The sequence below is a fragment of the Cygnus atratus genome, chromosome 5, assembly GCF_013377495.2.
Source record: "Cygnus atratus isolate AKBS03 ecotype Queensland, Australia chromosome 5, CAtr_DNAZoo_HiC_assembly, whole genome shotgun sequence".
NCBI lineage: Eukaryota > Metazoa > Chordata > Aves > Anseriformes > Anatidae > Cygnus > Cygnus atratus.
The window spans coordinates 18,638,979-19,754,309 of record NC_066366.1 but is presented as its reverse complement, the minus strand read 5'-3'; the positions used below and the strand labels follow the sequence as shown (position 1 = coordinate 19,754,309).

The 1,115,331-nt window shown below is 44.8% G+C and overlaps 18 protein-coding genes, 3 long non-coding RNA genes and 2 other non-coding genes across 79 annotated transcripts; 14 read left to right on the top strand and 9 right to left on the bottom strand.

Moving 5' to 3' along the window:
• The first annotated feature begins 24,305 nt into the window (after positions 1 to 24,305).
• Positions 24,306 to 44,487, top strand: LOC118250832 (ras association domain-containing protein 8). 2 transcript variants are annotated; one of them, XM_035552303.2, is made up of 6 exons: positions 24,306 to 24,405; positions 38,373 to 38,526; positions 39,438 to 40,342; positions 41,074 to 41,242; positions 41,597 to 41,704; positions 42,561 to 44,487. In XM_035552303.2, the coding sequence occupies exons 2-6, from the start codon at positions 38,424 to 38,426 to the stop codon at positions 42,590 to 42,592; spliced, it is 1,317 nt and encodes a 438-aa protein (XP_035408196.1). In that variant the 5' UTR covers positions 24,306 to 24,405; positions 38,373 to 38,423; the 3' UTR covers positions 42,593 to 44,487. The 2 variants fall into 2 exon arrangements, with proteins under 2 accessions (XP_035408196.1, XP_050566824.1); XM_050710867.1 differs by lacking the exon at positions 24,306 to 24,405 and adding an exon at positions 24,673 to 24,748.
• Positions 44,488 to 47,186: 2,699 nt separating this feature from the next.
• LOC118250767 (uncharacterized) lies at positions 47,187 to 51,035 on the bottom strand. The gene is made up of 3 exons (XR_004779531.2): positions 50,956 to 51,035; positions 47,942 to 49,088; positions 47,187 to 47,800 (listed from the first exon to the last, which is right to left on the bottom strand). It is a non-coding gene; the product is annotated as an uncharacterized LOC118250767 (long non-coding RNA).
• Positions 51,036 to 55,285: 4,250 nt separating this feature from the next.
• Positions 55,286 to 82,493, top strand: PHRF1 (PHD and ring finger domains 1). 3 transcript variants are annotated; one of them, XM_050711280.1, is made up of 18 exons: positions 55,286 to 55,449; positions 58,789 to 58,903; positions 59,218 to 59,337; positions 60,772 to 60,998; positions 61,905 to 61,988; positions 62,959 to 63,080; positions 66,229 to 66,326; positions 66,856 to 67,028; positions 69,260 to 69,389; positions 69,764 to 69,903; positions 70,717 to 70,904; positions 71,784 to 71,903; positions 73,691 to 73,845; positions 74,267 to 77,065; positions 77,750 to 77,901; positions 78,465 to 78,725; positions 79,738 to 79,866; positions 81,531 to 82,493. In XM_050711280.1, the coding sequence occupies exons 2-18, from the start codon at positions 58,813 to 58,815 to the stop codon at positions 81,663 to 81,665; spliced, it is 5,124 nt and encodes a 1,707-aa protein (XP_050567237.1). In that variant the 5' UTR covers positions 55,286 to 55,449; positions 58,789 to 58,812; the 3' UTR covers positions 81,666 to 82,493. The 3 variants fall into 3 exon arrangements, with proteins under 3 accessions (XP_050567237.1, XP_050567238.1, XP_035408201.1); XM_050711281.1 differs by having other exon boundaries at positions 55,308 to 55,449; positions 69,764 to 69,891; XM_035552308.2 differs by having other exon boundaries at positions 55,331 to 55,449; positions 69,764 to 69,891; positions 77,750 to 77,826.
• Positions 82,494 to 84,706: 2,213 nt separating this feature from the next.
• Positions 84,707 to 92,271, top strand: LOC118250729 (malignant fibrous histiocytoma-amplified sequence 1 homolog). Its single transcript, XM_035552029.1, has 12 exons — positions 84,707 to 84,883; positions 85,798 to 85,942; positions 86,079 to 86,955; positions 87,335 to 87,626; positions 87,802 to 87,988; positions 88,820 to 89,010; positions 89,106 to 89,593; positions 90,183 to 90,340; positions 90,570 to 90,729; positions 91,199 to 91,269; positions 91,868 to 91,974; positions 92,110 to 92,271. Exons 1-12 carry the CDS (start codon positions 84,707 to 84,709, stop codon positions 92,125 to 92,127), a joined length of 2,871 nt encoding a protein of 956 aa, XP_035407922.1. The 3' UTR covers positions 92,128 to 92,271.
• Positions 92,272 to 92,623: 352 nt separating this feature from the next.
• Positions 92,624 to 96,413, bottom strand: IRF7 (interferon regulatory factor 7). Its single transcript, XM_035552310.2, has 11 exons — positions 96,258 to 96,413; positions 95,996 to 96,158; positions 95,343 to 95,505; positions 95,188 to 95,261; positions 94,998 to 95,043; positions 94,728 to 94,850; positions 94,482 to 94,646; positions 94,240 to 94,365; positions 93,795 to 94,169; positions 93,531 to 93,649; positions 92,624 to 93,262 (listed from the first exon to the last, which is right to left on the bottom strand). Exons 1-11 carry the CDS (start codon positions 96,278 to 96,280, stop codon positions 93,116 to 93,118), a joined length of 1,524 nt encoding a protein of 507 aa, XP_035408203.2. The 5' UTR covers positions 96,281 to 96,413; the 3' UTR covers positions 92,624 to 93,115.
• Positions 96,063 to 99,791, top strand: LOC118250838 (uncharacterized). Its single transcript, XR_004779572.2, has 3 exons — positions 96,063 to 96,235; positions 97,361 to 97,710; positions 98,949 to 99,791. It is a non-coding gene; the product is annotated as an uncharacterized LOC118250838 (long non-coding RNA).
• A 543-nt stretch (positions 99,792 to 100,334) lies between these two features.
• SLC25A22 (solute carrier family 25 member 22) lies at positions 100,335 to 146,971 on the bottom strand. 7 transcript variants are annotated; one of them, XM_035552313.2, is made up of 10 exons: positions 146,829 to 146,971; positions 124,512 to 124,627; positions 119,979 to 120,104; positions 117,330 to 117,385; positions 112,906 to 112,996; positions 105,111 to 105,229; positions 103,980 to 104,151; positions 103,466 to 103,620; positions 102,576 to 102,651; positions 100,335 to 101,940 (listed from the first exon to the last, which is right to left on the bottom strand). In XM_035552313.2, exons 2-10 carry the CDS (start codon positions 124,529 to 124,531, stop codon positions 101,787 to 101,789), a joined length of 969 nt encoding a protein of 322 aa, XP_035408206.1. In that variant the 5' UTR covers positions 124,532 to 124,627; positions 146,829 to 146,971; the 3' UTR covers positions 100,335 to 101,786. The 7 variants fall into 7 exon arrangements, with proteins under 7 accessions (XP_035408206.1, XP_035408207.1, XP_035408205.1 ...); XM_035552314.2 differs by having other exon boundaries at positions 146,455 to 146,837; XM_035552312.2 differs by lacking the exon at positions 146,829 to 146,971 and adding an exon at positions 140,323 to 140,654.
• A 2,202-nt stretch (positions 146,972 to 149,173) lies between these two features.
• On the bottom strand, positions 149,174 to 165,855 carry PIDD1 (p53-induced death domain protein 1). Of its 3 annotated transcripts, XM_050711278.1 has the most exons (17): positions 165,720 to 165,855; positions 164,804 to 165,058; positions 163,738 to 164,109; positions 161,627 to 162,040; positions 160,698 to 160,901; positions 159,775 to 159,829; positions 159,368 to 159,569; positions 158,735 to 158,863; positions 158,267 to 158,446; positions 157,499 to 157,646; positions 156,982 to 157,117; positions 156,297 to 156,447; positions 154,969 to 155,092; positions 153,728 to 153,846; positions 153,196 to 153,303; positions 151,880 to 152,085; positions 149,174 to 151,188 (listed from the first exon to the last, which is right to left on the bottom strand). In XM_050711278.1, exons 2-17 carry the CDS (start codon positions 164,829 to 164,831, stop codon positions 150,951 to 150,953), a joined length of 2,814 nt encoding a protein of 937 aa, XP_050567235.1. In that variant the 5' UTR covers positions 164,832 to 165,058; positions 165,720 to 165,855; the 3' UTR covers positions 149,174 to 150,950. The 3 variants fall into 3 exon arrangements, with proteins under 3 accessions (XP_050567235.1, XP_035408213.1, XP_050567236.1); XM_035552320.2 differs by lacking the exon at positions 164,804 to 165,058 and having other exon boundaries at positions 165,720 to 165,816; XM_050711279.1 differs by lacking the exons at positions 157,499 to 157,646; positions 164,804 to 165,058 and having other exon boundaries at positions 158,267 to 158,336; positions 165,720 to 165,798.
• A 1,624-nt stretch (positions 165,856 to 167,479) lies between these two features.
• On the top strand, positions 167,480 to 172,117 carry RPLP2 (ribosomal protein lateral stalk subunit P2). Its single transcript, XM_035552279.2, has 5 exons — positions 167,480 to 167,640; positions 167,945 to 168,068; positions 169,927 to 169,975; positions 171,476 to 171,574; positions 172,000 to 172,117. Exons 2-5 carry the CDS (start codon positions 167,946 to 167,948, stop codon positions 172,074 to 172,076), a joined length of 348 nt encoding a protein of 115 aa, XP_035408172.1. The 5' UTR covers positions 167,480 to 167,640; position 167,945; the 3' UTR covers positions 172,077 to 172,117.
• On the top strand, positions 170,131 to 170,263 carry LOC118250852 (small nucleolar RNA SNORA52). The gene has a single exon (XR_004779595.1). It is a non-coding gene; the product is annotated as a small nucleolar RNA SNORA52 (small nucleolar RNA).
• Positions 172,118 to 177,408: 5,291 nt separating the features above from the next.
• On the top strand, positions 177,409 to 202,100 carry PNPLA2 (patatin like phospholipase domain containing 2). Its single transcript, XM_035552168.2, has 9 exons — positions 177,409 to 177,817; positions 189,447 to 189,679; positions 189,857 to 189,922; positions 192,706 to 192,915; positions 193,799 to 193,859; positions 194,745 to 194,912; positions 195,330 to 195,462; positions 195,933 to 196,055; positions 196,721 to 202,100. The coding sequence occupies exons 1-9, from the start codon at positions 177,631 to 177,633 to the stop codon at positions 196,983 to 196,985; spliced, it is 1,446 nt and encodes a 481-aa protein (XP_035408061.1). The 5' UTR covers positions 177,409 to 177,630; the 3' UTR covers positions 196,986 to 202,100.
• A 9,185-nt stretch (positions 202,101 to 211,285) lies between these two features.
• On the top strand, positions 211,286 to 246,318 carry CRACR2B (calcium release activated channel regulator 2B). The gene is made up of 19 exons (XM_050710830.1): positions 211,286 to 211,292; positions 211,604 to 211,688; positions 221,279 to 221,534; positions 222,985 to 223,096; positions 225,856 to 226,024; positions 228,195 to 228,341; positions 228,676 to 228,766; positions 228,898 to 228,990; positions 232,642 to 232,829; positions 233,504 to 233,575; positions 234,094 to 234,148; positions 238,075 to 238,154; positions 240,353 to 240,647; positions 240,782 to 240,923; positions 241,168 to 241,249; positions 243,439 to 243,553; positions 244,819 to 244,926; positions 245,316 to 245,392; positions 246,234 to 246,318. Exons 1-19 carry the CDS (start codon positions 211,286 to 211,288, stop codon positions 246,316 to 246,318), a joined length of 2,259 nt encoding a protein of 752 aa, XP_050566787.1.
• A 6,074-nt stretch (positions 246,319 to 252,392) lies between these two features.
• Positions 252,393 to 284,454, top strand: CD151 (CD151 molecule (Raph blood group)). 17 transcript variants are annotated; one of them, XM_035552184.2, is made up of 11 exons: positions 252,665 to 252,822; positions 263,860 to 263,924; positions 265,087 to 265,127; positions 266,170 to 266,281; positions 271,322 to 271,425; positions 272,299 to 272,490; positions 276,334 to 276,408; positions 278,597 to 278,701; positions 279,599 to 279,754; positions 281,350 to 281,436; positions 282,233 to 284,454. In XM_035552184.2, exons 5-11 carry the CDS (start codon positions 271,342 to 271,344, stop codon positions 282,290 to 282,292), a joined length of 759 nt encoding a protein of 252 aa, XP_035408077.1. In that variant the 5' UTR covers positions 252,665 to 252,822; positions 263,860 to 263,924; positions 265,087 to 265,127; positions 266,170 to 266,281; positions 271,322 to 271,341; the 3' UTR covers positions 282,293 to 284,454. The 17 variants fall into 17 exon arrangements, with proteins under 17 accessions (XP_035408084.1, XP_035408075.1, XP_035408083.1 ...); XM_050711238.1 differs by lacking the exon at positions 263,860 to 263,924 and adding an exon at positions 259,872 to 259,976; XM_050711239.1 differs by lacking the exon at positions 252,665 to 252,822 and adding an exon at positions 259,877 to 259,976 and having other exon boundaries at positions 265,087 to 265,118.
• Positions 284,455 to 299,383: 14,929 nt separating this feature from the next.
• POLR2L (RNA polymerase II, I and III subunit L) lies at positions 299,384 to 304,733 on the bottom strand. Of its 4 annotated transcripts, none has more exons than XM_035552213.2 (3): positions 304,612 to 304,733; positions 303,547 to 303,654; positions 299,384 to 299,796 (listed from the first exon to the last, which is right to left on the bottom strand). In XM_035552213.2, the coding sequence occupies exons 2-3, from the start codon at positions 303,639 to 303,641 to the stop codon at positions 299,688 to 299,690; spliced, it is 204 nt and encodes a 67-aa protein (XP_035408106.1). In that variant the 5' UTR covers positions 303,642 to 303,654; positions 304,612 to 304,733; the 3' UTR covers positions 299,384 to 299,687. The 4 variants fall into 4 exon arrangements, with proteins under 4 accessions (XP_035408106.1, XP_035408107.1, XP_035408108.1 ...); XM_035552214.2 differs by having other exon boundaries at positions 304,553 to 304,642; XM_035552215.2 differs by lacking the exon at positions 304,612 to 304,733 and adding an exon at positions 304,437 to 304,521.
• Positions 304,701 to 738,666, top strand: TSPAN4 (tetraspanin 4). Of its 13 annotated transcripts, none has more exons than XR_004779536.2 (10): positions 369,536 to 369,615; positions 369,818 to 369,911; positions 407,929 to 407,989; positions 478,607 to 478,656; positions 500,677 to 500,810; positions 524,341 to 524,420; positions 646,189 to 646,380; positions 662,722 to 662,796; positions 696,861 to 696,962; positions 705,545 to 705,592. XR_004779536.2 is itself a non-coding variant. In XM_035552207.2 (10 exons), the coding sequence occupies exons 1-9, from the start codon at positions 369,551 to 369,553 to the stop codon at positions 681,593 to 681,595; spliced, it is 783 nt and encodes a 260-aa protein (XP_035408100.1). In that variant the 5' UTR covers positions 369,536 to 369,550; the 3' UTR covers positions 681,596 to 681,609; positions 682,474 to 682,769. The 13 variants fall into 13 exon arrangements, 12 of the variants coding, with proteins under 12 accessions (XP_050567192.1, XP_050567191.1, XP_035408100.1 ...); XM_035552207.2 differs by lacking the exons at positions 696,861 to 696,962; positions 705,545 to 705,592 and adding exons at positions 681,564 to 681,609; positions 682,474 to 682,769; XM_050711235.1 differs by lacking the exons at positions 369,536 to 369,615; positions 407,929 to 407,989; positions 500,677 to 500,810; positions 524,341 to 524,420 and adding exons at positions 304,701 to 304,822; positions 707,252 to 707,335; positions 738,298 to 738,661 and having other exon boundaries at positions 705,545 to 705,676.
• On the bottom strand, positions 732,282 to 834,358 carry CHID1 (chitinase domain containing 1). Of its 3 annotated transcripts, none has more exons than XM_035552194.2 (13): positions 834,252 to 834,358; positions 830,558 to 830,724; positions 829,725 to 829,874; positions 828,751 to 828,883; positions 827,668 to 827,712; positions 826,234 to 826,340; positions 824,128 to 824,189; positions 814,866 to 814,958; positions 790,872 to 790,973; positions 788,413 to 788,568; positions 737,556 to 737,636; positions 734,579 to 734,621; positions 732,282 to 732,556 (listed from the first exon to the last, which is right to left on the bottom strand). In XM_035552194.2, exons 2-13 carry the CDS (start codon positions 830,666 to 830,668, stop codon positions 732,458 to 732,460), a joined length of 1,182 nt encoding a protein of 393 aa, XP_035408087.1. In that variant the 5' UTR covers positions 830,669 to 830,724; positions 834,252 to 834,358; the 3' UTR covers positions 732,282 to 732,457. The 3 variants fall into 3 exon arrangements, with proteins under 3 accessions (XP_035408087.1, XP_035408088.1, XP_050567186.1); XM_035552195.2 differs by lacking the exon at positions 834,252 to 834,358 and adding an exon at positions 832,236 to 832,346; XM_050711229.1 differs by lacking the exon at positions 834,252 to 834,358 and adding an exon at positions 832,122 to 832,345.
• A 5,427-nt stretch (positions 834,359 to 839,785) lies between these two features.
• Positions 839,786 to 888,610, top strand: AP2A2 (adaptor related protein complex 2 subunit alpha 2). Its single transcript, XM_050711006.1, is given in 27 exon segments — positions 839,786 to 839,978; positions 854,027 to 854,095; positions 864,694 to 864,836; positions 865,641 to 865,834; positions 867,596 to 867,725; positions 868,710 to 868,811; positions 870,277 to 870,385; positions 870,889 to 871,039; positions 871,448 to 871,616; positions 872,494 to 872,631; positions 873,777 to 873,959; positions 874,685 to 874,782; positions 874,957 to 875,188; positions 876,221 to 876,394; positions 878,285 to 878,448; positions 881,193 to 881,274; position 881,950; positions 882,042 to 882,092; positions 882,894 to 883,012; positions 883,014 to 883,054; positions 883,865 to 883,927; positions 883,929 to 883,979; positions 884,186 to 884,258; positions 884,938 to 884,980; positions 884,983 to 885,017; positions 885,020 to 885,068; positions 885,894 to 888,610. Coding segments are annotated over 27 exon segments (2,814 nt in total). The 5' UTR covers positions 839,786 to 839,911; the 3' UTR covers positions 885,977 to 888,610.
• Positions 888,611 to 890,196: 1,586 nt separating this feature from the next.
• Positions 890,197 to 895,736, bottom strand: LOC118250811 (mucin-6-like). Its single transcript, XM_035552238.2, has 4 exons — positions 895,658 to 895,736; positions 894,729 to 895,319; positions 891,479 to 891,581; positions 890,197 to 890,376 (listed from the first exon to the last, which is right to left on the bottom strand). The coding sequence occupies exons 1-4, from the start codon at positions 895,734 to 895,736 to the stop codon at positions 890,199 to 890,201; spliced, it is 951 nt and encodes a 316-aa protein (XP_035408131.2). The 3' UTR covers positions 890,197 to 890,198.
• Positions 895,737 to 899,411: 3,675 nt separating this feature from the next.
• LOC126913318 (uncharacterized) lies at positions 899,412 to 920,342 on the top strand. Of its 2 annotated transcripts, none has more exons than XR_007708332.1 (3): positions 899,412 to 899,639; positions 914,322 to 914,716; positions 920,017 to 920,342. It is a non-coding gene; the product is annotated as an uncharacterized LOC126913318 (long non-coding RNA). The 2 variants fall into 2 exon arrangements; XR_007708333.1 differs by lacking the exon at positions 899,412 to 899,639 and adding an exon at positions 908,826 to 909,023.
• Positions 920,343 to 924,921: 4,579 nt separating this feature from the next.
• On the bottom strand, positions 924,922 to 953,476 carry MUC6 (mucin 6, oligomeric mucus/gel-forming). Its single transcript, XM_050710829.1, has 28 exons — positions 953,238 to 953,476; positions 951,519 to 951,645; positions 950,270 to 950,357; positions 949,009 to 949,118; positions 947,537 to 947,744; positions 944,891 to 945,013; positions 943,808 to 943,928; positions 942,800 to 942,938; positions 942,533 to 942,637; positions 942,090 to 942,162; positions 941,674 to 941,811; positions 940,356 to 940,517; positions 939,200 to 939,294; positions 938,437 to 938,569; positions 937,279 to 937,528; positions 936,053 to 936,105; positions 935,845 to 935,954; positions 934,905 to 935,056; positions 933,974 to 934,115; positions 933,207 to 933,317; positions 931,735 to 931,920; positions 931,048 to 931,287; positions 930,313 to 930,469; positions 929,428 to 929,571; positions 928,861 to 928,927; positions 926,840 to 927,009; positions 925,650 to 925,915; positions 924,922 to 924,969 (listed from the first exon to the last, which is right to left on the bottom strand). The coding sequence occupies exons 1-28, from the start codon at positions 953,474 to 953,476 to the stop codon at positions 924,922 to 924,924; spliced, it is 3,957 nt and encodes a 1,318-aa protein (XP_050566786.1).
• Positions 953,477 to 1,005,919: 52,443 nt separating this feature from the next.
• On the bottom strand, positions 1,005,920 to 1,005,992 carry TRNAA-AGC (transfer RNA alanine (anticodon AGC)). Its single transcript has one exon. It is a non-coding gene; the product is annotated as a tRNA-Ala (tRNA).
• A 533-nt stretch (positions 1,005,993 to 1,006,525) lies between these two features.
• Positions 1,006,526 to 1,065,961, top strand: PPP6R3 (protein phosphatase 6 regulatory subunit 3). 12 transcript variants are annotated; one of them, XM_050711286.1, is made up of 28 exons: positions 1,006,536 to 1,006,686; positions 1,022,660 to 1,022,825; positions 1,023,233 to 1,023,342; positions 1,024,517 to 1,024,616; positions 1,027,769 to 1,027,896; positions 1,028,480 to 1,028,603; positions 1,031,971 to 1,032,203; positions 1,033,667 to 1,033,853; positions 1,034,589 to 1,034,726; positions 1,035,067 to 1,035,132; positions 1,035,584 to 1,035,696; positions 1,036,424 to 1,036,537; positions 1,037,219 to 1,037,348; positions 1,038,881 to 1,039,033; positions 1,040,284 to 1,040,433; positions 1,040,943 to 1,041,007; positions 1,042,083 to 1,042,198; positions 1,042,590 to 1,042,675; positions 1,045,341 to 1,045,427; positions 1,048,875 to 1,048,972; positions 1,050,996 to 1,051,050; positions 1,051,715 to 1,051,845; positions 1,052,938 to 1,053,056; positions 1,054,465 to 1,054,618; positions 1,055,830 to 1,055,936; positions 1,056,851 to 1,057,001; positions 1,059,375 to 1,059,497; positions 1,064,059 to 1,065,961. In XM_050711286.1, the coding sequence occupies exons 7-28, from the start codon at positions 1,031,977 to 1,031,979 to the stop codon at positions 1,064,108 to 1,064,110; spliced, it is 2,622 nt and encodes an 873-aa protein (XP_050567243.1). In that variant the 5' UTR covers positions 1,006,536 to 1,006,686; positions 1,022,660 to 1,022,825; positions 1,023,233 to 1,023,342; positions 1,024,517 to 1,024,616; positions 1,027,769 to 1,027,896; positions 1,028,480 to 1,028,603; positions 1,031,971 to 1,031,976; the 3' UTR covers positions 1,064,111 to 1,065,961. The 12 variants fall into 12 exon arrangements, with proteins under 12 accessions (XP_035408151.1, XP_050567243.1, XP_035408134.1 ...); XM_035552241.2 differs by lacking the exon at positions 1,028,480 to 1,028,603; XM_035552258.1 differs by lacking the exons at positions 1,024,517 to 1,024,616; positions 1,028,480 to 1,028,603 and having other exon boundaries at positions 1,006,526 to 1,006,686; positions 1,048,926 to 1,048,972.
• Positions 1,065,962 to 1,100,509: 34,548 nt separating this feature from the next.
• On the top strand, positions 1,100,510 to 1,107,316 carry GAL (galanin and GMAP prepropeptide). Its single transcript, XM_035552180.1, has 7 exons — positions 1,100,510 to 1,100,529; positions 1,100,703 to 1,100,783; positions 1,101,459 to 1,101,513; positions 1,102,602 to 1,102,673; positions 1,103,098 to 1,103,184; positions 1,106,230 to 1,106,307; positions 1,107,196 to 1,107,316. Exons 2-7 carry the CDS (start codon positions 1,100,703 to 1,100,705, stop codon positions 1,107,246 to 1,107,248), a joined length of 426 nt encoding a protein of 141 aa, XP_035408073.1. The 5' UTR covers positions 1,100,510 to 1,100,529; the 3' UTR covers positions 1,107,249 to 1,107,316.
• The last annotated feature ends 8,015 nt before the right edge of the window (positions 1,107,317 to 1,115,331 follow it).

Genomic DNA, 1,115,331 nt, shown 5'->3' with positions numbered 1-1,115,331 from the left:
AATCAACCTCTCATTACAGAAAACATGGTTATTTTTGCAGAGTTCATGCACTAAAACAGAACAAGGCTTAACATATTTCCTCTCTTCTGCATCATGCCCTGCTCGGTGAGTGAGGCAGTGACACTAAACCAGACAGGGCTTAGAGACTGCAATTTCTGGAGTGGGCTGGAGGAGGTGAGGGACATAGGGCATTTCCTATCACACACGCCAGCCTGGCTTAGAAGCAGCCCCGTTGTCCTCAGTATTTAGGGACAAAGCCAAGGGTTCGAGAGGAATCCTTGACCTGAGCGTGTTGCAGGGGAGAGATGCGATGCCCGCATCCCCAGGACAGGAAGAGCCCAAGAAGGCTGGGTGATTTCAGAGCTCAGCCCATTCGGTCTCCTTGCGTTGCTACGGAACCAAATGCTGAAGAAGTGACTCGTTACTCTGTTAATATGTTTATTTGCTCCACAGCTGCCTGGAAGGACTTTTCTCATTTGCTGTGGGTAGATACTGCATACCAGAATTTCATAAGCGGTGCTGACCTCTGCGAGCAGGCTGTGCCGTGTCAGAGCCTCCTCTGTGTGTGCACTCAGGTGTCTCACCTCCAGTTCTTTAGGTCAAACAGCCTTTCCGATTTCATATGACCGAGTAATTTTAAATAATGCAGCAGCAAAGATGAGGCAGGCAAGTAAGGAAATGATCTCTTGTTTTTCAATAGGGCATTTACTTTACATTTGGGTGAGATTCAAAACAGCTGTTTTAGTGGCTGCAGACTGAAATGCTGATCCAAATGTCTGTGGCATGCAACTTTATTGATGTTGCAGTCTGAAACCAAACATCACGTTTTTTATAGTCTAAATTACCATGTTAGATATATATTTTTAATCACTTGATAAAACAGTAATTACGTGATGAGTTAATTAATTGTTTTATGTCTTCTTTCTACCGGTCAGCTTAAAGTAAAGGAACGGAACAGCAGAGAAGGCCCCAAACCTTCAGCTTGTCATGGTGCTAGTTGCACCACTTTCTCTTACAAAATAGTCTGCGGCTGGACACTAGTTTGCCCAGTTTTGGTGGGCACTAGAGGGAAGTATCCACCAAAAAGCATTAAAAACTCCGTGGCATGGCATTCTGTGAAATACTATGGATGCAGGCAGGACTTCCAGCCAGATGTTGCCCAACAACGGTGCCTGTGTCATTAAACTGGCTACTAAAATTGACTCTTTGCCAGTGTCACTGGCCGTGACCAGAAACATCTGACCTTGAAAAGAAAGAAGAAAGTGGCAGCATAGTTTTCCAAAGTGCTCTGCACCCTCCCAGCCTGGTTGAAGTCCGCAGCCCTCTCTGGCAGTTGGTGCGGGTAACAATTCGCCCCTTCTCTGTAGCAGGGGTGAGGGGTAGGGCCATGTTCTCCACATATTCTGAGCCTCCTCCTCAGTTTGCATCTTTGGTTTCAAAGGGGCTGAAAAAAGCGCAAGTGGGTTTTTGTGCTTGGAAAATGGGGTGGCTAGACTGGTCTGCCCATGTGCATCTGCAGATGCGAAACTCTGGGTGTGCATTTGGAAAGTACTCCCAAAAGTGCTTGTGAGCTCTGCTCTCAGCAAACGCAGCTCAGCTCTGTGCAGGTGTTGGGCAAGGAGCTTCACTGGGGTGCAGGAGAGGGCTTGGAAAAATGATGAGGAAAAAATGATTTTTTGTCCTTGCATTGCTAAATTACCATGAGCTGGTTAATGGTTAGAGGGAAAAAATGTGTATGGGTGTCATCAGAGCAGTCCTCACTACATCTGCATTCTGTGTCATCATTTATCTATCGTGGAGACCCCTAATCCCTTGTCCTGCTGCCTGTCCAGATCAACCTGGCCTCGATCCCTGCACCATCTCGTGATGGAGTAACTCCTCGGGTGCGTGTGGCACTGCGGGCTGGGTATACGAGACACGTACTTGAACTGTGTTTAGATCAAGTGTTCTTGTGTCCTCTCAGCGTCACTGTGTGGTTTTATTTGTGTCCAAAGGTGACATGAAGGCCAGAGGAGTGAAGAGGTTGGCGTGAGCGCCGTGGCAGCTTGTAGCAGGTACAAAGTGTGCTCTGGTAGGACTGTCCTGCAGCAGACAGCAGCAATGCCAGGAGCTAGGGCCCTGGGATACGTGGGGGTTCTTCTGGTCCAAAAGGGACGTATATGTGGGGTTTCATCACAGGTTCTTCTGTCGCTGTTTCTTCTGCATTGGTTCCTTAAATATGGACAAAGTAACTTAAAGAATGAGTCCTTGCCTCCAGCTGGATGTGACCAGTTTTGGATGTCAACGTCCATCCCTCCGCTCCCGTGATGGCCCAGGAGCTGCCGATGCCTTTAAGCATTGCTGCATTAATGGCAGGCTGCCAAACTGGTACTTAGTGTACGAGCAGAAGAGAGGGGCGAGATCTGCTCCCCACCACCACCTATTAATAAATCAGCACCGCAGGGAAGAGCTTTCTGCCAGAAACAAAGCCTCTTCAGCGTGTGCTCCTGGTGGGTCTGTTTATTTCCCCAAAGCACTTCCCGCTTAGTGGGGGCGAAGCAGCCCTGCTCCCCCGTGCCTTTTTCCTCCCTCTGATGCCTTTATTACAGTTGCTCTGCTCTGCCGGAAGCCGCCGTGCTCCGGGACAAGGAGCAGCTGGGGGGTTTGCTAAGGGAGCAGGGGCAGCTGCGCTGCTCGGGGCCAAGGGAAGAAGGATTTGGCCCCAAAGTGCTGCTGCTGCTGCCTTAGCAGGGCATGGGCTGCTTTGCGCTTGGAACAAACTGGAGAGGAGATACATTCCCTGACTGCCAAGGAGGAGAGAGCCCAGGAGACATCTTCGGGGGTATGGCTACTCAGATGGTTTGTGCTGTAGTCTCTCTGTTTATAAAATAGGGTTTGAGGTGGCTTTGACACCTGCTTGGTGCCATGCAACGCCACGGGAGCCTGTAGCAGAGGCAGCCGAGCATCCCGCTCCGTCCCCCAGCTGCTCTGGAGGAGCAGCACCGTGGTGTGGGACGGGTGGTGCTTGAGGGCCCCTCTTGAGTTTTCATCTTTGTTTTCATCTTTGTTTTTCTCCTGCTGCCTTCGGGATGATCTGAACCGGGCAGCCTTGCTGGAAGGACAGACAGAAAGCTTTTCCTTGGGATCTGACAGACAACGGGGTTAGCTCACAGACAGCATCGTTATTTAAACCTCACTGTTCATCTCTAGCGGATTGCACTCCAGAACCCCAAATTGTTTTATGGCAGGCTAGAGGTACCAGGCCGCTGCCCTTCGGGAGGGTCTGCAGCTCCCCTGGGACCCGTGCTTTGGTGCATCGGGGCTGGGCTGACCCAGGCTCCTCAATTCAAAGCCTCTGAGCACCAGGTAGGCAGGGGGTTAGAGGCACAGAATCCCTGGTCCTGAACCCGGTGGGTCACGGTGACTTCCCAGTCAAACACCTGTAGGATGGTGGCACCTTCAGCATCTCCGGCACCTTCAGCAGCCCCACCAGGGCTCCTGTTGCCTCCCCACCTCCCAGCAGAGCTCTCCTAGTGGAGAAAGCGCTGGGAGCCCCTCACTCAGCACCGAGGGGGTGAGGAGCACCGTTCCTGCGCCAGTGAAAAGGGGGCCTCAAAGCAAGAAGGTGACCCGAGCAGGGAGACGCTCCCCCTGGGGAGCCCCAGTGCAACCCTCCGTCACTCCTGAGCTCATGCTGCAGCCCAGCTCACGTGGGGAATATTCCCAGCTAATGCGGGGAATAACCCATCCTTTTTCTTTGCTGCGAGCAGCGCTCAGGCCAGGGCCTTGGAGAGGAAGGCGCTGCCACACGCGAGTTGTCCTCTGGGATTAATTGGTGACACAAGAAGAGGCTGGGCTGCTGTGCAGGGCTGCGGAGGCCGGTGTGTGTAATTATGGGGTGCCTGGTGGCAAACGAGCTTGGCAGATGGAGGAAGGCGCGGAGACAGCTCCGCCGTGCCCTCGGTGCCGCTGCCCGAACCAGCTGCTGCAGGGAGGCCGAGCCGGTTTTCCCCATCACAGCTTGCAAAGCTGCCCCTGCCCTTCCAGAAGTCTTTGGAGGGCTTGGCTTGTAGGGTCCCGTGGTTCACCCTGGGTCTGAAGTTCCACAGCTGGAAAATAAACGACCGCTGAAGGCAAAATAAAGGGTCAGGTTCCTGGGTGCGGAGCTGCGGTGTTATTGGTAAGCCTAAAAGCTGCCCGAGGGGGAGCGCGGCTGGACCCGCGCTGAGCCGAGCCAGGGCTTGGTGAGCAGGAGGAATAGCTTGGGATGGACGCTAGAGGGGAGGAGAGAGTCTCGCAAGCTTTGACTTTTAAAAGTAGTAGAAGAGGAGACCAAAACCAGGCACCTTCGGAGGGTTTGGGGTCCACGTCCCCTTCTCTATGCCTCCCAGCCCGGCCTCGCTGGGGAGGAAACCCAGAGGACAGGGCATCGAGGGGTGCCTAAGAATTATTTTTCTTTATTGGAAAAAAAAAAAAGCTAAAATGCTGTCTTTTCCCTTAGAGGTGTTATTTTCCCCTTTCAACTGCTATTGCACAATACCGATTTTTTTTTTTTTGGATTATGAACAGTCCAGGGGAAGCTGAAACCCAAAGACAAATCTTCGGATTAGATTAGTGGCCTGGAAAAACAAAGGAGAGGCCCTTGTTGCTACGGAAAGAGTGACGGCTTCACCTTAAGATCGAGCAGACTTTGCAAAGAATGGTTAGCTTGTCTTTTTTTTATATATATTTTTCTTTGCAGTTTGAACAAAGCAAACACTCCGGCAGAGATAAGAGCTTGCAAACAGGTCGGCCCCGAGAGGGGGAGAAGAGGTGGAGCAGGTCAGCTAGCTCTTGTCCCGGGGGACTCGCTGGCAGCTGGCTCAGGGGATTTACGGGGGAAGATAAGCAAAAAGAGGGAACGTTTCTGGGAGGTCCCAGCTCCGAGTAACTATTTACGGTCAGACACTACGTGTGCCGGACTGTCGGCACCACCGCTATTTGCACTGACGGTGTCCGAGGGTCTCGCAGCCCTTGGCAGGTTCAGCAAGGTGGATCGGGGTGGAGGAGACAGGAATTGTGACGAACGGGCTTTATCATAGCCCTTGTGAAAACGCTGTCCCGCGGGTTAATAAAGTCTGGCACCTGCCGTGATTACATTTTTGCAGGGAGATGATTACGAGAGGATAAAACGGGGAAAGCACCTGTCCTTGGGGACCGGCCACAGCTCGTTCACAGCAGATTTTATACCCACCAGGGCAGACGACGGGACCTGGCTGTCCCCATCCAGCTCCTTCTTGTCCGTGCTGCTGTACGTACCCTTCTGCTTGCCCTTGGATGAGGGCATAGGGATCCCAAAAGTAAGGTCCTTTTCTCAGTCACCCGCCCTGCCCCTGCTTCCCATGGAGAGAGATGCTTGTCCACTTCCCTCCTCGACCTTCACGCTCCTCCTGCTTTTGCAAACTGGGGTTGCTGCCCCCATTTTCACTGAGGCTGGCTGAAATATGAATGTATGTAAAAAAAAATATGAAAATAAATAAATATGAATATGAACGTGTTGATGTGTATGTGCAGAGCTGGTCCTTCGCTCTCCAGGCCCCGCACGTGGCCCGGCAGGGATCCCGGGATGCCGGCAGGGTTTGCCTGGTTGCTTTTAATGGGCACTGGGGCTGTTCCCTGCCACATACGATTTATTCATGTTCTGGATCACAGAGCTTGAATGGTCTTTCCTATTTCCAATGCCTCTGTCGTGGCCTCATTTGCAGGGTGATTCATGAGGCGAGCTGCAACAAAAGCTTTCCTGCCCCTGCCCTGCTGGCCAGCACAAACGTCCCTTGTCACTGGACCCTCCGGCTTTTTGGGTCCCCAATGATCAGTCGGGGTGATTTGGGGCTCCCAAATCACCCCTGTGTCCCACTGCTCCAGAAGAGACGTCCAGGAGAAAGCTGCCCCCAGCCTGGCCAGCTCTCCGTGCTCGGAACCACGCGGGGCAGCGTCCCCTCGCCCGCCTTTGTTCCCTGTGCCATGGCTCTGGCTGCGCTGCCGACACCCTGGGAATGGCTCCACATTTCCAAAGACAGCCTTTTTTTTCCTTAACACGAGCACATCACAATAACAGCCACGATAGGATAAAACGTTTGTTTTCCGCACAGCACAGAACCGAAGGGCTGCTGGCACTGCTCCTCGCTCGCGGGCTGTTAGTCCCCTCCTAATTTCCCCTCTCAGCGTCCCCGCAGCAGGATGCCAGCAGGACACGGGCGCCATGGGACCGACTGTGCCCAAGGCAGGTGTTTGCCTGCACTCAACGGGGAGGCCGAGCACCCGGTGCTGCCTCCATCACCCAAACTCCTGTCCCCTCACTGTGTGGCAGTGCCAAGTGCTGCTCTGCCCCCCCGGCTCAGCCCTGCAGCATCCCGCCTTTTTCTTGTTTGTTTTTCTCCCCTTCGGAGCTATTTCTTTACCTCCCATATGCCGTAATAATTACGAGCGATAACTTCACAGCTGCTCTGCTATTCCGGGCTCGGCAGAGCCGCGCGCCTCCGCCTTTCCTCCCTCCCACGGCTCCAGGTCAGCGTCTTGGCTCCGGCACTCAGGGATTCCTGAGATTTCTTCGACTCCGGAGGATCTGGGCCCTTTTCCCCTCCGTCGCCATCTGTCTCCCGCCCGCTCGCCCCAGCACCGCCAAGGGGGACGGGGCTGCAGCATCCTCCTGTTACCATGGAGAGAGGCGAAGCAGCAAGGATGCGGCCCCCCAGCCCTGAATTTAAGGCCTGTGAGCCTTAAATGCTGCTGCTTGGGGGTGACAGCAGCTGCAAAACGGGGCTGGTGGATGGAGGTTGTGTCCTGCACCAGCCTGGGCTGACCCAGGGAACGCTCTGCTAAAGAGATTGGGGACAGCGAGGGGCTAGGGCAGCAGGCACTGCTCCTGCCTCCTGAGAGAAGAGGCACGCGCTGTGTTCCCCGTTACAGACCCTCGTGGCTAGTGGTTTAGCTGGGTGCTAAGAGCCCAGACTGGAGATACCAGAGGACAAGAGGTTTCTGCTGGCTCCTCCGGAGGCAAGCGCTGCATCGGTCCTGCCCCACTCACCGAGCATCCGCGCCCTAGAAGCACATCTCCGGCACAGCTGAGGCTTGGCAGAAATGTGTTTGGGGAGTCAGCGAGACGTGTGAGGCTCTGCCTGGCACCAACATGCCCACAAGAGGCTGCTCCCTGCTTCCCAAGCCGTGCGAGACAGGCGTCTCCTCGCCTTGGTTTGCCAAAATCTGGGTGCACTGCACTGACTTTCCAGCTCCAAGGGCCCTGCTGTAATCCCTCGTTTGCACCTGGAGTAGAAACGTACATCGGGGGTGACATCTCCTCCCCGCCAGACCCCACTGGGTGCCTGTGCTGGGTCTCCCCACAGGACAAGGCAGACACAACTTCTTGGGGTCATCCCAAAAACTGGGAGCGGGCAGGGAGGAGCGGGTCTTGTGCACCCCGAGGCTTCTTGTGCAGTGGGACAACCACAAAAATCACCCCCCTGTGCTTTTGCTTGGCAGTCACAGTGCTCCACATCAAATTTCTCTGTGCCCAGAGGGGCTTTAGAAGAGGCACCACAGCGTTACCCACGCAAGCCTTGCTGCCCGCTGCGAGCCCACCGAGACTCTCCTGCGGCATCCCAGCTCCCCACCGAGCCCTGGGGGGAGCAAAACCCCCACGGTGGCAGCGCCACATGCATCGCACGCGCCTCCCCCAAGGAGTGGGCAGCCCGCGTGGGGGCGGCTCGCGAAGCCCGAGCCCCCCGTGGGCGCGAGCTGCAGGCTCCATCTGGCTCCGCTCTCCAGCACCAGGAGCGGGGCGGGCAGGAGGCGAGGGGCGGGGGGACACACGTGCCCCCAGCGGCCAGGTTCCTCTTGGAGAGCTCCAGCCCTTCGCTGGTGCACCCGTGAAAGGGGACAGATGGGTCCGGGAGCCTGCCAGAGCTCTCACCGAAGCAGGGCGGCTGGGGGGCTTGCTGCACGGCAGACGCACGGGGTTAGCTCCAGATCCAGGCCGATCTGCACCAAAATTGCAGTCCTCACCTCCACCCCAGCCTTGCAGCAGGGTAACTGCAGCTAGCTGGTTATTGGTTTCTTAGCTTCAATCTTTTGGATCATGTGCCGCAATTAATCTGGTCTCTCAGAGGCGGGATGAGTAGGAGTCAGAAATGAAGCTGTAATCGTCTGTGCCTTTGGCACGGAGGGAAGGAATAATTTTGCAGTCTCATCTCCACACCGGTCGCTCTAGGAAAAGTCTCCATCGCTTCAGCGGCGCTGGGAGAATTAGCCTAACGCAGCTAACGGGGCTGGGCGAGGCTGAAGGACTTGGGCACAGAGGGAAGCAGCGGGGCCTGGGCCATGTCACCGCTCCTTGTCTGGTTTTGTCTGAGTTATGAGGGGCGAGTGCCGGGGTCCTGTCCCCAGGCAGGGTGACCAGGCTGCCACCAGCTCCCTGCTGGCTCCCTGCCATCACATTGCGGTGCCAGGCTGCTCGTCCCCAGCACCGTTTCCTTCCCGTGTCACCTGAACACGTCTGACAAACACAAACAGCAAGGCCAGGCCTGGTCCAACGCCCGGCCTCCCTCACAGTGGGAAATGTGCAGCTCCTCTGGGGGCCTGCTGCTCCCCGGTGCCCTGCTGTGCCAATCACTATCAGTAGGAGGCCCAGTGTCGAAAGCAATTAGGCCGGGAAGGCCTAACGAGCCCTCATTAACGCGCCTTCAGAGCGGGGCTGGCAGAGGAACCCGCACCTCGGCTGGGAGTGGTTCCCCTCCACAGCCCACGGGGAGGGGGAAAGTGTTGAGGCCGAAGGCTCCAGAGACCCTTTGAATGTCCCCAGAAAGGGACGTTTCCAGTGCAAGCGGCCATGCCCGGGTCTGCAGGGACTGGGCTGAAGTGACAGGGGTCTCCATCACACACCCTGGGTGCGTCTGGGCTGCCCAGGGGACTTCACAGGTGTCCCTGCCCCGCTGTGATTGCAGCAGGGGGTGCGAAATGAGCCAGGAGCTGACATCCGCACTTGGGACGTAACAGAGTAATGTTCCCTTCAGTTTAATTAAGGATTATTTTTTTTTGATGCATTATAAATTAACCTGAATTAAAAGACCATTTATTTCAAATGAGAGCATATACACAAAAAGATTCCGTGTGGTTCCACTGAGCTAATCCAAGTTTGCACTCTTAATTATTAGGGATTAATTTTCCAAGAGCACACGCGACGTTTTTGCTAATGTAAACATCAGTCAGATAATGTGGCAGGCGTTTGGAAAGTGAACAGTTTTTGTCTTCTATGGGGTGCAACACTTGATATAAACACGTCGCTGAGGCATTTTGTATCACTGCCTTATTCTCTTTCCCAGGCAAGAATAAGCTATGCCAACATAAATGGTACTGCTTTCATTTTACAGGGATATGTATATGTTTGTCTTTAATAACAATAATAATAAAAATAATAACGATGGATAAGTCGTTCCACTGTAATTACTCCAACAGATTTAAATCGGTGCAACTTCTGGGCACTAAGAAGGCTTGAGCTGGTGGCCAGCAGATGATGGCAGAGGCACCTGTGACACATTTCTGCCCTTGCCCCTCCTGCCCACTCTTCTCCAAGCTGTTAGGTGCTTTCTTGCTGCTCGGGATTGATGCGCCCACAGCAGAGCCGGTGGAAAAGGCTGGGGAAACTCTTTTCATCTCACCAGCACCTCACTTGGACAACCATGTCCCCTCTGGAGTCCCCTGCTTCCCAGACCTTTGATCCCCCCTGGATCCCATTGTCTGTGTTGTCCCTATTACATTTTGGTACATCTGGAGCCCGTAACAGCGCCTTCCCTTTGTTTTTATCCTGGGCAGCATGTATGGACAAGATAACATAGACCAGCAAGCAAACAAACCTCACCGAGGTCAATTCTCCCCTGGCTTAGTGCGTGTGATGAAGGCAGGGATGGGCTTAAACTTCCAGCTTCTCTGAAGACATTCATAAAGCGAGGACCAACGGCACAGCTTGGATCCTCAGATGAACTTTGTTGCAGGTAAAACGCTAACATGACTCTGTCTTGACAAACAATAACTCTTTATTTTGTTATTAAAAAAATGTTTTTGCAATAATTTTCCTTCCTCTTGGCCCCACCACAAATCTGCTCTCCCCACTCTCTTTTAATCTTTTCTTTGGCGGCTAAAACTATTATCTTTATTGTTTCAGGGCTTGGCTTCTTCCTGTTAGATCTCCTAATTGGATTTCTACTCTCCAATCTATTTAGTCTCTTCTGTGCGCCCAGCAAAACCCTTTAACCCTTCGACACCCCTCCACCTTGCTGAGCTGGTTGCCCTCAGATGCTCTCTTCTCCCCGCACGGGTCTGATTTAGCTCCCTCTTGGCAGCATCGCTCATTTCCCCCCCTCTGCGAATAACTGAGCTGTGTTTGACACGACTTCAGAGCAGCTCCTCTTCCCGATTGGCACGGGCACGGCTTCCCTAAGCGACGGCTGTCCTCCCTCGTCTCGCTGCCTGAAGATAATGTGCTGCTTCCTAATCTCCTTCACTATCTGCGGGCTGCGGAGGGGCACAAAGGCTCGTTTGGTTTTAACCAAGAATAAGTAAAACGACCCACATCACCCTTCAGAAAGGCTAGCAGCAGCTACGAGGTCGTGCTAGGGCCAAGCAGTGCTGCTAAGAGCTGGAGGGGATGAATCCATCAAGCCCAGACTCTTCTTTTCCCCTTCAGGAGATGTGAGGCCATCTGATTTTCTCCTTCTTTCCCCACCCTGGACCGAGGTTTCCAGGAGAAACCTGCTGGTTTCAGGTGTCACAGGCGCAGGGGACAGCCCAGGGCAGCTGCAGGTGAAATCCCCCAGAAGTGCCAAGATTTTCGCTGTGAATAACAGAAAGCTGAAGCTCTGCTCCGGGCATCAGCTGAGGCAGGAAGGTTTCCAAAACCAAGCCTGGTGGTGCCAGAGGTGGTGGAATAAAATCTCCTCCCAGCAGGGCGTTGAGTTGTGAGTGAGAAAGGAGGAAATACAGGGAGAAGCGGTACCAAAGTCCCTCCTACCTGGCCTCTCAGCCCAGGTCCAGGTGCCTGGCTCTTGGCAGGCCTTGATGGACCCGGTCCCTCTCCCCTTTTCCTGCTTTTCCAGCTTTTTAATGACCTCAGCGCCTTTGTGTTTATGATGCTTGAGCATGTTGCCGTGGTTAAAGCTGCTCTTCCCAGCAGGAATATCATCCCACCGGTGAGACGGATAGGTTTGGACATCGGGATGTGGATGAGTGCACATGATTACTCTCACTCGCTGTTCCCACTGGGCAGGTGGAAAAACAAATCTGCCAGGTATAGAAATCCCTTCAGGGGAACGGCGATGGGGAGAGCCCTCCCGTGGAGGAGCTGGTCTGAGGGAGAGCGGGCAGGGATTAATGGGCTGAGAAAATCTACAACTTCAAACCGAGTCTGTTTGAAGGGTCCATGTGGACAAACGGTGGTCAGGTTTCCCCCTCTGTAACCTATCCTTCCGTTGGCAGAGCTAAGACAAGCTTCCTCTTGATAAGGCACCTGCAAGTTCTCTTTTTTTTTCTTTCCTTTTTTTCTTTTTTTTTTTTCACTTTTTCTTTTGTTGTTGGTTTTTGGATGTTTATCAGAGACATGTATTCTTATTCTTACGTTATTCTTATTTATAATGTTCTTATTCTAAAAATAAGGGACAAGTCCTGGGCCACTTGAATGCGTCCCATTTTCCCTTTACACCTTGCCCTACCCATCACCATCCCAACCTACATATGGGGCAGCTCCTCACCAGCTGTGCCAGGGTGATGGGGCTCTGGCAGCAGCTCCCAAAGAAGAGACCCCTTTAAGGGAAGTCCTGCTGTGCTCGTGCACCCAGGCACGGCCCTGTCAGTGGGTGCGAACTGACTGCAGCCATCCCGCTCTTCTCCTCCACCCCTGCAGCCAGGTGACGGCAGGATTTGTCCCCGGAGTGGGGTGGTGAAGGGCAGGAGCCACCCAGGACCATTTCCCATACCGAATACCCCTGATAATGGGAGACACCAACATTTCCCCCTGATCAAAGGCAAGGGGGGCATCTGCTCCATCCCTGGTCCATGCCTTGATAATGACACCGACCCCAGCTTTGTGACCAGGGGTTCCTGGCTAAAAGGAGTCCCCAAATCGCTGTCACAGCCACCAAATAGCCCCATGATGGGAAACAAACCCCTGGCTGTTGCTGACCTGGGTTGAATGGAGGACCTGGAGGGGCAGGATTATCAGCAGCAGCCCTCTGACCTGGCACTTCCACAGGCTGGGGGACTCGGGAGAGGGACAGGGTCACGCCTGTTAGATCATTTTTCACTGTTTAAGTGGGAATATGGAGCACAAGTTGTCAGTTAAAATAATAATAATAAGTTTACGATTTTATGGGGGGCCTTACAGTGTTATAGGCTTTGCCTGTGAGACCCATTTATGGGATCCGTGAGATTAAATAAAGCTTTTTGTATCTAAATAACAGCTGAGATTGCTTCTCTGAAGGGTTAGGCACTGAAGGAATAAGCACTGCCTTTTGCTCACTACGAGCATTGGATTTTTTTTGACTGGGATCGTGTTTTATAACAACCCTGCTCAGTTTGCAGTGACCCCAGCAGGCAATCACACCGCAGCTAATAGCAAACTCACTCGCAGGGGTTTAACGCTGGTATTTGCTGTTGACTGTAGAAGGTAGCTGGTTTAGGTCTGCGGTGACGATGTAGCAATTAGGGTGGGTTGTTGGTCACAGCACAGCTGGGTAATTGCTAACGATGAGCTAGTGAACTCCCAGGTAATTGCACCTTACCCAGGTGTGTTGTCACCAGCCAGCGGTGTTATAAAGGCAAAGCTGTGAGGTGTGTGAAGGGCAGTCATTGTCTCCATGTGACACTGCTGAATCACGGCCAGAAAATGATCCCTTCCCCTTACCAAGGAAAATAATGCTTGATCTGTTTGTGTTTGCTTTCTTAAAGAGATGACACGTTCGGTCGTGGTAAGTCTTGCTCATCTGTCAATTTATGCCCCTTCCTTCTCTTCTTATCCTTTAAAAACTGCTCAGAAGTAGAGATGTTGTGCTCCAGGACATGTACCCATGTCTTGAAAACAGGTCAGAAGGGGAAAGAGAGGCTCCTTTACTGCCCCTACTAGGGGACAGTACGGATCCCACCTCTGCTGGCCACCAGCAAGCCCTCCCAGATGCGGTGCCTGGCTCACTCACCAGAAGGATTCAGCAGAAGCCCAGACTTCCCTCAGCACCAACAGCCCTAGGTCCTAGGAGAGCAGGCATCACTAACGAGGTTATTAGAGGGAAATGTTAATTCTACTTTTAATGAACGCGGGATCTGAGAGAGCTTGTGCGGTCACTGACTAGAGCCCCGGTGGCTCTTGGGCAAGGTTCCCCAGCCCCAGGCCTCTCTGGGTGCATTTGGGCTCCTCGGGATGTTACCCACCCTGGATGGACATGGAGCTGGGAGTCCTCACCTAGCCCACAGCCCTCGTGTCTGGGGCCAGCTCTGCATCGTCCCCAGCCCCTGCAGCCTTGGCTCTTTGCCTTTGTCCACCACGATGGAGAAGCCCAAATTGCTTTGTCCTACACCGTCTGCTCGTGGAGGAGAGGGGTGGAAGCTCAACTCCTATAATTGCCACCCTCCTCTATCCCAGCAAGGAGTAATCACAGGAGCTATAGTGACACCAGAGTCCTCTAAAGCTGCTGGAGTGTTCACCAGCAGGTCCTGCAGGGCTCTGGGAAAGGCGCCGCCTGAATTACACCAATTTCACAGCTGGGAGGAGGGAAGCAGAGAGGGGGGGCAGAAACCTCCCTGGAAATGCGAGCAGGCCTTGCCACACACTGCCAGAAGCAGAGCAAATGGCAGGTTAGGGCAGGGGCTTTCCCAGGAGAGCCAAGGGGCCAATGGTCCTGCGCTCACCCACCCCACAAGGGGCTCGTTATCTGCTGGAGCCTTCTCATTTCACTTCATTATTAATGCAAAGCAGTGTCAGCATCTTCACGTTACTTGTGTGGTCTGGTTAACTGGTGCCAAACTGAAGCAAATCCCCTGAAAGGACAGGACTTGCTCCCTAGTACCTAGATGAGCACAAGGCCTCGTGACACTGTTGTTGAGCCTGAGGGCAGTGAGGTGCAGGCGGAGGTCCGAGCACACGACTAAAAGGCAGGGTTGATCTGACCCACAGGACCAGGGCAAATTATTTGGCTTTTCTTTGCCCCGTTCCCTCTCCATCCCCTTTACAACATGAAGATATAACTTTTCCCTCACATGAGGGCAGGGGAGAAGCTTGCAAAAACGCCTGCTGAAGCGCTCGGGAGATGAAAAGCAGCAAATGATAAGCTGTATGGGCAACATAAACAAGCCTGGCTACAAATCTGCTGGGCTAAATGAGGGCCGAGGAGGGTTTCGCTGGTGGGTGGCACCCACCCCCTAATTACAAGGCTCGCCTCCCGCTCCCAATATGGGGCAGCATCCTCTTGGCTGGAGGGTGGCTGGCCCTGTAATGCTGGAGTGGAGGTAGGTGAGGAAAAACTCGCCGTGCCGGTCACCTCGAGGGGCAGGAAATCCCCTTTGAGAGGAGGTGGGTGCTCGCTGCGGGTTGGGGATGGTTCCCCCGGTGCCCTGCGCTTTGTACCCCGAGCTGGCTGGTACCCTGCAGCCCCGGGGGCTGTGCGTTGCTCGCCGTGCTGCAGCTCCAAGTTACAGGGGGGATTTGCAAAGGAAAAGCAGGTGAAAGAAAGCAGGAGCCTCCTCTTTCATTGCACCTCCCTCTTGACCTGGTTATTCTTGCTGGCCCCTGGCAGAGCACTCCCTCTGCCTCTCGTCCCGCAGCTGCAGAGCCAGCAGCCCTGCTTTGCTCTTGCTTCTCGTGGGGTGAGTTTTATCCAAGTCATTGCTATGTGGGCTGGGGGTCCTGTAGGATCTGGGGAAGTCCTTCCCATAGCTGCTGTTAGATTCATTACCCCTCTCTGACACCTGATGTTGGGGGGAGAAGCTCTGGCATTTACTACTCTGGTCCCACACCAGCTTGTCAGCAGTGGATGGACCTGTGAAAACCCCAGCTGGCATCACATGGAGAGACAGCTCCAACTCCATATCTTTACAAAGAAACACAGCCCCAGAGTGAGGTGTAAACTTTAAGAAGTAAATTTTAGGTACTCCGCTTTTTGAACCTTCGCAGTGTTTCTGGGTCACGCTTCCAGTGTGTCTTCACAACGGTGGGAACTAAAGCCTGGCGGTGTACGTGCTGAGGGAAGTGAGATACCCACGTCGTCAGCTCCTGTCGGGGCGAGGAGAAACATGGCAGCATCATCAGGGCTCCTGGATCTTCTGAGATCCACCGAGCCAGGCGGGTTGGTCCTCTTTCACGATGCCCGTGGCTCTCCGTTCCCTGCCGCTGCTTGCGTTTCACCTGCACTCCTGCCCTGGCCCTAAATAGCTCTTCCTTCAGGCAGAGCTCTGCAGAGCACCTGGAATAGGTTTGCTGGGTCTGGCTCCTTGTTTTGGCTGAGCGGAGCAGCAGTTTTTGGCCCGGGCAGGAAGGCAGCCTGGGATCAGGGGAAGAAGTTGTCATTCTCTGCCTTCTGAGCTTTGTAGGTTAAGTAAAACCATCCGGAGCCAGTGATGTGGAGACGTGTAGGTGCCTAAAGGTGCAGGCTGATGTCTGAGCACTGCTTATTTTTAACCTGTCTCCCACACCTCTGCACTGTGAGCTTTGCAGCAGCCTCCTGAAGAAATCCTCTCCTCTAACTCAGCCCTACCCCTTCCTGCAGCTTTGCCCTGCTGCTTTCTGCCTGGAAAAGCCTCCTGGGGCACCCGGCACCCCCCAGGAGGGTGGCACACAGAGGGTCACCTCAAAAGCAACCGAGCTCTGAAGAATACCTCCTGCTTTGCTAGGAGATCTGGGTTTTCTGCTATTCTGTCTCTGAGCTGACAGTTTCTTTGAGACAGGATGCTGGGATGTTGGCATTACTGCAGGATGGCCGTGCCTGCCTCCTCCTGTTGGTACAACACTGCACATTAAGTTATTTCTCCCAGATTTTACTGGCCTAAACTGGAATTTTCTATGGAATGGTGTTTTTTTTTTTTTTTCCTACTAAGGCTTGAACGAGGTCTACTTTCAAGCAGCCAGTCAGTGAGCTCTTTTTCCAAAAATCTCCATTTTCCCTTGAAGTCAGGGCAGAGCTCCGAGCACCTGTCTCTTGAAAATCAGGCCCCTTTAAGATATCTCGGGCTGCTTTGAATCACTAATTGCTTCTGAATAGTTAGGCCAAATGTTTTATCACTTCAAGCTCCCATAGCAATGCAAATCTATACAGCCAAACAGCCTCTCTCTATGCATGGTGGGGATTGGTATAGATAAGGATTAAAATGGAAACAAATTCAGCCCTGGGGGTCCTCTTTGTTCCTCCCTGCTCTTGGAGGGGTTGCCAGGGCTACATTTGTTCCCTCATCTTTTTGGATGGGATCCAGCGCCCCTTGAATGTGAAGAAAAGACCCGGAATGGCTGGAGAGGGCTGGATTAGGTCCTAGGTACATACATATTTCATTGGCCGTGCCAGGCTGGGCATTGTTTTTGCTCCCTGGCTTCACAAAGGTGGTGCTTTCTGAAACTCCCCCTCCTTGAGGGCGACGTGCTCCAGCATTCGTCCCGTCTGAAGCTTCTGGCTTTTGGGTTATTTTCAGCTTTTGCTGAATACTGCTAGTATTTTCCCAGCATCTGCCTGCTTGGGGGAGAAGGGGATCTGAACAGGACCTGCCAGAGAGCTGCTTGGAAGTGCCAAATTTAAGGGGAGAAGCTGCTGGGGCACGTCCTGTTTGGGTCGTGGCGTGTGTTTTGGGGCTCTGCTGGTTTATGAGATTAGTGGCACTTTGCAGAGCCTCTTCCTTGCTCAGGTGCCACTGACATCTTTAAATAACCCACAGCCTAAAGGTGAATTGAGGTGGAAAATCCAGGCAAGCAAGGGCAGCCGAAATCCTCCTTTTTGCTTGGATTTCCTGTTATTGGATCTGCCTGCCGTACAACCGTGTGCTGGGGATGGCTGTGCTCAAAAACTGCCAAGAGCTCAGCGCTAGGGAAGTGAAAGCCAATTTATTCACTTTCCAATAGAAAGGAAGATACATGCTGAACGTGCCCCTCTTGGATGATATTTCTATTTCAGGAATGCTGTTAAGTGGAAAAGCAACTTTGTTTGCATGATTTATGTAGTTACTTGAAAACCGTGGGTTAAGCATGCAGGGATGCTTTGTAGGCATCAGGTACCATTTACTCTCAGCATAACAGGTAATAAAACCTATCATATCTTTCACTTTCCACACGAGATCCAGTTGACTGAGACACATTATCCGATCTCCTCAAGTACTCTGGACATGGAGAGGAAATAAAGTATCTTGACAAATCTCTTCATGTAAAATCAATAGCAAATAAGAAATTAGTCTTCTGGGGGTGATGGCAATTCATCTTAAAAAATTAAACAGAAACTGCACATCTTTGTCAGTGAATGGAAAAATAAAATCTCTGCTCCTCTCAGACTATTTAGGTATTATTATTTCTGTATTTCAGTTGTTTATAAGGCTCATGTAAGACTCTAAGTGAGGATAGCTACTGTTATTTTCATTGCACTTACACCAGAGACAGCACTTCCAGTATAAACAAGCAGCCAGCCAAAGCAGGTAGATGGAAAAGCTTTTCTTCCTGTTTCACAGATGGGAGAGTTTTAAAACTCACTGCCCAGGATTTATCAGTTCGAGAGAAACTCTAGAGGCCTTGTTCCCCAGAGCTGCTCAGGTGCTTTCCCACCAGACTAGGCTTTCCAGGGAGGCACACACAATGCCTCGGTGAGAGAAGGGATCTGCCAACCCCCTGCCCCAGGCAATTCTGGGCTTCCACTCATCCCTGCTCCCCAAAGAGCTTAAGAGTCGTGCCCTTTGACTCGATGGGACTGAAACCCGTGCTTAAACCCTGGCGGAGGTAAACACACGTGTGATTATCTCACTGAACTGAAACCTTTGTGTGTGCTCTGGCTCCTGGCAGCAGCGCTGCAAGGCCAGGACGCGGGGCGCGACAAGCAGGCGGTGGGGCAAGCAGATGTGGGGCTGGCCGGGTGTATTCATGGGGATTTTACACCAGTGCAGGCTAACAGGTGGCTGCTGAGGCCGGTACAAAGCAGGAAAAGGTGGCCCAAAGGGTGGAAGTCGTGCTCCTCCCCAGCCGCTCCCGCAGGCCCAAGCCTCTCCGTGCCCTCTCTGTGCAAACAGGGCCGGGAAGGGGGGAGCCGAAGGGAGAACAGGAAAAACCTGCTGGTGCGAGGCCGGATTCGCATTACCCAAGCTGTTTTCAAACAGGTCGCATTCGCTTTGGTTTCAAAGCAGCTGAATGGCCAAACAGCCCCGAGATTGTTTTCGGGCCAGGTTTGACCTGGGCAGAATGCATTCGAGTTCCTGCAGGCCCTCTTTGGGGCATCACTGCCTCCCCGCACCCCTAACCTCACGCCAGTGCAAGGCCGTGCTGGTGATTTAAACCTTTCTGAGCCAACATGTTTTGCTTTGTGTTTGCAAGGGGCATGCACGCAGGCATTTTCCCCGGCCCAGCTGCAGGGTGGTAACCGCACAGGGCAGGATTGCTTGTACCTGCCTACCTGGAGGAGGCTTTCAGGCAGCTCGCTGGGCGTGAGGAGCGAGCTCTTCTTGGGAAGGAGGAGGAAAAAAAGAAGCTAACAGAGCCAGAGATCAGATTGTCCAAGGCTGTATCTGCTTATGAGGCAGTAACAACAATAATTTACCTTTTAATCGCAATAATTCATCACAATTCTTTGCAGCTACCTCATGAATCCTCGCTGCTTATCTCACCCCTCTCGTTCAGGGATCTGAAAGCGCTTCATAAACATTAATTAATTATTCCTCCACACCCCTGCAAGCAAAGCAAACATTATCCCCATTTTGCAGCTAGGGTAGCTGATCTCCCTTAATGAGATAATAACCGAGCAAGGATAGAGGAGCCCAGAGAGCCAGGCCCTACGCTAACTTCTGCCACCAGCATGCTGCTGCAGAGGGACCTGCAGCACAGGTGCTGGGAACATCAGCTTGCAGAAGCAGGCTGGAGGATGGGATGGAGGATGGCATGCCCCAGGATGGGTGCAGTTACTTCAGGGAAATGCGAATCATTCCGGTCGTCTAGAATAATTCAAACCTTTGGCCCCTCAGCACTGCACTCATAGTCCCAGCTGAAAATCATCGCTGCGCCACCACCCTGGCCTTGAGTGCATGCAAACTGTGAATGGTTCTCCGGTGAGAGGAAGGGCCCAAAAAGGGTGAGGACTGATTCTGCCCTCCAGCTGTCCCAGCACAGTGATCGCTGCCAGCTCCCAGCCTCCACCAAGGGGACAGGCACCTGCCAGCATGAAGCACCCATCATTATTCACAGGAGGACTCTCCCTTTTTTAATGACCACGTTAATGACCCTAATCTGTGAGTGTGAAGGCCATTAATCCTGCAGTTGTATGGGCTGACAGGGGAAAATCAGAGACTGTTCCCTTGCTGCCTCCTCGTGCGTCATGTTGCATCCCAGCCCGACTGTCCCCTACCAGCACCGTCTGGTGCCACTTGTGCAAAGGGCAGGCAGGAGGCTCCGACCCCTGTGCTGGCTTGGAAATACCCAAGGTCCAGCAGTTAACAAGTCAGGCCTCCTGTCCCACACCTCTCGGCTCCTACGACAGGGCCCAGCTGGCACTCGGAGCTGTGACACGAGCGGTGCCATCACAAAGCAAGGCATTAAACCTCTGCTGAGCTCTTTGATGCCCTTGGTCCTTGAGGAAGGGGGAGGCTGGCACAAGAGCTCTTTGGTGGATGCAGTGAGCCACAAGGATGTAAATTCAAGGAAGGGTCTCCTCTCGAAATGATGGGGAGGACGAGGCAGCGAGGGGCTGCGCCAGGCCCCTCAGTAGCCAGTCAGGAGGTGTTTTTTCCTCCCAGTTGACTTTTGGAAGCCGACTGGCTCCCATCATCAGAGCGGGAGGAGGGTCGTGCTTCATGGGCAAGTCGCAGTGAATTAAACGTAAATGAATCTGCAGCTCGATGGACAAATCAGATCAGTGCTGGGAAACCCAGCTCCCTGCGGGGGACGGATTAGTGATGGGTCCTGGTGCATTTGCGCACCGGGAGGGAATGAATGGGCAGAGAGGGAGGCAGCCAGGGCTGCGCTGTCTGTAGCTCGACAAGAAAGAGACATCAGCGGGCTCAAAGAAGAGAGGTCAGCCCTAGATAAACACTGGCTCGGTCCCCCATCAGAGAACCACTGAGGCATGAAGAAAAACTTTAACAGCTGCAATGCTGCTTTTGAACCTCCTAGTAAAAGGGGGGTCGGGAGGTCAAAACTTTCAATGCCTCTGGGAAGGGGAGAACTTTTCCCGGCAAGGCTTTGAAAAACCCTAACTAAATTAGCATGACCACACTGCTAAAGGCTTGGGAAACCCGAATGGCTCAGGTCGCAGGCTCCCCCAGAAGCGGAGAGGCAAGGAGCTGTTGCATTCCCATGCTCAACAACGTAATTAATGGGGCTATTTCCTAGGCGAAGGCAGATACTGAGAAGCCTACCCAGCACCTGGCCGGGAAATAAAAGCCCGTGGGATGTACTCTGTGTATCATTTCTCCCCCTGCTTTACCTCCTGACACCGCTGCCCTTTCCCCTTTCTGTTTCTACCTCCTGATTTCTGTCTCTTTGCTTATATTCACTGTCTGCTTGGCTTTCTCTGCCATTCCTGGTGTCATGCAGCACGACTCACCGTGGGAGTGGAGAACTTGGGTGAGGGGGAACAGCGATGAAGCTGCTACAACCTAGAGCACACCTCTCCTTCAGCTGTACCCTCTCCCCTGGGGCTGCTGGATGGGAAATGAGGAGCTCCAGTCTAACAGCATCACTTTTTTTTCTACTTTTATTGCTTTCATTGTCAGAAATGGCAAGCCCTGATCCACACCCTGAGTTATTCACTTACACTTTAAATATAGATTTTGCTGGTACATTTTCCAAGAGCTGTTCTAGCAGAGAGCAGACAACACGGGTTTCTGGTGGATGATACCAGCAGGGACCTTGAGATTGCTGGCAATTATCCCATCGCGTGTTTTTTTTATCAGCACTGCCCTCAGCTCAGCTCCCATTCACCTGTGCTGAGTTTCCAGGGCACCGCTTTCTGCGAGATCCTTTGCAGGTCATCCCCCTCCGCTGCTCCCACCACTGCAGACAGACAGGCACACGCAGACTCTGCAGCTGCTGTTATTGCTTTTGGAAAAAGTGCTGTATGCCTCCAAGGTGCAACCCAAATACGTAAGAAGACCAATGTAGCCCTGTAGCCATAAACTTTGCCGTCTGGGGCTGCAATCCTGCGGGCTGCTGGTGAGCATCCCCCGTTCTTATTGCAGCTGCAGGAGACAAGGGCTCAGCAGCTTCTCCAGGATTGCTGCAAAAGCAGAATGAATAGTTCATTGAATAAAGCCGGGCAGGAGGTGTATCAAGTTGCAGAGGCCTGCCCTTAAAGAAGAACAGCTAATCTTCCCACTAGAGCCAGCTGCCTCCTAAAAGACCCAAGCAAGCCCAAGCAGGGCTGCAGGTGGATTAGCAGGACGTGGTTCCTGGTGCACCCTCAGTCAGCTGCAATGGCTCTGCGGTTCCCAGCCCTGTTTCAGCTTTGCTGCGACGCTGCGGTATCTTTTATTTTTCGTTCCTCTTGTTGTCCTAGAAACAGAGCAAAAAATTCTTTCAGGCAGGCCCTTTTGTTCCACTCGAGGCAGCATCTTCTGCCTCTCAGTGAAACAACGTGCCATTACATAATAAAATCCTTGAGAGAAAAATAGCAGCGGGTTCAAAACCTTCTAAAGAAACCCTAGAAAACTTCACATGCTCCAAACTTTCCACAAGTCCTAAGAGTGCTACATGCCTGAAGGGGTCAATGGGCACTTCCCAGCCCTGCTATAGGTACAGGTTGAGCAACACCGGGGGGGGGAATTGGGAAGTGGTCGGGGTGGATTTTGTGTTCGGTTCTGGCCCCGCACACCTTGCAATGCGTTCATCCTCTTCTCCTTGGAGTGGGAAGCAGAAAAGCAATATTCTTTTGGCTGAGACATCACTGGGTTTTTGGTTAGGAGCCTTTCAGAGCCTTTCCGGCTAAGGATGCTGGTGAGAATGCTAAAAACATTTGCAAATATTTCCATAGGAGTGCACAGCCTGGCCCAGACCGGATCAACGCTGTCAGCCCCCAGAGGTATCAAGACACCCAGGCTGTATTGCCCAGGTTTGCCCTGCCTGCCTTTAAGACAGCCTGTCGCACAATTACATGCAATGGTTTATTTATGGCCAGATCCAAGGTCACCGTCCTCGCTTCTGGCTTTAAATTACAGCTTTCAAGGTTAGGGGTGCCAAAAGAAACAGTCAATGTGCCACATGGTACTGGCAAGAGAAAATTACTCCTGTTATCTCCTGAAGCCAGGGCTCCCCTGGAATTGCTGGGATTTCGGGGGTAGCTGTATTTATCAGAGAAGGAAGGCCTTTTTCTGGGGAAATGTGCCCTTCTGTGTGCTGAGCCAGGCAACTGATGCGCCAGGTAATTTATCCGTGGCAGGTGAAGTGGAGCGGCTGAGGCAGGGCAGGACAGTGACACACATTTCGGGAGGCTCCGCGGGGCCAGAGGCAACCCCCGAGGTCTCAAGGAGGAGAGGGAATCGTGTCGGGGCCATGCAGCCCTCTCCCCTGGGCAGAAGAGCCAGCTGCATCCCGTCTCGGGCTGGTCACAGCAGCCTCGAGCTGGGCGAATACTCAGGGGATTTAATTCTCTGTGAGGCCAAAGCTGCCAGCGAGATGCTGCTGTGGCCCTGTGGGATGGCAGAGGGCTAGCATGCGAGAGGTTTGTTTATTTTTTGCAGTAATAGCTTTACCTTTACAAGAGATTTCCAATCTTTTTACGAGGTGCTGAAGGTGAAAAGATTTAAAACTCAAAATCTTTTTATTAAAAGACAGGGAAAGACAACCATCCTAACCAGTGGCAACTGAACCTCTGCTCAGCTTGCGTCTGATGAGGATCTGAGAAGATTATCCAAACTAATAAATACGATATGTATCTCCTGAGAACAGCTTTTGTTGTTTTCCCATATAGATCTTTGTTTCTTCTGCACCGTGAGTTCTCCAGGGCACGGCCTGCGCTGCGGAGTGCCAGGTGTATTATCTGATTTTGGGAGATAATAATTACGGAGAATATGTCAGAACAACAGAAAACTTCATTTCAAAAACCAATTAAAGCTGCGGAGTGACAACTACATACTTAGGTATTGCATCATGTACTAATCCCAGAGAGAAGCGAGCGGTTAAGGGTGTCCTGAGCCCGGCGAGGTCCCAAAACCGGAGGAGCTCTGGGCAGCGGGCGCTCAGGGCGCCTGCAGAGGCCGTTCTGCACCACGGTGTTTGCTCAGCTCCGAGGCTCAGCACCCGGCCCTGTGGCCCCACCGCTGTGAGCATCGGTGAGGAGGGCATCGGTGACCTCTCCCCTCGCTGCTGGCAGCTTTTGGCAATGTGAGGGGCGTGCGGCGCCGGTTCCTTCACCGTGGAGGGAGGCCCAGCGCCTTTGCGAGGCCTCCGGCGTGTCAGTAGGCACCTGCTTCATTCCCCAGACCTGCCCAACCTGTCTCTGTCCCGGCGTGCCTGCTCCTTGCAGCGCATTTAGGGCTCCCCAGCAGCCGAAACGCGTGGGGCCGGGGCGCTCTCGCCCCTGCCCTGGCCCAGGCTGCCCCCCGGGCCTCCGCCTGCTCCGGCCCCCACCAGCAGCCGAGCAGCTCCGCGGCGGGGCCGGTCCTCAGAAGCGCATGGGGTTTTAATTGCCGTGATGAAGGAGACCCGGTCGGCAACAACCCCAGTCCCTTGGGAAAGCAGAGGCTGAAGCCTCCGCGGTGGGAGGCCGCCACTGGGGCCGGTGGAGGCTGGTTCGGAGGGCGAGGGGCGGCACGGCCACCTCCTGCTGGAGCCTCCTCCTGCCCAGGGCTCCCCTTGGCCTCACCCGGGCTGACGGCCCTCCAGCCTCCCCTGGAGGCACGCTGGAGGCCGGGATGGTGGAGGCCGCCCCGGTCTCCCCAAGCTGCGCTTTGCTTCCGTGCCCCCCGAGGAAACAAACGCACGCCCTGGCGCGGTCGTTCCCCATCGGTTTGCTTATTCCAAAATGAAAAATTAAAAAAAAAAAAAAAAGCCAAAATTTGAGGACTGGAGGGCGAGGGGAGGGGGAGGGGCGGGCTCACCTGGGCGGGGGGCGGGGCCACGGGGAAAGGGGGCGGGGCCACGGGGCGGGGGCGGGGCCGGGAGGGCGCGGCGTGAGCGGCGCCGGAGGCTGCGGGAGGCTGCGGGGGCTCCGCGTCCTGCCCGGCCTCCAGCGCGGGGCTGGGCTGCAGGTGAGTGCCTCGCACCGCGGCCCCGGCGCTCCCCGGGGAGCCTCCGGCATCCCTGCGGCACCGCAGGCCCTGCCAGCAGCCCGCTGAGCCTCCGCGGAGGGCAGCGAGGCCCTGCTGCTGCTGTGACTGCTGCTGCTGCTGTGACTGCTGCTGCTGCTGCTGCTGCTGCTGCTGCACCGGGGCTCGCAGCGGCCCCGAGGCTCGCCGCCTCTCTCCCTCGAGGCTGCCGGAGGAGCCGGCACCAGGGCCCCGCAGCCTCCCCGGCGCGGCGGAGGCAGGTGGCGCTTTGCCAGCCTCCGTCCTCCGAAATAAGTTGGGAGCAGTCTCCCGGAGCAACCCGCAGGTATTCCATTCCTGGTTGGCGTTTCGGCTCCGAGGGGCTGGCTGGGGAAGGCTCTAATCCCATTGTCGGGAGGCCGCGAAGCGAATATAACTGCCCCGGCGAGGCCAGCCTCCCTTGGTGGCGCGAGGAGGCAGGGAGGCCGCGATCTGCCGCCGCTCGGGGCCGTGGACACCGACCTCTGGAGAGCTGGGGCTGGGGTGGCTTGGAGCAGCTTTGGGCTGCGCAGAGCTGCTCCAAGCACCAGGGACCCGGTGCCATCCGCATGGCGGGGCGCTCGGCGTGGCAGCAGGACCTTGGGGACAACACCGCGGTGTACCTGATGTCCCCAGCGCCTCCTGCCACCAGCACGGCGCCTTGAAATCCACCTGAAGGAGCAGCAGTGCAGGGCAGCATCGGGTAAAGCAGCCACGGGGGCTCGGCTGTGTGCGTTTGGGGTGTCAGCGCTGAGCCTAGCCACAAACGGGGTCTGCAGCCAGGCGGAGGAACCGTCTGTCCGTCTGCCTTTCCTCTGCCGGGAGGAAGGGCAGAAGCGTCTCCAAATCCGTGGTGCAGAGAGGGGTTAAATTCCTCAGGCACTGGGCTAGATAAGCGCTCGGCTCCTGGCTGCATACTTCTGATGCCTTTGGTGAACTTCGGTGGCACTCAGCAGGTTGTTTTGTAACTTTCCTCGTAGCGCGCTGCGGGTCGAGAAGCAAACTGGCCTCTGCCTTCTCCCTGCCCTGCGACAACGCTTCGCACTGCACCCTAAAATCCCAGGGGGGAGCTCGGGGGTGGCGTTGTCTTTCCTCCTGCTCGAGCGGAGCAGGTGCATCGGCACAGCACGCGATACTCCCCTCGGGACGGCATCGGCGGCGTTTGCAGGGGTTTCTCGCAGAGCAGTGACCGGAGGGGATCCGAAGAGGCGAGGGGAGCTCTGGCTGCTCCCCGAGCAGAGCCAGGGCAGGCTCCAGGGGATGCTGACAGCACCATGCACGAGCGCAGGGGCTCGGCTACAGGCGGTGCTAAAGGCACCCCTCACCCCCAGCCCCGAATGCTGCTCGCCTTGCTTGTCTGGGGAAGGGGCTGCCCAGCTCAGGGGGGGCCGTGCAGGTCGGGATGGGGTGGAGAAGCTCACCCCTCCCTGGTGCTGGCTGGAATGCCAAGAATCCCCTGCCCGTGTCCCCACGCTGCTCCACCGCCGTGGTTATCTGCCGCGGGAGCCCGAGCACGGCGCCTGGCCCCTCTCGGCACGCCTCCCTGCCGGCCGCCCCGCGCTGCCCCAAAATAAATAACGCGGAAAGTGGGGGGTCCCCACGTGCAGAAGCCTTTTGGCAACTTTTTCAGGAACAGCTGCAAGGCCCGGAGTGCACGGCTTGCAGCATCCTGGGGGATGCTCGGGGCAGCCTCGGCGGAGCGTCCGCACCCTCGTGGGGATGGAGGGCAGGGACGGGACCGTGCCGTGCTCCGAAACCCCCATCTCCTGGCAGGGGGGTCCGGGCGCTCCAAGAAATAAACCCCCGTGACTGAATGTGAGACAGGTAACAGGGAATTAGTTCCCCTTGGATGAAAAGGGGAAGGGGGAAAAGGGTGACCCCTTTGAAGAGGGCAACCTGAGAGAGTTTGTCCCTGAGATCGTAAGCCAACAGCGGCACCAAATCCATTTTTTATTACTATTTTTTTCTTCTCTTTGAGAAGAAAAGCAATTTACAGCTGTGCTCGGTAGCTTTGGTTACCTGCAGGCCCAAGTGAACGTGCTGGGGAGTTTGCCAGCCTTGACCAAACCTTTTGGCAGCGGGTTGCGGCTGGTGAAAGCAGCGAGGTGACGGCGGGGCTGAATCATCCGAGGGCACTTGGTTCCCTGCTCTCTGCGAGGCAGCTTGGCCAAAAAAGGTAGAGTGGTGTAATTAGCGAAGATACCAAGGTTATACCTGGTGTATATGTCCTTGGATACCAAGTGGAGACATGTCGTGGCTGCCCTTGCACCACGCTGCAGAGAAAGGCTGCCCGAGTGTGTCAGCTGGAAACCTTGCTAGCTCATCTTCCGCAGCTTTCCAGCCTCTCTGCCCCGTCCTCTTCGGCTCTTCTGCTGGGGGAGGAACCTCAGCGGTGGCTTGGAGGTGACCCAAGTGTTCCCCCTGTGGGTAGGGGAGCGATGCTGTGGGACCGCAGGCTTGAGGTGCCTGTGCTCAGCACCCTGACCTAGAAAGAAGTCCAGGTGCCGCTTGGGGATGGGTTGGCCTGTGCCCGGTTTTAAAGGTGGGAGGGATGTTTTTGGTGTTACCTCTGTGCATGTAGGTTTTAAGAGCATCTTTTTAAAGGATGTTCCTTTATCTGTTGCAACTTGTCTGTGCCCTTGTAAACCTGCGCAGTCAAATTAAGGCGTAAATGCATCTACACGCAGGGTTTTTAAGAAAATCCTATTATTGTAAATGATTGCTAACAATTTTATGCCCGTCCATTTTTCAGGTGCCAAGCTCATGAGCTTCTAAAAGCAGCTGATTATCTTGCTTTTTGTGGGCTGGAGTCAGCACTTTCTTGAGGGTGCTGGGGTGCTTCCAGCTGCCCTGGGCTAGTCATCTAGAATAACTTGTTGCTTCAAAAAAAAAAAACCTCTTACCTGAAGACATGGGTGGATCAGCCCTGAGCTGGAAGCGCTGGGGCAGGCGAACGCTGCCTGGATTTGGGGTGGTTTCCTCTGCCTCTTTGTAATCCCCATTGCAGTGCAGGACCTGCTGGAGCTCTCGGTTTTAGGAGCTGTGTGCTAAAACCTCCCCGCGGCCCCAAGGTGCCTCCTGCGTGCCCGGGAGGACTGAGGACAGGAAGGGCTCTGGGACCAGTTCCTAAGTTGAACTGGGTCAGGTGTCTTTGGTGCTATGGCACTCTCTCGAGCATTTTGGGGCCAGGAGTCCCTTTCCACCCCGGAGGTGTCCTGTACCACGTGGCTGATGTGCGGAGGGAGGCTCTGGAAGAGCACTTTTTTAGGGTTTTGCTGGTTTCGTGATTCCTGCCAGGAATTGCTTCCCCCAGCATCTCCCCAGGAGGTGCGTGTGCCTGCTGGGGAGCTCGTCCCTGCCTCTGGATGCTTGCCTGAGGCTGCTGGTGGTGTGCGGGGAGTTGGACGAACACCAGAGGCATCTCTACAGGATAGAGATGGTGTAGCTTTGGAGGCTTCGTGCTTGCTGTTCTCACTTGTTGATTCCCCCCCCCCCCAAGTTCTGTTTGGAGGTGGCAGCGCTCCTTTCTGTGAAGAGGCAGATACGCTTGGGCTGGACGAGGAGAGGCTGCTTCACCTCTGGTAGTTTTGGAAGTGTTGTAATGGTGGTTTGGGAATCGCTGAGGCTGTGATGTTGGACTCGGCGCTGTCGCTTTTAGTTCATTTAGGCTTTTAATGACCTGAGAGCACAGAGAAGTTAGGGTAAAAGGCTCTGAAGGCTCGGTTTCCAGAAGCAACCTGAGATGAGCCTGTATCGCATACAGCTTAAACACCTAAACACTCCTGTGGGGGGAAAAAAATAAAGGATTTTTATTGCATCTCCCTCTCCGCACAGACACGCGGGACAGACCAGGGGGTCGCTGCCTCGAGTGAGGCTGGTCGGGAGATCAAAATGGGTCGAGCAGCACTAACCTCCGCTGCCTCCATCTTGCTTTAAAACACCGTCTTGTTGAAAGACAGCGACTTGTACCCCCGACAGATGGCTCCTTGCTCCCTGCCCAGGCCCTCGCCAACATTTCTTTTTGCAGAGCTGTTACCCGAAAGGCAAATGTTTTTTTGCAGGTAGCAAAAGATAGCCCCCTGCGTTTGTGCGCCAGATAAGGGACGGAGCTGGCTCTCTGAAGATGCACCTCCATTTTAGTGCTTTAGAGAGCTCGTTATCTCTGCGTGGGTTCAGGTTGGGACGGACGGCACCTTCACCTAATTAATCACACGCGAGGTGCCGTGAAAGCAGAGACTCCCAAAATACACAAGCGCCTTATCAAAAGTTTCAGCCTGGATTAATTCCGGCTCTTTTGTTCATTTCACTCCGTGTCTGTGAGAGAGAGAGAGAAAGAAAGAAGCAATTTCAGCTCCCCGCAAGTGGTCATTAAAGGCCTTTTTAATCCTACGGAGTTATAAATAAACATTTGTGGCGGCGTGCACCTGCATATTCATTAGTGCATCCTCGGCGCTCCCTCCCGTGCCCGGCGGCGCGTCCTTGGCGCGCGGCTGCTCTTCGGAGAGGGTAGGAGACCGAGTTGCTCTGCAAATGGAAAACAACCTGGAAGGATGTCTCTGGTTTTGTAGTTGCCAGTTTGATCGCCTTCTCTGCTGCGATGAGGGTTGGGGTGGGAAGAGGATCGCTGGTGGCAGTTCCTCTGAATTGTATGAGCACCACGAGGACGCTGTGACTTCAGGGAGCCGCGGGTGCTGCGCTGCCTTCCCCTGCTCAAACAGCAGCAAAACCAATGCCCTAACTCTGGGGGCTTAGCGGTGCTGCTCTCCAAATCTCAGGTTTCTCTGATAAAGCAGCAGATGCCTCCGGTGGATGTCTCCATGTTGGCTGCCTCTCCCTAACGCTGTCCAGACCTGCTGTCAGGGTGCTTGCTTGGTTATCTCCTTCCCCTCTCTGCTCACCGCAAGCGATGGCTTTGAGCAGCATGAGGACCCTGGGTGAGACCGACGTTTGGAGCAGTGAAGAAGCCAGCATGTAGGGCAGCAGGAGCAAAGCTGTGCCCCGTAATAATGTGCGGTGGCTGCTCGAGGAGCAAAATCACGGGCAGTGAGTGACCCATCTAGAGAAATAATCCATCTTAGTGGAGTTAATAAAGCAAAACATTTGGAGCAGATGGGAGAAGTGGCCTATGGCCCATCAGAGCTCTGCTGCCTAATAGGGACTTTTAAAACTTACAGGACTTTAAAGCTTACAGCTGTTTCCAGAAAGCAGCATGAGTAATTGAAGTGCAGCAGCAATAATATCCCTTTAAAAGTTTTTATAGGGACCATCTCCCCCCGCCTTTGGCTGGGGAGGAGCAGCAGAGGAACAAGCAGGTAGTTTGGGTATTTCTGAGCGTTTCCGAGGCTGAACCGGGCTCCTGCATCTCCAGATTTGCAGCATTCCTCCTGCATCCCGTGTCATGATAAATATAAGCTGTTTTCTGTCTTGGGGAATGGTCTGTGTGTAATAACAGGGGAATATTCATGAGTTGCATCATGCTTCTCGTCTTGGCTGCTGTGGGAAGTGGACGCGGTGGAGATGCTGGGGTTCCTGGCAGATGCACGCTGCAGTTGTGTTGTCTGATACCCCTCAGAACCTGGCTTGTACGAGCTGCACTGCGAGTGCTCCCCAGAAAACTGTCCCCTAAAGAAGACCAGCGTTTGGGCATACCAGAGCTGCTGTGCCGGGGCTCACAGCTGGGCAACGTTTGCAGGTTCAGTGTTGCTTTTGACAGCTGAAAAGGAAGCACTGTTTGTTTATTTATTAAAAGTAAAGGCAATAATTTTAGGAAAGGATTGGAGGGGTGCAACCCTGAAAGGTGTTGAGTTCCCATCCTCAGGGCTGACCTGGGTCAGTCTGGATCCCAGCCTTGGCTGGGAGCTGGACACCTAAATGCTTTCGCAGCCCCTCCTCCCAGGGGCTTAGCATCTGAGCGGGCTCATTGCACAAGAAAAAATGAGCGTGGAAGTGCAAGATCTGGCTTACGTGCAAGAGCCTTTCCTCTCTCCTCTCTAATCTAGATGCTGCTGCTAATTTTGCTTCACCCCCTTGGGAAGAAACTGCTAGGGATTCACCCTCAGCTGCTTTCATGAAGGTGCTCTTTGCTCATGTGTCTGAGGTTGATCATAATGATTACAGCAATAGCAGGTGCTGCTAATGTTTCCCTCGTAAACCTTAATCTTTATGGCTGGCTTTAATAGCCAGCCTTGCTCTTCTCCCCCTGTGGATAGCTGCCATTAATGCTGTGTGGGAGAAATGCACCGTGTTAAGGTGAGGAAGACAGCTCATCCAGGCTGCGTGCGCGCATGCGCTCACCCATTGCAAATCCACCTGGCCAGCTCTCGGTGTTTACAGCAGTAGGTGTTATTTTTTTTTAATTTGCTTTAATTTATAACGAGCTTTCAGTTGGTGCCGTGGCCCGGACCAGCCAAGACTTTGCTCATCTCTGGGCCACCTGCCTTGGGCTGGGGATTTGCAGCCGTGTGCCTGGCATGGAGCCCGCCTGTGTCACTGGTCCATAAGGAGGATGCTGGGGGGGCCACGCGGCGAAGCCGTGGAGAAAAAAAAAAAAACATCCCCTCCCTGGCCCTGCAGCGGCGATTGAATCAAGTGGCAGTGTTTCCTGGCGAGGTCCACGGCGTGCCTGCAGTGTTATCGCTGCCCGCGATTATTGACATTTCGACACTGCTCTGGCGTTGTCAGCCGGGCAGGAAGCGGTTAGTCATTATTTCACCCGCTGGCCTCAAACAAGGCCACCGTGGGACCCCGGGAAGGGTGTCACTGTCACCTCCCACCTCGGTGGCCACCCGGCTCCCTTTAGAGGGGGCTGCTCGGATGCGATCTTGGCTTGGTTAAAGAGAGGTGGGGGGAAAAAAGTCGGGTTTGATGCCGTGGCAGACCCAAAACTTGGCGGCTGGGAAGGTGGAGCTGGCATGGGGTGAGGCTTTTGTGGTTTTGGGCACATCAGCCAGCCTGCTGGGGCTTGAGCCTCCCTCGCCCAAATCCCTGCCTGAGGACATGACCCCGAGGCGGTTTCCTGATCAGGAGGAGCTCAGGCAGCCCCCAGCTCTTCCCCGGCCTCGTGGGTCCGCCCTGGGCACTCTGGCCTGGGTTTGCTCCTCCCTGTAATTTGGGAGAGGAAGCGGGGCAGAAAATCCCAGAGCCTCTATTTTGTTCGTAATGGGGGGTTGCTCGCATGGGGCAGGCATCCAGGGTGCTGCTTGGGGAGCCCTTGTTTGTGGCTGTCCGTAAATGAGTCTTCCGCAAGATCCTAGCGTCTGGCTCGGGGTTCCGGTGGACTTCCGTGGTGCTGGGTCCGTGGCTTTGGTATCGAGTGACATTTTGGTCTGTGAGTGATACAGCATGGCCCCGCTGAGAGGCCCCACAGGACATGGGGCTGCGTGGCTCTGGCCGGGCCTTGCTCTGCGGCAGTGGGAGTGACCGTGGGTGCTCAGCAGGGCCTGAAGTGTTTTTCTTCCATTCGTCCTCGTCCAGCGCTGCTCGCTTCCACCTTTGAGCAGGTTGGCTCTGCTGGAAGCGCTGCCTCCTGCTCAGGGTTGGCCATGGCCGGACAGCTTGTTCAGAGCCGCGGCTGATCTTCTCCACCCGTGCTGGGTGAAGAAAAAGAGCTGCAGCTGGCATTACGTCCGTCACCGTGGCTCCATGGACGTGGCAAGGAAGGGCCCGGAAGAGCTGCCCTGTCCCTGCAACGCCCCAACAAGAGCTGGAGATGCTCCTCCGAAAGAGGATCCGAGGCAGGAGGAGGCTGTCAGGGGGCTGGAGGGGAACCCAGGCCACAGCCTTTCCCCTCCATTTGGGCTTGGGCTGTGGGATGAGCGCCATCAGGAGGCTTGGGGTCTCTGCAGACCTACTGCTCTGGTCTCCTCTCCACCCCTGAGTAACAGGGAGCCTTTGCTCCCATGGGAGGCTTTTGGCAAGCAGTGGCAGTGCTCGAGCAGGCGTGTTGCAGTCCCAGGAGCTCGCGGCGGGTTCGTATGTGGGCAAGCAGGATCGATCTCTTCCCTTGGGTGCCCAGGAGCTGGGCTGGTACCTCGGGTGGGGAGGGACCTGGGGAAGCGTTAAATAGCTGCTGGATGTGTCACCGCAGCAGCTGATCACGGGCGGTGAGTCACTGCCAGCACTCAGACATGCAGGGTTGCGGGGCACGTGGCTGCTCCTCCACTCCTGTCGCCACTTGCTATTTACTTGTGTGGTTTTTTTCTTTGTCTTCTCCTTGAATAGTTTCCTGTAGCATGGGTTCACACGTGCAGGTTGCTTCCTATATGCCTGTCTTCTCCAGCTCTCGCACCTTGCCTCCCGTCCCCACCTCTTCAGGCTGGGCTTTGTCCCCAGGTACTGGCCACAATCACCCCAAAACCACCTGGATGTGGTCCAGCAGGGTGGTCCTGCCCCATCCACAGCAGCTGGGTGTCTGAATCCTCCTCCGCGGGCTCCTGGTCCCCTGGAAGCTCCCAGCGCTGGTGCAGGACCTCGAAACCTTGCAGCATTTTCTGAACCTGCTGGCTTCGGTCTGTCATGAACAGTTCAGGGCTGGAAATGAAGACGCAGTGGTCCTCTGCTTTCAGGCTAGAGGGAGCTGCAGTGTGGGGCCAGGAGATGCTGAGAAGACAAGTGAGAAGTTCAGGTTCAAATCAGGAATGAAATGAGTGCTGTTTGGGCTGGCTGCTCCAGGTGCAGCTTTCCCATCTTCTCTACCTTTTTTCCTGTCGCCTCCAACTCCCTGCTCACCGCAGGGTGCTGAGGATACTCCTGCCTGTATGCAGACCCCTTTCAGGGCTGGGTTTGAAGCACGACCCGTCTCCAGGAGCACCCCACCGTCCGTGCAGGTGCTGCCTGATGACCAGGGGGTCAGCACGGGACCCGGAGCTCAGCAATGCTGGGCGGGTGAAACTGCAAACCAGGCGAAACCCTGCCAGCCCCGTGGGCAGGAGCCGGGCACGGGGCCGCTGCTCAGGTTAACGAGGGAAGAGCAGAGCAGCCCGGGAGGATTTCATTCGTGTTTATCAAGCACGGCAGCCCTAATTACGGACTTCAAAAAAATAATAAATTGTGTGCATTTGACTTTGGATCCAGAGGCACTCCTGTGGCAACCGTGGTGCAAACAGGGATTTCAAAGCCTGGCCGATGGGCTCTCTGCAGACCTCCTCCTGCTCTGGAGGGACTTCTCAAAGCAGGACTTGCTGATGGGGTTTCTCCCTGCTGCCCGCGTTTCGGTTTGTCGGTCGGTAAAGCGGCGTGAGACCCCGGCAGAGGGGCTGGGAACCTGTGCTGGTGTTTTCTGGGTGCCAGCACCGCTCCCTATCCCCAGCCAAAACCCTGACCTGTAAACTGGGCAAAGGTGAAATGCTGGTCTGCTGGCCGTTTGAAGTCGTAATGAGACTTGCCCAGAAGTTCTGTCTGTGCTGGTGCTTTCCTGCCAGCCCAGCGCTAGCCCCGCACCAGTCCCTTTTCTCTGGGAGGCGCTGAGCACCTTTAACCACCTCTTTAAAGCTGGCCAAGTCCTGTTTTGGAAATGGCAAGAAGAGATCCAAAAAAAAAGAACCCGATCTCCAAAGAAAAGCTCTGCTAGAAAATACACTGGCTGCTGTGTTCAATGGTGATTCAGTTTTGTTTCCTCTGTTGAGCACCGCTTAGAAGTGCGTGGCCCAGATCTTGGCGGTGTGGGATAATGTGTCCCTGGGTGCTCAGCACCACCAAGGTGTTGAGGTCCCCTCCTGGTCCTTCCCTCCGTGCCAGTACAGTGAACTGGGGGTGTCTGCAGGAGGCTTTCCCTGGAGCCTGGAGGGGCTCAGCCTGCAGGACAGGGGTGTTGCGTCCTCTTAGGAAACCACGTGGTGCCTGGTGAAGGCATTCAGGATGCCAAAAGCAGCTGCTGGGTGCAAAACTGATGTTTTCTAAACAGACATTTTTCCTTACGGGTGAAAAATTAGGGGAGAAAGGTGCTTGCATTTGAAATGAACTTGAAAGCCTTGGCCAGAAGGTGCTGGGTCAGCTTCTGGGAGCCCCTGCAGGGGACAGGAGAGATCCCTGCAAGTCGGTGGAGGTACGTGCTTCTGTAATCGGGGCAGCCAGCTGATTTTCTTGGCTGGCCGCATGATGTTTCAGGTCCCAGGAGGTCATGAGGCTCTTGCAAGCACCCGTGGGGTGTTTATGAGCCGGCTGGGACATGCCCTGCTCATCTGCAGGGCACCAAACCCAGCTATGCAAAGCGTGCATCCTCTCACCTGCAGAAATAACCCCTCCACCTCCTGCTGCTTTAGCAGGCCCTGCTCTTGGCCAGGGCTCGGAGCACCTGCAGCCACCACGCCTGCCCATCTCCCTCCTGATTGCCCAAATTCAGCCTTGCCACTGCCAGCTCCGAGGAGCAAGCTTGGCCGGCCGAAGGGTGAGGCTTAAAATTTGGTTGTTGCCTCTGCTGCAGAGCTGTGTCGAGCCAGTTGCTGCGAAACACCTCGATTAGCAGGAGGACTGATTGCTCCCTCTTTTAATCAAGGTAACCCAAAGTTGGCTTCAAACCCTGAGCTTTAAAAGCAGCCTTGATTTATGTGAAGTTGCAGCTTTGTTCAAATCGAGTCTGAACATTTTTTTTGAGCTTGTTTTTTTTTCCAATTTAGACTAAGATGCAGCAAAAAATAAAGCTGTAAGATCTGGGAGTGTTAATTTATTTATTTTTTTTTCAGTGCCAGCATTTGAAATTCCAACTCCCAGTTAGGAAATTTGTCGAAGAAGTTGTGTGAATCATCCATACCATCAATTTAGGACCGGTCACATGGGAAGGGAGCAGAAAATTAGTCACTTCGTTAATCTGCTTCCAATAAAAATGACTTAGAAATAGACTGGGGTGGGGGGGGGTAAAACATAAGAGCAGCTTGTGGGAGCGGCTGTCACGCGTCCTCGCACCGGCGCAGCAGCCACCTGCTTGTTTCCCGGTGCTTTTTGGGGGTGGCCGGCGAGGCCCTACAGCTGCCTGCGCTTTGGTTCGTGATCAAAGCGGCTCCCTATGGCGGCAGCACTGCGAGCGCAACCGGGGGCAGCCGGAAGGCGGCCTCCCCCCGGGGAGCAGCGGTTCTAACCGGCTAACTTTAGATGGGCAGAAGGGCTTCAATACCCAGAGCAAGCCGCGTGCAGCATTCCTCACTTAGATCAGTTTTCCAAAAAAAATCAGAAGACAGAAAGATAAAGGAGGAAAACGTGGAGGAATGGCCTTCTAATTGCTATACGCGCATGTTCTTTTGACAGTAAGGGAAAAAACTTTTACGGCTAAGAAAAGGCAAATAACTTTGTACGAGAAATTTGACAGCAGTGGCTACAAAGGAGGCGATGCTTTGGGATGAGGTGGAGGTTTGTGTTTTTGAAAGCTTTTATAGGAGCAAAGATAACGCTGCAGTGAAAGAGCAGATAATGTCCTGTGCATCCTTATGAAAACAAATTTATTTATTTATTTTTTCCAAGTCTGGAGTGAACTTTCAGGGAGAGGAGAGGCCAAGGGGCTGGTCTGGGTTGCGGCATGTTGGCGATGCTGATGCAAAGGGTTTGGAGAAGCCAGGAAGGGTGAGCGTGGTCTGGGAGAGCTGAGAAATCGCTGTCCCTGAGATCCAACGGTGAGCTTCAGTTTCTCCCTGGATATATGCTGCTCCCTGCATTGCTGCTGGGGGAGACTCAAAGGGTCGCTTTCCCAAGTAGCCCCTAAGAGATTTCCACGAGATAAGCTTCAGAGCCGCATTACCCACGGGCACTTCCCCGGCACCGCACGGTTTGCTAGCTGCTGGTGTTGTGTTTTTGGTACAAAACACTCTCCTCCTTCGGTTCTCCCTCCAGCAGCGATGCGACACCGGGGCTGAGCTCATTAATACCCGAGCCCCTGCGTCGCCACGGGCAGCTCAAAGCCGAAACTCCTCCGTAAGCGGAGGAAAAACGCCTGCTGCCGCTCCCTGCCTTTCGGTTACGTGCCACTCGCCGTGGGCCGGACGCTGGTAAATGATTGCCAGAGGCTGGCCCTGCACCCAAAGGGGAGCTTCTCGCCCACGCGGGACCCGCGGGCGTCCCGCTCCCGGACCGACCATCGCTCGTCACCCCTCGTCTCGGCAGCTGCTGACGTTTCGTGCGAGGAGAGGTGAGGCCGTTGCTTTTCTCATAACACAGCCGGCTGCTTTTATTTATTTTCAAACCACCCACTCCTGGCCTCCGCCGGGGCTGTGGGGTAGGATGGGGGCGGGAAAAGCCCGGCTCCACGGGCGGTTTTGGCGCTGGTGGTGCCAGTAGTTGGCACATTGCTTTCCAGGACACCCTGCCACCTGGTGCTGGCGTTGGGGTCCTGTGTCCCGGCACGATGGTGGCTTTGGGGTGGCAAAACCCAGCCGGGTGGTGCCCAAGCTCGGCAGCGACGCTGAACTTTGCTCCGTGGCGGGGGCGGGCGCCGGTTTCACTGGGAGTTTGCGGCCACACAGCGGGGCAGAACCATGCTCTGAAATGAGACTGGTCTCCACCTCGCCAATACAGCATTTAGGGAACGTTGGTGGGAGAAATGGGCAGAGCCCGAGCTCCTTCACTGCTGCTGGTTTTCCCCCTCGGTGCTGCCAAGTCAAATAATCGTGCCCGTGGCGGCTGCTCCATGCCTGCTGCCCTCGGTCCCCACCGCGCTCCGCAGGTAAATCTGGAAGTGAGGGATCGATAACGCTGCTGCGGCTGATGGGGAGGCTGGTGTTGGATCAGCTGCTCCCAAGTGCTCCCCGGGGGATGGATTTGGCTTTCGGGCTTGTTCTCTAACAAGTCGTTCTGCCCCAGCACCGTCAGGTCTGCTGGTGGGAACAGCATCGTGGGACTGTTTCCTTTCCTAGGCTTCTCCTTTGCCTTCCTTGTGTCACGGCTAAAGCCTCGTGTTGCTCAAGTTGGGAGCCTTCGAGCCCATGCTTTGATTCCTCAAGGAGGCAAAAATTAAAAAAAATTAAAAAATAATAATAAAAAAAGGCTGTTTAACTGAAGATAAAGCTTTTCTCCCTGCACTGACACCTGCTTTTCCTTCAGCCTGCTCCTTGCAGGCACCGCTGGGGCGATGGCAGCGGTTGTGGCGTGTCTCCAAACTTTGGGGAACTGGAGGGACTGGGAGCTGGGCTAGGTTTGGAAAGCAGTTTGGGACCCTTTGTACCTTCCTCTGCCCTGGTCCCTCAGACAGGCTTGATGCTTGAAGGCTCCACAAAAAAACATAGGAGGAAAAAATGTTTTGAGAGTGTTTACAACCAGAATAAACCCAGATATCTGAGTTCTTTGCAGATTACGTCGATTTAATTTCATTTGTTAAGACTTGTGGTCGTTTGGCTGCTGGAAGAGGCAGGAGTGCTAAATGAGATTTTGCTGCAGTTAATTTTTCCCATTTCTTAATCCCTCTCAGATTAACAGAGGGGAAGGTAAATAGAGCACAACGTGCGCCATCTACACCTCTCAATTTCCCTTTGCACAGCTGGGAAGGGTGGGCGGGAGGGCGGCCGGAGGCTTCTCTGCCTTTTAGATATTGTTTGGAAAATCCCCAGTGCCACACTGCCAAATTGTTAGGGAAATAGCAGCGGAAGTCCAACAAATCCATTAAAAGGCTGCGCTCTCAGCAGAAATAGGCAGGGTGTTTTCTGGCTGCCCAGACCTACCACGCACACGGGCAAACCCTAGTGCCTCTCACCCAGGGAGGACTTGGACCCGCTGCCCAGACCTGAGCTGTGCACGGGGTTTTTGGCAAGACAGAAGGGTTTTATTGCAGGTGAACGCCGATATTTTAGCAATAACACCATAAATCTGATCTGTGAGCAGCAGCAAGCGTCTGGCTCTGGCTGCACCTCGTGGGTGGGATGTTCCAGGCGCCCAGCAAACGTAAAAGTGAGGCTGTTAGAGCATCGCCCCTAGAAGAGGCTCAGGACTGACTCCTTGTGTCTTCTCTCCCGCAGGGACCGCGTCCCGCGATGCCCCAGCGTGCCTGAGGCCCGGCAGCCGCGGGGATGGAGCTGAAGGTGTGGGTGGACGGCATCCAGCGGGTGGTCTGCGGCGTCTCGGAGCAAACCACCTGCCAGGAGGTGGTCATCGCTTTGGCGCGGGCCATAGGTGAGCGGCGCACACCTGAGCGAGCTAAAACGGAGCTCTCAAGACCAGACCAAACTCCTTGCCCTCCGTTTGGCACAGCCGTGTGTTTATATCCCTCCTCACAGAGGCTTGCTGGGGAGATGGCCAAAATAAATAGCTTGCAAGCGGCGTGGACAGGGTGCCTGGATGCCGGTGCCTGCCGTGCTCTTGCCTGTGGTCAATCCTGCCTTCTAGTGGCTCAGTTTCAAAATGCTGCGATCCTATTAGCGTGCAGGCTTTGCGCTGCGATGTTTCCCCTCTGTGCCAGGTTTGAGATCGAGCCCTGTAGATCAAAGCCCTCGTATCTCCGATTTCTCTTGCACGCCTTCCAAAAAGAACAGCAGGCTGATGTCTCCTCCACCTCCGCTCTCCAGGGCGTGCGTTCTTCCAGGCTGAGGGAACAGCAGGGCAGCTCCAGTTGGTGTCCTCAGCTTTTTCACACGCAAAAGTGCGACCGCGGAGGCACTGAGCTTTGCAGAGAGACGCCCCATCCTACAAAGAGGGGCAGCACGGGACCCCATTAATGGGGGTCTTGTGCCATCCTCTCTGCGGCAAGCTGCTCGTGCTGTTGGGTGTCCCTGGGGAGATGGGTGGAAGATTTGGGTGATGGGTGGGAGATTCGGTGGGAAGATTTGGAAGGGGAAAGGGAAGAAAATGAATTTGTGTGGGTTTTGGGGTGCACCTCGCTTCCCTGGCACCATCCACCCCCAATGCTCTCGCTCGTTTTGGTGTCCAGAGCAAAACAAAAATGCCCCATCCTTGGTGGGTAGGGGCACCTCTGGGTGCTTCTTGGGGAGAGGGAACCTCCTGGGGGCAGGGTCCAGCTCTGGGGCAGCGGGGACGTCACCGGCCGCGGCTTTCCCCTGGGTGACGTGCTTGTGTCCTGCCCTCAGGTCAGACGGGGCGCTACGTCCTGGTGCAGAAGCTCCGGGAGAAGGAGCGGCAGCTCCTCCCGCTCGAGTGCCCCTTGGAGTCGCTGGCCAAGTGCGGGCAGTATGCCAACGACGTGCAGTTCATCCTGCGGCGGACAGGCCCCAGCATGGCCGAGCGGCCCTCCTCGGAGGGCGCTCCCCAGGCTCCCGAGAGGACTTTCATCCGGGCCAGCCTGCCCATCAAGCCCCGTACCGTGAGCACCGAGGCGCCCCGGCCCCGGGAGCCCAAGAAATCGATGACCTTCAACTTGGGTCCCATGGGCTCCGGCGAGCTGTTTGCTAAGAGCCGCTGGAGGCAGCACGCCTGGGAGGGGATGGAGCTGAAGGACGGCGGGGCCGGCCAGCTCTCCAAGGAGGAGCTGTTTAAGATGGTGCTGCGGCAGCAGGAGCAGCTCAGCTCCTTGGAGGCCCACGGGGACACCCTGGAGACGGACCTGCGGTTCTGGGAGCACGGCCGGGCCCCCAGCCAGGAGGACGAGATCCTCTACCTGGAGCACCTGGTGCGGAGGAACGAGACGGAGCTGGGCGAGGAGGAGTTCTGGCAGAGCGAGCTCCGGCTGGAGAAGGAGTGCGAGCGGGAGAGGCAGGAGCGGGTGAGGAGCCTGCGGGCCAGCCTAGAGGAGTACACGCAGAGGATCTACGAGCTGAGCGCCCGCACCGAGGCCCTGCAGAAGGAGATCCAGTGGGAGATGGCCGAGAGGGCCAAGAGGGGCAAGGAGAGCCCTGTGCCGAGCCCCACGGACCTGGAGGACATGGCTGCCAAAATGAAAAGGGATCTGGAAGCTAAAGTCAAGCAGGGCACGCAGCTGGAGAGCAACCTGGCCAGCGTGGAGAAGGCCCTGGAGGAAGCCGAAAGGTCCCTGCAGGTAGGTACGGCCAGATTACCTGGCCCTGGGGGGTGAGGGACCCTCCAGGGGGAGAAAAAGGGGGTCTACACCTGGAAGGAAGCAGGCACGGGTCTAGCGTGGGCGAGGGGCTCCTGCACGTGTGGTAGTGCCAGAGCAAGCGGTCCTCGCATAGCCACTGCGTGGGGTCAATGCAGCCAGGCAAAAGGCAGGGATCAGCAGTCGGTCTCCTCACTGGTGTTGTTGGTCAGCGTTGTTTTTATGTCCATGCCTGGGAAAAAGGAGTAGCAGAGGGGAAGCACAGGTCTCCGCAGTGCCCAGGCACGAGGCTTTTTGGCAATGCCCCGGGTTGGCTGGCTCTGAACCAGGAGCCGAGCTGTGCCGGAGCTGTTGGGCTCAAGCCGCCAAGACCCGTGGTTCTCCTGTCCCACGGGGGTTTGGGTGCTGTGTGGTATGCTGTCCTTGTCCTTACTGCCCGAGCATTCCCATCCCCACGCAGGGGGGCAGCCTGGGGGTGTATCCCGGAGGTGCTGGCGGGCTCCAGAGCCGTTTGGGGGGCTGTTTGCAGCAGTTTGCTCAGCACGGCGTGGCTGTTGTTGGCCTGGAGTCCCCACAGGTGGTGGCATGGCCTTGTCCCCAGGGGGAACGAGTCCCTGACGTGAGCCAGGGAGCAGGGCTAAGACCTCAGGAGGAGGCGCAGAGCAGCGTGGGGGGCACGCAGCTCACCCTGTCCCCCCCAATGTGTTTTGCAGGCCCAGAACCAAGAGCTGGAGGAGTTAAATAAGGAGCTGAGGCAGTGTAATTTGCAGCAGTTTATTCAGCAGACGGGAGCCACGGTGACCGTCGGGCAGGCCAGGTCTGAGGAGGACGCCCAGCCGGAGCCGAGCCCGCGTGAGCTGCCAGCCTGCCGGAGGAACGGAGGTCAGCGCACCGGCTCGGCCACGGGGGGCTGCCCTGTGACCCCAAATGTCTCCCTAATGGCCCCGGCTCCTTGCTCTTCCTCCCCCTGGGCTCCGTGCGGCTCGGCTCCCTGGGATCTGTGGCCGTGCTTTCACGGCATGGCCCTCGGGACGGGGCGCTGCGGGGACGGAGGCCAGGCCGGCAGCCTTGTGTTAGGGATGGGGGAGAGACCGAGAGGGGCTGCACGGCCTTCTGTGGAGTGGGGGACAGGGGAACACGGGGATCTGGTCCCTTCTCCCAAGGGATATCCACTCTCTGTGAGTCCCAGGTGCCCAGCTAGCTCTGCCTGAGCTGGGTGTCTTTCCTCTCCCGCAGGGTTTCCCCCCTCCAGCAGCGACTCGCCTCCCCGCTCCAGCACCAAGCAGCTCCTCGGCCATCCCCGGACCCTGCCGGAGCCCCTGGTGTCCAGCCTGAACCCCGAGGGTGCGTATGTCCCTGCGGGGCCCCCCAGCGCGCCGGGGAGGGCCTGCGGGAAGGGGAGAGGGGTTTGCTATGCGAAACGGGCTGTGGCGAGCGAGCCTGCGTGTGTGTGCTGGAAGTGGGAGGCCGGAGCTATTTATAGATGCCATTAGGAGAGCAGCGTTTGTACCCTGCTATCCCCTGTGGCCTCCGCTCCGCTGTGAGGCAGTGAGGCCATTGGTGTGGCATCCGAAGCAGTCTCCAGCGTTCGGGGCCATCTGTGGTCCTTCGGGCACGGTTTCCTGGGATGCTGCCGGCTGCTTTTCAGGCCACTGGCTCCCTGTCCATCCCCTTTCCTCCTGGGAAGTGAATGAAGGGGGTCCCGGCAGCGGTGCAGGTTGCGCTGCCACGTGTTTGGAGGGCAGCCGAGAGCTGGGAGCAGAGCTGGAGCAGGTCTGTCCCAACCCGTGGCTCGCATCTTGTCAGTCAGACAGTGTAACCTGCGGGACCTGGGGATATTCCTCCTCCAGCAGCCAAGCAACTGCTCCTTACCCCCTGTCCTGCCTCCCCAAATACCCCAGGGCTAAGCCTTTGCTGAGGTTAGGATGGGGAGGATTTAGCTTCTGTCTCTTGCAGAAGCGGTTCCCGCCCCCGGTACCCCATTTCTGCCCACCTCGGGGCCAAACCATCCGTCCTCATCTCACCCAACCCTGTGACCGTGGTGTCTGTGTGTCCGTCTGCACACCCCGAGCCCGAGGCTGGGTTTCATGCTGCAGACGCACGGTGCTTCCATACGTCACGTCTTCTGTGCTGTTTTTCTCTCTGTGAACGCTCACCCACTGCAGTGGGGTCACTCAGTTTATTTTTGTCTGTCTTGCAGTCATATCAACCAGGCAGAGCATCTGGAGGTAGAAGGGCACAGCCAGTGGACGATTGATTGCCTTGCAAGTGTAACTGTATAAATAAAACCATATTCCATATATATATATATTATATTTTTTACTGCTTTATATCGTGAATGGATGTGGATGGCCAGAGTATTTTTACAGACTATACTATAAAACAAAGACTGACCAGACAAAGCAACCCTCTTCCCCTGTGGATGAAACAACCCCCTTCTATTTTTTTAAAGTGCTTTCCATATTTAACACACAATGGCAGTGCTCACGTTCTGCGTGGCCTTCCCAAAAGACCCACGGTGTGTTTCGAGAAGCCCTCGTTCCTTTGACCGGCAGGGCGGAGCTGCATCGGGACGGCCCGGGTGACATCTCTTGTGGCAGAGACCTGCCCTCAGGCTGCTTATGAGACTTGCTCGGTGAAGCAGGCGAAGCGGACGGCGGGACCTGGTGCCACGTTTCGGAGCGCTTTCCCCAGCGAGCCCCAGCGCTGATGACGGTGAAGGAGCTGCCGGAGTCCGGGCCTCATCCTGTGTCGTGCTGCGGCATTCCCTCGGCTGTGCTCATTCACGTGAAACGGGAAGAAATGGGTGGCCTTACAGCATCCCGCCGCAAAGAAGCGGGGCCGCGATGCCCTGTCCTAGCGTGAGGGGAGGACTCCGTCGTCTTAGTCACCTGCCTCCGATGCCCTGAAGCCATCCTGACAGCCAGCAGGTGAACGCCTGAGGAACCCAGCGCCACTTTTGGTGCGTGCACGGAGCCTGCAGTACCACTGCCCCGCGGGAGAGTCCCTGAGAGCAGCTGACCCCTGCCACGAGGCACGCATCCGTCCTGGGGCCGACCTGGCTGCCTGTGACCACCAGCACCCTGCCCTCCTCGCCTCGCACCGAAGCACGGCGTAGATAGTCCTGTTTGCCAAGCTGCCCTCCTCGGGTTCGACCCTCTGCGGATGTTTGCACGACCTGGAGGGGCTGCGTGCGCCCCAAATCCCACAGCAGCCCCCAAAAGTCCTGTTTGGGGGCAGCGGAGGGGACGCTCTGGGTACGGCTGCCCTGCCGACGTCTCCATCCTCGCTGCGCACCTGCTGCGGGGTGGCTGCCTCAGCCAGAGACTTTTGGGGGAAGCAGAAAGCACGGAGATGCCCCAGGACTATCGGATGGGTTGGTGGGTTTTAAAAACAGCCTTTATACTGGCCAGGGGGCACACGAGCAGCTTTTTTAGACAACTTTCTGCCCCCTTTTTTACTGTAAGAAACCTGTACTAGAAACCCCCTTTCCGTGGTGCTAAGAGGGAGGGAGAAGTGAGCAGCCATTCCCTGGCCACAGAGGGGACAACCAGGCTTCGAGGAGACAGGGACACGTGTGGAGACTTTTTTTTTTTTTTTTTTTTTTTGCCTTAAGTCCACTTAGTTTTTAAACTTGTTCTTAAATCAGTACTATGCCAGCAGGATGAGCCCCTCCCTGGCTGCCCATGGCTGGAGTGTGCAGGACAGAAACGCTTTTGGTGACATTTCACTGAATGTTTTTTTTTTTTTCTTAGTTTGTGTTCTTGTTTTTTTGGTTGTGTTTTTTATTTTTTTTTTTCCTTGATGGCCAGTAGTTCCTCTTGTTTCTGTTCATCTGTCCCACTGGGTTCTGCTGTATTTTTAATTGTGAAGCCAAAGTGGCCGAGGGGGCCCAGGGAGGGGACAGGTTTGTCCAGGGGGTCCCAGTGCCCCGGCGTCTTTGTTTTCTACGTGTCCTCTCCGTTGTATGCAAAAAAAAAAAAAATGTGACTTGGACGCTGTGTTCACTGTAAAACACACTTTCCGTGTATGAATGTATCCTGCGCGCTACGGCATTGTCTGGTTTCAATTTTCAATAAATCTTTTGGAAAGGATTTGTGTAAAGCGAGCCTGCACGTGCTGCTGGAGCTGAGCCGTCCCTGCTGCAGGTACGGGGCACGGCGAGCGCTTCACGTACCCCACGGCGGCCTCTTTTCACAGGGAATTAAAGCCGTAAGTATTTTATGACCAAATGCTTCTTATGCACGTGCTGCTCTTTTTTTTTCCCCCCTTTTCTATCACAAAGTGCTTTACAAACAGTGGATGAAGCTGGTGTCCGCCGAGAAGGCAGCCGTCTCCAGGATGAAACATGGCAGCTTGTTAATAATGCACAGCAGCAGCGCGGAGCATTTTAGGACAGGAGGAGAAGGGGACGGCACGTGGCTGCAGATATGAGCAGGTAAGGGGCCAGCCTCCCGTTCACCTTTACGCCCCCCCATCCGTTCCAGCGTCACGGCACGCCCGGCCGGGCACACGCGGTAATGCCGGCTCTCTCCCCGCCAGCATCTCCCCGAGGAAAGCCGAGGAGCTGAGCGCGGACCGAGGCTCTGCCGCTCTCTGACCCCGCTTGGACGTGCTCGCTCAGCCCTTTTCGGAGGTGCCCACGAGCCCCCCGCACGGCCGTGCCACCGCAGCGGGCCTGGGGACGGCGGCCGCTGGCATCCCGCAGGATTTTCCCCGTGCCGCAGCGAGGGGCGGCTGCGGGCGAGTGAAATATTAATGGGGGAGAGGAAAGCCGTCGAGGGCAGCGCGGCAGAGCCCCCTGCTCGCTGCGTGAGTACCTGCTGCCGTTCAGCAGCTGGTTGCACGATATTTAAGGATTGGTTTGCTTCGTTTGGAGGCCGCTGGTAGTGCCGAGTCTCCGATTAGTCCTGAAGAACAGCGAGGAGATGTGATTTCAGGGTTGTCTTTTTGGAACCGAGATTTGCTTCCCTTTTTTTTCCCCTCGAATCGCTGGAGTTGGAAACGTATGTTGGGAAAAAATGTGTTAAAAATACGTTTGCTCCGTGCAGCCGCATGAAGAAGTCTGTCCCCTGCGGCCAGAGCGCTGATTGCTTGTTTTTTGAACTTTTTGCTACTCTTGCTTTTAAAATGAGACTCCAAGGAAAGTACTGGGGCATGATGGAGGTTGTAAAGAGCATTTCAGTGCTGCTTGTGGAAAAACCCCAAACCCTAGGTTCAGAAAAACTGCTTGCCTTGGACGCAGCCAGGTTTTCCTCTGGGGACACGCAGACCGTTTTCCCCTGCTTGGCCGATTACCTTAGCGTTGGCTGCCTTGTTTCCCCCCGAACCAGCCCTGAGAACTCGAGGTGTTCGCTGAAATCAACAGCGTGCCTGAAAAACTGGTATCTGCGGGTTAAAAAAGGGGCTCTTTCATTTTGGGACCCCATTCGTAATTCTGCTGTGTGCAAATCAAAGAGGAATAAAGAGAAAAGGTTCGTCGCTGACAGCACCTCCTGCGGGGGGGGGGGGGGGGGGGACCACAGAAAAATAATTCAGCAGCAGTGGAATCTCGCATTCTAGCCCTGCCTTACCACTTACTCGGTTGTTGTTTGGGTGTTGTTTTTTCTGTTGTTTTGAAGATGATTTTCTGTGGGTTCGGGTGTCCTTGGGGAGAGAGTGCTGCAGCCATGTGCTAGCCCTGGATTTGCAGCCGTCGCCAACGCTCTGCACATCTCTGTGCCGGGGGAACGCCAGCCCGAGGGCTGTCCCACGGGGGATGCTTCGTTACGGACACGCAGGGCGAGAGCCTGGTGGCATTCTGCAGCTAGATTTTCTTACTTTTCTCTACAAAACCAGCGCTCAGCAGCCACAAAGGCGGCGGAGTTCCTTAAGGTAACAAACAACCGACTGAATCTAGCCCCCGGACCGCCGCCCTGCCGTCCCCCCGCCATGCGGCTCAGCGGCGGTGACCTAAATTCGTCGTGGCACGAGGGGCCCTGCGCTTCGGGGACACGGTGGCGTGCGGTGGCACCCCCTTGGCTCCCGAATTTGGACTTGGCGAGGGACCACCAGGCTGCTTGTCCTGCGTCCAGTGCCGCCGGCCTGCGCTTAACGCCGCGCGCGTTATTTAACCAGGCGAGGCTCGACGCCCGCCGCAGCTCTCTGCCTTCCTGCTTTTATCTGCTCTAAAGGCTGTGTCAATAATACATTTCTGCCATTGAATATTTTATTGATGATTTGACTTTTCGCTGCTTGCAATTCCCAATTCAAGGCTGCATGATTGTTCCTAATTAAAATTTTATGCCCTGGGAGAAGCCTTCTTGCTACAGTGGAGACGATGCTGTCTTTTTCTAGGCCACTACTGAGTGGTAGGAAGGAATTACTCATTGTTATGAGATTAAAACAAAGCAAATTATTATTTTATTTTTTTTTTTAAAAAAAAAAAAGCAAGCCCAGCATACGACGCCTACTGGAGAGTGAACAAGTGACTGGCAGGCGAGGCAGCGATCCAAGTACGTAGGGTGGCTGGAGGATGCTGTGCCTGGGCGAGCAGGCGGTCGTGTCCCTGTGTCCCCGGGGCACCGCAGGCAGCAGGACAGCTTCTTCCTTCCCCTGCCGTGGGGTGCTGCTCGCTCACTGCCACCCAAACATCATGAAGCACAAGGTGCATCTCCAGCGTGCGGTCTTTTTTTGGCGTTGTTTCCTAAGACCTGTGAGGTACCTGCAGGCGCTCTCAGCACACGGCACGGGGCAGGAGCGGAGTTCAGCCACAGGCTCAGGTTCAGTCATTTCCCTGTGCCGCTTCTGAAGCCGCTCAGTCGGGGTGTTGGGCGCTGTGTGTGACAAAACCTCATTTATTTTTCTTTAATGCTGCATGACAAAAATGATTCTCGGTTCCTCACCCATCTACCCCATACTGTGTCTGCTTGCAAAGCCAGGCATCCTCCCCGCTAAAGGTAGTTGGGGGTACCGGTGCTGCACCACACTGGGCTGGCTTCTCAAAGGACAACTCTGCTGCAGCCACCTGAAACATCCCGTGAGCAGTTGGGTATTTGGATGTGCTCCCCAGGATTTGGGTGTCCTGTTGGGTTTTTCTTTTTTTTTTCTTTTTTTTTGAAATTCATCTAGAGTGCTAGAAGCATTTGTGCTTCCTCCCAGCCCCTGGATTTGGCAAGCAGCTTTTAAAGCACACGCTTCAGCACCAGTTACATAAGGAAAGGTGTGAATGACTGGAGGAGAAACTGCCTGTTGGTTTTGCTCTCTGAATGATGTGCAGACGCTCTGTTTGTTGCTCCCGGGTGTGCAGATTCTAGAAGGGCAGCTCACTGAAGCCAGAGAAGAGAAACTATCTGAACTGGCACGTGTGCACGTCTGTCCACGCAGAGCATTGTCTGTTCTCACAGTGATGGTTTTCCTTTTTGTGTCTCACAGTAAAGACCGAGCACATTCTACCTTGCCCTGGAAAAAAAATAATCATATAGCACTAGAGGAAGTCGGGAAATTCTCTTGTTTATGGATGAGCAAGTTTCTTTCCCAACAGAACCTCCTGCCAGCAGAAATCTTTTTTTTTTGAGATGTATTATATAAGTCCTTGCTTACATGTAACTAACCGACGTCCTCTTAAACAATTCATGTAGCCCTTCTTTTCCTGACAGGCCAGCTTGCTCCCTCGGAGACTCACAGCTTTGATTTGCCACTGGCACGCTATTGACAGAACACACTAGGTGCTTCCTAGCCCAGCGCACGACAGGTTACACCTGCTCGCTTCCCTCTGCAAAGTGCTGAAATAGAAGAGCAAAATCTTTGAGGTGCACAGAGTCCCTTCAGCTTAACAGGCGTGACTTTCAGCATCTTCCCCACCTGTAAGGCACGCCTCTCCCCCAAATCTTACCGCATCATTTCTCAGCAAGATCTTTTAGCTTCTGGATGCTCTGGTTACCGAAGTATCACCTTACAAATCTGGTTACTGGCTGCTGAACACTTAAATGAAGGGACGCCTTAGCCCTGGCGTATTTTCTCATCGCTCAGGAGCGCTCTTCAGAGCAGTCATGGCTCCGCGGGCTCCACGTTCAGAAAGGGCTCCTGAGCTAGGGCAGGGGCAAAGGCACCAGCACGAAGGTTTTGGCTTGAGAGACGGCCAGGTCGCAAGGGCACCTTCCCCCCTCCTTTTCAAACTGCCTTCTCTTGATATAGAGGCAAAATCAGAGATGGGAGGTACGTGACACGTATCAGACAGGTACTTCACTGAGTAGGTACAGCCTTCCTCTTCGCTTGGTCGGGGTAACCGAATACATCTTACAGAGCTGCTCGGCTCTGTGCTGAGCCCTGAGTTAGAGTAATGAGCACCCAAACACGGGTTTTGCACCATTTATTGAAGATTTCAGGTGACAGCACGGCAGGTTAGTTTTGAATCATGCCAAAAGAATGTTAAAAACAGGAATTCAGCTGTATGCTTCCCCCACATACTGGAGAAACTCAAAAAAACGGAAAACAAACCAACCTCATTTCAATCCCTTGCCTTTGCTTACTGGAGCTGAACAGGATGGTCTCGTAGGTAGCGGGAAGCTGCAAGTTTTCATACCGAGTGCTGCCTGATGGGAACTGGGACAAACCTTGCCAGAGCAACCGGGCAACCTGCAGAGCCATTTCTGCCGGTGGGGTCTCCAGCAGTTAGTCATCGGGCAGCGCGGGGCTATTTCTTCAAAGAGAAGCAGAGCGCCTTCGTTTTTGGGTACAGATTTGTTACCTGTGAAATAAGGTGGTACAGCATTGCCAGACTTCAGTTTCAACGTGCGGATACGCTGTCAGGACACAGACACCCATACGCAGGTACTGGTATCTTGCACGTTTCCCCCCACCCTGATCTCTACATGGCCACACCGGTGCTCCTGCCTGCTCAGAGAGCTGCAGATCTGCAGCTGGAAGTGCAGCTGGGGAAGAGGAAAGCTGTCTGGGGCTGGGAAAGCTGAGAAATTTGTTCCCCCCACCCCCCATCAGACAAGACCCGTTTGGCTACTGAACAAGTGTGAAAGCAGCTTTGGTAAATTAAAGCAGTTTTCCTCTCTTTCTGGTGTGCCTTGACTCACCTAATCAGCACAAGGCACGTAAGGAACTGATTTTCCTTTCTGAAGAGCAGATGCTCCTCTGGGACCTGACAGGAGAAATGTCAAACGAGCACAGGCAGGGGAGATGGGGACAGGCACAATTTCTTTGTAAGAGACTTGCTCTGTAGAAAGGATGTCGCTCTGCTTTTCTGTATGGTTAAGTACTTACTGAGCAGAGCGCTGCTGATTCCTTCAGGAGATTATACCTGTACAACAGTCCAGGGTTACATGTCAGCAGCCCAAGCAAGAGAGGCTACCTTTCAGAAAACCCTTTCAGGAAATCTGGGAGGGCTGCAGTGAATCCTATCTGGTTATTATTAGCTTAAGCAGGAGATAAAGCTGTGCCATGCTCTAAAAAGACACTTTTCAACTACCCAGCTCCTTTGATGGGCTCAAAATCGAAAGAGAAAACTTTGCTCAAGAAGCAATTTGCCTCGTCACTTCCTCGATTTCGAGTGACAGCTGCCCTGCACAGCTGGAGGAGTCCCTGCCCGTTCGCCTTCCTGCTCCTCAGGCCATGAAGTCAGAGTCCCCTGCGTGATATCACAGCGTGAGCGTGCAGGGCAGCCCGGCCGGGACCAAAACAGCCCCGGTGCTAGAAGCAGAAAGGAGGGAGCAAAGGTGAGGGGTGGGATGGGAAGCAAGCGACAGCAAAAAAGGAAAGCAAGGCTCGTTTCTGCTTCTCATTTAACAGATTACAGAGTCTCTCTTTAAAGGTGACTCATCCAGGGCAATACCAGGCATGGTTTCTTCTATTAACACACCCTTGGCAATAGCAGTTCAGTTAGTCACTGACTGGGTATCAAGACGTCACCGGCTGGGATAAAGCGCCTCTTTAACTTGGTACAGCGTCCATTAACGCGTATTTACTTTGGAGAGGAGCAGGGGCGAAGGGGGGGGGGGGGGGGGGGGGAAACCACATCTCTCCTTCACCCGGCCGCTCCAGCCCGTGCAACTTCACCACCGACTCTTTGCCTCGGCTGCCCGCTCCCCTGCTCCGCTCCGTCCGGCTCTGCCACTGCAAGCGCTGGGAAGTCACTCGCTGGTGGGACGGATGGACGGACAGAGGGCAGCGAGGCTTGGCGCGGCCGGTGACGGGGAGTCACTCACTGGTGGGTCGGGCGGAGCTGAGGCTGGTGATGGTCACTCGCCGGCGATGGGAAGCTGCGGGTGGGGCGGGCGGGCGGCATCTCCTCATCGCGCCGCAGCCCCGCCGCGGGTGCGAGGCGTCGTGCCGGCGAGGCGAGGCGAGGCGAGGCGGCCGCCCAGCGGTGCCCGAGGAGCAGGTTAGCCGCTGTCACACGCACAGTGGGGTCGCCGAGAGCACAATGTGCGTTAGTCAGTGGCTCACCTGCTCCTGGAGGGTGGCGGCGCGGCGGCGGCGGCGGGGCCCGCCTGCAGCGCGGGGGAGATAACGCGCCCGGGACCCTCCCGCTGGCGGTACCGAGGCGGGGGCTCCCCCCGTGCCCGACCCCCGCCGTGCCCGGCCCGGCCCGCCCGGCCCCTCACCTGCCCCCGCCGCTCCGCGCTGCCCCCGCCGCCGCCGCCGCCAACTTCTCCCTTCTGCCCCCGGCCCGGCCCACGCCGCGCGCCGCGGCCCCTCGCCCCGCCCCTTTCCCCGCCGCAGCCAATCGCCGCGCCGCCCGCCCGCCGCCGGGACACGCCCCCGAGGCGCGGCGGCCAATAGGGATCCGCCTGCCCCCCCCCCTCGCGGCTCCGCGCTCCCTCGTTACCTACTCCCCCCCCCCCCCCGGTGACAGCGCGTTCGCTTCTGCACGTCCGTGAGGCGGGGAGGAACCATTCGGCCCCGCCGGCCCGCCCGCCCCGCTCACCCCGCCCCTTCCCCGCTCATCCGCCGCTCCTCGCCTGCCGAGCGGCCCCTCCGCGGCCCGCCGGGAGCCCCCGGCCCCCCCCGGCCCCTCAGTTATCCCCTACAAACTCCCCGGACGCCCCCCGGTCCCCCCCGTCTCCCCCCCCGGCCGGCCCTTGGTACGCTCCGCGGGGCCGGGCCATGAGGGCAGTGGCGGGGCGCACGTAGGCGGCGGGGGGGGGGGGGGGGGGGGCTGTGTTTTCCCCCCCCCCGAACTGCCAAAGGGACGTTACCTGCTGAGCATTAAAGGCTGAATTTAAAGTGGTTTTAGGGTGTTTTGGTGTGTTTTTTAAAATTAGTCCCCCCGTTTTGGGGTGGGGCGGGGTGTGGGCGTGCTGCACGGGGTAGGTGGAGGTGGCTCTTGGTGCTGCGCCTCGCTGTGGTGGCACCCTGAGGGGGGACGTGGTGGCACTGATGGGGAACATGGCTCTGAGGGGGACACGATGGCTCTGGGGGACACGATGGCTCTGAGGGGGACGTGATGGCTCTGAGGGGGACATGATCGCTCTGAGAGGGGACACAATGGCTCTAAAAGGGGACGTGAGGGGACATGATGGCTCTGAAGGGGGGTTTGACGGCTCTGAGAGGGGACACAATGGCACTAAGGGGGGACACGATGGCACTGAGGTGTACCGACCCTCACAATGTGCCATCACGACCCCCAAATACACCACCGAGCCTCCCCTCAGCCTGGCAGGCCCCCACCGCTTTCCAGCCCAAACGTCTTTCCCACAAGGATGGGAGGTGAAAGTCCATTTTCTCCAGTCCCTGTGGAAAGGCCGCTCTCTCTGAACTATTCCCCACCCAGCAGCGCCCATACGCGCAGAATTCACGCTTGGGCACCCATCACCAGCCCTGCTGCACGCCACCTTCCCCGAAACGCCTCCCAAAAAAGCACCCCCCCAGCCCTCCGGAGGTTTGCAACGTGTCGCCCTCACGTAATGGCCTTCGTGCTGAAAATTTGTGAGCGCCTTAACGAGGATTTGCTGAGCGGAAGAGATAGATAGGGCTTTATGGGTGGGTGTGCCGGTGTCCCGCGGAGGTGAGGAGCCTTGTTTAGATAGACGTGAGTCAGGCACTGGCTCCTGTCTGCCCTGGCTACATGCCTTCCTCAAACAGATTCACCACGGGGTGGACACGGCGGGCACATCTGGGGGGGACCCCAGGGGGAGAAAAGGTGCTGGGGAGGTGAGGCTGTCTGCAGGGCACCCTGCCACGCCTGGGTCCCCGTCCTTTGTAGGGTGCCAGCTGTGTTGAGTGGTGTGCGACCTGTCCGTACTGCTGATGGTGAGAAAAATCCTGTCGTGTGCAATCGTGGCTGCTGGACCCACAGCGGCAGGACCGCATTAAACCCATGTGTGCGTTATCTCGCAGAAGACACCAGCTCTGCATCCCTGTTAGAAACTTCCTTGGCAGCTTTTGCAGGTTTAGCGGGAGTTCTGCAGCCTGCCGCGCTTCTCCTTGGTCCTGGTGTGGTTTCCTGCACAGCCGTGCACCCGATGCACGTCCCGCACATGGCTGGGAGCACTCCAGGATACGCCTGTCACTTGCAAGATTTGAAAGCAAAACCTTATAGCATGCTGCGATTCTCTACCCAGTTTCCTTACGTGATTTGCTGGAGCGCTACAAGTCGTCCGTGGCTCTGGTCCCTACCGCATTGCCAGAGGGGGAGGACGGGGGGACAGCCCCTCTCCTTCGTGACAACCCGCATAATAACTGCCTCTGTTGTTTTGTGTGTGCTATGTGGGGGTTTTGTTTTCACCCAGCAGCTGTACGGAGAAAGTCACGTATTTTATGTCTCTCTCCGGCACAGGGCTCGCACCCAGGCGCGAGCAGCGCTCCTCAGGAACAAAATCAACCAAAGAGCACGCTGACCCCGGCGCCCTCCCAGTGGGCTGGTGCTGCCTGCAGCAGGGTGAGCCAAGGCAAAAAGCAAGGCATGGGTGTGGAAAATACTCATTTTGTTTAACAGTGAGTATCCAGCGTGGAGTAAGGTGGCCAGGTACTGCCCTGACACCTCCCTGCCAGCACCACCACTGCCGGTACAGGGCTGCCTGCACGGGGAGCAGCTGCCTGGATCCTCCAGTGGCTCCTGTCTGTGAGCAGCGGCACCCTGTGCTGCTGTGCTCCTCTGCATCCCCTGGCTGTTCTTTACATTTCAGGTTTTGTTAAAAAAAAAACAAAACAAACAAACAACTTTCCCCACCCGGAGAGAGGCTGTGCATGCGCAGCAGAGGAGTGTGCTTCACAGCGGTGCTTCCACAGCTGGCTGCTTGCAAAGTCAAGTCCTGCACGTTGTTGCGACCGCCCTGGGTGTTGTGTTAAACTGTGCCGCGTTGGAGCAGGGGCTGGAACTGTGCCAGCTGGAGCTGTGGTGGGCAAACCGCTCCGGTGCAGCCCTGTGAAAAGCAGGACGGGTGTTTGCTCTGGCACTGCCATCTTTCGCGTGCTTAAGTGAACCGCAAGATGCCCCCAGGCTCAGAGGATGGTCTGCTGCTGACATTGCCCTTGCGAGCCTCCAGGCCCCAGGGGGCTTTGCAGAAATGGTGGCTGGTGCTGCTTGTCCCCGCTCCCCCCTCCGGCTCCAAACAAGCGTTGTTCAGCTCGTGGCTCAGCCCTTAATCTCTGGGACGAAATTTCCTGCTGACATTGACGGTGCTGCCCTGGGTAGGCTGCTGGAAGAGCCCCCAGTTATCCCAGCCGTGAAGCTCTTCCCTTTGTTCTCGGCTAGCTGTTAGTTGACAGCGCTGCCAAAAAGATGATGCTTACAGTGGCGGGGAGCTACGTCCTCTGGTAACGGAGAGAGGCTTCCCTTCCCGTGCCACAGGATGCCCCTGAGCTCTGCCTGCCTTGAGCGTGCCACTGCCAACCGGAGACTGACTGGAGGAGCAGGGGTGGGAGCAGAGGGCAACGTGTGCCCTTTCTACCTCCAGGGGCCAGCAAATTGGAAAAGTGCAATTAAAAAGTCATCCCTTAACAGCACGGAGCTGTCGTTGCCTTCGTTTGGATCTCTTTTCAGTCCGGAGGGGCTGTGCTCAGCAGCTGCTGCTGCTTCAGTGGGGTTTTCGCCCCACAGCCACTCCTTGCCTGACCCACAAGCAGGCGGCGTTGGCGTTGGCACAGGTTTTGCTCTGCTCTGCGTTTTCAGGAAAAAGAGCTTGTTCTCTCCCCCCGTCTCCTTTCTGACAATGACCTGAGTGTTTGCAAGGACACGCACGCAACTCTGGGTCGCATTCATCAGATGAGGCCGTGCTCCTTTTTCCCTGAGGCCAGCCGAGAAGGGCAGAAAACCGTGGCTGATGAAAGGGCACTTAGAGAGGGGAATATCCTTCCTCCTTTACGTGCCTGCCATCACCCAGAGGAGCTGGAACATTTGGGTTGGGATCAGACACGCAGAGTTAGAAAAAAAAAAACAACAGCCACGATCGCAGCTGCCTTAAAGAGGAATGTAAAATTTATCCGTGTCCTCGGATACCATGCATGTACCTCCTGTGCCATGGGTTTTACTGCTGTGAGGACAGCGTGTGCCCAGCTCAGCTCGCCCCTCTGCAGCAAGTTGTGGGTGTTGGGCTAAAGGACAGTCGTGGCTGGGACTTGTGTCACCGCATCACCCGTAAGGGCTAATGAGGTTAAAATTAAAATGCAGTGTAAAATTAAAGTGGATGCGTGTGCACTCCTGGACAAGCACAGCGAGCAGTCTGAGCCCCCTGTGAGGTAACGGGAGGGCTCTGAGGGAAACACACCACTCTCCTCTTTCTCTCACTTTTTATTAATGCGCGGCTTTCCCTATTTCCCCATCATTTCCCCATCATTTCCCCATCATTCCCCCATTTCCCCATCGTTTCCCTATTTCCCCATCATTTCCCCATCACTTCCCCGCCATTTCCCCATTGCCCCCTCACAGCAGCCAGCCCCCCCGCCGCCCCGCAGTGGTACACCCCGCCCCCCCGCACGGCCCGCCCCGCCCCGCCCCCCCCCCCCCCACGCCCGCGGTGGTTCGCTCCCGCCGCCGTTCCCCCCTCCCGTCCCCCCTCACCGGCGGGCCGCGACCCGGAAGAGCTCCCGGGGCGTTTCCGGCCGTGCCTCCCGGAACGGCGGCGGCGGCACGGCCCGGGGCCGGGGCCTTCTCCTGCGTGAGTGCGGGGGGCGGCGGGGGGAGCACCGGGGCCTGGCTGGGGGGCTCCGGGCCCTGTTACCGGGGCCCCGGGGCCTGGTTGGGGGCCCTGTGAACGGGGCCCCGGGGTCCGGCCGCGGTGCTGAGGCCTCGCGGGGTCCCCGCCCCGCTCCCCGTTTTTATTTATCCCCCCTCAGAGCCCCCCCGGTGGCGGCGTTCGGTGCCTGGGGGCGCTGGGGACGCGTTGCTGGGGTTGGGTTTATGTTACGCTGCGCCCGGGGAGCTCCCGGGGAGGCTCCGGGGGAGGTTTGGGTGCCGGGCCCGAGGCCGAGTGGGTTTCGGGCAGGGAGCGAGGAGTGTGTGTGTGAACGCGCCCACCCCGGGGTTAATTTTCAGGTAGGTTCTTAAGGGCTCGAAGTGATTAAAGTCGTCGCACGGGCGGTTTTGATACCGGTGTTTAAGAGTTAATCTCTTTTGTAGCGTAAACGGGGCGAAGTCTAACCGAAAGTCAGACCTAGAGGGCTTTTTTTAAAGCTTCCCGGGCGCGTTAGGCTGGCACGGGGCGATGGGGCTCTCGTTAAGGTGCCTGCTGTCCCTGCACAGCCCCTTTTAACGTCCACGTTTGGAGGGTGCTGGCAGGTACCAGGCACACCACAGCAGGTACCCTGTGTACACGAATGGCTTTTACAACTCTTTTTTTTGTTGTTGTTTACTTTTAACGTAGCAGGTGAGTTTGTAAGTGGTTGGCTTCGATTCCAGGTGTGTGACATCGGTCAATTTAAGAAAGAAAAGGGTGCGTTGGGGGGGGGAAATAATAATAACAAAGCAGCTATGGCAATGCAAGTGCACGTTGGAATATTTAGTAGCCTTCAATTTAGTTACAAGTGCTCTCCGGAACAAAGCTGCTCAGTAATTACCCCTGGAATTAGATCAGCATTCAGTGAGGAAACCCAGCTGGCTCCTTCTCTGCCTGGGCACCGTCCCCAGCGCCCCTCCCGCAGGTTAAAACAAACGCCTTGCCCAGCAGATCTCCTGCCTCTGACCTAGCCTCGTGTCTAGCCCTTCCCTCCTGGCTGCGGCGTGCTCACGGCCGGTCGGAGTCCCCATTTGTGGCAGTCCGTAGGGGCTTTAGAAAGCCAGGGTGTCTCTCTGGCAAACCCCTCTTCTGGAGGAAGCATTCAGTTAGAACAAGCAGAAACGGCTAATGCGGCTCAAGGAGAGTGCTCCGCACTGCCCTGGAAGCGGGGTGGTGCTCCAGCACGTCCTGGCCTTGTGTTGGAGGCGCGCAGCTGAGGTTGGCCTCAAGGGGATGAACGCAAGCTCCTTCTCCAGCAGCTTTTCTCTTTCACTTAGCAGTAAGAATGGGTCTGTTTGGTATCTGCTGCTCCCAGCTCCTGGCGGGGTGGAGGGAGGATAGGGGCTGGGGTGAAAGCCGCGCTTTTGTACGGGTTGGGCAGCCCTGACGCGTGTCGTAAATGTTGAAATGTCTCCCCCGAGAAGGAAAACTGGGAAGTGCTGCTTGTTGTCCTTAAATAATAGGAGGACGAGCAATCGCATGAAGTGCACAGCCCGCCTCGGTTCCCTTTTCCTTGAGAGCAGCTGTCCGGGTTTGAGAAGCTTGTTCACGCGCTGAGATATTTACCTTCACCGTTTGAAGCTTAAAATCCCGAATTCCCTTCATTTTTGCCTGACTCCTTTTCACCTGTTTCGAACTATCCACAGATCAAATCAGACTTTTTTTTTTTAACTGCACAGACCTTGAGGCAAACCCCACCTGGTTTTGCCAGCTCCTCGGGGGCTCGGGAGATCCGTGGCCGCTTGGACGCGGCGGGGGGGGGTCACAGAGGTGTTCCCACCTCCTGCCGAATGAGGAGGTTTGGGACAAACCCAAGTCACCCCTCGCGAGATCACGCTGTTCCCCGGCTCCAGCCTCGCCACTCGCTTCATGAGCTCCCGTTTGGAAGGCTCTTATGTGAGCGGGCTTCCCTCTGCATAATTCAGCCGTGCGCGCTGCTGGAAGTGGCGCGTGCCAGGTGGAAACCAGTGGTTCTTCCCAGTTTGGTTTGGGTACGTTGCAGCGACTGGCTCTTGATGAGTCTGCGTGTTTTCAGCCAACGAAAACCATTTTTCAGCGCTCCCGTTGACAGCCACGAATTCAGCTAGGAGTTTAATCCTCTGCTTAGGCAGGATTCTCGCCGAAGGTAGGAGAAACCCTGACCAGGAACCCGCTCGTCCTGAAGCTTGATCTTTGTAGCCTTTTTTCCTGAGCAGTGAAGGCTGCGTTTACAACTCAGCCCGCCTTAGCAAAGCCTGCGTTTTTAAGGCTCTCCAGTGCAGAGCTGTGCTACGTGGCTCAAAAAAGGGAGCGAACGAGTGAGGATGTGCTTCGAGAGCTTGAATAAAACATAATGTTTTGTTCCCAAAATGACTTTAATATGCAAGCTGCGTAATGCAGAGCAGGGAGAGGGGGAGAAGAGCACCCGAAACTTCTTTGCCACGTTTGCAGAAGAATCCAATTTCTCCTCCATGCGCAGTTATGGCAGCAAGCCTTGTAAGTGTCGCTTAATGGTGTTCATCCACGGCTCGGTTACGGAACGGCGACCCCGACCCTCCTTCCCTGACGCTTTGTAGCACCGCGTGCTGAAAGCTGTGGTTTGGCCGTCGGTATGGATCTGGATCAGGAGCCGTCTCTCGGTATCTGTCGGTTTTATTGCCAGTCTGCTAATGCACAGCAATTAATTTGATCGCATTAATATGCGCCCAGTGAAGGGGCCTCTTTGCTGCGGTTGTGTGCTCTGAGGCTTTCCTATTTCACGACGGAGCTGTGAAAAGGCCTTTTTAGAAAAAGACCTAAAACGCATCCTCTTTGTTCTCGTTTTGGTTGGATTGAGCAGGATGAAGTATCTCGGTTTGAAACGTCTACTTTTCGTCCCGTTAGCCCTCATCCGAAGGGCAGACTGACCTCTGGCCCCTTGCGATGCTGCTCTTTACAGCTAGTACGCAGGATGGTTTTGGCGTTTGCACGTTTTCTTCTCCTACCTTCAGTGGGGAGGTGTGGTTATGCTTTTTTTTTTTTTTTTGGTCATCCAAGACAAAGCTGAATCTTTCCCCTGCGCTGGGTTGTACAAGGGGCTGGTTTCAGGCCACCTCTGACCTGAAACTGGGAAAACTAAGCAGGGGTTTCCTTCGTCCTACTCCTGTAAGAGCTGCTTTCCCGCAGCACGAAGCCAGACCCTCCGTTGTTGTAGATCTAACCAGAAGAAAAATAAGAAGAGCAAAGTGTCGCTCTGTGCGGTAGCGATACCCTCTGCGCTCGCTTAGGTGCTGTGTTGCCTCACCCCCGTCTGCCTTCTTGCAGGGAGCGGATTCCCAATGTCCTGCCATGGATGATGACAGCCAGGATGAGCTGATAAACAAGAACGCCGCGCTGGGCAAGGGCAAAAGGCAGAGTCTGGCACTCCTCAGCGAAACAGGTAATCGCAGGCTCTGCGTGTCCGCCTTTCTAGGTGGAGGTCTGAGAGCCGATTTTTTTTTTTAACCTCCCAAAAGAAGTGAAGCTGTAGTTGTGACCATTTTTCTCTTTCCCTGAAAAATGTTTCGTTTGACTTCTGAAGGCTGCATCTCAAACTGCTGGCGAGCTTTCTCTGAGTTGCTCTGAGCTGCTGGCTTTGACGCTACTGAGAAGCTCGCTGAGGAAATCTGGGGTTTCGCTTTCTATACAATGTCCTGAGCAGGAATTCTGGTGTTGTACTCGTGATTCAAATTCCCCTCTTTTTTTCTTCCTTAGAAAGCAACGGTGGGAACAGCTGCGAATCAGAAGATGACACCGGGAGTGAGGAGGAAGATGACTCTGAGGAGGAGGGAGGTGAGGAGGACAAAGAAGAAAGTGAAGATGAAGAATTAGAAGGTAAGGCCGTTAACGTGCACAACAGAGATATTTTGTTAACAATTGAAGGAAGAGCGAGATGAAAGTTTTCCTTCCAGAAAGTAACCATGAAACGTAAATCCATGCTGCTCTGCCAGGGTGATGCCCAGAACCTACAGTAATAAACGCGGACATTCCCCAGACTCTAGGTGTTTATAGCATTTGTATGTTTGAAGACTATCCACTAGCTAAACCTGTGTAGTTACAGGCAGTAGGAGTGACTGACAGTGGTGGAGCCCCGGCATGAGTAGAAAAAAAGTTGGGATTACAGCAATGAAAAATTTTTTTCACTTACGAAAAGTGTGTTTATGGCAGTTTGCTCGAAAATGAACATCGTGATGGGGAGTTCTGGAAAGAAATTAGGATTGCTTTTAAGCTTTGGGAGGAGGGAAGAAGACAACCAATTTTCCTTTGGAAAAAGGAGTGGGGATATTATTGAATTTATTAATTTTACTGAAAATGCATATGCTTCTGAAACTGAAATGCGTGTGCTTCTGAAACTGAATTGCTCAAGTGGATAAACAAAGTTTTTTGTCACATTTTGAAGCTTGTTGGGAAGGCAAGAAAGAGCACAGTTTTCCAAGCCCTAGGTAGACTGATTTGAACACAGACTAGTTCTAAAAAGCTGATGCAAGGTGCCAAAAAGCTTAATTAATCCACCTTTCAGAATGATCTATCCTATGTCCTGCCAGGAAAAATCAATAGAAAACACACAGGCCCTGTTTTCTTGGTCTTTTATTTTTCGAGTGGGAATGTTTCTACATAACTTCTCATTGCTTCTTGAGATTGACAGCTTCACAGTCTTAACACTAAGACGTGTCTGTATTTTGTACTAAAAATGAAAACACCTCTCAGTAACGCGTGATGAGAGTTTAAAATGAATTTTACTCAAAATCGAGCTTCTCTGAGCGGTCTCCAGCTAGGCACTCTAAATCCCCTCAAAACTGTGATTTACCTGTGAACTCTTCAACCTGTTCTTCTGTAGGCAAGTGTATTGCTGTGCCTTGTTTTCTGGAGCGTCTAATAACTGGAAGAAAAGTTGGATGCCTGATAGTTTATTTTTAAGCTCCATGTTCAGTGGTATCTTGGCATCGTGGTAACCTGTTGTTTTTCTGCTGTCTGTCCTTTTAATCTCTTGCAAGACTAGTCACATTATTGGGCTTTTATTTATTTGTTTATTTGCCAGGGTAATCCATTGCTTTTTAGCAAGGGGATCTGGGGGGGAGGAGTAAAAACCAGCAAAAACTGTTACCTCAAACTGGGGAGGCTGTGTTTTGCCCTTGCAGACCTGTAAAGTAAGCTTACGTGGAATTCTCCACAAGCTAACGTCCCTTACGAATCCCCCTGCGCTTGTTCCCCTTGCTGAAGCCCTGCAGCATATTGGAGTTTTTTTTTTTTCCTTTCTCGCTTTTTAAGATTGCGAAGATGACGAGGAGGAGGAAGAGGAAGAAGCTGAGGCTGCTGGGGAAGGAATGACTGATGCTCTGAAATTGGAGCCATGCCTAAATGTAGCGAACGTTTCCTCTGATGAGGATGGCGAAAACTGCCCCATTTGCCTCAACACGTTTAGAGATCAGGCCGTTGGGACTCCTGAGAACTGCTCCCATTACTTCTGCTTGGACTGCATCGTGGAGTGGTCGAAGGTGAGCTGCTTGGACTCGGTTTCCTGCGGCCCTCTGACGCGCTCTGCTCATCAGTCCGATCACGCTGTTCTTCTTTCGTGAGAACAGTTCCCTGTAATATTTATATTTGCTTCCTTGAGCTTTTCTGCACAGACTTAAGTGACTGTTTTATATGCCAGATTCATGTTTGAGAAGTGTGGATCTGCTTCTTGTACCCGTTCTGATGTGTTTTGTTCTCTGAAAGCTGTGATACCGTGAGCAAGTGCGTTTCTAGGCATCTAAAAATCTTGTTTTCAAGTCAAGACACCAACAGTATTGGTTTTCTCTGTGCGTGTAGACATATATTTATCTCTCTAACTTCTGTGCTGTGACTGCAGGATCAGGGTCTGTTGCAACAGTGAACATTTAAACCCAGGAAAGACACAGAAGATTACTAAATCAGCAGTTTGCTCTGAATTCAGTATTTTTCAGTCAAAGTTACTGTCTCCTAACTGCCTAGTTCCTATAATCGTAGTCCAGGGTGAGAATTACACAGTGCCAGTGGTAATTAAAATCAGAGATACTGGATGGCTTTGCAGGTAATTTCGGGTTGCTCATTTCCCCAAAGAAATAAAATTTCCTCCAACGTGAGCCGTATTTCAAGGCCATGTTTGGAAGAACTTTGATATTCCTTTGGCAATCGAATAATAATGAAATGATTTCAATGATATAATAAATGCTTTTCTGAAAAAAACTGTCTTCTCTGATGCAAAAAGTTGTTTGACAGATAAGTTAGATTTAAATGCTTAAAATGTCAATACCAATAGCTTTTAAAATGCTTACTACATTAATGCTTATCACATGAATAATTTAAATTTCGCTTTTTAGAAATCGAATGAAGAGGTGTGTGTATTAATTGTATGGGAAAAATATTTTGTTTCCTTCTAGAATGCAAACTCCTGTCCAGTGGATCGAATTCTCTTTAAGTACATTAGCATTCGGGCGCATTTTGGTGGTAAAATCTTAAAAAAGGTAAGCTTTCTGCTGTAGTAAACAACAAGATAGCCACAAAATAGCTATTCAAAGGCTTACTTTTTTAGCACGTGTGTCTGATACTTGGTAGCTTTCCTGATTTGAGATTTCCCTGTAAGGCACTGTTATAAATTTTCCTCATCTCTAACCACGTTTCTTACACTAGTGTGTGTGGATTGAAGCGTGATGCTGGCTCAGAAGGCAGAAAGGATTTTCACAACTGCATTTTTGGTATAGTTTGCCTCTAAGCTGTTCTACGCTGATAAGCCAGTTCCTGTGGGGAAAGTGCCCAGTGTCCTGCAGTACTGTATAATGCCAACAGGAACAATGTGGGTTAAATGTACCTGACCTGTTCCTTATGTCTTGCTACCAGCTCTGTTGTGTAGCAGCTGGGTTCGTAAGGGGAGAGCGAGGAAGAGGAAGCTGCAGTTGAGCTCGTAAAGGCACAGGTTGAGTGTGGTGATGGTCTCTTACAAAAGAATATTGAAGAGCCGTCATTGCCCTTGTTAAATCAGTATCTGAAACGAACCAGGTTTTAGAGGGCATCTATGAGTTTGTTCTCTTCATAAACTGATGGTTTATTATTATTTGCATTTTAACAGAAGCACAAATTACTGAGATTTAAATAAATGTTAATTTGGGGGGTAAGCTAAGCTTGCTCTCTTCGGTTTTGTTTTGGGATTCTTTTGTTTGACTACTTTTGATCTTCTTCAGGAACTTTTGATTCCTCTGCTTCTTAAAAGACAGTTTTCTATGGTTGTCAGTGTCTGAAAATAGACAAGTTCAATAGATCTCATAAAGCATTTGATCGCATCTGAGATGTGTTGAATGAACTGAAATGAAGGTTCGGGTATGTGGTGGCCACTTGGTTCACTCATTTTTGGGTTTTGCTGCTGTTACTGCTCATGTGACAAGGGATTTTAAAAGTGGCACGTTCTGCATACAACATGAATCCCATTTTTTTATCCAGATTCCTGTTGAGAACACAAAAACTCAGGGTAACGATGGAGAGGATGATCCAACCTTCTGCGAGGTGTGTGGCAGAAGTGACCGTGAGGATCGCCTGCTGCTGTGCGATGGCTGTGATGCAGGGTAAGAAAGATGCGAAAAGAGTACAGCACCTGTATGACTGACATTTGCATTCTTTATGCCTCCTTGAAAAGGTGCGTGACTTGTCCCAGTTGACTGGGCTTTAATGTCGCGTGCAAGAGCTCGGGATTTACAGTTTCATGAAATTTAGAGGTATTTTCTGCATAGCCACATCTATTAAATGATTATTTTAGTCTTGCTTAATTCTGTGTCTACCTGACATCTTTTTTCTTCCTCCTGGAAAAATAAAATAACTTTTAAATTGCTCAGTAGAGGCACCATGGAGCTTATATGTGACTTTGGGCTGATAGTCTCCTGCTAGAGTTTAAACTTGCTGTACTGTTTGAATCAGTCTTGCAGCACTGTCAATTTGATGTCAGAAGTCCCCTGTTGAACAAAATGAGGTGATTGTTTGAACGAATTGGTAAAATAATCTCTTAAAAATGGCTTTTATCAGGCTTACAAGATAACTGGTAAGCTTGGTTTTGTATTTGTGTTCTGTAGCCTCCATATGCATCGATTCACCTTCTGAACAAAAGACGCAATCAGGAACACTAAATATTGTTAAGCATGTCATCAAAACACTGAGCAACAAGTGCAGTTTAAAATACTTGGGGGAAAAAAACACATTTCGTAAGTCTTACCTGAACTCTTAGGTCTTTCCGAAGTTTCATAAGTCTTATTCGGACTCACAGATTTTCCTTTGTTCTCTCAATATGTTCTCTAAATAATTCCCTAGATTTTTACTCAAGTTTGATACAGTTTTTGATTTTTATATAATTTTCTTAAAATAACTTGTTTATAAATGCTTGGCTTCTGGTGATAGCACCTCTGGAAGCGCTTCCTGAAGAAAGAACTCGCAGTCTCTACTAGCTCTCCGTGGCTGAGAGCATACCTAGGAAAACGTGGAATAGCTTGCTTCAAACCCTGGTTCTGTTCCTTCACGTCCTCTCTGACCTGACACTGGATTGAAAATTTCATCAGTTATTTTTTCCATCAGGCTTATAGCCGAAGGAGTCATCCTGTCTTTCCATGAATATGGAAAGTAGTACTGGCTTCAGAAACACTGTAAAGTCCTGATTTTTCTGTCACTTTAAAAAATTGGCCTGAAGATGGGTATCAAAATGAAAACCAGGGCTAGCTTTGTGGCCAAAATTCCTGAATTCCATAGATCTCATTTTTCTTACGATTTGTGAGGACTGAGACAAAATAGTAAGGCAGAAGATTCCCCAAAGCATCCGTTCATTCCCTAAAGGTCCAGAAAAGAAGTCTGAAACCAGTTCATCACTGCCAGCAGTCACAAAGAGCCCAAGAGAAGTGTAGAGGACTTGACTGCTGATGTCTTTTGTCTGCTGTTTTGCACAGAAATAATCCTGGCCAGAGTGTTTGGGTGCACGGAGTGTTTGTGCTTGTGAGTGGGTGGGCACACGAGTGCATGTAAATGAGACTGAGAGAATGAGTGTGAACAAAATCAATTTACCCCTGGGTTGTTTGTAAAGCAAATATCACCTTACCCTTACATAAGGTCTGGCGTTGAGTTTTGTTATGTTTTTGTATGTGATTGGGTTCTTTCAATATCTGGGGAGCTCTTAAATAGCTGTTGCAATAGGTTTTCCAGTGTCCAGGGTTTTCAAATGCGCCTTCAGAAAGCCCAGGGATAATCTAAAATGTGCGTAACAAAGCTCTTGCTATAAGGACTTTTGTTATGACTTCAGCCTGAACAATATTACTTGTCAGAATACCACTTCAGGGAAATTATCTCATACCTGGTAGCTGGCAATTGGAGAAGGAGCTCTCCTTTCCCAGATAAGGAAAATACTTTGCTACTCTAACGTAGTGATTTTTTTGCAAACATCATTTTTCAGCTTCATCTTCTTGTGTTTCTGAAAGAGTGTAAAACCTCATCTGCTCAGATGTGCTCTTCTATGCAATAGGGACGTGGTATTCCATTTTGTGTTTAGAGTTAATACATTTTAGCATAAACGTAATAGGTTTTGCAATCTAGTCGCGAATTGAGATAATCACAACTTCATAGAACAGGTTTGAAAGACAAAGTCTGAAATTGGAGCAATGGGTGGGAGGTGAATTAACAGTTGTATTCTCTGCAGTGTTTTTTTGTGTGTGTGTGTGTCCCACCGTTCCTTGGCTGGGGAACTTGTTCTATATACTCAGTTTTGATGGGAGGCATCTCATTTATTGGGAAGTCTGTTTGAATTCTTAGCAGTGTAACTTGAAGATGAGTTGCTTTAGAAATTCTGGGTTACTAATGTGTGTTGCTTTGTGTGTGTTTTAATTTAGTGGCTGAAAGTGGAATACAGCAACTTATGGAGCCAAAGTTGGGTAATATTAAAAGGCTTTCCAGGATAGCTTCTCTTTGGGTAGAAAACACTTCAAAATGCCTGAGGGAGCATCATTCTCTCTTCTTTCCCTTTGAGGTTTGATGAGAATGAGCAGAGTCCTCAGGAAGATGGTGTTTTAGAGTCAGTATTGTTGGTCTCCAGACTACCAGCAGGTGTATGAAGGCAGCCAGCTGCACAGTGCTCTGCAACCTAGTTCATCCTCTTGTGCAGAAATCCTTATCACTAGTTGTTTTCTTAATCAAGAGCTGTGGGGGAGGGATGAAATGCGTTTATTCAACATAATAAGGCATTGCAGCTGACCGGTGCCCAGTCATGCAAAGTAAAACGTGCATAACTCTCAGTTACAGCGATGCCATGTTGGTTCTCAGGAAATCGATGTTGTTTCCAGATTGTCTATGGTGTCAGAGCTCCACTAGCTCCTTTCTTTTCTCTTTGCCACCATTAGTCTTGGCTCTGGCCACTTCTTGTGTTTGAACACTTGTTGAGTTCAAATGGTAAGTACGTACCACACCATGAGGGTTAAACCAGTCACTTTTCAGGGTGTTATTTGGGCCTAAAATGATTTAAAAATACATACTAGAATCAAGGACCATTACACAACTATCAGGTAGCATCGTTTCTCTGAAGAATGGTAGAAGAAGATAACATAGACTGTAGTTTCAGGCTGATGAGAATGCATCTGCACTTGGGGTTATTGTCTTATCTTTTCTGTGGTTAGATGTAAACTACTCTTTTCCCTTGGTAAGGATGACTTTGTTTGACTTTTGTTTTATTTCTTTTTCTTTCTCAAGGTATCATATGGAATGCCTTAACCCACCTCTGAGTGAAGTCCCTGTAGATGAATGGTTCTGTCCAGCCTGTGCTCCCATGGGGATCAGCGCTGCTGCAGGTGAGGGTTTGGTGGTGTGCAATAAAAGTAAACAAGTTTCTCCTGACTTAAATGCTGTGAAGCATGTCTTGTTTTGAAGAGATGTTTAACCCCTGGTTTGGTCTGCTTTAGGATAATTGTTGGGCATTCTTCTCTTGAACCTGTTGACTGATAAGGGGTTTTTGTAGCTGGAAATCCAAATTTTAATAAAAAACCTATGGCGTTTCTTCTTACAAGCGTTCTTCAACCTTCCTGAAGCTAGCCCCGGACCTTAGTGCAGTTGCATTGTATTACACTGCAAAGAATTTATTAGCACCCTGACCTCAGATTGCCAAGGTGGCAGCATTTTGTTTTACGTATAAAACCTTGTTTCTGTGTTGCAGCCTGCAGTAGTGTTGGTGGTGCCTGTATTCATTTCTTTTTGAGAGGATTGTGTCCATGTTTGGAGGCCATTTGGCTTAAGAAGGGGAATGCAGATTTTTTTTGTCCAGAATTCTCGAATGCTTTCACCTGTAGGAAGAGAAGTGACCTGGGCATCTTTTCTTTCAAGATACAGATCATGTGAGTGAAGAAGAGGTTGCTGCCCTCGTGGCTGATGTTATTCCTACCACGAGCAGGCTACGTCCTCACGTCCGAACCCGAGCTATAGCCAGGACTCGGCAGAGCGAGCGAGTTAGGGCAACAGTGAACAGAAACCGGATAACAACTGCACAACAAATCCAGGTATTTAGAATTATTTGCTGACGAGCTTGTGGAAGAACCTTGTGGAAGAGCTGAAATGCATCCCACCCCTCAAGTAGCTCATCTGTCTGTCTGAGTGCTGACCATCCGTAGCAAAATGGTCAGTAGTTGTGGAGTTCTTGTTTTTTATTACTTGGGACATAACACAAGTGGCTTTGCAGCACACAAGCAAGATTCCCTCTATTTTGAAATCTGTAGTAGCTTCTTCTCTTAATCTGCATTTTTATTATTTCGGTTGTGAGCAAAATTATATTCTTATTCCCAGCAGATGTTAGTTCATAATTTGCGCACCATTCCTATTTTTAGTGTGCCTGTTTATTTGACCTTTGTGGATTTGCTTGTTTATCCTCCTACCCCCTTCCCTGTAGCAGTTGGACCTGTTGGCCACCTTCAGCCAAACCGGAGGGGAAAAAATATTAAGTTGTATTTTTTTTTTGACAGTTAGCCTCCTATTAAGCAGTGCAAACCCAAATCCTAGTGTCCTTGCTGATGTGGTGGTGTGAATTCAACCTCATTAATAGGTTGCCCAGAATCTATGCAAGAGAGTATCCCAAATCCCTGAGGTACTTGAAATCCTTTACTCATGGAACTGCCTACTGAACAAATCGAGATGGGTGAGATGACGCTGTCTGAAATAATTGGGATCCTGTAGGTAACAATTACTGTGCTGCAAAGTGAGCACTTTCAAACCGGGGATCTCCTGCCTGGCCTCCCCTTTGGCTTTAGCCAAAGTACCTACCCTTCACTTCCATAAATATAAGAAGCCTTAATTTGCACAGGAACATATTGTGACTTAGTAGAGCCTGTAAATAACCTCTGTGGGACTAGTGATACGTTAATTGGTTCTTCATTAATACCTTGAGATGGAGAAAGCCCTGAGCAACCTCATTTGAATTTAGTGTTGTCACAGCCATGAACAGAAAGGTCAGACCTCCTTAGGGAACCCCTTCATCCTGTCCAGCCTGAATTGCTCCATAATTTTCCATAAGCTTTCTATCATTGGACAATAATATGTTGTTTTGGTTTTGACTGTATTGTCTTTTTTTTTTTTTTTTCAAAGATAGGAAAATAGAAAAAAAAAGGGAGAAAAGAGTGGATAAAACTAAATGTTTCTTCAGGTCGGTCAGTCGGCTGTGGATTTCAGGCTGGGTTAGGTGCAGAGGCTCTCCTTGGAGTGTGAAGTACAGACTGGCAAAAGACAGTTAGCGGTGAGAGGTCTGGTGGCTTAAGCTTTCCCTTATAATCCAGTTGTAATGATCAGGTGAGAAAGAAAAAGAAAATGCACTTAGGATTGTGAAGTGCCTCAAATTCACGAGCAACACTTTTATATTCTGTAAGTTCAGGCAGAAAAATAACTTTCCTGAAGACTGGCTGGAGGGAAGCAAAACAAATGCCAAAATCTGGGCAAGAAAATGTGTAGGTTTTCTGTCATTTTACTTTCCTGCTGGTCGGGAAGAACAGTAGATTGTTAATTAGCTCTCTGGAGTATACATGTTGAATCTGTCATCAAAATCATTATAATTGGAGGAGAGAAATCTTTAGCGAAACCCAAATGGTCTTTATTATAGCCGTTAATACAGGCTGAAATTGGTGCCTTAGGTTTTTGTAATGTCTGTCCTGTCACGGTAGCGTTGCTAGAAGGAAGGAGGGGGGTTAGAGACATTTTAGGAATATGGTTGGCATGGACATGACATGCTTAACGTAGCTTTTGAGAGAAACCTGCTTGTCACCTCTTTCCAACCAAAGGAAGGAACCGGTGCCTCAGCATCCATACACTTAACTCAAATATGTTAAATATATTCGAAATGGGATCGACCCTTTTGTGTAGAGAGGAAGAGGAATGGGAACCTCTGTGGGGTATCCGTGCTGCGTTGGCTTTTTGGTCCTCATGCTCATCATGCCTTGAGTGATGGGCCAGAGGTCGGTTCAGTGGACTTGTGAAAGTTCTGCCGAGTGGGAGTACTCTTTTTACAAAGTTGGCATTGAGCTAGCCATGGCCTGTGATGGTGAGGGAGCCTGAAGGGCAAGGCCAGGTTCTCCTTAATCCAACAACCAGTAGGTGAGAACAGTGACATAACTGCTTTACTGGCAGCTTGAGCTGCTGTAAGTGTTTCTCTTTTGAATCTCAATTCACTTTCTTTTCAAATGCTTTTATACCGAGCTTGCTGCTGATCTTTAGATACCTGTATCATGTAACTTCTAATCCCCCCCAGCACGTGCCGAGGTACCTCATGTCCTCTCTTCTGGATGAAACAATTGAGGCAGTTGTAGCGGGCCTGAACACAGCCATTTACCAGCGTCCTCTTACACCACGGGCTCCTGCAGGACAGAAAAGAAAAAAAGGTAAGGGCATCAGAAGCCTTCTGTGGCTCCTATCTGCAAGAATAAAAGCTTTGGGAAAATAAGCCTGAGTCATACCAAATACTTTAGAGCAGCTGTGTGCTGCCGCACCTGTGCAGCTACAGAAGTATGCCACGTGCGTATGTACATGTGTAGGTCTGTGTAATCCCCTCCCCAATGTCTTTTCATCGTAAAGATTACTTTTAAATAAATCTTAACGTCTTCGCTTTTTTCTGCTGCATTGTTTTATACTGCTGCAGCACATGGTAGATTGCTTTCAGCTGCTTTGTGTGCCAAGGGGGTATGAAAAGGGGAGTGCAGGGTACAGCATAGCACCAGCATTTAGCCAGGTACTTGGTTGTCTTGTGTCCCATCAGGTAGGAGGAAGAAGGTAGCAGGCAAAAAAAGAACTCAGACAAAATCCTCTGTTGGGAAGAAGACATCAGGGACGCAGCTGAAGAGACGCAAGCGTTTAATGAAGAAGAGAAGAGGGAAAAAGATAAGAGTAAGATCGCATGTGAGTCTCTGCCAGTATCAGAATCTGCCAATTTTCTGCTATTTTATCTCTCAGAGGATTATATCATGATATTCAATGGAAAAACACTGTCTTGAAATGATAGCAGGTAGTTTTTTTTTGTGGTGGAAGTATGTGCAGGATGTGTCCGGTGTACTGTAGGAAAGTATATGTACCTAGAAGCGAATTGCAACTTCCAAGCAGGCTTGCTGGATTTGCTAACAAATCCCGTTGCCTGAACTGCAGGGATCACACTGAAGCGCGTCCTGCAGGCTTCGTGTTATGCTCTTACCATTAAGCTCTCATGTTTACTCGGTACTGATGTAAGCTCAGCTGAAATTGTCACCACCCACTTCTTTTAACGGAGTATGGAAATTTGCATCTGTGTTGTTGCAAACCAAGTTAAGTACATGTAAGGGCTCACAAAATCCCTTTCAGTTGTGGGTAGTGTTCTCATAGGAACTACAGTGAATACTCTGTACCAGCCTGACTTCTGTCCTCAGCCACCTTAACTAGAGGTTACAGTCTACAGACAGCTGACCTCCCAGCCTTTAGTAAGAAATTGTCAATTTTGAATGATTGTCTTACAGATTTGTAGAAATTTCACTCGTCTGATCATTTAGGTTAATATATGCAGTCTCTGTGTGAAGTGGCGTACAGGCTGTGGTAAGTTCCATAAATGCTTTAAAGCAAGCACAGAAAATAAATGTGTACCGCTTCTGCTGCTGACAGTAGTAACCTGATCACTGTACTTGCTAAGTGAAGACTTTGTACCGGCCTCTAGCATACAAGTAACCCATCTCTGTATCTGTGCAGGTAAAAAATGAGGTTACTACTCGCTCCCGTATTGCACGAACTCTCGGTCTTAGTAAACCCATGCGTGGGGCCTCGCTTCCTTCCATGTACAAACCAACGGAGCCCTCACTTGGTCTGATGAGGGCAGACATTGGTGCAGCTTCTCTGTCCGTGTTTGGAGATCCATATGAGTTGGATCCTTATGAGAGGTAAGATCCCAGGTCCCTGACCGTAATCCAAAGCTGATTTCACTAGTGTTGGGTTGTTTGCACGTGTGCATGGATGTATTTGAAACCTGGGATGTTATGATAGAGGTGAAGTTCAAGTACTGGATTATATTTTGGAAAGGAGCTTGTGACTTTCCACAAAGAGCGTAAGTCTCACACCTGAAAATGACTTTGGATGCGCAGCTCACAATAATGTAATGATGTGCCTGTTCTTTCTTCCCTCCTTGGCTGAGTTGCTGAGCTCTTAAAGAATCAGCCTTCTTTAAAGGGGTTTGCTGAAATAAGCCGCATGAAAATCTTTAATAAGATCTATGAGGCTATTTAAAGGCTAGAGAGTGAAGGAGTCAAATCCTAATAATTGTTTGTTTACTTTAAGTAAAGATAGCTATCATTTTTGTTATATGATAAACAGTGACTGTGTAGAATTAAGTGGACCTGCGGAATTTTTGATGTTTCTCCTTTCCCCATCTCCCCTTTTCCAGGTGCTTTAAGTTCAGGAGGAATCTCCCTATGCCATAGTTTATATTGCTCTGAAATCTGGTGAGGGAGTATCTGAATTATTGCTGGTGAAATTTAATTTTCTACTGAGCAGACCTCTTTTGAGAGTCTCTTAGAAGGAAACTACCCATTTAATATTTAAAAAAAATCTCTCACAAGATTCAAATGTAGAATTCTGCTGTGTAACAGTACACAGTAACTGCTGTTACACACTTCTACTTATTAGTCAAGAGAAAATAAATATATGGCACAAATCTTTTTTTTATGTATCATACTCTCTAACCGTACATGGCCTAATCTTATTATCTGCTTCATCAATTTGCTAGTAATTTCAAGGTTTGTGTGTGTGTGTTTTATCCACAGCAACGAAGAGGTTCCAGCAAATCCAGATTCACCAGTGAGTGCCAAAAGGAGAGTTCTCTCCCAGTCAGCTCTGAGGTCTCACCGTCCTGTAGCTAGACCTGTTTCTGTAGGACTTCCCAGGTAAAAATCCATCAAGTGCTATTTTTATTTTTTTTAACTGTGTAATGACTCTTAAGAACAGGTGATCATTCTTATTTAACTTTTTTCTTACCAGACGTATTTTGTAAGTCTTTCAAGTTGGGATTTCAAACATACTAGTGGGGTTACTAAACAATTCTTAGTCTCATTAACTTTAAAAAACAAAAACAAAAAAAAGCCCTGCTCCCATATCTGGGAAGGCAGGGGAAGCTAGTCGCACATCCAAAGGAGGGAATGAGGGGTGTAGCCACACCACTTTACTCCTCTGTCGTCTGTTGGAGCTCAGAAAATTGGAAGGAAGTGTTTGAGTCTATAACTGAACTATTGCTCTGCTTTGCTGTCTGACAGCTGATTTGTGTGTACTTGCATGCACACACGTGTGTGTGCCTGCCACTACCAGCTCCAGTGGGGTTTCAGGACTGGGGCACAGGATGCAGTGCAGAGAGGTAGGGCACAGGGAGAGGGACATGGTGAGAACGGGGGTGAGGAAAATGCCTGGAGCAGGTACCAACCAAGTCGTGGAAAACTGCAAGGCTGAGGGAGCTGAAGACTAGGAGAAATGCAGAGAGCTCATCTTAAGCTGTTGAAGGGCGTAAGAGATTTACATGGCTGTCTTCTCGTGCGTCTGACTTAAGGCAAAGGTTTGTTTCTTGGGATTCAGATAGGAAAGGTACAGAAATATCCCAAGTTACCATGGAAATATATTATCTCCATCCTGAAGGAAGCCTTCCAGGAAGCTTTGCACGTCCTCTGAAGTAGCTCGAGTAGCATGTTGTTCAGAAGGTAGAACTGTTCAGCTGAAATTCAGCTTTTCTAAAGGTTTGATTTGCCTGAACCACAGTGAGTTTCCTCGTCCGGCTTAGGTGGCCAATGCTTTTAGCCCCCCCATATTCTCTTTCTATTGTATGCTACAGATTTTTGGTGTAAGTGGTTTGGAAACCTTGCTTTGTTGTACAGAAATGAAGTATAGCTCCCTGGAAAAGCCAAGTCTGTTGGTTCCATTTGAACCCCTCTATTTTTTTAAGACAAACATAAAACCCAGAACTCCACTAAACACACAAGCAAAGAAAAACAAGAAACCACCAAAAGCGCTCAAACCTTTTTAACCCCCCCCTTCCCCCCCCCCCCCCAAATGGTTCATAAAACAAGAATCTGGTAAAACCGTGCTTTAAGCCCAGAGACGTTGCAGTTAAAGCTATTTTCTTAAGATTGTGTAATGCATAAAGGGGAGTGTTTGCGTTATCCCACACGTTACCCATACTGCTGTTGTTTTTCAGTGTACCTACCCTACTGGTAGGCACCGATGTGTATTCCAACAACTGATGCTAAACACTTCTTTAAGTTGCATCAGGTTTTTTTAGACAGTAGTGTAGGTCTGACTAACACACTTGTGATCCTGTTTTGGTGGGGAGAAGAGACAGCTGGGATGGAAGTACCTCTGTGTAGCACTGAACAATGCGCTGTCCTGATACGTAACAAAGTGAGCATCGTTCTTAAATAAGATGAAAAGCATTTGCTTACCAAAGGTCTCAGGAAGCACATAATCATACCAATCTGGTGGTATTCCTGGGAGAAGTACATACTTCAACTTCTTTGTCAGAGAGAGATGGGAGCAGATTTATTCTAGTGAAGCCAAAACTGTCGGTGAGCTTCCCTGGCTGACCTCTGTTTGTTTATGCCCTTGGTTTTGGTTCCTTTTTAATGTAATGTGTGTGTAGAGAACAAGTGCTGTAAGAGTAAAGGAAATGTAACCCCTCTGAAACATGCAGAAGCAGTGTACCTGCCTTGAGTCCTGATCAAGAAGCGGAAGCTGCCCCCGTGCCTGATCTGTTGGGAAGTATCCTGTCTGGACAGAGCTTCCTCATGATGAGTAGTTCTGATGTGGTCATCAACAGAGATGGTTCTCTGACAGCAAAGAAGGCAGGTAAGGGTTTGGCACTTGCTGTTGTAATTAGCCTGTTTTATCCACGTCCACCCTGGTCTTATTTCAAAAGTACGTGCTCTGTAGTATATAACCTATATACTATATAGTCGTATATAACCTATAACATCCTATGTTAGTCATTTTTATTGCTTGGCAACTAATAATAAATGCAAATCTAGTGAGACCCACAGAACAGAGTTATTTATTTCCTAAATATTGGCATTTACCTCAAAGGTGCCATTGTCTGACAGTAACCCTTGTGCATCTGACCAAAAGAACTGTTGGACTGCCTTATTACTGTGTGGTATGTCTACAAACCAAAATGGAACTTAAAATAATTACCTCTGTACTTCTTTTCATGTTGGGGGGAAAAATGATAAATACGTCTTGAAAGGCTTAATTGTTTGCTTGTATGCCATAGCTCCCCTTCACAGAAAATCAACAAAAGACTCAAGAGTGGATGATGTTTCAGGACGTAAACCCCAGCTGAGCACAGTGCACTCAGGGACCATGGCAAGCAGCTCCATTGCTGGACCTTCAGTTTCCTTGGGACTGAATACTCGCACTAGACCCACCTCATCAAGTTTGTTTTCATCGCCTTCACCCTCCCTGAGCAGGGTTGAGCCCGCAGCAAACCCTGCACAAACTACATCAGAAAAGGCAACTGTAAAATCGGAATTTTCAATGACGCCCAGGTCTGTTCAGACTCACAGTATAGGTAGCCTGAGTGGGCATGGCTCCAAGTCAGATGAAATGCCCAGATTTAATGGAAACTCTAAAAACTTTGCCCCCACTGATTCATCTTCAAAGCCCCCGAGCTGTAACTTGAATTCTGGTTCTAAAGCTGTAACTGTGAGGCAACCATTAAAACCACCTCTCAAGAGAATTGACATCTTTGAGCTTCCCAGGATACCAAAGATTAAAAAGGAAACCAGCAGCAAGCAGGTGGAGCCAGAACCCACAGGAAGCCAAAGCTGCGACATCCCCAGCTCCTGTATAACCCAGCTGACTGGTAAAGAGGGCGCTAATCAGCCGGGAAAGGGCAGCAGGGTGGAAAGTCAGAAGTCAAATGCAAAGGAATCTCAGCAGCAAACACGCACAAGCGGGGTATCTTTTTCTACCAACGCAGGCGTGTATAGCAGTTCATCACTTCTGGGCACTTCGAGGAGCAAAGGCCCGAGCTCTTTTGAGAGTTTTAAAATTAATATTCCTGGAAATGCAGGGCCTTCCAGCAGACTGTCTAACCCAGGATTTTGTAACACCTTCCGCCCTGTGGATGACAAAGTGCAACAGAAAGAGACTCCTTCACCTCTTTTCTCAGTTAAGAAGAAGCAAGTCAAAAGTGAAATATACGATCCCTTTGAGCCAACAGGGTCAGACTCGAGTTCAGCAAGCAGTAGTCCTGAAAGGCTCGGCTCAGGGATCCCACTAACTAATATTACCAGGACTATTTCTATTGAAAATCCGAAAGTTCAAACGTTTCAAACTGTTCGTCGTTTCACTCCTTACACAGTAGAAAATATATTTGGGTCTGGGGCTGAATCTGACGTACCATCTAGTAACACAGAGTCTCATGAAGAAGTGCCGGCAGAAAGCAGGATTGTAGAACAGATTTCTGATACAGAGGAACGAGACAATATGGATGAGGAAGACTTTCTAAGCAGTCCTTGCACTTCTTCTGTTGTTAAGCAAATCTCTAATGCAGAGCCTTTAAAGGAAGAAGGTAGAGAGGGCCCCAATGTGTTCTTTAATGCTGAAGAATTAATCAGACCTAATATTAGTGTGAAACTAGAACCAGAACCAGAAAGTCCCTCAAAGAATGATGGGCAGCAAAAAGTCCAAAAGACAGAACAAACAGAGAGGCGATCACGTTCCAGATCCTGTTCAAACTCCAGCTCCCGGAGCAGGAAGAAGATGAAGAGGAAAAAGGCACTTGTCAAAGAGCGTAAGAGATCCCGATCAGGGTCTAGGGGCAGAGCACGCTCGAGGGACCGAAGTTCCAGATCTACGTCTTGGTCAGGTGGAGAAGAGCACAGCAAAACACACACCTCGAAACCCAAGAGCAGGAGGTCTTCTACTGACCGCTCCAGCAGTCATGAGCGATCTAAAAAAAAGAAAATGAAGGATAAAACTAAGGATAAAAAGGCAAAATCTTCTTGGTCTAGGGAGAAAAGGAAATCGAGGTCACGTTCAGGTAGTCCGGGAAGTACTTCTGAGTTTTATGAAAATAGGAAGAAGAAAAGGCGGTCTCGGTCAAGATCTAGACGGAGGGATCGTTCCCACTCAAATAGCATTGAAAGGACTAAGAGGCGGAAACACAGGAGAGACAAAAGCTATGAGAGGTATGAAAAAGACAGTAGCTTGAGGTCAAGAGAGAGAAAGAGGTCAAGATCCAGGTCTCGAGAGAGGAGAAAGTGGAGGTCTCGGTCTCGGTCTGCATCTCGATCTCGGGAACACAAAAGCAGCAAGTCAAAAGAAAAAAGACCACGATCGAGATCACGTTCCAAAGAAAGAAAACACAGGTCAAAAGAAACCTCGCTTCCTCCCCAGCCGGAAAAAGATCAAAAGCCTCCAGCTGAAAATATACCCAGTTGTCCAGAGCAATCCCATTCCTTCAAACAGGAGCCAAAGGAAGAGCTAGTACTAGAACAGTTTTCCATAACCATCCAACCCAACGTCAAACTTGAGGAAATACAGGCTGAGACCTCTGTTCAACAGAGAGAGGCCCAAGAAACTATAAAGGTAGAGCCCATTTGTGAGGAAGCGGCAAGTAAAGCCACATTCCTTGTGCCAGAGATCACAAACAGCTGTGTTCCAATTGGCAGCATGGATTCTTTGGCTGAAACTGGATTAACGACTAACAGTGATCCGGCATTACTTGGTAGCTGTAGCAATACGAACCTGGAGATTACAGTTAAAATAGAAAATACTGCGTTGTGTCCGCCTCTGATGGAGCCACCTCCAAAGAAAGAGGTTATTGTGCAAGCTCAGCCTGAGGCTGAGCCAATTCAAAGCTCATCCAAAAGCAAAATAACAGATTGTGTGAGAGAGGTTAAAGATGAGTGCCTTGTGTCAACGGAGAAAACCAGTGATTTCACGAAACCTGAACTGGAGGTGGTACCTCAGGGTCCCATGTTGAAATCTAAAGCACCGGTGAAAAGAGTGACCTGGAATCTTCAAGAGGAAGAGGGCGGTGCGTTGTCTGCTGGAAAAGCTCCACGTAAGTCTCTTTGGGAAAACAAGCAGCAGTTGGAGCAGGCTGCGTAAGTCTTAGGGTTTAGGTGCCCGGCTTAAGTTGTAAGTGTAATAGCTCTGTCATCTGAGCTGGGGTGATGCTATGGCTCCCAATCCTGAAAGCCTGCGTTTTGCACCTGCCAAAAACACGAGGTGAATCACGTTAATGAATCGTTGCTGTCACTTCAGCAGCTCGGCTAGCCAGTGGCAACCTGTTTGGCTGTGAAGTACATACTGCAACCTGATCTCTGAACTGACAGTCTGTGTTCCATGCTTCCTGCGTTTAACTAGAATGATTTATCCTTCAGAACTTAAGATTATTCAAAACTGAGCAGTGCTGCAAGTCTTTACAGCTTGCTCCTGTGAGCTCTGCTAAGCTAAAGCTGCTCGGAACAGCTCGACTCGGGTGCCCTGTGCTATGTGTATTGACAGTTGTGTGGTTCTCATTGGTTCCTCTCACAGAAACCCACTAAAAAACAATTGCACAAGTGGATGATAAGTCCTCTCTTATCAGCTTTAAAATGTTGATGATTGCTAAACAGTCCTTTAATAGCCAGCCTTGTTGTTAGAACCATCTTCACTGTTGGTTTTTTATGTATAACTGCTTTGAATCTTTGACCCACAAGGTTTATTTGGTTCTCATTTTTTTTCCTTCTCTTGGGGAACCTAGGGATGCCGTTTTACAAACTTCAGCGAGCAAAAGAAGGGGCCTGGAAGGCAGAGGACTTGAACCAAACATTAAATCAGGTGCAGTTAAATGAGCCTCCTCCAACCAATTATATGATTCCCGAGCCTATGTTTCCTGATCTAGATTCCTCTCAGGTTGGTTCCTATTCTGACAGCCCAGTGTCATGGAAGGCATCCCACCCCATCTGTGCCCTCGTTGTACAACACCCTCCCCTCATGGCAGAGCTCGCCTTCCTCTGCGTGCAGTGCATTTCATAAAGCCCATACGCCTCAGCAATCCTCTAATCATTTAATCTTTCGAGTGATTCTTACAGCTGAAGAAGCACATCTCCCTTTCATTCTGCACTGTGTGTGCAGCTTCCATTTTCAGCACTTCCCTGATGAACAACCGTGTTGCTTGAAAAGCTCTGAGCATCTCGCTGATTGCAATCAGGCTGTAAAAAATAAAAAATAAAATGGCCTGTTGGCATTGGTCTGGGCCATCAGGCCTTGCCTCTGTGCTGCCCACCAGTGAAATGCTGTGCGGGGCTCCTGCTGGTTCCTGGCGCACAGAGACCTAGCTGAGGGGCGGACTGCAGCCTCCCTGATTTACACTACTAATGACTCGCCTGTTTCAGTGGATAAAAATTGCTCTGAAAATACCAATCTGATGCTCTCTTTTGAGGACAGGCATTTACAAAACGGTCTCTGTTTCACAGGTGTTCTGTCAAAACCTACCTTTGACGCCACCTCTGCCCTCGAGCCTCCCCCCCTACGCGCCTGTCAGCCAGCCCACGGTTCAGTTCATCATGCAGGGCAGCCTGCCAGCACTTGGCTGCGTGGCAGGACAGAGCCTGACTCCAGAGCCAGGCAGCCTGGCTACTGCCTCTGAACCAGGAATTCAAGCTGCTTCTGTTGGAAATGCAGAAGAAAAGATCAAAGTACCGAAACCTCCAGTGGATAAAACAAAGAATGAGGAAGTGAGTAAATGCTCTCAAGTAGTAAATGCGTAACTGGAATTGCACATGCAGGCCACAGTCCTGTTAATTAAGGCATTACCCATTCTTTAGAAATTAGAAACAATATATTAATAAGCTGCTTATTTGAAATTTTAAAGTTTTTAATGACTTTTATAAAAGCTAGATTTTGTAACTTTCTCTGTACCCTCTCTGAGAGGGGTTAAAGGAGCTAATTTATCCTTACAGTTCTGAAACTTTCTTGCTTGAATGTTTGAAAGTCGCTTTCAGAAAGCCAGAATGTTGAAACCCCAAATGCCCGGTGCTCTCTTCTTCAGTTTTGAGATGAGCATCAATTCTCATGGCAGTCCTATGGAGAGGTAGGACTGTATCCTGCTGTTAATCAGCAGTGAAAAAGCATTGGAGATTTAGCAGTGCTAGTCCCTTGCTGCTGAGTTTTGGATCTGCTGTACGGACCATCTGCTGTAAACTCACAATGCACATTAACATAAGAACAGTTATTTAGCCAGTTATTCCATTTTCTACCATAAAGCTAAAAAAAATTGGTGAGGAGATGTTTTCGACTGAACCTCCATTTCAGCAGCAGTTTCTGTGAATTTGTCTTTATTAGAGTATGCTCTTATGTCAGAGCACCTTTAGAGCTATGCAGAGCTTTATATTTATGCCTCTGACCTGCTGCTTTTAGATTCTGACAGCCTCTTTGATTGATGTATGTTTACTCCAGAGCTGTTGGAAGGGAAGAAGGAGATGAAAATTAAGCAGATGTTGTGTTTGCTTGTTTAAAACACATTCTCTAAGGCAGAATAATGTTGCACAAAACAAGCTTTTCTCACTGCATGAAGAGTGGTTTGTTTCAAGACTGCACTGTACAGTAAAGGAGATTGCTTTGAGGCTAGCTCTTGGTTTGTTGAAAGGTGAAATGAGTATTTTCATTGTCTGAGCATTTCTAAGAAGAATAGATTCTGAAAGTATTCCCAGGCTAAAACAAGGTAATGAACTTCTCTTTGCTGTGCAGTACATGAAGAAGCTTCACATGCAGGAAAGGGCTGTGGAAGAAGTGAAACTTGCCATTAAACCTTTTTACCAGAAGAGGGAGATTACAAAGGAGGAGTATAAGAACATTCTTCGAAAAGCTGTTCAAAAGGTGAGGTGACTGTGAAGGGGAGGAGCCGTGCAGGTAATAAAATAGTGGCAGTACTTTGGATTGCACTTGCAAGCTTCAGTAAGTACGTGGTGTTACCGAAATAGCAGATTTTTGGACTCCGACCTGGACTCTACAGTCTTGTGGTGAAGTTGCTCCAAGCAGGACTGAGCAGTGCCACTGAGAGCTGTCAAGGGTGTCCCTTTTGTAAGATGTTGTCAGCAACATGGAACATTGAAGCTTAAGCTGCCTGAGCTGAAGTGTTACATGGCACGTGCCTTGGGAGGGAGTTGTTAATTCTCTTTCGTTAAGAACTTCAGCCTGAATTGTCAAGCTGTTACTCCTAAAGTTAGAAAATACTTTGTGTATTAACTCCTTGGACGCCTGTGATGTCCCTGAACTTTGGAAGAGGGCTTTGCAATTTGGCTGACGCTGACTTTTGTCTCAAATCTTAGTGCTGAATAGATTGTGGCTAAAAAAATACCTTATCAGCAGACAAATGCATGTTGTCTTGTGAAAGCAATTAATGCTATTACGATTGAGGCAGTTAAATGGTACCATGGAGAACTGTTGTTTTCTCCCTGCTCTGGCTTCCTGCTATCACTAGGAAATTCCATCATAAACAACAATTCCTGAGATAATGTCTGCAATTTCACATCTTCTGCGTGACCAACATGAAAAGCAAATCCAGTTTGTAGAAGACCTGAGCAAAGCCAGTTGCAGCCAAAGTCCCTGTGAACAATGATTAAGGTTTTAGTACTTTGGGAGAAAGTGAACAGACCCTACATACCTCGGAATGGGCCCTCAAAACTGCCAAATTCTTTCTTTCAATCTGAACATCACTTCCTCAAAACCATCAGAAAAATGGGAAATAAACACTCATTTACCATGTATTGTATAGGATTTGCTGGACAATTGCAGTGCAGTTTGGTATGTTAATTAGAAACCACAGAAAAGCCCGTGATAGAAATGAATAATTCTGCTTTCAGAGATGCATTCAGTTAGTGCTCGGGCCGCTTCTGGAATGCGTGAAGTAAAATATTACCAGTGAGCACTGTTCATCCTGAGCAACGGTAGAGGTGTGGGAGTACAACAGTGTCCTGCTCTTGAGGCTAAATATTACTTGTGCAGAAGAAGGCCAGCTAGGGTTACAGGGTCTCTCTCTGTTTTCTTGGAGGGACTTCTTAACTAGTCTTAGATCGTAACTACTGTGGTGTTCTTTAATACAGTTTGTGTGGGTGTAGTGATAGACTTAATGATTTCCGCAGAGATGTGTAAGCCGTCATGCCAGGTTGTTCTGACACTTGGATATATCAGAGCTGAAAGCTTCGTTATTGCAAGGCAACAGAGGCTGAACTCTTTAGGACAGAACACGGATGGCCGTTATCACAGCGAGGAAGAGTTTGGTATGACTTTCCCGAGTGCATTTAGTCCAAGATGCATTGTAGGTTTTACAGACAAACATAGAGGGTTAGACCTACCCTAATGTTGGCTGAAAACAGTCTTATTCTTGTTGAGTCTTCTGCTTTGTGTCCTGGTCTGAGACTCTAGGAGCCTATGCAGGAATCACTTCTCCTGGGAAGTTCAGGGTTTCTTGATCACTGCTTGTCTGCCTGAGCTGCTGTAATACCATTAAGTGACTGAATGCCTTTTCTAATCTCTTGTAGATCTGCCACAGCAAAAGCGGAGAGATCAACCCTATGAAGGTAGCTAATCTGGTGAAGGCATATGTGGAAAAATACAAACATATGAGGAAACATAAGAAGTCTGATGGTGAAGATGCACGTGAAGTGGAAAACTGAGAGTAAGCTGCAGCCAGAATGACTTGAATTGGACTTTATGAACTGAGAACATTATTCCAGAAGAAATAACAGATCTGCATTAACATCTCATCAAAAACAATATGCAGAGAAGCAAGATTATAATAGGATTTATCTGCTGAACCTACTTTTGAATTGTTTCCATATGGGAATGAGCTTGGGTTTGTTTTTTTTTTTTTGATTACCTACAGATGTAGAACTCAATAACAATCAAACGCCTCAGACCAGCAGAGTAATTCCAGGGGAAACACAGAAGAGATTAATGTTTGGGACTCCCGGATTGCTACCGTTTTCAGGGTTATTTTGATCACATTTTTGGCCCGTGCACCTGTCTTGCTAGAAGTTTGAAACTGGACACCACTTTTCATATACAGTATATTGAGAGCTATATACTGTTTCCCTTGTGTTTATTTATCAAAATATGGATTGTCTTTAGAAACTTCTAATTTAATACTTGAAATGTGGTATTTTTAGCCTGCTCGGTGATGAGCGAAGCTTTACTCGCTCTGTCATTTGGGGATTGCAGAAATGAGCTAACCTTTATAAATTGACTTCAGAAACACTGCTCAACCCGTGGTGTTTATTTACATCCTGTTGGAAATATCTTGTTAGTGAAAAGTTTAATTTTGGGGGTGGGAGATTATGTTGCACTTCTGTAAATAATGCACTGATGGCTGGTTTTGTGTCTGCCTTTCAGGAAAAATGAAACAAAAAGCAAACGTGAATTTTCAGTAACAAGCTTGAGGGACAAGGTTGAACTGATGTACAAAGCGGAAATGTGACAGAATTTATAAAGTTATTTTGAACGGTTTTAGTCCAATAGCAGGTGTCATTTGTTTGCCTTACAGCTGCCCCTTTCCATGACCATTCTGTATAAATGTGTACACAAAGGAATACTGCGTTTCTAGAAGAGGACTGGATTTGGATAAGTAAGCGTTCCTCCTATAAAGGAGGAGGACTGCTTTTCTTTTCAAGAAGCAAGGACGTCTTGCATGTGTAATGACTCTGTGTTACTTTAAAAGCACTCCTTGTTCACACATACTGCAGAGCAACTGCTGTTCTAAATGATCATCTGAAATACAGCAACTTAAAAATATGTTCAGCACCTTTGAACGTGACAAAAAGCACCTTTTTCCTTTTGCCAGTGTTAGGAAGAGAGAAGACATTTAACAGGGAAGCTGGAGAGAAAAACAGTAAGTTACGACTTAGAGAACAACTTAGTGGCTTTTCCTTTCAAGGGGATCTGAATATAGGTGGCCCATTAGACCAGCTAGCAGTAACATTTGTAAAGTGCACTTAGAAACTACCCTCTGAGGGTCTTGCTGCTCATCTTCAAAGAGAAAACAGGCTCTCGGGGGTAATTTTTTTATGAAGCAAGTAACTTCTCAGCTCTTATTTTTCCTGGCAAGCATGGGAAGAGCTCACAAATAGGAATAACCTCCATCCATTGCTGGCTTTCCTGACTTTTCTGCGAGCTCTGATCTCTATCTCGAGCTTTGTGGGCATACTGTAATTCTGACGGGTTCCAAGTATCTGTTGTGTGTGTTTTTGTTTGTTTGTTTTAAACAGTCAAAAAACCTCCACCAGTACTGCCCGGCCTGGCACACCACTTCACTGCCACGATTCGCTATCTCACTATCCTAGAGATGTGCTTAAGGATGAGCCCTGAGCATTTTGGAATTGCTCTTCCCTGGTCTGTTCTTTGTATGAAAGTGCAAACGGAATGGAGTATAAAGGGTTGATGACTTCTGGATTTCTTTGAAAATTTTGGAATAAAGCCTCTTTTTTAGGGAGAAAAGTTTTAGTTTTAAAGTTAAACATGTAGCTAGAATACATGCCTCACAGATGGGTGTGGGATTGTAAACAGAAACACTTCTGATAGGTTTCTTGAGAAAATAAAGCCCAGAAGCCTTTATGGCATTGTTGATGCAAGAATGAGAGCGTTATCTAGCTGTGTTTCTGCTTAGGCTGAAAATCAGACACTTTGGGATTTATCAGAGGAACAATTCTGCAGTGATCAGCCCACATCTGACAAAAGGTTTGAATAACAAAGCTTTACCCAGTAATGGAAACAACCATGTTGGTGACCAGGAAGACAATAACTGTCTGCTTTGTTCCTCAGATGGATTCACTGTGTTCAGTTCTTGGTTGGTACTAGTCTGAATTAGCTGCAAAGGTAATAGCCTGGTGCAGGATATATCAGATGTATGTATAGTCTAGGAACTGTTGAATCTCAATTACATCTGCACCTGCCCTTGCCTGGAGGAGCATTGAAGCTGAAAAATACACGCTATGCAAGTGCTTTCCCCTGAAGTTGCGTGAGGAAGAATACTGGTTCTTTCATTCTGTCTACTGTGAAAAATAAATTCATGAAATTGCCTCTCCCAAGGGCTGACTTACGATGAGCGACATACCTAAAAATGCCTTTTTGAGCATGTTATACAAAACAATTTTTCTAGTATACTGCATATTCTATGTGCATTTTTTTTTCTGGTTGACCTTAGATCAGGCGTTGCCACGTGTTCAATGGAAGAAATCTTACTTATTTGACATGTGCAATAACCTCCTGTTAATGTCCTTCCCCTCCTCTACACCAGGGGTAACACTAACGCTAAAGAGAAGTTCCTTTAGCAAACACTAGGATTGTTGGAGGTTGACACGAGCCCTGCTCTGCCACCGTCTTCATCCCATAGATGACCTCCAGGCATTCTTTATAGGAACGAGCTCTCTGGCTTTTGCAAGGCAGTGTTGAAAGAGGTCACTGTCCTCCTTGTAGGGGTGAAGGCCTGTCTCACGCAGAGCCCTTGTCCCTGCATTTTAAGAGAAGAGTGTTCCTTTAGGGCTACATTGGTTTGGATGGTGTACAGCACGCTGAGGCCAGGGTCGTGGGTGGTGGCTCGTTTCTGTGTGGGAAATGCTTCATAATTGCCAAGCAGTACAGGTAGGTACCCTTGCCCCACCGTAAGGATTTAAAAGCAATGAAGTTGCTCTGCAATTTAGCTGGTTTTCTGTCCAGTAAGAGAATGCAAAGAGGGGAGGCCGTGAAGAACCGCTCCGAGTCCTCTACGTTACGGGCAGCTGAAAACAGGAGGCCGGGTTCCTCCCGTCATTTCTCGAGCCGGGTGATCAAGGGCTTGGTGTCTGCCCAGGCGTGCTCGAGTTGTCGGGAGCTGCTCTGGGCATGGATGGAGAAAGAGAGGGTGGGGTTCCCGTGCAGAGCCCGGGGAGGCGGGGAGCCACACAAGAGGAGGAAACGAAAGGGGGAGGCCGAGCAAACGGGAGGATCCGGCCGGTGCTGCGCTGCAGGGCCATGGCCCAGCCCAGAGCCTGTGAGTAGTTGCCCCGGCTCCTTGTGCTGCTCACGGGGCCCGGTTCGGACGGTGGTGGGAGCCCTTTGGCTTGTCTTTCAGGAGGAGAGAGGAGAGAAGAGGTGTTTGGGAGTGGGTCAAAGCTTGCTTTCCAAGCGGGCTCATGGCACGCTCCAGGTTTAGGTGGTGATGCTGAAAGCTCCTGAGCAGGGCATCTTGCGCAAGGGGGTGCCGCGCGTGGCGTCATCAGGCAAGGAAGTGAAACAAGGGAGAGGAGAGCGAGTTTAACTTAGTTTTCTTCTAGTCGTGAACCCCAGCTCTATTCTCACGTGCAAATCCCTCTGCTATAAGCACCCTCCTTTTGGGGCTGCTCTGGCCCGAGGCCTTCTGCAGCTCCCATCTCCTGCTCCCTATCCTCTGGGACACCCCTGCTCTCCCCGTGTTATTCCCCAGTCTCCTTGGGCTGGCAGCAGCAATTTGGGAAATTGCAGCCTGCATCTGGAGGGGAAGGATGTGAGAGAGGAAGTGTCTGATCTCGCCAGCCCTGCCCTCAAAGCATCGCCTTGGCTGTGGTCTGGAGCTGGGGGCGGGTGGCAGCACGAGGGCGAGCTGGGCAGGTTATTCGGGGAGCAGCTCTCCGCCACGTGTCGGCTCTGCCCTGCCAGCCCGCTGCTGAAATTAGGGTAGCCACATCTGCTGCCGCAGCTCACAGTGCTCTAATGGGAGCAAAGCTGTTACTGCGACCCTGGGGCTCCCCGCTGAGATGCGGTGGGCGCCGTTTCTTCTACTGCTTCCCCCATCTTCAGGCCCAGACAAGATCCTCTCGTCTCGGCTTTGTTCCCTCTCCTGAGCGGGGCCAGGAGCTGCTCAAGCAGCAGATCGAGCCCGCAGCTGTGGTCACGCTGCTCAAACAGCTCTTTGCGTTTAGCCTCAGCTTTGCCTTGCTGGACAGTATGCGCTTGGCAAAACTTTGAGACCAAGGTCTCAAGAGAGCAAACGATCTGCCCCGTAAGGGTGAAAGGCTCTCTTCCAGCAGGCCAGTAGCTGCGTGGGGTCCTTACAAACCACTCCTGTCCCACGTGCCCAGGTCTGGAGCAGGACTGCTTGCGGGAGGTGACTCTCTCCACCCAGAGGCTGCGGGTGCTGCCTCCAGCAGTCCTGAGCAATCCCGCGCTGGAGAGCCTTGACCTTGACAGGAACAAACTCAGGAGCATCACCGGCGTTTCTAAGCTTTGCAACCTGAAGAAGCTCATACTGTCCAAGAACGAGATCGTGGACTTTCCCAACGAAATCCAGAGACTGGTCTGTTTAGAGAAGCTCGAACTGAATCAGAACCAAATCCGGGTCATCCCAGAGGGGATTTTCTCCCATCTCCCCAGGCTTAAGCATTTGCGGCTGAACAACAACCGTCTTGGTGCTCTCCCCAGGGACCTGGCAGCCTGTCGAGGCAGCCTCCAGTACCTCAACATCTCCAACAACCTGTTTCGAACCTTTCCCCAGCCTGTCCTGCAGCTGGCAAACCTACAGGAGCTCCACGTGCAGAATAATGCCCTTCGCCAGCTCCCCAAGGAGCTATTCCAGGGGCAGTCCCTGAAAATGTTCAAGGCCAATGGGAACCCGCTCAGGGAGCCACCCAGCGAAGTGTGCGCCGGTGGCATCCAGCAGATCCTGAATTACTTCAACCAGCTCCAACATGGTTCAGGGCAGGAGGACAAGAGGGTCAAGACCATGTTCCTGGGGGCCTCTCTGGCAGGGAAATCCACCATCTGCAAAAGCCTGAAGCAGAGACAAACCAAACTGGTGCCCAAGGAAGAGCGAACGGTTGGGATAGAGATCAGCGAGTTCCGGATCGATGACTTCACTTTTCTCTTCTGGGACTTTGCTGGCCAGCTGGAGTATTACATGACTCACCACGTGTTCATCACCCCACAGGCACTTGTCATCCTTGTCATCAACCTCCACAGGTAAGTGCCGAATTCAAGGCAGAGCAGGAGCAGACAAATGAACCCGGGTTGGGTAAGCTTTTCCTTTCCATTTCCACAATTCTTCCCGGTTCCATTGTGCCTTGATAGCTGTTCTTTTCTCTGCTGGCATAAATAGATCTCCTTCTCCCCCTTTTTGGAGATCATGCTTTTTAGTAAGCCACTAGATCTGGCATCACCTTAACAAAGGCCCCTGTTTTGGGAGGTTTAAGCATTAACTTGTCTTGTGACTAGTTGATCCCAATCTAAGTGGTCCCCAGATTTGCTTTCTGCCTCAGAGATTCCTCTTCAAGGATTCAGTCTTCAAAGGTTCAGAGCATTAGACGTGAATTTGGGAATTTTTCTTTCTCTCCCTCCCCAGGTACCAAACTAACGATGACACTTTCAAGGACCTTGTTGGTTTCTGGATCAACAACCTGTCCATGCGAGTCCCAAACTCGGTGGTGCTTCCTGTGGGAACCCATGTGGACTGCTGCCGGGAGGGAGAGGTGGAGGAGAAGAGGTCCGACATCATGTCCAAGATCGCGGCCATGCTGGTGGAGAGAAAAAACAACCTTGCTCACTTCATCAACAACCTGGAGGACAGTGAGGAGCCTGAGTTTTATGTGGACCAGTGGGAGAGGCTGAAGGAGATGGAGAGCCACATGTTAACCGTAGGGCCGAGATTATTGTGGATTTGCTGCAGCTATCAGGGGAGCTGGGCAAGCTCGCAGGGTTTGGGGTGCTTACACAGGCCCATTTAGTGGGGTAGCTGATGCCATGATGGTACCTCATGGAGGTCTCCACTGGTCTTCCCTTTGGCAGGTGTGCGTGCTTTTTCTCTTCCAGATCTTAGACTTAGTTGCTGTCAACTGCACAGACCACCGCGACATCAGAAGGCTCGAAGCCACGATTCTGGAGCATGTGAGGAACGAAGAGCTCTTCCCCGAGGTGGTCCGGGTGCTGCCGCCTGTCTACCGGCAGGTGGAAGCCGCCATCGTGGATATCGCGCAGGGTGAGGAGGTGGCCGAGCACGGTGAGCCATTTTGGTTTCCAAACTTACGTCTTGCCGACTTCATTTAATGCCCCAAGCCCCTTCTCTGTGTCTCCAGTGACAGGCCTAGCAGGCAGCTCTGGTTCCTCACCTACATTTCCAAAGCAAAAGAAAAAATTTTCCTCCAGCTCCTGGAGTCCTCTCTGGCTCCCCTGCTGCCGCAGGGCTAGAGGGTGAGGAGCAAACTCCTTTGTGTTGTGGAGATAAGCCAGATTTTGTTGCCCATCTCCCTGTGCTCTCTGCATGACTAAATGACACTGAGATTAAACTTGCCATCAGAGGTCTTCTAGTGGGAAACAAGCCGTGCACTCAAACACTGAAAAAAGCAGAAACAGCCTCATTTTTCAGATGCTCCGCTGAGGTCCTGGCAGGATGTCAGCACCTGCCAGCACCGAGGCAAGGCGAGGTCATGGTAGCTGGAGGGTGGTGGGCCGAAGCATTGCTGCTTCCTGCACGGTGACTTCGCTACAGCACCCTAAGGGACATCTGTGCACATGGGGATGCTCCCCTGGCACTCATCGTGAGCAACAGCAGAGCTGGTCGCCTCCCTGGGGACGTCTGTGCACACCTTTCGCATAACCTCTGAGCTTTGCTTCTCAGGCCTCTGCTGTAGCACTGCAGCAGGACAGCCCAGGGTGGGCAAAGCGCCTTGGGCCTCAGGCACCGAGCAGCACTCTGGTCCCGGCTGCTGCCCTAGGGGTGGCACGGCCTGTGTGACCGTGGGTACTGGTGGTGCTCCTTGGCTCTGCAAAGCCTCCGACCGCTGGCTTGGCAGCTGTGGGCAGCGTGCTGAGCACCAGCGTCTCCCTCTAGGCATGATGGACCTCCAGTACCTGCTCAGCAAACTCTCCCTGCGTGAGCACCTGGCCAGCCTGGACAGAGAGCTTCTCCAGGACATCTTGCGGTACCTCCACCGCATCGGGCTCATTGTGTGGTACGAGGAAATCAAGCACCTGGAAAGCACCGTCTTTCTGCAGCCCACCTTCCTCATCACTATGTTCAGGGTAAGCACGGGGGTAAAGACCACGATCCCTGCACGGCCTGAGCTCGGCGGTGCTCCTCTCACTGCAGCCTCCTGCCTCCCTTTCTTCCTTCCCAGCTCCTCGTGAGGTACCGCCTGGTGCAGCAGCTGGAGAGCATCTCCGTGGACACGCTGATCGCAGAGCACGCCACCATCAGAGACAGGTCCAACTGGGTGTGGACCTTCAAGTCAAAGGCAATGCTGTGCCACCGGGCGGTGCGGGCTCTGGTGAAGTACCAGCTCTGTTCGGAAGGGATGCAAGACGTATTTGAGGAAATCATGGGGTACAAGCCCCACAGAGGGAGAGGGAAGCTCTTCAGCCTCCTGGAGCACTTTGAGCTCTGCCTGGAGGTGAGGCACGCCAAAGCTCTTGACCCACAGGCCTGCGAGTTTGTGCCTGGGAAGCCGTGGGAGACCACACGGGGCCAAGGGGAGTCCTGGTACTTGTTCCCAACCTACCTGAACCAGACCGAAGAGGTTGCTGAGGTGTGGGGAGGAGATCACCCTGAGGACCTCCACATCCGCGCCTACTTCTCGCCTGAAATACCTGAGGGTTTCTTTCAGAGGTAAGCAGTTGTTTCTGGCCCTGTGCTGAGGCTGGCTTTGGGGTTGGTTTGGTACAGAGCAGCTACGACAGGCTCTCAGCTGTGGTGACCATACCAGCTGAGGCACGAGGCCAGGACTCGGGAGACCACGGTGGGACCTCAACTCTACCCCACACTTGTGGGACCTTACACGAATCATTTTGATGTTTGCTGTCTGGATGTGAGCAAGGATAACGGTCCTTCTGCTTCATCTTTAATGCAGGGTGGTTTTTGGCAGGCCACAGGGCTAGTCTCTGCTAGTCTCCGGGCACTTGGAGATCTCCCAGTCCCACTACAGCAGAGAGCTGGGAAGGGTCCAGTTTCCACTGGGACAGTTCCAGTTTCCGGAAGGTCTCCTGGGGTTCTTGACTTCTATCTAGAGTTTTATCTGGTGGCCAAACGTGGAAGCAGCTCTTGGCTTAAGAGGCTGCTTGAGCTTTTTGAGGTCCTCTTTCATCCTCTAGCTCGATTCTGGCTGGCATTGGTTCCGTATTTTTGAGGTCCACCAGGTGCCACACTTTCTCCCCGTGCAGGAGGAAGGAGATTAAAGCCACAGGCAATCTATCTGCAGGTTCCTGGTGAAAGCTTGTTCCTTCTACTCCACACACTGGGTGGCCAAGGTGACCTGCCTGCTCATATGCAATGGGAAGCCTCTGCTGATCAAAGAGAACAACCAGAGGGCGTACAGCTATCTGGAGCTCCGAAGCAGAAGGCCAGCAGGAACGACAGGTAAGGATCCCTGTCCCCATGCGGCATGCGTGCTGCGCTGGTGCCATGGCTCCCAACCAAAAACCTCTGCAGCAATTCCCTTTGAAGAGGGCTGGAAATAGGTTAACGTGAAAAACAGCTGGCACACCAGTTCTGACGGACACAACCAGGCTGGAAATGATCCACGTTCACCCAGGCCACCGCTCTGGGCGGTTGTGAGTAACTGTGGCTTTCTCCTTCTGTCTGGAAGGATTCCAGTTTACCTGGGACTTCCTCATGGCCATCGTGTTCATCGTCCAGAAGCTCTCAGAGGAGTGGCCAGGGCTGCATGTGTGCGTGAAGACGCCTTGCCGGACTGCTGGCTGTCCTGCGGAGCTGGTCTGGCCAGACATGGACGGCAAAAACGCTGTGTATGTATGTGCTGTGTCACCAGACACGGGGCTGGAGCCCGATGGTTGCTGTTGCAGTGCCAGGGAGGCTGATCAGCTTTTAAAAGATGTGTCGAATTCATTGCAATGCTGCTGGGTCCTGTGCTGCCCTTCTCCTGAGCCTGTGCCACACGGGTGGTAGCATTTAATGGCATGAGAAACTCCAGCAAGGAAGGAAAGGAGAAAAAAGCTGAGACTTGGGGGCTTAGGGAAGAGTCACAAAATGTCCTCTCTGGCTTGGTCTGGGACAGGGCAGTGCCAGATTTCCTCCATTTCATAAGGAGCCGGGGGCTCGGGCACTCAGGAAGGTGGCCCCCATCCCACCAACCACGGGGACCCTACATCAGAGTGGGAAGAGGGATCCTCGCCCACCGCCTTGGCACCATCTTCCATGGGAAGTGCTGAAGGCAGATCCTGCTCCTTCTTCTTCTCAGGGCTTTTTCCTTTACAGGACGAAGGAAGAAGTTAAAACCTGTGGAACGTGTGGTCATCGGTTTGGAACAGAGCTGCTCTTACCAAAAGGTGAGCCCAGCGGCCCTGGGTTTGTGCTGGAAAAGCTCTGGGCAGAGGAAAGCACCTCTTGATGGTGTCCTGATGTGGTCTGCACGGAAAGGGCAGTGCCACAGAGCAGCCAGACGAGAAGCAGGGGGTTAAATGGGAGGTGTGGGGGTAAAGGGACACGTCTACTGTCTCTAAACGGTGAGGAGCTTGTAGGGGAAATCCCATGCCCAGTGCCTGCTCACTTCACAGCTCTCTCTTCCTGGCTGCCCACCAGTGGCAGCGAGTAGACTTTGTGCGGTTTGGTGGGTTGCAAACCCTTTTGGTGCGGGGCGTCTCACCCCATGGGCAGGCCCTGGCCACCACGCCGGCGGTGGCTGTGACAGCCAGGCCTGGGAACACCGGCTGTGCTCCCCCCTTCCCACTGCCCATCATGCCTCCTGGAAGCATGTCCCCCGACACCCAAACCGCAGCAGTTTTCCCTCTCTCTCTGAGTACAAAGCAGCTGCTACTTGCCATCCTGTCACCAGTGGGGCTCCCTGTTTATCTTTAGGGTTGAATAACTCCGTTGCTGGGTTTATGGGAGCGGAGTTGCCTAACAGCTGACGGTCCCCTCCTGCAGTGCCCACGCATCGGGAGGCGCCCCCAGCACAGCCTGCCGTTCACTACTACGTGACCAGCTACGGCACCACCACCTTTGGACCCAGCAGCATCCACGTCAACCGGCAGGTAGGTGTGGGGCCGTGCGTGGCAGGTCCCCTGCCCGTGTCCCCGTGCCACCCTCCCCAAGCAGCTCCTTGCAGCTGGCTGGTCCTGCGGTGCTCTCCTGTGCTCTGTGTTGCAGTGACTCTATTTTTTTTCCAGAACATCTCAAGTGAGTAACCTCAGGCCAGCAGGGAGGTGCTTGTGGAAGACAGAAATATTATTTTTAAGGCAGAGACAAGCTTTCCTAAACGCGTTTTCTTCCTGGCTTGCAAGTCCTGTATGCATCCCTGATGCATGGAAATAAATGCATAAATAAATAAATGCGTCCTTCGTGCGTGGGAAGTCACCTCATCTACGGGGGACAGCGTGCTTACAACTGCTGTCGTACGAGCCTAGTGTCAGCAGCTACAAGATAAAGCACAGCAGCAATTTGGTGCCCCGAAGGTTACTAATTTAGCTGCTGAGGCCACTTCTGGTTCTTGAGCTGCACATCAAGCAGCCTACTCCCTGCTGCCGGGGATAACCCCTGCATCGATCCCTTTCCCAAAGGGGATGTGGTCACCTCCGTCAGGCTGCGGCTGGCCGGGGCTCTGCTGGGACAAAGCTGGCCCAGGGGCTTCAGGGGCACGAAGGGCTCAGGGGCAGATGTCTATGCAACACCAGCAAGCAGGAAGCACCTTTACATATACATATATTTAAACTTTAAAAAAATCAGAAAAATAAATCGGTAAATGACCACTCTCTACAAAAACATGGGTGAACAGCTGCCCATCATGGCTGAGAAGAGCTGAGTGTAAGTTCCAGCACCAGCCGGTGAAACTGTCCTTGGGGGCGGAGGAGGGATCCCACCTCTGATGCCCCGCTGCTACTGCAGGGTTAAAGTGCTGCACAGCCAGAGAAAAGGTTTTGCCAACCACTTCTGGAGCTTTTAGAGCTGCTTTCTTTCGGAGGGTGGGACGTGGCTGGCCTGCATGGCCCCCTGTGTGCTCTGTTAATTCTTGATCAGCACCTGTGGCCAGGGCATGGTTGCCAGATGTGCCCAGGGAGAGCTAACGCAGCTTGTTCCTGCTGTGTAGCGGTGAGATCGGCCCATCCGGGTGCAAGAGCACCTGAAAACAGTTTGCAAGCGCCGCAGAAGAGGCCGGGGGGGCAGGGGCAGGGGGTGTCAGTCCATCTGCATGCTGTACTGCTCGATGAGCTCGTAGAGGCTGAAGGAGTCGGAGAGCTGCAGGCTGACGTTGCCGCTGTTGAGGGAGGAGGCTCCCTCCCGCTGCACCTGCTCGTACCAGTGCTCACAGAACTTGGGCACCAGCTGGGGCAGAAAAGGGGCACCGTGGCCTGGAGGTGCCATGCTTCCCCGCATGGCAGCCCTTGTGGCCCCATCCCCCTAGAGCCGAGGAAGGAGGCACCCAGGGCACCCCATCTCCCCAGTCCCCGAGGGACCCACTCCACGCGTACCCAGCCCCACATCGCCCCCAGCCCCTGAGGGCTCCCCTCCCTGGCTTCCCACCTCCCGCGGCCCCCAAGGAACACCTCCCCGGGCTGCAGGGGTGGCCATCGGCCCCCTCGGGGCCGCTCACCTTCACCAGGATGAGCTTGGACTCCTTGGGCTTGCAGTTGGAGAAGCACTGCCCGAAGCAGAGGAAGATGGTGAAGTCAGGGGACCGCTCCCTGCGGTTGTCGCGGAAGTCCCTGAGCTCTGCAAAGCAAAGGCAGGGCTTGGCTTTGGGGTGGGCCCGAGAGACGGCAGCAGGCAGCGTGGGGACAAAAGGGATGGGAGGGTTCGGGTGGTGCCAAGCCTGGGGCTGCCCCCTTTCGCACCACCTCAACCCTTCCTTCCCCACCTGTGCAAAACACGTTGAAGTCAAAGATGGGGGTCTCCTGGTCCCGGCACAGAAGGTTGGGCGGGGGTTTCCCGTTGTCGAGCTGCTGCGACAGGGCCCAGAAGACCTTGCACTTCTTCAGGCGGGTGGCGAAGAGCCTGCCGGCGCGCTGCTCCAGCCGCAGCCCCACGCCCAGCAGCAGCTCCTCGGTGAACTGCCGCTGCTTGCTGTCAGCCAGGCCCTCGGGGCTGGGGAAGAGGACGCGCTGCCCTGGCTGCAGGGCCACCGCCGGGTCCAGGGACTGGTAGGCCAGCAGGCACCGTCTGTCATTCACCACCTCCTGGTGGACCGTCTTCCCCCGGTAGTAGATGGTGATGTCCAGGTGGGGGGGGATCCCTGTGCCAAGCAGCGGTCAGCGGCGGCGGCCCCAAAAAACATCGCCCCGTTCCCTCCTCCAACCCCTCACCTGTGTCATCCGCCGGCGGCGGGGGGCTGGCGGCGGGGTGGAAGAGCAGCGCCTCGCCCGGGGACAGCACGGGGCCGGCGGGCTCCTGCTCAGCGGGGAGCGTGTGGCACGGCAGCGGCACAGCTCCTGCAGTGGCACGGGGGCAGCGTCGGCCTCGCAATTCGGGGACACCCCCCCCCCCCCCCAGCCACTTCTCACCCCATTACGGCGGTTTCCCGTGGCCGGAGCCCCGCCGCACCCACCTGGGATGGTTTGCTCCCCTAGCAGCATGTGGTCCGAGGGGCTGTAGGCGCCCAGCGGGGGCTGCTCCGCCACGGGCCCCCACTCCTGAAACACCGTTGGGGGGAGGCAGCCGCCTTGGCTGGGGCCGGGCTGGAGCAGAGCATCCTCGTCGTGCAGGACATCCCCTGAGGAGACATCACAGGTGGGGACAGGGTCACCCCAACCCCTCTGCGCCTCCCCCCGTCCCCAGGCAGGGCCAGTCTCACCTGCGGGCGGCCAGGGGGACGGTGTGGGGCCGAGGGTGGAGATGTTGCAGTGCTGCAGCACCAACTGCAGCATGTCCAGGTCCTCCAGCGTCAGCGACTGCGTCGTGGTAGCAGTGGCACTGCCTGGGGGGGCACGGCGGGGGGAGCTTTTACCAGCCATCGGCGACCCCAAATTACAGCCCCTGCCAGCCAGGGGGACCCCGCGGTGGCTCGGCCCTGGGGCAAACCCACCCAGATCCCCCACGCACAAGCTGGGGGACCGGTGCCTACCTCGGGGTGCGATTTGCGGGGCCACATCGTGGTGGTTGAGCTCCAGCTGCAAAGGGAAGCAGGAGGGGGCTTTACTGACAGGGCTTGGGGGGGCGGGTGCTGGGCTCCAGTTCTGGAGCACCCCAAGGATTTGGGGGACGGGGGCTGCTGGCCCTGGCTCCCTCCCCTCCTGCCATGCTGACCCCGTTACCTGTGGCTGCTGCTGCGGCGGGGCGTCTGCCACAGGGCCCCCAAAACCTCCGTCCTGGCCATGCTGGGGGGCAGCTGGAAGGAGAACGGGGTGAGGGAGGGGTCCCTGAGCTCAGACCCCCTTTCCCCAATTGCTCCTTGCGGGCCTGGGCTCACTTGAGTTGACGGCGAAGACCTTGTGAGGGTCGTCACTGTTCTTGGAGTGGTCCTCCAGCAGCGTGAACATGTGGGTGCTCCTCAGGGCGCAGCGGAAATTGGTCTTCCACTTGGCCGGGTCCTCGGGGCTCCCCTCGTACCTCCCGCTGGCCTGCGCCCAGGCCTGGGGGGTGTGGGGGGGTGAGCGCAGGGACCCCAGCTCTGGGGACACCCAGTTTGGGGGACGCCCGGTGCCCCCCCCCCCCCCAAGTCTGCCCAGCTCACCCACCGTGGAGACCTCACGGTCACTACTGGCCTACACCTGTCCCCCCTGCCTTGTGGTCAGCCCGTCCCCCCCACCTTGAGGAACTTGAGGTCACCGCTGGTCCCCCCCTGCCTACAGAAGGGGTGAGGTGGGAAGGGGCCTCTGGAGGCCCTCTGGTCCAATCCTGCTCAAGCAGGGCCACCTAGGGCCAGTTGCACCCATTCCCACCCACCTTGAAGGCCTTGGGGGGCGCTGCTGGCGGCCTCCACCTCACCACCTCAGGGTCACTGCGGGTGGCCTCCATCTCACCTCCCTTGAAGGCTCTGGGGTCTCTGCTGTCTGCACCCCCTTCCCATCCAACCTCAATGGCCCAGGTGGGGTGGCCACCTCTCCCCTCCATCCCACCCACCTTGAAGATCTCGATGTCGCTGCTGGTGACGTCCTTCCTGGCGTTGTGCTTCCAGGGGATGCGGAAGACCCTGCGGGCCGGGTCAGTCCAGCAGAGCCCCTGGTACAAGCCGCTGTTGATGGCGTTCACCAGCCACGGCCCAAAGCGCAGCTTCTGGGCATCCCTGCGGGGACACGGGGCCGTCATCGCGGGGGGCTTGGGGCTCGCAGACCCCTGGCCCGGTGCTGGGCCCCCTGCCCGGTAGGTGGTGGCTGCTGCTTACCCTTCGCTCTCCGCTGCTGCCATGGTGTCCCCGCTGCCCTCGCACCCCTGCTGAAGCCCCCAGCAGCGGCAGGGCTGGCTGGGGGGGGGTGGGGGGGGTGGTCCCGGTGCCTTTACCCCTCACCCCTTGGTATAGGGGTTCCCTTCCGTGAGTGCCAGTTCTTATAGGAGCGGCAGCGGGAGCGGCTTTCCTGGAAATCACGTGGGGCTCCCGAAACTGAAACCGGCCGCTTGGGTGGCCGGGGGGGGGAGGAATGGGCGGCTGGCTGGGGGGGGTCATGGCACCGAGCTGCAACCCCTGGGTCCCCCTTTTACAGGGTCCCCCCCTTCCCCTCCCCGTCCCCGCTGTGCAGGGGGCTTGGCTCAGGATGGGGGTGCACGGCCCCCCCAAACACCACAGGGATGATGGCACGGGGGGTGAGCAGGAGCAGCCCCCAGCCCCGTTGTGCCCACCCAAAAGCAATTTGTGCCCTCAGAGGTAATTATTGCACTGGCCAGTGCCGGGCTGCAATGTTTGCAACCCCCACCCCTCAAACAACAACAACAACAACAACAACAACAACAACAACAACGACAACGACAACAACAACAAAGCAAATCCAGGCTGAAAGCTGCACTTGAAAAAGCTGGACCCTGGGGGCTGCAGGCCCGGAGGCGATGAGGGCTGGCGGGGGTGGGGGGGGGGGGTCCCGGGCAGTATCAGGCCCCGCTGTGCTGGGTGGGGGGGCCGTGGGGTGCCTGGTGCCGACCTCGGCAACTCCTGGCCCCGGTTTCGGTGCCGCGGCTGTGGTTTCTGCATCCAGCACGGCTGCTGGGCACTCTCGCTCCCCACGGGCTGCTCCAGCCCCAAAAAGCCGAGGCAAGGGAAGGCAGCACCCCAAAACGGAGTAACGCAGCACCAAGGGCAGAACGGGGCTGGCCCCTGGACGCCCCAAAACGCCCAGGTCCGGCTGGGAATCGGCTGCACCCACCGCCACCGGGGCTTTCTGGGTGCACCGGCGGCTTGGCACAGGCACGCAGGGCTTGACCTTGGGGCTGGAAACTCCCACGCCTCCTTTCTTATGTCTGTTTGCTCGATATTTATTGCAAGGCTTCTTCTTTCAGGCTGCCTCGGTTTGCACGCTAAGGGCATGAGTGGAGAAATGGAGCTCCCAGGGTGACGGCTCCCCGCGCAGCCCGAGGACAGTGCGGCCGCACCACCACAAAGCCTCCTGCCACCGCTGCCACCTCGCTTGATGGAAATACCAGGGTTTAACACAAAAAAAGAGGGAAAAAAATAAATCAGGCCTGATGCTGTACGTCCCCACGGGGACATTTCTGATGCCACCCCATGAGGGTGCCCACCTTCAGGTGCTGCGGCCCCGCAAGCCCCTGGGAGGGGGACAGAGGCTGGGGGCAAATTCCCTGTGCTGGAAAGGGGAAGCGGCACCCGGCCGGGCTGCAGCTGGTTTCCAGTAAGTGTCAGGGGCCCGTCACGGAAAACAGCCCCCCCCCCGCACCTCCGGGATTGGGGAGGCCACGCGTTAAACGAGTGGGGAAAGCGGGGAATGGCAGCAGCTTAGGGCAGACGGCATTGAGGCTGAGCACTCGCTTCTCCCTGAGCCTGGCCAAGCTCTGCAGGGAGCGTTTAAAACCAAAAAGCCCCCAGAGGCAGACAGGCCTCAAGTGCTGACATCTTGGGGCCCAAGCACCTGCTCTGGGCCTCTTTCTCCTTACACTTCTTGCTTGTGAGGAATTTTCCTCCTCCTTTCCAGGAACTTCTCCCTGTTGCTTAAGAGGAAGCACTGAACGGTTCCCAGGAAATTTCCCTTTGCTCCCCAATAATTTCTTCTCCTTCCTTGCCAGGATTTCCCCCTGTTGCGTTGTACAAAGTTCCTCTGCTGTCCCTCTCTGTTGCCCTGCAGGAAATTTCCCCCTTACTTCCCAGGGACTCCTTCCTTGTCTTCCAGGAACGTTCCCTGTGGCTTTGCAGGGTATTTCCCTCCCATTGCTTTTTGGGAAACTCCTCCATTGCTTCATAGGAGATTTCCTTGTTGCTTTTCAGCAAATATTCACCTTCCTTTCTGGGAAGCGCCTCCCTTGCTCCCTAGCCTATTTTGCTCCAGGAAATTTCCCCTTCGTGCTCCAAAAAATGTCACTTATTTACTAAGCATTTTACCCCTTTGCTTTCCAAGAATTTTACCAATTTTCCAAAAGTTTTATTTGTTTTTGTTTTCAGAAAGACACTTATTTTTTATTTTTTTATTTTTTATTTAAGAAATGTGATCGTTGCTTCCTAGCACTTTTTCCTCTTTGCTTCCCAGGAGACACCCGATATGGTTTTCTATATCCTGTTGGTACTCCAGGAATTCCCATTGTGTTTTCAAGCAAATGTCACTGTTAGCTCCCCCATTACTTTCTAGGAACACCACCTATTGCTTTCTACAAAATTCCTGATGATTCCCAGGAAATTTGCCCCTTTGCTTTTGATGAATCGCCCCCTAGAGCTTTCTAGGGCATTCCTACCTCGTCTTGCAGGAAATTTCCCCATCACCCTCCAGGATATTTCACTGTAGCTTTCAAGGATTTCTCTCTCGTTTCCCCAGAATTTTCCCTTTTGCTTTGTAGGATTTTCCTCCCACTGCTTTAGGACATTTCCTCCTTGCTTTCCAGGAAGCTTCACTTCTTAGCACATTTCCCCCCTTTCCTCCAGGGCAGTTTTTCCTTGCCAAGATCAGGCAGTAAGCACCAAAAAGATCCAGATCCAGGGCCAGCGCAGGGACAAGGTGACACAGGACAAGGTACAACCAAAAAGGGGCTGTGGCCAAGGGGAAACCCACGCTGGAGCAATGGGGTTAGGATGCTCCAGGTGCCACCCCTGCTGTCCCCTGCCCCGGGGACAAGTGTCACCTGCAGCAAGGGTAGCAGAGGCCTGGCTGGGGTGGGCAGAGGTGTGTTGATCTAAGTGTGTTTGTTTGCTTTTATTTCTTAATATTGGAAAAAAAAATAGGTTTCTATTAATAAGTGACTAATTGACTGGAATTCCCCCAGTTTAACCTGTATTTGGCTTTTGGTTGGTGACAGCCCGCGGGGTTACAGCCGCTGCCACTTCCTGAGCCCCTCAGGTGCCCCCCAGCCCTCACCCCTCTGAAATGCTGGGTCCCAGGATGGGGAAAGCAGGGAGGAAAACAGCTCCGAGCTCCCCCAAACTTACACCTGGATTTGGAAAACCATAAACGTCAGCCTCTAGGCAAGTGGGATTTGGGGTAGTTTGTTGCTTTCTGGCATGAATCCCACCTCTCTTCCCTATTTTGGCAAAGCTTGCGCTCCTCCAAAGGAGTGCTCAGAAGCTCAGGCTGACTTCTTTCGATTTTCCTGTGAGGCACAGGAGGAGCTGGAGGTTTCAGGAGGAGGGAGCAGTTTTACAAAGAGGTTTTTAAAAGCATCTAAAAGAAGGGGAACTTTCCCTCGACTTCAGCCCTGCACCTGAACCAAGTTTTCCCCCCAGCTGCCAACACTCAGGCAGCACAAGGGGGGTCCCCAGGCCATCAGCTTCAAGGGGCAATCCCCGTGCAGAAGGGCAAGCAGAAACCCCACTGCTTTAGATGCAGAGTTTCTCTGAGGGACCCTCTTTGTAAATCACAAAGCAGCAAGGAAAAAAAAAAAAAAGAAAAAGAAAAAAGAAAACCACAAATCTTTCTCTTTTAATCCACCCAAAGGAAATCCAGAGCAAGAGCAGCATCACGGCACTACACACACCACAGACATCTATCAGACTCAGAGATCATCTTTGCACAGATTCCTTCCCAGATACAAGGAAAAGTCATAAAAAAGGAAAGTGAGTCACAGAAGCAAAGTGACAAGTAACAAATCAGCCACAGAACAACTTTTCCTAAGAGAAAGGGGACACATCTAGGAAGAAGGCCCTCAACGTACAGGTTTTGAAAAAAAGACTAACCCAAGGACGTTGAAACAGAGGTGGTTTTCTTTCAAACATTAAAAATATGGATTTTTTTTGTTAAATTAATTTAAATATACATCTGAAACACAAACGCCAAGCAAGTGCCTGGAGAAAAAAGTGAAAAGAAGGAATGAAAAGTGGATTTGACTGGTTTAATTTAAACATCGAGGTCGGGTGGATTGCACCAAATGGAATAAATAATGGAGAAGATCACGCTGGGTTTGACGGTCTTGCACTTAAGATAATTTAAACTAGAATTAATAACACAGCCCGAGAGAGTACTTAACAAAGTCCTCTGACAAGTGATTTTAGCTGGGCAGTATCCCTTTGACAGCGTGGGTTCTTAAGTGTGGATTTGCCCCCTGCCACCCAACAGCGATCGCTACCCCAGAAGCGAGCAGGATGATGAGATTTTGTGGTCCACAGGCCTCGATCCCGTAATCACGCAGGTGCAAACAGCTCCTCGAAGCAAAACTAGACCTTGTGTTTTCACCTGGCGAGGTACAAACAAATGCACAGCCCTTACAGTGTGGCTCCTGGAGCTTGGGCCCTATGGAAACAGAATAGCTTCCTCCTTTCCTGCACCTGGGGCCAGGCCAGAAAATGTGCACAGCTAACCGTGCACGCGCTGCGGCCACCACTTGATGCCTTGGGGCGGGGAGGCTGAAGGAATGTAAGTGGTTTATTTTTGCTTGGTTGGTTTTCCCTCCCCACAGCCCCTACTTATAAAAAAAAAAAATTGATCCCAAGTTCCTCTCCCTCCCCTGCCTGCAGCCAAGCAGTGAAGCACCTTCAGACATCCATATGATCCCACGAACATGTTCCCTACAGAGCAGCCATCTCAGCTCTGCGTCTCGCTGATGTGCCTGTGACACCTAGTTGGGAGGGAAGTCCCTTTGCTTTAAAACAAAAATAATTACAAAACACTAGCAACGAGCCCCTCTCCCCTTCGCCGATCTCCAAAAGATTCACCCAAGTCTAACTCAATTTTGAGCAAGGGAGAGGGAAGGGGTGGAGGTTTCCAGGTCAAGGAACTTGCCAGCTCCAGCATCCCCTCCTGCCACACCTCCAGCAGTGCTGGGCCCCTGTGCAAAGCACCTGCCCCCCAGGTGGGGCCCAGCACAGCCAAGGAGGGGCTGAGGGGACACAGGACACTGCTGCCCCTCCAGCTCCTCCTCAGCCAGCTGCAACCTCCAGGAAGGAAGAGGGAGCTGAGGTGGATGAGGGCTCAGGTTATTACTTTCCCATCCCTCTTCCTTCCAAATGCTGGGAGGAGACTTAGGGATCTGCAGGCCCAGTCTGTGCTTACCAGTGTCCTTAAGAATGACAATTAAAAACAAACAACAAAAAAAAAGGAAAAAAAAAAGAACAAGATATGCATAATTAGGTATTGTCCGTGGAAGGAGCAGGAGGGGGCAGGTTCCAGGTGAAGACAGAAAAGGGACTCTCTCCCTCCCCATGTTTGCTCGTCTCGGCGCTCCCGCGCGAACCCTTTGTGCTGTTGCTCTGACACCAATCGACATGGACGACGGACACGGGGATGAATTCGGCTCAGCAGAGGACGGGCAGGCACACGCAGGCATGCCGGGGCTAGGCCCGGTGCTTCGGGAGCATGTCCAGGAGGAACTCGGCGATGCCGATGAAGTAGACGACTTGTGCGATGCCGAAGAGAGGGGCGATGACCAGGGCTCGGCAGTACGCCCCTTTCAGGAAGGCCATGGGTCCTTCCTTCTGCCAGATCTTCCTGGGGAGAGACGGCACAGCTAAGTGTCCATCCCATCCCTCCACACGCTAGGACAGCCTCTGGCTTTCTGCCTCCCCCCGGTACTAAACCCAAGCCTCCACACATCATCTACCACTCCCCACGTGGCCTTGCAGGAACGGGCCCCATTCGCCCCTCCGGCCAGGAGCAGAGGTGCCTGCCCAGCTCCGGATATAAAAGTAAGAGAACCCACTGCTGCAGCCAGTGCTTGGAGCAGTCCTGAGAGGGATATGAGACTGAACGCTGTCGGATTTTCAAACAGGGCCTTGGAAGACACAGCCACTCCAGTGCCTCCTTTTGCAAAATTAAAAGCTCACTGTTGTGACGGTTGGGGCTTCGACAGAAGAGGGCCCTTTGCTATATTTATATTGCTCAAAATAGGAGCAAGTTCCCGTTTATATTCCTATATATATGGCCACTATATATCTGGTCTCATATATATATATATATACATACACATATACACAGATATCTACATATGTATATATATCTGTTTGTTTATACATCTCTATCTAGATAGATAGAGGGAACCTGCAATGGGGAAGCAGCTGGTTGGGTCTAGAAGCGGCACCAGCAGGTGCCATACGTTTGATGATCTGTCCCACAAGGACTCTTACTTGGTGCAGTCCAGGATTCCTGAGTACGTGTCCTCGTTTACTCCTCTCTGCAAGGACTGCAGCCGTGTTTTGATCACTGGGGAGAAAGAGGAGAGACAGCGGTGAGCGAGTGGCTGCCCTTCCACCTGCGGTCACTGGTTTCACAGCAGGCAAGAGCCAAACCTGCCAGCAATGTCTTTAAGACAGCCAAGAGGAGATCACTAGGAACAGAAACCATTTTCATACATTTATCAGCGAAATGGGGAAAAGCAAACCACCCCTTCCCCTCACTGCGTGGAAGGCTTCCAAGGCTGACCTAGCTTTAAATAATTCCAAGTCAGTATTTGTGTACAACATGGTAGCTCATTTTCAAATGCTCAGCTCCTTCTGGAAGAACAGACCAAAGTATCGAAAATACATGGTGCTGCTCTTAGATTTCTTCCCACCGTGAAGCGTGTAATGTTGGGAAGAAGAGTTGCCTTCTGGTGTTTTTCACAGCAGAGACACCAAGAGGTGTCATTTAAGGCAGATGTTGAGGAGCAGGAAGAAAGGCAACAGGTCTGAGGCTTGCCCACGACCTTTGGAACACGTGTAAATGGTCGGCATGCCATCGCTGCACACGGCAACGCGCCTTATCAGGGGCACGTCCTGCAAAGAACAGCTGAAACGAATGGCATCCTCTTCCTGCTTCACCTGCGCACTGCGAACCTCTGTGTAAACAGTGGCCAAGGTCATTGCTCAACTGCAGGAAACACCTCCAGCTGCTGGAGGCAGCTCTGACAGCAGAGCTCCCTTCCTAGACCTCGCTCCAGGCTCGCGGTGTGGAGAGGCAGGCCTGGTCAGCCTCCTCTTCACCTCGGCGACCCGAGGGCCTCTGGCCGCTGTTCTGTGGCCGCCAGCGGAGGACTCACCATCGCATGGGTTGACAGCCACCGCAGCCGTGCTGCCAGCCACGCACCCGGAGAGGAAGGACACGTAGAACGGGGCCTTGACGTCGGGGTCCTTCTGGCCCAGCTTGTTCAGGTTTGCAAACAGCGGGAAGTAAACGATGGAGAACGGCACATCCCTGGGGGGAGGGAGGGAGGGAGGAAAGGGGCGGAAAGGAGGAGGACAAGGATGAGCAAAATCAAAGTGAGAAACTCAGTGAAACTCAGCAGGGTCAAAGCTGACTGCGTGGGATATACCAGGTTCCCGTGAGGCATGCAGCCCTGCAGGGAGCCAAACGATGCCACCCCCCCTGATTTCTCAACGCCTGAAATGAAGACCCCGGCACATTCAGAGGTCGACATTTTTTAATTGAAAGAGGTTCGCAGCCTGCCCCCCACCCCACCAGGCGTTGCTCTTGTTCTGCCTTCGTTAAAGCTGCGTGTGAGCCCGGGTAAAGCGTGTCAGAGCGGGAGCTGGTCCCTGCACCCAGCGTCCTACCTTAGCAGCGTGGCCCCCAGGCCCTTGTAGAGCCCCGCGATGCCTTTGCTCCGCAGCAGCTCCCTGGTTATCTGCGTTGCTGTGGGGCGCGCTTCCACCACCGGCTCCGCTGCCCCCGCCGCAGAGGAAGAGGAGAGCTGGGCCTGTGCTGCCATCAGCTTCTTCTGGGCCGCTGGGGAGAAGCAGAGAGAGCGCTGCTCCGCAAGGTGCTCACCTTTAACGCTCCTGTTCTCTGCTTCCTTCCCTTGGAAGCAATCATCGGCTCGGGAGTTCCTCGGCCGCACTACGTACACCACATTTGTACGCGCAACCTGGCTCCTTCCAGGAGCCTTTTCAAACCGTGATGCATTTCTGCTCTTTGGCCAGGAGGTGGAGAGCACATCAACCTGTACGCAATGCTCTGGCACGCCACGGGGCCCTCGCCACACAGAGAACAGGCTGTTCACGGCAGCAAGAGCCTCTTCCGAGCCCTCAAACCGCGGCTTAATTCCTTCAAACATTTTCAAATGCTACACACAAAGAGGATAAGGTCTGCATTAAAAACAGCAAGCAGAGGAAAGAAAAATAAAGCTGTGATTATTCAGAGCCTGAGCTTCTTCCAAACCCAGCACACCGGGAGAATTTTATTTACCGGTTCAGCCACAACTGCTGCTTTTGCCAGGAGGAAAATAAAGAGCAAGAGGAGAGAAAAATCATCTGCTAAGGACCCTTGGAAGCTGTTAGGGTGGTGCTATCACACAGGGGGGCAAAAGAGAGAGAAAAGACACCAGAAAACACAGAGACGGATGAAGTACCGTAGAACAACGGAGGATGCTAACCCCTAGGTGATGCAGAACTAGTAAGTCTTAATCGCGCACAAGCTGAGCACGCTGCCACCTCTCCTGTCTCTCTCCATCCACCAGCAGCATTTGCTGTTTCACTCACCAAGCCCTGAGCAAAAAATACCACCTTTTGTAGCCATAAGAGCCTCTGCAAGTGGAGGAGGAAATGAGTTGGAAAGAGGAGAAATTTCCACCACGACCTGAGACACTTCTGACTCGGGAGGGTGGGAGGAAGGAGAAGGGTTTTCCTGGCTCGCTCCCTCCTCTTTTCCCCGCCTGAGCAGTGCAGACGGAGGACAAGCGCACGCACCAATTCGTCCTGCATCCTGCAGCTGGATTTTGAGCATCTCCATGGGAGTGGTGACGATCACCTGGCAGGTGCCTGCGCCGCAGCCCGCCAGCATCTCCCTCAGCAGCGTCAGCTTCTTCCTGCCCAAAGGAAGAGAGAGTCAGTCAGAGGAGGTGGCGAGTATTCAGAAAAAGCCACAAGCCCACCCTGACCAGCCCCAGAACACTACGCACAAAGGCTGCACGTTGCCACGCCGCGCCGTCAGGGCACGGCCTTCAGAAAGGGGCATGAAGGGAGTTAAGCAGCCTTCCTCCTGCCGGCCTCATCCTTCAAACACTGACAGCAACCCCACAAACAAACAGAGGCCACAGGCCGAGGAACAGGGTGAAACAATCCAAGTTACTGCTTTCGACTTCTCCGACAGAAGCAGAGTATGTGAAAAGTGGATCTGAGAGTCAAGGAGGCAGCTCCCTGCGGTTCGGCACCTCTTCACCTCGCTGCCCTTTCCCAACCTGTGTCCCGCAGGCAGAAACAGCAGCTTTGGCACCAAACTGCTCCTGCCTGAGGGACGAGGGATGGGGCAGAGCCCCAGCACTGCAGCTCTGTGCATTTCTGTGCCAGAGAGCTGGGGGCACCAGGGGCATGTTCTTGCCTTACAAAACGTAGCTGTCCCCCTCCCAAAGCCATGAAACATCCCAGCTGAGACTAAAAGAGGAACTCAGAAGGCAAATGCTCAGAAAGAGTCATTTTTCAGAAACCGAGCAGTTCTCACCCTATAAAAATCTCACTCCCTGGCACCAGAAATCACTGACTTCATTAAAAAAGAAAGTGCTTAGGATCCATTCCTTTTTTAAAAGAGGAAAAAAAAAGCATAGATAAATCACACAGACAGAGGAAACGGGCTCTTTTTTTGTTGTTTTAAATGTGATGCAAGTCCCCACACCGTGGCACAGGCAATCTGCTAGCATTATGTTCTATCCCCTTGCAAAACCAAGCCAGGGGTTTCATAGGCGTGCACACAGCACAGCTGCAGCGCTGTGTGCCAGAAGTTTCAATTCCAACCCTATAGGAAAGGGAGGGGAAATGCCTTTCAGTCTCTGTTGGGTAAGAAGGAAGCACAGTTTAGAGGAGCCTGCGACTCTTTCCTAAAACCCCACGAGCATTTATTGATGACGACACACACGAGCCTGAGCCTTCGGATGAATCCCGCGGGTGGAAACTGCTGGGTCTGAGCGCGACGAGCAGTGTCTGGATTGCTCCTGGGAGCTGTCAGCGCCGCGTGCCGTGCAGCAGACAGCATTAGGGATTTGCTCGGGGTCCCCCAGGCTGGGCACGTTGCTCTGCTCTGCTCCCGGGCTCCCTCCAGCCCCGCTCACGCCGCCACGGGGCACCCCAGGACACGGCGGGACCGCCGGGAGGGCAGCGGTGCACCGCGATCCTGCTGCCTGCCACGTCTGCTGCGCCCGCTCCTCCAGCTCTCATCTTCCCCAGGCAGGGCATCAGAGCGGGGGATTAGAGGCACAAAGCCACAGCAGGGATTACCAGTCTCTAAATATAGAGCTCTCCTTTGAGGCCGAAGGAAGGAACATTTCACAGCTCTCCCTTTCCAAATTCACCCGTAGAGTAGAGTCCCCCTCCCTGCTCTGCGAGGCAGAGCATCTCCCACTCCAGAAAGAGCCCGGGAGCACACAGCTCCTGCCTTTCATCCACAGGAACAGCTTTGATACCCAGTTCCAAAGATCAGGAAGCCGTGCCCCGCATGTTTCTCTGCAGACCAGCATCCCAGGCAACAGAAGGCAGCCCGGCTCGGCTGAGCGCCATGGAGCTGCGCCAGCGCGACCCGGTGAAGGATTGGCGTGCGTGGGTGTATTTGAGAGAGATGCTAAACAGGTACATCAAAAGCAGCTAGAAAAAGGGCTTTCGGCTTTTCGTTTGCATCTCCTGGGAACCTGGGGAGAGTCCAGGAAAAAAACAGCAGACCAAGATAAGCAAATCTTTTGTCAGGAGGCTTAAAATTTACCGTACAAGGGTCAAACTTCCATCGCAAAACTTCACCAGTCTGCACGTAAAATGAGTTGGAAAAGAGTTCATTTCCGGATGACAATAGGGGTTTCAGCTTTAAGGCACCACGGGCCTTGTCCTCAGTGCCTTAGAAAGTGGCACGTCTCAGCCAACTTCAAAAGCCCCAACCCCAGCAAGGAATTGGTCCTACAAACGTAGAACCCATCTTTTATCCCAGCAAGAGGGTGCTAAATCTAACAAATTCAGGTTCAATATAAATTGAAGTTTCAGACTAGAGCTGAAAAATAAGACTAAGTCAAAAAGCAGAAACTAAAGATTTTTAGGGCTTTTCAAGAGGCATGCATCAGTCCAAAGCCAGTCTGAAAGCATCGGTATGTCGATATGAAAGGGCAGCAGACTAGGATTTTTTTCCAAAATTTCTGAAAAATCTTGCCTGTGTAGGAGTTGCCGGGGATGAGGGAGGGACCCAAACCAGCCACTGCGGGATGAGCATGACAAGCCCTCCAAAGGCAGGAAAAGCCTGACCCACGAAACACCCACAGCAGAGCCACACGTTTCCATCTGCTACCCAAGGGGTTACTGCCCCCAGCCTGTCTCCCTCCTCTCTCCCACTCCTCCTGCCAGCTCGAAAATGCCTTGGGGAAGCCAAGCGGAGCACTGCTGTGGGGCAGATCCACCCCAGCAACCGCTCCAGGTAAAACCACCAGATTAAATCTCGCGCTGGCAAACGCTCCTGCAGGTATGCTCCAACCTACCTCTGGCCGCAGCAGCTCCGTGCTGCATGTATGGACTAACCCAACAGGGAAGGGAGTGTGCTGCACCTGCTCGATCAGGTTTGCTCTGGCAGGAGATCCCCAAAGCGTTTGAATCCAATATGAATATGCGTGGAAGTGAAAGATGGGCAGAGCAATGCTTCTGGGCAAGCTGAGCGTGGGCACAGCCCTGTGTTTTGTCCCAGGACGGGCACCTGGGACTTCAACAAGGACAGTGCTCCTGTCGTGGGTGCCTGCTGTGATTAAACAACCCGTCTCCAGCTCCCTCCAGATTAACAGGGGAAGGTGCACTTACTTTCTGGCTGACCTTTGGTGACTACGATTTCAGTCCACTGTAACTCCCTGTGCCTCTGTGTCCTAAATAGAAGAGCATCCCCAAAATAGTTATCCCTGAATAGACACGGTAAGATTAGCAGCTCTTAACTTGCTCTTTCTCTTAAGGAAGGGCTGGATCTTCCCACCTGCAAGTCCCAGTGGGTTGGATGAGGGTTATCTGCATTAAAGAAGTGTCTGGACATCCAGAGGATAACTACAGGAGAGACTGCCTTGGCCCATGAGAGCGTGCAAGATGACACAGCAGCTCAGCAGCAGGACTAATGGCAGCATCCTTCCTCCTTCCTAAGTCAAAAGCCTCTCTCTGAAGTCTGTCTACGAAGTCTGTCTACGTGTATTTTGCAGCTTAAGCATCAGCCAGGCCATACAATGGCTGCTTATACAGATGCCACTGAAGAGATGGTCTGAGTATTTCAGGAGCACCTGAAAAAAGAGCATATGGAGGAAGGAGCCCTGGGGAGCTGTATCAGCCTCCAAGGGAACAGAGAACAAGTTCCAGTGTCCATATCTGCATGGGAGAGCAGGAAAAGAGCCTTGTCTCTTGTCTCTCTTGGCTATTTCTCTTCTCTAAGCAAAGCTAGAAAAGAAGAGGGACAGAAAGGAAGAAAAATTGCTGACATTGGCAAAGAAACGACGCAATTGTACCGGTCTTCCTAGGAACCTGAGCTGCTCTGTCAGCAGATTGCCAGCAGATTTGCTCCACAACAGCAAATAAAGTGAAGGTAAAGATTAAAGATGACAGGAGAGGTTAGGGAATACATAATAACACACCTTGAAGAGGAGCAGCAGGAAACTCATCCAGGAACACTGCAGAGTTTTTATGAGCAAGAAATCCCTTTTATAAGAAGACATGAGACACTTTTTACCACAGCCAAGGCAGAGTATTTAACCACGTGCCTTAGAAATGAGCAACAAAACCTGGCAAACACGTGGCAAACAACAGCTGTCTGGCACTCAACGCTTGGGAGATAAAACATGAAACCTTATAGGACACTTTAAAGGGACCGGTGTTTAGGCAGTGCTTAACACCCAAATTCAAAGGGGACAAAAAAAAACTATAGGCCACACTTGCACCTAGAAAAGAGTTTATGGGTCTCTCAATGTGGCCAGCTTCAGAAAGCAGAGAAAAAATCCTATCTGTTTCCTGAAGCCTAAAGGTAGGAGCTTCCCCCTCTCTCTCCATCCTGCCCTCCCCAGAGATAGGGAGCAGCCAGCACAGAGCACGACAGGAATGAGGCCCCATGAAGACTCTTCTGCGGGTCCCTCCTGCTTGTTGTCCTGCGAACTGCAGAGACCCTAAGGCCAAAATAATCACGAGAAGAGGCAACGTTAGCAAGGAAGGGGCTTTCCAGCGCTCACAAAACTCGTCCCAGCCTCCTTGGTCCGAAATGATGAGGACAGCATGGGAAGGCGAGCGCAGTAAGTTTTGCTTCCTCTGGAAACCAGAAGTGTTAGCAGCAGGCTGCCACACTGGCCTCAACATCAAAATAGAAACAGGAAAAGAAGCAGAAATTAAGTCCCCTAGCCTCTGAACACACATTTCTTGTACCAAAAGAAGTGGAAAAGCACTGGAAAAGCCCACCTGAGTTGATCCCAGGGTGGAGAGGCCTGCGGGAAAAGCCACCTCCAGGCTCGGGGAGACAGGTAACCAACAGGGGCAGGGGTCCTGCCTGCGGTCCTGCAGCCCCAATATCCCACCTCCTGAAGCATCCAAGAGCACGGCCAGAAAAAAAAAAAAAAGGAAGTCTAGCACAAACCTGCAGTGACGCATCCCCAAAATACTCGTTCAGCAATTCGCAGCCAGGAGCTTCCTACATCATGGGTGTTTTCCATCTGGCCTCTTGGAAACAGGCTTTGTGCCACTTTCTTCTTCTAGCAGTTTAAAAGCAGGTTCATTTCAACACAAAGTTTTTCAAAGGAAAAAAAAAAAAAAAGGCACGCTAACAGTTGCTGCATATCTTGAGGCTATTTTGAGTCATGCTGGATTTGCCACATTTTCTGCTGCCCACACGTGCTTCTTCCACTTGCACGTGGAAGACACACTCAGCAAATTTTAATCAGCACATACTGATAAAACGTGCACATTTTATCAGACACGGATCTGATAAACAACACATTTCAAGCAAGACAAGTGCTAGAAGCTTAGCAATGAAGGCATTCAACATCAGATAGATCTAGGAGACTTTTGCAGCTCTCTGAGTCAGAAAAGCCCCAGACAATCACATCCTTGAGGACGCTGGTCTAAGAGCACAGCATGCTGTGAATGTACAGCGGATAGCCTGCCTTGTGCAAAAAGGGCTTTGGTGAAGCTCAACCAAGATCTTGGTGGCCATGAAAAATCACTCACTGTGAAAAACCAGTCCTTACACCGAGCCGAACTCCCTCTGCTGTACTTTACACCACTTAACCATAATTATATACCTATAAATGAAGCCATATCCATCAATTGACACGCCAAGCAGCTTCGGTCTTCACCTCTCTACCCCCAGGCTATTTTGTTGCTCGTGCCTGGGCTTTGGTTCAGTTGTGAAATAGGTATCCCTGCCTTGAGGTGTGTTAGCAGGTATATAACCTACTTTACCCTGAGTAGGAGGAGAGGCGTTAGGATGCTAATCCTGCCCTGTCTTCTATCAAAACCAGCTAGGGAGGAGGGGACAGACGCATCTCAAGGGAGAAACCCGCTGACTGCAAAGAGGCTGCAAGAGCAAGGCAAACCCATGGCAGGCACGCAGTTTGGTGACCCAGGGAATTGTCCCCTTGCTGTCACTCCTACGTCATACGTGCTGCATATGGGAACAGATCCTGGGGACTGCCAGAGGCAAGGTGGCACACAGCCACCACAGCACGGCTGGGCACAAGCCCTCCAGCAGGTTACGTCTTCAATCCCCAGGCCTGGGATTTCCTCACGTGGAGCTAAAGGATCCCAAGACAAGCAGCTGCCTTGCAGCTTCTAGGGGCCCTTATGCTCCCTGGTAATGCCACGGCCTCTTCAGTCCACCTCTGCTCCCCGTGCACTAAGCAAGGTCACAGCATGCACCATACCTTCCACCTAGATCCCGGTTTCAGGGCCACAGCAGATGGCCTGTCTGAAGCCCTGTCCTCAGCTCCCTGTGGACGTGGCGCTGTCCTACTTACCCAAACACCAGCTCAAAGCCTGCCTAAGCACCGAGAGCCAGACACGCACACTCGTCTTGTAAGGAAGCCTTTCCCTTCCCTGGTGCAGGACCTTAACTGCCAGGCATGTCATTTTTTAAGGGCTGAAGCATCACAGCAGTGACTGTTTTTCCAGGATGCTGACTATGTCGTTGTTCTGGTTTCTTCCGCAGGCCAGTCTCTCGGTGCTGGCACAAGGTGTACAGAGCAGCTTGGCGCTCTCTTTCTCCCTGCACAACCTTTTTAAACTCTCATTTCACAAACGGTGGCAAAGAGCTAGCTGTGCTCCTGGCTGCGGCAGCACGTCAGGGCCCGCCGTGCTGTGTGCCGCAGGGATCAGACCCGGCACTTGGAAGCAGCAAGCAGCGAGGAGGACATCACCACCTCCCACCCTCTGTGCAGGGTACACGGGGATGCTATTTGAAGAGGCAGACAATCGCAAACAGCTGCGAGCCGGTGAGTCACGCAGACGTACAGCAAGTGCTACTTAAAAAGACTGCAGAACGAAAAGGGAGGTGCATGAACGGCCCAGATCCTCAACCCGTGTCAACCTGCAAGCTCCCCTGAAGTGGTCGAGCCCCTCTGACCTGCAGCAGTGGAGGTCGGCACGGCACGGCGCGGCACGGGAAGGTGTTAAACCAAGTGATTGTGGCAGAGCTCTGCGTTTGCAGGGAGGCTCTTCCCCATCCCTGCTGGGGTAAGTTAGGCTCATATCCCAGGCAGGCTGTTTTCTAACCCTGTCACTAAGGACTTGAGGCAGTGCCCTTGCTGGACCCTTCACTGGCTGTTGCTGGAGAGAGCTCTTGGCCTGAAGGGGGACACAAGTGTCCTCTGAATTGCAAGGGAAGTATCTTGGTGAAAACAGCGTTAAATATTCAGGTTCCAGCTCCTCTCAACTGCCCAACTAGCATCTTTTACTGGCATTTAATTCACAGGAACTAACCCCCACCCCACCCCACTCAAACTAAACAGATAATCTTACTCCTTCAGCATTTAGATGCTGATCAGCTGCTGGGCAACACTGCCAGTGAGTGCCCTTTGTCAAACTTGGGTTCATTCATCACCTCTTCTCACCTCCCTGAAATTATTTTCAAGCTACAAAAGGACAAGAGGGTGCTAAGTTGGGGGTCTACAGAATTTGGGTTGCCATCTGTTTAAGCTACAGTCACTGAAGAGCCAGAAAGAGCAGAACAGCGCCCAATGGGACGCTGAGGACAAGGGGCCTCCCAGCAGCTGTTTGAGCAGCCATCCCACCGGGTTCCTCTCAAACACTCTGCTTACAAACCCTGGATCTGTTAACCTTGACTAAGATCTAGGACTATCTTTAGAAGCTCGAATAAAAAGCAGTCATCCAGTGAAGTGCTTTTCACTTCCAGTTTTAGACATTACGTCCTTCGCTCAAACGCAATCGCTGGCTGAGCTGTTCAAGGTCAGCACATCACCCCGTTCCGCCTCTGCCCAGACACCTCAGGAGCCTTGTGCCGAGGGCTAGTGTCTTTTCAGTCGGATCCTAAGGGTCTGCACCCCCTGCTCACCCGTCTTTGGAGAGGTGATGCCGGAAGAAGTCGTTGGCTGCCAGCTTGATAGCCTTCTCTGGTGTCACTAGAGTCAGGTTCACCGCAGCTCCTAGGAGAGGAAGAAAGGAAAAGCCCATTAGAGAATGCAAATGAAGGGCTGAACAGTTAACTGGATCACTCAGGAATTTTTTAGCAGGAGCTGCAAAATACAAGGCCAGATGTGAGAGAGCTCCCAATGCACCAACGGGATTTAGCTGCACAAAACACCTCTGGAAATGAATAGGGCCCCTGCCTCCCAACACGCTGAAGTTTTGAAGAACCGTGACACGTCTCTACTCCGTCTGTAATGTGCTTTTTGTGATTTCCTTAGCTTCAGCACTACCCCCGCCATGCATCCTTTTCCCCCATCCAAGGATGCACTGCTATGAATTCAGAAGAATGGAGGATCAAGAAAGGAGCACAAGCCGGATTAAAACCTAGTCCCAACTCCTTTGCAAATACTTTGTGGTACTGGGAAGCACAACTCTCCCCTTCTAGCGTGTGCTGCTGCCTCGTTGCTGAAGGCCACTAGTTCTCTGCAGAGGCTCCAGCCAGCTCTGCACCGACCCTTGGGGTCTGATGATCCCATTTGCACACCACCACTGGGTGTCACGCTCAGAGCAGCTGCTCCGTGGGGCTGTTGAGCTTTTTGTCCACCCCGAGCCGAGCCCTGGTGTGCAGAGATTCCCCTCCGAGCACCACGGCTAGGCTGGGCTCGCTGGGGACCAGGGGCGCGCACGATCCTTCGCTCCCCCCACCCGCTGAACTCCCTTTTGTCAGAAGCACCAAGCAGCAAATCCCTGCATTGTGCTTGCCACAACGAACAGCTTGCACGGCCCGGCTGCCCGCTGGAGCCGGGCATTAGTGATACACAACAGCAGGGCATGCAGCGTGCAAGCTGCCCTGGGGGCAGCGGGCCGCCCGGCTAGTCCCGTCTGAGCACGTGGGGTTTTGCACCATCAGGTTAGTGCTCCAATACTCTCCTCCCTTTAAATCTTATGGCTCAAAAAGTCCTGCAGTGGACGACTACGATTTCCCTGCCCACGCTGAAGGACGCTGAGCTCCAGCCATTTTGGAAAGCGAGGGAGAGCTTTGCTCGGTACTTGCAGAAAGCCTAAACACAGGCTCAGGGGGACTTTTCCACGGGAGCATCACGCGGGCATCCTTGAACCCATCTCCTCTGCTCAGAGGACACATCTCCACCGTGTGGGAAGTCACAGCAAGAAAACGGCCGTGCCTGGGCCCTGCGACACAGTTCTCCCTCTCTGACAACCACAGCCAGCTTCTGCAGAAAATACAGAGCAATGCTGCGTGGCAGCAAGCAAAAAAGAAAATACAGAAAAGGCAGGGAAAAGTTAAATGAACCTGGGTTTTCTCCTCCGTCTCTGATATTATCAGCAAAGCTGCTTAGCAGAGAATGGATAATCCCTGCCCTCAATAATCCACAGCATCGTCGAGCCACTGGAGGAGGAGGAGAAATTAGATACTTCAGCTGTTGGCTGTCTGCTTTCCAAGGTGTTTTCTACCTCTTCAAAAAACCTCATAGCTCTTCAATTTAGCTATGCCAACAACTGCATGTTCCTAATTAAAAGCTAATCTTGGCCTATAGGCAACGCTGCGTGTACCTGAAGCAATGGCAGGCAACCAGAATGCGAAATAAATTGCAATCATTAAGAATAACATATTTTGCAAAGAAGTAGGGAAGCACCACAAAGGATGAAATCAGGTAGGTAGAGGTGAAAACAGTTAGGTGTTTGCCAGCAGAACCTGTAAGTGCCCTTTTCTCCCCGAGCCTCAGGTTTTGTTATTAACCACATTTTTCATGGAAGCCCTACAGAACAAGAGGGGGCTTGAGTCACTCTTCTGAGCCCCGGTGTAGGTGTAGGACTGATGCTCTTGTTTATGACCCCTAAATTGAGCTCATTCACAAACAGGGGAGGAGGGCACACCTCACCTTGCTGTACCACCTCATGGAAAAATACAGCTCGTGGTTCCTTGGGATAGAAAATGGAGGCAGCTCCGCACTGAGGACGTCAGAAGCAAAACAGAACTGAGCAAGACGGGGAGCGAACAGGCAGAACCAGGGCAATATAAAGATAATTACCCCAAATATCAATAGGATACGCCGAAGGCTGGAAAACTTAGCATGACCCTGGCAGTCCAGGGTAATTTTGGCAGGCAGTGTGTGAACGGGGGGGTGACACAGCAGATATTATTAGCAGAGGCCAGGGAAGGCTGACACACTACTGTAGCACTGTGCTATGAATATATTCAGCCAAGGTGCAGCTAAACACCACACGTCACCCGCAGCAAAGGGCATTTCCCAGCCTGGCCTGGGCCGGTGGCTCCTGCCAGCTAGGCTAAACAGCTGCTCTCAAAATAGCTGTGGGACTTGTCCTGTACACCAGACAATTTGCTGTGGGCTATTCCTACAGAGCAGGGAGCCCCTGCCCACACATACCCCATGAAGGTATCACACGGTGACCCGCAGAAGAGCAGCCTACAAGCTCAAACCTCGCTCCTGCCTGCGCCGAGAAGCTTTGCTTCGCAGGCACGAGAATGCAGGCATGTGGGAATGGCTGGCCCCGAGCAGCCCCTCTGTGCCCTTCGACCAAGGACAAGTGCCCTGCAGGGATGACCGACACGCTTGGCACTCTCCCGTGGGACGCAGCCGCTGCCACCCCAGCATGTTAACTCGCAGCCCCCCCAGCTTCGGCTGGCGGGCTGAAAGTAAGAGCTTGTGAGTCACAGAGCAACCTCTGCTGGGGCACGGGGACAGAAGGAAGGGGCAAGAAGCAGTCCCGCCGTCTGATTTCCATCTCCCACTGCCTGCAAGGCTGAGCCACCTCTTTACCTTCTTCCCACAAAAGCACTCGTGCTTTTCACGGATCTTGGATGTGTTTTACCTCCTCTGAGAGGGAGGGAAGGGCTCCTCATGTCAGCTCACTCCCCTTAGCATGCTGGCCGTGCAGAAATATCTATGAATTTCAGAAAGGAGCTGGAGCTATTCATAAAACCCTTATCCAAAGCCAGCTCCCCATTCAGTCGTCGGAGGCTCGAGCCACTCTCAGCTCTCCCAACAGGGCAGTACAAGGTTAGTGAGACATGGGCCAAGCCAACCGGCCTCGTAACAGCTCCTAAACAACAGGTGGGAAAAGCAAGTGCTATGCAAAACCCTCTGTCCTCTTTGAGATTTCTGCCTGGGAGCGAGACGCGGCCTGGAGATGCACATCCCTGCCCTTTACAGGACTGAGCGGTCTCTCCCAAAAGCCCTGACAACCCTACGATCTCCCCTGTAAGCTCCCAGGAATAACTTCTTCCTTCCGCTCCCCAGAAAGCAGCCTGCAGCTGGATTTTTGTGGCCAAAGCCAACGCAGGCTTCGTTCCTGGCTGGGAACCCAGGAGCAGCCCGCTTCTGGGAAAAGGCAAGCGGGAAGGCGCTGTGCTGGCACTCAGCACGGAGCTTGCCAGGGCTCCTCGGGGTTATTTGCCTCGTCGCCTGCCCCCAGGAGAGCTGCCCTAAAGCAGCCAATGCATCCCCAGCACCCAGCCCACTCCCCCGAAACGCCCACCAGCGAGTTGGGCAAGAGATGCTGCTGCCTCAGCAGCCAGTGCCACGTCCCACGTCCCATGTCGGGTGGCCACAGCGTCCGCATTTCCTCGGGAGCTGCAGAGGATCCGCTGACAGCAAGGCGTCAGCCCAAGCCAAGGAGCCAGGAGATTCACAGCAGGTTAGCACACAGGGGGAGAACAGCTGCAGACCGATCCGTCATGAGGCAGCGATCCGCCATGAGCCAACCTCTGATTTTTAGACAGCTCCAAAGGAATTTTTTCTGGGGGTAGTTTTTTGTCTGTTTGTTTGTTTTTTAACTGCAGAGTGTCTTAATACTCCAGCAAAGCCCCGAGGCATGCTTGAGCCAGCCAGGTTTGGACACAAGCTACCAACTAGATGGGACAGCAGGCCTGGCCATGTTGGTAGAGGGCTTTTACATAAATTCAATTACTAACCACAAGCTGCAGCACTTCAAAAAGTTTGCTAATATACCTCTGACAAAAGTTACTGTGCCCAAGGTGGGAAACGCACACCTACAGTCCTCGGACGAGGTCCAGCGGCTTCATGCAAACTGCTAGTAAAGAGGAACTTCAGAAAATGCAAGGTTTAACACCAAAACACGCATGGGGAGGACTCAATCCCTCAGCGGTGGCGAGCTGAGCAGACACCTGGTGTGGAGGAGTTTACTTGCAGAAACAGCTGCCAACAGCTGTGGCTACTGCTAGGTTATTGTGCTGCAAGCCAGAAAGTCCGGGCTTCTCCCTCATTTTCCTCCCACAGCAGAGCTTCCAGTGCAGAAGCCGTGCTGGGCTAGAGGAGCGAGGTGCCTGCCTCACTCAGCTTTTCTTACCTCTGTACATGCCGAAGTAGCCTTCCGAGCGTATTGTTTTAATGAGGCAGTCGGACCTGCAAACAGAACAGAGAGAGATAAACCACGGGAGCTCAAAGGCGGCTGGGAGCAGAGGCAACGGAACAAATCTCTCGGAGTGGTTTTCATTTCCAATCTGTCAGCAAAACCCCGAGCCGGGAAGGGACCGGCGTCAGGCGCTGAATGCCCCATTGTTCAGCCCCGAGCCCGACTTCAGCCCCTAATTCACCGGGGCTTTGAAACCCCCGTCTCACCCCGCACGCGCTGTCTGCTTTCTAGACATACAAAAGGGAAAAATGCCGCTGCGAGGGCTGTTTATCCAGGGTCCCCCGTGGCAAATGCACACGAGATGCCCTGACAATCAGATCCCCGTGCGCACGTTTTTCAATCCAGCTCGACAGAGGGAAGCAGAGAGGGGGCCCAGCCCGCCTACCGCTTGACTTACTCCATGAAATCTGACACAGGGCATACAAACACTGGGTGACCTGAGCGCTCAGCCATCCGTGACCTCCCACTCGGCTGAAAGCGCTGACTTTTAGCACGCTGACTCCCACGGCAGGCAGGCAGCGAGCGCTCGGGCTCTCGCCTGGGGAGAGAGCGGCAGGGCGCCGCGGAGGTCAGCTCCCAGGGGAAAGCCATCACCTTCTTTGCCTCCGCTGCGTTCCCTTTAACCTAAAAGCTCTGCAGGGTGTCGGAATTGCTTAAAGCCCTTTGAAAACACGCACGCTTGTCTAAGAAATCTAGGTCCTCCACGGCGGCATGAAAGCTGGGCTCTGGCTGAAGGTTGCTCTGGAGTCTCTGGGAAGGGTCAGGTGCTTGATGTGGCTGTAGCAGGATAGGTGTGCATGCATACATGCACGTGCGAATTATTCAGGAGCAAAAGGCTTTTTTAAGGAGTAATAAGGGAAATGTAGCTGATTAAAACGAGAATACGTTTTGAGAGACTTGGCAGCATAGGGAGGAAGATCCACATCCGCTCTGCAGTAATGCTGAGGTGGGAGAGAATGAAATACAGATTACTCTCCAGGGCTTTTTTGCCTGCTTTGGCCAAGATGGTTTCTAGGGTAACACATTATTTGCAAGGAGCCCATCCTGCAATGCTGCCAGCCGAGGCAGTGAGTTTCCCTGCTCTCCAATACCATACCCCCACATCCTTCGGGGCCCCGTCTGTCCCACTCCTGCAGATTGCACGCACCCGTCTCTTTCCTGGGGTAGCCCCCACGTCCATCCGCAGCCCCAGGACTCAGGGCACCTCTCGCCTGTAACCCACGGGGCTCTTCCAACGTGCTGCTGGAAGCAAGGCACTTTCCCCGAGCCAACGGTGCTGCTTTGAGCAAGCCGCGGCAGGGAGGGGAGCGGGAAGAGCTGCCTCCACACCACGCAACCTGCCGCGTGGCTGTAAGGCCTGAGCATCACTCCCAGCCCCCTGAGCTGCAGCAGGGACACGGAGCCAAGCCTTGCTCCCTTCCTCTCCCCTGGAGAAGGGAGCTAGGTGCCAGCTAAAAGTATGCGGGGCAATGTGTGGGGCAGCACAGCCGAAAGCTCAGCTCTCTCTGGCTCCTCAGAGCTGCTTCGAAGTGTCTTTGGCTCCTTCAAGGGAAGATTTATATAATTTATTTCATCAACCAATCCCACACTCCCCTGATGCTAAAGGTCTTTGGAGCTGAGCAGAACCAAACTCCTGCATAATTACAAGTCACCGGCTAGAGCAAGGAGGCCCAGAGACTACAATGGTCAACGCAGAGAGCTTTTCCTTCCTATTCCCACTCTGCTCCAAAATCTCCTGGGCAGGGAAGAGGAAAATAACCGGTGTGGAAGAGCAGGGAGCAAGTGGCACTCCTTCTGAACAAAATGGCAGGAGGATAGGACGCACATCTTCAGTCCCAGACCCCTCTCTCCCCTCAATGACACCATCAGTTTTTGAAAAGCGAGGCCTGCCTCTGGTTCCTGAGCTAAAGCAGCTTGTGCGAAGGGCAGCGCATGCTCCCACGGCAGACACACGGCCCTAAGCATCTCACAAACCACAGGGGAATTTGGAGGGCTGAATGCATTTGTGCCTTCTTTTCCTACAGCCTGCAGCATGATTTTTTGGACCCAAGACTGATGGGGTACTACAATATCCCATCACCCCAATACCCTCTACAACCCGTGAGCTTTCAGAAGGGCTGCATTGCGGTGCTCTAGACCAGGAATGGGTTACTCTTTCCTTTTCAAAGCTGACAGCAAAGGAAAGGATTGTTACCTCTAATGGGACAGTCACAGAAGTGGAAGAGAGCCAGAGATTCCCTCGTGCACCTGGCTGTGGCTCGGCAGAGAAGCGAACCAGGGTCCTTGCGCTTTGGTCCTGAGCCCCCCCTGCCCTTTTGGCCGGTGCTGACAAGCAGAGAACACACTGCTCCCAAGCGAGGGACACAAATAGACGTGCCCTCAGCAGAGATCTCACCTGCTGGGCTCAGCAGCCGGAATAACTGCTCTGTTTGTTCTAGCATAGCTTGCTTTGAGATGGTCCCCCGGCTTTCCTGGGGAAAGCCAAGTTCCTAGAAATGCTGAGCTCACCTGGCAGAGGTAACAAGGCGGAAGGATTCCCCACCAAAAGCCCCGGGGGCAGCTGCCCGTGGACGCAGTACTCACATGCTGGTGTACATCCGCTGGCCATTCTGCTGGTTCTGCAGGCGAGTTTTTGCCAGGTCAATGGGAAATACGCAGGTGACCCCGATCAGCCCAGCTATCCCTCCATTGATCAGCTTGGCAGGTAAACTGCGAGGGGACAAGACACAGAAGCAGATGTCTTAGTGCTGGGACAACGCCAGGGGAGGGAAAGAGGAAAGAACGTGGCTCTTCTGTGTGACCAGACAATTAACACTTCGCTGGGTGATGAGGCTGCTGACCTGAAACCCACGGAGCAAAAGCAAGGCAAAGCTGAGCCCTTGCTGTGCAGAAAGGAGGAGAGGAAGGGAGCCCGCAGCCCCAGGACAAACTGCTGCTCGGTGAAGTGGGAGCCAAACAGCTAAGCCACGCATCGCTAAGAGCAAGGAGAAACCCTGTCTCGCTGTTCCCCTAGCTTCCAGGCAAGACGAAGCATCCTCTAAGCTCTTCCTTTAAGCCACACGGGGGAACGGGACGGGACATCGCCAGGATCTGACCTGGTCCCTAGTCTCAGGGATGTCTGTCAAACCTCACAGTCACTGACGGGTGGGACAGGGAAGGAGAAGTGGTGCTCCCCAAATCCAGCCCTTCTCCTTGCCTCTTTCCCTGCCCAACGAGCTGCTGAGCCCCAAACCCCAGCGAGCTGTGCTGGGAGGCATCCAGAACTCATTCCTGGAAGAAGAAGGAGACGGGGTCCAGGTAGAGCCCTTACTTGGCTCAGGAGAACGCTGCCCAGGAGGAGAGCTGGGCCCTAGGCTATGGGCTGCACAGGCACAAGGTTAAAAACGGCATTCACGCCAGCCCTGAACCTCATGAAACCCAGGATTAGATCCAAGTGCCAGGGAGCCAGGAACTGAAAGTTCCCCAGGACCCAGGGGTTTTTGCTGCCTCCAGAGGAAGGGCAGAGTGCTGGCCGGTCCTCCGTGCAGACGGACTTCAGTTAGGGCCTGACGGCATCCGACCCGCAGGTTTACTGGCAAGTGACTTCCAGCCCTGCAATCAGATACACGTCTAACGAGAGGTTCGTGACACGTCAGCTGCTCTCGTTATATGGGAAAGAGCGCGGCAGAAGCGCAGCCAGCCGCGGATCCACGAGGCTGTTTCCAGACCCGCCGCCGGGAGGAAAAGACACCGGTGGCAGAGGCACTCGGCGGGCTGGCCCAGCACACCCCGCCGTGGAGACGTGAGCTCGTCCTTCTCAGGGACATCAAAACCCGGCTGGGTGCACGTGCTTCAAAGACGGGGGGCTTTTTCCACTCGCCTTCCTGTTCCCAGGGGGAATTCCTGGAATCTGCAGGCGGCACGGAGTGAGCAGCAGAGCAGCGCAACACAAGTTCCCAGCAAATTCAGTTACTCCAAACAGCCAGCCGGCACTTACATGCTCGATAAACCACTGTGCACAGAGACAAAGGAAGCCTGTCTGAGTCAGCTCCCTCCAATAAAGCAGGGGATATGGCTCCCTGGGCACAGGATGTGTCGGATATTAAACCCACGGCTGGCAGCAGCCCTGGATTGCAGCTGGGCGAGCGGAACGCATCGCACAACGCGATGACCTGCGAAATTCAGGGCGTGGAGACTCCGGGCTGCTCCGTGAGATCTCGCTGGGGGGAGCAGACAGAAGAGGGATGGGATAAGAGAAGTCTTGCCTGCAAGTGCTAAGCAGGAACTTGGCGCTCCAGGAAATTCCTTCCTGCTCTCTGGCAGCGAGAGCTCCTTCCTCCTCCCCACATGACGTGCACGCACAGCCCCGGGGCTGGCACAGCTGGAAGAAGAGGTGCCAAGGATGGGCAGGCAGACCCAGGCTCAGCCCACATCCAGAAGCAAGACGGTGCTGACTGAGATTAAATCAAGCACGGCGTGTTCGAAAGCCAGGCCCGAGTCAGTGCATGAGCTCAGCGCTGGGCCAGACTAAGATCTCACCAGCCTGAGACTCTGCCGCCTCAGGGACCTTTGCACCACGGCTAGAGGAGGGAATAGATGTGCCTGCAAACTCCTGTGCTCGTTTTGTCTCAGGACATGGGAAAATTTCAAGCAGTAAGCAAGCTTCACAGCGTTCTCCTCATCTAACCCCCGGTTACATTGAAAGGGGAGGTTACGGACCAAATAAAAGCGCAGCAGGATGGAAGCTCCATTGGACAGGAGGCTATTTCAAGAGAGGATCACATCAGCCTCCCCAAATTCAGCTCTGAATTTACTGCTGGCAGGTTACAAATGCTACCCATAACTCTTTCCAGCCTCAGTGCTGTCACCACTTCTCTAAGTGTCTCTGAGACACCCGGGGCAGGCAGATCCTTGCCTCTCTCAACCTGTTCCAACAGTGAAATCATCCCAGGGTTTACATCAGGTGGGAGCGAGGCACAGGCACATGGCCAACATCTTGCCTGCTGGCACACTGGGTGCAAAAGATTCACTGATTTCAGCGCAGACCCTAGCACAAAAGGGGGATAGTTTGATAAATCTGGGCAAGCCAAACACCTGGGGCAACACAGGCTGCAGGGCTGCACAGAGCTTCTCACCCTACCTGTGGACGAGAAATCCTTGCTCAAGCCTCCCGCTGCATCTGCACCCAGGCATGCAGGTTCCCCCGTGAGCACTGCAGAGGGAGACCGGTGCAGACAGCGTGTGGTGGTGTCTGGTGAAACCCTCACATAAAGTTACACGAGCACAACTGCGGAAATGCAGTGCCCTTGATCTCACCTTGCAGCGAAGTGCTGCTGTGGCTTTTGGTCTTTTGGTGTTAAGCTCATTTTGCTTTAGCATGACGACAGGATGGCAGACCTGTGTTGCAAGGGAGGAGGTGTTCGGTGTGTTATCCAAGCTTAGAAGGATGTCCTCAGCTTGGCTGGCTGTGCCTGCTACAGACTCATGGTCCCACAGACGGCAGGGATGTCCTGAGCAGGAAAAGGTAAAGGAATCGGGGCACAGAGAGGAACCTGAAACCAAGGATCAGACGGAGCTGGGCACCACAGCTGAAGCAAAAGCTTTTTCCTTTACGACTAAGTCACTCCATGTTTTACCTTGGTGCTCTCTGCTCTCTCCCAGGATGAGACTACCCCGTGCTCTCTCTCCTTTTTTATCTTCTACACAGCCCCTGCCTCTCACGGCCCACGTGCACAGTGCTTAGTGCAATGGAGCTAACACAGGCTGGCACGTGAATAACGCCACTCGCTCAGTTTTACACTAGAAGGGAGAGAGAAACATCCCAGTTCTCCCAGGGCTCCCCCTGAGCCCTTCTAACTAGCCCCTGTAGCCAGCAGGCTTCTGTTCACACTGCCAGGAGGCTATCGGGAGGCTGGAGGAGACCTTACAGGACATCTCCCCTTCCTTCAGAATGGCCAGGGACATCTGCTTTCGGTGCTCGGCTGAGGCTACCAGGGACATGCACCCGTCAGGCTTCCCGGAGGTGAATCTCAGCGTGCCCTTCATTGGCGTAAGAGAACGCCAAGTGCTCTCCAGATTGGGTAACTGATGGCAGGCAAATCTATGGCACATGAACACTGCAGTGCTGCCTCGTTATCAGTGCAGCTCAGGACTGCCTTCATTTGCAGGAGGAAGGTGGGCAGGAAGATATCCTAATCATGGCAAACCCTAAGAAGGGGCAGCCCTCTTTCCTTTAGCCTTCAGCTGTTAACAAATCCCGGTCCTCTGTCACCAGGTCTCATTCCCCCACTGATCCAGGCTACCTGCTTCCCTCCTGTCCTGACCTAATAACCTGGAAAGGCAAATATCAGAAAAAGGTGACAAAAGCAAACAAACAAACAAACAAAAAACCACAACAAAACGAGAGGAATCCCATGGCAGACAGGAGTCATTCATCCTGGACAACTTCACAAGCAGCAGAAAGTTCAACCCAGCTGTAGCACTGGCACAGATCTTAGTGAGCTAAGGGGACAGTGGTGTCTTTTGAGAAAACACATCCCAGTTCATCTCCAGACAGGACTCAGATCCAGCCTTTGCATATGCTGGGACCAACACTCTAAAGCTCCTGCTGTGCACTTAAGTGCCACCAATTATTGTTGGCACTTCATGTTCCTGCAGTCACTCAGGCGTTGAGTGGCTTTAGAAGAAGGGCACAAGGCTGCATCTACGCCCACCTTGTACTGACAAGCACTGGATCCGCAGCTGGTCAAGGAGCTGGCTTTGCTCCCTCGATGTCAGCAGCTGAAGTCAGCAGGTCAAGCTGACCTTTGGAAGAGGAAGCAAAAAGCAATGGACTCATGAAAGGTCAAAAGCAGAGGAGAGAAATAAAAAGCAGTGCGAAAAATAGCTTGAGAAAGCAGAGATGCGACAACATGGCAGACACAAACTAATGGATGGCTGAGGAGAAATAAGAGATGAAAGAAAAAAAAAGAAGGTAAGAAAGGAGCAGAGAAGAAGTCAAAGCCGTTTAAGGTCGGAAGAGACGCTCAGGTGTTTTTCTCCGACCTCCTGTATCACAAAAGGGATTGAGTTTGAAATACTTCAACAGAAAAATCCAAAGCACAGCCAACAACTTAACATTTTTTAAAAAAAAGTTACCTGATCTGTTTATCAGCCATTTAATTCCAACTTGATCTTGTTAAGAAATGGATTTGTTCCTTCAAACCGTTCTTTAATTTCTTTCTCAGTCACTTCTTTTCCAGTTTGGTTTCTTCCTGGGAAAGGAGAGAAAGACACCAAAGAGGCGAGGTTGAGAATGGGCACCGCTCTTCTTGAAGCTCGGGTCCTACTTGGCAGGGTGAGACAGGCTGAGGAAGAAGTGAGTTCAGAGAGCACCTCATCTCCTTTGAGAGAGGAGACTGAGCTGCTGACTGGGCTCCCGAGGGAGCCGTATAAAAATACATCTGCATATATATAAATATAGATGCACAACTGGAAGGAAGAGCTGCCAGGGTCGTCAGGCTCCAGCAGCACGTGAGGAAGGGCCGCAGCAAGGCAGTGCCCGAGCTCTGCCTGGCATCCAGGAGAGCGGGGCTCATTGCCTGCAAACACCAGGACCCCCGACCCCAGCCCTCTACAGGTCCACGCAGCCACCCCAAGAGGATCAAATGCCGCTGCGAGACCCCTTTGGCCCTTCCCTCCAGCACACAGACACATCGTTTCTAAAGGACAGAAGCAGAGGAAATATCTCTGCCCTTTGCCTCAGGATTGAAATTTGCCCCTTGATTGCAGACGATTTCCTAAGCCCCACAGGATTTCACTTTCAGCAAGGTGGCTTCCAGGCTGACCCTGCATCTGCTCTGGAGATGCAACCTGAGGGCAGGAGGCGCTCCTGAGGATAAAAGCTCACTGAAAGCCTAACCCCAGAGGCAGGGGGAAGATTATACACACGGTTCAGCACTGACCCGCACCACTCTCTGTTATGCCAAGTGTCACGGACGGGGCAGAGGGAGAGCACTTGCACTGCCCCACAATTTGGCGGTGTGGGACTAAAGCCGCCTTCGGCAGTCCCAAACCCAGCCAAAGCCACGAGCGACCAGCACACAGCTTGCTAAGGAAAGGGGCTCCTCTCCAAAACACTACACGCCAGCCTCACCCGCTACGTAACGTTACCTTCCTTCTCTTCCACGGTCCCTCTCCAGAGAGTTTACCTGATCCTGACTCATCTGAGGAAGCAGGGCTTAAAAATGTCCAGAGATGGGTGAAGTCTGCACTTCCCAAGTGAAAACCGCTTGCGTCTTTCTCTGTGTGCACTGTCACGTCTCCGAGAGCAACTTCCTTCAGGTTAGTTCAGTCTGATTCCCTATCGCTTTAACCAGAACGAGACCGAAATACAAAAACAAACACAGGGAGACCAGCTCCAGCTGAAAGCCTGTTATCCCGGCGTAAATAAGCCCTGAACCACGAAAGCTCGCTTGATAACATCTACACCCGCAACGGGATGTTTGTGCTTACCGAGGCAGCAGCTCCGACAAAACGTGCTGGGCGATCCCGACAGCCCGTGCCAGGCTCGGGTGCGCTCCTCCTCTGCTAGCAGACACCAGCACCCGAGAACCGTTCACCCGGCACCCGGCACAGCAGGGGCCTCAATGTCCGTGGCCAGGGGATTTTCACGCATTGAGAGATTTTAACGCACCGAAGTGGAAAGCTTGTCTGAGCTCTGTTTGTTTAAGCACAGCTCCAGCAAATGACCGCTTGCAAAACAAACCCAGTGGGACTGCAAACTCTACCTGAGCGCTTTCCTGTAGCCTACAGGATTCCCCGAGCCCTTTGAAGGGTGGTGCAGGATGAAGCCCTCGGTGCCCTGTCAAGGAAACTCCTGGGGGGAGCCAGAGCCCAGTCCTTCCCAGGGCAGGAAGATAACTACTGCAGCCCGACAGGAGCGAAAACATAGGCTGGGAGCAGAATGCTGCTGATCTTACGGGACAATTAAAAAAAGAAATCCAGGACAACGTCATGCTTTTATCCTAGGGAGGAAAGAGGCATGAGGAGCCTGGAGGATCTGGTACAGGCAGGCCGGGGAAATGAGAGCCATGAGAGGCCTGCCTTCGAGTGGGAGAGGCTGGGAAACCCGAGCGGAAGGGGGTCCTAAACTGTACGTGCCGTAATTACAGCAACGAGAGCTGCACAGACGATGAATTACGTGGCGGTAATTCCTTCCTAGAGTGCTGTTAGCACAGCTAGGCGTGGATTAATGCCCCATTACTCGCACACCACGACGTCCCTTCTCCATTTATTAAAATGATCAAGCAAATTAGTTTTAGAGTGACGTGCCCGGGGAAGCACCTCCGTGCCAGGCAGAGAAGCGCTGTGACAGCCGGCGCTGCCGTGCAGACAGCCCGGGAGCCCACTCAACCCCACCTCTCCCTTTCCCAGCTCCCAAAAACACAGCTCCAGAGTGGGATGGAGGAGCCAGACTGAGGGTACCACAACACAGACTTGGCCAGCTCTGGATGCATCCGGTCCTCGCAGCTTCTGCCGCTGGAGAAACGGCCCCGTTCTGCTCCCCGTCCTTGCTACGCACCCCACGCTCCTCCTGTAAGGTCTTCTCCAGGTGGCCAACTCTGCAGCCCTCAGGCCTGCTGCTGGGGCTGGACCCTGAACCTTTGTGTCTCCTTGCCTTATCACTCGAAGGAAAAGTGCTTACTCCGGTAAGCATCCCATAATTATATCGTAATTGTAGGATTTACAGCCCAGGCGGGGGCACAGACGGGCGGATCTTCCCCCTCTGCTTCTCCCTAGGCAGGTGGCAAGGGAAGCTGCAGTCGGCTGCTCTCTGCCTGGCCGAGATTTCAGGGGTCACAGAGGGGAGGGAGGAGGCAGAACAAGCAGGGAAGGACGCAGCACCTCTTCCACAGCACCTGCACGCAGCCACTCGAGTCACCTTCTCATGCCTCCCCCTAACAAGCACGGGATTAACATGCCGCAGAGCCCTTCTCCCCACATTTTTAGGCACAGCTGAAGACTTAAATCTGGGCTCTGATCAGTAACCTCGATCACCTGCAGCACCCACAAAGCTTGGATGGAAACAGAGGTGCCACCGCGCTGCCCCATGGCTGCGTGTCACCACCGCTGTGCCCGCAGCCCTGCCCCCTCTGTCCTGTCCTGCTCTCCCCCTGCCAGGCCGAGAAATGCTGATTTATCTGAGCGCACACAGGCTGCCGTTTGGACGGGAGACCTTCAGCCAACGCTATCTGGCGCTGCTGCTGAAAGAAGCAGCCCTGTCCTCTCCCAAGCATGTGTTCCCGTCCCCGCTCCCGTGCCAGCACAAACATTTGTGCAGGGCGGTCAGGCAGGGATGACAGCACTCGAGGCCAGCACATGCTGGAGCTGTCACTGAAAGCAAACACTTGAACTACAACCTTGACTTGAAAATAAACAGCAGAAGGGGAAAACAGGACTCCCTGCCACGCACTCCCATTTGTCTCGAGAGCAGACAAAACCCAGCGCCCCAGCCAGAAAAGCCACCAGCAAGGAACGGGGCTCAGAGGGTGAGAGGAGGCGTTCGTTGTGGAGAGAGGATACAGCAACGCGACTGATCGCTGTCGAGGGAGGAGGTAAAAAGCGATCGGCCACCAGCTCCTGGCAGCCCGGACACGCCGGATGCAGAGGCGTAAGGGAGAGGAAATGACAAGCTTCGGCCAGCTTCCAGCTGGGAGTTCCTCCCCACGATCCCAACGGGCTGAGACTCACCTTATCTTTACGGGACGCCTGCCAACCCTCAGCACTGTGGCACCGAAGCCTCAGGACCCCCCAGACGCTCTCCGCAGCAGCTGCCCGCTGGGGCGCATGCAAACCCTACCTGCGCAGCCGCCGGGCTCTGCGGGCGCTGGCTCTCCCACTCGGCGCTCCGCGACACACCGTGAGCTGCTGGGAGAGGAGAACCCCTCCGGGACCAGCACGCTGCTGTCCTTCACGCTGCAAATGCGTTCGGAGGCACGGACACCCTGCCGAGTTTTCCTAATGACCGAAGCAGAGGTGCCAGGGAAGATTTTAGGAATGCAAAATGACCCACGAATATGTTCCGAGAGAAGCCGCTTTCCAGGTGCGTGCCGGGCACAGAACACACCAGGGAGCCGGCACCGGGAAGTCTCACCCGTGGGGATGCTGCTGACTTGGCTCTTACCTGCCCACAGGCCCTCAAAAGCAGGGCTGGGCTGAATTTCCCCGCGGCCCCAAGCACGGCACCGGTCCTCGATAAAACACAGCAGCTCCCACGCCGCCGGCTGCTCCCTCACCACCACGGGCACGCGGCTCTCCGGCTGTGCAGCCCCTCCGTGCCGCGGACCGGCGCTGCAGATGCAAACTCACTCACCTCGCGGTCAGAAGGGAGCCCGCAGCCGGCTCTGTCCACGCCGAGCCCTCCGAGTGCCAAGCCCGGGGCAGGTCCCCCCTTGGCTCAGGTGAAAGCAGGCCAAAGTCCCCGCGGGGAGGTGCCGCGGGCCCGCCTGCCCCATTGGCTGCCCGCGCGGTGGAGGGGGCAGAAAGAACGAAAGAGCAGCAAACTCTGCCCCAATACCTGGCCTCCGTGCTCCCTGCAAGCTCACCCGTCGGTCTGGACAGCCTCACCATCCCCACGCTGCCCTCTTGGCGATAGAAATGCCTCAGGACACCTCCATCGTGCCGCAAAGAAATTGGCTAGTTTGCTGGAGATGCAGAACGGCCCTCAGGGTGAGGACACAGCAGAGGGGTTTGGCCTTGCAAACACAAGAAGAGGCAGTATAGATTAACCTGGATGTCCCCAGAGGGGAACCAGAACTCCTGATTAGCAGCAAAGGCTCCTGAACTCTCATTCCTGCTCTTTTGCTGACTTGCTCTTTGCCTTCAGACGGGATTTCCAGCCGCAGCCAGCAGGCTGAGGAACACCCTGTTCTCCAGACAACATTTCAGCTTAGGAAAAACAGGCCACGAACAAAAAGCGTTCAACGTCTCAGCAGAGGTGCCTCTGCCTGCTCATCCCCGCGTAGCTGCCCATGCTATCGTGGCAGGAGAGGAGCCACAGCAGGGGAAGAGGGGCAGAGTCACAGGGGGTGATCCTACAAACCCCTAGGACTACGGCCAGGTCCGATGCTCTGTCGTGGAGCGCAGGCTGGGATTTACAAAGCTAACCTTCTACATGACGGACAACGCTCCATGCATAAAGGCAAACTCTGTCAGCTCCCCGTGGCTTCTACAGGAGCGTGGACAAAGCAGCACAGGAGCCAGAGGGACACGAGCCCTTTCCACACGTCTCTTACTGTAAAATTTTTAGTGACACAGCGAGACAAGGCCAGAGCGCAGCAGCAGCAGAAATTCAGGCCCAGCATGTTGCTCGAATACAGCAGGAGGCTCCAGCCTGTGGTCTGCAGAGACCTGCAAATCCACGCCCTGATTCACGGGGATCTTGAAAAAAGCAGCTACGGAGCACCTAATCCGTACGCAGACACAATAAACGAGCTATGGGGAAGCCCCCAGAGGCAATGGTTATCGAAATTCAGTTTACCACGGCCAATGTTATTTAGCAGTTGGAGCAACAAGTGGAAGCAGAAGCTGACTGACAGCTACCGAAGCAGCCCAGACATGACCATGCTGGTACTCAGGCAAGTTCACAGCTCGGACATCTTGAGATGACGGAAGTGCTTGCTTGTTGCCAGTGATCCCCCTTCCAAGCGCTGCTTGAGAAATCGTGTAGTCATGCATTGAACTGGTGTGATTCAGACACACTTTCAACCCATCTCACTCCGGAGCAGTTCTCCATGCCAGCTTTTATGAAATTACAGCTTCGGGGAAACACGGCGTTAGCTGGAGAAAGAGCACAAACGAACTGAGAAGCTGGAGTGTGGAAGATCAGAGACGGAGCAGGGAAAAGAAGCAAGAACTTGTATGAAATCTGTCCTTTTCACTGTTCTGTGGTGGCCTTGTCCGTAAAGAAAAGGCAGACCCGGAGCCTGATGGCGCAGCCAGACCACTCCTCTGATCTGGAAGGACTCGCAGCACCCTGGGAAACAAAGTGGTGCAAAGCCCTCACTTGGGTGCTCTGCCAAGAGACTGGCAGAGTAGAAAAAAGGTACAAAGCAGTAACTAAAAACTACCAACCAAGGAGCCCAAGGGAAAATCAGGGTTGGATTCGAGCTCGCTCAGTAGGAACGAGGCAAACAGCGCAGAGCTGAGGACCTGGGGTGTGAAAGGGCCCATTCATTCCCCACGGGCAACAAAACCCGGGCTCCTGGCTCTCAGCAGATTGCTCTCCTCTGAAAGAACAGGCCTTCAGCAGCCCTGCTGGGAAAAAAAAAAAAAAGCATCTTTTCTGGCCAATTCCTGGCATTACCTCATCAGAGCACCACCTACGCACCCACGGAGCTGCTCCTGTCCAACGCCTTGCAGCGTGTCCTCCTGGGCTGGTGCCAGACCCGAGGCTGCAGAGGGGCCGTACCGCAAGGGCTGTAAATTCAGCCCTGTCCCTCCCAGCCCAGCAGCCAGCGAGGGGCTCCTGGGTCGGTGCCGACACACGGCGGCTCCCGCAGCACGAGGGAAGACGGATGAAGTCGGCGTGTTAAACTCAGCCAGGTCGAGGCCGCTCCTTCCTTCTCCAAATTCACCCGAGCCAGGGAACAGCCAGAGAAGGGAGGGGAAAAACGAGCCGAGCTGCTGCAGACGGCCTCTTGCGCATCCCTGTCACTCCTCGGAGATCTCCCACTTTTACTTTTCCTGTCGTGTCCCCCAGGACGGCCAGGTCCTCCAGCAGACAAAAGCCAGAGGAGCTCCTTCTCTCTGCTGGAGCCTGGGACCTGGTCCCCCGCCAGCTGCAGGGAGAGGGAGCATTACTGCAAGCGCGCCCCCTGCTCAATTCTGTCCAATTCCACAGGGTTCCCTTGCCCATCTGCCCGTAACAGCCTCGTCTTCTCACTGGTGCTCCTGCACAAGCTCACGACGACAGGGACCCCTGCTCGCTGTAGAGAACGTGGCCCGTAATTACTGCAAGCAGGGGAGAAGAAATGCAGGAAACCTCTGCGTGTGTGCTGATCTCAGGTGAAAGGAGCCCCCAAAACGCACAACTCACTGCTTGTAGAAACAGCCCAGGCTCTCGCCATCCCGTGTGCGGGAACAGGGCTCTACAGCATCGCCCTGGGCTTGCAGGCTGCGTCACGCCAGGCTGGTGGAGCACAAAGCGGTGTTCGCTCCCCCAAAACCTGCACCCCGCGGAGAGGAAAGCTGGTGGCGAGTGTCCTGGCAGCGTCCCACAGGACCTAGCTGGGCTCTGTGCGTGGCGAGACGCAGAGCCCCGAAAGGGGCTGGGGACTGCAGCGCTGCGGAGAATGGGAGGCTGGCTCTGCAGCGAACTCGCACGGAGAGCTTCCCTCCATCTACCGCGCCTGCTGCTAATTCCCTTCGCAGCCCTGCTCATTACTAAAAACACAACACAATAAAAGGGAACCGCACGCGCGTATACCTTGCCCAAATTCCCTCCATCCTGCCCGATCCTGAGTCACCGCCAGCCATTAACTGTTGCCATGCACTGAGGAGGACACGGTTATTAAATTAATAGGGGCTGCTTAACCTGGCTACAAATATACACGAGTTCTTTGTGCCTTAGTGAGCTAATAAGGCATGTGCTAATTACATTAATTCAAACAAGCCCAGTGTGCCCCGAGGGCAAAGGGAGAGAAGGCTGCAACAAACCCAGGCTCTTTCATAATAGCTGTGCGAGAGGGGAAGGTACTTGCCTTGACAAGGCTTTAGGAGGAGCAGCACAGCAGCGCTGCGGCTCGCGCCCTACGGCTCGCTCGGCCCTGCTGCCTGGCTATCGGGCAAAAAGCCCGGCTCCTTCACCCAGCCCTGGGTGCAACGAGGGAAACGGGATCCCCTCTCCAAAGGGCCAGCTGGCTCGGCCCTTCCTCCCTCCGTCACGGCGGTGTGGAGCACGTCACCAGCCTCGGGGTGACACCGTGCCATCTGGGGGCCCCTTGCAGCGGGGCCAGCGGGCTGCAAAGCCACGCAGCGTCCCGCCGGGTGCTGCTCCCTGCACAGCCCTGGCTCTGCCACCCCCCTGCAGGCAGGAGGGTGCTGGCCGGACAGACGGCGAGGAAGCTGTACGGACACCGCCGGCTGAGCAAGCCAGCCGGCGACGGGGTCGGGCAGGGGGAAGCGTGCTCCCCTCCCGTGACCGAACAGAAACGGATCCTTCCGAAAGGGGAAGAGGCAGGGGAAGAGTGCGGCGGGGAGACGGGGAAGGAGGGCAGGAAGGGCAGACGCACGATCCCGGCCAGGCTGGGCTATGCACGGAAAGGAGCCCCCCGCTCGCCAGCCCCCGAGAAGCGGGTCCCTCACCTCTGCCATGACCGGCGAGGAGCCCTCCTCGGTGCCGGCTCGCGCTGCGGTGCCTGCCTCCTGGCACACGAGGCAGGGAGAGGAAGAGGAAGAGGAAGAGGAGAGGAAGTCGCTCGTATTTCTTTGCATCTCCAGGGACACGTGCTCACCGAGCACTTTGCAAAGCATGCGCACGTTCCTGCTAGGGGACACTAGGGGACCGTGACAGAGCAAAGCAGGAGAGGGGTTTTTTCCCCCTCTGCTCCCACTTCTTCCTACAGCACGTGCGTCGGGCAGTACGCAGAGCTGTCCCCAGGAGGCCCCAAAGCAATCACCTTTCTCCAGCAGCAAGGACCACGCCGTGGGAACTGCGCAGCGTTTTAAAGATGCTTACTCTCCCCGAAGACAGCATCTCCTACCAGGCAGCCCGAGGGATCCAGGGCCGCAGTACAACGCGGTTCATCCCCTACACAGAGCCATGGGTACAGGCCCCATGCAGCCTCGACAGTGAGCTGGCAGAGAAGATGCAAATATTTTCACAAGGAAACCATGCGAGGGGTTTTTAGCCCCTGGAAAGCGCATCTCTTTCAAGCCACGTCAGCCTCTTTCCCAGCAGAGGCTGCAGTTACTCAGTCACTGGCCCGGCACAAATCCATGACACTGCCAAAAAGGAGGGAGCTCTTCCTTCCCCCAGCAACCGGCCTGACTCCTTTCCGACCAGGCCTTTTCCCTGGCTCCCCACTGAAAAAAACAACAAACACAAAACTCACCGATGAACAGCAGGAAAATAGAACAAGAATCCCTTCTGGGAAGCCCGGGATGCGAGCGCTTCTGGGTGCCGAACAAAATGCTTTAAAAGACCTAGAGCCTTGTGGGGGCTGTGGGACAACTGACAGGTGTCACTCCCCAAAGAGGGCTCCTCTGTGCGAGCCCGCAGACACTGGTGTGCAGCCTTCAAGCTCCGCCGCGACTGCGTGGCTGCTACCTTCTGCACCAGAGATGGGTGTGGAGAGCAAACAGGCTAACACAAGGATATTCTCCCAGCTTCCCAAACGCTTTGCGACAGCAGGTGGAGACCTTTCCGACGAAGGCAGCATATGTCCTCACCTCCCACTGCTGAAGGCAGGCTGTGACTAATGCTCCCCAAACACTCCAAGTGCCAGCTAAACGTCACGTTGATCAATGCTCCTCGCCTCTCAGCCACAGCGGTGCAGGACAGCCCTCCCAGGACACCGCTGCCGTTGCTGCCCGTCCCTCTGCTGTACCGGTGCATGAATATACCTGCTCTGCTCCTGCAGCACAAAGCACGTTTTTCTCCTCCCGTCTCAGCTGCTTGCTTACGCCAAAGCTGTTGGGAGCACAACAAAATGGTTCCTTGCTCGACACGCGTCAGCAGCCCCGCACGGGTCACGTTGCTCCTGCAGAGGTTAGCAGCTCCTCGGAGAAACTTCTACGTGCTCGGCGACGAGCAGGAGAATTGCCAAGGGGACTGCAACTGCTGTCTGACAGCTCCGGAGTCTGCGGCGTGATCCATCCATCGGCTCCCTCCTCGCCCAGGGTGCTGTGAATCAGCAGAGACTCCAGCAGGCTGCAAGGCAGGCGAGGAGCTCCCAGCAGGGAGAGAATATATATTTAGGAGGCTCCAGACAAATAAAAACACACGCGGTCCTGCTCACCAGCTCGCCGGCACAGCACAGAAAGAGACAGGTAATACAAGAAAGGAAAAAGAGGGACGGGGGTAAAAAGAAAAACCAACAAAGTCAGTCAAACTTGGAAAGTCATTCTCTGGGTATTAAATGGTCCCGGGGCAGGACCGACGTGGGCTGTGGGTGTCAGCACCCACTTTTGGTACCAGTTCCAGCGGTGCAAGCCACCTTCCCCTCCCACAGCAGCGGGCACAGCTCGCCTCTGCCGCTGGAGCCCGGCAAGCGGGCGCAGACCTGGCCACGGGTCAGCAGGAGCTCGGCTCCTGCAGGAGAGAGGCTTGGCAGAGCGGCAGCGCCTGAGTCAGCAGCAGGCAGCTGCCTCCCGAGCACGTCCCGGCCGCGGGAGCGGGCTGCTCAGCCCTCCCGGGAGCGCGGCACGCCGGGGAGCGCACCCACCCACCGCCTGGCGTCTCTTGCCACCCCCGCCAAAGCCAGAGGCAGGCCGTCTGTCGGAGCGCGGCTGCGAATCGTCCCTCCCTCGGGAAGGGCCCGGGGCTGGGCTGCGTTATTCATACTGCAGCTGGCATGTCTGTCGGGCTCATCGCTTCGGTGCCCGAGCTATTCCCTTCGAGCTCGCCGTTAGTTTTGGAGAACCAGAGCGGGGCATCACTAAACCTTCCTGTTACGTTTTCTGCGAAAAATGGTATCAAGGAGACAACAGCCGCCCACGTGCGTACAGTGAGCTGCTAACAAAGCAAGCGGGACAGCTCAGGGAAGGGGATTCAGGCCAACGCAACGTGTTTTATGTCCTTTAGAAGAATTGCTACCCTTACAAAATAGCCTTCATAAACAACAGCTGTTCCCGAAGGACGAGATGAACCAACAAGTGTTGCTGTTGCCTTACAGAGAAGAGCTCAGCTTACCCAGGACGTGGACAAGGAAGCTGTCCCCGTGCTTGGGAAGACTGACATAAAACGAAACAGGAAAATGAAGGGCCCAGGAGAGAGCACTCATGATGTCGGATCACACCTTCTGCAGCAGCTGCCATTGCAACTGCATACACGAGGCAAAACCCTGCGAGTGCTGCTGCTCCCGCTTGCTTGCGGGCTACAGGGGCAGACGGACATTTTGCCATTCATCCAAGGTCACGCTCTGAGTCTGTGGCAAAGGAGAAAGCAGCACCCAAACTCACGGTTAGCGCCTGAAATACCCAGTCCCAAAACCACACTTCCTTTTTTGTTTCTGAAATCAAGAGCTCCAGCCATGGAGCCAGCCCCCAGGTAGGGCAGGCACAGCCCAGCACTGGCTTTGATGGGACTTGGGGCATCTCCAGCTGCTCAAATTCGTGTGATTCTGGCAAATTAATCTCTAAATTAAAAAATAATAATAATACAATCAATAAATGCCACACAGCCAGGAAAGAAACGAAATCCAGACAGCTCTGCTGGTACGCCACACACCAGCAGCGGCGCCAAAGGAAGGCGCACGACACAAGGAGACTTGACGAGGCATCGCCACCCACCCGCACCAGCACCACTAAAATGAGAACAAGAGCTGATTATGAAAAGGTTTAACAAAACAAACACAAAATTGCGTTCCTGGGAGTAGTTCAGTACGGGCTGCATTCAATCAAGATCAACACAGACCTCACAAATTAAACAAACAGCATCCCATCACATTTCCTCTGACACTAAGAATAAGCATTCCTGCCCGGGTGCCTTTCCCTTTCTCCAGCAAATAATCTCCATGTGGGCAGCCCTCGTAAGAGAGCAAGTATGCAAAGCTTTTTTATTTGCAGATGCGTAAGAGGAAACTGCCAGACAGAAATCCAAACCACCCAGGGTGGCAAGGTCTTTTCATTGGGTTTATTTGGGTTTTTCCCTTGTTTTCTAAAGCTTTTGCGCCCCTGTTAATCTATCCTAATAACTGGAACTACCCAGCAAGCCATACCGCAAGGTTACAGCAACACCCTCTGCACAGCGGGTGCTCAGCCCACTCCTCCTTCACCCTTCCTTTGTGCTTGAAGGCAAACAGAAGGGGATAGGAGAAACTGATTTCTGCAATGCTGGCGTTCTTGGGAAACGCACCGTAAAACAGACGTACTGCGTGTGGCGTGTGCCAGAGTCAGAAAGAAATATAACACGCTGGCTTGCACAGGCAGCATCTGTAGCTCGTGCACTGCTACGCTTCCAATTCTCTCACCTTCTCGTAGTGCAGATATCTGGGTATTTCTAAGGAAGCTCAAATGTGCAAACATTGTGCAAAACACAAATGTGCATCAGAGCAGGCTTTTGCATTTCCCCACGATGCAGTGGTAAGGCATCAGGTGACGCGTACACAGACGGAAAGGAAAGAACCAGTCCTTACGTCCCTGCAAGAGCAGGAGGCAGGACTCGGAGACAGAGAGATCCCTCCCCATCCTGCAATCTACTGGATTTGTTGCAAACCATTAGGATTAAATAAGATTCAAACCTGGGAGCAGAGTTAAGGCTGTGCAGGCAGCTGGGACATAACCATGTCCGCCTGAAAGCCTAACAGGACATTGACAAACTTGTAAGGGACAGACTTGAAGAGGCCCCGTGCCCAGGCTTTCCCCGTAGCCTGAGGGCTCGCACATGATGATCTGACCTCAGCTGGTGCAAACCGAATTTGCTGCACTGCCTCTGCCAGAACTACCTCAATTTACTGCAGCCAAGGGCCACGGCGCACGGCTCTGGGACACCACTGACCAGCCAGCAGATGTGTGGAAACTTCCTCCTGGGGAAAAACAAAACAAAAGCACGCAAAAAACAAAACAAAAACAAAACACAAACAAACAGAAAAACGACAGAAAAAAAATCTGATAAAAGGACAGCCAGGAAGAAGGCAGGCTTAGGAGAAATGCCTATCTGCTCTGAAGCAGCCCAGAAAAGGGGGACTTGCAGAAGGCCCCTTGATGGTGTATTTGCACCCTGCTATAATATACATGAGCTGCAGCCAGCAGGATCACAAGGAAGCTCATTTGTCCCAGCCATTCCAAACCTGGTTTGGTTACACCTCATCTCCCCAGCACGGGATCTCTTAACAACCGAACAAAAATATTTTGCATTTTTCCCCTCTTCCTTCAGCCCTGGGGCCTAGTTCAAAGCTCTTTTATGTCGTTCTGGCAGCACAGCATGCTTCTAGGCAGATAGAAACAGCCCAATAAAAGATACACTCTGTGCAGTGGATCTTGCTGGCACTGGAAAGTTAGCAGGGCAAAAGTTTTGCAGTTCCCTGCCCAGGTTAGCTCAGGGATCAAGTGACAAAAGAAAGCGCTGCGCTGCAGCAAGGCAGACCTGCTGTGGGCCGGCACCGAGGGGCACTCAAGTGCCTTTGCAGACACATTCAGTGCTGCTAAACTTCTCGCCACGCAACCAGCCGCCCTCGCCTTTCACCCCAAATATTTCACAAGGGCACACTGCCTTTCAGCAGCTACGGTGAGTTTGGCAATTGCTCTCCCACAGCATTATGCTTCCAAAAGACACGGAGAGGGGTGAAAGAGATGCTTCAGAGGTTTGCCAGCATTTGTGGAACAAGTGTCCCCCAGCCCAGCGCACAGCTGGCTCCTGCCAGGGAGGACCGAAAGGGAAGACAAGGCAGTGCTACACCACACCTAGGCGCTCCTTGCTGAGAAAGTATTAGTCACATTAGTCACTCCAGAGTGTCAAGGGATCATTAATTATTTTCACAGCATTGTGCAGTCATCACACACCTAGATCTGGCTTCACTCCTCACGGAAAATCTGTTCTTAGAGGAATCTGTAGATTGGTTCCCTCATCAGGAACATGAGCTCCAAACACAGCGCAGTGTTTTCACATCTACTTTTCCCCCTAAAAATGCTGCTGCCCTAATCCAGAAGAGCTCTCCCTCCCAATATTTCACAATTTTTGGCACGAAGACAGTTACGTAAGAACAACTATGCAGGCACATGAAACGCTCACAGCTCCTAAGCGAAAATTTCCCTCTCGTGGCACCCTCATTGGAGCACAGCTCCAAAAAACGCCCTGAGTCACATGGCTCCCAGGCTCTGAGGGCACACCAAACCCCAGCAGCTCCTTCTCCATCCCTCGTCTCCATCACACCTTTACCCTGCCAGAATCCTACAACACAAAACATGAAGCACAAGTGAGCAGGGGACTGCTCCTACATATACATGTTGCTGTCACCTTGGCCAGCCAGGGTCAGGTAGGTGTTTCCCCCTGTCTTCTCCACTAACGTCTCTCTTGGCAGGAAAAGGGGAGCATATGACCCTGCCAGGCTGTCAACGATTTCTACCTCCTTGTAACTTAACACTGCACACTATCCCTTCTTAAAATGGCAGCAGGAGGATCGCACAGGGCTCTGGCATCTTAGTAAGACATTAACAAGATTGTTGGGCGTCAAACAAGACAGCAGGCTTTCCTTCAGAGCTGTGCCGTGCTCCAATTTACGATGCAGGTTTGCTCCATATTCCAACTCGGCCATCCACCTCCTGCCAAAATACAACGTGCCTCAGCATGATGGGCTTCCTGGAAACAAACGAGCCCAAGGGCACAGCACCGGGAGAAAAACTGTACCTGCACGAATGACAACAAGAAGTAGCAGTACACGATTCAAAATCCTGCAGGCATAAATCCTCTTTAAATACTGGTGTTTGTTTTCTGGTGAAGAGGTTTAAGTATCTCCCTACATCAGGCCTCCTCTATACCTTATAACAGCTTATAACGGCCTGGAAAGCAAAACACAAGCTGCGGCTAAGAAGACAACCGCCATCCAAGCCCCACATGATATATTGTTATCAGCCAAGTACCACTCTAGTTTGATTGCCTTTTGCTTCCCATTGCCAAGAAGTGAGTTTAAGAGGCGAGCCCCAATGGCTTGCAGTGATCGAAATCACTGCAGATAGCGTCCCGGCGGCAGCAGCCACACCACGACAGGTCATCCTAATGGCAGCGAGTGTCGCGGGGATGAAGGCCCCTTCACCTGAGGTGCTACGTAAAAACAGGTGATGCCGACAGCCCCTGCTCCACCTGGCCAGAGCGCTTATATTTTTGAGGAATTCAAATAAACAAAGATTTTGGGACAAATAAACACAGTCCTGCCCTGATGTCTGCTAGACTCTGACAGCCCGACAAGATGTAGAAACCCCAAGCTGTGCACCCCTGCAGGAGACAGGCCCGGGGCACTGGAAAATCCCATTTCCACGACTGTGTCCTCGCCCAGCAGGAGGCCGGCAGCTCTGCGGGGCGCAGCGACAGCGGAGAGGATGCTTGGGGTCTTCCCATCCCAGGGTGACCTTGAGGAAACCCCGAAACCCACCTGCATTTCCAGGCTGCCCATCCCCGCAGGGAAGAGCACGATAACCTTGACCCACCTCCACCAGGCGCGGAGCTGGCTTAGGAGAGCCTGGCAGGATCCCGGCGGCACCCAGGCTGCCCGTCCTCCTTGCTCATGCGGCAGCAGACGCTACAACCCTACAAACCGCCCCAGAAGGAAGCCGGGGAGACAGACACGAGTGGCTTTGGATGGCAAACAGCGGCGGCCACGGGGCTCTTGGGGCACAGCTCCAACCGCACACGTGTCGCCCGCAATTCTCAGGCGCGGGCAAGCGGAGGACGGGGCACGTCGCCACCGTCCCCAACGCCCACCAAGGGCGACCCCAGCACCGTGGGGAGGTCCGAGCAAGCCTGGGGGACCTCGGGACGATCTCCCCAAATTGGGTTTCGCCCCACATGTGCCTCCGGCCCCACATTTAGCACAGGGACCCGCACCCCTGGGATGAGGGGGGCGGTGGCACCCCTCGCGGTGCGTCCCGGGGGGCAGCTTACAGCCCCGGGGCTGGGGGGGGGGGAAGGAGGGGACAGGGGAGGCCGCAGCCCCGCGATGAGGAGGAGAAAGAAGGGATCGGGGCAGCAGCGGGGGGGGACGAGACGGGGAGCGGGGGGCGAGGAGGGCGCTGGGGCTTCGCCCGCACTTACCGGGCCGGGCGGCGGCGGCTCCCGCCGGGGCCGGAGGCCGGTGCGGAGCGGGGTGCGGAGCTCCTGTCCGGCGGCTCGGCTCGGCTCGGCTCGGCTCAGCTCTGCCCTCTGTGGCCGTGCTCGGTGCAGGAAAAGCGCCGGGCCCTTCCCCACCCGCCGCGTCGCCGTAGCAACACGGGCCCGGGGCCCGGAGCGGGCCGCGGCTTCCGTTCTTCCTCCCTCCCGGGAAGGGGCTGTGGGGATCCTGCAGGCTCTGTCGGCCACGAGCAGCCCCCCCAAAAATATATTCCCTGAGGGATTTCACGGCAAATTGCTTAAAACAGGGGGGGAGTGATCAGCGCCGGCCTCCCCGGGGAGGAGCCTGGCCCCGCGGCATCGGTTCCTGTGGCATCGGTCCCCTGAATCCGACTCCGTCCGAGGACTCCAGACCCAACAGCACCCACAGACTGAACCTAATCTCTGAAAAACAGGCATTTTTCTCTCAAAAAAACCCTCCTGGCCATCCTTGCCCCTATTAAATGGCTGGTGGTGTGCCCACCAAACCCACCAGTCCGTCATCTTGCTACCTGGAGAGCATCCTTCCAGCCCCGGTAAAATAACAAGCAAAACCCCCAAAACTTGCTGTTATCTACAAAATAAAGGCCAAGCTGGTTGTCATCACATGGGTGATGATATTTTGTCCCTTGCTGAGCATGGTTGCCCAGCTGTAACATCTCCAGGCCACATGCAGGCATTGTTTTCACATTTTTATAAGCTCAGGACAGTATCGGGGATGTGCAAAGGGGCTGAGAAGAGCCCCTCACTCCGCCAGCAGCAGGTGACACCCTACATGTCCCAGCCAGCAGCCACCAAGGGGCCTTACCCCTCTTTTAACAATTAATTCAATTTTCCTGTGGCTCCCCCAAGCACTAGCTCTGCCAAAACACCCAAGGCGGTGTGCGGAAAGCGCCATTTTCTGTTGTTTTTGCCCAGTTTTTGCACTGGAACAGATGGATTCTGATTTTCTCACTTCTGCAAATTGGGAACGACACCTCTGATGGGCACTGAGGAGGCGGAAAGGGCTGCGGCACCGTCATGCAAGCACACACGTGCAACGCAGTGGGGAGACTGGAGCAATCCCAGCCACGATCAGGCCTCCTGGTTTGGGGTGGCCCCACAGCTGGCCAGCAGAAAGCAGATGGGGTTTTGGAAAGACAGCTCGTGTCTGGCAAAGGGGATCGCTTTTTTTAAGCAGAATTAAAAGGAAGGACACAGCGGGGTTTTAGCGTGGTATCTGATAGCAATATGCCTGTGCTATTCCAAGGATTTCAGACAACCAGGGGCCCAAAAACAAGAACTGGGCTCTGGGCTCCTCCAAAAACCGTTCCAGCCACACACAAATGCAGCCTGGGCCTCAAACCACCAGGTATGCAAGGAATAAGGAGCCGATGCATGCTTCAGGGTCAGGCTGGGTTTTCATGGAGATGAGCCACAGATGGAGAAACACTACACATGGGCTTCAAACCTGACCCTTTTACAAAACAAACAAACAAACAAACACCACAGAGACTACTTCAACAAGCTCTGGAAAATAACAGAGGAGACCAGGAGGACAGCAGCCGCCAGGCAGACCTCTGTGGCTCTTGGGATGACAGCCATAAAGAAGGGAGGATCTCCAGGGAACGCTTCTGTAATAGCATCGTTCACCTGGCACTACACCGTAAAGACACAGTGAGTTCACCTGCAGGAGGTGAGCAGGCTGGCAGAGCACTAATACACAGTTAGGGTGTGCAACAAATCAGAGATGATCAGAGAAGAGCAACTACAAGGATGGGGGAGCACATCAGGCTAACGAGAATGCTGCACACACACAAGTGGCAATTACACGGAGACGTGACGAACAGCCCAGACATGGCAGAGAGGTGCACGTGCCTGAAAATGAGAGGAGCCTGTTATCACAGTCAGACCTGCGACCCAAGGTGAGAAAAAGATGTTAACCAGGGGCTGGTGAAATATCACAAGCCAATGCTAATGAGCTGGATGTAGGTGAAAAAGCTCGTGCACTTTTCAGCCTGGGCTGGGAAAAGCACGAGAAAATGCAGCATTTGGTGGCTGGTGGTGGCAAAGCTCATTCCAGAAAGATGGTACCTGACCATTTGGCAGCTGGCTGGAGGGAGACCTGCACACCACAGGATTTTTTTGGCATGTATCAGCTGGGCATCCATCCCAGGGCCAAAATGCAGGTGTGTCCCCCACGTGCAGCCATGCTGGTGTGAGGGGACACAGAGCTGCTGGCCCATGGTGTGACTAAAGGGAACCCATCACCTGATGGAGGGGCATGGGCCGTTTTGTTCAGCCCGTGTCACACGACATGGGCCATGCCATGGGCAGGGAGCTACCAGCGTGGTCTGCGCAGCCCTGCAGCCTTGTCACCACCACAGGCAGCAAGGTGTGGGCAGCAGGCGGGATGGATGCTCCGGCGGGCACCGACACGGGGCTCTTCATGCTGCCTCCATCCCTAGCTGGTTTGCTTCAGTTAACAGCAGCAGGATCCGAGCAAGTTGTGTTAGGGGAATATAGTTAAAGACTTGTTTTCATAATGCTTCTGTGCCACCAGTGGCATCCCCCAGGGTCACCTCCAGGGGCTACAGAGCTGGGCAGAGAACAGCCAGGCATCTGGCCCTGCCTGTGCCTTCCTTGGGTCCCCATTCTGCCCTGATTTGCAAAGGCATCAGTAGGTTTCACATGGACAAAAGCCGAACTGAACTCAGTGTGGATAGCTGGGGACAGATTTTGCTATTTATCGTATCTTGCCATCCTGTAGATGGGCTGGTTGGACAGTGCTGTCCCCTGGCAAAGAAGAGGTTAATGCTGGTCAGCTTTAAGCTGAGTTTTAATAGGACTGCAAAATCACCCGTTTTTATTTTTGGTTCTGCTGCATAAGAACAACTGCTCTTTGTAACCTGCATGGAGCAAAGGACCCGCTTCCTCTGGCAGCCTTCAAGAGAGGGGATAAAAAAAAAAGCAGAGGAAGAGAATTCGCATTCAGCAAGTGCCAGGTTGTCAAGGTTTCCTGTGCTCTCAAACATAAATTTTTTTCTCCTGACAGAGCACAAGAAAAAATTTAAAACTGCTGGGTACAAAGTGGAGCTTCAAAAGCAGCAGCAGCCTGTGCTGTCTGATCTGCTACAAGGTGACCGGGCGAGATCGCAGCCACGGGCTCGCACCCCCTGCCCTTCCACACGTGGCGAGGAGCAGAGCTCAGGCCCTCCCGTGCAGAGAAACCCGCTGCGTGGCACGGTTCAGCCACCCAGAGAAGGGCAGGAAACGTTTCGTGTTTCTCTGCCCCATGCCTTTCCCCGTGCGGAATTGAGATCTCAAAATCCCGCATGGCTTGTCGGAGCGGAAAGCGAGGAAAACGTCAGCCTGGCTGACAGAGAGGATATGGGCTGTTTTGGTGCTGCTGAGGAAACGGGTCGAACGCAGTCTGCTGGCAGGGGAAGAGGCTTTCACGAGGTTGCATTTTTCAGCTTCCTTCCCCGTTTGCATTGCTTTCTATTTTAATAAATCACGGAGCGCCGGAGAAATCCCCAAGCGCGTGATGAGTGTGGGTATTAAACCGACACTAAAAAAGACAGATCTGACGAGCTTGGTCACCGCTGCCTTGGTGGCCACCCTGGACACGGTAATCAGAGTGCTGGTAGACAACTTAACCGATAACGGTTGGAGAGGCAGCAACGTACTATTAACACCAGTCAACATCATTTTCAGGAAGAATCAATCTCAAACAAGCTTGATCTCATTCTTCACTAGGATCATAGGATAGGCTGCCAGAGTTAACAGCACAGAGGTGATGTGAGAGGCATCCAGCATCCGACCGCTAAAAATACAGCGAAAGAGTATTAGCTGATTCAAAGATTAATTAAATGATTCACGGATTCAAAGCTGGCTGTCGGCTTGGACGCTGGGAATCACCCGGAAACCACTGAACCAGCAGGTCTGGTTTCATTTTTTGGTGTTGACACTCAACCTTACATCTACACCTTAACGAAAGGAGAGAGGAAGCGGATGCAGGTGGGGAGTGACTGGGGCACAGGAGGGGACAGCTCTGCCCCACGCCTGCCTCTGTCGTCCCCAAGAGCCCAAGACTGCCAGCGAGGATGGTCTGTCTGTTCCCATGGAGTGATGACTCCGTGGAGGGAGGCTGCAGCTGTATTTTTAGCAGCTGTTTGATTCAAATGCCTAACAAACAGCAGGAGGAAAGTCCCTGATGCTTGGACCACATAAGCGTTCCTCTCTAGCTGGCCAGCAAACCCTCCTGCCACCTCTGTCCAGCAAAAGCAGGGGGATCACAGCTCAGCATTGTTAGTCTCTGAAAAAGAAAAAAAAAACAAAAAAGCAAGCAGAAGGAATTTCAAGTTTCCATCACTGACCACAAAGAAGCCAAAAAAGGATAAAAATGGGATTTTTCTCCCCTTTGTTAAGCGACTTCTGGCGCTGGCAATGCCTCAGGACCTGACTCACACCTTGGCCCAGCTCCTGTAGCGTGCCCCGCAGGAACAGCTACCCCAAATAAGCATCTCTCCTTGCCTGGCATCCGTGGGTCACCACCCGAGGTGCCTGCCACCCCGTGACCCCATTCCCACACATCTCTCCCCGCTGTTTCCTGCAGCAGCGGTGCCTCGGTGCCTTTGGCCCCGCTCGGCAGCCGGGGCAGCCTCCCACACTCAGCACAGAGAGCACAAAGGCAACCAGTCTCCTGCCCTGCGCGTTTATCTCCCCGATAAAGGAGCCGGGCACTTTTGTTTATTGAGTGCTGATGAATGGAGCTGTCTTGGCTGCGAGATCGGCCGCCAGGTCCCACTCCAGGCCTGGCTGCTGGCAGGGAGCTGGCGGCTGCAGGCGCTTATTGCCACAAGAGCCTTTTGGCAGGGCTTAGCCCCTCATCCCGCTGAGAAATTGCCCCACAGCATCCCACAGGCCCCATCTGCCCCATTGCAGAGGCAGTGCCGGATTTATGGGGCGCAGCAGCCCAGAGAAGCATCGTGCTCTTCCTCCAGGGCATGCAGCTGAGCATTTGCAGATGGTTTAGTTTGCTCTGGGATTTTACCGTGCTCCCTTCTCTCCCCAGCTTACTTCTTCATCTGTCCTTCCAGCACGGGCACATAACTAAGAGAGCCCTACGGCCGCATTAACCCTCTTTGAAACACCTCTGCAGGGAGGGTTACAGCTTCCTCGGCACGCTGCCTCACCGAGAGCTGGGAAGATGCTGCCAGCCCTTTTGGAGCCGTGTTACTGAGGGACCCTGAGCTCCTTCCCCAGAAAGCTGATGGATCCATTTCTGACCGTCTCTGCCCTCCAGCCATCATCGCCGCGCAGCGGTTGTCAGAAAATATCTTGTTTAAGCAGCGGGATCTTCTTTTCTCTGCCTGGGCTGTGACCAAATCATCTGTCGTAATGGATTTTTGACGGTGTCTTCTTGCTTCTCTCAGCGCAGCAGGATCAGAGCCTCAGCAGGATCTTCTCCAGCCGCCTGCTCCTCGCCCTGCAGCAGCTGAAGGACACGCTCAGCCCCAGAGGCCAGCGACCTGCGTGGGAAGGGGCGCTGGCAGGGAGCAGCTCCAACCAGCGTCACAGCACCTGCTTGATCTCAGCTCCGTCCTCGGGGAGAAGCTGAGAATCACGAGGATTGCCTTTTTCTCCAACTCGGAGGGAAGAAATGCCAAAACATCTGTCCCTCTTCTGGACAGGTGTTACTGCTTTCAGAGGGAGGGTGAGCCTGCTAAAAGCAGCAGCAAGGAGAAGATCCGTACCTAAGCCCACATCCCCCCCCAGCCGTCCTGTTACAACTCCCCTCAGCCAGCTCGCCTGTCCTACTCGCTGCGATCTAAAGCTTCCCTTTATCAGAACAGCCGAGCATAATCAGAAGCCTAATCACCCAGGTTCATCAGTGGGGAGATAGGACCCTCCAGAGGGGCTGCAGCCACACCCTGCAGGAGCCCTGCTCTCTCCTGAACACGCAGAGCTGCTGTGTCTAAACCTGGTGTTGCTCAACACTTCCAGAAGACCGGGTCTGGCCCATGGCAGAGAGCTGGCAGAGCTGGAGCGGCTGGGACCTGCCCAGGGGTCCCCCAGAGCGCTGCGTGTCCTCACCTCCTGCTCACGGCCAGTGCTGGAAGACGCCTCCGGCTGCAGCTCTCTGCAGAGACGTTCGGTAAAATCAAGGCAGAGCAGATGTGTCCAAATTTAACGTGCCCAGGGTGGGAATCCTGCGTCTCCTCTGCCTTTGGATGGTGCCGCCTGCTTGTTACGGGTCACCACCGAAATCCTCCCGGCTCCGAGGAGGGGTGAAGGCAGCGGCCACCTCTGCCCGTGGTCTCCCCGTGTCCACGGGGAGGCTTCAGCAGAAGCCGAAGCGAGACTCGCAGCAACCCTCTTGCCCTTCCAGAGGAAGCAAGCAGGGATGTCTGACCCGCTCCCTCTGCCCGCTCCAGCTTTCCGCGTGCCCCATTGTCGCTCTTACTCACCTCCTGCCTGAGAAAGGCTTGGGAAGGCGCTCGGCTCGCTGTGCTCACTTGGCTTTCAGCGGATCGTTTTCCCACCAATTTACCCAATTACTTTCCGAACGCAACATTTATAGTTTGACCTCAAACATTTCACAGCAATGAGTCAGCTTTAGAACTATGCACAGCGGGGGGAAAAAAGTACTTCCTTTCGGCTTTTTTGGCAGGTGCTGTTGGACTATTTCATTTGCTGCCACCTAGTCGTGAAACAGCGGATGGCAACCACCTACTCAGTCTTAATTCCTTCCCAGGAGAATAAAAAATGCTCCGTGATATCCTTCTCTGAGCATCCCTCCTACCCTTTGCGCATTTCCCAGTTCCTCTGTCTCCTACCTGCAAAAGGCAAGAGCTGCTCCGGTGTTCAATGAGCAAATCGTGCAGAAGGATCCTATCCCGCCTTCCCAAAGCAACCGCCAGCACGGGTCGAAAACACAGGCCTACTGCGAGGCAGGAAGGGTAGAGGCAAAATTTTCCACCTTCACGATGCCTGCCTGGCTCCTACATTTCCCAGGCACAGAGCTTCTTCAAGGGAGCTGAGGTCTGGAGCGAGCATCAGACTCTCCCCATGGGTTTTCAGGCCACACAGATTTACAGGAAAATAAGAAGAAATTGTGTGCTTTAAGAACACACAATTTATTTCTGCGGAGTTCAGAACATGGACACGCATTTGTACCAAAGGCTGTTTGCTTTATTTGAACAACGTACAACTAATGAGGATGACGGGCTCACCTCAAGGCTCTGCCCCATACCTTTCCCAGTGAAAGCTGCTGTGATCCTCCTTTTGGGGGAAAACAGTGCATTTGAGGGGACTCGGATTTTCTTTCCCTTTTAAGAGCAGCATAACACGGTCAAGTATGGGCATGAAGAGAAACCGTATGGTACCGATCAGCAGGAAAACTTATCTACTGGTAGGGTAGCTTCTGTGCTCCCTCCTAGCAAGCTCTGCTGGGTCATGGCTGGACCAGCCAGTCCTCAAAACACCACAGCTATCACCTGTCCCTTAATAGAGCCGTCCGATGGTTCTGTGCTGCTTTGTAGCATTTTTGTCTGGCCAACAGCAGACAAACTGAGTGCAGCCCATGCGAGCTGACTGCCCCGTCCACATTCCCTTCAGGTCCTACACTGGGAATTGTACACCACTTCACTGTCGGGGCCGTGTCAAGCGTTTAAAACCCCTGCCTGGACACAGCCAGGCTTTGCCTGTGTTGTTTTCTAATTAACAAACTGATCTGAGCTTTGCTTAGGCTTTCATTCCTCACCAATTAATTTTATTAATGTTTAAGCCATGTATGGGCTGGAAGCATTTTATCTGGGTCTGTTAGCCCCTGGCGGCTAGAGGAGTGCTGCGATTAGCAGGAGCTGGAAGCAGAAGGCATGGCATGCATGGGAAATGCACTGTTCGAGGCCCTGGATCATGCTGCTGGAGGTCTGTAGGGCTATAGGAGGTGGAAGAGGGTCGGATTATGAGAGTTACAGAGATGTACACATTACAGCCAAAGAGGAGAAAAATAAGAACAATTTTCCCCTTTATTTTATTTTGACTGTCTCTGATGGCAGTCAATTTCAGGAATTGTAATCGGTTTGTGGAAGAAGAGAGGAAAATAGGAACCAAAGGATAAATGCCACATCTTTTTTTGCTGCTTCAGCCACATACTGCAATGTTACCAGCACTTCCCAGCCACAGCAACTACAGGTTTGAGAAGGAGTTACTGTGCCTCGAAGAGATTATCGATAAAGATAACGCGCCTGAAAATAGCATGCTTTCTGTTGACTCTCATCCAGCTCAAATATTTGATGCCAAGTCAGCTGAAGAAAAGAGCAGTGGGGCGGTTGCTCTGATTTTCCACAAGCACCTCCATATTCCCAGCCCAGTGCTTGCTTTGGTGCCGCTACAAGAAGAAGTCCTGCTGCCACCAAGGCCACCAGCCCAGCGGCTGCTGCTCGGCAGGGAAGGACAGATGCCAGCACATCTCTGGGGCAGTGACTTAACTTCCCTTTTGTTGTGTTGTCTGCACAAGTCCTGATGATTCCCCTGATGATACTGCCTAGGATTTGGCATGTGTATCTCCCGTCGCCTGGCCTGGTTGTAGCACAGACCTTTAGTAACCGTAATGCTTAGCACTACCCTCCGTCTCTCCTACTGCTGCCTGGACCTGCTCCCCCTGGACTCTTCTCCCTATTTCCATGCAGCATGGCCAAGCTCACCTCCTTATTTCTGCCAGCAGGTGAAAAGGACCCAGCTGTAACACAGCAAGTACCTCGAGGCACTTACGGGTTAGCAGATCATGCAGAGACATGAAACAGGTAAGTGGGTTTTTTTTTTTTATTATTCCCAATGAGAGCAATATGCCCTAATGCATCTCTCCAAAGCTGGAGGAAAAACCAAGTACCCTGTTGGTGTACATCAAAATTACAGACAAGAACAAATGACACGGGCTACTGGAGATTCCACGCACACAAAAGAGGACTGCTGACAAACCCGACACGAAACTTGAGGGGCAGCATGGCCTGAGAAATCAGATCTGAGTCAGTCTACAAGTCCTTGTCCAGTGCTGTAACACCCATTCCACGCGCTCTGTGGCCTGAGACGTAAGAATGTCCTTTAAAAACAAACAAAAAAGAGCAACAATTTTATGCTCCTCTTTCAATACTGATGGGAGGTCTGAAGCACAGCATCAGGGTGATGCTGTGCAGAGCACTGATGATTCTTCACTGGGGGAAGAAAGCACAAGGACTTCTCAGACCTGCAGCTGCAGGCTGACTTTGGGTGTTATAACCTGGCATTTTTATACAGGTTTGCAGACTGAGAACAGCCCTTTAAATATTGCTTAGAGCGGGATATGCTGAGTCCAAACGTGTCCTGAAAGAGCTGAATACACACAGATTACAGCGCTGTTCCAAAAAGCTTGCGTGCAGCTTCCCACTGCCGTCAGTGGGCCATTAGCTAAGGCGCACTACGAGATGGGTGACAGGAGGAGAAGGGCACCTCAGCAGTCAGCGAGAGGACAGTTAAATAACAATAAATACTTACAGCCTTTTACAAGATGTTCGGATTGCAAAACCGGGAGGTTAGCTTGGCACAGTCCAAGCCAACCCCATAACAGTGCTTATCTCACTGGTGGCCGGACCAGTCTCTAAAATGCAAATTTATATCATGCTTTTCACCAAGCTCTGCAAACTCCTTCACTAGTACACGGGCACATTTCACAAAGAGGATGTGAGGAATAACCCTTTGAAACTGCAAGGGAAATTTTACTTTCAGCCAAGTTAGAGTCTTTCCAAAACAGCGGGGTTATTGACTTTTATTTATTTGTAAAATAAAACTGGTACTCTATCAAAGACCACCAGTTTGTAGATCTCATCTAACAAGCCTGGCAGGTGCGGGAGCCTAGGGACAGTGTGAAACGTCCTTACTTGCTCCAGAATAGCTTTTGGAGCCCCCCAAAAATGCTAGAAATTCTTTTCTTCTCTTTTCCTCACAAAGCCTTAGGTTTTGTTTTGGCCTTGAGGGAACCAGAAGAGATTTGGCAGAAAACAGTAAACATTCTCATGGGGAATACAGCTCACATTTTCGTGTGAGCAATGCACGTAATGGACAGAAACAGCTGAACAGTCCCCACTGCACCATTTGACTTCACACCGTGATTGCACCTCCACTTTCTCATCAAGCACCGGAGCACACACAGACCTACTGGCAAATGCTCACACCCTGTTTTTCCAGCAGAAGACAGTTTCAGATATCTATGTAAAATCAGTATTAATTAACTGAAGGCTACTTTAGCCACTACTCAACTGGCAGACGCTTTAGTTTCTGAACTTCTTCCTGTTTCTGAAACCTAAAGCTTAAGGTTGAGAAGTACAGGAGAGGCTCATAAATGCACTGTGAACTGCCTGGCCACTACAAATTTCCACCAGCAGAAGTGGCGTGCGAGTATAGACCCAACAGAGCTCGGTAGTCTGCTCACAACTGAATCAATGGCCAACTCCTCAGGAAGACGCTGGCCCTTGGGGAGCAGCCCTAAGGCGTTGTCACCCCAGGGACACAGAGGGAGCCCCCATACGAAGCCTGCTTCTTTCTGCCAGGTGCTACATCGTGGCTGTTGCAGAGTCCTCGGTGCTGCTCTCCTGCTCCAAGCCCACCCGGCGGATGGACTCCCTGTATTTCTGCCGCCCCAGCTCAATGATGCTTTCAACCTCGTCAGCGATGTCCTGGCGGCCGCTCTCTTTCATGGCTTTGATCAGCTTGCTCACGCAGTCAGGATCCTCGGAGTTTTGCTGAGCCCATGAGAAAAGCATGTCCAGGATCTGCTTATCGAGGTCCTCTCTGAAGAAAGTTATAAGTGCAGAAGTAACCAAGACACTCTCCTGGCTGGCAACCCAAAGAGGCCTTACCTGAGTCCAAGCCCAGACCTGGAGCCCCATAAGAAGTCATCCAGACACAAACAAAGCGCTCAGTAGGGCTGCCTTTCCCCCACCCATCACACAGGAGTTGTGGTTCCTGCACTAAAGTCTCCCCAGAATATCTTTCCCTCACAGAAATTTCAAATTAAAGAGGTAATTTTTTCTTAATGTAAATTCCCCACAGGAACAGTAGTTTGGTCATAACAAGCCCCACTCTCTCAACATTTTGGTCAGACCGCATGTCCTACAACATGCCACAAGATCTTTTTGAATAGAGATATTCACAGTTAATGCCATGGACAACTGCTCATTGTTGGAGATGGAGTCTGGCCGGGAATGCAGATCACAGAACAAAACAGGAATGTCACGCAACTGAACTACAAAGCTCATCAAGTTGGTTATTTCTGAATTTTGCTTTTCAAACATTAAGCTTTGCTTTACAACAGCAAGAGAAAATAATCAGTTTTCCATAAAAAAGTTACGAGAACTGTTACTCAACCCATCTTTTATCCAGCGAAACAATTCCAGTGGGGAAAACTTTCCAGCAGCCAAGCATACGCTTATACTATTGCACTGCAGCTGCCCGTGCTGTTGCTCACTGAGTCCCTGCTTACCTGTTGTTGTACCCTATGCGCTCAATCTGCTGATAGGTCAAGCCCAAGTTCAGGCCGATGGTCTGCCAGTCGGCTCCCACGCGCCTGGCGATGCTCAGCAGGTTTGCCTGAGTCAGGTAGCCCGTCTCAGCATTGCCCAGGTTCAGGGGAGAGAAGAAGAAACCGTTCTGGGGTCTGGGGTTCTCACCCCAGCGGGGTTTCAGCCTCTGTGTCATAGAGAAGAGAGAAGGGGAACCTGCTAAATAAATTGGTTTTTGTGTGTGTCTGGCCATTCAGCCTCCACACTTAAATTTTTTTCCTCCTAAGGAGAGAAGATCTTAACTTGAGGCTGAAGAGACAGATGTAAGAAGCAATGAGCACTCACACTGGCAGTGACCGGCAATGCTCAGTGCTTCTGAAAAGTACCAAATCATAATGCTCGCAGTCACAGCTCACACTGGAAACTTTCTTTCTTGTCTTTACAGAGCGCTTCTTGGTGAACCATCTCCCCAGACCGTATTTGCCTGGTCAGTAAGAAAGCACTTGCTCTAGATTCCCAGCTGAGGTTGTATGTGTCAAAAAAGGATGAGAGATCATGGCACACGATCCAAAGGGAAGCATTCAGACTACACAGGTATTTCTTGCTTTAAGCTTCTCAAAAAAGCAATTAAATTCTGTAAGATAAAGTGGCTCTCTCACTGGCCTTTTAAGCCAGTAGCTCACACCGGAATACTTAAGCCCAACACCCGTAACTACCTCATCCTAGACCTTTTCTTTTGGCTGCCGGTATGAGCTGGGTGACTAAGAAATTCAAAATCAAAGCAGACACTTCCCTTAGTCACAGCAAGCTTCCTCCTCCTCCACATCCCTCATTTATTTGAAGGATCCACCCTCTCTGACCACCTCCAGTGCCTGTGCTAGGCTGGTGAGATCAGCATGAGAGATGGAGACTTACTCACGTTTCTCTTTTGGGAAGTTCTCATGGGGAGCGGGAAATCTCCACCATGACATGCAAAAAGCACACGGGAGATTTCGGTGCACATCTGATAGGACCTAAGAAGATTCATGGAATTGTGTCTGGCTGTGTTTCAGCGACCTGTCACCACAACCTTGCCCTACACTTCGTTTACAGAAAGCTAACACCCTTCCTTTACACACGCACAAAGCTCTTAAAAGGAAGAGAAGATGCTCTCCTTTCTTTCATGTAGCTGGTCAGTGATTTTTTGCAGTCGTTCATTGCATCCATTATCATGGTGGAAGACAAAATTAGCTGAGCAGAAAGGCCCTGCTCTTTCCCCACCTAGATTAACTTTTCTGCAGGAGACAGAATAACTCACAGGCAGTTTGATTGGCAAAGTAGCAAGCCAGAGGGAGTCTGGTCCTTTCCTCCTCCTGCTGGCCTCTTCAGGGATGCTCTCGGGAACTGCCCCTCGGTAGAAAGAGACCTTGGCAAACAGAAAGCACACAGTGAGACTCAGATTCAAGCACAGGAGGCAAACCTATTTGCAGTATGAGTTTTCTATCTGGGAAAGAATTAATTCAGCATTTCTCACCCATCCTCAGTCCATAAACTGCCCAATTAAGTGTGACTGGGAGGGACGCTGGGGTTCTGCCATAAAGGCTGGACTCTGCCAACACCCCGGGAGTTAATGGCAGGAATGTAAAGGCAGAGACCTATTCTGATGAGTGATCCTTCCAGACTCTACTCTTCGTGTGTTCAGGGGTTAGTCAATGAAATGCAAAGCCAAGGGAAAGAGGGGAGGAAAAGAGTCATGCCCAGTGCTCAAGAGATTATCATGCAGAGCGCTGTAAAAGCGATGATGATGATGAAGGAGGAGGAAACAAAATGTCAGTGTCACTGTTGCTCACCTGGCCTTTTACAGCTTGGCCCTTCCTGTCTACAGGGGAAGTCACATAGATTTCCTTCATGTTCTTCAAGTGGGAGTAAAAAATAAACGAGAGACGTCCATCCACACAGTCAGGGCGATCTGTGTCAGAGAAGCAGCAAACACTCAACTTGTGCAGGAAGTGTGCACCTTTTCAAGCCTGGGCAACAGCCCACCATCCACCGGCAGCCTCCATGCTACCAACTACTCCTTCTACTCAGGCCTGAAAGAACTGTAACCCTCCTTTCCTCGCTGGGAAAGCGGAAAACTGGCTGTGGAGCAAGCAGGTCCTACAGGTGAGAAAGAAGAATGGCCACAAGGTGGAGGCCAAGTTCAAGAATGGAAGGCAAGGGGAGGCAAGGTGTTCAGATGGAGTCAGGTCTATCTTTCCCGCAAAACCCCCTGGAGGGTAGAATCAGCTGCAAGAGCATTCTGTAATGCACAATAACAGGTCACCTATCTCTTCACAGTACCTGTAGTGGGTGCGGAAATAGGAATGGAGCTAAAGGGAAAAATATAATCAGCTACTACAGTCATACATGTAATTCTCTTGGAACTAAGTTAGAGTCCAGCCTAAATTAGGATAGATTCTGGCCTCATTGACTCAGTGCATTTTATTACTCTTGATGCAGTTGCACTTAATATACACCAGTGAAACTGATCTGTGCATTCAGGTTGGGCAGGATGTGGCTTAGTTTGCAGCTGTAACATGTCCAGACACAGATGAGCATAAAACACGAGGGTCTTGCTCCCCCTTGAGATACACATTAAATTTGGCAACGGGAATTTTCTGCTCTGGATTGTTTCAGAAATATCCTCTCCAAAAAGCCTCTTTTACATATGTTCACCTAGAAATGGACAATGTGAATTAGATCACCCTGGGCATTCCAGTGCACTGCCTGAGATGCCAGGAAAAGGGCGTAACTGGCTGCAGAAGCAGATCAGTCACAGAATAAGCCCTTTTGGATACTGCCCTTTGCAGGCTGCAGCAGCATGACAGGAAATGAAAGCCTGCAAACAGCATTTTTATGGGGAAAAGCAGACACAAAGGTTGGGTGACCAGAGAATGTGACAGGTTCAGCGTCCAGGGGCTGTGAGCGGCAGGTGAGCAGTGCTCTGGAAACAGAGGGGTGCACCAAGGAGGAGTACAGCCCCCAGAAAAACAGGCCTGGGATGAGGGAAGCAGAAGAGGTAGGAGCAGAAGGGAGCCCAGTGCTACCATACCCATATCAATGCTGATGCCGCGCTCAAAAGCTGCAAAGAATTGCTCTCCTTCAAACATCTCCACCATGTCGGATGGCTCGGGTCCTCGGTAGCGGTCCTGCAGCTTCTTCAACACTGGGTCAACCTGGCAAGGTGACAACACAGGGCCCCATGTTTGGTCTGGCGCAAAAGTCTGTCCCCAGAGCTGTGTCCCTACGCCCACAACGTTCCTCTCACTCACCTTTGACAGGGAAAGTCCATCTTCCACTGAAAGGATGCAAACAAAAGAACAAACACCCACACCCTATGTCCCAGACACAATCACAACCGAAAAAGAAGTGGTGCTCTGGGTTTCATGGCTTCCTTATTTCTCAAGTAAAGAGAAATCCTCTGTGGACTAACAAAGATAAGCCAAAGCTGCCACTAAAAAAGTGTTATCAGCAACTGCTCTTTTTTTAACAGGTCAGTAACCTTCAAAGACAGGGATTTACTTGCTACCTTTTCCTCCTTGTAGTATGCCATTAAAAAACATTTTCTCTGCAAAAAGCCACGTCACAAGAACACAGCAGAGGGGGCACCAGAAAACTCATTTTGGCATTGCAGCCTGGAATAACAGTGTAAGACCTGGGGTCTCAGAGGCAGTGCATGCGTTAAGCTAGAGCTGAGGTGTCTGTTTTTCTTTATAGTTGTGACAGTAAACCTTCTCTCTTACCCCAAGACTATCCCTGGCAGGAAAGCAGACACTCAGCACCCTGATCTCACTGTGAGTGCCATTGCTGCCTTCCCTGGAAGCAGAATTTTAGTCCAGGATCTGAGATACAACCCTTACAGATTTTCTTTCCACGGGTCATTTCAATACAGGAGAACAAATAAAGGAAAAAGAAGCAACCAGGTCAGAGGATTATGCAGAGACTCGGATATGCAGGCCAGTTCTGGCAGTCTGATCAAATAATCTTTGGCTCACTGAGCTGCACTGTCTGTCAAGGTACAAGTTCTCCAACCACAGATGCACATTTATTTTGCTAACATCTGAAGCAACACAGCAGAGGGCTGATAGCCTGCATGCACAAGGCCAGTTACTGTGGCTCAGCTGAGTTTAACAGTACAGTCCTCCAGGCTCGCAGGGGAGAAAACAACTGCATGGCATCCACCACTGCATGGAATGAGTTTTCCCTCTTCCCCCAGTTCCCAGTGAGCTGGTTTCACGCTACCAACGCCGTGTGGTGACAGCATACTCCTGTCATGACCCTGGAGCAGTGAACGAGACCATCTGGCACGCTGTTGCCCTTAAACCCTACAAAGAGAGGCCCAGGGAGCTCAGGAGCAAGGCAATGCAACCCATACCAGACCTTGTGCTTGGGGAGACACTGCAGCAGGACTTGCTCGGGGTCCTTCTTCCTCTGCAGAGCAATGAAGTTCACCTGGTACATGCGCAACCGCTCATAGACCTTCTTGGCAATGCCTCCAATGTAGGTCTTGGTGGTATACCACAGCCAGTACCTGGCACACAAGGGATTAAGAAAAAGGAGGGATCCCGTCTAAGAAGAGAGGCAGGTGTCATGTCCACGAGAGGCAGGTACTCAGACCGGAGGGAAGGATAATATTTAAAGTGAGGGAGGCTGAGGCCAGTGAGGAAGAAAAGGAGAACTTGGGAGCTGAGGGGAGTGTGGTCTGGAAAGCTGTAGCTGAAAGACCACAGATTCAAAGGGGAAAGGCACTAAATGGAATGTATTCCCTCCGAGGACACCCTGCTTGCAAATCTGACTGGACTTCTCTGCATTGCAAGACAAGAAGAGGGGCTGAGAGCGTTGTGAGGAGAGTAGAAACACAAGCTTTGCTCCAGTGAACATGCACCATAGGCAAAAGGATCTGGGTTAGTATCAGCAGGTAAAAAATTATGGGTAAAGTGCTAAGCTGGGCCTGACTTGCAAAGGGAAAGAGAAATAGGTAGGACTAATTGCATGACCCCTGCTTGGGCTGTGGGAAAAGCAAGGCAGAGAAACATCTTTTCCTCAGGACTAATCCTGCACTTACCAGGAGAAGTGGGTGACTTCAAACACTGCATAGAGGTGGGTGAATTCCAGCACCACCTGGCTCGTAATGTCATCCCAGGTTTGGCCCTGCACGTCCCCACGGAGCAGATGCAGCCTTGACCGATCCAAGTTTAACCCTAATAACAACGATCAAGATATTGTATGCAGCAGAAGACTTTAATATGAGGTGGATATATGCATCTCCCTCGCTGCCTTTATTCATGGCTTTACATACCCAGCCAGAGGTTTGAGTGATTTACTTTTTATAAGTGCCACATTAAGACTCATGCCCTTCTCTTGAGCATCCAGGATTGAGCCTTGGTCAAAGAAGAGCAGCAATAAAAAGATGAGGCTGTCTGAATACTTCTAGGATATTCTAGCAGAATATGCAGCCTTAAACTGAGAGTGTGCTGATCTCCAACAACACAGACTCACTGTTCAATTCCCATCATCAATAGCTTGCCACTTGCTTTTTTCCACACACAATTTCTCTTTGCCGGTTTTGGGAATAAACTGACCTGTGACCCCGAAGGGGAGGGGGAGCTGAATTCTCACAGGCCTGAGAAAATCCACCAGGGAGTCCTGGGAGAGGCAGAGCAGAGGACTGGCTCTGCACCCCGCGTCAGCCGTGAGTTCCGCTATCTCTTCTGCAGAGACCGGCAGCACCTGGATGTGGAGCGCAGCGCGGTGAGCCGAGCAGTCAGGCGCCCAAATTCCCTCATCTCCTGCTCGGTGCCCCTAGCACTCAGTAGGCAAACGCAGCTCTCGGCTCAGGACACGGTAGGAAATGGAGGCACAGTGAACTTTGGCTGAAGTTTGCTCTAATACTGCAAGCTGGGACAGACCAAGCTATTACAGTAGCATTTAGCAGCACCCAGCAGCTTTACAGGGCAATTAATTTTAGTGGGACTGCTCTAAGATTAGATCTGCATAAATAATTCCCCCAAACCTTGCTTGCTGAGCTGTTCTGCCAGGCTTGGTGTGTTCTGTAATGGAACAAGAGGCAAAGGCTTCCCTTCGTGGCAGCTACCTGCTGACCTGCTGCAGGGAGCACTGGCAGAGCTGCGAGGAAACCCCCTTTCCCCCCCAGGGCAGCCTGGAGCACAGCCCATCCTGCAGGCAGGGAAACTACGGCAGGAAGTGATCAGAGACGGGTCAGCCCACGAAGCATCCATGTCAGACACAAATTGCTCTAGGGCAGACGTCTCTTCTTCTGTTTTGCCCCTTGGCACGGGTCAGCGGCTGTACCAGGGCTTACTGGGGCGCGTTTTCTCCAGCAGGCGTACCTGGAGTTTGACATTGCGAGTCTCCTCTGTGACTCCAGGAGGGAAGGTCACTTTGATGTTCGGATCCACGCTGGAAAAGAGCAAGGTCCCCTCTGTGGGCACTTGGCATTCATTTTGCACAAGTCGAGACACAACAAGGAACCAGGAGAAGTGAAGGACACGACAGTGAGCCACGTGCTTCTGTAACAGAAGACAGAGAAGAAGAGAGAACATATACAACACAATACAATAACGGCAGGAAAAAAAGAGACGGCAACACCTGAGCAGATCAGCGTATTAGGACAGGGATGGAGCATGGCATGCAGCAAGTCATCACCTTCAGGACACACACCTCCGTGACAGCGGAACCTTAGAGCTGAAACCCACTCCATTTTACAGCAGCCACTTGAATGCTGAAACTCGTGGCTTGGTAAAACCAAAGAGAGGAAGAGGAGCACTGTGTGTCACTGGTCATTCCAACCTGCTTACCTTTGATTTTGTCTCCTGCTCCACTTGTGTTCTCAGATCACTCCAGCTGTGCCCACTGAAGGTCCGAACAACCACCTCACGCTGGCGGAGGCTTTGCGGGGAGGCATACGGCATCCAGATCTGCACCTCCTAACACAGAAGCAGTAAGACACCAACAGAAAGGATAAAATCAGGCCTAGCTGTGCTCTGTGGCTTCCTGCGCAGGCAAGAAGGGGAGGCAAAGCACAGCTGGTATGCAGGGAGTAGGGCAGGAGCTGGGCATCTGCTCCATCCTGCAGCCTCAAGAGAGGTGACAGGACACATCAGGTGTGCTGTGACTGCAGGGAAAGTCCAGCAGCTTATGGGCAGAAATGACAAAGCAACTTCTCTGGTGAGGTGCTGTCAGCCATGACAGGGCTGGTGGTGTAAGTGTTGACCAGCTTGAATGAAAACCACACAAGCAGACTTTTGGGGGAGGATGTGAACCATTCTCCTTGCAGACTAAGGGCAAATGCTGAAACAGCACCTCTCTTCTGGTGGAGAAAAAGGGTCGTGAGTGGGGAAGGTTATATTATTGGGAAGTCCCTCCCGAAAGACTCCGCCAAGCTACGGCAGAAGCAGACTGCTGAGCGGGCAGCTTGGCTGTGCCCTCACCTGCTGGAATTTGACCCCGTGAGGCTGCAGCTCCAGGACCCTGCTCAGCAGGATGTCATGGTGTCTCAGCTTCACCCACCGAGGGTCTGGCTCCAGGGTTCGGAAGTCGATCCGCACAGGGTCAGAGGCAGCCCCCGCTGGAAAGTAGAAATGGATGCCACAGGCCAGGATCACCTCGCAGCCTTCAGAAGTCACAGTAAAGCTTCCAGAAGAAATACATGGATGTATGACACCGCGCAATGACTTCAACCCTCCAAAAATTCAGCAGAAGAATCTCCCACCTTGTGTACGACTGGCCTAGTGAGGCACTACGCTCCCCATGCACACGCTCAGTAGCTACCATGCACAGTCTTGTCTGGGGCCTTGTTACACTACTATAAAGTAAGTTCTTAATAAGAGAAGCTTACCTGTCCTCTCCTGATGCGAGGAACAGTCTTTGTAGCTCTGTGACACCAGATCCCTCTGCAGCAGTAAGGTTTGGTTAGGCTATTTACATCAGAGTAGGCAAGAAAGGTTGAATTTACCTTTCAGTTTTGGCTGAATCCTAATCTGACAGGAGCTGCTAAAGGAACCCTGCTCACACTGTGGTGGGCTTCAGATCTGGCAGCAGTAGCAGGAGGATGGGAAGAAGCCTAGGGGTCCCCTGACACACTGGAAATGCTGGCTCTCTCCCCCAGAAAAAAAAAAAAAACACTCAGGAGCTAGAAAAGCTTCCCCTCTGTCAGTCCTGCAGCTCTCAGGGCCATCCGTGGTCGATCACCCAGGGCCACCCGCTGGAATCGGTGCTCGCTCTTGTGAGCGTGAGCACCACTGGGAAACCCTGCTCAGATTCCTGCTCATCCGTTATCTTTCAGATGGTGAATCTTTCGGAGAAAGAGCTGCTGCTCTGAAGCCTGGGAGCAGGGGGAAAGCAGGAGCTAACTACAGCAGAATCACCTCTGATTGCCTCCTCTGCTTCTAGCACGAGCCACCACAGCCTGAAGGTCATGCAGCACATCCAAGAACTGGTGTCCTCCTTTGCTAAAGAGGCCAGACCCCTTTAGGGCCCCACCTGATCTGTTTCTTGTGAATCCCATTTTCACTTCCACTGTAAAATGTTCCCAAAGAGTGAGCCTGGCAGGCCCGCTTCCAGGGACCTCTGAGCCCTTCAGAATAGGCTCGGACTCCTAAAACCAGACTGCCTGTACCATTACAACCTCATAATTACACCAGACAAATAAATACTGATCTGATTGCCCCCTGCTTCCCTTCCCTAATCCAAATCCATTCACACCACGCTGGGCCAAGCGAGGGGACAGCTGGGCAGAACATGCAGAAGCCCTTCGATTACCTGCCTGCGGGGGCGGCTCCGTTTCTCCTAAGGGGTTGCCTCGGAGGTGCACGAAAGGCAAGGTCTGGAGCTCCGGGGGGACGGTACGGAGGCAGTTGTTCTGCAGATCGAGCCTGGACAAGTTGGGCAGGCTGGCGAGCGACGCGGGGACTGTCACCAGGAGATTGCTGTGGAGATGCAGCCGCCGCAGAGACTTCAAATTGCCTGCAGGTTACAACAAGCAGTGACTCCCCAGCCGGGCTGTTAATTGGGTTGCAGTCAGCTCTCACCACGCACACACGCACACGCTCCTGCCCTCCAGCACCGGGTCTCCACTCGCCTCCCGTGAGCGCAAAAGGGGAAAGGCACAATAGCTCTGCCTATCTTTAGCCCCCAAAATAAAGGGGCTAGTGAACGGGCAGAGAGGCAGCGCAGCCTGCTCTGTCCCGTGCTTTACAGCACCCAGCTTTGAGCCGCTTCTGCACCAGCATCAACGACAACCCCTGGGCACAACGAGAGGAGTCGAGAGCAGAGCTGTGGGAAGCTGGGCGCTGGAATTCAGAACCTGGCTCCGTGGAGCGCTCCGCACCAGGCAGCCTGATCTCAAGCCCAGCTTTGCTTCCCCTTAAGCCCCAGTTTTACTGTTTCCAGCCCTGGATGCTTCCCAAAAGCAGCAAGGGCAGACCCTCAGCTGCTGTAAATTGCATGTAAATCTGAGGAGCCTTTCTGAACCACAGAGCAGAAAGCATGGTCCGTAGTCATTAATGCCCACAGGGAGTGACTGAACCAAGTATATCTCTTCTGGTTATCCCTCCCATTTTGGCTCTTTTGGGGAATGGGCAGTTCCTGCTAGCAGCTCTGGGGACAGAGAGCAAGGGCCTCAAGGGTCCTAGCCTGACCAAAAGCTCAGCAGGCCCACGTTGTTCTCACTCTCCTGAGGAAACACATACCTACGGAGTCTGGGATGCTGGACAACAGATTCCCAGAAAGATCCAGTTGTGTGCAGCTGTGCAGATTTCCAACCTCTTCAGGGAGGACTTCCAAAGCATTTTCTGAAAGATCCAGGTCCTTCAGCGCTGCCAGGTCCCCAATGCTCTGAGGTAAGTCCTTCAGCTGATTTTTCATAGCGGAGAAGAAAGTCAGCTTGCTCAGGGAGCCGAAGTCCTCGGGGAGCGCCACCAGGCTGTTGTGGCTCACCGAGAGCACGCGGAGGCCGGGGAGGCGAGGGATGCAGCTGGGCAAGGTGGAGAGGCTATTGAAGCTGAGATCCAGGTGGGTGAGGCACCTCAGGCTCCCAACGTCTGGTGGCAAGCTTGTCAGGGAGCCGTGCTGACACGAGCCAAACTCGTCCCTGGCATGGCCACCTAGGTGCGGAGGGAAGCGGAGGAAGAGGTCAGTGTGCTGCAGGGATACCTCGCCAGCCCGCGTGACGCTCCTTTCTGAAGCCGCGGTGCAGAGGCTCGGATGGTTACCACTGGCAATGTGCAGCACTGATTACAAAGTTTTCTAGGTTGTCTGCACTTCGGCTCAGTTCCCTGACCCACGAGAGGGGTGTAAATGTGAAGACCTGCTGGGAAATGAAGAGATGCCCCAGTGAGCTCGCAGAATCCTGCTAACACGTCTGAGGCAAAGCTCAGAAAGAGCAAGGCCACACATCTACCACCCCTCGGGAGGGTGGCCCGTGCCTCTCCAAGCCTCCCGCTCTTCTGCCCCACCACCACCGTTGGACACCACACACCACTGCAGGGATGGAGGAGACCTTCCTGACCCTCCGGGCTCTGCCCGTGCTGCTGGGGATGAACAGCCCCAAGGAATGAGACCTGCCCTTGCGAGACAGGGGAGCAGTTGTGGAAAAGCAGTGAAAATGTGGCAGAAAGCAGGTCGTCCAGTATTGTGCAGGCCAGATGACAGCACAGAGAGAGAAGGGCACAGGTCCTGCCCCAGCTTGTGACACCCAAAGTGGAGAAGGGTTGCACCCAGGACAAATAAGTTGAGCACACACAAGCAAATTTCCAGAACTCTCCGTTTCTTCTCCTTCCACTCTTGTCTGATTGTAAGCACACGCAGCAGAGGGCACCAGACATTTGTTATGCTGCATAATGGTAAAAAATGTAAACAAACAAACAGACACCCTGCACTTCACACAGAAGAAAAGCTTAGCTGAACTATTTTATTGCACTTGAGGACGCTCAGAGTACGCATACAGCTCACAAAACAATTCTCCGAAAATGCATTGCCATTATCCTCACCTTACGGAAGGGGGAAAGACAAATGAAATTATTTGTACAAGATTTTATGGGTAGTCTGTGGCAGGCATAGAAATGACCCTCATTCTTTAAAGTTTTCAGCTGAAAACCCTGAATTTTGGCTACAAACCCACTCTTTTCTATACCGTGCTTTTAAAATGTCACCTCCCAAAGGTGAAACGATTCAGTCAGATACAGAAATTATATCATGCATATGGAGAGTCTCCTACGGTAAAGAGATAGGGAAGTCAGGGATTGAGATAATATTCAGATGTGTAACTGTTATTACAGAACGCCGAATGGCAGGCACTCTGGGTCATGCTTTTGATAAAACGTTGAGCAGCCTCTTCTGGTCTATTCCGAACCCTGCTAAACCTCCGCTCCCTGACACAATGCAAGGATTAAGCTAAGACTGATTCAGAATGACCTGCCGCAAAGGCAGCTCATTATACTTCCAAAAATGAAAGGGGAGCTGAACATTTATCAAAAAATCAAGCGTCTTTCAATCCCCCTCTCCTTATATAACTTTTCCAAAAAAATGCTCTTCTTCTAGAGGATGGATAAAGAAAATGTTGCAGCGTCAGCCTCACCAGACCAAAAAACTGGTCCCCACGCAGCCGTAGGGAGAAAGGAAGGAAACAGGAGTCTGGAAGCTGATTCTTGTTGAAATCAGCATGCAGCTCAGAGCAAGGCTAAGAGCCAAAGCCGTCATACAGGGCACTAGAACTCAAAAGCCCCAGAGGCAGTTTGTCCTGCCGATGTGGAGAGAAGGCAAAAACAAAACGCAAACCTAGGCGATGGGTCCAGGAACTCACCTTTGAGCACCAGGGACTTGAGGTGCTTCAGACGAGGCAGGATGCCCAGCGCGGCGCCAAGGAGGCGATCGTTGCTGCTGAGCCGCAGGAACTCCACCTGCACCACCTCTCCCCGCCGCCCCTCGAAGAGCTGCAGGAGCCGGCGGCAGCCGTCGGGGTACACGTCCAGATTGAGCCTGTTGTCCGCCAGGCAGGAGTCGGCGAGCGTAGGAGCCCCCGAAGCCCCCTCCCCGCGCTCGTCCCCGAGCCCCAGCAGCTCTGCCATCTTCTGCGTCTTGTCCACGGGGGCCGGACATGCTCCGACTTGCCGCGCAGGCAGGCACCGGCGGCACCGCGAGGCAGCCGGGGTGAGGAAGAGGAGGGAGGACGGCTCTGAAAGGGAACGCGAGTGCACGGTGAAGGCCTCCAGCCCCAGCACAGGGGGGCTGGAAACAGTTTATAACCACAGCAACGGGGCAGGAGGGATTACAGACGTGGTACTGAAAGCTTTGTGGGCAGCGGGGACAGAAACGCAGGTGACAGACACCGTGGAGGCTTCTCCGTCCCAGTGAAAGCCTCCGAGTTTCCCTAGCCAGCACCCGTGACTTCAGGGAATGGAGTAAACATCCGTTATTCCCACTATCCCCCAGAATAAGCAGTAATAGGAACATTAAAAGACATAAACATAAGTGCCTATGCTTGATGTAGATTTCAAAGTGCCTTAGCAGGAAGGTCAGGAGCTTTACAAGCACAGGGGAAAAGCGGGGCAGGGAAAGCTGAGCCAGCAGCAGCGCCCCACAGCCCGGGCCAGCACGTTGCTCACAGGCTGCCACCAACCCCCAGCGAACCCGGTTGTGAAACTGGTTGCCAGTGGTTTGAAAACGGAGATGAAAACGGGCAAAGGGCAGTGGAGCAGATGTGGCAGGGCCGGGGAGAGGGGGCTGTAAAAGGCACGGCTGTGGCAGGGGGGCACTGCGCTGCGCGACCGGGGTTCGCACGGGGCTGCCTCCGCAGGGCTGCTCTCACCAGCACCCTCCTCTTCTAGGGAGAAAGGGGAAAAATATGCTAAGAAAGGTTTAATGCTTACGGAGCAGAGGTATGAGATCTGAGCGCATTAATTGCTTCTCTGCCGCTTTGGTGCCCTCATCCTTTGGGACTTTCAGAATGGGCACACTGAGAGCGCAAAGATGAGTGTAGGCACTTCCTTTGTTTTTATACCACGACTTCTAAGTCTCCCATTAACTGTTATTTCCACTTCCTTTGTCTTTTGCAACTCCTTCTGAGCTTGGTAATTGCAGTGGCTTATGATGCAAACATCAGATCTTTTAAAACCCTGCCGCTGCTGAATAGGTGAATAAATGTTTTGTTTGAGTGAGGGGTGCAGAGCTACAAAAACCTTTTAGCAGCTTTAACATCCACGGGCAGCAGAAACAAGCCAGAGTCCCTGCAGCACCCCAAACATGTTCCTTTTTACCCTTCAAGGGTGGGACACGGCAGGACCGATGCTCCCCAGCACACCCGGCTCCATGAAGGAGCAGACACCTTATGGGCACATAAGGACGTGAAGAAAGAGCAAATGGAAATGACTGCTTTAGTAAAAAAAGTAAGTATTTCTTACTAAAAACGGTAGGCAACACATACACGGACCTCACAGCTCTCTTACAGACAGGTGTGAGCGAAAAGACAGCTTTGTAAAGCAGCTGATGGTGAAGCGACACGAGGCCTCAGAGCCTGCAAACAGCCCCACGCGTCTGCACGGGACAGGGGCAGGCGCGCTTGTACACGAGCACACAGGCACGCACGTGTGCACACAAAAAGGTGCACGCACACCCGCTCGCCCCAGGCTATCCTCACCTGCCCTGCGCCAGCTCTGGCAGCCCCAGGACCCCCCAACCCACACCCTGCAGGGCCCCGAGCCCCCCAGGGCCCCAGCGGTTCCCCCAGCTGAGAGGCCAGGCCGAAGGCGCTGTGTGTCCCCCTGAGCACGCCCGCGCTCGTCTCACCCCTGCGCCCCGTCCCTGGCACACAAAACCCGCGTCCCAAAAGCCCGGCCGCCCTTGTGTGGCTCGGCCAAGCCCGGCACGGCTCGGCTCAGCCCCGGCACTTCCTGCAAAGTTTGCTCCGAGCCCTGCTGCTGCCGGGGCGGGCCGAGCCGGAGGAGGTGCCGGATGCAGCGGGGCGAGGGGCAGGCGGCTCTGGGGATGCAAGCAGGAGGCTGGATGCAGCCCAGCACCGCAGTTGGGGCCCACGTGGCTCCGCTTTGCGATACAGCTGTGCCAAAATGCGAGCCCGCAGGGAAACTGCAGCTGGGGGTTTGCGGTGCTTGTCGTGCTCTTCGTGTCGTTGTCCGTAAGGACAGGTTTCCAGCTGGCGTCTCGACACTGTGGGGCTGCTGCGTGATGCCCTGCAAGAAGCCAAGTCCCCACGTTCCAGCGCCTCTTGCTCAAGCTGAACACAAGCTGTGTGGCACCCTGCGAGAAAACTGCTCTCCCCAGGGGAGTAAGCACCCTGCATGCCAGCCGTGGTGCTATTTAATTCACTAGGCAGTAGCGCTTTTTGATTTATCAGACAGCTCCCAGCACTTCTTGAGCTGTAAAGCTGGGAGCCTGGCAGCGCCAGAACTACCAGAAGGAAGTGATAGTTATCCTCTTTAATATCTGTATATCCTCTTTGATATCTTTATTGATGACTTGGATGAGGAAATTGAGTGCACCCTCAGTAGGGTTGCAGATGACACCAAGTTCGGGGGCAGTGTCGACCTGCCGGAGGGTAGGAAGGCCCTGCAGAGGGACCTGGGCAGGATGGGTCGATGGGCAGAGGCCAATGGGATGAGGTTCAACATGGCCAAGTGCCGGGTCCTGCATTTTGGCCACACCAACCCCATGCAGCGCTACAGGCTTGGGGCAGAGTGGCTGCAAAGCTGTTCAGAGGGAAAAGGATCTGGGGGTGCTGACTGATGCTCGCCTGAACACGAGCCAGCAGTGTGCCCGGGTGGCCAAGAAGGCCAACGGCATCCTGGCTTGTATCAGGCCTAGTGCAGCCAGCAGGACCAGGGAGGTGATCGTCCCCCTGTACTCAGCTCTGGTGAGGCCGCACCTCGAGTGCTGTGTTCAGCTTTGGGCCCCTCACTACAAGGACATCGAGGCCCTGCAGTGTGTCCAGAGCAGGGCTGTGAAGCTGGTGAAGGGCCTGGAGCACAAGTCCTGTGAGGAGCGGCTGAGGGAACTGGGGTTGTTTGGTCTGGAGAAGAGGAGGCTCAGGGGAGACCTCATTGCTCTCTGCAACAGCATGACAGGAAGGTGTGGGGAGCCGGGGGTCAGCCTCTTCTTGCAGATAACCAGCGATAGGACTAGGGGGAAAGGCCTCAAGTTGTGCCAGGGGAGGTTCAGGCTGGAAATGAGGAGACATTTCTTCTCAGAAAGAGCAGTCAGGCACTGGGACGGGTTGCCCAGGGAGGAGGTGGAGTCACCGTCCCTGCGGTTGTTCAAGGAGAGGTTGGACGTGGTGCTTGGGGACATGGTTTAGTGGGTGACCTTGGTGGCAGGGGGACGGCAGGAGCAGGTGATTTGGAGGTGTCTGTGACCACTGACGGCGGTGACACACGCGGTGAGCACTGACCCCCCACACGCACCCTGGGGGGGGCCCCCCTCAGCGCCCCCTCAGCGCCCGCCCCGCCCCCCGCCCCGGGAGTGGGGGTGCGCAACCCGCCGTGCCCCCGAGCGCTCTGCGCATGCGCCTCCACCCTCCCTCGCCTCACCGCCCGCGCCCCTGCATTGGCTATTCCCCGCTTCCCTCCGGCCTGGCCCAATGGCAGCGCGCCTTGTTGAGGGGTGACGGGAAGAAGGCGTCGCCGAGGGGCCGCCCTTTCCCTTTCTCCGCCGGGCTGCAGCGGCGAGCGCACGTCCCGGGCCCCGCTCCCGCAAAGTGAGCGCGGGGCGGCCCCGGCCCCCCCCGGGCCCCGCGGCAATGGACGCGCCCGGCTGGCGGCCGCCGGGGGCTGGGGCGGGGCCTGGGCGAGTCCACTCGGGGCGCGGGGGGGGGGGATGGCGATGGCGGCGGCGGCGGCCATGTGCGCCTGGGCCTGCCGGGGGGGGGGTGTCGAGGGGAGGTGGAAGCGCGGCCTCCGCTGCGTTGTGTTTAAATAGGTGGTGGAGAAATAAGTACCGGGGGGAGGGGGCTCGTGGGGCGTTTACCCGAGTTCCGTGCGTTAAGGCTGTGCGTGTTGCAGGATGCGTTACGTCGCGGCCTACCTGCTCGCCGTCCTCGGCGGCAACGAGGCGCCCACGTCCAAGGACCTGAAGAAGATCCTCGACAGCGTCGGCATCGAGACGGACGATGAGCGCCTGAACAAGGTGGCGTTGCCTTCTCCTCTCAGAGATACGTGGCTGCGCCCCAGCAGCCCCTTCAGCTTGCTGCGTGACCGTCTTCTGTATTCTGTCCTCGTTGTGTCAGTCGGAACTAGGTGGGCCTTGAGGGCCCTTCCAGCCCGGTGGCTCTGTGGTCAAACCTTGGAGCTGCTCCCTGGTCCTTAGTACCCTTGTGTTTCCCTTGCTGTCGATTGGGTCTGCTTTTTTTTTTGGGGCTCTCACAGATAATTACATGTGTGATTTCCAAAGCACCGCTTAGCTAATCAGAGCTGCTTTGTGCAACGTTTCTGTAGAAGCCTGGCTTTCTAGTTTAACTTCTGTCGTCTGGAAGTACCTCTGTCAGTCGTTGATGCCTTCTGACTATTAAACCTAATAATGTTCAGTGGGGTAGTGGCTACAGATACATATTTATTGAAAGTTTGTTCTATTCCTACATAAGGTGTGGCTTGCACTTAAGCATTTAATTTTGGCTCTTGGTCAATTTCTGATTGAAAGTGAACGCTTCTGAAGGCCTGATACACAGCAGTAAATTCTTACTTAGCGTGCTGCAAGGAAGCTTTTGTACCTTCACCAGGAAACATAGGTAAATTTTAACATGGACAATAGAGATCTTCAATAATATGTAGGGAAACTTTAGCAGTAAATGCTGGAATGATTATGTTGAAAAATAGTCTTTTTAAGAGGGGTCTTAGTGGGAATGTTTGTTGTGATGTAGCAGACTTCCAGCCCTTGGGGAATGAAGAAGAAATGGCTGTGGGGGTGGCTGGGGGAAGTCTTAGCACCTGCCCTGTACATCCGTGTGGTGTTTCTGGAGATGGAGGAAGAACAGTTACTTTCCCAGCTGGAAACTGTTTTTCCATTGGCCCAACCCAGTGATGAGCTGCATCAGCCAAGAGCATCCTCACATGATTAGGGATGTTGGCTTGAACTTGTGGTGCTCCTGCGAAACATCAGGGCCTTCAGCCTTGGCCTGCTTACATCTCTTTAATCCTTCTATGAACTCGTTGGTTTCTCTGATCTCCATTATCTAGAAAGCATCTTTGAAACCTGTGTTGATCGTGATTAATTTATTGTGTTTGCGCTGGCTGTGTCTCTTGCGAGTGCAGATCTAGTGGAGTCTTAAAAGCACCCTGCAGATGAAGCAAGTGTACAGGCACGGCATTTCGCAGGCTGCACGCTGCGTCAGCAGAAGGTGCGCACTGAAAACCTCCCTTTGGTGACTGCAGCGTTCAGCGCTGACCCCTAAAGCAGGAACTCACTAGGAGGATCTGTGGCATACCCCTTTTTTTATTGCAAGTATTTGCATGCTTTAGCAACTTGTATTTTCGTGCGCTGCTTTCCTCATCCCTGCTTATACAACAGCGGTAGTAAATCTGGAGTTGGGACTCTGTGTCCTAAGGATACAACAACCAGCGTGGCTCTAACATTTGGTAATGCTAGGAACAGGACCCTGCGGTTGCTGGTTTGGTGCCCAGTGCCTCAGAGGCTCCCCGTGGACGTTAAGCAAGAGATGCTAACAGTCCCTCAGCGACTAACAGGCCGTTAGTGGGGTTTCCCAGCTGGCTCCACCATGTCTGTGTATCCCGCCTTTTGTAAGGCCCACGGATTCGTTATGAATTTATCGTAACAGATTTCACGAAAAAGCTTTTACAGAAAAATAGGAAAGGTGTAGATGGAGTTCTTGTTTCAGTGTCCTCTTCCTTCCCCTGAGAAATAAGGAGTGTGGGAGCTGTGCGAGCAGCAGGATGGAGGCGTTGCATGTTGTGATTAATCAGTGCTTGTTTAAATGTAGCTCGTACTCATGCTGTTTTGAAGCTATTAACATTTTAACTCTAATTTACAGGTTATTAGTGAGCTGAATGGAAAAAACATCGAGGATGTCATTGCTCAGGGTAAGTACAGTCTCTGAGTGTCACAGATAATTGCCTCTACTACTTCAGGAACTTGAGAGCACAGAATTGCTGCCAACTCCCCGCTTATTCATCGGTTTCCTCGTGCGGTTGAGGACTTCCATGCTGGATCCCTGTCGAAATGGCTGAAATCCAGCAGGTCCATTCTAATTCCTCGCAGGTTGGTGCCAGTACCTGCTGGGTTTCGCTTGTGGACCACATTAAACTGGAAGACTTAAATGTGTCTGAGCTTACTGGTAGTTTGCTCGTGACGTGGTTTTCTGGACATGCTGAATGAAGAAGGAATTAGCTCTCCTTCCATACTCTTATAATAAAAATTTTCTTTGCGTTTACCCACTTGTTACACACTAATTACGTAAAATAGGAAGAAGAGACTGTTAAATGTAATTAAGTGCCAATTGACTTTAAAGGCACAGTTACACCCTCAGTGATTAACGCAAGCATCTCCAGCGCGTCTCTCTGTCGGAGCTCCCCACGTCTGGCACTTCCTTTTCGTGAAGGCAGGACTCTGGGCGCTGACTCTGTGCTCTTACCTGCTGGCTCTCACTGAAGCTGGGACTTACAACATGGCTTGACTGTGTCAGAGGGCTAAAATAACGCAGAGCTGAGGTAGCGCAAAGGTCTTGATATAATCGGCTTCTATTTTTGCAAATACTTAGGCACAAGGGAACTCTTAGGCATATATTGGCGTAAAGGTTGCCAGCACTCTGCCTGGCGTTGCTGTTCTGAGCGGTAACAGGACATTTCTGTCTGTGTGGTCTGAAGACCTAAGAGAACCATTATGCGTGTGCTTACAACACATTTAAGGTTTCTCTTTATGTAAGACTTTCCTAAAATAAATTGTTTCTTAGAACATATTGACATGTATATGAAACATGTTTGTTTACTTGGCAAGCTGATTAGAGCTTGAAGTAACAAGGAATTATTTAGAAATGGATTCCCAGAAATTGGAATACAGGCAAATGTACTGTGTACGTGACCTCTGAGTGCCAAGGGAGCCTTGGTATGTGACAAGCAGATGCCAGAGAGCTCGCTAACGTGCTGAAGATGAGCGTAAATCAGAAGTGAGTTTGCCAATCTCGGAGGAGACGCAATAGGTTTCATAGGGTGTTGGAAAATTTGCTTAAAATGCTGTACTCTTTGCCATAAGTGTCTTCTCCCCTGTATGGCCCCAGTCATGCCCTCAGTTTTCCATACCCTTTAAAAAAAAGACTACTTGTGTGTTTGAGGGGGGGGGACTGTATACAGCAGAGAGCTTATTAATGGGCTGTCGTTGGGTAAGCTTTCATTAGGAATTATTTTGGTGAGGTTTCTTTGTTAGTTTACACTTTCTTACAGGTGCAGCTTCGTGCTCCTCTCACTAACAGTGACCGTTCGGTCTGTGATCTGCAACCTGATTTTTCTTGCACATTTTTTTTCCCTCTTCTTGTCTGCCTGTGCTTACGATGAGCATTTAAATCCTTTCTCTTCTGTCCCATTCAGGCAATGGCAAGCTTGCCAGCATGCCGGCTGGGGGAGCCGTGGCAGTTTCTGCTGGAGGGGTCTCTGCTGCTCCTGCTGCAGGTGCTGCCCCTGCTGCCGGTGAGTATGGATGGAGAGGGGTTGTTACAGGGCGGCTCCCTTTTCCCTGTTAAAATCCTAGTGCTGAAGTCCAAATTTCAAGGTCTTCCCACTTTGGCAATTCGCTGTGTGATTGAAATGTGGACTAAAAGGTTATTTTTGCCATGGGCAATGAGAAATGTTGGCTCTTTTTGATTCACCTTAAGTTTGTTCTGTCTTAGAACTGGAAGTCAGACAGGCTTTACTGTGTAAAGGGCATCCCCTTGGTATCAGTGTCTGTGCCCCTGCAGTGTTTGTATTTCCCTATTGGAAGGGGATGGCAGGTGTGAAGGTGAACTGTGGAGGCTGAAGTACCATTAACGTGGAAGCTGAGGACACCAAAATTTTGCTTAAAAGTCTCTGCGAAAATATAAATGCTGACCATTGTCTTGTCTCCTCTTCTTCAGCTGAGGAGAAGAAAGAAGAGAAGAAGGAGGAATCTGAAGAATCTGATGACGACATGGGATTTGGCCTATTTGATTAATTATTTGTTATACAGAAATTATTAAAACTGTTTGTTTTAAATGTTTTTTTGTTTATTATTATAACCACACAAATGCTACTGGATTCAGACAGCTGTTCTTTAAGTAGCTCTGACAAAGCTTTGGTTTTTGGTTGGACCAGATGATCTTGAAGGTCTTTTCCAGCCTTAATGATTCTATGTTTCTGTGAATTTTATGAGCAAGCCATGGGACTTTACTCTCAAAGTAGTCAGAAATTGCTAAGCTTGTTTGAATCGGGATGCTTGTTTTTGGTACTCCTCCCATCTATTAAATAGTATGTGACAGCTGAATTTACCTGACACTAATTGAAATTCACCTCCATACTATTGCTGTCTCAATTATTAAGGAAAGTCCTATCCAGCAATAAAAAAAGTTTATTTGGGGGCATCTATCTAATCAGTTCCACAATATACAAAACCATTTGAATGGAGAGCAAGTCTAAATTAGTCCAGCAATGTAATTTCAGAGTTAGTTATAATTTTTGTAAACATCTAAAACATCCCTGAGTTCACTGCTGCTTCAGATTTCCAGGATCCAGGCACAACAACAATAAAAAGCTTCTCTATACTTGGATTTCATGTGACGTCCGCAGGGTTAACGTAGAACCTCTAACAAAAAACACGCTGTGTGTCCTGTTGTTCTTCTTGGCACCCCGAGATCAGTGCCAGGATGGTCTCTTCATATTCAGTGTCTCTTCTGGTGGCAGCTGAAATACCAGGACACGAATCTCCTCGATGAGAATAAAAACCAAAAGATTTTATGACGAAAGTAGTATTTTTGGAGAACTGAATGTGATCTCTGGTGTACCCAGAAGAACGTAAGCTTGGGAGGACAGTAAATGTTGCTTTTATAAACTGCCGCGTGCTAGGAAACGATTCCAGCAGGCAACTTCCAGTGACTTCTACAGCGGTCCTTGGCTGTCGCCACGAGTAGGTAGCGTACACGTGATGATCTTCCCATGCCAAGCCTCCGCAGGTAGAGTCAGGAGAGGGACCCTGGAGCACTCTGCACTACAAAGCTTTGCCAGCGTAATTAAGTTGTGGAAAAAAAAAAGGCACTAGCTGCTGCTGCTATGTTGGTTATGAGTCACTGGACAAAGCACGGCAAGTACTTCTGAGAGGGCAGATGGGTGAAATCCAAGTAGGAAAAACTATTTTATCTCCCTCTGGTGTAACGAGAGAAAACGCCCTCTCCTTCACAGCAGCCAAGGGAGAGGGCAGTTGAAACTTTGATCCTCGGACCTCAAAATGGCTGTCGCTTAAGCAACTAACCCTTCCTGACCTTCTGTGCGTGCTGCGAGGAGGAACGAAATGCCAATGTTTTTCATCCTCTGAAGTCCTAGCGTGGTGATTTGTGTGGTAGTAATGAAATTTGCTTGTGTTTGCTCAAGTTCTCTGTAAGAATGGCTGTGGTTCGATACTGGAAAGGGTGCAGGTGTACCTGTGCTGCTTTCCTCGCTGATTTCTCCATTTCAGCTCACTGGGAAACAGCGGTTCCTGGCTGTGGTTTTACAGGGAGCGTCCCCCGACCTGCTTCCTTCCCTTTCTTGGCTGCTGTGAGTGAATGTTTTTACGAGGAAGATCTGTGCCTGGCATCCCACTCAGCGGGGTTTTTCCACGCACAAACTAATTTGTTTCAGTAGCACAGCTCTTCCATGGGTTTTTGCTGTGCCCAGGGCTGTGGGATGGCGCTGAAGCCTGTCCTGCCAGCCGCTGGCTACTGCGGTTAGCAGCAGCCAGCTGCTGGGGAGAGGGGAGGAACGTACCCTGGGAGGACTCCGGCTACACCAAGCCTAACTTCTTCCTTCCTCTTTGTCTTCTACTCCTTCTCCCTGTGACCGATTAGACCTCGAGTGACAGACGGGATCTTGTGCTGCGTGTCCTACTATGACCTTTAAGCGCCTTCCTGAAGGTGCATCGTTCTGATGAGAATTATCGCTCTTTCTGCTTTGAGGAGAGGGATCGTGTGAGGGAGAAAGCACTGAAAATACAGCATTTATTACACTGCCACAGAGAGGCAATATATTTTACTTAATACCCTGCAGGTTTTCTCTATGAAGCCCAGAGAATTTCTACTACTACAATTCTCTACCAGAACTGTCTACTCAGAGCTTTCACACATTTTTCAGAATTTGATGCAACCTCTTGCATGGTGAACATTTCTTCCAAGTGCAAAATCAAGGCGTTTCAAGCTTTCTTCCCCTGTACCTAGTATGAGGTGGTTGTCACCTGATCGGTTTGTACACGAACCCGGTGTGCCTGGAAATCTGCTGCAGGCTTGTCTGGTGCTCTGGGTGGAGTTCACCACTGATGATCTCAATGAGCTTCACCTACAAAGGAATTGGGACCCCTACTTCTGCTCTTTGGATGCTGTTTCAAGTTTTCAAGTGTCACTGTCTCCTTTTCAGGCTTATCAAATGGTTTCCAACGGCAGGGATAGCAGTGGGATAGATGTGCTGAATTCCAGGATGCTCTCATAGAAAATGAGTGCCTGTAAAGACCTAGAGAGGTGGCCTAGTCTGTCCCCCTGCAGAATCAGTTTTAGAACAGATTTTTCCTGACTTCTTCAATATAGAAACCTCAAAGGTGTCGAAGGGAAAGGGAAGGACAACCTCGGGCCTGGAGGTTACACCGCTAACTGATTATTACTCAATTGATTGTAGGGGAGAGTGATGTAGTCATAGGCTTGACGTTGAAACACGTGAGCTTTCCTCGCTGGGACTGCTCCATCTCAAATCAGCCCTGTCTGAAAACCATTCCTTACATCCTTACAAACACCACTGGCCAGGGAGTGTGACATGACATCTCCACTACTTGGAAAGGAGTGAGAACGTCCTGGACACAACTGGGAAGTAATAAGCAACGGATCCCTGGGGGGCACTGTCAAATTAGCTGGTTTCACTCTTACTACTGAGGCCCAATTTTGCAAGCTGTTACATGCATCCCAAACGCAGTAGCTTTCACTTACGTAGAGCAGCGATACCTGAAGCAGCTTTCCTAGAAGGAAAAATCCAGTCCCCAGAGAGCAGGACAAACAGACTGCCCCATTGCATCAGGAGATGCTCCTGTTTGCCATGGATTGGTCTGATACATCTCACAGGTGAGAAAAAGACATCAAAGTCAGGCTTGCCACTGACCTTCACAGCCTCTGGGGTTGGGCTTCATGACCAGTGCCCCAGTCCTGTGACCACAGGCCACAGTATTAAAGAAAGTAACATGCTGAAAACAACAATACAACAGACTCTCAGCTTCCACTTAAAATTATTAATTCCCTTTTGCCAACCAACAACCAAGGTCTTGCCTGAAAACAAAACAACACAACAGCAGCAAAGACTTTGCTTGTATGTAATTATCTCATATGTGGTATGTTATTATCTCAATCTACTGGCTGCTCACAATTCAAAACTAGAAAAAAATAAACCAAAAAAACCAAACTAGAAAACCAATGTGACAAATAGGAGTTGCACGGGAAGTTTTCTCAGTTCTATCACAACATGTAAGGGCAGGAATGAACTTGCAGTGTTCTGATAGGAGTTTAATACACAGGAAAATCTGCTTGACCTAGTTTATTGCAGGATTATGAACATTTCTCTGGCTGTACTTTCTTACTGAGGAGAAAAAGATTAGTTTAGGGGGATAATTTGTTTTGGAGGAAAACGCAGTCGCTTTTTGCCAGCTTGCTAGCACCAGTACCCAGGAAGCGCTCAACAAGAGATTACCATTCACAAGGCTGATTTCAACAACCCATTTCAATAGTGCAGCAATAACCTGCTCAAATAGGTAACTCTGAGAGGTAACCACTCGAGACAGAGTGGTGTAAAAAACTAAGAATGAGACTGCTACTGAGAACTAAAGTGAAACTAACCTCATTATTGTCACAGCATTGTTTTGTTTTCCAAACACAGTAGGAACCTTACGTTTTGTGAAATGCTGACAAAAGAGGAAGCAATGTTAGCTTGAGAACAAAGCTGTTGTTGTGGTTGCCAGTGTTAAGGAGGTTTCTGCAAACAAGGTTCAGTTCAGCTTTAACACAGATTTCCTCTAAAGTCACAGACCAGTGACTAGTTGCCCAGCTGCACAGTTCTGAAAAGTACAAGACAATGTTTTCTTTGGATTCGGCCACATGGAAAACATTTTTCAGCATCCCCAGAAGAACAAGGTGAAAGCACTGTGATTACCTTGGTGCTGAAGGGTAAGAAGGGCTTTTAAGAGGGATACGGCTCAGGTGTCCCAATACTCCTCTCTCCAGGTGGAAGAGATGAGGGTTGACAAGGGTCATATAAAGATACCCAACATAAGGGAGGAAGGAAATTGCAAGAACAAGTAGAGGTTTGAGATGAAGTCGGAGAAGGAGGGTTATGAGGTATAAACAGGGAACTTAAAACCTTTGAGAGGCTGCTTCCAGTGGAAGAAAGAGGAACGGGGCTACCTTGATGAATTTCACTAACATAATTAATGAAACTCCTGTGGGGAGGAAGGCTTAGTCTGAGAGCTCTTAAGGACAGGTATAACCCTGAATGAGGTCCTTCTCTTGGTAGAAAATGTCTTTACCCTATATTGGTGCTATTAAGAAATTATTTATGCTCTTTGTACCTCCAAGCCTCCCTCCTGGTAATAGTTTCCTTACCTAGAGCTGAGCAGCTGCTTCTCTTGCCATGCTGAACCTTCTGATGTCCCTGTAAACGTTCACTTATCTAATGAATTGAATGACTAAAGTCTGTCTTACCTAGGACAAGAGGGTCATTCCACCTTCTGAGGTCTATGCTGATCTGACAGCACTGGCCTGCAGCCCTGCTGTGAGCTGACATAACACAGGCTTGTTTGGAAGCACTAATAAAACTTGCAGTCACCTTGGTGAAAGGTAAGCGACTGTGTTTTGGTGAGTTTAGAGACAGGCTCAGGAAACTGTTAGGACTGTTTTGCTCTGTTCTTGTGCTGTGGAAGCCTCCCTCTGGTTCCTGAGCTCTCTGTGAAGAGAAAAGCTCAACGTTTTCCCGTCCTCTCGCACATATTGCCTGTATCTTGCTCTAGGAAAGCAAAGTATTGTATTAGTGTGACATCCCACCAGCTGGGAGCAGAGACCTCCAAGACCCAACGCCTCTGGTGAGGCACCGAGGTTGGGGCGCTAAACCCTGGGCCCCCCATCTCCACGGGCGAACCAAAGGAGGGGGGGAGGCTCCGGGACGTGTGCCACGGCTCACCAGGAGACACTTCACGCTGTCCCCGGGCCAAAGAGGGGTTCACCGGAGGAAGGGTTGGAAGGAGGAGCCGCCGCTTGCCCTCCCATCGCTGCCCGCTGAGGGCAGGCGGCAGCACCGCCCCTCAGCCCGGCCCCTCAGCGGCCCGGGGGAGGGCCGCCGGGAAGGGGCGCCCCATAAAACCGCGACGGCGGCCCCCGGTAGCCCAGTGGCAACTCGGTGGGTCCCGGTAACCTTTCATCGTTTCCTCATCTCCAGCCTCTCGCTTCCCCGGCCCGCCCCTCGGCGGCGGTGGGGCTGTGAGCGGGTCCCCCCCGCACCCTCCCGGCGCGGAGGCCATGTTCCCCACGGACTCCACCTGGAATATCTCCTTCGCCGGCTGCGGCTTCTTGGGGGTCTACCACATCGGCGTGGCCAGCTGCCTCCAGGAGCATGCCCCCTTCCTCGTCGCCAACGCCAGGAAGGTCTACGGTGCCTCCGCCGGGGCGCTCACCGCCACCGCCCTTGTCAGCGGCGCCTGCCTCGGTAAGGGAGGCCCGGGGGGAGGCTCTTGGGGGGGTCTTTGGGGTCGTTGGGGATGTATTTGGGGGTGTCTTTGGGTCGCTGGAGGGTCCTCGGGGCCATTGTGGGGCACCCATGGGTGCGAGGGCTGCCTGAGGTGCACCAGCTGCCCTGGTGAGGCCAGCTGGCTGACCCTTCAGCCTTCCCTTCCTTCCCCGTTGTCGTTATTATGGTTTTTTTATTGTCATTTCTGTCATACGCCACCAGCAGGGATGGAAATAGCACCCTGCCTTCCTGCTGGCTCCTTCAAAGCACGCGTGGTGCTTTGTTTTTAAGGGGTTTTGCCTCGCCACTTGTGCCGTCAGCTCTCTGCACCCGTCAGGTGGAGGCCAAAGGGGTAAAAACGCCCCTCCGAAATGGGCCCCCTGGGAGGAAGGAGGTGGGTGCTGCCCCGCAGAGCAGGTGGCTGCCGAGGGCGCCTTGGAGAAGGCTCCTGGCGGTAGGAAAGCAGCCGAGCGGTCCCATGTTGACCCCCTGGTGTAAGGGGAGATCTCTTTTTGGGGTCGGCTGTGCGAGAGGCTGGCCTGATGAGGCGTGGGGTGAAGAGAGACATCGACCTCTCGCTGCATGGGTGCGGGCTTTTGGGCGCCGTGAGCAGGAAGCGAAGCAGCCGGAGCCGCCGTGCAGCGTGTGTGTGTGGGTTAGAGCCGAACGTCTCCAAGCACAGCATCCCCAAGGCTCTAGGAGACCTCGCTTTATTCTTAGCGCTGTTATTTTTGGAAAAGGGCTATTCCTGGGACCGCGAGGCACTGGGGAATTTTCTTGTCCTCTGTATGAGCTAGACCTTCAGTTTGCCTAAATGTTATCTACGTTCTTCAGTTATAGAATATTTTTTTTATTATTTCTTTAAAGTGGGCACACAATGTAGGTTCTTCATGCTTCTGGTACAAATGGGGAACAAACAGCTGAAGGTGTATGGTGCCTCGTGTTGTTGTGCTCGCCTGGCAGCATAAAAAAGCTGCTGGCTGTCAAGTTCAGCTGGTTTGCGTATGGGGGGTGGGGAAGCCAACAAACCCAGCAGAGCTTGTTGCCCTTGGAAGTTTTTATTTTGAGAACAGCAAATACAGACAAGCGCCTTAAATGTGAAATGAGGGATGTGATGCGAGGGGATCAGGTGCATCACTTCAGTCTCAAATAATTCATCGGTGGAAAGGCTGTTTCTGAAACAAATAGACGAGCCTGTCCTGGAGCAAAGTGAAACCAGAGCTGTTTACTGCTTGAAATCCTCTCGCCTTGATCTTTCAGGGCACTCCCTGTTCTTTGGGGACAGGTAGGGTTTTGTGATGTAGCCTTCATGCAGCAAAAGTTATCTGTGTGGTTAGGTTTGAACTTTCCCCCTCCTTAGCGTGGTGTTTGCAGGAACGACCGATGGAGTGGAGCCGCTGCTTCTGGAGCTGGATGGGGAGCTCTCACCAGCTGCTCAAAGCTCAGCCTGGGATTTCTGCCACAGTGCCGGCTTTCCTCAGGGACGAGGGAATAGACCTCTTCGAATCCCTTCTCCTGCAGGGGTCTGTTTGCTGCCAGGGATTTGGTTGCTTCGCTTGCTGTTGCTTGTGTTGAAGAGGTGACTGCACAATTAGCCTCCTAACTGGGAGGGCCCCGGGTTGCTGTCAGAGGTGTGGCACCGACGTGGGACAGGCTGACAGCAGTGCCCGAATCCTTCGCCTGGCTCAGACACCAGTGCGGTGTTGAGCAAGTCTCTTATCTTGTCTGCCTTGTTTTTGCTATTTATATGTCCGGAGCATCCACAGCCTCCCAGAGGGCAACACCCAGCCTGGTACAGAGCTTTCTGTGAGTCGGGATTAGAATTATTCTTCTCGTCCCTGTGAGGAGTAAGGGGAGGGAGGATAAAGGGGACTGAGTACGGGGCCACCTTCTGGGCAGCATTAACAGCCCCCTCCTGAAAGAGGGCAAAAGATGTTGTTTCAAGCCAGCAAAGGCTTGGATCTTGGGTGCTCAGATTATGTCTCAAATTTGAGTGCTCTGGGGCATTTTATTTTTTTTTCTAGCTCTCCATGTGGCTTGCATATGTCTTGGGTAGAAAAAAAAACAGCAGAAAGGCGGCAGAGCTGACTCGTGAAAGTAAAAGCAGATGGGGTGCCCAGCTGGGGCACGGTATTGCTGCACTTTGTCCCTGTCGTAAACCACCCTGACAGTGCAGGCCGAGGTCCAGGGGTTGGGATGAGCTCACGGGGAAGAAGAGGTACAGCTGCAGCCTGTGCTGGCCGAGCAGTTCATCCTAGTGCAGGCTGCTGGGCGATCCTGAGGATGTGTTTGTGCAGCTAGTTTCTCTTCATAGCAGCCCGTGAGCTTTGAGGCTCATGGCAACCATGCCCTGTGCTCTCTGCTGCCCTGTCCATCGCCCTGGAACACTGAACGCCATCTCCGGGTGGATGGCAAGCAGAGGGGACTCCTGCTGCAGCCTTGCTTATTGGGCTGAGTGTAGATAAGGCTAGCGCCTGCCTGCATCTGTACTTGGTTGTGACCTCTGTGACTCTGCTGTGCAGAGAAGCAGTTCCTGGGCAGGAGTGGAAGAAACTTTTCCTTTGGGTTTTCTTTGGTTTTGATCCTTTGAGGCACTGACCAGAGAAAACAGAACCTTTCCTGGACTTCGGAGCCTAAGATCCCACTTAATATGCCTCCTCCAGCTTTTTTCTTCTTGTTAAGCGCTTTACTACAGGTTGTAGGGATCTTGGATGTGTTCTCCAGGGCTGCAGCTGGGGTGTTGACCCGTGTTTGAAGTGCTGTCTCCAGCTTTGAGGTTCTTCTGCTTGTTGGCATGAAAAAACATTGCTATTTTTCCATTAGTCACATGTGTGGATATTGAGGTGCACTTGTGTGTTTACAAGGTGCTTGATCGTGCATGCTACGGTGTTGGAGCATGAATCACCTCTTCTCCAGAGGGTTTTCTGCGAAATGGGCTTCTTTGTTGGCTCTCGGGGCTGTTGGAGCCTGGCCCGCTAGGAAATGCACCTTTGTGCACCAAGCAGGCGAGAACTTTGTGCTGGCTTTGCAGCCTCCGCCTTACGCGTGCCTTGGATCCTGGAGCTCACCTGGACGAATAAATCCTGAGGTTGCCGGGCCTGGACGAGTACAAGCAGCTCATGTGGCACGGCAAGGCAGCCACCAGCAATGCCAAAACACAGCCAGCGTTGGGTGCCTTCATCCTAAACACAGAGGAGGGGGCTGCCCCCACCTGTGGGAGTCAGCAGCTCTCCGGAAGCGTGGATCTCCTGAATCCTGATCTCCTAAAGCATGGATCAGCCATCGCAGCGTCAGCAAAAAGGGTGAGGGGATGCTTCTAGCACTGAGAAGGCAGCAAGGAGGCCGTACCTCTGCTAGCCAGAGCCCCGTTGCTTGGGGGGTTCTTGGGAAGTTTTTCCTGGGTTGATTACAAACATACATTGATTTTTTTTTCTCCCCTTAGTATCTAGCCAGGCCTCTGTCCCAGCCTTGGCACACGATGCAGTAATCGTTACTTGAGTCAGGTTTGCTCGCTGCCTGTCACCGTATGACCCCCAGGAGCAGAACTGGGGGTTCTCTTTCCACTGGGCAGCGGAGGGGGGCGGGAGGCGTAACCCCTTCTTTTGCCTTTAGAAATGGAAACCCCTCTCCATGAACGGCAGAGATGTTGTTAATGATGGGCTGCTGGAGTTTAGGTGCGTGCAGAGGCTTAAAGCCTGATCACAGGTTATTTTCTCTGCGTGTGTGGAGTCTAGTGCCAAATCCCAGATTGAGGGGAAATAAATCAGCTTAGTTTCTGTGGAGTCCTCAGAGCACTGCCCGTTTATGTCGGCCAAAGCGTGAATCGTGGGGTCTGCTGGAGGGAAGTGCACGTGGTGCCGCCTCGGGCGGCTGTGGGAAGAGATCTGTGGATCTCACCTCCTCAGTGGGAGAAGGGCTGCGTGCGCTGAATGTGGGTGAAACGTTCCCCAACGTGGCTGGAGATAAATCCGTCTTAACTCTGCTACGCTCGACGTGTTCTGTGCTTGAAGACGGCCATGCGAGGGGTAGAGAAATGGCATTTCGGTTGGCGCTCCTTCTTTCTGGAGCCGGGAATGGACGAACCTACTTCATGCAGGGGCTTTGCAGCTGATAATCCTGCCGGGACACAGGGCTTTGTGCTGCCCTCTGGTGCTTGCCCACGCCTGAGACCGCGATGCTTCGTGGCGCCACTAAGGGCCGGGTCTGCGTTGGTGCCTTCTGCCTGCAAAACCCCCGCCAAGCTTCATCAAGCGACTGGAGCGGCTCGTGGCTGTGCTGTGGTCGGAGTATTTCCTCCGAGAACAAACCTTCCTCTTCCTCTTGCTAGGACGCAGGCTCAGGATGGATGCTGGGTTTGGAAGCCAAGGGTTTAAAGGACTGAGCGCTGCTTTCACGTCGGATCTGGCAGCGGCTCTGTGCTGCCACTCCCATGGGTTGTCTCCTTCTCCGTCCTGAGACAGGGGAGGTGGCGGCTGGGGGTGTAAATAAGTCAAGGAGTGCTTCGCATATGTAAATCACAAGAGCTGCTCTTGCTGCCTTGTTTGAATGTTGCTGATTCAGGGCTGGGCCTGGTGAGAAAGCTCTTCCAGCGCATCATGCACAGGGTGTGGGCTCAGGTTATGTCAGGCACGGAGAAAGTTAGAGCCCTGTCCCAGAGCAGGCTGCCAGCACAGGAGATGTCTCCGTGTATCCAGCCAGCCGTGTTAAGTCGTGGGACTGCTAAAAGCTTTAAGGGACCAAACCAGCCGTTTAGCTCCTCGCCATACTTAAAAATGTAGAAAAGCTCGGGTGTGTGAGAGCGTCAGGGGGATGTTGCTGCACCTCTTGCTGCCCTCCCTGCTCCTGCACCCTCCGCCTTGCAGGGAGCAGCTCCTGTCGTGCTCGCGTGGCTGCTTCCGAGTCCTGATGCCCAGGAGCAGTGCCTGGGGGCTGCTGCAGCTGTCTGTGGAAGAAAGGTAACGGCAGCCTCCGGATATTCCTGTGTCGTGGCTCCCGAGGAATGCCCTCTGCCCCAAATCGCTTCCTCAGTAACTTCGATCAGACTGAGATCCCTCCTAGCACAAAGTGCCCGTGCCTCCCTCCTGGGCAGCGCTTTGCAGCGCCTCTCGTCCCCCTGGCTCGGAGGGAACCTGCTCTGCTCGTGCTGGGGCTGGTGGGGAGCCGCTCGGCAGGGTGAGGTGACACCGAACGCGTCCGAATGCGACGGAAGGGCAAAGCGGGCACAGCGAGCAGGGGAGGTGCTTGGCGTGGGACGGAGCAGTTGCTCGCAGCACGGACGTCAGGAGCGGGGCACGATGCAGGCTCAGGGCCAGGGGTGGACTTCAGAGCTATTCCTCTCATTCCCTGCCAGGGCAAGACGGTGCTCTAGTAGCAGCACGAGTGTACAGTGAGGAAGGGCACGGGGAAGGGAGACAGGCCGCCCTTCCTGGGTGACGGTCAGCCACGTCTCTGGTGAGCACGGAACTGGCAGCAGGGGCTAGACCGAAAAAAAACCCCACTGAAAGCTGTATGCAGGTTTACACGGGGACCAGCCTCGTGCTGGTGAGCAGGAAAAGCCAAGGCTTTTCTCTCCTGTCCTGTAGCACGGATCTCTTCTCTTCCAGAGCGTCTCACCCCTGGTGGCACCTCCACGGTGAGGTGGGAGCTGCCCTCGTTTGCTGGGTGTGAGTTGCCATCCTGCAAACTGGCCCTGACGAGCGAGTAAGGAGCGTGCAATGTCGTGCGTGCGGGTGCTCCTTGTGCACCAAGTCCTGTTGGGAATAACGACCCCAGGAGGCCTTGGGTTAGTGGTTGTCGCCTGGATGAACAAGGCAAGAGCGGGATGTGGTTCCCTTCCTGCCTACGTGCAGGGCAGAGGAGAAAGGCAACTTCACAGTCATGCAGCTGTTCTTCGGTCCATCTTTCTCCTGCCCGTTCTCTCTCTTCTCCGCTAGCTTTCTCCTGCTGGGTACTTGCTTTTTAAAAAAATAAAAGTAAAGCCCAGCATTGCGCTGGCTCAGGGCAAGCAGCAGGGACCCGAGCGTCACTTCTCTCTAAGGCAGTGAGCAGAAATGCAACGTTAATCCTTGTATTGGGGAATTACAGGGGGGAAAAATTAGGCTGGCGGTGACGGCAGTGATTGTGCCAGACAAGAATCCTGGCTGCCTGCCTGGGCTGAGCCTTCCTATTGATCGCTCCCCAGCGGGAGCCGCGCTCTTGTCTGGTTTGTGTCGCGAGAGCAAGCGCTCCGGTCCTGCCTGCGCGAACGAAGTGGGCACTGGCTTGGCGGGCATCAGCTGCCTGCTGAGGCTTTGCTGTGCCAGCACTTCCCTAATGCCGGTGCAAAGGTTCAGCCGAGGCATGGCCACGGCTGGCAGCTCTTGTGCCCGCTCTCCCAAAGCCTTTTCGCTTGCGCCCTAAACGAAGTAACCTACCTCAAACGTCCTGGGGACTGGCACGTTACGAAGAGGGAGGCCTGGGGCTCTGAAGCAGCTGCAGGCGATGGGGATTCACGGCGCCGTCCTGCTGCGGGCTGCATCTGGGCTCTGCGACGCCGAGCTCCGAGAACCTGGGCCGGAAGGTGGTGTGGGACGAGCCCTTCCTGCAGCAGCTGCCTCTGGCCGCAAGAGCTGGCCCTGCTGGAAAAGCTGTCTCTTTCGGGGTCTCCACTCGCCCCACCTGCGAGGTGAGAAGAGGGGTTATTTGCCAGCCTGAAAGGGGCCTGAGGAGTTACTCTGATTTTTTTGCTACCTCTGCGTCACAAAAAAGAAACAGCTTCCTTCCTGGCTGTTCTCTGGAGCTGAGGCAGCCGAGCTGCTCCTTGTTATCTGATGACAAAATAGCAGGAGAGAAGGAGTGAGTGGAAACTTATAAATCACATAAATGCTCCTCACAACAACAAAAATGAGGGAAGTCGCAAAGAACAACCTGTTCTGGTACGTGTTTCTGTGTTACCAGCTTACAGGACGATGCGCACAGATGGGAAAAGGACCGGTGCCGTTGGGGGTTCTGGTGCTGGCCGCCTTCTCCCAGCCCCGAGCATTTAAGAAGGATTCTTGTGTGTGTTAAATAGTGGCATTTATACAAATTTGGCCATGCATGGCAGAGGTTCCTTCCCCCCGACGGTTTTAGGATTTCACGCTGAAATGAAGGGTCCGTCACTAGCTTTGGATTGCACATCACCTGGAAGTGTTTTACGGGGCAGATCACAAGTCGCTGTTCTCGCTTTATTTCCTGCTGGCATTAATCTATCCCTCGGGCCCCCTTTGACATCCCTCCAGCCTCGCTGATGGGATGAGGACACCCTGGGTCAGGTTCCCGTTCCCTTGGGGCAAGGGGTGGAAACCAGGCTGCTTCAGCATGAGCACGGGAGGAGGAGCAGGAGCCCAGCCAGGCGGCGGGGATCTTTCCTGGGCTGAGGTCGGCGCCCCCAAGGACTGGAGGCGTCCCTGGATCACCTGCACGCTGCTATCTGCCGCTCCTCCTGGCGAGCGAATGGGCGCTGAGGAGATGTCCAATAAAGCGCTCTCGGTTAATTATTCTCTAGCTGTCAGCCTGCGGACTTCTCTTTCGATGTCCCTTGTTTACAGCTCAGTGTTTTTAGGCTGGTGACGGGACTGGGCCGTGATTAGGGCTGTACCCTCGCCGGGGAGAGGCCGGGCAGGAAAAGCGCGCGCGTCGCTTGTTCTCAGCGCGGGGGCAGGCGCAGGAGCTGTGCGCGCGGAGCTGGAGCAGCCTGGGGATCTGTGCTCGGGAGGGCCGTGAGGCAGCTCTCCTGAAACCTGTGCTCGTCACGAGGGGCTGGCTTTTCACTTCCCCAAGGCACCGCACCAGCTGAAGCAGCAGCAGACAGGCAGCCAGACTGCCTTGAGGGAGGTAACACCGGTAAATTCCTTCCGATTCCTGAATTTGGGTCTGAACAGGGACCTACCAACGGGAAACACGAGAGCTCCGCTGATGCTCAGCTCTGGGAGCAAAATGCAAAGATCCCAGCTGGGGGCTCTTGCAGGGAGCGTCTACCCCACGAACCTCGCTCTGAGCAGATGGTGCTGGAGGGATGTCAAAAGCACCTGCGCTTCTTTCTGCCGGTTGTCTTCCTTTCAGAGCTGTCCCTGCGTCCATCCTGCCGCTGTCCGTGCTGTCCTCTGTCCCCCGTCGCCGGCTGGGTGCCTTCCCCGAAGCCCGCATCCTGTTTACCACCCAGGGAGCAGGAACGTCCCTGGCGCAGGGGGTGATCTTTGTGCCGACGTGGAGCTCTTCCAGGGGGAGCCGTGGTGTCACAGGAGCTGCCGGCTGGAATGTCCAGCATGCCCCCTCCCTCTTCGGCCTGCGCTGCTCCTATTTTTGTGCCTGTCTTAAGCTCTTTTTTTCCACTTGAAATACTTCGTGGGTCAGCCGTCCTCGTGCTGCCTGCAGGATGGTTACCAGCGTGGGCAACAGGCGAGCGCCGAGGTGCCCTTGGTGCAAAAGACAGAGGTCAGGAGAGGCCCGGGGCTGCTTGTCCTCCCCCAGCAGGTGTGTTGAGCACAACCGATGGGAGCGAGAGCTAATTCTTTAAGGAAACCAGTCTCACCAGGACGATAAGCTCATGTAAAGCTGGCTTGGCGTAGCTTAAAAATGAGCTGGGATCCTGCAGCTGCCTACAGGGCTCTTCCCCTGGGCAGCCGTCCCTTGCCCCTTGTGGCTGCTGCAGTGGGATCCCGGGCCAGAGGTGGCCCAGCTGGCCTCCCTTGTGCCACGTGAAATATTTCTCATTGATCCAGGTTGTGTTTTTTTAGAGGGATACTGGTTTAGTTCAGTCTGTACGGGGAGAAGCGTTGGATAAATTGGTTGGTGGGAAAAGAGCTGATACCAGCTATGGGAGGTTGGCAGTGCTCCTTGTGATGTACCCCAAGAGAGGAAAATAAACGTCGTGGTTTTCCCCGTGACCCTGTGCTCTGAATCATCAGATCCATCAAAAAACAAGCTTTTCTGTGGACTGGAGTTGGCACAGGATTACCCCAGCAGGGGCAGACAGTTTGTGGCTGACTCCTGCAGGATTTTTCTCTCTACCACCTCTCTCATTCAGCTGCTCCCTCTGGCAGACTCCTTTAATCCCGTTACTACCAGAAAAGCTGTTCCAGGAAAAACCAGCTCAAATTCTGTTCACTCTCTCACCTCTCCTTTCTCCTCCCAAACTTATTTCCAGGAGGGCTTGCCATCTGTCATGGATCTAGCTGCGTAAACCTGACTGCTTTGGCTGAACCCTCAGCTGGCCTGATTTCCAGGAAAGCCGGTGGTGCTGCAGATCGCCCTGTGCCTTCCTCGTCCCACGGAGCTCCTCTGCACTCGGTTTCGGTGCAAGCGAGCCAACAAGTCCAACAAGATCAGAGGTGCCCTCAAACTGAAATACCTGAGAAGCTGCTTTTGCACAATCTGTTTATATGCACGCATTTAAAAAAACAAACAATGAAAAAAACAACTTAAAAAAAAAATCAAAAAATGCAATTGCTAATTATCAATAATTCTTATTTTGTCCCCAGTTCTCCCATGTCCCCCTGTCCTGCTTGGCTGGGTAACGACGACAGAGAAGCAGCTGGAGCTGAAGTCCCTCCTCAGACGCTGAGACAGTCTGTTTCCTGGCATATTTGGGGCTTTGTTTTGTTTTCCCTAAGCAACTCCCAGCTCAGATTTTTTGCTCACGTTAGTCATAAGCTCCATATAATTGCAGTTGTTCCCAGTATCGCTGTCGCATCTCTGCACACTGAGGTGCCAAGTCTGAAGGCGAGCTTCTCTAAGCACCATCCCTGAGCCGCCCTCCCCAGCATGGCCCTGCGAGCGGGGTGTCCCCGTGGCTCAGGCTCTGCACCCACCCTATTTATTATTGGGGTTTCAGCAAGGCCAGCAGCTCTGTGACGCGCTCCATGCAGCGGGGCTTCCAGGGCTCGTGTGGCCAAGGTGCTGGAGTGGGATCCATCCAGTTTTGGGCTCTGCTGCAGGTTCTTTGTGTGTATTTCTTCTTCTCGTTAGGCACAAAGGTGTCTTAGGCATGGAGTGCTAATGAGTTGTCATTTCTGGCTGTTGTCCTTCGTGTTGGGAAGGATGTTGAACCGTGCAGCTACTATCTGGAACAGGCTGGGCTCAGTGGCTTACTGCTAATTGAGTAAGTAAGATCAGAATTAGGCTGCTAAACATTGCTTTAGGAAAGAGCAGAAGACTGGGATTATAGGGCTAAAAATTGCTTCGGAGAGGGGAACTTGGATCTTCCGCTAAGTTGCTACCTCACAGTACCCAAATCCTGACCTCAGAGCCTCTGGTCGTGGTCAGGGGTCTCATTTGGTGCTCGCTTGAGCTGCTGGTGTCGCTGGCTTTCCTGCGCACACAATCGCGTTAACAGGCTGCCTTAGTGGAAAACATGTTGCTGGCACACGTGTATTGCAAAAGAATGGGATGTGTCAACACCCGCAGTGCGCTGAGGGTGGTGTCTCTCTTATCTCTCTGTTAACCTGAGCCTAACTCGGCTGCCTCCTTTCTGCAGTCACAGGGCTGAGAGGGACAGGGAGCAAACCAGAGGGATTTCAAGTTGGCTGGAACTGGCAGCAGCTTTCATCTTCGCCCAAAAACCAAACTGCAGCTTGGGGAGAAGATTTAATTAGTGAAAGCGTGGCTGTTTCCCCCAGTTCCTTTAATTCTTGCCCGGATACTTTCCTCACCCGTGTATTCCCTGTGTCTCTGGGATTGCAGCGACTGGTGCTCAGAGGAGTCACTGCCCCGTGTCTCACCACGGCTCGGGCTGCATGTGGAAGCAGCAGTCAGGGTGTGCAAAGGGCAGCGTGCTGGGCACGGAGCGTTTGGCTTGGCGTGATGGTTTTGTTTTGTTTTCTCTCTTCCCTCCTTTCCCACCACGGAGCCCTGATGCTCTTGCCAGGCTGGGCTCCTAGTGACCGTGAGATACTGGGCTTAGCAGACGTGCAGATGTCCCTTTTGTGCTGATGGGATGTCTTCTCCCCTCCAAACCCAGCTGGGTCACTGTGTGAAAGTGTAAAGCAGGCGTGCTTTTGGGAATCCTTGCCATCGGGGCCTGGTTTAGTGCTCTGGAGTTGGACACGGGCGGGATGGACACCAAAGCCTCACCAAGGGGCTCGAAGTCCACCCCTGTCCATAGCGTCTGTTTTGCTACCTGAGACGTGAGTGATGCTACCAGCAGAGCTGTGATGATCAGCTGGAAAGCAGTGAGATTCCTGTTTTCTGGTGCTTTTGCTTATGGGCAAATGTCTATCATAAAAAAAAGAAAGAAAGAAAGAAAACACCTATTTTCTGTCAGTGTCTTTTCACCAGTCCTTCACAGGCCAGTCAAGCCGGGCCTCCTGAGAAAGTGTGAGGCCTTACCAAGATGCATGTGATCTTCGCTGACTTTATACAACGTATGTAAGACGAGGGTGGCTGTTTACAGTGTGGGAATGAGTGCCAATGCAGCAAGCTTCCGTGACTCTCCCACAGTGCCTGTAATAGCCACGCATCTCGAGCTATATCGGCACGTAGGGAGAAACCTCTGAGTAAAGCTCTGCGAGAGGTTTTTCTACGCCTTGTTTTGTGAAGAAGGCTGGTTTTGCTAGCGTTTCACAGGGCATTTTTCTTTCTATCGTTGCAGGTGAGGCTGGTGCCAGCATTATTCGAGTGTCAAAAGAAGCGCGGAAGAGGTTCTTGGGGCCGCTCCACCCATCTTTCAACTTGGTGAAGATCATTCGGATCTGCCTGTCCAAGACCGTGCCGGAGAATGGGCACGAGGTCGCAGCGGGACGTTTGGGTATTTCCCTCACGCGGGTGTCTGATGGAGAAAACGTCATACTGTCGGACTTCCATTCCAAGGAGGAGCTCATCCAGGTGACTGGAAACTTCTTGCAGAGGGCTGGGCAAGAACTGCAAGCTGGTTTGTTTTGCCTTGGACTCCCAATGTCCTTTGTAACGTAGTTTAATTCTCAGCATGTGCCAGTACAGTTCTCAGACTAACTCAGTAGGCTTTGACGTGATTCTTACGTGCTGGATCTCTTTCTTCCCCAGGCCTGTGTTTGCAGCACCTTCATCCCTGTCTACTGTGGGCTGATACCTCCAACCTTGCGTGGAGTGGTAAGGCTCTTAAGATATTTCTTCATTAAATCATGTACTGATGAATAAGAAGGCAGAAATGCCATACTCAGTTTTGGTAGTCCTGTTGCCCGTCTGCTAGCAGGAACTATTGTGAAGAAGCATGAGAAGTTCCCAGGTAGACAACTTCAGCAGTGGATATGTCTTCTTTTCCAGTGCTGCAGTTGGCTAAAATGTCCCAAAGGCTTGATGGTTTAACGGGATAGAAATATACGGCAATCTGGGCAAGTGCTGGTTGACTTAGCAGATGGTTCCCCTGGCTCCTTGTTACAACCCTTTCCAGCACCGAGGCTCCAGCCCTGTGTGCATGTGGAAAGAACTTGGGTATAGGGTAGAAATCGTGATTGTAGTCCCTCTTCCGCGTGCCTGACACTCTTCGCAGAGCTTTAACAAGTGGTGCTGGCCTCCTTGCCATGACGTTCTTCCTGTCCTTCCTATGAGAATAATGTTCTGCTGCCTGCAGGAGCTCCCTTTAGCTTCCTGTCCAAGAACGTCCAGAGCAGTTTCTCCCTTTTTGTACGTTCACGTTAAAAGTGAAAGCACCTGAAAGCTGTGCAGAGCTGGAGCATCTCTGGATATAGAAGTCATGGCTGAGGGTCTCGGCTGAGCTTGGACTGCCCTTGTGCTGCGCAGGTTAATGCACCCACTAACAGGCATTTAGTGCACACTAAATGTTTGTAAGCTAAACAGCCGAAAGGAAGAGCTGCTATTAACATCTGCGTGCCTTGGTTTTCGCACAAGTGACCTGACCGAGGTGCTTCTGTCTGACAGGGCATCAAATCTGCTCCCACTGCTACCAGTGTCCTGAAAGCGAGGTCGGTTCTGCTCCTGCGTAATATCCAAACAGGCTGTTTTTGTGTTGTGCAAGCATGTTGGGCAGGGAAATGATCTAGAGGAAACGTTCAACGTCCAGCCCTTCAAAGTGACAGAATCAGTACTGGTTTGGCATGTGCTCAGCAACCACGGGCTGGGGTTTTGCCCCACAGCTGGTGGGAATGTAGCAGCGGCTCTTGCATGAGACCTCCTTGGTGCTAACCGAGGTGAGCCTGGCTCAGACAAAATCACAAAACTCCAAACCAGTGTCCAACACCAGGGTTTTTGGAATTTGCAGCTGCCTGACTTCTCATGTCGAGTTTCCTCGTGGGGAAAGGCGGTGGCAGCGGGAGTATGTGTGTGAGGAAATCAGTTTTTACCTCTTGCCCAGAAAATAAGGATCCCTTCTGACTCTGAAAGGGCGTATGGTGAAGGGAGAGGCTACAGTAGCTTGGGTATGAGCTTAGGAAAGGCTTTGAAACAGGACTGCGTGATTCCTGGCATACCTGTGATGACTGTATTTGCCACAGGACATACTGACAGGCCAACTCAAATCATGAGGACCAGTTTTCAAGGCAGTGTGATTGTGAAAGGTATAATGTCCTTATCCAAATCCTGCCTTCCTCATCTTTTTCCTGTGTTTACTTCTCTGAGCTCCAGCAGCCTTGTGGAGGGATGATGAAATAAATGGGTGGGAGGGAGAGAAAAATGAATTCTCAAATACCAAGAAATGAACGGGTTGGTAACTGACCTGTTAATACGTCTTCCAGCTGTGAGCTGTCTATGGCACGTGAGTGAGGTGAACCCTTAAAAGGGGTCCCTGGACTGGGGAGGATTTAACACCTTAAGTCGGAGCTCGAGGCCCCAGCCTGTGGTCCTGATGCTGCTCGGGGCTTGGCGAGAGGTTGGACAGTGGTCAGCCTTAGGCTGGCTGGAGGTTTGGGTCAATCCAAAGAAGTGGCAGCTGATCTTGAGTGAGAAGCTGTAAACTGCATTGCATGGGGGGCGATGGACCAGAAAGCAGGGTCTGCATGTTTTTTTCCTTGATTTCCATGCAGGCTTTGCTTTGCCAGCCTTTGTTGTAGGCTTCTTTCTAACAGTACACTAACTCATGCTGCCACCCTCAGGGAAACGCAGGTTTCTGTGTCCTTACCACAAACTAGCTGTGTCTTAGCTAAGTGGCCAAAACACTCAGATCTGAATCTTCTTTAAACAAAGCAGGTGTCTGGCACTATGCTGCCTGCTCTGCTCTGTCCTCTGCCACTCTGCGTGGCGTGGTCTTCCCTTGCAGGGGGCGTCTGTCTGTCTTCTCTAGCTGTGGCTGGTCGTCCTTCCCGCAGGGGGAATGCCACTGTGTTTATAGTACATACGTACAGAATGTTCTCTGATAAGAGGGTGCCTGTTGGGAGCAAAACCCAAGTCCCTTATGCTCTATCACGCCAAAGCTAACAGGTTCCAGATGTGTTGGGATTGCTGCTCTGTTACCCTGCTAGAAACAAATCAGCTGCTTTCATTCTTAGTTAACCAACTTGTTGACAGTGGGGACCTGTGTCTGAGCTATTCATTTTAAAGACGAGTAAAGAAAAGTCTGATGGCAGTGTGACAGCTTAGGCCAGCGCTAATTGGCATTGCAGGTGGTTGTTGGTGTGTCATACTGGATGGCACTGAAACCCCACAGCAGATACGTCAGCAGTCACACAAGTGAATTTTGCCTTTCTCCTTGAACTCTTGTGACCAAAGCACTCAATGCTAGGAAGAAAGGCACATAGCAAACGGAGGTTATGAATAACACAGCTGTGCTGTTGTTGCTTTCAACTCCTCTGGCACTGGTGGCTGTTGCCCATTCTTGCCTGAAGTTGTTGGCACAGATGTGAATAGGGGGGCAGAGTATCTACGTGAAGCCGCTTGATCAATTACAAGAGTGAAGAGTGATCCATTTCTCTTTATTTCAGAGATACGTTGATGGAGGGATTTCAGACAACTTGCCCCGATATGAGCTGAAGAACACAATCACGGTGTCTCCGTTCTCAGGGGAGAGTGACATCTGTCCTCGGGACAGTTCCACCAACATGCATGAGCTGAGAGTAACCAATACAAGCATCCAGTTCAACCTTCGCAACCTCTACCGCCTCTCGAAGGCCCTGTTTCCTCCGGAGCCACAGGTGAGATTCCTGGCAGTGCCCAAACTTGGGGACAGCGGATAGATGCTGGCTGTCCTCTGCTCTTCAGGAGCAGGAGGAGGATTGCAGACGCTTAGTTTTGTCTCTCTTGCTCGTCTGTTTTTTCACCTTGACATTTAGCAACCCAGCGAGCTGGCAAACCTTGAGCATCTGCACAAGGTCGTGTAGGTGGCTGGGTTTTCTTTTGATACTGTAAGATTTGGAACTCAGGTGCTAGCAGTTGCTTGGAAAGTATTCCCACATGGCTGTGTGGCATTTGCCAGGAAGCCAGGCTCGCTTCTAAACAAGGACGTATCATCCCTCGGAACCAATGTGCTCGTGATGTTTTTTAAGGTCACGCTGGAGCTGCCAGCCTGAAGCCAGTGACTGTCTCTCCTAAAAAGTGCCACTGGAGCAGGTGGCACTGCAGACAGCTTTGCATGTTTCTGCTTCTGAGCAAATACAACCTTAGCCCTGGCATTTGAGCATAATAAACATGCATCCGTGTCCTGAATCGCTTGGACAAGTTTTCTGCTGCCCCGTTCCTAGTCTTAGCTGGCTTTATCTGTGAACACAGTGGCCCTTCCTGGCATCTGCAGGGAAGTATTTTGGGCTGCTTATCAGAGTGACTCCCAGAAGGCTGCCCACAGCAGCGTCGGCTCTAGAGGGGGAAATGAAGTAGCTGCGGCTCTAAGCCTGTACTTGGGTAGGATTCCAGCTGTCCCTTCCAACCTGAGTTATCCCGTGATTCCCATATCCAAAGCTTCCACGTTACCTCTCTTCTGCTCAAAGCCAGAATTCTCTGAAGTCAGCACTGAGCTGAGTGCTTGCTCTGCTCAGCCAGGCAGTCTCCAAATGACTTGCTCTTGCCTGCCTCTGCCCACAGGTGCTGCGGGATATGTGCAAGCAGGGCTATCGGGATGCGCTGCACTTCCTGAAGAAGAATGGTAAGGCGCTGAGTGTTTGTGGGGTGCACTGAGCGTTTGTGGGGTGCACTGACCTGCTTCTGTGCCAGGCTTGGTGGCGTGGCTTTGAGGCCAGTTACTGCGTGTATAAAATGTGTGAGGGTAGAACTGATCAAGGTGCGTGCCTCGGATACCAGCATACAGGATTTCCACCTGTAAGTATATTTTAGCACTGCAGGAAGCAGAGTTGGAGTGGACACCTTTTCAGTGCAATGCAGTTGAAACTATGGTGTGTGCTCAGCGCTACAGCAAAGTTGTTGGGCACCAGTGCTGTTTGGAGCTTCAGCAGATACCCTACACCCTTTTGTGTGCAGCCAGGGTATGTGTAAGGAAGCAGAGCAGTGCGGAGTGCAGGCATGCTCTCAGCAGTCTCTGGAGCCTGGCAGTTTGGCACTGCTCTTAGACCTTCTGATACGCAAACCCCAGACTTCCTTATCTCCTTGACCTCTTGTTGCAGTCTGGGTGCGTGTTTGATGCCACCTAGTGTCGATTTCCAGCAGACCGAGCACGGTTTGCTTTGTGGCAGCATACCTTATGGGATAAGAGCAGTCATGAGGCTCTGGATTAAGCTGCAGGAGGGGAATTGAAATTGGTTACTGGCAGAGTATATAGCAACAAAACCCTGTGAAACAGCACCCTGCAGTATGTGGAGGTGAAACGTTAGAATTTCTGGTGGGGAAAGAGAAGATGGGCTTAAAGCAGCCGGTTCTTAACTCACTGTGGTAAGCATTACAACAGATACAAGCTAAAGAGGCTCGATGTGATGTCTGTCTAGGTGGCGAGTGAAGTGAGGACTAACATTTTAAGGGCCACGCAAGAAAGGGCAGCTAATTTGTATCATCCTTATGATATGACTTCTCTTCTCAGGTCTCCTTCATCGTCCGAGTCCTGCACGTCCTCTCCTTGCCATAGAAGCTCCCCCAGGAGAGAAGAAAGAGGAAGAAACAGAAGCTGAGGACCAGTCAGAGGAAAATACAGCTCTTGCTGTTGTTGAAGACCACATCTTTGAACACTTGCCTCCCAGATTGAACCAAGGTATGGTACAAAGGAAGAAAGCCCTGTCAATCTTCCTGTACTGCCTGATTCATGTCAGAGGATCGCTTGGATGCAGGGTATTGCTTGTGGTGGTTGTTTTGCTGTGCCCAGGGATTGAACTGGTCCACACGGGTGCTTAGTTGTAGTTGGAACCCCTTAGATAAAGGTGTGGAGGCTGAATTGGGAGAGGATTCTCATTTGACACTTCTGCATGGTAGCACAAGGACAGGATCTTGATCCTTGTTCCTTTGGTAACCTAATAAAATTAAAAGTTGCTGTGCTCGGAGAATCGCTATCCTGAGCGAGACTTCCTTAAGGAGCGGGAGGTGGAGAGAGAGGCCGGGTAACTTATGGGATATGGCAAGGAAAGGGATAGTCCCACTGCAGGGGTTCAGTCGTGTTCTCTTCTGTCTTCAGCTCTTATGGAGGCCTGTGCGGAGAGAAGAGGTCTCCTGACTGGTATCACCAACATGCTGCCCGTACGTGTGGCCACAGCAATGATGGTCCCCTACATGCTGCCCCTGGAGTCTGCAGTCTCTTTCACTGTCAGGTATGCCTTCAGCTGTTTCCTCTGGCGGTTTTCTTCCCCGTGCAGCCAGCTGTTTGTGGGAATCTCATGAGAGGTGTCTCCCCGCTGGAGGGAGAGTAGTTCCAGTCGCTTTCAGCCCTAAACTTACACAGCTGGGAAGGCAAGTCCATCAGACCTGTTCTTAGTACAAAGTACTCTATAAAAAGTTTCTGGAAGGAGATTGTGATAGGAAGGCTTGGGAGAAAAACATTTTCCAAATCTGAAAATGGATGGAAAATACAGAAAGAGCAGATTCAAAACTTAAAGAGTAAGTCCTGGGCTGTTCTCATCCTTCACAGCTTCTCCCCCTTTATTCTCTGAATGGTTGTGTAAATGGCTTGTGTTGCAGTTGTCACTAAAAATCAGTAACCGTTCATAGGAGGCAATACTGTTTCTTTCTGTCCTATCCTTTGTGCAAGCTCAACTTAGGTTTGTCTCCTGTCTCTTCCCAGGTTGCTGGAATGGCTTCCAGATATCCCTGAGGATATTAGATGGATGAGGGAGCAGATGACTGAAATCTGCAACTATCTTGTGAAGAAAGCCAAGAAAAAGCTGGGCAGTCATCTTTCAGCCAGGTATGGCTGCTTTCTCCACAGCCCTGTTTTGGAGGAGCACCGTTTCCCTTTCCACCTTCTGAAAGGTGGCATCTTCTCCATTGGAGCAGAGCAGCTAAGATTAACCAGAAGGATTTACTGCCTTCAAAACACTTCAAACACAAATCTGCTCCGCGGTCTCTTGGTTTCTTTAACTGTTGGATAGATGCAGCATGTGGCTTACTTCTTCCCATTACAGGGCAGCCCCTGTGTTGAAGCTGTTATTATTGCAATAGGTTAAAAGATGGAGGTCTAACTAGAATGATATGCTAGCTTATTCCACTCTCCCTTTGTAGAAGATAGGTGCTTGTCTGCACGGCATTTGCCAGCCCAAGGTTCCCTGAAAGTTCCTTCATGGGGGTTCTTGAGTTCAAATTACTTCTTTTTTTTCTTTTTTTGGGGGATGAGAATAGGAAACTGTATTACAGTTGTGGGCAGAGGGTCCTAGCTGTGATTCAGGTGATGGTATGAGGAGGTGATTCTTTCCACGAGAGCTCATGGTCTGTATAAACAGGAGATGTGAGCAGGGGGGCTACAACTGCAGCCAGTCAGTGGCAGAACCGAAACAGCTCTGCAGTTCTGGAGCTCTGCTCTGGTGACCTGCTCAAGTCATCCCACATCCTGATTCTCTGCGTTCTGTCTTTCAGGCTTTACTATCACCTTGAGCTTGGAGGGCCCCAGAGTCTGCCAGTTTCTTCAGCACCTGCTTGTGGCGAAGCAATGCCGATGTGGATGAGAAGCAACCGTTCCCTGTCCGACGTCATGCTGAAGTGGGAGGAGTACCAGCGCCAGCTCATGCTGGGCTTGCTCTGCATCAACGTGGACATGCAGGCCTCCCTCTTCCCTCGGGAAGGATTTCAGATAAAATTTCCACCTCTAGACTGTGCGAAAGAGTGCCTGCCACTCTTCTGAGCCTGCTGCCCTGCGGGGATGGGGGTGGGTGGGAAGGGAAGCACATGTAGGGTGGGACCAGTCTCATCCCTTGGCAGCAGGCTGCCCTGTGCTCATGAATATGCTGCAAAGGGGATTTCCCCGGGATGGAGACTGGTGGAATTGACTGTAGCCATTTGTTGCCCCCTGGGCCAGGCAAGGGAATCTCTGTTCAAGGATGCAGAGGCTGATTCCTTGCTCCAGACTTGTGCTGAGGCCTGGCCATTGCCCGTGGCCATGCTGATGCTGACCCAGCTGGGCTATCCCAAATAATGCACTTTGAATTGCCGTTGGCTTTTTACCGCCAAATAATCAGGATGTAGATGACGCTCTCAAGTTCACATAGCTTTGAGTTTCCTTTGGATTTTTAGAGCATATTGGTCTGCTTTTCTTGACTTGTCTGACATACCTTATCTCTTTGTGCTACTGGAAGATGAGGTAGCCTCTTGCCAAAACAGTTTTTCTTAGGGCTTCCAGATCTCCTCTTGACTTTATTATTTGCTGAAGCCAGATCCTTTCTTCTGTCCCTTAACTGCATCCCCGCTGGAAGCCAGAGCTGGCCCTGCTGCAGACTGCACTGGGACTGCAGAAATGTAGGAAACTTGTGTATTCACCCTGATTCATATTATCATTTACTCTCCCTATATGATTTTCATCCTGATAGAACTTTTGCAGCTTGAACTTGAAGTATTAAATGTCACTGAGCTTATTTGAAACAAGTAATCTAGACTGAGATTTTTTCTTTATGGAGTTTGAGGCCCCATTCCTGTCACTGTGAATGGAATTAGTGTGGGATCATGCTGGAAAAGCTCAGTCTGACTGTTTCAGGATTAGTTTAGCAGCTGACACTGGGGAAGGAGTGTGAAGTGTTTGTAGGAAGGTGAGATGGTGCGGGTCATGTTATCTTTGAGAGGTTTGTGGTGGAGTGTTGCAGCAAGTGTTGGGTAAGTGGCCACCTTTGACAGGGATTGGGCTTCGCCCCTTAAGGGACCATACAACTGAAGGAAATTCCAAGTGGGTGCCACGTAAGGGATCTCCTGCCAAGCTGGGGCTTGACTCTGAGGATTTGGGGTGAGAAGGATGTAGGCTTGCAGTTACATCAGCCTTGCAGTTTGCCTGTCTTGCATTGTGGCTCACAGGCTATGCAGCTGGCAATAGCAGGAGCGCAAGAAGCAGAAGTGAAGTCAGGAGCGTTGGTGCATGTTCAGCCCTCTTGGAACTGGCTGCACTTGTCTTGTCCCTTAAAAGACCAGAGCTAGTGGATGTGCTGCAGGGCAAGACTCTGCCTTGCACGATTCTGCCTTCTCAGTGACGGTCTAATAGTGACTTGCTGTGCAGAAATGTTCTCTGCTCTTCCCAGGGTGAGATATGGCTTCCTGTGGGGACTGCATGTACTTCAACCTAAGTCCTTGCACTATGACACAAAACCAGCTCCCGGTAGCTTTTTCTGCAGTGTCTTGCTGCACGAGGCGTCTTCTACCTCTCCTAGCACAAACAGTATGCAACTGGCCAAAGCAAACTTAGGTTCTCTTTCCTGGGGAGCAGGGCAGGGTGTCTGAAACTGATACATAGCCTGTGTGCGGAGTAGTCATTTATAACGCTCTCATTTCCCCCTTGGATGTGAAAAGGGAAAATATCCTCAGAAACACTACTAATAGCTGGAGAAAGTAGTGAATCTACTCGATCACATCTTCCTGAGAAGCGTGGGTGAGGTGGTGGGTGCTGTCTCCTACCAGCACAACTGTGCACTGGGTGCGGGTTTGAGTGTTTGTGGCAGAGGCTGATAAGCATCAGGGCTCTCCCGCAGTGGCCATTGCAAGCTGGGAGACAATAAATAGACTGGGCAGCTGTGGTGCTGACCGACTGCCCGCAAGACGCCAGTGCAAAGACAAATTTGTGACTTAGAATGTCACCCCACTGTCCTTCCTGGATGTAACCTACCTATGTAACACAAGGGCCTGCATAGCTCGTGAAACAGGCCTGCACTTAGTCAGATTTATTCTTAAGCTTCATGTAGTTAAGGCAACTGGGGAACAGGGGAGTCACTATGGGGGAGAGAGAAAAAAAATAGGATTCTGAAACCAAAATGGGAGTGTTGGGTTACAAAGCAAATCAGTCTTGTAATTTCCTAAAGCTTGTGGGAAAAGCTGACTGCCAGATGGACATAACTGTAGTGGAGGTGAACCAGCAACAAACTACTGTCAGTTTGTGAGAGAAGGATAAATTTTAGAATTGGCATAAAGAAAAGGGGTTTATTTTGTAGTTTGCTGTGGGGGCTTCTTTTCTTCTACTGCTCTGGACTACCTTCTTAGTTTGCTGAATGCCTGTCTCTTGTTCCTAATGTACACAGAGCAATTGGCAAGAACACATAGATGTTTAGTGGTGTGAAATTAAAAGTATTTCATCCAGAAGCAAAACGTCTGTTGAGGGGCAAAGCCAGATGAGAAAATCTTGTGTCTAGAAGCTGCTGCCCTCTTGGCTCTGCTTGGTTTGTGTTAACATATGGGTGGAGAAAATGATGCAACTATTTTTATTTTTCTTATCCCTTCTTCCTGGACTGGTAAAACCACTGTATGATTATGTAAACCACTAAACTGTGAACCAAATTCTCTTGGCAGTAGCGTGTGCTAAGAAATAGCAGCTTGGCACCCTTGTTCCCTGGATCTCCTCAGCTTTCCTCTTGCATATCAGAACCAACTCAGCGGGTGGCCCTGTCTTCTAGCACTCTGATCCAGGAGGCTTGTTGGTTCTGGTCCATGCCTTTCAATGGACTACCTGCTGTGGCTCGTAAAAGGCCAGAATTTCATCTGGCATTACTTTTATTATATTAACCTCTCAAAGAGAAGCTCGTATGCACTGTTGACTTTAACCACAAACCAAAGCCTGGTTTTAATTGTAAAGGTCTAATTCTTCAGGGAGGAAACTCCTGCTTTCCCTATGGTAATTTGCAGGGTGTGAACGGATACTTGGGAAAGCACCACTCTGTATTAACCCTCTTTTTGCCTGTATTCACCAAGTGATGCAGTGGCTGTTGTGCAATAGCTTGTTGGCTTTAGAGATTTAAGCTCTGATAAAGGAAAGGCAGATCTGTCAAAAATAAATACCCCTTACTACCATCCTCTTCCTTAAGAGAAGTTTCAAGCATTTGCTTGAAATTCTTGCTGCTCACTGCTGCAGATTGCTAAGGATGAAGAAGTTAGGAAAAGTCTTCTAGCTAGCTGATGTAGAAAAAGGGCCGTGGCTGCTTTTGAAGATTAGCATTTTGTTATCCAGTGCTGCCTTGTCTAGATCAGGTCCCGCTTTGAAATAGCTGGAAACCTCTTGCTAGACTCTGTATTGGACCCAGAGGTGTTTATTGCGATATTGCTAACTTGAATTATTCAAGCATTTGTTCTTTGTATACCTCATGGCATGTGTTATCTTCAGGTGAGCAGATGCTGATTAACCTGCACTCATCAAGTTCCTCTGAACAAGGCAATCATCTGCAGCAGTCAGTCCTTCAGCAGAATGTGTGGCAGGGAAGCCCAGCAGGTGGTGGCCAGGGCCTGTGTCCTCCTGTACGTGGTATTTGAGAGGTCAGGTTCCTTGACCAAGTTAATCTTGCAGCCCACATCTGAAATCCGTGTAACATTCACTTGAACTCTGCAAGAGTCCCAACTCTTGCAGTTTCCACTGGTTTGCATAAAGGGTCTGTGCATTCAGGAATCCACTTTCTTTTTCTCCTTCCTGTGACACGGTTACTACTTGCTGATTTTAACAAGGCTAACAGTGAACCTCTCGTGCATCTAACCAGTCCCTAACCTATACAACACTGTAGTTGTTTGATGTTGTGCACAACAGTGTGTATCTATGGCATGCTCTGTAAGCCACCACGCATGTGTGGTATGTTGGGCTTGGTTTGCTGTCTGACCTACTCTTAATAGTTTTGCAAACTGACTTTTCAAGAGGTAAGACGAAATATTTCTGACCACAGTCTGTAGGACCTAGAAGTTGGTTTCTCGTGACTTCCTGGGGCGGACTGTGTACCTGCAGCACTCAGACCACGAGAATAAAAGAATTGTGCTGTCTGCCCCCAAGTACTTACATATCCCCTACTTCTTTTGTCCATTTTCTTAAAATTAATCTAGTAATCCATTTTCCAAACTTTCACTCCTTCCCTTGAGAGAAGAGCTCTCACTTCTGCCAAAGTGGTTGGGGGAGAAATATCTGCAACTCCCTGTGTGTGTGTCTGCTTTCCCTAGGGCTTCATTTCTGCTAAATACCTGGTGGAGGTGGTGGGTTGCCAAAGTCAAGGGGTCTTGCCAGCAGTTCTCTCAAGCTGTTTCCCTCTTCCCCTTAAATTGACGAGAAAATGGACCATCGCACCTGGCTGCCACATCAGCCAGTCAGTTCGTGCCAAACTCACCTTGTGCCTTTACAGTGGGCTCTGGCCTGCCTGCCCTCTGTGTCCCTGTGGTGTCTGCCTTTCTGAATGCAGCAGTATTTGTTCCCTTTCCTTTTCCTCCTTCCCCTTGCCCCTCCACGGGGTGTTGTTCCCAATCCGTGGGGAGCTCCACTATAACTGCATCCACCCTCCTGTGTGGATCCACCTCAGCCCTCCTGCAAAGGGAGGGGGAACCTGTAGTTCCAAGCAGAAGACAAGAAATGTAACTTAGTAATAAACACATTTTAATTAAGGGGCTTTCTCTTGCTCTGGGGAACAGCATCTTAAAGCAGAATTTTGAGCTAAATGTGTCCTGGGATTCTGCTGTTGTAGAGTTGGAGAAGACCCTTAAGCACACAATGCACGTGGAAATCCTATGGAAATTACTCATGTCAGAGCAGCAACTTGACCAGCAATAGTATATGCAAGTGATGTTATTTACATAGCAATGTCTTTAGTGCTCACAGTCACTTTAAAAGTTCAGTATTAAATTGTTGATGCTTTTTTTTTTTCTCCTGTTTCCCTTTTTCTAATGTTTTGCTGAAGAAAATGTAACTATTTATTTTGGCAGAAATATATCTTCTAATAAAAACTTTCTCAATATAGTTACCTGGCTGTGGGAGGTCGCTTGCTTTGCCATTTAAAGGTTTATTAAACAGTTTTGGAGGTGCTGTACTACGTGGGTCTGTTTTGCTGGGCCATATCCTCTCCTTCCCCTTCAAAATGCTCTCAAATGTGTGCAAGCATGTGATAAGGGGGGCATTGCCAGAGGTGAAAAATGGAGCACTGTGCCCAGTTCTGCTCCCCATTATTCAGCCTGTTCAGGGGTTGTGGGAAGCTCCTGGTTCCCAAGAGGAATTAAGCACCATCCTGGGGGAGCCGCAGGTGCTCAACACATGTGAGAGGAGGTCTTGCACAGGTCTAAAATGCAAACTTCTCCCTTAAGGAACTGAACCTCATGTCTCTGTTTTCCCCTTCACGGCAGTGAATGCTTTAAGCACCGGCTGCTACGTGCCCAGTTGTGGGAAAACCAAGGGCTGGAGAACTGAAGTGTGTTCTGCCTTGGTTTGTGCCCCGCTGGGGCAGGCAGACACTGCCACCTTTGGAGTTTGGGCAAGTCGGGGGCTCTCTCTCCTTGCTCCGAGCCCAAGGAGCTCTGTGTGCATCACTGCTCGGCTCGGGCTGCAGCCCCGCAGACGGTGGAACAAAACCCACATGGGGTGTTTTTTTTTTACTGCAGGTGCCTGATAGGGGCTGCAGGGCTCGTTCTCTTTTTAGCTTTCCCAGCCTTCTGAGCGTAGTGAGGTGCTAAAAGCCACTTCATGTGGTAGCACAGGCCAGACTAAACTATCATAATTAATACCACAGCGTGCAGCTGATGAAGCAAACAGCATTCTCGCCTTCAGTGACAGCAAAACCAAGCACCGCAACCCGCTGCCGTTAACCTACGAAGTTTTTATTTCTCCACAAACCAGCCCGGTGCCCCGCCGGGGGAGCGCCTGAGGGCAGCGAGCCCCGGCCCCACCTCGCCCTTGGCGGCGGCCGGGGGTGCTGCTCGCCCTCCGCGGCAGCTCGGGGGGCGCAGGGGCAGCCCCAGCCCGCGGCCTCGCTCGGTTCCGGGTCGTGGCCGCCCCCAGCGGTGCCCTGGGCTCCCTTCTCTCCGGGCACAGCCGCCGCAGGTGCCCGCTGCGCTCCTCCTTCGCCGGACCCGGTAAGCGGCGAGGCGCGGGGGGCTTGGCGGGGCGGGCAGCGTCGGTGCCTTCCCCGGGCGGAGCTCCGAGCCGGGGGCTCTGTGGGGCTGGGAGGGGGTGAACGGGGACGTGTCGCCCCATAGGGCCGCCCGGGAGCTGCCGGTGCCTGCCCTGAGCCGGGCTGGCCGCCCCCCGCCCCGCCATTTTGTGCGGCTGAGGTGGGCGCTGCCATATGGCGGCCGGGCGGGAGCCCCTCAGGGGGCAGAGCCGGCAGCGAGGCGCTGCTGAGGGGCGGCCGGGCCGATAAGAGAGAATAAAGAGTGTTTGTCCCCGTCTGGAGCACCTCGTCCCGTCCGTCTGCCCCGTCGCATGGGAGCTGGTGGTGCCCGGTGCTCGGAAAATGGGGGGTGTGTGCAGAGCTGTCCCCTCCGTCAGGTTGACCTGATGGCCCCACGTCTTGCCATCCCCTCTTCGTGTTGTCCCCTCATCACATTGGCCTCCCTACCTGCACTGGCCAGCTCTGCTCCTTCGCAGGAGCTCCCCGGCTCTGCGGTGTGCTTGTTGAGGAGGCAGCAAGGAGAGGAGAGTTGTGAGCCGAGGGCTTTCTGCTTGCTGTGAATGTCCCTGTTCGCTCAGAGCTAAATATCCGCCTCTTCCCCAGCTGTCGGTAGTCTCTCACTAGCGAAAGATGGGTATGGATTCGCATTCCTTCACAAAACCTCTTCCCTGACCAAATGCTGCTTCTGAAGGCATAGCTGCAGCCGTGGCTGGGCGATGGGGAGCGCGGTCCTGGTGCATCTGGGCTTGGGAACTGCTCTCCCGTGTGCCTTCTCCCCCCTCTGTTGCTCTGTAGTCTGCAGGCTCCTTAGAAATTAGGAGTTTACAGCCCAGGGACCTTGGTCTTGTATGCAAGTGACTGAACTGAATGAAGATATTTTATTTTCCCTTTTTTTTTCCAGCACTCTCTGTTCTTTCTTGCCAAGATCCAGGTACAGATGACACTGGGTATGTGGTAGCAGCCTCTGTGGCTCTTGTGCAGCAGTGATGCCATGCTATAACAGCTATGTTAGTGCTTCTCCTTCCCTTTTGAAGAGATTCCAGAGCTTTCCCTCCCATAAGGGAAAGCCTTGCCTTCAGACCGCAGCATCTTTCTCTTTAACGTCCCGTGAGCATGGGATGCACTTCAGTGAACTTGTATATTAAACCTCAGATCCTTCCTGTAGGACTTCCTGAAACAGCAAGGGGAAAAAGAGGCCAGTGATTGCCAGCCTCAGATAGAGAGAAATGGCTGTGCTCAGGAATGTCCTGAGGAGACATGATAATCAAAATACAATTTCCCTGTTTAAATGTGACCTATTGAATCCTTGGTTGTTCTGAGGGAGACGGTGGTTGTTGGGACTCTCGGAAAACTGGTAGCTTCTAGGCTTACTTTATGCAGGTTCAGGAGCAATTCTAACCTTACTTTTCATGTTCTAAAGCTATATTTATTTCTGAGGATCATATAAGCAGGTATATACATACAAACATGCATATCCATCTGCTGAGAGCTACGGGAATCCCTGTGCTAGATCAGAGGGGGGTATCATTCTTCAGGGTATCATTCTTTTTGTCTTTCTGCTGACAGTGGCAAGCTAAGCTGGGTACTGTAAAGTGTCTGTTTGGAAAGTCTGCTTGCCTGTTTTGTTTGTCCTTTTCAAGTAGGACAACCCCCCGCCTCAATTTGGTGCATATCAAGACTTTCATCTACTGGTCTGAAAGTTGTATTGCAGATGAGGGCTCCATGTGTGGCTGTCTACAGCAGTCTGCAGGCAATGCTGGGGTCTGCTGTTACTCGTGACTTTGCCAGGCAGCCTCGGAGAATAAACTAATGGGATGAGGTTCGATTGACAGGAAACAGAAATCAAATAGGCACAGCTCCCGGCACTGCGTTCTTCATGGTCAGAGAGCTTTGCAGATATTGATCCTCACGTACAGTAAACTAGGTTTGGTTTCCATAATATAGCCCACATGTTACACACTGCCTAAATCTTTTTGATTTGATAAGGCTGCTCTGGGGACTGAATCCTCCCAGCTCTTTTTGCCTGCTTGCAGGAGCTCATCTTAATTTTAAAGACAGTGACAAGAAACTTTAGCTGTAGTGTGTTTTCTTCCGCTGATCAGAGCAGCGTCTTCCCTGTTCCTGCCAGACACCGTTGCTTGTTGTCCATATAAAGGCCAAGATGGAAATATTTGTTTTACTTCACAAATCTGAATCCTGAATGATCCGTTTTGTTGTAGCATCCAAAGAGCAGTGTTGAAACAGTAGGGCTTTCTGTCCTTTGTCGCTGTGCTCCCTTTGCAGTACGGCATAGCCCAGCAGCTTGAAATGGAGATACTCCTGCTCAGTGTTGTTCCAATTGCCTCTCTCAGTATTTTTCTAACAGTTTTCTCTTTCCCTCATCCTGCTGTCTAAAACCTTAATTTCTTGGCAGATCTCGAGATGGATTTTGCTAAGCATGGACCTAATTACACATGCTGCTAAGCAAACCTGACCTCTGCAGCTGTTCAGGGAGCACTGAGGTGGGTTCACTAAATGTTCCCTGTACACTCCTGCTGCAGTAACAAGCACAATGTGCTCTTCTCAGGCCATATGTTCGCAAAGTTTGGCAGCCCTAAGTGTTTGAAAATCACCAGGCAGACATTAAAAAAAAAAAAAAGTGCCATGGGATGACTTAAGCGTTGGCTTTTTTTTTTTGAAAGTGGTGTTATTAATTTGTTTTCTCATGCTGATATGCCTTAAATATTTCTGGTTGCTGTGGATATTTCTGTGTCTCTGTATAAGCTGCCAGGAATGCGTGAATCTCAGTTTTTTGCTTGACTGCAGGACCTAAGCACTTCAAATGGAATAACAAATTGTGTAAGCTTTGGGAGAAAATGATGCCAAACCTGATGTTAATGGCTGTTACGGGCTGTGGTACTGTGACTTTTCAAATGATGTCTGGAGCCTTGGTTATCTTTCCTGTGCTTCATTGGGGTTGGGGCAAAGTGGTTGGGAAGCCCTGTGGACTTTTTAACCACGGGTCTTCCTCTTACCTTGTGTCATAGAGCACTAAAGCAGGGGCAAAGATTGTCTTGTGTTGTTAGAGACTGACTTTAATCGTAGGGTTGTTTTAAAGGAAGTGGGGTATGGTGCAGTGCACTGAAAGGGTACAGTGCTCTTAGCTGGTTGACGTAACTAGGGGAAAATCTGCCAAGTACTAAGATCGAGAAGGAAGAGGCTTGTAACATCCCTTCTTTCTGTCTAGTAGGACTACAGTTGGGATAATGGGCAGTGAAGTGTGTGCTTGAAGGGCATCTATTTAGCAGAGATGTCATCCAAAGGAGGAGCTGTTGTGTGTCTGCTTCTAGTCTTAATCTCTGTGCTGGTACAAGACTGTATTGCTTTTCTGCACGAGATAATGGTCCTGTCAACCTGGAAGAGACTGCCTGATTTGGGAGGATGTGCAACAATTACACAAAACTGAAAGTCCTACAGGTACACTTGGTGTTGTCCTGAGGATGGCAGGAGACCTCTATATATGTAACCAGGAGTCCTGAACCTCATGACGTCTGCTGTGACAGTACAGGGCTGGCCTGAGCTTGTAACGCTGGAAAGGTCAGGCAGGTGGGAAGATGTCAGCGTTCAAAGCACGTAATGTAATGTGGGGCAAGGCAACCTGCGTTTCTGAAGAGGAAATGAAAGAACGAATAGCTCTTAAGACCTCTTCTGCAGCTTTTTGAAGGAATTAGCCTTCAGCACGTGTGCAGGTTGAAGGCCAAAGCAATGCTGTGAAGGTTTGAAAACATCCACTCCTGTTGCTGTAGCTGTGCAATCAAGGTAACAGGAACCAGCCGTTCACTGATTCCTATCTCATGCTCTTCAAATGAATAACAAGTAGGATATATCTGTAGGCCTTTGGAGGTCTGAGACTGGTATCCACGTGGTGTAAAAATAGAAATGTGAAATGTTTAGGCTGTGCAGTGTTGGTGACCCGTGCCTAAGGTGTAATTAAAGCAGTTAGCCAGGAGGGAGCTGTGTGAGCCAGCCTACGGGCATGTGCAGGGAGCTGTAGGAGTGCAGCTGGGGTTTAAGTCGCTGGGGGCTGCTTGTGCTGGCGGATTGCAGGTGCAGGGTGCTACATCTGCTGTCTGCCACGCTTCCCTGAAAGGTGGAGAAAAACAAACCTTTGGGGAATAATGCAGAAAAAGTCCATGTGGGGGCTTGGGAGAGGTGCAAGGAGGCACATCTGGTACTTACGACAGGAAAACTTGATGGCCCTCGCTGTTCCAGTAGCTGAATATGCTGAATGCTCTGTCACGCTCAGCAAAACATCTCCGAGCAGTGCTTTTATCTGGCTTAGTTTCCCCTCTGTAACATGGAGAAGAGGAGACTGAGCTCATCTAAGCTGTGGGCGGCCTGTGGGTTGGCAGTGTGACGGATTTGGAAATCTCCTCTCCAGACAAATGGTCTGACTCCCAGAAAAACAACATCAACCAGCCCGAGCCTTATCTACCGGCAAGGACTAGCACGGCTGCGCTGCATCCAGAGAAAGTGAGCTGCGTGACCATGCCCGGAGCGGCTGAGGTGAAGGGATGAGGTGTGCAAATACTGCCGAGACTTATTTTCCACCTCGCTCTCGCTTGTGGGCCAAATGCAAATATCCGTGTTGTTTTGCAGGTGGGACAGGTTGCCCTGCGGAGCAGGCTGGCCTTCCCTCTCTGCTGTGAATCACCAGAGGCCTCCTCCTGGACGTTGGCCCTTGTCCAGCCGCCCTCCTGGAGCAGACACAGAGCTCCTGAGCTTTGCCCAAGGAGGAAGGCGAGCGTCACCGTTTAGATAAGATAAACCGTGCCCAAATAAATCCTTGTTACCCTTGGCAGGCGCGGCTAACCGCCAGCCGGGGTTTGCGCAGCCCCGAGGGACTGCCAGGCCTCGCCTCTGCGAAATGTGGAGACTTGACGCCGGAGCCCAGGAGGGAAGGTGGGTGTGACAGTGGTGTGGTTGTGCCCCGAGGGACGGTGACAGCAAGGCCTGAGGGGTGTGAGTGAAGGAACAGCCACCCCGTGGCTCTGCAGGCAGGACTTGTGCTGTGTGCTCCTGTGCTGCTGAGGGCTGGAGTTGCAGCTCTGTGAGCAGTGGGCCTGCAGAGCTTGGGGTCCTCTGAGCAGGGCTGTGCAGGTGCCCCGGTGTCCGACAGGGCTGAGGGGTTTTCTGTCAGCAGCGCTTGGCAGAGCCTCTCTCTTCAGCTGCTTGGGTTTTGAAGCTCGAGGATGTCTGCTGTCCTGAGCTGTGCCCTTCTGCCTTGTATCATGGGAACCTGGGAAAGAATCTGGATTTATTGGAGGGAAAAAGGACAAACGCAGATGCCCCTGCAAACGCGTGCTTCTTCTGTGCGCTTTGCTACTGTGCGTGAGAGCTGCCTTCCCTCCTCCTCCCCCTCTTTGCCTCTTACAGGAGTTTGCAAGGTGTCTCTTCCACCCTCCTTCCCTCCCTCCCAAACTGGCATTCAGACACAGCGCCAGAGGAATAATCCTCTGCTCCACACAGATGCACAAAACCCTTTGATTTAATGCGTTTCCTATGGCACAAAAAAAGTCTTTTGCTTCCAATGCAAATCTGGTTGCTTGCTCTAAGCAGCTAAATGCAAATGCACCACTTGTAGTTATTCGCTCTGGGAAGAGCGGTATGGGCTTTATGTAAAACATAAAGATAAGATGTCAGAAGCTCGTCAGCAACTGCAGCAACACATGGATTTGTGCTGGAGAGAGGTCAATGTGGCAGCGGTTCGTTCACGATGATCCCATAAATACTCTTGCCAACTTAGGGTTGGTGTATCATTATCTCCTTGTGAAGGGTGTACAGGCCTGTTCTCCCGTACGAGGGATCCTTGGTCTTAAAGGACGGATCCACAGGGAGGGAAGTGAACAAGCCTCTCCCATTACACTTAACTCAATCCTGCTTTCAACACAATTTCTTTAGCTGATGTAAGTTCCAGACCGCTAATCCAGCTGAGGTGCGAGCACCGTTCCCTTCCCACATCACCTGCACGTGGGGAGAGAGAAACTGCACTGAGCAAACAGCTGCTGCGGGAGGAGAGCACTGCCTTGGGAGAACACAGCGTTGGCTAATAAGAGTCACCGAGTGGTATTAATGTAGAAAAACCCATTTCTCTCTGTTTTGTTGGTCCCCTTCTTTCTGCCTTCCTGCGGTGATGCTGCTCGCCTCCCGTTTTTGAACTTGTGAGGTGGGATGCTAGGCAGGGGGATGTTTCAAGCCGTTGGTGTCAAAGAAGTTGGTGTTTGAAGTGGATTAACACGTACGAGCTATGGGTGTGTTGGGGGTTGGCTGGTTATTCTCTCCCCTCTCTCCTTGTGCAGGATCCCCCCATCCGAGTGCAGGATCAGTGCAGGCTACGGTTTGGTGACTCACCCTGTTCTGACGCCTGGCTCTCTCTTCTCGATTCAGGCTGGGCGAATAACGCTCAGTCTGTAATTGTGCTCGAGAGCCCTTGCGATTGCCCCGGCTATGGGGAGGCTGCAACGATGCTTAGACTGGCTTAATCCAATCCGATCTGAAAATCCACTTCTCTGAACAATGAACGTGTGGTGGGGTGGTATTCAAGTGTCTTTAGGAAATGAGAAACCTTCCTGGCAGCGGTGGGTGAAGGCTTTTTCTTTTCAGCGCGTACAACTGCACGCACAGGATGTGCGGTATGGTTGAATTAGCATTACTATGGGAACCATAACTTTTTGTGTTCCCTGACCTTTACCTGTATAATGCAAAAGATTCGTTAATGTGGCTCCAAAATGCTTTTTTTCTGTTGTTGTTTAATAAGCTTTTTGTCGTGGTCAGTACTAGAAGCGGCTTTATAAAGGACTCCAGGAGGAGATTAGAGAGGAGGCAGGCCCTGAGGCGCAGAAGAGCGGTTCGCTGCCTTCTGGGTGCTGTTTTAGCAGCGCCCCAGCTGATACGAGGCGTGCGAGCTGGGACCAGGGTTCAGCGTTAAGCGTCGCCTCTGCACCAACAGTAAACAAACCGGTGAGTAAATTCCCCTGCTCAGAGGCAGGTAACTCACTTGGTCTGATTCTTTTATGCCTAGGGTGCACTGCTAGAGCCTGCCCCAAAGGGTGTGTGGTCATGGGGCTGAGGCGAAGCCAGGGAGGAGAAGAGTGGAGCCGTGGAGGTCCTAGCTGGAGGGCAGCAGGGCTGCCATCCTGCAGCACAGAGCCCTCCCAGACGTCTTGGGAGAGCTGGCTGCAGGGAAGGAAGGGGCCTTGTGGTGGTTCGGGCTGTGAAGCTGAGGAACTGGCATGCTTTAGTGATGGCTCGTGTGGAGCCTTTCCTCCTCGTTTTGTTGTCTCATCTTTGGGACCGCAGGGAGGCATTCTTGTCCGGTTGTGCTCCTACCCTCCTCTAAGGGAAGCAAAACACACGAGGAAGGACCCACCTCTGCCTTTGCTTCCTGTGGATCCCCTCGTTGCTTGCTGCTGGGAGGATGTCTGGAGCTCCCCCCTTCACAGTCTGTAGGCGGATGAGGTCTCTGCTGCTCAGGTGCCAGCCAGAGACTTCTCAGTGGGAAACAGGTGGAGGAGTGGGGTTTGCTCCCTGCGGTGACCTGCACGACAAAGGTTGTTTGCTGGGCAGATAGTGTCCTCAAGGCTGATACAAAGAGGCATTTGGGCTGGGGGTGAGCAAAGGGGATGAAACCATGCTGAGTGATGACGAGTTGGCATGCTGGGCTCTCGCTGCGCTCGCTTTTCCTTCCTTTGTCACTAAGGGGAGGTGATGCAGCTGGAGCTGCCTTTGAGCGACAAACCCCCACCCTCGTTCAGCATCCCAGGCTGGCACAGGGCTTTGGTTCCTTTTGGTGGTGCTGTGGATGAAGGAGCACTCCGGCTAGTGGCAGGATAGAGGGTGGTGGCATCTCGGGCTGCTTGGCTGAGGAAGTCCCATGGTGTGCGTTCCACCGCCGGGGTATGTTCTGCTGTGCTTTGGGAAGCTGCTCCTTGCACCGTAGCCTTCTGCCTTGCTGTTCCTTTCTCCCAAGCTCTCTTTGGGAAGTAGGCAGTAGCCAGCTATGTAAAAGTGGAATCAGACTTAAGGCAGGATTCACGGGGACAGTTTCCAGCCCGGTCCTTGTAGAAGCGGGATGGGAGGTAGGCAGCAAGCTGTGTGCCTTCCCCGAGGAGCTCCAGCTGTGCGTGTAAGGTCAGCACGGGACGAGAGAGCATTGCTTCTTACCGTTCCTTCCCCTCTTGCCTTAGGCAGCTCAGAAACGAGCCCTTCTTCCCAGCTGTGCGTGAGACAGGATTATGAGGAATTTGCCTGGGGAACGTAATGGCAAGATTTCTTGTGCTGCTTTCCGAAGCGACTGCCGCTAGCCTCTGCTGGAAAGGGGATGCGATGCGTGGGGAGCGTTGCAAACCACACCTCCTCGCTTGGACCTGCTCTGATTCTCTGTTTACAGTGGCGGTGTCATTTCTTCGCTGGCTTTTTGGTGTGGAACAGTGCTGGCTGCAGGGGAGGGGAACGACACCGTCCTGCTTCTCGAGGTATTTGGGGACAGCCGCCGGGAGGGAGGAGAGGAGGCTGTGTAACAGGGGAAAGGAGGTGCAGAAAGCCTCTCTTAGGCAAGGAATTATTTGAGCAGAAGGAAGACTGAAGGAGTTTGCAAGTTGCTGTGTCTCGGCAGTTTCTGCCTCGGGACTTTCTGCTCTGACTTCCTGCTTTTGCTTTAAAGAAGCAGCGTGGGGACAGGACGGACCCGCTGCCTGCAGGGGCACACCGTGTGCCTGCAGGAAAAGGTCGCTGCTCCCGGGGCAGGGGGGAAATGTATTGGTCGGTTTGGAAGAGCTGGAGACACTTAATTAGCAGACGGTTAATTTTTCATTTTTTTTTTCCGATTACCCAACGTCTTCGCGCGTTTTGGGCTGAAAACACTTGCTTTCAGTTTTGATAAGGTTCTGCAGGTCGCTTAACTAGTTCTAGTGACTCGATGGTTTTGGAACTGCGGATTTGGAGTAATCACTGCAATAGTTACATTTTCCAGAGCAAAGGAAAAAGAAGTATGAGCTTACAGTATGTGGGATTGTGATACTTTCTTATGAAACAGGTGTCGTAAGCTGGCTAGATTGAAAACTAAGGATTTTCTTCTGCATGCTTTGTGAAAGTTTAGAATTATTCTTTAAAAACATTCCTTGTGTTTTTTGCTCCGTGCGCTCCCCGGTGCGCGGGGAACGTGTGCACGCAGCACGTGTTGTTCTGGAGGAGTGGTTCAGGGCTTGCGGCTGCTTAAAACACCGGGTTTCCGTCTTGTGGCACTCCGAGGCTTTCCGTATTTTCTTGGGACTGTCCCCCCTGTGTGAGAAAGGGAAAGGATATTCCTGGTACCTCGTGGGAGAGCCCGGAGCTCCTGGGCGTTCAGAGTGGATCCTCTCTTCTTTATGGGGAGGAAGCGGGAGCGTTGACTCCCTGGATCCAAGACTTTTCATGTGGCCTGATAGCAAAGAGGTGTCTGTGCTCAGGAAACGGATTTCATCCTTTTCCAGTGCTCAGGTTCCTGTGGCATTTCAGGAAAGGTGCGTAGCACAGCCAGCACCTCCTTAGCTCGCAGAAAGGGATGAGCCTGTACCTTTATACCCACTGTTATCCCAGTGGGTCCTCAGCTGAGAGGTACCCAGGTGTCACGCAGCAGCGATCCGGGCATTTTGGTGGGGCAGGGAACGGGTTAATGGGCTTCTCGGAAATCGGCTTAACCCAGCTGTGTTTGTTGTTTTAACAGCATTTGCAGGAAGGTCAAACTGTCCGTGGGTCCCATGCTTTGCTCGTGGGCGAAACCAATACAGTGCCAGCCACAGGCAGGCTTCTCTGGGGGCTGTGCTCTCTAGAAGTCCTCTCCGTGCTCATTCCCGCTCACTAATCTTTGCAAAGTGTTTTTGTCCTTGAAGTGTGCTTTGCAGATTCAGCGCGGCGAGGTAGAACTTCTCTCCCTGGTCCTGTTGCTAACATGCAAGGCAGAAATGATTAAGGTGGTGAGATGGCCGTGTCCAGTTTTCAAGAGACTGGAGATGAGTTGCCTTGGATGAGGAGAAAATGGCTGAACTTCACGCACCCCCTGCAGCTGTAGCCCTCTGGAGGAGTTTTTCACGTGCTGCAGAGAGCTTGCTGGCTCAGATGGAGAAGAAATCTGTCCAGTAAGCACTGTGAGTAGAGTAGAGGTTCTCCTTCAAAAGGGGCCTGGGTGGTCTGATGCTCTGGTCTGGTGTTTTATCTGTGTGTGGTGAGGGAACTATTGGAGGACAGCATTAGGCTGTTGATTTTTGTTTGTAGAAGGTTAATTTCAAGGTCAAGGATCTTAAACAAAGATGAAGGCTTCCCCCACTTCTGGGGAAAAGCGTGCCGGTCACCTGGGATAGGATCGTCACAGGATTTTTAGCCTTTGTGCAAAGAGTGCACTGAAGTTGCTGAGGAACCTTGCAGCGGGCCAGGAGGGGCTCGGGGCCAGAACAGTGGACAGCTATTGGAAATTTAATGAAGAAGTGGCAACAAGATTGGGATCGAGCTAGAGGAATGGCCAGGCTGAACCAGCATCGTGTATTCAACAGCAGCTGATAGCAGGTACCCTCCTCTTCCCATCATAAATGCGGAACAATACGTCCCTAGTACGCTCGGTTGGTTGCTTGTGGCTCAGAGATTTCTCTGAGCTAAAACGAGAGATTTTTTGTAACAGCCCTTTATGGACAAACTCAGGAAGGAAAAACTAACCACTTCTGCAGCCCGTGGATGCGTATGACATCCTTGGCATCCTGTGTTAGGGAGTTCCACGCTTTAACAGCGCGTGAAGAAGTGCTTCCTTGTGCTTTGTGTGCACCACCCAATTTTATCTGAGGCTGCCGAATTCTTCTGTCCGAGATGACAGTGACTGGGGACAGTTGTTTACCGGCTCTGCCATTCAGGAATTGGTTACATGCATGACTCCGTAAAAACAAATTTCTGCGTTCAAAGCTTTTGTGTATCCTTTAGGACCTTTCATCCAATTATTCAGCAAAAATCTGTCTCTGGATAATACATTTTTGCTTTTCAAGTACTCTGAAGACACCAAGAGGGTGCGTGTGGCTCGTCACCAGCAGAGGACTGAGGGCTCCCCTTGCTCAAGGCAGCGGAGCTCGGAGGAAATCGCCGGTGATGTTCCATTCAAGGTGCCAAGGAGCTGCTCCTTGCTGGATTGACGTCTTCCCCTGTAAAAACCCTTTGAAAGCCCCGAGGTGCGGTCTGCCTCCCGACTGCTGTGCTCAAAGCGCCGACCTTCAGCTTCGCAACGCTGCCGGCAGTGCTCAGCGGGGAATAAAGGTTGTGTTACCTCGTCACGGGTAAAATATCCTGTCTTTCTCAATTGCTGGGCTCGAGCTGATTGCCCCTGTCCTCTAGCAACCACATACTTCTGGTGGAACATTAACAGCAGTGGCATCAGCGAGAAACTTGATCCCTCTCAGAGCCTTCTCCACTTGACTAAGTGAGCGATATTTACTTTCTTCTGGATAATTGTGTCCTTTGTGGATGTGCAGCGAGATCTCTGATCTGTGGAAGTGCAGTGACGCCGAAGGGCGTAATATTGTGGGGTTTTTCCATTCCTCTGCTGTCGGGGTGTATGAGATGAATCCTTACGTTGCATTGTTTGAGATGTCGCAATGTTCTGGTTTGTCTCATTAAAAAAAAAAAAAAGTTTGGGGAAACTTGAAAGACTTTATAAAGTGAAGAAATTTTTAAAAATGACTTGTTATTAAGCTGGCTATTGCTATTTGTCATGTCTTGTTGCAGGCATGTTCTTTATTTTCTGGAAAATCAGCTGCGTACTAGTTATATTGACACATCCTAGACCGTTAGCTGTTTACGGAAAAAATGTGTTTTGGATTTAGGTTTTAATTGCTGAGAATTAACTCTCGGCCCAAATACTGCTGGAGGAAAAACTGATGCTTTCTCTCCCGCTCCCCAAGAAAAACAACCCAACAAAAGCCAAAACCCCGGCTAGCAGGAGCGGTTCCAGAGCAAACACACGCCCGCGGTGTTTGCGGTGCCAACAGGGTGACACGGCCAGCGTGACAGCTGCAGAGTGTCCCTGGCTCGCGATAGGTATGGCAGAGGGGCAGTGCGTGGGCGCGACGGAGACGGAGCATTTGTGGCCGTCTCCTGGGGAAAGGCTATTGTCTGGGGACGTCGTGGACACCTGGCGGACTTGGAGACGTTGCTGTGATGACTCTTGGCGTGTGTCGGTGCTTTCTGTTGTGGTGTTGGGCCGAGAAGCTCAGAAGGCAGCAGCGAGTGCAGTTCAGGAAGTTCATCAGTGCTCACGCCTTGAAATAAAGCAGAGAGCCGTCTCCAGTTGGACGCAGATAGGGGCGTGCAGCCTGCATCCAGCAGGTTCCTTCACGGCAGGTTTCTTTGGCAAAGTTCGACAAGTTGGCGTGACAAGTCGTAAAAAACGAGTTCCTGTTTGAGGTGAGGGAAGTGCTGAACTGGAGCAGAGTGCATTTTCTAAGATGCTGCTGTGAATGGCGGAGCCCATTCCAGCAGTCCGTGGTTGTGGGATATACCTCTTTATCTTCCTGGCACATCCCATAATGAAGTCACCCATCGATATTGCAGCACGGGTTAGCTCAGAGCTATCAGGCTGGGCTAATCTCCCGCTGAATAAACAACACAAAGGTTCCTGGATTCGTTCCTATTTCCTTAAAGGGATACAATCAAGTGCAGGCAATTAAAAGAGAGAGAGAGAGCGTGCATGAAGTGTAGCTCGAGATATTACACCTGATTGCAGGCGCTCGGCCCAGGGTGTGTGGCGGTTTCTTAGTTTTTTAAAGAAAAAACCCTCATAAAACAATTGGTGTTTTTCTAATTTTTCAATGTATTTCTTTTCCTGCCATTCCCTTTGGGAAGGGAGAACCCAACAACCACCCAAACAGATCCCAAACAATGGAAGCAAATTTCCTATAGAAGGGAAAGAGTAAAGTTAATTTTGTACAAAGTACGCTGAGGAATAACTCTTTTCTTCCTGCTCTCCTCCCAGCCTTTTCAGAGGCTGTGGCAGAGCCTTTTAAAACAGTTTCCACCAAATGGGTGCCCAGTTCCTTGCAGCAGCTTTTGGAAATTTCAGCCTGCGTGGGATCACACTCGACACGGGGATTGGTGGCGTTCTCTGGCAGGGCTTCTCTTCTCCTCCACGTTCGCCTGATCGGAGAGACTTGTCTGGCTGTAATTCAGTCAGCCCGTTCGTAATAAGTGCTTTTTGCACCCAGTGAGGATACTTGTAAACGTGTGTGAGTAATGATAATCACGGTAAATACGTGAGATCACCGAGTCTCACAGTGCTGTAAAACCTGAGAGCCTCGTCACCTGCAGAGGGGACTGTGCCCTACGAGGAGTGCTGTTTTTATAGCAATTACCGACTTTCCAAAGAGCGGGTGGGAAGGGAAGGCAGAATAAACAGAGCAAGTGGCACGTGTTTGATACAAAATGATATACGGACCCGTAAAGCTTTTATTGACCTTTCCTTTTAAATCCTGCTTGTTAGCCGCTGCTCCCGAGTGACGCTCCCGGTCCATGAGCAAGCGAAGGCGTTGAGCTCCGGCATCTCGGTCTGCTCCTGCTCTGCGTCTGTTGTGTGCCGGGGCAACAGGCTTCTGCTGCAGGGACTTTTGCCTTGGCCCATCACCTCCTTCTCTCTGTGCAGTGTCCTCGAGGACACGCGAGCAAGCCCATCTCACCTAGCGTGTGCATCAGAAGCGCGATAGGTGCCCATCTGAGCACCCGGAGAAGGGCAAGGCTGAATTGCTGGGGTGCTCGTGCACAAGCCTGCGTGTGCTGCTGGGTGGGCTCCTCGTATGGGCCTGATCCTGCAAAGCATCTCTTTGTGGGCTTTGCTTGGGGAACAGGCGGTCTGCCTGTGGCCCGCCGTTGCCCCAGCACCTCGCTGCCCCTAACATCACTTTTCTGGCATTTCTGGTGCTGGGCTTCCTTTAAAGTTGCTGGGCTCTTTGTCTGCATGAGGAGTGGAAATGAAAGGGTGTGTGTTCTTCTGACCTGTTTCAATAACTGGCGTAGCTGTTTGGCTTTAGTATGAGGGTGGGTTTTTTCGTTTCCAATAATATTGTTTTGGGCAGAGATACACGGGATCTCCTCTTTGAAGCTTCCCAGCAAGTATCTGAACGCTTTGTTTTGTTGTACACCTTGGACACCTACTGCATACCTATAAAGAATCTCCTTTAAAATTACCTTCTGCCACAATGTCACCGAAAAACACGGTGGTATAGAAACACAGAACCCAGCTTTCCTTTATAGCTCCACAGCTATAGCAAGTCCAAGCACTGGACTTGCTCTGTAATCCTGGGTAAGCCACTTATCCAGTTGTCCTTAGCTTTCCCTTTGTTAACTGTAGATTCGTTGCACTGCATTCTGGCAGGGCTGCTAGGAATGCTGCGTGTTCAGTGTCTGCACAGTGCCCTGCCGGTGGTGCAGGTCAGCTGAGGACCAGCTGTGGGGAATTTGGCTGTGCTCCCTCCTTTCCTTTCCTCCTTGTCATCGGGCTGAGAAAAACGAACAAAATTGTCATGTGCGCGCGGTCCTCATGGTCACATAGATAAGGGCTTGGCTGTCGACGGTGTTTGACTAATGACTTTTCTTTACCTCTTTAACACTGCTTACTGTTACAAAAAAAAAGGCTTTTTGAGAGAATAAATTGGAAACCTTGTAAAAATATTCTGAAAGGAGCATCTCCCCCCTCCAGAAAAAGCACCTTGGGTTCGTTCTTCTGTTTGTTGAAATCTGCAGGCCTTCCAAGTTTTATGTTCTTTTTTTTTTTTTTTTTTTTTTGTCTTTAGCTGCGAGGCCTTGGAACCATTCTGCTGCTTGAGTTTCGTGTGTAATTATCGATCTCCAGGAACGGTCTTAAAATAAAGCACCAGCACCGGCCTCGCAGCGGGGGGGAGGACAGTGCTGTGGGCATGGGCAGGTGACGTGACTTACCCAGGGCCATATGGCAGGCTGAGTCAGGACTGAGATTCAGGTCTTGTGACTTCCCAAGAGGAGGCCTTGCCCAGCAGACCCAGCTGATTTTCTGGCCCAGCTTCGCACGAGACAAACTGCAGTTTGTGCCTCGAGTGGTTACAACATGCGTGTAAGACTGGTCTGAGCTGCCTGTGTGTGGAACAGCACCCAGTGTTCGTTTTCCTTACTGTCAGCCGAGGTTCTCCTGTGCTTTCTCTGAGCTGATCTGTGGTTGCTTTCCAGGTGTAATCCGCAGATCCCAAGGACTATCTCAAACCCCGTGGGTGAGGGAAGAGGGAGCTGCAGGACGTGACACGCAGAGGTGGTTACCAGCTGGCCGGGGCGGCTGGAGCTTGGTGGTGCCATCGGGTCCCCAACACTTCCACCTTCCGGGGGAGTTGGTGGTGGTCTGGGCTAGATGAACCTTGCTGCGACCCATTGCGGATGTTCTTATGGTAGTACATCTAGCAAAATGCAGAGATTAGCCTGATGCCAAGCTAGGTGTGGAAATTCATGCTTGACTGGTGTTGTCTCGATGACTGTCTTGCCCTGAGAGATGAGACCTAGAGAAATGAATCTGGCTTTTGGACAGCGGTACCCAGGTTTTCTGCTCCAGTGACCCCAGCCTCCTTCAGAGGTCTCCGTCGGTGATGCCCTGCATCTTGCTGGGAAAGCTGCTTCCTCAGCAGTTTGCAGCAACGCTCTGTAGCTGAGGGAGGTCAGACAGCACTTGTTAGATTGAGATCTGCCGCGTGCCTCATCCGTGTTTATGCCGTGCGATGCCCTTACAGATGGGACGGAGATGAGGAACAACTCAAAGGCCTCAGGGAAAGAAGTCCGTCAGAGAGCTGCGGTGTGTTTTGCATACTGGGACTCTCTTTTATTTGCTGCCGTGTTCCTCTGCAAGTGCCATCTCGACATTGAGAGCCACGTCTGGCTTCAAGCCACTTGAAACAGTTTGAACAAGAGACTGTCCTCTCAGTGTTGAATTAATGGGCTTGGTTTTTCACATGTATGAGTGAAATCCTTTCAGACTCTTGCCCGTGCTCTTCTAATGAAGAGGCTTTTAGCTCCACTAGGATTTGGGAGCTACAATACAGCTGGGCTTTTGATAAAATGGGGAGATGCTAGAGGTGGGGATGTAATATTTCCGATTTCAGCTTGCAAACAAGTCTCAGAGAGAGAGCAGAACATCCTCCTTGTGCAGCCTTTTGTTGGCTGCAGCAGGGCTGGGGAGACGTCGTCTGGCTGGGTTGCTCTGGGTTGGTGTTGAAACACAACTCGTGGCGCTGCTACCAAAAAAGTAAAATCTTCTGGTGGCGTCAGTGTGTCTTAGGTAGCTAGTGGGAAGTTTTAGAAAACTTATTTCTTATTCGTGCTTTTCCATATTCTGTTCCTTTTTTTTCCTTTCCCTCAGTCCTGTTAGGGCTCTTGCTTTGAACTTCCTTGTGGAAGAAATGGGTCTGGCAGAAAGGTTTAGCAAGGTGGCCTGTGGCCGCCAGTAATTACAATTCATCAGTGTGGCTCTCTGACTTCTCACCGTAGTCACCTGTAGAATCCATGCAGCTAAAGATATTTAGGTCTGGTTTTTCTCTTACAGGTCCAACTTTTCATGCTTTCTATCCCCAACACTGCTCTCCAAAGCTTGAGTCCAGCTCTGTGTCCCCTGCTTGCCAGGGATGACTGCTTGACCAGAAACACATAATGCTACCAATCGGTAGGCAGTCTTCTGCAGAGTTTCAAATAAATATTGTTTCAAGTGACACTAAGCAGAGATGCCCTGAAAAAATGCCGCTTTGAGAGAGGGAGCAAAGCATTCTGCTCGTTCTTTGAAGCAGAACAACCCTCTGGCTCACGAAGCAGCAGTAATGAATGGAGTCAAATAGCATGGTGCATAATCGCCTTCTCCTTTTGTATTAGTTTCATACAGTTCTTGCGTGGTGACATTCTTCCAGGCCATCAAGTTCTTTATCGTCCCAACGTACTGAGGGTACAAACAGAATCGAGTCGCTCGTTATCGTTGCATCTGTACACGGCTTTTAATTTCTTGGAGGTTTCAGAAACAAAAAACCCAAGCCCTCGTGGCTAGCACCGTTTAAATCTGCTGTCAGCCTGCTTGCACAGCTCACTTCTGCCCTGCAGTGCGGAGCACAGAGCTGCCGCAGGAGAAGCCTGAAGCAATTGGTGCAACAAGGCTTAAAAATGTGGTGGTGGTGCTGAAGAAAAGCTGTCTGGAGAGCGTTACGTGGGATCAGCGCATCGGAAGGTGGGTTGGGGTAGGGATGCGCTGTATGCATCTTTACAATCCCCCTCCTGTGCTTACAGGGGTGCTCTCTTTCCTAGCCTTTTTGTTTCATGTACGTGTAAATAATGGGAATTATTTTCTTTGGCATCTGAAATGTCTCCATAATTGTGTGGTTTCCTTCCTACAAAGGTGAACATTTCAGATTAAAATTCTGTTTGGCAGCTTATGAGCTCTCAAAACAGAGACAAAAAGGGCAGGAGTGCCCAGCTTATTAATTTTTTCCCGTCTTATGTCCCAGCGTAGGAATGTTCAGACCTTTCTTTTTGTGCTGTGGTAACACGAAAGAAGATGGAGTTACTACCTGGGAAGTGTTAACAAGAAAATGCCAGCGCTGGGAAGTCAGACGTGGGGTCTGGGTGGGAGAGGTGATCCTTTTCCTCTTTCCTCCATCGCCGGCACAGGTCTTCCTCCTCGCTGCCTTTGTCCTGCTCTGGGCTCTTGGAGCTGTGGTGCAGGTTGGTACAAACAAGCAGCGGGAGGAGGAAGAGCTCGTGCTGATACCAGAGGAACCCGGAGCAGAGGGAGGCATCGCGGGCAGGGCGTGCAGGGAGCTGGCCCTGCTCTCAGCGCACAGCGCGGAGGGTTACAGCCGCGTGGCAAGGCCGGTTGTGCCCGTGTCGTGTACAGCACGTACCTCTGCCAGCCTCTCTGTGTCCCGAACCCCCAGCTTTCTGCTCGGCAGCAGACACAGGTGCTGAGTATCAGCCATCAGACCAACAAGGCGTGTAACCAGATAATGCGGTGGTAAGAAGCAGAGGGTGACGTTTGACTGGGCTTTTTGTGTTTCCTGCCCCACAGCTCTCCCATTTGCCCCTGCCCTGGGGGAGAAAGCTCTGAAAAGATGGAGAACCAGAGGGGTTCGTGCTTGAGATACGTCCACTGGGAAGCAGAAGAGGAGGGGGACGAGGAGGGTGAGGTGACTCCTGGTGCTTCTCCTTCCAGCCGAACGACTGAATTGGAAGACGTGGAGGTGGAGATGCTCAAAAAGGCAAGGGAGCTCTTCCAGCTGTGTGACAAGGATGAGAAGGGCTTTATCACCAAGCTGGACATGCAGGTGAGGGAAAAAAAAAATCCATCCCCTTTCCTGGGAGGAGCTGTAAAGGCATGGGGGGCCAGAAGAGGGGAGAACATGGCATATCTTATCCGTTGGCAAGCGTGGGCGTGCACGTGTCTGTCTCCCTGGGAGCCAGACTCTGCCACAGCTGGCTGCCAAAACTCCTGGGAAGGTCGCGTGCCCCTTGGGAATTCCTGGGACAACAGGGGGACTGCAATCCCAAATTTGTAAGCAATGCATAAAATTAAAAAAATTGCAACAGATCCTACAAACATTAAGCACGCGATGGATGGGAAATCTGGGGAAAAAACCTTTGGTTTATTTAAAAAACAAAATAACACCACAATAAACAACAGCAGTCCCCGCGGTCTTTTAACAAAAAAAACAAACTCTGTAACTTTTTTATATTTTTTTGGTCTCAAACATAGCTGAAGCCTTATCTCAAACGTCCTCTTTGGGCCTGAATTGTGACTTTGCTCTGGTATTTTGCTACTTTTTGTTCAAAACAGCATGTGTTAACAGAATCTCGTTTTCTTTGTGCTTTTTGCTTTAACGTTTTATCAGGAAGATTTCATGTGGACTGTTTTTCTCCTGTCCCATCTCTTTCTCAGTCTATGATTAACATTTGGCAAGTCCAGTTAAGTAAACAAATCCTGGTTTAATTGTTGACTCATGGGTTGCGTGATGCCTCATTTTGTATACTTATGTTAATAAATATTTCTTAGGCTTTATCTAAAGCTGAATTTTTAACGGATGGTGATGGGTTTTTGGCCCAGACCTCATGTTATTTGGAAGCTTCTTTGGAACCCCCTTGGCACTGTGTACTCTGCACGTGTATTTCAAAGGGAAATCTCTCTGTTCCTTGTCTGCGTGGCAGGAATAAGGATGCAATCCCAACAGACAGATGACAGAAGGAAGCTAATTCTCTGTTGCAGACTAAACGTTTTGCTTATGATCTGCAAGGTTTCCTGCAAGAGCTAGGAACTGAATTCAGATGCCCTGAGTCCTAGATCACAAGTCTGTCCTCCCTTTCTGGCTGAAGAGGTGGAGCTGGTACCTGATGCGCCCACGGAGTTCCCCTGGGAGCAGCAGTGGCCGCAGGAGGCTGGCGGTGCCCCGGGGCACAGCCACCCTTGGGTAGAGCCTGGGCAGGGCTGGGTGGAGGCAGGCGGTGGGCTGGAGGCTGAAGTGGGGCTGGAAGAGGGTTGAGCTCCCTTCAAACAAAAGAACCTGAAGCTCTCTCTCTGCAGTCCTGGTTGGATCATCAGGTGGTGGAAAGCTTTATCAGTGGGCTCAAACAGGCGTTTGTGGTGTGACTCAGGCACACCCCCAGACTGTCTCATCCCAACCAGGGCACAGTAGTCCAGAGCTGGGTACACCAGAGTCAGAGCAGGTCACAGGGAAGACTTGAGTCATGCCTTCATTTTGTTCGCTCTTGTTCTCTCTGCAGCGGCTTCAGAGTGAACTCCCCCTAACGCTTGAGCAGCTGGAGACTGTTTTTGACAGCTTGGAGCAGAACAATAATGGATACCTGACGCCTGTGGAGTTCAGCATGGGGCTGGGTAAGGACTGCACAGAGAAAGAGGGAGGAAAATTCTGTTGCAGAATTTTTTACGCTGGCGAGAAAGCTGCAAGCGCAGTGCTTCTGCTGAAGCTGTACCGGTTATGCGTGGCAATGCCCCATGTTTACCTGAATATCACTGGAGCAGGTGTGTGTACAGGACTGCTGACCCCTTCCTGAGGCTTCGTGTCCCCTTCTTACAAGACTGCTGTCATCTGCCTACCTGGTAGAGCTAGCTCCTGAGCCTCTCTTACTGGAGATGGTACATCCTGCAGCCTGTACGTGTGTGATCTGTGGTTGTTCATCTGGATAACAACCCTCGTTTTATAAGGGGGCAGCTTGGCAGCTGTCTCTAGCTGGTTTAAGCAGTGCTGTACAAGGCTGTCCGCAGGAGTCCTGTTAGTAGGTTAACAAGGTGACTAAAATAAGCTTTTGTTTTCCTATTGCTGTTGTCTTTTCCAAACACTAGAATAATGTTACTCCTATAGCAAAGTGGCCATCCAGCAGCACGAGCAGCAAAAGAGGTGTTGAGGAGGAGGGATGGAGCGTAGCACTAATAACCCCTGCTGTGTGTGCTCAGCTGCTTTAGCTGGTTGTAAGCTCTCAAAACACCTACACCTGTTAGCCCCTTCCTTGGGTTGCTGGGGCATGTGGGGGTGTTGCTGGCGTTGGGATCAGGCCAAAGGGAGTGGACATAGGTGGTCTAGGCTTTTCAGAAGTGTTGAAGGAGTTGTTGTATCCTGACTGAGCAGGGCTTTTTTTGGGTTGGGGGTGTTAGCCATAGGTGGACATCATGAGGGTAGCTGCCTCAGTGCTGGTAGAGCAGGCCAGGTTTTCCTTTGGGCCACCCTGGCTGGCTGCTGTGTCTCAGCCTGGAACAGAGCAGGTTGTCAGGTACCGCCCTGTCTTGGCAGCCTGGCTCCCTGACACTTGCTCCAGTCCGGGCAAAACACTTAACTGCAAAACACTTAATTTCTCCATTTCTTCTCCTTATGGCCATTCCTTGGGGCTGAGATCCTTTTCAGGCTGACCTCTAACTCAGGAATTTGCCCTGGCATACTGCTGTCGTCCTTCCAGAACGTACAGGGGGGAGATCAAAGGAAAGAGCTCCAGCTGGGAACTGTGCAGCCATCAGCTCTGCTTCTTCAGAGGGCTCCTTGCACGGCCTCTGAGAGGTTACAGGGTGTTTCTGCACAGCCGACAAAAAGAGCGTCAATTTAAAACGTTCAATTTAAAGCAACGTGAGAGCCTTCTCGGATGTCAAAACAATCTTCCGATCATTCCCTACCTCAATTTTCCCAGCTCTACGAGACAGATAATGAGAGATGATTCTTTCTTTAAAGCAGACATCCAAAGTGCCTAATCTAAGCCCACCCCCTTAATGACTGTCCAAGGTTTTAAGCTGGAGTGGGGCCTGCCTGTCCATGCTGTAGGTTTTTTACACATTTTAAGAGTGGGAGAGAAGCTGCTAGGTTCTGCATCCCTCTGCATTACTCCCAGCATGGAGGAAAACGTGTTGCAGACCCCAGCAACACGTGTCTTATGCTGGGCTGGAGTGGCCCCGAGCCTGGCAGGTTTCTAGCAGATGCCCAGGGTGCGGTGGAGCTGTGACCACCTGGGAAGAGGAGGAGGAAGTGCAGTGGGCAACCTGCCATGTGTTGGACGCAGTCCCTGGCATCCAAGCGCAGAGGGACAACAGAAAGGGAAAAGAAGCTTGCATCAGGACCTCAGCACTCTTTTTTGCAGATGACTTCTCACAGTATTGTACGTAGTTAGCGGAGAGGATGTGGTGAAGACATTTGGAGCCAAGACATGGTAGAGTTAAATGACGTGAGGTACGCAGATTTTGGATATTTTCCCCTTAGAGCAGCTTCATGTTCTTAGCCATGCTCTGAACATCCTTGGCTCCTGGCCCTGTGGCTGGGATGTCACTTCTGCCTTTGGATCCAAGCAGCTGTGTCCTGGGATGGAAGGGTAGCTGCTAATGGAGGCCTGACCTTGGTGTGCAGGATGAGGGCCTGAGTTCTGGACAGGCTCACTCGATTTGTTTCTTTAAGAATTTGTTCCCAGCACCAGTTCCTGTCACATGCCTTGCATAGCGAGAAATTCTCATGGCATTAGTGTCTCAGCGTGAAACAGGATCTGGAAAGCTGGAAGCCTTACATACGTGGGATGGGGCCGGAGGGGGTGCTGAGAGGATAAGGTCATTTTGTTCAGACATGCCATGCAGTCCCAGCAAGAGGCAGTCCTTGTCCTGTAGCACTTGAATCAGAACAGATGTAGCACATGAGGAGGGAAGGGTAATGCTCTCCCACCACCACTTTTTTGTAAGCTGAGAAACTGAGGCGCAGAGCTATTCGGTGCCTGGCTTGCAGTCCCAGAGGGAGTTCGTGGCACCACTGACAAACGTACCCACAGCACCACTCCGCAGGAGTGAAATGACCAAATGCCATCTTCCACACGCAGAGGATCCGAGGCTGCGGGTGGTCGATCATCTTAGCACAGATGTGAGCAGAGCCGTAGCAGCCTTTTGTCAGGCTGGAAGCCAGCTTCAGTCCCAGCATCGAAGACTGAACACTGGACACATCGTTCAGGACGTCAGAGCGGAGGCTCTTTACTCACCAGGAGCTGTCTTCTACAAGAGCAGCACCCACGCAGCTTCTCATGGAGCTGTGTCAGGCTGCCATTTGAATAACAACTCCTTAAATGACATCCAGTTTGACTTTCTTTTTTCTCCTTCTTCCCTTCTCCTTCCATCAGGAAAGTTGATAGGGATTGACTTGTGTCAGGGGGCCAGAAAGACAGATCGCTCCAGTCACGAGGAGACCTTTGAGTCAGGCTGGTCAGATGATATGGACCCGGCAGATGATGAAGAGAAACGCTTCTGCTCCATGATGGAGCAGCTCGGAGCAGCCCAAGTATTTGAAGAGTAAGTAGGAGAATCTCATGGCCTTACTTTTGCCCTGTTTTGAACTTGCAGTACCGACACTTGAAAGTACCAGCGAACACCAAGGAAGTGAAGTGAGCTGCTTGCTCTCTGAACTACCGCTTGGGTTTTCTGTCTTGCTCTCTCGTGTTTTCATATGCTTGGTAACAAATGCAGTGAAGTCTGGGTTTTCTCATCAGTTATAAATTACTTTCAGTGCAGTGCTTTTCTCAGTTTCCCAAACTGCAAGTTCAAAACCACAGCTGTAAAATGTAGCAATTGATATGGAAACTCATCTGCACGCAGCAAATGAAAAGAAGCCTGTGAGGGTTAGACAAGGTAAGGAGGATGTGTGTGCTGTCTCTTCCAAAAGGGCGTGTGATTGTTCACACATGTTCAGAGAATCTTAGCTCTGAGACCATGCCTGAAAGATCTGTGCTCAAGGGGCCGCTTGGGACTGGGCTGGTCTTGAAAATGGTGAGAGGCTAAAACGGGCAGGGGATTAAAATCTGCGCCTTAAAAATTGATATCAATGCTCATGCGGTGGTAGAGTCTGCTGACCCGTGCCATCCAGCTGCTACACCGCAGGAGATTTTTTTAGGGCCTTCCCGAGTGAAACATTCTCCACAATTGCTTCGTACTGATGCACAGCTGCTGGAGCTGGGGTGGCCCGACAGCATCCATGGCAGGCTTTGATTTTTTCAGACATCGTAGTTCAACAGTTGGCAGCAGCTTGCTGGGGGCAGCCCTGCTCCCAGTAGGGACAATGGGATTGGAGACAGAAGCTGAGAGCAAAGGATTTTGCTGCTTGCAGAGCTTCGTCTGTCATGAAACAGATTTTGTTTCATTTTCATTGTGATACAGAACACCTACCTGTTTTTTTTTTAATGCTGAAGAGCTTCTCAAGAAAAATTCTGGGAAGCTTTTATGCCTCAAAGAATGGGATGACACTGTGAAAAGTTGTGTTATTGTTTTGGATGAGTAGCTTGTGCTGTCTACGACTCTTTGTGAAGCATCTGGTCTTAAAGTGTGTTAGGACTTACCCTGCCTTTTGTTTCGACCACTTGTAGTTTTATGCAATGAGTCCAACAGCTACTTCATATCATACATTTGTGCCGAGCCAGTTGTAAGGAATTAACGAAAACCAGAACTTAATTGGGGGTAGATTAGGAATCCGAACTATCTTCACTGGTTTTGCTACAGATAAATGGCTTTGTGTGTTAATGGAGCTGAATATTTTCTGTTAGTGAAAATCTGAAGTTTTGAAGAACTGTCGGTAATTTTTTTCAACTTGAGACAAAAGTGGGAGGCTATCTTGTGATGGTGGCAGAGGGAATCAAGGGCTTTTTGGTAATTTCTTTTTTTTCATGAAGAATACTAAGGGAGACAAATACATAGACAGAAAAATTTCTGTTTGGATAATGTCTATAATTGTTTTGTACGTTTCAAGGTAGTTTCTCCAAAATAATCCATGGATTTAAAAAAAAAAAAAGGAAAAAAAAAACTCGTTCCCAAAACAAACATGAGATTTATGAGATTCTTTGAGAAAGATTGAGTTTCTAAGTGCTGTATACTAGTTGTGATGAGCTAAATGCCAAAACAATGTAATTGTTATTGCAGGTTCACAAAAACAAGACTTTGGATTTCTGGGGCTTCCTTCATAATCCTAATGCAACACTCTTGGAAAACTCGGAAAACTCTTTTGTTTGTGCCTCAGTTCCCAAAATTGCTGAATAAGCAAGCAAACAAGGGCAGCAGCATCCACCAGTACAGTCACGGTGTGATAAAACCAATGTGATGTGTGCTGGCTGTAAGAGTTTGCTGCTTGATCACAGCTGACAGCAAATTTGCAGAATGTTTCTCTCTCTCAATCTTCGTTTAAACACTAAATGTGTTATTACTGAGTACTTGGAAAATAATCATTCCAGAACTGCTTTCTAGGTAACTCCTTTTCTCTTTCAGCTGACCGCCTTCGTTTTAACTTTGCAGTAGATCTCAGTCCCTGTGCACGCTCAGAAATTGTCTGCGCTTCCTCTTCGCTGTATGGTGTAATGGAGGAAGTCACAGGAGGATGGCAGGCTGTCAGCCCCGCATGTGTATCAGAGTTGGAGTAACAATCCAGAAGATGGCAAAAATTCATTTGCTTTCCTTCTCTCTTGTGTGCTTGCTCCAGTCCAAGTGAGGTTCGGGAGCTTTGGGCCCGGCTACGAAAGGAGCGCCCGGAGCTCTTATCCAGTTTTGAGGAGTTTCTGTTGCGTGTTTCATCGTACATCAAGGAGGTGAATCATGAGAAGGAGTCTATGGAGCAGGCGTTGAAGCGGTAAGGAGAACATCATGGCCAGCTGCTGTCAGGAACCAGCTGGTACTTGGATGCAATTTCGTGTGTTATGTTCTTCCTCAAGTACAAGGGGAGACTGGGTTACAGGACATGGAGATTTTTCTTGCTGTAATAAAATGACTCTTTATCTCGACTTAATTGCCACAGGTTTGTTTTGCATCGGTGCACACCCATGACGTTTGGTCTGGTTAAAATCCCACTCAAATAACTTTTTGGCAATGCTGCACAGCTGTTAGTAGAACTCTTTCCACCTCCTCTCCTGTTTTCTTTCTGCATTCTCTTTCTCTCTCCTGACAATGCACCTTTCCTTTTGTAGGAAGGAGACAGACCATGACCGAGAAGTCAGGTGTCTTTATGAAGAAATGGAGCAACAGATCAAAGCAGAAAGGGAGAGGATAATCTGCCAGGTACCTCGTCTTTCTTGGCTGGAGTCAAACTTTCTCTGGTCTGAAGCAGGGGTGGTGGCTCATCTGGCCAAGGAACAGCTCTTAACTGTGCTGGGTGTTACATCAGCAGCTGTGTGTCTTTACCTCTGCAGGAAGCACTGAGACATGACAGGAGTAACCTGCTCCGAAAGGAACTGCGCAGCAAAGAGCAGGAGCTGGAGAAAATTCTCTACCGACAGAAGAAGGTAACAGGACCCAAAGCCTTTCTAAAGCATATCCCCTTCTACTGTCTTTCTGTTAAGACCTTTTCTGTCTGAGGGTGGTTTTCATCAGCTGACGCTTAGTGGTAGCTAGTCTGGTTGTTGCCTGTCCCTGAAAGTGTTGAAGTGGATTGGTTTGTCCTCAGCTGAAGTGTCATCCTGTGACATCCTGGCTGCTCATCTTCCTATCTGGTTGGGTTTCTCTTGTACTTTGCCTTGCCTTTATTTGGCAAGGAAAATGGGGTAAAGATTTGGAAATTGTGAGTTTGGAGCCTTTTGCGGTGTGCAAGAAAGCTGTGTATGCACATGCAAGAGCCAAATTTCTATAGTTTTTCTTCTGCTCCAGAATAACCCAGAGGGAACAGTTCTGTGACGCTTTGAGTTGCTTGTACTGCATACTTGCATTTCAGCATCTGACGACGTACTGATTAATCAGTCAATGAAAAGATCAAAGCAGAAACTTTCCATTGGCTTTCTGTACCTGGTATGTGCATTTGTATGTGATGGTCCGTTCTGGATGTCTTTCCTTTCTTTGAAAAACCGAGACCCCTGCAGAAACAAGTCATGGGAGGTACCTGGAAGGTGCTGGTGATTGGAGGAATCCAAGTTGGATATCTGGCCTTGAACACCTCCAGGGCTGGGGCATCCACAGCTTCTCTGGGCAGCCTGTGCCAGGGCCTCACCATCCTCTGAGTGAAGAATTTGCTCCTAACCTCTAATCTAAATCTCCCCTCTTGTAATTTAAAACCATCCCCCTTGTCCTGTCTCTCCCTGCCCAAGCAAAAAGTCGCTCTCCAATCTTTTTTATAAGCCCCCTTTAAGTATAGAAAAGCTGCAATAAGGTCCCCCCGGAGCCTTCTCTTCTGTAGGCTGAACATCCCCAGCTCTCTCAGCCTTTCTTCGTAAAAGAGGTGCTCCAGCCTCCGAGCATCCTCGTGGCCTCCTCTGTACCCTCTCTAACAGCTCCACATCCTTCTGATGCTGGGGCCCCCAGCCCTGGATGCAGCACTCCAAGTGGGACCTCACGAAGGCAGAGCAGACGGAGACAATCACGTCCCTCCCCTGCTGCCCACCCCTCTGTTGATGCAGCCCAGGATGCAGTTGCCCTTCTGGGCTGCAAGCTCACACTGCTGGCTCATGTCGAGCTTTTTGTGCACCAGAACCCCCAAGTCCTCCTCTGCAGGGCTGCTCTCAATGACTTGACCTTAACCCTAACCCGTGCCCTCATTAGGTTCACGTGGGCCCACTTCTCCAGCCTGTCCAGGTCCCTCTGGATGGCGTCCCTTCCTTCTGTTGGATCGCCTGCACCACTCAGCGTGGTGTCATCTGCAAACTTGCTGAGGGTGCGCCTGGTCCCACTGTCCATGTCATTGACAAAGACATTAAACAGCACCAGTCCCGAGACAGGCCCCTGGGAATTATTCTTGAGACACAAAGATACAATTGCCAATAGGATTAAGGAAACGGAGCATTTGCCTTAAGAGGAGAAACTAGGAAAACTTAAACCTAATTTTGGAGAGAAGGAGGCTGAGGGAAGGTATAACAGCTTTACGGACTCAGGATGGTGTTATATATTATTATATATAATTATTATTACTATATATTATATTGTATAATGTAGTGTGTAAAACATGTTGGTATTATTATATATAATTACATATTATTACATAATTATGTATAAAACATAAGATCCGTGTGGAACTATTATTCCCTAAATCCCACAACAGCAGAGGCGAAGGACACTCAGTGAGACTAGTATGAGACTGGTCTCGAAGAATATACTTCTTTACAAGGGGACTAGCGAACTGCATTTTTTTGCCACAGGAGGTTGTAGAGGAAAGCAGTATCAGCAGTTCAAGAATGGATTGGACAAACTAATGGACAGGAGCCTGTAAAAATGAAAAGGAGAAATAATCAGGGACGGAGATTCTTGTCATCCCTAGTCCAGGTACTGTAGGTGCTGGGGATGGAGGTCGTAGTGGCTGTCTAGGCATATTCTTCGTAAATGGTATCTCCTTGTGTTATGGATCAAGGCAGAATATGGGACTCTGTGGAGACTTTCTTACTCAAATGAACATTTCTGATGCCTTTAACTCCGAGGCTTATACCAAGCTACATGGATAATCGGGTCCCTCTTGTGGTGTAAGGCCAGTATTGTGATTGTGCTGTTCTGCAGTATCGTTTGAGTACAGGCAAAATAAAACTGGAGAATTCTTTCTGACAGAGAATTCTTAGGGAGGGGCAGGTGTTTTAATTAAAGCCTGTCCTCTGGCTTATTGAAAGACCCAGAGGCCGTGGGCCGGTGTTGCTGTTTCTTACTCTGAACTTGACTGCTCAGCATACGTGGCTGGGCTCAAATTTTCCGTGATGTCCAAAGGACTGGAACTCTCCAGACAAAGCTGGGCATGACTTGTGCTTGAAGCCTCAGTGGGGAGAGATGTGGGGCTTGTGTTTCAAGGAACGTAGGAGAGGTGAGCTCTGATCATGACTGTTGTATATATGCATTTGCAAAGAGCAATAGGAAGGAGAAAAGCTCTTTATCTTGTCCACAGTGTGCTGCTTGCCTTTCCCTCAGAGAGTCTAGCTGAAGGTGCAGAAAAGGCGGGCTTAAAGCACGCATGGATTTCCATTTCCATAAGAGTACCTGCTCTGTGGTGAGATCGCATCTCACTGTGCCTGACTTCCTATCTATGTGGTAAGAAGTTGTCACAGATGGTGTTTAAAGGGCTAAACTTGTCTGTGTGTGCGGGCAAAACATTTAGTAACAGGCAGCTTGTGCAGCCTGGGTAATTGTGAGCATGGAAGTGGAGCGTTCGGTTCAGGTTGTGGGTACCACAATTTCTGCGTAGCACCAACTTCAGCAGAGAGCCCTGTTTAGCTGGCATGGTTAACTGGATACTGACGTGTCAGTATGTTCCTCCTAGCGATGCCCTGCTCATCTGAGACGAGGGAATTTGACTGCTGCATCCATCCTGGACTCTCTCCCAGACTATGCCAGCCATTTGTGAGGAATCACATCACTTGTGGCAGCAGGCTTTGAACTTCGCAAGTCAGGCCTGTTATTTGTGCTGGTGTCTTGTTGTGCTGTCTGGAGTGGCACTGTGCCCCAGGGGCACTTAAACACCACCTCTAGCCCAAGGTTCTGTCTCCAACAGTAGAAAAGGGCACCCAGGCACTTAACTTCCCTTATGTCAGCAGTGTGACATACCCCAACACCTCAATGTATCCACTTTTCGGCTTAGGAAATCCTTAAACCAGACGATGCATTTCAACAGCTATGCTCCCCTCAATAGCCCCTGCTTCCACCCTTATTTTTCCAGTCCTCCTTTGACCCCCATTCGCACTCTGATTTCTGCAGTGCCCGATAGCAGCAAATTCCTCACACTGCCTGAAGCGCTTCCTCAGCTGTGCCTGACTAATTGTGCTGCTTGCTCCCCAGTGCTGGCACTGATGAGACATAGTTGCTTCCAGTTCACCTTCTTGGTACCCCTGGTGGTGTTGTAGACCTGAGTTGTGTTTTCCTCCCTTCTGCCTCGTTTACATCTGCTCTTCCAGGTTATTTTTACAGTCATGACTGTGGCACAGAGCCCTTCCTCTCTGTATCTAACACTTCTTCCTCCTCCTCTCCCATTACAGCTGGAACATCAGCTGCAGTCTTTGAACTCGGAGCAGCTGGAGACCCGTGTGCAGAATGAAAGGCTCCGGCACCTGAACGAAAACCTGCTGGAGGAGCTGGAGAAAAGCAAATGGGAGCTGGAGGCTGTGAAGGGGCAACTACAGAAGCTCCAGAAAGAGGCCCAGCTTGAGCAAGAGCAGAAGGACAGGTAGGAGTGGGCAGGGAAGGGGCTGTGTGGGCTGTCTGAGCAGGAACCCAGGCAGAGAAGGAAAGGTGTGCAAGTAGTTAAAGAATAAGGATCTCTAATTAGAAGCCATGGTCTTGCCAGATTGTCTGTTTCTTCTTGAGGAAGAGAGGTAACGTGCAGCGGTGTTATGGGCCTAAAAAGGGTGCATTACTGCTACCTCCCACTGCCTTTAGTGAGAAACAAGTATGTTCATTGATATTTGGCTTTAAAAGCACTGTAAAAATGCAAATGTTCCTCAGCCTTAAGGAGGCTTCTCCTCCTTGTCATTTCCAGTTCATCATTGCCTCTGTAAAGTTCCTACAGACCATATGCTAACCAACTGTGTTCCTGTTTCCGGGCTTAGTTTAATAATACTCAGCTACAACACCGGCGTGTTTCGCTCCCAGCTGGCAGTGAGCATCCTTCCCATCCCTAACAGCTGGGGAAACTGGAGTGTGAAGGGGGAGATGGGTTCCCTGCCCTCATGCTGGAGGAGAGTGGGAGAGCTGTGGTCCCAGCTCCCGTGGCAGTGCTGTTTCCTCTGAGTCGTCCTGGCGTGGGACAGGCCCTTATCTTTGTGAATATCACGTGTGTCCCTGAGAAAGGGATCTTTGCATCTCCTCTCCTGTTATCTCTTTTAAATTCCCTTCACCCAGGGATGTGTTCAGAGTCTCCAAGAACATGCAGAAAGAGAAACAAAGCCTCCTTCGGCAGCTGGAGCTCCTCAGGTAAGAACAGGACTGGAGACAGAAGTCGAGCTCTCGTGCGCGTCAGGGACTCAGATCAGACCCTGCTTCCTTCCTCGGGGGGTCGATGGCCGGTTTGGGGGTAGGAGTGGAGGGTTGGCTGGCCTTGTGAAGTTCATTGCCTGCTTCACTGGCAGTGCTGAAGTCTTGTTTCTCCCACAGAAAGCTATGGGAGCGTACTTGGTAAGTGCTCACACTGCTTGTTTTTCTAGGCCCAGACAGGGCAGTTGCAATCTGGTCAGCTCCAGCAGGGCACAGGCTGTGTGATTTACTGAGTGAGCCCTCCAGTTGAGGAATTTAGTTTCCCCTGCTGACTAAAGGGTAGCATGCAGAGCCTGTTACCTGAGCTGGGATACTTGGAAATCCCAACATACTCAGCAATAAAGAGCATCTGTATTCGTGCCCCAAGTTCCCTTCCCATTTAGCTTTCAAACGTCAGCCTTTACCACATTTTCGGTGACTGCTTCATTGTCTCTCTCCCATGTCTTCCTTTGGAGCAGAGAGATGAACAAGAAACTTCGAGACGAGCGAGACACTTTCGAAGCCAAGAAGCCGGTTAGTCTCAGAAAGAAAATCCTAATTCCCAACCACCCTCCTTTCATCTGCTGCTGTTGCTGTCACCACATGGGGGCCTATCCCTTCCACGGGGGACACTGACCTGACCTCACGAGTCTTGGTGTGGTGCTTAATACAGACTTCGTGGCACCCCTGGAGACAAGCTCTGCTGGTTGCTCTTTCCAGCTGCCCGGGTGTAACCCAAGGCATGTTAGCTTGTGACTGTAACGCAGCCGCGGGCAGGGCTGAACGCGTGCTGCCTGCTGCACGTGCTGGGCCTGGGCTTTCGGGCAGGATTTGGGCACGTGCAAGGAGGGGAGCGAAGCTGCATGCGTTCCTGGGGCTGGGTGGTGAGGAAGAAGATGGATTCCCAGGTGTGCTGCCTGCTGACCCGGGGTGGAGGGGCACGGGAGGGTTTCAGAATTTCTCTGACCCCTTGAGTTTGTAGTAGATGTGTTCAGATGTTCCTCGGTGGCAGCTCCCCGGTCATGTGGTGGAGGTGCAGCAATGAGCCTTGTATCAGAGGGCTAGGAGAAAGCAGGGTCCTCTGAGCCCTGGGGAACATCTGGGACTGGCAGTGCCATCTCTGGCCTTTCCAGGACGAGTACAAATAAGTGATCTGTTTTTAATTATTAGTTTTTCATGAAAAAGTCTTGTTCACAAATGTCATTGCTGAGGCTGCTCTGTGCCCATCTTGGACCCACCCCTGCTGCCGTGCACCTTTCCTGGCTGTGCCACCATGCTGCACTTGAAGACCTGGAAGTAGCTGTCTTGCAGTGATGAGAGGCAGCAGCGGGCTGAGAGAGACTTTTCTGGCTGGTGTGCGAGGGAACGAGAAAGGAAGCACAGGCAGAGTGCCTGGATAGGAGACAGTACGCTGCAGAGGGGAAGCTGCTGGGGGAGAGGCTGGAGTTCACCTCTAAGTAGAAAAGCGCCTGTAGAAAATAACTCCAGTAACTGTTTTGGATGGAGGTGAGGTGTGTGTGCATGTGCCTGTGTGTGTTTCTGAAATCCAAGGGAAGATATTTTTTTTTCTTAAGTTTTAAAGCTGCTCAGTAAGCGTATGTGAGTGCGTGTGTGTGCCAGGGCTTCCTCTTTCCATGTGTAATGCTTCAGCAGCTGCTGGGTTCCCGTGGGTGGGTGGGTGCCCCGTGGAGACCATGGTTCAGGTACATGCCTGTGTGTGCCAAGTTTGTCTGCTTCTCCTTTCTTCTATTCTGCTTTCCTGCTGTGCCCCACCTGGGGCTGCTCTGAAACATGGCAGCTGCAGGTGGACCCAAGAGAGGGCCTTGCAGAGAGTCGTGGTGTAGAGGGACCACCTTCTCCTTCCTCTGCTGGCACTAGGGATGCAGCAGCAGGGTGAACTCCTGCTGCCACCTTTGCTCATCTTGCATGGCTGTGTCATGCTGGGCAGACGAAGCCTGTACTGGAATAAGGTTTTTTCCTTTGTCAGCCAGGACATCTCGTTGGCCATTCTCGTTTCAGTCTGCAGGAAAACAGGGCTCCAGGGGATTGCAGAGACGCTGCTGTCGTCACGCACCTGCAGAAGATCTGCTGTCCAGCCTGTCCCGCTGTCAGAGGGAGAGGAAATAGCAATCCTTCTTGCAGCAGCAAAAAGGAGAGTCCAGCCTTCTGCTGTGGATCCCTACTGCGTGACACTCTCTGGCAGAGAGTATCAGTGCTTTCACAAGCTAAAAAGAAATATAAGGCCTTAATATCCTCTCTTAGTGCTGGGAAGGGCTATGTTATTTCTCTGAGATGAAGGTATGACAAACAGTGGTTCTTTCATAGCAATGACTTTGAAGTGGTTGGAAGGAGGCGTTGGGCTGCACGTGGCTGACAGCAACCCAGCTGCTGCTCCTTTGCACTTCTCAGTGCCCAGCTTAATACCTTGCTCTTCATAAGAGTTTCTGCCCTTGTCGGGGTGGGCAGACCTGGCCCCACAGCATGGTGAGGCATGGTTTCACCGGTGGCTAGGTCACGGATAGGAACGTGTGGCTATTTCCGCCAGTGTGCAAACCGCTGCTGGGTGCTTTTAAGACCCAGGTTCTGTTTTGCACCCACCCAGCTATGGAGTTACCCTTGTGTGCTGTATGTTGACAAAGGTCTTGCCCTGAATGAGCAAATTTCATGTCTGCTCATCGCGAGGAGTGTTTTGGAACTTTGACTACACTGGACATACATTTGTATTTCACCGATAAACCAGAAGATACTTTTTTTTTTTTTTAACTTTCCCATCCAAAATGCTTGCATGTGTGCTGTTCCATTGTGGAATCCTTGCTCTCGTGTCTTGTACAGCTGTGATGTTGCGTCTGTCCCTTTACCATCACTGTGAAAAGCCAAATGCTCCATAAACCCGGCAGGCCAATAAAGCATGGCAGAACCAATGGCAAAACACACCCCGTGGTTTCTCCTTTCTTCCCCAGGTACGTACTCCGCAGGCGGCTGCTTCCCCTCTCAGTAGGGCAGTGCAGTAGCAGGTTGCCTTGGCATCCCTTTGCTCTGTAGGTGGCTTGAAGACTGCAACTCAGCCGAACCTTGAGTGGGCCATAATGTGATTTCCTCATTTCCGTGGGTCTGGAGTGCCCTTGAGCAAACCTGCTGTTCTCAGCACAGACCCTGAAAACTTCCTCCTCCATCCTTGCTGGGGAACCACTGGCTGGCTGGACCAGAAACACCATTGCAGAGCAGTGGCTCTCTGTGTTGGATAGCTTCTGTGGCTCAAGCTGTTCCTAAACACCACTTTTATATGTAATATTTTCTTTTTCCTTTAAGTTCCCTGTTGGGTGAGGCCCTCTGAGGAGTCCAGAGTGCCTCCTCTTGTTGAATTGCACTCTGGTAAAGGTGCCGGTGGGGTTCTGGCCCACAAAGCAGCTTCTTCAGTTTTTGCCTTATAAAATGAACCTAGGATTACTGAAGAAATAATCTCCGTAGTCCTCCCCTGGGCTGTGGGCAGCACAAAGGCAGGCCTGTCAGGAGCTGCCTGCAGCGTTTGGTCGCCTCAAAACTGCTGCAGATCCAGCAGGCTGTAGACTCCTCTTTTTTTCCCTACCTTTACCCCAAAATAACTTGGGAGGATGTGTCAGAAATCTCCAGGCTTCCAGAGGGAGAACGTCTCCCTGCTCCCAGTGCCGGGGTGGTGGCACCCTGCCACGCTGTCTCTCGCTTGGTGTTTTTTTGGGTATACAGAGCAGTTCAGACAGAGCATGAGAGGGGGAACAAGGCTTTAGTGTGGCTCTGGGGAGAGCCGGCGGGTCAGTCCTCACTCCGCCACAGGCTCCCCTGCGTGATCCCAGCAAATCGCTTCTCTTTGACCCTGGGAATGAGAAGCTGCTGTAGCTGGGGGACGAGGGCTGTGAGAGCTGTTCCGCTTTCCCCTCCTTGGGAAAGGTGCTGAGCGCCGGCTGTAGGGAGCGCGAGGAGGTAAGTAGGAGGGAAGTGTGGCGATGTGTGCCTGAGGCAGAGCATGTGCGTTGCCCTTGGCAGAGCAGGCTCCTTTCTTTCCTGTGGTACTTGTGCGGCTGTGGGTGAGTACCCGTGGAGCAGGGAGTTGGCCTGTCCCACAAAATACCAGCATTATAAAAAGGCAGGTGGGGAAAGAGAGAATCAGCCGTGATGCACGGCAGTGAGCGAGCCACAGAAAGGAAAGCTCTGGCTGGCAGAGGAAAACTACAGCTTGAGACACCGTCATTTTCTGATGGACTTTGTTGCAAAGGGGAAAGCGGTGCCTTCTGGCATGAGTTAAGTGAGCTGAACTGAGAGGAGCAAACCCTGTGCTCGTGTCTGTTGAAGCCTGTGGGGCACCACCGCTGCTCCAGCCCTGCGCTCCCGAAGCGGCCTGCGGCTGCAGCAACTGGTTAAACTGGGGCCGCCCAGGTCGCTGGGCCGCAGTGACATTCCTCACCCCTTCTCTTTTCAACTTCCAGGCGCCTCAGAGCAAAAAGCCCCTCTTGAAGAAAGGGTCAGTGCTAGGCAGCTGCCTGCAGGACGACAAGCCGGTCAAACGGTTAGATGGGCCTCTCTCTGTGTCGTGGTCGTGGTGTCGCTCTGTCCCCGCTGGAGCACCCTGTCGGTCCCGTCCGTGTGCCCTGTCTGGTCCCACGCCTCGGCGCTGTCTGTCTGTGGGAGCATGGGGGGGACGCGGCCCGGCACGAAGCTGAGGGTGCTGTCAGTGAACACAAACACGTGGTGGTGGCCGCTTCTGCACGCAGCAGTGGGGGGGCAGCCTCTAACTCCTCCAGAAGCTATGGGAGTGTTTGTGGGATGGGAATCAAGGGGGCTGCCTCCGAGTCGGGCATTGGATCATCTCGCCGGTGTGTCTGCTCCTCCTCAGGCAGAAACCCTGCCCACTGGGGCATGGCAGAGGGCAGGACTCGGAGCACTTCAAGCACCGAGCGTCACCTCGGCTGTGCCGGCATTAACCATCAGCCCTTGTGAGCTGCGCGTGCCAAGCACGCCTGGTTTGGCCAAAAGCCTGGTTTGCAAGAGAGAGCCTGGCTTGGAGCTGGATCTCCCTGGCATCTGCCAGCCCCAAACAGGATTTGAAGGTGGCACGCTTCCCTCCTTCGTACCAGGTCTCTGCAGAAGGCTCCCGTCCCTTCCCACTTGTTCCTGGTGCCAGCCAGAGACGCGGGTCAAGGCTCAGAGTTTCCTCCAGCTTTAATTCACCCTCAGTGCTTGCAGTTCTGTAAGAACTGAGCTCCAGGCTCATGGTTTGATTGCAAACCAGGTGAACTGTGGAGCGGGGCCGATTGTTTAGCCCTGGCTGGGAGCTGCTGGGCTAGGTCTGAGGCAGAGCTCCTTCATAGCTGGGTGACTGGCAGGCGTGGACCAAACACCCTTTTTTTTTTTCCCTTTCTTCCCTGAAGAGGCTTTGGAGTCTCAGCCTCTCATTGATGCTTCTCCAGCTGGCCCTGGAAGATGGGGACCGTTCCCCAGAGCCTGAGCCCAGGAGGATGTGTCTGTTCTCCGTGGGGAGAGGTTCCAGCTGCCCAGCTCCAGATTTGGGGAGATGCAGCGAGGATGACGAGGGATGTGAGCTCCACTATACAGAAAAAGCCCAGGCTTGGCAGCAGGTGAAGGTTGCAGCCCTGGTGAGGTGTGGGCACAGGCATGAGAAGGGAGTTGTTGCCTTGATTTCTGCACCAGTAGGAAGGGGGAAATGTTGCAGAGAGAGGTGGGATGTGCTACCTCGCTACAGAGTGACTGCAGTAAGCCTTTGGGCTCTCTCTTCTTTGCTTCCAAGTGCAATCTGGTGTCCAGCAAAGGTAACGGAGATCTCTGGTGCATAAAGCCTTTGAGTTCTGAGTCTTCTCGCTCCCTTCTTCTAGTCCTTTAACCACAGATAGCCAAGGCTGAGTTAAGATGCTTCCTTGCTCTTTGGCAATGATTGCAGTAGTTTAGGTCTGCTATTCTTAGCTGTAATTTGAAGACTGTCCCTCCCCTTAGCGTGTCTCTGCCCCCACGGCGTGACACGTGCATCAGCCTGCCCTTGTGTAGGCACAGGCACAGCACCTATTCCCCAGCACCACGTCTTGGGCAGAGGAGCCCTGGGAGTTTGTTGCTGTTGAGAGCACAGCATGGCTGGCAGGAAGCTTAAAAAAAGGAAAAAGAAAAAGTTTTTGGGGTCATGGCTCCCTGATGGCACTCCAGTGCCAGGTGGAGCAACATGGGAACAGTTTGAGTGTGCTCTGCTGCTGCCTGGCCTCAGCACGGCTCTGCTTCAGCAGTGTTTGGAAGTCCTGGAGCTTTGCTTTGTGGAGCACGGCTGTGGGCCTTCAGCAGAGGGCAGTAACATGCGTGTACAAAGAGCTTTTGGTTTGTTTCTATGTTTGTTTGTTTTTAAACCTTTCTTCTGCTGCCACCTTTGTGTACTTTGCCTCATTTTTCCTTACTGGGGGAAGTAAGAGGCAAAGGATCTGTGAAAAATCCAGAAGGCAGGGATTTTTTATTAAAATTAATGAAATATATGTCAGCAGATATGAGCACAGCATAGCTCAAGTGAGCTGTGTCTCTTCCCCCAGGGGTGCTGCTGGTGCCTTAGTCCCAGGGAATGTGGGGTGTGTGTGTGTGAAGTAGAGTTCCTGCAAGCAGCGTGTGCGCACTAATTGGATCGCACTGGTTGTTTGGGGAATTTGCAGCCCCTCCTCCTTCTCTTTCCTCCCCTCCAAACCCCATTTCTGGTGCCTTTGGGCTTTAATGCAGACAACTGGCCTCTGCGGACCTTCCTATCGCCTTCCCAGTGGATATGGCAATGGAAGAACCCAACAGGAAGAACTGTAAATACTTCCCAGGCAGCGAGTCGTGGGTGAAGACAGGAGAAGGAGGCAGCACAAACTTTGGGGAGAACAGCAGAGCCAAGGAGAGCTGGCCAGTGGCAGCAGATGCTGAGAGGTTGAAGGTGACTTTGAAGGGTGATGCTGACTGTAGAAAAAGTGCCGATGGAGTGGATGATGCTCCGTTGCCTCCTAGAGGACAGCCTGTTGGCACCGAAACCAGGGTGAGTCTGACTACTTGGGGTTCAGCCTCCATAAATTCGCAGTACAGTTCATGTTTTTTTGTGATTTAATGCCTAAACCAAAGCACAGTCCGTAGCTGGGCTTTTCAAAAGTGCATCCCTTTCTTCCATTGTAGCTCCAGGTGCTGGAACCAGCCAGTTGCTCCCCGGATCGTATCTTCAAAGTGGTGTTTGTAGGGAACTCCGGCGTTGGTAAGAGCTCCTTCATCCACCGCTTCTGCTATGACAGGTTCTTGGCTGAGCTCAACGCAACCATCGGTACGTAATAGGGTTCCTGCCTCATCTGAGTAAGAAGGATGGGGAAGTTGGCCCGGAGATGGTCTTCTTTTCCATCATTTTAGCCCAGACATCTTCTAACCTTAAAAGTAAAGGTGGTGCCTCTCCCAGTTTTGAGTCAAACTGGAAGTTTCCCTGAACTAGTATTGATCTTGCTCATTGGCCTTGCAATGGCAAGCAGCTCTCTCCCCATCCTGTCTTATGATTGTTGTTACCTCCCTGACAGGTATTGATTACCAGGTGAAGAGTCTGATGGTGGATAACACCCAAGTTGCTTTACAGCTGTGGGATACAGCTGGACAAGAAAGGTAAGCAAATTCTGTGAGGGTTCCCCACTGTCAGGCTCAGCATAGAAAAGAGGAGGAAAGGGAAAGGAATGTGTGCACCTGGATTCAGTCCTTAGGAAAATTACTAGCTTCAGGACCAGAGAGCGCCCAGCAGCTATTTCAGTGCTGGACCTGCAGCAAGGGTCTCTTCAGAGACGCTCGAAATTGTGGCTGCAAAGCAGGGCCTGGAGAGATGGCTTTAGGGACTGCCTGAAAAATCATTTTCCATACGTGCTGTGGCTTCAGGTAGTCTGCCCATAAATCTCTGTGTGGTAGGATTCAGAGCTCCTCCAGTCCACAAAGCTCTCCTGTGTCAGCCTGCTTCTGGAAAGAGCTGCAGGACAGGGCCGTAGCACAGGATAGAAATGATTTCAAAAGCATAGGCCATGACTAGAAGATGTCACCAGCACTGTTGGAGAGGGTCAGAGTAGTAGAGGACACGCTTCAGCCTCACCTGCTGCTAGACATGAAGGCCCACCACTACCTCTGTAAATTATACTTTATTTAGGATGTACTTTGAAGCTTAAGATCAAAAGCTTTTGCAAGGGGGCTGCTAACCTCAGAGCCAGGCAAGAAGAAGTATTGGGTGTTTTATGCTAAATATGGACCAGGCCTTTGGGAGGCAGCTGAAGTCAGGGGAATATGGCAATCCTGAGCTGTGCCGACACAGTAGCGATGCTGTCTGCCTCAGTCAGCTAGACCAGTAGGACACTCTATTGAAAAGTGAACTCTTCCAAACTGAAGGTTCACGCTGAAGAGATCAAGATTTCTATTTAAGGGGACTACTGTGGGTTTTTTTTTTGGTGCTGAAGCTGAGCAGGAAGTTGTTAGGACATGAAATGTGGCTGTTTACTGAGGCCAGGTTGCATCAGAGGCCAAACTCAATATATTGGCTCTGCAGAAGAACCATTAGAGTATGCCCCTGAAGCGTTAGCAGGTCTTAGATGTGTACTTGCAGGAAAGAACTTGGCTCAGTGCTGATACTGAATAGGAGGTTTGGAAAGAAGCCAAAGCTTTCGTTACCTCTAGAGAAATATGAATTACTTCTAACTGGAGGGGCCCGACTGAATATCCTACGGAGGAGACAGAAGAACTTCTTGGAGCGGGAAGGGGAGAGCTCCTTGGTGACTCCCCTGAGACCGGTTCATGATGCATTTTATGTTTCTTCTGGAGCATTTAGTCTATCCTGTAGCTGCAGAGGTGCACCTGGGCTGCCAAAGACACAGTCTGTGCTTTCTCCGTTGGGGCAGCTGCCAGAATGCCATGCCCTTAGCGGAGAGAGACAGAACAGACTTCAGGCAATCGGCTTAAGGGTCAGGGGGGTCACTACTTGCTGTGGGTTTTCTTGGCTCTTAATAGAATAGGAGAGCTTGTTATCCTGTGCAGGGCAGAAACATACAGCTGCCTGCTGAGATCTCATACTTGTGCTGCGTTTAATTCCATCAGTTTGCATGCAATGTGATGTTATATCATGGCCTATCACAAACTCCTTACAGGTTTTAAGCTCATTTTTAATTATTATTATTTATTATTGGAGTTTATTCCCAAAATACAAGTCTGTTGTTCTAACAGGTACCCACAGGACAAAGTAGATGTCTGTTGGGAGTTTCTCCTGGAAATTGTGTCTAACTGCTGAGTTTATGTATGGCAGCATCGCTTTGTAGATTTAAAACTGGAAACAGACTGTACTGATGCTGAGATCTTAATTGCTGTTTTGGCAACACTGGGGCAGACATTACGCACGCCTAGTTTATTCTGTGGTACAGCTTAGTCTGCAGATTCTTCCAGACTTTAGAAAAAGATCACGTTTTTTCCATCCAGTTCCCTTTTTACAGGTTATTACCTCTTCTTATCCCACCTGAACACTCGTCTGTGTTTCTTTTCCTAATCTGGAAAGGCCTTCCTTCCTGCTTTCTCAGCACGGTGTGTTCGGAAAGACTCCTGCTCACTTGTGGCTGCCTGGCCTGCTGCACAGATGGGGTCTCAAAGGCCCACGGACTTGACCTATTTGTCACCAGTCCGTGGGTGCCAGCCCCAGGGGACGCATCACACGTGCAGGAGCTGCCAGGCCTTAGAGGGAGCCTGCGCTGAAAGTCAGATAATCTCCTTCTGTTTCTTGTCATTACACGCCTCGTGGTTCTGAGGGTGCCTCTGGTTTTGTTGGGGCTCAGGTTCCGGAGCATCACCAGGCAGTATTTCCGGAAGGCGGATGGCATTCTGGTGATGTACGACGTTACGGCCGAGTGCTCCTTCACGGCGGTGCGCAACTGGATGAGCAGCGTCCAGGTGAGAGCGGGGCCTTGGCTCGCGGTGCTGCCTCTGCCTGGCGCTGGTCTTGCTCCAGTGCTCTGCCTGGGAGCGATGTTCTGGGAGGCCTCGGGAGGTCCTGGTGGCCTTGGGAAGAGGAATTGTGGAAGCAGATGTTACGGGTGCTGACTGCAGTGGTGAGTATGGGACCAAAGGCTTGTTGAAGGTACCACAAAGCCAGTGGCAGTGTGTTTTGGTACTCCGGTAATCCCACCCATTTTTACCTGCAAACTCTCATCGAAAAGCATTCATCTGTAGCTCGTCTCTGCAAGCAGAGACAAAAATACCTCTGTATAATTTAAATACGTTGTGTGCAGATGGCTCAAAGTTGAAGGGAAATAGTCAAGAGTTGGTTTTGTCTTCATCATGTTGAGTCTCGAAAACCAAGTCCTAAATGGAATAAATAAGCATAGGTTGGAGGTTTCTAGTACTGTAACTTTCACAGGCCTGTTGGGGGAGAAAAAAAAAAATAACCAGGAAGGTTAAACTGAGCATGCAGAATATCAAAGCACCCCAAATCTGTAACCTTTAATAATCTCTCCTCCTTTCTTTCTTCCATCTTAGTACTTTTCTTGCTTTGAAACCTAAACTCTTCAGGTACTGTAAGTCATCCAGGGCAGTCAAGTTTGGAAGTTTGGAAGTTTGGAAATAACCCCATCCTGCAGTCTTACTCTGGTGATGGAGCTATAGGGAGTTCTACCAAAATTAATGGGCTCCAGGAATCGCCTAGAAATAAGTTACGGCAGAGACTGTAAGAGCTGGAATCTGCTCGGCCTCTTACAACTTGGCCAGAGGGTTTTCAGTAAGGGATGGCTGAGCTTAGAACAGCACGTCAGAGGAAAAGTACTACACGTACAGCAAAAAAATTTAGAACTGAAGTCCCGCCTGGTCTTAAATGCAGTTTGCCCTATAGGCTGCTGGACTTTTCTTTGGGCTTCTTATTTCCCAGAGAAGAATTTATTCCCTGCCTCCCCTCTCTCAGCATCCCAGCTGCACACACCAAACATTTGAAATATATTCCCATGGTTTAAGCTTCCTTCCACAAGTCCCAGGGGCTACTTGAGGAACGGCCCTTTAATGTGCTTGAAGGGAATATTTTGGCAGCTCCTTCAGGGACCCTAATCCTGCTGCCACTGAAGTCAGTGGCAAAGCTCTTGTTTGCGTGAGCTGGAACAGGATCTGCTTCGAGATATTTCTGTCCCTCAGCTGAGTCCCTAGGGTGCTTTGCTCTGTTTCTTTTGCAGGAAGGTATCGAGGATGGAGCTGTGGTCTTTCTGCTTGGAAATAAAATGGATGCTGCACAGAGAGAGACCCGGCATGTCCCCAAGGTGGAGGGGGAAAGGCTGGCGAAGGTTTGCCTCTGTGCTTCCCTGGTCCACCTGCCCAGCAGCCTCCCTCCAACTCCAGAGCAACCTGGAGCCATTTCCCAGTGTGATACCTTCCTTCCCCACCCCAACACAAACACGTACCAAGGTCCCTGTGGTACCAGGGAGGATGAGGTGGGGAACCAGCACATGACAGACAACAGCCCTGGGGGCATGCTCATGCATTTCTCTTGAGGCTCGATGCCTCCTTGCAGGGATGCTTAGTTTTTTTCTGAGGGGAGAGCGCGTGGCTGCTTTCCCACTGGAGGACCCACGCGATGCATCCTGGTGGTGAGGGTGGGCCAGCTCCCCGGGGTGCAGGTGCGCGGTGGGGTGAGCTGGCAGCTGACGTGGGTGCGTGCTGTGCTCTCTGGCAGGAATACAAGGCTGTCTTCTATGAGTGCAGCGCGATGACCGGCTATAACATCATGGAGCCCATGCTGCACATGGCCAGGTCAGTAACGGGAGCAGGATATTTCCCCGGCCGTAGGTCACTGGTGCGGGCTCTCCTAGGGAATGGGCAAGAAGAGGCGCTGTCAGACTGACTTTGCCATGTCACTAAAAACACCTGGAGCAATAGGTTCTTCCCCGCTGACTCCAGGGCCCTAATCTTCTGTGGCTGGAGAGCACCAGGCATAGACTGGACATCGTCGCATGCAAATCTTCCTCTGGTGGAGCTGTCTGTTGAAAAATCAGGAGCTGAATTTGAGCACTGCATCACAACTGGGTGTGCTATCCCAGATTTTAAGTTGGCATTTTCACTTTGCAATCTACACGTGCTTCTGTGGAGGGTGGAGGGGTTCCTCCTTACTAAGCGTTATAGAGACTGTGATATTTTGGGAATAATATTTTTCTTGCTAAGGATAAGATAAAGTTGGGGGGGGGACGCTTTGTAAGGCTGAAGGAGGTTTGCACTAAGATTTTTAGTTTTTAAAAAAGCAAGTGTTTTTGAAAAATTCTTTGAAATCTTGCAAGAAAAATATCCCTTTTTCTTTTATCCCTTCCTCTCCTGCTATAACACCTCAGTTAAGTTCACAGCAGGACTTGGCTGTTTATTAACTGGGATGATTTACTTAGACAGATAAATGATGTGTCCCGTAGCGCACGCCTTCGTGCTCATTTTGCGTGTGTGGTTTATCTAGCCCAGCTCCCAGAGAAGCCCAGTCTTTGGTCCACTCTCTTTTTACAATCCTAACTGGCCCTGGATGATGGGCGAACAAAGAGCGCAGTCAGGTGCCACAGCAGGAGTAGCTGAGTAGTTTGATTGTGTTCTCGATCTGTGCTGCTTGTTCCAGGTTGCTGACAGCACAAGAAGACAGGCAGAGGGAGAATGCCCTGCAGCTGGAAGATGTCAGCAGGAGGAAAGGGTGCTGCACATAAGGCACATCAACGTGTCAGCAAGAGACGCGTGTGTCAGCACCAGTTCGTGAAGCTGGGATTCCTTTGGAGCAAGCTGAATCCGATGGTATCGGGTCTGCAGAGACTTGGGGAAGCCGCAGCTTTTCCCCATCTGGGAATTTCAAGGCACTAAATCAGGCCAAAATGTACATGTGCTCTGTACTGTTCCATTTCCCACCTCTCACACAGTCCTGGTCTCTGCTTTCTTGGGGGAACTGGGCTAGTCTTGGCACAAACCACATCTTCCGTCCAGAGTGGTCACTTCCTTGTAAAACGCCGTTTCCTTTTGTTTCTGGCACAGTGGCCTAGCAACAGCGTGGAGGATGCGGTGGGAGCTGTGTTAAATAGATTATTTTAGTGTAAGAAATAAAGAGAGAATTTTAAATTTAGGCTAACTCCAGGTAGTAATCCTTCTGTCTCAAAGAGCATCCTCCTCCTCTCGGGTCTGTAAGAGCAGAGCCCAGCTGACAGCTTGCTGAGCTCAATGGGAAAGCCTCCGTCAGTCCCTGTAAGATCTGAATCCGGCCCCGCACTTGCTGGGAAATTTGCTTTAACTTGCCAACACTGCAGTTAACTGATTCCATATGTGGACATACTATGAGCTGATAAAACCATTCATCCCAACATCTTTCCTCGCTTTGTTACCCTCCTTCTCGTGCTGTTTACAGGACACAGAGCATTGCCCTGAGACTCGCGGGTGACTGTGGTGCTGGCACCTATTGCAGGCGCTGTGCTGTACCTCCCGGGGGCCATATATAGCCTGTTTTAAGGCTGAGTGCCGTCTGCTTCCTCCCATTCTCTTATCCTTTCCGGAAAGGTCTCCAGCAGTTAGGAGCTGACATATCCGCAGTACGTTCGTGGGCTGGAATCATGAGGCAGCTGCCTCAGCTGTGAAACGTACCTAGTGGAGCTTTTCCTCCTTTTGCTTATGAAGGGCCCAAGCAAGAGCAGGGCTGAGGTAGGATCTGGCCCTACAAGTGCCCCTCTCGGCTGCTCTGGCTCTGCAGGATGCTGTGTAGCTGCTGCTGTGCCTGGGCACGGAGCCCTGCGTCCTTTGGGGTGTGATGCTTTCTCTGTTTCACAGCTCTGTTGCTCTTAATGCCTTGTGGGTTTCTCCTTGAACCCGTTTCTGCATGTGACTGTGAAATCTTGGGCACACGACATGATACTGCAGCTATAAAACAGTTCCCCAACCTCACAGCGTAGGGAAGGCCTATATTTATCCACTGGCTTTCCTCTCTGGGGATAAGGCATTTACTCTGACTCCGAATGTCTGTTCATCACACAAGTTTCTCTGGGAATATCCCAGGCAGGGATGTGCTCTGAGTCACCTACAGCCCATCAGCATTACAGAGAATTTCCATGGTTCCTCCCTGTGCCATTTAATCCTGAAAGGAAAGAGGAAGATTCTCTCCGGAAGAGCCAGATTCCTGATTAAAAGGAGTAGCTAAATGTGTTAGTTTCTGCTCAGCCCTTGCTGCTGGCTGGCTGGGGCTCATGCTGTTGTACAGCTGGTGGGTTTAACTGCACAAATGCCTTGCAGGGACCGGGAAGCAGTGAGTTAGGGGAGGCCTGAAGGAACCGGGGCTGCTGGTTTTGAGCTTAGGGTAGCACCAGCAGTGGAACTGCTTGTGTTTGTGAGAAAGGATGTTTGGGAAGGGAAATCTAATCCTAGAAATCACCTGTAATATTTAGACTGCCCTACAGTGGATCCACATCCCAAACGCAGATGTGGATTTCTTGTGTTCTAGCTAACGTGGCCGTGAAGAAGCATAGATATTATCCTCTGTTAAATGGGTCAAACCCACTGCCTGACTTGCAGGAGCTGCTGTCAGTGATCCACCTGCATCGTGCTCCAGTCGCAGCACCAAGAACTGGTGTCTTTGGTCCAGGCACATCAATAACGCTAACATTTACTTACTGCAGCAGCATCCTGGGCAGGATTTGGGAAGCTGCTGCAGAAGGAAGAGAGCAGCATCCAGGCTGCTAACGTGGTCTGAACGTGCACCTCCCACGCTGCATGCAAAGCACATGAAAGATAAAGGAGTGAAATATAGCTGGCACATGAGTATGGGACACTGTGTATTACCATCATCGGTGTTGTCATACTACAGTAAAAACAAAGAACTACCCCCTTTTTTTTTTTTGGTGTACAACCTTAAGTATGTTTTCTTAGTGTGCAAGCAGAGCGCAGACAATAAAGAAATGCTGTCTTGCAAATGGTTGTGTTGAAACAGATTTTTGTCAGGAGCTGCAGGAGATTCGGTTGCCTTTTTTAGTTGCCTGCTGTAGCATACAGTGCTCAGGAAGTGCTGAGCGCTCTGTCCCCGGTGGTGGCACACACAGGAGGTTTATAAGTTATAAAAGCAGGGAGAGAGTTGATCAGAACCCCTTGTTTCAGAGGCAGCACAGGAACAATTTGTCTCCTGTCTTGTTTTTTTTTTTATCCTCTTTAAAGCAGCCAGAGCCTGGCTGATTGGGAAGGCAGAGCAGGGAAGAGGGAACTGGGAGAACTGGGGCCATTGCAGAGCCTTCCGAGAGGGCACGTTGTCTCCTTGCATCTATACTTGTAGAACTGGACGTATTTAATAATATCCCATACATCCTGCTCACCAGAGTTATGAATTTCATAGTTCTTAATCCCTGTGCCCTATGTTTGTTTCGATACATTTGTGTATTTACAGAACTATCTATCTGTAGCTTTGGCCAAAGCAATTAATACTTATTTCTCCTGCTACAGCCAGCACAGGGAGTAGTTAACTATAACTTTTTTTTAGCAGGGACAAGGTGGAGTTTTGTTTCACCCATGACAAAGTGGCACAGAGGTTGAGCAGGTTGCATTTGGACAACAGTAAGCACCAGGGTGGGGTTTATTTTGGAAGCCAGACCCATGCTATTTCCCATCAGCAGCAGATGTTCAGCCACTTCCAGGAACGGAGGGCTCATCACACGTAATGGTTTCTTGGGAAGATAAACAGCATCACTCCTAACACGTCCTCCTTCCTTACTCAAGCTTTTATTGGTGAGCATGATGCTGTATGGAACAGGTCTTTGGTTGCTCTGGGGCAGCTGTGCTGGCTGTGTCCCCTCTCAGCTCCTGGTGCACCTCCAGCCTCCTCGCTGGCAGGGCAGCATGAGAAGCAGAGCCAAGGACTTCCCTATGTAAGCATTACTCTGCAACAATGAAAACATCAGCGTGTTATCAGCATTATTCTCATCCTAAATCCAAAGCACAGCACCATACCAGCTACTATGAAGACAATTAACTCGATCCCAGCCAAAACCAGGCTTTCATCAGAATCTTTCCTGCCTCTGAACGGAAGCCCTGGGAGCAGCCACACTCTGCAGGTGACTGACGGAAACTCCAACATAAATAAAAAGCAAATAATAGTGATACCCTAAGGTGGTATGAGACAAGGGAGGATGAAAAATAGACTCTGCCTGGGGGCTTATTCCTGCACTGCATTGGCTGCGGTCTCTTGGTGGACAGGTGCCTTTTTGCACATAATCTGTAAAGCATTTTGGAATCCTATCACAAGAAAATATACTTAACAGCCTGAGAAACCTATCCTGGCACATGCAACAGTGCAGCTGTGTATACAATCAGAGCTAGGAGCAAAGGAGAAAAAAACAGCTGCTCTGACAAGCAGCCACAGTCCCACAAAGCCCTGCACACAGGCAAATGGACCCTGCTCTGCCTTGTGTTTCGCTTGTCTTTTTTGTGTTAATATGTTAAGGATAAGCACAATAGGATTAGCCTGACAGCATCTATTTCAAAAGCCGAAACAGGCCTGAAGAGTGCGCAGTAAACCATGGGACTAGGCTTAAAGCTTTCCTATGGGACAAATGCAGGAATCCCAAAGGCTTGGGATGTTTGCTTTCATCTGCCTATGACTGCACTGGATAAGATATTGGGGGGAAATGTACTCAGCTTGGGGAATGATAAATGGCATTGCTAGAAAACAAACAAGCAAGCAAACAAAACAAAACCAAAAAAAACACGAGGGCACATGAGGATCCTGATTCTCTGCTGTCACCTCCACTTGAACAAACTGGAGACATGCAGCATCTTCCACCCACCTCATGTGCCTTCCTCTCGGGACTGGAGGCCTTCGGGGGCTGACCAGGGTGCCTGTAAAGAATCCAGGCAATGCAGGGCTCCCCTTGCAAAGGCTTGCACCATCCATCAGCGATTAAGCACATGCAGCTGGCTTTTTCACTGTGGCTTTATGGAGTGCCTCTGCTCCTTTCAGGCAGCTTGTTCCTGGGGTGCTGCTGGCACCCCGAGGCATGCCAGGTGCAACTGCTCACAGTGGCTCACCAGCCGCTGTAGAACCACTTTATTCCAGCAGCTTGAACTCCAAGAGATAGTTTCCACCTAAACACATTTAATCTGTTCGTATGGGGACCACGCAGTCTCTTTCTGGATTATTTTCTGACCATTACCATCTACTGTTCACATATTTTCACACTCTTTGCTTATTAATTGCTTAGTGCATACACATATATATGTATATATATAGAACAAATACTTAAGCTTTGTGTTTAAATGTATCTTGTAGCTCGTGCTATCTACCTTTAAATACTCTATTTGTAAATCTGCTCAGCTCCAGTAAGATCCACAGTACTGCAGCTCAGAGCTTGGTTAGCTCACTCAGCCTGCTCATTACTTATCTGTTTATGAGTCACGGTGAATTTTCAGTCGGTGCAGTTAGAGTAATCCGGCTCCAGACTCCCCAGGCCCGCAAGGCATGCTTTATGTGCATATCAAGCCAAGCAGTTTAATAAGGCCCTGATCCTGCAAGCACAAGAGTAGCTGCCTGCTTCTTCTGAAGTGAATAGGCTATGGTAGAACTATGAAAATTACAATAAAATTCGTTTGTTTTCCAAGGTTAATATATAATTAAACGTTCACAGGGATTACATTTGTGCAGTTCTGGGTAAGGGAATGGTGGTGGTGGGTCCTACCGGTGAGACAGCAGCAACCACAGCGAGTGCTGAAATGGCAAATTGCTGCAGAAAAGCACTTCAGTGCCATTCCCTGCATGATGTGACCTTGCTGCTAGGCTCCTGCATATTCCTGTAATGAACTCGGGAACCGGGGAAAAAGGGGTTTCTGTGGTATAGCCCCCCTTTACGTGCAGGCTTCCCCAGACACACCACTGCCACACAGACAGCAGTTGTATCTAATCGTGCCCATTTGCTGACCCAAATCTGGGTGGGAGGCTGATCTCTTTCTCGTTTGCACATGAAATCTCCAGACATGAGGGGCGAAGGCAGCAGCCAAGAGCAGGAACGCTCAGCAGCCCACCAAGGAGGGCTAGGGGCTGCGGTCGGTGCCTGTGCTTGTGTTGCTGCCTCCTGGCTCTGCCACACACCCTCTGCAAGAAATCTTGATGTGGAAGTGTGAGCTGATCCCCTGGGGCTCTGCTTAATCGCTTGGCTCTCCAGGAGCTCTAAACTAAAGCTTAGGATCCCGTGGGCAGAGGGGAGATGGGAGCTGTGTTTTTTTCCCCGGCGGTCTTTTTATAATGCTGCTTGTACTTCACACATAACTCTCATGCCATTTTGTTTTCACTTTTGGAAGCACGGAAAAATCCATGCCTCTATATTTTTCTCATCCTGCCCAGCTGTGAAGCAGGCTGTTCTCTGCTGGTTTTGGTATAACTTCATCTCTATTCTTTAAACTCATCCCTTCCCCCTGATTCACTGTAAATTGGGTGATGCTAAGTAATGCTGAACAAAACCATAGTGGAGTAAGTCTCTCATAGCGGTCTATACAGGGCTTCTTCAGCTGGCTGTCTTGTTCTCTTGCCTTAGAAGAAGTGTGGTATCAGTTTATTAATTGCTTTATTTGTTGGGAGGGATGAAGTGATTGTTTAGTCGGGCACACGGGTCTCTAGTTTACAGACTAAGGAGGTCCAAACCTGGCCTTTTCTCCCTCTCTTCCCACCCACCCCTAAAAAAACGTGAGACCCCTCAGCCACCGAGGGAGCGGGTGAGGATCTAGGACTGGTCCCAGAAGGGCTGTTACTGGAGAGGATCTTCCGGGACTGGGTTGTTACTGGAGAGGTATTTGGACTGAAGTTGAAGTGAGGTAATGGAAGGATGAGGCAATGTGCCAGTCAGGGCTTGATGTACAGGATGTCTCACGGAAAACTCTTTAACGAGCAGCTCTGACGCCTTAAAAAAAAAAAAAAAAGAAAGCTGGAGTTCGCTGCAATGTGGTGCCTGCGGCAATGGGAACGGCGGCTGAGGTAAAGGTGGCGAGAGGCAGAGGTCGCTGCTACCAGAGCACGCTGTTACAGCCTGTTAGGGCGGCGGCGCCCGCTGGGTGTCCCGGGGTTGGGCTGGGCAAAGCCGTGCCGAGCCGTGCCGTGCCGGGCCGCCCTCTCTGCCTCCTCCTTCCCTCCTTCCTGCCGAGGTCCCTTCCCTCGCTGCCTGCTCCGTGAGGCGCCGCGGAGCTCCGCGGCCCGGCGCTGAGGGGTGAGGCGGGGCGGCCCCGAAATGGCGGCCGGGCGGGCTGAGGGGAGGCGGGCGGCGAGCGGCGCGGTGGGGACGGAGACAGGGACGGGGAGAAGGGGGAATTGGGGCAGAGTTTGTGGGCCACCACGCGGGGAGGTGGCTTGTGTGTCGTGTCGGTGGTCGCCAAAAGTCAGCGCTAGGCACGGGGCTGCTTCGCTTGCTGCTTGAGTGCGGAGCAGCTCTGCGGGGCTTCCCGCACGCTGTGCTTTGCAGTGTTTCAAAAGGTGTTTGTTTGTTTTTTCCTTACTGCGGAGGGCTTCAGGAGTTTTGCACGGTCTGCGCGTTAGGAACGGTGCTCAACATTGCTGTAATCTTGTGAAACAATACTTCTCTCCTCCTTTCTCCAGTTAAGGCGCCCTTTTGTGAAAATAAGGCTTGGACTTTAGGTTAAACTTGCAGGACTGTGGGAGGCAGAAGAGGGGGAGAGAGGCTTACTGGAAAACCCAGGCACTGTTCCATTGCTTTCCTTCAGAAGCTGAATCAGCGCCAGCGGTGGGTTATTGTTGCCCTGTAGTGCTGTTTGCCGTGAGGGATCTTTCCCAGTAGCCTTTTGCTCCAGGTCATCTTACGAAGAGTGTAAACTGCTGTAAATTTAACATAAAAACAAAATCTGACTTCTCAAGGTCTTCTGTGATTAACCTGTTGCAGTATCCTGTTGGATTTTAAAGTTATTTACCTTTTATTTCAGTCTACTCTATAGCCTCCCTTAAAGTACCTTGCTGTGCTTCCTCCATCCCTCTAAACTGCTTTCTTTCTTGTTCTGAGAGCTTGGGCCATGTCTGCTGGAACAGGAGTTAATTAAAATGTCATCACCCATCAGAGGTAATGCCCAGGGGCTGCCATTTTATTGAACCAGTTTTGAAACAACTCTCTTTTGCCAAAATACGTTTTCTTTGCCATCTGTGAGGCTGTTGCCTGGGTTCTTAGGGGATCTTTTGGTGTGTCAGATGCTGCCTGGGTGTCAGTAGCGTGTTGTCATTCAGAAAAAAGTCCATCCTGGTCCTGTTCGACTCTTACTGCTACCAAAGATAACGACTTGTGATGGGGAGAGCATAGCATCTGTCTCTTCTGTGCTGTTGTGGGCTGAGGTGGAGAGAAAAGGAGCTGTGTAAAACGTCTCTGCATCCAACCAGTTTGGATGTTGACTGTGACCACAGACAGTATTAGGTGTCAATGTGACAACTGCTGGGTAAGCAGGGCTTAGCATGCATGGGAAGCGGTTGAATTCATGTAAAGCAGGTTTTGTAAAAGCCTAGTAGTCTTTCACGTAAACTCGGCTCTAAATTCCTAGTATAACCTCAGACTTGTATGAATAAAAGCCACGACTTTGAAGAAAGTACTGATACATCTTTGTTTGACACAGCTTGTCATTCATCTGCACTCTTTGCCAAGTGTTTGTGTGTCTAGGATGAGAAGACCCCGATCGGAAAACTGTTGGAAGCTGGGTAATGTGTGGGGCGGCATCACTTGTGCTTTACCCGAGGCACCTGGTGACAGGTCAAAGACTTAACGGTGCCCTGCATGTATGAGTTTCTGCTCTGGCTCACTACAGCTGTTCAGAGACTCCAGTGTTTAAGTCTGGTATCCTTGCCGAGAGCTTGGGTTGTCAGGAGGAGAAGCTAGCAGGCTCAGGGCTCCTGTGTGTAACTATCCTGAGATTACACCCTTGCTCTGTAGTGTCCTGATGATGTCCTTGAGTTCCTGATCTGAACATCTTTCTGTCCATGTGCTATATTTCTGCAAAAAACATGTTTTGTTCCAAAACTGTCATATATGTTGGGCGGCTGATGGCTTCTTTTAAAGTTTCTTGGTAGACTCCTTCTGCAATGGAGGAGAATCCCAGCCCTCAGCTGCCCGGTGAAAGTCCTGGCAGTCCCTCCGCTATGTTGACTGCAGTGAACAATAAGACCATACCTTTTCTGTTTGCTGGAGGTAATGTCCCGTGTATGACAGCTGTTCTTGTTTCACTCTGGTGTCTGAGGTGGTTAGTCCTTCCCGCTGTATGTTTTTTGTGTACTTAACAGCCAAGTTTTCCTCCTATCTCAAGGCAGGTGTGTAATAGGAGGGCTTGCTCTTAGGGACATTGCCAAGAGCAGAGCACTGAGTGAGAGAAAGTTTGATGGCCCAGTTGGGACTGTGGCCCTCCTTCTTTTGGACCTAATATACAACCCATCTTCTGAGTTAGCAAGGAATACCAGCCTAAATGATTTTTCACAGAAGCTGTAGCTTCCCACCCTTGTGCAGTAGGGAGGTGCTGTGCCAGCCTGAAAGTGGGCAGGAAACGGAGTCAGAGTGGTTTGCTGTAGGTCTGTGTTTGAGATAAACATGACTACATTTCCTGTCCTCCAGGGCTTCACACAATGACTTGTGCTGTCATTAGTGCCGGCTAAGATGAAGAGCAGCAGCCCTTTGTGGCACTGCTCGTCCTGTTGCTGCCAGGTGGTACTACGAGACCTGAAACCCGGCTTCTTTTGCCAGACTGCAGCATGGCACGGGAGAGATGAACTGCCTTGCCTCGCTCCCGCTGGCTGCCAAGCCCTCGCAGCCGGCGTGGTATCAGCAGCTTTGCTGACCAACACGAGGACTCGGGGCTGTGACCCCTGCTAGTGCAGTCTGGCACTCTTTGTCTGCAGGATTGCTGTGTTCCTCTCTTCTCCCATGGCCCCTTCTCTTCCTCCAGACTGCAAACAATGAACCCAGCCTAAGCAAGTGCTCGTGCACTGCTCTGCCAGTCTCCTGCTGTTCTGCCTTACACTTGATGTTGCTTCTCTTTCGGTACAGTAAGGCTTGCACAGTCAAAATCTGGGCTCTGCAGAAGACATTTTTGGTGTGGCCTCCTCAAGTTTGAACTATTGGGTGTGAGACATTCTTCAGCAGGGGGGTGGAAGAAAGCTGCTTGTATCCCTTTGTCGAGCAAAAATGCTAGGTGGGGGTGGCTGATGGATTGCTAGCTATCTGTCAAGAAGTTTCCAAGACACGTTTTATATTATTCCCAGCTAACAGAAGTTGTAACATAAATCTGCAGCTGCCTACATGGCCCGTACGCAGACCAAGCAACGATTCCCTTGCTCTTGAGACAGCCCTGAAGGGGTTGACTTGTGAGCTCTGTCTCTTAGCTGGGTCATCCCACAAGTAAATTCATTTGTTCCTGTGAAGTCTGGCTTCTGCACTAAGGAATGCATTGCTCTACTTATGCATAGGAGGATGAGGTATGTTTATGTGTTTCTGTGGGACTGCACAAAAACTCCTGGGGGACTCAAGGAGTTTTGAGGTGGGACTCAACATCTATGTCAATGTGTATATGCGCGTGTGGCAAATGATCTTGTCTGGCATTTCCAGGTCCCTTGTAAAGCAATTGTACTGTTCCTGTGGTTTTCTTGTGCCTTCTGTCTAAGGAGGAAGCTTAGAAAGATAAAAGGTGGGTGTACTGACCCTGAAAAAACAAAAAGGGGAGTTCTGCTGTTTTGTGTCCCAGTGTACTGCTGCTGTCCCCAGTGGCCTTGTCAGTCCTGCTCTTTAAAGCTCATGAAAAGACCCTCTTGTACCTCTCCCCTCTGCTCCTGGGTTTGACACTAGGTTGTCTCCAGCTGCTCCCTGAGCGTGTGCACCAGCAGCTGAGATCACGGAAAGCCGGGGGGAGCGTGACTCCTGGAAATGACAGCACATCCCAGCTTCCTTGGCTGGGAGGAATAGAAACCTAGTCTTCCTGCTTGTTGAAAAACCTCCGGATGCTGAAGGTGAAGGCCAGGCCTCCTTCCATCCCACTTGCTCCTCCTTCCTTTCAAACTCTGAACACCATTTTCCTCTTGCCGCAGCCAAGCCAGAATGAAAGGAGCGGTGTCACCATTTGTAAACTGTGAAATTTCCCCCATTTTCCCATTCTTCCTTCCACGTGCACTTTGCTAGTGCAGAGGGAGAGGCGAGGAGCAGCAGGGCTGCAGGATGCAGATGAGGTGATCTGCCAGGTCTGCAGAGAGCCTCATGCCATCCCTCCCTACGGCACGAAGCCATTTGCTGCTAGGCCCTCTTGGCAAATATCAGCGTTGTGATAGCAGCACTGCAGATGAACATCTCTCCTTGCCAGTGCTCTGCTCCGTCCCGCCTGTCAGACTCCTCTGTGATCTCAACAGCCTGGCATCCCGGGGAGTGAATTCAATCAGTCCTATTAGTCCCGAGCCCTGGCTGCTGCAGGGTAATAAAATTCCCGGCAGAAGGAGCAGCAGGATAATTGCTGGCTTGCACTTTGTGGCAGAGTAAGAGGGGTCAGGGCCAGTGTGACTGGCTGGGTCCCTGCTTTTCACCTAAATTCCTCTCGCTAGGTGGGTGCTTAAGGTTCTTCCCTGCTAGCCAGAGAAGTGCTGGAGGTAAGAAGAAGATAAACGTAAATAGCTGCCACTTCGTGTGCCAGCTGGGGTCCTCCTGAAGCTAGAGGTATCTCTGTGTGTTTCGTATGCCTGCAGGTGTATCGTGCGTTGCTCGATGCTGGAGGTAGAGGCGGGCTATTGGCCTAGCGGGGTAAGGCAGGAGAGCAGGAATTAATGGAAATTAGTGGAAGGGTACTTGGTAGGTCTTGAAATTCAGTCGGGTGTTGACCCACAGCCTGTGGCAGACAAGTAGAGGTTTAACCACACAGTGCCAATCACCTGCCCCTCGGTAGGCTGCCAGCCAGGTGCTTTTCCTACCTGCAGATCTGTGCTGCAACTTTCATTAGCTGGGAGTAGTATAAAACGTGTCTTGGAAACTTCTTGACGGAGGTTGTGGGAAGCAGCAAGGTGAGAGGAGACAAAACAATCTTGCGAAAGGCCAGAAAAGAGAAGTGTGGGAGGTGTGAAAAGGGATGTTGCTCAGGCCCACGGGTCGCTCCTGGTTCTCCCGACAAAGCCTCGTTATTGCTGGGCCAGAAGCAGGCGACATCAAACGTTTGGCACTGAGCCTTGTTTCTTATCGACTGCTGGAGGCAGGTCTGAACACAGGAGCAAAGTTCACGTTTCCAACCCGGGTTCCTGTGGGGAGCCGGGGAAAGAGTTGTAATGCTCTGTCCAGGTGCCTGTGCTTGGATGGAGTTTGTCCCTGCAGCTACAAAGGGAGAGGTGTGCGCTCCTAACATCTCCTAAGTCCGCAGCACGTTTCCCAAGTGGTTTTGCCCCATAGCAGAGGGAGAGGTGTAGAGGAAGAACCACCTGGAGATGCTGCAGGAGAAAGATCTGGCTGTGCTTTGCAAATGGGTGAGGTGAAATGAGGTCTGGTCCCTCACCCTGGAATGCTTCCCCCCTTGTGGTGGAGAAATAGACAGGAGAAGGGCCGGGAGGATGGTTCCTAGTTCTCACTTCAGGTATTGTGTGTCAGACAGAGGGATGTGTTTTGGGGTCTGGACCACGTTTGGCTATGACCAGCTTGGTTCATGCTTCTAAGCAAAATCCCTCGGTCTGATCGGGTGCTTATGGCTCTCTGCTCGCTGGAGCAGTCTGGTGCACGTGCAAGGTGCAGGCGGCTCCTTACAGGGCTGTGAGAGGGATGCTGGCCTGGCGGGGTGAGGAGGGGGCATCAGGAAGGGTAACGGGGGTCCTTGGCAGCTCATTAGAGACAAACTATGATTTAGGAAACTTGTTCGCAGAGGTTTAGACCTGCGCTGATTCTTTCCTGTTTACTTAGGCTGAGCTCTGTGAGCTGAGGTTTGCAGCTCCCTACAGCACCCAGCAGGCTGGTCACTCGTGGACGCAGCAGGACTGCGAAAAGCTTTGGCTCTTTGGCTCTGCCACTGACAAAACCCACTAAAAATTGCAGCCGAGAGAGGTCCTAGGTAGGAATGTCAGGGAGGGAGTTTCTGTGGTGTGTCAAGTGGATCGCGTTTTGAGCTTTGCTGACCTGTTACCTGCTAATGTGCCGGAGCAGCGGTGCCAGCGTGGTGGTTTTCAGGGAGTGCTCTGATCCTCGGTGACCACAACACTGAAACGTTCGAGAAAAATACGGGGGAAGCACAGTTTGAGTCAACTTTACACGCTGCCAGAGCCAGCCTGCAGATGCCAGCCGTGCCGGCATGTCTGGCATGCCAGCCAGTGAGCGTGGGGTGCTGGAGGAGGCAGGCGTGAGTCACGGCTCATGAATGTCAGCGGCTCTTCTTAGCTCTAGTGGAATCCAGAGGGGAGGAACTCACGTCCTTTGTGCCCCCAGTGTTGCCCTGAGAGGTCTGCTAGAGATGAGATTACTTGCCACAGCCTCATGTAGTCTCCAATTTACTTTGTCCAATTGTTTTCTTTTTTTTTTCCATCAGCAGGACCTTTCTCTGTGTTTGAGGTAAGAGGAACCACCAGGCTGGCTTCTTCGCCTTGGAGCCCCAGGTCGCTGTCTCGTTCCTCCTGCTGAGCAGGGAAGGGATCCAAGCCTGCTGCTGAGCTCCTGTGCTGTGCCTGGAGAATGAGCCTAGCCAAAGCCTGCTCTGTGCATTGCGCACTCCCCAGGGCTTTCATCCTGGCTGTTAACTTCCCAATTGCACTCAGAGTTGGTCAGGGCATTGGGAAACGTGGTTCATGGCTCTCCAGGCTTCTGACAGCGCAGCTCTGAAAGGCAAAAGCAGACACAGCTAGAGGAGAAAATTCTGCTTTCACAAGCTGTACTTTGGGACTGGAGCAAAATTCAGCGTAGCTGTCATAGGGACTTCCGTACTGCATCCATCTCTGTGTGTAAATGTGTTCATTGTTCGCTAACTCATCGGGAATTTGAACCAGTTCTTAAGCAAAAAGAGAGAACAAAGCCTGCTTACTGAGATAAGAGCAGTGAGAGTATCCCGATGTCGATTACCTTACCGTGGTTATATCAGCATAACTCTTATCAAGATATTTATAGGTGTGTGGGTGGGAAGCTGTTTTCCTGTTACGAAGGGCATAACTTCTGCAGATCAGCAATATCCTGACGATTTTTGACTTCGATAACTGTGTCTGGCTAGCCCAGGTCCCTTCTCCATCTATCACACTGATCAAATAACCTTTCTTTCCTTGTGTCTGCGCACCCAGCAGTGGTTACCAAGTCAGGTGCTGCCGCTTCAGTGAGGAGCTGTCGGAGTGGCAGGAAGGTGGCCCTGATGCCCAAGCAGTGCGTGAAACACCCGCTCATTTGAGGTCAGTAACAGGAGGATTATTTTCTGTGCTAGGATCTTCTTGGTTACTTCCAGCGTGAATTTCAGAGTTTTGTTTAAATTCATCAAAAGCGGGAAATGACGTTTGTTTCCCGAGTTCCTCTGTTCCTGGAAACCCTCGAGGGATCTCATTTTCAGAGCGGGCATTTGGTATCGACTGAAACTCAGGGCAAAGCGAAGGTGGTTACTCGGGTGCTCAGGAAACTTTCATCTTTGTGGCTCCTTGCTTTTCTCTTTCTTGTTTTCGATGATTAAGGATTGATGGAGCGTCTTAACTAACCTACAAGTGAACCCTGCTGTGGATTGCTTTTCCCCTTCTGCTTGCTAATGGCTTAGGGTGCCTTGAGAGATGGCTAATGAGTCTGCCCAGCACTGGACATTTGCTGTCTTCCCATCTTTTACACAGAGAGAAAAACGCCCTGATGTGTTTTGCTGAGCTCACAGTGGTTATCTGCATGCTGAGCATGTGCTGGTAACATTTGGAGAGGCTCCCGAGGGAAGGAAATATGTGGTTGCTCCCATCTCTTGCAGTCTATTTTGAGACTTCCTGGTATTTGGGAGTTAATCTGGGGTGTCCCAGACAAGTAGAATGGACTACTTTAAGCTTTTACAATTTTAACCTTTTAAATAGCAGGAGATTAAATGAGATTATATGGTCCCTACTGACTTGAAAAATGACTCGGGGTTTGGGGGGCGAAGAAGTTACGAACTCTTTTTAAGCTTTCCTGTAGTGAGGCTTGTTCGTACAGTGCTCGGTTAACATGAAGGTGCATCGATGGGGATCGTGGGATTTTTCAGCTGCATCTGGAGTCTAGCTGGTTTGTGCTGGCATCTGTTAGAGCAACCCTTTTCCATTTTCTTACTCCTGCCTGCTCCAAATGAAGCAGGTGAGTCTCTGAGAGAGCCTTGGGGAAGCCTGGCACACTTCTGTGGTGCTGATAGCTCCGTCCCCGTTACGGAGAGCCGTGTCTCCTGCCCTTTGCCTGTGGTTTGCTCCAAGCAGCGAGGAGCACCCGTGCGAGCCCTGCTCCCGGTGCTGCTGGGGGCAGCTCTGCGAGCAGAGACCACTGGAGGGAGGTGTTTCAGGGAAGCGGTTGGTAGCTGGGGGCTTTCCTTAGAGGCGGTTGGAGTGTGCTCTGGGGTCAGGGACTGCTCTTTCCCCTGCCCGCAGCATTGGCGAAGGGCCAGCGAGTAACTGCCTTGAGGCCAGCCCCTGCCTTCCAGTTACTTATTCACGTGCTGATGCCTCCCCGGCAAGCTCGCAGGCTGGCCTAAAAACAGCTGCGTAAATGGTTCTGGTGGAATCACTACAGTCTGAGCGAGGGGGAAGGGAGAGGAACGTTTTATTTTTGGCTGGGGGTTGTTTAGTTTTTGCTGCAAGGACGATCCTTTCCAAGGCTTCCCCGTGCAGCATGGGTTGGGCCTGGGTTTCGGTATTGCTCCTGTAGCAGCAAGAGAGAGACGGCTCCGACGGACCGGCCTCGCAGCTCCAGAAAATGAAATGTCACTTAATTTGCCCTTGACCGTGCTTGATATTTGATCTGGCTCTAGTAAAGCGTTTGTAGCTCTGGAGAGGAACACAGCTCCTGAAAGCATTTAATGGTCGCTCCAAAGCAGACCCGTCGGGGACAGGGACACGGGGGATGTGTGAGGGCTGATGGTCAGAAGAGACTCCTCGGCCGTTCCTGCTGGTGCCTGCAGCGAAGAGGTTAATCCCAGGTGCGAGGGTGTTGCTGCATGAGGTGGCTGTCATGGGCAGGAGGGGAAGCTCCTGCAGGTCTCGCTGCGGCCCCGGCTGCGTGCTGCTCCCTTTTCCCTCAGCACGCTGCGGGGTGCATCGCCCCGCTCCTGGTGCTGCAGGTACCGGACCCATCGCCGACACGCTGAGAGCTTGGCTGCGGCACCGCTGGCACCGGCACTGAGCTAATCAGCAACGTGTCTGAAGCGGTAAGGCTGTTACCTCAGTTTCCATTGTCGACCCCCTTCTCGGCTGCTTTTAAAATACAGCCTTTGTGCAGCTGGAACTGCGGCTGGCTGCCTGGGACAGATCCGTGCTTTGATTTCAAGGACTTTGGCTTTGCTCGTTTCCACCACAAAGTGCCAACAGGAACAGCCTGGTTAAAGCAGAACAGGTTTTGCACAGGAATTAAAGGTGGCCAGCTTTTCCTGCGCCTCTCGTCTGCTGCTATGCTGTCTGCAGTCAGGTGTCTCAGGCACGGGCCTGGAAGCGCTAACGGGTAGCTGGGAGGCTTTGTGTTTTACAGCTTCGTGTTCTGCAGAGGTCTCTTCGAGGGCAGAACAGCTTGGCGCATGGAGGATGAATCTTGAGATGCGAGGAGAGCAAATGCACGGCTCTTCTCTGCTGCCAGTGTCCCGTCTGACTCCGGGGAAGCCACTTCCCCAGAAGTCTCTCTGTGCTCCTGTTGTGCTGCCTTTTTTCTTCGGTGAGTTGCCTTGAGGAGGTAAAGGGCCTTTCGGGCAGTGAGGTTATTGAACTGCATCTCACGGAGAGGCTAGAAACCTGCCCCATGGTGACACCAACCACCAGAAAGGGCAGAGCAGGTTTTTGCTGGTGGGATTTAAAACCCAAGCGCTCATTCGTGAGCCAAGTCAGGTGAAGGTGACGATACTGTGGGTAGGTAGAAAATCTACTGGCTTTTAGCTAGTTGCCCTCTCACTGCTGAGATTTGTAGGGAATAAAACTGAAAGCACCTCTGCAGAGGGACTGCAGCCAAGTGTTGAGCAACTGCGTGCTAGCTGCAGCGTGGGACATGTCCTCAGGTTAGTCTTTGCACTGAGCCTGTTTGAAAAATACACCTATTTATAGAGAGAACAAATGGGTATGATCACTGCATTATTTGGAAATCGCTATGAATTCGTGTACAGAATTGCCTGCCTAGCTTCGTGGGGGCCGGGAGGATTATAAAGAGTGTGCTGTCGGTCCTAGCACCGGCGTGGCTGCAGGGAGGGGAGGTTCTGAGCGTGTTCCATGAAAACACCGAGGACCCAGTGGCTTCGCTTCTGAGAGCCGAGCCGAAAATGCCAGCGTAATTAATCGGCAGGGATCAGGAGGAGAGCTGATTCTGCACAAACCGTTCTGTTCAGAAACGTGGCTGAACGCTACTGGTAAATTCTCCGGTGCAGACAAAGCCCGGCTTTCGAAAACGAAACAAAGCACCGTGCCCATGAACAGAGACGGGAGAACAGAGTTTGTAACACCACCAGCAGGCTGTAAGGAGCACGGTTTGCCTTGTCGTGCCTCACCCCGACCTGTCTGAGCTGCTGCTCCTTGTCCCAGCAAACCCTCCTTGCGGGGAGCTCTCCGCTGACACGCACCAGGCGCTCGTTTCTGGCACTTGGCGCGAGGAAGCAAAGAGACGGTTATTGTTCCTCTCCTCAGCTCAATGACGGGTGAAGTGGTTCCTGTGTATAAATAGTGTGAAGTGTTTGGGGATCCTCCGGGATAAAGGGGGCTTTATTGGGCACAAGCTGATGTTGTCGGGCACAGGAGGAGTTCCCATTAATCATGCGCTGGGTGCTGGTCTCTGGCCTGCCTTCCAGCTCCTGCCAGGGCCTCTGTATTTGGAGGGGTTGTTTTTTTTATTTTTACTTTTTAATTTTTTCTCCAGGTTATCAGATTCTGGGAGCAGTGACCTGCACAGCCTTTCTGAGGCTAGCTGTAGATGTTCTTCTAGGACCAGATAGCCTTATCGAGTGGTTTTTGTTTGCTTTGTAGTGGAGCAGTTCTGGAGCACAAACATGCTTGATTGCTTTTTCTCTCTCAATTTCTTTCTTTCTTCCTTTTTTTTTTCTTTTTGAATGGTTATGAAATCGGTTTTGCACTAAGGTCCTTTTATCTTCTACAGCCTTGAAGCCAGCCGTCCCCTCTCCTGGGTTTGGCTGCCCCCTCACAAAGCCCTTCAACACACAGGTACGCGTGTGGAGCTGAACATAAATACCCGTGCCGAGTTTGGAACTGATCTCGTTGCTATTTTTGTGGCGGTAACTCCCTCCCCTGTGGAGTACAGTCTTGAAAGAAATGAGAGGAACAGCTAAGTGATCTTCTCCCAGCAGACGGCTCCTGTGTTGAGGAGCAGGTGTCTCCTTAGGCGTGTGAAGCACACGATTCCTTGCTGGATGCCTGACTTGGGAGAAGTGCAGTCCCAGGGGAGCAGGGTCTGCCGGAGGTGGCCGGGAGACCTTCCCGTTGAACCTGGGTGGCTTTCTGAGTTGTCTCCACCTCTCCCAGGGCCACTGCTCACAGACCTGACAGCAGCAGGCCGGAAGGTGCTGCCTGGTGTTCCTCGCTTCTCAGCAGCCCCCTGAGGCTGGGGTGAGGCCCTCCTGTGCTAGGTGCTCTGCGGGCGAGGCCGGGACTCCCTGCCCTGAGCAGCACGTCATCGTCCCTCTAGACAACGGTAGAAGGAGGTGCAGGCTGCTTCCAAGCTGGGCTCTGGGGAATCTCATTCAGCAGAGTGAAAGATGCTTGGTGTACGTGTCAGGGAGGGGGGACTCGGACCCAAATCTGTTCTGTGTGTCTGTCCCCCCGCGAGGATAAATGAAAATTCCTGACAAGGAGCTTCTCTGCCTGTGACCTGCCTTCCTCTTTACCCTCGAGGCATGAGTACGTTGACCTTCCAGCATGCTGAAATGGAAGACGAAACGCTCAGCTTTGCATCCCGGGTCGTTTTTCCCTTCTGAAAGGGAGCAGCATGAAGCAGACATAAAAATGGTAGGGCACAGGGGCTGCTCAGGGGGAGCCTGGGCTCGCATCTGGTTCTGTAACTTGTGACTGTAGGACATTCGTTTCTGAATGGCATAAGTGCTGGGATTTCCACTGTTTCTCTCCAGAGATTTTCCCGTGGTCTAGAGGCTACGGAGTGAAGTGAATTAGCGTGTTTTTAGCTTTTACCAGAGCATTGCTTTTCCTAGGGAATGGAAGCAGGGGTAAGCCAAGCTGATCGTAAGTGAACGTGTGCTGTCTGTACTACTTCAGAAAAAGGCCTGCAGGAAGCTCCCCTTGAAGATAATAATAAGTTAAAATGGTTATGAGTTGTGTGATCTGATAATAAGTAACCTTTTTCTCTTCCCAGATGGTTTGCAAACACTTCTTTATCCCACCCAGGCAAGTCAGGTAATATTACTGCTTCCGTTTCCCAGAGGGGCAACAGATGAAAGACTTGAAGCCTTAGGCTGTGAAGTGAGTTACTGTCAGGGTGTAGATCAAAAGATCATTAATTCAGTATCCAAATAGAGAGGCTAGGAGACGAATTGCTGTTTGCTTCTCCTCTCCATCCTGCTGCTCACAATTAGAGGCCATTTTCCAGTGCAGCAGGCACATGCAGCCTGGCTGCCCGCCAGAAATGTGGTAAGGCTGTAGAGAAATAACTCTGTTAGGTTTGAAAGCACCTTCCTGAACCTTATTGCTCATCCATTCCGAGGGAGGCACTGTGCATTCACACTGCGAGGGGGAAGCCCTGTTCTGGGAGGGTTGGCAGTGGTGGAGGAATTCGGGGGAGCTGTTTTCCAGCAGAGCCTGTTTTGATAACGTTTCATGGAGTGAGGAAGAAGAAAACAAGTGTCTTCCCAGCACCCTTTTTCTCTGTAGGGGCCCGGTTCTGTTTCCTGATATATTTTCTGGGGCTCCTGAGCCCTGGGAGCAGAGTGTGGATGTGTGCAGTGAATCCTGGCGCTGTTTGCCCACCTCTTTCCTCTTCCCGGGCAGTTCAGAAGCACCTCCAGTGCCAGGGCTAGGAGGGATCACTTCAAAGCACTTAACCCCAGCTAGAGCACCCCCTTGTACCTTCGGGTCTTCTTCCTGAGCTTTCTCGTGGAGTTTCTCCTGGGCCTTTTGGACCAGAACGAGCTGTCACCGTGGTGCCTACACAGCCTTGACAGAAGCAGTGGCAGCATTTGCAGAATGCAGCAGACACGAACATAGACCTATTCTGGCAGCTTCCTGCCATCAGAAGGTCTTCACCGTGCAGTCTGGCTCCTCCCCATTATCCGGTGCACGCTTTCCAGTTTAATCAAATGCATTCATAAAGTGTACTCCGAAACCATATGCTCTCTGTTCAAAGGAGTGCTTAATGGCAAAGCATCTTACCGTGTATCAATTCCCGTAATAATCCTTCACGTAATTCATGATTCTCCATCTCTCTTCCTTTCTTTTTCAGCTTTCCCAGATCTGGCAGAGGACCAGAGCTAGCCAGAAGAGTGGGTGGAAAAAAGGCACTTGAAGAGAACTGAAGATTTGCACTGAGCTGTGGGTTGCTTCGGTGGGGAAAGGTCAGTGTCGAGGCCGTTGACCCCTGTTGGCGAGCAGTTTGGGGTGGGTAATGGCACTTAGTGGTTGTGTAAATCGGAGCACTTCACTAAAAGCTTTGGAGTTCCTCTGCGGGGAAGGTTTGATCTAGTGGCTTCTTGCTGCTGTCTGCGCTGTGCGAGATGAGCTGGCAAGTTGATAAGCAGCTGGAGGCCGTTTCGAAAGATGTTCCCGCCGGGTAGGTGAAGCAGCAGTGGCAATAATTTTGTTTTTGGAGAGGGAACTTGGATGGAGAGGTCATGTTTTCAACAGTTGGAGCAGGGCCTTGCTGGAGAAGGAGGTCTTCAGTCAGTTTGCTGAAGACAGTAGGTTGCTGGCCCACAGCTGCATTGCACATGCTGAGGAGCGCGTGTTTGTTCTGCTCCCGAGAGCTGCCTCAAGGCCAGAGTTATCTGGCCCAGCTCAGATAGATTTCAGGGCAGTTGTACCTTGCCCTCCAGGCCAGCAGCATGCCTGCAGGCTGCGTGAGGTGGCTGTGTTTGCAGGAGGCAGGTAATGTTCGATTTGCAGCCGTCTGGGAGCTGCGCTTTAGTAGCAGCGTAGGTGCAGCAGGATTTCCTTCGGCACATCCTTCTTGTGCGATGGGCTACACTTCTCCTTGGCTTACTGCTGGCATTTGGTTATGGGGATGAGTGCAGTGTGAGGTGTAGGACCTTCTCTTTTGCCCCAGTTCATAACAATTATCTATAAAAGAGACAGCACTGACACATCAGATACCATTTTTCTTGCCATCATTCATTATTTTTAAGTGTTGATTTACTTTTTTATTTCTTTTCTTTTTGGTTGCTTTTAATGGCCTGTGAGCTATTTCATTTGCTTTGGCATCGTTTCTTTACCATCCATCAGATGCTGCTGCAGGGCAGGGTCTGCAGAAAAAGCCTGCAGCCCTGGATTTCTTTGCTGTTTAATTAAGTACTGTACCTGTGCAAGTCGAGGCAGATGTACCGAGCAGAGTCTGCGATGACTAAATGAATGTCTAGCCAGCAGGAGTGTGCGTGTGTGCCTGCCACGTGCTTGCTGAGCTGAGATGGAGGTGCGTGCCTGTATCTGCCTTTGGGTCTGCGAGTAAAAATACAGTGCTCTGACGTGGGATCGCAGAGCAAGCCCCGCCGTTGAGATTTTGGGTGCCTCAGTGCAGCCAAGCAGCCGTTTGTGCGGTGCTTGTGTTGTGCAGAGCTCAGCACCCAGAGCTGGAGGTGCTCAGCTTCTGGTGCGTTCCTGTTGTCCCGTCTGTCCTAAGGATGAACTGTCATCCTTACTGTCGGGATCAGTAAGATGAGAGCCCAAGAAAATCAGGCCGTGGAAGGGTTTCACTTTCGAAGTGCCCCCTGCACTCTTGCACCGCATGTTCTTAACCCACCTGGGAGGCTGTGGCTTGGGGTCAGACAGGGCAGGCTGAGCACATACTCTTTTCTTTTTTCTTTCTTTTTTTAATTCTTCCTATTTTTTTAAGATGGTCATACAGTCTTCTCATTGTCAGTATGTATTTTACTAACCCCAGAAGAGGTGGTTTCGGTTCACTGGCCAAAGTAATCTATACTGGCGAAAGCACTCTGAAGACAGTAGGTCTTTTGGCACTACACCGGTTGCCTGGAGCCTGTCGTGCTCACAGGTGGCATTCCTCTGGCTGCAGGGGTTCTCACCTCCTTACGACATCACTGGGTTCAGAGAAGTTTGGGCCTCCGGCACAGGGGAGGAAGAGCAGAGGCAAGGGACAGGCCTTGCCTAAGGTCGTGCAGGAGGCAGAGCAGAGAATTGCATTCGAGCTGTTCAGCCCCTAGGTTTTTGAGCTAATCTTCCCTCTGTTTCGTGTGCGGTTTCTGGCGCCCTGAGTTTTTCCCTTGTTTTTTTTCCTCCCACCTTTGTGCATTTTGTTTTAGAGCATCATTTCTCATTGACACTTAGGTTGTGATGTGTGAGCACAGTAGGAACTTGCTCTTGATTTCTGGCAAATAAACATCAAAATACCTCTTTTGGTTGTGTGACTAAATTACACTGCGTTTCTTTCCCAGATTTCTTTTTAAATTTAGCTTCCTGATGAAGCTACTGTCTATTGGATTGGAGCAAATGGACTTCGTTATGGAAGTGCTTTTGGTCTTTTAGCCACTTTTTCAATTAGAAAAACATTTCCTGTTATCAAGCTCATGTCTAATTAATATGTTTTTATGCATCTGTAAATACACCCCTGTGGCAAGCCTCACTGTTTTCTGTTCACTGGAGAGCTCGTTTATAATTATCTGGGTGATTCAGAACAGACCTTTGCCTCCGTGTTTTGAAATAGAACGCAGCTGTGCGTGTTAATTAACGTTGCTTGCTCTTGTCTGCTTTCGAGAGTGCTCCATATGACTTCTGAGGGTCTGTTACCAGGATGACTGAGGCCAGGAGCCCCTGCCCACGCCGCTGAACGCTGCTCGGGGCCCGGAGGCCCCCCGTGTTCACCAAGGTGCTGTGCTTTTTGGGTCTCGTCGCCCGTAGCCTTACCCCAGCTGTAGCTGGAGAGCGCGGTGAGGGAGCAGCTCGCTGGGGGAGTCGGTGAGCTTGCAAGGGCCAGCCAGTGCCACCAGCTCTGCTCGGGGCTGGGGAGGATAGATCAAACAGGAGGCAGCCCTGATTGCTCTCTGATTCATGGCCTGCCATCCCCGTGTGAATCACCGCGCTCTGTAAACCCGCAGCTGTTCCCTGCCAGTGTGCTGGAAGCAGATCAATCCTCTCCTCCCAGCAGCGACGCTGAGCCACCTGAAAGGCACCGTGTGCAGTGCTCGGTGGAGCAGGACCTGCGGTGTGGAGGCGAATTTCAGGCTCGCGGTCATCTGCCTGCAAGTAGAACCTGAGCTGTCAGCCTGCCTGGTCCTTGCCCTTGCTGCTCGGTCGGATTTCTGAGGTCTCAGATCAGGAAGAGGTGCAAGTTTCTGTTCCTTGCTAGGGCCCAGCACCTGCTGCATGATAATCCATGAAAATACCTGTGCTGGCTTCTTTTGGGGGGGCATGTACTTTGAGGGGTACCTGTTTTGGGCTGTGCAGGTGTGCGTAGCTGTGGGAGCTTGTCTGGCTGCTGCCGTTCCTGTTCCGTGGCTAAATGGAGCCTCTGGGAGCTGTAAATCTGTCACCTTTCATGAACAAGGCAGCTTCTCATAGAGAACTGCAAGTCTGTTCAGAGCACACGGTGCCACCAGCATCCATTCCTTCCCCCTGCCCCAGGCTTCTGTGCTGCAACGTGGTAATTAATCAACGTGGTAATTAATCGGAGCGTTGCTGGAGTTCCTGATCCTTCCAGAGGACCGGGAGTTATTCGCCTTGATACGTGCCACCAGCTCAGAGCTGCTCTCTTCACCAGTGAAAGTCCTTTCTGCTGCCAACTGGTTTGTCAGACACTGTCCTAGAGAAAAATGGTCGCTTGCGGAGGGCGAGGGGGCACAGGTGGGACCGCTGGGCATGTTCTCACCCTCACGCCCCCTGCTAGCTTTAGTAGTTTCTAAAGCACAGACCTGCCTGGGGTTTCTGAGTGGGCTGGAGTGAAGCAAAAGGAACCAATTTCCTGCAGACAAAATACAATTATGCTGCAGAATTGGCAGCTGCTCTTCCTAGCAGCAAGCCAGGCTGTAAAGCCAGATGTTGGGAACGCAGCAGGGGGGCTCACGCTGAGCCCAGCTCTGTGCCTGCCTGCTTCCAGGGAGCTCTCTGGTCCAGGACAGCCTTTTACTCTGATAAGCGTGCAGGGTCTTCAGAAAGAGAGAAAGCGACGTGTTCGTATCATTCCCCGCTGGCTGGGAGGGGAGGAAGAGGATGGTTTTTTGGGTTGAATGCAGCTTTTGGGAAGGGAGAGATGGTGAGTATTCGCTTGCACTTCTTCAAACTTCACAGAGCTGACAGGGATGCTCTGGGCAGTGCCTTTGTCCTGGCTGCCCAGTCAGGCAGTGGGGAGGTTTGCTTTTTTATTATTTATTTTTGCATCAACAGGAGGCAGCGAAGTGACGTGGAGCTGTACTTGCTGCAGACCTCCGTAGGTGAAACCAGCTCAGAGCACAGCACCTCTGTAACGCTTTGCCTGGGGGCTGACCCACCACAGACTCGGGGTGGTTTGGTACCTGCAGTGGTGGTTTATGCTGTCAGATCGCCTGAAGCCAGTGGTTGTGTTGCTTCCTCTTTAGCAGCTGGGAGCAGTACCCCAGGAGACAGCCGGCTGGTGAGCAGGGCTGTGAGAAATAAGCAGAGTGAAGATGGGGACTCATTACTCCAACGTATTGCTGGGGTTCAAAAAGGATAGGGCGTTTGGGTGGATAACAAGCACATTCCCAGTCACAGTCGTAAAGGTTAAAAATACCCAGAACTTAGGGGGAGATCTATTTAAGGCAATTGTGACGAGCATCCGTGAGGAAAGGAAATTCTTTGGAGACGGATTATTCCGTAAATGCCAAAGACAGAGTTTCTGTCCCCCCCTTCAGAAGTAACAGTGCGATGCCGCAGTCAGCCCGGTGTTGGGGCGTGCTGGGTAACAGCTCTGGATTTCATTTACTTTAAGTAGGAGGAGGTGAGCATGGACTATAGTGAACTTCCCTTACAGTAGCCGTGATCAGAATTGCTAAAGACCCAGTCATGGTTTTGGCTTGGTCTCAGCAAGTGCTGGGCTTGCACCACGGTAGGTCTGATCCTTCCCCCACAAGTATTAATCTTAAGGAAAATGAATCTCCAGAAGTGACAGCAGAACGGGGAGACAGGAGGAGGAGGATGGCAGCACAGGAAGGCCACATGCTGGCACCATCTGCCTCTCTTTCACACTCCGTGAGGGCTCGTGCTGTGTAGGTCACTCGGATGGATACAAGAGCTCTTCATGTGAGTGAGCACTGCCCAGCATCCCTGAAGTCACTTGAATGGCTCGCTCGCTGTGTTAGTTCAGCTGAAGGCTGGAAGTGTGAGGTCTTTGCAGCAGGAGAATAATGCTGCCCTTTAGGGAGGAGGGGCATGATGACTGACTGGCTTCTCAAACTTTTTTTTTTTTTTTCCAGGAGCTATCTAAGCCAGAAAGATGCGTGAGTACACCGAAAAGAAGGAAACATGCGGGACCATCTGTCTCAAGTACTTGCTCTTCATCTTCAATTTCTTTTTCTGGGTAAGAAGCTTCAGCCTGTTTCAGAGGCGCTACGGTTTTGGTGGCAAGAGTGCAGAATCATTGGCTTTGAAGTCTTTGGCAAAAAGCTCTGACATCAGTGGAACCCACACTTCTTTTGGTGGGATGAAATCCCATCCCTTGGACTTGCCAGCCCAAGCTGCAGAAGTTGTGGTGTGACACTGGGGCCTCTGACTGTTTATAGGTCTCCTTACAAATTATAGAAAATAATGCCTGAAAAATACCATCTCCCTGCTTTCTTTTCACCTAGCTAGCATTTGTAGAGTTGGCTGAGCTCACCAGAAACGACAGGAAACCCTCCAAAAACATGACACGTGCAAAGAGAGAACAGAACGGCTAACAGTTGGGTTGGTTTCTCCATCTTCACTCCCTGCAAGGGTCAGAGTTTAACCAGCTGGGCTCAAAGCTCCTTGCCTGCTTTCTCCCTAGATGTATAACGTATGAAAGAGCTGTGGGGTGCAGTTGTCATTTAGTGGGGGTCAATATTGCTCCTTGCTGAGCAGTGGAAAGCTTGCTGGTAGGTCGCACCCCGAAAGCTGCGGCACCTTTTTGTGTTTGCCCAGAGCAGCGTCGCTCTGTTTGGGAAGGCTGAAGTCTGTGCATGGGCAAGTGCTCCAGGTAGCTTGCACCTCCTCCTGCCTGGGGTGCACAGCTGGCCTCCCTGAAGCTCTGCCCTCGCCAGGGCACTGCTCACCATCCCAGGGAGACCTCAGGGGGTCCTTCCTTTGGTGTGGGTTGTCTTTGGCTCGGGTCGCAGAGCTGGGGCACATTCTGGTATCTCAGTCGGTCGCTTCTGGAGGCGAGGAAGTTCATGCACTGGATGCCCCTCATTCCCTTGCCTCTGTTTTTATGCAGCTGGCTGGTGGGGCTGTGATGGCAGTGGGCACCTGGACCCTGGCTGAGAAGAGTGACTACATCAGCTTGCTCTCCTCCAGCACGTATTCAGCAACTGCTTATATTCTGGTGGTGGCAGGGGTGGTTGTGATGGTTACTGGCATCCTTGGCTGCTGTGCCACCTTCAAAGAGCGTCGGAATTTGCTAAGAGTGGTAAGTTTTGCTTTTGGGGGCTGGGGTGGAAGGTTCTCCTTGTTTTCTCTTGAACAACGCTGGGAGGGTGGGGAAACATCTTGGTTGTGTTCCTCACTAACCCTATTCATTTGTCCTAGGGCAAATGCCACTAAGGTTTCCAGCTCCTAATGGCACTGCTGCCTTTGTCACAGGTGGTGGGGTCTACTGCTAGAGCCTTTCCTTTCATCAACCCAAAGAATGCAGTTACCACTATGTGCTTCAAAAGTACAAAGCGTAGCCACAATGTCTATACTGCATGTGAGAAAGTCTGTTTGGATTTGGCCAATTTCAAATAGTGTGGCTTTCGTCTCTTCCTCCTTCCCTGCCTGTCCCATATTCTCTTCCCATTTTCCAAAAGAAAAGGAAAATATGAGGGACCTGTAAGAAAACTGACTTTAATGACACTGGGTTCAAACAAAATTAACATGTTTTTTCATTGTGTTGCCAAAAATAAGAAAGTATTCACTGAAAATTTTCTGTAGTGGCAAAAAAAAAGTTTTTGGTTTTGCTTCCTCAAAAAAGCCATTACGTCTGGATAATTTTATGCTCTTCCTTGTGTTACTTCCTCGGCACCCTGCTCACCCACCTACACCAAAGTTTTTACCAGCCCTAGGGTTTCTGTTCTGCTTCCTTCCTCACAAATCTCCTTCTCAGTCTGGAGCATGCAACATTCTTTAGTAGCTGAGCTACAGCGGCGAGCACAGCAACAGTCAGTGACTCTTTGGTTTCACGGAAATGAGAGGATGCTGCAATAACCCTTCACCAGCTCCTTCAGCTTTGCACGTCCCTGTTCACCTGACTGTCCCATTTCCCCTCTTTAGTTTGGAAGAGGAGCAAAAAGAAGAGCCATGAGAAATCCTGACATTTGTACCGCTGCTTTGAAGGCTTAGTAATTCCTGTGAGAGGCACAGTAGAGCCAGGAATGGAAAATAAAACATGGAGAAGGACAGAGGGAGTGCTTTGCTGATGCTTGTTCGTTGCGCTCCTGGTCTGTAGCAGTCCGTTTTGGCCTTTCGTTGCTTACTTTCCATGCCAGAGGTTTCCCTTTGTCTTTTTTTTTTGCCTCAGCCAGAAGCTACAGATGAAAATCCGGTGGGGTTTTCTTTGTTATTCTGCCCCAGAAAACTAATACTTGTCTCTCGAGAACAAAAGGTCACTCTGAGTCCTCACACCACGCGTCCTTTCAGAGTGGCTGGTCGCGACAGGCCTATTGTCTCTCTGTGCTTGCGCTCTGCTTCGGTTGCCAGTGAGTAATGTGCACAAGAATTAGGGCCGTGCTTGCCAGGGCTGGGTGAGCCTGGCTGGGGGCCTGTGCCAGCTCTGAGCTCAGGCAGCAATCCTAACAGCTTCACGGGGTCTGTGCCAGCCTGTCCCAATTTCTCTCGGTACCAGCGGCCCATGTAAATATGGGAGGGAATGGTGTAAGCGGCTCTCCTCTCCCCAGTGCCTCCTTGGTGCTTTTAAAATCAATTGACAGCTCTGGCTGCTGTTTGTGAAATGTGTATCTGGTTGTTAGTTCGGTGTTCTGCTGGAGCCTCAGCAACCTGGGATTTTGTCAGCTGCCTAACTCTGGGTTTTAAGGGCTCACTTAAAACTTTTTGGAGAACTTCGTTACTCATCACTCATAGCTGTGCTACTTCTTTGTCATTGCTCATTTTTCTTCCTCGTGTCCCTCCTCAGCCAGGTGATGCATAGAGGCTCGGGCAGCAGACGTGGAGTCTCTCACGCTGAGGTTGCCCAGGTGGCAGAGGCAGCAGTGATCTTCAGACCTGCTCAAACTTCAGCTCAGATGCCGAAGCTGCTGCCCTGCTCTCGAGTGAGCCATTTCAGCAGTCTTTGTTAGGCAAAAACCAGGTTCCAGCCAAGTCTACTACAGGCCTTTGGGTGATCCCACATTTCTTACTGGTTTCCCAGCTTCTTGGGGAGGGAGCAGGGCATGTCCCTGCAGCGCCCCACCGGAGCAGGCGTACTTCTCCTTTCAGAGCAGCCCTTGGTAAGGAAGGCCCTGTGATTCCTGGTGAAGAGCAGGGTGGGCAGCCCCGTGCTGCCTGTGTGTCCCCAGAGTGAAAGCTGCCGCTCCCGTATGTCAGCAGGACCCAGTGTAATAGATACCTGAAAGGGGCCCTGAGGGAGAGACGGGGCTGAGATAAGGCTAATGATGCCGTGTATCAGCGGAGACGGGTTGGATGCGTGGGTGGCAGATGCACTGCCCTCCCTCACGAGGGCTTACAGGGGCCTCGTGACTCAAATTCTCTGAGGCCCGCTGGATATGCGTTTGTTCCTATCCAGGGTAAGCCAGCAGGATGAGCCGAGCTGTGGTGCCGCAGCTCGGCTCCACCTGAATGCCACTGACGTGACGACACGGAGTAGGGAGGGCTATCTAAAAGAAGCTTTGCAGTTCATTGGTTGTGCTCAGCACCCTGCCACCCTCCTTCCATGGCAGAGAGATGATGTCAGGGCAGGAGGGCATAACCATGTCCCAGCAAAAGAAAGGAAGCCTTTGTGACAAAGCACCCCGATCCTTTCTTGCCCCTTTCAGCCTCCTGTGAGTGCTGGGACCAGCCTTTAGCTATCCCACAGGCTGCTGGGTGACTCATTCCCCTGGTATGAATGGGTACCTTGTACAAGGGTATGCAGAGGCTTTCGGTGTTCAGCCGGGGCAGAGCGGGGCTGGGGAGTGAAAGCTCGAGATTGTGTGCTCAGATTAAAGCCTGGCCTGCAGATAAAATCCAGCTGGCCTTCCTCTGCAGCTGCTGAATCCCAGCAGGGGGGAAAGAGGAAACCTGAGCTGCGTTTGTGTCTGTGTCGCTTCAGTCCTGCAAAGGAGCTCAGAAATACCTGCCTCTACCAGGCAAAGAGGGGCGCACAGTGCGGAGAGTAACCCTTGTGTGACAAAAATCCACCTTGCTGTGACCAGGACTTAACTGCCTTTCTGTGTGCTGGGGAGAGATGGTTTCACACCTAGCTACGCTTAATGGGGGCTGTTTGCTTCGCCCCTTGGGAGGAGACATTTCCTAAGCTCAGGGTAAAACAGAAAATGGGAGATGTGTTGTTTGGTCTGTCCTGAGTGGGACAAGTCTTGCAGGGAGTCTTTGCACGAGGTCCTCGTGGAACTGGTGCCTCTTTTAGCTTCATCTACAAAATGATGAATTTAGTGGCAGTCATAGAACAGCCTGGATCTGTAAAGTAGCTCCCTAGTTCTAGTATAAATTCATCCGCTTCGATAGTGCACGTTAGCCAGTGCTTGAGTCCCACAGAAGTCACTTGGAAGACAAATCCATGCTTTAAACTTGTGCTTATTCAGTCTGCTATATCCTTGGTGAAACGGGCCCTTTGTTGGCTTATGGAATCACCATTAGAACGTGCGTTTCTCCATAGTAACTTAATGAAATGCCCTAAACAGTATCAAAACAAGCAGAAATTTCAGATATTTTTTTTTGTACTGATGTCTGAAGCAGGTATTTTCTGTGACATTGAATGTATTCAGCAGGTTATCCAGCAACCACTCTCTTCTGTCCAGTGATCTTATCTCAGTTGCCTGCACTTTTCCATTCTCTACATCCCTCTGGCTGTGCGAATTCATCTCGCGCTTGCTTCTGCTTGTCTACAGTTACCATGTGTATGGTTTTTTTTTCTTTTCATCTGTGGGATTGTTGCCTTTCTACCCTGTTGAGGTCCTAGTCCCAACTGGTGCCTTTGAGAGCTCCTGCAGAAAAGCACCAACAAAGACAGTGTCATGCATTTTGCCGGCTAGTAGTAAGCCAGCTCCAAGCTTCTCCTCACGTTCTGTTCTAACATCCTGCTTTTCCCGTTATTTTACAGTATTTCATATTGTTGCTGTGCATCTTTCTCCTGGAGATCATTGCTGGAATCCTGGCCTATATCTACTACCAGCAGGTGAGTGGGCACAGGTCATGGAGACTCAAACCAGGGGCAGAAAACAGGGGTCATTGTCCCATTTCTCCAGCCAGAATTGGCCTTTGAGGCTTGGGACCTAGGGTCTGACTGGGGTTCATCTTTCTACCTGTCTGTACTCACTCACCACCCCATACAAAAGAAGGCCTTGGATTATTTTACTGCTTCTGACAAAGTAATGGTTATACTTGGGAGGCTGCTCAGCCTTGCTGCTCAGCTCCTTCCTGTACTGGCAAAGATGGTTCAGCTGCTAGGTCCTTTCAGGTCATGAAGTTTTTGAGGGCTTTACTTCACCAGCCCAGCTGAGGGGCTGGAGAACAGCATGGACTCCCAGCAGCTGCAGTTCTGACTTGGCAGGGTTGCAGTTGCAGAGAGCAGAGGCTTAAATCATCGGTTTGGTTTCAAAGGGGGTTTAGCCACCAGGACACAAACAGCCTGGGAAATTGCTCTCATGTCTGGAAATTGATTGGAAAGGGTGAATTAGGATTGTTGCCAAGTGGCTGTCTGAAAAGCAGCTGGACATCCCATCTTATTGGCTTTGCTGTTAGGTTCCTTGCCTTTCCCTTTTATTTTGGGACTCCTGTGCTTTGCGTCACCAAGATGGGCACTGGCACTTTGTGAGAAGCAAAAGAGAGCTGTAGGTTCGCTTGTTTGATAGTAGCCAGGAGGGAGCAGTGGAGCAGGTGTACATATTTAACTGGGAAAGATCAATCCTGGGAGCATGGCAGGAAGCCAAGGTCTATCTGTGCAAAGCCACTAGGTTCATGTATGCCAAAGGATGAAGAGGAGCTGATCCTCCTTGTTAGGCTGAAATAAGGGATGACATATTCAGAGCTGTAGCCTTGAGTGCTTTAATTCACTCAGGGGCATCTCTGATCAATAGCTGCACTTTCCCCTTGCCCTCTGGCTGACAAATGCCTCTTTTTTCCTGGTTGCAGGCCGCTTGCTGTTTGCCACTGTTTTTATTTTAGCCCTTGCTTTGGTATCTAAGGCTTGCGTTTGTGTGTGTCTAAACTCCTTTTCTTTTGTTGTTTGTGTTCCATGCTGCAGTTCTTCCCTGTGAGCCTGCAGGTAACCACTTTTCTCCCAAGTAATAATTCTGCTAATGGACTCTCCTCTTTATTTGCTTCTGATGCCTTCCAGCTGCTGAACCTCTTGCTTTCTCTTTATTACATTAAGTCCTTTGCACTTCTGTAGAGCTTCCCAGCCCAGGATCTCAAAGCATTTTGCAAATGTTAATGAATGAAGCCTCATATCATCTCTGTGAGGTAGGTGTTGTCCCCACTTGACACATGGGGTTGGAAAAAACAGTGTATACAAAGGAAAATAAACTGCAGACTGTATTTTGCCCGGTTCGGCATAACGAGATGCCTGACCTTTCATTTACTACTTACCATATAGAATAAAAGGTGTATAGAGAAGCTATCTCTGTAAAGAAGAATTTAGCTAGATTAAGAGCCTTCACAGGAAGAAATGTTTGAATCCAATCCCCTGAACATGCCAGTGGTTTATGACAGGAGTGTTTTCAGAAATTATGCACTTAAAAAAAAATCAGACTTCATCTGTCTGGCTTTACAAATTTGTCACCGTTGTCAAGAAATGCCTCGGAATACTCTTGCAATCACTCCCTTAATCCCCTCCTGTGCCATCCTTTTTGATGTCGATGCGAGAGCTATTCAGACCACATGGCTTCAGTCCAATGTGCCCAGGACTCTCTTCCTGCTCCTGAATAGACAGATTGGGTTTTAGTATTTTGTCACAAGCTTCAGAGACAGAAGACTGCATGTGGATCTCATGGACACATTTGTATTCAAGCAGGCACAGTTTTTGTATTCTGTTCTAATGCAAGCATGTCTTGGCAGTCTCTCTCGCAGATGCGAGGTGAGGACCTGCATGGTGATGTGTAGCACAGGCTGAAATTTGTCCCAGAGGCACCTCCTTCCAGTCACAAAAATGGAGGCATGATCTTTAATCAACTGGAAATAAGCTCACGTGCTTCCTGGAAACCAGTCCAGTCCGACCTTCGAGGAGGACCTTGAAGGAAGCTGTAGCTTCCCCAAGGCTTTCTGTTCTCCTGGGCCAGAGGCAATGAAACATGCAGGGCTCTGGGTCTCCCTGAGGGGTGCTGAGCTTGCCCTGTGATTTTATCCCACTTGTCTCTTCTATTCAGCTGAGTATGGAGCTGAAGCAAAATTTGAAGAACACCATGACCCAGAAGTACCGCAAAGAGGGAGAAGAGAGCGTTACCAGCGCAGTGGACAAACTGCAGCAGGAGGTGGGTAGCGCTGGGGCTGGGGAGAACGAGTGCAATTGCAGGGCTTAAAACCAAAAAAGCCACAAAAAGCTTAAAACCACAAAAAGCGTTGTGAGCTCTCGTTATCCAGCATACAGGCTGCTGCCTCTGCCTGAAGACAGGCTGGGTGTGCTGCAGGGCCTGGGCTGCACTACCAGCAGAATTGCATGGGGGGACTCTCTGAATCGCATCCCCAGTAGGATGTACGCTACACTTGGATTGCTCCCAGAGTGAACTGGAGCTGCCAAGTCACTCTGACAGCTGTTTCGACTTCCCACATTAAAGCTTTGGAAAAATTGCCGACATTTTTCATTAAGCTCTTCAGTACCCCAGAGAGCAAGATGTAATGAAAGAAGAGCATTCCTGCTGCTGTTGCTAGCTGTGCCTGGCTCAGGGATGGCTCAGGTTAGGGCTGTCACAGGTCTGACAGGCTTTTTCGCAGAAAGGATGCTTGTGGGCAGGCATGGGTGCAGCGGTTTCAAAGCGTGGGGCCTGCTGTGCACGGTGCCCTGTGACCAGGTGCGTGTGCGATAGTAACTGGTAATTAAACTTGCCCTGTTATCACTGCTGGCGCTCTCCAGCCGGGTAGTTAGGAGCTGAGGCAGCTGCAGGTGCCCTCTGGTTGCACCCCAGCAGTAACAAAAAGTCACAGCTACTGAAAGATGGATGAAGCTGCTATTTAATGGCCATTTGGGCGACCGTTAAAACAGAGGTCGCTGATAATTACAGCAGTCTAAAAGAACCCACGCCAGTGAGGTTGTTGGAGGCTCCAGCAAAGTCTCCTACAAAGGAGGATGCAGCCCAGGGCTTGTGGGGAGGCTGGAGGGAGGAGGAAGCTGCAGTGCTCGTGGGCTCAGCCTGTGCTCTGTGTGCTTGCAGTTCAAGTGCTGTGGCAGCAACAACTACACGGACTGGGCTGACAGCGTGTGGATCAGATCTTCCGAGGCCAGTGGACGGAAAGTCCCAGACAGCTGCTGTAAGACGATAACCGACCTGTGTGGCCGAAGAGACCATCCTTCCAACATCTACAAAGAGGTAAAAAATCAAAAGGGGCTTCAGAGCCTCCTGTCACAAAGTACGTGAAGGTGGTGGGCTGGAAGTGAGGGCGTTGGGTTGATGCTGCACACCATCGGTGACTTGTTTCTCTAGTTGAGCATTCAGCCTTCCAGGCTCAATCTGAAAAGCTTCAGGGAAGAGAAAAATAAAATAAAATGGAGGAGTCAGTGTGTCTGGGTTCCTGCATGCAGGCTGCTATTAGAGAAATGTGTGTTCATGGCTGCCAGTGTGGGATCATAGCCAATGCCCAGTAAATACGGCATGGGATAAATGGTCTGCATTTCACAGGTGGGGCCGTGGGCTGGGCAAGGAAGATATTTCAAAATCTGTCTCAGGACTGCTTTTGGCTTTTTCAGGGAACCTAATTTGTAAGAGAGGATTGCAAAGGCAGTAGAAAAGAGACTTTGGGAACTGGGAAAGAAAGCAAGGAGATGTTCTGCACCGCTTTATTAGATAAAGAGGAAAATAGCAGATTGTATTTGTTATTACAGAGTATGCTGGTGACGGGGGTTGGGAGAGGTTGTTGCTTCTGGCAGGAGACTTGGGTTTGAGCCCTCCATTTGGTACAGCTGCTACTTGGTCAGGGACAAATGGAGATAGTTCTGCTCCCTGAACGTGACAGGGATTCGACCTACAGCATGAAGGAACGGGATATGAGGAAGGAAGAGGGCTCCCTAGCAGACAAATCAGGCCAGTTCCACAGTCAGGACTGAAAAGAGGCTGGAGCTGGGCTGGAGGGGCTTGTTTCTCTTCCAGAAGAAGCAAAATGAATCCCAGAGGAGCTGAGTAGCTGCTCCCTACAGTTGAGGAGGGCTGTGGGTGAAGAGAAGGCCCCTTCAGAGCAGGTATTTCTTCTCACAGTCTGTGCTTTGAGCATGGCTCGGAAGTTAGGAGGGTGAACAACATCTGCCATTAAGCCAGGCAGCTCAACGTCTAAGTCAGAGCTCAGAACGGATTTTATTTTGGGGAAGAAGAAGAAGAGGGTCAGATCAGGACGCAGGAGCAATTGTTTCAGATCAGGGCAGCTGGGGCTAAGTCTCGATCTAGTACAGGCATGGGAAAAGAGAGGCCTTTGCCATCCTTCCCCGGAGAGCTGCATGCTCGCTCCTTCCCTTTCTGCCTGTGCGTGTGTAGGTGTCTGGGTTCAGTGTAAACTCCTGGGGCTGGAGGGCCCCCTGCACCCTTGGGGCACTGCTGCAGCCTACACAGTAAATCCCCCTGATGTTACCATGGAAAACCTGCCTCATTAAACAGTTTAATTATTTAAAGGGAACTCTTCCAGAAAATTCTCTTACTGCTTTATTTTTGCCTTATGACAACAAAAACTTGGGCCTGAAACTGGGAGGGTAAGATCACGCTGCCAGCCAAGGACGCAAGTGAAAGGCAGAGGCAGGCAGCGCCTGGCTTTCCAGCTCCACGCTAAAACTTATGGCTCTCAGAAATAACAGCAGGAGGAATTAGGGTGCTCACAGACACTGCTTTTCAAGGATTGCAACTGCTGTCTTAAAGTGAGGCACAAGGAGTTAAATTAAGGATTATTTTCCCTGTCCCTCCTCCTCTCTCTCCCCTTGCAGAGCGGTTGTATTACCAAGCTGGAAAACTTCATTCAAGAGCATCTGAAGATTATCGGTGCAGTGGGGATCAGCATCGCTTGTGTGCAGGTAAAAGGATCGCGTGGAGTTTTGGGGTTGCTGGGCTGAAGTTAAAGGAACCCTAGAACTGAAGGATGGGAAAAAAAAATGGAACACTTCAGGTTTTTCCTTGCCTGGCAAAAAGAAGCTGCCATGTAAGAAGTCGCCAGCTACTTCAGTGACCCCAAGATTCACTAGCTCCACAGCAAGAGCCTCCTCTGCCTGTCTGTGATACTTCTGGCACAGGAGAGACAGATTTCTGCTCCAGGGCCGTGAGAAACGTAGTGCTGGCCGTGGCTGGTGCTTTGGCAGCCTGAGAGAGACCTCTTGTGGGGATGTGCCATGATTGCCCGTGCAGCTAAAGAGCTGGAGGAGTTTCCTACCCCAGTTCATTAGCTCTTGTTAAGTAATCCACAGTTCCTCCCCTGGCTTTGTGGCACTGAGGAGTGGCACTGTGGGTCAGCGAATGATTAGGGAGGAGGAGAAGGGCAAGGGGGGTAGGACGTGGATGCTGCCACTCCGTTTTAGGGGGGGAAGGCAGCCAGAATATTCTCTTCTTCCAGATGCAGATGTGTCTGGGAGTGGTTCGTCTTCCTTTCTGTCCTGGCAAGTAGCCAAATTACATCCTAGAGAAGCTGCTGGTGATTAATTACGAGGATTAGCACCGATTATGTTCTCTCCTGTTCATTGCAAGCTGGAGAGCTGTATCCCCAGGCCAGAGCTAGTTTGCCACTCCAGTCTGGGGCCAGACTGTTTGCAAGCTGCTGCCTCCACTGCATCCATTCTGTTTTCTCATGCGTTCCTCTCTCCTCCTTCTACCCTGTAGATCTTTGGGATGATTTTCACCTGCTGCTTGTACAGGAGTTTGAAGCCGGAACCATATTAATAGCTGTGGGAACTCTGTCAGCTCCCCCTCTGCCACTCCCTTAGTGCCTGCCAACCTCACTACCCTCCACCATCACCACAGAAGAGTCTGCAGCCTGAGGACTTGGCTCTACCATTGAATGCCTCTCGAACAGCCTTACCTGCCCCTTCAGGGGAAGGTCACCCTCCTCGTTGTGTTCAGGGAGTTCAGCAGGTCCTCTTCACTGTCGAAACAAAAGAGCTGCGGATCTTCTGCTGGAAGCTTTAGCAAAGCAGTCCCTTGATTATAACTACAAAGCAAGATTTATCTAGGGCCATTTCTCTTGGGGCTCTGCCTGAGCCAACACAAAGGTATCAGGATGCTACGCAAGAACCACGGTTCGCTCTCTGAGAAGTGGCTCAGCATCACCGGGCATTGACTATGAGGACAGATGATGTTTCTGCGCTGAGCTGGAGCCAGAGCTGAGTCTCTCATACACTGAAGATTTCTCTCTCCCCCCCTGCGTGTGCGGTGAAGTCCTAACACAGCTGGTCTCCATATGAGAGGATGCCTGCCTGGTTGCTTGGGGCACGAACTGCACTCCCTGCTGCTCGGGAACACAACTTGGTGCGGCTGAAATCTTGTCATGACTCCGATGCTGCCACAACGTGGGTGCCTTAGGATTTCTCAGCAATCCTTCCTCCTCTTCCTTGAAGCTTCCCTGCAACACAGTGCCATCGGGAACCACAAGAAGCCTGCTGCCTCCTTGGGCTTCTAGATCAAAGACGTTGGACTACTTTCTAATTCTTTTAGGTCTGGTCTGGTTTAGGTAGTGGCTTCCAGTGTGAATGAGAGAACTCACGGTTGTTTCTTGCCTACCCCCTGCTGAGATTTGGTGAAGAGCTGGTCTGTCTGTGGAACTGAGGTGTCTTGCTACCACTTGGCCTGTTTGGTTAGTGCAAAGACCTTATCACGTCTCTTGCATGTTGAGACACACCCTGGGCTCGACGGTCTAATTAAAACCTCCAGGCTTGTTCTCTCTTGGGTGGGAAATGAATATATACAAATGTTGTATCAGCCTCCAAGGAGCTCATTAATCAGATGAGGGTTTTCTGGCTTTAATGAGATCTAGAAGCCGGCTTTCCAGACCATCTCAGCAGTAACCATTAGAGTCAGCTTCACCCAGTCGCCCCAGTGTATTTAGTAAATTGGTAGTGCTGGGTTTAACTGTCTGATTAATTAAATAGATTTAATTAACTATTATTTCTGCACTGGGATCCTGGATACATACAGGACATAGACATGACTGTTGCCGTTGACTTAGTGCCACTGTCATGCCAGCCTGAATTCATAGGATCTTCTGTGTCTCTCCTGTCCCAGGGGTTTGGGTTGTTTTCTTCCTAATTGTCCTGGAAAGGGTTCTCATCGGGAATCTTGTTTTCACCATCCCAGTAGGCCTGGTACAACCCTGAAGCAGAAAGGGCTGCAGGGATTTGAAGTTTCTAGGCTCTGAAGACAAGCCCTTTTATGAGCAAAGTAATTTATTCACTCTCTTGGCCTTTTGGTGGTGCCCCGTCCCTTGCCAGCAGGCAGTTAACACCTGCAAAATCACCCATACCCCTAAAGGGTTTTGCAGCGTTGTGGGGGTTTTGATTCACAGAGCAGAAATCCAGGACTGGCTCCTGCGGGGAGGGGCGAAGGGTGACAAGTTAAAATTCTGAGCAGGTAAATCTGAAACTCCCCCATCAACATCAGCACCGTGAAATAATCCTTAACACTAATGCGAAAAGAGAGGTGGAGGAGCGGAGCTGTATCCTTGGTCCCACAGCAGTGGGAAAGAGGGGAAAGAAATCTAAATTATTGTGTAATGATCTAAAGGAGAAACCTCTAAATTATTTCTTGTTTTATATTCAGGTTCCTGACAAGTATTGACTACTAACTACGAGGAAAATATTGAGCATGTTGCTTGAAGCAATATTTCTAGTTTCTTAAGCATATCTTCTTAGCTGCCTTTGCCTGTTCCCTTGAAATACATTGTACGGGGTTGGGAGAGGCTAGGAAGAATGAGATAGGAACAGCAAGTTGGCTTGTGTCCACTGAGTCGTTTTATACTTTTTCTCTGTGTAATAATATTCATTGCTTTTTTTTTTTTTAACCCAGTTTAAGTTGCTGGCCAATAGGAAAATAAAGCTTAAGATTCTGTACTTACTCCGTGTAGCAAAATGAAGGGGACAACGTGAGCCGTGTGGGTTTCGTGGGCTTCTCAGTTCCTCGAGGACCTTGCTGCAGGATGAACGAGGTTGTGTGTGGGTGCTCTGTGCTGCTGGGTGTTTGCCCTCCACAGTGTGGTGTTGTCTGTACCTACCTTGCACGACAGATGTGTGAAAAAGGGAGTAGAGCTGCCCTTCGCTATCCTTTGGGATGTCAGGTTGAAAATTACTCGTTGCACCTTTGAAAAGTAGCTCTATCCAGCCAGGTGGAAATGCCTGCCTGCAGCTGGTGGGCACGGCCACTCGGTGGCTCTCAGGGCTCAGCTCTGCCTGCTGTGATTTCAGGTCCTGTAATTCAGGTGGCTCTGATCCAAGCCGCTTCCCTCGGTGTCGCCAAGCCCTGTGCCACCGAGCCTCTTGCTTACCTTCATCCTCCAAGCCTCAGCCGTGTCGCTGCTGGCCCCTGGCTAACTGGGCTGCCCCTGGGACGGGCGGCGAGGTAGAGACCCGCTGAATGCACTTGGCTGGAAGCAGGAACCGCTTCATTTCCCCCAAGGGGAACTGAAGCCCCCCTTCTGCAGGGCTGTTGTGGGGTGGCACCTAGGAGGGCTCTAGCACGGTGTCTTTCAGCACAAAGCAATTGCTTGAAAGCCATTTCGTGCGTTCTTGTTTGAATTGGCTTCTGCAGTGTCTGTGGTGGGGCTGCAGCCAACATTTCACAGCCTCCCCCCGGGCTGTGCAGCCTTGGGCCCCTGGGTGCTGCCATCTCTTGAGGCACGAGCCCCAGTTTCTCTTTCCTTCCCCCCAGCCCTGGAGATTTGGGCTGCACAACTTTGCTGCTCACAGCAATTAGCTCAGCTGATGCTCTGCTCTCGGTGCGATGTGGGGGCCAGCACGATGTGCTGAGGATGAAGGGGAAAACAGGTACAAGAATAATTTCTGTAAAGGTCCAGCTTGGGAGCAGTCACTCCATTTCTGCACACTTTCAAGAAAGCCTGAGTATTTCATGCTCCCCTGCAGGGCTGCATCTCACCCCAAACCAGTTCACAAACATGCCCTTTCTGTTTCTTCCACTGAACTGGGAGGAATTTTCCCCCAGAAAGGTCTTGGTGCCCTGTTCTCTTGCTGTTTCAAAAGCTTCCCTTTGGTGGGGGTTGTAATGTCCTGCCGGGCTTGGGCTGACCGAGGCTGCAGTGGTGGAGAGAGGGAGCGGAGGACTGGCAATGATAATATCCTCCATCACAGGATGCGACAGACACGCTGTGCTTGGGAAATGGCAAAGGGGACCGAATGATCTCCCCTTTCCTGCTGTGAAGCCTGCCCAGAAGGACATGCACTAAACCATGCTCCTTGCTGGGAGGCTGCGCGTTTGTTCCCCTTCTTCCCTGCTTGCTTCCTCCACTTAGCAGCTCCCGCAGCAGAACAAAACGAGCCTAATGGGTACAGCCCTGCTTCAGTCGCCCTTGGTGCAGGAAGGACCTCGCAGTCCTGAGTGCTCTTGTGCCGGCGTTGAGCTCGCTGCTGAGCTCTGACCCCAGTGCCTGCTCCCCAAAACCCAGGGCTCCCAACGCCCCCCCTTTGCCTGGGGGGCGCAGGAGGCTGTGAGCTCCCATCCCGCTTTTAAACCATCGCAGCACGTCCCCCGTCCCGCATGGGGCTGCTTTGTGCTGCCGTGGTGGTGGGTGCCTGCACCCCTGGGAGAAGACGCCGGCTGCTCCGCACCCCTGGGAGCTCTGCTGCTGTCACAGCAGTGACAAGAGATGCCTCAAGCGGTGCAATGCTGAACCGAGGTATGGGTGTGCCAAAAAAGCCAGGGCAGAGGCTGGAGAGGAGGCAGCAACAGGGAGGAGATTTGTGGTGCCTCTGGAAAAGTTAAACTCCTTGCGGGGAGGGCGATGCGCTCAAATGAGCTATAATCATACAACAGGGATGCCAGTGCCCAACAAAGCCGGTGAGTGAATCGCTCAGTCACAACAGCTCGGGAAGTGTGCTGGGGATTTGGAGTCCTTGCTGCAAAGGCGGCTTGCTTTCCCAGCTGCCTGCCTCAGCCCAAAGGGTGCTGCACGCTGAGGCCATCGGCCCCAGCAGCTCTCTGGCTTACAGCTCCCCCCCCCCAAAGGAAATGAGCTGCTGAGCATCAGGAGTTTCCAGGCTTTTTTCTCTTCTTTTTCTGAGTGGTGACCTGTCTTACAAGTCCTGCCTCTGCAGAGCCCCTTGCCCTGGCAGGGACTGATCCTGCAGCGGTAGAAAAACATCGGAGCCCCACAAAGGGTAAAAGGAGGGGCCCCAGGTGGGCTCGAAGCTGCTCCTCAGCTCCTGGCTGGCATGAGTGTTGGTGGGCGCCGGAGGACGTGGGGCAGATGCTTGCAGGGCTGTGGAGCAGCTCCAGGATATTTGGAGTCGCCCCTGTCCTCTTGGGGGACGCCTGGGCACCTGCAGGCTGAGTGCATCCTCACGCCGCCCACGGGGACGCAGGTTTCTACCTCTTGGCTCAGAAATGGTGCGGCACTTTTAGGGATGAGCCCAGAAGCCCAGCACAGTGCAAACGTGCTCAGTCCCTCCAGAGCCAGGGCCCTCTCCCTTCCTAGCAGAGAGACGTCCCTTGGAGCCTCCACGTCGCCATCGGAGGCTTTGCGAGCTCCCCAGCCTGGGATTAACTAGGGACCAAGGCAGCCTCATTAACCCGGAGGTGCCCCGTGACTGTTCCGCTGCCTCCCCTGCAAACAAATTAGCCTGCCTCTGCCTAATTGCACCTCGCTGATGACAGGAGGTGGTTGCATCCATGCTGCTGTCCCCTGCTGTACTCCCGGCACGTATCTCAGCTGCGATAAAACCTCCTCTCTTTCCTCAGAGAGCTGCCTGGTTAATCCTCATGTAACCTTCCCGAGCAGCCTTTATTGCCTGGTTGTTTCCCTCACGTCACTTTATACGCTTTGATTTCTTGCTGCACGTTCGGGGACGCAGCACTCCGTGCGCTAGGAAACAATGACCCAAAATAGGAGGCCACCGGGCTAAGCTCTTGTGATGGGGACTGCAACCACTGGCAGCACTCTGAGAGGATGCCAGCTCTGTCCCTCCGAAATAGCAGCTGACGTGCTGACGAAATGACATCTGAAGGGCTGGAGAAGGGGCCCCTGCGCTCCCCAGCCCCGCAGAGGTGTTGCTCCAAGGGCACGTGGAGCAAACCCCGAGTGTCTGCAGCCTCTGCTCTCAGCTCTTCCTTCTCCCACACGTCACTCCTCTCTTACTGGCACGCTTGCTGAGCACTGACAGGCATTATTTGATATTTATCTAAATTAAATCTTGTTCCATTTAAACGCCCAGCTTTCTGAGATATCCCAGGCTAATTCCCGTTTTGTCCTTCCTTGTGTTTTCCATCCCTCCTGCTCCGTCCCAATCCACAAACGTGATCAATATTATAATTTATTTCCTTTTCCGCCTCTCACCTTTCCCACTGCTCTCTTCCAGGACTTTAATGAAAGTTTTTAATAGCGTTCAATTCAAGGCTGACCTGCAGTTTCCTTTGCCTAATGCCTCGTGCTCTGCTGATGGGCTCATGACTGATTCAGCTGTTTGGTCTCTATCTGGCAGCTGTGACAGAATTGCTAAAAAGAAAAAAAAAAAAATACACATTTCTGAGGGTGGCCAGATCTCCAAACTGAACATTCCTGAGCCCTAAAGCACAGGATCACAAAGAAGTCTGCATATGTATGAAATACAGTTTTCAACCCCAAAAACCCCACACCAATCCAACTGTATTTTACAGTTCGCTCGCCACAGCTAATGGCACTGAATGGGGCTGGTAAAACAGCAGCTCCAACACCTGTGGGCCTTTTGTGCCCTGTTCACCAGCAAAAACCAGCCCTGCCTTCTGGAAACGAACCGAGATTAAATGCGTGGAGGCGAGGAGGGGTGGTTCGGGTGCTGACTGGGAGGACAGGAGCTCAGCATTAATTCCCCACCTTGCCTGGAGGTGCGAGATGCAAGCCCCCTTCCAGACACCACTGAGCACTGTGGAAAAATCCACTCGTTAATTCCTATCGGTGTTTCTTTTCCCCCTGTGCACAAGCAGAGCTAATCATTTTCCCTTCTCCTCGTCCCCTCAGATTGAAAACTTCCTTTTGCTGCCTGCACAAGCTGTGCTGAGCCGCACGCAGCCGCGGTTCAGCCGCACCACTTAAGAGCTGCCGTAATCGAAGCAGCAATAAACATATTGCTCCAGAGCAGTTAATGACCCCATGAAACTGCTGAACTCTGGTGACACTCCTCTTCTGAAGCCATCAATGGGAAACGCAAATCCATGCCGAACTGCTGCCTCTGCTTTAGCATCAGCAATTTCTTCTATTTTTGCTCTGTTGCGTAAGCTGTAGCTTCAAATAAACTCGATCCTGCTACTGCAGGCAGAGGCTTCTGGAATGAGAACACAAATAAATTCTGCTCTCCATGCACCACTGGAGATGCTCTTGGCTCGCCGATTTAGGATTCAGTGCCCTTCCTGGGTCCACGGGTGCTGTGAGCTCCTGGGGGGGCTGTGGTGCCACAGGAGCAGGGGAACCGGCCACAGGAGCTAGGCTAGAGGAGGAACATGTAGGATTTAGGCAGTTGGGTGTCTCCTTGGGGAAACAGCTGGAAGGAGATGGCTCCTGTTCCACTTGTGGGGAGCCAGCTCAGAACAGGGGCACTTTGCTGGCCAGCTTTTAGTGCTGCTTCTCCCAGGAAAGGGTCCTGGGGGCAGGCGGGAGCCAGGAGCACAGCCCTCGAGCCCTCAGCTCCTCCACCTGCCCCATGCACAGACCCTGCAGGCATGGGGCTGGCTACAATTAAGGCAATTATGCTTTTTATTAAACCTAATTGAGCTAATGGCTTTTTTCCAGCCTACATCCCCGCTCCCAGATAACCTTGTGAGCCAGGCTCTGATCTCCCTTGGAGGCCTTGTACGAGGCAAACACTCACCTCTCATTTCCTCCAGCTAGTTAATCCTGCCCCCAGCCCTGGCAGGGCGGCCGGAGATGTTCCCAATTGCTCTTAACAAAGCTAGTTGGCACACAAGGGTTATTTGAAGGCCAGAAGAGGCTCCTGGGAGGGAAGGCCTGGCATTTTGGTGGCCTCTGCTTGAGCTGGGGGCATGTGAGAGAGGAGTAAAGGCTGAAGTACCACAAGGACTACTTGGTTATGACCTATAAGGATGAGCGAAGAGAGATGTGGGCCACTGCCCGCACTTATAGGAGTCAGGCGTGCGTGCGCTTGCTCTGTCTCCTCAAGCAGCTAGAAAAGCATCAGCCTCCTTTTTCAGATGGTATTTGGGGAAAAAAATAGATGGGAAAGGTCTGGGAAAGTGGACTTAGAAAGGGTAAGTGGAAAAAGCGACGCTGTGGAGAGGGGACCCTCCCTGTGAACTTCCAGCACCAACAGTCAGGGTGCCAGGAGGAGCTGTGCTTCAGTACCAATCCCAGCTCGAACCCCTCATATGCTGTCGATATCTCCTTTTTGGTAGCAGGCCTCAGATCCTCTGCATCCCCACCTCCAAAACCCCAGGGGCTGAACTCAAGCCTCCTCATTGTTTCTTCTTGGATATAAGGGTGACTGATACTGGCATGGGCTGGTGCCCAGGTTCAGCCTCAGAGTCTGCTGAGAGATCCAGATGCCTTCTCTTCCTCTTGAAGGTGCTGAGCAGCACCGAACGGGGCTCGGTAGACACGGGCCAAGCCCCAGCATGTTGCATCACTCTAGAATTGCCAGGTGACAGCATACTTTCTCCGAATATTTTACAAGTTTTTCAGGATTCTGCACTTGTTCAGGGGTGAAGTTCGAAAACACCGGCGGTGCGCAGTGTCCTACATGCCTGCCCACATCCTCCCACACCCCCTGCTGCTCGTAACTACCCAGCCTTGGGGCAGATCTCTGGGTGGTATTCTTAAATAGCTGTTTAAACTTAGACAAAACCAGAAACCCATGCAGGAGACATAACAGTAGGATCATGCAGATTTGAACATACCAAGGACATTTGAAGTGTCAAGAGCTAGTGTAACTCGCATGGAGGAGAAAAGGTAAAGAGTGTACTTAATAGTTTCCATGAGAAGGTTCCTGGAGTGCAGGAATGATGGCCACACTGAGTACAAATAGCAGATTAAGTTCATGGTTGGTAGTAATATGAGCACATTCTCATATATGCAAATTGCCAAAACCATAAACAGACTTAGGCCAGGCCCCAGAGTTGATAAACAACAAGAAAGGAGTTAAGAAAAACAACCCTGAGAGAAAATAAAACATTGCGAACAAATAAATCAACACTGTGACCAGTGCTTGGATTCATCTCATGTAGTGCTTATAACAAATTTGTTTTAATGTGCTCAGATCTGTCGTTGTCTCAGCGATGCTGGGCACCAGAAGGACTGCTGTGCTTCCACCCAGCCCAGCAGCAGGAGCTGCCGCCTGCTAAAATCACCTCGGGGAGGTGATGGAGCTGCAGGTGCCTTTAGGCACCCCTGGTGCTTCGCCTGCTCTGCTGAGAGGTTCGTTTTGTTTCTCTTTCTGCTTCTTTCCTCTCAGACGTGTGGGTGGCAGAGGGGGGCAGCCATGTTGGGGCCCACTCCCCATGTCTGCCTCCTGTCAGCACTGGAGCCTGCTTGCTGTGAGGCTCTCCAGCAGCTCTGCAGCTCCCGTGTGGCCCCAAATGGTGGGGACGAACAATCAAGCAGAAATAGGTGGCATGCAGGTAGCAGGAGACCCAGCAGGGCCTCGAGGTGAGCGTGGTGAGCGTGGGGCCTGGTGGCCCTCGGTAGGGCTGGGTATGGAGCTGGGTGTGCAGACTGACATCTCTGCGTTTTGGGGGACCCAACCCCCCCCAGACATTCCTCCCTCGCTTTAGAGAGGTCACCCAGTTCCCTGAAACTTGGAAGATGAGCTTCTGCACTGTCCCACACTCACGAGCAGCTTTTGGAGGCATCTCAGTGCTTTCTAGTCATCTGGCCCCAGCCACCTGATGGGATTAAATCCAGCCACATCTGCCTAAAAGTTTCCTGGGGACCTTGGGCTCAGCTGCTTCCTGAAGTAGCATCTCACGTTGCCTCCGTAACTCAGCCACTGACATGACTTTAATACAACTTTTTAAAGTATGCATTTGTATCTAGTAAGCCCTTGAGTACAGCAGAGTCCCTTTTATATTGAAATTCAGGCTCCTCAATAACATTTTATTATGAGGCTTGCTATTTTTGGAATTGCTGTTACTTTGTTATGAGCAAGACACCTAACATCCTTCGATATGAAATCATTAAGGGCACAGCAGAGTTCATTACAGGGGCATTTCTCTGGATTAAGAACAAATCAATACCACACACTAATATCACAGCCTGGTACCTGGCTTTGGTTGCAAACAGCACATCTAGAGAGGGAGATACTCGTCTTTTGGCCTCTTGTGCTCTTCTTCCAATATCTTATTTACTGTTTTCCCCCAAGCTGTTGTGATGGATTTATGAGTAGACAAAATCCAAAGGTTGTTTTTCTTTAAGCTACCTGAATATTGTAGCTTTTAAAGTAGAAAAGAGAGAAATAACCAGCTTAAGTTTGTGATATTGTGGTAATCTCACATGCAATATGACTTCCCAGCTCTGACAGCAGAACTCCTTGGAAGTGAATCCACAGAAGGGACCGAAGTCCTGCAGCTCTGAGTCCATTTAGCTTATTACATTCAGGGTTTAGAATAAGTTTCAGATGTTTCAAATTGGGAATCCCAACATGTGGGGGTGGTGGGAGGGAAGAAGGATGAGGCTCATTTATATGCAGCCTCCAAGGAAGAAAGACCTCTGCTGACAAAGTGTCTCCCAGAAGAGGTGCTGTGTTTTGTGAAAATCTGCCTTGGACCCAGGTCTGGAAGCAGTAGGAGGTTGTTGGCCTCCTGGGCATGCTACGCTGGCAGGCAGTGAGGGCAAACACTGCTGTCTTGGTGGACATAACACGGCCACAGCCTCCAGGAAGACCCTTTGCCCAGGCAGCACAGGGCCACCTTGGTCCTGGCTGGAGGCTCCAGCTTTGCTCCGGAGAACCTGAATTTACCCACAGGACCTGGCCTGAAGCAGCTTTGCCCATCTGTGGATTGAGTTAAGGGTAAAAGGGGTTTAACTGATTGGCATGGGGCTGCAGGACGGGCATCACTCTGTGCCTGCAGAGTGCAGGGACACCGGGCTGTCAGGAGCCCCCAGCTGCTCTGGCTGTGGCTCAGCCATTGAGAGCTGTGTCTTGAGATGTCTCCAACTGTAGCTGAAATGGGAATTTCTCTGTGCTGCTGCTCCTAGCTACTGCAGCACACAGCGTTCCTTTTGTTCAGCACCAGCCTGGGTAGCAGTAATGGAAGCTGCTGAGGTCAATGGCATTTGTTTCTCTTTATTTATTGCAAACAATTATTTATCAGTGGAATTTAATTATTACTTTTTTTTTCTGTCTTTTTTAAAATGTTGCTCGATGGAGGAAAACAGCCATTTGTCTAGGCTGCATTTAATGCTGAGTGGGTCCAAATAGGGTGTGTGTTTGTGCACCTTCACGTTGCTTTTGGAAAAAAATAAAAATCAAGTTAGTGAAGTGTGGAGCTGTAGGCCATCTCTGTAATGATCTGAAGCACTCAACCCACTATAAAGTTAATGCTTTCATTTATTAGCTCCTTCCCGGAGGAAGACCTCCTGGTCAAACTGCTATTGCTCCTTTAAAAAAGTAAAGTTCATAATTGCTTCAGCTGCACAACTCATTACTGGGAAGGGCCTACAGCTGAGAGCAGCACTCATCTTCTTATTTTGTTTCTAAATTTTCAAGGTGAATTTAAGCAAAACCTCTTGTTATTCCTCCAGCCCAGACATTAGGTATTCCATTGCTGTGTATAAACTTATAAACTCAATTACAGAAGCGCCAAACTTCCACTTTCTTTGGAGGCGGGAGGCTTGAGGGCTTTGCTGCATCACAAGCCATTATTGTGTTGATAAAGAGTTGGGCAGAGCCCTGGCGGTGGCTAATCAATACCTGCAAGTAGTTGAGGCTGCTCTGATTGCCATTTATCCCATTTTTCCATTAAGTGGACTTTCTCCCTTTGCTTTCCCAGTACTGTCTAGGAAGGAGTATGCCTCCACATAAACTGCCATAGGGAAGCCTTTTTTTAAAAAGGGCAAAAAGAGGTGGTGGGAGGAAAACCTTTGGAGGCGGCTTTGGGTAAATAGCTGGAGATGGCTGGGCTCTGGCTGTATTCTTGTACCTTCTGGATTGCTGGAGACATCGATGCTGCTGATCTCTGGGTTGCTGCACGGCTCGTGGCTTTCCATGATCAAAATGGAGTCCATGATTCCTGTGTTGGGCTCAGCCCACAGTCAAGCAGCTCTTTTAAAAAGAAAATATTTAAACATATTCCATTAGGATTTGAGGCAGCACATAACAGGGGTCCTTGATAAGAGGGAGGCAAGAAGAAAGCAGGTATTGGGTGAGATTAGACTTCTTGCTGTTCATTTATGATGGTTTCAGAAGGGCAGGATGAGTGTCATCTCAGAGGCAGGGAAACTGAGGCACCATACTGGTGGCAGGCTTGAGCACCAAATGTGTTCTTTTTAAGGCCTGTTCCTAAATATACAGCTTAAGGTGAAGTGGTTTTCTTTCTTTGAAAGACTTGAGCAACGACATGACACAGGAATGGGCAAAGTGAGTTCCTTTGCTGATGTGACCAGCTGGAGGAAGGCAAAGAGACCGTGGGATGGGATGGTCCCAAACAGCACCAGCACTGAAGGAAGGATTCCCATTGAGCTCCATGCACTTGGATCAGGTCTCCGGAGAGATGCTGGTGAGGACACTGACATTTATGTTAATCTCTGAAGTAATTAAATGCTTGTAGATAGCATGGTGGCAGTGAACCGAGTGCTAGAAAATGTGGCAAGCAGAAGCTTGAGAAAGGTCAACAACTAACGGTGGGCGCTGAGCACGGCTGTCCTGCTGCGTGGCCTCAGTCCACAAAGGCACTATTTCCTTCATTTTTTTTTTTTTTTAAGCAGTTCGGTACTTTGAATGCTCCAATTAGACGTGCTTTTAAAAGAAGGAGGTCTGATTTCCAAATAGCGGGTATTCAGCATTTGTTCCTTCCATCTGCAAATCAAGCCTGTGGGATGGGGCATGGGTTAAATCAAAATCATTAGTGCCTATGGAAAGTCTTGACCAGAGCCTTTGGGGCTTGCTTTGAAGTCTGTTGTTAACTGCTGTTTTCTTATGCTCCCCAAAGTACACATGCTTTTAGCTTTTTGTCAGCTGTTCCATGCCGTTCTTTGATCGCTATTTGTTCAGCTCCTGAAAGCAGAAAATTATGAACCCTTTTTATTAAAAACGCTTGCTTCGTGTTTGGGAGTGACAAATGAAGGACTGTTCTGCGTGGATTTTCGAACTTGGCTGTTACAAGACTTGATATTTGCAGCCTGTGGAGAACAGACACATCAGGAAAGAAATGGGAAACTCGCGTGATGCTCAGAGGCTGTGTCCTCACCCCAGCTACGTGTGACCTACAAGCACACGGTGTAGGTCACCAAAGTATGTGACAGGCAAAATCTGGAAGACATGTTTGTGGAGTAGAAATAAGACTGAAGGTACCTAGCACTCTCTGCATGTCTTGGATCTACATCTCCTATATATTTTTGTAGGTGAGCATCAAGGAGAAACAAATGAGGGTTTGCTACTCCCATGTAAATGTCGTGCTGTTTCCCAGCGCTAGCCTGAAGCACAGCCACTTGCCCTGCAGCTCTCCCTGGGTGGCCAGAGTTGCTGAAGCCAAGGATAACTCCTTAACTCTTTTTGGTTTTTATGGTCTTATGCAGCCCCAGCACATGAGGCTGAGGTCTGCAGCAAGATCTGGAAGCTCTTTGAGTATCTAAGGCTTGGGCACCTCAAAGAGCGTTTCTTAGCAGAACTTAATAAAAACAAATTAATCCTGGACACTCAAGTGGTCTAAGGCACTGCATGCTACCGGGCCACTTGAAGTCACACTGAAGTTAATGAAAAGACTCCCACCGACTTCAGTGAGCAGCACATCAAACTACAAAGCACGGCAAAGCCAACGTGCTCCCTGCCCTTGGTTTTCACATCTCTCTATTGCGCCGCTCCTATCGAACAATTAAAAGTGCCTTCTCTCTGGCTGGAGAAGCTGAATAAAAATTGGATCTGAAAACAAAGCCACTCTGTCAACTACGGCACAAACATGTTGAAGTGGAAATTAAAGCTGTGCTCATCATCTGGCGAGTCAGAGCCAGGTGGGAACAACAGTTTGGAGATGTTTCATCCGAGGAGTGGCAGGAGTAAGAAAATGCTGCTAACTAAGCTCAAATTGTACTCAGAGAAGGGACAAAGCAGAAGTGCTAGTTTCTTACTAGGGTCAGTACTGAAATTAAAAGATACTTGAAATTAAGCCACTTTTAATGGCAAATAGGTTGTGGGGGTTTCTTCCCTTTCTTTTTTTTCCTTTCTTTTTTCTCCTTCCTTCGGGAGATCGTTTTTTTGCCTGTAGAGCTATTTGCAGGGAAAAGGGTAGCTTGTGTTCTGGATCCTCATAGTTTGTTACCACTAAAATGCAGATAGGTAGCTACACGGTAAGTTAGGCATCTCTATGGAAACTTACGTACAGCTACAGGGTTGTGCACTGGTGGTAATGACAGTTTTCAGAGCTTTTAGTTATCATCATATAGACAAGAAGCGTATACAAGAACCCAGGCTTCAGTCCCTGATTCCAGGCTGCATCTGGGGAAAGGGCACGAGGAGAACAAAACCCCAGCAATCTTCTCAGTGCATCACTTGGGGGTGAGACCCTCAGGTTGTTTTTCAGAGCAAAACTCCTTCTGAAAGCTAAGGCTTGAGGCTCGTTATGGAGTACTGACATATTTCACTTCCCGCAGATGGACTCAGAATTACGATCAAGATTTACTGATTTCTTTTAAACTGTCATTTCAAGACATGTAAAGCTTTCCAGGCATGCGAATCACCTGATGCTGGGACTCCAGGTAGAAGCAGGGATTTGGACCCGACAAACACAGGTTTCCCTGTAGTTTGACCTCATCTCACATGACATGCTGAGCTGGCACTACTTCATTATTTTTATGGGGTGGTGAGGTGTAAGTGTCCTGCCTGAGTCCCTTCCCGTGCCCCTCGGAGGCTGATATCTGGGTGACAGCAGTGCTCCTGTTACACCGCAGCTTGTGCCTGCGTTCTTTTCCAACACCAAGTTAATGTGATCCCTACAACTGTCTTTCATAATCAAGTTGAGAAATTTCTAAAATGCTTTATTTATAAAGTGAATAAGCAACTGCAGAAGTGGCTGCATATTCTGTATGATTTTTCACTCTTTTTTTTTTTTTGCTTCTGCCTATCTGTCAGTTCTGCTAAAGTCTCCTTTTTATAAAGATTCAGAGAAAGCCAGGTGCTTTTTTTCCTTTCCTATGTACGTGCATGTCTCTTTTACGTTAGCTTTAAAAAAAATATGGTGGCTGTGAGCATGTTTAATAGCTGTTCTCACAGAGATCTGGCAGGTTAGGAAGCAGATCCAGTATGCTTATGTTATTAGCAGCTGCAGAAGCAAGCATGGGAGAAATGACAGTGGAAAGGGAATTACTTTCCTAGTTACCAAAGAGCAAGGGTGAAAGCTGGGATTTATAGAAATCCATTGAAAATTTCACTGACTTTTTTTTTAATGGGATTTAAGCTCTATTTCTGCTCCTGACCCTCCCAAGGACAAAACTCCTGAGACAACCTTTCATATGGACATGATAAACTGTTTGTGTGGACACATCACAGAATGTTTTTTGGGCCCGTGCTGCATCTGCAAACTCCCGTGGAAAAGCTGCGATGCAGACAGGTCGTTGTGTGCTGTGTGGAGCAGTGTTAATGCTCGCCGTGACTTCGTCCTGCTACTCGTTCTTGTTTGCTGCTCCTTGTGTAACAGCTGGTTGATGGAGTGATATCAGGCCGAGTGTCGTTGGCATCCACTGCGCCGCACTCTGAGAAACAGTAATGAGAGCAGCCGAGCTGCTTTTCCTTCTTCCTTTGAATTTCTGAATGAGGCCTGCTTTGTTTTTGTAAATTGCATCTTCATTACAGCATTTAAGAGCCATAGCTGTTCTTATCAAATAACTTAACCTTGTGCTGGCATCTGCTTCGAAAAGAAACATGTCATTCTAAAGCAGAAAACCAGATTAGAAAATTGCTTTTGGAGCTAGAAACAAAGTACTGTCGGCTCTCTAATCCAGTCTTTTGACACTGATGCTTGGCTGCCTCTGCTGAACGCGCCAGCCTGGGCTGCTGGGCTTTCTCAGCACGGCTCGCTGAGCGGACGCAGGTGAAGTGGTCCTGGCCTTTTGGGCTTGCTGTGAACGAGTCCACGCGTATCTCCATGTAACGCTCCACTGTAACAGAGAAAAGTGCCCTACAGGAGTTCGTTTGGGAAAGGTCATCTTACATTTCCCCTTTAAAAACTGCCCAAGAGAAATGAGAAGTTTTTTCCTTTTTTTTTTTTTTTAAGCGGATTTAGCTAGATAATACAGCAATCATGCAGAACATAAGCTATCCGACAAACTGTGAAATGAATACTAGAATTAATTGCTTAATTCTCTTCGCATTAGGCTAAAGCATGTGGTTTTAAAATGTCTTCAATGAAGAACTGCTGAATATGGGAAAACTTATCTACTATCCCATTGTAATAAATTGAAAAGCAAGTTCAAGTGTAAAGATTGCTGGGGTGATAGCTATAGCCAAAGGCAAGCTGTCCTGTAACTTATTTTTTTGAGACAATCTAGTTTTAAGGTTTGCACATAGAAGTTTGACCCATTAAGCACGCTAAATAGTATCCCTGGAAAGGAAAGTTTTGTTAAAAACAGCTTCTTTGTAGTTCTTAAACTACGAAAAAGAATCCACAAAGATGCTTTTTACCCAGCAGCTGAAACGCAAGTGCCTAGAGCTTAATTGAACAGGCTGCAAGTTAAGGGATTATCACCTCTCCCAGCCTGTTATCTAAGAGGCTGCTCTAACTATGATTTGTCCTACATTTGCATCCAGGCAAATGCTGCATTTAAACAGAATCCTGAGCGTGCACAGGTGTAAGAATTGTCTTCCTGCACTTTGGCGTGAGGCTGGTGTGCCTACCTGTGCACGTGCTACTGGGAATGATGCATTTTCTGGGTGTCAGGCAACCTCATGAAACGTGGTCCAGCCTTCAGCTGACAGTGCAATAGAAAGGTGAGGAAAAAGGATCTTTTGGCAGGGCTGGTGCCTGCCTTGCAGCAGGTACCCTTCACAAGCCCTGCATATACAGCTGACTTCTCAGTGTTTCATTCTACCAGGAGTGTCCAGGGCCCACTTATTTTGGCGAGGCAGTCCCACGCTACATGCACGGCACAACGTGAAGCCAGCGATGCCACTAGCAAGTGGGAAGCTTGCGTGTGTACCAGCTACAGAGCAGGTGCTCGGTGAGGTTTTGATCCTGTTCACACTAGTGTGTGTAAATTCTCCCATCCAATGCCTTCAGTGGGAATGCTCAGACACTTTACCAAAGTAAAGAGCACTGCTTTTTTTTTTTTTTTTAACCATTTTTCTCTAATAGAACAGCAGTGTTTTATAAAAATTGGGGTAGAGACCACAAGCTGACCTCAGCTGCAGTGAAAAGGGAGCTCTGCAAGCTCCCAAGAGTAACGCTTCATTCTTAGCAAGCAAGCTTACCCGTTCTGCTGCTGGGACCCAGAACTTCAGTCAGTCTTTCTAACCCACCCCGACTGCACAGTGTGAAACACTCGGTTTACTTACTAGTACTCCTGACCTCAAAGTGACCAGCACAAGCGGTGAGATGAAAGCACACACGTAACCCTACCCAGCAACTGTAGGAAGGCTACAGGGAAAGACCTTTAATTCCACATTTTATGTAGACAAATGATGATATTTCATAAAACAAACATTTATTTTTGCTGGCAGAAGTATCTAAATGTTCAGGAAAAAAAAACACACCCTCCAAGCATTGATTTAAAAAGAAGCATTTGAACTTTTAATCTCCAAATCTTAAGTGGACTTCATCCTTCGTTTGTTTCCTTGGAAGAAGTTAGCGGTTTGGGGCAGCGAGCTAAATATCTCTCAGTGGTTGCACTACAGGTGGCTTGCATCTTTTAATGCCTGAAGTCCAGTTTCAAGCTTAGAATTAGAAATACGATACACATGGCTTGCAGCATAGCACATTTCTCGTCTCATTTCTCCAGGGGTGCATAATTCAAAAGCTTCTCAATCAGATCCACATGGGCTAGGAGCATTCTGCGGCAGCAGTATCTCTTCAAGCCAAGGGCATCCAGGGCATCTCTATTAACGAACAACAACAATAATAAAAAAAATGAAATGAAATGAGTCAGAACCACTTGTAAGTGTTCCTAAGCAACATACTGATTACTCTGAGCTTAGTCATAGAGGAAAACTTGTTTGCAGTTTAAACCAAGAAATTTAGCATGTGCTGTTAATGTTCTTTTCCATTTGCTGCTGTTGACAGGGTGTTTGCCTGTTCTCTGGCCTGCAGATGCACGTGATCTTCTGTAAAGATGGAACCTAGCTGAGACAACTCCCAGACTTTCAGAGGTAAGTCTGGAGAACTCCCACAGGGACAGAACTGTAACAGACCAGATCTTAAGAATTTCCTCTTCTGAACTAGTCCTCTAATGTGGGCATACTTGGTCGTGGGAGCAAGGTTAAGTGAGATCCAAGTATTTTGGTTTTAGAAACAAGTCTCTGGTCTTCACAGTTGGAAAGAGACTTGAAATATGGCACATTTCTAACTCCAAGTATTTAATTACAGTGACTTAGTTTTCCTCCTACAAACACCAGTCTGTAGAAAAAAGAAGAGCTGATCTGGTTAAAAATCTGATCGGTCAGGAGGCCTGACTGTAGTAACGGGAGCAATTCTGAACCATGTGAAGTCATTTCCACTCCTGACATCCTGGACAGTCCTTAATTACTTGTGCTGGCTATGACTCCTAGCTGTGTGGCAGAAGGCAGCAAAAAGGCACAAGACAGTCTCCTGACACGAGGAATAAGGAGTAGCATCTCTACGCATTGTTATCTGTGCTATTCTTAGCATCTAAAAGCATCATTATAACACCTCTGCTCTGTATAACGGAGGATGATACCTGCTTACTTCACAAGACACATTTGTGACCTAAGGCACTTTAAAAGGTTGAGATAGATTAAACTAAAATAACTCAAAATGCAAACTAATCCTCATGGATGCTAATTCTGAGGAAGGATAAAAACCATTACAGATCCCATCTGAAACGGCATTCAGTTGTAGAATTTGCCCCCCACATATATACAACTAAGGACACAGACTGCTCAAGAAGTCTGTGTTCTACAGTCTTTCCATGTAATTCCCCCGAGTGACTCCTCAAGATTCTTTCATTTGGGTAGAAAATCCCTTTATGAGTCATCCTAGCCTAAACCACTGCACGTGTCTTCAATGGATGTCCCTACCAGACCTTTTATAGATGAGAGACGCTATCCAAGCTCTTTAGCACCAACCTATTAGCCAGAGAGCCAGTCTGACACTCCTTCAGCATTTAACATTCATGAAATGTGACTCAGCTGGGATCTTTAGATTTACATCACGTAGCGCAACAATCCAGCATTTGACTAAAACAAATGAAATTTCCCCAAACTTGTAATTGTCCTGTTGCAAGAAGCTGGTAGATGCTTTCCTAAAGTATTAACGACTGAAAGGAAGCTTCTGCATAAGCTGGACCGTGGTAAAAGGTTGTTTGGCTTCATGCAGTATGGCCTAACTGCACGGAGTAGAACTCCTGCAGCTTCTCTGATGATGTCAGTTAGCCCTCGGACCTGTCAGCGGCCTCTCAGGGGCTGAAACAACACGGCTTTCCATTTTAGTCCTGGCACTTGCCGAAGTTATTTAAGAGAAGTGTACGAACAGTCTAATTTTAAGAAAAGAATGTTTATAAATAACATCACGTGATACTTAAACATTCCAAAACACTTGGGAACAAAACCATCTGATGCCTGTTGATACCTAAGTTTTAAGAGCTAACTGCGTCTGAAAGTTCAGAACTTTCCAGAGATGCGGAATACCAACGTGAACAGAAACTTTAGAAGTCATGCTATAAATTTCAGCTGAAACACTACCAACACTTCAGTTGTTTTTCCCTTCTTCTCTAGCTTCCAAGTACTGAGGGAGAAAAAGCAACTTAAAGGGACAAACAGAGAGGTGTGGTTTTCTAACCGCAAACTGATTGGCTAAGTTTATTTCTTTGATTTTGTCCACTTATTTCTTAAGCTTATAATTAATGGTGATTCTAACGCTGCACTGTAACATTTTAATGGTTCGTCATCTGCTGAGCTCTGCTTCTGATTTCACAATACCAGAACTGCATTAGCTCAAATACTCCCCCCAGAATTACACCCGTGACCACAGCAATTGTTTCTGAGGTAAGCATTTAGAAGAATGGACTTCTTCCAATGGTCCCTACACAAACGCAGAGGAATGCTGAAGATAGGAAAAATATATTAAAAGGTAATTGGAAAGTAAGAAGTCACAAGTGGTATCAGAACAGCTCGGATAAACTTCAGCATTAGTGAGAGATGATTTGCAACCTGTCATGTTTTAATGCTTTTAACTACATAAAGGAAAGACAACAAAAGACTGGTGGAGGAACTCAGTTCTAAGGCCGGTTTTGTTCAACGTTTTAGCAATGACCTTGGTGCAGAACGCATCCTCAGCAAGTTCACTGATGGCATTAAACTGCGAGGTGCTGTTGCCTCCCTGGAGGGAAGAGAGCCCTTGCAGAGGGATCTACGTAGATCAGAGCATTAGACAATGAGAAACGGCATGAAATTCAGCATAGGTAAGTGCTGGGTGCTGCAGGCGGGACGAAGCGATGCCGGACATGGGTACCCACTGGGGTGCTGGCATCTTCTCCCTGCTCTCTTCTGCTGTGATTTCCACTGGACAGTTTTTAATGAAAGATATAAGCAGTGACGGGGACAAGTCATCTTTCCCTCTGCAAAGTCCATATGAAGATTAATCATAACTTCCTACAAGTTTAGAAGAGGCTTAAACCTCAAAGCTTCTCTTCTCGTTCTGTGCTTCAGTGTCTAACACAGGACTCTGTTTTGTCAAAAGCCACAAGAACGTTTTCACGATTTAGAGAAAAGGCAGTGAAATCTGTTGTTTATGCACATTCTATAATTCGATACGCTACACTTGCCCATTTAAAAACCCGTTAGTGACCTTAGTCATGTGAACACAAAACAAATACTCTTTTAATTCTACTTAATAGTTTCAACATGATTTTGGGAAGTCACTCAGACTTCTGCCATGGTTTTTTTTTCCACTGTTTTGATTTGCAGTTTTTTTCTTCATACTTAAACTTGATGACAGTGTAAATATTGCTCAAAAACTACCTTCCACAGACCTGTCAGATGCAGTCCCAGCACTGCCAGACCCTCCCTGAACTATTAAAACATAATTTGGGTCATGCAAAGCCCACGTGGACCTCTTAAAATAGAGATGTTAGGGTATTTAGGGCAGTCAAATTAAACAGGGGCTCCTTCCCCAGCACAAACCAGTGCTTTGAAATAAGGCTAAAAATCCTGGAGTAGCAAATATGAAATGCTTATAGGAAAACCTAAAAGGGGGAACACACCATGAGCAGTATTAGATACTTCTTACAATTGCCACTTTCTCTTTCCCTCCCCTTTAAAAAGAACTAAGAAAAAGTGATCCCACCATAACGCGTTGGTGGTAAAGCTGACTGTGTCACTCGTTTCTTCCTTTAACCTTCCCTAAGAGGTGAATAATTGAGGGTGTGGCATTCTTTGAGGCTGCGGGTGCAGAGGTTACACTTGGCAAATCCCCTATTACCACCCAGACATGTTCCCTAGGGACCTGACTGCTTTTTTTCCCCCCCGTTATCGGGTCTGACCCGTGGTCACCTGGTCGGGCTCAGCCTGTGTCTGCAGCTTTTGCTGTTTCACAGCCGTTTGGCGGTGCCATGGCACTGCAGAGGGGCGAGCACCGAGCCCCCAGGCGCACCCCCCAGCACCCCCACGCACCCCTCGGTGTACTCGGCCTGCAGCAGGCCCAGGTAGGCCTCCCACTTGTTCCCGACGATCTTCCCGCACGTGAAGCACCTGACGGGGATGATCATCGCTGCTCGGCACCTGGAAGGGATTGAAAGACACACACAAAAAAATTTAAATAAAAAAAAAACACAACAGAACCTTAAAAAAACTGACGCACAAGAAAAATAAAAAAAAAATAAAAACACAACATAAACCTTAAAAAAGAAACACACACAAAAACCTTAAAAAGCCCCCAACGCAAACAAAAAAGTTAAAAAAAAAACACAAAAACTTCAAAATTTAAAAAGCCCTAAAACCTTAAAAAAAAAAAAACCCTTAAAAAGCCCTAAAACCTTAAAAAAAAAAAAACCCTTAAAAAGCCCTAAAACCTTAAAAAAAAAAAAACCCAACCCCCCCCCAAAAAACCTAACCCCTCCAAAAAACTAAAACCCCCAAAAAACTAAGCCCCCTAAAAAACTAACCCCCCCTAAAACCCTAACTCTCCCCCCGAAGAAACTAACCCCCCTCAAAATACCTAAAACCCCTCAAAAAAACCTACCCCCCCAAAAAACCCTAAAACGTTAAAAAAAACCCTAAAAAAACCACCTAAAACCTTTAAAAAAAAAAAGCCCTAAAACCTTTAAGAAAAAAAGCCCTAAAACCTTAAAAAAAACCAAACCCTAAAACCTTAAAAAAGAAAAGCCCTAAAACCTTAAAAAAAAAAAACAAACCCTAAAACCTTAAAAAAAAAAACAAACCCTAAAACCTTAAAAAAAAAAAAAAAACTAAAACCCTAAACAAAAAAATCACTCAAATCTTGAAAAAAAAAAAACCCCAAACCCTTAACAAAGCCCTAAAACCTTTTAAACAGAAGCCCCCACCCCCCGTTCCGCCGGCCGGGCCGGGCGCTGGGGGCCTCCCGGCAGCCCAGGCCGGTGCCGGGGTTCCCGGTCCCCCCCGGTGCCCCCCGGTCCCCCCGCCCCGTCCCGGTGCCCGCCTTGGCGCCCCCCTCCCAGCGCGCTCCTTGAGGGCCGCGAAGGGGGGCGCCGGGCTCACCGCCGCCGCCACGCGGGGAGGGGCGGGCCGCCCGTACGGCGCCCCGCGAGGGTCACAAGAGCCGGCGAGCGGGGCGGGCTCGTGAGCGCCTTTCGCGTGTGCGGCGCCGGGGCGCTCGGAGCGCCGCGACAGCGACACCGCCAGCAGCGGGGGGACGGCCGCCGTGCGCCGCCCGGGGAGCGGCCACTTGTTGCGCTCCTGCGCGGCCCAGGTACCGGGGCGGCGGTGGGGAGAGCCGACGGGGGGCTGGGAGTTGGGGTTTGGGGTCCTGGGGCGGGGCGGCTGGGGTCCCGGTGGGGGGGGGGGGGGGGTTATGGGGTCCCCAGGGGGGATTTGGGGTCCTGAAGGGGGGTTTTGGGGTCATGAGTGGGGGGATTTGGGGTCTTGAGGGGGGAGTTGGGGTCCCGAGGAAGGGGTTTGGGGTCCCAGCTGTCTCCTCTGGGGCTGTGCGATGGGGTCCCAAAGGGTGGGGCCCCAAAGGGGGGTCCCCACGTTGTGGGGCAAGAGGGGCGGCGAGCCCCGAGCACAGCACCAGGAGCAGCCACTTCAGGCGCCGTCCGCCCGCCGGCAGCCGAGGGATGCCTGCCGCGCTGCTCCCAAACTTGGCGGGGCCGCGGGGCTGCTCGGCGGACCCCGCGCTGGAGCACGAAGCCCCCCAGTGCTGCGTGTCTCTCGCAGCGCCGCGTGTCCTCGGGCAGAGCTGAAATTCCCCAAAAGTGCTTTGTTTTCCCGAGTTAACGCAGCGCACGGAGCCTTCGCCGTCAGGCAGCTAAATTATCGCGTCCTGATGCCCGGCTCACGCTAATCCGTCTCTCCTGCCTGCTCGGCTTTTGAGGAGCTGGAGGGTCGACCCTCCGCGCAGAAACGTCAGCCCCGACTCGAACCGTAAAGGAGCAAATAATTTCCTTTTGACAACTGAGGGCTCGGGGTTGTTCAAAGGCGTTTGTACAACTCCGATCGCTAATGAAAAGACGGTAATTTTTGCAGTCCCGGGAACAATTACGCTCGGCTGCGAAGGGAGCGAAATGACTTGGCGTGGAGGGTAGATGAACCTCCCGCGATCTGTAGATTATTATCATTATTGTTATTTTAGACCAGCGGGAGCCAAACCGTCTTTTCTTTTCCTCCTTTGATTTCTTTTTTTTTGGGGGATTGAGAATTCGGGGGCTGTGCTTTGATGCATTTTCAGCACCAGGGCTCCAAAGTAATTTTCATGTTGAACTGTGCAGTGAAAGGCATTTGTATTTGGAGCCAGGGATTTGCAAGTGGGAGTGAGAAAGAGGGGCTGTCACAGGGGCTTCGTGGCAGAGCCGCGTCGTTAGATCGAGGTCAGCATCTTACAGCTGCCTGGTGCAAACGTGCCTGCCTGTTTCTTAAAAACAAAAGTGAATTTTAACTTTCAGACCTAGTTCTCGGATACAACTTTGCATCTTTTTTTTTTTTTCTGGAGGGAACTTAGCGCTGCTGTTCTCAGAGCATGTGAATTTATGTCCTTTCTAGATAACCCGCTTCGACTCGGTGATGGGTTTAATGACCTGATGGGTCTTTTCTGGCCACAGTTTCTTTGATCCTAAAAAATGTAAGGATTTTTATGGTCTGCGACCTGGAGAGAGTGCTGCATACCGAGAACATTCTCTGCTCAACTTCATGTATTCTCTGCTTAATCTGACCATTTGCCGAACCACAGAAGTCTGCTTGTTTGGGGGGGGGGGGTGCGACTGTGCACACGTGTGGCTGTTAATGATCCCAGTGGTGTTTGCTGGGCTGCAGCTAACGCCAATTAGGGTGATCACTTCTGCTGCTTTGTCAGGAGTGAGCCCTGGTTTGTAGCAACTCCTTTTTTGCAGGTGAGCTGGGTGCTGCTGATGCTCAGCTGTTGCAGTTTGGTACTTAGCAAATTCAGGTCTCTTAAGCCTCCTTCTGAAGAAGAAGGGAACCTGGAAGAACGGGGGGATGAGGTCTCTTTAAGCATCCTCCTGGAGAAGAGCAGGGGTGGTAGCAGTTGGTGTTACCCCTAATCCCAGAACCGCATGGATCTTCCTTACGGTCTCTGTAAGTTCTCATCCCCTTTTTGGTCTCTTGCTGCTTTGAGCAAGCAGCAGTCCCCAGACCTGTGATTCTTCAGGCTCCCAGACAGTAGTGGGGGAGCCAGGGGGGCTCCTCAACGCTGAGCAGAAGAGCCTTGCCTAGAACTAGCTGAGCTGGAGGTCTGCGCGCTGCTTTTCTGACGTGCTTCTGCCTTGTGAGGCTTTGTCGTGGGGCACTGCAGATAATTTGTCCCGCTCCTCGGTTAATGCTGCGCAAGCTTTCTTCCTGTGATGTGGACAACTTTTGAAAGCCACTGGTATTCTGCCCCCCCATTGCTCAGCGTTAGCGTTTTGGGGGGGGGGGGCGGGGGCACTTAGTTGTACAAAATGCAGCTGGGCATGATTGTTCCATGGCACTCTCAGCACTGAAATCCCAGGCTTGTGACCAAGGAGTATGTCATGTCCTCCTCCCTATTCTGCCATCCACAAAATGTAAGGGAAAACATTACTGCGTGTTTAAAAAACAAAACCAAACCACAAAGCCACATGCAACGTGTCTTCCCCCCCCCCCCCACCCCACTGAAATGACCTGAGTGACTGAACTAATCTTAAAATATTTCTGTAGTTCTGAGTGGCCGTATGACTTCCTGCTCCTCGCGTTGGCAGACTGTGTCTTTCCTGACCTTATCGCTGGAACTGGGGCTGTAGGAAGAAGTCATGGGATCTCTGCGTTTGGACTGGTACCGTGAGAAACGGGTGTTGTCTGGCTGAGAACTGGTTTTTGGTTGTATTCTGTGGGCTGCGCTTGGTCAAGGTGAGGTATGCACCCTCTCTGGTCTCTGCTTTTCACCTGCAATTGTTTCTGTCCTTCTGGCTTTGTTTCTGCAGCGGTGCACTGAAGCCTTGGGTCTTCCGTGACCTGATTTGCCTGTTAGGTAGCAGTCGTGTTCAAGGACAATGAATTGCTGTTTAAATTGAAAACTTTTCAGAAGAAATGTTCAGTGAAAGAACGTTTTTTGTGCTGTAGATGTTGACTTTCAACTTCCTAGAAATCTGTGTGTAGCTCTGCTGGCTCGGTTTGGAGCTAAGAGCTCTGTTTCCTGTCTCTTGCCGGGGTCACTTGGAGAAGGAATGTTATCAGTTCCCCTTCCGTCTCTGACTAACGCACCAGAACCGCGCGTCTGATCGCAGAAGTCAGTGGTATCACGTTGGTTTGGTGTTGTACTCCACACGTTACAGTGAGCTGGAGTGGAAGAATGCTTTAAAAAAAAATAAATTAAAAAAAAATCCTTGCGTGAATGTTGAAATGAGCGATGAAGTTGGGCATTCGTTAGTCAGGAGCTGAAATGTGGCACGGAAAACTTAATGAATAAATACTTAGTAGTGGAGAGCCACAGGGAGATGGAATATTTATTTAATAAATAAATAAAAAAGCAAGATGAGGCTTGGCTGGGCTGCTGCTTTCTCAGCCGTGTTCTCTGCTCCAAATCTACCAAATCCAGGTTTACGGTTGGACTTCCTCTAGCCCAGGTTAACAACCCAAAATTGTCACTCATCCTGTTCCACGCCAGGAAAAGGGGCTCCTGCTGGCACTAGCCACAGTGGCTCTGGAAGGACTTCCCTTCTTTCCTGTAAAGCTTCCAGGATCACAGAGCAAAGTCTAAGCTGGAACCTCTTTGTTTTGCCCTTGAATTGGTGAGTGGGTGGCTTTCTGTCCCCGTGTCCTCCCCCTGCTGCCTTGATTGGAGATGGCTTCGTGTGTGAAGATGGAGAGGTGGAGAAAGCCACGGGGGAGAGGCAGGGAGGATGGAAGGAGGAAAGAGTCATCTGCTCAGTACAGCTTCATGTTGTACAGTTGCTCCATATGCTGTTTAATAGCTGCTCAGGCCCCCGGATTTAGCGAAACAAATAGAGAAGCTGCTAAGCAAGTGAGAACGAGGAGAACCATCCCTAAGCCGGGGATGTGACTGCAGCTTCACGGTAATACCAGACAAGCCTGATGGTGCTGATTTCATTAAAAGCGACATTCAGGGCCTCAAAGCAGGGTTTAATACTACTGTATATTTTTTTTTAAATATGCTGACCTTATCTGGTAAGCCTGTAATATTTCTTGCAATGAAGAGCAGCTGCTGCATAAATACATATATAATATCAGTTGCCAATTCTGAAAGCTGTGCTGAGACTGTGACTTGTTTGAAGTGGGGTTGCTATTAAAAGGCAGGTGGCAGGATGTTTATTTTACACCTTGTTAATTGCTTGTTTTTCCTGCTGTAATTGGCTTCCTAATGGGGGCAGAATGCTCTTGGTTTTGCACACAAAGCTTCATTACTGACAACCGATGGAAAGGATTCGGAGGGTGGGATTTGTATGAAACATATATATTGAGTAACAGATGTCTCTGCTAAACAGAGTGTACGAGGAAGTCCCATAGATGCATCCAAAAATGCAAATGCTATTCCATAAAGTGGTTTAAGGTGTCCTTGGGTTGGATGTGAGGCTTGCTGCCTGTTACTGGGGAAGGGGGCCGGAGGCAATGCTCCGTGTCACTGGCCAGGAGCGGGGTGCTGGGATGGTGCTGGGGGCTCCCAGTGGCGTGCACGGACTTGGGAAGATATCCCTAAGGATCTACGTGGCGTGCCTTAGAGACTGCTTAATAAGCTCTCGTATCTGTTGATATTGCTGAAGTTGGTGGGTGGGTGTCATTGTAGGGGTGTGTGCATATATATGTATGTGAGTATCTAATGTACATATGTATAAAATGAATATTGAAAAGGTAAGATAGCCCTTCTAAGAAATGTCTTGTCATCCATAGCCCCCCGCCTCCCTCTTTCTTCCTGGTAAGAATGCAGTTGGGATGGAGGAGGATGGATGCTTCCTCAGAGGCCGGTATTTAACTGGTTTAGGACTGGTTTTAGTGGTCGTGGTTGTTCTCAGCAAGGTCGCACCATGCTAAAAGTGTCACCCTTGCCAACCTTGGATTGACATAATTTGAAAGAAAATGCCTGTGTTACATGCATATATCACAGCCTAATTGAGTGCTTCAGGTTGGGGGGAGGTAATATCTTGAGGCAGCACTTTAATCAGAAAGATCACAGGAGCTGCCCATCAGCTCTGCTCTTCCCTGCAAGTGTCCTCAGATGACAAAATAATCCCCTTTCTTGGGATAATGCTTTTCATTTCTGCACAATCTTTCCTTCCAGAGCAAAGGACGGACTGTGAAGTCGAGGTGAGGGCATGTCAAGTATTAACGTGTGAAGGAAGAAGCTCTGGGATGTTGTGCTTGTGTGGTGAAAGCAGTATGTGCCTTCCTGTTGAGCTCATGGGTGCCCTTTTCTCTGATGTACTTCTCAATTTTGGCTGGGAACTTCTTTCTCTGGGTGTACAAGCAGGTTCTCTGCCAACCGTGTCTTATTTAGAGAGACTGCAGCAAAGCAGTTCCCTTTTAGTAGGTTACCCTGGCATCCGTGAGGCCCTGAACCCTCATGAAGAGGAATGGGGGGTTTTCTAACTTACTTTTGAAGCGTCATCACTCAGGCTCCCATCAGGGCTGATGGATGTTTTGGAACGAAGAACAGAAGAGCAGGCCCTGCTGAGGGCTGTCCTCTGGGCCTTTTGGGGATGCTGATGTCTGTATTTAAACTTGCTGCTTGGCTTTTTCCCTCTGTCTGTCTGCTAGCCAATCTTGCATCGTGCAAGCCTTGTTGGGAGCAGGAATAAGGGATGGCCAGGAGCTGGAGCAGATCCCTCTTGCCAAGCACCTCATCTCTGATGGTGGCCTGTGGCGGCTACTTAAGGCGGCAACCCTCTGCATTACCGCCATGCTCTCGCTTTCAAGTTGTGTTTTATGTGTTGTGAAAGGCTGCGACTGTAGCCTTGTTTCAGAAGTGCCTGCCTAGGGATGGGACCGCAGCTCCTCTGATTAAACCACCCGCTTGGGCGCATCAGCCTGCTGCGTCTGGGTTAAAGCGCTACGTGCGAGCTGGGTGTCCTGAAGCGGCTCCAGAGCTGCCCCCGCCATGTGCTGCCTTGTGGTGACAGATAATTATTCCTGAGGAAGTCCCCGTTGGCACGCAGAGCCGCAGACCTCCCAGCGTGGACGTGGGGAGGAAGATGGGGCTGCTGCAGAGGACGTGACGCTACCGCTCAGGTGAGTGGGCTGCCGTGCACCCGTCGTTGTGCTTTGGTTGTTGAGCTGCTCCTTTTGAAATTAAAACCAGCCAAATGTTCTGTAGAATATTAAGAAGCACTGCTTTCGTGCCTCTGATCGGATTAAGTATGGCGCTTGGTGTGTCCTTCGGGTGGTGAAGCCGCTCGGCTCGGGGATTCGCGCCACCTAAGGCTGCGTTAGGGTGACATGCTTCACCTCACAGAGTGCTGAAACTATCATGCTGCAGAGCTGGTAACCACGGGGGTCCTGCACTCGAACTGTGGATTCTCAAATGAAATTTTGCAGAAGTGATGCAGTTTGTATGAGTGAATTTCTTTTTGTTTGAGTAATGTTTTTTTTTCTTCGAGAAGTGTTGAGGTAATGCGGTGGTAGATATGTGCACTGTGGCTGCTCTGCAGGAAGGAAAGAAATTGCTGCATATTCTGTGTGAAAGGCCGAGGACTGTTACCTTTCAGCGGGTAAAGGGGGAGAAGCCTTTACATTGCTGTAGCATTCTTTATGAATATGGATTTTGAAACTGTTTTGCTTGCGTGTGGTTTTCTTTTTCGTTCAAGAGCCAGTCCCAACATTTTAATCACAATGCAGCATCGCAGGAGCAGCAGAGGATTGGGGAGCAGGGGGCGTAGCTGCACTAGGACCAGAAGGATTAGGGAGGGTCTCCAGCTTGCTGCAGAGATGCCCTGAGGCCTGCATGCTGTGAAGCAATGTGTTGGAGCTGGGACTGAGCAGAGAGCTAGCTTTCATGGAGTTCTCCAGCATCTCGTCCCCAGCCAGCAGCTCTAGTGCTCTTCAGCACGTGTACGGTGCTTGGGTATGCTGTAGCGTAGTGGGGCAGATAGTCAAAAAGCTTGAATAAATGCAAGATGCAAGACCAAGCTGACTTGTGAATGTCCTGGTTGAGGTGTGTTGCCTCCTTAAAACCAATAAATAATTGCACACGTGGCATTGCCTCTGTGCACAGCTAAATTGCACCCGCGTGTGCATCAGGGAGCTGTAATTCAGGAGCCTGTTCTGAAGGGCAGCAGCTCCTTTGTCTGGTCTGACATGCTGCTGCTGCTGTGCTTGCTGGTGGTGGTGTGAGGGAATAATAAAGTAAAGCCTTCAATCATATGACCTGATCAGAGAGGGCTGTCTGTAGTGATTGATACGTCTTCTCGGAACAATAGGCTGCTGGAGCTGTGGCTGGGGACTGATGGTTTTGGTTGGGGTTTTGGGTTTCTCTGTTGATCTTGCTGTTCCTTTACTTATGTCAGATTGCAATTTTGTTTGCAGCTTGCCTTCAAATCCCTGCCTGATCTAAAATTGTATGTACTTTCAGTCTGAAGGGATGTACGTAAGAGAATCCTTAAAGCTATCTGGAGAACAATTTTCTCTGTTTCCCTTAGGAGATTTTGAGGACAAGCACCCAAGCCCTCTCCCTTCGTAAATCATTCTGATTCCTTAAATTGACTCTCTCCAAAGTAGGTGTGAAAAGGTAAAAACAAAGACATCTTTCACCTTTACATGTCCCTGGCCTGATGAGTGGCAGGCTGAGCAAATGGACTTGGGTTCTCTTCCACAGCAGCATCCCCATACCCAGCCTCTTCTTGCGGGCTGCCTGTATGGTCTCGCCAAGCTACTTCTCTTTGCTTCATTTATGGTGTTTGCTGTTCTCAGTAAGAAGGTGAAAAGCTTAACATTAAGAAAGTGCTGTATTTCACCTTTTCCCACACAAGCTTTGTGTGCTTGCATTGAGAGAAACCCCTGAAAACAAACTTGTGTGCAGTTCTGCTTGGCTCTGTAACAACTGAATAGGGCAGTGCTTTACTGTTGGTGAATGTCAGCCTTGGGTGGTGTTACACAAAGGGCCACCTGTCTGTATCTGGGCCAGAGGTATATCTGGATGTATGTGCATTTGTGCAAAGGAGATGTGTTTTTCTGCTTCCTTGAGCTACATCCCTGGTATATGGGGTCAGTTTAGAGCAGGGATGCTCAATCTTCTTAAAATGTATGCCGAAAAAATGTACTTTCCCTTCCATCCTGTTCTCCTTTTGGAGCTGCAGAACAAAATAGTATGGGGGTGAAAGCATTGCTCCTCCCCAGCCCGTGTGCAGCTGCCTTGGGGATGGAGGAAGGGTTTGGGGAGCACAGGAGAGCCACAGCTGCTCTCTGAAGGTGTTTGCTTCCTGCTATCAAGCAGTGCCAGTTCAGAGGCCTCTTCCAAGCACTCCTGGCTTCAGCCACAGTGGGAGTGAGCTGGGCTGCAGTGGCTCTCCCTGTGCTGCTACTGCTGCTTAGGCATCCTGCCTAAGGATGTTAGGGTCAATCGGGGCATCTGGAGGAAAGGGACTGTGAGAGGACTAGGACTCTTCTCTTGCACACGCAAGAAAACTTCTTCCTTGGAGAAAGCACAGTAAGATGCCTCTATGCTAAAAAGCAAGAACTGTCCTGAAGATCCTGCTCCGCTGCTAGAGGTGAGGACAAAAAGGTCCATGTGGTGCAAGCTCAGAAGTAGAAGAGATTTCCTCATCTAGATGCAGCGGTAGGTTTGTGAATCATTTGTTTTCTGAAAGTCTTCTGCGATCTCTTACTGTTCTGCTGGGATTTTTTGTTTGCTCTCTCTGACAGTAAATGACCATTTCATTTTGGCAGCGCCCTACTGTTTAAATTATGGTTAGGGCCAGTTTTCTGTGGACCTGCTTAGCATCAGTTTTATTGCTTGCCTGCATTCCTGCTCTGCTGCGGGATTGTCACTGCAGTGCCTTTTGGGTGTCTACTTTGCTGTCGGCTGGTCCAGCTCCTAGGGTTTGAAAAGCTGTTTGGGGATTCCTCTGGGAGCCTTAGGGAGTTACTGGAAAGAAGTCAAATTCTCATAAGTTCCTGAGAAAGCTGTCATAAGCCTTGTGGCTGTTGGGTTACAGCCAAGTGCTTTATTCATGGGACCCATGGCGAGCCATTGCTAGACAATAAAGGTTTCAGGTTCCTTTGTTCTGTCTTATGAAAGAAGACCAGTTCTGGGCCAGCACGGCATTGTTTTGGTTGGTGCAAGAGCATGCAAGATTCTCTATATCAAAGAGTTTACATTTTTAATAAGCCTTGTTTTTCTGGCTTCTTTTTTTTTTTTTCCCTTTCCCTAGGGCTTTTTCTTCACGCAGCCAGTTTACCTGCTGCAGGCTGGCTCCATTCTGCAGCAATTTATCCAAAGTTATGCTGCTTTTGCACCCGGTGGCTTTTGGCAACTGGAAGCCCCATTTGCCATGCGAAGTGCTGGTTCTGATGGCAAATGCTGCCATGGAAGAGCCAGCTGTACTTTACTGCTGCCTTAGTTATTTGTTACAGTGGGGGAAAAAACAGTTTTCATGACCTCTCCTCATGGTATTTCCTTAGCGTGTGTCTGTGTGTGTGTATATATGTATATATATATATATATATAGCTATAAACTGCCTGCTAGTGACTATTTCTGTTGGGTAGGCTTTTGTGTAAGTTATAGTTGGCTCTGACCCTGCATATTTCCTCTCCATTCTCAAGGCAGTTGCCAGCTTGTTGTCCCCCTGTCTGCCCCCAGAGAAAGGGGAGAAGTCAGAACGAGGTTATATTTGCCTCTCAAGTTTCCTTTGTGCTGCTGGCTCAGGTCCTGCATCGCGGTGGATAGCGTTTGGTACAACCCAACTTTGAATAACTAGTGATGAAGACTTCATTTCTCATGGGAAGGTGGTACTTCACCCGACAGCTTCGTTTCTGGGGGAGTCTGTCTTGCTGCAATTGCTCTTCTATTTTTTGCTCCATCCAGTTGCCCTACGTCCTAGCACCTAAAGAAAAGTGGTTGGATTCAAGTTGTCCAGAATGGTACAGAAATGTCAAGAATGTGCATTCCAAGTAATTTCAAATACTTAAATTTAAAATCAAGGGTGTTGGTGCATTGAAATTGTTGATACATCTCTCTGTTTGGGACTGAGCTGGGACGGAATCCAAGCCAAACCATGCGAGATCCCTGGAGGGAAAAGCGCAGAGCAAATTGGAGGTAGAAAAGTCAGCCCGAGCTTTGGCTTGGCTTTGTCTTTGCAGTCTTTGAATGTGTGCCAGCCATGGATGAACGGCAGTAAGACAAATATTTAGGTGCTGCTGTACAGCCTATGGAAGCTTGTATTCAGTGACACGCTTCACAGACTTCATACTGGGTCTGAAAAATTGTGTTTCCATCAGAATCCGCGTTACTTAATTTCAGCACAGTGTTCTGCCAGCCTTGAAACGTGTCTGCATTTGCTTGTAGAGAGCTTGCTCGGATTCAGGGCTTGGTTCTGTTTATTTCTTTTTTTTTTTTCTTGGCTTGCCTTCTGCAGATATAATAGTAATAATAAAAAGTCCCAGAAAATCCTCTCCAGTATGTTACTCGTACAGCTGATACACTGATGATTTTAGCAGTCACTGAAGGCTGTGGTGATGCTTTTTTTTCGTTGTTTTTTGAATTGAGAACTTACAGTTTTGCTTTGAAACATCTGAAAACTAGCCTGATTAGCACTATAGTGGGGCTAAGCATTTGGTCAGCTGCGTGGATGTCAGCAAACAAGTCAAGTGGCTGGTTTCGGAGCCCTGGCTGGGAGAGCTAGGGTGTAAGGGAGAGGTGTTAATATGGTTAATATGTTTTGTCTGAAGTGTCGGCATGCCTGGTGTGTGATGGGTCTGGTACTGGGCCGCTTGGGCAGGGCTGGGATGGGTGTAGTGCGGAGGTGATGGCAGCAGGGTGGGAAGATGCTCTCATGCCTCGGCAGGGCGGGCTGCTGTGGAAATATGAGGTAACAGGGAGCTGGGAGCCGTGAAGGAAGCCAAGCAGGGTTTTGCTTGGATGTAGTGGTGCAGGGATGATGGGAGTTTGAGGGCTGAAGAGTTTGACTGTAGGTGGTACAGTTTATCGACAGAAGTGGTGGGTGTCTTGAAAAACTTCTGAGTGCGTGTATAATGTGTATGGTGCTGTATGACTACGTGATGTACGCGTGTAAAGCTGCCTTCGTGGTGTCCCGCTGCTGCCGAGTGGATCAGACCGGCTCTCCCTCTCAGCTTACGCCAACGAAAATAACTGAGCCCCTCAGGACCTGTACGGAAAGCAGCTGTGCAATCCCGTGTGTAGGGCCGCGTGGTGCTGAGAGCCAGGCCGGCCCTCCCCGCGTGCTGGGCGCTGCTCCTGGGCAGGCCGGAGCCGGCTGGGCAGGGAGGCCGCGAGGCTGTCCCTTCTGCAGCCTCCCTACACACAGTCCCTGAAAGGGGCTCTTCTCCCAGCTGTGGGCGGCGTGACTTTTATTTTTTTCCCCCCCTCCTTTTCCCTGTCCCCTTCACCCCAATCACTTCAGGCAGCCGTTAACTGTTAGACAGCCCCTAGCAGGCTTCTGCTCGGGAAGGTGCTGTTTTCCTTCGCAGTTCATGGCACAGGAGGAGAGGGATTGCACATATGGTATTTTGTTCCAGACGCTTTTTACACACCTCCCATTTCATTTCAGATCTGTTTTTCTTTTTTCCTTTTTAAAAGCTTTGCGGAGAAAAAGATGAGGCTCTAATGAATGCAGGAGGAAGGAGGGAAAAGGAACCTGCCCTCTTAATTTTTTGCTGCTTTTATGTCACCGATGAAGAAGAACGTGGCATCTCTGAGATGCGGAGCAAGTGCCTCAGCTTTGAGCTGTGGGATTGCTGAAAGGTGGTGCCATGGGTAGGGCTGAAGGAGAGAGGCAAATTCAGAGAAGCTGGGGCACTGAGCAGCAGGGAGCAGGGGCAGCACTTGACCTAGCTTGGTCCCCTGCCAGTTTCTTATTTTTATTTTCTAATTCTGATAGAAGAGCAGAAGAGTGGTTGAAGAGGGTTAGTAGGATCCTTGAATGCCACCTCCTGCTTGAGAGAAGACGTTGAGCATTGCAAGCTTCTTGATTATGCTCCCTCATTTCATCCTGAAGTCGTGTGCTGTTGTCAGTAATCAGCACTGCCTGTTCACTGTTTTGCTGGGGTTTATACAGCTGCTCTGGTTTTCAAGTTTTCTGCAATACTTGAAATGTTTCCCTCACTCCCTCTCAGAGGAATGTGCACTAGGGTAGGGGGAGTTGGGGTGTGGGATCCCCTCATACTGCTTTCTTTGTCAGCAGTGTGCTGTGACCTGCTTGTGTTCTGGGAACACCCTCTGGTTATCAGAAGCGTTCACCTGTCGGCTAACTTTTTTGAGAGGAAGAGCGAGCTTATTTTATGGGATGTGAGGCAGAAAGTGTGAGTTCCCTAGCAAGGAAGTGAAAGAGCTGTGGCTCTGTCATGGTTTTGGCTGGGACAGAGTCAATCTTCTTCATAGAGGCTCACACTGTCCCAGCCAAAAACCACGACAGGCTCGAGTCTACTTTTTTTTTTTTTGCCATGTTGCATCCACTTGGCCAACCTGTCTCCTGTTGAGTGCCTTCCTCGTTTCCTCTGAGTGTTTGAGCTGATACTTGGATGAACGTAAGAAAGTCACCATAGTGTTTCTGGGTTACCGATGCATTTCTGAGCCTTTTGGCAGGGACTGAAACTACCCTGAAGTCTCTAGGAGAATGATCACGGTAAGGTCAGCTATTCATGTACTTGACCTATTGTTTTTTTTCCTGATGTTTGTCCCTTGCAACAGTGTAGTTGCTGTTTCCAAAAGGCACAGTCTTCCTAAAATGACAATTCAATTCAAGATAAAGCAGCGTTTTCTTTGCTGGAACTTGGCTGAAGGCTGCAGTTGTCTTTGTGCATGTGGCATGGGTTGTAAACAAAGTTTGCCCTGCTGTTCTCCATAAGTGTTCTCCATAAGGAGCCACAAAGAAGCTTAAAAATATGCATTTCTGCATCCCTCTGGAGATTATTGTGCTTTTCGCCATTTCACTTTCATCTGGATTGAGCCTCGCTATTCAGATTTAACAACAGTGCAGGCCAAGTAAGGGAGCATAATGTTGAACCTGCTTAGTTGGCTGTGTCTAATCCAGCTGCTCCTAATATACTTTGGCTTGGATTCATGCCACTTAACTGGAAGGTCTGAAATAGGAGCTGGGAAGGTGTCTGTGCCTGGACGATGACTTGCATCTTGGTGGGAGGAGGTGTCCATCCCTCTCTCCGTTGACCATGGAGGAAGCTGACTGCTACGATCTGCCCAACCTGGGTATTTTACAGGAGTGCCTGAAGCTGAGTCAGATGGAGTCGAACCTAATACTGGAGAGCCCGTGCAAAGCGTGGGACACCCACTGTGCACACTACCTTCTGCTCCTTTGTTGCTACTTGGGTTAAAGGAAACTCTGCTTATACTTTTGTTGGGCTCTTAAAAGCTTGTTTCCAGTTGGATCTCTTCTCTATTTCTGCTTGTTTTTCTAGTTCTAAGGCTGTCCTGTACTGCTAGTAATGTGAAGACGGACATACCGGTTTGGTTTTGCAGATGCACCTTGACCACGTTTTGTGGATTACTAAGTTGGCTTCAAGCCAGGAAGTGTAGCTGTTGCTTCTAGCCATGGCAGTGGCCAGGGCAGCTCAACCAGGAGCACTTAGCTGTTACTTGACCTTCAGCACGTCACAGCACTTACCCCCATCTCACGCTGCAGGTGATGGTTACCTAAAGTCAGCCAGAGACGACATAATGGTTACGATCATAGTGGTTACCTAGCGTCAGCCAGTGACAGTAAGGCAGAGCCTTGCAGACAGGGCACACGAAGGGCCAGAGGATGCTGGTGACATCTACAGGTACAAGATAAAGCTTAGTGTACCCTCAGACTCCAACTTTCTCAGGACTTTAATGCCAGTTGTCACCGATTTCAGAACCAAGTCTCTCAGTAAACCTCCCTATCCATTCCCACCCCTCACCTGAGAGCTGGAGGTGAGCAGGGGGCCATCTCAATCTGAGACTCTGGTAAGTAGATGAACTGAGAGGATGTTCTCCCTAGCCTTGAATTATACGTGATTGTGATGTACGATTCAACCACTGGGTGTCTCTGGGCTATGCAAAGCTTCAGGCAAGATCTAGTCCCTAGAAAGCTGGTGCTCTTTTGAGGCTGCAGTTTAGGACTTGCTTTGAAGGATGTGTTGTTTTCATCTGGGTTGACCACTCAGAACGTGGCTTCCTCACTCTTGGAAAATGGAGTGGGGCTGCACCGTGTGGTAAGGCAGCACTGTGGGTTGTGAATGGTCCTGCCTTGCCATGTTTCAGGGGAAGCAAATCCCCGTAGCCTGACTTCACTTGATCACTGTGTCTGAGCACCATGCACTGAGTCTGCAGAAGGTCCAAGGGAGGAGGATGTTAGCACTGCAGCTCTACTACCTCTTCCTAACTGCTTGGCTTTTTTCTCTTTCCTTCAGCAGTGGTAAGCTTACTCCTGCATGTACATTCAAGTAGATAACTAATCTGTCTCTCAACAAGGCTTTGCTAACCATAGTATTTTCTTCAATTCCATGGAAGGAGTTACTTTTTCATTATGATGCTGGAAGGGTAAAAGGCAGCCTATTCTCTGCTTTAAAAATGCCGTGATAGAAGGTAAAGCTTTCATTAAACATGCCTGGCTGAACTTATATGCTTAAGTATCTGAACTGCAGCTAATATCTTTTGAAAGAGAAGGAAAGAACACAGCTGTAATAGCCAGCACTTTTTGTTTGGATGGTTAATCGGTAGTATTCTTTTTATCTGTTGCGTGAAGAAAAATAATTGCATAAATCTATGAAGGAATTAATTCCAGGGGAAAAAACAACAATTGTCTATTGCTGTAGGGTAGTTCTCCCCTTCTTTCCTACCCCTTCATCTTCCAGCCAATTAGGGGAGCTGACATCTCAGTGGTTGACAGGTGATTGTTATCCATCTTGTAGCTTTTCTTGTTCTTAACTTGCCTGATGGGAGAACTGTGGTGGAATACCTGGTGGAACAGAACATCCATGGCAGCAGCTCTTTCCTGCTGATGCTGCTTTGAGCAGGTTTCTGATTATGCTGACTGGTGTTCTGTCATTGAATTGGTGAACTTGCCAGCTGCTGGACACATTGCTTGGTCACATCACTTGCTTGTGGGCTGTTTGCTATCGAATTTCCACGCCTTCATGTTGCGTAAATGAGTGAGAAAGGATTGACCAGGGGTTTGAGCCTGCCTTGTTTGTGGTGGCATTGTTATGCTTTAGGGCTGGTCGGGGTATTACTCAGTGCATTCCTGAGGCGTGCCTGGTACTAGCCCTGGGCATGGGATTAAGTGACTTCTAGATTTCTGGTGGTCATTGTAGTAAGAAGAGTGAAGGTGGGTGTGTCAAGACTGAGTAATGATAGTAATATATACATATTTTTTGGAGTTGGTTTGATGGCAGCACTCAATGGGTGGGATAACCGCTGCAAATCAACTGCAGGGTCGTACCTGGCTGTGCTGTGCAGAACAGCCTGCTTGGTGGCTCTGGGGGAGCTGAGAGTTGTCCCCCTGTATAGAGGTAAAATTCTGGTCAGCCTCCTGGCGATGGGTGTGTAGGACTGACTACAGGAGGCTTAGGCTTTCAGAAACACAAACTGGAGCTCTGCTCGGAACTTCAGCACTTTGCTGTGGCACGTGGATGAGTGTCATGTTCATTGCTGGCCCTGCCAAATAGCTGTTGTGCCCTCAGTGAGGAGTTAATTGTAGAGCCAGCCCTGGTGATTGGCTTGGATGAGTGCCCCAGCTCTGGGTGTGTGGAGCAGCTCTGCGCTTGTCCAGGCTGTTTGGTTCTAGGACAGAGGTTTGCGGTTGGTGGCAGGAGAATAGGAGCTGGGAATTGTGACAACACTGTCACCTCTACACTGTAGGGTCAGAAGAGGACGCCTGAGCAAGTGAGACAGAGCCCAGGAATTTTGGAACGAGAGGGGTTGAAATCCATGAATCCAGCTATTGCACTGCAGCCTCAAAAGGAACTTTTAAAATCTGCCCCTTGGCTTACCTTGGAAACTTTGAACCACATACAGGCAGTAATCCGAGTTACAAGACCTGACAGTGGATTCAGCTTATTCCTCCTCCATTTTCAGCCTATAAAGGTTATTTCATTTCTGTGGAGACAGAAGCTTATGCTTTACTGGCACCAACCCACGTGGCTGTCTGCAGCTGTAATCGGGAAGGAGGTGTTATGCTGCTAGATGTTCTTGTCACCACTGGGTTTCAAATAAAGGACTGGTTTGGCTGTTGAAAGGCGCAATATAAACTTGTTTGTTTAGGTGGTTGAAAATACCACATCACAAAAAGGAATGTTTATGACAACAGCAATGACATTCCTGGCGTCACCTGCCAAGCCCACGGTAACGGGGCTGAAGCTGAACTAGGCAGGGCTGCATGGATGCAATGCAGATAAGCAGCCACCACTGAGGGGGTGAAAGAAAGGGAGCCGGGAAGGTTGACTATCAAGGTACAGCAGAGTAAATACAGGATTCTTATTTTCTGTAACCTGGGTTCCTATTCAGCAAAGAGCTGAATCGGCATTTTCAAGTAAATTGCTCAGAGGTACGTTTCCAAAGGCCACCTCGTCTCTGGAGGTGCAGAGAGCAGCACTTCAAAAGGCTTTCCAAATGTGTGTTACAGATTCCCTGTACCTACAGCATCCATGGAGAACTTCCTCCCAGGTCCTTGCTAGTCTCATCCCTTGAACACCTTGGCTCTGAGCTCTGCCTTGCGTCTGCCTCACGTAGCAAGGCCGAGAAGCATGTCTCAGTAATTGAGGCCTGTAGGAGAGAAAACACCACGGTGGGGGGAACAAGGACCATAGGAAGCAGTGAGCAGAATATGATGGTTGTGAGGCCCAAGTGAGTGTGTAAGCACAGCGATAAATAAGGATGCCAGCAGCCCAGGCCACCTCTGTCTGGTGGCAAGACTGCCCTTGTGTTGAGCAGCTCGGGACTTTGCTCTGGGCCGGTGGAGGCAGGCCCGTGGGGCTGCTGCGCTTCGTGGAGCCTGGCATGGAAAGCGCAGTAGAGATTTGAAGGTGTTACAGGGATTAACTAAATGGGAACTTGAATGGCAAAGTGATCCTGTTATGCTGCTTAGGCTTGGCAGAAGGAGAGGTGTCAGGGTGATGCTGCAGTGCGTTTCAGAGCTGTGGGAGTTTGTGGCAGAGCAGGTGTGAGCACTCCATATCATGACTAAGTGATGTCTCGGCTGATGGAGAGCTGTTTTATTCCTTTCCCTTCAATGTTTTCTTCCAAATCTAATTTGCCTTAATTATCTATTTTCTCTATTATTTACAGTTACTGATATCTTGCAGTTTTGTGTCAGTGTGTTCCTATCGCAGGCACCGAGAAGGAGGAATTAGTCTTTGCCCTGCTGATTACTGGCATCCTTGTAACATTGAGGCAGAGCTCCTGACTTCAGGACCGCATACTCCAAATGGAAACAGGCAGGCAGGGGATGTCTCTGGTGTACCTGCAGCTGGGCACAGAGCCTGGGTCTCCTGAGCACTTAGTCTAGCCTGTGGTGTGAGGCACACAGAGCTGACCTGCTGGGTTTTGATCTTTGGTGTGGTTTTCATTTTATATAAATTTTTAGCTGATGCTCTCTGGGAACAACTCTTGTGTTATGGCTATTCAGCTGAAGATTTTTTTTTTTTAACCCGGGTCTGCAAATAAATGGAATGAAAAAAATTAGCAGGCTCTTCACAGGAGGTGGGGTTCTGCTCCTGATGCTTGTGGATGCTGCATGGGTTGAAGCAAAGTCTGGATGAGAGAGGTTTCCAAAACTGTAGTAGATTGCAGGTTTGACTTTTTTTTAAATAAAGTATTTTGGTATTAAATTCCCATATGGAAGAGCCACTAATGTAGGTGAAATCTATTTTCCTTACACCACTTATTTAGGGGAAAAAGTAGGGTGCTGATGACCTTATAACAGACTTTTCTTGCCCATTTGACTTACGGACACTTTTGGTAAGTACCAAGAATGTATTTTTTAATCTGTGTAGGTTTACTCACTGCTTTTCCAGTAGAAATGCCTTACTACTGCTTAGTTTCTGAACCGAGTCAGCACACTTGGAAAAAGCTTGCCCAAGCCTTTCAGACCAGATGATCCTTTATTATGCTTGTGATTGTCATTTCCTGGTGCCTCTCAAAGATGTGCCCATCTATAGATGGGGGGTGGTTTTAATGTCTAGAAAAAAAAAACAAAACAGAACTCTAGTTAATAGATAAAGCTTTTCAGTCATTCTTGTTTTCCTCATCTAAAAATACCTAAACAAAACCAACCACTTCTTTTTAAGAACTTTAAATTTTCAGAGGTGTATGCTTTCATTTCAGCATATAACTGGAGAAGCAGTCCCTGTGCTGGGTTTGGTGGTTGTGCAAAGCCTCTCTAGTAGGCATGAGGACTCTTGAAGACCTGTCCTTTGTGAAGGGAAGGAGGTATCTGATTGTCAGTTAACCATGTAATAGGGAATGGTATACATTCAAGCATGAACACGGTCCCACACTACCCTGAACGTATGTAGAAAAATATTTCTCCTACCAGCCTTAAGCTCTGGATAGTTAGGAAAGTATATGTCAGCGTTCATTTTTTATCTAGTCAGAGTGCAAGCAGAAAACAACAGCATTTGCCTTAAAGTACTTTTTTTTTTTTTTGCAGAATTTATGAGGAGCCCAAGCAATCTATCTGGTCAGAGGACAGGGCATTGTGCATTAGCATATACATCTTTGTGCTCATAAAAGTGTTGTCCAATGCTGCAAGTAAAACACTGGGTTGAGGGCTGAAGCTTTATCTTTGTTCAGCCTGACTTCCACTTAATGCGCCTGCTTGCTTTAGTCTGATTGTGTCCTGTTAATGTGCTTCAAAAAAAGTGCTTGTACGTCTTAATCTAAATTATTCAGATTCCACTGCGCTAGAACAATGAAAATATACTATTTGGTGTAACTTGGTGTTTGGGATGCTTTTAAACAAGCATTTTGGAAGAGATGCCCAGCCTTTTGTGTTTCAGTTTCTGAACTGATAGCTAGCTATTGGGACTTAGGGTGATGTTTGCTTGGGGTTGGGTTAGCTCACACTGCTTTCTGCAGAGCACCTTGTATCTTCCAACTGTGTGGTCCTGGCCCTTCGCAATGAATGCAACGCGAATCAGTTGACGGGCTTGTGTGTGTGCATCACCGGTTGACTTGCATTTGTAGTGCATTTTGAAAACTAATTTTCAATCATCTAAGCTTAAATCTGAATTATGGAGTAGCTTACATGCAAGCAAGGAGGGCCTTGACTATGGTGATGGAGCCTGGGATTCTGAGAGCAGGGAACAAGGCAAGAAGCAGGATCACAATCCTGGACTTGAAGTGAAACTCCAGTAAAGCTTCCTGGAGCTAAGCAGGGTTTTGGTTATGTACTGATGAGAAGAAGCACCCGGAGAACACTGCATGAAAAACTAAATTGGCCAAACCTGTAACCTACTGGAATATCTTCCTCTCTTTAATTCATCTCCTAAGGAATGCTGTTCATTTGCTACTTCGTTAGGCAAACCTGTTAGGGATTTGGGACTAAAAGAAGCACTTTATTGGGGTCAGATGTACCTGAAAGAGGCTACAGCCTCTGGTTGTTGCTAGGTTACACCTGTGTGCTGGCACAGAAAAAGAAATCCTGCCTTGTGTGTTGGGGTGTTATGCGATAGGTCAAAATATTTCTCTCGCTGTGTGATGTCAGTCACTTGCTGCTATTGTGTAACAGGTGGGTCACAGAGTTAATTTTTTATACGATAGGTATTAGTTGAACTCACCTCTGAGTCAGTGTGCTAACGTATGCAAATCTTTCCTGATTCACACACTGGAAGTGAATAATGTATTTTTCTGCTGGGAATTTGCATTTCTTATGAACTACAATAGGAATAGCGGCGTTTCTGAAGAAAGGCAATCTATTATTATTAAAAGAAATGGAAATTGGATGCCTCGTTCAGAACTCTTGAAATGTGCTGTATAGGATGTGTCATTCTCTGTCCTCGCTTCAGGATGAATCAGCACAGGAATCCTGTTTTTAAGCACATGCCTGTATTACTGCTATTTGTCTCTCTATTCAGGAATTCAGACAAAGGCAAGGGGCCAGCTTGCTCCTTTATCCTAGAGAGAAGATGCAACGGTGCAGAGACGGCAAAAAGCCTTAACAAAGTCTATGTCTGAGTATTCTTTCATCACATACTATTGTCCTTGAAAGCCTGCTCCTAGTAACCACAGGCTTACTAGAGGTTAGCCCTGGATGTTGGGTATATTCAGGTGGAACTGAGCAGTCTTGCTCCCCAGCTTGAAGTGAGCTGCTACTCTCACGGTGCAGGTCTTGTGCCTGCAGGTGAGCAAAACTCAAAAGTCTTCCAAACACAACTTTTCACCATCCACGTGTCCATCCTGTGTGATCTCCCGGGAGAGGCCCGTGCTTCCTTTGTGAAGTCCTGTAGCTCTTTTATTTTTGGTTTCAGCCCTGTAGAGGTGGTGGTATTTTTGCATATTTAAGCTAGAAGTTGCTTTAGGAAATACCTGTAAGTCAGTCTACTGATTAAAAAAAACAGCAGCTTTTACAACCTGTGGGGACTCGTGGGCTTCTGTTCTGTTTGCAAGTTTGATATTTATCTGCAGTCACTTGTGATTCTGGGATAGCAGTAATGCAGCAGGCTCAAAACTTTTCAGTAACGTGGTTTTGACTTGCAAAGGGTCAGGATGCGTTGTGTTTATTATTTATTTATTGTGCCATAGGCTGAGCATCTTTCACTTTTCCCACAGCTTCAAAACCAGGTAGCGTTTTCTTGCCCTCACCAATGTCATTTGGCTTTGAACTCCGCTTGCTGCAGGGCTGAAACTGCAAGTGGAAACTCTTCCCAAACTACCGAGCCTCTCTCGTTCTTGCTTAATGCGTCTAGCAAAATAAGAAATAAAAACCCTGCCTAGGGAGCTGCCTGTGGTGAGGTTCTGGAGCATCAAACTCTTGCTTGTGGACTCATTTGGGCCTTGAGATGATGACATCAAGAAGACGCTTCTCAAAGCTGAAAAGTACCCCACTGCTGAGGTTGTCAATGACGGCTTCTGGGGAGGTAATGAAGGACTGTCAGATGCTTTAAGTGCTTTGTGGCAAAGCAGCAATACTTTGTGCTTGAAGACCACGTTAGGTAGAAGATTGTTTTCACTGCCACTGCATTTCTAAAGAGGGTGAGCAGGGAATCCTTTAAAGTTCAGCAACATGAAGGAAGAAGGCACGATTCCAGTTGCTTTCCAATCTGCTTTGAGGGTGATTGTCAGCCTTTTCCTTTTAAAAAGCTAGCAATAGCATTTTAAGGACATGATATCTAATCTGTAGACGTTCTTGGTATGTAAGAACTTTCATATTTGTTTTCTTTAATTGTCTCCTTTTGGTACGGATAGAGGATGAACTGGCAGCTGTAGGGCTGAAGTGACATTTCCAGTGAATTTTGCCTGTGAGAATGGCTAACAGCTCTATCCTCCCGCATTGCTGAGAGATAATGGGACTGTCACAATGTTGGTATCTGCTGCCATTTGTTTTCATTGTTTAATGTGCATGGTCAGTGGAGCTCATAATTAGAAAATAAGTTCCTTTTAGGAGTATGCCTTAGAAAACAGAGCTCAGAATTAGTATTCATTATGACTGCCACTGTGCATATGACTTAAACAAATACGAGCACCTAACCATTGTTTGCTTTTTTCTTTGCAATCGTTGTATTATTCCCCTTGTGGCCCTTTTAAAACGTTGGACTGGTTTTGACTTCTGTAGATAATTGTCTACTACAATACGTGGGGAAAGGAAGCTAACCATGGAGTTAATTTTGCTCTCTGAAGTGTTCAGCTTCTTAGGCTGATCTATCTTTAAAGGCTTGGTTTCTCGCTATAATGACTAAACCATTGGGGATTATCGCATACACAGCCATGAAAACATTATCTGTTCTGATTAACCTCCTGTGTAAAGGTGGATTTCAGAAGGCAGGTTTTTGGTGGCTGTCTTCCATCCACTTGTGTTCAGCGTGTAATGGTGCTAATTTGTGCTTTGGTCAGCAGTTCTGCAGGCCAGAGCAGTTGGTGGGCTGCTCCGTGTGCGCATCTGTCAGCTCGCTCCTTTTGTGCGGAGAGGTTTGACTCCGTTGGGAGCTCTCTCAGCACGCACATCCAGACGGACCGTCTTTCTTGCAGCTACTGTGCTGGCACTTGTGATGAGAACCAAAGGTGTCCTGTGGTGAATAGCATTGGCAGAGAAGAACTTTTGGATGCCTGCAGCAGGGCTGTTTGTAGCCTGATTTCCCCTCGTTTCCATTTGATGGCACGGTACCAGGCTTGTTCTAAGCTGTTGCGAGTCGATTAATTTGTTCTTTTCTGTTCTTGAATTGGAAACTAATTGAGTACTTGCAAAGGGTGCCAGATTAAACTCTGTTTTTGCTTGTGTTCCAGTGAAAATGCCTCTCTCCCATGCTTTCTTCCGTGATTGTTAGCTAATTTTAATCTCACCTTCCCACCCGGGAGCCCTTCTTGTGTTCTTTAGCTTTGAAAATAGGTGACTGGCTGGTGCAGAGGGGGCTGGCTGGAGGGCACTGGTGGTAGTGCAGGAAACCTAACCTGTCTGCTTTGCATAGCAGGGACTCAGGACAAGGACTCTCTTTCAGGCAGGGCAGAGTGACGTTCTGTGAATATATGGTGTGATTTACCCCCTCCCCGTCCCTTCTTCCACTTCTCAAAATGCTGTCCTGGCTGTAAGGAAGAGGTCTGAGACTGCAGGTACTTGGAGCTCTCATGCAACATTACGTCAGCTCTTTTATCTGCTATGGTACAGATATGGAATTCTAGATAGTGGTCTGGCAAAAAAGGGGGGCGGGGGAAACAGTATTTTCTTATTCTGAACTCGCACCATGATCAGTCTGTCTTAATCAATGAAGTAAGCCATTTTGGTGAGTGACAGGGATTATTTTTCACTGTCTTGAGTGAATAAAGTTCTCTCAAGATAAAAGTTCTCTGATCTTCACAGACATCACCTAATGCTTTCTTTTCTTCCAGACTACCTGCTGTTCTGTCCATGGAACAACACTGAGGCCAGATAGCGAGTCAAACAGTTGGGGAATTGCAGGACCCACGTGCTCCCTACTGTAGTCAGGTTTGCTCCCTTGCAAGCTTCACACAGAGGCTCTAAGATGAGGCTCTGTTCTTTGCTTTGGAAAAGTGGGGGGCTTTTGTTTGTTTTTGATGTTTTGAGTTGAGAAGAATATCATAATTGAAGGGCATGTTACTGTAGAATTGGGATACAGTCCCCTGGACAAACGAAATACCGCTTTCTTGGGGGGCAGTGGGGTGCTCCCTGTGCCCCTAGCTGCAGCACTGGCAGTTGTTCTCTGCACCCTGTTAGGAAGGCAGGAGGGTGCTTGGGCTTTCAGAATCGGATGGGTTTACAAAGAGAAATCTTGTACCACGCGAAGTATACAACAGTTCTTCTTAGCGGTACGTGACATCCAATTTCTCTTCCTCCTCCCATTACTTGCATACTTTCTTCTCCTTGAGAGGAAGTCCAGGCTGTGTTTTTCTCATTTAAAGCAGCTTCCTTACCTACATATCTTATTACTGTTCTTTATAAATGCGTGAAAAAAGGTATGAAGTTCCAGTTTGTCTAAAGATTAAATGAACAAACTGGAATAAAATGGATGAGTGCTGCCTTCCTACTTTCTGAAGAACGCTGATATAGCTACTACCTTGCTAGTCCATCACTGGTAAATGAATTCTGCCTCGTTCAGCCAAAGAAACCCACTGATTTTTATTTTCTTGCACAAATGTTCCTTCAATTTCTGGTCTCATCTTCCTTTCCTTTGTTAGAAAACATCTTTTGTACAACTTTGTAACAGGAGTATGTAGGGGTACCTGAGAACTATGAGAAGAGGCAGATGCTTCTTAGCATTGGCGACGCCTGTGTGGTGTTGCTGAGTTATGGAGCTGAAATTCAGCTGCAGAAGACTCTCCGGAGGAGGTGTATCCCCATCGGCCAGGTTGTCCCCAACGGTGATGGCTGACTGTTTCTTTAGCAAGGCTTCTTTTGTGGAGTTTTGTTCTGGGCAAGATGCTCTTTTTAACAAAACAGGAAGGCATAAGCAGCTGTGCCAGTGTGTGGTGGATGGTGTGGTTCTGGGAGCTTTGCGCAGCAGTGCTGGCTTGTGGTGGTACCTGAACCTGTGCTGGCTGTGTCTGAGATGTGCATCTCTCATGTGGAGCTGGTAAAAGGGCTCTGGGCTCCAGCACTAACAGCAGCTGTCTGGTGTCAGCTGCGGTCCCGGTTCTGTAGGACTGATTACAGGGAGCTCCAAGCGAGGGTGGATCTTGCACCTCTTGAGATTTAATGAGATGGGTGCCAGGGAAGTATGTAGTATCTTTTTTTTCCTCTTCTCTTAAAGAGGTTGCTACTTCAGAGGCTGTGTTCCCAGCCCTACTGGGTGAGTGGTATGGGATGGAGCACAAGTAGAGCAGCTTCTGTGGCAGTACTGAGAGGCACAGACAACACAGCAAGGAAGCAGTGATGCCGGAACAAACCTGCTGTCTCGCAGCATTTCTCTAGAATTCGTAAATGTTGTAATGCTAATACTGTTTGTTCCCAGTTCATCCGAGCTTCGATCAGACAATGCAAGGGCTGACAGATGAAGCTGTAGGAATTTCCTTGAGCAGGGTTTCTTTTAGTGACTAAAATGTGGTTACAAACTCATTTATTAACTTGCTTGTAGATGTTGCTGTCTGAGTGCATCAAGTAAGGCTGTGGTTAGTACGGAGTTGCGTGCCATTCAGTGCTAAGCGAGCAAGTCCCAGGGAAGTGAGCAGGACTGCTGTGGTGTAACTGGCGGGCCCGTGGTCTGATGTTATGTCTGCTCTGGGCAAAGGTGACTATCGAGGACAAAGTGGCAGAATGGCTGGTTTTGTTCCAAGTATTTACTGTTAGTTTTCTGGTTATTCCCTGAGGCAGACAGGATGTTGCATGTGCACTCTGACCGCTTGTCTTCAGAGGCAACTGGGCTGATGTCAGTTATTACAAGCTGTGTTAAATGCTTGGGGGAAGAAGGATCGGGTAGTTGATGTATGAAAAGTTGACCCTAAGGAGGTAGAACTGAACTTCCAGGTTGAGCATACATGCTCTGCGCCTGACTTATCACAAATACAATAGGCATAATAACAAAATTGTAAGGGCAATTCAGCTGAGCAGGAAGGATAGGAAGCAGGAGCTGATGAATTCAAATAAAGCATTTTGATCCGGTAGAGCCTTTGTCTTCACTGGAAATATTCATATTCTTAAATTCTTTGTTGGATTAGGGTAATATTCTCTAAATAACCTGGCTGATAGAACAAAGAAAGGGAACTTTAGCAATAAAGTATAAGCAATCAGCAGAAATCAGATTTAAAAAAAAAAAATTGCTTCTAAGGTTAAAATAACAGGAACCAGATGTAAAATAGCAGAAAAGTTCAGGACTTGAATTCACTTTGCATTACCATGTCATGGCTGAGAGAGAGGGAGGCAGGCAGGCAGAAAGAGCCCTGTGTTCTGCCAAATGGACAGGAATTCCAAATTCTCTTCTGCTTCTCACTTCTGAGAAACTGAATAAAAAATAACCTGTTGCTTGCGTAAGTATCTCTGGCTCATCCACTTGAAGATGCTTTCCCAAAGAAAGGGTAGTACTCATAGGAAACCTTATTACATACTGTAAACTTTTTAATCTGCCGGTAATTGAAGGTCTATTAACATTAAGTAGAAGAGCTTTAGAAAATAGTATATAAGAAAAACTTATTTTCCACGGAAGCCTTAAATTAAAACAATCGTATCCGAGAAGATTATACAGCTTTTATGATGCTATAACTCATCTGCTGTTTCCTGCCTCTTTTCTAGAAGTTGGAAGCTCAGCCAAGATATGTTTGGCAGCTGAACAAAAGGGTTTGATTTGCTGACAAACATAACCCTCTCTTTTTGGGGCAAAGAAAGAATCATCAATTTCCAGTCTTTTCCCTGAAAAACACTTCCTGCTCTTTGCTATAGGTATCCTTCAAACTACTTTCTGCCTCTTTCTGTCTTGCTCAAGTCTGATTTTTGCAGATTGACACTGGAACAAATTACACTGGGTTGAAAAGGAGGGGCATTAATGGAGCTTGTCTTAGTGGGATACTGTGAAAGTGCCTCTGCTGGGGCTGGTTGTCTGAACTTTTAAGGGCGAAAAGGATGGTAAATATTCCTTGCACCTTTTTGTATTAAAAATCTGCACCGCCTATCATGCTGCGTACACCGCAGCGAACTAGTGGGCAGAAAGGTACTGAACGTAAGTGCTGTTTTTTCAAATCGGTTTTGAAACCTCCTGTCTTGGAGGTTTGAGTTCCGATTACACCAAGTCCTGCGTGAAATGCAGTTGTTAGCGTGTGGAAACGAGAGACAAAAGATTTATTTTCTGTACGTGTGTGGCAGTGAGCACCACGGTGATGTGGTGGAACAGAAGGCACTGCCTCATTGCTCACAGCCTTGTGATCATTGCTCCATGTTTCCAAGCTGAAGTAGCAGAGATATTTCATCCCCCTGCTCCTGGGGCGTGGAGTGTTGGGGGAACGTGACGTTGTGTCATCCCGGAGCAGCCTCGATTGGCCAATTACGAAAAATCATTAGTGGGAGTGCCAAAACTGTGAGATGAGCTATGCCCTTGAAAAGGGGCATTTGATGACGTGTCAGTGAGCAGCGGGTGCCTTTGTGGCAGGAGTGCCAGCGTCATCTGCGTGGCTGGGGAAGGAGGGCCCGTGGCTCTCCTGGGCTGCATCTCTGCTGGTTGCACTGCAGTTCTCCCTCACGGCAGCCACCTCTCCTGATGACTGAAGAACACGTAGAACTTTGTTTCTTGGCTTCCTTGGGCTTCTGTCAGCCCAGCTGAGAAATTACAAAGCTGGGTCTTGGTGAGGAATGTACAGCTCCCAGCAAAGTGATGTTGGTACCTGTGATACAGCCAGACTGCCTTCGCGTTTGAGGGGAAGAGGAGAGCAGAGATCAGTTCCTGAGCAGAACCATGTGCTCCAGTCTTGGAGATGACACCAGAGATTTGAATCTTGGGCTGAAGGGAAAGGAACAGTGTCTTTCTGAACCCCATCAGCTGAAAGGGCACGGTTGTGGAGAGACTCCCTGCCTTGAACTGACTTTGTCCCATCCCTTCAGCCACAGAGGTATGGGCACATGTCCTTTCCCATCATGTGTGTGTGTCTCGAGGGACCTTCATGTTGCGTTTTCCATGGGAGCCACTTCAGAGTGGATGGGCATGCACTCAGAACTAGGAGGTAACGTGCAGGTTCTGTTGCAGTATTTTGCAGAGGTTTGGGATTTTGAAAATACCTTGCAAGGAGAGTGATTGTATTATTGATGTGGGGATATAACTGGTCTGTGTGTTGAGCATTGCTGGGATTGAACTGGCTCTGTTAGAGAGGACAGCGTGACAAAGCAAGTCAGGCAGCCTGAAGTGGGTGCATACAGAAGAATTTTAACTTGGGGCGCAGGTTTCCTCAGGGAATTTCTGTTCTGTTTGGTGGTAATGTTCTCCAGATACCTTGATCTCACTCATACAGTGCACTCCCCCAAATCCAAGAAGCATCTCTTCCCGTGAATATTTGTATGTCCATCCTTTTCATCATCTTGCTTCTGCTAGCTGACTCCTGCAATACTTGAGAAAAATCCTCAGCTGAGACTTGGAGGCGCTCGTTCTAGCGAAGGCTGCTGTGACGAGAGCTTGCAGCGTGCCGTGCACCATGGGCTTGTTTGCTTGTCCATGTGGACTGGATGGTTATTCATGCTGGACCCCTGCAGTTTAAAACATCTGCTCCCCACCAGAACTCGTTCAGTTTCTTTCGGCCGAACGGCTCGGGGCAGAGCTCTGGACCTCCAGGATCTCTAGTGTCCCATGCTGACAGTGCTGGTAGCATTCACAGTGTCGCAGTCCACCAGCACGGTGGAGGTGGCAGATGTGCTTTTGTGGATGCTTTTTTTTTTTCTTGGTATGAAGTTAAACCAAATCTCTAAATTTTAGTTGCTAATTTCTTTTAGAACAGTTTGCCTCGGACCTACATCGGGGACTCAAATGTGACTTTCTGATTCTTAGACTTTTTATTGTGTGAAATCTGAAACAGTACTAAGATTACAGGGAGGCTGTTGTCTCTGTTCTTCTACCTTTTTTTCCTTTTGCTTTTCTGTTGATAGTGTGGACTATCCCTTCATGGAGGAGGAGGCTACATCAACAGGCATAGATTGAAGAACTGTTTTATCAGTGGTTGTTTGTATGTCTGCTGGGGAACTATAGAAGAGCTCTTTTTTGAACAGAACTGATTATTCTTTTTCTTGTTCCTTCTCTGTAGAAATCTTTTTCCTATTTTTTTTCTTGTTCTCAACACCAGAAAAAATTCTGGTCTGTGAACAAAGGATTTTAGCCTTGAAGTCTGTAGATTTTGATGACTTGTCAAATAAACAAAAACAAACCACCAAAGAGAACACACACAAAAAAACCTTTAACCCTCAACTACCTCTGGAAACCATTATTTTCCTATGAAAATGTTCTGTGTTGAAAAATTCCTTATTCCAGTGTTACTGGAATTGCGTATCTGGTTTTGCTCGTTTCTAAAGAGAAAGTGTCTTCTGTCCTTCAAGTACACAAGCTTTTTCTTTGCAGAAGAGACAATTTTAATGGAAGGGAGAAGACGGACTATATTGGCCCTAGTCTCTGAAAGGAACTTCTAGTGCACATGAAGTGCCTGAGCACCTTTCATTCAAGGCACTCGCTTTCAGCTTTTAAAAGAAGCTGTTTGTACCTGTTTAAAACCCATCCCTTCCCAAAACAATTCACACTGCAGTGCATATGATTCTCCCTCGGGGAAGAGCGAGAGAATAAACCGCACATCAGATATTAGCTGCAGCACTTAGCGCACTGCTGGGAGGCACTTGGATACGACAGCGATACAGGCAGTGGCAGGAGCGATGCAGCACAGAAGAGAAAGTGTCTGTGCCAGCAGATTACGTGTTTGATGTTCTGTGCGGTATTTCTCTAGAGCACAGCTATGTTTAAGCACCTAGGCCGAGAGTATTTTTGCTTCACAGCCCCCCGCTACTCTGTAAGTGCTGCTGTAGCACCTCGTGCCTCTGGCAAGTGCAGGAAGGTGAGGAGGGAGGGAGGAGGGAGCTCTTTTTCGGATTGAGGTAAGCCATCTCTGCCAGGAAAGCTTACCTCAGCATGGCTTAGGTGGGCCGGCAAGCTCCTGCCATCCCTGAAATACTTGCTGATCAAAGAAAGTACAAATTCGAGAACTAAAACTATTTCATGCTTTATTTTCATGGACAGGATTTCTCCAAAACTTTCTTTGGGGTTTAGGGAAAGTCTTTGGCAAGTAGGCTCCTTTGCACGAGAGTTGATACTCTGAGGCTATTTGGAAAGTGTCAGACCCGTTACAGCATCACTGCGAAGATGCTGGCAGCTCTGTACAAGCAATTCGTGAGACCCTGTAGGCAGGAGAGAGAAAGGGTTTGCTTACATATCTACCACGTATCCGTGGAAAAAAGGCTCTCTCTACAATGCCTACGGAGTGACCACACCAAGGGTTGGGGCTTGCAGTGGTGGAAAGTGCTGCCAGCTGAATAAAGTATGTTGGTACTGCAAGGGGTGCTGGTGTCAGAGTACGTGCCTTGTGTGCCAGGTCCTTGAGCACTGTTGTAATGTAAAATTCACGTGCTTAGCTTGCAGCTAACTGCAGTTCTCTAGTGTGTTTTTTTTTTTTTGGGACAGCAGCGAGGATGTTAAGACTGGTTTTTCAATTTCCTCTTTTTTTCCCTTTCAGTAATGGCGCTACTCTCTTCAGCCTGGCCTATGGATTTTCTTAAAATCCCCTTCTAGAATGGCTTCCTAATAGGGAACTTTGTATTCTTAGCCGTGGAAGATGGAGCTTTAGAAGCACTGTTTTAATTTAAGAAACCTGATCTTTAAAATCGCTGTGTCTGCGTGGACACTGTGTGCTCCACCTTGGAGATGTTTCTGTGCTGATATCTTGTCAAAAATAGGCTTCTTACTATATCTAGTTCAAAGAAACTTTAGGGTTTTTCTTTCTGAGACCTGAACTCACTACCGTTGTAAAGCATGCTAATGTCTTCAAACTGACAATTACCTAGAGATATTTTTTTTCTTGGCCCCTGTTTTTATTACCCCCTGTTTTTATTTTCCTGTCCTCTGTGCAGAAATAAGGCAGCAGTATAATTTCTGTTTTGTTTGACCCTGTTCTATGGAAACCCTTCTTCCAGGGTCATAGCCGTGCATTTGGATTGGGGCGCTGTGTGATCTCCTGTGCTGTGCTGGAGAGGCATCATAAAAGTGACAGAAGCAATGAGACAAAATGCAGTGTGAATAAGCTCCGGTAGCTTATTTTTTGAAAAGCTTTGTTTAAGGCATCGCATAAAAATGACAGAATATAGTTTTATGGTTTAAGAAATGAAGAGAGAATTATGTAGGTAATCTTTTCAGCCTAGTAAAAATATCGTAGCATAAAGAAATTGAAGCGTTAGAGCTTCCTGTGATCTAAATTGGCATCTAGTCTTAGTCAGTAGGTGAAACAACACTTGAATGTTGTTTATGGTGTTTGCTTGCTTTATCACGTAAGAACAAAGTGGTGTTTTAGAAACATGCGTTACGTGAATGAGACAAATAAGGCAATTCAAGTGATAAGTAAAATCTCCAAAGAGATTGGCCACAACCTTTATTCTAATGTTCTGCATCTGTCTGGAAGCTGTGTTTTTGCGGAGGAGGGGAGGGGAGAAATCTGGTTATTAAGGAGAAGAAAATGTATCTGTTTAGAGCCTAAAACTGTGTGTGTATTGTCTTCCCTGTTATCTAGTGATTTTTTTTCTTCATTTCAAAATCAATAAGTTGCTTTTCCTGCAAAAAGGGAGATGCTTGTCTGCTGCAGGGACTGTTCTAGCTGCGGGGCAATTATTTTCTGGTCAGAAGTATAACCTTCAACTTGTTAATTCTGTGTAATTAAAGCTGTCTAATAGCTAAACACCTAATTAGTCACTTAGGGTTTCCCTCTGCAAATGGTAGGGGGAAAGAGAGAGAAGGGGAACTTCAAGGGAGAGTTTCATCCCGTCTATTTGAGGTGGGATCAATCTTTGACCTTAAGATAGGATAAACTTCAGTTGCTTCACCCTTCTGTTTGCTGCACAGGGAGCCAAGATGTCCCTCAGATCGTGCCATTGACAGTTAAATAGCTCAGGTTGTATACAGGTGTCTGTGAGATATGAAGCCCAGCTATAATCCTTGGTGCAACATCTAACCTTTTTACAGAGGGTATGCATGGAGATTGCGTAGCGTTTGCTGCAAGAGGCATTTTACTTTAGATGCTGAAACTCGGTTTGTGGGGTGATCATGCTGTTAGCTAAATGTATTTAGCTGAGTGATGGTGTGAAGGAGATTCAGCTTCAGAATCTGCTTCTCCTGTTGGACAAAGTCTTTTGTGCAAAGACTTTGTTGTACTCAGAAGCCTGGTTGGTTTGCTTGGACAATTACCTGCTTATGATCACAAAGAGTAGACTTTCTCTTCTCTATCCACAGCGTAGTACGGCACAAATTCCATAAAGAACAGCGGGAATGTAGTGTGTGTATATTGTTGTGTGTTTTTTCTTTTACAGGGGCTTTCTGAAATAGTTTACGTTATGTAAAATCAAAAGTTTGAGAGTTAAGTCGACACTTTGGATTTTTGATTGTTTTCCTCCCTTGAATTTCTGGGTAGTTCCACTGTTGCCTGAGTTTTACAGACCTTCAGGGCCCAACTGGCATTCCTACTAGTAGCTTGTAGCATTTGGAAGATCAGCAATGGGAGCAAGTGGGTTATCTAGCAGTTCAGCTATTTTTATCCCTGTCAGTGTATTCTCAACTTCAGGTCTGGTGTCCTGGAGCTGTTTCAAGAGTACAGAGGTAGCTGTGCTCTAAAACCCCCCAGCACGTTCAGAACTGCTTTTAATTTTTTATTTGTGTGGTTTTTTCTTTACTTTTACTCTTGTGGTTTACTTTTCTTCTCCTACATCCTTCTTCCCTTAAATGTATTTAAAAATGCTAAAACTGGTAGATTAAAGAAAAATCAATCTCGTGAAGTTTCATGCTGTGCGGCAGACTTGCTGTTTGACTTTCAAATACAGCTTGTCTGTCTATCAGACCACTGTGAAGTGAAGATGGCTATTTCCGAGGGGCTTCCAAAGGTAAGTACAGTCAGGCTTTTGAGTGCTTGCAGCGAGTGCTGGAAGGAGGATGGAGAAGGGAAAGGTATTGGATATTCCTGCGTAACTAGACTGCCTAGTGAAAAGTTGCATACAGCCAGTTCTGCTTTTCTCCTCTACCCCTTCAGTGTTTTAGCTGGAAAATTCTGCAAACGCTTCACTGACAAATTATAACTTTGAATAGAGACAAGAGTTCATTAGTTTTGTTTTTTGTCTTATTTTCAAAGAGCATCGCAGCGTTGTAGGCTGCTAAGCCGACAAAAGAGAGATCAGTGGGAGAACCAGTTTCTCCAGGCAAATTTCCTGACCCAAGACAAAGACAGCAGAGAACTGTCAGGATGCATTTTTGTCACGGGAACAGAAAAATAAAACTGGACACCTATCAATTGGTCTTTTTTAAGTGGGTTGCTCTGAAGAGTCATGTCTCACTCCAGTTGGAGCCTCGGATCCTGTGCTAGGCCTGGGCTAATCGTGAGGAAAGGATTGCTTTGATATCCTACTTGCCAGATATCATCCTTGCCACACTAGGTGCCGACATGACATGTCTTGATGATGGACAAAGAAGCCTGAACTTAGCATGGAAATGACCAAAAGCGTGACTTTTCCCCCAAGAGAGAAGTGCCTATCCTCTCCTTTTTTTTTTTCTGATGGATGAATTGAATTTCTACAGAGTCTCTCCAGCTGGTCCATAACTGTCCAGGCCAGTCATTGTCACTGCTACAGAGCTAATTCTCCTTCAGCAATGGAGATGGAGTTGTGCCGAACTTGTGCTTGATTACCAGCTCTGTTTACCACAAGGGAGCAGTTATTAATGTGCTCTCATTTCTAAGCCTATTATAACTCCTTCAGTTTGATTAATCTCATCGTGGGGCTCTTTACTCTTTCAGCTTGCATAAGATGCAAGTCTGATCGTAACAAGTGCTTCTGTTGTTTCCCTCACAGCTGAAGGAGGAGGCAAAGGGACTATTGATTTTATATAAAAACGAGTTTAATGAGACTTAGAGGTAGGGCTTGATTCAAGGTTTATTGGAATTGGTGGTGATCAGTCATCATATTTTAGCGCATTTCAGGCTTTGGTATCCGACTTACTGTCGTGGTGCTCAGCTGTCTGTGTAGTAGGGGTTTTGCAGGTCTTCATCAATTGTTCAAAGCAGCAAACTGTCATGTTGTGAGGGTGGGGAAGGGGAAGCAAGCTGACCAGATAATTAGCAGGTAATACAGCAGAGCTTTGACAATGTTATAGGAGCTTTCAGATGTAAAAGATTAATAATCTTTAACTCTGAGATGAGTTGTAGTGCTATAGGTGTTAATAAATATGCATATATACAATTCTGTGATCTAAAGACCAGAGAATTGGAGAGAGAGGAAGGGTGTGACAAACATAGGCACAAACTGGTGATGTAATTCAGAGGTTCAACTGTGTCAGCAATTGGACCATATCTGCCTGTGGGCAAGTCCCATTCTGTTTTCCTTGCACATGTGCATGTGTTGATGCTTTGCCTATGAGCTGCTGCCTTTTCCTTCAAGAAAGAAAGATTTCTGTGACATGGAGCAGAAACACTGTGCTGCCGCAAGCCAGCTCACAGCATGCATCCCCGAAAGATCAGACTGTCTTCTCTGCCATCATTCTCTCCACAGATGAGCTGCAGCTCAAGCTCCGTTCCCACCACCACCCTCCAGCCCCCCTGCTTTTTCTCTGCTGACTTTTGATTGACTGGCATTCCAGGTCAACCAAATACCAACAGTTTCCCCTGATGGAAAAGTGTGTGAACAGTGCATCACTCTCGCCTCTTGAACCCCCAGGAGCTTGTTCAGTAGAAAAACATATTTTTTTTCTATACCTTCTTCCTGCAGATATCATCTTGCAGGTTTCTTCACTATACGAGGTTAGGTAATGCATTTTCAACTGGAGTAAGCTGGCATGACAGTCCACTGAAATTAAGAATAAATGTATTATATTACTAAAAGATATCAGCCATAGAAACGGGGAGAGGAGAAAGTTATCCCTGTGTCTGACTTCAAAGAAATGCAGCTATTTCTAAGGTCTTTGTGAAGACCCATTTAATCTGTACATGTAAAATCTGGGAATTCTGAAGAATATAGAAAAATGGAGTATCTGTTCTTGGAGCTTGCTTTTTTCTGTCAAGCATATAGAAGGAAGACTTTTTTGGGAAGTGCCTTGAAGTATTGCCTGTCCGCGGTGTTTACTATTAGCAATGAAACCGTACAAATGAAAGGAGCAGAGTTCACACGCCCTGTGAATGCTAAATGGAAGAAAAAAGTTTATATATGATATAAATATTTACACACTATATATATATAATATATAAACTTTACATTAGCTACTGTAAAGTTTACCTGTTACCTTTCCTTAAAAAGCATGTGGTTGCACTCTCAGATGCATCATTTAATTTAACAATAGTGAGCATCTATTGAAGTTACTAGCTTTAAAACGCCACGCAGAATTAGTGCTCTGTCCTTGACGCTATCTTACCTGTCACTGCAGCACCCGGGAAGTACCCTGGTGTTGCTTTCCTGTTGGCATTGCACGGGCTACTTGACATCAGTGGAGAATGTGGATGGCAGCTTTCTCTGATACCGTCTGCTTTTCTAAAGAGGCTGCTGTTACTCTCACTCATTTGGTTCAGCCTCAAGTTTTACATAGCTGCCCAGGAATGTCTGTTGTGGACTTGTTGAATCTGCTGAGGCAGTCTGACAGATTGCACACCGAGACTTGTGTGGATGAAATGACAACGTGAAGAGAGCTGCTTTTCTGCTAAGAGGATGCTTACCGAGGTGGAAATTTCAAAACGTAACATCAGAGCTTTACGTTTTTGTCATGCAGGATTTCAATGTGATTCTAGTTACACGCGATAACTTTGTCTTACTGCTTGTTGTGCCCAGTTCACAGGTGCAGTAACTCAGACTAGAGGTCACACTGGTGGAGAGGAGTGAGGGAATGGTCTACCAAGAGCTACTTGTGAAGTAAACTTTGCCTACAACCAGCAAAAGTGAAATGCATGAGGCAGCTCATTCAGCTCATTTCAGCTCTTTGCAGACTCCAGAGCGTGCAGCGTTTGTTTGCTTGTAATTTTGAGGCTTTCTTTAGTGTCATACATTTTTGTTTAGAAACTGTTTACCCTACCTGCTCTCCTCCAAAGGAAAAGAATTTAAAAAAAAGAATAAAAAATGTGTAGCTAAACAGAGTAAGAGTAGGGGAGTAATGCTGGCTACATACTCTTTTCCTTTGAGTTAGAGTCCCTGGCTGGGAGAAATAGAGTGCACCTGCAGGCACAGATTTTGCACATATGCCTGGGCATGTGTGCAGTGGGTTAACATGCTACAGGCCATCACCAAGCATATGTAGGAGCAGTAGTGTGCTGGTCTTTTACAGGAGGGATGACTCTCCACAGAACTGTACGGATGCTACTCTCCAGACCCTATTTATTTTTCCATGAGTGTGAAGGGCAGCAAACCTGGACATGTGTTTGATTTCCCTCTGGCAAGTGGAGGTCCTTGTGTATTTACACTGTCGCTGGTGCTCATCTTTGCATTCAGCTGTAGCTTGCTGTGTGTGTGGCCAGGGTCTGCTTGCACGTGCCGGTGGATCCTTAGAATATATTACAGTGAGTGGCTGAAAAAATTGCCTGCCTCGAGGCCAAGATCGGACGGTTTGTCTGCGAAGGAAAGGTACCTGTGGGTCCCTCTGAGGTGACAATGTCTTGAGTGGGCCTGCGCAGGGAGAGGAGCCTGGTTGTGAAATCAGGTCCTAGCCAGCTGAGGACGTGCCCAGAAGTGAGGGAGCTGTCTGGCTTTTGCTCTCTCCCATCTTTCAGTACAAAAATGGTGGCACAGTTCTTTTGGTAGCGCTTCATTTTGTCTGCGCACAGCCATGGGCTTGGTCCTGTGGAGGCCTTTACCTGGGGTGACTACAGAAGGCAGGAGGTGCAGTAACTTGTGTTTGGCCTGCGGGACGGAGGGCAGGTGGAGCTCGCCAAGCTCCTGGTAGCTTTCTGCAGGGAGCAGGGCTATGGCACAGATATGTGGGGCAGTCAGCCTCCTGTGGGGTGTCTTCTGCTCTCTTGAATGAGAGCTTAAGCTCAGCTGCCTCCGTTCACCTCTGTGGCATCCTAGAAATGCTTTCCTGTGAAGGTGGTGAGACTCCACAGTGCTTGTTCCCAGCAGCATGGCCCGCAGAGCAGCGCCTCTGAATGTGGGCCTGGAAGTATAAAGGATTGCATCTAAGAGGCCTCTCAGCTGGTCAGAACAAGTGCTGGTAGGGTTGCAAGGTATTCACAGTGCTAGTGATCTGATCTGGTCCGGTCCCAGAACCGCTGTGCTGTCTAGTAGCTGGTTTTTCCTCAGGGTGTGTTCTGAATGTCCGAGTCTGTCCGTAACATCCCCAGTGCCCTCACAAAGCTCCTGCCGTGCCTGTTGTGAACGCACACATCTGTGTGTGTTTTGCTGCGTATTGTCTCCAGTAGTGCTATGTGGGTGGCAAAACATCCCTTTGTGAGAGAAAAGAGCACAAATGACACAGTTCAGATGCATCCATGCTTTTCCAGGGCTTGCACTCTTAGTATCTGCGTAACTAATGGTAACCTCCAAATCTTCATCTCTTTGTGAATTTCTTTATTAAAATCCATTTGTGCTTAGATGGTGAAATGCCTCTGACCCTTCAGGCTTTTGCTCTTTTGCCTAGTCAATAGATGTAGAGAGAAACTGATACCTGGAGACATGGGAGGTGAAAGTGCAGAAGAGCTGAGACCCTTTCTAATAGACTCATGATCTCTGTGCAGTCAGAAATGGTGCATGTGGCGGTGTTGTTGCTGTACCTTCTTTTGGCCTAGTTTTCCAAGTGCCTGTGCCCATCAAAATTTCTGCACACTGATTCTTCCCAGGCCTCTGCAAGCTGTGCTGTGAGCTGTGGCAGAGTTTTGCTCACTTTGCCAAGGTCAAGGTGAATGGATGGCAAAGCCAGGAGTAAAAATGAGAACATCAGCTTCCTGCTTGTTTGATGGGAGATGGTTTGGAAGCTGCTCTGACAGATACTTCAGTTGCAGGGTTGCTTGGTGTTTTGGATACATTGAGAACAGCTCCACCAGTGGTTTGCAGTACTAGCAAGTGGGTTTTTGACTAAATGAAAGACACAGGCAGAGGAGTACATATGTTTACTTTGGGAGGGATTTTTTTTGGCTTCTTCCCCTGCTGCCTTTCCCTAACCCCCTCCAAAATAATATTCATGATATGAATAGTGCTTCTTTTTTAAAAACAATATTATGCTTTCAAAGACTTACAGTCTAGACACAAATTTAACTGCAGAATGCTAGAAAGTTTCCTTCCTTCCCCCCAGCCCTTCACCACATAGATCTGTGTCCCTTGCCAAGGAAGCCAAAGCATTGAACGCTATGGTACATATTAGGGTTATTCTAATCATATGCTATTTCAAATGAATGGTATAGAAAATGAATTACATGACTCTGTGGTGTATTTTCTAGATTATGCTTAATTTTAGAGCCAAATGCTTGCTTGTCAGTTTTGCTTCTTGTTCTGTGCTCAGTTATTAACCAGATGAAAATCATTAATGAAGCAATTCTAAATTGGCAAGGGGGTTGGAATTACATGATCCTTAAAAGGTCCCTAAAGATCCCTAATAGACCTTGAAAGGTCCCTTCCAACCAAAACCATTCTATAATTCTATGAAATTTGCAATAGTTATGATTTTTTTTAAAAAAGATGTTACTTTACTAAATATCAGATGTTGTTTCATAGTTAGGTTTGCGGTGGAAGATAAAAGCTTGGAAACTATACTGTTACAGGCATGATGTCAAGCTGTGCCCTTAACAAGATACTATCAAAATTAAAGGTGATATTGAGAGTTTTTACTTAGGTCTGTCCCCAGTGACTCAAGTCTTTTAAAGTGTTTCAACTCATCAGTGCCTAAAGGCTACCTTCCTATTATTTGAAAACCTTTTAAAGTATATTGTTTATGTCTATATTTTTTTGACTGTTCGGACAATTAAACCACATAACATTCCCTGTACTATCTCCTTCCCCTGTGACTTGTCCCCTGCTCTATTATTTCATAGCTCTTCTGCACTTCACCATGATCTTTCCTTTTCCAGTAATTTCCTGTAAGTTAAGTGTAACTTAAAACAGCATTAAAAACAAACAAACAAAAAACCCAAACGCACAGCACTTCCATAAACCCCCACAAGACTATTTCATTCCTAAATAGAAAGAAGAGTGAATAAATGCCTGTGTTTTAAAGGGAGAACTACACATCTTTTACTGATTTGGAGCTAAACTGAAGTACTGTGCTAGCTGCTTGGTGAGGTTTGCTGATGTCTTGAGTTAATGCTACAGGAGAAAAGGTTGCTTTTCATATTAAGGGCAGATGTGTTTGAAGAAAAAGACAACTTTGGATGAAATAGTAGTTCTGCTGGAGTTGATGTTTCTGGGATTTCTCCTATCTTTGTGCATTTAAAGAAACCATGCTAGTGTTTCGTATTTCTTCCTTGTCAGTATTGTATCTGAGCACCCGCTAGCACGTTAAATAACATGACTTAACACGTGGCTTGGTGCAGTCTGTTCTCCTTTTCCTTTTCGTGTGTTGTAGTTAACAACAAACAAGAAAATTGATCTTACGCCAAATGCCAGTGGTTGGCAATATCACTAAAATCAAATAGTCTTCTTGCAACTCGTTGGGAAGCATCTGCTACTAGTGAAGCAGGGCTCTCAGGAGAGTAATGTTAGGATCCTTAATAAGGAGCAGAAGCATGGGAGTGTTTCTTAAACATCCTAGGTCATGTAGATAAATCAAAAACATCAGAGATGATACTGTTTTCTCTTGTGTCTAAGACCAATATGGCTGTGTTCCAGCTGACATATTAAGAGTTCTTGACCTGAGAGGAAACTGAGGAGTCAGCTCTCTCAAGTGGTGTGAACATCCACAGCTCCAGAGAAGACAGACTCTGTTTAGCCAAGGAATTAACCACAAATTCCGTGGCGTTAATATTGCCCTATTTGCTCAAATGAGTGTGCTTCAATTTTCCTCATATGTGAGGATCTGGCACTACAAACTCAATTTAAATTCTGATAGGAACATCCTCCTATTCCCTCTGACCCACAAGTGTAGGATTGTTTATGCTAAATAGCATGGTTTCTCTAGTAACCATTGTGAGACTGGCCCCGAACTGCCCAGTTCGTAATGCATCCCCTAAACTGCAGGAGACTGGTTCGTGTCCCTGCTCCGAGTTGACACAGTAGGGAGTTGGCCTGGATGTTCCCTATCATAATCATCCAGAGTTAGGACGCACGGGTGTCCTAATATGTGTGCTTGGTACGGTGACTTCCTCCTCTGCTCGCTCACTTCAGCGTTCTCCAGCAGTTTCCTTCCCTTGCCTAGGTGAAAACAAATGTGTTCTTGCTCTGTCCTCCTAATTCCCCCAGCCTGGCTGCTCACTGACCAATTTAAACTGAACATGGTACAGGGAGGCAGGAACTGCAAAGGTAAGGACTCCTAAGTATTTCATGAAGTGGGTTCACTCAAGCAGAAGAGGTATTTAGTTAGTTCCTCTGCTGTGGGAAAAGCTACAGCATGAGCTCAGCATTTATTTAACTGCGGTAAACCCACACTGGAGAGAAGTGTTACCAGTGCCCTGGCTATGGGAAAAGTATCAGCTAGAGCCCTGGATTTAAGATGCCTGAGCATTAAACTGCAAAGCACAGCAGCGACAGAGGTAGCCTCTTGCCCAGGGCTAAGCCTACAAACAGCCTGGCAAGCCTAACCCAAATGAGAAACAATTTTGGATTAGTCACAGTCACCTTTTATTTTTTAAGGACATTTCTAAAACCTTGTCTAGGTGAAAAAGTCATTTGCCTACAACTTAAGAAATGTGTTGTCTCTGTACTTGTCTGGAGATGTCCTCCAAGAAGACAAGCACAAGAGGAATTAGCCCAAGCAACAGGGATTCTTACCCTTAGCTTCTGATGAGGATCCGAGGATCCTCTGACAGCACTTTGTTCGAGAGAGAAAAGTCTGCAGTTAACTTTTCCATGCAAGTAAAGAGACTGATAAATGTGTGCAGGGATGTGAAAGGTAATGCAAATGTAAACCTATGAATATATGTATTGTATTTTATTACTGATATGTATATGTTAAAAAATACTAGGGAAAGATTTCTCTCATCTAGAGAGACGCAGCTACTCTTTTTTTTATTAATTTATAAATTTGTAAAGGCTCTTTTATGAAATGCAGCTCCATCTAATGAATGAATCCAGCTTCTAATTAAAGGAGTCTGATTTCACCTTTTATAAACTGTGGGAAATAATGCTTTCAGCAGTCAGCGTGTGATAATGGAGCTGTGTTTTAGCAAGCCCCGTTATGACCTGTAGCTGAAGACTTGCAGCTCGTCAGGTAGTTTGAGCCCTGTCCCTCTTCCTACCCAGTCTGATCACCTAACATGAGGAATCCTCTTCCGCTCCCTGGAAAACACAAGGTATTTGCGAACACCTACGTGTTTACGTGCAGTATGTTGGGAGATATGCAGATTATTATTATTTCAATTGCAAGAAATCTTTGTCATGCGAAAAATAAAATCTGACGGATCACAGCAGATTGAAAAGAGCATCTCGCAGCATTTGAGGGAAGGCAGGTCCTGGGGAGCAAGGCTTGGAAGTGCTTGTTGTCTCCTGTTGGGAGCAGGAGCAGATGTTGGTGTCTTGGCTACGTATAGTTCAATGAATTGCAATGAATGCCTTCACCATGCTGAGGGATCTAATTAAACGTGTAGAGCTAGTGGGAGGACAGAAGTGTTTGCAGCAACATGGGAACTGAGAGACTTCTCCTGCCGTCATTTTGGTGTAGACTGGCAGGTTCCCAACGAAGTCAGCCCACCAATAATTCATATAATAGAATCTGGCCTACACAGGATCTATAAACAGAGGGTGGGATGTTTCCTAGAGATTTTTTCTTTTCAGAAAGAGGCTTTCTTAGTTGCTTTAATTAGTCCAGACAGTAGATATCTGATTCTACTAGTACGTCTGCTGCTAATGAAATCTGTGGTAGGGAATCTTTCTTTTTAAGTAGTCTATTTTTAACAGTGCTGCTGTAACAATAACTTAAATGCTCTGAACCATATGTACAGAGCACAGACCCTGATGGGCTTTTTGCCTCTGCTTATTAGATGGAAACAGCTAGGTGTCTGAGAACACACCTTGTTATTGGGGTTTCTCTAGGTGAAAACACGCTGTGGCTGTTCACCCTGGCTCCTCTGCACCATGGGATCACCGAATGGTTTGGCTTGGAAGGGACCTTGAACATCATCTAGTTCCATGGTCAGGACACCTCCCACCAGCCCAGGCTGCCCAAAGCCCCATCCAGCCTGGCCTTGAGCACCTCCAGGGATGGGGCATCCACAGCTTCTTTGGCAGCGTGTGCCAGTGCTTCACCACCCTCTGAGTGAAGAATTTCTTCCTAATATCTTATCCAAGTGTATTCTCTTTTAATTTAAAGCCATTACTCCTTGTCCTGTCGTTATGCTCGTGCTCCACATGCCTAGTGGAAGCACACAGTGCTGCAGGACTTCTTCCCCTGCTGTTCGTTCTTTTTTTCCAGTGTGATTTCCCATGGGGACAGGGGTGCCCTGTCCAGAGTGCAAGCCAACCCTGTGGCCTTGTAGGCATGTAGAGAAAAATATCCTAATGCAATTAGGATGCTTGTGTTATACCTGTTGTTGTCTTGAATTGAAGAGTGTGTAAGTTTTCTTGCATGCTTCTCCCTGTTTGTATTCTGTTGCATGCTCACAGCAAGCACACAGAAGTGTAATGGTTGAAATTACGGTTGTTTTATTGCTACAGGATTTCTTTTGCTGGGTTTTGTGTTCACACACATCAGCATAATGGTCCCGACTGGAAGGCTCTTATTGCCATCTGAAGGTCTGTATGCGCTGTACAGTTGTTGTACACGAGTTTTGCAGTGTTAACAGCGGAAGCTCAGAGGTAGTAAACTACTGCCCATAATATAAAAACAAAAAACCCCAGCAACTCTAAAGGAGTTGAGAAATAAAGCACATACAACAAAGTTGAACTTCTCTGTCTTGTGCTAAGACTTATCTGATAATCACATCCTCAAAGTTCTTTTAAAAATGCTGGCTGTTATTTAACGATGTTATTAAAATCTTTCCTTTGGAGAGTTTGAATAAATGTAGAATTTAATTTAATTAACCTTGAGCAGTCTTTCTTCCTGCATGAAAAGGTGACCTTTATAAAATACCAATTACATGCCCAGGAGCCTGCTGCTTGCCTTCTTCTGTGTCTGCATATATATTTATACGTATATATAAAATCTCTATATCTGTAAGAGATCTTTATAATAGAGATTTTATAGATATATGTATAGAATACATTTCTACATGTATATGTATGATATCTATAACAAATGTATTATAATGTGTATGTGTGTACATATACACGAAGAAAAACCCATTAAAACATGTTGGTACTTAATCCTTTAATTTGAGCAGTGGCATTAACTACTGGCTACAGGTTTTCCACGCACACCCGTGGTGGGCTCAGGTTGTTCTGCCTGCTACCTGACTAACCAGGGTCCCATCAGGAAATGGGGCTAGAGCTGGGGCCACGTGAGGGCCGTGGTCTGGAAACCAGGCTGCGTTTGAGTTAGGGCTGTGCTTAGAGGTGTTGGCAGAGGTCACAGAGATGGCTGTGTGCTAGCCCCTTTACGGGTGTATGGTAGGAGAGGCTCTCTGACCCCAAAAGCATGTCAGTTCACCAGACTGAAAAATGTTGGAAAGCTCAGGCAAAGGGAAAATGACTGTCCAGGTCACGTCGCATGATTGCGTTTCTTCTGAACCCCTGCTAAGCACGCTGTCCCATAGACTGCCCTGTCTTTTCTTGTTCTTAGATTCATCGCTCATTCACATGCACACTTTTCCCATTGCTCATGTTAAGCAGTCTGGAAGGGAGACATCTAAAAGCTTTCCTCAACTAAGACAAGTGTGAGTAAACAATTTTTTGGAGAATTTGAGGTCTAGTATGCTTGTTAAAATCCCCAGATTGGATTTGCTTTTAGTATGCTCTTGGGGTTGGGTTTCAAATGTATTTAAGTTTCTAAAGATGCGAACAGATGCTTAGTAAGATTTTCAAAGGCTTTTAACTTGCTTAGGTGCTCTTGAAAATCCCTTTAGGTATCTGTGTGCCTTTTAATCTCAATAAATTTGCAAACCCATAGAGCATGTCGTTGAGCATTTGGGACTTGAACAAGGTCTGGAGTTTGTCTTCTGTTCGTATTTCTGTAGGTGTATTTATTGCAGCCGGATACCTGAATGCTGACAGCAACTGTGTAAATGCCAGTGGGTCTCAGCTTTAAAACTGACCCTCCATAGTGCAAGAATAGTGTTCTCAGATTAGTTTTTAGGCAAAGCAGGTTTGTAGATTTCATACTCTGCATCCATCCTGCTGCAAAGAGGGGATTCTGCTCTCCTGTTTTTTTTGTTTTTTTTTGAGACAATCCCTTCAAACTAATCTGGTATAAAAGAGGTTACTTGAATGTTAAAATACGCTCACGCTGGTCTATGGCATCATAGAGCTTGCGTGGAACCACAGCCTCTTTTCTTCTGCCAATGGGAACGTGTTTGTAAACAGGTCTGTATTTTAGGGGGAGGGATTCATGGTAGTGCTTGTATCTTTGTTTCTTGCCTGTTGACCTCATAAATTGAAATGGAGATCGATGGCAGAGCTAGTGCAAAAAACGTGCACTTATTTATGCTTGAAATCCAGCACACCCGCTGAGAGGACTCCAAACTTGTTCTTCATGTCTTGGAACTGAGATCAGGCCCATTGAGGTGATAGCTCAGTGGTAGAGGGAAAGAGCTCTTAAGTTTCAGGTGAGAATGTGAATTTCTTCCCTACAATGTGTGTGATTAGAATACTTCAATTTGCAATTAGACTGCTTAGTTTAGGAACCAGCTCCATTGTAGAACCTGCTTTTTTTTTTTTTTTTGAAGCCCATTAGCTTCAGTGAGCCTTGAGTGAGGTCCCCAGAATATGCAAGAAATGCCATGTGCCAAGCAGTGAGTGTAATGAGGTTTAGTGTGGTAGCTGGGAACTTCTGTTCCTTTAAGGAAGCTGCATCTCATGTTGGAAGCTCTCTCCTGCATTACTCATTGCCAAATTATTATTATTGTTTTTCACTCCCCTGATATATGAGTGTGGAGATGAAGGATCTTCACTTGTAATCTGCAGTGTAAATTTCTTATTTTAAGTGGAAATGCTGAGGACTGCAGTGTCAAATAGAAGGAGTGTGTGGATAAATCTCCTTGAGAAAGCTAATCTGCCAGTTAAGTTTTGCTCTGAGAACCAGTTAGGTTGTTACTTTTTTCCAGCCACTAATTCTTTTCTTTTGCATTTTGCAGGGATCTCATTATGTAACAAACTAAATAGCTATTAACTCAATGCGGTAAAATCTTGCAAATGATGAAATGATTGCTGGGAAGTAATTGTCACTGAAATTTGTACTCTACGTTACTTATTTTGCTCCTGACATTTGCTTCATCATATCTTATGGGCGCTCCTTATAGAAAATGAAATTGCACTGAGGCAGCTAACAGTAAAAGTAATGCATTCTTTGTCTGGAGCATGCACTAGATAATTAAGGAGCGGACCTTTGGAGGCTGAATTTAGTGATGCTCTAGCCTATTTTACTTCTTTTTAAGTTCTTTCTTTTTTCTGAGATAATGCGGTATATTAATTTCTCTGCTTCCATTACTGTCTAATGGTTCTTATATCTAGTATCTAACACTGGCACTTTTTTTTGAGAGTCCGTGACAGTTTATTTTGGCAGCTTTGGAAAAAAAGCCCAAACTTTCCATTAACCACTGCCTCAGCTGGGCTTTGCAACAGGCCCTGGAAGGGGGGCTGTGGTGAGACTGCTGCGCTTGTTTGTAAATCCTTGCGCAAGGTGGGATTAAATCCTGGCAGATTCTTCAGCCCCTAGCTGAAGAAGCTGGTTTTCCTGATTGAACGCTGCTCTTCCACCTCATCTGCCTGCTGGTGCAGCATCCTCCTATCCACCATCTCATGTGGGGTCTCTGCTTTGAGATTTGTCTGCCTCCTGGATGTCACTTCTCATAGTATGGCCTAGCATTGATTTCTGTGTTGGGTTTTATATTTTGCAGTGCTGTAAATACATATGGCAGTGTGTATCTCTTGCATGACTGCAGCTGTAGCAGTGAGAACGGTGGTTTGTGGCGTTGAGGAGGCTTGGAGCTCTGCTGCTGACTTGCTCTCGGAAGTAGGGTGAAGGACACTTGCTTTCTTTGAATGTAACTTTTTTTAAGGCCTAACTTAAAAACTCTTAAAGCAGCTTTTTATTCCTCTAAGACTTTAAATACAGTTTGAAAATGGGCCTCTGGTAGTGTTTCTCTTATGCAACCGATCTTGTGTATCACAAGCCTTTAGATGTGGCTGTGTAATGTGTTCACAGCATGCACACATTGTGCACGTGGCCTGCAGCAGTGACTTGTGTATCGTGATGCAGCTGCAAGTCGGGCTCCAGCTGCACAGATGGGAGCCTTCTGCAGCAGCTGGGCGGCAGATTTACTGCTGCTAATGTTCTTGGGCACGTTAGGGATAGAGGCTCCCCAAAGCTGGCAGGGAGCGTGGGTCACTGCATGTCTCGCTACAAGACAGACCAAAGTCAAAATGCTTGTGTTTATCTATTGAGCTGTTTCTGTAGGTTTCTGTAGCTCTCTTGTTTTTCTGCCGTGCTCGGTTACATCCCAGAGCGCTTGGGGAACATGTGGTGCTCATTATGTATTTCTCAATAGGTCAGGAGCAATCCCAACCCAGTGTGGATCTGTGGTAACAAACAGGAGTTGCCAAATCGCTGGTGTCCATCAAGCCGAACTGCTTGCGGGGTGGGAGCCAGTTCGCTCTCGGAGTCCTTTGAATTGCAAAGGCTGGGGGCTGTTGAGGGACTTGGAGATGATGCTTGCTCCTCCTAAGTTTAAGAAGTTGAATTTGTTTCCTCACGTCTGGGTGTCCAGGCTGGGAACGCTGTCAGATGTTAGTGGTGGCAGGGAAATCGCAGGGAAGCAGAGTTCAGTTTGTGCCTCGTTATGCAACCATGAGATGAGAGCATGATCTTTTTAAAAATATAACTGTGCCTGAGCCTTCAAGAACCCTTGGCTGTACTTCGTTATAACAAAAAACATGTGGCTGCGGTGTGGAGCAGAGGATAATGATTCAACCCAGAGTGGCAGATCCCCAGTGGTGGCTGTGATCTGTGCTGGCAAGGAGGAAACTTCAACAGTTCCTTAAATTTAGCTAACTGGGGGAAAAACAGCTACAGCAACCAACAGAGTTGTGTGCTTAATTGATTGCTGGTGATTTGAACAGAGGTCGAAATAACACCTGGACATTACTGAAGTTGGAATCAAACTAAAATGCCATCCTTCCTATGTTCCCCCCCCCCCCCCCCCCCCCCCCCCCCCCCCCCCAAACAAAAACCCACCAACAAACCATTGTACTTAAATGCAGATCTCAAAAGGGGGCTCAGAGAAAGGTTGATTTTTATCTTAGTGTGTCCTGCATATAAAAGGACTCTATTTTTTAAATAGAGCCATCACTGTGTGGTTTTCTGGTCACTGGGAGCTTGACTTACCAAAAAAAAATTGACACTAAAAGATGCAGCTAGGCACCAATTTAAAGAAAGGACAGGTCCTATGGCATTTAGGCTTTTAGAACAAGTAGACTTGTGACTTTTCCACCTTGTTTGTAATTGTAGCACAACTGCTACAGAAAGAAAGTCCCCCCCCCCCCCCCCTCCAAACTCTCAATTTATATTTCAAGTGAAGTATTGACATTTGGGGAAAAATGCAAATCCGAGCATTCACTTTGGTACTTACTGAAAGCAGTACTTGACATTGTGCTATATTTATGAAGCTCGAGTTAACCTCAAAAGTCAAAGCTCTGTTATGTGTGCAACTTTAAAAAGAGCCTTCTAATGCTGAGATTTTGGGAGGACATAGTTCTCTGGAGTATTTGAAAGGTGATTTGAATGTCCGGAGGAGAATGTGGAAGAATTAGGCTACAACATAATTCTTATTTTTGAAATTTAAAACTAAATTTGTATTTTAGGAGGATGTCTTTAAAAGTAATTAAATCCTTTAAGCAATACACGATGTTGCTTTAAGAAAATGAACTGCTCTTTATCCCATGGTGTAGTGAGGACCTTGTTTGTGTTTTAGTACAAGCTTGGAGGGGAAGGAATGACAAACTCCTCTGTCATGGCTTCAGTCCAACAAGATGTATGAAATGAACGTTAAAAGCCAGTGCATCAGCGCCTGTCACCAGCACACTGTTCTGCTGCTGCATGGCCATGCGGGGAAGATGAATTAGCTGAGTGAGGAAACGACTTTCGAGTATATTTTTCTGCAGTCAGCAGAGTTAAGTGAGATGACAGCACTCAACTCCTGCTGCTGCTACAAGATTTTGAGGTAGCTAGAGCTTGAAATACTCTACACCCAAATACACCTGGGGGGGGGACTGATGTGTATTTTCAGGCTCTGTTAAGGTGTATAGGGGAAAATCAAAACCATGCCGAGTCCTCACCAGAGGGAAATATTTTCTTGTTAGATACTCAGAGCATTTTACACGCCATGGCTTTAGCAGGATGTTATATGCAAAAGCATCTTGTACTGCTCCAGTTCTGTGGGTCTCTCAAGAAGTTGTTTGCTTGGATCACAAGATCTTGCCCTTAAATGGCTAGTGATGTGGTTTGGGGTTTTCTGTAATTCTGAGCTGGACCTGGCTACAGGAAAATCTCCATCGGAAGGTCCTCCTTGACATTACAGATGTCTGCTTAATAAAAATGACTTCTCCCTTTACTGAATATGTTAACTGCAGGCTCTGAACCTGACTTTTGGCTTCAGCCATGTGTAACAATAGAAAGGAGGATTGAGAGGGGCTTTGGAAAAAGAACAGGCTTTACCTCTTGTATCAGCACACAAAACAGCGGCATTTATTTTGAGACTTACTCTCCAGATCCTGTTTAAAAAAAAATAATTCACCGTCTGCATCAAATTGTACCAAATGAATTTAATTTGCTTCTTTAAATTATCGGAGGTTTTGATCCACAGTGTCAAAACCTCACCTCTGTGTTGGTAGGCAGAGCTGCAGAAAGAGTGATCAAACAGCCAGGGCAACGGGAGCAGCGGGACGTCCATCTACCCGCAAGGGGCTCCATGCCCTCGGCCACTGTTGCTGTGAGCAGTTTCTCTTGGAGCGGTTAAATTTAACAATGTGCAGCCTTCCCTTAGCAATGAGTTGCTTATTTTCAGCCTGAGACGTGAGACTCAGCAGCAGTGACAAACCCGGAGCAGCAGGCTCCTGCCAGAAGGGCTGTTTCTCCATCAGTGTGCTGGGATTATTAATGTTTTGGATTTAATTTATAAATTACACCTTCCAGGATTCTTGTGAGCCCCAGAAACGTGCTTCATTAGCCATGTACAGCTCATAAACCATGGGTTAGATTTGTCATTCATTTTTAAAGGCCTTTAAGTTCTTGTCATTTGAATTGCAGGAGTGCTTAGCAGGTTTGAGCTGCCACACGGAGGAGGGCCAGTCTCTTCCCCCAGAGAATGGGCAGTTTAAGCAGAGAAAAGATGTAGAAAAGGAGGCCTAATCTATCCGCAGCATATGGATAAAGTGTGAAGAGGGGAAATAAGGAATTAGTGGTGTGATTTGCAAATGGGCTGGGTTGGTGAGGTGTATTCAGCTCTGCAGCACCAGGGTGGGTTAGGGTTAGCATTTTGCATATATGGAAAGAAAGCCAACCATATCCTGGGCTGGATCAAAAGCAGTGTGGCCAGCAGGGCGAGGGAGGGGATTCTCCCTCGATTCTCCCTCTCTACTCGTCTCTCATGGGACCCCACATGGAGTGCTGCATCCAGTCCTGGGGCCCCCACTACAAGAGATGTAGGCCTTGTAGAGTGGGTCCAGAGGAAGGCTGCAAAAATGACCAGAGGGATGGAACAGCTCCCTTGTGGGGAGAGGTCGAGAGAGCTGGGGTTCTTCAGTCAGGGAAAGAGAAGGCTCTGGGGGGACATTATTGCAGCATTTCAGTGTTTTAAGGGGTGTTACTTGAAGGATGGAAAAAGACTTTCTACCAGGGCATGTAACAATTGGACAAAGGGCAATGGTTCTAAGCTGAAGAAAGGTAGATTTAGAGTCAATATAAAGAAGAAATTTTTCCACGATGAGGGTGGTGAGACACTGGAACAGGTTGCCCAGAAAAGTCATGGGTACCACACAATTGAAATTATTCAGAGCTGGGTTGGATGGGGCTTTGAGCAACCTGATGTAGTGAAAGATGGCCCTGCCCATGGCAGGGGATTAGACTAGGTGATCTTCAAGGGCCCCTTCCAACTCAAACCATTAGATGATTCTGGGCGAATTGCAGACAGATTTATTCCTTTCACTTAATCTTCACTTTATTATTTTGGTCATGTTTTGCATAGGTGAAAGTCTTAGGTGAAACAGATCTTTCATGCTATTCTCTTTGCAGCCATCGAAGTAGTCCCATTTTCTTACAGTTCAAGTGCAAGATTTAGTGTAGGAAAAATAAGTAATATTTCAAGATTATAATTATCAATTGCAATGTTTAATATGAAGTTGCAAAAGGAAATTCTTTAGCTGAATTAATGACCAATAGCGCTGTTAATGCTAAATGAGTCCATCAAGATCATGTTGTTATCATAAATGTCAGATGAATTCATCATGATTAGGCTGTCATTTTACAGTTTCTACTGTGTCCAATAGTTATTGATGCTGATAAAGGATGCTGGTACAGCTGCTGGATAAAAAGCTTGACCCACTTAAATTTTTGTTAACTTGTCAAGCATCTCTGAGCACACCTCTGTAGACAGAATTTCAATGGACACATGAATTTATTTGCAATGACACAAAATACAGTCTAGCACCAACTTTTGAATCTGAATTAATGTTTTGATGTGTAGTTCGGATAATAAGTTTGTTATCTTCACTAAGAACTTGTATAATTTTGTATGCATGACTGGATTGTAACCTCTAAATAGCAAGGGTTGCGATTATTTTTCTTATACGAGGTGTAGGTGTGTGGACCCAGGCATAAGAGCCTTACTTGAAATTTCACGTATCCCCTCTCTGGGACTCTCTGTGTGGCACTTGATAATATGCTTGGGTTGTAGTTCCAAGGATTGCTTTTTATAACGTACTTAAATGCTTTTGTAACGTATGTCTGGAATATTGCAGAAAGGCACGGTCCTGACTTCCTCTTGCTTGTGGCTCTGTTTTTTCTCTTTTCCTTATGTTAGACACTTTTTTTTGCAGGGTTACCAGCTTCACCGCTGGTTCTGAATGCTAGTGTCAGCATGAGAGAGGAGGCAGGTAAAGAGCAGGTAGGCGGAAGACAGTAGGAGCCAGATTGCCTTTTTCAGTAGCATCCTACACATCTAAGATTAAAGTGACTGTTGGACTGCCTTGTCCCAGTCTCTCCTGGCTGTGTCTGTATGCTCTCCTTAGCTGTACCCAAGTGCAGCTGAGCTTGTTGCACTGTGTGGTTCAGACTGGCTATGCAGATCCAGTTTGTACCAGCAAACTAGTGTTAGAAACCAGCAGCAAAAGTAATCGGAGTTGGTGAGCCTTGAGCCAATGTGACTAGGTAGACAGATCCTTAATGCCTCCTCTTCTAAGTGATGAGAACTCCTGTCCTGATGAGAACGGGGGAGATGATGTACAGTAAAGATTATAAGGCACAAAAATCATATGTTGTGGCTGAGGCGTGTACAAACTAATCCTTTCATGTTGGCGATGGACAGGTGCAGTGCCTTGGGTGACTGAGTCATGATCTTTCTTGATACTGATCTTCTACGTAGTACCTGTAATAAAGAAAAGATGATGCTAAAATGTACACATATACACACTAATATATGCACGCTTGGTTCATATTAGCAGTGTTGTGCCTGCTTTCTTCATTGCTATATGAAACAACAAAAGTATTGTGAACTGAGTGGTGGTCTCTGTAAGGAGTCGGACTCCTTGGAGCATGTTGCACCCCAAATACGGAGCAGTTGTCTTGTTATCCACAGAATGTCTTCAGTTACTGGACTTTGAGGATTTTGCCACTCTTGAGATGAATGTTTTGTTCAATTGAGAGTCTCTTTGGTGCACCTGAACAGGGCTAGCTCTCTTTGGCAGAAGGAGCTGGAGACTGAGGCAGGCTTGGAAGATGGGCTGTGATGCACCTAAAGGGAGAGCAAAGCTGACAGCTTTATGGCTACTGTCGCAGAATCAGAGCAACTCATAAAGAGGCCAGACTGAAGTCGTCTTTGCTTTGATAGGCATTAGAAGATAGATGTTACCCTTGACATATGTGCTCCTGTAATTTGTGTATTCAACAGAAAATGTCACTTGGTGACCATGCTGTATAATATGTGCCTGATACTGTCTTCAGGGCTGGCAGATATATTTATAATGCAAGGGGAATCAGAGGAGCCACCCACACAACTGATATATTTTCAGGAGATAAAGGCTGTTAAACAGCTTGAAAAGACCAGCTGGGTCTCTAGAGGGTAGAAAGCCAATTTTGACCTTATGGAAACTTTACTTGCTGATCTTACAAAGGAAATGTTAGCAGAAGAGAGAAAGAGAAATCTATAATGGAATTACTTTCACCCTTACAAAATGTGCCCAATAGCAAGATCCACAGAAGTTGTGTGCTCCTTAAACAGAAATAAACTGAAAACAGGAACCAGAGGGTAAAGTGTTTGTTCCCTTCCCTGATGCATTCCCCTTTTGTAGTGTCCGGCTCTACTCATCCACACTGTTCAGCATTCCCTTGCCCGGCAATGGGAATATCCCAGAATATGCACTGGTGATCCCATCTGTGATTGGGGGCAGGCAGATACTTTTACTGAATAGACGATAACATTTACTATCCCTGTCAAAGCAGTACAAGTGTCCTGCTTGAACTTGCTCCTGTTGTGGAAGGAGCACAAACTATATCAGTAAGAGGTATTCTGGGATGATAACCCTGGTGGCTATGAACCAGAAAACTTTTTCAGTACAATATTATTTTTTCTGGTAATTGGACTTGTTCAATCAGCGCAGAATTGATTAAGCGTTGCCGATTTCTTAGCTGAAGGGAAGTACTGCAGTTCATTTGTTCTTGTTAAGCTAGTATCTTTATTTAAACATATTGATGCTTTTCTGAAAGAAAAGAATTGAATTGTTTTTCTCAACCCATTGCAGCCCTTTGGCTTCATTTGTGCGACTATTCTTACAAAGAAGAGAGACTTCTTCACATGTGCTGGTCACCTCTACTGAGAGGTAGTTAGGTGGGTGCAGCTAATGGGCCGAGGGAAGTGTTTGTCCTGAAAATATCCCTTTTACTCAGTAACTTGGCCAAAACAGCACTTGCTCTTATATAAATTCCCAGACAGATGCTGCTGACCAGTGTAAATACAGCTCCATCACCAAGCGAGAGGTGGGAGGAAACTGACCCGTTTGTTTCTAATGTTCTCTCTTCCTCTGCTCTGGCTTCTACCCTGGAGTTGTTGACAGAAAAGTAGAGCTGCAGGATGGGAGCTGTTCTTGGAAAAGACCTTCAAGGTCATCTAGTCCAACCATTCCCCTACCGGTATTGCCCACTAAGCCATGTCCTTAAGTACCACATCTACCCTTTCCTTAAACACCTCCAGGGATGGTGACTCCGTCACCTCCCTGGGCAGCCTGTTCCAATGAACATGAATAATTGTCCTCAGGTAGGGGGATAGTGAGTGAGAGAAAAGTCTCCCTACAATCAAAATACATCCAGACCTCTTTTGCACAGTACAGAATGACTGGATATGCTGCCCTTGAAGGAAAAGGTGTTCGTGGAGCCTACTAATGAAAGGAGGTGTATGAGTTTGGTTCGTTCTTCTGCTGTAAACTTCCTTGCGTGATCATGAATGAACTTTTTGTTTCCAAGAAATTTATAAATGAGGTGAATTGTTTTTTTTTCTCTTATCTTTTTCCATCTCAGTTGTGATGTCTGGGAGGCACAGATGGTACGCTTTGCACCAATGGTAGCAAACATAGGAGGTGAAAGGGCCAAAGCTCTCCTCTCCTGTCTGCTCCCTTGTGCCACTAGCTGTATTGCAGTAAGTACAGCAGCAGGGGCGTGGGAGAGGCTGGAAGGTATGGAGTGACAGTTTAGGGGCTGTAAAGAGGTATTAGTGTGGGGCGGGGTATGAGAGAGTATTTTTAAATACTTAGAATTTTGGAAATTTTCAAAGGGTGTAAAACTTTTTTTTAAAGTTACCCCATGAATTTAGGCTATGCCTTTATTCATGCCTCTTCAGAGTGAGACAGACAACATTATAAAGGTAGAAAGGAGCTGGGTGGTTCATGGAGGAAGGATGTCAGACTGTGGGGGATGATGAGAACAGGAAAATGTTTTTGAGTTTACTTTGAAAGTGGGACATGTGAATTGGTGTTAGCAAAGCCTTTACGCTGTGTGTGTGGCTGCTTCGTAAGTGCTGGCAAGTAGCACCATTATGGGCACTTGGGGACTGCTGGACTCTGAGTACAGGGTACTGATCTATAGATTTTTTTTTTCCTCTTAGCAAAGGACATCTCCTATGCCAGCTGTATTTGAAGCTATAAAAGAGTTTTTGAAAAGCTTCACACAGCAGCTTTTCATAATTTACTGTAATATCCTGCTGTTTAGGATAACTAATGAATGCATTTGCTCCTTGGATATGTTGAGCCAGATCATTAGTCTGTATGAACTGGCCTTGCTTCATGGAATTAGGGGGAGTTTCATGCATTTCACCCCACCTGAGAACCTGTGTCCTAGTGGGCATGTCAGGGCTGCGCAGGGCTGAGAGGAAGCTTGAGGTCCCTGGTTGCTTTGTTAGCAGGCTGCATTGGTACAGAGGAATCTGCAGAGCAATCTGTCCTCTCTGATGGAAGGAGAATGGATCTGCGTTGAGTCTCGATTCCCACACTCCTGCTCCTCACCCTCCCCAGTAACTGGGTTTTCCTCCAAGCTGGGTGGTGCAGGGAGGACACAGCTAAGTATATATTGAGGTCATGGAGAAATATCACCAGTTTCTTTTGTCAGGAACTGTCATGTAATTGTAGGGGTCTTAATCATAGTTTCAGGAAAGTGGAAGTAATTGGGAACAGATAATGGTTGATGCAAGTCACTTGCACTGACAGCTTAAAATATATAGAAAGAAGCTAGTGTGGAATTGCTGGCTGGATTTGTGTTGACTGGAGATGAAGTTGTGTACCTAGCTTATTGTTGGGAATATTATGGCATGGAACAGATACAAGAAACAACTGGTATTTCCAAGTTTGGGTGTTATTTCTTAAGGAACTTTTAACAACTTATACTTCACAGCCTGTCCACAATGAGGAGCTACTTTCTTCCACCCAAGTCCAGACTTTGCTTGACTTCCTGTGGCTGACTTTCGGCTCTTGTTCCCATCCAGCTGTGAGGTATTGTCCCCCTGCCCTATCTCCTGCAGACTGTGTAATGTTAAATCAGTCCAGACGCAAGAGGATGTTATCTTCATAGCAGGAGTTTGCTCGTATCTGAACAAATACAAAGTTTTGACATAGCCACAGCATATTTCTGAGTTATAATCTCACCGTAGGTAGCAACAGCAGCATTTCTCTGATTCTCGTAGTTGAAGATCAAATACGTGCTTTGGCCAGCCATCCACACAGGGCAGGAAGCAGCTCACCCAGGGACTTCAGACAGCCCCAGTGCATTGGTAGTATTTACAGCATGGTATGAGCAGGCATTTCTTTAAGGAGCCTGCTGGGGTTCTGGGTGAGCAAGAAAAACATGAGTTTATTACTGTGCTTTAACTGTTGGCAACAAAGAAGCCTATCTTTTCCTATTCCTTCATGCTTATGTCAAAAAAATGATGTATGTTACATTACACATAAAACATCTGACTTGGGGTACTCCATTCTATCCTGGACCCATGGTCTGTGTGCAGCACCCTGTGCTTGACGGTTGTTTTTGTTTCAGCAGAAACTGTGCCAAGTGACCTGAGTTCATGTAGCCTCGTTATAGCACCTCATCTGATTCTTGAAAATGTCTGAGACATTTTTAATTAATTAGAGTAGTGCATGCTAGTTGTAATGGGTGGGCATTAGCCAAGCTTTTTGTTTGCAAGAGTATAGTCCTACCTGGGCAAAGTGAGCATTGACACGCATGTGAAATTCAAACTAGAGAGCTGTTTTAGCCTCTGCCAGGCTGATGGTGAGTCAGAAGGGGAAAGGCAGGTGGCAGAAACTGCTGGAGAAAGGTAAGGAAGGACTTTATGGTTTTTCATTAACTTGTGGGCCTGGTGTGATTCTAACAAGAAGCACGCTGGTTAGCTGTGGTGCTATTGGAATACCAGTGGCCGGTGAGCAGCTGTTACCCCTGCACTTTAATCTCCACCTGTAGCATTTAATCTACTTGACCAACTCTTGTGTAGCTGTATCAAATCCCATGACAGAAGGAAAATGGAATGAAGTGTTTTAACTTTGGATTTTCTTGGATGCTTTTTGTTTTCTATCAATTTCTGAAGCTCCAGGATAGGCTCTCTATCTTGTCACAGACTTGTATGGAGCCTTGCTTTATACATACATATATATGTGTGTGTGTGTGTGTATATATATATATATTGTTTCCCTCCATTTTTAAGTATAAGCAGTAATTATTTGTGTAGTCTACTGCCTGTTCTGCCTCAAGCAAAACCAAAACTTTCCTGAGCTAGACATATCAAATAAGTACTGAGAGAGAATTCCTGCTATCAAAAGGCAGATTCAGGCCGCGTCCCTGGGCAGCACACCGACCCGGGCGGGCAAACATGGCGCCGGGCGTCAGTCAGGGCGAGGGGCGGTGGTTGGCGCAGGGAGGGCGGAGGATCCCTCCCCACTCTGGCTCACCTACCGGCTGCCTGCCGGACTGCAAACCCAGCCACGGCCACCACCAGGCGGCAAGCGGTCACCAAAAAGGTTGTGGTGACCCAGGCCGAGTGCCTGCCCCAACATGCGGCTGTTCAGGTCTCTGGCTGCAGGGGGTGCCAGAGCCTGTTGCTGCCATCGGAGGGTGACTGAGATGCTGCCAGCGTGAGGTGTGGGCAGGTGGAGGAGCTGATCAGCCTGGTGGAGGAGCTCAAGGAGGAGGTGCAGAGAGTAAGGGCTATCAGCGAGTGTGAGCAGGAGTTAGGCCTGCGGAGTCACTCCTTGCTGTGCCTGAGAGAAAGGCACTGGCATGACACACCCCAAATAGTGGGGGATCCCCAGCCCTGTTGCTGTCAGGCAGAGGGAGGGGACCTGAGAGATGGAGAGGAATGGAAACAGGTCCCTGGTCGGCATCACAGGTGAGCCCCCTCCCTACCTGCCTTGCCTCCCCAGGTGCCCTTACACAATAGGTTTGAAGCCTGGGAGCTCGAGGGACACGGTGATGGGGATGTGGGGGAAAGTCCATACAGGAGGCTGTCTAGGGCAAGGAAGTCAACTGCATGCCTCGAGACTGCCTCCACCAAGAAGGAAAGAAGGGTGATGATCGTAGGTCACTCCCTTCTGAGGGGAACAGAGGGCCCCATATGTTGGCCAGATGCTACCTGTAGGGAAGTCTGATGCCTCCCAGGGGCCCAGGTCAGGGACATTACGAGGAACCTTCCTGGCCTGGTTCGCCCCCGCTTAGTGATTTTGGACCCAAGATGGAGCAATTACATGAAGTATTGCTTCCATTTTATGTGAGGTGCAGAGATGCGAAGACTTGAGACCTGTTGATACTGATTTGCCTGTGACAGGAATTGGGAGAGGAGGTGAAGAACTGTATCTGCTTTCAGGTAGATGCAATACTGTGCAATGTGACATTACTGTAGCTGACCTGACACAAACCTTTCAAAACTCCTTAAATAATGTGAAGATGTTGACTTCTAAGCGATTTAGGGTCTCTTGGCTGAGTACAAAATACTTCAGTGACTTGCAGTGTCATAAGTCAACCTTCATTTCTACAGTGGGTCTTAAAGCAAACATAGAAAACAACAGTGATTCTTGAAGAGATGCATTCAGTTTTCCCTGGGCCCAGTGGTGCTAGCAATCCCATTTAAATCAGTTCCTCCTCCAGAGGGAAGGTTGTGGCACAGTGTAGCTGGTTTTTTTTTTTTTTTTTAATCCCCAGAGAAAAGGGGACTTGGGCCTGAGAGCATGCATGGAAATCCAGTGCTTAAGGCTGTCAGAAAGCTGCTTCGTGCAGCACTCATTGAAATGAAGAACTCTCTGGATGGCATAAATGCTGCTGTCCTAGCCCAGACAGATCTGAATTCTGCCTTACTCACTGACTAGGTCACATCCAGTGCTGAGACCATTTGCCAAATACCAGTGCTTTTAAATTACTGCACAGCAGCTCTTCATTTACTGTTAAGTGCCTGCCATAGCTGCAGTGAGTTTTGCTGCTGGCCCAGCAAGAGCCCATTATTTTGTAATAATGGCTGATGGGCTCACAGCTGATGCTATGGTGCCCTGCCAGCACAGGGGCCATGCCCGGGTTCAGTGTCTCTGTGACCAGATGGAGGATTGGAGCAGAGGGAGTTGCTGCAACCAAAGATGGAAAATGTATTTGGTTTGTGTGGTTTTGGATGGTGGGTTTAAGAAAGCAAAAGATAGCTAGACTTGTCTCAAAACTGGGAATGTGTTGTTAGATCTGAAGTTACCACGGAGGGCAAAGATAGGATGGGTGTGTTTTCTCGCTGGAAATACCATGGTAAAAATTGTATGATGTAGTTCACTGCCTTGGAGATTTTCTGGGAGCAAAATGTGTGCCTTAGTTTTGTTGCTGTGGATACATGAAGATAGCAGTCATTCTCAGTCACTGGCTTAAAAGGAAAAGCTTTTTTTCTTTTAAAAAAAAGAAAAAGCACAAAAGGAGGGGGAAGGGAAAGAAAGAAAAAAGTACTTTGCAGAAATCACAGCACTAGGCAACTTACAGTGCCGTGACTTTAAGTGCTTCACTTAATTGATTGGATTAGGAAATTAAATGACATGTAAACTGGTGGTGCTACCATCAGAATTTCTTTTGCCTGTGTTGGCTGCTCTTCCTGTCTCCCTCAGTCCTCCGCAGACGCTTCTGAGGGCGTGCTTGGGGCATGCTTGTGGGATGGCATTTACACAGTGGCTGCTCCCCATCGAGCTGGGCGCTCGCTGTGGGTGCGTTACAGCGTCATGGGAGGGCCTGGAGAGCTCTGTGGCTGTCTCCTCAGGAAAGTCACTTCTGCCTTCCTGCGTGATGTCAAGCGCTGTGGATTATGTCAGGGCAGCTTGACATATTGCTGTGACTCAGTGTTGTGCTGCAGTACTAGCTGGGTTGCGGAAAGAGGGTGGTGTGACCCTGGACCCTAGCTGCTGTGCCGTCACTTGGCTGCATTAGCCTTGCTCAGAGTATTCCTGCACCCTGAGCTTTGTCCGGAGCGTGGGCAGCATCCTGCTCTTCCTGGTGTTGCCTTCCTTGCAGTGCCTCAGGTCTGAACCCACCCCAGTGTGGGAAGGATAGTACTCCTTGTGCTTATGAGGATGAGAAGGACAAACGTAGGCATTACGGTGATGTTGGAGGGGATGCATCAGCTCCTTGGGAACTGGAATACCTCCTTTGGAAAATACCTATGACCTTTGAGACTTAGTGAGAGATAGTTGGCTCTGTCTACTGATAATGTATTTCAGGAGTTAAGTACCTGTCATGCTTCAAAAACACCCTGTGCTTCTGAAGCCTTGGAACAGTTTTAAGTGCTGGGCAAGTACTGCAATGAAGGCATTTAAGCAGTGTGTGTAAAAAAAAAAAATATATATATATATATATATATATGTAAATTGTGTATATGAGATTAAATGAAGTCTCTGAAAAGAAACCTATTTAATGGTGAACTCAAAATAATGTCAAATCAAGTTAAGACTTAAACTTTCTCTAACTGTTTAATAGCACTTGAATTTAGTAGTAAGTGGTGTAGGTTAATACTAGGGCTTTAAAGGAAGATGAAAGTGCTTGAACCACAGGAAATCAATGGCTTAATTGTCTGGAAAAAGTCTACTACAGTACCAGGACACCTTCTGAGAGCAAGAGCCTATTCCACAGGTGTAGGGGAGAATGTTTGGCATTTACATTTCTCAGCAATTTCAGTTCTATCAGGTAACTTGTGAAGTTTTGAGTCTGATTGGGAGTTGAAAACATCTTTATTCAGTTCTCTCCTGGCCCAAGCAAAATGAGATATTCTCTTTACTCTGGTAGGACCGTCTGTATTGAAAGAAAGTATGAAAACACGACTGGTTCTGTTTTAAAAACAATCTTGTGTAACATCTGCTTTGATAAACTTGCTTTCTTCTCTTGATGTACCTTCAAGTTTGGGGCAGTTTAGGTAGTAAAGTTCAGTTAAAATGCTGTTTCTGCAGGTTTTAATTGGGTTTCAATTTTCATTCAGGGACATCTTAGCATAACGTAAAAGTTTAAAAAAAAAAAAAACAAAAAACCAATAACCCAACCGTAGTAAAAAGGAAACGCAGCATTCATCTAAAAATGGCAAAAATAAACTTGAATAAGTGTATGATTTATTGCATAACTGCTTAGTTAAATGAATGGTGATGCATCTTCCTTAACAAATTTGTGTACCAACCTCTAGTGTAGGGGTATGTTAAGCTAACATCTCTATCTTCACAGCTACAAAGCAGGGAGAATCAGTCCTCATTCAGAGATAACAGTTAAAAATGGAAACTAGGTTTAAAACTGCTGACCTTATCCGAGGTTTTGTATTTGGGACTTTTAATCATTTTGATTTAATTAAGGACACTGCAACTACTAAATTATCAGCGCGTGTCATAACAGTACCTGAATTATGAGCGAACGGTCAGCATCAGGCAGCCTTTCCCTTCTGGCAGGCGCAGGAGGATGTCGTGGGAGCTGCTCCTGTGCTGCTGGTGAGACGTGGCATGTCCTGGTGTCCCGTGGTGGCTGAGGCCGGGTTGCTCTGCCACAGGTGGCTGTTTGAGCTGGTGCTGTCCTCTCTGGCTGTTCTCAGCTCCACGGCCACGCTTGTGCAAGCCTGGGGAAGAGAGGAATAGGGATGCCTGGAAACCTCATGAAATTGTCTAGCACAACACTCTGGATTTCACGTGATTATTTAAACTCATTAATGATTTCTGGACCCAAAGTAACCGATTTTATTTAAAGATACCAGCACAGATGGCTTTGGATTTCTTGACGTTCCAGTAGATACGAAGTCAGATAGCGAGTTAGATGACAGTGATGGAAAGCAATGGCTGATGCCAAGAGGCTTTCAGGAAGGAATCTGCTGTTTCTGCCTCCCTTACAGGTTTGCAAGGACTATCGGCCTTCTCAGGCTGCACTGGGATGGCCACGTCCTACCCATGGGACGGATCGTTTGCTGGGCTGATTCCACCCAGAGTACCTGGTACATGTAAGAACTTAGCCTCTTCTTCCTGCTCTGTACTGGGGAGCTTGCCGTGACAGAAATGAAAGCTCCACCCCAGGAGAAGAGGGAGCTTTCTCATGGGTCAGGCTGCGATGGGGAAATAGCAAGCGAGGATCCCAGCTCTTGCAGCTTTCAGTGCTACGCGCCGAGCACAGGTGCTGCTGTGAACAGAAACACAGAATGCGAATACTTAACAAAATCTTCTCAAAGGGATGCCCCACTCCACGTGATCCTATCTGGGATGCTGCTAAAAGTTTACACGTGGCACATGGTTACTTTGCTTGGTACAGGGTTGGAAAGCGCGCAGTATTACAGTAGTGCATTCAGTAGAGTAGAAAGAGGTCAGATCTTACAGTCTGCCAGCCCTGTAGCTGTGCTCTGGGTCAGCTGCTTCTGAATAAGCAGGAGCGCTTGTCTATTTACTTGTTTCTGTAACTGTCATTTGGTAACACAAAGGTGAAAGAGGAGTTCTCTGGAGCCTTAGTCTTGAACAGAGGAGACTTAGTCGTACGTAGATCTCAAAAGAGTACAGGATCACAGTTCATCAGTAATGTTTGCAGCTCTGTACCATTCCTTGGCATAGGGGATGTAGCTGTGAGCCAGAGCTTTATTGGATTTAGTGTTTACTAAAGAGCTTTTCTTGGTGCCAGAAAAACTCGATAGCAGCAGCTCCTTTTCAGAAGGCAGCAGTTCAGCGCAGCTCCCACCTGAACATCCACGTGCGCTCAGGAGCTCTGGGCAGTGCTTGAACAGTCATCTGCTCTTTGCACTAGCTCTAATCAAAGTTCACACATGCCTGTCCATTTAAGAGTTGAGATAGTAGTGTATTACAAGAAGATATTCTGGACTTTTTGTAAAGAGTAACTCTAAAGAGTAAAATCAATCCAGGGGCCTTTGGTGAGGAGTGAGGCAGGTGCTGTAGGAATACAACTGTCAAGGTCAGTGCTGATGTAAAGAGGATGAGGATAGTGCAGGCTTCAGGAATATATATTAATATATTTCTATATATTAAAAGCCAAAACCACTAACAACACACGGGCTTCCAAGAGGGTGATTCACGTGTAGGAGCTTGAGCAGGTACCAGCTGGAGGTAGCAGCAACTTTGCTGATCTTTGAGTATGTGGTGATGGGCTTGGCAGGAGAGATGCATGCTGCGGTCTTCTGTGAGGCTGAGGAGATAGCCTGTATCAAGCAGCAGGAATTGAAGGAAGCGATTTCAAAGGAACAGGATGATGCCAAGTTGCCAAGTGGAGTTTTTGTTTGCAAAAGGGAGAGTATGTAGGCAAAAAATTCAACGTTACCTTTAAAAACTAAGTTAAAAATGAAACGGGGAGGGGAAATGGAGAAACCAGTGGGTTGTGGCACATAGGTGAAAATTGCTGACATTTAATTTTGATACTTTCCTATTAGGAACACTGTTTTGGTTTTGTTTTTATCTTCCCTGAGCAATGCCCAGGGAAGAAGAGAAGTACGAGGAGAGCAAGTGAAGGAGGAGAGCATTTCAAACCAAGCAAACGAGAGCAGCAGGGCTGTTGTCTAGTTCAGGGTGTTCCAGTTCCTGGAAAGCTGAGCTGTCTGTGACAGGTCTTTAATCAGACAGTTTGAATTTAGGCATTAGGACTCCATTCACCCTCTCTTGCAAAGCTGTAATTTCCTCACTTAGGAAACCCGTGAAGTGAGCCTGAAGAAATCCGCTAAGCAGTTGGGAGCTGTCAGAGCCTTCTGTCCCCGTCGATGGACCGCAGGTTGTGCGCTGAACGTCAGGCAGCCGGGAAGCTTTCGGCACAGGCCAGGGCAGAAAGTTTAAATGCGTGCCTCTGGTCTCTGGAGCAGGACGCCTGGTGTAGCTGGGTTAGGAGGGAGCCCTGTTGCCCTAATTGGGGTGACACCGCAGCTGACTTTCCTGTTGGTATCCTTAAAGCAATGCTTCAAGGCCCTGTTGTGCTCAGCAGCACGTGGTAAATAGACATAAACATCTTGTAAAAGATGGTCCCTTGTTGAAAGAGGAGGCTAAAAAACCTGAGAATGAAAGTGGAGGCGCAGGCAGGCAAAGCGGCTTGCCTGCAGTTGTACATACAGGAGGGGAAGGCAGCCTGTCCGCAGAGAGGGAAGCGGAGCCCTGGTCTCCCTGCTGGTGGGGCTGGGACCTTCGCTGCTGAAACTGCAGCTGCCTGGGCTCCTGCCTCGAACAGGCCAGGGGACATCTGTGCAGGGGCTGTGGTACTCAGAGGAGGATTTGGCATGCCTGCTGGGCCAGAGGAGTAGACTTGAGCACCAGCCTCTGACTAGCGTAACACTGCCACTTCTGCTGCAGCCCCATCTCTTCCAGGAGGTGGGATTGCAGCCCGAGTAGCCTTATGCGACCCAGCTTTCATTAGCGTTGTTTAACAGGCGTGACGAAGCTGTGGCAGTGCTGGCTTTTATGTCATCGCCCAGCCTGACTGGAGACAGCGTTATGTACATGCTCCTGCAGCTTCTCTGCCTTAGCTGTCGGGCTGCGTGTGGCTGCGATGTAGACACAGCTGCAGTGGTATGTTACGCTTCGTTCGGCATTCCTATAGAATGAAAAGGCGACATTAGGATGGGATCTGGGTCAGGGCAGTGCTCTGTCCAGCTTGTTTTCTCTTTCATAGCAGCCAGGAGCACTTGCTGAGCCGGTCAACACCAGCCCACAAAAGTTGTGGGAAGAGAGGGATCCATTGGCATCGTTATTACTTGGGCTTCTCGACTGCTCACACTCAGTGATTGAATTTGTTTTTCTAGGAAGAGTCTTTGCTGTTGTGAGTCACTCTGGCTTAGAAGGATTTAGCTTTCAGCTGCCTTTTGCCTTAAAAGGTGATGTTTCTTCTGGTATTTCTCAAGTTTAAAAATACAATAAAATTCTAAAAATTGTCAGGCAGCTCTCCTTAAGAAACTCTCGATACTTGCTTCCTTCATTATTTGTTATTTTTTGTTTTTCTTTTTTTTTTGGGGGGGGGGAGGCAAACCAAAATAAGGCAATGTTTAGGGAATGCACTACTGATGCTTCTTGGGGGCCTGCTTGATTTATGTGGCAGTGAAACATCAGGCAGCAATGCTCCTGCACGTACCAGGGACGTAGCCTACTTTCTGTCGTGCTGGATTTCTAGAGCAGCTGGAAATTAGTGGCACTCAACACGTGAGGTAGTGGGACCTGGGGTTCTCTGTCTGGTTTTGGTTTAAGGAGTCACGCCATAGCAAACCAGCCATGGTTGCTCTACAGACCAGATGTCTTTAAAATGGGAAACGAGGCTGTCCTCTTTGCTGTCTGTGGTCAGGAGGGATGTCACTCTGTAGGAGCTGAGCTTTAACCCTAAGGAGATTACAGGGGTGCAAATTGCATTGCACTTAACTAAAAATCTCTGCAGTGTTCCAAATGTAATGCTTGATATACATTAAAAAAAGTCCCGTGGCACAAAACAGTAGTGTGATCCCTCACCTACTATAACTGTGATAAAACTACAGTGGAGGAGGAAGGGCTTTTCTTTTTAAGAGGTCAATCTACACTACAGACCTTACCACTACTTCTGGAGGTGGAACCAAACTGTTGATGATGCGTTTCAACATTACTACGCATTTGAGTATAGCTGTAACCCTGCTTTTTCCCTGTGCAGAAGCATTTTATGCAATTCTATCCCTCTCATGCAGCAGATGTCTTTCATTTCGGGGTATTTGATACATAAGCTGCTCCCACCAACCAGACTGGCTTTGGTGGCATTTGTCAAAGTCTGAAACTTGAATGATTACAAAGATTTATCATTATCAAAGTCACTTGCTGTGACCTTCTCCTTGCACAAGAAACATAAGCTTGTGCTCTTTTCTGAGTGCTTTCTGTGCCTTGTTCCCCGGGAGCAACAGAGCTTGTTTCTTAGGCTGCTGGCGGACCATAAATTGCAAGGAGATGTTTTACAGGCACTCTCTACCTGGACTTTCCCCTGCATGCCCAGCATGCTATGTCTCTTGCCATTGCACATTCACTCTCACTTTATTAGCTTGTGTGTGGCTTTCCTAAGAAAATGTTATCCCTTTTTAACTGTTTTTTAATTGTGTTTTGGAAACGTGCAAGAAGAGATCTTCTCCAGTAAGTCAGTCTGTCTTCGGTGACTTGAGTTTCATTCTAGTGACAAACTTCATCGAGGTTGAAGAGTGTGTGGGGGACTAAGAGGTGGGGAGAAGACTGTGAAGTAGTGAGCTGTAATCATGGATTGAAAAGTGTTCCTGAAGTGACGCTTCATCATTGCCTGTCTGTTTTACTCAGAAATCTGTTGTTTTGTCTCTTGCAGAAACACCACCAAAGAACTGGACACTATTGCTGTGGGAGATCAACAGCAACTTCCAGCTGCATCTCGTGCACCAGCTGTAAAACCACCAATCGCAGTGAGTTTCTCTTATATACTCTATTTTCTCCAGTGAGGATTCATTAATTGTAATCCATGAAAATAATCGTATCCTCTGTTTAGACTTTGTCCATTCACTTTACTACCACAAAAGATTTGATTTACCACTCCCAAGCCAAATGGGTATGGAACGTTTTTTCCCCTTCATACTGGCAGATTGGTATTGTGCAGGTGCCAGAAAAGGAAAGCTTTCAAGTCTTGCTGTGTCTTGAGGTGGGGGCGTCATACTTCGATTGTTCTGCTTATTTATCCATTGACCAAAATGAGAATTGGATCAAATATTTTGCTCCTGAGAAACAGCTTCTGAAGTAAAGTTATTTTAATTAAATGGAGGAGAGAAAACTATTGCTTGGGCAAAGAAAATTGACTTGACTACTGGTTCAGAGTGCCAGAAGAAAGCACGTCATACACTGATAGTCACAGGCAGGTGAAAGGAGAAGGGGTCACAGTGCTGGAGTGTTGCTGAATCTGTTCAACAAGTGTACTCTTAAAACAAGAGGCTGGAATATTCTCAGGGCTGTAAGGAAGCTTGTTGACCAATGCTATTTGGATACTAAATGAACTCTTGAAAATCCTTGTTCCGTTAATTTTTTAATAATTCCTACCTAAGTGAAATACTGAAGAAGAATGCTCCCCTAGTCCTACCAGCTACCTGTGAATGTTCACGAAACTTGCCCGTGACTCTTTTATCAATAATTTTCTTCTCTCGGTAACGCAGTAGAACGGGTTCAAGTGATTTTTGATATTTTGCACAGCTTAAAATGATATAACGATTGTTTGCAAAGTCATCTCTGGTTTTGTATCTCGTGGGGAATCTGTTTGCAAGAGTAGAAGGGCAGGAGTAAATCTAGGCCTGTGCAAGTGGTTGCTCTGAGGAAAGCTTGAGGATTCAATAAAAAAAAAACAAACAAAAAAAAGGTAAGTGCTTAAGGGATCTTAGGACACTTGTACAATTAAATGGCATTGAATATTGACATGCTATAGAATTTGGGTTCTGGGGGTTGGGTGGAAGGGAAGTATTTGTGCTCAGGTAACTGAGTAACTGATTCTCCTGAGAAATAATGACAACAGCAGGAGGAAACAACTCTTTAAAAGGAAAAGCCCCATATCCTCTCAAAGGATATAGGAAAAAATTGGTTTAAATGTATGTTTCTAGCCTTTGTCAATATTGCTGATGTATAAATTATATAAGACTTAGTAAAAGGTCGTTTCTAGAGAGCTATTGTTTCTTTGCCTGGAAGGACCCAGCCAGCTTGCAGCATACGCAGTGAAGAATACCTGTCAGAAATTGAATATTGAGTGAAGGTAATCTTTCTAATGAAAAGTAGTTAGAAGCAAGGCAGAGTCGAAGGAAAAGCAACTGCTCAGCTGGAAGACTGCTTCCAGTGCTGCAGACGTCCTCTAAGATGCATATTTTATGTATTAGGAGTATTGATCAAGGCCGTGGTGTGCCTCACGTTAGCACTGTTCTTCCTGATCGTTGCGATAAAGATTTCTTAACTCTTTGAGTTCCACTCCTGTCTCTGTGAGCAAGTACAGCACATGTGGTGCTGCTGTGACGGGGGACTCAGCATTGGATATGGTGGTTAGTATGCTGCTTTTTTCCTTCTAATTTAGTGCCTTGCAGAAATAACTGTTTTAATCACAAAAAGATAAAAGGCTGAAGCTCAGTTTCTGTACTCACCTCTGAGTTTCTCAAGTAAATCTGCAAATGCTGCAGATACCTCTGCTGAAGGTATCATGATCTTGTCATAGAAGCTGCCTGCGATTTCTCTCCTTTCCTCCCCTCATTAAGCCCTTAGATCCTTGGTCCTGCCTGCAGGCGTTTTGCCTGACAACTAGACCATGAATTCGTGCTGGGTAAAATACAGGAGGGAGAAAAGCTTTAAGTGAGACGTGTCCTATGTCAACTGACAGAGCACTGCTCCTGGCAGAAGCTTCTTGATGCATGGACAGATACTCAGCCGAGTCTCCTGACTGTAGTGCAGACATGCTGGTTTAGATCAATTAAAATTTCTGAAAAATCGTCTGCAGCTGTGGTGGTATCATCTTAAGGGAGTCGTAAAGGGGTGTCACTGGGAACAGTGCCTGGTATGCGCATTGGAGATGCGCTGAGCTGAGTGCTATAAAGGAGCCCTAGACTTTGCTTCCGCAAAGAAATATCCCAGGCTGCTTTTTGAAGCTCTTGACTTTGACTGAAAGCAGGATTGCATCCACACACTTAAGCCTGATTTCTGTTCCTCTTGAGCTGATGTCCATTCCCTTCTGATCCTTTACAGTGCTCTCAGAAAACTGAATCCAGGTTGAACCCGTGGAAGCCATCTCCACTAGTTAAAACTAGCCTGTGTCAGAGGGTGATGTCGAAAGCCTTTTCTGTGCTATAACACTTGGCTGCCGCACCCTGCGGAGGCAGGAGTCTGCAGCTGTGGCTGCTTGAACAAGGCTCCCTGTGGAGCAGGTGTGATGCTGGATGCCTTGCATGTGCTTCTAATGCTGACCCGTGCCACCCTCGTCTTTCTGCTGACTTGCCTTTTGTTTAACCAGTGGGCTTCTTGTAAGCTGCACAAGTGCATGCTGGCAGGTACGCCTCTTGAAAGGAGAACGATCTGGAAGCTAATTAAGAGCTCTGCAAATCCAGCTTCATCGCCCTGGTCTACATGCAGATTCCCTCTGAGAATTCAGTAGTGTGATTGTCTCTGTGCCAGTTTCCTTTTTGTTAAAAGATTCTTCCCATCTAGGATGGGAGCTGAGGATAAACATACAGAGCTAGCAAAGGTTCCAGTATAGCAGTGAAAGAAATAAGTATTAGGATACCTTTCTCTAGTATTTCTGCTCAGCCCAAGTTGTATCCTTGAAGTCTGTTTAGCAGTCACTATGAGGTGATTAGGAATGAGGACTGTGGATGGATGGGAAGTGAGGAGAAGGTTGTGTACCATGCTAGTGACGCCAGGTGTCATCCCAGCATCGACCAGCATCGAGCCTGGCTCTGAGCACCCAGTGTATCTCGCCTTCCCGAGTGAAAATGCTCGCTTAGACTTGGGACAGCAGCAGATGCAAGCAGCTTCAGGTTCATGTTCCTCACCTGCTGTCCAGTAGCAGCAGCTTTGTTCCTCGTGTGGCTGTCTCGCAGTGCTTTGCCTTGTTTGGTCACGTTGCTTAACTCAGCTGGCCTGCCTGTCACACGTTGGCTTCACGTTACAGGAAGGACTTCTGCTTTCCAAATGTCACCATTCTTTTTCAGAATGTGTCCATGAGTAGAATCTGGATAGGATTGATGGCTATAAAACATTCCCTCTGAACTCCGAGATGAAAGCGAGCCATTTCCTTTCTCTTTCCAGAGGGCTCGTCTACTATAAGAGGGAGGTGGGTTTTTTTTGCTTGTTTATTTTATTTTATTTAAATGTAACTCATCAGGTGGTATAGGAGTTTCTATGTCAGTCCACGGCAGCATGCTGTGATGCCTCATGCTATGGGAAGCTGGGAATATGAGAATGAAAGGCAACTCTGCCAAGGGGCTTCAGTCTTCCTTGATTTTTTTTTTAATTCTCCCCTCTTCTCTCTCTCCATGTTGGCTACTAGAATGCAAGGGCACTGCTGAAATATGATGGTGGTTAATCTTGTATTATATCTTTGGTTCATCCTGTCTCATAACTTGATCCTCTTCATGCCAGAGCCAGTTACCTTAGAAAATGCGAGGAAGCAGGCTGCAAGGAAGCAGGCAGTTCTGGGGGTACCACCAGCTCTGCGGAAGTAACGCTGTGTGTTTGATCCTTATGAAAACGTTTTGAAGAACCGAACAAGAAAGCATTGTAGGAATTTGGAGGGTAGATTAATAGCATTCCTGTTTTGGGCTGTTTATTTGTAGCTATAACTTTTTTTTTTTTAAGGCAAAAAGTATATTTTTAGCCTGCCTTTTTTCCCCCACCTTGCTAACCCAAACAAATTTCCTTCCTCGGAGGGGAGGGTGGAGTTGGGAGGAAGGAAGGGTGGGTGGAATTAAACTGCTTCATTAAATCAGTTTCAAGATCATCAACACACAATTTCATTTTCACGTTACAGTTCTGAGTACACAAGAGTCCCTTTACACTTTGCAGAGAGGGGAAGCTTTGTGTGCAGAAGGGGAGAGTGAGGGCCTCTGAGACAATGAGGCGGTTATGGAAAGCTTATGACTTTTGCTGAATTTTCTTCCTTCCTGCATGACTTTTTTTCTGGTTACTTCTGTTAGGGTTTAGCCTGTAATTTCCAAGGAAAGGTGGGGCTTGGTGATAGTTTGCATTCACAGCTCCCAGTGTAGCGAGATGCAGAGAAGGGAAGGATTCTGGTAAAAACAGGAACGTCAATTAGACATTGCTACACTGCCAAAGGTGGATGTTCTCGCTGAGATCCCAAAGTATATCTGGTAAGAGGTAAGGCTAAGAGTAGGGGGTTATGTCAGATGTAACTCATTTGAACAGGGGCACAATGAGGAGGGGAATCAGGCTCTCCTGAGTCCTAGGATGTATGTTTTGATGGTTTTATGGCAAGTTGCTTCTGATTTAGAGAGAACAAGAGCAACTAGCACCTTTCTTACTAGGTTGATATGACTTGAGCTTTAACTTTAATATAATTACTGATTTTGGTGTGCTGTAGAAAGGGTTGATGAATCTAGGGCCTGTGGATCGAGTTTGCAGAAAGAAGCACAGATCCCTGGATTGTCTGACAGCTCAGCAGCCAGTGTCATCTGGCCAATGCAGAGTATTGTTGCTTTCTTCATTCCCCCCTGAATCTCTTGGGCTTTCATGTTGGTTCTTCAGCATCTGTGAAGGTTTCTCATCGCTCTGTTGATGGGAGATGAAGCATCTTTGCAACAGAACTTATGTGAAGTCTCCCTCTGGCAGCAAAAGAGTGGAGCGCTTGTCCTGACTGACTGTACAGGCTTCTCAGGACTGCGTCATGAATCATTTCTTCTTGAAACGTGTTGACCCTGTTGTGTGTTCTCCTGTGCTGCTGGAGAACTGACAAAGAACAGACATTACGTTTTGTGTTTATTTAAAAAAAAAAAAAAAAAAAAAAAAAAAAAACACGTAACACATCAACAACAAAACACCCAAGCAAACAAAAAACACTTTCCTGTTTTGGAAATAAAGTAAATTCTGTTTTTCCCCATCCTTCCATGTCAGGAGGTTCCTAATTTTCCTCTTGCTAGTCACCAAATTACTGAACCCTGTGTGTGAGCTCAGCTGGAAAAGAGAACCTGACTTTCCGAGCCTGTGTCCCAGGGAAGACTCCCTGCTGCTGAGGATCAACACGGGACAGGAGACTTTTCTGCAGACTCTCAAATTCTTTCTTTATCTGCTTTCTTCTCTTCCGCTTCTCCTGCTGGGAGGCTGCTCCAGAGGATGATTGCTCCATACTCAGCTTCTCCTGACCTGCAGCACAGGAATCTTAGCTCATTTCTGCACCAGGATCACCCTGTGGGTTTAAACAGCTCTTATTTCTTGCTACTTCCCCCAGCCAAGTCCATTTGCAGGGACCAGTCCTGTCCATTATCAGGCTGTGTTCTGGCAATTTGAACAAGTCGAGCTTTCCCGAGAATAGGCCTCATTCTTAGCAGCGATTCTGTGCACCTATTTTCATTTCAGTTAATCATCTCTGAATTGTAATGTGACCAGAACTGTTCACAATACGAGTGGCTGGGAAAGGGCTGCTTTCAGTAACACTAATTTCAGCATTTAGCTATCAATTGCGGTTTAAGCTAGGTTACACGTCTGAGAAAGATTTCCTGGTCTTGTTCTGAAGACATCAGTAATGGTGGCTCTTTTTCTGCTTTAGGGGAGTTCTGTCAATGGTTCCTTTGATGTTTAAATAGGTACATTAATTTGAATAGGCAACATCTTAGCCACTGCATCTTGAAATGCACGTTTTGTGTGTGTGAGAGTTTACTTGAGGCTTTTATTTTCCAGAAATTTCATTTTCTTGGAAGTGCTCTTATACTTGTAGAACATGTAAAAACAATTAGTGAATTATCCAGATATGAATTTCAGAATCTGAGCACTCCCATTCCAAGTAAAGGTCCCTTTTAAGGTATCTTTCAGTATCCAAAAAATGTCTGACTATCAACTTCCATCCCTGGATCACACTGGGCACTGCACCAGCAAGAATATATGCAAAGAATGAAAATAAAGTCCATTATTTATGACCCTCTCTCTGAGCTTCTCTGGCTTGTGTGAGGAAAGTGGAACTACTTGGAAATACTTTGCCTCCCCTTGGATTTTGGGCTTCTTTGAAGGTTGTCTTGATCTTTGTGAATAATCTTTGGTTTATACGTTTGATTTCATGCCAGCAAACTAAATCTTTCTATAATGCGCATTCCTTCAGGGTTTGTGTATCATGAAGACTTGAGGCATTTCTTCCACTGTTTTGTGCAGTAGCATTTCCCTTCAACTGGCACTGAAGAATAGAGGGATGTGGTTGTGAGCAAGGCAAAGTCAGGAGCTGGTATGTGGTTGTTCCGCAGGCTCTGTGCCTGTCTGAGGGCAAGCTGCACAATTGCTCTCTGTATCTGTCCTCAACCTAGGGGCAATGGCATTTTGTCTGGCCCAGCTGAGCCCTTGTGCTTTACTAAATGCTTCTGGTGACATGTTCTGCTTAGCTGTTGGGGTTACAGTGATAGTAGCACAGAGCTGCTAGGGGAGATCAGCTGGTGGCCCCTAAAACCCATCTGAAACAGCAGTGATATCTGGCTGAGCTTAATGGTCTCACTGAGGGTGTTCATGTTAGGATAGGATGCTAGTCATCAGTTGGTCCTAAAATTAAGTAAAAGTCCAATTTATTTTTTTCTGAGGGGGTGGTGGTGATGGTGAGGAAGCTGCCTTCAGGATTTTAACTGAAATCCTAGCATGAACCCCCTTCCTGCTAGATTGCTCTGCCAACATGCTCATACGGCTTGTCAGATATATACATTAAGAAAGCACCCATCTTTAAATGTATTCATCTTCTCTAAGATGGCAGCCATCCTTGTGCACTGGGTCTCCTTTATATCATTTGAAGTATATCATAAACTTAGCCAGTAAAGTAACTTGCCACACATCCCATTATCCTTGAATAACTTTTCGGGTGTACATTTATAGTCCTTTCTACCTTCTTTCTTCGTGCTCTTGGGGAGGAAAAAAAAATACTCCGCTGCTTTTCAAAGTATTCTTTTCCTGCTATATCAAATGTGGTGTTAAAGTTCACTGTGCAGTTCTCTTCTAGTCACTTGCTGTAGTCCTTTAAAAGTAAAATTACATAATTTATATAAATTCAGAGGAGGAAAAGTTGAAGATGTCTGTACCAGCCTATTTTTTAATCCTCTGTGGAAGCTTGGAAAAATTCAGGTGAGTGTTCTGGAAAGCAATTAGCATTTGAAATTGAGGCTTAGATTGGACTGTTTCTCATGTGTACTGCAGGAGGTGTTTCTGGAGTCCCCTTGCCTTTCGCTGGTAGGAGTAATCTCTCAGTTTTAATAAACAACTGCTTCAGAGTCATGAAGCAGCTTCCCCATAGCTATTCATCCTTGATAAAGAAGGTGGTCAGTGTCTGGTTTACTTTGAATTGAGAGATCAGCTCGACCCCTTGTAATCTTGAATGTGTCTCTTATGCCTCTTTCCTGCCTGGAAACAGCCTCTTATTTGGAATTTAGTCTGAGTAAGACTGGTTTATTTATTTGCACCACAGAAACATTTACGAGCTGTGACTAGCAACTCATACTATACTCATACCCTGTACAACGCTAGGGCAAGAAGACGGTCCTTAACCAGAGAGCTTTCAACCCAGCGTGGAATAAATGACCGCTGCATTAGCAAATACTTCTGCCTGAATAGAGACTTGGTGCCAGCTGTGCCCAGCCCTCCCAAAGGGAGGGAGCACACGGTTCATCCTACAGGCTGGTGAGAGCTGTACTTCCAGTACAGTTAGTCTGTACAAAGCAGGTATGTTGTGCTTCTCAAACCTGGACACACACCCAGGGAGCTTCTCATCCTGAGCAGCATGTGGAGAAGATAGCGAGCAGCAGGGGGCTGCTGGCATCCTGGTGAAGGCGACCCAGTTCTGGCTGTGCTTTTGCCAAAGAGCCTCTCCCATGTGTACGGAGAAGGTTTGTGGGCTGTGCAGATTGCTTTTGCTACCAGCTTCCATCCAGATGTCTTATGGGGCCTGAAAGGGGAGAGGTAAAGGGACACCCGTGGCCTTTCAGCGGAGCCCTGGTCAATGAGGGCTGTATGAGTTCTTTAGCCAGGGCATGGATTTGGACACTTGCAGTCTCTATCATTAAGTTCCATTTTAGGACTAATTTGTCTTGTTCACCTATCTAAAAAAAGAAAGTGTTTTAACAGTAGCAGGGGTTTATCTTCCCCTTTGCCCCTGGAAGCAGCAGTTGACCGCAGGATTAAAAGCTGAGGGGCAGACCTGCCAACATGAATCTAAGGGATAATTTTGAAGAGGCAAAACTCTGTCTCGAGAATTTTCCTCTGGCTCGGTTCATGCTCTTGAGCATCACTGAAGTGCTGTTTGTATCAATCTTCAGGCTCATGAATAGAGCATTGCTCTCATTTGTATTTTGGGTGTGTTTAAAAGGCTATCTCTGCAACTATAAGGGCTACATCTTGATTCATTTTAATTGGTAACATAGATTGTACAGAAACTCAGGACTTGAATTTGCATTCTCCAGAGTAAGACTTCGAGTCAGCACAGAAAGAAGATTCATTTTTGCAAACTCCATGTCTGAACTTGAGTCTCAAGTTAGGTGTGCTGCTATCAGTTTGACAGTCAGTGAAGTGAATCTGCCATTAGCTTCAGACGCCTAGAGACTAGCTGTCTGCATCTGAGCTATGGGGACTGTCCTTCCAGTCAGTAAGAAGTAGATGTTTTAGGACACAGATCGTCTGACCCTGTTTTAGACAACTGCTTTAGCACAAAATGCGTTCTGCCCTGGAAGCGTTTCATGCTCTCCAGCAACTCTATTGGCAGTCTAGGCAACTAGTGCAGAAGTTCATGTTGCTGCTTGCTCAGATGAATCCCATATGAAATACTTCCGCTTTTCAGTTTTAATTGATTAGGTATTTTCAGCAAAGCATGGTCAAAGACATCCTGGTACCCAGGAAGCAGGTTGTGCACTATATCTTTTCTGCTTTTATTCTCCAACTCTCTGTCTAAAGAACGAAAATTATTCCATCGTGACAGGAGCATTGGCCTTCAGAAAGCTCCTTTTATCTACACAAGTACTTTCTGTGGTATTTTTCCATCCACTAGCGTTGGCCTTTTGCTTATCCATCTTAGAGCTGGATTAACTTCAGAAAGGAAAAAGGGCCTTGTATGGAACTCCGAGACATTTATTTCTTTGACCAGTAAATCAGTATTATAGTTCCCTGGGGACTGGGAAAGAGGTATTATGATGGAGCTATACTTCTAAGTCCACTTTTCCTGAATGCTGAATTTCCAAGGGGAAGGTATAAATCTCCTTTGACACAGAAGAATCTATATGAAACAGTTTTTGGTGGTCTCATTCTCTTTGTGTTTCTTTGCCTCCCTTTTCTGCCTTCCTCCCTTTCCTCAGGTGCTATGGTATATTACTTAGTTTCCTTTGAGGTAAGTATAGCTTCTTTGTCACTGTATGGAACACATTCGTATTCAGGAGGGCTTTTTCCTGTGTCAAAGCCAATATTTTGTTGCTTTGTAACACTAACCTTCTTGGAACTCTCCAGCTAATATTTTTCTTTTCCTCTGTCTTTTATTGACTGTGGTACATTTAGTATTGCTTCCCTCCCCAGTAATTTTTTGTTTTTTATTCATGACTAATACATCCATTTTATGAAACAATGAAGCCCATTTACAAAGGAAAGTGAAGCTGGTTGCAGGGGCTTGATGGAAGTGACAATAGGAGGCACACTCTTGAGTCATGTTTGTTTTATAAATGAGGCTTAGTGTGCAGCAGAGAGGCACAAATTCTGTTGGCTCTCCAGGATCCTTCTGGCTCTGTTTAGGTATTCTCTTCTACAGCGTGACTCTGAGGCACTGAGCTGAGGCTAGCTGGAAACAGTTCTGTTCAGCAGAGAGGGCAAGGAACTCTGGTCCTGTTGCGCGTCCGTCCGTGGCTGGGAATTCACATGGCATGCAAGGAAGGAAGGAGGACTCACCTGCATTGAAAGCATTAATCGATGTGTTCAAATAACATTTACTTTTCAGCAAACCACATTTTGCCCACCCTCGGTTTTCTCTTTAATTTATAGCTACTCCAAACCTCAGTTGTGCACCTCCCTGTTGGCGTTCCCCCAGCCCCACGAGGATGCTGTCCAACCAAAACTGGAAACAGCTGCTCTTTGTGGACATGGAGCACTCAAAGTTTTGATTCCCTGCTTTGAAAATGGTGGAAAGCCAGTGAGTGAATGGCAAATCTGGCCATCTAGCAAACGAACAAAGACATTCAACCCACCGGCACTTCTCATGATGAAGTAGAGCTCTGATGGGAACAGAGCAGTAGGAAAGAGTCGTCGGTGGGGAAATTTGGCAAGTTAAATGTTTTTGGATGTTTTAATTGGATAGGTTGGGAGACGGGGAAAGAGATGATGATACTGGAAACAAGTCATGGAGTCCTGGGAATGGGATGGAAAGTAATTGTAAACATGACCAGCAAAATAATCTACTTCATGAGCAAATCCTATTTAAATGTAAATTACCCAAAGTGATTTTTTTATTGGAATTTTTAGCAGCATGATGTAGAAAGACAGAAGTATTTTTCCTCTTGTTTAAGTATGTGATGCAGACAGCTGTAGAGAGCTATAAAGACCCCACATCTCTCTACCTCTTCACACATTCTTCTTTCCTTTAGACTCCTTGGAGCCGTTCCCTGCAGCAGTGCTTCCAGGTAGTGACAGCTAGGATGTTCACTTCAGTCACCAGAGCTCTGTCAGGGCCAATTAGCATCCTAATGACTGGCATGTACCATCTTGATAACATTCAACCTGTGCTTTGTACCAGGGGACCTAGCCTCTTAAGAACCCATCTTGTTTCATTTGGACCATAGCAGTTGTATAAGCCTGTTTAAAAAAAAAAAAAAAAAAAAAAAAGGAAGATAAAAGAATTTCCATTTCATCTTGTCTTCTGAGTCCCAGGGGCTTTGGCACAGAACAAATATACTGTCCTTTCCTTTAGCTGGAAATGATGAATCTGGGCTAGGGAGAGGGGAGCTGAATCAAACAGCTGCTCTTACAGGTTCTGAGGACCTGGGGTCAAAGCCTCAGCTGAGGTTAAGCAATGCAGCACTCGTTCTTTCGAGCTGCATTGAATAAAACAATCAAAGACTCGGCTATACAGTCTTTAAACATTCAATACCTGGCCAGTGTCAGGGCTAGCCTGGTACTTTCCTGGAATTACAGCTACCTGTTGTTTGGCTGTCTGCTGCCAAATCCGCTTTGCAGTGGACTAGCATCAGCAGTCAAAACTGTGCTTTTGTCCATCAGTCAAACCAGGGCCGAATGCTGTGCAGAGACCTTTTCCAGCAGCACGGACTAGGGCATGCAGCTGAGGAGAGGTTCCAGAGAGATTTCACAGCTGCTCGCCAAGGTCAGTGTGTTGGAGAGGCCAGGGTGTAAACCTGCCACTCAGACAGCTTTTTATCAGCACCGAGATTCCTGAGGCTTTGTGCTGTGCCCTGCCAGGCTGCAGAGGGAGCAGATCCTTGGCAGTGGCAGTTAAATGCTGCCACGTGAAATCAGCACGCTTCTGGTTCATGTTTTATTGTTTAGGGACAACACGCTTTTCCAGAGAAACTCATGCATCTCTCCTGACTTCCAGTCCTAAAAGGCAGAGTTGTTCTTGTTAACGTGGCATTGCTGTCTAACCCTGCCCCACGTCCTAGCTCTTCAAGGGCTTTAATGAAGCGCTGTGATGCCGGAGCCAGCTGGCTGGCACACTGTTAGAGCTGGCACAGCCACGCTAGGTCATCTGGAGGGAGAGGTCAGCAGTTTAATGGTCCTTAGGAGAAGCCAAATAGCCTGTGATGCTAAATCAGAGAAAAGTGGCTGCAGGGCAGCATGTGCAGCGGCTGGACTATAGCTGCAGCAGGGAGGATTTGTTTACAGTGAGCCTTTCACTGGTGGTGTGAAACTTTAACAGAGTATTATTTGAAAAAAAAAAAAAAACATTGCTAAGATTTTGAGGACACACAAGTTCCATAATCCCAAGTGTGAACTCTGGAGACTGAGTGAGCAAGAAGTGTTGCTGCTGTTATTAAGGCCATAAGTATTCTTGAAAACACAAGCAAAAAAATACCTCTTCCACCTCCCGGCCCAGCCTGTGAGGCTGAAAGACAGCACATTAACATATCCGCATGGTGCATATGTTATTCTTAAAGCTGCTGTGAGAATTTTGTCTTTTCCTGAATTCTTTGCATGGTGTTTGCATTTTTCTATCAGCATGCTGTCATATCACTATGACAACTACTTAAATTATGATTTTAGATGTGGTCTTCTGAAGCATCACAAGCGCTCGATGGCTAAGAAGGCTGCGGGTAAGGGACTGACAGGAACACTGATGTTCATTCAAGTATTGGCATATACCTCAATCTCTTCTGGACGTGTCACCTGGAGACCTAAACCTGTGTCCTGGAGCCTATTTTCAGAAGTGCCACTTGGAATATCACAGGAGCTGTTACACCCTGGTTGGTATGCACTGAGCCTGCTTTCATTGTGCATGAGGTGTAGAGCTAAGAACAAACAGCAGAGCTGACTTACTACATCTGTACATAGTACCCAGGACTAAAGGCACTCCTGAGATGGCCTATTTGAACTCTGCCTTTTCTGTTCTCTTGTGCGCATGACTTTGTTGCTTTTTGGGTAGATAGCTCTGAGGCTTAAGCCCCCTGTGTTCCTCTCTTGTGATCCCTGTGCATTCCTAAATCTGACATTATAGGGTTTGAGATTGCGCTATACTGCTTTCTCCAGGCCCTCATGTATTAAGCCCTACTCACAGTCAAACGTGATGGCCCAAAGCTTTGTAAACAAAGACCATCTAAAACATAACCTCCCAGAAAGGGATTACTGCATAATGATCTCTCTCAAGTTTAAGTGCTTACTAAAGTGTCAAAACCGTGAGAGTTGGACGAGTTGAGGTAACAGATGCTAACAGGGCAGTTTGTCCCTACAGTAGGGATATATACCTACCCCTGACCTGGAACTGTTCTACCTCCCCCATCAAAGCAGGAAAGGTAGCTAGCTTTCTGTGGCTGGTGTAACAGGTGGGTAGTGCCCTGCAGCTTTCTAAGGTGTGTGTCAGAAGAGAGTGTAAGCTCTCGGGCTAGGCTTCAGGGCCTCTGCTACAGATGTTGGCAACTCCGCATGTGTCAGCTTGGAGACTGGTTCAGTTCCCCACACCATAGAGCAGGGCAGAGCTGTAGTGGGAGCCTGAGCCAGCCTTCCTGTGGTGGTGGAGTTTCTCAGCCTTCAGTCATCTGTACAAGATTGAAACCAGAGGCTGAGAGGTAGGAAACTGGGCCGAGGCTTCAGCTGATCCCCGACTGCCCTGGAAAACATAAATCTAGTTGATGTAACTGGACATATCTGTTGTAGCCAAATCACTTAGATCTGTAACTCTCACTTGATCTCAAGAGGATTAGGTGCCTATGTGGCTTTATATATCAAAATGTTCTGCTTCAGTTCTCCATTTGTGAAATCAATCAAATACTACCTCTTCTTTTCACCTCCCAGCCTGGCTGCATAAAGATGCCAGGGATTTATCCCGTGGATTTTTTTTTAAACAGCTGGGACATGCTTTCAGTTGGGTCTGTCGTTAGGGGGTGACTATTGCCCTGTGTCAGAATAGACGTCTGCTACTCAAAAGTTCTGCACAAGCACATGGGCAAAAGTCAAAGTCTGTAGCTCAAAGTAATGCGTGGTCAAATCACTACTGCGGACACTTGGGTTTTCTGCAGTATAGGACAATTGCCAGAGATGGATGTAAGTGCCAAAGCCTTTCTAGAGAAAGCAAACCTCAGGACTGTATGATTGCACTAGGCATTGCAAATGGCTGCGTAAAGACTCGAAGCTATGTATTTTTGGAACACATTTATTCTTGGTGCAGCTTAGATCTCAGTTCAGTGATGAATTGCTTTAAATTTGAAAAAGACCTCTTTGCCCTGGTGTCAGAATGGATTATAATCTTAATGGTGACTTGGAGGAGGAAACAAATATATGATGAAAAAAGCACAAGCCAAATAATGCATAAAGAGAGAGTATGAAGAGCAGATACTTCCCGAAAGAGTCAAGGGTGGCTGAGGACTGGTAAAAACAATGACTCTCTCCAGCATTTCCAAATACCCGATCCGTGCAGTTCTTCTAGGCTTGTAAAAACTTGTTTCTAAATCAAGGATTTTTTTCATGTCCACTTCAATTAAACCCTCTGGAGAAAAATCTTTGTTTCAACAGTTCAGCCTCCTTACCCTTTCCAACTAAGTTGTAGGAGCTTGAAATATCTATTCCCAAGGCTCTTGTGGAAGGAACCTGCAGTCAGCTTTTCCAGCTGCAACAGATGGATGCTAAAGAGGGAAAAAAAAAAAAGAGTCTAGGGTTAAACTTAAAATTTGTACAAATACTTGAAAGATGCCATCGCCCCACCCCTCACAAAACTTATCTTAATTTCTGAGGCCGATTTTCATCCCAGCTGCAGTCCGCATACTTAGTTCTGCACAACTTCTTATCTACTGCCTGGTAAAGTCTTGTCCCAGTATCATTACTGTAGATTAAACTTAAGAACCATGTGATCTAGTGTAAGAGCTGATTTTTTTTTTTTCCTGAAAGCAAAATATCCGTTCTGGTGTTTGTGCTTTTTGAGGTACAGAGTAGGATGGCTCTACTCTGCCCACCCCTTCAGCCCCCACGTACTCTTTTCACTCATTCTACAAGTGCATGTGAAGCATTAGAGTTTTTTTAATGAATCTATAGAGTTAACTGATATAACTTGTGATTCTTGGCTAAATGTTATGTCATCAATCTAGAAAATGAATGAGCAATTAATAATTGATGCTTAGCTCTTTCAGTGAGCCCCTTGAGAAACCTGGATCTCCCCCTGTCCGTCAAGTGGGAGAGGCTTGCATGAGATGCAGGGGTCTGCGTCGTTCCTGGTGTGGCATCAGTGCATGGTTTTTAGGCAAAGCCTTCTGGAGGAGTAAAACCCCGTCTGTCTGACTGCAGCCTTGCGCATGTTGCGAGCGGAGCTGTGGTAACGAGCTTCTTAGCTGTAAGGTACAGAGTTGCCTAGCTTCAATCCCTGCAGCTGCAGCAGGCTGAGGGGACACGTGAAAAGCTACGGTCAGGTCCCATGCCTCAGCTAGCACTGTTACTGCTGGTTTGCTGTAATTTGGTGCTGGATCTGAGGCCATAACATGTATCACGCTGGGCACATCTGCGTTGTCGTGCAAGCCCTGGCACACTGTGGGAGCTGGCAGTTCTGCAGTGGCTTTGCATGAAGTATCACATGGAGCACTGCGTTCAGTTAGCTCTGGGATAAGCAACAAGTGTCACTGAGTAAAAAAAAACTTCTGTTGTATTAAAATCACCTTCTGTTCTGAGTATTTTCATTTGGCAGCAGGCTTGTCGTGAATCAATACAGCGTGCCTGTGGCCAGTAAGGAGAGGACTTAGGAGCTTGGTGCTGGGAATGGTGTGGAGGTCTCGGTGCCTCTGGAATGGGCTTAGTGGCAGGACTGCCTTGCAACCCATTATGTGCTGATCTCTGAAGGAACAGCTGCTGAGGCAAGGTAGTCAGGTTGCTAATGGGTGGCAGGAAAGACTTAGCTTTCTCTACTCTTTTGCTGCTTGAGCTGTGCGTCATCCTGACCAAGAACTCTGACTGTAGCGTCAGGCTGACTGGTTTCTAAGCCCTGCTCCGTGCAGCCCTGGGCGGTTTAGGAAACAACAGGGGAGGAAGCATGGGGGAGTAGTGGTTAGAACACGAGCTTTGAGGACCGGGCTCTATCATTGCAAACTAGATGAAAGTAGGTTGGTTTCTTTTCTGTGTGGTTTCTTTTCTGTGTCCTCGAGGGACAATGAAGAACTTAAATGCTGTCACTGGCTGCCTGAAGGCGGCTGTGCCCTTCTGGTCTGCTGTGGCTGGTTGGCTGCAAGCTCAGACATGACTTAAAATGCAGTTCTCCTAGGTTTTCTAAAGTTAAGACTCCAAGGCACGGTTCTGCAACAGCGATCTGCAAAATTTCTAGCTGTGCAGTTCATTCCAGTCTGTGTGGCTCCTGAGACAGTTCATTGTCTGTCAGAGCTGCACGCTTTCTCTCTGTTCCAAGAATGTTTACAAATACTATATTTCTTGCTTAATGCTTTAAACATCTCTTCCTCCACTTCCCAGGGCAACCTTTCCCGCTACCCAAGTGCAAAGCACTTGTCTTCATTCTCAGAGCAATTCGTAGCTGATCCCTGCCCTGCAGTGCCGAGACATGACTGTCCCCATCTGCTCTGTTGGTCCCGAGGGTTCGTTTGTCACGCTTTTCCACAAAGCCTCCTTCCTGTTTTCTTCCACGTCACCTCAGGCACCTAAGAGGTGAACCAGTTAAGGGGCAGTAGAGCTGACAACTCTTGTTCTCTTCTAAACTTTCCCTTAGCCCTCTCCTATCAGCAACAAGCTAGGAGGTCATAGAACCATAGAAAGGTTTGCGTTGGAAGGGACCTCAAAGCCTATCCAGTTCCACCCCCTTGCCATGGGCAGGGACACCTCCCACCAGCCCAGGCTGCCCAAAGCCCCATCCAGCCTGGCCTTAAACACCTCCAGGGATGGGGCAGCCACAGCTTCTCTGGGCAGCCTGTGCCAGGGTCTCACCACTCTGAGTAAAGAATTTATTCCTAATAGCTTATCTAAATCTAATGCTGGCCACCACATGCTTGAGACAGCTCTCTCCGCCTCTCTCATCCTCTGAAAGTGCAGTGAATTTGAAGGCTCGCATAAGAGGAGCACGTGCTTCCTCATCAGTGAGAGGAATGGAGCTAGCTGGGGTTTCGGTGCGAATAGCAAGGAAGGCCTTCCTGAAAGAGAATCTCTTTCCCCTTCTATCCCATGGCAGACAATCTTATGGACTTATTTTTATCTCATTGTTTAATATGCCTCAGTTGTTTGTATACTTTATAAAGCCTTTAAAGTGGGATTATTGAATAAACACCCTAATGTTGGACCCACGTGTTTCTCATGGCTGGCTTCACACAGATTTTTTTCCCCTCTAATCTTTGTTTACAGGATGCAGTGTATTACATCCCCTCCCAGTGCTTGCACTCCCCCAGCCAGAGCCAGAATCTGCTTCTAATGCTTTTTGTTTAGCTGACCATAGTCCTGTTCTAACGTGGGGATTATTTCCTTTTAATGTGGCGAGATGATATATCCAGCCCCGTTATTGATGTATGTGCACCAAAGCAAAGGGCCTGATTGAGGATCTGTGTGGGACTGTGAGTCTTCCCATTGATTTTTTGATAGGTGTTGACTCTCCCTCTAATTGCCTATCGTTCTGGGGGAACCTCTGCTGCTCTGTTTACTTTGCTCGATGAGATAAGGATTGTTCTGTTCCTTGGCGAGATGTATTTCCAGGCATCTCTTTTTTCCACCTGTGCAAGGATCGCTATATTTTAGCAACCTGATGCTAATAAGTGCTGCAGCATTAGTTGTGCCTTTGAGACAAGGCTAGCGCCACTGAGAAAAGTGAGATGTGCTGCAGCACAGACCTCTTGTGCACGTCAGGCTCCTGCCTTCATCTTGGCCTTGCTATAGAAATGGGTGACCATGGCTGCCCTCAATCTATATCCAAACTCCCACAAATGTCACTCAGATGGAGGCACAGCTATGACATGTCGCTCCACCTTTTGCTTTTCTCTCCCATTTTTTATGCTCCTTTCTTGTCAGCTCTTGTGGCTTTTTCTCTGTGCTACTCCTTACCGTATGTCCTTCTAGTATTCCTGTGACTTCTTTACATGTGTTGGGCCTTTCTCTCCATGTTCCCCCCCCCCCCCCCCCCCCCCCACTGCTTTCTGCTCTCACCTATGTGAATGCTGCTTTCTGAATAGCTCCTTGGTATTTAATGACTTGTTTTCCTCTCGTGTAGCACTGGACAGGCAGCTAGTCCTCCACAGCCAGGCTGAGTGGGTGCTTTGCCTGCGCAGCCAGCCAGCCAAAGATCATCAGCTCAGTCTTCCCTGACAGCCTATGCGAAGGTTACAGGAATAGGATTTGTGCTAGAGCAGTTGACCAATTTAGTCCCATTTCAGGCACTTTAAGTGGGTGTTCAGAGGAAGAGGTTACAGCCTGGTGAGTGTGAGGAACCTGGAGCAAAGGATGCAGAGCCAAGACCCAGTGACGTGCTTTGTGGCCTTGTTGTAAGATCCTTGCTCCTATTTTGAACACAGGGCACTCATAATCCTCTACTTCAGGTTAGCAGTCTAGGTTGCTGAATTGTGAGTACTGAAAGCAGCTAGCTATGTACTGATTTGGGCTCCCTGACTGCATGTGCTGTCCTGACCCCTGAAGGAATACCTCTACCTGAGCAAACAAACTGTCTTCGGATGCCCTGGTGCCCTTCCTAGTGGTAGAAGGGAAGTGGCTGTGGTCATTAAATCTTCCAAACCTGCCTTTGTGACTCTTCTGTGCTTACAAACCTGCGTGTTGGTGTCCGAGTGACTGCCCCACATCACAGACCCAGCCGTGGCGATACCTCATGCTTGGTATCTCCACCGAGACTTCGTGGTGACCCTACCTTCAGGAAGCACCGAACCGCGTGCCTGCGGACCCATTTTTGGTGTTGGTGGCCTGGGGGACAATGCTGTGGTGTTTGCTGATTGGAGTCATGCCTGGAAAATCTTTTTGGGCGTCTCAGGAAGTAGCTCAGAATTCTTGATTATTTCTTAAGGAAGTTTAGCTTCCGCAGACTCTGAATCTTATCTGTAGCCCATGTTAATTTATTGCATTTATGTATTGAGCAGGCTGCATTCAGGATGTCAATTGAGTGGAGAGATGATTTAAAAACATGAAGTGTTCTGGAGACAGATTAAACTTTTTTTTCTTGTTCACTATTTCATATCTCTCTTCCTGGCGTGAAAATTGAAACCGCAAGTATTAATAAATTAATTGACATATTTGCTGGTCTCATTGCAACAATGCAGTCAATCCACCAGCAGTCAGATAAGTCATAACTTCAAAAGCAGGAGATTTTTTAAAATTGGGAGGTTATTTCACAGTGCTGGGTTTTATTTTTAATTTGTCTTCTGCTTTATGACCATTTAGGGTTAGAATTCGTAGGCTTTTTTTTCCCCTCAATGAGGGGAAGCAGAAACTTAAATTTCTTTTTTGTTTCCCTTTTTTAAAAGACACAGCAGTTATCCTCAAGAAGAAGAGAGATTTATAATAATAGTAAAAGTTGACAGATCTACAGCTTTCTCTGTATCCTTTCTGTTGTGATTTAAATTCCTTAAAGAAACAGCTCCCTGGGACTAGCAAATAGATAATGTTAATTCAGGATTCTCAAAGCAGATCCGTAGTTGTCACTGTCTTCTCCCATCTTTCTTTCTCTTTTTTTTTTGTTACCTCTTATCAAACCCTGAAGTTGTTACAGTAGCATAAGCCACCAGTGTCTCAGTGGCGGTGCACCAGAACAGCAGCACTTTGGACAGGAAGACTGGGCAAGGTACATTCCAAAAAACTTCCTCAAAATACATTTTGCAATTTCTTGTGCTGTTTGATTCCAGCCACTTGTGTTGGAGAACTATTTTCTGAATACGTCGGAGCTGTAGTGTTTTGCTAGGACCTGGTAATACTGAAGTGTGATGGTGTTATAAAACTTGGAAACATTAGCAGGGTGTTCAGAGGTGATTAAAGAGGCAAATAAAATAAAAATTTTTGTTCTGTGCATGAATTCATGAATTTCTAGACTCATCAGTCTGGAAAAGAGGTAGTTGAGAGGTCATAAGAGAAGGCTAATGAAATCGTAAAGAAGGAAGAGAAGATAAATTAGGGAGTGATTGTTCACCATCTCATAAATCAGGTATTAGAAGTCATCCAATGAAGTAAGAAGTATTACTTAAAAAAAATATATATATATTTTTCTGCAACATAGAATGGAAGTGTAGAACACATTACTACAGCATGTTCCTGGGGCTGTTAGCATGCACGGGCTAAAAAAAAAATCATGGAAGAGAGATTCATGGACTGTTAAAAGATGATAGTTCAATCCCAGTCTCTAGCTGAGGAGCTGTAGGCTTCTGATAGTCAGCTGGAACACTTCAAGGAAAGGGAAGCACCAGGAGGAAGATCACGCTACCATCTCCAGTTTCTGGTTCTTTCCCTTGTCACTTCTCCCAGTTGGATATGTGGGAGTGGACGGGGGCTGGTTGGACCCGTGTGCTCCCGTTCCCTTACCCAGTGGGTGGTGGGCTTGGCTTCTCCTGTTTCCAGTTACTCGGCTTGTCTAAATTGCTGTACCTGAGCAGCTTTATGGGGTTGGTAAGAAAGAGCTGGGAGTCGTATGGACACATTCCCAGCGTCACTGCGTGTGCATACGCAGCTTTTCTGGGTAATTAGACTACAGTAGTTTTGTTTCAGTGGGCTAGGGTCTTGATGCAGATTACATCAAGAAGAGAAATCCACTGAGGTGCAGTTATAAGAATCCCCGCTAGTTGTCGCTCGATCCCTATTTTAAAGCTGACTTCGACACCGATTCGAGCCCTTTTTGCTTCTGGAAAAGCTACGTGTCCCCGGCGCCAAACAACGAGCATCTGTGGCAAACGTTGGCATGGGTCTTTCTGTAGCGTGGTGATAGAGGAGGGATCTGTTGAAATCATTGAGATGGCAACCTCAGAGAGTGGTGTGTGGGTGCTGGCTTTTTGAGTAGCTATTACAAGAGCATGTTGTCCAAGGGCTGCGCTAGTGTGGGACCTGAGGTGTCAGCTGCTGTATGCACGCTGAGTGATGGTTCCTCTCCCTGGAGAGGTGATGATCTCAGTGGACATGCTCCCTCCAGGAGGAGGAGAAGCTACAGAAGAGTGAAAAGGACGTGGCAGTGTGTCAGTCACCTTGGTTTTAGGTGTTGATAAAGGTTTCCTTGGATGCAAGCTAGCAGGACTGATAAGGAGTGTGCTGGCAGGGGCTCTGGGGAGGTGCCACGTGGCTTGTTCCCAGGATGATTTCCTTCCTTTGAATTCTTCCAGTTAAAATTACAGATGCTTGTTCGCTGTGCACGTAAACTGTTTTACGGGTACACGTTTCCTGTTTTTATTTCTTGGTGCTTACAGTCAAAGCCACCCTGAGTTTGAGAAGAATCATACATTTCATAAACTCTGTAAGCATCTTATTTCTTGTTCATCTTTAGCTCAGCCTGTCACAGGTCCATGCTGAGAGCACACGTGCTTTATTGTTTGCGTTGGAGGTGGCGTTGTGTCAAACGAATCACGTTCTGTACCAGCTGATGCTTGGCACTGCGAAGATAGGAAGGGGGAGATGCTGCTTCCCTTGAAGAGTTTGCAGTCTGAGTGAATCACGGGGAGATGCAAACATGTCACTGTTCAGGCTTGTAATTTCTCATTAATTTAACAAAACTTTTTTGTCCTTTGTTTTGACATCTGTCTGCCATCTCTGTCAGCCTTGTCTTGGCCTGTTCCACTTCACAGAGAGGTGCAAGACCCAGTTAATAATAATATTAATAATAATAATAATATTAATATTAATACCTGGGGATGATGCAGAGCGTTACTGTCGGCAGAGCTGTGTGCTCAGCTCAGGCAGTAGAAGCTCCCTCTCCTCTGTGGAAGGAGGAGGTGGACAAGAGCTGCCTGTTTGGCAAGCCCATAAGGAAAACACGTGCCTGTCGCTAAATGCTTTGGCTTCAGTGAATGTGTAATTTGAGGCAGTAGACAATCATGGAGTTCAGTGAGCAAGAGCAACTAGGATGTCATCTGCCTTCCTCCCACACACTTGCTTTGTCCGTAAATTTCATTATGAGCTCCACCACGTGCACTCTGGGAGCAAGGATGGGATACAGCTAAAGCAGCCTACGGCGTGTGATGAGAGAGTCTGATGTACGTTTGTTCCCACAAATCAGTTTCTGCTTCCTGTCTCACAGTGCTTAAATAGTAGGAGAAACTGCAGAAGGAAAAAATACATTTTTCAGGATTTAACGGAAAAGATTTTATTTTCATAAAAATCATTTTTTTATATAAAATGGGAAAGATTAGCTTCTCAATGACTTGTTCATTGCACCAGTAAAAATGTTGTTCTGACTGAATTATTGCTACAAAACTTTCATAGAAGGTATTGTTTTCTCCCTTCCTCCCCTCCATCCTGAAACGGGAAAAAAAATCAGCTCAAACTGGATTGCTCTCAAGGTTTTTCTCCTTCAAGGTTAGAGCATGTTTGTTTCCTGCCCCAGGCACATGTTTGAGATCATTATGTGTGGGTTTGGAAATATTGTGAGCCCAGAGCATCAAAATGAGTGTCAAGGGAACAAGAGATTATTTTTAAACCAATGGGCAGAATGTTTGTGGTTTTGTATCTTAGTATTTATGATGTTTCATTTTTACGCTGAGATCAAGCATGATAGGGATTTTTATTTGCATGAGAAACATGCCTTTTTATCTCTACTGTATCAGCCTATAATTTGCCTGCTTTGTTGAAACCTTTAGCTGATTGTCTAACATTTTTCTTCGTTCTTCCATTTTCTAAAAACCAAAGAAAACCACGGAGACTGGGCAGTACCCTCCCCCATATCTTTCATTTTTAAATGCGGGTGAAAATGATCAGAAAATTCTTATTGCTCTTAATTGCCTTTTAATTATTTTACGCTTTAATTAAGCTTCACCATTCCTCATTAAGAGTATTGTTCAGGAAGTGTATTAATAATCCTGCACAAGCAGCATCTGTGAAAGCTTTCGGTAGCTGTTGCCTTGGCAAGGAGGATTTCCACTAATGTAAGCAAATAGCACACGGTGATGTTTGCTGTTCTCTTGTCACCTGGGCCGGCCTCAGGGGAGCTGAGGGGCAAAAGGTAAAAATCCAAATTTATAGAACAGCTAGGAAACAAGTTCCTGAGGCTGGAGCAGCCCATCCTGGAGATGATTATTGTGCTCAAAAAGTGACCTTTTTCATGGTTTATGCTGCACAGTTCAGAATCTTTCTTAGCCAATTTGATAGCTTCCTTGATCCAAACCATTTCGTAATAAAATCAGAGAGGTTCCAGACAGTGACTTCTTAGGTGCTTGCATCATGTCTCCTGTGGTGGCAAAAAGTCTGAGGCAGGGATCAAGGCACGCATGAGGCAACTTGCACAAGCCTGCCCACGTACATGGGGCAGAAGGGTGCTGCTGCCAAGACCGGAACTGGAGGAGCTGATGCTTGGTGTGACCCAGGTGTAGCTTGATTTCGGGAGGGGGGTCATTCAGCTCACTAGCTAACTCTTCATTTTAATAGTTGCACAAAATTTAAATCCACCACAACCAGACCTTGAGTTCAAGTGAAGAATTCCTGTGTCACTGTAGCACAAAGAATAAAGTATGTGGCAAGACAGATTCAGCTGTGAGCTGAATTTAAAGCTTAAGGGTAACTTAGAAGAGAAGTTTGAGGAGTTAAGATTTCCAGCCAAAGCCCATGCAGAGACAATGTCTAGATAACTTGGTAGCAAGATAAGAGAAGCCTGGGAAGTTGCAATAACGGTGAGGGAAGCTTTATCAGCTTGTCCAGTGTGCTGGACACTTAGCTTGATAGGGCATCACTGCAGAATTAGTCAAATGAAAGTGCACCTTCATGTGCTGCGGTTCGGCTCTCAGTAAAATAAGCCTGTATCTCCTTGATTGGCGCACCTAAATTATCAGTTTTTGCAAAGGTTAGCGTTAGCCATAAGACCCACATAAGTAAGTAGCTTAGCTCAAGGCATTGCTCTGGGCGGGGTATAGTTTGGTCGAGTACCTCGTGGTGCTCAGTCTCACATAGGGTCAATCTCATTTCTCTGGCACAGAGAAGCCAAAAAGATACGCTGTCTTTGTGTGCCTTTCTGCAAGAAAACAAGTAGTGTAGCACACTCCAGGGCTGGAGTCGTACACAACACTATCTCAACCTTAGTTGACGTTTTGGGTATTCAGCTGTGAATAAATGAGAGTCTGCCTGTCTGTTCATGAGGGAATCTAGAAAATGAGGAACTGCAGTAATTAAAATCTTACTGGTGTGAAATCCTACTGAAAATACTTAGCATCTGCCATCCAGTAATTTTAAAATACTTAACGAGCTTTCAACTTTCTTACAAGGAGGTGAACATCAATGTCTCCCAGTTCACAGGAACTGGAATTAGAAAAGTGGGAAAGGACTTTCCCTAGCCACAGGCAATAAAACCAAAGGAGAGCTCTCTGAGGATTTGCGCAGTAATGTTGGAGGTCTTTCCATTCATGCGGTAACAGTTACCACAAATGGCAGAGCAGAGTTTTGCATGCTGTAGGTTGAACATGAGCTTTAGAAATTTGTCAGTCAAGGAGAGACCAAGTGGCTTTCTCTGGAAGAAGTGGAGAGCCTTCTGCTGCTGTAAAAGAGGAGCTACGACTGTAAATTCACTTCTTCCTTGCACAGATTTTTTTCCATGAGCAGAAGAGCAGAACTGATACAAGTTGATTCTTAAGGAAAAGCTTTTCCTCAAGAGTATAAGAGCACTTCTAAATTACAGCTTAGAGCCTTACTTAGCATGTAAACCGTATCAACACGCTGTATGAAATGGCTTATTACAGAAGCATTCTTGAAAGCAGTCAGATTGGTCATAAAGTGTAGCTTGACCAAGATCTGGTTGAAAAGAATTGAATAATTGCTGCACATTGTAAGGTATTTCAAGTGGAACATAAAGCACTTTCTCACCTTCATGGAAATGTAATTGCATTTCACATAACCCTCTGGAAGCGTCTAGCCAGAACCTGCTTTTAAGCTTAGGTGGAGATATGCTATGTTATGTATGCTATGGAGGCACAGGCCTACATATTGACAGAGACTCTGAAAGACTGCAAGCAAACCCTGTTGGGGTTGAACAGAAGATGATAAAGAAATTTAGCCTTGATAGAAGTCTCTGCTTTGATGCATTCTGCTATGCTTTTTTGTGACACCCTGCTTACAGAATTGTACCTGGAAAACCAAACTATGCTTAGAGAAGTAATCTGGAGTTCTGCTGTGATGAGCGTCTCTAATTTGGACTAAAACATTTAGTTAAAGCAGCAAGTGAGTACATGTGCTCTTCCTTATCTTGATCTCATGGTTTTGCAATGGAGTTTTTCAAACCTATACAAAATTCATAGGATTTCTGAATTTTAAACAGTAAGCTGGCTTTATTTCACAAGAAGGTTCATCATGAAGCCACTGAGATGTGGTTTATTTCGAAGACATATATTCCTGATGCTGCAGATTAAATCACTGATTGCTCAAGAAATACTGCAGGTATTTACCTGAGCAAAATAGGGTACTGGCTCATCTTCCAGCTCAAGTGTCGTTGGGGCGTGTGTGGGGTGTGTGGGACGCGATAACCGTTCCACAAGTCACGGTACGAGTTTAAGGAGGGGAAGAGGAAGTGGTAAAGCCCTTGTGTGAAACTTCAGGAAGAATTTTTAAGCATGATGGTTTTAGTGTCGCTACAAGGAGTTTGTCCAAGATGCCTGAATGAAGACCTGCGTTATTCATTTATTTTTTATAGACTTCTATTTGAAGATTTCTAGGTGGCTGAGTTCTGAGATTGGTGTTGTCCTTAAAGCGCTCAGCTTGGCAGTCAGAAGGTGTGTAGTGATAATTCGTCAGGTGTAGTGAGCACAAATACATTTTCGACAGACGCAATTAAGCTGTGTGTCTTAGAAACATTTTTCTTAGCCACAGGTCAATGTTTTCTCCATTTATTCAGGGCTTTCTCCTAAGTGACAAATAGTGAAAGACAGCTGTTTTAAAAACAGGGCTCATTTCAGAGTCAGAGGTGAGAAAACACTTTGTTGTGTGTAATGGAAAGGCCAACACCAGCGTCCCCACAGAGGGAGCTTTCGAAAGCTCTGTAGCATTTTGTGATGTGGAAGAACTCCTTGTGTGTGAAAACAGGAGGTAGAGAGCACTCCTGCTCCTAGTGCAAGCACTGCATATTGCTGCTGCTTAGCACCCTGCTACTGCTCACACTGGTGCAGGAGTCTGAGCGCTCCACGTCAGCGGTGGGCGCAGGGTCAATATCGTACATCTCCTAACCTCTCTGCTCTGGGAGAGTAGCTACTTTTTATTCTAGGATGTGATGTGCTCTTGCGCTGTTCTGCTCCCAGCCCTGACTCTGTCCCGTTGCCCTCCTGGTGCCGTGAGTACCTTGGGGCTGAGCTCCCCGGTACAGCCCTGGCAGCCCCAGTCTCATTTGGAAACGTGGAGATCTTTTTAGAGCTTTTTGGGCATCAAGCTGTTCCGCGGTGTTTCTCAAGTCCACTTGCCTTTCCTACTTTGCACCTTGAACTTGGAAAAAACAGCGGGTTAGCTTGATTCATGAGCTGAAGTCTTCTGCGTGAAAACACTGGACTGGAAGCGTATAAAGAGAGAGGCACTAGGCTTTCACGTGAGCCGTGCTAGCATTTCCCAGGCCTAGAGGGAATCATTTCTTGTGGGAGAAAAAGGAAGCTCATCCTTCTTCCCTTAGTCACTAGTAAGAGGATAAAATAAAACAGTTTGTACAGCATGGGGTGCCTTTATTGGGAGTTTTTATTTCCTGACAAGACCAGGAAGGAGAAAACTTATCTTGCTTATTCTGTAGGTACGCTGCCTGCTGAGAGCTGCTTAAAGCAGGTGACTTCGTGTTTAATAAAGGCTTTCAAGCAGCCTTTTGCGCTCTTTTGTAACAGTCCTGCAAAGCAGGGGAGGTGTGCAGAAGATGGCAAGGAGCAGAACAACGCCTGTCCTCTCCGAGCCTCTGCGTCTCTACAGACGTGTTCAGGGGTTGGCAATTCATGGATTGTCTCTAGTAATTATGTACGCAGCCATCTGAAGGCACAAAATGTGATTTGGTGTTGGTGATTGGAGTTATTTAAAGTAACTGTGTTTAAAACACGAAGCCTGTGGGAACCGTGTTGATTAAGAGAGAAAAATGCCAGATGTTTCAGGTACAGTAGATGTCGAGAAGGGATTAATTAATAGTTTGTATAAATATGTATTTTCTATGACTAAAGCTCATGCACTGAGGAAGCAGTGATTAGTTTCTTGTGCTAAGGGTTAGTGAAGAAAAGTGGTGGAAAAGTGATTAATGAGTTGTCACTACACTGAGTTCATGAATTTTGTGTGCAGTGAATTCCAGCTTTTTCAAGGCCTCACATCAGACAGTCCCACAAGACCTTTCCTGCTCTGTTAAGGTATTGATCTGAGAACACAGCCCAGGTGTGTAGGGCAGCCTCGTAGACATGGATTTGTCACCCAAGGCAGTGCTAAAGCACCCGACGCCCACCCTAGTGTACGTTTCAGGGATATTTATTTGGACTGGCTCTAGCCTTGTCCTGTGGACGCCTTGCCCTGCTTAGCAAGCAAGGGAATGATCTGGGGAGAGGCGAAGCGCCCTGAGCACAGCCCCGCTGGAAGGCTGTGGCGTGGCAGGGGACTGATGCCGTGTGGCAGGAGTGCTGGGTTAGCTCGCTGCCAGCGTGCTGTGCTATCTCCGTGCCTCCTGAGACGACGTGTCAGTCCGTGTGGCTGCCATCCGCGTCTGAATGGGAGCGGTGCCTGCGTGGGTGTGGTGTTTTCAGACAGGCGGCTCGTGATAACGCTGACGTGTTTCTCCGCGGGCATTTTTACAATGTGTGTATGGACAAAGCAGCAGCTGCTGAGATGCTCGTGACTAGCTGCAGTTCTAATTACTCAACAACTGATGCAGGCAGTCATCTCTGAGACAGGCTGATTGTGATATGACACAAAACATTACATTTAGTTGATTAATTTTCCTGGTAGGTTTTTTCTAAATTCTTCTTCTTGAATGCAAAGCATTCTCATTTCACAGTTGCCAGCTTTATTTATTTTGGTTTATTTGGACATGACATTTCCCCTGGGAGCCTTCACGGGCTCGGGGAAATGGTCTGCTCTGTCTTCTGGGCCTGGATGCTGCTCTTCATGATGAAGCGTCTTTACAGTGTTATTTGTGTGAGTTGAGTCATATATTAGCTAAAAGGTCTCCCTGAAATTCTGCATTTCTGCAACTTCTTTTTAATGACCTTTAGAAACTGTCCCACCTTTCTCTCTCTTGATCCCTGTTTAAAATCAGTTGATACAAGGGGATATGGAAATAGCCATGGGGAGGATGGAAGGCCAATTTCACTTCAGATTTTAGGAATTTGTCAAGTATTCTGCTTCCTACTGACATGGAGCAAAACCTAAAATGTTGAAAGACTCCAGAAAGGAAATCTCTGTAGCCTCGTGTGTATATAAGGAGACGTTTGACTTAGTCTGCATTTCTTGTTTCAAATTCCAAAACTGAAATATTCAATTTTGATTCTGACTTTTGAAATGTAATATGCAGGAAAAAAAAAGGAATTTAAAAGAATGAAAAGTCATTTAAGAATGAAAAGTGAGCAAACCCCTTCTTCTGTGAGTAAACCCCTTCTTCTGAAAACATTGTTGAGGGAGTAACTTGTTTCTGTGGTGGCTGGGGTTTTGTTTGTTTTAAATTTTGCCAGAATTGGCAGACTTTTCAGGAGTCCCTTTCTCAGGAGGTTAACCATTTCAATGCCTGTAGAGCCTAACTGCTAGAACAACTCTTTTGTTTCTTATAGGTCCCATTTTGGTGCCAGCTTAGGGTCTCTGGAAGAGAGGATGCTCCCTTCTGTCTCAGAGTTCATTTTTCCATGGCTATAACCAACAAAAGGGAGCCCTGTTTTATATCTGACTTTTTACCTTTCCCAGGATTTTCACTGATTTCAAGGGAAGCTCAGCAGGAATGCCGGGTTTGAGGAAGTCCAAACCACAAGTTCTGGGCTTAAAACTGTCACGAAACTAAGCTGGCTCTGACTGATGTAGCGCTGGATTTGGAAGTCACATCACGGTATCAGTGTGGCTGTGTTGTAACGGTGGGGATTAACGTGGCCTGTAAAAAGGTGATGGTTTCCTAATAGCCTCCAGGAGCTGCGAATACCACAGGTCCGTGTCCCGGGGGCTGCAAGGTGAGCATCCCTGCACCCCGCTCCTACGTGCCACAGGCTTCTCTTAGGTGACCTGGGGAAGTTTCTCTGGCTACGGTCTTATACAATGGAGAGGATTCATGACCCTTGTAGTTCTTTACAGCAATTTTTCTCGCATGTGTATATATATATGCGTGCATTTCTGTAAGTATATCTGTATACATACTCTGCGCTGTCAACTGCCTTGTGCAGTGTCATAAATACAGGGCAGTTGTTGCCTGTTGTGTGGGTGTGTAGCATTACACATTCTGAGTATGTGCTCATGCTTGCTAACTTCTAAGTTAGCTCTGTGAAGAGCCCGCTTATAATAAATGACTTCAGTGTGGTACTCGAGACTTGTTTAGAAAAGTTCTGCTAGAAGTGTGTTGCTAAATAGCATTCGGGGAGTTAAGTTGCTGGATCTTATTATCAGAGGTGCAGTTACCTGGGAACAGTTACAAGACGCCTGATTATAATAACATCTTGCATATCTTCCAGCCCTGCTCTCTGCAAGTGCCAGTTTCTTCTTGAAAAGTGCTGCAGCGCTTGATAGCACCGCCGCACGCAGGCTTAATGGGAATGCAAGCAGGGCTGTCTTAATGCAGGGGTTGTAATTAAACATCAGATGTTTGAGCAAACACCTGAACTGTACAAATAGGCTGCAAGCTGTAGTTCTGTAGCTCTGAAGCTGTGTAAATGGGGTTATTGTCCTGTCGCTTTGACTTGAAGGCATTTTGCTATCACGCTTGCCGTGACGCAGCTCGATGGCGTCGTTCCAGGTCAAGATCTCACTGCCCTGTGCTCCCTACAAACCCCCAGGAAGTGACGCTGAAGAATTTAGCATTTAGATGGGCGAGACAGAGGGGAAACATATTGCTTTCAGAAATAGGTCTGTAACCACGGCATGCTCAGGTCAGGCCTGGAGGAAAGTGGTAATTAGACCCAGCCATCAGCCCTAGGCCAAGGACTTAGGCTCAAGGTCGCTCGTCCTTCGCGTAGCGCTCCTGATTCTTCTGCAGTAGGCATTTCCCTGACGTGTTGTTTCAGTGGTTATTTGCTCTTTCCTCGTTACATCGCTTCAAAAAGTACTCAGCCAGATGGGCTGTTTGATTTTTCTGGATGTTTCGCTCTTTTATGTTTAGTGAAGTCAATATATGTCAATTTTTCATCTGTAAAGCAGAGCTAAAACTTTCCTATTTAATACTGTGCTGTGAGGATAAATTAAGAGGTTCATTTCTTTTTTGCTGTGTCAGGAAGAGAGTTAATATAGTATAAAGATGAAAATACATAATTCAAATCTGTTCTTTCCTTCCTCCCTCTCCCAGTCATGCACATATACTTCGTATATCTGGGGTTTTGGCTCACACCTATCCACGTATGGTTTAAGTAATGGCATGCTTTAAATGTATTTTATCCCTTTTGGATTGCACAGGATAACACCGACTTATTCCATCTTTCCTTGACCTTGTTTCATAGTTGTAAGGAGGGAATTTGTTCTTCAAAGACAGCTTGTTCATACCACTACTTAATTATCAGGAGAGAGCATTAACTGTGTTGTTGGGTGACTTGAGATCAGGAGTTAGGCTGCAGTTGCCAAAGGGAGAAAATATCTTGTGGTTAGATCGAAGGAGGCAGACCTTGCATTCGGTCCCTCTTTGTGCATCCTTCAGTATCCCAATGTCATTAAGTGAGGGAGCTTAAATTTCCCTGTCTAGCCTAGGTGTTGTAAGAATAAATTAATTGGTGTGTATGAGTCACTCAATACTCTGGGACTATGGGTTATTTAAAAACCTGAATTTATCACTGAGGTAAAGACTTTTCTGCAGGGCTCAGCTTGGCTTTTAAGCTCATGCTAATAGCTTTCTTGCCACTGTCCTTTAAGATTTGTATTGCAGGCATGCCTAGAAGCCCACATGAACATCAATAATGTATTACACAGAGGTTTATTATCCAGAAGTCCTTGCCCTAAAGAACTTGTGGTCAAGTCGGGCAATAAATGGACATGAAGAAAATAGAAGGAACGTGGCAGTGGAGTACGTGATGCATATCGCTGCTCACTGGTTGCTATTTGTGGTTACTTTTTGGCCTTTCTAACAGATGACATCTCTGAGGATGGGAGGACAGGAAGAGACCAGGAGGTTGTTTTTTTTTTCTTTAAGGGAAGTATTCACACGTACAGGCACTGCCAAGAAAGAGAAGAGGACAAAAGTGGTCCCCGAAAAGCTTTACGAATGAGTGATACAGACTGGTTTTGGCATGGTAGAGCTGGGAGGTCAGCGTGCAGCAGAGGAGAAGTGTGGTGAGAAGGACCCTTGGTGTTAAAACAAGTAACTGAGAGCCGGTGGAGAGGAGCATAGGAGTTACTTGCCATTGTGGCTTTCAGCCAGCAGGAATCTCCATGGCAGCATTTTAAACAAATGTAAGTAGCACAAGATGGCATTTATCAGGAGAAGAGAGGAAGAGGCTTCAGTAGCAAATTTCCGAGTGAGATCGTTGCCAGATTAGTGCACAGAGACCAGTCTGTCTGTGCACTGCAAGGTGTATTTCCACCCTAAATTGAATTATTTTAGCTGTCAGCAAATACTTGATAATATAGTGATCTGTGCTTGGGAGATTCGCTCTCCGTATTAGTGTTGTATTGCAGCCAGTGCTGAGGCTAGATAGACAGAGCCACTCATCTTCACCTCACGGTCCCATGTGGACTCACTTAACTTGCTCATGAGTGGGCAATTAAATAAGAGAGACCTTGTCAGCTCCAGGCATTAATATAAATCTTGGTGCTTGTAATACATTTACATGGCTCCCCCAGGTCTAGCTAGACTTATCGTCGGCTCTCTCATTCACGGGTCTTCTGGGACAGTGACTGCTCGCTTCTCCTTTGTAGCTCTCCGAATCTGAACCGGGCCCAGGAGATAGCCAGCGGTGTGAGCGGTGTGTCTGTCTGCCAGGTACTCAGTAAACACAGACACTTGTCCACCTCGTAGTGAGTAGGCACTGCCTCACGTAGTGCTAAACACTCTGCTGGGGAAACAGAGGCTTGTGCGTAGCGGTTAGCAGACTTCTGCTCTCAAATTTGTCTTATTCAGATGCATTTTAGCTCTAAAGTGGCTTAGTCGTCATCTCCCAGCGGCTGGTACGAGGCCTTTATGAACAGATTTGGTAATCTCTCCATTAAGTAAACGCAAGCGTCTGCATCGTGGGGTCCTGAATGAATGAATGAACGCTCAGGACATCTCTCACAGGGATTCCAGTAAGAAGCTCTTCTGAATTTCTGTACCTTAATCACCTGGAGGTGAATTAAGGCTATATGGAGTAGTATCATGGTCCTAAAGTAGGCATGATCCACTTGTTTAGGTGGCTTCTGTTGGACTTAGCCTTAGCTGAGCTTAAGTCCAGGAGCTGAAGGAAGCTTATGAAAGGTCCAGGAGCTGAGTTTGGCTCAGCCTGGAGGAGCCTCGTACTGAGGGGGAGGCAAGATGCAGCTGTGCTGGAGCAGAACAGCAAAGAGGTGTCAGACTTGATTATGTGCTTTGTTTTTTTGGACAACTGGCAGTTTTCTGTATTCAAGCTGGGGAGCTACTGCCTGAACACCACTGAACACCACCAAATTGTTTATATAAAATCCCACAGCATCTGGGATGGGTGCATGACTGGAAACTGATATTTTTCGTTTTTTCCCCTGAACCCTAGAAAACGCTTTTTGATCTCAAAACAAGGCTCCCTCAGCTCCTTTCTGTTACTACAAGTAAATACTGGGGCATATTTTTATAACTTGTCTCCACTGGAAAATGGGGACTGAGCCTTCATTCCTGCTCTTCACAGAGATGCAGGTTTTAATGGCTTTTATTTGAAAGACAGTCCTACTGCTGTGGATCGTTAAAGCAAACATCATTTCTGGAGCTCCTTCCCTCCACAGAAAGCACCGAGGTAGTGTCCACCTCCGATGTTGCTAGGTGCTGGCATTTCTAGTGTAAATGTGTCGTGAAACCCTAAATAAGCTTAAGAGGTAACGTCAACAGAATCAAGTATTGTCAGAGGCTGATGTCTCTGTAGCTCCATAAAGGGCATGCAGACTGTCAGTGTTTGTTCTGGGAGCAAGAGACGGGGATGCCGTGACAGGGCTTTGTTAAGGTGACTATTTCTGTTATACAAAATGACTGGCATGCAATTCCTTGCTTGGACTGATGAATGTTAGTGCAGAGACATGAACTGCCCGCTCTGTATTCTCATTGATCTTCTGTTTTCAGCTCTGTTTTGCGAACCAACTGGTGGCAGGCTGCAGCAAGTTACAGACCAGCCCTTCACAACATGAGATGGATGATGGCAGCTAGGTTTGGCTGGCTGTCTTTCAGAGTTAGCTTTCAGCACTAAGTGGCCAGGAATCTTCTTCAGGCAGCTAGCACAGCCGTTCCTTACCAGTTTGAGCTCAATTTTGTCCTTGCGTGCATGCAAACTGCTTAAAGTGAACATAAGTTGTATGCGTGACCGCAAGGCAGAATGTGGTTCAGACTGGTGCTAAAGCTGAGTGGCAGCAGTTGGGGACGTAGTCAAATGGCCCCAGACACTTTCTATTTTATTACCTAAACCACTGCGGGCTTGCTCTGCTCCTTGCCATCTTTCCCTCGTCACCTTTCCCTTCTGTTCATTCCAGGTGGGTGCTAATACACGTGCTGCGCAATCTGTTAGAGCTTTGGGGGAACTCAGGGAGAAACTGCAGCGTTAATTCAAGGCACGGCATCAAGTGTTGGAAACAATCCCGATTGATGAAAGATTTGTGTGTGTGTGTATGTATATAGCCTGTCTGGTTGATATTTGTTGGTTTAAAAAAAAAAAAACAATTTGCGCAATGAACACAAAACATCTTCTGTCTCTTCTACTGCAGAGACAATATTTACAACTCTTATGGTGACAATCCCTCGGTAGTTTATGTTCCAGAGCATTGCTGAGCTGCTGATTATGACCTTTTGAGTCTTTGTGGTAACAGCCACAGAAATATTTTCCCTTCCCTTACTTAGGTCCATTATGCTCGAGGTCAAGCATAACCTTGTCAGCAGGTCAGAAGTACCCTGCCTTCCTCCTGCTGTTAAATGGGAGGGAAGCTCCTGGTATGGTCTGAATCATTTGCCATTAGTAAAAATGCATGCAAATTAATTAAGCCCTTGCCTTTTCTTGCTCACATTGTATTTTGTCATCCCCTAAAAGAAGGTTTACTGCCTCTATGCTGAATCGTCAGGCTCAGAGCTCCTTTTCAAGCAGTGTTTTGTTCCTGCTCGAGCAAGGCTGAATCCCATGCAAGGACTTTTGCAGGCGTGCATGCAAAGCAGACCAGGTGCCATGGCACGATCCCAGAGGGAAGGCTCTTGCCTGCTGACCCACAGCTTCTTGCTCCCTTTCTGGATGTGGGGTCATAGCCAGCTGCTCTCTCTGGAGGGAGAAGTTTCAATATGCAGCTTGCAGGAGTGGTTCTGTGGGAGACTGATCTTCAAGATCAGACCTTTGTATTTTGTCTATCGCACAATCGCTGATAGAATATCCCCAGTTGGAAGGGACCCACAAGGATCATTGAGTCCATCTCCTGGATGCACACAGGACTGCCCAAAAAATCAGACCACGTGTCTGAGAGCACCATCCAAACACTTCTTGAACTCCAGCAGGTTTGGTGCTGTGACCCTGGGGCACCTGTACTGGGAGCCAGCTTGGCCCAGGCTCCCCAGGATTTATTCCCCCCCCCCCCCCCACTAAATTTCAGTACAGTCCGTTCCCAGGGGTCTGGGTTTCTCTCGTGAGCAGTCCCATTAATGGCAACGGAGGGGCTTGGTGTTCAGCAGCCACGTGAAGGCGTGGAAGGCAGGGCTTTGTGTGCCAAACCTGCAGTGTTAATGTGCTGCTCCTCGTTGTAAGAGGTGATTTTAAGTGGAGGTGCTATTGTGCAGGTTCTGAGTGAGTGGGACTTTCGTCTGTGACCCACGAGTGCGTTGTCACCTAATTCGACAGATTTAAATAAGAGCGATGTAAGTTGTAGCTAAAATGTGCAGACAGTATTTAACTACTGTGTAATTTGAAAAGGATGGTCTGCTGCTTTCAGATTCCTTCTGAAGCTTTACAGCAGAAGAGGCTTGGTTGCCTGCTGTCCTCTGAGTGCTGGGCTTTGAGTATTCATCCAGCCCACCTACCTGATTGACTGGAAGCCCCAGGTGGCTGCATATACACTAACACCGAGTGCTGCAGCAGGTTTCCCAAAAGCTGATGCTGATTTGCAGCTGAGTAGCCACTTTTCCTCCAAAGGAGGCCTGAACGAGGAACTTCATGCAAGATATTGTGTCTCCAGCATGTGGGCCTTGAGCTGGTGTTGCTGGGAGCATTGAGCATCCCTGCAGGTCTCAGAGAGTGCTCAGAGCAATGCTTAGCTGCTCTCAGCCCCAGACTTGCCTGGTCTCATCTTGCAATTCTTCATCCCATTCATGGCATAGATACCTTTTTCCACCACAAAAAAAAAGTAAAGCTGGCTCCTGCAATCCCTCTCTCCTTTGTTAAATCGCCATTGCTCAGCTTGAGTCCAGCTCTGACGGGCAGGCTGAGTGAGGCTGCCCCAAGGGGAAAACAGTCCGATCCGGTATTGTGAATATGATTGTAATGCAGGCGAAGCACCAAGACTTAAATTCTGTCATTTCTTCACTGTTACGGGCTTTGCCTTGTAACTCTGTGCTCTTTTTGAGGCTCTTTGCCAGCAGGTTGCACGCTAATATGTTGACAGCAGAGGAGCAATAAGACTCAGGAGGCACCCACCCCAATCAAGAGAGAGAGAGATCCACTGGAGTGCAGGATTTGTATGTGCGCCTCTTTCCCCAGGAGTGAGCTCCTCTGCCTTTTTCTAGATGATTGATGATGTTCCAAGCCTGGCTATTCCCACTGCGGTCCCACAGGCAGTTTCAGGCCACTTCTCTGTAGCTTCGGTCCCTGTTGCCTTGATCGCTTAGCGGCTTTTGTGGACTTTCAGCCTCCAGTTTCTCTCGTGACCCCATCAGATACAGTATTTCCTTATCAGCTTCCTTGCCTTTGCCCAGCCAGTTAGTTTCCTGTTCTCTCTTTGTTCTTAGCAAATCTTAGTTTGCCTTTTATCCAATTATCACTGCCTTGCACAAGCTTTTAAAAATGCTCTTGTCTTCTTTCATCTGCCTGCCCCTCATCGTGGCCGGTGCTTGAGTCCTTCCCCTGGTTCTTGTGCTGCTTTCTCAGTGCTGGTGGGATTGCTCCGACTGCTCCCACATGCTTCCCTCGCCCTTGCAGTGTCGAGGCCCAGGTCTGGCACACCCTGGAGATGCCATTGCAGAGCATCCTGCCCAGTTCCCCAGCCTGCTGCGAGCCCACTGCAGCCAGGATCCCTGCAGGTGAGAGAGATCCTGAAGCCTGATAAGTCTTTGAGTCTGTGCGGACTGCAGCACTGCGATTGCAGGTGCGAAGCTGCAGCGTAGCAGCTGGTATATTCCAGAATGTGTAAATTAGTCAGGTTTGGGTGATTTCTGGCTGCACTCTGATGTAAAAACAAAACCCCACAATGACAAACAGAAACCCTGAAATGTTACACGTATGTGAGATGTGCTGCCACCTTCTTAGGGTAATGCAGCACTCTGGTGTGTGCCTCAGCACGTTGTCTTGTTAACACTTTAGCTCTTTCCCTCCTCCTGCTATTTGGGGACATGGGGCCTGAGACAGAGTAAAGTGGTGCTCCAAATGATCTTTTCCTCCTTTTGTTAAATAAGATGACATGATAGCCATTCTTTGAACAAGACGGAGATAATGTGAGGCTGAGTAGTGGAACCAGCTGATATTAACCCAGTGGAGAGAGCTCTGAGAACTAGGCTAAAAGAAGGAAAAACACCGGAGTCCATCAAGCAGGCTATTGCAAAGAAAAAGACTAGGGGTCTTATCTGATGGCAATAGAGAGGAGGATCCTGTGCCCCCGTGCTAGTTCACTGAGAGATGCAAAGAAAGAAGCAAGTTTGGAGGTTCCAGGTTGGGATTTGCTGTCAGCTGGTTTAGATCAGGTACACAAGTTGCTGTTGGTCCTGTTGGCATGCGTAAGGTAAGGGTCTTGCTAGCACACCTTGCTCTGGAGTGAGCTGTAAGCCATTGAGGAGAAATTTGTAACGGAAGGGCAGCAGCAAGCAACTTGCATCGTGTGTTGGTGGGAGCGCTGCTGCCTGGGAAGGTCTCCTGGAGGAGCAGCAGGCCTTGGGGTTAGAGCACCTTCTCCGATGAAGTCTGTTTCATGTTATAATCAAAAGTACTTCTCCCGCTGTCTTCTCAGCTGAGTGAATCAACAGTGACCCTTGGTGGTTAGAATGACTCAGTGCCTGCTGGTCTGCCACGTGTAGCCCTTCCGTATTTCAACCCATATATTTGCCTTGGCATGTCCTGAGTAATACAGGTGGTGTTGGCTGAAGCATTGGACATCTTATTTCCTAACTGATCAGATCGGTGTTTTAGGATGAAAGTCTTCTCCAGCCAGTCCAGTTTGCATGGAACCTTCCTTTACAAATGGAGGGTTTAAGGAGGGCACTTGAACATCACCCTTGGACGTTCAAGTCATCACTCTGACATAGAAATTGCCCCAGTGCTAATCCAGTTCTAGATCCACAGCATCGTCCTGTTTGGATAAAAGCACACGCCTTGATCCCCCCCCATCCCTGGCTCCTTCCTCCCTCCCTGGCCCTCAATGAACAACAACCACAAATAATTTTGGGCAGAGAGATTCCTTAACCTGAATTCATGAAGAGAGCAGCCCAAGGAAGTTTAACATCAGGCCCCAATGTGCTGTTATCTGTGCTTTTCCTTGCAGACAGCTGCCTGCACCAGCCTTTCTCACGCCGCCGTATCCGGGTGTAAAGCAAAGGCTCGCAGTGAGTTGTTATTCTGATGGGTATAACCAATGATGATGTTGCTGTGTTTTTACAGTTCATTTCTATTTGTTCTTGAACCCGGGCCTTGCTTCAAAACAGGATTTAAGTAGAGTCACCACCTGTTCATTTTTCAGCCAGACAATCTGCTTTTTTCTTTTTTTTCTGTTTTAATCTTTTAATCAAATTCTCTTCAGCGGACGTCAGTTTGTTTCCCTGGCTGGCACCTGATTTCTGGCTCACTTTCTGGCTAAGTGGCATCTTCTCCTCGTGCTTCTCTTTGCATCTCTGCTTCTGGCTGCTTAGTGCAACATGTAACAGGCGATCTGGCAGCGCTGGGAGCTGTGGTTAGACTCGGTGAATCCAGCCGGAGTAGGGTGCTGGAGGAGGTATGGTTTCACAAGAAAACTGTATGCACAGGGAGAAGACATTTCAATTAAATTTTCAACTTGTTCCTGCTCTTCAGTAAACTAAGTTGTTGTTTTGTTAGCGTAGGCAAGACATCTGCATCCTGCTGGTGATTATATTTAATGCGTACATAAAAAGCACATGCACACTGAATGTGTATAATGGTGATTTCTGGGCCCAGTTTCAGATACTTTTTGGAGCTACAAAGGGGACTTGGAGTCCCTTGAAGGTGTTCAAGAAAAACATTTGCTGTTTCTGCTCAGTTTGAAAACACAACCTTAGTATGTGCTGTCTCATGTACCTGTGTTTGCACTGCTTGGGAACTGGACAGGTCAGCTCTTGGTATGTGTTCAACCCTCTCACCTTCAGTAATGCGTTAGGTGTGCATGCGTGTATGTCAGCTTTGTATTGACATAAAACCTGTCGGGAGGTTTGAGTAACAGTCTGCTTTACCCCTGCTTCTCCCAAATACTGTTGTGAACTGATTTTAGATGCACTAAAACTTTTAGGAGGTTTTGTCTTATTAAATTGTGCTTAGGAGAGGGATGTGAGGCAGAGGAATGGTTAACAAGCCCTGTCTTGCAGACTGGTAGCCACGTAAGTAATGGGTTACAGTGCTTTCCTGGGAGACTTAAAGCGCAAGGGCCTGACCCACTTCATAGTCTGGTGCTAGATTTTATTATTTGCATTGTTACAGCATTTTTTTTTCTTTTCCATTTCAGTCTAAACTCTCAGCTGGAGCTGTCTGCAGCAGTTTGATTGTGGAAGAAAATGTGGGCAGCAGAGTCCCCAAACTCCTAGATTTGTATTGCAAGCTGCTGTTTGTGTTGCTCCATAAAATACGTCTCTTTTTGCTGTGGCTCCAGTGCAAGGGTCTACAGAGACCCATGAGGGTGTCCTGTGCTCTGCTTTTCGCTGGGTTATTTGGCATTTTATGGTGTGATTTTTGTTTGCATGAATTATGCTGTTGTAGGGTAGGGAACCACTTCACTTTCAAACCTGTCGTGTCTTAGAAATGGCACTTAGACCATAACTAAAATTAAATAGAGAATGGGCATGGGAGGGAAAATTCTAAATTCTAAAATTCTAAAACACTAAAAAAACTCTATATGTAAAAATAGTTCTCCAGGTGCAGCATTTAGGATTTCAGAGCTGTGAAAAGCTTTCCCAGGAGACAGCATATGCAGGTTATAGAAGGATTCCTTCAAATTAATGTAATGCCTGTTGTGTAAAGCTGCTAAAATACTTAACGAAAGGCGATTGAGGCTTTCACTCCCATTTTACCAAGAGAAAGCATCTTGCACCAGGTCAGAGAACACATCAACTGGGCTTGACTTTTTCCTTGGGGATGTGTGGTTGGTCCCCACCACAGTTTATTACCCTAGGTGAAACCTGCATGGCAGCTCCCAGGGGCGATTTCTCCCAGCTAAGCAACATCAGAGCTCCTTGGTTTCCAGCAGTGCCCCGGACTGCTTTGACATTAGTGAAAAAGCACAAATTTCAGGGGGCAGGAATGATCTCTGGAACTTGTAAACCACAAACCTCGTCAGTTCAGGAGCTCAGGTCAAACATGAGGCAGTGATGTGACATCTGTCAAATGGGATGTTTCACCTTCAGCTGCTCGCGCACTGGAGACCAGCCCATGAATCTAAGTTTTCAAAGAAACGGGTAAGTGTTGAGATACAGTGGAGCCTTGAGAGTTGTGTCACTTGGAGGAAAACTTACCATTTCGCCTCATGTGGACAAATTGAAATGCGGGCTTCCATGAAATTGCTGGGGGTGTCCTTGTAAGCTTGTTCTCCTTGAGGGAGTTCCTGCAGTGTCTCACCATCTTCAGAAGGAACGTGTCTGGAAGAAATGTCGATTAAACAGAAGCCACCCCCCAGGGCACCGCTTTTGTTTATTACAAAGCACTGATGTATGAAATAAGTGCTATAATCATCTGTAAATGAACCACGAACTGGGAGAACATCCATGAGCATTTTATAATGAGACTTGTTCTCTATAGTTGCAGTTGGCTGGAATAAATCAATAGCCCGTGGAGTGCACTTTTATTTTAGCCCTAAATGTGCAAAAGGCTCTGGCTTTGTTTTTGAGAGCACAGTGTGAGCGACTTGAAAACTTCCTGACTCTAGCCATTTTCTATGCCTTAAGTTGTGTGCTAACCGAGTAGTAATAAATTTCCTGGAAATGTAGTAGGCCTTTCATCTTTATCTGCTGTGAGGTATTCAAAGGAGGGAAATAATTGCGGTTCCTTGTTTCAAGGGGCATTGTTCAGTGTACCAGTGTTTAATGACTTCTCTGTTAAATACCTTTCCCAGCTCATCGCTTTTGGGCCATTTGTTGTTTGTCCAAGGTGCTTAAAAAGAAAAAGGGAAGAACAAGAAAAAGCAGAGGAAACTCTGAAGTGTGTTGTTTCAGCAAAAAGCTTGGACAGTAAAGGAATCGCTAGTTTTGTTGCTTTAGACATCTGCAAAGGAGTGGTTGCATCATCAAGACTATAGAAGCAAAGGATGCCCCAAAGGCTTTTCCTGGACAGTGTTCCCTTACCAGTGGACTGTGTTCACTCCTTCTTCCTTGGGCCGGTTGCCTTGCACCCTGCGATTGCCTCTGTTCACGGGGCAGCTCCTTTCCACAGCCCCTTTTCAGCATTGAGCTTCCCCACGGGTCCCTAGGAGCAGCGCAGCATGAGGGGATGATGCACACAGCAAACCTGCCTTGTTCTTTCCTATCTCTGCTGTCCTATGGCCCTACGTAAGCCTGCAAACCCTTGGTGGCCACGGCACCATGACATTACTATGGACTGGGATATTAAACACTTTCAATTTTAGCAAACACTTCCATTACAACCTTATTTTACTGTTTTTTTGTTGGCACTGTAGGCAATGTTTTTCATCTGCCTGCTCAGGACGTGCCTTTCAGCAGCAGTGCTTCTCCCTTGCTTGCTAAGCTCTTCCAGTAGTGTAAGTGCCCAGTGTTTATGGCCGAGGTGGCGGCTGGTTGCTTCTGCTCTACACAAGTGAATTCCCTGTATGGCAAAGATTTGTGGCTGCTGGATCCTCGCTGGGAGAACACAAGTCAGAGCAAGGTTGCTGAAAACAAATAAATCAATCGATGACAGAGGAATTTATGGTCCATCACAGAAAACAGAATGGGAGCTGTGATTTATATATTTATTTGCTTTAATATAAAAAAAAATAAAGCATGGTGCTATTCATAGGAGCCCTGGTGGTGAGCGATGACGGCTCAATCTGTACCTGTCTGCCCAGTGCACGAGCCTTTCCTGGGCAGAAACTCTTGGGCAACGGACAGCATGTTAAACGGACGGTTTTGGGTTGTTTTGTTATGAAGTGTGTGTGGGGCAGGCATTGTGTTTAGCTGACAATATGCCTTGGCAGTAAGTATGTGTGAATAAGAGACAGCTCGCCTGTTTCTCCCTCAGACTTTGTCAGCTTATTTCTTACGTCATCCTGTTTTTTTTATTTTTATTTTTTGCTTTGCTCTCGCCGTAAGCCGGTGTGTTGTTCCTGGTCCGTGCTAGTTCTGTCGTTCCTATAGCGATCTCATCGCCGATGCAGCATACCTGGACGTGTAAATGTTGACCAGACAGCAGAAGAGGTGGATTTTTTTCTTCTTTCACAATTTGCCGTAAGGAAATTTAGTTGCTCTGATGTCTAGACCATCGGATGGGAAACATGCCAGTTTATGGACACAGAGTACATCTGGATTGGAGAGACTTCTTTTGAAAAAAGGCCCTGGGAAGGCTTGCTCCATCCTTGGGCCAAGAATTCAGTGGTGCGTACTCTGGGCTGTGCTGTCATGGTGGCAGATGCTGGAGCAAAGCATTCCTCTTTAGGGACAGTGGCAGAATTGCTTTCCAAGCTCTGGGTTTCTGTTCAGGTATGGCACACAAGCAGCACATTTGTTGCAGAGCAGGGGTTTTGGGGTGGGAAAGAGCAGGTGAGGGGGCGAGCTGCTCCTAGAAGCCTGTCAGCCCCAAACCAATAAATAGGTTACTACACTATCCATGTTTGCCTTGTTGCTGAATGACAACTGGAGACACATCTGTGATATCACACCATGCCAAGAATGGAAGTTATGAATTCTTATCTTCAGCTGTATGCGACGTTGGATTTAAGTTCTGATACCCAGCTTCACTGGTGAAACTATCTAGTATATTTAAACTGACTTTTCGTAAACCTGAGATTTGTTTTTGACTTATCCATGTTTATGTCCACATTAGTTGTAAGGTGCACAGTGGCGATCACAGAAAAATCAGATGCCAGGAGTCACTCTACAAGTGTTGCACAAAACCTTGGGTTATTTTCCTCTGTGCTTAACTGAGGTAAAGCAGTTCAGCTTCACCGATGTCAGCTGTAGTAGCAGTACATAAGGGACGGGAGGGAAGCATCTCTGTTTAAAGGAAAATGGGAAGCTTGTGTTCAAAGGGAAGGCTCTCGAAGCACAGGGAATATTTCAGTAGATGTTCTTGCATGTTTTGGGGTTGCCTTCAGTAACTTGCTGGGTAATGAACAAAAGGAATGAATTCCCCCTGAGCTTCTGCAGGTTTTTGAGAGCTGCCCATCACAGAGATTTCTTCTTGGAGCAGCTGGAGCAGAGCCATTAAACAGGGTAACACGTGTTCAGGCTTTGCAGTCCTCCAGGTGCTGATGCTCCGGTGTGATTCAGCATCAGGTCTGATGTTTTACCCTGCCTCATCTCTCACTGGGGATGTGTAACCAGCGCAATGCCTTTATTAAACAGCAGGCAGAAGGGGGGGACTGGTACTTGGAGAGCAAACCTGGCGGTGGGACCAATACAGACTCTGAGCACTTGTGTACTGAGCAGCCACAGCTTTATCCCACACGTGAGACCGACACATCTGGACCCTCCCCTCTATTTTTACTGAGATCCCTCCTGGCACTCTTTATGTTTATACCCAGCACCACTTACTGCCCTGCTGCCTCCTGGGCTTACAGCAAGTGTGCTTGCTGTCTCTCTGGCATAAAATGAGGTGTGTAACAGGGATGGTTTCCAGTGCTGACGTTATCATCAGGTGTGTGACTGAATATGTGGAGAGCGAGCACTGTTTTCAGTTCTTATGCAGCCATTTTGAAACGTTACAGCTTGTGTGCCACACGTGGCTCTTACAGAAATAGCGAGGACATACCCAAACTCAGGCTGACTGTATATACATCCTCTTTCCTGGAGCACTTGTTTCCCAGGGAGTGATTTCTGTTATTGTTAACAGTTATCAATGGTGGCAAAATAACTGTGTACTGCATGTGGAAAATACAGCTATGAGTTTGGTGTTTTGAAAGCCCACAGCTGAGATGTCCAAAAAGAGGTGATAATCTCTGTTGTGGCACATGGCAAATGTCTGAAATGCCTACAGGGCCTCTCACCTTGGCCACTATATGTCACCACAAATCTTCCTTTGTATGTTTTCTGTTGTGAAATCTAATCTCAAACACGCTAGAGCACACGCTGCACTTGACCTGTTCAAGATGACCCTGAGCAGCTCCAGGAAGGCGAGCAAGGACTGAACCTGAGGAGAACAAGCTGGGGCTCGTGCTCTGCGTACTGGTTTATGGAGGGGTGCTCCCCTGCTCGCTATACCAATGCTGTAACGCAGTGGAGTGGACTCACCCGGCTCCTACCTGCTGTGCTAATTGAAAAGAGGCAGCTTCTGAATTGCATTACCTTTTGCAATAACATTTGTAAAGTAGTTAAATGACACATTTACAGTCGCTCTCTTCTTTAAATTTAAATCTTCCCCATTCAGGTAGTCACAGCTCAAAAGTCTTGCTCAAGGCAAAAGCACGCCATAAAAACCTAATGAAAGATAAATGGGCCCTCCCGGCTGCTGGGGCTGTTCGAATAGTTTACACAGACTGAGTTTTTTCATTGCCTTTAGGCACCTCTTATAGATCTTTCATCCTCTTTTTTTTTATGTTGTTCCTTCTTGTAGTTATCCCAGTCCAAAAAATTTAGCCAACGCTTTTCTAAGGTGAAGGTAGATGAGGTAGGCAAGGATTTGTATCCAAGGTGAAGGTAGATGAGGTAGTTAAGGGTTGGTTTTGTTTCCCGACCAGCTTTGATGTGGGTTATCGAACACCTCCACGCATGGTTTAGTACCTTAGGTTTGGCGGTTGATGCCAGTTCATCTAAGCAAGGTCCTCAGAGTAGCAGGTAGTAGCAGCAGGTGGAGAGTCGGTGTTGGGGGGAAGCAGCTAATCAGTGCTCTCCCAGCAGTGGAGACTTCTGCAAACATTTAATCTCTTTTTCCCTGTTAAATCTCTTTTCATGCCGATATTATGGGGGGAGAGACTTTTTGGAATTTAACATAAGTGGTTTCTTTATGGTTTTGTAGAAACTGGGAAGTTTTAATTGCCAGTCACTGGTGGAAACTGTGACCAGTAGTATTAAACCCCAATAGTCACGCTTTCTCAGACGTCTGTGTTCACAAAAGAATCTGTTACAAAAATTGATGCGATATCCATAACGGATCTTTTTCATGCACTCCTGTTGTATAAATAAGTGGCTTTTCACACTCCTAGCGCACAGGTGGGTGCTTTTGATGCTGTCTTTGGACTATGTGAAATAACCGAGCAGACGCACGACTCTGCTACACATCAGCTCAGTGCAAGGCAGCATAAATCAGGAGACTTCGGGAGCAAACGTACAGTGCCAGACTTCTCCTTTCCTCATTTATCTTTGCCACATTATACCCCCCTGGGGGGGATAATATTTTGATGGGTGAATAAAATACCTTTAACTTCCCCATTATCATCAATCATCGTGACAAAGAAGGACAAGTAGGCTTTGTACCAGGTTTTGCTACTTGTATAGTCATTGGACCCTTTGCAAAATGAGTGTAAACCTCTACTTTATTAAGCCAGTGGTCCTGTGATACAGGCTTTTTGACAGCAATGCCTATTTTAGCTGCTCTCCCCACTCACTTGCCCCCCTAAGGCACAGCAGCATCTTCATCCATCGCGCTGGCACACCTGCACGTGCAGCCTCCCTGCTCTGGGAACCAGCTCGGCTCACCTTTTTAGAGAAAAAAAACAGCAAACACATTTTGGGGAGTGGTTGGGGTTTGGTGGAAGCTTTTTTAAAGCTTATTTTGTTTTCTGGTCCTCTTGCTGCCTGGCTTTGTGGAGAGCTGACCTGGCACCCACCAAGAAGGGTGAGCTGGATTGGGGGACAGGCAGGCAGGCAGGCCTGTGGTGGGGTGGGAGAACAGGTAGAAAGGTTTTGCGCCTTTCTTAAGGACTTGAGAATTTAAAAGGCAGGCTTAAGGGTAAGAAAAAGCAGTGAACTGTAGTGGGGAACTAAAGTCTAGTTTGGTAACCTGTATAAGAGTTGGTAATGCCTCCAATCCAAAGACACAGAATAGTCAGGATCCTTTGTTGGCAGCTTTTATGATGATCATTTTTTTTCCCTCGTTGAGATTTCTTGAGGGGAAAAAGCCCTTGGGGAGGCGGGGTGTGCTGCACAGCAGCAGGGCATGGTGTAAGGACGTGTACCGGGGCTGTGAGGGGGCTGAGAAGTCCAGGGGCTCGCTCTGGCTCTGCTGCACAGCTGGGAAATGAGGCTGCACCAACAAACTTCTATCAAGTGTCTCTTTCAAGAGCATCCCCTCGTGATGACACCAGAGAATTCTTCAAATACCTTTCCTCTGTTTTTTATTCTCCGAAGGTCCCAGCAGACGTGTCAGATTGTGTTTTTGTAAGGGACTGCTGTACCTTGCGAGGGATAGGTTACACGCTGCCTCCCGGCCTTGGGTTTTTCATTTAGTTTTTCCTTTGAACCACCATCCTGCCTCTTCCTCGGTGCAACTCGTGTCTCTGAAACCGGGGCAAATGGCATTTCCTCATCTGCTCATTAGAGGCAGTTTTGCTTGCTCCTTGGGTGACTGTGGTGTGATGATAGTCTTCGGTCTAGCAGCAGAACAAAATGTCGTGCTTCTCTTCCTGGTAGCATTGCTCTGTGCTTGTTTGTGCTGTTGACGTGCATGAACGCTTAGCAGTCTATGAAGCAGAAAGATCTAATAAGTAAATAAATAAATAAAAATCTGCTCCTTTATAATATGTAAGGACTTCAGGATTTGACACCTAATTTCATAGAATCACGGAATCATTTAGGTAGGAAAAGACCTTCAGGATCATCAAGTCCAACCATCAACCTGACCCGAATTTCCGGGAGGCCCCGGCCTTTGTTTCAGCGAAGCAGCACTGAGCCATATGCTTTATTTCCCCCAGCAGCATCCTGTGCTTTGTGTCCTCTGTTTGCCTCTGCAGTGGTCCTGTCTGCAGCACCCTGCTTCTTCTAGCCTGCTGCTTGTCCTCTCCTGCGAGGGATCTTACAACCGTACGGTACCAGAACGGCTCAGGTGCAGCCTGCTCTGCTGGAAGAAAACCTGCACGCGGCCACTGCTGCAGGAAAAATAACGCCTCTCGTCCCCAGTCATTAGAAACGTTGTGCCACAAAGTCAGAATAGTGTTACTCCTTCCCAAACAAGAATTTATTTTTTCTAGTGAATCGAGTCTGTCTCCTCCACAGAAGCGCCAAATCCTTTTGTTTCCTGATGACCTGAACACGTCAGTTATTTCACGGGCTAAGGATATCCACACAGGCTAACTGCATTTTCTGTAGGAGGCAAAAGGTCTTTCAAATTGAGTTTTATATTTGTCTCCTTTCAGTTTTATTCATTGTTCAAACCCTTTTACACTGGTCAGCCTAACCCTTTTACTGAGCTTTTGGTACTGAACGTGTGGTAATGTTTGGAGACAGCCAAGCCGTGTCTTTGTTGTGCTCCGTGCTAACAAATCTGTAGGAGTTTCCAGTCTTTGCTTTCTGTGTGCAATTAGTAAGTGCTTTTTGTAACCCGGGGTAAGTCAAGGAAGAAGAGGCTTGGTGGAAAGAACAGTAAGGTGACCTGGTCCAGCTGGACCTGCTTTGAGCAAGGGGGAGTTCCAGAGGTCACTTCAAGCGTAAATGATTTCACCCATCTGAGTCTGAAAGGCACCACAATACCTTGGAAATGCTCTAGTCGCTACTGTTGCCTTGTTGAGTGAATTTGATTGTTTTTTTTTTCTCTTTTTTCCCTTTTCTTTGTTATTCCTTTGGGAGATACCTGATTTCCAGCGCTGAGATCAGCCTGGTAAGTTAGCCATTACATCTCCCTTGCCTCCCTTTACTGTTGAGAGAGGAGGGCTCCTTCATTTCGAGCTGGAGACACTGAATGTCCTGCAGCTCTGGTCTTTGTATGGGTTGGAGAGGGCATCTGAGGAAGGGAGAGAGCTTGCTGAAAGGCTTCATCCTTCTCCTCCCCATTTTCCTCTATTACTTGTTTGCTTTTGATGCACATTTTGTTTGAGTATTTTCTCTGCAAGAGGAACATTTATCACCTGAGCCTCGTCAGGCATGCTCCCTTTCTTTTTCCTCCATCCTTTTTTCCTATGCTAATCACCTAAGTTCATTTTCGTTATTAAGCAGTGGGTGTTGCAATCTGTGGAATCATCTTATGACGCTTTGTGTGTCTGGACCAGGTTTTGAAATCTCAAGCACCGGGAACTGAATAAGAGCAACTACCTTTGGGGGCGCGGTGTTAAGCTGTGAAGGATGAGCACAGGTTGTAACCTGGTAGCACCGACCAGCATTTCCAATCTTGGCAGCCTAAAGTCTGTAAGAGCTCACCCCAGAGAGGAAAGTATCAGTGCCACTTCTGAGAAATCAAGAGAGGGAACTGCATGCCTAAAAGTGGAGGCTTCAGACACTTGAGTTTCTGCATTAAGGCTTGTTGTTTTTGAATCAGCCTGCAGAAAACGCTATAGCCTGTTTCTCCCTGACCATGAAATCCAACCTTTGAAGCAGGTCATGTAGCACAAGATCCATCGCATGCTCTCAGCACAGGGCACAGCAGAGCGGTTTGCTGTTGCCAATCAGTGTAATCAGCCCTGCAATCCCCTACCTTGTTCCTGCACTGTACGGTTTCAGATACAGCATAGAGGAGTTAAGTTCTCAGTGCAAATTTGGAAGAAAAACATTCACCTCGCTGAAGATGCGCGGGTACTGGTCACAAATGCACCTTACCCCAGGTATTTGTTTAATCCTTTCTGCATGTGCACCAGGGGAAGGCTTGGCAGTGGTTTGCCTGCATTGAGATTCTGAAGCAGGCGTGCAGCCGTTGCAAATGGATGATCCCAGTCTCTGGCTGTGCTGGCGGTGATGAATTGAAGCCCTTGAGATACAAGAGTGAGCAGATGGGAGTGACCTTAACTGACACAGAAGTGAAGCCTTATCTGCATAAGAGCTGGGGGTTCTGCTCATCATCTACGCTAGAAACTAGCCCGGGTAAAGTTTACCAGAAGAAGCCTGGACAACTTTATCTGATAACCAAAATGCTAACAAGCATTTAAGATGATGTGTGACTCTAAAGTGGTGCTTTTTTTTTTTCCTTCCCAAATCTATTCTTCCTTCAAATACTCTTTCCCAGGGGTAGTCTTTGCTCTGTGCCTGTTTGGGTTTTATTTTCTTTCTATCCCCTTACTACTTTTCAGCACCTGCCTTTCCATTCTCTTTGTCCTGACGTGTTTAGGGCCTGGTTCTGCGTGCAGACGGAGCAGTGGGTTCTTGTTACCAGGCTAACAAGTTGGTCAGGCAGCACTGGACACCGCAGACTATACTCACAGGCAAGAAAAACACCACCCAAAACACCTCCTCCACCACCACCAGAATGCTGAGGCCTTGCTTCACAGAATCTAGGGGGATTCTTACAAGCTTCCAGGTACAGAAATTCTCTTTGTCTGTGTTGTACCTAGCAGAACAGGACGTCCAACTTGGTTGGAGAAACTAAGTATAATTAAGGCAGCAAATACTAAGAGTCACTTTTTGGCCAGGAATGCTGGGGATGTGTGTGCGGGCTTCTTTGTGGTGATGTGCACAGGAGGCTGTTGTTGAGTCCAGCGGGCAGGCCTGGTTTGTGTCTTGTTTTCTCTGCGCTTTTTGGAAGAAGCAGCCATATAAAAACAGCAGTCGCTGTAATACCAAAGCTGGAGTGCAAGTAATTATGCATGGTTGTAACTTTAAATTTCTGGGTAGTCTCATTGCTTTACAAAACCTTCCCAGGGGCGTAAAAGTTGGCTCAGACACGGATTTGCTGGAGTTGTCTTTTCTGTAATGTGCACAGCGGAAGCTGCAGTACGATTTGTTCACAGAGCTATGCTCCCTGTGGCTGTTCGAGACTGGTGCTTCTTTCCGTGATAGCAGTGGCACGAGCAGTGCTTTTGTGTGTCTCCTTGATTGAGTGGCTTGCTGGCAAAGGCTGGCTGGGATAGCAGGTCGCTGTGAAATGAGGGCTCCTTCTTTATGCTCATCAGAAAGGCTGTACCTAGGTGCTGGCTTCCAACAGAAGGAGGGAAAGCATAGGGGAGAAATGAAATGGGAGCAAGAGTGCGTTTCAAACTGAAAACGTTAAAGGACAAGAGTGTCAGGAAAGCTCCATTTCCCTCGATGAGTGATTGCTCCTCTTCAGCACGTGGTCATGCACAGAGCACACCTCCTGCAGCAGTGGCACTGCGTGTTTTCTAGCACCCTCCATCTGAAGACCTCAGAGAGCACTGGGAGCTCTGATGAGTGAAATCGGTGGCGTTTCTGTGGCAGAGATGCAATCACCTCTGCTTCGCCGATGAAACTAAGGAGAAGTTCAGGTGCTTACCCAGAATTAGTAACTCATTAACCAAGGTAGGAACATCACAAGAGCCCTGACTCCTAGTCAAGTGTGTAGTCAGAAATGGGCCACAACGAAGCTAATAAGCTAGGCTCAGCCCTTGCTTATGTAGTTGAACTAATAAAACTGTTTTTTTCCTGAGGCATTGAGCACCCACCAGCTCCTATGGAAACCCGCCGGAGTGGTGGGAGCTCGGCTGTTCTGCAGTTCAGGCTCTTGAAACGCAAGGAATGTTGTGCAGTTGGTTACGGTGGGCCTCTTGATCCTTCTGAAAAGAAAAGCTGCGTCACGCGCTGTATTACACAGAGAAAACCAGCCTCGAGAGGGTAATTAGCAAGCTTTCCAAGGTCACTTGGAATGCACAGAGCAGCACGGAATCAGAGTGGGGAAGGGTGGAAGGGAAATAATGAAGTGTCTGGGTGGAAAGTGAGAAAGGGGAGTGAAGGATACTGGGTGGTGGTGGCAAAAGAGGACAAGTTTGGGCTCAGTGCAGAAGAGGGAAGGTGGAACAGTGTGTGCACGATAGCAGGAACTACGTGGGTTACTTAGTAGAAGGGAGAATTCAGGGGAGGCAGCCCAGCCCTGAGGATGGAGGGTCTGCTCAGGACCTTGCTGCTTCTCCCAGCGACGTGCCAACGTTGTGTCCTGCCTGTGTGCTGTGCGAAGGTGCTCAGATTTTGGTCGAGTCCTCCGGGTACTGACCTAACGCTAAATATGGGAACACTTCCCAAAACCTGCAAACAGCAGGTTGAAAAAAGAAGGTGAAGAATAAGAGGCACGTGGGAATTGCATAGCTTTGGCTCTATCTTGGTGTTTATTGTTATAACCAAAGTTTTACTTTGAAAGTGTTCTAGAAATGAATCCTTGTCATCTGACATATAACTCAAACACATCTCCCCCCATCCTTTCCTTTTTACTCTGTATCACTAATGCGTTGCAGATGTAAAAAGAAGGCAGAATCATAATGCTTCATGTTATCCAGGGGAAGTCGGGTGTTAGCTGGTCACAGCCTCTGTGTTGCTGTGACCTGGGAAGGGCAGTAGCATAGGTACCCTTTGGAGAAGGTCGTGGGCTGGAAAACTCTGGATGTTTATTTTTTGTATTTGTTAAAAGTTAGTAAGTGTGTGTGTGTGTGTGAGATGGACTAGGTGAGTGCATGGGGTGGGGAGGAGAACTGAAACCCATGCTGCTGAACACTGAAATACTGGCAGGAACAGGCTGCTGGGCTGTGGTGGGAATCCCAGAGAAACCTCCTTTGAGGACTCCCTAGTGATAAATTGATAGCATCATCCTCTCACTGGAAATCTGTCCCTTGGATAGCAGTCCTCTATTTATACAGCACTTGAAATAGATCTTCTTTCCTACTTGCAGTTGAGCTTTACTACCAGGGAGCTCCTTTGTGGGAGTTACTTAACAGAGAAAACAGCCTCAGGAGAACAATTGCAGTGCTGGTGACATGAGAACCCTGCTCTAACATTTCAATGGTGTCTCAGGTTTTCCTGTATGTCCTTGGGTGAGTCAAAAATAGCCTTTCTATGCCTCAAGTTCCCAGGAACAGCACAGGGAAAGTTGTGCTACATGGCTTGGTGGGCATAGGATGATAAAGCCATTAAAATTGGTGAAGCATCCAAAAATAGAAGCTTTTGTCTGAGTTAATAAGGATGTCTGCCCACTGTGAGGATACTTCCCATTTAAAATAAGTATGGAGGCTTTTGTAAGCCAGACCCCCGCAACCTTTGAAAAACCCTGTAAGGAAATAGAAAGCTACTGAGCGGCGGCTTCTGCATCTCACACTTGATTGCATCACCATCTCTCCAACCCTCATCAGCGTGTGGGCCCACCAGGCTGCCTTGGGGCAGGTGCTGCCCTCAGCCCTTCGAGCTGGAGGTGTTTCTGCCCAAGTTGAAGCACAGCCAGTGTGGTGACAGCTCGTTCCTTAGCCTTGGTGCGTGCTCCGGCCACATGGAGGAAGCGTGGTTGAGCCTGCCAAGCCATTCGGTCGTGCAGATGAATTGGGGGACCCATGTGAACATGGCAGTGACACGGAGCGCATCCCCGCCCCTCGCTGCTGCCTGGGCTTGTTGCTCCCAGCTTGTGCAGTGTCAGCAGGAGCTTTGGCAGCCTTTGGGAGGAGGAGACCGGGCGGCTGACGGAGGTACCGCAGGCAAGCAGAGCATCTCCAAGATGCAACATCAAGGCAAATAGGAGAAATCTGGATTTCCCGTGGTTGTGAGTTCTGGCTCTGCTGCAGATCAGTCACGCCACCTCAGGCAGATCCCCCTGGATGCTGCTTTTCCCTCATTTGTTCCCGGCATGCAGCCGGGAGGGGGCTGGGTCGTGCCCTCTGTTTATACAGCACCACCTTGTACGAGCCGTGAGGTTCTCCCAGCACATCCGTCATCCTGATGGTGATAGGAGGGAAGGAGGGCACCCATCAGAAACTTCTCCTTACCTTTTAGTTATTAGTGTGTTTTCCTTTCTCTATTTTTTTTTTCTTGCTTGAAGGGGAAGAAATGTCAGCTATCTTTTATTCCTTCTAAAAGAAATGAGTCTTGACAGGTCTGGAAATGCTTCCTGCAGTTCCTCTGAGCACACAGGGGCTGTGCTGGCTCATTTATACACCCACACCACAAGCCAGACGTTTCATTAACTTGGCATATATCTTTTGTTTGCAGCGACAGACACGTGAAAGTACAACAGGAACAGGGGTGGAGGAGAGAAGGGAGGGAAGGGGATGCATTGCCGCCTGAAAATCGCTGTCTCACTGTGTCATGCCTTGCATATGCTAGGCAATAAAAAAATCTTTCTTCTTTTTAGACTTATTATCGTTTACTAGCAGTGCTTTCTACGTGCGAGAGCTGACGTGGACCCAGAAGAACAGCCCGTGGCCCGGATGGCTGCTTGTGCCACTCAGACAGGGTTGATTTGTGATCTTTGCTGGCAGAAGGAGGGAGAAGAGCATGAGGGAGGATTCTCCTCTTGGTCAGGAGCGAGGGGGTACCCTGGAGAAGGGAGCACAAGGCAAGTACTTGGCCAGCCCTCTCCCCTTCTCCAGGTCGCTCGGTTTTGGGATGTCTCCTCTGGCAGGAGCTGCTGCCGGACCCTTGGCAGGGGCTGACAGCTGCCGGCTGACAGCCAGGAGGAGGTGGGGGCAGCGCTGCCGTCTGCTGTACGTGCCTGCAGCACGGGTTGTCCTTGGCCACGCGCACCCAGGGTGTTTGCGTGAGAGCTGAAATGCAGTCAGAGCTGTTAGATCAGCGCCGGGCTAATTTTAAATCCCGGAGACGCCGCCGCTCCTGCGCTGCATAGCCCCGGCCGTCCTGCTCCCCATCATCCTGCTGCAGCTCCATCTTCCCCTTCCGGAGCTGTCCCCCTCATTGCTCGGTGCAGTTCCTGGGCGAGTGGGGTTTGTCCCTGAGCCCCTTTGTGTGCTTGCAGCTCGTGTCCTGGAAATGTTTGCCCTTGTCAGATCTGTCCCTCTCATTCAGCCAGCCACAGAGCCTGGCGGATCTAGGCCTCCTGCCAAGGCTTTTGCGCTGCTCTGGTCTCTCAAGCAAAAAGCCCCTCTTTGCTGTAGGTAGCAGAGGCTGACAGCTGTTTTGACTTCTGCTTTTGTCCCTGCCCGGCTGTCTTGGAGACAGAAAAGGCACATTGAGTCCTGTGCAGATGGGAGAGGTGTGTGGTGGGATCTACCAAAGGTCAAATGAAAACAAACGTTGGAAGGAAGATGCTAGTGCCAGCCATGCTCCGTCCCCTCCTTCATCCCTGCCTTGAGATGCTGCAGGGAGGAGCAGCTCTTGGTACGTCACCCAGATCTTTGCAGTGCAATCTGCCTTTGTTCCCTCCTGGCTGTCCTCTCTGGAAGGCAGTGTCAGCACTCACGTTCTCCGTGCCTACGTTTGGACAGTCATCTCAGCCAGCTGCTCCAAGGAGCTGCAGATGGTCACACCTCTCACTGCGCGGGGAACGGCTGTCCACGTGGCTGACACCAGAGCTTGAATTCCAGTGCTGAGTGAGAGCCTCTGAGGTTTGAGCTAAAAGGAAAGTTTTGCAGTTACTTTTTTTTTCCCAGTAAAAGTTAATACCCAGAGACTGACAAACTAAAAGAGCTACAATGACCTTGTATCTTCTGTGAATATGAGGGGACCTAGAAAATGCCCTGAAAAGCAGGTCTTGTTCCACCACCAGCACCTCAGCTCGTGCTGGTTTGCAGTTTGAAGGCACTTTGCAATCCAAGGCCATCGCCTTGTTGAATAGAGGCGAGATGTTGGGATTCTTTTTCTGGGCTCACTGATAGGATCTGCTGCAGAAAGCCCCCTTTATGCTGTTGTCTCTGACAAATGAAATACCGACTGCAAAATAAGCTTCATGCATTTTGTTATTACCGTTATTTATTTTTTTCTTCTAAGCTTGCACCCAAGCAGGAAAGCTAACAGTAGTGTTTGGTGTGCAGTGCCACGGGTTATTTAAGGTGCTAATACCTACTTAAAGCCATTGGTTAATTGAACACCACAGAGTTATAGGCCCAATCTGCCAAATTCAAACAGTGTAATATTTTTCGTTTATTTCGTAGGTTTAAATCCTGGTTTTTGGTCTTGTTTATTGACTGATCAGCTCTGGGCTTTTCTTTTTTTTTGTCATTTGACAGTAAATTCCCATCATCGTGCCGAGTAAAAGAGGGATGGGTAGGGCTTTCAAAATACCTCTTTGTTGTGTCCTCATCATCCTTCTGCACTGAAGGCATTTGCTCATTCGCTGAATTGTTGTCATTGCTGCACAGAAAGTGTGCTTTCAGCAGATGTCTAGGCAGCTCTGAATTGTAGCAGGTCCATTGTTCTTTGGTACTGTTTCTTCCTTAAAGTGCTAGACAAACGGTTCTTAAACCTTTGAATCAAGCAATGGTTTTCAGAGGTGCTTGAATGATTTAAGAGCATGGTTCCCTTTGGCTTAAAGTCAGGCTTTGTGCTCTTTAATCTTTTCAGGTGTTTAAAAGACATCTTTTCTTTCCCTTCCCCAAGGCTTTGCTGAATCTGTCTCTTCTAAGTGCTGGCTTGGCCCCTTTACGTACAGCATCCAGCCCTTCGGTGTGTTACCCCAGCAGCCTAGCCATGGAGAGGAGGTTGGAGTCTCCATCTTACGGCTGGGGAGTCGAGACGTGAGGGAGGTTGAGTGGCTTGCCCTTACCCAGACAGGGTTTTGGAAGCACGGATACCCAAGTCCTGCACTAAATCCCCAAGCAGGAGGCTGCTCTGCTTCTTTAGGGGCTGATGCTAAGCGTGCTCTGACGTGTTTTGCTCAGGGTCGTGGGCTCTTCCTGGCATGCTCTGTTTGTCCACACATACGAGTGGTTGCCCACGCTGCTGAGGTTTTGCTATAAACAGAAATGCGAGAGAAGTTGGAGTGAGTTGGGAAAGGTTTTTGCTCTGAATTTTCCTAAGATGCTGCTGCTTTGGGATGCAGTGCTGGCTTATAATTGTTTGGAAGAGCTGCGGCCTTGCTGTTTGGAGAGAAGTGGGGCTTTGTGGAGGTCTCCTTCCTGAACGGGGAGGAGGGCGAAGCCTCTGCACTGACCCAGGTTTTGTTCCTCTTGTTCTCTGTCTGTACTGAGTGCCTATCTGCAGCCATTGCTGCCGAGCCGTGAGCAGTTCTCCCTTGGCGAGAAGGACTGGGTGGAGAACGGGGACGTTTTTTCAAACAAGAACTTAATTAAAAGTGTTTAGGAAAAAAATACTAATTGTGCAAGGTAATTATTTCTGGGCAGTTCTTAACAATGACTGCAAATGTGCAGCGTCTTGGCTTTTGTCTACTTTTTATGTTTGTTTTGGGGTCTTTGTAGCTGCTGCTGCTGCAGTTCCTTTTCTTCCCGTTGGCTGCTCCTCGGTTAGCCGTGGTGTTTTGTGTTGGCTTGACAATGCTGCGTGTCCCAGGGCCCGTGTGCTGCAGTTATCTGCACTGGGCCAATTGAACAGCTGTGATCCTCTGGCAGGATGTTTTCCTGAAATGAAAAATGTGGTTCAGATTTATTTTTGTTTATTTTAATTCCTGTCTGGCAGTCAGTGCTTTATACTTACTGTGTTCTGATCATTGACAGTGGGTAGCTGATTTGTTTGGAGTTTAAAGTCCTGAAAAGGGGCTTTTTTTTCTTTTTCTTTTTTTTAAAGGAAAACATGTTTGCAGTTTTGAAATATCTTAAAATGTTTTTTTCAACTATTTTATATAGTTTTATCTGAGATTATCAAATTTACTCCCCAGAGATGCTCAGGGGAACGCTTGCAGACCAAAGTTGAGCCCAGCAGCCTGTTGGAGCATGTAAACACACAAATATATTTCAGAAAGGGCAAAAAACGCCCCACAGGCAGAGGACGAGGACAAAGAAAAGAGAGTGAGAAGCAGCAGAGGAGGGGGCATCCAGGTTGAAGAAGGTGGTGTAATGGTGAAGCAGAAGTTCCCTGCACTCATGGAGGAGACGCACTGGACCAGCTGGATATTCCCAAAGTAAGTGCTGGTCATGGAGAGCCCATGCTGGAGCCAGAGGAAAGACCTAAGAAGAAAGGAGTGGCAGAGAGGACCTCTTATGTAGGGACCATAAACTCCTTCCTCCTGTGCTGCCGGGCTCTGGAATGATGGAGTGAAGTTGAGCCTGGGAAAAGGGAGATGAAAGGAACTGTCTTAACGTTTGTCTTCTTGCTTCTCACTGCCCAAATCTGTTTTAATTGGCAGTAAGTTGTTTTTCTCAAGTCATGCCTGTTTTGCGACTGGTAAGCAAAATCTCCCTGTCTTTATCTCAGCCCACAAGCTTCTCCTTCGTAGTCTTCCTATTTCTATTTGGTAATAGTAACCTGTGTGGGATGCAGGTGGTGTAAGAGGGGAATAGGAAATGAGGATCAGGAGCCTGAGCCTTGAGCTTGTTGCCTGAGACCAGCTCATCAAGGTAGAGCTACCTGGGACTGGAGTGTAAAGTCAAAGTGTCCTTTTTCTCGCTGAAATACCCAGCCTGTGAACTTCCATCGAAGTTGCTCCTTGAAGTAGACTGGAAATGTGGGGGTATGGCTGAAGCTGTTGCTGCTGACTTTACTAGAAATGGCATTTCTTCTCTGAGAAGTCTTGGCTCCTGTTGTGCCCATCTGGATGGCATCCCAGTGCTTTTAGTTGCAATCCCAGTGAAACGTCTCTTTGATGCTTAAGGTCTTAAATCGTTACTTTGCCTACAGTTTGATGGACTCTGTGTGCGATGTGAAAATGCCAACCTCTGCACTTGTTTTTCAACTCTTTTTTCTAAGTATTTGACCTGAAAAGTAAAAATAACATCACCTAGTTTTTACTATTCCAAAATGTAGAAAATTGAAGGCTATTTACATGAAGAGGACAGGATTCCCAGAGTATTTGGCTTTAATTTCTGTCATTGCTATTGGGATCCAAAATCCACTAGTGGTTTTTGGTTACTTGACAAAATAAAGTATTTCTAGTTTGTCCCAGGTGTTGGGTGGAACAATATAAAAGGTAGAGAAAGAAGACAGACAGTCCCCATTGGGTACGTGTGTTCAGATCTGGAGACTTGGACTGCGTGGTACAGAAGTATCTGCCACAGATTTATTTATTTTTGGTGGGGTGAAAAGCTGGGCGAGGCAAACTGAGAGCAAGGCGTCTCTCCTTGCACGTCGTACCGATGCTGACCCAACTGGGAGCCTGCTAGAGACTCAGCTGGCGGTAGGGCTCGAGTCCACCTGCAGAGAAAGTGAGGCAAAGCCACTGCTTACAGCTGTGCTGAGCTTTGTGGGGTGCCAAGGGTCTCAGTGGCGGTGTCTGAGCCTCAGAGGAAGCCTCCTAACCATGCAAGTCCGAGTTTCACTCCGGATGTGTTGGGTTAACCATCCAGGCTCGTTGCCGTGCAGCACCGTGAGGCTGTGTGAGCAGCACAAAGGGGGCATTGTTGTGTAGGGGTCTGCTCACCATCGTGCAGCAGTTCAGGAGGAGGATCCCTCCTGGGAGCCTTGCCATTAAGACCGCGCTCGTCTCTGCCAAAAGAGGCCCTGAACTTCCCCTGAAGTCCCTGGTTTGGTCAGTATCTGGAAGGGATGGGAGATGCACGGGCACGTGGGGCTTCCTTGCTGCGTAGATAGGAGGAGACTTGAAAGAGCCAGATCTTGGCCCTTGACCCTTCTTCCCCTCCTTACAGCTGCTGCGAAGTGCTCCAGGCAGAATGTCTGTGTTTGCTGTGCTTTCCTGATGGTATTCTCCCATGAACGTGCAACTGGCGTATTTCTTGCAAAAGTCTCATGCTGGATGCAAGTGGAAAGTTCGTCGTCTTTTGCACTTGCAGATAAGAGAGGGGAGCTGGCTGGCTTGGTTGCAATCAGAAGGGATGCATCTCTCAGCCAGCCAGAGCAGTAAGATGCCATCCGTGGTACGAAGGATAGTAGGGGCTGTCATAAGCTACCTGCAGGTGGGAGGTGAGCTCCATCAAGAAGTTCTTCACAAAAGTAATTAAGCTCTTGAGAGACCAAACAAGCTTATCCTGGGTTTAATGTCTCGTTTGGCTTTTATCCTGTGTTTGCAGAAGGGAGAAGGTCGAAAAGGTGTTTGCAAGTGTGCGTAGAAAAACATTCGCCTTCATAGACTTTTGTGCTGAGACATTGATTCAGTTTTTCTTCCTTTCCCTCTAAGCTAAGGGAACCACCCGCCTTGCTTATGATCTTGAGTTTTTCCTCTCCTGCCTTTGCGCTCTTTCCCCGTGTGTGTGTGTGCATTCCCCTTGATATACATCAAGGACTCTTGCAGTGTCCTGCGAGCAGCAAATTCTGCGATCTGTGATTTATGTGTGAGAGCTGGCAATGCTGTTATGTGATTCCATCAATCATGGTCTCTGTGCTTCCTCCCAAGCCTTCCATCTGTGACCCTGCTGTCAGGAGAAAGTAACCATGTGCATGAGCCACATCTAAATAGAGCAGTGGTTTGGTGGCGGTGGGTTTTATTCTTCTCCTTTCCCCCTCTGGTGAATTGTATTGATTTTTACAAATACACACTCAATTAGCGCAGCCTGCTAATTCTAAAAATATGTTTGTTTAGCTGTCTGAGTCCTTGTCACTGGTGCCTCCAGTATGACATTATGCAAGGAGCCAGCCGACCTTTGGGTTTGTGGAATATAAATCAGAGCCACTGTAGGCTTGTTCCTCATTTCCTGCTGCCAGGCCAGCTCTGCTGTCCTGATAACGCTGTACTGCTTTACGCTTGGTAGGATTTGCTTCTCTTGGAAGAACTAGACTGGCTTTAATAAATACAAACAAGCTTAATAGGTGTGCTATAGGAGCTATTACAATCACCTGGCCTTTCTAGTTAACGTCTTGCTGAAGGAGGGTCTTCAGCCCTCCTGTGTTCAGCCCTTCATTTTGATTTTTGCTGGACTGTATTGTCAGAAACCATACCGCTTCCAACGGAAATCTGAAGGACAAAGTACCATGCAGCTTATTTATCTGTGGCAGTGGTTAATTACTCTTTATATTAAATTAGTCATCTTTTCTTTGATTTGTATTTTTGCTCTGCTTTAGCTTGAATGGCTTTCAACCTGTCCTTTCTGCTATTTTAAGTTTCTTTCTATTACTGGAAATCATCTGCCTATGCAGGTGGTTATTCCTGGTAAATGAGGCAATTTAAAATTTCCAGTATTAAGGTTCGTACACAAGAGGATATGTTCCATAAGCTGGCAGCAGGACTGATGAACCTCAGATTTTTCTTTTTTAGGACATTTTTGAGTATCTTGTCTGTCACAAGAGATAACATGCCCTTTGAGTTTCCTTTCAGCAGACTTCTGTGCAACTCGCCCTCTTTGGATGGGCTGACTGTGATTGCAAGACCTAGGAAGACCTGATTGTCTTAAAACCTTGTTGGCAGCCAGACATTACAGATCCGATTTTTGTAAGGCAAACATGAAAACGGAATCAAATTCCATCTATGGAAGGAGATAGTTGGTATGGGAAGGCAAAATAAATCTTTTTGGACTCCCCATCCTCATTTTCTATGCTGTAGCTACCTTCCTTCTTTAAGGACATAAATGTCTAGCAGCTTGTTATATAATGTAGCCTTGTCATGTATATATATAGAAATAAAATATTTTGCCTTTTGACACTTAATAAGTATTGCCTTTCCCGAAGACCAAGCAAATGGTTTCCTTGATGTTCCCTGTTAGCAGCCAGTGCTGTTTGATCTCACGGAGAGTGAATAGTCTATTTTAGACGGAGTATCAAGGCCTTTTGATTTAACACCTTCACATTCCTTTTATAACAAAACTGAAACAAATGAAGATATTCCTTTCTCTTTATTTGGTCATACTTCGCCAAAAGAGCTCGAGGATGTGGATGGCTTCAGCGTTGTATATCCTGGGAGCAGAAAGTGGCCTGGGGAGAGTGCTGGGAGCTTACAAAGGGCTTGGGATGAAACATCAGGTCTTGGCTAGTTCTGGTGTAAGGTGGAGCAGCTACAGGGCAGGTGCACGTCTGCACTGCTGTGGTCCTTCTGCGCCTGGCAGCACCAGTCCTGGTTCCTCAGCAAGTCCCTGATCCTGCAGGCAGCCTGTGTCCGTGCAAGGTGTCCAGCTCCTGCCAGGCCCCTGGGCAGCAACCCCCTGGCTCGGACTGTTAAATAGCTGCTGAATTTGGATACCTCGGGCTTGGATGGCCAGGTCTAGCAGTGTGTTATGTCTGGTTGTTCCTTAGTTGGTACAGGTTTGATAGATTGCTCGCCTCTGACCACTGCAGTTTAAGCCACCGGGCAGTTGTAGGTGTCCCAAGTACATGAAAATTGGCTTGCCAAGTTTTGCAGATGTTTTTGTGAGCCCTAAACACCTTGTATTTACGTTCTTTTCATGAATTCTGAGAATGAGAAAAAGATGTCCAAATATTGGAGCTGATTAAAGAGAGAGAACATAATTGTTTAGATAGCTGCGGTACTCAGCAAACTCATTTACTGAGGTTAATTTTCTTTGGAGTGAGGTTTGTGCTATTGCCAAAGTGAAACTCAGAGAGGGTCCTAACATGAGATGCAGTTTTTACTGAATTTTCCCCTGGGAGTGGGAACCCTGAGTTACCAGCTGTGTGGGAGCAGGGAGGGCAGGGAACAGCAGCTCATACTGGTAGGTGTACCCATACGCCTCTCGAGTGGCCCCTCTCTGTTGTGCTTTGTGATGCTGCACATTATAAAGAGCACTGTGTTCATTTGGGTGTCTGTGGTTCTTTGTTTTGTTTGGATTTTTTAATTTTTAACACTTAAAATGTAGACAGAAATAAAGTTGTTGAATTTCACTGACAGTGAAATGTCATAATACATTTTAGAGCAATTTTGGGAAGGAAACCTAACGTAACTCTATGGCTGTAGATATTTTGCTGCAGGCCCCAAGTGCTGAATCCCATCGTGGCAGGGCTCAGTTCATCAAAGTGGAATTCATCTCATCTGTCTTTAGCTGTCTAAACTTTAAGATCCAGGGAGTGCTCCAGTCCAGCTATTTTGGGCACCTGATTTTCGGTGGGTAAGTCATGCCCACGTGCTGCCTGGCTCCACTGGCTGCGTAGAGAACTAGCTCCAGTGCTCTGCCTGACTGCAGCCCTGCCTGCAGCCTCATGGTGCTACTTAAGGTGGAATTTGCGTGCTCGATTGATGCAATTTCTGCTCAAAATGGCACTTGGGCACCTTCTTCTCATCCCTTTGAGTGGGCATGTTGTCCTGGAACGGGGCCTCCTGGAGCAGATGTCCTCTTCTGCCTCCAGCTGTGTGCCAGCTAGGATGTCGATCCCCTTCGCTACTTCTCAGCTGATGACCCCACGTGGATCTGACAGCAAAGCACTCTGCGGGAAGCCAAACGTATCAGTTTAGTGTAAACAATTTACAGCTCTCGGTCTGATCTGTTCTGATGGGTTTTACCCAGAGAGGACCCAGCAGCACTCGTTCAAATGCTTCCACCAGCAGAGAGCCAGCAGCAACCACAGGGTGATAACGTCAGTGGCACTGCAGCGTGTACAGGGCACGTCTTTGTGTGTGAACAGGTTCAGGGAGTCTCAGCCTGGTTTCTGACTACTGGACCAGGCTGTTCTCTCGCTCATACCTCACCTAAGCCCCCAGTGATGTTAAAACACTGTTGGGTCTCAGCTGTGGACACGTGGTCAGGCACTGACCTCTTGTTCTGCCGAGCTGAGTGAGATGAACCATCAGGGGATGCGCTGTGCTTTGGGGGCAGATGTGATAGTACAACGGGGGGGCTTTGGGCTGGGTAGAGCTGAGGACAGCCTCTCGGAGGTGCAGCGAGCACGCAGAGATAACAAAAAGCTGGTTGTACCAGGGGGATTTGTGAGAACAAACTATGAAGTTTAGTATGGCGGTTAGCAGATGATTTCTGTGCCTGCGTGTATTCTTGCAGAGTCATTTTGTTTTCTCAGGCTTCACCGTCACAGATGTGATGAGGCTATAAACGCTCTAATCTCTCTCCTTCTTAATTCAGAATTTGGAATCTTCCCTGCCCCATTAAATACCACATTTAACTTTATTTTGAAGAGTTTTAGTCATCAGAACGGCGTTGGGGACAGAAATGGTACATTTAGTTCTGCTGAATGGCTGTGGTGTTAAGATTGACAGTCCCTGTCAGCGTGTAATTGCAGATTAATGGGATGTAGTATGTCATTATGGCAGCCCGAGAGCACAAGTTTTGGAGCTGTGCACAAGTCCAGGCTTTCATTTCTAGATAAGGGGGCTACTCGCACCTACCTTGCACTATTTTCTCCCTGATCTCTTGTGGCAGAGAGTAAGGATGTTTACAGTTCAGGTACTTAACGATCCTAGGAATATGATGAAATCCAACAGTGCAATTTAAAAGGGATGGGGGCATGGGGAAGAACCGATACAAAACAGGAACGACCAAATCCAACAGCATGGTATAAGAATGAGATGCATGTGAAAAATTTTGTTGTGAAATGGGCAGCCTTCTCCTGCACAACATCTACCAGCAGATGTGAGAGTATGATTTCTGTCCCAAATTAATTAGAGTTGCTGAGCTCTGCTAACCAGATCCTGAAGCTAAGGGAGGGACCATGTTCATGCACTGGAAAATGGGGGCATTCCGGGAACGGGTTACTGGAGTACCTTTCCCAGCTATTGCTGGGTTGAGCGTCTGTCAGGCAGTAGTTTAATACTTCGTGTCCTGCAGCAAATGCTTTACGCTGCGCTGGCTGATTAGAAGGTGTTCTCACTGAAGGCCACCTCGAGACATTACCCACCCATTTATCCCATGAGCAGCCCTCCTTATGTCAGCAAAATAAAATAGTGCTGTTTGGGAATTGAAGAGATTGTAATTTGGCCCTAGGGCAGGAGCAGAGGAAGGAACCAGACGGATGCTAGAAAGGGCTTCGTCACTTTGAGATGCAGGAGCGTCCCTTTGATGCCTCTTTCCTTGCAGAGAGGTTGTCAGTGATGCTGTGTTGAATGCTGCTCCAGGTGCATCCTTGGAGCCACGTGTTCTTGGACTTCCCAGCTGCCAGTCATGCTTGTGCAGGCATGAAGTTATTCCTGGTTTTGTCCGTGTGTGTGGAGAAGCAAAAAGATCAGCCAGACTGGCAGCTACAGCATCCTTATTGCTGCTGGGCGCCAGTGGGAGCACGGCCAACACGCAGCGTGGGTTGGGGTCACGACCACCACTTGCAGCCAGTGTCCAGTTCCATCTCCCAGTCTTCTGTCTGCTTGGTTCAATGACATTTAGGCACTTTTTTTTTTTTTTTTTTACATTGCACTTACGTACTGCTATCTGCTGGACAATTCTCAGTCCAGGAAAGTAAGGAGGAGAATGAAGAGTTTGAGCCCACCTTGGAGCACCAACATTTTCAAGGCTCACTTTACCATTTGCTTTTGTGTTGTGTTTCCTAATGGATGTGTCCCTCCTCTCTAAGGTTCTTTGGCCAAGTCTCAGCTTTCAGCTATACTTGTGCTCCTGGTAGGTTGTCTTCTTTTCTCAGAAAAAAAACCCTCCTGGTTAGAAAGCACTCATTAACACCCTGTAATCCTTCCTTAGAACCTGTTTTGTCACAACACATTTCAAGATGTGTTTTCTGCATTTGTAGCTTAGATGTGCCAGTAGAAATGTGCAGGGCAAGGGATGTTGCCTGTGACAGGTGAGAGACCACAGGGAGATGGCTGAAGGGTCTGTCATGATACGAAGTAAGGGCTCTGCTCAAGTCTGGGGCTCAGATCTGCCAGTGCTCTGCTGTGTGGCATTGATACATGCTCGTGTGCTTTGGGACCTGTGCCATAGGTCACTAACCAGTTATGTATGGTTCCCAGAATGAAGCGAGAACACAAAGAAATCTGTACGGACATCTACATCTCTTATCAGTTGGCTTTGTTTCACTGTAGGTCTAATCACACTTGTTGAAGTATTAGAAATGTTGTTGGGTGGACTGCCATAAAACAATGGATTTTTTTTCTCTAGTGGGATAGGGAAAAGCTTTGTTCCTGTGTGGGACTGGGCAGTGGAGGTGCCAATCCTTCTGACTGGACTCTTGTGGAGGTAACACCGACCTTCCCAGCATGAAAGAAAATTTGCAAGCCCAGAACTGCTTTCTCTCTGGCAGACTTCAGAACAGCAGCTGCAGCACCACTGAAAGGACACAGAGGAGATGAGCCCACAGCTGGGACTTTCAGCCACGTGGGAGAGATCCTTTGGGAATTTTTCCTCTTGCTATAAGAGTATGGCCCCCACCATGTCTGTTTGTGACATGCCATTTGCTTATGCTTCCTTGTTCGTGTTTCACATATCCGTGTTCTCTGCCATTGTGAAAGTGGGTGCTGGCAGAGCCTCACAAGTCCTTTACTCAGAGGATCCCAAGTCTTTTGTTGGTGCCAGGGGTGCTTTTAGGCAGAAGAAGCATGTCTCTTAAGCCTGATGTGGCATGACCATGCTTCTGTGTGATTGTTAGGGACCTGTGAAGAGCTCCATTGCTCCCATGCACAGAACAAACGTGCGATGTAAGAAACCGTGGCCAGCCTCCACATCGGAATGTCAGCAAGAAGAGCATCACTGGAGCTGCTCTTCCTTCCCATTCCCCAGAAAACAGGTGAGGATGCAGCAGCGCAGAGCGTGGCAACCAGGCTCTTCCTTCTCTTCCTGCCCACCTCTCTGAGTCTCACCTGGGGACGGGGTTGTGAGCAACCCATCAGTGCTAGATGTAATGCCACCCGCTTGGGAGCAGGGCCGCAGACTGCAACTCCTCCGGGTCCCGTGGGACGTGTGAAACTCTTCCAAAGGTACGTGGGGACCTGGGAAGGAAGCCTGCGATGGCCTCACATTCGTAACTCTCCACCCTTTGCTCAGGGCTTGATGGAAAGCAATGGGTGAACTAAGTATTTGTGTGTTTACAGTTCACAGAAAAAAAATTGAAATTCTTATAAATAACACATACATGTGGATAACACTGCAAAACCGTCAGGCTACTTCAAAAGAGTGGCAAGATCCTACTAATGCTTTGGTTTGAACGGGCTGAGACGCTAATTCACCCCCAGAATTGAGCATTTATCAAGTACCATGCTGCCAGATTTAGTAGTATGAAAATAATGCAAACAGTCATCTGTAATGCAAATGTTGACGTCTGATTAATAGAGAAAATAACATGAGCAATTAATCCACAGGGGAATAGATCATTATAAATGTAAATTAGATCATCAAAGGATAAGCCACACAGAAATAAAACTACCCCCAAACATGATTAATTATTGAAATTCCAGTAAAAAAGGCATCTTTAACAACAGGATCCTTGGAAGAGGTGTCATGCAATTCATCAAAATTCTGGGCAGGGTTATTTTACAATCCCAAAATTGATTAGCTTCATTATAAATATAATGGGGACATTTATTCCACCCAAAATAGTGGGCTCTCTTAGGGACAGAGCACAGCCATAGCACTACGCTGTCTCAGTTCTGATTTATGCACACCCCATTTTTTCTTTAGCGTGTAGTTACTGGGGTAAGTCAGGAGATACATCTGCATGCATTTTTCAGGAAGGAAGACAGATTTTGCATTCGTACATTAGTACTGCATATGATCTTAATCACCCCAAGATACAATGTCAGAGAAAAGATGGTCTTGCTGGTCAGGGCAGAGAGTTGTATCAAAATGAGTGTCTCTCATCTCGTTAAAAAAAAAAAAAAAATTCAGGTGACCTTGGGCAGATTGCTTTATCTCCCTTGCTTTATTCTCTATCTTGGTTTTGAATTCTTCTGCTTAATGATGTGAAACATGAAATAATTTCAAAGATCTTCTTTTCAAATAGTGCTAGGAATCTACCTCTGTAAATCCCTGGTCAGTTTTTAAAAGCTTAAGCAAAGATTTTATTTTTTGTCTGACAAGGTAGGGCTTACTGTGCTCACCAAGCGGTGTTAAATACTTGTGGCAAATACTTTATATGTTTATATACGCTCCTACTTTAAAGATAAGTGAGTAACGCAGTGTTTTAGCACTGTTTGTAGCATTAAAAGCTGGGATCATAATTTGCATCTTTCCTGAGGTTTGATTTTGTGTCTCGCTGATATTACAGACCCGCGTAGGATCTCGGCATTTTCCCCCCCTTTCTGTCAAAATGAGATTTGATGTGCTTTGCTGCAGTAGTTCCAGTCCATTTTGTATGGCCACAATGTGCAGAACTGTATGCAGCTGACCTCATGCAACACCTCGCTCCTGGTGATGGCAGCAGTCGGGTTGCCACCCCTCTCAGACTTCAGTTTTCTTAGGGTTTGGCACATTTCCTTACAATTCTGTTCTGTTAGAGATTTTTCCTTGTTTTGAAGGACAGCAAGGTTGAAATATCTAAAAGGTGGGGCTCCTCTGCCCCACCCAGCTGTTAGCAAGCACTGAGTGTTGCCTGTTTCCAGGCTGTGGCTGAGATGCTGGTTCATGTATGGAGTTGTTCTCCAAAACATTCGCCTTTGCTGTGACCCACAGCCAGTGGGTTTTCTTCTTCCAGAATATTATTTCCAGCCCTGGCACACTTACCTTTTGCGAGTAGCACTAGTGTGCTGATGCTTGTGGTGCAAATTTCTGTAGCTGAGAAGGCCACCTGATGGTAAGTGTTTCTGCTGCTTCGTGCCATCAAATGGCCTTGAGGCATTTCTTACAGGAATTTAGCTCGGATATTGTATGAGGTACCTTTGTGCTTTTGAGGCTCCAACAGCTCGATTTAAAGGCTGCAAAACATAACACAGAAAAAAAAAAACCACAGTAAATTAGTAACAAATACCTGCCAGGAAAATAACACTTTTGCATCCTTACACTGTCATCATCTCTTAATAACCAGCCCTTCTGGCCTGGCGCTACTGTATGGGAAAAACTTGGCTTTGACTAACCTTTTGTTTTGTACCTGAGCCGCTGGTGGTTCAAGGAAGCCACGTGTAAGCCACTGTAAGCATCCCCGTTGAAATAGCAGCTGGTTTAGCCTCTAATGGAGAGCGTCCCACTTAGGAAGGCTGAGTGCAGTGCCTTATGCTAAGGGCCTGGTGTCATAAACAGAAAAGGCAGAATTTATATTTTTTCTGAGTTGCCATTGGGCTGTAGACAGGGCCCTGAAGGAAGAAAGGCAGCGGAGAATAAATGAGTCTTGGTAAATGGTATTAAAAACTAGCAGAGAGGGAGATATATGAACGCAGGATACATAGGGCTGTTAAGCGCGGGAGCAGGCTGGGAACCCAATTGATGCCAGTGGCATGAGGAATGAAAGGAGAAAGGCGGCACTCAGTAGATTCCCTCGGTTCCCCATAAATTTGAAAGCAGCTGCCTTTCCTTTTTTAGTAGCCTGTAAAATGCAGCCCTGGGACTGTTAGAAGATGCGCTGATGAAGGTGATAGGAAATGAGAGGCTCATCCTGGCCCTCATTTCCCAGATCTTTAATGATTTGGCAGTCAATTAACTGGAGGTCAGATGGATCTGTAGTCTGTTAAAGCATTACGCTCCTGTGGCGTATGCTGTGCCACCTATCCCGTCTGCATCTTTACAGACACACTCGGTGTGACAGTGTTTTGGGTGCACGGTGGCAAAGAAAAGGATTTGAATTTTTCAGCACCCTCCCACTGCTCTCTGCAGAATGTAATTATTCGCTGTATATTCCTGTATTTTCAGTAAGTGTAAACAAGGTGCTGTTCAAAACAAACACTCAGAGGGCAGCCGGTTCCCAGAAATCATTTTAGGTAATGGGAAGAGGAAAAGAGGAAGGAGAGGCAGCCTTGCGGTGTTCCTGTGGTGGATTTGTTGGCTTAGGTCTGGAGGTCCAAGGGTTCTTCTGATGCTCCTCAGTAGGATCCTATTCTTCTCCCCCATTACATAGTGATTCCTCGGCCTGGGGACTCCCCTGGTGTTGCCATCTAATCAGAGCACGGCCCCGTAGGGGCTGGCACACTTTTAGCCTTGTACTCAGCACACAGCTGGTCAACGCTAAGTACTAATGAGAAGCTACCAGGGTGGCGTGAGGCATCGCTTTGCAAAGCGAGGGGTGCGAGTTGTGTTTTAAGCTTGGCAGCCCTTCCCCGCTTCATCCCCCACTGACGTGCAGCCCTCTAAAACCTGAGGCCAGGGTTTGTTCGTCGTTGACTTCTCGAGTCGCCTGGGAGGCCCGCTGCAGCTCCGTGCTGTTGTGTGCTGGCAGCAGCCCCTGTTAGCAGGTGGTGGGAGCGCCGCGTTGCGTGGGGATTTGTTCCCCTTGGAAATCAGCAGATTGATGTCTTGTGATCTGGCTGTAAGTTCTCTGGGGCTCAGGGTAGGAGGGGATGAACACCTTGGGGATCTCCACACGGCTGGTTTCTCATTTGGAGTATTTATTTCTGACGGATTCGGTATGATCCCTAAGAGTGGCCGTCTTGTTCTCTGGCCATCTGAACTCCAGCAAGATAAGGTCTCAGCTTTTCCTAGTCCTCTGTCCCTCAGGTGAGCTAGCTGATTTTCAAGGGGTGCTTTTCAAAGGTGCCTGCTGACACAAACCTCCCAGGCGCAGATACCTACAGAGAGTAGGAGAAATCTCTTTTTAGAGGCATTAATGAAAGTAATTCCCTACCAAAATTCGCCGACTTCAATGAACTGTCCTCAGTGTCTGTATAGATAGACCTCATTAACCCAAGAATTGCTCACTAAGTGATTCCCTGGCCAGAGTTAACGTTCCCTTCTCAGTGACCTGTTAGAGCGGTTGCTGACGGATTACCGATGTTCTTCTGGTAGACCTCGTGGTCTCCAGTCGCTCTGTTTCTGCTTGCCCTGAGGCAGCGAGCCCTGCCAGCCCTGCAGGGCCTCCCCCCGTCCCTGTGCTCTGTACTCCGTCCTGTCCCCTGAGAGTGAGGGTTTCTGTGGGCCCTCTTCATGCGAAACCGTGCAACAGAGATGGTGTCCCTGACTCTCTGGTGGCTTCTGTGTCTGTCCTCTGGAGGCTCTCCTGACCTCCAGGGCTGGCTGAAGGACTCGGGCTTCCTCCCAGGCCGACAGCACATCTCCTCACCTCTCCTCTCATCGCTGACAATGGCACCTTGAGCTGAGCTCTCCCTATTTATTGGGGAAAAGGTGCAGCTCCTCCTCAGGCACGTCTGATGTTTAAACCACGCCATCCAGTGGTCCTCAGCAGATCAGGAGGAGCTCAGTGGGTTCCTGTGTGTGCAGATGAGAAGACGCACTCCTGTAGGAGCAGCTGAGCTGCCTCTCAAGGCAGGGTCACTTGCTGCTGACCAGATGATTTGGGGAGAAGGGCAGGGAGCTAGGAGCTGAGGTCTGGTCAGACTCCAGTACAAGCTTAAATGAGTAACTTAGGCCCAGATTGATGCTATGGAGCTGTCGGTGTGTATCTGAGGTGTCTTAAGGTCATAGCTTACGTTAAGACAGGCACTTTGTCTGCCTTTCTTCCTCCTGCCTTCTGTGTAAGCCATCTCGCTCTGTTACGTGTAAGAGCGAGTGCTGTGTGTGTGATGTAGTCAGCTCCCACCAGGGTGGGCCCCTCGTCCTGCCCTGAACTCTGCCCATAGTTGTGGTGATCCTAGTAATAAAGCTGGGTGGGGATGTGAACTGTTCTATTGTTTTATAAAATAGTCAAACTCCTTTAAGGTAAGAGCTGCTGTTTCAAAGCTCTAAGCGGCAACCTGCTCAGCCCCGCTCCGCTGGCGTCACAGCTTTCCTGAAACAGAAAGCTTTGCGCTGTCTGGGGAGTTTTCTGCTGAACTTGTAATAGTTTTGTGATGAGGTGCCGTGCAATTCAGCAGGTAATTGGCCTGTGGATAACTCAAAATGCTCCTGCTATATTATGTAGGCGAACAGCAGTTGGTGCTAATTAAATAATTGCTTCCATTTAGCTCAGTATAATTAATGCAACCTAGATAATAGAGAAAGGTAAGTTAGTAATTCAACCTTTACAGGTTTGGGGTAGGATTTTCAGTGATTTGTTTTGTGGTAAAGAAGAAAGTGTTGGGAAATACTGCTACAGAAGAACGAGAGGGATCATCTCGCAGGATGCGTGGCTTCTTGTTAGGTTTGTGATGAAAGCTCTTTGTGTTTCTGCAGGGTTGAGTTGCAGATTAGAGTTGGAGCTGGGTGGGAGTAGGTTTTTCTCATCTCAAGAAGCCTATGAGAATTAGAAAACTTTAATATACTTTACAAGGTTGTGTCGTTGCCCAAGGCACCCCCAGCAGCCTCTCCCTTATTCCCTCTGAGTTCGGCAGCCTGTGATCAAAGCCTTCCTCTGTTTCAGAGCAATCTGGTCTCAAGTTAGGGTCGCATCCCTCCAGAACCAGCCCTGAGCGCAGGCAGCCTGACCCCAGGAGAGAGGGAAAACTTTGCAGAGCCTCTGCCGCACCCAGGTTAAATCCGAACACTTCAAACATTTTCACACATGCAGAAGGAGAGCTGCAGGCCCTTCACCTGGTACTGCCGACGGCAGGCTGTCCAGGGTGCTTTCTGGACCTGGAATAAGCACATTATATTTGAGACTCTGCTTGCCTTGCCCTCACAAACCGCAGCTTGAACCTGTTGTCTTCTACTCCCAAGACGAATATCTCAGTTACCAGGGCTTTGATTCTTCTTGGCAGGGATTCCCCTTCCCCACACCAGCCTGGAGCTGGAAGAATTTTATGAAAGCCAGGTGAATGACAAAAAGCTCTCTATTTTAATTTACCCAGTGTTTGTTTGTGCTGCACATCATCACAGAACATGGAGGCTCCAAGGAGAGAATGCATGTTATCGTAGCATCATGCCATAAAGACCTAAGTTGTGCTTTCCAGATTTTTCCTCATACGAAGATGAGAGCATGTTTGTCTCTAGCCTGCTTTTTCCTGGCCTGGTACTGTAACGCCAGTGAAAAACCTGTTGCATTCAACCAGAGGTTGAAACTACCTGTGTTTTAAATGCTGTCTAGTCCCAGAGTAAAGAAGCAGGTCTGGCTGGAGTGCCTGGAGCAGGATGAAATCTTTATCTCCAATCTTGCTGAGCAGAGACCAGCCAGAGGGGCGTCCTCTGGGCACCGGCAGAAAGCCTTGCATCTCCTTCATCTCAAATGCCTCATATCAGAGAAGTTCCTTGAAAACTTTGGTTGCTGGAAGCAGTGTTGGGTGTTGTGAGACCGATGCTTTGTGAATTCCTGATAATTTTGTCCTTCCACTGGTGCTGCTGGAGATGAATCACAATAGTTCAGCTGTCAGTGGGAGCTGGAGAAGGGGGCAGGTATGGTCCTACAGTAATTTCCTCTGTTGTTCTCACCTGCTTATCTGCCTCTGCTCTCAGAGGTCTGATGTCAGGTGCTGGAGAGGGATTCCCTGCCTTGTCCTGTTATTTTAATCTTAGCTGATGCTTAGAAGACATTATAAACCCTCAAGTATGCTTTAGATAAATCACTTGCTCTGTGTAAGCAAAAGATTGATTTGTCTTGACACTTTATAATCTTTCTGTTTTCACACATTGAAGCTTAAAATGTATCGCAGAAGACCCCTGTCATTTTTCTGAATCCTTCTGGGTCACGGCAGACAGGAGTAATATCCTCACTTCCTCGTGGTCTTGTTTCTGTGACCTTCAGGAGCCTGATGTAAGGTTTTGTTTTCTTCAGGACTCTCCTGGACACTTGAGGTGTATCTGATACCAAATTATTTCTGATGAGGAAATACGAAAAGATGAAATATGGTTTTATTCTCAGGAATTCCTCATTTATATTGAGAGTGGAGCTGGGTGACTTCTTGTCAGTCAGTACTGTGCTGTTCTCCATGGTGCTACACCTCTGTTTGAGCTGCTGGAGTTTGTGTAATGAATCTGCTAGCCTCAGCTTTAGTCTTATTCTGTTGTGAGCAACCTGTATACAACATTGACAGAAGTCGTTTCTGTGCCAAGCAATATGCAGGACAGGAAAAAACATCTAGGATATTAGGATTTAGGAGGCATGTTGGATTTGGGAGCCTGCAAAGCTTGTCATCTCTGCCTTATCACATTGTAGCCCAGCATTCTGGTACCCCACAGCCCATCAGGAGCAGGTGTATTTCTGCCAGGGGAGAGAAAGAAAATTCAGTGTCCCTCTCTCTTTCTGTTCTGGTGCTGCAGGAGATGCAGAGAAGAGAAGTGCGATCCCTGAGGATCCCAGCAGACAGTGAGGAGAGAATATATGGTGAAAGTGAAAATCAGCCTCAGGATGCTGTACCTCAAGGAATTCCAGATTCAGTCGAGTTTTGATGCCTCAGGCTTTAAGCTGTCTTTTGGTAGCAGGCATTGTAGATGATGCTGTCTTCAGGCAGAAGACAGCCCTGTGCAGCCTGTCCAAAGAACATCTGGGGGGGGGTAGGGAGGGGACGTCGATGAGCAGTCAGGTTCTTGTATCAAAACGTAGCCGCTTTTTCCACAGAAACGTCAGAATTGATGATTCCTTATTGATGGCAGAAGCACCTTGTCAATAAATCCCCCCTTGAAATAAAAACAACCCAATTAATAATGCTAAAAGGAAATGGTTCACAAACAACTGGAAAACATACCTGTTTTGAATCCTCAGGAAAGACAGAGCCTTCAGCGTGCCACTGTTTATTTTTTTGAGTCATATATTTTCTGACAAGCTCTTCTCTCGGTACGGAGTCTGTCAGTCAGGGGAGGCTGGAGGGTAACGCGGAGGAGGCCGTGGCGTGAGATGTCTGTGAGCGTGTTCACACTGGTGGTCGTGCCACCTCCTCCTCCTCGCTTACGCCCACGCTCCTGACTCAGCCTCAGCCGAGGCTCAGCCTTGGGGACCAGGGCAAGGAGGCCACGAGCTAGAGCCATCTTCCCTTCCACAGGACAGCCTGCGTCCCGTGGGAGTCATCTTTGGGGCATTAGGGAAATCTCATTCGTTTAATGTGCTCTGTTTAAGCCTTAGCCCTACTGCCACTGCCCTTCAGATTCGTGGGTTGCATTTGTGATACTTTTCCCTTGGAAACTGAGCTTGCTTCATCACTTGGAGCAGCTGCTGAAGAGCAATAGGTGCTGCCTTTGTACCAGGATTTTTAAAAAATGACTTATACTTCTGTGGTGGTTGGATGTGCTTCAGTGTTACCAGTGGGTATGCATTCTTAGGAGTGGAATTGAGATGCTCATACAAAAAAAAATCAACTAAGCATGTTCCTAGGATATTACTTTATAGTATTAAAGAAAGTATTGAGTGGGACGATATTAAATAAAACCTTTCATTTATCAAAACATTTTCAGCATTTTCTTCCTTTTAGGAAGACAGGCAGAACTTAAACTCTGAGCAAGGGGACAGAAACATTTTTGTGTTCTTGTATTCTTACATCTCTTGCTTTAACTGGGGCTGGTAAAGCTGAATACATAATCATAATTTCAGAGGCTTAATTTTTGTTGAAGGGAACTTCTGTAGCGGAAGTTTGAAAAGTCACAGTGTGATTGATGTCAAATAAGTGTGGAGTTGTGCAGGCTTTGAGCCTCTTATCAGTAATAATATGAGCTACCCTCAGTGAACAACCATACTAGCGGGCTAACAGAACACTCAGATTTAACAAAATGTGGATGATGACGAGAAAGAGATCTTGGGATTTTTACCCTTTGAATGTTAAATGAGAGAGATTAAAGAAGAACTTTGTGGCTAATATTTACATGCGGCCAGTATGGTTTTAAAAACGTTCAGCAAAATGGGTGCTGACATTCCCTATTAGTCTGGTGCTCTGGCAGACGTGAGAAAATAAGTTCATAAAACACAACTGATTAAAACTGTGAAAAGGAGAAGAAGCCATTTTAGTAATGTAGACTATAGATGTGATTCATTAGGTGGGCAATAGAGCTGCTTCTCAGCTTCAGGCAGAAGTCCAGAATTTATTTCTGAGCTATCAGCCTGGTCAGTCGTATCTTTGTATTTAGATCTCTGTGCTAAAAGGCAAAAGGATTTACAGCAGAGGAGTTACAATTGGGGTGGTCTCTAAGAATTAGCCAAGCAAATTCTGCAGAGAGATTTATATTTTGCTAGATCGAGTGATATACAGGGCACAAAAGCACTTTCTTGGATCAGAAACAAGGCAGAAACTTTGGATAAGTACATTGTGGGGGGAAAAAAAGTTATTCCAATTTTAACCTTACTCAATTTTCTGTTGGTTTTACTGCTTTTGCCATTTGAAACTGGAACAGGCATAGAATTTCTTTGTTCCAGTAAGCTGAAAATAAAGATAAAGATGTGCTTCTCCCAGTGAGGTTCTGTTTTTGTCTGTAGGATTCTCCCCGCATGCTCTCCTGTTCATGCCTCACTTCTGCAAACCCCTCTGTTGAGAGCTGGTGGAAAGTCAGACTTTAGGCACGCTTTTCCTGTTGTGAATGTTCTGCTCCTGTACTATGGGATGCGCCTTAGGCTGAAGACACTAAGGGCAAGCTGAGTTTGCATCTTGCATGGCGCTTCAAGCTCTGAGCCTGATGCAGTAATGCTGTTTTTAAATAACAGAAGTGTCCAAAAGCGGGTAAAGGCACATTAGTGCAATCAGTAGTTCATAGCCTCTTTTCTCTTATAGGATTACTTCTTACTTGAAAGATCTTCTAATGCTGCACTCAAATTGTTTAATTTATGCAACAGATATTTTTTTTTCCTTCTCGGTACTTATCCTGAACTAAGAATGTGCTTAAATTGGAAGGAATGGCCCTATTTCTATTGCCTGTCTAATCTAATTAATCCATCTCATTTATTCAGTAATTGGAACATACAGATCTCTTTTTTTCCCCTTGAAGTAGAAGATGGGAGTGCTGAATATCCCTGTTTGTTTTTGCAGAGTCTGTCTGGTTGAATAAAACATCCTCTGGTGCCATCCTCTTCAGCTGAAACAGGTGTTTGAAGTTCACCCTTTTGGATGACTTTGAACTGAAGGCAGGGAAAGCCTCCAGGGAAAATAAGTGTCAAAAGCCTTGTAGGCCTTCTGAAAGAGTTAAATCACTCTCTGATCTCCCTGGTTTCAGCCAGCTATTAGGTCTTTAAGCATCTTGTCTTTGAGGATTAGTCTGAACTCTTAATCATCCAGTCCCGGTGGTTGCTCTCACCCAATGTGCACTAATCCCAACTTCAGTAAGAGCTATGGCATCATTGCATTGGCATCAAACCTCTTGTTCTGCTTGGAACACTCTCTGCTTAAAAGCTTTCCCTTCAAAGCATCCAGCCAACCCATAACTGGGGTGATAGGGGCTGAGGAACATGGGCAGAGCTGAGCCAAGCACAGGACTTGACTAAATCCCTTGTTCTCCAGTTTTCTGGGTTGATGGAAGCATCACTAAGCCTTCTGTGTCCTAAAACCTGCTGGTATTCATAGGCTTTTTGCGTCAGAAAAGGATCTAACATCTTTAGGGCTTTGAGAAGTCTTGTTTTGTTTAGAAGTGGTACGCATTTGTACATGAGTAGCAGTAGAGTATGGGGTTTTATCATGATGGAGGTGAAGAAGCTAAGTCTTAACAGAGAGCACCAGGAGGGCAATGACTTGACCGGGGACGCAGGTTTTATTTCTCTTTATCAGTGGCATTGAAACACTGGATAAAGTGTTTGTGTGCAAGGGTGTTTGTGTGCTGTATTTATGAGCTACACCTGCACTGTTAGCTCATTTTCATATTGGCTCCTTCAAGAAGCATTTCTAACGTGTGGCCTTCCTACGGTGAGTTTTGGCCTGGAGGCTTGCTGCCTCGTGTCTTCCTACACCCAGCGCTACCTGCAGTCATCTCGCTTTGCTCTGCAGCCTGGTGCCACTAATGATACCTCTGGCAGTTCTATTTTTTTTTTTTAATTTTAGTTTATAAAAAATAAATCCTATATCCATGGGGTTCTGGGGTAGATGTCGACTTTCAAAAAATAAATAAATAAATAAAAGTGTCTGTGGTTATAGAGAAAAAGATCAGAAGCATATGAAGCCAACATAACACAGATTCTAATGCTCAATATGTTATGAAAACGTTTTGATTTTTAGGAAGTTGATTTCTGTTTTTGCACTAGGATAACTTGACAATATTACTTTCTTGTACTTCCTGTTCTTCAGGCTTTTTTCCCCCCAAAGAGTGGATTTATGCATTACGGATTCTGGATGTGTAGAACTTGTGTGCATCTTTTTTCAGTCTCAAATCCATAAAGTGCTCATATCTGTTCCAATGTTTAATGTGATTCAGATTATGCAGAGAAGCTGATAATGTCTGTTTTAATGAAGTGCCTGAACATGGGCCTGAGTGGCGACATGCTGTGTGGGATGTTCAGAAGTGCCCGTGGGTGAAAGCAGCTCAAGTCCCATTGAAACTGAAGAGCTCGATCCCACTGACATGAGAACGTGACGCCTCCTCGGTGCTCTTCTCCTGCTGCTGTCAGCAGCTGGTGGCAGCTCAATTTCACGAGCCGAGCGATGGGTTTCATGCACCACCCCGTTACAGGCGTGCTAGTGAAAGCTCTTAGCCCTTACCAGGATTTTTTCCATTAGGTCTCAATCCAGTGACTTTAGTCTGGCTAATGAGGGTCTCCTTGCTCTGCTTTGGGCTGGGTTTCTTTTGTCCTTCCCAAAAAACACAGTTAGAGAGAGTCATTTTTCTTGCATTTTGCAAAAAGGCACATAGCTTCTGACACCCAGGCTCCTGTTTTGTGGATCCCTGCTTTGCTGGCTGCACCAGGCTCATGATCCTTTCATATTCAGTGCTCCAGAAAAGGATCAGTGATCTCCCCCCCCCCCCCCCCCCCCCCCCCCCCCCATGAAGGCATTGTGCTGAGCCCTTTGGGTGAGGGGAGTACTGGCTGCTGAGCTGTTCTCAGGATCCTCTCTGTTCTTATCTGGTGAGCTAATCTGAGTCCAGGTGATGTGGCTGATGTTTACTGAGCGCACAGAGCAATTCTGTTCTTGCCAAGCCAGATCCATTTTTTCCCTTTGTGAAGCTTGATATATGATGAGACTTCATTCTTTCTAATAAAAGATAATAAAGTAATCCTGTCTACTGAAGTCATGCATGAAATCTGTCCATCTTTATTCTTTCCCCCATGAAGCTGCATCTCGTCTGTGTAGTTTGAGAAGGGGAAAAAACAGTCCAGTCCATCCAATCCTGTTGTAAAAACGGTGGTGGCGTTGATGAACACGCTGTAGTACCAGAAGGACAGATAAACAGATTAAAAAAGTGCTGCAGCATCTAGCACAGTTGCTGTAAGCATATGACTGACCACCCAGCATCAAACGACTGAGACACCTTGATATATTTAGGATAATCTCACAGAGGGCAGCCAATGAAGTGAGGAGGAAGAAAGAAGAGGGTACCCCAGAGCTTTTGTTCAGTAGGCCCTGCAGGTCCAAATACTCCTGGATTTTCTGGAAGAATAAAGCTACAAGTAAACCACTGGAAGAACTTTCAGGTGGGAGGACCTGAAGCGATGAAACATTTAAGGAGAGGGTTAGTCTTCCTTCCTTGTCTGTATCTTAAATACTTCCTATTTTTGTTCTCTTTTAAGCAGTCACAGTGGGCATAGTGACCAGCCCCAACTTCCAGTTCAAAATCAGATCTTGTCAGACAGCTGGGAAGAAAAATAACTTCTGGTTTGCAGTTGAAACAAGGACCTGCATGATAGCAGATGGTAAGCACTCGGTGCTGGCACTGAGGACAGCAATCACTGCTGCATTGTGTATGTTTTCACAGGAGTTACAGGTGGATATTTAAATCCTAGTAGGTTCATGGGCTTGTGCGGCTCGTGCTCACTGAGGGTCCGCCAAGGCCTGTGGTGCCAAGTGGCTTTGAAGCCCTGCATCCGATGGGAATTGGGCGTAGCTTTTCTTAGCTTTTGACTCGGTTATTCTCAGCCTGATGTCTATCAGAAATGTCAGTGTAGCTTGATTTTCAGTGACCTTTCTCCTCCAGCTCGCTGGTTCTGCAACAGAAAAGACATTTTCTTTGCTTTTATGTATCTGTGACTTCTACGGTAGGCAGAACTGGAATGAAGGTTTTTAGGATCTGTGTTACGTAGTTCGTATTCCTCTGGGCCGACTAAACGGTGTCAATCACTTTTTCGCACTTTGTGGTGTCCATGAAGGCTGAAATACCTCTTGTTGTTGCAGTCCCCTTGTGGGGTCTCTTCTGTTTATGTGGGCAGTACAGTTAGACGAGGCAGCGTAATTTGGTAGCATGGCCATAATTTACCACCTAACAGAGGCTCTGATCAGACCAGGGATGGGTTTGCGTTCTGAATTACTGTGTCAAAACTCGAGCAACTTTGCTTTCACTTCTCAAAATGAACTGTATGTTAGGCCAAAGAGGAGCAGCAATCAGGCTTTCAGTGCCTGAACTGACCCAATTTTCTGCATTGCCACTGACAATTTTGTTGTTTTTATATGATTATATATTTAAGTCAAGCAGAGCTTCTAGTAGGCAAGGATTGGAGAAAAGTAGGAGGCTTCTTTGCTTGCTTTGTTACTGTAAATATTCAGGATGGCTGTATAATTTAGAGCACACAGCTCTCAGGAACGTAGGGCCATGTTTACTGCCTCATCCTTGGCACTGTGCACAGCAATGTCCTACAGAGAGCACAGGAAAACAACAAACAAAATCTGTTTCTCTGCAGAAAATGTTTGTATCGAGTCTTCACGATTGCCTTGACAGACTGAAGACAAACTCTTTTTGAGGCGTAAGGGCATCTGGTGAAACAGTGCATGAGTGCTGGGGGCACCTGCTTGGGCTGCTAGTGAATGTAATTGCTCGCGGATATAGTAAGGGTTTGTAGTTTAAATCATCCAAAATAAGTGTGAGCTTCCCAAGTGTAGCATTTCCCTGTTGCAGTCGTGTGGTATGAATTGTCGTTCGTCAGGAGGTGAGATTTAGCCAAGGTGCCGTGCCAGGCAAGAGGGAGAGCCCCCGTGGATGAGCAGAAGGACGGCACGCTGGCATCTTCGTTTCCCTGGTGGAGGGAGGGAGATGTCTGCCCGTGTCTGTGCAGTACTTGCACACAGACAGGGAGTCTAGACGAGAAGCTGTCAGGTTGTAGACTCTGATGGATCTAAAATGATCTTTTGGCCATCAAAAGACATTTTGCCCACGTGCCTGATGGTAGGAATGGAGTAATTGTGGAGGAGAGTAATGCTTTCCTCTCCCCACTGACTTTTTTTTTTTATTTTGCCTTTTCCTGCTTCATGGCTCACTACTGACAAGGAGACTGGTTTGCCATGCTAAATACCTTGAGTCTGACCATAAGGAGAAAGCTTACAGGCTCCGTTGACAGCTGTAATCAATAAGAAGTGAAAATCTCACTTGAGAAGCCCTTTTCCAACTATAACTGGCAACAAAAGTCATGAAGGTGAATTCCTGCTTTTAAGACCAAGCCATGAAAACAGAGAACCAGAAACCTGAGCCCAAGGGAAAGGTTTGTAAACCAAGAATTTCTGAGTGCACCTTGGTCAAGGAATGAGCCACGCGGAATGGGCTGCCTGCCATCCTCAAAGTCATCCCGCAGACGGTTCATAAGCTGGAGCTTTGCTTAGCTCTCGGGGCAGAAGCAGGCCTTGCTGCAAGAGCTTTTTGTTATTGCATTGCCATCTTCTTTGAAGGAGCTGATCACCTTCTGAGAGGTGCTGAGTTCCTCCAACTCTTGGGAAGGATCTCTGGGAGATGAGGAAACGTCTAGGCAAAGGGAAGGATCTGAATTAACTTCTGAACTTAACACTTCGTCTTTATTTTTAAGTACAAATCATTTCTGTGGAGGAAAAAAAAGTTGTTATTTTCCAAATAGATTTAATTGCCAGCAAGTCTTGCATTGGAAATGGGAATAACAACTTTTAATTATGATGAAGGATAGACAGAAATTCCCAGAGCACCTGGTTAATCAAAAATAGAGGCAGTATTTTCATGCTGTATTATGGTGACAATGCAAAGTCATTAAGAAAGCATAATAGGAAAAGTTATGTCTAACTGCTGTGCTCTTGTTTCGTGATGTCGAGTAGCTGCTTGTGTGGGCTCGTACTGTCATCTTTGTTTTGCAGGAAGTGATGGAAGAGAATAAATATGGCTGGAGCCTGCATTGCTGTGCTCATACCTTGGCTGCTCGTTTGGTCAACGAGGAGATTTATTCCCTTTATGTTATGGGTGCTGCTAGGGACTTTGTTACTAACAAAAATACAGAGCTTTTGCAAAGGGCTTTGCACAGCTGGACCTCTATGTTTGCAGGGTGTGATTAACCTCGCTTTGCAGAAGGGAAGGTTTATGCTATGGAGAACCATGTTTGCTCCCATGGGGACTTGGAAATCTGGTGGAAAGAGGACCCCAGCCCTGGAGCCTCAGCATGGGACTTGCTGTGCCCGACCGTGCAGCCTCTGCTTTGGGTGGATAATAGAACTGTCAGAAGTATCACTCCTCCTGAGGGTGTGTGGAAGGGTTTCTTTCCCTAGATATTAATCAGGTACCTTTTTGTCAGCACTAAATTCATTTTAAAGAAGCGATACAAAAATAGAGCATCCTTTTGTATTAGATAGAGCATCCTTTTGTATTAGTTATCATACGTCCTCTGGCAGCATCTTTGCCAAATGCATAAAAGAATGCAATTAATGGCTACCCAGGAGATTTATTCTGTTATCCTGACTAGCTTATTTCTAAAGTAGTTTGACGTTTTATTTGTCTGACTTATCTGTTGTTGTAGGGAGATTTTGTTTTATTACCCTTGAGAAGACTGAAATGTTAAACAGGAAATAGAGGAGCTCCTTTCGTTCCTTCGTTTTGTCGTTAGAAAATGGGAGCTCAGGCCGGAGTGTCAGCTCTGTGGAGGAGAAATGTGGAATCATGGCTGGGACAAAACGGTGCTCAGGAGACTTAGATTTTATTACAGACAGCATCCCAGTCTCTCAGTGGTAAGCTGCTCGTACCTTAATCCTACAAAGCAGTTTTAAGCCCTGCACTCGCTACCTCTTGAACCTGAAAGTCAAGCTGAGCTTTGTCTTCCTCTGGCCCTGCCGACATCCCAGCACCAGCAGCCAGGGCATGGGCACCACTGCGAAGGAGCAGGTAGGGTGAAGCCTGGCTCCTGCTCCAAGAGCAAGAGCCGTTTTTCTGCAGTCGTCTTTTAAACTGAAAGAAAGACTCGCTGACCTTTTCGAATAAACACATCTTGTTGCCTTTTGCTTCTCCTTCAGCCAGTCCAGCCAATGACATGACATCAGCTGAAATCTCTCAAATTTAACATCTTTGGGGTGTTGTTGGGGTGGTGTTATGGTGTCCAGTCCTCTCTGCTGTGATTCATCATTTATTGACTCCACCTTCATGCATGCACACACGCTCTCCCTTTGGGACCACGAGTGAAATATTTGACGTGATTACAATGTATGGGAAGCACTGCAAGTGGAAAGGGTGTTTTTTTTTTTTTTTGAGTGCCTAGGAGAAAGCAGGAGACTGTCAGATGAGAAACAAAGAAAACAGTTGAGGCTGGATTTGTTTTGTTTGTGAGAGTGCACTGTTCTGTTTCATGTTGCCATTTTCAATCAAAGAAGGCGAAAAGTGTCTGGTTAATAGAAGCCTGGATTAAGAGACGTGCTGTTACAGTGGTTTTGGAGCCATGGGAATCCCGGGTTTGGCACCCCAAAACCTGTGTCTCCTTATGAATGAGCTTTCGTTCTTACTGGAGAACACCGTAAGGTAAATGGAACTAGTAGAGCAGGCATATGGTATTAAGCATGTTTCTATGTAAGTAAATGAATATCCACAAGCCTAAAAAGAGACTAAAACTGAGCTCTGCAAAGATATATTGTTATATCTTAATAATACACAACGTATAAGAAAGCTCTGCTTTTTGAGAAGAATGATAGGAAACCTTAAACCTTTCCATAGCAAAGGATAATTGAGCTCTTGCTTTTTTTAATTACGTTATCTTAAGTAGGTCACCCACGTGCTTAAAGCTGTGGAAGGTTTAGAAAAGGTTATGAACCTGATATAAGCGCAGAACAGGGGATCTCTGTTTTCGGGTCAGTCCCTGTATTACCACAGCTCTTTAGCATGGCTGCCTGCAGGCTGAGAGACATTTTCCTTGTATTTGTTGTTTAATCCAGAGTTGTATTAGCAGTTCTTTTCTGGGTCAACTGATTTCATGTTCGTTGCAGTCAAGCTGTCTTGTAGCAGCAGTGTTAGAAAAGATAGAGTCAGGCTTCTGAAATAGTGGTGACAAGATTGGCTCGGGATGGGGAAAGAGACTGAAAACAGAAACAACTTCATATGGTCCGTGATGATACCAAATACTGGCTTTCTGGTTTGGGATTTTTTTTTTCTCTTGAAGAACGATGTGAAGATGATCGGCTCAGTTCATAAACGAAGTTTAGGATCTTATTTGTCCCTAATTAATTTCTTAAATGGGTGGCCACATCTTCCAGGTGCTTAGGATGCTGAATGTCCCTGGGGTGCTGAAAAAAATCTGATCTCTGGTGTCACCTCAGGAGGAACAGAGCTCCAAGTATTTTCATGAACTGTTCTTCCCCTCTTCAGCTGCCCAAACGGGATAGCAAAGCAAATGGTAATGCATTTTACTGGCAGCTGCTTTGGTATGAACTTCTCAATGATGTTCAGAGTAATAGGATTTTGTAAGTGTGAGATAGAATGTCTTACTTCTGGGATAATTGCAAGTAAGCTTTTTTTCCTCAGCTTGGCCAGGACATTGCCAGAGGAGTGAGTGAGGAAGGAGTGCAGAGGGGAGAGAGTGAGATAGCAAAGAGACAGAACCTCTCTTTTTTCTTCTTTGCCGCTGGGGTTAGACTCTCAGTGAGGGACTCAAGTCCCGATGCACAGTTTCTCAATTCAAAGACATTCATCTTTTCCAAGAGATTAGAGGCAAGCTCCAAGCCTGTCTCCTTTAATCCAGCGTGTACTATTGTTGGCTGGCCAACCCAGCAGAAAAGCGATATTAAAATAATATTATTTTAATATTATAAAATGTGCTGGGGGCAAGCAGCCTTGTCGTTACAGCCCTGCCATTTCGTCTTGGTGCAGTGGATGCTTTTCGTGCTCCAGGTCCTTCCATAAGAACACGGGTTGTAGTGGAAGTAACTTAGGTAAGAAGTAAAGCCTTGAAATGAACTTGAAACAAAATGGCCAAAGCTGCAAGAAAAGTGAATTTGATTGGAAAGCTTTATCTGTGTGATAAGCCAAATCCTCAGGCCTGTCTACCCCTGGACTTTTCATTGGATTGACTCTTCTAGGTTAATTATATATATATATAATCCCCTGTGAGGACACTTGTTCTGGAATAAAAGTGTCTATGTAGAAATTGAACTCATGTAACCACTTGTGTTTATTCTGCAGTAGCTACTTTGATTAACTCCTAAGCATAGCAGGACCTACAGTGATTACATCTGGTGTTGCTCCTGTAGCTCACTGCTTGCTTAAAGTAGCTCAGAGAACGTCCCTGGCAACGAGAGTCAGGTTGGTAATTGAGCCCTTTCGTTTTATTTAAACCAGCAGAAGCAAACAGTCTTCTCACCTTTTCATCTAAAAATGTGCACCACAGATTGGAAAGCTGCACTGCGTATCTGTGTGCTGGCTCCACAGAACTCCCCCTTTGCTCCATCTCTTCATTACAGTAGAGTTTAAATGTGGAAACATCTCCTGAGTCAGACGAGGATAGTTGGTTCAGAAAATGGAAGGAAGAGGTCAGCGCATCCTGTGAAGCAAGGTGGGAGGGGATGAGACGTGTCTAATGGAAAAGATTGGGAAAAGACAAGGGAAGAATACTGAGGGAAAGCAGAACAACGGGATAGGAGATGGAACCAGGAGAAAATGCAGAGAGAGGCGGCAAGAACCTGAGGAAATAGAAGGAAATTGCTAACGTAGTTCTGCAGTGACTTGGGCTGGGCCAGGCTCCTGGCTCTTCAGGGAACTCGGCCTTCATCGCTCCAACGCTGCCGTCTGTCACAGCCACCCACAGGCCTGTGGATCATTTGTGCCTGTCCAAAGGCACTGACTGCTGAGCACGTCCGCTCTGCTGTCTCACCAGGACTGATGCTGTAGCTCAGCTGGGGGCCAAACGGTGGAGGCTCAGCCCCAAAGCAGCTCCCGCAGCTCCCTCCAAGGTCACCAAGGGAAGAGGGCAGCCCTCCGCTGCGCTGCAGCCAAGGCCATGGACACAGTAGCAATATTTAAAACATAAAAAAGAAATGCTCTGTGCCTCCATGGTATCATTCATCTAAAGACCTTACAGTTTTATGGCTGGCTGAATGAAACTTTACAGAAATCTGGGGAGATAGCTCATCTCGTTCCAATTAATGGTGGGAAAAGAAACCAAAGACAAATAGCTGCTAAATGAGCAGGAGCTGGGAGTAACTTTCAGCTTGCCTGCCCCTTTCCCTGGGCAGTTATTTCTTCATCAAAAAAAGTCTTTTCATCTGCACGGGGCTGATAAACAGCCTTGTGTTCAGTGCGTGTTGGACCTTCTGTTCGTGATGCTCTGCTTTCTTTTGCTCCATTCCCTGCAGGTCTGGTGAACCTGTACTCGGCCAAGTGCACGTAGCTCATTTTCGGTTGCGTGCAAATGCCTGTGGTGAGGTCTCAAGGGATCTGATTTGACTCCAGATGGGAAATCAAATTCTTAGTCCCTCTCTCATTCTTGGGTTGAGATCAGCTCCCAGAGCGTGGTATAGCTCCCTTTTCTAGGGGAGCAGAAACGAGCCTGTCTTCACGTGGTCTTGATTGCTTGGAAAGGCTTCCCTAGTGCAGGGATGCTTGGTTGTGCAGGAGATGGTTAAAACCAATTGCTTGCAAGCATGTGAGAATTCACCTTCACCTTTCATTGATGGTAAGGGGGAAATATGATACACGTGTTAGAGTATGGCACTGACCAAAATAACTGCAGCACTTCGTACCCACAGGGAGCAGCTGATGCGGGAGGCAGTCTCTTCAGGCGTCACAGTCTCCGTGCAGTCGCCACTTAGACCCAAATGACAAACCCAGATAAATTCCTGAAATCAAGAAGTTACAGGCCACCATCAACACAGGGCCAGATTTGGGAACGGATGGAAGTTCCCATTGCTTCATTGAGGTTTCATTTATTTATGTTTGTGTTACTGCCTGATTTCACAGCTCTAATTTAGAGTGTGGCAACGCAAATAACTTACATAAAGCAGACTCTGCTGCACAGAGAGCGGACTTGCACTAGGGGAGAGAGTTAGCCCTCTTAAATCAGATGTGCTGTCAGTAAAAATAATTATGTGGAACTACAGCCTTAATAGTTTAGCCTTAATGCAGTTTTATACCGGCTCCTGATGTGAAGCTAAACTTTAATTTATTCACCCCCTGGCTCTTCGTGCTGAGTATCGTAATCGCTAAAGCTTATCTCATCTTCAAATGGTCTTCAGAGTTATCAGTGTGGGGGCACTAAAGGCAGGCCAGGAGCGAGCTGTGTGCTCCATACCATGAGCTTACAACCTATTTATCTCCTGCCAGTGGGGTTATGAAAGGCAGTTAGCATTCTGGATGTCCTTCTCTACAGTGCAAGTGCATATTTATTGCATTTCTATTTATTTAATGATTATTTTCAGTGGGGCCTAGCTTTTCTGAAAGTGCAGAGGTGGTGTTTGGAAAGGTTTGGGGAGATGCCAGGTCTGTTTACAGGCTCAATCTCAACATCTCTTTTGTTGTTTATAGACCTGTTTCAGATTTAGTTGGAGATTAAACCTGTGCAATTCTTTGTGAAATCAGTGGAGCTCTTATCGGTTGAATAATGCTTCTAGTGTCTCTGTGCTATAGGTTTTCTGGTTTGTGATGTATAGCTGAATATCTCCCATAGAAACTTCCTGAAAACCTGAAGAGAGCTTCAGGTAACAGCATTTTATTTTTAGATGTATATATATATACATATATATTTTTTTTTTTTACTTTTGATAGTGTGCAAGTGAAACATACTTTATCTGAGATGAAGAGTTGTCCTGGTTTTCTGTGTTTAGTCAGCCCTTAGTTAGGATTTCTGGACATGTATGTGACAAAGATTTAGATCTCCTTTGCCATTTTGAATTTCTTTAAGTTTCTTTTTGACTTCAGCAGGTACTAAATCTAATAAGGGCAGGCATGTCACTATAAAATTGAAGCAGAGATGGGAAATAAGCATTTGTCATGTGGATGAATTTAAGCAAGCTTGATTTCATATTGCTTTTTGAAAAGCAGCCTGGTATGATAAATGACAGCAGATGAAATTCTGTTTAACAGTTGCTGACCTCTTTTTTTTTCAGAAGTGTTCCTGTAGAAGACATAATATTTAAACGTAAATACCGAAAATAAGCTGTAAGCACGCTAGGAAGCTTTCCATGTGTATAGTGTTCTCCAAAGCACATTGAGTAACAAGGTCCTGATAAGCACAAACGTTTTTGCCATTATACAGCTCTGTGACAAATGTGGAGGGATGGAAGAAGATTCCCATGTGGCAGGTGAAAGCTATGGCACTTGATGTACATCTGGAAAGGCTTTGGACATTGCTATTACCTTAAATTGAAACGGCTTCACAGACTTTAACATATGTTGTTTGGCCCCTGATTCTCTGCCTCTGCTCTTCCCAATACCATAAATAACAACGTTTCTCTCCTTACCCCAAATGGTAGTATTTATAATTTTATCAGCATTCATTGCCAAGGTGAAAATGAAGTGGCTTCCCAGCGAAGCTGAAGAAGATGAATAGCTCTTCTCCTGAGCAAGAGTGAAGGATGGCTAGATCATTTATCAGGGAGCATTTAATGTTGGCTGTCTTCATACTAAGCCTGATAAAAAAAAAAAAAAAAAAAGGTCATGGAAGTGAAGGCTTTCACAGCTGGGAAAATCTTCCCAGCCATGGGAGAGCTCCCTTGTACTGCTTGGGTAAAGCCCAGAGGATCCAGCATGTATGGGAGAGTACAGATTGTCTTACCTCATCTAGTGCTCGTAGACAATGAAATCTGCAAAGGTAACGTGTCGTTGATGGAGAGCTGTGCATGGAGCTGCTGCTCCCAGCTGAGCTACCTCCTTTGAAAGCCCCTTGGGGCACATTTTCACAGGCATGGTAGTAGAAGTAGATCTTTTGGTCCCGAGAAGCAGCAAAACCTTTGGAAAATGTCTCTCTCAAGACTGGTCATTCTGAACAGGGAAAAATCCAAGTATTCCCCTTGTCTCCTTGTTCTGTAGGAAGAATATATATATTTATATTTATGCATATGTGTATATACGTATCTTTATTCCTATGTTTACTATAAACTGTTACAGCTTTCCTAGAAGAGCACAATATGAAAAATGGTGTTCAGTACTTGGAAACCTTGAGTATACAGGTCCCTCGTACCCCTTGTAGTTTCTGGGTGTATTGTTGTTGTTTTTTTTTTTTCCCCATGCTCTTGTGCTTCTGAGGCAGAGAAGCAAACTGCTTTCCCTTAAATACTGTCTGTTCGTTGCTGAGTGTCAGGCAGTGTCACAGGATACTTTCTAAACCAGATGAATTGAGTTGAAAGTAAGTTCTCAAGCTTCATAAAAGCTGTAAATTTGAATGTTAAGGCTGCTCCCCTCCCCCCCCCCTTTTTTTTTTTTCCTTTTTGACACAATTTTGTGTTGAAAAGAGTTCAAATTCCAATACAAAGACGAGATAAAATGGTGTTGTGCCTTCTCTCCAGTCTGGAAAAATTGCTTTCCAAGTGAGAAGACCTCCACCATGTCCTAGTGCTGGGAAGAACACAACGAGTCCCCAGGTGCCTTGAAGTAAGTGAATATGAGCAGCCTGGTGAAGCTTGGATTTTAAGATGGCTGAGCAAGCTGAGACCTCCCCCCATGAAATGCCTTCCAAAATGGGAATGCAAAGAGTAAATAATCTGCCGTTATATCTCATTTACTAATGAGAGAATGGTGTTAGTGTTTAATGACTTGTGGCATGTGGTTTCTTTGCAAATGCCGGTGTCCAGTCCAGCAATAGCTTCCTCTTGCAAAAGCCCTGAACGTGAAGGAAAATACAACTCCAGATCACACATGGACTGGTTAATTCCTTCCCTTGGACAAACCTGCAGAACCACACAGTGTGTGTACAGTATTAACTCCCACCTCTTGCTTGGAGTTGGGGTTTAGGTCCCTCCCAGGGGGTGCATCTTCTCTTCAGCCTTGTCCACCTACAGCTCTTGGTGTGATGAGGCATTGGGGCATAGCTGGCCTCGCTGAAGAAGTAAATAAAGCTTCCCACAGGTTTTGTCAGTCTTTCGTGTACCCCACACAAGCTAATTGTTCACTTGACTTAGTGTTCCTCAGTCTCCAGACAGTTCTGAAATCCGCGTGGCTTCAGTTCTGGGTTTCAGTAAAGCTGTATGTGCAATTGATGTATCTTGAGCTGCTGTTTAAGCTTGTACAGAGCTTAACAGAGCACAAAGGCACGCACGTGCTTGTAGGCTTGAGTGCTGTATCAAATCAGATTGAGTACTGTGTCAGTTTTAGGAAGATTTAAAGGGCAGATTTGTATTTGCTTTTTTTTTTTTAAGCAAAAAATCAATATCTTGAAAGTACAAGGCTTCTTACTGCCACTAAGGAAAAGCCATACTTTCCAAGAGCTTACTATCCTGTAAGAATTGTGGTGGCATGGGGGGAGGTTTTGGTGTGGTTGCTTTTAATTTTGATATTTAACTTCCATCTCCCACTGCATGATTTAGACTGAAGAGTCTTTCAGTCATAATGAAGTATCGGCAGGTCCCAGCTCTTGTGTTCGCCTCTTGTCTCGTTGTGCTCGGTACTCGGGATAATGCAGAAACTGCTGTGTAAATCTTTGGCTTTGCAACACAAATGCCATCCAGTTATCTCGCTGACTGATCTTTATTATGGTTCATCTAGTTTTCTGATTTCATTTCAGATTTGCCAACACGTGGTGTGCAGGTGGTAGTAGCAGCCAGAGGTGTTTATAGGCATACAGTTACGTATGCGTTTAAATTGCTTGCATGTATATGTACTAAATGCTTTCACAGTTACGTTGTGTTATGAGTTACCATCATCTGCAGAAGTAGGCTACCAATGTTTTCTTTGAATTGCATAAATTCTCAAGGTGCCCTAAACAAATAAGTGAATGAATGAATGGAAGTGAATTGACTCAGAAGGCATGCATTTCAGAGATTGTTCAGAAGTGAACCGTTTGACTTGACAAGTTCAATATTGAAAGCAATCTTTTTTAGGGCAGTGAAAGATAACAAGTGAGAAATCCTGCCCAGGAAACAAAAGAAACTCAATTTGCCAACTGTCAGACACGTGGCATTAACTTTGAACAAAATGAAAACCAGAGCCTCTGATGCTTGAGGCTTCACTGGAGCCCAACAGTCAGATGCATGTATCTGAATGATGCAGAGGAGTGGCCTTTTTGTAGTAAGGCTGCTTTTATCTCCTAAAGTGAAAATAATGTAATCCATAAAGGTGACTTTCCTAAAGGGAGGACTTGCAGTGTAGGTGTTGAAACAAGCATCTTAACAGGTATGGAGAGGGATGAATTTTAACTGATCACATTCCTCATTTCCCTGTGAAAACCTTCTCCTAGCTTTCATAGCATGATTCTGTTCAAACACTGCTCCTATTACAGACTTTCCAATTTAGCTAGAGAGAAAAAAAGTGATGAGTGTTGAGAAAGACACAGTGTGTTGAGATATAATATTCTCTCGTGTAGTCTCAGTGTAGTGCTGGGAGTGGCCCTTCGGGTCTCTTCCAGCCCACTGTCCGGTGGACGTGTGGCTCTTGCTCTGATGCAGTGGCCCCGCTCCCAGCCTGGTGTGAGCTGAATGTTAGACAAAAACCTGAGTAGGAGCTGGGTGAATGGTCACAAGCTGCCTTAAATAAATAAATAAATAAATAAATAAAAGCCTAGCAAACGTGCTATCTTTGTCAATCACACTCCTTGAAGTGGCTTCCACAAAGAAATGAGAGTTTTCCCTGCAAAAAGCCAGACTGGCCACTGCGTGGCTGCTCTGAGGACAGTGATTGTGGACCTCTGTGTCTCCTGGGGTCGTGTCCTGGGATATCCCTACGTGTAAGTAAGAAGTAATTACATGCAGTGCAGGTGGTTCCATCCTGAATTCTAATAATGCTTTGGAAATGGCATTTTGTTGGACTAGGTGGTGTTAGAGGTCTCTTCCAACCTAAATGATTTTAATTAAAAGAAAAAAACACAAACCAACGGAATAGTCAAATACAAAGGAAGAGAAATGGAAGGAAAGCAGCATTCAGTGGAAGGTTAGATTTTTGATATATTCCTCTGTTTTCAGCAGGAAAAACCTCCTCCTCACTCTGGGGGAAGGTGTTCTTCAAGTCCTGTCTTGCAAGTTGGAAGTTTAAATGCAGCATTGCTGTGGGTGGCAGGTGGTGCCGAAAAAGTGAAGCAGGACTTAACCCATGGGTACCACCCCCCTTAATGAAGCAGGTTTAAATAAAAGTAAGTCTCCAGTCCTGTACGCTGCCATTTTGATCTTCCTCCTGATGGAGATTACACTCTAGCAAATTTTATGTCAGGATCAGATTATAAGACATGGGTTTTAGTTTGCTTTACCATTTAGCAGGTTGTGCATCCTCTTGAGCGTGGTGGCTCGTTCCAGTTTTCCCAGAATCACTGTAGGGGTTGGAAAGGGACCTCTGGAGATCATCGAGTCCAACCCCCTGCTAAAAGCAGGTTCCTTACAGGAGGTTGAGCAGGAAAGCATCCAGGTGGCTCTTGAATATCTCCAGAGAAGGAGACTCCACGACCTCTCTGGGCAGCCTGTTCCAGTGCTCTGTGACCCTCACTTACACACGTTTGTGTGAAACTTGCTGTGTGCCAGTTTTTGGTCCTTGTCATGTCATTGCACACTGCTGAAAAGAGCCTGGCCCCATCCATTTGCCTCCCGCACTTTAGATATTTATAAACGTTGATCAGATCGCCTCTCTGTCTTCTCTTCTCCAGGCTGAACAGAGCCACATTTCTCAGCCTTTCCTCATATGGGAGATGCTTGCGTAAGAGGTACGAAGTGAGTTTCTTGTTTATATGCTAACAGTACAGGAGGAGGGGGAGAGGAAAGGAGATGTTAATTAGTGGTACACAGGAGTATGCTTGAAAGAGGATTACAGTGGTTTAAAAAGTGATTATGCATTTTTTCTGCTGGCTTCCTAAGAGGGCTGTTATAGGTTTAGAGGGTAAGGGATAGCCACAGATTGGTCGAAAAATCACTAGAAAAAAAAAGTTTAAAATATTTGGTATTTCTCTCTGTTTCTCTGAGAATAGATTTGGGTAGAAGTTTTGTGATAAATGGCTGTAAATGGATAAGTGGGTCCTGGTGTTACGGGTTCCCACTAGTAGCTCTTACTGTGCCATGTTGAAGAATCATTCCTGTTGCGCAGGGACTGAAATTTGGGAATTTGGGGCTGCTGCTGCAGAGAACTACCTATGCTGATAGGCAGAGTGGAGATGAAGGAAGTGGCTAAATAAATAGATGTTGCTTCTGCAAACTCTGTTGTTTCTCCCAGCTTAGGCAGGGAGACCGTTTGGACATTTGGAATGCTAGTAAAACAAGTTTTTTTTTTTTTTTTTTTTTTTATTAAACCCGTGTGATCCTGAATGAAGTACATCTCACCATGTTCTTGAATCTATCTATGAATCTGTCAACTTTTTACCCTTTGATCCTGTAGGTTACAGAGACAACTGTAACTCCCAGCTGTACTAGACTGTGTTGTGCCAGGGACTGCACAGACGTACTGTTATGGAAGAGCCTTGCTTCAGAGATCTCACTTTCTGAGCAGATTAAGGCACTCATGAAATGAGTAAATGCAATTGATATCTAATGCTTTGATCTCCTGGATGCCCGTGTCATTTTGGACAAGGATCTCGTGTTCATGGATCAACAGGATGGAATTCATCTGAGCCATCTGTCTAGCCTCTGCCAAAGGAAGTAAGCACCCCTAGGATGTTCTCTCTGCTCTTACAGACAGTATCAAGAATGGATTGGATTAATTGTCTGAGAAGTGCTTATTTCTCAGTGCTGGCAAGAGGAAGGGGAATAGCAGGGAGAAGCTTAGTCTGGATGTCAGAAATTGGATGGCAAGAGTCTCATCCTGTCTGTTTTTTTAAATGTTTTTTAAAAGGTCAGAAATGGACAAAGAAAACAAAAGCGCTAAGAAGCGAGGTAACTTGCACAGTCACCAGATGAGCAATGGATTGAGAGAATCTTGTCTAGGGTTGCTTTAATCCCTGAAGCATGCTTTTTGTCTGGAGAGTCACCCAAATGCCTTGCAGCAGCTGGACAATCCTCTTCAAACCACAGGCACATGTGAAAGTTATGCCAGAGAAAACAGTAAATGAGTTGTTCAGACCCGTGTCCTGGTGGAGTGTAATGCAGTGACACGAGAGATCAAGGTTTCTTGGAGGAAGGTATCTTGTGAGCCATTTTAATCCTATATTGTTCAGGAAATGTTTCTGAGAAAACCCTGCACTCTCCCCTTTCTGCCTCTGGCAATATTTGTTTTCGTCTCCACTTTCTGGAGCTATAGTTCATTTTTTGCTCTGCTGTAGGTCATAGCATTGGCTAAAAATCCAGTGATTTAGTGCGGTGACAAAGGTAAAGGAAGATCTGTGGAAAGATCTGTCAGAATTGTACTGAAATGTGAAAAAACACCTCCACACCTTGTAAACCCTAGCTTATTGCCTCATGGAGGAGTCTGGTACAGATGGTGTCAGTGGGGGACCTGGAGAGTCATTGCACCTTAATCCTCCTTTGCACATCCTTAACTGGTCATTAGCTTTGTGTAATAGTTTATTTCAAAGAAAAAAGAGAAACCAAAAGAGATCAGAAAGTGAGGGAAAATAAGGGTTTTCAGGAGGATACAGCCTTATTTTTAAATGTATTGCGAAAGGAAATCCCTTCCTACCCTTCAATCCCCCCCCCTCAAAAAAAAAAAAAAAGCACAAAGTCATTACTGACATTATTGAGGGGAGTGATGTGTGTATTTGTTATTGCTCAGGATCAGCTTTTTCCTTATGGACCAAAGAATCTTTTCTCTTTTATTAAATGGATATGGATAGCGTGTGACAACTCTGACATTGTTTTTTGAAATAAAGCCGCTAGACGACTTTGTGAAGGGAGAAAAAAATCCTGCTTGATTTATGGGGAAAAAGCCTTAAGCTGTAGGTGACATTAGCAATGAAAATGTCAGGCTCTGTAGTATGTAATACATGACTGTGCTGTGATTTCACTGTATTTAATGTTATGGGACAGTAACCAGGACTTCTGTGCTTCTGATTACTCATTTTGAATGCAGCTTTTCTAAAGAGAGCGGCAGTTTGATATTCCTGGGGAACAAAGTGCAGCTATCTTAATGACTGAACTTCGGCCTCCCTCTAGAGAAGTCAGTGGGATTTACTCATCTCCTATGGGAGAAAGATAAAGCCTTAAGGATAAGTGTAAGGTGTGAATTTTCAGGAGAAAACTTATTTTATTGGCATCAGCTTAGTTAGCAAGTGATCTATTCCTGTTTGCAAGGACCTCTTTCATTTTCATCCTAAATCTGTTTATGCCCTGCACCAGTATTTTGTCCTTCTACTTCTACTCTTAATCTCTATATATGTTATATATATTTATACAAAGATCTGAAAGCTTTCAACACAAGGGTAACATACTTGATACAAGATGGCGGCGCTCCCCTCAGCGGGCTGACCTCCCCTATGGTCGGGGCTGAGCCTGAGGCTCTGGGCTGCGCCGGGAAAAGCTTGGATATGTGGGGAAAAAAGGGTATATCGAGAGATTGTGGTTGGGTTTGTGCACAGCCAGTGCTCCTCTTCATAGGGTTTGTGGTCCCTGTGCTAAGTGTGTGCCTGGCCATAGGAGGAATGACTGCCACACCACATCCATATTCATTCCCCTCTTATGTGATGGTTGAAAGAAATGTTGCTGAATATCTCTGTTCTTGTTTTACAACACACGATGAATAAACCAAAAATTGCATCCCCTGGGAAGAAATCTCCCTGTTCTTCAGCAAGGATTGAGGTGGCTGGTGCAGATCAAGTTGGCGCAGGACCTCACATTAGGTTAATAGATGTTACTGGAAGTGGCTTAATACATCAGCAGGTTCATTACTGGAATTGCAGAGCTGAGTGTTCAGCGGTGGGACAAGATCATCCCAGGTGTCCATTCTGCCTCTCTTATCCACTCAGAGGTGGCAGAACAGGACAAATGGATGTGCCAGAATTTCTGAGAGATGATGGAGACCTAGGAACAGGCAAGGGACAAAAATGAGACCAACTAGTAATATTAGAGTGACTTTTTGGAGTCACTTCTGACTCTCAGCAGATGACTTCACTGGAGTTAAACCCATGTAATGGACACCAGGTTACATCCAGCTGACTGTGCTTTACTAACTGGCCTTGCTGCTTTAATTTTTGGCTTTCCCCAGTGTTTTACGTGGCAACGTAACTACAGCATGAAGTCTAGTCCAGTTGGTTTAATACTTTTGGATAAGGTAGTGCACAGAGTTGCCATTAAATCTGCTTCTATTTCTGCTTTTTATTTTGGTATTAAAACACTGGTTCAATTCTGCTTGTTCGTTAAACCCTGTTATGATACAGGAGCTGAGTTCTAATGAGCAACTTGGCTCATACAGTCGCAAGCACCTTTTATGGGAGGAAAAATGTCAGTTGGAAATAAAAATTCAGTCTCAGGCTGCCAAGGGCCTGTCATTATAAAGACTGTTTAAAAATAATAGAAAACATTCTCACTGGATATAAGTTTTGAATGGGCTATGTGAACTACAAGTCTTCAAGCTGGGTTTCCAAAGTCACTCAGGATGAGTTTTATGAAGATACTGCAGTATGTAGAGTTACAGGTAGACATCTTATGGAACCAACAAATTTAAATGTCATTGAGGGCCTCAAAAATAAGATTTTCAAAAAAGAAAAAAATATCTCACTATTTTTAGTGCTTCATCTGAATCTTTTTAACAAGGCACAGTTTTCCTGGGGAGAGGAAATATCATTTTAGAAAGTTGAGCTCTTTAAACTGTTCGCAACTGTACGTGAATAATAGAGAGAAATATTACTACTGTAATTGTTTCTGAAAACTATACAATTAATTCACTTCTGAAAAGGGAAAATCGTATCCAGTTAGAATAGTAGCACCATGTTTGAGACCGATGGGAAAACTGCCGTTGACATAATGATGATTAGCGATAGGATCTGTGAAGCTGGGATGTAGATGAGATTTCCATATTCCTTTGCCTAAAACAAATGTTTGGATTTCTTCTTTTTCATGGTCTGGTCTGAAAAAAAATGGAGACTTTTCTCTTTTTGCATTTCAACTCAGTGTAGCACAGGCTCCAAGTAGAGAGTAGAATAATATAAATAAAGGAGAGCTAAAAATAAAGTGAAAAAGTCATTTCCAGCCAGCTCTATATGAGCACTAAAACCAGAAATAGAGGATATTTCATAGTTTCCCTGTAGCATCCAGCAATGAAAATCAATCAGTCTGAACCAGGATCATTGTATAAAGACAAACTGTCAAACCGGAGTTAGGAACAAGAGCTGCAACATCCACAGCAAGGAAAAGAGGAGGAAGGGGTGAGCAGATGAATGGGAACATTTTACATATGCTTTTGTGTTTCTTAGTTCTTCTATTCCAAGAGGAAATCCAGTCTATACATTTAAATGTATGCTGTCCCACGTAGCCCAATCACATAGTACCTGGCCAGCACCTAAGTACCCACCAGACTTCTGCTTGCTGCCCCTCCGTGGGATGAGAGAGAGAACTGGAGGAAAAGGGAGGAAAACTGCAGGTTGAGATGAAGACAATTTAATAAGTGAAGCAAAGCTGCCCATACAAGCGAGGCGGAATAAGGAATTTATTCACTGCTTCCCACCGGTAGGCTGATCTTTAGCTGCCCTCCGTAAGGCAGGAGGGCCTGTCCATGTGTGGCAGTTATTTGGGAAGATAAATGCCATGTCCACAAGGGACTCTCCTTCATCGTCCTTTCCCTGAGGTTTTGTTACTGAGCCACAGCATCGCAGTGGGAGTGGTTAAAAGGAGAGGACAGGGAGCTGACATCTTTGAGGCCTGCATACAGCGAGGCTCTTTACCTGCAGTATGCTGGTGGCAGACAAACTTTTTCAGCTATAATTCACAAAATATCCGGGGCATTGCTAGAAGTGTAATGTCTGGACCAGTATGTAAAATCCTACGCTAGGTACCTTAACTAGGATCCAGTAGCATGCACTCAAAATGACTACTGAGTGTTTTAAACATTTCTGCTTCCATATAAACGTTGATGGCATTACTCAGCATGTTTGTTGCTAATTTATTTTTAACAGCCGAGGTTCTATTGAATAAACATAAATTCCAAAAGTTCGGGGGGTTTGTTAGAAATTAGTTCCTCATGTTTACGTTGCTGGCATTGGATTGCATTTTCAGCCCTTTAGCTATGGACAGAGGCCATCTAGCCGGGCTTCAAGTCAGTTTAGCCTGTTTCGTTTGCAGCAAAGAATTTTTAAAATCCTCAGCATCATTGTTGCGTTCATTTGGATATGTTGAATTCCACATGCACATGAATCTGATGTTTTGGAAGTTGTAAAGAGGTCCTGGCTTTAAGAGAGCAGTTGCCCATTAAGATGAAACAGAAGGGGACACTACTGCAGGCTGCTTTTGGCTGTAGCTGCATTCAAAGCACAGGACGTAGGGCTTTTGATTCCTATCAGAAATACGCATGAAGCATTTCTGTGGGTTACAAATCAACACTGCGTTTCAATGAGACATTTGCTAATACTTCCAATACTATTAAAAAAGCTCAACTATAACCACAAGTTTGTTTTCTCATGTTTGGATTTTTTTTTTTTTTGCCTAGTAATTACACAGTTCTGTTATATAAGTTATTTTTAACTAGAGCTTACGCCTATGCCTACCTTTAGCCTATTTTCCCCTGAAAATTCTTGTTTTCAGATATGATAAAAGTATATAATAAAGATTATTCTTAGCTGGTACAGAATCTCTCTCATATTACCAAAAATATGGATCTCTTGAGAGCAGAGTCTTTGCACCATATCCATAATGCTTTACCCCTGCCAGCAATCTTAATGATCTGTTTTTAAAGATCTGTTTAAAAATGCTATTTCAGTATAAGTTTTTGTATTTTCCTTTGCCTGAAGCACCTGGTGTGCCCCTGAATCCTGGACAGGATATTTGTCTCTGATATTGAAGCCACAGAGCTGTGCCTGTGTAAACACAATTGCAGTTGTTCCTGAATGCCCTAGCAGTGTGTCAGAGTTAGGTAAATAAGCTAACTACATTAATTGCTCCTACGTCCCTCGAGTGCTTCCACTTTGTGGATTTTACAGTAATGTTAATGTATTGTAATCCATTATTATCTGCAAAATTAAAATTTTCTTCCTTTGCATGCATCTGCCAGTGTTAATTCAGTAGCCCTAATAAATGCATTAGAAGAGGGAAGAAATACGCAAAAGCAGGATCCCTCTGGGACTGTATAATTTCACTTTTACTCATGACTCTTCATGCTGGGTTGGATGAAAATAAACAGTATAAATATGCATGCAGCTAAAGTGAGACTACAAAGCAAAGTCGTAAAACCCTTTTGTGGTCGTAAACCCTATTATAGAATTAGAAAGAATGAGACTAGATAAATGCAGTGATGAGCTGGAAGCAGGTTTCAAACTTGCGCCGAAGGGATGGGTCTCATGGAGAAGCCCTGAGCGGTGTCATGCACTGGAAGGGGAAACGACCCAGCGGGGCACACCAGGTCAGTCACTGTTATTGGGGAAAATGGTAAATGGTCAGAAAGCTGAGACTCATCGAGGCCAGAAGGGAAGACCCAGAGGAGCTGGTGTGTAGACACCGCATCTGAGGAAGAAAAAAAAGAGTGGCTGCATGAGCAGATGAAGCTTTACAAGACCAGTAATTTTTACCTTATGCTTTATCGCTGTTTGGGAGTTGGCCAATACTTGGTATGGGTTTCTCCTATTAATTTTAAGAAGGCATTGGGTGATAGCAGACACTTAGGTACTTGGTTGCCTAACTTCAAAGGAGTGGGACAGCACGTGGTGTGGGGGGCAACCAGGGTGAGTCAGAGGAAGGTTTATGGAAATCCAAGCAGTGTGTGTGAAGGATAAAATCAGGATAGGAGTGAGACAGTGAAAAAGAAGGGAAGAAAGGGAAGGGGAGCAGATATTTGGGAAGTGTTACATTCAAAAGCTTTTCTGCGAGGCTGTGCTCAGGCAGGAATAGGAGAGGCTGAACTACTTGGGGTGGAAGAAATGTTTGAAAGCAGTGTGGACGTCCAGGAGAAGCCAGGAAGATGGCAGTATACAGGGAGTGTAAAGGGAAGCCATGGAAGAAGCGTGTGGCAGAAGCAACAAATGTGCTTAATTCCGGTTGTTGGTGTTGCACTGTGTCCTGCTGGGGCTTCCATGGAGTTTCAGAGGAGATGCTGGCTCAGCACCTTACAAGTAGCAGGTGACACGCCTGACAATCACAACCCAGCCTAACAGGGGATCTTCTGGCTTCTCAGCCGAAGAGGGAGCTGCAGGGACCCTCGCAGGCAGAAGCTCCAGCAGCAGGTAGTGTGTAGGTCAGGTAGGAAGCGGGCCTTTCCCCGTGGGTAGGACGTGACAAATGTCCTGTTGTTTCAATGCGATAATCATCTGCCCTTGGTCTAATCACTGTAATTAGTCCTGCTGTGCTGGCTGGTGATGCCCCATGGGACGTGCTTCAAAAATGTCCTCCTGGTAGGTGCCTGGAGGGCACTGGGTTTGGGAGTAAAGAACAATAATGCTGTTATTGTTATCTGCAGTGACAAGAGGGATCGCAGCAAAGGAGGCAGTTGCTGAGTGGATCTTTCAGCAGTCACAATAAAAAGAAATACGTGCAGAAATGTGGGTGAAGGTTGTAAAAGAAGCAAGCCTATTGTACTTCACCAGATGAATACAATTATACCGGGGCAAGTTAGCCCTTGTTGGGTTATTTGTCCTGAGGTTTCTGCCTTCAACGTTTGTTTCGGAGGAAGAGTTTAATTCTTCAGCTGCTAGGGTACTTACAAATCCAGGAGCAGGCCTGTAAAGTTCAGTGATAGAGTTTTTATGCAGACATAAAGCAATTGTGGTGAAATAAAGAAGGTTTTTTAATATCATGAGGCTTAAAAATGTGTACGGCCCACAAAGTCATACAAATCCCTCTTGGTTTTCTAACATGCAGCAGTATTGGGCTCTGCAGAATAAATGGAGCTAATCGTTTCTAGAAGCTGGTCTGGTCCATTGCTCGAGAAGCTGAGAGCTGGGACTTGTTCCCTTGAGTCAATTGTAAGTCCTTTCTTCTGTCTTAAAATGCTAATAAACAGAGCTGGGGAATTTCATGGGTGTTTGTAAAGCTTTGTGATTTGCTGCAATGAAAGATTGTCCTTTACGAAGTACATGGTGTTATTCGTAGACTCCTGTGAGGTAGAGTGCCCTCCTTTTGTGTGTATTGGACTTAAGGACTGAATAGTAATTGTTGGGCTTGAATATTTACAGTGAGTTGTGGAAGAAGAATGGTACAATAGATAAGTTTTCCATTAGTGTAGGTAAAGAAACAGATGTGCATTTAGTGAACATAAATGCGTATTTGCCAGTCTTTCAAGAATTAAGAAAAATGGTATTAAAGTAGAACAAAGCAACTTTTACTAACAATAAATAGAGCTTCTCTGTAGAAGTAAGATAAATATCAGAAAACAAATAACTGTGAAGCCCCTCAAAAAAGCTGTGCTGTAGGAATACACACACACTTTGCTACTCATGCCTTACATTCATTAAAAAGCATCAAACGCTGGTAATGTGCTTTCAGCAACATCTGTTTCCTGAGCTCTCATTAATAAATGCTGATCTACATTTGGTTACATTATTGCCTCACTTCAGAACCCTCAGTTTTCTGCTCCTTTGAAGAGCATGCTAGCAATATTTTGGTTCGGTACTGCATCGAGCTGTAGTTTCTCTTCCCCTCCCACTGCCTTGTACATACAGTGCAAAATGTTTCCTGCAAGTTCAACAACTGTGCTGGTTTATGTGAAGACTGAAGAGTTTAGTGAGCAGAGGAAGTGCTTTTAAAAAGGAGCTCTGATTTTTAAAAGTAACTGCAAAAATGACAGCAAGATGGCCCATATCTATCATCCCAATAATTTGTTGTTTTAGCCAGGAAAAAAAAAAAAACATATTCTCATCTTTTAGTACATTAGGCAAGTTTGATACTAATGTAGTTCTGATGAAATCAGTAGCAACACGGTGCTGTAAAATAAGTATAACATAATGGAAACAAGTACAGTGGTCCTAGTCGCCAATTCAAAGAGCTAAACTTTTTGTGTGAGCAGTACATTTGGTATTTTTGGTCCGTGATTTGAGAGTATTTTGTACTTAAAACTTTAGAGTACTATAAAACCACTGTGACTTTTCCTAACTTTGGCATTGCAGAGAGCTAATGCTGGTATCTAATTGATGACTTGGACACCGCTACGTTTTCATTATATATACACACCATCACTGGTGCCTTATCTGTAAGAGTAATATTGGCAATAAGCATTAAGTGATATCATCACTCTTCCAAATAGTCTCGGGAGAAGCCAAAAGATGATGTCATGTCTAAGCAGTCCTCTAATCCTGGAAATATTTTTAATGTCCTGATTTACATGTGTGAAGAATCCCAGTCTACATTGAAGATGTATTTTTTCTCGTGTGCTGTCAATTTTTCAAGTTCAGCAGTAGAAATCAGTAATTTTCAAGGAAAATTATGCATTCTTTAAATCAATCTCTGTATAGGTGGGTACATACGTAGATCCAGCTGAACGTATGTGCATATGTATGGTTTAGTTTTTATCAGTCAGATGTTTTATGTATGTGTCCCAGTCCTAGAAAAAAAAATAGGCCAGATTGTATCAGAAAGGTTTCTTGGATTGAGTGGGCTATGTTGTGATTTGTTTATTTGCTTATTTATTAGAACTTTTCTATACCAATAGCAGCCTTAACACATTGCATTTTTGCTGCCAGAAAATGTTTTTGCTGAGAGAGTTGTTTGTTGGTTTTAATTCTATGAACTGATATAAATCCTACCAGCAAAAGACAACGGCACTGCTATAGTCTGCACCTATAATATGAGAATTAGCTGCTTCGGTTGTACCAAGGTGGTTGTGCTTACAGAGTGATACCAGCAAGCCATTTCTGAAGCAGACCTTGCCCGAGGCATGTGCTTTATTTTACATACTGTGAATGGTTTCATTGATTTTGGAAATTACTTGTAAGACAAAATTTTGGCCCGTACATCCCACAGGCTTCAGTGGAGCTAGAAGCCACCCAAGGGGTATAAAGCATTTTCAAACTCGGGACTAGAGCTGATTGAATCCCTGAGGCTATGACAGAGGTAGAAATTGAACTTCTGATATTGAAGAAGAGGTGAGAGAGGCTTGTGGTTAAACTGTGGAAAATATAGCAATGATATTGATATTTCAGTGATGTTGAAAGAGAAGGGAATGAACAGAGGCTTGCGTAGTAAGAAATAGTATTGCCAAAGGGGGTGGTCTAGGAAAATAAATGGCCATTAAAGTGGCATTTTGGATAAATAGCTGTGGAACAAGATTGCATTTGTCAAGAGAGTTTTATCTCTGTCGATGATATGATGCTATGGCTGGCCTATTAGTGATGCTGTGCGGGAAGCGTCTGCCTGTCTGCCGTGCTGAGGTATAGCTTAGATACAAGATATAAGAATGAGCAGTGAGCTTCAAGATGAAGATGATACTCAAGTTATGGGCTGGTACAACAGGAAGATGTTGTTATTGCTCACAAATCGTTAGGAAAAAAGATAATGGGTGGGAGAGGCTTGGGGAGAAAATTAGGATATCTGCTTTAGCCATGATGAGTTTGTGGTAATTGCTAAGCACACATCAAAATATAAGTAAACAAGCTGAGATTCACATTTGAACAGAAGGTGTGGTATTTTGTAAGTCATCAGACTAGCTGAATTTTGTTTGCAGATGAGATAAAATGTGGAAGGAAAAGAGAAGGAACAAAAAGGACAGAGGCTAATGGAATTACAGAAGAAAATTGAAACGTACGGAGCTTGAGAGTTCAGCAGAGGACATACTGAAGGAGTGCTTAGAAAACTAGAAGGATTCAGGAAATGGGATCTCAGAAGCCATGAAAAGAAACAGCTCAACAGCAGGAGCATGGCCAAAGCTACTGAAGGGCCTAACTAAGAAGTCATAGAGGTGTTGGTAAAAGTGGCTTCCCTTGACTCTGAGAGTGTAAAAAGATGTTTCTAGGCTGGATTTGTTTGAAAAGAATGCTGAATGGTAGCGAGCTCAGATTGGTTTATGTATTCTGGCATGGATTTTTCAAGATGGGAGGAACTGGTGTCTTTGTATTGTGAAGGGCAGAGTTAGAAGAAAAAAAAAGTTGGCTTTGGGGGAGGTTTGAGAACAAGAAGAGATCACCCTGAAACATGAAGTTGGTTAGAGTTGGAGACCCTTCTCATGCGATCATCAGTGAGTAATCCCCTGAGCAAGAAAATTAATGACTCAAACTGTAAACTAGACTTTCACTTGGGCTACTGTTTTAACACTACGGTCTACAATTTATCTCTGAGGAGATCTTGGCTCAATGAATTTGATTAGTTTTTGTGATCTGTTTGAGTGAACATGTGTGTGACTCTGGGTGCATTTAGAAAACTTTTATTCTGGCATTTGGAAGCTGTGACGACCATGTACTTGAGACCCTGCAGGCTGAAACAGGGTAAGAGCAGTATCTTCCTGATGTCATCCATCAGATATTGCACGGGACAGGCAGAGCTGCTGTAAATGCCACATGAAGCTCGCGGGAATTATTCCATCCCTTTCTAGTATCTTGGGTATGCGTTCATGCCTTAGATGAAAATGCTTGTCCTGCGTCCCGGGAGACACATGCGCCCGGTTCTTCAAGGCCACTTTCACAATCTTTGAGCAGTATTGCTGGTGCATGTTAGATTGCTTCGTTTGTTGATGTTGTCCTATTTAAAATATGTTTTAGAGTGATTTAACCAAAATTTTCATCACTTCAAAATATTTGGCTTGCTGTGTTCAGACAGGCCAACTGAGGCATTGGGTTAATCCTGATGCAGATAGGGACTTGTGCTAATTAGTTGAAACCACTCATAACGCCGTTCAACACGTGTTTTGTTCCATTTCGTTTTCTTGAAGTGAAGGCTGTCCTGAAGTTGTTGACAGTGAAGTGGATGGCAAGAGCCTGCTGCCTATGTGCACCACTGTGAAAATGCAGCAACTGTGCTCTCCTCTGGCTGAGCATAGTCAACGCCCGTTAGCGTTAATGGGACTTGTGCCTGTGCTTGGAGTACAATGTACCCTATAGCCTCTGGGTAATAGAAACCCTTATCTCGCATTTCCATATTGCTGTGTGGAACAAAAGCCATTGTACAAACAAATCCACCCCATCCCTCCATGGGTGTTTTCACTTGCTTCTCTCTTCATGAGAGCTAATTTGCAATGAGACAACTGAAGGCTGACAAAAGAGCTTTGTTACTTTCTGCTAGCTTAAAGAGACACAAGGAGAGACTTCTTGACACGCTGCCATTGCTGCCCAGACCTTTTCTAAGCTTTATCTTCTCCAGATGCAGTCTGTGAGGTAAAAGTCACCTCTCCTAAAAATGCCATATACTTTCCATAGAATGGGGTCTCTACCCCCAGTTAGATTGCGGCTCCTGATTTATGAAAATGTCACCGTCTCCGGGTGGCTTCAGACAGCTCTGAATTCTGAAAAGCTGTAATAACTACTGGTATCGGCAGAGAAACCAACCTGAGCACTTACCAGCCACACGTTTCTGTTTGCTGCCCCGCCATTTGTATCGGGATGACTGTCAGTGGAGCATTGTGAAACTAGAACATCAAAATGATGGAGACTCAGAAACATGGCAGAAAACATGCCCTCGCCTGGAGGGGAAGGGAAGTCTTCTGATCTTAAAGTGACCCAGTTTATAATATGGCTACACAGGCCTTTATATGGGTTTAATTAAGGTGCTGCACAGGGAAGACAATGAAGGAGTAGGGACTTAAGGCAGCCTCATAGTGTCCTTAAACAAATAGCAGAACAAGAGACAGCTGAATTTACCATAGTGCTCTTTAATTCCTTTGGGGGGGCTTCTGCTGGCATCATAAACCTTGTGAACCACCTTATTCAGAAGTCAGTTTATTGCAGGTACCAAAGCATGCATGTAAAATCTTAATCCCTTTGCCTGTCTGGTACTGTGGCTTGAAAAAACAAACAAACAAACAAACAAAACAACCCCCCCCCCCCACCAGCAAAACCTAGAAGTCCCTGTGACAAAAGCTGTGTAATTCATGGATGAGGCTGCGGAAGTTGCCAATGTCTGTGAAAATTCTTGGAGGGAATTGCTCTGGAGGAAGTCTCTTTTCCTTTATGTAAGGAAATCAACCCATCAGTGATTATGCACTTGATGTGGGTGTGATTCCTCCCCTTTCTTCTCTATGTTGACACATTCTGGGGACTGATAGGTACCACTTGTTCATCCTTTTAATATCAAGGTATGCGTTACACTGACCACTGGTTTTCAGAATGAGGGGAGAAAGGGGGAAAAAGGAAATATTTCTCTTGTAAATGTTGCTATGGGAAAGAGCCATTATGAGTGTCATAAGACAATGTAAACAGGCAAAATGTGGCAGTGGTCATCCACTCTCTTCTCCCAAAACATATGTCACAACATCTGTGTTAGCAAGCAGTGGAGCACAGTAGTAGATCTATGCAGCAGGACAGTCAATGTTGAAGACCTGATGGACCACATTTGGTGCATTTAGTTTAGACTAACTCTAGTCTAGTCTAGTGAATGCCTGTTAGCATCTGGAATGCATTCAGCATGCTCCTGAGGCTCATTCTCGGGTTTCATTTCATCCAAAAGAAGTCAGTCCCCTCTGTGCACTGAGACGTGCCCTAGGCTGACAACCAACAGGTAAAAACTGGAGATGACTGGAAAGTGTCCCTTCTTTTCCAAACTGAAACAGTAACACAGATTTTTTAATACAAATTTGGTGAAGGTATTAACTCTGATAACTTTTAAGCTTACAGCCATCCGTTCGTGACAGTCACCTTAGCAGGTGAGGAGAATGAGCGTCGCTAGAAGTTCACAAAAGCATAGGCAGCTTCAAAAGTGTCAGTTACTCTTTGTGAACAGTGAAATCAACCTCCACAGAACTATATGCTGGCTATCAATTCTGGTATCCAAGCTACCCAACCCTATTCCTAAAGCATAAGAGAAAGAAAATAGGATTATACTGACTTTACAGATTAGTTTGGAAGCAGAGAAAGTGTCAGTTAAATGATTCACCCAAAGTTAGAGAAGTGGCTTTTGTCAGAGCCAGGATTTGAATCATAATCATCTGAATCTCAGCCTGGTGCTTTAGCCACCAAAGTGGAGTGTTGCTCTGGAGAAGAAAAGCCTGCAGTCAGACTGAAGTGCCATCACTCAGTCACAGTTGCTGCTTTGGGGAAGTGACTGGCCAGAAAAATGAGCGTTAGCCAAATGTTTCTCATTTTTGTGTTTGTGTGAGAGAAGTTGTACATGCTCTAATTTGGTAAAAATGCAACTTCATTTCTTAATTAGAAGTTGTTGTTATCTAAAAACTTTGCAGCACTCCCACATGTCTCCTGACAGCTTGGGCTGCATGGCACAGACAAGCTAGTATGGCTTTAAATGTCAAAATATGCTTTTCATTCTTGTGTGTATATATATATCAACGCATTATCAAGTAAAATAAAACCCTGCAGTGTGACAGATTACGTTTCTTTAATTGCCATCACTCTTCAGATGAATTTATGGCTGTCAAGGGAAATTTGCACTTCTAGAAATGTTGGAAACCTGAATCATCTAGGCTGAAAAGCAGGCCGGGCCTTGCTCTGCATACCTCTTGCTGGAAGTGGCTGAGGTGATTTGAATACATTTGGTTTTGAATGCTTTCTCTTGCTTTGCTAATTATACACCAAGCTGTATTTCATGCGGATCTCTGACTATCTTCCTCAGCTTTTGAATTCTGTAATACAAGGAAAGTTGGTGTGTTTTCCAGGTCCAAAATTTGCTCTTGTTCTACTTTAGGACAAGATGTGTCCAAAAGTAATTTCGGTTTGTAAAATCTTTTCTCTGATTGGTGACTTTTGTACAGTTATCAAGTTTGTTAAGAAGTTAAGAATAAAAAGAATATTTTCTGCTGAAGTGAAAACCTAGAAAATATAACTCTTGTGTGTATATTTTCGGTTGTAAAACCTGTAACCAGTAGGGTAGTACATCGTTCCTGCTTATGAAATTGAGGATGTATAAGCAATCTGAAAAGTCAGTGTCTCTTTAAAGTATAACATACGTAGAATTGCTCCAGCCAAAATTGACAGGTGGATTTCACTTCAGTCTTTACAGTTTGTGTTCGTGCACACGTGGGCATTAATTCTATCATCGTGTTTCTCTTCTGAAGATAAGCATGCTCAGATAAAAAAAGTAAAGGGTGTCTAGAGGTTTATGGGGGCAGAGGGCTGACTAATGACAACAGGATGGTTTGTCATAGAAAAGGCAGAAGAACAAGACTTGACAGCATCTGCCCTGGGGTACTTCCCATTTGGGCAGCTTCTGAGGGGAAAGGGTTTAGTGTGGACAATGTCTGAGTAGGGGTGTGTAACATGAAGTCCCACAGTAATATTGGGATGCAAAATAGCTACAGTGGGCAATAAAAAAGGGCTTTGCAAGATGTCATCAGTCAACAGTATGTCTAACCTGCACACCTGAAGGAGGTGGATGTTTAGGTGAGTACTGTGTAGTCCCCTAATTAGAACAGCTTGAGGAGAATAGCAAAAGCTCTTTTCTCTGCTTCACTGTGCATTGGACAACAGTATGACAGGCATGTCTGACTGGAATGTCATGCTTCCCAAGGTTAAAATATCCTTAACCAAAGGCAGGAGAGCAGGGAAGTTGTGTTTGTGAGCTCAGCTGATGGCTGTCAGCCATGATGCTCCTCTTGCCTGGCCCTTCAGGTACTTCCCTGCTAGGCCGGGCCCCAAGCTGGCCACACGTGTGGTCCTTTGAGCTTTTTTTAGGGACAAAGGGGAATTTTGCTTCCTGCAGCTTTCTCTTGGCAGGGCCTGCGGCCTCTGTTGGTGGATGGTCTTGCTGTGTGGGCCCCGGCCTGCCCCGGGGGTACAGCCCCCCGCGTGGCCCTGCAATACAGGGATCCCCCTCCAAGCCCCACAGCTCCCCATGGTGCTCCCTCTGCCCTCCCTCAGAGAAACCTGGTCCCAGGGGCCCTGATCTACCTGTTGTGTTTAATTTTAGTTTCTAGGAATTGTGTCTTAAAGAGTGGGAAGCTTTTCTAACTGATAAGTCTATGTGTGCCACGCAAAATGGAGAAAGGGCTCAAAAACCTCTGAGTGGGAAAAGCAACACTTGAATGCTTTTCCTTTTAATGAAGTGTTTCAGAGCACATTTGGGACTTTGACTTCTGTTTTCATGAAGAGAAGATTTTTTTTTGTGGTAAATATCTGCTAATTTTGAAACAAGCTGTATCATATTTTCCCTCTTCTCTTCTTGATTTGTGTTTTCTGTTGTTCAGCACATGGGGAGAGAAAGATTTGTGCCAAAGAGGCTTTCATTCAGGGATGTGGCCTAATTAATTAAGTCTCCAAAATAAAGGCGATCTATAAGAAAGTGATGGCCTTTGTGTGTCCCATACCTTCTGCGGGAGGCATGGAGGCACTGACTCCCCACCCTACCTGGGGTTTACGCTCTGTCTACAGCTGTAGGACACAGCAAAAATGTAGTTGCAGTTATTGTCAAAGAAAGCTGGAAATGGCAGTATTCTACATGTAAAGTCAGACTGGGGGCTGGGTCCAAATGGTCGTAACTTCTCGGAGTATTTTTCACATCAATGTGGATATTCAGCTGAACAAATCTTAAGCATATGTTCCGGCCACGTCAGAAGTTTTATTTGTCATTTTTATTTAATTTCTTATTTTTGGTGTCTTATATTTTCCTATCTCTTTCTTCTTTTACAGAGACTTCCATAGAACATATTGCAAGGCATAAGCAAGCAGTAGAAGCAGAGGTGAGTATCTTCCATTCCTTTTGATGATGTATGTTTTTCTAGTGCTGTCTTGATTTGGATGTTTGTTTTCCTCATTATTGCTTGTTTGGGATAATGCATAGTTATCAGAACCATCTGTATTGTGGCATGCCAGGGTGATGGAAAGGTATCTCCTTTACAAAGGCAGCCCAGCATCAGAAAATAGATGCTTCCCATTCTGTAGAAGCTGTAGGTTACATGAGATCTTATGTTTTACCAAAGCATGCCTGTATTAACTAGGCGTCTGTAAATATTTCAGATGAATCTATAGGGAAAGCATGGATATTCATGAATTGTATTTTTCCGTAAGGAAAACAAACAAACATGGATCAGCTGTTGGCGGTTCTGGGAACATAGTGGTATCACACCGTTGTCATCTGGCTGTCAATGTCTGATTGTAGAATGAAGAGCGTATTTCCAGGCTTAATACAGTGTTGTGAGGGATCTTTGAGACGGGAAACCTAAAACTGATGGTATTGTTAGGCTTTGTGGTACTGCATAATGTGTGTATTAAGCAACATAAAGAGACGTGTGAACATCATCTATAGGTATACCATAACATCTATAGGTATACCATAACAAAGTTGCTACCAGGAACCACTGAAGGATGTGAGAAGGGGAACTAGGGAACAAGTAGAGGCAAACTGAAACAAAGATGACTTGTCTGATGCCTTAACCATAAATGTTGGCAATGACTTTTAGCTAGGCAGAGATCTACAACTGCTATTCCAGGCAGCTTTCCTCCCATCCTTCTAAGGTGTTTAATTTTGAGTTTTATTTATTATTGAGCATCCTTTTATGTGCTGTGTAGATCTAAGGTCTTATATTGTCATTGGTGGGTCCCAGTGGGGTCATTAAAGGCGCCAACCTTGACACTATATCTATTTATTTATTTATTTATTTTTGTTATGACTTAATTAACAAAGCTCAGACTCTGGAAGCCTTAAAATCATATGGCCAGTATGCGAGCTGGGCCTCTGCCTTGAGAGATGCTGTTTAAATGGCAGTTGCAGGTAAGGAACTGCAGGCAGACAGCAATGGCGCACCAGTGTAGCCTCAAGTCTCCTTTAAAAGGCAACTCAGCCAAGCCTGATCTTTGCTGCTGCAGATGTACCCCATTAGTCAGGGATTGTTGTATTTTCTGTCTTTTGGCTTTCCTGGATTCATTTACCTGTTTAGATACTCTGTTGCCTTCAGAGAAAATCTGTGAATTAGGGGCCACAGGTAGAATTGCCTTTATCCTGTGCTGCAGTTCCAGATGCAGATGGATGCCCTCCATGCACTTACAGTAGCAGCCAAGCAAACTGGTAGGTCACAACACTCTTCTCCAGCCTAAAATGAAAAAGGAGTGACAAACCTTAATTAAAATGCAGCCAGAGCCTCTAATACTGTAGCATTAATAGTGGTGCTGTCCTTGACCAAAATAGTTGTTAAAAGCGGAGTAAAAACCTTTCCACGTTGCCAAAGTTGTAATGAAAAACGGTGGAGCTGTCATAAATATGATGTTCTCAGCTAAAATGATTATGGCTTAACAATTTTCCAATGCATTGCATTGGGTTATTTCCAGCACATTGAGATCTTAGCATTGTAAAGATTTAATACAATATCTTGACGGTGAGTTGTTATCTGTGCTGGAGGAAAAGGTAGGCAGTGTTTGTGAAATCCACTCACATTCTTTATCCACCTTATTGATGTTGCTTGCATGCTCATTTGTTGTCATTATTCCATGTGTCTAACTCTCTCAAGGAACACTTGATCCAGTGTTTGGCTGTGGATTGCAAATTCAGTTGCTGGTGTGATGGAAACTGCGTGAACCTAACGATAGTCATAGCCTTTAAATACACAGGCTGAATCCTCAGCCAGGATAAATCCATGGCAGTTCACAGAAGAGGCTGGAGCTGGGCCAGTCTTTGGTGCTTGAGCAGCACAGTGATGCATCTTTGATGCAAATTACTACTTTTAGGAAAGACTAGTGTTTACAAGGAGTCAAGTGTGCACGGGTTCACACTGAACAGCAAAGCAGGACCTGAAGCTGCATTTGACAGATCTTTGTGAGATGCCAAGGAACTCGGGGAAAACTTAAATACTGGCCTCTGTAATGATGCTAGAACAATAATAGTTGAGAGGATGCACAGAAGTGTTTTATTCCAAATGGCAAAATGATTAGTACTGTTACGTTACGATCCACACAGTGGGAAAGTCATTCACCTCTCTGTAGCTCTGATTTCAGTTTGTCTTGTCTCAGTAGCAGAAGCTTTAGCAGTGGATGGCTCCAGCTTTCGTTAATTGATGATTCTGTTTCTTATTGCTCCAGGATAGGGTTTGAACGTTCCTTCGTGTGTTCTCTAGGGGGATTCCTATTGGGCTTCATAAGTGAAGGGAGAAACAAGCACGTTTGAAAGTTCTTCTGCTAGCCTGCAAAAATATTACCCTCTTTTTCATGTTTGCGTATTTTTGGAGTAAAGGAAGAACAACAATACATTTCTTCTGAGGCCAAGAACTGCATTGAAGCTAGGGTGGCATTAAGAGCCTGCTGATGAGTATATGACTATATGGGACCCCCCAGAAACAGTGGGCTGCAAATACTGACTAGCGCTTGCTTGTTTATCTGATAGTAAAGAGAGCTCTTTGCCCTAGAGGAGCATTCCCATTTGCAGTTACTTAGTGTACCAGGAAATGTCTTTCACATCTGTAGGTGCCCTTTGCATCTCAGTTGAGGGAAAAAAAGTAAGGTAGCCTTGGCTAGCCTCATGAGGCAGCAGTACAGAGACCCTGGTTGTCATCTCTTGTTTTGTGGGGTTGTGTATGAGATGGGGCTCTTCGTTTTCTTAGTTCACTGTGTGCTGAAGAGCCTTTCTGCATAGATTACCGTTATGAAGAAATAGTTATAATAAAGTATTTTCTGCACTCATGTGACTTTTTTTTCCCCCAGACAAGATAGACTGCACAAGCTGAAGAAATTAGTTAGTATATTTATGTTATTGCCTCTTAGTCAGTGGCTTTTTCCAAGCATGTAAGTGAGCTAGGTACATAATGCCTTTGGAATCCCTGTGCTAGTGATAGTGCTCACTGCTGACACCTTAGCAATTATGTGTTGGTTGCTTTGATGGACTAAAAACATACATGAGGGAAGATTTTTCTTGGGGGATATTAAGTTTTAGTAAATCAACTGATTACTCCTAGAGAGAACAGACAAGTTTGGAGAACCAGTAAACTTGAGGTAAATCCTGTTAGTGGAGTAACTGTGATAGGAGCACTTTCAGGCGTGGTGTCCTAAGAACACTTGGATGCAGGTGCTAAATGCTCAGCACAAAGGGGTGTGTGCATACATACATACATGTGTTAAAAAAAAAAAAAAAAAACACACACACAAGCTAATTATTTATATTACTGTCCTGTTAGGATTATATTTGGTCCTCTATTTCTTCCCATTTTGTGTTCTAACAAAGTGGACTAGAAGTAGTTACATGAATGTAGTAACAGAGGTGCTATGACGTTCCTTGTTTGTATATATATTTTTACAGAGATTGTTGACATTTTAGCTCTAGATGTAGGAGAGTGAAGTAAAGAGAAGAGGCAAGAGAAAAGATGGAGAGAGAAAAACAGGCAGCGATCCAAGAAAGAATTTAGGGGAAGGCATCTGCAAGAATTTCTGAAAGAAAACCCCAATTTGATATATTTTGCATTATCTGACAAGTGACATATAACAATAAAAGAAGCCAAAATTAAAGGTAAACACATGGGAAGTGGGCTTCAGCTCTGAATTTAGTGTTGGCATTTTCTGTTGCTGATTTGACATTTTATTGTTGCAGGGAATTTGGTGTTGTTTTTGCGAGTAGAATTAAGCTTTCCTGCTAAGATACGGAACAGCACCACACATGCCCCCTCAGGTTCTTTAGTACAAACAAAAATGAGCGCCCTTAATATTCCAGGCACATCCAGTTTTGATAGATGCACCTTTTTTGGTGACAAATTCAGATGATTTATATATTAAAGAGCTGTGTTGCAGTGTCTTGAGTTCATGAAGGCAGACAGTTCTGAGTTGGAACGATGTCTGGCCCCCTGTCCTTTTCCAACTGCAGCTCGGAGCAAGTGCCTTAAGAAATGGTAAAAGAAACATGACAACATACAGTGTTAATTCTTGACTGCACTTAGAAGCCATTGAGCCATATTACAGCATAAGTGCAAGCCCCAGGCAGAGGCTGCCACTTACTACTTCCAGTTTTCCTCCTCTTTGAAACAGGAGGAACTGCAAACATTGCAGCTTGAGCTTTTCCCTTGTTTGCATCAGTGCGGATGAAATCAGTTCTTGGCCGCTGCCCCATTGTGTAAGCCTCTCACCCCTGTGGAGCAGGTAAGACCTCTCAATGTGCTGGTCGTAGCATTGCGATGACACAAGCGCACATGAAGCCTGCACTTAGCAGCTGTCCTGCGTTGTGATTCAAGCCTGGCTCTGGGTAGCTGTACAGCTGTTTCTCTCTCTCATGTCTGTGCGTTTTGGATGGAAAGCGATGACAGCTTTTTATGACTACTAGCTCCTGAGGCGGCCGAAGAAGAAATAAGCTCGTGGTTGTGGGTGTCCTGTCTGCATTCAAGTGCAAAAGGTTTATCAGAAAGTTAGCTTGAGACTGAAGTTGGAAATTCACCTCCTTTTTCAGAATCTTTTCCCTCTCCTTCCTGTGCAATTTCCCCTGAGTGGTGCTGGAACGTGAGGGCAATTACATCAGCTGCCAGGTTTTCCCCTCGCTTTCTGTTTAAGCGAGATTTGAGCCTGGCTGTACTTCTTGAAGAGTGAAAGAAAGACGTAGACATGCCTCTCAGTTTCTGCTTTATACCTGCTGTTTTAAATAATTTGATATTCTCCCTGAACACTGAAACTAAAATTGATAAATTGGTTTCCGATTCCTTTTTCTGTTAGTCTTCGGGTGCACAGACTGTTTAACACCAATGATCAATAGTTTCATCAGAGCTTTTTTCCTGTAAGCATATAGGATCTTTATGAAAAAGTGATTCGTGATTTGGGATTAGACCTGAAAATGTCTTAAAAGATACCTTGCATGGTACTAATTCTCAAGTGAGATGAGTAGTCTGGATTTTCTAAAAGGAAAAAAAAAAAAACAAACCTACAGGATGGTGGAAGTTGACACTGTTGCTACTTTTTTCATTTGTTTCTTCTTCTTCCTCCTTATATGTTAAGTCCTCTCTGGTAATTGTCATGGTGACTGCTACATTACTTTTGTTGGCTTCTTTTGATACCTAAAAATTGTGGTTTTGTGTAGGTGTGTTTGTGTGTTTTTTTTTGTTTGTTTGTTTGTTTTGACCACTGATCCCAAGCCACTTCCATAAGGGATAAAATCAAGGACAGAGGGGAAAAGATTGGCTTTTAAAAGAAAAGGTGTAAGCAACTATTTTAAACTCTTCATTTAGAAACAAATCAGCAAATGTTGAGGCCCTCACAGATGGCCTCAAATTGCTAATCCCAGTTTGATCAGTCTTTCAGCATGTCTGTATGAACTGCTGAGCGCAGGTGAGAGAATGGTGAATAGTTTCCTAACTGAAGTTGGCACTCTCCAAGGGAACATGGTTAAAAAATCATGGAGGTGATCTCAGCTCTTCACCTTTTGGTTTTCACAAAGTTTGAAGCTTGCGAAATAAGGTATTGAAGGCAGGAGGGATTATCAGACAGCCTAAGGTTTTTATTAATGTAGTTCTTTTTTTCTTCCTTTGAATTCTATTTGGTAGTGTGCAATGAGAACTGTAAATATTCTGTTGGAAAGGAAAGGGGCTTATAGCAGTCTCTTTCTCGTATTTGTGAGAGCCAGTAATTTGAGGCACTGTCTGCTCATATCTGGTAATTATTTAGCAGGTAGGCAAGATGGACTTGTTAACTTTTAGGTGGAAAGCGGTAGAATATGTGAAGGTACTTGTGCAGGGCTTTTGTTAACTAGTCTTATTCTCCCTTGGCCTTTTGTAGATGAATGGGCTTCTAGTGTCTTGCTGCAAATGAAAGGCAGTTCTGGAGAGTCAGCTCATTGCAGAAATAGCAGAAGGCTGTTGACTGAGAATAATCTCTTATGGAGACACGAATTCACAGTAACAGCATTTCTTCCGCTTTATTTCCCACGGCGCTAGGCTAAAGTGGCTCAGCCTTCTGGACATCACAAACTTGTGTTGCTCCTTTATTTATTTAACACCTTTCCTGAACTTCAGGTTGATGTCAGATCTGGCTGTCTTAAGGTATGTTTCGTGTTCTTGTACACACTTCAGTTACAGCCTTCTCGTTCCCCAAGAGGCACGCTTCATTGCTAATTTCCTTGTGCTCCCCCTACACTTTTTAATAGATTCTCTGAGCACAGAAGAGCAAAGGATAGATTCCCAGCACAAGGTCTTGCTTAAAAGGGCCACGTTCTCCAGAGCTGCACAATCAGCCCACGTGATGCTAGAGCTGCTCTGTGGTTGATCAGAGAATAGTTCTGGAGTTACTATGGGTAACAGGACTAATAGTCCTGTTACCTTTCTGTGAACAGAACGTCTCCAGAACACCGCTGGCTGCAGCTTTGGGTTTATCTGGTCAAGAATCTGTCTTTGAGCTGCACGTGGCATTAGGGTTGCTGTAGGGTATGTGTGTACTGCGGGTTACGATGCAGCTGCTCTTTGAAGGAATCTCATAAGGGTCGCTGCCCCTAACATACACTAGGAAACTGGTGGGTTATGGCATCTGCTGCTTAATGGTGATCTTATGGCTTCCTGTGAACCTGGCAGTCTCACTTTTTGTGCGCTGTTTCTTGTCATCTTGAAAACTCCACGCGGGAGGGACTTTTTTACTGTTGAGCTGCTAATTCTTCCCTAAGCCTCCCGATGCTTCCACAGGTTAGGGACTACTAACGACTGACTGCTGTTGGGACATCTGTCAGCTTGTGTCTTGCCTCTTGTAGTTTGACTGTATATTTCTGAGAAATGCCTGCAGTTCTTTTTCGTTGTTTAAATCTAGACGTGAACAAGGTAAGTCAGTGAGTCTGATGGTTCTTCAAGAATTGGGCCCGTTACGTATGGCCAGCTATTCACTTGTTTCTGGACTGTTCTCTTCCAAAGTGCACGTGTATTGTCGTGGTTGTAGTTGGCTGTGCAGGAATCTGATTAGTTTTTTATGCAAAAATCTGGTTATTTCTTTTCTGTTCTTTATCCCTCTACTGTAAGACTAGATGGTATTTTTTCTTTCTGAAGTACACTCATAAAATCCTTTCGGTTGACAACAGTTTAAAGAGTTTCTAGTGGTTAATATCTCTAATCTTAAAATTAGTTCATGTGTCTAGTTCTGGTTTGATGCTAATTATTAAAGACAAATTCCATATTTCTGGATATTCTCTATAAAAAAACTACTGTTTGTTTTGTGGATTTTGGGGGATTTTGGCAAATTGCCTTGGCTTTGTGGTTTTCCTTAATACTAAAGATTAGATATGTAGTGATTTATTCGTGTCTGCAATCTGTAAGTCAAATATGCTACTACATATTTGTTAAATGCGGGCTGGGGTTGGTGGTGTACAAGACGAACCGTATAGATAGTCATTGCTCTGAGCTAATCTTATCTTCTGAAGTGAAGCATTTCCGAGGAATTTCTAATTTTGACAACTGGGATCAAATGTCTGACTTCTGAGGGCTGACAATAATGCCAGGGGCTGAGCTGCTTTGTCCTGTTGATAGCAACTGCGCAGCTCAAAAACCACACCGAATGCCAGGGAACCACGCATCTTAGCTGCTAGGGTCCAGGGCGTGTGTGTTTAGGGTAAGGCGTTAGCTTTACAAGTCTATGGGACAGAAATGCTGCGGCTGCTCAGGGGTAAAAATAGTTCTGGGTTTTCAATGGCTGCATTCCACGGCTGGAGCCTGAAATCATGAATCAGGGTTCAGCTCTCGGGCTGCGCGAGACCGCCGGCAGGAGCTCCACGGCAGGACGCGGGAGGGGAGCAGCTAGCTGAGATGAGGCCGAGCCCAGCGCCGCTGATACTCTGGGAGGGACCCGTGCTGCTTGTACACTCTCAGCAAGGTAATGTACGCTCGTATTTTGATTTCCAGCAGGAGCTTAGTTGCTTGAGTGTGAATAATTAAAAATCTGCTGAACCGTGCAAAATTTCTCACTAAACCAAAGATGACTTTAGAAAAAGTGTCTCTTCTGTGCAAATTCAGCTTCACAGAGACTTGCAGCTTCGCACATTACGAGCTTCCTGGGACCTGGGATGATGTATTTTGGTTGGAAGGGTTTACTGCTCGTTCCCACCTGAATGCTGCTTTGTGCGAGGGTTTGTCCTTGATTTTTGGATGGCAGGTGTTGTTTTTTTTTTTGCTTCATTTCAAAAATTTTCTAGCCTAGAAATTCCACCTGGGAATTTAGATACATAAATAGTTAGGACTCTTCCAAAGTCTTCCTGAAAGAGTGCTTTTTAAAAGTGGTATTTAATACATGGATGCTTAACTCAAAGCTCTCTCTAAAGCTTCAAGCTGAGTGAGTGTTGTGGCGTGGGATCTGTGTAGGTTTAAATCTCTTTCTGACAGAGTTCAGATGATCATTTAAAGTAGTTTAAAACCCAGCACAATTTCATGAAAGAGAGCATTTTGTACTTAGAGTAAGGACTTCTTGTTCAAAGTGTTGTTAGGATGCTGCTAAAGCTTTTGTGACCAACATTACCTTTAAAGGTGTTTTTTTTTTTTGCTTGCTTTTTTGGTCTCTGGCACATTTCAAATATGTATCCTTCAGGCTATCAGTAGCGGGACTTCGAGAACTTGATGTTTGTACCTTTTTTGACATGCCCTGTGAGCTGAATAACTGTTTGATCCTCCTTCCAGAGTGAATTGCTCAGTTTCGAGTTGCTAGAAGTTACCCACGCCAGCCACACGTGCAGGTGTCCGTCCCATCAGTGCCCAGAGCAGCGCAGCTCCACGCCCGCTCACCTCCAGCTGGGCACAGTGTCACACTTACTTCCCTGAACACTGCTCATATTCAGAGTAGGGGACACTGCTTTGTCATGCAGCCCCCACGCTGCGAGGCTCATCTCTACCATAAGCCAAGTGAATTTGGGAAATCTCACATGGAAAAACAACTCTAAAAAGTGGGAGTGTTGCTCCAAGATGAGGAGAAATGTTGGAGGAATCAATGTAGTTCCATGCCATAAACTGAGTGAGGTGTTAGATGCAGGTATGGGATGAATAGCAGAAATTGGGAACTGTAAAATCTATATGGTTTTACTTTACTTGAGACATCTGAGTGTGTGAGGCACTGGGCTGGGTGCAGGACCTGGATTATATTTCAGCCTTGCTGACAAAACTTAGTTGTCTGACAGTCTGCTTTCTTTTCAGTTCCCAATCTGTGTAATGAGGATGCTTTTACAACAGAGACGTTGTGGGAATAAAATCTCCTTGTCATGAATGTACATGCTAATAACGTTTTTACCCCTTGAGAGCTGTCAAAGTATCTGCTGGTGCACCACTCCTGGGAGGCACATCCCGCTTCTGAAGCAGGAATTTTGTGTTCTTCTCACTAAAGTGATTTTACAGAAAGCAAATGTGGACTGCAAGCAGTTTAAAGGATGTTCCCAGAGTTGTATAAAGTCCGAGGACAGGAATAGATACAGTAATCCTGCCTCCCCATGTCCTATGTGCTGCCCTCGCTGCGTGCTCCCCTTTTGGGACGTTCAGTAAGAGTTAGAAATATGTTGCAGGACATTAGGCTGGTCATCAGCACAGTATAAAAATAGTTGAATGGGTATTTTAAAGAAGTGACATGGCAAAACTGGTGGTGTAATTTTACCAATAGCAGAGCTGCCTAAAATAGCAAGAACATGAGAAAGTCCTTTCCAACTGCAGCACTTCAGATAATGCCATTTTTTCCTACAGTGAATGAAGCAATGAGAGGTATCTAAAGTATTCAGTCGGTGGTCCCAGATATTATGTGCTCTTTGTGTTAGGAATTAAAACACTGCGAGCTATCTGCCAGAGTTGTCAGCAGAGGTGAATGAAGATTCAGATGTTTGCCCAAGCTGTCCAAATTTAATTATCCTGTGAAACCTCATTAGAGATGAGCTGCACCTGTGATACTAGGAGGGAAGGAATATGAAGGTAGTTTAGACTGATTCATAACTCAATTTCAAAAATACTCTCTTAGAATCTGAAAGTTCTTGCTTCCCTATGTGGCTTGCTATGCACAGTGTTCAGTCCTGATCGGATTTTGTGAGGGCTGGGAAACAGAGAAGCTGCACTTGATGGCTAAAATGATCTGGACAAATTGCAGATACAGTGCAATACGTCTCACTTGAGAAATAATCAGCTGCACAGGTACAAATAGGCCTGCAGAAGATCTGGGGGTTATGGTGGATCAGAAGGTGAATTTAAGTCAGGGATGTTGAGTTGTTTGAAAAGGCAGAGTCATCTTGCAGTGCCACAGCAGAGCGTTTCGCCCATGAGACCTGAGAAATGATCCTTCCTTTGGCACCTATACAGCCTCAGCGGGATGTAGTGGAGCTTTCGGGAACTGCAGATGAAAGATGTGGATCAACAGGAGAAGGAAACACAAGTGCAGTGAGAATGATCAGGACCTAAATAACAAAATCTAACTGGGAAGACTGCGTGAGTTGGAGTTCTTCAGTAAAGACATTTAATGATACTTTACAAACTTGTAAGTGGCTGCTGGTAAAGAGGAAGGGAAGAGCTCTTTGTAGGCATGGGCTAAGGAGTTACGGACTTCAGTCACAGAACGAAATATCCGAGGTTGGTAATAGTTAAACTTCCCAGCGTTAGCGTAGCACTGAAATAGATAGGGGAAACTTCAGCCTCCCCCATGGGCAGCCACTGAGAACAGATGAAGCCAGTGTCAGTCGAGCCTGACTTAGATATAATAACCTGTACTGCCCTTGTCTGTGTGGTCGTCTCTCCTAGTTCTGCTATTCTGTAATTTGTTAATTGTGCATGATTATAGGTTTGAGTTGGAAACTGATGTCCTTAATCTTCTGCAAAAGGCAAGGTGCTCGGTGCTCCCTGGACAACCAGTTCTTGCAGCTAGGGCTGATGCAATTATCTAGCATTACCTGTTATTTAGGTGAGGCTGTGCATTGAATGTTGTGTTCAGCTTGGGGCCCCTCGCTATAAGAAGGACATCGAGTGTGTCCAAAAAGGGCAACGAAGCTGGTGAGGGGTCTGGAGAACAGGTCTTATGGGGAGCAGCTGAGGGAGCTGGGGTTGTTTAGCCTGGAGAAGAGGAGGCTCGGGGGAGACCTTGTTGTACTTTGCAATGACCCTAAAGGAGGTTGTAGCGAGGTGCAGTTCGAGCTCTTCTCCCAAGCACCAAGTGATGAGATGAGGGGAAATGGCCTCAAGGTGTGCCAGGGTAGGTTAAGGTTGGGAATTTCCCGAGCCACGTGTTGCTGGAGGCTGGGATTGTATTCCCTGGAGGCTGCTGCTATGTTTGTGCCCTGTTCTTATACCGTTGGCGCTTGCAACTGATGTCTGCCAGAGGCCAAAGGCAGAGCCAGGCCCAAAATTTATTGGAGGAGGGTGTTCTCTTTCTGAAGTCTCCAGTGCATAGCCTGTGGAGGCTTCCACATGCCTGACAGTCAGCACGTTTAAAATAGCCTCCTGCCTGTCCGGATCGCAGAAGAGCCTTGAGCAGGCCTGCTTCTGTTCCCATCTGAGAAGCGTTGTGTCAGCGCTCCCACTTTAATCAGGGAGGTGCAGGAGAACAGCTGGGGCAGAGCGCAAAGAGGCAGCAAAAATGTGCTCGCAGGCCTCCAGCATTCTCCTGGCTTCGCTGGGAATTTGAGGGCACGTGCTTCCTCCATTATGTCCAGCCAGAACGGTGCTGTGAAGTGTCAGGTCTTTGCCATCGAGGATAGCTTAGGAAACCCCATCATGAAAGACATCTGTATACATCTCCTTTCCGAGTATGAAGCTTGGCACAGTCTGTAGGAGGAATTGTAAATAGCCAAGAGGTATGGGAGCAAGGTCAGATGAAAACTGCACTAATGCTATGCGTCAGTTTTTTTCTCTCACAAAATTGTCCTCTCTTTGGCAGATTGATATTATGAATGATCCTGAAATAATTCCTGTAGCTGACATGCTGCCATCCTGTTAGGATTATGCATTAGGAGGACATAACTCTGTGGGATTGATTTGCCAGGAGGTGGCACACAGGCTCTTGATGCTTTTCTGCCGATAAGCTTTTCTCTGCCAACAGTAAACCACTGTGTTGACAAGAGCAGGCTACAAATTTTACCTGTGGGGCAAACAACTCACTGTGTTGTCAGAATAGGATTGAGGACATCGGCGGGGGCTGCCTGGTAAGAGACCGCGAGGCTGGGAAAGGCCATACCGTGAGCTGAGCACCTCTGGTTGGGTTCAGCTGGTTACAGATGGTGGCCAGCCTGCTGGAGCACGCTGTTAGAAGGAACGTTCCTGGCAGGCAGCGAGCAGATAGATAACAAAACAGAAATTGGGCAGAATAATGTGCACATGGGAAGTCCTTTGACCAACAGTGCAAGCTGATGGGGAAGAGAGACTTTCAGCTCCGTCGCATGGTGCCCCGCTCTCAGTGAGCAGAGAGACTCTTTAGATTTGGGAGGTACTGTGGTACCTAATCATTTTTCTGTTCGGCAGCTGAAAACGTGTAAACAAGTCTGGAGCAAAGCTATATGAGGCAAGAGTCCTTTGTGGGTTGGCCGCATTGTAGGGCAGATGTACTACAATAATGGTTAGGAATCATTATTTTAGAAGCTGCCATTAAATACAAGCTGAAGAACTGTTTATTTGTGAAAGCCTCCTCGGAACTCTGTCCTTGTCTCTCTAGGTATTGTCTCACTTCTCTGCCCTGCTTCTCTAACATCCAGCCTTTTAGGGCAAAGCAAAAGCATCCCTTAATCTAAAGACCCTGAACAAAGATTCCTCGAGTTAAAGTTGTGAAAACAAAACATCACTTTAACATTTCTTCAGCAGGTTTCACTGCAGATGATTCCCAAATCATTTTATCAGTATTCTGAATACTGACTTTACTGAATTTTATCAGTATTCTGAAGCAGTAGCAGTGTCAAAGGGTGGCTGTATTTCATAGGCGTGACACAAAATGTTTGCATTGACCCAACTAATCCCTTGCTCTCTGCTGGCCATTGGCCAATACTGCATAGCTCAGGAGCCCCTCATTTTGTGGTTGGTTTCTCTCATCTTCTAGAAATAAACTCTAAATCTTGTTTAACGTAAGTGTGAATGTTCTCATGAGCCGTATAGAAGTCGGGCCCTACTAGGTCTCGGAAAGGAAGCTCCTTGTTTGTGATCAGGTGGTAAAAGGAGCCAGAACAGTTGCGCAAGAGGAAATTTGTCCCTTGCAGAACTTGGAGCAGCCTTCAAGCTGATTTAAGTTGTGCTGTCTGAATTAGTACCTGCCATGGGCTCTTGTCACAGTCTTGACACAACCCACGTGAAGACCACATCCTCCTGTGGCCAGCCCGCCTCTCCCTGCACTGCCTAAGCCAGAACGGTGCAGGCTGCGACGGGATGCGCCTGATGCCAGCAAATCCCCAGCTTAGTTCTGATAGCAGCTTTGTGTATTCTGGAAAATGCAGTCAGATGAGGAGCTGAATAACCGTTGCTGTCATGTGCCCACCTTAAAGAAAATTCACCCTAAGGTTAATAAAAACAAATAACATAAAGCATCTTTACTCAGTGCTTTTCACTCCCTAGATAGTTATTGTGGAAGCAATAAATGTGCCCTCAGGGTTTGCTATATATATTGGGTGTTGCATATAGTTTATAATGAATATTCTAGTGGCTATTCTATTGTAGTTATTTCTGAAGTCCCAACCAGAGTGGGAGATTTGTCTGCAGGATGTCATCCTTGGTGCGCACTAATTCCTCCTGAACTTTTGATCTGCTTTGCTGAAACAGAATTTCCCTGAAGAATAATTCGCCTTCCCGAGATTGAACTAATCCACGAATGTGAGAGCACAGAGCACAACTCAGCTGTAATAATAGTCAGTTATTATTGTGAAATACATATCACTGGTTTTTTGTTTGTTTTCTTGTTTTTTTTCCTTGAGCTTAATTCAATGATGTTTTGAATATAGCAAATTTCCACTCAGAATGAAAACAGCTTCTCTCAGTGATACATAAGGGAATTCTTGCTTATATCCTCTGTCTCATTACTAGTATTTCTGCAAAGTTTATTTGGGATTGCTTGCGCCCTGAAGCAATTTTACTGATGCCTGTACCTAAGCAAAAAATCATTGGTCAAACGAGAGGAAAAATACACGTTGGTACAGCGACATATCTGTGGTGTTATCACCTGCTTTATGGAGAAATGCCTTTTCGTTCATCTTGTACATCTGTATCCTTAGCAGCAGGTGCCACTGCCAGCCAATTCATCAAAGTTCCCGTGACTGCTGAGACACGCTGAAGCTGCGCCTGTCACGGGAGCACGCTGTGCTGACAAACAGGCTGCCAAGGCGGACTTCCCAGCTCCTCTGCCTTGAGGATTAAATGTAAAAGCCAAGAAAGCGTTCTCTCCCCATGATGGAGAGCAAACGTGGGACACCTTGTCTCAGCAGGAGATGGGAGCACAAGTTCACCGAAGGGGCCATCTGGTAGCTGGGTTGGCATACACTTGCAGGAAGGTCGGGGATGAGAAGCGAGCAGGGATTTTTCCAGCTGAAATGCCGGCTTAGTCACGCTGTCAGCAGAGGCTGGACAGTTGCATTCTTCTCATGGCAGGCGGCTTAAAAAGCAGCTCATGCTGGTTCACAGATCATACTGAGCAACTGCACCGCTCTGCCCCACTGAGGGTTTGGCTTTTCCTGCCCGTACCTGCTGATGCCTACTAACTGGCAAGCAGCAAGGTTTGCGGAGGTTTTACATCTGTCTGACACTTTGCCTCACGCTGACGAGACTGGCACAGAGACCAGGGGAAACCAGGAATTTGTAGACGTGTGGCTGCATCCAAAGTAGCCAGGTTTGGAAGGAGGGAGCCTGGAGCTGGAGCAAACAAACCCCAGGAGCACGTGTGCTAGTGCTAAAAGCACAAACGGCTAAGGAGGCTGTTCTGGGGCAGAAAAAGGTGGAGACGTTAGCAAAAGTAACCTACAGGAGAAGAAGGTGCAGAGCAGGCAGTATTAGAATGAACATCAAGAAATCACCGGCAATAGCATCATGGAGAGGAGCAGAACTGATCGCAAGGATGAGTGGAGGCACGCCTATGTGCACTGCCCTCGTGGTTAGAGGTACAGAGCCAGGGGGATCCTCACGCTGAGGCTGAAGCACACTCGGGAGCTGGGAGGCTGCGTCCCTCCCTCTCACGTGCAGCCGCACACGTACGGAGATTGTGTCCTGGGAAGGACAGCCGAGCTGCCTTTTCCTTACCTCAGCGCTTTTACGTTCAAAGAGCAGCAGCAGCGAGACAATTGGAGAAGTTGAGCGTGAGCAAAGCGGGCTTCCTGGTGGGATAGTGATGCTGGGCAGCTCGGGGAGTGACAAACTTAAACAGGACCGCAGGACAAAAGTGACCGTGAAACGCTGAGCTCTCGCAAGTGTTTTAGGTCACCAAAAGCTAAGATCCAAAGCACAGGCATGTATTTAGAAATACGATTAAAAATGCAGGCCTGCAGCGTGATCATATTAGTAAACTATGCAACGATTAAATTAACCTTCATAGAAAATATGTAAGCGGTTCTGCCATGTGCCCTGTGCAAGGCCGTAGCTGAATTGCGAGTCAGCTTTAGTCTCAGGGCACCAGATTTAAATCCTACAGCCTAGCTGAATTGCTGTTCTTAGCCAAGCATTTCAGAGAAATGCTGCAGTGATGCCAGTGCAATGTTCTCTTCATTGTCCCTTGTATGATCTTGCCTGGTCCTATCTGAAATAGCAAAGTGTGGGTAATATCTATGGAAATTGTTCGGTTTATTGATTTTTACATGCCCTAAAGTGAAAGGGCCATCAGCACAATAACTTGGATTTATGAAACAAAGATTTGAATTCTAATTTGTTCAATATTTTAGAAAAGTGCTATTTTCATTTTCAAGGCTGACTTCTGACTTTGTTTGGAGCACAGCATCCCCCACGGAATTAACTTTTATTTCCTCATTTCTTTGTGATTTTAAGTAGTTTGAGGTGGTTTGATGCTTACGTGTTGATGTTTCAGAGAAAGTTTCCCAGGACCCCAATCCCAAATTGTTGTTTTCCATCAAGTGCCACAAGCTCCTTCATTTGGCATTTATATACCCGCTGGTAGCAAGCGAGCTTTAGAGCAGTTCACCTTTTCACGTCTCCTTTCTTTTCCAGCAAAGTTTTGGCTCCTGCTTAATGTCGTCAGCTATAAGGAGTTAAGAATTTTTTAGATGATGTGCGTGTTACAAATTCTTCTGAATATTTTCATTGCGTTTCAGTTTTTTCCTACATTAGATTACATGGGAATGCTGACAGGCTGACAGAGCTTAAAGAGCTTTCATTTTCCTCTAAATGGAGTCATATGGCCAAATAAAGTAGCGTAAACAATTTGAAATGCAGGAAGCAGAGTACGGCTCAGAGATGGAAATTCAGTTCTCTGGTAGAATTTAAATAAACAACTCCACCACCAGCAAAGTCCTGTAATCCAGTTCACACAAGCGCAGCAGATGTTTGGCAGGATACAGCATGGTGGGTTTGCAGTCTCTGCTTATCACAGAACCAGGGCTGTATGCATCACTGCCACATGCTTCTCTTTTCCCTTCATCCTAGGGAAACTAATCTTACAGAGAAAAGGAAAGTGGGAGGAGGAAATGTATCATTCCAGCACAAGCTGGACACAGTTGCTCTGCTTGATGTTTGTTAGCGGAGGCTGGGCTGGGAGATGCCTGGTATCTTGCAGCCAGCCCATTGCAGATAGGAATTTCAATGTCTGGTCTGTCTTTTAGTGTAGATGTTTTCTTGTTTTGTTTTGAATGTATATGAATTATAAGACTATCTACTTCAACAGACTCAGACGCTGAAATGTCTGGGACTGCAGCATTTCTCTTTGTGTTGCGTATACAAGTGGCTCTCTAGCTGTAACTTCTGTTTTGTCTTGAATGAAGACCAGGAGAAGACGTGTGAGCACCAGAACCTGCCTCCAAAATGGAAAGTGTCCTTAAGATGCCTCTAAGTACCATGAGGTTTGGAAGCATTTCCCTTTTCCCTTAAGTGAAGAAAATACTCTTTCCTTAAAATTTCAACCATGGGAGTAATACATGGAGTGTTGATATTGATAGTTTGTCAGTTGTTATACAATGGTATATCCTTGTTAATCTCCTTGGACTACATGTTCTGTCCTTACTACCTGAGCTGTAAGAGGAGGGAATTCACAGGACACATTTCAGTGGCTTCTGACAGGGAGAAGTTTCCCACTTGAGTCTGGATAAACTACAGAGAGTCTGTGGCCTGAGCAAACCCAGGAATGGTGAGATGCTGCGAGTATGGGGCAGACAAGCAGCAGAGCTTCAATTTGTACAGGAAACTCAAATGGGCTCGTTTGTTGTGGCTGTTAAGGGCTGAGTGTCACAGAAGTTGTAGGTAGGTAGGGAAATCAGTGGAACAAAATTCAGTGCAAGATCTTGCGGGAGGGGAAAGCATTTATTCACAAAATCTCTGAATAAGTTGGTTTTGCCTGCTGACACTCATTTTGTCGTAGATTTCATTCATCCACGTAGTCGCAGCCACATGCCCCAGGCACCACGAGGCGTACGGCCAAGTGCTCTGGCCAGGATCGCGGGTGTGACACAGAGGACAAGACACCAGCTGCCAAGTCCCTTCCTGATGAGACACGCTAGTTTTTGGGTAGATCTTTTGTTCCCTTTAGGATCCAGCAGTGGTCGCAGGGAGGTCTGCTGCAGCAGAGCCATGCTTACGCCAGTGTCCATAAACTTTAGGCCAGGTTGCTGCCATTGCCTGCTTTCCTGGTAGGCTGAGGAGGACAGGAGTGGTGGCTGTGACATTGGTGCCATCCCAGTGTCATCTTCCTAAGGAATACAGGCCCTTCTGTTAACCAGCTGTTCTTCTGTTTCTTCTCGTCTTGCATTGACACGTTTCTGTTCAAACTGTGTTTATGCCAATCCTCGTATTTCTGTAACATCTCTCTGGGTGGAATTTTAAAACACACTTGTTGTTTTCCAAACTCTTTTTGTGTTAAAGTTAGTGGTAAAATCCTTCTAGACCTTGAGAAGAAAGAGTGAGTCATATCAGTGTTCAGCACTTTGGAAGATTAACTCCTGAGAAATTCAGATGTGTACCACGTTGCTCAAAAGGTGGGGAAGGGGACACAGAGTTGAGATTTGGAACAAGCAGAATAGTTTTGTGTCTCTACTGTTGTTCTAGAAATGAAGCTTTTTTGTATGAGCACAGAGAAACACCTAGGGTTTTGCATGAAAGTAAAAATAGTTTTTTATGGGACTGTTTCCACATGGTACCTGGTTTTAGGTCTTTGTCAAGTGAGAACAACTTTGCTTCCTCATGGTTAGCAGAAAAATTTAGATCTCCAGGAAAGTGAATGTTACCTTAGTGTGGCTGTGATCCTCTTCAGCTTTTGTACCCCGTGGCTAACCGCAGGAGACCACCTTATGTACTTTTTGGAAGATCCAGAGAACAGCCACGGCAGAAGAGGAGTGGTTTGCGGGCAGGACAGCAGTGCTGAGAAGCGCTCCTCACACAGCTTGAGAAGGTGACAGTGCTTCCAAGAATCACCTGGGTGAGACTCGCTCGTGCATACAGACAAGAGACACTGATCTTGGGCATCGGGGACATTTTCTGTACCGCCCTGCTCCTCCTCCCCACTTTGGTGTCTCTTGTGGTGCGTTAGAGTTATTAACACGGAGTTTATCAGCGCTGTGTGGTTAGTAGTCTTCTGTGGAGAGTCCCCGGTGGTTGGGTTGCGTTGGTACTTTGGCTTCTGCACAGCATATGTGAGCTTCACGCGTCGGCGGCTTTTGTCACAAGAGTGCTTGGTTATTGAAGCTGTCAGATGCATCTACCTGCAGCGATTTGGATGCTTGATTAAAACTTGATTTGATTCCTCTATCTGAGCTGAATATTCAGAGAAGAGTCCAGAACACCACAGAAGACTGAGATAAGGGGAAATGGGAAGGCAGAAGTGGGCAATGGGGGTAGGGGGAGAAAGCAGCTGTTGAAATGTTCTGCAGCCACTTAAAGCTGCATTTAAATTCAGTATCATTCCCAAGCTAAAAACGAGCTTTTGCAAACTTGTCTCTTTATGCTACGTGCTGTGGGCAGCTCTGAAGGCTACTGCCTTTTAAAGAGCTGCCAGTGGGGTGTGACAGAGGGGAGGACAGAGAGTGCGTTGTTTGTGCATGCAAAACCAGAGGTGACAAGGGCTTTGTAGCATAGCTACCTGGGAGAGGGTTAAATCAATACTTGAGCTTTGAGGTGGGGTGCTGCCCTACACCTGTATGATTTGGGGGAACACCTGCACGATTCCCTTTTTTCCACAAGCTGAAGAAGAAGCCAGCGGTTCTGGAAAAAAGGAGTGAGAAGGAAGCTAATAACGTTATGAGTGGAGGGACACGATACTGAAAGATCACACAGCTGTATTTGAAGAAACCGCTCCTGTGGCGTAGTGGAGAGCAACGAAGTCTTGTGGCACGGTTAGTAGTGAGCCTGGAGCGTTGCACTGCCAGCTCTGCAGGGATCCAGGGAGCGATCCTGGCTGTGCTTTGTCAGGTCTCTCACCGAGTCAGCCCTGGCTTGGCCTGCCTTCTTTCCACGGGCTGGAAAACCTCGCTCAGCAGTATCGGGGAGCCCTGGTTCTCTTGGGAAGTTAGCACCGAGCTGCATTTACAAAGAGGGTCGGATGCTTGGTGGGGCAGGGCGAGCATGTCGTCAGACCGCCCGGCATCTTGTGTCCCGAAGCTGCCAGCGCCAGGGAGCGCCTCGCCGAGCGCTGGTGGCGGGGACGAGCCAAAAGGCTCTTTTCTTCACTTCTGCTGTTCCCCTCCTGCATCCCCCTCCATGGCCATCGTGTGGCAAGGTTGGCAGATGGGCTGCCCCCGAGACGGCACGCGCTTACTCGCAGGGAAGAGAAGCTCTTGTTCTGAGACCCCGGTGAAAGCACTGCTGCTGCTGGCAGGCAGGCAGCTCCGTCGCTTGGCAGCAGACCCCGGGGAGAAGATTACCTTGTCCTTGTTCTTAGTCCTGTTTGCCAGGTTCCCTTCTGATTACCAGGCTGGTAATGCTTGGGGGAGATAACCCTGGTTCAGTGAGCAGCAGTTTAGGCTGCCATCGAACAGAAAGTACTTGGATGGAATTAAGAGAGCCATGTGCTAAGCTAATTTGGCACCGGGCTTGTGGGTGTGGTTCTTCGGTACGGGGTTGCTGTTTGTCTTTCTGCAGAGAGGACCGAAATCTTCCATCAGCACCTCCCTCTGTCCCCTACAGACCTGTCCCCGATGTTCACTGTCCCCCTCCATGCTCTTTATCTCCAGACTAAGCTGCTGTCTCTTCTCTCTCTCCAGCAGGCGTCCCAGCAGAGGCGGCTTTGTCCCCTTTCCCCCAGCGCCCTCCTCACTGTCTCTGCAGGCAGCTCCTGCTGCCCTGGGGCTGGCGGAGCCTCGTGGCCGCTTTGGGGAGCCCTGCCAGGCCAGTCCCTTCCAACCCCGAGCTGCCCTGCAAGAAATGCACACACCATTGCTTCAACCCTTCGTGAAGGTTGACTGGTTTCTCTGCTGCTTGAAAAGCAGCATCTACTTCTCCTGTTTTCTGATTTTTATCTTCTCATTCTTCCCACCTTCCTAGCTGTTGCTTTGGCTGTGTTTGAGTGTGACTCCTAGTCCCAGAGGGGATCAATGGGTGAGATCCAGGTTGTGAATGACTCGTGTGTTCACAGGATCTGGCCTAAATAGCCTTCGGTGCAGATTACTGTCACGTCGCTCAGCGTGCAAGGAAGTGTATTGCTGTGACCTGTGCATGTAGTAAGCTTTCATTACACTGGAGTACCAAGATGCCTGTGGCCTTCACTCAGTAAAGCAGCCTCGCAGGATCTCAGATAAACCTACTTTACCATGCAGTAAAGCCCCATAGGTACTTGCAGGTGTTGCACACCAGCCAATATTGTTGTTTTCCTGGGACAGAGCAGCCCTGATGTCTGTTCTCTAGCAAATACAAAAGGCAATGCACACATGGGTGTATCCTCCTAAAGCATTTGCACTCTGGACAGAGTATCTATGTGTAAAATCATGAGATGCGCTATTTGGTGCAAAGACCATGGAGGATTTACTGTGATCCTAATGTGTTTGAGATTTACTAAGCAGTGAATGCAGAAGAAAATGTGTTATTGTTTATTGGCCGTTCTAAATGAGCTCCTGAAAGCAATTTTCTCCAGGGTTTTGATTTAAGATACCAGTTAGCTGGTTTGACATGAAGAAGTCACTCTTTCCTCAGCCTCTGCTGCAGGTGTAAAGCAGCAAGCAAAGGGATAAAGCCCAGGAGGACTGGGAAGTGGCTGTTGTGGCTGCGTGGCGTGGGACAGGCAGCAGTAGGACCACCAAGGAGAGGGGTTTACAGCATCACAGCCGCTGGCTGCATCTTCCCAGTGCTCAAACCTGGGTTGGAAATCTCTGTGCACTCCAAAGTCTTGCTGTTGCTGAACTTCAGGAAGGCATCGTGTTCCCAGATGCTTATTAAATGCACATGCCAAGAATATAAAGGGGATGAAATTGCTAATTGAGTGTGGCTGTATCAAAGCAGATCTTGGTTCTGCGCTTCGTACTGCTTTGTCAGCCTAGCAGTGGATTTCTGTTGTTGCTGCCGTGTTTCTTTGAAGCCATTTGGTGTTGAATAATTGTGGTTTCCTAGTGCCTGTCGCAGCAGAATCCTCAGTGCACAAGCTCCAGGATTTTCACTCAAAAACGTCACGTAGGAGACAGTGACCCACGCGTGGAGCAAGGGTCCTACGCCACCAAAATTGTCCTTGTTATCATAATTTGATTTGGCCAACGATTTTCTATTTTGCTGCAGGACCAAGTACGGAAAAACAGCTGGATTCCTTCCTACCTGGCGTGCTTTCCTACGTGGCGAGACGAGTGCCCGCTGCGGGCGGCACTGGCTGGCACGTGCAGCGCGCTGTTCTGTCCCACTGCAGCAGCTCCGAGGTAGTTTAAACACTGTCCCCTTGCTTAGGGCCTGCCTCAAACATCCTTGCCCGGTGGGGCTACCGTGGAGAAACTGGGCCTTTGTCAAAAACATTTGCTCTCTCTGAAGTAGCCTGCTGTCAGCTCTCCCATGCAGGCAGCGTTTGCTTGCTGTCACTGTTCAGCTGATGCGGGGTGACATCGTCCCGGCGGTTTGACAGTGACCTTAATGCATTTGTGCAGTTCCAGCTACAGGCTGCGTGGCCGGAGATGGAAGTGCATGGGCTTAAGCAGCTTATAATGAAATACAGAGGCTTTCACTTCAGCTGCTTTGAAGCCACCGCAAATCAGTTGTTGGATTTGCTGTTTCTTTGGGGACGTGAAATGAATTTAGTGGCTTCTAGCTGGTTGTAGTGAATCAGGTGTTCGCCTCGTGAAATGTCCCAGTATAATCAAGGTTTCTGGGGGATAGGCTTAGCAGGTATGCCAGTGGCTATAGGAAACTGGATGTAGCTTGGTTTACCAACAGAGATTTTGATAAACCAGGATGGAGGCAGTTTAGCAGATGCATCCTTGAGCAGGAGCTTCCTTTTGCGGTTGCTCGTTCTGGAGGAGCTGCCAACAGATGACAGCGGGCTCTGCGGAGCTGAGGTGGGTGCTGGGTCAGTGGTGAGCTGGCAGCTGGTCCCTCATAGCGCTGCTGGGTAGGGGAGCTGCCTCAGCACAAAGTTACCTCTGCACTGTGAAAAGTCCAAGCCTGAGCTATCAGCTGGCTGCCTTTCCCAGGAGCCGCACATAAGAGCAGGTAGCAAGTTACTTAGGAGAAAGCAAACTAATTTTGATAAACAGAAAACACCCGATTTGTCCTTGCCAAGGGATGGGAACACTCATCTGGCTGAGCACCTTCCCAGAACAACTGCTGGGAGTGCCAGTGGGGGGAGATGCCTGCAGGGCCCCCGCTTCGTGCCACGGACCCTCAGAAATGTCTGTTGGGAGGATGAGACTTCTTAGAAGACAGCTTCTTAGATGGAAGTAGCTATGCACTAAGAGTTGACACCAGAAAACTCTTGTCCCGGGCAGCAAATGCACGGTGTGTTTCCCTTGCATGGCACATTTGCCTCTTAATGGCAAACGTTGGGAAGAGCACCACGTTCCTTCCCGTTTGTCTTTTTTTGACGTAACTTTCCTGGACTCTGTAAACTTAATACGTAGCTCAGCATCTATTTCCAGAAGTCATACATTTCCCTTGATATACATTGTTTAATCGATGATGATGCAGTGGATGCATAAGCTGTGAGTGAGAAAACGTTCATTGCAATCGCTTTTGAGGGCAAGCATCAGCTTTCAAGGCAATTAAAAGATAAACTCCCAGGTACGTAACCTGCCTCTTGCTTGTTACAGTGACAGTGTTTGCACAGGCTGTTTTCTGTAATTCCCTGCTACCATCAAAGCGTTTCCTGCTAGTAATTCTTGCTGGTTCTCGGAAACTTAGCTCCATAAATTCCACTTTCTCCTTCTGTTGATGGGAGTCTAAGCCAAATCAATAGGGATATTCAAGGCTGGCCTATGGGCAAATGAGAGTTGAGTGTTCTGTGGAGGAAGCAGCCCTTGTGGTAAAGGAAAAATACTAAAGACAAGCAGCTGGCTAGCTAGCATGGAGAGTTTCAATGTGACTGCAGCAGTAGAGGGAAGAGCCCAGTCGTATGGGAGATGCCATCAGCATGCGCTGGGCGCAATGTGAACGCAGCGTTAGAAAGTGGAAGGGGGAAGCTGTGGATGAGCTGCCTTCAGCTGGCGCTCCTGGTGGATCCAGGCTCAATGACGCAGCGATGAACAATAAGATGGGCGTTGAGCTTATGAAGAAGAAACACTGCTGAGACCTGGGGCACCGTCTCCTTTTGTACCTTTTTCACTGCTCAGCTGAGGAGTCTTTCCTTAACTGTGCATCAGTGCCTTTAGCTGGCAGGTGTCAGTAACCACAAAGACCTTTTTTTTAAAGCTCACCATGGAAAGCATACAGAGGATCTGGACACAAACTCTTTTTTATGGTCTTCACTACAGGCCAAGAATGAGAGAAGGGGAAACATAGCTGATATCTGAAAGATACACCAGTTTGTATTGTTCTTTTGTGCTGTTTCCCCAGAAGATCTCAGTGCTTTGTGAGCGTTTGTGATTTTCAGCCCCCAGCCGGTCGCATCTGATGGCCTCTCCTTGAGTTTTCCATCTCTCAGCAAATGGAAGAGCCAAGTTTGTGGTGAAGCACTGAAGCATTCTCCCTCTCCCATTTCTTACGGTCAGCGTGTCTGGTGTTTTACAGATGCTTCCTGAGTGGGAATGGCTGAAAAGTCCTGCAATATTTGTGTGCTCTTATCCTCTACAGCTTTGATCTATGGTGGCGTTATTCTCTGCTATTTACAGGTCATACTTCTGCAGAGCTATCAGTGCACAATACTTCTAACTCTGTCAGTTTGTGCTTTATATACATCTCAGGTCAACTAAAGTACACCCATTTGTAGTGACTGATAGTCCTTTGGGCCTGGCCCCTCATCCTACATTCTGGGTGTTCAGCTTTTCCACCATATATCTTTGGTTTTTTAAACACAAGTGTGTAAATAGTCTGTGCCTGTGTGGCCATACTTAAACTCTCTGTCCCTGCTGTGACAAGCCACTTATAATTTGTAACCTGTGTTACAACCTGTGTTTCTGTGAATTTTTGTAAAAAGTCTCTTGTATACTTTTTTTTCCCTGCTGTTCACATCTGCCAAGTCTCTCTTCTTGTCTGCTAAAGCACTCGCTCTCTATAAAAACACAATCCTCATTTAATGCTTGGAATGCCACCTGAGGCTTGGTAGGTCCATCTCTCAGGCACTCTGTTGCCTTTTCACGTTCTTTTTCCAAGCCCTGGGATTCTGGAAGTGCTTCGTCTCCTGCCCTGCTCTGTTTCGCAGCCGTGCAAGTGCCAAGTGGAGCCAACTGATGGCTTTGCTTGACCTTCCCACACAGAATGCAATAGGTTGGTGTTAGATGTTGGTCTCCACTGGGTTTGCGGCGCTGAACTTCTTTCAAGACCTCAGTATTACTTTCCATGTTACTGTTTTCAATATTTTCTTTGTGCTTTCATTTTTAACCCAAGGCTTGGTAAATACTTGTAATACCCAGAGCAGTCGTTACCTTGTTATCCATTATTTTATAGTCTTTATTTTCCAGGCGCTATTTATCATTCTGCAAAGCTCAGGATCAGGAAATCCCTAACTATTGCTTCTCATTTGGAGCCCCGCGTGAGACAACAGGGCTTATTTTTCAGAAGATGTAAAAATGTCCTGCAGATACAGCATTGAATCTTACTGTCAGGTTTTATTATTTTTTCCCCCTTTTTGTTATCACTGCAGAGCAAAAGGAGCTCAAGGAGTGCACTGTATTTTGGTATAGCTTGTGGTTTATTTCTGTGTTTGGTTCCTAGATTCTAATCTGTTGTTTCTGTGCAAGTTCCTTGAAATCTGATGAAAGAACCCAGCTGGGACTCCCACAGTGAATTTACAGGACTTGGGGAGGAAAATATTCTTCCCTGCAAATTGAGGCTATTTGATTTGCAATTCCTTGAAAAGCTTCGACAAGAGAATGCTGTAGTACTGCTTTTCAACCAGCTTTTAGATGGAAAGGCTTTGAGCAAACTTTTTCTGAAAGGTTTGGTCTGAACTCTTCATTTGAAATGGCTTTTCAGTGCTCCAGTTCTCCGTGCAGTCTTTTCTCGGGGCTCTCCCTGTGTTGCTGCAGAGATGTAAAGCTTGGAAAGCTCCAGGTGCCACCACGCTGAGAGGAAGACTTGTCAATGCAGCAGCTTTGTCCCAGCGTGGAAAGCAGTCTTTTGCAGGCTTTTGTAGAGGATGTTGTTATCCTGCTTCACCAACGGCGTACTTACTGAGCAGGAATGTAGTTTGTAAGTGCCAAAGTGAAGGCATGCTGCTGATCTTACACGGAAGTGCCAGCTCTTCCTCTCCTGCCACCCCCTGTGTCCTCACATGTTTCTTGTCAACCAACAAACGTCTTTCTGGTGCTGTGCTAATGGCTGGTGATGATTTGTCCCATCTGACCGGGCTGGGAAGGTAAGTCGATTTCTCCTCTGGAGGGAAGGCACCCTGCAGGTTTCCAGACCGAGCAGAACTACATCCATATCCCATCCAAAAAGCACTTACATGTAAGTACGGTAAGGGTTTACAGAATTAAAATCTGCCACTTACACAGCTGTCAGAGTGTTGCACAGTCAGAAAGGTAGTCTTGTATCCATTCCATGCGAGGAACCACAAACACACTAGGGTGAAACAGCTTTACATGGATTGCCCAAGGTTTTTTTTTTTTTTTGTTGTGTTTTGTTTCTGTTCTTGTATTTTTGTAACAGCACTCCCTGACCAAATGATCAGCTGCAAGAGCAGAAATCACGCTCTGCAAGGTTACAGTCAGTTCCCAGTCCTGGAGAGGTGGCAAGCTGATGCAATCCGTCATCAGGAGAGCAACTTGGTGTCAGGACAGATGACGTTAGCAGGGTTTTTGTGGTGTGTCAGCGTTGCTAAACACAGGACCCGCTTTCACTGTTGGAATCCTCTTTTCTGGGCTAACCTAAGCTGACTTCTGTGTGCATTAAAACCCCAACTAGCTTTAGCAGAGCTGCAGGAGTGACAAGTTATGGAAATTAAATTTGCCAGTCCAGAGACAGCTATAAAAAAAAAAAATGATGGCATGTTAACAGTGCTGTTCCACTAAGGGCTGTGTCCGTAATGGATAGCCCTGCACTGCTTTATTCCATCGCCCACCTCCAAGGTTATGATAAGCCTTGGTTAGTCGCGTAGTTTGTGCAGTGTGAAAGAGCTGATCTACCAAATAGATACTTCGGTTAATCAGTTGTGATTTAACGGCTTTGCTCTTCTGATTGTTAAGGTCTTTTTATAGGTTCATCAAAAATTTCTTAAGTGTAGTAAATGATGTCCCATTAAACTTGACGTCAGGGCTCTGACACCCAGAGAGATGCCTCTGACCAAGCAGTGGGTGGCAGAGAGGTGTTCTCAGGGATTGCTGCCGGGCGGGAACGTGCTGGGGCTCAGTCTCCATTTGCCTGAAAAGAACAAAGGACATGAGATGAAGTTAATGGGCAAAGAGTGATTAAAATTTAACGTAGCCTGGAGGAAGCGTATCCTTAGCGAGGCATCGCCCTGCAGTCCTGAGTGTTTCAGTGAAGGGCCACCAAGAGGGCTCTGTACCTCAGGGTAGGGTTGCTTGTTTGTCCTAAACCAGACCGATGCCTGTCTGCGCTGTTCAGTTCAGGAGTGAGCTGAACATGAAGACCATTTCTTAATGAAGCGGGACGTTTTTTAGCTAGGGGTGCTGTATTACGTGCCCTTCCTGCGCACGCTGTGAGAGGGAGGAACGTGTGTTCTCTGCTCCCAGCAGCACTTGTTAACAAACATGTTTGAAATGCTTTTATTCCTTATAGTGCTTCGGGGAAAATCCATTGCTTTGTCAGGCATATGTCTTCAACAGCTATTCCTGTTAGCGAGCTGCGCTATGCAAACGCATAATCATCTCTTTCGAACAGTCAGGGATCGCTCTACAATATGTATTCCTGATTTGTATTATTAATTGCCATTCTCCTCTAATACTACAGCTTAGCTGTTAACGGGGAGTTGAAACTTAACTTGAAAATATCTTCAGATGCAGCGTTCTCATGTAACTGAAAAGTAATCGTAAGAGAAGCTAAAATATCAAGGAGCTGTAACCTGGCTTGCTTTCTCCACCACTTCCTAAGGACTTTTTCAAATTCCTGGTGGGCAGTTAGGGGGGATGCTGGAAAGAAAGGGCTCATTCCATCGTGCTCTGTTCCCTTGTCCCTCGGCAGGACGATGGCTGGGTTCCTACGGCTCTGGTACGCGGTGGGAAGACAAGAAAAACTTCACAGCAGCAGCCTGCAAAGCAGCTGGGCAGAATAATCATGGTGAGGATTTCTAGAAGTTAGGAGATTGGGAAACATTTTCAGGTATGCTTTCCAACTGAACGGCAATCTACCAGTGGTGTCTGCAAGGAGAACAGCAGCACTTGGGTTGCTGTTGTGTTTGGTTAAAACAAACACGGATGTTAAAGCCGGGAGAGGGAAAGTTACTGGGGTAAGTGTAAAACCAGGATATCTTCCGATGATAAACCTTCGCTTAGTTTTCTGAAAGGTTCGCTAGTTAACAGGGTGATGAAATTCTTAGTAATGCTGATGGGTGCCAGCAGAGGGCATTTGGAAACCTGGCTTTTCTGCTCATTTATTCTGCTCGTTTCTCTTCCCACCAACTGGAGCCCCTGTGCAGCTCCTGCGCAAGGCCAATGTCCTGCCCGGCTGGTGGCTTCTGTGTTGGCACAGGCCTATGGGGAAGGCAAAAGTCTTTGAACAGTCAAAACTTAGGGTGTTTTTGTATTGTTGTTTGAATTAATGTACATAATGTCAACAAAATACATATTTCTGAGTACTTTCCAGGTTAGCAGCAGTATTAGCCAGAGAGCTCTGACTTCTATCAGAAGGGAGCATTTCGGTGTGAGGTAGGTAAAAAGCCAGGAGGCAGGAAGTGAAGAAACAGTTTATTCTGTTTTTACAGTGTTTGTTATGTCTAAATTAGCAATCTAAAGTGGAAACAACCTGTTTGTTTGATATGAAGTATCATATTTAGTCTTAATTACGCCTCTTCCCCCTGCTACCTCCATACCAGACACATACAAGGCACTTTGCAGTGCCCCTTTTAGGTCAATACTCTGTCATGGTTAACAAGAAATGGCTTGTATAGGCATAGTAGAAAAAAACAACAAACACCCAAATAATAACTCCTCATATTCATGGTTGGAAGGACCTTCTGGTTTGCCACAGTGCCATATGAGGAGTTTGAGACTAAATCCAGCTGTGGTTCTGTTGATCGGGGCTTTTGTGGCTTGCAGTGGGGTACATACGTGGTGCAGGACAGGGCAGGTCTCTCCCCAGCGATCCTTTGGGAGAGATCTGTTGTTCAGAGCTCCCGTGCAGGTCGCAGGGGAAACACGCAAAGGCAATAAAGCATAAGAGCATTTAATGATGATGCTCTTCTGTTCCTTGGGCTTTGGATCAAGTGAGTCCAATCCATCAGCATCACATCCTTCTTGAAGAGGATTTCAACAGGCTATTGAAAAGACAGTCTCAACTTCTCTAGTAAATGAGGACAGCCGGAACCTTGAGGCTGGCCTGGCCCTTTCTGTTCTAGGATTACAGATTGGGGTCTAAAGAGGAGGATCCAGCTTAGGTATAAAATCTAAACAAACACAGGGAAGTTCCACTACGTTTTGCATAAAGCCTTTAGTAAAACTGTCAAAGCAGCAGTAAGATTCAGATCTCTGAACTGTGCGTGCTCTGTTTTGCTCCGCAGTCAGAAGTTTGCCTTTGTTAGTGAAAGCCTGAGTATGCTGCTAAAACGTGTGGTGTGTTTGTGAAACCAACTGGCTTGCATTTCGTACCTGTACAGCAAGATGCATGGCTCCGGCACTGCGAGGCTATTCAGGCTTTGAGGTTTTGTATCTCCCTGGAAAAATGTTGATGAGAATTAGGGAAATACATATATATGTATATATACACATACATATATACACACGCGCTATGTAAAGATGCATCAAGTGGGTCTAGTTGTGGTTCTTATGTTTGCTACCACGCATGTTAAAATATTACAGGTGTGAATTTTAATATATATGGTGACTTCTTTATTGCGTATGCTAATCAACTACATTTGGAGAATAGCTCCTCTAAATCTCATTTGTGATAAGATAAGATTTATGCTGTCAAATATGACTTACTAAGTATGTCTTGATAAAATAGATGGAACAAAATCTTTCTGGGAGCAAAAAATACATTGATTTATAATACAGGTGTCAGTAGCAAAGGCGGAGGGAAAAAAAGAGGAGCTGAAGGGTACATTTATTGATATATATTTCATATATACTTTACTTGCTATAACATCTGCTAACGGAATCCACCTGACATGTCCTTATATTTTGTATCCCTGTGGCAGAGCTTTCCTTAGGCCTTTTGAAAATGCTAGCTTGTTAGCGAATGTTAGTTTGTGCTGCAGCCCTGACCTGCATTGCATTGTGCTTCCACATGCACACGTTGTAACAGAATTCATTGGCTTCAACTGAAATAACTTGCGGAGCCCCTAAACTTGATTATTAACATTTGGGTGGTTGGTTTCAAAGGTGTTTGCTTCCACCATTTCAGCCTAGATATCTGTCAGCTATAAAAAGCGAGCTCTTCCTTTGTGGAAACTTGTCACAGGGCTGAAAAACAGCTTGTTCCCTTCTCGTGCACGCTTGAATAAGTTAAGAGGGAGGCTGTTGGGAAAGGGAAGGAGGAACAGGGCTTGGGTGAGCTCTCTGCTGTGAAAGGAGCACAGGAGAGGAAAGAATTTACTCAGATCTTCGACAAATGGGTCCAATGCTGTAGTTTTGCATCAGTGTTATGGGAATGCAGTGGCTACCACCATGGAGAAACTGTGTGTTTAGGAAACGCAGAAATCCAATTAAATTCTTGGCTCTACTGTATGGCTAGCAGCTCCTTTTGGAATTTAAAATGGGATTTTTTATTTTTTTAGGCAAAGCTGAAATATTTCCTGTGTAATGACAGCGTGCCTCCCTTCTCACTATCATCATCAGTACTGAATTTCCCAATTTCTGTTCCCTGACTTACGCTGTCCGTTAGTGAACTATTTTAGGACAATGCCAAGATTACTAGGGACATGGCAGACCTCCATTTCCATTTGCAGACCTGTCTCAGAGGAATCAAGTCAATACATCAGTTGTAATACACATTGTTCTGGTTGAAGTGAGTTTTCATCCAGCCAGTGTAATGATTGAGCACAGAGCAAATAACATGGGAGTGACCAGCCACGTGTAATAGCTCTTGAAGTAAAAGCAGAAAGCACTTCAGTGAAGACTAGTCGGTGATATAATGTTATAATTAGCAGGAAAGTTGACCTCTTGCTCAGGAAAGTGCTTCCGTGGTACTCACCAATGTCATTAAAAAGCATCCTAGGATGCTTTATGCATTGCTGGGCCCACGTCACCTCCCCTGTGATCGTGCTCAGGTTGGAGTTGGGTCCCCCCTCGTTGCTGTGATGCTGTCACTACTGCAGTCACAGTGCACATCCAGCCCTGGCAGAGTTGCCCTGATCCCTAGGATCCTCCGGGAGCTGTGAGCAGTGGATAGACACATGGTGAGAGGTGGTCTGAGGAAGGTCTGGAGAGCGAAACAGGAGCACAGGGATTGCTGGCCTACCCAGCGCCAGAGGTGTGGGGCAGGGCTGGAATGGAAACACGGCTTCTGGCTTCGTTCTGCTAACCCCTTCAGTTTTGGGGTCAGAGCCTTAGTCCTTCCTGGGGTTTATCTGCAAGATGGACTGATTGCCATCTTCCTTTCCTAGCAAAAGGCCAGATCTAATCATCTAGTTCAGCACATCAGGAGGCACCTGGAGTTTGTCCAAGTGTGCAGGCTCAGCGCAGAAGGGCAGCTGTCAGGAAAGTAGCTGCCAATGCCTGCTAGTTAGCTATTTGCATCTACAGGGAGATGGCTTTAAATTACGCTTCAAATGATAAGGTTTTGCAAAAATATTTGCCTCTGTGCTCTTCAGACTCATTGGCAGACCTCCTACTGACTTCAGTGGGTGCTGGATCATCCCCCACAGGGATAAGGAAAAGCACATTTGAATTTTGGAATAAACACTAGCTGAGCTGATAAATCCCAGTGGAAGCTGAAGCTTTCGCATTGCCACGGCGGCGTGGGTCCCCACCCCGGGGAGCTGTGCTGTCTCCTTGCCTCCCCTCATCCACTTTAGGGGAGCAGAGATTTCTGCGCAGAGCTGCACTGTGCCTCTGTCCTGGGCAGCCTTCGTTCAGACCGTGTCTCTTCCAAAAACGCTGTGAAAAACATAAAACAGGGCCACGAGGAACAGCCTGGTACAGAATAAACGAGAGCATTCAGCAGCAATGGGAGGCTCTGACAAAACATGCAGCCGGCAGCAGTGTCCTGCTACCCCTTTGTTTGAAAGGAAAATAAATCTAAAAACCTGGCTTCTCGAATGCAGCTGCCTTGGGTACGTGGCTTGGCAGGTGGCAAATAAGAGTGTGAGGTGACTCCTGGCCCTTCCTGGCTGCTCGCCTCGAGAGAGAAGGGAGCCAACTGTGCCCAGAGATGGAGGGGCAAGAGGGAGGCTGACCCCATGTCCTGGAGGTTCCTCTGCGGGTGCTGAGCCCCGGCTGGCAGCTGATTGTCCGGCGAGGCTGGTGACAGCGTGAAAGAAGAGTGCCTCGCCTGTGCCGCTGTGGTTACATGGCACACACCGAGCCTCGGCACGCCAGGCTTGCAGGAAGGAGGAGAGCACGGCCCCTGCTCAAGGAAAAGGGGCGATGTAAGCAGCTCCCAGGGCGCAGCTCAGGAACACTGCTGCGGATATTTTCCAGGGCAGCAGCAGGAGAAAGGCAGCATATACACGGGGGGAAATACTTCAGTGGTGTTCGCCTGAGTTGCAGCCTGTCCAGTTTTTAGACGGTCATCTTGGTTTTCGGTTGGTGTAAACCCATGCAGTGCTTTTGGTTTCCTTGTATTTAAGTTGTTTGGCAGTGGCTGGGAGTCTTGCTTTCTACATCTGAATCATGACTGAGGAGCATGAGCCTCCGAGGGCTTCGTTTCATCAGCGTATGGTGTTAAAAGCAGATCTAGTGGTAGTGAACAGTGCTTCAATGCACCTATCTAGGTAGAGGTTTGCTCCCCATTTCTAAAGAAGAAAGGCTGGCAGGTCCCAGCTCAGCCCCGACAAAGTCCAAGCCAAGAATAAACAGTTCTAAAAGAAACTTAAAAAAAAAAAAAAAAAAAAAAAGTGAGAGAAGCCATTTCACAGAGGTGTCAGTGGAGTTCTTCAGACTGTGATTTCCTGTGGAAGTGCACGCACTGACGCATGCTTATTGATATGATATGTAAGTTCATCACAGACATATGTACTGGGAATATCTGCAGAAGCATCTTGAAACCTAAAGGCACAGGGAATCATCCAGTCAGAGAGAAGAAACTGCTAACTAATGCAGATAATAGAGGCAGATAAGAATAGCAAATTGCAAAGCGAACACTTGAAACAACAGTTTTGTGCTGAAACGTGTTTGTCTAGACTTGTGAAGAGAGGGGTGATTTTCACGTGGATAGCAGGGAAGCCGGCACCCAGCTTCCACTGAAACCAATCTTCCCTATTTAATGCGTTCCCCGACCCTTTTTCATAAAGAACCCTACACTGATAAAACCCAGGCATCTCAGAGGTGATGTGCGAATGGTAACGTGAGACTTCTAGTCATCGTTACATCTGAAGTAACTGGCTACATTAAAAGTCTGCCTTGTAAACACAAGGTCATAGTTTATTTGTTGTCTAATGAATTTTGTTTCTTCTCCTTCGATGCCAGAAGCTGTTGCCATGATCACTACAAAATGCAGATTTACTCGCTGTCAAGTCACTCTCTGGGTGTTTTCTATCCTGTAATCTGTGCTTCTTCATCCCTTCCCTTTGCCTAGAAGGAGGATAACTGCAGAAGTGGAAGCCTCCGTTGTTTTCTTTCCGAAAGGAGGTGTGGGCTGAGAGTGAAACATGGATTTCCAAGAGCTGGTGCTGGCACTGGCTTCCCTTGCTGCCTCACCGGGGCGAATGGAGTCAGGAGATGACTGACATCCTCCTCCATCCCAGCCCTCCGGGAGGAGGGATGTCCTGAGCATGGCTGTGGGATGCAGATGTAGTTAAACAGGTCCTTTTCCCCCAGGACCTTTAGTTCCCCTTGCAGCTGTGGTCTTGGAGCCCGCCGCGTTGTCTCGGTGGTATGCTTCTGTGACAGCTCAGACTGTTATGACAGCGCTGCCTGTTCCAGAGTTTCCCCCTTGAAGGATTCCTATTTAAAATCCCAGCCATCAAGCAGTCTAGTTAGCTAGCTGTCAGAGCTCGTCGTGCCATGTAATTAATTTTTGGACAGCATTCAGATACCTCTTGAAAGAGTGCGTAAGGGTACGTGTGGCACAGCATCTTTTCTGCCCTGCTACTGCCGAATCGATGCACAGATCTTACTGGTTCAAACGCAGCTGCAACCATCATCATTGTAGGTTCAGTGGAGAGTTTGAGATTAGGACCTTCTGTAACCTGGTCCTACAATAAATTACTGGCTCACGTTGCTGCTATTACAGGGATTCATTCACAACTGGCTGGGGAACGACCAAGGAGATTGATTCCTTGAGTTTCATCAACCTAGTTTGAGGAGCTTGCTTATTATATCCTAATAACTGTGTCCTGGAAGCACGGAGATGACACAGGCAGCCCTCAAGTTAAGGGCTCTCTCTTGGGTGGGAGGGATAAGGCTGATCACAAGTTAGAGACATCCATGCTGCTCGCTGATCTCGTTGTGTGAGCGTAGTCATCCAGGGAAACAAACTCCTCATGCTGTGGTGTTTGTGCACTGCACTGCCCAGCCTGTGCTGGCCTCTAGCTGAGTGGATAAACCCCAGAGGTTCGCTGATCTTGTGAAAAGTATAAAAGGTCTGTGTGCACTTTTTTTTTTTTTTTTTTTTTCCCCTGGGAAAAATGCCAACAAGCTGCTTCTAATTTTGAGGGATTGCCATCCTGGGTGCAGTCTATTGGATTTTGGGGTTGTTTTGTTTTGAAAGCTGTGTTATGGGAGTTACTGTCAACATGGAAAGTGTTTTTTTGTTTAGAGTGTAATAAAAAATCATCTTTGAGGTCCCCTAAATAATCAAACATTACTGCAGCAGAGTGTTTTGCTTTTAAACTGCGCGCAGCACCTGTGCTGTCCTGGTTCATCCCAGGACTTTCAGTAACATCCTAGTGAAGGCAGAATTCAGTGTGGCTCTCGCTGGAGTCTCTCTGCTGTCAGAGCTCAGAACAGTCAAAAATAAGCTTAAAAATCATGGCAAAGCTGCGGAAGGTGATTCATTTGAGCTGCTCTTAAACCAGGAGGAAATAGTCCTAAAACCCTGCGTGCACTTTTATGGTACTTGGAGAAGTGTGGAAAAGCAGGGGGCCAGGACTGAAACATTTGCGCTGGAGGAGCACAGACGCACGCCAGTACCAGGGTCTGTGCGGGGATGGATGGAGATGAAAACACACCAGGATTAAACTAGCAAAGCCTTGTAGGTTCTGAACCCAGCCTTTTCTGTTTGCCATGCACGTCTCTCACTAAATACTGGCTCCTGTGTCAGTCCACAGTTGTCTGCCTGCCTCCGCAGCCGCTTCCAGGATTCAGGAGTCTGAGGTGAGTCTGAGGTGAGATGACTGCTTTTATGCTCTGCTCATCGCTTCTGATGACGAGAGCTTGTCTTCAAATTTTGTCATCTTCATCTAAAGGAAGTGGCCTCCTTTCTCTTGATTGCTCTCCAGCACCTCCTGATCGATCATGTTTCAGGCATGCCCCCTTGGTGACTCTTGGAGTTTCCTCTTTTCAGCTTTAATTTGTTTTAAGGGAGCACCTACAACTGCAGTTCATTTTCCTAGGTGATAAGTGAAAAGAGAGATGGAGGAAAGCTGTGCCCTGAAAAGTGCAGAATGTGGATATAGAAGGCAGAGCAAAAAGAACAGGCTTTTTTTCCCCTCTACACTAAGAAGCAGGGCCACAGAGAGATTTACAGTGACACCGTGTAATTACAGGTGGAGTCTGGCAGAGTGCCTGCTTGATTTCTGCAGTCACTGCTGCTTGTACGAGGCTGCAGCTCTACCAGTGCCATCCTGTTCTTGTTCCCACTCCCTTCCCAGAAGCCTGCCCTGTCATTTGCACTTCTCAGGAGCTTGGGACCTTATGGCAGTACGTATTATTTTATCTGGCTGCTTAGTAAAGAGCCTTAACTTTTTGCTAACTCGGATGTAAAATAGCACATGGGCTCTGCGCACTGCTCTCACAGGTAGGGCCAGGCACTCTTGACATAATCTCTTTGACAAGGTGGCTAAATCCCACCTGGTGCTTGGCAGGAGCAGAGGAGAACCTGTGAGTTGGTGTTTCCCTGCTGGGGAAAGCAGCCGTAAGGGAACATCACCAGGTTGAGCTCAAACCAGTTATCTTATTATTGAGAACCGCTGGGCCTCCAGGAGGAAAAGAGGCTGCTTTTGAAGTCAGGTCTGGCTGTTTATGAGCTTCAGTGAGCAGTGGAGACCAGAGTGTCCTGAGGGCTGGGGAAAGGGGAACCTCTTGTGTAATTCCTCTGATCTGCAGGTTTTGTTATGTGGATGTTGTGATTTGTAGCTTAGGGTTAAAAAGACCAAAGACCTTTTAAGTATGGATTTCATTCTGCTGATTGTGCTGTCGTCCACAGATGTGGAGCCAGGCAGTGTGCAGCAGACCCTTCATCAAGTAATTAACTCAAGTTGTCAAGCTGCAATCAGTGAGCTGCTCTCCTACTAAAATAATAATGATAAATTCCTCTCATCTGAAGCTGTCAGCTTCCAGCTGCACCAGACACGAGTTTGCAGGATCTGTAACTTACTCCGTGCGGGAAAATCCCATTTGTGCCTCTGTCTCGCTGAAGCCAGCTCTGGCTTGGTTCCCTTTCTCCTCGAGTCTGCTGTCAGAGGTAGCAGCATGGGACAGGCGAGGACTAATAGCTGTTGTCGCAGTGGTTCCTTATAGAAAAGGTGATGGTTTGGGTTGGGTTTTCTGTCTGAAAGGGCTACGTTTGTGTTGCAACTCTTCCCGTGGTAGTTTTGTGAAACAAGAAAGGTGCTGTCTGATCCCTGGAGCTGGCACGCTTCTCCCCTCTCGGACCTGGAGGTTCAGTGCCCTGTTACATCTGTCCTGTCATACCCATAGCATCTTACACAGCTCGGGAAGGAAACCCTGCCCCGCAGCAGTGGATTCAACCCTTCTGCCTTGCCTAAGAAAATGGAACTTGCATAAGAAAATGTAACTAACAGCAATATCAGGATCAGGCTCCCTGTGCCGTGCGCTGTTTGAGGCAGGCGGAGGTGCAGCTGTCTCCTGGGTGGTTTTGCTTGCTGCCATGGCCAAAACATTCAGCATCTTGCTTCTTGGGATGGGGGCAACGGGAGAGGTGCCGTCTGGGCTTTGGAATATCTGTGTAATGTTTGGTAGTAGTCTGAGAAATAATAATTAGCTTTTACTATAATGAATCTCTTTCCACAGGGTAAATGTAACAAATAGAGATTAAAATACAGTTTATCCTTCAGTATAGGTTTGGGTGACACTTGTAAAAGGCTATAAAACAGCTTAATTAAAGTTTAATAGGCTCATAATTATGCACTGTTTTAGACCATCATCATTCATAATACCAGAACTATTGAGAAACTTAATATGGTATTCAGATACCTGGAAATAAGTGTAAAATAAGAGAGTTTCGAAGGAGGTCCTTTTTCCCTATCAAGTGAGAAATGCCGTCTGAAGGCAGAGGGCAGAATGCAGACACTGAGAAGTGTGGGTCTTCTTTTCTGTGTTCCCTGCCTTTTCTGAAAGTCGTCAGGGAACAAATACCGTTTTCGTGGGAACGCTCCTAATTGCTTTTCAGCTGGCTTCTCAGCGATCTGATGCAGAAATCATTTTGTAAAATAGAGATCTGCCTTCATAAAAATCCCCATAAGCGTAATGCCGTAAACAAACGGCTTAGAGGTCAGACCGCAGCAGAGGTCGACCTTGCATTTTAGCAGTTTAACGTATGCTAGGGCTTAGGTTTAGCAGGATTAAATTTTGCAGAGGTCCTGTGCCAAGCTTTTCCTAGAGGGTAGGAATAGGTGAAAGTCTACTGCAAACCAGTAGGAAACGCTGAGCACAAAAACTTGGGTGCAATTTAGGCATGAATTTGGTTTTGAGTAAATCCAGAATCTTAGCCAGTGTGCGGAACGGGCGATGACTTTGAAGTCTAAACAGATACCTTGCAGGTGCCTTTTCAGTGAGAGCACCTAAATTCAACCATTTAATATCCTTCACTCCATATCATTAAAGCTGTAAGAGATGTCCTTAGTTCTGTCCAAACAAAGCACCATGATTAAAGTTAAGTACCACCGAGTGCCTTAATCAATAGGGATGAGTTTAGCATTATTTTAGACAACTCGAATTTGCTGGATTAGGGCCTCTGTATTACCTTCAGTAACTGAATTTAGGTAGGTTTTGCAAAAAAGGTATCACACCTCTGCTGCCTGAAACTAAAGGTGATGTGAACACACAAATACAGATATATGCATTCCAGTGCAGATGATACTTTCTCTTCCAAAAGAGCATTTTTAGTCAACGTATTACCACCATTATGCTCACTAATCTATCATTTAGGACTAAATCCTCAGCTTTTGTTTTAAATTGTTCACCTGTACGTGTTATCTGTTTGGAAAATATATTTGAAGGTATCTCCGAAGTTATGTCTGATGTCAGGAGTGCTGTGAAAGCTGAGAATGGCAAAGGAGAAAACCAAAGCTTGTGCTCCTGCCCATAATTCTTTCTTTTTTTTTTTTGACAGCAGAAGCTCTTCTCTTTTTGCTTGAATGGGTACAGAGATGTCACCGATAAGAGATCCACTGCTGTTTACTGTTAGTAGGTGGGATGATAAAAGCCCTGTGATTCTTTACAACATCAAGGAAAAGGGATAATAGCTGATAACATAATACATAAATATGGCTGGTTGCATTTTCTTTGCACCGGTCCGTTCCATTTTAACATTAACATTTAATCATCACCTAGCGTTCTTGTTTATTCTTTTCTTTCAAATACTCTTTTAATTTGCTGGAGGCTCTTTAATATTTCAGTTTTAATTTTAAACTCTCTCCAGCACAGCTTGCACTGTAAGAAATGCCTCCTGAGTTGGTGTGACAGAACTTCTGTGTCATAAAAAATAACGTCCTTTTGCTTATTCCAAGAAGTTAGTGTTTTTCTTCAAGATGAAAAGGAAATCTGTTGCTTCCTCAGGGATTTTATTTTTGGTCCTTTTTGGAAACAGAAGTTTATTTATCATTAAGGTAGGATTTTGGAAGGAGCCTAAGGGAGCTAGGAGCAAACTGAGGTCTTCTGGCTGTGAAGAGAAAGATGCCAGCAAGACCCAGCAATGCCAGCAGCAGAGATGACTTCCCCAGCCTGCCTTTGAGTCTCAGCGTGCTCGCTCGCATCTGTTGACTGAGCTGCTGGTAGGAGAGCTCCCTACCCTGTTTCAGACCGTCTGAACCAACTTTGCTTGGTGTGGCTGAAGGCATCTCCCAGCCAGCTGCACCATTAGGTTTGAGAACATCAGCCTCAGAGCTGTGTGCTCACGGTGTGATGGCTGCTGTGACAGCAGCTGTATGCAGAGTCCTGCTCCACCTGCAGCCTTTGAAACACTGCATTCCTCATGCTTGTGTGCAGTCCCGCTCATAAAAATATTTAAGTGTGTGCTTGCTACTTTTGTTGCATTGAGATATTTATGTACTTAAGTCGGTGGTCGAGTACCTCGCAGAAATGGGCTCTCCGTGACCTGATTCTCAAAAGTGCTGAGCACTTGGAGCTCTGGGAGGTCAATGAATGTTGCTAGGCCTTCCTTGCTCTGGAAAGGCAGCTGAAATTTACAGCAACTTATCTTAATGCTCGCGGAGCCCTAGCCCTGTTTTTAAGGGTGCAAGACAAGAACAGAATCCATTTTTAGTTTTCAGGGAAAAATCCATGAAGATGTTGAAGAGCAGACACTCGGTAGGGAGCATTAATGAATCTTTCAGTTTTTCTAAGTCATTGTTTTGTTTTGTTTGCTTCTGCTTTAAAATACCTACTTTCACAAGCTATATGAGCTGTGTGTAGTTTAAAGATTTCTGTGTCTGATTGATTGCTTTATACTTGACAGAAAGATCCTGAGTACCATACGTGTGTTTGAAGTGGCATTTCTTTGAACGTCAGCTGATTTCTCAGGTTAGAGAATGTAACCTGATTTTAGGAAAACTAGCACATAAATTGCATTTGTGCTGCTAAGACCTGCTGACACCGCAAAGATAGGTCCTGACAAAGGTTTTCTTTGGGCCACAACTCATCTTGAACAGGGTGTCAGGCATGTTCTTTATTTCTGTTCCTTCATCCTTTATTACTGAAGACACTGGCAGAGGAAGACTTCTGCAGAACTTCTGCTTCTCAAGAGTTCGGCGACCGGCACTGCTTGTCTTTCGTCTGAAGCAATGATGCTCTTTGTCCAGGACTTGGGAGTAAGCAGAGTTTGCTGGGGTTACAGGGAATCTCCTTACTTAAAACTTCTACTGTTGGGGGAAAGAAAATCATTAGCAAAGAATAGGATGACAGAAGTGCAGAAAGCACAACTGGCAAAGAGGCTCTGTGGTACACAGGGTTTTGGGACCCAATCCCAAGTCAGATTTTAAAGAGAGTTTTTTTTGTTTGGTTTGACTTGATACCAGCTTTTCTGCATGCCTGTCCGCTGCCCTTGCTGTATGAACGTGCAGCTGCTCACGTGCGGGCCAAGAAATGCTCTCAATGTGCGTAGTGCATGCAGCAGTACCAGTGCGTCTGAATGCACAGCAGAGGTGATGAAAACCGTTATGCAGATGAGAGCATGTAAAAAGCAGTCAGGGTTCTGCAAAAGTAACTTTTGCACAGGTTTAAATAAAGAGCATTGTAAATCATACCCAAAATATTTTCTCTCAGTGTCTGATTATGTTATTTCCATAGCAACTAATTATGCCATAAACCAAAGATCATGACTTCAGGTGGCATGTGAGCAGAAGGAGATGAGCTATTAAGTACTGAAGAGAAGATCCTTTTTTTTTTTTCCATGCAAATTTCCTTATTTATAAAGAAAAGGAAAAAAAAAAAAAAAGAGAAAATGAAAAAGAACCCTGAAGTCTGCTCTGTAAGTGAAATTGCTTCTGACTAGAATATTTTTCAAAGTTTTGTTGGAGGCATCAATGAATCTTTAAAGGAGTTGCAGGTACAGCTGTGAATGTCAAAAGATCTTTAGCTTGTTTTAGCTAAGGAAATCTCTAGAACATCTGGCTTTCTCCTTCACACAGCCACGGGATGGCTGAGGTGGGAAGGGAGCTCTGGGCCCACCTGGTCCTCCCCTGCTCCAGCAGGGCCACCCAGAGCAGGCTGCCCAGGCCCACGTTCAGGTGGCTTTTGGAGCTCTCCAAGGAGCCCCCCCCAGCCTCTGGGCAGCCTGTGCCAGGCTCCAGCACCTGCACAGCACAGCCGTGCTGCTTGGGGTTTCAAGGGAACCTCCTGTGTCCCACTTTGGGCCCGCTGCCTCTGGTCCTGGTACTGGGCACCACTGACAGGAGCCCGGTTCCGTCCCCTCAGGTACTGACAGGCACCGATGAGACCCCCCTGAGCCGCCTCTTCCCCAGGCTGAGCAGGCCCCGCTCTCCCAGCCTCTCCTCAAGGATTTTTAGGGTAGAGCAGGATTTAGGGAGGAAGCCCCTTAGCTGCTGCTGCTGTGCGCTGGGTGGGCTGTCAGAAGGGGGGCTGACGTGCAGCGACACTCTCGCCACATTTCTCCATTTTGCGGCCTGCAGACGGGGAGTCTTGTTCCAGAGAGGCAACCGCACGGCGCTGGCTCGGAGGGTGCCCCTAGGACCCCTGGTCACCTCCAGCCAGGGCTGGGCAGAGCCTGCTGAGCACAGGCTGCAGAGCCACGGCAGTGGGGGTCACCTAGCTCAAAAATCGTGTTCTCATTTGCCTTTCGCCTTGTGCTTTTGGTCTTTGCGATTTGTGCAGAATGAATATAGGAAAACAATTCAAAGACCCCGTCACGAGGGGTTTTTCTGCTAGCCGAAACAGCCAGCCGGGCCCAGACCTTGGATTCACCCTCAAGTCAGAAGAGGCAGTGTTTCTGTTAAGCTTTGGAAGAGGTATGGCTTTTTACAAAGTCTTTATTGCTGAATCAAACGTGACCAAACCGTGGCTGCAGAGGTGTTAAGAGTGCACTGGGGAGAGACCCAGAGAAGGAAAAAACATAAAATGAGAAGGGTTTGCTCACTAGATGTGTTGCTGAAGAAGGGGTGGGCAGTGGTTTCTATTAATGGTTTTACATGGTGATCTCTGTATGTACAAGACAGTACGAAGTTAGCTATTTTGTTCAATGAAACTGCTAGGAAGGAGTATAACCTCTCATAAACATGCCTTTGCACCTCTGTGGCAGAATGGGAGGAACTGCCAGATACCTACCCTGTATCTATGTAGGATGTTTTAGTAATCATTTCTAGCAGGATTTATTTTATGTATTTATTTGTGTTTATTTCATGGATCACTTCGTAGAGTTTTTGAGATGCTCATGGACAGGCTTCTGAGGCTAATGCAAAGTGGGCTGTTTCATCGGGAGGATGGAGCAGGTGCAAAGAGTTTTGAAGGCAGTGACGAGAAGCATTGGTAGAGGGAAAGCCAGTGCAACCATTAAAGGACTAATGAAGACTAAATTAATGAGGAGGTGACTTAGTGGCTGCATATCGTGTGACCTGAAGGGGATGGATGGTGTTGCATGTGTAATCGTGAAAGTGAGATCATGGAGAAGAAACAGAAAGTGATGTTGAATTGCTAAAGCAAAAGCCTGATGCAAAGTGGTGTGAAAATACCTGTTAGTTTTGGGTCCAGAGGCATTATGCAACATGGGGAAGGTGGAAGGGAAGCTTTGGAGGTGAGGTGTAACAGGGAAAGAAGCAGCTGGGTTTGGAAAAAACATGGTGCACCAAAAGAGAAGCCAAAGGCGAGCAGCAGGACAAAGGAGCAAGGAAAGCAACAGTGGTTTCAGCTGCGAGACCAAAAGAGGAAAGCTCAAGTAGATTTCTCCTTTACAGTTCCTATGTATTGCCCGGAGCTTGTCTGACACTGTCGGGGTGCTGCCTCTGCTCTCCCAGTGCTGGGGTTTCACCTGGAGCCTCCGGGGAGGCACCAGCCCTCCGCTCAGAGCAGAGGTGTTACCACATGGGTGGCAGCGTGCCACCAGAATCACAGCACACTGGGCCTCTGCTGGCAAGCCGGCCCAGCGCTTGCTTTCTTGTGTCGAGGAATCGATACGGACTGGCCCCAGGACGGGAAGGTACAGATGCAACTGGGGAGAGGAAAAGGGGACAGAAAGCAGAGGTGAACAGAAGTCACGAGGCCTGGGCTGTGATTTTAGGCTCAGTCGTTACCAAAAGGTTACGTGTAAGCTCTGTCCACCTACCCCTCCAGTCACCTTTGGGGACGTAATGGCTCAGCGACATGATTCCTCTGAGCTTTGTTTTTCTTGGTTCTTGTAAATGTTGCTTTATCGCTGCTGGCCTGTAGCATCAGGAGACCGCAGCATCCCTCCTGTAAGGGCTTTAAAGGCTGATACGGGTCCCAGCGTGTCCCTGTCCCTTCCGTCCTCTCTCCTGTAGGGATGGGCAAAAGCCGAGCGCATCAGCCCTTTTCTTTTCTGTGCTCTTCCCCGTGCCCATGCAGGGTTTAAAAGAAGAGTAACCCCAGAGGTGTCTGATGGCAGGGTCCCAAATGACTCTGTTTCTAATCAGCTGTTGGTATTAGAGTCAGAAAGAAGAACGCCGATGACTGGAGAGGTCACTTTTGCACACCTTCCTCATGTTTTTCTGTGTTGGTCTGAAAGAGACCTGCATTGTGTTGATGTTTATTGTTTGATATTTAGAAGCAGCATTTAGAAACTCATTGCCTTACCGCAGGCCTTGGCTTTACAAACGATTCCACCCATAGCAAGGACCGAGTTCTCCTGGGGACTGCTGAGTTCTTGCCATGAGGTGCAAGGGGGTGGCTTCCACTTCTTTGCTAGTCCAGACAGCAGCCCCAGCGAGCTGCTGTTGTGCCTCCAGATGCCTAGTTCGGTGTGAATGTGCTGAATTGGCCTCCGTGCTGTGCTTGCGGTACCATTGGCACCTGTGTTACATAGCAGTGACCGGCTCTGCCACAGTTTGAACACAATTTCTGTAGGCCAGACCGAGTTTTCTTTTATACCATTTAGCAGGGGGCTTTGTGCGTATGCATTTACAGACGGAGGGGGAGCCTGGAGGCAGAGCTGTTTGCTGCCAGAACAACAAATAGCACACTGGAAGCTCGGGGACGAGCCCCAACTCCTGGGGCCAGGCGGACTCCTTGCTGGGGCCAGGGCCGGGACCTCACAGGGGCAGGAGGGGGAGAGGCAGAAGTTGCTCCATGGCGGCCGTGGAGCATCTCTGCTGGGAGAGGCAGGGAAGCGAGGGGCAGAAAAGTTGCCAGGTGAAGTTTCTGGGGCAGACGGGACAGGAGGGCCGAGCCTTGTGTCTTGTGCTTCGTTCTTCCCCTACAAACCTCCCAGTTTATTGGAGTCAGTGAAGGAAACGAAGGGAAATAATTAGACCCGGTTCATAAATTAACGCAACTGGAGGGCGGCGTGCAGGGGTGAAGTACCCAGACTGTGTGCAGCCCCAGCTCCTTTCATTTCTCTTCATTTCTTAATTAACCCGCTGCCTGCACCTGCCTCGGGCCGTGCCCAGACTCCTGCTTTCGGCCCCCTCAGGGCCCGGCGGGGGTCGCCGAGCTCCGGGGGCAGGCAGGGCGCAGCCCCCAGGGGGGCTCGGCCCGGGGCCGGGGGGCTCGGACCAGGGCCGGGGGGCTCGGCTCGAGTACTTGGGGCTCGGCCCGGGGTCTGGGGGCTCGGCCAGCCCGGGCCCGGAGCCTCCCTGCGGGGCTCGGGGCGGGGGCAGCGGGCGGAGGCGGGGCGGGGGCCGGGCCGTGAGGCGAGGGGCGGCGCTCGGCTGCGGCTCTCTCGGCTCCGAGGGGCCGGGGGGAGCCGGGGGGGGAACTGAGGGGAGGCGGGGGGAGCCGGCCGGGGGTCCCCGCTCAGTGCCTGCCCTCGCCCGAGGCGCCGGGCGGCGGCCCCCCCCGCTGGTGTGCTGCGCGGCATGAGGAGCCGGGCTTTCGCCTGGCGCCCGCCATCCCGGCGAGACCCCACTTGCTTTTTTTTAAAAATCGGGGCTTTGGGTACAGTATTTCTCTGTCTTGGGGTTCTTCTCCGGTAGCGGGAGGGGGTCCGGGGGGACAGCCGCGACACCGGAGGGAATGGTTACTCGCGCACAAGTCTCTCTCCCCAACTCGTGGCTGCGCCGGCTCCAGTTCGCCCAACTTTGCTGCGGTACAGCCCGCCTAACTCCTTGACAGGATGGCAGACAAAAGAACAGCTGGTGCAAAGCAATAGGGGATTCGTAGCAAGGAGGAGGAAAGGAAAGCGCAAACCTTCCACCCGCGCCGCCGCCGGTTGTCAGAGCAGCAGTCGCGCCGGGACCAGCCGAAGCCACCATGCGCAGGTCCAGCACTGATGAGTCGACATACCACAGGAGCCCTTCCCTGGACAGCAAGGATTACAGTTTCCCAAATGGCGCCTTCCGTCGCTACAGCAGCATGTATGGCGGCCAGTTTGGGGCAGCCAGCAACTCTTTTTTTGGATTCCATACCAACCCGGGCCCTAAGGCCACCAAGGCTAAGTACACGTCCCCCAAGGGAAACAAGTACGTTGTCTTTTACCTGGATCTCTCATTTATTTTTCTCCTAGAACTGAAGAGGTGCAGCATGGCTCACAACTGCCTGCAGTGTATCAAGTACCTAATGTTTGTCTTCAACCTTCTCTTCTGGGTGAGTACGCGTTCAAAACGGTGGGACGGTTGCGTTTATGTCTGCTTACTAAGGTGGAAAGAGAACTTGTTGCTGCTTTTAAACTCAAGTTTAAGCTTGGAAGCTGAGCAAGATGGTGCCTAGGCTGCCCTTTCTTTGGCCTTGTTAATTTGTGTGGACAACTTGCCAAGGGTGTTTTCTTCACCCTCTCATTTCTTGCTCTTCATCTTTGTTTCAAAACCATGCTACAAGGCAAGACAGTGCATTTATAGAGGTCGATTGCACAAATGCCTTAATTGCTTTGTTACAGTGAGGGCCATACACTCATTTTGTTGCTTTGATCTCTCATTTTTGCATTTGCTTGCCTCAAAAGTCATGCATGGTCTCAGAGAAGTCACTGAGACTGCTCGTGATTTTAAAGTTGAGCACGTGCTCACATCCACTGCCGTATCAAGGATGGCACGCTCGGTGTGTCTCAGCATCAGTGCCTGTATTGGGAACCTCCAGCTGATCGTCCTCTGTCCCAGTTGGTGATGGGTGCTGATGTTGCCATTCCCTCCTGGAGACCTGGCTCAGAGGGCTGGAGGGACACCCAGAGTCTGTCTCGCTTCTCTTGGGGCTTTAGCTCTGGGGTAGGGGCTTACCAAATCACTACAAGGCACGTGTGTGTCAGCGGGACACCACGATGGGATGGGACGTGTGGGTGTGCCTCAGTACATCATTGTTCTGATAAACGAGGTGGCTATTGACAGCAGGGTGGTCAGGTGTTTCACTGCTGTGAAACTGAGCATAGGCTGCAGAAGGAGCTCAGCAAGGGGTGCAGGCTACAAATGCCATTTGTGTAAAAAAGGGGGTAGTGCAATCCCTCGAAGAGGGGAGTAAGTGAACTGTAGTCCAAAGTCACCCATTGAGGTTTGAGGATCTGCTGAGAGGTCCTCAGGAGGTGCCTTTGAACGTCCCGAGTGCTTTATTTACATGCTGAGGGAAGTAGGGGTGTCGGGAAGTGACACTGCTCTTGTCCTGGCCCTTCGGGAGGGGGGTGTCTGTTTGCAAATGTATGTTCTCGTGTCCTGGTTACTGATGCCCGGTGCTCTCACGAGTTGTCAGAGGTAAGCAGAGGGCTGAGAGTGAGATGTAAAAAGCTGTTCTCTAGTGTGCGCTGCTGTACAGCTGTTTAAAACCAAGCATGCTGCAGTGCTGGTGCATCAGAAAACACAAAGTGCAGGCAACTTTTGCTGGCCTGAGTCATAGCAAGGAGCGAGGGTGTGATAAACTACTGCCAGCCCCCTGAACTGGCACGCTGCTACCCCGAGCCATGCGATACAAGGAGGATGCTCGCTTTACACCCTAGGTAGGCTGGTAAGAGGAGTGTTGATCAGACTGCCGTCTGTCTTTCAGATTGGATGCTGGTTGCTTCTGGGTTTCTAAATATCATCTATATGTCCTAGCTTACTCCAGAGCCTTCCGAAAAAGGCAAAAAGCATTAGTTTTCTTGCCCTTTTAAACCTTGTGCCTCTACCGCCTGTCCCTGCTCAAAATTACAGCACAGTCAGCTAGTTCAAGTATACGTTGGAGAAATGCAATCGGATGCTGGCATGAATTGCTCTTCTCAGGACTACACATGGCACTGCATTCTGATTCCTTTTACAATACTCATCTTCCACTGAAGCATATGCACGCGGTGCAGGCAGGTAGTGCTGCAAGTAAGTGTGCTACTTACAATGGGAAGATCACACACAATAGTTTATCTTTGGCTCCCTTTTCAGTAAGGGAGCCGTAATCTTTTAAGAGAGAAGGAGAGGTTTTTGGCTTTCCCTTGGAATCACCAAAGCTATTCTCAAATGCCTGGAGGGAGAGAAAAGACAGGTTCCAAAAAGAGAGAATAACCATATGTGAACTTGCTTGTTGGTGAACCGAGGCGTACAAGCAGGGGAGTGGGTGGTGTCAAATACTGCAGCACGATTTCTGTTTTGTTTCCCTTTCGCATGCTACCTGCACAGCAGGAGTGATTGATGATGATCATGTCCAAATGAGGTTTGCACAGCGTGTAGTTATAATAGATGCAGCTTTTCACCTTCTTGCACTGGAGAAAGTAACTCAAAAGAGATTATTTTTAAAAGTACTGGTTTAAGCTGACCTATCTTTCATAAAAGAAGAAATAATCTGTTTTTAATGATGAAAAATCTTTGAATGATTACAGGTTGTTGAGGGTGTTGTTTTGTTTTTCAAGTTGGTGTCCATTATCTGTCATCTTTTACTTTCTGTGAAATTAAAGGAGAAGCATCTCTGCCAGAAGACAGGATTTTTCTTTGCTTACATGCTTGCTGAAGTTTTGCTGTTTTATTCTGCTTCCTCCACCCTTCTCTAGGTAGTTGGTTATTGACAGACAATACAAAGTAGGACGAGAAATTTTTTTTCCCATGGTTTGACCTCAAAATAGAAATTGCAGAGTTATTTCCGTGTATAAAGTACAGTCGTTACATTAAATGAATTAAATGTCTATTATAGATCATTCCTGCTTTTTATTCCGTTTTGAGAACATGCTTTGATTTCCCTTTTCACAAAGCATACTTCTGTTTTCTTCCTCCTGTTCCTATTCATTAACTCCAGTCCATTTTGTGCACCTCTTCAGCCTATTCCCCAGCACTTCCAGCTATCTTTCCCACAGCGGGGCAGCAAAATCGTCCTCAGCCCTGTGCAACTCCCATGGGCTTGGTGCTGCGTTTCCGAGGAAAAGACCCTTCCTTGTAAGTCTGGGGAATCTATAGGAAGCAAAATCTCAGAGACTTTGATTTTAAATGTTCCTGGCAAGCTTTATTGGATTAGGTGCTGCACTCCCGCTGTAAAATTTTTACAAGCTGTCATATTACTGTGAAAATAGAGCAAATTTCTCCTCCCCTTTTGGAGTGTTGAAGGGAACACAGAGCTCTTTCATGAGTGTCAGAGGCCGAGGTGCCTTGTCAGTGTTGGTGCCGAATCCGTCCGTTGGTACAGCAGCCCAGCAGCTATTAACGTGGAGCGAGGATCTGAGAGTCCTAGAATTGCTCTTTTCTCCATGAAGAGTCCTGCAGAAATTACTCACGGTGCATTTGCGCCTACCCTGGGGTATTAAGGTGCTGGAACGTGGACAAAACATTATTAGACAGCAGCGCTGCCGCTCTGATGGGAATTGCCATTCAGAGGCTGTTTCCTGGAGGGCTGCCAGCTGCGGAGCTGCCGCCCTTGCGTCACTGCATTGGTTTGTAAGCTCTGGAATAACTTTTGTCAGCTGATACACAATACTTGCCTGACTTCATTCATTTCTATGGACTTCGATTTTCTTTTGTTGAGTTGCTGAAACCCTTGAGACTAAAGATCGCCTCAGATGATCGCAAAGCAGAATATTTTTATTTCCTAATGAAATATCTGTATTTCACTGTGAAATACCCAGGGAAGAACATTTGTTTTCCACATTCAGTCTTCCAAATATCCAGAGATTCTTTATGACAGTCAGCAAAATGAACTATATTCTTTTTCCAATGCTCTGCTTGCCTTCTCTTTTTATTTTTTTCCTGGTGAAAAGGGGTAGGATATATCCTAAGGGCTGTGAGAGTGCCGTAGAAAGAAAAATGTCATCTCCTTAATCCCTCCTAGTTTATGCCAGCATTCCTACTTTCTTTGACTTGTAACTCCCAAATCGCCAAGACTCAAAAACTGCAATGCACAGAACTACACCCGTGTTTCCAGTGGCTCTTGCTTTCCTTGGAGATCCTGTGCTAGAGAAGACTAGCTAAATTGGTAGCAACTTGCCCCGCCAAGAAGTGAGTACCTATACTGACCTTTCAGATAATGCTCTAGCCAACAGAGAAATTCAGTGAAGCACAGAATTTGCAAAATGCTGTTGTAGAAGATTGGCCTACAGAGAGGAGACAACAACAAAAAGAAAGGATGCAAAGAAGTTTGATCTTAATAAACTTTTCGTTCCTCATTTCTATGCACATCTCCTTTCCATCGTTAATGAACACTAGTGCCATATGCTCTGTACAGAAGTCCAAGTGTTCAAAATGGCGTGTGAAGACGTTCTCCCGTTCCAGCAGGTAGGCTTTATTGGAAAGAAGGAGTAATGAAAATGAGAAGTCCCTCGTTACTGGCAGTTTTCCTTCCTTGGACTTCAAGTGGCTGCAGGTATCTCACAGAAGAGCTGTGTCTGTGCTGGCAGTACTGGAGGGCTGCAGTACCGGCGCAGCATGCAGGGCGGCACGTGCTCGGAGCAGCAGGAGGAAGGAACAGCTTGATCTGGAAGTGCTCCTGGGGCACTGGCCGGCCCTTGAGCCATCCTGGCCAAGTGCGGCCAGAGGGTGGAGGCAGAGGGGTGTCCCGCCATGTCTCTGCACCTCGTTGGGAAACCATCTGCCGAGGAGGGCTGGCAGCTGAGCACCCAAAGGCCAGGGAGCTGGGTGAGAGGAGCAGCCAACTGTTGGATTGGATTCCTTGTCCTTCATCGGCAGCCTCCATCCTGCCTCAGTCACCTGAAGGAGATTGATGGCTGAAGCAGCCGGAGACGCTACAGACTGTTAGCGGCTGAGGACAGCGATCATTTTGTAGTTGTACTTGGCTGCAGTCTTAAGTTAGTGGAAAAACATTAGCAGCAGAGCGGGGAGGCATTTTAACAGCCGTCCCCCATGGGCGAGGGCTGGCGGAGCGGGGACGAGGCGCGCATGTGCTGCTCGCGTGGTGCTCTGTGGTTTCTGACAGGCAGAAAACTAAGTAAAGAGCAGTGCAGGCTGTACTCCTAGGCAGTGAATATGTGGGAAGTTTACCACAGAATGCAATTTTTTTTTTTTCTAGCTACCTCCCAGCCTCTGATTCTCCTTTGTTATTTACCTCCTCCAGGAACTGCTCAGTCTCTGACTGACATCTTATCTCTGCCTCTGACTTTGCGAAGGCTCTCTGAGGATGTATTTTTAAGGAGCATTGCTTTTAAAGATAGGAAAGTCATTTGATATGGGAATTACAGGCTTCAGAAAATGGCAATGCCGTGTGAGGCAGAACTATTGAGAACGGATATTAAGTGAGAGAGAGAAGTGATTGTATTACCTGATGTCTGATTTATATGAGCAGCAATTAAAGCTTTTTCTGTAGCGGTGCCATTCATACTGTCTCTTTCCTGTATGGATTCTGATGTCTAATAGGGGTTGAGGATCATGCTGGAGCCTTATCTCCCAGTGAAGGCATTGCCAAGGGCTGCATTTGCTACCTAAATGCCTATCTTCTGAAAACCTTTAGGAAGTTAATGACTTTGAAAGGGTACGTATCTGTCAAATCAGGCTGACGGTGACAAATGGACTCGCTAGTTATTTGTAGGATGCACAGCCAACACAGTTCTATTTCATAATCTTCTTTTCCTTAGGAAACCAGGCTAGGAAGGCTCTTAATAGAGCAGAAAAAAACTGCCTTAAAGTTGACGGTATATTAGATACCGTCTTCAAATTGCCTGCTGTGGGCCAGTTTCTGCTTCTGTTACTCATGACAGAGTAGCTTCATTGCTTCAGGTGGGTTTGCTGACATACTGATACGTTTTTTGGCCACGAGTATTGGCAAGAACTAAGCACCTAGCCTTATAAGATTTGCTGTCAGATACATCTACTGTATCTAATTCAGGCTTACTCTTAGTGCAAAGAACTGAGGAAGCCTCCAGTGGATAAACCCACAGGACACAGCACGTTGCAGGTGTGGGGAAACTGGCCTTTTGAAAGCAGTGAGTGAAATGGCTGCAAACATTATTCCCTCTTCTGGACGATGACAGATATTAAATCTAGTGCAGCCAATATTTGGAACTATACAGACAAAAGCAAAAGGCGGATGAGATCATTGCCATCGTTCTCAGTTTGTCTCCAGGCACTACTGTTTTGAACATGGTAGCTATTAATACTGCTGGGTGATTTTTAAATTTGAATCCCAACTTTTTGCTGAGACAGCAAATCCGTGTAACTTACTATGTGAATAATATAAAGTATGTATTTAAGATACATAAAGACACTTCTTTCTGTTATTAATAGCATGAAGCGAGCACTGCTAGGTCAAAAAGGAAATGTGGAGTTGGATGGAATGAATGCTCATGCATTCTCACGCTTGTGAAAATTGGAGATGGTAAATTGTATTTCTTAGCACTGTCCTGTAATTGTTTCTCCAGGAAATGTTAAACCATCACGAGACGCAACAGAAGTAAATGAAATTGAAATTGCAGTCTGTAATTAGACTGTCATACTGTAACGCATCTTAAATCTGTCTTCAATAGGGAAACTAACACCCTCCAAAAAACCCTCCCAACCTGCTTCAAGTGTGAACTCATGCAGAGGTTTGTAATTTAACACGATTCAGCTGAGACTTGCTCTGGAGATGCCAGACAATTGAAATGGTCATTTAGATGAGACAGAAAGTTGATGTACAAGGACAAAGGACCAGAACGACCTGGTCTTGTAAGTTTATTGTATATAGACTTTCAAGACTTTCATTATTTTTTTTGTCTTTCTTTTCCAAATTGCTGATACAGCCCTTTTTGTTCTTCCCTTGACCCACAGTACCTTTGTTTCTTCTCAACTGCAATCACAGCAGTGCGGCAGCAGCCGTTGCTCTGTGTTATCGTATTCCTGGGGTGCCTCTGAGCTGTACGCTTTAGGGCTGGCTCTGAGTCCAGACCAGCTTGATCTATCCTGGCATATTGTATTATATTATGGCTTTGTCTACCCTTGGTTCTGCTCTGTGTGTTATGCCCTACCTAATTATCTGCTCTCTTCACAAGCATCTTCATGTTCTCACCCCAGTCCATACTCCACAGGAGAATCCCTGTGATTAGAGCTCCCCTTTCCTCTCCAGCTGTAGTTTGTGACTTCCTTTTTGAATTTACATCATCTGCTGTGCTGCTGGTAAATGCTGCACCTGATGACCACGGGAGGACAAAGCAGTGATTTACCAGCGCTGATTGTGCTTAATAGACACATTCATCGTGAACGCTGATTAATCTGTGCTGGCTCTAATTTCGTGTTCTTCCTCCTCCAGCACCCCGTGCTCACGTGTTTCATTCACCTGTCTGTTACAGGAGGCATCCAGGGAGGAACTTTGTTTTCTGTACGTTATTCCTGGCTCTGTCTCTGGGGCCTTGGATGCTGCAGAGGCCCCTGGGTGTAACATAGGGTGGGAGCTCTCTCTCTCTGCTGGTTGTCATTAGTAGATGGATGTTCTGCAGGTAAAATTGCCAAGTGTCTGCTTACACTCCATTCAGGCAGGCAGGCAGCAGCCCTTCCTCTGAGCCTAATAGGATTTAGTTTGGAAAGCAGAACTGTGCTGTGGGGTCAGGAAACCAAGCAGCTGCCTGTCCTTCCCGCAGAGGGCGGTCCACACTTCACTCTTCCATACGAAGTTCACTTTCTTTTTTCCTGCATGGCTTTTCGTTGTCACCGTTGCCAACTTCAGCGATCAAACAGCTGGCGCGAGGTGGAATACTTAGAATTAAAGAACTTAAGTCTCTTATTTAAAACAGGCTTAGCACTTAGGAGCAGAAATCTCATTGACTTAATGAATGGCTGTGTGGCAGGGCTACGGTGGGATTACAAAGCCTTTACGTAGCTGCAGTAACACCAGCAAAATTGTGCTTGTGCCAGGAAAGCTGCTTGTGTTCGGAGGGCTGCTGTAGTGGCCAAAAGTCCTTCTGCTAGTGTTAGTAGTTCCCTTGCTGGGGGCTTTGCTGGTATAACATGCTGGCAGTTTCCTTCTAGCCCCCGAGGATTCAGAAAAGCAGCGTTCTCTATGCTGCCATCGGACAGCACTGGATCCAGACGGGTGGAAGGGAGTCAGGCAAGGGGAGGAAACGGGACTTGGTTGCTCTCTTTTGCTATGGAGGATGTTGGGAGGGATTCATTGATGGGAATTTTACAGAATCACAGTCATCTAGGTTGGAAGAGACCTCCAAGATCACCTAGTCCAACCTCTGACCTAACACTAACAAGTCCTCCCCTAAACCAGGAGGTCTAGTTTGGGTTTGGTCTAGTTTTTTCCACTTGGAACTTTTTGGCGTTTTTGCATGTCAGTCTTGGAACTGTGCCTCAGAGGTTTCCCCACGTTGAATGTTGGCTCTGGGAAGTGAGGTTTTGTTGTTGCCCAGGGGGTGGAGGCTTAAACTGTGCAACAGCACTAGGGGCACAACCAACGGAGCTGAGAGCAAGGCGCTTCCCCTGGGAGCAGAAAGGAGCCCGGAGAGCTTCATCTCCAAGAGAAGGTAGCAGCTGGTGGCTGCTGTGGCAAGATGAGATAGTGGTTCCAGGCTGGTTTGTACCTCCTCCTTCCCTGCGGTGGAGGAAAAGACAGCACAGGTTCCTCGGTGGGCTCCCAAACTGCCAGAGAAAATCAGACGCGGACATTTGATCAGTGTGGAAAACAAAGTGGTATTGGAAAGGTATTCCTTATGTTTTTAAGATGAGGAGGGATCCCTTCTGTTGCCTGTCAGACTGAACAGCCAGAGGATTGCATCCAGTCATTTCTGCAGTGGATGGCAAGGGCTTTCCCTGGTAAGCAAGTAAACTCCTCAGGGCCCAGTGAAACCTGCAGCAGAACGCCTTCCTTTTGCTGCCAGTTGTTTTGGCCTGGTGGCCACACAGTATTTCAAGAGCGAGCACGGAGCTGGGTGCTTGGTGAGGCTGTTCTCTCCCTTCTCTGCAAGCCCCAGGACCTGATACCTTTGTGATGCTGCCCTTGGAAAGGCAGATCTGATGGCTTCCCCCACAGAAGACTGTTTGGCTCTCTTGAACATCTGGATTTTTCTCTAGGTTGTCTTAGTACGGAGCATGTCCGTGACATTGCTTTTTATTCCCTCAGTATTCACCACTGGCCATTTTTAAGGTATGTACTGGCTGAGATGGACGTAGGGCTCTTGTATAAACCGTAAAACAGAGCTCTGGTTTGTCATGGAACCACTTAAGCATCCAGAAAAAAATGTTGCTGTCTTTCAATAGCATTTCTTTTTAAATTCCCTACAGAAGCTATGCTTTTGGTGTGGTTATTCGTGGCCATTTTATTGCACTACTTTTTTCTGAAGTCCCTCTAGAAACTGACCTTAAGTTGTGTCCTACACACTGCGTTGCACCTGTCAGGTTTCGAAAAGCCAGGCTGCCTTCGTGTTGGCCAGTAGAAAATTTGCGCTCTTGTTTTGCAAGCAGCATTTATCCAGGGCTGTCGCACAAATTGTTTACTTGCATGTCTGAATAAATCTTTTCACTAATCCGTTTGTGGCAGCACGGGAAGGAGCTGAGGTGACGCGTGTGATACTGTTTTCTTCAACCCAACAACTGGAACTCTGGATGTGAATCGAGTTCCGCTGCCACTTGCAATCTGTTCCGAGCTCCCATCCTTGAAGGCCAGAGTTTTAACACATCCACCATCTGCTCCGTGCTTGTTATGCTCGTGCAGAATGCTTGCCTGGTTTAGAATGACTTTGCAAACTAAAGCGTAAACCCCAGAATTTGTCTGATCTGTCCTCCACACATGTGCTGCCAGTCCCAAAGGATGCACTGAGGCATCTTCTTTGGGCGTGAGGAATCAGATGCTGTTTCATTGTTTATTTGGGGTCACTCCACGACCCCTGTCCACATGACTTTTTCCCTTTTGTAGCGCTCCAGTACTTTTCTGGTAAGAACTGTCTGGCAATAAGAGTGGTGCAGAAAAGGAGGCAACCTTGGGAGCTGGTCTTTCACTGCAAAAAAGAGCAGGAACAATTTGTGTGCGCCTGAGTCCTGAGCTCATTCCTTGTAGCTGTCTGTATTAAAATCAGCATGAGCTCAGTTTGGATTTTTTGTAGTTTTTCCATGTCTCTGTCAGCGAAGGGATGCAGCATGTAGCATGGAGAACGTGCTGATTGTGTCTTGGGGGGCTTTGGTGTCCTTGTCATCCTGGCGTGGTAACGTGGCAGCAAAACCACCATCCTGTATGACAGGTACATTTGTAAGTAGGCTTTAGGTAGATAATTTGTGCAGCAAGACTGACTAACAGCTACTGAGAAAAAAGGCCTGCTCCAAAGCAAAGAGGATGTCTTCACTTACAGGACTGCTTAAATTGTAATCCTGATAACCCCCAGACTGGACAGCCTGGTTTCTTTCCACTGCTGACACTGTAGTGATATTTTGTTGCCCTAGACAAACTTCAGATAAAATTCTGACATGTACTGAATTTCTGTGCCTCTGCCTTTGTTTGTCAGCAAATACTCCACAGACCCTTCAAAATTAAGGAGCTGCTCCTTCTTCAGGCACAGGTTTTGCTTTCCTTTGTTTCCTTAGCTGCTGGTACCTTCCTCTAAGAGTCCGGTTGCTCTGCCAAAAGTTGCAGTGAGGTCGGAGCTTGGAAATACTTCATGCTTTGTCACCGTAGCAGAAATCTCTCTCCAGAATAATGCATAACCCATTCAATTCCCTGCTTAGTATTTTTAGCACAAGCTGCTTTCTCGGCAGTAACAGGGTGGATTTCCCCGTGCATGTGCTTGGAGCGCTCCCTTTCGCAACTTAATCCCGTTAAGTAACTCGATAATTCTGATGTGAAATGATGAAACCAGCAGAAGGCCTTTCATTTTAAATTTCACTTCTACCAGTTGGAATTGTGTGTGTGTGTGTATAAGTATATATAACTTTATCGTCCCCTGTACTGGGCACTCGTACCCTATTTTCTATGGACTCCAAAACAACTCACTAGCTAAGAAATCTGACGTTCTCTGGCGTGTTCTCTTTGAAACTGCTTGTACTTGCTCTTGTTGCTCTATTTCTTTCTGAGAGAACATGATTGTGTTTTTTTTTCCTCAGGAGGTTTTTACAACTTCTGTACACATCCCCATTTTTCAAGGCTGCCACAAGATTTCCCTTTGACCCAGGCTTCGTTTGGATTCCGAGGTTGCAACACCAAAAGCCCACGCTCGCATCCTTTTCTCCCTGGCGTGCTTTGCTTCAGGAAGGGTGCCCATGAGGTGGGCATATTGCAGTGAGGATATTACAGCTCCCTGGCATGTGTGTCCAGTGAAATGTTACTGAGGGGAAAAAGGAAAAGGAGAGGAGCCAAGGGATAGGGGTTGTCGTCCTGGCTGCCATTTGGTGCAGCATATGCACTCGCCCTCCGTCACGTGGCCAAGCAGCTGCACAAATGTGCCATCCCGCTGGGGGGATCTGAGCCAGTCCTGGGTATGTCAGAGCCCCACTCGATGCCGTGAATACCTGCTTTTGGTTTGCTTCCCTTCTCTTACCCCTTGTGAGTTAACCCTCTTTTTGCATCACCTCGTTTTGTCCCAACTGGCAGCGCTCCGTGAATTTTTTCACTCCAGCCACGTGTTGAGGATTTTTCTTCTCTTTTATCATGTCCCTGAAAGCAGAAGTGCTCTGCGGCCACATGGTGGCTGTGGGCTGGGGACTGTGCAGGTCTTGGCGCACGCTGCGCTGTCTGCTGGTATAATAGGAGCTGGTAGGTTGCTCGGCGAGTTACAGGCTTCAGCCCCCATTACGCTCAGTAAAACAGCCATCTTTTTCTCATCATAGATATCATTAGCTATTATGTACTGCTTCAGTTGCTCAGTAGAGGTGTCAAATCTTCCCCTGAATTACCAAACAGGTCCATTTTCCCCAAACATCAGCCCAATTTAACCCCTTTTCCGACTGCAGGACCGGTTGCTCACACAGCCAGCGCTGCACACAGAGTAGCTTGATTTTGGGTTTGTCGCTGCAGCTACACCCTGCTTTGCTCCGTGCCCCAATTCAGCTCTCGCCCCTGTTGCCAAATGCTTTGTCCGATCTTTCTAAGCACTGCCCGTAAAGCTGGGAAGCTGCAGGGACGCAGCTGGTTTCCAATGGCTGTGGCATGTTAATTAGACACAAACCTTTAAGCCTCAGCTACCCACGGACTCTGCTGTGAAGCTGTTGGGGCTGCTGCCGAGGAGGGCAGGGCAGGGGGCTCCGATGGCACTGAAACCCCTGCTAGCGTGTGCTGTGCTGGGTTTACAATCACAGAATCATTAGGGTTGGAAAATGATCTGGTCCAACCGTCCCCCTTCCACCAATGTCACCCACTAAACCATGTCCCCACACACCACCTCTTGTCCAGCCTGCAGGTCCTGAGCCACGGGCACAGGGGCTGCACAGTTTCTCTTGCAGGGGTTCTTGTGGAGCAGCAGAGGTGCCCATGCTGCCAAGTGGCTCTGGGACCCGTGCCTGCCCCCAGCCTGCGAGGGAGCAGTGGGATGGGCTGGAGAGGTGAGCTGCTGCCATGGGAGGTGCCACGTGCCTCGTGGCTGGTGCCACATCCTTGTGCCAGAAGGTCCTGGCACCTCCAGAAACGACACAGAGCCTCCTTGGGGTGTTGTGAGCACGGGAGGAGGGGAAACTTCCTAACAGGGAGCATTCGGGGCTGGAGAGGTGAGCGCAGCTGCTAAACGTGCCATCTCTCTGCTCCTGGGCAGCACTTCTGTAATCCTGCCCGTTCTCCCTCCCAGCGAGGCAAAGCAGAAGCCAGGGGGCTACAAAGGGCTTCCTAGTTCTGGGTGCCTTGCCTGACACAGCTGAGATCAAACCTTGTGGTTTAGGGCTCGGATTGGAGTTTGCCTTTCTCTCTCCAGAGAGAATTGAGGTGCCTCAGCCAGCGGCATTCCGGTGCAGACGGTGATGACTTCCAGTTGCAGTCCAGTCTCCTCCGTCCTGCTCTGCGTCAGCATCATCTTTGCCTGGTTTTCCCCCAAACATGCAGCGAAGAGGTGCTTGGCCATCATGCTTGTTGGTGGATGTCCTGCGTTAAAAAGGTGTGGATCTGGGAGTTCAGACCAACCCCTGGGCTGTCTGTCACCGAGTAAAATGCTGTATTGTGCCTCGTGTGCACGATGGCCAGCCTGCCCTGGTCAGGGCTGGGTCAGTGCCGCGCTTACTCCTGCGTAGCTCCGCGTTGGTGAAGGTCTGTCCCCTTGCCACTCCTGCGTGCTTCTTTCAGCTGCGACGTTCGCATCGCTTCTGTCAGGGAGTCTGTGGTAGCTCAGCGAAAGGCTGGTCTCAGCGCTTCTTTGTTGTTTGTTTTTTAATCAGAGAAACAGAAGTATTAGCTTGCCCTTCCCCGTGTGCATACAAAGCAGAGAAGTGAGAAGGCCAGCCTGGGCATCTGCTTGCTTTTCCTGCTCCAGCACAATTTGCCATCTGCAAAGCCAAGCCGTGGATGGGAGCTCACTCCCCGCTCCCCCACGTCAGACCTTCGCTGGTTTTAGCAGCACAAACGTTTCAGAGCTCTTCGGTTGGACAGGCTGATGGAAACCCCGCTCGTCTTGGCACTGGTGTTACCACTGGCATTTGCATCCAGGGAGATTTTGGTGGGAACGCCGTGGTAGGTACAGTTACGTGCAGGTAGTGGGGAGTGAGGCTGCAAAGTTGGGCTTTGTAAAAGGCACAATGAGAAGCTTTTGCAAGGTTACCGACATCTTGGATGCGTGGTCTGGGATCTCCAGGGCTTTCCAGAAGGTTTTTCAAAAAGCTTTGTTGTGACAAGTCGATTCTGCTGCTGCTGACTTTGTCCTGAGCTGGCAAAGCGGATGCTTCAGGAACTGAAGAGCTGCAGGAAGCGATTTGTGTTCAAACTTCAGAAAAGCGATGGTGCTCCCCCAGATGTGCTCATGTTTTGCGCAGCGTCATTTGTTTTGTCCAAACAGTTTGATCGCTGCGTGCGGGTGTGTCTGCATGTGTACGAGTGAGTGAGATAACCAAGTTTTTGTGAGTGGGTGTTCAGTTTTGGCTAACAAGATCCTACTTCACGTAGAATTTGAAATAACAAGTGACAGCTGTGGGACTTACAGATACATCAAGTTGGGAAGTTACGTTATAATGATTGTACCAGAACAGTAGGTGTATATATTGGACAGGCTTATTTTGCTCCACGGGGAAAAATAGACATCAAGTTATATGAATATTTAGGGATATTAAGAGAAAATCAGATCAATTTCCTTGAAATAAATAGTACAAAATAAGAGATGGGAGTTGCAAGACACAAAATAGAGAGACAATAAAAATAATTACTTTGCCAAGATCCATAGATCATGGAATACAAAGCCTCAGTAGACTTTTTTGTCAGAATTCACAAACCAGGCTATTTACTGATTGTGCAACTCTATTTGAAGCTCTTTTTGATAAAATAACAGATTATCTCTAACATCACTGGGGGAATCTCAAAAGAACTGAAATAAACAATTTCTCTCTGCTATCCAATTGAAAACAATACCCCAGCCATGGAAATAAATATTTTTGTGCTCGGAAAACCGCTTGAGCATTAGAGCAATATCATCAAAGAAAATTCTTGTTTCTCTTTCCTTGCTTCAAAATGAATACAGAGAACTCAGTGCAGGGCTCTGCCAGCAGCTTCATGTGCTTGTGCTGCGGGGCCTGATGCTCTTCTCCCTTGCTGGAGAGGCGTTTGGCCTCTGTCAGATGGCTGAGCTGCCTTTGAGCAGGTGTGAAACTGTAAAATCATGCTGTCTGGTGCAGGCATTGCTTTAAAAAAGGGGAAGGGGAGGGTTAGGTAAAAACGAAATGCAGTGGTATTTTAAAGAATGGCTTTACCCCTAGGGTTTTCTTCATTTACCTTTCTTCTCAAAATTAGAAAACATGATTTAAATAAAAGTTTGTATGTAAAACTTGGAATTATTCAACCACATCTCTTTACCAACTGCATTGTGTATTACCTAGTGTCTGTTAGGTGCTTCATAGGTGTGCTAGAAGTAAAAAGGCGTTGTCAAATGTCGCAGCTGAAAGTGAAGGGATTCCCAAAGAGTTGTGCTTTGGGTCTGTGCCATTTAGAGAGCACAGTTCTGCACGTATGGTAGGGGGAAGGAAACAGAGAGGGGATTAAACGGGTTGTTTGAAGAGCCTGGGTGTTCCTTAGCGGAACGTGGACCTTTCCACTTCTCGGCTGCATATTACTGTGGCATACCAATGGTTGAGAGCAACTCGGTCACCTGCTCTGGGGAGAGTTAGGGTAGTGATGATTTTGAACCTGATGCTGTTCAGAAGGATTAACGTGACTTAAATGTCCGCGTCCCATTGAATTTCCTCTAGAGCTGAACATCTCTTACGTCCTTGGAAGTTTTATTCCAAGTCTGTGTCTTCAGTGACAGCTTCTTTGGGCACGTAGCCCTGCTTCTCCCTCCAGAGGACTGGAAGAGCTGTGCCCTTGAACAAGGCGTTGTGAGAAGGATCCAAGAAAGCGGGTCCTCACCTCTCGCGCTCCAGACTCCTGTGATTCTCTTGGCAAATGTCAAGACTGAGCAGCAGAATTAACCACGTCACATGTGGTGTCATAGAATCCAAGATTTATCTGCAAGGCAGAAGGCCGTGGTACTTTTCAGTAGTCTGAAATACTCTGCTTCTAGTTATCTGATCAAATCCCTTTTTCCAGGCAAGCGAAGCAAGATTGAGGGATTTTGTAGCACTGTGGTAACCTTTTAGCAGATTGTGTTTGGCTCCTGCCTCTCTGACTACTGCTGCACCTCCTGGGAGCGTTCAGGGAAGGCTGGGAAATAGGCTGCGCTTGCAAACCAGCACCAGTGGGGTTTGGCTGCTTTATCTGGAATCATTGAGGGCTTGTGGTTGTTGGTGGGGTTTGTTGTTTTGGTTTTGTTTAAGCAGAAAAAGGCAGAAGAAAGCCCACAGATGGGCAATTTTACAAAATGCCCTGAAGAGGAGGAATACCTGCACTGCCGCTGTGCGCTTGGCATCCATATACCCCTCTGCACGTCCCTGCTGCGGGGCTCGGCCCTGTCGGGGCAAGGGTTTGCTCTTCTTGTCTCTGCTGGTGACTTACTCGGTCTCTGGAGTCACCCTGGCAGGTACAGACAGGTAGATTCATTCTTTAGGTGAACGTTGCAGTTTGGTGTTGATGGGGATTTGTCTCTTTTTCTTTTTTCGTACTTCGTTTGTATAGACCGTACTTTCCCCCTGTCTTCAGAAGCAGCGCCTGGGGCCGTTGAACCAGAAGACCTGTGTGCCCCCAGCTGGATTTTATCGCCAAGGAAGTGCTGTTAATGAGTTGTCTCCTAGGTCTGTCACTGCCCCACTTGTTTGTCTCTGTGTAATTGGTAGGTGGGCTCTTCTGGGAAGCCCTATTTATACAGCCTTGCTGTCTTTTCTTTTGAAAATGTTATTAATTAAGCAGGAAGTTGTATTATTGGCTTGAACTTTATGGCTGCCCTTGATACTCCAGAGAGTTTGTGCAGTGATCTCGATATTGTTTATACATGGCAGGCTTTTTTTTCTTTGATTACCTTTGATGCTAAGTTTTTAACAGTTCCCTCTAATCTGCTATCTGTAAGCCTGACAAAAGGATCATACAACTGGGAGAGTTTAATTCTGGTATCAGGCAGAGCTGAATAAGCTATTAAAAACGTTTACTCATGAGTTATTTGACCAAATTCGTGAAACAGAAAGCAGCCTTACAGAACCAACCACAGTCAGTGTCAGAATGGGGCATTAATTGGGAAAGCTGCCCTTGCTGCCCCCACTTGAGGTGGGGTGGCTCCCAGCAGGCACGCCTGTTACCAGCAGCACAGGGACAGAGGCAGCACTGGTGCGTTCAGTCTCATGTGTTAAAATGCTCCATTTTGATCTTTTGGCAGCAATTGGCATTAACAAACTGCGAGGTGCCACGTTTCTCTGCAAGTCAAAGCAGTTGGTGATGGGCCTGGGGCTGCTCCCACGCGGTGAGTGGAGGTTTTAGGAGCTTAGGGTCACTTGGTTGTGAAAGCCATCACCCTTGCCTTCAGGGTGAAACAGGCCAGTTCCTTTGGAGCGTTCCTCCTGCTTCTTTTAGCAGCTTAGCTGGGTGGAAGTGCCATGACACCAAACCGTGCTCTTTTAGTTGCACATATGATGCGCTGAGAAATTCTGTCACTAGCTGGGCTCTCTGGAGCCAGGCCCCTTTGCCAGCACTCTTTGCCAGAAGAAATTTTGGGTAGCAGGAGATCTTGTGGGTATGGATGTATGTACCGAGGCAGCGAGGGGAGGGCAAGAGCACTGAGGACCCTTGTGGGAATCTGCATGCATCCTTCAGGACTGGAAAGCGACGTTTTCATCTGTATGCCTTACAAAGCACCGTTCTCATTTATCGTTTCCAACCCCTTCACCAGCAGTACTTAGCGCAGCTCTTGGCTGCACGGTGATTTCCTCCTCGCAGCAGATCCTGGAGCAGAACAAGTGCTGCTGCTGCAGTCTGCTCGGGTGCCTGCTCGCTGCTCTGCGTTGCCTCCAGTCTGTGTCTTTTACCCAGCACTTTCCCTGTTGATTCAATTTCTCCTTGTCTTCTGTAGGAAAAGGGCCCTAAAGAAGGTTTGCTCCTGCCTCTGCCTTTGCAGAAGCGGCCACGCATCTGAGTGTTGCTCTTCTCTTCGTCCACAGTTGATTTAAACATTCCTTTAGAGGGTTTTACTGTAGCTCATTTTTATTATTGTCGTTATGATTGCTCTGAACCCATGTTAGCTATATCCTCAGCTTTTTTCCTTTATTTGGCATCTGTTTTTCATCACGCAAGCATTGTGATGCTTGAGCAGACAAGCAGTTTGTCTAATCTAAAGCCAGCGCCAGACACATCAGGAGAAGGTGCAGAAAACCTAAAATGGGCAACTCTCCCAGATCATTTATGGTTGTCTTATCTGGGTATGCTCAAACGCTGCACGTAAAGCCCCGAACAGTGTGTTGGTTCCACTGAAACCAGCATGAGAAGCTCCCCAGACTGCAGTAAGAGCAGGATTTCATTAGCTGTCTGCCTGCTTTTCATGTGTGTGGCTCTGGAGGTTAAGATAAGATGGTAGCTTTTCTAGAAGACACTGCTACAGCTTGAAGACTTTGTAGCTCTGGAGTTTTGAAGGTAACAGTTCCCTCCGTTCAGTCAATAGTGTTATCTCGGTAGGTTACAGGGATCTTTCAGTTAGAGCAACACTCGCAGTGGTTGTGACCTATTCTGTCCTTCCTGAATAGCATCACATTGATTTTTGTCACTCTGCCACGCTCAGGAAGTGCCTCTTTTGTCAAAGCCCTCCTTTACTGCCAGGTATTCAGGCTCGTCTGTTTTAGCACCTGAGTTTCTCATATTGGTGTACAGGACCTTATTGCTTCTGTTTCTGGGCTTACGCCTTCTTTGCGTCCTCCCTCCCTCTCTCCTTCCCCCCCTTTTTTTTTTTCTCCAGTCAAGACTTCTAATATCCTGAAAGTACCCCAAATGTACCTTTTTGCTCTATTTTTTTGCAGTTCGGTTGCGGGTATTCTGTCCCTGTCTACAGTTATCTCTTGATTATTGGCTCTGAATTTTACAGATTCTCTGTCTCTTAACATCGCGCAGTAGGGGATGCCCTGGCAAACAGGACGCTCTACCCATAAAACCATTCAGATGTCTCGCCGGTTTGGCCCATAGCAGTGAGCCCTTGCCCATGCAAGGAAGGGTTTTAGTGACCCCTTAACGAGCATCTGTTTTGCTGGCACAGACAGCGACGAGTTATCTGCGACCAGCGTCCTTCGGTCGGTATCACCGATTGCCGCGTTCCTCACCTTCAGGCTCTGCAGACCTGATTTACCTGAGGTGTGTTGCTGGGGTCTGAATCCGGGAGGGACATGAGGTCAGGTCAGGCAGGATTGCTCACGGTGGGTCTGGTTAGCCCCTGCTTTCTTGGTCAGCGCTCCAGGTTTTGTAATAGGGGTCAGGATTGATATATTGTGGTTCCGTATGTGTAAGAGCTCCTCCACACAGGTGTTTGCCCGTGCTTCTGTTCTGTCAGACTTCCCCTGCTGTCATAAGTTGTGGTTTCACTAACCACGCTCAGTTACAGTGAAAGAGGCTGGGTATTAAAATGTGTTTGAGCAATGGTTATGTTTGACACTGCGGAAAACAGACAGCTCCTTACATTTGCCGCCTCCTATCCCAAATCCCTGCCTTCATTAAATATCGCTGACAGGTGTCTATTCAGGAAATAGCAATTAGGCACATTCATCTGGTAAGGCAACGAGTTCCTGATCAAGCAAAACGCTGCACGTCTGTGATGTTCCAGGTCGTGCAGGGACTGCCAGCTTTTCAGATACCCTGGTGTTGTCTTCAGCTGTTCCTTACATCCCTGTTCCCATTGTGGTGAGGCTCTGTGTCACTCCACAAACTAAAGAGCTGTAGTCTTATAATAGGATAGAGCTGGAGAAAAAACAAACGTGCTTTTTCTTTTTTTTCATGTAGGTCCCTAATGAAGAAATTGCATAGCCAAAATCTAACCTGTTTTGTTTTCCCAACTTTATCAATCTCCCTAATAAAAAATGGGTGTTTCTTCTCACAGCCTTGCCCCAGTTACATCCTTAGGCTGTTGCAGCTGTGGTACCCCTCTTATTATAGTAATGCCCCCACTTCTGCACAGATAGATGAATTAGTGCAGAAGTTTCCCTGCAGCGTATTTGAAGTCCCCAGGGGGCTCATCCAGCTTTGCCAGAAATGTGTCTGGCAGCGGCCTGGAGAACATCCTCCCTTTGCTTCCCCTCGGTTACTGCCTGAAGGGGGACAAGAAAAACCTTGCAGATGCTTTCTCCATTAAATAAAGAGCTTTCTCCATGAATTTATATCTTCCGTAGCTTACTTTTTACGATTCAGCAGTGAGTTACGTTCAGGCTATATTTTGTAATTAGAGGGCAGAACAGATGGCAAAGCCTCTGTTTGGAGTGGTGTGTAGGGTAACCCACCGTGCGTGCTGGCGTGCTCACCAGAAGGGGAGGAAAAGTCGCCCTCTCTTTTCTCCACCTCACTGCCAGAGCTTTACGTGCGAATTGCCAGGGGAAACTTCACCAAATCTCACCTAACAGCAGCTTGGGCCAACAAACCACATCTAGTTTAGGGATGTGGAGAGGGCCTCGGGAAACACAAAATGCTGTGAGCAGAGGCGTCCCTATAGAGACCGCAGAGTGCCCGGTTCAGCAGCTGGGAGACAAATCTGCCCTTAGAGATGGAAGCTTTGGCAAAAGTTAAGACTAGTTCAGAGCATTTCAGAGACTCCTAAGTGACAGACTTTTAGTAATAGAATGATCATGATCCTTGATGAATTTCAGCATGCGGTGTTCTTCGACTACCACTTCAGTGTCCTCCTACCCTCTCAAAGACATCAAATTTTTCATTCCTCTTGTGTTGCTCTATTGCTTTGTTCCGGGAAATAGCTGCAGGCAGGACTCCCCTGCAGCTGTAGGTAAGCTGACAGCTTTCCCTGCTTCAGCAAATGGTTAGGAAATTTCTGTTAACGAAATATTTGCTTGTATTATAATACTTGTTTTTAGTTCTCCTACAGAGAAAGCCTAACAGAGCTGGTAGGGCATCAGATGCAGCAATACCCCACCTTTGCTTTTTGGAAGAGGTGCCAGATGGGCACTCGTTCCAGAGAGGTAGGCACATACCCTTTCGCTGTAAGCGGGAGCAAAGAAGTAGGAGATATCAGTGGAAAATATGTCTGATGTAGAGTCCGTGATGTTGCCTTTCTGAGATTCCTTTCCCTTATCACCCCTTTAGAAGAGAATTTGTCTGACTTTGGCTCTAGATGCAGACGTGTAGCCACTGGCTGGCGGGTAGGAGCTATGCCCAGAGATGCATTCAGAGTTTATCTATGGGGTAAAAGAAAGGACAGTTCAAAGCTCTGCTTTCTCTGCCTCTTCAAATGCTTCTTATTTTTCTTCTGTCCCGACATTAATCTGGCTGTTTCACCATCCTCCATCTATTCCCATGCCTATACTCTGTATCTTTTCAGCAGCAGTTGTGGTCTGTAAAGTCTCTGTGAGCATCATTATGAGAATTCAGAATGGCCCAGTGCTATTCTGTACTCTTCCTTTTTTTTTTCCTCCTTTCTGCTGCTTCTACTTCATTAATTTCTCATTCCTTTTCTTCTTTCCTTCAGCCAGTCATGCTCTTGTATTCAATCTTCCATTTCTTAATAATTATTTGTGGATAGGCTGGCCCTGCATTGAGGAGGGAGCTGGACCAGGTGACAGTCTATGTAGTTATATTCACTGAAAATCATCCTCTAGAGTCCGCCACTAGAGTTGCTAACCATAATTCTTCCATGCAGACATGCCCGTGTTTTCGTTTTCATGTCACCGTGTGACGGTCTCATTAAAAGACAAAAAGCCCCAAACCTGGGATTTGTCTTGTTACCTCGATGGCGTCTTGGATTAACAACCATAACGTCAGGTTGATGCTCGGCGTCAGCCCTTAGAGAATTTTTCATATGGGTCTGGTTAAAACTTCGGCCTTTGCTGCATGATCAGGTTATCACGTCACTGGCTGCTGCTGGTAGCATATGCTTATGATATATTTGAGCTAACTCCACTTAGCTTCACCCGTGATGAAAAATTCATATTTCTGGCAGTGACTGCTGCTGAAAGCACACAGGGAGCGTCGCAGCAGGTGAACTGACAAATGGTAGCTATTTAAACCACGGTAATTTTATTGTGGATCGAGACCTTAGTTCAAAGGTGCTGGGTTGGGGATGCTAATTTGAGCAGGGTCAGGCTTTCACGGGCTGAATTGCCGTGGGTCGACACTGGTTTTTGTACCCGCGTTGAATACTGCTGTGTTCATTTGGTGGCCATATTGAGTTCTGTGATTTGATTTCCAGTAGGAATTACTAATCCACATAAAAAGGCATCAAAGTCTGGTCTGACAGATGACAGCAGTGAAGACTTCCCCCCCAACCCCTCCTTTGAGTTCAGGTCTAATGGCGCCTTCCTCTGAAAGTACAATATTTGCTGTGTGTAAGATTGCAATTTTTCCAGAGACTCCTCACTCCGACTGCTTGATCTTGTTACTTTACAGCCTTAAAGCACTTAATACACATTCTTAGGGAAAAATCTGCCTCAGAACATACTTAGTGTTGGGCTGGAAGCTTCCATAAATTGATAAAGCTCAGCAGACTTGGTTTGGAGGCCAGGTGACGTACCCCATGATCCCATCCCTTTGGCAGAAATGTCCCAGCCTTGTAATTGTGTTCACAAATTGCCCTGCTACTGCCAGGCAAATATACTTTTCCCCAGCAGCCTTGTTCTTATATTATCCTCTCTCATTCTTGTTTTTTCGGGGGCAGGAAGGGGAAAAGGTGGTAGCAGCATCTCAGGCTGACATTCCTGCAGCTCTAAGAACTGTGTTTTGTAAACTACTCTTTGAGCTCCAGTCTTTTTACATAACAAATTCTCAGGTTATGAGACGCTGAGGGAAGAGAAGAGGGTTTCAATGATTAATATCACTGCTGGGCACCAGGATGTCAGACGGCTGCTGCACAACAGATTTTACAAAAGGAGATGAAGGCTGGTTTTCTGCTGGATGCCCAAAGGAGAGAGAGCCAGGTTTTAAAAGGTGTTGAGGAACCAAAATATAAAGCAGGTATCTCCATGTCTGCATCATTATTTCAGTTACACATACCAACCCCTTTTCACTCTTGAAAGACACTTATTACCCTGTAGTGATGGCAGAGTTAAGGAACAGCTTTCACTTAAAAGAAATCTGTTCCCTTTTTATGGTGCGAAATGAGCAGAAAAAGAAGCCCTCCTATCATAAAAATAGGCAAAAACTGCTCAGCTGTGGACAGAGTGTGTCGAGCCAAATCCCTGGCCATAGGCATGGCTGTACTGGTCTTGAAGGCTACGATGGTCTGCTGAATTAGTTGTGGGGGCTCTTGTGCACAGCTGAGTGGAATGATGAGGCTTGTGTAGGATTGTGATCTACAGGCCCACGCCACCCGTGTTTTCGGTGGTTATCTGGAGAGTGCAGATGGCCAGGAGTTGGAAATGGACTTGTGTGCACAAACCTTCTTTCTGGAACAGCACCCCGTCTGCATTATGAAGTTGTTAAAGTTGGAAGTGACTTTTATTGATGTCTTCTATTTTGAGCAAGTAATCATAACCGATTTATTCTCCTTAATAGGATGGTGTATAACAAAACGGAGGAGAGGCAGCCTAAGGGGATGCAAAGCGTCTTACTACAGATGTTTCCCTGATATCCTAAGTGTCATTTATTTGACCATTTGCGTTGTTTGTATTTCTCTTCCTTCACTTCGTGTTCTAAAAGCTGTACTAATAAATATTGCTCTTGTAGGCCATGAGAATGTGATGATGACTGCAGGCTGTAAGGGTCTTCTGTGGCACTGTGCGCTGCTGTCCCCAGCAAGTTGACCTAACTTTCAGGACAAGAAGCCTTCTGTAAAGGTGACAGGCTCTTAAACGGCCCTTCAGGGTGTTTATGTAGGAGTGATTTCAGTTAGTTGATAACCACTGAACACCTGTAGGCAGCCGGGTGTTCTCCTGCCGGCTGGAAACTGTCCGTGCCCGGGGGAGGGAAGCACTGCCTGTACCGCAGCTTCGCACGGACCTGGCAGGTATGGGGCTGCTCGGCTCTCAAGAGGAAGGGCACTGTTCTCTGCCTCATTACGTTCATTAAACTCCATTACAGACCTAAGTGTCTGCAGCGATGCTAGGGATTCGGTGCTGCTCTGTGTTTCCTCTGCAAGAGTCATTTGCTGAGCTCTGGTGCTCTGCAGCACCACTGACCTGATCCAAAAGGTGCAAGAGGCGCTTCATCCAACGACTTCGTTTTCTTCGTTGCTCCCCACTAATCCTAATGGCCAAGTTCACTCACAGGTTAAAGATTGAGCTTAAGGAAGGTTGCTCTGGGAATCCAGCCACTGCACGGAATTGATTTCAGTTGCCCTTCCAGAGCCCTGGGCTCTGCCTGGGCACCGGCATCCTTCAAGCCTGGCAGGATTCCTCCTCCTCCTCCTCCTCTGCAGCCTCACTTCTCTTTGCAAAGCTCATTTCTGTCATAAATACGACTGCCCATGTGCTTGAGTTTTCCCCTGTCCATCTAATAAGCAATCGCTTAGTGCCGATGACAGGAAAGCTGCCTCCAGAAATCGATAGCAGATGTGTGGCAGCCCTCTCCAGGTGAAGGCAGCGGAGAATACAGATGAGGAGAGCCGGTCCCTTGATACGAGGAGGGTTTGCACCGAACTATATCCATGTGGCCAGAAATAAGGGGCTTGGAAAAGGGTCTATTCAGGATGAAAGGATAGGGTTTGGGATTTCGGTATCAGTAGCTATAATTGCGAAACAAAGAAGACCCTGTAGATGTAAATATGTAGTCACCTAGCTTCTGAGGCTCAATGGTTTCTTTTAAGAATTTGCTACAGATGAGTCAGCATCAGCGTTCTGGGGTACGGGGGTGTGTGAGGAGATGGGGTAGGGGAAGGATGCTGGTGTGAGTGCTGGAATGAACTCAGGAGGTGCCTCCTTAGCACAGCTGGCCCCCTCTCTGTGTTGTAATCGTGTCTGCTGGAGCTGAGCCTTGGAGAGCACAAGGCTACGTGTTCCTGGTATGGCACACGGGTCCTGGTCCTAGGCCGTTGTCGTGATCTCTTCCGACTTTTAAGAATAAATCCCCATGTGTTCACTGAAATAACTGCTTAAGGTCCTGGTCAGCTAGCATGGAAGATGAGGGGAGCTAGAAAGCAGTGCTTCTGTCTGATAGAATGGTTTCTGCTGACATTTTGATGCCTTCTGATTATTTTTGCCCAGTCGTAACATTTGGTACTGTTGTGGGGGAAAAACCCTTTCAACTTCCATGCAAAGATGCATTCAAGCGTGCTACTTTTTTAGCTCGCAGTAGTATTCCCTTGTTCCTCCCTCTAAACTGACCTTATTAGCACGTTTGACAGTGTTGGATTTTCTTTTCGCAATACTTTTTCTCTCCCCCCCTCTGTAAGCCGTTTTCTCTCCACTTACCGTGCCATAAAACTTTTTATTGTTCCCTTAGGTTGTGATTGACTCTCTAGTAGCAAAGTGTTTTACAATGCTCGCAATGGGGATGCTGTTTAAAAATTAGCTGTATTCTGCACTACAGTCTGCTTTTTTGTTTCCAACTTTCCTTTCTTCCTTCACCTTCTAACCTATTCCATTGTACAAAATAAACACCGGTGTGAGGGCATATTAGCCACTCCAGAAAAGATCCCGGGGACTTTCTGGTGGTGTCCAGCAAACTGTTTTTTTGTTCTGTGCAGTACGGATTGATCTTGTTATCTGTTCACGTCTCCTAGACTTTTTCTTGACTTAGGGATCAATCTAATCTTCTTGAACTTTTTTTTTCTTTTTTTTTGTGCTCTGCACACCCTTTTTCCCGTTCTCCGATTAGATCTGGCTGGGGCATCGTTTTAAAGTGACACAGGGTAATTTCATAAACCTTTCTTCACGCCTCCCCCAAAGATACAACGTTATTTCCTGTGAGGTCTTCACAAGAGCTTGCCATGCTGAGAGGCAATAACTCACCTGGAAACAAGAATGCCCCAGAGCTTCTTTAATATACAGGAATGCATATTTTAACCGACAGAAGGTCTCATGACATACCAGGAATTTCACTAAAATTTGATCAGCTCTATCTTAGGTTTTGATGTGTTTTTGCTGCTTTGAGAGATTGGCGTGTAAATATTTGTTAGTCTCTTGAAAGCACCTTTCCTCCGTGGCATTACCAAAGTATGTGCTTGGTGTTACCTTGCAGTAACTGCAGGCACTTGGGACCACACTGCCGCATTGCATTGGCTCTTCAAAGCCCGTACGTCCCAGCTCGAATGCACAGGACCTCATCCTCTACATGGCTGTGCAGCTGCGTTTGGGGAATGGGTGAGATGAGCACAACTGTACATGCCCTGCACCATTCACTGAAGGGCTTCTCTGGGCAGTTATATACTCTCTCTCTCTCTCTCTATATATATATATATAAATAAATACAAAATAAAATTATATACAATTATATACAGGTCTTTGGCAAGAATTCTTGTCTGTTTGCACTGTGCTTAAAGCAGTGGGGATTTGTTCTTGGCTGGACCTCAGGCACTGCTCTAATGATCACAGTTGCTAGGAACTATAAGATCTAGAAGCTAAGCCCCACCAAAAGCCAGTTAAAGCCATTGCACAGAAGCTGACTTGATTTGCTTCAGAGCAGGCCCTTCTCCAAGCCTGCACATCTACTGAATAAGACATGGTCGGGGAAAGCACTTACTGGTTATTTCATTCTTTCCCTTTTCCCTTTTCCTTTTTTTCTTTGGCCACCATTTGCAAGCATCTACCTGTCCCAGCTGTGTGTTTTCTCATTGCCACATCCTTTCAGTGGTGTTTACAATCCACACACAAACTTGCAGGTGTTTTACTTTTCTTTTTTCCCCCCGAATTGCTTCAAGTAGAGGCGATGTCAGCCACTGTACTCTCCCTTCTGTATGTGCCCTTCCTTAAGTGCACAGTTAATACTTCAAATTTTCACTTCATTTAAGTGACGTTTCCTATCTGCTGGAACTGCTTGAACAGGTACATTAAGGTTTTGATCCTGTGAGTCCCTAAACCTCGTGGTGTGCTTCCACCCTTCTGAAGAACCCAGAACTGCTGGGGTCAGCGAGGGAGCATCCTCTCCACCAGCAGGAGGGAAGGATTCAGCTTTCTTGCACTGAAACCTTAAGGAAGTTATATGTTATATGGGACGTGGTGTTGCACCACTGATTTCAAGGAGCAAATGCTTCAGTGAATGCACAATTACACGTAACCTGCAGATTCATAGTTTTCCTGCACTTAAGACATCATTTATACCTTCTAGTGCCTCCCATTATGACAGTCCGGTTCTCCAAAACTGTGAAAAAGAGCATGAGTGTGCATTTGGGAATCTTCCAACACGTAAAGACCTTACAATCTCATTTTCAACAAGATAAATTGCATTTTAATATCAGGCGTTTTGGTGCAGGGTTCTTACAGGAGCAGGCGCATTTGGTGGAGGCGCACGTTTTGATGATTCCAGGGGGATGACATTTTTGTCCACTGTGACGATTTTTGCTTACATAATTGCGTTTGTTATGACGTTGCCATCGGAACGGAGCGAGTAAGTTGCTAGCAGTTTGTAAGGCACGAGGAAGATCCGGTTGCTCGGAGAGCTGTGCTTGGCTGTGCATCGATGCGTGCCCTGAGTGGAGGGTTGCTTGTGTCTGTGAAGTAGGCAGGGATGCTTTGAAGATGTGCATGGAGCAGGCGTGTGGATTTGCTTGTCAAGAGTTAAGTCCTGTTATTTTCCATGAGACTCGTGCAATAAATTATCCTTGTGTGAAGTGGATGTTTTGGTGCTCCCGAAGCGTACTGCGTGTTTTCCTAGGTGTAAGAGTGGAAAAGCAGAGCTCCTAGCAGACATCTGCACAAAACCAGGCATGCTAACCAATGTTTTGCCTGTGTCAGGGGCAAAATGGGCTTCTAGTATTTCATGCACTGACCTTGTCCTGGATATGTATGCAGTCTCTGTGTTGTTGGGATTAAATAGAGTGACTGGATCCATAGAAAAAAGGATTTGGGAGAGATTATTTGGTTGACATCAGTAGGAGGGAGCGTGCAGTTCTGCAGTGCTGCCTCTTGCGGTGTTTCGGGCTGCATGCAGCAGCTGTCGTGCTATATCTTGTAAGAAGAGTTTCCTACCCAGAGCCAATGCCATTTCCAGCACTCACAATTCATCCTGCTGGAGAAAACACTGTTGGAGGGGATTTACACTGCCTTGTAGGAGGTGATGGGGACCTGCAGCGTGCCCTGGAAGGGAAAGGTGAGAGCAGAGGGTTGTGGTGGTGCGGCCACTGCCTGGCTCTTGAGGAGGCAGGACGGATGCTGCGGGTGGGCAAAGATGGGTTTCACATGGAGAAGGTGAGCCTCGTCCAGCTGCTTTGGGGCAAGAAATTATGTTGCTTTTGTTGGTGGAATCTAATTAAACCACTGCATAAAAAGAACTGAAAATTTCCCCTTAACTGGATTTGTTTGCTGGCAATTTGATATGAAATCAGGGGACTAGGAACAGATGATTAGCTTTTCTTTTTTTTTTTTTTTTTGGTTTAGTTTTAAGAGATTAGGAACTACAAAATGAGTAATACAAACTTCTGGCATCATTAGCAATTCCTCCTGCTTTATTTTTCCTGTCACTCTGTAATGAGTAATGAACTAAGCTGGTATTAAAGCAAGCTTAGCAAGCTACTGCTTTTTAAATTGCAAGTCTCCCAGTATGTCCCACTCATTATTAATTTAAATAACTCCCATTTTTGTTGCTGCCTTACTGTTCCTTGTGAGTTTTGCATAATATTTGCATTCGCACACCTTCAGTCCTCTCGACAAAGATGCAGTGATGAGGCTCTCTGTTACCAGCTTCCAGCACACAAGAGCAAAGGATGTTGCTAGGAGTGAAAGGTCAGACAACATACGAGCAAAGTCAGGAATGTTCTTGAGAGGCAAGACAGTCTGTGAAACTCACTGCTGCATTGAAGTTGCTGAAATTCCTGGAAGGAACTCAGAATTTCAAGTCTATTGAGCTGCTGAAGATAGCGGTGAGAGGAAGCCTGAGGTTTACCTTCCTTCAATGCTGTCTCTGGCCACTTAGCTGTAAGGAGGCTGGGGCTGAATCACTGGACCTGTTCAGCTGGCATTTCTCATCCATCCAGCTCAAAATGAGTTTTACTGATGGAAAGATGTGGATTATTGATGTCAAGCAACCTTTTGGCACAAGAACTTACCATACCTCCTCGTATGTAAGCGTAGGACAAAAGGATGAATGCGATTTCATTTGCTCTCTTGCCATGTCACAGGAAGTAACAACAGAAGGTGTCCAGCAAAGGTGAAAGATTACTTTGACAATAATAAAGGCATTAACCTGCTTGAGCTGGTTACTCATAAGGTACCAGTGAAGGCAGAAGAACCATTTCTGAGTGTTAAATTTGGGATCCTGTGTCCCTCTTCTGTCTCAAGAGACTTTGCCATTGAGGATATGTAGGTTTCTTGAGTCTCTAATTCCTGAGCTCTATGCAGAACAGAGAGAGACATCTTCCTGTGTTAAGATTTAAAACACAGGTTTGGAAGAAGATGTCTCTGTGGAACATATTATTTCACTGTGCACTCTAGAATTTACTTCCCCTTCTCAAGAGCATTTGCCACTGTCAGAGATAAGTTGTAAGAATAGGTGAATTGCTGGGCTAATTTGAAATTTCCCTACCTAAACAGATCGTAATGCTGTATTTACATAATGTGTGGCTAAAGCTGCAGCTTTTGTTACCACAGGGCATACTGCAGGCAGCGTGAGTTCAAACAGGGGAAAATCAAGAAGAATAAACCCATTAAAGGCTATGAAATATGAAGGCAGCGCTTCAGGCTCAGGGGTCTGGGGAAGAATTGCTGCATGTGCTCTGTCCTCACCCTCTGATGGAGGGAGGGCACACCAGGTTAGGGATTTGTCGCTGTCCTGGGTAGAAGTTAGGTCTGTCCTGATACAGCCATTTTTGAGTAAAATAATGGGCTCTCACCTCCTGAGAAACAGGCTCTATAAAACCATCTCCGTGTAGGTACCAAAAAATTGATGGTTTCAGATCCCTCTCTGCACCTCAGGCTGTAAAATGCCAGATTTCAGAGCATTAATTGTAAAGAATATTGCCTTGCTCTGTGCCTGACCCCAGAAATACAGGCTAGCTTGTAGATTAAGGTATTATTTGCTGCAGGCACGAGGATTGGAATTTAGCCATTAGTTGAGTAAAAGAGAATGCTTTATGCCAAGTGACAGTATTAGGTGAGTGATGCCATCTTATTCTTGATACGAGCGCTAAGAGTAATCCCATCCGAATGCGGTTCTACATGATAGAGCTTAACAATTTCCGAGAGGAGTCGTTACAGGCGATCAAGTAAATAGAAGGTATTTAGAAAGAAAAAAGCCCAGAAGCTTGAATAGTTATTTACCTGATGGCTTAGCGCGTGTAGGCAGAGGAGTGGTTATCCTGTCACGCATCCTGTGTACCTGTCAGAGTGTTTTCTGTTCCCCACTATACGTATTTATACAATCAGATTGAAGACTTCGATGCAAAGGAGTCATTGCCGGCTGTGATGTGTATGTGCTCCCTGATGACAGGAATATCTTTTGAAATAGAAAAGCAATTCCTTTCAAATACGCAAGGCACAAACTTGTTTTGTCTTCACACCTTTAGGCAAACATGAAAAAGGAGGGGTGGGAAGAGGAGAAGGAGGGTTACTGGAGTTCTTGGGCGAGTTCCCAGCTCTGTTCAGCCTGATTTACCCTTGGGCTAACGGAGCTTTCCCCGCTCAGCACTTAGCAGCTGAAATGCTGAAGGAGGGTCTGCCTGCCTGCTGCGCTGCTCTGCAGACAGACCCTGGGACTGCCATCTTGCTCAAGGTCTCCACTTCTTTCAAATGTCCCTTTTCAAGAAGGGCAGGGAAGCAGAAAGTGTTTCTTGTGTTCCTGGGCATTTTGTCTCAGGGTTTGGTGCCCCCTTCTGCCCTGCGGGTGGGGTCGTGCCCGCGCTGAGCAGCGTGTGCCCATGCATGGGGCGGGTTGGTTTAGGGTGGGATCTTTGTGCCTTGCAGCATCACTGAGGTGTCTCAGTCGAAACTGGGTGCTGTTGTGGCCAGTGCGGTGCAAACACTCAGGAAGAGATTTTCTGTTCAGAAAAATGCAAAAAGGCCAGAAAAAATGGAAAGGGATCTGAGCCCTGTGAGCATCACTAACTTGCCGAAGCATCAAGCAGGCAGCGTGTTCCTAAAGCAGACGTAGTAAAGACTTGAGTTCGATGACAAGGTACGTGCTTGTTTTGCATTTGCTGTTGGGCACCGGCAGAGTAACCTTGCTACAGCTGAAGCGTTTGCGCTAGAGATCTAAGCACCAACCAGCACTGGTCCAGAGGCTCTGAGGAGTGCTTTGCCTGGCACTTCTCCTCGCGTCATTTTTCTGTGCTTCTCTTAGGTCGGGTGGCAGGTTGATGTGACTCACAGTCTCTGCTCAGAAGCACCTGCAGCAGTAGGAAGAGCTGTGAATCTGCGCCCAGGGCTGTCAGCACGGCTGGATTTACAGCCTCGCACAAACGCCTCTCCCTGCCCTGCCTGCCTGCAGAAGCTCTGCTTGCCCTCCAGCTTAGCAGAGCACATACGTTCATTCCTAGAGAGAAAAATGCTTACGCAAATGGAAAAAAGGAGGATTTTATTTATCCATAAATAAAATCTATTTGGAAGGTTCACTAGTGGTAACAACTTAGCGTTGAAGTCCCTGCGATGCTGCCGGAGGCAATGTCTTAGTCTCCATCCTGGACCAGCGTGGCTTCCAAGCAGCCATAGAGGTGCTCACACTGGGTCCAAAGTGGCTTCTGCCAGCCTGCTGCCCTTGGCCCCGCTGCCCTTTTAATTACCGGGGAGATTTTCAGTGTTTTTCTACCTGCCCCTGTTTCCTGTTATTGCAGAGCCGTGTTGATATTTGTGTTTTATCGACTTTCTGTCCAGTCCAACGTTTGGGTATCAGTGCAGTTTCTTTTCACTGCTCCCATCTCTGATGACTTACGTGTGTATTTTAGACAGTTAAAACCAGACAATATATATTTTAAAGTGTGGTTTTGGTCAGGGAAGTGACTAGGTAAAAATAACTCCATCCTTATTACAGAATGGCTCCCCGGTGTATTTCCGAGACACTTGATTACTTTGACAAATACAAGTCTTTTTGCTTCTTCTCCCTGCAGACCCTGTGAAACTATGGCAGAGGGGCCTCCCGTCCTTTCTGCCTCGAGCATCTGCTGCTTTAACTCATTGGCACGCTCCTGAATATGCAATTCTCAGTCTTTATTACCTGTGCTGCTGTTAGAGGCAGGAGAAATGTAGCATGGTTTTTCCAATCTCAGAATGAGGTTTCTGGACCATCAGGGGAGAAAAAGCCCATCACCGAGTTGTAAACCGAGCAATAACTAAATAAATGCCGTCTTCCTGCTCTCCCTTCTTTATAAACTGATTGCTCCGCTGGTGGGCCAGTTGGTGCTCGGAGGATTCAGTGTGAGCGCACGTAAGAAGATAAGGGTAAGAGGTGCATCTTATCAGAGCAGAACAGTGTATAAAATATACAGCTCCATCTGTTATCTCCTCACTCCTGTCACAGAGGCTGGTATTTCTGCACCTAGGCAGTCCTGTGCTTCTGGAGAAGGAGCCTCCATGTCCAGTGGTTAACACTGACAGCAAGCCGAGCAGGAGGCTGTGCTGTGCTCATTGCACGCTCCTGCCACACGCCGATCAGACACGCTGAGGCTTAGCTGCTGCCTTGCTCATTAGAGATGGAGCTGAAATGTAAAATCTCAATTTCAGCCTGGATTTTCAAGCCCCAGGAATTTGAGGCTCCCTTGATTAAGGGCTTTGTTTCAGATCCTCGCACAGCCAGGAAACAGCTGTAACATGGGAATGAATTCTGGGTCTGCGGCTTGGCATGACCCTCCTGCCCCGGCCGTGAGCAGGGAGGCAGTTTGCTCCTGTTGGCAGCCAACTTGGCTCCCAAACCTCCTGAAAGTACTGACAAGCCCTCGTTAAGCCCATCTCTGGTAACAGAAGTTTTGTGCGTCTTTCTACTGAATTAGCAAGCTGCTTCTGAAAATGTAGCAGGGGCTGGGGGGAAAGGCAGGGCTGTGAATCCTGTGGATCGAGCCAGCTCAACACTGCAAGTGCAAACTAGGGCAGGATGCTGCGAAGTGGGTATGGAGAGGAGCTGTTTGTTTTATTTTTACTCACCATGTTACCCCCAAACTGTGAACTCTGAAACTGGTTGGCAGCTCGTTCGTCAGCATTTGGAGGTACGCAGACAGGATCCATGCCTCTTGCACCATCTGAGCTCCTTCTTAGGAAGCCTTTGCTCGAGCTGGTCAGGATTGGCATTTTGAGCGGTCTCAATATAGATCAAATGAGTTTTCATTTACATTTTCTTTCCTATGGCTTTCTTCTGCAAAAGGTGTGAGGAAAGGGATGTTTTGTTTGAAAAAAAGTAAATTGAAAGTTTTGTTTAGGCTGTGGTTTAATGCTTTGCTATATTAAGATGCAAACTAGTAATGAAAGCTGCCATACAATTTTGCTATCTTCCTTGTATAGATGGACGCTGCTCTCTTGACACTCTGGCATTTATGTTGTTGTAAACATCAGTCTGCTTCAGAGGATTCAATTAATGCGCGTTCTGTCAAGCTGAGATGCCCACTCGTTATGTAACAGTCAGTCCCTTCGGGACTCTGACTGTGTCCTGGTGCAGCGATTTGGAAATCTTTTTCTGGAAGGAGGTTTCCAGGTCTCAGCATTGGGAAGAGACTCAGTCCTCTGTAGTCAGTAACAGTACCCGAGGGAAGTGGCCCGACTCATTGAAGCTGTGTTCAGGGAGCAAACTTAGGAAAGGGGAGGATCAAAATAGAGGCCAGCATTTTCTAAAGAAGCCTCTGATCTGGGCGCTCATTTTGCCATGATTGTTAACAGCCTGTACGTCTGCTGCTCGTGGCAGATCCTTTGCTTGCCAGGAAGTGTTGGATCTTTGGAGAAATTAAAGCTGTAGTGTTTTCTTGCCTACACTCAAAAGCTGTTTTTTCTACAGGAAGAAGTAGTGATGGTAGCATTACAAATGAGTTCATTGGAAAATGAAGATTCACCCGTATTTGACGACAGGTAGTCGTGTGCACTACCCCTGCCATGGGCTTCTTTGCCGTTGTGTCTTTTCAAATGAGTGACTCCAAACTAAAGCGTTAAAGAAATAACAGACCTTCCTGGAGTATTACTTACGATCTTCATAAAATAGAGAAGATTTGGAATTTTGTAGTGTGTGTATATATATTTATATGTTTTTCCAGGGATGTTATTCTGTTTAAAGGTATTTCCATTGCATCCAGTGTATAGTGATTTTGACCCTCATGCAGCGTGCAGCGGAAAAAAGGCTGTAGTTTTGAAGGAGCTTTCTAGGTTCGGTTAAGCTTTACTAATGAAGGCAGAGTGGGAAGAGTTTCACTCGTATTATTCAATAATATTAAAAGCAAGGAGAGAGAAAGAGTTAATTAAAGGAAAGAGAAATGACAGATTTGATACCAACACTGCTATTATTGGTAGTGTTTTTACTGATATTTACATAGACAGTCCTCTTTGATTTGGTACCGTTTGTTGCAAGGGGAAAGTTAATTTAACAGCAAAGCAAAAATAACTCAAGATAAGCTTGATGCTAATTAATTTGTGAGCATTTTGACAGTTTCTGAAAACCCCAGTTAGGGGGGTGCCAAGAGCACCTCAGGCCAGGCTTTCTGCACCTTTAATAGAGAAGCGGTCCTTAACTCGGAAGAGTTTGCAGTCAAAGTGTAAGAGGGGAGACAACTGACAAAAATGACAAACAGATGGGAGGGTATGCAAAGAAACAGCAAGACAATTAAGATTAGCATAATAAGCAACACAGGGACATTATTGTAATGCTCAGTAATTATACCCAAGTAAGAAACTGATGGGTGCTGAATTTTATTTTCTGCTTGGAAGTGATTGAGTTGTTTCCTGCTGTTGTCTGCTATCTGTGTACAGGAAAGTGTGTGTGTGTGTTCGTTTTCAAAGCCCCTTTCTCCTTTTTGGTTGGGGGAATTTCAGTTCTTGGGCATGAATCCTCAGGCTGCCAGACACCCAGTTCAATGGAAGCAGTAACCAGAGCCATGGGTGCTGCGAGGTCGTAGAAACCAGCTCCCAGGATGACCTCACGCATTTTTTTGAGTCTTAAGTCTTCAATCTCTGCATTTTTGCTCACTTGCAAGCCACTATTTGTGAACATTTAGAGTATATTATCACTGGGAGGTGAGGAAAATACCTAATGTGATCCAGAGAGAAATGCTACATGCTCTGAATTCAGTCCTGTTTTGTTGGTCACCTTATGGTGGTGTGATCTGCGAGGAGCAACGTCTGCTCAGGAGGCAGCAGGTCCAGGAGTGGAAAGAAGCCCTGTAAATGAGGCCAGGCACGTGAGTGACTGCATTCAAAATGTGCTCTTTGCTCCTCAGACAGCAGAACAGATGGCACTGAAGTTTATAAAACCAGGTAATAGGCTCTGATGGAGAGAAGTACCTTAAAAGTGTTGATCAGCTCCAACTCGGAAAGCCCCTGTGCGACTACAGGAATAATCAGAGCGGGTCCTGCCTGTGCTAACAGGTTGAAGGTCTGTCATCATTCCTTACAGGGAGCATAAAATATATGCTAATAACAAACTAGGAAGGCACAATTTTAGGGGAAGAATGAAAGTACAGTGAGATTCCCTTCGATCTTTCTGGCTGTGGCCCGAGTTCCCTTATGTCTATGTTCTGCTGCATACCTGGCAAGGCGCGACCCCAGAAATCCCCAGGCTCCGTGTGCAGGTTGTAAGCTGACCTTACCCTCTTTGAAGCAAGGTGGACCTGCACTGGATTAGAGTCTCTGAAGACGTGCTCCACAGTTTCCTTGGCTATGCAAAATGTACAGCTTGGAGCTTTTGTTGAAAGAGGGAAGGCTGTTATCCTCTCTATTTTTCGTCTGTATTTTTATACGGCTTGCTAATGAGTCCCACCTCGTGCAGTTATTATAACAGAGACCTGCACAGTTGGAACCTCTTGTCCGCTGCTAAGCTTCTGCTCTTCACAAAAAGGAACATTTTCTGAAGTTCAGCAAAGCCTTAGAGACAGCAGGGGTTCTCTAATGAAGCTCCATTGTCTCCAAGGTGTGAGTGATTTTCTCTTCTCTTGCAGGAGGCTCTGCCTTGGCTTCTTGTAGCTGACAGCCTCCTCCTTCTGTGCTGGGTGAGACAGCACAGAAACTTCTCAGGACGGAGTCGTTTGAGAACCCCCTTCTCATACAAAAAGCACACCTGAAGCAGAGTAGAGTTCATCTTTCTCATTTGCTGCCTCACAAATGTCCGTTTTATCCAGTCCTCTTTGGGTACACAGCTCGGGCGTGGTCTGTGCGTGTCACAGATAGGTTCTGGAGGTGTTGCCTGTGAGGTGAGTGTCGGGGTGGGGTGGGGCCCGGTGCTCTCTGAGGGCCTCGTGCAGTACCGCAGCCAGGCAGTGGAGAGTCCGGCTCGTTAGACATGGCCACGCTAACGATTTGGGCCGGGGTCAAGCTGAGAAAGCAAGGCAGGGTGAAGAGCACTGCCAGTGACACCAGGCAAGTCCGTGGTCAAGCTGGGAGGTCAGTGGGCAGAGCAGGGTCTGTGCGAGGGGGTCGATGGCCGGGTACGGGCAGGGCTGGAGCTGAAGCCTGGCACCTCTGTACCACAGCTGAGCTGGGGCTGAAGGCTCAGTCAGGGTCACTTAGGCCTGCTGGGGCTCCCATGGCCTTGTCTGGGTCAGAAACGCTGAGCTGTGCTCCCTCTCTGCACCACTGTCAAGAAGTTCAAAGCAAACCGGTGTGTCTTGCAGTTGGTGCAAGCTCCACAAAGACGTAGATGAGAGGATAATGTCCCTCTCTGCACTGGGGATACTGGGGAGGTCGGTGGGCCGAGTGGAAGCGTGCGCTGCCTTGTCGCGGGTCTCCAGTAGCTTCGTGACTGGTGAGTGTTCTGGCTGGCTCTGAAGGCTGATGGCTTTAGCTTGAATTTTTTTCAAAGCCATTCAATATTCCCATCCTGTTCGGTCTCTAAGAACAGAAAAACAAGCACTCCAAGTAAGTGGTGTGTGGCAGAGAGAAATCTCAATTTCTAGGCACCTTGGAGGGGCAGGAGCGTGGAGGCAGAGACTGGGCTGTTTTGCAGCACAGAGCCGTATTGCCCATTTCCAAAACTGAAATGCCAACTCGCCTTTTGTTGTTCATTGCTTAGGAGCCCTCTGCAGAGGTTTTACAAGCCCGAGATGGAGGGAAGTAAACTACTGGCAGACAGATGACCTTGAAAGAGTCAGTCAGCAGCAACTTCTGACTGTGCCAGCTACAAGCCTGTGGCTGGACTACAGTCATTTCTCTTCAGTCTTAAAAATGGTACTCTTTCACAGGTCTCCAACAAATCTCCTTTGTTTTCAGCGTTTTTTTTGCCCATGATCATTTTTTTGGCTGTGGCACAAGAGGCAGTGGGCAAATAGAGGGGCTTAGGGCAAAGTGGCAGCCCATTGCCTGTGAGCAGTGGTCATCAGTGCTTTTACTGAATCTGGCCTCAGAGTTACGAAGACAAATAACTTTAAAAAAAAATATTTTTGATGTAGAGACTTGTCAGCTAGAAATGTGACCTGACCAGTAGTTCATTTCACACAGTAGGAGCTGCACAGCAGTTGGTATGCTAATGATGTGAGCCGGTAGCTGCAGCTGAAGACAGAGTAACCCTCCATCTGCCAGGAATTCAAGAAAGGGGAGCATGTGCTGATGTGGGGAAGGAAACTGGGAGAGACCCATGAGTGGATCTAAAAGATGTATTCCTGTGTTTTACAGGCTTTTTTTTTTGCTGTTGTTATAAGGGAAGTATGCAATGAAGTCTATCTTGTGCTAGCTCTAACCTTACAATGAATAATGTTAGGCAGTGCAATCATGTTGCAGGTACATTCACAGACTGGTTTGCATTAGCTATAAGAATCTCTATTCCAAGTCTGATTCATTGGGAATAAAGAGCTAAAACCCTTTCCTTTTCCATAGCTACAATATCAAATAAAATGCTTATTCGAGAGGGATGAACTTGAGTAAGAACTGTACTTACATCATCCCTTTTCCTTCAGGGCCTTGAGATCGCTCTGCTCCAAGTAATTCTGCTGAGGTCTACTGCTTTTATCATGAGGTAGTGCTTTTAAATGGTTAACCATTGGATGCCTGTTGGGCTTAAATTGCCAGATTCGGGATGCTCTCCCTTGCATGGGAAAAGCATGTCTCTGTGAACCAAAGAGGAATTAGCATTTTCTTCTTTTGGTGGATTACTCAAGGAGAAAATCTCAAGGGAGTACCTTTTAATTTACCTAGTCACCAAGGCAGTAAAAGTTCCTGGGATGTGCCTGGGTGTCCTAAAACGGAAAGGGTTAGACAGAAATGTTCTTTCAGTTTCTGAAACATAAGTTTATGTTAAAATTATTTGCACAGAGCAGGGGTTGAGTGGTTTCAGAAAGAGATGTTACTTGGCATTGCAAAGTGCAAGACATCCTGTACTTTTGGAAGGCTGCAGTGGTACAGAATCTATTAGGCTAAGTCTGCTTTTTTTTTGGAAAGGAAGGCTGGAGTTTATCAGTAGAAATACAATGTCTTTTAGGAGAGGTTCTTTAATGCTTCAGAGACATCCCAAACCACATTTTAGACACCAGCTGTTGTGTGTGGCTTTTCCTGCTTTATAGTGCGTGTCATTTGAATTGGACGCTGAATCTTTGGCTAGATGTATGGGAATGTTTTTCTGCCTTTTACACAGCAGCAATATTGCTGTACCTAGGGAAAATAACTCTCCCTTCAAACATTTGCTGTTGAGAAGGATGCTTGAGGCGCTTAACACCTGATATTTGGGGATAGCAGTTGTATTGCTGAAGCTGTGCTTTTGTTTCTGGGGCACAGAACCGTTTCTTAGAAGGAAAAGAAAAACCAAAAGCTATAGGTGTGACCAATTCCGACTGCAAAGCCTCAGAGATGAAAACTGGGTGCTTCTGTTGATGGGGTGCCAAAGGGAAGAGCTTCCTCTCAGAGGCATCGTGTGAAACCTGAAGATGGTCCAAGGGACACCTCTTAACAAGGGCAAGCTTCTGCTCTTGCAGCAGAGTAGCCCTGTGTGTCTGAATGGGCTGGGAGCCACGTGGCTACATCCTGCAAGTTAGGGGGCATGTCCCTCTCCTTGGGATTGGCGAGGCTTTGCCTGGTATGTTGGTGTTGGGGACATTGTCCCCCTTCACAAAGGATGCCAAGAAAGTGAAATGGGTCCCGCAAAGGCCTGCTGAGATGGCTTGGGGCTGGGAGCACACAACTGAAGGGCAGAGCTTGAGAGAAATGGGTTTGGCGCAACCTGAAAACCAACCAGCAACTGCTTGAGGGGGGAGGAACAAAGAGAACAGAGCCAAACCCTCCGCGGCCTGCCCCCTCATCCCGAGAACTTTGGCTCGGTCCAGGAGCACTGAACTGTTAGGGATGGGCATCGACTCCGTCTGTACTGGGGTGAAGGGACAGGTTTCTCTCTCGGCGTTTTCCCCCCGTTTGGTTTGACACAAGCCAAGGTTGTTGCTGTCTCTGGATCAGACATCATTAAAAACCACTCAGCTAAAAATAGGTGGTAGCGAACCAAGACTCCCTTGGTTCATCTGACAGCGTGCCCTGCTTCTGCCTTGTGCCATCAGCTGTCTTCTTTCTTTTAATTACATCTTTTTTCTTTTTTTTTTTTTTTTCTTCCTCTGAGTGTTTCATTTTCATGCCACAGGGCTGAGTTTCTTCTGAGCTTTTAGAAGGAGTTATTAGCTGCTATATAGGAATTTCCAGTGGTCACAATAAACTGCAATTGGTGTGATTCACTCTCTAAGGTTTTCTGGGATTTTCAGTGCTTCTTGAAACTTCCAAGAGACTGTCTGCTTCAAGAATAGAGTTAACAGACCCCCTTGCCTTGCTTTAGTACAGTCATGCTCAAGTATTTAATGGTGCTTGTGACCAGCAATTTCAGCTGAAGCTAAATGTGTAGTTGTCAGCTGGTTGGACTACTAATGTACTGTAAGAAAAAGTGTATCTTTAACAAAAATAAATAGGGCCATATTCTCAGCTTGGTTAAACTGCCATAGCTCAGTTGATTTCAACGAGATCATGGTGGTACAAATCTTATCTTCCTTTTTGGTCTTTTAAATTCTGTATTGCATCTTGGATGGCACTGGGAAAAGACCATACATATGAATGTTAGACCATATCTGCATTACACTGGAACAGTTGGTTGAGCGCTTCAGACAAGTTGTTGGTCAGATTAAAAATTCTTGAAAGAGAGGTAGACAAGTGGCAGCTTGGTATACCTTAGGTCTGTTGTCTTTCGTAAAGTTTTCCTATTTTCTTACTAAATAATAATTTTGTAAATAGTTTATAAGTGTATCTGGAAGAGTTTAATTTGGAAGCTCCATTAATTATCTGGCAGAAGAAGTAAGGGAGATAGAAGCCATGAGGTCCCCTGAATCGTAGTGAAGAAAATGAAATGTTATATAAAAACCTGGAAAGCTGAATGAGAATGAAATTTATGATAGAAGAATTCAAGTGAATACGCCTAATAAAAAAATTTGCACTGATGGTTGAAGGAAACAAGGAATTTGAAAAGTGGTGAATAGGATGTATCAGACTGTACCCATCTGCAGGGTGGGACGGCAATAGAAAGCACAGGTAGGAGGGCAGGCTGGTTTTGCTGAATGTGCCCGTAACATTTTTTCCCATAACAGAGAGGAGAACTTCTCCTTTACCTGCCTTTCGAGACTTGTTGATCTATCAGATCTGGTTCTGAATCCTCTGATAGAGTTGGGGGTTCAAATGGCTTGTGTAGAATTATTCCCGGGAGAGGCATGGAGGGTAAGAAAAAAATCACAGTGGTGCCCTTGAGCAGTGTGGTTTAAGAATCTGGCAGAATATAGCGGAGGGAAAGAAGTGCGACAACATGGAGGGTAAAATGAGAGAAGGAAAGGAAACGTTCAACAGTAAATTAATGAGCTTTAGCCATCAGTAAGGGAAAAATCTCCTTGTCATCCGTGGAAGCCATCTTTGCTGTGCCACCACTGTAACGCAAAGCTGAATGACTAGAAGTTAAAGTGTACTTCACAATTCTGCAGTGGCTGAGAAGTCACTTAGGGTGAATTAAATGGCTTTTGCAAAGTGAGTTCAACAGTAAAGTTCAAAATGACAGCAGTAGTCAGGCCTTGAAGAATAAACAAATCCAAAATGTGTACCTTACAATCTACTTATGAGAATTAGTTCTGAGTTGAGTCTTTGTTTCTGACTTCGTATTGAGAGCACCGGGTCTTGCCTTTTCATGAAGAAGCAAAAATAATTGCAGATCATTTTCCACTCAGGAACGCTGTGACCTAGCTTCTATAGATCTGGCAACTTGAAACAACTCCCAGCTCATTACGTGCATTTTAGTGCTCTCTCTGTCTGAGAACACTCCTTGGTCTCCAGAAACTCCCAAGAGGTGCTTGCTACTACGTTAAAAATATCACATTAGCACTTACAATTAGCACAATTCATCCTAAGCTATGATGAATTTTCGTGCACTGGAAAACGTCTCTAGGAGGTTTAACTCTACTAAAAGCATAAATGCTTTTTAATAAAAACGGAAGATATGGTACAGTTTTGTTTCAGATAAACTCTGCCTTTCGCATTCTCTAATTAGTGTTATTCAGGATGAACATGGAAGATGCCAACAGAATTTACTACTAATGTTTTATGGTCTCTGCATTCACATTTTCAGTTTACAATATTCAGCCTGAGTTTTCTGTTTCTTTTTTTTTTGTTTGTTTTTTTGGCACACATACAAGATTCAGAATCTTACATTTTTTGCTTTGTCAGACAAAGAGTTATGTGCAAGAGGTTTGAAGCTTATGGTCATAACTCATGCACTATATATGATTTTTTCAAATGTTGGACTTGGTTCTGCCTATGAGATCTTCATATTTTTGTGTGCTATTGTTTTGGATTTGTCCATCCAATTTTTGAAAATGTTTTTGTCATGTTCTGTACCAGCAGATTTTGTAGTATTCCCTATTCAGGGACCAAACCTGGATCCAACCAAAATCTGTGTAGGTCATTGAATGGTTACAGCAGAATCTGACTTAAAGAATGGAAGCAACCTGAAGACCTGCATCAACACAGATGACAACTGCATTCACCTACTGAAGTAATTGCATCGCCAGACTGAAGATGAATGAGGAAGAAGTGCTCTCAGCTAACCTTGGACTGTCAAAACATGATATAAGAATTGACTGCAGTATCACATAATGATTTCGGTTGGGAAGGATCTCTGGTGGTTATCTAAGCCAACTGAAAGCAGGTCTTACTACATCAGATCATTCATTTGCTTGTCCAGTCAAGTTTCGGGTATCTCCAAGGATGGAAATTCCTCAGCTTCTCTGTGGACCTCTTCCAGTAGTTGACCACCCTTGATCACATTAAATTCTGTTTCTATTCAGTAAATACCTGTCTACAAAAAGAGCGATGCAGCAGAAAAACTTGGTCTGAGACATCTAAAATCCTAATGAGAACAGAATGACTTTTCTTACTCTCATCATTCCCTATTATAGAGAAGTAGTAAAAAGCAGGCTACGAGGCAGAGGGAAATGTCACAATATTCTCAGTGTCTTCACTAATTCATTGCTGCAGAATGCTCCTTCCATCATCATTTAGTTGGATGGAAGAGTCAAGAAAAAAGCTTTGACGATCTTTACAGTCAATACATTCTTTTCTACAAAATCTCATATGTGGTTAAAAGAGGGGAAGAAAGCTCTTGCAGTTTATACCAGTAAGATAGAGTCAGCAGAAGCAAAATATTCTCTTCTTCACCCTAGAAGAACCTGCTCTTTGATCTTGGGCAAATTGCTTAACCTTTGATGTCTTAGCTTTTTCGTGGATGTCGTGCTGCTTGGACTTCCTCTGAAGTAATTGTTCATGGCTTTGTATGTATTAAGGTTAAAAATGAACAGTGGGTCATCTCACCTGATCTTCTGTATATCCCACCTTGAAGAATTTTGGCAAGATATGCTGGCTTTGAGCTTGTTTCTGTAAATTATCTGTGAAATGCCTTAGGCAACATGGTGGGAGGCCTTCTAGGGGTCTTGCGTTTTGGGTTCCTCAGTGGCCCACGGGAACAGGGGATGCCTGTTTGATATGTTTGTGTCTATCCCTTTCAACAGCTCATATTCCCCTCCCACTAGAAAATTTGGGGAAAATTTGGGGATCCTGAAATCTCTGGATCTCCCTTGTTATCTCCACCTTATGAAATGACTTCTTTTCACACAACTTGAAATAAATCTGCACGCAAACCTGTTCAATTATGTTACCTTTCAAACTGATTAGCGGTGTATTTAGCTTGTGGAAAGTATCGGCTGTTTGGTCTCTTATGCAGCGACTTTGACTTATTTTCACCTGAACTGGCAGTAAGCCTGTGTTAGCAAGGAGAAGGATGCAGCGCAGATTTTGTGCGTGACCCTAGGCACTGTAGTCAATGTTCTCAGTAAACGGAGACTGGAAACCCAGAAGCAGAACCGAGAGATGGAGGAACTGGTAATGAACCTTATCAATACTGGAAGATAACCTTTAGTGGCCAGGTTTCTTGTTGGCTAATAGGAAGGGAAAAATGGAACAGTATGAATAGAAAAGAATGAATCATAAAATCATTAAGAATGAAGAATATTTAATTAAAGCCAATAACAAAACAACAGAGCAAGTGTCCTTGAGCTATTATCTCTGATTTCCATTGGAGATGTGCTTTCTCTTTATTGTGTTTTTAGGATTTCCCTACTGCCCTTACCCTTCTGCAAGACATTTTTTTTCCCTGAGATTTGCATTTAGAATTAAATTTTGCTTCCTGCTCCCATGTGCACGCAGGAAAGAAAATGTTTTTATTGCTATAGCTGATGATGTCTGCTCATCAGGAGGATGTGAAAGGCCTTGCATATTTGGTTTGCTATTTTTGTTTCCCCTGGTGCCTTTTCTCTGCTAATGTCAGCCTCTGAGATGCAGAGCGGGCGGGTGGAAGAGGGGCTGCTTGAGGGAATTGTGACATGGAGGGGGGCTGAATTCTGCAGGCTAAAAGCTAACTGTCCTGCAACCCAGCGAACTGAAACCCCAAGTCATTTCCAGTCCTGGAGTCCCTTCCCTTCCCTGCTGCCAAGGGTAGTGCTGGAGGAGATGGCGTAGCTGATAAAACCAAATGTGCTCTCCAACTCCTGTAAGTTTCTGATATTGTATTTCTGTTATGGTAACTAGCTGTGCAGAAGGTGCATTGCCATACTTGGGCTGTATTGCTTCTGGTGTCAGAATCCGAGGTGCTGAATACAAATAAGTTCTCCTTTTACCCTTCTTATTCTTACAGGGCCAACGTAGCGAAGTGACAGCATTGTTCTCATGTAAATTTTGTGTGGTACTTACCGTATATGCTATTTTTTCCCAAAAACCCAATTGTTCCATTCATGTTAATACTTCAGAATATTACTTTTTATTTTTGTGCACGCATTTCATTTCTGCAGAGGAAAAGGTGTCACTCGAATGTTGCACTTCCCAGAGACACTCAAATGTTCTGGAAGATTTAGACTCCTAAAATGTAACAAAAGAAACGCATCCTGCATTTTAATCCAGCTTCATAGTTTTAGGGGTTTGATTCTTGATCTGCGTATGCATAGGATCAGCAGTATTAAACTGAGGAGGATTTTAGTCCTTTTGTATCTACATCAGGCTGTTCTGAGAAGTACAGTGAGCTGGCTTAACCTCATTCAACTATAAATCAGAAGAAACCACAGGAGGTAGTAGGGTTGGCCAGGGATCATTTTGGCTTTAGGGGGGAGTTGTCAGGTCTCTGTTGTTACTTTGGGTGAGCTACATGACCAATAATGTGAAGTATGATTGGAAGGTGCTATTTTTTCTTAAACCTTAGAAGAGAAAATGCCTGTCTTTCGGGAAAGATCACAAATTGCTAGTTCTAATAAGAGAAGATGAGACAAACCTGCCAGTTTTGCGGTGTCGTATTTCAGGATGCAGTAGCATTTTAAGAATGAAAAATCCCCATTGTGAGAGTTTGGTGATCGGTTCCTTCTTCACCTGTAACTTTCCTCAGCCCTGGTGGTGGTTACAGTTGGGAGACAATAAATTAAAGGAAGCCCTTACCTGGCACAGAGTTTAAGCATGTGTATTTTAAGTAGAGGACTGCATTGCACTGGGTCTGAGGTCAAGTGATGAGGTGCTTTGCTGGGTACCTGCCGACTGCCTGGTGTTTGTATAGCCACCCTAATCCCAAATAATTGTTCTTAGTCTGCCTCTTTTCTTCTGCAACGTGATCTCTACCTTAGACTAAACTGTTACAGAGCTGTGTTTGATCTCCACAACAATGGTTAGGATCCCAGCAAGTCATTATGACAAATTAATCTCTTGGATTACCCACATGCCTTGTTGCTTTTGTCCTGCCTTGACTAACAAGTTTTGACAAGTAAATTATCAGGTCAATAGCCCTTGTAAGATGAGGCTGATTGAGAAAGCTGGAAGCAGCTTCAAAGCGCAAATGGTTTATTGTCACAAGAAACATAGCAGATCTTCAGGGATGTTGAACCCAATTATCCATGTCCTCCTTGGATAACGCCAAGCTGTTTCAAGCTAATTACCCAGAGTTTAGACCAATCTGGATATGAATTTCATCTAGTTCTAATGAACTTTTATTCTTTGGCTTTGCTTGTCTCAACTGTAGTGAATTTCACTTTTGAGTTAGTGTTGTTTTTGTTTTAATTACATTGCAGCAGACTAATTGGATGGCTCGGGACTAGATGCTTAATAACTTGATATTGCGTATTATTAGTGCTGTCATTTAATATTAGAGGATGATAGAAAGTTATTACTAACTACGTAGGTTGTGGAGCTAGCTTATTCTTCCAGGAGAAGCAACTTGGATTTTTCCACCTCTTGGTTCAGTCTCCTTTCACTTAGTGACTGATAGAGCTCTTAGTAAGGTCTATAAAAAGATTCCCATTGATTTGAATGAAGCTTTTATAGAGATGCTGATTTAGGTCTCAATTTAGAAAGGTACTTTAGCATGTGATTAAATAAGTTTCCCTATGAACAGAACTTAAGCATGAGCTCAAAAAAAGTACTGAAGCATGAATTACGACTTTTAAAAAGGTAATATATTGAGAAACACCTTCCAATTCACCAGAAAAAAAATACTAAATAATTTTAAGGGAGGGCTAACCTTCTACTAGTCACCTTTCTCTTTTAGTTGTGACCTTATAGTCATGACTGATTTATCTTTCCCATTTGTGCTTTGGCTAATTAGGGAGAAACCTCAGATGCTTATTTCCAGTTTGCTGCCTCATTCACCACCAGGTTGTATTTTTGGAGCGTGCTTGTGTTCACCTTTACTCTTTTTTTGCTTCAGCTGAATGACATTTGGTCTATCTAAACTGAATGGGAGCATTACTATTTGATTCACAGGGGCTGAGATTTTTACCTGCTAGCTTCAGAGAGATGATTTGTGTTATATGGCTTGCTGTGAGATCAGGATCAGGTCTTTGGGGCACTGTACCTCCACTGGGGTGCTCAGTCTTGCATTCAGCAAATCATTGGCAGCAAAGCTTTTCTGTAAGATGCACCAGGGAAGTCAGTGGGACTGTTCACCTCCATTCAATATAGCATGCAGAAGTATTTCAATGATGATCCTGGCTTTACAGAATGGGACTGTATTCAGTGCCTGATTTCTGCATCTCCCAGATTGTTTTGTGTCTTCTCACGACACTGTCGTGTTTACTGCCTCTGGTGAGGCACGTAATTTGCTAACTGGTCCACTTGCTACTTCAGCATCTCTCTGGAAAGTACAGATGGTCCCAGGGAAGGAGGCAGTGAAGAGGACTAACACATCAGTACACTCTCATCTTTGTTCCTTTTAAACCTTCTGTGGGACTTTTAGGTTTATATGGAAGTCATACTAAAACCTGTTTATTTAAGTTTTGGAATCACTGTCTGCATTACTAGGAGGCACTAAGATGTTGTCAGAGGAAAGATTTTTTAAAAAATCGCTCTGACACTTTGCTTTCTGCACTTTTTTTTTTAGGCTGAGATGATAAAACCTAGTGGGTCAGTAAGGAGTTTTGTCTCTGACTCAGCTGGTATAGTTCAATTTGTCTGGAGTTCTGGAAATAGGCTACGTGTTTAAAAAAACAAACTCTTGTCTCCTGTGGAGGAAAAAATATTAATGTTTCTATTCATATGAACTTTAGTAACATTTTTCTCAAGTTCCAGCCTGTCGTCTACAACTTACAATGTGTGCTGAGACCTGGATATAAGGCAAGTGCAACTTCAGGTCCTTTTATCCTTCTGTGCTTCATGTAATTTGCATTTCAACGAGGCTGGTCACAAGCTTACTGTGTAGGTTCTTTAACCTGTGAGGATTAACAAAGACTGAATTTGTCTGGAGAGTCAAACATTCTAGTCTCTGCCTAGAAAATTATGAGACTTTAAACACTGATCTGAGCACTTTTACTCCCATCTTACGTTGTTAAGTCTTCAAACTCATATTTCCTAGTTATTCTTTGAAATCACGACAGCAAGTGATTTTTGGTGTTAGACTCTGCTGTTATCCCTGTCTCCAGGAGCTGGAACTGTAAGGAAAGCACTAAACAGGACAAAGCTTGGGATAAGTAATGCAGATGTTAATAATGCTGACGAGCTGCAAGTGCTTGTTTTATAAGTCATTAGAAATGCCGGGGGAGTTTCTGTTGTTACAGAGATAGTGCCGTGCAGCCCTATGGCATCTGTGGATCCCTCTCTGTGTGAGAGGCTTTCTTGTAACTGGCTGTGTTGCTGTTACATTGCTTTCTGTTAATGATGTGGTCTGTACCTAAGAGAGAATATGAATCTGTGTTTCCAAACCTACTTGCAATTGTTGCTTGGATGCAATAACTTAACGGGGAGTGTGACTAAGAGTCCGGAACACTGTGTGTCCATTCAAACCCCTGCCTTTCCATGTTCAGATGCCATTCAAATAAGAAATAATTCTGTATTGTGACCCAGAGCTATGACTGGATAGCAGAGATGCTTATTTAACTGTCCTCTTAAAAGCAGAGAAAAAAAATAAAATCCACACAGGCATAGATAAACTAGTGTAAATGAGATAAAACGCAGCACTGCAGAGTTATTTCAAATAGGAGGAAATATGAAAGACTCAAGTGTAGTAATACATCACCAGAATGGTCTCTGTTTTTGGCAGGTAATGAACTGAAGAGAGTGCAAATAAATCTGTTTTAAATAGTAATCAATACATTGTTGTGTGTAGAACAAATTTATTATTTGGATCACACATGGTGATTCTGCACTATGTACGCATTACTCCTTCGAAAACTTCCTGCAGATGCCTACTTCAAGGTGAAACCACGAGAGATCCACATACATATGTCAATTGCTGTCACAGCCACTGTACGGATAGAAAGACAGACCTTTTGTGGAAGAGGCTTGTTATCAGTGTGTCCTCTCAGCTGTAGCTAACGCTGCGAAATCCTTGCTTTTTGAAGTGATCCCAGTTGCTTAACATTTATCCCAACCCCTTTAGAGTAGCGGCATTGAAAACGTGATTTCGAAGGACCTGAGATCTGTGAACAGGGGTTAAAACTCTCCTGTGCCATGCGGCTTGCTGGACAGTGCCTGCACACCAGGTGGGCTTCCTGGAAGGCCGAGAGGCCATGTGCATGCTGTTTAACCTGAATTAGACTTGAGTGATCAGCAGAAATGGGAAAATGCGAGCACATTTCACTTGGTTTCGTTTCTGTAGGTGAGGTCTTCTCGTGGGGGTGGAAGGAGGTGTGATCCATGTGAGAGTTTGGTTAGTATTCATATATATATCAGCTATATGGCTGCTCAGTAAGGATGAAAGAGGAATTAGATAGAAGATAACTAATTAAAGTGATGGATGAAATTCTGTATTCAACAAAGCACAGGAAATCCATAACCGACAAATATTGAGCCCTAGTTTTAATTTTCTGAGTCCCCAGGCCAGTTCTCTAGCCACAAAATATTGTTAATGTCACAGCAGCTAGTTTTATACCAGGTAGGCAATATTAGAAATTATTCTTGTGTAGCACATCATAGCACGAGGAAGAGGGAAGCCTCTAAGACTTTTTTTAAATGTCTTTCAAAGCATAATGGCAGCAAGTATAATTTTCCCAGCAAGTACAAATTCACTGCTGTTACTTTGCGTTTCTTTCACCTCTTATCACTACTGAATTAAGGGGGGAAAAACCAAACCTTTTCTCCACTTTTTTCTTTTTACAATACAAAGCAGCTATAGCTATAAAACACGTGCACTAGCAGAAGAAAAATACCAATGTTTTAAACAGCTAGTAAGAAATCATAAAGTGGACGGGAAGTTTTGTACTTCTGAGAAAGCAGTTATTGTAAATTAAGTCAGGTTTATTTATGAGACTTATTAACGTGAAATATAGAATCAGTGTTCTAGGGTTTTCACAGACGGCTACTCTCTTAAGAGACAGAGTAATTATGGTCTTAAATATTGTGTGTAATCCTGGTGGGTGGAAGGAGGGGAGGAAAGGTTGAAGGGAAAGGGCTCTGGAAGGATTTTGAGGGGGTGTGCTGTTGCCAGCAGGGGATAGCAGTCTGACTGGAAACCTGATTATAAGTATGAATGCAAAAAAATCCACGTGGCAGTTGGTTATTACAGATCTCTTGTTATGAAGTCTTTGGGAGAGAGAAAAAGAAGTTTGAAAAGGTAAAAGCTAGGCTCTTCCTCACAGGTGAATGAATACCTGTGGGAAGGCCGATCCCTGGCAAAGGTTTGAGCCCCTCTCGGGACTGAGGCACCGTGCAGGCTTCTCGGAGGGTGCCACAGCAAGCAGTGGCCGAGGCCGGTGCCCTGCAGACATAGTATAATGTTTGGAAAGGCAGACAAGTTGTTCTGGCCACGGCTGAAGGCAATGAGGAGACTTGCTGAGCCGCTAACGCAGTAACTTCTGTTCTGCTCCCACTGCTGCGCTCGTTGCCTGCGCTAAACGGGAAGCTCAAAATCATAACAGCACTTTTTAATGTAACCACAAAACATGAAGGGAAGCATTTAAAATAACCCTCAGTGGGGTGCTGTGTATACATTTTTAGAAAGAAGCTGCTCCGGCGCTCTGCTGCCCCTGTGCACAAGACCTTCAGGTGGGCATGAGGGCCATGGGAGGCCCTGCCGGACCCATTTTGTCTGGGACTGCCCAGAGGGGGCCCTGCCAGCCCAGGTTCCAGCTGCTTTTTCCCCTAAAAAATTGTTTTTCCCATACGGGCCCAGTCCTGGCTCCAGCATGGCCCGATGCGGTGCCCTGCCTCCAGCCCAGCTCCTGCGGGACTCCCTGAGCGGAGCCCGGCCTCTCGTCACCTCACATCATTGGAGACGACTGGTGGCACCCGTTGGGGTTTCTCTCTTCTTGCAGATGACCAGCGACAGGACTAGAGGGAATGGCCTCAAGTTGTGCCAGGGGAGGTTCAGGCTGGAAATGAGGAGACATTTCTTCTCAGAAAGAGCACTCAGGCATTGGGACGGGTTGCCCAGGGAGGAGGTGGGGTCACCGTCCCTGGGGATGTTTAAGGAGAGGTTGGACGTGGTGCTTGGGGACATGGTTTGGTGGGTGATATTGGTGGCAGGAGGACGGTTGGACCAGGTGATCTTGGAGGGCTTTCCAACCTTAATGATTCTGTGATTCTCTGATCATGCCCAGCAAATGTCACGCTTGAGAAACAGGTGGGAATAAAGCTTGGCAGGGGTGCGTGTGCATGGGTGCATGTGTGAATTCGTCCCCGAGGCTGCGACCTTTCAATGATCATCAAATCTGGGAGATTGTTGGCTCTTCTAGTGTTGCCTCAGGTGCTTGTCAGTAATTAGCATCACTGCTACAGCACCGAAGATGCTTATCACTCCCTTTGTGGATGTCATGTTGTTTTACTGTGCTGCCTGCTAGGCAATAAGGACAGGGCTTTTTGACACAGGAGATGCATTTCTCCACCTGTTCAGCAGAAAAGTCCAGCTACCCCATTCTGAGAGTTACAACCATGACAGAGCAAAGCTATACAGGAAAAAATAAAGGTGTTTTAAGGTGGAAATATTTCCCCGAGAAGGCCAAACAAGTGCTGCTGTAAGTCAGACTTGTAAAAAGAAAAAAGAAAAAGGCAATTTTTAGCAGCCCTTAAAGTTTCCTACCTTAATGGTACCTCCTTCAGAAGAAGGCTGAGTTTTTTCTTGATGTGTTGATGCAGTAGCTCTGGTACAGCTGGACCATGATGATGTGGTGGTCCCATGTGCTTCGTCCTCACGTTAGTGCTGCTTTGGGATGGGCACTTTAGGATGGTTGGCAGTACGTAAATGTTCTGCACAGTGTGACTTATTTCTAGCAAGTTCCTTAAAAACTCCTAAATAACCTTCAGGGGATAATAGAGCCTTTCCAGATTAGACTGGGGAGTTAGCCTGAACCAGTAACCTGAAGGTGAGTGGCTTCTGTTTTTATCAGCCTGATTCATGCCTTTTCTCCGGGGTTTTCAAAAAGGTGGGGAAAATGTAAGAGCTGCTGTTGGCTCTCGCTGATCGACTGCCTCTAGTTTCAGTTTGTTGCTCCTCTGGTCATCTCATGGCTGGCACAGCACCATCTTGGGCCGGATGTTTTTTTGCAAAAGGTAAACGCGATCAGCGCAGCACAGCTAGGTTATAAATACAGGTAAATGGAGAACCAGGGAGGCAGTACTGTTTCTTGTGGTGCTCTCTGAGCACAGCCTGTCAGCAGAAATGTGCAGCGAGGAACCTGCCACACAGCCATTAAAATCCCAAAAGGGAAACTTCCTTCAGCCTGAAGAAAAATTTTCCCTGAGCTGCTGAGTGTGTGACAGGCTATTAATGGCACTGTCCCCCCGATGATGCAAACCTGGGTAAAAGTGCAAACCTTAGCACAATCAATGCTTCAGGGCATAAACTGATTCCAACTAGGATCAAGCTGAACTTTCCCACCTGGGTTAGTATCACCCAGGGCTGTTGGATGTAGGCAATAGCAGCTGACTCAGCACGGTTTCACTGGTGTGGGATGGGGAGAGAGAAAAAAAGGATGGCTGGAGCTCAAACACCTAACGGATGGAGAAAGCAAGCTGGGTTGGTGGTGGTGGTGATGCTCATGGGGTGATTGTGTCGGCTTTTTGCTCTCTTAGTTTCTCTAGTAGGGGAATTCTGTAAAAAGAGAAGGTGGGTAATGAATGCGAGTCCCGAGCAGTTAGCACGCTCTTGCCTTGTGTTCAGCCAGCTACACAAAACAAAGGCAAATCCTGTTCAACTTCTGAACGTGCCTCCTAAATTACATAGGTAGCGTAACCGGTGGTGGTATTTGTGGAACAGGCTATGATGCCAATCTTTCGTCTTTTTCATATCCCCTTTTGGTACCTGCCACGTGGTTTTTTAAAATGTCACCTCAGCCCCAGAGGCACGGTGGGTAGCCGTGCCTCCAACTGAGGCAAGACTTTCTGAGGATAGAAAGCTTTAAAAACACGGGACCAAACACCACACCACTGACCCTTTTAGAGTTTTTCCCTGTGATAGAAAAATTGGGGCCTGGTATTTTAGTCAATGTGGTATCAAGTTCATCACCTGCAAACACTGCAGGGTCGAGAAAGGGGGGTTAACCTCATGTTTAGGAACATCATTGTAAAATCACTGCTTTCCATATGACTGTTGGTATGTGTTTACTTGGATCAGTGTTGACATGGCTCGTTTAATAGGGTTTGCTCTTCTGTGGATGACCCGCTGAACTCCGTCCAAGCTCAGTGCCTGTGTATGCATCCATACACGTTTGATTAGCGGCTAAATAGGGGCTCTCCAGGCTGCACTGTAGGCATTCATGTTTCAGAAGATTGAGACTTGTTTTTAAAGGGGGGAAAGAAAATAAAGGGTAAATGGCCGTCCTTACACGTGACTTCAGGGTTGCCTTTGAAATTAGAGAAGGGAATTAACTGTGATTAGAGCTGAGCAAAATTTAAAGTTTCCATCACAGTGGGAATGCCTGCATCTGAATATTTGGTTTTACTCCAGGTTGGTACTAAAATGTGAAATAAGACGTTTTAACATAGTAGGAATGCTGAAAAACTCTGTTTGACTTTTCTTTAATCAAAATGAAATATCTTAACACTTTTCAGGTTGAAGATGTTTAATTTCTGTTATTGATCGACTCTGCAGTATTTCATTTTGAGCCTGTTTAGTATTTAAGCTATATTCAAGATAGGGATTGCAGTTAAGACTCATGATTTGTTTTCCATTCTCCCTTCTGGGTTGGCCTGCTTTTCTGGACTACATCTCAAGGGATTACTCAGAATTATGCAGTTTCCATAATATATCATACAGAGCCCTCAGAGGAAGATCTGCATTGCATTATAGGAAATGTAATCTTTTGGGCCATCTAGTTTATGTTAGAAAATGTGGCCCCATACTTCAATTTACATAAATCAACATGCTGCTAGGGAAATGCAGTTTAATAATTTCTTAATCCAAGTTCAAGGAAACGTTTTGGGACAGTTCACACTAAAAAAAAAATACGAACTCCCTTGCGGCAAAAAACTCTGTAATGAGATATTTCAGTTACATTTTTCTTAGATGGTGATTTTTCTTAGATGGTATTTAGCATTTTTCAGCAGAGTCAGTTTTCCACTGGAAAGTACTGTTTTTGTGAAATTGCATGTTTGGTTAGCAAGCTCTAGTATTCCTACAATTTATATTTCTACAGGTTTTATTCAGTGACTGAGTTCTTCCCTCTGCTGATAGCAGGCTGTGACATATTTTGCTTCTCTGAATGCTCTCCTCTTTCTCACTGCTGTCAGGGATTTATAGGTCACTACAATCCACTAATGGTTTGTTTTGCCAAATGAAGAAAGAGGAGATCTAATACCTGGTTGAACAGTGTGCTAGGACGGTGAGGGTGGTGCTAACCCTCCATCCCTGCACTGGAACAGGGGCTTAAAGTGGTAAGTGCCCAGAGTCAGATTGGTTGGGGTGGAAGCTGGAGAAAACAGATACCACTCGATCAGGTAGCTGTTATTATTTATTCACATTGGACTTGCTAAGCAGCAGAGTTTAGGTATTAGTGTAGTCAGTGCTATAAAAGTGTCGTGGGAAGTGTTTGTGGATTTCTTTAATGGTTTTGTAATTCTTTTAGAGATGCTGCCTTTGAGATTTCCCTTTAAACAAGGCACTTGCCATCACACGCAGGGTATGGCAAATAAAAAAAATCATAGTTTTTCAGAGCGTCACTAGTAATTGGGATGATATTTCCCTTAACTAGCTGCAGTCCAGTATTGCCTGTTTAAAGTTGTTTCAGAGTGTTGTGATGATGTTGGTTTTCAGCTGAGATTAAATTTGAAATGAGATGTGGTTCTCACTGCCTGCGTTGACAGAGGATTTCCTCCTTTTTCAGTTTTCTCTCTTCTGGAAGCACAAGTCTGAGGAATTGCAAAGAGTTCTTTCAATCACCGTTATGTCAGAGGAGTGCTTGTACTTCATACATAGTTATTTTCTTTTGAAGGCTGTCCAAGGTCACTACTCTCCCAAGGCAAACGAGAACATACTCTTTCCCTATGTTTTGGGATGGGTGAGGGATGCTTTCCAAAATTCCTTACATTAGGAATGCAAGACGAAGCAATGCTCTGTTAATGCAGACTTTGCCGTATTGGATTAGCTCATTACCTCCTGGGGTGTATCGCACGCTGCCTCGAACAGCGATGGAACCGTATCAAGGTGACCCTCATCTCCTTTCCGTAATTTATCTAATCAACAGTGCACTAATTTACTTAAGGTTGGAAAGGCAGAGGAGTTACTTCATGACCTTTGTATCTGGCAGTCCACACTCCAAAGTGGGATTTTTACTACCCATTTTATGTGAGGTTGCATAATGATAACACTGGCTCCTTCTTAAAATTCATTACCTGAACCTGTCTTTAATGAATACTGGCAATTATGTATTCTGTGAACTCCCTCTCTGTTGCCTTAAGAAGTCTGCCTTTGTATTGATTTTTAATTCACTGCCCTTTAGCTTTATTGACGAACCTAAATATTTCAAAATATAGAAATGCAGATTGTACCACCCAAGAATACATAAACCTCGCAGCAGTGCCTGAGAGCACTCTTGTGCCAAATTTATTCAGATGCAATAGACAACTGTAATTCTCAGCAACTACAAAGGCTGGGCCTCACAACTGCACTAAAGTCATCTTAATGCATAAAAATGCATCATCCTGAAAAACAGCCCTGTTTAACTAATTCTGCACCATAGAATTCACAAAACAATCATTTTACAGGCTTCATTAAGATTCAGCATGCCACCAGTTGTACGAGTGTCATTAATCAGGAAGCTGGTGTATCTACCTGGACAAATTTTCTAGACTCAGTTTGTTAAATTAAGGGCAATTCAAGAAGGGAATAAAGGGTTGGTGTAATGATGAAACATATATTAGGAATACGGAGATGAAAGCAGCATTTTATACTTTGTGGCCTACTTCAGAGCTTACACTTACCAAAACCTATAGTCTGGGCACATCTCAAATCTCCAAGGCCAGGAATGGTCCTGGAATGCACCCCTCAGAGTCCTCCACCACACACTGCTGGCAGCGCCTCTGCTGCCCAAGGACCCCTGTTGAGTTCCCTTCCAAACCTTGGGGTCTTTGGTCCCTGTGCTGTGCATTATGAGGAGGGGCTGTTGGAAACTTATCTTTAAGGTACTGGGATGCCGGTTACCTCACCGCGACCTAAAGCATCTTATTCCTAATGAGGAATAACGTTCAAGCTGTTTGACATTTCTCATTGATCAGGTCGTCCACTTAGCACCTAGGTTTTTTGAGTCCTCTTGTTAGATGTTTGAGTGTCATGGTAAGGAGGGGAGCAAAAAGAGGTGTGTGGACCCTGCAACTGAATGGGTACCCAGGACCTGGTGTCCCTTGTGACTGTCAAGTATTGGGATGTGTCACCTACACACCAGATGCACTTGAGAAAATGCATTCCTCACGTTGTAAAGCATTAACCCTGTGTGTTTCTCTAACTCTGCCCCACCAAGTACAAAAACCTTGTAATGAGCCAAAATGTTCTCCTTTGGATACGGTGCATAATTGCTTAAAAGTAGTTGTGGGCACCATCTAAGAGCACTGTACCGTCTGAGTGAAGAGAGGCGGCTCCTGGCAAGAGTGTGCAGTCCTGCAGTAAGTCATGCATTCACTGCAGGGCGCAGAGCACAGCGGTAGAAGCAGAGATCTCGTGTGCCCTCAGATGCACAGCCACTACAAGGTACTGTGCAAAGCGCTTCAAAAGCTCGGTCGGGGGTGAGTCTGGCCAGTCGGATCCCGTGATGCTTGGCAGACAGGACACAAGTCAGGCTTTGTCCTCATAATCAATTAAGTGTAATAAACACCTTAGAGTAGTCTAAACAGAAATAAAAGTTGCCTTGTGACAAGTAATCACTGCCCAAGCTTTTACAAAATAGTGCTTTTACTTATTTGGAATGTTTTCAGAGCGTTTCTGTGCCTCTCTAATCTGGCTTTGCCCTCCTGTCCAAAGGGGACCCCGCGGAGCAATGTGTGCATACAGCTGACGGGGTGCTTGGACACCGGTGGTGGGAGACGGGCATAACGTCCTGGCTCTGTCTTGCTGAAGAGGGCAGAGTCACTTGAGGCTTGGGAAATGCTGTGTAAGCCACAGCTCCTAACCTTTTTGTTAGCTTCCTTCCCTCCAATTTGAATCTGTCTAGTGCGAATGTGAAACAAATTTGGTAAGAGATCTGTGTTACACAGCGCATCCCCGTCTTCTGCCTGTACTTCCCTCAGCCTTGCCGCACCATCGTCTCGTTAATACAAAAGCTTTGCTTTTTAATTTTTGCGAGGGTGCAGATGGCTGCTGTACCCACGAAGAGCCATGCATGGGCAGCCGTACCACATTTCTATTTCCGAGTTGCTCAGAGGCACCAGGCAGTCTGTGACATTGCTGCAGTGCGGTACGTTCTTTAATGCCTTCATTTGCACGTCAGACATGCTCCTGCTGTCCCATCCCAGCAGGCTCCAGCGGTTTTTGTTATGATGAGCATCAGCACCTCATTTCCTCCTGCTCTCCCAGCCTCCCTTCAAAGCCCCATAAAACCCATCTCACCTCCGGTACCTGACAAATATCGCTGGCATCTGAAGCGCTGGCATGTGAGGGAAGCAAGGCTCAGGTGTTGCTGCACCTGGGAGCCAGCTAAGGATGGTGTCACCTCGCTATAACCCCTGTGAACATGGCATCCATCCCTCCCTCCCTCCTCTTCCCCGTTTGCCTCCTTCATCCGGTCCTTCCCGTTCCCTTCTCTTGCCGGCTTTCTCCTTGCTTCGAGAGCATACGTTGCAAACCCAGCCGGGCCTCCAGGCCTGCACTGCAGCCGAGCAGCTCCTCTCTAATCTGCTTGGATTTGATTTGTCTCTGACAGTGATGGGGACCGATGTCCCCAGCAGCGGGGAGGCTGTTGGTTGTGCCTATCGCTGCTGTCGTGAGGAGGAACTGCTCGGGCTATTTCAAGGGCTGAGCATATGTTCCTATTAGATTTAATGTACTGTCTCTTGCAAATGATTGTGAATTAAAGGATTCCTGCCTGCGGACATAGGTAGTAGTTAGGATAGTAATGAAAGCAATATTTACAGCGCTGTAGCAGGCAGGAAAGTTTCTCTTTGAACTGTACTTGCACTCACTGCCTTTCTGAGTGCATTTGCCTCTTAAGAGGTTTCTCTGTTGTGCAGTCAGCAGGTGGCTGAGTCCTCGCTGCAGAACCTTCTCGTGCTCTTCCTGCACGTCTGTCTCAGCTTATTCCTTCCCTGCTGTTCCAAATCCTCTGCATTATTACTGTAATTACTTATTTTTATGGTTTTAGTGGCTGGATATCTGCCGTTATAGTGTCACATCAGGCTACAAATGGTGAGCAGGCGTGGGTTCATAAAGTGAGAGTGTGTTTCTGCCGAAAGAAGCTTGCAAATGGATGCATTTTAAGTCATTTTATAATATCCTTGCCTATGAAGTTACATTTTACTTAGGATGTGCTCACTTCTGCTCACTTTAAGACCCACTAGGAGCAGTAATGATCAGATATTAATGGTGGCCTGATTTTGTCTCTGCATCGTTTTACAAGTGTTTGTTAGTGTTATGATAGCAACTAAAACTCCCATCAGTTGCTTCACTTTCTTGTGCCAGATGCTATTGCCAGTTAATTTTCTGCTGAGGCAGAAAGTACAGATGGTCAGGTGATGGGGCGGGCTTGGAAGCAAAGAGGTGGGAATGGTCACGGAGCTTAAGCCTTGTTATTTTAATGGTGTTACTTCCTGGAGAGGAGGGAGGAGGCAGCAGGTGAGCGAACAAAGTGGAAGCATTGGGAACAGAGAGGAGGAGTCAGGGAGACTGGCATAAAGATCAAACTGGACAAGAAAATGTTGTCTAGACTTTAATTTGTAATATTAGTCAGTTGACTTAACTAGTGCTCAGGGTAGTGACAGACAGCTTGTACCCTGCTCAGCACCTGCTCTCAGCTAATTCTGCAGGCACCTCGGCCATTTCAAAGAAAGTCCACTTCCATTACTCCTCGGGGGCAAGAAAGGCTGCTGGAGATGGAGCCTGCGGATAGAAAGTTGCTGTCACAGACATCTTCCTTTGCTGAAGTCCGACATGACTTCTTCCTTGCTCCACCTCCTTCACATGTGAAAATACAGTCAGTTCTTCAAACCCATAGCTCTTCAGAAGCAAACTGGGTTGTTAACCATTTTGACTGTCTGCTTTAGCAAGCAGATTTACATTGCCGGTTGCAGATGAACGCTGTGTAAAGGGGTGGGTCCGTGTTGAAGCTTTGCTTGAAGAAGTTGCTATGTATAGGCATCCTCTGGATTTAGGATCAGAGGGTTGGAGGAGCTCTTTGATTCCAAATTAGATCTGGAAAAGTATAAATGTTGCTGGAAGTAGGACAAGGTGACTGGCTTCCTTCAACCCTCGGGATGATGCAGGTTGAGGAGCCTTCCATCAGCCAATTTAGAATAATAACTGTGGTCCCACCATCTATGTCACTGATAAAGATATTAAACAGCACCAGTTTAAAAAGCAACCAAGCATCCATCCCACCCTCCTAGGGCCTCACATGAGTTATGAAGACTATGTTTCTTCCCTTTTTTTTTTTTTAAATGCTGAAAGCCCATTTGTCTTCTGTGTCTTTAACCAGACCCACAGAAGGAGAGACACAACTTAAACAATTTACTTTGCAGAATGAGGCACAAGCAATTTCCTTGATTAACGATATGTAGTAGCTTTTGCTCTGAATTTGAAATACCACAATAATCATTTGACCTCTTTTTACAATTAGCTTTGTAGTGACAAATGAAGTCGAGCCAGAAAAATGATGTGGGGTTTGTGAGAGTGCCAAAGGCTCCAAGCGAGCTCCCCGTTTCAGCCCGAGATAGCTGACGTGTCCCATTGAGCCATGCATATTTCTGCTCTGTGGTTATTTTTCACGTTATGATTTCTTTTAAGATTGTAATTGTCTTTGCTGTTTAAAAAACGAAGTTGAGATGTTGTTTGAATTTATCTTCATTAATTAGATCTGCAGCAAAGCGGTACCCGGAAGAGTGTTATTTTATCTGTTTCTAAGCTCGTGTTGGAGCATGCTGGTTTGTGCCAGCACATTCATACTGCAATTAATTTTAGAGAAACACGGTGAAAGTATTATTTTAAGTTAATTAATGGGAAACTAAAAATAAACACAAATGAAAAATACTCCAGGATGTTCTGACAGAGTGCAGTTTTGCTCGGTAAGAGTTTTTCAAGGACTCCCGATGAGCAGTTTGGACGCGTGGCTAGGGGGCTGGTGTGCAGCGCAGGACCGAACGCATCATGCTGTGTGCTTCTGCTGTTTTCTTCAGTTAAGGGATATGCAGGTCCTGAATTTAAGGAGGCTGCTCGAAAAGAAAACAGTTTGACTTTATGGTAACAGAGATCATGAAGGCAAAAATGCTCTCTCTGTATTTCAGAGGGAAATTTGGTAGAGCAGTTTTATGTCTCCACTAGAGAGTGAGATCTGTAAAGCCCAGTGCTTCAGGCCAGGGAGAGTGGATTTCAGGAGCCGTCTGCTTTTTCTTCCACAAACTCTGACTTTCTTGCTTTCATTCGCTTCAGGAATCCCTCTGATTGCTTCTGACATTGATATCCACCCCTACCCCACCTATTTATTTCAGCATCTGGACTCTAACTTAAGTCGTTCAATGAATGGGGTTATATTTCATATTTGTTATTCCATACTTAATTGGGGCAGGTCAGGAATGAAGATACTAGAACACCATTTTGAGAACTCTATTTAAAGTGATGTAAAGTTGTCTTTGAAGTACTAGAGTACCTTCTAGCTTGGAAATCACACAGGCCTTGTGCTCTGCCTAATTTTTCCATACCAATAAAGGCAAATTTGCTAAGGAAAGCTCTGTATAGCAGTGGTTGAGGAGGGAGGAGTTTTAATACCAGTTAACTGTGTATCCCCTGAAATTATCCCCTATGGCTGAGATTTGTAGGGGTGGATTTATTTTTTTTTCTGTCATTCATTTTAATGACAAAATGTACTTTCAGTAAAGTAAGAAGAACTAAGTGCCTCCACTTGGAAAATCAATAGCAAATCTCAAACCCCATCAGCAAGCACACAAGAGGCTGCTGTTGCTCAAATCCCTTTTATTTTCACCTTTAATGAGGTAGAAAGTCATTCAATTGATATATTGTGCCCTGGCCTTTTCCCAGTAATTGACCTAGACTGCTGGGCTGTGCCTTAATAAATTTGTTGTTGGAAGGGAGGGATGGAGAGGACCCATGAGTTTGGTCTAGACTTGTCATAAAGCTCTGGATTCCCTCGTTAGTAATTTCAGGGATCCTTCTTTGCTGAACAAGTTTGCTATCGTAGCATAAAACTGACCCAAGTACAATCTGATTTGACACCTAGAATGTAGTTGTGCTTTTACTGAAATTGCAGTGTATGCAGGGCAACATTTAAGGTCTTCTTGATGATGCAGTCAAGACCCTTGTCCTTTCTGATGCCAGCTATTTATGGCAAAGGGTTGTTGTCTTTCTTCGCTTTAAACTCAGTTCATATTTAGGGCAAGATGAGTCACAAGGCTTTTTCCATGCTTAAAGATATCCACATTCCAGGGTAAAGGACTATTTACAGGAAAAATGGGTTTTGCCCATACATTTTCATACAACTACCTCACTGGATTGGCAGTGGACACACTGCCTTGCTGCCTGCCTTGCTGTGCTTCCTTCCAGTTGTGACCTCGAGGTCTCTGGATCAAACCAAAATTGATGCAGTGTCCAAATTTGTCCTGGTGAGCACCAAAAAGGATGTATTTCTCCTGTTTGTCACCAGTAGGTAGGTAATGTTTCTTCTCAGAAATGCAGCTATCAACTGTAGGTGTCTTTCTGTAGGAAATGAACTGCCATAAAATCAGAGGCTTTGGTGTGAGCTTTTGGAGGTTGATTCCATTTGAAAACCAAGTCAGCTGTATTTACACACCAATGCAGAGATCACAAGAGCGTAACTTAATCATGGTAGGGAAGTGTTTTCAAAACTGTATTTGTAAGAGAACCACTTAAATCATTTAGATTCCTTTGAATATTATACTCTCTGTTTTGAAGATCTTCACTAAGGCATGCTTGTCTGAACACATAAACAAGAACAGCATTTAATCCAGCCTCTCTGATTCAAAATAAGTAATGTCTACATTAGAAAATATTAGCCAGCAAGCGTGCATGTAGGTACATTTAAGTACTGAATTGTCAGTGTACTTGCAAGTGTTCGTATACACAGGTGGAACTATAAAAGTACATAGAACTGCTAAGAGCTGTTGCAAGTTTGGAAGTATGTTAGAGGGGCCTTGTACTTCAAGTCTCTCTAGAAGTTAGTGAATCGATCATATCGTTCTTTAAAAAATTAATACAAAAAAAATGCAGTTTCAGAATGTGGAATTGTTATTGCTTCACACCTCCTGCTCTTAAAGCTTTCAGCAGTTGCATCTTTCACATTAGCTCTAGGTGTAAAAACCTTGCATGCTTGAGTACACCTGGCCAGCAGGCTTGGGGAGCTGGGTGCCAGACAGCAGCAGATGAGCTGGAGGTAAGTCAGAGATAGCCAGTTTTCCAATTTTATAGGTACTTGAGGGAGAACTCTTAAGATCTCCTGAGTCCCATAGTTTTAATTTGACCACTGGGTTACGCTTCCATTATTTAGCTGGTTCATTTCCTGCCCTTCAGATTTGAATGACACACATTTTTTGTGTGCAAATTCCCTGTCTCAGAATAAAGGCAAACAGGATGCTTTCATTACCATCCTAAAACTGTATAAATACCAACAATCTCTGTGTGTCTTTATGTGCCAAAAAATCCCCCAAAGGATCTTAGTAAAACTAAAGTGCTCTAAAATAAGGAAATGCTCAAATTCGAGTAACCTATGCAGCATTAGTTTGGCATCTCTGCGTTAAATGCCTTATGGTAAGGATTTAGCAATTACAAGGGAAACACACTAATTTTCCAGTAATAATGGCAATCTTTTCATGTATTAGAGATAAAGATGCTTCGTGCTCAGTCATCAGTTTTCTGCTGCTTTTGCTAGTGGAATAACTGAAGTTTTAGGTTTTTAATGCACATAGAAATAAGGCATACATTTTAAAATGTGTTACATAGACATTTGCTACCAGGAAGGGTATTTGTGAAATTTTGAGACTCAAATTTTAGATTCCTTTCCAGGCTTTAGAGATAGAGAGCTTATTTAGCGGGTGAACCTCATCTTCATAAACTCGGATGCTTCCCTGCTTTCCACCACCAGTCTTCTTGTGCCAGTGCTTACACCTTTACACCTTATGTCTTTTTTTTCTTCACTCTGCTGGAGTGTAGGAAGAAACAAGAAACTGTTTATATACTTCTGATGCTGAGGCTAGGTGAGGAATCTGCATTTGTGGAGAAAACCTTGGCTGGCCTCCTCTAGTCCTGGCTGCAGCCTACTCGGGGTGAACGGGCTGCAGCAAACTCAAACATACTTGCTAAGGAGGACTTGGCTGTAGTTTTTCTAAAGGCTTATGAGTTATTCTTGGAAAGTGATTTCCCTGCCAAGCTGTAGTTCCACACTGAAAGTCTAGAGCTTCTTAAAGAAAATATTTTTTTCTCTTGTTTTTAAACATGAGCAAAACAGTGTATTTTTCTGTAACCTCCTTCTGGGAAATGTCTGAACTGTTGAGACTGAAATTTTCCAAAACAGCACAGCCAGAGGCATGCCTCTGGTATGTTAAAGTCTTTGGGATTTGAATGATTACTGATTTGGTGCTAGAAACAGTCTTGTCCTATGCATGCATGCCTTTTAAAAGCTTTCAGCATCGGTTCCTCTGAGCTTGCTCCTGATGACATTCTCTGCCAGAAGTCAACTTGATAGGGCAAGCGTAGTATAATAAAGCAACTTTTGTTCAGTTGAAGTTGTTACTCATGCTACTGTATGCCTTTCTAAATATGTAAGGCTAAATACCACATTGCCCTTTTACAGAAAACTATCATTTTGGCCTTTATTGGTTCTCTGTTCTTCGAGCCACTTATTGGTTGCCTGACAGATGAGAGGTCTTGCAGAGGGTGTAAGCAGTTAGTCTTGGATTAAAAGTAACTTCCTGACCAGAGGATGTGATTCACAGTGAAATCAACAGATGTAATTAGATAACAAACCTCTCAGTTAGGGAAAGGATGGTCCTAATTATTTGGAAATATTTTCACATTTCCATCATCCTTACCTGTGCGTGCTCTAGTTTCTTTTTCAGCACTGCATTGCACTTATTTTGTACATGGTCTCTTTCATTTCTTTTCTGCTTGAATTCTTCAGCTTCACCATTTCCTTAGGATCTGAAAACTCTTTTGGCTTAAAGAGTGACAATGCTTATTTTTAGCTTAAGATTTATTTATTTTTAATAATTTCAGTACTGATTCCCGTATGTGAGCTACAGAATTTACATTTTTCTTGAAAAATATTTTTTTCCCATGAAAGGAGCTACTTGACTGTAAATTAGGAGTTGTTCTGGTGGGAGCATTCAGAAAAAGAAAGTTTTAATGATGAGTATGCTCTAGGAACACAGTCCGTATTCATTCCTGTCTTTCTGGCAGAATCCTGTGTATCTCTCTGTGTGGCATTATTACCTGAGTGACATTAAAGTAAGTTATCTTCTGCCCGTCTCTGTTTATATAGGTTTATTTTTAACATTTTGTGGAATGCATCAAAAAAGTAAAATAACAATATAGATGTCACCCTGCCAGTCTTTATCAGTTCAATGAAACAAATTGTAATGTCAATAAATCAGGTTGAAAAGGAGCTCCATTAAATTCAGCGGAGTAAAATATACTTGTTTGTATTAGTTACAGGTCTGTCCCCGATTGTATCAGTTCAGTGATAGCCTACATAGGAGAATTTGTATGAACAGCTATAAAGATAGTTAATGCGTTCTTTAAATGCACTTTGAAATGCATTACTCTGAAGTTTCAATGGAGCACTGTCAAGTAAAATAAAATTTGTGTTCCACAGACATTAATGCATTCTTGGAAGGACAGATTGTCCATAAGATGTGTCTGCTGTGGTGGCCTTAGAGTTTTCTCAGTTCTATATTTCTGAGCTTTTCCTAAATGTATGGCCTCAGTTCTGTGCAGGATTAGTTTCTTCAGTTTTCAGGAGAAATTTTTGTCTTTAGCCAGCAGGTACGTGCTGAAAAGTGATGTACAACAGAAAATTCAGTGCATTGAAATGGGAAGGAGATTAATAAATTGGGAGTAATTTAGTAAAGTGTGTTACGAATAAGAAGCCGGACTTGGGTACTGAAACGTGTTGGTAGTTACTAGATAGTGTTTAGTCCTTTTTTCTGTAGAGCTGGCGTGGTAATACAGTAATTTTCATTAAAGTGTTACAGTAGTTTCCCCTCATCAAATGTGGAGCAAAAGGAACTCTGTCGTCTTCCAAAGGTTTCAAAAATTGAAAAATATCTTTGTGATTTTTCTGAATCCAGTCCGATGAGGTTAAATGACCCCTTGGGTGGAAGGCCAGACCGCAGTCTGTGTTTGCCCTGCATACTCAAAAACCGTCATAGGTTAGGGCTTTGGTAGCTTGTAAATTTTGTGGTGATTCCTCTGAATTTATTTAAGAGTGAATTGTTAGTGTTTTAGGGAACGAAAAGCATACAGTAAACAGCAATGTGTATGTATAGATATCCTATATTCAGAGTTTATTCTACCTGTTACTATCAATTTCTGTTTGTCAAATGGTTACTGTGAGAAACGTTAGTATGTTTTGTAAATGTTTGTTTAAAATTAATGTGAATGAAGGTTTCTTAAAATAAGAAAATGTGTTGGTAGATAATTCAAAGTCCCTGGCACTCAAGAAATGTAAATTATTATTTTTTTAACATATGCCACCTCTTGGTCTTCAAGCATATTCTGCCTAACAAGAGGAAGCTCCTAAATAGCCATTATCAATTGAATCCAGATTCATTTCAGCAATGTTATTTTAACAGGAGGATTACTCTGTTATTTTGTTACTTCCCTGTTTAAGTTTTCTCTACTACCTGCAAACTGAAGGTAATACTGGGTAGGGTACTAGTCTCTCAGTGCCCATGGGCATCCAGCCAGCTGAAGAAAAAGTCTGTTGGTCATCACTTGGATGGATAATGGCAAAAAACAAACAAACAAACAAAACTGTTTTGTTGCAGTGAGGATGGGTTTACATTACGAACTCTTAGGAAGACTGTGTTCCTGTACATTACAAAAGGCACCTACATATTCTGAGTTGGGCTTTGGCCATTCTAGAGTGTTTGAATAAGCATGCGGATATGTGTATGTGAACACGCATGTGAACATTTGAATAGAGACTGATAGATCTGGGGTGAGAGGTGTGGTGTGTGTAGTGGATTAGCTTGTCTAACAGGCAGCTCCTGCCTGCTGCTGGCTCACTCCCCTCCTCAGCAGGATACAGCAAGAAAGTAGGAAGAATGTGAACAGGAAAGCTCCTGGGTTGAGATAAAGTTTATCAGTTAGTGTTGTAGGCTCAACTTGGGGAAAATTAACTTTAATGCACTGCCAATTAAAGTAATTTGCGTTGTGAGAAACAAGAGTACACACAGTAAAACAATGCCATGGAGCACCTCCTCCTCCTTCTCTGGCCTTGGTGCTCCCTCTGCTGTTTCCCACTCCTTTTAAAAGTAAAAGGAGTGTTTCCCATTCCCTTTAAAAGAGAAAAGGGAATTTTCTGCCCTTTTAAAATAGTTTTTAGCAGAGGCAAAGCCGGTGGGGATGGTGCTAGGTTGGTTGTGGAGCTGCCTGGACCAGGCCGCAGCCGGCTGTGGTGGCCTGGGGCAGCCCCGGCCTCTCCTCACAGAGGCCCTGCTGCCCGCACCTCGCCTCAGCAACCCGTGATCGCGAAAAGGGGTTTAGCTTAGGATATTCAGTCATTTGTTCTTAAAACCAGTCGTTAATGGTTTGTACCGTCTGCATTGATGTGATTTCTGAGTGTTAGGGATCTAGCGAATCAACTTTTGAAGTGATTTTGTACGTGTTGAGTAACTCTCCACACAGTGCCAGCCTGCAGCACGAGAGGGGGGCTTGCGCCTGTGTGAGAGAACAGGGCTGAAGGGCAGCAGAAGACTTTGTCCCATCTCAGGAGACCATGTCTGATGAAATTCAGAGATGACTGCATGCTTTTTGTCTACCGAGCATACATATTATCTGCATGTACTGATCAGTTGCTGCCAAAGGCCGAGTAATGGCTGTTTCTCCATCCTTTCCTTCAGTGCATCCGCAGGTATGCCTTCCTCTCCTCTTTGTAGCTGTGGATATTTACGAAACTTACAGAAGCTGCATTGTCTTACAAACATCTATACTTGCTGCCAAGTTCAGAAAAAAGTGAATGGGTTTTAAATTGTGTGGGGAGGAGGCACCCATGGATGGATAGGTAGATATGATTGTCACACAAGCCTCATCTTCATGGGAAACCATGCTGAAATAAACTGTGGTAATTTAATTGCAAAATGATAAAAAAAAAAATCACTTTGCAGTTCTGACGAATTTTAAGTGCATATGATACATTTTATTCTGGTCATAGATTACATTGTGTCAAGCCTCCTTTGGGGACTCTACCTGTTCAGGCTATAATAGTATTTTACTGTCATTGCTTTCGTTTAGATAATCCTACAACCCAATTTCTACTGAGGTATTTTAAATCACAAAAATCTTTAACTTCTTGATCTTTCAGATATCCTTTGCCTTTTCATTAGTACAGATCTTGGTTAGAATTTACTCTCCTTAACGACGATTTCTAGAGCAATTTTACTTGTTTAGATTAACCTTCATGTTTAACTGATTAATAACATACCTTTTATTTACAAGTGTATACATCCAAAGATCACAAAATATACCATTAAACAGAACAAGGGCATTAACTGTTGTGTTTGCCTTTGAGATCACCTTTCAGGGTGATGCATAAATAGTATCATTGGAGGTGGAAACACTGGAATTGCCCATTTCAAATCACTCATGCTTTTAAAGGAAAGTTTTAGACTTTCGAAAAGCTGATCAGGTTCACAATCAGCTGTTTTTTCCCTGTGTTATGTCATCACAACAGGATGTATAATGTTCTATGGCATTGTGCTCTTGCAGCCCAGAAAGCCATCCATACCCTGGGCTGCACCAAAAGCAGCGTGGGCAGCAGGGCGAGGGAGGGGATTCTGCCCCTCTGATCTGCTCTTGTGAGACCACACCTGGAGCCCTGTGTACAGCTCTGGGGCCTTCCAGTACCTAAAGGGGGCTACAGAAAAACTGGTGGGGGACTCTTTGTCAGGGAATGTGGTAATAGGACAAGGAGGAATGGTTTTAAACTGAAAGAGAGTAGGTTTAGATTAGAAATAAGGAAGAAAGTCTTCACTCAGGGGATGGTGAGGCACTGGAACAGGCTGCCCAGAGAAACTGTGGATGTCCCATTCCTGGGAGTGTTCAAGGCCGCGTTGGATGGGGCTTTGAGCAACCTGGAGGTGTCCCTGCTTGTAGTAGCAGTGTTGAAACTGGATGATCTTTAAGGTCCTTTCCAACCCAAACCACTCTATTATTCTACCTTTTTCCTAACATGCAATTCCTAATGTGTGTGAGGCTAAAAAAAGGCCATTTTTAAAGAGCCAAGGTTGTAGTATAGTGTCCTGTACCTTGCTCAGGTTCCCCAGGGATGGTTAAAAGAGTGCTCTGATAAGAAACTTCTGTTCCCACATCTTATGGAACCCTTGTGACAGAGGAGAGGAATGGATGGGCCAATGTGAGTCACAACAGTTGGAGAAAGTGGAGGCAGTGCCCAGACTTCCCCAAAGTACCAAGCTCTTTCCTGATGTGCCAGGGGAACCACTTACCTCTGGCCCTGTACGACCTACAGCCTATGCAATCTATATGCCACCAAATGAAAGCAGAAGAAAATCATTTCTATCCCAGAGCATAGTTACTTCTTTCCTTCATCTGGCAGGATACTTTTTCCTGTTTATCTTCACCCTGCCTCTTTGGCAAGAAGTACACCGTCAGTTCTGAATTGCTATAACCTTGTCTGACTGACAAGGACAGAAAGAACTGCTTAATGCTTTCTCCTCCTCAGGAAACTCCAGCCTAACATTTGCTGGAAGCATTGCTCACAGGGAAGTAAACCGGGATGCTTCTGTGGTGAGGAAATCTTGCTTTTAATGGGGCTGCATCAGCACTTCTAGTGCATTAATATTTTTATTAGACTGTATACTGAAGTACTGGGAAGGACGTGCATTAGTGTGGATCAGCGTTTCTGAGCTGTGGTTGTGTTTTATAGAGGTTATCAACAAGACACTGCGTTTGAAAGCTCTGTTGATCTGTATCAGCAGTTCAGTGCATTAGTGATTCATGCAGATGCCTAGGCCCTGGGATCCAGGGAGAATAGGGATGTTTTGCTGTGTGTCGCTAATCCAAGTATTATTATCAGCCTTTGGCTTGAAGCTGAAGTTCAGAACTTGGTGGATATTGATTATCTGATGAAAACTTTTTTTGTTTAATTTAATTTTTTTAGTGAAAAAGGGGAAATGAACATGGCAGTGGAGTGATTATTTTTGCCTTTGAAATTTAATATAGTGAACAGGGAATCTTTTTGGAGGAAGGTAGAAATATATTCAAGGAGCAGCTATACAAAAATCCACTCAACTTTTAAGGATTGTATATGGCATGGTATCAGTTAGGAGTGGAACCAAAAATTCAAGTGGAAGATACCTCGACTGGAGTGAGTGAGACAGGTAATTGTTAAGGTCTGAGATGAGGGACACGTGAAGTGGGTCCTGGGTCCTGTCTGATGTTGAGGGGAAGATGCAGAAAGGAACAAAATCTCAAAACCCAAGAGTATAGGGGCGGAGACAGAACTGAATCCTGTCCAGAAAGGTCACAAAGAGTCCGGTAATAAATAAAAATATATTATTATATATATATATTTTCCTTTCAGATGTTACAAAAAATAGTCTGATAGGAACGGGTACTTGAGACCAAGAGAAACTGAAGTCGTTTCTGATTTCCTGTGTAAGAGAATGCAGTGCAGAGATCCCACTGTAGGGATTCAGGGATGCATAGTGCTGAATTCTGTCCCTGGGTATGGGCACGAATGTCCCATTAATGTGGATATTTTTATTCGTATCCAAACATTGTTTACAGATTTTTAAGAAGTACAGATTTTTTTTTCTGCTTTTCCTTAAAGCTTTGACATATTCAGTCCCGTTGAGCACCACATTGGCAGAATGTGATGTGCAAAAGAACAAAGTCCACAGAGGGTTAGTGCTAAAGATCCTTCAGTGTTTCTTATCCAAATAAGAGAGGCCACACTTCATGGTTTCAGTACAAATTTTCAACATGGGAAGAAAAAAAAAAAAAGGAAAAAAATTCCACATTTAATTTTATTTCTCCTTTTTTGGTCAATTCAAAAGGTAACATTGCTGTATCCTGTGATTTCTTCAGAATTTCAGGACACTTTCACCAACACCCTGTTTCAGCTTGTATTCAAGTCCCAGTGGAGTCATGGCACTTCAGTATGAGTTTTAATTTAAATGTGCTCTTAGTGTTTTGCTTTGGTTCCCTGTATCAACTCTTTTCCTTAATAGGTGTCTGTTATGCTATTTCTATCTTTCCTCTCAAAATCCAGGCTAAACCAGAGTATGTTGACTTGTAGTTTGTCCATATTTTGACACTGTAAACAGGTGCAAAAGCTCTAGGTTCTTTTAAAACTTTAAGTTCTTGTGACACAGATGAAATGAAAATGTGTAGGCTCTGTAAAGAGGACACCTGGGAAATCAGGCAGGCTGCATCTCGTAGTGGATGCATTAATCCTGCTATTTCCACTGCCGAGTCTGATCCTACTGGATATAGATTAACTTCATGGGCCATCACCTAAAGAGGTACTGAAGAATCGACAGGTTACTATCAGGGGCTTTGGAAAGTGCTCTCTCAAATGCCCATTGGAGAGCATGGGAATTTAGATGTGTTGCTTCTTTATGGGAAACCAGGAGCTGATCTGTCAGCCTTGGCTGCAAAGCAGCCTTCGTCTGGGGGCTTTTTTTTTCGTATCCCCCGTCAGGATAAGCAGCAGCAACAGCAGGAGCAGCAGCAGCAGCACTGCCACTCTGTTTTTTTTTTCTTTCTCTTGAGCCCCTTTTGCTGTGCTTTTGGGATATCAGATGCATATTGGGTATTCAGAGAAAGATTACGCTGTTGCTGGCATGCTGTTCAAAAAGGCAGAGTGATCCAGCGCACTTGCCTTCATGTGTCTGCATCAGCATGGTGCCTGCCTCTGTGTTGCCAAGCCCCGAACAAAACAAGGAGTTTTTTTCTCTGGTTCTCCTTTGCAGCCCCGTGGAAGTGCCTGGTTGAGATGTTCATCATTTTAATGTGCTGGCAAATCACTTCAGCAGACTCAGAAACTCTCTGTAACCCTCCCTCTACCGGGTCACTTCTGTTTGGGCATCTCTGTGTGCAGACTGCAAGCAGGACATACGTAATGTAGGAGTGCACAGGGATTGTTTATCGGCTCATGCATACAGTAGAGAGCTGGGACAGAAGCGCTAGCAGGCCGGCAGGACATCAGTAAGTTCGCCAGTGCTGGTGCAGAGCCCTGATGTGTGCGGGTTCATTACCAGTTAGTCGTCAGCCAGGTGGGCATGGGCTGGCATGCACTGCTTCTTCAGCTGAGCTGCTCCCTGACCCATCTTGCTGAGTTGCTGTCCCTGCTTCTCTCTTTTTCCTTAGGGTTTTATAGCTTCTCATGTCAGTGTTTTTCTTGAGTCACTGGCTAGTACCGTTTCCCCAGTTTCATTTCTGTCTGCATTTCCGTCTTGCTTGGCTTTAGCTTATGGACTGTCTCACAACCCAATGACCGTTTTTTCACAAAAAGCTGAGCCCAGATCTCGTGGCTGTCATGCACCAGGCTGGGTGCAGGCATCTGAACCGCAACATTGGAACTTTAAAAATGCTCTTTTTTCTACTTTTTTCCCCCCATAATATGTGTTTAGCGGTATTTTGGCTAACGTTTTCTTTTGCTCGTTGAAATGATTTCCTGAAAAGTGTGTCCTTGTCCACATACTAAGTGAACAACATCAAACCTCTTGTGCTGCATGTAGAAGAACTGGACTGAGTCTCCACTGTGGGTATGCAGGTAGAGCAATAAATGGCATGAGTGTCAGTAATGGGAACGAAGGAGTGAAGCTTGGCAGAGATCACGAGCAGACATGAAAAGGGGTGCTTTAAAGTGTGCAGAGAGCAGTGAGATTGGAGAGAGCCTTTGAGCATCTCAGATAGCGAGAATCCATTGAAAGTGCTCAGACACTTGAAAAGGAAAAAATACCAAGGGTCCTGCGCTTGCAGAAGGGAGGCTGTCCCAGGTGAAACGTCTGAGTGAAGGCCTCCAAAGACAGAAGTCAGAATCAAACCTGATTTGTATTTCTCAGGTTTGCCTCTCACATCTGCTGTTGTACTTTAAGAATGAAAAAATACAATGTCTTTTGTGGCTGGAGGTGACCCTGACTACTTAAGCTCTTTTGTTCTTTATTTTATCTTTGCCATCATCCACACCTTGTGTTCTTCCTCCCAGGTTCATTTTTTATTGAAGCAGGATTTGCATCTTTTGAGCGAGGATTCCCTAAAAAGCGGTTTGTTTTCTCTTTGGTCCCTACGCTGTGCTAGTGCTGAGTGCAGCCTGCTTGTCCCCACTGTGGAAATGTCAGCTTTGCAGAGGTCGTCCTCCGGGAGCCCGCAGGTGAGAGTGCTCCTAGTGCTGCCAGGTGATGCTGATTTCTTTGGAGAAGTGCTGCCAGGCAGTCAGTTGCAAGGGAAATGATGACACAGAATAATCTCCTGATGAGAACTCATATCAGGAAAGTTTGGCAGCTCCACAGAGCAAGCAAGAAACAGACACTGAGATCCTGAGTGAAAAACAAAATTTAAACAATTCATTTGTAGAGCCCGGTTCAGGCTGCACTTTTAGCCTATCTGTGATAGCACTGTGCTTATCATTTGGCTTGGCAGGGCCTGTAATGCTGTCAGAAAGAGCCAGACGTTCAGGTATGCTCTTGTAGGCACAGAGACACTTAGACACACAAACTAATTAATGTGAGGCTGGGGTTAGTCGTGGCAGACATATCCACATAGGTTTGGAGAAGAGATTCATCTTAATAAACTCCAGAGGAGGCTCTTTCACCTGACTATATCAGGAACTAAGAAAGACTAAACTTTAGGCCTTACATGCACCAAGCTGGGCAGCGTGAACAACCCGGCAGGTAGACCAGGAAGGTCACAGCGCCTGTCTGAGGCTGTGAGCATGACTTACAGGAGAGGATCACCCCTCAGCCTGCAGAAATGAGTACACCTCTGGACCTGTGTGACTGGTTCCTCAGATCTGAGTAACCGCTCCTTGCTCTTCCTACGTGCTTTGCTAATACAGAGAGCAAATAAAATACCCAAAGGAGCTAGATAAATTGAATTGTGAAACAGTGATTCTTCTCAGTCCAATCTGTTGTCTGTTTTTCCTGTTGTCTGTACAGTAAATTGAGTGTTATTTACATGCTCAAGAGCACTAAAGGAAAAAGAGACAATATTATGGTAAATAATTCTGTACTCAGACGCTCAATCAGAGATCTCTATATTAAGCCCAAAGACCAGGTAGTCTGAAGAGTTGCTTTTCTCAGGAAATTAAACTGTGCTACTGGCAGAGAGCAGCAGAGACGAGAAACATATTAATTGAAATACGTCCAGACGATTCTATCAGGCAAGCTACGCACTGTGCAAAGGAGATAGGGGAAAATAAAATGAAAATTCCCCCAAGGCTCTCAGAAAATTCCTTTTCAACTTGAGATCAAGTGGATCTGCATGTTCTTGAGCATCCAAGTAACGCTCAGCAGCCAGCCCTGAAGAAGAAGGACCCTTTCGCAGAGCACAGCAGCAGCTCTCCATCCGGTGCCCACAGCTTTAGTTGCAGCCGCTCTGGTGCCTCAGGGCAGGAAGAAATGCTCAGGCAAGGGAAAGGCACAATGTGCCTCAACAACCAGGCACCAGTGGGAAAATCCTTCCCAACTCTGGCTGCCGAGCACGCAGCCGTCAGCGCCAGCAAGGTTCCCAAGGAGCTTTTAGCTCAATTTCCCTCTCCTCTGTTCCCAGCCATTTAGGCCAGAATGTTTCTCCCAGAAGCAGCATTAAGGTACATATTTGGGCGTCTCCAGATCCGAGTAAGCTTATCACCTCTCCTGGTAATCAGTTTTAATAATTAATTATACTTTTACTGACAAATCTTACCCTGTTTCAAGGTTAAATCCGACTAACTTTAACTTGCAGTCTGTGGATCTTGCTATGCCATTATCAGCAGGATTAGAAAGGCTGCGCTATCAGATCTCTGTTCTATGAAAACAGTGTTTCACAGTGTTCAATATCCTAAATACGTCAAAAGGTCCTTAATTCTTACATTATCAGGATGAGCTTTTCAGCTCCTAGAACGCTTCTATGATCCTCCTTGGCACTTGCTTTCGGGTGGCCACAACCACCGTGGTGGCTGTAGAGCAGGACTGAACACACCGCTGTAATAACGATCCTCCCAACGCTGGAAGACGGGAATTGCTTCTCAAGGTCGTAAGCCTCTGTAGTAGACAAGCTTGCCCTTTTTGCTGGTTTGCTGTTCTCAGAGGTTGTTGTCTAATGGCTCTCTGCTAAAACCACTGAATCCTTCTCTCAGTCACTGTTTCTGCAGAGTCTTTCATGAGACAGACGTAGTATTTGCTGTTCCCACAAGCATGAGCTTCCCAGAGGGTGTTACTCGTGTTCAGTGATGACTGTTTGCATAGGTCAGAGCTGCTGCTGTGGGAGGAAGGTCTGTGCTGAGCTCGAGAGTGAAGGGAGGTGTGGAGAGACAGAGCTGGAAAGACACACGAGGATGGGGCAGGAGAGCTGCCTGCTCCCCGCTGTGCCTGCAGCACAGCTCCCTAGCAGCTGGTTTAGGTCAGGCTTTAACCGGTTGCTCTGTGTTTCTTCCAGGCAATAAGGTATAGCAAGGTTAGAAATATAAAGAAACGCACATTAAGTCCCAGAACATGAAGAAAAACTGCACTCATGTACACTTGGGAAGGCTGCCTTCCAGAGTGTATCTATAACTTAATCAAAACTACATGAAATAATGGGGGAAATAGTTGGGATGAAGTAGTCATACCTATTTGCAAATCAAATATTTAAAGGTTTAGCAGATAGGAAAGCTAATCACTGCTCAAATTGACTTATGAAAACTGTGAGCATCGTTTATGCAATGATAACACATGGTTGGAACCAGCGATGAAGCAGAAATATGGTTTGCCAAATTTAACACAAATATTGAGCAAAAAAAATCTGTGTTAAGAATTTTTTGATCTCTTCATTATGTGATACCGGGACAGAATGGTCACAGGCTGGAGTAAAGCAGGGTGTGATTAAACCACTTCATACTCAACTCTGAATTTTTAAGCAGGGAAGAGAAGGCATTATATAGTTATTGCTAAACCACTCATGCACACGTGTCTGCCATGAAATCCAGGGTTTCTGGGTTTCTGACAGTTTGCAGGAAACTGTGCAATAGGGCATTTGTAAATCTAGTAAGGATGTTTTTTGAATTATTACCCAGGAAAGTTTTTTTGGTGGTGGTGGTGGTTTTTTTTTTTTTTTTTTTCTTTTAACAGTGTCACCCATTAAGAACATAATAGGTAAAGCCCTTCTGTATAGTAGCCATGGGAATTCTGGCTGGTTGCCTCTGCAGTCTTAATTCACCTCTTTGTGCTCAGGCGCTTTGATACAGACTCTAATGAGGTGCTCACAGTTCTGTTTTGTTCCACAGAGCCTTCCTCACGCAGGACACGGGGGAAAGTTGCAGCGTTGTGCAGGGAATGAGCCTGATCTCCGCTGAGCCCTTATCCTGTTTGCAAACTCTGCGGTGAACAAGGCCAGGGATTGCTGAGAGGCAATGGATGAGGCTGTGCAATGCCAAAGTATTCAGAGCCACTGTTTGCACGTTCCTAATGATGCGGGTACTTGGTGGGATGTAGGCTAGGCCAGATTTGCATAAATGCTGAGCATTCCCAGCTGCAAGTGCAACCACTTGGATCTGTGCTCTGCGTGTACAGGGGGCCATAAAAATGATAAATACTTTGGAAAAGCACACTCTGGGGATCTCAAGTTTGTTGATTAAATGTAGGGTTTTAGCTGTTTCGGCTTTACTTGCTGCTAGCTTTCCTTCCGTGTCTGCCAAAAAAAAGATTGTACGAGTGCCAAATATTGTAATAATATTGAGACAAAATGTGAACTTTGCTGTTGCTAGTTAGTATTACAAAGACCTGGAGGGGTGGTGCAATCAGGACTGGGTTTTCATGGGTGTGCAGAAGTCAGATGCGGTGCAGCACATTGAATGTGGAGGTTGAGAAGAACTGCCAGGTGACTGCAGAGTCACTAAGTGAGCCAGGATTCCTACGGAAGGAGTTTTTGGCAGTGCGTCCCAATGCACGTACGCTGGAGAGAGACTTCAAGTGCGACAGGCAACCTGTTATTATCTGGCTTTGCAATCCTAGCTTTCATGTGTTGGAGGGTTTTCTTTCTTCTTTTTCTTTTAATTTAATAAAAATATGTCACTGCACTTCCCCGACTATTTGTTTGACAGGAAATAAAGACATTTGTGCCATTAATGCCTCAGGCAGTCCGGGTGCAGCTGTGCAAGGAGGTAATATTTCTCTGTGATCCAAATGAGTCATTCAGGGAGATTACTGTACACAGTGTCATTCAACATCACTGCTGATGCCTGATGGAATTAATATTGCTATATATATATCAATAAGATCGGCAGCAGATAGGTTTGATGTTATTAATAGTATAATTAGCAACGATGAATTTGTGTTGATGTTGCAGTACCTTCACCGTTAGCACATCATGAAAGCTAGCACTGTTAGGCAGCGGATGACAGGTGCTGAGTCAATGAAACACCTGCTTGCAGATAATTGTAGTTTTAGCAGCCACTTTTAGTTTGGTGAATGGGATCCTTTCTTTGTCTAGGGCTTACTGTAATGTCAGGGATATCAAAAGGAGCCATCAGAAAAGACACTTCAGAATCCTCTAATCTAGCTCCAGGGATCTTGCAGGTCTGCTCAATGCACCTTTCCTGCTAGTAGCTGATTTTACCCGTTCCTGAATATTTACAGTAATGGTTCCTGCCCAGCTTCCCTGGAGATGCTATTCACTTTTCTGTTATTCTCCTTAATTTACACTGCCAGCTTACCTACCAACTTCTGAGACAGTAATTCCCTTCTTTCATTTATACATTTATGTTGTTGCCTTGAAGATATTTATAGAATGTGATTGTGTTCCCCTTGAGTCATCTCTCTTCTAAACTATTAGTTCCTCCAGCTCTTCCTTATGTGTGACCTGTTTGCCTAGTTTTCTGGGTCACTGGTGGAGAAGGGGAGCTGCCTACAGTACCTAAATGGAGTATGGGTCAAAGGAGAAGGGACTATAGCTGAAGACTAACCTTGAAATGCGTCAGAATTCTTGTGAGATACCAGAACTGCCTCTCTTACACTCAGTCCCTGCCAAAACTGTTGTAAATTTAACTTTGGTAGCTGCTGGTTCACACTCTTGGTTCTCTGTTTAGAAAAAACCTTAAACGTTAAGTGAACCTCAGTTGTTTCAGTTCATCTTTATTGAAATAGGTGTTCACAGCCCTTCTGAATTTAGCTTAGAAAATAAGCTTATCATCTACTCAGGACTTTGATTCAAGAAGGAGGTAACTTTGTACATAGGCCTTTGTGCTAAGGCTGCTTTTACTGTACAGAAATGACGTAGTACAGCTGGTAGGTTTCTTACTAGTTAGCTTAGGTACCAGCTGCAATCCAGCCGTGACAACATGGGGCTCAGCATGAGTGTATTTTTCTAGAGTGAAGGTATGCCACACATACGTATGTCGGTATGTGTATATATACATACCCTATACTGTAACTGTGTGCTTAGTGCAGAGTGTCTTGCTAAAATAAATGTGGCTTACCTACAAAAAATCAAGTGTACAGAGGGAGAGGGCAGGGTCTATTGACCTTGTAAAAATCAAATTTTAAGGCCAAATATTTTTGTGTTCCAGGATATATTAATTTACTCTGGCATCCCTTTGTTACGTCTTCATTGTGTGCGTTTGCTACGTTCCAAATAAGATCAAAGGAAAGCAAATCTCTATCATCTTTCAGTTAAATAAATATTTAATTTCAAAAGAATAGGACAAGCAGTGCATTGGGTGTGTCGTTCAGTCTGAATCTGATGGCCCTGACCTAGTTCGTTGTTTGCACACAGTCCTACTTATGGAACATCCTAAATTACAAACGTGCTTTACTTTGGAAAGCACTTCAGCAGCAGTATCATGTCAAGTACAATAAAACATGATAGCTCGTATGAGATTATACTGTCTTTGTGGGAATGGTAGAACAATGTCTGCCATAACATAAATGCATCTGTTTCATACACTGCTGCTTCTTCCTTTAGTTCTAATCTGCTTTTCCAGAAGACCAAGGAATCGTGTACCAGCCGAATAGTAAGTCTCAGCCTCTATTTGCAGGTGACTCTTTCAAAACGGCTGCCTCAGCTCGTGCGACTTTATCTTGGCAGATTCTCCAAGTGCTATTTGCTTCATATTTATCGTGAAATGCAAAGTATCTTTCTCAGCCATGACTGTGTAAAATATTCCATGCGTGGTAAAAGAGCTCTCTCGGTCATGCAGTAATCAGCACTGGGCATTACAGAGTGTCGTAATCCTGGTGCTTGTAGTGACCCTCAGGCAGAAACAGCCACTGCTGTCAGATCCATTCTGAATCTCCAGTGTGTACACGGAAAACTATGTGGCTGGTAACTGCTCTAATAAATTTTATGGTGATTGTCTTTATGGCTGCAATTTAACAAAAAGGCAGAAGCTCAAAATACTGAAATCCACAGTACTGGCTTATATCAGTTACTTATTCCATGCAGTTCTTAGTAGACCCTCAATATTGTTTCTGGGCTAGCTTCTGCTTTAGTCTGTGTCCTGCAGAACTGGGAACTAGCCTGGATGTTGGCTTCCACGCTGACTTTACGATTGGCATTCCTTAATCTGTAGTGGAAGAGAGAGAAAGAGTGCTGTGAGTGCAGCATCAGTATCATGACACCATTTATGATTCACAGAGGTGAGCTTTTGGGATTATCAGTGGTGAACACAGGGAAGTGCTTAGAGAAACAGTAGTGTGATTAGAGAAACTTTCAATTCATTAATCAACATACTAGCTATCTCCACTTCCAGACAGGCAAGAAACTGATCTATGGAGCCAAGAAAGTCAATCTGCAGCTTGAGACCTTTCGTAACTGTGCAAACAACAAAAGACCATCCTCGCAAATCTTATAATAGAGCTTACTTTTCACTGAAGCATTGATCTTTATTTCTTTAGGGACGAATCGGGACAGCCTAAACATATATGTAAGCGCGAATGTCGTTGTTGTTGTCAATGTGTGCTTAAGTATAATGAGAGCGATGTAAAATATATGTCAAAAACAAATGCTATGCACGCCCTCCAGATTTTATCTGCTCTGTATCAACTTCTTTTGCACATTAATGCTCCTTGTGTCCTGATTAGGGGTGCAACCTCATAGTGATTATGCCATAGATTAGGACCAGTGAGTGAGAAAACTCCACAGAAACACACACACACAAAAGCAACAAGAGTAACATCATAAACCACAGTCTGCTTCTATAGGTGTTACTCATAGAAAAATATCGCAACTGTTCACACACTGTTATTTTCTGTGTATGAAAACATATCTATTTTAATTTAGATCCTCTCCTCCTCTTTCCATCAAAGGAAAACCAGGTATTTTGAGAGCCTCTTCTTCTTACCTGCTTATTAAAATATATTAGCAAACATTAACAGTGTTATAAACAAACACATTTCAATCTGTCCTCCCCTGATAAGGACTAACACATGCCAGGCATTCTTTCTCTGTTTGTAGCTGCCTGAGAAACCAGTCTTTGTGGCAAACCTGTAAACCAGTGATTCAGGCTGCTCTGTGCTGTACCTACTGCTGAATTGTCTGGGAGCTTTGCCTGGAAACTCAGCCCCGCTTCTGCAGCACTACAGCAGGGGGGAGTCCTCCTAAGTTTTCGTGACCAAGGCAGATATATCAGCAGCCCAAGCCAACGGAAGAATCATCAAACAAATTAATCCAAGCAGAGCCCGGTTATCTGGCAGCACAGAACCAGGGGCCTGTAGGTGTAATGGAGACTCTGCAGAAGCACGAATAGCTGGCTTCCCTCTGAATGAGCAGAATTTGTTGAATGGCCTTCTTGTGCTGCACATTGCAGTGATTATTGCGGTCAGTCATTGATCTTGTTGGTGTTGTGAACAAACAATGTTGTGGATGCAGAACAACAAGGGGAGGCAAGGCTGTTGGGGAATATGTGGGCACCTGGGAGTGTCTGAGCATCTCAGGAAACACTGCTTGTTTGTTAAAATGCCGCTGAAGGACTTGAACACAAGCTAGACCTTGATGTCAGTCACCCAATGGATTATTTCATTTCCCTGTTGTGCTGCAAGCTTTGGCATCCCTCAGCATCAGCAGGGAGACAAAGCAGAGCCTAGAGACACCGAGGGCATTCTCCAGTGATGCAAGAAGCAGTGAGGTGAGCCGAGCCATCTTTGTAGCATCAGCAATGCAGCAGCTTGGCCACCCCAGGGAGCCAGAGCTCCTCCAGCACTGTTAGGCACATTCTGGAAAGCAGTCATGCTCAGAGAGAAGATGGAAAAGGGGAAGGTGAGGAAGGAGCTCAGTAACGTTAGCATGCACGGTTCGTTCAGGACCTGGAACGCCCATTCAGATGTTGTGTGAGCAGCAAAAATCTGCCCTGCATCCGTACACTGGAGGGAACGTAAATGGATCGTGTGTACCAGCCCTCGTTTCTTGGGATCTAATGAATAAGGTTACCTGGGGCTCTTTCTAAGGTGCCTTTATGGCTCTTTTCGATATTTAAAGTCTTTAGTAGGCTCTTCAAGCTGAATCCTCTAGAGATGCATCAGAGAAAGCACAAAAAACATTTAAAAAAAAAGGAGGTGGGGTGGGGGGAATTCAGTTGTAATTGCAAAAAATAGTAGTAGGATACTTATATTAGTTTCTGAATATCGTTGTTTTTATTTATTTTTTGAGGAGAAAAGGGCCTCTTAGGATGAGGAGACTCCAGAGATGATGTAACAGTGCAGTGCAGACTGAAGCAAAGGTTTCTTTGCTGTTTTATGCTTTCAAGAAGTGTGCGGTAAGGTGATGGTTCAGGAAGAGGGGGCTATTATCAGCACCAACCTCTTAGAAACTATTTCATCCTTCAGACCTTTGGTTTCTTTTCAAGTAGCAGGGGGCTCTTTGTTTTCAGTGTCTTTGGGGGAAGTTGCAGAGGGCCTGTCTGAGGGGTAGGAGCAGCCAAAAGAGCCTGGAAGAGCCTAAAAGCCCGAGGCACGGGCTGAGGGGCACAGAGCATGGAGGGAAACATTGCTAGCAGCATTCAGCAGCACAGCTCCTACGAGCACAAAGCTTCCTTGCTTGCTGTGACGGCCGCTCACAGCAGAAGGCATGAATTGAGGCATCAAAGTCTCTTTGTTTGCTGAGCAGATGGAAATGTTTGGCTGCTTCGTGGATTTCTTCTTACTGGCTGGACCGAAATTGCCCTTGTTTTCATAGCATCCAGCATTAATATTTCCCAAAGTTGCCCCTTAAGCAGAGCAAAAACACTCTACAGCGTATTAACAACGCGAACGTAGTGCAGTAAATGGCTTGATACATAACCCAGCGTGGTCATTAGCCAGCTGCGCGTGTACCGCAGCAAGCGGAGGCGGCAGGAGGTAAAGCAGGGTCTGAGCTCCGAAGGTGACGCTCTCCATCCCGAGGGCTAACGGAGCTCTGCTGGCCTGCGCCTTGCGGTGGGCAGCGCTTCTCCATTGGTCCATCCCAAGGGTGCTTTATGCCATTTCCAGAGGCCTGTAAGCCGTGGGCTGGCTCGGCGAGAACAAGCTGATGGCACAGCAGGCGACAGCTCCTGTGTGATAATCACAGATCTGTTGGCCGTGGTAGTTCACAAACCTTCCTAACGCGCTGCCAGTCAGAGCTGGGCAGGTTTATGCCTTGTGATTTACTGCCCTCGGAGCTATCTCATACTGGCCTAACGGCTGTATCTACCTATTCATCAAATTGCTTCAGCTCTGTAAAATTAGAGAAAGAGAAAATATTTAGTCATAGAGCCTAGAGAGTTTTTGTTAGCAAAAGTTTACAGCCACGAGTTATATTGGCAAAATTTTTACATCCACAACAAGTTATATATGTCATCTTACGTAAGTGCCAATAAAACTTTTATACTGTGCCACAGACACTAGCATGTATTCAGAGCATACCTCAGGACCACCGCTTCTGTTTTAGTATCTGCATTGCCTCTTCAACTATGGGAACCCAAGAAATGGGTACGGTGTTGGTCCTGGAAGCTTCTCTCGTGAGCTCTGCTGTGCAGCTGGCACACCTGCGCTCGTCCCTAGGACAACTCCGATGTTTGACTGTGACCCCAGTGGCTGAACACCAGTCGCAGGTGTCCAGGGGCACTTTTGTTGAGCTAGAATGAATGTGAGCCAACTTGTAGTAGTTTACCGAGTAAAAGAAAAAAAATTAAGGGCTTGCTGATAGTTCATAGGAAGCTCTAAAGATGTTTTGCTGGAGCACAACATAAAATAACGTTCAGATGTCCTGGAGATTTGGTTTTCACATTGGAATATACTTTTATGGCTGTTTTTCAATATGAAGGGCACTCCGTCCAGGTATTTTGGAAGGCTGTAGACCAAGAGTTGTTTTTTTCTTCTTTTTTTTTTGTTATGTTTGTCGATGAGTATTTCATTCTCTTCTATGCAAGCACTCACTTATAACCTGATCCTGTGAGTGCTTACCATGCTAATCATAGCAATGATAGAAATGCTTTATTTTATTGTCTGCTTTTTATCTTCTGACTGCATATGGTTTAACAAAGGAGGTCACTGTCATCACTGTCATTTATAGGTAAAGGCACAAGGATGATCGTGAAATGTCATAGTCACTCATTCACAATGTGTGTGGCAAGCTGAGAAACAAATCCTGTAATTCCAGCATCCCAGGCCTGTCTCCCTAACCTCATAAAGTTTGTGAGAATGCTCAGAGGCATAGGGTTTGGACAAGCTTGACTACATGCTAAGCCAGTGATTTTTGTGTTGTACACTTTAATTTATGCTGCACAGAAGAGCACAGGGTAGGTCTCTTTTACGGATGCTTCTAAATCTGCCGGACACTCCAATTTGTTCCTGACTACAAAATGTCAATCCTCTGATTCTCTATTTATGTTGGAAGGAGCACTGAGCTCTTAGCATGATTAGTTATATAGCAGCTATTTAAAATGTTATATATGCAGGGCTTCATCAGAAGGAGTTGGGGTGTGATACAGAATTCATCTAGTAGAGCCCTAGAAGGAGCTAAGGATGGGTCTGCTTCCGTGTTCCCAGGTGGGGACAAGACAGTTCCAGGAACAGCAAGGCTCTGCAGCCCTCGCAGAGCAGCGCCGTGCCACAGAGGTGGCACTGCAGCCCTTTGGGAGCAGCTGATTGAGAAGGACCGGAGGGGAGCACTGTGGGAAGGCAGACTGATGCAAAGGGAAGGTAGGGTGAAGGGAGAGTCAGGAGTAGGCTGTAGCTGCTTGGCATGTGTTTTTCTGGACCAAAAGCCAGAGGCAAGCATTGGTGGAGGTTCCCCATTCTTCCACCTACACACCTTGACGGCCCCAGAAGAGGTAACGAGTGGTGTATCTCAGGCAGAGGTGGGGTTGGACACTGGAGATGTGGCTGGCTGATTTCTGACACAGGTTGGAACTGGGCAGGTAAAAAGGAAACAGATCATATCACTTAATAGACAGATTTTTCAGCAATGTTTTGGCTTGGTCAGTTATTGCTTACAAAGTTGAACAGAGTCAAACAGATTTTTTGAAAGCTCAGTGTGAATTCAGTGAGCAAATAAATAGCAGAGGCAGACAAACGTCTTTGAAGGAGCAAAAACGTTTCCTGGTAGATAGATACCTGTAAGCAATAAAAGCGGACAAGTTTTCTGTAAGGACTGACCCTAACTACTATAAAGGAAATGCTGTGAGCTGAAGCTAAAGCTTTTGTGGGTGTTTCATTCAAAGAAGACAAAGGGTTTGCCTTTCACTCTGTAGTATCAGACCTTGTGGAGTGCAAATTAGAGATGAGACAATGTTAGATACAGGTTTCTGGAGTATTTGAATTCTAGACTTTGCTCGAGTCTGAAACAAAGGTGGAGTTTCCTAACCCGCAGATGTGTACTTGCTTTCACACCCAAAGTGCAGTGGAATTAAGTTGGATTGAGTATTTAAGTTCATCTCGAGTAAAAACCTTCTGTTGTCTTGGGGGAAAAAAATCTTGGAACAGTGGTTCCATGCTACAGGCTCTGAGATACCCACGCTGTATGAGATCATTGTAAGAGGGAGAAGAAAACAAAACAGGAGCTGGCTTGGAGTGAGATTGAGCAAACACCAAGCTGCTAAATGACCATTTTAGTGCTGCAGTTGTTTGCCTCTGCAAAATTTCAAGGACAGCCATCAGACAAGCTTGCTGGAGAGCAGTCCTTTAAAAAAAGGGAGGTTCTATGGTGGCAGCTTCAGTTTGCAAGAGCTGTGTTTTGAGGTTAGGCAGTATTGCTTTACTAGAAGCAAAAATGCAGATGTTATAATAAGCAATCCTTGTATTTAGTCTGCTACTATTACAACACCTTTTATGAAGCATTCCCATGTAGGGTTATCTCATACCTGTACATGCCTCATCGTTCTGTAGGCACCTCAGATGAAGGTTACTGTGCTCACTGTATTTTTGTATCCATTCTCTCTCTCCCCTATAAAAGATGCAGGCAGCAGTGGGCAGCTTTATGATGGAAAAGCTGTTGTGCTCTCCCATTGTAATGACAGTAGAGGAAAAACAACCAGGAAAGGTAAGGAAAAAAAGTCTCTGTTATTTAAATGACAGTGAATACGTTCCCCTTTATCAGCGGTAACAAGCGTTTCTTGGAGAGACAGTTTCCAAGTTGAATGTTATGTTCCCAGAAGGCACGAATATGACTAAGTTGTAAGCAAGCGTTCCCTGAAAACTCCTCTCGGCCCACAGGGTTTGTGTTATTGTTCTTGCTGTTTCATCGCAGAATGCCTCCCTTGTTTCCAAGATCGATTATTATGTTCCTCTGTACCAAAACCCCCTCAAAACCTGAAATCATCCAATCAGACAAGTATTTGTGGCAGAACCACTTAATTTCCCAGAATTTGTATCCAGCATCATAAAGCAGAGCTGGTTCCCTCATGCTTTGGCCAAGGCAAGGGTTCTTCTGGAAACACTGAGTCTTGATATAAACTTGGTTTCCATAAGTCACGTTCTTTTCAGGTATTTGTTCTGGTGCTCTCACCTCGGCATTAGTCAGTGAGCACTGAAACAGAGCACAACTCATGTGGTGCTTTCCAGGGGCGACAAATAACTCGCAACTGGAGAAGGTGGTTACCTGACATCATATGTCCAGGTGTATGGTAAGTGTGTGCTCTCAGAGACCTTTCCACGGTAGTCCTGATGGGAAAGAGCAGGAAAGAGGGGTGTTTATTTGTTGCTTTTGTTTTCTCTGTAGCTACTACATAACCCTACACGGGAATGCTTCATGAAAGGTGTTGTAGTAGTAGCATGGAATTTGCATGGTAGGGCAGAATAGTTTTTCAGATGCCAGGACTGCATGTTCTCAGTAGGATTGCATATTCGGGGGCCTAAGGCTCCAAAAGACTTGGTTTGTGTTGTGGTGAGTGCAGACTTTGCTGTTGATCTCATCATGATGTCCTTGCCAGCAAACTAAGAGGATATAAAAACCTCACTCTCTTAAATAAGGTACTTCTTTGGTTAACTCTGCTTTGTACTGCTGTATCAAATCTCAAGAGAAATCATCTTGTAAACGCACTGCTGCAAATTACAGGCATTGGCTTGCTAAATGCTAAGCTGCTTAATCATAGATGAGTAAGAGCCTGGGTAAGTCAGCTTCCAGAGGACATTGCCATCCTGCTGTACAGGAGACTCCTTGCAGAGCCCCAGGACAGTCAGCTGCTTCACCTACGAATCCTGGGACTTTTGCTATTCAGACCACGTCCGTGCCCCACCACAGGACGCTCATTTGTCTGTATCACCAGACTTGGTTTTGCCTGGACATACTTGGGCATGCAGCAGCTCTCTCTTTTCTGCCATGGTACCAGTCCGCATAACCCAACTTCTCCTCGTACCTCATTCTGCCTTTCAGGGGTCAGGAGCTGCTGCTGCAACATCCGTCCATCATGTCTGCCAGCCTCACGTTACATCCCGCTGTATGAGCAGCATAGCCTGGGGTTTTTGCATGCTGCACTTGCTGAGCTCCGGAAAGCAGAGATTACGGGGTGCCATGTGGCAGTGACAGCAGCAGTGGCTGCAAATAGCTCTTGACTCCGTGTCAGGCCCTGCACAGATGCAGATGGCTGGCTGTTCGGCAGCATCCTGTCTTCTCAAGAGAGCGCGATGGCCAGCCTGATTCCTGTTTGTGTATGGCAGTTTGGGAACCTTGCACATAGCCACAAGCACAAACAACCCATCACAGGTCCTAGAGACCTGGGTTGGCAGCGGGTGGAATTTACAAATTGGAGTTTGTGTCTGAAAATCTTCCCTTGGCAAGTCGGGGTAATGGCCTGTTACATTTTATAGAACTTTTTCTTTGCTGCCACAATACTGTATTTTTGAAAACATCCCAGAACAGCAATGGTTTATGGCTCTCCACTCTGCCTCTCAGCTCCGGTTTGGTACAGGCAGTTTGTATGCTGCTAATTCAGTCAAGCTCTTGCTAGATCTGGGCAGACCCAGAGTAGTTGGTGATGAGAGTATAAAACAAAGCAGCCAGGCAAATTTCAAATTCTGTTTTGAAGAAGGGATAAAAAAGTGAAGCGTGTTTGTTTATATTTTTTTCCTCATCCACTACAGTATTTTACCAAAACTTAGATTACTTTGCCAAATCCAATAAGGTAGTAGGGATGAGCACCAGGCCCAATAGGATTATTAGCAAAACAAGGTAATTGTGAAATTCCTGGTCATTGGAACCACTGCTATCATAACCAGCCTGAAAAATCGGAAGTAACGTCCTTTTAAATAGTTGAAAATCATCTTAAAGAACTTGCTCAAAAAATGTCCAGGGCCTGAGATGAAGCTCCTTAGCATTGTGCTTGATGGCAGATCGAATCAAGATACATGGTGCTGGATTCTTATTTCTTTTTATTGCTTTAAGGGTAGACCTTAATCTCTTTTATCCAGATCATTTCTAGTTTGCTCAGGAGTGTGCCTGGCTGACCCTTGGCAGTTCCCTGTTTTGCAGCAGCACTTATCAAATTGAGTGTGTTTCTGTTAGAGGCAGAATGTTTAGACAAAATGGCCCTTGCCATTAATGTTCCTGTTCATGTGGAGCCTACTTATTAATTTTGATTGAATGAGCAAACTCTCATTTTTTAAAATTACTATCATTAGTCTTCTCTATTCTTTTCCTCGTATGGGGCTAGTGGGGAGAGGAAGGGCATTATTTTCTATGCTTGTACAAGAAAAGAATAGAGCAGATGCAGAGAAAGCGGTGCTCTGTTCCTGTTTTTAACTTGACCTGTTGGAAAAGAGAGCAGACTTTTATTTTGCCACATACTTTCGAAGATTCAGAAAACACTTAGCTTGTTTTCCTCAACAATGAATTAAGCATGGATAATAACCGTCTCAAAAGCAGGTTTGCATCTGCAGGTGAGGCCTCAAAGTGCAGCTTGTACCAAATACACCTGTAAATCTCAGTATGCAAGACAGTGGAGGGTAGAAAAATAGAAGGCTGAGATCAAAAAGCCATAGCTGCTGTCTCTAAAGTCTCCTTGCTGTTAGCAGTCTCTCTCAATTTAAAATATTTCTTATGCTAAATGTTTATCTTTCTGCTAACTTCGTGCTTTTATTAGCTAGTCTTTATAAATAACTTAGGAATTAGCTGATACTAAACAATACAAATTGAAAATTATTTGCTTTGTGCAGCTGGAGGGTGATGTATATGAAACAGGCTGCTAGATTTTTTGGTTCTGTATTTTGTGGACAGACAGATGGACAGTTCAGGAAGATGTGTCCATGTATTACGTTTGCACAGACTGTTTCCTCCCCGCTGTGTATCACATGGAGAATTGGAGTAAAGTCTTCTGTTATCATGAGACAGATGCCAGTGGGCTTCTGATCAGGCCACAGGGAGCGAACAGACCTGCTGGAAAATAAATGAGCAGCCAAATGGTAAAGACACATCAAAATATGGTGAAAATTTAAATTTAAAATAAAAAGGGAATGGGCGAAATAGTTTTTGACTTATGTTTGAGCAGCTGAATAGCTCCTGACTGGCAGCAGGTCCTGTGCAAACCCGAAGATCTGGATTACAATTTCTGGCTGATGTGCTATTGTGGTCATTTTCTGTTCCTTTCAGCATGTTCCCACTGTAATGTCGGGATTTTTTTTTTTTTTTTTAATGAAAGTCATGGCTGCCTTTTTTCATATTTCAGGATAGATCCCTTGTCTAGCTGAAGCAGCTGTGATTTAACCAGTGCAGCGCAGCGCTATCTGCTGCTGTCAGGCTGAGGCTGTGCAATTCTGGCCGTAAAAGAGACGCTTTTCCCTCTGAAGCCAGGCACTATCTCCAGCTCTCAGCAAAAGATGAAGATTTGACGAAAGAAGTCTCGTTAGGAGTCAGGGAATCTCCTTGCAGGGTATTCTTTGGGTGTGATGAGCGAAAGGGGGAGGTGGTGTTGGAAGGAGGCTCTTTGACAAGGCGCTTCAGGGAAGGGGCTAACAGCTCTGTTCTGCTTGGCTCTAGGAGAGGGCATAAGGCTTTTCACACTGTGCGTACCGTTGTGCTAGTAGCATGAACATTATTCCTTTGAATAATGTTTAATGTTGCAAGCAGCAGCATATGCTCTCATTGCAGCACGCAGGCAAACGTTTGCATGCAAGAGGACTTGTTTTGGAGAGGAATTGCCTAGGAATCGTAAGGTTATCCTTTAAGGTTTACTGGGACACAATGTTGATGAATAGTGCCTGAATATTTAAAATTACTTACATGAAATCCTTTACAAGCTTCACTGAATCCACAGATGGGAAGAAAAGTGTTTTTGGATTATATATGCTAACGTACTCAGAGCATTAACATTAAACACCAGTCCACCACTGAGAAAATAAAGTCAACAGATTTTTTTCACCTCGTCAGGCATCAGGCTTTGCTTGTACCACCGAGCCTCCCCGTGTGCCTGACAGTCCTCCTTTCCTTCCTTGGCAGCTCCAGGTTAAGATTCTGCTATGATTTAAGCATCCTCACCTGTTTCTCTTATCACTTTTGCTCAGCCCCTTGCCCCTGCTTAAATGCATCCTGCATTAAAGGTGCCAAGGAGCTTGGAAAGCCCAACCACGATTTTTTACAGAAGAGGCGGCTTCCCAGCTTTTTGCATCACCCCATGTAAGGCTTCTTGCATGCTGGTACACACAACAAAGGCAACTCACTCCTCTCTTTGGGCCTCATGCAAGGAGGAGGGTTGTAATGCAGTTCCAGGAAGAAGGTTGCAATGCGAGGCTGCATTTGGAGTCCCAGGAAGGTGCCCACGGCTGTGTGGACTTCTGCAGACTTTTCCTACAGACTTCTCCTCTGGTGCTGGATGTGCCCAGTCAGCAGGACCCGCGGGCAGTGCTGGTGCAGGATAGCAGGTGGGAGGGCACAGCACCGTGCTCCGTTATGCGGACACCAGAGAACGGGGCCACAGCGCAGCAAGGGGGCTCGTGAGTGCAGGCTGGCGCCTCTTTGATCTTTTGGTACTGTGGCTGCACTTTTCTTCCATCCATATATGCTCTGCAGCTGTCGGTTACAAGTTTCCCCATTGGCTGCCAGCAGCACAATCTGTTATGGCCATAAACTGGAGAACTGTTAAACCAGTGGAGAAGGTCGTGGTGATGAGGCCCAAGCAGTGCTCACTGGGGAATGAAGTTGTCGTAGGCTGTACCACATCATTGACAATGAAGGCAGCAGATGACAGCATGTTCAGATCCCATGGGGCACATTTATTTGGATTTTCACTGTATTTCTATCTGGGGGAAAAAAAAAAAGAAGCCCTAAATGCTGTCTGCTGCACAGCAGACTTCTGACAGCCGTTTGAACGGACAGTCAAGGCTTTCCGGTAATTTCACAGGATAGCAGCCTGGCCATCGTGCTGCACGACAGACGATGTGTTTGGCCTCTCAAGTATTTTGGTTGTGGTCCTCGACCGGAGACATCAGAGGCAGCCCTTGGGCCTGCAGGGGCATCACACCTTCCCTGGGACAAGGGGAAGGGGCTTTTGGAGACGTTGAGTACGGGAGGTTGGGGATTCTGCGGGACAGCAGCTGCTCAGGGGACAGAGAAAGCTTCTTTGGGGCGAGCCCTTAAGGATGGGACATGGTCTGCTGCAGGGAGGGACTGATGGCAGAGGTAAGGGCTGGGGGCAAGGAATGGTCTGCAGAAGACCGGGTGAAGGAAAAACTGCTTTTAACCAATTTTCATTTCATTTTTCTCTCCAATGGTCTTTTTAGAGGTTTTTTTTTTCTTTAATTATAAAGTTAAATGTTCCATTATATATTCTAGCAAAGCCTGCCCTTGTGAGTCTTTGGTCCTTTATGTGGAACTTTCTGTAAGGAGAAGGCTTTGGATCCTTTCAGACATTAAGTACATGTTAATCATTACCTCCATCCTTGCCTTCTGCCACATGGCAGTCCTGAAGGGCAAGGTGGAAGGGGGTAGAGGTCTTTATGCTGCAAAGAGCATAAGCACAGCTTCAGCCTTGTGCTCCCTAGTTCCCCTGAGCACGTGGACTGCGACTCAAAACACGAAAATCAGTGAGGCTATGAGGACGGCATGGGGCTAAGTACCAAGCAGATCCTGTGAGGACAGGATCAAAATGATGCTCAGGGCTCCAGGAGCGCGCCAAGCCCCAGCAGCACGCGTGCTGCTCCAAGCAGCGGGCACTGGGGGGTCTCTCTCTGCTGGGCAGGGTTCCCTGCCCCGAATGCCATCCTCTTTGCTCCGTGGGAGCACAGCACCCTACACGCAGCACCGGGTAGGCACATGGGATGTGTACAGAACGATGTTAAATCCCTCCACTTACTTTCTACAGTTCTTCAGAAACATTAGAGTTTAAGAAAAGGCAAGACCACTCTTACCAACCCCTTTTCCTTTTCTGTTACCCGTGTCACCTCGTAAACGTACCTTCCTCCCCTGTGCCTGCCTGCTGTAAGGTCTCGGAGGGGTGTCAGTGTTTGCAGTAGATCCCCAGAGACAGGCCAAAGCACTTAGGCTGCAAAGCTGTGCTGTTTTAATTTGGGGAGGCAGAAAGCCAGGTCAGATTGACGGTTTAAGTACCAACAAAATAAACTAAATGCAGATTGTGTGTCCCAGCCTCTTCTGCGTTCAGTTCCCATGGGGACACTCTGTTCCAGTGGCCTTGTTCCATTCGACTTTCTTGCAGGGGAATTGGAGAGTGTCCAGCTTTTAAAATTACCTCAGCTTTAATTTATTCTGCTTCTGATGTTCGTAGCACCATATATCTAATGGTCCCCAAATCTTCTCCTTAGTCTCTGAGGCTATAAGTTACCTGCCCGATTTCTCAAAGGCAGGTACCACTTACTTTAAAAGTTACGTCCAATTTTAATATCCATATGTTTATATAATATATGAAGTTTGTAGGGTGAAAGAGGAAGATAAATGACTTACGCTTCATGAACCTTTCCAGTCACTTTAAAGACAAATGATTTTCAGTTTTACAGAGGTGTTTTGCAGAAACCTGCCCAGGTCCTGCATGTTTAAGGTGACTTACACCTGGCAAAAAATGAACGAGCTGTTCTCCCTTAGGACTCAATACTGACCTCACAGACCCAGGTGTGATCCAGCTAAAGGTATCCCTTTTCCTTAAACAGTTTTTTTTCTTCTTTTTATTAAAGAGAAACACTGACAGTGGGGGAGATGAGCGAAAGGCGTGTGAGTTGGGAAGCACTGGATTTGACATGTCAGGATTTAGAAATAGAGAGCCTGATTCCAGTTTCTATTGAGGCAGCTTTATGTAAACCTGGAAATGCAAAAGGGAAGCAGCAAAACAAAGCTGTAGCACTTGTTAAGGCCCCTTTTCAGAATAGGTTAAATATAAATAAAAATCAGGTCCAAGGCCTTGTTTCCCACCTGACTGCTGGGCTGCAGGAATAAGAGCTATATATATAAGTAGAACAGAATCACGGTGAGAATTAAACCCTGAAGACAGGCCTTGGGAGGACACAGGATGTCTCAGGAAAACAAATCTGAGGAAGATGTCCTGTGATTGCATCGCAGCTGGTGAAAGTGAGCTGCCGTCCAAGGCAAGCGCCGATTCCGGAGCCCTGCGGCCGCCTCTCGCGGCTCCCTGCGGCGGCTGGGCAGAGCCTGACTGTTGATTTCCTCCTGCATCCAAGCCTGCCGTCACCTCTGCGCACTCGTGCTGCTACCTTGGCATTATGGAGATCGGACGTGGTGGGAAAGATTTGCCAGTTCTCTGCAAAGCAGGTTAATCCATCTCCGTTAACACACCTACTCGTTTCAAAGATACTCGCCACCTTTTATTTTCATCTGCGCACGTATGCTTAGGGAGAGCCATGTGCTCACCTGGTTCATGGTGGTGTAACTTTTTGGAAGCCTGGCGGAGGAAAAGAGAGCTTTGGAGGTCTGACTGTATGAATTCTGATCTGAACACAGAGGCAATGAGTATAATTTAGCAGTTGCTAGCAATAGAAGTGTAACATCAGACTAGTATTTCTATTTCAGACTATGCCTGAAGCAACTGGCTTATGAAACAGATAACTTTTCTTACTATGCAAAATTGACCTTTTTTTTTTTAGGGGAAAGAAGGGAAACAAAGACAGTGCTTGTGTCCTGCCTGTGCCACCCAATAGGTCATCCTAAACAACGTGAAAGGGTGTCTTGCATCTTCCTAACAAGCCGTTTGTTCCTTTTTCTTCCTTCTCTTCCTTTTTCCTCCATAGGTGATGGAATAGGTTGGCTCCAGCTCACCCCTCCTGGCATGCCATATGTGCTGCGTGATGCCCTTCTTCACTAGATTGTTCCAGTCTTTGGGGAGGTGGGAATTTGTTCCTGGAATCACTCCAGTGTCCAGATCACTTTCCTCGTCTTTATTAGGATGGACTGCAGCCCACCACTGTTGAGAAGAGCAGTTGGTAGGGAGCATGAGATAATTGCCTAAAATGAACTCTGCCTCCACGGGGCACAAAACCACTCAGTGGCATTGCCACTTTCTCGTTCCGGCTTAAGTCACCTTCCTCCCTCTAGGCAGTAGCTGCTCCTTGCGTGTGCTCTGGGGACCGTATGCTCGGCCTGCTCCCCGGACCCAGGCTTGGACGCTCTGCCCTCAAAGCAATGCACGTTCTCCCCTGCAGACCTTCTCAGATGGCATCCCCATCCTACTGGTGCAGGCTGGCTGGCAGCAAAAGAAATCACCTCTTCTGTGTGCTCACTGAGCAAAGCTCCATAGGTCCAAAGGGACAGTCTCTTTCTGCCTGCCCATTCCTAAACCCACACGGCTTTGTTTGGTAGGGCCAACCTCCCCAATACTCTTGAACCTCATGCAAGGGTCTGACTCTTTTGTCAGCCTCAGCAGCGTGCTGTGCTGTTTTGTATGGTGTTGGGTTGGAGATGGGTTGTGACTGTGAAATTCTGGTCCAAGCTTCTGAACATTCCCCATCCTATACGTGTTACAGCAGCAAGGCAAAGCAAATCCAGGGGGTGGTTTCTCTGCTGGGCTCGTTGAGCAGACACAGCTCTGTATCAGAAATGGTTAAGCCTGAGCCTTGTTCATCTGCCCCAGCTGGAGCCAGTTAGCTGGGGAGTGAACCGGGTTAGCTGTGCTGCCAGCTCCCCAGGAGGAGGTGAAAGGCAGGAAAAAGGTAGAGGTGCAGGTTTTGGAGCTGTGGACTGAGAGGAATTGTGTAAGGAAAATCATAAAACAGGGAGCAGAGGCTGCCAAAGCAGGTAGGGAGGTGGATGAGGGGTGGGGAAGGGGTGCGTAAGGCATGGCTGTTGTGCTGGAGGTGGGTCTGGGCTTTCCCTTCCCTCCAGAAGGGCAAAGCAGCCCTGGAGGCAAATTGGCACTAGAAGGGGAGCAGACCCCGGGCTGGCTTAGATGGGCTTGTGGTGTTCGGAAAAGCGAGAGGCTCTGCTGTAGCAAGGCAGAAAGGCTGTGTCTGCCTAACGCGGTGCTTCCGTGTCTGCAGGGCTGAGACATGAGGAGCGGCGTGGTTGTGGTGGTGAAATGCTCCCTCTGAGTAACTTTGCCTCCCCAAAAGCTGGTTGTACTGACCCGCTGTAGCCGTGTATAAGGGGCTGCCCATGTGGTCCCACGGAGCGTTAGCTTTGCTGCGCCGTGCTGTGCAACTGCGTGCAGGGTGGGGGGCATATGTTCTACTGGAGCTGTTTATGGGGAGCACGCCGGGCATTTTGTGCCACCTGTCTTGTAGCGGAACTCGAATTCCTGCAGCAACTTACACCCCGTGGGTGGTTTTTTGAAACCTTTCGCCAAGTGGAGCCTCCTCTTGGAGCTGGAGGTCCCCGGCCACTGTCAGCCCTTGGCTGCCAGACTCCTCTGTGCCATCTCCCACTCAATTCGCTGTGTTTGTGCAGAGGGAGAAGGCGGCGAGCTCTTGGTCAGCCCACTTCTGGGGGGTCAGAATGAACTGCACCCATGGCCTGGCCGGGAAGCATCAGGCTGAGAGCAAAGGCTGACAAAGCAGCAAGCTTTTACAGGCTGCCGCAGCGGCCCCTTGCCCTTCTGAAGGGAAACAGCCGCGTGTCTCTTTGCCAGCTCAGTGAGCACAGAGCTTTATTAGAAAATGTTTCCTTGCATTTGTGTCCTGCTTGGTTTGTTTGGTTCTTATTAGTTAGTAATTGTTTCATTACTGTAGAAATAGATGTCATGTTATTTTTTATGTTGGCGTCTTTTTTTTTTTTCTTCCCCTGTTGTTTTGTGAACATTTCTTACAGTTATTTGCTGCAGGGAAAATGGGAGAAGGACTATGTAACAGTGGGCAGAAGCTGAGAAATTGCCTTTGCTTTGGGAGAGCCCAGCTCATTGCCCACAGCTGGCAGCAGCAAACCCAGCAACGTTACCCTCAGGTGTGAGCCCCAGCAACCTGCCCCTGCTCCTCCTCACAAAGGGAAGGGCAGGAGCAGGGCAGATGGAGGGTCACCTTCTGTGGCTCTGTCCCGTCCTGCCCCTTACACCTCGCTGTCACTGCTAGTGTTCTTGTTTTTATGGTAAATTAAGGCAACCAGCAGACCCTTCAAAATGTCCTCTTACCATTTCAAGGAGGGGCCGGCCGGAGGTAACTTAAAGCAGAGAAAAAAGCTGCGGAGGAGAGCTTTGCACATTAAGATCTCGCTGAATTATGCATGCCATGCGGCAGGCTGGTACCAGCGGTTCTGGCTTTATGAGAGGAAGAGAGTGATGGCAACAATTCACCTCAGACTCGAGCTGGGGCTTCTCACGGCGAGGCAGTAATTTGGGCTGAGTAGGAGCAACGCGGCTTTTCCTTTGGGCCCCTGGGGGCTGCGAAAGGTTATTTGGCAGTGAGGAGCAGAAGACCCGCTCGGAGCAGAGCGAGGAGAAGGGGAAGGGAAGGCAGGGAGCATGCATCAGCTCCGTGAGCTGCTCGGCAGGGACGTGCTGAGGAGTGGTGGAGGCGCTGACAAGCCCCAGTGGGTGCACATTAAAACCTGCCAGGTAACAGGATGGGAAGGCTGACACTGAAAGCATCATATCAGGCAGCCCCTGCTGCCTTGGGCTCGCTGTCCTGCGAAGCAAAGGTGGAAAGAAAAAAAGGAAGCAGCAGTTAAAGCAAAAAAATCTTGTTAAGGGTAAAGGTTGGCTGCAGGAAAATAAAACTGCAGCGCTCTGATATGAGGTCCGTTCCCATGCGTGGCAGCTGACTTGCAGAGCTCCTCCATGTCACAAGTAGGTAACTAGTTCAAGTGGTTTGCCAGGAAATGAAGTGCCCTAGAAGTTTTCCAGGCCTTTGTGAATCAACAGCAAAAAGAAATTAGTTTCTGCGCTTGCTGGCGAGTTGCCACCACGTATTTATCAGACAGCTGCTTCTTTGGTAATGGCAGTAGTAGGAGCTTGGGTACTTTGTAGTTGTTTGTGGCTCTCTTTCAATGAGATCTGCTTCTCCCACTGCATTCTTTAAGGGTCTGGGTTCTGGCCATTCATGATTTTGAACCCTTTTTTAAGGAAGAGGCAGTCCCTACAGGCATTGAAAGCGGACTGTGTTGCTCTGGGGCATATGCATAGAGATAATGATAATTTTTCTTTTTAGAGTGTTGGTTATTCTCCCTTGTCAAAAGCACTGAAGGTGTATGCTGCTACTCTGTGGTGGGAGACTATATTTGTATGTTGTTTGCAGATGGAGGAGCTGGCCTGCAGAGAAACAGTGCAGCATTTTCAAAAGTGTTCTGTACTGGGAGGCAACCATTTCCTGAGATCTTCAGAGATGCTGATCATCAAGTGCAGCCTCTCAGGGCTTCAACTCAAGTACTTGGTTGGCATTTACAAAACTAGAAAGCATCTGATATTAGACAAAATCAGAGGCTACTCTGAAAAACTTGGCCCAAGTGATTTCCTTGGCCAAAAACTTGGCCCAGGTGACTTCCTTGGCCTACAGGGCTCCATGGGAATAGCGGGCACTGCTGCAATTTCTAATTGTTGTTCTTTATTGTTGAGATAGTGACTGTGATGGCCTTGGCCCCTTCCTCCCAGTCTGTCCGAGTCCTGTACGTGATGAGGCTGTGTATTATGCTTTGCAGTTGTTCTAACCTTGTCCATATGCAGCAGAAATGGGTCTTGTTTTACACCAGCCTCTTGCAGGATGCTTGGATGCAGGAGAGATCAGGACCCCCAGCACTCCCAGAGAGAGGTCTTTGTCCTTTGCTGGGTTCCTGCAGAATCCCTGTTCACAGCTTTCCTTGGTGTTAAAAATGGTGGTTAGGATTGCTACGGAATGCTCAAATAACGCTGATCGAGTTTGAACTCTCCTGCCAATGAACTGGCGAGATTTTGATTGTGGCTCTGAAATATGTGGTACGACACGACATTGCGACTTCTTATCACTGCGCTTTCAAGTGGGGTTTGCTGAATTGTTGTCTTGTGTTTAGTGGTGTGGGTATACACGAAAAACTAAACCACCCTTTTAAACTGTAAGCAGTAAAATATGTATTGTGCTTTAATTATTTTCATTTTTGGCAAAGCTGCTTTATAATATAATTATGTGTGTGCCCAGGGGCATAGGGGATTGAATTACTGGATATCTGCCTTCCAGCACTCTCACCCCATACTTAAATTATATGAATCCTGTGGGAACCAGGCAATTGTGTAAGTGTTAGTTAGCAAAAATATCCAAAGTTGCACACAAACATCCTTATCTCCAGAGCTGTTTTGTAGGTAACTTTTCTTTTTGTTAATCTAAGCGCTATGAGTATAGGCTTTAGATCTCTCGTCAAGCGGATTCTTACAAAGATGTTCTTCCATGTGCTGGGACAAGAGACATCTGGGGAAGATGGGAATCACCTACTCTGGCCAAGCATGAGAAAAGGAGGTGGGGAAAAATAAGTCGTTGGGGAAAAATAAGTCTATTCACTGAAATGAAAGCTCTGGTAATCCTTATTCAGACAAGGTTTTTGTTAATATTCCACAAATAATCTTCTTTGTTTGACTATGCTTTTTTTTGGTGTTTTCTTTTAATTTTTCAATGCTTTATAGAAAATGAGGTGCATGTGACACTTTTGCAAAGATGCCAAGGCAGAAACTACTCATTGCTGGGGATGAAATTAAGGTCAATACCACATGCAGCTTATGTCAGCTTAAGACTTTTTTTTTTCCCAAAGCAGTTATAATTAAGCAGAAGCAAATTTTGCATGGACATTCTTCTCCTGAGTTGTCCTGCTTCCTTAGGTAATCTGAAGTGCTGTAAACTGTTTAAATTGAACTAGGTGCATGCACACAGGTGTTGGCAACAATCTAAACAGAACAGCTTTGAGCCAGTTTTAGTATGAATTTGCAGTAGTAACTTGTAAATGGGAGCAAGGCAAAAAATTTTGACAAAAGTTGTGGAGTCTCCATAACCAGAAACAACTTGATTGATGTTGACGTTGTACCGTGCAAAGACTTGATTTGAGATCTGATCCAAAACCACAGTGGCATGTTCCACCTCCTTAAGAAAGTGCTAGGGAACAGTGAATTCCACCCCAGATTTCCACAAGGGATATGCATCTAAAGATGCCTACAGAAATCCTTTTTCCTTTGAGCAGAGATGGACACAGCTTCTGAGCTGGTCTGGATTTGTTTTGCACAGCTCTCTAGCAGGTTCCTCCTTCACTGCTGCTCATCAGCTTTCAAAGATTTCAGTTCCACTGTTTGAAGTGTAAAAAAATCTTTATTCCTTGTATGTTTAAGTATGTTCTTAGTGACTGAAAAGTTTCTATTTCTTTATTAGCTAGGCTGATGATTCAATTTCAAGATTTGTTCAGGGCTTGGGCAGGCTTTTTCCCTTCTGGCCCTGGTCCAAGCCAGGTTTCATTGGCTGGATCTTTGCCTGTACACAGTGGTGGGCTTGTGATTGCTGAGATTACACATGGGTATTTACCTAAGGATAATAATATGCATCGTGTGTAACCTCTTCCTCTGGCTTTTATTTGAATATTAAGAGGAAAGAAATGATGTTCCTACAGGTGTTTCCTTCCCCCTTTCTCTCAGGGAGGGGGAAAAAAAGGCAACAAACAAATGTGCCATGTTTTCTAGCTAAAACCCATTCAAACAAAAGAAGTCCTAAATCCATATTAATCACTGCCACCTCTAATTTTTCAATCACTGCTTGATTAAATTGCTGCCTAGATTCATGCTTTCAGTGATGGGCCTGGTGAGCGCTCTACAGCGAACTCAAACAGAGAAGTAATAAAGTGCTTTCTGTCATAGGCACTCCCCAAAGCACCAGACACAACACAAGTTATTAAAAAAAAATTCCAAGAGAGTGAGCTGCTGTAAACTGCGCAGAGAGGAAAAAATGATTGTCCGGGGAAGCGGAAGAAGATTTTAATTTCATATCTGCAATTACAAAAGCAAATACATCCGTACAGAGGGTATTTCAAAGTCAAAAAGAAATGAGCAACATCAAATGGTTGGGGCTGTGTCAAGGGCTAGGTTTGTAAGGGTTTTAACCACAGTCAAAAGGCAAGAGCCCATTATTTCTCTTTCAATATAATTGTCAGCATAGAGCACGTCCATCAGTTAATAAACTTGCATTGATCCACAGCCACTTGCCTTTAAATCTTCCCATCAGGAGTGCAGATGTTCAACTGCAGACGTGCTCCGATTACCACCAAAGGTGGGGTTTTATTCGAGCCAACTTAAATTGGTGTGCAGCCTTCTTCTGATACTCCATGGCCACTCTGAAATTTGGGTATGTTGCTGGAAGACTCAAGGTAGACCTGTGGCTCTTGTGCCTCCTGCCACCAGCGAGCGGTTACGGTGCTGATCCCTTGCTTGGGCTCCAGCACCGGTTATTTTCTTTAAAATGCAGTCTGTGGATCTCTTGCAATTATGCAATTATCCTCTTGGCTTTACATCTTGTCTTCATCAGCTCTGTAAGTCTTGATGTTGATAAAAGCACATATTGGCCAAGCTTGCTCTCCTTGCTAGAGTGTCTCACAGGGCACGTTGCTGTGTTCTGACACCAAGAACACACCTTTTTCTTTCCTCCCACCCTAATGTGGCTACACCGTGAATCAATAAAGAGTCAACACGAGCTAAATCATTGTAAGTCAATGTTAAGCCAATTTGGGAATGTCCACGCTAGGGTTTGTGTGGACAACATTTTAGTGAAATCAATTGAAAAATCAATGTTGGGCCTCATCTCTGTCAGTTTAACTAGCTTCCCTCCCGGTCAGCTCCCAACCGTCTAATAGCTGGCAAAAACCTGCAACATAACATTATCTTAGGCTTACACAGCCTTTATTGGCAAAAGGATTTCAGTCACTGAGCTTACTCTGTAAGTTTGGGTCGTGCAGGGCTTCACCCAGCTGGGTGGGTGATGAAGCAGCCTGCTTGATGCCCATCAAGCCTGTGGCTGCAGCACGTAGAGGGCACAACAACCTCGTTGGTGAGACACCGGAGGAGGAGCTGAGAGCTGAGTGCTCTTTTTTTACCACTTCATCTCTCCCTGTCTTTTTTCTCCCCCCAAATGGCTGTGGTAGTACAAATCTTGCACGTGGTGTCTGGGTCTTACTTCCATTCATTTGTCCTTGGGCAGCTTTTTAAGAGTCGGAGATTACAAAGGTAATAAAAACACACTGCTGACTGCAGCCACCGGATGCTAGGAGTAGTGCTGGCACATCAGTGATGCTCTCCCATCCGGCCCGCTCGTGTCAGCGCGCTCCGGTGGAAACCCCGGGCTGGTGTGGCGATGATGAGGCAGGTCTCCCAAGCAAATCTGTCATCACACAAAGCTCCATCTAATTATTTAGCAAGTACCTTTGAAACTTCGGAGCTAAGCATGATTCTTCTGGTTAAGAAGGATGTGATTTCTCTGGAAGAAGTATTTCTTCCCTTCATTTTCTTGTGCTGTTAAAGGCGTGCTGCTAATGCAGTGGTTGTGGTGCAGTGCTGACTTCGTGTTTGCAGGTGCTGCTGTGCCTCCACGAGAGCCGCAAACCTGAAATAGGGTCACAACATTAAAATTCCTGCTTGCTGTAGCTTACCTGTTGAAAGATTCAGGAGTGAGGTATGTTTCTAGCTCGTGTTACCTGTACATGTTAAGTGGTTGACCTACATCAGACTTCACAACCCTCAGCCAAAGCTACTGCTGGTGCCCGTAGTGTAGAGGCAGGGAGCTGGCGCGGGTAATTGTTGCTTCTTACCGTACAGCAAGGCACGTACCCTCTGCCTCTCCTGGAAAAAAACATCTCGTGCTGCTCTGCAGGAAAACACAATCATCCCACAATGAGCAATAACAATTCAAAAACATTTCATAAACATTCTCGTTAAAAAAGACAACCCCCAGCACAACAGTGGTGTTTCATTTTCCCAAAATGACTTGGAGATCTCTTCGCAGGCTGTGGTAGAAATATTGTTGGAGCAGTGGGTCTGAGGCTCTGTCCTTCCCTGCTGTCCTCCCATTTAACATCAAAATACGTTGGGGCTTCCTTCTCTGCTCTAATACTATTGTTTGCAAATCCTTATTGCTCTTTTACACTTTAAAACCCTGATTGAGACCGGTTGTGCTGTTAGCCCCTTGTTTGAGAAATGGAGCCAAAATTGAACCCTTCCAAAAGGTGCTAGGTTGAATGTTGAAAATGTCATCCAGGATAGCTGTGTGCTTACCTCTGGTTTGCAGAAAGCACGATCGTAATTTTTAATTTCTGCAGGTCCCTGAGGGAATCCTACTAGAAAAAGCTGATAAGGGAAATTGCTTCTAATTCTGCAGCACACTCCATCCCTTCCCTCGTTCAGTTATTATTGTATTGTGCCAACAGTCCTGGTGACACGCGCTCACTGCTCCCTTGTCCCCTCCTGCTCTGCCACTATTTTAGCCATTTCTTTAGAATAACATGACCACGCTTGTTGTTTCGTGTAGACGTAATGACTTGGGATGCTGAAGTCCTGAGGCAGGTACGGGGCTAACCTTTGCATCCACTGTGGTTGTGTCAGCTAGGGGAAATTATTACGAGACCTACAACACGAGCTTGAGAACAGACAAGAACCTGCAGCCAGTAGTTGTGAACCTCTTGGGGTTGTTATGCCCAAGCAGTCATGCATCCTCTAGCCAGATGGCAGATGCTTACTTCATCAGTGAATCATTACTTTAGCAGGGAGATGGCATTATAACAGGATTTCTTTACTGTCTTATCTGAGTGACTTCTCGTTTAGTCAGGTGAGTGATAATGAGAAAAGGAGCTTTAATAGCAATAAGGTCATTTGGTTTCGGTTATAGGCTTGGAGGTGTAGCACAGGTCAGGAAGGTGCAGCACGCACAGAGGCATTGGTTCTTCAGGCTTTGGCAGATTTACTTCTTTGCTTTCATGACTTTGCTGTTGAACAGTTTTGGTTTTTTTTCCAGAAAAAAATCAGATGGATGAAATAGGAGAAACATGCAGAGCAAGAAAGGAGATCTGAGGATCTTCATCCCGAGCCCTCTCAGCCATCCACTGCCAAACCAGCCGGTTACAGGGCATGCCAGTAGAACATCCCTGCTGCACGCTGTCGGGTTGTGTGGCTGTCTGCAAACGGGCTTTTGGACATAGTCAGAGGCTGGACGGGCTTTATCCCAGTGCAGCATTACCAGCTGCAGCGGGCTAATGGCTCCGAGTTCCCTGGGCAGACCCCTTTGGGGATAACGTTCCCTTCCGTGGTGTGGGACCGCTCTGAAGAGCAGCACTATCACCTTTCGCATTTGCCTGACAACCTTTCGGCTTTTCAACCTCTTTGATTACAAATGCCAGAGTTATTTAGGAGAACATATGCTGTCGGCTTCGACTGGCTTCCTTTGTAATTTTGACAGACAACGTTCCCTAAATGTATGACACAGAGGCTTACTTGGTGAAGGCTGTCATGTACCAAGACAAAGGGATTTTAAGAATAATAATGACAAGTAAACATCCATCTTTGGTGGGCTCTTGGTACAATTCTTTGAGAAGGCAATTCCTGTGAAGGGTGTAAACAAAATTTTAGGAGTTGCTAATGGCAAGAATGAGAACGTGTGAGTACAATTTTTAGTGATTAGGGTAATTAAATATAATACAAGGTTTGGGATATTTTTTATTTTTATTTTTTTGCTTTTAAACAGGAAGAGGAGCTGAGCAGCACAGTAAAGGAAGATGCAAATAGGATAAAAGACTCAGGATGCAGAATGGCTAAGAGCTGGATTCGCAGAGGGTAGGGAAGCAGCCAAAGAGATGCCAGGGAAAGCTCATTTTGGCAGTGTGATTTGTACAGCTGGGGACTGCTCACTTAGATGGAGAAGGAAAGAAGTAGGGGCCTGGAACAGAAAGCCTGTAGTGAAGGAGAGCTGATAAACAACAGTACCAGACAGAAATTTGATGAAGTACGCAGAACCGCGTGATTTATACCTGTGGAGGATCTAGCCTGTTAGGCTTTTTTTTTTTCTTTTGCCCATTTGTACCCATATAAAGCTCAGGGTTATGTGGCTCATGTCATACAGGTTTTCTCATACTTCTTGTCTCCCTTCAGTCTAATTCTTTCTTCTATATTTGTGTGTTACTAAGCGTTAAAAGATACCACAGTTATAAGCTTGCTGGTTTCCAGAATATACCATCAGAGCTGTTACTGAGGTTTTATTTCTGTTTTATTTTCTGTGTGGATCCTGGTGTCTCCTGAATGGCAGAGATCATCCAGGGCTGCCAAAGGACCTCTGACTTGGTCGGCTCTTACACTGTAAGCTGCATGCTTGGGGGTTTACAGCTCAGTGACACTGGTGGCTGCAAAACTTGGGCGTGCAGTGAAAAGCTGCACCTCAGCTCCAATTTTGCTGGATTTTGTGCTGTTGTATTTTTGTGTACTGTTCTTTGTGCCACCAATTGTGGGGAGTTTTTGCCTTTTTTTTTTTAATGCCATTGTTGTGGCAACAAAAGGAAGAGCTCTTCTGCCCTTCTTTACTGAATTGTGCTTTTTTCAGGAGGGAAGTAAAATAAGTATTAGAAACAGAATCAAGGAGACCGAAAACATGGGATAGGAATAAAACCACACGACTGTTTCCTCCTTTCTTTCTCCCACAACAAAAGGAGAAGGTGAACAAAGGGTGAGCAGACTCTGCCCTGCTGTGGGGAGGCACAGCAGTCTTCTGTGTCCCTCTGCTTTTACAGGGACTTGCAGCAATGAGGTTTGGTAGCTGCTTGCATCAGTGTCCTTCCAAGGAAGGCACTTAACCAGTAAATAGCCATAACACGCTGGAGCGGGGTGTATTTATGTGCAGGTGGGTCCCGTGTTTGGAACTGACCGGGATTTGGATGGTACTGGGAGCATACATCATAACACACTTGAGAGGAGCCTCACTGTTGGGTTCTCTGGAAATGTTTCTATGTCTTAAGAAATAGCCCGATCGCCTGGAAGTGGCTGCAGTGCCAGGGGGGAGAAGGAAAGGCCTTCAAGACGTTTGTGGTGGTTTCAGGAGTTTGTGTTCAGTGCCACCCTTTTGTTTTTGAAAAGGTTGCATTTTAAGTTTGCACTGGTGACTGGGAAAAGGGAAACATCATTCCCATGGGTAGAAAGGAAAATCCATGGAACTACAGACCAGTGAGCCTCACCTCTGTGCCTGCAAAGATCGTGGAAAAGATCCTCCTGGAAGCTTGGCAAGGGGTTGGAACTGGACGGTCTTTAAGGTCCCTCCCTTCCATCCCAAAGCATTCTGTGGTTCTGTGATGTGATTAAGTGCTGTGTAGTGGCAGGACCATGAAGCTTCGCTCAGGTTAAGTGACTGGGAACCTGAACCAGAACTCTTTGAACTCAGAGGAAGTTTCGGTATGGCTCATGGCCAGGAAGAGGCATGGGCATATGGGTAAAACGGTACCAAAATAAAGGAGAAAAAAAAGTGTACTCTTAGCATTCACCTTTCAAAGCCAGGTGTTTGTTCTTTGCAGTGAGATTTACCAGTCAGGATTTCTGTAAGCCTGTCACTGCTGGCACGCAGCTCAGCGCTGAGCCCTCCGGTTCTGCAGCACCATGCAGGAGAGACCCGCATGTGGCAGCGTTGCCTTTTCCTCCCGTCCTTTCTCTGTAATTCAGTTACAGGTCTGACTGGTGAAAGGCACCCCAAAGGTTTGTTCTTACCAGCTCTCCCTGGCCTGCTCAAATATGCCATTTGTGTGCATCAGTTTTTCACGCCTGCTTTGAAACAGCAAGGGAAGGTAACGTGAGAAGAGAGCGAGCTGCCTTACTCTTCCCTTTCACGCGAATGCTCGGGCTAATCCGAGCAGGAGTCTTTCCAAAGGCAAAACTTCATCAAGAGCCAGCCGGCTTTGTAAATTGGGCCTCTGCTTTGGATTGATATTCTTCATGAACAAACTCAGGAAGTGGAATTTAAAAACAAAGAAAGGGATTCAATTATTTTAGCTTCATTACACTCCATGCTGCTGCTGCTCCTCCTCTGGAGAGCACTGGAGAGGCCCTCGTGCTGCTTCAGGCTCTTCTCGTTTTCAGAAATGCTACTGCACGAGTTGACCACATTTTCCAAGCCACTGATCTCGCTGCAAATGCTCTGCTGACTTGCTTCGGGCTTATCTGCAGAAAGTTAGCGAGATGCATGGAATTGCCGATACTTCTTGTAATTGAGGGCAGTTCAAGGGGCCTGTGTTTTGCCGTTCAACGTTCCTGGTCACTGTGCTCCCTGCGCCTCGGGTGGAAGGGGAGGAATGCGGGTCAGGAAAGCTCCCAGTTTGTGCGTGTTCGCATGGCTCCCTAAATTAAGTGGCTCTGTGCTGTTGTAGGAGCTGGCGTTGGCTGTGTCAGGTGATTCATACTTTTAGGCAATTGCATCAGCTAATAGGTAGTGAATGCCCTGTTGAGAGTGAGCTTGTCACATACATTAAGCATGTATGAGGACATGCAGCTTGTTCTTTTTTCTTTTATTGACTGTAGCAAATTTTTCCTTTCCCTTAACTCCTGTTGCATCCCATGTAGCATTATCTGATGTGTTTTTCATCACAGAGACAGACTTAAACTCCTTTATTCCTTTTTCTCTCATCTGGTGTGCCCAACTGCAGGCTTACCCCACTACAACTCAGACAGCAGAGACCATCAGTAGCAGCTTAGGATTGCAGAAACTTTCCTGGGCATGTTCAGATCCTCTCACGTACCCATCTTAAAGCAGCCGCAGAGCCAGGCCGGAAGCATTTCATCGATCAAAGTCTAGCTAACAGTCTCTAAGCCTTGTGATGTGTGCGCGTATGCATATATAAAACATATATGTATTAATTCCACCACGCTGGCAGCTCGCTGCTAAATCTAAGTGGAGAACAGAGTGTGGGGATGCCAAGAGTCTTTCACAAACGCCTCATGTGCGGGTCCAGAGGGGACCACGGGGAAGGAGGGTGCAAGCAGTGCCACGGGAAGCCTGCGTGGCATCCAGCTGTGAATAACATGCTTGTAAAATAACCTCTCACTTCAGAAAGGCAGACAGCATGGCTGGTGCAGAGTCACGCTCAGGTGGTTCTTCCCCCTCGCTGCGCCCAGCCTGCATCGTCTAGAAGTCTCCTCCTCGGAGCAGAGCCTGTGGAAGCGGCTCAGATGGGCCAGATGAGGCTGGAATTGCTGCAGACTCCCTCTATCTGCTGCCTGGCTGCTATTTTCCTCCCAGCTGATGCCAGGGGGACTTTGGCTGCCCTTGCATCAATCTGTTTGCTGCGGGACAGGTGGTGCTAAGCCATTTCGGCCCTGAGCATGAGCTTGCTGTAGCCAGTGCCATCAAGACCAGACTGTTGTGAGCATTTGCGGAGGTACAGTTTAATGACTGGGGCTGGACGTTGCATGGGATGCAGCGGAACGGTCTCTCAAGGTCTCCAAAGCAGCTTGGGGAAAATAACCCTAAGGTGTGGGGGGAGGCAGCAAGCAGTCGTGTGTGTTGCTGCTTCCGGTGGCACTTGGAGAAGCGTTGGCTTCCTTTTCCTGCCAGAGCTTTGGAGGGTCCGTCCTTGGAGGGACAGCAGTAGGTTTGCAAGGACAGGAGCAGTTTCTCACTTAGCGATGCCAAGTGCTGCTCCCGCTCACACAAATATTGCCGCCGTTTAATTCTGCTCTTTGAGCTGGCAGCAGCAATAAAGTCAGCAAGCAGATGCTGCACAGAGAGAAATGATTTCTCTGCCTTTGGTTTTCTTGCCCTATAGCAAAGTTGCGTTGTGAGTCAGTTGTGTCTGTAATAAGCCTGGCTTTCCAAGAGCTGCTCTTGGGTAGGAGATGGGGAAGTTTCACTGGGAGCCTCTTGTCCCCCTTGTCAGAGTTAATTTCCCATTTCTGGCTGGCTTTGAGGGAATGGTATGCTTGTTTTGTCAAGAGCAAGGGAAGCTGGAAGTTTTACCTGTTGAAAGCCCTGAAGTATGTTCCCTGTGCCAAGTGCTGTTGTGCCACGGGCCTCACAGGAGTTTGGGGACGCTCCTAGCTGCCTGCAGCTATTGCAGGCTCACAGCGTGCTTCGTCCGGGATTGCATTGGTTTAAAGAGGAAGGACTGGATTTTGAATGTATCTAAAGTAAAACAAAGCTGTAGGATTCCTGCCTAAGCCAGGTTTTGTTCCACTTCAGTGGAAAATGTTGAAAAACATTGTATTGCCTGCAAGCCTCTGCTGGACTCATCTATTGAGTGAAAGCAAACGTGACAGAATCAGCCCTCTGCCAAACGAGGGCTGCTTTTAATGGGAGCGGTGGCTGGGAAAGGCACTCCTGAAGACGGCTTCACTGCAGGGCAAACCGATGCCACCACCTCTCTAAATGTAATCTCTTCTGTGCTGCCTGTTCTTGCACGTGACGTAGTGCAGGCGTGCTGAACACACACAGCGCTACGTACAAAGCTGCCAAGGTAAGTCTGACTGTGCTTTCCTTGGGCTTGGGAGAGCAGGATGATGTTCTACACAGGAAACCTGAAGGATGATGACTTGGATGCAGCATCAGCCTTGCTGGAAATGGTGTCAGGCTTTGATCACAGCTCCTTGGAGGGCCTGACAGGAGTATTTATTTAGGAAGCTAGTGTTTCAGAAGCTACTTCTAGCTGCTTGCACCATCCATGGCTATTAAGGATTACAACTTAGGATAATTATTCTTTTAAGAACTAGCTTTTATCAGAGAGGACTAATGCGCAGCACCACGCGTGTCTTGGTGGTGCTTTAGCGCTTCCTCGTAATCATTCACTCTAATGCTGCACAACTGAGCAAGTCCCATGGCCATTTCATCCAGATAAAATGGAAAAGATAGATGAGCTTTTCCCTGCCCCTGGAAGGCTGACAACAAATCTCACATTCATCAGACCAAGGAGGAAGCAATTACCCAGACAGCAGCTTGCCAAACAGCAGCATTCTCCCTTAAAATAAAGGGGCACAATGACATCATATTTCCACCAGCTTTCCCCATGCTGCTGCAGTGAAGGGAAGGCTTCTTCAGGAGCTTTCCTCTGACGCTTTTCTGCTTCTAAATCCATGCTTTCTTTGTTAGCTTATTTCCTCCTGCCTGAATGGAGTTTCCTCCTTGCGGTTTTTTCCCAGAAAGACAGACTTCTGCTAAATTTCTTTGGGCAAGTTCATGCCTCTGCACTGGCACTTACAGCTTTGCTTCCTGCTCCATCATGGGTCGAGGTCCAGCATGGAACAGCTCAGGCCGAGGACAGAGATGATACAATTTAGTGGGGGGACTTGCCAGTACCAGGTTAAAGGTTGGACTAGATGATCTTAGAGGTTTTTTCCAAGCTGAATGATTCTAGGATTCTGTATTTCAAATTCTGAGCAGCATCTGAGAGGAGTGTTTTAGGATGGGTAGAGAAATACTTGGCAAAAAACTCTCGTTTTCTGTGCATCCCACATACCGTTGCTCAGAGGAACATTGCTGCTCTCTCTTCAGGTTCAGGTGCATGCCAGCCACTGTGTCGAGAGGCTGCTTTCGCCAGCAGCTGTGGTGTGGACCAGGTTAGCCAGGAAGGCTGTTGGCAGGTCTGTTTGTCTTGGAGGCTTTGCAAATATAGCAGAAGGATGAATTCCAGGCAGCCTGTCATTGAGTCCATAGCACCCAAAAGGCTGGATGGCAAAAACCTGCAGAGCGTAAGTGGGAAATGCCCTCGAGTCTTGGGTTTCTTTAATTAGTCTGGAAGTTTTGGAGTTTTCTGGCCCCTGGGGAGGGATATACCTTCCTGTTGGTTTTCTCTACCAAGTACATGTGAATGGTTTCTTTGAGCTTCGTTCGCCCTCTGTAAGCAAGGCAGAGAGCGCAGGCATTGAGCAGAAAGGAGTTTTGGTTCAGTGAACACAGAAAGCCTTCATAGGGATCGATGCAGGGCTCCGGTAAAGTACAAAAATTGCTGAGATTGCACACGAAGGACAAGGACAGAAAGGGAATATTCATCCAGATCACTGAATCTGGAGGGACCTCGTTAAGCAGAGTAGGCTAGTTACTCAAAGGATTTTCCCTCGTGTTTCTCTGCTTTATCCTTTCCAATGTGATTTGAAGACTCTCATTCATCCTGCTTGTTTTCTGTGTCTTGTAATACTTGAGCCATGTATTTCCATACCCCTTGTTTTCTCTTGTGAGAGAGCATCTTAATGGCCAGTTGCGCTCCTAGGGAGCCACGGGAAAGCGAGCAGCTGGACTGAAAATTGGATGCTCTTTTTTGGTGTTTTCCTGGCAGAAGTCCATTGCAGTAGCACAGTTCTTGAGATGTGCCACCTGCCAGGTAAGATATCATCATTCGAGATTAAGCAACAAGTGTTGCTGTTACGTGATAGACAAAAAATTAGAGCAAGAGACCATGCTGGGACTGAAACGCCAGAAAAATCACTGAAGTGACTACCTCTGGGGGATTTTCCGTGCTGTCTGAAGGCAAGCTGTTCAAACAAAGCTCCAGTGATGAAAGTTTTCTGTCCCTTTGATTGTTTGGCCTGTTAAATGGTTAACAGAATTGGGACAGAGACTGCTGAAATCATCTTGAGATGTTCTCTCATTACTCAGCTGCTCAATTACAATTTGAAATCAGTCATTGAGCTCTTAGTGGCTAAGGGCCATTAATTATGGGCAGGTTCTTTAAAGTACAGCCGCAGGCTGTAAGTGGCCTGATGATGAGATGTTTAAAAAGGCTTTTCCCTTAATTCACGAATAGGGCTTTTAGCCTGAACTTAACTGAGAGTCCTGTTGACCCCTTCTTCCTTCCTGTCCGTAACCTCCAAAAGTCTAGTTAAGCCAAGATTAGGGTTCACTACCTGAGATATCCTCTTGTTCTTGTTTGGGTAAAGATCTCAACCTGATCTGTCCCTCATCTCTCTCTGATGTAGTTCTCTAGTCAGGCCTGTCTCACCAAGCACAGAGACATTGCAGCAGTCTCTGCCCTGCAGCTGGTTTATTCTCTTGCCTATTAAATTTGCATTAAATTCCACCATTTCATTTTGGGGGATATCCTGGAGTTAGTACACAGCCTGGTGTCATAAGGCCTTTCTCTAGTTTTCCTCTCTCTGCTGAAGGCTGTAACATTTATATTTGAAAGCTCTTTATTTTTCCACCTGTGGCATTTGAATTGTGATGCACCCTGTGGACATTTTGGCTTTGTCAGCTTGACTGTTATTAAGCTGTAATCATTTATCATCATTGGCAATGATTTTACGTCCGTTTTCTTTAGCAAGTATCGCAGAATATTTATTGGTAAACTGCTGTGAGCGTGCGAAGCCTAAGATACATAATTTATAAAGCCGTATTTATGTAGCGGTGCTTTATGATGGAAGGTTGTGCTGAGAAAGCGTTTGAGGTGATGGTTTATTTTTAGATGAGCCAGAAGTCTTTGTTTCCATCTCATTTCAGGCACTGGCACAGAATGATTGAGAATTTCCAGAAACCCAAAAGCTTTTTTCCCTCTAATGGCAAGAGAGAGTATGTAAATAAAACTGACAAACATAAAAATGCAATAAACTACAACTGTTTCATGAATTTATAACGTGAGGGGGCAAAGTAATAAAAAAGCTATAAATTCATGTCAGTCACCCTCCTTTATTAAGAGCTACCAAGCAGCACGTGGAACGGGCGGTGCGGCAGTGTAAGCACAGCTGAATGCTTTCCGTGAGCGCTCGCTGCAAGGGACTCGCTAGACTGGGAGAATTTCCTTCTTCATGCTCTACGTGTGTACTCACGTGGGGTGGGATAGTATGTATGTCATAACCATGAGGAAGAAAAAGAGGAGTAGTTTTAATGAAGAAAGGGGGATGAGTTAATTTCCAAATCACTCGGGGAGGATCAGGAGACTTCACAACCTGTTATTTGGAGTGAGAATTCTCTCCTGCCTTTTAGATAATGTGCCAGTCCAAAAGCTAGTTGTATGGATCTGAGGTTAGAAAAAATATTTGCAGTCTTTCTGTGTTGTAGCCTGTAGCATGACAAAAAGAGATGGGATTTAATCCCGAAATCTTCTGCAGCTCAGATGTTAACAACAGTATTTACATGACCAGAGGGGGACTGGTTGGTAGCCCGCAGTATGGATGCGTGGTTTGGACAGTCCCAGTGGGAATGCTTCGTGCTCCTTGTTATTTCACAGCCTTTGTGCTCACTTAGATGGATCCCCAAAACAGACAAAAGGGGAAAGCAAGGGATTCTGTGGGCTCTCCTGTCGGTGCGTTGCACTGACGCCGCTGATCAGAGATCCGTCCAACTGAAAGTGTTCCTTCCAAAGCAGGTGAAATGCTTCCGCAGCAGATATGTGGTTGGTGGTAGGAAAAGACTGTAGTGTTTCCTCTGGGGATAACTAGTGCAGAAAAAAGAGATTGTTTGAGGTGGCATTCATTACTGATGGCGTACTGCCTGTGCTTGGAAGTGGCTGGGGGTACGGCAATTGTATATAAATAGCATCAGTAAGAGTGCAGCAAAGCCTCAGATGTGTTATTGCATAGCAAAGCCTAATATAAATAAGCAATCATTAAAAATTGCTAACATAAAACAAGGGAATAATCTTTGCTCTCTCTTGTACTCCCACCCAATTAGAAGAGTTTCCTTAACGAGGCATTTGGGCTACTGAAGTGAGAGATGCTGTTCCAGTCACCAAGCTGGTTTTGTTACAAGGGACTGCTTACATGGGATCATTAGGCAATTGCGATGGTGGTAAATACTTTGTTTGCCTGTACAAATATGATTAACACTCCATAAAAGATTCAGAACGCTTTTTGCTCAGCCTCCTGATGACATTCAGTGAAGGAAGATGAGTCCTGTGATGTGAGGCTGCTTGCTATTCGGGTGCGATTGCTGCTCCCAAGTCTGGAATCGATCAGGGGATCGATACTGAAAGTGGAGAAACCCTTCCTACGACCATGTGAACCATTTATTGATGGGACTGTTTCAGAAAGACTTTTCATTAAAAGCTAGTTGCAGCACACGAGTTTGATCGTTCTCCCCATCTCAATGAAGAGCTAAATGTCAGATAAGGGAGGTTTTACTGTCTCTTAATGCCTTTCACATTTTGTTAGTGGTGCTGGTGCTGCTATGCTCAGCTGTCCCGCGTGGAGCCGTGTTTGCATCTTGGATGCCCAGGCTGGGATAGTTTTGTTTGTTTGTTTGTTTAATTCAGGAAGGAATATTAAGGCTGTGTGTGTTCTGTGAGCTCTTGGGGCAGTTGGGGTTAAGTTGTATGCCGGAGAGTAATGGGGTTTTCATAGCCCAACGTGGCAGAGGTTGGCAAAGAGAGAGAAAGGGAGAGGAAGGAATTGCATTGGAGTGATCTGAACCCATCTTTCGTTGCCCAATTTTCTTCTGTATATGAGGCCTTAGCTTCCCCACCTTGTACTCGAGATGCTCTGTAGTTCATTGTATTCCCATACTAAGCTCGCACGTTCTGTTGCTTCCATCGATTGATGCTGTAGTGTTATTATGATGCACTAAATGATGGAAGTATCCTTAGCATTACCAATCGCATGAATGTGAAGAAGCATGTTAATAAATATCAATGACAAGCTTTTCATGCCTCATTCAGGTGCTGGAGTTGCGTCACAAAGCTTCCTAGGTTTTAAGAGCTGGGATACTTTGTAAAAGTCCTACCGCTTCCCCAAACCTTCCTGTGCCTGCTGGAGATGGCCCGATTCCTGAGCAGGGCTCGAGCTCCTCGAGGGGAGAGCTCCAGGAACCAGCCCAGGTTGGTGAAGGCACCTGGAGAACAGTGGGAAGAAGGGACTTGGTGTGGGATGGAAGATTTGTCTGTCTTTGCCAGGACTTGAGGTATTGCCAGCCCCTCCTTAGCGCAGAGCAGGTTGGAGGGAAGAGAACCCTGTATTCCTGGCGTCCCCACTGATCTGCACCTCCAGCCCTCTGCCTGCCGTCCCAAGGCTTCCGAGCATTGCTTGGTTGTGACCCCACACGTCCGTGCTGGCACTGTGTCTTTCGAGTGCCACCAGCTGCCGAGCAAGTGAGGGAACTTCAGAGATAAATGGGATAGTTGTACTTGTCGGGGGGAGAAGACCTGCTTGATCGTGTAGGCTATATCTTAGCAAAGAAAAACGATTTCACTTTGAAGAGGTCTCCATCAGGAAAATTAGCCGTAATCACTGTGGAATGCATCAGCACAATTTGGGACCCGGGGCAAGGATGCTCTTAAAATCAGGCTTGAGATGCAGTGAGCCAAACACATCAGTAAAAGCAGCATCCCCAGCCCTCGCTGCCATTTCAGGACCAAAACCAGGCACTGTTTTCTTTAGCTGCTTCAACTTGCAGAACTAAGTTCGTCTTCTGCCCGTGTGCATTGCGGGAGACCCTTTATTCAGACTATTTTTAATCGGATACTGGCTTATGCAGTCAAGACTCTTATTTTTTGGAAGCTTTTGTAAAGAAGGATATCGGCTTTAGTTCCTTCTTTCCCCCGATATCAGCAATTTTCTATTTTAGATACACAACTAATTTTGCATTTCAGCTATAGTATCTATATTCACTCTGGAGGTTTCTATAGTAACCAGCCCTGTGCTATCTGCATACCTCTATGGATGGATTATACATGCAACAGGAAAATATTTTTACTTCTGTTTTTCTGCAGACTGTGCCTGTTAGCACATTTTAAAAACTTCTCGAGTAATGTGAAAGACTGTCTCTGTTGGCTTTGTATTCTTTAAAAAAAATGTTTGTTTATATTTGGTTTTTCCTTTCTGACCCCTGTCATCTTCGTATTTCAATACTTCTTAGTCTAAACCCTTCCAATGCCTCTAAGGGAGAGAAGAACTCTACAGACGCCAAATAATCTGTTTTTTTTCTAGTGCAAGAAATCTGTGGTATACCAAGAAACTGAGCTGTGGCTTCTGGGAGGCGTTATTTGGTGCTCGTTATCCTCAGTTTCTCTTGTCATCTCACCAGATGGTTTGGGTAAAATTCTCTTTAGATAATCACCTTTCCAGAAATTACTCTATTTTTGAAGACCAAATTTCACCATTTGCTTCTTTTGTTTTCAGTATTTAACAGTATGTATATGGTAGCAAGAGGCCAAAATGAAACCCGCAGCTCCAGATCTGGTCTCTTCCCAGGTGCTCTGAAGTGACTAAAAAGTTTCTGTATCAGTTTGCAGCTGGGAGAGAACTGGGACTCTGGAGCACATCCAGTTTTCTTCCTTTTCTGCTTCTTTTTTAAAAGGTTTAACTTCATTTGATGGATTCTGATTCCAGACCTCACGCACGTATTCCTCTTTAAAACTGTATCGATTTCATTACAGTCATCCCGGGTGGATTTAGAAATGACATTTGAGGAGCAGATGAAAAAGCTTTAACGCTTTCAATTTGGCAGCGATTAAGACTAGAACCTGCAAAGAGGCATAAATTTTTTTTCATTGTCCTGTAGCCACCCCTTTCCCTCTTCTAACTGATGCATTTGCTCTGCGTTTCAGTAAGTTGTCGTTAACTCGGTACATAGCTCATAGCTTCCATTTGAGTTAGAGTTTAGGCAAGTTTCCAAATTAGATGCCTGTGACATTGATAAGCACCATTTTTAAGTACGCTGTGATCACGTTTAACCTTTTTATCAGTAGTGCTGCCTTGATAGGTCATCCTCACCTGCTATGTTTCTGCAAGGTTTTTCATCCTCGGTGATGTATGACTTTGCAGTATGGGGCAGCTGAGTGCGCTACAGAAGTGACTAATTAAAGTCAGGGGCAGCTGAGCACGTACTTAAATGCTTTGCCCGGTAAGGGTGCCATTGAGCACGTTTAAGTGTTTCCACGAATTTTGAGCCTGTGAAAGGAAAACACCCTTTTTACATTGGGTGTTTTAACTCATAAATGTTGTGGTTCCATTCTTTTGTAACGGTAGTTGATAGATAACTGCGATTTAGAGGAGCAAGTACTTAGGAGAATACTGCTCATAAAACAGCAGGGATTAACTGAAAGACTTTTTATTCACTTTTCCATTTGCAGGGTGTCAGTATGATATTCTGTCTTTTGACATCTTCAATTGTCCCCAAATTTACTTTAGTTGTATGGGGCTGTAATTTAGTGGTAGACCTCAACCGGAAAAGAATAATGAATTTCTTAAGGCTTAAGCTCTTGAGGCTCTTTCCTCACCAGGATAACTGAAAAAACAGCTTTTTATATGTTTCCATTATTGACACTATGAAAATAAATGCCTTTCTTGAGCGATTGCTTTTCCCATAAGCTCCAAAGTTCTTTTCTGTAGAATTTCTAGGCTTGATAAAAGCACTCTTGCTATTTGTCAGGCTCACATGCAGGATGGAATATCCTAAAACACAGCTTATTTATAGGAGAGAAATGTCTAAAAGGAAGTAAAGCAACAACATGAGCTCCTGACGTGTGTATCTTCCAACCTGTGACAACAGACTGCAGTGAGATAGGGAGCAACCAGGGTAAGAGCCCCGGGACGATGCATCATGTCTGCTTTGAGATCATTTTGAGCCCCACCCGCTGCATTGCACCACTGACTGGGATAAGGCAGACAGCACATGAATCAATCCATTAGGAAAAGTCCAGTACAGCACTTGGGCCAGCCCCTCGGTGCTGTTATCAGCGAGGTGATCGATCGGTCGTACTGGTTGACACCTATGGGGAATGTGGGCACGTGACTCTTGGAAGCATTTGGCCGCTGCTTGTGTACGTAGCGGCCCATATTGCAATACAAAATGTTTGTATTTGAAACTTAAAAACTCCTGTTTTAAGGAAAATGAAAAGATGGGATCACAAGGCCAAACAATTAGTTTCATAAAGCTTTTAATTTTTAATCACTCTGTGTTGCTTATTTGTGAAGCTGAAGAGATTGGCATTTGGAACGCTTTGTGTTTTACTCAGTTGTGCTTTTTTAAAGCATCTTCCCATAAGTCATAGAGATATTAGTGAAAGAGTTCAAAAGTGGAATAAAACGACCTCAGAACAAAATAAAATTTTGGCTGGAGAGAATAGACTGCAGTGAGTAGATGTTGTTCTGAAAGAAAGCGTTGCGTAGAGCAGCATCCATTTGTGATGTGTAATTTTTGTGGGATAATGTCTGTCTGCTGGGTGGATCTGGCATTCATTCCAGGCTGAGACCAGACGTGTCTGTCTGAGAAGCAACGCAAGTGAGAGCCCATCTGAATTAAATGAGGAAACGATTCCCTGAGTTGTTCTCCTTCACAGGAGGGATTTGCAGACTGCGGCTTGTTGTTACTTTTTAGCTTTTTTCCTTTTTTTTTTTTTTTAACCCTTCGGTACAAACTTTGCAATGTGCCCTACTGTTGAAATCCCAAGCTTCAACAGAGTTTTGAGGTCTGTAGACCAAATAGACTGATGACTTTTCTGCCCTTACCAAGGTGCTAAGGTGTGTGGAATATGAGGCGGAAGGTACGTGTTTGCATTCAACCACACTTTAAAAGGTTACTTAATCCCAGTAGTGGGAAATCAGGGAAGCTTTGTACTGTGATCTAGGGGATCTGGAAACCCAGCTCTCGTTGATTGTTATTGATATAAATTACGAGACAGCTCAAGTGCTCTGGAGTGATGACAGCTGAGAATTGGCTGGTGGCTGTCCAAGTTCCTTAAGGGATGCTGACAACCTGGACCGTGTCTGCAAGAGCAGAAGGCAGCAAGGAGGAGGAGAAGGGAGCACGTGTGTGTGAAGAGCGTATGTGGAGGAATCTTTACTCTGGTTCAAAACGCAGCTAAATAACTTTATCCTTTTTTATTTTATGTACCACAGCTTAAGCACTGTGTTGCTTGTAGTTTAGCTGTTGATGGCACAAATGCAAGAGTCTGGTGCCCGTGGTATAAGTTGTAGGACTTTCCTACAACTATTCTGTCTCAAATCACACACAAAAAAATCTAGCAGAGTGGGTGCGTAGAGTTAGTAGGCTTTATTCCAGGTTTGACAAGTAGTACAAGGAGGGTCCAGTTAGGGTCACTGCACCCACTGGAATTAAAATACAGCCTCTGTAGGTCCAGTGGATCTGAGGGGGAGGAGGAGATTTTGACCTTCTTGCTAATTACATGAGTTTTCTTCATTTTAGTTTGAACAAGCTATGCTCTCACTGACACAAAAGCAAGAGCATGACATATATGTGAGGAGAAACAGGGAATTACCTCTTTCACTGGTGTCTATAGCTGTACACCTGTCTCTGAAAACAGGCTGATGCCAAGCAAGCAAAAAAACCTCAAATTCAAATTGCAAGTGAACATTGAAGCTCGGGAGAGGAGGAGAGCTATGTGAGGAGAACCGTACAAATGCCCATCATGTTGACAAAGCTGCATCTAGCCAAGTAGCCTACTTAGGGTCATGGTTGTTTAGGGATGCTGCAAGAGAATGTAAGAAAAAAGGACAGATAATAAAGGATGCTTTTCTCAGCTGCTTCAATTTACAGTTTAAGGCCTTCATCTGCAGGGGTTGCATCCAAACTATCGTTTTTAATAAAAGCTAGGGCACTTTGCCCTCCTTTGATTTGTGTAATCCCTCGTTGAACCTGCTTATGTTTTGATATCCACAAAACTCTGTGGCAGTGAGTTCCAAAATACAATTAAATGTTTCCTGAAAAAGTACTTGCTTTAATTGGTTTTAAACCTGCAGACCAAATGAGCTCTAGCTTTTTTAATCTCAAGAAAAATAAATTATCATTCTCTATTCCCTGTTCTCATCCCGTATTGGATTTTAGGGACTGCTGCTGTTCCAGTCTCTTCACTCCCAGGAATGTCATCCCCACTAACTAATTTCTTTCTAATTCTTTTCAAATTATTGCTAAAAGGATAGCTCAGATCATGGCCGTTTTGGATAATATTTGCACATTTTCTTCATCTCTGTGCTGCAGAGCTCTAGAGCCTAATTATACTAAGGGCAGAAATGTGCTTCAGTTCCCCATTCACTGCTCCACTTAACTTTCCAAAATCAGAGGCACAAAGGGATTAACTTTTATAATATCCTCGCCTCCTAAGTTTCAGACCTCCGACTAGCAAGAGAAACACAGCATGTGCTGATGTCTAGGAGATTCTTCAGTCTAAAGGCCACGAAGTGCTGGGCTGAAGGTGCTGGCCAGAAGTGACCACCAGCCACCACCTAGCTCTTGGTCCTCCTAACCAAGAGGGGCAGCAGCCACGAGGAGAGGTTGTTTGCATGTGCATGTAGAGAAAGCCGCGGTGCCCACAGCAGCACGTGAGCTTCTGCTTGGGGCATGTAAGATTCATTGCATCCTGTCAACGTATATACGTATTCCATTTCCACCTGACATGTATCCAGCTACAAGGAACAGTAATTTAAGTATGCCTTACATTACAAGAACATCTGCTGGATGATGTTCCCATCACTGCTGTTAATACTTTGATGTTGATTTTTTCATTGCGTACTCTTATTTCATAGTTAAAGGAGGGGGAGGCACATTCACCCAAGAGGAACTGCATAGCAAGTGGAATTGAGAAGGCCCTTTTTGTTTAAATTTGTGGAGGCTGGGAGAGAAACCTCTAAGTGAATTAATTACTATCGCTACAAAACAAAACAAAAATCGATTGTACCTTACGCTTGGATTCTGGTATCAGTGGATTTTTTTAATACAAAAGGAATTATTAAAAAGAGCAAGTATGATGGGTAGATCCCAGTCAGATACAATATGAGAAGCCTTGATTAGATGCATTTTCTGTGTAATAAAACCAATAAAAAAACCACTTAAAGGCACCAACACCATTATCATGAACAATGAGGCAATTTCTCCTGCAGTATTTTAAGCGTGTAGCTGTAGCTTCTGAATTATTTTGTCCGACAACACGCATATATCTGGGGCTGTTTGGGATTACTTTGTTTACAATATTGTAAGATCAATTCTAAGTGCATGCTCTGAAGTCTGAATAATTTATTTTCTAGCCCATTAGAACAATTTGGAGGATCTAATTCTGTAGGCAGCTTTTCTGCAAAGAGAGTGAGTGTACACGTCTGTGTCTCTGGGGGCGAGAGATGAACTGAATCTGTGCTTTTAGAATAAGCCACCAGCTTTACTGCTTGACCCTGCCTGGGAGCAATTTATGTTGGGCAGAATAAACCACTGCTTCCACAGCCAACTGCAAAGTCCAGGGCTTGCAAGGAACCCACCGGTCATGTCTTTGTACTCAGTGTGACACAACCAAGGCACAGACATATTGAGCAGCCTGTTCCAGATTTACACTGGGAGCTGTCCTGGAACAGACACTTCACTCAAATCTCTTAAGACTTAAGGCTATGAAACCGTCCCTTCTGGTACCACAGTGTTTTGGCACAATAACAAAAGATTTTACAAAAAAATGCAACACTTACTGGAAAAAAAAATGTTAAAGGGATCTGCATTCTGGTTTAAATTTTGCTGTGAGTTGCCTTGCTCACCAGAGTGGAATATCGTGAACAATTAGGCAAATAACATGTTAAACATTTCACAAGGAATTAAAAAAAATGCTGTTTTCAACAGCCTGACATCTTTGAGTTTTTTTTTTGTTGTTGTTGTTTTGTAGTCAACCTTGCACTTGCCACGTGGAGTCAATGCAGACTTGTATTTGGTTGCCAGTAGATCAGCTTCAAGCTGTAGTCTTCTTGCTAATCTTTTTGTTTTAATATTTAGTGACTCTTCTAACTGTGACAGCTTGACTGCTTGCAAAGAAGCCCCTGCGTTTCCAAGAGTAGCCCTGTTAATGGTTTTGTGTTTGTTTAATTTCACATCTCAGCAAACCCTGAAAGCTGTCAGGACTTATCGTCTCATCACTCTTCTTCTGCCTGCTTGGCACAAACAGGGGGTGGGAATGGGGTAGGGGAAGAAAAAGCAGAGGAAAGGGAACGGAACATGGTAAAGAAGTAAAATTGTCCGTAACTTAACAGCTCCTTAGATATCAAGGCGAGGAAATCAAAGCAGGCAGCACAGAATCAACCACAAGAGTTTGAGATACCTGGAATAAATAAATGTGATCCCACCAATCCCTGGGATTGGAACTGGGAATTACGTCGCTGTTCAGTTTGGAATGGGGGGAAAGGCAGCCACGTGGTGTTTGGGACAAGAAAATACTCTGCTCCTGTTGGTTCCTATGGATGTCTTGGTGGGTCTTAGGGTTCCCTGCAGCATTCCTTAACCAGGTGCTTTAATGTCGTTATGTTCAGTGGCCGGAAATTTGCAGGGGTGCTTCGGTCCTTGGTGGAAAGGGGGCTTTAAAGAGCAGTGTAGACAAACATTAAGGGCAGCCTTCGTTTCCCAGGACATTGTATGGCAGCTTAAATTGGCTTTATTCAAGGAATACAAGGGGACCTTCAAGTACTGGAAAAGGAATGGGGCTGAAGTGCTGCCATTGCCTAAGAATCCCATTGTGAAATCCAGTTTGAGCCAGATGGTTTAATGCTCAACGGGTCCCTGCACTTTTAAGGTTTTGGTGAATTAACCGAAGGAAAATTGGTATTTGAAATGTTCAGCCCCAATCTAAACGAGTATAACCAGACTTGCACTGTTTTACACGAGCCATCTCTTGGTCTTTGGGTTTAACTTGGGTATCCGCCACCTCTCCTTAGATCCTCTTATATTGTCTAGTAGACCTTCAGAGTTCTAGTCACTTTTTAGGGAATTCATACCAAATTTCTTCCCACTTTTTCCTTGTTAATATCCCCTTGGGTACCCTAATCAAAGTCCTGTGGGTTACCTTCTCTAAGTATTTTCCCCACTCCTCTCCTCTGGCTATTCTTTAATCATTTTAGACCATTGTAAAGATCATGGTCTGTAAGTGGGCGCAGAGGGAAGGTACTTCAGTGTATGTGGTCATGGCATGGACTGTCCCTCCCAGGTGTTTATGGAGGGCACTTTGCAAAAGGGTGAATATGGTGATGTGGGATGCCTGTATATGAAAAGGCTTCTTAATGGGATCGTTCAAGTCTGTGTGTCTTGGAGTCTGCCTTCTCCCAGTGGAGACGCGCACGATGATGCCACTGAGGTACTTTACGATGAGGTACAGTTTGACACTGTAGTTCTGGACAAAATAAACTGGTTTACAACTGGGACGAGCAGTTCTGCCTTGGGACACAGCAACCTTTCTGGTCTCTTATGGAGGGGAAATTCAGTATCGTGCAGAGGCAACCTTAGCAATTAGTACTAAGAAATTGCTTTGGCTTTTGTGCTTCTCTTCTGTGTTTTGTTTCTGAGGCTTAGCTCTGCCCCAGGATTAGCTCTGTCTCTTTCCTCTTCTGATTCGGGATCTGCCTTACGTTCATCCACTTTATGCAGACATTTAATTGATATGCTCCTATGCCTGGCTTACTACTCTATGAACACAATTTCTTTCCCAGTCTTTAATTGATTTGGATAATAAAGTGCAATTATAAAACTCAATAAAAAATGGTTATTTTAAGGGGAGAGAAGGAAAGAAAGAAACCTAAGTGATGCTCTGCTGTGTGACTGTATAATAATGCAAAATCCCCTTTGGTTTAATTCTATTTAATTGCTCAGCTTTACTCAGATTGTTACAATTCTGCAAGCTTTCTCTCAGTTATAAGCAGCAGGCTTATAAATGTTTGCATTTTTAAAAGTTCCTTGTGTATATAATAACTGTAAATTTTATTTTTTTGTGGTGGTGGCTCTGCCTGTGCTGTTAATGCTCCCTTCTCCTTGCTCACATGCCTGAGGAGCCAGTACAGTACGTTAATATTGTTCCCCTTTCAAGTCTTTCCTAAAGCAGCAAAGTCCTCTTCCGAGGATTGAATTACCAAACCAGCGGCCACATTAGCAGTAAGCATCTATTAATTTCTGTAATGTTAGAGGAGAATTCTTCCTCCTCCTCTGGCTCCTTTACGTTCTGAATGCCCAAGGGAGCCTTGACCTTGGCGAGGAATTGGGAAGAGGTGCGAGGTGTCCTGCCAGGGGATGCTGTAGCAAGATTGACTTTTAGCAAGTGCCAGGGACAGGAGACGCTGTGTTGGGATGGGAAGAGCAGGGGATCCAAACTGCTTCAGCCATTCTGGGCAGCTCTCTGAGATACCTAACTGGAATATGGATTGTTTCAGCCCCTTTGAGATCCAAGTCACTGGGAATTTCTCTTTTAGTGAGTGTCTGCTTTTTCACTAGGGACCTGATATTTGAAACTGTGGCTTAGAGTTAGGAAATCTGAGCCATTTTTTGAGTATATTATCTTACTGCTGAGTTGCCCCTCAGTAAAATGTTTTTCTTTCTCCTTTGTCTGCTTTCTGTACCTTAGATTGAAAGTGCTGTAGCTAATGACCATTTTTTCTTAGGCATGGCTAAGAAGCGGTCATCGTACCACTGCTGAATCAATATGGATTAACATCTGGGGTTACTTTGATACAATAACTAAGTTTCTTTGTTTCTCTTTATTTTTCCAGTTGGGAGGCTGTGGAATCCTTGGAGTGGGCATCTGGCTGGCTGTTACCCAAGGGAACTTTGCCACCCTCTCCTCATCTTTCCCATCCCTGTCGGCTGCCAACCTACTGATTGTCACAGGGACTTTTGTCATGATCATTGGCTTCGTGGGCTGCATAGGTGCCATCAAAGAAAACAAGTGCCTCCTGCTGAGTGTAAGTATTAAGCTGCTATGCTTTTGCAGTGATTGCTGTCTTAAGACCCCAGAGTTATTCCAAGGCATGTTACAGCGCCCTGTATTTCAACAGAAGTTGCCCACTTGACATGGAAGAGGTGTGAATTGTGTTGGATTCAGCCTTCGGTAGCTCTCACAAGTGGCTAGGTCATTTCTGACTATGCTTTTAACTTGTCCTTGGAGCATGAGACCTGCCAGAAGGGAAGGGCTGGTGGTTCTTTGGGTTTCCTTGAACTTTTCAGAGAAGAGGGAGAGATTTGTGAAGACATCTTTTGCAGTGTACCCTTGAATTGTTGCTTACTTAGCTTTGGTAGCTATCTACTCCTAACGTCTACTGTACTGAGACTGATGATGTGAAGTCCTGGGCAGAAAGTTCAATGTAAGCAGGAAACGTTGTGAAGAGACAGGTTGTTTTTGGCTTAAATTGGAAATGAAGTCCTTTAAACTTGCAATGTTTGCTTTGCCAGTCATTAACTCTCAAAAGACTGAGATGTTGGGAAGCAAAGTTGCCAGCACGAGAAGATTGCTGTGAAATCAAAGATTTATAAGGTACCAGCTGTCCATAAGTTAACGGAGGCTTGAGCCATATAGCTAGTGCATTTGATCAAAATGTAGTTAGATGCCACTCAGTGCTGGACTGACTTCACAGTAGCGAGGGCTTGTTGTACTTGGAGTTAGTGTATATTTTTTGGTCGTGTTCACGTAAAGAATGGGAAGTGAGTGAGGTGGCCTTGCTGCTCCAGTCCAGTACTTCACAGTGAGGCTCACCAAATCTCAGAGCGAAGTGAAGCTGGAGTTTAGTTTGGTGAGCTGGTGATTACTTTGTAAAAAGGCTGTTCATCGCTCTTTCACATACTCATTTTGCTCCCCTGGGAGCTAAAGAACGACTCAAGGCATGCAGTCAATACCACTGAGATTTCTGAGTTCTTGTGAGTTCCTATCTCCAGTCTGTTTGGAAGGAATATGGATAGTGGTAGTAGGATCTTCTGTTCCTGGGAGCGAAGCTTTATTACATAGGTTTTTCCTTCATTGTCCTTCTCCTGAACAGGTGGTTCTACTTGACTTGTGTTTGAAATAGTGCTAATAAGTTCAGGGCTGATGCATTTGGTTTTGGCCAACTCTTGTTTCTCTAAGTAATGTAGATACCAAAATAAATGCTTGAATTAAAGAACTTGCCGAATATCAGTTGAATGCTGTTCTGGGTGTGGTTGCCACATCCTCTCGTTCTTTTCTCTTTTCATGGGTATTCCCAACACTGTTTTCTGCCCCCCAAAATAATGAATGTCTTCCTAAAAAATCTGTGCTTGTTTTTTGTTCAACATCTTTGAGAATGCCCTCTCTACAGCTTTTTCAAGGGACTGTTTCATTGTAGCTGGGATATGATAAGATTTACTGTCTAAGTTACAAAGGGAAAGTCAGGCTTTGGCAACCCTGTGTGTACTTGACTTGGGTTGTGTTTAACAGCCACTGTGGGATCAAGTCCTTACACTCCTTTCATTATATCCCAGGCCACCACTTAACATCTAGTTTTATTCCTGGTAGTACCTAAGTTTGGTTTTTGAACTGAATTCCTATTTCTGTCTCCAGAAGATATTACTACAAGTGTGAAGCAGCTCATCAGTAAATTGTCTTGCCCATGTGTGATGTCAATGCCAAGTCTTCTTACGCAGTGTTTGGTTTAGCTAACTTTTCTTAATTTAAAAACTATTCTTCCTAAATTTTTCTTCAATATGTAAACAGGAGCTTTGATAGTATCTGGACAGATAAACTGAAGTCTGGCCACATACATAAGCTTAAGATGGGCTGATGGAGGCTACTTGATGGTATGGGTAGTATATTCTGTTGCACTAGATAATGTATTTGATTCTCTCAATTTGCCCTCACCCCTTAGTATTTGGCTAGCCCCAGGAATAGATCAGTAAAGAGGCAAGTGCTAAACTTGTGGAACTGGGTTGGACAGCAGTGATACAAAGTCTGCAGGCAGTTGAAACAAATTTGTGATGGGCTTAAAACTACTGAGAAGCTATTAACTAAGTGCCAAAATAAAAGCAAGAAGTAATAGGTAGGAAGTTGTGTCCCTTGCATGTTTTACTAATCTTTATGCAATAGTCTGATGAAGTGAGGTTTCGAATGGACAAAACCAAAATGAGATGGAATAAAACAAGCTGGAGGAGTTCACCAGGATGCTCTCATTCTGTGGCGGCAAATATTCAAGTTATCACCTACATACACAAGATCAAACATTGCTGCAGTGAGCAGAACATCTCTGTGTATCTCTGAGTGAGTAGTAGGTTTCATTGCCCTCCCTCTGTTCTCTGCTCAGTAGTGTGAGAGAAAGTCAGGGGTGTTCAATATGACTACAGACATCAATAAAGATTATTTGAATGTCATCTGATCCTTCAGATGCCCTGTACATACTGTGTTCCTGTCACCTCCTGCTCTGAAATCCTACCCTCTAAATCTCCTTAAAGACAGTTATGACTTTATAAGCTTATGGGCTATGTGGACCCACCTGGTTTAACCAATTTGGGCCTCCACGTGCCGTTACCTCCTGTAGCGCACCCTGTGCTAATGATAGAATGGCAGTAGTCATAGACCTGCAAGGACTGGGAAGGCAATTTTCCTGTGCAACAGGAGCATCTCTTGTTCAGCTTCCTAAAAGCAGAATAAAGAGGAGAAAGATGTGGTTACAGGTTGGGAGAAGGATGTAGTTGGGAAGATGTTTGGATGCTGCTGGTGTTGGGATAGGTGGTTTGGAAGTTGGAAGTTTTGCAAGAGGCACAGAGCAGTGTGGGGCTCCGAAAACGGACTGGGGTGAAGCAAGGGAAGAACTGCAAACACAACCCACCTGCATTGGAGGAGCAGAAGATTGGACATAGCAGGATTGGTGTGTGTTTGGTGTTACCTTATGAATAGTGCTCCGGGTTGATGATGTGTTAAGGGATCAGATTTCCTTAAGGAGTCTGCTTGAGTGAACAGGAAATGAGCAGTATCAAGGAGACATTTCAGTCTATCTACATTTCATACGCTAGTTTGTAGAGCAGATGAGACACTAATCCTCTACTTTTGTGTTCTCTGGCATTCCCATTAGGTTGTCACTGCAAACCTGTAAACTCTTTGGTATTGGGCTGCTGTGATGTTAGGTATAAATGATGATAATTGCTTACCTCCCAAATTTGCCAACAGTTTTGAAAGGAAGGAGGACAAATGAAGTGTTCTGAGTAGCAGGGGACAGATGGAGAAAGGAGGTCGAAAACAAGTAAAGTTTAATATGTAAATGAGATTTTTGAATAGCTGGGTGTAATAGCTAGGAATGAACCACATTAATCCTGTGAATTAAGTGTTTAGATAGTAAAGCTGTGAAGCTTTAGGCTGGCTTGAAAGGACTTATCTGGTGTCCACCAAGGAGGAAGCTGGCAGATATTCTTCGTTCAGTGACATTGTATAGCCAGGACAATGCCTCATTAATCTTCCAAGCAACAGGCCCATTCCTATCACTCTGCATTCAGAGGAATCAAATAATACGAAAATCTAAAATGGAGCATGAAGGAAGAATAAAAAGGAAACCTCAACCATCCTATGTGTTCTGCAGAAATACGCAGATGAGGTGAATTGCGCAGCTGTCCTTCTAAGATCTCACTGAACAAAGAATAGGTATTTACAATGATTCTTATTTGCTCCAGATCCAGTGTGAAGGAAGATAAACTCTTCCATCATTGCATTTCCCTAGGGAAATCAGAGCAACTAGCATTTCTTGAAGTAAGTATACAACCTGGTGTGTATAATCTTGCATCTGAATGCAGATGCAAGTTGATGAGGGAAGCAGGCGAACAATGCTTTCTTGCTTCAGTAAGATTCCTTTGACATTTCTGCTATTCTGGTTGCTCAAGATCATACAGCAGAAGTGTCTGTGCTTCAGATTCTGCTGTAATTAGAAAATGGCAGCTTTGTTCTGATGGGTTGGGTCACTGTCCTGAACAGATGGCAGGTAATAACCTAAGAGTCTGACTTGAGAAAGTTAGGTTATTGACTTCACTGATCTTTTTCATAAGTAATGAACGTACCCTCCAGGGTCATCTAGCTGTACTGCAAATCTCTAGATGTTACCTTGAAACAAAATCAGGAATCTGTTTTTATTTCCTTCCCTTTTGCAAATGTCTCGTAGTTCCAATATCCAGCAGAGTCCTCAGCCTTTACCCTCATCTTTGGGAATTTTGGCAAGGACTTGCAGCCTGTGTGCTTGGAACCCCGTTGTAATGCTCATGCTTCTCAGCTGGGCGCAGGTGCTTGCAGAGGGAGACAGCACCAGCTTGCTGCGCTACTCGTGCGTGCTCAGTTATGATGACTTGATCATAGTACTGACATCCCCTTTAGGCATCCCCTGTATGTACATGTGCCCATGCCGTTGCTCTGTGATAGACAAACTCATGCCTCATTAAGTCCTTTATTCTCTTTCGTGCTCAAACGTTGACCTGGCTGATCCTTAAGTGTCTGTGTTAAGATTGTCCGTTAGGTTAATTGCTTAAGATCTGTATTTGAGGACCTAAATTGCCTGAGTTCTGTCTTTTGTACATGTTTAGTTCTGTCTTTCACATGTGATCTATATTGATATGCATGCACTGTGAGAAGTCATTATTCCATGGATAGCCCAGGTTAAAAAATCTCAACTCTCACTGTTAAATCATGATGGATTACATTATTTATTACCTGCTTTACAGTATCCCCTGCAGGCAGCCCATGAGATCAGGACACTTGTGCATGCATTCTGTATAAACTCCTGGTAAGAAGCGGTCCCTGCCCAGTAGACCTTACCAGCTAAATAGATGAGACAAATGAAAAGTATTATTACCCTCATTAGACAGTTGGGGAGCTGCAGCATAGTGAAACAAAGTGTCTTGCATAGGTTGCACTGGGAGATTGTGGGAGAGCCACGAAGCAAACCCGGATTGTCCAAAGCCCAGGAAATCGTGTCTGTTTGGTTGTGAGAGCACACACGTATGAATACCACATTCGAAGACACTTGAGTCTTAAACAATATCCTTGTTCTGGAAGGAGGCATGATTCATAGGCAGCTCTTTATTTTGTCCTCTCATTTTGTGCCATGTTGTTTTTCCCCCAGGATTTGGCACAGAGCATGTGTTCTTTTGTTCCTGGTTGGTACGTGCAAAGCGGCCAATAAGCCTGTCAGAAGAGGTAGAGGATGAGTCTGCCCCAAAAGGCCTTGAGCTGATGTAGGTGATTCTTCACCACACATTGTTTGGACTGTGTTAGAAAGGGAAACAGGTTTGAGGCAAACAAAATGCGGACTCCTCTCTCTCTGCCTTCTTGTGAAGCACCAAGGCTGGGCACATCCCATCAAATCCCAGCTTAGATAAGCAAGAAGATGGCTTAGATATGCCTTGTTCCCCCTCATTTGTGAATAAGCTTGAGGCCCCCCGCCCCAGAAAAACTGACGGAATGATTATTTTCTTTCCCTTTTTCACTGATCGTTAACAGACAGATCTACATGCTGAGCTTCACTGAAACGAGAACCTCATGTTAATAAGTGAGGAGTTCATTGTAGTTGCTGGTGTGAATAAGATCAGAATTAAACCTTGGTATTAGGTGGGGACTGGCTGTGGAACAAGCTGATAGCGTGTATCTGAATGAATATCCAGACATCAAAAGGTTTTTATTTATGGAATAGTCCAAGGGGAAAATGAGTGCCCGTGATGTTTTCTACTGTGCTGCTGAGAGTTTTCTGAACTTCAGCCAGCTCATCTGTAAGTGAAATAGCAATAAAGAAAATGAGGAAAAAGTTAATGAGTGGGAAGAAAAGGAGAATAAAAACCCTACTGTTTTCAATAGTGTCACTGGATCTAATCAGAGAGCTGACAGCTGAAACTCTAGTGGTGACAGGGAATTTATTTCAAAGCAACTAAATGGGAAAGAAATAGCCCGTGAATTACTTCATCTCAGTAATTTTATGCTATAGGCCAAACAGTAGCTTCTCACTCCAGCTCAGCACATCACCTTGTGTTAGTTTAGGGATCTGAGTAGCAAAATCAGGGAAATTGTGGCTACAGCCACAGCAGCAAGTGTCACAAAAATGGGGAAAATACAAGGGCACACAGGTCTGTGAGCACACAGCCAGCCTGAGAGACTCATACATCGTGTTTAGTAGTGCTGTGTTGCATGTGACAGTGCTAACTTGCTGCCTCTGTAAGTACCGAGGACCAAGCCTCCTTCGTTTGGTTGCTTTTTCTTTATTATTAAGTTTTTAATGACTTTTGCTTTGCTGATGCTGAAACTGGGGAGTGGATGAGAGCAGGCTGTCCTCCTCCTCCTCTCTTCCTTTGGTTCTGGTTGTAGCTAATCAGAAACCTTGGAACAGAGGAGAAGAAAGAAAGGATAAAGCTGGTTTCCTTTCCTTCTGTTTTTAGACTTCAGCCTAGGCTTACCTCGTAAGGTTGTACTTGTCTAACAGAGGCTGATGCAACTAGTGCCTGCTAAGTTTCAGATATCCCTATTTATCTTTCATGTTGCCAAGATGCTGCTTCATGGCAGACGAAGAGTGTCACAGAGCCCTGTGCAGGAGTCAGTGGAGCTAGACTAGTTTACATCAGGTGAAGGCTTGATCTGTTTGGGCGAATAACTCCCAGTGTTGGAGTTCCTAACTCCTGGCTGATTAACCTATTAGAGTAGTTTTTAGCTGTGTATGAACAACGTCAACTTCTCTAACAGTCTCCGCATGCTCAGGATCTCCTATCGCTTAGGAAGCTCCCCTCACCCTGTCTCATGTCCTGGCATTGAACCAACTCTGACGTTTATTGAAAAGAATCCTGGATCAGAGCTGTTTCAGAGCAGGACACACAAACCAGGCCTCATCTTGCCCTGCTGCTGTCTTAAGGATTTGAGGCACCTGACAGCTACCTTGCTACACACCGGATTGCCAGGACAGTTATGCAACCCAATGGACCTCACAGAGAGCAGAGCATGAGACCACGTCGTGGTCAGCTCCCTGGAAATTACTTTCAAGGAAACGTGTTTTCTGCCAAAGCTTGCATTCTCTGTACAGGCAAAACCATGTGCTAATTGACTTCTGACATTTATGGGATTTTGCTCAGACCTATGGTCACCTGCAAGAGCTGGTAGGCAAGAGAACACTCCCATTTCAGCATCAAAGGGCAGGTAACCTACATGTTCCTCGCCAGCTCAGACATTTGTGGCAATTTTGAGCATGACATTTGATTTTTTTTCTTTTTTTTTTTTTCTTTTCCTAATAATACAATCATCTCCTCAGATAGAAAGCCGTAGGTTTAACAAAGCAGCAGGTGGGCTTACTCTTCCAATAATCTGCTGTTTTAGCCACCTTAACACTGCTTTGTAAATTAGAGAGCAGTGCTGGCATTTCTCTTTAAAGATTTGAATTACCTGAACTTCAGACCAATCTAGCTCTAGAGGTGAAGAAATGGAGGCTAGTTTGTGCAAGTCAGTGATGCCTACACAAGGTGTAGGAAGAGCTTCTTTGATGCTATAGACATGTTGGTGCCCCAGGAGGAGCACATAATGAGCTAAAAGGTAGAATCAGGTAAAAACAAACTGATTTGCTGTTGTTTTTTTTATTAAGCTGCTGCAAGACTGACCCATACAGGTCTGATGCAGCAGCGTAGCACATGTAGGATATGTCTGTGTAGTACGTTTGGGAACAGAAAGCTGGGCAGAAAACCAACGGTATAATTTAAATACAAATAAATTACCCTGACTTGTCCTTTTTCGTCTCCTTGGCCATCTGCTTCTCACCATTTCCTTCACTTGCACGTGCAGTGCTGTTGAGACTGCTAGAAATAAGAGAAATCTATTCTTATAATTAGCAGGAGAGGTCCCGAGGTCCCCTTGCAAGGTTAGCTCAAGGTTTGCAAATGCAACTGCAGAATTTCAGTCGTTGTTTCCCCTTTAGGTCATCATAAGTCAGCTGAGCCGCATGCTCAGGTCACTTGCCCTGCTCATATCAGGGGAACCTCTGTTGGTGTGCCCAGCAGTTGGGGTCAGCCAGATGTTCAACATGACCAGGGGTGCAAAGCCAGCCCTGCTGACTTGCTCACTCACCAAGCAGGGTGTGCGGGACCAGGCAGTGCTGCTCCCCAGTTCTTCTCAGGGCACTGAGCTGCCCAAACGCTGTTCGTGCTGGAACTCCAGATGGCGAGATGTGTCCTGGGGATGGTAGATCTGGGGAGAAAGAACCTTTCCGTTATTTGTATTTGCCATTTCCATTTGGAGTAATCTGTGTGTGGACCTGTTAGGTGGGCTTCTACCCACCTGCTCTCGTGATGTGACCGTGAAACCTGGCTAATACTTGATGGTGGTTGGTTTTTGAGGTTTTTTTTTTTGGAAAAGATGGAAAATGCCTAGGAATTCCACAAAATGCCAGTTACAATCCAGTGGTACATGGCTTAGGAATGGACAGCCTCTCGTCTCTCACAAAGGCAGTAAGACTGGATGATTCCAACTGAAAGCAGTAATGAGACTAAAATGAAATGCTGTTAGTCTGCATTAAAACAGCATATGTTGTATATCGTCCCAGAAATAATTACTCCAGCTTCCTTTTGAGCCTTAATGGTCACTAGAAATATCTGCACATTCATAAAGAATATGGTCCAAACATAAACAGAGCTATACTATATATTCAGCAGGCATAAGGCATGCAAAACTTTGTCACAATCACAATGGATTAACTGCTAAGGCTTTTAGAGTATAATAGCTGATGAGCCAAATTTAGTTACATGTCATTTTCATAATGGAGTTTCTGTTCATAAGTTTGCTGTTACACATTACTGCCTTTTTACGGTTTATGAGCAAATTTAGCATTTTTTATGCTGCAAAAAAATGATCATGGGGCTAAAGAGTTTTACTTCCAAGGAGGTATTAAAAGCTAAATATGCACAGCATGGCTGAGATGAAGCTCGGGACATCCATAAATGTTCAAGGATTTTTTATACTGTGGAAAGAAAGGAAGTACTCAGGGCACTACAAGGGGTGGTAAGTAGGAGCCATGGTATAGAACTAACAAAAGGAGAATTCAGACTGAGCATTGGCAAAACCTTTGGTGCTGAGATGTAGAATCTACTGTGGTGGAAATTGATGGAAGTAAGCTGCCCTTTCTCTTCTGTTGTGAAGTTCATATAGCAGATCAATACAGTGGGATTTTGTTGACTGTAATCCCAGTTGTTGTTACAGTCTTGTCACTGTCCTGTCATTTCTCATTCCTTGCCCTGACTTTTTTTGAACAAGTCTTCCAAGCCACAGGAGAAGTCATCTCTAAGATGCCAATGCAATTCACGCTTTTTCCTCTGTTCTCCACTCCTTTCTCAGTTTCTTGGGGAAAAAAAGAATCAAAGATAAATTAAAAAAAAAAAAATCTAAGTGAGACATTTGTTAACATATCAGATCAAGATGCCCTTTGGTAATAATGTTAAATCAAACTTCTTGTGAGCACTAGTGATATATCAAATACCTGTGCTTTCAAAAGTGGAAAAGTCTCATTCTTTTCTTTTTTGAGTGCTGATAAAAACTGTACCGCATCAGTTTTGTGCTGTCGAAGTCATGTACCATCACGTAATAAAAAAGCTATTCTAGAAAACTTTTAAAAATGTTTAGGGATGATTTTTTTATTGCTGTGCTAAGAAAGCCAACATTGTCGAGCTTTGGTACCTACAGGCTGGTACAGGACCTGTACAGGGATTAGCGTTCTCCAGGAGTGCCCTGCTTTAATAATTTGAAAATCCAGTGCAAGTATTCCCACTAACTTCCTCTAGGTGGCTTGTTTTTTTCCAAATTGTGGACTATGTAGAACTTCCAGTAAATTTGGTAGTAATTTTTAGCATTCAGGGCCCCTGACTGTTACACCTTTTGGTTCTCAACTTAATGCAGCTAAATTTGTGTGTATTTAATTTGGTTAGGTGATTGGATGTTACACTTCTGCAGGGAAGACAGGAGGTTTTGGCAATGCCATCTGTAATAATGCAACAGGTTCCCTTGGTCTAGTAGATGTTTTTTTCAATCTAGAGAGTGTAATCTATGATAAGAGAACAGAAATTTTACAAAGCATATTAAATTCAAGGCAAGTTCTTCATTTTCAAGCATCTTGGTAAAGTGTGGCTGCTGTAAAATCCATGAAGTTCTTTTGGCTTTAATGGAGCTCTGTGAGTTTGTAGATAAAGGTTTGACTTTGTTTATTTAGTCAAAAACAGAGATCCTGTTTACAGTTTCAATATTAACGATAGGATGCTGTCCCTGCAGAGAAGGTTACCTGGAGAATGCAATGTAATTTTTGGTAGTGTTTCTGTTTGTATCAAAATAAAATCTAAAAACCAATTAAGGAAATCCAACACCTTTAGTTTTGACAGATTACATCGGCCTAAAGCACAGCAATACAATCTGATAGTCTTCCTTCTACCTCAAAAATCGAGGGCCCTCTCCTTTTGATCAGAACAGCAGAGATCTTTTAAATGGGCAGAGCACCTGTGCCTTTGTTTTAAATGCAGATAAAAAGATAAATATAACAGTTGGGCAGCTGTGGGCTGTTTGAAGGTCATTGCCAACCTTTGTGATGCCAGAGACTCTGTCTTTTAGCTGCCAGAGCTGGGCTCATCTTACAGAGCAAACTTACACCCGTGCGTGTTAGGACCGGCCAGACAAAAGCTCTCCCAGGCTATGAAGGTGGAGTTCTCTTGGAAGACCCAACAATTTGAGTCTGGTATGAATGCACTCTGCTTTCTTCTACCTGAGGTGCTTCTTAATTAGGAAGTTAAATGTAATACTGAAATTCAAGTTGATCATTGAGGACTTGGTAATTGAGCCTAATTAAAAAGCAAAATACTTGATTGTATTGAACTTGCAGTTGATGTAACAGAGGAAAGATTGCCTATAAATGTATACATATATATTTTCTCTTTATCTGGGAACTGCTGCAGGCCAACACCACGTAGCTTGCTGGAGATTAACAGTGTGGGCAGTGCATAACGGGACACAGCGCAAGCTGACTGCTTAAGTATTTGTCAAGTTTCTTAGCTAGGCTGTGCTAACGTGTAGGCTGTTTGATCTCAGCAAGTTATTTGCTAAGCCATGAATATTAAAACTGTTTAGGAACATGTCACTATTCCAGAGAGACTGCTGGCTTTTGGGTTTCCCTACTCCTTTCTTGCTGTTTGTCAAAGAGGATCCGATTAGTACTTTGCAGAACTTCAGTCTCCTGACACTAGCTAAGTGGGAAGAGGGTCTGGCACCCTGAGCTCTTATTGTCTCCTTGTGTAACAGATTCCCATCACACTAAGAGCATTGCTTTAGGTATCGGGCTAAACACAGCATTCTCAGTTTCACCATCAGTTATGATGGTTTTATCTCATAGCAAAATGTTAGGAGACTAACAACGTAATGGCAGGTTGGTTTTCTTTGTACTTGGTCACTTTTTTGGGGGGGCGTGGGGGCATGAGAAGATCAGCTACCTCTAACATGGAGAGATGGGCAATCAGAGCAACGTGATAGAGCTATTAAGATTTGGGAAGGAGAGGCAGTGGGGAAACAAAAGACCCAATCCTATGCATTAGTGTGTGACACTTGGTCATCATACAGAGAGGCAAGTGTCTGTAACACCTGGGAAACTAGAGCATCTTGTTTGTTGGGAAGAAAATACAGTTAATAGTTCCCTATTCCTTTGTGAACTGCAGTGGAGACATGATTTAAACGATGTACAATGTACACAAGAGAGTCAAGAAGTATTCCCTGATGTTGAGAGGCTTTGTTTGGTGCTGGATAAAGGGAATAGGAACTAGTGGGTCAACTGTCTAGTACAGCTCTGCTGGGGATTGAGTTACAAAGCAGGATCTCCTTTACTACACTTTTCTCTCTATGATATCAGGAGGGCAATGCTCAGCTTTGCAGAAAGCACCACAGCAATTGCATTTTCTACTCCTTTAATGGGAGCCTGTAAGAAGATCATGGGCTTTGTAGATTATAAAGGTCAGTGCTGCAAAACTACCCGTAGTTTTCTTTGGGGTTGAAAATTAGCAGTGGTAGCTGGACAGAAAGGCATCACCTTACCTCCCTTCTTATCAAAACTCCTCTGGAGCTGTTTCAGGTGTAATTTATGAATAGTTGTACGGTAGGTACCTCTCCAGTGTGCCTGTGCTAGGCTGCATCCCACCATTTGACAAATAGGGTGGTAAAGCATCTCTGTACAAGGTCAGATCAATCCTTTTTGTGGAGTTTTACATGAATACTTTGCTTTGGGATTGTTGTTTCTCCATGCATAAATCTTTATATCAGCAGCCTGCAGCCCCAGCGAACCACAGCAAAATTTGTTTTTATTGTTCTCTGTATTTATCACCACAGTGAGAGAACTCATTTGAAAAGGAACCGTGAGAGTTTCCAGTAGGCGTGGTAGGGTTTTGGGTGCTGTGAGCCTTCAGTGATTTTATGTTTTCCCCTTTTAAATTTGGATGGGATGTGCCAAGCTACCTCTGGCCCCGGCTTGGACATCATTCCCTTTGGGATGATACCAAGGGTGGAACTGAACGTGAACTTTTGTGGGAAGGTGCTGGGGGAACAGAGGGACAGGTTCTGCATGCACACACTTGGGTCCATGAGGTCAGAAGATGGGATGAAGCATGCAGGCTATTCTTTGCAGCCAGGTCAAAAAGCCTAGATTTTTTACTTTCTGATGTATGGGTTTGGGTTCAGGCCGGGTTCTTCTTCAGAGGGAGATGATAAATGTGCTGACATGTAAGTGCTGTAGCTTTCAACAGAAGATGAATTTTAAGCCTCTGCCTTGAGGCTGACCTCATCTAAATTACCTTTGCAATAAGAGACATAGTGAATATCTCTACTGTCTGTGCACGGTGGGATTACTAATGCATGGTATCTGTTATATAACAGCATACTTTCTGTCAATGAATGCATATAATGAGATAGATAAAACCAGAGGTTTTATTTAAAAGCAGAAATATTTTTCAGTGGAGGAAAAACATAATCCTACTTATCTACGTTTTGACTTTCTGAACAATGTTAATTTTAGTTCATTGTATGACTTCCAAAATCTGCAGTGCATGAAACCGAAATCCTGCCAACAGTGGCTTTTGCACACAGCTTTCCAGAGAAAAGCTGGTCCAAGTGGTGAATAGGAAAGGAAAGCTCTGGAGAAACCTCTGAGCCTGCAGAGAGAAGGGCTTAGCCGTGGTACCTAACCATCAGTAGCAGAGCTTTTGTTCTGAGATTTCCTAAATTTTGAGATTCTGACTTTACAATTTTAGCATCTTCTACAATTGCGGTGTCAACCCAATATCTCTAGCATGAAGTGAAGGACTCAGGAGTGCTGTTGTGGTCCGCCAGGAGATCCGGGCCCCAGGTGGCTGCTGCTCGCTGCAGCGGCTCAGCTGTGCCAGTCCTGAGGTAGGGGCTTTAGCAGAGCTGTGCGACTGGGTGCTGCAGGGAAAATGCTCTCAAGTTGGGGAATTTCACTTAATTTATTGCCATTTAAGGTAAACTTCTAATTCGTGATTCTGGTATTGAGAAGTGAAGATGGCAAACAGTTAAACACAGCTGCCCCTGGGCCGCTTGTGGCAGACTCCATTTTGTGGAGCTGGCTGGAACTGGCTGCCCCCTCATCCACAGACATGGGGCACCCTGCAGGCCCCCCGCTGCCAAAGCCCTGCCTGTTGCACCCCAAACACCTCTGAGCGTGCTTCACACCCCATGTTTAGGGGCACAGGAGGGCAGCAGTGAGTCGTCTTTCTGTCGTGCCTTTCACCTGTGGCCATGTCGCCTGGCTGCATCGCTCTTCTTGGTCTTCTTGTGTTGCTCCTCCTGGCTTCGGCGCCTCTGTCCCCTCAGGCGCTCCCTGCTCACCAGCCCTGTGTCTTCCCTCAGGTGAGGGAATCAATCCTCCTAATTTCTTCCCTCCCCAGTCCCCTCCTCTTCCAGGTCCAGTTTCTCTAAAACTGGTAGCCAGTTCGTGTCTTAAACCCATCCTAACCCGGGTTTGTGTGAGGGGGTCTGGCATGGCGGCTCCATGTGGGTGTCACAAGAGGGGGGGAAGGAGCTTGGTTGGGGTGGTTTGGGAGTTGTGCGGTTGTACACAAAGTGTGGGAAGCATTCGAGTGGGCTTTCTGTGGTTGTAGGCTTTGAAGATCTTAGCGGCTGAGCCGTTTCATCTGCGCTGGATGTGCAAAGTGCAGGTTTTTTTGAAGGCTAATGAGTTGCCCACAAAAATCCACCCATAGTTGGGTAAGACAAAAGGCCTGGAATGGAGCTGCGCCTTGCTGCAGCTCCCCGCTCCTAATGCTGGAGCATAGAAGAATTTCAAATTAAGCCACCAGAAATGTAACCTCAATAACGTACTTTGCTCTGCCTCGTTCTTAGAAGTAAATGAAGTGCCTTTTTTAAAAGTTCTTCCAAAAGCTTTTATCCTTTAGACAGAAACAAGCTTGGGATATATAAACCTAGACAATTAAGGTTTGGCAAAATTCTAAGCTGATGAAACTGGGATCCTGTGGTAGGAAATGCTGATTGTTGTTGATAAGGGGGTGCCAGTCCTCCCTTTGTGTTAGAGTCTGCCTAACGTAATCCGGGATATGCCAGTGAATTTCACAGGGAGACAGTGGCATTTTGGAAAACCCGTGCAATATGGATGAGCAAAAAAGTACCCCACAGCTAAAGAAATAGGGCAGAATGCCTGTGCATCACAAAGTGATGTGATTTGCCTTGTTTTAATTAATGCTATGCAACAGGATAAAACAGCAAAACTTTAAAAAAAAAAAAAAAAAAAAAAAAAAAAGCAAGCAGCACCAAGGCTGATTTTCAAATCTATAGAGAAGGCCGGTGCTGAAAGGTAATGATATGGAAATCGGCTCAGATCGCTGCCATGAATGAGTTCTGTGATTTGGAAGTGGGCAGTAATAGGATCCAGTATTAGGGTCAGGCAAGTGTGAAGATACTAGTGATGAAGATTTGAAAATAAACTTTAATTTAACACTCCTGGGGCAAAATGCAATGAGTTCTGTAGACAGTCTAATTGTAGTAGTGGAAAATGGTATTTTCTCCCTCTTGACCTTCTGTCCTCTATTCAGTCACAGAAATCCATGGGTTCAAAGGTTTGATTTTGACTTGCCAGGCAGTGAAGAAGCTCTGATAAGGTTTTGTAGCTATTAAACTTTCATAGGTTTGCAGCCTTGTGGTTGAAGCTAAAGAGATAGTAACTTTTTCTTTCTCTTGGGAATGGGGTTTCAATTAAGTCAGTGTTGCTCAGTATTTGAATTCCAGCCTAGCAAGCTGCTAAGCATGTGGAATTGGTGTTAAAGGGAGCAGGGCCTTTGTCCGAGCCAAAAAGTTTCCAAAATTACTCTCACTTCATCATCCATTTTTGCAAAACTACGTTTCGTTTTCAGCTCGGACAATGGGTTGTTCTAGTCTGTGCATCTGCTGTTTTGACACTGCTACAGAACCATGCAGCTTCTTAACAAAAACAGAGGGCATGTTTTTTCAGAAGCGTGTGGCATAGCCTGCAGTTCATCCCACTAAAGATGATCAGAGCTGAGGGCTTTTGAGAATCTACCCAAAATACTGGTGTTAAAGGTTTTTTATCCGCTCCTTTTAGCTTTTGCCTTTTGGGTTTTGAACAGTTCCTTGGCTTGTGAGGAGACAAAGATACAGACCAACTCTGTGTTGATGTCTTAAGTACAAATCAGCCCCTTTTGGTTGAAGCCCGTGGGTAGTTCGTGTAGCTACCTGAAACTGCTCTTAAAGCTGGCTTGGTATACTAGCGTTTGGGTGTGCCTTTCACTTCTCCCACAGTTCCAATTGAAAAGGGACCAAGACTTTATGGTTTATAGATGGGCTACCTTCTCTAGCAATGGGAAGTCTAAACTGTGGTTTTTGGTGATATCTTCCTAATTGAAAAGATCTGATGGAAAAATAAAATCAATAAAGCCTAACCTAGGAAGAGTCTTCAAGTGTTGCTGTCAAATAGATCACTAGCCTGGTGGGGGGTAAAGATCTTTGAGGGGTTTTATGCTGTTCTCCTGAAATCAGTGATAGAAACAAGCCCTCCATACGCCTGGATAGGGATGTGTTTCTGCCTAGTCCTTTACCTGCGTTTGTGGTTGTTGCATGTCGCGTGCCTTCTGTTCCTCTGTAAGACAGCAGCTTTGCATCTTGCTGCCTGTATGACTCCCACTCCCCTTTCTGCATGATCTGCTGAGTGTATTTATTGTGCATCCAGAAAAAAATGAAATAGATGTTGACGGTTTTTGCTTTTTGTTTTTTTTCCCGTCCCTTCTTCTCTTGACAGTTTTTTATCATGCTGTTAATTATATTTCTGTTGGAGCTCACTGTTGTGGTTCTGTTCTTCGTCTACACAGACAAGGTAAGTCAGATTCTTCATTTTTCTTTCCCCTTCAGCAAATTTTTATGCCCCTTTTCCCTATAAATAAATCATGAAGCACTTGGCTTGGTATGCACATCATGCTTCTGTCTTCCTTGAGACACCCCTCTCCGAAAGAACTGTCTCAGAATGCATAAACAGCCTTACAGGACTGGGCTCTCTTGCTTGCTCATGTGTACAACTCAAGGTCACAGATATTGCCAAGTGCATCTGCCATTAAAAAAAAAAAAAAGCCACCAAACACAACAAAAACACAAAGAAGCCAATGAGCCTTACTAGGAGCATGTAGGAAGAGACACCCATCAGACATGAATTGGATTCTTAAAAAATATGGTTACGATTTAAGAGCTACGTTAATGTTGTACCAAAGGAGGTATTGTAAGCAGAGGTATAAAGGCAAAGGCACACAAATCAGTATCTTTCCAAGCTGGTCCTTGCAACACGTGTACTTACATTTTAGTGAAAAGCCTTTAAGAGTATAAAAATCTAGTATGCACAGTTTTTGTTTCTAGTTTCAGATTCGACTTATGTTTGACATTTGTTCCTGTGCTTGTTATTTCTGTTGCAAAGGCAAGATTGCCTATCTGAATCATCTTTATCAGTAAAGGAATTATTTTTTTTTTAAATGAACTTCTTACTTGAATAAGAAAAGACTGAGTCAAAACCGAGTCAAAGAGCACAACCTGCATATTTAACCAAAATTGTGTAGCAAAGTCTCTCAAAACTGACGATGACTAAGGAAAAACTATGGGCTAGGTGGCAAAGTTTGCCGTGAATTAAGTCATCAGGTACATAACCACTAAGTAGCATATTTTGTTTGAGTGGAAAACATTTGTAGCAAAATACAATGAAAATGAATATCAGACCTAATTTATTCAATATATTTAGCAATAACATGGACAAGGAGTGGAAAATGGCAACGTTACTTTCTAAAAAGGCTCCAAATTATTCAATTAATGAACACGGTGAATGATTGTCAGGTGCACTGCTGAAGGGCTGAAAAGAACTAGGTTTCTGGATGGCGTGTTCTGGTTGGAACGTGGAGTTAACTTGCAAGGTAATTAAAGTAGAAAGGGCAATTTAAAATTACTTTTATGCATTATTGGATTCTGAATTACTTGTAACCTCTTGGGAGAAAGATCTACGCGTCATAGATGACAGCTTAATAAAGGCATCTACTTAATATGCAATGGGCCTCCAAAAACCAAATACAACAGTTGGTGCATATTTACAAAGGGAATCAGAAAATATTATCATGTCATTGCTTAAATTGATGGACTCAACTCACTGTTAATTCAGGATTCAGTTGTGGTTACTTCATTTCAGTGAAGGGTAACAGAAATGATGAGAAGCACTGGAGAGGTAAGAGAGAATAGGCATGAAGGGATTATGAAGACTACCCTGATTCTGTTTGGGAAAGGGAAGAGTTCCTCTGCTTAGGAGATCCGTAGAGGAGAAATGATAGCAGTTTCTGAAATACTGTTATACTAAAGGACTGTCTTGAACACGCAAGAAATATTTGAAAATATCAAGGAGTATGTTTAAAAGATACGTGTTTCTTATGTTCTGTATCTTCATTTTGTAAAATTCCCTGTCGTTGGCAGTTGTTGAGCCTGATAGTTCAATAACCGTGTGGGTTTGTGGGATGTAAAAAAAAAAGTTGAAATGTCTTTATTCATAAAGCTATCAGTGCTGTTATGTTGACAAGTTTGTCACAGAGAATGTTGGTCCCCGCTCTTCAGAGGTAAAAATAGTGAACGTGCCAGGAAGCATTTCCCTCCCACTTCAGCCTGCTGGTTTGTGGCATTCCTGTCTGTGTTCTGCGTAAGGTTATCAGGAAATCCAGCCTCCCTCCAAGTCACCTACCGTGGGCTGGTGCAGGAGGTGGCCTACAGTTGTCTGTACGATCAAAGGTCGGTCTAAAATATGGACTCCAAGTGCAGGTTTACTGGGTTAAGAAACTCCTATAGTCTGTGTATCACAAATGATCAAATTTGAGGCTCTTAATGTTCCTGTATGACTTTACATCCATGACCTTGTGCTGAGGAGATTAGTGGCTTGTGTCTGTGTTACACTTGCAGTCCTGCCAACTGAAAAATAAAACAGCAGCAGCCTGAAACTAGTATGTTCTTACAGCATGCTTAGAAATTGTGTGCTGGCTTTCCTGATGCGCATAACAGTATTGCCATGCGCACTGGTACAGAGAAGGTAGCTAACCCAGACAAGTCTGCCACGCTAATTGAGTTAATGCAGTCCCTTGGAAAATCGGTGAAGGAGCAGTTTCCATTGACACCTACACAGCAGAAGAAAGTAACATTAACTTTGCATGCAAAAGCAGAAGGTGACTTCGGAGGTTAAGACTTTGAGGGCTTCTCTATCACATGTGTATGGATGTGTGATCACATGTATGTGTGTGTGATCAGCAGTGTTTTCAATTACCTGCTAGCCTTCTGTTTACTAGAAGCATATATGTATGTGAAATATTACCCAGGATGAAAAGGAATCCAATTATTATTTTCTGTTTCTAGGCTTTAGAGCAGGTCGAATAATGGATGAATAAGCAAAGAGACAGCTGTGCTGGCTGCGGGGCTGGGGCTTTGTCCCTCGGTCCGTCGGCCGGTGCTGGTTTCGTTCCCTCTGCTCCAGAACGGGCGCAGAGACAGGCTGAGCTACCTGCCACAGCGCATCCAGGTGCATCTGTATCCCTTGCTTGGCCCACTGCTTTAGCAGTGGTTAATTATTAAAAAGCATCAAGACAGAAGTTCTTTATGGCCATTCACAGATAGGTTTTTGGCACAGCACTTTTATTCTTTTGCTGCGGGAGAGTGTGCAGCTGTGAAGATGGACAGGACTGGCTGCTGGGACTCTGGGTAGCCTGGACTAAGCTGTTCTCATTCATCAGTCTGGGAGAAGCCCCAAAATTGCCTCTGCCTCTCATTCTCAGTGCCTTGGCAGCAGCCTTTCTGAGCTTTTAGGCAGCAAACTTGCTCCCATGCCTTAGGATGTCATCTTCCCTTTTCTTGATGGAGCACCGTTTGTCTTGACCTCGTGAGATGAGTGCTGCCCTGGACTTCACAGCTCTATCTCTGAGCTGGCTGTGCAATGTGACGTTGTAAAGAGAGAAGGGCTTGGAAGAACAGCTCCAAGGAGGAAAAAGGAGGCAAAACCTTGTTTCTTGGAGCTGCACCATGGGTCTCTGGCAGGGGCTGAGATCACGCCTGGTTCACTCTCCTCTTCCTTTTACCATCCTAGCTGGTTACGTTAAGAGATATGAATCCTCTGGGTTCTGCAGAAGTGATATGTGGGCTGTGTGGGAATAGGGTGGGGAAATGCATTCCTCTGGGATGGCTGTCAGGAAACATACATAGCACTTCTGTTTTGTCCTGACTCTTCCCAAAGCAGCAGCGATGGGTTCATTAGCTGTTTTCAGATCAATGTGGGGCACCCCAGAGACTTGGAAGCTCCTGTTGTCCATATGCAAGGTCCCAAAGTGTAACTTCATATTTTTCTGAGGGCAGAAATACCAGCATAAGAGATGTGTGGGTCTTGAATAGAGTTTATGTGGTTATGAGTACTGAGGCAGGTTCTCGTTCTTACAGCACTGTTTTCTCAGGCTAAATTTATGCCCCCATTTGAAGTATTCCCAACTCCAGTGACTTTGCTAGAGCCATGTGAATGAACACTTATACATAGCTTGAATTTTCTCTTTAATATATATATTAATTTGATTCCAATAATTCAGAGAAGCATTTTATATTTTTATAAGTTCCTATATGAGGGTCTATATGTATTTTATAAAAGATCCATGGAGTACTGATAAGGCTAACCTTCATTTTTTTGTGATAAAGAGACAGCTGCTGGGCTCTATCTTGACAGAGACTGGTTACTCTTTTTATTTCTCAACACCAAATTAGACCCTGTTAGAATATAAATTATGCTAATAAAATGCATAGTCTTGTACCAGTTCTTACTTGTATTATCCTTCTAGTTTTAGCATCTGTATTTATTTTTACTGTGATGGTTCTCCTAGAGGCACAGAAAAAAAAGTCCATATTTACTTTTTTGCAGCTGTAATACACGACTTTTTTCAGTTTTGTTTGTTCAGATGTCTGCATTTTTTCTGATTTATGGGCAGAGTTACGGTGCTGCTACTTAATGCCCGCAAATGGAAGAACATAACTAAACCAGCATAATGTGCTTTTTTCCCCCTCTTTTTCTTTTTGAAATGTCAAACTGAATAACATAAACCACTTAAAAAAAAACAAAAAAAAACAAACACAGAGGATCACTGACTATGATACTTGATTATGGAAGCAGTTACTGCTGTTGGCAACTCAAAGTTAAGACCAGAATTTTCAATAAGGATTAGGCCATTAACTCACTTGGGGATCTCTGAAAATTACAGCCTAAATTCCATGCCTGGTTAGCTGTGTTGGAAATAGCTCACAGAATGGTAGAGATTTGAAAATAATGGCTACTTCTGCTTTTCCTGAAACGTATGAAAATGCTCTTGTTTTCTGTGTCCCAGTAAATCGTAATGAGTTCACCTCCAGCTTCTACTGCTCTTCCTGAAATACGGTCTGTAGAGGAGTCGCTTCCCAGCAGGAAGGAGGGGTTCACCATCAGGCTGAAGAAATCAATCATACAGAAAATTTAGTTCAGACTTACTGCAGAGACTCAGTTGTTCTGAACTTCAGTGGAGCAGGATGTCTGCTCTGCTGCTCAGCTAACAAAAATGCCTCGTGCTCCTAGTGTGTCTAGCATGCAGGGCTGTCGAAGGCGAATGCACGGAAGAGGTTAATCTATTTGAAGATGGAGAAATGAAGGCTAACGTGAAGGATGAGATAATCCCAATTAGGTGCAGCTTCCAGATGGTCTTAAGTTACTGGAGAAACAACAGTCCTTGGAAAGTCCTGCAAGACTGGCAGGGTGGTCACTCTGCCCTGCTCATCAGTCAGGGGTCCTGCCTTTTCTCCTAGTTTCTCTCCATCAGCATTTGATTAGCCTACACCATCACATTGGCGTACATTTTAAAACTTCTTACTGGTGAAACTTCTGAGTAATGGTAGAATTACTGGGTCCCTGTATCCTCCCCCTACCACAGTGAACGTGGCTGTTCTGCTCCCTTGTAAAGCTGGGGTGGCGGAATTTTGGAATGGTACCAGAGCGGGTAGTATCTGTGTTTGTCAGTGTGCAGGAGGCTCTCAAGGGAGCAAGGCCATTTTTAACTCTCCGTGGTATTGTTGCAGGGATGTGCTGTGTTACCATAACGTGCTTCAGAGCATGCAAGTAGTGATTGGTGTATGCAATGGCTTCTGAGCAGCCAGTGCATTAACACCTGATTTTTCAGTTAGAGCTCAGTTTGTTGTATATTTAAAAGAGCTCTCCACACACCGAGCAGTTCCTGGCATACAGCATCTCTCAGGTGGTGTTCTGAAGCTAGGCTTCTGCTTAACTGCTGACATAGCTAAAAACCATTCCTCCCCTAAGCAGGAGTAGCAATGCAGCCTGAGGTGGAGGAATCCACAGATCATCTCCTGGAACTGAAACACCCTGCAATTACTGCTCTGTCAGGGGTGTGTGCCTGGTCAAGTATTTTACTTCTCTAATGCAAAATAATGTTATATAAATGGTGTTAGAAAATAAGAAAAGGCAGAAGTATCTCTGGTTTATTTTACTTGGTAATAAGCTTAATTTTAACTAGTTTATTAGCATTTCAGTACTCGTGTCACACAATAGGGAGTTGCAGAAATTTCATCAAAAGAATTTAATTATAACCAATTCATTTTGGCTTCTTTTCAACAAAGTATTCAGGCATGAGTATAAATCTGTCTCTATTCAGCAGATATCTTAAGTGCATGCTTAAATCCATGTGATTTACTTAATCATATACTGAAGTCTTGTCAGCGTTGATACGCACCTTTTGTGTTCTTTCCTTTTAAAAGAAATCTTGCTAAGGAAATGCTAATGATAGTGAAAAATCCTGGAGATGGTAAAGATGTATCACGTTTTTCACTTCACAGGGAATTTAGTGAAAAATAATGACTGTTTGCTTTAAAGCATTAATGGTTATCTTGTTCTGTTTGTTCTGGAACAGCTTTCCATTTAGCATCTTGATCTCCAGCACATCACTTTAACCTTTTTTTTAGGCAGGGGCAGGTGTGGAGGATGGAATTTATTTTTCTCTGTGGCTGAAAAAAAGCAAATACGCCAATGGAAATCCCACAGTTTCACTAATTCATTTGTCAAAGGAAGATTTCATTGAAAGTAGACCTGCAAAATGCTATTAACAGGGTTGTTGAAGGATAGCGAAGCATCGATGAAAAGAATTAAGTGCATGCTCAGAAATAGGTGTTACTTGGGAACGGTAACTGCAGATAAAATGCATTTAGGCTCCCCACTGGGAACTCTTGATCAATGGTTGATCAAGGCCTAATTGATTCCTTGAATAAAGTGTTAGCAAGGGAATGGGTGCGGGGAAAGGAAAATCAAACTTTCCTAAATTAAGCTCCATGCCTAACACAAATACCCCGTGTAAAGATTCAATAATGCAGTAGCCTGTCAGCTCTTTATGCCACATATCATCCTGTTCTGGCTGAATTCAGAAATGAAGACGAATGTAGGTGTCTCAGCCTAGTCAGTACACGTTTTTGTTCGTACGCCAATGAGCACGATATAGTTCATATCGCGCCAGTGCACGATTTGGAGTCGTGCTTTTTCTCAGGAGAAATTCTGAATTCCAGCTCGGCTGACTGGGAAATGAATTCACAGAGCTGTATAAATGAATCAAACATAGCTGCTGCTGCCATTATGCCTGGCTTAAAGCCAGCCAGATCTGTCTTTTATTTCCTGACATCACTAAATTCATCTGGGGGTCCTCTGATAAATATTTGGCAATGGATCAGTTAGCATACAACAGAAAGAGATGTTTCTGGGCTTCCTTCTTGCTGGTTTGTAATCCCTAATTAGAGGTTACCTCATAATCTCAGGGGCATGTCTGAGTAGGTCTTTGTTGTGGGAGCACTTTTACAACAATTGGTTTCCCATGCTCAGAGCTTCCTAGCAGACAAATATGAGTGGTGCAGGTCTTCAGCTGGCCTCTGCCAAGGAAGTCCTAGAAGAGAGTAATAACAGTTATTGAATACATGGCACAGCTGCGTGCTTTTTGTCTGGGCATCTCAAACCATATTACAAGTGGAGAGTAAGTAGTTCAGCTCCCTTTCTGACTGGCAGAAGTGCTGTTGAGAGCTGAATCCTCAAGGTGCAGTGTCTTGCGGGAAATGCTAAATGCTGCCGTGTCTGAATGTGCGTGAGGGAACCTTACTATTCTGGAGGCCAGGTCTTTATTTGACTCATCTGTGGTCAAAGAAGCCATTTCGACATGTAGGTGGGTCAGGAATCGAAAGCGTGCTGACGTTCGCTGCTGATAGGACTCAAGGGAATGGCACTGGTTTGCATACACCTGATCCACGCTGGTTTTAGTGGTGACTGACCCCCAGCTCTGCATCTGTTCTAAATGCTGATACATGTTTTATACTATTTTGTTAGAAAAAAAAAAAAGAACAATAGCAGGAAGAGAAAAGAATGGTTTAGAAAGCTGATAAAATAAATGATTAAGGCAGCTTTAGACATTTAAATACAGGCAACATCAAATGCAAAGGAGTGACGGAGGTAGTATATTGAAATAGACAGCACATTTTTTATTCATTCTATGAACATTTTTGATGTGTCACAATGTATTTCAGACAACATTAGAAAATGACAGTAAACTAAATGTTTAACGTTTCTTACATGTACAAAAAGAGAAGGAAAGGTGGCTTTTTGTGTTATCAGACTACGTGCAGGCCAATAGCATACAGCCCTCGTCTTAGATTTGTCAGCTGCAATTGGAAAATAATGTTGTGGATAGGCCGCTTTATTAGTGTAATTTGCAGCTGAAATTCTTTCAGCTCCTTCCTTTTAACTCAGCGATGGTGTACACAGGATGACTCCAAGCTGAAATGAGGAAAGGCAGATCTGTTGATCAGCAGCTCCAAACCACTGCAAATTCAGGGACCTCTTTGGTGGTGAATTGTGCTGAAGCTGTGAAGTTCAGATGCAGGAAGGAGGTTCAGCAAGTGTTCTAGCCACTAGTTATCGTAGCTTTTGAAATACATTCCCAGATTTACAAAACCAGCATACTCAACAGTGTGTAAGAGTTCATGCCAGTAAAACTGCAGCCAAGTATATCTGTAATCATCTGTAATATGGGCGAATTATCTTTAATCATTTGAGATCTTGGACTCTGTTTTTTTACAGATGAGCACCAAAATCAGTCATACTTGACAACAGGAAAAGGTTGAGATGGAAGAGAGAAGTAGTTTTGGGGTAAAGGGTTATGTGTCTTAGCAGGAAGCAGAGAAGGAACTTGGCTTTACAACTTCTGAATCCACACATTTCCTGCTTGAAGTTTTGAGTGCCTCTGATAATTCGGATGATGGTGGTATAATACAATTTCTCTGCAGTGAATGAGGCGTATGCAAAGATTGTTTTAATCTGGGCACAATTTTAATTCACTTAGTTGTACTGCAATTATTTTGTGCGCCCTCTCTGTCCCTATAAATTGGGGAAATGCATCCTTGAGAACAGAGTATCCTTGTATAAGTTCAGTTCTTGCTGAAATTCACTCATCCTTGTGTACTCCTCCTCCTGCTACTAGCAGTCTTTGATGCAATTTAGTAAGGATTTTTTTCTGTAATATATTTCTGTCTAATAAGTCAATCTATGTTTTAAGTTGCTTGCTCTTGCCATTTTGCACGTCACTGCTGCAATCCAAGGATGTTGTTGCTCTGTCAGATGTTTGTGCCATCTGCACCTTGCCATTCTGAACCACAGGAAAGCAGAACAATATGTGTCATCATCTTCTGCCGTGCTAATGCTTCCTCTGTTGACAAAGTCGTAACCTCAGCATTTAGGAAACCTTTACAGAGGTCAGCTCGAAGGGCATATTAAAGTGCAAACTGAATTGCATGTTATAAGTTAGTAAATTACATAAATGTAGCAAAATGGAAAAGATCATTTGAAGGTACTTAAGAAAAAAGTAAAAGTCTTTCTCTAGAGAACAATGACGGGGGAAGTCATGAGGCATAACATGGAAAGATTTTGATTCAAAACCAGATGTTAGATTGATCACATAAGACATTCATTTTTTCTTTTGAAAATTCAGGACTTAGTTACACTAAGACTTAAATTAATCAAAATTACTGAAAGGTTATTTAAAAGCTGGGAAGAGAATCAACATTACTCTCTGAACAACACACACAGAAGAAAACATCCTGTAGATTTCTTTCAGGTCCACCTTTTTATTTTGATGAATAGAGAATGCATTGTAGTTGGCAGAAAAGCAGCTGAATACATTCAGACAAAGAGAAGCAATGTTTCTTTCAAGGTCAGGTAGCTTGGGGAAAAAAAAGAAATTGATTTTCTTTTGGGGACTGTGAAGAAAGGAGGAGCGGAATGTGTTGCAAACCTTGAAGTATGTTGAGATCCGACTGGTATTTAAGTAAATGTCAGTGGAGTGTCCTTGCTGTTAACACCACCACTCGTGGCCACTGAGTGGCCAGGTGCAGCTTCTGATGGTAGGGGTGTTCTCAATAGAAACCTGCCTCATGCTCTCTTTGACTGATTTACGTACAAATGGCAGAGGCAACCCTTTCATGATGATTGTTGTTACTGCGGAAGAGCGTGGAGCAATGAGGATTGCTTTTCCGATTTCCCATCATGAGCTTTCTTTCTCAGCTGTATTCATGTCAGTGGCAGTTTTCATGTAAGAAGTGTCAGTAAGAGACAATTAGACAAGTTAAGACTAGGACAGCGGAATGGCTCTTTGCTGCTGGGTCTCACAGTTTTGGCACATCCATTTTAAGCTGTTTGAGGGTTTAGTTACACAATACAATATTGAGCGTCAGCACAGAAGGAACACACAAGTTACCACTTTCCATATGGTGAAATCCTGACCCCGGTGAAGTCGGGGAGCTGCACAGTTGTCTTCTATGGAACGGAGTTAGCTAGTAGCTAGTCACTGGTTTTTAAAAAATTAAGGAAATTGAGTGTATCTGAAATTTGTGTTGTCTACCAACCATTGGACTTCATTTTTTGCTTTATAATTATTTATTGAGGGCTTATAATGTCAAGAAATAACTTTCCAATAACAAAATGCTCCCAGTGGTGCATGTCATAGGTTTGCAGTGACTAAACAAAAGGGGAATATTTGAATTAAAAGTGAGTTAAAGCTTTTTCTCTGTGATATTTATTGGAGTGCTTTTCCAATTAGCTTCTCACCATCATTTATTTGAAATGACTTTTTTTTTTTTTTTGAATACTTGCTTCCAATTCCTAGAATATGCTTGAAAGCAAACTGCTAAGGGGACAACAAGGAGAGACCTCATTACACACAGCTGGATTTTTTTTAGGATCTGATGGGTCCCTTTTCTACACACTCATTTATTAGGTTTTGTGGTTGGATATGGTTAATAGTTTTGTACTCGTCTCATAAGGATCAGCTAGTGCTATGTATGGAAAAATGCAGAATGTGGCTTTTTGCTTCCACACCCTTGGTGAGGCTGTGCAGATTCCATAGGATTTGGATTCTGGTTTCCCTGGGCTCCTCACTCCCAATCCAGGGGGAGCTCCTGGCGTGCTCCATGGGCACCACAGCATTACTGTGTAGCTCTTTGAAGGTATTAGATCAGCTTCTGAGATACAAAACTACTCTCCTGCTTGATCTGGGAAACAAAAAGGCACAGTTATGGCTTAAAGGCCTTCCTCCACCTCTTCCAGACGTGATTTGAGCAATGGTTCACCAGGGAAGCTGGCTGTTACAAAGAGACTTGTTTGCTATGTGCCTGGATGACACTGGCGAGATGCTCCTGGCAGGCACTGCTGTGAATTTGCCCGTGCCTTGCCTCTGCTGTGGCCTCTTAGCAGACAGATGCCAACCACCAGGTCTAGAGACAGACAAATGAACTCTTCCCACGGGCCCTGAGGATACAAGCTCAATACAAATGAGCAACACCATATTTTAAATGTTTCAAACACAATATTTTCTAATTTTAAATATAAATATATCACACACCACATGTATTTATTTCCAGTCCAAGTAGCGTGCCGAGGTCACTGTAAGGGTCGCTCAAGAAGTCCTTATCCATGCCACAGCTTTCAAGTTAAAGTTGATACATCTCATCGATCTCCTGTTTGATTTTAATAGCATATTAAATTCAAGGATTCCAATACCACTCTTTCTCAGGATTTTTCCATGTGAACTTTTTACCAGAGAAGGGTTAAGTCCTGTTCTGTACAGATCTTTGTGAAAAGTGGCAGGGCTGGGGATTTAGGAATGACGGTGATGAGGGCCTACAGTGCTCTGCTTGAGGCTTGTTTCTTCAGTCACACGACGACGATTATTCTCTTTCTCATTGAAGACTGTCTAATTCAGCTTAACATCATGAATCCACAGTTTAAGGAGCTTGAGCTAACAGGATCAAGTTAGTGATTGCTGAAAGCTTTGCAGTGCCCTGGTTACTCTAACCTTCCGAGAGGAGAGGGTGTTGAGATGGTCCCGTGTCAATTCTGACTTGCAGATCACTTCACCTTTTGTCCTTGAAATGATTATCCAGCGGGAATTTTAAGTTGCATGCAGATGAGTTTTATTCTGATTGAAGAGAGTTAAATGGAGTTAAGTAGGCAAGAATTTGACACTTGCTAGGGAGGTGGTGCTTCTGCAACATGTACGTGCCCTTTTAAATGGAGTTGAGGGAATCTGATAAAGAACAAAAATTAATGCTAAAGGAAAACGAGGTTGAACAGACAGTTAACTACATCCTGCATAATAAAAATGTGTTTTTAAGCCAAGAGTGGTTGGGTATCTCTTCCTTGTTGACCCACTTAGAGAGAATTTAATAAGGCTTGAATCTTGGCACTTGACGAAGCTCAGACCTGCCGGGATGTGAAGTGCACACCTGCAAGCTGTGGCCGATGTGGAGTGACACCGACTGGTGGTAGCACTTCACAGGGAAGGTTTCTTTGGATGCAAATTAATTTTACATGATTTATGTGATATAGCTGTATCCTAGTATGTCCCCTCTTCTGTGTCTTGTGACCACGGAGCTGAGCCTCTCTATGTACCAATATCCCTCCCCAGGCCTGGGCTGTCTCAAGAGAGGCTTTTGGGCTTCGGCAGGTGGCTGTGAAGACACAGTGTGGGCTTTTTCCTGCACATAAAGCTATTCCTTGAAAGAAGTGTGTATGGCACCTAAAAGAGAACTTGTTGCTTTGCAGCAAGAGAAGAGACACTTCGATTGATCCCTCGGTGCCCCATGGCCTTACCTCACCCACAGGGTCTTCTTTTTTGTACCTCATCAGGGAAGAGTTCCCTTTTCTGACCTCGACAGTCAGCAACTCCAGGCAGCAGGGTTGGGTGGGGGGAAAGCAAACGTTTCATGCTACTGCTTTTTTTCTCAGGGAGCACAGCTGCCTGCCTCTCCCCTTCCCACATCATACCTGGATGCAGATCGGAGTTGCTGATGAGGGAAATGAGTGCAGGTCTATGCCCTTTGCTTTGCCAGAGATGAGTATGAATATGATTGGTCCCCAAGCTGGGAGTGTAGCTTCCAGCTCTCATTTTACTGCTAAGCATTACACAAATTGTGGCAGAAAGGGCTGCTCAGGATTCTTCAGGCAGCATTTGTTCTCCAGCTGTCCCCCCATCCTAAGGAATGTGGACCAGTGGCACAAGTAATTTAATGTGATTAAATGCTAGACCCCAGTGAAGGGAGCGACGAGGGAGATTCTTCACTTATTCCCCATTAGTCCTGAGCAAGTGTGCTCGTGAATCCTGTAACCTTGGCAGCAAGAGAACCTCCTCCTGCTTTGCTATCTGCAAGGAAATGAATTACACATGCACAGAAATTCATGAGCGCTGAATACTGCAATTAATTTTGTTGAAGTCTCTTTATATATTTAGATAGGGAAGAGGAAGGAGGAAGCTTATCACTAGTTATGAGTCTGAAGCCACAAATCTTGTGCAGCTTTCACTTTGAGATAAAAATGAATCTATAAGGAATCCAAAACCCCTTTGTTTATTTTATGTATTCTAAGAGTGAGAAATGATGAAGGCAGTAATATAAAGTAGTGTTAACTGCACAATCCGCATGTTAAATTGATTAACATGGAGAAAACACATTAATATCTTTTTATTAGTAGCCTGAAAACTTTACAATGGCATTTATTGGAATAGAACTGAAATGTGAATGGCAAATCATTATAAATCTCAGCTACTATGTGGTGGCTGAAACATTGGCTGAAAATATTTTCAAAAATACAGTCCAGGCATTGAACATCGCCGTTTTTTCCCATTTAACCTTTTATTTGTACATATTAAGCAGGCGATCACATAGCAGATGAGAAGTGGGATGTAAAGCTGGATGTATTGGATGTGCAAATTCTTGCGCTTTATGGCCAAAGCAGGTGCATGTAAATGTTTCATCAGCACACCCATTAAGCTCACACTGGTAAATTTAGCCACAAGCCTTGGAGAGGTGCTTACTTTGCATTTAATTTAGAACTAAAAAAAGAAGTAGCAGCTTTATTTAAAATGCATTACATTCAGCTTATTTAATATTCTTATTCTCATGCATTCTTATCCATTATGTGTATATAAAAATAAATGAGGAAGTTGCAGAAATGCACACGCATCTCAGTGATGAGGGTACTTCTAACATAGGTGAAGTCTGGCTTAGAAACCAGCCAGTGATTTTATGAACCTGACTGAATTTAGGGGTAACCCCACCGACGTTAGTGGCACTACCCTCTCTTCTTAAACTACACCAAATATTGATAGTTTTCACGCTGCTGCACCATGTGCTAGCACTGTAGGGACGTTGTGGTTCTTTTTCATCTTCTTTTTCCTATCCTCTCCTTGTGGCCAGTGTCAATCAGCTTGCAAATTGCAGCACGCTCATGCTTGATTGCAGCGGGGTTTCTTTGCCACATGCTTCCCGACTTTACAGCGTTAACTCTTGCTGCTGCACAGCCTCGCTCTGCCACAGGTAAGAAGATGCAGGGACTTGGCTCGTCTAGCACTCACCTGTCTGAGACAGCAGTGCTTTGTACCTCAGCACGAGGAGGGTTTTCTTTGGGAGTTAAGTGGAAGTCACTTAATATGCAAAACATATCTTTTATCACATCAGTTCAAAATGGGTGGCCAGAAATTGTAATTGCTGGGCCAAGGGAGTGATGTTATGATAAATCGGGTACGGTAAATAAAATGGCCAACTGCAATTAAAAGGAAATATATTCCTAATTGGCAGGTTGTGCTGAAGGGAGTTGGCAACAATGCACGAAGCAGATTTTTCTTGGTAACATCAGATACGTACAGGCCAACATGCCTCTGAGAAGTGTACTTGGATGCCATTTGTTTGGAAACTATCTACCTGTAAAGTGTGGAGTATTTATATACTAAGTCCTTCAATATCAATCAAAATAGTGTCAGCATCTTTCTTCTGTTTCAACATGTCCTCAGCCAGAAGCGCAGGATTCAGCATGGTGAGGGATTAAATTGGCACAAAGATCTGGGCTTCTCTGGTGTGTACTACTTGCTTTGGCATGTTTTTATTTATTCCTTTCACAGGATGGAGTTTTACTGCACTCTGTCCTTACAATTTCTCTGTAAATAATAAGAAAACTTACTAATTACACTTGTTCCTGAGTTTACCATGTGTCTTACCTTGTGTCTTCTCACCAAGTTTTAGAAGGTAATTTTAACAATTTTGGAAGCTCTTCTTAAATTGCCTGTTGAAAAAACAAACAACAACAAAAAACCCTACTTTTTTCCCTGTCTGATTATTTTTACCAAAAAGGTCTTTCGTGGAAGAAGGGAGCACATTTTTCCACCCTCATCCCTTCCTATCTCGTTTCATCACAAGTCACACTCCGTTAGAGTCCTAATGCTTCTATCAATAAATGATGGATTTGCCAATGGTGATTTAAGTTTAAAATTACTTAGGAAAACTTAATGAAGCCTGCAAATCATGAATTAGATTTCAAAGAAATTGCCTCTGACAGTTAAAAGCTAGAGGGCCAAAGTAATTTCAAGGGTGGAATTTTTTCCCCTCTGTAGATTATGGATCAGGTCAAAACAGAGGTGGTTCTGTGGGAATTATTTTTTGGAGCAAATCACAGGTTGGCTCTTGCTGCAGTAACTGTCTCATACTGGTGTGTAGTGGGGTGGGTGACATATTAATACAGGAGAAAGCTCAGCTGTGCTTTAACTGGCTGTTGTGAGTGCTGGCCTGCTTTTTATCTCCGCTTCCCCTTGGCTAGAACGGTTTAGGACGTGCCTGGTTTTAATCCTTCTTCCCAGTCTTGTGCCTTCGTTACTAGACTGCTCGGACTGTGTGTCCTCAGTAGGCAAAAATGATACCCTGAGGCTTTCTGCCATTGTCTCTCAGTACAGGGTTATGATTTTATAACCCCAAATGTTCTTCACAGGTTTAAACTGTCCCTTTTGGAAACCGCTTTGCCTGTGTAGGAGGGGATGCCTGATGCTGGTTTGCAGTTTCACAAGGAAGAGGATCCCCTTCCTCAAAGTGCATGTGGCGAATTTTCTGTTGCTTGGGGTATATTAATTTACGTAATTAGATTTGTGAAAGCTAACGAGAAGTTTCCTGTCCTAATTTCAGAATATCTAATGCAATCTGCAACAGGTTATAAGTCTACCTAAAATAACTGGGAGAAGAACCGTGGTTGCCCCATTAATGCTCCCCTTTCTTTCTTTTCCCCCAAATCCAAGGAGTTAAGTAGTCAAAGGTCACAGTTTTTAACTGTTTTGTACCAAAACCCCTGGGAAATACTTCCGATGTTTCACTACTTGTGCCTGTAGGTTTTGTTTACATTTGGTGCATTCTTCTGAGCTTCATGGTAACAGACTGGTAGGCAGCTTGTTTCTGAAGGCTGTCAATCTCTCATTTGGTCAGTGGGAGCTAAAGTTTTACAGGCTTAAACTAGAAAGTTTTCTAAACAGAAAGAAGAACAAACAGGAGTGTTGTGCATTGTTTAGGTATAGCATAAATAGATCGTACAAATTCTTTTCCTCTATTAATTTTCATTGAAATGACCTTGCAAATGGTGCCTTTTTTCATCAAACTTTTAGTGCATCTTTTCCAATAATAACACTTACAGTGGTTGTTCTGGAACTTGTGTTTTTTTAAGCCCTACATAGTTTTGGTGATAGCCATCCACCAAACACCCAGCTTTCTCTTTTCCACTATTTTTCTAATGTGCTGATTTTTTTTTTCCCATGTGTCTGCATAAGCTGTCTTAGCGGTAGGAATTTCAGCCCTGGCTGATTAGTCTAAGCATTTCTCTTGTCCTCTTAATTTGTAGCAAGAGCTGAGTGCAATGGGTTTAGTAATTGAAACTTGATTCAGTTCTTGCAGTTAAGGATGCCAGGTCTCATTTACTCCATGTATGCCGAGTGTCATTTTTCATGTGCAAAGCTGCTTTGTGCAGAGCCTCAATGTCTGTTGCTTTTGATTTGTGTGTTTTCAACTGAGTTTCCAGGATTAGATTGCTTATGGCACACTTGCCTATCAACAATTTGTATGATGATGAGAGACTCTGGTTTGCATGATGCAGTGTTCCTCCTGACGCAGCTCCAGCTTACACCACCTGTGGCTCTCGCCTGAATGGTTCCCTTACCGACCGGTGTGTGGATTTGGCTGCAAGGTTGGCTGTTCCCACCAAGGTGAGGTTAGCAAAGTGATTGTTACTGCTCCGTAACAACTGTTGGTGGGGCCAGGGCCTTTGCAGTGTAAGATCATTTGGAATCCGGTTCCTGTCTTGAGACTTTCTGTAATGTTATTGTGGTCCTTGTTGTTTGAGTGGTGCCAATCTTAAACCTGGTGCTAAGGAGCTCTGAAGCACCCTTGTCTCTGGTGACAGCAGTGAGCACTGTCACCTCGTCTTGAGCTCCTTCACTGGAGCATGTTGAGCTTGCATATTTGCATATAAGCCTCAAAGCCTTTCTTCCTCCAAATGCTCTGACTCCTACGCCATTGATCCCCAGGTTCTAGCTCAGCGATTTCTGAGTTTTTCCTTGTCAGATGTGTTGCCACCTTGCCCTTTTGATATAACCCAGTTCAAGTGTTGTGGCTTTTATTTTTTTCTTTTTTCTGTTGTGGACATGCTGCAGTACTTCCAGTGCCACCAACTGGGTTTCAGCACTGCTGCTTCTCTTGCTGACTTCCAAAGTCTGGAGATTTGGAATCTGACCACGGACCCAGGCAACACTCAGAGGAGTACTTCATGCATTTAGGTTCCAAAGCAATACTAGATGGGATGCAGTCTTCTGAAATTACATAGTCTGTATGTTTTCTGTGTTGTTTAGAAAGATATGTGAGGCCACTGGCTTTTCTTTCTGCTCTGTTTGTCTTCATGGATGTGATAGCAAGAAATGCAGCAACACTATGCTGGGTTTAGTAGTAGGAGAAAAAAAAACCACCTGATGCTATAACATTTTTCTATTTTGGAAAAGAAATCACCGCTAAATAAACTTTGTCACAGATAGAGAGCCTCTACTCTTTCTGTGATAACTGCATTTTCCAGCAGCCAAACCCAAGGAAGGTGAGAGCTGGCACAGAGAAGACTTCCCCAGCTGTTGCTGTCAGACTGTGCTGCATCGCCGAGCAGCTCGGGTGAGGGCTGGATGCCGCTCCTCTCGGAGGTACATGGCAGAGAGGACGTGGTCACTACATAGGATCAGATGGGGGAAAATATTACCCACATGTCTTAGGAACTAAATGGTTGTTAGCGACTCCACGTGACTCTTGATGCTTAGGTGAAGCTCCTGTATATACAGTACTGGATATTTTGTTAGATTCAGAGCTGGTTCAAATAGACCAGGTAGCTGCAGCATCTGTTAAATAGCCACATCATCAGCCTATGGAGCTGAGCCACTGTGCCCGAGGTGAGAAGCTGACTGCATTCAGCATTACAAAATTATGCAAAGTAACACTGACGGTGAGGCAAAATGACAAGCATGGCTATTTCGTGGGCGTTGGTTTGGTTTGTTGTTTTTATTTGCTTTTTGGTTTTTAGTATTAAAAAATAGTGGAAATCATGAAGCCTCAACATTTTACAATAAACCACTTTTTAATAAACACCAAGATTCTCTACTATACCTGCTGGATACAGTAGCTGGAGTATTATAGAAAGCTCCATGAAACTATGATGTGACTTTTGAAAGTATCCCAAGAGCTGGCAATACTGATAAAAATACAAGGTCGCTCCTTTGGATTAGTGACTCATTTGCAGGCTAATCCCAGCCTGCAGTTTCCTTGATGCTGCTCAGTGAGTACCTTTGTGGTAGGGTGTTTGGTTTGGTTTGGTTTTGGTTTGGTGTTTTTCGCATGCAGGTTGTTCAAAAACCATTCTCTTTGGCTCTTTGCTATTTAATATTTAGCTTGTGCAGTTTGTCATCCTGGCCAAAGCGGGTATTTTTTCTTCCTGTGATAGAATGAAGAAAGTGTGTTAAATGATCAATGGTGAACAATGAGTAAACAGCAGAACAAGTCTCAGACTAATTTTCATTCTTGCTAAAAGCTACGTTTTCTAGCATTTATAAACATTGCTATGAATTCCCCACAGTCTTTCAGTATCCTCCAAAAAATTCACAGCTTGCACTTTTGTGTGTATATGTTTTATTTTCACTACAGCAACACCCGGAGGCCTCCGCTGTTGTTTTTAGGCCTATAGGATCAGGTAAGGAAAATTGTGATCCCTGCTCCAAACATCTTTTTGTCCTGTAGGAGCTTTATTGCTATCGATCCAGGTCTGTCTATATTAAGGCTTGAAATGAGCACCAAAGTGTGTCACGGTCACATCGGACTGAATGTGAGCTTTTCCCATGCTTTGGGTCGTGAGTGGCAGGTAGCCTCACCGCAGCTAATCGCAGCGCCGTGTTTTCTGAAATTGTTGCAGTCTAGATGATGGGAGTTTTTCAAATAAAAAAGTTAATGGGATTCTGAATAGGATGCCATGAACCGGATGCTTTTCTAGAATAAAGTTCCTGCAAAACTAAAGCACGACTAGGGAGTGTGGTTAACATTGGTGTCCGTGGCAGTGAGTGGCCTTCGCTGCTGCAATTCGTGCTCAGCACAGCCCAGGCTGCTATAGACTGAGATTCAAGCCAGATGCCCTGAGGCTGAGGATGTTACCTGGGTGTGGATGTTAACTAGCTGGAGATGGGCCTGGCCATGCTGCTTGATGTCCCGAGGAGGGGCTGGGAGGACAGGTGAGGGGCAGAGGACAGAGGCAGTGTCACTGCAAACAGAATTAGAGGAGCCAAAGTGACTCAGCTGTTTGGGCTGACAAAGTTATCACCTGGCCTTGACTATTGAAAGGTGTATCGAAGGCGTTCTGTGCTGTGTGTCTAGGGCTTTTGACTTTATGTCAAAGGAGGGAATAAAAGACATTTCCCCGCACTTGTTCAGGGACTTTGGACTGTGATGGAGCACGATTTGTGCCCCCAAATCACCAGTGCCAGTTTAAAAGAAGCAGTGCCTGATGCTCCAAGGTGGGATGTGCTAAATAGATTGACTTGTTTTCTATCGACTTTTCTTTCAGGATGGATCTGAAGTAAAGTTGAAGGTGCAGGGCAAGAGTGACAATCTGGCATGAACAACAAAGTCCCTGTCCTTGGAAAACCCTGTAACCTTCTGGAAAGGCTTAGAGGTTGTAAGACCAGATGAAACTGTTAAGGTCATCTATGATCCATAGCATTTCAGTCAGTATTGTCACCATCAAACTAATTACATCTGAATTATAACTTTGCAAAACTCTTGAGCCTTGATTTAAAGACATCATTGACTGCACCTCATTTCTCAATAAATTGTTCCAAAGATTGTTTTCTCATAGTTAAAATTGTGCCTTGTTTCTATCTTGCATTTGTCTAGCTTAAACTTCTAACCATTAACTCTCATTATGTCTTTTTCTGGTAGATTAAAGTGCTGTCTACTGTTGAGAATTGCTTCTCCATGTAGGTATGTGAAGGCTGCAATTAGGCTGCTTTTTAACCCTTCCACTCTGCTTAGTTTATCCAAGAGCGTTAGCCGTGTGAAGCAAAGCGTGCTTCTCTGGCTTTTTCTTGCAGGTCTTCTCTGAAATCTTTCCAAATTTTCCGTTGATCTCTAAAAGCATGAATGTCAGTCCTGCAGTGTAGCAGTGCTGATACAACTCAGCCTTTATTCAGCTTATGCTAAATATACCCATGATTGTTGCCCCTTCAAGTTGGAAGCGTTGCTTTCGGAGCGTGTTCGTTTCCTCAGTCCTTCTGCAGATTTTCTGCTTTCCAGAGTCTTACAGTCTCGTAATGTGACCGCTCTTCTTTGTTCCTAAATGTCTGTTCTTGCATTTTGGCTGGATAAGCCACAAGGCCCTGTAACCAAGCAGTCCAAGTGGTCTCAGCAGATTATTTAATGCACAGCAAATTTTGTGTTATCTACAAAATCCTATTAGCAGTGATTTTTTTACTTCTTTCCCTGGCAATGAGAAAGATATCAAATAACTTGGGGTCAAGAACCCACTGAAATCCCCATTGGATAAATCCCTTGTTTTTATTACTGTTCTTTATCTGTAACTTTACTTTTTTAAATACATTCAGTATAGCTGCACTGATTTTCCTTTCTCTTATGCCCCCATAAACCTTGAAGCTGTTAGTAAATGTCAGTGAAATTGGAGCTATTTAGGGGCGTTGAAAGCAGTAAGTTAGATGGATGGAGAGAGACCCCATGGAGAAAAAGGTCTCAGCGCTAGCTCAGCCAGTGTTCCTAGACACCAAAGCGTGCAAGGGGGAAGAGAGAGAGAAGACAGTGTCCAGCTTTACAAAGAGATGGGATCAATGCTTCTCTTTTTCAAAAAATCAATCTCTTAATTAGGAAAGAGGGACTCGTTTTGATTTTTAAGATGAAGAGTTAGAAGCACAAGCAGTAAGTACAAAACAAGCCAGAGGCAGCTGAAGAGCATCCCCTGAAGGGTTCTTGAGACCATTGTCATATGTGGCAGATTTAACCTTTTTCTTCAGCTTCCACTCCTCTGAGGGATAGCTCACACTTCTGACAGGCTGTTGGTGAATAAACCAGATCCTAAATGACAGTGGCTCAGTCTGCCCAGGTCACTTCCACGACCTTGGTGCCCTCTGTAGAAGCAGAAACGTGGTTCAGGTCTTCAGCTCAACCTTTCGGAAACAAGTCCTCTTCTGGAAAATTTGTATGAATGTGCAGTAGGTGTATGTTACAGCCAAAATAAACAGGAAGAACAAACCAAACAAACCCAGTGTTCTGTTCCTACTTGCCAGAAAGCTTTTAGGACTGGAGGGATTTTTGGAAGAGAAAGAAAGGAGATGAATTAGCATAGCAGGTTGGTGACAGGATAAAACCCATGCCATAGCCTTGCACTCACCAAAGGGCTGTCCTGTGATTGAGTGGCAGTCGCCTCAGACAATTTGTGTGGCTTTATAGGTGATATTGGGCACTACGTACGTCTCTGTGCCCAGCTAATATTACTGTAGCCTGATCTCAGAAGCAAATCCGAGGTGTCTGGAGATTGTCCAAACTAACCTTTACAAATGTGTCAATGACCTCGAGGTGACTGGCAGTCAATTAATTCAAGGTGAAATTATCCAGTGGAGATATGCCCTTTAAGGATCCTGATTAAGATGCAGCTTGTGCTTGGAACTGATTAAAAGTGATTGCCATCTGAAGGAGATGGTGTTGTGGCCGGCAGTGATTTGATTGAGTCTGGATTATTGTAGACAGTTCTCTATATACTTTTAGATGTGACCTTGTTCTGTTGTGTTGAGAGGCAGCCAGGCCGAGAGGGACCAACTCTGCAAATCTTCTTCCTTTTTCCTAAACAGTGACTCCTTTGGATTTGGAATGGGACAGTTTAATAGGCCAGGCATCACTGTTGATGCAGTATGTTTTGTATTAAGGTACAAGATTTCAGGCTGTGAAGTCAGGCTTTTAGTGGTTTTACGAGCACTAGAATTCAATAGTCAAAGAAGAAAAGCACAGCATCGCTTCCTCTTCTTGGGCAGCAAAGTTGCTTGTTGTTGCAGGAGTTTCTTGGCACTCCAGACTGTGTCTCCTTCCCCTTTCCTTTCCCTGTTTGAATGAGACCCAGCAACTCTGGGGGATCTTCAGACACCGTGAAATTGAACTGGAGTGCCACAGGTCTGCTCGACCCTGCACCTGGGGCAAATGCTGGCAGTGGTATTGCCACGGTTCTTCGGATCCTCTGACCAAGTACACAGACCACCACGCAATTCCACTCAAGGAAATCAGTTACTACATACCTACTTGGTAAACATTAGCAAAGTGAATAATTTTATGTTACCTCATGGCGATAGCAAGTCACTCACTGGTCTCTTGAGTATTTTCTGTCACAACACAGGCATCCCCTTTCATTTGGGAAGTCTGCTTACCCGTAGTCCAGCTATATCTGGTAAAGTGATCTCCAAAAGCTTACTAGTATGTCTGGGTTTTTGTCGGTTTAGGTGAGGGTGGCTCAGATCATAATCTCGCTTGAGTCCCTTGAATGGATCACATTCTGGGGTATAGGAGGCTCCCCAGGCAGTAGCAGTTTGAGGTGAACCTTTCTCCAAGATTTCCAGTTTCTCCTTTCATCCAGATTTATTGCATTTAGCAGGGTTTCTGCTGTTCATTTACTAAATGCCAATTTTACGTCAATAATTTTGTGGTTCTGTATGGAAACATTGCAGGCCCCCAGTACCCCGTCTGTATGAAGACACTGCAATTCATCTCTGTTTAACATGTGGCGAAACAACTGCGTTCCCTTCTCCATTCAACCTGATTGACTTCACGAGAGAAATGCAGCTTTTTGTGACATGATTAGAAATAGAGAGGATGTTGGAAACTTGCATTTTGTGTTATGGAAGTGTGACTGGCAGGTTGTTTATGTGCTTGTTTTCTGTTATTATGGAAAACAATCTCCATGTAGTTTTCATTTCAGTCACTGAGTCCCAAATCATTCCCTTCACGATAAAATCTGTTTTCTATGAAGTATACGGTGAAGAGCTGCAATTGTTTCTTTCATTAAAATGAAAGAGGCATTTAATAGCAGTTACTCACTTCTGTTGCTTTTGTCATCTACTAGCTTTCCAAGACATTTTATTTACCAGTCCATAATATCTCCACTTAAAAGCTACCTGATGATTAAAAACAGTAATTCCAGTTGCTCGCGAAGGTCAGAACTCCCACGATGTCAGAAATGCTGTTTTGGAGAGGGAATGGTTTACAAACTTGCATGTACTCCAGTAGAAAGATGTTTCTGAGCCACTGGAGAGCCTATGTGACTGATGCCAAGTAAGTAGAAATGTGAGCAACTCCACTGATTTCCGTGGAGCCAGGCAGATTTCTACTAGCTGAGGAGCCGGTATTTCGCGTAACCTTTGATTCTTGTAAGTGCATGTCTGTGTGATTAGAAGAAAAGAACATATTTTCAAGGAAGAAAATGTAGGTATAGAGATAATTACCTTCTCTGGTGTTTTGCCAGGAGGATATTGAGATCTTTCTCCATTTTCTTCAGAATAAAGCCTGGCAGCTCTTCAAATGGTCTTGCTGAGTTTCTGCAAAGTAGCCAAGTGTTCCCGCAGAGCCCTCTGTCTCTCCAAGCATGCCTTTCCCCAGAGCCAGGACTTCTGCTACCCTCTCGCTCTGGGGCTGCCATGTGCAGTCCTCCCACCTGGAGGCTGAGCAGAGATCCTCCCACGGTAGGCATAAAGCTTGCTGTCACGAGCATGATTTCGCCTGCCATTCCGTTCCCTCCGAGGACAGTGGTAATTCTCCTCGCAGCATTATTTATTTAAAATGAGTTCATCTCAGAGAAAGCATATCTTAAGAATAATAAAGCAGGCTGTGTGCATAGCTCACTTTCCCCTAAGGACTAACGGTCCCTGGATTTAGGAAGACACAGTTTGTGCAATCCACAGCATCTCTCTGCCAGCCTGCCTTTTCAGACAAGTTTCTCCAGGCAGAGTAACAGATATTAACTCTACAGTGGGCTTTAATCTGTTTTGGTTTTCTTTCTCTCTTTCTCTCTTTCTCTCTTTCTCTCTTTCTCTCTTTCTTTCTTTCTTTCTTTCTTTCTTTCTTTCTTTCTTTCTTTCTTTCTTTCTTTCTTTCTTTCTTTCTTTTTCTTCAATGTGTATTGTAGTTCCAACAAGAGAAAGATGGTTTATCACCAGACTCTTTGTTCTAAGGAACCAGGAACACTTCTTCCCCTGAGGACGTGATGTAACCAGCCCTCTCCCCCTCTTGCCTTACAGCTTACCCTGGTGGTCACTAATTGCTGGTGGAGCCGACAATGCTAGGCCTGGCAGATCAGGTCTGCCACCAGGAGGTGGCACTTGCAGTGCTGATGGTAAACCCCGGGGAGCTTACGTGCCTTTCCCATCGCCTCCAGCAAGGTTCAGGTGCCACCATTCAGATCTAGGTAGGGTGTAATTGTTGTGACTTGCTCAGAAATGTATTTACTTCACAGCACTGGGCAAATTCTGTATTTTGGCTTATATTTTCTTATCACAGTTGTGAATTTAAGAAGAAATGAGGTTCCTTGGATGATGAATTTGACAGAGAGCCCCCACTTAACATGGTTTGTGGGACTGGCCCATCTTCTCTTGCCACAGGGAGAGTGTAGGGTATGGTTTGCCTTTGCTATCATTCCTCCCCTGATATTTTAGTAGATTTGCTTTGAAAGCCCTCTCATTCACCTTTAAGCTAAGTAAATGAGTATCGTAAATAATTGAAACTACAGTTGATCCCATGGGAAGGCTGCAACAAATGGCTTAGTGGGCAAGTGGCCAAGTCCTTCATCTCTGTGAGTAACCTACTGGCTTTCCCCTTCCCAGCACACAGCATCTGCAAAGGAGTCTGTGTCCAATGTCACTGTTCCGCCTAATATATCATCGCACAATGGTCATCAGTTCCTACAAGGAAAGAGGCTTGTCTCCTTGCTTCAGTTTGCCTCTGCACGCTCTGAAGCCTTTGTGGCAGCTAATTGGATCTCAAGCTCTATTGACATGTACATCCCTAGGTAGTTGGTTTTTTTTAGGGTTTTTTTTTTTTGGTCTGCATAGATGGAGATAACAGGTTGTTAGCACTTGAAACATAAATCCAACCCACCTTTCATGTCTCTTGGCAAACAAAGGCTAAACAGCATGTATCACATTAATTAGCATCCTTCCCAATTTACTTATCTGAGGATATACTGATGGCTGTTGAGGACAAATGAAAGTGAGTATCTTGGAAAAAAGGCAAAGAGGCTGAATACAGATATCCTGGAATTATTCTCAACATAAGCACAGGTTTTGAAAGAACGGGCATTTCCCTTTTCTGCTGTTGTAGATTCCGTGTACATGGGATTTCAATACATGAACATGGCTCAGAGGAGTCTTTACACCGTGGCACAGAAGTGGTCCTATAGCCACTGAAGATCAAGGCAAAATTGCCATCTACTGGGACATGCAGGGAAGGAATTACTCTTACTGTGGGGAAATGAGCGAGTAGGAGGGTTGACACCCGAAGGAGACAAAGGCTTTGAGGATCATTTGGGAGGTCTGTGGGACACGAGGCTGATACTCCTGATGATGTGCATTGCTGAGAACAGCAGCTGGTGGGACACATGGCTGGAAAAAGGGGACAGATCTCTTCTGAGTCAGTCATCTTCGGAGCAAGTACACGGAGAAAACCTAACAACAAAGGGAAATTGCATTCTGGAAGAGAAATGGCAATGCTGGGTAACGACAGCACCCGACTTTGCTGGTGTCACTGCTATTGAGGATGTTAGTATCATTTTCCCCAACCAGTTTAATAACCTGAAGAAGAGTTTATTTACATGTGAACAAAAGGTTTCTTATAAAGAATCGTCATAAAAAGCATCCACAGTGCTGTATTAATAATTCTGTATTTCACAAAAAGCATGCACCTTTGTGTTCTCTCATTGAAATTCCTCCAATATGCTGGTGAGACTTTTGTCACTCAAAATGCATAATGCATTCACTTAATGTCCTAGTAATTAATTAGTTGTGTTAGCCTTCTGTGTATGTAATTGATTTGATTTACCTGCATAGTTTTACCTAGCCCTTTCCCCATGCTCACTGCACCGTGCAAACTACCCTAAAACAAGAGCAGCAAGCAAAGAATTCATGCTCAAGGCTTTTACTCCCAGGTTCACTAAAAATAAATGAGCTCTTTTTTTTTTTTTTTAAGGAGGTGGAGGACAGTCTCACTTGGGAGTGTCAATGCACAGGGTGCCACAGAGGATAGGGAGCTGCATGTACCCATCCTCTTGAATAAGTAGTCAGCTGCGCCATTGGATTAAGTCTGTATCAAGCTAAGAATGTGCATCTTAATATTTTGAGCCCTTCTCTCTGAGCTAGTTATGATGTGCTTTATTTAAACAAGCTTGGGGACCTGATGCACAAGTTATTCAGCTGTTGCTGTGGATAAGAACAGATTAGATTGCAGTGACCTCCTTGGCTAAAGAAAAGCGTACTTTCCACTTACACCAGCAATGACGGGGAGCTAAACATCCACTTTGTGAGAAAACAGCTCTCTCCCCTTGAACTTTAAAGGAAACATTTGAACAAAATGAGCTGTGGTGTGCTGAAAACATGTGAATTTGCTCTTGCACAAGAAGTTTGATTGGCAAAGCCTAGTGACTTGTCATACTTGTGACCTCTGTTTAAAACAAAGCAACAGTAAAGCTGCTGTTGGGATTTGTTGGTGTTTTAATGGTATGAACAGTACAGGGATGTTTCGGTGGCTGCCTCTCTTGCAGCCTCAGCTGTCTGCTGTGTCAGGTGCCTTGACACCTGCTTTTGAGCACAAGCAGGTGCTCAGGGGCAGAAGACTGTTGAAACTGCCGTTAATTGTATGCACAAACTCCGGACCCCAAAAAAACAGATTTGAAAACCCAAGCTCTTTGGCTTCCTTGTTAGTTTTTTCTAATAAAAGCTACTGCAAGTTCTTGGTTCTTGCAGTGGGAGACTCGAAGTTTCACCAGCTTCCTGCTCCAGGCTTCCTGCTCGCTTCTTTTGCTTCCTGCAAAAGTGTCAGGAGGGTTACTGTCCCTCTCAGGTCAGTAACTCCGTTAATTAGCTCAGATACAGGGCTTCACGTCCCAGGTAGTTTTTGGTATTAAATACTTGCTCCAAATTTTGTGATGAATTTTGTGGCACAAGTGCAGTGTGATATCTTCTTTTTTATCAATAAAGAACTGAAACACAAGACAAGCCATGACTTTTCAGGAGTACATAGGAAGCCTGTCGCACAGCTACTTCCCACACCCAGATCATTTCTTAGGATCTTCTGTTCTTCTGTTCTCTGCTCATCCTCTGAAGTTACGCAGCCAGTGACGGTGTATCTCTGCTGGTATCAAACATGGCTAGAGTCAATAAGCATTTCAGCAACCTTGGAAGATTCCTAAATGTTTGATTCCTGAGGTAGGCTTTTACAGTCAAATTAGGAAAAGAAAATTCAGTAAGCAAGCAGCTTGCTGTTTTTAAGGAAGAAATTACAAGAAAATGTTAAGACCTGGAGCTGTTTCACATCTGGAGAGAAAGCGAGGAAGGGGGAATCTTCCAGAGCTGACTAAAGCATCTTGGAGATGCTGTGTAACAGTGGTGGCACTGACAAGAAATGAGTCTGTTGTCCCTTGACTGCCAAATGTCAGGAAAACTCATGCAATGCCTCTTAGCTCAGTAGTCTTTATCCTAAAATCTTACTAGATTTCTATTGAGAGGCAGATGGTACAAGGAGGTCAGGGCTGAAGAAAACACGTACTGCCCTAAGCTTCTTACTCTTATAGACAGGCTTGCGGACATCTCATTTAAAACAAGCCTTACCTGTTGGTACAATCAATCTCATCTCTTCTTAGCAGGCAAGAGGGCTCCCACAAATGACCTTATAGATCAGGCGCTTTCTGTTTACATTCGATTTCCCACCCCCTGCTATTTGTAGAAAATGATCATCAAGGCATTACATTTAAAGTTTTGCCTGGTGAGAAACTATTGGATATTTTGTCGTTTCCTTGCAGCTTCTCCTACCCGGGTGGAGAGGCAGAGAGGTAGGGGAAGCAATCACCAAAAAGGTCAGGAATATTTACTTACCTATATTGAAGCGCTGCTGAGTGGCTTTGTCCAGTTTGGGAGCTGGCTGGGTGGAATTTTTTCGTTCAGGATGTGGTAGAGAAGTACTGAGGCTTGAAATTAAAAGTCTCTATTTACCTGCGGGTTAGAAAGCTGGGGTTGCTGCTGGCATCCTCTGTCTGGCCTTTGCCTAAAGGCTATGCCAGAATGTAAGTGACATCTCACGCTGGCAGCGAGTTGAAAAGGAGCTGATAAAGAAAGATCTCCCCAAGAGGCTGCTTTTGGCCCTTCCTCCAGAGAGGATTGCAACAAAGCCTCGCAGTGTGCCGGGACAGCAGAAAGGATTTGGCTTTTCAGTGTCACTGTGGCTTCAGCTTAATCAGAGAGTTGTATCATACTGATTGTAAATACTGGCAAAACCTGGGCTCTGCACAGATACAACTTGTTGTTGCAGTTCCATGGCTTTTACCAGGAAGGCAAGGAGGAGTCTGGCAGCTCCTGGTCCTCTTGAAGGGTGCTGGCCTTGCTCTGGGCTTGCCAGCCAGCCACAGCTCCCCTTGTGGGCTCTGCATTTCCAAAGCAAAGAGGGGACACAACTGAGAGTAAAACAAGCCTTACGTGTGAATTGCTACAGCTTAAGTAGCTGTCCCAAGGAACCACTTCTTAACTTGGCCTGAATTTATACACAGGTTTAAGTAAGGCGTGTGTAAGGGACGTTTGGGCACTGCTGTGATGTAGATGAGGCTGGGACAGATCCCTGCCTCTTCTCCCTCGCTGCATCAGCTGCTTCCAGCCACTGACCTCTGCTGCAGTTACTCTCCAGTCCTGCCACAGGTCCTGCAGCTCTCCTCTTGTTCAGATACTGCTGTACTTCAGTGCCTGAAGCTCTCTGCACATGACCTGTGTACCATAGAGTGGTATCATTTGTTTTTTAGAAAGTCTTTTTAATAAGGCAATGAGATATTTAAGAGCCAAATTAGGCTCTGATGGAAGACGGTGGGAAAATATTTGTGCTCATTTAGTGGGAACAGGATCTGACGTTAGGTAAAGTGCTAGCCATGTGTATGCCATGCTCTAAGAAGTGGTGATCTTGCGCTGCTTTATAGTGGATTTCCACACTGATCAGCAGGACACATTGAACTTCTCTCAGCAGAAACGCCACTGAAACCTGGCGATGTTAACAAACAGGAGTAAACCTCCAATGTGACTGAAGCCAGAAGTTGCAGGAATTCGCATGGAAGTGGTGCCAGGTAGAAGCTCACTCCTCTCATCTTTTGCCTGATGAATCCTGAGGAGAAGAAGAATTTTTCTCTGCTTCACTTCCAGATTGATAAAAGGTTCTTACTGTCTAACCTTTCAGAAACCCTTTCTTCTAAGGAAATCCACATGACTAAAAATAGGCATCTCATTTAGAATAATGGTTTGCCTGCTGAGAGTTTTTTATTATGCTTCGTTGTGCTCCTTCACAAGTATTATGCTTTGCCAAAGGCATGGCTTGTGTATGGGAGAACACAGCAGATTCAAATTGCAGAATATTTAATACAGTACTTACAGCCCCTGTTTTGTGATAGACGTTTTGCCCGGCTGAGGACTGGTAGCGCAGAGACAAACAAGAGAAGCTGACAGATTGGTGAATGCTGGGTGGGATCGCCTTTCAGCAGACTTGATGAATCACTCTGCTGCAGCATTTCATTTTCAGAAAGATCATTTGTGGAAAAAGTCAAATGGAAGGCAGAAAAAGAGGCAGCCGGGAGTGTTTTGTGAGTTTTCATTTAAATCAAATATACAATTATATTAGAATAAAGATGTATTTAAAAGTTCCTGCTATTCCAAACATATTTTGAGGAACAAACAAAATCCAGGCTAGCAGGAAACAGAATGACCTGGAGGAGGGTTTGCCAGTCATGTTCCAAAAGTAGGTGTTGAGTTTTGCTTAACTCTGATCGAAACCAGTAGGAATCACGTGTCTAGAGCTTCAAACAGCGCTTCAATTAGGTAAGAAAAAATATCCGTGTTAAAACCTCGCAGGCAGGTCATTCAAGCAAAGACTAATGTGCTTTTAATAGGACTGCACGTGGACCCTGAACTCCTCGTGGCCTGAATGAGGGAAGTGGTCTTGCTTAATGCCTTGTCTGGGCTCTTAGAAGTTCAAGGCTGCTTCTGTGTCAAGACCGACTAATTAATAGACACACATTAATAGAAAGGGCGCTCTCGGTTGTGCTGCACAAGGTTGCTTTGAGGGCTCTGTGCTCAGCGTGAGGGGTGACTCTCACATCCATTTTCTCGCCATACCAAATTTGTTGTCGTCTTCAAATCAGGCTCGGCAGTTTTTCTGCTGTCTCTCATGGGAGCATCAGCCCATCTGTAGGAGCTTTTCCAGGTCAAAACTTTCACCCTTGTTTCTGGATCCCCACCGTACTCAGCGGGGTTGCAGGGAGGTGAAGGCAGGCAGAATCGTACGGCGAGGTGAGAGTTACGGCGCAGCCGTATCAGCTTGGCAGGGTGAAAGGCTGCGGGGGATGCCGAACACCTTTTTGACCCTAGCGTAAGCGTACGGCAGAGTGTGAATGCTTTGAGGAGTAACTCTTTGAAAAAGGCTTTAAATCAGCTGCTCTTCAGAGAATAGCACTCTTTGGTGCATTTACAGCACACTTGGTTAGAAGATCAGTTAGAAACTCATATAAAGGAGAACTATGTAAAATGCTACATTTACAGTCACTCAAATAAATACAAAGCTGTATATGTATGTGTATATGTATATATATTAAACTATGAGACTTCTAGATAGCTTCCCATGTCAGTGGACACGGAATAAAAAAGTAAAGAAATCTGGAGGTAGTGTTCACAGCATCTGTATGCCTGCCTCTTGCAAAGAAGCAAGCAGTTGAGATACTGCCTGGAGATGAGAGAGAAGGAAATGAGACACACATACAGCATGGGGTTATAAAACGCTTATGTCCCCTTCTAAGCAAGATGTTCAAACAGACACTTTCTTTTTAAACCAACAAATAATAATAATGGGTCATACAATGCGCATGAATTGGTGTGAAGGGACTTGATTTCAAAGCACTGATGCTTTGAAATACTAGTGCAGGAACTGGTCATGTAATGTCTGTTTTCTTATGCAATGCTTTGCTGTTCACTCCGTTTCTGAAATGTGGAACTCTGTTGCCAGTTGTGTTCACAACATAAAATTCTTACACTATTTGTGCAGGGAAGAGTGGTTAACTTTATGAGAAGGAAAGGGCTTGCTTTCATTTTGCCTCTGCAAGCTGCTCATTAGTGAATCTTCTGCAGGTAAAAAGGAAGAGCAGGAATTCATGGAGAGGCAGTCTATTGAGACCGTGTTAAAGCACACACGAGCTAACAAAACATTACTCCCGATGTTGAAGTACTTTATAAATGTTGATCGCAAGTTATTAAACATCATTGATCTCTAGTAGGACATGGAGATTGCCTTGACAAGGGCAGCCTGTGAGCCCGGGTAAGAGGGGTTATCATGTTGAGCCACTGCATCAGTTTGCAAATCAAAATCTGAGTGCGGAAGTGCAAACTTCACATTTTGCATCTGGTAGGATGCCACGTGCCTTTCAGAGAAGCATCACTGTTTCGTTTGACCTCATCCCCCTTCTTCCAGATTAGCGGTGATGGGAACTGTAGGCTGATGCATAGCTCTCTCACTTGGCAGGGCAGATTTTCTTAAGTCTGATAAATTAATATTCCAAATAGACCTTCCTCTTTTGTCTTCAAGGCAATAAATCTAATAGCTAGATATCTGCCCTCAGCTAGGCTGTTCCTCTTCACCTGTCCCTTTCTGAATTAGTTTTTCAGCAGTTGAATTACCTCACTACTTCTGTAGGATACTAGCTAAATTTCAGAGCCACTCTTGAACTAACAGCACAACTGTGCCTATCCATCCTCTCTGGTGGTTCTGCTCGAGACTGCAGGAGGTCCAGACAAGGCACAGGGAGTTGAGGGTAAGTGAAGAGCTGAAACCCAGCCCAGTCTAATTCCTTAAAGAAGGCTAGGAATCCCAAACACATGTAACTTTATCATTTATTGCCTGTAATTTTCTCAGCTAACTTCAAGCTTAATAATAGCTTTCAGATTTGGTTTTCTGTTCTAATTAATGTTCCAGTGACTGTGTATTCTCTCTGCGTAAAATCAAAAGCAGCTTCGATGATAATTGCAGTGGGAGCAGAGCACCTCCTGTTCAAGATAGTCAGCCACGAGAAAGTGCTTGCTTGACAGTCAAGGTGTTGAGAGTAAGCAGTAGCTTTTTCTTATAACACCCCAGAGCTGTATTCTGTCAGTGGCTCTGCTTGGTGGTAGTAAACTTCTAAGAAGGAAACGAGAGAACCAGAGAGACCTAGCACCACCTTTGCACGTGCAGCAGAGATTTCTTCATTGTGATGAACTTCTGAAGTCATAGTTTGTCATGGAGTTGTGTCGTTGAGTAACTTTACATTTACCCCATAATGATTATGACGTAGTGGGTTCAAAGTTCCTCTTTTGCACTATGGGAAATGCTTTGCATCCACTTTTTTTCCAGGAGCAAACAAAAACAATTCCGTGTGAACGACACAGATGGAAAATCCTAGTGTATGGTAGAAGCACAATAGCTTTAACTCAAAGTCAGCATTAGTTGTTTCATTTTGGATGTCCCTAGCTGGAATGACTGGTGTCAGAGACGCAATTACCAAAGAATACGTTTGGTCTGTCTGATGTCCGATGTAGAAGAGAGGCAGGCATTGCCTTAGACTGTCCCCGTGAAGCAAGCTGTGAATTTATTTTGGTTGTCATTTTGACTGCTGCAGCAAAAAGATCTGAGTAGTGTTGTATTTTTCAGTCAGATTTAGAGCAGATTAATGGAGAAGAAGGAGGGACAGGTCTGCTCACCTTTCCTGCTGTACCTCGGCTGTCGTTGAGGAGCACCCAGTGAGGGGGAATGGACGGGCATATCTGAGCAGCTCCTCAGTGCTTTGCGTTTACAGCAGAAAAATCAGGTTAAGCTGTGAATATGCATAACAATAATATAAAAATGTTCCTTCCTTTTTTTGTTTGTTTGATTCTATGCAAACGTGTACATGTGGTTATACTGGGAGAGAGGCACTTGCAGTCGGTTCGGATGCTGTCTGTTGGTGACCAGTGGGCCCAACAGCAGCCTGCTGTACCCGAGAGAGAGACTCAACTCTCAAGCGCTGCAAAGGCCTCTAAAGCAGAACTTTATTTAAGAGCCGCTCCATTTAGTAGCTAAATTCTTACATCCATCTTACACCCGTCTGTCCTGAATTTTGGATAGCTCTTTCCCTGCTGCTTCAATATAACTACATCCATCCTGGTGTAAGAAGTGGGGTGCCTTGGCCAAAATAATGAACACAGTTCAGAGCATCACTACAACATTAGTGCTGCTGATGATCTTTTAGGAAGCAAATGGAAGATGCTGCAGGGAACTTGTTTGCAACAGAAAGATATTAAGCTGAAAGGAAATGCTATGGGTAGATGAAAGTTCTCATTTATAGGTCTCATTTGCAAAAATGAGTGATTAAACTGAATCCAGTCTCTCTATAGTACTTTGGTGGTTAAGGGAGAAGGGAAAAGACGTTCTGGAGGTCTGCAATGGAAAACACGACCATTAACTCAGAACAGGAGCTCCTAATGTTCTCTGCAGATACCTGTAATAGACACCAGCTCTACGGGAGAATGGCTTTAGGAAATGTCAGTTAACTTTTTATTTATTTCAGTTTATGACTATTGTCTGACATCTCCGTGCCCCCCTGCACTTTGATTCTGAACAGTTGTACTCAGCAAAGTTTGAGTTTTGTGTCTTTTGTTGTTGTTTCAGATTGACAAGTATGCTCAGCGTGATCTGAAGAAAGGGCTTCATTTGTATGGGACAGATGGAAACATTGGCCTAACTAATGCATGGAGCATCATTCAAACAGATGTAAGTCTGAGCTTTTTTTTTTTTTTTTTTTTCCCTTCCTCTCTACCTTCTGGGTTCTGGAACAGCATATTCTGTGTGCAGACCTAATTAGACCCCCAGATCCGAAGCCAACCTCTTCCTCCCATCCAATCAGCACATTAGCAACTAAACTGCTGTTTGTAACAAATGGATTTTTGTTTATTTATTTTGGCCAGGATAGCTAATTTCTGTTAAATATTTATATTTTGTTGACACCTAAATATCACTTAGTTTGCCGTGCAGAGAGTGGAGGAGATGGTCAAACAGGAAGCAAGCGTCACCTTCTCTTTAAAGTCAAAGCAATAGCTTACGTCGGAGCGAGCAGCAATAGCGTAATGACAAACACTCCAGACCTGTTTCATTACTGTCTTGTCTCCTTTTGTTGCTATTGTTGGTTTCCTCTAGCACAAAATGGAAGCTGGCCATGGTGTTTGCAACCTCCCCCTGCAGTCAGCACATTTTTTCCCAGCAGAATTCAGTCATCCTCCACCACAGATGGGCTGGGAATGATTTTTGCTATGTTGCCACCGCTGTCGCATCGTTCTGATTCTCTGACAACACTCTTGCCAGTGTTTGTCTCATAAGGCTAAGCTGAACTCCATAGCTGGCTTTTTCCTTTTGTCCTTGTCTGGCTTGCTGAGGAAACGCCATCATTTACAGTCCAGGTTTATTAGCTCTGTCCATCTCTTTTCATATTCAGTGCAATTATTTCTCTTGGGTGTGATCTTTCTGATCTAAGTACTCCTTGAATGAGGAAAAGTGCTTCAATTTCTCTTCAGCTTTAGGAAGAAGCACCTGTGCCACCTTGGTTTCACCCAGAAAATCTGTAGCTTTCTCAGAATTCTCCTCCAGAGGCGCTAGCATGGTACAGACACGCAGGGCTCTAGTCTTGCCTCTGATGCCTTAAATTGGCCAGAAACGATAACCTCTGCCAATGCTTCCAAAGTTATATGAACTACTCAAGATGATGGATGGGCAACCTACCGCATTCTGGTACAATAAACCTGCTCGTTTTCCCTTTTCTTCCGTTACTTTAGTAAAATCCTGAACTGTACGTCTTTCAGTCTGATCGTGTTCAAGATTCACATATGGTTTTCTATACAATATAAGATAACAGGAGCGGCAGGCTGCCAAGGAAGGTGGGAAGTTAAAAAATTTAGGGTCGCTAGCAGAGCCAAAGAATTGGTTTGCTAATCCATGTGTATTTTTGGGCTGTAGATCCTGTCCATATTGAGAGCAGCAGGCTGGCAGTGACAGTACTGCATATGAAAGTCTTGAACAGCTCAGGTCCAGCAAACAACCTTCCTGGTCTGGCATCCTAGCAATTGCATGGGGAAGGTTCCTTCTGTTATCTTTCAAAGGACTCAGCATTTTGCATTAGTTCCTAATATTTTTCTCTTCCAAAACTACGCTATATGAAAAGGAATAAATTACTGACAAGAGAAATGCATTTTGAGGTGCTGGCCCAACAGTAAGTCATATGAAATGTAGATAAAATGTTTAATATCATTGCTTATTTCAAACAGAATATAGAAGTTTTGCCCCCTCACACTAACTTCATTCTGGAGCAAAATTTACTAATATTAAGATGTTTGTGGTAAATATTAATCTGTTTTCAGTGACACCCCAAGAAGTATTATATATATATATCTAAGGTGGAGGAAAAAACATTATGTGGAGGATTTAAGGAAGCTTCTGCTTCCTTTCTGTAAAATTGGTGCAACAATATATTCTGGTATGTCCAATTCACCTATCCACCACATTTTTTTCAAGATGTTCACAAATTGGACTGGATTCAAGAAAGATATACCAGAATAATCAGAACTGTGGAAATCTACTTGATGGTGAGAAATTTACAAAGCTTCACATAACCAGGGAAAGATGAAGTAGTGCTTTGATTGCAGTCCTTAAAGGGAGCAGGAAGGGAAATGGTTTTTGAAAGTAGGGAGCACTGCAATTGATCTGAGAGCTGAAAACACAAGCTACAGATATTTGATGGCAAGATGCCATTTGTGCAGCAGGATGCTGCATCCTCCTTCCCTGAAGTTGAGACAGTTTGTTGGTTTTTTTTTTTTTTTTTCTAAAATAAATGGTCTTGTTCAGTGACAAGCTTGGGCTTGATAGTTTGTGGTCTTTGCAGTGCTACAGATGATGCTAGATGATATTAATGGTTCCTTTGGCCTTGAAACCTCTTACTGTTTAAAGCGGGTCTTCTAAGTTTCAGACGTCAGCTAGTCCTAACGTCAGTGAGTTCTTAAGCCCCAAAAGAGCCCAAAAGGTAACAGGAAAGTGCCACCTTGCAAGCCACCTGCAGTCTTGTTAAGTCGCTCTCTTTTCTAACAGGCCAGCTACAAGAGCACCACGCAGCGTCCTGGCAGCACCGCGCTCGTACAGCCCGCGTGCTCCCAGCGCTGGGTAGCGAGGAGAGGAGCACGGCGCTCCCAGAGAGCCAGCTTTACTGCTCTGCATAATTGCTTTTCACATGTATCTTTCAAAACTATTTTGGAATAGACTATTGCAGTGGTGCAGTGGAGGCAATCCAGCATAGTTAATTATGTAAAGCACTTTGCAGTTGAATAGCACTATGTAAATGCCAAGTATTATTTTTTGTGTTCAGTAATAATCGTTACCCCTTACATCGCTAATCAGTAGAGTGTAATCACTGATGAGAGGATGAGGAGCGTGCAGGGGACTTGCAGAAGGGAAGGTCCCGGCCCAGACTTGCTGTTTTCATTCTGGCTGCTAAGGGACAGCTCTCCCAAACACCCCCGTTAGAGCTATCACGTTGCCATACAGCAGAATGTCTCAGCACTCATTTTTTTAATGGAGCCAGTAGACACCAGTCATCGGTTGAGCTATGGGCCGTGTCTGTATGTGGATGGAAAACAGCAGCCTCAGAAAAAGGCGAGATAAGACATGACAGTAGCAGAAATGATGATGAGTCATCCTCCCTTGTCCCCTCCGCATTCACCCTCCTTTCTTTGCACAAGTATTACTCAGAGCTAGAGCAGAAGGCTGGCACTGGGATTAAAATATTAGGCCTAGACTCAGGGGACTGAGCTCTGGTGTAGCTCTGCAGTTGTCCTGCTGTTAGCCTACAGACTGTCCCCACCCGGAGGTCACCAAGTGCCACCAAGTGTGGCAATCACTGCTTAAAGAAGGGGAAAAAAAGTTTACCCAGAAACAGAGCCCCGTGTAGCTGGTGGCATTGGGTCTCCATGGGACTGGCTGGTCACGAGTTAGGGAGGCGTCTCCACTGGAGTATGTGATGGCCAGTGCAAACACAGGCACCTGTGAACGGGGCTGTTGGGCTGCTTCGGGGCGACCGAGCGGATGGGCAGGCTCCCCTTCCTTTTTTCCTGAGTGGGGTGGGTGGGGGTGTCCCAGACCAGTGTGACAGAAGAGCTAAGCAGGGAGGGGAATGGGGGCTGGTTTTCTGTTGTTCCTCCTCTTTTGAGGGGCTTTCTTCATTGAAGCCTTTGTGCCTTAAGAAATTGTTTTCCCCTTTTTCCCAGAAGCATGCAGTGCACAGGTAACCAGGACAAGGACAAGGCAGGCTTGGGCAGGCCCCGCTGCTGGGAGGAATGTCTAGATGTGGTCTGTGATCTGCTGGGATTACCAACGAGGGAGTGGGGCTGAGCTGCATACATGCAATGCATGGTAGAGGAAAGCACTAGGCTCGTTCTGTAGCGGTGTTAAGCCTTTAGGTCAGGGAGCTGGTGCAAACTGGAACATTTTATTGATTTCTTTTTAATACCTTCAGCTTACCAAACTCACTGCCTTTCTCAATGGAGTTTGAAGCTTTAAAAGAATCCAACACGCAAGCAGGTGACTTATGCATGTCATGACTAAAGACCACAAAAGCATACAAATTTTTTTTAAATGTGGCTGAAATTCTAATAGTTTAGGATGTCAGTTACACAGAACCATATCACACTCCTCACCGACCAGGACTGGTTAAAGTTACAGGTAGAGATCATTAGGAAATGAGAAATATGCATTAATTTTTAAAACATTGCTTCATCCCCAGCATCTCTGTGATCAATTTTTGAACACTTCTCCTTTTAACTAACCAGGCAGTAATTTGAGAAGCATGGAAAAAAGCATTAGCTTCACTAAAGTGAGCAAATTCAGCTCACTTTTATTGCTGTGTAATCCCTTTCATGTCTATTTAGACCAATGTAACTGAGAACAAAATTTGACCCAATCTCCCTCCATCCTGTCATTGATTTGATGTTAGATCAAAACATACTTAGGGATTACTGCTGAACTAACCCCAGAAATCCATTAAACATTATATGATTTTAAATTATAACCATCTTACTCACTACTTTTTACAGTGATGAAAGAAAAAAACAATATAAAAGTCATCCTATGCTGTCCCTAGTGTCCCTACTAAAACCTGACTGAGCCAGGGACTGGATGTCTGCATGTTCAATTTTTATCTTCTTTTTTCTTTTTTCTCCAAAACCCCTGTCCCAACATGGCTGATCTTGTGAGATTTTGGCAGTGAAAATAAGGCCTGTTCAGTCTTGAATACCAGTGAAATCCATGCAAGAATCTTTACATTTTCACTGCAGTAAGATAGAAATATCGTGTTTAACATAAATTACCAGCCATAGATATACCAAGCAGCAATTGCTTGTTAACACAAAAATAAAGCCATCTGCAAGCAGCTTCCATTCCAAAAATACACGACAGAGACCTCAGTGCCGCTGGTCTCTGTTTGAGTTTGTCTGAGTTTGGCTGGGAAAAGACCTTAGCAGCACCACCTTTTGACTGCACCTGGGCTTTTGGGAACCAACATGTCCCTTCAGACCCCCTGGTAATCGATACTGGGGAAGGACTGATGTCTGTAACCAAGGAGGACAAAATGTGGTTTGATATCTCAGGAGACGGAGCCTCCCATGTGAAGCAAACAGCATCGTTGTGTCAGTATTGCTGGAAATGTTCAGCAGCAGGAGGTTGGATGCACAGAGGCATTTGACAAGCTTTTTGCTTGTTTGAGCCACTGTGCCCCAACATTTGGAGGGTGCGAGTGTCCCCAGAACCAGTACCCAGCTGTTGCCTTGTGCCAGAAGTACCCCGTTTGTTCATGTGGGCAGGCACAATTACCTCCAATTAGACGGGCTCTTTCACAGCTACAAGCCCTGGCATTGCGTGATCTGAGGTGTCCAAGTCAGGGCGCCTTAAAGTTCCTGCTATTCAGGACAGTACCTGCCATTACTCCTTTTTAAAGTGTGTCAAGTTAGGTGCCCCAAATAAGCACAAGTAGTTTGTAATTGTGTCTAAAAATGTGAGTGAATTGTTCCCTGTTGAAACTAGGGACAAAATCCATCAATTAGGCAACCCTATCTAACTTTATCGCTAACTAGTGAAAGGAATAATATGGGACTGTAAACAACGCCCATAAAATGAAGGTGGTTGTAGCTTACCCTCCAGGAAACAGAGTCCTCAATTGCTTCATGACAATTGGGCAGTTTAACTTTTTAGCCATGGCAAAACATCAGCCTTAGTGAAGGAACATGAGCTCTAACCTAACCGGCTGCAGCAAACTGCTGGTTGCAGAAATTACCTTCCACGTGACCTGTGCTTTCTCCACCCTCCAAGCTATAGGTCTGCCTCCAACCATCTTTGCTCAGAAAACATGTACCTTTTAACATTTAACATAACATTGCCCACAAATCTCTAGAAAGTAATCTTAGTTTGCTCATTGTCCTCTGTATGCGCCTTTATTATGCGTACTCTGTTTGTTTAGCAGTCCCTCATCTCTCTTAGTATTTTGGCTGCTCCTTGTTGTTCACCTTTCTGCACACAGGATAAACTAGTTGCTTGCAACACGACCAAAATCACTCCCATACTCGCTGTTCTCTGCTTGGGCCCCTGCATTGAAGTCTCCCAGTTTACTGAGTTCTCAGTTTATCCATCTCTCTGGCTCCTAGCTGGCCCCCTGTGATGAAGCTATGCTGGTGACCCACTCAGACCCCCTGCTGCTCGTTTCCTTGTTCTTGCCTCTTGCTTGGCCTACTGCCCTCTCAGTGCCTCTGCTCCCTACAGATGCTGTGTGCCTGACGTGGGCTTCGCTGACCGCTGCCTGCTTGCTGGGTCCCTGCGGTGTTTGCACGTCAGCGGTCAGCGCTTCCTCTCCTTTAGGACTGCGTATCAGCCACTCCTTAATTCCTTTGCGCAGCCTCTCTTTGTCTTCCGAAGACATGACATCTCTTTTGATGTGTTATCATTATTTCTTCCAGCACCAAGATTATTGATCCTCATGCAATTTCATTCTGTTTCACCCTTGATCTTTTCTTAGCCCTTTCTCCCCTTGCTGGGACTGCCTTATCTGCCAGCAGTGGCAGGTAAGTATCAATATTTAATCCTCTGCTTTTGTACAGTACACAGAGGATCTGCGTGGGCAGGGAATGCGTGACCAAGACCAAACGAAGTTTGTCCCACTGCAGCTTGTCCATACCTGCATCCCCTCCTATTATTTCTACCTGTTGGCTCACTGGGAAGTTTTTCACTGTTTGGCGTCCCAATCCTAGATCGTGGCCTAGCCATGATCTGCTTCACGGAGCCCATAAAAGAGCTGGTCTCAACACCTGTATTTGAGCTACAAAACCTGTACGTCATCCCTGTAGTCTGTCGGACTTTGAGACCCTCAGCCATGCAAAATTATGGGGCGAAGGGGTTCAGTCCCAGTCTATGCAAACTTGTATCACTTGTGTTCGGCCAGAACAGCACACAAATGTCTCAGCCCTTTCTATTTTACTCTCTGTATCACAGATGAGCCACATTTTCAAGGCTTGCTTGAAAGACAAGCTGTCACTTCCATCTATCAAAAGGGCTGACTGATAACTAATGATGACACCCTGCAAGACCTTCTCGTAAAATTTCCAGATAGATCCACACTCCTCAAATGCATGGCATGTGTCCCCTACTGCTCTGATCCGTTTTTGGGACCGCTTCCTCATAGAACTCCTGTCTTGTGTGCAGTATCATAAAGGAACAAAAGAAAGTCACAAACTTTTTTTTCTCTTTGAAGTTATTTTATAGAAAATGCAGCCTGTAAACTCACAAATCAAACACTAGCAAGCTAAGGATTGATTTCTGCCACAGACCAAATCAGAATTCTGAGCAGAACCTTAGGGGGATAGATGTGAGTCCAGGAAGGATTTCTGAGTTTTGTTTGGCAGAAGAAAAACAGAGCTGTGAGTGCTGAAACGTCTCTATTGCAGACTGCTTTCTGTGAGTGCTTAAGTAAGGTACGATGTGCAAGGCAATGTGTGACACCTCTGCCCTCTGTTGGTCTTGAATGGCAGATCTCTGGTGCGTGCAGAGACCTGGCCACTCAGCCCTCCATGCCCACAGACCCTACAGCTGTTAGAGGGAAAACATGCTCAGGCCCATGTAAGTATCAGCATCCTAAATCCTAATAGGACCTAAAAGGAGGTCCTAAGACTTGGTGATGCAGAACTCGGCGTGATTATGAGCTACCAGACACGAGAGGAATGGGCTGTGTATGGAAGTGAAAAATACTGTACAGGCTTACGTAAAATCAGGCTTTAAAAATAAGACCTCAACAAGTCATTTCAGGGCCAAGGAGGTGGCTGGCATAGCCTTGAGAAAGCGCGAAGTACGGCCTGTAGCTGGGAGCAGTTCTGGAGCCCAGTGATGTCAGTGAAGCCATGCAGGCTGCTTATAGTCATTAGCGCCGGAGAGCCTAAATACCTACGGGTTCTTACTCTGGAGCTAGCGCAGGAGTGGCAGATGGTGTATACATCTATATGCTAATCAGTCTTTGCGTGTTTTCTATCACAGGCAGCTACCAGATCCCGGGGGGGAAGATGGTCACAGAGCCATTCCCTGTACTGTTATGTACATCTCCTACACGTTTCATCCTGCTCCCAAAGTGGAACAAACCTTCCAGTTTAGCACTAATGCAGTTCCTGTACATTGCGTCAGTGTGTGAAGATACTTAAAGCACCCATCACTTAGCAGCATCAAATAATGACGTTACGGAACTGCACCAAAGAGAGGAGGAAATAAATCTTTTAGTGAGTCACAAAGACTTTCAGAGGTGATCAGTAATTAACAGCTTGGAGAGAAATTTGACTCATTAACTTCAATCATAATTTCATAAGTAGCGTGCAGTAGAAATCCCAGTGTCTTTACCTCCTGGCTCCCATAACTGTAGCCTAAATATTTTTTTTTCCTGACAACAAGCTGCAAATAATTGGTGTAATCCTGCTCAGTCACAGAAAACCTTGGTACTTGGCTGGCATTGTCCTATTTCAGCTCCTGCAGTGTCCTGCCACTGTAAATAGGTGCCTTTGCATCTTGTCTCAACATTAGCTACTTTAGCCTGTATGGGTAAAGCTAAGGAAATACGATTTTTTTTTAAAGTTTCAAGCTCCTGCTGGTGTATTCAAGTGTAATTCTGTGCACTGAATGAGGTCCTGTTTGTGTCCAATGGCAGGCATGGAAGCTTCTTCCATCACCTCAGAATGAGCAGACACCGGGGACAGATCAGCCTTACAGTGTCGTCTCGGTTCTTATTTTTCCAGTTCAGATGCTGTGGAGTCTCCAACTACACTGACTGGTTCGAAGTGTACAATACGACCCGGGTGCCAGACTCCTGCTGCTTGGAATTCAGCGAGAACTGTGGGCTCCATTCCCCAGGGACCTGGTGGAAAGCGGTGAGTAGCTCCCCAGCTGCAGCTCAGCAGCCTCCTTCCAACCCAGGTGAAGGGCAGGAAGCTAGTTAGCTGTAAGGTGATAAGGTGTGGTGTAACCTTGGGCAGCTTTAATCAGGTTTTGGAAGGCTCATGTCGAGCTACAGCTTTTTACCTCCGATGAAACTGCCAGTTTGAATACTTTGAGGAGCTGAAGGCCTTTCACGTCACAGCCAAGTACCTTCACTGATCTGGAGCGTGGTCCACCCAGATAAAGCTAGGAAATGACAGGATTGTCTTTTTTAACATCCACCTACTGGATTAAGGTAAAGGCAAATGGCTTCCCACACACCACCCTGGAGCACTGGCATAGCAGTAGCTTTGTGTGGCACAAGCAGTCGTGAGGCACGATGGCGAGCCTTGTGTGCTCTGCTCCTGCCAGCCACCTTAGTTCTGGGGCTTCTGCTGCGTGTAGAGCCCAAATTTCTGTCTTTAACTAGCTCAGCAATTGTTTGTGCTAATTACAGGTAATGTAAATACCCAGGAGGGGCTTGGGGCAGGGCCAGCTGGTGAAGTAGCACTGAAATGAAGTTTTGCTTGTTCTAATGGTTTGCAAAGACAGAAACTGTGCAAGAGCTCTCAGTTACTTTTTAGTGAGATTTCATGCCTATGGATTGGCACTGGCAGAGGCTGAGTTGCAACCAAACGTTGTTCCATCATACCTTTCAGGTAGTTCCAAGTCAAATTCTGAATTAAGGACTTAGAAGTTCGTATTCTATTTTATTCACAATACCAAGATGATCAGTGCAGATTAACCAGGCTAAAACCACACCGTTTGGGTAGGCATTAATGCTGTGTACGTACTGTGGAAGCCACTAACTGAAGGCTGAACAACCTTGCCCATGTACATTTACAGGACACAGGGCAGTGTTTGTACAGGGCTGTCCCACAGAGGCGGAGTGTATTATTTAAAGAAAGGATTCACCTCAGCCAATTCCAGCCCCTCCAAGGGAAGGGCGATTGCCATGTTCCAGGGCTAGGAACTTGAGGTTATAGCTAGTGTGGAATTTAAAGCAGGAAGAAAATAATGGAGGAGCACCCATACTGCAGCTTAAAATGATGGAAAATGGTAAGAAAGCAGCCCTTGTGCAGCAGGAGAGGCTACTGAGCAGCTCTCACTGACACCCTTGTTTGTGTAATGTGTATATATGATGTACATATTTCTCTGTGTGTGCATATGTCTATTTATTATATATATTTTGTAATAAACCTTTCCTGAGACATGAAGAAAAATGGAAAGGCTCATTCTGAAATTCTAACTGCTTCTAGTTGGATTTTAGAGGGCAAAGATGCCCCAAATCTAGTTCTTGGTTATATTTAATTACTGGCCCACTTCATATTCATGTGTGCAGTGTTTTGGAGGTGGTATTACAGGTAGTACTCTGTGTGCAGGCTCCAAGCCAGAAAGGCACTGTATTTGCTCCACTGGTGATGCGATGAACCAGGGTACACAGCAGCTTAGTGTCGTATTTTCTGTCTTTGTGTTCCCAGGGGAATACATCCATGTGTTTATAGCTAATACGTTTTGTTTTTTTCCAGCCTTGCTACGAAACGGTGAAAATATGGCTCCAGGAAAACTTACTAGCAGTGGGAATCTTCGGATTGTGCACAGCTCTGGTGCAGGTAAACTTTAATACTGATTTTCAAATCCTAAGTAATCGTAACTAAATAAGTGTTAATAAATAGACATATTCTGCCCAAGCCTAACTTAATAATTTCAAATTTTGCATGATGTTAGACTAAAACTCAGAGATTTAAGTCTCTCTCATGTTTTCATTCTGTTAAAATACTGTGTAGAGGATACAGAACTAGGAATACTGCACACATCTTCTGTGTCATGATGTACTGCAAAGAGCAGGCACCTTACCACGTGGTTTATCTAAGGCTCACACTGAACTCAGTGACGAGGCAACGTCCTGTGACAGAATCCTAGTCATTGTAGGGTGTATTGCCTTTTAGAGTACCTGTATTTGTTCAGTAGTTTTCCAGAGAGGCCAATCAGCTTAAGCTAAATATCTAATTTTGAGCTGGCCTAAAGGTAGCTTACGTCTTCAATCCCATCCTAACTCTTAGGGTAAGTTCTAAGTAGAGATGTTGTTCCCAGAATTCAACCTTGGCTATAAAACCGTTCTCCTTTGCCATTAATTTCTGTGAAAGTCAGTAGGCCAGACTGGTACAGAGCTGCTGCTAAGATTGTGACTTGCAGTTCTTTCCAGTGTAACTTTGGTCAGAGGAAGGTCAGCTGTCAGTGCAGTGGATTGTTTCGTTCTCTTAAGTTTATGTATTTTTAATCCAGCTGGTGGTGAGTCTGGCCCCAGTGCAGCCACAGCAGTACAACCCTCAGCCTGAGGATACAAAGGTGAAGGCTGCACCTGAGCTCAGGCTGTTTCAGCTCTAGGTCAGCCCTCTGCTTACGGCCTGGAGGCCCACTCCTGAACGCAGTAAGACAGAGTTCTAGTTTCCAGTTCCTGCCTCTCGCTCACACGCAACACGTTAGCAGAAAGGATGGCATAGCTAAACTAATGCTATATAACTCCAGATTAACCCATGGCTTTAAATTTTGCATGGTATACTGCTGGCAGCAGCGAGAGAGAGACTGGGATCACAGTTTATATGCTTGCTAGCATTGCATTAGGCAGAATAACATGTATCTTACTTTCTGGTAAGTCATGGCTGCAATTTACCAGTGCAAATGCCTGACTCCTTGTAGGCCCAAATTCAGTAGAGTTTTATGTTTTCTAGTATTTTAAGCTAATATGCTTAGGAAACAGGTAAGTGTAACAAGATCAAATGGCAGTGAGACAATATAAGATTTGGTTGTTAATCTGTTACCACATTTAAAAAACAACTTTTGAGCATTTAGGGAGTCTTTAAAAGATACATTGAACACCCAGCAGACCATGGCAGTGTCCTTCCCACAAGCCCTGATGACAGTCAGGGTACTGAAGAGCAAATACTATCTGACAAACAGGCATGACTAATTTCCAATGGGAGCAAACGTTTCAGACAACTTTAAAATGGTGATTAATATTGCTAGTAAATGCTGTGAAATACAGAAAAACTAGCTCAGCATACAAACACTTTTGTCAGGGTCTGCCCCTAGCTGCACTATATGACTGAATCTAATTGATGATGAAAGATTTGATCCACTGTCACCTAAAATGAATTGGGTTCCCTCCATTGTTGCTCTTACAATGTTGATCTGGCCCTAAATATGTGATAGGTTTTGTTTTTCACATTAAGGATTTGATAGTTAGAATCACACCACGACACAACTTGAAGGACATAACAGCAGATGTGGCAGGAGAATCTTCTCCAGCCACGTGTGCTAGAGAGAAATTGTAAAACAAATTCACCACCAAAATAAAACCACCTAGGTTTTATTACACAGCCATCTTGGAAGGAGTTCCTTTATTAAGAAATAAAAGGCAGCATTCTAGGGCTACTTCTAAAAGGCATTTGTTTACTGTAAGACAGCAGACTAAAGCCTCACTGCTTTATTTCACTCTGGAAGAATGAGAAATGAGAAAATACATAACCATTTTTTTTTGCCTTTATTTATGAAGTAGTATGTGTTACTCATGTTCTTTCAAAAATAGCTATCAGGGGAAACTACCATTTATATACACAGTACCATTTACGTGGTCAAATTAGGTGCTTAAAATAGAATTCACACAAAAAAAATTCTACCTGGCAAATCCTTATCCCAATGAAGATGTTTACAGCAGTGTTGCAAAAGAACAGCACAACCACTCAGTACATTCATGTAAGTACTTCAAATGGAAGGGAAATGGGACTCTTCCTCCGCCTCTTTTCTGAGGAATTGAGCTACCCGAGGTCAGCAGTCAGGCTGGAAGCAGGACCCCCACCTCTGCCTGCTGCTTCTCTTGAACAGTCTGAGCAGAAGGAGAGAGACTTACATTGCTGATGAGCCACTGATGATTATGATTAATGCATGGACAGTCTCCAGTGATTCCCCCACAGGGATCTGTGCACACGTATGCTTTGAAAAGTAAAGTACAGTAAAGTAAACCACAGCATCCTTTGGGTCAGGGATGAAACTGATTGTCTTCCAAAGCAACAGCTACAGAGATAACCACAGCCCCACAGCTGAGCAAGTTGCTACTATAAAATATTTTCGAGCAAAAGACATCCAAACATTTCTTTTCGATACACCTCTTCCCAGTATCTGGCTGCTGCTTTTCATGGAGAAATCAACTCTCCTGCACTCTCATTGTTTGTTCTGTAAAACAGCAATACAGGTAAGGACAAAAGGCAGACAAACTAGGAACAGAAACAAGGACAGGAGCTGGCAGGAAAAGCAGCATGTGATGTGTCTTCCTGTGTGTGAACAAAACCAGTGTAAGCATGCTTTTCTTTTTTTGTTTGTTTCAATAAATAGGTTTTTTTCTGACTTACTGAAAAATGGTTGTTTGCTTTTTTTCTCTTAGATTCTTGGACTCACCTTTGCAATGACCATGTATTGTCAGGTAGTCAAGGCAGACACCTACTGTGCATAGATACCATTCCCAATCTTTCTGCTTCTCCTCCAAAGGACACAGGAGAAATCTCCTTCATGCTCATTCATCTGACCTTCCCCCCCCCCTCTTTGTACTATAAACTGTGTATAATGCTATCTTTCTGAAGATTTTGTGAATCACCCCATTTTACTGAAGGAGGAAGAAAAGAAAGTCAGTACTTGAACTGGCACAGGTAAGAAGCAGCCTTGGCTTTAAACAGAAGAAAACCTCCAACAGCGATGGTTCCTTTTCTGGGGCCTATGGAAGGCAAAGGAGGCTGCAAACGAGGGGCTGATCTGCAAACCCATGTTAAGAAAAGATTGCAGTGGCGCAACCTCTGTGAAACCTGCCAGGTTGCCTTCCAGCATTTCGGAGTCTGGAAGAGAGGGTGTAGAAAACGTGCATTCTTCAGCATGGAAAGAAGGTACAGAGTAGCTAGCACTGAACGCAACTGTAATTTCACTACAGTTTGCACACAGCTAAAATGTCAAGAGCAACCAGCCTTTCCTCCAAGTGTCTCAAGATGATTTTGTAGCCAGGAGAGGATTATCTTCAGAAATGCTATTTTAAAGGAGTATTTTTAATTTCATGTGCTGCAAAGTCAGGCTTTTAATCAGAATCTGTACAGTGAGATCTGGCTGTTAAGGGAAAACAATATTGGACACTGTCTCACTTATTAATTGCCAGTGGCATATAGGTGATAGTTGACTGAATATGTAATACATATTACATTCATATACATACTGTTCTGAAAGGAGGTGAAAATAACCAGCATCTAACCTCAGAAAGAGGGAACCTTTCTATCCCATTTTACATTCCAACTGAAATAACCAAGTACTATTTCTTGTAGGAGGCACTATCACTTATACCTCTGGGAAACAAGTAATTACTTTCAGCTGTATCTTCATTTCAGTAAACAACTTGTGAGTGGGCTCCTCTGTCATTCTACTATGATTTTATTTTTTATCATCTCTGTTTCAAGTTAGTCTGCCAAAAAAAATCACTCATTTCCACACTCGAAGATTTGTACAATGCTGTCAGCTATTCCTTCCCTCAATGTCACCATTTCATTAATTTACTCTAGAATATCATTGTCTGCAGGTATGATAGAGTTTGCCTTGCTAAGGAAAAAATCTTTGCACATTGCTCATCTTTCCAAGAGTTATTAAGACTTCAGATGTTTTTATGCTTGGCAGTTTTTTCCAGCTGTGTGCTTACAACAGCCAAGGCATATCAGTATTTGTTAGAAATGGAGTCACCTCTCAGTTCTGCTTTTCGCAGCCATCTCCCTCCTACTGGTTTCAAAGGCTGATGGCTAGAACATGCCCCACACTTCCTGGAATTTGCAGAAATCAAAGTCAGTACTTTCCTTTTGCCAGGAAACAGCCACCAGTTGTCTGATTCTCCACCCTACATCGGTAACTGAAGTAATTAATGTAGTACCTTTCTGCATGAACCTTCCACTGTCTAAGAATCTCATGCTTCCTACTGCTCAAACAAACTGCCAACAATTCCCCATGAGCAAGCAGCCCCAGGTAATGTACATGTGGCAGGGAGAGGCTGAAGCACCCTGGGGAAAGGAGATAGCGAACAGGCTAGCACAGCAATGCAGCTGGCCTGCTCCCCACAGCAGCCTTTTGAGGACCTAAGCTACAGCCAGCACCCTGGGGAGACAACCTCAGTGCCCTCTTTTCACAGAAAGCCCTGTGCAGTCATTCTTACTGGGACAGACTAGAAGCACCTTTAGTGCTTACAACAGCATGTCTCGGCTACAAGTGAATTTTGCTTACCCTGATTTAAAGGCAATTTCCAGCAGTAAAGCTGGCCTTGCCACCCCGCGACCTGTTGAAGTCTCTCCTTAACACTAGTCAGTAACCCCCCTCCCCTGGGCCTGCAGTGCTCACTTATGCCCGTTTTACACATCAATACCTGTAGCATGGGGTATTTAATTGTGCAAGCTAAGTTCAAAGTAACACGTTACTTGTGTGCATTTTGTGCAGCTTCCCAATCACTTCTCTCACAGCAACCTCACCACCACTAAATAATTTTATTGCCATGCCAACAAGCCACAAATGTTAACAGACTTCAACCCATGACAGAGGTTAAACTGAGCGAGTAGCCCACAATACACAGGTGACCTGTGCCTTGAGCAGAAGACTTACTCTCAGTGTTGTAATCACCATGGTCTCAATGCTCTCTGCTCCTTGAGCCCAGGGTAACCCATCAACAATCATGCTCTTGGAGAGATGGGAGAAGTTTGTTCCTTTCCTCTCTCCATGTTTCTTACCTGCACAGAAACAGTTCCAGGTTAGAGGTATCATTAGTGCGAGTTTTTGCCACGCTTCATAGTTTGTACTCACAGGTGCTCCTGCTGACAGCTCTGCATTTCCACCACTGAAAAGCTGCATAGCAGAATGATGAACACAATTGTAAAACACTGATTTTTTAAGAAAGACAAAAGGTAGACTAGTCTATTCATAGTGATCTCTGCCATTAAAAACTAACAGAGTGCAATCCTGATGGCTTTGGTGATGAGAGCAAACCATTGTGCAGCAGAACTCCCACATGGGGCAACTCTCATCAGTTTGCCTGGTGGTGGTGAAGGGAGACGACAGAGTACAACCCTCATCCTGTGAGTATCCCAGTAATACACACTGAACCCTTAGAGCAGACTGCCAGACTTCAGCTACACCTACAGAGTAGTAATAATAAAAGAAACCAATGCAGATGAGACATCACACATTCTGGTTCTCTCTAATCATTTGCCACAGTTCAAGCATCCTTACAACAAGATAAACAGCCTTGGTTTTTCAAAGATACGATCTAGCGGCAGTATGAGCAGCACTCACTTTGTAAATCCCAGTCATTGCAACAGCACCATTCAGCAGCAACTACTGAAGAGAAAAACAAACTGCCAACAGAGATGCTAGTGCAACTTACTGATAGTTTGCGCTGGACCATTTTCTATATTTGATGTCAGTAACTCTCTTTACACAAGCCAAACAGATGTTACGGTGCTTAAAGCATTACCAGCACAATCCAGTTTCAAACCTCTGAACATACTGAATATAACAAGAATCAGCTTTAACATATTTTCTTTCTAAAAGCATTGCATCTTTCTCCCCTGAGGTCAGACTGTTTTGTGATGTTTAACAGCAGCATTTTTTTCTAAGCAACAACAAAAAATAGTTCCATTTTATGCATAAAACTTGACATTGAACTGGTTGCTTATAATCACCCCGTAGTACATTCAAAATGGTGCTCATACTGTATTTATGCAGAGCACCCCAGAAGTCATTCCAGTTGCTTCCATTAGTGTTTTTGTCACTTTTAGTAAGGCCTTTTAGATTACTTCCACTTATTTTTAAATGTGAAGAAAGACTCAATACATTTAAAGACAGAACCAAAGGTAACAAATAGAGTGAAGCAGAGAACTCCCAATTTACACCCATTGCTCTTTCTGCTTAATAACAAGATGTGAAAGCATAGGGCACACAGCTGGACCTACTGAATTCAGCAAGGTCTGGATTCAGCTTTTAGATTCAGTCCAATATACTTCTGGCTTTTCATCTTCACAATTATAAGAATATATGTATTTAATAGAATGTGTTTTATTTTCCTGTACAGTAATTGTCAGCAGCAGCCAAATCTTACTGCTTGTACCACAGAATTATTTAGCTCTACATATTATAGTGCACAATCACTGAAATTCACTCCAGTTTCTGTTCTGTGAACATTTCTTCACTCCTCCTCCTCAAATAATATAAACTTGTAAAGGTTTATTCTTCCATTTAATAGCTACCATTTGAATGCAGCGTTATATGATTTGTAATATGGAAAGGAAGGAAATGCACCGAAGTTGTAAAAACATTACCTAGCATCAGTAATAGGGCCGCTATGTGAATCCACCCACCCCTCTCACAAGCTAATTAAAAATTGGTTCTATTTTTCAATGCATGTGGCTCCAGGCTGCTTCCTCCCATTCACAGACAGGACAGGAGGTTGTCAGCATGGACAAAGTTACTGCCCTGCACTTCACACTTGGCTTCATTGTTGTGCTATAAGTGTGGCACCAAAGGTAAGCAGGGAAAAGAAAGCCGATTGTGGCATTTATTTTAAAACCAGACACTTTATTACCTTTGTCCACAAGAATTCGTGCTAAGTGTGAATGATCTTCGTAGACACTGAGTTAGGCAATTCACTGTAAGAAAACAAGTCAGGACTCGCCCTGGGAAATTTTGTTTGGATTCCATTATGAATTCTCTTAGAGCGTCACCTGTGTCTTACCGCAGTGGGCAGGTCTCCTCAGTTCCTTGGATTTTGTCACTGCAACTATGATAATACATTTTTGTGCATTCATATAAAGAACAAAATTTAAAATATACATTTTATTTTTAAAAAATTATTAAATATTCTTTAAAGTTTACAACAGAATGTCTTTTGTATTCTTTATAACGAACTACACTACAAGCTATACAGTGAGTATATACATACCAAAAGATGGGTGTGCAAGCATGCACACACACCCACACTATATGCAATAAAAAAATACATAGCATACTTCTTTTTGTCATTTCTCATTACCTATCTTTGATTTGATCTGTCCTTCCTTATTGGTTCTTTATTTTTCTGGTTTTGTTTTTTAAACTTGAGCAGCTTACCCATTTCCAGGTAAATTTATACCCCTTTCTTTTTCCTCTTACGAACAACCTGAAATTAGGTACAGTCAATACAGGAAACATTTCAGAAAACACTGGGGTGGGGGGGAAATCGTGTTTAGTAACGTAGCAAAAAACTGTACACCCCAAACCAACCGGTATGTTCAGAACGTGTTATTGGCAATTTTGAAAGAATCTGACTTCTCTTTTTCTGAGGTAGTTGCTCATATTCACAAAGTGTGTAGGAAAACTCAGAAAATTAACACCAAAATGCAACATTAGGAACTCCTACTATGCCAGATCAAAAACGGTCTGGTTAGCCAAGTACCTTGTCTGAAGTCTTGTCTAACACTGCCCTTTTCAATACAATTTATTGCACCCTCCAGGTCAAACAGCTTCATGAGTGAAACTGCCTCTAAATTTGGTGCCTTCTGAACAACACAGACAGACAACTGAAAGTGTTAGGGTTGACCATGGCCTGAAAGCAGAGAACCACAGATTTAGAGGTTGTTGCAGGAAATCTCAAAGGATAATCCAGTCCTTTGGTGAAGTTTCTTCCAACTCCCTTAGGTCACTGGCATGCTTGTATTCCTTGGATTTTCTTCATCCTGTTAAACGTGCCACTAGATGGTCTCATTAACCACATCTATCCTTAATTCTTTTTCTGAATTCTGTGAAGATTTTCCACTTCAGTCTTACATTGTAGCAGTGAATTTCACAACTTCATCATGCCATATACATTAAAGAAACCACCCCTTCTTAAATGTATTTTAAACATTTTGCCTTTCAATTTCATTTATTCACCATTGGCTCTATATTTCAAAAATGCTAAGTTAATGAATGTTATGGAAATTTATGGGCAGAGAGCAGCTCTATTTACCTTTACAGCCTGATTTATTTTCCCACTAAAGCTTTAACCTGGGAAATAGAGTACGCTATCGTTTTTCAGGATCCCATTGTTTCAAAATTTGAAGTCTAGTCTACCTTCCCCAGCAGCTATCCTAGTTCAGTTGTCTTTGCTTTTTGAACTACATGTTGGCACAGACAGAGGTGTTTCTATTTTAATCAACAACTAGCCCAGCATTTCAGCTGACATCCTGCTATTTTTTTCTGAAATGTACTTAGCACAACCTGGGAATGTCAGGCTTAGCTGATTATACTTGCTGTGTACTATAAAGTACTTTGTGGTGGCACAGCACTGCAGCTACAAAAGAAACCATGCTAACAGTAGCACGTAAAAACAAGAACATACAAAAAAACATTTTCAAAGAGACACAAAAGCACAGCCCTTACTTTCTGGTATGTTAAAAAAAAAAAAGGCAAAAAAAAAAAAAGAATCTATCATTAGTAATTTACCCAGTGATTGCAATTTGAAAGGCTGTTTTTCTGAAACCCAAACAGTTGGCTATGTAGGTCATTTTACCCTACACCTTGATTTTTTTTTTAATAAAACTATTTCCCCATAGAAATACTGTATGTTATTCTGTTCACCAGAAACTGTGATTTTTTGTTGACCTGGAAGTACACCTTAGCTTACATTCCCTCAAACAGCCAGAAAGCATTCACTACAGCAGTGCAAGCTAGAGAGTTACGCAGGGTGCTTAGAAGTCACCTCACAACACGTTTCTTTAGTGATGAAATGGCTGATCTGTTAAAATGACTTCTGCAGAAATTGTTTAGGCAGAACATTTTGTTACAACAGAGGTGTTTAACAGAGACTTCCCAGTACTGGTGGTTAAAGGAATAATTTGAAAGGATGGGATCCTTTATCCAGTATAAACCTCCCATGACGTTTCCAAGGGACTATTACAGGATGTGGTTCAAATCGTAGCCAACATAAGAAAATATAACTGTATATATCTATATAAAACTAAGTTTTGTACAAAGTACAGCATAAAAAGCAACTGTTAATGTGTATTGCTTATGTATTTATTTTTCCATACTGACAGTGACAAAAGTTTTAGGTGTGAAGCATTTGTCCTGAAGATATTACAAATTACTAGAGAAATAAAGGGATTTCAGGAAGCAGTTTGTGCAAGTCTATTCAGATGCACCTCATCTCCCCCCTGCACAAATGCCTTCCCTTGGCTGTACAGCTGAAGCCCGCAGCTGCTCCAGACCTTCCACCCGTACTGTACCATTTAAACCTGCTGTTCTGCACACAGGGCTGCCCTGTTACTCAGGGACCCGCTCTACCAAATGCAGTGAGAACGAAGTTATTTATATAACTTTGCATCCTATGCAAGACTGGCATCCTACGTGGCTTTAGGAACTTTAGGTTTGGCACTGTGCTAGGAGACCAGTCCCTGCATAGGAGAGAAAAGTGAGTACTGTGACCAGGTAATTCACGTCACAGCCTACTTATGAACCTAACTAGCGACTACATCTGAATCGCTCTCTGAGCGTCCACAGTTCCCCTCATGCAAGCCTGCACACTCCTACACATCTGATCAAGCAGAACTGCCACTAGCTGCTTGGCATTCTCCAGAGAGACTAATGCTGCAGGGAATTGTTTTTTCTGTTTTTTTTTTTCCTCCTCTTTCTTCTTCTAACACAATTTACCTTGAAAAAATCAGTTGAATTAATCCATTAGCCATTTCTGATACTGTATCTGAGCTTGAATAGTAAGCACGCAGGATGCTGAACTCAGCCTCAGCCTTGAGGCTTTCCCACTGCTGTTCTTTTGAAAAGCTCACATACATCCACGCAGTCCTGAGGTGATGACCAATGTAGGCAACCCTGCACTTCTCCTTGTGCAAGCTAACTGTCCAAGACAACTTAAACTAAAAACAGAAACAAAACCAAAAACAATAAAACCCACACCAAAATCCTACACGACAATTTTCAGTTTGCTTTCATTTCTGAAGGAATCGAGCCCTCCCCTCCTCCCAAGGGAGTTAATGATGTTTACAGGCTGAACTAAGATGAAGCATTTGCAAGTACTACCAGAAAAGAGCACTTCAGCATGGTGCTCCTGCTAGTGCTTTCTTGGAAACTCCTCTCACTCGCGTGCCCATACCGGATTGCTTGTGACAGCCAAAGTCACAGAAAGCAGAAAGTTTCTTTACAATCCTCAGCACTCCTCCTGCCCCACCAATGGCCTCGGTCTTTGTAACTGCAGTAGCCTAACTTGAAGGTCACGCTGGCATTAGCTGAGCAGGGAGACTGCACGGGGCTGCAAGTGCAGAAAGGCCATTGGAAAAATTCTTCATGCTATGAGCTCAGCTGCAGGAACGCGACAGGTATGTTAGAAAGAAAAACAGGAATATTTTGCCCCAGAAGTGAGAGGTGCTTTGATTGTTCTCCTGGTGAGCAGCTATGTTATGCTACTTGGTCTTTCAAGAACAGAGATGTCCCTAAACCTCATAGCTGAAAATACTCCTACATTTCCTACAGAAACTGTGAACTCAGACCTGTGCACAACTGAAGGCACTGTGGATTAACAAATGCAAACACAAGAGTACGTAAATTGAATTAATGTGTCATATAATTACCCACTCACTTTCCCTAAACAACTTACCAGCTTGAAAGTACAGCTTGTTGTCATGAAACTTGCTTGATATTTGGTGCTAATAAAAATTGAAGTTTTAAATCTCCTTCCTGTGAAGTCCATGCATTCAAGTTCTTCCCTATTAAACACCTTCTTATTCCTAACTGTGCACCACAGCTGGTTACTGTGACACAGTCCATTCTTCATTATCAAAGTGTGCTTTGAAATACATGCTCATAGGTTTAAAAGAATTATCATCACATGAAAAATGGGCATAATTAAAAGCTTACTGCAAATCACACACTCTAGTTTCTGATGGAATCAAGAATTAACGTACATTCAATATAAACGTATGTATCATTTTCTCAGAATCAGAATATTCCAATGCAAGCAAAGGTTGTTTTTTTTTTAAAAAAAAAAAGTATGACAGGACTCCACTTCATCCAGTTGAACAGGGCGTTTTTCTCCCTCCCACCATACGGTACAATAGAGCAGCATCCCATGAAATACATGCTGAGCCCTTGGACAACATGCGGTGTTCTTTCAAAAACGTGCTCCCAGAACAGAATCAGGGCTGCAGTACTTATGCAGTAAAGTCTCTCTATAAACTGTTCCACCTAAACCCTGTGATTTTGCAGACTGGGGGGTTTTGAGTCTTGTGTAAATGTGCAGATCCCTGTCTGTAGCATGCTGCGATTCAGAAAACGGGGGCAGTCACCAACCCCATCTACAGTATACAAGGTTGAATGTATGCATGTTAAGTGTTCAGTGCCATTTTGTTTACCTTTTGTCTTTGATCCTGCTTTCCTTCTGTTCTAGCAGCTTTCCTGTCCTCTTCCAAGGTTATGACTGAAATCCCAGCTACTGCCCCCCAGATGCCACAGGTTCACAGAGCTAATAAAGGACACTGGATGATGAAAACAATTCCAAGGGATACAAACACTGATTCCTCTTACCTCCTCCAACCTTCAGTACCTCCAGCCTCACAGGCAGATCAATCCAGGGAGCAGTGGGGGGGTGAATTTATATGCAATTTAAACATTACTGAAACCTTCTGAGATCTATGACATTTAAAAGAACTCAGCACACCAGAGCCAACACATCATTGGTCCACTTACTCACATGGAGCACAGTGTCCTGCAAGTTAAAGAGTTTTCTTAACATCAGTGCAATTATACAAACCGTAAGGGTGTGCAGTTACACAATCAGCTCTAGCACCAAACAGCTGGGTGCTCTGGTGCCTTACACAAGCAGCTCTTGTTAAGCATAAACAGAAATTCGGGACAATATAGTTCTGATTGATGCAAGCTTATTTCATTTTAATCTAGTGACCTCTCAATGAAAATTAAAGTTTCCCTGAGAGCTTTATAGCATGAAGTGAAGTGGCAAATTAAATTGAAATTGAGATAATCCCCAGAAATGTGTACACAAGAAAAGCAACTTTAAGTCCAGACACCTTTCAGACTGGTAAGTTCTTATATAAGAAAAAGCAATCTCCTACAATGAAAATATTCTCAAGTCTTTTGATTTATCTGAAGATATCCCAGAATGCATCACACTGTGTCTACATTATCATCTGCAGTGGGGCTACTCAGATCTCTATCAGAGAATGAATTAGTATTGAAATGGGTTACATGAACCAGAAGCACCACGGAATTTCACAGACAGGAGTTAAAAAAATAAATTCAGGCAGCCATCTGAGCCAGTCTTTTTCAAATCTCCTCTGGCTAGCTTACCGATAGCACACATCACTAGCCTCAACATAATTTCCATTTCAGTATTTCCATATAGCTACATTTGCTTATTTGAAAGCTTAAACAAGATCTCTGTTCAAGGAAGAAAGTTGCTCTGCAACTCTTTTTTAAAGTTTGGGTAAAATTGTTCCTGTGGCAACAATATAATAAGAAGTGAAAACCCTGAAGGAATGACATTCAGCATATACAGACACACACAAGGAATTTAAGCCCCAGGAATGAAAGTAGATTTGCCAGTAGGCAAGGTTGTGCTGTAGTTTCAGTTATGTCTTCAATACAATTTCTGAAGCAGAGAATATGATGATTCCCCAGGGAAACTGCACAACCACAATGCCTAAGCGTATTTAAAGATTATCATTCAGGGCTTTTAAAGCCAACTCTGTTTCCATTAATCCACTGAGCTGCCAGCCCAATCTCACATTGGCAGGCTTGCTCGCTCTTTAACAATAGAGAGCTTATTAAATATTAAGGTCTTAATCTTAAGTACTTCTGTATGGCTGAGAAATCCTGAACAGTGCACAGGAAATAAACATTTTCCAACTAACACAAATATATAAGGGGTGGCATTAGATAAAGGCAAATGTCCCCTCACTAGCAGGAGAACTGAGTAACAAATCCCTTGGCTGCAAAGCAGCCAGCATGTCCCCACAGTCACATTCTCCCCTACTTGTCTAGACACGGCATTCACTGGCTTACCTCTGAAGGACAAAAGCTTGCTGCTCTCCTACCTTGAAGTGCCAGCATAGCAATTAGCAAGAGGTTCATGGAAGGGTTCATACTACTCTGATGGGAAACACTACAGTTAAAGAGAAAGAAAGATGGACACTTGGATGAAGTTCATGGGACAAGCAGCATGTGTGATCTCTGCGTACTGTTAAAAAAAAAAAATGAACCAAAAATAAAACCTAAAATGTTGTCAATATAGCCTGTAACTACAATACATAAACTGAATATATATCCAATAGGAAATTTTCTGAAAAATCATTTTCCACCCAACAGGGAAGAGGGGCATCAAATAGGATGGATTATTTTTCTCTTGTATTTGCAAGTAGATTGCTTCAGACCTAGCATAGCTCAGGGAAAAGAGAAAACAAAAGGAAAGCTTTCAGCTGAGGTTTTTAGCTTTCCATACTACTATGCCATTGCACGGAACCCAGCAGCAAGACAGATGGTCACCAGCAAAACAGGCAGCAGAATGAAGCCAGGGAGAACCCACAGAGGTGCCGAAACCCCACCTGCCTCTTAGGCAGGAGATCGGCAGAGTTCTGTAGCGCAAGCTGTCCTGTAACCCCTGAAGCAGCCCCAGGAGGTTGTGGGGAGTGTGCCTTGCCTGAGGAACTGAGATCTCCGCCGTATAGATAGCTCCTTTGTTTTCTTTCTCTGCGCCCTTCCCTCCCACCCAAATTTTCCACTGCAGCCAGCTCTGTTCCCTGCTGCACATCACCATTCCCCAGAGGCTGCCAGGCTGAAACCCCTTGGCCTCTCCGACAGCAAGCGGAGGCACGGCACCTTCTCCACAAGCAGAAATACAAACCTGAAGGTCTCTTCCTAGACTTCAGGCAGGTTCAGATCACAAACAGCGGTCAGACAGGCAACACACTCAATACTTGGATATTGCCAAACATGACAGAAAGAAGGAGCTTGGAGTTCGTGTGTACACATGCACACCTAGATATCAATCAAGAGCAAAACACTGGATTTAGTGCTGAGGTGTCTGAGGAACACAGTTACCATTTCACAGAACAAGTTCTGCAGGTGCTGCATTGAAGTACAGAGGTACTGAGGGCTAGAAAACTCATAAAGCTTCCAAACCTGTGGAAGGGATAATGCAGCACGCAGAATTATGTAAGTCATTTTGTACTGCAAGCCAATCCCCTTATTAACAAGGGATTACAACAGTCACAGCATTTGGTATCGTTCACACACATAAAACTCGTGTATTAACCCCTATATATGCGAAACCCAGTTCAGCGATACACACCTGGACGACACTCTTTTTCTTTTTCCCCCCCCATGGTTTTTACGTGTAAGAATATCAATACATCAGATTTAAATTTCCAAAGGTGTCCTGGATTGTCACAGAGCAGGGCCACTTGCCAGAGCCAAGAGGAACGTGGTTTCTTCATTTACCCAGAGCTGACAAATCTTTGCCCTTACGGCAGCAGCCCCTATGACCACGCAGGCTACCAGGGAAACTGGAAGGTCTGAGGCGTCACGAGTCTGAAACAAACAATATTCAGATTCCTTTGAGTCCGAAAGGCCAGTCCTTGAAACAACTGCAGATTTGGTAATGAAATAATCTTCCAGTTATCATATCAGTTCTTTTGTGTGTGCACTAGCTTAGCTTGTTTATGCCTTATTTCATAATTGGACATCTATTTTATAGTAAGTCTTTAGAAGAATTCACTATAGGTGCTTACAAGCGCTCCTTTATAAAGAAAACAACAAAAAATGAAATGTGGAATCATTTTAATGGACAAAATATTTAAGGTGCAAAATAGTTTCAAAGAAAATAATGTGTTACTTACGTAAGCATGGGAAGTAATTATTTTGCTAACGTGCAGAACAATCGTTAAGACATTAAACAAAAACAAGCATTTCAGCTTCCTTCTAAATAAATTCTTTTATAATCTCCTCTCTTGACAGGTAAGCCAAGTTCGGCTTGCCATAAATTCTATGTGCCCTAGTATAAAGCTTGGCAGACCTATCTCATCATAATTTAATTTCTTTCCTTATCCTTCCTAATTCTTAAAGTTTAATTTAACATTGGCAGAAATGAGCTGGAATAGCTCAAATTAAGTGAAGAACAGCCATTATTATGAACGCACATTTTACCAGCCTCTGTTCCAGATACTCCTGGAAACAGAAGGGATTTATTCTCCAAAGCATTACTGGTCCTCAGACCAAGATCCCACATCTTAGCACCTAATTCACATTTTGACACCGACTGTATGTGGGACACAATCCACGACAGAGATTCCAAACAAGGGGTGCCTTTTAAGGTGATTCAACACAGCATCGTAGGGTTCCTTGATTTTGTACAAATAATTAGCTTCAGCTTCACTTTCCTGAATAATTTCTGAAGTGCATTTTCAATAGCAATGGAAGAGGATTCGTCGCAACACAGATAACTCAAACTAAACCAAACATCCTTCTTCAGGGCGATGCAGGGGCTGCTTACAAAATACTGCTGTTCAGCTGAGCATCAGCCATTTCGCAGTCTGACAGCAAGCAAAGTTTTACAGCAAAAAAAAAAAAGCACTGGACGGAGAGATGCCTTCAGAGACCTTGGAGGGCTTGCCAAGTGCATCTCACTTTCAGCACTGCTTTGCCAGACTACTCCAATACTAACAAAAATTCAAAAACGTTTTCATGTGCAGCAAGTCATGCCATGGCCCTGCTTCGTTAGTGCCTGCAGTCATTCTGGGTGACATCTCCCTGTCACCACGAGGAAACTGCCCAAATTTAAGCGCCTGACACCTGCACTGTCACACGCTTCTCACTAAGCAAAGCTTTCATTATTTTGGGTTCGTTCTGAAATTAGAAGTAAATTCTTTCAAATGCGTCCATTTACTTCCAGAATATCCCCCAAATGAGTCACTTGATGCTGCCAGTAGAAACTTTAAAAAGGGAAAGAAAAGGGTAGCATGAAAGCAGCAGCATCAATAAAAACGGAGCTATACAACTTCACAGCATAGCTCTGTCCTCAGAAGTGTCCTCCTTTTCATCACAGAGACCACTTTCTGCTCCGCCCTTCCAAATAATGGTTTTAAATTTGGTGCAGGAAGGGGGCAAGTCATTTCTATTTCTTTTGATTCCTCCAGTTCTAATTTTGTCAACACAACTGCAGGAGATGAAGCTGGATTATATTTTCATTCGAGATTCATTAAAATAACTGCAATCAGGCTGCAGCTGTGCTGCTAAAAATCTGTTTTAATTATAAGCAACGATAAAAATCCTAGAAAACAAATAGGCTCCAGACACGCAAGTCAGTGGCCTGTGGCATCTTTAAGCAGTGATGGTGCCTAAACATGAGGAACGTTAAATGCCAGGAAAAAAAAAAAAAAAAACGTGCCTGCACTTAGAAAGAAAATGGCTTGGAACAGAAAGCTGAGCAGCAGCTTGACTCGGACAGCTCACGCACACAGACCACGCAGTGACTTTCAAAACAGAGAAGTACATCTTCTGGAGCGCGTACTCAAGCAGAGCAAGCAGGGCAAGGTTGGCCATGCAAATGTGATCAACTGCAGATCCTTGTCGCTTTCTTTAATCCAAGTAAAATGCAGAAAATTGCAGAAGTACCCAGGCACTGGAAAAAATGTTCAAGTATTGCCCTGGGGTGAAGAGGAGATACCTCACAGAAGAACAGTCTGGCTAATGACAGGAGGACAAAACTCCACTACCCTCCTTTTAACGTCTATAACCAGTGACTTCATGACTAGGAAAATATTCAGGCCTTTTAAAAACCCAACTACTGTCTGTAGCCTTCTGACTTACTGCAGCAGTTAATTACTCCACCTGACTGCATGCTGTGTAAATTACTATTTCCGTTTATCCCTTCTAGATTCACTTGTCTCCATATCTACAAGCAAAGCTATTTTCAAAGCTATTCTCCCTTAACCTGTGGTGGAGAGGGGAGGAATTCATCGCTCCTCACGGTAAAACTCAGAATGGCAACACGCTCAACTCACCCTCTGTTCATTGTGACACACACACAGCCCCAACTTGCTGTCAGACTGTTCTGCAGTGACTGCCTGTGGGTGTCCGTGAGGAAGGGACCCTGCTTTGCTCTGGTTTCTGATGATTCGGAGGTAGGGTCTAGCTAGCAGTGACAGGACAGACAGAAACTTTAGCTCCTGTTTGACTTTGTGACTACCTCATATTGAATAAGTTAATTTTTCCTTTTGTTTCCCCTTCATCCTTTGGCTGCTAGGTCTGTTTAAAGCTGCACGCTCTCTGGAATACCATCCTTTTCCAGCGCGTAGTGCATCTCCTGCCTCTCTTCTGCTCAGGGAAGCCTACCTGTTTTTTCAATACAGTTATTATCCCTAACAACTGAGGGTTCCTGAATACCTTGCCAGAGAGAGAGATATGGGGAGAGAGTGAGGCAGCTTCTCATATACTTGATAAATGAGTTTAATTCTGCGTATGCTTGAAATTCAAATTATACACCAATATGCACACCTGGGAAGGCAATAAGTATTTACAATAGTCATGTTGTGATCCACAAAATTCATTCGGTAACTTAATTCTCAGCCAAAAAACAGTGTGAAGCCATCAGAACAGTACACTTAGTTTTTTACAAATATATTGGCCAAGGGTACAGCATTGACTCTGCCAAAATATTTCATATTCCTTGGCTTCAACAAAGACAAGGCACAGAGAAGATCTTGGGAATGCAGAGGCTTGGATTTTTTTTTATTTTTTTGCCAAGTGTAGCTTTTTGATGCTCCTACAAGAGTTAGAAAAGGAGAAAACATCTCTTCTGAGAGCAGTTGCTTCCCTCCAGTCCCTCTCTCCCATTTTCCTCAAACCACTGTGAGCACTCTTTCCCTTTCCTGCCCCATCCACCACCTTAAGAGATGCAGGCAGAGAAAAGCTCAGTAGCTACTCCCAAGGGGAGGAGATGAAGTCTGATGTGAAACTTTGACCTTGCTCAAGCCCAATGTTTAAGCACTGTATCCGAGCAAACAGGCAAGTCCTCACTCTCCTGGGGAAGACAGATATTCTCCCTGTCACTTTATTTATATAATTTTATCTCTTATCAAAACAACAGATAAATCTGGCATAGTAAAAACAAAAACTTTTAAAACCTTACTATGCATTCCCTCTTTTATCAGGATTGGTAATCCCAAATTCTAAAACAAATACTAAAGATACAGCTTAGCCCTTCTTGCTTTAAAATAGTCAATATACTCCTAATGTGGGCTTTCAAGACATAAGATCAGCCATTTTCTTCTGTGCAAATGCATCCTTGCATCAACTACAATTTCAGGGTTGATATGAATGAAGAGAGAAGGAATTAGATGGAATTTAAAATCCTGGCACACTGTTTGACACAAAGTCCATCTAAACAATTCCAAGCTAACAGCAAAAGCAATTTAATTTTAACAGAAAGTTCTGGGTTAAAAAACATAAGCAGCATGCAAAGACCTGATACAGCAGACAACCATTTAGTGGCTGTAATTCTAAAGGCATCATTGAATAAAACACTTTCTAGTGTTAATTCAAAATGATGATACCAGCAAGCTAAACAGACTCCCAAAAAAACCAAAACATTTTATTGGTTAGCTGCATCTACAGTTGCAACACAAGAGACGATATATTTGTATCAAGGGGTGCTTGCCATAGGGACTTGAGACAAAAACTATTTCTCTACTTGGATTTGCAGAACTTGCCTGCATCAATTACTCCAAACACCTCCACCTGGTTCACACCAGAAGTGCAAAACAAAGGGACTTTTGGCTTTCAAGTAGCTGAAGTTATCAGTTGTTTTAAAAAGAGCAAAAATAAAATGATCATTAGCACAGTTTTTTCACACGATGACTTGAAATAGAGTAAAACCAACACAACTGCTTGTTTTATACAAACTGCTTGTTTTTCACAGAAACTGAAACAGCAAGTATGTGTGAGAGGGAAATCAGCCCAGAGGCAGCTGTTCTGAGCAAAGTGGAGCTTTGCCACCCTCCCACAGTATCACTGTGGGACTAGGGAGCCACTGTGGCAAATAAAAAGGCTTAAGTTCCCTCTCCTCCCCTCTCACTGCAGTCATACAACACTCTCAGGCTCCTTTTACCTAACTTTCACAGCATAAGAGTGCAGATGTTGTTACTGCTAGGCCTTCATCTGCTCAGGGTACACAAATGTGTCCACTCACAGCCCCCCCCCCCCCTTTTTTTTTTTTCTCCTCAGGCTCCAAAACTAGCAAAGGGAAACATAAGGTTACAAGAATGGCAAGAACAGTCGAATAACCAATAGAAACTTAAGTTTTCTGTCCCACAAGGGTTCATCTAAAACTCGGAGGAGAAATATTAAAGACTGGGTGAAAATAGACATAGCCAGTCCTAAACAACAAGTTAAGCAGAAACTGCCCACTGGCTGTTCACAGTCACAGTCCCATTCTCCATAGCTGCAAGCAATTATAGCACACGCCAAAGGCTCTGGCACATGGGGGGAAAACTGGCTGAAACATATCAAAGGGCCTACCCAGACCATTTCTAAACACAGATTCTAGGGAAGTATAGAAGAGAGAATTAATGTTTAGCAAAAATTAGTGATGTCCTTAGGTGTTGGATTGTTGTTTTTTTTTTGGGGGGGGGGGGGGGGGGGGGATTAAACAAGAGGAAACAACGTACTCAACCTTACCTTTCTGAGCAGGATGAGCAGCAGCAGTAACCATGACATACCAGCTTCATATATGGGAGGAAACTGGTGAAGCACGCCACTATCTTCTGACTTCAATACCATGCACACTGACTTTTAAGAAAGGTGAGGTGTAGAACGCAAGCAACCCCAGCTGCAATTAATTATACATATAGCAGGGTCATCACAGCAAGAGCTGAGAGAGCTGGAACATTAGATAGCCCTGCTCCAACGTACTGTGCCTGCGTGTGCAGGAAAATGCAACCATCCTACGAGGTTTATATCAAGTCACTTACCTCAAAATCACAAAGCATACAGTGTAGTACTGGAGAGTGCTTTTCTTTCACCACTGTTGCACTTAGTGGCTTCAGGTAAATGAAATCAGAAGAGTTAGGAAGTCTCTAGAAAGTCAATATGCTGCTTATCTACACTGATCACCTTCACATGAGCTTCATTAACCATCTTCAAAACGCACATGACATCTGGTTAAGTTCTGCTCCCACCTGCGTAGTCACTGAGAGTTCATACAAAGGGGGACAGCTTTTAGCTTATTTTATGTTTTGCCTTTCCACTGTGGAAAATTGCTAAATTTTACCTTATTTAAACTCCACACAATGGGTGGATCAAAATGTGATCACCTATGTGCCCCATGAAGGCAACTCACACATAGCCCTTTGCTCTGCTCTCAGCAGTTGATGTGGAGAATGTAAAATGACTGTTTGCAATTCTGAGCCTTAGATTCCATTCATACTTTTTTTTTTTTTTAAATTACAGTTCGTAATAATATTCTCATTCCAATGTAATACATTAAAGGCACATTTTCAGCTTTTAATCTCACATGCTAACACTTATAAGTGATCTTATTTATTTTAGCAATTTTTTGAATAAAGAGTGCTAATCAAATTATATTCTAGTTATTTTCCATATTAAAGATTTTTTTTTTTTTCTAAAAAGAAGATCTATATTCCCCCAATACAGAGTATCAAACATTGCCTGGTAGACTACAAAACACCAATTCAGGCTTACTTAATTTGCACTTAATACATAAAAAAGAGATCACTGGTGAATGAGATTTCAAGAAAAAGTAAAAGAGCTACATACCACCTCTTCAAGCTGCAGAAGTAGAACCCATGTGCTTTGTGCTGCCATTCATTTAACTGAAGTTAAATAGGTGCACTGTGTATTAATCAAAACAACGAACTATAAAAGACATACCCCAAATTCAGGAGAGACTGTAATTACAGTTCCTATGGATTTTCATTAACTTTGTTGTCTCCACAGAGAAGTATGCACAGAACAACCCCACAGTCCCCAAAATAATCACTAATACTGTATATTTTTTTCTCAAGCCCATAAACAACATTAAATTGTTACAACTCCATCAACAATTCTTCATAACTAAGGAGTGGTTCAAGAAGCTGTATTCCTGTTGTCATACTTCACTCTATCTTGCCTCTTTCTCTCTCACTCCCACTGTTCTCACCTAGAAGCTACAAGTAATTCTGAAGTTTGAGACCTACAAACGGCAACAAAAAGAAATTATAAATCAAATACTGGTGCAATTTTACTTGAAGAAGTAGCATCTCACCGTGACACAAGCTATACATTTTATTTTCCACAATTCTCTGTTAAAACAATTTTTGATCACAGAGATTCCATAGTGGCTCTGGTTCTCAAGACAGACACACTTACCACAAGAGACATTTCCTGAGATAACGTGCGATGCTGTTATTCCAGGAGCATGGTCAATGCGATCCTGCAAGTAGATATGCTCTTTTCTGTCTCAGTAAGATACTTAGTTGTACACAAATATGGAAAAAAAAAACCATCCTATTAAAATGATGATAATTAACAATAAAAATACTCACAGTGAAGGCCAGCTGCAACACAATCAGCTATTTCTTTTTCTCAATGAATGCAATCAAAATTGTGCAGAAAAATTAATTTACCTTAATTCTGTACAAGTCTAACCTAAAAAAGTAAAACATGGGGAAACACAACAAGGATAGGATGTAAGAAAGCTCTGAGATCTTACTCTAATATATGGAAATGTGTTCCTACAACAGAATGAGGTGACAGAGCACAGCTTTTTTTTCCTTACTCGTACCTTAGAAAACTGAGTGATGGAATATTCTGTTGAAATAAACACACTTCCATTTTACTACCTGCTATACCAGATGCATTTATGCTTTATGTATGCTGCTTTAATAGGAACACTAGATATTTCTCCCCAGTCATACCCTTGATTCTTTATGCCCTACATCTTTGGCCCTGCAAGTACTTCATTTAAGGAGTACTTGCTTCTAAAGAAGAGTGAACTGTCTTTTTTTTTTTTTTTTTTTTTTAGCTTTACAGAAAAATGCCTCGATGCACCATAAAACACTGCTTTCTGTTCTTTTCGAAACAAGGGAATAAAAGCCACTTGCCTGGCCAGTACCTTGGTTCTTGCAGCAGTGCCACGACAGCACTCCCACCCATCATCTGTCCTTTGCTCAGCTTGTCCCCTTGTCAGAGGGAAAGTCATAAAAACTGATGAACCCACTTACAGAACCCACTTACATACCCAGCATCTCTCGTGTCATCTTTTCACACATGCAGTCAGGTGCAACTTTCAAGAGAAGCCTGCCTTCATCATGGATCACTGATGGCACCTGGCTTCTTGCATTCTGTGATATCTGACAAAAGACAATCTGACACTGCCACACGTTGAAAAATTAAGCAAACATAAGACAAATCCATTAGAAGCCAGTTTTCATTCATTCTGGAGCTCAAATGCCTTCTGCTACTCACTTTATTTTTTGAAAGCTTCACACTGAAGAATTATGCCTACTTTCTTTCTTTTGAACTACTATTTTTAAAGCACCAGATATATTTTGCCCTTTAGAGACAAAAGGTAACATCCTTGGCCTCGAGCACCTATATACCACGGATTGCTCAAACTTGCAATGTACTTCTCATCTGGTATTTATTTTTCATGATACAGCAAGGGTTAGTTTGATCTTTTTGACACACAAAGGTATTCATTCTACTCTAAGGATGGAAAAGACACTTCTTCCTAACAGCTGTACTCAAAGACAAACAGAACAGTTGAACTTCATAGCAAATCACCATGGAATAAAAAAATGATGATGAAAAACATGACAAATTACAAATATCCTTTCTAGAGAGGAAACAAGCAACTAAAATGAAGTATTTTCTTCTTCCCCAACTCCTCCATGTTTGAAAGCACTACCTCCAAGATAGTACTGGTAATGGATGCCATTTTGGATCACAATCCCCTCCATTTTTAACTGACCTTTTTTTTTGTTTTTATGAGATACTGTGGTTCTGTAGTGTCACTGAAAGTAGAAAAACAGCATAACAGAATTTAATTCTTGTGCTATTCTAGATACTATTGCCAGAGTGACTTCAAATTGCTTTTGAACGAACTAGAAAGTTCAAGTTAATTGAACATGAGGATTCACGTAGCAAATTATCTTAGTACTAATGGTATGGAAGAAAGAAGCCTGATTAGTAAACCCCGCTGGATACTGCAATGTGAGAACTCGGAGATGCCAGAACTAAATCAGAGAGGTGAAGATCAATAGTTCTTTAATCAATGGTGGATTACAGTGGAATTTATTCTGCTGAAACCAGCAGGGGCAGATAAATCCCCCGCTGAGATTAATTACTGGGAAGGGTGGATGCAAAGAGAGGAGTGCAGTTATCTTTGTGACAACTGGAAGTGGCAAGAAGAACACCAGTGGGAGCACAGAGCTATTGCCTGGATCTCTGCTGGTGACCAACAACACCCTCATCAAATTCCCAGCACCTCCCCTTGGTTCCTTACAAGAAACTACCTTGAAGCCTGTGTATTTCTACAAACACGAAACACATAAACCAAAAAGCAAAGACAATTTCAGGAGGGAAATTCTGGCTTTGTTTTTAAACTAATGGATTGTTACAGATTTTTGGTTAATTAAAAAAAAATTAAATCTGTTTTATGGAGGTAAAAGCACCAATGTGTACAGTTAAAGAATAATAGCTTTATTCAAAAAGATGGTGATCACATTCGCAACATCTACTTAAGTCAATGAATTGTCAGAGCTGCTCTGGGGCTCTCTTGGGGCTATCTGTGTAATCCATCATTACATGCATACTTCTCAGTTCCATTGCAGCCTTTGGTGCTAAACACTACAGTTCCCACAAACTAACCACTAATGCATCATGCACTGGTGCTACATACTGTAAACTAAGAAACTAAGCAAGTTAAGTAGAAGAGAAAAATCACAAAGCATCCTCTCTCGTATAAAAAAAAAAGAGGGTTTAGAAACAAGACACGAACCAAAATTACTCTGATTTTGAACTACTTGAAGAATTTAGTAAAATGAAGAAAACAACCAGAGCCAACAACACAGCTTGTCAGTATTTAATCCTCAATCAGCCTGAGGGAAAGATATCTAATTGCTCCCCTACCTGTGCCACCCCCCTCCCTCTTACATTGATTTACCTTATCAGAAGACAGCAAGCTGCAGGGAGTCCAACAGATATTAAATTTGCTGTAAATATCTGTTCACGTACTTTTATTATTAGCAACAATAGTTTGAGAGGTCTCCATCTTAAACTTTGATGAGATGATAAGAACTTGCCCATTTTATTTCTTGTAGAAAACAATTTCAATTCCAGTGCCATCCCAGTTGTGTCGATCTGTTTTCAATGATTGTGAATTCAGGAGCATTATAATAAATTTCTGTGGTTTTTCTTTTTCTTTTTTTCCGAATGTTATCAGAAACCAACAATCACATCTATGTGGCAAATCAGAAAAGCTTCTTTATTGGAAAAAAAAAATGCAATAATTTTTAATACAGGTATTATATAAATTACAAAACATACTTTAAAAATCACCTCTCTGGTATACCCAAATTAACTGAAGGTGGAGTCTCAGCGAAGCAAATAAAGTCTCTCCCGGATCATCTCTTACTTCAAAGAAGGTCATAAAAATAATCCAGGCCTTGTCCCAGTTCCCAGATGGATATTCCAGTGCCCAATTCTTTTGCAAGCTCTAAGCGCAACTGGATGGACTAAGACAAAGACATATAAAGCAATTAGCTTTTAGTCCGTGACATCAAACATTCCATGCTGCCATCTCTTCATGCCATTTTCAGACTTTAAAAATAACCATCTGTAAACTAGATACTGAAAAACCTGAAGTCTGTATATCAAATATTCTCTGGTTAGAAAGCCATCATTTAGTAAGAGACAGTTAATTGCACCAGCTAATTCAATGACCTAATATGCCATAACCAGCTAAATAGACAAAATGCCATGGAAATAAATCTGATTTATGAACTATGCAAAGGACTATTCTCATTTAGGCTATCACTTCACAACTTACAGAAATCCTAACTCTTCCCAGGAATTTCCCAAGGGTAAAATAAAACTTTATCACTGAAGACAAGTAGAACAACCATCAAGATCTTGTGCATACCCTTGCCTTCTCCCAAGACAGAGTCATAATTTTCATTATCAGAATTCTATTTTAGAACGATTCTGGAAGATTAATATTAAAACGTATCCTTATCTGTGCTACTGCTATTGATTTAGAATTAGTTTAGCCATTGGTTTACAAGGGAAATAATGTTACAATTCACGTTCTGAACTTCTTTCAGTTCAGACAATAAAAATAATTCCTTTTGAGTCTTTCACTTTCAGGTTTTCTGACTTTGAAGTGCAGCATTGCTTGAACTGTGCATACCACAGGGATGTTTTAAAAACTCATTTCCATAGGAAACAGAACAAAGTGTTGAGCCACCATTAATATATCTGCTGGGCCCAGACTTCATGCTTGCTTTTATCTAATTTTGAACAAGCCAATTTTGAGCGGATCAACCTACCAGTGACTATAACATTAAAAAGGGGAATAAACACACCTGTGCGAGGGGAAATAAACCAGCATTCGGCATTCCACCGATCATCCCGATCACCATTATGTGACCAACTATTTGATTTGCCTCAGCATACAAGTCTCAAAGTATTTCATTACAGCCTTGTTGAAATTTGAAAGAAAACCTGTTTCTGTAAATTCACCAAACACTTCAACTGAATATGTTAATATAAGAAGGTGTAAATAAAGAAATCTACAAAAATAAATGTTCTTTAATCAGGCTAGGACTGACTCTAGCAGGGTTAAATCCTTCCATAAGACCAGAGAATGTAGCATGACAACATGCAGTATAATTTGTCTTTTCTCTGGTAGACTGGCAATGAAACTTTCTATCACTCTAAGACAGATACTAGGAAGCACATAGTTAGACACTGTGATTAATATCCCATACATTGTAGTATTTCTACCTGTATTAGATTAATGAATGGAAATACAGTTGTACTAACAGAGCATAAGACAATATTCTCATTCAGAAAAATGGAGCTTTGGATAATTTCACACTAGTTTAACCATACAAAATATCTCTGTTCTCTCCAAATATGATATACTGTCACTAAAGAAGCAATTCTTTTCTAATATTAAAAGCCAAAAGAGCCTAAGATGCTGCCTTTAGCTTCATTTGAGAAAACCTAAAAATAGCTTCCTGGGAATTAAGGCAAGTAACCATTGTATCATGTATTCTCATACATTGCAGACTATTGTGTGGACAGAAATTGCATGTCCAGCCAAAAGACTGCAGTAAGGGCAAAGTTTTCAAAACACTAAATATGTTCCAGAGACAAAGAACGGAAGATAATAGGCTGATGAAGGACAACAGTGAGAAACAGGACCCCAATACAGAGGAAGGTGAAACCAGCATGTCAGCACATGACCTGTGCACTCAAACAGATCCTCTCAGAGCACTGTTTGCCCAGGTGTGTCTTATCTCAGACACGGCAAATCTTCAAAGATCCTCCAAACCCCATTATACATTAGACAGAAAAAAAAAAAAATCTTATACTGGAAATTGAAGCCTTGAATTGTAACAACTACATCAGGGTGAATTTCTTCCACAGAATTCTAAGCCCACTTAAACATTTTCCAAATTGTCTCCATAATCCAAGTCAAGTAAACACCCCTTTCCTCTTACTGCCCTCAGACCTGAAAAAGTCACACCTACCTTCAGTGTTGGATAAAAGATGGCATGTTTTCCTCCTTTATTTCTGCAAAACAGGAAAAAAAACAGTAATCACAATAGCTTTAGTAGAATCTCATGGGATTTTTAGCTGAGTTTATAATTAAAAAGAGTTTTATTCTTTCTAATAAGAAGGAAACAGAGACAGTGCTGGAGAAAACTGCTGACTTCATCGTGAAGAAGTTACCACTTTTAAAAATAAGCATTACTATGCCCCTATCAAAGACAGAGACCACTTGCAATTAAGTAGCTTGTCTAAGATTTCTTACCCAGTGGTCATCCCACTCTGGAGGCTGAGGGATACTCTGAATTCAGACACTTTTGATATTAACTTCTATTCAGCCTATACTTGCCCTCTGACTACTCTAGTTATTAGTGCAGGGTAGGGCCAAAATGTTCTCCAGTTCTCTTCCCTTTCTACTTCAGATAGAAACCTTCTCCTGTTCCTTTCCTACTATAGATACAAACATATCACAGTACATGAATTGGAAGTGGTGGGGAAAGAAAAGCAATTAGGGGAAGCTACACCTGCACTATGTATCTGTAATTCAAGTATGCAATCTTTCCACTCTCCTGCCAGTCTCAGTTACAGGAATATTTGGCAGTACATCAAACAAAATATGTATTTACTCCACACTAGTGGTGTTTAAAGAGGACAACTCTTAAAAGAGGTGGAAAGGGCAATAGCAAAAAAAATAGAGGCTCCAAGACGTCCAAGAAGATGCAAACTGAAAAGGACATCTCAAACCAGAAGTGGCTTGATACAAGATCTAAGTAAATACCCTGTGATGCCTTACTGAAGCTGGATGCAACAATATTATAAAACTGACAGATAGTAACAGGCAGTTCTGCCTACTAAATACTTACCTTTAAAAAAAAAAAAAGATGAAGACACTTGACTGTCAGATGCGAACTGTGAAAAATTTCCTCAAATAACCAACCATTTTTATGTTAAACTAAATGATACCAGTATAAAATATATAGGCAGGGCAAGCTACAGTGGGCACAAATACCAAAGCTGCATTTTAACCACTAGAAATGAGAAGGATGAGTTACAATTGGTCTCACAAAACCACTTCACCAGTTAGGCTAGGAGGGAAGGCAGAGTGCTTGGACAGACCAAGCGGACATTGCTGGTAAAATCTTTCAACTCAAGCAAATGCATACCTACCAGTACAGTGCACAGGGACAAACACCCAGAGATGACAGATTTCTGTGATTATTTGTAATAGTTTCTGCTTGTTACGTGAAAACCATTAGCTGTGGTTTGCTTAAAGATTCATGATTTGATTTCTTAGCAACTGCAGACATGCAAGATTCCCAGGTGAGATGCTTTACTAGTGAAGCGTATTTCAGGTCTACCTGCTATTCCTATCCAACATAACTGCTCCTTTGCAAAGCAAGGTGGTAACTGAAAAAAAGTTCCCTTAAATAACCCCCTGCATTCAGCTGAACCACTGCAGACGCTGAGCCGCACGGCTGCCTGCCAAGCACTGCACACCAACTGAAATTTAGAGTGATTTTCTGACCCAGTGTGTTTTACGCATCAAAAATTGTTCTTGGAAGGCCACAAACAAGAATCTCCAAAGACTGGCTTTCAAAGGCAAATGATGTAGTACTACTGACAAGCTTTCCCTTTCCCACATGTTCAGTTTGGAAGACATTTAGGAAATGTGTTTCCAAAATGAATCCCAGGTGCATGCCATTCAAACAGAGCCCTCAGATTTACTCCTTTGAGAGCAAGTTTTCATCCAGTGGTCATTGTGTCTCCACCTGGACTTTGCATTAAGATCAGTAAAACAAAGCTGCTGATTTATTTCTCTTTGGTTAACACAAAACACCTTGTAACTGTTTGACACAGTCGAAGGAACCGTGCAACAGGATACCAAAGAATTAAAAATGAAAGGACACAGATTCCAGTCCTTTCATACAAACACATAAAATAAATTGAAACACTGCTGACCTACAAGTAAATATTTTTTTTCTGATAAGAAATACATGTAAGCTGAGAAATTTACAACACAGGAGAAAATTGCAGGTTGAGAGAATCCTTGAAAATTAATTACAATACCTAGGTAGGGCGGGGCTTTTGTTTTTGTTCTTTTCTTCTCAAGTTCAAAAATATTCAAAGCAAGAAGGTATTTATTAAAAAACAATGTAGTTACATTGTTGTTTTTTTTTTAAAGCACCCCAAAATGTATTTCACTCTTAATTTCAGTGCTTCTTCACAGCAGTCTTCAAACTGGTAAGATTTTGCTTGTATAATATTACTGTATTTCTGTATGTTTGTATATAACATATAGCAAATTATTACTGAGACTTAAAATAAGATTTTGCTGTTTGTTTAACTTTGTTTTAAATGAATTTTTAATAGCAGCAGGAAACCTCTTGGCATTTCCTGATGAAAAAGAGAGGACAAAGAAAGTTATTAACCTTTCCCTTCATGCTCTTGGGAAAACATTCCCAGACTTTTAACAACTTCTGATGTTCACCTGATAGTCTCATTACCCTACTCCACAGTTCATTTTACTTAGTGCAATTGCTTAACCAATCTAGTCACTAGGACTTGTAAAACCAGGCTCTCATTCCACAGAGTTTTCTCAGAACGATATTTGGCTGAGTTACTGGTAATCACCCAATTAGCTCACAATACTAATCTCAGATGCTCAGAGTAAATGACACTCAGCAGATAACTTTGATGGATAACTTCTAAAGATATGACTCATCAGACTTCTCTTCTGAAGATTGTGTTAGCTTGGGTTATTTCATTAATCCTTCTCTGATTTAATTCTCTTGCCTGAAGCACTCTTATGCTGCAGTTCAGTGTTGACATACAGATCACAAACAACAGAATTTCCATTTGCTGAATTCAGTTGCATACTATAGTTAACTGGTAATACATTGTGTACTGGGCCATGCCTAATAATATTTGCAGAACAGTAAGCAAATAACTGTAACTCACTTTTTGTATTTGAAGTAATGTTCAGCAATTTGTTCATCCCAGACAATTTTCGGTTTGTGCTCCTTCAAGGTTTCAATGTACCTACAAATTAAAAACATAGATATGGAATTAACTTTTCTAAAAAGCAGTTATGAAATTAAATAGCAGGCAATTCTAAAAAGCAGCTTTACCACGCTTAGATGCTGAACACTGTATCAAAATGTTCTTGCTTACAAATAATTTTCTCAGTCACTTTTCCAATTTGCCATGTTTGCATTTATAAGCTTTTTTATTTAAGCAGTGAATGAATTAACATTCATCAGATAAGAAGATGAAGACTATTCTTCAATATTTCTATGGTCTAATTCTTATATATGAAAGCATAGGAACTGAAGTCATTCCTAGGCTGTACCTAATTAGGTAGTATGAGGCTAATCAATGCACTTCATTATAAGCCACTATTATGTGATCAGAAAAGCTGTCCGATAAAAGGGGCTTAGTTAATGTTCTAAGAATAAAATAAAAAACTATAGAGCTTGTTTAAAAGGAAAAGTTACTGTTAAGCAACCTTTAGCAAAATTTTCTTCACCACTATCTTCTTGGCATTATTTTCTTGCATGGACATTTTGAATGGGGAATAATCTACCTCATATCTACTTGGCACAAAGTGAAAACTGAAAATTACTTGTATGCAAAAACTGCGTAGGCAACTAGTGCAGAATAGTTAGTTAGTATGTTGTAAGCTGATGTTCTTCGTTCCCAGCATCATCTCAGCGCAGAGACAGTGTCTCCTTGTGTCTGCATCTTCGACTGCACAATGGAAACAATGCCGCTTGCTGCCTCATGGAAGTACACCAGAAGATGGCAAGCTACTAACGAGAGACCACAGCAGCATCACAGCCTCTAGCACATGTTCTTCCATCTCTTCTGCAGCATTGTAACCTGCAGCTTTGGCCAGCAAGAAGGCTGAATTAACTCTGCTGACAACTTTCTTGACTACACATTAGGGGATTTATCTGGCCACAGTCACTGGTTTCTTTTTTCCTCTTGAGGATTATAATAGCAATTTGAATCTGAACTTCTGTTAGCAGTTGTCCATCTGTATGATGATTACGTAAAGCAATCAAAAGCAAACATGGTGGTCATAAGGTAGCATTAAAGATCATTTTTCCATTAAGAAAGTTTCTATAAAACCTAATAAAACTATACCTTTCAGAATGTGTCTCATTTTTGCAATAACATCTATGTTCATGACAGGATTTGCAGGAAGAAATTTGCCTTCAAATCTTATTTGAAATTTCTATCTCCTAAGATGCTATAAATTATTTCCATCAGACACTACACTGATCCCATCAATGCTGAAATTCCATTTCACTATATAGTTAGAGAAAGAGAGAATTTGTATTTCTCAGTTTGAAAAAGATTCATTTTCCCCTTCCTTACTAATCTAAATTACTACTTGCAGAATTGCAGGGAATATTTTCCTTCTTTTGCTGTGGTTTGCTCATTCATGTATTGGTAAATTGTCGCCTACTGCTAGAAGTATTAGAAAAGATTTTCATTTCATATTTAGGCCAACCCAAGCATGCTATTTAAGTACCTACATAAGCAAACAAATGGTAGCAGATATTGCACTATTTCTCAATACACACATACCCAGAAACAATATACCTTTTCAAATAGTGCAAGTTAAACCTTGGAACCTTCACATATCCCTTTTTAAGAAATACAGGATTGTAAGTTGTCCCACTAGACAAATATGCAAATAGATCTACTTTTGTACGTTTAAAATTTAAGGATAGCTTTTAACACCTTGCCCCATTCCAGTACGGTGACTTCAGTAATGACAGAAGCTAACCTTTGTGCAGAATGGAAAATGAGATGTTACAGCCCAGAGTTATCAGCCAAGGCATCCTGGCACACAGTTTTCTTCCTCAACACATTCCCTCACATGGGAAGTTCTCGCTTCTGTTGCTAAAAATCCCAACACGATTAAAGAATACGCAACATACATATGAACAAGCTTTAAAATTAGAAATGTAACTTGCAGCAATTATTATAGCCTATTACATGTAAGGCATGTTGTTATTTTAAAGTTGTTCAGGCATGCACTTCATTTAATGAGAACCCATCCTGACCATGCAGAGAATTTATTTCCCTTTCTCCTGCCTCTGGGCATTTATCAACATAGTATGTAAGAGCAAAAGTGAATGAATTCATCTTCAAATCACATCCATGGGGATGACGCTAGCTCCAAGCTTGACTTTTGGAAAAAATTAATATTAAGCCCAAAACTGTCACTATCATCCAATAATTTTGGGGGTCTGACTTGAAATGCATTAACTTTTTTTTAAATTGTCTCTGTTAAGGACAACAAAAATTCAAAGTACAATGTTCAAAACAGGGAGCTCCCATTTACTTTGATTGCAACTGCGTGCAGACATCTTCCAGATGCGCCATATCTCATTATCTCTGGCCTATCCTACTATGTGCATCATAAGAAGGGTTGCTCTGTAAAACTGCAGCGCACATATTACAGCACACTTGCTTGAATCACAGTAATGCTAATCAGACACTCTTAACATATTATGTCCTAGCTGAGGTGGTACTTGACTCAACAAACATTTGACATCTAGTTATTTCTTAAAAAATAATGGATTTAAAAGAGCAATTTTCCATCACGCTGAACCAGACAAGCATGGGATATCGGCATGCCTGGGACAGAAGAGATCCAGTTTCATTTCCAGGTTCTGAAAGAGGGGAAGGGCTGGGCAGGGAGCTCATCACAAACAGCCTTCCTTTTTCTCTCCACCTCTCACCTCACTCCTCTTCTTTCTTGTATTCATTGCTTTTTTCTCCTCCTCTCTTTCTAATCTCTCCCTTTTTCTACTGCCACTTTCATGTTCCTTCAGGCTAATTTATTTTCTTCCTTGTCCATCAGCTCTTAACTTATTAGACTTCTTTTACCAAGCTGTTTCAGCAGCTACGGTATGATAAAGACGGAAAACCTCAACTGCCTTGCACTAGCCATTTCCCAGGAAGCTGTGACCAATGACAGAGGAAGTCATGCTCAGTTTCTCCGCTCCTGGCCTGAAGCAAGGTCAGCACAGATGAAGCACCTGGAGTGCTGATGCTTCTAATGAAGCTCCAGTGCAGAATTTCATTGTATTCATCTCTATCGAGCCTCATTTCACCCCCCAGCCACCTTCATACCTGGTTTAAAGCCCTCTTGATGAGCCCTGCCAGCTCCCAGGCTAGGGTCCATTTCCCCCTTTAAGACAGGTGGGACCCATCTGCAGCCATCAGGCCGGGTAGCAAGTAAACCTCCCCGTGATCAAAAAAAACCCAACACAAATTCCTGCGATGGCACCAGCCTCTCAGCCATGTATTGATCAGCCAGGCTTTTCAGGTGCACTCAGTATCCTTCCCCACCCCTGAAGGGCCAGAGGAAAACACCACCTGTGCACCCACTCCATCCAGTAACTGCCCCAATCCCCTGAAGTCCTTTATGATAGCCTTCAGGCTTCTCTCAGCAATTTTATTGCTGCCAGCCTGAATTATCACTAAGGGATAATAATCAGAGGGGCAAACAAGGCCAGGAAGGTTCCTGGTAATGTCCCTGGCCTGGGCCCCTGGGAGGCATCAGACTTCCCTACAGGTAGCGTCTGCCCAACATATGGGGCCCTCTGTTCCCCTCAGAAGGGAGTGACCTACGATCATCACCCTTCTTTCCTTCTTGGTGGAGGCAGTCTCGAGGCGTGCAGTTGACTTCCTTGCCCTAGACAGCCTCCTGTATGGACTTTCCCCCACATCCTCATCACCGTGTCCCTCGAGCTCCCAGGCTTCAAACCTATTGTGTAAGGGCACCTGGGGAGGCAAGGCAGGTAGGGAGGGGGCTCATCTGTGATGCCGACCAGGGACCTGTTTCCATTCCTCTCCATCTCTCAGGTCCCCTCCCTCTGCCTGACAGCAACAGGGCTGGGGGTCCCCCACTATTTGGGGTGTGTCATGCCAGTGCCTTTCTCTCAGGCACAGCAAGGAGTGACTCCGCAGGCCTAACTCCTGCTCACACTCGCTGATAGCCCTTACTCTCTGCACCTCCTCCTTGAGCTCCTCCACCAGGCTGATCAGCTCCTCCACCTGCCCACACCTCACGCTGGCAGCATCTCAGTCACCCTCCGATGGCAGCAACAGGCTCTGGCACCCCCTGCAGCCAGAGACCTGAACAGCCGCATGTTGGGGCAGGCACTCGGCCTGGCTGACCACAGTCCTTTTGGCGAGCGCTTCCCGCCTGGTGGTAACCATGGCTGGGTTTGCTGCCTGGGAGGCAGCCAGTATGTGTCTTACTACAAGTACAGAAGAAAACACTAATGTTACAGCCTTTCTGTGCATACAGGCTTATATGTTCGTGGCACCTCTTATTATCATTTAACTTCACAGAAGTTTTATAAAGAGAAAGCCCTGAGAGCTTACTCAGTAGTGAAGCTGGCAAATTACCCTAGGGAACCGCAAGTACAGCTGAAAGTACCCTAATGCTATCTTTTCTCAGTATAACCCAAACGGTTCTCCTTTATAAAAAGGAAAACAGAGTTATATATGGATCAGAGAATACAAGCAATCACGTATGAGGCAGAAAAAGGTGCAAATGTTTATGTATTTAAGGTTTTGACTCAAACTGGCACATACAAGAGGAACATATGAAAATTTCTTTAAAGAAAACAAGACCTTTATTTGTAACCCAATAAATATTTCCCAGACAACACAGACATACCAGATTGAGGCAGAAGGTTTGCATATCTGATTGGATACCTTTGATAACATGCTGCTGCTGTTCAGCAGTTCCGTTTTATTTTGCAATGACACACATTTAATATTTTTGTTCTTATACTCTGTTCTTTGAGATGCTTAGGTGAGGCTACAAAACATGAACTTTTTTCATTGCCAATTGTTTATGATAACAGCTAGTTACTAAGTCACTGTTTGTTATATGCATTCACTTTGGGTATTTTCTATCAGAAACCTTTGTTGGGCTGACCACAGACAAAATCTCAACTTCCTAGCTGAAGTATCAGACAATATTTCCCTTTGTGTTTGTTCAGTTAGCTGTGGATTTTTCTTTCCAATTTATCCAACCTAACACATGACAGATGTGTTAGGGGTTTATAGTATTTATAGAGGTTTGATTGCAGCAGCCGTTGCTATCTTGCAAGAATGAGTTCCTTGCCTTTAAAAGCCTGTTACATTGTCTGAACATCTCTTTCTGCTCTAGCCAAAGGGCACCTTCCTGTCAGGCAGAAGTTAATGGTAGAAGAGTTTACTATGCTAGAACAACAAGCAGGATTCAGGCAACCTTACAGAAACACAATTCCACAACAGAACTGAACGTAATAAGGCATACAGTTACAGATTAGCTCACAGAACAACTCTATTTAATCATGTTTTAAGAAGTTTAGTTTGACTATTAGCTAGAGGATTTATATGTTTGTTTTATGAACTCAGTACATTGCTCAAGTCTTCACTAAATCATCTTCATTTAGTCTTGACTGCCTTTGCACACATTTTTTAAAAAGTATGACTATTCAACAAAAGTGCGATGTTGTCTATGGTATTCATCATGGAATTAACACCAAGTAGGCACGCAACCTAAGAACGAACCAAGACGAACAAAGAGTATCAGAATTCTCTCTCAAATTAGGAAACAGGTCACCTTGAGGTTAACATAATTCTACTTCTAACTTACTTCTGTTATGAACTACACCAGACAGACCTCTCATTATGCACTCACTTCTAAGCAAGCATCTTCCCCCTCCTCACAGTTTTAAGTTGAAATTAAGAGAAAAAAAAGAGAAAAAAATAGCAGATGAGTAAAACAGTCTAATGTGAATCATTTAATAATTTAAAAGTTGAAGTAGATCCTCCCCTCTCTCACACTTCCTATTTCATAATTAAAAATGTTTTCATTAGCTATCATAACTGTCTCTGCTGTACATCAGGGACAACTTGAAAAGCCTGCTTTAAAGCAGATTGTCAGACTACATTTTGCAGATGTAAAACGCACCACACTGTGAAAGCAAACTGATTTTCCTCCAAATCCTGCCCATCCACCATCAACAACATATACCAACAAACCACAGATAATATTAAACCTAAAATAAGTCCTACAGGACACACCAATGGCAATTGCCCAGAAAAAGAAAAAAAAAAAAAAGGAAAACCCTTTTCCTAAATGTGATTGAAAACTTAGTTATATTACTTGTGAAAAGTCAATATCAATAAAATGTGTAGCACTGATGTGTCAACAGCAGTACTTATTACAACATCATATGTCAAAACACACAATCTGCACTTAGTTATTAAAATGCTATATTAATTTTATATTTTGTTTTATAATCAATGTAATGTTTCAACTATTCATTATGATACTAGGAAAAGGCAGGAGGAGGAGATCTCATTTTTACTAAACTCCAGTTGCAAAAGTATTACAATAAACATGTATGAAAGAGAATATTCAGCAAAAATACCTTGTCAGCAAAGTATGTGACCTTCTTGTAGGATGTCAACTTTTAAGAAAAGAACTTCCTTCATTCTGAAAAATGAGAAAATCATGGTTTTCCCACTTTTTAAATTTTTTTTAAATCCCTTGCCTCATTAGGCTCCCTGTATATATATTTGTATATAAATACATTTGGGGTTTCTTTATTATTTATTATTATTATTACTTTTCTCTCTCTGGACAGGATTTGTAATCTGGATCTTTTGTGGCATATGGGAAAAAAAAAAAGACAGTGTAGAGATCTGTATTAAACTGAAATCTGTCTAGGTGTCTCCACTACATGGAAAACTGCACTGGAAAAATAACCCTCTTTTCAGGACAAGCCTCAGACTACCAATGCTGTTTCAGAATGATTATACCTGAAGATGCTATAGTGAAATGACAGAATTTGCTTTGAGCACAGTGAAAGCATTGCTTACTCCTACCACACCGAGGTATTCTCCACCATAATCCAGGATGAGAATCATCTCAACACCAAACATTTGAGCACATGAATTTCCATTAGAGATGAGGAAGAGTAAATGGAAGACTAATTAAATTATATTGAATAATAAATAAATGATCTTGCTGTCAAAAATATACATAATGCTTAAGTTACATAACAAGCATCTACTACGTTGAAGAGATGAAGCTGAGTCACGGCAATGTTATTCTTACAGAATTTTGAAATACTTAAAAGTGCTTCCAGGCTTCCAAGACAATGACACATCTAAAGGAGAACTGAAAATATGTATTGTTGAGAAGCCAATAGGTGATTTTTTTTTCGGAACCACTACACTGACATTACTGCAGCTTAATGTCCATCCTTTGTAGATGAAACATGGGTCCTAATAAATTCTTGTTAGGTGATGTATATAACAGTAGAAGAATTAGTCCTTGCTAGACTGGACAACATAAATATAGAAGCTCTACTCCACCTCATCCAATAGTCTGGCTTACTACAGTCTTAGACATGACACCACAATCTTAGACATGACACCGTCTCTCTGGTTAAAAACTACTTCTCAACATAATAAAAATTAATGCTTGTTTATCCCTGCAGGCTTGTTTCAAGAATCAGCAGGTTAATCCTAAAAAGAAATCTTTGAAGATAAAAAATACTAGTTTAAGGGCACATATTTTGAAATGCTTAAGTAACCCTCAAGTGAGGTTGAAGCATTTTCAGATACAGTACTCTAAATACAATACTGTGCTCCGTTCCTCCAAGAACTGGAATTATACACAATGCACATGAAAAAGTGAGGCTGTCAATTCCTGGATGTGAAACTGAATAAAATTCAGATACACTAATATATCTACTGTTCAGCTTCAGCTGTAAATAAGAAAAACTAAAACTATGCTAGTTCTGTTGCATGGCAAGTTTGTTGTTTTTTTTTAATAAATAAATACAAAATTAAAAGCTTTCCAGATTACCCTCTTGCTTAAAACATGCAAATCTGCTATATTTATACAGTGCTACACAGATCGCTACAAAAACTCTTTATACTGAGTTTGGAGCCTGGTTCCTGGCAGATTTCGATGATTTTAATTCAGTGTATAGGAGATGTATTTTGATCAACTCCAGCTATGACTGAATGAAGGTTGAGCGCACAGGCACTTTGATATCCCAGATTCTTCCATGCCTGATTTAAAACTGCAGATAGAACAAAATTACATTTCTTTTCCATCCTCACCTAAAAGGTCAGATCTTTCAAATGCCAGTGAACATCTTCCAGTTGCTTCTTGCATTTCTCCCCAGCCACACCTGAATTAAAACCACCCCAACACAAACTCAGGGTGACCAGCAGCCACCCAGAAGATTTAACAACCACAAAAGCCAGCAGGAGCATCTTTCCCTCACTCTGTGTCAGCTAAGGAGCAGTGAAGTTGTTCCAAGCCCCCATCCCAGCCCTGGCTAACCTGGAGCTGGGGTTCTGTGGTTGCCAGGAGGCCTGAGCCAAGTAGGTGGTCAAACCCACCATTTCCTCAGCCCTGGCTGAGAAAGATGGGTGAGAGCTGAGCCCGCTGCAGGGTATAGCTGCAGAAAGGTTACGCTTGGTAGCAAAGAAGAATGAAAGGGAACGTACGTTGGGTGCAAGCAGCAGAAGGCACAAAGGGTGGGAGAAGGATGCTGTGACTGCAGGTGAAGACCTGATAGCAGTGTAGCTACCAGATGACCTTCTCTGGATCAGGCAGAGTGCTAAACTCACAGGCTGCAGGACTCTGGGTATATAAAACTGATCCAGGTCAGCAATGGCCTTAGGAGAGAAATGTTGTCTCTGTTCTCTCTCCAGAAATAGTTTAGGCCAAACAGAAGCAGTGTTACTTGCAAGGAAACAGAACTTCAGGTGATGAACAAACCTATCTACAGTAGGGGAGCACAGCATGAAATCCTATCCACTACTGGATTTCATCTACTTCACAAGATGCTGGGAATGAGATGCTCCACGTCGAGGAGCCTCAAAATAAGAGTATTTAGATTCCTTAACTGTCATTCATGCCAGGCCTGACATTTCCACCATCAGTATTTCTGCCTGTTCCATCCTGGCCTTACTACTAGTGGGTTTTCAGTAAAACATGACCTGTGAAGGCAAAGTTGATAGAAAATGCTAAAGCATGGACATGATCTATCTGTTTAACAGCTCTCTCCCTTCAAAGCAGTGGGAACATTCATATCCTTCAAATCCCTTGAAGGCAGCTTCTGCTTCAATGGCCCTGTACTCTGTATTTAGGGTGTGCTTCATTTTTATTCTATAGGAAGGGCAGCTCTAGAGGCAAGAAGGCAGCATTCCCCACTGCCCTTTGCACCTTTGCTAATCCCGAGCCTGCTGAATGTATCAAATCAAATGCTCCTGAGAACACTTTTAACTTCAGCCCAACAAACAAATTCATGGCAGCATTTGCCCCATCAGGGACACAGTTCTCAGAGCCCTAGGACTGTAATTTTGAATGATGCTATGACAAACAATGTCCACTATTTACTTGTATCCATTTTTGTTTATATGTGAAAAGTGCATAGTAAATACTTTCAAAATGCAAGAATACTTAAGTATTTACTTTACTTTAAGTAAAAAAAAAAAAAAGAGAGAATTCAACTCAGTAAGATCAATTGAGATAAATTATCTAAAAGAAAAATTAAAGAATTGCTAATGCTTTAAGTATCTTAGTGTGCTGCTTTAGTTTGATAATAAACTTTACCCATGGTCTCTTAAAACTAATGCATTCAAAATCTATTTAAAGTTACATTCCTAAGTGGAAGCATACTGTAATATTCTCTGACTTCTACAGGTAGCAAGGACCAAAATCTAGCAAGTTTGGCTCTTATATCTGAGGTTAACCTGCCAAATTCTCATTGCCGATAAATCTAGTTAAAATAGGACTACACTGTTTTTACATACATAGTTTTTGAAACTAATTTGCTGGAATGTCAATTAAATTTTGGTATTTCAACCTAGCTCTCACAAAACTGAAAAATGTTTCTAAGGACTATTTCATGTCTTTTAAACATCACCTGTCACGCTTCAAGTCCAACTTTGCAAGAGCTGAACACTAAATGCTTTCTGTAAGATAAAAGAAACACTGTACAGTGATAGTTTTTTGGCATGAAGTAGTTACAGATGTGCAGTAATACATTTAAATGATCAAGCACAGTACAGCAAACAGTTTTACCTTCACATGAAAGAATTCATAAATTCAATTCTTGACTGCAAGGACTGTAGTTAAAGAAGGCACCTATGCTAGATGAAAGTCTATGGCACATCAGTAAACTGCAGTGTCCTATGAAGCTATGAACTATACACCCATTTCCAGTTTTGGGGACTAAGCTAAAGAATGAAGAACATTTCTGCTGACTTTCCAGTTCCTTCTTCATACTTAGCAAAGGGAGTTTTCTCCTCTCAATTGACCATATTTTAGTCACAGCTATATAGAGTTATTTAGGATTCACACCAACAGAACTACTACATGACCTTCAGCCTTTGTTTTTTGAAAAGACAGAACAATGACAAATTCATGGAAACGATTATTAATCTCTCATAAATGATGCAAATCTCACAGGTTTAGTACATTTTAAACAGGCCTTGGAATAATCTGGATGGCACTCTTGAATTGGAAATGGACTATGAAGTAATAAAACTATATTTTATCCAATTAGAGTGGAGATTTATGACTTTTTAAGAAGTTATCTTCATCAGGGCAGTTAAATACTTGAGAACAGGGAATTTAAATCTCCTGATATTTAGTTAAGCTAACACTAATTCATGTGGCAGTATTTAAAGAAAACCTGGCACTTTGCACCATGAAAAAACCAGAACATCTTCCATATCTTTGCAGTAAGCCAGACAAATATTTGTGTATTTTTATTTGTTCAGTTTCTGCCAGAAAAAACGTATCTGTGCTTCCTGCTAAGATATGTTAAGATTATTTTTTAAAGCAAAGAACAATATGTGTATATTTATTCAAAATGATTTCCAAAAGAACTTGTTACTTAAATCAAATGGCAACATTTGGAGCACAAATCAAGGGACAAAATGATGGTCATACTTTTTTTTCCCCTTAAATGAACTGGAAACTTCAAAATGGAATATTGTCTTACCTCTAACAAGTATGCGTATATATATACTTTTTATCTTTAAATGAAGCAGCCTGATTTTTCATATTAGCCGTAACTGCAGTCTTCTGTCAGGTATATAGCACTCTGGACACAAAGAATCTTTGGTTTTCTGAAGAAATTGCTGATAGAAGAACAGCGTTAACGGGAATTATACTCATAGCATCTGTGGGCTTTGTGTACATTCTAAGGTTTTGTTACTGCCTGAGGAAGTTAGAAAAATACATCTTTTTGCCATGTTTGAACAATAAAAGTTTGTGTTCTGCAAATATTTGAGTGAATTCAAGACAGTAAGTGTTCACAATTAATCTGATTACACCGCCAAAGGTAAAACAGTATGGCATGTTTGTAGCTGAAGTGGTTCCACATGCAAATATGTGAAATTGCAATAAGGCTTTCAAAATACTAGCACTTTGCATTCCCTATACAGTCATCCAACACATGGAGTAATCACCAGTGCAGCTGTGCAATTAATGTAAGAAGAAAGTCCTTAAAACAGCTACTAATTGTAAATCTGAACAAGTTAAACATTAACAAACACAATGATATATATGTAACAGAAGGCCAAACTATAAAGACCAAAGTAAAGTTAAAGAGCAGAAACTCCTGCAAGGCACTGATTAATAAAAGCATAGTGGAAGAAAGACTAATAAAGCAGGGAATGAAGAAATAATGTTTTTGTTTGTTTTTAAAAAAAGCAGAATATAGAAAAAAATCTCGGGCAGACAAAGGTTATCGCTTTTCCCTTTTGCTTCAGCTTTCATCAGTGAACATAATATTTTTTTCAAAGTCATAAAAAGCATTTGATTGTGTTAATTGAAACATGGATTCCATCGAATTAAGTCTGGTAAGATACTAAATAGGTTAACCACCACAAATAAGTCAACTTTTCTACCTTGAGGGAGGCCTGAAGGGAAAAGTAAAGCTTTCCTTCTCATCGCAAAGAGCCATTTCAAAACCATATGGCAGAGGTGCCATGTGGGAATAACTCCCTGTGCTCCACATACCTAATTATCACAAGCTCCTGCTACAGTCATATATCCAGAGAAGAGGTACGAATGACCTTGTTAAGTAAAGAAAACATAAAAAGAAGATGAGAGCTAAGCTAGAAGATGAAGAGAAACAGATGGGACTGTCAACTGTAAAACTGCAAAGCCCTATGATATAAGAACATGAACAACATGGAGAACAGTGCCTGCATTAGAGGAAAGAGTTCCAGCTGAAATCACTGGAAGATTTACTGACCTATCTTTGGGATTGCCAAGGCTTTTGCTGGGTATTATTTTTATTCTTTTACATAAGGTGGAAGGATGTAATCCACTGCAGCTATTGCAATAAACCTCAGTACTGCCTTACACACACTGCAGTCTACAAATGCAGCCTTTGCACCTCTTCAGAAGCTCCTTTATTTCAGTCATCCCACTCAGGATGGCTGTTTTCTTTTCAAATCCAGGAGTCCTGAGGATATATAAAAGATACCTCCTCAGAATACGAAAAGGCAGGTTCTTGGCTTTTCAATAAGCTCTGATTCCATAACTGGTATCAGTTGATGATTGGCTTTTGATCAGTTTTCTGATTGATTTTGTCACTTGCTGAACTGAAATCCCAAACACTATGTTGTGAGTAATCTTTTTTCCTCCAAAACTCTACATCTGTGGATTATGATGATTGCTATCTTTGATCAAATGCTCAAAAAGTTTCCATACAGAGGGCAGTACTTGGAAAAACAAACAAAAAAAAACACAGTAACATTCAACTGAGAGCCTAAACCCTAACAGAGTAACACAGTGGAAAGGCCAAACCAGATTTTATTGGGCCATTTGCCCATGTGGTTATCAAGTCAAGGAAGGTCTAAATGTATCATACGTGTTATAGGTTTCAGAAGCTGACAAGAAGAGATGAAGAAAAAGGAAAAAAGGGGGGCGAGGAAGGGGGCAAGGGCTGGTTTTTATTCTTTATTCTGAGCAAGCAAAAGCAACTCAAACATGCTGGAAACTGGTTTGAATCCTGGGGAATGAAGAGAGAGATTATTAGACCTATTAATTCATATCCACGAAATACATACCATTACAAGTGGTTTCTGACCCTTTCTGTCCCCACAGCCTTTGCAAGAACCTCTTTAATTACTTGCCTCTTTTGCAATCAGATACGATTAAGCTGTACTAATTATTTGACACAAGATATTTTAAGTATGGAAGAGTCTGACCAGTTGCTATAACAACACAATGTAATGAACTTGACTGGCAGGTATTATAGATTCATGACTGTAATTGCTCCTCCCTTGTCATAATGGTTTTGAACTGCATCCCCACTTCCAAATCTATCATCTTCGTTGCTATTTGTTATTTTGTACCTACAGTAGAATATGAACATACTGAATATAAGCACGCTCAAAGAACTCATAAAACCATCAAATTGTCACAGCACTTCACACTTCAGGATGATTGCATAAACATCAAGCAATTAAGATAGAGGTGGGAAGGCTAGTGATTAAAATAAAGAATCCTTTTTGGAAACAAGTTCTTCCTCTGACAGACAGAAGTCTGGGAGAAGGTTATAAATTAAACTAGACAAAAGCAATACCAATCCAACCAGAAACCACAGGGATTTTGTATAATAAAACAGTGACTTCTCCCTAGCAGCAACTAAGGAGCAACTAATATTTATGCCACAATGCATAAATATTTCTTCAGAAATACTGTAACAGCTTTAGCAGATGTTTAGAAAAAGGTAATTTAAGGCAGATATCAGAAAATTATAAAAACTTTGCAAGTTCTGTACATGATTCTAGATGATCTTCATTGTGTCCAAAAGGATGCCTGGTCATGAAGGGAAACAAGAAGCTAAGAAGTTACCAAGTTAACAGAAAAGCAATTTTAAAGAAGCAAGACAAGATTGCAAAACTTCAGGAGCACTTTGCTCTGGCTTACATCTAAAGCAAATTAAACTGTTCACTACTTAATAGTTCTAGTCAGATTCAAATTTCATTTTTAACACAATCAAAGAATGATTAACTCAAAAGGAATTCAAAAAGCTGCTCCAATGTTACAGATATGGCAATGCCATTCTGTAAAGAACTGGTTTTATAATTTTGAGTGCAGTAGGACAATACCGAAGCTTCACAGAACTAGAAATATTGTTTCATTCCAGTAAATAGATCTGTTGTTCGTAATAAAATAAAAATAACATAACCAAGTTTTCTTACCTTTCCATTTGCATTACTGGATACTAAAATTAAATTTGAAGCTAACTGTATTCATGTTTTCTTTTACCCAGAGGCTAAACCATTTCTTGAAAAATTTCAGTTTTAACAATTAAAACTGATGGCAAACGCTAGAATGTTACAACTATCACCCATAATTAACTACAACTTCAAACATAACAATAAAAAATTCTTGTCTGATGTCTGATATTCACCATTACCACCAAACCTTCCTTCTTGACCTTGTGACTTCTTTAGCTAGTCAAACCAAATGAGGAAACGTAGCAGACTAATAAAACAAGACTAAAACTCACAAGTGCTTTAGAAAACAGTATACACCTACTATTTTGCCAGTATCAAATTGATCCTCTCTCTCCTTCATTGAACAAACAAGCATAACCTAGCTCTGTTCCTCTGCTAGGCAGTGTTAGCAGAGCACAAATACTTGCATTTGGTTCTACAAATATTTTCAAAAGAGAATTTAGCTAAATCATCAATTAAGAAATTATTTAAAACATTAAGATACTTTAGTTACCTTAAACAAAAAATATAGAAATAAATCCAAAATGTTTATTTAGTAGTCCTTACACAATTCTCCCCTAAGCCAAAACTAGCTATCTTGCATTGCTTAGTTACAGCTTTTTTTTTTTTTAACAATTATTACATAAATTTAAGCTTACTTCTTTCTTAGAAAGTAAATGGAGTTTTAAAGATTCATATCTTAGTCTATGAACTATTTCAATACAACATATTTTAGCATTTTCATACAAAAAAAAATCTTAGTAGGACATATTGTAACAACTTCTGGGGGTAAAAATTAGGGCAATCTTTACCACTACAACATTAAAATGAAAGAACACCTGACAGAACAAGTGCTTCAGCATTAATCACATCCATAATCATAAATATGTATCATATTTAAAGAAAGGAAATGAAATGAAAAGGATCGAGGAAGAATATTGAAAGAACAAATATATTAGGGTTAAAAATGACTTGTATACACAAAATGGATTTTGCTAGCAAGAGATGCATATGGGACATTATATTATACGTGCAGTGTTACTGTCAATCTAAGAGAAGAGTATAACAACACAAGTGACAAGTGATAGGATTGGGTGGCAAACAATAGGACAAGAGGAAACAGTCTCGAGTTACACCAGGGGAGGTTTACATTGGATATTAAGAAGAACTTTTTCACGGAGAGGGTGATCAAGCATTGGGCTGCCCAAGGAAGCGGTGGAGTCCCCATCCCTGGAGGTATTTAAGAGACATGTGGATGTGACACCAAGGGACAGGGTTTAGTGATGGGGTCCAGCAGGTCAGGTTGATGGCTGGACTTGATAATCTTGAAGGTCCTTTCTTAGATGACTGAACTACATATGATATGAACTACATATAATTCGAATATTTGGATTTTTTCCACACAGTACCCAAGTCCACTGGCTTAGGATTTCTCAACTATTTAAACAAGCATCAACTACTATCTGACGTGCCTCTTAGAGTATATTCAAAGGGAGGTAAAAGACTGTGATCCGCTGTTTAGTTTGATTTTCACAGCTACTAAGAAAGCAATACATTTATTAGTCACATATGGAAAGTCGCATCTCATGGGTGAGATCTGGTAGACTGCAGGATGCTATGACTGACTGTACCCCATCCCACCCCCACAAATACTGAAGAACAGAGTCCTAAGTTATGGAAATATTTTTTCTGCATGAGGTAGTACTGAAAAAATTGAAACTGAAACTTCACATCTTTTTCTGAAAACAGCCAGGACGGTGATAGTCATTAAAACAAGCAAACACAGAATAATTTATCTTCAGCACCTCTGGAACTTGACTAATTGACTGCTTAACTTTCACTGCCTTTGAAGTGTATTTTAATATAACTATGCAATCACTGTATGCAAAACATACTAATAACTTCCATAATTTACAGTATTCCAAAGCATTATGAAGAGTAATGAACCTTGCTGTTGAGATTTATCATGCAAGATAACCTAGTCAGAAAGTTAGTCATTAAGCAGCCACTTTCCCTTAACAAGAAGTGGAAGAAGTCTTCACTAATGGAGGAAACACTATAAAATACATCTTACAGGTACATAAAGGCTACTTTACCCATTCCAGAATTTTCTGTAAAATTATGTGAACTTCAGAAGTGTGAACTACTATTCATCAAAGGCCTCGTAAGATTTTTCAAGGTCAGGTGCAATAATGTTTATTTCATAACAGTCTAGCATCTTCTAAATGCTTCACTGGCATTATTCAATTAACCTTCAGAGCAGCCCATCTTCCACATAGATGCAGAGATGGTAACTTATGTCACTAGCAAGAGTGATATATTCAAAGTCATCACAGGAATAGAGGTCTGCTGTTGTAAATAAAATGGTGGGTTTCTATATGTAAACAACTGATTATTATCAAAATAGTATTTTGAAGTGAACTTAATCCACTGTTTTAATACAATACATATATTAAAAAAAAAAAGTAAAGCAACCACTCACTTGATTAACATTTTTCTTTCTAAATATTTACAAGACGCATAACTCTTGATTAATCCCCCGTTTTCTCACCAGTTTGAGGATAACATCAGAAGACGAGGTAACTAGATTCCAACTTAGAGAACAAGTTTATTTCCTTCTGTTGAAACTAAAAGTCGGTTATTCAAGCCATACTTTTATACTGCTTTTACTAGCCTTGTAATCAACAAAAGAAGAAACTCACAGAGGGAGATAACGTAAAGCAGGAGGAGGAGGAAAAAGAGATCAGGATAGGAAAGAAGTAGGAGACTGCAAATTATAAGAACTCAGGATAAATTCAGGAAAGATGAAGTGTATATAAGACTTAAGGACTGACGTGGAAACATTAGGACTGAAAAATAGTTAAATTACCAATAAGGATGGTTATTAAAATATCAATACTAAAAAATTCAATTTATACCTGTATGTGTTAAAAATGGGATACAAATCAAAAGCAACCCTTTTCAAACTGTTTCATATCAGATGTGAAAATAAAATTACTTAATTTACATCCTACATGAACTTACAGAGACAGAGGAATAAAATATCTTTTTCAATATACTAGTCTTAAGTTTGCATTTAGAAACTTGCCAAGGTTTGTGATGATGTTATAAAGCTGAACTAGATGTTGAGAGCAAGTTTTGCTTGCATCGGTTTAGTAAATCTTGAGGGAGTGAGACCTGGGAGTTGGGGCATTAGACAGCTAGCAGAGTTAAACACTGTTGCTAGCTTGCTACTCTTCCCCCTCTTTTATGGCTACAGGCAAGTTACTTATGAACAGAGAATATCCCCATCATAATACAAGGTTATATCCACTTTCACAAGACATACTGAAACTTCAGACTGAACATGATACCCAGATGAAGTACTTCCAAGGCTCTTTTAGGGGATTACATAAGTACACTCAGTTCTAACCTGTATTTACTGTTCATAAAGAAATTCTGTAATTTTATAACATAGGAAAGGACTATGAAAGATTCAATAGCAATCCTTAATTGGCTGAAGGGATTTCATCCTGTCCTGCTATCTGTATAAGCCCAATTCTTTAAATCCCCTTGCAGTAACCTATCTAGCAACCATTAGAAAATACTCTTAACTATGAAAACAATGTGGCTGATCGTGGTTTTTATATGAAGTTTTGTTTTACTTACCTTTTTGCAGACTTTTTTTATATTTAGATTTCAATATACACATGACTTAGTATCTTGAAATATCAGCTGCCTCCATTAAACTTGGTAATAAATCCAAAGGTAAAATAGGATGTAGGAAAAATCAAGTCAGGAGAGTCATGCTGTTTAATGTCTAATGAGAGATTTCTCATTAGAACGAGTCTTCCCAATTGTGAGTGCATTGTAACAACTCGTAAGTCCAGCTAAGCCAACTACTGAGCCATGGGAATGACTTTTGGTTAAAATTCTAACAACACAATTCCAGTACAGAAGGTTTAATGGGAAATAAAAATGAAATCTAACACCAACAAATCTGTTTTCACTGGGCTACCTTCTGTCTATTTTCCAAAGGCACTAGGTATAGGTTAAACGCTCTACAAATAAAAAGGTAAAAAGCATGCAGAACCTAAGGTATGCTTGACACTAAGACACTTGATGATTATAAGCTTTACTCTGAGTAACCACAAATAACCAAATAGAGAAACTCTAAAATTAGCATTCAAGAAGAAGCTAGTAGCTGTTGGTCAACTGTCGATCAACTAGGATGGAGTTGAATGGCAAGAGCTCTGGTTTAGCACACTCTCACAGCTGAGGGAAGGATGTCTGATCCTCAGCAGGCCTACCAGATGATGCAAAATAGAATCAGACAGCAAGAGCCTTGTTACAGAACCTCAAAGTGGCCCCAGAGACATTCATTATACACTGAATGTCAAACTCGGCTTTATTTCACTAACAGAACATTAAATACATCAAAGGAAATGCTGATGAGGGACATTCTGGCATTGGCTGTCCTGGTGAAGGTATGAGGGAAGAGAATTAAGTAATTTGTGGAACAGTCCCTGGCTGAGCTGGGTCAAATGCAGAAGAGAACCTTGCAAAAATAAATATGTGGCCTGTTAAAACTGATATGTCAGACAGAACAATGCTTGAATTTAAATATGATTTCAAGGGAAATAAGAATTTACTTGGGAGGGCACACTGTTTTCTAATGCTTATACTGCGTTTAACACTCATTCTGTGGCAGCATCAGCTGATGCATTTGAACTAGTTGTACATTAAAATACTGTGCAGCTCTCCATTACTATTTTTTGTTAAATCTGAATTTATATTCTTTCATGTAATTACCAGGATATTATTTTTTTTTTAAATCCTCATTGTCAAATTACATAAATTACATGAATAAAATACTGGCCGCAGAGGTACATACAGAAGGCCTAAAAGCACGAGTGGCATGCCTTTATCTCTGATTAACACAAGATACAGCAGCACAAGATGTGGATGTCCTGAGTCTGGCCCTCTGTCACCCTGAGCACTGCCTTGCAGGTGGTAAGGCCTAGGTCCTTAAAAGTTTTCATAGGGTTCATTTCTATTAAGAATCCTAATTTCAGAAAGCTTCAGTAAGAACCAAGTGCCTTGGACAATCTGGTCTGCAGATTCCAGAGCCAATATTTATACTGAGAAAAGAGCAGGCTCAGGCCTTAAGCACTACAGACCTATCTGATTTTATGTCAAGGGTTGGTAAGGGATGGGGCAGTCATCTATGATGTCATTTAAGTATACCTACAAACTTAGAAAGCACTGAAATGAATAATTAAGGTGATCATAAATTTTACACTACCCACAAAATAAATATATGTTATGTTTTCCAAATATAAAAGGAATGCATATTTCATTGCAAAACAACATGGATTGTTGGTGGCAGTAAGAGCAGGGCTTATGCATTATTCACTGCTGAAAAAAATTCAGTGATTCAAAGGTTGCCTGATGGCATTCATGCCCTTCTGCAACGCTAAGTCTGAAGATGAACGAAGGTGTTTGAAGCTCAAGACTGCTGCAGCGCCTGCTTTTGCTGCCAGTGGGTCGCAGGGAAATACCTGCACGCAGTCCAGGCACCTCCAGAGTTACACGGTGGGGTCAACGGAAAGAGCATGGCAAAGCTATGGCTGCGGTAGGCAGTGTTTCTCTAAACTTCTCAGCCTGGCCCATGCACAGGAAAGAGCTGCGTAAAAGCTGTAATTTTGAGAGATCAGAGCACTCCCAGCATCAGCACCCTAGCTGAAGACGTGGTATTGCTAGCAAAGAACTGCAACAAGGGGCCTGCCAGCCTGCAATTTTCTATTATCCAGACTGTTAGCAGGTGAATGGGAGCAGAGTATGGTCTTCAGGTTTAAAGGTGAACAAGTAAAATGACAGAACTGGAAGGCAACAGCTGCTTTAATGTGAGCAGTGATCAGTGTGACCAAAGGACATAAGCATGTATCTCCTACTGCAGGCAGTGAAAAGGCAGCCTGCAAGGACTGCTGGGCATACTGGTGCATCGCCGAAAGAGACAACAGCTGCTGTGTGGACTTTTGCTGTAATGTTGTATTTCTGACGTCTCAGAAACCTGGCTTTGGCCAAGTCGAAAACCTCTCATGACTGATAAAAGATACTGGTAGGAATCCACAGCTCTGCAACAAGTAAGGGTTGCTCATCAACTTAATAGACAAATGGACTTGTCTGGCCATCGTAAATGGTTGGTTTCACAACAGAAAGAGGTACGCTGCAGCATTTCACAAAGATCTGTGTAGCTACCTTTGCTATTCAATCTATAGACAGAAATAACCTGAAAAAGGAGAAATTAGCACAGGTACGATAATTTGCTGATTACACAAAAATATACTGAAATCAGTCACAGAATTTCGTAATAATGAATTAAATGGCAGGAAAATGGCAACTGAAATCTGATGCCAATAAACACAAAAATAGTAACTATGAGAAAAGTAAAGCACTGGTTCTGAATAAGCTGTTATCAGTCAGAAGAATGACCTTGGTGTTTCTACAGATAGTTCTCTGTGAGTATCAGCCCAGACTCAAGTCAAACAGGATGTCAGAAATTACTAAGGGAGGACCAGAGAACCAGGAACTACAAGTGATAAACTGTTACGTTCACTCGATCAAGTACTCTGAATGCAGTTCCCAGTTCTGGTCCTTGAAAGCCTATGATGTATGAAGAACATTTTAACAGGTTATACAGCAACATTCAGCTAAGGATCACATTTAAACAGAATCTGCAGCCAATACCATTGTCTACTACACATCCCCTTGAACTAAGAAATAAATAACAAACCAGAAATCATTCATATTACTTTGCCCATACATACCACAATCAGGTAGGTGAACATAAAATTTATCTCTGTTTGAGCACCTATTTCAATTGTGTTTTCCCACGGGGCAAGTAGGTGCCACTGCAGTAGATGAGAGACGTCTAGGAAATAATAAAAAGTCTGAGGCACAGTTCCATTAATCGTGGTTTAATCTCAATTTCTATAGGAAAAAGCACTAATAGAACCTGTCAGTCATCAGAAAATGTGGGGGAAGGGTGGGGAGGAAGTGGAAAAGAGGAGATGCTGATTTGGCACACAAACCTTGTAGGAGCCACACCAAACTCCAAGGTAAATCTAAGTAAGCGTGTTAATTTTACAGTATGTAGAAAAGCATTAGAAACAGAATCAAGTTCTTAATTTTAATTGCAGCAGATCTGGCATTTTAAGGATATAATTTGTTACCTTGATTGTCCCGCATACTTGAAGGACCAAGGGTTTTGAAATTCAGTAGAACATTTGCTTTTTAGAAATATGCATCATACAAATATGCTTAGAAACACCTTAAAACAATAGTAAGCACTGATTTGACATTTATGAATGAGTTCTGGGATTAACATGTTAACTTGTCATCAAACATGAACATTTTTTTTCAAAATGAACATCCTTTAATACTTGGAATTTAACATTACTGATAAAATACCGGTTATTTTTAATCGCAGTCATGATATTTCAGCAAGTGAGCTGCAGATAGTTATATTTTCCAATCTTGCTTTGTTTTTCACTTCTCCCTTTGTAAGGACTACTAACTTTCAAAACAGACTGGTTACTACTGAAAACTGACCCCCAGAAAAGGACATTTATTGCCATTGAAATGTTGCTTAATATATAGATTTGTTAAAATGGTTTTAACCTATATCCTTCATCAAAAAGAAACAATATCAAAATTATTTTCCAATTGGCGCGCTAAAACAGCAGTAAACATTATTTGCAATAAAACTTCATACATAATTTAACGAATGTAATTATAGCATACTAAAACTTTAAAGCAACCCAGTATCATAAGCAGAGCCAGTATTACAATGGTACCGTGGCTGAACATTATGGTTGAAATTTCAGTGAGATATACTTTGGGGATTTCTCAACTGCAAGATCACATTCATGTATGACACTGCTTAAGATAATGCTGTGAAAACAAAGGATTCAAAAAAGATGTGCAGACTGAGGAAAACTCTGGAAACTTGCAAGAGAGACTGAAAGACAGGATTTCTTTACCTTTGAATTGAAAAATAATGAAAACAATACAAGTAACACACTTTAGAGTTCCACATATGTGCATTTCTTGCCACTGTGCAGCTTCAGACTATAACATAGGATAATCCCAGTATTCCTGTAAACGCACAATGGCCACCAAGTTTCTGCTTACTGTAACTGTTAATGCAAGCAATGTTTCTGGATGAGACACAATAAAATATTAAACATATTTTACTTTATTTAAAATTATATTAAATATAGAAATATTGTTTTTAATATAAAAAATTCCCTGTCAATAAGCCCAGGCTTGTCTATCAAATGGTACATACTTAAATACGAAAAGTAACCAGCATGTCATGATTTAACACCACTTTGACAGCCCTTCAGCATGAAAACTCATCCACAGGCCTGACAAAGTCTGTATCAGCACTGCTTAAATCCATTACTCAACTATAACAGGTAAAGTAGGCAAACAGACAAAGGAATCTGCATTAGGTTTGTGTCAGCATAAAGCTTTCCCAGTTAAAGTGATTTTCATCAATATTTTAGGCACATGCCAGCAAAACTTTTTAGAATATTCTACATCTTAAACTTCCCTTGAAGTAACAACTTTTACACCAGTCCTAACTAACTTGAGCAGACTGCAAGATGTAGAGAGAACAGGAGAAACACAAACTCAAACTTACGTCTTGTCAGAAAAACTGGCAGATTTCAATGCAGTTTGTTCTTTTCATTTCACTACAGAGGTGTTAAAAATACCAGCATTTTTAAGCCACTTGTCATTTTGTGTAAGTGAAAACAATATTAAAGTAGCAAACTATGTAAACATAGAAAATTAATATTTTTAAATAGGATTTACGAATACAATCCAAATGAAAACCAGGAGTTGGAAAATCCAGTGTACCTTATGTTTCTTTTCTGCTTTTGTGAGCATATTTTTGCTATTTAATAGCAATCTAAAAGCTCTGATCTATGCAGTCTGTCTCCTCATAATGAACTACAATATTTATAGATTTAAACAGAAATGGATTCCAGGATCCTTGCACTGACAATCCTCATTTTGTGACAGTAATAAACAGACTCGTCATCATTTGCTTCTTTCACATACACAGCTTTGCAAATACCATATTGCTTTCACTTGTGTTAACAAGCCTCTGCATTGCCATTCCATCCTTCTGTTTTATCCAAAAGTAACAGCACAATAAAAGCTTTTCAGAATATTTTCTCATTATTCTGTCCTGGAGGTCACAGAACTCCCCCCCACAAACCCCCAGTAAATCTTTCAAATTTCATTTCTTCCAGCTGAATTTCCATCAGCTACCCTTGACAAGTCAGAGAATGTCACTAAGTTATGAATTTTGCCTAAGGTTATGAAAAGTCACATCTCCTACGGCCTCCCGGCACATATACTTTGCAGTACTCCCCCAGAGCCGCAGCTAACCTCCCACAACAGATGCGATACCGAATCAGGTGCTGACCATCTATTGAAATGGAGCAACCTTGGCAAAGGGCTCACTACACAAAACTCCCATTACATTTGAATCCTAAAAGACTCTAAATTAAAGAATGAATTTGACCCCTACACAAGGCTGTCTGGGAAAGACAGACAACAAAGAGACAAGGGATTATAAAAGGAGGGGTTACCTAATGGTTCTTTGCCGAGAACCTTGCAGAGAGAATATTCAAAAGGACAATTTTTTTTTTACTTTTTCCCCAAGCAGAAGAGTGAAGACTATGTGCAGCATGGGAACACTGAATGAACTCTCAAAGCCTGTAATGCAAACTCTGAATAATACTTAATAAGTGAAACCATGAGAAAAACAGAGGTGTTTAGTATTTTGTCCTCAAATATTTTGTTTCTTTTTCTAGCTAAAGTAAAGAGTGTTTGTTTTCTTGGACACGTTACCAAGTCCCAGTGAGCATTTTATTTGCTTGTTTTTCCTCTTAGTATCACAAATATCTGATCAGACAAACTGCAAAACAAAACCATAGAACAGGAACTCGGGGAGAGTGTGTGCTGCCAGTGAATTTGAAGGATCCATGCTCATCCGGGAACTTAAATAAACAAGTTGAAAGGTACAGTCCATTCCTGGAGAACGAGGGTTTAAACTACGGGCTTTAAACTGAAAGAGGGGAGATTTAGAGTGGATAGTGGGAAGAAATTCTTTACTCTGAGGGTGGTGAGGTCCTGGCACAGGCCACCCAGAGAAGCTGTGGATGCCCCATCCTTGGAAGTGTTCAAAGCCATGCTGGACGGGGCTTTGGGCAGTCTGCTCTGGTGGGTGATGTCCCTGCCCGTGGCAGGGGCTTGAAACCGGATGATCTTTAAGGTCCCTTCCAACACAAACCTTCCTATGGTTCTACGACCGGCAAAGGATGGTGAACTTCAAATCCTCGTGCAGCAACAGAACCGATCAGCACTTGTGTTGTCAATTCCACTACTTGCCAATTCCACTACTTGCCAATGCCTTTTTTTTTTTTCTTCCCCCTTCAAATCCTGAAGTGTTTTTCCTAGTAAAGTCCCAACTGCAGAAACACAAATTTTCTGTGAAATCCCTGAGGGAATCTCACCACATTAACAGCATTAATTATGTTAATTAGAACTGTGGTTAAGTGGAAAATAAACATCTCAAGCAACTTATTTCAAAGTGTTGGGTGAGCTGTGCTGGAGAACTTATCCATGTTCTCCTTCAATTTCATAGGAACAGGCTATTTATTACAAGTGGACTTTTTTTCCATTTATTTTGTCTAGCCCTTCACGCCAATATTTCTCAGAACACATGCACCAGATAAAAGATTTGGTCATGGCTCACATGAGAAAGTCTGAGCGCTTAACTGTACAGCAGATGGAACCATAATTACTACCAAGTGTAATTTTCCATGCTTCACTGTTTTGAATTTAGACTGTGTGTATTTATAGTGATTTCAGAACAAGAAAAACCTGCTGAAGTCAACTGAAGCCAATTCTTTATTGGCTTAACTGAAGTCTCTGTATAGGTTCTGTTCATCTTGTTGATAAGTTTTAAGTTGTTCTAATAACAGATTTCACCCCATGGCTTTCCTTTGTAGAGTGGCTTTTATTTATTTATTTTTACTTACACCTTTAATTAACTCACTGCCAAGAACCCAGTGGTAATTTTCCAGCAAGCTGAAACCTAAGTAAAGCATTTGCTGGGACGGCAGTGGAGGTTACAGGTGTGGTACTTTGTTTGTTGCAGTATTTCTCACCTAGCAAGTGAGGAGTTTTGGTATTCAGTGTCTTTCACACACTTTACACTGGGAGTGTTCTCTGCAGTAGCTATGCCTACAAATATTTGTAGAGCTAACCCCCAAAATTTGCAGACTGATACAAATATTTATAAGGTGTTCATACCAATATTTGCAAAAATACTCTGAGATCACACATTATTTCAGACATGGAAAATTTCCATAACAATCCCGTACCAAACAGGAAGGTAAACAAAACCCCTCCAGAACACCAACAAACACTATACTTGGAAACATCACGTGACATTTGAAACGTACATTTTTGTGCAAGAATTTCATGTTTGAACTCTTAAATGTATGACGTTCATGTTACTGTAATATTAAAACACTTAGGTATGTGCTTTTCATGTTCAGAGCTAAAAAGAGGACACATAAAAGATGGAAAATAATTCTGCTTAATTAAGTCCATACCTGGATGTACACACATGTACACAAGCATTACAGTAATATCCCTGAAAAAGTCTGAATTTTCAGCTGAACTGACATTTCAGTAATGATATCACTGAACTAGCAGTGTTGGGCTAACTGTAAGTAAATGTGAAATCAGAAATTAAAATGTGTAAGCTATTAAAGTTGTCAGTTCTTTCAAGAACTGACAGAGTTGTATCTTATTATCCAGTCACCTGCTCTAAATTTCAGGAATCCTGGTGAATTTACCCTATATAAGACTTATTAAATACTTCTTACCACCTATGGTATTTTTAAACTTTAAAGCAGTACTTACGTTTTACTTTCTACAACTTCTTTGGAGGGCTATTATAGAGATATACAAGGATATTTATTTACCGTTACAAATTTCAAAATACCATTGTGTAACCTTAAGTAAGCATTTTGATTGAGATAAATCAAACAATCAGATAAAAAAATAGTTTCGGCCAAGTATATACTTAAGCCCTGTGTTTTTGAACTGTGTTCCCCACAGAGATGGTTTTGTGATACAAAACTATAAAAAAGACCCTACAATCCCCTAAACCTGACTGTTTTTCTTCATCAGCTTTTCTGCGATGCTGCTATGACTCCATGGATGGAAGTCTCACCCTTGGCTTAATGACACGGAAAACCAAAAAAAGATACCCCAACGACTGCTTTTCTAAGAGACTGTTTTATCTACTAAAATAAGTTATAAATATTCCCCAAACTATCAGAATTTATTTGGAATGATGTCTCCACTCTTACATTTGGCATACAGTCCAGTTGCTCCTTCCGTTTCCAAACAATAATGTTAGTTAGAATTAATAAGCATTGGTTTTGATCCAGACTATTAACATAGCACGATTGATCCACGGGGTGTTTTATAGCTTGTTAAAAGTTTATTAGCTAACGCAGACCATCAGTAAAAACTGTTTAATTGGCTAATTGCTACAGCTGTTTCTGACAGCGACACTTGTGATTCTTCCCATGCATACAGTAACATCTACTCCTGAAAACCACCTGCCTGACATTCATTTTTCATTCTTCTGCAATGTGAAACAAACAGCAGTTTGTTTTTGCTCTCTTAACATTTCTTATGAGAAATACTAGATTAGGTCAGAGCTGAAGACAGAAGAATCTTTTTTAAAAACATGGAAAATAAATAAATAAGTAAATAAATAAATAAATAAAAATCCTGCCCATGTCTTGGTTTGGTAAGCAGTGACCTCCAAGTCAGCGCTATGATGAGCTAACTTGGGATTACTGCAGCATCTCGGTCTTTCTTTAAGGCTATACAGCAGCTGCTTCACAATCTCAACTCAACTAAGCAAGTATTTGCACTGGAAAACCTTTAACAACCAATATTTGGCCAGCTGGAATTATAAGAATGGTGATATTTCACAATTATTATTAGCTGCGATGTAGTTTTATTTGAATTCTATTTCAAGAGATAAAATTGTTTGATATGCAGAAACTTCTCATTCTCTCCATAAACAATTTGCTCTAATCGCCTGTAATATGAAGACTGTGTTTAAAAACATTAAGAGTGTATTTTTGCTCACTGAAACAGCTCTTAACTGTTATATGTTCTGAAACAGGGTTATACTTGCAGAAATTCCTAGGGAAAGAAAATGCATATAGTGTTTATTCATTCAACTATTCCTTCCAAGTGCTGAGAAGCTCAAGCACTGCTCTAAAGTAGTTATTTCTACAACAGTCCTCCTTAAATGTTCCAAGTGAAAAGAAATAGCACAAGGGCTGAGAGCAGCCTGTTACACCTCTGAATTTTCTTTATTTAAAAATGCACAAGTAGAATATAAGTGGTGATGGTGAAATATTTCTGGCAACAACCGCCTCTAGAACTTCCACCTTTGCTGCAGAAAAAAAGAGGGGTCTAATTTCTTTGCAGTTATTCTTATAGATTAACTAAGGTTCATTTTAAAACCATTCCTTGCATTCAGATTCTAGAACCTGTCTTATACATAGCATATTACTTTTTACTTGCCTTCCAGTACAAAATTGATACTGACACAATGCACAAATACACCAAAATCCAGAAAAACTTTATCTCTGTTTGTTGAACAATAACAGCAGTAGTTACATAGCAGATTATCGTCCTAGCAGATTGTTGAATCTGCTTGCTAATTATACCTTTAAGTGTTGACCAATGCTAGAAGTGAATTAATACATTACAAAGACATGATGTGTCTTAAACTACAGTCTTCTCAATAATAAAGTGAAAAATAATTTTAACTGCAGTTCAACTGGATAACTATATTTTAAAGTAATAGTTTATGCTACTAAAGCCTGAGTGCTTGTAAAGCTAGTATGAGCATATCAAGTCATAAAAAACTAGGCCAATTGCAATTTATATTGCTGCTTTAGAGTCTTACACGTTATTGTAGATCATCTCTCCTAATAAGTGTAAGCATTCAATTTTTAATTGTGTCCTAATATTTCTTACCCTTGAAAAAGTCATCTTATGTGTACTTACATAGCGGGCCAATGAAAGAGAAGAAAAAATGTAATAATTAGATATATGATTAGCACCACCACTAAAATTTGTGGATAAAAAAGAAAAAACAACAAAAAAACCCACAGTGCTCAGCTGACTCTTCTATTCCAGACACAATTCTACTCTTGTTTTCTGGTCATTTCCTAGAATTCCTCTAGATCCATATACAGATTAATTAGTATTTGTAAGGATCTTCATAATTTATAGACATTGAAACCTGGAAAGAGAATATTGTTTACATTTGTTCCTCTGTGAGACTGAAGAATTCACATTTCTGAATCTCAGTTTGAGATAAAAAGAAACTCTTAAGGCTCCTAGGAGCTATGATGGTGGCTGAATCTAACTCATATCATGCCTGGTACCCATGGTACGTGGTACTCTGACAGCTTTTGGGATATACAAGCCAACCAACCTCATTTGTTCTATCCAACCAAAATAATTGAAAAAAAGATGTTGCATAAGATAATTTAAAGCAGTAAACAAACTAAACATTAAAATAAAACATATCCTGAAATTTACTTTCCTGTATTCTTTTTTTTCCAAGCCTCATAAGCCTCCTGAATACTTACAGAAATGAAAGGCTTAAAGAAATGGAGACTCAGATCCTGATTGTGGCACATCAGTACTGGGATGCAAATAATTAATGCATTCCAATGCAATATGATGGTCAACAGAGCATTTGTACAGCCAAAGAAAAGGTCACAAAATACGTCTCTTTTTAATGAATACGGCTGTATAATAGCACTGAATTCAGAAAATATTGAATTGCTTATGAGATAATGTGAAGGAGGAAAAAAAAATGAGAAAAAGACAATTTCCACTGGAAGATTTTCTTATTTTTTTTTTGTCTGAGATGGAACCAAAAGGACGTGGCTGCCAGGCACCAAACACTATGGATAATTTCAGAGCAGAGCGCGCAGCCACTGACAGTGTGGGTTACATTGCAGTCTATCACCCACTCTTTTAGGGCAAAACCCCTGAAAGCTTTGCAGTTTCCAACGTCTTCTACCAGGGAACGGAAACCTAAAAACAAGGACCTGACAGATGGCATCTACAGACAGAACAGCCAGCCTTATGGTATGTGTCAGAATCATAGTTTTTAATCAAACTTTGACTTTTAAGTCAAATTTCTTAAGAGCAAGCTCTGCTGAATAGGAAAGTAAGCAGAGAAAAAAATCTTCTAAAGTGGCAGTCAACAAGTCTCACGAAAGACCACACCAAACCTTTTCTAATACCATCTGTTAATACCAGATGAACACGCGAGTACTGAGTTTATGCTGGCAATCAATAGCATGTTTTTCAGTTATATCTTGATAAACCCCACAAGTTGTTTAGTTGCACAGAAAATCCACAAAGTAAGGAGTAGGTCCAGCGAGGCCGATTAAGAAAACCCATATGGACAGGCAACTTTTGTACCATTGCAGGCTTTAAAAGGCTACTGTTTAATGCAAAGAACCAGAAGACCAAAGAAGATTGGAAACTCGAGTGAAATCCCAAGCCTGTATGTAGCAAAGACACAATAAAATGCATCAAGGTTTTCTTGTCATTCACGGAAAGACAGATCTCATCTAAAATGTGCAGCTGTTTCACAAACAAGGTGGTTGCTCATTCAGACTTCTATCAAGAACTCCATCCGTTGTAAGGTGAGCTAGAGCAGCCATTCCTGATGACCAGCTGAAACTCGTACCAGCATCCACCTCAAATTTAATGAACATAACACCCCTGGCTGGTAAAAAACAAAAAACAAAAGCAAAACAAAACAAAAAAAGTATCACTGCAGTGCAGTTCAACATGGCTACAGCAGAGGAAAAATCCATGCTTTTTGGAACAACTTTTTAGCTATTAAATTCTGATATAAGCAAGTCACAGTTATTCTCTTTCACTAGATAAATAAGCGTTAAGTTAAGCAGCATGCTATTACTGCGGCTGGCTGCAGAATGGGAACTGCTTGGCAAATACTCAGTCGTCTACTACTCCAGCCACCTCCATCTGTGAAAAATTAGGAATGAGATTTGGGTGTTGAATATTAACTAATTCTAAAACATTGCAGTGTGAAAAACACCGGTCATCCTTGCCTACCAACAAAAAATGGACAATTCAGACACTGTAGAAACCTCCAATTTACCTAGAAAATGTGTCCTCGGGATAGAATCAGCACAATTCATTTAATCATCCTGATTCATGGAATAGATGAATTTACATGATCTGTTCGTAACGCCAACTGACCTCATATGAATCAGCAAGTCTGAATGAGTATTTTTCAGTCTGTGGCTCCCGGACACTTTGTTAGAACACAAAATCACATGCTTGCAGCCTTTCACCCAGCCAAAAAGAAAACAGTCAAGCTGACATTTTCTAGTTCATCATTCAAAGAGGCTTAGTACACTGGTAAGAGTTGGAATTACATTACACCAGTCACTATCCATGCCTGAAACGTTTTTATTTGTCATATTCAGCTTCAGCATTACTCAAACCCCCTTCTGTCTTAGAAAACCTTCATGTCCTACACGGTGCTCTCCAATACCATCACCACTAGTGACATCAGATTTGCAATATGCATGTGCGCGCTGAATGTCAAAGTCTTCACACCTAAATAAACATTACAGGGTTTTGAGGTTTTGTTGTCACTTTTGCACTGAGGGAAGGATGGGGAACCCAACCTCATGCTCAGATGTCAAGTTCATAGATGGTGCATGAATTCCGCAAATTACAGTAATTTGGGTTGGTTACAATTCCCTGTGCAAGCATATAATTAATAAAATGGGAATAAACCTTGCTGTACAATTTGTGCCAGCACTTGCTCTAATTTCCCAGACAGCCCAGCCTCATTACCTCCAGATTTGTGCATCTCATTATGATGCTGACACTCACATTTGTGTGATTAGTGCTGAAATTACAGATTCATCCTGATTTAGTGTGGCCTTTATTGCTGTTAATTAGGCAACGAAATGTGAAAACTGTTACGGCATTTTAATTACCTGAATGCAATGAGATTTGTATGGTTAAAAAAAAAAAAGAGAGAGAAAATGCAATCTTTTCCTTGAAACAGTTGCTGGCTCTGATGGAAATAGCTGACTGAGAGAAATGTGATGTTTTGCTCCTAGTTGAGATGATCCATTGTGACTGTATTTGGCACGTACAGTTCCTTTTTTTTTTTTTGTAAAATGACAGATCAGATATGCTATTTTATTAAAGGGCATTAAAACATGGAAAAACAAAACCATGAATGGAATAAAGATGGGCAAATTGGTTAATCTAGGTAACTTCTTAAATATTATTTTGGCCAAGATCCTTCAAAAAAAATGGAGGAACAGCCACCAGTAAGCACAAGTAACGTGCAGAAGCGTAACCTCAAGGAAAGGCAGCATCAAAGCTCCAAGAAAAGAAGCCCTGGAGTTTCTGGACTTGCATTGAAGTAATTTTGCACAGATTGTGCCCTGAGCATGAGCCATGCCCTGCAAGGACTTGCTAGAGAAGGCAGCAGGAGTCTGCCCCTATGACAGGGGACTACTGCACTAACAAGTTGTCCCCAGTGACTGTTCACTTTAGGCACACAGCTCACATGTAGGCACTTGCAGGTAGACACGCAAATGTACAGGTCTGAGTCTTGTACGGCTCCATGCCTCTTCGGTTTGGATCTCTGGACGTACTTAATTATGGCAGACATGGTCTTTACCAGCACTGCTATGAACACAGAGCCTGGCAAGCCTGCAGCCAGCTGCTGACAACCGAAGTATGCAATTTGAGAAAAGCACTGTCGTGGTACTACAACTTTTGTTACAGACTCAGATTCGTAGAACATTATTTTCACTGTGCCCATTTAACTACATTTAATAGTCTGTTGCCCATTTAAATCATTCCTCAACAGTGCACCCTACGGAAGCGTTATCTTATTTGACCATAAACACCTTTCTATACATAACACTATCATTTTGGTGATTCTGACTAAGGTTTCTTAAGCCTGTCTACTCCTTTCATCATATACTGGATAAAATTTTGTGGTTTTTCTTTTGCAAGATCAATAATAATAATAATAATAAAAAACAGCATTATGTTTATTTTTGAAAAGAAAATCAAATTGGCGCCATAGTTTTTAAACAGACAGATTTGAAGTAGATTTTAAATCAGCAAGAATCAGGAAATATGAAAAAGGACACTCTCAAAGAGATGTCAAATATAATAGATTTTATACATTTCTGTCCAAACAGCAAATGCATCCATCAGTAGCCCATAACATTACAACGTAGTTGGCATGGTGTTGCTCTGAGAGCTTCTCTGGTATCTATGCATTTACGTTCTTATCTTAAATTATGTCCATTTACATTTTTGGATTAGTAATTTTTAATGAAATAGATAAGGAAAATATTCAATACTTTTTTTTTAAACTATTCTGTAAACTTCTAATGAAACCAAATTCAAAACAGTGTGGTGAAAATACAAGTCTTTGTATTATTGCTAGTATTGATCTCCTGACTTTTAACATGTAAAAACTCGGCATGCTTATCCAGGTACTCAGTGTTCAGAAAGCAGAGAAAACTGTTTCAGAGACTTCATCCATGGTTTCTTTCATGCAGATACAATGACTGGCACCTTTTCAACCAACGAAGTCTGTTTTTTCCCCTGAATGTTGATTTGGCATGAATCCAAATTTTACTTCCATTAAAAAATAGAAGACAATTACCTTCGTATTTACTTTAATATTCCTAAAAAAAATGGTATTCTCTTACTTTAAAGCCAATATAGTTCACGTTGTATCTCTGGAGTCATAAGACATCACCTTTTCCTTGCATTGGCACAAGCTCATTCAGACATTCTGCTATACAACAGAAATACCACCGTATCTTGCCCTCAGTAGAGAAGAATTTAGGTCCAAGTAGGAATATCTGAAAAGATTATCTGGCTCCCCACCTTCTGCCTCCCCTCTACTTTTGATACCACAGACAGTCCCCTGAACATAATTTTGACAAGTGTACCACAAAGATATTATTGAATTGACCGTCTGCCTGAGGAACTAAACATGGATAAAAAGAAAAAAAAAAAAAAGACAGACGGGTATAATATAAATAACTAAGGATTTGTCCAGCAATTTTTCACTCTAAAGACAGCTTCCCCCAAAAGCGTTTTACAAGAATAAGTACCACCATTTTTCAAACTAGGGTTGCAAATATTAAGCAATTTGCCAAAGGCTACACTAGTCAGTAAGAAAATCATGAGCAGAGTCCAGTTCCTTGCTGAATTCACTGAAGTGCTAAACAAAGTCTTTAAAAAAGGAGGGCAGGAGACACATATTCATATATAAATATAAACAAGAAAATGATGTTGATGGAATAAATACAAATACAGGCACATGGTGTGACAGTACTGCAGCTTTTTGAACCACTTCAAAAAGCAGAAAGAGCAAAATTTTGGCAAATAGTCTTCTTTCTCTTACTTCCGATTCGAAGACACTGCATAGTTGAATACACTATTGAGAAAGTGCCCAAGTACACCCTGTTATGCATCATTCCTTGAAACCTTAACAACCCTAAACCTAATCCCAATTATGACCCTAACCCAACACCAACATCGCCAACTTCTCCCATCAAAAAGTGCTCACAATGGAAGCCTTTTGCTAGACCTGAACTCCCTTTGGGAGCCTTTACACAACTGCACACACCACAGGACTCTACACTTTCTCTCTCTCCAAGCACTAACGACCCTAACCCTAATTATGACCCTAACCTGACACCTACGTCGCTAATTTCTCCCATCAAAAAGTATTCACAACGGAAGCCTTTTGCTTTGACCTGAGAGAATGTTCCTATAGAGAACCTTTAAAATTAAAAATTAGGAGGAGGTGTGAATCATGGTTGTAAACTAACCTTTAACTTCTCCTTCAGAAAAAATAATAAGTACCACGTGTAATTGGGAAAAAGAGTTGGATTACACAGAATTAGAATGTTCCCAGGGTATTCTGGTTTTTATATTAATATGTATATCATTCTTCATATTGATGGAAGTTCAGGGGGCAATAATACTGACCCTGAATGTGGAAATGTTACCTGTGAAGTAGGGAATTATCTATATTGTACCAAATATGGTAGCTACGGGAATGCTAATATACATAATGCACACCAGACACAACATGGGAATCATCCTATAACTGAATGGCTAGTCCTGAAAGGCAAGGTATTGGCTATGTGGTAATAAAGCCAGGAAGGCGCTGACCCTAGAATGGAAGGAAGCTTGAACCCTGGGGGCGGTAATTCCAAATGTAACTGTTACTGAAGATGTACAAAGCCAAAGTCCCCTTGGGACCCATATACACAGAACGAAGAGGACTCCAGCTAATCCTCTAGTGAAAAGGAACAGGGCATTTCACAGGTTTGCGATGTGGTTTATCCCTTGGTTAGGGGTGAGTGAATTAGAGAAAGCTATTGTAAATATATCAGCTGTAGTAGAAGAATTAGAAAATAACACTCTGGATGCGATCCAGGCACTACAAGAGGTGGTGACGAGTCTGTCAAAGATAGTATTCCAGGATCTAAAGGTGCTGCTTCTGTTACTCCTTGCAAGGAGGGGTTCACGCTATAATTAATGCCAGTTGCTGTATGTATGTAGACCAAATGGGGCAATCTGAGACTGATCTCAAAAATATTTGGGAGAAAACCAAGACCTTACATGAGGTGACCCAAGATGACACTCCCTGGAGATTTAGAGACATTTGGGAAAAATTGTCTGGTTGCCTGGATGGGATTGGCTCAAGTAACTATTTGTTAGTATTCTAGTAATAATAGCATTGTGCATAAAATGCCAAGTATACTCTCTGCTAATACCACTGTTAAAGGAAGTGTACTTATTAGCAAGCATAATTAGCTGCAAGCTTCTGAATGTCATTTCACCATGCAAGGCTGAATGACAGAAGGGGAACAATCAGTCTGACCACTGAGGTCTTTATGAATTGCAGACATTAGCAAATCTCAGTAAGAAAATGCCCTGAAGTGTATATTTGCAATTTCTCTGCTATTAGAGATTATTAAAAGTTATTCATATGCCACGGCTAGAATGGGACAGAAATAGAAAGCTTACATAATCATCTATTATGAAGAATGAGTACCAAATGTAAAAATAATTGAAAATGAGATTGTAGGCAGCCACTGGAAAGCTAGAGTTGCCTTAGCTCTAAAAATACACAATAATGTGTTTGTTGGTTAGTGGCTGTAAAGGACATACAGCTGATCTGCATTAATTTATAAACACTGCATGTGACCTGGTCACTGTAACAGTTACTGCCTGCATATATCAACTTGGCTTTGTAACAGAGCTGTTGGGAAACTAAACAGAACCATTAGATTAGCAACAATTGCCAGGTTATGAATCAATCACCCTGTAAACATCACTGATGGAAATAATAGAGGTCTTCAAGTCAAAGTTGCAAGACATATTTTTACCTAAGCTGGAAAGCAAAGATCTAAAGGACACCCAACAGGTAGGAAGCAATTTTCCACTTTCAGCTAGGCAAGAAACATTGCAGTGACCCGCTAAGTGATCACAGTTTGCAGTCTGTACACAAGTGGATCAGCCAGCTCTCATTTTACAAATGAGTTCTCCTGCAGGTGAAGGAAACAAGACTGAGTTTAGCAGCGACACTCAGGAAGACCAGAAAAGGAAACAGAAAATCAGCCAATACACAAGTCCTGACAAAGACACCTTTGAAGAAAGTGCTTACTCTTATTTTCGGTAGAATGTAAAGTATCCTGAAGTTTTCTCTTAGGAAACCTCTTTTTTTCCTCTCTTCGCATTAAGGGTGTGCATCGTTCAACAACATACATGGGTTCACTAGCACAGATGAGTCATACAGTGAATTAAAATGTTCTGTGCAACTGACTTAACTATTGTGCCTGTTACCAACAACATGTTCTAGACTTGCCTGATTTTTGTAAGAGTATACATGCAACAAAACCAGTAATCTGACAATTGCTTAAACTAAAAAGGGTATTCCCGGAGGACAACTCATCTTTCTCAAACCTTTCAAAATAGTTGTTAGATAGGGAGTCACGATGCCCACTCACACATATCTAAAGCAGACACAGCTCTCATGGAAATTAATAACTGCAGATAGAGTCTATGATCAGCAACCTATACTTTCACCACATTACACTGCTCATTGTTTCACTATCATGTTGAAGAACCTTCTTAGCTGCAATGAAGTACCACTAAAAGAATGAGGTGCTAGAAGGAGAAAGAAAATGATGTGGCCTTGTGATATTCAGAGGTCACGGCAAAATTAATCAGCATGTGTTGCCATCAGTGCTATATCCAGAAGTTCAGGCTGTCTAGAGGTGAAAGAATATAAAATTAAAGATGAACTGTGACTCAGAGAGAGGTCAGGAATGATCTCCTTTCAATTCATCTCTCAGCATAATATACTATGTGTAATAGAGGCCTTACCCCCTGAAGATGATGCAATAGAAAATGGGAAAAATACTTGTTATAGTATGTATGAAGGAAACAAGACGTTTGCTGCATCTTTTAAAGTGCATTTCTAGTATATACTACCCTTTGAGAGACCACTTGTTGCAATTTAAAAACTAAGTTATGTATGGTTACGTACCACTGGTACTTCGGTTTGTTTCATAACGAAAAAAAAGTCTAAAGCCCAGAGAAGCCCAGCAACTTCAAAAGTATCTTCTCTTTGTGAAAACTACAGAGGTGGAGCACCAGAAGGTGTTTACAGTTAACAAGAAAGACTTTTGAGACTTAAGGTCCTTAAAACCATATTAGTGATAATGACATTCAACATCAAATCTCACGGAGCTTTATAAAACATCATTCTGAAACGCAGCACACTTCTGCAAAGGAACTCATTAAGAATGATACACATAATCATGTCGACGCTGGGAGAAACCCACTACCCACATGATACCGCAGGATATGCTGTGTGAGCATAAAGCTTTCCTTTTCGGGTCTGATGGAAGCTCCTGGTAAACTGCATTTCTTGCAAAGAAAGAGGGAGAACAAACCAATTAACTGCTCTTATTAGTAACAATCTCAGAATTAAAGCAGAGATAAAGTACATTTAGGTCCTAAATTCATGATCTGGGTGCAGAAATTACATTTTCATTTAGTGATCCAAAGGGGTTATGCATAGCAGCAAATTTTGCTAAAAAGATGTATGCTTTTACTAAAAGATGTATGTACTAATGGATGCCACATGGACTTTAATACTTCAAACTAGCAAAAACCTATCAGGCCCCTAATGACTTTTACCTATATTTCTTAAGGTATTTCCATACTAATTGTACTTTGTTCACTAAATGCTACTTTGAAATAGCAGCCAAATGTCTTAATAATGGTGTCTGATGATTGTAGCTCAACATAACAGACAGAACAGTACTCCTTCTTTATAAATACTGTTTTCCATTTCCAGCAATGAAGTTAAGTGATTCAAAAGCATCATTTCACGGTTCTTATAGTATGCACAAAAAAGGACATTAGTCTTTCTGTTCCCAGTAGCAGATGAATACACACAAAAATGTATTGCCAGTAAAGGGTGATCTTGTTTTATGGATTTTAACTAGTATTTGTATCAAGCTTGAGCAGAACCCATCTAATATCACTGATACAGCATAAGTTTAATCTTATTCACATGATTTTGCAGTACTTATTCTCATTAGAGGCAAAAGCTCCTAAGGTCAAAGGCAATGGGGAAGATGTTTCATTTCCCTTCATACTCTGAACACTACCTGGAATTAAACACACTGCTTAAGTATCTGGATGCATTTAGATCTGCTCAAAAAGCCTTTAATATCCTTCTGTAAATAGCAAATTCTGTCACTGAGGTGGTGCAAAGAACTCCTGCAAGTGTTATCAAATTGATATCTAAAATATATATTATATTATGATATATAATATGCTTATATAATATGCTCCCTATATGCTTATAAAAATGTAATAAGGAATTAAACATTTGTGTGTGAAGTGTTTGTATTTTCCACTATGATGAAAGCTGCTGTTTAGTCAAATATAGCTCTGGATTAATAGTTTCAGCTGCTTCTACAGAAAAAAAGCACCTGACAAGTTACTACATCAATTAAATGGAACCAAGCCAAATGAGGAATATACTAATAACTTCTGGAATGAGAAATGTTAATTCTTTTACATTAACTGGCCTTTTGGGGTTTCTAATAGGCTGAATCTAGCATACTATGGGATTTTAACATTGACATGTTTCTAATGAGAGGTTAATGAATCTAATCTCTCACACTACGGTGAAACACAAGACTGGGATTCAGGGAGCCAGCTCTGATGGTGTTTGGCTGTGTTCCAGTTGAGTTCACTTATTTACGAAGAAGTTTCCATCAGATATTCCTTTTCGTACGGAAACAAAGTGACTTGGGACAAAATGGTCCCTGTGGCATGGAAGAGACTGTCAGCAGCCCAAGGAAGAGGCCAATTCTAAATTAAAATTCATTAACCTTAGCATCTGTTAGAGTATTGAAAAGAAAAAAATAAAAGGGGGGTGGGGAAATGTATTAGACAGAGACAAACAGAATTACCACGGTTTCCCTGCTTTCCAGCAAATTACTTACTAAATCAATAGCCTTCATTCTCTGAGAATGGTATGTGCATTTGAAAAACAGCAATATGATTCTGGCTAAGTACTGTTCTTCACTGACAACTCCCTTCAACTACCTGCTATTTGAATGTGATGAAAATACCTTTTTTTTTACTGTCTGCCTTTTTCTGTCCCCCTGGTCCCCCCCCCAGCTTTTTTTTTTTTTTTTTTAATACCTCCCAAATTCTACTTCTTCCTTAAGGAATGTAAAAATCCAGTAAGAGTTTGCAGCCATGTAACATGGAGACTTCATGGGGAAAAGAACATGAAAACCAGTTTAAAGATTACTTAGTGCTAGTGAAGCTTCTATACATGATGAAATCACTACGGGTGAGACAGTACAGTTTTCATTTGTACCATGCTTATATGGTCCACAGCTAGGTTTCCTACATGCTACTGCAATGCAAATGCTGTATGAGAGAACTCCAGAAAAAAAGTAATTAAAAAAAAAATACTTTCCTCTATTCAGAAGTAAGCATTTAGGAAAATGGTGTGCTTTAAAGATGAAAAACTAATAAGGAAAAAACAAGATTTCATTCGTCTCTCAACAAGCACTAAGACCAGCACTATGGATGCAAGGAAAAAAAAATCGACACCATAAAAGGCAGGCAAAAATTTAAAATCTTTCCTTTGAAATCTACTGATTAGTAGATACAGATGTATTATTAGGCAGTTATCAAATACAACTGTATCACAGAACTATAGAATCCCCCAAGTAGGAAGGAACCCAGAAGGACTCTAGTCACTTCACCATCTTGGTAGCCCTCCTCTGGACATTATCTAATAGTTTTATGTCCTTATACTGTGGCACCCAACCATTTTTAAGGAATAGTTCCCAAACATGAGAGAAATAATACATCAACAACAAGCCTTATCTAAAACACATTTGCAAAATAACTTTTTTTCTTCTGAATTTGTAATACCGAGTAAAATTTTGTTTTTATGCACTGTTGAAACTTTCAAGTGGATTAACTGCTCAGCTTGAGTACCAGGAAGAGCTGATGGAAGTAGTGTGTAAGTACTATTTTCCTCAGGAGACAATAATTTAATGAGAGCAACTGAAAGATGAAGTCTGTATCTGATTCATCAACTAATAAAGGAATTTTGAGGTAATCTGAAGTGTGATTACTGATGCTAGTTGCCATGCAGACAGGCTTGTTATTTGGGTATCATTCTTGTCAGTTTAAATAGTATTAAGCAAATATGTTGACCTAACTTGTTTCTGGCAGAACACTGCTTGCTGTGCAACTTCATAGCAAGTGTTTTTATCCCCTTCTTGACTCTCAGAGCAGCATAAAGCAACGAAGTGTTTTGGCCAAATTTATGTATGGTCAAGCAGAAAGCATCCCACCAGCTAGGCCTAGAAATCTACCTGCCACCAAAACACTATTGACAGTTTTCATGCAAACCACACCCAAAGAGTCACACTGTGAGAAATGCACAGACATCACATACTCCAACCCAACTAAGTACACAATTTACAAGGTCTACAGGTATAGCAAGCAGTTTCATGCCTCACACAACAATGAAGTCTCATTTCCCATCTCTAGCTGGATTCTCATTTAGCCAGGTAAAAAACCTTTCCCAGTTAAGCTCCATATGGATTCTCTGTAAACCAGTAACAGATATAGCTTAGAGCAGGTAGTCTTACTCTCCTTACAGCTATAACTTGTGATTTACAGCTCTACTAAGCCACCCACATTCAGAAAAGTTGTCATCTTTGAGAACTTCAGCCTCTGTCAAATTTGATTTAAATTAGTCCATATATACAAAAAGCACTGCAGAGAACAACAGTGTGGACAAGATGACCAGCAGAGACAACACGAGTTATAAGCCTCATTTCTTTAAGAAACGAAGGAAAATAGTACTAATCTGGATGACTCATTGTAGAATACTCAAGATATGAAATACATCAAACAAAATCCAATAATGCATTTGAGTACATATATATCTGAATATATATACAAATGAAAAATCATAAACACCTCAAAGCAAATGGAACTGAGAAACTTCCAAACGTTTGTGAAGTGGTATTAGTGTTCACTGGCAATTCAAAAGTCAGTTAGCATTTCAATACATAATCTACTTTACAGTAATGTCCTCAAAACACACCTTTTTTTGACAGACTACTCTGACGAATATTTGGAATTTGTTTTTATACAATTTGTATTTCCTAGCAATTGGAAACATGATCCTACAATTTAACAGTGCCACAACATGGGTAAATAAGTACATTTTACGCAAGTTATTCAGCCAGTCTTACTGCTTTTCAAATGTTATATTTCTACTTTTCAATTGTAAATGATTAGCATCCTGCTCTCACGCCTCTCCGCTTAGCTTCCTTTTAAGTTGATTCTTGCCTGGAATAAAGCTGCTTTTCAACAGAAGCAGGTTGTAGTGATCCAAAGTCTCGTAATACTTCAAATATTTGATTTATATTTCCAATTTATTTTGAAGATTAACATGCTCTTCTGCCTCCTTCACCAGATCTTGAGTTAAATTACAAATGCTAATCCAAGGCTCTCCATTCACTCTGCGGGAGCTCAGGTTCCTTATTTGGGTTAGTAAACTCCAATTCTGGGGCCAGGGACATCCCTTTTCACTGGTGCTATACTAGGAGAAGGTTTAAACCACTCTGTAAAGTGGCACAGTCCTAACAGATTGAAACATTCTAGTCTGATAGCGTTTTCTTTCACCTTACAAGCTTGTAAAATACATAAGATTTGGAATTATGAACAGAATCTTGTAACAAAAATACACGCTTTAGCACCGGGATAAGAGATCATCCATGGGTATGGTGAACTTTGCAAGAGATGAAAATAGAAGACATAGTAGAAGTTTTAAAGATTTTCAGTACATACTTGAAGAAAATCACACATCAAATAATAAGCCTAAATAGAACATGCAAGTATAACAAGATGTTCAACACTGGTAACAGTATTGTTCCCATCAAAATGGACCTCCACTACTGCAGCAAAGTAAAATCGTATGTTCTCGGCTGACAAAGATTATTCTTTCTTGGATGGGCAACATTCAAACCTAACACTGTAAACAAACAGAAAAAAGACAAATAACTTTGAATCTAATCAAACTAACTTAAAAATAGGTAGCAAAATAAGAACAATCTGTAGATGTAATATTTTGTTGAATATATATTTGAGACAACCTTCTACTACAAGGAGGACACTGTAAAATGACTTTCCTTGTTTCACTATAATGGAGGAAAATACTGCCAGCTAATACTATTAAAGATGAAAAAGCTGCAAATGTTCACCTTCTCATAGCCATCCACATTTTTCACAGTCCAAACGGAGATCCCTCGTGGCACAGTGTTCCAGGATTATTTTTAATAATGGCAAACTAAAACAACAAAAATCTCACTTGCCCAATTCTTGCATTCCCATTTCATTCTTTTAAAGGGTGTTAACATGTTCGAAAGTCTCCCTTCAACAGGCTATCAAATACGGCAGAATATTCCGTGACTTCCCTTTATTCTCCCTAAGTAGTCCTGGCAACCGTAGAAACAAGGGAACAAGAGGCAGAATTGCTATCTGCTGGAGGAAGGCTGAGTTCTCTGGATTACTTCATGAAATGATTATTGTACAGTCACTTGCCTCCCAGAAATTTTTATGTGGAACCAATGTTGGTAAGAAACATGTTTAGGAAGCAAAAGTACAGCTTATTCCTCATGAGAATGACATTCTCTTCTTCCCCCAGCTTTACAGAAGACCTGGTAGAGGTTTTTTACTTGTTTAAAAGATTTGCTGTGTTTTTTTCCACCTGTCAAAAATCTTCCCTGCAGTGAAATTGTCTGGAGACAAAGGGCAAAGTGACTCTATTCATAAAGATTATCTTTAGCTATTAACTAAGACAAACAGCTAATGAGTCTGAAGGTGTAATATGCAAGGCAGTTAAGTGTGGGTAGCAGAAAGAACCTTGAAGAGAAACCAGAACAATCAGGAATAGAAAAGAACACGAGATGATAATGCCTAGGATTAATTAGATAATTGATTAAATGCATATGACTAAATTGATTCAAGAAACCAGATGAAAAGCTATTCTTGGGTAAGACAAAACGTATTTGCTTTCAGCAAAAAGATCAGATGTTCCTTCTAACACCACTAAAAAAGTCAAACAAAAAAACAAGCTCACCCCAGTTAAAGTTCTCCAGCTGACATCCCAGTATTTATTACACTGTCACTGCCCAGTGCTCTTGAATTGTGCATTACCAATATTTACCATTGCTCTGAACAACGTACCACAGTCTTTTTACATTGGGGTATGTCATTTAGATACAGAAGGGCTACAAGAGCAAAAAATGCGTATCAAAATTAATTCCAAGTTGTTTCACACTGCACTAAAAATCTCAACATTTGCCAAAGTTCAAATGCATACCTCTTACCAGCAATACCCCTAGAACTAAATTACATCCGTCTGCTTTTCTGATAGTTCAAATAAAGGAGAAAAGAGATTAAATAAGTTGCTAAGGTTTCACAGCAAAGTCGACAGCACAGTTGAGAAAGAAAATAAAAAAGAACATTTTACTTCTATTAAAAATTCTGCCTTTTCACCAGCATGTTTGTTTTCTTTCAGAAACATAACCTTGAATTTTTATTTTAAGTGAGCCAAAAGAACACAGGTCTCTGCACAGATGCCTGTTTTGGATAAACTTTCCTATCATTTGCTGTCCAAACTCTACTATGTTTCTAGTCTTATTAATTACAGTTTGCTTTGGAGGGGATGGGGGGAACTTTGCTCCTCTGGCAATGAGCAATTAATTATCAGGCCTATTGATTGGAAATACAGATTTAGCAAAAACGCAGAGGAAAAGGAAACATTTACGCAGCAAATGTTGTCCTCAGAGACCTCTCTCTTACAATTTCAATCCCCCTATAGGTATCAGAGTGAATTACACTGGACTACTTCATTCACCTTACAAAGAATGTCCAGAAATAAGCACTGTTTAAACTCCCAAAACAACTTCCCATCAGATCCACGTGAACAAAAATAATCTAAAATTTCAAATGACAAACAGTTAACATGTAAAACAAGAGACAGTCAGCTTCAGTTGTGCACAATGCAAGAAGGGAGTTTTAATAACTGCAGTGAACTTGGAGAAAGTGAATGAAGAGAGAGAACTTAGAATACTCAACAGCCCATGTCAAACTACACATATTAATGTCAGCTGGGGCAAACAGCACCATGACAGCTGTAGAAATTTTTTTCCAGGCTCCAAAATTACTAACATTTTTGAAGACACTGACTTTTCCTTACTGTAGTTAAAAGATCACATCTTTTCCTATTCAAGTACAAGATCACTGAGGAGGCCTTCTGAACAAGTTGTTTCATCTTCTGCTGGACTCCCTACTGCTTACATCTATCTACTAATCCACTTCAATATTTTAAGTTTACACTCCGAACACACTCCTTTATATATATATCTTTCCATCAGGACTACAAAATGGATCCTAATATACTTATTCTGGAAGATCTTACTGTACATAGTAAAACATGCAATTGGTCTTCTATTATGCAGCATAATAATGACCATTTCATGAAAAAATAATGGCAAATGTTTTCTTTGCAAACTGCCAGTGTTTTACTTCAGGCAAGTTCACGATTCAATACCATACTCTTGCTGTAAAAAGAAAACACAACCAAGACATATACACACACACAAAACCACAAAGATTTTCAATGATTCTTAATGCCATTGCTAAATAAATGGTGCCAGTCAGCAACAGGGTTCCAGACATATCTTATGATTGAATATTCTCATTATGGATTTACTCAAGGAAGACTCTAGGGGTAAGGAGCAAGAAAACATTTCTGTAGATGTTTTCAGATCTGATTTCATTTTATTGATGGTGCTCTCTGTGAGCTTGACACATTACAGCCAGTGGTGCAGGGCTTCTTTGTTTTGTCTGGGGAAAGAGATTATATTTAATTCAGACTTATCAAGCACTTCAGTTTCTCCTGACCTAAATTTTAATTATTTTCTTAAGACAAAGCTGCTTTTTGGTTTGCTGCTTCCATCAGCTTTCTTTCATGATTAGATTTGCATAGAACAATTAAAAAAATAGCTAAAATACACCTGAGTATAATTGGTTCTAACCCAGGAAAAGTATCACACATACTGCTACATTTGGTCATAACTTTCACTCACATTGTCAATACTCTAATATATTCCACCTCTATATTGAGTTTTCCTCAAACTGTCTAGTGTCTCATTACTATAAAATGAAGAATTCAGTGAAATAACCATATCTAAATCCATTAGAACTAATTCAAAGCAGTGCAAGAACATGGAAAGTGACAGCTTCATTGACTTTTACCTTGTCAGGTTTATAGCTCCAAGTGATCAGCGTATTAAGCACAGACCTCTAACCCTCAACTCAGCTAGAAGCGGAACAGGAAAATAAATTCCTGGGACTCAAAGCCTGTATTCACTTACACTACTGCTGACTCAGGGAAGTTTTGCTTTCACTCAAACAGAAAAATAAATCTTGTAAAAATACTGATGTCTCTACATTTTGTTAAATACAAAGAATCCCTCCTCTGGGTTTAATCATCTTAGTAAATAATTCATATTTATATTGAAAAAAAATCACAAGTACCACCTGCCTCTTTTGCCCCCACCCAGTATTTGAGGCTGGCAGTAGGACCATCCAGGCCTACAGACATTACCCCTGTCACGCAATCTATATTCTCACACACAAACGGAGAAGTACATGTACCTGATCTAAGCCTGGCAATGTGGCTACTTTGAACTGCACATGCAATACAACTCTGGACAAATTTTCTTTCTGCTCCCCAGCCATAAAGGCAGGTAAATAAAAAAGCTGAATCTATTCATAAAACATAAGATATATGAAGAGATTCAAAGACAGCTTCCTTCTGAAATAGATAACAAAAGCTACACTAGATTTAAATATGGAAATGACATACCTCAAATGGTAAGTAAGAGGCAACTACTGAGGATATACAGACATTTGGGGCATAATCTTGTACATTCCGTTCAGTTTCCAAGTAACGCATTTATAATAGGTTTTGTAATATTGTATCTTATTCTAAAAGAAAAAGTCTGCCTTGATTTCCAATTTAGTAATATTTTGAAATGCAACTCTATTTTTAGCGCACAGCTATTTTAGCTAAGATTTGTTACTCAGCATTTCCAGACTCACTTTCCCAAAGCAGGCACAAAATTTAACGGTGGGAAAAAAAAATCTCCTTCTGTTTCCTGGTGTTAATAATATTCAGAAATGTCTCAAAAATGTGATGAAAAAATTCATTGGACCTTATACTGCTATTGAATGTTATCAGCAGAAACCTTATTCAATCACCTGCTTTATAACGCTAGGTGTAAACAAGCTGTTTGCCCAAAACAAAAGCTGTTAATATTGTGGAACACACTTGCACTTCTATTACTCCAAAGACTCTGGAGCTATATGCTCCATTACTATTTTCTTTAAGTACTACTCCAAGCCTATTCAGAATCTTGCACATTTCACAGGCTGGCTCTTGACTCATTTATCAAGTCCTTCCATCAGGAATTAAATAATTCTGCTTACTTTATTGCTGTCATTGCTGCTTTTCTCTAGAATCGTAATAAACATAAGCATTCCTTCCTGCCCAAATGACTGGGCACAAAAACACGGCCTTGAGAGATGTTTGCTGTTTCGTTTTCTTAACAGAAATTTTTCCACTGCCTTATATAAAAAGTAATCAGTATTTATTGTAACATTACTGCTTTTCGTAATTCTGTGTCAAAACTCTTTATCAAAAGGAAAGAAGGCACTTCAATTTTGTACATCAACCCTTAGTACAAATCAGAATAGAGCTTTTAAAATAAATTCTTAATACCACAATATGCTCCCAAATTAACCTAAGTGCTGCATTATTATTATGATATTACTGCAACTGAAATACAATATTCTAATGATTAAGAGATTCTTAAGAGCAGGTAGCTAAAGGGGGAAAGAGTACTTTGGAAGAAAGAAGTTTGCAAGACTGAGGGGCTTGATGACCTACTGCAGGTATCAACAAGAACTCAGGGGTAAAGATTCTGTAGAAAGGCTGAACAATTTCTTAAGCTTTGGGGGAGAGTGAAGAATTATTTACCCAAGACATACACTTCTGAGGTGAAGAAGAAATATTGTCAGGTTCAATAATATCAGAGGACACACCGGAACAAAATGATCATAAGAGCAGCAAGCCAGTCACACCAGCTGGTTATGTTCTGACAGGATTTTAATACAGAGGTAAGTTTTAATGACTACATCTTAGCAGTTCAGAAACCTGATTCTTGACAGCCAGAGGGCAGTAAACATAGCCAGAAGCACTAGAGGTGGTTTGGGGAATCATAGTCCTGTAACCTTTACTTCAGTTTAGCATTTCATACAAATTATGTCAGAAGTAAATATACATGGGAACATAGCTTCCCTGCAGCTAAACAACAATGGTACTTGGTAGATTAAAGCACAAGAATGTGCTATCATCTCTGAGAGACTCACTGTATTAACAAATAATACTTGTTGCTGCACTGCAAGTGAAAGATGAACACATTGTTAGGGCCAACCTAAGCTGTAGTTCCTACTGTAAAAACTCCCAAAGACAAAGCTACGTTGGGCTGTGAAAGAAGAATTGTTTTCATTTTGTATAATTCTGATACATAGACACACACACAGGCACAAACACACATACATACTACTTTTTACAGTGTGTATGAAGAAAAAGGATATTATATGGAAAGTCTGTACATCTTTTCAGCAAAATGGTAACCAAGTAGTTCTACCTTCAGATTGCATGCTGCAATAAGAACAGCCAGATATTTCATGGAAATAGAAACTCTACTGAAAATTGTTCTATGAGCTTCTTAACTAAGAAAACATTCAGTGAATGAGATCTGCCTAGTTTCAGAATCTCTTTCCATCACATAATTCCTATTCTGAAGAAAAACACAAACACGAAACCAGCAAAGGTTTCTGCACTCTGTGCACATAATTCTATATATAAGCTATGCCAATAATTTTAAGCACTAGCCTGTTGAAGACCTGCATGTGCAATAAATTTCACTTGCAAAAACTTGAAGAAAAACCTACAATGAAGAAGTTGATAGTCCCATATAATACTCTGCTGAATATATTTTAAAATAATTTTACTAACAGTACTTTAGCTTAACATCACTATCCATACAACATATAGAGGGTACCTTAAAACAGCAATGACTCAAACCTTCAGCAGTTACTACATGACCAACACTGGATTACAGCCACCAAAATAGAAGATCAAATTCAATCAGGACTGAAGGTAAGAAGCAAATAATCAAGCCATCCCTTTTTACACTGAACAACTTTTTACATAGTATGAAGCAGATACAAAAATGAGAAAGAAAAAGATCAGCCTCAGACATGAGTCTTTTCAGATAAAAAAAGAATACTTATGAAGCTGGAGTATTAACAATGGAATAAGTGGGAAGCTTTTGCAGAGGGAGGGAGAGCCTCTGAATAAGCTATGCCCACTGTGGGATTCTTCAATTGGATGTGATAGGGACGGTTTTCAAAGACTCACAGATGCTAGAAATTGAGATTTTCTTACAAGCAGCCCATTACCAATTAAGAGGCAGAAAGCTTATTTCACACTGAACTCTTTTTTACCCCTTCTAATTCAGAAGCTTGGCCTACTTTGAAACTATTTTAATTGAACCTGTTTTACTATCACATTACTATATATGACACATACAGCAATGACTAATGCATTAAGTGTGCATGCTCGAAACATATTTCTGGAAAAGCAAGCTTAACCAAGGACAGATGCTTAACAGGAAAGGCAGCAAGTGAAAACTAATGGGATTTATGTATAAATTCAAAGTCTCTGACACAGAGACTTTGTCCAGAAGCAAGGTTCTGGTAGATCTATGTAAAATGTCAGTAACATGGCCTGTTAATGAAGAACATGTTAACAGATATATGCTTCATATAAAACATGTTGTCCCATACTGTGCACCTACAAAGAGCTAAACAACGTCTTTCACTAAAAATTAATTTAATCACAGATAACTATTAGCTAGGAGATTTTTGTCACTAAAAACTAACATGCAATTACTCTATAATATAATCCAGGATATGAAAGGTCTGTGCAAAGTAAAAGTAGTCACTTTTCTAGTGTGCAGTATGTTTTCTAGAAGAAACTTCACTGCAAAAGCTGCAGTTCAGGAAATACCAACATTCATTTACTTTGCAGATTAGTGACACTCCAACCTGCAAAAGGAACTGCAAATTTTGTAGTGAAACTACGTTAATTGTGCTGAGTTTGAAAGAATCACAGAAAGGTTTGGGTTGGAAGGGACCTTAGAGCCCATCCAGTTCCAACCCCCTCCCCCTGCCACAGATAGGGACACCTCCCACTAGCCCAGGTTGCCCAAAGCCCCATCCAACTTGGCCTTGGGCACTGTCAGGGATGGGGCAGCCACAGCTTCTCTGGGCAGCCTGTGCCAGGGCCTCATCACCCTCAGAGTAAACGAGTTTATACAATTAGGCTTGCAAACCAACTGTGCTTTGACTAAATACTAAAATAGCTCCTGCCTAACCACTTTACAAACAACTTTACAGAAGACATTCTGATATATTTTCCGTATACTTTCCACTGTAGATAATGGCTCTACGCCCTTCACCCTGTAGTCATTTTCAACTATCCAGCCAGACTCATACAACTCAGCAAGCGGAGAGAACTATGCCAACAGTATTATATCCCAGCAAATGGCCAAAGTGAAGCATGAAGACAGCGCAGGCAAGTAAAATGATGACAAAGTGCTTGTGTAACTGAAGGCACTGACATAAAGTGGACCTTACCTTATACAATCCACACCAGATATTATTTCAGTGCTTAACTGTTTTTTTAAACACTATATTGAAATATCATGATATAATACACTTAGTAATCTGTGTATGAAAGTGATCATCTCTTGTGCTTTAAGGTCTGTTTCCACCTACCTGTCTTGTTTTAATTTTATAAATTAATATCAAATTTCAGAACAAACCTGATTTTCCTGCCAAATTCACATTTTTCCTTGCTTTCTCTTCTGGCTTGATGCACTCTACCCGTATTGTATTTCTGTGAAGCTCACTGTTTATTCCATGTTGTTATTACCCAAAACTAAAACAACCATTATCTTCTGAGAATCAATATAAAATTTCAGGCTGTCTTTGGAATACTTTCCTTTATCTTCTTATAGATTTTTGTCTCCAGGTGAGCTTACTGCAGCTTTTTCTACTCAAAAGAAACACTGTAGCATATTGCTGTTTGAAACTAATATCAAATTTGAAAGTAACAGGTAACAACATCAGGAGCTGAGGGAAAAAATCTTTAGGTCACCTGAATGAACCTCAAAAATGATACAGAATATAAAAGAATAAAGTAGAACATTGTAACACAAAGATGACAAACTGAGTGTACAAACATGGATAGAGGAAGGAAGGAAAATTACACAAACCTTTTTCTCTCTTCTGTGTTCTGACAGGGTATCTGTGCCATCTATCTGCACTTCTGTACAAGGAACAACTGATCTTACTCTAAATGGTGAGGTACTATTTCATGCACAAATTTATCACTTTTGCCATTTCTATGTTACCAACACATTCATATTTCTAAACAAGAATGCTTCTGAATTTCCAAGTTTGTGAGAATCTTGTGTATAAGTACTTATATCCAGAAAAGTCTTACCTTCTACCAAGTATTGGCTCCCCCAAGGCTCCCAAAGCAGAGTAGTCCATGCCATAGAAATTCAGCCCTAGAAGTATCTTATTTCTCCATTTTGAATCAGGATCCAGTACTTGAACACAGGCTCGTACCCAGGGAAGCGGGGAATTTGGACCAGGTCTGTTGAGTTAGCCAAAAAAAAAAAAAAAAAACACAAAAAACACACGATCATGCTGTCAGAAAAAGCACATGTTCATTCTCATCAGCCCTCTCTTTTTGCAGAGTGCAATTATAGAGAAAGCTATGGCACACAAAAAACATTGAAAATAACCTACAAGCCTACAAAGATTCAATGCACATTCTTCAGTGGCTTAAAACTGTTGATGCACAGAACATGCTTGTCCCACTAAAAGGTCATTCATTTCTAAGGTCTACATGAAACTTCCTACAGTGGGTAAAGAAGTTACCACCTAGCACATTTTCCATCACTAAGCTTGGCCCAGCTGTTTTCCACTATCATCCTCAGTGTTTTTACGGTACGCCAGCATAATATACTGGGACAAAATCCATCATTTACTCATAGAAAGAACTATAAAAGCAGTGACAGGTAAGCAATACAAGTTTCAAAGATTGCTTAACATTTGTACACTTTATTTATGGATAAAACTCCAAAGGGGCAATTGCTTAGCAACAAAAAGCTTTATTGTTAGAGAGCAGCACCTGAATATGCAGACTAGTTGAACTATCCTAGATACAGCATCGAGATACCAGACTCACTCTCTCCCGAGCTCAGAGAATAGAGCAACAGGCTTTAATATAAACATTCACTAACATGATACAAGTAAAAGCATAGTCCAGACTTATAAATATCAATATCATCTGCTCAAAGTCTTCAGGATATCTGTAACATTAAAACTGTAAGTGCTAATATAGTACAGAAATTTTGCTGTATGTACCCTGCATTTAGTATACTCAAACCAATCAAAGCAAATTTAAAAAAAAAAAAAAGATTTTTTTCCAAAACCTCTCTCAGAAACTACACTTATTTCAAACACAATGAGTGTGTTAACTGAACACTGTCCCTCTCCTACTTCAAAGTACAAAGAAATAGCAGTTCCAAGCCAGATCTAAGTAACTTAATGCAGCAGTAAAAGCATTAAGGTGTGACTGTACCATAACAGAACCTGTAATTTTAACATGGTATAAAGCATGGTGCAGCTTCACCACACAGGAAAGATGTAGCCTACAGTATAGTGTACAACTCAAAGTGCATCCAGGGTTCCAAATGGGTTTGCACTGCCTGTGTGAAAGCCCTTAACACTTCATCTTCATAGATGTCCCATCTACCTAGAGGAAAGCTAAAATGGTTACCTCTATGCTTCATATTCCAGTAGGAGAGAGTAACAAAAGCCTGTTTTAACTTCAGTACACTTTACTGCCCATGATTGTTTTCCCCTAGGGTGCTATGTTGGAAGATCTAGAGACAGGGTCTGGGGAGAGAGAGGAAAGAAGAAGGTAAATTTCAGAAGAGACAAAAGTACTCTTCTATTGAACCTCTCTAGACACTATCAAAGTGCTAGTATACTATGGGTGACAGATATCTTAGTGATGGAACACATGCAAAAGCGATGGCATTTCTAAATCTGCCAGTCTACCACAAATATTAACTCTGGACAAGCCACCTTCAAGCAAGATATACAGAATCTCCCTGGAACTCAAAAAGTATCCTTACTTGCAATTTGGAGGTGAAATGAACCATGCTTTTCAAGAATGGTAACGTTAGGAGTCCGAGTTCAAGGACTCCTCAACTCGATCACCATTCCACTTGCAAATGATTAAAAATCGTAAGCTCCTGAAAATGAATATCTATGTACAAAAGCAGGGTTTTGTGCTGTTTTTCAGTTAGATCAGTTCCCTGATCTTGTTCATTGAACTGCTGCACAACAGCTGTAAAAGTACAAGGGAGGGGCTAGCGAAGGAATGTAAAAACTCATTTAAGCATGTCCACATTAGCAGTGCTGACAAAGGCAGTCCACTGCCTCAGGATGAAGCAGACAAATTACTTGTCAATTTTGCGATTTTTTTTTTCCCCCCACAATGATATGTACTGGAGTATTCTGTACCATTGTGCAGAACTGTGCCAAATAACTAAAACCAAAATATCATAGTCAGGAAAAAGTAAGTGTCACAGTACTAGTAAAAGAGTAATTCTTTAGCTCAGGTACAAAGCCCTTCACAATACCGGGTGCCAGATCTTCGCTGCAGTTAAACCCAAGTTATGAGCTGATTCAAAACTCAACTATCCTAACTACTAATCCAAAACTTTCCTATCTGATACAGTTAACACACACCATCGATTTTATGGAAAAAAAAAAAACAAACAACTCATATTGTATATTTCATAGCAGCGTAAATGGAAATGAGTTCCTTCAGTGTGTTTTTCCTAATATTCTTACTGTTTTATTCTTTCCTAATAGTCTTACCGTTGTGGTGTTGAATAGTCGTATGTCATGAGACTGAAGCTGTCTACTGCTGAGGCCAACTGATCAAATTCTTTCTTCGTGAACATTCCTGGCTGGTTAGTCCTTTTAAAACAAAACAAAAACAAAACAAAAGAAAAACTATTATAACAGTCTTGCTTGCTTTCTCCTTTGTGTTTCAAAATCTTACTTTTTTTTCTTAAAGCACCTCAGAATGAATCTTAGTACCATTCTTAAAATAAATAGTAAAGAAAAAAATATTCAGTGCTACTTCTGTTGCCAGTAGGAAGAATCAGACATCTACAGCACGCTAAGCAAATCTGCATTACCAGCATGGCTACAATAGTGGTTGTAAGGGCTGTGAACTAATCAAGTTGCTTTAGATATCAATCAGTTGAACTCTAAAGGCTTTTACAAAACTCTGAATTGCTTGGTCTGTCAAACTGTTCTTGGTATTTATAAAACTAAAGGTTACCTGAACCATACTTAAATGGATGACTGCAGCTGTTGATAACAAAATACAAATATAAATCAAAGGTAACTTTTTGATTAATCTCCTAAGCAAAGATAATTTTATCACAGAATGGTTTGGGTTGGAAGGGGCCTTAAAGCCCGTCCAGTTCCAACCCCCTGCCATGGGCAATGACACCTCCCACTAAACCAAGTTGTCCAAAGCCACATCCAACCAGGCCTTGAGCACTTCCAGGGATGGGGCATCTTCCAAGGATGGGATTTTCTACTCTACTTAGGAAATTTCTTCCAACAGGAGAAGGTTATATTATTTTTTTTTTCCTTCACTTCCAAAAAGGTGATAAAAAGAAGCACAGCAATAGAAGTACAGCCTTTTAGCAAAAGGCTATACAAACCTTTTTTTTTCTTTTAGAGGAAAAAAAAACAAACAAAACATTTCTTTTTCTTTTTGAGTAGTACGAAAGGAGAACTTTTATACCCATGTGTGCTACTAACAGTAGTAAGATAACGCAAAGCAATTACCCATTTCTGAGAAACGGCTTAAGAGTTCAAGTCACTGCAAAGTATTCAGCAGGTATAATGTATATGCTTACCAACATTCTCTCTTTTTTTTTTTTTTACCCCACAAACAATGGTTCATAACACGATATTAGGGAAACAAAAAACCTATCACTCTTGAAAGAAGACTCTGAAGAGGAAGAAGGTGACCAGAGGAAGCACTAGGGGTTGATTTTTCCAGAATCTTGGTGGAAATTCAGCATTTTATCCTCAGTTTGAGGAAAATCCAGTCTATGAACTCCATATTCTATGAACGCAGCATTCTTATTCCCCTGAGCTTTCTTTTTTTAAAAAAAAAAACAAAACAAAAAAACAAACAAACAAACAAACAAAAAAAAAACCACCTTACTCTTCATCACAGCAGGAAACATAAGGAAGCCTTAATCACAGGGCAAAGATGGCAGTGAACAAAAGAGAAGAAGCTACTGCAAAGAAACAGTGTTCTCAGAGGGCTCTGAAGCATAAAAGACAGGTAAAGTTGAGTATTCTCCTAAATAGCCTAAAAAAACGCTAAAAGCTAAACTAAAAGCGGGGCTAACAGGAGAACACTGCAAAGAAAAAAAATGTAGTTTAACAGCTACGAATTCTAGCACGACGGCCATTCTAACAGATTTAAACAACTGTACGAGATCCCTCTTGAGGATAGAGAGGAAGAGACTGAAGAATTTAGAACTCTCCAGTGATATCAGAAACCACTACTTGACCTACAAATTAGCAGGCAACTCCTATGTAGACAAGCTATACATTACAAGTCACTCGCAGTCCAACCCAAATGGTAAAAAACAAAAGAGATGCTCAGCAACAGATGCAAGTAATAGACTGGAAAAAACAACAACTTATTTTGACCCTCATCGCTTTTGGATCAGTGCATAAATTCTGCATCCAACAACATTTGCTGAATGGGTCACCAGAGCATAACAGCATTCTGCTATTGTTTTAAAAGGACACTTTCTGTTCTCCCACATTAGGAAATAAGTTAACGGAGTACAGGTAATGAAGTGGGGCAGAATAAATCATTTACCATGTCTGTCATGTTATAAGGGAGCAAAGCATGAATGATATTTGCAAGTGAGGTCAATGGACCTGACCAAATGCACACTGGATTATGTAGCTCTAATTTGTACAAAAGCACAGTGGTGTTCTGGCTGTCTCAAGTTTTCAGAACCAGTTATATGCTTCTCATAACGAGGAGAAATCCCGTCCCCTTTCATCTGGGGTTTTTAATAAATTAAAACAAATCTTCACTTCTGGAACCATTGGCAGACCTCAGGTTTGTTGGTTTTTTTTTGGTTGGTTGGTTGTGGTTTTTTTTTTTGATAGTTATCTGCCTGCCATTTACTGCAATTGCAAATTACAGCTGTTCTACAAGAATAAAGAAAACGAAGGACATTTTTGAAACAATGTCATGGCAACCTGGATGCCCTTAGGCAAAGCAATTCCCCATTGCAAACTCCACCAAAACACATTTTCAGTAAATTGATTTTGATTACTTACGACAGGAAAAGCATAAAAAGTAATTATAACGTGCATTAGATATTATGGCAAGTCAGACTGCCTTACAGATTAAGCTGGGTAGTATTTTAATGAAACTTGGATATGGAGGGCAGGTAATATATCCACTTTTCATATACATTGTCAAGGAATGGAAAAAAAATCAGGTTAAAATGGATGTAGTCATCATTCTGTGCAAAGCAAGCTTGTAACTGAACTATTTAACTACAAAGGAAAAGCATCTGAGGAGCACAGGCATAAATTTCCAACTTGGAACAAGTCTGGCAGCAATGAACATGCTTCGTCCATTCACGGTTGGTGTTAAAACTAACTTTTCTGCAAAAAACAAGCACCACTCACCAACTCTGTCAGCACCAGTCAATTCTGCTCTAAGTCAAGCACTTTGGGAAACTGCTAAATGGAACAGCACTAAGACTACTGGACACATGACTTCAGAATTGTTCTGAGCCCAAAAATGGCACTTAAGGATAAAACCAATTATTTTTGCACAGTTATTACGCTTCTCTTGTAAGGTCCTCCAATCATTCTGATGTTTAAAATCACCCTAATCTCATCTCAAGTACTGTTTCCAAAACACTCAGCAGTGACAGGCTCCATCAGCATTTATCAACAGTGTACAACTTACATACTAAAGACGCCTTGTTATTAAATTGCCAGCAGACAAACCTTGGTGATTTTTTTTTTTTTTTGCTTACCATCAACATCACAAATGCAAGGAGACAGAAAGCAGGTACATCAACATGAGTTACAGGAAAAGCAGACTATTTAATACATTATTTAATTCAACAGTCTCTTTGCATGACATTAACCCTAACCTCTGAAGTGTTTCATTTGCTTTGAGTTCACCCAAAGACACAATTCAAAAATTACATCTCATTTGTAGTCTAACAAATATACTGGATAAAAGAGTGAAGCTGAGCTCTGAATAGAGATCTGCCATGTAAAGAAATCTGCTCCTACTGGCCCACATAATTTCCTACTGAAATTATGCAACATGTGTTATAAATATGAAACAATTGGGTTCAAGAAGTAAATTTGAAGCAGGAAAGGGTATTCTTTTTATGCCAGCTTATACTAAATCCTTTTTATTTTTTATTATTTATTCTAAGAGCCAGACACTCGATATAATATTTGCATTTGTATTCAAATTTCATTCAGCTTCCTTAACACTCTGCTCAGATGCACTAGTGTTCTTGTTTGATTCTCATATCAATCGTTCAACCTAACTAACTATGAAGCTTCCTACCTGCTAACAGTAAAACCCCTGCTATTCAGGTTTGGAAATGGCCATCTAATCGAGACCAAATTTGCATGTATGTGGACTGTAAAAGTCACTCCAAGAGAAGAAATTCATCAGAGATGACATTTATAGCACACTAGTAACTGCTGTAAAAACCACTAATACTGAATATACAGTAAATCAGTTGTTTTACGTGAGGTCTGGACAAAATGTCCATCATGATATATGGGACATTAACCCAGGTGCTTGATGAACTTGCATATCTTGTCTGTCCTTTTGTAGGGAACCACTGAGTTACTGAGAGAAAACAAGCACTCTACTTTTTGAGCATAATGTTTAAGAGACGAACATTTCTAGTAAGTGTCACAGTCCATTTCTTGTACAGATTACAGCTGTCCGAGATACATCAATACTTTTACTTTAGACCAGTCCGTTTGCTTGAAAGGTAATAAAGCTTCCACCACATGCTTCAAAAAGATTCATTTCTTGGCTAAAATACTGATTTTCCTGCTGAAACCTTGTTTATATGACCATTCTCCCCCATTTCTAACTAAGCCACTTTTTGCTTGACTAAGAAGCTGTGGTGTTTTCACACTGATGGCCAACTGAACCTCACCATACTGCTCTCTTACTTCCCCCCTCCTCAAAGATGGGGAGAAAACATAAGGGGGAAAAAAAAAGTCACAGGCTGAGACAGGGACAGTTCAGTTAAAGGGAAGAAGGAGACAAAACAAGCCAACGCTGCACAGAAGCAAAGAGAAAAATTTCTGACCCAAATTTCCATTGAACAACACAAAGAATAAATATTCCCTGAGATCATAGGTCTCATTTGCACATATCCCCTTCAATTTATTAGTATTTATTGACAGTTGTCTGGTTTATATATATATACACACACTCACATATATATATATATATATATATATACATACATACACACACACAGAAACTGGCAGTACAGTACTTCAACATCAGACTTAGAAGAAGCAATCACATGTTTTCCTTGGTATTGCTCTATACCCCACTTAGAATTTCCCAGGCCCTTTTTTTTACTATTCTTTCCCACCTAAATAAGCACTGGGTAGTTTGTTTCATAGCTTGGAATATCTATTACCTGAATCTTCCAAATAGCATATGGTAGTATGTACCAAAATTCCCATTAGAGCTTTACTGATAAGTATTTCTATAAGGTTTTGACTTTGTCGTCTTTCATTTTGAAAGACTGGAAAAAAATACTTCAACCATGCAAGCCACTTTCATTTACTTTCAAATGAATCTACATTCTCAATTACTTCTTGTCTCACTATGATTACTCTCAAAATGAAATAAGATAAGGAAAAAAAGGTCTTGTAGCTGACTGCTATTCCCTGCAAGTTTGAACTGCATTCTTGTCTGTTTACCTCACCTTGTCACCTACCAAGAGAGCTCTTCTTTATCCTCACTTCTTTGAACAGTCCTTCATAATGGAAAGCTGATTGATTTTCTGTTTCCTCTATATATCTATTTCAGAAGTCGTCTGCTCAGTAATGACTTAATTTTCTTGTTGCGTGTAATTCTCTGTTTTCTCTGTAAACCAGCTGTTTGCAAATCTTCCCTTCTCCCTTCTTTTCTCTTTCTCTTTCCAGATATTACTTTTCATAGCTCCTCACAGTTAGCTGCACTAAAGTATAATGCTATTGCATTTTATGAACAGACCACTGAATTCAGTTAATGCATGATCATGGAATACAAATTCATTGTTTCTCTCTGCACCCTGTCTGTTCCACAGCAAAGAGGAACAAGAGCTAAATGAATCTCTACCATGTGGATCATGCAAAATCAGGCATTGATAATGAAGTAGTTAAACACATAAGTAAGTTAAAATCCTAAACTATTTTCTTTTCAGTAAAAATCCTCCTGGCAGTTCTGCAACTACCCTATCTCATTTTAGGTTCACCAAAACCCTAGATGGATGACAGCTCACCGAAGTAATTCTCTTCTACCAATACTTTAAAAATAGTTCTACATGAATCATGGTTTCCACGGACATTTTGCAACTAGATGCTCTGGTGTCTTATAAATGTTTCATTTACAATGCCCTCCCACTGCTGGGTCTTGAAGAAAAAGATAGGTCTTATTCAGCTGCCCAGCTACCTATTTTCATGAAGTGGCAGGGACCTGACTATTAAAATTCTATGTCTGTCCACTTTGTCTGAAACTGGTCAAATGGTAAATACACTTCTGCAGAGGGATGAAGAATGGAACAGATAAAGCTTTGAGACACCTTGCTTTCTGCGAAATCAGGCTAAAAATAGAATTAATCTGTGCCTGCAATAGTATTGGATGAAGCAGGCAAGTCAACAACAGGACCCTGACACGATACTGCTGTTCAGAGGCATGAACAATAATTATAGACCTAATCCTTGCTGTCAGAAAAGAACGTGACCATACTGAATGATTAACCAAAAAGGGATTCTCAGACAGATGAAAACAGATTGAATACATGGCGCCGGCTGAATTCCGTGCAGCTGATTGGAGATTTTAAAAAGCACTGCATGATCTGCATCTCTGACCTCCCTCCATCAGTGAGTGCATCCTTGCAGATAACGTATCAAGGTTTTTACATAGATGCACATTACTTGGTAAGCATTTCAGTAAATGCACGTGCTTAGTATTCAAATAAGCTCACATACATTTGTAATACACCATTCTTTTTCTCTACTTCCCTTCTGAGGACAAAAAGTTGCAAGAGCTGAAGAACTGTATACAATAATATGCCCCAAATCTCCATTGAAGCAGAACTTAAACACAGTATCCGATTACGTGGCCTATGCTTCCAGATCAATATGACAACTCAGGGACTGTACATTGCAAAACCAAAACTGTTAGTTCATTGAACCATAGTGTTGAGGTACATCCGTTGCAGGAGAAACAAATAACGAATTCCAAGTTATTACACATCTCTTTCTTTGTTCATGCACCGTATGCAAGTACTATTCCTCTTAGAATAGAGAGAAAAATCCAACTGAAAAGGTAATTCCATAAAACCAATCACCACTGCTCACATCACTCTCCCAGTTTCAAACCTGAGAAGTCTCAGGAGAGATGGAGGAAGAGACAAAAGCAGGTTTTTTGCCCTCCCAGCCAAACCCCATCACCTTAACATCTCCATCCACATTTTGCTTATATAATATGAAAGACTACCATACTGTTAACAAAGCCAAAGAAACTTCATCCCAATAGATGAAAACTTTGAGAGAATGAGCAAATAAAAAATGGAAACATGAAAAATTAGCTGTTCATTTCTAATGTGCTGGAACAGCCTGAATATCCCAAGATAATTGTTGAAGGGAAAAGCACAGAATACTGCAGTTGCACAAGATCTCAACATTAGCTGAGGACTGAGTTAGAGTCCAGATTTACAGGCTTCCAGCAGAAGCTAATGTATGGTTGTCCATAGAAAGACCGTAAGAGTGTGTGATGTCAGAAAACAGAAATCTGAAAATCACTGGCAAACAAATACAAAGAGTAAAAATACTCTCCTTGCACCCTTGAGTGCTCTCCCCAACCTTGTGTTCTTCTCAAGCACAGTCACATTACTTTGGATATATTTTGAAGAGAGTTTAAAACTTTTTTTGAAGGTTTAAAACTCATCTAACATCTGAAAGGTAATATTTACCACGTCCTCTGTAAAAAATGACTGTAAGGAAGAATGAACACTGCTAGCCAAGGAACAGCACTTTTTGCTTTTTATTTACATGTGTAGATATATTGAAAACCCTTCAGGCTTATTAATTCTCTTCCTTTTTCTCTGGATTTAAAATGCACAACAGCTACTACAGGAAAATAGAGCTTTACATTTCCTTGTTTACATCTGTACTTCAGGCATTTATATTGACATGCTTTTAGGGTTTAATTTACTGATAACTATGGCTTTACAAACTGAGAATTACATTTCTTAAGAGTGTAAACAATTTCAGTTTATATTAGTAAATATAAACCAACAGGACTGGCAAACAAACTTATAAAAAGAACAAGCATAAGCAACAGGGTTTTTTTTTTTAAAAAAAAAACAACTTGTTTTAGTTTTCTGGTTCAATTTCAGAGATCAGCCATTTTACATAATCATTTCTCAGTCACAAGGCTCAAGGGGATGGAATTTACTTTTTTTAAATGAAAGCTGATCACTTAGTATCACAAGCTTCTCATCCTGGGACAGCACCATATAAATTCCATGTGTGTTTTCAAAAATTTTACTGACACAGATAGTCTTCCTATTTGATGGATGCCACTATTGGCCCTCCAAGAAAACACTGGACAAACAGTTGTTTGAATTACTAAGCCCTTCATTCGAAAACCCAACTCATTTTCTGTAAGAATGAATGTTGTGATGAATACCAGCATCATGGTGGGGAAGGGGATTCTGCATCTGTTAATATGACATTTGTATAACTGCTTGATTTTTAGTGCAGAGCACAAAGGCTCTGATCCTAATACTATTTTACATATTTCTAGTTTACTTCCCTGATTTCTGAGCATTTGCAACAATCTACACTAATATTCCACCTGTAAGCCAGCTATGCTTTTTTAGTATTTTGGTCTCATCTATCTTTCTGGTACCTCTTGCTATTGGAATATAAAATCCTGTCGCAATTTCTGTGGGTGGCCTTGTCTGTTCACCTATTGAATTCACATTCTAGATTATAATTTAGCAGAAGTACAGTGTTTGAGAATACAAATCATGTTTCTACTATCAATGAAAGAACGTGACAAACCTATTAAACCAAAGACTGAACGCTTAAGGACTGTTGAAAAAATATATACAAACTCTAGAACATCTTATGGTAAATATCAAAGGTCTTGTGCTAAAATCATCATATTAGATTTTTGAAAAATAGGAGTGGATGGTTCACTCTTCAGGGCAGAGGTTGTCCCTGCAGTAATGCATCAGATTGTTGATGCCCAGACCAAACGTGCAGGCTACTGCCTTTTAAATACAGACCATAGGTTGTCAAACTTCTCAACTGAGTGTAAGGGAGGGCAATCTGACAATCTCCGCTTGGAATAGAATCATTAAGGTCAGAAAAGACCTCCGAGATCATCTGGTCCAATCATCCTCCTACCATCAATATCACCCGCTAAGCCATGTCCCCAAGTACCACGTCCAACCTTTCCTTGAACACCCCCAGGGACGGTGACTCCACCACCTCCCTGGGCAACCTGTTTCAATGCCTGACTGCTCTTTCTGAGAAGAAATGTCTCCTCATTTCCAGCCTGAACCTCCTCTGGCACAACTTGAGGCCATTCCCACTTGTCCTATCACTGGTTATCTGTGGACAGGTCAACACATGGCTTTAAGTTACAAAACAAGCAGAACTGGGCTAGACAATACTGAGAACCTTCTAATGGTGCAGGTAGTCTGGGAACATTAAAATCAACCAGCAAACAAGTGTTGTTGTAAGAGCTCATTAGATAAATGCCCATCAGAAGCTACTTAATTATAGCTTATTTTGCCTTAGAATAATACACATTTCAATACCATTCCCTACTATTCAGAATAGCAGCTTAAATTCAGAAACAACCCCCTCCAACCCTATTTATGTAGTGCCTTCAGCTGCTGCACTAATTACAGAGACATGGTATAATTCAGATGCCTTCAGAGAGCACAAGCACTGTCAGTTGTCCACAACAAAGATCATAAACTACAAAATTAGTCCATCCTTCAAACACAAGCCTGACTTTTCTTGATGCTATTAGCATTCCTGATGTTGTTCAACTCTTCTTAATGGCAAGAATCTCTTTATCAAACTCTCAGATTAGATCAGGATAGTCATTAAAGAACAAAACAAAACTAAGCCTAGCCAGCTTGACAAGCAAGAAAATTGTAACCAAGTGCTACAGGTTCACAACACGAAAGAGCTGGGAGTGGTCACTTCACAAAAATATGAGAGCTTCACATCACTGGGGAATTGTAAATGATAACTGACAGAAAAATAAAAATTTGCTCTATTTTGATCAGGAAACAAAATGGTATTTGCAAACCAAATGGATTTTTTTCAGATCACTGAGGAATGGCACTCTTCCTTAATATACATATCCCATCCCAGCTGTTGCCTTTTCAATACTTGGTCTCCAAACAGAGAGAAACACAGGATCTGTTCTTGTCATGGAGTAGCCTACACAGTTTTCACGAAGCCAAACTAATTACCTGTGGCCCATCTGGTTTAAACCAGTAACAGAAGTCAAGAAGGAGAAATACGCCAACAATTACAGGTCCTGAAAAGAAAGCAAGAAATCCCAGCAGACACCTAAGGACAAATGAACCTGAAAACTGCTGTCCTGTCTTTCCATTAACAAATGCTTCCAACTAGGGCTGAGGCATACCAGCAGTCCCATCTGTATAACCTGCAAATTCTTAAGTTAACTGAAAAATACAGTGCATCTGAAACTCTTAATCCAACATAATAAATTAACCTGTCATAAAAACAGACGTATCTGAATATCAAAGAAGAAAAAGTTCCTTTTGATACTCATTGTATTTACTGTTTCCATTTTTGGGGAGATTAACTGCAGTCCTTTAATGCCATTCCTGTTATGTTGCCTTATCCTCTTCAGAGGAGTCATTTAAGCAATAAATTGAAAATTCATCGTGTCACCATTTGGTTCTCCTAATTTCCAAACTATTCCAGTGCCTCTGATGCCAGGGCTGAATGCCCAGGAAAAGCATGCTCCAATAGCATAACATCATGCAAAACAAGCTTGTACCCTGGAGCATATGAACCTAATTTAAAAAATCTAACACACCACATGTAGGCTTAATTCCTCCTTGCAAAGATTAAAATGCTCATCTTTTTTCTCTCTCCACCCCCCCTCCCTTTTTTTTTTGGAAAGTTGTCCAACATCACCCTGAAATTTCTGCAGTCATTGTTCTGTAGCAGCTGGCTCAGAACTGAGAGAGCCACAAACACCAGACATGGTGAGGAATATATTCCACTTCTCTTCAACCATCATTAGTTGACCTACAGATTATTTTAATGATTCTCTCTAGTGGGAATTCAAAAGCTGATGTGTGCACCTGCTTCAACACACAGGAGCACAGTCAGACTTTGGCTGTATTAATTTTATATAGTGAGGCACAGTCTTTAAAAAGCCATTTACTTCTAAGAATATATTCTTTCCTCAGAAGTCCTTTCTGAATCCATACAAAACGCATTGAACTTTCATGGCTGCAGTCAGAGCCATGCTGTCCGGAGCTGACAGTCCAACACACAGCAGCAAAACCAGGCAAGTCACTGGCAACGGAAACATAGGTGTCATTTATAGTCATTAACAAGCATCCAGATTTACTGCAGCTAGCAGAACCCAGTTTATAAAGAGAAGCGACTGGTAGATCTATTCTGTAAACCTTTAAAAAATGAAGAAACAAAACCCACGAGCCCAATGGCAGGACCAAGTATGATTCAATAGTATTACTGTAATTTGAAGAGGTTATTAAACTTTTTTCCGTAACAGTTACTCAGAAGTAGTCAGCAGTCATCTCATACCCAGTTTCCTGCTCTCCTCAATATAAACTCATATTTCAAGCTCTATCCTGTGATCCAAGTCACACATTTTATAAGTTCTCTAACACCCAATAAGAACTATTATGCCAGTCAGCTAGCCTAGACAACCCACTTAAGAGTCATTTCTATGCCTTCTTCTGTGCTGAATTTTATGAACAGAGCCTAATTTCAAAGTCTTGGTACATAACTGTACCCTCCATATTTCTGACAGTGTCACTTCTTAGGATACTCACAGGAAGATTAATGACTACAGGAAAGATGAAGGGCAGTGTGTTATTATCTACTAGGCATAACAAATAGGAAACTGCATAGTTATAAAGAGCTTTCAGATTTCGCTTCCCATGTCCTGTTTTGTGTTTATGAGTTGCCCAAAGAGATTGTCTTCAAGCATCAACTTCCTTTATTAACATACAACAGGTCTGGGAGAACATACTTGGTGTATATACTGGCTAACTATACAGTGATCATTTTTAGAATCACCTGCTTTTATGTGACTTCGCATCAAACTGGAAGGAAAAGTAAAAAACATAACATGTAGAAAGATTAGAAAAGCTCAAGAGCCTTATTGATTCCAACAAAATTAGATTACTACAACCAGGTTTGCCACAAACATTTTAACCTTTCACAACATTAAGTGTAGGTATTGGTAAAAACCCCATAATCCTACTTAATAAACTCTACTCAACAAAATTGTTTTTCTGACATGCTGTTATTTGAAATAACTGGTTTATTTAAAACTCCACCCCAATCAAGAAAGGGGTTTTCTGCTGTTTTGATCCCTGATGTTATTTACTTATCAAAATTTCAAGAATTTACATTCTGGCTCACAGTCCTGCCTGTGAATGGTGTTAAAACTAAGTGTCTGTTCTTATTTCACTCCAAAACAAAGACATCTTAGAAGCTGTTCATAATTTAAATTAATTTGTTTACCATATATTATCATATACATGAAACAATGGGGTAATTTTATGCTACATTAGACTTACTACTTGCTAGCAATGCTTGTAAGGAAAAAAGTGCATGTACTGGAATAGTGAACACATCACTCCATATACACAAAGTCATGGCAAGGCAACAAACTGAATCTTCGGCAGCTTTTAAAGATGATACTTTTGGTGAAAACCAAATTCTTTCAATAATTAGAAGTGCCCATCCATAATCAACTTTTAAGAGACTAAAACACCTATTTCCTTTATCACATCGGCAAAACACTGGTTCATTGGGACATCCACTGAGCTGGCCAACTGCAAGGGCAACAGACAATTTTCCATCATGTACTCTTCCCATCTTCCAGCACAGCATGCACGTATACTTGTAGGAAAGTAGAAAAGTAGCACAAAGTAAAAGAAAGGAACAAGTTCTCCGTCCTGCTGCCAGTCTTTCAAAAGATGCAGGGTAGCACAACTATACTGATTTCCACTGCTACCTGAAAAATTCTGAATAGCAGTAATGAAGATTGAATAGCTTCTGGTAATTTTCATTGTATAGCAGCTTTGGAAAGAAAATGCTGAAGCTCTTTAAGGCAGTCACCTCTGCAATGTGTTTTTTGTTGGTGGTGTTTTTTTTTTGTTTTGTTTTGTTTGTTTTTTATTAAACAGACAATAAAGAATGAACTGAGTGGCTAAAATCTTAATTTTACAGAAGTGGATGTTTAGAGGTGGAAAATACTGACAGCGTGTACGTAAAGAAAATTTAACTAACAAAGAGAGACTATAGGTTCTTCTACTCTTACATATTCAAACATGAACATCCAAAGTTAGGGATGCTTGCTGTATTTTGAATGAGGAGCACACATTATGTTCAAATATTTGAAGATAGAAGAGTGGTTCAGGTTCCTGCTGCTTTCAAATGAAAGCAGCTGCACTACTGCTGTGCATCTCATGAAGCCAACAAAGACAAACAATTTGATATGGATTATTTGCCAAGACTGAAGCAGCTTTAATGTTCTCTTCCCAAAGCCTAGAATCTAAAAAAGTGGAAAATGAAAAGCATGCTTAACTACAGATTCAACTGCACATGTTTCACTTGCAAGCAACAAGCTATGAGCAAGACTGTTGCACAGTACAGAAGTGTTGTGCAAACTCTTTAAAACGTATTAAAACAGCATTACAGACCAGTAGGCTGAAGAACCTGAATATTTTGGCACAAATTGGAAATCCTAGTTTCCAGCTACCTCTGGTTCTGGCTGCTTAAGTGACTTTCTTCAGTCCAGTTGTCTGGCCTCCAGTTAAAGCTCTGTGAGCAAATGTGTATTGTTTGAGCATTTTCTTCCTGTATTTATCTTCAGAGATTGTACTAAGTTCAGCACAGCAAAGGTAGCAATAATTTGAAACTGAGCAACAACATTTTGAAAAGAAATCATCTCAAGATGCAGGTAGCTCTCCCTCCCCCAAATCCATTGTTACACACATTGTTTACATCGTAAATAAAGAACAATTCAAGGACTCCCCCTTATACAAAGGTGGATCTTGACCCACAACATGGTCTAAGTGACACCTGATTACCAAAACTGAAAAACAAACACTCACTTGTTCTGAACAGTCAGACAACTAGTGCCCTAAAGGAAGACACTCTGCTGCATAAACATCATCACATAAACATGAGAGAAGCTAGATAAAACCTCCAAGCTTCTCCAGAAAGGTTCTTTCTTCACTTCCCACTCCATCAGAAGAACCACTTTTAACAAGATAACGTCTTATTTTTCTGGAAATACAATTCCTTCCTTCCTGAAGGTTCAGTGAACTCTAACCTTTCCACCCTCATACCGTTCTAGGAGAATTTCAAATAAGTGTCTTTAGGAAAAGACTAAATACTTGCCCTAATTACTACTTAACTTGGAATAATTCTGTCTAAACAGCATGAAACTGAATAGGATGGTAATCTGTATTAGCTGCCTTCCATGCCCATCACCCAGAATGTCCTAAAAGATGCTTAGGCATATATTCATATCTCACCATCGCAAACCATATTGTTCAGTGCATGAAGAATGCTGTTCCAAAGCTACCAGAGACAGCTAGTCTTTCCGTGTCAAAAATATAGGAATTTATAATCAGTCCCGCCTGCCCTCCTCTATCACTATTAATAAAAAAGAAAGAAGCAGAACTGGTACAGAACATTCCTCCTGACCTTTTTCAGGAATGTCAACAGATCTAGTTCCTGTAACAACAACTGTCATGAAGATTACCAAAACAATACTACAGAATATTTGAACATAAAATACATTCTACATGATGCCTTAAAACAAGAGCACTTTAAGGCAGAAAAGAGGAAAATTGCTGAATCACATTAAAGCACTATCAAGGTTTTATAATCTTTCTAGTCTAAAAACAGTAATAAAGTAATGGCTTGAAATACTTTTCTTTTTTTTCCTCAAAGCCCCTAGTATAATAATGCATACGTAAAATGAAAATATCCTATGCAAGCAACTTCCAATTGCTTTTAAAAACGTAGTGTGAAGATGTAGCCTCAGCGTAATCCAAAACTGTTATCAAATTTTAAGACTTCAGACTGCTTGAAATGTAAAAAGCGTTTTGATTTCCAACTTCTTCCAGTCAAAAGAGATCAACCACAGTAAGAGGCAGCAGTTAAAAATGATGGTGGGGACAGAACTGCACTTAGCTGAGAATGGATGGGAAGCAGAAAAACACTGAGATTCTATGCTTCACATACAGATGTGGCAAACTGCTCAGAACAGGGAGAAAACAGCCACAGTAATTCCTACAGAATGCTTTGTCAAAGGCATGTTTTGTCAATTTTAGACAAGCCATGAAGACTCACATCAGGCTATAAATTTAACAGTATGAGCCTCTTCAGCGTTTTAGACATTATTTTGGAAATGTTTGTCTGGTATTTTAAATGTCTGAGACTAACAGCAAGCCTACAAGTCTCAATCTAAGAACAGAATGCCAAAACCTGACTTCCATGTCTTCAGCTCCCTCCATTCCTTTTCTGTCACCCTTTTTCAATCATAACCAAAACAAACAAACAAACAAACAAAAAAACTTATCCAGATTTCTGGTTTACCTGAAACTTTAGTAGGAAGTCTTAAAAAGAGAAACAAGTCTTCAAAAAGTCTTCTTTTTGGAAGATTCCAAAATTTTCCCAGGTGTTTCTACAGTATTTTGCCATACAATGTTATTCTTCTTCTAGTATCCAGCTTAAGACTTCTTTATCAACCTAAGAGCATTTTTAATCCTTTTCTTCCATGCTGACAGAAAGACCAATTTATCAGTCACTTAAACAACCCCTGTTGACATATTTGAAGACTTACATCTGACACTTTTTGCTCTTTTTAATACACAAAACACGGTCCTTCAAACTTTCTTCATAGAAGGCATTACCTATTTTTAGCTGTTTTTCTTACTTCCCTCTAAGCACTCCTGTTTTTCCAAATCTTCCTATAAATAGCACCCCAGACAGTCTGCCATGAGACCTCCCAGCACTGAGAAGTGCAGACTAATTACTTTTTGTCACCCTGAAAGCTCAATGCCAGCCATATCTCAATATCAAAAATGTTGCTTTCCCTACAAACAACAGCGTAGACTCAGCATTTTGAAATTCTGATCCTCTTCCAACACAGATTTGCACAGAAAGTTCTTCACATTTTGCATTTATACCTCTTAATTCTCCCTCCTTAAAACAGTATTTCATGTATTTACTTAATCTCGTGACATTAAAACATTTTTTTTACTGTTTCTGAAATAACCTCAAGATCTGCTCACATTCTATTAAGTTTTTGCTGTGTTGTTGTTTATGTTTTTTTAAAAACAATCTTGTACCTTCTACAAACTTAAGCCAAATCTACCAGCCACACCATCTTAGGAAAATGTTTTAGGTGACTTTCACATGACATATACTTCCCTAACACTTCTTTGGCACAGATTTTAAAAAATCTAAGGACCACACCTTGAATTAATTTCGACATATTATTCAAATACTGGGTTCGGGGAACCCTACGTTAAGGAAGACGTAGGCAATTTAGAAGACTCCAGAAAAGAACGATCCAAGTCTAGAAATCTGACTCAGTAAAACATTAAACAGACCAGTTTATTTAGTGCATGCAAGATTTGCTCACGGGTCCCCCCTGGAATGTCAACACAGTCTGACAGTCACATATCTGCAGAGCAGACTCTTTTAAGAAAGCTGGGCACTTAATGTCAAATTCATACCAAGATCCTTTGCTTAAGAGATGAGGAAACACACCTTATATGCACTAACGCTTCTCAGTTCTTCTGAGAGACGTGGAACTGTGAGGTTAAGTGTACCCGTTATCATAAACGAACACGCTTGGTTTTAATTTAAATGTTACTTTGACGGACACTACCAGAAGCTGGCCAGGAGATAATTCATTCTTGCTAGACCGCATGCAATTTACCTGCAGTAGCATTTTTGAGAACTTCATAAGGGCAGTGATAGCCTCGATATCTTGTTCACAATGTGCTACGTTCTTGCCAATAACCCAAACACCATGCCCTGTAAGGACATACTGCTCAATTACCTCTGGTCTGTACTAGTACGCATTTTACTAAGACACAGGTAAGAACAGTGGCTATTTTGTATGCTATTACTTAAACCAAGGATCAGGGTCTCATATACTTCAAGCATTATCATGCTAGACTTCGTAAAATTACTGAAGCATAAAGCTGCCTTGTGTTACTTGAAGTTTCTTAACAACTGAATCAATCCATTTTTAAAATTGAATTCCATGTATCAGTCATGATTAAAGTCCATACCAAACTCCAAACCCAAACAAAAGCAGCAATCACTATTTTAACAGGCTTTTTACCTGTAACTGCAAACTCTCTTCAAATAGAAAGAAACACTCATAACAGTATGTTATTGTTTAAGGGATTTCATTTGTTTACTTCAGATTTTACTCCTTCTGACTTACAATTCCATAGAACTTTAAGACAGAATGAATCATCTGCTATTCAAGGAGCAGACACTGTCCTATAACTTAAAGACAGGTATTGAAAAAGGATATCAATCATACAGGCCATAAGTTGCTTGTTACATATCCTAAGCATCAATATGCAAGTAAAAAGCAGTGTTTATATTATGAAGTTAGTGATGCAGCCAATGCTGTTTTTCTATTGCTACTTTGTGCAAAGGATTCTACTTTAGGGGACAATAACATTCCAAGAAAAGCGACCACTAACAACCCATCTGTAAATATGGAGTTACTTAACACGGTGTTTAGCCTAAATAACATTTTTTTTAATGACTTAGTGCCTTCAAATCTGATCCTCAACTGTTATGCCATGTTGGTGTCTGTACTAAACTATAAATGCCAGAAATGCACCTAGTTAAGGTACAACCAAGTTTCAAGTCCCATTTGCCTTTTTAACAGCATATTTAACCCCTGCTGATACCTCTATCTATGCGCCTTTTTAAAGGCTGACTCCTAATTTAAACAAAATAACAACAACAAAAAAACAACATTACAACAAACACAAAGCAAAGAAACAAACAGGAAAGACTAGTACCGCTACCAAACCAGAACAGAGCATAAAGGTAGTTTACTCCAGCACAGCTACCCTATTTGGAAAGAGGTTTGTGATACAAGTAAGAAAAACATCCACACAGCTTTTGCCACTGTAGTTTCTGCAGTAAAATCACTGAATTGGTTCCTTCGCTAGAAAAAAAAAGAATATATATATATATATATATATATATATATATATATAAAATCACATTTAGAAATACATATTTAAGCCAAGAATTTTATCAAGCACAGGATTAGTCAGCACAAACAGAGCTACCCAACATCACCAGTTATTTGGTGACCAACAAGAAGAACATGCCTGGCCACCCACTGCTGTTTTAGACCTGGTACTCTCAGAGTTTCTACATGCATCTGCATCCATGCATGCTAAAAGCAGTAACACTGTCTAACATTTTGAGGCAATCTGTTGAAAGGCAGGCTGGAAGCCTTCAGCAAACCATCTGCACTAGCAACCATTTACATAACACAACAGCCCTAGCACCTCTTCTCAGACAAGCACAACCACAAGTCTCCCATCCCAAAGGAGAGTCACTGCATAACACGCACACATTTCAGATGACAGCTTTGTCTCCTACTGTTTCTCCCTTGCAGATCGCTTATGTCTGCGGGAAAATCATACAGTTCCTGGACAGCAGGTGGATGGAAGTGCTATCTTATTTTATGTTTGCCAGCAAGGTAGCTCCACATGCATTCTCTGGGACAGCAAAGCTTGCTAGCAAGATTTCTGCCTCCTCATATATTCCCACCTCTTCATTAGGTCAGTGCATCTGTCTCCAGACAATGTCATAAACAGATGCATTTAAAAACGCTAGAGAGATATATAGAAGGCCTGCTTCCCCCCAGACTCCCCAGGTGAGGCTTTCCTTTAGCCCAGAACATTTCGAAAGCAAACCAAGAGCCAGAGGCTTTACAGGATCCTTCAGTTATGAAAGCAAGCTTCAGCTAGTGGATCTCTTAGTTTAAGTTATTTGCAAAAGCTACATCTGAAAAGTTAAAACAGATGATCCAGCATTTCCTCCCTGCATTACACAAATGATTTCATGTACAGTGATGCATTTTCCAGACTGTTTTTCCTGAAGCAAACCAGTATTTTTAGCTCTTAAAAGTGTCTCTTCTCAGACAGTGTTTGCTGCCAGACTGCTTTCATCTTAACGCATATCAAAGAAGTATAAATTACAAATTCTTAAATAAACTGCTTACATTTAACTATGCTCTCTTTAAATTTTAATCAGGGTAGAACACAAAAGAAACGATGTTTCAGCTGCTAGGATCCCAGCTGGGCAGGGTATTCCATGTCTCCTTTATCAGTCCTTTGCCAGCTGTTGAACTCTAAAATATTATTTGATTCTTGATGATACTTATTTCCATGCCTTTTGCTGTCTTTTTGATTAACAGTCTACAGTGACTCCAACAAATAAAGGATATAAGATGCATTAAAGGACACTTCAACCGTGTGGAACTATTAAAACCCAAAGTGAGTTTCAAGACACAAAGAAGCTGACGCAGGATTTAACACACGATGGAATGCAAGTTTCAGTAGAAGCCTTGTTATCCTATAAATCAAGATTTTCAAGTACAGCTACAATCTAAAAAGCAAAGCAATGAAAAAAAACAGGATTCTGTTTGCAGATATCATTAGATCCAACAGATTTCTAAGCTTTAAAGCATCTGTGGATTGTGTACATTTTAGGATGTTTCCATAACTGATAGCTGCACTTTCAACTACCTGTTTACCCAAGAAGTGGGAGTGTTTCTTCTAGTTAATGCATTAGGAAGACATAAATGCAAGTCAAAGGCTTATATAACAGTATTAATCTAAAAGAATGTGACTAATTATTCTCCTGAGCAATCAAGGTTTATGATTAAATCCCAGAAACCTTTGGAATGCATAAGACAAATTGTTTTAGAGGAATGAGACTTTTCAATTCTTTCATATAAGCTATGGGTTTTATTTCCCAGGGCAAGAAAAGGGGACCACTTCACTACTCCTTTATAGATCAAGGCCATTTAAGGGCAGGCATGTCATACATATTTCATGTCAAAAATTGTACCTCTGACAGACAGCTATTCCCAGCTCTACCTGTGAGAGGGCAGCTCTAAATCTCAAGTCACAAAGTTTTTGCACAGTGAACCCACTATCACGTCAGTATTCAGGACAGCAGCAGGAGGGGCAACGGCAATGCAAGGTCCAAACCAGGGTGTGGTGTTATGCTTCTCACTAGTGCTGACAGTTACTGTAACAAGGCAAACTCTGACCAAGAGGAAATGTGAATGCAGGGAGCTTATACTAGCTTCGACTCCTTTTTATGGATATAAAAAAATTAGACTGTAGAAACGCATGTGACTGCATCTAAACAGAACAGACTTCTGTCCTTCTGGGCACAAGACTGAATCCAGTAGCAGCAGTATCACAATAAACAGCAATCTTAAGGTCTGTGCTGTTCTCCACTTGCTTCCTAACACCAGGAGTGGATGCACTTTATTGTAACCATTGTTCACAGCAATTACTTAAGTTTTAACACTGCATGTATTAGCATTTTTAAAAGCATTTGTGTGAAGTGATTGATAGAGCATTTCAGAAAAATGTTCCAAGTGTTCTCCTTTGCTTTATCTGTAACAGACTACAATTAATAGCAACAGAAAATTGCTTTAAAAAAGGAACTTCAGTCGGGATGAAATGTAGATCATAAGACAGCAGCATGAAAGATTAGAATAAATGACAGACATGAGAGAAGACCTAGTTATTTCTCATTATTTTTGACTCAGCTGAAGCAAGAGAATCTCGAAGTATTCTGTTATCACCACTGAACACCCATGTGATGCAAAGTTGTACTACCCCACAATTTTCCAAAGAAATCTGCAAGAAATGAACAGAATGAATTGTGGAGGCCTGCCAATGTTGCAAAGGTTATCTCATGAGGAGGGATCAATTTTCCAGGATTTAGTTTCTATGTCTCTATTTCTAAGTTCTGCAGTCATTCCTGTGTGATGCAAAGATTTAATACAAGAGATACCACTTTGGTTTACTTTCAGCCATGCTAGCACTTCTATTTAAAATTTCTATGGTAGTAATGAAGAACATATCTGCCCAGTAGCTCTGACTACTTGCAACATGTGTGATGCCTCACCCTGATGAAGAAGTTATGATCAAAAGCTCCCTCGTTTTTAATATCCTCAGCATCTTCTGTAAATGCTGCAATTTCTGCCACCTCCCCGCAGCTTGAGCCTTCCCTCATTGTGCTGTGATGCTTACAAGAGGTTCCAGATTTACATGATGCAACAAGGAAGAGGAGAGGCACCATGTGCAGGACTACAGACCTGTAAATACTCTACTGACCTAGAAAGAGTATGGTCTCAGGACTAATTTTGGCCTGAATTGGATTTAACACTTCACAAGATTTGGAGTGCAGCAGCCCACCAAACTGCCTCAGGGTTATAGGCTGTGTAGTCTGATACAGGGAGACCATGGAAAACACAAGAGTACGAGGAGGAATAAGGAACAAGCCACACTAAGTCTAGAAGAAAAAAAAAAACACCAGCAAAAATTGCCAGCCACACATGGAGGCAAAGGGATTTTGCATTAAATTGGCTACCTCATTTTGATGGTATAAAACGATTGCACCATGCAACAGAGAAAAACAATAAAGAAAAATCCTCAGATACTTCTACAGAAAAGAATCTACAACCAGATTTCATCCAGCTATTGAAGAACAAAATTACAGGTGGGTATTATTCTGGACTTACTGTCCTAAGTAGGCAGAAAGTACGTATGCTACATTCAGGACTCGATTTGGACAGGTTTACATCACTAACATACAGTTGAGGTGACACAACAGAGTGGAATGCGAACTGCTCTCAACACATAAGCAGCTTTTTAGTCACCAACATGTTGTCTGAATTGTCTTAGCAGGCAGCATTTAAGCTCAGCTCAGATCCTTATAGGCAGAAATGCTTCGTTTCTCCCTCATGCTAGGGGACCTCCCCACAGAACTCAGTGAAAAACTCTTTAGATCACTGCAGAGAAAAGGCCAGTTACAGAAGATACAAGGCATTTACAAGCTTGCTCAGGCATTCCATTTTCTCAGCCTTTTTGGCACCTCGAAAATGAACGTATTCTGAAAGATTGCAACAGCCTACAAGAAACGTAGAAGTGTGTCCAACACCATCCTGAAACTGTGCTGTTGAACCGTCATAAAGCAGTAGTGACTGTAAGCCAGTAAAACAAAAAAAGAGGAAGTTGTAATTTTCTTTCTTGCTGATAAGTCTCACCTAAAAAATATCTAATAATGGCTTTCCATTTAAGGTTTCCATGTGCAGATGCAAAGCTGCTGAACAGCCTGAAGAAAAGAGGAAATTTGGAAAGAAAAAAAAAAATTCATTGCTGACTATGCTAATATTATAAATCTTCCCCAGTTATTGTTATCAGGAAGTCAACTCCAGGAAGCCAAAGATATTTGCACGGTTACAAGGAGGTACTGTTCCACTAGGTAATATTCAGAGATAAGGAACAAGAGTGATATAGGATCAGCACGTGTCCTATCAGTCACCTATTCTGCAGTTAGCACAACCCTTTGGAACACACTGAGTTACTTTATGAGGACTGTTCCACATACTTAATCCTATACGACAGGTCATGCTTTGTCACTGCAGTCCTGCATGACAGAAGTCCTCACCTTAAACAAGTAAAAAGCCTATCTTAAACAATTACAGTTACTTGGAGTACCTTACCCAGAGTAAGAGGCCATGCCATGCGCTTAACTTCAACATTTGGCCTATCTACAGTGTAACAGGGGCACTCATTGACTTTGAGGGGCAAGGAAAGGGAGATGGGAATACAAAGATTTAGAATCTGACAGTTTATGGGATCAGATAACCCCTGTTAGCACAGCTCTCTGTAAGAGATGATGTATTCCTTGCAGTATATCCTTGTAACACTACTGTGTATCATGAACACTTGTACACAGTAGGACAACAGATAGCTATGCTCACAATACAAATGCCGGGCATCTTTTGACCTGAAAGGGCACTCAAAGGTGAACAAATGTTACCAGATAGTTCTGCTGGGAGATGGATATTGGCAAAACTCTTGTTAGTAAAGCTTTATAGCATTAGCATGGCCCAGACTTCAATCTGAAATGACAGCACTGCAGTTCTATTACTCTGCTAATCTTCTGAATCACCCTCCACCCAAATGGCTTCAGTTCTATCTCCTCACTCTTACGTGGATATAATCACTGATAGTCTCATCCTTCAGTGTTTCAGTCTCCTGAAATATAGAAATACCGCAGATCCATTGGGTTTCAGAAAAAGTAGTACAATAGTACTAGAGATATACAGAGTGGAAGAATCACAGTTTCATCATATGTCTCAAAGACCATGTAGAATCTTTTCTTAAAAATGCAAAACTATAAAAAAGATCCAAATTCCTTTCACATATACTGAAACTACATTCTCACTTTCCAGTTTTTGTTGGTGGTGGATTTCTTTGTCCCCCAACAAATATAATCTTGGGAAGTAAATATCTGCTATAAATATGGAAAGATAAGAACTCCTTACTGTTATTGAACCAGAAGAAGCTTATCAACTGGCATATATATCAGATTCAAATCATTGCACAAATAAGCAGAATAATTAACAATTCTAAATATTATCTTCTTACTAAATGCATTTTTGGTACATATGAATTACCAAGTCAAAACAAATAATTTTAGAAAAAACACAGCACTATTATAGATGTAATTCCTTCCTGTAGCTCTGCCTTTCTTGCTTCAAGAACAAGCATTATCTATCATTGCTGAAATTGTGCCCAGAGGCTCAGAAAGCTTTTTATATGCTACTTTTATGACATCCTTTTCACTCCTTGGCAACAAGTCATTAAGCTCCACAACTGCTTTGCTCTTCTTCTGGAAGTTCTTACCAGACATTATGGGTTAACACCACAACAGGAGGTCCTTCCGCAAGTTATTTTGATATCAAAAGTTCTAAGTTATACATGATCACATGTAGTTACTAAGACTCCACAGTGCAACATGCACGAAGACATGACTACCAAACTCAAACCATTTTTTTCATTTAAGCAGCACAGCTACAAACAAAGCTTTGATTTTATCGCGTAACAGACAAGCAAGTATTTCTCATCTGGAATCTGCTATTTAAATAGGAATACTCACCCTGCTGCAACTGCAGGAGGGATGACCAGTATGAGTTTTAGTTGTGCTTCATGGAGAGCTTCAGAAAGGTGAACAAGCAAGTGAATCAGCTCCCTGAAATATAAACATAGTGTTAGGGGGACAGACAGAAAAATGGTGCTACTGATTGACAAGAGCAAGTTAACAGGTAACAGCAGAAATAATTGAAAAGATGCAGCTGGCAAGAGATCCAAACATGTTTTCTAGTGAATGACCATAGCAGAAGATTAAAGGCAGACTAAAAAGGGTTTACCCTCTTACAGGACTAGGAACGCTTAACGCTGATATAGTTTTATTGTATCCTGTGACCTCCTTAGGGCTAACACGTTTTATTGTAACCTAATGATGCATTGTTAGCACATAAAATCAGCACATCTTATCAGAGCAGGTTACCCCTTGAAGTCATATTCAGTAAAAAGGATGAATCAACAGAAACACTGTTCTGGAACAAGCAACTGTTGAATAGAATCCAGTTGCTACTGTACTACCACACGTGAGATCTGAAAATTTGTGAAGATGCTTTCACAGCAAGACATGCGGTCTTCAAGGCATGTTTCTAGAAAGAGGCCTCAAATATCTGTTTGGGTTTTTTTGTTTGTTTCTCAATATATTACTGTTTAACTACAAAATGACTTGAAAATGTCATATCTGGAAGTATCATCTCCCATATGCATAATTTAAAGATTTCTCACAAAAGCTATTTTCATATCCTTATTTCAACAGAAAATAAATTCCAAAAGTCTCTTCACAAAAACTGTTTCTAGCCTTCTCAACTTGAAGAGTATGTTAACAGCAGACTGCAGAAATGAGAAAGTTTAACGTTATTATTTTCACCTTAAGAGGAGTCCAACATGATCTTTATTCACACCATAAACATGGCCCTTCTGTGTATTTTATATAATTTACATCTTCAGAACAATATCAACTTCCCTATTTATCCACCAGCAGAGTAGATCCACAAAGACAGGCAGCTATCAGCAGGAAATTCTAGATCTGTTCAGAGCTATGCTTAAATGCTTAAACTTGAGTAGAAAGCAACTCCACAGCCCACTTCAGCAGGCTGGAAGAGCTGGAGCAGGAAAGGCAGGATATACACAAGCAAACAAATTGTTTGCTCCACTTATCAAACTGGATTAGACCTGAACATTCAAAAACAATTCTGGTACTGCAATGTCCCTTCAAGGCAGTATCATCCTAGACGTATTCTTCTAAAAGCATTGATTTTCTGTATAATTATCCATCATGGTAATTAACGATGTTTGACTTACACAATGTAGACTCTATTCAAAAGTAACCAAGTATTTTTATTTTTGCTGAAACAGTTCAATACCCACTGAAAACTTCATAGGAATGTTACAAAAAACTCTTAAATCCTTGGCAAAATCAAACAAAACAGAAAAGCAAGTTTTATCACTTTCCCAATACCATCAACATTTTGTGCTTACCGTCTGCAAGTTGGCTGTGCTGAACAGCTCTTGCCAACGAACCAGTACAGTCACCTGTATTTCTCACCCAGGGGGACACGAAATTACAGGTATCAGCTCTTAGTCCGTCTGCAACACGTACTCCTACCGTTCTTACGCTGGGAAGGCAAGCTTTCCCTCCCATTCCTTACCATATTGCATTTCACATTAAGAGTGTCACAATTCAGACAAATCAATTACTGCAGAGAAGAATCCTTTTCTACGGAAAGCATTCAAAATTACAACAATAAACTAACACGTTTATCGACTCCAACATACACATCACAGCTCCCACATGACACAGTCCTATCAAAAACTATAATCAGTATTAGAACTAGCTAAGCCTTCTTTAATACCGATTTCTGTCTCACGGTTAAGTGACCTTTTAGCTAATTATGGCCAAAGTAGTACAAATATACCCTTTAAAAGATGTCAGAGATGCTACTTGTAAGATGAATTTGATCAAAGAATCAATTCCTCTGGTACTGAGATTATTCTGCACTCTTCATGAGCAGGATCTCTTCTCTGCCTGAGTGTCCTTGTTAGCCATAGACCTCTGCACCATAAAAAGTATCTTCTGACTTCAAATTGTTTAGAGGGTAAAGGGATAGAAGGAGGGGCAAAATAGGACAAAAATGCAACATAGGCGCAACATCAAGATAACACTTTTTTTTTTGGATTTAGAAGCAAGGCTGACACCCTAACCCCTGCTGCAGATTCACATATCTGCTCCAGCTCCCAACACTCTGCTGTACTGATGCAGCATACAAAAAGCAGCTGGAATTATTTTGAACCAGATGCAGAATTAAAAAAATAAAGTCAAGTCAATGTTAAATCCAAGGTTTCCCCCTTCCTCTGCAAAGTTAGATGCTGGTGGTTGGTCAGCAGAGGTAAAAAAAAACACATATATATATGTATACATGCACACACACTCAGAAAAGCAGGGATGCACTCACATAAAGAGTGACTGCACAGAAGTAGTCACACTTTTCAACTGGAAAGGCGTGCAGTGTAGGCAAGCCTTGCATACAGCAACTCTGCAACTGTAAACGAAGGGCAGAGATTTGTGGCGTGATACAGGGCCAGAGGCACGGTTGGGATTTCTGCCTTTATTTTGGAGCAAGCAGACAGGACTAACTAAAAGCAAATTCCATCAAAACAGCTTCCACCTTCCATCTTTCCTCCAACAAATCCAAGTTAACTTCAACTAGGAGTAGGTCAGGAAGAAAAGGTATAGCAGGACAGATTCTTACTCAAGAAACCTAGATTAACATCTACCCACTAACTTGTCAAGCCAGGTCTCTTGGCTCCAAGACCTTTATTAGCAAATCAGACCAGATTGATGGTTAAAGACCTCATTTAGGCTCACTTCTATTTATCAGACAAGATAATTATGTAAATCAAATGTGCACTCTTCCCTCCTGCCCTAAACAGCAATAGCAGAATGCTCATTTATCGTGTGCTATAAATTAAAACTTTACTGGGTCCCAATAGCGCTTTCCAGTGTTCTAACACAACATTTTCCCATATTACCCTCAGTAATTTTGAAAGAACTACTGACATTTTAAACATTATAATGAAGTGCAGGGAATTAGGAATAGAATCAGTCTTCCTGAAAAGGCTACATTAAATATTTACCAGAGACTTCAGCATTGTCAAATTTTACTTCAGAGTAGTTACTAAGACATTGGCAGCTTTAAGACCATCTTGAGAAAATTAAGGTCTACCTCAATCCGACACTGTCAGGCCTTCTATTAGCACTATCATGTGGAAGGTCAATTTTTAAACATTCATGATTTTGAAGTATCTTGTCCCCTATGAAGTATGCACACCTCCAAATTTTCCTCACCCAAAGTTTGAGAGAAAGGTTTTTTTTGGAACTCACTTTTTCCCTAACACTGCTAGTCTACTGTGTTTCGGACATCCTGTAACAATTTACTTCAATGCATAAAAACAAGCTGTCATTGTATTTGAAAAGCCTCGCAGAAGACACTTGAGACTGTTAGATCCTCCCCTTCAGTTACGTGACCCTTTAGAACCCTGCAACTTTCCAACTTCTGCCACTTTCTTGTGTAAGTCAGTGCTCCCTGAAATTTATGCCTTGTCAAGAAAATTGGACAGAATAAAGCTGTCTGCTTCAAGAAGAAATTGCCCTTTTGTGCCATTTCATTGCCTAGTTAATACCAGAAAACTGGAGTGAATTATGACAAATCTTTGATTAATAGACTAATTTTTTTTCAGGGACTAACATGAAGGATAGAACTGCCAGAAGAGCTTTTTGCTCCTATATTCCTACCAACATTCATAAGATGTCTGAAGGTCATCTTCGGCAAGATTTGCAGCACGTGGTGACAAAAATCATATTCTTCAGACTGATTCTGTGTGATGGCAGTGCCATCTGTCAGCTGATGCCAGACTGAGCAGAATAATGTGTACACTTCTATGTACACTATGAGATTCTGATGGGCACATTCATGCCTTTTTTTTTTTACAACACGACCCAGGTCGGGGGGAGGATAAAAGAAGCAAAAAAAAAAATCCATACAATAAATCCACACATGAGATTAGCAAAGGAGACATTGTCCTGTCTGGTTGTTAACTAAATCAACTGAGAAAGCAGAAGTTCTGCTATCTCAGTATTTCTGCCATGTGTATTTTTCTAACCTTAATCACCACAGCACGAATAACTGATTTTTTTTTTTGCAATAAAATATTCCATCAATAAAGTTTTAGATAAAAAAGACAATTCTATAATTAGGAAGCAAGCTTAAACAGTAAAAGGCAGTAACATATATTAGAATTGAGGTAATGTTTGCATTGGATACCTTGGCTGATTTCAATTTTCATTCAGAAAGTAATTTCCTATGTGTTAGAATAAAAGATGTAAAGCTGAGTACTTTTTCACTGTGCAGTGATTGTCAGCAAGACAGAAGGGAGCAAAGAGCATTTCCTTGCAGTTAGATGGAGTCTTTTATCTCACAAATTTGACTTTACTTATTTGGGTATCAGTAATTAGGAGCTTCTATTCTCAGAAGCCACAGGAAAGAAGGAGGTACCTACAGAGGGCTCTCCAACATATCTGTACATTTACTGCAACCTGACGTGGTCAGTGTTAGGCCCCTCCAACTTAGGTCCACACACACAACTCCGCACAATCCAGGTTATTCAGATGGAATAGGTGGTATTTCAGCATCTAAATCTGAGAACCTAATGCCATTTTATACATCCAAAGGTATACAAAATATGCATACATGATTCCTGTGCAAGCCTCAAGGCATCCAGGGCCCTCACACCCGACATGAGCAGCCAGAGACCAGGCTGCTTCGGTAATTTAGCATAAAGCCAGGCAGCTATATCTAGGCACGTAATTCTCTTCTATAAAATTTACACTCAGTTAAAAACCAACCAAACAAACAACAAAAAAAAACATTTAAATGATTATATAAGAGAAAACAGCATGAAGGACTAATATAATTTAAGGCTTCACTTTTCTGAGCATTACAGAGAAAGAACAAACAGCAATCCTAACCCCAAATAAGAATGATTACAACATTAAGTTTTTGTTCTTGAAAACAAAAAATAAGAATTAAGTTGGTTCTGCTTAACAAGATGTTAACAAAAGATACATAGTGAATCTAAGACTAGATAATTTCATGTCTTGCTGGATCTCAGCAATATAACTTCCTAGCAACATTTCACTTCTGGAATACCAGCTAGGATAAACAGGAAACTGAAAGCTCTTTCTAGGCAACTACTCATTCCTTTCAAGAGAAATTTCCATTTTTTTCCAATGATGCAATGAGAACCAAAAATCAGGATTTTTTTCTAGAAAGATGCAAAGGGCTGAAAGGGAAGTAGATCAGTTTGCCTCTTCTTAAAATTTCGCAGTGATTACAGGTTCTCAAAGAGGCTGGTGAGAGACCTTATGGACTACAAGAACTTTGCAGAGAACTCACACTGTTACCTAGTTATGCAGAGATACTTATAAAACTTCATAGCCACAAGGCCTTCAGGAAGTTCATTTTTCTAGATTCCTTTGCAGCCTCATCTGCCTTAAGAAATACTGGTACACTCATGTTTAATAGCAAATACCTCTGCCAAAACGTATCAAGGCACATCGTCTTTAGAGAGCAGATGCTGATGTCACAGTTGAAACACAGCAAAAGAAAAAGTTCTTTCTAACTGTAGATCAAGCACAAAAGTTCCATAAGCAAATCCCACTCTCTAGACACTGTCTGATAAAGAAATCTGTGCTGTAAGTATACCTGCACTACTAAGGCAGTCCATAGAATGGCATCATGAGTCTTTTTCATAATGGTGCTAAAACCAGGAACCATTTCCATGGCTTTCTCCTCAATGTGGATACATAAAAGGAAGCACTAGAATAATTGAGTGCCATTTTATGATTTATGCATTTAATAGCTAGAACATCCACTTACTCAGGGTTTTTAAAAATGAAAAGCATAATGCTCTTAAATTATTTTTTAAAAACATAGATCCCAACACCAATCCGAAAAGAGAATTTCAGAGTTCTAGTTTCCTCTGTCATTTCATAAGGTAAGCCAATAGCTGCAGTTTAACCCCAAATATTTTTATGTACCTGAGTTGAATCTCCATAACTTGTTATTGACTGCTTATGCAAGCTTAAGACTATTCTGTGTATTTCAGGGGAAAAAGCACCATCTGATTTTTTTATTATTATTATTTTTAAATTAACACACATTCACAGTAAACGGTAGGAATAAGTTGTATTAGGCAGGTCTCCTTGTACTTTCACACAGCTCTGAAAGCAATTTGAAGGCAGACACTATCTGTGCCTAGAAGCATCACTACGATCTATGATCTTTTATTCCTTTACCTTAGAATAGGTTAAGCTGTTTTCAGGTGTTTGACCTTGAAGGATCTGAATGAGGAAATCCTACACAATGTACCTAACAGTTAATACCCATGCTCCACGTGGAACATATACAATTGCTGTTACATCAAGGCTTTGCATCTCCAAAGGATAAAGGGTCATCTCTGTGTTGACACCTATACAATTGCTGTTACATCAAGGCTTTGCATCTCCAAAGGATAAAGGGTCATCTCTGTGTTGACACCTACCTGCCAATTGTCCCTAAATCTTCTAATGTTAAGAACATGCTTTACTAGTGGTGGCTGTTGCTTTGAAAAGATACAATCAGACACGGATCATGTATGAATCACGTTACAATACTGCCACTCTGTGGACTAAAGAGGTCATGGACTGCTCTAATTCGTTTCTGGCAGGGCCAAGTAAAGCAAAGGGGCAGTCGATGCTTACCGATTTTATCAAGACTAGTTCTGCTCTGCTATTCAAAGGGAAATTAACAGACCCCTGAGTAAAAGCACTCAATATACAATTAAAAAAAAAATCAGGCTTGCCAAGACGCTAAGTTCACTTAATTCTGCCTTTAACATCTGTTCAAAACACCTGTTCACTCCAAAAATCATTGATAGGGAATTCCCCTGTGACACTGGATACCAAGCAATTCAGTTTTAGAGCAAGTAAGTAGCAGACCAACTGACTGTTTTTGTAAAATGAAGACAAGGGTCCCTTAACTTACAAGTATTGTGAGACAAAATTTTAATGAACTGCTCCTCCTACTTTCACAAAATAACTGCTATTTCACACATTAAGGTAGCTTCACTTCAGCACGCTGCCTAGATTATCCTTTTTCAGATTGTTTTTCTTTCAGTAGGAAAAGCATTTTGCATCTTAAGCACCCCAACCATTTCTAAGGCGGTGGCAATAAAATGAAAGAAAACACAGGTGGGTTTACACCTGTTAAATCAAAAATGACGTTGAAGAATAAAATATGCAGTTCATAACTTTTGTTTCTACTCAGGTCTTTCTGCCAAACTTCTGCTTTCAGACTTTTGGTTAGGATAATCCTGAAATCTTGCTCACAGGTGGCCACATATAATCAAACATTACGGACTCAGAGCAATGGAGACAGTTACCACTCTGCTTCATGAGAATCACCCTCTTCTTCTCTGAAGGTATGGGAAGTACTTCATGTTCCTGTTTAACAATAACTGAAAAACACTGAATATGTAAGTGATGCTTCCGAACTTTGCCCAAATAGTATTATGGTACCAAAGACTAGAGTAACTGCACTCATCTACAACTGTCAGTTCTTACCATGCAAGATGGGACAAGCAAGATGGGACTGTTTGAACCAGCATTACTCCTGGCAAAAAAAAAACATTTTAACCATGCAAGAGGTAAACTCAATCTGGAACTAATAAATTTGCATGTTTGATACTTGTTTGCCATTTGCAATACAGCATTCTGTTGTTTGTATGCTTACATTGGTCTTCAGTTAGCCTTAAAATTACAGTAATACAGTCTGACTTAGTTCATCTAAGTTAATTTACAAGAAAAGCACCAGTTTTACTGAATAACAGTAGATAAACAGACCACTACACCCAACGTTTGGCTTGCAGTTACTATTTGCTTAAACCACTTTATTGACCGACTTATTAAGAGATTGCAATAGGTGATCTCCGTACTGAGCTCTGGATCCATCAGCAGCAACCTGGCAAATTACCCAGTTGTGAGCAAGAGCATCTAGTTTAAGGTTTATTCATTCCAGTGTAAATGGCAGAGCCCCTGGCAGGGCTACAAAGATTCAGCAGTTTCATTCTCTTATAAAATCAATACTTAGGAACAAAGGAACAGTAGGAGCCCCTTAATAGCACACTCCATTCCAGAAATAACTACTACATACCATCAGCCAATATTCGTAACTATTAACTATCCAATACCTATTACATACTACCAGCCAATACCCTAAACAGAATAACCTGGAGAAACCTTTATGAAACGTTAAGTCTTCCACAGAATGCAGACTTCGTTGTGGCACTTTCTTTTAATCCATTTCTCCCTCCCAGACCTTTTAAGCAACAGAGCACTATTAGGAATACAGCGTTTTAAGTAATGGATGTCTGAATTTCCCAAGGCAATTAAGGCAAAATTTTCAGATTGCTGCATTGAATAACTCATTTCATCCCACATTCTGCCTTTTCCTCCTGAAGCAGCAGTTTGGAGCTTGCCTTACCTTTACTCTGTCCAAGACGTTAAGGCAGACAAAGGGCTTTTGCTCAAGGAAAATAGATTACAACGTGTCAGGAAACAATATAGATAAGCCCTTTAGTTTCAGCACAAACCATAAATTCAGTTTCTGTGAAACTTCACAGCAGAATTACTAAAAGGTAGATCAACTACTCCAAAGTTTAAAGAAAATAACGTTGTGCTTGCAAAAACTGAAAGTAAGTTTATACCTAGGTTTTCTTCAGGTTGGGGATTTTGATTCAACTTTCAGCACACCTAGAAGATCTCCATATAAAGTTTTGGAAGATTTCCTAATTAACTCAAAGTTGGTGCTCTTTGGAAGTAACCACACTTCCAAGACCCAGCCAGTAACCCATATCAATCAGTGATATAATAAAGGCAAGTGCTAAGGTACCCTCTTCGCTCTTCTACAACAGTAATATCTTGCAAAACTGAAATATAAAAAGCTAACGTGGTCTGCTAGGTCCACTGTGAAGATTAATACATTACCTCTGAGCTCATGTAGAATAGAGTCGACTCTTCTCCTTAATTCTAAGTCAAGTGGAACAATCTTAGTTGTCCTAGTGTGAAGTGTATTTATTTACAGAATATGACAAATTCAAATCAACATGGACAAATTAAACTTTAAATAGATGTTTTACAAGAGGTGGTTTTTACAAATTGCATCCTAGAGACTTGTACTTACTTCTGCTTTTGATTTCCCAGCTGACTCCAAACTTCAACTACAAAACCATCAAAGTTTTCATTCTAAAAAAAGGAATTGACGACAATATACAGTTCATCACTATGCTTACACTTGCATCAGAGATAATACAATATAGATGCACAGTTATGTTAGCTTTTCTTGCAGTATTACAGATTGAAAATGCTTCATATTCTTACAGCAGCTTTATCTAATGCAGCATTTCCTGAAGTAGTCAAAAGTGAAGCATAAAGTATTTAACAAATATGTAAAAGTTGAAAATCTCTATAAGTTATGGATGATTGACTTCTGCTTTCACAGGATAGACCAGTATCACATTGGGAAAAATACAGCCATTAATGAAAGGTGCTTGTGAGAGAGGGAGTTAGGAGAATCTTATCAAGTAGAGATAGAGCGCTGACAGCATTAAACTAGTGGATGCTACTTAGTGCCTTTGCTAACTATTATGCATTGTGCAAATTAAAGCAAGAAGCCTTGGGCCCCTTACCAAGGTTAGTCTCTTGATAAGGGTGTGAGCCTATCTTAAGAAACTGGCAGAAACTGGTCCTGCGGATGGACAAGAGCCAAGGAGCAACCGAGTCTGCACAAAGACAAGAGGTCAACTAGCGGTGACGAGGAAGTCACCAACCTTCATCCCCACAACCCCTGGTGACCACCACCAGGAGACACCGTGCACGCGCAGATGGGAGGAGCTTATGGAAGTGACTTCCTGAGCTAATTTTAACATGAAGCGGGGACAGCTTATGCGTATGTATAGGCACATTGTGAAACTTCATGCATATGTAACTCTTTACTGCATATAACCATGGCAAGTTGCCACATCGCATGCGCACGACTTTGGAGGGACTACCCCACATGCTGCCCAGCGCTAAATAAACATACCTACTTCACAATCTTACTGATTGTGGAGTCCGTTTTCCACAAGTCACTTGCTAAGCAAATCATTTGAAACCCATTTATGTACATATTGGGGAAAAAAATCATGAGCTATTGAATCTAAAGATACAAATACTAACTTGGCATATTCATAATTCCAAATAAATATCTCCATAATTCCAGAATTTAACTTGTGAAACTTTGTTTAGCATGATCAAGGATACTGTTGGACTTGAGTACCCCTTCCTTAAGATGCCGGCTGCTACAGAAGACCTAGAGTTGACACAGCAGTCACAAATTTTAAGAAAGTATTCAGTTCACCTCTACATCCATCTTCCTCTAGAGCATGTTAATATTTCTTTACATCCTGTAACAAGTGTGAAGATTCTTATTCTGACAGTAATTAGGCAGGCTCTCAGGAAACCACCACTAAATTGAATGTATTTAGGGTGCAGCCTGTCTAGTCCTACACAGGCAGTCCTAAAGCATTAGGCTGAAGGACTGCCCAGAAAAAAACTTTAGCAAACAGTATGCATTTCTTAAAGAAAACCCTCTTTTCTTTCCTTGAAGTGTTAAGAGGCTGAGTAGACTGTTTTATCAGATTTGAACAAAACTGTACAGTAACAGATACCCAGCAAGTTATTCTTGCTATTCAAAATGACTCATTAGGTTTAGCACACTGAGCCTGAGCCTACTCCTGTAACACAAACAACAAGCACTCATTGTACCCATGACCCTTTTTCAGCCTCTCAGTAAAATGCAATAACCAATTTAGTCCATGAATAACAGATTTCTTTATTAATTTCTATTAATAAAATCAATCTGCCAACTAGATGACCTCCACCATGAGATGTTTATCAGGTATCCATTGCTGCCTCAATCTTGCTCAGCACATCAGCTGTCGAATAGATTTCATCAATCATGACTTATAGCAGGCAAAAGTATGCAGCTGCCAATGATAGCTTAACAAGTTTATGGTGATCAGACTTCTTTAGTCTCACTTTAGATTTCTAGTCAACTGTACTTAAGTATTGCTGTACTTCATATGTACAGGAGTTGGACACATACTAGAATATACTATTAAGAATCCTGCTGTTACTGTTTCAAATAGAATTTTATAGGATACAAAACTACTGGAAATGAGAAAATACACTTCAAAGAAGGAATCAGAAATTATACTGTTTTATAAGCATTGGTTAAAAGTTTGCTTACCTTGGCTAGCAGAACCATGTTCTTGGAAAGTTCCTCTATCTCATCCTCACTGCCAAAAACACTCTCAAAGTCTTGGTAAGTCCAGCCATCAAACAAAATTCTAGGCACTATTAAGCAAAGAAGTCCATCAGTAGTGAAAACTAAAAATTTATTATCTACACTGAAATATTTCTGCAGAAATAGAGAAGTATAATTTTACAGCAGATACCAACAGCAGCCAGCAATCAACATACTTCATAGCTAAGATCATTGCACTTTATCAGCACTGAAATTGATAGTGCAGAACATTCTTCTTTGTTTTATGGTTAGTTAAGCATTAGTGAATAATTGATGAAAGTTTTAAGAAAAGGTCTATTCAATTGACAACTGAACTATCACTTAGGGCCCCAAGTAGAATCTTTAAAGAACATCACTGAGAAACAGCAACCCTCCTGTAAATTGTGCCTCTCTTCTACCACAAGAACGGCAAGATAGAAGAGTTTGCCTCAAATTCTAATCTGTTCTCATGTACATAGCCCTATATTACTTCACTGTTTAGCTGCTCTCAATAACCTATGACAAATTTTTATTTTGGAAAAAACGGGCATTTGAGTGTAGTCCTCCCCCTCCCCCCCAACACATTTAAAGCACTAAAAATGTAGTCAGGCAAGAGTCAAGAAAATTGCTGTTGGAACAGTCGACAGGCTTGCTGACAAGCACTCTGGAAATGCCAACAACTCATACAAAACTGTGTCTAAGCCCTTTCTAACTACCAAGGACCTAAGAGTATTTCTGAAAAGTCTAGAGAGGCTTCAAAGGCTTTATCATCTGGCAGCTTAAGTAATTTAGAATATCTGACAGAGCATTCAAGTTTTCTAATCTGTTTCAAGTTTCATACTACCTTCTGAAGCAAGAAGAGTTTCACCAGCTTCAGCACTCTACAGTATTCTTGCTATAGACAAACGCAGAGTTCAGCACCGCATTATCACTGTAGCAGTGTATTATATTTTCCCTGAAGACACACACTGTGTCAGTTCCCTTGAGGTCTCAGCTTCAAGAGGAGAAAAGGGCGCATGAAAGTCTGATTGCCTCAAATTTGTATTTTTTTTCCTCTCCTTTTTTAAAGAGTGGAACCCCTGAGCAATAAGCTTGGGGACTATTCCCCAGGTCAGCATATCATGTTATGTGTAGAGTACCTCTCCAGAAAGGGCCCAGTGGCCATGGGTTTATCTAGAGACAAGAAGCTAAGGCAAAAACTTAGGGCATCAACAGGATTAACACTTTGATTAGTTAACTATTCATAGTTAACCGCTTTTGCTTTACTTTTCAAACTTCTTCCTTCATATGGGTATGCTCTGGTGAACTCCCTTCTCCTGTATATACCTGGAACAATGCTTTCCTTTGGTCTGCTAGCAGTCAAAGAAGATAAAAAGTAAACACAAAAAACAGGCTCACCTATTTTGATGTTTTTGGAGTTTTTTCTGACATCTTTCATCCAGCCTGTCAAACAGTATCAAGTAAGAGAACAGCTTTTAAAATATGGATATGTTAACAATGACAACATATTTTGAAGCACTCTTCACATAACATAGCACAGTTTCACAGTATCTGTCTTCCTGCCACAGGCTATTACTTCATAAGCAATGCAGGAGAAACAGACTCTGATACACAGAAACTAAAGCTATTCACCTCCACCATAGCACAGCTAGCATTTACTACAATCTTCCAAGAGTCCCTCCCCAAACCTTCCTCCTTGCTGCTTACAATACTGCAGCATCATGGAAAATAACTTACTGCCTACTGCAAACAACGCTTCCGTAGCCACCAATCACCACTTGGGAGGAATGCATTTTGTTTGGTTAGGTTTTGTTTGTTTTTTAAATTAAGATGCTACTTTCAAGACTCATGATCACTTGCTCTTGGCAGTGATTGCACTAGAATGAATTTGTTAGTAGGCACTAACATAATAAGAACCTTAGCTCTTTAAAAGAGATTCCACAGACATATCTTCCGATCAAGTTCAAAAACAAACTACTTAGTTATTATTTAAGAGCATACTAACTGAAACCTGGAACCTGCTGTGAAGGGAAGTTATCTTCAGATTAAATTTATCTTTCATTCACAAAAAAAACTCACCCGAATTTTTTTGTTTGTAGTAGGGAGGAGGGCAGAGGAACACGTAAATAACTGCACAATGCAAACACCAAGGACTATTTCTGTCTGTGCAGATTCTTTGTTTCTTTGGTTTTCAAAAGGGGCTTTGTAGATAGTCTGCTGGAAGAACTAATCTTTCTTATTGTTTGAACAGAAACTATGAGCATTGGTGGAAGCAGGTGAGAACAGAAAAGAGCTCATTCTGAAAGAAACTTCCAAGCTCATTCCCAAAGAAACTTCCTAAAAATTTAATGGATTAAAGTACTTCACCATGAGGCAGAGTGAGAACAATCCACATGCACATATTACCGAAACTACACATCAGTCCACAACGAGAACAGTAATCATATTCGTAATGCATATTCAAAGAAAAGAAAAGAAAACCTTTATCAGCATCGTGGAGCCCAGTGAACTGGAACCTCTCCTTCCCTTTTCTTCTCACTTGTAACCAGACTGGTGAGATTAGCGTAAACTTGTTTCCAAATATTTTGGAAATGTCATAGCCATGGCTGTTCCACTTGCAAAAGAAAGAAGAAAAAAAGTGAGAGGCTCACAAGCCAGATATACAATCCACTTTTTGACCAATAAGAACTCTAACACAAACATAATCATTTGCTAGATCCCCATTTGCTAGTTTGAGGAAACCTTCTATGACGTTTTTGTTTAAATAACAAAGCGCTTTTAAAACTCTGACAGCTACATGAATGTCAATCTTCACAAAGATTCTTCTTGTACAAATTCACCTGAACTAGAGAAATTTGTACGTAGATTCCAACAGACATTTGAATTTACAGGCTCTGCATTTATGTCCAACAGAAATTGAGAAAGGTAAAAGTATACGGGGTACCTATTTCTCTTTTGAGCAGTGCAGGAATGAATCAAGTAAGAAGCATTCTTTAAACAAAAGGAAGCAACATTTATTATTCAAGAGAGAATGCTTTGAATAATAGCAACTGGATAGCAAAAGAGATCAGATTGACAGCAGTATAAAATTTTTACTGTTTATTTAGAAAGTTCAAGTTGGTAGCTGCATAGTATGAGGACACTTAATATTACTGATCTAATATTACTCTACTGCAACTTCACCTGGCTTGATCATCAAGAACACACAAATACTTCTGTTTTACCAGTGACAAAACCAGAATGACCTAGATACCCTTCAAGAGGTGGGTGGGAAAACACGGGTTTGAGACCACCTGAATCCCAAGCCAGCTCTTGAATAATCCTCTGACTACGTGACTGTAGACCAGAAGTTCCTACTACTATAAACATAGTTTTATAGCAGGGATGCAAGACTGCAGATTAGTACTGTCTACCGCATATTTATTCAAAGCACTAATTTTGTTTTATTAACTTACAGGAGTAACATATCCCAGAACATCTCCTGAGAAGTGTCTTTCCTTCATTGTCTTGGAACAATAACTTCTGTGTTCCAGTATGATATCCTTTGCCTTTGGATCCACAACTACCAGACCCCGCTCCTGCACTGTTTTATCAGAGTGCAGCACCTGAGGGGAGAAGACAGTTTTTAGAACCAACTGTACGCACTAGCTACTTTCAAGAGCAACAGACCTCAAAAAGAAAAAAAAAATAATGAAGTGACATTAAACTGCACACTTTTTAAATAATTTGGAACAGTTTGATTTAAAAATGAAACTGGAAAGAGCTTGGAAATGATTTGCCATTGTCAGTAAACTTACCTTGTTTGCAAGGCTAAAAACAAATAAATCAAGAATTGATAAGATTAAAAATCTTTCACCACAGCTGATGACTGGTACATCCATAGCATAAAAAGCAATTCTGCAAGCAGTTTAAACATGCAATACAGTACTTTCAATGTCAGAGTGAGGGTCTAGGACAATTCCTGGCAGTTAGACACGTTTTGACATTAGCGTTTTCTAAATCCTGGTCTAGGACAACAAAACATGAAAATAATGCAAAAGCAGAGAAAAAACTCCTCTTAAATACTAATAATGGCCAATCCTGCAAATCAATAAAAGGTTTGTTTCAACCCAAAAAAGTTGAAAAGGACAGTTTCAGGTAGTTTCATCTGTGAGAACAAGCTTCATTGGAAACACATGGTTGCTTTTAATACAATATGGAAAGAATGAGAATCACTTTACCATCTCTCAAAGTCTGATTAGTTCACTGCACATGTTAAATAAGATGAGCATTCAGTTATTTATCTTACCTTTTCTTCCATTTTTTTTGTAGCACCTTTCTTTGCATCTGTTTTTGACAAGGTACCTTCAGTTAGCCAGCAAATCACAGCAAAAGAAAGTGAAGTACAAAGAAGTCTCATGGTGTTTCTCTCAATGTCAAGTTTCCCCTGCCCTGAAAATGTAAGGGTTCAAGTCTCTGCAAACAGAAAAGAATAACAGTTAAGAGAAATTCAGTCTTCTTGTCTAACGAGAGCCAAGTGTTTGTGTTATCTTCTGCCCTCTAGAATTAGACTTACTAATGCAGTTGTTTTAATACTACCTTGGCTCTTGTGGCAAAATAGAGTATTTTAAGAGATTCTTACATGTATCACAAGGAAAGCCGGTAGGATGCTTGCAGCTTGCCTTTTAAAGAACCCCTAAAGAAATACAAGGTTTCAGAGCTGAAGCTGCAATAAACGTTTGTTGCCTAGAATAATTATAGCACGGCCTTGCTTATTCTATAGCACGTAAGAGATACGTTTCATTTGTTTCTGCTCCTGCCTTACCCAACCAACAATGCACAAGCTAAATAAGGGACAGAAAAAAATGTAGTTCTCTGCTTATAGCTGTGCACCTTTACTACAGTGAGAACTTTCAATTCTTTGCCAAGGCAATGATACACACAGAACTGAAAAAAACCAGCATCCTTCTGGTCTAAAAGACCAACAGTTTATCCCAGCTCCAAATAAAAGTATTGAGAATTAATAGAAAATAGTTCTGTTCAGTGCTGTGCCTCTATCGGAACTTAGTTCTGTCAGGAGAAAGACTTTACCAAAAAAAATGAAAACAATCTGTCTGGCTGTATTTGAGCTGCCATTCATGAGTTGCATTGGTTTTCCAGCCTAGTTCCCAAAAGTAGGTAAGATGAAAAAAGAAAAAATACTTTGCATTAGGGCAAGTGGAATAGGAGGCAAAATACCAAAACTGAGAAAAGTAACCTGCTGCTAATTGTGGAAGCCCTAAGGATCACAATGAGATTAGCTTCATCTATACTAAACTATCGGGTCTAGACAGATACCTATCTACTTCTCGTAACTGAGATCCTAATGGAGAAGAAAAAAATTAACTTTTTCACAACTGTCTGAAGTTTTGTCAAACATATCCCCTTGCTCTCTTGCTCTTAAAAAGAAGAAATTTCTCATGCTTCCTGTATGACTGAAGAATTAACATTTCTGCTACTCGCTCTGAAGACTTACTAGATCATTTCTTCAAGTTTTATTTACAAAACTCCTTGTTCTGTTGGCACTGAGAAGTGCTGTTCAAAATCTATACAAAATATCAGGCAAGGGCTCCCATAACAGCAGACTAAGCACTCTAAAGGAGTACTGTGGCAGAAACATCCTGGCAGAAGAAACCTTAAAGGTTAAATCAGAGTACCTAACGGAACAGAAGCCATATAAGGCCAATCCTGGTAATACTGAGATGCAATTAACAACCCAATGAATTACACATATTTGGACAAGGCTGGTTTGGCACTGAGATTCTGAAAAGCAGAGGATTCTGCAGTGGTCGAAGAGGTGATGGTCAAAAAACTCAGCACAGGAAGTTCCGCACCAACATGCAAAAGAACTTCTTCACAGTGAGGGTGATGGAGCACTGGAACAGGCTGGCAGGGAGGTTGTTGAGTCTCCTTCTTTGGTGATATTCAAGGCCCGTCTGGACGCCTACCTGGGCAACCTGCTCTAGGGTGCCTGTTTTGGCAGGAGGGTTGGACCCGATGATCTCTTGAGGTCCCTTCCAACCCCTACAATTTTGTGATTCTGAATTGGAGGAGTTTAGAATTCTGCATGAAAACAGAGGGGAGCGTGTGATTAGCCAGCAAAGCAGGAGGGTGACAGTGGCAAAAGTGCTTGGAAAAAAACCACACCACGACAATTCCACTAGCACTAAAAAAAATGCATCAAAACCCTCATGTACAAAATTACTCAAAGGCTTTAGTCGAGTCTTACAATGAATGTAAAACAAAAGCAGCAACTCTTTTAATACTTCTTGGATCCAGAGGGTGAGGAAAAGCTAAATTACCTCTTAAGGTAATTACCTCTTAAGTGCTACTTAAGTTTCATTATTAATAATAGCTAGTGTGTTATGCTTCTGCTTTGCCTTCAAGGTCACTAGTAATTCTCTTGTTTTCTGCTTCCTAGAAGATTAGTCAAAGGAGTTTGTTCTTGATAGCATCTACTCTGTTCCATCTAGCTTGGCAGGATCTATAAACTACTGCAGAGAGGAACAACTGAGAGCCTGAATAGTCAATACAAGTCTTAACAGTTTGGACAGGTTATCAATTCTTCCAAAAGCTGGTATATATTGATTTGGAGATGTTTGATTTCACTTTCAAAAACAATTAGCAACAGCATCACTTTCCTAAAGAGAAGTTAGTGTTTAACAGCTAAAGCACAACAATTTAAAAACCCATCACTGAACTCTGATTAGACATCAAAATATGCTCATTTCCTTGACAAGATCATATCCATCCACCAGTTACTACAAGCCAACATCCACTCCTGAGTCTATACAAAGTGCTGAGCCTGTAGCAATGGTTTCTGCCAGCAAAAATCCAACATTGACCCTTGGTAGGAACCTTATTTTAGTAAGATGTTCTTTAATAAAATCAGTTTATTGAAAACTAAGTAGACATCATCACTCTACTGCCCGAACATAAGTAAGTTAAACTTGAAATGTTCTTTACGGAAACTATAAGCATGAACTTTGCAAGCTTTATGCAACTAGACGTTCAAGCTTTCTTCAGCAAGCCTTCCTTCAATGTTTTTTATTTTCTTCAAACTAACTAAACCAAGCAGAACACCAAGAGTTTGGCATTCTTGCTTTTTATCTGTTGTATTACAACCCACATGCAAAATCAAAGATTGACTCTGCTTGGGTCCCTGTAAAACTGACACTAAAGACAATTCAAAATTTAGGATGAGTTTTTTTAATAAATTGGTCTGAGGCCTGAGTTTCTCTAACCCAGGTGGCAACTCCTGCTTAATCACAGTCTCCACATGAAGTAACACTTTTAGGCAGGTGTTTTAAATGCAGCTTTATTTTAGACAGAAAAAGCTGATATAGACTTAGGCTGCCCAAAAGATGCAGCCAAAAAAATATAAAAATCTTGGAGGCTGGCACAGAAACTATGTGGAAATCGGAGAAAATGTTCATATATTACTTTTAAAAGAGAAACTACGTTCTAAGTGCTGCTGTGGGAGTCAGAGGTAACACACTTTGCTTAGTAAAGCAAACCCATGATGCAAATTGTTGATGTTTTTAATTTAAACTAGAAAAAGGTAGATTCAGGGATGAAATGAGTGAAAATAAGCCTAAGTTTGTTGTGCAAACAGCATTCCCTTTCCTCTTGGAAGCTTCTCTACCTTAAGACCAAGAATTACCTCCTGTGGCTCTGGAGGTCGGAAAGCTTTCTCTTTTACCTCAGAGACCTCCTGCCAGCCCCGCCCAATCCCGCGGGCTCCCTCAGAGCAAGCCCCAGCCGCGGCCTTACCCCGGGGCCAGCCCCTTTGGGGCCACTGGGCCACACTTAGGACCACCCTCATGGCCACTGGGCCACCCTCGGTGCCCGTGCCGCCATCTCCCTGCTGCGGGGCAGGCTAAGAGCCGCCACACCACCGCCCGCCTCTTTCCTTTCCTTCCTTCCCTGTCTCCCTCCCCTGTGGAGCCGCTGCCACCACCTACCGCCCGCCGCCGCCTCGGAAATGGAGGCGGGCGGCACCGCCTCCCGGCTGAGGGGAGGCGCTGAGAGGACGGTTAGGAGCCGGGCGCCATGATGACGGCGGTGTGATGTCTTTGCTGTCTCAAGCCAGGCTTTTCCTGCCTCCTTCTAGGTCATAATAAATAAGTAGGGAGTTTAGTCTACAATACACACGCTGGCCTGGGGGGTAAAAATAGCATAGACCAAACCTGAGGGGGTCTTTGCGTGCAGAGGGGGTCATCAAGCAATATTGCTAGCTCCTGGTGTGTGGAAAGTGTGTGTCAAGCCTCAGGTGGGCATTAACAGGCTTTAAAATAAAAGCTTGTGTTTTAAATTGAGATTTTATTATTTTCTGTTTTGACCTACCATTTATGCTTTTACATGTAGCGTGAACTTGTTAGTATTTTTACTGCAGTGGAAATTTTGATGTAACCGTGTTATTTCATGGGCTGTTTATAGGGAATAAATACCATATGGGAAGACTTGATAAAAATGGTTGTGTTAACAGCATCGTGATGTGGTGGAAAACCTAGCATGTTTGGCACTGTGCTTCCCAGCAGAAGCCTTTCTGAGACCTACTTTCTGCATTAGTTACAGCTTGGTGTCACTTCCCAGAAGCAGAACTGCAAGATTTCCAGATCTATCCTTCTCTTTCTTTCCTTCTTGTATAATTAAGATTGTCATGAATGTTCTTCAGCATTGAATAGAAAAGCAGAAGTATTTTTCCTCTGAGCAAAAGTCTCGTCAGTGAACCAGATGTATGGTCCTTCTGGCAAGAGCTGAGTACATGTATATTGCCTCTGTACCCTAAATCACCCAGGCTTAAATTCTCACAAGGTCTTCAGAAAGAAAACCGATGCTCACTAGCACGTTTGGACCCACACACTTGCAGACTAAAAAGCAGGAAAAAGGAATGACTATTTTTTTAGTCACCAAAACATCTCTGAAACCTTCAGCTTCCACCGAACAAGTGGTGCTTTTTTAATCTTATAGGACTGCATAATAGGCATGCTTAAAAGTGTACATTTTTATATACAAACTCTCCCAAATTTAAAAGGTGCATAACTGCAGTACTTGAAGTCACTTACGATCTATTGGGTACTGGATTTTCTATTGTTTTGTAAAATGTTGTTCATCTTTCACAAACTTTAAACATTTCCAGGATACACTTCTCAATAGCAGGAAAGACAGAGATAAGGCAGGAGGGGATGAAAAATTAGGTTTCTTTCCAGCTTCTTTATAATGAAATCTGTCATTTCCTGTGTTGCGTTCCTATTACACCCTCCTGCTGACTCTCTTTCTCGTAGCCTAGTGGGGCAGATCCAAAGGTTTGCTGCAGGTAGTTGACATGGTACATGCTGCCTGTAATAGAATCACAGATCTTAACTCTTAGATGTAAGGATGCACCCAAAGTTTTAACGCATCTACCAGGTATTGGAGAGTCCTTCCAGAGGCTCATATTCTACCAAGCAAAAAAAAAAAAAAAAAGGTGTGGGGTGGTGGTGGTGGTGGTGGTGGTGGTGGAGGGAGTATCTTTCTTTTACTTCTGTGTTTTCAGTCTGTACACTACCATTCCTTTAAAAAATAGTGCCTGAGTAAGATAGGACACCTGGGGGAGAGTAGAAGTGTGTTCCTTTCCTGGAGAGTAACTGTGCATAATCAGGAAAAAAAGGCTTGAAAATAAAAATGGTGTCTCAGCAAGAAATGAAGTCTATAGCCTCACTTGGAAGCCTGTAGCTAAAGAGAAAAACAGCTGAGAGAAACAGGTATGAGGAACAGAACAAGGCCTCAGAGATGAAAGGAAAAAAAACCCACTCCTATGAGCTAGAAGGAGTTATATATAGTTTATTGCAACTCACAAAGCTACCTAGCTGCCTGGCACTACTCTGACACCATGCAGGTGACAAAGGGGAGCTTGTCCGTAGACCCTTTGTTCACCCTCATTTTATCTTGTCTACTCTCTTTGAGTTTATTTTAAGCTTAAGTATTCTATTTTATATTTTTATATATACATGGTATTTTGAGTGCAAAACCCTTTGGGTCATTGAGATGCTTACTGTAAAGAAAAGATCTAGGAAGATCCATATTTAATTTCTAGAAATGTACGGCTTTGTGATATCAATATTATCCTAACTTTGTGTTTCTTAATCTTGAAAGCAGTACATCTGATACCCTGGAGTGGCAGAAGGCATTGCTGATAAACCTATGCTCTCCATTAATAGATAATGAATGTTAGATGTCAGGTAGAGAAACATGATTGAGTATACGTACGGAAGGAACCACCAATTCTGTTTTCTCCTTAGATCTTTTTGCTTCCAGTATGGTTAGAATGACCATGGGGAGGAGAAGAAAGCAGTAACTGATGGGGTGAGGGTCAAATCTGACAGAAGTAACAAAGGAAAAGGAACAATTTCCTTTTTCTGTCTAGAAATTCATTAAGGTGGTATGAAAAGTTGGCAACCCAGTTATATACCACAGTGCATGACTTCATACCCTAAGCACAAAGCTGTCCAAATTATTCTAGTGTGATTTTGGCAGATAGTCAGGTAGGGGTGAAGAGTAGCTGTAGGTAGCAGAATAGCTGTGGCAGTACCAAGCACAGTATGGGCTGTAAGTTATTCTGAGTGTTGGATGATTTCTGGTGTTAAAATTCCTCATAATGATATGTAATCATACTCAAAAATGAATCATATTTTGGCTTTAGAAACCAAAGAAGAAGCCACACTGTGCACAGCACTTAAAGCTCCAGAGCAGGAGATGAACTCGTCTGTAAGCCACCACTCAGGTCTAAATGTCAGGCAGAAAAGAAATGCAGCAAAAGCTGTAGTTCCCACAAGCAGATACTCACCAGCTGAAACCAGTCAGCTTAATGGTATTAATTTTGTGAAGGTCAGACTGATTTTTCAAGTCTTTGTACCAAAGGATACTGAAATCCTGAAAAAGATTAAAGCAGTTTATGGATGACTTGGGGAGGATATAGACATTGTGGATTTGTTGGCAAAAAAATGTTCTGTAAAATATCTTGCGTAATAGGAAAGCATTTCTTGCTATTATTTCCACTTTAATGCTGATTTTACAGAAATTGGCAATCTCTAAAAATCACGTCATCTTGAGATGTATGGAACTGATGAAGTCTGGGTTCTCACAGACTGGTGTTCTGTAGATGTTGAGCTCAAACTGAAACATTTTCCAGATATATCAGCTAGGGCATTTGTAGGGGGCTATGTCTAGTGTGAACTCTGTGCTCTCTAATAACACATCGGGCTCACGTTTCATTTCTTTCAGTCAGGATGCATCTAGAGACCATTACAAGCTCTCTTTCCTCTAACTGGCTGTTTATTCATGTAAAATCTTTATCTCTCCCTACCAAAACTGTCTGAAATTGGCTATTGAGCTCTAAATTAAGAGGAAGTAGGGGCAGACATAGACCTACGCATTCACCATAATTGCATAAGGATTTGTTGAGGCAAAAAGAAGACAAGAGAGCAAGAATGTGTATAGTAAAGACTGAAATGTCAGTCAAAGGAGGTTGATATAAAATAACTGGGGAATGCGTGCTGCATACCGAGTCAGTTAAAAATGAAATAGTTATAACACGAAAGAACTCCACGTGGGTTTTCTATTTGTATATTTACTCCCCTTCTCAAACAGAATTTACAACCCATAATGCGCTTGGTACTGCCACAGCTATTCCACTAGCTGTATTTAAGTTCCCTCTTAAAAGGTTGCTTAAGTGTACCTGCACATCTTACAGCTGCAATGTTGACTGGAGTGCAGCTAGACAGGACAGATATACTTGGCCTTTAATGTCACTCTGCTCTTAAGAGTAGAAATTAGTTCGACATCTTATTTTGTTTAACTCAAATATGGTTTTTTTTTGTTTGTTTTTCAGAAAAAGAAATTCCTTTGTAGTGAAATCTTAAGTTTTCAGCCTTGAAGGTAAATGGAAATTATGGTTAAACATCACTATTTGATTATAAAACTCTGAAGAAGGACAATTTTCTTCATCTAAACTTCCTTATCCAGAGAATCTGCATTGTGCACAATTGCCACTAGCCGCACTTGATCTACCATGCCCAGGGAGAAAAGGATACATTCCTGACTACCAGGTACTATAATTTTCTCTTTCTAACAGATATACAACTGAAAAGCACTGGTGTAAAAATGTATCCTGAAAACATGCAGAAAAGACACTTGGGAGGTGACCTGGCTGAAGTGTGCCACCACTGTCTGAAAAAGAGTATCGAGTATTACATAGCTCTTTATTTATGAGAGAAAAATATATCATTAACTTATAGGTACTGAAACTTGATAAATTTAAGTAAGATGCGAGCTTTAAATGAGGAGCATTAATCATGGGAGCAAACTACCTAGAAAAACAGTAAATTTGGTATCTTTTGAAGATGTCAGATCAAAACTGAATGCCTTTCTGGACAACGAACTGTGACTAAAATCTAGTTATTGGGCTCAATGCAGGAAAAAAAAAAAAAAAGGACCATGTGAAATGAAATAGTTTGAAGAATACAAGAAAACAGATTAAATAATTACTGAGTGATCCCCAGTAGTCCTAAATCCCATGATTCTAGAGGTCATTATAACCTGCTAAGTATACTAATAATTTCCATTATGACTGAACCTCTCAACACACTGTGGTTTAGGGAGACTAGGCCAGTTTTGACACCCTTTGAATCTATTTTCAGCTGATGAGATTAAATGCTCTGTGCAGTCCAACCTCTTTGGTGTGTTTAAGAAAGTTTAACCTTGAAATGTTTTCCATCTCAGGAGCAGATGTGGTGTGGGACTGTGTTGCTCTGCAGGTTCATGGCCTTCAAGAGAGACATGCGGCCCTGGCCTTGCACACCTGCATGCCCAGGGTAGCATGAATTGCCACATGTAATGCAGAACAACTGCACTGCTTACCCCAGAGGGTTGTGACAGGATCTGCATATACCAACTCTTCTAACTATGCAAGACTTGTGATGGAGATCCCATGCACAGCTTTTGCTGGAGGACTGAAATGTGTCCTGCGTTGGCCCACACTGGGGAAACCATGGTCTTACATATTCTACCATAAGGAGTCAGTACCTTCCTCTCTACATTTCAGGAATAAGATCCTAGATCAAAACTTACCGCTGAAATCCCACTTTCCTGTCAGATCTGTTGTCCCTCTCCTTCTCTCATAGAAGTTACATTCTCTGAGGCAAAACCCAAATGCTCCTCCTTCACAAATCATTAAAATCAGCGGGGGCACGGGGGTGAGGCAGGGATTAGGCCGTTCCTGAGGAGACAACAACGCCTCAGGAGAAGGCCGCTCCCGGTCCCGTTTACCCTGACGGGCTGTGCCCGACAAATCACACCCCAACAGCGGCACCGCCGCCTGCGGGCCGGGGGCCGAGAGGGGCCGAGAGGGGCCGAGAGGGGCGTGAGGGGGACACGGGCGAGGGCAGGGCCGGGTCCCCGCCGCCTCCGTCCGCCAGGGGGTGGCCGAGCCTCGCTGCCCGCAGCCCGCCGGGGAGCGGGAGCCATCGCGGCGCCTGCGCGCAGCAGAGGCGGCGGCAGCGGCCTGAGGAGCCCCGCGGGGAGAAGCGGCGGTGGGGTTGCGGTGCTTTGACGCGGCGCTGGGCGGCCGTGATCGCTCGCCACCATGCCGGCGGTATCGAAGGGCGATGGGATGCGAGGCTTGGCCGTCTTCATCTCCGATATCCGCAACTGTGAGCGGCGGCCGGGGCGCGGTGGGGCCTGGGTTGGGCAGGGCCGGGCCGCGCCGGCCAGGCGATTACTGGGTGTTTTGGGGCCGGGGTCGGGGGATTCCCTCATCCTCCTTCCCTCGGCTCCCTTCTCTCCCCCTCGCCGCGGCGGCGGGCCGCCCGCGGCTCTGCCGCCTCACGAAATGGCGACGCGCCCCGGGGGGGCGGCGGGAGATGCGGGGGGGGGGAGAGCTTGGGGCGGGCAGCCGAAGGCTTTCTGCTGCGGGTTTGGGGTTAATTTACGTATCTTTTGGTCTGGTCGGCTTGATTTTTTTTTTTGTGTGTGTGGGGTTTGTTCCTTTGTTGTGGCCGGGGCCCCTGTGGAAAAGGGGTGCCGGGGGGCTCGGAGCCCGTCGGGACTCCCAAGGGGCGGCGGTGAAGGCGGTAGGCGGCTGGGGCCGGGGTGGGCACCGGCGGTCGCCTCTCAGAGCCGCAGCCGGCTCTCGGTTCAAAATGTCCCTGAAGGAAAGCAGGCCCCTGGAAGGCTGGCAGCGAGCAGGGCCTTCTCTGGGTGTGTTTACGCTTGGCTTCAGTCTGCTTTCAAATCCTGTTGTGATAGAAAGCAGCTCTTGGGATCCGCTCGGTTTTAATCGCTGAGGGAGCATGGCCTGAGGGGAGCGGGGACCCTCTGTGAAGGGCTGCGCAAAGGGCAGAGAGGAGAAGTGTAGGGCTTGGTGGGTCTGGGGGCCGGCTGCCTTCCTTCCCAGCCCCGGGACCTGCATGAGAGAGCAGTTTAATATTAATCGAAGTCAGAGATCTAAGTGTGTGATGTGGCAAGAATTGCCTGGAGAAGGGCTAAGGTCGCTGTGGTTGGCGTGATGAAACGGCTATATATTTTGTCCACCTGTGTGGCTCCGGATTACTTGAGGCTATTTTAAAAGGAATGTCATCAAGGCTTCCTGTCTGAAAGATAAAAGTGGATTTGAGACTTTTTAATGTAAAATTATGGTGATCTAGCTAGGCTCATATTAGGATAACCAAACTGGCTTGGAAGTGTCTCCACCTTCAGAGGGCTTTGTGGTGATGACTTCAGAATTATCCAGGAGCAACGGAAAAGACTGCAGAGAAAACTGGAGTGATAAAATGAGACCCCTTAAATGTGCAGTTTCCTTCAACTAAATTCAGGTGATTTGGATTTATAGCCTGGTACATAAAATTCAAGGTCCTGAGTCTTCTGTACAGAAGGCATTGTCTCAGCATTTTTTTCATAACCGAGTTGCAGGTCCTTAGGTTTCTTCAGACTTCACTCTTAAAGGCCTTCTTCTGCACATAGAAAATGCGGTGTTTATCAGTTCAAGATTACTGACTCACTCTTGTGCTTTGGCTGGTTGGCCCAGTTTCCTGAACATCTTCTAGTACACCACTGTTGTGTGCCAGCTGCATGTGTAACATAGTTTCACCTGGTGATAATGTAAGACTTTGTTGCTGTTGTGTTTTAGCTCTTTTTGAATTACTTATTCCATTCATTTCACTAGAAGTACTATGATTTTATTCTTCAGGTATCTCTTATGTCTTGCAGTTGGTCAGTATTTCTCTGCTTGTATTTCCTTCTACTAAATTTCTCTGAAAACAAGAGAAACATTCAAGGTGTTAGGTACCTAACGTATGTTAATAGATATGGAATTACAAGATTTGAGGTAGTAGGATAGAACAAATTACTGTTTTCTCCACAGGCTTGCCATTGTGGAAGCAGTGCAGGAACCCAGATGGAACAACCACCTGTCTGTCCAGCTTGGACAGCAAACCACTCATGCTCTCTATGTCTGCAAGAGTGGTGAAGAAGTACCTGCTGTGTGAAACAAATAAGATGTTAATGCTTTATCTGTTTAAACATATACAGGTAGTTTTGTCCCTTTCCAGACAGCTATTGGAAGCTGTAGATACCTTTGTATCTTTCATCTTCATGATGAAGGCGGCAACTGCCTCTTCTAAATAGCTGTGAAAGAGCTGATAGTTCCCACTGGTAGGTGATCTATGCAGCTTACAAATAGCTGTCCAATGGCACCTGCACCATTTCCCTCAAGGGAGCTCCTAGTGTTGCCAGCTAACCATGGGCTGTTGTATGCTGAGTAAGATTCCCAAATACACTTAAGAGTACTCTCTAGAGACTTTGCATTTTGCAAATGCTGGTATTAATTAGCTTCAGTTCCATCTTTCCCACTTCAGTGTGGGGAGCTAGGTATTTGTCAAGAACAAAAAGTAACAGCTGCTTAGCTAACAGGATCTTTGGACATGGAGATCTAAGAAAATGTTCCTGTTCTGGGATGGGAGGGAAACGAGACACCAAGTGCAGTTTTTAGGCTCTGTTCTAGCCTGAAAATCAAACAAAATATCTGATTCTTGTACTGATGTGCCAAATACCTGCTGGTATTCTAAATTTCAGTCTTATTTTTGTCTTTGACTCATTCATCCCTTTTTAATAGGTCCCATCTCTTTGCCATAGGTGCCTGAAGTTTTTAATTTGCCTACAACCCTTCCAGATTATAAATAAGACTTTTTTCTGAAATACTTTGTGCAGATAAGGAATTTGCATCATAGATGTTGCTGAATAATGAAAACGTAGATATGTGCTAACTGCTTAGGTGGATGTACAGCATGTTTCCAAGGTAACAGCATAACACTTCAAGAGGGACTTCAGTAAATTTAGACCTTCTATCTTTATAAATATTTAATCTTACATCAAGTTTTATTTCTTGGTCATCTGTAAGTACAGCATCTGCAGCACTAAACAATGTATTCTCTTACAAATTTATTAAATTACTAATCTGGGAGTCACGCTCATCTTCCCTGTCTATTTTTACAAGTCCATTACAGGGCTTCAGAAAATATATTTAACAGCAGCTTTCAGTTCTTACAACTCTAGCTGGTTGTGAGTTAACACTGTCAGTCTGTATTTAGTAGTTAAACGTTGGTTGTTACTTCTGTGTCAGTTAAGCATGTTTTTGGGCACCTGGGTTATCTGGTTATCTGTTAAACTTCTTGATCTGTGTGTGAAATGCTTCTATGCCATGACTTTGAACATAAGACTGACTTTCTACCTGATTTTTAAAAGTCTGCTTAAGATATGCTGGTTTCTCAAGTCTATACAGCTTTTTTTTTTTCTTTTTAAGAGTACTACTTACAGCAAAAATTACAAAACCTTTTTAAGAAATGGAAGAGCTTCTTAACGTTTTGGCTTTGCCCTAGCCTATGTGAAACACTAATACTCACTGACATTTTCAAAATGAAATGTTCTTTCTTCACATATCTTCACAAATATCAAGTGCATTTTTAAAACCTGAGTGTAAGAAAACAAGTTATTCTGCAGTTTCTGGTACCAGAGTCTTATTTCAGGACAACTTGTTGTAGGCCATGTATTTTGCATATATTTGTATTTTTGCATGGTGGAGAGAAAAGACTTTTTAAGAAAAGTGAAAATAACATGACAGCTTGCTGGTAGAGATATGGGCTTTTCTAGAAGCTTGCTCAGGCAGATGGCTTTGTAACATATATAGAATAGTACAGCAAATAGTTTTTTAGCTCTTGTCTTTTGTAGACCCCAGAGAAGAGACAAGAAAACTAAAGGTTGAAAGCTGAACTGAAGCACGTAGTTGAGATAGCACAGGTAATTAACTCCTATTTAATGTGGCCTACTGAGAAAATAGCAAGACAGGACTGTAGTGCAAAATAGATTGTGGTGATAGGGGAGCTGTAAAGCCCTGACCAGGGGTTTGATGGAGTGCCATCCAGACCTCAAGTCTGGAAGAGCCCTTGTCACTGCTTGGAAGTGTCTTGAGCTGAAACCCAACAAAACCTGCATGCGTTATGCATACAAGCATATGGAGTCCTCTAAGAAATGGTTGTTTTTAGCTCAAATATGCTAAATCTTTTTTGTGTGTGCATGTACTGGGGAGTTGCTAAAGTGATCTCGTTAAGGCAAGATGGTGCTTTATAAACTCTTTAGCTGTCTTTGCTGATTAAACAGCTAGATGCATCATCACAAGTCTGTTTTCTTTTTTGTGCTTTATGCTTATCTGCTGATGAAGTTCTAAGTCATCTGTCACTCAAGCAGTTCTGTTGCAACAGCAGTCTTATCTGCCATTCACCAGGAAAACTAGGAGAGCTTGCGGTGGTGTAGAACTACTTTCTGTTATAGTATTAAAGATACTACTGGTAATCCAATCCTCCACTGTAAAATTACAAAGTCATCTACTCTTGGGCTGATGAAATGGGCCTACACAGAGGCAAAAGGTGCTTTTGCCCCAGGTTTGTAGGACAAGGCAGTTCTTGTTTTCACTCCCTACTTTCAATAACTGTCTTACATTTTCAGTGGTACTGTAAAAGTTGGACAGAGGGAAGGGGGATTCCTTTAGTTTAGTTCTCAAAATATTTCGGGATCTGTTCTTCTGTACCAAGGTACCGTTCCTTTCTCCTTGGGCTATATATTTTCCTTAAATAAAGCCTAACAGATATATTAAACGTATAACTATCTCTTATAGAATTTAACGCATTATTTCTAATTTGTGCTAGGCAGGGGAAGTGTTCAGACCTCTTGAAGTCTTACTTCAGTAGGTAGGCGTGTGGGGTTAAAAAAAGGCTGGTTTGTGAAATTGGTCGTACCCTTTTGAGTGGACAGTGGATAACGAAGTGCCCTACGCATGTGTGTGAGAGGGGCATGCACATGAGCTTAAAGATTAGAGTTTGTTCTTGTTGAGAGCAGCTACACAGTGAAAGAAACTTCACATAGGGTGAGTTGGGCACATAGGGCCTGTTTTGATGCTGTATCAGTAATGTGGCTTTCAGGGTGTGGACTAAAGCCCCTACATGCTCCTCTGAGGTGTAGGTTCTTAACTGCAGGGGGTATAATTCTAAAGTAGGACTTGTATTACTTCTGTAGACAGTCAAGGACTTTTCTGTGTATGTGCAGACTACTTATCTCTTGGAAGAAATTTGAAGGCAAGTGTTATCGATTTGCCGTCTGTCCTATTTGTCTTGGGAGGCTGTGGCCACTCTTCCTATACAGACACTTCCCTGTCAAATACAGGCACTTCCTTGTCACTGTCTGGCCAAAGAAGACCCTAGGAGAGGGTGCTGCTCAGAGCTATGAGAAGCACTAGGTTTTGCATCACTTGCAACTATTTGCAGGAGAGTAATCTAAGGAAAAGCACAATTAACATGAGATTAATCTGAGGGGGGTGTGTAAAACAAAACAAAAATTCTGCACGTGGCTTTCTTCTGCTTCTTGCACTGAACTCTTTTCTTTTTGATTTTTTTTGCACTGTTGAATTTGTGTACGTTTGACTGAGAAAAGTAGGTGGAAATGATAATTAATAGATGAGAGGTAGTAAAGAGCTAGGATCTTTCATGTTAACATCCAACCACTCCGTTAGAGTCAATGGAATGGTATAACGACTGCTGAATTGGAGATACTTTGGATGAAGGCTGCCCATCAGGACTGGTAAGAGGAGGTTGAGGACTGCTGCAGAGAATATGGCGTTAGCTGCATCAGTTAATGAGCTTGCGTAGGATATAGTCCAGGTTAGATGTGACAGTGAAACGAGGGGAATTTGAATGAGCCTCAAACTGCTCTATTGTTTGAACATGAACTGAGGTGAAGAAGAGTCCGCAGTGCCTTGAATTACCTCAGTGCAAATGCTGCCTTACCCTGGTGAAGGGAGTGTAACAGCAGTTTGAAAATATCATTCAAGGAAATGGCCACTGAAATGCTGATCAGTCAAGGAAGGAGGAAGAGCTGCTTTCCAGTGCCAGTCTAATGTTGTGCTTCTGCTTTTGTATATCATCTTAGCCTGAAGCTTCTTTTCATACGAGTCAAGGTCTTTTTGTCAACTGAACTGTCAAATAGATGCTTCAGTCTTCATCAAGTCGCTAAGATATGAGCTTTCAGTAAGCTTTCACTTCATTTGGGGTAAAATCTGGTCTTAGTGCATGACCCTCCTACGTTGGTTTTCTAACATGTGATGCCTGGTTATAAAAAAACATCCATGGCAACGCTTAAAATGATTAAATTACATCAGTTAAGAGTATCTGAATTGATGGGTTTTGGAAGCTGCTGTGTTCTCTCTCGCATTTATTTCCCTTTCCTTAGGAGGACAAGGAGTTAATAGATTACTGGATTACAGTAAAGCCTGTGACTCCCTGCTGTTTCACTAGAAGCGTTGTTATAGTGACCAGCCTCCAGCAACATACTGGAGGAAGAAGTCATTTCTGTGAATCTCAGTTCACTGGTTGTGCAATGTCTTGGAAATGTGAGGTCTATAGAGGTCTTAAGTGTGATCACTAGGTCACTGATCTCTTCGTCTGCAGCAATGGATACCTAATTGCATCAGGATGTCCCAAGGCACAGCAGCCCTCAGTTGTCTCTGTGCCATTCCAAATTGTTGTTTTTGTGGGGGCTGGAGGCAAGGAAGAGAGAACGGACAGACACTTTTTTGTTTCCCTCTGATCAAATATGTCTTGTGAAAGGACAGCATGTACTTACATTTTTGTTCATATCAGGATGTTAACAATCATTAAGCAAAATGCTTGTTGTTCTGCAGCCTTGTACTGTTTGATTTTTGAACAAAACTGGAGCCACACTAACATTTTGCAAAGGTATGGTATCTTATACTCATTGCTTTGGATTAGTTTCACGGTGAGTTTGTAAACGATAGCACCAGCATCCTCCTCCAGACATACTCGAGTGGACCTGTAATTAACTCCTGATAGTTTAGCCGAATGGAAGGATTCCTGCAGGCATACAGCAAGCAGACCACTCTGCTGCACTGCCCAGTGACGTGCTGCCTTTCAGCACTCTCACCTTCGGTGCTAAATAACCAGCTGCCTTGGAGATTAGGGGGAGGTGGAGGATGAATTTGATGTTTTGCTCCATGAAATGCAGTAAATGATCTGCATGGGAGATGTCTAATCTATACTATAGAGCTATAACCTGACTCTGCTGGCACGTAAAAATAATAGTGTAGTATACGGACATGCAAGTACTATAGAAGCTTCATCACAAAAGCAAGAGTAAGTGCTGTCATTAGTTTTACATGAACATTTTCCTGTATTTGCATGGTTTTTACTGCAGAGGTACTAGTGGTTGTTTTGATTTGGGCCCTCTCTTTCAACCAGTTTCTGTCTCCATCCTCTGACAGAGCAGGGTTTAAGAATACGGTGTAGTCTTAGCATCATGCTTGTAAGCTTTTTTTAGCAATAGGAAAGGCAAGTGGATAATCTGATTGCTTTAAGCTGCCTAAAGTGTGTTCAGATGGTGAATGTGGTGAACTTGCTCTCTGCCTGGTCATGTATTCTGCTCCCTTCTGCTGGCATTATCTCTTGTGGTAAAGCTGATAAGACTTACTACTGGGACACTAAATAAACAGCTTGCTTTCGGCAGTATTGGCTCCCTAGTTCTCCTGACCTGCAGCAGTACAAGGTAGTAGCAGGAATGTGTGTGCAGGGGGAGAGCAGTGCCAAGGAATGGTCTGGAGTTGTTGTCTTTTAAGAAGAATAGCCTTGGACCAAACTGATTATGAAACTCCATCAACATATTGTGCTGAAGGGAGGCTTATCGCAGTTTGTCTGCGGAATCTCTCCCACCTAACTCACCAATCAGCTTAGATGTTCCTAATGTAGAGGCTACTGAAAACCTAACAGATGTTTAACGTCTTTGTCAGTGACATGGGCAGTGGGATCAAGCGCACCCTCAGCATGTTTGCCGATGACACCAAGCTGTGTGATGCGGTCGGTATGCTGGAGGGAAGGGATACCATCCAGAGGGACCTGGGCAGGCCTGAGAGATGGGGCTGTGTAACCTCATGATGTTCAGCAAAGCCAAGTGCAAGGTACTGCGCCTGGGACCAGGCAATTCCAAGCACAAATCCAGGCTGGGCGGAGAATGGATTGAGAGCAGCACTGAGGAGAAGGACTTGGGGAGAGGATGTTGACAAGAAGCTCAACATGAGCCAGCAGCATGTGCTTGCAGCCCAGAAAGCCAACCGTGTCCTGGGCTGCACCAAAAGCAGCAGGGCCAGCAGGGAGAGGGAGGGGATTCTGCTCCTCTGCTTCGCTCTCATGAGACTCCACCTGGAGCCCTGTGTTCAGCTCTGGGGCCCCCAGCACAAGGAGGACGTGGAAGTATTAGAACGAGTCCAGAGGAGAGACACAAAGATGATCAAGGGGCTGGAGCACCTCTCCTGTGAAGACAGGCTGAGGGAGCTGAGTCACTCCCTGACTCTTTGTCAGGGAGTGTAGTAATAGGACAAGGAGGAATGGTTTTAAACTAAAAGAGGATAATTTTTTTCCGAAATATCTAATCTAAATTATTTACCCTGAGGGTGGTGAGGCACTGGAACAGGTTGCCCAGAGAAGCTGTGGATGCCCCATCCCTGGAAGTGCTGAAGGCCAGGTTGGATGGGGCTTTGGGCAACCTGGGCTGCTGGGAGGTGACCCTGCCCATGGCAGGGGGTTGGAACTGGGTGGTCTTTAAGGTCCCTTCCAACCCAAACCATTCTATGATTCTAAGTTCTTATGTTTGGAAAACAATGACAGATTTGTAACTCTTTTAAGCATCTAACAGTTCTGGAAGAACTTCAAAATGGAGGATCTGTTTTGAGTAAGAACTTATGTGTTCTTCTCAAATAGATGTTCTTGGCCTCTAGAGTTTGGAGGGGAAAAAGCTGCTGCTCTTAGCCTTGATGGTATTTGTGGTGCTGCTTTCCTAAACAGAAAACTCAACTTGTCATGTCTTCAAAGCCTGTTCAATAATTGAATATGAACAGAGCAACGTGTTCTGTTGGACAAATGGCAGTGCCACAAATAGAAACCAATGCTACTTACCTTCAAGAAGCATGACAGAATGCTGGCGAGCTCTTTGTCATGGTAATCAAGCCTCCTACCCAGTGTGCTCTATAGCTCTTCACACTAATAATGGCACAGCTATAATCATAGGATCATCAGATGGCCATAGGGCAATTAAGGCTAAGAAACAACACCATGTAACAGTTCTGACCTGTGCATGAATTCAAAATAAACCAATTAGAGGGTGGGCTTAATTATGCTGGCTGCTGGCCATGAACAAATCAGAGCCAGGTGAGTACTGGAAATATCTAAACCTTTGTAAAGCAAATCTTTTGCTGTACACATTGTCAGCGCACCTGTCTTTTAATAAAATCTTGCCTGCAGAAATCCACTCTCCTCAGTGTTTGGGTAGACTTGTATAGAACAAGTGCTTCTCTGCTCCTTTGGGAAAGAAATGCATGCATTTGGTCAGAAATATGCTAAATGGTTTGTTTGTCTAAAAGCTGAGAACTGGTTACTGTTCTGTCTGATCACCATGGATGCACTTTGGGCATCAGTCTTGGCTTAGGCAGTTTATCGTGAGAGCAGCAACAAGTTAATCCTGCTGGAGCAGGTCACTGTTTAAATGAGCCACAAGTAGCCCACTAATTCCACCCTTGAAGTACTTGCTTAGTCTTTCAGTCCTTCTGCCAAGTTAGTATTAGAATATGTCTAAACTGTTCTCTTCAAGTGAGCAGCCTCAACAATCCCTTTGGTGTAACTTTTCTGTTTTCTCATTCTTCTGTGGATTTTAATGCAGAATTCCCAGCTTAGGTCCGGTGATGTTGTTCATGCAGTACTTCCTGAAGCTCTGCCTGGAGCCTGGATTACCTGGAGGTTAAGGATAGCAACTGGTTCCCTGAAGAGCTGGATGACTTTTGATGTTCACTAGTATATCTTTGTTGAACAAGATGATAATTAAAGATAAGAGTACAGCGCAGGCTAAATTTACCTTGCCTAATGAAGGCAGCAGGCAGCACAGTGGAGCCTGAAGCATGGCGATCTGCCAGCTATGAAGTAATCGCTTGCTGAGCGCCGGGGCCCATGTTGTGGCTGGGTACCCATTTGCTCAGGTACTTGTCTTGGAGAAGGCTGACAGCAATCATACACCTGTGACTGCCTTCTTCAGAGTAATTGGCTAAAACGTAGCAATTTGAAGTCACCTCTTTTAATAACTTGCTATGGATATTTAATTATCATCTTATTAGACTTGAAAAAGCCAGAATAAATGAAAGTGAGGAGGATGTGGCCTGAATTCATGCGGAACATGGTCGTGTGTTCCAACTTAACTACTGCCCTACCCATCAGTTTATACACATGACGTTACCTTTGAGAAGTCCCTGTAAGTTGAGTGGCTTGGCTATGGCATACTGTGTCGGAATACAGCTCAGGTAATTTCTTCAAATGGGAAGCTGCTTAACAGACTGGAGATGAGACAGATGGAGCAATTGCCCTTGCAAGCTTTGAAATGCAAGCTTCTAGTTCTGCAGTACAGAAATTCTTCAACTGTTGTCAGCAGTGGTTTTATCTTCATTTTTGACCATCGTTAAGGAAGCTGAAGTATTTCTAGGCATGGCAAAAGTAAATAATGTAGAAATTCTTCACTGTTACTGTTTCTGAGTAACATGAGGAAAACTTGTTGGTTAAACATGTTTTGTTTAATGGAGAGGGAAGATCTAGCTTCCTGCTTAGTGGAAAAGGAAGATCTAGCTAAAATTGATGCTAGTTTTGCTTTTTTGTTGTTTGTTGTTTTTTCTTCTTTTCTTTATACATCTAACAAACTGAAGCTACCTGCCGCTGTGAGGTTTTATTTTGCTTTGTCATCCTCTTATAAGAACAGTAAGTTAAGCTTGAATAAGATTACTGTGCAGTGTAACTGCTGGAGGCTTCAGGAAATGGTATGCTTGTGTTTTGGTTTGTTTTTTTTTTGGTCTTTTTTTTTTAAGATATTTCAGCTTAATTTTAACTTTAATGTTGACATTGAGAGGATCTTTTGCTTGACTTTGGAATGGATGACAATGAAATTAATTCATTAGCTTAAAAGTTATTTACGCCATTTTAGTTGCACTACTTAAGTGCAAAGTGAACTTTGGGAGACTAAAAAAAATAAATTTTTCTTTTACTCATGTTCTTCAGCTAACAGCAGCTTTGTTGATCTTAATAATCCCAAAGGTGACTTTCTGAGTAGCTGTAAAAGTAGCAGCTTTGACTGAAGAAGCAGTTAGTGAGTCTGCTTGCTGCACTCTGCACAGCTCACTCTAGACAAGCTTCCAACAGCCTGCTAAATGAAACTCCGAAGACATGAAGTAATTCCTTTACTTCCAGATGCTTTATGGGTGAAATCAATGTGGTAAGGAGGCACCTTAGGACTTAATCATCCAAGCCGGGGCTCCAGTATGGGGAGTTAAGTTTTTATCACCATCTGGTTGCTATGGTATTGGTGTTTTGTCAAGGTCTAGATGAGATTACATAGCGCGTTCAAAATAGAACGGCCTGGAGGAATTACTAAAAACAGGCTGTTTTTCTGTTCACGTGCTATGCAAATTCTTAGCTTCCAATGAAACTAAAACTTCAGACCTGAGGTTGTTGTTCAGTGTGGGTCTTCCTGACAGCTCACCGTTCCAGCTGTGTGTGGGGGATTTTGTTTATTCTTTTGCTGAGGCTGCAATCTGCTTCTACCAAAGGGTGCTGACTTCACAGATTCCTAAAGTATTTTAGTCTAGCTTCCCTCAATACTCTATTGCTTGCTTAGGACACAAAGAACACAGTTTCTAGCAGTAACTGATAATGTGTGAGTGTAATGGATAGAGAGGTTTTTTTTTTTTTTTTTAAAGCCATGATTTTGTTTTGGGTTTAAAAAAGCTGTATGAGACTTACGTACTTGTCATGTTTCTTCCCTCCCTCCCCATTTTAAATCTCAGTGATTATTGCCACACTTCCTGAGGCTAGAGAAACAATTGCTAATAATTCAGAGTAACTATTGCAGTGTTTATACCTGCGGACAGAGCCTAAAGACAGAGCCAGGACATAGCTTCCAAACTGAGGTAATTAAATATTCTATTCAAGTTCACTAACTTGAAAATATCCCCGACTGAGGTCAGTGTTCTCTGACCAGTTTATCTAACTGAAGTACACAGTCTCTGGACTCAATGGTAACATTTTAAAATGAGATATGCCATTTGCTTGGTAAAGGGGGGAAAGAAATTGGTAGCTTTAGAAATTAAAACTTTATCCTCTTTTTTTTTTTATTATTATTATACTGGAACAGATGAATTGCTGAAAATCACGGAAGTATTTTCAGGTCTGAAAAAGTGCTGATTGAAGGTAGCTTAGGAAACTTGGAACGCTTTTTATTTACATTAACACTTGCATCCTTTTGGCATATGTTACAAAAGACTTGCTTCTGTCTGGTAGTGAATTCCTAATGCTGACAAGTATCTTAGACGTGAACACCTGGTTATCTCTAGCATGTGCACAGAACAAATAATCTAATCCAATTAAGACAAATCTAAAATCTGTGGTAGAAAACACTTTAAGCTTTAGATTCTATCAGTTGGTGTCCGTTTATGCAGAGAGTAGTGTTACTGCTTTAAAACCAGCTTATTTTTAGGCCACGTTTAATTTGAAGAAAACTGTTGCATGAAATATTGGTGAAAACTGGTTAAACTTCATGATCCAAACAGAGGCATCCTGCTGCCAGATCATCTTTGGAATGGGAAAGGGTGAGAAAATCATTGGGTGGCATGGGAAGTTTGGACATGCAAATGTAGTACGATGTTTAAATGCTGGGAGTTGTTGTTCTGCTTATGTGGAAGAAAGGGATGAGCCTGAAGGTGTCGTGGAGTGCTGGTCCTGATCTCTTCAAGCCTTGTCATGTACCCTCTCTGCACGGACATGGCTGCGGTTGTGATCAGAGAGGTGGTGGGGAAAGGGATTTGCCACAGTGGGGCATCCGATCCCCCCTGCAGATCTAATTGGATCACTTTCATGCCCGGACAGGAACTTTGATATGCAACCTTGTAGCCAAATACACTTGGTAGAGAGTAAAGGCAGATGCCTTTTTCTGCTGGCCACTTGAGATGTTTTGGAAACTGTTAGAAAGTCAATTCCATACGGGTCTGAATTTGCAACCCAACTAGATGTCCAGATTCTGCGTTGCTGGAATGGGCTTCATTTGCTTCCCTCAAGCTTCAGGCAATTGTATATGATACCTGAGTTGGATGCTTTATCCTACCATGCTCACTTTGATAGGAGATAACTGACCCAGGCCATTGTAGAATCTGTCGCTGAAAGACAAAATGCTAACAAGTAATAAACTTGTTTGGTTTGGATAATGTAAGTATTACCTGGACAAGCTTGCATCAACAGGATTGAAACTGCAACTTATTTCTGTGGTTATTAAACTCGGCACTGTAAAACCTAATACCTGTCCTTGCAATCAGAAGTTGCTATGGAATATAAATTGTTAAGAAGGTGGTAAAGACATCTAAGAAAATGGGAGTTGTAAATACTTCTGTTTTCTAAGGTGACTTTTCTGGGATATATCAGAAGTCTAGTAAACTTTAAGCATGTATCCCTTCTGTCTGAGGTCTTTCAGTCTTTGTGGAGCTCATAGTTTTATTACTTTTCCTTTTTAATGCCAGTTAAGAACGTAAAGGTGTTCTTTTGAGAGCTGCTTGAATGACCATTCAATAGAGAAACAGTAAATTGACTCCTTAAGCTGAGGAGCAAGAGAAGTTGTTTAGGAAGATTCGTTTCTCTTTCATACCATTCTGCGATTCTATGATTCTTTCTTGAAGAGCACTGTCAGCCTAGTAATCAAATCAGAAGTCATTCTGTTTTCTCTTCCCGTTTTACTCCAAAGAATACAGGAATTGAGGTGTTTTGTGCAAGTCAGTAATAAAGGCATCTCGGATTAGACAGTATGAAAGTCTCATATAGTTAAAGTCTGCAAGTGAAACTTTTTGAAACATAGAGACGTTGTTAGCTTCTCAGATTCCCCAATAAAGCAATGCTGAAGTTACCTCTGTGATGTTTCCCTTCATCTAGTCCTAATGCTGCTATGGGCAGGGGGGGAGCAATAATTCCTCCTGATGTTTTTATGTTCATGCAACATGATTGGGTGGAAAGAACCTTGGGGTTGACAGAGAGCTGTTTGAGACACTGTATCCTGATGTATGTTCTTTTGATTTCAGGCAAAAGCAAAGAAGCAGAGATAAAGAGAATAAATAAAGAACTAGCAAACATTCGGTCAAAATTTAAAGGTAAGTGACTTGACTGTTTTAAACTGCAGTGTTTGCTTTCCTCATGACATTTTTGTATGGGTTTTTGTTTTGCTTTTACACGTTCAGATTTTTTGTCAGCTGAGGACATAAGCAAAATGCTAATGCAGGGTGTTAAAATAGCTACTGAAGGTGTTCTCTTAAGCACAGAGCTTCTTTGCAGTCCTGTGACTCACCCATAAGGGAAGAAAACTCCCTCCTCTATCAAAGAGCTGAGATAGTGTTCACAAACCTAATACTTTGCCACCGAACCATGTGACTACTTTACCTGTTTTCTTGCAGGAGGCCACAAACTAGTTTGAGAAAACATGAGTGGGTGTAATTATTTTTACTAAAACAGTACATGTTCAACCATCCTCCCACTCCCAACCACTTAGGGAAGTAATGTATTAAGTTGTCTTCTGGAAAACTTAAGATAAAAATGTGTAGTTGATGAGGTCATATGTCTTGACCACTCCTATAAGTAACAGCATTAAAGGTTATTCATATGAAACAAAATACATGCAATGACTAATTTCATCCTCTTGCATTCCAAGAGGCAACAGTTCACTTCTTAAGCAATGCATATTAATACTCATGCTATAAGTGTGTTCAAGTTTCGTATGTGGCCTCAAATTTTAAAGATTTTGAGGGGTAGTTAAGATGTTTTTGAATGAAATTCCAGCAGAAGTGGCTATGGTAAACATTCTGTTTAAATAGATATGGGGCTGTGTGTGCACCTAGATAAGGCATTGCAGCGTGGAGTTCATATATGTGGCTTCAGAACTTACTGATTTTGGATTAAGGCTTTTTTACCTTCATTTTTCTATTTTGACCTAGACTAATGTTTCTATTTGGAATGCTTATTGCATTACCAAAGCCTGAAGTAACTTTCCTGAACTTCATAAAAATCTGTTTGTTTTTTTTTTTTTTTAAGTGTTACATCTCATAAGGAGGTATGGCAAAGTGAAATGAATTGACAGACGAAGTAACATGAAACTTCTGTGGTTCATTTATTAAACATGTACAGTAACTTCTTAACCTGTTTTGAGCTAAATTCAGCCTCTATCTGCAAGACATACTGTGTCTAGTATAAATCTTGCTTGGAGATTAAACTGCTTTATTAAAATGCCACCATTTTATGCTTTTACTTGGTAATGAGATCATAAAGTTGGAACTAACAAAAATGGCTGTTAATCTTGTAAACAAGTGTTTAGTAGACCCTTGAGCTATGTGCTGGTTGTTCAGTGTGTGCGAAGGCGATGTCTACTGGTCACTGACTGGAGAATGGACACAAGTTTATACAGTTTATCTTGGATTAAATGATGGGAAAAACAAGCTCTAGAACAGACTATACAAAGCTTGCTACTTCTGCCAAAAATCAAACCAACATCAGTGTTAGATAGATGCTTTGCTGTGAAAAGGAAGTGGAAAAATAATTTTACGGCATAGGAAGGTGAATATGAAAACCTTCCTTTCTTCCCTTGAAAAGTCATTGCATTTACTCAATTCCTATGGCAGAGGTTATTATATAAATGCATGTGTGTATATGTATTTTTTTGTGAATTGTCATGTACTGTTGACTGTGCTTGATGGGAGGGGAGAGTGAAAACATCACTGAAACTTAAGCTTGTGTCATTTAAAGATGTTTGCTGAGAGGCAAAAATTCCTTAAGGGAGTCCCAGCCAAGTCCTATTCTAGATGTGCCTTGCAGTGCACATGTGAAGGTACTAATTTCTTCTCTGTCAGAGCACCACATTCTACATCCCTAACAAGAGTAAATATGAATCTGAGAATTCTATTGATTCTGTTCCAACTTTTCCTGAACTGGCCTAAAACTGGAGTAATTTAAATGGTCTTGCATGCGGCAGAGATGGTGAAGATCGCTGAAGGTGACATATACCAACTCTTGTTTTGGCTTAGTGTTTTCCACAGACTTAATGGGTTATAGTTTTCTTACTTCTGCATTTTTTTTGAAAGTGACTCAACTTATTGTATATGATAGTATAATCAGCTAGTTATCTACTCACTGGAAGCTCTAGATTTTTAACTAGACTCACCTCAGGGCCTAGGTGTTCTAATGTTTCTTGAAATTTTTCTAACATCTGTTTGGGAAAGCTTTACTTGAAACCTCCTCTGATTCCTCTCTGGGTTCTTCTAATATCATGGCACAGGAAAAAAAAAAAAGAAAAGAAAAAATACAAAAAAAGAAATCAGTGCTACAGCCTTTCCTTATACATAGAATTGTTCACTTCCAATAAAAGAATTGGTGATATTAATAAGGGGAAAATCTATGTATTTCAGCTTGTATTTTCGGAGAGCTGCTTTGTGTGGAGAATATTATGTTTTCCGAAGTAGAAGAGCCTGAATGAAACCAAAGTAGAAGAGCCTATTATGCCTGAAATTGTCAGGCATAATTGGTCTATGTGCTAGAGCTAGAGATGTCTTACCTGACTCCTACTGGTTGAAAAAAAATGTTCTGCTATTGATGACTTGGGTGAATTACTGCTTTGCTGTTTTTCTGTTCTGCTTGCTCTGTGAGCCCTCTTGACATTTGGATGTCAAGGCCTAGCATGCTGAGCCTTTGGTCGCTCAACTGTGGACCATAGCTCATAGGTCAGTAAGTATACATACAAACTAAATACAAATAATACCTCCCTTATTGCTAGAGCATACCCTCAAGAGGTCCAGTTCTGTCTCTACATGAGGCAGGCTCTCCTTATGGAAGACCTTGAATTCACCTAGATAGAAGACAGGTGAATTAGTTGTACCTGGCTTTAGAAGTTTAGTCAAGAAGAGAACAGATTTTTAGACTCTGTATGAAGGTGCCTTTTGCCCCTCTACTAACTGAGTCACCCTAGAATAGTATTCATCTTTCACCTTGTATTGTAATGGAAGTTTAGATGAGTTTATACTAAGAGCATTAACTTCTAGATCGTTGCAGACAGACTGCAGAAATCCCTCAGCTGAAAGATTAACAGACAAAAAGTGTGTGTCACGGAGACTGCTCCCAGTCACAGTTGGGAAGTCCTGACAAGAGTATCATAAACTGGCAGGGACAAGCCAATTCCAATGCAACATTTAGTCTTAACGTGGAATGTGCAAACTTGAGAGGTTGTATTTTGTCCCTCTGACAACTATAGATCACAGAATCATTAAGGTTGGAAAAGACCTCCAAAATCATCCAGCCCAACCGTCCCCCTACCACCAATATTACCGACCTATATCTGCTTAGCAGCTCTTGCTGACAGAACAAAAACATCCTTTCTTATATTTAGAGGCATATAAAAACCTGAGAAAAGCTTATGTGACTCTGATAACAAAATATGTACTATTTAGGAAGAATTTCATAGTTAAAATTGACTAGTTAGATTATAGTCATCAGTGCAAAGAGATGTTCTCCCCATTTCAAACCACTTCACTAGTCAACTTGTCTGATAATCTTAATGTAGCAAATAATGGCTTAATTCCCAGCTATGATTTTGTTTTGATACTGACATGCCTTTTGTTTCTGAAGCTATAACTATGCTTGAGCTTGTAGTCAGACTGACTTTGTATTCTTCTGGAACATCCCCACCAACCTGTTGTAGTTGGCCTGAACTGACTAAAAGAGTTGAACAGATTCCAAACTTCCCTGCCACTTCTGCAAAGCTGCTCTGCTGGAAGCTCTGAGCTGTCTCTGAGTCTCAGGCTTCTGTACTGAGACTTCAGTACCGATTCTCGCTGTTTCTGAAGGTTTTTTCTGCACCTAAATATTTTTACTTAATATTTAGACAGGACAGGTCATCATGAGGCCTTTCCTATAGATATACTAATAATTATTTTGCCTATGTTATTCTGTCATCATGAGGTTAATGCCTGACTGGAAACTTTGCTGCAGCCACACTAATGTAGAAATTCAGTGCTTTCAGCAACATAACTTCAAGCTACAATACCTGTTGTTTTTTTAACTTGTTTTGGCTGATGGGCAAACTTCAGTTTGTTTGCAAAATGTTGTCAATTTTTCACTGATGAAAGTAGAAGCTCTCATCAGACTTTCGTTAGTTTGCAGTGAGTGAAAACTTCAAAAGGTGTTTAAAAAAAAAAAAAGAAACAAAAACCAATTGTTGAAGCTCCTGTAGAACCTCATTGCCAACTGCACATTCCAATCTGCTTCAAGCATGAAGGAGGTTTCGTTCACCTCACTGCTAGTATTAAACAGGCTGTCATAAATGCAATAAGGAATTGCAGAAAACATTGCGAAGAAGAGAAATTAATCAGAGAATATACTTTGGGTACCACAGCAATCATTGCAGTCTTAAAAAAAAAAAAAAAAAAAAAGTACGTAATGCTTTCTGAGTGCACTTTACTAGTAAAGTGCAGTAAATAGCATGTGAGGATTCTAGAATGAGCAATGACAAGTAATTCGGTATTTTGCTAGCATCAGTCATTCTGAACCTTGTCCTGTGAAGTGTGTATGAACAGGTATTCAGGGGTCGCTAGTGTAACCTCTAGTACAAGTCTGCCTAGCCTGATAGAGCTTGTCTTCACTGCTCCCTTCTGCTCCCTTCTTCCCTCCTGATGAAGGAAGGTAGCAATGTAAGCTACTGTGTTACTAACTGTAAGAAAACTTGGCAGTAACAAAGCTCTTAGTTCACTAAAATAGCATTCTCTGGTTGACATAGGTAGTTCTTCAGTTGTGTTGTATTGCTGTAGGGTAAAGCTGCTGATGGCACAGTTCATGAAGACCTGTGAAATTTTGTTCCTCAGTTTTGCAAGGTATTTCATGGCTTAAGTACCAGAATATTCAAATGTACAGACACAGTAAATTCTTCTCTAGTTCACTGAGGCAGGGGAGAAATTATCATAAAAGCTTCCAGCTGTGTAGAACTGTGAATCAGGCAATGATCAGAGAGAGGATCAAGGTGTTGTGAGTAAAGCAGTGTAGTAACTTCAGCCTGCGTACCTTGTGCATAACATCCTCTAAGCACAATTTAAACAGTTCTGAATAAATATCAGTATGCGTTCAGTGAGTAATGTGAGTGAAATGTGACTCAACTTTCCCTTCACATATACTTCTTTACTTTGTGTGGATTTTAGGTGAAAAATGTCATTCAACTGAAGATAATGACTTGACATACTCAGAAGAAAAAACAGAAACAAAAGTCAAAATTTGGTTGAAGCGAGTTTGGACTGCTTGTTGTGTAACTGTTTGTGTCCTTGAGGGTGCGAGGAGGTGATAGCTGTGTATCTTTCTGCTGCAGGATTTCTACAGGGGCTCTGAGTTGCATGGTTCTCCCTTGCAGACTATCCACATAAAAATAACCAGACCTTCATAATGCTTTTTTTTTCCTTCAGTTTAAGTAAGATCATTCAATTTAACCTAATTCCTTTTTACGTAGCACTGACTTTTTAAAAAGTGTTTGTTGAATAGTTTGGATTAAGGCAAATGTATGATGGAGTCCCTTAAGATGGAGTCTCCTACTAAATAATTATGGAGTATGCAGGGGCTTTGTGCTAATTACCTGGCTGGAGATGCAGCAGTTGGACTGGCTGAGTTGCTACAACCATGGAAAGGGCTAGGCCGCAAGAAGCACAGCTGGCAGTCATGTCTCCTGTCACAGATGTGTTCTTGCTTGAGCCCAGCGTAAGAGGCTGGTATCCTTTCCTCCCTCTAGACTTCTATACTCTTCTGCATGTTCTGTTGCAGTATCTAGACCCCCACTCCATGTAGCTGGCAAGACAGCCTCTCCCTATAAGCATGTGAATATTACTACTCTTGTTACTCTCACAGAAGTAGCTGGCAAGCCTGTTGCCCACCTTACATTTGGGTTAAGCTGCTGCTTAAAATGCCCTTGTGCTTAACAGGCTGGGATGATGCTGCACATGTCTGGAAAAGCCCTGCTTTTCTTGAACTGGTGCAAGCATATGTCTTGGTGCTGGGCTTGGATCTGGCTTCAGTGCTCTGAGCTCAGGAGGAATCCAGGATCTCTGTACTTTAAGTGGCTTTGTCTCTTGTTTCAGCGTGAGGAAGCTGTGTTGTTAAGGTCAGCGTGTCCTTGACGGTTGCTTTAAATACTTCTGCATTAACTGAGATAAGATGCATGCAGTATAAAGAAACCACACCAGTGTAATAAAGCAGAAGTTGTAGGAGTTGTGTGAAACAAAAAATAATCAATTTGTTTAGCTTTTGGATTATAGAACGATTTTTTCCCATGCTTGAGGCAGACTACAAGTCTAGCTCTCAGAGTATTAATTGCTTTGTAAAGGACATCTGCTTTCTTGAGTGAAAAATATCTTGTTTATTGATGCGTTGCTTAATTTTGATCTCTCAAGCCAAAAATTGTATACTAGTGAAACTGCCCACAGATCTATATGCTGTTTCTGCAGGCAAAGGAGCTTTGGTTACTGCTTGATTCAGGCTTGTTCTTTTTTCCACATTTGACATTAGAGCTCTTCCTTTTTTTTTTCTTGTTGCTTAATGGGTTTTGTGTTAGAAGAGTAGCTGCTGGATTTAAGACATCATACTGTATCTGAGCTTTGGCTTGTACAGAAGAAGGAACACCAATGTCAGTTGTTAATATGTTTTTGTTTTTAACTTCAGCTTATTTGCTTTCCCAAGATCGAGTAAGTTGTCCCAAACTACATGGTAATCCATAATAAGTCCAAGCCTCTAAATACGTGTTTTAAACAAGCTGTATGACGATGGATTGCTTTCCTGCCATGCTGTGTAAGCAGTCTTCCGTTATTTAAGATGGGTCTGGTGTCTTAGTCACACTACTTTCATATGCCTCTTAGACAAGCGGGAGACAATTTGACAGTAAAATAATAGTGTCTTCACTGACAAAGTGAATTGTTGGAAGCAAAACCAGGCTTCAAATATCAACTGAGTTGTAGGGACGCTGTAGTAATACTGTTTTGGTGGTAGTAGTAGTCGCTAAATACCACCTTATGGATTGGTATGGGTTGTCAGTCACAAATAGTTCAGCCTTTTGGTTAGAAGGCTTGGACTGTATCACACTCACAGGAAGACAAATCTTGTCATGCCTTAAAGTTCAGATATATCCATAAAAAGCAACTTCATTTTTTGGCTTCCAAGCTAGGAGCAGGCCTTCTGTTACAGTAACCTGCTGGACTCCAGTGCCAGCTGCACAAACAGGTCAGTGTCTGAAGTTACACAGCTGAAGTAATCTAAGGAGGAAGCGCGCTGAATGCAGAGGAGCACTTAAGGATGTGTTTTGTATAGGCCACGACTGAAGTTCTAACTCTGAGGTATATCTAGACTTTGAGATAGCAGTCGAACTGTCAGGGCTGCTAGTGGGACTAGACTTGTCAGGCCTTCTCTCTCTGTCCCCCAGTGAGCACCCTACAGGACCAAACTGCCTTCCCGCCCCCTCTGGCTGGTAGCAGGCTCAATAGCTGTGTAGCAGGGTGGTTTTTGAGTGTACAGAGTAAGATTCAAAAGCAAATGTTGTGTTTTAGCTCACTATCCAAGTCATGGACAGAAGGTGCTGCCTGGGAACCAAAAGGTCTTGTAAAGCATTTGTGCCTTATTCTTCCCTCTTGGAAGGCTGCCTGAAAGATCTAGCAAACTTTTCAGGGAAAGCAAGTAGTCTTTGAAATGCCCACTGTGCTCAAAACCTGCTGACGTGTGTTCTGGATCCTTCCTGTTTCTGCTGACTTGATTTGCAGTACTTGCAAATGTTCGTGGAAGCATTTAAAAATGAGCTGAGTTGAAAGAAATGATTGTGTATTGCAATAAAGATAACACAGAATGTGCAAAACTTCCTTCTGCTTTTGTTTTCAGGATGTTTGCTTGGGGCTGGGAAGGGCTGTGCTATTTTAGCATGGACTTCAGCAAGAAGACTTGTTAGTGATGTTTAAAATAGAGCCTTTAAACTCAGTAAATGCCACATGGGTGGAGAGGAATTGAACAGTTAAACTTAAATTTTCAATAAGAATCTGAAGCAAAGGCTTCTTCAAAGCACAATTGAATTTAGATGAGTGTAGTGAGACCTTTGACTGCAATGCTCTTTTTTTGAATTGCACAGCTAATTAAATGGTATTTAAAAAAAAAAAAGGGGTGGTGGTGGTAGATGGAAATAACGTATTGGGGACTAATAAAGCTTTAAAGAGTGATCTAATGGCTGTTACTTGGCTTAATTTAAGCTTTCCTCTTAATCACAACTTTCAGATTGCCTGCGTATACAAGGGACAGAGGCTTTTGAAAGTAGGCATGAAATATTTTTTCTTATCTTAAGGAAAAGTGTTTCAGGTACCAATTTTACAGTACTGTTCTTTGTTAGCATGTGATATAGAAGGAAGCTGCTTTTTCTTTGTCAGTAGGATGATAATGTTTTGAGGCTTGACTGCATGGCGTAACTTCTATCAAAGATGCCTGAAATACCTGACGATTCGAGGCCATTGTTAATCTGAGCTCTACCAATGCTGGTAGCTTGGAAGAATATAACTCTTTAAATACCTGGATTCTGAACCTGAAAAAAAGGAGTTGCCAAGTCATGACAAATACTTTGTTGTGAAAGCCAGTCCAGTTCTGAGCATACATACTTTCCTCTGCTTGTGTTTTTCATTTAAACAATTGGATTGCAGTGTTCTGTACTCCCTCTTCCTTTCTGATCTCAAAAGGCAACAGCAGAGCCATTTGGCAAAATTAGAGAATGGGTTTTATACCTGCAACTTCTGTGTAATTCTGCACTAACAACAGGCAGCAACGATTGAGTCTTGGACTCAGTCTTGCAGGCTCAGGTTTCTTCCACTTATGGTAAAGTAGTGAAAACTACTGTACTAAACTAAAGTAGTGTACTAAACTAAACTACTGTACTAAACTAAAGTAGTGAAACTACTTTCTGACACCTTTTGGTCTATCTGTATCTCTGAGAGAAGTAACTAGTGATACGAGTGCTATTAAATACCATAGCAAGTCCTCAATTACATAGATCTCAGCCACTAGGGGAACAGAGGCTTAAATGGGTTCAGGGTGTTTAGTGTCCCCTCCTGTGAATCATAATTGTATCTGGTAATGGGATCCAGCATCACCTGTTCTTTAAATCATTCACCTGGAAACAGTTGGCTTGTCACTAGCTGGCATGTGCTTATCACGAAGTAATATAAAGCCCCTCTGGCTTATGCATTGACTCTTTCTTTTCCTTTCAAATCTCTTGCAGAATACAAATTGAAAATCTAATACTAAGAGCCTGTAGAAACCTCTCTTATGGTAGCAGCTGAAAAATGTTTAAAAGTTAAAGTTGTCACTCTGCCTTTTTGTGTGTGTGTGTATATATAATATATTCTGCCTCTCATAAGTAAGATGTCTTTGATTTACACGGTTCTTTTCCTTTACAATGATGCAATGGGAGGAGGTTTCTGCTGTTGAGTACCCTTTTATCAGGAAAATAATATAATATGAAGTATTCCTTTCCCAAGTTACAAATGCAGAAAGCTTTATTCTTCTGCTGCTTAAGCTGTAGTTTGACAGCCACAGTGGATAGACGTACATGGCTGGGTATGTTTTTCCCTCGGGTCATAGTACTTCCGAAGAAGGAAAGAAATGGATTTTTTTTTTCTTAATCTGGATGTCTTGTTCTGTTTTGTCTAATGTTAATTCGGGTATCTAGTAAAGCAAACAGGCCCGGATTCATTTGGCTGCTGACTCAGCAGCAAAATAGCCTTATGGCAGCAAACTGTATGTGTGACTCAAAGAAAACACGATTTGGGCCAGTTTTCTGCAGAGCTGGCTGCAGTGAGATGTTCCCGACAGGATCCAGCATAGCAGGACTTCATTCCTATGAGTATCTTAGGTAACGCTGCTCCCTGTGTTTAAGGGAGATGTGATGTGCTAGATTCCACAGTATGGACATAAAGGCAGCTTTTCTTTGCATAGCATAAAAATAGCTTCAAGCTTCAAAAAGCTTATTTTTATTCATAACTGGTACATTGTCATTAGAAAAGGAAACAACCCAAATCCTGTAAGATCAACTGCTGTCTAAAGACTAGGATTTGAAGGGTATCACCGTCCATATTAAAACTGCAATTTTGTGCTTACATTTTGTTTCTCTTTTAAAATGAATCTAAATAAAAGAAATTCCTAGCTTTCATGTAAGTAGAAAAACATTGGCTTTGTTTTTTGCACAAAATGATGTAAAGATTTTTTAGTCCTGGTTAGGTCAGAGATATCAATCTCTTGCTTTTTTTTCAATGTAGAGTGAATAAAAGCTCAAATAATAACTTAAATTGTGAAATTTAAGTACTGCAATAATTTTATTACTTACCTTTCTGCTGAAATTGTGGAAATATTCTATGATTTGCCTCTATTGTACGCTTGCATGTGGTCATATATGTTGCATATGGGATGATACGTCTGAGATTGTAAAACCCAACAGTACATTAAATTTTCACTTACTGTTCACTGAATGCCAATGCATTTTCTATTTTGTAGTGTAATAGATCATGAATCAAATGCCAATCTTCATTACTAGGTACACCTATGTCTTGCTACTGTGTTTAAAATATGATATTTCAGTGGAACCCTCTCCCTGGCTGGGGGGGAAAGCAGGTATAGGAACAATGCAGGCTTAATTGCTTTTTGTTTCCTTGCTTTCTAGGAGACAAGGCTCTGGATGGCTACAGTAAGAAAAAATATGTCTGCAAGCTGCTTTTCATCTTTCTCTTGGGGCATGACATTGACTTTGGTCACATGGAGGCTGTAAACCTGCTCAGTTCCAATAGATACACAGAAAAGCAAATTGTGAGTAACCCCATCTCTGCAAAAGATGAACCATTCTACCAGCCTGCCTCAGCTGTAGAATCTGCAAAACAATTTTCCTCCCTCTCTCAAATGAAAGCTTTGTCTTGGATCTAGCAGTGACTTTTAAAATGTAAACACTTTTGTGCACAAGGAATCTTGCTTTATTAAGTGACTCGAGAGGTGTTGTTGTACTGTCTAAATAAATTCCACTAACTGTAACAGCTAAAATACATACTCTGTAAGATTATTACTCCTGCTGGGTAACTGCCTTGAGTCTTGCAAGCAGGTAGAAATAGAGACTTCAGGGAAACATTAGCTGCTGCTAACAAACTATAATGCAAGCATGAGTTCCACTGCAAGTGCTATGTACTAGCTAGCTGTACAATATGTGAACCAGAATAGGCAAGTAACCTTTAATTTTCAGAATCTCTAAAAATTTTCCTAGGTAACGTCATATTTATCACACAGGTGTAGCTCCCTAGAGTCTAAACAATAAGACAAATTCTTCATTTCTTTACAATTCAAGTATCCCTTTCATCCCAAATGATCTTTTGAGCATGTGCTGAAAGAGATTGATAGGCCTTGAGCCATCTTTCTCTAAAACCTGATAAATTACAGAAACATTAAACTAATTAATCCACACTTCATCTTTCTAGCCTTTGCTCTGGTGTTTAAATATCTTTCTGCACATATGTTTGGTATTGGACAAGAACTATATATCTCAAAGTATTAGTTGTGGCATTAACAGAGAACATAACATGTCAGCTAAAATCAATTTTCCTTTTCCGTTTTCCTGAAACGCAGGGGTATCTCTTCATCTCCGTACTAGTGAACTCTAACAGCGAGCTGATTCGCTTAATAAACAACGCGATCAAGAATGATCTGGCAAGCCGCAACCCTACCTTCATGGGGCTAGCTCTGCATTGTATTGCTAACGTGGGTAGCCGGGAGATGGCGGAAGCATTTGCTGGAGAGATTCCAAAAATACTTGTAGCTGGGTAGGTATGACGTGCCTCCTTCAAACAAAACACCAGTAAACCTTTTCAGTGACTCAGTTCAACAGAGGTGGCTGAATCCATGCTTTGAGCTACTGTGCTTGCAGTACAGATGGTGAGAGTCTCCAGTAACTGCAGATATTCTGGTATACCTGAGCACGGAGTTGCTTGTATAAGTCTACAAATACAACATGGGAAATTAAGACTATGTCAACATCTTGTATAGGCTTTGTGTAGCAAACAATTTTTTGTTCTATATAAATGCGTGGTAGTGAGTGCCTCTGAAATGTCTGTTTTACTTCCCTTACCTCTCTTGATGGAAAGAAAAGAAATAAATGAACCTAAATAGAGGCTTAAACTATAAATCCTGTTATAAAAGCTTTTAAAAATATTCCTGATATTATAAGGAATGTGAGAATATTCTGTAGAGTGACAGTTCTTGCCTCTTCTGTTGCCCATGTGAACAGCAGTTCCAGTAAATAGCAAGTAGTCACAGCCAAATCTCTAACTTTCTCTTTTTGTTGATAGGAAGTCTCTGAACAGACTAGGTAAATGTCTGGAACTGTAGTTAACTAAACCTATAATAAGGCTTGTGATTGCAGGGCTATTTTGTTTTCAAACTTATTTTTGAAGATGCATTCTGGGGCCCAGGCACGCTTGCTGCTGTCCTGTCCTATTGTGTCTTTACCAGGGTGCTGTTCCCCATGCAGCATAGCGGAGAGAACACTGTAATGATGAGTCACAGCTTTAATAAGCTACCGTTAAGTTCCAAAAATTTCATTTAGGGTCATCAGTCACAGAGCACAGCACCTTCAGTTCAGGCTTGTTTGAACTTTGAACTTTTTATGTTCTGAGATCAGTCTTCAGGGCCTTGAAGAATTTGGGGGCAAGGGTTTTGGCGGGGGGCGGGGGGGGGGGATGTGTTTGGTTTTTTGGTTTTGAACTGTGATCCCACATGATCTCATGGAAAGTTGGTTAACTTCATAAAGAACAAGTGGACTGAATGTCTGTGCAAGTTTCTGAACATTTAACCAAGATCACACAGTTTAAACTGCGTCTTAAAACTTTCAGTGCTAATGCTCTATAATTTATTTTAGCTGTTATGACAAATGCAATATATTTAAAACAAACAAACAAAACCACACCACCTCTAATTCCCTATTTGTGAAAGGGAGCTCAGTGAACTAGAGTAGTAGCATGCTGCTCCTAAAATAGTCAATTCCTGTGCCAGCAGTATGGATGGCTAGGTGAATAGACTTGTGGGTTGCGTGTTTGGTAATAGATAGCTAACTTGCATGCTAGCTGTTGAGTAGTTAATGCTTCATGTCTGACATGAAAAACCTATCAGGAGATCCAGCTGTGCTCACATACATAATGTGTTGGATCTGAACTATTTGACTTGAGTCCATATTTGACTTGAGTCTATTTGAAAGAAGCTCGTGCTTGTGGTACTTCAGTAAGACGTTGACTCAATTAGGAGGTCTGATGATGAACCTTCAGCTCTGATGAAAAGATGCGAGATGTCTCTCTAAGTAGCAAAGGATCATTATAGAGGCTACTAAGGATATGTAATGGTTGAAAACTTGACTAGTTAAACTTTCTGGCCAAATTTAACAACAAATACTGTGACACAGGAAGAACTTATTTAGCAGACTTCTGTTGAAAAGTTGCTACCACGCTATCGCAAAGATTAGCATAGTACTATCCTGTGAGTATTGCTGTGGCTTTAATTTGGGTTTAAGATATAGTGGTTATATCTTGCAGAGATACTATGGATAGTGTGAAGCAGAGTGCTGCCTTATGCTTGCTGCGTTTGTATAGAACTTCTCCCGACCTTGTCCCCATGGGAGACTGGACGTCCAGAGTGGTACATCTCCTCAATGACCAGCACTTGGTAAATCGACTTAGTTATGTTTCTTTGGCCTACTCTGTATAGAGAACGATGCCACTTCAGCTGTTAAGTATGTTATGAATTTATTTCCTCTAGTGTTTTTCGACCAACTGGGCTGTTGTTTACTTAAGGCTTGCATAAAGAGTTGGAAGGAAAAGTTGTTCTCTTATTAATTGCTGTATATATTCATTTCTAATAAAGTCTTGCTTACCTTAATTATTCCTGGAAGTAAAAGGAATGGTATGTACAAGTTCTTTATTTGGTCTGACTGTAAATTAATCCTGTGCCTTGTGATCCTAAGTCATATGTATGTATCAGTAATACTGATTGTCTTAGTATTAAACTGGGACTAAAATGAAAGACCTGACTTGTTAGTGCTTGGATTTCACTGTCCTGTGGTATCAATGTTGTCACTCTTATCCTGCTGGTTCAAAAAAGCCCTATTCTTCCAGATAAGAGGCTCTATATTTTTTCTGTGTCTACTTTAGGAAGAAGTCTATTTAGACCCGTGCTTCAGCAGTAATGGAAGCAATTTAGTCCTCAGTAATACAGAATGTTTGTATTTTACAAAGCCTTCTCTTCATATTGGGTTTCCAGAATCCTCTTCTGGATGAGCCGCTGCATCTTATTTTTTTTCCTCACGCTTTTCTTGTGTAAGAAGACAATTTGTATCCAGCCTTTAATATAGCTATCTAAATATGATTTTAGATGTACTATCCAAACGTGAGACAAAGTTAAAACAAAAACAGAATGAAATTCTCTGCACACATGGCAGTATCATGTTGTTGAAGGTCCTATCCAGATTTAAAGATTTGTAATTTGTCTAGCTGTTTGCAAAATAAAGGGCTTTTTAAAATGGGCCTTTGTCATGGGGATTAACTTCGTTTTTCTTGTATATTAAAAGTTGCTCCGAGTAAAAGGTGGTGTTAATAAACAGCATCCTAAACTTTTATTAAAATGATTGTATGTTTTTGTTTTTCTTCTTAGGGTGTGGTTACTGCAGCTACAAGTCTGATCACCACTTTGGCACAGAAGAACCCAGAAGAGTTTAAAACTTCAGTCTCCTTGGCTGTGTCTAGATTAAGCAGAGTGAGTACAATGATAACCCTGACAGTAATTCACTGTTGCTTAATTTACTCAGCTTTCTAGGTCAGATTAGCTTACTGTTGCTTATTTATTCAGCTTTCTAGGTCAGATTAGTTCAGTATACCATAAGCAGTTAAGATGATTCGGTTTTACTTCATACATCTGGTTCTGTTCTAATGTTTGTTGCTTACCTGGACAGAAAACTATTTTAGCTTGCCCAAACTTTTTTTTTGGAGTAGTCCTTGCTTTACTGCATGTGTGTGTAGCAAAACGGTCTCTCTGTCAGCTACTTGTATATTCCACAATCCCAATGATGCAGTTGATTTTTTTAATCCTCTTTTTATGTTGCTATAACACCAAGGAGTACTTGGATCAAAGGCTGGTTCTGCAAATTTCTACACAGAACCCTTGAAAATTACAGCCTATGTTCTTCAGTTTATTTAAGGTTCTTACAACATGAGTTGTCTTCATATTTCTACTTTTGAGCTGCTGCTAGAATAATATTCACAGGTATTTGATATTCTGTAAATGGGTGTAGGGAAGCAGGGGCATGGAGTGCAGGGAGAGGAGCAGAGACATTTCTATACAAATGCAGTCTCCAAGTTAGTATCTTCATGCTGGAAAACATACATTACTGTTTTGTTTTATTTTAGTCTCTGGAAGGTATGCAAGACATGGGAGGGTATTACTTCACATGTTTTAAGCCTCAATTTATATAGTCTTATATCCAAAATAAATTACATACATAGTTCAGAGATACTTAACTTCTCTTCAAATCTGAAGATTTTGTGTAATACTTAAAAGCAAGTGAATCCTGAGGGAAGTGCATAGCTATTCTGTAAAGGAGCAGCAAGAATTAGACAGAATTTTTTTGAGCAGAGCTAATGCCAGACTCATGCTTACCCTAGAATCAAAGGTGGAAAAGAAATCCATGAACGGGGTGCTCCCTCTGAAACCTAATTTATTCTTGTCACGCTTCTCTCTATTCATATAAACCTCTTCTGTGAAATCTATTGTTTCTTTGCTGTGGAGTAGGAATAGTAATGAAGGTGTTAGTTCAGTGTGCCATAGAGTCTTGAATTTGAAATTCCAAGTTCACCTATCAATGGTCAGTCAAGTATAACACTGTATTTAGGCTTTCTGTTGGCTGAATCTATGAATTGCTGAATCAAAGAAAGTCAAGCTTCTGGTTAAACATTTAGATGCTATGAGACGGTTGTCTTTATTCTTAAGAAAAACAAGTATGCTTTCAGGAAGAAACTCCGTCTGCTGCTGTATGATTAGAGAACCTGATGGTATACTTGATAGTATGACAATTTGCACCTAATTAACCTACTTTATTAAACATTTCCAGTGACACAGTTTTGTAAGCCTCTGTCAAAGGTGACCTACAGTGTTCTTGGGGTGCTCGTCATGATTGCAAGTCACTTAACTTCAGTAGCTGAGGTGCTGTCTGCTTATTTTACAGATTGTAACTTCTGCATCAACAGATCTTCAGGACTATACATATTACTTTGTTCCTGCTCCTTGGCTATCTGTGAAACTTCTGAGGCTCTTACAGTGCTATCCACCTCCAGGTAATGCACAAATCACAACAGTGGTCATTTCTAATGTAGTGCATTATCTCCAAAGAGCTATTGTGCTGTAGCGTGACTGTAACTTGGAGTGCAAGCACAGTGTTGTAAGACAAAGATACAGAAGCCTTTTCTTCCGAGCATTTCAGATTGCTCTGAGCTATTATGTTTTCTTGAATTATGTTGTTTAATTTTAAAGTGTCAAGCCATTTTGCAATTTGCAAATCACTTGCAACAGCTGTTTTAAGCATATGTTAATGCTATCAACTATATTATAACCGAAATATATTCCAGTGCAGATTGTTTGGATTTTGCTCTTACTTAAGTTAGAAGTGTGGTTTAGACTTCCTGCTAACTGTACACTGTGGTTGGGGGTGGAGCAGATGAACTGGTTAATGTACCAGAATATTTCAGTTTAATCTCTGCATTTAGCAAGGTGGAAGGCCTAAGATAGGAATTAGGGTGTTGAGCAAAGTGAAGTTGTCCAACGGCTTGTTCTTCTCCAGAAGACCCTGCGGTACGTGGTCGTCTCACAGAATGCCTGGAAACTATTCTTAACAAAGCACAGGAGCCACCAAAGTCAAAGAAAGTACAACACTCAAATGCGAAGAATGCTGTGCTGTTTGAGGCGATAAGTTTAATTATACATCACGACAGGTGAGCTGTGAAAACAATTCTATTGCAACAGGATTTTTTGAAGTGAAAAGCCAAGGCTTTTCACTGAACAGATTTTTACTAGATGGGGAGAAACAGAATATGAAGTTGCTTGCTAGGTTGGAACACAACCACAGCAATGGGTTTGAACATTAATGAATGGTGTCACTGTCAGAATATTTTTATTTCTTTATTTCGTGCTTTTTTTGGGGGGTATTTTTTTATTGAGCCCACCACTTAAAGCCATTAAGAATGATTTGCTCACAGTATCTGAATTTTCATTTCAGCAGAACATTCTAGCAGACACCTGAGGCACTCTAAGAAATTTGCACTGCAGAAATTGTAACCTGTATTTGATGTTCTCAGATCTGTTGCTTTTAACCCTTTCACTTTCTCTCCTGTTCTGTGCAGTGAGCCAAATCTACTAGTCCGTGCCTGTAACCAGCTAGGTCAGTTCTTGCAGCACCGAGAAACTAATTTGCGTTACCTAGCACTGGAAAGCATGTGCACGCTTGCCAGCTCTGAATTCTCACATGAGGCTGTGAAAACACACATAGAAACTGTTATCAATGCATTAAAGGTAAATATTAAGCGTGCAGTCTGTTCTGAGTCTCTTCTCCTATTCCCATGTCCCACCCTTCACCTTCCCCCCAACTTTCTCCCCTCCCTCCAAGCTCCTCATCCCTGGTTTAGGCTAAGTTATACTCGGGGACCAAAGGAGTTATTTTCCTTAATCATGATGTGATGGCAACAATAGAGGTCAGCTTTTAGTTTATTTCTGCAGCTTATAAGTGAATCTTTTATTTGTAGCTGTGGCCCCTGTAACAGTATGGTACCCTCCTCAAGCTGTAGAGTGAAGTTGAAATAGTGAAATACAAGACGGAGAATGCTGAGGAAGACTTTGTTCTGATACTCTCTTGCTTGTATCAGACATTTTACCTTCACTGCAGTAGCTAATGGGGAGCAGTGAAATAGATCAGCTTCCACTGTAGCATGTGCCATTTTCCAAAAGCTGAGAAACCAGAAAGACGAATTCTCAGGTCAAGTTTATGTGAAAAAGCAGAAGTCAAGAGGAAGCCAGTTTTTCTTGTACATTTACTTGCACAGTTCGGTGCTTACATGTATTGTTTCTTTCCAAGCTCATATTGTAGCATGTTAATACATTTGTCTAACCTTAAAATACGTGTCTGTTTCAGCTGGGCTTCTGTTGATTTGAGGCAAGGTCAAAATTAAACCTGGTAGAATTTGGCAATTTCAGTCAATTATTAGTTAAATCGTGGCCAGTGGTGACAGTTACCTGGTGCAAACTCATTCATAGGAGTTCATTGTGCATATGAAAAATTATTAAAATTCATTTGTTTTAAATTGAATTTTGTTAAGTTTCATGTCTACAATAAGTTGCATGTTTTCCAAATAAAGGTGAGATCTTTTGACCCTTTGCTTGTGTCCTTTTGCAGACTGAAAGAGATGTGAGCGTACGACAAAGAGCTGTAGATCTCCTGTATGCAATGTGTGACCGAAGCAATGCCCAACAGATTGTGGCTGAAATGCTGAATTATTTGGAGACTGCTGATTATTCCATTAGAGAAGAAATTGTGAGATTTTTGTAATTCCTTATTTTTTTATAGCTGGCTTTGGTACCATATATATCATTTATTGATTGGGGTGCTGTTTGTTGTAGAGATTTTTGACTGCGGTTTTAAAAACAAAGAAGAAAACCACAAAAGCTGTAGTCTAATAGCAAAGAATGTTCTTCATTTAGGTTAAACTAATGGAGGAGGGGAGAAAAACACTTGAAAATAAGGAATTTTAAAAGCTCCTCTCAGTTACAGGGCATTGCATATAGACAGAGAGGTGAATTTTATCAGTGCTTGAGCAAATGCAATCTGTAGGTCTGAGAGTTATGTACTTCTCAAGTCAACTGTATAATAGCTTCAAAAACTAGTGTTCTATCTACTTATTTGTAGGCAGAACTTCACGCTTTGTATGCTCTGAAGACGTTATTTCAATCTAAGGATTCCCCATAACAATGCCTTATGATCAGCTAAAAGGGAGGCATGATGTCTGTCTCCTTCATCCCAGCAGAAGAAAAAGTGCAAAAGGCGAAATACCCAATTAGTGGCATTCCTAGAATGGTAGCCAAAATCTATGCTTACAGTAATTATTTAGCTTTACTAAGTACTAAATTTTCTTCATTAGAGAAATGAACAGAAAATGCGATGTTAGCTGTTTTACTTTTTGTACTTTGATGTTGGCAATCTATCCTGACTTAACAGGCAAAAGTGAATTTCATCCTGTTAATTTACAACTCCTAAAAGAATATGCCACTACAAATATAAATGAAACCAAGTTATGTGGCCATCTCTTTTTATGCAAATTGTTTTCTTCAGGATATAGGAATCTGAGACCTGAAAAAAGCAGCTATATTTTTGTAACTCTGGCCTGTGCTACCTCGAGTGTCCAATTTTTTCTAACAGGTCTTCAATTTCTTAATTAGTGCAGCATATTCAAATGTGTTACTAGGAAAGTATTATGTACCTGGCAGCTGGTGTGTTCTGACACCAAATCTCAATGTTTGTCTTTTGCCTTTGCTGTGGGAGCAAGTTAGCTAGCAGATGCATCTGAAACTGAGGCTTTTGGGCTACCATATGGTATCACTGGGTGTCTATAAAAGTGAATTTTGATATGAAGGTTATAGTAGAAGTTAGTCAACCTTCTTAATTCTCTTATGTGTATACAGGTACTGAAAGTTGCAATTCTAGCTGAGAAGTATGCAGTGGATTATACCTGGTATGTGGATACAATATTGAATCTGATTCGCATTGCCGGTGACTATGTCAGTGAAGAAGTATGGTACCGAGTTATTCAGATTGTCATCAACAGAGATGATGTTCAAGGGTATGCAGCAAAGACCGTTTTTGAGGTGAGAATAACTGGAGCGATTAGTAAGGAAACTATATTACCTGTAAAATAATCAAAATGTAGTAAAAATAGAAGCCTTTTACAGTTTTTTCCCCCCAGATTTTCTGGATACAGGAAACAAAAACACTCAGTAATAACTTAGTGATCCTTCTGGAAGTATGTAACCATTCCTTCTGTTCAGGGTCTGATAGAACTGGAATTTGAAGTATTAAAGGAGAACACTTTCAAATAGCTGGCCTTGTTGCTCTGACTGTACTTGGGTTGTTCATATGGGCTTTCTACTTTCTTGTTGTTGTTTCCTTTCCTAGATGTTTATGCTGATTTTTCACAACTCGTCCCTGCTATGTGCTTCATCATACTCAAAAGGGCAGTATCTATATCTTGGGCAGCTTCAGCACATTCCTGCAAGACTTAATCTAAGTGTATTAACAGCCTTCTGATTCTTCCAAGAATGTCAGGGGAAATCCAAGCAGTTGTATTTGTCCACAAAAGTCTCCAGTACTGCTAGGTGGGCCTAGCAGCACTCCTAGGCCAGTAATGCTTAGAGATTCTTCTGTAAAGTCGTACCACCTATTGTGCTTTTCTCATAACTGGTTCTGTAGTGCCTTGACCTATGATCTGCTCTTCTAGGAAAGTAGAGTTGGAAACTAGACATGGGAGTGACAGATGGAAAAAGATCTTTTTTTGAAACACTGCAGGTCAGTAGCTATTCATATGTTCTTACAGGCCCTTCAAGCTCCAGCATGCCATGAGAATCTTGTGAAAGTAGGTGGCTACATCTTGGGAGAATTTGGAAATCTGATAGCAGGTGATCCAAGATCAAGGTAAAACACCTTTTAAAATATTTCATTGAAGTAGTAATACTTCTTTGGGAAGAATCCATCTGTTTAATGTTTGTAAAAGCCAGTTAACAAATGAGTCAGCTCTTGATAGTAATGGCATTGTAATCATCCTGTCAACAGAAACATAACAAATTATTTTTCTTCCTATCTTTCAAGTCCCCTCATCCAATTCAACTTGCTACATTCCAAGTTTCATCTGTGTAGTGTTCCTACCCGAGCTCTGCTTCTGTCTACCTACATCAAGTTTGTGAACCTGTTTCCAGAAATCAAAACTACAATTCAAGATGTATTGCGCAGTGACAGTCAGCTAAAGAATGCTGATGTTGAGCTGCAGCAGAGAGCTGTTGAGTATTTGAGGCTCAGTACTATTGCCAGTACTGATATATTGGTAAGTACAGAAATTTTGTTTATTATGCAGAACCCTAGCTGTTTCTTCTGTCAATAAGTAAACTTCACTAAACTGTAGCTGATAGATCAGAAACCTTAACACAGAGTTAAGGACGTAGCATGGGTGCTGATTGTTTTTACTGTGCCTAATTCAGCTGCAGCCCTCTTGAATTTAGAGCTAAAACCAAAATTGTTACTTCTTCAGTTGTTACTTCTTTAGACAAATGACTGTTTGTATTTTAATATAACATTCTAGGTTTTCAGAGATTTGACAAGTGTTTCAAAGATGTGCGTATTGGATCAAGTCTTCCAACTCTCAGATGTGGAAACTCTTTTCCACTTTCATTCCTCCACTCAGTGGTCCAGTGTCTTCATGTCCTTTAGCTTTGCAATTATTGAAAAGTTAATGGCAGCTCTGAGGGTGAGCAAAAGGAAGTAGCGCAGCTAAAAGAACTGTTTGACAAAGGGCATGCATGACTTGAGACTAAACAGAATAATAAGTCCTCACTTAATCCTCAGCTTTTTTGATGCTTATGCTAAACTGATGTAGACTTCTCTGAAGATGTGTGAAACCTACTTATTTCCTGGTGGGCAGAAAACTTGTAATATTTTGTGCTGATTTTTTTTTGTCTCTAGAACTTCTGAGTGTTTTAACCTGATGCTCTCAGACTTGGCCAGAACATGGCGCTCTCAGTCTTGACAGCTAATAAATGCTTAGGTCAGACTACCAAGGTAGGCTCCTTGGGTAGCCTACATACACACATGCCCCCCCCACCCCTTTTTCTTTAATAGCATTTTACCAACTGCTCTGGGAGGACTTCAGAAAATTTGAAATAATTTCTCTTTAAGGCAAGTCTAATCTACCTATGTGCACCATACTGCGTAGTCATTTTCTGTGTAGGTAATTATTTCTGCTTTTGTCTGAACATATCTTCAAAGACTGGGAAGTTGATTTAGCTTGATTTGTAAATAAAACTAATATACTTTTCTCCTCCCCACGCCCCCCCCCCCCCCCCCCCCCCCCCGTGTTAAGGCTACAGTGCTAGAAGAAATGCCTCCCTTTCCAGAGAGGGAATCTTCTATTTTGGCTAAACTCAAGAAGAAGAAAGGTCCAGGCACAGTTACTGACCTGGAAGAGATCAAAAAGGAGAGGAGCTCTGATATGAATGGAAGTGCTGAACCTGCCTCAGTCAATGCCAGTGCTGTTGTGAGTTTATAATTTGTTCTTATTTCACTTATTCAGAAGGTGTGAAAGTGGGGAAAGACTCATTTCCTTAAAGAGGCTTTTTAGGAATTTAAAGCTTCTTGTCTTAAATTTCAAACTATGGGTGTTTGCTATAAAGTATCGGGGAGCATACATCTATTCCCTGCATATGCTTGCTTGCAATTTTCCTTTGAAAATCATAGCCATGCTGTAAATGAGGCAAACTGTCTGCAATTTAAATAATACGTTCAAAACAAAACAAAAAAAAAAACTTTGAGAAACATTGCTTTAGCCTTAGAAATGGAGACTTCCTTGCTGGTAAAGCTGCAGTGAAGGCGAGATGATAAAATCAATATACTTCAAATTCAAGTTAATCCTTTTAAAGTATCAGCTGCTTCTGCTTTGTCTAACTTACCTACTTCTGCATTGTGTTTTTGGGTGACTACTGTTTTTTACTAGCAGTGTACAATACTTGACTCTTATTGATTTAAGGACATCCAAGTTGTGTTGTTTAGTCAACAGTACTATTAGAGTTCAGTTATGGTGGACAAGGCCAGAGCCTTGTTTTTTCTTAGCTGAAACTTCTCATTTTAAAGTCAGTTAATGCTGGTTGTTGGGTGAGTTATTCCCATAACATAATACTTGTTGCTGTTCTAACTGACAAGCATAACTTGTAAATGTAGTTGAGATGTAGTAGTATTTTAGCATGTTTCCTTCCTGTTGCCTTAAAACTTAATTCTTTAATCACTGCAGTATGTAAGAGTGCATGTTCCAAATGCAGCATGCTTGAATGGACAGAAATACCTTTCCAGCAGAAGAGATGCCAAACTTTGCATGCCAAATTGACTGAGGTGTCTGATAGATAAAAGTTTATTATGTCTTATGAGCTTCACTTTCAGGTGCAGCAATGTAAGAAATTCTGCTAAGTTACCTTCAGCACTGGTTTGGATATGACCTCCGTCTTAGATGCCAAGAATATGTTCTGAAAGTTCTGAATATGTTCAGCTCCTTGGTTTTTGAGTTTTCTTATTGACTGATTTCTGAGAAAAACAAATAGCCAGGGAATTTCTGGTTATCCTGCATACAATTTAGTTTTTGGACTATATGATAACTTTGAGTTGGTTTGTATTTGAATTGAGTCTGAAATTTTTGTTCTTTTATCTCATGACGTACATCTTCAGCATGTCTGGCGTATTGTAAGATGCTAATATCTAATGCATGAATGCTTCATTTAACAATCTGTGCTTTGTTCTTGCACATGACTTGGGCACATATGAGGCCTTTATTAATGGTGCATGATTCTGTGTCCTGGTTACTTGATCTGTTCATTTTGAGCAGGTTTTTTTCTTTGAAATCTCACCTCTACCTTTAGTGTTTACAGCTTGAACTAACCAGAGGCCGTGCTTTTTTGCTGGTTAGGTTTTGCATTTTTTCTAAGTTTGGCCAAGCTTCAAAAACCGAGGACTAAAAAATGGTCAATTTAAATAAAAGTCACTGCCTTTATTGCTGGATTCTTCATGAATGAAAAGCAACACCTTAGAATTTTATTCCCTATGGTACTTATCTTCTCTTGGTTTCCACAGAACCACATTGCAGATATAAGTTGGGTTTTTTTTGTTATACAAAGCCATTAGATGGATATAGCTGTGTTCAAAGAAAAAGCCATTAGATGGATATAGCTGTGTTCAAAGAAAAAAAGAAATCCACATCTGTAAATGACCTTAAATTGAAGTACAAGGGGATAACTACATTCATGAAGCCTTCTGCTGTCTGTTCCAGTCTTTATTTGAGGAGGGGAGGGGCACTTTGCCATAGCTTAGTTGTCTATGCAAAAGAGTCACCTGTGTTTTAGTCGTGCTGTAGATTAACACCAAAGTATCTTGTCTTCCCTAGTCTACTCCTTCTCCATCTGCGGATCTGCTGGGTCTGGGTGCAGCCCCTCTCACCAATTCAGCTCCCCCACCTTCCTCTAGTGGTAGCCTCCTGGTGGATGTATTTTCAGATTCAGCTTCTGCTGTTGCACCTCTTGCTCCTGGTTCTGACGACAACTTTGCGAGGTAATTATGTCACCCTGCAAGGTATCTGAGAAAGCATTTGTCTGCTAAAACAGGACTAGAGACAAGAAAACAAACAATAACTTCTGGTTTTGTTCCAGTTTATTGAATGCATTCCTGGGTGGTAGTTGTGCAGCAAGAGAGGTATTCCTGAACTTTGTGCTGGATATGCTATCTTTAATGAATACCTCTGTTCATGGAAAATTAGAGTCTGTAGTTATGAGCCTGAGAATATTAGCCACGCAGTCTTGCCTAGTTTTCATGCTGGTTTTTACTTCTTTGTTAAACTAAGCTGCTTGTGCATCTCAATAATATATCTTGAATTTGGGGATGTCTGGCCTGACATGAGTATGTTTAGACTTGTCCTGTTTCCATAAAGTATTCTTGCATCTATATACTTAACGGAAAACTGATACTGGAACAATGAGTTGGTTTATATCTGGAGATACTGGCTATCAGAATTTCAAATATAATGAAATTGTTCTGCTGCTGTCTGACAAACAGGTGTAAAAAGAAAAACAAGCAAGCTTTTATTTTTTTAAGGGAATTTGTTACAAGTATCTTCCTAATTATATTGCTAACTGTACTGTCAAGTGCAATGATTTTTAATCCCTTTAAAATTAATAGCCACTGTGGCTTACACTTAAATGTTATTTGGCTAAAACGTTGAAAATAAATAATGTAAGATCACAGTATACCTTTAAAAATATGTGATTCTTTGGCCAAGGTATGTGATACTACTGTCAAAGACCAAATTTAGAATGATTGTGATGACAAATTTGCAAGGTATCTTAATATAAAAGATATAATCAGTGAAACTAATCTACCTGAAACACTGAGAGTTTTATCAAAGTTTTATACTAGGCAATATACTGTTGCAGGTTTGCAGTGATTTAAGACTTGATCCTGTATTTCTCTTGAAAGTTGATAAGTGACTTAATAATACTACACAATACCAAGACTTTAGAAACACCACAAGCTTGTTGGAGCTTTTTCTAAAAGATTTTTTTTTCAATAAGACTGGTAGCTTCATAAGCAAAAGTTGCCTGAAAAGAGTTTTTTTCTTTCTGCTGAAGAAAGCATAGCATTGCTCAACCCCTTGGTCTGTCTGTCTGTAGGTGATGAAACACTTCTCTAAATCTATTGAGAAGTTGTCTTTCATAGTTTCCTTCCACTTTTTAATGCTGTCGTCACTTTTGCTTCTAATCTGTTACTTGGGTAAGCCATTCTCTGTGTGCCCGTATATTCTTGCCTGCATTTTAAATACTTGTGAGTATTGTAACTGATATACCTGTTAACTGATTGTGCAGTTGTAGTTAGAAATGCCACTAATTTGATGAGGTCTCTGCTTCAAAGTGCACATCACAGCAGTTAATATACATCTACATTTATGGTTTTGAACTAAAATTTTTCTACTGTCACAATTAACCACCCAAAAGGGTTTGGTTAAGACGTATAAGCTTAAGCTACTGAACACCTTCAGCCACCTCTTGTCTTCAGGAGGAATCCCTGGTTCCTAACAATCAGGGATGGGTGGGCTGGGGGAGAGAAGAGGGAGGGGGGAGAATCACTGCCTAAAACCTTTCTAGGAGTAATGAGCTAGGGCAGCTAATTATTTTTTCATGCATTAAACTCAGCAGTGCCGTTTTTTGAGGAAGGAGGTAAAAGAAGTAACTAAGCACTAAGCTGTCTTTACTAACTCCTGCTGTCTCTGTCGCTACCCACCTTTCTTCCTTTGTGGCTGCCTGAACTAGCCCTGACCTGGCTTCATCTGATGGTAGTTTCTGAGGAACCAGCTGATACTGTGCATGATGCTGATGAGCTTTTTCACAGTAAGCAATAATAAAACCTTGCAAGGCTGGGCAACTTCCAGAAATATAGTTACAAAGCAAAAATATAGTATACATTGAGTTAATACCAGCAAAAGTAGACAAACATACTGTCAGACTTGTGACTAGAACACGTCTGTAGATACTGTGCATTTTATGAGATGCGTATGAAAACACAGCTTAAAGCTGGCTTTTATGAGTCAGTGCTATCACCCAGTGCTCTAAAATAAGTCAATGACAGTTGTATATTAAGCTTTGCAACTATTCACAAAAAAAGGAAAAAAGGGTAAACTATTAAAAGTACCGATATTTGGAAGTATGTTTTAAGTGCCTTGTATGAAAAAGGCCAATGTTTGCTGACCACCCTCTTCTACTTTAAGTGAAGGGTGACAGACAGAAGGACTGAAAATCACTGCAGAATGTGCTTCTCTCAAAATGACTGAAAAAAGTACAGCTCCCAAGTCAACATATACGTGATACAGAACTGATAAAAACAAGGGAACTCTTTTTTCTTTCAGGTTGAAACAGTCAAAGCTTCCAACTTTTGAATTCTGCGCCAGCCTAATGAATTTCAGAAGTTGTCAAGAATATTGAATAAGAAAAATCCTAGTCTGTTGCCTGGTCCTTAATAGTGTGTGTGTGTGTGTGTGTGTAGCATATTGTGGCTTCCTTTGTAGTTTCTCAGGTATCCTGTCAGATAGAAATTTCAGTTATTTTAGTGTCCTACAAGTGGTGATTTAGGTTGTAAAATGGATTTGTCTTTTTTTAACTGCAGTTTTCTGCAAAGGCCTCTCTCGCAGACTGATGCCCTCTAGGTTAACAACAATCTTCATCCTCTGTGTAAACCCTGAATTTTGTGGTTCTGAATTTTGTGTAGTGTGTCTTAATTTAAAACGTATTTGCTCTCTCTTCCTCTAGGTTTGTGTGTAAAAATAACGGAGTCTTATTTGAAAATCAATTACTACAAATTGGATTGAAATCTGAATTTCGACAGAACCTGGTAAGTTTTTCGGGAAGAGTGGCTGTCTGCATTATCAACCCCAAAGTCAGCACGAGGTTGGGGATAGGGCTTAGTTTTCGGGTGCTGAAGAGGGGGATGTAATTTCAGGCCTAACCTGTCTTAGAATCCTTGCTGTTTGTGTGTCCCTGGCATCTGTGTGAATTCTTTTCTTAAGCCTTTCAGTTGTTTGGTACCTGAGATGAAATGGGAGCCGAAAGTGGTTCTGAGTTCTGCTTCTTACTGCCTAGTTCTAGGGCCCATACAGCCAGAGTTTTATAAGGGACCATTCTCCAGAATTTTTTCATATCCTATGGTAGAGCTTATGGTAATACTATGAAGCACAGTGTTTTTTAGACATATGTTTCTCCTAATACGTTAATGTACAAGATAGTGAAAGTATCTAGTGAGGAGCTTGGAATCGAGCACTGTCCAGAAGTAGGATTGCTTGCTTCTCCCCCTTCTGCATTACTTTTGGTACTGTAGTAATCTTTTTTACAGAGGCGGTAGCATTATCAGCCAACTGGAAGACTTTATACAGGCACTTAAATAATTAGCGGGGACACAGAGGTCTCTTGGTTTGTTTTTAATCTGTTATTTTATTTTTGAGCTGTGAATATCTTGGTAAGATAAAGCATGTAAATTACGCTTGATTTTTAAAAGTTGTTTTAAAAGAAGGGTAGAAAGAAAATGTATTAGATACTTGAAGCACAATAGTCCAATATGATCACATGCGGTGCCTAAAACTTTACTGTCTCTTTTGTTTCTAGGACGTATGTTCATATTCTATGGTAATAAGACATCAACACAGTTCTTGAATTTACTCCACAGTAATCTGCTCAGATGACCTTCAGCCAAATATCCTTAAATGCAGTACAATTGCCTGTTCTTTGGGGTTTGTGTTTTATGCTGCACATAAGTTTAATAAACTTGCTGGATCAGTCTTCATGTCCTCAAACATGAAGTAGGAACTTGCTGATGTCTTTCTAACATTCTTATAGAAGAACAAATCTTGAGCAGAGATGGAAGAATCTCTTTTTAAAGGTTCTGCTTACAGAAACACCTTTTACTCTTGAAATAAGGGGGGTGTTATCTGAATAAATACGTAATATAACTTGTAGCTTCTCCACTGTCATGAGGTAGTTGAGGTATAGACATGATATTCTCTCAAGTGCTGCATTAGCAGATGACTTACTGACTTGAGCAGTAGGTAGAAGAATGCATGTGCTCAAAGATGACAGTACTTTAAAATAAGCTTTTACTTTACAGTTTTTCCCTTAATGCTTTATATTGCAAACTTAAGATTTCTGGGGTAGTATGTAATCTAATGTGTTTGACTCAGCATCACAGTTATGTTCAATCAAAATAAGCTAATCTGGTGGCTTTTATTGTAGACTGTATGCTCTCAAATGTTTTGGGGAACATCTTTAGGAAAATTTCTATAAGTTTGGAGAATTGTGGGAGCTATTGCTTCTGGGAAGGTCAATATGAAAAGAAACTTTTTAGCTTTAAAGAATTGAGCTTTGAATTTTCAGTAGCATACAGAATCAGCAGACACGATTTTAATTCTTCCTGCGGTTTACCAGTAATCTTCCGCTTCTTTAAAATTTTTTGGTAAGTTATCAGTTCATCGATCATTTTCCTTAGCCACTTTTCATGCCTGAATCTTCAGACAAAGCCTGTTGACCCCACAGTGGATGGAGGTGCACAGGTTCAACAGGTTGTGAACATTGAATGTGTGTCAGGACTTCATGGAAGCTCCAATCCTGAACATTCAATTCAGGTAAAACTGAAGTAGTTCAATGCTATGAATTAATTAAATGAAAGATTTTTAAGTTGTTTTGGATCTCTGACTAAAGAGTATAATATGGATGCTGAAGATCAAAGCTATCTTGGGTAGATGATTTACTTGAAAATTTGACCTAACAAAGTTTAAGCTACTGGAGGAGGGAGGAAACCCAATTGGAACAATATAGTTGAAGGAAAAAATATTGTAAGAAGCAACTACTGATAAAAATATCTCCATGTTTGCTATTTCTGCTATACGTATAAACAATAGTCTTGGTGTTTGCTCAAGAAATCTTGATGGAAATATATACAGTAACTTTGTGGCAACTATGAACACTTCTGCAAAAAAAAAAAAAGTTGGATAAGAAATGCATGTTAGCGAAATTAGTCTTGATATATTAACTCGGCATCAGCCTTTGGGCAAGAAATCATATTTACAATCTTGGTTTCTGTCCTACATTCTGTTATTTGAGTCTAAGCTGTTTTTACTGTGTGTTTTCACAGGAGAATCTTTTCACTCCCCTTCCTATGGGGTACTATCTAGAAGGCTAGCAACCTATGTTGAAGGTATATTCTTATTAGAAATTCCTCCAACTCACCTTCATGTGCTGTCTAAGCAGAACAAATAAATTCATCTGTCAGTGGATTAAAACTATATCTTAGAAATAACATCATCTGCAGTTCTTGGATTTAATCATCAGACAATTGCACTTAAGAGTTCATCTCAATTGCTTGGGTTTTTTAGGCTGTGAAACTGCTGGCACTTTGTACTCCACATACCATGTTCTGTCTGTTCTGTATGCAGGTACGGGGGAACATTCCAAAATCTTTCAGTAAAATTACCCATTACGCTGAATAATTTTTTCAGCAACAGAGATGTCTTCTCAAGACTTTTTCCAGCGTTGGAAGCAACTGAGCAAGTAAGGCTGTGTCTATATTTGGGCTTGGGGCTTTTGTGGTGGGCCAAGAAAAAGCAGAACCAGTATACTGTGATGTAGCTGGTACAGTGCCCCACTCCTTGCTTAGTCTTACGGATTATAAACTTCCGCTAATGTATGTAGTGCTGTTGAACAATACTATATACATTACACGTTATGTGACGTATTCATCTTGCCTTGTCTTGCAGTCCTAAACAAGAAGTACAGAATATCTTTAAAGCAAAACACCCAATGGATGCAGAGATCACAAAGCAAAGGTTGGTGGTAGTACGGTATTTCTAACCCTTGTAGCATAAAGGTAGTGGTATAAGCAAGCTCTGTTCGTATTAGTTGATAGAGCTATTGGATCATCCTGTTAAAGCATAAGTCGTGTGTAACAGACCTTTGGCAGGGCTGGATTGAAAGGATTGTTTCTCAGTATGGCTTGAATTAATCGTAGTATTCAACAGCAGCTGGAAACTTAATTTATGTTTTATTTATTTATAAATATGGCTATTTATGAGAATGTGGACTCAGTGCTTAAAACTGAATCGAAGAAACTCAAAGCCTTAATTTATTCTAGGGTTACTAGTGAGAAGCAAAACAGAATAGCACTAAGACTTTCGGTAGAGCTATCTGCCTTAGGCAAAGCAGAAGTGACTGCTGTAAGGCAGGAATGGCTTTATCAAAAAGAGGAGAGATTTATGTTGAATCTAACTAATTTGTCAGTAATTTGCCAGAAGAACATTTTCGGGGCAACTCAATATCAGGCATCACTCTTTTTACTCCAAAAATTTCTGTTGTATTGTACATTGGTATTGAAAAGCTCATTAATGTCTTGAACACTTCAAACAAATTAGTCTCCTGGTTGTTTTGCTAATGAGTGGTGGCTGTGCTTGGGTTAGATTTGTTATGTTGTCCTGCTGGTCCTGACATTTAAATCTTTGGGTCTCTTTCGTAGATAATTGGCTTTGGATCGGCCCTACTTGATGGAGGCGATCCCAATCTGCTAACTTTGTTGGTGCTGGTATCATACATACAAAAAACTACTCAGATTGGATTGCTTGCTGCGCCTTGAACCAACCTTCAGGCACAGGTATCTGTTTTTCTGTATCTACAGCTTAAATACAAGTTCTTGTCTGCACTAAATAATAATAAAAAAAGTATATATTCTGAAATTCCTTAAGGTTATTTAGTGAGAAATATATATTGTAATTGCTAATTGTGGCTGTAGGCTCTAACAAGGAATGAAATCACAACAGCTGATTCTGGCATATCTTTGTAAGCTGTTGCCTTCGTAGAAATTCTCTTCCATGTGCATATCACTCTATTATTCAGACTCCGTGGATTCTCATCTTCCCTTTAAGGCTGGAAATATTAAATGTTTTCCTTTTTTGCACCTTGGACAAGATTAAACTATAATTCCCTTTGCCAATTAAAATAATAAAAGAATGATGTGGCTAAAAAGTAAAATGTACACAAATGAACCACAAAATTGCTAAATCAGAGGAATAAGATTTTTCGAAAGCATTTTGATAGAGATTTTATCAAAAGATAATTGAGGGCCAAAAGTAAGTTTTGGGTGGTAGGTCCCCTTTTTTCTGAACAAGTGGACATGAAGAGTCTTTAGACTTTTCCACAATACTTATTTCTCTTAAAGGAAAAAAATGTTGTGCATCAGGTTGTCAGTAAAGCTTAAAACCATTAGAACAATGGTAACTCTCCCAATGAGGGTTTGAAGACTTGCTCCATCCTATGCTTTGAAAGAGCTAAATTGCTCAGTGACTGCCTGCTTCTGAATGTTTTAACTTGGTCTTTTTCTTACCAGCTCTAACAAAAGAAGTGAATAGTAACTGGTTAACTTTCACTAGTTGTTTAATACCAAACGATATTTAAAAAAAATATTTTGTGTTCTTTTTCAGATGTATAGGCTCACACTACGAACAAGTAAAGAAGCTGTATCTCAGAGATTATGTGAATTGCTGTCAGAACAGTTTTAATACTAACCATGACAGTTTTGTTTTTCCATTTATATCATTGTCATCATACTGCAAATAAATGTCTTGTACATCACTGTCTGAGTACTGCAATGTTAACAAATACCAGCTCCCTGCCTTAATAGGACTTGCCCCTTGTTTGAAATTGTGATTAGAAAATGTACAGTACAGGGAAGTGACTTTTTACATAAAAAGTGGCTTTTAATATGTTACACAAAGGGTGGAAGGGTTGTCTTTGTGCTCCTTTTATTGCAGAGGTTTGACTTTTAAACTTGTTAAAGGGAAATTGATTTTGATAGGGTAACCAAGGGTTTCAACTGGAAAAGATTAGTAACATTTCAGTCTTACTGCCTTTAGCAGGTACTCCCTCTGCTCTGAGCTGAAAGAAACCAGTGTAATGCTGCTCGGTAGGGTTAATTCCAGTTATTAATGTAGAGTCAAAAACCTTGTAAAGTTAAACGTTGCCACAAGTTTTGTACTGGATGGGAAGGGCAGATTCCAAGGTGTTTGATTTAAGTGGACATTTATGTTGAATATCGCCAATCTGTGTTGTATTTGAAAAATGATACAGGTCCAGAGTCTTAAAGTATTAATCTTATAATCCTTTATGTCTTACTGTTTTCTGATCTTTGGAAAGTGGATTGAAACACAAAAGCTATTCTTAATCCCTTCTGCTTATCTCAAATAATGAGGGTGAGCTTCCCTGTTAGGTAGTGAATGAGTACATGCTTGTTGAGTTCAAACTGAAGTTAAATATTCTGTTCTGTTTTTTTCTGCTACCCATCAGATTTAGCAAGCAGCAGTCCCAATGATGCGATATAACTAACTGCGGAGAGTAAGGTTCTCATCAGTGTGGTGTTGTATAAAAGGAGAACAGGGAAGAAATGTGCCCTTTAAGGCTAAGGCATGCACTCTTCAATAGACAAAAATCTAATTTTAAACTTTTTTCCTTCCCCAGTGTATAGTAATGTTAAAGCTTGAGGGGCTGAATAACTGGTATCCGTATCGTTTTCTGTCTGTCAGTGGTGGTAAAAATATCCAATGTGGTGTAAAGATCTGTGTTGAGACTGAGCTAGGAAAGCTGAAAATGTTCAGCTTACATAGTGGTTTTAACAACCAAAACCTCTGTAGCTTGTTCCAAATCATCAAACCCTGCAGCCTCTCTGCACAACTAAGTGGACATAATTTTGGCTCGCATTCTTGAAGCTTTGAGATGCACCGGAGGCTGCCAAAATGAGCAGGTGAGGTTGCGCAGTTAGAAACTGCGGGCAGTTGTCAGTGAGGCAGTACTACAGGTCAGGGTGAACCAAGAAGTCAGCTGCTGCTGACATGAGAAGTGAACCTCAGATTAAGATTCCCCTAAGGTTGTTTGAAGGAAGCCTAGGACTGTTGTCTCAGCACATACAGCCAAGTCTGCCCTTGAGATAAAAGCTTCAAGTGATAGTGGTGATGACAACAGTGAGAATTGTGCCCTGCTGCCCAGTGCAAAGGAGGGGACAGGATTCTCCTTGGTTGAGTGTGCCTTGCTTTTCTTCAGTGCTTTGAGTTGAAGATGGAACTAGGTGATTACAGTTTGGTGTGGTGGAAGGCTGATGGTTGTGCTTGAGTACCAGTGAAAAATGAGAGGAACAAAGGTTTGGGTGTGGTGTGTGAGATTTTGTTGCTTTGTTTTGCTTTTTTCCAGAAATGGTTGGTAATTCATGGATGTTATGTCTGAAAACTTGTCTACAGACCTGGTCTTTCGGTCTTTCTGAAAAAAAGTTCTCTTAAACAATTGGCCCTCTTGTGGCCTCCCACACAGCTAATCACAACTCTCTGATCACGAATATTGTCTTTGAAGAATCTTCATACGCATTTCCTACGCTCAAGTTGAGTAGTTGGCAGAGTACTACTGGAGTACCTATATTTTGTCCTTTGGAGGCTGTATGATCTTTACTAATCCCGTGATCTTAACCATGTTGGCTACTGTGTTAAAAATCTGATGTGCTGAACTAAAGGGAGTCTTAGCAGAGACAGGGAGTAGCTTCTTTCATTTTTTTCCAAATCCTGTTGTACATCTGTTCCTCTGAGTATGTTCTGTGCCCTCATTAAAGGACATCTTGAGACACACTGTACTATATTAGTTCACTTAGCTTTGGTTCCAGCTGTGCTAAATAAAAATGTGCATTAAAAATATGGGTAGGAGGGGGGTAAGGGAAAGCATCTTTTCAGTGGTGACTGTATTAAGCTTATGACTGTTCACGTTTTGTATTAGATGTCAGCTCAGTGAAGCCATGAGCAGAACAGTGAACAAATTAAGGATAAATACTTGATTTTTTTTTTTTGTGAATGATGGTTAACTTACCAAAGTGATGTATCCTCTCAAGCAGACAAAGTAATTTCTGCAGTAAACAGTGTTATTGTTTTCAAGTACAGTATTTTCAGGCATTGACATGTGAAAATAACTGAATAGCAAAACAGGTAGCATTTGTTCATTCTTGACCTACACTCCTGTATGTAACATTTATGGTGATTGTCTTATTTGTATAAAACAAAGTTCTGTCAAATTAAGTGGAGAATTTTCATATAGAAGACTATATATTAGACTATATTCATCAGAAGAACATATTAAGATTAAATAAATGATTAGAACAGTAATCAGACTGTCCTTTTTTGTCTGGGGAAATGGGAGCATAAAGAATAGTTGCCCAGGATGGTTGTTTTATTCTGAATATAATGTTATGGACCAACAATTGATGTAGGATGGTTAATTCTTTCCTACAAATGACTGACTACAGGGTTGTGTTTGGTTCAGTCTTACCTGACCTGCAAATCTCTGGTTCCCCACTGACTTTGGGTTTCTGTATGGGTTATTTTTGTCACGTTATAAATATTCTGCTGTAAAAACTTGATGTAAAACCGTCTTCCTATATGTTTGTATGTTTAGCAGCTGACCATATCACTATTAACAGTACATGCTACAGTAAACTGGTGTAACTCCTCAGAATAATATAACTTTAAACATATGTTCACAGCTGCTTTTTGGATTTCAGCTTGTTTCAAAACAGTGGTTCTTTCCTTGCTTCCATTCGTTGCAGGGTGCAAATACCAATGTACATGGCATCTCACACACGGCTTTCCATGGTACTCTGAACAATGGGGTAAGCCAGAAGCTGCAAAAGCACATGCCCCTATCACACCGAGGCAGGACATGTAAAAGGTTGATGTTGCTGTAAAAGAAGAGTACCTGAACAGCTAAATAACTTCACTCAAACTTTGCATGTATGCTTCGGGTTCTTCTTACTTCTCTAAAACTTACTTTAAAATAAAAAAAGCCCCTGGGCATTATGAACTTCTGTGCAACTTTTTCTCAAATGAATTGCAGATGGGTAAGAGTAAAAAATACTAAAAGAAATGCTCCCTACTAGCAGCAATAGAAGTTGCTTGGGTGAGCAACTGCCTCTTGTTCGAGCCTCATGGTCTGGTAAGTACTTTTTGATACCTAAACTTCTCAGAGAATTGCCCTGCAAATTTCTTCTTTGTCCAAAAGCCCCTAGAAACATCTGTTAATTACATCTTTAGAAATGCATTAAAGGTGCAGGGAGAAGCCTCCTCCCAGTAAGATTTTGAGTCATGTAGTACCTTGCTGTCCGCCAGCAGCTGTGTACGAACAAGCACAAGTGCTGTGCCTGCTTCCAAAGGAAAGGCAGCGGTTCACCGCAGCCACCTGTTCTTGGTTGTGCAGTGATAGGCTACCCCCCAGGTCCTAGCTCAAGAGTACAACCTAACACCCTATTTTCAGTTAAAATAATTGGCCAGACAATGAGAAACAATTTAACAAATTCAATTCCTTCTACTTTATTTGGAAGTCAAATTTCTGTTATTGCACAGTGCACAGGCCAGTTTTCAGCCTCTAGTTACATATCACCCTGAGCATGGCCAGACGGTCTCTGATGTTGTCACTCCCAACCCCTGCCCATTCTATCCTCCCTACCCCTTCCCCTCCCCTCAAGATTAGGAATAATTTATCATTTAGTTAACTTCATTGACACTCCAGGTAGCTGCTCAGGAAGCCTCTCTGCAAGGCTAACCATATAATCAATACAAAAGAACTCCCAGCAATGAGCAACTCCCAGCAATGAGCAATTGCTGTGGAAGTATGTAGTTGTAATTAGCATTTAATAAAAATAAAAATAAAACAAAAAAAACAAAAAACAACTGTATCTGAATCTATCTGGAGGTCTGGCTATTGTATGCAGGTGTCAAAGTTGCAAACACAGCCACCAAACACAGTGATTTCCTTAATGAGCCTGTTTCTGGGGTTGTCTGGGTCTTCGCATGGTAGTTGGAATTCCTTCTTATGAAGTCGAAGTGGCCTACAACAGCCACACGCTGTGGTGACCTCCATAGTCTCAGCATTCAACCTGTTTGGAAGAGAGGGAGGATTGGTTATGACTTGGATATAGCTTTTTAGGTTTCGGTCGGATTGTATTTTGTGAATTGAACAGTCATGCAAGGTGTGCAGAAGCAGTTCATCCAGCTGGCGCCGTGCCGTTAAGCAGCACTGCAAGATGCATAAAAAGTGAAATAAGCCAATCCTTTGGGCTTGTATGGAAAAGGTATTTAGGTAAGAATATCTGTAAATGAGAGAAAAGTCTGCATGGTTTCCAGTAAGAACAAAACTTTTCTTTTTAATGGCAGCTTTCTTGTAGTGATTGTGATAAACCTTAGCAGCTCTTTTTTTTAAAAAAAAAAAACAAACAAAAAACAAACAAACAAAAAAAAAACACCTTCCTCTAGGTTTAACAGCCCTTTTTAAAACTGAAGACACAAAGGTGATCATCAGTTTTCAAAATGCTGGGGGACAGCTGAGCTCACCTAGCTCTTAGCTTCAGGATTAATTTAAATTGGTTATGGTAAAAGCAAAACACTTCATTGTTTTCCTATTCTGGAACATATTCATTCCCAGCAAGCAGTGCATGCAACTACTTTTAACTTTTTTCCCAAATAAATGTGAACTCTGTAATAGTACTGCAAGCAGAGTTTAGTTTTATTGAAGCTGTCATTCCCTGTTTGAGTAAGCAGAATTGCAGAGACATCACATTTGTAGCTGTAAAGCATCCCTGTGAAATAACTGGAGGACATTGAGAGGCAATGGGAATGACCTTAAGGATTTAGGTGGGATAAATATTTTGAGTTACATTCTTGGTTTTTGGAAAGTAGTTATTGGTAGTCTGACTATTGTTTAAAAAAAAAAAAAAAAAGAGTATTGACATCTTTAAAAAAAAAAAAAAACTTAAGTGAGGAGACATTCCCTGTTTAAACTGTAGATTTCTACAGACTAATTGACCTGTATTAGTGCTAATTCTAGCCAGCTGGCCTATAGTGCCACACTATTGCTAGATAAATACCACAAAGATTTTTCTCACTGAATTATAAAGGAGAGGTAGTTGACAAATATCAGTATTCACAGATAAGAAACAACTTCAGTGTATTTATGATATAGAAGCTCTCAAGTATCCTTACTTTGTTGAAGATGGACACGATCCTTCACATCGGCTCAAAGTGATATTAGCAGAACAGCCTTTGTAAGTTATTTTTTCTTCATATTCAACTTTTAGGCAATTCTCTGTTAAACATTTAAAGAAAATGTATCTTAGTCTTCTAGTGTGACTTTTGGTGGATGCCAAAAGCCTCTGTACTCAGTTTCCTAGAAAACCATTCTTATTGCATGACTTCAGAGGGACTGAAGGGGGATTGACAAGTCACAAGTAAGTAACACAGCAAGAGAAGGTTTTAGACTGGGAACTGAAACTGTGTGAGATGGTGATATAGCAGGACAACTATGAAAATGCATACAGCTGGAAGTAGAAATGAGGAAAAAAGAAAGAGAAAAATCTGTTAATAATGGAGTGCAAATTAAGTCCAGGAGGAAGAAGCCCTAATCCACTGATGAGAAAGCAAAGGTGCGAATAAAACCATCAGCTGGCTAATTCCAGCGGAATTATTTCTGGTTCACAGACTTGGTAATAGATGTGGCTTCCTTGAAAAATGCTTAATTAGCTCATTTTAAGGATTTATTTACTTCTAGGCATATTTTATAAATTTTATAATAATGTAAGCCAAAATTTCGTAATTTAGATCTCTAAATAGAATGCATAATGCTACTTGGAAGGTAATGGTGTTATGTATTGATCTTGCACTTTTTCTGGTCATCTGACTTGAAGCAAGACACTGGGCGTCGTATGAAGCAAAGTTTTCAAAAGAGCTGAAGAGGTTAAAGTTTGTGGTTTGTACCCCTTAACATGAAGAATACTCTGAAGGCAGCTTATGCACCTCACACTGGTCCTGTAGCGTGCTCTGTCGAGTGCATTCAGGTTCCCAGCTTGAGGCAGGTTATGGATGAAACCCAACTGTTGGGGGTGGGGGGCTCAGTTACATTGTAGGGGGTTTAGAAAAAGGCAGCTAATGGCATACCTCAGTAATGTGCCTCTGCCTGTACCTTGTAAAGTTGGTAAGAGAAGCTCTAACGTTTGTTGAAGCTCTAACCTTCCCTTCTAGACTGAAAGGTATTGTTAATCTGTGAGACTGACAAGTATGTGAATTGCTAAGTTGAGGGCAGAAAAACATGCAGAGAAAGGAGAATTTGTACGCAACTCTGAACTTAGGAATTGAACTCCAGGAGGCACTGCCTGTTAACAGCAAGGGCCAAACCTGGTAATGGTATGGTTGGGAAGGCAGAGTTCTAAAGAGCTATCTATCTCCAACAATGAATGCGAATAAAAGCCAAAGCAGGCACCAAAATGTACATATATTTGGGAATATGAGGGGAGTTCCTAATTGGATTCCCATTCTGCAGGGTGAAAATTTTGAGGATGCAGGGAAAGAAGGGCCAAAGATAGTGGCACAATAGAAAGAATCCTATCTTCTGTCAAACTGCCATTTTCTGATGCTCACACATTCATTCAATTCTGGTTTCTACTATCAAAAAAAAAAAAGGAAAAAAAAAGAGCTGTTTGATACTGCATTATTTGTGTAACAGTGAGATGAAGGACAGACTGTGCATTCAAGTGCTTGCTTCTAGGCATGCTCCCACTGCACAATTCTGCCCTTCCTTGTGGCTGAGCTGGCTGACCTGGATGAGCTGCTCTCTGCTGACAAAGTTAATGGAGGAGACAGGGATGGAAGGGTCCGCTAAGGTGATTGCGCCCACTGTTATGCATTGAGTCACATCACTATTTGAGAGCAGTTAACTAACTGCAAATAGTTTCCTTAGTTGACTTTTGGGGATCCTGTGTGTAAATTGGTTTTATGCAGTGAGACCTGACAGATGACTGTTGGAATGACTCGAGCGTGGCGTTCTACTTTGCTCAAATTTTATTGCTGTTAGTGATAAGTTTATGGTTCAGTTGCTCTGATCATAATGAAGGAATGGCAGACTGCATGTGAAGATTCATAGCAGCTAAGGAAATAGCAAATAGTTTTGTGAAAAATTTTGAATGCTTCAAACAAATGCTTATAATCTTGTTATCAAGCAGCGTAGAAAAGGGCAGACATATGAGGCCATAATTCTTGCAAAAGATGAGGCAAGTGAAGGCAGTAACATGTTGGAGTGAGGTTCCCTTTTTTTAGGAATTAAACAAACAAAACGGACAATGGCTAGAGAAAGCGGTGCATGATAGTAGAGAAGGAACAGTTACGGGAAAAGAAAGCAGTATGATGTGGTTGCGGTATACTTTCCAGATCATTTCTCCTTTCTTTGTGGAACTAAACCAAAAGGGAATGCAGGAAGTAGCTGAAATTGAGATGTTAATTTCCCCCTGGGTCCTCAAACAGCAATGTTAAGACATATAAAAATATATAAAAATAAAAAATAAAAAAAAACATACAAAAACAGCAATTAAGACATATAAACATCTATAAAATCACCACCACCAAAAACAAAATAACAAAACAAACAACAAACCACACAGGAAATTCTACTTCCATTCACAGACTAAAATATGCACCATTCATTTCAGTTTATTCTTAGAAGGGTTAATGCATACCCTAGGAGGTGTTGAATGAAAACTGCCTCACTGCCTGTTACCAGGAGCAGAAACTAGGTATCTCTGTACACTCACACCAGTTCTCCTGACTCCAGCACTGTGGGTCATAAAGTAGGAAAGCTTCAGTTCTAATCAGTAGGAGTGATGCTGCTCTGTGCACCTCCCTTTCTAAAAAGTTATGAAGAATTGTAAAGAGTGTGCTATTCTTCAGTCCAAAACAGCTAGGTTTTATTTATGCAGAGGTGCGAAAGACCATCACTGTACCTAGACAACACTGGAAAAAATGATCCTGTGGAGGAGGTATCAAAAAACATTCAAAAAAAGCATGTTCAATAAGCGTATGAGAGTTAATACAAGGACTGTAGAATGAGGTAAGGCAATAGACTGTTCAAATAAGCAATATCTTTCTTACACCATTAAAATAAGATTTTTAAATTGAAATTGATCCTATGACTTTCTCTCTGGTAAATGTCCTGTCAGCCTTAACTCATGTTTTTAGTGTATGCATCAATACATTGCAGGAAGCCTGCTGTTATGAAAACAAAGACACCGAGACAACTATATGTATTAAAAAATAAAATGCAGTAATGATAAAAACGAAAGATACAGTCAATGTGTACAAGCAAAATGTGACATAGCAAAAGAATATGTAATGTCTCAAAAATTAATAGTATGAAACAAAAGATGTACTAAGCAACAAAGCAGGATAAACTAAAGAAACACTTTACCTTGTGGTACTGCGGCTGGTCTAACAGAAGAAAAGGACGTTGAAAGTTCAGAAGTAACAGAAAGAGAAGATGTGGTACGCCTGGTTGTTAGTGTAGTTGTTCGGATAGAAGTCTGCTCAACGGAAGGGATCTCTGTAGAAGCAGTGGTAACAAAACTGGGAGCAAACGCAGTTGTTGTAGGTAACACACGTGGGATCACAACTGGAGTGGATTTGGAAGAGACAGAAGTTGGAAGTGCTACTGAAAATGTTTCACCACGTGGAGTAAAAGAAACTGTGGTGTTTGGTGAGGGAGAGGAATAAGTGGCACTCTCAGAGGAGGTAAGAGTGGGAATGAAGGTCGTAGGCATGGGCTTTGTTGGGGGCGATGGGGAGGAGACTGTGGAAGGGGCGGCAGATGGCAGCCTGGTGCTGAGAGGGCTGCTGGGGGCAGGCGACGTCCTTGGCAGCGGCACTGCTGGGCTGCTGGCGGGGCTGGCCTCGCTGGGCACGGAGGTCTTGGACGTGCTGCTGGCAGACGTGGCCGGGGTGGTCTTCTCCGTGCTCACGGGCGGCACGATGTGTGGCACCGTTGTCTTCTTGGGGGTGGAGGCTGCCGGGAGGAAAGCACAGGGGGACTGAGGGTGGCAGGGCAGGAGGGGCAGGCAGAGGAGGAGCGCTGTTCCTTGGCAGGTGCCCCAGGATGGACCCAAAGTCAAGAAAGGTAGGGGTAGGCGGCCCTGAGTATCACTGGGCAAGAGAGAGAAATGAGCCAGGGGCTGCTGCCCTTCCCCTCCCCATCCTGCTTCTCCCCACAAAGGTGGCACAAGGACAGCGCCCCAAGGCTGCCCTCCAGCAGCTCAGCACCCTCTGCTTCTGTCTGGAAAAGGAGCTAAAATGAAGGCCATGCTATCATTATTTCCTCCCAAGAGCCTGCTAAGCCCCACTTACGCTCTTGTTTGCTCCCCTTCAGCAGGAAGGGGGCTGACAACCAGAAAGGAAGAGGGAGGAAAACCTCGTGTAAAAACATGGACGGTGCAAGTACTGAAGAGAAAAAAAAAAAAAAAAAAAGGAACCAACACCAAAGTGAAGCAAAGGCAATCACTCCCTACCTCCCACCAGCACACCCAGGACCACCCAGGCTCTGAGGAATGGCTCATTCTGCAACCTGCAACCCTCATCTTCTTGCTGAGCATTCTGTTGTATGGTAAGGAATGCCTCGCTGGGCTCTTGCTGTAAGCTGTGCCAGCTCTGTCCCCTCCCTACCTCATGCCCACCCTGAGCCCACTTGCTGGACAGCAGACAGAGAAAGAGAGAAAGTCTTTGTCATGGTTTTCAGCTGTGATACACTCCGTTTTCATCACAGTATTGTCTGTGGTGATGTGTTTTCGATTTCGGATGTGCATAATATTGAGAAAACATTGATGTTTGAGGTGTTGCTGAGCAGTGCTCACTCACAGACCAGGACTTCTCTGCTTTTGAACAAGTCAACCCAGTTGTTCCACAGGTTCTCAGCCCCCTGAGGTGGTTTTTAGAGACAAGGAGCAGAACGGACCCCTCAGACTCCACAAGTAAATGCTCATCGACCTTCTGCTCCACTTTTAGATGTCCTCAAGTCTCTGGGGCCAGATGGGATCACCCCAAGGGTACTTAGGGACCTGGCAGAAGTGCTCCCCAAGCCGCTTTCCATCAGTTACCAGCACTCCTGGCTAACAGGGGACAGCCCCATTGACCGGCGGCTAGCAAATGGGATGCCCAGCTCCGAGAAGGGCTGGAAGGAGGACCCAGGGAACTACAGGCCCGTCAGTGTGACCTTGGTGCTGTGGGAGCTCGTGGAGCAGATTATCTGGAGTGCCATCACACAGCACTTGCAGGACACCCAGGTGATCAGGCCCAGCCAGCATGGGTTTACAAAAGGCAGGTCCTGCTTGATGAACCTGATCTCCTTCTACAAGTTGAGGTGCTCAGTGGATGAGGGATGTGGGCTACCTAGACTTCAGGAAGGCTTTTGACACTGTTTCCCACGGCCTTCTCCTGAAGAATCTGGCATCCCAAGGCCTGGATGGGTGTACGCTTTGATGGGTTAAAAGAGTCGGGCCCGAAGAGTTGTGGTAAATGGAGGTAAATCCAGCTGGTGACCAGTCACAAGTGGTGTCCCCAGGGCTCAGCACTGGGGCCAGTTCTCTTTAAGGTCAATGATCTGGATGAGGGGATAGAGTGCACCCTCAGGTTGCAGATGACACCAAGTTAGGTGCAAGTGTTGATCTGCTCGAGGGTAGGAGGGATCTGGAGGGATCAGGACAGGCTGGGTCAATGGGCTGAGGCCAACGAGGTGAGGTTCAACAAGAGCAAGGGCCGGGTCCTGCACCTGGGGCGCAACACCCCAAGCAGCGCTACAGGCTGGGGGCAGAGTGGCTGGAAAGATGCCGGTGGGAAGAGACCCGGGGGGATTGTTCAACAGCCAGCTGAATGAGAGCCAGCGGTGGGCTCAGGTGGCCAAGAAGGCCAACGGCATCCTGGCTTGTGTCAGAAACAGTGTGGCCAGCAGGGCAAAGGAAGTGACTGTCCCCCTGTACTCGGCTGTGGTTGAGGCCGCACCTCGAGTACTGTGTTCAGTTTTGGGCCCCTCACTACAAGAAGGACATCGAGGCCCTGGAGAGTGTCCAGAGAAGGGCTACAAAGCTGGTGAAGGGCCTGGAATAAAGGTCCTATGAGGAGCTGCTGAGAGAGCTGGGGTTGTTTAGCCTGAAGGAAAGGAGGCTCAGAGAAGACCTTATACCACTCTACAACGACCTTAAAGAAGGTTGTAGCAAGGTGTGGATCGAGCTCTTCTCCCAAGCACCAAGTGATGAGATGAGGGGAAATGGCCACAAGGTGTACCACGGGAGGTTAAGGTTGGGTATTAGGAGAAACTTCTTTATGGAAAGAATTATCTGGCACTGGAACGGATTGCCCAGGGAAGTGGAGTCACCGTCCAGGGAAGTCGTCCAGACACCTGCACATGTAGAAGGTAGTAGCATGGTTTAGTGGTGTATTTGTCAGTACCAGGTTAAAGGCTAGATTAGATGATTTTTGAGGTCTTTTCCAACATGGATAATTCTAGGATTCCAGGATACTATAATCCTTATTCTGCAGGTGGCCAAAATTCACATGAGCTATTCCACACCATTTGATATCAAGCCGACAAAAAAAGTTGGGATAAAGAACTTGAAAAAGGGGACACAGGTCGCAGAGAGAAAATGCCAAAAGCAGCAGGCACAGAGGGTGGCTCTCAAGGGGTACACATTTCCCTGAAAAAAGAAAGATGAGAACTGGGAAGGGCCGGCAGAGTGGAGGGAAGGGCAGGAGGGAGCCTTACCAGGGTGCGAGGAGCTCGGTGCTGCTGAGGACACAGTTGAGAAAGGGGAGGATGCAGCTGAGGGCAGCGGGCTGGTTTTGGCTGTGGAGGGTGCGGAGGACGCAGGCGACTCTGTGGGAGCACTGGTCCTCGGGGGAGAGGGCTTGGGCCTCAGGGTCGTAGGCGTGGGCTTTGGCCGGGAGCTTGGGGGCCACGGGGAGGAGACTGTGGAAGGGGCGGCAGATGGCAGCCTGGTGCTGAGAGGGCTGCTGGGGGCAGGCGACGTCCTTGGCAGCGGCACTGCTGGGCTGCTGGCGGGGCTGGCCTCGCTGGGCACGGAGGTCTTGGACGTGCTGCTGGCAGACGTGGCCGGGGTGGTCTTCTCCGTGCTCACAGGCGGCACGATGTGTGGCACCGTTGTCTTCTTGGGGGTGGAGGCTGCCGGGAGGAAAGCACAGGGGGACTGAGGGTGGCAGGGCAGGAGGGGCAGGCAGAGGAGGAGCGCTGTTCCCTGGGCAGGTGCCCCAGGACGGACCCAAAGGCAAGGAAGGTAGGAGCGTGCAGCCCTGAGTCTCGCTGGGCAAGAGGGAGGGATAGACCAGGGGCTGCTGCCCTTCCCCTCCCCATCCTGCTTCTCCCCACAAAGGTGGCACAAGGACAGCGCCCCAAGGCTGCCCTCCAGCAGCTCAGCACCCTCTGCTTCTGTCTGGAAGAGGAGCCAAAATGACAGCCATATGTCCTAGTTTTGGCTAGGGAAGAGTTAATTTTCCTGGTAGCTGGTATGGTGCTGTGTTTGGGATGTAGGATGAGAATAATGTTGATAACATACCAGTGTTTTAATTGTTGCAGAGCAGTGCTTACACTAAGGCAAGGACTTTTCAGCTTCTCTCACTGTCCTGCCAGCGTGCAGGCTGGGCATGCAGCAGGAGCTGGGAGGGGACAGACCCAGGCCAGCTGACCCCAACTGGCCAAAGGGGTCTTCCATCCCATCTGATGTCAAGCTGAACAATTATATGGGGGGGCTGGCCGGTGTGGGGGAACCAGCTGCTCGGGGATAGGCTGGGCATCGGTCTGCGGGTAGTGAGCAATTGCATTTTGCGTCACTTGTTTTGTACACAGTAGTAGCAGTAGTACTATTATCATTGTTATTACTTTTCCTTTCTTTTCTGTCCTAATAAAATTTCTTTATCTCATCCCACAGGCTTCATTTGTTTCTGACTCTCTCCCCCATCCCAGAGACGGAGGGGAGGGTGAGTGAACGGCTGTGTGGTGCTTAGCTGCCGGCCGCGTTAAACCACAACGCCACGCTATCATGATTTCATCCCAAGAGCCTGCTAAGCCCTACTCACACTCTCGTTCGCTCCCCTTCAGGAGGAAGGGGGCTGACAAACAAAAAAGCAAGAGGGAGGAAGAACTCATTCATCAAAACACATACGGTGCAAGAACTGAAGAAATAAAAAACAAGGAAAAGAAACCAATGCTGAAGTGAAGCAAAGGCAATCACTCCCCACCTCCCACCAGCACACCCAGGCTCTGAGGAATGGCTCGTTCTGAAACCTGAAGCCATCACCTTCTTGCTGAGCGTTTTGTTGTACGGTAAGGAATGCCTCGCTGGGCTCTTGCTGTAAGCTGTGCCAGCTCTGTCCCCTCCATACCTCATGCCCACCCTGAGACTACTTGCTGAGGGGCCGAGAAAGAGAGAGGGCCTCTGTCATAGTTTTCAGCTGTGATACAGTTAATTTTCATCACGTAGCCTCTGTGGTGAAGTGTTTTTGATTTAGCATGGGCATAATGTTGAGAAAACAATGACATTTCATCTGTCACTGAGCAGTGCTCACACCGAGTCAAGGACTTTGCTTCTGATGCTGCCCTGCCAGCGAGGAGCCTGGGGGTGCGCAAGGAGCTGGGAGGGGACGCAGCCAGCACAGGGGGCCCGAACTCACCCAGGAGCTGCTCCACACGGTTTGTCATGAAGATTAGCAATAGAGGATGGGTTGGAGGAGGAGGAAAGGAGGACACTGGGAATGATGGCATTTGTCTTCCCAATACAGCGCATGTAGAGCAGAGGGAAGAAAGGAGGGAGCCTTACCAGGGTGCGAGGAGCTCGGCGCTGCTGAGGACACAGTTGAGAAGGGGGAGGATGCAGCCGAGGGCAGCGGGCTGGTTTTGGCTGTGGAGGGTGCGGAGGACGCAGGCGACTCTGTGGGAGCACTGGTCCTCGGGGGAGAGGGCTTGGGCCTCAGGGTCGTAGGCGTGGGCTTTGGCCGGGAGCTTGGGGGCCACGGGGAGGAGACTGTGGAAGGGGCGGCAGATGGCAGCCTGGTGCTGAGAGGGCTGCTGGGGGCAGGCGACGTCCTTGGCAGCGGCACTGCTGGGCTGCTGGCGGGGCTGGCCTCGCTGGGCACGGAGGTCTTGGACGTGCTGCTGGCAGACGTGGCCGGGGTGGTCTTCTCCGTGCTCACGGGCGGCACGATGTGTGGCACCGTTGTCTTCTTGGGGGTGGAGGCTGCCGGGAGGAAAGCACAGGGGGATTGAGGGTGGCAGAGGGTAACAGTGCCCCAGGGCTGCCCTCCAGCAGCTCAGCACCCTCTGAGTCTCCATGGAAGGGCAGCATCTCATTTTGTTTCTCTCGGGGTCCACGACAATGGTATGGGATATCATCTGCCTGCTGCAAGCCTCTTTAATATCTTTATTGATGACTTGGATGAGGGAATTGAGTGCACCCTCAGTAGGGTTGCAGATGACACCAAGTTCGGGGGCAGTGTCGACCTGCCGGAGGGTAGGAAGGCCCTGCAGAGGGACCTGGGCAGGACGGGTCGATGGGCAAAGGCCAATGGGATGAGGTTCAACATGGCCAAGTGCCGGGTCCTGCATTTTGGCCACACCAACCCCATGCAGCGCTACAGGCTTGGGGCAGAGTGGCTGCAAAGCTGTTCAGAGGGAAAAGGATCTGGGGGTGCTGACTGATGCTCGCCTGAACACGAGCCAGCAGTGTGCCCGGGTGGCCAAGAAGGCCAACGGCATCCTGGCTTGTATCAGGCCTAGTGCAGCCAGCAGGACCAGGGAGGTGATCGTCCCCCTGTACTCAGCTCTGGTGAGGCCGCACCTCGAGTGCTGTGTTCAGCTTTGGGCCCCTCACTACAAGGACATCGAGGCCCTGCAGTGTGTCCAGAGCAGGGCTGTGAAGCTGGTGAAGGGCCTGGAGCACAAGTCCTGTGAGGAGTGGCTGAGGGAACTGGGGTTGTTTGGTCTGGAGAAGAGGAGGCTCAGGGGAGACCTCATTGCTCTCTGCAACAGCATGACAGGAAGGTGTGGGGAGTTGGGGGTCAGCCTCTTCTTGCAGATAACCAGCGATAGGACTAGGGGGAAAGGCCTCAAGTTGTGCCAGGGGAGGTTCAGGCTGGAAATGAGGAGACATTTCTTCTCAGAAAGAGTGGTCAGGCATTGGGACGGGTTGCCCAGGGAGGAGGTGGAGTCACCGTCCCTGTGGTTGTTCAAGGAGAGGTTGGACGTGGCGCTTGGGGACATGGTTTAGTGGGTGATATCGGTGGTAGGGGGACGGTTGGATCAGATGATTTGGAGGTTTCTTCCAGCCTTAATGATTCTGTGATTCTGATGCTGCCCTGCCAGCGAGGAGCCTGGGGGTGCGCAAGGAGCTGGGAGGGGATGCAGCCAGCACAGGGGGCCCAAGCTCACCCAGGAGCTGTTCCACACCGTTCGTCATGAAGATTAGCAATAGAGGATGGGTTGGAGGAGGAGGAAAGGAGGACACTGGGAACGATGGCATTTCTCTTCCCAATAAAGGACAAGAAGAGCACAGAGGGAAGAAAGGAGGGAGCCTTACCAGGGTGCGAGGAGCTCGGCGCTGCTGAGGACACAGTTGAGAAGGGGGAGGACGCAGCTGAGGGCAGCGGGCTGGTTTTGGCTGTGGAGGGTGCGGAGGACGCAGGCGACTCTGTGGGAGCACTGGTCCTCGGGGGAGAGGGCTTGGGCCTCAGGGTCGTAGGCGTGGGCTTTGGCCGGGAGCTTGGGGGCCACGGGGAGGAGACTGTGGAAGGGGCGGCAGATGGCAGCCTGGTGCTGAGAGGGCTGCTGGGGGCAGGCGACGTCCTTGGCAGCGGCACTGCTGGGCTGCTGGCGGGGCTGGCCTCGCTGGGCACGGAGGTCTTGGACGTGCTGCTGGCAGACGTGGCCGGGGTGGTCTTCTCCGTGCTCACGGGCGGCACGATGTGTGGCACCGTTGTCTTCTTGGGGGTGGAGGCTGCCGGGAGGAAAGCACAGGGGGACTGAGGGTGGCAGGGCAGGAGGGGCAGGCAGAGGAGGAGCGCTGTTCCCTGGGCAGGTGCCCCAGGACGGACCCAAAGTCAAGGAAGGTAGGAGCGTGCAGCCCTGAGTCTCGCTGGGCAAGAGGGAGGGATAGGCCAGGGGCTGCTGCCCTTCCCCTCCCCATCCTGCTTCTCCCCACGAAGGTGGCACAAGGACAGCGCCCCAAGGCTGCCCTCCAGCAGCTCAGCACCCTCTGCTTCTGTCTGGAAGAGGAGCCAAAATGAAGGTCATACTCTCATGATTTGGTCCTAACTGTGTGCTAAGCCCCACTCATTGTCTCTCGATCCCCCTTCAGAAGGAAAGGGGCCGACAACAGGAAAGGCAAAAGAGAGGAAAAACTCAAGCGCCAAAACACAGACGGTGCAAGTACTGGAGGAAAAATAAGAGAAAGAAACCAACCCCCAAGTGAAGCAAAGGCAATCACTCCCCACCTCCCACCAGCACACCCAGGACCACCCAGGCTCTGAGGAGTGGCCCATTCTGAACCCTGCAACCCTCATCTTCTTGCTGAGTGTTTTGTTATACGGCAAGGAATGCCTCGCTGGGCTCTTGCTGTCAGCTCTGCCAGCTTACAGCTTGTCCCCTCCCTACCTCCTGCCCACCCCAAGCCCACTCACCGAGGGGCAGAGAAATTTGTCAGCTCAACTCTGGGGTCCCCAGCCCAGGAGGGACTTGAGTGTATGAGAACAACTCCAGAGGAGGCTGCGAGGATGCCCAGAGAGCTAGAGCACCTCTCCTGTGAAGACAGGCTGAGGGAGCTGGGGTTGTTCAGCCTGGAGAAGAGAAGGCTCTGGGGAGGCCCTATAGTGATCTTCCGGTACCTAAAAGGGGCTTCGCAAGATCTGGGGAAGGACTCTTTGTCAGTGGGTGTAGTGACAGGACAAAGAAGAATGGTTTTAAACTAAAAAAAAAGTTAAATATGAGCTTAGATTATTTGGAAGAGTCTTTACTCTGTGTGGCACTGGAACAGGTTGCCCAGAAAGGGCAACTCGCTGCAGGCCATGGAGCTCCTGGACTGAGTCCAACAGAGGGGGCTGCTAAGGTGAGGAGGGGACTGCAGCATCTGTCCTGCAAGGAGGGTCTGTGAGAGCTGGGACTGTGTAGCGTGGAGAAGAGAAGGCTGAGAGGGAGCTTACTGGGGTGTGTAAACACCAGAAGGGAGGGTGTCAAGAGGTTGGGACCAGGCTCTTTTCAGTGGTGCCCAGTGACAGGACAAGAGGCAACGGGCACAACCTGAACCACGGGACACTCCAGCTGAATATGAGAACACACTTCTGTACTGAGAGGGTGAACAGGTTGGTGAACAGAGGGTGAACGTGGGAACCGGTTGCCCAGCCAGGTTGCTCTGGAGATATTCAGAACCACCTGGATGCAATCCTGTGCCGAGTGCTCTGGGTGACCCTGCTGAGCAGGGCAGGTTGGACTGGATGCCCTCCAGAGCTCCCTTCCGACCTCAACCATTCTGTGATTCTGTGAAAAGCTGGGGATGCCCCATCCCTGGAAGTGTGTGTTTAAGGCTGGCTGGGATGGGGATTGGAGCAACTTGGTCTAGTGGGAGGTGTCCCTGCCCATGGTAGGGGGTTGGGATTAGTTGATCTTGAAGGATCCTTCCTGTCCCAAATACTCTGTGATTGCACGAGAGAGAGGCAGAGAAGGCCTTTGCACTGTTTTTCAGCTGTGATACCGTTAATTTTCATCAACAAGGGCCTCTGTGATGACGTGTTCTTCATATAAGATGGGCATAATGTAGAGAAAACACTGACATTTCTGTTGCTGCTGAGCAGTGCTCACACTGAGTCCAGGACTTCTCAGCTTCTGATGCTGCCCTGCCAGCGAGGAGCCTGGGGGTGCACAAGGAGCTGGGAGGGGACGCAGCCAGCACAGGGGGCCCAAACTCACCCAGGGGCTGTTCCAAACCATTTGACATCAGGCTGAACAGTAACAGATGGAGTGAAGGAGGAGGAGTGGAATTTGACTTCCTAATAAAGGGAAGGCAGAGCAGAGGGAAGGCAGGAGGGAGCCTTACCAGGGTGCGAGGAGCTCGGCGCTGCTGAGGACACAGTTGAGAAGGGGGAGGACGCAGCCGAGGGCAGCGGGCTGGTTTTGGCTGTGGAGGGTGCGGAGGACGCAGGCGACTCTGTGGGAGCACTGGTCCTCGGGGGAGAGGGCTTGGGCCTCAGGGTCGTAGGCGTGGGCTTTGGCCGGGAGCTTGGGGGCCACGGGGAGGAGACTGTGGAAGGGGCGGCAGATGGCAGCCTGGTGCTGAGAGGGCTGCTGGGGGCAGGCGACGTCCTTGGCAGCGGCACTGCTGGGCTGCTGGCGGGGCTGGCCTCGCTGGGCACGGAGGTCTTGGACGTGCTGCTGGCAGACGTGGCCGGGGTGGTCTTCTCCGTGCTCACGGGCGGCACGATGTGTGGCACCGTTGTCTTCTTGGGGGTGGAGGCTGCCGGGAGGAAAGCACAGGGGGACTGAGGGTGGCAGAGGGTGACAGTGCCCCAAGGCTGCCCTCCAGCAGCTCAGCACCCTCTGAATATCCCTGGGGGAGTAGTATCTTGTTGGGTTTCTTTCGGGTCCCAAGACAATGGCATGGGATATCATCTGCCTGCTACAAGCTGGGCACTGTGTGCTCCAAGGGAGACCTGTGCTGCAGCGCAATGCCCCCATAACCTCGAGGAGAGAGGATGCCGTCAGGGCGAAGGAGAAGGCCACACATGGTGATTTCACCCCGGCTGGTGGCTGAGCCCCACTCATTCTCTCTCTTGCTCCCCCTCAGCAGGAAAGGGGCCAAATAACGGAAAGGCAAGAGAGAGGAAAACCTCACGTGTCAAAAGATGGACACTGGGAGAACTGAAGGAAAAACAAGAGAAAGAAACCAACCCCCAAGTGAAGCAAAGGCAATCACTCCCTACCTCCCACCAGCACACCCAGGACCACCCAGGCTCTGAGGAATGGCTCATTCTGCAACCTGCAACCCTCATCTTCTTGCTGAGTGTTTTGTTGTACGGCAAGGAATGCCTCGCTGGGCTCTTGCTGTAAGCTGTGCCAGCTGTCCCCTCCCTACCTCTTGCCTACCCCAAGCCTGCTCACTGAGGGGCAGAGAAATTTGTCAGCTCATCTCTGGGGCCCCCATCCCAGGAGGGACTTGAGTGTATGAGAACAAGTCCAGAGGAGGACTAGCAATGACTTCTGCCTGCTCCGTCTGCACCTGCGGGTGCAGCCCGTCAGGACCAATGGACGTATGGATGTCTGGCTTGCTTAACCCGTCCTTAACACAGCCATCATCAGCCGAGGCAAACTCCTTTATTTCAACTTCCTCTGAGGCCTCAGGGGTACAGGGCTCCTCAGGAGAGCCTCTGGCATACAGACAGAGACAAAGAAGGCATTCAGTAACTCTGGTTTCTCTTTATCTTCTGTCACCAGGGCACCAACCTCATTCATTTCTGGGCCTACATTGCCTCTAGAGGTAGGTTTATCCGCAATGTATTTGAAGAAGCCCTTTCTGTTGTCCTTGACCCCTCTTGCATGTTTTAATTTTAAGGAGGCCTTAGCTTTCTAGTCGCATCCCTACATCCTCTGACAACAGTCTTATTCCTCCCAAGTGGCCAGCCCCTCCTTCCATGATCTGTAGACTCTCCTCTTCCACTTGAGTTTGCCCAGCAGTTCCCTGTTTAACCGTGCAGGTCTCCTGGCTCTCTTTCCTGACTTCCTACCTGTTGGGATGCTCTGATCTTGAGCTCGGAAGAAGCAGTCCTTGAACACTAACCAACTGTCTTGGGCCCCTTTTCCTTCAAGTACCTTGTCTTTTGGGATTTCCCCTAGCAGCTGCTTGAAAAGGCCAAAGTTGGCCCTACTGAAGTCCCGGTTTGCGATTCTGCTCAGTACTCTGTTCCTGCCACATGAAATCCTGAACTCGACCACCTCATGGACTCTGCAACCAAGGCTGCCCTCAACCTTCACCGCTTCAGCCAGCCCCTCCCTGTTAGTGAGGACAAGATCCAGCAGTGCTCCTCTCCTAGTTGGCACATCCACCATTTGCATCAGCAAGTTATCATCAGTACACTGAAGGAACCTCCTGCACTGCGGATGGCTGGCTGAGTAGGCCTTCCAGCAAATGTCAGGGTAGTTAAAATCCCCCACAATAACCAGGGCCTGTGCTCATGAGGATGCTACCAGCTGCCTGTAGAAGGCCTCGCCAACTTCCCCATCCTGATCTGGTGGCCTGTAATGGACACCCACAACACTATCCCCCATGCCGGCCTGCCCCTTAATTCTCATCCACAGACTCTCAACTCGCTCCTCATCCACCCCTGGACAGTACTCAATACAAGTAGTTGCTCTCTCATGCAAAGAGCAACTCTGCCACCGCGCCTTGCTGGCCTGTCTTTCCTGAGCAGGACATACCCATCCATGGCCACATTCCAGTCACGTGAGCTGTCCCACCATGTCTCTGTAAGTGCCACCAGATCATAATCTCCTGACCGAACATGGATTTCTAACTCCTCCTGCTTATTCCCCATGCTACGTGCACTGGTGTACAGGCACTTCAGGGAGCGAGCTGAGCACGCTGATTTCACCCTAGGAGGGTGGGAGGCCTCCCAGTCTTCATCACTGCTAGGGCGCTGCTCCACTGGTGCAAGCCCAGCTACAACCCCCTCCCCCTTCGGATCTAGTTTAAAGCTCTCCAAATGAGCCCTGCTGATTCCTGCCCCAGAACCCTTTTGCCCCTGTGAGATAAACCTTTCCCATGTATTACTGTCAGGCCTGGAGTCTTATAAAACTAGACCGTATCAAAGAACCCAAAGACCTGCCTGTAGCACCAGTCACATAGCCAATCATTTATGGACTGGAGCCTTCTATTCCATCCCATGTCATCACCCCAGAATGGAAGGAGGGAAGAGAAAATGACTTGTGCCCCAGACTCTTTCACCAACCGTCCCAAGGCCTTGAAGTCTTTCTTCATTCCCCTCAGACTACAGGACGCAGCTTCCTCCCCACCCATCTGGAAGATCAGTAGCGGGTAGTAGTGTGCTGAGCACACCAGGTTGGGGAGCGTCCTGGTGATATCCCTGATCTGAGCTCCAGGTAGACTGCAGACTTCCCTTCAATGAGGGTCAACTCTGCACATTGGGCCCTCTGTTCCTCTCAGAAGGGAATCTCCTACTACAATTACCCTTCTCTCTTTCTTTTCGGAGGCAGTCATGAGGCATGGCGCCGACTGCCTCTTCCTACGTGACCTCATAGGCGGGCCATCCACCACATCCTTGCCTACCTATCCTTCAAGATCCTCCAAATCTATTATGGAGGGGCACCTGGAGAAGCGAGGTAGATAGCGAGAGGGGTTGCCCATGACGCTGAACTGGGACTCGCTTCTAACCCTCCTCGTCTTTTTAGACCCCTACCTCTGCCTGACAGCCACAGGGCAGAGGCTCCACCACCCTCTGGGGGGTATCCCCCTGGTGCCCTTCTCTCTGGCACACCAGGGAACACAGCTGGCCCAAACTCACCCAGGGGCTGTTCCACACCATTTGACATCAGGGTGAGTGATAAATGTTATGGGAAAACAGAGAGGAAAGAGGGATAGAAGGAATGATGGCATTTGTCTTCCCAATACAGCGCATGTAGAGCAGAGGGAAGGCAGGAGGGAGCCTTACCAGGGTGTGAGGAGCTCGGCGCTGCTGAGGACAGAGTTGAGAAGGGGGAGGACGCAGCCGAGGGCAGCGGGCTGGTTTTGGCTGTGGAGGGTGCGGAGGACGCAGGCGACTCTGTGGGAGCACTGGTCCTCGGGGGAGAGGGCTTGGGCCTCAGGGTCGTAGGCGTGGGCTTTGGCCGGGAGCTTGGGGGCCACGGGGAGGAGACTGTGGAAGGGGCGGCAGATGGCAGCCTGGTGCTGAGAGGGCTGCTGGGGGCAGGCGACGTCCTTGGCAGCGGCACTGCTGGGCTGCTGGCGGGGCTGGCCTCGCTGGGCACGGAGGTCTTGGACGTGCTGCTGGCAGACGTGGCCGGGGTGGTCTTCTCCGTGCTCACGGGCGGCACGATGTGTGGCACCGTTGTCTTCTTGGGGGTGGAGGCTGCCGGGAGGAAAGCACAGGGCGACTGAGGGTGGCAGGGCAGGAGGGGCAGGCAGAGGAGGAGCGCTGTTCCCTGGGCAGGTGCCCCAGGACGGACCCAAAGTCAAGGAAGGTAGGAGCGTGCAGCCCTGAGTCTCGCTGGGCAAGAGGGAGGGATAGGCCAGGGGCTGCTGCCCTTCCCCTCCCCATCCTGCTTCTCCCCACAAAGGTGGCACAAGGACAGCGCCCCAAGGCTGCCCTCCAGCAGCTCAGCACCCTCTGTATCTCCCTGGAAAAGGAGCTAAAATGAAGGCCATGCTATCATTATTTCCTCCCAAGAGCCTGCTAAGCCCCACTTACGCTCTCGTTCGCTCCCCTTCAGGAGGAAGGGGGCTGACAAACAAAAAAGCAAGAGGGAGGAAGAACTCATTCATCAAAACACATACGGTGCAAGAACTGAAGAAATAAAAAACAAGGAAAAGAAACCAATGCTGAAGTGAAGCAAAGGCAATCACTCCCCACCTCCCACCAGCACACCCAGGCTCTGAGGAATGGCTCGTTCTGAAACCTGAAGCCATCACCTTCTTGCTGAGCGTTTTGTTGTACGGTAAGGAATGCCTCGCTGGGCTCTTGCTGTAAGCTGTGCCAGCTCTGTCCCCTCCATACCTCATGCCCACCCTGAGACTACTTGCTGAGGGGCCGAGAAAGAGAGAGGGCCTCTGTCATAGTTTTCAGCTGTGATACAGTTAATTTTCATCACGTAGCCTCTGTGGTGAAGTGTTTTTGATTTAGCATGGGCATAATGTTGAGAAAACAATGACATTTCATCTGTCACTGAGCAGTGCTCACACCGAGTCAAGGACTTTGCTTCTGATGCTGCCCTGCCAGCGAGGAGCCTGGGGGTGCGCAAGGAGCTGGGAGGGGACGCAGCCAGCACAGGGGGCCCGAACTCGCCCAGGAGCTGCTCCACACCGTTCGTCATGAAGATAAGCAATAGAGGATGGGTTGGAGGAGGAGGAAAGGGGGACACTGGGAACGATGGCATTTGTCTTCCCAATAAAGGGAAGGCAGAGCAGAGGGAAGGCAGGAGGGAGCCTTACCAGGGTGTGAGGAGCTCGGTGCTGCTGAGGACACAGTTGAGAAGGGGGAGGACGCAGCCGAGGGCAGCGGGCTGGTTTTGGCTGTGGAGGGTGCGGAGGACGCAGGCGACTCTGTGGGAGCACTGGTCCTCGGGGGAGAGGGCTTGGGCCTCAGGGTCGTAGGCGTGGGCTTTGGCCGGGAGCTTGGGGGCCACGGGGAGGAGACTGTGGAAAGGGCGGCAGATGGCAGCCTGGTGCTGAGAGGGCTGCTGGGGGCAGGCGACGTCCTTGGCAGCGGCACTGCTGGGCTGCTGGCGGGGCTGGCCTCGCTGGGCACGGAGGTCTTGGACGTGCTGCTGGCAGACGTGGCCGGGGTGGTCTTCTCCGTGCTCACGGGCGGCACGATGTGTGGCACCGTTGTCTTCTTGGGGGTGGAGGCTGCCGGGAGGAAAGCACAGGGGGACTGAGGGTGGCAGAGGGTGACAGTGCCCCAAGGCTGCCCTCCAGCAGCTCAGCACCCTCTGAATATCCCTGGGGGAGTAGTATCTTGTTGGGTTTCTTTCGGGTCCCAAGACAATGGCATGGGATATCATCTGCCTGCTACAAGCTGGGCACTGTGTGCTCCAAGGGAGACCTGTGCTGCAGCGCAATGCCCCCATAACCTCGAGGAGAGAGGATGCCGTCAGGGCGAAGGAGAAGGCCACACATGGTGATTTCACCCCGGCTGGTGGCTGAGCCCCACTCATTCTCTCTCTTGCTCCCCCTCAGCAGGAAAGGGGCCAAATAACAGAAAGGCAAGAGAGAGGAAAACCTCACGTGTCAAAAGATGGACACTGGGAGAACTGAAGGAAAAACAAGAGAAAGAAACCAACCCCCAAGTGAAGCAAAGGCAATCACTCCCTACCTCCCACCAGCACACCCAGGACCACCCAGGCTCTGAGGAATGGCTCATTCTGCAACCTGCAACCCTCATCTTCTTGCTGAGTGTTTTGTTGTACGGCAAGGAATGCCTCGCTGGGCTCTTGCTGTAAGCTGTGCCAGCTGTCCCCTCCCTACCTCTTGCCTACCCCAAGCCTGCTCACTGAGGGGCAGAGAAATTTGTCAGCTCATCTCTGGGGCCCCCATCCCAGGAGGGACTTGGGTGTATGAGAACAAGTCCAGAGGAGGACTAGCAATGACTTCTGCCTGCTCCGTCTGCACCTGCGGGTGCAGCCCGTCAGGACCAATGGACGTATGGATGTCTGGCTTGCTTAACCCGTCCTTAACACAGCCATCATCAGCCGAGGCAAACTCCTTTATTTCAACTTCCTCTGAGGCCTCAGGGGTACAGGGCTCCTCAGGAGAGCCTCTGGCATACAGACAGAGACAAAGAAGGCATTCAGTAACTCTAGTTTCTCTTTATCTTCTGTCACCAGGGCACCAACCTCATTCATTTCTGGGCCTACATTGCCTCTAGAGGTAGGTTTATCCGCAATGTATTTGAAGAAGCCCTTTCTGTTGTCCTTGACCCCTCTTGCATGTTTTAATTTTAAGGAGGCCTTAGCTTTCTAGTCGCATCCCTACATCCTCTGACAACAGTCTTATTCCTCCCAAGTGGCCAGCCCCTCCTTCCATGATCTGTAGACTCTCCTCTTCCACTTGAGTTTGCCCAGCAGTTCCCTGTTTAACCGTGCAGGTCTCCTGGCTCTCTTTCCTGACTTCCTACCTGTTGGGATGCTCTGATCTTGAGCTCGGAAGAAGCAGTCCTTGAACACTAACCAACTGTCTTGGGCCCCTTTTCCTTCAAGTACCTTGTCTTTTGGGATTTCCCCTAGCAGCTGCTTGAAAAGGCCAAAGTTGGCCCTACGGAAGTCCCGGTTTGCGATTCTGCTCAGTACTCTGTTCCTGCCACATGAAATCCTGAACTCGACCACCTCATGGACTCTGCAACCAAGGCTGCCCTCAACCTTCACCGCTTCAGCCAGCCCCTCCCTGTTAGTGAGGACAAGATCCAGCAGTGCTCCTCTCCTAGTTGGCACATCCACCATTTGCATCAGCAAGTTATCATCAGTACACTGAAGGAACCTCCTGCACTGCGGATGGCTGGCTGAGTAGGCCTTCCAGCAAATGTCAGGGTAGTTAAAATCCCCCACAATAACCAGGGCCTGTGCTCATGAGGATGCTACCAGCTGCCTGTAGAAGGCCTCGCCAACTTCCCCATCCTGATCTGGTGGCCTGTAATGGACACCCACAACACTATCCCCCATGCCGGCCTGCCCCTTAATTCTCACCCACAGACTCTCAACTCGCTCCTCATCCACCCCTGGACAGTACTCAATACAAGTAGTTGCTCTCTCATGCAAAGAGCAACTCTGCCACCGCGCCTTGCTGGCCTGTCTTTCCTGAGCAGGACATACCCATCCATGGCCACATTCCAGTCACGTGAGCTGTCCCACCATGTCTCTGTAAGTGCCACCAGATCATAATCTCCTGACCGAACATGGATTTCTAACTCCTCCTGCTTATTCCCCATGCTACGTGCACTGGTGTACAGGCACTTCAGGGAGCGAGCTGAGCACGCTGATTTCACCCTAGGAGGGTGGGAGGCCTCCCAGTCTTCATCACTGCTAGGGCGCTGCTCCACTGGTGCAAGCCCAGCTACAACCCCCTCCCCCTTCGGATCTAGTTTAAAGCTCTCCAAATGAGCCCTGCTGATTCCTGCCCCAGAACCCTTTTGCCCCTGTGAGATAAACCTTTCCCATGTGTTACTGTCAGGCCTGGAGTCTTATAAAACTAGACCGTATCAAAGAACCCAAAGACCTGCCTGTAGCACCAGTCACATAGCCAATCATTTATGGACTGGAGCCTTCTATTCCATCCCATGTCATCACCCCAGAATGGAAGGAGGGAAGAGAAAATGACTTGTGCCCCAGACTCTTTCACCAACCGTCCCAAGGCCTTGAAGTCTTTCTTCATTCCCCTCAGACTACAGGACGCAGCTTCCTCCCCACCCATCTGGAAGATCAGTAGCGGGTAGTAGTGTGCTGAGCACACCAGGTTGGGGAGCGTCCTGGTGATATCCCTGATCTGAGCTCCAGGTAGACTGCAGACTTCCCTTCAATGAGGGTCAACTCTGCACATTGGGCCCTCTGTTCCTCTCAGAAGGGAATCTCCTACTACAATTACCCTTCTCTCTTTCTTTTCGGAGGCAGTCATGAGGCATGGCGCCGACTGCCTCTTCCTACGTGACCTCATAGGCGGGCCATCCACCACATCCTTGCCTACCTATCCTTCAAGATCCTCCAAATCTATTATGGAGGGGCACCTGGAGAAGCGAGGTAGATAGCGAGAGGGGTTGCCCATGACGCTGAACTGGGACTCGCTTCTAACCCTCCTCGTCTTTTTAGACCCCTACCTCTGCCTGACAGCCACAGGGCAGAGGCTCCACCACCCTCTGGGGGGTATCCCCCTGGTGCCCTTCTCTCTGGCACACCAGGGAACACAGCTGGCCCAAACTCCCCCAGGGGCTGTTCCACACCATTTGACATCAGGGTGAGTGATAAATGTTATGGGAAAACAGAGAGGAAAGAGGGATAGAAGGAATGATGGCATTTGTCTTCCCAATACAGCGCATGTAGAGCAGAGGGAAGAAAGGAGGGAGCCTTACCAGGGTGCGAGGAGCTCGGCACCGTTGAGGACACAGTTGAGAAGGGGGAGGACGCAGCTGAGGGCAGCGGGCTGGTTTTGGCTGTGGAGGGTGCGGAGGACGCAGGCGACTCTGTGGGAGCACTGGTCCTCGGGGGAGAGGGCTTGGGCCTCAGGGTCGTAGGCGTGGGCTTTGGCCGGGAGCTTGGGGGCCACGGGGAGGAGACCGTGGAAGGGGCGGCAGATGGCAGCCTGGTGCTGAGAGGGCTGCTGGGGGCAGGCGACGTCCTTGGCAGCGGCACTGCTGGGCTGCTGGCGGGGCTGGCCTCGCTGGGCACGGAGGTCTTGGACGTGCTGCTGGCAGACGTGGCCGGGGTGGTCTTCTCCGTGCTCACGGGCGGCACGATGTGTGGCACCGTTGTCTTCTTGGGGGTGGAGGCTGCCAGGAGGAAAGCACAGGGGGACTGAGGGTGGCAGGGCAGGAGGGGCAGGCAGAGGAGGAGCGCTGTTCCCTGGGCAGGTGCCCCAGGACGGACCCAAAGGCAAGGAAGGTAGGAGCGTGCAGCCCTGAGTCTCGCTGGGCAAGAGGGAGGGATAGGCCAGGGGCTGCTGCCCTTCCCCTCCCCATCCTGCTTCTCCCCACGAAGGTGGCACAAGGACAGCGCCCCAAGGCTGCCCTCCAGCAGCTCAGCACCCTCTGCTTCTGTCTGGAAGAGGAGCCAAAATGACAGCCATGTGTCCTAGTTTTGGCTAGGGAAGAGTTAATTTTCCTGGTAGCTGGTATGGTGCTGTGTTTGGGATGTAGGATGAGAATAATGTTGATAACATACCAGTGTTTTAATTGTTGCAGAGCAGTGCTTACACTAAGGCAAGGACTTTTCAGCTTCTCTCACTGTCCTGCCAGCGGGCAGGCTGGGCGTGCAGCAGGAGCTGGGAGGGGACAGACCCAGGCCAGCTGACCCCAACTGGCCAAAGGGGTCTTCCATCCCATCTGATGTCATGCTGAACAATTATATGGGGGGGCTGGCCGGTGTGGGGGAACCAGCTGCTCGGGGATAGGCTGGGCATCGGTCTGCGGGTAGTGAGCAATTGCATTTTGCGTCACTTGTTTTGTACACAGTAGTAGTAGTAGTACTATTATCATTGTTATTACTTTTCCTTTCTTTTCTGTCCTAATAAAATTTCTTTATCTCATCCCACAGGCTTCATTTGTTTCTGACTCTCTCCCCCATCCCAGAGACGGAGGGGAGGGCGAGTGAACGGCTGTGTGGTGCTTAGCTGCCGGCCGCGTTAAACCACAACGCCACGCTATCATGATTTCATCCCAAGAGCCTGCTAAGCCCTACTCACACTCTCGTTCGCTCCCCTTCAGGAGGAAGGGGGCTGACAAACAAAAAAGCAAGAGGGAGGAAGAACTCATTCATCAAAACACATACGGTGCAAGAACTGAAGAAATAAAAAACAAGGAAAAGAAACCAATGCTGAAGTGAAGCAAAGGCAATCACTCCCCACCTCCCACCAGCACACCCAGGCTCTGAGGAATGGCTCGTTCTGAAACCTGAAGCCATCACCTTCTTGCTGAGCGTTTTGTTGTACGGTAAGGAATGCCTCGCTGGGCTCTTGCTGTAAGCTGTGCCAGCTCTGTCCCCTCCATACCTCATGCCCACCCTGAGACTACTTGCTGAGGGGCCGAGAAAGAGAGAGGGCCTCTGTCATAGTTTTCAGCTGTGGTACAGTTAATTTTCATCACGTAGCCTCTGTGGTGAAGTGTTTTTAATTTAGCATGGGCATAATGTTGAGAAAACAATGACATTTCATCTGTCACTGAGCAGTGCTCACACCGAGTCAAGGACTTTGCTTCTGATGCTGCCCTGCCAGCGAGGAGCCTGGGGGTGCGCAAGGAGCTGGGAGGGGACGCAGCCAGCACAGGGGGCCCGAACTCGCCCAGGAGCTGCTCCACACCGTTCGTCATGAAGATAAGCAATAGAGGATGGGTTGGAGGAGGAGGAAAGGAGGACACTGGGAACGATGGCATTTCTCTTCCCAATAAAGGACAAGAAGAGCACAGAGGGAAGGCAGGAGGGAGCCTTACCAGGGTGCGAGGAGCTCGGCGCTGCTGAGGACACAGTTGAGAAGGGGGAGGACGCAGCCGAGGGCAGCGGGCTGGTTTTGGCTGTGGAGGGTGCGGAGGACGCAGGCGACTCTGTGGGAGCACTGGTCCTCGGGGGAGAGGGCTTGGGCCTCAGGGTCGTAGGCGTGGGCTTTGGCCGGGAGCTTGGGGGCCACGGGGAGGAGACTGTGGAAGGGGCGGCAGATGGCAGCCTGGTGCTGAGAGGGCTGCTGGGGGCAGGCGACGTCCTTGGCAGCGGCACTGCTGGGCTGCTGGCGGGGCTGGCCTCGCTGGGCACGGAGGTCTTGGACGTGCTGCTGGCAGACGTGGCCGGGGTGGTCTTCTCCGTGCTCACGGGCGGCACGATGTGTGGCACCGTTGTCTTCTTGGGGGTGGAGGCTGTCGGGAGGAAAGCACAGGGGGACTGAGGGTGGCAGAGGGTGACAGTGCCCCAAGGCTGCCCTCCAGCAGCTCAGCACCCTCTGAATATCCCTGGGGGAGTAGTATCTTGTTGGGTTTCTTTCGGGTCCCAAGACAATGGCATGGGATATCATCTGCCTGCTACAAGCTGGGCACTGTGTGCTCCAAGGGAGACCTGTGCTGCAGCGCAATGCCCCCATAACCTCGAGGAGAGAGGATGCCGTCAGGGCGAAGGAGAAGGCCACACATGGTGATTTCACCCCGGCTGGTGGCTGAGCCCCACTCATTCTCTCTCTTGCTCCCCCTCAGCAGGAAAGGGGCCAAATAACAGAAAGGCAAGAGAGAGGAAAACCTCACATGTCAAAAGATGGACACTGGGAGAACTGAAGGAAAAACAAGAGAAAGAAACCAACCCCCAAGTGAAGCAAAGGCAATCACTCCCTACCTCCCACCAGCACACCCAGGACCACCCAGGCTCTGAGGAATGGCTCATTCTGCAACCTGCAACCCTCATCTTCTTGCTGAGTGTTTTGTTGTACGGCAAGGAATGCCTCGCTGGGCTCTTGCTGTAAGCTGTGCCAGCTGTCCCCTCCCTACCTCTTGCCTACCCCAAGCCTGCTCACTGAGGGGCAGAGAAATTTGTCAGCTCATCTCTGGGGCCCCCATCCCAGGAGGGACTTGGGTGTATGAGAACAAGTCCAGAGGAGGACTAGCAATGACTTCTGCCTGCTCCGTCTGCACCTGCGGGTGCAGCCCGTCAGGACCAATGGACGTATGGATGTCTGGCTTGCTTAACCCGTCCTTAACACAGCCATCATCAGCCGAGGCAAACTCCTTTATTTCAACTTCCTCTGAGGCCTCAGGGGTACAGGGCTCCTCAGGAGAGCCTCTGGCATACAGACAGAGACAAAGAAGGCATTCAGTAACTCTGGTTTCTCTTTATCTTCTGTCACCAGGGCACCAACCTCATTCATTTCTGGGCCTACATTGCCTCTAGAGGTAGGTTTATCCGCAATGTATTTGAAGAAGCCCTTTCTGTTGTCCTTGACCCCTCTTGCATGTTTTAATTTTAAGGAGGCCTTAGCTTTCTAGTCGCATCCCTACATCCTCTGACAACAGTCTTATTCCTCCCAAGTGGCCAGCCCCTCCTTCCATGATCTGTAGACTCTCCTCTTCCACTTGAGTTTGCCCAGCAGTTCCCTGTTTAACCGTGCAGGTCTCCTGGCTCTCTTTCCTGACTTCCTACCTGTTGGGATGCTCTGATCTTGAGCTCGGAAGAAGCAGTCCTTGAACACTAACCAACCGTCTTGGGCCCCTTTTCCTTCAAGTACCTTGTCTTTTGGGATTTCCCCTAGCAGCTGCTTGAAAAGGCCAAAGTTGGCCCTACTGAAGTCCCGGTTTGCGATTCTGCTCAGTACTCTGTTCCTGCCACATGAAATCCTGAACTCGACCACCTCATGGACTCTGCAACCAAGGCTGCCCTCAACCTTCACCGCTTCAGCCAGCCCCTCCCTGTTAGTGAGGACAAGATCCAGCAGTGCTCCTCTCCTAGTTGGCACATCCACCATTTGCATCAGCAAGTTATCATCAGTACACTGAAGGAACCTCCTGCACTGCGGATGGCTGGCTGAGTAGGCCTTCCAGCAAATGTCAGGGTAGTTAAAATCCCCCACAATAACCAGGGCCTGTGCTCATGAGGATGCTACCAGCTGCCTGTAGAAGGCCTCGCCAACTTCCCCATCCTGATCTGGTGGCCTGTAATAGACACCCACAACACTATCCCCCATGCCGGCCTGCCCCTTAATTCTCATCCACAGACTCTCAACTCGCTCCTCATCCACCCCTGGACAGTACTCAATACAAGTAGTTGCTCTCTCATGCAAAGAGCAACTCTGCCACCGCGCCTTGCTGGCCTGTCTTTCCTGAGCAGGACATACCCATCCATGGCCACATTCCAGTCACGTGAGCTCTCCCACCATGTCTCTGTAAGTGCCACCAGATCATAATCTCCTGACCGAACATGGATTTCTAACTCCTCCTGCTTATTCCCCATGCTACGTGCACTGGTGTACAGGCACTTCAGGGAGCGAGCTGAGCACGCTGATTTCACCCTAGGAGGGTGGGAGGCCTCCCAGTCTTCATCACTGCTAGGGCGCTGCTCCACTGGTGCAAGCCCAGCTACAACCCCCTCCCCCTTCGGATCTAGTTTAAAGCTCTCCAAATGAGCCCTGCTGATTCCTGCCCCAGAACCCTTTTGCCCCTGTGAGATAAACCTTTCCCATGTGTTACTGTCAGGCCTGGAGTCTTATAAAACTAGACCGTATCAAAGAACCCAAAGACCTGCCTGTAGCACCAGTCACATAGCCAATCATTTATGGACTGGAGCCTTCTATTCCATCCCATGTCATCACCCCAGAATGGAAGGAGGGAAGAGAAAATGACTTGTGCCCCAGACTCTTTCACCAACCGTCCCAAGGCCTTGAAGTCTTTCTTCATTCCCCTCAGACTACAGGACGCAGCTTCCTCCCCACCCATCTGGAAGATCAGTAGCGGGTAGTAGTGTGCTGAGCACACCAGGTTGGGGAGCGTCCTGGTGATATCCCTGATCTGAGCTCCAGGTAGACTGCAGACTTCCCTTCAATGAGGGTCAGCTCTGCACATTGGGCCCTCTGTTCCTCTCAGAAGGGAATCTCCTACTACAATTACCCTTCTCTCTTTCTTTTCGGAGGCAGTCATGAGGCATGGCGCCGACTGCCTCTTCCTATGTGACCTCATAGGCGGGCCATCCTCCACATCCTTGCCTACCTATCCTTCAAGATCCTCCAAATCTATTATGGAGGGGCACCTGGAGAAGCGAGGTAGATAGCGAGAGGGGTTGCCCATGACGCTGAACTGGGACTCGCTTCTAACCCTCCTCGTCTTTTTAGACCCCTACCTCTGCCTGACAGCCACAGGGCAGAGGCTCCACCACCCTCTGGGGGGTATCCCCCTGGTGCCCTTCTCTCTGGCACACCAGGGAACACAGCTGGCCCAAACTCCCCCAGGGGCTGTTCCACACCATTTGACATCAGGGTGAGTGATAAATGTTATGGGAAAACAGAGAGGAAAGAGGGATAGAAGGAATGATGGCATTTGTCTTCCCAATACAGCGCATGTAGAGCAGAGGGAAGAAAGGAGGGAGCCTTACCAGGGTGCGAGGAGCTCGGCACCGTTGAGGACACAGTTGAGAAGGGGGAGGACGCAGCCGAGGGCAGCGGGCTGGTTTTGGCTGTGGAGGGTGCGGAGGACGCAGGCGACTCTGTGGGAGCACTGGTCCTCGGGGGAGAGGGCTTGGGCCTCAGGGTCGTAGGCGTGGGCTTTGGCCGGGAGCTTGGGGGCCACGGGGAGGAGACTGTGGAAGGGGCGGCAGATGGCAGCCTGGTGCTGAGAGGGCTGCTGGGGGCAGGCGACGTCCTTGGCAGCGGCACTGCTGGGCTGCTGGCGGGGCTGGCCTCGCTGGGCACGGAGGTCTTGGACGTGCTGCTGGCAGACGTGGCCGGGGTGGTCTTCTCCGTGCTCATGGGCGGCACGATGTGTGGCACCGTTGTCTTCTTGGGGGTGGAGGCTGCCGGGAGGAAAGCACAGGGGGACTGAGGGTGGCAGGGCAGGAGGGGCAGGCAGAGGAGGAGCGCTGTTCCCTGGGCAGGTGCCCCAGGACGGACCCAAAGGCAAGGAAGGTAGGAGCGTGCAGCCCTGAGTCTCGCTGGGCAAGAGGGAGGGATAGGCCAGGGGCTGCTGCCCTTCCCCTCCCCATCCTGCTTCTCCCCACGAAGGTGGCACAAGGACAGCGCCCCAAGGCTGCCCTCCAGCAGCTCAGCACCCTCTGCTTCTGTCTGGAAGAGGAGCCAAAATGACAGCCATGTGTCCTAGTTTTGGCTAGGGAAGAGTTAATTTTCCTGGTAGCTGGTATGGTGCTGTGTTTGGGATGTAGGATGAGAATAATGTTGATAACATACCAGTGTTTTAATTGTTGCAGAGCAGTGCTTACACTAAGGCAAGGACTTTTCAGCTTCTCTCACTGTCCTGCCAGCGGGCAGGCTGGGCGTGCAGCAGGAGCTGGGAGGGGACAGACCCAGGCCAGCTGACCCCAACTGGCCAAAGGGATCTTCCATCCCATCTGATGTCATGCTGAACAATTATATGGGGGGGCTGGCCGGTGCGGGGGAACCAGCTGCTCGGGGATAGGCTGGGCATCGGTCTGCAGGTAGTGAGCAATTGCATTTTGCGTCACTTGTTTTGTACACAGTAGTAGTAGTAGTACTATTATCATTGTTATTACTTTTCCTTTCTTTTCTGTCCTAATAAAATTTCTTTATCTCATCCCACAGGCTTCATTTGTTTCTGACTCTCTCCCCCATCCCAGAGACGGAGGGGAGGGCGAGTGAACGGCTGTGTGGTGCTTAGCTGCCGGCCGCGTTAAACCACAACGCCACGCTATCATGATTTCATCCCAAGAGCCTGCTAAGCCCTACTCACACTCTCGTTCGCTCCCCTTCAGGAGGAAGGGGGCTGACAAACAAAAAAGCAAGAGGGAGGAAGAACTCATTCATCAAAACACATACGGTGCAAGAACTGAAGAAATAAAAAACAAGGAAAAGAAACCAATGCTGAAGTGAAGCAAAGGCAATCACTCCCCACCTCCCACCAGCACACCCAGGCTCTGAGGAATGGCTCGTTCTGAAACCTGAAGCCATCACCTTCTTGCTGAGCGTTTTGTTGTACGGTAAGGAATGCCTCGCTGGGCTCTTGCTGTAAGCTGTGCCAGCTCTGTCCCCTCCATACCTCATGCCCACCCTGAGACTACTTGCTGAGGGGCCGAGAAAGAGAGAGGGCCTCTGTCATAGTTTTCAGCTGTGGTACAGTTAATTTTCATCACGTAGCCTCTGTGGTGAAGTGTTTTTAATTTAGCATGGGCATAATGTTGAGAAAACAATGACATTTCATCTGTCACTGAGCAGTGCTCACACCGAGTCAAGGACTTTGCTTCTGATGCTGCCCTGCCAGCGAGGAGCCTGGCGGTGCGCAAGGAGCTGGGAGGGGACGCAGCCAGCACAGGGGGCCCGAACTCGCCCAGGAGCTGCTCCACACCGTTCGTCATGAAGATAAGCAATAGAGGATGGGTTGGAGGAGGAGGAAAGGGGGACACTGGGAACGATGGCATTTGTCTTCCCAATAAAGGGAATGCAGAGCAGAGGGAAGGCAGGAGGGAGCCTTACCAGGGTGCGAGGAGCTCGGCGCTGCTGAGGACACAGTTGAGAAGGGGGAGGACGCAGCCGAGGGCAGCGGGCTGGTTTTGGCTGTGGAGGGTGCGGAGGATGCAGGCGACTCTGTGGGAGCACTGGTCCTCGGGGGAGAGGGCTTGGGCCTCAGGGTCGTAGGCGTGGGCTTTGGCCGGGAGCTTGGGGGCCACGGGGAGGAGACCGTGGAAGGGGCGGCAGATGGCAGCCTGGTGCTGAGAGGGCTGCTGGGGGCAGGCGACGTCCTTGGCAGCGGCACTGCTGGGCTGCTGGCGGGGCTGGCCTCGCTGGGCACGGAGGTCTTGGACGTGCTGCTGGCAGACGTGGCCGGGGTGGTCTTCTCCGTGCTCAGGGGCGGCACGATGTGTGGCACCGTTGTCTTCTTGGGGGTGGAGGCTGCCGGGAGGAAAGCACAGGGGGACTGAGGGTGGCAGAGGGTAACAGTGCCCCAGGGCTGCCCTCCAGCAGCTCAGCACCCTCTGAGTCTCCATGGAAGGGCAGCATCTCATTTTGTTTCTCTCGGGGTCCACGACAATGGTATGGGATATCATCTGCCTGCTGCAAGCCTCTTTAATATCTTTATTGATGACTTGGATGAGGAAATTGAGTGCACCCTCAGTAGGGTTGCAGATGACACCAAGTTCGGGGGCAGTGTCGACCTGCCGGAGGGTAGGAAGGCCCTGCAGAGGGACCTGGGCAGGATGGGTCGATGGGCAGAGGCCAATGGGATGAGGTTCAACATGGCCAAGTGCCGGGTCCTGCATTTTGGCCACACCAACCCCATGCAGCGCTACAGGCTTGGGGCAGAGTGGCTGCAAAGCTGTTCAGAGGGAAAAGGATCTGGGGGTGCTGACTGATGCTCGCCTGAACACGAGCCAGCAGTGTGCCCGGGTGGCCAAGAAGGCCAACGGCATCCTGGCTTGTATCAGGCCTAGTGCAGCCAGCAGGACCAGGGAGGTGATCGTCCCCCTGTACTCAGCTCTGGTGAGGCCGCACCTCGAGTGCTGTGTTCAGCTTTGGGCCCCTCACTACAAGGACATCGAGGCCCTGCAGTGTGTCCAGAGCAGGGCTGTGAAGCTGGTGAAGGGCCTGGAGCACAAGTCCTGTGAGGAGCGGCTGAGGGAACTGGGGTTGTTTGGTCTGGAGAAGAGGAGGCTCAGGGGAGACCTCATTGCTCTCTGCAACAGCATGACAGGAAGGTGTGGGGAGTTGGGGGTCAGCCTCTTCTTGCAGATGACCAGCGATAGGACTAGGGGGAAAGGCCTCAAGTTGTGCCAGGGGAGGTTCAGGCTGGAAATGAGGAGACATTTCTTCTCAGAAAGAGTGGTCAGGCATTGGGACGGGTTGCCCAGGGAGGAGGTGGAGTCACCGTCCTTGGGGGTGTTCAAGGAGAGGTTGGACGTGGTGCTTGGGGACATGGTTTAGTGGGTGATATCGGTGGTAGGGGGACGGTTGGATCAGATGATTTGGAGGTTTCTTCCAACCTTAATGATTCTGTGATTCTGATGCTGCCCTGCCAGCGAGGAGCCTGGGGGTGCACAAGGAGCTGGGAGGGGACGCAGCCAGCACAGGGGGCCCAAACTCACCCAGGAGCTGTTCCACACCGTTTGTCATGAAGATTAGCAATAGAGGATGGGTTGGAGGAGGAGGAAAGGAGGACACTGGGAACGATGGCATTTGTCTTCCCAATAAAGGACAAGAAGAGCACAGAGGGAAGAAAGGAGGGAGCCTTACCAGGGTGCGAGGAGCTCGGCGCTGCTGAGGACACAGTTGAGAAGGGGGAGGATGCAGCCGAGGGCAGCGGGCTGGTTTTGGCTGTGGAGGGTGCGGAGGACGCAGGCGACTCTGTGGGAGCACTGGTCCTCGGGGGAGAGGGCTTGGGCCTCAGGGTCGTAGGCGTGGGCTTTGGCCGGGAGCTTGGGGGCCACGGGGAGGAGACTGTGGAAGGGGCGGCAGATGGCAGCCTGGTGCTGAGAGGGCTGCTGGGGGCAGGCGACGTCCTTGGCAGCGGCACTGCTGGGCTGCTGGCGGGGCTGGCCTCGCTGGGCACGGAGGTCTTGGACGTGCTGCTGGCAGACGTGGCCGGGGTGGTCTTCTCCGTGCTTACAGGTGGCAGTGTTGTTTTGGAAGCTGTCAGGCGGAAAGCGCAGGTCAGTTGGCAGTTTTAGAGCAAGAGTTGAAGGAAGTGAAATGGGCAATTCTAAGGTAAACATCTCCTTCTGGGGGTAGGGATAACACGTGCAATGCCGCACCCCAGTGACTCTTTTTTCCATAGAGTATAACAAAGAGATCTATGATGCCCAGCATTTCCCATCCCTTCCTGCTTCGCCCCAGCATGGCCACCTAGTAATGATTTTGTAAGGATGCCCTCCATCAGTTTGTCTGTCTGCTCTTTCCTTAAATTCCTTAGAAGGGAAGAGGTATCTCTACTTTCATTTTTCCATGTGTTTACAGGTAGTCTATCATGTGTCTGTTTTACAACGTGCTGGGAAGTTTTCCTGGGAGAGTTGATGCTACTGATGGGACGGGCATACGCCATGTGTGACTCTTTGCTCTCTCCTGACCAGAGCACTCACCTGTTACTACTTTACTAGTTGGAGTCTTAGCTCTGGTTGGCTCCCTTGCTACAAAGAAAGGGATGAGAGAAAACAATGGTTGAGTCTTGGAAAGGATCCTAGGCAAAGCATGTCGTGGCATCTCCTCAAAGAAGGTATCCTGTTCGACACCAGGAAGACCTGGGCATTTGTAGCCCCATAGGTCTAAGTGGGAGAAGTGTACCCTGGAGTTTGAGCGTGCACCTTCTTGCCCACCCTCCACTGGTGACATTTTTGCACCCAGGGTCAGCATCTGTCTTTATGTATGGAGTAAGGAGTTGCATTTATTGTCCCATCTTTGTCATGGGTGTGTCGGGGCCTGGGCTTCCTTTGGGTGGAGAGCATCCTTGTTTTCTGTCTCTCACCCCAAATTGTCCCGGAGTTGTAAGCTTCCACTCTCCACTGCCTTCTCTCTCGCCCCCCTGCACATTCTCAGGGCACCACTGTAAGGGGAGGCTTTGTGTGTTAACTAGTCTCCAATTGCTAGTTGTAGGGCAGGAACTGACAGAGGTCTGTACCCTGATAAAGTTCTGTGCCCCAGAGCCAAACCCCTGAAGCAGCAGGGGAGGAGGATGTAGTTAGGACCAATGTGACTGCCAGTCCCAGGACGTGCCTGAGTTCCAGGAGTCCCATGGCGAGGGCAGTAGGAATAGAAAATGAATACTAAAAGTGAAACCTGTGCAGAACATAGCACTTAGAATAGAAGGGTGGGAGCTGAAAGGAGCAGGCAGCAGCAGCAGGAAGAGCACGAGGGGACTTACCGGGATGTGATGGTCTCAGCCGTGTTGAGGGCAGGGCAGATGAGGAGGAAGAAACAGATGAGGCTGAGGTGACAGGTAAAGAGCTGGGGCTTGGAGACATCTTTGTCAGTGGGACTTCTGGACTGCTGGCAGGGCTGGCTTCTCTGGAAACAGAGGTCTGGGAGGTACTGCTGGCCAATGTCACAGGTGTGGTCTTTCGCGTGATGAATTGTGGCACAGTGTGTGGCACAGTTGGCCTTTTGTGGGTGACAGCCACTGGGAGGAAAGCACAAGTCGATTGAGGGTGGTGGAGCAAGAGGGGAAGGTGACAGAGGTGGGCAGTTCTGTGACAGAAGCCATGGGCTGACACTGGGACAAGAAAGGCACAGATCCCTCCTGCTGGGCAAGAGGTAGGAATGGCCAAGTGGCTCCTACCCTCACTCTCCCCTTTCTGCTTCTCCCTAGGAATACAGGGCAAGAACTGGGCCAATTCAGCACCCTCTGCCTCTTCCTGGACCTCATGAGGGAAGATGAAGAGCCTCTCCAGATGTGTGTGTCTCCCTTGAAGGCACTCCAGGCTGGGCATGGGCATCCCATGGGAAAGCTGGGTAAGTGAAACAGAGTTGTAGGCCAATGGCAGCTCTCAGGTCCTTCTTACTCACCTACTGAGACTTGGTGGTGTAGAGTGGTTGCTTCAGTTCCCTCACTCTCTGTAAAGTAAGGACAAGTGGACATTTAGTAATGGTTGATGTCTGAGAAGGTGCCTAGTTAAAGTGGGTTGTGATGCTTCCTCAGACTAAGCTGTAATTGTTGGCACAAGAAGACCTGGATGCATGCACCCCAACAGTAAGGATGGGAGATGTGTGGATTGGGAGAGAGCGTGCGCCTGCCCTCCCACTGCTACTGACTTCTCCCTGCACACTGTCCCAGCTTCTGGTGTCAGAATACAGCATCAGAGGAGGCTGTGCTTGTTGACATACGGAGTACCTGGCATCCCAAAGTGTAAGTACCTTTGTGATAGATGGGATTTATGATTTTCGGAGAACTTGTTACAATGGCATGGGGGAACACACATTCCACCATCTGTGAGTTTTTCAAAACTCACTTTGAAGCACAGAGTGATTTTGCCTTAATTTGGAGGAATTAGTAGAATATGGTCTCAAAGAGAAATGTTAGGTTTAAGATCTTATTTGGATGTCTGATGCTTGTTCCATTGTGGGACACCGTAATATCTATTTTTGTCACACTTCTTCAGTCACCCATGCCCTTTCCTATTTGCCATGTTAAAGACATCTAGTAAGAATGCCTGTTTTTATTACAAGGAATCCATTGACATGTTTTGTGAGTGATGGCTTCACATGACAGATATTAAAACACAGTATTTACCTACTGTTGTTAGTTCAGGCTGACTGGAAGTTGCAATCTGAGATGTAATATGAGAAGGCATAGAGGTGGTTGTCATTTCCTTTTTGGTAGGGGTCTCGAAGAGTGGTGTGGTGACCCTTACTTTTTCCATCTCTGTTGAAGCAGTGGTTAATGAGGCAGTAGGTGTAGATATTGGCTTAATGGACGTGGTCCTTTTTGTTGAGGTAGTTATGGAGGGTGTAGTGACAGTTGTGGTCATACTTGGCGTAGTAAAAACCAATGTTGTATGTTCTTTTGGAGTAAAAGTAAAGAATATAATGTGAGGAATCAATTTACTTAAACCCGTATTCCAGAGACCCAAATTTTGCCCTTGCTCTTTTCAATGCTTTATGTATAATTGTTTGTATTTGTGTTCTCATAATCTTGCCATATATTTTCCACTTGTATTTTTCTCATCTCAGATATTTCTTTGATCTCATTTTGTGTGTTTTTCCTGTGCTAATTATTTTTCATATAATTTTTCTAAGAAGTTAGCTTTGATGTCACTTATTTGCTAAAGTCTGTATAACTTAGCTAATGACAATTTCATTGGCTAATCTTATGTTCTGAATTGGCCACAGTTTCAGCTCCCCACAATTTGTATTACAAAATCAGATAACATCATATCATAGGACTTCACTTGTCTCAGTGCTCAAGTCACCTGGCACAATGGCAGCCCTTGAAGTTTTGTTTTAACTCCTGTGGTACCTCTTTTATTTCCACTTTCTCTGATAGCCTGGGTCCAGGATGGATTTTTAGTTGAACTGCATGTCTGTGGGAAGTTGCGTCCTATTATGAGTCTCCTCATAACTGAACTAACTCTAGAATAGGGGCTGAAACTAAGCTAATAAATCCAACTGGAGTTGAGGTGGCTCACCGCTTATAGAACTTCTAATGTGCTTCTCAGATGAGTCACGCCTAAGTTATTTTGGTTGCATTTTTAACTATTGTCTATATCCTTTCTCCTTCCAGGCTATTCCATCTATGCTTCTGAACATTTCTGGTTTGCAAACTCCTTTCTCAAAGCCTGCTTTGCCTACCTCATAATTTGCAGCCTTATGCTTGGATGTTGAGACAGCTTGCAATACCTATCAGCTTCTTAGTAGAATGATGTCTAAACTATGTATAGAATGGGTTTGGTGTAATTTATTTTAGACAGTAACGCTAACAACCTACCAGTTGTTGACTTTATTGTGACAAGAGGTGTTGCTGATGAAGTTCTTGGAATGGTGATTTTTGAGGTTATTGTTGGATTTGTGGTCTCAGTTGATACAGTAGATGCAGAAGAGGTAATAGCAGGTGATGTTGGTAGGATAGTTGCGGGTGATGTGACTGCAGTAGAGCTTCTTGTTATGTTAGGCTGCACTGTTGTTACTAAGAGAACAATCAAAATCAGAGGATAATAAATAATTCTTAATACTCTATTATAAAAATGCCTATATAAATTGTTTTTTTAAGTAAAAAAAAACCCAAAAACCTACTTATAGTAACAATTATTAATAGCTACTACCTTAATTTCAAATGAAATATCTGAGAAAAGCTTTCTATCTATTCCTTTGCAATTATTTGCAGTATATACATTGAATAGGAATTTTTGCAAAAGCTTATTCAGAAAGCCATCAGTGTAACTTTTTCCCAATACCTTTCATCTTCATGGAAATTAATTGAATTTTTAACAAATTAAAGATCAGTATATACAGATTTCTTTCGTGGATCAGGCTGTTGGGGTTTGGTATACATGAGTTTCCATGAAGACCGTCTTAAACTGACCAAGTGTTATAAGGCCAGTCACCATTAAAAATTGTGGTGATTTTTTGGTGTGATTTTTGTGTATCAGAAACGAAACAGGAATCCTTTTTCACTTAGAGAGATATTTCACTGCTGATATCTGGAATTGCCTAAGTGTACTCAAGAAACACTGTTCTCTCAATAATTTCCTTTCCCAATTTAAGAATTCTAACAAATGATTCTGGGAAAAAAATTGTGATAATTACAATAGTGAGTAGTTTTTCATTATTGCATCTTAAGCACGTGTAACTGGTGATGTCATCATATCAAGCAAAAACGGATAGTAGTTATCTCAGAAACACATATAACAATGTACATCAATGTGTAAGTACTTGTTTTAGCCAACTGCTTAACTAACCTGTTAAAGGTGAAGTTTCAGGTGTAATACTAATGCTTTCATATCCTGTTGGATAAAGGTAGAACAGGTTAAATTTGTGAGTGAAAACATATTAAAAATATTCCAAATAAGGCTAATTTCAGATTGGGAGAAAAATACTTTTCCAAGGATTATGTTAATCAGTGAGATCATCCTGAAAATGTTTGCTACTACTTATTTCAGTGGTGAGCTTCACATGAAAGGGCTTTAACAATGATGAAAAAGTTAATACACCTCACAATAATAATACATGAGCATATTTTTGCTGCCTTTCTTATGTCTCTTATGGATAAGGGCACTCTCTGAAAATGTGTTTTTTTTTTTTTTTTTTTTTTTTTATGTGTAACTGAGATCACTAGCTGAGATTCCAGTTTCACAGGCTATAATTCTGTAAAATGAAAAAAAAATGTCCTTGAGGTCATTTTTAAAATCTGCATAGAAATCTAAACTGTGTAGCTGGAGTCTATCCACAACATTATTTAGTAAGACAAGTTTTCAGAGTAGCACACCATATGGTAATAAATCTTAAGTTAAAATAATTAAACAAAAAAACAAACAAAACAACTTAAAGAGAATTGCTATGTGAAGTCCACTAGCTAGGTCTGATTCCTTTCTACATGTTCTCTTTGTTTAAGAAAGGCATTGAATGTATCTGGGACCTATACTTTTATCTTTACCTCACATAGATTAGAACATCAATGAACTCTCAGGAACACCCATATTTTGAAAAGCACTCACACTTACAATGAATAGAATTTTTCACCTTCCTGATTAAAATCAATCAGGGTCTTCCAGCTTCTCTATTGTAGCATTCCTTACCCTAATCCATATTGTTGTTAGTTATTTTCATTACTTTATTTACCAACCAAAGTTTTACATATTAGCAGTACAGTAATAAGATTCTTTTGAAGAAGAGTTGTACTAGGATGAACACTCATTGTTAATTGAGAGGTACTAGGAAAAATATCTTCTTTGAGAACACACAAAGGTTTTAGTTACTGTAGAAAAAGACAATGAGTATGTAGGTCCCTACTTACCACATGGCATGCATTTTTCCTTCTCATAGTCAAAATATTCATCATGAGAGCAGTTGTAACAGCCTGAAGAAAGGGGAAATTTGTTTTACCTTCCTCAGAGAACTGCATTTAGTCTATACTATGTATAATCTAATGTCTTACATTTCTGGCATGAAGAAATTGTATTGATTGCAACTTCACACACTTAGGCAACCACCCCCAACATAATCCTCAGAAGGATCTGCGTATGTAGTATTTTTTTTCTTACTCCAACTATATCTATTTGCCTAACAGAAATAATACTCATAGTACATAATACATATTTTTTTTACATAAATAGAGCAAATTCTTTTAATTTGGTGCAATTCAGAGGATTTCTCTTCAAGATAACCTGAGCTCAATACAAAATTAGGTACAGTACAGATAATTACACTGATTATGCATTTAAAGCAGTAACAGTAAGGTAATGATCAGCAAAACTGCTTTAAAGATAACACCCATTAGAGCACGACTATCTAAATGTGTCATGACTGAAAATAATTATCTTAATGCTTTGTGGTTTGAAATAGCATAGCTTCAATTACCTTCAATGTTGACATATTTGTAGTTTTGGTTTGGACAATTACAGGGCCTGTAATGCCAGGTGCAGTTGTCATTGTTGTAGGCATAGGATAAAGCACCTCCACTTCCTGAATTTTTATGAGAATTGTAATACTCACAATAGACAGCTAAAAAGGGCAAAAAACAGGAGAAAAGTCAGAATTTTGTAAATTAATGACATATTTTCAAAGTACTTGAGGACAGAATTAATCAACAGCTTGAGTCAAAAATTTTGTCACTGGAATTATCACTATCTGATGTAAAATGGAACTTATGCTTTAGCGATGTGAGTCAGCTCCTTTTTCTGTGAACGGACTATGCAGACATTTCCACAATTTTTAACGTATAATATAGTGAATGCGTGAAAGAAACCATCAAAGATGACAAGTTTATCATTGATTTATGACACTCATCCTCTCTTTTCCTCCGTGTATGGTGTTCTGGGACATACTGATATTTTTCCTGTTTTACAGTGTTCCAGCCAACACAGCTGTCTTTATTCCCTTGACATCCACACAGATAGTGAATTCATCACAGCTAAAATGAAACATTTTTTTAGTTTCATATTTCATCTACTTACAAACTGACTATTTACTATACAGTAGCAGCAGAAAAAATATGCTGCCTTCTGTGACCACTTATTTTCTCATTATTCCACGGTAAAAACAAACATAATATTTTGGTTAATTTAGCACAAATGAAAAGTACAGAGTTCAAAATTCATGTGACTGAAATCAACTATTGGCCCATACAGAAAACACAACCCATGAGGTGCACATGTAAGCAATTTCCTTTGTTACCATATTAATATACTCACAATAACAATAATTGTCTCTTAAACTGATTAGAGAGAGCTTAAAGAAACTTACGGCAAAACTCAGGGGTCCTCCAGTCAATGCAGATACCTTTATCTAAGCAAGCCATCGCATATACCGCAATGGCATCACACATGCATTCACAATCCCCTCCAATGTCACAACCACATGAGTCTCGAACGCAGGCCTCATAATAGGGCATACGATTCACCTGCATTGGAAAATTAAGTCGTGAATTTTCTAGGATTCATTAGTGCCTATTTTTTAAGAAGTTTTTTCCCGGGTCCTTGTTCACGCTGGGTAAAGTGAAGAGCAGATGTTCAATTAAAGTGAGAATAACTAGTATTTCCTCTGACCACTTGTCAATGCAACCCCTCTTCAAACAACTCTTTTTAGCAAGAACATAGGTATCTGCAGACTAACAGTAGAAGCTGATGAGCTTTTTCCAGATGTCTACATTCATATGAAACATATTATGTATAATCAGCTTGAAAAAAAAACCAAACCAACAACAAACAAACAACAAAAACAATACAAAATCCTGCCTTTCATAGATATGCATGACCACTGCAGTGTTACCAGCATTTGTCACTTGTGGTCACTTCCTGAAAATGGAGATTTTTCTTCAGAAGGCCTGGTTCTGATGAACCTTGTGACACAAGTCACAATAGATGACTTAAAAGGAGCAGCTGAGGGTACTGGGGTTGTTTAGTCTGAAGAAAAGGAGGCTGAGCAATGACCTCGTTGCTTTCTACAAGTACCTAAAAGGAGGCTGTAAGGTATTCTTACCTTATTGTGACAGGCAGAAAAGACTTGGCTGTTGATGATGGAACATGTCTTTTCTGCCCAAGCTTTACGGTAAGGGTTCTTGCTACATGGGTCCACTACAAAGTATACATCCCCACAGAGAGGATTCTCTTTCCAAGAATTCACAAATTCCAACTCGTTTGATGCCACATACTTGCTTCGGGTTTCAAAATCATCTTTCATATTGCCATTATAGTTCCCACACAAACCACAGATAGTTTCCTGCATAAAATGAAAACATCGTAAGTTGCCTTCCCTCTCAATTACTGACATTTTTTCCTGTGCTTCAGTGGTGACTGTGATCTACAAATACTCTCTCATACGTTCTTAGCACCTTGTGCATGAGGTCCTGTTCATCAGTGGATGCCCCGCTCCTCTGAAGTGTAATTTGTCATCATTTAGAGATCAAATTCAACCAAAGCATGCAGTTGTTGCATAAAATACAAGCTCTTAGCTCAAAACGTTCCTGTCATGCAGAAGGGTAATGACATAAAGTCAGCCTTTAGTAAAAACCTCTGTTCTTTTGGAGATAATGATGAATAGAAAATGAATTGTTAGTAGCATCTCTGAAAAACATCTGTCATCATAGAGAGTCAAGACAACCGTCATCAAACTGGCAGTTCAATCTGAACTGAAGGATAATTTACTGAGGAAGTTATTCTGCAGTACCTGTGTTTCCCTGGAGATCTTGATGAAGAAGTTCATGTGCTTATTCCAGATAAGGGTCATGTTGTATTTTCCTGGGATAACAATATCAAACATCAGGTGGAGAGCATTCTTTTTCACGTTGTATCGCACTAAAGGATTTTCCCCGGAAATAGAGAAGGTTTCATCTCGCAGTACAAGTGTTAAGTTCTGGAAGAAAAATTATGTGTATGTTACAACTTACCAAGTGTCAGTGTTTTTCTTACCTTCCATGTCACACATGTTGAAGATCAGATACTGTGCGACTATAGACCATCTTGTCATTCCTGCTTATTCTCCAGTAACCAGACACTGCTGAATAACTTTCTGTCATCAGTGATGGAGATCTTAAAAGGTAGTTGAGTTTCCTTGGGTAGTTACCCTATCTCAAAATAATTGGCTTTTGTTTCCTTTTTTTTTTTTTAATGTATATGCAAATCTCCATAGAAATATTAAAAATATATATATATACAACTGTCCTCATTACTCTCATTGTTACCTACACTAGCACTTTGATTGCATTTGGTGGAAATAGTATGGGCATCTATATGAAGCCAACAGAGTAGAGGAGGTACATCTTCATGTGTTCTTAGAAATAAAATATAAAAAGTTACAGAGAAAATAGATCTATCACTAGAGCTCTTTTACTATCTCCTACTTTCAAGTGTACTCTTACAAATTCTGTTGTGGTGCAGTGTTTCAGTGTCTAAATAATAAACAGAAAGGTTTGTCTGGAAAATGCACTTATGAAGCTGGATCCTGAGCAAACAATAAACTTTTTCAGCACAGCACTGATGAGCTGAAACTGCCAATATTCAGTAACATGGCAAATGTGTACTGCTTGTAGTGACTGTTAATTGGGATAAAATCTCATCCGTTCATATACTTCTCTCTGTCTGATAGTGAAAAGACGCTAAAATGAGATGATACTACTGGGCATTACTGTTCAAGTACAGCCAAGAAGGGCAAAACTTATCTGATTTTATAAGCTGTCAGACAGCAGTAGAAATGAAGATAATTGCTCATTACTTTAATTTCAAATACGTATCTCAGGTAAAACAGTAGCGATCTGGATATATTTTGAATTGGTGGATATTACCTGCACTAAGAAATCTGGAGAGGTTTTGTGTGTCATTCATGATAAGAATTCCTCAATTTTATACTAGTGTTTTCTTGACTGAGTTTGGTGGAAAAAATAATCTTTTGACAGAGCCCACTGTTGAGCAGGTAAGGTTCAAAATTTTGTGGCTTCTACATAGGCAAGAAGTTTGAGGACTGAAACACTGACATGAGAATTGATGAAAATGATGGCAGTTTCTATTAACAATGAAGCTCCAGGTTAAGCACATAATTTCACATATAAAGACACCACTTTGAAGACACATCTAAAGTTTCCAAAATTGAAGCAAGCATGGGCTTAAATGACTATTCTTCTGGATAGCAGAATAAGATCTTACCCCAAGGTAAATGCTGATGGATCTAGAGCATGTAACCCCTGATTTCCCACAGATGACATTCTCAGTAACAATTTTAAAAGAGGAATGAGGTCTATTAACACTGCAGCCATCCTAAAAAAATAAAAACACATGCAAAAAGACCTAATAGACTCTATGTCTGAAGTATAACAAAGAAAGCTTAAGCATATCATGACTGTGATTCTGCCTTTCAGCACAGCAAGCCATCTCTATCTGATATTCTCATTCTCATGTGAGAGACAGCCTATCTGTGAATGTCTTAAAATTCACTGCTGGCTACTAAAAGATAGGTCCTAGAATATTTTACGGCTTTCGTAGCTGAACCATTCTATTCCTTGCAGAACCCACACCTTAGGTAGGTAGAAAGGAAAGAGTTACTGGGGTATCATGCTTTAGCTATTTCATTGTTTTGGGAGGTATCAGTGACGACCTCTAATTTGGTGGTCAAACTGACATCACTTCACTGAAAGACGTGACTGGTACAGAATATGTTATACATCTATGACTTTATATGTTATTTAATCTAAAATTGGTTGCACTTACATTAAAAATGGCATTTTGAGAACTAATGGCTTTTCATTTTAAAAGATGAAATAAGCAGAAAATATAAAAACACATTAAACATTTAGAAAGATTCAAAGTGCTCTATTGAATATAGATACACCCTATGATATTTTCACCAGCCATTTAAATCAAGGTATTCCTTGATGCTAAGATACAGCCAAAAGAAGCAGTAAGATCCAGGTTACCATAGCTAATATGTATTCACAGTTGCCGTCAAAAACAAAACGCTGTCCATCAAAAGTAGTGATGTGGCCTTCTCCATAAAGATTACACGTTGAGGAACACTTTGATTTCTGAACGCATTTCCATTTGCCTTTCCTGCAAGTGCTGGGAGTGAGAAGAGAAACTACACTCAGATTTCAAAGGAATACCACCTTAACCTACATCTTCTTACATACATGCATTTTTACAGATAAGACATTCATTTAATTGACTTGTGTACACTGTGACCAAGTCACAATTAATGTAAGATATAAATACATAAATAAAACTTATGGATTGCTGAGAAAATTAATTCATGATAAAGAAGAAATATTCACTCTCTTTTTCTTTCTTTTCCATTAAAGAAAATATAAGCTCATTTCTTTTTGCTGTTAATGAAAACAGCTCTCTCTGTTCTGTGTGGTTTGGGTGGTGGTGGTTTTTTATACTAGATTAGAAACTGGAAAGTGAATAAAGTACCTTGATAATGCTGCTAAGGAGGTGGAAGCAATCTTTTTGGGAGGTTGTTTATATCTATAGAGAAGAAGGAAGACAGTGCCCTCATATTTATTTAGTTGTTAATCCTTGTGGAGCTGTTAATCTTCAACCTTACGTAGTTTACAGTTATATGCCCTACTAAGGATGCCCTTATTCCTTGGATATAGAGGTGGCAGAAATATCCCTGAAGCCAGCACAGCTGACTAGTAGACCATGACTCTTTCATTTATACATAAACATTGCCGAGTGTTAAGCTTCTCTTTATTTAAGGAATACAGTGCTTCGTCATTGTATTCCTTCAGTTTAGCTTTCAGCTTTTGCTATTTCCTACTCTCCTATCAACTAAATGCTTTTTTTATATAGTTGTACAGCTGAGTGAAACAGAGGTTCAGGAATAGAAAGTGGTGTGACTCTTACCAGATTTCACACTCAGTTTGGATCTGTTCACCTTTTCCATATGCAAGGCCACCATATTCACAAGGACAATCCTCAGCTGGAACACACCTGCCATCAAGATTTTCATATAGCCCATCAGCGCAGACACAGCCTGATTCGCATTTAGTAGGTATCTGGTAAAGATCAACAGATTGCAATACGAAAAAGAATGTAAAATGTATTTTATCTTGTATGTGACTGGCGTCAAGAGTGAATCTGTGCTCAGTTCTAGTTTTCATTTCATTTAAATGTTATGATTTTCTTCATGCTAATATACTAGTCAATTGAACTAGTTTCACTGAAGTTACAAGATACACCTGTTGTGTGAGATAGTAAACATACTTGAAGACTGAAAAATTTCTTTCATTCCTACCAATCTTTCAGACAAACAGAGGACAATATGTTTCTTAATACGAGGGAACACTATTACATTACAATCTTCCAGTCAGTCTGTTTCCTTAGTATAAAAGCAAAAGAAAACCCTAGCAGGATAGACCAGAAGTTCACCTAGTTTAGGTATCTTGAACCCTACAACCATCAACACCAGATATTTGGGAAAGAATCGAACAGAAAACATATACATGTTCTATCAGTTTCTAGCAACATGCAGTTTATGGAGCCAGAGGTGATAGTGAAGGATTATATAATCCTTAATGGATTTTTATTCTATTTGTTTCATATAATTTAATTCAGTAATCCATTTAATTTAATTCCCTTAATCCCTTTTTGAATGTGTGTATGTTTTTATTGTCTACGGTCTGTGGAAAGAAGGTTGGTGCTCAATTATATCATGTTAGAAGAAATATCTCCTTTCATTTCACTAGAAGGAACTGAATCCTGCCCAGATTTCTCACATTCTAGGTAACTACCAGAACATTCTTCCTCTCCTAGAGGATTAATATCCCAGGGCTGTGAAACTCACACATTCGATTCCAGTAGCTAGCATCTGACAGGTAGGGGCACATGTGGCTCCATACTTGTTTTCTAAGTTGTCAGAACATGATATATATTTCTTAGGAGCTCTGCAGCTTTCTATAAAAAAGGAAGAAAAACAAACATAGGAAACTGTGAAGTAGCAATTTTATAGCAGAAAATAATATGTTATAAAGTAAGCCAAATCAGACCCATACCTGCAGGATTTTGAGGTTTGCCAGTGCAACTGAGCCTCCCATTAACACAGTAGCTAGGGGAAAAAAAAAAAAGAAAAGAAAAAAGAAAAAAAAGGAAAACTAAGAAAAAAAGAATTTCAATGCAGTTCTCTCCTAAGAAAGAAATACAAATTTTCTGCAAAATGACAACTTCTTTTTCACGACTGGAAGTGTTTTATTTGTGTTACTAGCACCTCCCCAACCTCTAGAACAGAACATGGATCAATTTTTCCCTTTTTGCTTTTAGTATATAGTAACATCAGTTTTGAAAGTGAACGGTGGGCCATCTTGCTGTTTGTATACAGCTGTACAGATGTGGTTGGCAAAGTCTCCTACTATCTTTGACTAGGAATAATCAGATTTTACCTATTATTTTCTAACATTTCCAAGCTTAAGGTTTGTCAAACATTTTCTGTTTAAGAATCTCTGCATTTTAGGAAGTGGCAAAAAAGACATCTTAAAAAATAATCCTTTGCTATTAAAATAATGGAGACCATACTGCTTTTGGCTGGGATGAAGTTCATTTTCTTCATAGCAGCTTGTATAGTGCTGTGTTTTAGATTTGCGATCAAAATAGTGTTGGTAACAAACCAATGCATTGGTTTGTTATATAGCTGGTTTTCTATATATATATGTGTGTGTGTGTGTGTATTATATATAACTGCTACTGAACAACCTCAAGACCTTCTCTGTTTCTTAAGCTGCCCTGCCACCAAGTAGGCTGGGGGTGCACAAGAAGCAGGGAGCAGACACAGCTGAGACAGCTGACCAAAGAGATATTCCATACCATATGACATTATGCTCAGCAATAAATCTGGGGGAAAGAAGGAAGAAGTGGGGACAGATGGAGTTATGGCATTTGTCTTCCCAAATAATCACTGTGTGTGATAAAGCCCTGCTTTCCTGGAAATGGCTGAATATCTGCCTGTTGAGGGGAAGTAGTAAATTAATTCCTTATTTTGCTTTGCTTATGCACACCACTCTGCTTATTAAGTAAGCTTATTTTTGCTTATTAATAGCAAAGAAAGTTATTAAACTGTCTTTATCTTGATCCATGAGTTTTCCTGTTTTGCCCTCTGATTCCCTCCCTCATCCCACTAAGGAGTGAACGAGCAGCTCTTTAGTGTTTAGTTTCTTACTGTGGTTAATCCACAGAGACACCTGAAGACATCTCTTCATTTCAAATTCGTTGATCTTTAAACACTTACCAGGTAATCCCACCACTCATTGTTGACTGATCAGGTAGGATGTACTTCCTATCTTCTAAATAACAGGGACAGTGAGATTTACGAACACACTCGTTCTTGTGGTTCAGATACGTTCCTTTAGGACAATGGCAGCCTTCAATAGGGATGTCAGTTGGATGACATTCCAGGGCTCGGTAGGAGAGTGACAAGCATGTCCTGTCGCATGCCTGAGTGTTGTAACTGAATGTTTGATTGCCTGTACAGGGAATGGCTATAAAACAGGAGAAGAGTGTATGTTACACTTCATTTTCTTATCCTCTTTGCTGTGAAAGATCACTGCACTCAGAGTAAAATGCCACATATATTCTGTCAATAGCTTCAATGCTTAAGGCTACCTATTGCTTCTCTTCCTGAGGATGTGGAGCTGTAGTAAACAGTATTGCAGAGCAGGGCTTAACAACAGCCATGTGGCTGTTTCAAAGTTTTTTCAAGGTTAAATATCTTATTGCCTCTTTGTGTATCTTGGAATGAAATAATGCAGAAGGAAGCTTTGCAGAAATACCAATGTATTTTTACACAACTGTGAAACTTGTATCAATCTCTAAAATGCAGAATAGCCAAAATCACATCTGCAACCAGTCTTTCCTTGTTCTTCCTAACCCTATGACACAATATAGCTTTATCTGTCTATTCCATCACTTAACTATCAAGTCCTGGAAGCATCCACATGCTTATCTTAAAGCATGTGAATAAACTTTTTGATAAAAGTCTTAAAATAACAGTCCTTTTCTGAAACAGACTAGCAGGGTATTTGTAAGTTGGATATCTGCTAACCCACTTCTGCTTTCTTCTTTTTTTCTGTCGATTACTTTCTGCATTACTCTTAAGATGATTTGGACACTGCTTAGAATATTGTTGTATCATCTATGATTTTTTGTTGTGTTCTGACACATTTGTGAAGTCACCAGTTCATATGAATGTGGCTTTTATATATACTAGTTGGTCTGCTTAAACAATATATAGTTATTTTCTAATGACTGATGTGGTTTTAAAATATGTTCTCATCCTTTCTCAGTTTTTGTGATAGAAAATTAATGTTTGATTCACTTAAATGGAAATAAATAGACCTGTATGCATGCAATAATCTGATGGCTGACCTGAGGTTGTTCAGTTACTTACTGCAATTGTCCATACTGTCTCTCCAGTTTTCAAGGATTAAACCCATTGAACTGCATGTTCGTGCATATGATCCCAGAGCAGAACAAATATAAGGGAAGGTCTCTTCGTAATTACAGGCTTGGTAGACGCATCTCTGAAACCCAACACATGGGAACTATTCTGTTAGCGGGGAGCAGACATTTGGAAGTGCTAAACATGCTGAACTACTGAGGTAACTCAAGCAAAACACATATTATTGCATAACTAAAACTGATGAAAATGATCAGGTTAATTGTCTGATTGATATGAAGAAAACACGCTCAGTGCCTAGAAGACACTTTTGTATATTCGCTGCTTTTCAATTTTAATTCTTAAAATGTTGGCAAATGTAATGAGCTCAATTATGTACCAGGGAAAAACAATACTTTACAGAGTTAAAGTTTTTGACATGGAAAATTGCAGCATAAGCAAAAAATTTTTCTTATTCTTAGAATCATAGAATATCCCAAGTGAGAAGGGATCCACAGGGATCATGGAGTCCAACTCCTGGCTCCACACAGGACCACCCAAAAATCAAACAATATGTCTGAGAGTGTTGTCCATATACTCTTAGGGATGAGATTGGCAGTCTATTGTCAAACAGTCTTCCAGTGTAGTGGAGACAAAAACATGCTTGTTTCTTAGCCTCTATGCATTGCTGATCCCAATGAGTGGCATGTTATATATAAGCACAGTCTGGTCCATATTTGGATGCCCTCTGTACTCCATGTATAATAATTCCTACCTTGTAGAAAGGAATGGGGTTCACCACAGTATGGCACTTCTCAAACACTGTACCTTTCTTCGTAAGAATGGAGCAATGAGTCTCAGCAGATATTTCTAAGAAAAACAAAGCCATGGACATTAAACACCAGTGAAAGTTAGGAAAAAGAAAAGAGTAGGAGATTTTGCCCTGCCAGTTACTGAATTAGAGGCTTGGAAGGGATCTCAAAGGCTCATCTAGTCAATAACCCTGCCAAGAAACACCAGGAATGCTTACATTAGTGTTGACTAACATTTGACTAACCTATTACTGAAGACATCCAGTAATTCAGATTTCTTAACATCCCAGGCAATCTGTTCAAATGCTTTGTTATCACAGAAACATTTAAGTTGGAAAAGACCTTCAAGATCATCAAATTCAACAAACGAATTATTATGAGTTCATGATTAGAAAATTTATCTAATAGAAAAACTGAATATATTGCAGATTGTGTCTTATCTTTTCTACCAGTGATGCAGAGGGTACTATTATTTTCTTTTTAGCAGATTTGAAAACTACTAAATCTCCATTCATTTTTCTCCCTGTTAAATTCTCCTTTTAGTGTATTTGTCCCCTTTTATCCTTGGTCCCACATTCTAGACCACAGATTATTCTTGCTGGCCTTCTCTGGACTCCCTTCCTATAGCTGGTTCTGCTTTTCTCAAACCATAGTTTTATTTTCTAACAGCAAAAGTAGGCATGCTACCCTAGCTGAGCTGTTGGCAATGATGGATTGAACAAAAGGACAACTTCATATGTCTTGCAAGACTATAGTTTAGCTCAAGCAGCTCAGTTGGGTACCTTTTAATACCAACAGCTGTAGAGACTTGAGAAGGTAAAGCCTGGATTTCAGATACTGTACTGCTGAACAACAGTCTAAGACATTCACGGATGTTACAATTTCACTGGAAATGTCAACAAAAACTGTCATGCATTATCTCAATCCCAGATCTCTAGAATGAGATCTAGTGAGTTTTCACTAGATGTATATTCCACAAATCAGAAATGCCTTCTTGGTGACAGAATTTGTGATGTTCAATTGTCTCAGCCTATGCTTCTCTCAAATCCTCTTTGGGTTTATGGAAGTGGCAGACAAAGCTAGCTGGAGAGATCAGTTACAACTGGATCATCTACTTACTGTTCAGTTGACTCAAAGCACAAGGGTCAGTCTCTCTCTCTAAAGCAGGATTGCAATTTCCTGCCCTCCAGGAATCTACAAACAGCGAAGCTGTTCCTTCAGTGATATCCATGCTAGTCATGAAGTCATCTGTAGTGTCTCCATTGTAATTGCCACACAAACCTAGTAACATTAGAAATGCAAGAGATGAGTGAACACCAAAAACTGTGTACACAACGGTCATTCAATGTTTCATTCTTCTACAACAGTGAAAAAATTTTGTCAGAAGTTCTAGATGCATGTCACTGAATGTTTTAGGTCAAGTAGCCAGAGAATCTTGATTACGTATGCATTCAGTCACTAAGCCTCTCTCTAACTTCTCAGGTTAACATTATCCACTTCTACTCAATGACACCAAATGTACTCAATGACACCAATCTACTCACAATCTACAAATCTACTCAATGACACCAAATCACACAAAAAGTTTTGTCTTGTTTTTGGAAAAAACATTTTCAGTGGTTTTAAACTAGAAAAAAGAGAAAGGTCATGAAATACTTTTGCATGTTTTCTTATGTATATAAAATCTTTAATGACAAAAATATACATTTAGACTTTTTTTTTTTTAACATTCAAAGCCTCTCTAATTCCCCTCAGAAAACTAGAACACAGGTTGTGCCTTTGCAGTTAATGTTGCTGAACAATAAACACAGACTGCATCTAATCGTTTTACTGGCCCTTCTCTGGACCTGCTCTCCAACAGGTCTGTGTCTCTTTTGTGCTGGTGGCCCCAGACCTAGATGTAGTACTTCAGGTGCAGTCTCAAGAGAGCAGAGTAGATGGGGAGAATCACTTCCCTCACCCTGCTGGCCATGCTGCTTTTGATGCAGCTCAGGATATGGTTGGCTTCCTGGGCTGCAAGTGCACCTTGCCAGCTCGTGTTGAGCTTCTCATCCACCAGTACCCCAACATCCTCTGCAGGGCTGCTCTCAATCCATTTGTCACCCAGTATGTACCAATATTTGAGACTGACCCGACCCTGGTGCAGGATCTTGCACTTGGCCTTGTTGAACTTCATGAGGTTCACACAGGCCCACTTCTCAAGAACATTATTATATTACACATGAAAAATGTCTCCCATCAAACTCCATTGATTATTTTTAAAGTTGTCAGGGAAAAATAAATTCTTAGCATACCTGTTTCCTAATGCAGCTTTTTTTTTTTTTTTTTTTTTTTTTTTAATCCAGAGAAGAATGTTTATTCTTTAAAGGCTGAATACTGAGCTTTCAAAATTACACTCTGTACATTCTTTCCTTCACATGGGGACTCAATTTCTTACCCAGGGTTCTGCCTTTGAACTGTGATCCAACTTTCACATAGGCCTGGAACACAGGTGATGTTTGAACTAGAACTTCCAGATCAAACACTGTATGTATTTGAATGAACATCGAGGACTGTTTGAAAATAGTGATGTCTCCTAAAAGGATAAGAATATTTTTAAATGGAGATTTTGAAGCATAGGAATACTGCTACAGTAATGATTTTAATGCATATATAAATGTACTAGCATTCTGTCTATACATCTTTTCCTTCCACGTATGACTTTCCACAGAGGGACAGGTGCACAGAGAAAGATTTTAACCTTCCTCTAAAACCACTGCTATTGGCAATTGCTAGAGAAAGAAAGCTGGGTTGTGTGTTGTAAAACAGATATTTAATACAATTCAGATTTTACTTATATTCCCTTTTCTTTACCTGATCTGTAAGGTAGACGTTTAAGTTCATCATCATCAGTAAGGAGTTCATTCTGAGAAATCACAATTTTGTCCTGTATGAAAAGGACATGGAATCAGAAGCAAATAGCTGTACTGATGGTATTTACATTTTTCTTAATTTTAGCAACTGTATTGTCAAGGACCTACGCAGTAGGAAGAGACTGATTCAGGCTTTTTCTCATGTTATTCTATACTGCTTTCAGTTTTCACTTCGAAAATACTGTAGTTTTCTTCACAGCAACTCTAATTCCGTAAGTTAATTTGGCAACACAGATCTTTAATGTGTATGCATGCACTGGAACTTATGTATAATATCTATTTCCCATAATTTTTCAGCTCAGGTTACTAGCAATGACTTTACATATTTATCTTACTATCCTGATTACTGAAGAGCTGGATAGAACCTGTGGAGGGATTGCTTACCTTCGTAGACAGGTAAATTATAGCACTAAGTGATGTTTCAGAATGAGAATAACCAGACTTTTCATATACAGCCATTAGGGTTCCATTGTTTGGAAGGCTTGAACTCTGAAGGAAAATAAAGAAAAGGTAAGTCTGTCAGAGTAGAAATTATTCGTGAAACAAATGCATATCATAGAAACACCTCAGCTTGTGTTCCAAGAAGATACTGAAGATAGACTAAAAATATATTAATTTGATTTTGTGTGTTTCTAGATTTCAGGAAATTACCTTCATAAGAATATAAGTGCAAACTCCATGGAACCTGTATGATCTAGAATCAAATGTGGTAACAAAGGAGCCTCCTTCCAGTGAACACCTTCCAGGGCAGGGCAAGTCTTTGCAATTCCATTGACCCATTGTACATTTACTGAGGAAAAAAAGAAATTTGGTGTAAGGTTATTCTCATACCAGGTCACTGTTTATCAGCAAAGAGAATTTGATTATCTGTTCCGGAGGTTTTGCTATAACTGATCAACATGATAAATCAGTTGTATACACTATCTAACATATGTATATAAACTGAATTTTTATTTCCGCTATTTTGAAATTTTTCTTCACCTTCATTCTAAAATCTCAGCTACTTGCTAGTGGTGGTAGATATAATTTATATCACTTTTCCCTTCATACTTTCCGTGCTTTGATTTTCTGTGTGTAAGTATATAAGCTGAAGTTGTTTATCTGAATTTAAAGCTGCTGAACACTGGTATGGACTGCTATACAATTTGCTGAATGGATTACCCATGAAAAGCGCACTTACTGTTTTAGTTCTGAGGCCGCTTTCCAGTATTTATCCTCTACTTTATTTATCCGAATGATGACAGCAAGAGAAGTAACACAACAAAAACATCATTCTGCATTAATATAATTTCCAAATTTAAGAAATATTGTCTTAAATAATTATTTTCTGTTGCAGAACCAAAATACAGTTTTAAGGACTGATTTGGTGATTAAAACTGCTGAGATATCCAGAAAGAAATATGTTTTTGATATTTGTTTTGTACTAACTAATTTTACCTCCACTTTCATAGGAGGTAATGTTATTGTTTGTATGACCTCCTTCAAGCATTTATATTTCTACAGATGAATCATGAAATAAGACATGTACATCTTAAATTAAAAATCTGTGGTTTGTGACACTCAAAGAAGGTGACCTCTGAGATGATTTCACACATTTGCAGCTGTCTTCAGAAGAGTTAGGATACATTTTTCAGTCACTTGGAACCCGTTGCTACTCACCACGTCCTACACGCTGCTTTCATTGTCTCACCAGGAGCGTATGTTTCCCCATTCAGCATACATGGGCACTGATTAAGGTGAACACATGTTCGATTCTTTGAGATGTCATCAAGAACAGTTCCTGCCAAAGAAGGCAAACAACAGAAATACTTTTCTGTATCTTTACTTAACACTAAAGCTATTATAATTTGCATGTCTTCCAAAATCAGCTTGCAAATGCTATTCTTGCACAGCCACTGCCTATAGAGATACAAGGTGCAGGAAATTTTCCCTTAACTAAAATAAAACTGACTCTTTACAAGTGATAATGGAGTTTGGCTAATTTGTTACATAAAAGTGCAGATAATTGTCTTCATTTGAACTTAGCCTGAAGTAACACTAAGCTTGAAGTTTATTTTTTCCAAATTTCCTCTGTGATGCTCTAACTAGGTTGGGAATTTTGGGATGGACACATTCTAGTTCCTAAGTCTAGTTTTAAATGTGTATCTCAAAACACGTTACTTTTCACTGCTATAAACTGATGATAACAATGATGTAAATACCCATATCACAATAACCCTGGAGAATATTTCAGTTCCGGAAATTCAGTTCTGGTTTCAGCTTCAGGAAATAATGAACATGATAGTCATAATTACAGTTTTTCTATGCTTGTTCATCTTGAACTACTTTAAAGGGGCTTTATAAAATGCCTGTAATCTTGCAGAATTTCTCTGAGGTACTCTGCCTCTTGCTGGTACTCTGAAAAGCTAGATACCTGTTTAGGAGAAGAAATGAACTATATATTAGTCGATTTACATTATACTACAGAAATATAAAAAGGCAGCATATAATTATCCCATCGCATACTATGGTCATCTGAGGAAAGTGCTTTTATGACTATGTTCTAGCAAATAGTGACCAAGGATCTTTAATGACCATGACTACTCAAGACTCCAGTTAAATCATGTTCTCTCAGAAATGGCAGTTCTAGCAGCACAATGCCAGTTTACTGTTTAAGAAGTCTATTCCATTTGACTATAGATATATGCCAAAAATATTTGCATGGGTCTTTTAGGTCTTTTATTATGAATACAGAAATGATACCTTCTGGACAAAAGCAGCCATAGGTACAGTGACTGGAACAGCTGTATTCTGGGTTGGAACAAGTTTTAATACACGGAGAACCACATTCTTCATAGATCTGGTTAGCAGAACATTTTCCCACAGCTGCAACAACCAACAGTGTAAGTATTAAGGCTTCTAAAGTATAAATATAGAAGAATCTCTCATCTGCCACAGAGGATGGAGAAGACCTTGTGATTACTGGCATTAACGTTCTGTTACCCCACCTAAGTACTCAGTTCATTATTGGAATATTCATCATCATCATCATTCTAGCCTTTATTAATTTCTCATGGCAGACTTATTAGAAAATCCTTTCAGAAGCCTGAAAAAGTTTCAGAAGTAGAAGCTTGAAGAATAGCAAGCAGGTAAATTAAACGTTCACAGAATCACAAAATATCCCAAGCTGGAAGGGACCTACATGATAATTGATTCCAATTCCTGGCTCCAATACACAGGACTACCTAAAAATTAAACCATATGCCTGAGAACATTGTCCAAACGCTTCTTGAACTCCAAGAACTTCTGTGGTATTTAAAGGACTTAAAGAATATAATTCTTTATCTTCTGTATAGTTTCTGCTTCTCAGACATTATCTGCTTTTCAGAATTCAACTATCTAGCAATAATACTAGGATATGGAACTTAAAATACATGTTTTATTACGTATTAAATTCAAGCAAAGGTTTTTCGCCATCTGAAAGAGGAAATAAGTGAGGTAGGGAAAGGGGGTGTTAGAGACAAGGTTGACAAAGAAACAATTAAAACTAAAAAGTTCATTAACTTTGTATGTTTGGAATTTATTAGCAAATTCAAAGTTTCTCAGCTTCATTTTTGGGAAAAAAAAAGGGGGTCACAGTCACTACCTGGCACTCCCCTGCCCCTTTTTTTTTCCTTCCTTTTTTAGCTTTGCATTTTATCACTTTACTACCAGTCTTTGTAATGGTCTACTTATGGTTATATGAAAACTGTTGTGACTTTGACAAGACTGTGATATTATTTTACTGTGATTATTAAGAATTATTGTACAGTTCTGTAGATTTATATAGTGCCTTACTAATATTTATCAATGTCTACAAAATGCCCTGAGAATTTGTAATTCTGAAGGTTTAAAACCTATTGCAGACCAAAGAAAAAATAAAATGAGTTACCAATGTATATAAGAGGGATAATGTTGGAGAGGAGGAGAAGAAAAATTATTTCAGAAAGAAGGGCATATTAAAGATTTGGGGATAATAATGAAAATGAGTATGGAAAGTTTTCAGTAAGAAAGAGGAAAGAATGAAAAAAATCTCATTGTTAAATAGAAAACAAAAAATGAAGAGCCATGCCAGCACATATGAAGATCAAGAAGAAAACGGAAGAAAACAGTATGGGAGATGCAGGTATGGCAAAATGACACAAGGCCTTGAAAGTAAAAACGGGCTTTCACTATTCTTATGCTAAAATCATAATGGTAGCCAATCTCAAAGATTTTCTCAAAAGAATTGATATTTTCAAGGGGTAAAGAGAAGTATGTTCCGATCAAAGCAATTTATTTTTACCAATTGGATATAAATACATATAAAGGATAAATACGAATATGATTAAATAATGTGTTCTTGAAGGACAATATGACGTTAAGCTTGGTCATTTTGAAAGTTCCTCTTTATTGGCATGAGCTGTATTTCAGGCAGTTTAGTATGTGAATTAGTTTAGAATAATAACATCAGTTTCAGTTACTTTTGACTCTTTTGTGATCATAGTGATCTTTTATAAAACAATGAATCCTGCTCCATAATACTGACTATAGATTTAAGCTTCAGGTAGATCTTGTAAAAAGTGAATCAGAACTTTGATAACAAACAGGCATTTGAAAAAAACAAAAGTGTGTCCAGTCATGTACAGCTTGGAGAATAATGGAAGATTTGGTTTCTATTTGCTTTCCATCTCCCATCGTAATTGTAATTAAGAAGGCTGAACACCTGAAAATGGGCTACTGAAAAGCTGTGAATAAAAGGGCTATAACAATTGCTAGAAAAAAAGTTCAAACGCTTCAGGGCCTATTTAAAAGTTGTCTCTTTTCACTGGCTAATTTACCAAGCAGGATAATGGAAGCACTATACTAAGAGAGAATAGCGTCCTGTCAGAAATTCAACTGTTTTCACATGGTGGATATTTCCCTCCTTTATGACATTAATCTACATCTAGGAGCTACTTTTCACGCTTCCTCTTTCTCCTTTGAGATTTCCATGCTTTCCTTCTCAATGCCCTACCAAATACCACTTTCGTTTTTTTAAGGAAATATTTTCTGCTTGATTTATGACAGAAGAGACTTTTCTATTAGTCGATTTTAAATTCCAGTTAAGAATCATTCTCCCTCTATGTAATACATAACAAGGTTAAGTACAATCCATATGAATATGCATAAGAACTTCTTTACAGTGAGGGTCACAGAGCACTGGAACAGGCTGCCCAGAGAGGCTGGAGAGTCTGCTTCTCTGGAGATATTCAAGGCCCACCTGGATGCTTCCCTGCTCAACCTACTGTAGGAAACCTGCTTTTAGAAGGGGTTGGACTTGATGATTTCCAGAGGTCCCTTCCAACCTTTACGATTCTGTGATTCTGTGAATAAAATATCTGCACTTACAGCAGAAGTTTTCAGTCCTCCAGTTGAGCACCACTTGATGGGACATAGCACATTGCCTTGAATACTCTGACAGCGTAGAGCAAGTACAATTCTTCTGTCCTGGCTCACTGCAGTCCTGCATATCAAGCTGACAACGAATGACAAACCCATCCTTTGGCACACTGCAGGTTGGTGACACCAGGTTAAATAGCTGAGAGCAGATCATGGCCTAAATAAAAAAGAGAAAAAAAATGTTCCTAGTAGTATTTTTCCCATCTGAAAACCACAATAGGAAATCACTGCTAGCTATGATTTTGCTGTTGCCTTTTTTGCCCTTTTTCCCCCTACAGTTTTGTAATATGCATTTGGCTTAAAACGCATTACAAGTTCACAAATGAAAGGGAATATAAATGTGCTGTATAATAGAAAAATCTTGATATGTTGAATTAGTTCCACTTCTCATTAAGTTGAAAAGTAGTCATTATTTAATACCATCAATCTCCCTATGAACGGCTGAGAACATTGCAGTATGTTGTCTCATGGTGATTCAGTAGGGATAGGAATGTGTTCCAGGACAAACATCAATATGTGGAGATATCAACACGCATTCTCCATTATGCATGCAATTGATAACTCTGTATTGCCTCTGATGTCGCCTACTGAAGTTTAACATGTCAAAGAGAAACAACATAAAAAGGTTAAACCTCTCATCATTTCAACAGAAATTATTCACCGGATCAAAGTAATTTTCTCAGTGTGAATACAAGTAATATTGGTAAAGCTGTTCTTCACAGGGCTCAGGACACAGTCTGGTCCTCGCAGGACCCACAGAAACTCCTGTTCTCTGTGGAAATTATGATTTGAATTTCCTTGGTCAAACAACTTAAGAAGATCATCGTACTAAATATGACTCGGTTCTTGTATCTGCAAATTCTAAGAAATGTAAGCCCTTTGTTCTTTGCTGCTACCAAGCGCCCTTGGTCAAACCATATTTATATGGATGCATCATGTTTCAGGTATGCTGATTTTCTTCTCATATAGGACTGGAAGTGATACAGTTGATAGTGGTTGACCCTGTTGTGAATGGTGTTACCTGGCAATATGTTTAAAGTACTATTGAATGTCTTCAAGTCTGTACAGCTTATAATGTCAGGTTATTAGTTGTTCAGTACGAAGTTCATTAAAGCTTCACTGAGTTCCACGAATTTCCTCTGACGACCTGCATCGATTTTCAGAAGGCTGTGAGCTGAATGCTGGTAGATTTACATGAGTGATATAAATCCAGCTTCAGTAATGCCCCTGGGCCTTTTTTGAAATTTATTTTGATGCAAAGAACTCCTTTCCTTTACTGTATCATGCTATACAACTTCTAACTTTATCCATTTTCATGAAAGTGGGTTTTATGAAACTGTTGCCTCTCTATTGGTAGTATCTAATTTGTCTTTCCATCCCTGTTGAAAATCTTGCTACAGAAAATCCAAGATCTTTCTTACGTATTTTTTGTGAGGAATGGTAGGGATTGGTATCTCCTCAGACAGGCAGATCTCTGATGGATCATCCATTTTTTGTAATGCAGCAAATTTGTATGCATCCAGCAATTTACCTGTAAATTGAAGGGTTATAATTTGTCAGGAGAAAGCCATGTGGATTTGTTTATTTGTTGTTGTGATGTAGTAAATCCAGATTATACTCTTTGGCTGTAAAAGGTTCTATTAAGTCTAATTTCTGATAACAACTAGCTCTTTTGCCCTTTACCTGCAATCTATTCAGTAAAGCATATTTTTACCACCTTGATCATCTCTCTGGGCTATTACCTAATTTAGCACATCTACTACCTTACAAGACAGCAGCTGCTACTGTTTTTCTGGCAATTATGCAATCTTTTGCCAGCTACTAATTCATGCCTCCTTACCCCATCCACTATTCTAATAACCCCCTAGATATGGGGTTAAACTCATTACAACCTGAAGAATATCGTAGCCTTCTCAGAACTTTTTCCTGCATACAGAACACCGTACTGAACTTGGCAATATTAGTTTAGTTTACTGTGCAATTTAGTGTCTCCAAACTAACACTGTAGGTCATTAGCAGTGTGCTACTGAAGCAAATCTTTTGATCATCCCTTTAGTGTTTAGTGTAATTTGGTTTGCACTGTGGAGTAGCCTCAGCATACAGAGTTGCTTTCAGATGAAAAACTAGAGGATGTGCTCCAGAACCATGGGTAAAGAGCTCCAACTGCAAATGGACATGAGTACAACAGACCAGATTAGTGAGCCTGAAGCAAACCCCCTGAACCACAGATGGAGTGGATGTTAAATCCCTAGCACCAACTAGTTTGTTCTAAAGATCCACACTTATTGAGACACACTATTTGTTAATATCCTTGTCCACTGTTCTTTTTGTTACAGCCTCATTCTTGCTTCTAACTAATGTAATAATTTCACCCTCTTATTGTGCCTCGCTATGAACCTACACTGCCCTGAAGGTTAGGTGAGACAAAGTGTGATTCTTACTACCTCTTCCTAAAAGAGACTCCTTACCACTTGTCTGAGGAACCTGTAATATTATCACCATAACAAGTAATAGTGCATTGCATAACTGTATGACAGATAGGTTTGTTGTTGACCTACGACAGTGTTTTACTCAATCCTAAAACTGAGTGAGCAGTCAGAGTAATGTAAGTACAGCATTAAATGTCTATCTTGACTCAAATTAATTAGATCTCCTTCCATCTGACCTGCTCTTAGATCTTACCTTCACTCACAAAGTCATTTAGTTCATAACCATCATAATTTCCACACATTCCACAGGTTTTTCCCATATACTTTTTTTCAGTCAAAACCTAAAATAAAATAAAACATTTATAAGAATTGCACTAATTAGAATAATCTGCACAGTGTTATCTTTCTGAAACAAATGCAGTTCAAGAATCCAATTAAAGGAGTTCCTTCTCATTAATTTCAATGACTTGACTGAGGGGAGAGTTTTGGAAGCAGTAACTTAATTTCCTGATCAGCACATAGTACCTGCTGTGATTTTATTTATTTATTTACTGATTAATTTAATAAAAGAATAAGATTCTTAGACATTTGCAGGAAACTGAGGGTAGAATAATATTGTAAGGAGCTGAAAAGAAAAAGAAAATTTTCCTTTTGTAAGTTTGTTGACAGAGCACGAATTCCAGGTTTGTTCTCTTAAGAAATTGAAGGTTACAGTAAGAAAATCTGTTTTCAGAGGAAAGTTATTCAGTTATTCTTGCTTCACTGTCCAGAGTACAAAATATTGCTACTGATTACAATCGAAAAATTATTCTGAAAATTTTATATCAGAGGAAACAATCTGACTGTATGTAGAATATGGTATATACCTGTCACAGAAGTATTTCTTGTTGTATGTGTGACAGCAGTGGTGGTAAATCTCCCAGACATTTATTACACATTAACCTGTTTTAGCAAATTTACCAATTCAAAATTGTCTTTTGTGGCATTAGTATCACAGCTCAGGCAGAGAAAACTTACTCTCTTCTCTAAAATATATCAGGCATTTGGGGGCAAAACATGAAAAGATTCAGAAAAAAAGACAAATACAAAGGAGCTCTTATGAGCACTATATGTTTGTAAACAAAAGATGTCCAGGGGAAGCACGCTGTAAATAACATAACTATGGCATACACTATTAAATTCTACAGAACTATAAATTACTTCAACTTCCCTTTAGCAAAATATTTAAGCTATTGGAATAGACTGATGAATGCACAGAATTGAAAGAAATGTCCACAGATCTCAACACTGGTGGCTTTAGTTACCTACCAATGCTGGAAGTGAAAGGAACATGTAGGCATAAAAAGCAAAGTTGCTTATTTCAAGGTTAATGGATGAAACAGGAAAAGAATACCCAAAAAGTGAACACAGGCAAAAAGCACCTATTAAATCTAAAGAGAGCTTGTCATTCCAGTAAGTCCATGAGAATTTTCTATTCTGCTTTACGAAAACATTTTACTAACCATGAGATAGTCCTCATTGTTCCACATGACAACGAGCTCCATCTCCATCAGCTTGGCCACGAGGCGGATGCTGCGGCCGTAAGGGGCTATTTGAATTCCGTTGCTAGCATAAGGCAACTTAATGACACTGTAACGAGGGAGAAGAGATACCAATTCTCTCATACCTCTGGTGTTGGATGTCTCTTTTTAGACATAATACACATTGTAATCCTAGTATTTGTAGCAACAAAAATAGAGTTTTTCTCCTTTGTAACCGTAACATTTCAAGTCTGCAAACTAACAAGGTTAAACAAAACCACAATGGGAATACTGTAGCAGAATTAGGTTTTCAGCCTTGCAGCTGAATTCTAACATCACAGAGCAACAACATTAAAGAACAAACTTATTTTGCTAAGTACTTGGTAAATATCTGATGCAATCACAGAACCGTTGGTTGTATGGGTCCTTGTATGGTTACCCGAGCCAACTTCCCACCTGAAGCAGGACTGTCACTGACATTAGGTTTAGGTTGGATATTAGGAAGAACTTTTTTACTGAAAGGGTTGTTAGGTATTGGAATGGGCTGCCCAGGGAAGTGGTTGAGTCACCATCCCTGGAGGTCTTTAAGAGACGTTTAGATATTGAACTTAGTGATATGGTTTAGTGGAGGACTTGTTAGTGTTAGGTCAGAGGTTGGACTAGGTGATCTTGGAGGTCTCTTCCAACCTAGATGATTCTGTGATTCTGTGATTAGCCAATGTCAGTCGTGTTCAGTTGTGAACGCAAGACAACAATTTAAAATGCAGACCGCTGGGTTAGACCTAGAGATTTCTATATTTCTCCTGGAAAATAAACTAATAGAGGACACTCTTTTAAATACAGTTTGCTAAAATTAATATACACCTGCAAGTCATCTTTTTGTGCTGATGTTTATTGTATTTAACCAGGTGAGTATAACAAAATACAGACAACCCATAGGCAGCTATTTCCCATATCTGCATGTACCTACAGAACAAAAAAAATCAATGCTGCCTATCTGATAAAAGTGCTGAAAACTTCCCTCGATGAGTGTTCTTGTCTGGGAACAATTTGTCTAGAAGAATGAGTGAGGTGGAACCCAAGGGTTCCCATCAATTCAATTCCTCAGTAAAACAGCTGTTTTCTGAAGATGGTAACCCTTGGATAACATAAACAGTCAGTGGTCTCATACACAAGAACTTCTTTGTAAGCCCCTCCAATACTTTTCAGTTTGTTGAAACAAACATTTGTCAGTTTCTCTTGTACCCTAGATACATGTTACCCTTTAGCACAGAAGGCTCAGTGTTACCCAAGTCTCAAATCAAATAACCTCTACGCATAACACAGGAATTTAAATATTTCAGTACCTACTAAAGCATATGAACTGTTTCAGCTGTGCTTAAAGTAGAGACTTAAGCTCTTGTAAGCACACTAGTATTAGTGAGGAGACCACAGTTTCAATGTGAGAACTATTTTGGTTAGAAAACTGTTTTGGTTAGTTTATCCCTTCACCTATACAAATGTACTCTAAGTTTGATTCAAATAGCTACAAATGAAATACTTTAGATTCTAGAGAACGTGAATGCTTGATAGGAAGAAATGAAAGTAATCTGTGTTAATTTCTATAATTTCATTAATTTCTGATAGGCTTCTGTACTGAAACTGCTATATAGCTCCTTGTCTTTTTTAAACACTACTTCCCCTTTCATCTCAGTATCTTACCCAACACTCCTGACAGAAATGCTGTCTTTCTCAACAATGATGACAGAAGGTCCCAGCTCAATAATGATCCTCGCAATCTTTTTGTCCAGCCCACGGCGGAACTGAACGTTGAAGTCTGGGCTGGATTCATCGCATACAGTTGCAAAGATATAGTTGCAGGTCCCAGTGAAGTCATACTGGTATTTATCAAAGGTTGAAAAGTGCCCTCCACCCCAGGTAGAACAGGAATCCTTGCTCATAACTATAAACGAGAAAGACAGATTCAGGTCTCCCTACAGAACATTTATTCAGTCTGGTTGCCATTTCAAACATACTAGCAGGAAAATCTAGTAAGTTTCTACCCAGATTAATTATGTGAACAACATGCTAGTGACTTTTCTGTAACCTCAAAATTTTATTTCAACTCAGGAAGCAAAACAATTGTTGGAGTAAGAGCAATACCCTTTCATTGAATGTAAGTAAAACTCCCTGGCTTCCTTTTAGCTTGGGAGACACCATTCCATTTCCTTCTTGGGTGATATAAAGGTTTACCATCTTATTGCAGTCTGCTCAAACTGTAAAGGCAACAACTTGCTACTGGAGAGACATCTTAGCATATCAGATACACCACTTACGGGGCTATCTACGGCTATCTAAGCGTCATGAATCATTGTACAGTCAGATCATTAGATATCCAAAGACAGTATTCAAAGCTCCACTTTAAGTCCCCACTTTTTCTGCTCTCTTTTTGTGTGACGAAGTTCAAGCCAGCTTTGTAAATACATGGAATGTTTTAATCACTTTTCATTTTTAAGAAGTAGTCACTATTTGTCTGAAGGGACAGCTTAAAGGAGGTTGAAATGAATCATAAAGGAGAGATACAACTCCAGCACTTGATGTGTTACAGACACTTCTATACCTACTTAAAGCACTTGAGCAGTCCCTCTGAAGCTGAAAGAACTACTGAAGTTAAGTAAAATCATATCTTTTGTTATGTATTTCCAGACTTACATCATTGCTTTTCATTGTTTAATAATTTTGCTTATGTAGTTTTATTAAGCACAGGTATCTTAGATTATATCTTTGAAGCTGAAACTATCAGGTAAGTTTAGCAAAGTCTACCTGCAGTTTATATTCACTGTTTCAAAGCTGAAACATGTTTTTTAAAGAGTGATGTAATCTCTGCAGAATGCTACTATTTTTATTCAGGTCGTGTTGAAAAAAAAACTGTTTTCCAATGAGCTGTTACCTGCTGGCAAAAAGTACTCCTCTTCCACACTTCTGTGCTGTCCAGAACGTCTAACTGGAAAATAGGAATTGGCTAATTGTTATCGTTGATCCTTCTTGTTCAAACCTAGCCAATTCAGAGCTGTGCTTAACTGATACTGACCAACAAACCCCAGCTTTCTCAGAGTGTGCCAGGGAATGATTACGTGGGGTTACACAATGGTCAGAGTGGAATAGGTGTTTGTTTCTATACATAAAGGAGTGCCTTCAGAATGCAATTGATTTGTTTTTATTTAAATCTTATCAGAGAAAAGTAATAAATGGGAGTGTGAATAATTCAACAAAGCCTAAAATGAAATTATATATATTTGTCTTTTGAGTTCAGTTTTTATTATAGCGATATCTAGGGATTTTCTTTTAATTTGTGTAGATCTGTGCCTTACTCTTCATCTTGTTTTATGAACTGACAGAAGACAGGGAATAGTTGCTGAATTCTTTTAATTGTTTTTCCCTTTAGCATGAACTAATGTAGATTTCCATACAGCTTTTCCATGCACAAGCTGAAAGAGAATTCACATAGCACAAGCCACTCTTTGCTGCTTTGGCCTAAAAAAATGCCTCTCATAATAAGCTTGAATTTTATATCATTCTTTTTTGTTGTTGTTGTTCTACACCTCTGCAGTTTCCCCAAACTAGATTATGAATTTCATTGTCAACCACTGAAATGCAGGAACTTTAGGAGTACACAAAGTTGCTTTTTAACAGCATGTACTAGAAAAGCACCATATTTTAACATAAGACATGAAGATCTTAGATTACTAGGAAGAATGTCAGTAAACAGAATATGGTGGAAAAAATGTTCAGAATATTAGAACTGATACTCATATTTATTTCAAAGTGTGTTTTCAGAAGGGTTATATCCTTCTCTATCCTGTCTTAGCAGAACAGCACCTCATGTAAAATACAGTCTATCATCTCAGCAAGTTGATACGTATTTATTCTTTTCAGAGTTGCTGAAAACTAAATGTTTAATGAATGAAATGTAAATTCAAAGGTCGGTGCCTCACATTTCTTGAGAACATATGAAGTGTTGCACTTGTTCTTCCCAAGGGTTGATGTAGATCAGTATTTTCTTTCCAGCAGTGATCTTTAAGAGACTGCCCAAGGGAACAGTACTATCAAGTCATTCACATATAGTTCCCTAGGTACTTTCTCAGTCTCCAATTACTTTCAATTTGGGGGATTTTCTGAGGCAACTGGAATTTGTCTGCATATTCCCTTTGGACTCTGGCTTCAAGTACTTATTTCAGCCTCCTCTTTAACCCAAGTGAAACTTCTTTATAACTGAAAACACCACTGTTGTCAAAAGATACAATTTTAATTATAAATTAACATCTTAATTATATCAACTGTTGTAAAAACAGTTCTGATAGCTAACTATTTTAGTAATTAGAATTATAATATACTACTTTGCGCTTTGGCACAAATATATTACCATCTTTCATAGTTTTTAGACTCAGAAGGAGTAGCACAAATTTGCAGTAAGTAGGTGGCTGGAGTTAACTTTGCTTAGAGAAGATGACGCATGCATACAAACTTTCTTAGGAGTTAAGGGGGAATTTTTGTGAAATTAATCAGGACCCGTGGCAACAATAGCTGCAGTTGAATGTTGGAGTGGAGATCTGTCTGGATCAGTGGATACCCTGATACCCTGCTGGCTGCTGGCTACAGAAGTGAGGAAGAACAATTCCATATTCTGATCCTTCACTTGTGCATAAATTTGTTGTAATCCGCAATCTTTAAAATAATCTCATAGACTTAAGTCTATATGTAGAATCAACTTTCTCACTTCCAGGATTTTGGAAATGATTCAAAAGAATCAATTTCCTAAATTCTTAGATAATATTAGACAGTGAACAGCAGAAAGGAAAATCAAACAGATCACAAAAACAAATTCAATAGCAAATTTCTAAATTTGGATTCCATCAGTTGAAAGTCACTATAATTGCTCATAACTACTCTATCCTTAGGAATCAAACTCAGTGTGGTGGACCACAGCATTTTCCAATTAGTGTCAAACTTACCGTAGCCAGATGAAACATTTTACCACCTTTTTAATAGGCAAATACTTCATTTATAATTTATAAAATTAATACTTTAAAACAAATGCTCCTTGCAGCAAGGCAAGGACTTATTTTTAATATGTGTTTTGTACAATGCCTTTTGCAATATTGAACTGTAGTTGAATGCAGTTTTTCCTCATATTTGCAACATGAACATTAAGTAATAGGTCAGACACTTACTTCTTTGCAGAGTTTCTTTCTGTTTTTGGAGAAAATACTGGGGCCAATAATTTCCTTCAAAAGCTGTAAGGGGAAAAACAATATAGATAAATTGTCCTCTAAGCACAAGGAATTTTCTTTACATTTATTTTGCTTTATTTTTAAATATCATACAAGTCAAAGTAGGGGCAGCATATACAAATTGTGTCTTGACACACAAATCCCAATGGCAATTCTAGTGGAAAACCACATACTTCAGCTTGTAATAGAAAATTGTTCTGCAAGTGATAAAATGTTAGCAAAGGCTGCCAGAAATCCTATGTAATATGGGATTTCCTGTACTTAAGCCTCAAACCCTGTGTTCCTTGTTAAAAATAACATGAGATAAATCTTTTTGCATGTTTTTTAATTCTTAGTCCACCATCTGGGCAGAAGCAGTGGAGGGAACAGCCAAAACTGGGAAAAATATGGAAAAAACAATGTCCCATGTGTTCTTCACAAGTATCATGGGATTTGCAGCTGAAGAGTGAGAAACCCCCAGGCCTAGTTGCTGCTTTAGCTGCTCTTGTTCAGGCAGAATGATGAAAGCTGTTACCTGCTCCCTTCCACATACCTCTTTACAGTCTGTCTAGTTATGAAAAGCCAAGGAATATTTAGCAAATGTGGAGTAGTGTATGATCCCTTTTCTGTCACATAACGAGACCTCCTGCATGTGCAGAACAGCAGTATGTCCTTATACATACCCACAGGTTCTCTCTACTAGCAGCTTGCTTTCTGCCAAGGAAGTAAGAAGAGTCTAAGATGTTGAAAAGAGCTCCTACAGCCCATCTATAAGCACCCCTCCCTGGACGGGTACACAGGTAGTGTATGCAACGAGCCAGCTTTCATACAGTCAATAGCTGGATGGTAACAAAAAAAACTGTAAGAAAAATGACCCGGGCATGCTTCAGAAATGTGTTACTCATTGTTTAAAGTTTGTCAGGTCTGGTATTTCTTGGATCGTAGAAGCAAATATCCTGTAGAAAGCACATAATTATTTATTATATGTTTAGAATCTTTTGCAACGGAGAAAATATGAAGGTATATTATGACAGAAGGCTTCTTTAATCGCAGACACCAGGCCAGGTCCACACACATTTATATAGAACAGCTCTGCAGGGTTCTGTTGTTTCCGTAAGGAAACACTGAAGAGAATAAAAGCCCTTATGGAGCTCCTCAACTGTAACAGACTCTCTGTGCAATTTCACACTGCACTGTTGAATGTGAGGTAATATTTATCATATGGTATACAGCATGCTTCTTTGTCCTTACATGTTCCTAGTGAGCCATGCATTACAGTTAAGTACACCTCAAAGAAAAAGAGAATGAGTTTGCATGGCTGTTGAGCAAACATTATCATGTCATTAGTTGTTGTATATTTTGGACCCCTTAAGTTTGATACTTCCATTTTTTCTATTATTGTTCTACTGTTTCATTATAATCCAATCTATTATTGTTGGATTAACAGTTTTGCTATCACTGCAGTTTAATCCCAAACTACAGACACTACATTCAAGGGGTTTATGAGTGTGTAAAACCAGAGGATATTTGATTTACAAGAATTGGATGTGCCTAAAGCATTACTTTAAGTGAAATTTAACTAAAGAGCTTGATGTAAAACAGTAAGTCTAAAACTTTATGGGCAAATATTTTGGATGACAACAAGCATTGTATTGATTTACAAAGCTTATTTGTTAGCTGTTCAAGCATAAAATTTGTAAGTCTAATCATGCCAAACTGTTGCAAAATTTTACAAATACTCCAGGGTTGGTATTTAGATACAAAAAAAGAGAGAGAGAGAGAGAGAGAGAGAGAATGTTATAATTATCCCAGATTACATGTAGGTGTGCAAGGTTTACATTAAAAATACCTAAGGCTATGACATCCACCTTAATATTTTGCTGAAAGAATGGCCAGTAAAACAAATACAGAGCCATGTGCTGACTACCCGCCAATCTGTCCGCATCCTGTCAGATTAATTATTAAAATAATTACAGTACAGTAACTATTCTAAGCATTTATGTTTTTTTTCTCACACTTAACTCTGGGGAGATTAGTAAAATCATCCTGGCAATTTTATTATTCATTCACAGCCACGTGAAATGGTTAATAGCATAGATGCAGAAAGTGCTATCGCCCCATGTAGAAGATGCACCTAGCAACTGTATCAGGATTTTCCATTGAAAAAGCTTTCCTGGTAGTAAATGACATTTCCAAACCACTGAAATGATCCTTACTGACACTGTACTATAAGTACTGTATTGTCCTTTGAAAAAGGGGATGATTTTCAGTTGACGTGAAATACTTCATTTTGAGTTAGTTCAACAGAACTTTAAACAGACCTTCAATTTTCCTAGGCAAAGGAAGTTTTAATTTCAATTCCTACTTTCTTCTAGTTGGCTGGACTTCCTTGAGACTTCAGTCTGGCAGAGCACGGTTTCTGTGCAGGCAGCCTGTCTCTTTCTTTATAGGAATGTAATCCAGACAGGGAACCTGACTTACTGTGAAGAAATAAGACATTTTGATCCTATCCCACAGTTAATATCAGACATCCCTATGGGAAAATAGAATTTGATGTTGTAATAACTTAAATCAAAGTATTTTATATCAGCTAAATGTATGAAAACACAACATTTTGATTTGATGAAAAACATTAAAATAAAACCTTTTTTATATCTCAAAACAGAAACAATTGGGGAAGTCTGTTGTTTAAAGGATTCCATTTTTATTATCTCTTTGACCATAAAATAAATAAATAAATAAAATGTTGAAATATCAGAAATTCTGGAAAAGAAGTGAAGAGGTTTGAAATAAATTATATAAATCTAAAATGAAATTTAACAGCAAGAGCAGAGTTAAAGTCATAGCTGTATTACCAATAATCAGCTGCATGTATTCATGATTATTCCTCTTCAATATGAAATTGTCTCTTGCGATGCACAGTGGCTGAGTAGCATAAATTGAGATAACTTTCTGGTTACATACTTAGTACATAAAAATACCTGGACTGTACATAAACATCTATTAAGGATCCATGCACAGTTTCAACTATTGAAATAGTTAAAATGATGAAGTCACAATGTAATCAATGATTTAGCATCTATTTAAACAAAAGCTAAAACTAACAGCTTTAATCTGGTTTTAAATGTCTTCTCTTTTCTTTCTTTCTTTTTAATTAGTCTAATGCACGTTTATTGCTTTTTTGAGTTATCAAGAGAAAGAGGAAGTAGGTTTTCTGTCTTCCACGAGACTTCACATCAGAAATACATGCTCTTACAATGAATTTTTACATTTCTAGTTAGAGATAGATTCCTGATGCAGAATTTGGATCCATGAAGAGAAGAACCGGAGATCTTGCTTTAATTTAACTCATGCTAAAGAGACAGGACTTGGATCTATAGTTGGAAACAATGACTATCCTGCCTGTTTGCAAATTTTAGAACATAAAAATCAACCTCTTATGGTCCATATATGCCTCCAAAAATGGTCAGATTTCAGAGCTTACTTAACAGAATTAAATCTATTTGTTTTCACGGTCTCAAACATAGCATGTTATTTCACAGCCTAAGAATGTTGATAGCTCCCAAATTAAAAAGACTGCTTTGCTACTACACATCCTGTTTCTAGATTTTTATGTTTAAATTCAACTGAAGTTCCATCCTAGACAACACAATCCTTTATAAGGTGAGGCCCTATTTACAATTGCTAACTTTATGAAGAAAGCCTGGGGTTGAGTAGGGGTTTATAGTAATTTTCCAGCCGATTGTGAAGATTAATGCTTATAGTAATATATCTACTCACTTAATACATGAAATCATGTACATTAAAAACCTGCAGGCACTGGCATTTGGGGCTAGTACCCAGAGTTCAGGTGCTTGACTTGGTCTTGGTTACAATGGTGCTAATAAAGTGAATGGAGTTAAACTTGATTTATAACAGTATGACTGAGATCAGAAATCGGCTCTGAGAGTTTACAAAAGGGCTCAGTTGCTTTTTTTTATCTAGTGCTGCAGTGATTTAAGAGTAATACGTGCCCTCAAGCAATTAGAACTATATGGTCCATTAAATGTAGTAAAAACAATACAGAATAAATAAATTTAACTTTGTTCAAAGTAAAGCAAGTGAAGAATGCTTTTTAGCAGCTTGCAACATGTTCTTGAAATTAGCACTGTAACAACTGATAATTACAGAGAACTTAGAGGAGAGAGAAAAAAACAACAACATTATCTTAGACAATGCCAAACCATGGGCAAAGGCGGCTCGCTCTCAAAGAATCCATTCAAAACACTATAGGAAGAGGAATGAGTAAGGCAGAGTAGCTACAGACTCAATGAACTTACTTGTCAAGTCTTTGTAAAAAATTACATGGTCATCTGATACTCAGATGGGTTGGATCAAAAAGGAGTCCCTTAAAAGACTGAAGAATTATATTGAATAATATATGAAGGGATACTTAGAGTCATGTAAAAATCTAATACATGGAACGATTTGCCTATTTTCCAACTATTTCAAGTCATGCCATCACATAGCTCATACTTAAAACTTCTTGCAGTTTGCATAACAAAGGAAAAAGATCTCGATAATTCTATACAGTCTCTTCTGTACAGCTTCCCCAATGACATCACTAGGGCACTGAATCATGAACATCTGAAAGATGAAGGCACTCTGCAGCTTGGAAACAAAACATAAGTCTATTAAAAATATTTCCTGTATCCAGGAAGTGTATAATTTCTGCATTTCGTACCAGTTTTAGATCATGATCCAACAGAACCACTAGTAACTGTATTTAAAAAAAAAGGAAAGTTAGGAAAGAATTGTTCTATTTCAGTCATGAATTTGTTAAGTATGCAGTCACACTTTAACATGCAATGAGGTAGAAGAAAATGTGTAAACTTCATTCTGCTACTCACGGGAAAGGCGAGCAAGACTTGAACCTCATATGTTGTAATATTACAATGGAGTTTCCCACTTTCTTTCAACACATGTGTTTTCCTTTAAGTCTTATACAGAGAAGGAGATAGACATCTTAGACTTACCAGCACATTGCAGAAAACTGCAGAAGACAAGCAGCAGTTCTGTCAGAAACATGATGCATGCCCTAACCAGAGAGGTTTTTTCCAGTACCTTCCTTCGTTCCAAATGGGCAGTACTGCTGCTGCCACTCTCAAGGCTTACCTCTTCAAGCCTGGATGCTTTATATACAGAATTGCAATGCCCTCCCTCATTCCCATGGCTTTCAGAAATTGTAGCAGCAGAGTACCCGCCAAACAGGATCTCCTCTTTATCAAACTCAACACACCTAAATGCCATTTAGAAAGAAAAAAAAAAAAACACAACCACCAAACCTTCTCAAGTTTGTTATCATTCTTACAACGCTGTTATAATGACTTCTATTTGTAAAAGCTCAAACACATTTAGCTTCATTTACTGAACAAATTTGATGTCATACCCTAAAGCAATCAAGATCAATAATACGCAAATTATGATCGCTATCTGATAAGGACAGGAATAATATTGCACAAGCACACAAAATGGAAGAATGAAGTGCAGGATTTTCAGAACTGCTGCAAAGAATGTTTGGATAAAAGATGGCATGAATGAACAGAGATCCAGATCTCTTTTCTTTTTTTTAATTAATTCTTCCTTCATTAAATTTTATTCATTCTCCTTACTGGTTGTGTTCATCTCTCCCTTGTGTGACTTTTCAAGTAGAATGATAAACTCTGCCTCAGTAAAATGGGCTGTCCATGGTACAAGCACAGCTTCTTTCCTGAGCTTGGGGAGCAGCAGAATCTAAGAAAGTTCTTGTGTACCACCTTAGCACTGCCAAGGACAGAGGGCAACCCATATCATAGAACTGGGAAAGCCATTGCATTGCAGTGCTCTGGCATATGACAAGTTCATCTTCTCCAACATCCCAAAAGATCAGTTCCAGTTCAGTTACAATGCTTGGATCCCACTACATCAGAGTCAAAATGCTGAACGCTCTGAATATGTTTGCTGTACAACTGCCACTCACAAACTGACAGAATGCAGACATAGCTTTACTTCCTTGTCATTTTTCACCAGCACGTTTATTATTTCAGGAAAAAATAACTTTCTCCATAAAATACAAAAGGTATGGATTACCTCTCCATATGAACCTCTTCAGCCTTTCCTGTTTCACCTATGCAATACTTACTTTATGCAACTCATTACGTTTCTGGGTTCCTATTGTTCTGTCCTCCTCTGGTGTTATGCCTTTGCTTAAAAAGTGGCTCCTCACCATGTTCTTAGAGTTACCCCTTCTGAGTGATGGGAAGACGTGCAGGAGAGATGGTAAAAATCCTTTAATATAATTGCAAACCTGGCTCAACCTAGTTGTAATTAGAATAAAAGCATTAAATCTTAATTGAAATTAAGGTCTGCCTTCATTTTCTTGCTCTTTCTTTCCCTTTCCCTCCTTTCAACTGGAGGGTAAAATAAGTGTCTGCTAATAATAGAATTGAAAGCCCAAATTCCAGTTTCTGTTGAAAAAAATCTGCATCTGCATTATGACAAAAAGTAAATGAACAAGATTAACATAAAATATTTTCAGTGGAAAAAAATCTGTTTAGTCAAAACCTTGGCATTTCAGAAAGAATTTTATACTTGGCCACAACTATATACAGATCATTAGCATACCCCGTGATTTCAGCTGGATGTTGAGCCTGTAATATTAGAAGCATCCACCTATTAGAAGGCAAGAATAATGTCATCACCTTTCACTCTGTGATACGTGATCCATCTTTTTTTTTTTACAGATCCTTTTCACGGATTTCACCTCAGTACAGTTAAAATAATTGAACTTTCAAAATTAAATATAATAATGAGAGGATTACCATTTGATTCCAATATTTAAATCTTGTATGTGACTTTTAGGAAGTTCCCTTCTGGGATGCAGGAGGTTATAGCAGCACCTACAAATACATTTCATCAGTCAAGTCAGGACTACTGGTCAAAAATATAGCATTTGCTGCAGGACTGTAAGGCTTAAGTCCTCAGTAACAGGATAATTATTTTATATAGAACAGATATGTGAAAAATGGCTATCCAGTTGCATATAAAAAAGCAATTTTAGACGTATTTATCCATTTTGGGGGGGGTGGTCTTTTCTTTTTTCTTTTTCTTTCATGAGAGGATGACACCCTTAATTAATGTTGCATTTTTTTTCCATGTCATCATTGTAACTAATTTATTAGTATCATAACACTCAGTAATCAGTGTTGTACAGGTGAGCAGAGATTACACTGGCCATATATATTGCTCAGTAAATGTTTCTCAGTAGCTAGCTATACTTTCCAGCACGATGTATAATTCTGCAATATTTTGAAATATCAAAAGAATTTATGTTAGGCCAGAAATTATACATATTGAGAGAGTCAAAACAAGTTAGCTAAGTAACAGACCATTTTGCGCAGTACAAATTAACTAGGAAATTATGTGTGTCTACTTTTAGGATATTTTGATGCTTTTAGTATCCCTAAGAAAACATTCCACTTTGAGTAATATACCCTTTTCTTGTGTATCATTTTAACAGCCCTGCATATGTTTGGATAAACTGCTATGTATCTTTATAAAGTGTCAAACCAAAATACAGCATGTGGTTAGACCCTAGGTATTGTGGGTATTTAAGTAATTTCCAACTTGGTAGCTTGTGCCTGTGAAATTCCATTGTTCTTTTTGGTATGTATAGATACTGGCTACAGCTTGGTAACAATCTAACACAGCAGCTGATCTGTTTGTTGTTCTTGTTATATTTTTTTCTTTGAGGTGCATTATTTTTCTTTATTATTCAAATTCTGAATCATCGTAAGATATATCAGTTTAACATGAGACTATTAAAACCATACATATTTTAACTTCCAAATTATTCCAGATGACTGGCCTTTAAACAAATATTCTAGAATTCTGATGATAGCATCATTTATGCTCAATGAATATAACCTTTAATATCTTAGACATGCAGTTTCAGAATAAGGTAAAATAAGGCTCTTGAATAAAACAGGGTTATATTTATTCTTGATGACTGAGACATTCACTATGACTGGTAGGGCAGACAAGTAAGTTTTGTCATTTCAGGGAAAAATTCAGTATCTGGCAATGTTTTGTAGCACCTACTATGCTATGGAGAATCATACGGCATTCCTATGCTACTGCTGTGTAGAATTAATGGAAATGGTTAACTTGTAGAGGTTTTTTTGGTATAGATTTTGCCAAGGTAACACTATGTTCTCATACCTTAAATATATACATGTTTGAATATATCTGATATGAATACAAACTTGGAAGGAAGTTTGAAATATTTCTAAAAAAATAAATTCCAATTTCAAACTTGGAAAATAGGATTGCCACATGAAAAGGACTTCAAGCCAATTCTGCTGTCTAAGGCAGAAACACTAAATTCCTATTGTGACAACCAAATATATGCTGACTGCATTTGCCATGAAAAATTTGCAAATTATTAATATAAATAGAATTTAGCTACAGACCAAACAAAGCTTTAAAGAGTAAACGAATGAGAAATTTGTCATAACCATGGACAACCGAAAAGAACTGAGTAGCTGTTTCTCTGTGTTGTTGTAGAAAAAGGTAGGGTATTTTTGACTTCTCTACTACAGTGGAAAGGAGTTAGAGGGAAATATTCCTAGACTGTAAAACATATTGCCATACAAGTGATCTTCTGCTCTCACAAAAATAAAATCAAATAGAATAAAATAAAATAACTGTGAAAAAATTACAGGAAAAAAGTCAACTGAGTGTATTAAGTACTTTAGATACGATTTTTTGAATAAAGACCAGAAAATTCAGCATTATGAACATATGACAGGAAGGAAAAGAGGGATGCAAAGAATGTCAGAATGAAAAGGCAAAGTATTATGTGTTCTACCTTACACAAATTTCATTAGCAATCCATTATTTCAAAGTTAACCAAAAAATCAACATAGGTGGAGAAGACAAGTTCCCATTTTGTCTGCTTGTTTCTCATCTTTCACAAAGCTGAGTCAGGGAACAAAGGATCACATATACTGCTAAGCTTATTGCACACCTCAGAGGCTCCTGTGTGGTTGTCCAAAAAGCTGGCAGGCAATCAAGCAGGCAGATAGCCAGCTGGTTGCCCCTGCTGCCAAGCTGCTTTCTGAAGAAGCTGACACTAAAACAGATACATGTTCAGAGGACTTTCCAAAAGTGGTAATTAATGTATTAATTAATTAATATATATAATTATATATATATTTTTTTTAAGCTGAGAAATAGTCACAAAAAAATGTAACCAGCTTTGGCCTTATCATCAGCTTATGTCACAGCTTGAGAATCCCCTGATACTTCAGATTATTCTGTGTGCCTTTCCACTCGCATCTCTTCGTGCTCTTTGCACCCTTCAACTCCCTCCCCAAGCAGCACCTAAGAGAAGCCTAGCGTGACTGTACCATCATAGACTAAATAACCCACCTTCTGATTTTAGTACCAATCCACGCTTCCTGCTTTCCTTCTGGTCACCAAAATCACGAGAATTCTTTTCCTCAGTATCTAGACAATGTTCTGCAATTCTGGAATTCATCAGACAGTCTTCAAAACAGATGAGACACGTCACCTACAACCAGAAAAAATGCCATTGAGGGGATTGTTAGGGCTGACATTCACCTGGAGCCAACTCTGTCCTTGAGTATTTGATTATAGGTATTTAAATGTAAATTTCATATAACAATGTAAGTTATGATTTATTGCAATGTACAGAGATACAGTGGCTATGGGTGTTGCGCAGGATTTCATTTCTTGTTTCAAAGTGTATGTAGATGGAAATTGAATATAAACTAAGAAATACAGAGTGCATATAGAAAAAACAGGGAGTGTTCTTTCATCGTTCCAAAAGTACTTTTGTATTTCAATGACTGTAAAGTCAAGTCTTTCCCATATACTTGTTTAGTAAAAAAAAAAATCATTTAAAATACATGCCTCTAAAGTGGTAAAGACTTCATCAATTGGAACTTAACTTTTAATTACAGCTTTTTGGGGACAATGGCCAGAGACCTCCCCGTGTTGGCTTTATGCCTCTGGCATTCACTTTGATGAATATGTCAAATACTGTAGCTGTGGGGACCTCAGCTGGTGTCATTCACTCTTTGTATCCTGCCAGCATGAGAGGCTGAGAAAGCCTGCCACTCCCACAGCTCTCTGAAGCATATCTGCAGGCCTGAAGACAAACTTGGACTAAATATTTGAAGTGTTTCTGAGTCCTGAGTAAAACACGTGGGAGAAAAATAAAATAAAAAATCAAAAACCCACCAACAACGAAGCAAGACCTGCCACTGTGAGAGAGAGCTCTTGAATGACACCATGTTATCCTTCCTGCGTACAGGAACACAGGCAAGGCAAGCTCCTTTTTCTCCCACACTCTGTCCCCTATTCCCACACTCCGTGTTGTTGATGATGGACTTGAAGCAGCTTGGATTCTGATTGCTGAAGTAGTCTGGGCTGCAGAGTTTGTTCTTCAACACCTAGTTCTAGTCAATTTAGTGATGGTGCTGACAGAAAAACACAGGATGAATGACACAACTGTGGAAAGAGAAATTGTAGAGGAAACATCTCCATTATTTGTATCTTTTTTTCTCCTGCTACCTACGTACGGCTTTTTTAAATTTCCTTCAAACGTTATCATTATGAGGAAAATCTGTGCAGAATATCTTAAAACCAAATTCACCTTCTAGCAACTAACTAGTCTGTGGAAGAAGACATTGATTCTCTCATTTCATTTACTTCCAGCAGTGGGAATAAAGGTACTCCTCCCCATTTCTTCACTATTTGTGATGATCTCATGACTCTACAGCTAGATTAGAGTTTATGATGGACTTGGTGTGCTCCTCTTTTTCCCCAAATAGAAAATGTTGTCACAAGTTACGTTTTTAATTCCTAACATTTTTCTTCCTTTTGGTCGTACTAGCATGGATAACATTTATCCTGTGATCAAAATTTGGGAAGGCGCAGGTAAATGTTTTTTCAGCTTTTAGGCTTTAGCAATTAATCTGTATTCCTCTTCTAAGGGAAGCTCAGAGATCGCCATGAATCATGTATCAGCAATTTTCCTGGGCAGTGTGCATTTTGATCCCATACAACAACAGAGCAAAGGAACAGAAGCCATTTAACATGAAAGCAGGTACGGTTCAAATGTTTCTAGCTTTGTTAGAACTCAGTTAACTATGTCAGATGAACAAAAACAAGCCCAAATTCTCCTAACCAATAGCCTCATAATTGCCATACGGCTGAGCTAAATCTGTAGTTTGCAATTAATGTTCAAACTGGATTTAGACAAAATAAATTTATTTGCTACTTGTTACATCACAACTCTATTAATTAAATAATTAGATTTTATTATCAGATAAAGAATGAAAAATAAATATATTGTGTGTACCAGGAATCCATTAAGTACAAGCTTTGACCTCTACTGGTAAGGAAGTAAAATAAAACCTGTATTTATACAAATATTAAGAGCCAGGAACAGGAAGTCAGTGGTAATCACATGCTTACATCGCACTTTAATGTGTGTGCATTTTAGAAAAGCTAGTCTCCAATTGATGCTATTATAATGTATCTGCTAAGATAATACCTTTGAGCATATACTTTTGTCTACCCTTTACTTGATACATTTTGATCCTTTTTGTTTTTATATGTGCTCAGTGCTCAGTTTGTAAAAGCTCTTTGAATGATGAAAACATGTTGGAACAGATTTCACTTATACATGACTTATATCTTGTTTTGAAATTTGGAAACTTCTTTCCAGTTTTAAAGAAAGGAAGTTATGGAGAGAATGAAACAAAGCTAAGGATGTAAAAAGTGTAAAGGGATTAATGAAGGTAGTTTCCATGCATTCAGCATCAAGAACAAAGGCTAGCATTGCAGTTTTTCTATGGCCATGAGAGCACTACCCAAGCAGAAAAGTAAAGAGAATGTATGTATACAAACATGAGCTCTTCTGCAGCAAGAATGAACAACTTACATCACTTTTACATCTCTCTACTTTTGAATAGTAGAATGACAAATACATCAGCTGGCAACTTGCATCCTGATTACAGCTGCCTAACCCCCTGGTCTTGAGAGCTATGTTTCTGTCATGTCTGCTTCCATGAGCTGATCACTTAACGTAGCAGGACTTCATTGCAAGGAGAGACTGGCAGCCATTTTGTGCTGGTATTCATGTAGAATAAGAATGTCAGCACCACATCCTCTCACAAAGATGTGCCAATTTTTGTTCTTATGTTTCACCTTAACACGTGCAACAAATTCAGGTTTAAAAGCTCTTTGTTTCTGTGTATGATGAAATATAATCTATATGCTATTATCACTCACAGTTATACAAAGAACAGTTTTTCTCACATGCAAAAAAGAACACAATTTGAAAATTCAGTGTAAATGCACATACATTTTAAATATTCTGAGGTTTCTAAAACAGATTAAACATAATGATGTAGGAAGAATCAGTTGGAAAGTGAGAACTAAATATCAAATTATCTTGGCTTGGCAGTTTTACTTTTCTGTTTTTAAACTGTGCCTAATGTATTACTGAATTGCTACATTGTGCCATGAAGTTATATCTCTAATTCCTCAAACTTGGACCTACTCCCTTTCAGATCATTGGTGTCTCACATGCATATGTACAAGCAAAATGTAAAACGTATTTCAAGAAGCTTAGGTAGGATCCACTTAATTACAGTCCTTGCATTTGTGAGTATGACTACTCCCTTGCGCACTTTGTTAAAGTAATTGTTACACAACTAGTAGGTATTCTCAATGATTTGTTCTCAACCTATATTAGCCCAGACTTGCTTTCCTTTCAGGTATGTGCTCCACTACTTGACTCAATCTCCAGTTTGTCATTGTTTTCAGTGTAAGAGCAAGGAGAGGGAGGAATAACAAAAACATGCCTGTATGTTATGTAACTAAAATGCAATACAAACAAAGCATCTGCCAAATGTGCTTTCTAAGGTGCAATATGCTGCTATTTCCCTAAGAAGTCAGATCATCTATTACTAAATGCATATAAGATCTCATCTGCTTAAGATTTTTTTCAAATAAGCTAGATCAATTCAACTATTTTAACAAAGCTTAACATATTTTCCACCTGCTAAAACTTACTGTACTATATAAATAAGCATATGTATGCATGAACACATACATATTGCTCTTTTGAATTTTTCTGGCCAGACCAAAAAACAGCACTGCAGTCAGATTTGATGACGGCTCTATACAGGACTGAAAACCTTGACCAATCCAAATGCTTAATGTGGCCCAAAGCATGTGAAAAAAAAAAAAATCAGAGGCAGATTTTGTTTCCTTGATGTAATTCTGGTATGATGTCCACAATTCTATCTGAGTTAACGTCACAGTTGTTCCAAGGCCTGTGACTGCTGAGCAGTATACAGTATACTTATCTTAGTTTCTCAATGAACTATCAGTAGAGTACTTGCTTGTTGAGAGTATGTGGTATAGGAGAACTTGAAATTGCCTGTGGGAAATCTGGCAAGTTGAACTGCTCCTGTATTTACATATTTTTAATTAAACAAAACTAATACTCTCATGAGGAGTACTGGCAGCTGTTGAAGTCTGGGATAAAACTCCCAAGCACTTTAAAGATATTATTCTGTAAGTCTGAAAAGCAGTGGAAAATTCATATCTGAAAAGTACCAGAACATAAAGACCATTTTCAAAAAAAAAAAAGGGGGGGGGGGAGGGGACTTCAGCATTTCTTTTATCATCTTAGTCTATCTTCCACACATTTCCCGACAGAACCCATTTCATTTGTGCTTCATTGATCTTACCTCAAAGTTTGCATATACTCTCATCAATTACTACTACCCCCTCGCTGTGTGTGGCAGAGTGGTGCCTATGTAAACATGAGGATTTAAAGAAATGTTGTGTATTCATTGCCCACACTATGGAAGCTTATGTTTCTGGTTACTTTGGCGTTTGGTAACCTCTAAGTTTTCAGTAAGCAGACATTGTAAAGCATACATTTTACACACAGCCAGAAAAGGATGGGAAGACTCTGTGTTATGCTGTCTTCTCCTGCAAGAACCACAAATTTATATGCAAGGGAATTTAATCCTTAGAGCATCCTTACTGACTTCTGTTAGGCTTCATATAGGGAGCTGGGCTTTGAAGGCACCTTTATTCTGAGGAGGAAGTCAAATTCAGCTTCAAACAGCATATTCCATTTCTATGAATCACAAATGCTCTATCATATCTTCTGCTATATCCCTTTCATGATCTTGTTTGACTTTCTTCCTACAATGCATCAAGAAACAAAACTACACATATGCCAGGTACTCTTCAATCCTATTCTTTCACAAAGGCAAGAAAGATGTATGTCATGTGGTTCTTGTTTAGAGCTGCTGTTTTACAAAGACCATGAAATGTAATAGAAACATTGAGGTCAAGGCCTTGCAGATGATACACGACAAGCAGCAGGCAGTCCTTCTCACTGGCATATTAAATAGGCTCTTGGATAAGCTTGTTCCTTCTATAGGTTAGCTTATTGAAAAGACTACCAACATTTGCCAGAAGAGCATTGCTAATAACTACAGCCTTTTTCCACAGCTTTCAAGAGACTTTTAGGAATATTTACTTCCATAAGGGTGCCTGCTGAAGATAAGGACTAGGACATGGAACCAGATTTTAAATTGTATGGGAAGGCAGTATAGATAACAAAGGGCTACCTAATATAGACACACACACACACACACATATATATATATAGATAGATATATATAAAAAACAAAGGATATATTTGCAATAGATTGCTGAGGAGGTGCTCTGCAGCATTGTGCGTTGGCTGCCATTTTCTATGTACTAAAAACTTTATGTCCAGATATATTTAATCTTTCACTGGAAGCAATGGGATAAAGCCATGTTATTGTCTGGAAAGATGTTTGGTAGCCTTATACCGAATGAGATAAGGCCACTGGACTGCTGAAGTTACACTGCATGAAGGTTCTTTCCAATTTCACAGATAAAAACAGTAGACTTAGGACACTGTATTACTGTGTTGCTATACTGAGTTGCGTCACTGAGATTATAACTCCCGAAGTCTTTTTTTTTTTTAAACAATATGTGAAAATGACCATGATTGAAATACTTGTAGGCAAGAATAAAAATCAAGAAATATCTCAGTGACATAAACATAATTCATCTCATCAGAATATCCTTAAGTGTTAGAGGCTTTGAAATACCTACTGCAATGCTCACCAATGCGTACAAATATAAGAATTTAAGAATGGAAGTTAACTTCGGATTACTTCTTGTCAGTAAAGATATGCAGTCCTGTTCCTTTCATGTTGCCTTTCTACATATTGAGTCCATTTTGAAGCATATTAGATTTCAATCAGTCAGGTGTTTGGTTCTACCAAAAAAATGTTCACTCATAGATAATGCAAAGCGTGAAGGAAGAAAAACTCTCACTAAGCTATGTACTGTTATGTATCATCATCTAAAATGTCCACTTTATTCAGGAACAGTGATTAAGACAGATCCCAAACTATCTTTCACAGAATTAGAAACAGGAAAAATAACGAGGTAAGACTTTCTGGATTTGACAACAATGATGATCCACATAAAGACCAGTAGCTTACCTTGAGGTGGCTGAAGACTGATGTACAGTTGAATGCCTCAATGAACTGGGGATCCTTTGTTTGATCACCCATACAAAATGATATCGTACCCAAGTGTAGCAACAAAAAACCAGAATGATAGCACAAGGACTCTGGGAAATTACACAAGTTCTATTAACAAGGTAGTTTGGAAGTATCTGTGACTTGTGACCTTAAGAAATAACTGGTGCTTTTGCCAGGATCAAGTGTCCAAATATGCCAACAACTTACTTTTAGTAAAGACACTCATGAAATCACGAGTTGGAGACATATCTCCAAATCAGATTTTTTTTTTTTAAATTGGAAATTAGTTTTCATGGAGCACTCAAAATTTCGGTGTCATACCATGCTTTGTTGATATCTTCACTTTGGAATCATCTGAGAATAGAACTGCTGAACAACATTAGAAAGTTTTTGAAACATATGACACTCACCTGAGAGTAGATTGGGTAAACTCAGTTTGTAATGTCCTGAAGTCAAAATCCTAACACTAAGTTCAAATGTTTTTTTTGTGTTCCTCAATTTTTATCACAATTTCCTGCTTCAAATTAAAACAATTGCTGAAGTTCTTCCCTGGCTCTTTGACACTAGAGTTCTATGGATATCAATGCAAAAATAGGCAGAAGCATTCAAAAATATCAAAAACTGACTGAGATACGGTTCTGCTTTTTCTAATATGACAATCCAAGATCTTTAGTAATTATCTGTGACAATTTGACATTGGAGCTGCTCTCAGCCTGTCCTAGCTAGATGGGCCTGATGCACTTAAAGCTTACTATCCAAGAACACAAATGTGAACTGAACAAAAATACTAAAACAAATATTGTAATTGTGGCTCTGGAAGCTTGTTTGAAGTTAGTGTGGAGTGAAATACAGTATTAAAGAGTAAATCTCTCTCTCCCCAAGGCCTACTCAGCTCTTCCAGTCGTGTCTTCATACTATAGAACATTATACTAAATACAGATCCTTCACTGCATGCTTGCTTACAAGCCATAAATAAATAAATAAAATGTCATGAATGTACTGTACTGACTACTGTGATATATTCAAGCAGACTCAAGTCTTGAAAATGACTCAGAGTTTCAAAAGTAACTAGGTTCATGCAGGTGTGAAGGGGGTGCCTGATTAAAAAAACATCGGATGAATTCAAAACAATTTAATCCATAAACTCATAATGAAATACCTTTACCACAGGCTATCTTCAAAGAGGTTGGCTAATCACTTAAGCTATGTTAAAAGCAGCACATCCAAACTTGATGCAAATTAAAATTGTTAGCCAGAAGTTATGCCTGCCAAGTCAGAACTACTGCAAGCACAGAGGAAGCGATAAACAACAAAATAGCTTTCCAAGATACTGTGTATGAGTCACTTATTTTTCAGTATTTCTCTGGAAAATCCAAATCCTTATCATGTAAGACTTCTATTGATTCTAAACAATTCATAGGCCTCTTTTAAAGGAGGGGAAAAAAAAAAGAAACAAACAACCAAACAACAAAAACCCCAAAACTTCCTGATATTCCTAGAATTTTACTTGTCATAACTTAAATTTTAGCATCTTTTCAAACATCTGCTGTAATATTCCCCATCCTTCAGCTATGGTTAGTGACTCACAGAGTGGTGTGTTTGGTAACAGCAGTGCCTTCACCTCACGGGCTCTGGGATTTAACCAACACCAGCTGTGTCTGAGCTGTCGATGTTGTGAGCAGACTGTGCGACTGCCATTGTGACTTCCTTATTAAAAACAAGTTTTCCTGAAAAAAAAAAAAGAAAAAAAAAGTGACTAGAAAAATTACAATTTTAAATGGAGAGGCTCCAAATGTTTTTGATTAAAAAACTGGAGAGGACCGCAACAAATCCTCACCCACAGCGTCCTCACAGCCCAGCCTTTCTCCCTGAGGCATTACTCCCCCCAGGAAAGCTCCTTAGCCTCTGCTGCCCTCTGCACAGTTCCCTCTGTGCTCCCAGGTCTCTCACCTCAGAGGCTCAGGAATCATTTTTGCTTCCTGCTCTTCCCAACAGTTGCCCTAAGCCTTGCACTAGGGGGCTTCCTCACAGCACGGGGGCTTTCTAGAGCCTTCTAGCGCCTTGCACGTGCCCAGTTTCTGTCAGGGAAAGCCCTGCCCCTTCCTGAGGATCACAGCTGCCTCAAGGAAACGGGGCTGATTTCTTCTTCTGCCAGCCAGTCACCCTCTTTTAGGGCTGCATACTATAAAATTCAGGCTAACTTGCAGCTAAGATCTGTGCTGTCCCATGTACTTCGAAAAAACTGATTGGGGTGGTGATGGACTGATATGGTTTGCCAGATGCCTTGTGTGGCTTTTTGCTTCACATGCAAATAGCAGAAGGATCCCTGATAGTGTATCTCAGTGGGGAAACATGCCAAGGTTAGCCTTAAAATCTACCTCTTGTTTCTGTGCACTGAGAGGTTTTATGTTTTGTCAGAGGACGGGGAGCTGCCTGAACGTGACTTTGCCTCAAGCAGTCCATGAGAGAGGTTCCTGACCTCTGAAGAGCAAGCGAGGTGCTCCCGTCAGTTGCCAGAGGCAGCTGCGCTGAGCCCTCCTTTCAGCGGCAGCTCACTGGTGTATTCCACAAATGGCTCGTCTGCAGTCAGTGGTCATCATTTCGTCTGTAATGCCTGTGGTCAGCCCGTCTGAGCACCCTGAAGCCATCGCTCAGAGCGGAAGCTTGCTGTAAGTGATTCAAGTAGTCTGCAGTGGCACTGAGCGTACCTGGCTGGCTGCTTAAGCAAAGGTAGGAATGGTACATAAGTATTGGGCAAGACCATGGTTTTGTCTAAAATGTCTAAATTTGATTAAAAAATGTCTGTCTGTGATGCCTGTGTGAGCTGGTGGAAGTTTGTTTCAGGCCTGGGTTTATTTTCTGAGTCAGAGTGCATTTCCACTGCTGTTACACTTCTGTTTGTTCTGTACCTCAAGGGCAGCAACCTGACTGATTTTAACACCAAATTTTTCTCCTGTGGTTTTAAAATTGGTCCTGAACTGTGAGAATATTGAGATGTCTCAAAAAAAAAAAAAAAAAAGCCGATAAACTTGGTAAACATTAAGTGTCTCCTGATGGAAAACAAATTCTGACATCTATCAAAGGTTTAGTTGTATTTACAGCTGTATTTCCATAATTTCAAGGACAGTGCACCCGTCTTGTGAGGAAAAACCTCACCCAGCCATGTTTGTTCAGTTTGGTTTGACCCTAAATCTTCTTTATTGGTAGCTTGCAATTATGAAACTTTTTATTGCAATGTATATAGATACAGAGTATCAAACAGAACTTCAGTAATGGGATTGCTGTAGTCTATTTTGATTATTAAAGTATTAATTATAATTTTCCTTAAGTTCTTTGCTGTAATTTATTCAAAAGTATATAAGTTCTATTTTAAAATCAAGTTACCTGTGAGGTGTCAAAAAGTAGCATCTTTTTGGTGTAATTTAAATCAAGCATATTAAGAAGGTATGTTCTCTTGAGCTCCAGGCAAAGAGCAGAAAAATAAAAAGTACAAATTTTAAAAGATATTTTTCGTTTTGTAGGCCAGTCTTTTTTTTTTTTTTTTTTCTTCCTCCTTCTCTTGGCTATAAGTATTGTTGCTTTAATCTACGGGGGACAACATGTACTTTGTCTCTGGACTTCAGGATTCTGAGTATGATAATAATCTCCAGTGTCACCTTTATATCAAGGAGTCCAATATAATTTTTAATGTTTGCTCTTAGCCGTGTTTCCAGGACTTCAGTTCCACAATCAATGTACAATATGTTTACATACTGCTAGTACTCAGTGAGTCACTACATCGTATTTGCATTTGGTGATGATGTTAATAATGCCAGATTGTAATGTCTCTGCAAGATCCATTCAGTTCTTTTATTTTTTTATTATTTTTTTAATCTCTGTACCTATTGTGTCTGAAGAAACTTCCTGGACACTTCTACAGATTTTGTTAGAAGGAGTAAATTGAAACCTCTGAAGCAGAGCAAATGTGGAGAGAACATCTGCGTGCCATGTTTTGGCAGTACTCCTTCTGGGGCAGTTGCTGAACTGCTTATAGGAGAGCTTTCAGAGTAAAGCACTGCCTACCTGAGATAAGAACCAAGTAAAATAAGTTGTTGTTTTCTTTAGCACTTTTAATAGATCTTGCTGGTTAATTTGTGCTCTCTGGATCCAAGCAGGTTCTGTACTTTTATTTAAAAATAAGTGGGGAAAGAAAGACTGTCATTACATATATAATATATATGGAGGTTATCAGGCATTATCTAGGCAACTAAATATTTACTTTTTCATTAAAGAGGCTATGTGGTTGGACATAACTAGTATGAGATTTGTGAGGATGGAAACTCTTTGCCTACAGCACAACAGTAAACTTATATACAGGGGCCATTCTCTGTCAGTGGGATTAAAAAAAAATCTTTTTGCTGTGAGAGTGATCTTTTAATATTTCCCACATAAAGTGTCATCCACATATGTCTTATTCAATTAAACAACCTTCAAAGTTTGGGGTCTATTTTGAGTTTCAGTTTAGTGTATCATTTACTCATTCCTGGTTTCATATTTTTCACTTTATTTTCTTCCTTTTACAAGGGCTAGAAGTAATGCTAGCAGGTGTATAAAAGCATCTAAAAATCACAGAATGGTTGAGGTGGGAAGAGACCTCTGGGGATCATCTGGTCCAACCCCTGCTCAAACAGGGCCACTCAGAGCTGGTTGCCGAGGACTCACGGTCAACTTGGTGTCCACCAGGTGTCTTTCTGCAGAGCTGCTTTCCAGCTGGGTGCCCCCCAGCATATGCTGGTGCCTGGTGTTGTTCCTCCTCAAGTGCAGGACTCTGCACTTCTCCTCTTGAACTTGGTGAGGTTTCTGTCTGCCTTCTTCTCTAGATTATCTGTCTGAGTCCCTCTGTATGGCAGCATGACCCTCTGGTGCATCAACCAGTCCTCTCAGTTTTGTCATCTGCAGCCTCGCTGAGGGTACACACTGCCCCATCATCTAGATTATTAATGAAGATATTAAACTGAATTCCCTGGAAACTGCTGTCAGGCAGAGCACTGAACACTCTCCTTATATATCAAGTATTCTTGTTAGATTTAATTATTCAAAGTTATTTTGATTTGTTTTTATAATTCCGAACAATTGTCTCTGTATTTAGTAAGTATAACAGGAGTGGTTCTTTAAAGAGAATTATTACCATTGGTTGTTCAAATAGTTAAAAACTTATTTATTTATTTTTCTCTAGTGATCTTTTCTTCTGGCTGTCTGAGGACATGACTTCTGGCCTAGATCCCAGCAGTCCTTCCTCAGCTCCCTCCTATCCTCATCTCTTTCCTGTGCCAAGGCTTCCCTTATTCTGGACCATACAAAAATATTAGACACACTGCTACCTCCTACTGCCCAGATGCCAGACAGAAGAAAGGACTGCAGTCAGTGGGATGCTACTGATTAGAAAAAAGTAGATGTCTCTAGGGCAAGGCAGACAAACTTTCATGGCAGTCCGAGATGCTAGGCAGCATTCTGCAGAAGGTCTAGACCTAGGGATCATCGGCAGAGCTTGGTCTAAATTCCCTGCTCTAAAATCACGTGATCCAGAGGTCATTTCCATTTTAATGCAGGCTTTTCCTGCAAGGGCGAAAATGATATGACTTGATACTAATTTGCAACATTTGGTTTCTCTGCCTTCCTCTGAGCTGCACAGCAAGCTAACTTCTCCTTTAGGGTAGGATGTTATCATTCAATCTCTTTTGTTCCCTGCTTTCATTATTAACTCCCACTGCCACCCACCCTGCTTCTTTACACATCTTTAGCAGTGTTTAATTAACGCTGATCTGCCAGGCATTAAGAAACTTACTTGGTTTTGTGTGCCGACCAAAAGATGAGGATAGCAGAAGCAAAAGATAGCACTAGAACTACATATTGTTTGACTGCTAAGAGTTTATGGCAGGACTGTATGCCTCCCAGGGTACCCATAACAGCCATTTGCCAACAAAAAATGACTACTTCTTTGCACCAGTCTGTCATACAGAAAACTAGATACAGGCTTACCATCGTTTTAATCACTTTGAGAACCTGTCATCCTGGATGACTGACTGCTTTTAACACCAAAAGCAAAGCCTGATATAACAGCCATCTTCTTCCAGTGCCCTGTTTCTTTGTTGTTAATGCAGTCCATGTGGTTTCTGTGCTGTCTCTGCTGTGTAGGCCTCTGTGTGGGCACTACAGATCTGCAGCCTGGGAACAACTTCTGTTCCTGACAACAACTTTATGCTGCATCTTCGTATGTGGTAACAACTGAGGAAATGTTTGTCATTTTGAGATTTATGCCTTTCAAGACAAGGAGGATTGGCAGCCATTCTGAATAAAAACATTTATTGTAGTCCCAAAGGCTACTAGAATGGTAGCCTACTATCATGTTTCTTTGGGGTCAGTTTATAACAAAAGGTTGGCATCATCAGAGTATTGCACAATTTACAAACGTACAAATGCGATTGCTGGGATGGAAAGAACCAAAATTGGTTTGCGCTGCACCCTCTGAACATCCTCTCAGAAGAGTATGTAATACTGTTCAGCTGCATCTTTTCTTGAAAGGAAATTCCTAAAATTGCAGGAGTAAGTGATCTATTATGCTAAACAAAGAAGCAATTTGGAAAAAATTAATCCTTTCATTAGGCACAGCAAGCACTTACAATGTAAAGGAGGAGGATATATTTTTACTGTTCTGGTTTATTGGGTACAAGATAAATAGGTAATTAAAATGGTACTTAGTGATACTTCAGTTTCACACTAGCTCATGTGTTTGGGGATCTTCATTTCTGCATGAAAGTCTTGGGCAGGACTTTCACTTGCCAAGCAGCCTAGGAGGAGAGTGTCATTCTGTGTCATGGTAATTCATGGGAAAATACTGTTTTCAGAAATTTGGGGTGTAAATATGTATATGACCTCTAATCATGTTCTTCTGTGATCAGAAGTCAAAATGATTTGATAAATGGCTTCTGACAGCCAGTAATATAGCAAAATTTTCTCTTGTCTGGCTGTAGGCAAAAGTTTTCCAGTTTCTCCTGCTGTGGGTCCGGAAATCCGTTTTATCGTAGAGAGAATCCGTGTGCCTTGGCAGGTCTGCAGTTCAAACTTGATCGCCCACCCAGAACTCCCTATTGAAATCCTCAGGGAGACTTGGCTGCTTCTGCATGCACTCTACTGTCCCTTAATTGATTAATATTGCTTCATTTATAACGTTCTGTAGGCAGAGGTGACATTTGTATGGTTACATTTGGATGGTGTTTGACATATTGCTGAGTACAGAATGGCTATCACATTTGACAGCACAGTTACAGCACTACCTGTATTTTATACGCAATTGTGAAAAGTGATTTGGGGATTTCTGAGTCTGAAAGCCAAAAAATTCTTTCTTCAATCCGTGTACAAATGTACAAATGAATTACTTGGGGGGGGAGGGGGGAGGGAGAGGGAAGAGGAGGGGAGTTCTGCAAGTTTTCACTTTTATCTTTGAAAGTAACAGGTAGAAAATGAACCTGGCATATGTTAGACAAGCTCTACTGCTTCGTAGAAGTCATTCCCTGGATTATCACAGGTTTAGCATAGCAACATTTATCTACCTGTAAATATATGTTTATGCATATGGATATGTTGCAGTTGTTGATGGAAGAACTGCAAAAACTGTGACTTGTACTTTCCTGATAAGTATTGAGCAATAGGTTGCCATATACCTTACTGAGAGATGAAGAACAGCTGTGCCTTGTGATAAGTGTTTGGATTGTTTTGAATTCCTGCTTGTACATGAACAAGGAAGTTTTTTGTAGAAATCTCACCACCAAATCATTGAATTTGCCTTCAGAGAATTTACCTTCTTTAATTTCTGACATTTATTAACAATTAATAAATTTCAGAAAGGAAACAAATAGCTGGGTTTATGGTTGTTGTTTTTTTTTTAAGAAAAGCAAAGACAATTTCAGTGCAAGTTATCTTTTTTTTTAATTTTAGATATTTAGTATGCTCTATTGTTATGACTTCTAAATAATCCTATGTTTCTTTACTTGGCATATATTTTAAACCGAAAACTTAAGAGCAATGAATCAAGGCCTGCTTTACATCCACATTCCAGTTCTGGAGTCACTGTCCCTTCAGTATTGTACACAGGGGCCCAGATGGAGCTTCAAAAGGAAGGTGCAGCTCTGTAAGTCTCAGTCAGCAGGGAGTGCCTGGGGCAGGGGCACTTAGTCTTCACTCCTGTAGGAACACCATAGTTGTTGTGGAGCTGTACCTCCAAATGAAGGTGGTGTGGGAGGGGTTCAGACTGTGCAGAATCAGGAAGGATGACAGAGAGTAACTGGATCTTCCTTGAGAGCTAGCAGCTTCAGGAGCCTGATCCTTCCTCTGTGATGGGGGAGCAGGACAGCCCCTGTCTATGCATTTGGAAGGTGGAACCTCCCATTATGACAAAGGATGGAAGCTGGTGACTTCTCACTGGTAGGAAGGCTCTTGCCCCACCTCATGATTTGCACTCACAGAATAGGTTCACTGCTCTCGTAGCTGTTGGGGAGCTGGGAGTGCCAGCAAATGGAGCATCTGCAGTGGCTCACCCTGATGCACTGGAAGGAAGGGCCAAGTGATCATGGGTAAAGACTCCTTACTGCAGGGGTTGAAGGAGACAAGATCTGCCAACCTGATTTCTTGTTCAGGGAGGTTTGCTGCTTGATGAGGGTTTGCAGTTGGGATGTTGTGGAGAAGCTGCCAAAGCTTGCCTTGCCCTCTGACTACTAAGCCCTGCTGCTCTTCCCTGTAGGTGCCAATGATACTGCCAGGAGTGACGTGGAAGTATCAGACTAAACATCTTTGGGGCAGTGATCAAGGGCATGGGGACGCAGCTGGTGAAAGGAGAACTGAGTTTAATAGTGAAAGATGAGATGAGTGGTGATGATAAAGGAGCAAGTAGCGAATTTCAGAAATAAAGGACCAGAATTTGCCAGAAGTAGCATTCAGATAATGATCTTACTTAATAAACATTTTTCCTCTGTTTGCATTGAGATATTTCTATTTTTGAAATGTTTAGTGATATTCTTTAAAGTGCTATAGTGAATAAGACAAGTAGAACAATTTTAAGCTGTAAACAGTCATGGAATATATTCCAACCCTACAGAAAACAAACAATGAAATTGTTTTGGAAAAAACAAAATGAAATGCCACCACGAATAAAAGATGCTGATTAAGAAATGAGAAAATATATACTCAATATAAAATACTGTACATTGGTATCTAGTAATGTTAAAGACAAAAATAGTAGTGGTATGTTTACTTCAATGTCAACATCTAAATGAATTTTAAAGAAACATTTGTTATCATAAACAATAATAGTATTTTAATTGTCCTATTCAAGAACTGTGTTGTCATTGAGTGCTCTGATTGAGTCATCATCAGTTGCTGATTGTTATTTTCTTTGATCATCGTTTATGGAGAGGTACTAGCCTTACATTTTTAAAAATTAACATCTTCTCCATTGTCTCCCTGGACTAACTATAGATGAAAAGTAAAATTAAGATCTAATTTAAAATGTTATTTCAAAACCAAAACTGTAATTATGGCCTAATTATTAACCATGCAACCTTAAATCTTATAAATAGGATATGCTTAAATACATCAATGCAAAAATTGAAGTTATGATATACTTTTGAGAAACTAGTAGTAGAAGGAATATAAACCCTTTTTTTTCCATGTTCTTGGGGGAAAAACAAATACTAGAAAGATAATCAATGAGTCAGTTGTCTACTGACAGATTATCTTGTTTTTTTTTTTGTTTGTTTGTTTTGTTTTCTCTAGAATAGTTAATCAGCCCAAAGGAAAGGATGTCAATGTTCCCATTTATTGACTTAATATCTACTAGAAAATTAAAGTAGCATATTTTTTGTAGGATGACTCTTAAGCCCATTTGGGATGGGATGGGAAATCAGTCATCCAAGTTGAGAGGCAGCTATAGTCTGGAAATTCCTATGCAATTTCTGTTTCTGAGGAAGCATTATTTTGCAGGAAGGATGTGCCTGTGACTACTGGTAGAACGTGTTAATTTGTTTAATACAGGGTCAGAGAGTGCCCTGAGAAACTGATACATATCGTAGACACTACAGAGATGCATTATGCGCTGCTAGTAGACCATCTCTGTTAGACAGAAAAAAAGAAAACACCTGTCTGAATTGCGGACAAAATGATGTTATTTATGCAAATGGTATTCATGAACTAAGTTTCATATCTGTATTTTCAGAGCCTGAAAAGTTTCTGATAGGGAGTAGCAAGGTGATTTTTACAGAACTCAGCTGAAATCTGCTTCTGAGCTACCACAACGGTTGTTAAAGCCAAGTGAACACTTTGGAAAAAATGCCCAAATGACCATCTTTTCCTTCTCAGGGCTCAAAAACTGGACAATAACACTGTTACGGTGAAATTTGAAGGTGCTTGGCTAAAAATCAAAGAAAATGGTAGCATAATGCTGTTTATATAGAATGAAGTATGTTCCAGGCAGTTGGATAGTTCTGAATAATGAAGAGCCGTGTGCCCGTAATAAGTTGTACGCGCCATTGTGCAGCAGACAGGTAGGTTCTGTGTTATGGCTTTTCATGCCTTGAGCAGGTCTTTCGTGATATCTGGCTTTGTTCCAAACACCTACTCTTAAACTTTTAATGTCAGGTCTTGTGTAACTTCATAATTGTTCATAAATTAAGGCTTTTGTTGCAAGATGTAGGCTGCATTAAGAACGTCAACTGAGAAATATGGCTTGGGCTTTACAAAAAATATGCTACTAATTCACGGGTGAGTCATTTCTTTCTGTCATTTCAGGAGCTTAAAACAACACTGGGTATCTGGGGCTGATATTGAGACAGGGTTTTAACCTTTTCCCCATGTGTTTATTTCTATTGCTTTAATAGATAGCAAACATTCTGTAATCTTGGAGTCCAACATGATAATCATAGAATATCCCGAGTTGGAAGGGACCCATAAGGATCATCAAGTCCAACTCCTGGCACCGCACAGGTCTGCCCAAAAGTTTAGACCATGTGACTAAGTGCACAGTCCAATCTCTTCTTAAATTCAGACAGGCTTGGTGCAGTGACTACTTCACTGGGGAGCCTGTTCCAGTGTGCGACCACCCTCTTGGTGAAGAACCTCTTCCTGATGTCCAGCCTAAACTTCCCCTGCCTCAGCTTCACACCGTTCCCACGGGTCCTGTCACTGGTGATAACAGAGAATAGGTCACCTGCCTCTCCACTCTCTCTCGCGAGGAAGTTGTAGACTGCGATGAGGTCCCCCCTCAGCCTCCTCTTTTCCAGGCTGAACAGGCCCAGTGACCTCAGCTGTTCCTCATGTGTCTTCCCCTCTAGGCCCTTCACCATCTTCGTCGCCCTCCTCTGGACACTCTCCAACAGTTTCATGTCCTTTTTGTACTGTGGTGCCCAGAACTGCACACAGTACTCGAGGTGAGGCTGCACCAGCGCAGAGTAGAGCGGGACAATCACTTCCCTCGACCGACTAGCAATGCCGTGCTTGATGCACCCCAGGATACGGTTGGCCCTCCTGGCTGCCAGGGCACACTGCTGGCTCATATTCAACTTGCTGTCAACCACAACCCCCAGATCCCTCTCTGCGGGGCTGCTCTCCAGCGTCTCATCACCCAGTCTGTATGTATAGCCAGGGTTGCCCCGTCCCAGGTGCAGGACCCGGCACTTGCTTTTGTTAAACTTCATGTGGTTGGTGATAGCCCAGCTCTCCAATCTGACCAGATCTCTCTGCAAGGCCTTTCCACCCTCATCTGAGTCCACAACTCCTCCAAGTTTGGTGTCATTGGCAAATTTGCTCAGAACACCTTCTAGTCCTACATCCAAATCATTTATAAAAACATTGAAGAGGAACTGGCCCTAAAATGGAGCCTTGAGGGACCCCACTAGTGACCATCCGCCAGCCAGATGTGGCCCCATTTACCACAACCCTTTGAGCCCTGCCCATCAGCCAATTGCTCACCCATCGTATGATGTTTTTGTTTAGCTGTATGCCAGACATCTTGTCCATTAGGATTCTATGGGAAACTGTCAAAAGCTTTGCTAAGTCCAAAAAGATCACATCAGCTGGTTTCCCTTGATTGACTAGATGGGTGATCTTATCATAAACGGAAATCAAATTTGTTAGGCAGGACCTACCCCTCATGAACCCATGTTGGCTGGGACCAATGACTGCATTGTCCCCCAGGTGCGCCTCAGTAACTTCAAGGATCATCCTCTCCATAATTTTACCAGGCACTGAAGTGAGACTGACAGGCCTGTAATTGCTAGGGTCTTCTTTCTTAGCCTTCTTGAAAATTGGCACAACATTTGCCAGCTTCCAGTCCAATGGGACCTCACCAGATTCCCAAGATCGTTGAAAAATAATTGAGAGAGGTCCCATGATGACGTCTGCCAGCTCTTTAAGCACCCTGGGATGAATCCCATCCGGACCCATGGACTTGTATGAATCCAGGTGGAGCAGCAAATCCTGCACACGTTCAGGGTCGGTTGGGAGTTTGTCATTCCCACCGTCATGGTCCTCCAGCTCAGGGTACCCTGGGTCCCTGAAGCCCATCATCAGCGTTGAAGACAGAGGCAAAGAAGGCATTAAACGTCTCTGCTTTACCTATGTCATTGTCTGTGAGGAGACCCTCCCCATCTAGTAGCGGACCTATGTTTTCTTTGGTTCTCCTTTTTCTGTTCACATATCTAAAAAAACCTTTTTTATTGTCTCCCACAGACATGGCCAGCTTCAACTCTAGTTGGGCTTTGGCCACACAAATTTTCTCCCTACAAACACGAACAGCATCCCTATATTCCTTCATCGGCGTCTGACCCTCCTTCCAGCAGCTGTACACTTTCTTTTTTCGCCTTAACTCCAGTAGAAAGATAAGATTCTTTACTTTTCCCCTAACCCTCATGGCCATCTAGCCTGCAAAGTATCGATTAATGTAGAGAAGAAAATAATAATAATAATAAAAAAGAACTGTCCACGTTTTCATAGTGATTAAATTTCGTGGATAAACTCTTGCTGTGTGTAGAGACTGAGTGAACATGCTCTACGTGGCAGCCTTTTGTGGAAAATGGGAACAGTCTCTCCCTTGTCAAGAGATACAGCAGCTCCACAAATACCCCCTCATTTTTCGGAGCTTGAGATGTAGGCGAAGGACTTTACAGCAAGAAATTCCAACGTTGGCTAGTGAGCAGTCCTGCTGCTAGTCCTAGAAGAGACAGGTCACAGATGTGCATTCACTTTTCTCAGCGTACCCTGTGCATGGAATAAATGGGGAAAGCTTTGTGTGAATAGCGCAAAATGCTCTGCATCCCTACTGAGCATTTACAAAACAAACAAACAAAAAAGCAGTTTATAGCACCTGAAAATTGTAGATTTTTGTCATCTAGTATGAATTGTCCCATGATCTATAAACTAGAAAGCATTTTGATGTTAATTTCATCACAACTGAACAGGATTTTATTTGCAAAAAAATATTTCTAAGATATAAAATAACAGTATTCTGCTATTCTTAGCTGTTTATGGTCAAATAGGGCCAGTAATACACATTAGTATAGTATTTTCTATGTGACGGCAGTTTGGAAATAATAAAAAGAACACAGAACAAGATAGAAAAGATCTTTTTCTGCAGTTATTATAATTAACCCTAATAGACGAGCAGAATCACTGTTCATAATGTCAAGCAATGCCAGGCAATCTGTTCTGAGGCAGGGAATAACTCTCTATTTTTCTTTTACTGATGGGAACATTTGGCATTTGCAGTTGCCAGACTATACATATGTTGGCACCAGATAAATTCTCATTATGCTTCTCGAATATTTTCTGCCCACTGAATGACTTGTGGCTGAAAGCAAATCTGAAGAACTCCTGTTTTCTCCGAGAAGTTCATCAGAAAGACAGTTCTGTTCCCTACTGAGTCTGTGGGAATACAACTCCTCCATCTCTGCCCTGCTCACCATCGGGCTGCCTCTAGTCTGTGCAGCATCTCTCCCTTTTCTTCCCATTGTGATGCTGTGCAGCGAGATTCATGGGACCAGAAATGAAGTGAAGGAAAAGGAGCACAGTTCTGGGGCTTCTTGGGACAGGCACTCATCTGGGAGGTGGAAAGACCTCTGTGTTGAGCCCTGCTCACATTACGGTTCAACAATTTTATATCACACTGTCAGTTAGGAGTAATTCTGGAATCTGTGCCTGTATTACACTGTCATCAGCATTATTACAACTTGTGCATATTGGGTGTCAGCTTGAAAAAGATTAAATTGTGTGTCCTAGTGGACTTCACATTACACCAGGCTAGAGAGGTTCATCAGCAGGAGAGCACAGCTATATTTCTTTGCACAGTAAGTAGTGCTAAACACTGACAGATCTCAGTGCTTAAAACCTGAAACCTATACCTTGAAAGATGAGTTTACACTCATTTTTTTCATTGTAGCTGCTTCTCAGTGGGGGTGCTGCTTACTTCTGTGTGTGTATCTGTTCACCACCAATTCTTAGGTCAGGAAATTGGAACCTCATATTTCTGAGGATTACATTATAAGAAATTACTTGTGTAAGCAAATCTTGCTTTTTTTTTTTTTTTGTAGTTCTGTCATGGCAGATTTTACTGACAGAAAGAAAAGGAAATCTTACTCCTGATAGTTACTTGTAACACGTTATCTTGCTTGTCTTAATTAGTCTCAGCGTGGTGTCTCTGACTTCTACCTGTACCATGCCAGGGCAAGCAATACATGCAACGATGTGGTGCAGAGTTGGCTTCATGTCTTTTTTTTCATCTTTGTTTGAGATCAGCTGCATCGCTGTCTTTGACAATCACTCCCTGAGCTAGTTCTGCATGCTCATATTGCTTCTAATTATCTCTTGTTTTCTAATTATAGTTTCACTGGGTGGTAGTAGAGCTCCTGCCCTTCAGGGATTGCCATTGTGTTGCTGCTCCAGGCATGTCATGATTCCAGAAAGTAAAATGCACGTTCGCTTTCCTCTGGGAGTAGCAGCTTGTTTTTATTTTGGAGCAAAGTCAGTCTCACCTTTAACAAATGCGGTAACATTGCAGAGGGTTTTCACAACCAGCATTACTTGCTTTTTACAGTGTGATGGCTCCTTTTTTTTCTGAGTCATGCTGTCCTCTCCTGGGAAACAGTTACTGCCTGTATGTATCTGCCTACTATGTCAGGCAGAAGGAGAAACTTAAAACTTTCCAGTCATCATTATTCTCCCATTTATCTGAGGCAAAAAATGAACTGGATTAATTTAAATACTGCAATTCTCAAGAAAATACTCCAAATTAGATCACGGACACGATCTCAATGAACACTAATTAGTTGTCTCATGGCACTGAATCTGGACGATTAATCATTGTATGGGGAAGTGCCTGCAAAGCGTGATTCTGGATGCTTGGAAAGGCCATATCTGAAAGCCCTCCTGTCACTCGTATTTCAAGGAAGTCTGTGCCAACCAGCTTTTCCTACTGGTAGTACTCTGAATGCTTCCCCGGAGAGGCTGTTTGCTGGTGATTGCAACAGGCTCCCAGCAGGTCTGTGGCTGTAGAGCTGTGAACAATGCCAGGAGAGGAAGTTGGTTAATAAGTTACGGTGCCCTCAGGTTAGTTTATTGTGAGTGACCTGGATCATGGTGCGTGCTTTACAATGCAGTGGTTCGCAGCGTCTTGTTTCAGGTGCCCACTTCGAAGTACAGTGGGATATATGCAGTCAAAAGCTGATGGGAAACCAGCAGCTCATGTACATTACTGCAGAAAAGTAAATAGCAAACTTTGAGAGGTCACAGACTGTTTTATTGCTTTTTTTTCCTCTTTTTTTTTTTTTTCAGGATTCTGGAATTTGGGCAGTACAATTGGCTGACAGAGGAGCTAATTAGAGGTCACACAGGGCATGAGACTGGCAACTGTCACCCTCCTAAGGGAACAAGCTTGGGTCTGTATTCATTGGTCTTGCCCGGGAATACAGGGTGCAAACATAATGATGAAGAGAAACTGATATTGCTATTTGCAGATTTCCTGCTCCTTCCGTCTTCCCTTGGTCAGTGATTTTCTACCAGGAGAAGGTCCTTATTATTTTCCACTTTCTGTGCAATGTCTCTATTTTCTCAGCCCCACCATATGTTGGCAGTAAATTTTGACAGGTTACTGCTGCTTAATGTTTATTCAGATAGTTTCATCTTTGGAACACAGTATAAAGGCTGTCTGCTGATTACACTTTCCCACAGTGCGAGGGAGGAAGTGGTGTTAGTTTCCCTGTATAGGTGAAGAAATGGAGAAGTGACTCATCTGAGATTGCACAGCCTGTTGGCATTACTGCTAGAGAGAAGGCTCAGTACAAAACTGTCTCTGAGAATGGTACTTATATGGAAGGAATTCACCTTTTCAGTAGGAAAGCAGCGTTCTTCTGATCAGAGTTGCTTAGAATATCCTTTTCAAGCTCCTCCTCTCCATACTGATCAGTTCCATCCCCAAATTTCTGACACAGCTAATCCCCTGCTGAAGCTGGGGCTTCTGTCTGCAGTGATGCTTTGGTATTTGCCTTCTTCCAGTCAACCTTTTTGTCCATCATCACTTGCCCCACGTGCTCACTTGCTTTATATCTACTGAGAGAAGTGCATTGCAGAGGAGGTGGCTGCTAGATCTGAGTGCTGGAAGGGTGCATCAGGTGACAGCTGCCTGACCTGGGAACTTGGGTGCCATGCTGGGTAAAACATCCTTCTTAATTCTATGGCTTAGAAATAAGGATATGATTTCAGAGGTTCAGTGTGTTTCCCCACATCAGCTGATCTTTGAAAATCATGTTCCCAATCTGAGGCAGTGAAAGGTAAAACAGGTTAGCTTAAATGACTGAATAAATTGTAGAGTTTAATGTATGAATGATAGTACTGTATAAATTACTTTGTTTTACCCACAGCTCCACTAATTCAACTTACTCTGTCACCTAGCATCAGTTCTTTGTTTGCCAGTGGTGGGGAGGGGGAGAGGTGGAAGAGCATGACAGGCAGCTTTATCAGTCACCAATTGCCTCTGGAGTGAACGCTGTCACAGTGAGAAGCTGGAAGCAGCTACTGCAGCAAGCATCATGCTGCAGTGAATCAGTGAACTGAACATAGCTAATCACAGTGAACCCCGGTGTTATGAATTACACAGGAAGATCCCTTCACTCAGCCACAGCTGCTGAGGCACTGCTTGTTCTTATTCAGCACAACTGGAAGCTCCAGCTCTTGTCTCCACCTGCACAGAGGGTCCCAGTGAGTTTGCAGAGAGAAACCAGGGTTTCCTTTAAGTAGCTCAGCTCTGGAGCCAGGAAGTCTGGGGAGGAGCTGCAGATCCTCCTGTTCTGGTATGTGGAGGCAGATGGAACTGATTGCTCAAGCACCTTTGGCCTGGAATGATCTGAAAACATCACAAATAACATGTTTTCTCTCTAAGCCAGTACTGAATTGGTGTTTCAGTGCAGTGAAAAATAGGCCTGACAGGGTTCTGTCTTCGGGGGCATGATATTCTTCTGTCAACCAATCCTGCAGGTGACAAGACGTTTTCGAATTGCTGCCAGAACTGTTTTGTATTGTTGCTCACCAGGCTGAATGGCTTATGCACTTCATACCCAATCTAACTGTACATTAGTGGTGATGTATTAGAATATAGGAATTATACCCAACATGAAGTATTTTTTTATTATTATTTTTAACTTTTTACTTTCTTCATTCTTGGTAGTTGTCCTAATATTTCTAAGCAAAAATAATGGCTGTTTATAGTTCTAGTGGAGGAATTCCAGATATCTGGACACAAGATAATATGTAAGTGGATTTCACTGAAAATCTCTGCAGGAATGTGTGTGTGTATAAATATACATGCAGGCTTAAAAACATGATTTCTCTTGTATCATCTTGAGCAGGGGTGGGACCAGATGACCTCCAGAGGTCTCTTCCCACCTCAACCATCCTGTGCTGCTTCTTAGGAAATTATTTCAGTGTTGTAAAACAGACAGCTCTCTGGTAGTTTGTATTATGTCCAATTAGATGCAAGGATTAATATAAAACATTATTCTGGAGTGCATGTGTTGAAAGCATAGTTCTGCTGCCACCTTTTTTGTCTGTGCTGGCTTGCTAGTTTGCTTTTATGTTATCTTTCAGGAAATCTGGCAGCCCCAGATCTTCACACCTCTTAGCCATTTGAATGATTGGATCTGAATGTGAATCCCTTTGAATGGATTAAGGACAGTATTGTTCAACAGTAATTTGAGGATGGTTCTGTGTATTTTCATAGGCTCAGTTCCAGAAATTAATCTGATCAATCTATGATACAGGAAACTCTAAATTAGTTAGATATGTGGTAGTAAAAGGCATGCTGATCTTCACTGGGTTCTGTTCTTGGAGATGGAGGGCACTAAGAAAAAGCAATGTGTGTTTGTTATTAAGCAGTGCTGTGGAACAGCTCCTGAATAGTGCAGGAACGCAGTGAGGCTGTGCCCTGGCAAGACATCAGTTATTCCTAGTGTTTGGCTCGGTCTTGTTCTGTCATTGCTGAGGTACATGACAAAACACCTGAAGTCTAAGGGCCTTGGGAAAAAATGTCAGCTGGCAGTCAGTGAATAGTTGTTGAAATTAAATAAGGCAGCTGAAACACTGGATTGGGATGCAAAATTTATGGGTTGTGAGCCAAAAATAGGGTCCTTTTAGGGGATGCTAACTTGCAGATAGTTTGTTTTTCTCTAACCATTGTTTAAAAGGGTAATTTAGGAGTATTAGCTCTCCTAAACCAAGTGTATTTCTTCCTCTTTCACTGTTTATCATTGTAGACCGAATACAGCTATTGTACAGAACATCTCTAAAGTTTGCTTCATTTGGTGTAGTGAAGAAAACAGGAGACATCAGACCAATGATATTGTAATGCTGCAAAAGTATGGCTTTGTGTATAATATGTCAACCTTATACCATGCATTGTTTAATTGCAATGTACAAGGCCTAGAACATGTTAAGGAATCTCTAGCTATCAGCCAGCAGAAAACTTTGAGTTTCAGACTGAGTGGCAAATGTCTTTAGCCTGAAATCTGCGGTTATACTGGCTTCTCTAAAGTAGTAGAAAAAAAAACACTTTTAAACCAAAAATTCCAAACCAATGAAAGGCAATGAAGTATTTTATGCACCATGGCCATTTTTTAACCAACCGATTTTATTTAATTGATACATACATATAAACTATTTTCATTAGTGTTATTTTTATTACCAAAAATACTTTAAAATATTGTTTTATACAGAGACAAACCAACACATTTCCCATTATTTTTAACCTATACTAGAAGATTGATACAACCCTCTCTTTAGTAGGATTATTCGTGAATTGTTGCATGGCTTAACACCTATTTTTAGAAATAGAATAGTTATTTAAAAATACCGTGATTCAAGTCCTGAGTTGTTCAACATGGATGGATCGAGAGAAAAAAAGTTTACAAAATAATTTTTGTATGTGAAAGTGTCATAACTAACTATTCTGCATGTAGAAATTTGTATAGGTTTTGAATTAGATGCAGTACTGTCTCTGTAAATTCCCTGTATGCACCCTGTTCACTGTCACAAATGAGCAGATCTTTGATCTACCATTAGTCTGAGATTCAATATTTTCCTTCTCTTTCTTTCAGCCTCCTGGTGTGGTCAGGTTGCATATGGTGCTGTGTTTGTTGCTGTCCTTTGGAATGCAACAAAAGCTCCTAAGGCAAAGGACTCTATTTTAAGCAAAAAGAAAAGAGCAAGAATATGTACCTAGTGACCATAGCTTTTTCTGATTACGGATCTTTACCTTGAATCCCTTTCCTAAAAAGAAGTAATGATGCCACCTACTGGCCGAGGACAGACCACTTCTGGGTCTTCACTTCAGTACCACTTCAGGTACTTGGTAGTGAAGCTTGCGTGTTCTGGTGAGTTACAAGTCTTTTTCCAATATTTGAGTCATTGATCGTTGTCACAAATACTCCACTGAGGCAATTACTTCTGTGTGCAGTCAATGGGTTATGAAGAATTGTATCAGTAAACCAGGGCCTTGCAAAGGAGTAAAACAAAACATTAATATTTAATATGATCTTTGCTGTCATTTAATTGGTGAAACCAGTGTTAATACATTTTTTATTTGGAAAAGTGTAGTAATAGAATCAATTTACACCCTTGCTACCCCTGTGCCTCAGTCAGGAGGTCTTTTTCATCACCACTTGAATGACAAACTGGGTTTTCTATGTCTTCTGACTTAAATCAGAGGTCTCAGCAGAGGAGCCATCATTTTTGAACCAAAGCCAACAGATCCCTCAGGCCATGCTGCTCTTTCTTTTAGTACTTGTTTTTTTTAATGAATGTTGTAACATACTCTTTGAGTATGCTGCTTCTTTGCAAGGAGCTTGGGGGGCTGGAACAAGATAGTGGTACAGAAGCAGTTGTCATGTTCTTCTTTGCTATTGAACTATGTGCTGTTTATATATGCCTGACCGGTGGAATTATCTGGAAGGATACAGAAAAACCATCTTTGTCTCTCTGACACTTTAAATTTAGTTGCTGGACCTGGCAAGTTAATCCTTAGGGTTTCTCTTAATATATCTTAGAAGAACAGTTCACATTCCTCTTCTCAGTTTGAGGGAAATTTTTCTCGAGACTGACTTCACCCTAGTTTGAAGAGAGATTTTGAATCCGTTCTCTTAGGCCCTTTGTAGAATGACTCTTGCTTTGACTCATTTCTTCTTCATAAGCTTGGATCCATTTTATAGTCCTATTCGTCTTGTTTCCTCAAATATTAACTGCTATCTCAGTACAACTCATGGAACTGCAGAAAAAAGTGAAAAACCTGTGTGTGCACCAGAGTACTATGTCACCTGACGGACATCTGAAATTCTGTTCATCTGTACTAACAGATGATCAGCTGAAACTGGAAAATGTTACAAGGAAAATGTATAAGATGAAGGATTCACTAAACAGCCCTTTCTCCTTATTTGAAGTAGTTTTTACTATAGTCCCATTTGACTTCTGTGCTTGCTGCCTTCTGAACACCATGTAAATGATGCTGTTCTTCCTCTTTCCAGAAAACTGCTGATCACAAGGAGACGGATGAAGGAAGTTTCCCATTTTGACCTTGCTGATTTTTGCTGATTTTATGTAGGTCCAGGATGCTGTTTGTGGAAAGATCAGGCCTTCTGAAGGCTATGGAAATGCTTTTTCATGAGTAACCACATGGGGGCACTGAAGAGCGTGACATTACACAATTGTCTCTGAAAAAGAGCATTATTTCTGATGATGTTGATCATCTGTACCAGCTGCAGGATGAAGTGAGGTGCTTTGGTTGGAAATGGAATGTTAAAAATTTCTCCTCTGGGAGAATACTCCTCCTGTCACTGGCCACCACTGAAGAGAGTCTGGCTCTATCCTCCATATGTCCACCTCCATCAGGTGTCAATATACATTGATAAACCCTCTCTCAGAGCCTTCTTTTCTCCAGGCTGAATAGTCCCAGCAATCTTGGTCCCTCTGATAGGAGTGCTCCAGTCCTTTAATCATCTTAGGAGCCATTCTTGGACTCTCTCTGTGATGTCCATGCCTGTCGTGTCCTGAGCAGCCCAGAACTGGACATAGTACTCCCAGTGTGGCCTCACCAGTGCTGAGCAGCAGGGAGGGATCACCTCCCTCAGCTTGCTGGCAATAGAAGAGAATAGAATAGTTCAGTTGGAAGGGACCTTCCAAGGTCATCTAGCCTGACCACTTCCAGGCTAATCAAAAGTTAAAGCGTAGTAAAGAGGACATTATCCAAATGCCTCTTGAACACTGACAGGCGAGGGGCTTCAACCACCTCTCTAGAAAGCCTGTTCCAGTATTTCACCACCCTCATGGTAAAGAAGTTTTTCCTAATGTTCAGTCTGAACTTCCCCCAGTGCAGCTTTGTGCTGTTCCCTTGTGTTCACTGGTTATTAGGGAGAAGAGGTTGCCTCTTAGGCTTCTTTTCTCCAAACTAGACAACTCAAGTGTCCTCACCTCTCCTCATAGGACATGCCTTCCAGCCCTATTACTAGCTTAGCTGCTCTCCTCTGGATACTTGCAGGGACTTTTTTACTTTGTGGAAACCAGAACTGCACACAATCTTCAAGGTGGGGTTGCACCAACGCTAAATATAGTGGGAGAATCACCTCTTGACTGGCTGTTTGTGCTGGGTTTAATGCATCCTAAAATGCCAAGAATACCATTAACCTTAGTGGCAAGGGCACATTGCTGACTCTTGTTGAACTTGGTGTCCACCAGGACCCCCAGGTCCTGTCCTGCCAGGCAGCTTTGCAGCTGGGCACCCCCCAGCACGTCCTGGTGCCTGGGGTTGTTTGTCCCCAAGTGCAGGGCTCTGCACTTCTTGCTGAACTTTGTGAGGTTCCTATCAGTTCCATGAAGAGGCTAGTGAAGCAGGATGACTATTTGATTTTTCCCTCATGGGTGCTGCTGACAGGACTGCTGCTGAGCAAATACAGCATCCCTGTTCAGCACAGGGAAAGGGTCCCTCAGAGATTTACAGGGGAGTACAAGTCCTTCCCAGCTTTGGGCCCAGGAACCTCAACTTGGGCTGAGACCGTCTCGGAGTCTGGGGGCAACTCTGAGGCACGCAAGCTCTTCAGAGTCTTCCCCTTGTCCCCAGGCTGCAGCCAGCCCCAGGGCCTGCTCCTGTTCCTCTGCCACATCTCCTGGCGGAGGTCAGGGCCCGGCAGCTCCCTGGCCAGAAGAGGGAGGCCAGGCTGGGCCTGTGGGATGGCGCGAGGTGCCCCAGGGCACCCCGCTTGTACCAGAGCCCTGCTCTTTGGCCATGCGATTAGGGCGCCTTTCTGTGGCAAAGACGCAGAACTGCAACCCTCTTTTAGGCTTCTTGCACACCCCAGGCATCCCCATTGCCACATAAACCTGCGTTTATTTGGGAAGGTGGCCCCCGAGTCCTAAAGCCCTTTGTAGGAGACACAGGCTAAACACAGCTCCCTGGAAGGGTTGAGAGCTGGCAGATGCCCCGCAGAGAGGGGAGGAAAGAAGGGGTTAAGGAAGAGAGGGAGGGACAGGCTCCAGTTAGCAGATGTCCAGGGCTGAAAGTAGGTCACCTATTTCTGCCTGGGAAGGGATTTGAAAGTCGATGCTCCATCAATGTGCAAACAAAGCCAAGTAGTAAGGCAAGGAATAAAACTGAATGTTGGAAGCTTGTCAGAAATCCTCTGAGTACACAGGGCTGCTCTAATGCACCAGACAGCTATTAATTAAGGCTATCTAATAAAAAATGTACTTTCCCTGCATGTGCATATATACAGTCACATACGAGGGAAAGGCTAATAATAATAATAACAAATAGTGAAATTAAAAAACTATATATATCCTTGAAACCTATAAACCCGAGAAAAGCAGAATTTCTCTCATTGCACACGTACAAGGCTTGGACAGATGTGGGCTTAATTCCAGTTTTCTCTCAGTAAACTTGGGCACAGTATTTATCCCTAGGTTCTCAAGGCTAAGCACTAGCCTCTGTTTGATGCCTTTGTCACGGCGGCCAGGGAAGCCAGAAATTGGCAAACAATTCTGAGGTTGTGATCCTTGCTGTGTGCCCATGTCTCTTTCCTGATATAAAAGAGGTTGAATAGTATTGCCCAAGCATGTCATGGGGTATCTGCAAGACATTCCCTATCTCAGAGGTTGGAACTCTATAAATTGTTAATTGTGATCACTTACACTTTTTAGGAACTTTATCCTGGCAGTTCTCATATTTGTATACGTGGGGACAGCAGGTTAGGGAAGGTAGGAAATGCAGGGGGAGCACAGAAAGCTAATTCACAGAAAGTGGATTTCTCTGGCCAGGTCAGTATAGGGTCACTTTGTAACTATTTACAGTGTCTAATTAATTCAGGAAAAAAAAGTAAATTTGAGAACAAATTCTGATTGACATAAAAACAGCTTCTCTAACCAGTTCATCTTCAGTGTGCCTAGGTCTCCAGCACATACTAATTGCTCCTGACATGCCATTATCATAAAAATATTGGACTCGCTGCAACACAAAAGATCTTTCAGGTTAAAAAAAAAAAAAAAAGACAAAAGATATTACTTTGTACAATTTGTTCAGCAAACAAAATATTTCTTAAATTTCTCTTCTGTAGTTTTTCTCAGTAGCTGAGGCATCAGTGAGAAACTTCTGAAAGAGTTTAGATGCTGCAGAAGACATGTGGATGTTTTTTCTGTTTGTTTAGGAGGGGTATACCACAGAACAGTTGTCAAGCACTCTTTAGAGCTCTCTAGTGCAGGATCTTCCAAGGCCAATTTCAAAACCCTTTTCCACTGGTGTCCTCCTATTTATTTCATATCAACAACATGACTCTAGGGAAAGAATCTATCAGATGGAGTCTTCTAGCACAGCAGATTAAATCAGCTAGCTAAAACCTAGATTAGGGAAGTGAAGAAATGTTTTACATTTGCTACAAGCCAAATCCTTAGTGAGATAGTTTGAATTTGGAAATATTTGCTCATGAAAATCTCATTTGGGGTGGAAGACTGCCCTTCATGTTCTGGTTTCTATCTTAATCCATCCCCTGATTAGCTTGAGGTCTGTTTGCCCTCGATATGGCATCCTTGGTGTACCCCTGATTCTTTTTCCTAATTTAAAAAGGGTTAAATAGGACTGCCCAAGTGGGTCATGAAGTCTCTGCAAGGTATTTCCTATCTCAGAGGTTGGAACTTCATGAACAATTAGTTGCAATCACATTTTAGGAACCTAATCCCTTTCACTGCCATTCCTCATGTTTGCGTATATGCACCATACTATGGGGACAGCAGGTTAGGACAGATGGGAAAAGAGGGGAGCTGAGATACAGGAAACATCTTTATTTTCCTAGAAGAAGCACCATGAAGGTAATTTCTCCACCTTATTTTTCCTCTGTGCTCATTTCATCAGTTTAGCTACTAAAAGATGGACTTAAGTTGATCATAGTGGTCTTTTCTGACCTTCAAACAAAGAAATGTCTTCTTTCCTCTGTTCGTTTCTATCTGAAACAAGGCAGTGAAATAGAAACAAATTCTGGTTTTAATGTTGCAGTATGTAAACACCATACAAGTTTTCATTGTGATCATTTTGGGGATGACACCCCTTTTCTATGGTGGAATTGAAAGGGAAGAAAGAGAAGGGAGAGGGAAGGTTTGCAGCAAAAATAAATTGCAACTGGTGCTTATGACATACACTTGATTAGATGATTATTCCTTGGGCTTACAAGTTTGTCTCTGTTACCTAGCCTATTTCAATGCTCTTTTTCAGTCCTATGCTGCAGTTTCACAGAGATATGAAATCAGTAGTTACTGGGCAGCTGTATCTTAGCTGGTTGGAAAGTGACACAATATATACACTTGGCATGCTTGGAAAGCACGTTTCTTTTCCCGGGAAAAGTACCATGAAGGTAATTTCTCTAACTTGTTTTTCCCCTGTGCTTGTTTAATCAGCTTAGCTATTAAAAGATAACAAGGGTTTAGGACTATCATTAGCCTAGAGTGGTCATGTGGTTGTACTGGTAATTAGCACTGCTGTTGAACTCAGTATTGTTTAATAGGTAACTACAAAAGCAGTACCCACTGTACATCTATACAAGCAAGAAAAAATGAAGGCCCTCTCTTCTTGAATTAATATTCAATTATTTGTTTAGCTGAATTTTTATTCCTTTTTGTCTCCTCTGTGATATTAGTATGTATACCCAAAGCATTTAACTGCTTGAAATGGGATTAAGACACTACAGTCTGAAATTGCAATCCTGCGATCCTCCTGCTCAGATGCTGTGTAAGCTTTAAGGTGTCAAAAATCCCTGGGAGGGCTCTGAGAGGGCCAGATACCTCACATCTGAATCACAACACAGAAACTCCGTTTTGCTTGTCTGAGTCCCCAGGAGTTCAGCTTGGTCAGTATCCTGAGTCCTAGGCATGCTTTCAGGGGACTGGACTCTTCTCAACTCCCAGCCCTTGGCTACATTTGCTTTTGAAGCACAGCCAGAGAGAGAAGAAATGAAGATGGGTGCTCCTCATATACAACAGCCCAGGGTTTAGCTCACTCTGTGAGGTTGTGGGGCAACAGGCTCCCATTCCCTTGTTTGCCCATAGGAATTTCAACCTGCACCTCTCAAGTGTCCCCATAATAACCACCAGGTAACAAGCTCTCCTGAGGTGGAGAGCCCCAGGTTCTGCCAGCTGCCAGGGCAGTCGGTTCTGAGCAAGAAGAGCGCTGCTGTAGTCCAGTCACCAAAGGCAATTTCTCTGTGTCTGCTCTGGCGGCTGCAAATATATTTTGTTGGAGATTACTTAATGGATATTTAATTAAATTATGTTCACTTGTTTTCATAGTGTGACTTGGGTCTTAGCTTCAAATGCCAGAGGCATTAATAGATTGCTACGAAGAGCTGAAGAACAGAGAAAACTATAACCTCAGGAGGTGAGGGACTGAGAAGGGGGTGACATGCAGATTTGTTAGGAAGTACTTTATGTGACTTCTGCATTATATCTAGCCCAAGAAATGAATTCGCAAGACTTCTAGAAAAACAAAACAAACAAACAAACCCCCCTACATCTGGTTAATCAGCATCACAATCACAATAGTAATACTTTGAAGGGAAGTTACCATGGAAAGAACTAGGATGCAAGCAGCAAAGAAACACTGCAGTGGGACTGTGAAGAGGATTTTGATGTAAAGTAATGCAAGGATCCAAGTATAAGAAAATTCATGCAATTAGTGGCATCATGCAATTGCATCTGCGAAGTCCTGACTTTGTTCAGCAGAGAAGTGATTTGGAGCATACTGACAGTACAAGGGTCTGTGTTAACTGGAAAGAAAAAAAATCTTTGTTGACTAAGGTGCTGCCAGGACACTTGCCTAACTGATGAGCTACTTTGTGATCCACAGCAAGGAAGGCCAAACTTCTGTGTCTCTAGTTTTACTTCACTGCTTAATTATTTCTCACAGAAGAGGATGTCTCTTTTAACTGATTTGTATGATACATATAACAGCTAACCTTTTGGCTCTATCGCCATATTATAAATACACACTGCATGTGGTTTGTTTCCAAGAGCCTTCCAAACTTAAAAAGAAGCAAGAACCTATAAACTATGCAAGTAGCTGAAGATAGTTCTGCAATATTTTTGGCAAGTGTCGTACAAGAAGTTGCAACAAATACAGACGAAATCCTGTAATAATTTAATACCAGACTGCATTCTGCTTTCCATACAGTATATCCCATGCATTATTTGTTGCGCTGCAAATTTTCTTTATTGTCACATGTTACATTACAGGAGTTATCAAGAGGGAAGCTAGAAATGTTGGCAGCTGCACAGAAGGATAGACAGGGATTTTGTCATCCATAGAGGGTAACATTTCTTAGGAGGACTCTAACCAGAGCCTTCATTTTATCACTCTTCTCCAAGACAGTCTGCATGTGCTGCTTGCAGCCCAGCAGTGGGAGAGAAACAAGCTACTTCATGTTTGTCTCTTTGATATACCAGAAGTGTTCATTCTCCATGGAAATCTGAATTTCTGTAGAAATTCATCCCAGCACTGTGGTTCAGCTACCTTGTCAAAAACAGCAAGCAATGGAGCAAAAGAACAGACAATGACAATAGACAAGAATCAGCAGATTGGAACTCTCCCTGGCAGCAACAAAAGATGACAACATCCCTCTGCTATTCCTCCATATCAGTAGGTTAATCCAGAAGGAGAGGGCAAGATAAATATCACTAAGACTATCAAGAAGCAGAATATAAAAGCTCAAGCTTTACACTGTACACTGCAGATCCTGAAAGGGAAGTGCCAGGCTCGTCTTGTTGAGATAATGGGTTTTTATGACTGTAGATTGCAAGAAGATGCACATCCTTGGTGGACTTCATTTATGGGCCATTTTGGTCAGACTGTCAAGGGGAAGCTGTCATTTGAGAAATTATGGGCCATGCTGTGTTCTGTTTCCCTAGGCTAGTCTGCTGTCTCATTCAGCCTGGCTTCACAAAATGCAAATGCATCCATGTCTACGTCAATGGATGTGTGTCCCTCAAAGTTAGCTTGTAAGTGTATTGACCAATTTCAACTCAATTAAAAAGGGTTGAAATCTCACCAGTATAGTTGTGCATATCATCTGGAGCTTGATGTGGAGGGACAAAACTGAGCCTGTTTGCCAGCGATGATATGGTGGGCTGGTTTGCAGGTCTTTCTGGGTTCAGCACAGCACATGCTGTCTCTTGTCAAAAGTGGGTGTGGGGGTAAGTGTTACAGGAGATAGGGAGCTGAAATTACTGTGGGAGGGGAGAATATAGGGGACAGAGTACATGTTGCTTGGAGGCTATACTTAGTTATTTCTGCTGCTTACAGTATAACCTGTTTTATTACCAGGACCTAATTTGGTGTCTGGTGTTAATAATTAACGTAACCAGGTCTTCCCCTGTTACCCTTGATTTCTAATTAACAGTGTTATAAGTATTTTAAATTGGAAATAAAGTGTTGGCCTTTTATTTGGACAAAACCAACAAGTCATTACTCAAAGGAAACCACCCTGACACTTACATGGGTTTGGTGGTAGCACCAGGGAACAATGTTCAAGATCATCAGGCTTCCTTTTCTGTGCCCTTTTTACCACGTAGTAAGGTACAAGGAGCCTCCTACAGACTTTGTGAAATTGCCTTGTTCTGCACAAATAGCTTTTAACCATGTACATCACTGTTTTCTTGATGATTCTTGTGGGTCCCTTCCAACTCAGGATATTCTGTGATTCTATGATCCTCTGAGAAGATGGGAGAACCATCCTGCAGAGAGAGCTGGGGTTAGTTAGCCAGGACTGCTCCACCATGGGGCTTCTCCACTCCTTTGGCCACCCAGCAGTCCACATGTTGTGCCCATACTCTGGGGCCAGCAGATCACCAAAGCTAACAAATTCTCTTTGCTTTTTGCTCCTAGGTGATGAGCCATATTTTTTCACACCAGCTCCCAGGTGAGTGCTGGGGAGGTGGGAAAAAATATGTGAGGAGGGGGGAGGATGATCAGTACTGATCTAACCCTCCCATGGTGACAGGAGGGGGCTGACTAAAGGCCCAGGTGAAAATTGAATGGGTTGGTGCCAAAGCTTCCCTCCATACCTCTGCTCTTTCCATCAGGACCACAAGGATGGTATGGAGGTCCCATCCTGGTCCCCAGCAGTTTTTCCTTAGAAATGCTGATAGGATCAGTGTTAGAAATGAGATTAGAAGACTGAATTTGAACATTTTGTTTCAACTAAATGGATTAACTTTTGGGTTTGGTACAGCCAAGCATCCATGTTCCCCCTCAGCAGCATAACCATGAAGTCATTGTTCAGAAATGCTTCTTCCCTCTTCTTAAAGCTCCTTAGTCTTCACAATTTTAATAAGCTGTTGGGCTAAACATTAAGTCATTAAAATTCTTTAAAGATTTTTCTTTCTTCTCTCTTGAACTGTGAGGAGGATAAAGGGTTTTGTAAGGGTTATGGTGTTATGGCTAAATTAGAGGTGTTTGTGTCTCAGCTGACCTTTCCCTACAATTGTTACTTTATTGTTGAATTAACACAGCTGCAGGACTTCTTTGGTGCAAGGCACCCAATCATTCAACTCTTTCTAGGTCTGTTTCCTAAGTATAACTTGTCAGGACCCAGAAGAGTTAATTACAACCAAATTCAGACTGGTTTAGACTACAGCTTCATTGTATGCCTGGTTTGCTTCAGGCCAGATGCTGCCAGTGGGGAGGTTCAGCTCCAGACCTCTGCACAGGTGCTAGCACTGCCTTGCAGGTACTGGTGCTTCCCCGTTCCTCTGGGGGAAACCAGTCTGCAAGCTGGGCAAGCTGGAAATGAAAAGCTCTTTGTAGGGTCCCTCAGCTAGGTTGCTAGATTCCTGGAGAATACAAAGGGAAGAAAATGTGCTGATAAAGACAGGACCATGGTGCTCCTGGCATATGCCATGCACAGCTTGACATTATAGATACGTAGCAACAGCAGCAGCTAGTGTCAAATTGTGGTGAAAGGGTACAGTCCTGCTCTCCTCCTCTGGTGTCACATCTAGCAATCAGAGAGCCACGGGGTGAGCTGGTTTGGCAGGTTACCCTGCTGCTCGGGAAGACGAGCTTGTTTTCCAAGGAGTGGCAGAGCTGCTGAATCACAGCAGCAGGCAGCAAATGTGGCACCTGTGCAGTAGGGCCTGCCAGCCCCCGACAGCTTCAGGATGTGGTAAGAGCTATGGTTGAGGGGTTAATGGTACACGGTGATGAAATGTGCTCAGCTTCAGCTGGTGGGGTGATGGTTACTGAACAGGCTGTTCATTGTTGTATTTGCATTCTACTGTATGTTGAGGAAGTGGCCAAGTTGTATGATTACAGGGATCCAACAGAAGCCTCTGGAAGTGTCCCAGGCAGCTACCATCACAAAGTTAAGATACTGACATTTACAATATCGGGAACTACCCATTTAGTAAAACACTACAAAGCTTCAGGTCACAGACCATGTCTATAAGTTATGAGTTTCCCTGACAGCAGTCAGTTGTAGTATTTACAAATACAAAGTAATGTAAAAGCAAAGTAAATACAAAGCAACTTGCTAGTAGCTGCTACTGCTAATGTCTCAAACCTTTCCAGAATGGAGATAGCAGTGATAAAGCCCTTGAAAATTAGGCATGTGTCAATGTAAACATCATCCTGCCCCTTCTGAGCTCTCATCCATCCCTTACATTCAGGGCACGTTTGTTCAGAATATAGGATGTGTAAACAACAGCAGAGTTTAACACCACTTTATTGCAAAGTCAAAATTTATACTTAGGAGAGCTATACTGCATAGTAGCAACTTACAAATGTTTTATACTCAAACAGTTAATCCCCTCTCTGGATAATACCTCTAGTGCTTGCTAAAGGTTTTGACCTCACCATCCTTTTAACAATCTAGTCGCTCATCCTAAGGATGCCATTTAACATTGTACTCTCATTTATCCATTATTTATACCCGTAAACCATTCCTGACTATTATCTCCCTGCTCATTTTCCTGTGCAGAGTCTTTCCCACAGACTTTCATCAACAACTGAGAATACAACAAGCACTGCCTCACTTTATATAGTGAAATCTCTATTTGCTGTATTCTGTACAAATACTCCCTGCTAGAATAAAAAATTGTCATAGAATCACAGAATCATTTAAGTTGGAAGAGACTTCCAAGATCACCTAGTCCAACCTATGACCTAACACTGACATGACACAGACAAACTAACAAATGAAATAGATACAGTGAAAGAAGAGAGAAAGGACACAGCTAAAAAGTGGAACAGTCTATAGAGCCTTCTGGGCTGAGCATCAGCTGAAATAATGAATGAAGAAACAATGTCCCCACTGAAGAAACAATTTTGAAGAAACAATTTCACCCACTTCACATTGATTGTCTTGAGAATGCACTTTATTTATTTATTTATTTAACTAAAAAAAATATGCTTGCATGAAAAAGAAAACAAAACGAGGGTCTATGCCCAGAGGCCTAACTGCACAGTTCTTATGGCTGAGCAAATGCATTTCATGCTGCTGTGTTTTGACCATATGTTTGTGACACATTAAGATCACATGCATCTGTAATTACTGCAGCTGTGCTGACTTACTCAGGCAGAATAAGATGATCGTGTGCCTGACCCAGCAGTCACCAATCTTTCTAATAGAAGCAAACCACCACCCCCACAGCTTGGATAGGGCTTCTGTTCACAGAGGTTTTATGAAATAATGATGTACCACTATATGCTGAAGAGTAAAATGAGCAAGGGTGGCTCCTAGCAGTGTAAAGCATGTTGTGACTCAATCCTTGGGAGAACCGGTAAAGCCTACAGAAAGCACAGGAAACTGTTGCCAAAAGTTGGTGAGCTGGTAGGAAAGATGTAGGAACAAGAAGAAAGCTGACGCTGCGTCCAGCCTTTTATGCAACTAGAATTATGAAACTAAGTACCTGAGCAGCTGGCAGAAGTTTCTGCTGCATGAGTATCTGTCTGAAGTGCAAAGGTCAGGGCATGTTAGCCTGTTTGCAGCTATTATATATATGCTATTATATACAAATCTGGTGGCTACCTTTTCTTTGGAAGCAAGCATCTTCACCTACTTTCATACGTTCATTATAAACCACAGCGCTCTGCCTCCATTCAGAGAAAGCACGTGCTACCTTCATAATCCCTAGGAAAGGCAAAAGCTAGCATGATGGGGAATTGGCTTTGGTGAGCCTGGATCCTGCCATACCCTCTTCAGCTACTTGCTCACACCTGTTGACAAAGACCCGCTAGCACCGTGCTGTTACAGTGCTGCGGTGTAATAGCAGAGCAAACTTCCACAAGCCTCTGTGGGAGATAGATCCGGCTGCCCTGGCACACAGAGGCAGGAGAATGGGGGTGCTTTATGTGCCCGTGATGTCGTTTGAAAAGGAAAACAGCAGTCTTTCCTGGCTCTGCTACTGTACTGGGAAGAGATGTCAAGAAGATGGGAGATGCAGGAGTTGGGACTTGCAGCTGGGTTGCCCATTTGCTCTAGGACGTAACCCTCTGCACAGTGCACCTTCATTTACAGCTAGGCAGGCATCTTATATACAGACTGTGAGCATAAACACCATTGTGAACCCTAAACCAACACAAAACAAGAAAAAACAACAACAAAAACCCCACAAGATGTAAAGGACAGAACTGCCACTCTGATATTTGATGGCAAGCCTGATGGCTCAGGCTCAGCAGAGCCCCTTTCACCTTCATTCCCAGGATGCCTGAGGTCAAACCAGAGAAGGGGGACCAAAAAGAGTCGTGGGTAGTGACCAGGCCGCTACCGCTGCCAAAAAATACACTACTTGCGTTGCGATTTCAGCAACTGGTGCCGTCCCCAGGTCTTTTTGCCCCGAGAAGTGTCACCACAGGCAAAGTGCCCAAGGTGCCCCAGAGGGGCGTCATGCCAGGGCCTTTTGGAAAACTGGAGGGCTGCCCTGGGGGGGTGAGGAGGCAGCAGTGGTCACCAGCAGCCTGGGCAGAGGCAGTTTGAGAGGCTTTGTGAGGGAAGGCGACAGGCATCCTGGCTGTGTTTGTGCCTCAGAGAAAGCTTTTTTTTTTCTGGTAAAAAGTTTGTCAGTTGGTCAGGGCACAGGGCACGAAACTGTTGTTTTTGTCTCAGTTGTGGCAAGAAAAGTGAGGTACGCCTGCTTGTTTGGTTATTCGTTGTTCCAGGCTTCCCAGCCGAGGTCCCTTGTCTGCTCACAGCACCCCAAGCTGGGTTTTGAAGCTGCCGCCTCAGGCCAGGCCCAGGGGGTGAAATGCGCTTTATAGTCTCGGGGCCCCCCTGATCCCCCTTTCTCCCCGCTTTTTACACTTTGATTTATTCTGAGGCGCTTTGGTACAACACGCCTCTAAATCTCGGGTGAAATCCACCGAGTTGGAGACAAGAAAACGAACTTCTGGAGAATGCGGGCATCGATCCCGCTACCTCTCGCATGCTAAGCGAGCGCTCTACCATTTGAGCTAATTCCCCAGCCCTGGTGCCGGTTTCTCCCCGCCTACCCACAGGTTCTCGCCCCACCCCCTGCGCGCGCGCCGTGTGCTTGTTGTTAGGCAGTTTGGCGCCCGTGCGGCGCCCTGGGGGGGGCGTGGCTCCGTGCGCCGACCAATGGCGAGCCGCGGGGGGCAAGGCCGAAGGGAGAGCGCCACCACAGGCACCCGCCCCTCCCGCTGTGGCCTCCTGCCGGGTCCGGGCCGCTCAGCTCCGGATTGGACGGAGAGGGCTTTTTATTTTTTTTAAAAAAGAGACATCCGCTCTCCCGATTGGGCGAGGGGAACGCCTGTCATTGTGACGTCACCGTGTTGCTAAGCGGGGAAGGTGGGAATCGAGACGCACCCGCCCCGTGTGCTGACTGGCCGACAACAACCCGAGAGCCCGCCCCCGCACCCCTTCCCACCCCGTCGCAACGCCGTGAGCGAGCGACTGACACCCGCGAATCCCCCAATGAGCGACCGAGCCTCGCTCGGGGCCCAATAGCAACAGCGCGTGGCGCGGCGGGGGGCGGCGCCGGGGCGGGATGATTGGCAGGCGGGGCGGAGGGAGCGGAGGGCTGGCAGGAGCTGCTATGCCCGCCATCTTGGAGCGGCGGTGATGGTGGCGAGCGGAGCCCTGCCCGCCTGAGCGGAGCTAGCCGGGGCCGTGAGGCGGAGGGACGCGCTTCGCCGAGGTACGGCGGCTCCGGCGGCGCCTCGCGGCTCCCTCCGGTTCCCCTCAGGGAGCCGCCGCCTCGCTGCTGCCCCTCCCGCGCCTGCCCGGGCCTGGCGCCTGCCCCGCTCCGGGAGAGGGGGGCTGCGGGCGCCCCTCAGGCAGCGCCGGGATCGCGGGAGCCCTCAGGCCCGCTGCGCCGCCAAGGCGCCCTCACGCGGGCCCCGCTGGGGTCTCCGAGCCGAGGCCGGGCCTGGCGGGCCGCGGCCGGGGGGTGTCGCGGGCCTGGGCGCGGCGGGGAGGGCCCGGGCCGCGCCGGGGGGAGCGGTGCTCGCCCGCCGCCTGCTGCTGCCCTGGGCTCCCTCAGCGGCTCCTCGAGGGGTGGTTTTAGGGGGTCGGCGGGGTTTGCTTCCCCAGCTCCGGAAACCCGGCGGCCGAGGGGTTTGCCCCCGGGCCGCCCAGCGGCTGCCCCCGGCACCCCCCGCAGCTCTGAAGGGGGTGAAGTGGCCCCCAGCAGCGGGGGAGGTGTCCGGTGACCCCCTGCAGCCCCTTGTCCTGCTGCTGTGAATTGCAGAACTTTACTCTCGCTTCGCTGCTAACTCTTGGGTGCTGACACAGAAACGCCTAGCTGATACCTACCTTCGCATTCACTTTCCTTCTCTAAACTCGGTTGCTCAGGATTCCTGTAAGGATGTTGTGTTGTTGTTGGTTGTTTATTCTTTTTCTTTTTTTGGCAGCTTTTTAAAATTAGAATTTACTAAGAGTGTGGCAGTGTTTGGGGAAGTTTTAGCTCCTGTTCAATACGTCTGGCAAAAATCTGACTTCGACCCAGCCGGTTTTGGTGTTTTTGTTTTACTTTAGTCGTTAAAATGAACCTGTCGCTTCGCCTATTTTTGTGTTACTTTAGTGGATAAAATCTTCTGTAAGCACGAGGGGGGGTTAGTGTTGCATCTTGTGTCTCTGTGACATAAATATAGGTGGGAGGAAAGTCAGGATCTTCCCTGTCAGGACAAATGTTATTTAAGTAGCAACGCACCTATTCAAAGTTTCCTGCTGTTCTAATTTAGGAAAAGTCTTGGGAGTGGAAGAATACAAGAAACTTAGGGGTGGTTTAAAAACTCTAGGAGATTTGCCTTTAAACATGTTGGCAACTTAAAAGTGAAAGGTTGTATCACTTGTTGCTCGTAGTGATACTACTTATAAAGTGTACTTCAGTGGAAGGAATCTAGACCTACTGTGAGAGTATGCGTTGTTTCTTTTAAATGCTGAATGTTAAGCTGGTTTAGTTTCCAGATAGTAAGCATATACAGTGGCTTGTGAACTGCAAAACTACCAAATCCCTTTTCTTTTTCTGGCATGCTGAAAGGTAGGAACTCTCCCTGTTGCAGTAATTACCTGGAACCCCAAAGTTTTTAAACTGCAACGTGTATCTTCTGTACAGCGTGTATTCTAGTAGGAGTTTGTCTGATTACTTAGCTCCGTGGTACTTCTTTGTGCTCTCGTTAATGAGGCATAGACTAACTGTACCTTGCAAGAGTCTTTATTATGCAAATCTAACAGAACACTACCAAATTGTTTCAATATATAACTTGTTGAGGAGGCTCCATGCAGATGTGGTAACCAGTCAGCATGGTAAGTTCTTCAGTTTGTAATTTTAAGTACTTGTTGAAATGCACTTATTGATTAGTTTCCTTCATCTGTGATGTCGGTTGAACATAAGTAATGTTTTTATCTCCTTTCTGTATGAAAAACAGAATTCTTATGCAGTATTGAATGCTGCAATTCTGAATTACTAAAGGAATTTATCTTCTAATGCTACTAGAAGACTTTATTTTGGAGAGAAGAACTGCTGAAGAGTTCTGTTAACAATGAAATTAAGGAAAACACCAAGCTGGAGTGAAACTTACAGTTCAGAAATTCAATAAAAGCAGCCTGTTTAATCGTAATGTTTTTAAGCAAGGTAGAGTGTTATAGCTTCTTAGAAAGCAAAGTAGATTTATATGTAAACTGCAGTGGCTGTAATGTCTCTGGATTCTTTTAGATATAAATTAGCCATTGTTATTCCATTATGGAATTAAAGATATTTAATAGTTTGTGTGCGTTTTCAGAGTTGCCTACAAACTGTTCATTGTACTTCCACAGCCTAGAAAGCAGTCAGAGAATCAGATGATGATCAGAGAGTGATATTCAAGTGGCTTAAATAGAAGGGAATCTGAATTTAGCAGTATTATAGCAGAAAACTATGTATGTAATTTTAGTATTAACAGATGGTTAGAGAGTGAACTCTATTGCTGTGGCTCAACAGCTTTGCTTCTCTACTCAGCTTAAGCTTAAAGTGCACGTACTATGGTGCACTAAACAGCTGGCTCAAAAATAACCAGTATGGGACTGAAACATTAGTCAGAAGAGAGAAATGCTTTGAAGAGCTCTTTGGTCCACTTGCCTTTCTCCCCACTGGTGATGTCCTCTTTTGTCCAACTCCTCAAAAAGCCTTGAAATTTTTTTTTTTAACCTCAGGAGGTAGTTAAGAAAATCACTATATCACTATATTGAGATATTTCACGTTCTAGCTTCAGTGTTCCAGCACACCACACAGCATCCTTGTAGGTAGTAGGCTTGACGATTAATTTCTTACACCTAACTGGGCTCATTCACAGCCTTTGGAAGCTGTGATGGAAACTGCAGCTTCTATGCTTGAGCAGCAGAAGAGGTGCTATTGTGAGTGTAGTGGTCTAATTCCATAAGCTAGGATGTTTTAAAGCTATCATCTGTCATCTAGGTCTGGCTATTGTAGTCGCATTTTCATCTGTGACTGTTAAGATATCCGTATATTGTATTTTACTTCACGTGGCAGGTTTAGGAGTCCTGCGTTATCATGAAGTAGACGCCACATCCGTGTTCATAGAAGACCATATGTTTGGTTGGATTTTCTTAAGAGCAAGATGTGGAGCCATTGTTTTTGGCAAAACTTTCCCCAGTAATAAAACAAGTAGGGGTAGAAGAAAAATCGTGTGTTTTTTGTCCTAACTTTCCTCAGGTTAGAGGAGAAGAACAAAGGACTTGGGAAGTTATTGATCATGTTAGATGCTGATATTTTCAGGATGGGAGGCAAGCCGGAAAGATCAACCAGAAAATATGTAGAGAGCATGAACAGAACATTGGAAGCTCTGCATCTCATGTTTAAGCATTTTCGTGATGTGTCAATGTTTCAGCATCTGTTGTAGAAACCATATGCTACCAAGCAACTGAAGTAAAATGTTTTCCTGCCCTTGGATATTATGTGGAGCTCTATAGCTAGCTTGGGACGCTTTTCAGGAATCTGGGTAAACCAAATTGATAGGATCAGGGTGACGTTTGGTATAAGCTGCTAACAGCTTGCTCATGGCCCTTTTAGGGCTAATAGCGTTTTGGTAACAGTGCTTCACGCTAAATCGGAGGAAAAAAAATCTGTTGTTGAGTACAACAATTGTCAAGAACTTGTTTTTTTTTTTTTTTAATAGCTTCCATAAGGTGCCGAGAAGCATATTTGAAGTGGTGTATGTAATTTGGAGTGTGTGGGGAAAGTGCCTGCAGTATATAGCAGCCCTTGACTGTTGTTTTGTGTTGCTCTTCCCTTGTGTAGTCCTCCCATAGTCCTGTTAAACAGACCTATCCATTCCTCTTCCACGGGACTTAAAAACGTGGGGTGCTCAGTGACAGGATTTGTGCCTTTGGTGAAGAGAATACCGAGAGGACTTGAGCGTACAGTTGTATGAACTGTGAAGCTGTAATACATGGCACTGAGATGAGAGTGTATGCTGTCTCTGCCTCTAAATATAACTGAAAGAATTGAAACTATTATTTGATAGTAGCAGCAATCTGTTGTTGCAGGGGGTGAGGGACTGAGTAAAAGACTGCAGGGTTATATTAGGCTTTGTTGGCAAAATGGGTAAGAGCATCGGTGAAACCGATAGTTCAATCTTAACCAAATCCTCGCTGTGTTGTAAAAGGAGGCAGATTTAAAAAAGAAAAAAGCAGAAACTGCCTGATAGTGAGATTTGTGGGTTAATTTCCTTGGATGAAATCCTGAAACTGTTCCTATTCCATTTTGGATGTAGATGTTTCCAAGCATTTGTACACAGTCTGAGTTACACTTATGCAGGGCGATGGAGTACACGGCCTAGTGGTCTCCTTTCTGTGCCCATTGGGTCTTCTGGAAACTGAAAGGCTGTAGGCCAGCTCTTGTTTGTTGTGCCAGAAGATGCTCCTAAAAGCAAAGCGAACTCTAAAGCCTTTTTATGACGACCAAGGTCCCGGGTGAGGCTTTGTGCAAGGGCCCTGTGATTGCCTGCGGGGTAATGATGGGGTTGGGGTTGAGGATGGAAACTTTCAGGTGTTTTCAGCAAAAATTAGTGGTCATTTATAATGAGGTTATTAAATATATTCCAGAATATAGCACTTCTTGTGTTCAAAGCACTCTCATGTCTTGAGTGAATCCTAGATATCTTTTTATCCCTGCTACACAGTGCCGCTGTCGCCTCCTTCAGTGGAGATAGCAGAATCTCCAACCAGATTCCTATACGCAAGTAAGAGGTTTTTGTGCAAACTTAGCTTCTTAGAGAGGTTTTTGGAGCAAATCTTGTAATTTGACAAACTTGCGATCTATAAAATCACAGACATTTAAGGATCATCCAGTTGCAGCCCCCTGCTACGGACAGGGACACCCCCCACCAGCCCAGGCTGCCCCCATCCCCATCCAGCCTGGCCTTAGGCACTGTCAGGGATGGGATGTCCACAGCTTCTCTGGACAGCCTGTGCCAGGGCCTCACCACCCTCAGAGTAAAGAACTTCCTCCTAATGTCTAATCTAAACCTACCCTCTTTTAGTTTAAAACTGTTTCATTTTTTCCTGGCACTATCTGCCTGTAAAAAGTTGCTGTCCATCTCTTTTTATAAGCCCCCTTTAGTACCGAAAGGCTGCAGTGAGGTCCCCCTGGAGCTTTCTCTTCTTCAGGGTGAACAACCCCAGCTCTCTCAGCCTTTCTTCACAGGAGAGGTGCTCCAGCCCTCTGAGCATCTTCATGGCTTTCCTCTGGACTTGCTCTGATACATCCATGTCCTTCTTATATCGGAGGCCCAAGAGCTGAACGCAGGGCTCCAGGTGGGGTCTCACAAGAGCAGAGCAGATGGGCAGAATCCCTTCCCTCGCCCTGCTGGCCGCACTTCTGATGCAGCCCAGGACATGGTTGGCTTTCTGGGCTGCAAGCGCATGTTGCCAGCTCATGTTGAGCTTCTCATCCACCACCACCCCCAGGTCCTTCTCCTCAGAGGTGCTCTCAGTCCATTCTCCGTCCAGCCTGGATTTGTGCTTGGGATTGCCCAGGCGCAGGACCTTGCCCTTGGCCTTATTGAACTCTGTGAGATTCACACAGGCCTACCTCTCCAGCCTGCCCAGGTCTTTCTGGATGGCATCCCTTCCCTCCAGCGTGCCAGCCACACCACGTATATTGGGAAGGTGCTTTCTGTAAGTGTACATCAGGCTCCTCTAGAAGAGTGAAGCATGAGACCCTTGTCCGCTGCCAGGTGATGCGCGCTTGTCGCTTATAGTAGTGCCCTAATTGAGAGGACGACACATTTTCACATTTTTCCTGTGAAATACACTGTAATGTTACCTTTAAAACAGACCAAGGGTTGTCTTGGTGTGTTCTTCATGCTTCTATGGTGGTATTTTGATCAGTTTTCAATCTAAAATGCTCAGCTAGGAACTTCAGGACTGGTTTGATCTATAGTAGTTGACATTATTTCTTTCACTACTGCCTTGACAGACTTGTCAGATAGCTGTGTCTTTGCAACCTGTCCCATCAGGAAAATAACTAGTGGATTACATTTGCTTGAAAAGTTCAGCTATTCACCAAACACCTTGAAAAATCATGGGAAGTCTCGAGACTGATAAAATAAAGCCCTAGCTGTGGCAGGTGTAGACCCAGTTCTGGGTGGGTGGGTTTCTTGCTGATGGTGTAAGTGATCTGCATCTACAGGACAGCAACTGCCTTGCCTTTTGCCTGCGTACCTTCCAGGTGGAAGTCTGTTTGGAAACCGTAACAGCACAGGGATTGCATTCCCACCTTCTATGTTTCTTTGTTTATTTCTTTCTGGCTGCTATGAAGGACGAATTTGTCACTGCTCATGATGCTCTCTATGGGCTCTCAGAATTTTGGTAACTTTTCCTGCCTCTGAGTGACAGCCGTAGAAGTTACGCTGAACCTGGCTATGAAGTAGGCAGTTCTTCTTGGCTGGGGCAAGCAAGCATTCATCAGAGGATCCTTCCATGCATGTACTTATTGCTGATGGTGGGCTCTTTGTGACTTCAAACCACCTTGTATTTAATGGCAAAAAGATGTTGTGTGCTGAACATTGTGCTTATATTAAATTTGTCCTATCTTCCCCCAAATCAAGTGGGTAGTAAAGGTGCCATTAGCATGAGGTCCTCATTTCTTAATGGTCACCATGAAACTAAACGTGGCTCTTGATGCTGCCTGCCTTTACTGTAGTGACGAGCATGCTGGTTTTGTTTTAGCAAGCGGGGCTTCAAAGCAGGGAAATAGATGAAGTTTTAAAGGCAAAGCAGATAGAGATCTGGTAGTTGTTAAAAGGTGGTGTAAGACCACTGCGCAGCGTGGGCTCTGCAGGTTGTAAGAAAGAAGGTAATTGCTGTCACAGCTGTTAGTTGGCAGTAGCATTTAGCACTTAGCTGCAGGATAGTCATAAAAATTAAAACCTTACAATTGTTTTAATGTTACCGAGTCCTTCCTGTTACTTTACCAGTGGTTATGGGATGTCTTTCTTCATTTAAAAAGGGATATACTTTGCTATCAGACCATGACAGTCATGTTATATTTGTAGTTCTTTAGCTGTATTCTTGTCAAGGTCAAGACTGTCTTAGAGAGTCACAATCCAAAAGTTTATAAACTTTTTTTGTAAGAACAATACTGTGTGACTGGGAACTGAACTTAAAACTTTATTTGTTCTCAGCCCGTTACAAATATTTGATTGCTTTTATTTGTCAGTAGATGTGCAAGGTGCCATTGCCTTGCTTATTGGTATGATTTTAGTCGTGGGTGGGGACAGACACTTTCCTCCCATGGAAGTGTGTTCAAATGTGCTCTCCTGCTGTCTTTGCATCTCAAAACATGTATACCTGAAAAAAGAACCTTGCCAGGGCTGAGTGGAGTACTAGCTACACCTAACCTGGGTGCTTTGATTCTAAAACGCAAATTATAAATCCAAATTAATCCCTAACTCTCTACTGACTGAATAGGAAATTGTTCCTGAGATTGGACTTGTAGGGATGGGATATCAAAGGTAAACAGTCTTAAAAATAAAATAAAATTCTGCACCTCTCTGTGGTTGTCTGTGGAAAATGACTCAAATTCCACAACCCCTGTAGGTTGTTTCCTATCTTTTGTAGTATAGGAAACACCTGTGTGTGTGTGACATGTTTTGCAGTATAGGAAGCTGGCTTCCTTCTAGGGCACAACAGAATGCAGTGATGCTGAAGTTCTTCCACGGTAGCTTGTTCTTTGAACTACACTGACCCAATCCTCCTTTACTCCACACTCAAGGATTCTTAAAATTAACTTCAGCTTTTCAGAGAAACGTGCAAGCTGCAAGGCTGGTGACCAGAATTCAGTGGAGTTGCTTTTTTCTCCCCTGAAGTGGTAGCCCTGTGCAGCCAAGAATTAAATTCTTAGTGGATGTAGGAAATGTAACCACAGCGCTGATCCTCGCCATCGTGACAGGGCAGGTTACAGGTTATGTCAGTGTCTGTAACGTATTTGTTGGGAATGGTGAACGCTATGATTGTGGTGATTAAGGTGGTCTTTGGAAATGTGAATTAGAATAAGATAGTTGGGTTGGAAGGGGCCTTCAGAGATCATCCAGTCCAACTGCCTGACGCTGCAGCGCTGAATTGGTGACCGAGGTTACGTATTGCATCTACTGAGTAGTACGATGCAAGTAAAAATGGTAGATTCATTTTACTGTCCATGTCTTTTGTAGAGAAATGTCTCAATTGTATTATAGAAAACCTGAAAGAACAGCTAGTGAATCCAAGGTGGCAGTTAAAAATACAGAAATGAAATATGGAGGAGAAATAGATGGTGTATTTTTCTTCCTTTTTTTTTTTTTAATTGCAGCTAAACCAGCTACAAAGCTTTGTTCCTAGGCTTTCAAGCATTTCACGTTAACTTCTGGGGATAGTTTCAAAGCTGTAATGATCCTTAACAAAGTTGCCTTGCTGCTTGTTGCACTGCTGGTGACTTAACTTTATGGGATGGTCATAAGATTTGCCAAAATCTGTGTGGAAGTATAAAAGACTAAGGTTTGATCTTCAGTAAATAGACTTCTGAGTTTTTACTTAGCAGGAAATATTTTTTTTGAGGGGGAGAGGGTATATCTTGTAATGCTGTTATGAAATGGTGAAGTGTTTAAGTTCTGGGCTAGCATTTTAAATGGCTTGCGTTCTTTGAGACTCTTTTCTCCAAATGCATGGAGTAGGCCTATAGGCCAGAAGCATCAGTGCTGCTTTCAGTAACTGTTTGCCCTGCCTTTGGGTTAATGGTAACATTAATTCAGTGTTTCCTACTCACGGAGTGTAAAGTAACACTTACAGGATGGAGTTGAGGCCTCTTCTTACGCTGGGAGAAAACAGAGAGATGTTGGTAGCTAGAGAGAAAGGGGCTTGGAGGAAGGAAAGGCTGATAGAAGTATTGTAGTTAGTTATGGTGTTGGAGCCTAGTCTTGAGAGGGAGAGGACCTTGGAGAAAATCAGAGAGGAGACAGCCAAATGAAATGTTTCTTCAAGTATTTCAATTAGGGCCACAGCAAGAAAAACTTTGTATCCCTAGCCCATGGCATGTTGCTTGAAAGGGCTTATTTTGTCTGCCTGCACTTCATGATATTGCTCAGTTGATCACTTCTGTGTCAAGATTTGTGAGTGTGAAAATAATCTCCCTTTGAAAAAAAAAAATTTCATCTAAATCACTACTAGATCTTTGAGGAGGACTTGCCCTGTAGTCTGCTCGTTGCTACTGTGACGGAGTTCTAACAGGTGCCAGGTAGCAACTAAACTCTTCTAATGATCCAGTGGGAAGAATTGAAACAGCCTTAGAAAGATTTTGAAGGCCACTGAGGAAACAGAGTAGGCTTTACATTCTGCTTTACAATGTGGCTTTTTCATTATACGTAGGATGTATGTTGCAGGTGGAAGAAGGTACCTTACTCTGTCTGGCAATGACAGTTTTTCTGGTGGTGTCAAAATGGAAGAATTGCATGGGGAAAGCGTGCATTCCCTCAGTGGAGGCACCAACTGCACCTGTGTCTGGAAAATGTGGTGTAACTGCAATGTGCACACCCTCTAAAAGCACGGTGTGCTGAAACTCAGGTTACCGAAGTGGTTTGCTCTAAAATATAAATTACCTGGGGAGTAGGGGCAAGGGGGAAGAAGGAGAACTTAACAGCTGCTTCAAACCCTGTGCAAGATGCCTTCTCAGCGATTGTCCATTATTTTACTGGTTTTCAGACTTCTTCTAGAACTTATTTTTGGTGATACTCCAGAAAATAGCCATTCATTGAACTTATGTAAGTGAGACTTGGTGAGATCTTCTAATTCAAAGCAGTTTTTCTTAGTTTGGTAAGCTGAATCTCAGCAAAGTCAAGCTAATCATGCCTCTGTCCGCACTTTCATTGTGTAGTTCTAAATGCCTGCCATTTAAATAATGTGGGGGAAGGGGCTGTGCTAGTAGTTTTATATACAAAAGTTGGTGGTAAAATGCTTGTGGAGGATATTGAACTTCTCTTCAGTTGTTAATCGTTGAGTTGTAAGGTAACCTATCTATTTGCATCCAGTGCTTCACTGACATTCTACGTGCAGTGAAATTATTTTCCCTCTTCCAACTACTTCACCTTCAGTATATCCACAGAGACTGACACAGTTCTCTAGACTGTTCCCCTGTATATACTTAGTTCTGTGAAGGAAAGGAGGGTGTTTGTACTTAAGGTTAAAGGTTGAACTAAAACCATAATGTCAGCACTAAACTAGGAAAGATTCCAAACGGTGCTAAAGCATTTGTCTAAATGCAGATACCAACGTTTAGGTAAGCAAATGTGGTAAAGTAGCATCATTTTCCTTGTATCCAGGTGACCATCGTTATATTTATTTCCCTTGCTTGACAGATATGTTGGAATAACTTTTTTTTTAACTTTTGTACTAGGGGCTGTGTTGATAAGCAAGGAAACTGAAGGGATTGTAGAAAAAAGCGTAGAGAGGACCCAAGCTTTTTGGTGCATAAATTCCAGATTAGGAATCCGCTTCCTCAAGTGGAAGTAAAAATCAAGGATTTATTTTAACCTGCTTAAATTGCAGATTAAAAGAGGAAATTCAGCTCTTCTTGTCATGCTATCAGACCTGCACAGCCTTTGAAGGGTGTTAGGGATTCCAGTCTTCAGTTTGAAAAGCAAAACATGTTTGTTGTGATACAGTCATGTTAGCCTGGGTGTGTGCACAGGGTGGATTTGGTCAGTTCTGTCTGTCCTCATAAGATATGGTAGCACAGAAATCAAAAAAAAAAAATCAACCTACTCAGGGGCTCAGTTCTTGATATCTTTATTAAAAGGCAGCTGACTGGAGCTTCATGAAGGCAAGCAGTGCCACGGTGCTGGAAGCTGCTGCTAACTTCTGCTGCTGAGCTGCTAACAATATTAAGAAGACCAAGATGTTGCTTAAAAAGAAAACTTGTAATACTTGGTTATGCCGTCCATACAGAAGGAATACTTTTTGCTGCCCTGGTTAGAAATTACTGAAGAAAGCAGCTTTCTTCTGTCTCTGTATTTTCATGCACCTCGAAATTTGATTTGCATCCAAATTTAAAGGTTTAATCAACAAGGTGAAAAGGAGGATGAACTTAACTGAACAGTTAAAGGTTATCCCGATGAAGTGGGCATGTTTGCGTTATATTCTGCAGTGCCATGATAGAAATGGCCAAGCCAGTTAGGCTTATGCTTTGATGTTTACAGTGTGCCATGCCAAGTACAGATTTCAGTTCAAAAAGCTTTGTGACCGGGTAGCCTGCAGTTGTATTCAGGTTAATTAAGGCAAGCGCGGCATAGGTCTGAGTAGCGTTAATGCAGCAAAGTGACTGACACAACTGTATTGTCTTCTCTTAATGCTGCTTTTGGTACTATCTTAAACCTTTTAAACCTTTGTTTCATACTGTTGCCTAATACTGGTAAGCATGTTCAAACAATAGTCTTCTCATCCCTTCCCTGCTTATTTTCAGCAGTGTATTTTCAGCAGTGACAGAGTGAGGCAGATTAAGTGAGAAGTTGACCCAGAACCAGTGCAGCCGTGATGGTAAATATATTGTTATTTTTCCCCTTCGAAGTCCTTTTTATCCCTGCCCATGGCAGTGTTTGGAGCTAGAGGATCTTTAAGGTCCCTTTCAGCTCCGACCATTCTATGGTTCAATGTTTAAGAAATTGTTGGAGCACAAACAGGGAAACCCCTGCGCTTGTTGGGAGTACCTACAGGTAAAGAAGAGAATAAATGCATTTAAGAAAACACTTCTAAAATTCAAACATCTAACTGTAAGGCTGCCTCCTTAATTTACAATTTTTTTTCTTAAATGTTCAAACAAACAGTGGTACTGCTGAAGCAGTAAGTTAGTAGTACTGTTTTGTACATTTTTGGAGAAGTAGTGCAGGAATCCAGGATCAGTGTTGTGGGTTTTCATCTACCTGAGAGAACAGTAGAACTGATGCAAAATTGTCTTATTTTAGCCTTATGTCTTTTTTTCTTACTTGTAACCAGATCCTGAACTTTTGTACTGCAGTCCTGCAGTAGCCTAACCCCATGTAACTTTGGGCAGAGATGGAAGAGATGAATCCTGGTTTCCCTGTCCCTAACGGTGCTTTCTGCTCCTTGGCCACGCTGTCCCTGGTGGTTGGCAGACCCTTTGAGCTGTTCCAGCATGTGGACTTGGCAGAAAAACTCCTTCCCTGCTTCCTCTGCCAACTCCATTTGTCACTTCTTAAAGTGCATTTTCACTCTGAAATGGCTTGGCGGAAGTTTGACAGGTGAGGTGTCGGGAGCCAGCAGGGAGGGACTGCGCTGCCTGGGGTAGTGTGGCACTGCTTAGCGTGCTGCAGCACTGCTCTGAGACCTGATAGGATTGCATTTTTCGTCCTTATTTTGGTTGTGAATGGTGACATGTGAGCATATATATGTAGTCTTTAAGCAAAGTGCTTGGAACTGATAGTCTAAACCACTTCAAGTCCTGGTGTAAGTGAGCCATTTCTTAAGTTGTTTAAAAGTCACCTTAGGTATTGTGTAGATTTTTTTTAAACTTGACTAGTTCACAAATTAGTATACTAGCTACATCAATTGTACTTGCTTCTCTGCCCTTCAGCTGTCTGTCCTACCGAATTCATGGTGGTGGACAAAGTTTTTAGGCCTCTTTTCTTTGAGGACTGTCTTTTTCAGTGAATTGCTTAAATGTGGGTTTCTGGGGAGGAGATGTTGCTGATTTATTTCTGTAGTAAGCTGTATGATACCAGAGCTCTGAGGACATATCTGTTTTTTTTTTTTCCACCAGACATTTGGAGAGATGTGGTAAGGAATGATGATGATGCTATTTAGTCTCTTACATGATGATTTTGCACTGCTCTGCATTGAGCATTCACACTTAACAGTTTTGTATTGATAGACTGTAATTTCACTGGAAAAAGTAGAAAAATGTACCTTACAATCTTGTTCTTAAGTGCAGTGTTACATTAAAAATGCTTGCATTTGATCTGAATGCAGTACGTTCCAAATAGGGAATAAAACTAAACGGCATAGTGGCACATTACTAATTACTAATTGTGGTCCAAACACCTTCATTGTTCCCGAATTGATGCTGGGGCCCTGCTGGTTGTGTCAGGCTCATTGCCCCTGCGGTGAGGGTGGGGCTACAGAATCAGACTGGAATTTTTGGAAATGCCAACACTTGGAACAAGAGCTAATGTTGTGTGATGATGTATTTATGAATGTTTCCTACATCACACACAAAGAAGAGATGTTTACTTCAAGTGTACTAGGGTATACTTTGGGTATAGTAAGTTATATGTCACTGTTTTAAATGCAAGAGGTGAATTACTGCAAGAGCAGCACTATTCAGTGCCTTGCAGTTGTGCATCCTGACTTAAAGAAAGTGCAACAAATGTTGCGGTGGCCTCTGTAAGCAAAGAATAGATTTGAAAAGACCTTTTTAGCTTTGCTGTGTGGTCAATAGAGCCGTATGGGAACTGTTTTACAAAAAGACCATGCCCCAGTCAATGCAGCATTAGTACAACTTTAGTGTGTTCATGGCAGCTGGTTGCAGAGTTTTTAACCTCTCTATCTTAAAAAAAATAAAATAAAGTTCATTGGGTAATGCTTTAGGACAGGCTGTACCATGCTGTTGTTTCACGTGAACAGTGATGCTACTGTAGATAGCTGTGCATTGCTTTATTTCTCAGGTAAATCAAATGAACGTATCACCACGTGTTCTCGTGGTGAGGAGTTTTCATGGTGTTATGTTTGAATACTTTGTTAGAGCTATTGTTATGGTGATGGAGCCATGTTAAAGTGGCTGAATTGTTACTGGATGTAAGCCATCCCTGGAAAGCCAAAGTCTTATACCTGACCCACCTCGTTGATTGTTTTTCTTCTCTTACTTTAAGGAAAGAACTGTTTCTTTTCCCTTTATCCATAATACAGCCCCTCTCAGTATCTCATCTGCTTTGTAGAGGGGAACAGCCTGAGTCAGCAAGTCATCCGTACCACTGAGTGGAAGTCATTCCTTAAACGAAACTCTGCTGTTCTAGATTCTGGGATGGACTCAGCATCCTGACTCACTAGAGCAGGCTTCTTGTGGAACACCCTTCCCAGGGTATGCTGTAACATTTGCACTGCCAGTATCTTGTTCATTTCGATTACACTAGCATTTTTTTCTCCATGTAATCCTGCTGTATTGAATTCAGAAGCTGATTGTTCTGGTAACTAGGCAATGGTATTTAAACTAAAGTTTTCAAACAGAAGAATAGAGAAATATCAGAAAGCAATCTGTGTAAGGAGAGTAGTAATAGTGGCTTTCATTTGGATAAATTAATCTTTGCAGATTTGTACTGTATTGCCCGTGCCAACTCTTCTGAAAGTTGATTAAGCTAAACAGGCTTCCAATTTTGCTTTTACATGACATAATTGAGGAAGTGACGTTCTGTTCCGTCCTGGAGCTCTTCTTCTGAACACGTGTACATTTGTAATCCAGAAATGACAACCAAGACAACTTTGGTAAAGCAAACCAAATTCAGTACACTTGTTTACTTTTTCTGGGCTAGTAACCCACTTGACTCACAAGGGATTGGCAAATCTGCTTGACATTTGGACCTGAAGGTCTAAGGATGAAAAACATGTTTGACCTTTGAAAGTATTATGGTCAATATATTACACTGACCTTCAGTTCATGTGTATGTTGGTTACTAAAATAGCCTTAGAGAAGGCTGTGTTTGGTGTTTGTGTATGTCAGGGCTTGGAATCTTTGTGCTGTTAGCCACAAAATGGAAATGTGGTGACTTCTGTTTCCAGAACTGCTGGGTGGTAGCAAATAAGGTGATATTGCAAGCAGTGGAACATAACCAGCCCTAAAAACAAAACCCCACATTTGTTGGATGATTGTTTAACTGGAATGCAAATGTTTATCCTAGTTAAGAAGGAATATTTTTAGTACGTTTCTTTAGGTTGATATAGGCTATTAAATAATCTTCAAGGCTCAAGAAACACCTTTGAAGGCACATACTCTTTAACATGGGAGGTGTAAAATTAGGTCATTCTCTTTTCTTTGCTAGCAGTGTATTTGGAATGGTTTGGAGGTGTGCTCTTTTCTTTTTTTTAGCTGAATATATAGTTGTGACAAACTGATAGTAGAGCATTTCAACCAAATACTAGGCAGACATTGACATGATCTAATGAACTTGTTACTATACTTGATATTTTTTTAGTTGTTGGTACTTTATCCTGTTTTAAATGAACCCATTAATATTACCCTGTTCCCAAAAGGAACAGGTCTTGTCTTGAAACCTGCCTCTTAAAGCAAAATCAAAAAGCCTCCTGTAACTGTTGGAGGGGGAAGGTTAATTTTGGTGTTAAATTTTTCTTATTACTGCCAGAAACAGCTACGCTAAAAAAAAGCATCAACTGATAGGGTGCTTTTTCTTGCCTATTTGGTGTTGACTAAAGCACAGGCGGGTAAGCATTAGGCAGAGGCCAATTATGAATGCCTAGTAATGCTCTTTAACATTACTTTGCTTTACACTGAAGGAATTAAGTCAAAATCAGGTCATCTTAGTGATGAATTGTAAGTGACCAAATGCTGTCCCAAAACAGCTGGTTACTTTGCAAGTCTCTGTGTAGATTGTTTTATGTGGTTGTTTTTTTAAAACTAATTTCAAATTGAAACTGGCTAAATTGTGTATACTTAAGCCAATGTAACTGGCATTCTTAATGCTTGTATGTTTATTTCTCTACCACTTTGTGGATAAATCAGATCTTAATATATTTATCTATACCTGAAGACATGACTTCATATGAAGTTGCTAATAGTTTTTTTCAAGTCTGGATTCATGTTAGATTCCATAGTCAAGTGCAAATTATAAAGGCAGCTTTACTTCAGTGACACAAAACATCTCCCTTTGCCCCTCAGAAGTGAAGGGGGATATTTAAACTTGCTAATAACAATTTTCTTTCAGATGACAAAGCTGTTTTTGAACTTACTTTCAGAGTACGGTGCACTGGACTGACACTTTTCACAGCAAACTGTTTCCTCCTTCAGTTCACGTGTCTTATTTCCTGCAAAGCAGCGCTTTTGTTCATGCAGTTGTTGAACTATTGAATAGAAAGTGTTAACAACATTAAATTATAAAATGTCTTTTTTGTCGTTGTAGGAAGAAATCTGCTTCATCTAATTCAATCCTAATTCAGTCCTGCTAATCTGCTAATACTGTAGATTGAAAGATTTTTGCTGTTGCCAGGATATCCTGTAATGGGCAAGGAGCCTGAGAGAGTACAAATTCTGTTTTTTTTAACTCTTTAAAAGCTTTTGTTTAACAGGTAAGAAACGTTGCTATTAAGCTTCATCTATAGCAGTATATTTAGCTTTTGCATCTATAAAGCCTTAGCTTAAATTTTAAGTGGTTCCTGAATGCTCTAACTTTTTTCATATCTATGATGTTCACTAAAGGCATTCGTTTACCTGATTTCTGTAGGTTCACATTTGCCACCTTCCAAGCTGCTCTTCTGTTCTGCAGTTTAGATTTCGTGGCCATTCCTTCCCTTTTCTTGCAGCTTTTTTCTGACTACTTTCTAGCATACTGTTTTTAAATTTGCCTTTTAATCCATCCTGCTGTTACAGTACCTTCTTTCTCACTGCCCCTTTTCCCCCCTCTTCCATTTGGTCTTAGAATGAGAATCAAGAGTCATCTAGACACACTGTTGTGGTTATTCTATTTGTTTTACAGGGAACGTGTTTTAAAGTGTTTTGATTTTGTGCCAGGAAGTGTATCAGCTGCCCAGCCTCCAATTCTTTGAAGAGTTTCAAAGCAAATGTGTTCATGAACTGACATATTAGGTATGAATGACATTTAGCACTATAGGTTCTTGTGTCAGAGTATTATACTGTCTTCTGCAACTGAATTCTTGGTATCAAACTACATTGTTCTGAGTATTATTTAGTTTTCTTGTTATAGTATTGCTGAACCCGTTCTTCTCAGTACATAACTTCATTTCTATTCTGAAGATAATCAGAAGAGTTCAAAATAACAAGAATTGACTGAATTCCTTGACTGATGACTATTTTAAATGTGTAAATGTTTGGCTGTTGAATAGTTTTCTAGTAACTCCACTTAATCTTTTCTATGTGGGAAGGGGAGATCAGTGTCTAATTTGTAATTGTTGTAGGTGATTAAGATTTATATTGATTAACACTTGTTAACCAGTGTCTTGAGATCTTGTAGGAATTTGACAAGGATACAGTTGTTGCTTGGTATAAAATTGCTCTTGTAACTTCATTATGAGCTGCGGATTTCAGCTGGGCTGTTATGACCTCATGAATTCTGAGGAATTGGTGACTTTGAGTCAAAGTGAACTACTTTGGGAGTTGTTTGTATACTTCAAGTCATAGAAACTGACTACTGGGACATTAAGCCATAATAGGTGTCTGTGTATATATGCACATGACGGATATAATACGTATTACGTAAAAATTCATATATTTGCACTTCTGGTCTTAGACAAAAGTGCAGCTACTATAATAAATAAGGGAGACGGGAATGACAAACAAGGGTTTGTCTGTCCCAATTCTTAGCTCCCCTGCAACCCATAGCAGGACTCTTCTTCCCCTGCGAAGTGGAGTTACTTATTTAAGAAGAAGGGAGTGGAAGTCCTTAATTGTTAGATAATTTTCCTCCTCATTAGGAGGTGGAGGCAGCTGTTTAAGAGTACCAAGACAGTAATTTTCATAACATTCTGTTTCCTAATGTGTTTCTCTTCTGGTCAAGAGAAGACTAGATCACATTTCACACCAGTATGTAGTTACTTTCTGAAAGTATAGTTGTTAGCTGAGAAATATATGTGCTCTAAGTGGGTGTGATGTCTGGACCTAATCATATCCATAGCATGATGTTAAATTGTAGAGTAGTCAATGAACTTGCTGAATTGTTTCTATTGTATTCCCAAACATAATTTGGTTACACAGGAATTCTTGATAGTATTTGGAAGAAGCAGTCTTTTGTTTTGGTATGTAGGTGAAACTCTACCTGCCGAAGGTCCAAAACACTGAAATCTCACTAGGTTATTTACAAGGAACGCTACCCCACAGTTCCTGGATCTTACAGCTTAATGATGGTAAGGTCTTACTAAGATGTTTCCCCTTACACTGTGTTTTGTTTCATGATCCAGTACCTACATTCCTTAAAACTCTACTGTACTACTTTTATTTTTGATTGTTAGGTGTAATGTAGTTGAATATAGGATTTGGAACAGTAACTTGTATCTTTCTAGCTAACAATCTAATTCATTTTGAGTGTTTAATTGAAAATTTATGTAAAAATTGCCTATTGGGTAAGCCTGGTGTCTGTTGCATTATACAAAATAATTTGAATAATGCGAGTAAGGAATAGTCAGGGAGAGGTTTTTACACTTAAACATTTATCTTCTGCCCAATTCAAACAGTATGTTTCATCAGTCCCTGTATTTGTGCCCTGAACTCCTAATGCAGAAGAAGCAATGTGTGTGCCTGTGCATGAGAAGTTTTCTTGCATTTATCAAGTGGAAAAAGCGTAGAATTCAGTTACGGAATAACTGTATATTAGTATAAATTACTATTATTTTATGGAAAATAACAGTTTTGGTCCAAGCTAGATTACAGGTGGCGTATGTTCGTAGTGTTGTGTTGTTTAAATTGCCCTTGATTCCAGACTAAATGCATATGTGCTAAGTTTTCCTATATAATAGGTCTGGAGATGTTTTATGCTATGAGGAATTGGCCTTCTGCAAAGAAAGGTCAGGCAGTTGTAGGCAACAGGTTTACAATGGGTAATACTCTGGCTGAGTGAAACTGGCAGTTTAAAACGGAGCTGCTGGAGTTATTCTCTGTCAATTTTGGTCGCTGATATTTCTGCCTAGCTCTAAATTTTTTCAGGCATGTACTTATATTTAGCTTTGTTTTGAACAGATAGTACACCTCCAGTGTCAAAATAAGGACTTCATAAATGCTAGTGTGGTATCTAATTAACTGCCCTGGCTTGGGGGAAAATAAGCTGGAAACTAAGTGTACTTAACCAATTGATACAGAGTTGAGCTGGCAGAAAGACATGCTTAGCATTTTAAAGAAACCACTTAATAAGTCTTAAATGTCTTAGAAATGGTGCTAAATTCTTAGTTTTATCATTAAAAGATTTTCGTGTTCCTCACTACTTCCCTAAGCATACTTGCATGTTTCCTGTTTAGAAGGCAGTAAATTGTTTGCAGTGAAAAATCTATATAAAATCACTAAGAAATGTAAGACTTCGAGTGTTTTTGGGTGGCACCAAGGACTACTGTTGTAGCTGCTCTTCTTATATCCAGTGATCAAGTTGTCTTTTGCTAGTTGCTGCCCAAGAGCTCTAAAAGTCTGTTTGGCCGAAATAGACTGTATAATTTAGGATATATTCAATCATCGAAAAGTTTGTTGGTGCAAAAGTAACTGGTATGTTCATCTGTGCACTTGTACCTTTATATTTTCTTCATATGGGGTTCATAGAGAAAAATGAGCTACATGCTGAATTTGGTGTCTGATAGTTCAATTTTTATTACTTCTTATGTAGCATTTCTTAGACTTAATACATTACAGAAACTTCAGTTTAACATCTGATATACTCCTAAGTTTTTCTTGCTTGTGTAATGAAATTGAGTATTTTTGTAAAAAAAAAAAAAAAAAAAAAAAGTGTGAAGTTCCTGGTGGAATTTTTGTATGTGTTTCTAATATATCCAGCAGTCAAGTAAAACGCAGTAAAACAGTACTTTTACCTAAAGCTTTACCTTCTTAGTTCTATTTCTGTGCTGGTTTAGATGACCATCTCTGCTTTGTAGCTACCGGCCCTCAGCTGTTAGGTAGAAGCTACCAAGGTGGAATTAACTGCTGGTAAAGTATGTTTCTTGTATTTGTCTTACCTAGGTAAGATGCTTAAGTCTTGAACTGAAATAAGCAGCTCTCTTGGTTTTATTTACTGATGGGACTTTAAAGTAATAAGCGTGTTTTTGTCTGAAGATTTGAGACAGGAGATGGTCTCCAAAATTATCCTTGTAGGCTCATTTGACTAGAATTTACATGTTCATCCTATAGATTGAAAACAGGAATGTCTGTGTTCAGGAAAAGTGTTTAACTGCTACATCCACTGGAAGCTGTGGAAAGAGTTGTTCATTTAATTGTAACCAGCTTTTTTTTTATGGAGATGTCAACTAAGCATTTGGCCCTTAGAGACAACCACGGACCAGTTACTGTTAAACAAAATACATACAGTGTGGTTTTCTTCATCTGTAGGAGAAAGAAGACTTTTGTTTTCCCCCCTGGGGTGAAATCACTTCTAAGCTTTATTTCTTCCACTTAGCAAGCAGTTAAAATAAGAATTTCAGTTACCTGTATCTCAGAACAGTGACAGGTTTTCTTCATTTTACCAAACTGCTTTCTTTTAAGTCAGGTGTTAACTATATGGAATATTACTTCAGTATTCATTTAGAGAAGAATCTGTTAGAATATTAACTAAGGAAGGAAAATGTGCGTTTTTTTTTCTGACTGATACATATTCATTAGGAACTTTGATTGTCATAACTTGTATCAAGTCAATGTAAACTGTCATGGGAAATGTTTCTGTGCATTGGAAGTCTGTTAGTCTTGCTTGGTGGGAGCTTTCAAAGATTATGGAAAGCTAACTAAATGTTATTTGAGAGCCAAATATATGTAACAATTTTACCATACAATTTTTCTTTGCAAGTCAGATAGCTTTTAGTATTATCCTGCATTACTTCTCTTCATGTAGTATCTAATCTTGATTGTGGTTCATATTTGACAGTCTGTTGCATCTTGTGTTAAATCTTGTGTTTTGAGATTTTGAGGCTCCTATTGGAGCTGGAGTTGAACATTGGGAGTAACGCAACCCAGTTAACCTGTGGAGCTGACCATAAGTTAGCAGGTAGTGAAATTTTGAGAGGAACATAGCAGGAAAGTTGCCCACTCCTGATTTGTGGATATAAGCTTTAACTCTCTGCCTCTGTTAACGGGGTTGAAACTTGAAAAAGTATGAAAATAATTCAGAACTTCAGAACTGGTAGGTTTTGGGAGAGAGGGGGGAGAAGTAGTCTATGGGAGGAACAACTTTTTTAAACTTTGATTCAGAACTGTGGTAGGTTGATTCTAGATTATCATCGGTGATAACGCCTACGAAAATTCTCTTCTCTTCAGGGTTCCTGGACTTCCTCTTTGGCACATTTTATGGTGTTTATTTTTCCTTATTCCAAAGGACCTGGGCTCCTGTTGAAAAGTGATGGAGTAAACTCTGGCCGGCACCTGACATGTTGAGGGAGCACCCCCTAAAAGAGCTTGCCTGGGAGACAGTTTGCGAAATTACGCAGTAACATGTTTGCAGTAGTATGCCTCTTTTTTTGTTGTTGTTGCTATTTTCCATTGTTAAATTTCTCTTGAAACAAGTAATTGAGAAATAGATTGAAGCTACTGAAGTGAGCTTTAGTCAATGCAGAGGGATTTACATCTGGAATTATTTTTTTGGAAATTTGGAATTTGCAAGTAACCACTCTGTGCTACTTGTACTAAATGGGACGTGGGGGAGGTATTTGTACTTACTAGAGCAGTAAGGGGGGAAAAAAAACACAAATATTCTGTGACTCTTAATGCACTAGTTTTACTTGCTCACAGTGAGTCTGTGTGTAGCCCAAATAACCATAAGCCAATGTTCTTGATAACATTGTGTAATTTGATTTAAGATAGTGTGAAATTGAGTGTTTTCAAATCTGCTTGTAAGTTCACTAATAATTCTAGTAGAAAAGATTCTTTGTTTTTTAACCACTTAATTCTTGCATGGGCTCTCAGATGATTGTAAGTACTGATGCTGCAGTTGAAGTTATCTGTACCTTTTCTGGAATGATTTCTGATTGATTCCTATATCTTTAAACAGAAAGCTATGTAATCGGGGGGCAATTATGTATCCTTACAGCTTCTGACGAAAAATCTGACAAAAAAACCTTCTGACAAAAGCAAAGTAAGGTGGTACTAAGTGAACAGCATGCAATAATTAAGGCAACAAGGAGAACCCTAAAAGCAATTACAACCTCTCTGTAGTGAGTATACCAGGCTTACTCTAATTTTTAAGCCAAATACTGAAAGTCTTCTAATGAAGAGAATCTAAGAGTTTTGCTGGATCCTTGGATTTGTCTCTTATCTTGGCTATTGAAGTGCTAAATTTGATGCTTCCCTATCCTACGTAGCCATGGTAGGCATGCTGAATCCACTTGAACTTAACTAAATGCTTAATGCTGTCCTAGTAGAACAGTTCAGTTAGAAGGGACCTTCCAAGGTCATCTAGTCCAACTGCCTGAGCACTTCAGGACTAGTCAAAAAGTCGAAACGTAATAATGAAGGTATTGAGGGCATTATCCAAATGTCTTGAACAGGCAAGGGGCTTCAACCACTCTAGGAAGCCTGTTCCAGTATTTCACCACCCTCATGATAAAAGAAGTTTTTCCTAATGTTCAGGCTGAACCTCCCCCAGTGCAGCTTTGTGCCATTCCATCGTGTTCACTGGTTATTAGGGAGAAGAGGTTGCCTCTTAGGCTTCTTTTCTCCAAACTAGACAACTCAAGTGTCCTCAACCTCTCCTCATAGGACATGCCTTCCAGCCCTATTACTAGCTTAGCTGCTCTCCTCTGGATACTTGCAGGGACCTTTTTATCCTTTTTATATTATGGAGCCCAGAACTGCACACAATCTTCAAGGTGGGGTTGCACCAATGCTAAATATAGCGGGAGAATCACCTCTTGACTGGCTGTTTATGCTGGGTTTAATGCATTCTAAAATGCTGTTTGCCCTTGGCTGCCAGGGCATGCTGCTGGCTTACGTTGAGCCTGTCGCTGACCAGCACCCCCAGATCCCTTCCTGCTGAGCTGCCCTCCAGACACTTGTCTCCCAGTCTCTACCCATGTCCGGCATTGCTCTGTCCCTGGTGCAGCACCTGGCAATTTCTTTTGCTGAATTACTTGCCATTACTAATTGCCCAGTGCTCCCTTTGAAAGGCCTCTCTTCCTAAAACCTGCCAGTTTAGTACCATCAGCAACCTTGCTGTGGTTATATTGCAGTCCTGTATCTAGGTTATTGACAAAAATGTCAGGACTGGCCCTAGAATTGAGCCCTGGGTCAGGGCTGGTCACTGCTAGTGACTGGCTGCCAGCCAGCTATGGTTCCATTCACTACAACCCTTTGAGCTCTGTTGTCAAGCCATTTCAACACCCAGCATACCATGAACCTGTTTATCTTGAAGTTGGACAATTTGTCCAGAAAGAGGCTGTGAGGGACATTATCAAAGGCCTTATTAAAATTAAGAAAGATTACATCTGCTGCCTTCCCTCCCTCCACCAAGAGGGTGACCTTATCACAGAAGGAAACCAAATTACTGAGGCAGTACCTCCCCTTCATGAACCCATGTTGATTATGCCTGATGATAGCTTTGTTTTTTAAATGCCTTTTCATCAGCACCCAGGGTAATCTTCTCCCTAGCTTTTCCAGGGACTGAGATTACACTAATAGGTCAGTAGTTTCCTGGGTCTTCACTCATGCACCTTTTTTAGATGGGATTAGCATTGGCTAGCTACCAGTCAGCGGGGACCTCCCCAGCCTCTTAAGACTTCTGGTAAATTGTTGAGAGGGGTCCAGCTATGACATCTACCAACTGCCTCAGCACTTGGGTGAATCCCATCAGGCCCCACAGACTTACTAATGTTGAGCTGATACACTGGTCCTTCACAATTTTGGTGGCCACAGATGGAAAGTTGCTTACTTCTCCCCCAGTCATGGTCTTCTAACTCTGAGGGCTTGGCAGCCCGAGATTAGAGAATCATTTAGGTTGGAAAAGACCTCTAAGCGTATCTGGTCCAGCCTTTAACCTAGCACTGCCAAGTCTAGCATTCAACCATGTCACTGAGCTCTACATCTACACGTTTTCTGAAGACCTCCAGGGATGTTGACTCAACTACTTCCCTAGGCAGCCTGTTCCAATACTTTACAATCCTTTCAGTGAAGAATTTTTTCCTAATATCCGATGATCTGTCATTGCCATGAAAAACTGAGGCAAAATATGTTTTTTCTTCATAGTTACTTGTTAGGGAACTGTCTGCCTCTTAGTTTGAGTAAGGATAAAATGTTTCTGGTTTAGATATTGTAGTTTGTCATAAGAGTTGATATGACAAAGGCACGGTTTGATTGTTGTCTATAAACTCTCACCTTCTGCATATAAAACGGCAGTTTGCAGAAGTGTTCTTGCTCAAATTCACCTGTGTTCTCTGTTGGTAACCAAATGTCCACCCAGCTGATGATGTTACTAATTTTCAGCAGTAAATAACACTAACTAAACCCTTCACACTTGGAAGATGGTTACTAAAGGAGCAAAAAATGGTTGTTTTCTCTCTGAGTACTGCTTAAAACTATGCTGTTTACAGCCGTAGGGAAAACTCTTTCTTACTGATATCTGGTATCTCTTTCAATCCACTTTCTCAAATTCTGCATTCATACAAGACCAGCTGATGCTTTATCAGAGGTTAAGTGTTGCCATGTAAAAGCCTTGTTTTAAAGGGGAGAATGGAGCAAATGCTTGTAGTGACCTTAACGAGAGTGAAGGGAAAGCAAGAGTTTATTGGATTTGTGACTGAAATATTCTTTTCTGATAGCATACTTGTCTCAGGAGCAGCTGCTTGCAAGGTGTCTTAAAGAAACAAAACTAATATGGAGGTGCTAAAAGTGTTTTTATAAAGAAAAGTTCAATTGCTCATGCTGATGTTAATCTTCTGCGATGTTTCTTTACTTGGGGACACTGGCCTTTCAAGCATCTGCAAAAGAAATTTTATTGTCCCTTGTTTTCCAATTTTCCAAGTTTGTGGAGGGAGGTATGGTAAAATAGTAAGTCCTGCTCTGAAATTAGCTCCAACACTTGGCATGTGCTGCCTGCACATTAAATGATTATAATTCCTACACCTTTAGAGCTGTTCTCTTCAGCGACAGAGGTGGTACACTAGTGTGCTTATACTTTGCCCATTTTATCTTCTGCCAGATCTAGTAATTGCTGAACAGGTTGTTCTGAATCTGAGAACTGGGGTGCAGATCAGAAGCAGAGTAGCAAAAACATATTTATTAGAAGTTAACGTTTTTTTCTTTAATGCAGATTAGTGTTCTTTTCATGTAAGTAAAAACCCTGGAGCTGGCTAATTTTGAGTGTTAATATATACCAAGTAAATATATATCAGTCATCTTTAATCAAGTCTGATTTTGAAGCTTTGTGATGATCTTTCAGTATCTACTGTTGTGTTGTTCAAGTTCTAGAAAACTTCTGTGTGTGCAGGTCCCTTTGGGGTTAGAAGCTATGAAGTACTGCTATGAAGTATTTATACTGCTTAAATACATGTGTAAGCTTAATACTTTGTGTATTTTCTTCTTATCCAGACCAGCATGTTTTGGAAATTTGATCTCCATTCGTCATCCCACATCGATACACTTCTAGAGAGAGAAGATGTAACACTGAAGGAATTGATGGATGAAGAGGACGTCCTGCAAGAGTGCAAGGCTCAGAATCGCAAACTTATAGAGTTTCTGTTGAAGTCAGAATGTTTGGAAGACTTAGTTTCATTTATTATCGAAGAACCGCCCCAAGACATGGATGAAAAAATTCGATACAAGTAAGAACTTTTTTTGGGGTGGGTGGGGACTTAGGAAGGTAGAAAGAGGGGTGATTTACTCCAGTGTTAATTTGATAATGTTTTGAATTCCTGCATACTGCTCCTTAGTATAGTACTGTTAACTTTTGAGTAAGCTTGTTTTGAAGGGGCTTTATAGAACTCTTTAAATCATTCTAATGCTTGCATATTTTTTGAGTGGAAACCTCTTATCCAGAAATGCCTCCAAAACCAGTTGCTGCCTGAAGAAAATGTACAGAAATCAGAACTTGTGTGAAGAGTCTTTTTATTATGTTTTCATGTGATCAGAAATAGTGGAGTGAAAACCCCTATCTGGGTACTGTAGTTAGGTGCTTAGCCTTGTTTTATTGACAATTAGTAAGCTGTTTTGAAGATGCATTTTATAGCACTGTAGCACACCTTGTAAGAATATACTTAACACCTGTTTGCTGGTGTTTTCCTTTGCGGAGCTAGAAGTGTAAAAATTGGGTACGGACATGGTTCTTGCTACATTGCTGAGAAGGTTCAAACTCACAGTTAATCTAAGAGTTTGTATACAAGCACTTCTACCACTTTTGGCCTCTTTTACAGATGTCTGTGCGGCAAGCTGCTTTTTCTTGTGATAGTATGTAAAAAGAAAAATAAAATAGAGTACCCTCTTAGCTGCTGCACTTCTCTGTTCTTGATAAACCAAACCTCCACTGAGTGTTTTTAGCTGAGTTTAAAATAGTGTCTTTCACTTAAAAGCCTTAAATTGCTGATGCTGTTGTAATTATCTCTAGCGTGAGTGGGTGATAGTACTGCTTCATGACACAGGGCCAGAAGTACAATTCAGAACACTGAGTAATTAAGAGGCCATCAAAACCAGTAAGATCCTGTATTTGGCAATACTAACTACTTTTGCAGGCTTTGTTGGTCTTTGGCTAGCTTAGTGAGTCTCTACACAATTGCAACAGGTATAGAAGTATTAATCCTGAAGAGATTGATTTTGACTTTTTTTAATGTAATCCCCATTATTGGAAAGTGGCAAACACTGGGGATGGAGCAGTATCAATCTGGTAATATCAACCTGCTTAATTTCTTGGTAGCTAATTTCTTCCTCTTCCAAAAAAAAAAAAATAGTTTTCTGAAATGAGAGGTCAATATTTGAACAGCTGGCTTTAACAGTGGATCTTAAAATAAAAGCCTGCCCTTTCTTTTCCCTACTTCCCCAGTGCTGTCCTATTTCAACTGAAGAATGTAGTAGTCCATTTCCGAAATGAAAGAATGCAGCTTGTAGCCTAAATGTGTAGTTGTTACCTTGCAGTAGTTTGCCTTTTTTTTATTAGTGCAGAGCTATTCTTCTTGAAAAATTGGTCAGAAACCGTACCAGGTTTTGATTTAAAAGTTGAAGGTGTACCTTCTTTGAAGTACGAGTGATGAATGGAGATAAACATGTGTACACTTTTTTTCTTCCTTTTCCCCAGATATCCAAACATATCCTGTGAGCTGCTTACTTCAGATGTCTCACAGATCAATGATAGGCTGGGAGAAGAAGAATCATTACTTATGAAACTGTACAGCTTCCTCTTAAATGAATCTCCTCTAAACCCTTTACTTGCCAGTTTCTTCAGCAAGGTGCTAAGTATTCTTATAAGCAGAAAACCAGAACAGGTAAATATTTAAAAGCTCTCCAGTTTAACAGTTTCAGATTTGCCTGAGCTATTTGTCCAACAGTAACTGCCTGCATGCCAATGCTTACCTTTTGCCTTAGCTTAGCTCAGTATTTGCATGGTGGTGTCTTCATCAAATTACTGTTAGAGGTGAAGATAAGTGAATTGAATCAGTGGGAGTGGGTCTGATCTTTTGAGGAAGACTGTCATTAAAAAAAAGGTGAGAGACATTTGGAATCCTCATCCAGAAATGCAGTGCTCCTCTGTGTTTGTGTGACCCTGCAAACAGCTGGTATGGCTGGCTCTGGTACCTGAGCAAATCATTTGTGATTCTGTTCTGTGTTTTTAATTTAGGAAGCTCTGTATTTCCTTGAAAGTATATTATGTTAAGGCTTTACTATGTCTGCTTCAATCCCTGAACCAGGAGTTGTAGGAATTCATACAAAAAAGGAAAAAAATTACTGTAGATTAAGGAGTTTATGGTCAGCAACCTGGACTGGCGAGAAGGCCCAAGACATACTCCGTGTAGACAGATCTGTATTGTGCCACTTTAGCTGCTATGTACTGCTATGTACTGTTTTACCTTGCCTTGCACTGCTAAGTGGCAGAAGTATTTACGAAGTTCTCATTTGTTTTTCTCATTTTAGTAACTGAAAGAAACTGAAATGTACATGGTGTAGTTTACCATGTAAACTACAGGTAAACTATTGTGAGCTTCTTTCTTGTTAATTTCTAGATTGTGGATTTTTTAAAGAAGAAACATGATTTTGTAGACCTCGTTATTAAGCACATAGGGACCTCTGCTATCATGGACTTATTGCTCAGGCTACTGACTTGCATAGAACCTCCACAGCCCAGGCAAGAAGTGTTAAATGTGAGTAAAACTTCTCGGATACCTTTGTTTGACTTGTGAACTGTCAAAAAGATGCTTTGTAAAATATTTAGACAATTTGTACCATTGTTCACGTCTGCCACCCCAGTAGGTGTTTTGGGAAGGGTTGTCTTCTCGACAGTAAATTATTTTTTTTTAATGGTTCCTCAGAAATGCTAATTTTGCTTTTATCCTTTTTTCCTGATGTATTGTTAGGCCTTGTTTAGAAATATCAACAGTATGATTAATGGCAGTTTTCAAACTCCTTCTTGTAAAGCCATTAATTCATTTAATTCATTCATTTGGTTAACATTCCTGCTAATGTCTACAAACACTTTTACAGTGGCTAAATGAGGAGAGAATTATCCAGCGGCTTGTGGAAATTGTACATCCATCTCAAGATGAAGATGTAAGTATTGGTCTGCTCTTTTGGATACATCTGTGCAGCAGGTTGCTGTAAAATAGTGTTAGAACTCTGTCTTACTGTTTTCTGCTTGCTTCTTTTTAATAACCTGATTTTGTTATTTAAGACTATGGTAGTTTGGGGTTGTGGAGAGCTGATTTCTCCCCCCCCCCCCCCCGGGATCTGCACAGTTTATCAGGTAGTCAAAGTCTAGTGCAGACTAAGTATTGTTTGAAGATTCAACTCTAATGCTTTGCCTTTTTAATAGTGAAAATCAATTGCCTCATGACTTGAGGGTTTTTTTGTCTTGTTAAGGTTTAGATATGTCACAAAGCTATTGTCTAAAATGTTTTCTGTTAGGAGAGACTCTAGTCCAAGCTTTTTTAATGCAGCTTTTTAATGAAGAATTCTAGTCCAGCATGTTGTTGATCTGTAATGCTTCATTTTTCTGTTCCAGAGACATTCAAATGCATCACAGTCACTCTGTGAAATTATTCGTCTAAGCAGAGACCAGATGTTACAAATACAAAACAGTTCAGAACCAGATCCACTGCTTGCGAGTCTAGAGAAGTAAGTTAGTTTGAATTTCTGACCTTTTTTCAGTTCATCAGAGCACTATTATTTAACTTTTGACCTTTAAAACCCTTTAGAATTGCAAGCTTCCTTCTCCTGATGACCTCTCTTGGTTACCTGTTATCTGTGCAATTTAAAATAGCTCAGCAAGTAAGTGGAGCCCACCTGGATGACTTCCTTGTTGGCTTCACTTAAGATTTCCGCATTCTAGTATCTTGGTTCTGCCTGAGGAATGTTAAAAATATTTCTTGCACTGTCAAAGTTAATGGTATCACACGTGTAAGCATGTGGAGGTTAGCTTGATACCGTGCAGAATACACATAGGGGACTTTAGCTTTGATCTCTTGTTTAAGTTAAGTTTGTTTCTACCAGAGATTTTTCTGTGTCACCTTCTGTGTTTTGCAGGTTCTAGGTTTAGGTTTACATGGCTGTATGACGTGCTCAATCTTTTGATCTGACAGAAAACTGACAACCAACAGTACAAAAAAGGATAGATTTTTTTTTAAACAAAATTAAAAATAGATCAAGAGAGGGAGTAGGGAAATATGGTTGGGGTAGTGATGTCATAGGGGAGTGATTGTCCTAGCAGCACCTGGTGGCTTGAAATAACAGACTTCATTTCATTATCCTGTTCTCTAATTTCACATGGGCAAACAGTAGTTAATTCTCTTAACAGCTGTATCCTAAAGAAGTGTTATGCCTGATGTCAATGCTTTCTTTTCAGACGAGAAATCATAGAGCAGCTGCTGTCAAATATTTTTCATAAAGAAAAAAATGAATCTGCAATAGTCAGTGCAATCCAAATATTACTGACCTTACTTGAGACAAGACGACAGACGTAAGTGTTTTTATTCCTTGTACTTATGGCTGCTTAATTTAACTAAACTGTTGTTCAACAATAGTAAGTGAAGTGCCTTCCATGTACTTATGACTGAAGCATTTTAGTGGCCTTTTACAGGTGGAGTAGTAAAAGAGCAAACCGTGTGATTGCTGTTACCAGCAGTGTTATTACATTTCCCCCAGATGACTGGTCTTTCTGCGGTGTTTTCCAGAACCTAGTTTAATTGCTACATGTCAGATAAGACTAATTTTATTTCATCATTTTTTTTTCCTGGATACAAGGAATAGAGTACCTGTGTACAGTGTAGTGACTGGATATTCTTTTTTTTTTTAATTTGGGATCTTATAACTTTGAGAAACTAGTGAACAGAGGCTTGATAGATGAGTGAAGCTCTTTCTCTGCCACGAAAGAAGGAATAGAACAGCTGTAAAGTTTTCAGCTATTGAGATTAAACCAAACTGGAGATTTCAAACATGATAAACCTAGATATATTAGGCCTAGTGTTTGGAAGAATCTTGTTCTGCTGTTAGCTCACACTTGATTTATATTTGTAATCTCCTGGTTTTGCCCTCCTCTTAATTCTATTTTCATGCCTTTAGAACTGTGACACTGAGAATCATAGCTTTAGAGTTGTTCTAGAACTAGTTTGGATATTAATACTAGACTTGTGTGTTCTAGATTTGAAGGCCATATAGAGATCTGTCCTCCGGGCATGAGCAATTCAACATATTCTGTCAATAAAAGTGTTTTAGAAGCCATAAAAGCACGACTTTCATCCTTCCATGAACTCCTACTTGAGCCTCCAAAAGTAAGTGAAACCTTTTGTTGCCAAATAAAATGAAGCAAGACTGTCATTGTGTGCACGGTTCCTCTGGGCTTGTCCAGGACTTAGAGTAGATCAGCTCTACTGCATGTACCATGCACTCCAGGCATGCCAAATTCTTTACGTTTTTTTAACTGATTTTTTATGGTAATCAACTTATGCATGTCATGCTGTTGCAAAAGATAAATACAACGTGTTGTATGAATAGGGATTTTACCTATAATGTATTTAATTTTTTCCAAGCAATTGTTACCAGCAGAATTTCAGCTGAAGCATAGTTTAGTTCAGGGTGCCCTAATACGTAGGAGTAAAGGACCTGAGGGTCAGAGTGAAAATGATCAGGAACTTAAAGATCACATAAGAGACAGGTTTGGTGGTGGTGGAAACAAGGTAGTGGTAAAGGCTGTTTTAGACTAGAAAAGATGAGACCTCAAGCTTTCAAGTGCAGAAGAGATGAAAAATGCAAATAATCGCTTTCTTGAAACAAGATATATGTTAAAAGCGAGGTCATATAAGATACTTGAGTATTCTCTGATTGGAGTACTGGGTGTTTGAATAAATCATCTAGTTAAGTTATTGACTTTGCTTTTTTAAGCACTAGTTAAATGAGCGTCTTATCCATATTCTTAAATTTTGCCTTAGGTAAAGAGCGGGCTAAGTGAACTAGCAGGTTGTTGTCTGCCACTTTTGACACAAGGGTGGCACTGGTTAGGCCAAAATGACATCCAGTATTGTGAAAGGTAGTACATTTCTAGGTGGTCTCCTTGTCAAAATGTGTTTGTGCTTTAATATGGGAAGAAAGACATTTACGTGATGACTTTCCCTTGTTCCTTGCATATTTGTTGGTAGATTTTTAGTTCTTAGTGTAGTCAATACCAGACTTTTCTGACTGGCTGATACTTAGTTATGTGGTAACAGGTCTCATCTGGCAGCCAGCTAAAATTTTGATGTAAAAACCATGGTGCTTATTGTAATACAAGGACCTATTAGTGCATGGAAAGAGATTCTTGCTGTTGGAAGTAACTCCTTCAGAGACTACAGTTGGAGCTTCGGTGTGTTCTTTTAATGTTACACAGAACTAAAGAAGCCTGTTTGAAATTGCTTTCATGTATATGAAGCAATATGAAATCAGAGCTGTTGAGGCATAATGTGTTTAGAGACTGTCTACCTAGCTGTTTCGCAAGTACTGTGGTAATGTAAACTGTAGCTGTGTACCTGGATTAACCACTGAGAAGTGTAAGTATTTCTTAATCCCTTTTAAGGTTGGATGGAATTCATCTACTTTGAACTCTTACAGCTACCAATCACTTTTTAGTGCCATTGGTTTCATGTGGCTGTCTTTCATTGCCCCCTGTCTGTAGAATTAAAATAAAACATGGTGTTCAGAACTAAGTTGCTTTTTCAGTTTTTGCAAGATCTTGTTCAAGGACTGGTTGTGTACATTTTTAAAGCACTATTCTCTCATTGTGCATAGTAATAACAAGTTTTTTGACAAATAATGTTTGTCTTTTTTTTAGAAAAGTGTCATGAAGACAACCTGGGGTGTATTGGATCCACCTGTGGGGAACACACGTTTAAATGTGATTAGATTAATATCTAGCCTTTTACAGACAAATATGAGCAGTGTGAATCAGGAACTTATAGAGCTTAACAGCATAGGAGTTATACTGGTAAGAACTTTCTGCTGCCTTATCTTTGTGAAACGCTAGTAAGATCTTATCTCTGTCAATGCAGATAACTTGTAATACATTTCCAGCATAACTTTTCAGACTGTTTGTGTTGTGACTTCTAGCGCATTGTTTGAGAACTCCAGATATCTAATTTTACTGTTAAATTCGTATGTCTGAAGCCAGCATTTTCCTCTGATCGATTCAATGGTTCTTATTTTCTGCACCTTCGTAAATATACATGATTTTCTTGGAGTGGTTTTCTTAAGCTTATTTTTCATCTGTATGCTCAAGTTTTCAGCTGTGTTCAATGCTTCCCTACCTTTTTATTCTTTTCCTAAGCTGTTCCCTCAAAACCTTTGTCTCTTAATAGGTAGAACACTAAATGGTATCTTAGCATTGCCCTATAAAGGGACAGTTTATCTTGGTAGCTTGTACACTTAAAAACTGTTTGAAAGCAAACTGTTGCACAGCAAACTTCTAGCCTGCCATCTACACTTTGAGTACTTCCTAACTCAGGCTTCAACTGTAGCAGACATTCTTAGGTTGACCAAAATCTTCAAATGTTGGCATCATTTAATAAACACCTAGCAAAACATGCTGTAATTTACACTGTAGTTTTGAAATGCAATATGTAAACTTTTGCTTTTAAGCAGATAGTTACAAAACTAAAATAGTTTTTTTCAGCTCAAAATTTTGTCTCTCAACCTCAGTTTTGTCTTGTGTAAGACATTAAGTATTCTCAGATTACATCTAGATTATCTGAGGTAGCTTTCTGTAGTAGAAGAATAAAATTGGTAGATGACGTAAGGCATCTCGTTAAGGTGAGGAGCACATTCCCAAAGGGTGTTGTAGATGCAGACAGTCTATGGTGAATTCAAAAAAGAAACTTAAGGACTAAGAAGGTCATAAATAGAATTTCTGACTTGGGAACTCTCAGGGCTGCAGCTATCAGAAAGAATTAAGGCTGCAATGATAATCCCCTCTTGTCTTTATCTGGAAGTGCATTATTGGTTACTCCCAGGATAAATCTATTTTTTTTTTCTCATCCTGTATGATAGTCCTTATGTTCTGATAATAGCAAGTGTAAGTATTAAAATTTGTGTAGGTCACGCTTTATTATGTACAATGCTAGTTACTGTAAAACTTGAAGAATTTGCTTGTGTTGCCATTCAAATTACTTGCTGGGGTAAGATTTAGTTATGTTTGAAAGGACCCTGCTTTGAGTGAACCCTGTTGAATTTGTTTTTCAGGACATGTTCTTTAAGTATACGTGGAATAACTTTTTGCATACTCAAGTAGAAATCTGTATTGCATTGATTCTTGCAAGTCCTCTTGAAAGCACAGAAAATGGCACAATTACAGATCAGGATTCCACTGGGGACAATCTTTTACTGAAACATGTAAGTTATGTTTTTGGGAGGAGTTTGCTGAATGTTCCTCTCACCAAGGTATGGTAGCAGTTATTCTTTCATAAAGTAAGATTGGGCTATATTTTGTGTAGAATGAAGAATAATACTCTTTTGGGTTTTCTTAACATGTCAGTTCAGGCTGTTAAACCGAGAAGTGCCATGGAATGGATTTTTGCTGCCCTCAAAGTGAGCAAGTATGCAAGGTTGCAAGTACTTCCTCTTCTTGTTAAGAATTAAAATTGCTATTTCAGTAGTTGTACACTACTAAAATACAGCAGCTACATTCAAAAAAGTTTAAGTGATGTAGGTTCAACCTTCAGGTTTCTGTTTGGGATCTGTCAGCTGCTTCTGAACTTTGAACCTTTTAATGAAAGTATCTGTCCTAAACCTGAAATCAACTGTCTTATAAGACATCAGGATTTGTTAAAATCAACCCTGCAATGCATAGTAGTGTTCCACTTAGCTTTACAGCTGTTAAGTATATTTTGTTTTTTTCATAGCTCTTCCTTAAGTGCCAATTAATAGAACGAATACTTGAAGCATGGGAGATGAATGAGAAGAAACAGTGAGTAACTAGCTTTTTCATTTCCTGCAATTCTCTAAATACAATTTGAGTTGTGATGTGTATAATCAATTCAGAACTGAGCTGACCAAGAAATACTGACCAACAAATATTCTTGCATAATATTCTTGAAAATATCTTAAGAATCTCTTTTCTGAAATATCCACTATATGAAATACTTATCACAATACTGTTAGTGGTGTTTGGAAGTACACTTTGCTTGGTAATAAATGGAATAATTAAGTTCTAAACACTTATGTTAATATTTGGATTAAAGCTTTCACACATAGTGAATCTTCCAGAGTTCTTCAGTTTCTCTTTTAGTAATGCCTGAAGTTCAGGCCATCTTTTTGGTATCACTTTACTTTTCCCCATCACCATTTGAGAATACAATCATGTCTGTAATTCTTGCAATGTGTAAGATTTTACAACTGTCTGTAGAGTTAACCCATCTTCAAGTACAGAAACATACCATAAAGTTCTAAGAGAATTGAGGGAAGAATATAGTTTTCTCCAGTAAGCAATTGAAAATTTTTAATAAACACATCAAAGCAAATTACATACTGGGGAGCAACACAGTCATGTAAAAGCCAGGACCTTAGTGGAATTCCTCCTGAAAACGTGTGATTGTGAAAGGATGGAAGTTTCAAGCAGCCAACCCTGTCCGGAACTGTTCATATCAGGAAAAAAAAATTCTCAGCCTTCACCTGAAGGGGTAGAGCATCTCTCTGAAGGCTTAGGAGCTAATTATGTCTTCATCTTGACAATGCTTTATATTTTTTTCCTCATGCACAAATGTGAAAGCAGAAATAATTTGTTCAGATACTCTGTACTTTCTTGGTAGTTATATGCCTGTCGGTCTTCTAGCTTGGCTCAGTGTAATCTAGACATCTGTACCTTAAGTTCTTGAGTATTTTTGTGAAACTCTAGTTCTAGAACACTGCTCTTACACTTAAGAAGTGGTAGGTTATAGGTCTGTCTTATTTAACTTCCTGACCCTGGTAGAATGATTTATAACAAAATATAGTAGCACAGTTGCTCAGAGTACAGGCAATTAAGTTCTTTTTCTATCTTGCAGGGCTGAAGGAGGAAGACGGCATGGTTATATGGGTCATCTGACAAGGATAGCAAACTGTATCGTGCACAGTACAGATAAGGGGCCTAACAGTACACTAGTCCAACAGCTTATTAAAGGTAATGTTAATACTCTTAAGTTTCTCTTTGTGTCTTCCATGATTAAATTTTTAGGAAATAAACTTTTAAAAACGAAAGGCAGTTTCTGGATAGAAGAAGAATATTTTGACATATTCTGCTTAAAACTAGTCATCCTTAAACATGTTTGTCTTTTTCAAACATCCCTGAATAGTATCAGAGCTCTTTGAAATAAATGTAAGGAGATGCTGAACTGCTTAGATTAGACTTTACAAGATGAACTAATCCTTATGTCTTTAGGAGTATGTGTATGTTCTTTACATTATTTCTGATTGTTTTGTGTGTTTAAGAGCACAAGAGAACAACAACATTTAAAAATTAAGTGATGATTCACTGTTGATTGTATTACATTGTTTTTTGTTTCCTACTCTAGAGCTTCCAGAGGAGGTCAGAGAGCGATGGGAGACGTTCTGCACAAGCTCTTTAGGAGAAACTAACAAAAGGAATACAGTGGACCTGGTAAGTGGTGCTGGATAAAGTTTGAAAATTGCTGTTGCTTACTTGGGTCCCAATTTTTTGTCAGCAGCACAGGCAGTCTTTCCAAGTACAATGCTATTGAGATAGTGTCAATTACATCTAGTTGCTGAGCTATGGGACTCCCATTCTTTAGTTTCCTTTCCAACTAAAGCCGCATCAATAACGTTTCGTATGAAAATTTTGCTGTAGTTCAGTTCATACAGTTCATCCCAGGCAATCACCACAAAGGAAGATATTCTTAGAGCTTCAAGTTAGCTTGAAAGCTCTTGTCTCCTCTAAGAGTATGGACAAAAACATAAGGAATTGATTTAATGGTAAAGTGCTACCTGCATTCCACTGTGTGTTACACTGCATACTTTTGTTGTGCGTCTGTCTTAATGTTTTTTCTGCATTCAACAATAGTGTTTGCATGTTTGTTAAAAGCTAAATTTAAGTAAAAGTGTGAAGAGGTTTTATGTAGTCATCTTAAATGTACAGTTTAAGAGTGATCACCACATCTTAGTTTGAACTTTTAAAAACTTATTTTTAGCTGCAGTGATTACGAGATGCTGGAATTCAGGATCCAGAGGGTTGGGAGGAAGGCGAAAAGTTTGGTAGTACTTAAGGACTAGGTAGGAGAATATACATCCTTTAAGCCTAAAAACAACACTGTACAAGACAAATTATCCATGGTTGCCTCAAGAATCACCGTGTAGTTCCTTTCTCTTAAGGAAAATCCCCCTTAGGGATATTCTCAGGAAATTAAACCAAAAATACCAAATACCATACACTAAATTTAATTATTCGCAAAAAGTGCCTGTGCTGCTTTAGTATTACAACGTGTTAGAAAATGACTAGTCAGAACAGCGAGGAGCTTGTTTTCTTACCTAAAGTTGCTGAAATTTGCAGAAGTCATTTTTACCCCCTTCCCTGGCATAATTATGCAGTGTATTCATTAGGGTGGTGTAATGCTAGTTTTTTCTTTAAGGGTTATGCTTAAACTACAACATCTGTCAGAAAACAAGAAAAATAACTCATGTTTTGGACTTTATGTCCTGTTGGTTCCCAAAGGGAGAGTTTGAGGAAGAAGCTAGAGTCCCAAGCTTGTTACTGTTACAACACCAATGGCAGGACTTCTACTGCGGATTAGGTAGTTAATAAGAAGCAGCTAAAACTATATAAAGAACATTTTATTTGGTTCCCTACCCCAAGGTACAATTGTAGAAGGAGTAAGTATATAACATGTTCTCAGAAAGCATGCCTGGGGGTTATCCAGGGCAGCTCAAGTTGTGTAGAATACCGTGTAATTACATTGAAATGTGCAGACTTTACGAGAATATTTTTGCAAATACACCGAGCAGTAACCTTCAGCAGACTTGGTCTGTCATTTGGTACAATGGTTCTTCTCCAGGCAGAATAAGCCCAGAGGTCATTTGGTGCATTACTGTTCTTCCCACTTATTGACAGCCCTAGTGTTAAATTTACTGTGGCATGTTTCATTAAGAAATTCACTAATTCACTGATAAAATTCACTAATAAATCGGGGTACTTCTAGGCTGCAAATTGTATTGCAGGGCTGTATAAAATAAAGCATGCCAAATTGTGTGGCTTTTAAATAAGTGTTACACTAACAGAAGAAAAGGCATAAGAGCACAGTATACCTCAGGAAAAAGTGTTCTTCATTTGTCTATTGCGAGTCTTTACTGTGACATTGTACTATGATATTTGTGGGAGCATAGGAGGGTGTCTGTCTTGTGTGAAGCCTTGCATTTTTCTCTGTTTAACTTGTCCTTTTGTGTAGCCTGGTCTCTTGTTCAAAAACAAAATTAAAAAAAAAAAAGTTCACTTGAGAATTTGTACCAGGGAGTTCTAGAGGTGTTAGAATAATGCAGTATAGCATAGTCCAGAGTAAATTGTCATCTGTGGATTTGCTTTATATCAGTGGTCTTCCACAGAATATGTCTAAGGGGTCAGTTCTAACTACTGTTACTTCACCTAGTTGCTGTTCCAGTTAAAATTACTTCTGGTGTGCTGTTCTGATAGAAAATAACTTCTTCCAAGAACATGCTCAGCCACACTACTACCTAAGGAACAAACCATTCCCACTGGTTCTATGTCAGATCATCAAAATTATCTATTTTTTAAGGGTAATATATAAAACAGCTGTTGTTATGGCAACAAATCCAGGTTCGCTTCTGCAAGTAAATATTGATTATGAAATTTTGAAGGTGCCTTTTTCTTTTTGATGAACTTTTTTTGCAAATACTGCAGATATCTACGTTTTCCTTTAAATTTTATGTTCTCTATTTTGGGAAGGAAGATCTGTGTATAATCCATCATTTTGGTGACTACCAATTTACTTGTTCAATGTGACTTGCGGTAAAAAGAGAAGACGCAAGTATTTTAAATAACTGTCAGCTATAGGACTGGATTTTTATATATTTAATCATTCTGAAGTACTTAAAAGCTTTGGCTTTTTTTAGTTCCTAACACATATAGGTTAATGCTACTGAAATATTTTAGGGACTCTTTTATGTGGTATAGCAGTTGAGAAAACTGCAAATAACTCAGCTTCTTGTTCAGATATGAAACTGAAGATTCAGCCAGGCAGTACAAGTGTATTTGAGTTTGTCATATAATAAGCAAATGACTAAATTATTTTGTACAGGTTACCACCTGCCACATTCATTCTTCCAGTGATGATGAAATTGACTTTAAAGAAACTGGCTTCTCACAGGATTCATCTTTGCAGCAGGTGAGTTGAAATCTTTTAACAGCGTAGTGTTTTTCCCTTAATATATATATATATATCTTCAGTGGAACTCACATTTTTATCACAACCCAATACAAATCTAGAAAGTTTAAACTAACTTGGATATGTGTGTATGCACACAACTATTTTACCAACATTGGAGGTGGGGCTTTTAACACAAGGCACAGCATCTCAGTGTGCTTTTCTTTTTTTTTTTTTTGATTTGATCATGCTCTGTATGCAGAACTCTGCTCATTATACCTAAGACACTTCATATGTTAGTTGTCTGGCTGAATTGGGCATAGTGTGACTTTTTTTCTTACTAGATGCAGCAGTTTGATATGTGATGGCTTCTAATTGTTTTCTGGAAAATATGAATTGCTTTGAAAGCAAATGTGGGTTTATGTTTGGTCTTGATAATAAAAGCTTTAAAAATGTTGACCCTTACTTTGGGAAAAGGAGGAAGACTGGTTATTCATTGTTATGTTTTTAGTTTAGTTTATGGCAAAATACCAAACCGTCTAGTTGTCACAATATAAATAACTTTATATACCTATTGCTATGTGGCAACTGTACATAGCTAAATTTTCCTGAACTAAATTTCTAATCAACTCGATCACTTATTTGCAGTTCAGTATGTGATTTTGGCAGCTCATTTGTGAGTGTTTCAAAGATAACTATTTATCATTTGGTTTAACAAAAGAAATCTGAGAATGTATAAGGAAGTTTCAGATCCACCAGTCTGAAAGCTTAAGGTAAAGCTATGTCCACCTTGAAGTTTTAATGCTTTCATAGTGTACTAATTGATACAGTGTTTAATATGGTGATGATGTTTGGAGTATTTTTGGGATGAGTGATTACAGAGAACATAATGAATATTATTTAGTATAGATTCCCCTATACAGAGCATACTACCTGACTGGGTTATTAACCGAAAACTTATTTAGCTGTTAGTATGAGCTGAAAGAAAACTTATTTAGCTGTTAGTATGAGCTGAAAGATATGTAGTACCTAGTCTAAGACTGGCTTTGGTACTTCATGCATCTTCATAGTTTTCCTATAAGTAATTGCTTATCAACGTTTAAATTGGGAGTGGTGGCTCAAGTTTTAAGAATCTAATGCCTTTTCATCAGGTCCGCTGACCTTGTGCATGTAAGGTGCACCTGAATACCAACATGATAGGTTGGACGCTGTCTGTAGCAGCTCTAGTGAGAAAGTGAGATCTTCAAATTACCCTGTGCTTTTCATGCACCCCCTTAATGATCCAGGTAGTTAATCTGCAAAAATTCAAATGGTCCTGTGCTGTTGTTTCTTTCAAGTTTTTCACCGTTTTCTTAATTTATTTTTCAAAGCTAAGTGAAATATACTTTTTAAAGTTGTCTTGTGAAGAAAGCAAGATACTAGACGAGATAAATCACTGATGGGAAATGCATTGAAATTACTTAAAGCATTCTCCGGCTGCACAAATTCATTCGTAAAGGTAACTCTGGCTCTACAGCTAGACTGCTCTAAATGGGCCAGTATTTCAAGGAGGAAACAGGAGGTTTCTCATTAGGAAATAGGTAAAGGAGGAAAATACCAAGGAACCAATTTACTTTTTATTTTTCATCAAATTTATGTTTTGTCTGGTTAGAATTACATCCGCTGTGACTTCTTTCTTCTGACATTCAAATCTAGTTTGATACTGTTTTCTTCTAGTAAAGCCCCTTTGTTCAAGAAGGACGTGTGTGTTTTTTTTTTCCTCAAACACTTTTTATGTAAGTTCTATGACTCTAAATTTCTAAATAACACTTAAACTGACATCTTTGGAAAAGTGTTCTGTCATCCAATCCTGGGAGGGAAGGTTTCTTGTGCCACTAGTATTTCATGTGCTGTCTTTCTGTGGCACTAGAAACTTTTCCTTCAAGAAAACATTTTTCTGCTCTGCACCAGTTTAGTACCACTTTGTCTCTTTTAAAATCTATTAGACTACAGGACAGAACTGTCTTGTCTCAGATTAGCATTCTGTAATCACATTTTATATACCCTTGTAAACAATTTCTACGTAGTGATTTCACACAAGTTTCATAATTCTGATGCTATGAACCTCATGTCTTAATTTTCTGTTTATCCTGGTGACTGGTATTAGTGGCTGCACCTTGTGTAAGGCAGAACAAGTCAGTTTAGCTTTCCTTCACACAGGGGAAATTCACTGCCTTTTGCTCATGTGCACTTTTAACATCCAGAATAGTGAAGATACTTTACAGGAAGAAGAGCTCAGTAACCAATATAAAAAAGTGTAATGGTTTTACTGGGACAGTCAGTAATTGGTGGCTGTCCTATATTAGGGCTGATACACTGTTTGTGTTGTTATGAAATCCTGAAGTTCTGAAAAGCCATCTCAGATATTAAAATTTAAGATGAAAATATGCAGGAATTCCTTTTTTGGCCTAGCTTAGCAAAGTAACCGTACTAGTGCCTGCATGAGGGTTTCTCAGACTCACTCACAGCCCTGCTAGAGTCTTGCTTTTTGTCTCATCCTTCTATGTTCTCTCTTTTTCCTCCAGTTTTCATAATGCCTTGATCAAAACCTGTTGTGTTTTTTTAATATTCTCTTGTTTTCTTTCCATATTCATCTTGTTTTGCTTTACCACCTTCTTCATAGGTTTTGCCTATGTATTGTGTCCCTTTAGCTACCTGGGCAAGGAAATAAGGGAGCTGATGTGACAGCCATATTTCCTAGAGTATCTTAGCCTTGGCTGAATTGCACACAGAAATAACACTATTGAAAGTTCCTAGAGAATGGGTGCTAATTTAGTTCATAGTCTTGAGAAATAAAGGACAAAAACTATGGTTGTGGATAGAAGGAAATGCCCATTTATGTCAGTTGACACTGACATCCTTTTCAAAACAAAACAACAACAACAAAAAAACAGAACCCACAGTTGTGACACTGCACTGTGATGTTCAATAACTTATTTTCTGTACTCTCCAATTCTTCTGGATGTTGAAGAGACTGCTAGTGTTTATGCTTGAGTGATACTCCTCCTGATAAGCACAGGTCATGTTTATCATGTAGTTAAGTATCTATATTTAATGTACTTTTCTGTACTTTTTTTTTTGCTGCTTATAACTTAATGTTAATATTAACAAAGTCAGTTTTTTCTTTTACTTGGTACATGGTGCTGTTCCCCGACATCTTAGGGGTTCATTTGGAAAGGTGCTAGTTAGCACATGGTTAAACTAGAGATTTAACTTCCTTATCGAGAGCTGCTATTAGACTGGCTTTCAATTCAGTAAATGTAAGATGCGTAGTCAGTGTTACCATTTAAAACTTAAAGGTTGAAGACATCCTTTTCCTGTCCCTTACGTTTAGATTAGACTTTTATTTCTTTGGAGCAAAATGGTCAAATAGGATTTAGAGTATTATTAGAATCATTATATCACTGTCGTTGGTCCTGGGGTTGCCAGGCCTTTTCTGATTATCAGATGCAACAAATGACGTCCAATTTTATTGACCAGTTTGGCTTCAACGATGAGAAGTTTGCTGATCAAGATGACATCGGCAAGTGAGTATATTGTTATATTGGCTTTGATTATAGTCTCTGGAGCCTCCCTTTTTTTAGTGTATTTGGCTGTGGTTTTGGTGATGACAAATGCCAGCCTTTATTGATGTGATGCAGTTGCCAGTCAGTCCTGTCTTCTTGTACCAACTGTGTGTGTTGATAGAGTGCTCTTAGAAAACCTCCCTGAACGGTTTACATCGGAAAGTAACAGCTAATTTTCTACTTCTAATGTCCTGACTGTGCCAGCATGAAAACACAGTGCTTGGGAATAAATTATAGCTCTGCTTTTAAAAGCCATGTCTATCCAAAGACTTGGCATTGTTTGGGGCACTTGCACTTGGAGGTACAAAGTAAGTCATTCACATCTCTGAATTGGTGTAGCAGAGCAGATGAGTAGCTCTTCTTTTAAGTTTGACTGTGTTCTTTTCTGTAGGGAACAGTAAAGAAGCACATCATAAATATACATTTGTTTTTAAGGGTGAAGCAGTTAAGACATGAGAACATGTCTTGGTCAGGTTTTAAAAATAACAAAAGCAAGAAAAGAAAACAAAACAAAAAAACATGATAAACTGCTCTGTTTCTTCAGTTCAAAGTAAATTGATGCCATAATGGGAAAGGGTAAGAATGGGAGTTCTTAATGAAAGGAGACTTGATCCTGATTTAATTAGAATTCATGGCTTGGGATGCAAGAACATTCAGATAAAACAGAGTAAAAACATTACTTGGTTTCTAGAAGGGTTTAAAAAAAAAAAAAGCATCTTCTGTAAGACATGTTCAGTATCTTATGGTTAACCAAAACTTGCACATGCATTCCAAGATGCATAGCTGCTTTATTACACCACATAATTTGGGAGTATAGATGAAGTTATGATAGGTGAGAAGGCAGCTCAGGAGATTGTTTAACTTGGCTAGAAGCAAGTGAATTTTGGCAAGAATGGGAGTTGGATTTCCTTTGTAGTGTATGATCTTGGTGGAAAGAAGATGACTTAAGCAAGCAGATCTCTTGAGATATGCAGTAGGTACAGTGAGTTGAATTCAACTGTAGATGAATTACATTTTACTTCTCAGTTTATGCCTCTTGTGTAAGAATCAATTGCAGTTAAAATTACCTGTTTCCTGGTAACCCCTTTGGTCAGTGGGGGTAAGTCCCATGGTAATGCAGTCACAGTTAAAATTTGTTCATTTAGATCACTTTTATCTCATTCCCTGCTTGGTGAGGATTAGAGGAAGACAGTAATACATGCACTGCTGAGTTCAGTGCTATATGTGACCAGAGAAAGAATATATTAACTCTTCTGAAAGTCTGGTAGTATATCTCCTATCTTTCTCTGTTCTTGCTCCCCCCAGGGATTTGGTTTGCCTAATGCTATTTTTGGTCTAAGACATCTCTATAATTTGTTCGGTGAAACTGCTGAATGGCCTAATACATGAAGAAGTGCAAAGCCTTACTACTTAGCGTTAAGTTTTGAAAAAAAATAAAATCTTAACTTTCATTTAGTGATTGGTTTAAAAAACTGAAGATTTTTTTTCTGTAGGAAACAGGTTGATATTGCAATTTTTCACTTTGCTTCTTCCTTTTGAGAAAGTCCATCTGTATGTAGAGCAGCAAAATTGATTATCAGATGTAAGAACTACTAACACAGATCTTTGCAGGATCTAAAAATGCATCATGGTAGACCATAGATCAGGCATTCTTGAGGGCTGCTTTTTTTCTAGTGCATAGCAGTCCAGTGTTTGTGTGTATATCGCTTCAGTTATGCTGGCTTAGGCTAGTTGCATCCACGCAGCTCATTAGGGAGTAGGCATCTCTTTTTCTTTAAAACATTTCACAACTAGAAAAATTGTGTGAACGCCAGGCTTCCTTAATGTGGAATTTGACTGTTTTGTTTCATGTTGGAAATTAGTGTGTCTTTAATCTCAGGTTTCTCATTTTCCTAGTAATATAAATAAAGACTTCTGAAAACAATGCCTTCGTGATGTTATGTCTTTTCTTGGTTTATTTCATACATCTGTGTTTTTTTTGCAGTGTTTCTTTTGATCGGGTCTCAGACATCAACTTTACCCTCAATACAAATGAAAGTGTAAGTGTACGTTCCTGTACTCACAGAACAATTACTGTCTCAAACTTCTGCGTGACTTCAAAGTTTTGATGGTGGTTATATTTATTCCTTTATGATGTATAATCGTTGGAAAGTAACTACCCTACCTTATTCCTGCATTATGTGGATTTTCTAGCTGAAGAACTTTTTTGCTGCTCTTTGTGGTTGATATTAAGCAGAAGTGCTTCTAATTTGTATGTCCAAGTTCAAGAACAGGCTTGGGTCTAATTTGTGCAGACTGCACACTTGTTTTATGGATAGAAGCTATTTCAGACTTCCAGTGAGGTTGTGTCTAGACAGATTGTTTTTATAGATATTTGTCAGTTGAGCTGAAATGAACCTCACTATGGAAAATAGAACTGGAGTATTTGGTGGTCCAGCTATCTGGAAAGGTCTTCGATGTCATTCCTACATGCTGTTCTTAAATGTGATGGATCCTCCCAGCAATTCTTGGATGATAGTGTACTCTCAGCATGCTAGTAGTTGAGTAAAACAAGCTTCACTGTATACTTTCTTGACAAGCTTTATGTCGTTGAGATGTTCTGGTTTTAGTTTTTTTCAAAATCACATATTTCCAAAATGTTGACTAACAGAAGTAGAATGATTAATCATAAATACAGATTTTATATCTTTTCCCTATATTTAGGGCAATATAGCATTGTTTGAGGCATGCTGTAAGGAGAGGATACAGCAGTTTGATGATGGTGGCTCTGATGAAGAAGACATCTGGGAAGAAAAACATATTGCATTTACACCAGAGTCCCAGAGGCGTTCCAGGTAGGAAATGTGTTTTTCATCCAAGTAGCACTATAGTGAGCCCTCATTACTGAGCATGTCTTCTGGTTCAGGTTGACTATTTACACAGGCTGTCCAGCATAACTAGCCATTTCCATTTGGGGGGAGAAATTAGTAAAGGGATAGCAGTAGTGACTTGTTCAGCCTTAACTTGCAGAAGATGGTAATAGGTGTCCTGCTTACTCAGATCTTCCTGCACCTCACCTTTTGTAGCTTGTTTCCTTTTGCTTGTTCTTCCCCTCTTCTCTGTCAGCCTGTTAGCCATTCTTGCTGTGGGCAAGGCAGTCCAGCTCCACAACTATGTAGACCTTGCTGTCCTCTCTATGGTAGTATTGGGGTCAGACCATCCAGCGGTATTGTCATGGTTGCTCTTAGTTGTGCTACGGCTGTAGACAAAACTGTGGGCAGCTACATTGAGGGGAAGGAGCTGGTCCCCAAAACTCTCGGGGATGCACCATCTCCCTTAATGTCTCCTGGATTTTGTCTCAGGATAGTCTTGGCTTCTCTGACCTTCCATAGTGGCCTTTAGAACATGTGTGGCTAATACCTTCTGTACATGATTAGCTTTGTTGTATGTTGGTTACCTTCTGTTACTGCTTTCCTGTTAATGTTGGTTATGCTCACCAGGAAGGGAGAGATACCCATAGGGTTCAAAAACATTATGTAAGGGGACAGACTGGAAAATACGTGGATTGGTTGTTAGATTTCGAAATAAACCAAGTTATGTTGTATTGGTCTTTAAAAGAGTTTTATATTTTAGTGATTCCACTGAGTGTGCAGAGATGCATGTTCTGATTCCTTATCTTCCTTTTCTGCTTCCTTTTGAATGGCAGGAGTTTTTACTTGCAAATGGAGAAAAAAAGCCCTCTTTACATGATCAAGTGGAAAAACGTTAAACCTTGTTTTTTGTGGGAGAAATGAGGGGCATGCCAACAGCTAATAAATTATACCTCAGTTAATCTATCAGCAGTGATAGCTGTTGTAATTCTCTCTAGCTTCAAACTCTCCAGTATTTCATTGTGCCAAGGGTCTAATCCTAAACATGGAATGTAAACTCTCTCTTTGTATTTTAAGTTCGGGTAGTACAGACAGTGAAGAAAGTACTGACTCTGAAGAAGAAGATGGAACAAAACAAGATCTGTTTGAATCGCATACCAATACAGAGGACAAAATGGAAGTAGACTTGAACGAACGTATGTAGCTTTTCTCCCACCTATTTGAGTTACAGGAAAGTGTTACATCTGGAAGTGTTACTTTGTAAGAGTTTTCCTCTTTTATTTTTTACTCTAATGATCTTAGTCATCTTTCTCACTGTAAAGACTGCTTTAATAGAACATGCAAGTATTTGAAAATTTGAATTCCTTACATGTCCTGAGTCAAATTACTGTAGTCTCTCTAAAATTCATGTGTATATTCTTCAAGAGGAAAAAATGAGGAGGAATCAAAAAGTGAAGAATGAAACTTAATTTACACAGCTTGAATGCCTGCAAAACTGATAGGTTGTTAATCTCTAAACATAAAATATGATCCTTTTTATTAGAAGTCTTTCAGACCAACATTTCATCTAACAATGGTCTAAAAGGCGTCCTACAGAAGTCAAGCTAACTTAGTTTGGTCTAGTTTCCTATGTGAATAATCTTGTTTAAGATGTGTGTCAGTAAACTCTTATGTGGAAAATTAACTGTTGTAATTGGCTTAAGAGTTTTCACATTCAAGGCACAGTAGACTAAATTGGCTTTACTTAAAATGGCAACATCTGTAGGTAAAAGCCCTGTGTTTATCTAGACTGTAAGGAATTAAAAATTAAAATAGAAGGAAAAGTTAAGGGTTTTCTTTTCTTTTGTCAGATTGGTGTCGTTGGCATCTGTGTGTCAAACAAGTTTTGATCCATGTGGGTCTCCTCCCATATCTGCCTGGGTTGGAATTTCTAATTGCTAGTCAGAGCTTCCTTTTCAGCCTGTTTTTTTGTATGTAAGTGTTAATGAAGAAAATGTTTCCCTTGGGTAGGTGAAGTATTTTGAGTTGACCTATCCTAAATTAGATGCTTCTAAGTCCCAGTTGCTCCAAAACTTAATATCCCAATTAATATTTTAAAGTTGTAAAAGGTTTTAAGCTTTTCTGAAACTTAGCAGTGCTGCTAGTGCATGAGAAATTAGAGATTGCCCATTAAGTTGTCTTGCTCATTTTCTATGTTGAGGAAAATGTGCATAGGAAACTGAAAAAGGGATGAAAACTCTTAAGATTTTTTTAGTATAGAAATTAGCGTTGAAAATAACGAATGTTCACATTAGGTTAAGGAATAAAGTGGAACAACACTTGTGATTAAATATAATTTGTGTTCTTCAGATAACTGCCATTGATTTTTAGCTGAATACTCTGAATTACTGTTTTTAAAATTCTGCCTTAATAGCAGAATTTCCCTTTTAGGGAATTCATTCACTTTTTACCTATATAGAGAATTCTTTTGCATGTGCTTTGAAGTCTAGTTAAGAATTTTGCTGCTCTTTTGGGAATGTGCCTATATAGAATCAATGTCTTAGACATATGTACATTCGTGTTCTTTAAATATATTCTTAATGAACTTGCTGATGGGTTTTCTAGCACCGAATTGGTCAGCTAACTTCGATGTACCCATGGAGACTGCACATGGCACCAATCTGGATTCTGTTGGGTCTGATGTGTGGAGTACAGAAGAACCTATGCCAGCAAAAGAAACTGGCTGGGCTTCTTTTTCAGAGTTCACGTCCTCTTTGAGGTAAGAATATTAGTGATACAGGGCAAGTGGGCAAGTTCTTCATTACTAAATGTACCGGCAGCTGCTGTTTGTCATCATTAGGATGTATGTCTCTACCCAAGGCTATGTCGGTTGGTTTTTGGTGGAATACAGGGTGCATAGCGTTCAAAGGATCCTGTGTGTTTAGGGTAGTATGGTGTAACTTGCCCATACAAAAATATAGGCTTTTATAGGATGAGTGGATCCCTAAAGTTTCCCTTGAATATTGGTCGCTGACCAGAATTGTGCTATGACTTCTTTTAGTATAGGCTGAACCCACAGAAAGGATATAACTGTTGAATGTGAAGGCCGTAAAATGTCTATGATGGCTCTTTTGTCAGTGGTATAATACAGATTATTGGCTTTCTTGAAAACCTGCATGATTATGCAGCTGATGTTAGAATAGGCAGTTCTACACTATTTTGACATTACCTGACATACACTTTACTCTTTTGGCTTAAACACTGCATTAAGAATAACTGAGGTCCTCTGTGTAGGAATCTAATCATCCCTATAGATGTAAATTTTGAGTTGCCAAAATACTAGCAGTCAGGAACTGATTTCTTTTCCAATCAGAAAACCCTTTCTGTCTGTCTTGCTCCCCATTTCTGTCTGGGCCTTAAACAGCTCTGACATAAAACTATGATTTTTTCCATCATAAAGCAGTGAATTGCTTCATGTTTGAGGCAGGTAATGGGTTTATGGGGTTTAGAAAATGAATTCCTGAATTTGCCACAAGTAGTAGATAGAAAAGACACTATTCTGTAAGTGGTGGGAAGTATTTCAAGTGGTCAGAATTTGTCTTTTGAGTTAATCCAGAATGGAAAAACTTGTAGCTATACTGTATGTGCCATTAAGCAACCAAATTAGAGTAAAATACTTCCGTCATTGTTGACATTTAAGGACTGTGTTGGCAGTGTCAGCAGAGAACTCTTTTAGATCTTCCAGGTTGCAAAGAGTACATTTAAAAAGTAGTTTAAAATGCTGGAAGAAAGACTGCAAGGATCCAGCAGTCTCATTTATCTGTGGCATCTCCATTTCAAATAAAAATAACAGCACTGCCAAACGTAACCTCAGTCAGCTCAATTCGGGTGGATTTTGCATTAATGAACTTGTTTAGTGTGCCTTAGCCGTGCTTAGTTTCATTCTGATGTTCAGTTATGTTTATAAAGCTTTTTAATTTGTATTTGAAGCTCAAAAGATTCCTTAAGAAGTAATTCTCCTGTGGAAATGGAAACAAATGCAGAGCCAATGGATCCCTTGAGTGCAAATGCAACTGGTCTTGCAACACAGCTAGAGAGTAAGTACTGTGCATTCAGAAATGCAAGTAGATTGATTTTGATACTTTTAGCTAAGAAAGATCTCCCTGAACTTAGGTATTTAGAGGCCTCTCATCTGGTGCTGCTGCTGCTCTGCCAGGCGATGAAAATAACTTCATGAAAGCTCTGAACTTTGTTTTTCCTATTTAAAACAGGAACCAGTGTTACTTTTGTCTCAAAAAAAAAAAAGTGTGTATATAATGAACAAAGAAGCTAAATATCTTCTCTAACAGAAGTTTTATATGTGGCAACACGTAACTGAGCTGATGCCCAAGAAAAGTGGTAGCTTCTAGTCTCTTCCTACATGGCAATAGACCAGTAGCCTCGGTGTTCAGATTTCCCATTCTTGCTCATTGCTTTCCAAGCTGTCTTCTCTCTATATATGCACACACTTCTATTTATGTGAATTAATTAAAGGTTAAACCCATGTTAGTTAATTTTCTATATATCTTATTAGCAGACAGAATAAGAAGTGCAGATGGGAAGTCCAGGAAGATTGGGCTTCCCAAAGGCTTGTCTGTACTTCGCAATTTGTTGGCAAATTTGTACAGTATGGACTGGTGCAATGAATCTGACTGTGCAAAAAAAAGTGTAAAAATCCTACTGAAGGCTTGTTCAAGCAAACCTGTTACAGCAACTATTGTCAACGTAAATCACTAACTGGCTTGCAAAACGAAAGCTGTAATTATGGAATATGACTTCTTCCTTAAGCAATCTGTAAAAAAGAGTTTATGCTCTACGTATGTGTATAGTGGGGATTGTAGAAAGATGATTCCTAAGGATTCAAGAAATACTCTAAACTGGGGAAAAACATTCTGGTTGTTTTGGCTTCTGTGCGTGCTCATGAAATAGAAACATAACCAGTCATATACTAAAGTACTTAGTTTTATTCTAGCCCCAGGAAGTGTTGCTATGGAGGCCAGCTCAGATGGAGAGGACGATGTAGAAAACGCAGACAAGGTAACTGAAACAGTAATGAACGGCAGCATGAAGGAGACACTGAGCCTTACTGTAGATGCTAAAACTGAAACGGCTGTTTTCAAAAGGTGAGGATGTACTTTTTGTCCTTCCACCCCCGTTTTACAAGTGCTGTTAATAGAACACTCATCAAAAAGAGTTACAAGTGATAATTCCTAAGGCCTTAACTTGAAACCTTTTTTCAAATGTAATCGTTTTGAAACTTTACTTCCAATTTGTTATTAGAACATAGGATTGTCCTTATCAGGCTTTAATTTTTACTGGAAGATTATTAGTGGGAAGATTGGCTCTATTTTTGATCCTGATGCACATTACTGTGCAATTTTAATGTACAATTTAATGTATGTATAAGCTACAGCCTTTTAAACTTCACACAGAACTTCTGGATTGGAATTCAGTGTCTTATGCAGGAGGTTGGAGGAGAGAGATTGAAGGCCAGCCAGGCACTGCTCTTGAGAGTAACTCATTGGGAATTAGAAACTTCTGATTTTTTTTTTTAGTATGGAGGAAGGAGCACTTTTGACTGCACAACACTTATGAAATCAAATGGCAGTTAGAGAAATTGAACTAAAGCAGTTTAGAGGAGGAATGTGACTCTGGAGTTAAATAGCATGAAACCTTAGTGACTTTCTGACTTAGTAAATGCTGTATCTACTCTCCAGTTTATTCTGTATTTTTCTGGAGAATGCTTTTTGTGGTCTACACTTCTGTTGTTCCAGTGTAGATGATCAGTTATTCATGGTGCTTTTACACATAAGCTGCTTTAATTCTGTGACTTCTGATATTAGTGCAAAAAAAACAAAGTTAATACAAGGTGGAAGCATATTGTGGCAGTCACTGCCTCTCATCACAGAATTACCTGCTTGCGCTATGGAATAAGGACTTGTATCTTCGTAGTTAAAAGGACACAGAGGTGGTAAGGGAGGGAAAATGAATCTATGATCTTGATTCAGCACGGGAAGGGGAAATTAAGTGTAAAAGGAGGTTGAAGGAGTGAGGTCTTAACAGTCTCCACATTTTAGCTCTGATACAGAGGTGTCACCTCATACTGATCCAGATATCATATGGTTTTCCTTAAATTAACTTTTAAATATGCCTAGACAGCAAATAACTAGTATTTCGGGGGGGCGGAATCTAAAACACTAGATTAAGAGAGGATTTCAATAGGCCATACTCTGGCCTGCATACCTGGCAAGGTGGATACAGATCTTAGGCCTGAGAGTACAAATTTCTTCCAGCAGAAAATATATAGTTGTGATGTCAGTGTTGAGGAGAAGGGAAGCATTGTAAGGACAGTAGTTGATTTGTGGAAAGCTGCAAAGGGCAAATGTGTTTCTTGAATTTTCTCATTCTCCCTTTTGAACGAGTAGGAGACAATGACAGCAGAGATAAACCCTTAAAAAAAAACAGGAGACCAGTTCTGGTGGTGGTGACAAGTATTTTGAACAAATACACACTTTAAAGGTAAAAGATGATAAAGCAGATGGGAAACATGTTGCTTGGTGAGCAGTATTTTTACAGGCTATGCAGGTATAAGGAGACATGGTGGGGAAAGAACAAGGATTCATTAAAAGAGAGAGGATCCACTAAACTGTAAGGATAGGAATCAGCAGAGGATAGTGTCTTTAAAAATGTTCCTGACTTCTTAAATAGATTCACTGCTACAGATGAAGGTTGATGTTTGTGTCTACTGTGGAGCTACCTTATACCCATCTCTTGCAGTTGTATGGTCAACTTTTTGTTAATGTGCTAATAACAGTGTGGATGAGACAGGAAAAGGTGGAATAGTGATGCATGAAAACTCTAGTTTAGTGGCAAAACGCGAGTATTTGTTTCCTAGTGCTAGAGTACTGTTTTTTCCCTGAATTATGTTCATTTTCATGTCTGAGAAGAAGCTGATGAAATAGAGCAAGTTGTGGTCTTATGTGGCATAATACATACATCGTACTTCACTGTATAGTCATTAGGTAGTTCATTAATATAGGCAGTGATGAGTTAGTGATTCTGCTGACTTGTTTCATGGGCAAACTTTATCAATGCCAGTTTCTAAGGGAATCTTGAATTTTTTTATACTTTCTTCCTTCTATTTTTGCATACTTCTGGCTTCAGAGTGTTGAAATCCTATCGGTATGTATAGTAAAGGATTGTAACTGATTGCTACCACTTCAGGCTTCACGCACATTCCTTATTTCCTTTCTGATCATATTTGTAATCATTGTATTTCCTGCCTTCTTATCCAGTCAATTTTCAATGGTTTTAAACACCAGTGCATTATTAGGTGTTTGTAAAGTCCAGAATCATATGTTTGATCTTCATGTTTCAGTCATAATTTAAAATCCATTTGCATGTGAAATACAAACCCTTCTCCCAATTTTCTACTATTGCCTGAAATTTTCTGTAAGTAAACTTAAAAATTAAATATCTTGTTTCCTTTTACTTAGTGAGGAAGGAAAATTGTCTACCTCGCAGGATGCTTCATGTAAATATGTGGTAGAGGAGAATGCAGAGGTTGTGGAAGAAGCTACTTCAGCTTTGCAGCCCACTAACAGCAGTCCAGAACAGAGGTAACTGCACTCAGAGATACTTTCAATCACATAAGTAGCAGCTTGTATATTTTTATAGTAGGACTGATCTAAAGAGACCACTGAATTCCTGTTAGTTATCAGCTCTGAGTTTAGTTCAATGTAAACATGTGCTTGCATCTGTTTGTAAGATTCTTACAAGCTATATTGTCTGTCCTTACTCTGATTCTTGAGTTGAAACCTATTTGCCTTTCAGGGTATTGTAAATATTCCCTTTCTGTTTTGCGATATGTATTGATTCATTGTACTAATTTGATGATATGAAAACTGTGGAAAAAAAAGGGGGGGAATAAGTTTGACTTTGTCCTGAAAATGTACAAAAGTACGTTTCAAAATTAGAAAATTGTACCATTTTTGATTCTGTATTTTATACTGCAGGACAGCTGGGGGGGAGTCTACCAGTGCAGCTACGTGGAAAGGAAATGCTGCCTTAAGTCATGCTTGTTTGGTTGTGAGCTAGTCAAATAATTGCCTCTGATTTTGAATCAATTTCTGTTTGCACCCATGTCTTTATCAGGTGTTAATCTGAATACTTGTAGATTTGGAGAAAACTTTTCAAAGTACGTAAATAATTTTTTTCAAATAAAGTTCTCTGGAAATATGGAGCAGCCTGGATTGCTCAGCATATTTATTGGAGGAAAGAAGTGATGACATTTTTCTTGGCTAATAGTGCATGCAGTCTCACAAAGTAGTCATTCAAGAGACAATTCTGAGGTGACAACTGTCAAACAGAGAAAGTTCTTGCATAAACATTTGTATTAGATCATTAGGTAGGACTGCTTTCTCCAAAAAAGGCATCTGAAGATGTTTCTCCTGTTCCTTTTCCTGTTGAAGTACTTGTTCTGGTGTGGTTTTTTGCCTTACAAGTTATAGTGGTATGAAACATACAGAATCAACTCTAATACTAGTATGGCTTCACCAAAATCGAATTTACATAGGGTGAGATTAATTACCAAATACTAGAAATACTTAATGCAAATGTTTCACATATGAGCTTGATTCTAGGCTTAAGTTGGGGGAGGATTCCACTTGGTCTTAAAAGCTAGATCAGTGAGGAGCATAAAGCAGGTGAGAAGAATTCCATCCCTGAAGGCAGTATTCAGTGAAAACCTTGCTCTGGAACTTAATGTCAGAGCAGTATCTGATAAGAGGTGCTTTCCAACTCCTGCTGTTTGGAGGTGAGGATGGTTTTGCACTGTTTTCGCCTCGTTCCTCCCAAATGTCTCACCAGCACAAATGGCTAGCTTTGACCTGTTGAAGGCAGAAGTGTTGTCGTTCAGCCAGTCCACACAATCTACACAGCTCAGCACAAGGTGGGGAGAGCCTCGTTTCCTATTTCTTAGTTTCACATAGACTCACGTAGTACTTTGCAATTAATCTCTAGGCAAGAGTTCACTGGCTTCCTATGAGAGCTAATGGCTTGTTGCACTTCAGGGTGTTAGAATGCCACAAGCTAGAATACTGGTATTGAGGACAAGGGTTGGTATGCTGACACTAACTGATTTAGATACAGTTTAGGGGTGCCCAGAGCATATTCTGAGAGGAGGGAGGATTTTGCTTAATTAAAAGCAATTCCAGGGGCTACTTTTGCCTTGCATTATAAACAGGGAAATGATTTTGAATCTGTAAATACATGAATATTCATTTTGATAGTTATAATAGTTCAAAAGTTGTTGTTTCTTGACTTGTATAGATTTTGAACTGTTATTAGAGGAACATATTACAGAAATCTTGTGGACAGTAATTATTTTTAAGACTGCAGATGCTGTATTATACTCTTAGCTTTCTAGTCAAGACAAAATAGAAAGGTTTTGTAAGCAAAGATTTAGAATATAGCTCTACATATAATACAACAAAGCTCTGCTACATGTTTTGACTATACTTTTTGCAAACTAAGGAGGGTGCAAGCCTATTTGATCAAGTTTAGATACTTTCTGGGACATGTTTACAAGCTAGTATGTTTTACTTCTGGTACTAGATATTACACTAAAACACTGCTACCTTCTTCCATAAGCCAGAACTTTCTACTCTGCATATATTCAATGAACTTTAATCAAGAAATGAATTCTAATTGGAAAAAAAATGTATACTCAGTCAAAATGGGAAACCCAGAAACTCAAGACTTTCACAGCCAGCATGTGGATACTAGGTGACTGCCTTCTGAGTAAAGATGCTTCTCTAAACCGACAGAGGGCTCTCAGAGCTAGCAGTTCCTTGGATTGCTTTTGATTATGGGAAATCTCAAGGAACTCCTTTCCTTCAATCTGGCTGGAAGCAATGAAGCTCGGTACTTTCTCTAAAGGTGGCTGTCACAGCAGATCCTCGTATAAGTGCAAAACAAGTGTCTAGATAAATTTAATTGTGCTTTTGGGGCTCCATGCATGTATGACTAGTGGGAGGAGTCACCTAGGTAGGTCTTTGGCTGGTGGCCAGCAATATCAATGTCTGCTAGGAACCCTGTTCTGTCATGGATTTTTTCCAATCAGTAATTAATTTACTGCTCTTTGAACTGTCAGAATTCCTGTCCATGCAGCACTTGTTTCTTACCTTCCAGGTTTCTCTAAAGTGTTTAACTTTGTCTAGTGCTGTCTCTCTCTTTATCTAATGTGTACATTTTTTTTTAAAAAGTGTTTTTAGTGCTTAGCAGCCAAAGACTTAGCTAGGGGGACTCCTGCTGGTCATGTGCATGTAGAGCACGGACCCAAGAGTGGCTTCTCTGTGATGTACACCATCAGAGAACAGGAGTTACAGGTAACTTTTCTTGTGTAGTTCCAAATGGTATTTATATTCTCTAAAGGAATCTTCAAGTGTATTCAATAGACTTGCACTGAATGGAAGTTGAGAGTTTTTTGCTTTTGTTGTTTGCAGCTGTTAATGTTCTTGTGCACTGATTTGATCTCTTCATTTGTGTTAATCCAGAGTAATTGAATCCACATGTTTACACTAACGTCTTACCTAGAACTGTATATACTATTATGATTTTTACTTTTGCAGGTTTGGTCTTTATCTTCCCCATACTTTCTGAACCTCTTGTGCTAACGGACTGAAATTCAGAGTATTTTTGAAACATCAGTTTATAGATTAGATTAGTCACTAAAGCAGTTCTTTAAAAAAAAAAAAACAACTCTAGTTTTTACCTGTTATGTCTTATTTTCAAATGCAAACTTAAGTACTCCTGATGTCATCTTTTGTCTCACAGAGTAAGATGGGGAGAAGTCTCAGTGTGCTTTTTATCAGTGATTGATTCTCTTGAGGAGAGAACAGCATCTGTAGAGAGTGTTTTTTAGCTCAATAAAGATCAATCACATTTCACTGGTGTGCTGAGTTAACTAAGTGCTGTGCCTAATTAGACAATAAGGACTCCAGAAGTGTTGGACTTCAGAAAATGAATGGGATGAGCATGTAACTAGCTTGTGTTCCCTCTTTTGAACTCTGTGGAATTACACTCTGAAGAGTTTTATTATACTTACAAGAAAACATTCTTTTCTTGGCTTCACTGTTGAGTTGAATGTTAGAACCTTGTAATCTGAACTGTAGAAATCAGTAGGTATTTTGGAAGAAATAGTGCAGCTTTCACTAGTGACCAGCCATGTCTGAAGAGAACAATGTCTCACGTTGGAAGGGACCCACAAAGATTGTCTAGTCCAACTCCTAGCTCCACACAGGACCACCTAAAAATTAAAGCATATGAGTGTTGTCCAAATGTCTCTTGAACTCCAGCAGGCCATGGTGCAATGACTGCTTCCCTGAGGAGCCTGTTCAAGTGCCCGATCACCCTCTGTGAAGAACATTTTCCTCATATCCTGTCTGACCCTCCCCTGCCCCAGCTCCATGCCATCCCCTCGGTCCTGTCACTGTCCCCAGAGAGCAGAGCTCAGTGCCTGCCCCTCTGCTCCCCTTCATGAGGAAGCTGCAGGCCGCCATGAGGCCTCCCCTCAGTGTCCTCTTCCCTAGGCTGAACAAACCCAGTGACCTCAGTTGCTCCTCATATGACTTCCCTCTAGATTTTCACCATCTTTGCCTTCCTTTGGACACACTCTAATAGTTTTATAGCCTTACGTGATAGCACCCAACAATGCACACAGTACTAGAGGTGATGCAGAGAGCACAGTGGGACAATCGCTTCCCTCGACTGGTTAGCAATGCTATGCGTAATGTACCCCAGATAGAGCTGGCCCTTTTGTTTGCCAGGGCACACTGTTGACTCATACTCAACTTGCTGTCAACCAGAACTCCCACGTCTTTCTGTTGCACTGCTCTTCAGCCTCTTGTCCCCCTGTACAGTCTGTACATATATCCAAGATTGCCCTGTCCCAGCTGCAAAATCCAGCGCTTGCTCTTGTAAAACTTCATATGGTTAGTACTTTCCCAGCCCTCTAGTCTGTCAAGATCTCTCCACAAAGCCTCTACCCTTAAGAGAGTCAACAGCTCCTCCTAGTTGAGTTAATGTAGTGTTGTCTGCAATCAGGGTATGTGGGAGGGGAGAACATACTTCGGATGCTTCCTGTTTCTTGTATACTTACATTCTCTTTTGGCCTCTTAGGACTGATCAACGCACCCTTTTAGGAGAGACGTCTGTTAATGGCCCTGTATGATACGTGATGTCTACTGCCTTGGCTGAAGAAATGAACTGATACCCAGGTGTTTGAGCATTTCTTGAGGATTTCATCTAGAGCCTGTTGAAGCCAGTCACTGCTGCACTAATTTCGCAAGGGATCAGGACCAGCAACATTTATATTCTAGATTTTAAGACATTGTACAGAAATTCATAAGTGTAAAAATATTGCACATTGAGAAATACCAATAATTTTTGCGTATGTTTATATTGTATTGTTCTAAATAATGGGTGGCCTGTGAAATAAGATCCTGCTACCCATGTAATGATGACAGTAGTGTTACTATAGTTAAAAATGGCTGTAAGAATAGTTTTATAAAAAAGTGAATACACAAATCTAATGTATTTGAGACATAACTATTTGACGATTAGTGTGACCAAAGTATTTAGCAGTTTTTCATACATTTTTCACCTTGTAAAAAGAAAAAGGAAAAAAAAAACCAAAAAAAAACAAAACAATTCATGTTTCTTCCAGGTTGGCGAAGAATTGTAGAACTGAAATGCCCTATAAATGTTATTTTGGTTGTTTTAGCTTACGAAAGTGATTTAAATGAGAATTTTTGGTGTTCAACATTTTACAACAGGTTTTTTAATTGGTAATTGTTTTCTGTATTGTTTAAAACAGATCAAAAATGTAAGTCTATTGGTAGAGATTTTAAGTATTTATTGCTACAACTTAGTTGACAAATTGATGTTACTGTAAAGCCATATGTTCTGTTAAGTCTTGTTTGCTTGAAACAATACCTTACAGGTGAAACACTAGAATATTTGAAGTGCACATGGCTTGTTGTGTTTAAGTGGTTCACCTGCCTTTTAACCCATTCACCAAGATTTACTTTAATACCAAGCATTATACAATGGAACATTTCAGAACAATCTGCGTATTTAAAACGCTATAATCCTCTTAGACAAGTCAAGTAAATGAAATGCCCGTGCTGCTAATGTAATTACAGTACATGCATTTTAAAAGTATATAGTGTTCTTTTAATACAAATTTTGGCAGCAGAGCATGTTAATTGTTACTTTCACTGTACTGATCTGTGTGAGGCTTTCATTTGTATGTTCTAAACCAGTTTTTTCACAGCTGGTTTGTGTATATATATAGTGATTATGGAAACTAATTCTGTGTAATTTATAATTTTCTATGTCATTGTACAATTCCAACAGCCTTCTCAAACAAACAGAAGCAATATACTGTATATTGCCACATTGTCTGGTGAAAGGGTTAAAGTATTTCACCTGCACTTTTAGATGCAAATCCATTTTTATTTCCTTAATAGTTATATTCATTTATTTTTACATCATTTGTTTTCCTGACCAGTATTTAAAGCCAAAAGGATACTCTAAACAATGGCCAATGATTTATTTTAGAAAGCGTCCCAAGCAACGTGCCTAAACATTACATTGCATACAGAAATAATAAATAATTAAAAAAAAAAAAGTATAATGGCATTGCCCTTATTACTTTCTGTCTTGCATTTTCTCAGCAAATTTCAGTGGCATTTGTCCTTGCATATTGTTTCAAACTGATTAGTTGTCTGGAAAAGGAGGGGAAAAAACACTATCATAAGTGGAATCGGAAACACTGCCTCTTTATTTATACCTTATATATCATGGAATTGAGTCAGTTTAAATTGTTCCTTCTGTTCACATTGCTTCTAGATCACCTATGTTCTCCCTTCCCATTCTGGATCTGAGTGGTTGTGAGTGCTTTCCTGTGATGTATTCCTAGCATCTCAAAACATGAATTCTGAAGACTTTAATTTAGATCATGATTGTTTACTTTGTATGTGACATCCAGTCATCCACAATAAGAAACAAATCTTGCCTAGCCATTGAGTAAATTTTGTCTTGTTTCATGAGATTCAACTTACTCGTTTACTCGGGTTTATGTGATTGTCTCAGTATTTTACCCAGTGCCAGCAAGTTTAAAAAAAAAAAAAAAAAAAAGGAAAGAGAAAAAAGCTGCACACTTTGTTCCCGTTTAGCTTTTCAAGCCACGGTTGTAAACTGCCCTAACACTCTGCATGAGAAAGGTCGGGTCTCTGATGCGATGGAGCAAACCTCCAGCTCCTCAAAGGAGTGTTCTGGTGCAGGTTTAATGCAGTCCAAAGGAAGTAAGCTCACATGAGTTGTTACCTACTGTTAATTAGGAGCTTCCTTGCTCTCTGCTGGAGGAACAAAGTGCCCTTGAATTTGTATTAAGTCCAGAGAACAGTGGTTGCAAATTGTTCATGCAGACTACATACGTGCATGTTCTGCCTCCAGCCCTCCTGGTATCAGAGCTGAGCAGGTTACTCTGAAAGTCTTTGCAGATGACTCAGCATTGAAGGAAACCTTCATATGGTAAGGCATACCTAGTGGGAATCTCCAATTACGATACAGAAGCTTTGACTGTAAAATTTAGGTGAAGGTTAATGGTCACATTAAGTCTTAATTTGCATATGAGGGTGCTTGGTGCTCTCATTTGAGTTATGCTCTATATCTTTTTCTGTGGCATGAGAAAGTGTGGACTATAAACTGCATTTTCTAAGTGACTAAGTAACCAGTTCTTTCATCAAAAGGAGAAAGCAGCTACTTCCAAAATACACTGTTGTGCCAAGCCTGTGAAGAATGAGGAAAGTAGTGTTAGGGTAGCATGACAAAGTCATATGGAATCTAGATTTCCCAGTGACACTGGAACATTTACTAGGAGCTAGAAATTAATATTCACAAATGTGCAGTGTAACCAAAAGGTTAGAGGAAGACAACAGGAAAAAGGGAAGATCCCTCTCTATTGCAATTCCCAAATGCTGGCTTGAAGGAAGTAAGCAGAGAAGTGTACAAAGTTAACAAGTTTTGAAGGAGGCGGAGTGGGCTTGTAATTCTTAGTATCAGGCAATCTCTTGTTTTCTTTTTGGTCATTGCAACATTTAATTGAACTAGAGAGAAAATACTAAATCTTTCTACATGGCTAACTGGCTGCAAGATAATGGAGTGCTGCAAACAAGAACCTCAGGGTGGCCTTGCACTCCTGAGAGATTTCTTTTTTCAAATAGACCATGGCCATAATGGCTGTGTCTTGTTGTTTATGGGGGAAAAAGATGAAATTAGGGCATGACTAGAGTTGCATTAGAAGAAAGAAGAAAGTGTACAGTAACTGAATCCTCTAAGTTGCTAAGATGAATATAGAACTTATGCTGTGGGATGAGTACTTTGTACTGAGATTTGACCCTCTGGAATGTAAAAATTTAGAAACTCAAATATTTTTGTTGCTAGACAGAAAAAATAAATTTCTTAGTTTTCTATTAGCATCTACTATCTTAAGAAACTAATGTTTCTCTCTAGACTTTTTACAAAGACTGCACATTTAGTCTTTGTTTAAACTTGAAGGATGCAGGCTCTGATGATGTGGCATGTTTGAGACCAAAAATAGTTAATTTTTAGGATTGTTTTGGAGACGGTCATAACATGCAACTATATATTGTGAAGGTATACCACAGGCTCTTAGCTGTAGGACTTAATATGGTCTCTGTACCATTTACTCCAGTTTTCATCGGAACTAGTATTTCTCTGCTTGGGTACTGTAACCTTTCACAATCTTCACTGTGTTTTCAGAAAGAAACTTTTTTGATCTAAGTAGTCTGAGGAATTTCACTTCAGTCTTGGTGTAGTCTAAGGTCTCATGGAAGTGCAATGTTCCTCCTACAGGTTTCTGTTTTGCATGGATCAAGAACAAAAACAACAATAATAATAATAAAAAAAAACCCTCACCCTCTTTTGTTGGAAGGGTTGACTGTTAAGTGTAATGGGGCAAGAATGATTTTTGTTAGCCAATGTAGTGCATTAATGTGTTCTACAAACCTGAGAATGTTTAGAAGCTCAAAAATAAACAGGCTTTTCTATTAGCTACAACTTTTCTGCTCAAGAGATATAAAGGGAATAATGTTTACTACTCAGGTGACAGCCTTACTAGGTCTTAAGCTTACTGAATATATGTGCAAGGACTGCTCATTACCTTCTTGCCGTAAGCAGCTTCTATAGTGTCTGCAGATGAAACTGATAAAGCACTGCAGTAAATAGTAGAGTACCTGAAACAAACTTCCTCTTGCAAGAAGTAAACGAGGGGCAGCAAAGTCTGTCTGTGTCAATACTGCCTAAATATGGCTCAGTGTAAAAGAGACTTGTATCCCTTTTGTCTAAGGGCTTTGTCAGGATAATTGCTTGCAGAACTTAAGAAAAGAGAACAGTGCTAGAGATACAATTTTTCTACACTTAAAAGGAGAAAATTACAGCCAGAGTGACAGATACAATTTTGATACAATTTAGAAGCTAATTAGAGGTGAAGGCTGATAAGTAGAAGCATGCATGTCTAAAGCTTAAAGAGACCTCTTCTGTGAATCTGTACACCAAAGAATGTGATACCAAAGAATGCGGAATTTCACTTCATTCCTACTGCTTTATGAGCCCAGTAATTTGCCACTGACTGTATATAAAGAACATTAGTTATATTAACTGTTTACTTTTAATAGTTCTGGATAGCATACTTTACTACTAGCAACTAAAAAACAAAACAAAACAAAAACAAAAACTACCATTTTAGTAATCTAGTTTGTAATTGATAATAGGTCTAAAATTCTGATGTGGCATATCTTTTATATATTAGGGGGTTAGATGTAACTGAAATAATAAAAGCCATTTTTACACATATCTAAAGACCTCCCTGACAAGTAGGGTGACCCAGAGCACATTGCACAGGATCATATCCAAGATAGTTTTGAATATGTCCAGAGAAGGAGACTCCACAGCCTCTGTGAGCAACCTGTTCCAGTGCTCTGTCACCCTCACAGTAACAGAGCGTTTTCTCATATCTAGCTGGAATTTCCCATGGTTCAGTTTGCACCCATTGCCTCTTGTCCTGTTGCTGGGCACCACTGAAAAGAGTCTGGCCTCATCCTCTTGACACCCTCCCTTCAGATATTTAAACACATTGGTAAGATCTCTCAGTCTTCTCCAAGCTGAACAGGCCCAGCTCTCTCAGCCTTTCTTCATAGGAGAGCTGCTCCAGTCCCTTAATCATTTTAGTAGCGCCTTCATTGGATTCACTCCAGTAGCTCCATGTCCCTCTTGTACTGGGGAGCCCAGAACTGGAAACAATGCTCCAGGCGTAGCCTCGCCAGGGCTGAGTAGAGGGGGAGGATCACCTCCCTCAACCTGCTGGCAACACTTCCTAATACACCCCACGATATCATTGGCCTTCTTGGCCACAAGGGCACATTGCTGCCCACCAGGACTCCCACGTCCTTCTCCACAGAGCTGCTTTCCAGCAGGTCACCCTCCAGCCCGTACTGGCGCTTGGGGTTATTCCTCCCTACCTGCAGGACCCTGCACTTGCCTTTGTTGAACTTCCTGAGGTTCCTCTCAGCCCAACCCTCCAGCCTGTCAATCTCCCTCTGAATGGCAGTACAGCCCTCTGCGGTATCAGCCACTCCCAGCTTTGTGTCATCAGCAAACATGTAAAGGGTGCACTCTGTGCCATCATCCAGGTCACTGACGAATAAATTGAACAAGACTGGACCCAGCACTGACTCCTGGGGGACACCGCTCGCTACAGGCCTTCAACTAGACTGCACCGCTGAGCACAACCCTCTGAGCTCTGCCATCCAGCCAATTATCAATCCCTCTGTGGTGGTTTTACTCAGCTGGGCAGGTGAGGTCCACCACAACCTTCTCTCCCTCCCCCTTCTAAAAGGGAAATGGGGAGAAAATACAATGAAAAGGGCTCAAGGGTTAAGGACAGAGATAAGGGCAGGGAGATCACTCAACAATTATTGTCACGGGCAATACAGATGCAACATAAGGAGATTAATGTCGTTTATTGCCTCTCACTAATAAGCTAGAGCAGTGAGAAACTCAAAGCAAATGAAAAACACCTTCCCCCCATCTACCCTCTTCTACATCATACCCCTGAGCAGTGCAGGGGAATGGGAAATGGGGGCTGCGGTCAGTCGCTAACACTTCATCTCCACCGCTCCCTCACGGTCACTCTCTGCCCCTGCTCCACGCGGGGTCCCTCCCACGGGATGCCGTCCTTCCCGAACTGAGCCTGTGGGGGCTGCCCACAGGCAGCAGCTCTTCAAGAACTGCTCCAAGGTCCGTCCACCTGCTCCACCGGGGGCTCCTCCACGGGCTGCAGCGTGGAGATCTCCTCCATGTGAGACCCATGGGCTGCAGGGGAACAGCCTGCTCCACCAGGGGCCTCTCCACAGGCCGCAGAGGAACTGCTGCTCTGAGGCCTGGAGCACCTCATGCCCTCCTGCTGCACTCACCTTGGGGGCTGCAGGGCTGGGTCTCACTCCTCGCTCTCCCAGTTGCTGTTGTGCAGCAGTTTTTATTTTTATTTTTTCCCTTTCTTAAATCTTCTCTCACAGAGGCACAACCAACATGGCTTATTGGCTCAGCTCTGCCCAGTGGCGGGTCCCTTTGGAGCAGGCTGGAACTGGCCCTTATTTAAAATGGGGCAGTTTCTGGATTCTTCTCACAAAGGCCACCCCTGCAGCCCCCCACTACCAAAACCTTGCAACATAAATCCAACACACCACCTCATTGTTCAGACATCTATCCTACACTTCCTGAGCTTGCCTGAGGATGTTATGGAAGACAGCGTGTCTAAAGCCTTGCTGAAGTCAAGGTAGACAGCATCCACTGCTCTCCCCTCATCCACCCAGCCAGTCATCCCATCTGAAGGTTATCAGATTGGTTAAGCTTGATTTCCTTTGTGAATCCCTGCTGATTACTCCTGATCACCTTCTTATCCTCCATGTGCTTGGAGCTGACCTCCAGAATGAACTGTTCCACCACTTTTCCAGGGATGGAGGTGAGGCTGACTGGCCTGTAGTTTCCTGGGTCCTCCTTCTTGCCCTTTTTGAAGACCGGAGTGACACTGACTTTCTTCCAACCTCATGCGCCTCTCCTGTTCTCTGTGACCTCACAAAGACGTTGGAGAGTGGCCTAGCAATAACATCTGCCAGCTCTCTCAGCACTCATGGGTGCATCCCATCAAGGCCCATCGATTTGTGGGTGTTGATTTTGCCTAAATGATGTCTAACCTGATCCTCCTCGACCAAGGGAAAGTCCTCCTTTCTCAGACTCTCTAGTGTCTGAGATTCTTGGGGGCTGATCTTAGCAGTGAAGACAGATCAAATACAGCTTTCTGTAAGTCTGCCTTCTCTGTATCCTTCACCACTGGGGCACCCACCCCATTCAGCATCAGGCCCGCATTTTCCCTAGTCTCCCCTTTGTTACTGATGTATTTGAAGAAGCCCTTATTGTTGTCCTTGACATCACATGCCAGATTTAATTCCAAGTTGGCCTTCATCTCATCTCTGCATATTCTGATAACATCCATAAGTTTCTTGTTTACTAGTCAGAAAATAAATAAGTAAATAAATAAATAAAATTGAAGTGATCTCTGACTTTGGACAACAGTTACATAGATTGCAGTATGTTCAATTTCTTTCTTAGGCAGCTCAACAGGTAGCTCTGTTAAGTGACGGACAAAAAATACAAACTGAGAAAGATAACATAAAGAAGCAGTGACAAGAAGAATGCTAAGGAATTTAGTAATTATCCTATGACTTAGTAAATATCCTAAACTGAACCGTATAAACAAAGTGCTTCAGATGAATGTCAGTTCCAATTTCAGAAACATGCCTTTAAAGAGTATGCTCCATTTCAGTTATTAGGACTAGCTTTCCAGGGTGAAACCACATTTTTAATGCTGTCTCATGGACTTTTGAGGTATGTTTAACTTTAATTTCCCATTTTTGCCAAAAAATAAAATGTATCTACATTTTCTAATTTTATTCCTTACTACAATCTATGCTTGCTTGTTGTCTTTGTCTCCTTAAAAAAATCTGCAGAGCAGGCCTTATGTTTGCAGTTTTCCACTCCTCTAGTACAAACTGGTGTTTATCATCTTGTACCAAGAGCAGTTATTCTCTGTTCTGCCCTTGATATGGAGCACTGATGTCTGAGGACTTCTCACTTGTGCGAACTTTTGGAGGTAAATAAAACAACGTAAGCACTAGTATACTAACCACTGCAGAGCCTGCACCCCAAATCTCTGAGGACAAACATGAAAAACTTGTATTTTTCCTTTTCATTGCTTTCCCTCCTTTAGTTACAGGCTAAATCATTCTCCTCATAATCAGTACATAAGAACTCAATATCGCCATTTCATATTTGCTCCTTGTATCATAAATTTCATCATACCCACTCTCTTCATCTCTGTTGTGCTCTCCTTTTCCACAAACATCTCCTGTGGTAGGAAATGCTCGGCCTATTAGTTGCAGTGGCCATATAGCAATAGTACACTTCTGTAACCGAAATGAAATGAAAGAGCTTCTGAACTTGGGTCCTGAAATCCTCAGCTGTAAACATTCCTGTAAATCTTCTGAGTCCATACATCCACACGACTAGGAGTCCTAAATTAAGACTTGTGTGTGTGCTATCTGGGAAGGGTTCGAAAGTATCTGAATTCAACATTAACACTGATGAACTTTTTTTTTGCTTTTTGGTGGTGTTGCTGGGATATAAAAACCAAAACCAAAACCAACCAAACAAACAAAAACCCCACATATTTCTCTCAGATATACACAGGCAAAAGCTTGGGGCTTATTTGGAGTTCATAGAGGTGGAGTGCTGATTTTACGCGACCAAGAAAACAGGAGGCTCATCTCTTATAAACACATTAATGCTGCCATTGCAAAGGAGTTAGGTATTTATCAAGTTATCCAAGTTGACAAAAAATAAATAAACCTGCAGAGGGTATTTGGACCATTCTGGCTTCTTAGAAATATCCATCTGAAAGTAAAATAATACATTTTCTGAAATACTGAATCATAGGTGAAAGTGAGCTAATAATTCTCCTCTGAGCTCACAAACCAGCTGCTCAGATTTTTTGAAGATGTCATGAAGTTGATGTCAAATCAGCTGATGTCAGCTGATAAAATGAACGTTAATACCTGCAGTTCTAGACGTGATTTCAGATTTCTGCTGGATCTTTGATTTTTTTCTGGTTAACAAACAAACAAACAAAAAAACACTATTGGTTCATACAGGCAAAAATAATCTAAGAAATTGAATCTGATTCAGAATTTGATGCTTTAGTATGAGTAAGAATAATACGTTTTATATCTTTTACAAGCTCTTTTGTGATTATTGAAATATAAGTTATTATTATTATTGAAATTTACTAATTTAATAGATTTAATAAATTGTTGAAATTTATTACTTTGATAATTATTAATGAGTAGTATCATGGCAAATTCCAAAATTATGAAGATTTTTATGAGTAGATCTGAAACTTAGTCTTAGAAAATGAAGAATGATGAACAATAGCCATGACCTAATAATACTTTGAAATGGGATTAAAAAATAAATAAATAAATAGGTAAGTTTTTGAATAATAGGAGTGTATCTGAAATCTGAAGGGGAAAAAGCCTGTTGAAGTGCTGTAAAGCAAGAAGGGACCACCAGAGCTGTTCAAAGACCAGACATTCCCTTTAGTTTATCTATGCATTTCTGTGTGCAAGTTGGGGTGAGCTGTCCTTTACTGATCCTGATATGATATGTAAGCTCTACATTTTTACGCAGTCAGTGAAGCTGTGAGGCATAAGGTCATACATCAGCTGAACATAAATCAGTAGTTGGAGGAGTCAGATAAAAGCAAACATATTACTGAGAAATTTACCAGAGTATTTCCTGTATTCATGAAAAGGTCAGCTGTAGAACTTGAGGGCAGCTTTGTGTTTTAAAAAAAAATGTAACCATTTGGACAGAGAACATAGAAAGCTATGTGAATTATAGAGATCTAGTAAGTATAACTTATGAAAAACACTTCTACAAATTTTTGGTTAGCTGGTAGATAATTGAGGTGAGAAGTAAATGTTCAGACGGGAAAAAGACTATTGCAAGAAAATAGAAAACCTTGGCCTCCAAAGCTGCATTTTCAGCCACTGGATTCTTGATAACATACTGTCTGTCCACTTATATTGACACAAAAAAATAATTATTGTTCTACTTACAGTTAAAGTTTGCCTACAATAAAATTATGCAAAAGCCTGGAAAGTTTGTCTTCCTGATAACAATTCCTTGCAAATTTCCAAAACAAATACAACATGGATCTTTTGAGTCATCTGTTTTACTGTGAAATACAGCTTGTGGTCTAAATTGATTAGATGAATGTTCTGTTGCAAATAATCTACATCCTGTAGATGGGGTTATCAGACTATATGCAAATGAAGGAAAATCCTTTTTTTTTTAATTTATCTGAAATCAAATACTTATTTCAGAATAAGTGACTTGGAAATGCCTGATGTCATGTTCTCTACTGTGCAGTTCTTTATTTTTGAAAAAGAAATAAACTTTTCTATCATTTATTGTAATAAAATAATCTTTGATAAAATAATATAGGAAAGAACACCAATGCAGACAACAGGCAAGTGATTTAAAACAGATGTGAAATTCCCTCTATGTGGGAAATTATAGGCACTGGTGATGACATTAGACGCATATGACTAATCACAGTTAATGCTTGCTGTTGCCAATTAGACTTATTAGCACAAGCAATTTGAGCACAGGATGACATTACTTTAATTACTGTAAGCAGCTTGTTCATTTATTGAGTACTGTGCATTTAGAAGAGGGTTACTCTATCTACAAATTAATCATAACCTTCTTCATCATTAGAAATTCAGGAAAACTGAGGGAAGAAAGACTTTACCATGGAAAGAGAAAAAATTGGGTGATGAAAGTCTGACAGTAATTTTAGTATTTTACTACTATTTTATTTTTTGATAAAAAGACAAAAGCTATTGTATGATTTCTGTCTGAAAGCTGTATGAGTGGGACAAAATTGCTACCATTAGAGTTAAGGCAAGACATTATGACCATTAGGTGGTAGCAATGCAAAAAAAATCTTGTGAAGATGTACAGCAAAAAAATAAGGCTGAACATATCTAGAGGGAAAAAAAAAAAAAAAAAAAAAAAGAAACCCAGAACTTATTTTCTACTCTTTTATCATATGAAGATGCACTCCATTTTGTTAGTCATCTGTACATGCTCAGTTCCTTTGCACAAAGAAAGAACTTTTTTCTCCCTTTCTGGAGCAGTGATTTTTTGTGGCAGACTGCCACAGCTTGTTCTCAGGATGAGTATATTTCTGTTCAGAATGATCTCTCCTTTCTCATTTCTGTGCTGAAGTCTATACTGTGAAGATCTCTAGCAATACATACCAAAGTGTTAAAGGGCAGAGGTATATACACAGCAGCAATCCAAGTGAAATTGTAAGATTTTTCAAAAAATGAAGGCATTTGACAAATTCTGTCTGGCTTGTCAGTGGCTTGCTGACTTGTTGTTGTTGGTTTTGCTGTTGTTTTGTTTGTTTGTTTGTTTTTAAAATAAGGTCACCACTTAAGAGTTTCTTTGCTCTGGGTGCACACAGTGCAATATTGCCTGAAAAGTTACGATGCTTTTGTCAAAGACTGGGATCACAACATCTGATATTCTATGATGACACTATCAAAATAGTCGTGAGACAAGGATGAGGTTGAAGAGTAAATGTGAAGACTGCTGTATTTTCCTGGCTGCAGAAAGTTATTTTTATTCTTCGTGAGTTCTTTGCATAAACTTAAAAAACAAAACAAAATATCAATATCGACAACACCACCACCTGTGGTGTTTCCAGCCTGAAGGGTACAAAAACTACAAGGTATGTTTGAAATGATAGTCCTATTAGCAAACATTGGTGGGCAGTAAATTTTCCATTGTTGTTTTGATTTTTTACCCATGGTAAATGGTAATGTTGTCTACCATTGCATCACCAGTGAGCAATTCTGGGCCACAGAAATTATTTCAAAGAAGGACTTGGCCCGTGTTATTCAAGGAACAAAGCCCAAAGGAGGAAGAATTAGCACTTCAGGCTGCTGTGTAGGAAAGGGCATTGAGCCATTGGCTGCAGAAAAGAGAATCTCTAGAGAAATGTGGAGCAGCATATTAATTTCAACATTGTTCTTCACTAACTGTGAGCATCCCAGACATGAAACACAGCTTTGCACACATTTGGACACTTTAGCCTTTGAAAGGCTAAAACTGGCCTAGTCTATACAAACAGTATTCCACTCACCAATTCTCCTGACATGTTACTATTTAAAATAATGTCATTTGCATAGGAATTTTAATGACTCGTGCAGATGCAGTGCTGTGTGTGAGGAATCCAGTGAACCCCTGATCACTAGTTTGCATCACTCTAATAATCTAATTCACATTTTGATAAGATGTGGGGGAGGCAAGAAAGGAAGGGGCAATCATACCACTGTAGTTTAAGTTGTTTGTAAATATACAATTCAATAGGGAGGAAAAAGACCTTGCCAATGTTTTTGATATTTTGTGATGAGGTACAATTAAAAGCATATTTACTATGCAACTGGTATTCTGCTCTGATCTGGCCAAGACTAGCTATTAGAGCTATCCCAAGCAAGTGTTATTCTCTGTCACTGCTGATGGCTCTTTCCATAATGCTGCCAGCTACTGTATTCAACTTGTTGGCAGGGTCCTCTCGCTGCATTTATCTAGTTTGGAATTTAGATATCCCTGTCTGCTAAGTGTGGAGAACAGGCTCAAACTCTGCTAGTCCTGATCCTATCCCATTATTCTTTGGCATGCCCTGGGAAATTACTAATTTTTATCAGGTTGCATTTGCACAGACTATGGGGTTCTTTCAAAGACAGAAGTCACTGTGTGATCTCCAGGCTTAGACTGATAGAAAGAAGTAATGTAAAAAGACAGAATTGGCTTTTGTGCTTGTTTCGTGACCTGAGGTTCTATTTTGGCTGACCACAGTAGTCAGCAGCACGTTAGTCTGTACTTACCTTATGCAAAAAATTTCTATAATGAATGCATTTCCCAGTGGTGAACTACCCACCTCACTCACATTAGAGACTCACAAATGCTTTTTACTCTATCACACCTAGTCACATTGCTCATGAAGCAAATAAGGAGCATTCAGCATAATTATATTTCCATAATACTAATGCTTCTTATGTTTCCTTTGTGCTGATCTTTCCAGAGTCTTCTGCAACCCTTTATATTATTAATACAATTTTCTTTGGCTAGTTTTTTAAAGTAAAAAATCTAAATAAGCCTGTATGTTTTAGAACAGTCTGAAATATCTTATCTTAAACCAGCTTTCACGGGGAGCTGCAAAATCAGGAATGCTTGCAAAATAGAAGCACAGAGTAAACAAAAATATGTAACTCCCAGTAAAAATATATAAAAAGTGAGCTTAAGTGCAAAGCATATAGATATTGTTCAGAGCAACTGAGTAATTCTGTGCTAGCTGTTCAGTTATCCAATGATCTCATTCTCATTCCATGTCAGTGTCAAACTATCTGTAAACATGCTGGATCAACAACAGAGTCCAAGACCTGTTCAACTTTCGTTGGCTCCTTAATACGCAGAACTTTATTGCTACTCCCATGGGACAGCAGCTACTGTCTCAGCCTGTATTGTACAGGGCCAACCTGACCACCAGATAGTACTCAATAAAAGATTTCTTATCTAACTGTAGTGGGTAGATATGTTAACCTTCCGTAAGACTGTCTAAATTCCCATCCTCTGTCTTCCCTCCCTGTTTTTTAACTGTCCTGATTTAATTACAGAAGTTCATTATAGTCCCATCTTAGGAGGCAATGAGTTTATCATTGGCAGAACATTTGGATACAAGCCTGTAACCTAAACTGTGTTTCTGGGCATCTCAAGATACCTACACCCTGATGAAGGGGATCCCACTTCTGCATTTACTTTTAAAACACGGTTATCAATTATTGATGTGGAAAAGGCTGCACATAGAAAGGTGATAAAATTTGTCCTCTGAACTGAAATAGGAGAGCAAAAATGGAAGTAATCTGCACCACGTTGCAAAATGACTTCACAATATTGAATAAAAACAGACAATATTCTAAAGAATAAATAATATTCTACATAATATTCTGAAGAATACTATTCTGAAGAATATAGAATAACAATAAAAGGTACTGAGAGCAATAGCAGAGATGATCAAAGGTAAGAAACAGCATATACCAAAGATAAATAGAATTTGTCTTCTGTGCGGAAAAAGTGACTGAGAACACGATGAAGAGTTTTAAAATCATGAAGAGAAAATGATCAGTTTTCTACACCACAAGAAGTTCATTGAACTAAATTATCAAGCCACAAATTTAAGAAAAGGAACTACATAACTAAATTTGGAACACTGCTACAAATTACTGTGGAGGAAAAATCTTGGACAGGTTCAAAAGTGGTTAGAGAAATTAATGGCAGAGAATAAAAACATCAGGACTGTTCAGTGTATTGAAGCACCCCTCAGTTCAGGAAGTCCACATGCCACAGACTGTTGTAAAAGGGGGGATATCAGCAGCAATGTCACTTCACTTGTCTTTTTCTTTTTTCTTTCCCCAGCCATCTATTACTGTCTCTCTGAGTCAGATTGGTAGTAGATGCCTGCTTGAAAAAGCAAGCTTTGAACAAAATCTGTATTAAAAGGAGGTATTAAAATGTAAAACATTCTCATTCATGTAAACAGACTTATGTATTAATCACAGAAATACTGGCATAATCAGACATTTTAAAGTACAAATGGAAATTTTCTATCAGCTAGCTTCAGATTTATTAGATGAGATATTAGTTGCACTCCAGCAGTGCCTCCAGCTAAGGGGAGTGAGTCCCAAAGCAATGTGTGTGATTATGACTATATTTTCATATAGTATGTCTACAGGGATTAAAAATTGTTTTGAAAGTGGAGACTGACTTCAGAGTCATCTAATTCATCACTGAGATAGTCTTTTTATGCCAGTTAGTTGCTTTTGCCAACTGCAGTTGAAGAAATATTTTAGTTGGAATATTAGAGCTTGCCAATAGTTCATACACTTTCCCTACACTTGAGTTTAATAGCTACTTAGTCTAAGTCGTACCATTATGATAGTAAGTTAACTGTGCCAAAATCTGGAAATATTGACATTAAAGCTATTTCAAAACACCGATTCTTCCCCTTAAGAAAGTTCACCCTTTCTTTATGTCCTCTTGGAGACTCTAAATACTGGTTAGAGTTTGGAATAAGTTATACATCCTACATCTTTATAACAGAGTCCTGCTTTAGAGCAAATCACACATCAAGAACTGTTTTCTTTTTCCATTGATTTCTATTCTGTATTACAAAAACACTTACACAAGGATGATCTTTACACAACAATAATTTCATTACTTTTCCCCAATGCATGTTCCCTGCAAGCAGGTTTTAATTCTTTATTCTTTTCTGTTAAAATTGCTTCTTAAATTTTGATCTGTGATGCAATCTCCATAGAAGTAATATATATTGATGTTTAATTGAAATATTTCTTTATTATATGATAAACTGCCAAACACTGTTACCAAGAATACCCCGATATTTTGATATAACTCATATTTACTTACATCACAGGAACATTTATAGTTAGGTTAGGTTGTAGTTTATGAAGATGAACTCACAGAGCAGTTGAAAGAATTCCCAAAAGCTTTATTTAAGCATTCTCTCTTTTTTACTAGAAGCTATGTTTCTGGGGAGTAGAAAGTATTTTTCAGGGTGAAGGACTTGGCAGTAGGCCTAATTCTTTAATATCAACAGCATATCAAAAACTTCAACATCCACAACAGCTTAAATTATTGGCCTTCTTTTTTGTCATTTTTTTTCTAGAGCATACATGCTGCATAACATTGTGTTAAGTGAAAGTGTAATCACAAATTAAAAAAAAATGTTTCTAGAAACCTTCATATCATTTATTAAAATGACCGTAATTCTTTAAGACATAGCTACAGAATAAAAGGAAAATTTCAGTTACATCTATGGCTGAAAAGAAAATATGCTATCAAGAACAGGTACAATAGCAGATGATAGGTAAACCAAAAAGTAGAGTAGGTCAGCATTTGACCTATGGTCTGTAAAGTGCTGGAATCAGCTGAGGAAAAGGAAGGCAGAAAGGAAGGAGGGAAGGAAGAAAGGAAAGGAAGGGAAGAGGGAAGAAAGGAAGGGAAGAAAGGAATGGAGAAAACTGTATCATCTTGAAGTCAGGGATGGCAATCTAACAGATTCTGACAATTTCCCTCTGCCTTTTTTTTTTTTTCTCTTTTTAAGTACTAATACCATCCGCATTTTTTTCTGATTAATTATCTGAGCCCAAGGTGCTCTAATTACATCCTTAAACCAGGTGATGGAAGAACACTGATTTTATAAACTATTTCACAAACAACGTGTTCAATATTTACTATCATAAATATTTTTTATTATATAACTTTATAACAATTTCAGCAAAATTCAATGTGAAGGAGCCAGAGGAACCAGACCGAGCAATAAAACAGAATCTAGCAAACAGAATGATAAGGATACATAGATGTGCATACAGACAAATGTAATTCACTTTGCTTACAGTGGAATTTGTCTGCGGATAAGAGGACTAATTTACTATTTAATGTTTTCCAAATAGTCTATGAATTAGTACTTTGTTTTAAAAATGCTGTCTTGAGAAAAGATTAGTGTGCTTCTTAATAACCCAGAATGACTCACAAGGCTTCATGGTTGACACCAATTGCATTTTAAAGGTCTTCATTTGCAGAATTCTAATAAAAAACATTTTAGATGCCTCTAAATATTGAAATGGTTTTGAAATCATTAAAATTTCCCTAAATATCACATACATTCTTCAAATAGGAGTTAATGCAGGAATAAAAAGCAAATAAAATAAGCAAGCTAACCATAAATATACATAAAATGAGTAAATTTCATTTATACAAACTGTGAATGCCATTTTCTAACAGTAGACCATACAGTGATAACTGACAGATAAATGTGATGCTCTTTAAAGATACGTTAACAATTTCTGAAACCAAGATCAAGATTTCTGTTATGAGAGAAATCATGGAAAAGAAAATGATCTAGCTATTTCTAACATCTGAGCTTCAGGTCAGAAAAAAAGCAGAACTGCCACTTCAAAGGATAAGATTTTTTTCTTACTGTTCTAAAACTGCTGTAATTACTAGCATTATGCACACAGGATCTATAGAACCTTTGCAATTAAAGAAACTATCTAATATGTGGCAAGTCCCTGCTGTTTATGCAGTCAACAATGAATCTTCCAGCATTTTTTTCATTAGCTGATGTTTTCATACTTGAATTACAAATGAAAATGTGGCCATGAAAAACATCACATTTTTAACAGTCACGGTCTAAAATTTGAAAGCACATATGTGATATTTATTTCAGAGATGCAATTCAATGCAGTCTTAGGACAGCACAAACTGAGTTTTTTCACCTTTATGGTTATAATTTTTTTATTAATATTTTTAACAAGCTTGTTTTCTTCAGGTTGAAGTCTATAACAGAAGATTTAGTCAACACTAACATTCTTCAGACTTATTTTGAAAATATATTTATTGTTGCAGTCTTACTTTACTTGTATGGTAAATGAATAAAAGAAGGAAAAAGTGGTCATTCATAGAATCAAATGAAATACATAAATGTCCTTTAACAGATGGGGCATTTATCTTTCTTCTGTTCTGTTCATTTTATTGAGGTGTCTATTTTTCTGAGTGGAACATGGGAAAATAGAATATGGAACAAACCTGGAGTGACCTCATTTAAAAATAAGACATCTCAGTTTATCTGAAATAATGAAAAATTAAAAGCACATATCTTACTTTACCTTGCAGCATGTTCAAAGAAGTTTCTGTGATAAATTCAGAAGGTGTCTGCTGCTAAATAATGCAGCAGAAGGATTTGCATTGTTTCCCCTACATTGGCTGGTGAATGTTCCCCTACAACGAAGTTTTCCAACTGCTTATGCTCCCAATTTAGCTCTTAAAATACCAAGAATTTCAGCAAGTTCTTACTGGAAGCTGTTTGCCAGTGAGGCTTTATATACTGTTTTGATTATAATGCACAAAACTTGAAAGATTAAAAGCTAATTTTGAAACTATCCTTTTCAGACGTCACATTTCATAACCCTTTGTCTTTTTGCACCTTTAGCTGTAGTTCAACTTGTTTTTCTTGAATTTGTGAGTGTAAATAACTGCCTACTTATAAAACATTAGGTTGTACTTCCTACAGCAGTTGATAGCTCTACTAGTTCTACTTAAAGGGACCCCTAAGAGCAATAGGACATTATACTGGAGCAGAATATCAATTACCAGGAGAATTTTTGAAAGGAAGCTACATTTATATACACTAAATTTGACAAAGTTCTCCAGAAAATTGGTGCAGATTATCTGCCATACCAGTCAAGATATTAAGATATTTTAATAAGAATATTGAAACTTATTGAGCAATAGCCTTTGGATTTTACTTAGAGTGATATAATGTTAAAGAGTTGCTTGTGTTCAACAGACATTTTAAAAATGCCTGAAATAACCTCTGTATAAGTCACAGAAAGAACCCATCTTTTAAAGCTGTAAACAAGTCGGGAGACAACTGAAAGCTGATGAAGCCCAAAAGTCCTCTCCGTATAAACAAGAATGTTATACTAATTTTCCATAAAAGTGACTGGATTTGGCATGTTACAAGATACATTTTTGACCACTTGGTAGTACAAACATAGAAAGGTCTATGGAAAAGAGTGGTGTGAAAAGAAGAAAAAATGCTAATAAGACACTGTTTTACATAGTAAGGAGGAATTAAAAAAAAAAAAAAAGTAATTTAAGCAATAAATAGCTAACTAATAGTCTATTTTTATGGATCTATGGATATCTTTACCCAATAGTGGAGGTAGTCCTTCTGACCACCCATAATATTTATTTGTTGAATCACGTGTGGGCGATGCCAGATTCTGTAGTTATATCAATTCTGTTCACAAAGATGTATTAATGATATTCTGGACATATAAAGAAAAATAAACTGGAAACAGAATAAACATAATTATTCCCATTTTTATGAAAACACACCTTGAGAAGAGCGTTTTATTACAGAAACATTTATAAAATTGCTTGTTTTCTTCTTGAAGTGCTAATGCACACCATTTACCTTTTCTAGCCAGTAGATATCTAATGAAAAACAGGCGTAAGTATTTTAATAGTCTATAATTTTACTTGTTTTTTTCCAGTATATGCAAAGCTTATTTGATAAATATTATTCAATTACACAAGAAAACTAGTAGGCTAGCTGTCTGCCAGACATATTTCTGCATTTTTCTGGTTTATTTAATTTGCTTTATTTGATTATTTAGGGAAAAAGTAGCCTGTAAATTTTCAGTAATAATTGAACTGCTGGGAAGGAAGGAAGGAAGGAAGGAAGGAAGGAAGGAAGGAAGGAAAGAAGGAAGGAAGGAAGGAAGGAAGGAAGGAAGGAAGGAAGGAAGGAAGGAAGGAAGAAAGGAAAGAGGATAACACACAGGGAAGTACCTAACCATTGAACTAATCTGAAAAAAAGTACCCTTTTGTTTTACCTCAACATTTGTAGACTTGAAGTATTACAATTCAGGTGAAGAATGAATATATTTTTATATTTTATATAAAAGGAAAAAAAGTACAATCTTGCTATGGAGACTGGTTTATGAAACCAGGCATTTGAGGCTGACATTCTGAAGAACAAATATATACTTTTGTGAAACACTTAAATAATTTTTTTAAAGCTTCTAGGTAATTATTAGGCAAGTTTGTTTGTTTGTTTATTTATTTATGTAGAAGCACTAACATTATCTACCTTTATTTATCTAAGGCTCCTAGGACAGGATTTTAGCTGCTCACATTGTCAGAAGGAGAGAGACTAACTTAAATATTCAGAATCACTTCTTTGAGACCCTGCTGATTCCTAATTTAGGTACTTACAAACCTGAAGATAGACAGTATGAAAATCACTTCCTGAAAAAAAATGAAATATTGTGGTTCTGAATACTGGCATCAAGACATGTGCAGTGATCTTTTCTTGAACCTATAAAGATCTTGAAATAGTAGTTCCAAAAGAGTTAGGAATCATTTTTATTTTCCTTCTATTTCCAAATGAATACATTATCATAAACTAGGATGGCAATCATTTTACTCTGATTTGCAACATGCAAAAGAAATGATACAATAGGAGTGACTGGGAAAGTACTAAATTGATTGTTTTTTCCTGTTACATGCCTAAGCAAGGTAAATTGAAAATGAGACTGCTGGCTCAAACTCTGCAAAAACATGAATCCCAAAACCTTCTGATGCCATTCTTACACTGTTAGCAACGAGATGAAAGTTGATAAAACACGCCCATAGAACAGTATTTGTAAACTCTACGATTCAGCTGATTGTTCAACCACGTAATTAGTGTTTTTCTCTATTTGACATGTAAACAAAAATTTATTTCCTCCATGTAAAAAACAAAAACCCCAAGTAACTCCTAGGAAACACAGAATGAAGAGAGAAAGCAGAAACATGGTAACATATTTCAGCCACTCCAGTCAGTAAGTCAGCTTCATCAGGGGCCCAAACTCAAATGTCTCTATGCTAACGCACATAGCATGGGGAATAAACAAGAGGAGTTAGAGATGTACGTAAGCCTGCAGAGCTATGACCTCACTGATGTTATGGAGAAATGGTGGGATGGTCCCCATGATTGGAGTGTTGGAATGGAAGGATATAGGCTCTTTAGGGAGGGTAGGGACAGGAGACATCATAGTGGGAGTGTGCTACAGGCCACCTGATCAAGAGGACCAAGCAGATGGGGCCCTCATAGAATAGACGGATAGAAGCAGCCTCACATTCACAGTCCCTGGTCCTCAACCATCCCAATATCTGTTGGAGGGACAACACAGCAGGGCATAGGCAATCCGGGAGGTTCCTGGACTGCCTTGATGATAACTTCCTTCTCCAAGGGATAGAGGAGCCAACAAGGAGAGGTACTGTACTGGACTTTGTCTCACTGACAAAGAGTGGCTGGTGAATGTGCCAGCTCAAGGGCAGCCTTGGCTGCAGTGACCATGAAACGTTGAAGTTTAGGATCCTGAGAGCACTGAGGAGGAAGCACAGTATGCTCACTACCCTGGGCTTAGGAACAGCAGACTTTGACCTCTTCAGGGAACTGCTTTGTATAGTACCATGGGACAAAGCCCTGGAGGGAAGAGGGGCCCAAGAAAGCTGGTTGATATTCAAGGATTATCTCCTCCAAGCTCAGGAGCAATACATCCCAACAAAGAGGAAGTCAGGCAAAAACACCAGGATGCCTGCATGGATGAACAAGAGCTACTGGCCAAACTCAAACAGAAAATGGAGGCCTACAGAGGGTAGAAGCAAGGACAGATAGCTTGGCAGGGATACAGAGACATTGTCTGAGCAGCCAGGGATTAGGTTAGGAAGGCTAAAGCCCTGTTAGAATTAAATTTGGCCAGGAATATCAAGGGCACCAAGAAAGGCTTCTGTAAGTATATCAGTGATAAAAGGAAGACTAGGGAAATTGTGGGCCCTCTCCAGAAGGAAAGAGGAGACCTGGTTTCCTAGGATATGTAGAAGGCTGAGGTACTCAATGACTTTTTTGCCTCAGTCTTCACCAGCAAGCACTCTGGCCACATACACCAAGCCCCAGAATGCAAAGGCGGGAACTGGGAGAATGAAGAACCACCAACTGTAGGAGAAGAACAGGTTTGAGACCAACTAAGGAATCTAAAGGTGCACAAGTCCATGGGACCTGATGAGATAACTCCATGGGAACTGGCAGATGTAGCTGCAAAGCCACTATCCATCATATCTGAGATGTTGTGGCAGTCTGGTGAAGTTCCCACTGAGTGGAAGAGTTTTGGGAAACATAACCCCCTTTTTTGAAAAGGGAAAGAAGGAAGACCCAGGGAACTACAGGCCAGTCAGTCTCACCTCTGTGCCCGGCATGATCATGGAGCAGATCCTCCTGGAAACTATGCTAAGGCACATGGAAAATAAGGAGGTGATTGGTGACAGCCAACATGGCTTCACTAAGAGCAGACAGTGCCTGACAAATCTGGTGGCCTTCTACCATGGCGTTACAGCATTGCTGGATAGGGGAAGAGCAACTGACATCATCTATCTGGATTTGTGCAAAGCATTTTACACTGTCACTCACAATATCCTTGTCTTTAAAATTAGAGAGACAGGAGTTTGATGGATGAACCACTCCATAGGTATGGAATTGGCTGGATGGTCACACTCAAGAGTTGTGGTCAAGGGCTCAATGTCCAGGTGGAGATCAGCAGCAAGTGGTGTTCCTCAGGGGTTAGTATTGGGACTGGTGCTGTTTAACATCTTTGTCAATGACATGGACAGTGAAATTGAGTGCACCCTCAGTAAGTTGCAGATGTAACCAAGCTCTGTGGTGCAACTGACACGCCGGAGGGAAGGGCATGCCATCCAGAGGGACCTGGAGAGGCCTGAAAGGTAGGCCTGTGCAAACCTGTCCTGGTTTCAGGTAGGACAGAGTTAATTTTCCTCCTAGTAGCTGGCAGGGTGTTATGTTTTGGATTAGGATGAGAAGAGCGCTGATAACATGCTGATGTTTTAATTGTTGTAGAGCAATGCTTACACCAAGCCAAGGACTTTTCAGCTTCTCGCTCTGTCCTGCTAGCGAGCAGGCTGGGGGTGCAGCAGGAGCTGGGAGGGGACAGACCCAGGACAGCTGACCCAAACTGGCCAAAGGGGTATTCCATACCATCTGACGTCATGCTGAACAATATATAGGGGTGGCTAGCCGGGGTGGGGGGGGCGGCTGCTCGGGGATAGGCTGGGCATCGGTCAACGGGTGGTGAGCAATTGCATTGTGCATCACTTATTTTGTACACATTATTACTATTATTATTATTATTATTATTATTATTATTGTTGTTGTTGTTGTTGTTATTTTTTCCTGTCTTAATAAACTGTCGTTATCTCAACTCACAGGCTTCACTTTCCCGTTTCTCTCCCCCATCCCGGAGAGGGAGGGGGGAGGGTGAGCGAACGGCTGTGTGGTGTTTGGCTGCCAGCCGGGCTAAACCACAACAAAACCTCATGAGGTTCAACTAGGCCGAGTGCAAGGTCCTGCAGGAGGACTGGGGCAATCCCTAGCATGAACACAGGCTGGGTGGGAAATGGATTGAGATCAACCCTGAGGAGAAGGACCTGATGGTGTTCCTTGATGAGAAGCTCAACATGAGCCAGCAATGTGTGCTTGCAGCCCAGAAAGCCAACTGTGTCCTGGGCTGCACCAAAAGCAGCATGGCCAGCAGGTCAAGGGAGGGGATTCTCCCTCTCTGCTCTTGTGAGACCCCACCTGGAGCCCTGCATTTAGCTCTGGGGCCCCCAGCACAAGGACATGGAAGTATTAGAATGAGTCCAGAGGAGGCCACAGAGAGGATCAAAGGGCTGGAGCACCTCTCCTATGAAGACAGGCTGAGGGAGCTGGGGTTGTTCAGCCTGGAGAAGAGATGGTTCCAGGGAGATCTTTAGGCCTTCCGGTACATAAAGGGGCCTACAGAAAAGCAGGAAAGGGACTCTTTGTCAGGGAGTGTAGCTATAGGAGAAGGTGTAATAGCTTTAAACTAAAAGAGGGTAGGTTTAGAATAGATATTAGCCCAGAGAAGCTGTGGATGCCCCATCCCTAAGTGTTTCAGACCGGGTTGGATGGGGATTTGGCAGCCTACTCTAGTTAAAGATGTCCTTGACCATGGCAGTAGGGTTGGGCTAAAAGATATTTAAAGTTTGCTTTCGACCCAAACCATTCTATGATTCTGTGATCATCACTGCATTTTGAACACTGGACTCTGTTCTCTCTATGTTCCAGGACACTGCACCGATTACAGATTACATTAGTGGGCGGTAAGTTAATGTGCATAACATTAGTAAGTGCAGTGCCTCCTTTCTGTGGAATACCAATGCCATTCTCTATGAAGTTGCAGTCTTCTCTGGCTGCTCACCTTCATTGTCCACAGGTGTGTAAGCTGTCTGGCTAATTCTTCATAAAACGCTTGGTGTAAATTTCCAATGATTATTACAACAGGCTATGACAAGCAGGGACTACTGATTCACATTCTATCCAATTTCCATTTACATTAGACATAAGGTCTTCTGTGAACAGAGGACTTCAGGCCCAGAAAGATGGGAAACAAAACCTGAAATTTCCGTGATTGCTGCTTTATAAAAATAAAACTTTTAATGTCGGCTTCATGCTAAGATTCTTAAAATTCTGAAGTCTTTCTACATCCAGCTTCAAATATCTAAGACATTTCCCAAATCTGATCCTATAGTTTTGCCTTAGGATTGCTGATAGCCAAGCAGATAGATTTTTTTTTTACTAGAATCGGTTTGTCTTACAGAATCTTAAGCATGACAAGTGACTCCCTTGTTCTCCAAACTATGCTTAGCAGAATTTCCTTTATAGGCCATTTACTTATTTCTTGTCTGTAGAATTAATTGTGAATAATTCTCCTCACTCAGTAAAGAGAGAGGAGTTGAGAAAAGGTGGCCTAAGTTAAAAGGCTTCCTTCCACCCACCTACTACAAACACAAAATATTGAATCAAAATCATTACAAAATGTAACAATTACTTGCTATTAATTCTTGACTTCGTTTAATACAAATGTATGAGAATATGTTGATACCTTTAAAATACCTTGATAGTTAAATAATGCATTTTCCACTTTATATTGTTGTAGTTACATTTAAACTATGTAAGTACTTTCACAAAGACAGTTCTAGTTTTTGAAAGTCTGTGTATCTCTGAAAATCTGCTGTAAAGTCTGTTCCTGAAGGACTGCACTCCATGGCATGGTCCTATATTGGAGCAGTTCTTGAAGACCTGCAGTATGTGGTAAGCACCCATGCAGGATCAGTTCAGGAAGGATGTCATCCTGTGGGAGGGACCCCCATGCTGGAGCAGGGGAAGAGAGTGAGGGTGAAGCCGTGGCACAAATGAAGCATGTGGACTGATTGCAACCCTGATTTACCCTTCCCCTGTGCCACATGGGGAGAGGACCTAGAAGAGGGTTGGTGGGGGGAAGGTGTTTTTAGTTTGCTTTTAGTTCTCTCTGCTCATGTCTGTTATCAATAAGCAATATACTACATTAATCTCCTTTATGCTGAGTCTGTTTTGCCTGTGCCAGTAATTGTTGAGTGATGTCCCTGTCCTTATCTCAACCCACAGGCCTTTTTTCATTGCCTTTTTTCCCTCTGTTCTTTTGAGGAGGGGGACTGAAGGAATGGCAGTGTGATGCTTGGCTGCCTACAGGCGTGAAATAACAACACCCTCATATATACAAAATAATGTATTCAAAAATCTGGACTAATAGACTTTCTTCTGACGTCCAAACTCACAAGTTTGTGTGATAAATTCCAGAAATGGTTTACCTTCCCCTACAAAGCAGTATTTCTTCTGTTCTAACTACTTGAAAAATTTCAACAAGGAGCCTCTAAAGAATAGGTCATAGAGGGTTTGGCAAATAGACCAACCTTTAAAAAATGATATTGAACTGTATCACTTATTAAAGCCTGACATCTACTGAGGCTTAAAGGTCAAAGAAGTCATGTCATCTAATAAATAATATATAAGAATTGCAAGAGTAATGGTCCTTCGTATCTTCCACTTTTTTAATGTCCATTGCCTAGTAAGACAAAATCTAGCAGTCTTATATGCAGAGATTTTATGGGACTTAAACCATTTAATTACTTTTATAAATGTTTGAGGTCATTACAGTTAATGAAAAGTTTAATTTTATTGATTTCCTCTCTATAGAAAAGAAGTCGGCTCTTAGATCACATTCAGTGCTTTTCTAAACTTCTCTTGGAGAATTTAAAAGAAGACAAAAAAACTGATGGGGATAATTTTCTGAGCAATATAGAAGGAATATCTTAATTTGAGAAGCCACTTTTCTTTTCTTCTTATTCAAGAACCTCGGGTATTTACAGAACTGTCACTTCTATAATCTATCTGATCAAAATAATCATAAGAAAAGTTAGCGAAGTGGAGTGAAAACTAAGAGTTTAGAGAAATAGGGGCTTTATGAAAAGAGGAGCACAATGCATCAACCTACTAAATATATGATCTTAAACAGAATGAGCCCTTACATTCAGAAGATAAAAGGAACCTACAACATTTTTCATAATATGTATAATATCAGCACTTTTCTATGACATGCAGGTCACAAGGAAGCTTTCCTTTATTTTCTTGCAAATTCAATAGGAAAATGTATGAAATGTACTGACATAAATCCATTACTGACATTAACTTTATAAAAACTCGTGGGGTTTCCCTAAAACCCGAAGTTTAACCAAACTTTGCAAATGCACCTGACCCAAAGCAGTGCACAAGTACTTTCTGTATAACGTATACATGGATTATGAGGCTTTTGTCCCCATGGGAGGCCTTTAATCCCCCAGGTGCAATAAACTCTCAAGGTTCTCTGATTATCAGTCTGGGTTTCTTCTCCCTCAATTTTCCCTTTGATGAAAGAAGAGCCATGGAAGATCTAAGACTAGACTGAAATCTCTTATCTCTTTGACACTACAGAGCAGAAATGAGTAGACTCCATTAAACTCTTTCTGTTTTGATACTAAAGAGTTGACATCTAATACTCAAGCTAGAGGCCTAGAAGGCCTAGAAGGCCTTTTTACTTCTGTTTCCTGGGATGATAAAAAGAAATCAAACTGTATAAATCTGTGAGAATCTGTAAGCTAAAGAACAGAGAGTATGATTTTTCCTGGACTGCATAACAGAAAATGGACCATCATGGTCTGACTGCCTTCACTGGTAATAGAAAAAAATAGACCCCTGTTACTGTGTAACCCTCAGAACAATGACTAGGTACTAGCTAAAAAGTTCAAGTGAAATTCAAAAGAAAGTAAGAAGACATATCTACTCTCATAAGAACATATAAAAGGAATTCAGTACTGATCTTACCGCAAGTATTACTGAACTTAATGCAAGTATTATAGGACTGTCAGTATATAATTCTGAAAGTTATTAATACTGAAGATTTTGCAAGTAGATTAGGAAAAAAAAGTCATTAGCAATTGCACTGTATGTGATATGAATAGTTTTCAACCATAGATGGGGAAATATGCATATTTAAGTGTTATCATTCTGGATTTTAAAAATGTAGGCCTTGGAAACGTATACACACTTGTAACATGCATCTATTAGAAGTTTTAAGGAATGAATGTAATAAGAATTAATTTCTATTTCTTGTGTGCCACTGGGGCATATAATCGTTGGTTTAATAACTTGGCTGATAATGCTGAAAGGTTTACTGAATATTCACTGTATATTTGACAGGATTGGTAAGACTTCATTGCTCTTTGCACATGACAACAGCAACTACCCTTCTCAGAAAACCAAAAGGGGCTACTTTCATTAAAAAAAAAAACCCTTAAAATAACTTGAGTCAGTTTCTGTTGATCTTTCCTTGGTAAGAATTTCTCATGCCGAAGCAAGGATTGATTGATTAAGCAAACAATATTTTTCAGAAGAAAATATTTATAGCTAAGAACATAGGAAATATTTTTGTCTTGCACAATTGGGTAGATTAGTGTCGTAAGCACAAAAAAATTGTAAATATGCTATATTAAAGAGAAGGTGATATGTACTGCAGTGAGAAAGAGTTTAGAAAAGAGATTAGGGAAGAGCTGCAACCGTAATTATCTTCCTGTTTATTATATTGTTATTAGAGGCCTAAGCTATACCTGCTGCAATTTTATAAGTAATGCTGTATACATATAAGTATGATAGCAAACTAAAATAAATAAATAAATAAATAAATAAATTGTAGATTCTAAGAGGCTAAGGCACATTACTGAGCTGCACACAAAGCAGTGAGACTTCTGGTAAAATATAGCCAGCTTCCATAATAGCACATAGTGCCTTGGTCTTTTTTCTTTTTACTTTGTATTACACTAGGAATAAACTCTTCAAAATTCTGTTCAATTAAATACATAGATCTTATTCTGCAGATAAGTGTCTATTTTTCAACTTGTAATGATTAGGTATAAGGCATAATGCTGAACATGATGACAGACAGTTCTGTGAAATTCTGAATAATAGTTTGGAATAAATTTTGATCCAGTATCACTAATTCAAAATACAGTTGCTGTTTTCACTAAAGGGCTCCTAATTTATAGTGATATATAATCATGGTTGTTAGAAAGTGAAGGGATAAGGATAATTGCTAATGTTCAAATGGCATAAGCCAAAGTGCTCCAGAGTTAAATCAAAGGACTTGTCTTCTTATGGTCCAGATTCAGGTTCCAACTAAGACAAAAAATAAAAATTAAAATAAAAAAAAAATAGACTACTGGTGACTGTCTTTGCAATGTCTTGATTATGCAAACCTTTTTTTTTTTTTTTTTGAGATTTATCTGAAAAGACCTCTGAAAAGAGGAGTTTAATGGAGGCTGTATATTGTGTTTCATACAAACTCTGTGTCATGACAGATACTAGCAGCAATTTAACTTTCCTCTGTGCTGCACAATGATGGGCTGAAAGGGAACAGACACAAGTTGCAACATGGAAAATTCCAATTAGATAAAAAGGAAAAAAATAATCATTATCTTGAGGACAGTCAAACACTGGAGAAGGGTTCCACAGAGGTGGGGTAATTTCTGCCTTTGGAGATACTCAGAACTTGGCTGGATAAGTCTCTGAAGAGCTAGATCTAGTTAGGCATGCTGCCACTAGGAGGCTGAACTAGATGACTTCGAGAGGTTTCTTCCAATTTAATGACTGTATCAGTCCATGAAAATAAAAAGAAAATCAGTTATTTGGTAAACATTAAGTTAATTTAACCTGGTTTGATACAAATTATACCTTATGGTTGGTGGCATGCTTCATTTCTAGCATTTTCCAAAATCGTGGGAGGGACAGGGAGGAAAGAGTAGACAGCAGAATAACACTATAAGCTTTATTTCTTCAGGAAAACAGAATAAAAAGAGTGGAAATAACATGAGACAAGGACAGAGAGAATATGAAAATGAGGGATAATCCTACAGCAAAGCAGAAGAATGACAAAGGAAGTATTTAGGGACATAAGAAAATATTATAAGAAGTGAAGGAAGCTAAGTGGTAAAAATGATGAATGCACTGGGAGAGTACAGAAGGATTAAATGTGAAATCAATCACAACAGTAAAAATCTAGATTATGTCATAGCACAAATAGGTCTGCAATTCTAAGAAATGCACTGTGCACAGGTTTTGTTGACACAGATAGAGACATATAGGTGGAATGGAGAGATCATCTATTTGAAATGCTACTCTTATGGAGTATTAAGCATACCTCCATTATTCCTGACACATTCACCGAACGTGTTCTCTACTGAAGCCTCCACAAAAATCCTCTACTATTAGATTTCTCATAACAATTGTTTTCTAATCATATAGTTACCATGTCTTTCCTAACAACTAACCACAACATTCTTCTTACAGGTTAATCCAGTCCTACCTTCTTCTAACCCAATAGGCGGGGATAATAACTGAACACTTTTTTTTTGTTTGTTTTTTAAAGAGTGTCATCATGGCTGCAATTATTTGATATTAGTTTAGGTTCCTACAGGTGATTATGTCTAATCTTCCAGAACAGCCAATGAAAAGTTAGCCACAAGAGTAACTGGAAAAACATGTAGATGGCTATATCAGTTTACGTGGAGTCACTCTTGACCATTCTGATTCCCTCTACACCGACTATCATAGGAGCTTGATACCTGAGTCATATGTAAACTCATACAGCTAAGCAGCTGAATCCCATCCTATCTGTCCCTTACTTCTTTATTCTCAAGCCTTTTCTGTGGGGGAAATGATTATCTCCACCCCTTAAATACATCCTTTTCTGTAATATAATAAATCAGGGGTGAGGGGGCACTGCTAAATAAATGAAGTGAGTTTGAAGGGAATTATCCCTCCTGTGTGCATGTGCACAACAGCCACAGAAAACTGTGTCCTCCCTCTACCCTTATTTACTTCAGTCTTCCCAGGGCATTTTAACAGATTTTCTACACCTTAATAACTTTTGATAATGGATTTAGCTTGCCCCAAACTTTCAGCCTTCTCTTATTGTCTCCAAATGCAAATAGCCTGAGAGCTTGTATTGTCTCAATATTGGTCTAAATCAAGAGCATGGGCTCCCTCTGTAGCCACTGGAAAGAATAAGCATTATTTGTGCCTATAAAGGGCAAAAAACAAACAAACAAACAAAACAAACAAACAAAAACACAACTTACCTAAACAGAAAGTAAACAGCTTTTTCTTTGTATTTAATTAATAAACATTCATTTTGCAGTGGAAATACATGCCAATGCACAGGCAACTTATTTAACCTATCTTGCGCATGATACCATTGACATTTTTATTCTGCAAAGCCACAGAAAAGGTCAGGTGCAACACAGACATATAGACATTTCTCCCCCTTATTCCACTGAAAATTTGTAAATGTTTTATTAAAAGGTTTTCAAATTTAGGAAAAAAAAAAGAAAAAAAAGACCAGTATGTCCACCTTATATATGTATTGGTAGATGCTAGAATCTTGGAAGCTGTTAAGCACTTGTGATCCCACTGAGAATTAGAAATGTTGTGAGTGGTCAGTGTACATCAGAATCTCAGCATAAATCCTATCATATAACAGGAGTTCTGCCTCCACATGCATTACAGGTGTGAACAGTGATAATTTTAAAGCAATTTTCAGCTTTTTATGACCTCATTTGAACCATTTATCTTAACAGGTCATAAAATTCTTGATTTCTCTCGGAGATTAAATTCTGCATTTGAAAGCTGGACTACTGAGAACTGTTTTAAGCCTGGTATCAAATTAGTTTGGTTTGGGAGTGGTTTGATTTGATTTGCTTTTTTGAAAATTTTCTGGAGGCTTGGGGAGAACAACTTTTACCTCATATTTACTCCTAGCGTATTCTTACCACCAGGGCATGAGGTGAAAAAACTTCCAGGTGAGAAAGGAAGTTGTTTTCCTATTTCTTTTTTCATTGAGAAGAAGTGGGAGAACTGCCTGTTCAGCTGTCACTTTGTCTTCCTTGTAAGAGATCAAGCGTGCTCAAGACTTTCCACAATAAGAAACACGAATTTTTCCCTAACCTATTTTTGAACTACACAGCGATTCTGTAAGATGGAATAGGTTATCTCTTATCAAAGCAGAAAAAGACTAATTTTGTGCATTTACAGCAGGATAATGAAGGCTATGCAATATCATCCTGCAGAAATTCCAACTGAGTTATGATAAATCTGTTTTCAGATAAGGAACTAATATGATTTGTAACATAGGCAACGTTTTTTATAAGCCGAGAATCTTCAGATTGTTTAACATTAAAATGCATGTAATATATAAATGAATTATTTCACATGCTATAAAACAAACAAATCAGAGAGATTGTGTTTGCTTCTGAGGGAGGGAGTGTCTCTGAAGCCATCCCCCATCATGGATGGTCCTGTAAAGAAAACTCGTGGAGTAGTGGCTCTTCCAGAATTTCAGCGAGGCTTCTGCATATAGGTACTTTGCCCAAAAAGCAACGGTCTGTGGATGCACAAGACTACAAAATGCAGTAGGATGTGCAACCTATATTGATCTGCTACAATAAGAACAGGAATCCCCGGCAAATGGTATTTCTTAGAATATTTCAAATTCTCAGGGCTTTTCTCAGATTAAAAGAAAAACTCTCATCAAGAGAGCTTCTATTTTAGTCTGATTTCTTTAGGATATGAAGCTTATGCAGCAGTACGGGCTGGCAACCTGTCCTTCATAGGTTTGAACCTGCTGGCTTATTTTTATCAAATCTGACAGATATTTTATTTTCCTGGAAGTTTTATGAAAGACTAATTAAGACTCTTTGTTATCATTTTTCACAATATTTTTGGTGTGTATAGCAATTCATTTTTAGAATATTCCTCCAAAACTTCTATTCTATTGTTTCTTTTTTTTCTATACACAATTAGCCTAAGATCAATGTGCTTCTTGAACCAAAAAACATTTTAAAAGATATACTATGATCACAGTTTTGTTGTAATGATATATGCAGTGTGACTAATAGCACTAGCAGCACACTGATTGATATAATAATAGGAAATTATTAGTTGATATAAGGGTAATTCAGAACAGAAAATAGCCCTTCATTCAGAAAGTATCTATAATATTTAGTTCTATTTGACACTGAGCTGCAGGTGGTAAAATGGGCAAAAGATTCACTCAGTGAAAATTGTCTACATTTTGCAGGAATTACAAAATGGGAAAATGGGAGGAAAACAATAGTAAAGGCTTTGGAAGGATGAAGAAAATGACCCTTCAATTATTATTACTTTTTTTCTTTTTCTTTAAAAAATAATAAAAAATAATAAAAAGCCACCATGTTCTCAGCTCTACATCCATTAAAGAAGAAAGTTCTATACACATGAAAAAGGAAAATAATCAAGAGGTTTCTCGAAGACTTAAAGAGCAAACTACTTTAGTAATGATACAGTTGCGTATTGAAGTTCTATGTGATTTTCAGATAAATGCAGTGTCATGTTCAACTTGCCTCTTCTTAGGTTAACAATGAACAACTAGAATGCAAATATCAGAGCGTGGGGTAATAGTGTTAGAAAAACTCCAAAGAACTTTGCAGCTCTGTGGCACTGCCTTTGTTAGCCACTGAGCTCTCACTAAATCTTTAGATCAGTGGAACAGTTCACAGCCTTCTTGGCAGCCAGAAATTCTCATTGTGCGTGGATACCCAGAGTTGCCAGTGTCCATAGTCTACTGGAAAGAAATTTCTGCCTTTCCTACTCAGAATTAGATTTAGCCACAGAAAGCCTTGCACTCATGACCTCCATGCTCAGTTATGGAAAAACTCTGTGTTCGGGGTTAAAATGATGATCTTAAAAATCTACAATTGTTTCCAGTGCAGAAAACAGTAACACAACTTGTTGGTGGCAAAGAATCAATTCTAGTTACCTGGATGATGACCTCCCTCTAATAAAGCATTTTCTTCCTGTAATGTTGATGTTTCACTGGAATTACTCCAGCACAGGGGAGACAATTTTATCTTGTAAGTTACCTCACAGTTACCTCACAAGTCTAGAATTCATTTCCATTGCTCACATAATATTAGAGATTTTGTATATGTACCTGAAGATGGCCTTAAATAGAGTGGTCACACTCGATGTTACCTGGAAAGTTAAAAAAAAAAAAAAAGCCTCAATCCTTTTTTCATGAGACTGGAAATTCACGAATGCTTTCACTATTTTATTTACTGTACACAAACATGGCTGTACAACTTCAATACAGAAATAGTAGAGACACTTTTTCCTGGTTCATTTATTATTTCTTACTAAGCTCTACAGTGAAGGGAGCCACTGCATCTCCAGACCCCTCCAAAACATACCGTAAATCCACTTTTATTCAGTGTTTTTTTTTTTCCAGAACATTTTATAAAACAGTCATTCTTAATTGTTTATGGATTTTGACAATTAAAAATAAAATAGGTCATACTACCTCACCAATTGCATCAAAGAGAAATTCTCACCATTAAGCTCATAGTACAGTCCTTAGGATTTATCTTAGGATTTACCACTTGTTCTCAAAATGAAATCTTCAGTGCAGTAAATATGTATATACGTTATATATATATATATATCTCATATTATATCATATATATATATATATATCATATATATCATATTTTTTTTCCCCAAGCCCAATATTTCTACACTTTTTTTTTTGAATCTATATAATCATCTCCTCAAATATTTAAAGGTTTTTACTCTGGCTGAAAACCATATTTTCCCCTGTGTTTTCATTTAATTATTATGAAATGCATTTACAATTATAGAACAGAACACATGTTCTTGTGTGAGACAGCCAATAGTGTTCCAGTCTCTCAAGTGTCTCTCAAGTATTGATTTAGACATATTAGAAAGAATTTTATAATCAATGCTTATTGTTCAATTGACTTCAGTAAATTTTAGGTGAATTTCATTGTGATCTTGATGGTGGCCTTCTGGTAAGAACTGGGCATAATCTAACAGCTACTGCAAAATACATTAAGTGTTTTCCAATTAAACAAAAAACAAATAAATCAATGGAAGAATTAGCATGTTGAAGAGCCACCTCAACAGGAAAATAAGCTATGTAGTTAAGCACATAGCCATTTTTCAAGCTAAGCTGGAAAAGGCAGACTTCAGACTAAATTCTAATTCTTCTCTCTGAGCAGTGATGTTAAAATTCCTAAGGAAGAAAAAAAAAATAGCATTCTTGATAAGGAAAATGGAGAGAATGAGATCATCAATTGTAGAAATGACTGATAAAATTATTTAATTGACACTAACCTAAAGATAGATTTACACAAAAAGTATGATGGACAAATGATGGATTAACCATTTTAGTAGACAAAGACGCTTCCTTTTTTTATCTGACTCTAATGAAGATTAAGAGGTAATTTTCCCCTTTAATTTGACAAGAAAATGCAAGAATTGTGGTGCAAAATTGGAATAAAATATACAGGTTAAAATACATTGTTTTAAATACTTTTTACAGGAACTTGAAGAATAAATTGTAGTGAATGAAAACAGAATGGATACATTTTTATAATACTGCTTGAATGTAATTTTTGACCTCACTTGATATAATTTCTGTGATTATGCTCAAATAACACACACACACAAAAAAAGAACAACAACATTTTCTGTCACAGTGAAGCTTCAAGTTTCAAAAAAGACTGCAGGGGATTTAACAGCTGAAAGCTAGGAAATTTCATCCAGAAATGCATCTTTGATAAGGTAAAGAACCACACTTTGCAAAAATTACCTTGCTGTTTTCCAGTTCTATCTAGTCAGAATGGCAAAGGTAATGCAGTGCCTGACAGAACATCATCAAGAATGATGCGAAACATCAAAGCAAGCTGCTTGCTTCCCATTTAAGTACATTAGCATTTAAGGATCATATAAAATAAACTTTATTCAAGCAGATATAAATCTTAAATTCAGTAATGTAGCTAGATTATTACAGCCCTAAGGCTCCTGACAAAAGAAGGTGGAAAACAGAACTACAAGACACAGTTTACACTTCTAGCCTGGCTTACGAACTTGCTACTTGACATAAAACTACTATTTGCTTCAAAACCAGTGAAAGGGAGGAATATTGCACTGTCCAGTAGCTGCTTTTACTCCACATCCATGTTCACACACATACTGTATAAAAGTTTGCAAAGCATCTTAAGCAGCTTCAGAAAAAGGAGCTGGAAGTATTATTTACTCTATGCAACATCTGTTATGCTTTTCATACTAAAAGAGGGATTTGGGGGACTTGTACTAAATAAGTTCATCTGCTGCAGAAAAAATACAGTTCGGCAGGGAATAAAGGGAACCAATATTGGATCCCGTGCCTTGTAATTCAGTTTTGCACGTCCCCATGCTGGCTGTAACCACAGCTAAGCTAAGCAAACTGGTGAAAATTTACTGTTTGTAATTAACACGCTAGGGCTAGTCTAATCATTGGTGAGAGCTTCATTTCTAACCTTTCACACAAGACCTTAAGGAAAACAAAAAAAAAGAAAGATATTTCAGAATCAAAACATTGCTGGCTTACAGCCTAGGCAACGAACAAACAAACAAGGCAGGTTTCTAAAGGACTCCTGCGTCTCCGAGCACTTGGAAGCAGCAGGGCAGCACAATAACAGAGTTTGTCTTCAAGCTCATTTCGCTGTGATGCTAGAGCAAAGGGCGTATGAGTCAAAGGGATTTTAAGGGACTGCAGGGTGCTCGAGGGAGAGCAAGTGGAAAAGGTGAGCACTGCATTCCTAAATGCAATGCCCAAGCACCGTGAATCTTGTTAGCGGGCATCCCATGTAGACTTTTGTTTTTAGCTCTGAGCCTTTCTGACAAGTGAGCTGTATTTTGTTATATTTCCTTAGTCCCCACCAACACCCGAGGCCTTGCAAAGCTGCAGCGGAGGGAGGCCAGGCTGCCCAGAGCAGAGCTCCTCTCCCAGCTGCCCAGCCTACCCAAGGCTGTCGTAATCAGAGGTAATTGCCGGGACCGTTATCTCCCTGCAGCCCGCGTCGTTCTTCCAAATGCCTCTAATTGAATTGCTATCATTTTTTACCCTTCCTAATGCAGTGGTTTGGCGAGGGAAAATGACCCAGGGGAGGCGGAGGGGGGTGGTGGGCGGCTCTTGCCTCCCCTCCCAAGAGAGTGGCCCTCCACTGCGGCGGCTCCGCAGCCCATAAAGAGCGGAGGGGACGTGGGGACGGGTGTGCAGAGCCTTGCCGTGCCGTGCCCTCAGAGCCGTGCCAGCTTTCTGGGGCCATGCACTGAGGGCCCCCCCGGACCACCACGTCCACCCCGTCGTTGCCCGCCAGCACCCAGTGAAGCGCTGCGAGCAAGAGGCCGTCGCGCCCCGGCTCAAGGTACTGCCCTTCCCACCCCTCGCCCTTTTCCCCCCCAGGGGGATTTGGGGTGCCAGACTCTTTGCAACCATCCTGTCCCTCCCAAAGGATGCTCAGCTCTGCTCCCACCAGCAGCTGGGGGGCAGAGGCGGTGGGTAACTCGGAGCACTCACCCCGGTACGGTTTCCTTACAGATGCAGAGGTGCGCTAGTTTCCTCTTTCTGTCTTTCATCCTCTGCGCCGCCCTGTCAGAAACATTTGGACTGGTTTTATCTGTAAGTACTTATTTCCCACTCTGGGTCCTTTCCATTGGGCAGCATCCGTGCCTCAGCTGACAAATGACAGAAATCCCAGCAGTTATTTACCCTGTATTTAGGTGTAGGGGTAAGACAAGATGCAGGGCTCGAATATTTTGGGCAGTAAATGGGCTTTTAATCTGGAATACTAGACTTTTGAATTATATCTCCTATGTAACTAAAAGAAAAAAGAAGGTCTAGTTGACAGAGCGAAATTCAGTGGATATCCCCGTCTGACTCAGAAAAGGTAGTGTGCACCTTGTAAAGCTGTCATGTAAATCCAAACAATTAAATAGAAATACTGCTGTCTGCTAAGATGATTATCTAATTTAATAATATAAACTTGGAGTATAAAGTCAAAATTGCTCCTTCCAAAGTGTGATTTGCAGTTTCATTCATATGCTGTGAAGTTTTTTGCTGTACGTGGATGCTAACAGCAAATCTACTGACTAGATGGGAAGGGGGCAGAAGTGCAACAATAGTATTTGCTTTGACACTATTATATGTTTGTTTTTTTTAACTTTTTTTTTCTTATTTCAAACCTTCAGAAGACCACTTCTATTAAGAGAAAATCCATTTGGGTGCTGCTTGCTTCTTGTCTTCAGAAAGTACTGTGTAGTTCATGCACTAACCTACTTGCCTTTTTTCTTCAAGGCAAAAGAAAAAAGGGGCTGGACTTTGAACAGTGCTGGTTACCTACTTGGGCCACGTAAGTCAAGCACTCTTTCTTCCATTATTGCAAAATTCATCTTTTTTTCTTGTAAAACAGTTTACTGTAGTATGCGACTCACTTTTCTGATGACTGCATTAAACCTGCAAAAACTGGATACTTGTTTAGTTATTTATTACATGCCTATTATAGAACTGAGTTGCCTTAGACAATAAATGTTCTTCTCTAAAGAAGAATCATGCTGTGAGACTTTATATCCAGGTACACATTTGGTCACTTTTTGTGCTACTGACCTGGAACTTTCATATTGCAAATAGCTTTTATGTGGTTTCTCCCCCCCCCCCCCCCCCCCCTTTTTCTTTTTTTAGGGTGTGTGTGTGTCTGTGGTTGTCTTCTTCCTTCTCTTTTTGCTCTCTTTTTTTGGTGTGTTTGTCTGTTTTTTTTTTTTTTTTTTTTATGCACGGAAATGTTATGATGTCAAAAGAAGACTGACAAAATGTGAAATTCTGGCACTACTCAACTTATTTCAGATTTCACTTAAAATCTATTTGAAAATGCCTTTACTACTGGGCTTTATGATACTACTATTTTAAAAAAGGAAGGAAAAAAATGTAAATTAAAATGACATAAAAATGTGAAGTATTGACAAACAGTTCACCATGTGAAAAATATTTAATGTTCATGGTGTTTAAAATACAGGAACACATCGTTTTACAAAGATGAAGAATCATTAGATTAAAGAAAAATGGTAGATTATATATGTGTGTGTGTGTATATATATATATGACTCAATACACATAGATTTTAAGGGAAATGGAAATAAAGTGCTAAGATGTCTCAAATATCTGTCCATCATTTTTTCTTTATGTAGTATGTCTCATTACTGATGTTTGTTTACTGTCAGTCTCAGATACATGACAAATACTACAGATATTTACTGTGACTCCCCATTTATGGACCACTAGCCTTAAGTATACATAAAAGCAGATTAATGCATCTTAAATGTATTAACTAGTTTTGTAAATTTATGCCCCAAAGCAGATCTAACCAAATTGGCTAGAATCGAAATGTGCTTTTCAAGTGTCATTTATCTAAGACTGGGTAATAGGAGTCATCCTTTGTTGCAGGTCGTATTGATCAGCTTTTACTGATAAAGGAAATGCCCATGGCAAGGGGGAGAGAAGATGCACCAGGGGCATGTAAGATAGTTTACGTGAATAATCTTCAAAAACTATCTGCAGTTTATTCTTAAGCAAACTCATTGGCAGCAATTTCTAACAACTGGAAAAATGGTAGCAAAAACAACCTTTCAAATTACATATGAATGTACAATCTTGTATTTTATTTACAGCTTCCACTTAATTCAATAATAACTTTGACAAGTATGTAGTACAGGACTTGGTATGGTAGTACAGGACTGGTTAAATGATATAAATCATAAGCACAAATTCAGAAGAAAGACTATTTTATTTAGTGACACATTAATTGTTTTGTTGTTGTTTTGTATATGTATCCATCAAAAGTGTTCGTTGTGTCTTTTCTTTGAATCCATGAAAGGCAAGCAACATGACAAAGGTTGTTTTCAAGTCAATTAACTCCTCTGATTTTTAATTTATTTGTCAGATGCAGTAGATAACCACAGATCTTTTAATGACAAACATGGTTTCACTGGTAAACGTGAAATACAGCCTGATGAGGATATAAAAGCAGGTAATGAAATTCTGAATGCCAGTATTGTTGATTTGACTTTAGTTTTTTATGTAGTAATTACTTACTGTCATTGAGTTAACTTACTACCTATATACAAGGTTACTCTTGCACTCTACCAAAAATCCCACTAAACACACGTGGGGAATAAAATTTAAATTTTGGCCTTTCATACTTAAACAACTTGATGCCTCAGGAAAACTACCATAATATATATATATATATATATAGGTTATATAAAAATATATATAAATATGTATAAATATATATATAAATTTTTATTCTGATATTACAGAGTTGAAACCAGACATCAGCACTGTATGGTGCTATTTATGTTAGAAGATTATTCACCAGTTCAAACAAACAAAAAACTCTCCACGTCTCACAATATTTCCTATATTTGAACAACCTTGATTATTTTCTTTGAAAGATTGGGAACGTGGTCCAGAAACTAAGTCAAGTCAATGTATTTTTTTGAGGTTTCATGTATGACAATTTAGCAAATGGGAATCAAAAGGATGCAGCCTGGATTTCTGTTAGGTTGTATAGACTCATCATCCAAATCTGGGCCTCTAAAACACATGCCTCAACCCTCTTTCTGACCAATGAAGAGAAGATGACACCTATTTCAAGGATAAGATGTAGAAATTTCTAGAAAAACGTGTTTCTTTCACCTGATGAGAAACTAAATCTGCTGTAGGCATCTAAAATGAGATAGAATGAATCTCATCTTTAGACTGTCAAAGAGCAACGTTTCTCACTCCAATCACAGAAAATGGTACTTACTTGTGTACTGTTACATTCATCACCCCACAAATGGAGGAAGATAAAGTCTCAGCCCCAGAGATCATACAGTTTATTTTAAATCCACCCAACACAATACTAGTGTACCTAACAGTAAATAAGTTCATACATAATGGAAATGTGCTTCATTATAATTTCATGGAAATAATTACTCTGTAAATAGAAGAGTCGCATTAACATATACATTAGTTTTTGCATTTTCAGAATAAGTGCTGTTTTAGTTCTGGTATATAGTTATATAACAACAAAACTAAAACTATTTCCTCAAACATTGGTATTAAAGTAGTATTTTGCTAGTCATAAACAAAGTGAGAGGAAGACAGCATTTGTAATCTAACAGTACAACTCACACGGCAACACATAGCCATTTGCAGATAAAGTGCCAGCTCCTTTACAGAAGTATGATCTTTAGGAATTACGGAACTCTTCTGCAGGTACTGCTGCATATCCACATTTAAAAGTAAAACCAACCAAACTTGTCTGAATAGGACATATATATTAAACAACTGCTTCTATTATGAACCTCATTTTAGATGCTATTCTCTCATCAAAAGTTTCCTTTGAAGCTGAAATTTCTGATGGAATTCCTAGGAGATATGAATATAAAATTGGTTTAAGGAACTAGAGCTCCTATTTTAAATGAAGTTGAAATGACCTTTACAAAAGTGCCTTAAAACAGCAATCTACTTCTTACAGTGTTCCTGTAGAAGAATTCATTGCAAAGAACTGCTCTGTTTCCTTGAAGGAACACTGCAAAATTCACTCGCTCTCAAGATAACCTGGAACTTGTAAGCTATGTTAGTTGCATAACACAAGATCAAAATAAAATAAAAAAATCTATGAACATAATCAGAAAAATTTTTAAATTTCAAGAGCATAACTCTTTCGCTACTGGAGTCCAAAAGTAATTGGCTATACTGAATTAAGGACCCATATACTTATAGGAATATGTGTGTACAATATTCTCAAATACCTAAAAAAATATTTATGCAATAATTATCATATTATGAATAAAATATGGGTCAATTAACTACAAGTGTAATGATATTAATCATAACAAAAATCCATAACAAATGAGATCAGAATAAAAATTAAATTAAGAAACTTCAAATGAAAACACTAATATTAATATACGAATTAGCATGTTTGTGTCCATTCAAAGACTAGAAGATAAGACATCTAGACATGAACTTCCACACAAATTCATGAATGCTGACTCTCTGTATACCAGAGACCTTTATATCCCTTATGATTCCTCTTAAATATTTTTCATTTGGGCTACACAGCTCAGTCTGATCTGTGCATCACTACAGACCTGAATCATCTCTTCTGTCACAGAAGAACTCCCACAACAGTTATGTGCTGCAAAGCCAGTCTTTCAGACTATATTCTGAGACGAAACATGTCCTCTGTGATAACATCAAGAGACGATATTTTCACCAGTGTAATAATGGACTGTGAGTCAGATTCTGGTAGCCATCTCTTTTACATCCACAGAACTAAAATCCTCAGCAAAATTACCTGCTGTTTGTTCTCCAATATCGAACAAGCTTCCACCTTGTTGATAAAAAGCAAGCTGTCCCCATTTTATTTTATTTATAGACACAGCAAAAGTATTACTCATTTTCCCTGAGTATAATAATGAGCTTCCAGAGAGCTTGATAATTTGGGCCATTTAAGAAGTATCAAAAGGCACAAGATTAAAGGGGACTATATTGCACTTGATATATATGCAAAAGCACACATTTCTGAGCCTTTAGTCGAGACCCAGGCCTGGTTCTTGTGACAACACATCACTTCTATAACACATGAGCAGCCTAATGGGAACAAAGTCAGACTACATAAACAACTTTTATCTGTTTGGTAAAGCTGATGAATTTGCTAAATTTACCTTTCCCTTCCTTCTCAGGCTAGCAGACACAAAAGAGGGAGCTGAGAACAGAGGATATCTCTCTTCTGCAATTGGACTCGTATGGTCTTAAGGATCATGACCATTGAGGTGTCAAAGTAGCTCCTATACAGCAATGGCATAAAAAATTGGACAATTTTTGATTCTGAGAATTGTAGCTTTTTACCTCAAAGTTGCTTTGCTTTTCCATGAAATGAGGCTTTCCATTCAAGGCTTTTTTTATTTTATTTTTTTCCAGATAACTTTTTCAGGGTACTTATAAACTTAGCCACAACATAAAATGAATAGATCTTTACACCATGTTAACATTAAGTAACAATCAACTTGTTTTCTAGGAAATCTTGGAAGACCACTGGCTGACGAAAACATTGTGCGCACAGTAATTGAATTTTTGACTTACCTGCATCTTAAAGGTTAGTGAACACTTTTTAAATCTGACTATACCTATCAGAATCACTGAAGATCCTGCTTCTGTTGGCCTTTCTGGTTTGAAATTTACTGAGATAGGACCAGTCATGAATGTACAAGCCTGCTACAGATTTGCCTTTGGACAGCATTTCTGGGAGTAAGGGTGGAAGGAGATGAACTGTCAATTCCACTTTAATGCATTTAGGAATATGCCTGACTTTAAGAGCAAAGGCTGTCCTGTCAAACTGCAGGTCAATGAATATCCAGCACAACAGGGTCCTAATACTATTTGATTACTCTGGGCACTGTGACAAAAATAACTTGCTACCAAAATTTTATGGACACGGCATATAGAATAGTTGAAAACAAACTAAACACATTCTGATTACATGGGAGTTACAAAAACAAACAAACAAAAAACAACACAATTTGATAACAAATTAAGTAAAGCCTGAGTTTACAACCAAGAGCAGTTGGTTGAAATTCAGAAACACTTCTTACCAATAAAAGAAAAACATCTCCCTTTATGCATGTATTCTACAATAAAGTCACATCATAAAATTGCATGCTAGCAAACAGCTCAAAATGCTGCTAGTAAAACTATGTGGAGCCACAAAATTACAAAATTGTGACTCTGTCACTCTATCCCTGCAGTTTCTTAAAAAAAAAAAAAAAAGGAAAAAAGTGAAATTATAGCAGGAAGAGGTTCTTAACATTTAGAAGAAAAAATGTTTATAATTTAAATCATCAAAAGTTCAAGGATTTGCATCTTACAATCTTTCAGCTAGAAGAAAAATATAAAAATGTATACTGCTGAAATTGGATTTTCTGATTTATTTTCCAAGATTAATACACACACTTCATGTTTTTTTTTTTTTTTTTCTTTTTTGAAGAGGTGGGAGCACTTGACAATCTACCTTCACCAGAGGAAACAAACCAGTCTTGAAGAAGAATACATTTTTATTTTGTTGTAGTGTAAATTCAGATTGAATTCTAAACAAAAGATCCAAAAGACCAGAAGATGAGAAGTATTGTTTGCATTAATCTGAAAAATGGTAAATGACATTTTGCCTCTTGGATTTTCTTTTCTCTCCTGTAATGTTATGGTGTAAAATTTTGCCTTGGTGAAATTTTTCTGTAGGTAAATGATAAAATAAAAATAAACAGCAACTACATTGTTTCATTTCCCTTTAAAGAGCATTTTAAAACTAACAGCAAACCATGTATCAGCTATAAGCCCCAGGTTAAACTGTAGGATTATGCTACACCTATAATCATAAAAAATACTGTAAAAAAAAAAAAAAAGACAACAAATGCTACATATTGAGCTTTTTAGCTAACTGAGACACAGGAGAAGAATTTCCACTTCAGACTGTAGCCATTATAAAGTCTCATAGACCTATTTATACTTCGACACTTCATGGTAAACATTCTTACTCTTCATATGTTCATAGACATGAATGTTCATCTGGTATTTCATATTATTCACCTGTAATACATCAGCCCATGGACTGACGTTTACTTTTACAAATGTAACTGTTCTGCACAGGCAATAGGTTTACACAAACTATATGTATAGGCTTCCTATTCCTATGCCATCAAGAATACTGGATCTGTATTCTTTTATGAAGAGACTCTACTGTCTACTCCAAGATTAAAAAATATTTCATGAGGTGTTTTAGTTTGAGTTCAGCAAAGAGCTTCAAGACATGCTTGACTCCTTCTTAGGAGTTTTGACATAGCAAGACCAGTATGCTAGTCCAATGAAGGATGAATGTCATAGCAGAAATGAAGAAATGTTTTTGAGTATAAAGAATCTTATAAGGGTTCTTCACATTTAGATGACTTTGACACTCTGCTTAGCACAAGGAAATCCTGTCCTCTCAAAACATCATTTTCTAGAATGCACAGACAAAAACTTTACAGAATTATTGCATAATCTGTTTTTCACTTTTATCGTAGCAGAATACATTCTAGATGCCAAGCCATTAGTGGCTAATTTGAAACCACAAGGCTCTCTCGCCTTCTCAATCCATCTGTACTGTTCTTATGGTAGTCACTCAGCCTCTGATCTAATGTCTGATGTACAGTTTCCAAAGCATACTTTTTTTTTTCCCCCATCAGATTCAGCAGGCTTCTGGGCAAGTCTTTCAGATACTGGTTTACTGCTTTTTTTTTTTTTTGAAAGGGTAACAAAAAGTGTACATTGAAATTGCTTCTAGTTCTACATTATTTCTAAAATTTATGGGTTTCCAAAACATAAAAAAAACCAACCTTAGTGAAATGTAACTTCTGTACATTAACATCATCCAGTAATTTCAAACTCATTTTCACTAGTAATACCCACATTTCCAGTCAGAAACCTGAACTGTAACTCACTAAAATCAAGAATTCTTTCCATTGACTTCCATGGACTTTGGTTCTGAAATGCCAAGAACCACTAGTTATTTGCAGTAAAAGCAACAATCCAGCTTTCTGTGGAAAAGCAGCTGAACCTATCATCAATTAAAAAGAACATAACTTATGCATTAAAAATTCTTTTCTTTTGAAATAGCAAAAGAAATGAGTTTAAAATTAGAAGTTATTACTTAAATTAGCGTACTGCCAAGCTCATTAAAATTGGAATGGTCTTGTTGGAATGTTCATTTGAAATTCTAAAATTTGAGATTATTTGAAAAAATGAAAAAATCTCATTGGATCGAGTTCCTTGGAAGATTTCCAAAAGTGTCTAGGCAGGGAGGCCCACAAGTTCTTACTCATTACACTGAATTGTTATAGACATCTATTATTTAAAAAAAATAAATAAATAATTTAATTGCCTAAAGCAATCAACATACTTTTACTCAAATATTACCACATTCAAACACCTATTGGTAATAATATTCCAAAATACAGAGAGAGGTAAAATTTTTAGTGTTTCTTTGTTCTCCATAACACCATAACCTTTGCAAATACAAAGGGTCAAAAAAAAAATTAACAGTCATTCTTTGTGGTCAGTTTCAGTAAGTCTTATTTTATTAATATTCTTATTTTATTTAAAGCATGTCTTATATCTCCACATCTCAGAACTAAATTGTGCAAATAGTTAGAAAGACATCTCCATAAATCTGCCGCTCAAACACCTGATAAACAAAATGGCCTTTAAACATTTGAAAGTCATTAGTTTCATCAGAGCAAAAGCAAAAAGATTCCACAGGCTTCAGAAGAAAATAAAAATCCTAACCATTTTGTCTACATTTCATTTATTTGCTCATTTCCATATATCATATCTCACTTCTGTGTACACAGGATTAGATCAACCATGTCTGCACAAAGTCAAAAGCCAAAGTCTAGAAAATGAGTAAAACTTTGCTGTAATGTTTGCCAATGCTATGAAATTATTTGGCATACAAATTTAATACTGAAAATGAAGAGAAGGCTTGCATCGTGCTGAATTACTGGACAATAAAATGGAAGATGAAATTAAATGTTGATACAAGCAAAGGAATATACATAGAGAAACAACTCTAATTTTACATACGCATAATAACGGTCTAAATTATCTCCAGCAAAATAGCTTAGGCTCATTGTACGTGGTCCTGTAAAATATCATTTTAAACTTCAGCAGCAGTCAGAAAGGCAAATGGAGTATTAGGAATCATGATGAAAGTAGACAAAACAACCCAGAAAACATCATTTTACCACTGTTCCCAACTTTGACACCAGTTGCATTTCTGGTCACTTCATTGCAAAAAACAAAGGGTACTGTAGAAACAGAAAAGCTAGAGAGAAATATCATGAATATGCTCAGCAGCAGGGAGCAATTTTTGTAAAGAGAGACACTAAATAGACTGTGACACTTTAGCTAAAGAGACTAGTAGGGTGAGAGATGATAGAGTCATGGTAAAGTTACCTAGTGAATTCATTCTGTCTTGTAATCCAGGAATTAAAATTACCTAATTAAATGATCATACAAAGTTTTAAATCCCCACCCTGAAAAAAGAAGTCCTTTCCTATACACCTCATAGTGAAATTGTGGTACTGGCAGGCAGAGGACATTGTGGAGGCCATAGGTTCGCGAAGGAAACAGCTACATTCAGAAGAAAAATGCTTCAAAAGCTATTTGTCCAAATGAAACCTCTAGCTCAAAAAGTCTAACTGAATTGGTTCTTAGAACACATTATTGACATGTGTGTGCACAGACCTATTACACAACCCTTAGAGCCTGACCCATGATTCAGGGGTTAATTAAGCAGAGATTCTTCATCCACACAGCATCTGATGTTAGTTTACCAAAGAAACCTAGAAATTCCACATTTTGGGGGGGCTAACAATTATACAGAAAGGATTACTACAGTTAACCCAAAAGGTGTAGTTTTAATATAGTACTGCACCTGTCAGATAGTCTCAGTGACATTTGTTTAAATGCAAAGCACTTTGGTGTAGAAGAGGGTATTTCTGGATGGCACAGCTGACACAGAACAGCCTATTCAGATTAGGAAGACATTAAGCAGCTGACAGGATACATGCATTTTCCCACCTGTCTACTAATGCAAAGGTCAGACTGCAAAATTAGCATACAAAAATTAGATGGGGACTCAGAATACTGACGAAGTTGGAGGAAGCTTGATACTGGGATTGACGTAACTCTGCTTTCAAGTTTAGTGTTGTAATAGTTGAAAAGGAACTACTGCCCTTTTTCATATGACTAGTGCACTAACTTCCTAAGGTAATGGAGAACCTCGGCGTGAGTTAGTTCACAAAGGATTCTAACAGTTCCTTAGCTCTTCATTTGCCTTTCGAACAAGACAAGGAGATAACGATATGAGACAGTACATGAAGTAACACATTAATAACTCACAGGAAAAGCTACAAAACTATTCTTATATGATTTCAGAGTACATGAGACAAAAAAGAAACAAGTTAGAAACGGATGCCAGGAAACAGTTTGCAATTTATCCAGGATATAAATTACCTCAGGAGATTTCTAAAGCAGATATAATGTTTAAAAGAAAGCTTAGAACTAAGTTTTATTAACAGAACAAATAAACTTTCACCCATTAATGAAGCTCATAAAAAAATTACAACTCTTTTACTGTCACTATTTTGTGTCCTATCATTTATTTTTACATAAAAGAAATAATAATGCTGATACTTAATTTTGCAAGGACTGAGTATGGATAATGCATAATTGGACCAAACATAAAGAACTGCAACTCACAGGTTGATCAACTACTCAGACTCAGTAACTGGGTATACAAATGTCAGTTGCTAAGATGCGATACTTAGGGCTCAATGTTTAATATCTCAGAGCAGAGGTCATTTGTCACTGTGTGCAGGACTCAGCTTGCAGACCTTACCGACTGAGCTTTAAAAAGCCAGGATTGAGTTACAGATGAGAATTATTTTATCTCCTTGCTTGTAGAGCACCACGGTATTCCAAACTAGTTAATTTTCAGAGCAGTTGAGATTCAACTCATGTATTTTTCACCACCTGTGGTACTCCTAGTTGAATTGATCTCTACAGATTTTTCACTGATTAAGTACATATAAATCATACAGCCTTTCTGAGTGCCAGGAGACATGAGTCTCATATAGAATGTCTGTCTGAGAGGAAATTATAAAATACATTCTATCCCAAATCAGGATAAAAAGTTATCTTTTCTTTTGTTTTTTTCTTTTTGCCTTTGTTATATTTTCCCACATATAAATTGAGTATTTATCACTCATAAACACTGAAATAACTAGTTCAAAATGGATTGCTTCAATCTTAAAGGTAGTATTTCAGATTTAAAAGTGAAACTTTGGTCCTTTAAGTCAATATAAGTTCCTATGCCACGTCTGTAGAACAAGTATTCATTCCTTGCTACTTATTCTGATTTCAGAATTATGTCCTGCTTTCCTAAGCTCCTTCTGCAGTTTCAGAGGGAAGTCTTATTCCCCTTGAATTCCTGCTCTAAAAAATATCATATTTAGGAATCATTTCTTTTCAGTGGATTTCACACCAGCTGATTTCTGCAGCTACTAAAACCCTACACAATGTAGACTCCAAAACTTTGCATGAGAACTGTATACACCTCTTCTGCTTATGTAAATTAGTAGTTGGGGACACTCAGATCGGGCAACTTCTTTCTTTTAGGATTCTTCAGAGAAACTGAAAGCACTTTAAGTGATTGAGGGCAGCTCTGCTAAGTGAAGATCTGAATCACCTTCTGCTCTCAGCTAGCTAAAAGGGTAAGTCCAGGCTCTGAATCCAGATTACCTTTTAAATTAGGTATTTTTGCTAGCTTCTTCAAATTAAGCAGGATGAACCCAGGTCCAAACACTTAGAAAATCAGCAGAAGCAGACAGAAAAAAAAAATCAGTTTTTTCAAAGCTAAGCATTACATTTTTGTATTACTATTCTAAGCACACTTTTGCAAATTGTGCCTGCTTGGCTTTTATGCTGGTTACCTATTTAGTTAATGTTTAAAAATGCATTTCTACAAAGTCAACATATTAGTGCCAAATCTGATCTACTGAAATTTAGCATAGCAATACTGGTGACTTTGAAGTAGGTTTATTTATACCAGTTAAGATCTGACCCATCTAGTGGAACAATTTTATAAATAAAATCTCATTTTGTAAATTTCATATCTTATACTAAATATAATTTCAGAAGTAAAACCTATAGTAATCCTTACTCAATAAACAGTTCTCCTACATCCTGTCTTCTGCAACGTAGATTGTTCATTAAATCTTTGTCATTTTGTGCCTTCAGAACCATCTGATTCAAACCATTAAAGAAGTGATACCATAGCTGTGTATTATTTAGAAATTTCCTCATATCCATAAAATCCTAAATAATTTTATATAGTTCAAACTAGATGACTTTTTTTTTCCAAAATATTTACATTTTCTTTGCCTTTTTGGTACCATTTTCATTTATACTCCTTTTTTCAGTGCACATTATAGACTACTTTCTCTCTCATCATTGCTCTCAAACACTTATTTCCAAAACTAAGTTTGATTAAACATAAAAATTTAGTTGTATTAACCATTATTTTAGTATCCTTCTCACCACTCTACCTATCTATCGGCATAATAAACACCGATTACCAGTGAGTCATATTTGTGACAGCATTGACAAGCCAAATATTCTTGGCTTAAGGGAACCAGATTTAACACATTTTTCCTTTTATGATTAGTAGTAACTATTATGTATAGGCATTATTCTTTTCCTCAGATACATAGAAAGGCTGTTTTTCTCTGCGAAAAAAAAAATATATATCCTTTTTGACATCTTACCTTTTGTAAACTCAGAATGGCATCACATCTGCAGACAGACTTGAAATACTTTTTTTCAGAAAAATCAAAACCATATAGGATTCACAGAATCAAAGAATCACAGAATGCTTAAGGTTTCAACAGAAGGTTGAAAGAGACCTCTGGAGTCACCTGGTCCAATATCCCTGCTCAAGCAGGGCTACCCAGAGCAGGTTGCACAGGACCACATCCAGGTGGCTTTTGGAGATTTCCAAGGAGGAGACCTCACAGCCTGTGCAGTGCTGCCTGGGGTTGATACACCATAGATGTAAATCTTTCGTCTTTAGCTGGTATCATGGCACTTTGCTTCTAAACTCCCTTGTGCCACCTCCCTGCAAAATCACAGAGGGAGCACACCATATTTTCCTGGGAACATTTTCTGTTCAATATGCTAGCTCTGAGGCAGTATTAATAAATAGGGTTCTAAGTCAGCCATGAATTCCTCACATATCCCAATAGCATTTGCAGCTCACAGGGCTTTAAAAGCTTTGATGACTGCATCATCAGTTTGGAAACATTATTTGAAAAAGAGCTTGGTAGCTCAGTGCTGCTGAGCTAAAAGGCCAAAGTCTGGACTGGTACAAACTGAAACAATTTACTGATTTCTGGGAAACAACATGGATTTATACCAGAAAAGCCAGCCCAAAAAGGTAATATAAGAGCAGAGGTGAGTTAAAACAACTGTTAAACAGGATGCTTCATGTTGCTACCTAAATTATTTTTTGTTTGTTTGTTTTGTTTTGTTTTCTGAACAGGGGCATGCCACCATAGCTGAAATTTTAAGACACTCTCTCCTGACAGGATTTTGGGAATCAACAACAGCAGATGGCCATACCCGTGGTTTCTGGATAGTTCTTTCAACAGCAAAGCCACATATAAGCTTTAGACTGCAGTGATTTTTATTTTTATTTTTTTTTCTGACCTTGGTGCTGACTGTTGTTGTTGTTTTGTTTTTTTTTTTAAGTGAGCCAAAGAGAAATCTTGGAGAGACATGCTGGTGTTAGAAAGAGAAGAGATATTGTGCCTCTACTACAGTTGTGTCAAGAGATGATCTCTATGGCTTTAATGAAGAAGATGGTCTCTGGTAATTCTCTCTCCTTGCTTTGGTAGCTGTAGCCTTATTTATTTATTCAAGGAAAAAGAAGAATTATATGGAAAAATTCTAGATAAAACTTCTATTCTTCTATAATTCAGTTCTTACATGACGAGATTATTTCTATCTTCATATCCTTTCCTGACATTAAATAAATAAAACAAAACAAACAAACCATGTTATTTGACAAAAGTCAAATAACCAACAGGAAACATCAGGAATTCCTCAAAGAATGACTTATTTTGTCTGCTTGCAAGTGCAATAATCCCTCAACTCATAATATTGTTGGACAGGACAGCTACTTGTAAACCATATCTGAAGAGTTCTTGCTTTTAAGGTTTCCAGAATTAAAGGTTCCACAATCCCTACAAGAAACTAGTCACTGAGCGCTTCACTGTCCTTCACTATCAGAAAGCATTTTCTGATATAGAACTAGAATTTTCCTTCTGCCTTTTCTACTTAGCACTTTTCTTTTTTTGATTGACGATGGCACACTGCGTTTACATGGCAAGGTTTTGGTAGCAGGGGGCTGCAGGGGCGGCCTCTGTGAGGAGAATCCAGCAGCTGCGCCATGTTAGTGAAGGGCTAGTTCCAGCTGGCTCCAAAGGGACCTGCCGCTGCCCAGAGCTGAGCCAATAAGCCATGTTGGTTA

Coding starts and splice junctions, on each gene's coding strand:
- TSPAN4 (XM_050711230.1), top strand. CDS start 524,088: ATGCGCAGGTCCAGCACTGATGAGTCGACATACCACAGGAGCCCTTCC. Junction 646,381..662,721: donor ACAAGTGCCTCCTGCTGAGT/GTAAGTATTAAG, acceptor TTCTCTTGACAG/TTTTTTATCATGCTGTTAAT. Junction 705,677..707,251: donor CAGGGACCTGGTGGAAAGCG/GTGAGTAGCTCC, acceptor GTTTTTTTCCAG/CCTTGCTACGAAACGGTGAA.
- MUC6 (XM_050710829.1), bottom strand. CDS start 953,476: ATGAGCAAGGATTCCTGTTCTACCTGGGGTGGAGGGCACTTTTCAACC. Junction 935,955..936,052: donor CAAACCTCAAAATCCTGCAG/GTATGGGTCTGA, acceptor CCTTTTTTATAG/AAAGCTGCAGAGCTCCTAAG. Junction 928,928..929,427: donor CAAATATGTCAACATTGAAG/GTAATTGAAGCT, acceptor CCCTTTCTTCAG/GCTGTTACAACTGCTCTCAT.
- PNPLA2 (XM_035552168.2), top strand. CDS start 177,631: ATGTTCCCCACGGACTCCACCTGGAATATCTCCTTCGCCGGCTGCGGC. Junction 193,860..194,744: donor GCACTTCCTGAAGAAGAATG/GTAAGGCGCTGA, acceptor TTCTCTTCTCAG/GTCTCCTTCATCGTCCGAGT. Junction 195,463..195,932: donor GCAGTCTCTTTCACTGTCAG/GTATGCCTTCAG, acceptor GTCTCTTCCCAG/GTTGCTGGAATGGCTTCCAG.
- CD151 (XM_035552191.2), top strand. CDS start 271,342: ATGCGTGAGTACACCGAAAAGAAGGAAACATGCGGGACCATCTGTCTC. Junction 271,426..272,298: donor TCTTCAATTTCTTTTTCTGG/GTAAGAAGCTTC, acceptor GTTTTTATGCAG/CTGGCTGGTGGGGCTGTGAT. Junction 276,409..278,596: donor CCTATATCTACTACCAGCAG/GTGAGTGGGCAC, acceptor TCTTCTATTCAG/CTGAGTATGGAGCTGAAGCA.
- GAL (XM_035552180.1), top strand. CDS start 1,100,703: ATGCAGAGGTGCGCTAGTTTCCTCTTTCTGTCTTTCATCCTCTGCGCC. Junction 1,103,185..1,106,229: donor TGATGAGGATATAAAAGCAG/GTAATGAAATTC, acceptor CTTGTTTTCTAG/GAAATCTTGGAAGACCACTG. Junction 1,106,308..1,107,195: donor GACTTACCTGCATCTTAAAG/GTTAGTGAACAC, acceptor TCTTTTTTGAAG/AGGTGGGAGCACTTGACAAT.
- CRACR2B (XM_050710830.1), top strand. Junction 228,342..228,675: donor ATGGAGCAGGCGTTGAAGCG/GTAAGGAGAACA, acceptor TTCCTTTTGTAG/GAAGGAGACAGACCATGACC. Junction 228,991..232,641: donor TTCTCTACCGACAGAAGAAG/GTAACAGGACCC, acceptor CTCCCATTACAG/CTGGAACATCAGCTGCAGTC.
- LOC118250729 (XM_035552029.1), top strand. CDS start 84,707: ATGCAAAGAGGGGAGGCCGTGAAGAACCGCTCCGAGTCCTCTACGTTA. Junction 85,943..86,078: donor CAGCTTTGCCTTGCTGGACA/GTATGCGCTTGG, acceptor CCACGTGCCCAG/GTCTGGAGCAGGACTGCTTG. Junction 87,989..88,819: donor TGAGGAGGTGGCCGAGCACG/GTGAGCCATTTT, acceptor GTCTCCCTCTAG/GCATGATGGACCTCCAGTAC.
- POLR2L (XM_035552213.2), bottom strand. CDS start 303,641: ATGATCATCCCCGTCAGGTGCTTCACGTGCGGGAAGATCGTCGGGAAC. Junction 299,797..303,546: donor CAGGCCGAGTACACCGAGGG/GTGCGTGGGGGT, acceptor GTTCGTTAATAG/AGATGCCCTGGATGCCCTTG.
- PPP6R3 (XM_035552240.2), top strand. Junction 1,041,008..1,042,082: donor GAGATGAATGAGAAGAAACA/GTGAGTAACTAG, acceptor TCTATCTTGCAG/GGCTGAAGGAGGAAGACGGC. Junction 1,042,199..1,042,589: donor AGTCCAACAGCTTATTAAAG/GTAATGTTAATA, acceptor TTCCTACTCTAG/AGCTTCCAGAGGAGGTCAGA.
- PIDD1 (XM_050711278.1), bottom strand. CDS start 164,831: ATGCGCTCAGATCTCATACCTCTGCTCC. Junction 160,902..161,626: donor CAGCATCCCAGACTCCGTAG/GTATGTGTTTCC, acceptor TGTAACCTGCAG/GCAATTTGAAGTCTCTGCGG. Junction 153,304..153,727: donor GCCAAGCTGTAAAAGGCCAG/GTGAGCAACAGT, acceptor CTGTTTGCCAAG/GTCTCTTTCTACCGAGGGGC.
- SLC25A22 (XM_035552311.2), bottom strand. CDS start 122,740: ATGAGCTTAACACCAAAAGACCAAAAGCCACAGCAGCACTTCGCTGCA. Junction 104,152..105,110: donor GCAGGATGCAGGACGAATTG/GTGCGTGCGCTT, acceptor GCTTCTCCCCAG/CGGCCCAGAAGAAGCTGATG. Junction 103,621..103,979: donor CTGGGGGCCACGCTGCTAAG/GTAGGACGCTGG, acceptor CCCTCCCCCCAG/GGATGTGCCGTTCTCCATCG.
- LOC118250832 (XM_035552303.2), top strand. CDS start 38,424: ATGGAGCTGAAGGTGTGGGTGGACGGCATCCAGCGGGTGGTCTGCGGC. Junction 38,527..39,437: donor CGCTTTGGCGCGGGCCATAG/GTGAGCGGCGCA, acceptor TCCTGCCCTCAG/GTCAGACGGGGCGCTACGTC. Junction 41,243..41,596: donor AGCCTGCCGGAGGAACGGAG/GTCAGCGCACCG, acceptor CCTCTCCCGCAG/GGTTTCCCCCCTCCAGCAGC.
- IRF7 (XM_035552310.2), bottom strand. CDS start 96,280: ATGGCAGCAGCGGAGAGCGAAGG. Junction 95,044..95,187: donor CGCCGCAGCAGCAGCCACAG/GTAACGGGGTCA, acceptor TTCCCTTTGCAG/CTGGAGCTCAACCACCACGA. Junction 94,170..94,239: donor GCCGCCGGCGGATGACACAG/GTGAGGGGTTGG, acceptor TGCTTGGCACAG/GGATCCCCCCCCACCTGGAC.
- PHRF1 (XM_050711280.1), top strand. CDS start 58,813: ATGGATGATGACAGCCAGGATGAGCTGATAAACAAGAACGCCGCGCTG. Junction 63,081..66,228: donor TGCGATGGCTGTGATGCAGG/GTAAGAAAGATG, acceptor TTCTTTCTCAAG/GTATCATATGGAATGCCTTA. Junction 77,902..78,464: donor CTGATCTAGATTCCTCTCAG/GTTGGTTCCTAT, acceptor TCTGTTTCACAG/GTGTTCTGTCAAAACCTACC.
- LOC118250811 (XM_035552238.2), bottom strand. CDS start 895,736: ATGTTTTTACACGAGGTTTTCCTCCCTCTTCCTTTCTGGTTGTCAGCC. Junction 895,320..895,657: donor GAAGGGGAGCAAACAAGAGC/GTAAGTGGGGCT, acceptor TCCTCCCGGCAG/CCTCCACCCCCAAGAAGACA. Junction 891,582..894,728: donor ACCAGCCGCAGTACCACAAG/GTAAAGTGTTTC, acceptor AATGTTTAACAG/AGAATTGCCTAAAAGTTGAA.
- RPLP2 (XM_035552279.2), top strand. CDS start 167,946: ATGCGTTACGTCGCGGCCTACCTGCTCGCCGTCCTCGGCGGCAACGAG. Junction 169,976..171,475: donor CGAGGATGTCATTGCTCAGG/GTAAGTACAGTC, acceptor TGTCCCATTCAG/GCAATGGCAAGCTTGCCAGC. Junction 171,575..171,999: donor AGGTGCTGCCCCTGCTGCCG/GTGAGTATGGAT, acceptor CCTCTTCTTCAG/CTGAGGAGAAGAAAGAAGAG.
- CHID1 (XM_035552194.2), bottom strand. CDS start 830,668: ATGAGACTTCTTTGTACTTCACTTTCTTTTGCTGTGATTTGCTGGCTA. Junction 826,341..827,667: donor CTCCAAAAACATCAAAATAG/GTGAGCCTGTTT, acceptor TTTGCTTAATAG/TGCCTAGAATTTTGTTTGAT. Junction 824,190..826,233: donor ACATGGTTCTGCTAGCCAAG/GTAAGCAAACTT, acceptor TCCTTTTTTTAG/AATGAAAACTTTGATGGTTT.